Below are 1,153,433 nucleotides of genomic sequence, written 5' to 3'. Positions count from 1 at the left end.
TGCATGTGGAGGAGCGGGGAAGCGAACCCAGTTCCCCAGATTACGAGTCTACCACTCTTAACCACTACACCACACTGACTCTATTAACTATAATTAACTATTGCAATTTTGTGTGTTCATTGCCATTTTTACATGGTGCAGTCCAGCTGCAGTGCTCCAAGCGACAATTGCTGAAGGCAGAAATTACAAATGTTAATTTAAATGCCTTTCTGCATGAATCCAGAGGTGTGAAGTCAGGAGTGGGCAGCTGTGTGTCCTCCCCATGCTGTTGGACTCCAATTCCCATCAGTCCCAGACAGCATGCTGGGAGTTGTAGGCAGATCTAGAGGACTGCACATTCCATGGCGGCTGTGTTAAATGTTGCAGTCCTTGAGGCAGCCAGTGCTTCATCAGATAGAAGCTTGAAGTCGAGAAACGGACAAGAGACTTGCTTCCAAGCAAACTTGGTACAACAATGTTTGGAAAAGATGCCTCTAAGATGCCTTGGAACGCTGAGGCATTCCACACACAGAATGCCAACGGTCCTTTCCATGCCCTCAGGACATCAGGGCATGAAAGTGTCCTCCTCAGTCCTGAGTTCCTGTTGGTAGTTTTCTGCATTCAGCCATTGGGGTTCTAATTTCTATTACAGCTTCAGCTCCTATGACATGCCCATCTAGCAAACATGCATTGCTGGTTTGACTGCATTGTAAATATCCCACAAGATTGAGATCGGCGGGGCAGTGCCCCCATTTGCCCCAATGGAGCGGCCTCCGCTGTGTGTAGCTCACTAATAGCGATTCAGGCATTACTTAAGAACACTGCAAAGCTACTTCCATGTTCTTTCCTGCTTGCAATCCAAACAGCATTCTAAATTTGTCTGATTTTGCTGCTGCTCTAATTAGCCGCATGCACCTCAGTTGCGGAGGAGGCATGCAAATAAACAAGCACGAGTTTTAGATGGTGAATTATTCATCCATTAAAAATTCGATTTCCTTGCGCTGCATATTCAAATCATTAAGAAGCCAGTTGCATGGTGGGGGGTGGCAGCTAGTGGGGTAGAAGGGACCTTGGCACAGAACAGAATTATGCAATGTCATGGGCACATTAACATTTGGATCAAAATTTTACATTGTGTCAACTCGGTAAACGGTATAAATGGTTCGGATTTGCAATAAATAATTGTCTATTAATACTCTGGCACGGTGTAGCAAATTAAAGTCTCACTCCAGTAAGCACAGTTGCAGGCTGGAGCCAGGGCTGAAGGAAGGCGACTGTCTCACAGTGTCACAGTAGAAAGGGAGTATCATGGAGAGGCTCCCTTGCAGTAAGGAAAAATGCAGGCAGCAAGTAGTTAGAAGCACCCAGTGTGCGTCGCTGTGCCCAAACTCTTGCTAATAAAAAAACAACAACAACAATGCACAGCTTGCGCAAAGTCAGGCTTGCCCCTTGACATCAAGCAGACCTACAGCCAGATCCTGAACCATGAAGTCGCATTGATTTCAATAGGATTTATTGCCAAGTAAATATGATTTGGACTGCACGTAAACACCCCTGTTTTCACCACCCACTGATGGTGTTTCAGTAAGAACAATGTGCATTAAAAACTCCAGAGGGCTTTCTCATTTGTGCATTGGGTCAGTGGAACAAGGGATGTAGGGACGGAAGAAAAATCCATTTCAAATTAATCTATATATGGAATCCAGTGGTTCCGAACCAACTGAGTTTTACTCACATCGGACTGCCCGCTTATAACTGAGCCACTTAATGAAAAGAAGAAGGAGCCTGACTAATTACATGCAAAGTTATATTTTCCATAAAACTATGTATATGTACAAAGTGTATAAAAGAGTCAGGCCTCATACTGTGTTTCTGTACTGTACTCATAACTGCACTGTGTTTCTGCAGTATCTTTTTATATTAAAACATACATTTCTTTTTATGTGCTGGTTACTTTAAGAAATCTGGAGAGCGTATGTGTATATTGTTATACATGTAACAATGCAAATAAGAATGCATATAATAGTCAAGAATTGTTCATAGTTTTAGCAGAACAAGAGCAGGGTAGAATTGCTTTTTATTGAGATTAAGGAGCAAGGTGGGAATTTTAAAGATCCAGGTGATTAAGATTGGCATCAAGATTTTCAAAAAGGTTACCCCTAACAGACCCTAACAGACCCTCCAAGTGTCCCTATTTTCCAGGGACGTCCCTGATTTAGAGAAGCCACCCTGGTTTCTGATTTGATCCTGGAATGTCCCACTTTTCCTTGTTGTTGTTGTTTAGTCGTTTAGTCGTGTCTGACTCTTCGTGACCCCATGGACCAGAGCACGCCAGGCACTCCTGTCTTCCACTGCCTCCCGCAGTTTGGTCAAACTCATGTTAGTAGCTTCGAGAACACTGTCCAATCATCTCGTCCTCTGTCGTCCCCTTCTCCTTGTGCCCTCCATCTTTCCCAACATCAGGGTCTTTTCCAAGGAGTCTTCTCTTCTCATGAGGTGGCCAAAGTATTGGAGCCTCAGCTTCAGGATGTCCTTCCAGTGAGCACTCAGGGCTGATTTCCTTAAGAATGGAGAGGTTTGATCTTCTTACAGTCCATGGGACTGTCAAGAGTCTCCTCCAGCACCATAATTCAAAAGCATCAATTCTTCGGCAATCAGCCTTCTTTATGGTCCAGCTCTCACTTCCATACATCACTACTGGGAAAACCGTAGCTTTAACTATACGGACCTTTGTTGGCAAGGTGATGTCTCTGCTTTTTAAGATGCTGTCTAGGTTTGTGGATTATTTTCATCGGAGAAATGTTGGAGGGGGTGGAGTTACCTATCTGACCCACGAGCAATCCTGTATAGGGAAGGGTTTTTTAAAAAATGTTTAATGTTTTATTATGTTTCTATATATGTTGAAAGCTGCCCAGGGTGGCTGGGGCAACCCAGTAAGTTGTGTGGGGTATAAATAGTGAAATTATCATTATGGAATGGGATGTCCCTATTTTCATGGGAGAAATGTTGGAGGGTGTGCCCCAATTGGAAGTAAAACCTAGAATTGAACAAAGCCTTAGCAGGATGCCGGCTACAAACCTCGTTTCACTGAACTATTCAGTTTCCTCAGAAGGAAATAGAGAAATCATAAACCTTAAATGACCAAATTCAAAGAAAGGGGGTAAATCTCCCAAAAATTCTGAAGTACTATAATCCTAGCTCCAAAGCAGATTTAGGGAGGACATGTTGAGAGAAAAGGGAGAGGAGGTTCTGCTGCGTGAATGGAAATCCTTGTGCTAACAGGAGTACATCGTTGGAAACCACCCAATGTTTGCACCCTCACTTTCTCTACCAGGACAATGCAGTTTGTCATATATCCTCATTTCTCCTTGTACTGTGGAATTTCAAGATCCAGCCTATAAGCTACACAGATTTAGGACCATTCTCCTCCCATCACAATATTGAAGCATGCATTTCAATTTTAAATTCTAATGCCTCTGTCACGTCTCCAAAATACACAGAACCTTGATGCTTAGAAATGCTTTGCCCCATTTTTCAATTTTCTCTTAGCATATTCCTTTGACAGGAGTTAATTGCAAAGTTGCTGTGCAATAATGCATGTTATTACATGGCTAGCTACACAGTAACTTCACTGGGAGCAATGATAATTACAGAGTAAATTGTGTTAATGCCCCTGTGTTATTATTTGGTAAGTGTGTAATTATGTTGAGTGACCTGTGCAAATCAGATTCACATTCTCATTTTCCTTTACCTCATCCACAGAATAATGGCACATATATGTGGATATGTGTAAAGCTCCTCAAGAATGTATATTTTTGGCAAGGACTTTGTGCCTTCCCAGTCTATCTCCACCTCAAGGTAGTAATTTCAGATTGGTTGCTATTGCCAATATGCACCAAATTGGGGAAATGCTGGTTGGGATCATTATTTTAAAAACCATTTACACCCTTATTAACCTGCCTGAGATTTAGTATTAGCCACACATAGACCCTGTGCAAAGATATGCCATCAAGGTCAATGATACTGGCAGGCAGAAGGGACAGGGCCTTTTCAGTAGGGGCCCCCTTTTTAATGGAACTTCCTCCTGAGGGAGGTGCACTTAGCTTCTTCTCTTTTGGCTTTTAAGCGGGCATTAAATACCCTTTCATTTCAGTCTGCTTTTGGTTAAAAATGATGAGCTGGGTTCCTAAGCTGTTTTTACTCTTTGTTTTGAATTGCAGTAGTGTTTTATTGATCTGCGTTGAAACTGTTTTCTTGTTTCTGCTTTTAGTTGTTTGTTTGTTTTTAAATATATAATTATTTGTAGGGAAGTCACTCCATTCCATTGATGGATATACCCTGAATTTAGCATTGATTATGAATTTGTGGACAGAATGTACGTTTCCATGCATTCAGTGAACATGGTTGAAGAATGAAGAAGAAGAAGAAGAAGAAGAAGAAGAAGAAGAAGAAGAGGAGGAGGAGGAGGAGTTTGGATTTGATATCCCGCCTTTCACTCCCCTTCAGGAGTCTCAAAGCGGCTAACATTCTCCTTTCCCTTCCTCCCCCACAACAAACACTCTGTGAGGTGAGTGGGGCTGAGAGGCTTCAAAGAAGTGTGACTGGCCAAGGTCACCCCGCAGCTGCATGTGGAGGAGCGGGGAAGCGAACCCGGTTCCCCAGATTACGAGTCCACCACTCTTAACCACTACACCACATTGGCTCTACATCACACTGAATGAGATGAGGGTTTATGCAATGAGACTGTGTGTAAACTTTAGCTCCAGTACTGTCAGGTCCCAAGACTCTCCTGAGCTGGTGTAGCTCATTTAAAATCCAGTTTTAGGGGCTTTTGTGCAGTTCTGTCTGTTCAAGACTTAGGCAAGGTACATTTATCCTCTGGATTCTATGCACTTGGACTTGGGAAGGACAGCATCATTTGATGTTCTGCCTCAGGCAGCAAAACATTTTGGTCCAGCAGGTAATGTCTGACTGTGCATTTTGGAAATTAAGTGATTTTGAGTTATCATCAGAGAGCATTTTTAAAACATCCTGACAATTATTTGGAACACCTTGTTGGGTCATTTGGTGGATTTTATTTAAAACCAGGGGTGTGTTTTTCAGCTGGAAATCAGTTCCGGCACCTCTCAGGTGGGCACCATTGCCATTATAAGAGAACAAGGGAGGCATTCAGGGTGAGTTCCGGCCCCTCTTTTTCTAGAAAAATGGCACTGTTTAAAACGATTGCCAAATTCTGTAATACCGGAACAACACAGGGTGAAACCAACTGAATGGACTCTTTGAAGTCCCTTTGGATTGATTGATCGATTAATTAATTAATTAATTAATGAGTCTCTGAAACGTGTTGTTAAGATGATGAGTCAAGTCAGAATGCTGGAGAGAAATTTAGAGTCATGCAAGCCAAAACGATATGAAATTAGGGGGAACCGCAAAGTTTGCAAAGTACCAAAACACACAAACAAACAAAACCCAAAACCTTGGGGGGGGGATCCCTAGCAACTAAAAAAAGTAGGCCCTCTCAGCAGCCGCAGAATACTAACTGACCATGGAAGGTGAGGAACAGAAAATTGGGGAGAAGGAATGCAATAGAGTATCTGGGTAAAGGGACCTGCTGGCTTCTTGGAATACCCTGAACAGGAGGATTCCAGGCTTGGCTTGTATCCTAAATTTCTAATAACAAGCTTACTAGTGTCAGAGACCCATCAAATTCACTGAGGGATGAACAGGAATCAAGCCAGGGCCAAACAAAATATTGCTAGCCAGCCAAAGGAGCAGTGGTATTTATTTATTTATTTTATATAAAAAAAGAAACATTCAAATGATGCAATGGAAGATCGTTTGCAGGGCCTGGCAGAGGAAACCGCGAGATTTCCCCCACAAGGCGACTGGAATGCAGGTGCCATCAGAATCGCAGGGGCTCATGCGAGCAGAACAGTATGCCCATTCATGCCTAGAGATTTTTAATGTCTGGGGGCACATGACTTCAGCGTCAAGCAGACAAGTTGATTCACGGCTGCAGAGCTGTGCAACCATGTCGTCAGTGAAGCTCTATATTTGTCACAACCCGTTTTATGCGTGTGCAGGTAGGAAAGCGACTCCTACCTTATGTCTCCTTTGGAGAAGAAGGCGCCACGATTCTCTCCCGGGGCAGCGCACAGAGAAGCAAGGTGGTTATAAATAGCAGTGAATGCAAAGGAAAAGGCAGCAACATGCCCAAATAACTTTGAAAAGCAATGCTTGTTAAACATGCAACATTGTTAGATAAACAACATGCAGAAGAACATAGTAAATTGCCTTACCCTGACCATTGGTTCATCTAGCTGGCAGCAGCTCCCGAGGCGTTTGGGTAGGGAACATTCCCAGTTCAACATGGAGATGCTAGAGATTATACCTGGAGATTTCTGCCTGCAGAGCAGATGATCTACCACTGAGCTACGGCCTTTGTGATTTCCTATCCTCCTTGCCGTTTCCTACCCTTCCACCACCAGATCCCAGAGTGAGTTGTGATAACTTAAAACCCAATAGGAAAAAAAATGAAAAAAATTGTAATCGCAGGAACAGGGGAGGTCCTGAAAAAGCCAAGTACTGTAGCATGCTGTTTCTGGCCTTAGGGTGTTGCAAGAGGCTATGGCCTCCCAATTCAGGAATAAACAACATGAGGTGGTGAACATCTAAGCCATATCAACAATACAGTGGAACCTCAGGTTACATACGCTTCAGGTTACAGACTCCGTTAACCCAGAAATAGTGCTTCAGGTTAAGAACTTTGATTCAGGATGAGAACAGAAATCGGGCTCCGGCGGCGCGACAGCAGCAGGAGGCCCCATTAGCTAAAGTGGTGCTTCAGGTTAAGAACAATTTCAGGTTAAGTACGGACCTCTGGAACGAATTAAGTACTTAACCTGAGGTACCACTGTACTTTGGCAAAACTTGTTTCAGTGTAGAGATCTGAAGGTCCAAAAGCCAAGGCCAAATCCAGCCTCTTCAGCTGCCTTTCCATTCCTGTCCAAGGTAATCCATAGTTAAGAGCAGGAGGTAATGGTGACAAGCAACAATGATGGCTGATAGCCCACTTGGGAAAATTGGAAGAAGCCAACTTATCATCCAACATCAGCTTCACTGGTGCTTCTCTGGAGGGGACTGGGACACGCTATCAGGAAGGTTGGGGCCATGGGAATACATTTGTGGGAGCACTGGATTGGTGGTGACCCTCCACATAGGTGCAACCTCACTACCACCACCCAAACCTATCTCAGCCACCGCAACCCCTTTCAGATAAGCAGTGATGCCAGTGCTGAGACAGTAGCTCCACTCTGCAACAATAACAACTGATTATCATTATCATTATTATCATGGGAGGGGGGGTCCTTTATTTTATTTTATTTTTCAATTTTTCAATTTAACAATAATAATCATCATCATCATCATCAAATACGATTACATACACAGTTGTTTAGACTTCCCTCCTCCTCTTTCCTTGGTTCCCTATACAGTGGTACCTCGGGTTACAGACGCCACTAACCCAGAAATAATACCTCGGGTTAAGAACTTTGCTTCAGGATGAGAACAGAAATCATGCAGCAGCGGCATGGCAGCAGCAGGAGGCCCCATTAGCTAAAGTGGTACCTCAGGTTAAGAACAGTTTCAGGTTAAGAAAGGACCTCCAGAACAAATTAAGTTCTTAACCCGAGGTACCACTGTACAAACATTTTCAAAATGGCACCTCTTTCACTCCTTTTGTTTATTACTCTCTGTATCATTATCGTTATGATCAGCAGTGTCATTTTTCTAGAAAAAGAGGTGCTGGAACTCACCATGAACACCTCCCTAGTTTTCTTATAATGGCAATGGTGCCTACCTGAGAGGGGCCAGAACTGAGTTCCAGCGAGTTCCGGCTGGGGGAAAAAAGCAAACCTGATTATAAGTTATTTAATTTGTTAGTCGCTTTATCTTGCCCAGGGCAACCCAAAGTGACTTACAATCAATTCTGCTGCTCCCTGCTTCACTAGCAGCTTCCGTCTCCTTTGTGGCTGAATGACACAAGTGACCTTATAACACAGTTCACACAAGCAAGCTTTACCTACGATCCCTTTTGGAGCTAGGCGGAGTCGGACCCATAGAAGCAGGGGAAATGCAAAATGACTTGGCAAATGGCAAAACGTTCAGTGATTCACAAGCCATCAGCCCGAGGCCTTTTGCTTGATCGCTGCAATATCACAGGAATGTCTCTGATCATAATCTGGCTCTTCTTATTTCTGCTGAGGTGCAAAACAGTGAAATAACCCCTGCTTACGACAATGAATAACAGAGAAAGTCCCTCCCCCTTTCCTTTTTCCTTTTCATTCAAGCATGTTTTATATCAAAGCAGACAGCTACATCCAGGTGCATTTAGCTGCATTTGTCATTGCCAGGGAAAGGAAAGCTTATGCAGAATTCACACAATGTAGGGGGGACCTCCCTCCCTTCTTCCTCTAAAGATTCATCAATTTTGAATTTATTCTGAATTTATTTACATGAAATATGGCATTCTCGACTGCAGCTGTGAAATGCCCTCTAGGTTGTGACTATTGCCAATCAAATGCTGCTATTATAGGGCCCTTTAAGAAGCAAGATTTTAAATAGAGAATGGAACAACGCGACTTGCTGTGCTCATTTGCTTGTGCTAACTGTCGAGAGGAGAGAATATTTCAAGCAGTTTTGACATCCAGGTTCCTCAGATCCAAGAGTGCCAAATGGCATAGGAGTAGGGACACTGCTACACACACACACACACACACACACACACACACACACACCCCTCTTCAGCAGCGCATCTGGGGTGGTTTACAAAAACATGATGAAAAACACAAATAAATTATAATAGGAAGGAAGGAAGGAGGGAAGGAGGGAAGGAAGGATCAACATATATTAAAGAGCCTGGGCAAAGAAGATTGTATTTGTCAAGCTCTGAAAAGGATAACAGTGTTGGCACTAAATGGGCCTTTCTGGCCAGTGAATTCCACAAACATGGTGCTGAGATCATAGAATCATAGAACTGTAGAATTGGAGGCAACCCCCAGGGTAATCTAGTCCCACTCCTTGCAATGCAGGAATGCCGCTCACAGCCATCCCTGGATGGGATCAAACCACCAACCTTCTGGTTAACAGCAAGGTTGCCAGGGCTGTCTCAAGCATATGCGGTGCCGGAGTGCAAAGATGGCCCACTCCCAAGAGGGCTGAGCCGACTTACCGGCTGCCTTAGCGTCACCCCCAAACTCGCGGCACAGAGCCACCCACAGCAGAAGAGACCCTTCGCAGCGCTCCGACCGACGGGCGGGCTCTTCCCCGGACTCAACTCTCGGGCCCCAAACTCTCGGCCTGGCGCCCCTGAGAGCCTGGCGCCCGGTTGCCCCGCACCCCTAGCTCCTATGGGTAAGATGGCCCTGCCCGTTGTGTCACTGGGGAGAAGTCTTTCTCTCTGGTCACCACCTACCTTATCCCAGATTTGGAGCAAGTGACTCAGTGGAGCAGAGTTGCATCGATAGGCTCCTGAGAGCAGTGTTGCTGCCATGTATCGGGAGGGCAGGGGAGATGGGATTTGCCTTTTTCACAGCTGCCACACACTGGGTCAGCATCTTCATTGAGCTGTACACTACAACCCCACAGTCTTGTTCATGGTCAGTCACTGCCAGTTTAGAGTCCATGTGTGTGTGTGAGAGAGAGAGAGAGAGAGAGAATACACATATACATATATATATATATATATATATATATATATATATATATATATACACGCACACAGTGGTACCTCTGGTTAAGAACTTAATTCGTTCCGGAGGTCCATTCTTAATCTGAAATTGTTCTTAACCTGAGGTACCACATTAACTAATAGGGCCTCCTGCTGCCGCCGCGCCACCACCGCACGATTTCTGTTCTCATCCTGAGATAAAGTTCTTAACACGAGGTACTATTTCCGGGTTAGTGGAGTCTGTAACCTGAAGCGTTCGTAACCCGAGGTACCACTGTATTGCCCCATTCTTTATCCTTGTTTACACTGAATTGCATTTTCCATTTTGCCACCCATTCCCTCAGTTTGGAGAGGTCATTTTTTTGGAGCTCTTCATAATCTCTTTTTGTTTTAATGACCCTGAACAATTTCGCATCATCAGCAAACTTGGTCACCTCACTGCTCACCTATAACTCTAGATCCGTGGTTCCCAGGGTGGGGCACATGTCCCACAGGTGGGCAATTTGATGGGGGGGGGGGTGATTCGAGAATGAATTATTAACAGTGAATGGCCTTTTAGGCTTCCTCCATGTGAATAGGAGTTCACCTTTTGAAAAGTAAGAATTATATGTCACGGGGGGCATCCGGATTTTAGAGATGCTTAGGTGAGGCATGGCCAAAAAAATGTTGGGAACCACTGCTCTAGATCATCTATGAACAAGTAAAATAAGCACAGGTCTCAATATCAAGCCTTGGGGGGGCGGGGTTCCACTTTCTACAGCTCTCCATTCAGAGAACTGTCTGTTTATTCCTCCCTTATCCAATTCCTGATGCACAAGAGGACCTCTACTTTTATTTCATGACTGCTAAGCTTCCTTAGGAGTCTTTGGTGAGAATTCCAATGTTAACAAGGAGGAGTTGTGAAGAATGGGACTCTTCATTCGTTTACAAAGAGAGAAGACCCACGCAGACAATGGAAGTATGCTCAGTGTTGCCTCCCTCACTGAAGTAAAAAGTGGAGTTTATGCATACATCAGAATGCCTTCCCTCTCTCTCTCTCTCTCTCTCTCTATCTCTCTCTCTCTCCCTTTGAATTCCTCTTTATTTCAGAGCTGAATAAATAGCAAGACAGAGAGAATGAACGAGCGCTATAGAACTCTTCACCACCATCCCAGTTTTGCAATGAAATAAGCTTAGCTCCAGCAGATGGTACCCTGTGCAGTGCCTGAAATAAAATGGAGAATTAGGGTGCCCTAAGGTGTGCACAGGGAAAGCAATTACATGAAATAAATGGGCCTCAGGCCTAGATGATGCTCAAGTATGCTACACAAGAGACAGATAGTACATCTGGTGAACAGATTTTATCACACACTGGAAAGCTATAAAGCACGCTGTTGCTTTTCAGTCCTTGGTTTCCGAAAGACATTTTACCTGTGTTGGTATTTGGTGCTGTTTATTTTTAAGGGTGACGTAATCTCAACGATGCGTTTTCTCAAAACTGTCTCTCCCTCCCCCCCTCCCCACATTGAGAAAACAATGTCTTCGGTTTCTTGGAAAGGTTGGTAGAACAAAATGTATTTTCGCGCACAGACAAAACACACACAAATACTCCTACTGCAGCATATCATGCTTTTATTTAATATATCATTCCACTGATGTGATTTTCGTAATGGGATTATACTTGTCAGAGCTCCCTGCTTTGAAGCAGCTAGAAGCTTTTCATTGTTAACTCTCACCTTGCCGCAACAATGAAAGGTTTCATGGTTTGTAACCCGAAACCCAGTCATGATTTATGTAGCTTTAATGAGGGTGGGGGGGACATTTATGGTTTAATTCCTACTGGATGCTTATCTAGGATTAAGCTCATTGAATACTCAAGGGCTTACTTCTGGTAAACAGACACAGAATTCCGTTGCATTATGAACACAGCGGGTGGGTGGGTGTGCGCACACACACACATCTGTGCATATACTGGTGTCTGCTTTATACTAAAAAAAACCACCCTGACCTGCTTTTCTAAATATTGTGCTTTCTATTAAAAACTTAACACCAATTTCAGCCTGGCAAATACCACAGAACCTCTCTGGGGGCACCAGTGAACACTGCCAGTGCTCGGTTTGCTGCTTTTACCAACGAATGAAATGAATTTGAGAGTAACCCCCTAGACAAGTGGTCTCAGTGTGATGTGTGGATTGAATGTCCCTGTCAACTTCCCCCCTACTGTACCCCAGCCCAAGATATTTGCACATGAGGTGGCCTGGGAAGTCCTGATTGCCCAGGTCTCCCAATTCCACATTCAGCTGGGCTCCCCTCTCCTCCGCCAGGCCTGAGAGAGGACAGACATTCACACTGGGAGCAGGACCAGAACAGTGCACATAAGCACTGGAGGGAGCTTCTGAAAATCAATCCAAATGGAGGTGTGGGATCCTCTGCCACAAGGTTTATCAATAATGGCCTCTAGCTAGGGGTGCGGGATAAATTTGATTCAGTTCACATTTAAAGGTAAACATGCCCAAGTCACATGCATGACGTTACATATGCTATCAAATGCTAACAGTGCCCTTCAGCTCTCTGTATTGGACAAACAGGACAAACCTTACGCCAAAGAATAAATGGACATAAATCTGACATCAGGAATAGGTAAAGGTAAAGGGACCCCTGACCATTAGGTCCAGTCGTGGCCGACTCTGGGATTGCGGCGCTCATCTCGCTTTATTGGCCAAGGGAGCCGGCGTACAGCTTCCGGGTCATGTGGCCAGCATGCCTAAGCCGCTTCTGGCAAACCAGAGCAGCGCACGGAAATGCCGCTTACCTTCCCGCTGGAGCGGTACCTGTTTATCTACTTGCACTTTGACGTGCTTTCGAACTGCTAGGTTGGCAGGAGCAAGCAACGGGAGCTCACCCGTTGCGGGGATTCGAACCGCCGATCTTCTGATCAGCAAGTCCTAGGCTCTGTCGTTTAACCCACAGCGCCACCCGCGTCCCAGACATCAGGAATAAGAGAAACCAATAGGAGAACACTTCAATCTCCCAGGACATTCTATACAAGATCTTAAAGTAGCTGTCCTATTGCAAAAGAATTTTAGAAATACACTTGAAAGAGAAGTTGCTGAATTACGACTCATTACCAAACTAAAAACCATGGAGACACCTGGTCTGAATAGAGATCTTGGATTCATGTCCCCGTTATACATGCTAAAGCTAATTTTGGTCATCTATCTCTTTAAAATTCCTTTGCCCTTCCCTGTGGAACCAACTGCCATCATTAACAGTCATCAACAGTTATAAGGTTGTAGCGACCTCTGCTACAGAGTATCTGAAGAAGTGTGTATACACACGAAAGCTCATACCTAGAAAGCTTACACTTAGTTGGTCTTTAAGGTGCTACTGCAACATCTTTCAATAATTTTTTTAATTATCTTTCATCATTGTTATTTATGCCCAAGTCACAGTTTCTGAAATGCTTTCCCTTCTGCAGTGACTAAAGGCAGATTCCCACAATCTGCCTGTTTGTGTCCCTGCAACCAAGAAGTACCAGATTCAATGGACCACATTCTCATAGACTGCCCTTTACATGGCAGACCTCACCAACGGATGCTGAGTAAAATGTTGGATCTCCAGTCCACAACTCCAAGAAGAAATCAGATGAGGTTTCTCCTGGCAGATTGGGACAAAGATACCACTGAACTGGTAGCTTCATTTTTAGCCACAATTTTACCTGAAAGGGTTCCCAATGAACCATCCCTTCGGGAAATAGACTGGGCGTAGCAGAATATCTAAGTGCACACGACCACAGTGTGACCCTATCACCCTTGACAGCTTCACCCTTGTCCTTTTAATTATTCCAGTGATTTGAAACGTCTTCTATTGTGATGCCAATAAAGGTATTTGATTTGATTTGAAACAATATGGTGACCTCAACTCCGCCATTTTTCAAAAATCCTCACTTCCGTAAATTTTGCAGTGTACTTCTCAAGTCAGCAATGTGTAGAAAAATGCACATACTGAGGGAAAGTGTGCAGGAAAACAGATATATAAGTGGAGATGACATAGGAAAATGCATTATTTTAGGGGAAATTGCTTTGCATGGATGTGTTTATGAGGAAAAAATACATACAAAAATGTGTATATTAGGATAAATATTCATAAGGAGTTTTATTTTTTTAAACAACAACCACAGACTGATGTGCAAATGTGGAGAACTGAATTCAATTTTGGGGGAAAATGAGAAAATGAAATTAACAGATTGGACCAACCTTAGCTCCAGTTTAGTTAGCTGTTTCAGGGCAATAGTTATATGCACCTAGGGTTGTGAGAAACCTAAAAGGTTGCTCAAGCATCCCTGGAGGAAGTGTGGGATATAAATGTAAGGAAGTAAAAGATATAAATAAATTCATGGACAGCACTTGTGAATACTCTGGGCTAATATGAATGTGGGAGGCATCAGAGCAGGTGTTAGAAATGCAATTTGTGGAAAATGTGTATAAAATAAAGGGAAATTAAAATTATCTCTAAGGGAGTGTTTGCAAGTTCAGGCAATTTTTTTTTTTTCAAAACATACAGACAAATGCTACTTCCCCCATAGGTTCATAATCTAATAAATTCTACCACGTGAAGTCAGTTCTCAGGCACTGTAAAGCAATGCTGCTTCCATAAAATCAGCAGAGCAGAGACATTTTACACCAATGGTTCTGATGAGAAAGAAGGCACACACATCCCAGAAACATGATTTGCTCAAGGTTGTCATGCAAATATTGTTTAAGGAAATTATTCCATAAAGGAAATTGCTGGTCCTACAAGCGACTACACTCCATTGAAAGGCGTTCTATTTAAAGACTATTTATGAACACAAAATACACAGATAATTCACATCTCCTCCCAGACTGCACTAATGAATGCTGAAAGCTTTGCAAAATCCCAGCCGAAATAAATTAGGAACAAGATCTTTTCGAAACATAAAGACCACCAAAAAAAACAACAACCCAGATTTCCTCTCATATGAAATTGTCTCAGATTTCTAAGCAGTGTGTCTGTCAACCAGTCATTTTCTGGAGGATCATAACAGCAGAAATGGACAACTTTGAAGAATCAGGCTAAAAGCTGGCTTTTTATTTATGTGCTTTTAGATAAAGAAACTTAATTTTATTTTTTTCTCAGGGGAGAGATTGGGCGTGGAAAGAGCTCAGAAGAATGATGATCATAAGATGCTGCTGCAATTTAAAATTATCCGACAAAACCAGCCCAAACAAACAACCTTTAATTTCTACCTACAGACTGTACAACCAACGAGAAATCTTTAAAAGATCATAATGCCATCCTAATCCTAAACACATTTGCTTAGAATCCCCATTGATTTCTATAGAGCAGTCTTCCAAAAAAATGAGTTTAGGATGGGCGTGTTTTGCACCGAATGTCCATTGTAGCTTTTCAAATGCCTTGACATTTACACAAATGACCAGAAGGCTTCCAAAGCTTTAAGACAATCAGATGGTTAAATGAATTGGGTTGTTGCAATGGCAGCTATCTACAGGATACCTGATAATGGTAGGCCAGGTTCTGACATACCTGTACTGTTGCAACTGCGCTGTTAATTTTCTGTGTTTGTCGCTAGCCTCTGCAACCAAACCTACAGCTACAGTTGTGTGTGTGTGTGTGTGTCTGTGTGTGTGCTAGTTATGTAGTCAGATCTACCAGTTATTCCATGGACATTCCACACTCTAGTTACAGCATGGAAATGATTCCACGCTATCATAGAATTGCACAACAATGTATGTGTTTGTTTCTATGTCCTGTACTTACATATTGTATAGCCCTATATTGTAGGCTCTGAGTGGCTCACATCTCTATCCGCAAACAGTCCCATGCAAAATGGAGCACTTCTAAATCCAATTGATTTCAATAGGAGACTTGAGCATGTGCTGAAGAAACCAACGGGACTGTAAAATATTTAAGGGAACAAATTAAAAAGAATTTTATTCCCGTTTATATTTCTCCTATTCTCCTTTGGTTGGTCCAACCCCCACTCCGAAACCCAGCTCCTTCACAATGTACACAATGAAAAGGCTGCAATTCCATTTTACCTCCTGGCTTCTCCTCTGCCTTCACCACAATCTCAGATCACACACAAGACAGATCTGAGAGGAACACAGAAATTGCCAGAATCCCTTCCCCTTCTGTTATGTACTGAAGTTCTCACCCTGGGCCAGCAGGGGGATACTGTAGATAGTTATGGAAATGAAGGAAAGAAAGTGACGTTCAGTGATTGGATAGTTTGTATGCAAATGAAGGATCGAAAGTGACGTTCAGTGATTGGATAGTTTTAGAAAGTTGCAACAGTTACATTGTTCTGGAGCTCTATATAAGCAGGCTGACTGAGCTATTCAGTTCAGTTCTGTTCTGGCCTCGGAATAAACAAGAGCTGTTTGAAGAATCGCTATGTCGTCTGATATGTTCGCCCACAACTTAACACCTTCCATATTCTTCTTGTGTGTGTGTGTGTGTTTTAAAGATATTCATGACTCTTAAACAGCTGCTAGGGTGGACCTTAACTGGTGTTTCATGTAAAACAGCAGCTGGGGAAGATGGCGGCCATGACAGTTTATTTGCTGCTTCTTTCCCTTCAAGGCAGAGATGTGGGGTGGGTGGCCCTACAGATCTTGTTGAACTCCCAGCTCCCATCAGCTGCAGCCAGCATGACCAGTGATTAGGGAAGTTGGGAACTGTAACCCAGCAATGTTTTGAGTTCCTGAGGTTTTCCATCCCTATTCAGCTGTTGGGCAGAGTAGCTTCTTGGGAGAGATTATGCTGCTCGGCTTCACAGAGGCTATATTTGACAGATCCATGATCTTTATTCTATAAAGATCTTATTCATAGTGTTTTTGGAAAATGCTAAGATCTTCAAGGGAGCGAATGTAGCCTTTTTTGTATTTTGTCACTGACAACTCCATAGTTAAGGATCATATTCTTTAATATTATATAATAAAAACAGATTAAGAGAGGGAGGGAAGGAGGAAGGGAGAGAGTGTGTAATTTCCATGTTGAATAGCCTACAAATACATTGGTGCCAAACAAGAAACTTTCTTGGTGCAATAAGACAAACAACAATAATACAGAGAGTGATGAAAAGCTAAAAAGAGTGAAAGCTTTCTCAATAACAGAACGGCTTTTTTACGCCTTCACGTTCACAGACAAATAAATGGACTTTTCATTCCCACTCTCCCTTTGGCAAAGCCAAATGAGAAAAAAAGCAAAACTGGTATGGTCATCAAACAGAAAGCAATAGCAAATATTGCAAAAGTGTCACTAATTGACAGCATTATAAAATTATTTTATCCACCCACAAAAAGCCTTTATAAGCTGAATATTTTTGGTATCATAAAAGTCAAGCCCAACCTATAATAAGAACTCTGTGATTTTCAAACATGATTAGTATTGCATGTACCACATGGGTAAATTGTGTTAGTCTGCTTGAAGACTTTTTTTTTACTGTTCAGAGGAGAGCTTTTAAAATAGCACAAAAGATTAATGGAGAAAATAATATTCCAAATGATATTAAGTTGAGCTCCTCACTTCCTTCTGCCCGATATCCTAGTTCAAGTCAGTAGGAATACTCAGAAAAAGTGGTTTACTCTCATCCTAAATCACATAGGATGCAGATAAAAATGTTTGTGTCGTAGTTGATATTATACTATTGAAATATGTGCAGTAAAAAAAAAGATCGCTGGAGACTGCTATGGTGACCTAAGGGATGGTAGGTCACAGGTTCCTCACTGCTGCCCTAGCATCACCATGCTAGAGCATCATAGTCAGAGAACTGACTTCAGGGGTGGGGAAGAGATGAACTCTGGGGTGAACATGGCCAGAATTTAGGATTGCCATATGTCCTCTTTTTCCAGGACACGTCCTCTTTTTCATGTCGTCATAGCGATCCATAGTTGAAAGTGGGATTCTGCAAACGTGACCTCTTTTTTGCTCTTCAGAATATGGCAACCCATATTACAAGAAGCTGGTGGGGTGAACCATTCTTTCTCCCCCAGTGTCAGGCTTCGGGGAATGGGCTTCCTCCCCTGTGGCCATGAATGATAAGATCAAATGAAAGGAACGTCTTACCAGTTATATTCTTTAATAATCACAGTGAGAGAGAAAAGAACACTTCTCCTATAAATGGCGGTGCTCCCTATTAAGGTTCACTCCCCCACCCTCCGCCCCTATTAATCTATGTCACGCCTACGTTTTGTAACGTGAGCTTGTACCCTCTGTGCTTTCTGTTCTAACGCTTTCTGAACTGTGTCTTTGGGGAAGGGGAGTGAATGCTGTTTGTTGTTGTTTAGTCGTTTAGTCGTGTCCGACTCTTCGTGACCCTATGGACCAGAGCACGCCAGGCACTTCTGTCTTCCACTGCCTCCTGCAGTTTGGTCAAACTCATGCTGGTAGCTTTGAGAACACTGTCCAACCATCTTGTCCTCTGACGTCCCCTTCTCCTTGTGCCCTCCATCTTTCCCAACATCAGGGTCTTTCCCAGGGAGTCTTCTCTTCTCATGTGGTGGCCAAAGTATTGGAGTCTCAGCTTCAGGATCTGTCCTTCCAGTGAGCACTCAGGGCTGATTTCCTTCAGAATGGATAGGTTTGATCTTCTTGCAGTCCATGGGACTCTCAAGAGTCTCCTCCAGCACCATAATTCAAAAGCATCAATTATTCGGCGATCAGCCTTCTTTATGGTCCAGCTCTCACTTCCATACATCACTACTGGGAAAACCATAGCTTTAACTATACGGACCTTTGTTGGTAAGGTGATGTCTCTGCTTTTTAAGATGCTGTCTAGGTTTGTCATTGCTTTTCTCCCTGATAACTCTTTCTCTTCTAGTGTTACTTCTGTTAGCTGTTCCCCATCCAGTATTTCCCAGCTTCTGCCTTCTGAACTGTGCCCCTCTGCAAACCACTGTTCCAAATCTATACTATCTTCCTGCTCCTGGGAAGATTCAGGTTCAGGATCAGGAGGAGGGAGTGGCTCCCACCATTCTTCCTCAGTGTAGCCCTCCTCAGCACGGTCCCTGACACCCAGGAGCATTAGGGGTGGTGGGATAGGTTAATGAAGAAGAGGAGGAGGAGGAGGAAGCAGGAGTGATGTGGAGTACGATGTGAGAGGAGAAGTGAAAGGAATGGGAGCAGGAGGATGGTGTGCCCAGGGAGAGGAAGAGGAAGGGGATAACAGAGGGAAGGCAATAGATGATTAAAAATCTTTTGGGAATGGGGGGAAAGGCCATAGCTCACAGGTAGAGCAACTACTTTGCATGCAGAAGAATCCACAGTGCCTCCAGGTAGGGCTGACAGAAACTTTCTGTCAGAAAACCAGAAGCATCCCTGCCAATCGGTGTTGCCAATACTAAGCTACATGGACCAATGGCCTGGTTCACAGTAAGGCAGATTCTAATGTTCCCCTTTTTAACGGCTTTTTTAAAAATAGATGTTTTGTGTATTCCACTCTGTCTCCTTCAACCCTGCTGCATGTTTAGTTTATAGTCTGTCATTTTCTAATTTTTCATGGTCTACAGAGATGTTTACATCCCCCAAGACAGGTTTTCCAGCAGTGCCATCATCTGTGTGTTATTAACTAACCACCAATTATCATTGTTACTTGGTGCTTCATTTTAGGCAAAGTTCATCAACAGTGTAGACTGTTTTCTGTCAATAACTCATAGACCAAAATTAAACAGAACATAATTATTGACCCAGCAACTTTGAATACTGAGTAGAATAACTTATTTTAAGAAGCCGCATGCTGTTTTGAAATCCTCAAACTAGGAGAGATGGAATATAATGCCAAAAGGTTACTTTAGCTTATAATATTCCATACATTTTAGTGTGTGGTAGCACAGGCCTTACTTCCAGGTAAGTGGGTAGGCTTGCAAAGCCACTCCCGAATTTAGGAGGGGGGGGTGTTGCGGGCTCATGACCCCGCCCACACGCACTCTCGCGGGGCTGGTGTCAGCCCCGCGGGAACCAGGGATTCCCTCTTATTATTCATCTCCTGCAGCCTCAGCCAATCGGCTGGCAGCAGGGGCGGGCCGACCTAGGGGCACTTAAGGTCGGGGCAGCCCTTGGCTCGCCCCTTTTCCTCCTTCGCAGCAGCTGTGTTTTCCCACCCACCCGCCCTTTAGGTTAGCATTCAGACTTTGCTATGGGCTTTGGCTGGTCGCCGCAAGGGGCCTGGTAGGAGTTTTTCCATTTGGCTAATTGGCTGGAATTTTGAAGCCACTTGGTTTTTTCGCCTACCTCGTAGCAAACGTCACAACTTCTTGGTCTTGGCGGTTAGGCATTGGCCGGGGTATTGTTATGCAAATGAGATCGGGGGGGAGGAACGCCATCACCTCCCCCACTTCTTGAAGGGTAGTTCGTTAAAGGACTCCGAGGGGCGTCGCCTCGTCCGAAACCTACGGAGGCTAGGGCCTAAAGCGCGCTCCCGAGCGGTAACCCCTCGGGGAGCGCCTAGGGATGTGCATCTCGGGGGCTCCCCCTGCTGGTGTTTAACCCTTCCTGGTTAGAACCGGATAGTCTGTTAGGGCCAATGCCTAAGCCAATACCGCTCTTTCCTGTAATCAATAAAGTTGTGGCCATTTTTCGCCCATTAACCTAAATTCTGGTGTCCTGTGTCTTTATTTACTCCATTTGTGGGAGGGGGAGGGAATAGCCACGCAACCGAAATTGTTTCCTGTGCTTTAATGAAGTAACCAGGTAGTGAGCAGAACCTGGAATTTGATTCACATTTTACCTGCCTCTTCCTTTATTGGATTTCACATGTTATTTGCTTTACATTTTCCAGGTTCAGCATTGCACTAAGGAAACAGTTCTGGTTTGCCAGACCAAACTATCCCTACTCTACTCCCCTGAAAGCTGTTCCAAGTGCTCTCCCAACCCCAACACCACCAAACTAATTTGGGGGGCATGGAGGGCACGTAAGGGGAAGATGGAGGAAAGCCCCATTGTGCAGCTAGATGTCCTTGCTCATGACTTGTTAGGCAATCCCACCATCCCATAGCATTTGGTTCATTTTTTAAAAAAATGCATCTAAGACCACATTTTGCACAGTCTATATTTATAGCCTACAACTAGAGGTGTCAAATAAGTTTGGTTCTGTTCACATTTAAATTTGTTTGCTTTATTAATTCCATTTATATTCCACTCTTCCGCTTGAAGGAACCCAGGGCAGCACACTTAAAGTGAAAGGCAATCTTACCTAATTTGCACTTTCAAAAACAATATGAGAACCAAAACACAGAAGTACTTTGAAATTCTCTGAATTTTGCAGTATAGTTCTCCAATCAAGTAATGTGTACAAAAATGCATCTATATTACTGTAAAATGTGCACATAAATGCATATATCAGTTAAAATGATATACAAAAGTAAAATATGCTATACTGGGGGAGCTGTGTATATATTAGGAAAAATCATGCTAAAATGCTGAGGGATTTCATAAGGACTTTTTTTGTGAAAATTGAAAACTGGTGTGGAAATGGGGAGAAGCAAGAAATAAAGAACTGAGAGAAACCAAAAACAAAACAGATTAGCTCAATCCTACCTACAACGTACTAGGAGCATTGGTTACACACTGCGAAGAAAGAGTAAATGTATCACCAAAAATGGTGATAAAAAGGGTGTACAGATTTGCATAAAATCTGCATGTGCTCAGTCATCTGTATAGATGCTAGTATAGAAATAATTGCTGTCATTTTTTAAAGACGTACAACAAATCTCACCATGGTGGGGAAGCAGGAATCAGGTGACTTGTGTGTCTGCTCAGTCTGCTGTCCAGTCGCTCACCGTTGATAGGAAACTTCAGAGGCTGCTGTTCTCCCTTCTTAGGATTTTTGGCTTTAAACCAGGCTTGAACCAGATAGCCACTCCAACAGAGGGCTCCAAAATAAAGATGTCTCTTCTGGCAGCCCTCCAAACAGAAGACCGTCCTCTGTAAAGTAGGAGACATGGCCCACCCTACAACTCACAACTAGATGACAAAGAATGGAACCTCTAATAACAGGATGAAATGACAAGCCTACGCCATAACACTAAATGAACTAGTTCAGTCCCGCGTCTAGAGCAGACTGTCTTACTTCAGATTATGTGGCTGAATTGCTCCTGTGTGAGGAGGGATGAATCCTTAGCATGCCAATTGAAACGCTAGGTTGGAAACCTAAATTGGAAGCAGTCAGTATTGGAAGCTGAGAAGGCCTGGTGGTCGTACACAGGCCCTGAAGCTTCCACTTAGAACAGGCACCCCCAAACTCGGCCCTCCAGCTGTTTTGGGACTACAACTCCCATCATCCCTAGCTAACAGGACCAGTGGTCAGGGATGATGGGAATTGCAGTCCCAAAACAGCTGGAGGGCCGCATTTGGGGATGCCTGGCTTAGAATTTGTACAAACATTTAAGATGGCACCAACCCAAAAAACAACAGAGTTTATGCAAGCACCATGTGGATGTGAAATCTGAACATGTCAGAGCACAAGAATGAATAGACCCAGTGCTATTTTTATAGAAAAAGAGGTGGTGGAACTCACCATGAATGCCTTCCTTGTTATAATAGCAATGGAGCCTACCTGAGAGGTGCTGGAACTGAGTTCCGGTGAGTTCCAGCTGGGAAATAAAGACCGTGTTTCCTCCCTCCATTTTTTTTAAAAAAAAACTTCTCCAAGGTTAATTATTTCAAATCATTTTGTTCTTGTGGTTTCTTTTAGCCAAAGTGAGAACAACAACTTGGCCGATTTGTGGTCCTCTCAAGGACCTCACCTAATGCATCCATACAGTCTCATTTCCTTGTTGTGTGAAAATACACTGAGGAAATATGCAAAATGCCGTGGGTTGTTCCCAGACTCCCTTTCCCCTCCTTCCTTTTGCCAAGCTAGTTCCTTCCCTTGGCACTGATCTCATTATGCATTTGTCAAAGATACGCTGTCACTTGAGCGCTTTTATTATGTGCAAGGCTTGGCAACACATCTCACCTTAGGGATTTGCTTATATCCTCTGTGTGTTATTGTACTGTTTTGGCATCCAGTAAATTCAGGACGCCCAACCTTTGATGTCCCTTCCAGCCCCTAAATGTGGAAACAATGACTGAAATTTTGGATCACAGCATCCCGTGGGCAGCAAGGCAGCATTGCTCTGTGATGCTCTACAGAAACCGAGGACGGATCCCCACAGCTAAAGCCCAGGCCAGAAACCGAGGACGGATCCCCACAGCTAAAGCCCAGGCCAAGAATCCTTCGTAAACAGGACTAGCATCTCCAAATTCATAACCATGCAGGGAAGTAAAACAAAAGGTCTGAGGACAAAGAAAAAGGAAGATAGCAGTTTCCAATGGTACAAAGGGCGGGGGGGTGTCCAACGCTTTCTAAATATAGAGAAGAGCAAACCACTCTCTTGCTATTTTAAAACCATTTCTGGGCAGCCGTTCTTCGCTCTTTTCCTCCCTTTATTTAAAGATGCATAAAAAGAACTGGGAATGAATTCAATCACATGAATGGAAGCAATAGGCTGGACCATTGTTCTCTTGCTACACGGGGAAAATTCTAAAATAATTTCAATTTGCGTGGTATTTCTGTGCAGCTAATTATATGGTAGGTTGCACAGAAAGGAAATTGCTCCTGTCATTTAAACTGCAAAGCCAATAGAGTCCTGGAAGAACCCGTTTCTCAAGCAATTAGTAGCTTTGTGTAGATCTCGGTATCCTAATTAGTGAAATCCACTGGATTTCCACACACAAAAAGTCCTGAAGATTTAGGTCGCGATCAAAATGAGGCGGACATCTCTCCTAATATGCAACACTCTATTGGTCAGGGGACACTCCTGTATTTGAAGGTGTCCTCTGTTTGAAGAATTCCTGCTCCACACCTGGTTGAAAGATAAAGAACTATAAGAACATTCACAGTGAAAACCAGGACCGCAGGCCTAGCATGTGGGTCACCTGCAGGTCACCTGGTCACATCTTCCCCACCATGGCTTTGAATACGCATCCATTTCAATGCATTGATTTAAATTACAGCGATTCTTTCCCAGACAACAGGGGTATCTTGTCTGCCTCCGACTTGTTGAGATTTCTTTTGGAAATTAGACATCTATTGGATTACACTGTGAATTATTCCACTACATGTGAGTAGTTGAATGAGAGTTTCCAATGCACATGCTCCAATTGAATGTGCAGCAAAATGTACAGCATTAAATCCTGTTGCAGGAATTTTGTCAGATCTTAGGAGCCAAATATTGGCAAATTTGCTTTGCATTGCCATTCCCAAAATGGTCCTCTTGAAGGTGTTTGGGGCTATCATATGAATGCAACAGTGCCACCCGGTGGCTCTCTAGACAGCCAGTCTTCGAAATATTACCCAGGACTGGAACGGGGGGGGGGGGCACTCTTGCAGAATAAATTAACACTTAGAGACTGCGGTCCTAGGCACACATATTTGGGGGCTAAGCCCTGACTGGAAACAATTAGACTTCCTTCTGAGGACATTGGATTGTGATGTCAATAAAATTTGACGTGGCTACTTATTTCATTGCAAGACGGTTGCTGGCACCCTTTATCCATTGTGCTTGACTTGCCCCGAGAACAATGTTTGAATTGCCTTGTTAAGGCTCACATTATTTTCCCATCCCCAAGAGCCCAAGGATTGCTGCTGGGGACACGGCAACACTAGGCTCAGAACCCAGGTGGCGCAGACCGTAGGTGTGCTATGTATTTGTTTCAGGACCAATGCAAAATGAAACAGGCCAGGGCATATTCAGGTCAATTGTAACACAATCTGAAATGAATCTAAAAGGGAGGAATGGGAGTCCCCATCCACTCCTCATTCTTACCATTCGGGAAGGGGGAGAGTCCCAATTTCCAGTGGCAGCAAGTAGGACTGGCTTCCCTGGCAGCTGCAAGTTTTGCTTCTCCCCATGGAACTCCCAAGGGAGGACAAAATGGCAGCCACCAGGAATGGCTGTCAAGGTCCTCTGTAACAGGCACCACAAACCACAAAACCATAAGAAGGGTGAGGAGATGTGTCACTTTGTCATCCCTTCCTCTGTGATTAGAAGTTAGGCCTGTCAGTCACAAAGGAGCTCTCCCACCCACCCACCCCAGCCCGCCTTCTCTCCACCGTGGCATTTTCATAATACGGCAAGCTTGCAGAAGAAAGGTTTCCATTTTTTGCAGGCACAGTTTGTGGCATTTTTAACAAACATCTGAATCTCTGAAGCATCCTAAAGCACTTTGGACTCAGAGGTCCCCTGTTCTGTTTTGAGGCACTCCCGTTTTGCCTCATGTAAAGGTAAAGGGACCCCTGACTGTTAGGTCCAGTTGTGACCGACTCTGGGGTTGCAGCGCTCATCTCGCTTTATTGGCCGAGGGAGCCGGCGTACAGCTTCCGGGTCATGTCGCCAGCATGACTAAGCCGCTTCTGGCGAACCAGAGCAGCGCACGGAAACGCCGTTTACCTTCCCACCAGAGCGGTACCTATTTATCTACTTGCACTTTGACGTGCTTTCGAACTGCTAGGTTGGCAGGAGCAGGGACCGAGCAACAGGAGCTCACCCCGTCGTGGGGATTCGAACTGCCGACCTTCTGATCGGCAAGTCCTAGGCTCTGTGATTTAACCCACAGCGCCACCCGCGTCCCTCAGATTTGCCTCAGACAATCCACAAATCTCTCTGAAACAGCCCCTTTTTGATTCTTGATTTGGGAGCCCTCCAAATCTTTTGCACACCCCTGGGAGGAACCAGAGGGAACACACCGGGGGGCAACAAATGGATGACGACATTATGAAGATGCCTCATAAAAAGGGATGGTGCCAAGTGTGGGGATTCTGCAGTGAAAGGCTGGTTTGGGGGGGGGAGACCCCTCTTCAGCTACAAAGTAACTGTGCAGGCAATTCTCCCTAGCAAGGAACAGAAGCGGGCGGGGGGAGGTTGTCACGCAACCTGCAGCATAACTCCGAGTCAATTATTTTGTAAAGTCAGATATTGTAGGGGAAGAGGGGAGGCGAAAAATCTGGCTGCTGCTTTTGTCAACAGCTCTTTCCTTTAATATCTGCTTCGAATCTTGCGGACTAAACAAAAGCTTTGGAACAAGACCCGCAGAGAGGTGACTGTGTGAGGCAATCTAAAAGCGGAGAGCACCCTCAGGTTGAGCATTTGAAAAGGAGTATTATAAACTGCATTTCATTACAGCCATTATTTTGTTCATTTATATTTTGTTCATTATTTCAGCAGCATTCAGCTCTTCCACCAGCATTAAGTAGGAATTCTACATTCGACTGATGGATCCTAAGGGGTGGTGCAGACAGATTTCATTTTAAAGGGCTGTATATGACTTCTACTGCTCATTGGCTCACAAAAATGGTCTCTCAAGCCAAGCATCCTGCTAGTTCCAGCTGTTGCACAGATACGTGAAAGAATTTCTTTGGAAATGCTTATTTGCCCGCCTGCCAGAATGTAATGTTAACTTTGTCACTCTGCAGAAGCTGGCAAGCTCTGGACAATCTATTCCCCTTAAAAGTTGTTTCGAGGTTATTTCCGATGTGCAAATGATTAGAAATTGTGGTGATATTATGTTTGCTGACGGTGGTATTACAAGACCGCAATGCGTCACATTGGTTGAGATTTCATTATTGTTGATTTGATGGGTTTAAGATTGCTTTGAAGATAAGGATCCACCCTAGGTTAAATATTGAGAAAACTAATCCTGTTCCAGCATGTTTTAGCATATTTTTTAAAGGGAATCCTATGAAAGGACTGATGGTGGGACCTATGAGCTCCATCGTGCTTTAATTCCAGTCCTCCTCAGAATAAATCTGAATCTATATAGATACTATGAAGTAATATAACAAATGTGAAATTTGCAAACAGCAGGAGTAATTGCACATACTCTTAATTTACAGCCCATTTTCTCGGAAGCAGTGATGGCTTTGGGTCTTGTTGGGTAGAAGGCAGGAAGACCAGCAGTAGGTGGAGACAGAGCCAATGATTAATTCTAGTTTTGTCCCATCCTCCTGCCTGTTGAATTCTACTAGGGCAACGCTGAGGCTGTGTACACACAATACATTTTAAAGCACATTCGAAGCACATTTCTCCCTCAAAGAATTCTGGGCACTGTAGTTTGCTCAGGGTGGTTGGGAATTGTAACTCTGTGAGGGGTAAGATACAATGCCCAGTATTCTTTGAGGGGAAGAATGTGTTCTGAATGTGCTTTAAAGGTATAGTTGGGTACACAACCTGAGACCAAGGACACAGAATCTGATAGGCAGTGCTAACCCCTGGAATGGTTGCAAGTAAGCAGGTAGGCAGGTGGGGGCTGGCTGAGGGCAGATAGAAGCTAGTGGAACAATCACCCTAATGGACGCGGGTGGCGCTGTGGTATAAACCACTGAGCCTCTTGGGTTTGCCGATCAGAAGGTCAGCGGTTCAAATCCCCACGACGGGATGAGCTCCTGTTGCTCTGTCCCAGGTACTGCCAACCTAGCAGTTCGAAAGCACACCAGTGGAAGTAGATAAATAGGTGCCACAGCGGTGGGAAGGTAAACGGCATTTCCATGCACTCTAGTTTCCGTCACGGTGTTCTAGTGTGCCAGAAGCAGTTTAGTCCTGCTGGCCACATGACCTGGAAAGCTGTCTGTGGACAAACACCAGCTCCCTCAGCCTGAAAGCGAGATGAGCATCGCAACCCCATAGTCGCTTTTGATTGGACTTAACCATCCAGGGGTCCTTTACCTTTACCTTTTAACCTAATGGACCAGCCTCCACTACTTAGGTGTAAGGTGCAAGTTAACCTATGCAGCATATCAACGCATTCCAGGCTCCACAACTGTCATGTGTACATTAGAATAGCTTCTGTGTTACAGCCATTGAAAGAAGCCAGTCTTCAACTGTATTCCTTTATATGCATGGATCAGGCCCTTCACTGAATTAAATGTGCACTAAAGTAATTGTATCTGCAACTTTCTGGATCAGTGTGATAGCATTTTCGGTTGTAGTCCAGTCCCACTGAAGCCATCAAGCACTGTGAGAACAGCATGCTAAATTAGATGGGGGTATCAGCCTGATCTTATGTAGGTGTTGGGAAGAAAGGAGAGCCAATGCCCCAAACAGCAGAAGCAATGCAGTATAAGGCAACTTCTGGGGTTCATTCTCTCCCTCTCCACATGCCAAGCCGTGGCCCTGATGTTACAGAACAGCCCTGATGCTGCCACAACGATGCTCAGGACCACTAGCCTTAAGACACCCGATCTTACTTTGTATTCCTCACAAACGAAAACGACAACTCGGGGATAGATATGTATTTCTGTCACGGAGTGGGGAAAGTATTTCAGTTCATGTCAACATGTCCAAGTGCAACAGATAGCTGTAGATCAGAGCCTGACATTTTCTTTCCTTCTGAGGAATAATTGGTTTTCTTCCATGAAATACAAGCACAAACTAAGCAAGCAGGCCCCTAGTGCTGACACCTTTTTAGTACAGTACAGCCTGATATACAGTGTTTTCTAAGAAAAAGGTCCACCATGTATCTGCTTACTTTTCATTCAGATACCAATTTATCTGAAATGGTCGGCCATGTCTTCACAGGTTGTAACGTGCTAAACCAAATGCAGCCTGCCAACCATGTGGCAATCTGCTGGAGGCGGTAGTTTTGCAGTTCTAGGCAGGTGGCAGAAACACTTGCGCTTCTATGGAGTCCCTGGTAGTGAGTCACCATATATGGAGAGTGGACTGTGTTTCAGCATGGGGTGTCACTTGCTGCTCAAGCCAATGGTGGTAAGGCCAAGCCAAACGTTCTTGAGAGAACATAGATTCACCATGATGTAAACCATAGGAGCATTCCATTGGCCCATCTAGCTCAGCACTGTCTCTGATGATTGCCAGTGGCTGTCCAGGATTTCAGACAGAAGTCTCTCCCAAACCTACCTGGAGATGTTCTACCTGGGGCCATCTTCACTGGTTCTTCCAACCTCTGCTGGGCCTGGGGGTAACCCGAGAACCACGGTCCAGGTCCAGTCCAGAATCCGTAGGTTCCACAAGGAGTCAGTCCAACAGGGTCAAGGCAGGACACGAGGCAGGAAACCAGGCAAGGACAGCTACAGGATCTCAGGCAGGGTCTGGCATACAGCAATGTTGCTCCCACAACCTGGGGCAGGGTCCGAAAGCCTTTTATCTTTGTCGGGGTAACGGTCCTGATCCCCTGGCGACTCACCTGCCTGTTTCGCCCAAAGGCGAGCACTCCTCCTGTGAGTACTCAGGTCTCTCCTTCTCTCAGACCTTAGTCTCTACAGCTCGAGAGACGTCGGTGGGTTACTAGACCCAGGGGCCGCCTCAGCCTCCCCTGACCAAACCGGTAGTGGAGCAGCTGCAAGTGATGGCCCAGCTGGTGTTTGTTGCAGGGGAACCTGTGCAGACTGGGACTCTTCAGGATCAGGCCCCAGTCTTGGTTTAGATGATGCCTGAGGCAAAGGATCCGGTGCAGACTGAGACTCCTCTGGTTCCAAGTCTGAGTCTGAGTCCCAGGCCATCACACCACCAGAGTGAGAGCGATGTTTCCAGCTCTTACTCTGGCAATTTGTTGTTGGGAAATGATGGCTGCTTCTTGCTGAGATGCTGAGGAGTGCCATTGTTGCAGCTGTTGGATCAATCCATCAACCTCTCGTGGATTATTTAGAAGGATTAGGTCCGGTATCACTTTTGCTCCGTGTGTGTGCCAGTATTCATACTCAGCAGAATTACTGGGTTGAAGGTACACACAGTAGGCAATAAACACTCATGGACACCATAAAGATTCGGTCTAGTGTAGAGGTTTACTTGATAGCCTTAAAAGCATATTGGTAGCAAAGATATACAGACATTCACTACTGCCTTGGTTAAGGCATGCTTAGAGTCCAACAAGAGTCCAAGACTCTCTCTCTCTGCTTCTCTCACTGCAAGGTGCAAGCAAGAGACTCACAACAAGTTACAAGTTACAAGTTACACATAACCTTTGTTATCAGTACTTCCTGTCACACTGCGCATGTCCAAAGAACAGTTCCCACAGAAAATGTCCTTGCATAGACAAAACAATCTCAGCCTTCTGCTGCTTCTTGAAACGTCTTCTCTGTTCTCTCACATGTAGAGAGAATATCCATCAGCAGCACCATCTTTACTCCATTTCACACATGCACACATTGCCCCTGCCCAGGTTTGCCAGAATGGCGCCCTCCAGCTACACAGCATGCAAAGAGAGTGGTGCAGTTGTGTGTGTGAGAGAAAGGCATTTTGGCTCAGTCCAGATAGGAAGGCCATCACAATTTTCAAGATGGGTGCCTTGTGATTTGCCTTTGAAAAGTGTGTCACCCATATTTATTCAGAGGTGCCCTTTAAAGCTGAAATTCTGCCTATACTTACTCATGAGGAAAGCCCGCTTAAATTTTGTGTAAACATTTTAAAGATGGGGCTCCTTGCTTTTATAACTGTGGCTTCACTGAGAGTGAGGCATTGCAGGTAAGTTTTGATTCCTTCCTTTCCAGTTTTCTGCAATGGAGGCCTTTGACTTTCTATCAGAATTTTGATTTTGCCCTATTTTTTGTCTTCCATTCCACTTTTTTTAACATGGTTGAATATCCTCTGGGCCATATTTATATCCTTGATTCATCTGATTGACAGATGACTATTATTCATACACACCCTTGCTTCTTCTTCTAATCCTCTCCTGCTGTCCTGGGAGACTTACTGTCAACAGGCCAGCTTTTTTCCCATCCTAACAAGCTCAAGAAGACAGGAGCATTCAGGAATCAATACTCATATTTTCTTCTTCAGACATCATATGACTGTTCATGTGACTTATGACAATTTATTCAGTAAGACAACTAAGAATCCCATAGCAGTTTGTTTACAAGGGGTTGTGTGTGTGTATCTCCTCTATAGAACCATGTATCTTTATTATATTGTCCAATCAAATAATCCATTAAAGTTATAGGGATATTTTATGCTTACAGGCAAGGTTTGGATGGGATCATGCACAATAAACCTGCCTGGCCAAATTCAGACTTTAGAAGAATTACTTTTACAAGCTGTCTTTTTCCCTTTTTTTAATATGGCCAATTGCTTCATTTTCCGTGTCTCTCGGCACATATGAAGAACAGGCGCACACATGCAGGGTATCTGAGTTTCTGATTTACTGACCACTGATGGTCTCAGTTTTCACAAAAATATTTAGCTACAGGATAGTGTATTAGGGACATTCTTAAATAACGGCAACCGATAAAAGCTGAGCCTATAAAGGGTTCCATCTCCTCGTAGTTTTCTATTCTGAGAATTACTACCAGCATAATCATGGCTCCCTGCACACTAATATTTCCTCTGATACAGTATGATCAATGTTGTGGAAAAATATTTATTATATTTCTTCTAGCTACTTAAAGGCATTACTGAATTATGGGCATCGCAAAACGAATCCACTCTGCATTTTTTCTTTATGTGACATTTTTACAGTCTTCATTTTCTGCTTTGCAGCTGCTGAGCTGCAGTGATCACTGGAGGTCCCCTCTTGTGATTGCCACCAGGGTTAGGAACTCCTTTTACTGCATCCAAAATGCACTTCCCAGGAAAACACTCATGGTTTGGAGGTTTGTTTGGTTTTTTTATTCTGCATTTTAAAGAAATTAAAGTCACACTTATTCCCTGGCTTAACTAACATACTTGATACTTCGGACAAAGAGCATCACACCTGTTGAGGAACAAAGACAAGAAACTATTAACACATCGAGCTATTCTTACGAGATTCACAGAAATGCAATTTTGATAATCATTTTGACATTTTGGAAGGCTTTCCCCTTTATAGAGTGAACCATCACCGCAATGAATTTTCACGTGAATAAAAACAAACACACCCAAGAACAGCTCCAAACTACCTGTTTCTCAGAAGTACGTGATCAGAGCTTTACATCTCCTGCATTGCAGGGAGATGTGTCAGTGTTTGCAAAAAGAAAAGAAAAGGGTTCTGACCTCCCTTTGTCTCCTCAGCCTGGTCCTCAGGCCCTTGTTGGCATAAAAGAGCCCACGAGAAAAGTATCCTTCCAGAGTACTTTCTGCTTTTATTCTTAAAAGTCTTTCTGCAAAAGCAACTGACCAACTATACACATCAACACTACCAGCTTTCACCAACCAACCACAAATTAACATTTCTCACTCTATAAATAACAACCCGGTGCAGGCCGCTCACTCATGCTGACCCAGCTTTTTTAAGCATTAAAGAAACAGCGGCGATTTTAGCCTTGACAAGATGAACTAAATGAGACCTTTGGGGTCCCTTCAAACTCTACAATTCTGTGATCAATGATGACAACCTGTGGCCCTTTGTGGACTACAGTAACGTTGGTGTCATGTGGACAATGGGTTTAATTACATAGTGCTCATCCTGTCTTGAAGAACACATCCTCTGCATCTGGATGTTCTGAGATAAAGGTGCCAGGTGCACTATAGGTTGCCATAGCAACATTAGCGAGGTTGAATGACTTGCTAAGCCATTCACCCTCCAATTGGTTCTGGAAATAAACCTATGTGTCGTCTCTAGGGCATTGTTTTCATTATGTCCTGATGTCCTGCTTTTCTGTCCTGATGCTGTCCTGTTTGCTGTCAGGGTCTGACTCTGAATCTGTGAGGCCACAGGTTCCCCATATGCATTCATTTGTCATCTGAGAACCTTCTCTGTGTCCCCATCCCAGAAATGTTTGGTGGGTGGTAACAAGAGAACGGGCCTTTTCTGTGGTGGCTCCCCAGCTGTGGAATGCTCTCCCCAGAGAGGCTCACCTGGCACGATCATTACACGTCTTTAGGTGCCATGCAAAAATATTCCTCTTTGCCCAGGCCTATGGCTACTAAATCATCTATGTGGGGGCAGTGGCGTAGCATGGGGGGTGCAGGGGGGGCCGGCCGCACCGGGCGCAACATCTGGGGGTTAGGGTTAGGGGGCGCAAATCCACGGGTTAGGGGGCGCAAATTACTTGCCTTGCCCCGGGTGCTGACAACCCACGCTACGCCACTGTGTGGGGGAGTGGACTATTATTATGATGAGAATTTTACTAATAGGCTGTCTGTCATTATGTTTTTTATTATGTTTCTATCACTGATGTTCTGTAATGTGCTTTTAATGTTGCACACCACCCTGGAATCTTCTGATAAAGAGCAGTATATAAATTGAAAGAAGAAGAAGAAGAAGAAGAAGAAGAAGAAGAAGAAGAAGAAGAAGAAGAAGAAGAAGTTGTTGAAGTTGTTGTTTAGGGAAGCTTTTAATCTTTAACAGACTATTGTATTTTAATATTTTGTTGGAAGTTGTCCAGAGTGGCTGGGGAAACCCAGTCAGATGGGCGGGGTATAAACAACAACAACAACAACAACAACAACAACAACAACAACAACAACATTATTGTTGTTGTTATTATTGTTATTGTTATTATTTCCAGTCCCTTTAAGATACAGTCATACCTCATGTTACGTCTGCTTCATGTTACATTCTTTCAGGTTACGTCCCGCGGCAACCCCGAAGTACCGGAAAGGGTTGCATCCGGGTTTCACCGCTCACGCATGCACAGACATGCAAAATGATGGCACGCGCATGTGCAGAAGCGGTGGATCGCAACCCGTGCGTGTGCAGACGCACTGCTGCAGATTGTGCTCTTTTCATGTTATGAACGGGCCTCCGGAATGGATCCTGTTCGCAACCAGAGGTACCACTGTACATGCAAAAGTAAGTAAAGAAGAAGAAAGCAGCTCCCATTACACATGCTAATAACTCATTTCTCTTGGAAAGGAAAACAAATTGATGCCATTAAGAAGAAAAAGTCTATTGCTTTCCCAAGAGCCATGAGAGACTATAGCAGGTCAATCCTATGAGCCACAACACAACAAACGTGTTTAGGATCAGACACAGCGACTGCTGTGTCAAAGCACTGACAAGGCCAATTGCCTCACTCACACTGCCCATAATGCAACGGAGCAAATTGCGCCAGTGATTTATTCTCCTCTCCCCTGGAATGCTCTCTCCTGGCTTTGAGCTTCTGTCCCTGAGGGTCAGAGCTGCTTCAGAGAGATCCTCTCCACTCCCTCATTCAACAGAAGAATTGTTTATAATTGCCATAGATCTATTGATTTAAGTTAGATGAGCAGCAAAGTTCTGCAGCCGGGCATTCAAACACTCCCTGGAGTATGATGCTAAGCACCTGCTACCTCGCAGCCTTCTGCAAACTCCGCTGCTTCAAATTAAGGGTTGTTTTGGACACTGCACACGGTTTGTCACCCAGCAGAAGACCCCCAACGGGCTCTCAGTTCTGTTGGTACCATCCACACGTTACATTGCTACGCTTTGCTGTATTTAAACGGCTTTTCCCACTGAATTGTACAGGAGCTTGGAGGAGAAGGAGAAGGTGGGGGTTCTTTCAAGCCATAATACTACTATTATGTCGCACCCGCTCTGTGGAACAACCCCCCCCCCCCGACAGATGTCAAGGAAATAAATATTTAACTTTTAGAAGGCATCTGAAGGCAGCCCTGTATAAAGGTAAAGGACCCCCGACAGTTAAGTCCAGTTGCAGACGACTCTGGGGTTGCGGAGCTCATCTTGCTTTACAGGCCGAGGGAGCCGGCGTTTGTCCGCAGACAGTTTTCCCGGGTCATGAGGCCAGCATGACTAAGCCGCTTCTGGCACAACTGAACACCGAAACCAGAGCAGCTCATGGAAATGCCGTTTACCTTCCCGCCGGAGGGGCACCTATTTATCTACTTGTACTTTTTGGTGTGCTTTCGAACTGCTAGGGGGGTTGGCAGAAGCTGGGACTGAGCAATGGGAGCTCACCCCGTCGCGGGAATTCGAACTGCCGACCTTCTGATCGGCAAGCCCAAGAGGCTCAGTGGTTTAGACCACAGCACCACCCGCTTCCTGTATAAAGAAGTTTTTAATGTTTGATGTTTGATGTTTTACTTAATGTTTTTAATTTGTTGGAAGCTGCCCAGGGTGGCTTGGGCAACCCAGTCAGATGGGCAGCATGTTGCTGTTGTTGTTTAGTCGTTTCGTCGTGTCCGACTCTTCATGACCCCATGGACCAGAGCACACCAGGCACTCCTGTCTTCCACTGCTTCCCGCAGTTTGGTCAAACTCATGCTGGTAGCTTTGAGAACACTGTCCAACCATCTCATCCTCTGTCGTCCCCTTCTCCTTGTGCCCTCAATCTTTCCCAACATCAGGGTCTTTTCCAGGGAGTCTTCTCTTCTCATGAGGTGGCCAAAGTACTGGAGCCTCAGCTTCAGAATCTGTCCTTCCAGTGAACACTCAATGGGCAGCATATAAATACATTATTATTATTATTATTATTATTATTATTATTATTATTATTTGATGTTACGAAAGGTTAAAACCCATTAAGGAGTTCAGAGTTCTTTATGGGGAAAAACACTAGCAAAAACCCATAGGATTGCTGGCAAGGCAGATATGATTTAAATAAATCACATTTTTTAAACAGCACAGCACAGTATATGTATTTCTGCCCCATTAAAAGAGAGAGAACTGGCTGTTAGCCAGATTTTTTAGGGCATAGATACGTTGTTATCTCATTTATGTGTAGACTTAGCAGGCAATAGTAATATATGTACACGAGACCACAAAGATTTGGGAATGACAAGATGGAGATTATTAATAGCTTAATTGACATTAATGCAGTTGCCCTTACCCTTATTACAGTTTGTAAAATTACCTGAAACTACCAGCTGAAGCCTTATTATCCCTAGAGCTACCCAAGGATATGAGGCTTTATTCCGGGCCAGACCTAGGCAATGACATTGCCATAGATACTTAGCCGTAGAATGATTCCAGTAAATCATTATAAATGCATTATAATAAAGATGTTATGAGCTATCACATATTAACCTCCAGCCCTGAAAGAAAGAGCAGGCGCTCGCCTGCTCTGTTTCCACCTTTCGCTTTGCAAGAAACAGGCTTTGGCTAATGAATTAACAAGTATTCCGCTGATGGCTGAGCATGCTGTGTTTACTAACTTAGTATCTCCTATGAGACTAGAAACCACTAAGCAAATACTTCCAAAGGCCCCCATAAGAGACATTTTAAGGCTTCCTCAATCTAACAGCTCCCCAGCCACCTAATCTCGTCTTTGAATGTTACGTTTAGTTTTGCTCACCTAGCCCCTTATTAAATGTGACGGATGTGCCTTATATGAAATGTTACATGCATCTGGAGCAACAATATGCGACATATTGTGACCCCTTAAATTGTGGGTAGTTTTTCTATGGCCACTTAAATACAGTGGTACCTCTGGTTGCGAACGGGATCCATTCCGGAGGCCTGTTCGCAACATGAAAAGCCCGCAACCTGAAGCATCGGATCTGCACAGGTGCGTGGCGCAATTTGGTGCTTGTGTGCATACGCAAAGCGTGATTTAGCGCTTCTGTACATGCGCTAGCGACGAAACCTGGAAGTAACCCTTTCTGGTACTTCTGGGTCACTGCTGGACGCAACCGGGAAAAACGTAACATGAAGCAAACGTAACATGAGGTATGACTGTATGACTGTAATGAAGACGGAGTCCAGAGAGAAATGAAACCGGGGGTACTTTACTGCAGAAACTGAACAAAAAACAGCATACCCTCTGAGTGTCCCGATTTCCCAGGGACAGTTCTGGAATTACAAAAGCCATCCTGGCTTCTGATTGGATCCCCCCCTCCGCCTTCATTTTGACAGCTGGGGGAGGCTTGGGAGTTGGGAGCAGGAGGCGTGCTGCAGGGCACGCACACCGCTCCGTGCACCCGAGTGGCTATCCCGCACCTGGGAGGGCCACCCTCTGCACTCTGCTCCCCTCAGGAGCGTGCCCGCTCCATCGCTGAAAATATCCTTATTTCCCCTACCAGTGCTGCCACTGCCGAGCTCAGGGAGAAGGATGAGCTTGTCCCAAGTGGCAGTGGTGGCAAGCGAGCATCCTGTTGCCTCTCCATGGCCTTGGGCAGCTCATAGCGGCTGCAGGAGAGCAGGCGAGGAAGAGGAGAGGCTGCCACTGCTGAGGCCCAGCCCCATATGGCGAGCTGGCTCTGAGGGCAAGACTGCCCCAGGCAGGAAGAAACGGGGAGCGAAGCAGAGCGCAAAGAGTCTTGATTTTTGAATCCCCGTCTAATCTTGCCCTTTTCTAAAATTTATTTATTGGTTTGTGTTTTTCATTTTTACGTAATCTGTTCCGGAAGACTGTTTGACTTCCGAAAATCGAGGCAAAAATGGCTGGCTGCAAGTTCAGTTGAGAAAATTTGAAAACACGCAGCGGAAGCTGTTCAAGTTCTAAAAGGGAAGCATTTATTTCGGCATTTGAAAACCGAAATGTTCGGCCTCCAAAAAGCTCGAAAACCGAAGTATCTGTGTGTGTGTGTGTGTGTGTGTGCGCGCGCGCGCGCGGTTTTAAGGGGATTAAAGGGTTTTCTCAGGATAGTGTGTGTCCTAGCTCTTCTTCTGATAGGAAATGCTCAGGGTGTGGTGACAAAATGGGGGGTTGAGCAGGGTCAGTTGGGAGCGGGAGGGAGAAATGTCCCTATTTTCATCTGAGGAATGTTGGAGGTGTTAAACAGCGCATAATATGAGGAGAAATAAACTTGGACAGCCTTTCCAACAGAAAAGTGTCCTCTGTCAACCCCTTCATAGAGAGAATTGTCCTCTGTAAAGCAGGGCAGATGATGGTCACCTTATGCTGCAGAGTCCTGCTTTGACATATCGCATGTAAGTTATGGTTATATGGTGGCTACCAAGTTGCCAAAAACACAAAAAATGTTTCTTGAGAAACACTTGGAAGTGAGAATGCTCTAGGCCTGTGTTCTTGGGCGTGGTTCCAAGATGGATGCCAGACCAAAAACTGTATTATCAGAAACCAAGAAAACCGGTTATTGTTCATCTTACTGGTGTAGCCTATTTACATTATAATACTTACTGACAAAGTAGCATCTAAAAATGTGCCGTTGCTCTTACATTCTTACATTAAGCATTCCTGCAAAATCTGACAAAAGAAAAAATGTAACTGCAACAGGCGCCCCCCCCCCGAATGCTAACAAAAGCAAAGCAAAGGAGAAGAATAAAGAGATCCACAGAAAGCATCATAATTCCCCAATATTATTATTTTTAAGCAAAACCTTTCTGCAACCAGGGAATCCCAGAAGCCTTGTCTGTGAGGAATAAAAGAGGCGATGGCGGGCAACATTTATAGATATAAAGCAGATGCATGAAACTTCAGAAATGTCTGGGTAAGGTTAAGCCTTGGCATTTGGGGGGGGGGGAAGAGTGGTGGAAAAGTGTAGAGACAAATTTGTCATTTTGTGCATTCTGGCCCAGAACTAGCCACTTTCTTTGGTCCACATCTGCAAGCAAAGGTCAGACACTGTCTGTCCAAACAAACTGATAAGAAGAAGTGGATTCATCACACTAGGCGGGTCAGGTTGGAATGCACTTTGGCAGGTATTAACACCCCTCTGCCTCTATTTGAACTTCGGCAACATCACAGAATTAGTGGTATTTATGGCCGAAAAGAATTTCCATCTGCCCGTCTAAGTCTCTTGTACAAATCAGTGGACAAAGTCATTTAGATACACTAAATCAGTTTTACAAGGCCAGGAGAAGGATTTATCGCTGTTATGGACAGGGGAAGGGGGCTGCAAGGATCCGCTCGCTTGGCTTTCGTATAGAATGAATCCCATGGCCCTGCCAACTTTTGCCTTGTTAAATCTTTTAAGCCCATCTTTTCTCGGGGAGATTTAAAATCCTAAAAGGAGATTCATATTTTAATCATGTGAATTCTCTATGTGAATGTCAGTAGATTAGCACCTGAATTCTCGGTGGACTGAAGGGTGGAAACTCAAGCCCCAGGCACAGCATGTGCTACAAGAGATTTCACTGTAACTTGCAATCATTGCCACCACTTTGAGGGCGCTGCTGTGCAACCCAGGCAAGGAAGCCATTGGCAGCAGGGCTTTGGCAGCATAATAGCAGCAGAGTGGCACCTTCCTGTTTCACCTCACATGAAGAAGAAGAAGAGGAGGAGGAGGAGGAGGAGTTTGGATTTGATATCCCGCTTTATCACTACCTGAAGGAGTCTCAAAGCAGCTAACATTCTCCTTTCCCTTCCTCTCTCACAACAAACACTCTGTGAGGTGAGTGAGGCTGAGAGACTTCAGAGAAGTGTGACTGGCCCAAGGTCACTCAGCAGCTGCATGTGGAGGAGCGGAGACGCGAACCCGGTTCCCCAGATTACGAGTCTACCACTCTTAACCACTACACCACATGGCAATATAGGACATGCCACCCCTTGGTAGAGCACATAGGAGTGGGTGAATCTGTCAACTTCCATTTCTCATTTTTCCAATCTTAAGTTTCGTTCTCCACATTTCCACCTCAGTTTGCGGGGAGTGGGAGGGAGAGTCCTCATGAAAATTCATCAGCATTTGGGTTTGACTTTCTCCCAGTATACAGATTTTTGTAAAGTAACACACACACACACACACACACACTGGTAGTGAAAAATGTTGTTTTTACTAATATGTGCATTCCATGCACACTTTACCCCCATAAAGTGTGTTGCACACGTTTCTTTCATCTAGAGAACCACATTGCAAAATCTGGAGAAGTGTGAATTTTGAAGTAGGGCTGTGTTTCAGCTCACGTGGGGTTTCAGAAAGTGCGAATCAGGGAGGTTCAACATTACATGGGAAATGAATCAAATTTCCATCCCGTTCGTAGGTGGGCCTGGGAAAGACTTCTGCTTGAAACCCTGGGGAGCAACGATACTGAGCTGAGTGGGCCGATGATCGGACTCAAAGGAAGGCAGGTTCCCGTGAGCTATCAAGGAAATTATTATTCAGAAAACTGACATTTCCACTTAATTTTGCACATGTAAGGATAAGAAAAGGAAATGGTGAGAGAAAAGGAAGGTGTTTAAAAGGAAGAAAAGGAAGGTGTTTAAAGAATACTTGCAAAACCATATTGAAAAATCAGAACTCCTATTAGAATAAACAAGTTCCGTTTTAAATACTGAAATACTAAATAAGATGGATAACAATGTGTAACAGAAAAAGAAGCATGAAATTAGGTTAAAGGTGTGCGAAAGAAAGTGATAGAAGAGGAAAGAAATTGCAATTGAGTAGATTGGAAGTCTAACACAAAGGTGGGGTGAGGGGTGGTGGATGGTGATGGGGAAAGGAATTATCTGTGGGATTGAGTGTAGGTATGTTTGAACATTGTTAAGGATTGTATGAAATGTATGTTTGTATGCTTGTATATTCGCAATATGTGTGTATTAATGCTGAATTATTTTAATAATAAAAACTTTTCAAAAAAGTAAAAAATAAAAGAGGACTAGACAGAGAGAAAAAAAGAAATGGTGAGAGAGAGATGCTAGCACATTCCAAACTTACCGTTAGTAACAAGTAACTTGCTAATGCTCACTTCAATTTATAGACATCTGTCTCACATCAGCTGAGCTGACACACCCCTCCAATTACCTCACCATATGATGGCACATTTATTTCATTTATATGCCGATGGCACAGGCTACTTTCTGTCTCTTTGTGCATCCACCTCTTGTTCTTTGTACATCTTCCCATTTTAAATAGCCCACAGGCATGGCACGTATTTGCATATTTCTGGGAACAGCAGGAACTGGGAGTGTTTTCCAATGTTTTCCAAGGAACTTCTTTCAGCTCTGTCAGAAATTTCTTTCCTCTCACTGCGACGGAACCGTGTGCATATTCCAGCATCTACAGGTTAAGTTAACGAGTACATTTTAAGCGGGAACAGGATTTCCCCCCAGTTATATGTGCAAAATTACAACCTTGGATTGCAAATCCCATTTTCATTGTCCACACACATTATTTATTATGGTCCAAAGACACACAACAACAGTTTCTAAACCAAAATACAGCAGGAATTCAGAGAAAACATTCCAAGGCAGTCACTATGTTTTATCCAGGGCATGTTGATTTCTAATTCTTATTACCACCAAGAGAAATCTTTGCCATGGCCAGGGTAATATAATTTGTCTTATCTTCGAGAAGATACTTGAGATAAAAGGTTTAAGAATTTCCAGGAAAAATTACCAATAAGGGTTTAATTAATTGATCCCTCACTTGTCAGCTCTCCTTAACCAATGTGGTTGACTTCTGAGTAGACACAGGTTGTTTGGTTCTTTGTGTTGCTGTACTTTTTTTAATGGTCTCGTGTTGAAAGGTCGGAGTCCGCAGACTCAGAAAGGACCCACAAAATGAGGCGCAGGGCTTTTTGCCACCACTCACAACATTTTGTTCCTCTTCTGTGGTGTTCATTTCTTCCTGCCATCAACCCTCTCAAAAACACTTTGCCTTCCTTTCATTCCATTTGCAAAATCACAAAATGTGTCCCACCCGAAAAATTAACGATTTGCTTCATTTATTCCACTTGCTGGCTGGGAGTTCAATCACATCTGGAGTTTGCCGGGTTGGAGAAGACTGAAGTACCGGTATGCATTACTTCAAACACAGCTCTGAAACTCAAACTTGAGGTTCCCAATGCCAATGACCGCTCCCCGCTTATAACGGGGGGCGCCCTTTGCGTGGACGCGTGCAGCCCCTAGATCTGGAGCGGCTCCAACAGCATAGGCTTGACTTTGCCTTCCCTCAGGTGGGATACCTGGAGGTCTCCGCCTACCTCAGTCAGTTGTCCAATCCCACCTGGGGGAAGCGTTGCCAAGGAGACCAGGCCAGGTAGGGGAGGGATTACCTGTCCACACAATAGAGGGAGGATCTTACCTGGGAATCCTCACTTGGCTCCAGAGCTTCTCCCACCCTACCCACCCTCAGTTAATGTCTTATTTTGCAGGTTAACTTTTCTTCACAGGTTTTGCAGGTTAACTTATCTTCACAGGTATGCGGGCGCTGCTACGTTAAGGTCACTGTTAAAGGGCCGGAAAGGAATTTCCCTGCATTGGCAGGTTTCGCCTTTCCCGTAGCAAAACGTCACAACTTTGGTGGCATCAGGCCTTGGGCGGAATCCTTTTGTCCATCTTCCTCTTTGCGGCGGCAATACCAGGGTTCCCCGTTAAAGGGGTTTTCTGAAGGGAGGCTTTGACCGTACGCTGAAAGGTCATCATTGCTCTCCCCTGCGGCGGCGTTACGGGGGGCGGCTATCTCTGCTTGAACATATGTTCTCCAGAGCCGGCCCATCCCCCCCACACACACACACTGGATAACCCTGAAGCTCCCTAGGTCCCCGGCTGGGGACTGGGGAGGGAGAACGCCCAATGCCTGAGCCAAGGTCTACCCACATTTGAAATTTAATAAAGTTGTGGCCAATTTAATCCCATAGCACGTTGTCTTGAGTCGTTATTCCACATGACGGGGGGACCGCGCGGGATCTGGGGACTCCGCCTGTCCACGCAATGTCTTCTCTCTCTCTTTTTGTAACCACCAAAAGCAGCTTCTGGGGGGCACCCCTTTTCAACCCCAGTGTCATTTCCCTTTGGAAATCCCCTTCTAAGCTGCTACTGTCTGCCTGCAAAGCTGCTAATAGCACGAAATAAATCATGTAACTTATCAAGAAAGACATTGAACTTCTCACATCGTTTGTGCAATAAATCTCAATGTGCAGAAAAACAGGAGAGAGAAAATGATTGCACAATCCTACGTCTGCTTACTGAGAAGTAAGCTTTGTTGCCTTCAGCAAGGGTTATGCGTGCATAGAATTACAGCCAACATAAATGTCCAGCAATGGTAGGTTTTACACTTGCATTGAAGGCTAATTGAAGTACAGCCTGATTTAAGCATCGCCTGTGAAAATGTTTGATCTGTTTACACAGAGTTTGGTGTTCATTGTGCAAAATGCTGAGGTCTAAGGCATTTCCTATCAGTAGCAATGCCACTGGGGGAAAAACAACAACAACATACTAGCCGCTGCCATAGTGCTGGTGGTACAATTTTGGAAGTTAGCTTCACACAGACCATGCTGTTCACTAGCCTTTAAGGATGCCAAGTGTAAGATTTAAATTAATGAGCTCTTCACTTACTGGAATGACTTCAGCACTTTGGCTACTTTCATAGATTTCTATTTACTTTCGCAATCTGAGACGTAAAGGAATATTTTATACGTGTGTGTGTGTGTGTGTGTGTGTTTATACACCCATACATATTTACTCGGCCAGCTAATCCCCTGCAACCATAGATGCACACAGAGATTTTTTTAAAAAATGATGCATTGTTTGGGTGTGGGTGTGTAGGAATTAACATAAATAGAAGAAATATATTGCGTACAAAGTGCTTGCTTTCAGATCCCATGTCCTAGACAGTGTAACCTCCAAGTTGTTTTCATCTCTGACTCACCATGTTATTGAGTAGCCAATAGTGCTTTAATACCATGGTAAATGTAATGTCAACTTTCTTAATAGAATCAATTTTGATTTGAATTAATTTATTCCTCATGCAGTGCATATACATGCATCAGCTAAAGTGCAGATAGTGCAATAACCCACCATCAAGGTGATGTAGGTTCAAGGGAAAGAAGGATAACTGCTGCGGGGGAAGGGGGGAAACCTTGGTTTCCTTGACTCTTCCATAGGCATTCATTGTATGTACCTTCTGCCTTTCACCTCCATTCTCTTCCCACAGAGCCAAAGATGTGGGCTCCCAAAACCCAAGTAACCAAGATGGGGCCAGCAATAAATATTTTCAATAAGGTGCAATATATCGTTTGGGTTTATGCATGCTTCCCCACAACTTTTTCCTTTCTTTCTTCGTTTATCTATGAGAACTTTATTGTGCAGCCAAATCTATTCCTGTTGGTGGGGAAGGATTTGGGAGGAGCAGCCTGGGGAGAAGGAGCTGCTGCTACCACTGCTTAAGGTGGATATTCACATTGCCTAATGGTAGGGCCAGCTCTGTCAACGACAGTGTTTGGACAGCAGGGGGAGACAGCTGTGTAGAACCAGAGTAGATGATGAGGAAACTACTATTCAATCTCCCCCTTCCTCCCTGCTCCAAAACGTTGAAGGAGCAAGTGGTTCATATTTGCACCACTGTACAAACACCGGATTAATTTAGGGCATTCACTGCCACAAGATGTAGCGGTGGGTGATACCTCAGATAGCTTTAAAAGGCGATTGCACAGATTCATGTCTGTCAATGGCAACTAGTGATCAGGGCTATTTTTCTACAAAAAGAGGGGCCATAACTCACATGAACGCCTCCCTTGTTCCCTTATAATGGCAATGGCACCCACCTGAGAGGGGCCAGAATTGAGTTCCAGTGAGTTGCGGCTGGGGGAAAAACGCCCTGCTAGTCATGATGACTATAAAGGTAAAGGACTCCTGGATGGTTAAGTCCAGTCAAGGGCAATTGTGGCGCTCATCTCGCTTTCTGGCCAAGGGAGCCGCCGTTTGTCCACAGATAGCTTTCTGGGTCATGTGGCCAGCAGGACAAAACCGCTTCTGGCCCAATGGAACACTGTCACGGAAGCCAGGGCACACGGAAACGCCATTTACCTTCCCGCCAGAGCGGTACCTATTTATGTACTTGCACTGGCATGCTTTCAAACTGCTAGGTTGGCAGGAGCTGGGACAGAGCAATGGGAGTTCACTCCGTCACAGCAATTTGAACCGCCAACCTCCTGATCAGCAAGTCTAAGAGACTCAGTGGTCTAGGCCACAGCGCCACCCGCGTCCCAGTCCTGATGGCGATATTACTATGTCCAAATCCAGAGGCAGCATGCCTTTCAACTTCCCAGTTCCAGGGGAAACAACAACAAGGCTCTGGTAGTGAACTGTTTTATGTTCAAGCACCTTAAGGTTACAACGCAGCATAACTCCTCCCTGCCTATTTTAAGCACAGGTTTAAGCATAATAGTTAGGAGAGCACTAAGGCAGATGGTATTAAAATACAGGCACTTTGCATTTTCTATCTTGCACCATCAAACTTAACAGCCCACAGATCACAGCACGCAAGGAGTTGATACGGCACAGAATTGAAGTTTAGAGTATAAGTTTTTGCCACAAAGATACTACTGCAGCAGTATTTGCCCAGTGTCCTATAGTAACAGATTAGGAACCACATACATTGATTGCCTGTCAGTGAGGAATTGTTTTGCCCCACACAATGTAGCCGCTTGAATATTTGCTGATGTTTCCCCAAAAGCACTGGGGGAATGAATCATTACTGAGGCAATTTACTTTCGGTTAGTGCATGAATGCCTTCCCGTGATGCCTTGATGCTTTGTTTGTCCTCTTATAAAAATTATTTATGGCCCGAGTGTGATCTTCTAAATCAGAATACTTATTCTGAAATCAAAGCCCCGGCATGCTAATGCAACTCAAACCCCTAACTAATTTTTCAAAGCCACGTTGAATATTCAAAAGCTGAAAATGAAGGAAAGGAGTTAACATTAATTAATATTTGAAGCAGTAAAATAAAAGCAACGGTGAAGCTAATTTTGCAGGACAATTAATCATGAGCTGTGCTAATTACACATGGGATTTTGCAAATGATTTTTTTCCCCGCAGGTAGCCGGGTAAAAATGATAATCCGTTACCCATCAAAATCATTGGCTTCTCACCAATGTCCTCAGCAAGAGCAATTAGTGGAAACAGCAGAGCTCCAGTAATTGCATGTCAAGAGAGGCGAATGTGAGGATTTTAATTGCTCCAAATAAAGTCCATTTACACCTGGTTGTCCAAAACAACGGCAACTCAGAGCAAGCATGTAACCACTTCCAGGTGCCCCCATAAATATAGCTGCATGGGAGCAGTGCTCTTGAAGCTACACATGCAATTTTGAGAAGCAAATGTCAATAGGCACTTTCGCATTGAACTGCAGTGTCATCACTTGAAGAAAAGAACCACAAAATATAGAACTATGCTTAGATAAATGTATTGCTCACTTGAGGAAAATGTGCATATTCTTTAGATTTGCCAGATATTTATTGCTGGCATCCCTCCCCCTTTGAAGAACTTTAACCATCTTTAAGGTGCCAGGGGCATCAAATTTACTGAATTTTAGGATCACCGATAAAATGTTTTTAACAAGACATCTTGAGAGAGTGTAAAATAAAAAAAATTACCATATTCATGACTAGAAGCTTATAAGTTTGCAATGCTATAAACTGGATGCCTGTAATTTGCTTGTGACTTTTGAGGGGGTGGGGGGAGAGAATTAAGTTATCCTAGTAATTAGAAACTCAAGTGCCATTTTGTATTCCATCTTCCACTCCTTTCATGCTACCGTTAGTTTTGGGTTTAATACAGGAACACATGGATGCACACAATTGCAAATGATCAATAATATTTAACTGTGTGTCTAAACTCTAAATGATGATGGATATATTTAAGTATTACTTTCAAGGAAATTGCTACTCAACTGATCACGTAGCACCTTAAACATTTATAACCATATATGTTCAAAAACTGCCACTGTTTACTCTTTCAAAACAAATTGCTAAGGCTGCAGTCCTAAATACCATTGTGGGGGGGTCAAGTCCCAATGAACACAGTGGACCTTACTTCTGAGTAAACACACATAGCATCGCCTTGTAAATTGCTTTCCAGGTCCCACTGGTTTCTATTGTCCTCTGTCCTTTCCTTCCATCTTTAACTGCACCATACTGAGGTGCTAAACAGTGTCCTTCCTGCTATTATCCTTTTTGTTGGGTCTAAGCTGACAGCCATCACGTTGACTTGCCCCTGTGTATTCTGTGCATGTTCAAAATCAGCGTGTTCACTCTTTATAACACTGCGGCAACTTAAAAGAAGAAGAGAAAGGCAGGGCTGGCTGAGAGCGGCTTCCGTTTCTGAATTACCCAGCAGATCACAGGTGTTTATCAGAATCCCGGAGGTGGTTCAGGTAATAAACACTAGGATGGCAGTTTAAGCTTTCTTCCATAGAACCAAATCCTTATAGCCCTATCATTTGCATATATTGCTCACAAATGGCAACTTATGGATGCGGTGTTTATAAGTGGTTGCTTATGGTTTGGATTTTTGTGTGTTCAGACCCAGAAACCTTCCCCCTAAATAAATTCACACTTGACACAAATTTTTGCTTTTGGTTTTTGGCAGAATTTAGGCCACAACTTTATTGATTACAGAAAGTGACTGGTTGCATAGGCTCTAGTTTGACTAGCTCCCTGCCATGCAGGTAGCACTGACCCAGGGCACCAGCATAGGTCAGCCAAGGGTGAACACCTGGATAAGCAGAAAGCCGAGAACAGGCTAGCTCCACCACCCAAATGTCCCCCTGGATTCAGGCACAGGCACAACCCCCTCTCAGGGGTTGACCAAACCATCGAGTCCCTGGATTCCTTTAATGGAATACCCTTCACATAGTGATGGCGAGAGTGTTCTCCCATCTCTATCACCTGAACCAGAGCCTACCCGCAACTTTACAAGTTGTGACGATTTGCTACGCGGCAGGCGAAATGGCAACAGCCAATCAGCCAAGTGGGGGAAATTCCTGCCGTACCCCTGTCCCAATGACAGATGACACACGACGGCATAGCAAGGTCAAGCGCAACAAGCCCTAGAAGTAGGGAGAGGTGGGTGGGTGTTCCGAATGCACGCACCAAAAGAGGAAGCTCTGAGTCACGTGCATGGGCATAAATAGGTCCCTTGAACTGTTTGAACTGCGTCCCATTGGCCAGATTGTACCCAGCTTCGAGGGACCTACCAATCGGGTGTTGTGGCTTACCAATTGTACCCACCCACAACACAGGGTGTTGGTTGTCCAGGTCTCACCTCTTTAAGGGAGGACCCGCTTTATTTTTATTTTTTGTCTCTCTCTTTCTCTTTGTTTTCTTCCCTAAGCTTTAAATGTATAGAGGACATGGGGCCTAGGACTCTAGGCAACTACACAAGCTGCACACTGATGATGGTAACTGATCTTAGCATGTGCCTTTCCTAAATATTTTCCACAGCATCACATGCTGGCTTTGATTTCTTTAAGAAGCCCAGCCTAGCACTCCAAGCAAGCAACATTGGCAGTTGGATCTAACTGCCATTTTTATTTCCCACCCTGACGCCAATGTCGGGTCAGTTTTGCCAGCCCTCTGAACTTTCCCTATTTTGGTCAGAGTCACTGGCACCAACTCCAGAGGGCCATGGTTGCCCAGGCACCCACAAAATTTTTGTTGTGGGCGCTCAGCACCCACTCCAAGGGGCCTTGAACGTGACTTCCAGGTCCCGTCCAAGGCCTTGGAGGGCCTTGAAAGCAGTATCCTATGCCTTGCTGGGTCTCCGACTCCACTTCTGGTTCCTCGCGAACTCCCAGAAATCCTATCCGAGGCCTCACAGGGCTTTGGAGATAGCATCTGAGGCCCTGTGGGGCCTAGGATGTGGCATCCAGTGCCTCGGGGGGCCTTTGAAGTGGTGTCCTAGGCCTCAAAGGCCTCTGATGCTTCTTCCAGGGGCGACGAAACGTGACGTCATGGCGCACGCGATGCCATGAAGTCATGTTATGTCGGTGCTACTGGGCACCCATCATCTGGGGCCCAAGTAGGTGCCCCTGGTCAGAACTGAGTGAGGAGTAGACTTCCCTGCTGGCAAGCTCAGCTTCCACAGGGCAGAGACAATATTGAAGGTGATGGAAGTTGTGATCCAGCGAAACCTCAAAAGTCCTCTCATCGCAGTTGCGCAAAACTCTGAAATCCTGAGCTAGTTCTTTGTCTTGGGACAAAGAACAAGTTGCCCTTCCATTCCATGTACAAATGCTAACTGAGCTAATCTTCCTTCCTTCTTAATATTCCCGAAGCATCTTTATAGAATAGAAAGCTTGTCTATTTTCAACAGCAGCAGGTAATGTCCGACTAGTTGCTTTTGCTTTTTGCCAAGTCTAAACCCAGTACAGGTGGGCAGGAAAAGTATTATTTAATGCTGCCTGTTATGTTATGTGATGGCCAGGTAAACTTTATTAAAACTACTTCTTGCATTCCAGAAAGGATGCTGCTACATTCCGGGGCTGCGTTATTGCTCAGCCTGCTATACCTCCGGTTGCCATGGCAACATCCTCCTAAGTATTTGTAAGGTCACCAAAAGAAGAGCTAACCCTCTTACTCCTGGAATAACTAATGCAGCTCTGTTGCTGGCTTGATGTAAATAGTCTCAGGTGACAGCCAACTGTACGTATAGTCAATTACAACTGCTCAAAGGAAATGATTTGTTGTAACAGCCACTGTTCAACCTCTGTGACATCAATGTTTCTATGGAAACAGTTGCCTATTGCGCGGCATAGAATTGAGTATTGATCAAACCAGGGCCGACACTATTTCAAGAGCCTCACTACTTTTCGGTGTGGCAATTTACGATAGGAACTCATAACATCACTGTATATTTCAAGCCCCAAGGAACCAATTTAGCAGACACTTACAGTAGAATATTAGCAGGGGTCAATAATGAAAGTCTGATTATGGACCTAGGACAATTATTCAGTGCTTTTGTTGTCTGCCCTTTCAACACTCCAGCAGCTATTAATATTTCCAAATAATAATAATATTCAGGTCCGAAGAAGGTGCCGTATTCATCTTCCATTTCAAACTTTATTTTTCATTGTTATGGGATCTATCAATAAAATTATTCAGCTATATTAGCCAAGCTCTGACCTCTCAGAAGTAAATAACTATTGATCAAGAAGCGAATCTGTTGTGCCAGAGTTTCCATTACCCGTCTCATTGGCCCAGCAGATAAGGTGATTGTTACACAACAGTGGGAAGGCGATTTCTTACACCAAACAGGCAAGTACAGTATTGTTAGCTGCATAAGGACTCCTCCCTTTTCTCAAACAGGGATGAGGAGGAAAAGCTGCTAAGCATATTAATTCCACCATAGGAAAAACATACTGAAGTCGCCATCAGGAGACCATTAGCTTGGATTCCTGTCTCAAAGTCCTGCAGGGGTGGGAGTTGCTGATGGGCTTGCAACCTGACGGAAACTGCATGAAGACCCCCCCAGCCCCAGCCCAGTCACATAAATGTGGTAGATCATTTATAACTGGCACCTTTACACATGTTTGCAAGCCTACCGGTAGCCCTGCATTGATTGTTTATGAACTTGGGTGATGTTTTGCTCAGGAACCGCTGAAATCAGTTGTTGTCCCAGGACTGATGGTTTGAAGGTATATGATGCAGCAACCTTGCTGAAACTAAGGCCCTGTGTGGCCTAGACATTTTAAGCAGAATCATACCACAGTCATGTCTTCCCTAAAAGAATTGTGGGAATTCTGGTTTCTTAAGGGTGGTGAGACACGTTAGAACACTCCCATCCCCTCACAGAACTACAATTCTCAGAGGTGCTTGGAAGAGGATATGGCTGCCAACCACTCTCTTGAGGTGAATGGGGTCTCTTAATGAATCTGAGCATCCTTTTAGCTTAACTGTTGATTTTAATTATATTTTGAATTTTTCAAAATACCTGTCGACAATTTTAATGTTTGTTTTATTTTTTGTAAACCTGGTGAGGGCTGATTCACAATCCAGCAGTAAGTGAATTTTGTTAAATGAATAGATACATGGAAAAGTAAAATTTAACTATTCTTCATACAGACGTCTTGTGAATTGCTGTGATGTGGAGAGCAGATTGAACACCATCCTAAGGTTGTCTTTGAGTGGGGGGAAATAGTAATTATCTAATCTAAAAATCTAATTACCTAAAAATCTAATTATCTAAATAATAATAATCTAATAATACTCCGTAGAACATCATAGGAAGATAAGCTGCTTTCCATTTGTAGATTTGGACTAGGGGAAGTATAGGGGAAGTGGCTGAAGTGGAGCCAATACTGAATTAAAAATGAAATTCAAAATTGTACTGAAAGGACATAGTTCAGCAAGAGTATACAATGGTAGCAGAACTACAAGCTTATTGAACAGGCTCTCCCTCCCTCCCTTTCTCTCCTTCCACATTTAGCTCAGCTCCTCCATCCACAGCAAAGCTTTCCTTCCAAGGCACAGCAGACAAGACAGTGCAGTGTTGCTAGATCCTAGAAATCTGCTCTTCCTTCTGTTCCCTGACTACAGCAGTAGCTGCTTTTGCCTTGTTATTCCCGGGGCTCAGCCATCCCTGGCCAATCCCTTAGCCATCCCTCTGCTCCTCTGCCGGCATCCTTGCTTATGGAATCAGAAAAGCAGAAAGCGCAGCCTGAAAGTTAATGTAGTTTCTCTGTTACTACAGCTCTCTTAAGTAGTAAGCTCACACAGGAGCTGGTGCATGAGGCTTTACGGCGCAAAAAGCTTCCAGGTGACTGTAGCAGCTGGCAGTTCCTACCAGAGACATAAGAAAAGAATGTAAGAAAAGCGTGCCAGTGCCAATGTCACAGTTAGCTCTGACTCAGTCTGGACCCTGGCAGAATTACCCCTTTCCATGGGTATCAGAGAACCATTTGTGTTTCCTTCTTTTCTGAATGTTGTAAAAACAATGACAGTCGCCAACTTGTGGTGCTCCCCCATAGTTGTTTATTGTGGATTTATTACTGCTGCTCATGCACGATTTCAGCAGCAGTTGCCTGATAATAATAATAATAATAATAATAATAATAATAATAATAATAATAATTTATTTTGTACCCTGTCCATCTGCTTGGGTTTCCCCAGCCACTCTGGACGGCTCCCAAAAGAATATTAAAATACATCAAACATTAAAAACTTCCCTAAACAAGGCTGCCTTCAGATGTCTTCTAAAAGTCAGATAATTGTTTATTTCCTTGACATCTGATGGCAGGGAATTCCACAGGGCGGGCACCACTACTGAGAAGGCGCTCTGCCTGGTTCCCTGTAACCTCACTTCTCGCAGGGAGGGAACCGCCAGAAGGCCCTCAGAGCTGGACCTCAGAGTCCAGGCTGAACGATGGAGGTGGAGATGCTCCTTCAGGTATACTGGGCCGAGGCTGTTTAGGGCTTTAAAGGTCAGCACCAACACTCTGAATTCTGCTTGGAAATGTACTGGAAGCCAATGTTGGTCTTTCAGGACCGGTGTTACATGATGTCTTTGGCAAAATACCTCCCCACCTTTCCCCCATTTAATCCAGGCTTACAGTTTCCACAAGGTTTGTTTTCTTGAGTTTCCCCCAGAGACATTAAATGGAAAAAATAATATTAGAGGTCATTTTGATGTAGATGATGTTGAGTGCAGGGCTGTCTTGAGCATATGTGACGCCAGGGTGCAAAGATCCGCCCGGTGCCCCCCCCCAGGTTACCCAGTCCCAGGTGCGCAGGAGGGCGGAGCCGCCCGCTCGCCTCAGCATCTTGCTGGCTCGGTTGCCCCCAAACTCGCAGTGCAGAGCCGCCCACAGCAGGAGAGCCCATCATGGCACTCCAACCGACAGGTGGGCTCTTCCCCGGACTAAACTCTCAGGCCTGGTGCCCCTGAGAGCCCGTGCCCAGGTGCCCCACACCCCTAGCGCCTATGGGTAAGTGTGGATGTTGCACAAAACTTTCCTACATGCCCTGTGGAAGCACCCATTCCCAGCATATTTGCACTCCTGTCTAAGTGACGTCTATTCTGGCTTGTTCATGTCCATAGCATGGAAGATGGCAGGATCCCCAAGGATGTGCTTCCCAAGGGGAACTGGCTTCAGGCACCAGGCCTGTTGGCAGACCAACTCTGCATTACAATGGCATCTGCAAATATGACATGAAGGCTGGCAACATTAACCCCACTGTGTGGGAATCCCTTGCAGATGACCACAGTGCCCGGAGACAGACAGTCAGGTTGTGCATCCACAGCAATGACCAGAGGAGAAATGACAACTGGGAGAAGAAACACCATGTTGCATCTTTAACAGCAAAACTTGATGCCTTCCTGTGCTTTAGCTGCACCAAAACATGTCTCCCCTATATTGGTCTCTACAGCCACAGCAGGCACAGTTACTCTCCAATGGTTTGATTTCACCCCCGAAGGCACACTCCTCCATTGTCTCCCACGACTAGACGGATACCAGCATATGGGAAGAGCCTACAAATGCCACTGTTTTTAAAACATAGCATTGAGGTGGCCATTGTACAGTGGTACCTCAGGTAACAAACACCTCGGGTTACAAACACTTCGGGTTATGGACTCCACTAACCCGGAAGTAGTAGCTCGGGTTGAGAACTTTACCTCAGGATGAGAACAGAAATCGTGCGGTGGCAGCGGGAGGCCCTATTAGCTAAAGTGGTGCTTCAGGTTAAGAACGGTTTCAGGTTAAGAACGGACCTCCGGAACGAATTAAGTTCGTAACCAGAGGTACCACTGTAGCTGCTTACCAAGGTGGTGGTGAAGGGAGGTGGCTTCATGATTCTTGAACTCTTTAGATGAGTACCTGCTTCTTTCATCTCCAGTGTCTTTTTGATTTACTGAGCCTGCCAGTAACCTGTGCCATGCAGGCAATACGTTATTGCACTGGGATATGGGCGAAACATGGAAGGTGAAGGCTCCGGCAGCCATCTCTCTTCAGGACATGACACTGCCAAGGAAATCTGACAGCTTTTCATTCCTTTTATCCTGGCGCATTTCCTCCTAATCCAAGAGCAAAGTTCTAATTACTCGTATTGTCAAAATGCGCTTCGCCCAAATGGGAGGTGGGGAATGATATAAAGCAGTAAGTCTTTTCTCCCTTCACCTTCTACGGTAATATAATTCAAGCCAGGCATGGCCTTTCTCCCAGTCAGTCACGGCAGTCAGAAAGATCAGGCTCCTAAGTGGGCTTCTCCTGTAAGAATGTGCTTTAGCATTTCATCTCCAACTTGGCATTGCACACCACTCATCACTATCAGTGTCAAATGCTACAGTATATCAGCCTCTGCAGCAGTTCCTGGCTAAATAGAATACCCTACGTGTCCATCATTTGACATGCCCAGCACTCAGGCTTGCCCATCAGTTGGTAACAAGTGGTTGTATACTCTGCAAATTAATTCTGAATGCATGTTAGAAAAAAGCCAACTTCTACAGCTGACAGTAGTTGGCGTCAAGGCAGGACATGCTTTACACTTGGGTAACCACGCAAGGAGGACTTCTATCGTCTTAGAGTTCTATCATTGTTATAGACTTCTTCTGCAGTTCAGAACAGCAGAGCTGTAGAGGAGCGTGCAAAATGTAAGACTATCAGTTGCTCTTTTCTCCCCGCTGTTGAATTACAGCTTAGCCTGAAGGCAGACAATACTTTTTAAGAGGGCTCTGAAGTAATAAAGCCAACCGCATTAATACACTGTAAAAGAGGGAAGAGAGAGAGAATGGAAACTGCTTTGATAGAAGGAGTGTGGTGGGTACACTCTGTGTACACATCACGAATGTACCCTCAGTATATTTTAGTCCCTGTGAATTTTGCAGATTTTTGAAATGCTACAAAAACTAGCAAAACATGCTTCCTAGAGGTGACAGTACAGCATATATTATTCTTTATTTAGCATTTTTATTTAGCCTTGGAGGGGACAATACTACAAGAAGAAGAACAAGAGGAAGAGGAAGAGGAAGAGGAAGAAGAAGAAGAAGAAGAAGAAGAAGAAGAAGAAGAAGAAGAAGCAGCAGCAATAATCACATAGATCTGTAACAGGTGATGCCGCTCTGAGGAGTTATTTTTTAATTCATAAAAGCCTGTGTGATGTGCACCACCAAAATGGAAGGGAAATGGCAGGGAAGCCATGGAATTGACAAGGCTTCTCTGCCATCTTATTGGTTTTATCAGAGAGCAGAAAATGGGAAAAGTCAATGGTATTGATGGTGGAGCAGGTGGAGAGGTGACACAAACTCACTTTGCCAGCTCATACCTGAAAGGCTTGTGCTGCACTTACAATGGGAGCTCCAAAAATCACATTTAAAAACACGCGCAGCAGCAATGCAACACTGGAAAATAACATGGAAAATGCAGGAGGAGGACTGCTGTTTGGAGTATAGGAATAAATGAGTGAGCAAATTGTGTAAATGCAGGAAAGAAAGGGCGGTGTAGAAATACCAGTACTGTTAAGCTTCAATCATATTTTTTAAATAAAAAAAATTAATAATTTGTTTTGGAATTCTTTCTGTTTCTTAACATGTGTCATCCACAGTCCATCCAGTGGACTCATAGGAAGTATGCCATGGGAAGCAAGTCTGTATATGGAATAAGTTGCAATATATCTCAACGTGTGACTGATTTAAACCCACAGGCAATGTCTTGACTTGTGGAGTGGACGGTATTTATGGATCTAATGCATTATATTAAGCAAATAGAAACTCCATAATAAATGAGTAGTCATATTGATAAGTTAAAACATTCCCCTAAATAATAATGGATACAAACCAAATATATTTATAACTTCCTTAAATTTTATTTTGAAAACTTTGGGTTACTTACAACAACCTGGACGTTCAAATAATTTTTTTGACAGAAAGGTTCGGGGGTTGGGGGAAGTGGGGAAGTAAATCACCTTCTTTTTGTAGCATGTATTAGAAAATGACCTGGCAAGCCAATTCTGGCTCTCTTAAGTAATTTATTTATTTGCAAATATAGACATTCTATCCTCACCTTTATTACTGAATGAGGATGTTTTTATTTGCCTAATGCATTAGACACATAAATTTCTCCCACTCAGCAAATCAAGTTATTGCTTACCTACAAGATACATTAGGAATGGGTTTAAATCACTCATTTTTTTCCCAAGATATACAACAAGCTGGTTCCTATCCAGCTTTGTAATATATTCACAGTTGAAAACAGCAAGCAGATGTTCTTCAAAGCTCATTGTTTCTTGAAGCTATGCCCAATGCATTGTTTGTTTGTAGGACCATTTGTCTTTTCTCTGCCAACAATGTTCTCACATCAAGAGTACATGTTCTAATATGTATTGTCCACAATTACTATCATTGAAATGAATGGCTGCCAAGTCATTCCAGCGCCCTGGGAACATAGATTCTGCTGAAACTCATTAGTTCGCCACTTGGTTTAAAGCAGAGATGTGTAGTGCAGCAATGGGGAAGGGAGCCTTCAAAAATTTAAGGTATATTCCCCCTCCCCTCTCTCTCTAAGCTACTGGGCCATGGCATAATGGGCTGTTTCTGCAGCAGTATTGTCTTTTTGGTATTTGCTACTTCTCTTTTCCCAGTAGTGATGTATGGAAGTGAGAGCTGGACCGTAAAGAAGGCTGATCGCCGAAGAATTGATGCTTTTGAATTATGGTGCTGGAGGAGACTCTTGAGAGTCCCATGGACTGCAAGAAGATCAAATGCATCCATTCTGAAGGAAATCAGCCCTGAGTGCTCACTGGAAGGACAGATCGTGAAGCTGAGGTTCCAATACTTTGGCCACCTCATGAGAAGAGAGACTCCCTGGAGAAGACACTGATGCTGGGAAAGATGGAGGGCACAAGGAGAAGGGGGCGACAGAGGACGAGATGGTTGGATAGTGTTTTCGAGGTTACCAGCATGAGTTTGACCAAACTGCGGGAGGTAGTGGAGGACAGAGGTGCCTGGCGTGCTCTGGTCCATGGGGTCACGAAGAGTCGGACACGACTAAACGACTAAACAAAACTTCTCTCTCTTCCTATCTCTGGCAATTGGAAGGCCATTTGGAAGATGTTAAGAGGGAGGAGCATTTAGCCCATAATACATAACGCTTCCCCCACCCCCAAGAAAAACCTCCAGTAAAAATACAAATGCATCCTAATTTCAGGAAACGGGAGGTGCATGCAAGGGAAGTGATCTGATTCATCACTAGTGAGTTTACTATACCCTGTCTAAACTGGCTTAAAGCAGCTGTCTAACAGACAGGAAATCCTGGCTTTTATTTCTGTGGTGCTTTGAGAGCTAGCCTTCTGATTACATAGCTCAGTGGCAGAGACCACATATTTTGTATGCAGGATCATAGAATTATAGATGCAATGCAGGAGTCTTTTGTCCAACATGGGGCTCAAGCCCACAACCCAGAGATAAAGAGTCTCAAATCATGTCAAAAAACTTGGGTTGTGCTATACACGGATAGTGGGGGGGGGGGAGAGATGTGTGCCGCCAGCCAGCTGGTTGGTGGTCCACTCTCTAGGGAGCTTTCTGCCCGCAGTGCTGTGGGGGAAGCAACTGCCCGCTTTGCCAGCCCCCAGCAACGGCCCTGCTGGGGAGATGGCACGAGTGCAATTCCCCCTGAAAAAAACTTCTGGGCCATCTCTCCCCTCATTTTCTTTAAATTTAGTCCCCAAAAATAGGGGTCGTCTTATACATGGGGGTGTCTTATACAGTGGTACCTCAGGTTAAGAACTTAATTCATTCTGGAGGTCCGTTCCTAACCTGAAACTGTTCTTAACCTGAGGTACCACTTTAGCTAATGGGGCCTCCCACTGTCACTGTGCCGCCGCCGTGCAATTTCTGTTCTCATCCTGAAGCAAAGTTCTTAACCCGAGGTACTATTTCTGGGTCAGCAGAGTCTGTAACCTGAAGCGTCTGTAACCTGAAGCGTCTGTAACCCGAGGTACACGGAAAAATACAGTTCATTTTATATCTCAAAGTTCCCCCCAAAGGAGCCCACGTAGCACAGTTGGACACCAGCCTGAATCCTTAGACACCTGCTGCTACTCAGAGCAGTCAGTACCGAATTAGGTAGATCCATTGCTCAAGTATTCTTTCCTGGGATCCAGTGCAAACTTGTAATGAAGACTTTCTTTCCCACCTCTTTCCATCCCTAAGCTCCTAACTGGTTTGAAAAACTGGAATCTTGATGAGCCACATAGGAAGTTGCCTCGAGGAAGCTCAGCTTTGTCTAACTGGCTGTGACTCTCCAGGTGCAGCGGTTCTCAACCTGTGGGTCCCCAGACGTTGTTGGACTACAACTCCCATCATCCCTGAGCTCTGGCCTTGCTAGCTAGGGGTGAGGGGAGCTGTAGTTCAACAACATCGGGGGACCCACAGGTTGAGAAAGGCTGCCAGGGTTTCAATCAGGAGGGTTTCCTAACCATATCTGGTGATGCTGAGGCTCGAACCTGGAATCTTCTGCATGCTCTCTGGCACTAAGAGGTGACCCTTCTTTAGCACCTTTTGCTTACGCCCTTTATTATTATTATTATTATTAATTAAATAAATTTATATACCACGGTTCACAACACAAAATCATAATATAAAAAGAATACATAATAGAGAAAAACAAACAAAGACAACCCCTGTCTGCCTGATTTATAGTCATGGATAGATGTGTACAGGGCCCAATTTAGGTTTGATGAGGCCCTAAGCTACTGAAGGTAATGGGGCCCTTTATATGTCCAGCTTTCCTTTGTCAACAACAAATTGTTGCTGTTTTTCGTGTTGAATATATGCTATATGGTAATTTTTGGACCTATTAGGTATCTAAAGCCATTTGCCAGTGTTGCTGTATGCAGGTTTTATTTTATTTTTTTTTATCTTATATTTTGGAAATGTACATCCAGGTTTGGTTTTTTTTCTTTAAATTTTTTGGGGGCCCCCAAGAGAATGGGCCCCTAAGCTATAGCTTGTTTAGCTTACACGTAAATCTGGCACTGGATGTGTATTCTATCAAGTTTTTTTCTTTAAAAAACACCTCAGAGTAAAACTGGGGGGGAGGAAGATTTTTTAAAAACATGCTCAAAATTTGAAGCAAATGGACAGGTGAGAGAGTGATCAGACAGGTGTTGGTGAGAGAATCAGTGAACATCTATCTATGTGTCTTTTCTGCCATCTTGCTTTTCCAGTCACTTCGTTCCATATCCGCTCATGCCCAGTTGTTGTGGTTTTTCCTCACAACAGGCATGCCAGCATTCCATGGCCACTGGGCATGCTCAGTCCACATTGGGACGCTTGTGGAAGGTTACCCTGTCCTCTGTCCCCCCCACCCACCCCCCGCGAAAAGTTTTTTGAACTTTTGCAAACCTCAGTCTGGTGATACTGTGTGTGGCTGTTGCTATTTTGTCTACACAGGCAATGGCACCCCAAGAATTGAATCAGAACTAAAATACTATAGGGATTTTATTTTATTTTATTGCTTCTCTGACATTTAAGAAATCTGACATTTAGTAGCTATACATGATTGGGGATTTGTTTTCCTAGCTTATTTGGAAGACAGTTAAACTTTCCTCTTTTTTCACTCAAGTTGCTTTCATTAACATTAAGCAATGGTTTAGGCGGAACTAAACCACAGAGCCTTTTTACTTTGCAATTTTCTAATATTTTCAAATGCTGTCTAATATCTGTAATGAATCAGATCAGTTCTGAAGCATCCTGTCAAAAAATATAGCTCTCCTTGAATGGTTTTATTAAATATTAGCCCTTATCATTCGCTGCCTACTGTACACCAAAGCTTTCGCGCTGATGAAATTTCTGGGGGATTATCTATAAAAGCACCAGCTTCAGGAATGTGATCTGAATTTTAATGATGGTGCAGATCTAAATGTTACTTGGGCTGCTGTGTGCAGAGAAAAAGAAAGGCATTGTCAAGTGATGCAGTCTGTGGAGACTGTTGCAGTCCCCAAATTGCCTCCATCCTCAGTCTGTAAGCATCAATAGCCAACGGATATGCATTCGTTTTTCTATTCACCTTGCAGAGGAAAGCCCAGAGGTTCCATTGCCTCCTCCATTTGGATCAACAAATGCTCTTAATGTGCCGCAATCCCACATCACCTGAAACTGTCGGAAATGTACTTTGCTTTCCCGGCAGGCTAATTGCTTTCCATACATATGTGGCACACAATCAGAGTTTTACCATAAGTGCTTAACAGTGTGATCTCAGGCACGCTTCTTCTGAAGTAAGCCCCGAAGATTTCAATGAAACTTACTCCCAGGTAAAAGAACAAGTATGCAGCCCACACAAAGCCACTTTTAATTTGCTAAGAGGTTTCACTAGCAGGCTTATAATTCCCAGAAACCCCGTTGTATCCCTTTGTAGAACTGGTGTTGCACTGGCTTGTTAGTTTTTAGGTATGGAAGCTGGTCTTAGGGACAAGTTTTTATTATCTAGAACTTCGTCTCTAAACCACACTATTTGCCTCAGTTCCTCAGGCTCCCCTTCTGCAAAATTCAGGCATGGGGATCGGCCCTATATTTTCCCCTGTGAAGACAGATGCAAATAATTCAGCATCTTTACAATCTCCTTATTCTCGTTTAGTAAACCTTTGACTTCCTTGTCATCCAGGGGTCCAACCACCGCCCTAGGTTTACTGCTACTAACATATTTAAATAACATTTTGTTGGCGATCTTAACGTTTTTAGCGATGTTCTCTTCAAATTGTTTTATTTAGCTTCGATTATTGTCTACCTGCACTTCCTTTGTCAAAGTTTGTGTTCCTTTTTGTTCTCATCATTTGAAGGAAGCCTTCTTGCCTCTAATAGCTTCTTTAGCAACCTCTTAGCTCGGGTGGTACCCAGTGCTGGATTTACGTATAAGCCAAGCAAGCTATAGCTTAGGAGTGGGCCCCCCCCAAAAAAGGGAGAAAAACTGGGTATACATTTCCAAAATATAAGATAAAAAACAAATAAAATAAAACCTACATACAGCAGCAGTGTTTGTGGTGTGTAGGTTCCTATGATACCTATTAGGTATCATAATAGATAATAGATACCTATTAGGTCCATAAATTACCATACAGTGGTACCTCAGGTTAAGTACTTAATTCGTTCCGGAGGTCCGTACTTAACCTGAAACTGTTCTTAACCTGAAGCACCACTTTAGCTAATGGGGCCTCCTGCTGCTGCCGCGCCGCCGGAGCACGATTTCTGTTCTCATCCTGAAGCAAAGTTCTTAACCTGAAGCACTATTTCTGGGTTAGCAGAGTCTGTAACCTGAAGCGTATGTAACCCGAGGTACCACTGGATAGCATATATTCAACATAAAAAACAGTGACAATTTGTTGTTGACAAAGGACAGCTGGGTTATAAAGGGCCCCATTACCTTCAGGAGCTTAGGGCCTCATCAAACCTAAATCCAACCCTGGTGGTACCTTTTCTGCTTTGAGGTCTACACTTTAGATTAGTCACTTTTTGGAAAAACACACAAAACAACAACTCCCAAGCATTTTGGAGTAGTTTGGCCCTCTTGACTTTGCCTTTCAACTTCCTTTTCAATTTTCTGTTCTTAACTATATTACCATTGTGACATTTTCCAAGAAAGCTAACAACTGCATCCTTTGACTCTGCCGGTCATCCACTAGTAGGGCTTCTTGCCCTAGAGATTTCTCACGCTTGACACAGAGATTTAGCAACCCATTCTAAAACAAATTCCTAGAATCACTGAAGCTCTACTGAGCAATCCCTGGTGGCCCTGGTTGGAAATTGGAAGCTTTAAGTGCTTGCAAGCTCTTGGGCATTTGTATATTTAGATCTGTCGCCAAGTCCATCTCGTTGCTCTTTTAGTATGGAGTGACCTCTAGTGAGTTAATAGAGCTTCATCAGGCATAACTAGAAACGGGGGGGGGGGGGGGGATGCGATGGTTTGCATTACCAGTACTTAATTGAAGGTACACAGCCTCAGCTAATGAACAGAGAGTCTAGTCTACACCTTGACTGTTCTAAATATCGGATGCAAAATGTTGTTCCATCTGGGCCTGAAGTTAAGACTTCTCATCTGGACCAACTGATTAACTCATCTTGGTTTTGGTTAGAAACAGCATTCTGGCAAATTTCAGGTTAATGTTCAAATTCATGTAAGTCCTGTTTTTGAAAAAGAAAAGGCAAGTTGTTTGTGAGGTTACGTGACTACAAGAGTGGATTGCTAATTAAGGGGTGGACAGCATCCATTTTTTTAGGGCTACAATAATCTACCAGGGGCTGCATGCTGGTGGCAGGCTGAGGCAAAGCAGATGATGGATGGGGTCAGAGAAAGAAATGTTCTGAATTAACTAATCTGGAATAATCTCTCCCCCCCCCCCAACTCACTTTTCTGCCTTAACTATTCTTCATGGGCGTAGCCAGAATTTATGATGGGAGGGGTAGAACTGAGCTACCTGTGAAGTAATTGGTCAGTTCGCCTATCGTTCAGTTGGCTTGCCAGTTGCATCACTAAAATGCGCCACAACATCATCCAAGCAACCTCAGCCAGTGTGGTGTAGTGGTTAAGAGTAGTAGACTTGTAATCTGGTGAACCGGGTTCACGTCCCCACTCCTCCACATGCAGCTGCTGGGTGACCTTGGGCTAGGCACACTTCTTTGAAGTCTCTCAGCCCCACTCACCTCACAGAGTGTTTGTTGTGGGAGAGGAAGGGAAAGGAGAATGTAAGCCGCTTTGAGACTCCTTCGGGTAGTGAAAAAGTGGGATATCAATTCCAAACTCTTCTTCTCAGTGAGCATTTGAATTTCAAATATTCTGATTATTTCTACTTTTAGTTAAGTATTTTTACTTATTTGCTTGATGGGGGGGGGAGCTGCCCCCCTGGCTACACCTATAGTATTCTTTCACACCAAGACTCACAATTCTCCACAAAGGTTGTCTTCATTGTATCATAATATTTGAAAAGCTGCTTTTGCATAGGGCAAGCTCCATTGATGCTTAACACCAAGCTACAGAAAAGCAGGTATTCTGCCTACAGTTCATGACAGAGAAGCATGCCAAGGTGGAAATGTAATCGGTTTTAAGCTTTCAAGTCTGAAGTCCATTCCACTGTGAATAACATACCTATAGAGAGCTCTCTTTTGCATTCATTGCAGACCCAATGTTTTCCAGCAATGGTATCTTGGAATAAACTTACTGAAATAGCTTCCCTCCTAGTGGCAGACATATGCAGAAACAGGAAGGAGCGCAATTTCAGAAACTATGAGATGCTTGGCAGCATCCCTTGTTCAAGTACACCTCCGAGTGTTCAAGTGAGCCTTTAAAAATCCAGCTTGGACACAAAATTAAAAACAGCTCTCTGAGTAATACTCAAAGCAAATCTATGAATGAAGATTTTGTAAGTGGTTTGAACATTTGCAAAAACAACTATGTATTCTATTGTTGTTGTATAACTAGGAATTATAAGACATATTCTGCAAGCACAGCTAGAGCTTAGAACAGATTTATATGAGATTACACACTGTGTTTGTACTAAAATGCTGTAAAGCTGCACAAGAGCATTTAGCTGTTATTGCCCATTTCATTGGCTACCAGGTTATATATTTAATTTTGGCACCATTTGTTTGTTTTTAATTATCGCATATAAATGTGAAAGAAATATACTACGTTCATCTAAACCTTGACTTCATCTGACCATTTCTAATGTCTGTTGGTCTTCACACCCTCAACAAATGGTACAGCAGGCTCCTAGCATTAGAAGCACAAAAAATGAAATTGTGTTTTAAAGAACAAAGAAGAAAAGGAGAAACCAGTGTGATAATCAGAATGCTTGGCACACTTTGCTGAGAAAAGCCCCAGGAACACTGTAATCCAAGCATGGCAAAGACCAGCATTATCAGTCAACTTCTGATGATAGATAGATGATAGATAGATAGATGATAGATAGATAGATAGATAGATAGATAGATAGATAGATAGATAGATAGATGATAGATAGATGTTAGATAGATTGCAATATGCATCAATCAGCCCTGCGCTTCATTTCATTTGTAAAGGAAAACAGAAACATTCAAATTGCTTTCCTTCAAAACCATTGGGGGAGGGGAACAATCTTCTTCTTAAAGTTTGATGGGAGCATAACAGTTTCTGATTTTGCGTTCACTCCTTTCAGTAGAACTTAGGCAGGAAAATGTCCCGTGAATTATGCCCATTGCATCTGTAGATGAATGTAACATCTCTGAATTGACCCATCCAGGTGTTATTACTGGCTTACAAAGTAAAGTCTTGAACAAAGACTACACACAAAACTGAAAAGTGCCCTAGGCAGGCCTTAATATTTCATAAATCAAGACATAGCACAGCAATACAAGACTCCTGATTGGCTAATATGTGGAATCTGGAGAGTGACTAATACAACATCACTCACTTGTCAGAATTTATGGGACTCATCATCACTTAATTAACAATATAAATATTTTTTAAAAACATTTTCAAATAAAACTTTACAATTGTAATAAGACCCTGCGCTCTGCTAAATGAGTTATGGGACATTAATTTACATCCAGTTGTGTTGAACTGAAGTGTGAATGAGCGTGCCATAATTCACACTTGTCATGTCTTATTGCTTTTTTTAAATAAAAAAAATCCAACAAATTATCAAAATTTAAGCGGGGGGAGGGGAGTCATCTTTGTTAGAAAACAGCACCGAAACAGATTACAGATAGAATTCTCGTGCCTTGTTGCTGCTTTTGTTTGTGCTTCTTAAATATTTTGAAAGCTCCGATTTCTCTAAACTTTGCTTTTATGGATCATCACTGTCAAATCACACAAAAATCTGGCATAAGATGGTTGTAGAAGGAGTTTGTCCAGAGTGGCCTTGATCTGTGGTGAGAAAACCATGTTATCATTCACAGGATTCAACCTTCAGTGGGTGAGTGGTGCTGTCACCATTTTGTTTTGTTTTTTGGCTACACCAGCTTCAGGCTGGCATAATTGAAGAGACCAAGAATTTGGCCTTTGGGGGTACAACAGGACTTTGGACTGAGTGGATTCAAAGCCACGAACACCATGCCCCAATCCCTGAAGCACTCCAATGCTGCTGCCACTGGGAACTGGGGTCTCCATTATGGTGGAGCCCCCTGCCACACGTTGTGCTCTTCTCTGCTGACAGAAGCCAGCAGAGTATAGCTCTTCCCTTGTGACATTCCCCCTTCCCCCAGAATGCACTGGGCCAAGCATCATTTTAGGACACTCTGGAGAAAATGCCTTGGCAGTCGCTTTTTTGCAGCAGCAGCAGCAGAAGATGCTCTTTCCCCCAGAATGTTTTGGCACTTGGTTGTAGATGAGGTATTTGCATGTTGAGGTGTGATGACGTGCCAGCTGCATGGAGCTCTGTGGCGAAGGAGGAACCAGCAAAAAGCACCTCTCTCCCAACAGGAGGAGCATCACATGAGTAGAGTGCTGGTCACAGGATCTCAGGATACAAGCCGTTGTGTTTGAGGTCTGCTCAAATCCAACCGCAACATGTGGCTAATAATGTATTATCAATAGTTAGGTCATCATACAAAATATACAAAGCATAAACATCCAGATATAATGTGTGTATAGTTATGCAAAAGTCCATAAACAAGAAATAGTAAGCGTAATAAATTGCTGCCAGGGGACACCGCGACGAAGGCAGGATGCCTTTCAATAGTCAATATCCAGTAATATTGCAGTGGTAGGTGCTTCAACGTGTAGAATGCAGCAATGAACTGCAAACAAAACAGGAACAGAACAGAACAGTGTTTCTGGGATAAGAATTTATCTGCTGATGAAGAATCAGCCTTGAAACAGTTGACTTATCCCAGAAACACTGTTCTGTTCTCTTTAATTTATCATGCTTACTATTTCTTGTTTATGGACTTTTGCATAACTATACATACGTTGTATGTGGATGTTTATGATTTGTAAATTTTGTATTATGACCTAACTACAGTGGACACTCGGGTTGCGAATGTGATCCGTGTGGGATGCACGTTCGCAACCCGCAGCAGCGCATCTGTGCACGTGCAGGTTGCGATTTGGCGCTTCTGTGCATGCACAAAGCACGATTTAGCGCTTCTGCAAATGCACAACTGCCGAAACCCAGAAGTAACCTGTTCCGGTACTTCTGGGTTTCGGCGGTCCATAACCCAAAAAAACGCAACCTGAAGCGTCTGTAACCCGAGGTATGACTGTATTGATAATACATTGTTAGCCACGTGTTGTGGTTCAATTTGAGCAGATTTTTCTGTATTGCAACACAGGGGTTTTGTCTCTGTTACGCATTGTGTTTGAGGTGACAGGGAAGCCTCCTCTGTGGAGCAATCCATTGTCATCAAGGGAATCACATACATGTGCAAACCAGTACAAGACATAACAGCCTGTGTTCCCAGAATGTCTCATCCAGACTTAACGGGACAGTCTGTTCTGGAATGTTTTGTATTTTCGCTCTTCTGTAAAAAGGTCTGTCTAGCTTCCATTGCCAACCTTCTTTACTCCATTAAAAACCATACAGGCTTGGATCAGTCCCCGGTCTTTGTGGGTTCTGGGCATGCTTTGCTTTCCAGCACATTGCAGCCCAAATGATAAAAAATGTAATGACCCTGCCAGACTCTTAAGCATGAAGAATGGGAAGCGAGGCTTTTCATCGCTAGCTTTAACGTGTGTGTGTGCGCGTGCGTGCGTGCGTGCGTGTGCCTACCAGGCTACTGCGGCCTTGGCTAATCTTTCGTCTGTAGTCATTTAATTACCCTGCCTTTTGTTTCCATTCACTTTTCTCTTTGGCTGATTTCCAGAAGCTCTGCGTTTCGGGGTTCCTGTTTTTCTAAATTTCATTATCAAAACTGTTACAGCAGATTCCATGACCCACAAACATGGAAGCTCTTGGAGAAGTTAATAATTCTTGTGGAAGGAATAATTCAGAAGGAAGGAGAAAGGATGCAGAGAGGGTGGGGACTACACATGCCCTCTGTGTAGTTAAACATCTCTTGTAATAATAACAAACTGTATTTATCTCTAGGGAGAAGGTGCCCAGGAGCAAGACAGCGCATTATCCATCAGTTTCAATGTACAGGGTGCTTTGTAAGCTGCGTCTCACACAGCATCCTGGGTATCTCCAAGCACAGCCAACATGTTTTGATGTTAGAGGTCCACTTCATGTACTACAAGAAGTGGAGCTTCACATACGTTCACTGCACATTCCAGTGGGGAACCCTGTTCACATTTAAAGCAGGGAGCAGCCCTCCAGAAGCTGCTAGACTCTAGCTCCCATCATCACTGCATATTGGCCATATTAGTGTTAGGATATAGTTTCGTTCCACCTTAAAAGGGAACAGGCATGACTGTTGTGTGTCTCATGGTTCAGGCCGGTCAGAACCGGTTTAGACCGGTTGGAACTGGTTCAGACTGGTTGGAACTGGTTCAGGCCAGTTGGAACCGATTTAGACTGGTTGGAGCCAGTTCATACAGGCTGGAACTGGTCCGAGCAGGTTGGAACTGGTTCAGACCAGTTGGAACTGGTTCAAGCCGGTTGGAACCGGTTCAGACCGGTTGGAGTTGGTCCGAGCCAGTTGGAACCAGTTCAGACCGGTTGGAACTGGTTCAAGCCAGCTGGAACCAGTTTAAACCGGTTGGAGCCGGTTCAGACCAGTTGGAACTGGGCCGAGCCGGTTGGAACTGGTTCAGACCTGTTGACATGTCCGAGCCGGTTGGAACCGGTTCAGACTGGTTGGAACTGGTTCAGGCCGGTTGGAACTGGTTTAGATTGGTTGGAACCGGTTCAGCCTGGTCGAACTGGTTCAGGCCGGTTGGAACCGGTTTAGACTGGTTGGAGCCAGTTCATACTGGCTGGAACTGGTCTGAGCAGGTTGGAACCGGTTCAGACCAGTTGGAACTGGTTCAGGCCGGTTGGAACCAGTTCAGACTGGTTGGAACTGGTCCGAGCCAGTTGGAACCAGTTCAGACCGGTTGGAACTGGATCAAGCCAGTTGGAACCGGTTCAGACCAGTTGGAATCGGCCCAAGCTGGTTGGAACCTGTTTAGACCGGTTGGAACCTTTTCAGACCGGTTGGAGAACCGGTCCAAGCGGGTTGGAACCAGTTTAAACCAGTAGGAGCCGGTTCAGACTGTCTGGAACTGGTCCGAGCCTGTTGGAACCGGTTCAGACCAGTTGGATCTGGTTCAGGCCGGTTGGAACCGGTTCAGACCAGTTGGAACCGGTCCCAGCCGGTTGGGACCGGGTTAGACTGGTTGAAACCGGTTAAGACTTGTTGGTTGAAACCGGTTAAGACTTGAAACCGGTTTAGACTTGTTGGAGCCGTTTCAGACTGGCTGGAACTGGTCCGAGCCGGTTGGAACCGGTTCAGACCGGTTGGATCTGGTTCAGGCCGGTTGGAGCCGGTTCAGACCAGTTGGAACTGGTCCAAGCTGGTTGGAGCCGGTTCAGGCCACCGGTTGGAGCTGGTTCAGGCCGGTTGTTACCGGTTTAGACCGGTTGGAGCCGGTCTTAACAAATGTTAGCTGGAACATTTTCTTCATTTCATTGTACATCATTTCCCAAAACTTTTTAATTTCATTACACTCCCACCACATATGGTAAAATGTCCCCTCCTTTTCCTTACACTTCCAACACATATTTGAGCTGGTTTTATACATTTTCCCTAACTGCACTGGTGTCATATACCATCTATACATCATTTTCATACAATTTTCTTTCAACAAAGAACAATCTGTAAATTTTAAATCAATTTTCCATAACCTTTCCCAATGAGTGGAAAAATTAACCAGTGTGGCTGCCAGAAGCAAAACGAAAAATTGAAAGGGAAAAAATCATGCTCACATCCTGGCTTTGGAACCTAAATTCATTTCTTTCTGAGCTTGTAACTTCTTCTTGTTTTTTCATATTCTTAAGTCCTCCGTGTTTCTTTCTGATGCAACAGTCACCTCTAAAGCATCTCTCTTTATATGATGCTATAATATTCATACACCCTTTAAGCAGCAATTTGCTTTCTCATTCCTTCTTCTTCAGGCACATCACCAGAAGTGTGAAGTGGACACTCTCCAAGGTAGTCTATACTCTCTAGGGATAGGGGAGAAAATCAATTCAGTTTGCATTTTAAGCTGAACCTACCAGATTTTCACTTTCAGGCACAATTCATGAACCAAAACACACCCATCCCTCAATATTTGCACTTATTTGAATTTTGCAATGCAGTTATCCAGCCAAGTAATTTGTATAAAATATGTATATATTGGAGTAAAGCAGGCTTCCTCAACCTCAGCCCTCCAGATGTTTTTTGCCTACAACTCCCATGATCCCTAACTGGCAGGACCAGTGGTCAAGGATGATGGGAATTGTAGTCTCAAAACATCTGGAGGGCCGAGGATGAGGAAGCCTGGAGTAAAGTGTCCATAAAAAAAACAATGTATTAGTGAACATAACATACAATACAAAAACACATTATTTTAGGGGAAATTGCTTTGCAAAAATGTGTTTATTGGGATAAATTTGCACTAAAATGCTGGTGGATTTTCTTTGAGACCATTTTTCTTTTAAAAAATAACAATAACAATAATAAGTCCAACTGAACTTTGTTTACCTTTGTTTACCCACAGAGGACTGCACTATTAATCTCTGGTTCTCCCCAACACAAGAATAAGAAAATATGAGATGCCTTTAAAATCTTTGCATCTTCTTTTGGTTAAAGTGTCTTTGGCTTTCTGCAAAAACATTTAAAATAAAAATAAAACCAAACATTAAATAAGTTTTTCAGGTTTAAAAGTAAGGTTGTTTGGAATGATGTGCTGTGATGTCATATTTTAAACAAGCCTGCTACAACAAATGCCCTTACTAAGGAGGGGTATTACACCATCAGTGGGTGGCAAAAGAGGCAGCCATTTAAAAAAGAAGTTGGCAGCCATTTTGAATTTCTCAAAATAAAGAAGTAATAAAAACAACCAGAACAACAAAATGGCAGCCAATTCTCCTCAAACAGAATTTTGTCCACCCATGAGATATAACTTAAACAAAATAGCTGATTTTGAGGCAGATGAAATGACTGAGAAATGCTTTTTCTCAATTTCGTAAGGTACAGCATGTCCTTCTAAGCTGGTTTCTAGCGCCCATTTAGCTCTGTCCTATTGGTGCTTCTCTTATTTTTTATTATTAATTTCTTCTTCTTTTCACATTCACACCATACATTTAACATACTCTTATACCACTTCCCTCATAGTTTGATAAATGTGGTGTGAGTTGTTCAGAGATGCCTCATAGGGCTACAGTTCCAAGGACCAGGACTGTAGTATTGTCACCAATATTTTTGCTGCTCATGGCAGCCATTTTGTGTTGGCACCCATGGCATATATTTTTTTTCAAAATATGAGTACCAGCACCTCGTTCCCCCTTCCCCCAAAAATCACTTTGAGGGGGGGTGAAATCCGCAGAAAGGATGTTACTTTTTTTCTGTATACCACAACAGCTGCGAGAATATTGTTAGCGAAGAATTGGAAGAAACAAGATTTACCAACTATTGAAGAATGGCAGATGAAGATGATGGACTATATGGAACTTGCCGAACTGACCAGGAGACTCCGTGACCAGAGAGAAGAGATGGTGGAAGAAGACTGGAAGAAGTTTAAGGAATACTTGAAAAAATATGTTAATATTTAAACCTTAGAATAGCTTTGGAAGTGGATATAGGCTGTAGGGTTAGAAGCAGAAGATAGGGTATTTTAAAATAGTATTATTTGTAAGTGATAAAATGTGAAGTTATTTTAAGTGTGATTTTAAAAAAAAGATGGTTAGAAATTATGATATATGTAAACTGCTAAAGATGAAGTAAAATGAAAATCAGATAGGTGGGACTTGGGGAAGCCCACTTAACAATGTTTAGAAAAATAAGGATATGACAAGTATTGTTTGTCTTTTCTGTTTGTGTTTTTTTATTTGTGTTATAAAATGAATAAAAAATGGGGGGGGGGACACACACAAAATCACTTTGAGGGAATCTGTGACTGCTAAGGTCATATGAGAGTGATGCTCTTGTGACCTATATTTACTTTTCAAAAGAAGAGTGTAACCCTTAATCTTAGTAACGCCAGCACTTCTTTGAACAATGTTCTTTTCTGTTCACAGGATAGAAATACAAATAGCTCTCCGAAGGGTTGCGCCATTGTGTGGTGTATAAACAAATAACAACCCGGTAACGGTAATGTGGCATTGGTGTATGTTTTACCTCAGATGAAAAAACTGGGCCCAAATAATTTGTAAGGAGATACGTCCATGGAAAAAGTGAGGTCTGCAACGGAAATATTGAGACCATGCCCAGGTCTGTGTGCTTGATTTATTGCACTGCCGCTCCTATAGTAAATCTGCAACTCTTCCCATGAAACTTCATCCCTCCAGACTGTAACCTTCAAGCCCAGGTGAGCATCTAATAATCCAACATTCTCCCCCTTTTCCCCTTCTTTAAAACGAATTAAAACTTATCATTAAGCAATAGAGCGTGTGTGAGAGGAGAAGAAATCTAGATTTGAGCAAGGTTCAATTACGAATCAAATGAACTCCTCGGAATTGGCAGACGAGCCAATAGCTTTCTTCCCACCCAATTTATGACTCTCTAAATCCTTTGTTGTTGTTGCTATTTTTAACATTGCAATCTGCAGACAACGCGGTGGAAACTATGGGGCTACCAAGTCCAGGGAGGACAAATGGCTTGACGGTCGTAAGCTTGATATGTCTGAAAAGAGACAGCTTAGGCTTCCATGGTGAAGAGAAAGGCATTGAGGGATGCACTCATTTCTAATGTTTATAAATAGGTATTGAGCCACTAATGCACAGTAAATACCTACATTCATTTTTTAAAGTTTCCTCAAGAACAGTAAGTAGATCAATTAGAGAGGACTACAAGTTCAGCATCTTTCCATGTACCATTAGTTGTTTAGTTAAGCAGCAGACAGTCCCTACACTATCTTTAATCTCTCTCTGGTGCGTCCCCCCCTTCCGCTTCCCCCTTTTCTTTTTCTCCTCTCTTCCCAATCCAGGAACTCCTCTCATTAAAACTAACTCTTCTGAAATATGCAACACTGGCTAGCTAGCCTCACTTACTAATGGCCTCAAATTGATTCTTAATTACTTGCGATTTTGGATGGCATCCAATTAAAATAGCTGAAGTTTCCGGTCTAATGTGTATTGCTATGCCCTCTCGTAAGCAATGGCTGCTATGCAAAAACCCTTCAGAATTAAAATCATACCTCGTCGTTGGGGCTTTTTTTTTTTTTTGTAGGGGAAAAAACCTTCCTGTGACAATTTATCATCAGGCTATAAAGGAAGGCAGCCCAACACTGCGAGGAGGGGGTGGGCGAATTACATTTGTGCAGTGGCTCTGCTTAAGAAAAAGAAGGAACAGATGATACTAATTCAGAAGACGAGCAGGAAATCCTTTCAATAATTCACTGCATCTTTCCCATAGAACCGTGCGTGCTATATATTTTCTAGGCTTCTGCTTGGGCTCTAGGGTGCTAAAGATTTCGTTTTCATGTTGGGTTTTCTCCCATATACACACAGAGAGATAAATGAGGAGCTGCAACGAGAGACATTATCTTTCTGATTATAAGAGAAATCAGAATAGAGGTGCTGGTTTGTGTGTTGAGTTTAATAATAAAAAGGCAGGGTGTCAGAACATGAAGATCGTGCAGGGGACTGTTAGGTGATAGCGGTGTGGGTCACATGACTAGCTTTTGTATTCAGCATCAATAATTCACTGCCTGCATGTGGGAATTGATCCCAGCCAGGATATCCCCAGAGGAGCTTACACACTGAAGCTGAAGTCACACTCTTTCCCTTTCTTTTTTTATCTGCAGATTAACATAGCTGGATCAAAAGCCTTTGTCTCTTGCAAACATCTTTTGCCCCAACATTTGCACCCAGGAAAAAAAGAAAGAAAGAAAGGCTCAGTGTTTATTTGGGTAATGAATTGCAGTAATTAATGCACACATTGATCCTGATCCCAACTTTCCCCCTTAAAGGTCATTTCCATATTTAATTTATAGAAAGCGCATACAATTCCTTTTCAACAGAGCACAGCCCAGAATTCAAGAAAAAAATATCCGGTGCCTGCTCTGTGGAAAGATGAGCGAGCGATGAGGGCAAGGGGTGAATTTCATATCATATTAAAAAGTGGCTGAACTGCAATGATTAGAAAAAATCATATTTCCTGTTTAGAGGGAGGAGCTAACAATGGAGGCTGTAACTCAATCTGCTAAAGAAAATAATCTCACTAACTTTATGAAGATATATTAGATTTTTACAAGTGCTGGGATTGGTTCCTGATATCAGAACCCCATTTAGGGAATTTTAGTATGAATCTTGTGGTAATTTTAAACTTTTTGTGTGTGTTATCAAAACAATAGCAAGCATATTACGTCCCACTGATTTCAGGTGGAGCATTAAATGCATGCTTAATACTGATACAAGTTTACCTGGGTGTAAGCTTCATTTAATGTACTGAGACTTACTTTTGAGTAAGAATACATAGACTTGTGATGTATATCTCTTCCCCTGAAATTAATGTGACTAAGACTACAAACCTATGCACAAATAGCATAATGTACTTTGAACAGGATAGGACTTACCTCTGAGTATATATGCCTAGGCTGCTGCTGTTACAGTGCTTAAATTTGTCTGGATTGTGCCATGCATGTTTTGACTATGGGGCAATCCATATTAAAACACACATAAACATCCTATATATTCCTTTTCTCTAAGAAGCATCATTGTTCTAGGAGTTCCACAAGGCATGTAAACATGTCACATATTGCTTACAACTAAAAAATATCTTTCCGTTGTAAAAAATATAGGCCCCTCACTTTACAATAAACTATCCAGTTATGACTCATTAGGGAAACGAAGAGGCAAAATTGAAATGAAATGAAAAAAAGATTTCTGACCAGAAAAGAGGCATTTCTGAGATGCAAGACGCTTAAGATTCTATTTGTGGGCAGCTAAAGATGTGATTTAAAACACACAGTGAGAAGCTCTGAAATATCCTCCCTTGTATTACCCCATAAGTAAAATTTCAATGTGTTTTTTTTTCCTTAAGGAAAGGAAATTGTATGGACCAGAGATGCATCTGAGGAATGCAGTCAGATGTTTAACTGAAATGCACAGGTGCTGTTAATGCGAAAATTAAATCTGTTCCCCACACCCTCCACCCCGGCAGAGACACACTCATACAAGGACACAAAAAGGAAGAATTATTTGGAAGCACACGCCAGCTAAAGGAATACCTGATTAACCTTTCACTGACTCCTGGGATCACGTGATACAAAGCTTGCCTTCCTCCTAGAGTGATGGCTTTAGAAGAAGATGTTAAATTTAACCTCTGGTGCAATGATAAATTGACAATAAAAAATTCAATGGCTTGGTAATTACCAATCACTTTGGACATCGGCAACATTTTTCAGTTCTGTCAGCACTTATTGGCACAGAAGCTTCGGCTGAAATTCTCCCAGTCTCCCTTCTTTTTCAACTTTGTTTTGCACGATGCAGATTAAATCTGCCACCCTATTACGGATTCATTTTCCTAATTTTTCATGTCTGCACCATGCCCCAGCTGCACAAGGCTGATAATTGTGGAGTCCAGCCCTGATGATTAACATCAGAAGAATTAATTATGCCTGCCATTAAAATTCCAGGTTGCACGTGGTGATCAAGAAAAATTAAGCTTCTCCCGGCCTCTAAATCATCTCACCTTTCACGGGAGTGATAGTGCCTCGACAGCTAAACTGCTGTCTGTGTTTGACTAGAGGTCTAAACTATACACTCATTGCAAAACAGGCTAGATGTCCTGCTGGTAATTTCTGACATTCAGCTTGACTTGCTTAAACAACAACAACAACAGAGGGCATAGCATAACCCTGTAAACGAAGCCCCCACCATCATGGATGCATGTTGGGGAATTAAAAAGTATATGGTGGAAGAAGCAGGAGCCTCACATGCCTAATGTCAGCAGCCAGAGTGCCACCATTTTCCAACACTTGCTAAAGTCAACCCACTACTCTTTAGCATAATCCTTTAAATGAAGCCCCCCCCCCAGCAGACAAAATTGTAGGAATAGTGTATGGTCATATTCACGCCATATATTTAAAGCACTATGATACCACTTTAAACAGTCATGGCTTACACCAAAGAATTCTGGGAGCTGTAGTTTGTTAAGGGTGTTTAAAGATTTGGAACAGTGGCTTGCAGAGGGCCTTAGTTCAGAAGGCAGAAGCTAGGAAATATTGGATGGGGAACAGCTAGGAGAAGAAACACTGGAAGAGAGAGGGTTTACAGGTTCACTGTCTCTGGACAGCATTCACCCCCACCTTCCCCACCAAGAGCTCAGTGAGTGTTAGAACAGAAAGCGCAGACGGTACAAGCTCAGATTACAAGACGTAGGAGTGATGTAGATTAATAGGGACAGAAGGGCAGAGTGAGCCTTAATTTGGAGCACCGCCGTTCTAGGGAGACGTGTTCTTTTGTCTCTCACTGTGATTATTAAAGAACCTAACTGGTAAGACATTCCTTTTGCTGGATTTTCTTATTTACCGCCACGGGGGAAGAAGCTGATTCCCCAAAGCCTGACACACTGGGCCTACACCATGCACCACATGCTGTGCACATGACATCACATGCATATAGGGCCACTTGAAGATTGAGGAGGCCCAGCTCCCTTAAAACAAATATCTAGTTGGTGCGCCTGACTCTCTTTTTTTTAAGAATATTTTTTATTAACTGACCAATCACATCAAATCAAACCAAATTAGATAAATTCCAAATTACACAGCCGGATTTTAAATTTTTGTTGGGGGTACCCATATTTCAAGTTCTGAAGGGGATCCAATCAACTTCTTGCTTCTTACTTCTGTTTAATGTCCACAAATCTAACCTTATGATGTTATCAGTACTATCCAGTCCTTTCTTCTTGTTTTTCCACATCTCTTGTTATTTTCATATATTTTTCCTTTCTCTTTGTGACCTCTGATAGTCTCCGCAAGCTGGTTAGACAGTTTGTAATCCTGCGTGGATATTATTATTTTTTATCCAGTAGCCATATCCAGACGTTTTCCATGTAACATCACTTCTATACATCAAAACAGTCTTAGCGTCATTAATCTTCACCAATCTGCCTCCTTTCTCAAAACCTCTGAGGAGATTCACCAGGAATGCAGTCTGAAAACAAGTCCGTTCCTCCTCCCTTTGGCAAGATGGAGACTCCAAATTAATTGCTGCGCCATTCCAAAAGCTCTTATTGCTTCTCGATCTCCATAAAGCATACTTTTGGTTAAAGTTTATCTCCACACAGACCTTAATCATCCTGCTTGGGTCAGTTCAACCGACGATTCTAATGAGGAGGGGTTCTTGTAAATCACATAGAAGGAAAGTAAAAAAGGTTCCCCCCCATTCAGTCCCGTTGTCAACATACCCAGCCTTTGGTGTATCTTCATCGTAAAATATTCCTGTTTCTCCAACCCGTCGTCTTCTTTCGCAGAGGTCACTTAAATTAGCAGACTTCACTCCCCTTCTTCACTTGAAATATGTGCATTTGCTTCTTTTGTAATTAATTATTCCAAATTGCTGCAGCTAGTGCACGATCAGAGACAGCGTCCAGGAGAGCCGAGGTCCACATGGGGGCATTCTGCCTATGGCCCTCACCCCCTTCTTTCGAATTAGGGGGTGATTTATGGGCACAGCAGGCAAGGGCAGTGTTCCCCATTTCCTTGGGGCAACAAGGGAGGCTGCCTACTCCCATAACAGCCTCTTAATTACCCTGTGTGGGTCGGAGAGATGGTATTGTCGGCCATCTTCCAATGCGCCCCCTAGTGCCCCCCCCCCGGTGTGCCTGACTCTCTGAGTGGTTTAGCAATCAATCCCTCGTCAAAGGGAATTATGGGAATTATACGTGCAGGGTCAGAGCTCTGGTTGGCAACACTTGCTGGTGGAGAATGGCTGGAAGACAAGCCTGCAGCCAGACAGGCCAAGCCATTCCTCCTCTCTCCAGCGAGGCCTGACAACAAGACAGATTAAAACAACAACAACAGGAAGGACCCAACTGTTGTTGGTAGGACTTCCGAATTCCTTACAACTGAGGAGGAAGAGAAGGGGTGGTGGAGAGACGGCCTGACTGGAGTTCTCGCAGGAGGGAGAAGTTCCTGGAAAGAAACTCAAGAGGCCACAGGGTGATGCCTCAAACTATATCCAACAGGTGCCCCAAGAAGGAACTGCTGGAGTGTTGTCAACTGTGGGGGGAAAGCATGTGATGTAACACCCTGTCCCTAATAAACAACAAGAAACTATCCAGCTGGAAGTGGCTAACCATGTGCAGGAGGGGGGGAACAAGGGGACATAGACACTGGGCCTTTTGGCATACTCCTGTACATGGAAACCCAACAGAGCTACATCATAGACTCCTCTCTCATCAGTCAAGGCTTCTGATATTGGCCTGAGATAAATGACTAACTCACCAAAGCCCTATTCTTCCTCCCATGTTTCCCAGCAGGTTTCTTTGTATGAAAAGTGCAACCATTTTTCTGATATAACCTTTGTGTGGTATATGTGCATAAGATTCCACATTTCCTGGGGGAAAACAGGGGACATCACCGCTGCATACCAGAATGGGGAGGGGTGAGGTGTCATCATGGTGCAAACATACCAGCAGGAACACTGGATTGGCTCCGCTGCTTCGTTTGCATCCCACCAACCTTGCTGCCAACCTTAATCCTCTCCCTTTCCTTCCTGGAGTGCTGCAACCCAGCAACCGGAGATCAGCTGAGCACTCCCACACCACACTATCATCTGCTGCAGACCCTACACAATGGATGTTCTGTGGTTGCAAGAAAGTATTTGTGTGTGCAGCTATATGTGTAAAGGTCCCATCACTACAGACAGCTGAGCAATTCACACAAAGACTAGAGAGGAGTGCTACTTAGAACACCCTCATTCCTTACTCCTGTACAGTGGTACCTCGAGTTACAAATGTCTCAGGTTACAAACGCTTCAGGTTACAAACTCCGCCGACCTGGAAGAGTTACCTCGAGTTGAGAACTTTGCCCCAGGATGAGAATGGAAATTGTGTGCTGGTGGCGCAACGGCAGCAAGAGGCTGCATTAGCGAAAGCATGCCTCTAGTTAAGAACAGTTTCAGGTTAAGAACGGACCTCCAGAACAAATTAAGTTCATAACTAGAGGTACCACTGTAATGTACTCCCCTCGGCTATACTTGAGAGTCGATTCCAACAGATTCCATAAGAAAAACGCTTATGTCCCTGCAGAGATGGCAGCACTGAATCAGTGGCACATGCCCTCCTCGCGTGCACTCTTTAAAAGACCTGTGGAACGAGATTATCACCCCTCTTTTATTGTCCATTCCAGGTCACCCAACCACCGCCACAGTGTCTTTTCTCCTGGCAGATCAAGAGGAGCAGATGACTGCAAAGGTTGCAAGGTTTCTAGCTGTTCAACCCAGCTGTTCTAGCTGGGCAATCAGAATATGGTCCACTATTTGACTGCTGATTCAGGACTCTAAACTGTGTTTTATATAATCGACTTTTATTTTGTTCTGTCTATATCGCAATGTTCTTTTGTTGCTATGGCTGATGGCTGATGCAAATAAAGTTTTATTCATTCATTCTTACTCCTGTGTCAACAAACAAGAGAACAAGAATACCTGCAGAGGACTCAAATGGTCCACCATGGTTTCTTCTTAATCATCTGTATTAATTAAACTGTGGCGTGTGTTTTCTGTTACACATTCTAATATATAATAAAGATGGCAGAGATGTTTCCACATATACCACTTTGTGACTGCTCTTCTTTATTAATGATCCTGGGGTGACATTGAGTGTAGAAGACACACACACACACACACACACACACACCTTCCAGCTATAAGCCTCAAAACCAGAATTGTCTTTTAAGTGACAGTTTGTCTTCCCTTCTTTTTCTCCAAGGTTCTCAGATCTTAATATTTAATATTTCTATTCCAAGACCTGTTTACTTGAAAATGCTAAAGGAGCGGGGGATGGTGCATATAAACTCCAAAAATATACTACACTGACAAGCTGATATACAGTGTGTACAATGTTCTCGCAGAACTGTTTACAAATACAAGCCATTTTCAGGCAATCTTTATTTCCCCCCTACAATCTATTTGCTGGACAGTGTAGAATGTAGTCTTCCGTAATGCCCAGGGAGACTGAATATAACTGTCTTTAGGGTAGTAATATAAAATAATCTAATAGCTGAAGAATCTATCCACAATCGTGTAAAACTGAAGTGCTGTGATCCATCTGAACCAATCTGATGTCATGGACTTTGATGGGATTAAATCATTCTAAATCCAAATTCTTCAGATGAATTCACAGTTGTATATCAACAGTGTTGGGGGGATTTAACCCCTTCTTTTCTAACATTCGCCTACTGCTGAGAGAAAATTGCTTTTTTATTTTTTTTATTAGCCAAGCATCTTGGAGAAATTGAAATAGTTAGCCACAAAAGTAGATGTCTTTGGCATTAGAGGGAAATCTTTTACTTTTGCAACTGTTATAAACAGGAAATAATGGTTTCAGTGCTAGGTAAAGGCAACAATACTACTTGGAAATAAACTGATAAAGGAATAAAAACAGATTTCTAAGATTTTTAGGCAAAGGAGTAATGAGTAAGGAAAAGCCTGTTGATTGACTCATTTCAAAAATGATTGCTGCATGAGCAACTCAAAGTGAATTTGATCTAGCCTAGGGTGTGAAATTTACTAGAGCCATAAAAACTAAGATGATATGCATTTATCATGCACTTTTTTCCACTCTATGTTTCGTTTCCAAATTACCATAATTGTGTATATAGCAGAGAGAGCTTGTGAGAACTTGCAACAGGGAGACAGTTTGATGAACAGGTGTAAATATCATGCACCAAATGGTGACTGTCACTCACAACTATACAAAGTGCATGCATAAGCAATGCCTTCTGTGGAACCATAAAGTAATAGTTCTGCTGGGGATATCCATATTAGCTGATAATAAGAAGCAGATTTTGAATATATACTTTGCAGAATTAAAGCAAACAGTGGCATAGAATCAATTACCTTCACCTATAAATATGTTACACAACTGGAAGGCCCAGAACGTTCAGAGATTGATTAACTTCTACTGGAAATCAGGTGCCAAATGAAATACGAACAGCTCCTTTCAGACGTTTTAACTTTAAATCCTAAAGTAAATCCTAACTTGAAACATACCTCACAGTTATAGCAACGGATATTGTATTCTATATAAAATAGGCCATTTAGTACTTGTGATCATTTTATTGCACTGTCTCACAAATGACAACTAGTAGAGTGTTCAAGATTAAAAGAGCATTTATTGTATTTGTAACAGTATTCCAGGAATGCCATAAAAATGAAGGGTGAAGTCATACATTAAAACATTTTAACAACACGGCTTAATTGAAATAGTTGGAAGTGTTCCGTTTTCGAGGGCTGGGATCCAAACTGCTTCTCAGTCCCAAGGCTTGGGCACACCTACGGAGTTTTCCTCTTTTTTTCCCTTCGAGGGAAAGAAAAGGCCACACCAGTTTCAAAAGCAGTTTGCCATGCAGATTTGCGTGGATGGGTAGGATGGGGGGTTACTTTTCAAGAGACACAAGTCTAAAGCCCTTTTGGGGTCATGGAAAAAACAGAGCTGTAGCGAGGTGATCTTGCGCCCCTGGCAGAACCATCCAGATTGCGCCCCCTAGCCACGGACAATAGCTCTTCTTTCCGCCTCTCCTCTAACCCCCACCCCTTCCACCCGTTCAATTCACCCTCTATTAAAAACCATTTCTTATGCACGTTTCCGAGCACAATTTAAAGTGTTGGTGCTGACCTTTAAAGCCCTAAACGGCCTCGGCCCAGTATACCTGAAGGAGCCTCTCCACCCCCATCGTTCTGCCCAGACTTTGAGGTCTAGATCCAAGGGCCTTCTGGCGGTTTCCTCTCTGCAAGAAGTGAGGTTACAGGGAACCAGGCAGAGGGCCTTCTCGGTAGTGGCACCTGCCCTGTGGAACACCCTCCCATCAGATGTCAAGGAAATAAACAACTACCTGACTTTTAGAAGATATCTGAAGGCAGCCCTGTTTAGGGAAGTTTTAAATGACTGGTGTTTTATTGTATTTTTAATCTTTTGTTGGAAGCCGCCTAGAGTGGCTGGGGAAACCTGGCCAGATGGGTGGGGTAGAAATAAATTATTATTATTATACAATAATCTATATTTATGGACATACTTTAGCCAATTTTGCGCGTGCCCCATTGCCTGCGCTCCTGGCAGGGCCCCACCTTACCACCCCCTAGCTATGGCCCTGGGAACAAGCCAAGAGATTCTTTGGATCCTGCTGAAGAAGTCCATGCTAATTCAGTTTGGCCAGATTTTGAGTGTATCCCTACTAATCCATCAGTAACAGCTTGAATGTGCAGATAGGCTAACCCGCACCTACTTTGGTTTCCTCAGGACTTGTTGAGGTCCTGGCGAGTTCTGGGTGAAAAAAGCCCTAGTTTTCCTGCAATGCGCCCTGAAAATGTATGGTCGCCTGGGAAGAGGCCTAGATGTGTGGAACTGCATGTTTGAAGGTCCTAGTTATATCTTCAAAATGTCTTGTGCCTAGAGCAGGCACTTCTTCCCCAACATCTTAAAGCCTACATATGCAGGTTACATATGCACTATTTACACTGGAAGTGCACCCTCAAATATGTGCAACAACTCACTCCCTGTGGGTTTTTCCAGACAAACTGTTTATTGAGCATTTGTCCAGATTTGCTTGCACAAACGCAGAGATTAGATTATGTGTGACAATAATAATAATAATAATAATAATAATAATAATAATAATAATAATTTATTTCTACCCTGCCCATCTGGCTGAGTTTCCCCAGCCACTCTGGGCAGCTTCCAATCAAGTGTTAAAAACAATACAGCATTAAATATTAAAAACTTCCCTAAACAGGGCTGCTTTCAGATGTCTTTTAAAGATAAGATAGCTGCTTATTTCCTTCACATCTGTTTCATTCATCCTACACTTTTTAATGTGTTCCCATGTCACTTTTCTACCAAAAGCCTTCAGGGGTTTTTTTGGGGGGTGGTTAAACGGGTTTATTGCAGCAGGGCAACAAGGTGCTTTAATCCGCTTTAATGGTGCAAACCTAAATTTATAGTATGTGCTTAAAACCCTCCCACAAAATACTAACACTCTGGAGGCAGTATGATCACCAACTTCCAGCAGTCAATTACTCCTGGGGTTATAAAGTTTAAAGCTTGCATGAAGCAACAGGCTGGGTAGTAGACAGGATGTGCAGAAATGCATTGACAAATCCCATGTGCAACTCATTTTTCTGCTTACCATGTTGCACAAGTTAACTTCTTGGAAACATGCATGGCAAATACATGTGCAAAGGGCCTCGCCACTTTTTCTTAAAAGCATTTGCAAGATTTACTTGATTGATTGATTGATTTACTTCTTATATTTATAAGAAGAGTTTGGATCTGATATCCCGCTTTATCACTACCCGAAGGAGTCTCAAAGTGGCTAACATTCTCCTTTCCCTTCCTCCCACATAACAAACACTCTGTGAGGTGAGGTGATAGCTGCATCTGGAGGAGCGGAGACGCGAACCCGGTTCACCAGATTACGAGTCTACTGCTCTTAACCACTACACCACACTGGCTTCCATCATGGACCCCAACACATGCAGTTCCTGAGAGGTCTCTCATCTCAACACTGACCACACCCAGACCAGCTTAGCTTCTGGAAGCCTCCTGTGTCTTCAGACCATACCCTGAACCTCAGTTCAGACATTCAGAGGAACACTCGGAAGGTTGCAGTCCCCAGCCCACTTTTTTCATGTCTGGAGCTGGCCTGTCATAGGTGGAATCTACACACATATAAAAACTGTATTGAAATGTTTGGTTTTTTTAAGCATTTTCAAAATTACATTGAATTTTCCATAAGGCACACTATCACCATCTAGTTTCACATTGTATATTGCACTTAAAACATTTTATTTGCAGCTGTATAGTTGAGTCTCTAGTCATATATTTTTCAGTGACACAGCATTTTGGAATAACTTTCTGGTTCATAGCCAGTTTTCAAAATCCTAAACACGTTGCCAAAGTTAATGGAATTTGCATCCAAGAAGTATGTTTAGCAGCACGGTGTTAAAGAGAATTTATTTTAAGGCCTTTCAGTTCCAGTAACCTTCTGCTGAAGCCAGTGGGACTATACCATTGTAGACAATATAATGCCTCCATTCCTTTAATAGGTACCCCACTAAATTTGTCACTTGAAAGAGAAGCAGTAGCTATATATCTCTGTGTATCTACTGTATGTTTACAGTAACAATATTCAGTAAAGGACTTCTTATTAACAATATTGCTTAGCCAAATAAAGAATAAAAATCAAAATACACATGGGAAGTAGTGATTAATAACACTCTACTTTGTTAGACTCTGTGTTGATGAGGACTTGCTCGTTGGGTCAATAGTTCATCCCTGGGGATTTCTTTTCTTTTCTTTCTTCTTCTTCTTCTTTACACGCTGCTAATCCATGCTCCTAGTCTGGCAAACAGGCCACAGAGTTTCTCTCACTCCCTCAGTTTTACAGCATCAGCCACACTTCCCCTTAAAAATATCTTAATTCTGGAACAATAATACTATCCTCCGTGGGCTATAAAAATAATGAAACTGAGCAGATTGCTGGTAATGTAATATATGCTGCTTTAAATCAATAATGTAAAAGGGAAAGGGAAATCCAGCCAACCATATGAGTGTGAAAGAACTGTTTAAAAAAAAGAAGCCCACCATGCTAAGGAACTATGCAATGGATCTCCTCATCTAACCTTCCAAGGAGATTTCTGTAGCTTTTCATTAATGCCCGTTTTGAAATACATTTTGTTGCTGTCCTATTACAGTCAGTGCTGGAAGCCCTTTCCAAGAAGGATAGCAAATCCTCACATAGACCTTCTGTAAACAGCAGGGCTCTCTCTAGCGCAGAGCTGAGCAAGGAAGGAGAACCATCCGTGTGAGAGGAGTTTCCCTTCACTCGTTACAAGATAACCAGTGGGCTAGCAAAGGTCACAGTACAAATGAGAGACAATTATCTGAGGGAGGCCTTGCCAGAGACAAAGATAAATTAATATGGATCTGGGGAAGCTGGGCCGAAGAGAGGATTAAAAAGATGTCCCCTTCGCCTGACAGCGGTGTGACAGAGGACATGCGGTGGCATGCCCTACCTTAAGATGCCAGGTCTTATTTACACACGTTAATTGGAAATGTCAGGAAAATAGAGTGTCGTCATACCTCTTCTTGAATCGGAGGGCCAAATCCTACGGCTGGTCACTTGTGGGTGGAGAGGCCAGAGCTAGAAAGGAAGAGCAGAGAGGTTGAAGAAGAGTAGCTCCATTGGATGGGTGGGTACTCAGCTAGGTTTTACTCAGAGTAGAACCACTGAAATTAATGGACCTAACCTAGTCACGGTCATTCATTTCAATGGGTTGACCCCGCCTGATATTTTTGTGTATGTTCCCTTCTCGGCTGTGCTATTGGACCGGAAAACTCACAACAGCTGTATTTCCTAAGCACCTCATGGTCCAGCCTAATTTCTTTTTTAAGAAGAGGGCAGGACTAGGATGAGGGTGAAGCAGGGGTGCCAACTTGAATAAAATTTTGGAGGGGGCCCAGGTAAGCCCCACCCTGCATAATCAATTACAAGATGCAGCGCAAACCCACCCACCCCCATTTAAATGGCAATGCCCAATGATTTTTGGGGGGTGGCCCACTCAAATATTTTATTAGTGGACCTGAAGGGACCTTGGCCACTAGGAGTTGGCTTCTGTGGGGTGAAGTGTGTGGTGGGTGCAATAATTTGGGCTGGGGACATAGGTGAGGGCAATATTCAGATGTGGACTTCAAATTGTGTTCTGTGAAGGTCAAACCATAAAACATGGTGGCCCTTGATTCTACCTGGCAGACTTTCCATAGATACAAACTGGTGAGAAGGCATTGACCACTTCCACACTCTGCCTGAAAAGTCAACGAACCGCCTTCTAGAGTAAAGGGAATTGGCAGGAGCCTGCTTAGAAATCAGACATCTCCCCCAAAATCATGCTACCACAGAGGAGTTTGAGTCTTTCTCTTCTTTTCTATGCTACCAATCATGTTCTTCTGAGGCTGTTCAGCTCTTTGATATACACCAGAGCAGAGTGGAATGAATCAGAAAGGAAGGTGGCTTGAACGGAAGCAATGGAAACCATGCAGGAAGCCCAACAAAACACAAGTAATAGCTCAGCATCAAGCCCACTTGATGGCTGTGACAGGGACAAAGATGCAATTTCTCCATAACTTTTGTGTCTTCTCAACAATGTCCAGCTGAGTATTTGGGGGTAGTGCACGTCCTTGTTAAATCTAGCACAGAACCTTCCATGTCATGCTGTGGGGTGTTTGCAAGGCATTTGAGGATAAAGTTGCTCGCGTCCGTCTTGTCTCACATGCTACAATTGTGGTGGATCAGTCAGTGGAGATCTCCAGTGCACTAACTGGGCCTATTATTGTGGATTACCTTCACTTGGTGGGGCCTGGTGATGTGCACAATGTGCCTTGCACATCTTTATGATCAATCCATGCCCCTCTGGATATTAGAAGTTATTAAAATGTAACAAGCTCAGAAACTTCATTCTCTTTTTCTTTTTTCCACAATTTAATCTTCAGCAGATCCAAAAGAAGGCCTTTGAATTTTGCAGTGAATTTTGCTCACCATGCACACACGACGGCTTTTGTGAGTAAAAAACCTTTGTTGTTGTTGTTGTTGTTACTCACCCTCCACTCCCATTTGAAATTGAAATAGCCCCTTGGACAACATATAATTCCATGTAGGATTGGAGACTCCAAGTGTCCCTATTTTCCAGGGACAGTCCCAGATTTAAAGAAGCCATCATGGTTTCTGATTTGATCCCAGAACGTCCCACTTTTCCTTAGGATGTCCCTTTTTTCATTGGAGAGATGCTGGAGGGTATGGAGTTATGCGACCCCCGAGTCAAGGAGATAACTAACTATTTAGTTATATATATATAGTTAACTATATAGTTATATAGTTCCCTGTATAGGGAAGTTTTTTAATGTTTAATGTTCTATTATGTTTTAATATACTTTGGAAGCTGCCCAGAGTGGTTGGAGCAACCCAGTCAGGTGGGCGGAGTATAAATAATAAAATTATTATCATCATCATCATCATCATCATCATCAATGAATAGGCCATCCCTACTTTCATCAGAGAAATGTTGGAGGCTATAGGTATGTCAGGTGATGTTTGTGCACCAGAAAAAAGACAGATTAAAACTAAATTGAGAGCTCAACGCTTCCCCCCATGGTCTTTTTCATAGGAAATCCTGCCTCAGTGCCTTGGCATGAAAACCACTGTTTCAGAGGAATGCTATTTTAGAGCACCTTTAGTGTGGAACTGTTTGATGGATGATACAGAACATAATTTCACCAGCTGTTTATATGTATTCGGAGAGAGCAGGGTGCAATATACCTTCTGGGAAGAAGTCAATGTCTTTTCTTTTCATCTAGGCCAATGTTTAATAATTAATACTTATTTATTTGCATAACTTTGCATGGTACCTATAAATCTGAGAGGGCTTTATCTCACATGTGGTGCAACAGTAAATAAAAGTGAAAGGAAGTAGCTAACAGAGGGTAAACGAACACACCAAGGTTACAGGCAGATACAGAAGCTTACATTTCACAGTCCGGCTTTCTTTCAATATGGAAGTCCCTTCAGCATAGGGGAATAGCCAGGGCCACAGAAGTATTTCATAGTCCTTCAACATTTCTCTGATGAAAAAAGGGGCATCCTATTCCATAATATTATTATAATAATGCTATTATTTATACCTTACCCATCTGACAGGGTTGTCCCAGCCACTCTGGGTGGCTTCCAACATATATAAAAACATAATAAAACATTAAACTTTTTTTAAAAAAAAAACCAACTTCCTTATACAGGGCTGCCTTCAGATGTCTTCTAAATTACTTATCTCGTTGGCTCAGGGGTTGCATAAATCCATACCCTCCAACATTTCTCCCATGAAAATAGAGACATCCTAAGGAAAAGCACAACATTCCAGGATCAAATCAAAAACTGAAACGGCTTCTTTAAATACGGGACTGTCCCTGGAAAATAGGGACACTTGGAAGGTCTAATTTCGGAGCTTGGTTGTGAGGGAAAGCCGTATTGGGCCTCTTCTATAAATCCACTTCAGTGACATGCTTTATCACTCAGGAGATATTGGGTGACAGCTATTTACTTAATTGCTTGGAAAAACCCAGCCAAACAGGGGTGTCTCGAGTTTGCCATCTTGTTCATTTCCTGCCTCTAGATTTACAGTTTAGCAACATTTGAACTTTCCGGGTTTTAAGTGTCCGAAGAATAAGGGACGCATTTCAACCACATGAAGTGCAACAGCTGGGGCCATCTCCTCCCTACATCCAATCTCCTTCCCCTCACTTCTCCCTTCACATAAGGCCGACAACAGAGGCTGTATATTTGAACTCCACGGTGTGCGGTCTCTCAAGCCTGGTCATTGACATGTAGCAAACTATCCTAGTAAAAGCTCTCGATCAAATTCAGAGACCTCCCCCCCCTCTCCTCACTTTCCTCCTTTTCCTGCCAAATTTCTTTAGATGGACAGGAATTCTATATGATAGAAACACAACTCTTTTAACGGAAAATGTCATCACTTAGGTATACGAGAGAGTGCCTGAGATGTGTCTGTAAACCCGAGGCTGCTGTCTGTTCCAGATTGTGGCAACTTTTAAATCTGTCAGCACAACATGAATTTCATATTAAGCTGCTTCCCGGTGCTTTAGCCAGGAAGTAAAGAGGGGCGCATACTGTAACATTTATGGGCGGACTGGTGCTAGGTCAACCATGACATCATTCTCCACTCTGCTGAGCCTGTAATGAGGTGAAAAGGCAGCTTTGAAACAACATAGCACTTTATTTATTAGGATATTTTAAGTGTGCTTGTATTTCAATTTATGATAACCCCACCACTTCCCACCGTCAAACAAATACTGTGGATTATAGCTCTCCTGCAGAGCAAAGCAAAAAAGAGTAGAGGGCTAAGGCCTCTTTTGGCTGGTGAAAGATTTAATAGGCGGGCCCTGGTGGGAGATTTCTCCTGCCGAGAGGAAAACCCTGTCGTGGCAGCCCAGCCGGTTAGGAAAAAGTCGTGCAAACGTTTGTTGTGTTGCGGGTAAACTTAAAAATGCAAGCTTAAACATGGAAGGCGTAATGCTGGTGGTCAACAAAAGAGGTTTAAAGACTCTCTCAAGGCAAATCTTTAAAAATGTAGTATAAACACCAACAACTGGGAAACACAGGCCTGCGAGCGCTCCAGTTTTAGAATAGCCTTTACCAAAGGTGTCATGGACTTTGAAGACGCTCGAACTCAGGACGAAAGGGAGAAATGTGCTAAGAGGAAGGCATGTTTGGCAAACCCTCACCGTGATCAACTACCACCCGGAAATTTATGTCCCCACTGTGGAAGGATGTGTGGATCTAGAATTGGTCTCCAGAGTCACTTATGGACTCACTGTTAAAACTGTGTTTATGGAAGACAATCTTACTTGGCTACAAGTGATCGCCTAAGAAGAAGAATCTATAAATCATAGACGCTAATTCGACAATTTTTATTGTATTTATTTATTTGAACTTTTGTTATTGTTTCTCCCAGTCATGGGAACGGGCAGAAAATTACTTGGAGGCTGAAATGAAATGGACAAGGGCCAGCAGACTTGAAGTGGGTAGAAATTATATTCTGCCTAAGCACTGACCTAATTTCTGCTACCACGGCAGAATGTCAAATAAGAAGTTGTAAGCAAACTCCAACTTTGCCTCAGTGAATTAAAGGTCACCCACAATAGCACGGCCCTGTGGGTGGGTGTATTTAAGTAAGCCCCATCAAGTTTAGTGGGGCTCACTCCCAAGTAACTGCATGAGTTTGCAGGCTGAATGTGGCTTTTTAAAAACAGCAAGCAAATGGCATTTCAGCAGAGATGAACCCTGTCTTTTTACATAAATTAAAAGCTTCTGACTGAAGGTTGCCATCATCCAGCAAGCACATATGACTTTGAACAAAGCATGACACTTTCCCCCAAGACTCATTTGGGAATTCATGTTAATTAGCAATGAAGGTTAGATATAACAACAATGGAGAGAGAGAGATGGAAAAGCAAGAGATGGCGCCATTCTTCCTATCAGGGTTTGTCAACCATGGATTACAAATGAGTAGGCCATATATAACCACTAGATAACCATCAGCTGAAAGGAAGGAAGCGTTTAGAGATACAGCATTCCTCTTACTGGGTGGGTCTTCTTTAAACCTTGCACCCTGTATTTTAATTTTACATTCTTTTAAAATCACAGTTTGACAAGAAACTCAAAGACAGGGTAGAAGATGTTGATACTTACACTTCTAAGTTCACAGTTGTTGAAATCTCCCCTGATAAAGATCAGACAGGCAGAAAGGCTGGCCTAAATGCTGAGTGGCTGTGATGAAATAGAATACATATTTAAAATACACTGTGAAACGGAAATAACTACTGTGGAAAACAGCATACACATTTTGATTTTCAGAGCTACAGAGAGAGAGAGAGAGAGAGAGAGAGAGAGAGAGAGAGAGAGAGCTTTTCTTTTATGTGAGTGCAGAAATCCTTGATCACATATACCAAGGTTTCTTTAGATCTCATTCTGGTTACCCTGACTCTAATGCAGTGTACTTCAACCTTGGCTCCCCAAATATTGTTGGACTACAACTTCAGAAGTGCCTGGCGTGCTGTGGTCCATGGGGTCACGAAGAGTCGGACACGACTAAACGACTAAACAACAACAACTTCCATTATCCCCATGGTCAGGAATGATAGGAGTTGTAGCCTAACAACACCTAGAAACCTGAGGTTGAAGAGCACTAGTAATACATCAGCATTATTTTACATTACACATTATGTTTTGAATCAGCAATTAATTGACCTTTTTTAAAAAAAATAAACTACTTCTCTAATCTAAAGGGTGATTAATTCATGAGGGGCACATATCCCTTTTATAAAGTATTCACCCAACTCAGTGCTGCTATGAAAGAAAGAAAAATTAAAAGAGAAAAAAACTTTCACAATTTTGGTTCAGAATGAATCCTGGAAATGAATAAAGCAGGAATGAATCTGGGTCTGAAATTCATAATCAAGATCCTGGAGACTATATTGGTCTCAACCACTGATGGGAGTTGGAGTCTTAGAACACCCAAAGAGCCAAAAGTTATGCATTCCTGTTTTAAATCAGCCCATTTGGAGAACTGACTTCACAAGGCAAGCAGTAAGGCATACTTTATCTAATCTACAGGCACCCTTCAAAATTCGCACATTTCCAGATTTTGCTATCCAGCCAAGTAATGTGTACAAAAAATGCATATACTTAAAGTAAAAATTGAAGTATTAGTGAAAATAACATACAAAAAGTATTTATTTGGGATAAATGGCTTTGCAAAAATGTACGTAATGGGCAGGTCTGCATACAAGCGTGTCTATATTAAGAGAAACATGCACTGCAATGCTACTGAATTTTCATGAAGACTTTTAACAACGCATGACTGGAGAAGTGAAAAATGGAGAGAAACTGAAAGAAACTGGGATTCACAGAGTCAACCTTCCTCAGCTAGCTCCCGGAGAAATCAACGCATCTGTACATTTCACTGCCTAAGTGAGGTATGAGCCTGGAGTAAGGCAATTGTTTACAAATGTTCATTTCTGCACACTGCCCTGTGCCATATGGTGTTCTGAAAGGCAAGAGGAAGGATTATTCTTCTGAATCTCGCTCAACCCTTGAAACTAAGCAACTCCCGTAAATGCCCGTTGTCACATTTCCCGTCGTTTAGAAATCTCAGGATTCTCTTTTCCTTTTTATACTCTTGTTACTTTGGTTCACCCTTTCTTATCGTCCCTGAGCAGGGGAGCCAAAACGAGAAAGGGGACGCAGACAATGGAAAGCAATGCGGAAGCAGCCAATGAGTCAGAAAACCTCCCACCTTTATCCACTCCCAATCAGTACCAGCTGTAGCCCAATTAAACTTAATCTAGTCACATGCTCATGTGTTCCTCAGAAATTAGAGGAAATCAATTCAAATGCTAATGAGAAAACCCATAATTTATTATCTGCTGAGGAATGCATGTTACATTAATTTTAACTGTAAACAATTATTTTATTGCAAGATTAATTGCCCCCATTTTGCACAACTTCCTCTTTTCATATATTTTTTTAAGGAATTGGTTTTCTGCGGCTCTTTTTGTTGATCTGTCACAGAACTTTAAGACTTTCTAAAAAAGGATAATCAATTTAGGGGTAAACTACAATTGCTGTTTTCTGTTCTTCTGTCAAAGGGAAATGTGATAAATGCCTGGGGCAAAGCATGGCAAGATCCAGTTAAGGGCTCTGGATAGAAAGAAAGAAAGAGGCAATAAAGCATCACATGAAAATAAGGAGCTGCATAAGCCGAAGGTTCTAAAATTTCAGTCTAGCCACTTTTACGATGTTTTGATGTATCTTCCATGCACTTGGAGCAGCCCGTTTGCTGCCTGTCATGCAAGAAACAACTTCTCCTCTCAATAACCACCTCATAGCCTATCTAGACAAGCTTAGGAGTTCAAGGAAACATGCACCAGTCTTGTTCACCACCTGGAGGAACATCAGTTCCCAGGCAGTATTCCAGACATTGTTGATAAAGATAAAAAATGGAGGAAAAATTGCTGAAAAAAATTGTCAGGCAACCCAAATCATTATCTTCCAGTCCGGAATGTTAGGGTGCGTGACCTGCTCAATTTCAGTTCTCTCGGTTTCTCATTTTCCCAGTCTAAAGTCCACTTCTCCTTTCCAGAGCAATTTGCAACTTTTTGGGAAAGTCCCCGTGAAAATTCATCAACGTTTTACCTCACATTTCTGTGCATTGCTGTATGCAGTTCTGCCCAAGCCCTAATATAATGCATTGTTGCATGTCAATTTTCTGAATGTAGAGATTTTTACACATATTTTGCTTTGGTATATGCATTTCTGTACCTGTTACTTGCTTAGAGGAATGCATTGCAAAATTCAGAGGAGTGCAATTTTTTTAAGGATGGCTTTGTGACGGTTCTCACATTGTTTCGTAAAGTGTTGATTACCTAGATTCATCTTCAAATGTGAACTGAATCAGAATTCTCCTCCATCCCTTTATGAACATTTTTACAGCACACATAGCCATACTACAAATTACATTGTGATGAATGTGTGTTTGTTGATGTATGTATGCTTCACTCACACACACTTATGAGAGTTTTTTTTAATTAAAAAACCCCCCACAATTTTCTCACTAGTCGCCTGAGCTCTATCAGGAAATTCTGGGCCTCAGTTTTGACTATGTTTTGACATTCCAGAAATATATACTATTTTGATTTATAATGAATAAATAAGTAGATAAAGTTTATGTTCACTTCAAAATCATGAGTAAAAGAGGGCAGAACTTTTACTTCCCTCCCTTGCAGTGTTCCAGAGTCTGCTGAAGATGCCCTCTTGTTGTTCCAGCATGTCTTGACCAAGCAGGAATTCAAAGCAGGGCATTCTTGGTGGTGGCCCGCACAATTACGGAATTCCCTTCCAAATGGCATTTGCTTGTCCCCACATTGATCTCATTTAGGTGCAAGGGAAAACTTCGGTTTCCAATAATTAATAAATCAATCCCATTAGTAATTGAATTGCCTCAAATTGTTGCTCTTACTTACAACCATTACTAACCAAATCATTTAGCTTTTTAGTTTGCGGGGTAGGGGCAGATTTGATAAAAATCTCCAAGACAGCATCTTCCCCAGGGCCGGCCCACCCATGAAGCAAGGCGAGGCAACTACCTCAGGTAATAGGATCCAGGGGCAGCAGATATGGTCTCCAAGGAATGAATCATCCACTCCTGCTGCTGTTGTCACAATGACAGCAATAGCTGTGGTGCATTGTTTGGAGGCCAGATCTGCTGCCACCTCAGTAGACCCCACCATCTCTGAATATTTTTTGTGAATAATAATAATAATAATAATTTTTTATTATTTATACCCTGCCCATATGGCTGGGTTTCCCCAGCCACTCTGGGCGGCTCACAACAGAATATTAAAAATACGACAAAACATCAAACATTAAAAACTTCCCTAAACAGCGCTGCCTTCAGATGTCTTCTAAAAGGCAGGTAGTTGTTTATTTCCTTGACATCTGATGGGAGGGTGTTCCACAGGGCGGGCGCCACCACCAAGAAGGCCCTATGTCTGGTTCCCTGTAACCTCACTTCTCGCAATGAGGGAACCACCAGAAGGTCCTCAGTGCTGGATCTCAGTGTCCGGGCTGAACGATGGGGGTGGAGACGCTCCTTCAGGTATACAGGACCGAGGCCATTTAGGGCTTTAAAGGTCAGCACCAACACTTTGAATTGTGCTCGGAAACGTACTGGGAGCCAATGCAGATCTCTCAGGACTGGTGTTATGTGGTCCCGGTGGCCACTCCCAGTCACCAGTCTAGCTGCTGCATTCTGGATTAATTGCAGTTTCCGGGTCACCTTCAAAGGTAGCCCCACGTAGAGCGCATTGCCGTAATCCAAATGAGAGATAACTAGGACTTCCGGAGGCGGCGCAAAACCGTGATGGCGGACCTCTTCGAGCTCTGAAGAGGGGCACCGCAGAAAAGGGTTGCTCGCGACGGCGCAGCGGCAACCCATCAAGATAAACCACGGGCAGAGTGAGTCCGTGGCCGTGGGACCCGGCGGGCACCTGGAGCGACCCCGAAATCACAAAAGGAACCCCGTAAGGGGCTCCGGAGTGAAGGAGGGGGAGCGGTGCTGTGGGTTCATCGCTCTTTCTGCGGAGGCGAAGCCGCGCGGCTGTCACGGATGAGCGCTGACCTTTCTTCCAAGAAACATCGGGCTGAAACATCAAACCCGTGAGTAAGGACCTAAGATTCTACAAATCAAATCGGAAAATTTGGCTAAAAACGGGAGACGAGAAAGAGGAAGTCCGTCTTCCGACACTGCTTTCAAGATCAAAGCAGACGGTCTAAAGAGCGGAAAGCGCTGTGAACAGGGAAGCTTTGAAGCTTTAAATCGGGACTTTCGTGCACATTTGAATTTTACTTTTAAAGAATAAATACAGCATAAAATTGACCTGGAGCGGACACCCCAAGGGCAAGGGAAGACTCTAACCCCAAATTCCCGGGTGGCCGGGTAAAGTTGTTTAAACTGCGGAACTGTTGCAAGCTTCCAGATACTTTTGTAACTGGATAGTGTAATTTTGAGCTCACCTAGCTGAAGTGGATACAATTGCAGGCACCTTGCTGGAACTTTGTTATATGTTTAAAAGGGCTCTGCAGGACCTTTCTTTTAGCGTGCTGGAACTAATTTGCTTTTAAAATTGTTTTTAAAGTTGGAACAAAGAGACTTTAATTGCGGAAAGTTACCTTCTTCTTACTAAAACTTTGGTGGCACTCCCCCTAGAGGACATTGGGAATATAGAGGCCTGGGAAAGTTTCTCTGTTTACCTTCTCTCAATAGACTGTTTTTAATTCTGGACTTGCCTTTCCCATGGGATTACAACACTTGACCTTGAACGTTGACTGATGAGTGGCACAGGAAAGACAAGAGCAGCCAAAGCTAAGGAAGCTAAGGAGAAAGAGAAAGCAAAAAAGCAAGCACAGCTTTTGCAAACAACTTTAACTCAGGGACGTAGATTATCAGTTCCAGCTGTGCTTGCGACACAAAAAGTAGAAACCGAAAAGCCTGAAAAATCTGAAGAGGAAGATATGGCAGCAGGAGGAGCTGAGGCAGTACTGAAACAAGTTTTGGAACAATTGTCAGCAATAAATCAAAAAATTGATAACCAATCAACAAAAATTGACCAAGCAACATCCTCGATCCAGAAATTGACAGATCAGGTTTCCCAACATACCCAAGCAATTGAAAAATTGCAAGGAGCAACAGAAGAGAATCGTAAACTGGCAGGGGAAGCCGTTCAAATTGCAACATCAGCTAAAAAAGAAGTCGAGGAAGTTAAAGCGGAAGTCAAGCCTCTTCATAAACAGATAGGGGACCAACAAACCTATCTCTCGTTGGTGGAATTGAAAAATCGCGAGACCAACCTCAGACTAAGGGCAGTCCCAGAAATTGAACAAGAAGATTTGAAAGGACTTTTGACAACAGAGTTTACAAAGTTCTGGGACTTAAAAGAAGAAATTGATTTCAAAATTGTATCGGCTTTTCGGTTGGGAAGATTAGTAAGAAAAGATAGATCCAGAGACTGCTTAATAGCTTTGAGATCAAGGGAGGAGAGAGACAAAATACTAGGCCTACACTTCAAAAACTCAATTGTGATACAAGAGAAAAGGGTGGAAATTTACCGAGATATTCCTAAACAGTTATTGGACTTGAGAGCCACCTACTCAGATTTGGCTAAGTTGCTGAGACTCAACACAATTCCTTACAGGTGGGAGTTCCCACAAGGGCTATCATTCACTTACAAACAGAAGAAGGTTAAAATAAGATCACCAGAGGACTTACAAAAGTTCCAGCACGATCACGGAGAAGACCTCCAAAAAGAAGCAGCAGCTAATTGGCCTATACCCAACCCAGGTGGAGCAATACCTGCACCTTCGGAACCAGAGGAGAAAGAAGATACACCGCTCTAGGTGTAGCAGAATAGTTCAGGATGTCTCTGCGGCTACTCAGTTGGAATATAAATGGCGGAAATTCCCCGGAGAAAAGAAGGAGGTTATTTCACATATTGAAGAAAGAACAATTGGACATTATTTGCCTACAAGAAACCCATGTGACCAGGCTCCACAGGAAGGTTTTGGTAAATAAAAGATTAGGCCAAGAATTTATTTCGTCTGACAAAGTAAAGAAAAGAGGAGTGGTGATCTACGCTAAGGAGAGCCTGATACCCAAATTTCTATTTAAGGATGAACAAGGAAGAATTTTGGCAATTGAAATTCAAACCCAAGGAGAAAAAATATTGATATTAGGAATTTATGCCCCAAATGACGGGAAATCAGAATTTTTCAAGAAGCTGCATGAGACGTTGCTGGACTATCTGGATTATGCTAACATCATAATGATGGGAGATATGAATGGAGTGGTGTCTACACATATGGATAAGTCTTACAACCAAAACTTAACATCAGACGGCAGACTGCCCAAAACTTTTTTCGAACTGACTGACAATCTGGATTTGATCGACATATGGAGGACAAAGAACCCCCTAGGTAAAGAAGGAACTTTTTTCTCTGAGGCCCACCTGTCTTGGTCAAGGATCGACCAAATCTGGACCTCCAGGGGGCTGGCACCCAAGACTAAAAAGGTGGAAATCTGCCCAAAAACATGCTCCGACCACAACGCCTTGAAAATAGAACTTAGATTAACTCAACCCGGTTCCTTCAGATGGAGAATGAATGACACACTACTAAGAGATCAAGAGATTGTGAAAAAGGCCCAAAAAACATTAAAGGACTATTTTGAGATAAATCTGAATACTACAGTTGAAAAAAGAACGATCTGGGACGCAAGCAAAGCTCTTATGAGAGGGTTTCTGATACAACAGAATTCAATCAAGAAAAAACTCTGGAACGGAAAGAAGGACAAAATATTGGAGAAAATACACCAAGGAGAAAAAAAACTGAGAACCAAACCAAAGTCCAAGGAGGTGCTGAGAGAAATTAAATTCCACCAAGCAGAATACTCAAAATTGATTAATCAGGAGATTGAATGGAAAATAAAACAGATGAAGCAAAGATCTTTTGAATCAGCAAATAAATGTGGAAAGCTGCTAGCTTGGCAGCTGAAAAAAAGACAAAAGCTAAACACGATAACAAATCTAGAGATTGATGGAAGGATCGTACAGAAACCAGAAGAAATTAGGAGGTGCTTCCACAGATACTTCAAAGAACTGTATGCACAGGGGCCCCAGAAAGAATCAGAGATAGATCAATTTTTAAAGATAAATGGACTATCAAAAATAACTCAAGATAAAAGATCAATCTTGAACTCTACAATAACCTCACAGGAAATTGAAGGTGCCATTCAGAATATGCAACTAGGCAAATCTCCAGGCCCGGATGGACTTACCTCCAAATATTACAAGGTTCTGAAGGACTATTTGATACAACCTTTGTTGGAGGTATGTAACCAGATTATGGATGGGAAGAGGGCACCAGAAACGTGGAAAGAAGCCTTCATCACATTGATACCTAAGTCAGAATCTGAAAAGACTCAGCTTAAAAACTACCGTCCCATCTCACTCCTAAATGTGGATTACAAAATATTTGCAGACATTTTGGCAAATAGACTTAAAAAAGTCTTAAATGAAGTAATTCATAAAGACCAAGCTGGCTTTCTCCCTGGTAGACATTTATATGAGAACACTAGAAACATCATTGACATTTTAGAACTTTTGCAGACTAACAGGAACACAAGGGCGGTGTTAATCTTTATTGATGCGGAGAAAGCATTTGACAACATATCTTGGATGTTTATGAAGAAGAACTTGGAAGGGATGGGAGTGGGACGGGGGTTTGAGAATGGATTACATGCAATCTATTCAGAACAAAAAGCTAAATTAATAGTGAACAATGTGGTGACGGAGGAATTTAAAATTGAAAAAGGGACACGACAAGGGTGCCCTCTATCCCCTCTGTTATTTATTTCAGTCCTGGAGGTGCTATTGAATATGATCAGAGAGGACCGGTTGGTACAAGGGATAGAGGTCGGAGTGAAACAATATAAACTGAAAGCTTTTGCAGATGACCTAGTTTTGACACTGCAGGAGCCAGAATCCAGTACAAAAAGAGTTCTCGAACTTATATCTGAATTTGGTCGGGTGGCGGGATTTAGGTTGAATAAACAAAAAACTAAGGTTCTGACCAAAAATTTAACAATTACAGAAACAGAGGGGTTTCAGAGAGAAACAGAACTGAATGTGGTTAAAAAAGTGAAATACCTTGGGATCTATTTGTCCTCCAAGAATTTGAATTTATTTAAGGATAATTATGAGAAATGTTGGTTGGAAGTTAAAAAGGATTTAGAAATTTGGTCAAGATTGAAACTTTCCTTGTTGGGAAGAATTGCAGCTATAAAAATGAATGTGTTGCCGAAAATGTTATTTTTGTTTCAAACCTTACAGATCGTGGACAGAGTGGATTGCTTTGGAAAATGGCAGAAGGATATATCTAGATTTATCTGGCAGGGCAAAAAGCCCCGAATAAAGTTTAAAATATTAACAGATTCGAAAGAAAGAGGGGGGTTTGCCCTGCCGGACTTGAGGTTGTATTATGAAGCTGCAGCCTTCTGCTGGCTGAAAGATTGGTTTTTGTTGGAAAACACCGATGTCCTAGATCTGGAAGGTTTTAATAATGCTTTTGGATGGCACGCATACCTATGGTACGACAAGGTTAAAGCACATAAATTGTTTAAAAGCCACATTGTCAGAAAAGCAATTTTTGCAGTCTGGATGAAATATAAAGACTTACTAGAGAGTAAAACTCCGAGGTGGCTATCACCAGTGGAGGCCAAGGCCCGAAAAAGACCCAATATGGAGGCCTATTGGCCGAAATATTGGGAATTGACTGAAAAAATTGGAGACAATTGGAAGTTGCAGAGCCAGGACAAACTAAAAAATAAGGTGCGAGATTGGCTACATTATGCTCAAATTCAAGAGGTTTTCAAAATGGACAAAAAAGTTGGTTTCCAGGTGGAAAAGTCGAAACTAGAGACAGAATTGTTAGAACCAAAGACAAAGCTGTTATCTAGAATGTATAACTTGCTGCTTATGTGGAATTTACAGGATGAGACAGTTAAATCTGCTATGATTAAATGGGCACAGGATGTTGGACACAACATTATGTTTGAAGACTGGGAAAGGTTATGGAACACCGGAATGAAATTCACGGCCAGTACGGCCTTGAAGGAAAACATTATGAAAATGATATACCGGTGGTACATGACCCCAGTCAAGTTAGCTAAGATACATCACCTGTCTGACAATAAATGTTGGAAGTGTAAGGAAGCAGAGGGGACTTTCTTTCACCTCTGGTGGACATGCCCAAAGGTTAAGGCTTTCTGGGAAATGATTTACAATGAGTTGAAAAAGGTATTTAGGTATACCTTTCCCAAGAAACCAGAGGCCTTCCTGTTGGGCATGGTAGACCAGAAAGTGTTAAAGAAGGACAGAACTTTGTTTATGTATGCTAGTACAGCAGCAAGAATACTCATCGCAAAGAACTGGAAGACACAAGATTTACCCACGCTGGAGGAATGGCAGATGCAGTTGATGGACTACATGGAGATAGCTGAACTGACCGGCAGAATCCGAGATTTGGATGTAGAAACAATTGAGGTGGACTGGAAAAAGTTTAAAGACTACTTGCAAAAGTATTACAAACTGTATGAATCTTAAGACGGTGCATGATTTGGAGATGATACGCTTTAGCAATTATGATTAAGTAAATAGTAAACTAAGTGATAAAAGAGAAAAGGAGATAATATGAAATTGAACATGTTACGTTTATTTTAAAGGTATAAAAATTGTGACATAATACATTGAATATAGATACATAACATGTAAAAGTTACAATAAGGTATGACATAAGGTAACAAATTGCTGACATTGTTAATATAAAGAACGCAGAATCGGAAGGGGTGGGGAAGTCCAAGTTGGGATTTTTGTTAAAAAAAAAAAAAATGGTTTCTTGTAAACTCCTTATTTGTTTGTAATGTATAAAATTTGGAAAGAAACGTAATAAAAAATATTATAAAAAAAAAAAAGAGAGAGATAACTAGAGCATGCACCACTCTGGTGAGACAGTCCGCAAATAGGAGGTGCTGCTGGTCTCCTCCCACCCCTAGGGAGAAAATGATGGGGGCTGCCCTCTGGGGTCTCCTGGTCTCCACACCCACCTAGTTTGATTCAGAACAGAGAGCCCACTCCCTGCTTTGATTCCCATTTCACCTGTCAGGAAAGGTGGATTTGATTTGCCCCCTTGTTCCCGATGGAAATCTTCACCTGCCATCTTGTTCCTGGATGTAGATCTTCACTCACTCCTTCTTCCCTGGTGGGTGATATTTTGTGGTTCATTTCAGGTGCCAATTTGTCTTTGGTTGGCCCTGTTCCGCCCATACAGCAAACTCATTCCATTTTGTGAATTATTGGCGATGGGAGCTCAGTTCACTTGAAGAGCTAAGCAGCATTGGATAATTTTCTGCTAGTCGCAGCTCTAAGGTCTCATCCACCATCAAGGGAAAAGGGTTGGCAAGCCTAAGTAGCATTAAGTAAAAAAAGAGAAAGAAAGAAAATGCTTATCCTTTTCCAATACGTTGATAAAAATGCACTGGCGTTAACCTCATGGTTTGGGTTACTGCAGTCAGCTACTGCTAATTAGCCGCCTCCTAGATTACTCTAATGTTGAGGGGAACTGTTTAAAGTTTTGTGTGCCATACTAAAAAGGGCTGTGGTATTTAAAAAATGAGTCTGTAAAAAGACTATTAGATCTTTAATGGTTTCATTAGGGTCCTAGTACTTCATTATTTTCACCTTAAGCTATTTTCATCACATAATCGAACCCAAGTGTGAAACTTGCACAGCCAAATATGTATTAAAGGCTTTACTAAGTGTTTTTAGAGATTGCTTTTTTCCTGTTTTCCCCCCCCCTCCGCCTCCCCCACCCGCCCCGTGCAAAAATATGGCATCAAGACACCTTTTAGCTCATAATTATTTGTTTTAAATAAATAAAATGACATTTTAATGACACTAATTTCAGCGCCTGACATATTGGGTGAAGGGCCTGTAAAAGGTTGTGACACAATATATTTATTAGTATTTGGGGTACCACTAGAATCTTTGTTGTTTTTACAACCTAGGAAGGTTTTTTTTAAAAAAAGTATTGTCTTTTTTGGGTCCAATAATGCAACAGCGTTACTGCTTGGTTCTTTTGATGTTAAATCTGCTTGTATAACTGTGCAAAAGCATTTTAAATAATTAAACCTTAGCATATGCTGTCTTTTAGTATAGATCATGGTGGCAAGGTTTTGAAAATTCTAGAATCTAGGAGTTCATTTCCTTCCCCTACTCCCCCCCCCCCCCGGGGCTCTATTCCTTCCTAGTTGTTCTGTTGTTGGCTGTTTCAATACTAAGCAGGCATCCATTGACTAAACGGCTCTGAGTACATTCAGGAACACAACCTGGCTTAAAGCTGCTTATCTTAATCCCCAGGTACAATAAATCCTACTGTACTTTCTCATTAATATTCCTGCCAGCAGTCCTGGAAATAAAAATAAAATGAGAACCAATACCTTTCTCCAGCCCTCCACTGCACTGATTGTTCAGCTTTGTGAAAAGACTTACATCAGGATCCGTACCCTGTGTACCATAAGGATTTAATTAAAATTGGGAAGTCACTAATTGATTAGCATTAATCTCTCCCCCCCCCAAGTACCAGTATGCAGAAGAATTCAGGAACTGAGGGATTGGTGCCAAGTTTACACTTTTAAAATATGGTATACAAACAACTACATTATCTTGAATCATAGAATCACCGTTGGAAGGGACCCTGAAGGTCATCTGGCTCAACCCCCTGCAATGCAGGAATATGCAGCTGTCCCTTATGAGGACCGAACCTGCAACCCTGGCATTATCAGCACCACCAACTGAGCTATTCAGCTGATGCCACAAGAATGGGGAACCTGTGGCTCTCCAGATACTATTGGACTCCAGCTGTTATCCTGCTTAGAGAGGTCAAAGGATTACGGGAGCTAGAATCCAAGATCATCAACAGTTCAATGCAATCAGGAGGGCTACAGACTCCCCATTTTGTGCAGACAGAGATAGAGACTGTTCATAAGGTAAAAGGGTAAAGGTAAAGGACCCCTGGATAGTTAAGTCCAGTCAAAGGCGACTATGGGGTTGTGGCGCTCATTTCGCTTTCAGGCCGAGGGAGCCGGCGTTTGTCTACAGACAGCTTTCTGGGTCATGTGTCCAGCATGACTAAACCACTGCTGGTGCAACAGAACACGGTGACGGAAACCAGAGCACATGGAAACACCATTTACCTTCCCGCCACAGCAGTACCTATTTATCTACTTGCACTGGTGTGCTTTCAAACTGCTAGGTTGGCAGGAGCTGGGACAGAGCAATGGGAGCTCACTCCATCACTGGGATTTAAACCGCCAGCCTTCTGATTGGCAGGCCTAAGAGGTTCAGTGGTTTAGATCACAGCACCACCCATTCATAGTGTTGGCCCCACAGAAAGATTAGGAGCATAGAAGCATTATTATGCAATGTTAGGCTATTATACTATCTAGCATCATATTTGGTCTGGAAACAGCTGTTCAGGGTTCCCGGCAGAGATCTTTCCTATCACCTGCTTCCTGGTTTATTTTGTGTGTGCACGCATGTGCTTTTAATCTGGAGATGTTAGTAGCGATGGTGGAGACCTTCGTAGTAAGTAGAACTTCAGTGTGAGCTCTGGAGGTTGCCCAGAAAGAAATATGGCATTCAAGATGGAAAAGGATTCCCCCCCACTCCAGAATAAAGGGTGCCAATAGACAATGTGGCTCTAACTCTTGTGTTTATTCAGAAGTAATTCCCGCTGTGAGTCTTGCTCCCACTGTGGTAGGTAAGCATATGACTACAGTCTGAGGATACAGCACGGCACGCGCCATACATTTAAAGCACACGACTTTCCACAAAGATCCCAGAAAACTGTACTTCTCACAGAGCTACAGTTCCCAACACACTTAATCTACAGTTCCCAAGATTCTTTGTGGTGGTGTGGGGAGAGATATGTGCTCTACATGTTCTTTTGATGTATGGCGTGTATTCAGCCATAGAATAGAAAAATAAAAATAAGGGAATACATAGTCGATGCAAAGATTTGATGATGGCTCACCTTATTTTTCCCTAAATTCTGTAACTTTTCCAGCCCGGTTCCCAAGCAGCTCTTTGGTTCTTTGCTTTACTTCAGTGTCTCTTCTCCCCTTGATTATGGCGTGTGCATTTCTGCAACTTCCTCGAGGCTTTTAAGACGTGTATTTTTAAGCCACAGACCTGTTCTTCAAGATGGAAATGCTGCCCTCAAGCTGCCATTGCAACCTGAAATAAGGATGCTTTGCTGCCTCAGGAGGGGAAAAGAAGACTCCAGGGAACATCTATTCATACATGTATTTATCATCTACAGCACCATGAAGAAAAGCATGGTATCCCCAACGTTTAATGTTTATAGCGAAATAGAATTTTCCCAGTATTGAGATTAAACCAGAAGGAAGGGGAAATGATTCCCTCACAACTAGTTCCAAAACTAGACTTAGCGTCTTCTTTTTTAAAAAAAAGAACCTTTCCTGTTCTTTCCAGTATGTTCAATTTGTCACACACCCTCAGGGCTTCCCTGCATACTCAGCCCATCACCTGTGGTTCTTCAAGCCTTGCCCATGACCCTCAGAAGACGAAGAAGAAAGCTCTCAGTACTCTATTCAGGGCATCCGCCTTTTTAATAGCAATGTTAATTATTTGAGGTGAGTAAATCACAGTCAAGATAATGGCTGCAAAAAAATTAATAGACATGGTTTTTATGCTATAATATACTAGTGTACTAATCATCAGAACAGTTAATTGAAAAGCACTAAATGTTTTATTATCCATTCAGAGCTCTTTCTGCTTTTGCCACACAATTCTTTCTTTTTATTTTTCTTCCCATCCCAAGTTTCCAGAGGGGCAGTGTGTGAAAGAAATATCGGTGGGTGGGTGGGTGGGTGGGTGGGTGGACAGCTCCAAAGTAAATTTTTATAAGGTGAAACTTGAAGAGACACATAAGCGACAAGCAAGCTGAAATAACTGAATCTTAGTTGGAATCCTACATTTGGGACTGCAAAGAGGCTCTGTGTGCACCAATTGTGACTTATTAAGATTGTTGGGGTGTGTGGTCTCCTCTTCCACCACCACAACCACACTGAATAACCACTTCTCTGTCAGGTTTCAGCACTGGAGTTCTGACAGACAGTCACAAATCTCTGTTGTAGATCTCTGTTGCTCTCTGTTGTACCACCTTGGTCAGAGAATGGAAGGCACAAGAATAAACCCCAAGCCAGGAATCTCCAAGCCATGAAATCAGGTGGCCAGGGGAAACCAATCACCTCCCTTTTCCTCCCATAAAACATCTAGGACCTGCTGACATTTTTGCGTGCAAGTAGATTGCAATGTATATTTAGGTAGAGAAAAATGCACATCTGTTCCCTTGGAAATGTTTTTCCTGCAACCAACCATGTTATAACATTGTAGGTGCCTCAAGGTGGGGTCAGCCAATGTCTCTGGTGCTGTGGGTGAGGCCACTCCCCATATTACTCCCACGATTCCCCCTTTACATGAGTAGCACATGAAAGGGGCTAGTGAATAGGTAGCATTCCACAGGCTCCGTTTGGCCTTGGAGCAGAGGAAATCAAAGAGAGTTAACAAACTTTTAAAAATTCTTCCTCATTCTGCCCTTGTTTTTTGAGCTTTTGAGCCTTTATCTCCTGTTAAGGGACTCAAACACCTGCTTGTCTGTGATGAGTTGGCTTGTTTGTTTACTACTTTTTCCTGTTGTCAGCTGAAAAGCCCCTTCTCTAGCTAGATGCTTTATTTAGCAGCATGCTCTTTCTGTCTTCTCTATTTTCCTATATCTTATTCTGTAGCTTGACTCTCTCATCACATCTCCAGACATCTCAGACCTCACAAACAGACCTGACATGGTGAGGCGAGTGCTGGGGCTCACAGGACCCAGAGGATGCCATTGGCATTTTATTTTATTTTTATTTTTTATTTGTTTTATTATATCTGTATACCGCTTTTCATTCAGATGAATCCCAAAGCGGCTTACAAGCAACAAATAACAATAACACGATAGAACATACTAGAACATCACAAACACAGCATAATTCCTATGGAATAATTCGCAAATCATCGGTGAAACAATTGCAATCTATAAAGCACCATTAACAAAGCAACAGCTGAAAAACATGCTAAATGTCACAATTAAAGCAAAGGTCATATTGTATGATGACCAAATCAATACAGCATTTATAATCTATAAAACAACGTTAAGAACATTAACAAAAATAGCAACTGAAAGATAAACGAAGCACTGTTAAGTTCATACATGCACTCTCTGCCTTTACGCCATGTTATGTTTGCCCCCAAAGGAACCACTCCAAATATGCCAAAAGCCAAATGTTCAACAATCATAAACAGATATATATATATATATCTCACAAACACACACACACACCTGCATGTGATGTGGTGTGTACCAGGGGTTCATTCCTATCCGCTGAGTGCCAGATACCTGCCGTGGTTTCCTAGCTTACTCTAATAGCTATGAATATGCAAGCAGAAGGTCATTTTGAGCAATAAAGTATGTAGAGATGCACATTGGGAATGAGGGAATTAAATGATGGATTGAAAAATAAGCTGGTCAGTACAAGGTAGCATACACGGGCTCTGTACTCTTCGGGCTAACAGATTTTTTTCCAAAATGGAAAAATGGAGAGGAAGGAGAATGAAATGTCATTGGAATTAGTGAGTCAGCAGTTTGTAGGTGTCCCATGTTATTTCTGTAGCCGAAGGCCATGTGAAACTCCCACATCTGTCAAGGAGAGCTGTCCCCTCCCTCCCTATACCTCGGGTCTTTTCTGCCTTCATTATCCTTCACCCTGAATGTTGAAGACCCACACTGAGTATGTGGAGTTGTTGTTGTTGTTGTTGTTGTTGTTGTTGTTGTTGTTGTTGTTGTTGTATTTCTTACCCACCCTTCACCCTAAGATCCCAGGGCAGGTTGCAACAATGATAACACAATGTTAAAAACTCGTTTACAACAACTTAGAATCACAAGCATTGTGCAAAATACACATTGTTTGAAATAGCTCATGTTGCTTTATACCTATGTCCCACTTCTCCTGCAACCACAACTACCATGAAAGAAGCAGAACATTATATTCACGTTATTAAAAACAGCATATATGTATTCCTGAAACAAGAAAATGTCAAACAAGCTGTGTGGAAGGCAGAAACGGTGTTTGTGTCCTCTCTCTTCTCTTCTCCTCCACACACACCTACCCTTTCTCTCTGCACTTTGATTACTGGCAATGCCAGTTGAAAACGTTAGCTGGTCAGATTTATTGATGCATTTAACAAATTTATAGACCACTCTATTTATAGACTATAAGGCCATTGAAGCAGTGTATGCCTGAGATACCTAGATTTGACCTCGCCACAGGTTAGCCATAGGAATGGAGGCAGCAGCACCACCTGCTGGATCCTGGACCCCTCATTCAGTGAATGCTGAATTCTCTGCAGCAATAAATCCAGCAGGTGAAGCTCTCGTGACCAGGACACATTTAGTGGAGAAGTTTGAGAGGGAACCCAGAGTGCTGTCTCACAGTGTATGTAGGACCAAGAGACACAGATGGTGAGGGAGCTGCAAATCTGTGCCATGTTTGTCTTCCTGACGGAGAACGTGCAAAACTACACCTTCAGGAACTTGAGGCCCACCAATCCACATTTCATGCTAGCAGACAAGATGAGAAAGCTTTCACTAGACAAGAGTGCACTGTCCTGGAATAAAGATGTAGGCGGGGTGCCCCTAGGGGTGAGGAAGATCACCCAGTGCAGGAGACGAACTCCTGGGGGAACGTGACACAAAAAAGCAGGACTGTCAGGAATCATGCTGTGCCTCTGGAGCTGCAAAATTGATTCCATGCCGTCATCTTGGACACCAATTCTTGGACAGAGGCAAGAACAGCAGTTGCAGAACTCAGAAGACATCAAGGTGGAAGTGCAGGTACAGTGCACAGAACAATTCCTGCTGCTCCTCAGAGAAGGAAGAGACATGTGGTGGTGCAGGTAACTCCCTTTGGAGGGGGGAAGAGGCTGCATTGTGCCGAGAAATGACTCACAGTTTCAGTTGTCTCTACACTAATGCACAGGGTATGAGAAACAAGCAAAGAGATCTTGAGCTCTTAATACAGGATGGCAAATATGACCTAATAGGCATTACTGAAGTCTGGTGGGATGAGACTCATGAATGGAATGTAGAAAATGAGGGGTCCAGCCTGCTCAAATGGAATATTCCCCCTGCCTTGATCCCGATGTAGATCTTCACTCATCCCTTCTTCCCTCGCAGAGTGTGCATGCCATTTTGTGGTTCGCTTCAGGTGCCAAAATGTCTTGGGCTGGGCATTAGGGACTGGCCCCAACTCTTTCCTAATGAAATGCAGCTGTGGAAGGACAGGCCCACACGGCAAGGTTAAACTTTTTATTAAGAAAGAGACACAAGCTGCTGTAAGGATCCTATAAAAATGCTATTAACATAATGCTTAATTTGGTCCTAAGGCTGCAAGCCTATGCAAACGTATATGGGGGTGAGCCCTGTTGAAGAGAGTGGGGCTTACTTCTGAGTAAAGGTGCATAGGTTTGCACTGTAAGCCTGTATCCCCATGTGACACAGTTCCAATCCTGTCCACCAGCCTGATTTGGAACTTTTGTATTACCAGGCAAAGTCTGACACAAATCCCTTGTGTTAGATCAGGCTTCCTTCAGAAGTCAACAGAAACTATTTGTCAATTAGAATTGCGCAAAGGCTGGTTTTATTATACTTTTACAGTATTTACCATGTGCAAATGTTATGAGCATAATAAAACACTTTGTTATCACTTGCTCGTAAATCATTTATTGCCCAGGAGTTCCCTTAAGAGTCACTTTGACAGCATCAGCATAAAAGGAAAAAAGGAGAGATGTTTTTAAAATCAGGTAGCTGAATGTGATTCCTAATAGATCTTTCTCCTAAATTGCATCTTATTCCCTCAAGGGGTCTTAACTACACCTCCAAAATGTTTTAACCTGGTTTTTGTTCCTCGATAGATCTCTAAAATAAATGCCATATAAATAGAAACTATTAATAAAAATTCAATTGGGAGTGAGAAAAGGGAGGGAGGGGACCTTTGAGTTCTCTTTCTGCCACACACAGGCTGCATGACAAAATCATTCTATTAGCAGCCTAAAGCACATGTTTCCAATCGCAAGCTGTTTATATTGTCAGACTTTTTCATTTATTCTGTTTGGATAAAATGTATTCATGGTAACAAGAACCAGTGCTTTTTTCAGGGGGTACTCAAGGGTACACAGTACCAGCACCTCTCTTATTTGGGGGTAAAAATTGTGACACTTACTGTAACAACTTCATGGTCAGTACCAGTACCTGCTTAACTGGGGCGGCCGAGCATTGACAAGAACAACCATGGCATCACCAAAGTGCTTGGATGGAACGCAGCGTATCACACTATTTTATGCATTTCATAGAATCATAGAATTGTAGAGTTGGAAGGGACCATGGGGGGGGGTCATCTCGTCCAACCCCCTGCAATGCCGGAATCTTGTTGCCCAATATGGAGCTCCAGCCCACAACTCTGACATTAAGAGTCTCGTATATTATTATCGTTTTGAGTGACCAGGATTTTGCAGAATCGTGGAATCAAAAGTATATCCCATAATTGCCTCTCTCTCTCTTTTTGCTCTCTGTGTTTGCACAGGTCCTGACGTGGTTCTGAGATGGATCCAGAACATAAATCAGGAATAACTATATGCAAATATATTGTTGGCACTTGCATACCTATTGTTTACCTCCGAGGAATTTTCATGGATAATAAATAGCTTGTGATGATTTACAATATATTAGGGTTGCCATATGTCTGGAATTTCCTGGACATAGCTGAGATTCAGCCATCTGTAACAGTGCCTGGGCAGAAATCGCTTAAGTGTCCAGGAGAATCTGGACCTATGACAACCCTTGTCAGAAGTTTATATTTGGCAGATTTCCTTTAAAAAGCTGCACAACTTGTGTCCAGGTTTTCACTTTTTGAAATAGGTGTCCATTGCTTGAAGAAATTCAATCTCCAGCTTTTTTTAGTTTAAGCTAGGAAGTGTTTGTGTTGGACTCTGAAGATCTGCTGTCAGTGCATAAGGTGTGGAGAACCTTTGACCTTCCAGTTGTTGCTGAACTTAAACTTGCATCTTCCCGGGTTGTTGGCTATTGACTGATGGGAGTTGCAGTTCAGCAACCAAAGGTTCCCCACACCGGGTGTAAACAATACTGTGCTAGATGGACCAGTGATTTGACTTCTCATAAGGCAGCTTCTTATATTCAGTTATCTGACCATGCACCTTGCACGGTCCTTGAATAACGAGACTTTGAGCTTCTGCACTCCATGCGCCCAGTTTGAGGGCCTCTGTAACACAGTTTGCTTGCTATGTGAATTACCACTTTCTCTTTTATATGTATATAATTTTTATTTAATTTTCTGTTTTACAATTTAGAATACTCATTTAAACATCCTTAAAATACCAATGACTTCTCTTCTTCTCTTTCCATGGTTCATTTTGCATATCATAAATCCCTGCATATTTTACATAAACTAAACCATTCAGTATTCCATTATTACACCCATCAAACTTACTTACAGTGTTGAATTTATCTTAATGCTGCCACCGTTTTCAAGTGTATGCAATTTCCCCCCATATATTCAATAAACAATTTCCAGTCTTCTCTAAATGTAAGTTCTTCTTGCTCTCTTATTCTATATGTTAGGTCCGCAAGCTGTGCATATTCCATCAGCTTCAGTTGCCATTCTTCTTTAGTTGGGACCTTGCTTGTTTTCCATTTTGGGGCGAACAAAGCATGTGCTGCAGTAGTGGCATACATAGATAATTTTTTTGAAACCTGGGAATTTCCGTCTGAATTACTTTTAAACATTTTTTTCAATTCATTATGAATTATTTCCCAATACAGTGGTACCTCAGGTTACAAACACTTCGGGTTACAGACTCCACTAACCCGAAAGTAGTACCTCGGATTACGAACTTTACCTCAGGATGAGAACAGAAATCGTGCACTGGCGGCAGCAGGAGGCCCCACTAGCTAAAATGGTACCTCAGGTTAAGATTGGTTTCAGGTTGAGAACGGACCTCCGGAACAAATTAAGTTCATAACCAGAGGTACCACTGTACTTTTTTACCCTTTTACAGGTCTACCACATATGAAAGAGCGTTCCCTCAACCTCATTGTATCTCCAGCACTTATCTGATTCAGTCTTATACATCTTTGTTTGCTAAGTGAATTGCCACTTTCTCATGAAGTTCCTCTATGTCCCCACCAACGGCTGCCACAAATGCCCAGTAGGAAATGTGCAGGCAATGGGCTGTGATTCACATAGCAAGCTGCTCTACGCATTGCAGCCATAGCCTGTTCCACTCATCTTTTGAGTCATCCCAGTAGGATGACCAGCTTGCAACCTGGAGAACATGCTTTTAAATTCTCCAGTTCACCATCCTGTTCCTTCCTCAGCCTTGCCACATGTCCTCTTCCCCATCTGCACAAGCAAAAAAGCAATCCAGGTGTGTCACACATTGGAGGGGTGTGTGTGTGAAATAACAGAACTGAGAAAGAAACAGATGGGAGAAGCTACAGCTGCCTCCGCTTCCAATGCATCAGGGTATATAGTGGCATAAACACATTCTCTAGTTTGCAGCCTGGCAATCCTATCCCCGGTGCAGTGCAGATACTGAGGCTGCGGAATGGAGGCTTGTGAAAAGGCAACCCTGCAAAAACAGCAGCAGGGTGTTGAAAAACCATCCAGTAGCATTTTGGAAAATGCTCATTGCTCCATTTAATTTGTTTCCGGGAGTGGAGGTAGCAAGCCTTGCGACGTGGTGCGCACACAATGCGCGCACACAAAAAACGCCCCGTAGCCTATAAACTGTGAATGCTATTCTATATTTACGACAGCCATTCAATTATCAAAAGGAAAAATGCCGTAGAAGGGAGGGAGGGTCTCTGAGGTTTTCTTGACTTGAAGTATCCCTCCCTAACATCCATCCCACTTATTTTACTTTACATTGTATTCATCTGGTGGACAATAAAAGGTAAAGGAGGACTTTTTCTTTGCCTGTCAGCAAATGATGAATACATGTGGTAGAGATTATTTAATACCACCAGACCACCAGGGAAGAAGATTTAGGTGAGCAGCAGCAGAGCTGTGCCATTTATTTTTATTACCATGCATTTAAAATTACGTTTACAGATAATTGTTTTTTCTCTCTCCAATAAACTAAGGTAAGGGGGGGCGGAGGCGGGGAACCAAAAAACAAAGGAGGAATTTAATAATATTAGACCACCAGGGAGGAATTCAAAAAGTTGACTCCCCCCCCCCCTCTCTCTTTCTTTTTTGGTAGTATTAATGAAGTGGATTTTCTTTCAAAATCTCCCATTATTTTTAACTGCAATTTCTGGAGAGATAATTTTAAGCTAGAATGACATGATGAGGTTTCATCCGAGGGAGTTTTCGCGCAGATTCAGTTGCTCCTTTACAAGGGTAATTAGCTAATCAAATCGTCCCTCAACACCAGCAGTTTTATAACACCTGTGTAGCTGCCCACATGCTCATAATGTTTTTCAGCTGTAGGTCCCTATAGACTCAGCCCTCCTGTTTTCCATCATTTTTGGCTAGGACATAAGTCTGCTCCCACAGAAATCAAATTAGGCTTTTAATGGGAGCTGGATCGAGACTTCCTTTTGTTTTGTATTACCGAGTCTTCCATATTACATTTGGGCAGTGAGTAACTCTATGGTTGGGTTTCTTTGATTTCATGCACGCCATATTTCAATTGGAAGAGAACTCCCCTGCCCCAGTCCCTTTGAATTACTGCAAATGGAAGACAAATTCTCCACAACGGAAAATTCAGCAGGACTCTAAACACAGACGCCTCAAAGCAAGCAGCAGCAGCAACAAGAGGCACCAGCTTCTGAACAAGAACGGGTGGTGTGCAGCACATGGTGCTGCACATTACATCAGGATGTCGGAGGAGCCAGGGGCGGAGCTGAACATGGCAACAGCATGATGGCAGCACAGCTTCAATAACTGTGGCTCCTCCTCTTCCTCTTCCTGCCATTGCCACTGGGCTGGGTCTGCTTCTTGCCTCCTTTCCCTTCACTGCAGGAGAAGGAGGAGGAGAAGAAGAGTTTAGATTTGATATCCCTCTTTATCACTACCCGAAGGAGTCTCAAAGCGGCTAACATTCTTCTTTCCCTTCCTCCCCCACAACAAACACTCTGTGAGGTGAGTGGGGCTGAGAGACTTCAGAGAAGTGTGACTAGCTCAAAGTCACCCAGCAGCTGCATGTGGAGGAGCAGGGAAGCGAACCCGGTTCCCCAGATTACGAGTCCACCGCTCTTAGCCACTACACCACACTGGAGTAGGAGGAGGAGCAGGAGCCAGCCTGGGGCCACACTCAGCTCCACTCTTGGCCTCCTCCTCCACTTCTGGACATTGTGGGGGCCACAAGGGCTCAGCCCTAGGAGATGGCACCTCTGGGAGCAACAAGGTACATTCAAGTGAGTAAAAATATCTTCTGCTCATGCAAAGCTTTGCATGCACTGTTAGAGTTGTTCAGTAGAATCCCAGGTCTTGACCTTATGTATAAATGAATTCTTTCCACCACAATAATGAGTTTGATGCTTTACTGCAGAGCATCTCCAACAAAACACACGCTGACTTCTCATGCTTCAGCTTCCTGCTGTGAGAGCTCTGTAGCTTGTGGTTCCTCACAGTGAGTCTTCGGGTAGCTTGTCTCGCTGAAATGGAAAAATACCAGCCTTCTCTGATGCTTTCTTGTGTAGGGTAAATTTCAGTCCCAAACGATTCCAACAAAAGTTATGTATGGGTAACTGGGAGGAGGGGTTGGAAGTGAAGCAGGTAAGCAGTTTTCAGTAAACTGAGATCTGTTTATGAGCTGCCAAGCTTTCCTATATGAAGTATTAAGAAAACAACGTTGAAATGGTTTAGCGCAATGGTTTAGAGCTGGTTGGGGAAGGAAGCAGTAAAGCCTTCTGTGAAAAGCAGGTGCTCCTTATTACAAGGTTTCCCATTCTTTCTCTTTCTGATACACACACACACATCTGCTCACTAGACCTCTGAGTTAGTACACGGGCTCCCCAAATTCAAATCTTCATTCATCCACACAACATACTGGAGTCACTAGACTGCATCCAACATTAAACCCCATTGAAGTTCATGACCAACTTAGGCCCACTTATTTCAATGTGTCTGCTCCAGTTAGAAGTTCACATTTCCTGAACCATTACATGAAGCAAAATGCAGCTACCTGTTGAAATTCATGCTTCTCCAAATGTTGTGTACAGTGGACGCTCAGGTTGCGAATGTGATCCATGCGGGATGCACGTTCGCACCCCGCAGTGTTTCCAACCCACGTCTGTGCACGTGCAGGTTGTGATTTGGTGCTTCTGCGCATGCGCAAAGCACGATTTAGTGCTTCTGCTCATGCGCGACCCCCAAAACCCGGAAGTAACCCATTCCGGTACTTCTGGGTTCCAGTGGTCCGTAACCCAAAAAAACGCAACCTGAAGCGGCTGTAACCCAAGGTATGATTGTAATGCAGTTCTCCAACCAACAACTGTGTATAGATATGCGTGTATTATACGAAAGTGTGCCTTAAAAATGCATACGTTTGTAAAAATGCTCCATGTGAGGGGAAATGGCTTGCAAAACTGTGTTAATTTGGAGAAATGTATACTAAATGTCATTTTCAATGAAGATTTTTTTTTTAATGCGGAATTGTGAACTGAACTGAGAGAAAATAAAATCGAAAAGATTCAACCATCCTTACTAATGTAACCTAGCATGTTGGAGCACCCTGCAGGGAAAGTGAGATTCAAATGTGACAGATAAATCAGCCAACTTTTTATTATGAAATGCTCTTGAACCACAACTAGCTCATACAGCATTTTATTAGGATCTCAGTCCTGCATGTACGCCTGCCAAAATGTCAAGATGGCTGATGCTACAGGGGTTCATCTGAATGCAGATGTGAGGTGTTTCTGGCATTGCACCAGCCTGCCCCGTCCTAATGATGATGCCCACCATCCCCTCATGTGTTATATGTTTGGTGACCATGTGAAGCGGCCCTATGCAGGTAGGGATGAGCCTACATATATCTCTCCATGTGAGGACAATTCTCATTGGCTTGAAATTCCCCGCTATGGAGAGAAGACCTGAGCACATATATTGTCTCTGACCACCATAACCAGAAATACACTCCTAGTCCTCAATCCAGCAATCGGAAGCTCAGGCATAGCTCCAGAAGCCATGTGTTTGTGTGGCAGTTCTCAATCCATCACAAATCCTGTATGTACAGGAAAGCGTTCCCCAACCCACCACAAGCATCCATTCTGGAGAATTGTCAGGAGGTGACTGAAGGCTGGATCATGCATACAGCATACATTCACACTACTGGCTTTCCCTAGCAGTTCTTAGCCAAGTTCCAGATTGTCACGGGAACACTCTCTTTAAAAGGATCATTTCACAAAGCCACACTGACAGTCGCAGGAACCGAGAGCTGGTGCAACAAAATGAAATGAACACATTCGTACCACAGAAGCCAGAAGAAACCAACCAACCAATGCCTAAAATGTGTGGTGGTGGTTGGCCAACTTGTATGTGGAGAATCAATAAAATGTAGGAAAACCTCTCTAGTGTTGTGGGGCAGGCTCGTGTTACTTTGAGTTTAAAGCCAATGATTCTGCCATCTAAATTTGTTGGTAACCCCAACCCTCCAGAGAAGTTTTGGGAGCACAGAGGGGAGGAGAGAGAAGAAAGTCCCATTGGGCAAAGGGAAGTTGTTCTGCCCCTGCAGTTATTTGGTTGGATACTAGCCCAAGACAGTGAGAGTAGAACACACCTAACTATGCTTAGGCATATATTGCATACCTTGTATGAATGCATCTGTTCCCACATTCCCAAGCAAAATCCCACCCTGTGAGGCTCTGAGGCCTCATAGCTATTCAGTGGGAAATGTTATGTACTGAAGTTCTCACCCTGGGCCAGCAGGGGGATACTGTAGATAGTTATGCAAATAAGGGATTGAAAGTGACGTTCAGTGATTGGATAGTTTTAGAAAATTGTTACAGTTACATTGTACTGGAGCTCTATATAAGCAGGCTGGCTGAACCCTTCAGTTCAGTTGTGTCCTGGCCTGTGAATAAACAAGAGCTGTTTGAAGAATCGCTGTGTCGTCTGATATGTTCACCCACAACTTAACAGGAAATTTTTGCATGAGATTGTGTGCAAGGAGGGAAAGCAGACCCTCCAATTTTCCAGGAACAGTCCCAGATTTACAGAAGCTGTCCCAGTTTCTGATTTGATCACAAAATGTCCCGCTTTTCTTTAGGATGTCCCTATTTTCATTAGAGATATGTTGGAGGGTATAGAGTTATGTGGACCCCTGAGCCAAGGAGATCAGTAACTACACAACCTTTAAAAGACATCTGAAGGCAGTCCTGTATAGGGAAGGTTTTTTTAACGTTTAATGTTTTGTTACGTTTTTATATATATATGTTGGAAGGTACCCAGAGTGGCTGGGGCAACGCAGTCAGATGGATGGGGTATAAATAATGAAAGTATTACTTTTATTTTTATTATGGCATAGGATGTCCCTATTTTCATGGAAGAGATGTCGGAGGGTATGGCATAGCCACTCTTCCCTGGATGCTGCAGCCCCCCAGATAATAGTCACTACTCCCCCAGAGAGGGAAAGAAAGACAAAACACAGATGTAGCTGTTTGCTATGCAATTAAAGTTTGGCCCTTACATTGTCAGAAAAGGTATTACAGTAACATATGAAGTGCAAAGTGCTCTCTCTCTGCCCACCCGCCTTGAATGCATGATGAGCAATTATGCAGTGCAAAAGTCTGTGGGGATTTTTGTGCCAAGGCAAATAAAATTTGGCAAAGTGACCACTGGGCAAAACCAGTTCCCCTAGAACTGTATTTAGCGCCTAGAAAAATGAAGGGTTTTTTGTTTTTTTTCCTTAATGGCAATTATAGAATTAAACCAGACAAGTCGCATTAATTTAAAATGCAAATTTCAAACCACCAAGAGTACCCCGATGAAATCCACAGAACTGGTCTGCCAATACGTAGCGTCCAGATTAATCCTTTCAGCATGTTCCCTCTGCCTAGTTGTACAACAGAAGCCTGGCAAGAAAAGCGAAATCCTCTGCCAAACCTTCCAGTTCTGCAAAACAACCACAAATGCATCTGTTAAAAGGTTTCTGTGGCTTTGCAGAATTTGGTTTGCCAGCTCTTTAAAGTAAAACAAATGTATATTTTTGTGGGGTTTCTACCGTTTGCATGGCTAGGATCACCAAGCAGTTGAGAATGGCGATAAATCACAACAACAACAACAACAACAACAACAACAACAACAACAACAACAACCCCCGTTCATCTTGCTTTATTTATCTGGGTGGCTTGCCTGTAGGCCTCTAGTTGTCGCTGGACTACAACTCCCATCAGTGTGGTGTAGTGGTTAGGAGCAGTAGACTCGTAATCTGGGGGACCGGGTTCGCGTCTCTGCTCCTCCACATGCAGCTGCTTGGTGACCTTGGGCTAGTCACACTTCTCTGGAGTCTCTCAGCCCCATTCACCTCACAGAGTGTTTGCTGTGGAGGAGGAAGGGAAAGGAGAACGTTAGCCGCTTTGAGACTCCTTCGGGTAGTGATAAAGCAAGATATCAAATCCAAACTCCTACTCCTCCTCCTCCTCCTCCTCCTCCTCCTCCTCCTCTTCTTCTTCTTCTTCTTCTTCTTCTTCTTCTTCTTCTTCATGCCTGACAACTGGGCAGGCTGTTTAGGGCTGGTGGGAGCTGCAGTCTAACAACATTTTAGGGAAGCAAAAGATGGGATCCATCCGAGACAGACCCCATGCAAGAAGAAGGAACTGGAGCCAAAGCTAAAATTGACAAGAAACTAAGAATCCTCATCTTCACTGAAGGGCAGCAGATGCAGAGCTGTAACTTGCCCTAATGCCACAGGGATTCAATTCACCTTTTAAAATCTACTTCACTGAATCCATCATGGCAGATTTGGAGGTAAACTCAGGAAGGAAAGTCCCATCACTGCATGAGCAGAAGTCATCCTACTTGTAAAATGACTTTGTCGAATTCGCCCCACGATGTGCACATGTTGTGTTGACATCTGAAAAGGGGACACCTACATAAGCTTCAAAACCATCTCAAGCCCTGTGTGATCCATGTGAACATAGCGCATGAAGTCCGCAAAAGGCAACAGGGTAGAGAATGTGTTTTGAAATGGCAAGGAACATGCCAACCGCCCTCAGCTACAATGTGTTGCTAATGAAGGCAGCATTGAGAACATCCAAATAACAAACTAAATCTCCATTCCCATGCTAAATTCTGGTCTGCTAAATAAATTACTAAGGCCATCCATATTATCATTCCATTTAGCTTCTGCAACAGATGTACGGTCCCTGCAGTTCTTCCTTGGTTTCTCAACCTTCGCTAAACTGGTCCATGATGCAATTATCACGCTCTGGCACAAGGGTCGACAGCTGGTAAGCAATAGGCAAAGGAATTGTGAAATTTGATAGGTAAGGCGTGTGGATTGATTTACCTTTTGAAACAAACCTGCATTTGAATTTGAGCATTTGAACAAAAGCTAAGGCTTTGATCCTTAGCACATTTTGTATTTGGTTCCTTGTAAGGAGGTCAGGGGAAACTGAGGAGGTTGTTCCCTAAGGAGGTTGTTTTCTTATTTTCGTAACTCATAAGAGTTTTTGACTCCTCTTTCTTCACTCTGTTGTATCCCCTTTCTCCCTGCTGCTTTCTAGAAGGCTTCCAAGTGGCAAAAGTGAAGAGCCTCCTCTAGGTGCCCATGCTGTCTGAGGCAAGGCAGGTGGAGACCAGAGAAAGACTATCTTGGGGGAACACTCTCTCCAGGGATATTCACCCAGGACCAACCTAAGAACATCAAAAGAGCCTGCTGGATGATCTAGTCTAACATCTAGTCTAACAATTTTGCGTAATGTACACATGTTTGCACAGCAGTTTGTCCTAATACAATGCATTTTTGCATGCCATTTTCACAGACACTTGCATTTCAGTGCATACTATAGCCTAGTGTATGCATTTCTTGATTGGAAAATGACACAGCAAAATTTCTAAGGACGGAGGTGTTCTGATTCATGAATTGCTTTGGAAAATGGGAATTGAGTAAGGTTCGCCTCTAAATTTGGAATGAATCAGATTTCTCCCCCACCCCTAATTCTGACCACCTCCCTGGCAGTGCAAATACAACAATCAATTAAATGAGTAACAATTATCTGCCTTTTGTGGCACCGAAAATCAGCTTCCTGAGTTGGCCATCACATTCCACATAACGGCAGGATCACAGGCCTTCTAAGAAAGCTAAACAATTGGCTTCCAAAGAAGATGATTAAACTATTTATGTATGTGACAACAGCAGTTGGAATATTATATGGGCAGAAATGGAAAGAAGAGACAGAGGAGAAGCTTTTTAAAATAATGGACTATTGCAAGACTTAGCATAGCTGCATGCATTTATTACATTGACTTCCTGCCTTTCCATATGAGAAGTTAGCACATATGCGAGGTTAGCACACATGTGAGGTAGGCTTTGCAGAGAGAAGATAACTCGCCCAAGTATGTCCAGTGAGCTTCAGGCCTCCGTGGCGATTTGAAGCCCGGTCTCCTGTGTCCTAGTCCAGCACCCTAACTGCTATACCGCACAGCTTCTTTTGTGATTCTTCCAATGCTATGTGCACAAAAGGCTTTGACTGGTGTGTGGTGTGTGTAGAATTCAAACCGTCCCACCAGCACACAAAATGAACCATATTTGGTCAGTTCGGATTCTGTTTCCTTGTTCCCTCTGCCCCTAACTTCTGAAGCCTAATTACTGTCGAGAGCAGCTGTGTACGCTGCCAGTTGCCTTCCCTACAATGAACAAGTTTTCAATAGACAAAACATCTATTCTGCTTCTAAATTTGTTTTTAATTTAGAAGCAGAATAGATGGGGGGAGAGGATAGAGAGGGAGCCCCAGCTGTTAACACCCCTGGCTTGGTTCAGCCAAAAGCAGACATTGAACAGACATTAGGAAACACTTTTTTAAAAAAAAGCCTTGTAGTTTGTAATGATTTAATAGCAGACATTTCTGGCTTTGAGTGAACTCTGAAATATCCCTGTACAACAGGACAAATGATAGACTACTGCTATTAATTTTACCTCATAATGCCTGAAATGCTGCTTAAGAAATACATGCAGTATTTTTACTCGATTTTGTCAGGTAAATACTAAATTCTTTTGTCATAATAACTTTACAACACTGTGTTTCACCTTGTCTTGCCTTGACTGCCAAAGGTAATAGGGGTTGTTTTATTATGCCCATAAATTGGCTCAACTGACTTACCCTTATATCCTGTTTCCTGAACTTAACGAGAGATTCTGCGCTATTAGGGAAAACACATCATCCTACAGCAGGATCAAAACCAAAGGAAGCCCCGATGGTAAATCATGTTAATTTCTGGGAATCTTCACCAGCCAAACCTTTAACATTCCAGTAGAGCTTAAAACAAATTCAATATGTTCTTCGACGATCATTTTTGCTGGCTGCTGTGCAATTATATTTAATGCACTCTCTAAGATTCCTTGCACCAAAAACTTTGTGTTTCTTGGAATGGGACACATAAGTCAAGCTACGTCTGCCAAAAATTCAGAACCACAAATATTTACAAGAAAGAATCAAGTACGTGGGGTTCCAAACCAATTTTATAAAAAGTGTTGGGATGTTGCTTTCAACAACATTTCTGTTTTCATTGAAAGAAAGGGAGTTTTTATTGGTTTTTATATAGCAACCCAAAAGTAAGTTACAACAAACACTTTATCATTATATGTCCTTTTCCACCACAAAAATCCAGTCCTAATTAAGCTTAAAGAGCAAACAGCTGGAAGTTTCCTATATCAAAGCATGTTGTGACCCCAGGGGATGCCTCAGGAGCCATTATGCAACCTCTCCTTTATGATGCAGTTTGGCAAAAGTTTCCACTGAATCCAGTCAAGACTCCTCCAGATAAGTTTCAGCCATAATTTGGAGGTTGAGGAGCTCTAAACATGATAGTGTCTGTGCAAAGAACCTGGATCAAGAGCACTGCATGAGCACACCTTTTTACAACCACACCATGAGTCCACAGCGGAAGGTATTCTGGAACTTTAAAAAGGTAAAGGTAAAGGTACCCCTGCCCATACGGGCCAGTCATGTCCGACTCTAGGGTTGTGCGCCCATCTCACTTAAGAGGCCGCGGGCCAGAGCTGTCCGGAGACACTTCCGGGTCACGTGGCCAGCGTGACGAAGCTGCTCTGGCGAGCCGGCACCAGCGCAGCACACGGAAACGCCGTTTACCTTCCCACTATAAAGCGGTACCTATTTATCTACTTGCACTTAGGGGTGCTTTCGAACTGCTAGGTGGGCAGGAGCTGGGACCGAACGACGGGAGCTCACCCCGCTGCGGGGATTCGAACCGCCGACCATGCGATTGGCAAGTCCTAGGCACTGAGGTTTTACCCACAGCGCCACCCGCGTCCCTTATTCTGGAACTTTATTCTACGTTTAATATTATCTCCTAAAAGCAATATGGTGGCATCATCATCATCATCATCTCAGCTATGCACACAACCTCCAGATTACGGATGAAACTAGCTTGCTTGAATCTTTAGAAAATAAATAAATAAATAAATAAATAAATAAATAAATAATAATAATAATAATAATTTATTTGTACCCCGCCCATCTGGCTGGATTTCCCCAGCCACTCCGGGCAGCTCCCAGCAGAATATTGAAAATGCGATAAAACATCAAAATAAAAAAAAACTTCCCTAAACAGTGCTGCCTTCTAAAAGTCAGTGCCGTCTTCTAAAAGTCAGGTAGTTGCTGTCTTCTAAAAGTCAGGTAGTTGTTTATTTCCTTGACATCTGATGGGAGGGCATTCCACAAGGCGGGCACCACTACCGAGAAAGCCATCTGCCTGGTTCCCTGTAACCTCACTTCTCACAGTGAGGGAACCGCCAGAAGGCCCTCAGAGCTGGACTTCCTGTCTGGGCTGAATGATGGGGTTGGAGACACTCCTTCAGGTATACTGGGCCGAGGCCGTTTAGGGCTTTAAAGGTCAGCACCAACACTTTGAAGTAATAATAATAATAATAATAATAATAATAATAATAATAATAATAAAAAATTTTATTTATATCCCGCCCTCCCCAGCCGAAGCCGGGCTCAGGGCGGCTAACAACAATCAAATAATCAAACAATCAAATAAACCAACATTCTAAAAATATTTCATTATAAAAATTAATTAAAATCAAGTTAATGGCAACCATTAAGCAAAACTCTGTGCAGGTTGCCAGAGGAGGGAGTCAGGCTGCAAGAATTGTGCTCGGAAAAGTCCTGGGAGCCAATGTAGGTCTTTCAGGACCGGTGTTATATGGTCTCGGTGGCCACTCCCAGTCACCAGACTAGCAGCCGCATTCTGGATTAGTTGTAGTTTCCGGGTCACCTTCAAAGGTAGCCCCACGTAGAGCGCATTGCAGTAGTCCAAGCGGTAGTCCAAGCATGCACCACTCTGATGAGACAGTCTGCGGGCAGATAGGGTCTCAGCCTGCGTTCCAGATGGAGCTGGTAGACAGCTGCCCTAGACACAGAAAAGAGTGGTTTTGACAGATTATCATAGAATTGTAGAATCGTAGAGTTGGAAGGGATGACCAAAGGTAATCTAATCCAATGCCCTGCAATGCAGGAATCTCAGCTAAAGCATCCATGACAGGTGGCCATCCAACCTATGCTGTAAAAAGCTCCAAGGAAGAAGAGTCCACAACCTACCGAGTGGGACCATTCCACTGTCAAAAAAAGCTCTTGCTGTCAGAAAGTTCTTCCTGGTGTTTAGTCGAAATCTCCTTTCTTGTAACTTGAAGCCATTGGTTCAACTCCTGCCCTCCAGAGCAGGAGAAAACAAGCTTGCTCCCTCTTCCATGTGACAGCCCTTGAGATATTTGATGGTGACTATTGTATCTCCTCTCAGTCTCTTCTTTTACAGGCTAAACATACCCAGCTCCTTCAACTGTTCCTCATAAGACTTGGATTTCATGCCCCAAGTTGTGAACAAGTCCAAAATAGACAGAGGAAATAGAGGCAGGGGAAGATGAGGAAGAATATGGGTGATAGCCAATGTTTCTCGGGCTCAGAGTAGGTCCATTGGTCTCAGTGGATCTATTCCAAGGGTGACTTTCGCTGGAGATCACCTACAGTTGATTTTCCTCAACTGTCATTCCCATAGTCCCTAAGGCAGCGGTTCTCAACCTGTGGGTCCCCAGATGTTGTTGGACTACAACTCCCATCATCCCTGAGCTCTGGCGTTGCTAGCTAGGGGTGATGGGAGTTCAACAACATCTGGGGACCCAACCCACAGATTGAGAAAGGCTGCCCTAAGGGAAAGGTGGGTTTTGAGGAGGTGTTTAAAGGAAATAAGTGGCTTCAGAGAGATATGTTGGCAGGAGTTCCAGGCATAAGGGACTGCAAGGGAGAAAGAGTGAAATTGTTTTAGGGAACAGGAGGCCTTCAGGCAGTTGAAGTTGATGGAGCTGGACATGTACAGTAGGTTGCCATGCGCTTAATGACAGACACAGGGAAAGAGCTATTAGTCAGGGATGAAATACATGAATTATAGACAGAAGTCCACAGGTTCAAACCCTGGCATCTTCAGGTAAAGCAAGACATGACTCCTGTCTGCAGAGACAAGAGTGACCTAGATGGACCCAATCAGAGGCAGATATGGGGGGCACAACCTGTTCAGTCACACTGGGCACAGAACCTCAGCGGCGCCACAGGGGATGTCACAACTATGATGCAGAATGGTAAGTGAGAGGCGGAGGAGCACCCAATTTTGGTGTCGTACGGGGCACTGCTGAAATTTGAGACTCCAAGTTCCACCACTGTCCCAATAGGTCTGATTTGGTATAAGGCAGCTTCCTATTTTATATCTTTATTAATTTAAAATAAATACATTTACGAAAAACAGACGTACATACAAGTAAACAAACATACAATCAAACAAACAAATAACAGAAAAATTAAACCACACTATAAGATATAAGAAGATTAATATAATTACCATCATATATACTCCTGGTATTGAACACAATTATAAAATTTATAGAAAAGAAATTTAAAACTGACTTCCAATTAATCTCACTGCACTTTGTCTATCCATTACTTTATACCTCACAGTTACATATTTCTTAGATAATTTCTTTTTACCTCCCTACAAACTTATATTTATACAATACAGGGATCAGTCTAATTCTGCCAAGATGTTTCCTTTTATTCCATAGCTTTCTAAAGATTCTATAAAGATTCTCCAATCCTTGTAGACTTTTTGTTTTGGTTGGCCTCTTACTCTTCCTGTCGCTTTCGCTAGCTGCAGATATTCTACCATTAAGATTTAAGGCAGCTTCCTATGTCCATCTGAAACATGTTCACTTTTCAGTTGTCTTAGCAGGGTGTTGCAGAGATCCCATTCTCCGGACTACCACCCAGAGCTACCCCAGAGTATGTGGTGCCTCTCAGGGGAATAAAAGTGAGGGGAAGCCTTGTTACCCTAGTCTGACTCTTTGTGCTTGCTCCCACTAGCGTAACTATTCAGTTGTACCCAGCCCCATCCATTTAAAGCACATCTCCTACCCTCCCACCCACCCACAAAGAATCCTGGGAACTGGAGTTTGTTAAAAGTTCTGGGAATTCTAGCTCTGGGGGAGTTGAACCCTGTGCTTTAAATGTGCCTTAAATGTACAGTTTATGTGCAGCCAGAATCTGCTAGCTGGGAACCCTTTGTTTTTCTTAGGAGGCACGAGGAGGCCACATGGACAAGGAAAGGGCTGGTGGAGGGGGGAGTGGAGTTCATGAATTACTAAACCTTGCATCAGCCATGTACCAAACATACATAAATCAGGCCTTCCTTTTTCCAAAAGGCCAAGCTTACTTTATTACCTTTCCATTGGTCTGTTTTTCGTGGAAGCCCTCTAAGAATGCTTAGAGGGAGGGGAGGGAGGAGGAGGAAGAAACACTTCTGCATTTGTGGCAGCAGTTAAAAATGTTTAACACTGGCAAGCTTCCAATATATACAATTAAAATTACTGTAACCCTCCACAGCAGGGTGGGAATTCTAGTTATCCACCAAGTTAGCACCATCCACGTAGTATTTAATAGGTGTATTTTGAAAGAGAACTGTATCATTAATTTCTCTTCACACACACACACACACACACACCTTTCCTATATGCATTCATTTTATTTTTATTTATAAAAATATTTCTGGACCGTCCCCGCATAGAAGATATCAAGGCAGCGTGTAATGAGATACGATAGTATAATAAAATGTAAAATACCATAAAAACAATAAAATAATGTATTTTTTCCAGATGGGAGTTGATTCTGGAATTGGTGTCAATTATTGTCAAGTTTTTTTTGTTTTGTTTTTTGCATCCCGCATTTTCATCCTCAAAATACCATCCCATTCTTTTTAGTTTTTAAAATATTTGATCCAGCTTTTTCCTGACTCTGGAAAATCTGATCATAAATAGCATCTTTTTGTGGGAGAGACGAGTACAAATTTCAGTGGGTGGTCTCAATTGCTGCAGCCCTGCTTCTGTTTACTCCCCACCAGAGCAGAACCTAGCTATTTTGTTTCCAGTGGAAAGGAAAGAAACTTATGATGATCATGATCATATGATAATATTGCTACATGCCCACTTCAGAGGAAATAGTCATTCAAGACCTTCACATGATAAACGTGTGGAGACTCGCCACAACGCACATATTAGGCTTTTTAAATAATGATAACAATACAAGATGCAAAAACCCAAAAGGAAATAGATATTGCCCTCCTGGAGGCCACATTCCAGGTGTAGTGGGTGGAGACTGGAAGTAACAGTGGGCAGGAAAAATGAATATAACTCTTACCTTTGTACAATAGGCTACAAGCCCATCATGCAAAACTCTACACACAGAGATATTTCTCCCACCAGGCCAGGAAGAGTTCAAGGACACATTCTAGATAGGCAAAAACATTTGAGGAGGTCATGGAGCATGGCTGGTGAGGGGTCTGGGGAGAGAGAATGGACTTGGGATAGTTATGAGGACCAGATAGGCCTGGAGGTCTGCATTCACCCCAGGCCTAAGGTTTCCCACACTTGCCTTAAAATACTGCTTGATGGCGATTTGCCTGGGTTCCCCTTCATTGGAAGGCACTGCTCTGTGGTTTCCAAATTGAAAAGTTTATACTCAAAAAGTGGGTTGTGGTTGAGGAGACCTTATTGATGGGTTGCCAGCATCAAAGAAGGTGTGAACCCCACCTCTAGTTTAGTGACTTGAGCTACCTGATGTTTTCTACCAGAGAGAAACCATTGCTTTTCTGGCCAATATTCCCTGCTAAAAGGTCTTAACAAGATAGGATCATAGAATTGTGGAGTTGGAAGGGACCCTACAGGCCACCTAGTCCAACCCCCTGCGATGCAAGAATATCAACTAAAGCATCCATGACAGATGGCCATCCAGCCTCTGCTTAAAAACCTCCAAGGAAGGAGAGTCCACCACTTCTCTTGGGGGTCTTTTCCACTGTTGAACTGCTTTCACTGTCCAAAAGTTCTTCTTGAAGTTTAGTCAGAATTTCCTTATAACCTGAAGTCATTGTTTTAAGTCCTACCCTTCCATAGGACCCAACTCCTGGAGGCCGAGGTCCCTATGCCTCCCCAATGAAATATCTGAAGGGGTCATGGCCCCCCAAAGTTGACAGGCAATGCCATTTGAATGGTGTGCATGTGCTGCATCTTGTGATCGATTATGCAGGGTGGGGCTTACCTGGAACCCCCCCCAACATTTTATTCAAGATGGCACCCTATACCCTCTGGAGAAGGAGAAAACAGGTTTGTGCCATCCTCCATGTGACAGCCGTTTAGATATTCCAAGATGGCAGGCTATCGTATCTCCTCTCCGTCTCCTCTTTCCCAGGCTGAACATACCCAGCTCCCTCAAACATTCCTCACAAGGCTTGGTTTCCACATCTTGTAAGTAGGCTTTGGCCTCGTGCGACTTAGCTCTGTTTGGATATAAAATATTCAAAACATTCCTGCGGTGCCAGCCTATTCATTTCGACGGGGGCAGGCTGTCCATCAGGGGCGTATTTAAAAGCCTCCACAATGTGACCTTGGCAGTCTATCTCCTGTTGAATTAATAATCATCGCCTATATTACAGATGGCAGCCAAAATGACACACATAAAGCAAGCGTTTGATTTACTGCACTTTTATTTCAAAAACTCATCTGATATAGAGCGGTGCAACTCCCAGCTCTCCCCACCCCACACGCCACCCTGCACCAGCCCTGTTCATTTCATCACAGTAAAGTATCCCCGGTCACATTTCATACTGGCCATTTATCTTGTGAAGCTATTGATAACCGGACCAGCGTTGATGGGAGACAGGCGGAAGAAGCCAAAGCTCGGGTCCTGAGCCAAGGATCTGCCCGAATGACCTTTCTGTCACATTAGCACATATGCACCTACCCAAAAAATTGGTGGTGGGTTGCAATGATCTGGTCATTGCATGTCAAGACCCCATAACCACCCCCTCATTGAAATGAAACACACAGGACACCAATATTAGGTTAATGTTATTGGGCAAATTTTGGCCACAACTTTATTAATTACAGAATGTGAGCGGTATTGGCTTAGGCATTGAATGGACCCAACTATATCTGACTCCTGCCCGTTGCACAGGGAGTCTGGTAAGGGTAAACCACCAGAAGGGGGAGCCCCGTCGATGCTGACCAACTCAAGTTCCCCAGGTGTTCCCAATGGGGTCATGTCATGGCCCTAGCCCCACCCCGGGCTTCGGACAAGATCCACACCCCTGGATTCCTTTAACGGAATACCTTTAAGCTTGGAGGGGCAGGTGATGGCCACACCTCCCCTCCCCCATCAAAAGATCAAACAATGCCTAACCACAAAACCTTACAAAGTTGTGGCGATTGCTACAAGGTAGGTGAAAACCAAATGGCCCCAAGCCAATTTTGCCAAGTGGAAGAATTCCTACCAGGCCCCTTAACGGCGACTAACCACGGTCCATAGCCAGGCCAAGAAGAAAAACCTGCAAAAGAGGGAGGGAGGGAGGTCAAAGAGGCGAGCCAAGAGGAAGCCTTCCAGCTCCCGCCTTGGCTTAAATGGTCCCAGCCACACCCCCACCAGCCAGCGGACTGGCTGGCTGGTCGCTGACGTGGCCGGGATCCCCTGGGCAACGCGGGACTTCATCCCCGCCCCCCGGAGAGAGTGGGTGGCCATGCGGTCCACCGCAACTTCTTCCCACGGTGAGGTGGAGCGGATTTGCAATACACCCGCACCGTGGTTTTCCTGCAGGTAAATGAAGCAGAAGAGGAAGTGGTGGCAAGAAGCGTTGTAGGACCATCCATTTCAAGCCTCAAAATGTAGCCCCCGCATAAATGGGAAATTCCTTGTGCAGTTAATAAAATTAATTATTTTCTAAATTCTTTGATGCTGGCCTTTTCATTTTGCTTTTCAACCTACATAGCTGAGGTATATGTGTGAATGCTGTGAACATTTGGGTTGGACATATATAGGTCTTCCCCATGTGATTGTTGCCGTGCGTTCCAAATGGATGGCAAACACAGACTTCACGTTTAAAGCTTTGCTGCTGCTGCTTTTGGCATTACACTCTAGATTTTAGTTTATTTGTAGCAGCATTTTAATATGTTTTAAACTTTTGGATACGGCGTTTTTTGTTTTTATAACTCTCCTGTTGTGAAGCCATCCTATAAATAGAACAGTGAGGCACAAAGAATAATAAATTGCTCGATTACTAATGTATAAAATTGGCATCACATTTTTTCTCACCCCAAAGGTTTTTTTTAAGTTACTTTTGCTTTTGTCCACTCATCGATCAGCAATAATACTCTTCTGACATTACTGATTTAGATGTGGTATGGTCCAAGATTTGATGAATGCCTGACAGCTGGCTATTTTGGCTGGCTTCATCGTTTGGCAGGCTTTGCAGAGTCTGAGCATGTAGCTCACTTAGGTTGAATTCACATGAGAAAATACAATACAAATTAGGTACATTCTGCAAGAATTATTTGGGAGTATATGGCTTCCTTAATTTAGGACACAATCCTACAAGGATTTACTCACAAGCAAACCCCAATGAGTTCTCTGGCAGTTCACAACATGTCCCCCCCTTTTTTTAATGCCCCTCTCTTAACAAATACAGTGGTACCTCGGGTTAAGAACTTAATTTGTTCTGGAGATCCATTCTTAACCTGAAACTGTTCTTAACCTGAGGTACCACTTTAGCTAATGGGGCCTCCCGCTGCTGCTGCACGATTTCTGTCCTCATCCTGAGGTAAAGTTCTCAACCCGAGGTACTACTTTCAGGTTAGCGGAGTCTGTAACCTGAAGTGTCTGTAACCTGAAGCATCTGTAACCCGAGGTACCACTGTATTAAAATGAAATTAAATATAGGCAAATCTGAATAAGGCTATGTAAAACCTAATCATGGAATAAAAGCATAAAAGAAACATAACATTCTAAAACTTCCTGAAAAGACACAGAGACAGCATTTCTCTCCCAGCAGAGGTCATCCATTGGGGTGAGCAATGGCAGACTTTCAAATTTCAGTGGTGTCTTGTGCAATGCCAAAATTAGGCACAAGCCCCCTCTCACCTTTTGTTCTACATAATTGTTGTGGCAGTCTGTGCGGTGCCCTCTTGGCTCAGCACCCAGTGTGGGTAAATTGGTCACCCTCTCCTCTGGAGTGAGCACAGACAAATAAGTCGCGAATTTAGTCCTGAAGGCAGATTGCTATGGTATGGCTTCAGATTATCACTTTCCATCAACGGTGTCAAACCCCCCCCCCATTACTTTCCTGGAAAGGGGTTACAGTGGTACCTTGGTTCTCAAACATCTTGGTACTCAAATGCCTTGGTACTCAAATGCCTTGGTTCCCAAACGCTGAAAACCTGGAAGTAAGTGTTCCAGTTTTCAAACGTTTTTTCGAAGCCAAGCGTCCGGTCGGCTATTGTTTCCAGGTCACCTGCAGCAATCAGAAGCTGCACCTTGGTTTTCGAACATTTCAGAAGTCAAACGGACTTCCAGAAGGGATTAAGTTTGGTGCTTTCGTTTTTGCTATTTATTTTGCATTTTTGTTTTTCAGGCTTTTTTGGCTAATTTGTTTCTGTGACTGTGTGGAACCCAGTTCAGCTACTGGTTGGTTGGTTGGTTGCTTGGTTGGTTGGTTGGTTGGTTGAGGAAATAGATAAAAGCCCCCCATCCAAATAATTTCTTACCTGCAAACAGTGCAGATAAGGAAAAAAAATAGTGTTGATTTTTGTCATCTACAATACTGTCTTATTTATTTTATAGTACAGTACATTGATTACTGCTTTCATTTTATGGATCAATGGTCTCGTTAGACAGTAAAATTCATGTTAAATTGCTGTTTTAGGGGTTGTTTTCAAAAGTCTGGAACAAATTAATACGTTTTCCATTACTTTCTATGGGAAAGCGCACCTTGGTTTTGGAACGCTTTGGTTTTGAAAAGGGGTTCCGGAACGGATTAAGTTTGAGAACCAAGGTACCACTGTATTTGCAACCAGGCAGTATTCTCATGAACCTCTGGGTCCAAGGCTTTTTCAAGAGCAGCCGTGCCATTGCCCATACCCCACAAGTGTCCCAGTAAAACTGGAACATTCCTTTTTTGTGAGAGAGTATGGCAACCATTTTAGATGCTGTGATTTTGCCCCGAAAAACCCTTTTTGGGGGGCCGCAACCTCACACAGTGCCCCAAAAACACTTTTTGCTCTCATACTAGAGCACGCCCCCCCAAAAAAATGTATTTTTGTGAGCTCACGTGGGTCATGTGACTCATGAGGGATCATGGCCAATTAGACCCGCATCCTAGTTTTGGGACTCAATATATTGGCGGCTATGTGTTGCCTCTTTCAACATGGCAGGCATTGTTGCTCTATGCAGGGGGGCATTCGCCACACTGCAGATCCAGTTGGGGAGAAATTCAATTCAGTTAGCATTTAAAGGCAAACCTACCTGATTTGCACTTCCTTCTTTTCTTGAATAGATTTTTATTGGGTTTTAGACACAGTAGTACAGGAACAGTTCTCACTTCTGAACATACAACTTAGAAGAACATATATTTAATAACAAAGAGAGAAGAGAAGAAAAGCATGAAGGAATATAACCAAAAAGGGTATCTTAAAGTAACATACCATTAAAATAATAAAATATCGGACTGGTGTAATAAAACGGGAAGGTTGAGTATGGTTGCAAGCATGAAATAAAATCGTACCCATTATTGTCATGGACGGGTTGAATATTGGAGGGGAAATAATATAATAACATCACAGATTACTGATTTGCACTTCCTGAAAAAATACATGAGACCAAACAAAGCAATTTTTTGAAATGTGCACTTCTCTAAATTTTACAGTACAGTTCGCCAGCAAAGGAATGTGTACACACAAAAAATACATAAACATGCATCCATTGGTGAAAATGGCATTCAAGGATGCATTATTTTTAGTATAAATTGCGCACAAAAATATCTATATCAGGAGGCATTCACACACAAATGCTGATGAATTTTCAGGAGGACATTTTAAAGAAAAGAAAATCTCAAACTGATGTGGAAATGTAGAGAAGTGAATTTAAGATTGGACAAATGAGAAAGTGAAATTAATAGAGTCACCCATCCCTAAGGCTCATGATTTTCTGGCCAAAATAATTTCAGTGGTACAATAGAGGAAGCAGACTTCTAAAAACAACCAGCAAAAACCCTAATTCGTGTGTGTGTACAGCGTCATTACAAGCGGTTGTATTTATTCTAATTGTTGCTGACTTTACAAGTGCCTCATATGAAGATAGTGAACGAAAAGTCAGTCAGCTTTATTTGCTAAAAAGAAACCTCACTGATAATTGCAACAACTACAGCCAAGATACTATTTCTAAAATGGAGGATATTTTAAAATATGGCAATTTGAAGTGCTAAGGGAAGGCCAATTCAAATTTTAAAAATGGTGACATGGAAAGCCTGCCACGAATGGCCCACCCTTCAACATCTTCATAATTGCTAAATAAATAAACAATTGGGGACTGAAGTCCCAACATGTTCATGGTACTTCCTCTACCTGCCATATATGTCTCGAGCCAAGTTGGTTTTCCAGCTCATCAGTTTCATTTCAGCTGTGCGTCCCGCAAGGGCTACCTCAAATTCTTATCCCTGCCCCTGCCTCCATATCCAGTGTCTTGCAGGCTTCAGCCAAAACTTCCAAGCTTCTCTCCTCATCAACCGCTGCAGCTTGAATTCCCTCCAATTTTGACTAAGCATCTGTCTGGCTCATATTTGTGGTGTTCAACCAAGCAGGGTAGAAAATGGAGACAGATGGCAATGGATTAACTCTAACATTTCCTTACTACACGGCAACCGTTATAGATTTCTCCATTATATTTGCACAGCGTATTTCTATTGACAGTTCCATTACGCAGATTGTGATAAAAGAACTGCTTCTTAACATTTATGAATGCCTTAATAAGGATTTGTTCATGCTGAGCTTGTTCCCCGGCCATGCTTGGCAAGTTCACCCACACAGTTGAACGTCTAAGGATCCTGCCTCCTGCCAATGGCACTGCAGAAGGCCGACTGCTTTTGTTGTTGCTGCTGCAGCGGCATTTTATATACCACTTGGAGATTTCTAAACAATGCCATTTTTTCTAGAAAACCATAAACACCTCCCTTGTTCTCTTATATAATGGCAATGGAGGCCACTTGAGAGGTTCCAGAGAGTTCCAGCTGGAAAAAAAGGTCCTGCTTCTAAATACTAAGTAGTCGAGAAATGTTCTTAAATAAATAAATAAAATAATGGAAGTGCCACATACCTGTAAGCTCCTAGAGGGGAGGACTTGGGACCAGCCCTCCACCAGATGGGCAGCTAGCAAGTTTGCCATCATCTTGAAATGGTTTGCACAATTAACTGTGGTTTCTCCTTTAGACTGTTGTCTTTCCTCTCTTTATCCCTTCTAAAATATGGATATGGGGATTTCGCCATACAGTGGTACCTCGGGTTACGTACTTAATTTGTTCCAGAGGTCCGTTCTTAACCTGAAACTGTTCTTAACCTGAAGCACCACTTTAGCTAATGGGGCCTCCTGCTGCCGCCCTGCCGCCACCTCACGATTTCTGTTCTCATCCTGAAGCAAAGTTCTTAACCCGAGGTATTATTTCTGGGTTAGTGGAGTCTGTAACCTGAAGCGTATGTAACCCGAGGTACCACTGTACTCTGTTATTTCTGCCCATTGTCCAAAGACTGGAATGAAAACTGGGAAGGTTCAACTGGGAGAAAACAACCTGACTATCTCCAATGCCTGGCTATTTCTTAGATTTTGTTTTGTTTCATTCAACACTTTCTGAGACCAATACCTCATCAGTTCCATAGGAGAAGCTACTTAGGAGACACCCCTCTCCCAGAATTTATTTATTTTTTAATTACAATAGACTTGCAAGTTTTATGAGCATAACTTATGCACATGCAGCTTTCTGCACTTGGCAAAAAATAAAAAATAGAAAGCAGGAAATGAATAAAAGAACTACTATTATGCAGAGAGGAAGAAAACTGCTGCTTACTGGGAGAGAGAAGGCAAAGAGCGAGGCAGTGGGGAGGTCAGCACCTCCTGGTCCAATCCGGCACTCCTGCTGGTTTGCTTGCACCATGCTGATCTCTCTGCCACCTTGCCCCTCTCACCCCCAGCAAGCAATCCCAACTCAGCCGTCAGGAGTCAGGTAAGTACTGCTTCCCCAACACTGAATCCAAACAAAACTGTGTGGCAGGTCCCAGTTTCTGAAGGAATAAAGTAGTGTTGTCAATGAATGGGGACAGAAGCAATAAAAAAAGAAAACCACGGACACCTTCTGGCTTACATCTGCGCATTATCGTCCAACGAAACATTTTTTTCTGGCTTTTCAGTAAGCTGGTGGACCTTGAGTTCATGAATGTCCAAAGCAGAAGATGCCCATTTATGGTCTGTTTCAGTCATTCATAAAACTGGACATTATTTTTTTTCATATTCTCTTTGTTGTACACAATTCCTTTGAGTAGTCATTGTTTGGGATACAAAATCCTTCAGTCACCTCCCCGGTAACCTATTTCATTTAGAACATAATAGATGTAAGTTATAATTATCACTGGGTACGCGTTGGTTGTAAATTTGTAATGATTCCAAACTTTGGGAGGCTAACGCTTCATCATTCTCTGCAAAGCGTTTTTCTCTTTTGCAGAGCTGGGGTTCTGCCAGGAAGTCTCTCTCCCCTCTCCCAGCATCTGGTCCCCAGGTTCCCTAAACCAAAAAGCAGACAGGCAAAATTGAGACAAGGAGCCTGCAATATTTATGAAGTTCTTTGTGTGAAAGCATAACTTCCTCTGTCCGCCGGCCGCAATCTTCAGAAGTATCTGGTTGTCGGTTTATCAAAAACCGTGAAAGGAAATCAAACAGAGCACAAGAATGTTGTGCGTGCCTACTTAGATCAGTATATCCCCCTGAATGGATCAGAGACTCAGCTGCTCCCATTGAGTAATTTAAACAGAGTCCCTGCTTTACATCCACAATATAATTTCAAGTGCTAATTTATGGGAATTTGTTTAATCCTTTGGGATTAAACAAACAGTGGCATTTCAGATCTGGAATATGGGAAGCTGCTATATACTGGGCAGAAACTTGGACCATCTATTTTTATCTATTTATTTATAAATTTCTATCCCACCCCTCAAATAAAATTTTCCAGCATTGATGGAATGTGGCTACAGCTTGGCTTCGTCTCATAGACAGGGTTCAATATTGCCTTATTTGACTGAGAGTGGCCCTCCAAGGTTTCAGGTCTTGCCCTCATTTGCCACCTGACCGTCAGGGACTGAACTTTCGGCATGCCCCGCCAAAAGAGGTCACCCTCTTCTACTATATATTTTGAGGGGGGGGATTGTCCAGTTGTTTGCTCTCTATGCATTTGGATGCCTCTTGAGATATCATTGCCTAACTCAACTCCAGAGTTCCTGATGTGGGGGCAGTTGTTTTCATTGATGTTGGGCCACCAACTGCCATTTTGAATCAGGATGGTGGACCAAAATATCACTTTGGTGTGACTTGCCAGGTTTTGACCAGAAGCTCTGCTGCCTCTCAAGATATTGTCACCAAACTCAGCATTTTGGGATGAGGGTGGCAGTCCAGTTATATAATTATTATTATAATCACCATTATCATTTGTACAGTGGTACCTCAGGTTACATACACTTCAGGTTACAGACTCCGCTAACCCAGAAATATTACCTCAGGTTAAGAACTTTGCTTCAGGATGAGAACAGAAATTGTGCAGCGGTGGCGCAGCGGCAGCAGGAGGCCCCATTAGCTAAAGTGGTGCTTCAGGTTAAGAACAGTTTCAGGTTAAGAACAGACCTCCAGAACAAATTTAGTTCTTAACCCAAGGTACCACTGTATACCACACTCCATCTGATGCTCACAGGGCAGTTTGCAACATAAAAATACAAAAGGAGAACACAAAATACATAACAAGCAAAAAACAATAACCTTTAAAAGGCCTGATTATATATAAACATTTTCACCTCCCTGGGAAGTCACTGCAGAAAGGTCCATTCTCATGTTGTCCCTGTTATGCACTGAAGTTCTCACCCTGGGCCAGCAGGGGGATACTGTAGATAGTTATGCAAATGAAGGATCAAAAGTGACATTCAGTGATTAGATAGTTTTAGAAAGTTGTTACAGTAACGTGGTACTGGAGCTCTAGATAAGCAGGCTGACTGAACCCTTCAGTTCAGTTCTGTTCTGGCCTCTGAATAAACAAGAGCTGTTTGAAGAATCGCTGTGTCGTCTGATATGTTCACCCACAACTTAACAGTCCCCCTCTAGACCCATTGTGGAGAGGGAATGTGAAAAAGGGCCTCAGATGATGATCACAGGTTTGGGTTGGTTCATATGGGGAGAGGCAGTCCCTGAGGTATTGTGGTTCTGACCGATCTAAGCATTCTAGAGCAAAATATACAATACAGTTGGTCACAATACACTTTGTCACTTGTAATTTCTCCTCACTCTAAATGTAAATAAATAAGCAGGAATAATTAGCCATGGTGTCATAAAGTCCCCCCTTCTGCCAAAACATGTTCTGTATACCCAAAAGCTGGTTCGTCATCTGTGTTCTTGAGCATTCCCAACTTTTCTGAAGAAAGTTACCTCTGATTTGAAAATGTTCCTGTTTGTTCTCTGTCCAGCAAGACAGAGGCATCTGGGTCCTTCCTTTACATCACCACTCGCACCGATAAGCTTAACTTGTCTTCCGAACCAATGATTTATAGTCTTGTTTCATCACATTGCAGCTCCCCAACTCTTATCTCACTTTCAACAAACAGACCACGGAAGGCTGGCCATGAGGCTTCTATCCCAAAAAAACGCAAGCCCAGCAAACCTCTACAACGTAAGTAATTTGTTTCCTTTTTTCTTTTTAGCAGACAGGCCAACAAACATATCATCAAAAACAAATTTGACCAGGGATGCGGGAGCAAAGAAGGCTCTCGATTCAGTCTCATATTATGGTGCACGTTTGTCAGCTGAAACTACACTAGTGACTAATTGCCTGCCATTCTCAGAGTGACTGACCTTCTCACCTTCAAGGGAATACAGCCACTTTGGAGTATCCATACTTCCGAATGTTTCCTAGCAAGAAGGAAACATCAGGCCAGGGCCCCATTCTAGTCAGTATAGGCTCATCTCTTTGGGTGAAAGGGGCACCTCAGTCTGCCCTCAGCCAACCCTGCCTGCCTGCTTCCTTACCTTCAACCAGTCTAGGGGGTAGCCCTGGCTGCCAGCTCCCTCTGGCTTAGTTGCCTTTGTAGAACTCTGAAGGGAGGAAGATGGCTTCCTTTGAAAATATATACATATATATATTTATTTGGTTCTTCATGTTAAAATTTTACAATCACATATACAACATAAAAACAAGACTCCAAAGAATCTCCTGGACTTCCCTCCTACCCTTTGTGGGTCCTATTATTAGTCATTTCCTCCTGCGTCTTTTATAAGAATCCAAATCTTTGACATTTCCATTATATCCAAAATTCACCATTAAACTACAAGTGTTATTCCAATCCTACTAACAATTTTACAACGATTTTTTACTAACAATTTTTCACAACGGTTTTATAAATTTCCCCCATTCCTTATTAAAATTTTGGTCTTCCTGATTTCTGATTCTTCCGGTCATTTTTGCCATTTCAGCATAATCCATCAACTTAATCTGCCATTCTTCTCGGGTCAGAACTTTGTCTTTTTTCTGGGCCAATAACATCTGCGCAGCCGCAGTCGCATATTGCTGTTGTTGTTAATATTCTGTTGGGAGCCGCCCAGAGTGGCTGGGGAAACCCAGCCAGATGGGCAGGGTAGAAATGGTTGTTGTTGCTTCTGCTGTTGTTGTTGCTGCTGTTGTTATATACTATAACAGGGATGGGGAATCTGGTCTCCTCCCATTGTAGCTGGACTCCTGCTCTATTCGTGGCCCATGACCCAAGCTGGCGGGGCTGGTGGGAATCCAACAACATCTCTTTTTTTTAATAGATTTTTTTATTAAATTTTTCCATAATATCTCCAATCATACAATTTTCCAAATCACATATTTTGACTTATTGAACCTCCCTCAACTCCTCTGACAATCATCCGTAGTTAAATTTCTATCTTCACATTACTTAATTATAATATCGCCTTTAAGTAAAATTTTTCTGTCCTCATTTACATTCTTGCAATATTCCTTATTTTTTTCACAAAGCTTCTTTAAAACACACTAGCGTTGTTTGTTCCTCACATACAGTCTTCAAATATTCTCTGAATTTTCCCCAGTCCTCTAGGAACTTATGGTCTCTTTGAAGTCTAATTTTTCCAGTTAATTTGTCCAGTTCTGCATAGTCTGCTAGTTTTGTTCTCCATTCTTCCAAAGTCGGTAGTTCTTCTTGTTTCCATTTTTGGGCCATCAATATTCTCGCTGCTGTTATTGCGTACTGAAAGAGTTTACAGTCCCTCTTATTTATTTCATTTTTAGTTATTCCCAGTAAGAAGGTTTCTGGTTTCTTTACAAAGCTATATTTCAGCATTTTCTTTAACTCATTATATATCATTTCCCAGAACCCCTTCACCTTCTTACACTCCCACCACATATGAATAACTGTACCCTCTTTCTCTTTACATTTCCAACATTTGTTACAGGTTTTGTACATTTTTGCCAATTTAACTGGTGTCATATACCATCTGTATACCATTTTCATAACATTTTCTTTTAACGTAGTACATGCTGTAAACTTCAGATTTTCATTCCATATTTTTTGCCAATCTTCCATATCTATACTATACCCTAAATCTCTGGCCCAGTGGGGGAATCCAACAACATCTCAAGGAAGTGGGAACAGTGGTTGGGCCCCAGCACAACTACAAAGTGGGCCAAAAGAAAAGCGATCAAAGGGTGATAAAATTATGCGATGCACTGCTCTGGGTATTTTTAGAAGAGTGGAAAAACAGTAGCAATATAATAGTAGTAGTAGTAGTAGTAGTAAGAAGAAGAAGAATAATTTCTCTTTTATTAAATGTATAACAAACAAGGCTGGGGCTCTTCCACCAGCCCTGTGCCTAGAATGCATGGATCTGCACAGTTTTGTCTTTGGCATACCGCTTTCCCCCAGAAAACTCTCTTTTTAGCACTAAATCAGAGCAAATGCCAATCTCCGGAAAACTCGACTGACACTTGCTCAGGTTTTCCCAGGGGGAAGTGGAAGTAAGCCTTAGCAAAGTATTCCAACAGTTCAAATTTTAAAAAGAAAACAAGAATAGTAAATTTTATTTGTGCAAGAGAAATTAGCCTCCTTAAAAATACCGTTTGTGGCTCTTACATAGCTTAAAATCAGATGCAAAATCTATCCTAATGTGGTTATGTCTGAAGATGGAGGGAGGCTAATAAATTAGAACGCACTATCCATCAGCATTGGCCATTTCTAAAACTCAGTCTTAATTCTTGCTGCTGCAGCTGTTTTGAATCTTAAAGAACAGAGCCGCCCTGATCTCTCGTGCATTTCAAAACCTTTAAACCCCATTGGAAAAACGGTGATTAGGTGGTGCATGGGTGCCTTTAAGTGTGATCTGGATTTAGCGACTTTAACCAGGCACTCGACTCCGTGAGCTATCCATTACCAGTCAGCTTTATGTACTAACAATGTGGACCTTCAAATAGGCTGCAAATACATCACAGCAATAGTTAAATGTTTCCCAGACTGAGTCAACTTTTTTGTTTCTTTTGGTGAACCTATACACCATGGTGGTGAGGAACAAATCTCTCTTTACACAGATGGAAATGCCAAGGACATGTTGTGGGGAAAATATACTAATGAGGTGCGCCAACCAAAACTCATGTAAAAATGGGGACTTGCAACTGGAGTCCTCAGGGCCAAATCTGACCACTTGAGAGAGGTCAACTGGTGGTGTCTGAGAGGCAGGCCACATTACTAAGAGTTAAGGTACTTGCCTACCAACCCTCACATGGCTTGTCAAGGTGGCTGCTTAAGAGCCCTACATGCTAACTAGTCCTTCAGACTAGGATTGTAACCCATGTGCAGGTAAGGCCAGTTAGAGACCTGCCCCAAAGGAAGCATTGATTTTCTCCCACTTAGGTTTTAGGGATGAAACTGGCTTTTTTCATTTGGGACATAATAGCCTCCATTTAATTATTATGATTGTTATTGTTATTATTTTATTATCTATACCTAGCCACTCTGGGTGGCTTACAACATATCTAAAAACATAATAAAAATATCAGTCCTTAAAGACTTCCCTAAACAGGGCTGCCTTCAGATGTCTTCTAAAAGTCATATAGTTGTTTTATTCCTTGACATCTGAAGCGAGGGTGTTCCACAGGGAGGGCGCCACTACCGAGAAGGCCCTTTAAAACAAGGCTTTACTTTAGAGATGTGCACACACACTATATGTTTTTAAGCACACACACACAATCATAGAGCTACAATTCCGATTAGGTAAAGGTAAAGGGATCCCTGAGCGTTAGGTCCAGTCGTGGACGACTCTGGGGTTGCGGCGCTCATCTCGCTTTATTGGCCAAGGGAGCCGGCATACAGCTTCCGGGTCATGTGGCCAGCATGACTAAGCCGCTTCTGGCGAACCAGAGCAGCACACAGAAATGCCGTTTACCTTCCCGCCGGAGCAGTCCCTATTTATCTACTTGCACTTTGACATGCTTTCGAACTGCTAGGTTGGCAGGAGCAGGGACCGAGCAACGGGAGCTCACCCCATCCATCGCGGGGATTCAAACCGCCGACCTTCTGATCTGCAAGCTCTAGGCTCTGTGGTTTAGACCACAGCACCACCCGCATCCCACAATTCCAATTACCCATAACCAACTACATTTCCCAGGATTCCTTGGGAGAGGTTCTTTACTGCAAAGTGTGCATGCAGCCTAAAAGCAGGAACCATTCTGTTAAGTAAGTAGATAACTAATATGGCAACTGATTCCCAAATTCCACCCACCTGACATACCCAGGCGGGCTGTATAGACAGATGATAGACAAATACAGCAGTGGTGGCAGCTCCTATTTCTTCTTTCCAGGGCTGGAAAATGGTACTGCTCCCTTTCCACCTGCTTGCCTAAGGAAAAGAGTGGAGGTAATAGAAACCCTGTTTTATAAAATGCCAATGGGTAATGAGGGTGATTTCAAGCTGCTCACAGGAAGACGTTCAGCCCCAGTAAAACTCAGGGACTTGTGCAGGTTGGAAAAAACAAATATTCATAAAGCCAGCATCCTGGCCTCTACAGTGATAAAGGTTTGTGCTCCACACAGGTGCCAACAGAACAGAGAGAAAAACTAAGCAATTTGGTGGTGGCTAATCCAGAAAATGATGATAACAGAATTTACTGTGGTCCAAATTTGGTGACCACTTTCTGCACTCCAAAAATCTGCCATTTCCCTTTCCCTCATAGTGTGGCTCCTCTATAGAAGAAGAGGGAATTTAATCCATTTTTGGCTTACTCCTGATGCAACGCATGTGGGGAGAAGAGACATGACCTTTCAGCAGTCCTAGAATATCTAAGTGGTTCCTGTCTCCTGTTGAACGAGCCCCTTGCGCTTTTCATAGAACAATGATCTAATGCAGGGGTGGGGAACCTGGATTCCAGTTCCCGTCAGTCCCAGCCAGCTTGGCCATTGATCAGAGATGAGTCCAGTAACATCTGGGGGGCCATTGGTTCCCTAGTCCTGATCTAGCTCAGTGCCTCCACTGAATGGACTGGAGAAATTGAGAATTGTCATCCATAAAACAATGCAGATTTCAAGCCCCATCTCTTCGAAAGACGTTCCTATAACCCACAAATTTGTGGCGCAGATGGTCCATGCTATATAGGAGGTCACAGAACATAACTATTGGGGTCCTTTCTGTCTTAAAAATCTATGAGCCCTTTTTTCTAGCCATTACAAACTTGGAAAGTTTAACTATTATAGCCTAACGATGTTGTAGGGAGAAAAACAATGTGCGAATTTTATTTCTGTTTCTTTTAAAACTGTAATAGTTATAAAGGACTGAAATGAAGACCAATTCAGACTAATAGGGAGTTAAATTATATGGGGGATCATCAAATGTTAGATTCCTTATCTGGTTTCGAAAGTGCTTCATGCTCCCATCTTTATTACACAGCAAATTGGCACTCTTAAATTATATTTGCATCCCCCCCCCCCGCCTTGTTACAGGTTTTAACTTCACTCTGCTGCTAGGGTCATTTTTCTGAAGTGGAAAAGAACAGGGTTCAATTAGTGACTCCTGTGCCATAACTGAAAATTAATATTAGCGCTCTTCTTGTAAATAACATTTGGATCATTTCCACAGATCACAGAGCCGGCCCTTAATAGTTCCATTGTGAGATTCTCTAGGGTCAATACTGTAAAATCATCACCATCATCATCACAATCTACTGTAAAATGTAAAATACGAAATCATGAGCACTGTGACCAAAAAATGAGCCGAAAGATGAAATCCTTTAGATACAAAAGTAGCAGTGTGCAAATAGAGTATATTCTCACCTGCATCAGAGCACCCACAGAGCTTTCTATCAGGGTGCATTCTGTAATCTCATGAGTTCTATAACTGAGCTTGTGTCACAATCCATAAAACTAAAGTGTAAAATATCAGAAATAAGCACAGGAGTCCACTTAGTTATGGTCTGGTTGCATATTTATTGCTTTTATAAGCATTGCCGAATCCTACAAAATTACTATTTTGGAACAAAACAAAACTATGTCCTCTCTTTTTTCTTGACTTGGTTTCTTGTCCTCCTGCCATAGAAAATAACAACAATTTCAACTTTCAAATTTATATTTTAAAAAGCTTATTGGGTTTGCAGTTGTAGAGACAGAGACTGACATTATGCATTCTTAACATGTGAAGCGCAACAAAGAAAGTTCAGCGGGCTTCAAAGCCCACCAAAATCAATGGGAATTGTGAATTTAATTTTGCATTATTTTTCCCAAAGGGATGCAAGTGAATTTAAATCTATCTGAACTGAATCGAGTATGTGCAAAAACCAAACAAAAACACTGAAGCGCATGGTGAATTCTAGATTGCTTGTGCTTGTTTTTTATGCTCAGTTTTGAGTGCCGCTCTTCTGAGGATAAGTTGACAGGTGTAAGTAACAATAATAATATACAGCCATGTCAGTTAGATATGAACCTGATAAAAGCCCCTTCCACTGAAGTGAATGAGCACATCTAACTCAGCTTTTGTTCTGTTCACTCATTTGCAAGAATGGGTTTGTGCTTTTCCTCGTTATTTTTTACAGCTAAAAGACAGGTCTGTTAAGCAGCACATTTTTCATCCAGTTGTCCAGTGTACTTGTCACGTGGGGGCACCACAAAAATGGCTAGCATAAAACTGAAACCAAAGTCCCAAACTATACATTATACAATGGTACCTCGGATTACAAACACCTCGGGTTACAAACACTTCGGGTTACAGACCCCGCTAACCCGGAATTAGTACCTTAGGTTGAGAACTTTACCTCAGGATGAGAACAGAAATCGTGTGGTGGCGGCAGCGGGAGGCCCCATTAGCTAAAGTGGTACCTCAGGTTAAGAACAGTTTCAGGTTAAGAACGGACCTCCGGAACAAATTAAGTTTGTAACCAGAGGTACCACTGTACTGGATGCATTATTGGATATAGTATAATTTGGGGGAGGGGGTGTTAGAAGTGGGAGACCCAAATATCAGATGCTGTGGAAGCTCAGACATGGTGGGTAAAGGAGTTTGACCGTTCCGCCTGCTGTGATCCTGGCAAAAATATACGTCCATGCAGACAGAAACCTCCCATCAGTGCCAATGGGTATGAGTAACACTTTTGAGATTGGCATGCCGTTGGGACCAATAATCCCAATAATTCAGTGAAAAGAGCATTGGCCTTTTGCTGCCTGCAGTTCGTCAGGAGCGACTTGTCGTGTGAGATTATAGAGCCATCAATGGACAATCCAACATAAACCATGCCATTTAATTGTCTACGTGCTGAGACAAATAGCGAGCTTGCCTTAAGAGGAAGCCTGCATTTCTATGTTCATCTTTCTTTCCATATACTACTTCAGTGAGTTAATGGTGATTCAATCTATTCGGAGCTGGAAGCTACTTCTCTAAGCTGGAGCATTTGAATGAAAAATGGGCAACCCACCCAGCCAAATCTCCCTTGGCCAAATGATCCCATTTAATCAGTGTTATTGTTTATATCTAGACAGGGGCTTTTAATCTGAGTATCTATCTACTAATTCTAACTAAAGGAAAGGAAATGGCGGGCAGGGAGGAGGGAGACAGAGTGTAAGTATCATTGCTGAGTCAGTTTTTCCTTTATCTATCTATCATGACAAACACGGCAGCAGGCAGGTGCAGCCCTGACTCCAGAGGAGTCTCGCTTTCCCCCAGAGGATTCTCGTGCTGGGTCAAGGAAACATCTGCTTCACAATCCTGAAAAGGATTCTCTCCCCCTCCCCGCCCGACTCTTCTTCTGTCTGTGTGTGTTCTCTTTTTTGCCACTTTTTCTTTGGTGTGTTCATAATGTCTGGCAGCCTAATCAAGCATGCATGGTAAATTCTGTACCTAACACTATCTACTCCTGGTGTCCTTTAGATCAGGAATAGCCAGTGAGGTGCCTTCTAGATATCTGTTGGACTACAACTCCCCATCAGCATCAGCCAGCATAGACAATGGTCAGGAACAACGGGAACCCCTGGTCCAACAGTATCCTGCCTGTTGTCTGATACTTGAGATGGATCTACACGCATGGTTTTTAACATTAAGGAAGGGTTAATGGATGGTTTTGATAACACAGACGGACACATGATGTCCTGCTTTTTACGTTCCTAATGCGCTATTACCTTGTCTTTTTTATCGCTTCATTTTTAATTGTTTTATGAGACTATATCAGTGAAGCACTGCTCGTATATCCCTATGTAGTGTTTTACCTTTTTTTACTGCTTTCAAACTGCAACCCCACTCCTCAAATGGTATCCAAAGGACGTTGTTCAGGGAGGAAGAATTAAAATGTTACACCAGAGGGCAGGGCAGAGCAACCAGCGACTAGTAGCAGAAAAGAAAGAGCGTTTTGGAAAATGGCGTGGCCGGGTATTACTGTACTTACAAATGACGAAAAAAGCCAAGGTAAAAAAATGTTTTCATTAACAAATATGCCCTGTGACATTTTAGAACGACATATCTAATATCATTCTAATAGGAGGAAATAACGTTAAACAGGTCAGTATAGATCCAGCCTTGGAAAACTTTCCAAGGCCGCAGTCACATGGCAATTTATTTCATTTCATGTCATTTCCCTAACTGTTAATTTCTGCATTATAGTTGAGCTTTCACGGGAAGTAAAAGCAATTTCTGCAACTATAGTGGAAGTATAATGGATTAGAGCACAGCTTTGGCACACATTTCCATTATTATTTGCTAGCGAGTTTTTTCTGGAAGCAAATAACACGGAAATGAGCACTAAACTTGCACTAAACGATCATCACAATTGGGGGAAAACCTTGCAGCTATAGGTATACGGAGAAGAAACGCACACTAAAATCCTGACAAGCTTTCACAAGGACCTTTTTAAATATGAAAACTGCTGCAGAAAAGTAGAGAGCTGAACTTAAGGATGAGAAAAAGATGAGAAACCAACATTTGACAGATTGGTCCATCCCTAGGTGTAAACAGGAATGAGCTGCTTACTACTGAGTCCTTGGTTTTCTAGAACTGTCTTCTGTGTTATTGAGTTGAGTGCGTTGTCTTCTACTCCCCAGTCAGTGAAGGGGTAGAATTCGTTGTCATTCAGAGTCATTTTTCTTAAGAGGACCAAGCTCCTGAGGACTTAGGCTGCTATTTGTATTGTAATAATGGGGCCTCCATGCAGCCTACTGAGTGGAGCAGGCATCCCCAACCTGCGGCCCTCCAGATGTATTGGCCTACAACTCCCATGGCTCCTAGCTAACAGGACCAGTGGTCAGGGACGATGGGAATTGTAGTCCAAAACAGCTGGAGGGCCGAAGGTTGGGGATGCCTGGACTAGCGCATACCCTCCAATATTCATCAGGTGAAAATAGGGACTTTTCTCATTCTCCCGCAACTGACCCTCCCATTTTTGGTCCCCCTTCCTCTACTGTCACAGAGCATTTCCACTACCACTACACCAATGGGACACAGCACATACACCCTCCACTGTCCTGAGAAAACCCCTTAATCCCAGTTTTATTTTATTCTTTGGTAGATTCACAAAAAGAGAAACACACACCAATAAATAAAGTTGAGAAAGGGGCAAGATTAGACACGGATGCACAAAACATTTCAAAAAAATTAACAGATAAATCAAGACTCCTTGCGCTCTGCTCTGCTTCTCCTTTCTTCCTGCCCAGGGCAGCCCTGTCCTCTCCCTGCACCTCAGAGCCGGTGTGTCATGTGAGACTGGACCTTAGCAGTGGCTGCCAGTGTGGTGTAGTGGTTAAGAGCGGTAGACTCGTAATCTGGTGAACTGGGTTCGCTTCCCCGCTCCTCCACATGCAACTGCTGGGTGACCTTGGGCTAGTCACACTTCTCTGAAGTCTCTCAGCCTCACTCACCTCACAGAGTGTTTGTTGTGGGGGAGGAAGGGAAAAGGAGATTGTTAGCTGCTTTGAGACTCCTTAGGGTAGTAATTGTTATGTACTGAAGTTCTCACCCTGGGCCAGCAGGGGGGTACTGTAGATACTTCAGGTCCACATATGCAAATAAGGGATCAAAAGTGACGTTCAGTGATTGGATAGTTACAGAAAGTTGTTACAGTTACGTTGTACTGGAGCTCTATATAAGCAGGCTGGATGAACCCTTCAGTTCTGGCCTGTGAATAAACAAGAGCTGTTTGAAGAATCGCTGTGTCGTCTGATATGTTCACCCACAACTTAACAGTAATAAAGTGGGATATCAAATCCAAACTCTTCTTCTTCTTCTTCCTCCTCCTCCTCCTCCTCTTCCTCCTTGCCCACTCTCCAGAAGCCACTATGAGCTGCGCAAGGGAGGAGGCTGGCAGCAGCGGCCATGGAGAGGCAACGGGATGCTCCCTCACAGCTGCCACTGCCGCTGCCTGCTCATCCTCCTCCCTAAACTTGGCAGCAGTGGTGCTGGAGGCAGGGGCAGAGCAAGGTGGATGCAGTGGGGGCGGTCCACCCTGGGTGTCATCACTCGGGGGGGTGACGTTCGGCGTGCCATCCACCCACGACTCCTGCCTACCCCAAGCCGTCGGGGGAATAGGGCGAGTTGCGCTGCTTTGCCAGTGGCCTTCCCCCCTTCCTCCTTTGCTTTGACAGTCCCACGCTCCTGGGCTGCTGTAGGAGGCAGGCAGGCGACAGGAAGGAGGCTGGTGAACCAACAAACGTAGGGTGGAGGGAAGGAGAGAAGCAGAAGCTCCCTCAAGTCAGGACCCAAACCCTGTAACCCCCCAAAGCTCAAAAACTTTGGTGAACCCTCCCCTGAAAAAAGCTCAACGACTTTGGTCAATATCCTTCCCTGAAAAAATGCTTAACAGCTCCTGGCAAGGACAATGGGTAGATCATAGCCAGTATTTATATACTGTGAGTAGATCGCAGTCTCTTGGGAGTCCAACTAGATTTCAATGTAGGGGATGACAAGAAAGTTTCTGCGCCGGGTACCACCTGACCTTGCTATGCCACTGGCTGGAGGAGGAAATAGGGACATTCAGGGATCAAATCAGAAGCCAGGATGGATTTTGTGATTCTGGGACTGTCCCTGGAAAAAAGGGACACTTAGATTTAGGGCAAGGAGTAAGATAGAGATGTAAGATGTCATTAATATTAGCGTATGGTGAAGTTCATCAGACATCAAAAACAGCTTTTAGTTCAAAGCAGTGATGGGAGAGTACAACATCATTCCTGATCCTGTTAATAATGCTGCACGTGTAGAAATCTGTCCTACGGATGCTTTGTAGGTCTTTGGGACATTCGCTCCCACCTCTGTTTTTAAAAAGAGTTCCATGGACCAGAAAAGCGAATGCAAATTTTGCTGAGAAATTCTTCTGCTAAACGTTCAGCTTCTGGTTGCTGTGCTTAATGCTGCTACCTACCGTCAGCTTTTGTTCTCGTTGCTGCATTTTAAAATATTTATCGTTTAAGACCTGCTGCTTTTATTGGTATTATAGCCATGGTGTGCTGCCATGGGGGCTCGTATTCATAGGCAGAAAGGCAAGAGAGAACTGTAAGGAATAAGTAAAATAAATAAATGCAGACGGAGAAAACAAAGGGAGAAACCAAGAAAGCACTTCTGTTAAAAAGTCTGTATTTAAAGCTAATGAGTGCATCCCCCTAAATATATGGTACCGGTTTATCTTCCCCGAAATAAGACGGCAACCTAGTGATTTTTTAATTTCTACTTTTTTTACTATTTTGTTAATCTAATCACAAACTTCTGTGCTAGCATGTATCATCAAATATAATCAGGCATGCCCCCTCCCTCAAAAAGAAAAAGGATCTATTAGCACCAAAATTTGGCATTTTCTTCCTCTCTTTGCTTCTTGGAGGAGTGAGCATGTGAAGCACTGCCTGTGTGGATCACCCAAGTCAGGTCATTCATGATACAAAAGAGCTTTTGGAATCCATTAATAATAGCAAAGACAACTGGAAAAAGCTCAGGTAAATATGAACTCTGCCACTGGATGATGTCAGTTGTCCAATAATTATATGCTTAATCACTTTGTCTTGCTTTAGTGTCTTCGGAATCAGTTCCTGAGGTCAAAGGGGAAGAAATTAGCATCTTAACAGATAAGGGTACAATGCTAGGACAGCAGAGAGCTCTGAGGTCATATCGGATTTGAGCAAGAGTTGTTTTGCAGTGAAAGTGTGGTGATCTCTAGAGACCAGCCTTCAGCTGAAAATGATTTCCCTGTTTATAAATATGCATTGCCTGACTTTTCTCTCCCCAACCCCCAAGTTATTATGTTTTGACAACAGCCTCAGCTCCCAGGAGTCAATGGAGTTATTTAAAACGACAGGTCTCCTCTTGAAATTGTCTGCATTCGTGTGGCTTTCCCCCCTTTTCGTACCATCTACAATTAAAAATTAAAAGATAGACATTTCATCGGGATAATTTAGAGATTTAATCCTTGGCTATCAAGGCTCTAAATTACTATCAAAAAATCTTATTGCTGGATAATTGAGCGTTAATTGCAAGGAAACAGCCAATTTTCTTCTCAACTGTTGATGGTTTGCATTTTCAAAATAAAGCAACGAAAGCAAAACTGATCCTGATGTTCTTCTGTAGCTTTCCGTTAGCAATCATTAGAAGTAAAGATTCAACAATTTCATTGATCAGAGTCAGCTTGCAGATATTCTGAGACGCAACATGAAAACAAAAACAGATTTGCCAGATGTCTCCCTGTGGAGGTTCTGGCACACATGGGGCTGTGCATAGGAAAATGTTGCTAGCTTGTCCCAGCTGACTGGGTCTTTCATCATCTTTCGTGCCACAAAGTCCCTGCCATTCCTCTAACTTCCTCAAACTCTCCATGACTATATGTGCATTAAGACTCATTTTGGTCTAGGCCCTCCAAGATGCAAGGATCACCTCCTAACTACCAAGCCTTTCAAGCTTGGGAGTACCTGGTCTGTATTTTACATTTTCCATCTCTAACACTAAATCAATGCATAGCTAAACTCATATGACATTGAATTCAGGTAGGTAGCCATGTTGGTCTGACGCAGTCGAAATAAATTAAAAAATAGTCCAGTAGCACCTTAGAGACCAACTAAATTTGTTCTAGGTATAAGCTTTCATGTGCATCTGAAGAAGTGTGCATGCACATGAAAGCTTATACCCAGAACAAACTTAGTTGATCTCTAAGGTGCTACTGGACAATTCTTTCATTTTTTTCATATGACTTTGGTTTGCCTATCATCTTCTCTATGCCTGAACTTATTTTCTGTTTCGTGCTCGCTTCGGCAGCACATATACTAAAATTGGAACAATACAGAGAAGATTAGCATGGCCCCTGCGCAAGGATGACACGCAAATTTGTGAAGCGTTCCATTAAAAAAACAACTTATTTTCTGTTTCCTTTTCAAAAATATTTCAAAATTTTGCTTTGGTTATTGAGAAGTTCTGGTCCAATCCCATAGACACACCCATATACTTGACCTCATGTTACTGCTGAGATAGATGATAGATAGATATAGACAGAGATAGATAGATGATAGATAGATAGATAGATAGATAGATAGATAGATAGATAGATGATAGATAGATGATAGATAGATAGATAGATAGATAGATAGATAGACAGACAGATAGATAGATAGATAGATGATAGATAGATAGATAGAGATGAGAGCACATGCTCTGGAAACAGAAGATCCCAGGTTTGATCCCTAGTTGGACTTGGAAATACTTTGGACTGAAACTCTGGCAAGCCAATGCCAGTCAAAATAGGGCAGGAAAAGTGGGGGACCACTTTGATATGGTAGGCTGGATCCCAAAGTAGCCACCCTTCCATAGGTCCCTTTTGACAGATGGGCAGGACTGCCTACCTGCCCATCACCTGACATCATGTTCCATGCCTGCTGGAAAGCTTGCGTCCTGTTCTCGGTTTAAATGCAGCACCAAATGCAAGCCCACTACCAAACAGAGCAGGTTCTAGTGTGGCTTTCCTTCTTGCGGAGAAAAGAAGTCTGATCTTTTGAGGAAGTGGTATTCTTACACAAGAGCTCTCACTCAACTATAATTTCACAATCTGAGCTTGCTGGTATGTGATTGAATTTCCCCACCCACCCCGGAAAATAGTGACAGTCTGGAAACACCTTTTGGGTATGGTCATTGGCGCCAGAATCATTAAAAAACAATAATTTATATTTTATCAAGGTGACTTCAGTTAAAAAAAATAAAATGATACAGGGGGAAAAGAAGGAAAAGTGAGAGGGAGAAAAACAACAACAGAGATACATATAAAAGCAAAAATATAACCCCCAAAAAGGAATATATGATATTCCCATACATTCTTGTATCAATTGGTATAGTATTATCGTCCTAGAGCTTTTGTAAATGTTAATAAAGGTAAAGGTACCCCTGCCCATACGGGCCAGTCTTGACAGACTCTGGGGTTGTGCACCCATCTCACTCAAGAGGCCAGGGGCCAGTGCTGTCCGGAGACACTTCCGGGTCACGTGGCCAGCGTGACAAAGCTGCATCTGGCGAGCCAGCGCAGCACACGGAAACGCCGTTTACCTTCCCGCCAGTAAGCGGTCCCTATTTATCTACTTGCACCCGGGGGTGCTTTCGAACTGCTAGGTTGGCAGGCGCTGGGACCGAGCAGCGGGAGCGCACCCCGCCACGGGGATTCGAACCGCCGACCTTTCAATCGGCAAGCCCTAGGCGCTGAGGCTTTTACCCACAGCGCCACCCGCGTCCCCTGTAAATGTTAATAGCTTACTACATTTTGTATAAACACATGCCAAATATTATCGTATTTATCCATACAGAGCCTGCGTCTGTAAGCAGTCTGTTCATAAATTGCCAGTGATATCATATCATCAGTCCATTTACTGAAGGGTATCATTCTGACCCTGGCGCCAGACTCATATGACCATGAATGTTGCTGTGTTGTTGACTTGCACTTTGCAGACATAGCCTTTGCTCTACAACACTCTGTGTGTGTGTTTTATATGGCGAGAAAACGGTCTTTGAAGCTTGTGAGATATAAATAATATTTACTTTATTGCAGTGACTCTGCTGATCTGACCACCAGTGATGGGGCAAGGGTGGATAGGAGTATGGAGTTGAATTCCCTAAGCTCTTTTCCTGAAAAACAAAGTTGATTCCCTGCCCCCAAATACTAAAATTGGCCAGATGAACATTTGAAGCCTCCACCATGCTAAACCTTAATGCAATGACCTAAGAAGACACTTGCTTTGCCCCACCTACCCACAAGCCATCCGTACATTCTGCCAAGAGCCGAGGAGGATGGAGCCAATAGCTCCCCACCTCCACAATGGGCAGTAAAGAGACACACCCCAATATGTGTGTGTGCATGTACACACACACAGCCTGCTTGCCCAGAAAAACAGCAGCCTAGCTACGACCATCCAAGCAAGGGGCTAGGAAGGAAATGCACCCATTTAATTTACTGGCTCCGTGCCAATTAAGAGGATTGTTGATTTGCCTCTCTGTGCAAAAATCTGTTCTTTGCCCTGGTGCTCTTGCCCATCCTTCATTTTCCCAATGTATTTATTGAACATTTCATTGTTCTCATCACTGAATATTTTGTTTTTGTCAGCGAATTTTGACTGTTCTGACAAATCCCATTCATCAACTGATACTGAAACCAACTGAGGCTTAAAACTGTTTCCCAGTATTGTATCAGGCTTTCTGTTGGGGGAAAAGGAGTGGGGGGTGTCTTTAAACAAAAACAAAATAAAATAATAATCCAAAACAGAAAATTCAAGCTAAATGAATACAGCCTAACAGTGCCTTTTTCCAATGAGTAAAAAAAAAATTCTAAAAAGTGTGCCCTTGAAATATGGATGTGCAACAAGCTCACGACAAGTATATAGGATTCATTTTCTCTAGATAATAATGTATATTTAAGAGAGCCACTAAGAGATGTCAATGCTAATTTAGTACATCTATTCCATTACATGCTGTTAACTTTTGCTTCTTTGACAACCTCGTCCATTACGTTTGCTGCTTTGGTTCAAAATCTGATTTGTGAAAATACCCTAACTCCAATTTAATATAATATTATAAATCCAACTGCATCTAAGTGAATGCCTTATTATTTACTTTAGGCACATATCCTCCTTTTATAAATATAATCTTTAGAGTTCAATAACAAATACGTGACCCTTTTTCAAAAAAGGCTCAGAGAGTTGTAGGGTTTGCCCTGTAAAGGAACAAGGGATACTTACTGCAAGACGAGAATTGCTCTGCGCAAGCCAAGAGTGAGACAAACTAAACCGTCTTGAAAGCCTTATCCTCCTGGAATTGATCTAATCCTTTTTTAAAGGCATCCATGTTGGTGGCACTCATTACATCTTGTGGGAATGAGTTCCATAGTTTAACTTTGTGCAGTGTGAAGAAGTACTTTCTTTTGTCTGCCCTAAATCTCCCAACATCCAGCTCCATAGGATAGCTCTAGTTCTGGTATTATGGGCAGAAGGCTTCTCCCTCTTCGCTTTTTCTACATGGTATCAACAAGGTCATGACCAACAGATTGGGATGTTGGAAAATCAAAGGCTTTAGGTTCTAAAGAGGCCCTATGAAGGGACATGTCCCAGATTGTGCTTTGTGACTTCACAATGCTGGCTGTGAGGCTCTCCTGTAGATTCGCTATCCTCAACAGACAGGTGTCCACCATCAGGAAACTCAAAGGCCAGAAGGAGGCAGTCAATGATATCCTCTCCAAATATCATTGAACTCCACTGGTCCCAGCCAGAATGGACAATGATCAGGGATGGTGGTAGCTGTTATAGTCCCAACAAAATCTGGACGGCACCACATTGGCTACCCACATATTCAACAATGTGGGGGGGGGGAGGAAAGGAAAACTCAAGGGTGCACCCTGGAAAACACAGTGGTGTGCTCTTTAAGTGACTGTGAAGTAGAGATATATTTTAAAGACTGTGGGCCAACGGCGTTATTTTTGTGCACCCTTGAGATTTTATTTCCCTCCTTTTTCTTTCCCCCTTGGTGCCTTCCTTCCTCTAATTCCATGGTTTCCAGAAATGGCTACACTTCAGTGTCCACAAAACCTTCCCAGAATGAGGCCTCTTTGGGAAGGAGGAAGGCAAAGCCTATTTTGGGAAGGGGAGAAACAAAACTTCTCAGTGCATTGAGCAAGCCTCTCCAGATATTCTCCTTTTTTGTCAGACCAGCTCTTTTTCTTCTCTCTGGCAATAGATCTGTCTTTTTCGCACTGGAGAGGTTTCTACTGTAAGTCAGGGCCAAACCACATGTGAGGCAGGAGATTGATGATCAGATCGCCTAACCAGTTTCTTTCTTAACTGTAAAGCAGCTGTATGGGCTCTGGTTTTGATTGCACCAGTGGTGCTGGGGGAGGTGTATTTATTGAATCCCTCGCTACCGCCATGCCATTTCATTAATCTAAACCATCCCTTCTTTGCTTCTATTACTCATGCTGGGGTGGGGAAATACTGTATGTATATCATGCTGTATTTTTCCCCCATATCACAGGGTTAATAAAAAGCTTTGTGATGGTGATGATTAAGGCTGTAATAAGGCATTGTTTTTTATATTACCATTCACTGTATGCAGCATCAGTTCCATTCTGCTACAGTTCATTTTCTTTCCTAGTACTGAGAAAGAGCCAGTGTGGTGTAGTGGTTAAGAGCGGTGGACTCGTAATCTGGCGAACCGGGTTCGCTTCCCTGCTCCTCCACATGCAGCTGCTGGGTGACCTTGGGCTAGTCACACTTCTCTGAAGTTTCTCAGCCTCACTCACCTCACAGAGTGTTTGTTGTGGGGGAGGAAGGGAAAGGAGATTGTAAGCCGCTTTGAGACTCCTTCAGGTAGTGATAAAGCGGGATATCAAATCCAAACTCTTCTTCTTCTTCCCAAAATGACGTCAAAAGTAAAGGTAAAAGGTAAAGGCCCCTGAATTCAACTATGGGGTGTGGCACTCATCTCTGCTTTCAGGCCAAGGGAGCTGGCATTTGTCTGCAGACAACTTGTCAGTTCATGTAGCCAGCATGACTAAACCGCTTCTGGCGCAACGGGACACCGTGGTGAGTGCCAGAGTGCATGGAAACACCATTTAGCTTCCTGCCGCAGTGGTATCTATTTAACTACTCGTGCTGGTATGCTTTAAAACTGCTAGATTGGCAGGGGCTAGGACAAAGCGACAGAAGCTCACCCCGTCACATGGACTCGAACTGCTGACCTCACGATTGGCAAGCCCAAGTGGCTCGGTGGTTTAGACCACAGCGCCACCCACGTCCCTCCAAAATGATGTTATTCATCACTGATCTCCTAATTATGGGTCGGTAATGTAAGAAAGGAAGTTGCTCTGTGCCAGAGGGCAAAGGGGTGGGGTGGGGTGGGGTGGGGTGGGACGGGACCCCTCCCTCATCTGACTAGTACTGAGAAACACAATAGCCAGGGTGGTGTGAGGGACCTCTTGTGGTGTTAATGCTGCCAGCCCCTCCATCGTAGGATCCAGTTGTATATATGTGACTCCGCTGTTCCTCATTCCACGAAAACCAGATCCTAGGTAAGAGCCTGGAACCCCTGGAATTTTGTACCACTCAGAGACTAGGGCGGCGTTCAATAATATATATATATATATATATATATATATATATATATATATATATGAGAATGTGTGTCCTCTTTCCTCTCCACCACTGATCTCATACCACATATGGGCACATATTATCTTGTCTGCAAGTGCAAAAGCAGGCTGTACAAACCAACTTTGAGGTAGCCACCAACATATAGAGAGCCAATTACGAAGCCTTTTCCATTTTAGTTGTTCCACAGCAGCAACACGTTTTGGTTGACTCTAGCGTCCCAATTCCACCGTCATATTTACCAGGGGTGTCCTCTAGGGGACAGTTGAGGAAACAGATGGTAGGACTCTCTGTACCCCTTTTGGTTCCTGAGAGAGGGGCTTGTGAGTCATTCCCTGTGCCCAGACTCTGCTTTGTAGTTGACACATGCAGAGAAGGGTTGAATGAGGCTAATATTACTTTTGAATTCCACCATCTCCTTGCCAATTTCCTCAGACTTTCCACTGACGTCTTTTACTGCCTCACCAGCTTCATCCGAAGGGAATTTTTGTTGCAGGCTTCTCCTTCCAGAAGCTGCAGTGCACATTCTCAAGCAAGGCAAAGTTAAATTTCTTGTTCCTTGAAATAATTTATTTCACTGCAATTTCCCCAATGCAAGCCAGATTAAAGAAAAAAAGTGGGGGAAATCTGGGACTAAGTTAAAGCACATTTGTACCAGATGTCTCATTTGTGAGGAGAGGAATTCACCTCTGATCAGAAGAGAATGTATGTGTAGCAGGTAGAATGGGGGCTATAGGAGTTTGAGATAAGAGGCATGTTGGATTCATAGTTTCATCCCATAAAAGGACAATACAGACTCCACTGCTTTTTATATTGCTTTTTATATTAGATGTTCAGATGTTTTTTAAAGGCAATCAAGTTGAAGCCCTAGGATTCAACCACCCTCGTGAAAAGACTGGCTGTTGTCACACATGAGACTTAAATTAGCTTTTGTTTCAAATTGTTTTCATCTAATATGAATGGAAGCCTGGGTTGTATGTGCATACAATTTTCTGCTGAAATCTCTCCTATATTAACAGCATCCATCATACCACAAGTGCCCCTATGCATGTTTACTCACACATAGTTCTGTGGGACTTACTCTCAGGTAAGTGTACACAGGATCGAAGCCTTATAGCACAATTGTAGGCATATTTACTTGGAAGTAAGCCCTGCCCTGTCTAATGGGGCTTAGGCTAGAATCCTATGCATAATAACTTGGTAGTAGACAATTCAGCTCAGTGGAACTTCCTTCCAAATACACATGTATAAGATTGCACTGCGAGTGTCCTATAGAAAAACACCTCTGTAGTTTAATCCTCTACATACGTACTTGGAAAAAAGTCCTACTGAGATCAGTGGGACTTCCAGCACAGTCTTCTAAAGTCTAATCAGAATTAAATTCCACTTATTTCAATGGGGCTTACGCCCAAGTAATTGGATATAGGATTGCAGTCTTACTCCCATTTTAGAGTGCTTAGAACTGCAGCCTCAGTAAAGGGTTTTGAGTATATCTGGGGATTAACATATAAGGTTACCAATAAAAATAAGTAGTGCTATAATTGTTCCTCTGAAAGAAAGAGTTATCAGAATAAGTGATGAGAAAAACACACTCAAGCCAATCAATTTTTCTCAGGATATTAGCTGTTGCACAGCAGCCGAAGAAGGAAGATATCAGTCAATAGATGCTTGGATTAACTACTTTATGAGCAATAAGGCAAATCAAGATTGGCATTTTAACATTGCTTAAATCAACTGTGTTATGAGAATCAATGGAAGGATCGACTCAATAGGTGCCCGCGTTAATTCGCAGGTGGATATGACTTACATCTTTCAATTTTGAGCCACAACAGAGACAAAAATACTTTTGGCCACGATCCCACACAGAGCAAAGAATATTTGAAACTATTGAAATCAACAGGGTTAAGGATGCTTGACTATATGACCTTTGTCCATTAAAGGGCAGATGAGAATCTTCTTCCATTTGCCAGTTCATTATGTAATAGATTAGCTCTAGATCAAAGTCCATCATATTTCACACGGACATACTGCAAAAATTGTGTGTGTTGGAATCTTCAACCCAAACTAAACTTCCAGATGGTCAATGAGCAAGAGACAGTAAAACAGTGGCACCCAGAGGTGAATTTTTAATCACAGTTGAAATCAACAGCATTAATGATTGTGTCACATTCTCTCTCCTGTGCTGCCCCCATAATAAACACAAATAGTAGAGACAACAGGGTTCAGAGCGGCCCTCCTAATCCCTGTTGAAGGACTTGTTTATTATTATTTTGTCAGGCATTTTAAGTTGGCTATTCTGATTCTATGGTTAATTTTGACTGAGGAGACAGCCGCAGGTTTAAAGCAATCATTTCATTTTAACAGCCTTGGCTTCCCTCCAAGGAATCCTGGGCAGTGCAGTTTGTTAAGGGTGCTGACCTCTCACACAGCTACAATTCCCAGCACCCATAACAAACTATGGGGCAGATTCAACTGATGGGTCCCTCTATACACAAGAACTCTCGCCAGAGCAATGGGGCTTTCCTCCATCTCCTCCCAGCCCCCATGAGCTCCATGAGCCCCCCAGATTGGTTCACAAGAGTCAGGAAAACACCCATAACAGGGGGGGCAGAAGACACGAGAGTGTTCCAACATGCAAGCAGTGGAGAGGAAGGGGTGGGGGGTGCGGGCCACCCCGGGTGTCATCGGTGAGGGGGGGTGACAAAAAGACAAAAATACGAGTTTTTAAAAATCATTTTAAAAATTGGGCTCATGAAACTTTTTAGTTCAGTCAACAAATGTAACGAAACGTGGCTGGCACTGGGCACCACACCACGGGGGCCGGCACTTACCACACGGCCTGCAGCATGCCCAAGCCACGCGTCTCTCCTGGGAGTGACATGGTGGCTTGGGCGCCTGAAATGGCAGCGCGGGACTTGCATCTGCCCACTGCCTCTCCCTCAGCCACCCTACAGCTGAGGGGGAGGCAGCAGAGAGGCTTTGCGCAGTGTGCCCTGCCACCATGGGCGACTTGCCCCACCTCCAGCTGCAGGACGCATGCGCCACACTGCGCACCCGAGCGGCTAGCTACATTGTTGCCTCCAAGCAGAAACGCACTCACAGAGCAATCTCCTTAGCGCTCCATTGAATTTCTCCATATAGTTCCCAGGTTTCTCCATGACTGTTAAAGTGGTAAGAGTATTTGAAACACATGGGCTGGTTTTATCCCTATTGTAACCTCCTTTAAAAAGGGGGGCCATTTTTTACAACAAAAATCAAATATAATTTTATAATAATGGTTTTGATTTTATAACAAAACCAAATACATATCCATCTAGAGAGATTTCTCCGAATCTCGAGATTTCCCCTTATGCCCTCCATGGGCCTATTGTCAACATTTTCAACTGCATATTATTTCATAGTCTATATTTTATATCTGTCCATACTGTCCATAATATTTCTTACATTACAAGTGAGATTAAAATCCTGCTAATGTTTTCATCTGCTTACAATGGTCTCCTAAGTAAATTATAAATTTCCCCCATTCTTTCTTGAAGTTTTTATCTGCTTGGTTCCTGAGCTTTCCAGTCAGTTTTGCCATTTCCTATTGTAATCTCCTTGTACACTACACAGAAACTATGGTGTTAAGCTGTAAATCAAGAAATATTGCCCAGTGAATAAGTGTGCTTGAACTGGAAGGTTTTTTTTATACAGAAAGAACAGCTTAGGGACCCGCCTGGAAATGCTGTCTGGGATACCCAAATAGTGGCTATGGATGGAAGCACATTTGACCAGCTCTGATTGACATACCAACGACACCCTTTCCTTGAAAGATCTAACCCAGTCAGGGTGACAAATACTTCAACCACCTTTGAGTTGGAGTCTTATAGCACACGCTACACAGGAGTGCCTGTTGATGTTTCCAGAAATTTCCACCAGTTCAGAATGAGGCATTTAGGATGCTAGTGGGGTGTTCATTTGCGGGAGCATATTACACCCATTGTTCAACAGCCGGTTCCCGTTTCTGAGCGTGCAATTCAAGGTACTGGTGATTGCTTTGAAAGCTGCAAGTGACTTGAGTTTGCAGCACCTGATATTAACAACCTGATCCGATACCAACGTGCCTGTTCCCTAAGATCTGAAGGGGCAACTCTTCTCTGTGTTCTGATTATGGCCAAGGCAAAAGACTAGCTGAGACATGTGTTTGTGGGAATGTTCAGGGTGGCAGGAGAGTATATATTGTTTATTAATATCCTTCCTAACTTGCGCCAGCAAGTTCCTTTACTTAGCAGAGTGTACATTCCCCTTTTATATGCATAGCAGATAGCTGGTTGCAGGCTTGTGTAAGCCTCTGACTATTATACATTTCAATCTGTCTTCAGATTGAATTGTACGTTCCTGGTAAATTCCCTTGATTCCCTCTTAAAAAAATAAAGACCCGACAATCTCATTCAAAGTCAATACAAGAAGTTTACTTACATCAATTCTAGATTCCTGAAGGCAGACTTAGTTACAAATATGTACATGTGGATCTACCCCATATGGGGGAATAATCCCAGTGTTTCTGCTAGCTGAGAGCTAGCAGAGCTGTCCTAGCTAGAAGCTGGTCAAACGAAGAAGGAAGTCAAAAAGAGGGAGGTCTGCTGTGTGACTCGTCCTTTTGTTACCTGGGCAGGTTAGGTCACGCCCACCTTCTATCACATGCAAAAGGAAGGATGCTCCGGCCAGAAGGAACAGGAAGTTTTGACTGGCTGGACCAAACATTCCCTCGCATGTCTTCTCTAGCATTACAAGGAATGCTGTACTTGTCTGCCTCTCATGGATCACATCCCACATAAAGATCCTTTTTATAGTTTCCCCTGGATTATGAAACTCTCTTCCTCTGGACATAGCTGTCAACGTTTCCCCTTTTTTAAGGGAAATTCCCTTATTCCGAATAGGATTCCTCACAAAAAAAGGGAAAAGTTGACAGCTATGCGTCTGGAAGTGTGTTTGGTTTCTTCCTCCCTCCCTGTCTTCCACTGCCTAGTGAAGACTTAAAAAAAAATTAACCTGCCTGGTTATGAAAGCGTTAACCACTGGTCCTATTATTTTATGGATTGATAGCCTCCAACGTTCCTCAGATAAAAATAGGGGGCTTTTCATAAATAAATTTAAGACAGGAGCAAGAATAGAAGCAGATGCACAAAGCATTTTCTTTTTAAATCCAGACTCTTTGTGCTCTGCTCCTCCTTTTCTCCCGGCCGTGGGGGCCCTGCCCTCTGCCTGCACCTCAGAGCTAGGCCTTTCCGGTGGCAACCTCTCCTCCTCGCCTGCTCTCCAGCAGCCGCCACGAGCTGCCCAAGGGAGGCAGCTGGCACCAGCAGCCATGGAGAGGGAAATAGGGACATTCCAGGATCAAATCAGAAGCCAGGGTGGCTTTCGTAGTTCCGGGACTGTCCCTGGAAATAGGGGTGCTTGGGGGATATGTGATTGCGCCTCTCTTTTACTGTTATTGAAGCTGTTGTGACAGTGTGTTACATTTGTTTTCAGTGATATAAATCTCCCTGGGTGCTGTTTTTGTTTTGTTTTGTTTTGTTTTTACAATGTAACGATGTGATATAAATGGTATAATCCAAAGCAATACAGGTCATTTGACGTGTTGTGGTTTATTGATCTTAAGGAAGGCTACTTTGGCTGATCAGCTTGCATTTCTCACTCTTGGTTTTTTTGCGGGGGGGGTTAATAATTTTTATTAACTTTTAATTTTACATTTCCAAATAAACATTTTACAAACTTTAAAATACCCAGTGACTTCCCTTCTTCTCCTTCCATGGTTCATTATACATATCATACATCCCTTCATATTTTACTATAACCATTCAAATCACCTTTCTACTTTTACAGCCATCAAAAATTATTTACTCTGTTGATTTTATCTTAGTGCTGCCAGTGTTTTCAGCTGTATACAGTTATTTGCCATATATTCAATAAATGTTTTCCACTCTTTAAATGTATGTTCTTCTTGCTCTCTTATTCTATGTGTTAAATCTGCAAGTTCTGCATATTCTGTCGACTTAAGTTGCCAATCCTCTTTAGTTGGGACATCGCTCACTTTCCATTTTTGGACTAACAAAACATGGGCTTCAGTTGTTGCATACATAAATAGGTAATGTAAAAGTAAAGGACCCCTGGACAGTTAAGTCCAGTCAAAGGCAACCATGGGGCGCAGCACTCATCTCGCTTCTCAGGCCGAGGGGGCTGGTGCTTGTCCACAGACAGCTTTCCGGGTCATGTGGCCAGCATGACTAAACCACTTCTGGCAGAACGAGACACCGTGACGGAAGCCAGAGCACACGGAAACACTGTTTACCTTCCCGTCGCAGGTTGGCATACATAAATAACGTTTTTGGACATGTAGGAGTTTCTGTCTGGTTTATTCCCAACAAAAAGGTTGTTGTTGTTGTTGTTTTGGAAAGTAGTTTTAAACATTTTTTTCAATTCATTATAAATCATTTCCCAATATACTTTTACCTTTTTACATGTCCACCACATGTGAAAAAGGTTCCTTCCATTTCTTTACACTTCCAACACGTATCTGAGTCTGTTTTTAAATCTTAGCCAACCTACTTGGAGTTAAATACCATCTATGAGCACTTCTCGCTTTTGGCCAGTAGTGGTTCAACAGCTAAATCCTTGCCTGAGATCTCTCAGCAGTCACCACTTCAAGATATACCCTGGGGCTGAGCCCTGCTGAGAAGGAGAGGAGCTCTGTTACTATGTCATGTTGCTCACTACTGAGCACTGAAAACTGAGACCAGATAAAGCAGAGGCAGTCTCCTGCAGGCTGTTTCCACGTGCGTGGCGGATGCCGCAGTGTGTGCTGCCATTTCCTCCCAAACCATCATGTTAAAAGGGCAGGATAATTAGAACAACCCTGATGATCCCATCCTGGATACATTTTTGTGGCTTTAAGAGGAAGCTGGAAAGGAAATGAGCAGAATTGTGATGACCGCAAATTGCCCAAAGACTGCAGAGGCTTCCTTGTAAGACAGCCCGGGATTTGCTCATCATCCCACTATTTTTTCTGACCAGAAAGAAAGAAAGAAAGAAAGAAAGAAAGAAAGAAGAGAAAGAGCTGCAACAACGAGGTGATATAAGCGCCAGTTATTTATCTCACCAAAAACTTTAATTAAATCCAAAGAAAGTGTGTGGCTCTCCTGCATCAATCTCGGAAAGGCACAATAAAATCAGGCTCATTGATTTTTAATTAAAAGGCTATACCTTTGCAATTAGCAAGGCGCGTGCCTGCACTGCAATCAAAGTAGGGCTTCGTGGCTGCGCTGAACTGCAGAAAATGGCCGGGGCAGCAGTGTGCAGGCCTCCAGGAGACCCAGACGATGGCCGGATCCATGGTGAGGTTCCGCTTTAAAGCACTGCGGAAGCCTTAAATGGAGTTCCAGGCAGGAACAAGACTGTAGGGTAAGGAACTGGTTTGGTCAGTTTCCCTGGCAGACTGTTCCACAGTTGTATTCCTTTGGATCTTTATCCTCTCCTTCCCCCTAGCTGCTCGGAGTAGCCAGTATGCATGGTTGCCCTGCTTAATCATCACAACGACCCTGTGAAGTAGTAGGTTAGGCTGAGAGAGAATGACAGGCCCAAGGGCAGAGCAGGGATCTGAACTCAGATCTCCCTGGTCACCACATCACTTCTTTCTCAGCCTCAGTGTTAGGATAGCTGAAAGATCATCTTGCCTGCTTAGATTCCTGCATTGCAGGGTTTGCCTTGTTTTGCTTTGTTTACTGTTTGTGCGTTTTAAACAGAAAATCAACGAAAACAGAAAGGATTGGAATCTTGCCAGAGCGTCACAATTTGAATACGAGACTGAACCTGAGTTCATTGTCCTGGTCAACAGCACCAAGACTTGTTCTCTGGAATTACTCTCACCCAAGAAACAAAAAAGAACAGAAAGAATGCCAGCGTGGCTGCAGGATCAGGCCAAAGGCCCATCTGGGCCAGCATTCTGCTCTCACAGTGGCCAACCAGACCCTCCCCACCAGCAACCAGCATTTAGAGGCATATTTCCTCAAACAGTGGAGGCAGAAGATCAGACCCTCCAAGTGTCCCTGTTTTCTAGGGACAGTCCCAGATTCACAGAAGTCGCCCCAGTTTCTGATTTGACCCTGGACTGTCCCGCTTTCCCTTAGGATATTCATTCCTATTTTCATCAGAGAATTGTTGGAGGGTATGGAGTTATGCAACCTCCGAACCAAGGAGGTAACTATACAACCTTTAGAAGACATCTGAAGGCAGCCCTGTAGAGGGATTTGTTTTATGTTTTATGTTTTATGATGTTTTTATATATGTTGGAAGCTGCCCAGAGTGGCTGGGGCAACCCAGTCAGATGGGCAGGGTATGGTTGTTGTTGTTGAATAGGGTGTCCCTAGTTTCTTCGGACAAATGTTGGAGGATATTATTATTATTATTATTATTATTATTATTATTATTATTATTCGAAGTGTTGGTGCTGACCTTTAAAGCCCTAAACGGCCTCGGCCCTCCATACCTGAAGGAGCGTCTCCACCCCCTGTTCAGCCTGGACACTGAGGTCCAGCTCCGAGGGCCTTCTGACAGTTCCCTCGCTGCGAGAAGTGAAGCTACAGGGAACCAGGCAGAGGGCCTTCTCGGTGGTGGCACCTGCCCTGTGGAATGCCCTCCCATCAGATGTCAAGGAAATAGACAACTATCTGACACCTAGATGACATCTGAAGGCAGCCCTGTTTAGGGAAGTTTTTAATGTTTGATATTTTATTGCTTTTCTATTCGGTTGGGAGCCGCCCAGAGTGGCTGGGGAAGCCCAGCAAGATGGGTGGGGTATAAATATTAAATTATTATTATTATTATTATTATTATTATTATTATTATTATTTAGACATTATGTCTAGTAGCCATATTGATCTGTGCTCAAGTGGAAGGCAAACCTTTCCCATCAGCTCCAGACAACCAGGCAGAAAAACTATAGTAGCAGAAGTTCCACTGTCTCTGCCCCTTGGATATCGCTTTCTCCGGTTCCTGGTGTTCCCCCCACCCCACCCCACCCTAAGATCTGGCATAAAGCAGGCTAAAAACAAGCCAATAAAGGCACTGGGATTCTATGCAAGAGATCAGGATGTGCCTGGCTTCCCCCGCCCCTTCCCTACCCAATGATGGGGGTATTCAAAGCTCCACTGCAGCAATGCGCAAAGCCAGCAAATAAACGGCCAGCCTCATTACCAGCCCTGCACCGAAAGGCAGGGAGATCAGCTATGGCTGCAATATTGCTCTAATGATCTTCCTTTCCCTGCAATTGTATTGCTTATGAATAGGGTATCAGGCAACACCGAATTTATTGCAGGTTTTTAACAGGTCTTAAGGGCGAATATTACCCATCAGCAGCATTGATCTATTGAGCTGTTTCCGCAGCTTCCGAGGGGGGAGAGTCTTCTCCGTTGTCCACTTTTTCACAGGCGAGAGGAGGAGAAAGGTCAATACGGCAACCTGCAGCAAACAGCTAATGGTGCCACCCTGTGGCTAGAAAACGCACACGGCCTCACCGGCTGGCCAATTGTTCTCTGCCTCGTGTCGTTATTGCACTGTAAACTGCAGAGCGCGTAAACCGAAAAATAAAATATCTAATCATACTCAGAGGTATAAGCCCCAAAATCAGCAGAAATCAGAGGACGGAAGCTATTAGGCTTCCACGTGGCTCATAAATTAATTGGCGCGGCAGAACGTCTTTTGCTGGGCCCAGCAAAGGAAGCCGCATAAAGGATGGAGACATGGAAATAATATCAGCAGAGCATCCCTGGTTATGAACCATGAAGCCTCTTAAACAGTTTTCAATCTCTCTTTTTAATGTTATCACATCCATAAAATATTGTATTTTATTATTGCAACTGATGAATGTGTATGGCTGTTTATTGCTGGGCAAAGGGCTTAAGTTGTTGCAAGGCAAGTTGTCTGTGTGTTTTTAACAGTGGGAGTGGCGGAGAGGGGGGAGGCTTTGGTTCCCAGAAAATGTCATCGCTCCAGTGATCTACTCCTCTGGAAAGGAAAAGTTCCTCAGGTGCACAGTGGGAGGAGAGAACAGAGTTTGTGACCTGATTCCAAGAACTGCTGCATCAACCGGTGAGGTTGCGCTAGGCAGATCTGTGCAAAGCTGCCGTCACGAAACCTAACGAGAGGCCAGCTTACTCTGGGACAAGGACAAGGCTCTGTGTGAACGTTGAGATGAACTGTGGAATGATTATCCATTTAAGTGAGATAATATTCATATGCATTAGATCCAGGAGAGGAAACCAGCCGTCTTTAAAGATGTTGTTGGGATTTTTTGTTGTTGTTGTTGTTTAGTCATTTAGTCGTGTCCGACTCTTCGTGACCCCATGGACCAGAGCACGCCAGGCACTCCTGTCTTCCACTGCCTCCCACAGTTTGGTCAAACTCATGCTGGTAGCTTCGCGAATACTGTCCAACCATCTCGTCCTCTGTTGTCCCCTTCTCCTTGTGCCCTCAATCTTTCCCAACATCAGGGGCTTTTCCAGAGAGTCTTCTCTTCTCATGAGGTGGCCAAAGTATTGGAGCCTCAGCTTCACAATCTGTCCTTCCAGTGAGCACTCAGGGCTGATTTCCTTAAGAATGGAGATGTTTGATCTTCTTGCAGTCCATGGGACTCTCAAGAGTCTCCTCCAGCACCATAATTCAAAAGCATCAATTCTTCAGCGATCAGCCTTCTTTATGGTTCAGTTCTCACTTCCATACATCACTACTGGGAAAACCATAGCTTTAACTGTACGGACCTTTGTGGGCAAGGTGATGTCTCTGCTTTTTAAGATGCAGTCTAGGTTTGTCATTGCATTTCTCCCAAGAAGCAGGCGTCTTTTAATTTTGTGGCTGCTGTCACCATCTGCAGTGATCATGGAGCCCAAGAAAGTAAAATCTCTCACTGCCTCCATTTCTTCCCCTTCTATTTGCCAGGAGGTGATGGGCCCAGTGGCCATGATCTTTGTTTTTTTGATGTTGAGCTTCAGACCATATTTTGCACTCTCCTCTTTCACCCTCAATAAAAGGTTATTTAATTCCTCTTCACTTTCTGCCATCAAGGTTGTGTCATCTGCATATCTGAGGTTGTTGATATTTCTTCCAGCAATCTTAATTCCGGCTAGGGATTCATCCAGCCCAGCCTTTCACATGATGAATTCTGCATATAAGTTAAATAACCAGGGAGACAATATACAGCCTTGTCGTACTCCTTTCCCAATTTTGAACCAATCAGTTGTTCCATATCCAGTTCTAACTGTAGCTTCTTGTCCCACATAGAGATTTGTTGGGATACAGCTCCTCTTATTTCCCAGCAGCCCATTGGCCACACTAGCAGCGGCTGATGCTGGTTCAAGTTCAACAACCTCTGGGAGACCTTGGGCTGTAAGAAGGCATCAATTTCCATTCTGACCTATGGTCACTGCATGCAGCAGTGTTTCCATTCCACTGCGGTTCAGCTTGCAACAGAACTGCACTCTAGATCGCGCTGTTGGCTGTGGATGAGTTTTACATAATTATATAATTGCATAGTTAATTATTCCACACCCTTCATCACAATGCAAAGGAAGCACAATGCAAATGGGGAGGACTCATCATTTGTGTATCATGTGCAGAATGAACAACAATAACAACAACAACAAATCATATTTGTTGGATTGATTTCTGTTCTGGACATGGGACCAACAAGTGAACAAAGGCAATTTCTGCTCAGAACTAGGTTTTAATGTGTGGAGGGATGGTAAATATTCATTCCTTCTTTCATCCAAGGAAATAAAGTTCATCTATGGGCGTGGGAGGGAGAGATATGACTTAGGACAGTGCCAGATTTAGGGTGGTGTGGGCTGTTCCCCTGCAAAGGGCGCAGAGCTGAGATAGCACAAAATTGAGAAGATCAATAATTTAAAAGATCCATTTTGGGGTGCCAAATTTTGGCCTCACACGGGACGCCATATTGCAAAAGAATACCAAAGTCCACCCCTGCTTAGGGACAGTGCTGTAGGTCAGTGGCAGAGCATCCCCAAATCCCAGATTGAATCCCTGATATGTATCCTGCCCCTCATTTGAAGACTTCCAGCAGTATGGATGAGAATCATCCCATTTTATCCTCGTCACAATCCTTTGAGGTGGGAGGGAGTGACAAGGCCACCAGGCACTTAACGGGTATCATAACTAATCAGAGATTCGAACCCAGATATTCCAAGGGCAGCTCTAACATACAGAATAACCCCCATAATCTATAGCAGGGATGGGCGGAAGCTGTGGCCCTCTGGTTGACTGGCCATACATGGTGACCCAGCAGGGGATCAGTAAACATGCTTCTTTTGCTTGCTTGGGACTGCAAAACCAAGGGGTTGCCAAGCCACAGTGCATCTCTGGAAGTCAACAGTCACTTCCTGGAGGTCAAAACAAAAAAAAAAAATTCCTTCCAGTAGCACCTTAAAGACCAACTAAGTTAGTTCTTGGTATGAGCTTTCGTGTGCATGCACACTTCTTCAGATACACTGAAACAGAAGTTGCCAGATCCTTCTATATAGTGAGAAGGTGGGGAGGGGTATTACTCAGAAGGGTGGTGGGAATGGGTGATTGGCAGATAGCTGTGATGAGCCTGTTGACGACTCTTAACGACTGCAATAGGTCTTACAGGAAAAAGCAAGGGGTGAGAAGGTGAAAAATGGCTTTGTCATGTATAATGAGATAAGAATCCAATGTCTTTGTTCAGACCAGGTCTCTCCATGGTTTTAAGTTTGGTAATGAGTTGCAATTCAGCAGCTTCTCTTTCCAGTCTATTTCTGAAATTCCTTTGTAGTAAAACAGCTACTTTGAGATCTTGTATAGAATGTTCTTGTATAGAATGTTCCTGGAGGTCAGCGTTTCGTGGGAGAGATTCAAGCAAAAACCAGAAATTAAGGAAATTAATGTGGGTTAAAGTGCTCTGTGAACCAACAGAACTAATCCACTGAGGTAGGTTTGCCTTTAAATGCAAAGTACCCCCCCACACACACACACAATCCTTTGACGGCAATGCTGGTGACTTCTTTTATAATAAAAACTTCTACGTTGGTACAAGTCTATGTAAGAGCCCAGTTACATATTACTTCCCCTCTGGCAAAAAAAATGAATGGCATTGACAGCTAATTCAGCCATTACATTTTAATGATTTAATTTTTATAATCACTCCCATAATACAACACCTTAGTCACAAACCCGTAAAAGGGAAATTAAAATGGAAATGCCCTGCGTTGTAACATTCACCCCCTTTTTGCAGCCCACAGGATATTGCTGGATTCCAGTTTTCCCATCCACCCCAACCAACATGGCCACTCGTCAAGTGTGGTGGGATCTGAAGACCCACAACTTCTAGAAGGCCATAAGTTTCCCACCTATGAACTGTTGTATAGTCTTCTAACAAAGAGGCTGACTTATTTCTGACCTTCACACTCAAAGCAATATAAAGGCTGCAAAGCGCCACATGTTGAATTTCAAGGTGCCCCATCTGTACTGGCCTTCCATCAACTTTTGAAAATGCACCCGTTTGCACAGGGGGTGGCGCTGTTGGCTAAACCACTGAGCCTCTTGGGCTTGCCAATCGGAAGGTCGGCAGTTCGAATCCCCGCAATGGAATGAGCTCCCATTACTCTGTCCCAGCTTCTGCCAACCTAGCAGTTCAAAAGCATGCCAGTGCAAGTAGATAAATAGGTACTGCTGCGGTGGGAAGGTAAACAGCGTTTCTGTGCACTCTGGTTTCCATCACAGTGTCCTGTTGTGCCAGAAGCGGTTTAGTCATGCTAGCCACATGACCCAGAAAGCTGTCTGTGGACAAACGCTGGCTCCCTCAGCCTGAAGCGAGATGAGCGCCACAACCCCATAGTCGCCTTTGACTGGACTTAATTGTCAAGGGGTGCTTTACCTTTTTACCTGCTCTCTTTTTTAAAAAATAATTTTTTTATTAAGGATTTTCTTGAATTACAAAAGTACATACAGCGTCTCAGTTTTCTGTCCATAGAATCTTTTCTATTTGGTGTGGGACACTGACGTTATAGCCCAACAGGATAACAACAAGGACCCTCCATCAGCATACGAATCAATATGGCTATCTTGACCTAACGAGCCCCTCCCTGCTCTCACACATGCTTACAAAATTCACTGCAGCCAAAGGAAATCAACCAACCAATTAACTTGGACTCGCCAACCTCTCTCACCACCAATGAAAACGTATAAACGAATAGAAAGAGAACTTACCCACGTGATGCTGACACAGAAACCTTGCACACACACTGTGTAAAAAATGAAAGGATACTACCCCAACCTTCTCTCTCACAGACACACTTTTGAACTCTCAACCTAAGTTCCCAGTTTTAATTGCTGTGATATTTTATTGTGTATTTTCATTACAGATGTTCATATCTTAATGTCTGTCTAATCATTTGTAAACCACTTAGAAATCTCTTTTAGCATTTAGCAGTTTAGAAATTAAGAAATAGTAGTAGTAATCATTTAAGAAATTAAGAAATAGTAGTAGTAATCATACAAGGGACGCGGGTGGCGCTGTGGGTAAAACCACAGTGCCTAGGACTTGCCGATCGCATGGTCGGCGGTTCGAATCCCCGCGGCGGGGTGAGCTCCCGTCCTTCGGTCCCAGCTCCTGCCCACCTAGCAGTTTGAAAGCACCCCTAAGTGCAAGTAGATAAATAGGTACCGCTTTATAGCGGGAAGGTAATCGGCGTTCCGTGTGCTGCTCTGGTGCAGGCTCGCCAGAGCAGCGATGTCACACTGGCCATGTGACCCGGAAGTGTCTGCGGACAGTGCCGGCTCCCGGCCTCTAGAGTGAGATGAGCGCACAACCCTAGAGTCTGTCAAGACTGGCCCGTACGGGCAGAGGTACCTTTACCTTTACCTTTTAGTAGTAATCATAGTAATAGTAATTATTATTATTATTATTATTATTATTATTATTATTATTATTCCCAAATTCCTAGTCACTTGCATCGGAGGGCATGTTTGTTATCGGAAATCCAGCATGTCCAGTAGATTAAGAGCTGCCTTTTAAATGTGTGTTCATGTCATGTGCTGATATCCTGCAATATATAAATTCTCCCACGCAGCCATTATAGGATGCTATGTTCAGCATGGTGCAAATGCACCAATGGGAGCGCCAGGTTGGCTCTGCTGTCACATTTGCACCATGCCAACCTTTGTTGCCACCTGTCAGGGACTGGCTGGATGATGAGGAGTGGTGGGAGGTTCCAGCTGGAGAACCCCCTAGGGAAACTTCAGAAGAGGAAGGCTCAGGGCCAGGGGAGTGGTGGTGGGACACAGAAGACACGTCAGAGGATGAAGAGGGTGGGCAGACTGGTTGGATGCTGAACAAGCAACAGGCTTGAGTGAAAGAGAGGAATAAGAGGCAGAAAGCAGTGCAGATGCAGGACAGGCCGTTGAAAAGGAGGTGGGGGCTGAGGCTGCGACAGGTTCATAGGAGCCAGCTGGTCCTACTGTATTCAGCTGCCCTCCTCTCTTGTCTTCAAGGGCACAGAGCAAAGAGTATGTAGCAGAGCAAAGAGTACAGAGAGCCCCTCCCGGATGGAGTTTAAGACTGCTGGGAAAACAGCAGGCCGGGGAGGCCCAGATCATCAGTTCTGGCCACTACTTCACCAGGGCCAGTCTTGCCCATAGGTTTCTCTGTTTGTATTCTGTTTCCTTGAATAAAAAAATCAAGTTTACTGCTCCTCTCTGAGTCTCCATCCTGAGCTGCAGGTGAACCAGCCCTGACACCACCTCATTTCTACCTCCCGGCATGCAGCGGCAGTGACTTGACTGATGGGAGGTCAGAGGAATGCAACCCCCACACCATCCACTGTTGGTTAAGTCACATGTCATAGCTAACTTGTTGGAGTGGAAAACAAAATAAAGCTCCCCTTCTCTTATTTTCAGACATGGTCTATAGCAGGGGTCGGCAAGGTTTACTTCTCCTGGGCCAGTTCACTCCAGTGGAGATTCCTCCGTGGGCCAGATCACATGCGCACTCACAATTTCCGGCATCTGCATCTGGGCAGATCTGATTTCTGGCATCTGCGCAGGCGCAGGCACAATTTCTGGCGCCACAGAAGTGAGTCCCTGTGCCATGCTGTGCCGGTTTAGCACAGCACGCAGGGACTCCCTGAGCGGGCAGCTCAGTTCTGGGGTGGTTCATGGGCCGGTTAAACGACCCTCGTGGGCCGCTTGTGGCCCATGGGCCTTAGGTTGCCGACCCCTGCTCTATAGCTTCCTATATGCAGCCACCTTTCAGTAATGCAAACACTGGTTCCGATCACTCCAGAAATTAGAAACCAAAAGGCAAAGGGAAATATTCCCGAACCCTACCAAAGCTGGGAAAGCTTTTGAACCCCAGTCTCCTCAAGTGACATTCCCATGCAAATGCCATTTGTTCTCCCTGAGAGAACTCAGGATATACAAAATGGAAATATTTTTGTTTCCGCTTGTTGCAAGCTGGAAATAAATAGTGCAGCGGGTCAGCCAACCCACTAAAGCAGAATAATAGCTGATTGAGCTCTATTAAAGTCAATGAGACTAAGACTGGTTTAAACCCAAGTACTTCAGCTTAATTGAGTTGCGAACTGGACTGATAGTTGTTTGGCATGCATGTTCCTAGTGATGTGATATCATCACCGGCCTGTGAAATGTCGAAAAAGCGGCTGCTTCTGGGTTTGGACCCCTGTCTTGTGGCCTGAAAGCAGGATATGGCGAAAATAGGGCAGGTGGGTACCAGAATGGGTCACAGAGAAATGATGCAGGATAGATTTCCCAGTCATTCAAGCCAGCACCACCACATGCTCAAAGCTGAATTTAAGTCAAGAAGCACTTTTGCTCACATAAGGAATTAAAAGCAGGGTTTTTAAGGAATAGCTGCCTATTTCCCCCTCAACACTTTTCTTTTGATGGCTGTTAGAGGAAGGGTTGTCACATTAAAAACGCATTAACTAAACCAGCTAAAACCATAAGGCTTTGTATTTGATGGGACTCCATAAGAATACACACACACACACACACACATACAATGAAAACTTATTAGGCATCAGAAGAAATCTGTCAAGCCTTCCCCTCCTCCTGCACGGGGCCATGTACATCAGTTATATGGCACACGTAAATTAATTCTAGTTCTATTACAGCTTTCGAAGAGGAAGGAAGACTCCATTCTCCCTTCTTTGCTTTCTAGCTCTACATAACATTTCTTGCTACTTAATGCAGGTTTTGCTGAAAAATACTGTGCCATCTTTACAGAGAACAGGTGCTTTTTCAAATCCTATTTAACGTAACATTCAGTGCTCTTTTTCAGCTCAACAAGGTGGCAGAGAGGAGGAAACACTATTGTCCAAGAAATTTGGGATTTCCTTAAAAAAAAAAAATGTACCAGGGCAGTGTGGAATTCTGGGAGGGAACATGTGGCGTTCTCTCAGTTGAGACTTTGTTACCAATTTGGAAGCATCCATTGTATTACTACAGCCGTGTTATTGAGCTAGTTTTATTAAGGCAAATTTATAGCAATGTTAGAAATTAATACCACTCTTATTTCCACCACAGCCTGGCTTTATTGAATGCCATGGGGCATATTAATCAGTAAAGCCAAGCAGTGCATGAAATAAAAGTATAAATTAACCTGTAACATGAATGTAAAAATGGGGTTTAATAAAAGAGAAATAAATAACACTTTAATGATAATCAAGCAGCCTGGCCTAACCAAGCGTAGAGTGTAATAATGCTGAAAACAACCCACTGATACACATTTAAAATGAAGTTTAAAGCCATGACACAAACAAAAAAATGAAATCCAAAGTTCAGAAAAAGGTTTGAATCATTTCACATTCAACCACTGAGGCATATAAAAGAAAATATGCCCTCTGTGTTCAGGAGCAACATGTATGATAGTACTTCATATTGCAGTATTCCTTCTATGACTACCGGTCAATAACAGAATTGACCGGTAGTATTCTGAGCTATTCCCACAAATAAAAGAACAATCATGGAATATTTCCTCATGGCTTTCTTAAGGCACCTCTATCCCGCTTTTCATCTGCAGCTCACAAAATACGTTTTTTAAAGCATCATCCTATATAAACCTGCCTCGGATGGTGCCTTATAGATCTTTTTCAAAGGCCCTTTTACGTATTCTTCCACCTTTGGAAGTAAAACAAGACCAGGTGAGAGATTAGGGAAATACCTTTCCCTGTAGCGGCATCTTAGCTATGGAACACCATCCTCAGGAATGTTTACCTGGCACCAGGTTTGCGCACTCAGTGGAAGCACTTCTTTCCCCAGTTTTAGTGCTCCTGCTGCTTTTATGGAATTTTATTAATCTGCAGAGGTTTGTTTGTTTATTTATTTATTCATTTATTTAGAACTTTTATAATCCACCCTTCATCTCCCAGGGCGGAGAATACATACACATTAAAACTAATTAATACACTGAAAAGGATATTTCAACAGCAGTATAACCAGTGCTATTTTTCTAGGAAACGAGGTGCCAGAACTCACCATGACTGCCCTCCCTTGTTCTCTTAGAATGTCAAAGGTGCCCACCTGAAAGGTGCTGGAACCGAATTCCGGTGAGTTCCGTCTAAAAAAAAAAAGCCCATCATAAAAATCACAAAATATATTGTAAATATTTACTTGGATTTGGTTTTAGAGTGCCTTAACTGTTTTCCAGATGGGTAGCCACCTTAGTCTGTTCTAGGAAAAACAAAAAGTATTGTGGTACCTTAACTACTAAGAAATGCACTATGCTCTCCAGATGTTTTTGGCCTACAACTCCCATGATCCCTAGCTAGCAGGAATCAGTGGTCAGGGATGATGGGAATTGTAGTCTCAAAATATCTGGAGGGCCGAGGTTGAGGAAGCCTGTCTGTGATCCACAAACTATTATGCCATAGTTAATTTGGGCACTTCCAGAGATTGGGACTTAATATTTCAAACAGGATGTTCTAGATAGTGCAAGCAAGTTGTTGGCAACAGTTTGCCTGGGCGTGAGATATGAACCATGAAAAGGGAAGTAAAAATCCAGACACCCCCAATTTTGGGGAAAGCCCAAAATTCTATGGACATATGACGTATATTGGTTTCTTCAGTGTTTTCACAATATGCACACAGTCAGAATATTCTGGACAATTTTAAAATAAGTTGCGATGGCCTGGGGGCTGCTGAGTGACTGTCCATGTGTGTGCAAATTGGGGTGGAGTGGGGTTCCTTTATACCCTGCAGAGATCTCTCCAACTGTCATATGGTGCTTATGAAGAGAAGAATCACGCTCTACATTTTTAATGGCTTCAATCTGTTTCTTAAATTTATCAGGTGCAAAAACATGTATGCCAAGCACACAGAATATAAAGGGATGTGTGTGTGTGTGTAGCAATAACTATGATCTCTTCAAAGCCATTTGTACCTATAATTGAGATACCATTTTTTAAAGCACATTTTGTTTGTTTGGATCAGCTCTTTTAGATAAATGCCTATTTATTTCTATGGCCCCGTTGAAACTAATTAAAGTATCACCTTCGTAATTCCTAATAAGGCAATCAGGGCCTAAATTTCAAGGCTTGCCTTTAGGTACGGGTTGTAAAGTTGCTGCTGACAGGTATCTTAAGGCTTGTTTTTAAAATGCAGCCGTCATATATTCCAAGTCTGAACGCAAACAAAAGCCCAGTGCATGAACATTTGACCCAAACCTTCCGCTATAAAACAACATGTGAGCTCCCTCTTCTGGACTCCCAGGAGAAGTTGAGTGACAAAAATCCCAACAAAACAATTTTCACTTGCCTGCTCATTGCAAACAAAAAGTGTAGTGTAAAGATGATGAGCAACCAGTACCTGCTGAATTCTGGCTGTATTAAAAAGCTTGAAGTCTTCCTCTAAAAAAAGAAGCTAAAATGCTACTCCGAAACAACCATACAATTATTAATGGCACTTGTGAGGGGGAAAGTATATACGCTTTTAAAAAGGGAATTAAAAGATAGTGCGGCAAGTTGTATTTCGGGCTTTTATAAAGGTAACATACTCGTGCTGTTTAAGTTCGCCATGTCTGCTACTTTTGATGGAGCAGTGTTACCTCATGACTGCCTTTTCAAAGTATGTCTTGGGTTCCGTAGAAGCCGTTCAGGATCTGACTCCAGAGAAAATGTAATGATACTAAACAGGAGGCAGCCTTCACATTTAGTCAAGTGAGGTCCCAGTACTCTTTGATGCTGTTCACTGGGAGTTCTGTCAGCTAATGAGTCAAGCCATCTGCAGCTATTTCCTGACAGATGTGGCAAACCATACTGAGTTGCATCTCTTAATGGGGAACACCGCAAAAAACCTCCAGCTCTTCCCTCCAGATTATAGGGCAGGCTATTTAACCATCAGATGAAGCAGTTTTCCCTAGTGCACAGTTTATTAGGCTTTTTGTGTGTGTCACAAAGTCTTCCCCACTCAGAATTCCTGGTACCATCACTGTGAGTGCCATCCACCGAGTGGTGGAAGGATCGAAGGATCAGAATGTGTGTTTTACCTGTGTGTGGCACCAAACCTACTATCCACCAACAACAGACAACAAACTGGTCTAGGAAGCTGAAATATACGAAGAGTCGAGTAGTAATCCCATGTTCTTTATTTCAGCTCATAGGAACAGTGATTACATTTCCCCCGAACCTCAGGCTTTATATACATTATTTACACAATGAGTACCATCTGATTGGTTGATTATGTTTCCCTCCTGGAGCCTGATTGGGCTACCAGTTGTTGAATCCTAATAGGCTGATTAACTTCCTCCTGGGGTCTGATGGGGCTGCTCCTGCAGGCCAATCAGGTTGTTGCATTCTAGGATCCTCCCTGCCTATTGTTCTAGGATCCAAGCTTAGTACATAACAGAAGTCCTCCTCAGCTGGGATCTGGATGAGCAAGCTGCTACCTGCCATCCGCAGTCTGTGAAATGGGAATAATGCAGGCTAACACAGGTTTTGTTGTTGTTTACGAAAATAAAAGCAACACTTTCTGAAAAGCACTTAAGCTGCTGTTCACATCTTCATGGAAGCCAGTGTACAAATGCTGATTTTCATGGCTGCAAAATGAGTGCTTTGCACACCCAAGGAGTTGGGTCTATCGTGAATGATAACCAGCATCAGTCATTCTCATAGCAGACCCACTGAAATCAATGGTCACACTATAATTATAGTAGGTGATGCTCTCTGGAACGTTGCTTAGGCAGTGTTCATGTGACCATTGTTTGAATACATGGCATGAGCTACAATCCATATTTATCCTGTAGTTTCTTGAGAGACACCGCTATTCACTGTTCACTGTTTCTCCAACCAGCTTCCATCCGTTTGAGAAACATCAGATGCATTCACTTTGCTGTTAAACTGAGGAGTGTGCTTTTGAGGCAGCCATTGCGCATGCGTGGATGACAGCACATGTGCGGATGCTGGTTTTTTGAATAGGAGTTGAGAGGGCTGCAGATGCAGGGAAACCAAACAGGCAAGGTGCATTAGGTGAAGACATCCACACCCCTTCTCCGGTGTGTACAATATGAGTTGAAACACAGTGGGGGGAATGATACTGCTTCATTTTAAGTCATGTGCCTCCTCCATGTGCGGTCCGGAGGGTGGCAACACAAGGGCTTTCTCTGTAGTGGCTGCCTGTTTGTGGAATGAAGAAGAAGAAGAAGAAGAAGAAGAGGAGGAGGAGGAGGAGGAGGAGGAGGAGGAGTTTGGATTTGATATCCCGCTTTATCGCTACCCGAAGGAGTCTCAAAGCGGCTAACAGTCTCTTTTCCCTTCCTCCCCCACAACATACACTCTGTGAGGTGAGTGGGCCTGAGAGACTTCAGAGAAGTGTGACTGGCCCAAGGTCACCCAGCAGCTGCATGTGGAGGAGCGGAGACGCGAACCCGGTTCCCCAGATTACAAATCTACCGCTCTTAACCACTACACCACACTGATTCTCCCCAGGAAGTTTCGGCCTGCTGCCTTCACTCTTTGTTTTTAGGCGCCAGGCAAAAAAGTTCCCCTTCAACCAGGCTTTGGGCTGATTAATATTTTACAGCCTTTTAAATGTGTCTGTGGGAAGGGGGAGGGGGTAGTGCTTTCCTGTTTTGTTTTACTTATTAACTTGCTTTTTTCCTGTATTTTATTCAGTGAACCGCCCTGAGATCTTATGAGGAAGGGCAGCAGGGCAGTATATAAAACCAACCAAGAAACAAATAGATTGTACATCGTCTTATCTTGCTTTACCAACCATAGCAAGATGTTTAAAACATTTAAAAACATTGTGTGAAAACTCCAAACAATGCGATGTGCAGTGTAAACGACCGGACTTCCTTCAGCGCAAAGAATTTTATCCCTTACAAATATCCATCTCCTGGTATCTGAAATCTCATCAAGGGCTCTAGGGGTTCCAAGCTTTGCTCCTCATCTACCCCACCAAAGGGGGAAAAAACCCTCAACAGCAACCATTGTTTTATTCTTTTCTTTTTTTAATACCCCGGAATAATGCTACGCATCCTCGTGTGTTTTCTCTTCGTCTCATTGAACCATCGAAAGGACTGCGCCAGCTCTGCTTGCTGCTGGTAGCTGTCACTAACACTCAATCTGTCTTCACAAAATGTTATTGCAAGTGCGTTCATCTGGGGTGTCCTTATTCGCGACAGCTGACCTTCATAGGTACATGTGACATTTAAAGAAAAGTTCTGCTTTACAGCCTTCCCTGTGCTTTTGGTTATAAATTATTTGTAGAGTATCAGTAATAATAATTGATTCCAGCCAGTAAGTAATAGAGTTATAAACAGCTCCCACTATTTAACGAAAGTAATGCCTCAGTCCCTGGCCTTATTTATTAGTATTCGAGAGCTCACCACAGCTCCTCTAAAATCAGTTATTGCTTAATTAAACTAGAAAAGATGACCTGCCGATGACTCTTTGTTCTTTCCGCAAAATACCAGCAGTGTAATTTCAGTTTTTCCTGCATGTTTATTTTTCAAGCACGACCCAAATACAGTACTGAAGTGTAAACAAACGTCAGGTAGATGAGAAAAGCGCGTATTTTCCCCCTTTGAAGCATTAGATCTTTATTTCCACTCAATGTACTATCTGTTTAAAAAAAAAAATAGCCACTGCAGACATTTCCATTTTATTAGCTACTTTATAGCTCTCCTTATGTTCACAAGTGAATCAGTTCGAGAGATGGGATAGATACACTCTCAAAGAGGAAATATTCTCAATGACTTTTTAAAAAGCACCATGTTAAAACTTACTGCATTTCACCGGAAATGCAATATATCTCGTGAAGTGCTACAGTAGTTACATGTTTGGAATATACAGCAAGCAATGTCCACAGACATAAAACCAGAAATGAAAAGACCTCACCAGTAAATGCTCTGATGTATGAGGCAATCTCTCCATCAAATAACGGCATGAAGATTTCAAATAAATAATCCCCAATTAAATCCTATCACAAGAGAAAAAGAAAAAGGATGGCAGGCACCAGATTTCACTCCACTCTTCCCCCCCCCACCCTCTGGTACAATGTAGTGATAACTGACAAATAAAACTTAATGCCACATTATCAAGATGCAAATAAAAACGTACTGTATTCTTATATAAATGTCAAGGTTGTGATTGTAGCTCTGTATATCATTTCTCCGCCACTAGCTGGCACCCTCGCTTTAAAAATGCCATACACTTCCTTAAATCCGCTTTTGGATTTTACTAATTAGGAAGCAAGAGACAGTGTTTTGTGGAGGCAACAGACAGTCAAGAAAACATCTGGGGTGAAACAAGCTGAAAGTTTATATTTGTGGGGTTGACTGCTAAGCAAAGGGGCCTAGTGTCTAATGGGCCGTGTTCATTAATCAGAATCCAAATCCAAGTGTTCTGGAAAATATTAGGACTTAATCCTTGGTGGATCAGGAAGTCGTGCATATAGCAACCAGGGAACGTATACAATGCTGATATGGAATCAAATTATTACTATCACAAATTATACACAGTGAATGTTTTATATTTACTGAAAGTGGGGGGGCGGGAATGCTCCAGTGTGCCAGGTGATTTAACAAACATTGTGTGTGTGTGTGTGTGTGTGTGTGTGTGTGAGAGAGAGAGAGAGAGAGAGAGAGAGAGAGAGAGAGAGAGAGAGAGAGAGAGATTGATTTTACTCTACTAATTGCTACCTGGCTACCTTTGTTCCCTGGAGCCCAGGTGACAGCTGCCCCAAGAGGCTATTCTGTTGCTCTTCTTTTCCCCAGGCTATATTTTGTTGCCATCAACTGGCTCTGGTAGGATCGCACAGCTGTGCTTTCCAATGCCTGTTCCAGAACCTTCTCTAAAGCACAAGCCATGTAGGGTTCAGAGAAATCAGCCAGAGCGAGGACATCATTCAGCCATTCCCTTAAAAGAGTCGTCGACAAAATAGATCCAAATCGTGACAAATTGCACGTTGATCATGTTGGGACAATGAAAGCACAAGAAATGACACCGACTGGCCCGAAATTCCACTGAAACGAAATTGTCGTGCATTTAAGGGCAAAATCACTCCGTCCTGTGTGGCAACGTCAAGATTTCTGCATTGTGTTGTAAGGACAGCAATACACCTTGAGATGCTCTTTTGATACCTAGGAGTTATTTATTAATCTAAAACTTTTTGTAGAATGTTCCAAAGCAGAATTTAAAACTTATTTTGATCATCATGCAATATAAACAACATACATTTAAATAACACTTGCTTTTTCTCATATTGCCTATGTCTACAGCCACTAATTAGTGCATAAAGATATTGAGTTGGATCCAGACCTCCTCTCAAATTTGGAAAAAGCTGCTTTCTTTCTTCTTTTTCAAGTTAGCTTTCTTCACAGTTTGGCTTTGACCTGTCAGCTGCATAGAGAACTGCTGGCCCTAAAAAGGTTGCTTGAGATACAAGTGTGGGGCTCTCTGTTTTTCCTTTGCTTCAGTTCAGATTCCAGGCGCTGTACCCATTTTGTTTCCAATACAAACTGCCCATTTAATTGCACTGTGAGTTTTACGATATGTGCCCCAGGCAGCATTCTTTATAGGAAGTGCCTCCGTGTTTATATAGACATGCAGGGTGTACTCACACAAAGCAAAGCCAGAAAAATCTTCCTTGAAGAGCGATGTTATGTACTGAGTTGAATAGGATCCAAACTGCAGCAGTCTGATTGGTCCTAGAACAATAGGATCCAAAAGGCAGCAGTCTGATTGGTCCTAGAACAATAGGATTCAGAATGCAGCAGTCTGATTGGTCCTAGAACAATGCAGCAGTATGATTGGTTGGCAGGAACCACCCAATCATGCTCCAGATAGAAGTGAATCCACAACCTGATTGGCTTACAGTAGAATTCCGGAATTAGCCAATCATGTGCAGCCCATTGTGTAAATAATGTATATAAAGCAGATACCTTGAGGGGACTTTCTTTCATTCCTCCTCACCACTATGAGCTGAATAAAGAGCATGAAATCACTTTGCAACTCTGAGTATATTTCAAGCGATAAGTTTTTTCACAGCTATATCATATCAGAAATGCTGATAGGGCAGAGGGGCAGAGGTGTTGTCGTGTTTTTGTTTCAAAGGTACCTCAGGTTAAGAACTGGATTCGTTCCAGAGGTCCGTTTTTAACCTGAAACTGTTCTTAACCTGAGGTACCACTTTAGAGAATGGGGCCTCCCGCTGCCGCCAGCGCACAATTTCTGTTCTCATCCTGAGGTAAAGTTCTTAACCCGAGGTACTACTTCTGGGTTAGTGGAGTCTGTAACCTGAAGTGTTTGTAACCTGAAGCATCTGTAACCCGAGGTACCATTGTAGCTCAGTTGGTTAGAGCGTGGCGCTGATAAGGCCAAGGTTGAAGGTTTGATCCCCGTATGGGACAACGGCATATTCCTGCATTGCAGAGGGTTGGACTAGATGATCCTCAGGGTCCCTTCCAACTCGACAATCCTACACAAGGTTTTTCCCCCTTTAGGCTCCTTGAGTTCCCCTTCCCTCCTTTCGTACTACAAATGTGTACACAGTGCCAACTTAAAAGGCTGGTGGGTCGTTCTTCTACTCAATTTGGATTGAAGCTGGGGAGGGTGGGGTGGGACGTGCATTGAAACACACTATTTCCTAATAAAGAATGGGGGAAATCTATAAGTTACCTTGGAGACCACTTAGCAGGATTTAAATAACACTTGTAATGTAACAAGAACTAGGAGTAAATGGGATATTTTAAAAAAATTGTTGTTGTTTAGTCGTTTAGTCGTGTCCGACTCTTCGTGACCCCATGGACCAGAACACGCCAGGCACTCCTGTCTTCCACTGCCTCCTGCAGTTTGGTCAAACTCATGCTGGTAGCTTCAAGAACTCTGTCCAACCATCTCGTCCTCTATCGTCCCCTTCTCCTTGTGCCCTCAATCTTTCCCAACATCAGGGACTTTTCCAGGGAGATTTCTCTTCTCATGGGGTGGCCAAAGTATTGGAGCCTCAGCTTCAGGATCTGTCCTTCCAGGGCTGAAAGTAAAATCTCTCACTGCCTCCATTTCTTCCCCTTCTATTTGCCAGGAGGTGATGGGACCAGTGGCCCTGATTGGAGTGACTTAAAATATGCAGCAGAAAAGGATTAGTGACGGAACCCGTGGAGGGGTGGGGCGAAGTCCAGAGATTTGGTTGATTCTTTGCTTGTTTATATTTTTATTATTGATGATTTTGAATGCAAATTTTAATTTGTAAAACTAAATAAAAATTATTTTTAAAAAAACACCTCTGGAGAACTGCCACTAGTCGTTATCAACAGGACTGGACTAAATTAGGGTTGCCATATTTCAAAAAGTGAAAATCTGGCCACAAAAATTGTTGAGCTTCTCGGGGTGGGGGGTTGTTGAGCTTTTTCATTTTACAATTTGCCAGAAAAATCTACACTTCTGACATGGGTTGCCATACACCCGGGTTTTCCCGGACATTTTTGCTAATTTCCGGAAATTCCGCCTGGATTCTATTTCCGGCGGACGAATCCCAGCTATGTCCAGGGAATTCCAGATGCATGCCAGCCCTAGTTAAATGAACCGCCATGGCTCTGACTCCATTTAAAGCAGCTGCCTGTGTTCTTAGGAGGCTTTGAGTAGATTCAATATCAGGAAATACTGGTGGTGCTAGAGGTCTCCCTAATCTGAATTAAAGGACTGAGGGAGATCCCAGGTAGGAGGAGCGTGTTCCAACTGGATTTCATTCAGTGCTAAAGTTCCAGTGATGCTGATAAACCACAACAAAGAGGGGAGAAGACAGGAGACTCCTGAGCACACAGGAGAGGATGGTAACGAGTTCTGGTTTGATGCCACATCTCACAGCAGCATCACAAATAGCTCCAAGGGAGCATCTGATTGGCCACTGTGTGAGAACAGGATGCTGGACTAGCTGGGCCACTGGAGAGATCCAGTGTGGTGTAGTGGTTAAGAGCAGGGTACTCATAATCTGGTGAACCGGGTTCGCTTCCCTGCTCCTCCACATGCAGCTGCTGGGTGACCTTGGGCTAGTCACACTTCTCTGAAGTCTCTCAGCCCCACTCACCTCACAGAGTGTTTGTTGTGGGGGAGGACGGGAAAGGAGAATGTTAGCCGCTTTGAGACTCCTTCGGGTAGTGATAAAGCAGGATATCAAATCCAAACTACTCTTCTTCTTCTTCTCCTCCTCCTCCTGTTCTGGCGTTCTTAGCTTGCTCCAAACAAAGGTTGTGCAAGGCTGCGCATGGAACAGTTGTGGGTTGTTTCTTCTGCCAAGGAACCTGGGCTGAACTTTTCAGGGCAACAGATAAGAACTCATTCATTCATTAACTAGCTACTTGTTTGATCCTGCCTTTCTTCATCGAGTAGCCTTTACATGTCAGGTAAAAGGTAAAGGACGCCTGGGCGGTTAAGTCCTGTGAAAGGCAACTGTGGGGTTGTGGCGCTCATCTTGCTTTCAGGCCGAGGGAGCCAGCGTTTGTCCACATACAGCATTCCGGGTCATGTGGCCAGCAGGACTAAACTGCTTCTGGCGTGACGGAAACCAGAGCGCACGGAAATGCTGTTTACCTTCCCACCACTGCAGTGCCTATTTATCTACTTGCATGGTGTGCTTTCAAACTGCTAGGTTGGTAAAAGCTGGGACAGTGCAACGGTTGCTCACCCCTCGCGTGCGCATATTCAAACCGCCAACCTTTGGATCGGCAAGCCCAAGAGGCTCAGTGGTTTAGACCACAGTGTCATCCGCGTCAATGTCGCCTCTTAAGCAATAAGGTTCACGCAATATTCAGAGTTAAAACCACGGTGTATCAATTGCATTAACCTTGCAGTTCAGCTCTCCTACAGAAAGGCAAATTAAAATGAACTTCCCAAAATGGAAAACAATTTTTAAAATGGGGAAAAAACACCTTTGTTTTGCTTCCTGCTTTGTGGCTCCCGTTGGCAGTGTCGGACTTTGGGCTTTAAAATTTCAGTGGCGCCCTGTGTGACACCCAAACTCAGACCCCCACCCAGCCTCTCACCTTCATTGTTACAGCACCCTCTGCAGCACCCTCTTGGCTTGACGCCTAGTGCAGGCAAACCAATCACCCTCCCCTAAATCCACCTCTGTTGTTGATGGAGCAATGCCAGCAGTCAGAGTTCAACTTTATTCACTGGTGCAATTGGCAAACACAGTTGAGGATCAATTGGTTGAACTCATTGATAATGAAGGGTTACAGCTCTATTTGCTTCTAAAACAAGCAAGGCTGATGCTCATTGGAACTGATAGGGTGGGAGGCAGGGAGCCCAACAGTAGGTGGCGCCAGAGCCAATGATAGGCAGCGCCAGCTAACTCTAGCTTTGTCTCCAACCTACTCCCAACAGCGTGACAACACTGAGACTAAGGAGGAGGAAGCTGACAGGCTGTGCTGTCCCATGAACTGTTTGTACGAAATGGAGCAGGCAGGTGGTGTGGGGCTGAGAGAGGGCAGACTGGGGTTGGGGGGCAGTGCCCGATTTGTCCCAATGCACCAGGCCCCTTTTACTCCAACTGACGTAGCTGGAGAAAGACGATACTTTTAAAGAGAGCTGGAGGAAGTATGAGAGGGACTTCATATTGCATGGGGAGCCCACAGGTTTCTTTTGCCCCACTGTTACTTCTAGCCTTTTCCTGAAATACCAAGAAAAACATCCAAGAAATTTTAGCAGAAGGGAACGTAGGGTGAATGTACACACTGCGCATGACATTCCAGTGTGGTGTAGTGGTTAAGAGCGGTAGACTCGTAATCTGGGGAACCGGGTTCACTTCCCCGCTCCTCCACATGCAGCTGCTGGGTGACCTTGAACTAGTCACACTTCTCTGAAGTCTCTCAGCCTCACTCACCTCACAGAGTGTTTGTTGTGGGGGAGGAAGGGAAAGGAGAGTGTTGGCCACTTTGAGACTCCTTAAAGGGAGTGAAAGGCGGGATATCAAATCCAAACTCTTCTTCTTCTTCATTCAAACCACTTTCAAGACACAGGGCGAGGGGGAAATGGGTTGGATCCACAGGTGGAAGTGGTTTTTATTCAGCAGAAGTACCTATGAAGGTGAGAAAGGAGGAGAGACCATGGGGTTGCGGCACTCATCTCACTTTCAGGCCGAGGGTGCAGGCGTTTGTCCACAGACAGCTTTCCGGGTCATGTGGCCAGCATGACTAAACTGATTCTGTCGCAACAGGACGCCGTGATGGAAACCAGAGCGCATGTGGACAGGCTGCTTGGACAAGTGAAACCGACCACCTGTCTCCTTGATCCTTGCCCATCCTGGCTGATAAAAGCAAGCCGGGAAGGGCTGGGCGATGGGCTCTGCGGGGTGGTGAATGCTTCCCTCTGTGAGGGAGCCTTCCCAGACCCGTTGAAAGAGGCGGTCATTAAACCGCTTCTTAAAAAAACATCTTTAGACCCGGCCAATTTGGCCAACTATCGCTCAGTCTCAAATCTGCCATTCTTGGGCAAGGTGATTGAGCGGGTGGTTGCTGAACAACTCCAAGCACGCCTGGAGGAAACGGACCATTTGGATCCCTTCCAATCGGGATTCAGGCCTCACCATGGGACTGAAACTGCCTTGGTCGCGCTGGTTGATGATCTCCGGCGGGCTAGGGGCAAAGGTGAGAGCTGTTTCCTAGTTCTGCTGGATCTCTCAGCGGCCTTTGACACCATCGACCATAACATCCTTCTGGACCGTCTAGAGGGGCTGGGAGCTGGGGGCACTGTCATACAGTGGTTCCGCTCCTTCCTCCTGGGCCGTGTCCAGAAAGTGGTGGTGGGGGATGAGTGTTCAGACCCCTGGGCTCTCACTTGTGGGGTGCCTCAGGGTTCTGTCCTCTCCCCCATGCTTTTTAATATCTATATGAAGCCGCTGGGAGAGATCATCAGGGGGTTTGGACTGGGTGTTCATCAGTATGCAGATGACACCCAGCTCTACCTCTCCTTTAAATCAGAACCAGTGAAGGCGGTGAAGGTCCTGTGTGAGTGCCTGGAGGCGGTTGGAGGATGGATGGCGGCTAACAGATTGAGGTTGAATCCTGACAAGACAGAAGTATTGTTTTTGGGGGACAGGGAGCGGGTTGGTGTGGGGGATTCCCTGGTCTTGAATGGGGTAACTGTGCCCCTGAAGGACCAGGTGCGCAGCCTGGGAGTCATTTTGGACTCACAGCTGTCCATGGAGGCGCAGGTTAACTCTGTGTCCAGGGCAGCTGTCTACCAGCTCCACCTGGTACGCAGGCTAAGACCCTACCTGCCCGCGAACTGTCTCGCCAGAGTGGTGCATGCTCTAGTTATCTCACGCTTGGACTACTGCAACGCGCTCTACGTGGGGCTACCTTTGAAGGTGACCCGGAAACTGCAATTAATCCAGAATGCGGCAGCTAGACTGGTGACTGGGAGTGGCCACCGAGACCACATAACACCGGTTCTGAGAGATCTGCATTGGCTCCCAGTACGTTTCCGAGCACGATTCAAAGTGTTGGTGCTGACCTTTAAAGCCCTAAACGGCCTCGGTCCTGTATACCTGAAGGAGCGTCTCCACCCCCATCGTTCAGCCCGGACACTGAGATCCAGCGCCGAGGGCCTTCTGGCGGTTCCCTCATTGCGAGAAGTGAGGCTACAGGGAACCAGACAGAGGGCCTTCTCGGTAGTGGCGCCCGCCCTGTGGAACGCCCTCCCATCAGATGTCAAAGAGATAAATAATTACCTGTCATTCAGAAGACATCTTAAGGCAGCCCTGTTCAGGGAAGTTTTTAATATGTAACGCTGTACTGTTTTTAACACTGATTGGGAGCCGCCCAGAGTGGCTGGGGAAACTCAGCCAGATGGGCGGGGTATAAATAATAAATTATTGTTGTTATTATTAATTATTATTATTATTATTATGGAAACGCCATTTACCTTCCCACTGCAGCGATACCTATTTATCTACTTGCACTGGTGTGCTTTCGAACTGCTAAGAGCTGAGACAGAATGACGGAAGCTCACCACCATCGAGCAGATTCAAACTCCTGACCTTCTGATCAGCAAGCCCAAGAGACTCAGTGGTTTAGACCACAGTGCCACCCACGTCCCCATGTATACCTAAGTGGACTTTTTGCTGGTATGCTTCAGCCCCTGGCTGACCACCAAAGTGACTCTCGGACCCCCAAAGGCTAGCCTTCAACAAAGGATTAACTTTCATTACAGATCTGTAGTTTGAATCAAGCAAAGCTTACCTTGAACCTGAACTTTTCAGGGGTATTTTCACTTTCTCCAAGATCCCTTCCAACTCAAACACTATGTGATTGCAATAGAACTCTTTATCCTGGGTTTCCCCATGTTCGGCAGACACTTTTGAGAGGTTTCATTTGGTATGGGACCACTATGTTTGACAGCACTTCAACAAGGATTGTCATGCCAGTCAAAGGACACAATTCAGCCATGGTTTCAGTTCCATCTAAAACAGCCAATGCTTTTAGTCCCATTAATTTCAGTGGGAGAGTCCAAGGTTGGCTGGGTCATCATGACCCATATTGAAATACATATTTGATATTCAGTGTGTTTTCTACACTTAAAAACTCTAATCACTGCATGGCACCTGAATTACAAGCGTATTTTGATTGTTTTGCTTAACTTCATATGTTTAAGAACATGTAGAAAACTATTCCACAGCTTCAGTTGCTCAACCTTTTCCTTCCCAAACAAAAGAATCTGTTTTATCTATTTCTTCTAGCTAAAGTTGATCTGCACTTGTTTACCACGAAAGGTGAATGTTACCTCTATAAGGCAGCACCAATCTGAAGGCTATTTCGGCTCCATGAAAGCACATCTCAAAATTAATCATTCAGGTATTATTCCATTTTGTGTGTTATACAGTTGACCTTAACTTAGATGTTTGTTTGTGTAAACTGCTTATATTACTATCCTCCTTATTAGTGTAAGAATATGATTAATCATACGGTCTATGAAAGCAGGAGAACTCAAATCATGTGTGTCCTGAAGGCAGGAAATGTCATCAGGTTATATATTGCCATAAATATTTGTAGTACTCAGCAGTTTCCAACTGTGCCTGTTGCAATGTGACCTACGATATTAAGCACTTGGGTGTGCGTTACTGAGCAGAAACATGAATGTATCAATGACACACCAGTGAATATCCCTTTTAACATGCACATCACTGATCAGACTACCATCAGTGTCTGTATTTAATGAATTCAGCTCTTGACAGAAGTGCTTCTCATTTACTCCTACAATGGTATTATGTTTTATGCTTAAATTCTCACTTCTCATTTGACACAATCTCAAGTAGAGCTCAACTGTGTGGGGCATGTCACACGTTAGTGGCAAATGGGCCATTAATTTGAGTATTATATTTGTACCCCTGGAGGATTACTGAGGCCTTTTTTTAAGTATTTATAATTTTGTTCCATCGCGCCTCATTTTACCTGATTTAATATTTGATTATTTGATTTGTGTTGGCCATCCCTTAGAGGACTAGGTTAACAGGAAACTAATCCATGTAAATAATAATCACAGTGCTTTCGGTTAAACAGTGGTGAGAACAAATCGTTTGTCAGCACAGCGGTAAGTCCTCTTAATTCTCTTCCAGCCCCACCAGCAGCAAGCAGTGATTGTTGAGACCCTATGGCAGCATGGGGTGGTGGTTAGAACAGTCTTCTCCAGCTTAGTCCCCGCCAGATATTTAAGACTACATCTTCCATCTGCCCCACCAGCATGGTCAATAGTCAAGGATGATAGTTCAGTCCAAAACACCTGAAGGTCACCAGACAAAGGAAGGCTAGATCTGAGTGTTGGACAGAAGAGACCTGGGTTCAAATCCCCACTGAGTCATGAAGTCCACTGGGTGTCCATAAACCAGTCACCATCTATCTCAGCCTAGCTAACTTCATAGGTTGCTGTGAGGATGGGAGAGAGAATCACTGATATCACCTGAAGTTCTTTGGAGGAATGGCTGTGTGTGTGTGTGTGTGTGTGTGTGTGTGTGTGATCATGGAGGAAGATATGGTGCATGAAATATATCTGAACATGACTTTTCAGTTATGCTCCCTACATCTAACAGGCCTACTGACTCTCTTGTTTGATTTAGAACTGTATATCTATCATCCAAGTTATGCTGGACACAGTGGCGTAGCGTGGGTTGTCAGCACCCGGGGCAAGGCAAGTAATTTGCGCCCCCTAACCCGTGGATTTTAGCACTCGAGTGCGAGCACGCCCCCCCCCAGATGTTGCGGCCGGCCCCCCTGCACCCCCCACGCTACGCCACTGGGGCTGGGGGCGAGCGAAGGAGCCAAGGACCCCCCCAAAGGCTCAGCAGGAATTTATTAAATTTATTATTTGCGGAGCCCCCGCAGGCCGAGGCAGCCGAAGCCCCCTCCCCTTGGGCGCCTCCCCGCCCCCTCCTCTCCTTGGGCGCGCTCCGAGGCGCTCCAGATCCGGGCTTGGCGAGCGCCTCTCCTCCTCCCGGCCGGGTCCGGGGGCTTCCAGCCGCGCTCCGTCCTCGCCCCCCCCCCGTGGCTGAGACTTGCACTGAGAGCTGGAGCCAGTGGCGCCCCCTTCCGCCGGGAGACCCTCGCCCGCCCGCCGGCTTCGTCTCGGAGGGTTTTGGGGAGGGCAGGGCGCATCGAGGCCCCTCAGAGCTCTCCTCCCTTCCAGTCGGCAGAAGCAGCCACCGCCTGTGGCTGGGCCGAGGGAATGGCGTCGGCGTCGGGGTGCGGAGGCTGCCCGTGCCCGGCCAGGCGTCGGTGGCGGCGCCGGCGCTGCTGCAGCGGCTGCTCCTCCTGCGAGCAGTGAGTGGAGCGCAGCCGCAGCAGCGGCGGGGGGGGGGGCGCGCGCTAGGGCACAAGGCTGGCGGTGGCGGCGGGGAGCCCGGCGGAGGAAGGAACTTGTCCCTTCCCTCTGGACTCGCGCCCCCCCCAGATGTTGCGCCCGGTGCGGCCGGCACCCCTGGCACCCCCCACGCTACGCCACTGGCTGGACATAGATATGAACAGGTTTCACCCAACATCTAGGTGTATAATATATTGACCAGGTACTGGATAATGTAGTTCTATATTTTCAGTTTGCTTTTCCAGCAGGGCAGGCTGAATATCTCTTCTTCCAATCTTTTTCTGCAAGTATATTTTTGAAGTGGTTGCAATGAGTCTCGTTGTGTCCTCAAAAAATAGGTGGGTTAATTGGGCTACTTTTTGAACTGAATATGCACAACTTTGTCTTGAATACCAGTTTGTGTTCAAGGGAGACATAGCGTGCTAAACATAATCCCATTCTGTGGGCGATGAAGAGTTTGTGTCACCAGCACTCAGAATGGTAGGGCAAATACCTTGGAAGCATCAATCAAAGTTGATGCCAGGACTGCAGTGTTCTAATTTTAAGGGTCCGTGTTTTTAAGGGCCAGCACTGCAACTACCATTGCCTCCTCTGAAATGCCTTGCTAGATCAGGGAGCGGTGCTGGCTTGGTTATGGTAGCTGAGCTACCTTTTATTCCCCCCAAAAAAAAAGGGTGCAGAGCTGAGACACACACACACACCCCCAAGCTAGGAGGCTATAGGACACATTTCCTCTGCTGCCAGCCACCCCATCACAGAGCAAGCTCATGGATGTGGGGAGCTGCCTATGAGAAGGCTACTGTGTTGGAGAGAGCAGCTTGCCTGAGACTCCCTCAAACCTGCCCTGTAGGGATTATCATCACTGTAGTCATGGACCAAAATTTCTGAAGGCTCTCACAGTGCTCTCGCTGCTTGCACACTTCAGCAGCTTAAATAGTGCAGGGAGCTGTAATGTCAGTATCTGGTAGGATGTGCAGTGGGCTGATGTGATGTGATGTTTTCTTGTCCCTATGTGCAGATTAACTCAATCTATACATTGTTAACATGGGCAAGCATCGTCTTTTCAGTGATTTGTGTGTGCCGATGGTATTGCCATGGATACTCAGGAAGCAGCTGTTAGGGCTGCTACGCTCTCTTGTTTTGTGTTTCTGTCATTTTCTTCTCCTCCGCTTTCCTGCTCAGTGAAAGCCAGCCATCACCATGGCAGAACTCGAAAGCTGCCTGTCTAGTCCTACTGGACTGGCATAAATCATAGTACTCTGGTTTAAAGGGGCTATATAGCTTGCAATTGTATAATTTGACCAAAGAATTAGCAGTGTTTACAAGTAATCATTGCTGGTTGTTCGATGAATGCCTGCCAGTGTGCTTAAGAAATTGCTGGGGCTAATAGAAAAAGTGATATTTGTTCTGTTTAGAAGCCAGAAAATGGCAACTCAGACCAACAACATATATTTAAATTCAGCCTGTGAGAGTTGGCTGTTATTGGCTGAACACAGACCCCATGGTGTTTGCTAGCAACCACTCCCACAATCAGATCTGCATTGCAGTCATGGAAGGAAAACGATCTATTTTTTTTCTACCTTGCTCATCAGGGGTTCTAAGAAGCAAGCCAGAAAGGACACATTCACATCTCTCTAGTTTTGATCTTCAGAGCAAATAATTTAAAAATTAAATATGCATCAAATAATGCAGCTATGTCTCATTAAAATTCTCAAATTAATAATCACAGGAAACCTTACATTCACATTGCAGATTTATTCATCAAACAAAGGGACTTCAAAGGGAAAGGGTGACTGTAGAATTAGAAGTCATTATCACAAAGAGCAACAAACTGAATTAGTTATCCTTAAATAAAATATGGAAACATCTCAACTCCTTCCATTCTCTGCTTCCTCTGGCCAAACAGAGATGGATATTTTATGGTCCTAAAATTTCTTCCGTCTGTAACTGAGTGCACAGGATGGGTTGAACCAAATCACAACAGCAAAACAAACAAAACAGAAAACAAAATAAACACACCATCCTGCATACTGATGTTGTGGTTATGTTTTGACAGCTCAAATATTTGGAATTTAATGTCTTGTCTCCTTGCCTTCACTTACATATATCTGAAAATTAAAACACAGTTATGAGAAAAGAGAAGCAATCTCATTTATATTTGCTAATCTTGCATATTATTGAAGAATTAAAGCAACCACATCAGGTTTTTTGCAGGCACACATGTCATGTGTGAAATTACTGCAGTGCAATTACTGCACATGCAACCATCATTTATTAGTTTCCTTTTTAAGATATTTACATACTGCCCTTCAGTATATTTACAAACAAGAAAAAAACAACTACATAATAAACAAAAGCATTAACATCATTCTCACAAGTTACATAACTTAAAGCATAACTTAAAAACACCGTTAAAATGGCTTAACCTATTAGCCACTAAAAGCCTGGTGGAAAAGGTGGGATTTCAACAGGCATATGAAAGAACAGAGTTGTGGGAAGGTAATTCCAAAGATGTGAAACCAGCACTGAAAAAGACCTTCCACAGGTCGCTGCACTCGACAGGTCCTTTAATACAAGAATCACTAGGAAAGTCTCTTCCACTGATTTTAGTATGTGGGCAGGTGGATATAGGAGAAAGTGTTTTCTCAGATATTTGGGATCCAGCCCATTCAGGGCTTTAGATATCAACTTAAGTCCTTCAGTTAGACCCAGAAGATAGCTGGCAACCAGTTGCTTCTGTCTGAGAATGGGTGTTCTATACACAACAACCCCGCTACTCGTATCAATATTCTTGCCACCGCATTCTGCATTAGTTGCAAATTCTGGAGAGCCTTCAAGCATTGGAAGATCCATAGAAAGTGTATTATAAAAGTCCATTCTGGAGGTTATCAGGGTGTGGATAACTGTAGTCAGACTACTCCTGCCCAGAGAAAGCTGTAGCTGATGGACCAACCTAAGCAGCTGCTGAGGTCGCCTTAGCTTCAAGTGACAATGATCGCTCTAGATTGAACTCCCAGTTCACATCCTTGCTCTTCAGTAAGTGCAATACCATCCAGAACATGTTGTCTGACCAAATCCCAGACATGGTAACCCCCGAAGCACAGAGCTTTACAAAGAAGGAAGTTCCACCCAAATCATTTTTTAAAATTAATTATCATATTTGCATACTGTCCTTTATCTGAAGATCACAGGGTGATTCACCACATAAAAATACGTTGAATTGGGCTAGATGAAACACATTTGAGCCCTTTCTTTTGCTTTTGCCATTTTTGCCACATCAGTACAGATGAGAATTCAAATGGAATTGTTACTGTGCATGAAAGCCAATGCAGATTTAGATGGAGGTTCCACTCACAAGGTGTCACCAGGGCCGTCTTACCCATAGGCAGTAGGGGTGCGGGGCACCCGGGCGCCGGGCTCTCAGGGGCGCCAGGCCCAGAGTCCGGAGCCCGAGAGTAGAGTCTGGGGAAGAGCCCACCTGTCAGTTGGGCTCTCCTGCTGCTGGTGGCTCTGTGCCACGAGTTCGGGGGCGACCAAGCCAGTGAAATGCTGAGGCGGCCGGCCAGCTCACCCTCCTGCATGCCTGGGACTGGGCAACCAGGATGGGGGCGCACCAGGTGGATCTTTGCACCCCGGCACTGCATATGCTTAAGACAGCCCTGGGTGTCACAAGACCTTTGGGACAACCATGCTTATTTAGCTATGGGATTTGAAGTGTTTGTGTTCCTACCTCTCCACTCTAACAACCCTTAGGAGAATTAGATCAAAGCTACAAAGTATTAAGCATGGAGATTGGGGGAAAATTATCTATTTTGAGAGAATATGAATTGGATGATACATTTTAACACCATGTAATTTTGTACATGGGCATAGCCAGGATTTTTATTTGTGGGGAGCAGGCTATTGTTAAGGGGAGACAGAACCTCATTTGTATTAATTTAGGGGAGGCAGCTGCACACCCACAGCTACGCCCCTTGATTTTGTACACCTCGAAATTGTGGGGGGGTTTTTTGGTATGAAGTTTACAGGTTTCTAGTCCAGACAGCATTGCAGAGGAACTCAGGGACTCAGGAGGGCCCCCGGCCAGCTGAAGCACCCCAAGGAGATGGTAGCATCTCTTGGATGGTGGGAGACCCTCCTGCGCGCTGCAACCGCCTGCCTTCTCCTCAAGACAACTCCGGGGCAAAAGCGGCGCAACAAAGCAGCTGCTGCTGCTCGCGTGCCCACGAAAGCAGGCAAATTAGCGGCTGCAAAACACTTGCAAGTAAACAGCTGCCGCTGCTTCGAATTGGTACTCTGGGAGGCGCCATGGCTGGGTCTCCAACGCAGCGCAGAGCAGCGCGGGGGGAAATGGAAGCAGCGGCGGCGGCCTCTTGCTAAGCTGCGCTTATTATGTTATGATAGTGTTCTCGAAGCTACCAGCAATAGTTTGACCAAACTACGGGAGGCAGCGGAAGACAGGAGTGCCTGGCGTGCTTTGGCGCATGGGATCACGACGAGTCGGACACGACTAAACAACTACAACCATTATATTATGATGTTATTTGTGGGGAGCCATCGGGGACGCACGAAGCGGCAGCTCCGACTCGGTTGAGCAACCTTCCTTCTCTCTTTAAATTGTATTAATGAAGGTGTGTGGGTTTTTTGTGTGTTACAAAAGCGCATGCATCGTCTGTATTTTCAGACCTTTCTACAGATCAATTATATATTCGAAGTGGGTGGCATTAATACAGCGTCCCCGTCCCCGCTTCAGACGTTGTTGAACTACAGCTCCCATCGTCCCTGGCCGTTGGGCCAAATCTGGCGGGAATGGGCGAGTTCAACAACAACTGGCGCCCCCACCGCGAGGCTCCTGCGTCCCTGAGGTAAAGAGGCAAGAGAGGCTATGCGGGTGCGCGCGCGCACCCCGGCCCGCCTACGCGCGCTTTCCCTCGCAGCCACGTCAGCTGTCACTTCCCCCCCCCCACCCGCCAAACACGTCAGCCCTCGCTTTCCCACTCGCCGCCGTCGCCGCGCGCGCGATCCCGTCCCGCGTGCCAGCGCGCTCTTTGTCTTGGCCGCGGCGGCGCTGTTGGGGAGGACTGGGCTGAGGCAAAGGGAAGGTGGGTGGTGGTGGTGAGGGACCTTCCCTCTCACCCACAACCCGGAATCAGCCCTCACTCGTGGTCAGGCACGAGCACGAAACACGGCTTTCCCCCTCCCCCACCCCGCGTCTCGAGCGCCCTCATTAAACGCTCCGCGCTCGTGCACGCGCGCCCGCCTCCCCTCCCGCTAAACGCCCGTTTATTTGCTGTTCTCCCTCCCGCCCCCGCGAGCCCGCCTTCCTCTCACGTGCCCCGCTTTTCCTCTGACCCGCCCCGCCCACCCTCTTCCTCTCGGCTCCATATTGAGGCTGAAGGAGGCTAAATCCAGTCACAAAATGGAGGTAACGTTTGTCGGCGCCGCCGCCGCGCGGGAAGGCAGGCAGGCAGGGAGAGGGTCCTGCAACGGCGGTTGCGGAGCGGGCGTGAGAGTGGGTGGGTGGGGGTTGCAGAGGGAGCGGGCGCGTGGCGCGGCGCATGAGGGGCTCGCGGGAGGGAGAGTGATTGGCTGGCTCGGCTCCTGGCCTTCTCCCCATCCACCCCCCCACCAACCACCTCGGTTCTTGCTTTATCCAGCTGCAAACAGCTAATTATCCGAAATGGCGCGAGAGGGCGGCGGCGGCGGCAGTTGGGCGGGAGAGGCTTCTGTTGGGCGCCATTGTAACTCTGTGGAGAAAGAGGTTCGAGTTTGAGCGAGAGCAGCCGCAGGAGGCCCTTTCCTAAGTTGAACCCAAACCAAAATCCATCCCTCAACTCTGTATTAGGCTTGAATATATATATATATTTATATATATTCAAATTACAACCCATGACTTGATCCAAGTGCCTATCACTCGATGGTCTCGCCGGTTCTCATTCGACTTCCCGAGCCACTTGTGCAGCTTTCGCCTTTTTAAAGTTTAAAAGCAGTATAACCTTTCGAGTAAAATCCCACTGACGATCGCGACGACGAAACACATCCTGAGAACCTGGCTGAGGACAACCCCCCCAAAAAAAGTATTAGAATTTGCTATATCTTTTAGCTGCATAACCTGTGTGGGTTTTTTTTAAATGAAAATAAAATAGTTAACAAATAAAAGCACCCAGTTCCTCCTACACAGCAGCAGAACAACTAAGACTAACTGCCTCCCATAAATCAATTCTTCGGGTGCTTTCAGTTCTAATAATGTTATGGGATATCTTGCACTTGTCCACGTGGCCCAATGGTGCTTGAGATGAAAACACGTTCTCTCCCCCACCCCCCAATAGTTCTGAATAACTAGTGGTTTGACGTTTTATTTTGAATTGTAGCTGTTCCTAATTCTGTCTGTCTTGCTGGGTTTTTTGGTGGCTGTCACTAAAGCCAGTGACTGGAGTTTTCTGGTTCATGCAAACAACCAGGCCTTTGAATGCCTCTTTAATAACATTATCTAGCTAATTATCTTTCTCTGGCAGTATGATCAAAAGCCTGGCAGCTGAATTCTGAACGAAAGTAATGGATTCAACGCCCCATTGAGTGATTACAGTTTTGTAGAGGAGTCCCCCCCCCCTTTATAAATTCATTCTATCCTATGCTTTTTGATAGAATTACTTGCAAGAAAGCTCCATAAGGTTCCAATTTAATTTTTATTATATCCATTCTGTAACCAAAAAATCAACATAAGGATGTGAATAAAATATCTTTTTAAGATTGGATGTGAGAAGACTTTCCAGACCTTGAAATCTTAAATTAGATTTAATTAAAACTGAACCTGATTGTGTTGCTTCAATGAAAGTCCTCCTCAAACCAATGCTGAACTAAAGTATAACAAGCATTTTTGTATGATGACATGCCAAATAATATTTTGCAAGTCTGGAGACAACTATCCATGATTAAAACCTGTGCACGTGTAGACTTGAAATGTCAAACACATGTTGCTTCAAAAAAACTATAACAATGTTGTGCTCTACATTGCATTCTGGTTTTTGTTTTTTAAAATTTCTAGCTGACATACAGATTTTATCTGTTATCCTATTAAGGTTCAGAAACACTTGATCAGGCACCCCCAACCTTCGGCCCTCCAGATGTTTTGGACTACAGTTCCCATCATCCCTGACCACTGGTCCTGTTAGATAGGGATCATGGGAGTTGTAGGCCAAAATATCTGGAGGGCCGCAGGTTGGGGATGCCTGCACTTGAAGGTATAACGCTTGCTGTTTTGTACATGAAAATTAGAAATAACCTTCTGAAACATCTAAGTATTGTTTATGTGACTTAGCAGTCTTGCCTAATCCTGTTTACCTGTAGCAGGAAAAGGGCGTTGTATTGTACCTGTAACAAGAACTATATGCTGTTCATAATACTAATGTTCTCCTTGGCCTTCTTGCTGAAACCAGCTATGCAGGGTGTATTGGGGCTTGCTTTTTTGCACTGTTTCAGGGTTTGCATTCTCTCTATAGCTTTGCTTATCTAATCTGAGTGTTAGGGACCTGGGTCATAGAATTGTAGAGTTAGAAGGGACCCCAGGTGTGAGGTGTTGAACCCCTTCAGTAGAAGCTACTATCTGTCTTGAGTTAAAAAAGGATTCAGAGAAGGCCTCTTGAATTTCTTGCTTTAATTGGCCATTTCTTTCTTCCATTATTTTAATGTAACTCTGGTTTGGCAACAGCTGTCCCCTACAAAAAAGCAAAATTTTGAAGGTTAAATGTCCCTGCTCAGCATAACAGGTGGCGGCTGATATTTTTGACCAAAACTACACCCCTTCTGCATACAAATAAATGGAGTAAGAATCTTCAGGACATAATTGCTAGATTTGACCTAATAACACAGCCCTACAACTTGCAATAGTAACATAATTGCAATGAACTACATTGCAGGGTTGTTGTAAGCCACTTCTTCTGTCCAACCTGGGCTGTATGCACCACCCTTACCCACCCTGTTTTGCAACACCACCAGACCACGCTGCAGGGTTGCTGAAAACTATGCAGCCTGCAATTATGAGGAGTGAAACACTGGAGGGTTGTCCTAAATCACTCTCCCAGCCAGCCCCTCTCCAACCTGAATTATGGGGAGAATTGCATTGGCAGGGCTATTTATTTAAATGTAGTGTTTCACAGGAAATAGGACATGAGGCTAGAAATACAAGCAGTGCCTCTGTTTGATGGCACTTTGTAAGGCAATGCACATGCTAGTGCCCAAAACTGGGGGCTTCTCTGCTGAGTTGTTATGGGCACCTTTATCCTGCTGAGGGATTTTTTAATTATTGCTTCTCCGTGGGAAGCAGGAAATGGCGCATCTAGGCAACGACATGGCCATCGCTGTGAGATAGATATCTGAATCTGTATCGAGGATCAGAACTGCTGGTTCAGTGATACCCCAGCTGTAAGCAGGGAAACAAGGACGTCAGTCTCTCCCACCTCTTTCTTTAAGCCGCTGGCCTAGTAAGAAAGGCCGCCTCAAGGACCCGGATGTCTCGCAGGAACGAGAGGCGCCAGATTTGAAGGCAGAGTAGCTGTGACGTAAGCCTTGCATGGAGAGGCAGGTTTGGTGGACTTGAACAACACATTGAGGGGGAGAGGTGGAAGAGCGGAGTCGCTGGCATAGGGGTGAGAGAAAGGGCGCTGGCTGGCTGTTAAAGGGAGACTGGGCTCTTGATTCCTTCCCACTCCTCCACCAGGCCTTCCTTCAGTCAGTGGACTATAGGGGTTGAAGCACAGAGACCTGCCTTTAAACTAATCTCGGGTCCTCTAAAGCATGTTTACACACATCTGAACAGTGTCTGATTGGCTTGCTATTGAATTGGCTTCCACAATAAATAAAGATACTGTCACATTTTAAAATAGTAATATATTTCCAGTGATACTGTCAGGTTATATGCCTGGCTGACCTATTCAGGCATTTGTTCCCCTTTTTTGCTAGCTACTGCTTTGCAATTCAGGGTGCAAACAGATGAGTTCCATATTTCAGGATAAATGGCTTGAGATTAAAGACATTGTTTCATTCTCTCATACAGTACCATCCCTTTAAAGTGGCTCCCATATGCTTGCTTCACTAAAATAAGCCATTTATTTGTATGAGAGTAAGAAAGTAAAAACGTTTAGGAACGGGTAAATTACTCGTGCTACTTGTTATCTAGGTTAAAAGGAGCAACTGAGTCAGAACGCTCTCCAAAAATGGCGTGTAAAGATGAGAGAGAGGCTGAAGATTACAAGAGGAGGGGAAGAAGATCTTCACAGGTGGAATACTTTATTTTTTCCTAGTTCTGTTACATGGGTAAACAGAATTCTTGCTTTCTGCTGCTTTGGTAACACTGTGTTTGCTCAGATGCTACATTGCATTCTTCTCTTCTGCTTGGCTCTTACGCATGTATTATGCTTTTCATTCACCACACTAGTTGGTGATTTCTATAATAGCTTCTAACTTAATACTTATGCATATTGAGAGTATTACTATGAAGTCTTGAACTGGAAAACCAGCAGTGCTGTGTCTGTAATGGTATAAAAGTGATCAAATTCTATGAACAGGCATTTTACTAAGCTTTTAATGGTTCTCCAGAAATAAAATATACAGAAATGAGCAAGGACTGAATATTGCCTGTTGATTAGGATCTAGAAATTTCGGACTGCATCCATTGTTGGATACGTCTTCATAAAAAGATACTCAGTATAGAAAACTAGTGTGTTGGGGGTAGTCTTCAAAGCAGAGGAGCATTACGTCATAGAAGGTCATGTCTGCAATCTTAAGGTGTGTCAGACCTAACAGAGGTTTACTGTATGACTGATAACAAGGCCGGATGCTGCCAGGAGTGGGGATGATCAATTTCTGAACCAGTTGTAGTGAGCAATATTTTAGAGCTCTTTAGCAATAAAGCTGTTTTTGAGAATCCATATATTTCCCTGTTCCAATGCCCCCCATGACTTCTTACAAACTCTGAATGGTGGCTTGTAATGGGTTATGGTTTTAGTTTTGTGTTGTATAATTGTAGAGTTCCAAAAAACCACAAGATCTTACTGTGAGGCAGCACCATCCACCAACTGCCCACAGATGAATGGAATGCATAAGATCTAAAGACATCCTGTTTGTGGAAGGCAGGAGGAACAAGGGAGGGCTAGCTGCCATTTTGCAATGAGTCCATCATGACAAAGGTCCTGCTTTATGGGAACTTACCAGAAGTTTAGGGTTTTTTTAGGTGCCCTCACCTTTTGGCAAGGGAGATGTGGAGCCCGTTCCTTGCTCTCTAGCTTGGATCTGGGCTGGGTATCATCCCCATAAGAGTTCTGAACATAAGAAGAAGGAAGATCCCAACGTTGCTCTCCCAACTCCAAGCATGAATGTTTGGCTGTGGGTGACTTAGATGTAAGGAACACCTTGGATGCTTGCTGTCAAAGCAGCTCTGAAGAGAAATGTTGGGATGGGACACTTCAGTAGTAGAAATCAAGAGCTGCAAAGAGCCTCAAGACCCCACCCAAATAAGGAGGTTGAGGGTGGCCATTTTGTCAAATCTTGCATCTGGAGGTCCAGCAGGAGATCAGAGACAAAGGCTGTAGTCCTGCACAATTTAAGCCCCACTAAAAACATTGGGACTTGCTTCCTGGTAAACATGCATGTTTCATGGGAAAGGAGAGACTGGATGACCACAAAGCTTCAGCTTGGCCACCAAAGACAACCAAAATTTGTGACCTTCTGTCTTCCGGTTTGGACCAATTTATACCATGCCCATTTGGCAACTAGCTTCCATAATTCAGGTTTTACCTAGAAGCCCCCTAGTATTCCAGAATAGTTGCCATTAAAAACCATGATGGGAAAGATTAAAGTCTTGTAGAATTGGCGATGTGAGCTATGCTTTTCTGCTCAACTCTGTTAGCTAGGCATACATTTCTCCACTAATAATAAGGAATGCTGTGGGCGTCTGTTAAGAAGGCTGTTGCAGAACATTGTATTTGTTTCTCTGAAAACATGTGGCTGTTAAGCCTCTTGTGTAGGGACAAAATAAAATATAATTTAGGGAAATCTGTTACTTGGTTTGGAGTCTCCCCAGAAGAATCAGTAGCTTAATTCAGAGAAATGTACTACTTTCAAGGAGCAATGGTTAAAAATACAATGGTTGATATTGGGGAGTTCCTGCAGCATCTAACCTGCTTCTGAGGGAGAAAGTAAACACATTGTGAAGTGAGAGTGTAGCATATAAAAAAGAAAAGGAAACATTTATATTTTTCTGTTCCTTGGAATTATAGCTCCTCCGTTTGAAGACTTTAACATTAGGCTTTCATTTAGTCTCTCATATACATCACCTGTAATAAAACATGTAATTTCTACCTGCAAACTAAGGCACCTGAGGTTGCAGCTTAAAAGAGGAACCATAGGCAAATGAACCACCATTACCAGTGCCCTGCTGGAATTGTATGAGCAGGGGAGACGTGAGGGCAGAGCAGCATTCTTGTGCTTCTTCATCCTTCCCTGAGGTTTTATTTTCATGCCCCATAAAATTCATTACACCAGTTCCAGAGCTGTCAGTCACCTCCCTGGTTTGGGTGTGTGTGTAGTGGAACTGGGAAGGGTATGGAACTGTTGGATCTATAGCCTTCCCCCAGCAGGGACATAATTTTATAAATAATAGCTCTCAACACATTATTTATGCAACCTTAATGCGAAGTTCCTTGGGTGCTCGTCACGAAACGGTTCCATGGGGGCGCGACATAGCAAAACTGATACAATGGAGTTTGCAGCATAACACAAAATGGTTGCCACATCTGAAAGAGCAGGAAAAAGATGACCACAGAATGGGGCAGGCATGCCCCTCATCAGTCTCTGCTGTGCTCAGTCACGGAGAGAAACTCTTGTTTGAAAGGGAGGGGAGGGGTGAGTGTCCAGCCTTGGCATCTAATGAAATGTGTGATGGCAGTGGGGGGGGGAGTTCAATGTAGGAGAGACTGAGCCAGTGTAAAGAGGAACTGAGCAGAAAGAACAAAGAGTCTCTCGGGCATTGTGGATTTTTTAGAGGATGTTTCTTGAGACCTCTTGCGGGTGCCGTTGGAAATACTGGAAGGCACCCTAGGCTCCATGAGTACCACATTGGTGGTCCCTGCCTTGGTACATGAAGTGTAAACGAGAAAGTGATATCATAAAATGGGTAAGAACATCTTGTTCCTTATGTTTCTTAAAATTGAAATACTTCATCTACTCTTTGGAATGATGGGTATTCCATTAGGATTCATCTATATGGGGACAAATCCTGTGTCTCCTGAAACTTTTTCAGTTATGCCATGCACAGAGGACACCTTTGTTTTGTAGTGCAATGGTGTGTTTCTGAGCCATAAGCAACGCAGTTGGCTATTTAAAAAATGCAGCAACATTCTTAATCCGTTGTGTGCAGATTATTCTGAACTTTACAAAGTTAAGTAGGACTGGATGCTGCTCTCTCGTGTTGTGTAGCCTAAAGTTTAGTTCTTCCTGCAAAAAACAAATAAATCTGGGGGTTGAGATGTTAGGCTTGGTAAGTAGAAAATTATAAGTACCATTAGTTGATGTGTTTAGTGATTAGCCAACTTTTGCTAGAGTTGTCTCTCCTCTGAAGTTCACGACATGGCATTAAAGGTTTTTTGTTTGTTACTGCTTTTAACTTAACTTGAAATAGTCAACATTTCTTTATATGCACAGACCAAAGACATCAGTTGATGAAAGTGTTAGATTCTTAGTTGAAGTTTATGTCCTTATCCTAGCTGCCTCTAGCACACTAACAGCACAGACCTTTGCATGCCTGCTCCAAAATCCCATTGAATCTAGTGGGACTTAATTTCATGTAAATGTGTAGAGGGTTGTACTTAAGATAGACTTGAGAGTAAGCGCTGTTGAACATAATGGGATTCCTTTTCCATAAACTTGCCTAGGACGCATTGGATGGCTACTTTACTGAGTAAACATGCACTGAATGAGGCTGTAAGAACTGTTTATACACTATGTAACAAAATCCTGGATTTGCACCCTTTAAACTTGTTTATGTAGAAGTAAGTGTACCGAGAGAGGAACCATGAGCCAATTGAGTTTATTATTTATTTAAATATTTACAGACCTCACTTTTCATTAAAAAATACAGCAAAGCAGTATAATAGTACCTAATTGTAGTGAAGTGTGATAAAGACAGTAAGTTACTGTGAATTGTGTGGGTGGACTTCGCTGCAATAACACAAATCTCGTACAGCATATTGAAACTTATCTTCTTTCAGGGCTACGATCCTAAAGAACCCGAACAGTTGAGAAAACTGTTTATTGGTGGCCTGAGCTTTGAAACTACAGATGATAGTTTAAGAGAACATTTTGAAAAATGGGGCACACTTACAGATTGTGTGGTAAGTGATCATAACAATCAGTTAACTGTTAACAATGTTATGTGTGCTTACTTGGAAGAAAGTCTCACTGTTTCCAGTGGGGCTTACTCCTCGGTAAGTATGCACAGGTTTGCAGCATTCACAAAAGTCAGTGCCTAAATTATTGTTATATGCTTTAACTTTCTTGAAGGTGATGAGAGACCCACAGACGAAACGTTCCCGAGGCTTTGGCTTTGTGACCTATTCTTGTGTGGAAGAAGTAGATGCTGCTATGGCAGCCCGACCACATAAGGTTGATGGGCGTGTGGTGGAACCAAAGAGAGCCGTTTCTAGAGAAGTAAGTGAATATTTAAGTATATATACTGAATTTGTCACACCTTAATTGTAGGAACTTTTAATCATTTGCAAATCTTTTTGTAAGACAATTGTAAATATTTAGGCATGGCACCATCTTGGAAGGTTGAGATACTAAATGTAACTTGTTACTTTGTAGGATTCTGTGAAACCTGGTGCTCATTTAACAGTGAAAAAAATATTTGTGGGAGGAATTAAAGAAGACACAGAAGACTATAATTTAAGAGATTACTTTGAAAAATACGGCAAAATTGAAACCATAGAAGTAATGGAAGACAGACAAAGTGGAAAGAAAAGAGGGTTTGCCTTTGTAACGTTTGATGATCACGATACAGTCGACAAAATTGTTGGTATGTAATGCTTTCCTTTTGTGCAGCCTTTTTATATTTCTTTCAAGCTACTGATGCATGGAACTTTCTCCTAGTGAACAAAAAATTTACTGTAAGAACTAGACTTCCTATTTGCTTTCTTACTAAATTGAATATATTTTAAAAGATTACCCTTTAAAAGTTCCATATAGTGCTGGGGGGGGGCGGATGCTTTTCTCTCCTGAACTTTTTTGTGTGGTGGCTTTCCTACAATTTTAGACCATGAGGAGCATGATTTGCCCCCAATCTCTCTTCAATCCCCCTCCCCTGCCTGAATCTTTCTAACATGTCTTTGTAGTTACGTGCCTAGCTGAGAAAGACAGTCCAGTTTCCAGCTTGTACTGTTTGTTGTTGTTTTACTCAATCCAGTTCCCTTGCTGGGACCCTTGTAAGGATCTAGCTGGCTGTCTACCTGTCCCTATTCCTCCCCCCTCCCACTTGGTTTGGTCACATGCTCTCTCTCCTGCAAGTAAGAATTTCATGCTACACCCCCAGGTTTCAAACATCCTTCACACTAATTGAGTATACTTAAGAGCCAGGTACAACAGACTTGCTAACCGCTTTAAAATATAGCCTGGACAATGCTAGGATCCTAAAGAACCTTGGGTCCAAAGCAATCACATTCTTGGAAATCCAGCAGGAAAATGAGCGCACCTGGGTTGAGTGGGAAGAGTCCAACGCAAATGACCATCAGGTACCGCACAATGGAGGTCTATGGAGGACATGATCGGCTAAAATTGGAAAGGGGAAGCTTTTTTATTTCATTATGGTCTTTCCTACTGTTTCCCTATCATTCAAGCACTGCTTGGATTCCATGAGTCATTTCTTCTCTGAGGAGCTCTTTTCCCCTTGAATTTTTCCTTCTCCCACTCCCCCCAAATAATTTCTAGGCTCCAGAGATGTTCCTTCCTTATGAGGAGGTGAGATGAGAGGGATGCTGAGCATCCATTTTATGATATAGCTGTCTTTTGTTTTATGGTATTTTTAGAGTTTCCTCTCCTGATTATAAGGAGGAAATAAAACTAAATAATACTGCTGCTCCTGTGAAAATATCTTCTCAATAATATGGCATAAGTGCTTATTCAATTGTGTGCATTTTTATAATAAGGATCATTTCAAAACTTCTTTTAGTTCAGAAATACCACACTATAAATGGACATAACTGTGAAGTGAAGAAAGCTCTCTCCAAGCAAGAAATGCAGACGGCAACTGCACAGAGAAGTGAGTTTGTTACATAATAGCACAGCCTGTGGCGATAATTGCCTACAAGCATTTTAATAATTCACTCTCTTTATTCTTTAGGTCGTGGAAGCAGTTCAGGCAACTTCATGGGCCGTGGGAACTTTGGAGGCAGTGGTGGCAGTTATGGCAGAGGAGGAAGTTTTGGTGGCAGAGGTAAACATCTGTTCTTGCTTCTCCAACCCCTTCCAAAAATACTACCCTGAATTACAGTGCATCACTGTATCTTACACATTTTGTTCTGATTTTAGGTGGTTACGGTGGCGGAAGTGGTGGTGGTGGTGGCAGCAGAGGAAGTTACGGGAGTGGTGATGGATACAATGGCTTTGGTGATGGTAAGAATAACATTGCTAATACCAGTTCAATTATACTTGTGAGGGAGGGGTGTCAGTCGCTTAGATCTGCCTGATGTATCTTAATGTGAGAAATGTGAAAGGGAAGCTGACAACTTGTGTCCAATCTAGGTATTACAAGAAATTGGGTTCTCTTAAGTCATGATTAACGTATCCCATGGGACTAAAAAAAACACCCTTATATCAGACTGGGTGATCACCAAACTTCTCCAGGGCAGCTGATGGCAGGCTGTCCATCATTTAGATTCAGGTAGGTAGCCATGTTGGTCTGACACAGTCCAGTAGAACCTTAGAGACCAACTAAGTTTGTTCTGAGTATAAGCTTTCATGTGCATGCACACTTCTTCAGATACATCATTTAATTAGCCAGTGGTAGGTCTTGGAATGCGGCATTCCAATAAAGGCAATAGGACTGAGACAAGCCAGGATCCACTGATCCCAAACTGGTCTCACTGCTGTCATGTGAGGCTGTCAGGCCCAATTGCCTTTCCAGCCTGGAATGTCTCCCCTCCCCACCTTCCACTTTGGCCACAAAGAGTGTCAGGGCTGCAGATGCATTTTCCCTGTCATTCCACAAAGCCCTGCCATCTGGAAGGACAGTTGATTGTGCCCCAGTCTGGATCTAATCCAGTGTCATGAATCCTATGTTCCTGTGAACAAAATTCTGCTCATGGGAGTGCCTCCACCCCTGGGGGCAGGGAAGGAAGTCCCCTAAAAAAGTGCTCCAGGTAGTTGGGGAATCTCCAATAAAAGTTGCATAGGGGTGGCACAGAGGGCTACTGGTGAAATTGGCAAACACTTCCCCCTTCCGCTCGCTCTTTCTATTAGTAAGAGCTTCCACTGGATCAGATTCTCTTCTGTAAATGGACAGACAGCTCAGGATCTAAACATTATTTTTAGATTTGTGAAATGTATGTAACCTATTAAGAGACTTTGGAATTGCATTATTGACTGCAGCCAAAATATAGTTGAGTATGCACAAAGCCTTTTCAGAGCAGGATAAATAACCAAAATATGGGTGATCCTCAAGCTGCTTGAATGACCCATGACAGATAGAGCCTCTGGTCCTCGCACGTGGAATACTTGGCAGTTTCCAGTAATCAAATGATGAATCATGCTTAGTGGCAACCAGTCTTCATCTATGGACATGAAATGGTTTCCATTGATTGTAATTAGCAAATTGTGACTACAAATCCTTAGACAGTCGTGGCTAGGTCATTGATTTTATTTGGACTTCTACATTGGGTTGACTTGATTGGTAGTTATTACCAAGTCGTAATACGCCTTTCGTAATAGTTGGTCTCCATGCAGTATTGGTGATTTTTTGGATACTGCTTTACAGTTCCCAGTTACTTTTGTGTTTAGATCATGTCGTTTCATAACAAAACATTCACATTCCTGTCCCTTTTATTGATCTTTCTCAAGGTGGGAACTATGGAGGTAGTCCTGGGTACGGCGGCAGAGGAGGTTATGGTGGCAGCCCAACCTATGGAACCCCAGGTGGTGGATATGGCGGAGGAGGTGGAGGCTATGATGGTTACAATGAAGGGGGGAGCTTCGGTGGTAAGACTCCTGAAGTACATTGTGTTGATCCATCTGTTCTGCTCATGTTTGATAACAAGCTTGAGGCCTTTAGCTTGTCACTGTTTTTAAAATGTTGTGCAGTGTAAACTTCAGCCGAAAATGAAAACTACTTCCAAGTTCTAAACCCTTGAAATCACAGTGGTATGAAAGATATATGGGAAAGCTTCATGGTTCCCCGCCCCCCAGGCCAGGTTTATAGGATGTCTTCTTTAAACTATAGAGTTGCACTGGTAACAAGACTCCAGAGCAGGGGATCTATAGAAAGAGGGCTTGCTTTCCCACCTGAGCAACCTTCCAGTGGCTACATGTCAGTGGTGGACAGAGCCCAAGGCAAAAGTGTGCAAAGGAAAGTACCCCTGTAGTTTTCTGCACATGCCCTTCTCTATCCCCCAGCCAGGGGCAAAGAGCTCATTGACACATTCCTGCCAGGCAGAACCCTCAAGAAAGGTAGAAAGGAGGGCTAGTGAGCAGTGTGACCTGGGCTGAGTCCCAAGGGCTGGATAGAGAGGCCTGAAGGACTGTATTTTGTGCCCAGGTATGAGGTTCCCCACCATTGCTTCATACAAACATTCATTAAGCCTTAAACCTAATAAGGGAACAACTTCAACTTTCTAGCCAGCTAGTTCCATTGCCCAGAATTTATTTAAGAATCTTTATGTTAATGTATTCTACAAACTTTCCCTCTGTTACCTGAAACTCATTGTGAATCATTTACTGTTGTTGTTTTCTTTCTGCCTCTGCATTTTGTGCTGGCATTGGAGTGTAGAGGAAAGAGTCCAATCCATCTGTTCAGTGCTCGGATCTGGGGAACTTTGGATCTGTGCTAGTGAATGCCTTTCAGTGTGGATTGGAATACTAGTCTCATTTTCTGGGACTGGACTACTGTCCGATAATCATTTTTTGAAAAAGAATAATAATCTTATTCATACTTCTCTCAAGAAACTTTGAACTTGGTTAAGTTAACACAGGAGAATTTTAAGTATCTAAAGTTATTAATGCGGTTAATTAAAAGAACAGGAACCCTTAATGATTTAGCAAAGGAGTGAGCATTTTTTATTTCTCTAATATAACAAAGGTTGGCAAGAACTGAACAGGAAATAAATTTTTGCATGTGTATTTTGAATGTTCTTGGGAACAATTGCAGTTACTCAGCTTAGCCATGATTATGTCCAGTTAGCTGAAATCCCATTATGTGCATACAGTAAATCTGGAGTTCTTAAACACGTGTTGTATACTAAAGTGTATTTTGTACTGGGTAGGTGAGTTAATGTGAATGAATTGTAGTGCACTTGAAATGTACTTCTCAAATAATTCTTGATCTGATAAACACAAACCTTACATTTTATTATTCTCAGGTAACTACGGTGGAAGTGGAAACTATAATGACTTTGGCAATTATAGTGGACAACAGGCCTCAAGCTATGGACCCATGAAAGGAGGTAGCAGTTTCAGTGGCAGAAGCTCAGGCAGTCCCTATGGTGGTAAGTACAACATACTAAAGTACATATGTGTCTGTTACGCTCCTAAAGAATATTTATTTCAACAGTCCGTGTTCCCATTTTTAGGTGGCTATGGATCAGGAGGAGGAGGTGGTGGTGGCTATGGTGGAAGAAGATTCTAAAAATTGTAGCAGAATAATGGTAGGTATGCTACAAATACTTGTTGTATATGAAGACTATACAACGTTTCACTGAGAGTAATCCTTTTCTTATCCTGTATTCAACAGGCTACACAGTTCTTAGGAGAGAGCGAGGAGTTGTCAGGAAAGCTGCAGGTTACTTTGAGACAGTCGTCCCAAATGCATTAGAGGAACTGTAAAATCTGCCACAGAAGGAGCGATGAACCATAGTCAGAAAAAGTTACTGCAGCTTAAACAGGAAACCCTTCTTAAGGACTGTCATAGCCACAGTTTGCAAAGAGTGCAGCTATTGATTTAATGCAATGTAGTGTTTAGATGTACATTCCTGACTTTTTTTTTAATTTGTTGTTTGTAGCTTTGTCTTTTCTTCATAAATCAGGTATATTGCCCTGTAAATTTGTGGTAGTGGTGGTAGTGGTACCAGGAATTAAAAATAATTAAGGAACTTTTAATTTTTTCCAATATTTGTGTAGTTCAGTTTTTTCTTACTGAAACTTCTTTAAATAAAGAAATGTAGTTTTAGGGTATATTCTTGCTAGGAAAAGAATCAGTGCATTATAATCTGTATTAATTTAAACTATAGAAATGCTGAATCGTTTAAGAACCTTAGTTTCTGCATATGTAACCGAACGAAATGAGTTGCACATGCAAAGGGAGAGAAGAGATGTTTGCATTAAAGCTTGTTTAGCTGTATAACTAGGAGTGAGTCATTTAAACTAGTGCTTGTGAATGATAAAAAGCTTTACTTTCAAATGAAAATTCCAGATACTTCTGGCTTGTGCATATCTTAATTTGTAGCCTTTGTTTCTTAGCCTAAGACTTATAAGTAAATAAGCATTGAAAGAGATATTTTAAAGCTTTATTCAGTTTGCCTCCCATTTCATTGGTATATACAGGAACTACATTAAGCATTGGCAGAACAGGTTTATTACTGTTGAGGCTTAACACCCCACCCCCAACCTCAAACAGATTTAAGTGTGTGTGCGCACACTCTTTTGAATTAAAACTTTGAAACCAATGACCTGGGTCTGTTACTTAGCTTAATTGTATAACTTCATTTGTATATATTTCTTCCCTCAAAACATGGATTCTTTTGTAATGGTCAATACTTCCTTCTTTGTGTATTTCTGCATGCTCTCTTACCTGAAACAAACTTACAGCACAGGCACAATCCCTTCAAGTTCCTTGCAATTGGGTATAAATATTCTGACCTATGAACAAACCCAACACATTTCACACACTTTCTAATGCCTTGATTGTAGGCCTTGAAGGTGGTGTGAAAACCAAATGGTTCACAATCTAGCAGCAGGAAATATCTGGGCTGAACATGATACATATTTGTCACTAACAGGAGTATTGTGGGCTATAAATCCATACTTTTATGCATCAGAATCGTGTGGTCAAAACTTGATAAAATTCATAAGCAGGGGTGTGTGGTCTACTCCTTCACTTATCCAAATTTGTGTACAGCCATGTTCCCAGGCTATCCTTCTCAACCTCATCAGACTTCTCTTTTAACTATTGCCAGAGCAGTGCTTTCTGTCAGTACACATCCAGAAGAGTAGGGCACAGTGAGTAGAAGAAACTCAGACACTTGCCAGTATGATGCTGGATATTTTCTTCTGTTACTACTTCTCTAGGCCAATGAACAGTATCAGGTAAACAATTCCAGTATAGGAATGGATATCAGACACTATAAAATTTTGCTCTAAAATTGTTGTAGGTTCAACCAAATGTGTATGTTGGGTTTGTACAAGGCATACAGTGGTGGTGGTGGTGGTTGTATAGAATTCTATGGTTTAATCTCAAAAAGTACAAGTGTGCTTAAACAAGGGTCAAGCACTGATACAGCCCCGAAGTGCTATACAGTGGTACCTCGAGTTACAAGCACTTCAGGTTACAAACTCTGCTAACCTGGAAGAGTTACCTCGAGTCGAGAACTTTGCCCCAGGATGAGAACGGAAATCATGTGCCGGCGGCGCAGTGGCAGCAAGAGGCCCCATTAGCGAAAGCACGCCTCTAGTTAAGAACACTTTAAGGTTAAGAATGGACCTCGGAACGAATTAAGTTTGTAACTAGAGGTACCACTGTAATATCATAATAGCATATATTAAGGTGGGAGTTGGGTAGTTGGCCAACAGGAAACAAGTGTTCTATAATCCAATAGGCAAAACGTGTAGAAGGGCATCATGTTGGTATTGTGAAATGGAATCCTCCCATTACTAAGCTGCATATGCAGATTTCATCTTAGAAGAGTAGAGTAGATGTAAACCACCCCTTTCAGGCCTACTGTTGATTGTAGGGGCAGAACCTAGAGGATGAGTTTTTCTGTTCTTGTGGGAGAGGGTGGGACCTTGATGGCACACAGTGGGGGGAGGGGGAACCAATTTTATAGTGTGTTAATCTGTTCTGCTATTCTTAATCATGCAATCTGTAAGTTGCCAGTTGTTGGTGCCAGTGACTTAGACCTAGTTCTCTGATGTGGAGAAGTGTAAGCAGAGGACAGCAATTAACCAGCTCTAAAGACTTTAGGATGTACCTCTTAGCCAAAGTGTGGATCAAAGGAGACTCAGACAGGACTTCCAGCAGCCTATTGTGTATGTGGACCAGTCAGCATATTTAAAGAATGACAAGGCAGCGACAGCACCAGCTTCAACTTCCAGAAAAGTGAAAGCATAAAATACTATGCTGATAGTGAGCAGCTTTCCAAAAGCTAGTTAAAACTGCCTATCACTGCTGAAATATCGAAGAAAGTCTAGCAAGAGTTCTTCACCAGTTGGAACCTCCTTGAGTCATAGCTACTTGAGTTCACCCAGTCATAGGTCTAGCATTTAGACCTGAAAGGAAGGGGAATGAGAATAGGTAAGGTTTGTCTCTAACACTTTTAACGAATTAAAAGAGCTCCTCTTTCCTGAACAAGGTAAGAAAAATCTCTTTGACTTGCAGATTGAAGAAACTTCTGCTTGACCAGATGTGGATTTCTTGCCTGCTAGAAAACCTGTGACTTGGTAAGACTCTAGTACAATATAAAGCATTGATGTGCCCATGACTGTATTCTTGGCTTTGAAAATCCAGCTTCTGTGATAAGAAGGAATTATGCAAAAACAAGGTGAGTGCCAGTACTTAATCATTGTATTTCCATACTATGAAATGTGAGCAGTGCAGCATTAAAATTTAAATTCTCATCTGACTGATGTATAGGGAAGCTATAACTGGTGACTTTTAGCACAGATACAGCTTTAGAAAATGTTTCATGTTATTTTAGTAACACAAGAATCCTAAAAGGTAGGTCAGTGTTATCCAGATTGCTTAAAGGTGGCTGAAGTATAGTAGCTTGTCTGATGAACTGCTTGCTGAAGCAAGATTTTATCCGGGATTTAGCCTTGCACATAGTGAAATGGTTTCTACTAGATTACATCTTTTGGTAATAATTTCCCACAACTTAAATGATAAGTAGATTTTTAAAATAAAAACTGTATTTTACGTTCATTAGTACACAGGTAACTCCCCATTTCTGCAGGGGTTGCGTTCTGGGTCAAAGCACACGTTGGTGGAGTGTGTATAAGCCTGCCCCCAGCCCTCCTTTTTCCAGGTCCAAAAAGATTTGTGCATCAGTTGGATGTGCCTAAAATGACCACTGCCTATAATGGGATTTGGGGAAATCCAATGCATAAAGTCAACCTGAATTCTGTCCACCTTTGCACACCTGTTGGAACTGCAGATTTTCTGTTGGTAATATTATTAATTACTGAATTTCAGACAAGAAAATAATTTCCTCTGGAAGTTGAGTACCTGATATCCCTACCAAATAATTGGTTTTCAGGTAACCTAAATCTTTAAGAATGGCTTCTTAGTACTGTATCTTGGTTGGGTTTTTCCTGCATAATGTCCCATTAGTCTTGAATTTGACATATCTCGATAAATACATAGAATTCTGTCCTGCCTTATTCTCCGTCTGTGCTAGGTCTGCATGCTAATGAATGTTTGATCATGGTTCCATATCTTCTTGCCCTGTTGGGCACCCAGGCTTTTGTCAGCATCACATTCTCACTCCTATTCAACCATGAACTTTGGCAGGGAACATTTATAATTGTTGACTTCTCCCGTCTTCAGACACACGTGTCAAATGTAGTGCAAATGTTTAATGGGAGAGCACACAGTACTACAAGGCCACGTCTCTTAATTTGCCTCTCCTGCTGCACTAGGCATTGCAGTTTGCTGCTGCCGTTGCCCAGCACCGGAGTGGCAAACAGCAGCTCTGCTCATTTTCTCTTTTCTAAAATGGGGACTCAGCCAAGCTGCTTGTGTGCTCATTTTGCACCTTTCCACCCAACACACAACAGAACGTAGATTTGGGGTGAGTGTATGTGCTTCTGTTTTCTTCCTCTAGTAGGAGGGTGCCAGCTCTGTACATAGGAAAGGAAGTCCTGAATCACAGGTGAACTTGCTTACGTACAGTCCCAAAGCAGTCTCGGCTGCATATTTGGTGAAGTGTTTAGAAGATTTGGGGAAAGAGGAAGTGCTAGCAGAGCAGTGTTCTTCAATAACTAGTTGGTGAAGCTGGCATACTCCTTAGCCTTAATATTCTTAATGTGCTAAACTTGCATTTTCTCTTCTACTCTGCAGGGTAGAAGAAAGACAACCATCTCCACAAGTTGAAAGATGATGTGAAATACGCCGATAGCCTATGATAGGTGAAAGTGATTGAAGTGTGTCATCTCCCACTCACCTTGTTCAAACACTTACATTAAAGTGTCATAAATTATGAGAGTTGGCCAATCTTTCCAATTGTATGTGGCTATTAGGCCTTCATTTCTACATCACTGCCCGTCCATTTACTAAAGATTTCCTTCCAGCTTCCACAACGTTAAAATCGAAGAGTTTTGAATTACTCAAGTGAATATTGGTAACCTTCCTTTAGTTGTATGGACTTCACATCCCTGGATAAGTTACAGCAGATTTGGCTCGCCTGATTTAACTCTAAATAAATCTCAGCCTTTGAAAGAGAAGAGGAGGAAAAAATCCATGACAAAATTTTATGAAATCTTTTTTCACATAATAAAAAGGTAATTCAGGGCTCAGCAAGGCAGTGTCCTGATGGTGGTTGCTGTAGGCAGATCTACATGTATTATCCTGTGTAGTTGGAAATGTTCTGGAATACAATATTGCATCTTTATAATACAGTGGTGCCTCGCAAGACGAAATTAATTCGTTCCGCGAGTTTTTTCTTCTTGCGAGTTTTTTGTCTTGCGAAGCACGGTTTCCCATAGGAATGCATTGAAAATCAATTAATGCGTTCCTATGGAGACCGCTTGCCAGGCTGGCGGTGCGGAGAAGGGCTTTTCTCCCCACCGCAAGCCTTCAGGACAGGTACGGGAACAGAGGGGAAGGCGCGCAGCAGCTTCTCCTCTGTTCCTGGGGCTTGCGGTGGGAGGAGGGTTTTTCCTCCCCACCGCCAACATTCAGAACAGCATTCTGAATGTTGGCGGTGGGAAGGAAAACCCTCCTCCCACCGCAAGTCTTCAGGACAGCCATCCGAAGGCTGGCGCGGGGAGAAGGTCTCTCTGCCCCACCGCCAGCCTTCGGAGCAGCCTTCCGAAGGCTGGCGGCGGGAGGAGGTCTCTCCGCTCCACCGCCAGCCTTCGGAGCAGCCATTCGAAGGCTGGCGGCAGGAGGAGGTCTCTCCGCCCCACCGCCAGCCTTCGGAGGAGGTCCGAGGACAGTGGGGAAGACGCGCTGCGCTTCCCCGCTGTCCCGGAGATTTCCCTATGGGCTTTCGTCTTGCGAAGGAAGCCCATAGGGAAATTCATTTTGTGAAGCGCCTCCAAAACGGAAAACCCTTTCGTCTAGCGGGTTTTCCGTCTTGCGAGGCGCTCGTCTTGCGGGGCACCACTGTACGAATGACATGCATTTGTGTCACTCATGCTTTCCCCTGCAAAAATGTGTGTAGCAACTGGGAAAGACTTTGTGTAGGGTGAGTAGGCAATACAATGAACAGCCATCATAACTAATTAGTAACAGGTTCCTGAATACAAAATGGCCCTAAAGCTAAAGAAATTTCAGCACTACTTTTAAAGGTTTAAAAGGGTGCTTGAAATCCATGAAACCGAAATACACCATTGCCTTGTATTTGAATAATAATAATCATGAGTAGCTATAGCTGTAATTTGAAGTTTGAATGCTTATAAAGTCATCCTATGTGTACTTTGGCTTCTTCAAAACTACTTTGGTCTTCAGTTAGTGTTTTTTATTCTAACACAGTATCAAACCAGAGGTAATAGCTGGATATTAGGTAAGGAATGTTATTTCCGGTGAGATTAACTAACTTCTGTCATTTCCAATGATAGTTTGAGCTGCTGCACTGTTTGTTCTTCTTAATAAAATCTGTGTCCTGTACTCCATTTCATAATGGGTGACCAACTTTCAGTGTAGGGATATTGCCCAACATGGCCAAACCCATGACTTTTGAGATTTAAGAGTCTTGTGCCATACCAACAAAACTGTTTGACATTTTCTTCTTACCACTTAGACTCATTGTAGCAGTGGTCTCTTCCAACTCTATGATTGCGTAAGTAGGCTTCCCTTTCCTAAAAACTGCTCCAAAGGGTTGACAGACCCTGTGGAACAGATTTTGGGGGCATGCAATAGTCAAGAAGGGCAAGAAGGAAAAAGTAAAAAGTTGTTGCGCGGTGAGACATGTTGGATGTCTTGCCCATTAGATTTACAGCAGGGATGTCCAACAGGTCGATCACGATCTACTGGTATGAGGTTTTGGTAGATCTCCCTAAAAAAAGCTCAACAACTGAACCCCCCCCACCCAGTCCAGGGGGTAGATCATTGCCAGATTTTAATTCTGAAAGTAGATTGTAGTCTCTCGGGAGTTGGCCACCCCTGCTCTACAGGTATATTAGCCCAAGTGGAAACCCTTGTGGTAAGGCCACATTCTAATGAAACAATCTAGGCCAAGAGTATATGCCGTTTATTTTTTAATGTACAAAATCTAAAAATTAGCATTACTTGGAGCATACATTTGTATGCAAAGCAAAATTTCAGCTTTAAGGACACAATCCAGCCCCAAATTAAGCATATTGATACTCCATTCCTTTCAATGAAAGAACAGTTTTAATTCTTGTAATGCGTGTTCAGTTATTTTGGCTGGGCTGAGCCCTAACAATACTCGTTTAATATGTGTGTTTACTAACACTACATTCAATCTCATATTAAAGCAAAGCAAGTAAAAATTTTCAAGGAACTGCAAACATTTCATTCATATTTTATCAAACAATGTTCATGAAAACAAGATTGGTCTTGTAAGTAATTAGGATTAAAAGTCTTAAATCACCCTTGATATACAGTTAGGTAAAACAAATTATAGGAACAGTATATAAATAAGAAATTTTGAAATATTTACACTAGAACAGGAACTAGTCGAGTTGCTACTATATAAAAAAAGGAACTAGTGTCTTATAAAAGTACTACCCATTGTGCATACATTTGCCTTACACCGATTTTAAGTGTATTCATATAGTTTACTCTAAAGAGACATTTGTGTAAAGTCACTTGGGGAGGAAGGGAAATATTTTGCATCCTAGGAAGTCCTAGGAGTAGAAAATACAAATTGAAAAAATAGTTGTTGAGAGAACATTAGCCTCCCTGATCTTCATATTTTAGTCTCTGGCTTCTTGCTCTTAGGAATAAGAAAGATGGTGCCATCTCTTGTTTGCTGCAGTGAGTAATCATTAAGTGAATAAGGCTTGCCATCTTCATCCCGAAGCATGCGGAAGACCTCGACGTACAGGGTGCTCAGCTGCTTTTTCAGCAGTTGCAAGCTCTTGTCGTTTTCTGCTTTCTCTTTGAGGAGCTTCTCTTTCTCATCCTTGAGATAACCTAAGTCATGCTCCAGCTCGGTTATGTTTTCCAGTTTCCTTTTGCGGCAGTTCTGAGCAGCCACTTTGTTCTTGCCTCGCCTTCGTATGTCACGAATCAGAGTCAGCTGTGCCTCATTGAACTGCTCCTTGGACATCATTTCGTTGAAGTCATCCACAGGGAGATTGATTATTTTTTCAACGGGGAAAGGGATACACAGAGCCTTTGCCCTAAGCTCATCTCTGCTGAAATGAGCATCAAGTTGGCTGGAGGACTTGTCCTTCACAAACGGAGCTTCAGCATGACCAGGGTTTTCAGGCAATTCTTTTTTGGGTACGCTTGTGAGCTGCAATTCAGGATTTGAGACGCTCTGTCCTGGGGATGGAGACAGCGGAGCATAGAACTGAAATGAATGCATTTTAGCATTACTCTGTGGCACGCTTCCAGGAGCACTATCCATCTCTTCCATTTCAGAATCACTGTATCCAAATCCTGTATCTCTAGAGATGGAAGATGACCCAACAGAATGAGTGGGAGATGTTGTGCTGGGACTCGCATTCAGCGAAACGCCAGAATCGGAATCGTTGCATTCTGGGGCATTTCCTGAAAGGTCACGGTTAAAAGCTTTGCACTGAGCAAACTCTGAAAGATCGATAGGTTCGTTTAAAAAGCCAGCAATTGCCTGGTCCACAAAATTTGGCGGTGGGGGAGACGTGTTCATATTCACACCGACAAAGGAAGAGTAGAAATCCTCAGAAAAATCAGTGCTTGTGCATGATGTGTTGTTTTGGCTAAGATCTTCTGGCAGTAGCATGCTGGAAAAGGAAGCTTCCAGAGGGCTCAGGTACTCTGGACTGCAGTTAGCAACTTCTTTCTCCATAGCAGGTAATGAATCATAAAAGCTAAAGTTCATATCGGCCTCTGCTGATGCGTTTTCCAAGCATGCGTTTGGGGTTACTTCAACCAGGTTATCATTCTGAATGTTAAGGCACTATAAGGAAATAGGAGAGGGAAGTTCAGCAATGATATATAGACATGATGAAGTTTTACCGTGTGACAGTTTACATTGTGCACCTAGCAAACTGGTCAGTCGCTGCATTTCTTGTGCTTTGGAGGTGACGCATTTGGCTGTCGTCCCTTTTTTCTATTGCTTCTGTATACCCGACAGGGCCAGAAGAGCTGGCCATACAAAGCAGGAATTAGGACAGAAATGCAGGCAACTGCAAACACTCCCTTTTAGCCTGTGTAAACTTCTACGATGTGAATAATTGGGATAAGGGGAAAGGGAGGGGCATCTGAGACGTCGGAAACTATAGCTTGCAGCATTTTGCTTTTTCAGTCACCTGTTACCTTTCACTATACAGAAGTAGCGTTCTACAAAGATGCCTGCTATATATTTAAAAGGGGGAGAGTGTGCCTAGTCCCTTGGCTGGTTTGGATGCATTTATATCTGATGAGTATGACAAATTAATTGTTGCAGGCAATCTTCCCTCAAGTAAACACTTCTGTATTAGGAATTTGCATCTTCCTGGCATTCACACTTAAGTTTTTTGCCTTTTGTAAAATGCTGCAATTCCCCCCCCCCCAGCTACCGTGCATAGGATACCTATGAAATATAACTGTTCATGTGTCTTGGACAGTTAAAAGACCCAGCCTCTGTGCCATTTACATTCCTGCCCCCACCTTTAAAAAAGTTCTTTAATTTCCTTGGTAGTTGTGGAAGTCACTTCGGAGTACTCAATCGACACAATGTTTTTTAAAGGTTGCATGCTTTCTCTTCCATGTCTACTGTCTTAACATTCCATGGGCTGGATAAAGCTGAGAAAGGGCTTCAGAGAAGTCTTCAGCTGTTTATCCAAAGAGGTACATGGAAACAGAAGCATAACTATACCTTGGGAGAAATGCTAATCACTCCATTCATTGTGCAAATTGCATGTTTCGTAGAGAAAAGTGCTACATATTGAACTGGGGTTTCTGTTCAGCTTCTTGGAAGTGAAAAACAAATGCTATTCCCCTCCTTGCTGTACAGACCCTAGGAAAACCAGTAAAGCAAGCCTTACTAGGGGAGAGTAAGCCCCAAGCTCGGTGGAGCTAAATTTACATGAACTCACTAGGCCCGGAACCTCCAGTCAACAACACAGCTGTCAACTTTTCCCTTTTCTTGCGAGGAATCCTATTCAGAATAAGGGAATTTCCCTTTTAAAAAGGGAAACATTGACAGCTATCTTAAGTCAGGTGCTTTGAAGACCCAGCCATGCCACTATTCACCGTTCTCCCTGCCAGGCTCCCACATGCTTTTCAGCAATGGGCAGCAGTGCTGCTTTTAATCAGTCACCAGTTTTCCATCAGGCAGCGGCTGCCCACCATCTTGGTTACACAATATGTAAGACCCCAGCCTACTGAGCTATAAAATTTAGATCTATTGGCCAGGGCATTGCATTTTGGGTTACACAAAATGGTGGCCTGCTAGAATGGATCAGTCAAGCCTAGGCACAATTCAAAAAAAGTAGCACAGCCCCACGGAAGCATGTTTCGGAGGCCTGCCAGAAGTACTACTTGGTCCTGGTTAGTTGGGTTGGGGGCATCAGCATAACAAGAAAAGACCCCACCCCAAGTCTGGTGCCAGCCCTGAGACTCAAGATTAGATTTGTATTGTGAGGCTAGAAACTCAACAGAAACGTCTTGAGCAGAGCAGGCGTTGCTTTTGAATAAAAAGCATGCAAAGGTTTGGACTGAAAGGGAAACTGCCAACACAGGCAAACATTTTGCTTTTCATGTTCTAAAAAATACTGATTGATGAGTAAACGTAACTGAACCTTTCAAGCCGCTACCTTCAACCTCATAAACACAAAATTTTGTAAATATACAGTAGTTGCAAGACGACAGGAGGACCCGCTGTCCAAGGGCAAAAATGTCAAAAGTGTGGCCTTTTTTAGTATACAGTGGTACCTCGGGTTACATACGCTTCAGGTTACATACGCTTCAGGTTACAGACTCCGCTAACCCAGAAATAGTGCTTCAGGTTAAGAACTTTGCTTCAGGATGAGAACAGAAATTGTGCTTCAGCGGCGCGGCGGCAGCAGGAGGCCCCATTAGCTAAAGTGGTGCTTCAGGTTAAGAATGGACCACCGGAACAAATTAAGTACTTAACCCGAGGTACCACTGTAAATATTTTCCCCCAGTATCTGGCTACTTATTGAAGTGTTATTTAATAGTAGTAATAAATTTGATTATTTAGTATTTCGTTCAAGCGCTGACTGCTGCTGTTACCTGCAGCTCTGGAATAGACAGCAGTTCTTCCCAAACTTGTTCTATATCTTGTGTGGTCTCAGCATCTACCGCTGTCGACTCTGGAATGGTAGACTGAAGGAGAGCCGGGTCAAGTGGGATCATCCGATCAGATTCAACAAAGACCTGGTTGCTGTCCATCTCAGAAGGTGCCGCTGGCAGAAATTCAGCAGAGGGAACCTGGAATACCAGGCAACAGATTTATTTATTTTTTTGGTCCGTTATGCTTGAAACTCGCTGGTTCTTAGGTTGGCTGTTGGCAATGAAAGAGGTATTTCGTAGTAGGGACATAAAAGGTAAAGGGACCCCTGACCATTAGGTCCAGTCGTGACCGACTCTGGGGTTGCGGCGCTCATCTCGCTTTATTGGCAGAGGGAGCCAGCGTACAGCTTCCGGATCATGTGGCCAGCATGACTAAGCCGCTTCTGGCGAACCGGAGCAGCGCACAGAAACGCTGTTTACCTTCCCATTGGAGCGATACCTATTTATCTACTTGCACTTTGACGTGCTTTCAAACTGCTAGGTTGGCAGGAGCAGGGACCGAGCAACAGGAGCTCACCCCGTCGTGGGGATTCGAACCGCCGACCTTCTGATCAGCAAGTCCTAGGCTCTGTGGTTTAACCCACAGCGCCACCCGCGTCCCTTAGTAGGGACATAGGCAGCTGCTTTATAGCAAGTCCTGTCCTTGTCCATCTAGCACAGTATTGTATACACTGGCTTGCAGCAGCTTTCCAGGGTTTCAGACCACAATTTGCCTAGGCCAACCTGGATGTGCCATGGATGGAACTAGAGACCCACCTGCAAAGCAGTATGTTGGTATGACAATCTACATTCAAATGTGTTTGTTGCATAATGCATGCCATTAATCAGGACACTGCAATCACAGAATTGTAGAGGTGGAAGCTCCCTCAAGGATATCTAGTCCCAAATCCCCTGCAATGCAGGAACCTTTTCCCCCAGGGTGGGAGCTGAAGCCACAACCCTGAGATTAAGAGTCTCGTGCTCCACCATCTGAGCTATCCCAGCACCCGATAAAGAGACAGAAAAGGGATTTTAATTGTTGTAAAGGAGAGGCCAGATTAAAAACATCAGACTTGGGAGATTTACCTGGTCATCGGCAAACAAGAAAGTTTCTGCCAAAAGCTGCATGCAGTCATCAAAGAACAGGTCATCTGCATCTTGTTTGGAGATGTGAACGCTCTGTAGATTGAAGATAAAGAATAGCAAATATGTAATACTTCTACTAAGTTCAGACAACCTGTTTCTTTATAGATTTAAAGAGAGAGAGATCTCTATAGAATTTTATTTTGAAATAAAAAAGGCACAAAAAAGCACACCACAATGCAACAAGATCATTAAAGAAACAAACTCTCTGGTTGCAATCATTAAGATCTCCTGGGTGTGCTTGCGGGAGGATTAGAATAAAGGACAATGTAATCTAAGAAGACTCTCATTAAGTATTGAAAGACTGGCTATACAAGTTCTATGCTGGACAGATAGTAATCAGAAAATCTATAGGCATCTGTACTTTCTGGAATTTCATCAGAAGTTTCAAGAGAACCCATGGAGCAATAAATGGAAACCGTAGCACTATGATAAAAACAAAATGGGATTCCTCACTTCCTGAATAAGTTTGTATATAACCATAGTCTCACAAATTGTATCAATCCCCTGCTGTTCAGATAGTTTGCTCTGGAGACTTGCAATAACATTCTTTAGGAAAGTGGGGGGGACCCAAAATGTAGATCACATGACAAAAAGTCAGGGAGGTTTTTTTTACCTGTGAATAATTATTGGATGTGATGGTATTTCCTGATTCAATGGCTTGAGCAGGCTGAATAGGAACAAATTCTCCTGTTTCCTCATCCAGCTGCAGCTGGTCTAGGAAGGCTTTTTCTTGCTCTTTCTGAAGCTGCTCTTGTCTCTCCCTCTCAAGCTTCTTCTGTTTTTCATACTCGTATTCCTTCCGTCTTTGGCTAAAATCAAAAACTTCACGCCTTGCTCCAAGATCTATATCTTGCCTCCAGAGAATGTCGATCAGGTTCATATCCTGCGTGTGTAAAAAAAGAACCAAACAGTATAGATAATAATATTGGATCTTCAAACTTTTTTTTTTTTACACAGTTTTCAAAACAGGTGCCGTCTCATTTAAGTTGATTTAAATCAGGGTTTTCCAATCTTGGGTCTCCAGCTGTTTTTGGAGTACAAATCCCATCATCCCTAGCTAGCAGGACCAGTGGTCAGGGATGGTAGGAACTGTAGTCCAAAAACAGCTGGAGAAACCCAAATTTGGGAAACTCTGCTTTAAATGGAATCAAAGGACTGTAAACTGGTGGTCTGAGACCTCCAACTGCACTCTGGATATTCTCCATTGCATGCTGATACAAAATTCGTGATATATTTTTACTTCCTCCCCACCCCCACCCCCCCAAAAAGGTTAAGATGTGACTTAGTGGCATCATAATAGAGTTTCAGTCCTGAGCACTAGCTTCAGATTAATGTGGCAGTCCCCACACTGGTAGGATTTATTTGTGTGTAAACACGCACAGTAGCAACTTCTTGGCTGTAAGCACTAGCGATTGTCCCATTAAACCTAATGGGACTTCCTTGTAAGTGAAACCCAGGTTGCCTGCGTTGTAAATATGCATTACAAATTCGAAGTAATGGACCAGGGACATGCATTAATTAGCACTGACATACAGTTTCCAAAACGCAATTACAGGATTCCGTTACAGACGAAGAATATTACAGAATGCTTTAAATAAAACGTAAACCTCTTAATGTGTCACGTTTCTCCTCCCCCTCCCCCCCGAAAAAAACTCATTCTTTTAGAGGTGCTGTTCATACACAATTGCAATGGGAAAGCTGTCTTTGAAACCTGATATTTTTTGAGCGCTTCCATTTATTGAGCTTTTATCAGGGGATTTGTTTGCAGGGGGTTAGACAAACATCTCAAAGCTACCACCATGAGTTTGACCAAACTGCGGGAGGCAGTGGAAGACAGGAGTGCCTGGCGTGCTCTGGTCCATGGGGTCACGAAGAGTCGGACACGACTAAACAACTAAACAACAACAAGAGACAACATCGGCTATTTAAATGAGCATTCATCCTTATTTGTTGGGAACCTAGTCCTAGATGGTAAAGGTAAAAAGGTAAAGGACCCCTGGACGGTTAAGTCCAGTCAAAGGTTGCAGTGCTCATCTCCTTGCATCAAAGCACATTCCAGTGCGCGGTCCTGCAAAAGTCTGGTCTTTGGGGAACACACGTTCATTGCACAAGACCTCTTAATCAACTATAGTGGCACAAGCTGAATTGGTCAGTAAGCGACTGAAACCCACCCAGAAATAGCAACAATCTGGAAACACCCTGGGCCTTAACAGGTTTTTTAAAAAGCAGGAAAACAGGAAGATCCTTTATATCATACCATTTGGTCCATCTAGCTCAGTATTGGCCATGCTGACGGGCAAGTGGTTCTCTAGAGCAGGGGTCAGCAAACTTTTTCAGCAGGGGGCCGGTCCACTGTCCTTCAGACCTTGTGGGAGCCCGGACTATATTGGGGAAATTCCTATGCCCCTCAACCCAGAGATGCATTTTAAATAAAAGGACACATTCGACTCATGTAAAAACATGCTGATTCCCGGAACGTCTGTGGGCTGGATTTAGAAGGCTATTGGGCCGGATCCAGCCCCCGGGCCTTAGGTTGCCTACCCCTGCCCTAGAGTTTCACTGACAAGTCATTATCCCCATACTGGAAGTTGCAAGGGGTTATGGCTGGGAAGCAGTAGTCTTGCAGTTTTCATACTGCAGATCAGGTTCTGAGTAGGATACAACAACTCTGCAATGTTGTCTGGGTGAATTAGACCCCCTGTTGCAGGTTGAAAGCTGGGCTGAAGTTGAGATTAACTAACAACAAAACTGCATTGTTATTCACTGCTTTTACCTCCGTACTGCATGGTGGGCAAAGACAGTAGTGCACGACAGCCCTGCAGTGTTCTACTCTTATTGCTTAATCCCCAGTCCAGTGAAGCTTGCTCCCTATTCTGTAACACTGGTTGACCCTAACAAAAGTCTTTATTAAACTGTGAATTTTCCCCGATTTGTGAATGGTCCGACACAACTTAATTTTCTTGTATGACTTGAAGAACATTTAAACAGGGTGTAAGGGTGAGCTTAGGGCAAATTACCTGGTCATAAAAGTAAGCCATAAAATGCTCTTAACGTGCATAAGACCAGCAGGATCAAAGCAGCAACTGCAGCAATATATTGCTCCCCGTACTAGCAGTTAAAGCTTCAAACACAAAGTCCATGTTGTAGGCACAAGGCAACAATGGAGTGGGGGGGAGAGATAAGCAGTTTTAACTTATTCCTTCTGCAGATTGCTGTGCACCCCCTGCCTAAAAAAAACAGCTGTTCCAGAAAGTCAGGGGACCCTCTTACTGAACACAGGAGGTAGCACTGGCGGCTGCAGGGGGAATTGGCAAAAATCACCTCTACTGCATCTTGGTCCATTTCACAAACAAAAACCTTTCCATTTGCAGAAGGGCAAGTCTGGACCTGACCCACTGAATCTAAGTTTTCAGATAATGTATTCGCCAAATAACATCTGGACTGGGATTCACATGAAGAAGAAATTGGGTGGAGAAAAGTTTCTCACGAGTAAGAATAGAGTTCAGGGTTGCCCAAGGTAAAGCGGGAGCCCCAAGAGGTTCGAGACACAAAAGGAAAGACTTGTGGACAACACAGAACGAACTTCTGCAATTCACCATTACACAATATGGCAATGAATGCTGGCTTACGATGGCTACAGCCACAATAGCTAGATGGGACGTTCCCATTCAGAGGCAGCATTCCTTTGGATACCTGGCGCTGGGGACAAACAGGGAAGGGTTATTGCTTTCCTGTCCTGCATTTGGACGGACACTACAGGAAACAGAATTCTGGACCAGATGGGCCATTGATCTGCTCCAACAAAGTGATTGTAATGTTCCTGCATGCCCATGGCTATATTCACCAAATTCCAGGCTTTCCCTCTAACGTCTATCTTTCTAATTAAAGTATATTTTAAACCTCTTCCACGGAGATGCCAAATTTCACTAGGAAAGGGGTAAAAACAAAGAGAAGCGGAAAGAGTTATTACGGTTGTCCACAGTAAGGGTTTGGTCCCTCCAGACTGCCATGGTAGAACGAACTAATTAAGTCTGGCAATAATGGAGGATGCTGCAATATGGCAGGGCTTCATTAAAGGCCAGTAGTTTACCAGCTGCTCACCCTCTTCTCTCATGGCAGATTTGAAAACGGCTCCTTCATCTCTGAGCATTTGCAATATGTTCTGGATAAAAACGGCAGGATCTGGATTTTAGATTCCGTTTCTAAGTTGCTCGTCGTTTTCAGAGTGCCATTGTCTGGGCTGCTGCCTCTGCCAAAGCGAGATGCGCGGTTCAAGTGCCTATCCGCGGTCCTCAGCATGTCAGATTAACTACATGTCTTTCCCAAGTTTGCTTTGAGCTGCGACCAGAGCCGTCTTTCCCATAGGGCTTAGTGGTGCGTCGCGCCAGGGCGCCGGCCTCTCAGGGGCGTCCCAGCGAGTGGGGGAGCTGCGCGGCTTTGCCGGTGGCATAGGGGAGAGTTGCGCTCCCCCTCAGATGGCTGGCAGTGTGCAGCTACGGCCACCCAAACACTATCCATGGTAATTTGGGGGCGCTGGGTGGATCTTTGCACCCCAGCGCCACATCTGCTAAAGACAGCCCTGACTGCGACAGTAGAAATGAATAGAAAACAATCATACTGAAAACAGCATTCACAAAGCAGCGTGGCTTTAAAGCCGTAGCCACGACGACAGCTGCTTTTGAAATAGAGGGGACTTGTTGGCATGAAAGTTATTGCACAGCCTGTTTAGAGTAGTTGGGAGGGCGGGGAATAAGCCAAATCTATGCAAAATGAGATGAGAGCAACTCCCTTTTAAATGCTTTATATCTTACATTACATGGCAGGGAGTTGGACTAGGTGACTCTCGGGGTCCCTTCCAACTGGACGATTCTACGATTCTGGTTTTACGATGCAATGACTTTTTCATTAACTGGAATATGCTTAATATGATAATTTGCAGGCGCTCTGTTTCATTAATTTTAAATAAAGCTTCCACACACACGCCATCAAAAAAGTATTTAAGGCTACGTTCCAATTAGATTGATTTCTACAAATTTATGTTCATAAATATTTCTTAGGGTTCCTGTAAATGCTTGCATCGACTGCCAAGTTCAGATGAATGTCAAAATGTGGCTGAATGTGTTGATAATTCTACACAAGATTAATAAATGGTACATAACACATAACACATGTCTCGCTAACCACATCCTTCAGAAAAATTTACTGCTGATAAAAAACAACGCAATGGTCTATCATGTGACTTGCTCCATAAGAAGACTTTTGTTCTCTTTTTTCGTTGTGCAAGTTCCCACATTATGTCAGAGGAAATAGCTGTTTGGGCAGATCCAAGAAAGGGGAATGCCCAAGGAAAAGGACTAGGCTTTCAACACCTGTGAAAGCAAGTGTTTAGGAGGGTTTTCAGCTAAAACCTGCTTTTCCCCCTGTAACTCAGGAACACCCCTTATGCAAGACATTCACTACTGTCCAACCAACACTGGTAATCAAAATGTACGTTTTTTTTTTAATCATGATGGGAACCAACTAACACTTGCAGTGAACAATAATTTGGTTATTAAGTAGTTTAACGATAGTCTCAGCGGGGCTTGATTAATAAGTATTACTATTTTACATTTTTATCCTGCCCTTGTTCCAAGGAGCTCAGGGTGGTGACCGTAGGTGGTATTCACCTAAACAATGGTGCAAGCAAAACAATTTCTGCTTGCACAATGAGTCTTTCCTCCCATCCTACTCTGCCACCCCAAATCTGGACCAAAAGCTTAGGGGAAGCACAACTATTTGACGTTTAGAAGACATCTGAAGGCAGCCCTGTTTAGGGAAGTTTTTAATGACTGATGTTTAAATGTATTTTTAATCTTTTGTTGGAAGCCGCCCAGGGTGGCTGGTGAGCCCCAGTCGGATGGGTGGGGTATAAAATTATTATTATTATTATTATTATTATTATTATTAGGATTAGGATTAGGATTATTATTAGGAAGGGGGGAGTCCCCTTGTGCATGCAGAAATCAGTTTGCTAACTCAGTTATTCAGTTGGTCGGGGATGATGGGAACTGTAGTCCAAAAAACAACTGGAGACCAAAGTCTGGGAAACGTTGGTCTAACTCAGGCATCCCCAAACTCGGTCCTCCAGATGTTTTGGAACTACAACTCCCACCATCCCTAGCTAGCAGGACCAGTGGTCAGGGTTGATGGGAATTGTAGTCCCAAAACATCTGGAGGGCCGAGTTTGGAGATGCCTGGTCTAACTATTATACCACCCCGAGTCTCCATAATGGCCTGTGCAGGACTGGGAAATGGTGGGCTCAGGTGTTTATTTCTCAGAGCACAGATATTAATGTGCTTAAAACAACTACAGTGGAACCTCAGTTCTCGAACGTAATCCCTTCCAGAAGACCATTCGAGTTCTGAAACGTTCGAGAACCGAAAACTCAATTTGGAAGCCTCAATTCAATTGAGAACATTGAAAAACACGCAGCAGAAACTGCTCGACTTCTGAGGCACGTTCAAAAACAGAAGCATTCACTTCCGGGTTTTCGGCGTTCGGCTTCCGAGATGCTTGAAAACCGAGGTACCACTGTATAAGGTCCGTTCAAGTACAGGTAGGAAACGCAGGCATTTATGCTAGTATCAGGGGTTAGTTTGTCTGAGCGCTCAGGCTTGGAAGCTGTCCTCGGCACCAGCCTGAGCCCAGGAATCTTTGAAACAGCAAGAAATAAACTTGCCCCATGGCACGCACAGAGTGCCTTTGCCTCACCACTGAGTAATCGCTACCTCTCCCCCCACACTCACGCTTACAAGACCACAGCTACCTAGGCAAATGATATGGCTTCCCAGCAGGCTTAGGAATGAAACCCTCTCTTTTTCGAAATCAAATGCTGACTGGCATTTGGTGTTTTTACTCATTTACTGATACGCTTTTCCAGAGCCTGTTCCGAGCCACATTGCTAAGCCTAGTCTGGACTTATAAAAGGCAGTTTTAATAAGATAAACATAAATGTTAAACAATTCACATTAAGCAGCCATCTGGACCCCAACGGAAAATTTCATGTTTTAGGTTTACATATCAGCATTTGCCATCTGGGTAGTCAGTTATAGATTTTATGTGAAACTCTCCGTGTGCGTTGTAAAGTTTGGCTGTTAACTCTTACTGCGCTTTAGCAAACATATTTGCATCAGGATAAACAAAAGGACCAAAGCAAGGGCCCCATATTTAGAATTTTATATTAGGTGTATATAACAAAAGCGTTCTGTGGTCCAAATATGTTTTAAATCCCTGCCAGGAGGCCTTAAAAATAAATTAATTATAAAAGATCTTTACAGGAAAGCTTGCAATGAAATTGGGGGGGGGAGGAAAACAGGGTTTTTCAAACTGTGCCACCAACTCTCTAGCTCGAACGAGTTTATCTTAATAATAGTGATGATGATGATGTTGATGATACACGTTCTAGTGCATTGTGACCCTAATGAAACCCAGCTGACCAAAGTGGGGGAGAAGCAGCTCCTTCCAATTTAAAACAAAAATGAAGTAAGCATATATATTTATCTCATGCCTATGAAGGAAGGCAGGTGAGTGGAAGAATCCCTCAGAATCATATGTCTTAAAACAGCCTCAAAAGCCGCCCACACCGTTTACCTCAGAAAGAAGGTAACTGAGCCAAGTCAGAAGGGTTCCTCACTTTTTAAAAAAATAAACAGGTCTTGTTTTAGTGGCACCGGATGAGCTGTATGGTTCTGGCAATAAGTGTTGCTGTCATTACCCATGATTTGGACTGTCATTATGCCTCAGTTTTATTTAAGAGTAAAGCCAATAGCTTCTTTCCCCCTTGTTCTCTTTCTAATTCTTTCCCACTTTGCTAGCCAGAACCCAGAGGCATCTGCCCATGCAGCCATTTCGAAACCATCCAAACAAAAGGCTTCAGGGAAAAGGGGTAACTGAAGAATATATGCTTTTATACCATCGTGGGATGAAGTTTGCTTTTCACCAGACTGAATACCACCCCCTCCCCTGAATATTTTAAATTCCACGTGACCTACTTTCCTTATAATAAACAAATTTTTGAAAAACTGCCTACGGTTTTCATTCTGCCGCACTTGAACACTATTTTGCTACATCTGCTAGCAAATGGCATATTTTTGGATGCAAACCGACGCCCTCGAGCTTAAAATCAGCGAGTCCGTGCATATCTAACATTCTGTTTATATGCAAAAATGGAAATGAAGTATCCCAGCATTCACATCTAAACATTGTGGGAGTCAGAAGCGTACATGCATGCAAGGAACCTATAAACACAAGTATTCCGGTTTACCTTACATAGTACACGGTCCTTGCCTCTCTCTAAGCGCACCCTACAATTAAAGAGGCTGATCTGCAAACCTTCCCACCCAATCTTGCATCAGTTGTGAGTAAAAGCTCAAAACTACAAGGATGAGGAAGGGGCAGCTTTGCTCCTCGATAAAAGTCATTTTGATCGTGTTATTTTATTCATCAAAACAAGTTTACATGGCTGGCTTGGCCCTCGCTATCATATTCCTTGAGTGGTTTTTAGCCCATAATGCTCAATAGGCCTCATTACAAATTATATATGCAATGTTCTCAATTGGAAGTTATGCATCACGACCAGCTCTGGATTACACAACAATTTTGAGCACTTCAATTTTTTTTAAAAAGGGGGGGGGAGCATAAGACACATGCTCCAATGGTTTTAACTCAAGTATTTTCTGAGAATTCAAGAGGCACATAACAAAATTATAACTAGGTGGCTAAGATAATTTTCATCTGGTGGGAATGCTTCCATAAAACATTCATGAAAGAGCCTTTCTCACTGAAACCGCCAGCTTTTTTGAAATGCCAGTTTTTAACTGTACCTGGTGTAAGTGTTCCATTAAAAAGCTATCACTCAATTCAGAACGGGAAGCTTGAAAACCTAAACATTTTATCGGAAGAGAATCGATTTAATACCCAACTACTGGCATTTTTCCAAGTTGCTGTGTGTTTTATAAAAGCAGAGTTTTTGAAGCACCCTTATTTTCTCCATCATCACTGCTGCTGCTGAAGACGACTATCAGCTGTAGCAGGAAAGCCAAAACTTGCTCCTAAATTTTCCATCACTGTTGGTCTTTCCCTGAAAGACCTTTAACTTACAGGAGCAAAAGGGAGAGGTTAAATCTCTCAAGCTGCAATGAAGAATTGTTTTGTACGGCAATTCTTCTATTTGTACTAAACTGTCGTAACGGTCTGACACAACGATAACTTCTTTAAACACTTGAGCATGCCAATGGAAAGGTGGTACAATTCAACAAATGTCTACATGCGTAGACCAGTGATACATACATTTTGGGTTACAGTAGCATCACCAGGATGTGGAAAAATATTTAGAAATATTTATTTATGGTGATACAGTTTACCTTTCTAAAAGTAGCATATGATATGTGTGATATTTAGACGGACTGTACTTGGGTGCAATGCTAAACTGTGACAAGTTTGTGATCACATCTGGGTATCACTACACTGTAGTTTAGCGTGACATGAATGAGACCAAGGCAAAGCTTGGGCACACTTGGATGATGGGAGTTGTAGTCCATCAGAGGGACCCAAGCTTGCCGAACATTGGTACCGAGGACTGCAAAAGTTTGGGGACTTGGTGAAAGTTGGGTGCTCCACCATACGCAAATGCAAGGCCCCCACTGGATACAACCCCATGTTCTTTCTCATTTCAGATGTTTGCAATGTCTGTCCTTGGCACAGACTACCCCAGTATTTGCTGTTCAGCCACGGTCTTCCACACGCCCTTATATATGACCCATTTCCTTCCTGCACGCCTTAAAATGAGCTTCTGAAACCTGCAGAGCTAGCCTGGCCAGAGGCAATAAGTGAAAGGAAGTGCTTTCTTCACAGGCAATAAGGGGTCTATCATCTCACCTTTAACTGTATTTAAAACCGCCTTTACTGACTGGGTCCAGACAGCAGCTTCCCATATACCAGAGCATTCCAAACTTTTCATGTCCATGATACATTTTTTAGACATGCATCGTTTCACGACACAGTAATTCAGTTTTACTAGCAAACCAGAAGTTACACTAACCCCTTTCCAGCCCCAGGAGGAACACACCTACACACTGCAGCACAACACACTAACATGTCATGACTCACTGTTTGGAAAGCTCTGCCATATACCAGTTTACTGCGAGAAGTGTTAGTAAGGAAGCAGTATCGAGCTGCACAAGGTTCTTCCACAACAGCCACATTTAGGGACAGCGATCCGGCAAGACCCCAAGTTCATTTGGACCAGCAGCAAATACCTATTATTCTGCCCAGGCGCTGAGGTCCAGCGCCGAGGGCCTTCTGGCGGTTCCCTCATTGCGAGAAGCAAAGCTACAGGGAACCAGGCAGAGGGCCTTCTCGGTGGCACCCATCCTGTGGAACGCCCTCCCATCAGATGTCAAAGAGATAAACAACTACCTAACATTTAGAAGACATCTGAAGGCAGCGCTGTTCAGGGAAGTTCTTAATGTGTGACATTTTAATGTATTTTTGGTCTTTGTGGAAGGCGCCCAGAGTTGTTATTATTATTATTAATTATTATTATTTGCGCACACACACCCCATGTAGCTTGTCAATGTCAAGCATACAGAACAAGCCTGTTCAACACTGAGAAACCCTGGTTTCAGTCAACAAAGCAGATCTGGAGAAACAAAGGAAAGTGTGTTTGAATTAGCTGTCTGTGTTTAAACTAAACAGAGACCCATATCAGAGGTGACTGCGATATGATAGTCCAAATGTGGTGATTTGCGTCAGGTGTTACCTGAGCATCCTTTGGGTTTCCGGCTTGATTTTTAGCACGTTTTCAAACTTTCTTCCATTTTAGAAAACTGAGATGCTGTAATCAGGCTCTATATGCTCCAGGATCGAAATCAGGGCCGTCTTAAGCATATCCGACGCCGTGGTGCAAATATCCCTCCCGCCCGCCCCACCCCGTTTCCCAGAGTTGTTGACCTTTTCCCAAGCCTCTGCGGCGATCGCTCTCCTCCTGTGAAGGTTTGGGAAGGAAGCTGCATGCCCGCCAGCCATATAGTTGACGGAGCACAGCTGGTAGGCGTGCAGGGAAAGGGTAGGCCGCCGGCAAAGCCGCGCAGCTCCCCCACTCGCTGGGGCACCCCTGAGAGGCCAGCGCCCTGGCGTGACGTGCCAGTAAGCCCAATAGTAAAGACGGCTCTGATCAAAGTACACTACAATTGCCTTAAAACTATGAACTGTGTCGGAATGAAATTTCATAACATTATGGATTTTTCTCTATTCTTATACTACACAAGGTTCTATTTTCTTTCTTGTAAGCCAATTCAATTGCTTATCTTATTAAAACAATCATGTAATAAAACTATTAAGCTGTGCAGTTCTGTTTTCTCGGCTATCTGGACTCCAAAGTCTGGCTTTCTAGGTCCTGTTAGCAATTTTTTTCTACGTGCAGGCAACGCTTGCCTGATTATTCTCTGCTATAAAACCGGTCAGTTGCATAAACAGTGCAGAAAATGTTTCCAAGAGACTGTTAATCTTGCTGCACTTTTAGTGCTCCTAACTACAATTCAAACATTTCAGTATACGTTCTCGTGCAAAAATGAAAAATTATTATGCAGTCATTCCAAGTTTTCAAAGGGCCTTCTAAACTCAAGAAATAGGCTGCTTTGGGATGGAATGCGATAACTGGGGCCAAAACAAAGTTTAACTAGGCTGTTAATCTGTGGTCTACTTTTTCATTTTGGCTGAAGTGCAAAACACGCCTACAGAAGATTAATGTCTAATCAGTGCCAACAGACTGTTGGTCAGGCCTGCATATCACGAAGGTCCTGCATGGCCATTTTCTTTATGGCAAAGTAGTATGGAGAGGAAGAGAAGCAGCAATGGTTTCTTTAACCTTTATCTCTCCCCTGCTTCTCCTGCAGGACTACAAACATTGCAAACCCATGTCTGGAACCCAGGGGATAAGAGGGGCAATTGAGAACGGAGGGGAAAGGGGCTGAAAAACAGGTAATCTCTATCCCAAATCATTCTCTGCCCCGTATTGCTTTGGGGAAGTTCATATTGTCTGCTACAGTACTTCAAACTTTGTTCTGAAGGCTATAATCATATATATATATATATATATATATATATATATAATTTTTTTTATTTATTAAATTTGAAAACCACCCCTCATCCAAAGATCTCAAAGCAGTTCACAGCATAAAAACACAAAGCTGTAACAGAAAATAACCCTCGTACTATTCTTCCTGGTAACTGAGGTGCCCCATTGAAATCCTTATGCTATATAAAAAAGCAAAAAGAGTTTCCCCACAAGGTCAATATGGGAAATATCCAAAATAGGAAATGCCTAACGAGTGAACAGCAATACTTTATGTTATCATTTTAAAATATGTTGTTGTTGTTTTTAAGAAAAGGAAAAGAAATTAGTTTATTTCCTCATTGCACAAGCTGCTGAAAGAGCTGTATATTTCTGTGTCTTGGGGGAGAAACTTCCTGCAAGGAGAATTGCTGGCAATATTTACAGTTACACTGTTAGGAGAGGCAAAAATTAACAGCAAAATCAATTTTTTGAAATAGGTCCATTTTAAACAGTTACACCCCTCAGTCCCTTTACCCTTGGTACCCAGTGGATCCTGACTTCAAGAAAAGTCTCATTCCAAAACCAAAGCAGCTGCCTTGAGGGGAAATAAATGATTGCACAACTCCCAACTTCTTTCTGGCTTTCAGAGCACTGAAGTTTGCACGCTATAAAGAACAGAAAGGGCCCTTTTAGGGAAACTATGACAGGCAACTGCCACCTTTCATTAAGTCCAAAAGGAGAATGCAGACAGTATCCTTCAAAGATAAGTAGTTCCATGTTACAGACACTCAACAAATTACTCACATTTGCAATTTGATCAGGTGTTGTCAAAACCGTAATGAATACGAACACAATTTTTCTAAATCTATTCAAGTATTTCATTTCCTCGGTCAAGATCTCCAAAGCTGCAGTAGGCATGCCATTTCTACATGTGCCTTAGAAACGGGGGGAAATAATATACTCTCTTTTTTCCCCACAGAGCACCAAATTAAATCTAATGTGTTACACCTCCTCCATATACCACCTTAAACTATTACAAACAAAAGGTTTGAGCTTTCAATCATACACCGCAACGTCTCTTATTTCCTACACCCCATATTTTACTAGCCTGATTAAGAGCTTTGCTGAAAGAATGCTCATTTCTTTCAGCATTTTTTAGATCAAAAATAGTAATGGTATGATGCCACAGTTGCTTTTGGATTCTGTCTCTCCCCCCCCCCCCAAAAAAAAAATGGAATAAGTTTCTAGGCCAACACTGATACCTGCACTTCTGCTTAGGGATAAAAATTAAGACTGGTTTTGAAATTAGACATGCCTTACCAAGTTTGCTTTTGGCATTATATCAGATTGCCTTATGAGTGTTGGGGACGGGAAACGAAGGGGTAAGATAAAGTAAATGTGACCTGTTCCTCAGGATGAAATCATTTTCCTTATTGTGCCAACAAAACAGGGTTGCAACATTAACACAGCCATCCTATGTTTCTACTCAGGAGGAGCCACAGTGAGTTCAATGGGACTTACTCCCAGGTAAATAGGTATACGATTGCTCCCTTAATCAGTGAATTGGTTAATTTCAGAACTTTTACTCAAATACAGAGACGCCTCAAATAATATATATTTTTTAATATAAACTTTTACAAAATCTCAAGATGGCTGCTTCCCATCTGCAAAGAGCCATTCTCCCTGCTCTCATCCTGGAAATGCTTCCCTGCTACATTGAGCGAGTGCATTACCAAAAAAATACAGAAAATATACTTCATGCATTAACCACCCACTGATTAAGAGAGGAAAAACCAGGAGGATTAATCAATTAAATCGACTTTAATCAGGTTGCAGCTCTCATCACTGACTTACAACAACATTTCAGATTTGAGTGCTGAGCCAAGGTACTAACTTTCCCAACATCACCCTGCGATATTAAGGCTTAAAGCTGAATCTCAGAGATAGTGCTGCTGCTACTACTGAACGGTCTTGTCTTTTTCTCTCCTCCACAGCAGTTGGCATGCATTCATGCTTCCCAAACCTCTGTTATGTATCTCCCTTTGAAACCACTTCTAACAGCACTGTGCCCCCAGCAGCCCAATACCAGATTTTGCGAGGTTAAACTAGTGTGGCAGTAGTTATCCGAAGCTTACAGAGGTTGTGTTGGCGATGATGATGATGTAGCAAACACGCCGTAAAAATAAACATAAAACACACACACCAAAAACAGATTTCACTTAATTTTGATAAAGCTAGAACGACCAGAAGCAAAGGAGAACAGGACTCCTGAACCTTCATCAATATTTTTGTTGCAGTGGCATGCAAAATTACAAAGGGGGAGGGGAGCCTTCAAAGCAAAGTAGCCTGACAAATTGTCTGCTTGGTGCAGCCACTGCCGAAACACCTTTTCCGAAGTGGCCCCCTTCAGCAGGGAATCATGTACACTGGCCCTTAATCTTTTTTTTTTTTTTTGCAAGAGGCACTTGAGAGCAAGTACAGTACAGTACTGACATTTAAGTTTGAACTTAATGGAGATTAAAGGCTGGAGGTGCCCACAGAAAGCCTCACACACCTTTGCCAGAGACCCCCTTTTGAAGCCTTCCAAAACCTCAAAAGGACACTTGTTTTCTTGTAGTTGTGATATCTGCATGCCAGATCCTCCATTCTGCCTAGAGCACTGACTTCCAAAATGCCTTAAAAATACTTAGATGGCGATATAGAGCCGTTTGTGCCTGTACAGTGCCCCAAAGCCACAGAACCCTACACAAGCGTTGCAACCTTTGCACTTGTAGATATGCAGATAATTAACAGTCCTGTAAAATGTAAGGCCGAGCCCTGACAGACCAGAAGAAGGTGGGGGAAGAGGGCGATTATGAAAGAGATGTCGAGAGATGCCAAGGGAATTTTTTTTATTTTTATGCTCTCGTCTTTCGCCCTCTCCTGCTTGCGGTGCCAATCGAAGGTACATCACCCAGAGCCACGAATATACCATGCCCTGAGCTTCAGGAGTCCACACACAGCAAAACACTTTCATACCACAGCACCATTTTTTTCCACCCTGCGGAAACAACAGTTGCTTCTTTGCTGCTCCCGTTTTTAAAAAGCAAACACAGAAGAGGTGCTACCCAAACGTCAGGTGTTAGTCTGAAGTTGTCTGCTCCTGGAAACAGTTAAGTTGCATCAGTAACCATACATTTCAAGCTTTCTTGCACCGCTCCACACAGTCCTGGAGAATGCTGGAACTGTATTTTGTGGAAGGTGATGGGAATTGTAACCCTTGACGGTTCCCAGGATTCTTTGGGCCGAATCCATAACTGTTAAAAAGTGGTGCAAGAGTGCTTTTTAATGTACGGTGTGCATGTGGCCTTAGAAAAAAACAAACACAGTGCAAACCTATACATATCTACTCAGAAACCAGTCCTACGGAGTTCAATGAGGCTTATTCCCAAGGCCTAGTGATATTATACAAGTCCAAACCTGCTACAACTTTCACTCCATGAATGAAGAATTATGTAACATCATGCATTGTGTGTATGGAAACCAGGGAGAGGTATGCGTGCACTTTTCCTTTTGTTACTGTCAACAGGAGAGTCTCGAAAATAGAAATAAATTTCCAAGACTCGGGACAGCTTTGAACGTGTGTAAAAAAAAACACCAGAAACAACTATTTTGGGTGTGGTGCAGTGCTTGGCAAAACTGCAAGTTTTGTTGCATACGCACCATTACACTTAAAAGTATGTTGCTTCCCCCCAACGATTCTCGGGAACGGTAGTTTCTTGGGGGCTCTGCGGATTGTGGTTCTGTAAACTACAGTTCCCGTGATGATTGGAGTGGGGGTGCTTTGAATTTGTGGTGTATATGCAGCCAGTTTGAGGTCTCATCCAGGAATCTATTATCAGCAGAAGTGAAATGGTGGGTTTTAACTAGGGAGAGGAGCTTTTCAGAGATGGTACTTGTGCACCCCAGAGGAAAGAGTCACCAACACTTTCCTCATTTTGATGGCAGATTAAGACATTTTCATTTCCCAAGGCTTTATGCCATTAGACTGTATTGCTGTTTGCATGGAACTCTGCTGTTTAAATATTTCTTCTACATAAGGTGGTTGGGTTTTTTTTGAAAAATGTTTCTAGCTGACCCTCGTGGTCCCTTCCAACTTTACAATTCCAAATTTAACTTGATTTTTGTGTGCACGTGCAAAATTGTTTGTTTTATTTGTTGCAAGTGGATTTTGGTATTTTAACAATTAAGTAGCACTGAAGTACGTTAAATAAATGCCCAAAGCATTTGCTAACGGTTATTTTGAGTACTAGCACTGGTAGCTCTGGTATGGGCTACAATCCCGTAACCAGTGTGCAAGTCCCATGGAACACAGTGAGGCTTACTTTTGAGTAAACAACCATAGGATTGTGCTGCTAAGTTAATTCGCCACTGAAAAGCAGCTTACAGCTTCCTTTTTTCGTGGCATGATGTTAAGTCTAAACATGTTCCTAGAAACTACCAAAAACGCACACATACACTATGGCCAAACACCACACAAAGAACCAGATCCCAAGATGGGAAGCCATGTTTTAATAGAAAACATCTGAAAACACCACAGCACACGCCTCCTTTCAGACCCATGTCACCACAGCAAAATAAACAAGTGACTTGTATTCATAGGTGACAATTTACACATTCCCCTTCCACATTGAAAAAATCCTTATAATTAGTTATACCATCAGCAACAGTCCACTTTTAAATGGCTCAGGACTGCAGTATCTCAAGGACCCCCTCCCCGCATACGAATCAACCCGAACCCTGTGATCAGCATCTGAGGCCCTTCTTCATGTGCCCCCGCCATGAGAGATCAAAAAGGCAGCAACACAAGAAGGGGCCTTTTCTGCATTGGCTCCCCGCTTGTGGAATGCTCGCCCCTGGGAAACCCGCCTGGGTCCTTCATTATATATCTTTAGGTGCCAGGCAAAAACATTCCTCTTCTCACAGGCCTTTGCCTCATTAAATAACCTGTGGTGCTTTAAATTGGAGGGGGGGCAGTAACTTTTTTACTATGGTATATATTTTGGAGGGTTTTATACTGTAAGAAATATTGTAAAATTAATGAATGTTGAATGATGTCGGATAGAAATTAAGGGGTTTTTTAGCTGTAATGCTTTGAGATAAGGATTTGCTGAATAAATAATTTGAATTGGACTACAAGAAGGGGAGGTATGAGGAGGTCAGGGAAATATGTCATTGAAAACTAAGTATTGTGAACTATATGTGTTTTTAAATTTTTTTGCTTTTTGTTTGTATAAAAATTGGAAATTTTAATAAATATCTTTAAAAAGAAACAAAAACAAAAGTGTTCTTGTTTTCAAGATTTCAAGACTCAAGCCGTTTCAGAACCCATCATAGCTGTCAACTTTTCCCTTTTCTTATGAGGAATCCTATTCGGAATAAGGGAATTTCTCTTAAAAAACGAGAAACCTTGACAGCTATGGAACCCATCGGGGTGCGCTATCTCCTAATCCCAAATTCGCAGGGCCCGTGGTGCGCGCACACGCACACACACACACATCGCCGACGAGAGCAGCACTCTGCACATGCCCAGAAGCACTCCTTTCTTTTTACAAATTTGCACTCTGCCCCAGGTGGTGGTCCAGGTTTCGTTTTTGATTTTTGGACGGGTCCCAGGCTCAGGGGGAGAAGAAACCAAGCCCCCGGGTGAGTCCTGTGGGTCTTTCCAACTTAAAGCACCTGTCTGCCCGCCAGCAGCTGCCCCGGCCTCGCCGTCGAGGCTGGCTGCGCCCGCCGGTGAGTCAGCGCGCTCGTGTGCGCTGCGTCACGGAGGACGGGGCGGGCCGGCGCCGAAGCGAAGCCGGCAGCTGACAGCCGCCCTCGCAAGCGGGGAAGTGGGTGGCGCCGGCTGCCTTCGCCCCGCCCCAAGCCGACGGGAGGAGAAGGCGCAACGAGGCCTGGCTCGCCCCTCCCACGCCCCTTCGGGACCTGCGGTGGGGAAGGGGCTGCCCCTTAGGGACCCTCTCCTTGCTCAGCCCGGTGCCGTCGCAAGGAAGGCGCGCGCGGGGAGGGGGGGCGTTGCGGGTCTCACCTGCGGCGCCTCCACCTCCATAGTGCCGAGAAGGAGGTTGGCGCAGCGGGCCAGGCTCCCCGGGCGGCTGGGTTGGGCAGCGCTCGGCTTCTTCCCCGACGGACGGGCGCGCTGGGAAGCTTCTGCTGGCTCGGCCGTCCGCTCCGTCGCGCTTCCCCGCTGTCCCCTTCTCTGCCCGCCCCGCGCTGCCGGGAAAGTCTCCGCCGCCTGTCCTGCTCCGCCCCGCCTTCTCCCGAGCCACTCACGGGCCCCGGGAGGAGCAGGAGGAAGGAGGGCGGAGAGGACGGCCCCTTCTGCTCCGTGGAGCGCAGCCAGGCTTGGGGGAAGGCAGGCAGGCGCGCCGGTGGCGAGATAAGCTCAGCAGGCGCGGCGGGAGGAAAACAAACCCCAGTGCGGCCGGTTTCAAGGAGAGGAAAGGTCCTTCCTTGCTCTCCAGTGCCGGATTGATGTATAAGCTAAACATGCTGTAGCTTAGGGCCTCACTCTCTTGGGGGCCCCCAAAAAAATTAAAGGAAGAAAAAAAATGGATGTAATTTCCTATATATATATATAGGGGCCCATGACTTACATCATAGGAGCCTACACAACACAAAACACTGTTGCTGTATGTAGGTGTGTGTGTATATATATATTCATGGGCCCCGCGTGCTAGCCTGCTCCCTAAAATATCACTGGTTTGCTCATTTCTATATATAGGGTGCCTACATTCTGCATGTGCAAATGGCTTTAGATACCTATTAGTTCCATATATTACCATATAGCATATATTCAACACAAAAAACACCTACTATTTGTTGTTGACAAAGGACAGCTGGACATAGAAAGGACCCCATTACCTTCAGTAGCTTAGGGCCTCGTCAAACCTAAATCTGGCTGTGTCCATAACGGCTGGGCTGCTGCCCGGTCCCTCCCTGCTTTTGCGTCCTTCGGAGTCGTGGAGGGGGATGTTCTTGCCTTGGCAAGTTCTGGGGTGGGCAGGAAACGCTACCAATTAGATGGATAAATAATGGTGAATTGGTATATTGGTGGAATGCCAAACCAGAGGATGACATGCGCAAAATATCTAGGATGCCTTTTTATTTCATCATGGCACAAATAGCGTTCTTGACGTGAATCCAATTATTTTGGCACTTTACAAATTTACTGCTTTCACATCCCACTAAGACTTGCGAGACCAGGGTTCAAAGCCTGTCATGAAGTTCACCGGGAAACATTGGGCCAGTCTCTGCCTCTCAGCCTAACCCAACTTCACAGGTTGTTGTGAGGATTAAATTGGGGGGGGGGGTGCATGCCATCTTGGGCTTCTTGCAAAAAAAAGGGGGGGATACAAATCCAGTAACTTATATTGGCGTCTGCAACCCCTGCTTGCCAGCCCCACCTTTCCCCTTGTCGCCACCCCTCCATATCCCCATAGATCCTCTTTGTGTGTCTATCCCTGCTTTATTCAAACTTCTACTGTTGTTTAAAAAAACATTTTAAAACCTGTCTTCAGCAGTATAAAGCCTTTAACTTATTTGGAACTAGTTTACTTGGAGAATTGGATTACCCAATACAGTGGTACCTCTGGTTAAGAACTTAATTCGTTCTGGAGGTCCGTTCTTAACCTGAAACTGTTCTTAACCTGAGGTACCACTGTAGCTAATGGGGCCTCCCGCTGCTGCCGCACCACCGCCCGATTTCTGTTCTCATCCTGAAGCAAAGTTCTTAACCTGAGGTACTACTTCTGGATTAGTGGAGTAACCTGAAGCGTCTGTAACCCGAGGTACCACTGTATAGTATGTGCCTATTCAACTGCTTTGATTTGTTGAACTGGCCCTGTTACAAGCACAGTACTCGTTCTGCAATTGTAAGAAATCAAGCTTTTAGTGTGGCAGCACCCCACTTTGGAACTCACTGCCTATTGATATGAGCCTTTGCTGTGCTTTTTTCAGCACCGGCTGCAAACATTTTTCTTCTGCCGTGCCTATTCAGAAATGTAGGCATCGACATAAGTTTTTAGTTTGACTGTTGGTATATATATAGAGAGAGAGAGCTTTGTTTTTGTGAACTGCTTATAGAGCATAGCTGTCAACTTACAGATTTGAAAATAAGGGACCAGCAGCCTCGAAAATAAGGGATCAGCAGCCAAAATAAGGGATTTTCAGAGCACAGGTATGTTCAGCTTCTGAGCCAAAGGCAGAAAGCCCAGCCAGCAGCCAAACAAAGCCTCAAGCAGTGCTTCCCACAGCGCAGCAACCCGGCAAAGGGGATGCAGCAAGGAAAACCACTGTCACCTCTCCGCTGGAGTTCCCAGGCAATGCGGCCAATTTGATTGGCACAAGGCATGCAAGCTCCACCCCCCAGTCATTCTCTCCTTATTGGGTGAGCAATGCAGTCAAGCAACACAGTTGGAGCTTCCCTCCTCCCTGACCGGGAGGGAGGGAGGGAGAGGAGCTGCTTCCTTTGAAACCCGGGAAATTTAAGGGACATCATCAGTAAGGGACAGCAGTGGGACACAGCACTGGGATAGGGGACTTTCCCGCCAAATAAGGGACGGTTGACAGCTATGTTATAGAGCCTGTTTTCAATCATAAGGTATATCCATTTCCTTAAATATGAGTAGCTACTCCTTGCAGGACAGCTGGAGAGGTGGCAAGAAGCAACTGGCCCTGCCTCTGCAAGCTTGTTCTCTCTCACTTGCCAGTGTGGGGCTTGTTGGGACTGAGCCTGCTGCGCTTCCCAAGCGGAAACAAGTGAGTTGGGGCAGTGGCTGTGACTAGCCACTTCCCTCAATACACCACCTTCCAAGCCACACCCCTTTCCCCAGGCCCCACCCTTAAGCAGCCCTGTCCCTCCCCACCCCCTTGAGTAACTTTGCTCAGCTGGAATGTGCCCTTGTACTCTTGATAATGCCAGTTGGTTGCCAGGATAGAAGATAGAGAGGGGTGTGCAGGAAACCAGCCTACCCAAAGAAGGTAACATTTACGTTCATTGTTCTGTCCACTTTGGCCCTGCACACCTCTGGCATTTGCCCCCCAATCCCACCCAATATTCCCCAGATAGAAATTCAGTCCTCGGTCTGGATAAAGGCTCTCCACCCAGTTTACGAGGGAGTTCTCACCATTGTAAACTTATCTGTAGACTGCTGAGCAACCCTCGTTCTGCTTGACCCATTAACCCAGAAGAACTGGATTTGCAGTTTAAAAGTCAATGTGAAGAGCACTTTCTATATCTCTGTGAAGGGCAAAGTCTCTTAATTTCGGTATTTAGTAACACAATTTGCACACCACTTAATATATGAAATATTTCTATGGCAGCTAGCATAGTTTTGGTATAACTCATGATCATAGGAATTGTAGACTAGAAGTCCAACCCCCTGCAATGCAGGAAAATATAGCTGTCCCATATGAGGATCGAACCTGCAACCTAGTGCCACCTCAACTACAACACAAACTTAGGAAACAACCATATGTGATGTGTGCTGGACGATTGGGGAAAGGGCTTGTTTAAAAACACCACCACCACCACCACCAATTTGATTATTGACATCTATGACTGGTTGGTTAAAAGGAGTTAATCTTTGGTTAATGTGAGTTACCGTATTTTTCGCTCCATAGGACGCACCTGACCATAGGGCGCACCTAGTTTTTAGAGGAGGAAAATACGGAAAAAAATATTCTGAATCAAATGTTGCACTAAACTATTTAAAGCAGCAAAGCGGGTGGCTCCTGTCCGCTTTGCTGCTTTAAATCGAGCCTCAGAGGAGGGTAGGAAGGGGAACCATGGCTTATCTAAGTCCAGTTAATAATGCTGAGCCTGACTTATGGCCATCGAGATTAGCCTGGCCGTCTCAGTGGAAATCTGGGGAGGCTGAGGTGGACTTTCCAGTGGTCAAAGTGTGGTTGTGTCTTCCTGCCCGGCATCTATTTCCTGCCGTCTTTACCCCCTGCACCCCCGCACCCTGCTTCGAGGGAAGGAAGCGGAGCCATGGATCCTCTCCTCGCAACTGCAGTGGATTCCCTCCACTTTGAAGCAGGAAAGTGGGAGAGGAGCTGCTTACACGAGTGTAAGCTGCTCCTCTCCCACTTTGCTGCTTCAAAGGGAGCCCAGGAGGAGGGAATCCGCTGCAGCCGCAAGCAGTGGAGGATCCATGGTCCCTTTCCTTCCCTCCTCCATAGTTACTTTGAAGCAGGAAAGTGGGAGAGGAGCTGCTTACACGAGTGTAAGCTGCTCCCCTCCCACATTGCCGCTTCAAAGGGAGCCCGGGAGGAGGGAATCTGCTGCAGCTTCCCCCACCTCCCGCAGAAGCCGTGCACTCTTTAAAGGGGCTGCGCGGCTTCTCCTGGCTTTTCTGGGAGGGGGGGGATTCCCCCACCTCGTAGAAAAGCCCGCAGGAGCTGCTCAGCCTTTAAAAAGCGTGCCGCTGTTAGGGGCTTTTCCCCGAGGAGGGAGAAGGGACTATGCGGCCAGTCAGTCCCTTCTCCCTCCTGGGAAAAAGCCCGCAAGAGCGCACGAAGCTTGTGTGCGGCTCTTGGGGGCTTTTCCCGCCTGCCTCCCCCCTGCATTCGCTCCATAGGACGCACACACATTTCCCCTTGCTTTTTAGGAGGGAAAAAGTGCGTCCTATGGTGCGAAAAATACGGTACTTCTGGGAGGCTTACAAGGTCCCTGAAATTACTCTTAGTATGAATTAGTACTCTTTCAGCCAGCCTGTTTTATCCTCTGGATGCACACCTGGGATTTTAATTTGCCATTAAATGCATGAACCAATGTGCTCTTTTTATATACATGGTGGTGTAAAACACAGGCTTATAGCACTATTATATCGCTTTTAACACCTTCAGTTCCTGGTCTCATCCTGCCCGGAACATCCTCAGTGAGGCATGCCACCAGACTCGATGCAAGTAAAGCATATCCCACAGAGCGTTTAAACTGGGTAATTGTTCTTTGATATTGCCGCATGTCGTCACTTGACCAGCATGGACATCTGTATGGCGTGGTCCTACTACGATGCTGGCAAGCACTTAGCCCCCTATCACACATGCCAATATGACAGAGTTGCTTCTCCCCTAATGCTATTTGCCACAGAGGGGATTTTCATTGGGATCACAGCTAAGGAGCCCAGCGTTAAACCTGTGTGCTGTGATCCTGATAAGACATGGAAGAACCCTACTGAGTGTGCATTATACAAAACAAAAACAGGCATGGTTGCTAATCATGCAGTAAAAATAGCTCCTGACTTAATTCCCTAACTTATCAGTAGCTTACGCATAATTGGAATAGTGGGTTGCTTCTCTCAGCACCATGTATTAATAAACAAGCTGAGTCTCTTTACTCCCACAAAGTTGCATAAGAATAAACCTCATTTAGGGAACCAGACAGGGAACCAGACAGAGGGCCTTTTCGGTAGTGGCGCCCACCCTGTGGAACACCCTCCCTTCAGATGTGAAGGAAATAAGCAGCTATCCTATCTTCAAAAGACATCTGAAGGCAGCCCTGTTCAGGGAAGTTTTTAATATTTAATGCTGTCTTGTTTTTAACATTTGATTGGGAGCTGCCCAGAGTGGCTGGAGAAACTCAGCCAGATGGGCGGGTATAAATAATAAATTATTATTATTATATTATTATTATAAAGTGGTGGGACTTGCTTCCGAGAAAAGGTACAAGTTTGAGCTGTAAAAGCAGCTGTGGTTGCCTTCCTCTCTTTTGACCCCAGTCTTGCCCTAGCTTCACCTCTCAGTACAGGTTGCCTGGATTTTCTGGTTCTTCAGAACCTCAGGCTGGGCAAGAGAGAGAGAAAAGGTTTATTGCCCAGCCAGAGGTAGAGAGACTTTGGTAAGTGCCTGTGAGTTCCCGCTCTCCTTTGCAGATATCTTGCAGTTTTTCAGAGATGCTGAAATGATATGGGTGGCGAGGCAAGGCAGTTCACAGGATCCCAGAGGGCTAGAGCAGTTGGATATGTTGCAACAGATAATGGCACTTCCTGTTTTCTGGGAAATCTCCTTTCCAGGTCTGTTGCCCATTTGTTTAAGCAAAATTGCACTAATTATTTAACTAAAAAAAAAAACACCTCAGGAAGTGCCCCTGCTCTAATTCCCTGTAAAAGGAGGTTTAAGCCTATGTTGCAGTGCATAAGGAAAACAGCACTCTCTCTGGTTGTGTAAAATCATTTCAATGCCACTTCACATAGCTGTCAACCGTCCCTTATTTGGCGGGAAAGTCCCTTATCCCAGCGCCATGTCCCGCTGCTGTCCCTTATTGATGATGTTCCTAAAATTTCCCGGGTTTCAAAGTAAGCAGCTCCTCTCCCTCCCTCTCTGCCAGCCAGTGAGGAGGGAGGCTCCAACTGTGTTGCTTGGCTGCGTTGCTCACCCAATAAGGAGTCTAAGAACGACTGGGGGGTGGCGCTTGCATGCCTTGTGCCGATAAAATTGGCCACGTTGCCTGGGGACTCGCCTTTGCTCAGCGCTTCCCAGCGGAGAGATGACGGTGGTTTTCCTTGCTGCATCCCCTTTGCTGGGTTGCTGCACTGTGGGAACCACCGCTTGAGGCTTCGTTTGGCTGCTGGCTGGGCTTTCTGCCTGTGATGGCCTGGGAATACGATTCAGAGGCTGAACCGGAGGAATCCCAGCCTGCACAGGAGTCCCCGCCTCCAGGGCCGGCTGAACTGGGGCAGGGCCTTGATTCTGAAGCCCCTGCACCTGTGCCGGATCCTCAGGAGCAGGCACCAGGTGAATCCACTCTGGCTCCAGAGGTGGTTGAGGACTCAGTGCCTACAGGTGAGTCTCCCCCTGGGCCCAGTAACCCTTCAGCCTCTCCTGAACTGCAGAGGCTCAGGGCAGAGAGGCGAAGGGAACTGGTTTCTCCCAGGAGGAGTGCTCACCTTAAGGCCAGGAGAGGCGGGTCTCCTGGGGGCCGGGACCACCCCTGGCCTCAGAGAAGATAAAGGCCAGTCAGCCCGGTCCCAGGTTGCGGGAGCAACGTCGTTGATGAGCTGTTTCGGCCAGCATCCAGTCCTGTTTCCCCCAGAGTTCCTGTCCTTGCCCGGCTTCCCACTGTGGACCCCGCTTCACCCGAGGAGGACTGTCTGCCGACCCTCAACTCAGGTCCTGGACCTCGCCCCACGGTAACCTTCCCCCTGGACCAGCACACTGCCTTTGGCTCAGAGGGGCTCAGAAATTGAACATAGCTTTGCTGGGAAGATCCCTTATTTTGGCTGCTGGTCCCTTATTTTCAAACCTGTAAGTTGACAGCTATGCACTTCATTTTTGCAGTATTAAAAGGCTCAAGTGTCATGTGGATGCCCCCTAAGAAGCAAGTGAATACATTATATAGCTTTTCTGGAGTAAATGCCTTGTCTGGACACATCCAGGAGTCATTCTGTTTCCAGAAGTAGCCAGCCAGGGTGCTTCCAAGAAGCCTACATGCAGGGCTTGAAGATAATGCCACTCCTCTGTTTCTACTCCCCCCCCCAACTGCTATTACAGGACATAACTCATCTGAAAATGAAGGTACCACATAGCTATTGCGACTAATAGCCACCGATACACCTGTCTTCCATAAACCTGCCTAAAATTGAGACGCTTTATTTGTCTATGGACTTTTTGCATGGACTGCAAAAAGATCAAACCGATCCATCCTGAAGGAAATCAGCCCTGAGTGCTCACTGGAAGGACAGATCCTGAAGTTGAGGCTCCAATACCTTGGCCACCTCATGAGAAGAGAAGACTCCCTGGAAAAGACCCTGATGCTGTGAAAGATTGAGGGCACAAGGAGAAGGGGACGACAGAGGACGAGATGGTTGGACAGTGTTCTCGAAGCTACCAGCATGAGTTTGACCAAACTGCAGGAGGCAGTGGAAGACAGGAGTGCCTGGCGTGCTCTGGTCCATGGGGTCACGAAGAGTCGGACACGACTAAATGACTAAACAACAACAACAACAAGTTCAGAATTCTCTTTTGCTAATGAAATATACTCAGAGTCGCAAAGTGATTTCATGCTCTTTATTCAGCTCATAGTGGTGAGGAGGAATGAATGGAAGTCCCCTCAAAGTATCTGCTTTATATACATTATTTACACAATGGGCTGCACATGATTGGCTAATTCCAGAATTCTACTGTAAGCCAATCAGGTTGTGGAGTCACTTCTATCTGGAGCATGATTGGGTGGTTCCTGCCAACCAATCATACTGCTGCATTGTTCTAGGACCAATCAGACTGCTGCATTCTGAATCCTATTGTTCTAGGACCAATCAGACTGCTGCAGTTTGGATCCTATTCCTAATACCAGCACTTTTGTAGGTAACAAATTGATTGCTAACGTTAGAGGGAAATGGAGTGGGTGGGATCTGTGCAGTTCTTTTATTATAGTTTCAAGCAGTTCCGCTGCAACCCCCAGGCTGCCTGCTTAACAACAGCATACAAACATCTGCCTAAAAATGATTTTTCATGTGCTTACGTGACGCAGCTGTGCAGTTTATAGAACACTGAAATCAGCTGAATTGGTTGTACGCTAAGATAGGCAACATAGCTCCCTTTATTTGTTTGTAGTTACATATACAGTGCAAAATTAATTAGAGCAATAAGCAAATCATGGGATGAAACGCTATTTTAACAACATTCCCATTGCCTTCAGGAGGGCCTGTGGTTTTTAATCCGAAATTTGAAAATCCTGAGTTTGGCCCTGACAGGCTTAAGATTTTGCTTACATGTGAACAAACAGACCCCATTGATCCCAAATCAGAACATATCACTGCAAGACAGTCTTTGGCCTCTTACTTTGATAAGCAGTAATATAAGTGGTGCATCGTTTGATTTCTTTAAATTTTTTAGTAAGAGCTTGGAATACCAGAGCAATTAAATCTGTCAGGAAGTATTTCATTTTGGGCACTGCATGTTATCAGCAAAGAAATAGCTCCCACTCGGCGGGTAAAGGAATAAAAAACGGCAGGTTGGTCTATAGAAAAATATCCCCTACATTAGGTGCACAGTGGAACGAAATTGGTTCCCTGGTGCTCTGTTCCTTGATATTTTAGTCCCCTTTATGATGAAAGAAGCCTCAAAATGTTTTTCCATATCCATACCTCTAGCTATACCAAAGCCATTTTATTTTCTGTAATCCTAAACTCTGTCAACCCCCACATCTTGTGTTGCCTGAAGAGAAAAGATGTGGCTGGGATGAAAAAAGGATAGATTAAAATTGTGTGTGTGTGTGTGTGTGTGTGTGTCTGTCTGTCTGTCTGTCTGTCTGTCTCCCATACTCAACACGAAGCCACATGAAACTGCTTTTCAATATTAAAAGAAAGGCATGGGTAAAATAACGACAGATCTTAAAATAATTACAGAACTACCCAGAATGTGTTGTTTGTTCTGCCCAAACAGAGTTCAATTGAGTACAATAAACTCAGGTACAATGTAAGCAAACAACCTAGCCTAGGTTATTTCACAGAAAAAGAAGATGAAGTATTGAGGCCATAAAGCATGTTTGCATTGATTTTGAGGTGTGTTTTAAAAGGAGTCAAAGATTTATTTAAAACGGAGGTGGTATTGTGTAAGGAAGAGAGAATGTGTGAGGGGGCACTGCATGATGGGGAATAAGTTTCAGAACAATTTAGCATCGGATGAAAATACTTTATCGTTACGTTCATCCGATATGAAAAGAAATACAGAGAAACTAGTTGGCAAAAACAAACGCCAAGGCATTAGGTTAAGAAAACGTTAAGCATGGAAACCAAGGGACTTCTATAAAGGAAGTTCAGGCTCTTGCAAAACTGAGAGGAAGTGTGAAAGCTTGTGAAATAGGGAAGCCTGAAAATGAGGAAGGCTGAGGTAAACTCCACCCAAGTAGTGTTTTTAGTTGAACACAGAAACTACCACCGCTAATTACGTAAATAATACTGTACTTTTGTGCACTTTGTTTTCCCCTGACCTGACCTGACTGTTTATACCCTCCCACTGTATGTTTGCATACCTGAAAACTGAGGATCACTCCATGCAGCTGAAAAGAGCAGCTCCAGACTGCAAGGGTTTTGCAGGAGTTAGGTACTAGTTTGAGCATTTAAAGTGGATCAAAGCACTTGTGTCGCCCTGGTGCAACAATTCTAGTCTTAAAATACCAAAGGGGTATAGGGTGTGCTTTGGAAAATAATGGGAAAATGCATTAAAAAGTATTGTGTGAACGAATAACGGAAAGATATGTAAACAGCAAGCAAACTGTATTGAATGCAGAATGAATGCCCATTATATAATCACAATAAATTAGAACAAGTGCTTATTAAACACTAGATATAATCTAACCTCAGAGTAAGCTTTGTGCAAACAAATCAGGGTAGGTCTTCAATCAATTGGTGAACTGGAGGTCACCAAACTGAAGCAGACTGTACTCCAGGAAAGTTATGTCACAATAAATTTATGTATGCACACAACCTATTTAAAGCACATTTCCCCCACCCCAAAGAATCATGGGAATTGTAGTTTACTCCTCCCAGAACTACATTTACCAGCACTCATAACAAACTACGGTTCCTACTATACTTGGTGTTTGTGTGCTTTAAATGTATGGCATGTATGCAGCCACTATCTGTAAGGTGTCACAAGGCCCTTTTGCATTACAGTGGTACCTTGGGTTACATACGCTTCAGGTTACACACCCTTATGGTTACAGACTCCGCTAACCCAAAAATAGTGCCTCAGGTTAAGAACTTTGCTTCAGGATGAGAACAGAAATTGCGTGGCAGCACAGCAGCGGGAAGCCCCATTAGCTAAAGTGGTGCTTCAGGTTAAGAACAGTTTCAGGTTAAGAACGGACCTCCGGAACGAATTAAGTACTTAACCCGAGGTACCACTGTAAATCAAGTTTGTTTTCAGTGCATTGCCCTTCTAATACATGCTTCATGTATCTTGCTGTAAAGGCTTCCTTGTGCTGCCAAGCAGACTTAAGTATGATTGCCATATTTCAAACAGTAAAAAAGTTGTTGAGATTTGTTTTGTTTTTTCTAAGGGACGTTTTTTAAGGGAAATCATTGGTTGCCAGATTTCCCGAATATCTAGACGGTTTCCACCCACACACTGCTTCCGACTGCTGTATTCTGCATATGTCCGGGAAATTCCAGATGTATGGCAAACGTAATTCGAGACTGCTGTTGTGTAATCATACAAGACAGGACAGTTTTGCTTTTCCAGAGCCCCACCATTGGATTTCTGATGGATATTGCCACCTCGTGGTAAACAAAGAGCATGACCCTTATCATCCACAGCTTTGTTGTTGGCATCCGTCTGTCTCTAGAGACAATGGAGTGTGCTTCTAGGGGTCAAACCGCTGCACCAAAGTGACCTCCTCGGGGTGGTAGAACACACACTTTGAGAACACACACTTTCCTGGCGCTTTCATTATACAGTGGTACCTCGGGTTAAGAACTTAATTCGTTCCAGAGATCTGTTCTGTTCGTAACCTGAGGTACCACTTTAACTAATGGGGCCTCCCGTGGCCACCGCACGATTTCTGTTCTCATCCTGAAGCAAAGCTCTTAACCTGGGGTACTATTTCTGGGTTAGCGGACTCTGTAACCTGAAGCGTCTGTAACCCGAGGTACCACTGTAGAGGCGTGCTTTCGCTAATGGGGCCTCTTGCTGCCACTGTGCCACCAGCACACAATTTTGGTTCTCATCCTGGGGCAAAATTCTCAACTCGAGGTAACTCCTCCAGGTTAGCGGAGTTTGTAACCTGAAGCGTTTGTAACTCGAGGTACCACTGTACACCTTTAGGCGCTAGGCAAAAATGTTCCTTTTTAGCCAGGCCTTTGGTTGACCTGACAGACACCCTATACCCTTTTAAAATGCGGCTCTTTTGGGGGGGGGTGTTATTGGGTTATTGTTTTTATTTTGATTTTATATATTGTGATCTTTTCTGTGAACTGCCCTGAGACCTCCAGGTATAGGGCGGTATATAAATGCAATAAGTACCGGTAAATAAAAATAAATAGAAGGTGTCAGGTTCAACTCCCGGCACGTCTCCTCTTTCCCCCCTTCAAAAACTGGTAAGGTAACAGGTGATGTGCAATAAGGCTCACAGGATAGAGCACAGTTGTACCTTGGTTCTCGAACGGAACCCATTCCGGAAGTCCGCTCAACTTCCGAAAATGTTCAAAAACCAAGGCGCAGCTTCCGATTGGCTGCAGGAGCTTTCCTGTACTCAATCGGAAGCCGTGTCGGACGTTCGGCTTCCAAAAAGCATTCGCAAACTGGAACACTTCTGGGTTTGCGGTGTTCAGGAGCTAAAAAGTACGCATACCAAGGCATTCGAGAACCAAGGTACAACTGTAGTTCAAAGGAAAGCAGAGCAATACATTTGGCACCAGCATGGCTGTAGGAGTTGCTGGAAAGATGTGTAAAAGACACCACCCAGCCACCTTAGGGACTCCACTCTGGATTTGTGTAGGGTTTACCCCTCAGCCATTTCTTCTCCCAGAGATATCAGAACAAGAGGGTGGGTGGCTTTGTGAAATCTCGTCACTGCATCAAGAAAACGGATCATTTCAGAGGCGTCTTAGATGGCTGAATATGAATCAAGGTGAGGGTTATTGTGAGCAGGGAAAGGGTTAAAGCAGGTTTTTTATTCTTGTTGTTGTTGTTGTTGTTGTTAAGGATTCCTGGAATCTTGAGGTTTCATGAGCATCACTGCCTGGTCTCAAGCAGCTGATTCCTTATACATTAACAGTATTTCTAATCTCTTCACCCAAAGGCCCCAGGGCAAAAATATGCACAATCTAAATAAAAATTAAACAGGGAAATCAAAACACCAGTAAACAAATTACAGACTTCAGCTACAAATATAACCAGTAGTAGTGACAGGAATTCAAATTGTGGAAAAAGCCTGCCCAAAGGCTTCCACTTCAGAAACCTCATTATTATTATATAATACATTGCTACTCTGTTGTATTTTTCTTGCTGGGATGTGGGGAGATGCACTTGTGTGATTTAGTGCCTAAGGTGCCAAAATGACCGGCATGGGGTATGTTAAGTTGTGGATGAACATATCAGACGACACAGCGATTCTTCAAACAGCTCTTGTTTATTCACAGGCCAGAACAGAACTAAACTGAAGGGTTCAGCCAGCCTGCTTATATAGAGCTCCACTAGAATGCAACAGTAACCATTTTCTGTAACTATCCAATCACTGAACGTCACTTTCAATCCCTTATTTGCGTATGTGGACCTGAGTGAAAACTATCTACAGTATCCCCCTGCTGGCCCAGGGTGAGAACTTCAGTACATAACAGGGTACTACTATACCATCTGACTGGGAATGAATTCGGATGTTGTGTGAAATTTTCTCAAGTTCCTCAGATTTATTTTATTTTATCCTTTTATTTTGGGGCTTATGGTTGTTTATCAGACGATCTCTGAATGGTGGAACTTCAATGTTCTCTGTATCAGATGCTGTGTATGCCTGCATATTCACAATTGTTCACAAAAATAAGAGACACGCAAGCGCCCACTCTCTCCTTCTCCTCCTACTTCATCAACACCCAGCCTTAACCAGATGTGCTGATTTCAGGACAGGTGTTGGAAGGAAGCTACAAAGGCTTCCTTACAGTGACAACGATTAAAAGATCAAGCCCTGCTATCTAGAGTTCATTTTCAAATTATATTCTGAGCTTTTCCATTTACGTACTGATCAGGCCCACCCCAGGGCATTTTTTTTCAGCCAGAACTTGCCAGAGCTCAGTTCCAGCACCTCTCAGGTGGGCTCCATTACCACTATAAGAGAACCTGGGAGGCGTTCGTGGTGAGTGTTATGTACTAAAGTTCTCACCCTGGGCCAGCAGGGGGATACTGTAGATAGTTCAGGTCCACATATGCAAATAAGGGATCGAAAGTGACGTTCAGTGATTGGATTGTTACAGAAAGTTGTTACAGTTACGTTGTACTGGAGCTCTATATAAGCAGGCTGGCTGAACTCTTCAGTTCAGTTCTGTTCTGACCTGTGAATAAACAAGAGCTTTTTGGAGAATCGCTGTGTCGTCTGATATGTTCACCCACAACTTAACACTGGTTCTGGCACCTCTTTTTCTGGAAAAATATCACTGTCCACACCCAGCATCTTTTCAGCAATCATACAGCCTGTTTCCAGACCACTCACTGGGTCCTTTTAAGGAAGCTAAACGCTGGTCATGGTTATTCCATCTTTGCTGTGTATATGGGGGCTTTAGTTCATGCATTATTATTATTTTCTCCCATATGACTTCCAGTTATGCGGTATGCACTGCAAAAATGTGTTCTTTCCATATCTGCTCGGAATAAGGCTGCAGTTCACCAACTGTACAAGCTGTGTACTTAGCAATGCCAAGGGATGAGTATAAATAAGTGGTTTGTGAACTGTGGCCCAGAAAATTAGCAGGATTTCAGCCAGTCCCCTTGCCGATTTGAAAGGGCTTCATGTATTCCTTTGTTAAACCATACACATGCAAATCAGAATCAACTAGGGAATGAATAGCCCATCTGGCAGTACAATGTACAAACGGAATAGCGCAATAAAGATGAAATTTTTAAAATTAATATTCAAATCATACAGTCATCCTTGATTTAACTTTCAATTATACAGAGGTAATTGTATTAAGGAATTACTTCATTTCACTGGTTGGTGAGGAAAAAAATAGCTTGAGTGTTTTAATATCCTAGTGTCTGTAGGTAATATATGACCTGGTCTGCAGTCCTGAGCTGACTAGAATCCTAATTCTTGTTGCGCTGAGCATATACGAGTGTGTGACTATAGCTAGCCTCTGAGCAAAACCCTCTGGACCTACATTCCACAGTCTATAGAATTTGCCGGAATATCTTTAACAGATTTCTCTGTACAAATGGTACTCCTTGCTAGAATGGAGCTCCATGTCTGGAAGGAAATACACAGCAGATTTAACAGCTAAGGGCTGAGTACAGGCTATTGTATAAAATATGGTAATGGAATTGTATGAAGGCTGTGTTCCTATGATCAAGTCACTTCCATAGATCTTTTAGAATTCGGAACAGCTCAGGACTCTGTCAGATCCACTTTACATTCTTTTCTTTTCAAATGCAACCAGCTTAAGCCACATTTAGTGATGAGCATTCACTGGCAACCCGATTCTTTACTCTCCCCCGTCTCTTTAGTAAAGAAAACCAGGTTTGTTCTGAAAATCTGCTTACAGGAATGTTGTTTGCATTTCTTGGGAACATTTTAACTCTAAATTGTGCCAAGTTCAAGTAAGTTTATGATGTAAGGGGAGTGCGGAGAGAGGAAAAGAAGAAAAAGTAAACTGAACTTAAGTTCGCTCTGATTAAAAGGGGTCAGGAATGCTGCAGTAAGGAAAGCAAAGGCATACAGAAACTGGAACAGCGCCCTGAATTACCGCATTTTTCGCTCTATAGGACGCACTTTTTCCCCTCCAAAAATGAAGGGGAAATGTGTGTGCGTCCTATGGAGCAAATGCAGGCTCCTTGGCTTCAGCGATAGCAACGCGAAGCCTCCAAAGCGCAGAGAGAGCGCTCCCTCTGCGCTCCGGAGGCTTCGCGTTGCTTTCGCTGAAGCCTGAAGACGGAGAGGGGTCAGTGCGCACCAACCCCTCTCACTCTCCTGGCTTCAGGGATAGCCGCCTGAAGCCTTTGGATCGCAGCGGGAACTCGCGCTGCGCTCCGAAGGCTTCGGGTTCCTTTTGCTGAAGCTGGGAGAGCAAGACTCTCCTGGCTTCAGCAGAGAGGGAGAGTTGCGCAGCGCTCCTTCAGCGAAACGGGAGGAGGAATGGAAGGGGCTCCGTTTCTCCTGCTGCTTCGCTGAAGGGGCGCTGAGCAGAGAAGGGGAGGTTTTTTTTTCCTTGTTCTCCCCCTCTAAAACAAGGTGCGTCCTATGGTCGGGTTCGTCCTATAGAGTGAAAAATACGGTAAATGAAACTGCACTAGCAGCCCTGTGACCCAACGTAAGTGTCAAACATATGCTATGGAGAAAGTAAAATAATAATAATAATAGCAATGAAAATATTTAAGAAAAACGCCTCAGTACTTTGATGGGAATGTTCTTCTTCTTTACCATTAATGATCAGCCACTGGTTTGCATCATGAGAGTTCACATCTGTCCTGAATTTATGGAGTCCCATAATCGTAGGTGCACTTATTATCCATACATTTCTCAGCCCAGCAAACTACGTATTGGCCTCACCAAGGATGATCCCTGGGTCATTCTCCCATATATTACATATAATATATTGTGTCTGTGAGGGTGAGTGATAATTTTGAATGACCTTTCACATTTACAAAGGGAGGGAGGAAACTCTGCATGTAATTCACCAGGGAGCAAGATTTAACTCAACCCTTAACACATCTTATGCAGAATGGCTTTTATATGGTGGTGCATTAATACATATACATACTGCACTTGCATGCTGCAGTTTTGAAGTGGCTTAGTCTACAATTCTACCACCTTGTGCTTCTGTTGGAAGTGTCAAGGTGTGACTCAGCTGATGTATCTGCATGAGAAAGGGTAGATAGTGAGAGGAACCTCCAAGCTTCCTAGACTGTCCTCCTTGCGTTGATCTGTGTTGAACTTCTTTCAGCCATGCTCTTAGGCAGTGCTGGATTACCCAATAGGCAGACTAGGCATATGCTTAGGGCACTAGCAAAATAGGAGTACAAAAAATTGAGAATACTTTTTTTGAAAGGAATTGACTTTTGACTTTTTTTTAAAGCATTGAATAAGTCAACATGGGGAAAAATAAAACCATCTTAGACTTACTTGCCTTCCACAACACACTCTTGCCCCTTTCTGTTCTGTTCTCTTTTTGTTATTTATTTTGAATTTCATTGGAAGGGTACCATAATCTTTCCAGTGCTCAGGGCCTCTAAAGCAACCTTTTTCAACCTGTGGGTCCCCAGATGTTGTTGGACTACAACTCCCATCACCCCTAGCTAGCAAGGCCACTTCTTCAGTGGCAGGGTGGGGTGGGGTTTTCCTCAGAAACCCATTTCTCTGATGGGTGATCTCCTACCCTTCTGAGAAAAACCCCACCCCACCCTGCCAATATATATAAGGGCCTGGTAACTTCTGTTTCAGTGTATCTGAAGAAGTGCATACAAAAGCTTATATCCAGAAAAAACTTAGTTGGTCTCTAAGGTGCTACTGGACAATTTTTTTATTTTTTTATTTCGACTGCATCAGACCAACACGGCTACCTACCGGTACCTGAATTTTGGATTATTATTTGTTGATGTTTAGTTTTGCTGTTGAGTATTGGATCCTAATGGATTGTTGAGTATTGCTTTGTTTGATGTAGGTTGTTTATGTTAGAATTATTGTGACTTTTTATATAGGATCTGATTGCTACTATCAATGTTTGAAGTTTTATTACTATTCTAATGTGTGTTGGAAGCCACCCAGAGTGGTTGGGGCAACCCAGCCAGATGGGTGGGATATAAATATAAATTATTATTATTTGATTTCCCCACCCTTGTTCCTGATGTAGATCTTCACTCACCCCAAGTTCTTGATGAAGATCTTTATTCCCTCCTTGTTCCTGATGTAGATCTTCACTCACCCCAAGTTCTTGATGAAGATCTTTATTCCCTCCTTGTTCCTGATGTAGATCTTCACTGAATCCTCCTTCTCTGGCTGGGGAAGTGCCATTGTGTGCTACAAAAAATGTCTTGGGCTAGCCCGGCACAAACCTCAGCCATTACTCAAAATCACAATTTTCCTCTCAGTTCCCTCCATCCCTGATTTACTTAAACTTCTGTTACCATTTTAAACCATTACTTTCCCCCTTTCCGTGTCCTTCCCTTCTTGCTCCCATGTCATGGCCACTGCTGTTGTGCAACTGGCCTTCCCTTTTGCTCCCCTAACCTAATCTTTACTTCATGCAAAATCCTCCTATGGGGCTTTGCAATGACATTCATATAGCTCTTTCTCTCTGTGTGTCTCTCTCTGTGTGTTAGGCTACATAATTGTACAGGGCAAGAGTCCCTGATCTAAAAACTTACTAAAAGTTTATTTTATATTTTATAATTTAAGTGTGGAGAACCAGAGGGAGACTGGGCTACAACCAAAGCACATTTCACTACAACCACAGTCTGCAATGCATTGTATCTAAACGAGCCCTCTCTTTTAGGAAAACAAGAATGAAATTTCCCCTGGGGAGGGGGAAGTACCGAAGAAATTAGTTTTTAAAATTCAAATTAGTGCTGTTTTGTAAACAAAGCTGTCTTTCCTATTAGTATTCCCATCTGTGGGGCTATAAACTGTTAGCAAGCAAGCTTCTGCTTATATTTTATTGTCTTGTTATCAGAATTAATTTGGCCTTCTGAATACATTTTAAAATAATGAAAAAATGAAAGCACTGTGATTGTTTTCCCCCTCCCTTGGAAAACTATTGGATGAGAAATGCTAATTACTGTTCTTAACAAGCTGAAATATCTACAAAACTTTTTGGTCCACATTTGATTTTCAGCAACCTTCCAGGGGCCACATAAAAAGGTGGGCGGGTGAGGACAGAGACTAAAGTGGGCAGAGCAATTCTCCCACACAGTGGCGTAGTGTTGGGGGGGGGAGCAAAGTGGCGCTTGCCCCGGATGCAAAATTGTTAGGGGGCACAAAATGTCAACCCCCGGTGCTGCCTTGATACAGCTGCCTGCTTCTGTCACTGGGCTACATTGAAAGCAGCTTCTCCATGCGAACCAGGAAATGACGTCTCCAGACAATGGAATGACTCATATAATAACAATGTTATTATTTACACTTCGCCCATCTGGCTTGGTTGCCCCAGCCACTCATGTTTTCTTATCTCTGCAGCTGTGATCTTCTGGGTGACATGGACGCCATTAGGCAGTTGAATGTGCATGCACATTCCCCCCTCCTCTGTGCGGCCACGGGGCACTGGCAACCTACGCCGCAGCTCCCACAGCGCAGGAAGCACTTGCCTAAATTAATGGGCAGCTTCATTTCTTGTTGCTTGAAATCTGGGCGTGATGATATCTTTGCAACATTAAAGCATATAATCTTTCAGCATATGCAGAAGTGTTAACTTCATTTCAGACTTGGAAGACTATACTTTTCAAAGCCACTAACAGTTGAGAAAGAAGTTTAAGAGTCAATATCTAAAATTGAAGTAGGGTACTTTGCTGTACTACCTACTAGTACTGTTGCAAGCCGCCCTAATCTCCACTGAGCAGTGCACAAGATTCCAGGGGTCTTGGCCTTCAACCAGGGTCTATGTCTCTTTGGGGAGAAATAAGGTGTGGCAGAATCTGCAGCATCTTTGAAATACGATTTATTAGCATAAATGTGCAATCTGGGTGTAGATGAAGGGAGTGCACAGTTTGCAGCTTTCTTATCGCAGGAGCATCTTCTCCTCCGCAAACCAGCATTGCGCTCTGAGACATCCTACATACCATGTATTTGTTCTTCCTTTTTGCCTCCACAGCAGCCCATGGAATACTGCCCCACTCCTTCCCAGCAAACATTTAAGGTTTCAAAAAAGACAAATTTTCCCATGACGTTATGTCTCCATCATCTTGGCAACTTGCCAATTCTCCTGTCCCTGCCAACTCCTGCGGGGACAGTTGTTTTGCATTGCCAATAGCCCATAATGGCTCAGTATTTGGTTCCCCATCCACTGTAGACAATGCCCTGATGGATCGAATCTGTCTGCAACGGCGTCTCCTTGCCAAGCCAGACCTCACGCTGCAGAAAGCCATTGAGGAGGCCGTGGCCTCAGAAGCTGCTGAACTCTCTGCCCAGGAAATCCGCACGGCCAGTCTTGCTAGGGAAGCATTCCTGTGCCAAGTGTCGGTTCAGAGACGCCATCTGTCGGCGATGTTCCAGGAGGTGCCACATCGCTAAGGTCTGTCGATCGGCTCCGTCCAACACCCCCCCTCGCTATATCGCAAGTCCAAGTCTTTCCCCGGTCCGCCAAGGGAAGCTGCTTCGCCCTCACCAACTGCCACTGCCCGTCCGGAACCATGATTGGCCAAACTGACTCGCCTACGCATCACAAGCTACATGTCACCGTGCTCATCGAAGGAGCTCCGTGTGACATGGAGATTGACACTGGGTCTGCCTTGTCCGCACCGGCATCCACTGCATCTCTGACGCAGAGGGTGATGGCCTAATCAAAGACTTTGCTGTATGTAATGGAACCACTATGATTGTAACTAATGCCTTATCTCAGTGGGGAGGGGTGTTATGTATTGAAGTTCTCACCCTGGCCACTAGGAGTATCATGTATATCGTTTTCACTCAGGTCCACGTCAGTTACTTTAGGCGGGAAACCCTGGGTTGTTGTTGACAGCCGGCTGCCTATAAAAGCAGGCCGGCTGACCTGTTTGCTGTTCAGTTCTGTTCTGGCCTGTGAATAAACAAGAACTGTTTGAAGAATCACTGTGTCGTCTGATATGTTCACCCACAACTTAACAGTTTGTTTGTCTTACCTTGTGTGCCTTTACCGTATGTGATGTCACAAAACACTCTTGTCTGTCATAATGCTAATTTCTCATTGTGATGAAGCAGATCTTTTCCCCCATTCAGAGCCCCTCCAAACTGATGTTTTTTTTTTATGTTTCAGGATTTCAGCAGGAAGCAACAGGACATGCTGTAATGGGAAATGAAGCACGATGTCCACCCCAAAACCTTTGTGGATGGAAACAGTAGGTAGAGTATGAGACTCTTCATCTCAGGGTCGTGGGTTTGAGCCTCACACTGGGCAAAGAGGAGGCTGGACTAGATTAGCCCCTGTGATTCTATATATTGAACTGTCTGGCTGGACTGAGAACTGGGGATGAAGCATAAGGTTGGGTCTTGCCAGTGTGGTGTAGTGGTTAAGAGCGGTAGACTCGTAATCTGGTGAACCAGGTTCGTGTCCCCGCTCCTCCACATGCAGCTGCTGGGTGACCTTGGGCCAGTCACACTTCTCTGAAGTCTCTCAGCCCCACTCTCCTCACAGAGTGTTTGTTGTGGGGGAGGAAGGGAAAGGAGAATGTTAGCCGCTTTGAGACTCCTTCGGGTAGTGATAAAGCGGGATATCAAATCCAAACTCCTCCTCCTCTACAATTCTGTGACTCTATTAGAAAAAGAAAACATCATGAACACAAATCATAATGAATGCACAATAAAAATGATGTCTGGAAGTGCCCTCAGGTGGTTTTTGTATATTGCAGAATTCCCCCAACCCCTACACACACACACACACACACACACAACTCTTCTATATTGGAATTAACATGCATAAATCACAGCAAGGATATATCTGCACCAGGAAGTCACTTCCAGTTTTCATTATGTGGAAAACAGCCTTTAGGTTGGAAACATTATGATGCAGTTAATGGACAATGGCCTTGCAAACCTTTTGAATGTTCCTTTTTCAGAGCTGTAATGGCTTTTCCCCAGTAGCGTCTGAAGCCTGGTACAGCCTTCCTCTATCTATTCATTTATTTTCAAGTGTTCTGCCTGTGTTTCTGATACTGCAGTGGCCAGCAGACAAAAGGAGCTGTCTTTTCCTTTTCTCTGCAGCCCGCAAAAGCAATAGTACTGCTGTCCAATGTCAGGGCTTCTGTTTTAACCCTTCCCTCTATCAACACACAAGGGAGCCATAACGCTACATAACAAGGCACTATAAATTAGCTTGCAAGTTAAATGATGGGATTGTCAGAGATGATGACCCACATTTTGATGAGCTATGCAGTTTGCCCATTTGTGATCTGCATCCACCGTGCCTTTTATTCTGCAGTCCTGCGTACATTTTAAGTAAGTCCAACGAAAGCAGTGAGTGTTATTTCTGAATAAACAGGCAGAGGAGTGTGCTAGAAGGCATTGGCCATCCCTTTTTAGGGCGCCTGGGGTGTGGAACCTGTTGCATCTCCTGATCTTGGTTACAACTCCCATCTTCGTTGATCGCTGTCCATGGTGGTAGAGCTATTGGGAGTTAAGAGTCCAACAACATCTGCAGGATGAAAGTTTATCCACCCCTGGACCAGGGCTACCATAAATCTTGTTGCATTTGTCAGAAAGGAGCTACCGTTGTCTAAGAAGTGGGATTGGTTCATGCAAAATGTGATCCCAATAAGGAGAATGAGAAACTTTCTTCTTGGAATAATAGGTTTGGAATTGCCCCCAAAAGATGTTAGATTGTTTTTGTATGCCACAACTGCTGCTAGAACTTTGCTGGCCAAAAATTGGAAATCACAAGAAGTACCAACAGTGGAGGAATGGCAGATGGTGGATTTTTCGGAGCTAGCCGACCTGACCGGAAGAGTCCGTGACCAGAAGGAGGAGGAGTACCAGGAGGATTGGAAGAAATTTAAAGACTATTTAACTAAATATGCTAAGATAATTAAAATAGAAATACTTGCAAGTACCAGATTGGCCTAGGATTTAAATAAGTGATGTTACAGAATGGTATGTTTAAAGTAAAAATGAAAAGAAAGAAAGATGTTAATTGATTAAGTAAATTACATGTGAAAACAGTTTTGGAAAACTGTTACAATGATACACATTGAAATTCAGCCAAGGGGAGTCAAGGAAATCACACAACAATGTAAAGAAAAATGGAATTATTATACTTAAGATTTATGTTTGTTTATACATACATACATATATATATATATGGAAAATCAATTAAAAAATTTGGAGAGAGAAAAGGAGAATGAGAAACTTGCTCTGCTCTTCAGCTTTTAGTATCATCCTCCACAGTCACTCAAAATACACTCAAAGCCCTTGTTAGATCATAGAATTGTAGAGTTGGAAGGGACCACAAGGGTCATCTAGTCCAACCCCCCTGCAATGCAGAAATCTTTTTGCCCAATGTGGGGCTCAAACCTGTGACCCTGAAATTAATAGCCTCATGCTCTACCAACCGAGCTATCCTACAGATGTTGCGTTACATTGCACAGTGGCACGCCTAAGTTACAGTGATCTGCTTGCACATAATAGTCGTGTCACGGGTAGATCATCTTTCTATGGGGATTTCAAAACGATTTGCTCCTAAGCACAAAGAATTGTTTTTAAAAACAAGTTCTGAAAATTAAGTCAGAACAATTTTACACACACACACACACACACACACACACAAGGGCACTGGCATGCAGGTGATGGCTGGGCTGCTCAGCTCATCATTCATGACGTCTCTGACATTTGCACAAACCCATTGCTTGTGACAACTGCAAAAGCAATGAAAACAGTATCTGGGGGAAAACAATGAATTGTTACAGAAAATAACCTGGGTGCAAACTTGTGTGAACTTAATGAATCTGAGAAAGTGGGACTTAAGTGTTATCTTTAGATATATATTTTGATGCAGTGCCAGATTCAATAAGGAGTGTGCACAAGGGTTTCCTCTAGCGCAAATGTGAGAGCAAGGTCGATGGTTCTATCTGGAAAGCTTAAATGCTTGTGTTGACAAAATGGTAGCAAAATCTACTATATATTTTGAAAAGTGGTTTGTCCAGCCATCTATCCACCTGTTCTCTATAGGTTGAGACACCTCTTGAGACATCATTGCCAAACCTGGCCCTAGGGTTCAGAAGATGGGGGTGGCAATTTTCTGCAATGTTGGGGATTATTCTCATCCATAAATATATGTAAAAGGGCAGAGTGGGCAGATCCAAACCCAACACGCTAAAAAATATGGTCAGAAAAAGAGGCCCCAAACACACCTAATAAACCTGGCAAAATAAGGGCCAAAAGAATGGGTAGATTAAAATGGTTTTGGCCAGCATTTAGAAACAGACAGGGGTGGTGACAGCTGTGTCTCCCTGGTCAGAGCGTTCCACAAACAGGGAGCCTCCACCGAGAAGGCCCATTCTTGTGTCACCAGCTGCAGCACCTCCCTCAGAGGGGGCATACCAAGAAGGGCCTCAGATGACAAATGCAAGGTCTGAGTTGGTTCATGTGGGGATAGGTGGTCTTTGAGGTAATCCGGTTCTGAGCTGCATAAGGCTTTATAGATCTTAAAGACTTTTTTCGAAGGTAGGGGCTATGACTCAGTGGTAGACCACACACTTTGCCTGTAGGATGTGTCAGGTTCAACTCCTGGCATCTCCTCTCCCCCCCCCCCCCCCCGTTCAAAAACTGGTAAGATAACAGGTGATGTGCAATATGGCTGTTGCTACCAATCAGAGGACACAGTACTGAAATACAGTGGTACCTCGGGTTAAGTACTTAATTCGTTCCGGAGGTCCGTTCTTAACCTGAAACTGTTCTTAACCTGAAGCACCACTTTAGCTAATGGGGCCTCCTGCTGCCACCGCTCTGCCAGAGCATGATTTCTGTTCTCATCCTGAAGCAAAGTTCTTAACCCAAGGTACTATTTCTGGGTTAGAGGAGTCTGTAACCTGAAGCGTATGTAACCCGAGGTACCACTGTATATGGACAAATGTTTTGACTTGGTATAAGATGACATCACTGGATAGTGTAATTATCGTCTTCTACCAATAGGTGACACTCAGTTATTAGTTTTGTAAGCCAAATAGACTATGTGGTTGGTGTACACCGGGGTCCTCAAACTTTTAAAACAGGGCCAGTTCACAGGGCCTCAGACACTGTTGGGGGCTGGCGCAGCACGGTGGCTTCGTGGTGAGGTTCTGCAATGGCCGGGCGGGCTGGATTTAGGACCCTGACAAGCCGTAGTTTGAGGACCCCTGCTGTACTGCCACAGCACTGTGAGGTGCCATACCCTCCGAGAATCACTGATCCAAGCCATGATACACAGTTGTCACTAAGTGACAGCAGAAGGAGAGCCAAAGATCTCCGAAAACCAGTTGAAGGAGAGCCAAAGACAAGGGAGCCGGTGAAAAAGCCTTGCTTGCTTCTCTCCTTTGCTGCCTTCCATCTGTTTCTGACTTAATCCAGCCACCCCACTGCGCTCTGCCTACTGCAGCAGTCCCTGTCGCCATCACTGCATGCTGAAGGCGGCCTAGCATCGCACAGACCCCAAGCGCAGCCTCCGGACAATTTTGAATGTGTCTTTCTGAGAATCACAATCCTGTAGTTTGGCCAATTCCATTTGGTGAATCGAATCAGCGATTTCTCCCTCGGTCTCCTTTCTCCCTGCCCCGATGTGTCCTGGCCTTGGGCCTCCACCTCCCCCAGGCTCCGTGGTAAACAAGAGCCCCCTTGTTTCCCCACCCCAGGTTTCCTGACCCCTTCACTTCTCTGGGGGGGCCTTTCTCTCCATGGCACCGCGGGACAGTTTCTTCTCCAGTGAGGATGCCGCCATCTTCCCCTCCTCCCCCAGAGCCACTGGAGCTGTCGCCACCATGCAGCCAGAATACACAAACACCGCAGTGTGCACGCACCGAAAGCACCAACCAGGCCACCATATTCTCCTCCTCTTCCCACCGCAAAGGCTCAGCTCCAATTTTGCCCGCTGTGCCTGTTTTGCCTCACGGCTTTTCCTCGCTTTATGCATGCGCAAGGGCACTAAAGTGCTGCCCGAGCTCAGTAACAACACGGCCGCGCCATCAGTAATATTTTGGACGTTCTCCTTGCCAGTACTTGTGCATTTCGGGTGGGCCGCATTTAGAAGGCTGGCGGGCCGGATCCAGCCCATAGTTTGAGGACCCCTGGTGTACACTGTACAAATATCTCAGCCCCCCATGCCAAACCAAACCCTTTCATTTTGAAATAATCACCCTTATGTTTAAAATGAGATTGAAAACCAAAAATGGACTGGAGTTTTTCAAAGTGTACCCAAGAACAAATGAAATCCTAATAATAATGTATAGGGTCATTACTAGATAGGCATATGAATATTTAAATAGCGATGTAGAGGAGAGGAAGGAGTGTTTGATAAATATTTCCGTTCTCATTTGGAAAGAGGGAGAGTAATGCATTCATAATGCCATATAATGATGATTAACTACTTTGTGATCCAGGCGTAATTAGGGAGGGTACTTATTGGCGCCCGCTAAGAAACATTTTCAGTCGGTATATCTCGCACTGAAGAGTTCTCAAAAGAACTTCCCTAGGAAGGATCTGGTCTGCTGACATTAATCATGCAGTATGGAAGAAATTAGCTAGCAGGATGGACCCAAGTAATTATGCTCCAATTAGCACTGTATTGATCCAAGGGCAATTAGTTGAATGACTCAGGCTGCAATCCTAAACACTCTTACAAGGGAGTAAACTTGTCCTCCTACAGGAGAAAAAAGTCAAAATTACAGATATACAACTAAAATGCAGTGGATGGACTGGGAAGCTGGGTTCATTCTATCAGTTCCACTGAAAGGCTAGTTCCATCCAGCCTCCTCGATGGGATAACTCTGTTGGTAGAGCATGAGACTCTTGATCTCAGGCTTGTGGGTCTGAGCCCCACACTGGGAGAGGATTAATTGTCATCTGGTAGCTACAATTCAGGCTGCCTCCTGGGACGGAGTCATTATAACAACACCAGCTCCATCAGGCACCTTCTCCTTCAGCTGATTTCATTTGAGATGGTCACTGTAAGAACTGTTCTTTCAGAAGAACAGAAGCATAACCATCTGAACCCACCCCACTTACCATTCCCCTCTCCCCCTCTTTCCCTCTTTTCTTCCTAACAAAAAATAAATAAAAATAAATGCTTGATGAATTAAAAAAACCCTCTGTTCTATCCTGCTCCCCCTTTGTTTAAACCAATTCATGAACCAAGAACTTATACACTGACCACTAATAATAAACCATATGTTGTAGATATTACTCCACATTTATTATGCTATTTTTGTGATATACAAATGACATGAGAAAACCTGGTATACTTATTTGTATAACATTATTCTTGTGTATAAAACCCAATAAAAAGTATTTTTTTTAAAAAAAACTGTTCTTTAAGGATTGACACCTTAGTTTGCTTATCCCCCCCTTCCCTCCCCTCCCACCGCTTTTGTGCCTTTTTTTTTTTTTTTAGTTTGTAAAAGACATCTAATTGTTTGTATGTAAGCTGCTCTTTGAGACTTTGGGCTGAAGAGCGAGGTAGAAATGCTTTTAAAAAATATTTGATTGAGTTGAACTACACGTACCTCTCTGTGTGCGTGTGGCAGTGAGGTAATGGACAATCAAAGACCCAGACCTATTTTTGCAGTGGTTCTATTTCATACCCAATCAGCATGTGAAAGGGGGGCTTTTTAAGCCACTGCATTCTCCAAAGCTAGACTTTTAGGAACTCTGAAAACGCAAGGTGCTTCAATAGAGGAGTGTGCAAGTTGTCGCGTACCGTGGAACTTTGTGGAAAACACAGCGCAAGTCACTCGGAATGGAAACAATGGAGCGCTCCAAATCATTGGCCCATGGATGCACACGGAAAATACGGTAACAGATCTAGCTGAAAGGCAACGTGCGGAGATTTGCAGTGATTGCTGCAATGGATCCCTAATTAGAAGTATTGTGCAATTGTAAGACAGTTGTATAATCTAAGGTTGTATAATTATATGTTTGCGGCATAATCTAAATTGTGTAATCTAAGAAGGGGCATGGCTGAGAGGGATATGGTCATGACTTTCATGAAAGGGCCCCTCACTTCTGAACTTGCCACTACACTAATGATGTGTGGGTGTGTTAAGGTAGATGGCCACATAAGGGAGGGTATACACAAACCTATTGCGGGAGGCCCAGATTTAAGAAAAGATTACAGTCTGGCACACTCCATGCGTAGGATGGGCCTTAATTTCCTTGTGAAAGCAACTTCATACATTATAGCACCTGAAGGGACCAATTGCTGAAGGGACTTTTGTTGAGGTGAACAAGTGTAATAACTTACCTGAACCAGCTTGGGGCAACAGACAGAAAGGCAAGCTATTCTTCCCTTACTGATTCCTTATTAGCTGCCTGTAGATTGTCCTCTCTCAGGCTTCCTTCCTTCTTCTTCTCCAAGGCCCCCTCCAGACAGCACTTTTTCTTGTGAGTGCATATAATAACAAAGAGCTTGACTTCAATGTTCATTTCTAATGGCTTCGTTCTGGACCATCTGTTCCTCTTCCTCCTTGCAAGTGATATAAAAAATTGGGGTTTGGCTTTTGCTGCCCAACTCCCCATGGGACTCTGAGTCCCCTAAGTCCACGATCAGCCAGAGATGAATGGATGGAGGCAGGATGCAGTGGGAAGCAAGGCAGATATTTATTTTTGCTGTTGCAGCAGAGTCCCCTCCCCTCCTTCCAAGGAGAGAGAGACCCTGAACAAAAGTGTGCAGGAACCTTTTAAAGACTTTTGACATTGCTCAACCCCCTTAGCCAAAGACCACCTCAAATTCATCATACGTACATCATAGGAGGCAGTCTACAGCAGAAATTGTGCCTGCCAGGATACCTGATAATGGTTGCCGATTGCATTACCTGGGCAGTCTGGCCATTCTTTCGTGATGGTTAATACTTTAGTTCCTGAATCCAGATCACAGGCTCACCCTAAAGGTAAAGGGACCCCTGACCATTAGGTCCAGTCGTGACCGACTCTGGGGTTGCGGCGCTCATCTCGCTTTATTGGCCGAGGGAGCTGGCGTACAGCTTCCGGGTCATGTGGCCAGCATGACTAAGCTGCTTCTGGCGAACCAGAGCATGGCACGGAAATGCCGTTTACCTTCCCGCCGGAGTGGTACCTATTTATCTACTTGCACTTTGATGTGCTTTTGAACTGCTAGGTTGGCAGGAGCAGGAGCCGAGCAACGGGAGCTCACTCCGTCATGGGGATTCAAACCTTCTGATTGGCAAGTCCTAGGCTCTATGGTTTAACCCACAGCACCCTACTAATACACAAATAAGCCATTAAGACAGGATTTGTAGGCGAAAAGATAATGGGAAGGTTTTCCCCATTTGCCTTCCTTACCGCAGAGGAATATTTGAAGTCATTAGGAGAGTCAAAATGGCTTAAGGATTGCTCTCCTGTACTAATTTCAGACACATGGTTTACAGTATATTTAGATATGTCAGCATTAATTAATATTTATTCTATATTTGAGACCTTAGAATTCTTAAAACACAAGATGTTCTTCTATTCTCCAGCATTATTGTCTGCACTCCTGGCATTCCATTGTTTCCGTCACTGCTGACTGCCTTCACTGTTTTGTTTTTAAAAAAGAAGCAGAAGTTTGTTGCATTGGGATTCCATGGGAGCCTACGCTCCCTATACAATTCTGCTTCAGTGTAAATGGGTTGTCTTTTTGAGGAAGGAAAAACAGACACAAATAAACCAAGTGGAGGTTCCAGAGGCACCCTGGCTTTTAGAGATGGACAGAAAGAGAGAGAGAGATTGTGTGAGAGGGCAAGGGTTGCAGTCAGGATTGGGGCCACCGACTCTCCTCTTAACTGCTGCTGCCTTCTTTCTTTTATGACCAAAACAGTTTGAGGAAGACTCTGCTGTGTTTTCCTGAGCAGCAACAGCCAGGCTAGAAACCTGAGAAGGAGCTTATCTCAGAAAGACTGAGGATGGATGACCAAAGGAGAACAAACTAACGCTATATTGTGATGTATGGCAACAGTATTTCTCACATGGCCTTTGAAGGCCAAAGGCAGCCCCTTTGAATTGTATATGAGGAGTGACTGTCTTGAAGTCATTAAAAGTAATACTGGGAACTGTTATTGGAAACATCTAATGGTACAATGGCTTGATATAATCTTTTTTTGTGATGAAATTAGGTGTTCCTTCAGGTTGCTGTAGATTGGAATCAATGCTCCAGTTTCATTAATACCAGTGAAACTAGGTTGGTTACCCAGAGCTATTTGCTTGAGACATGATTCTTCAGCACACCTGCTCTCTTCTTGAATTAGATGTGACTTGAGTGACTAGGTCAGCTTGTGGCTTATGACAGGTGGGTGGAAGATCCTGTTTTTGAACCAGGATTTGATGCTTTTGGTTCCTCCCTACACATTGCGTCTCACTCGCTGGATCATCACCTTGTCGTGGTGAGTGGGCTTGCACGTTCCTGTGACCCTTGTGAGCAAAGCCATCAGGAATCTCGTGCTCCCAGCAGGGTCACCCAAGGCAATAAGGTCAAAGGGAAGGAGCTAGACAAAGAATGATCCAAGAAGTCCTCAGCGGCAGAACAGGCAGATGATAACAAGCGGTATGTTACAATGGCTGTGAAGGCAGTTGAAGGCTGCAACAGATAAGAATCTACCGGTCGTCGTGACTTCTCATGCCATCGGACCATAGCCCTACTGCTAAGAATCTGTGTTGGTCAGCGTGCACTGATCTACACACATAAAACAAATTCACACACAGGCATCTTCCAAAAACCCATCCCAAACCCAAACCCCAAAAGTCCCATGGCGATCAAGAAATGACAATGGGGGCAGGATCGTGAAATCTGGAAGCCCCTAGTCATGGGCAGCTGATACAGATTCAGTCATTCTGACTCAAGGAACGAGGCAGTTGAGCAGCTTGGCAGCTGTATCCATGACTGAGCAGCCCTTTTTAGGATCCACTCTGTTCACTCTTAAAAGGGGAGGGGCTAGAAAAGGTGCCCTAAACATAGTCTGCCTCCCTTTTTCCCTGAATGGATTACCGCGCCCAGTGGGGTCACCACCCAGTGGCCGTAAAAGACAACTGAACTTGTGGAACATGGAATATACGGACTTTGTCAGATAACGAGTGTCCTGAATGCAGAATTCCCATCATTGCAAGAGAGCAAGACGTTTTAACATCGATATTGCTGCGCTTCAAGAGACTCAAAGAGCAGGCGAGGGACAACGGAAGGAAGAAAAAGGAGGCTACACATTCTTCTGGAAAGGTCAAAACACACCCGTGCAAGTAGATAAATAGGTACTGCCGTGGCAGGAAGGTAAACGACATTTCCGTACACTCTGGTTTACGCCACAGTGTTCCGTTGCACCAGAAGTGGCTTAGTCATGCTGGCCACATGACCTGAAAAGCTGTCTGTGGACAAATGCCAGCTCCCTTGGCCTGAAAGCAAGATGAGCACCACAACCCCATAGTCGCCTTTGACTGGACTTAACTGTCCAGGTATCCTTTTCCTTTTGCCTTTTCTACCTTTTACATTGTGTTCCAGTGAAAGCATGTCGTTGGTGATTCAGATTGTTAATCTCTGTTCCTCTCAAAATATTACTGTGTAGCCTTCTCCAAATCAGAAGTGTGAGAGAACAGCTTTTATAGAAATATCGGGTGGAGACCTATTCCACAGAATCCAAAGACCTATTCCACAGAATCCAGAATGGTAAAATATTCCAAAGCAGTAGCATCCACCCCCAAAATTCAGGTTCTATGTATCAAAAATATGTCTAGATTTTTCTCTTTACATGCATGGGAACACAATCCAATACGTAGAGAAAGCATCAAAGCCCAGATTGCTTGCATCACAGCATTTCCGGCCTCTTCACACCTCACAACCCCTAGCAAAGTTTGACTTACCACTTTTCAGCCTCCGGAAAGGAAAAACCATACATAAACTTGCACAGGCATACACAAAGGTATAATTTTTGCTGTGTAGTCACTAATATATTTTCCTGGCTTAACTTGGAACTGTTATCTTCAAGGTTGGAACAAACCGCTTAAAGCTTCTTTATTACACTAACAGCGTAGATTTTTAAAATAAAACCTTTCAAAATGGAAGGACAGAACATGGTAAGGGAAAAATACAGTGATGCATAGCTCACTTGATAGAGCATAAAACTCTTAATTTCAGGGTTGTGGGTTTGAGCCCCATGCTGGGCAAAAGATTCCTGCATTGCAAGGGGTTGGACTAGATGGTCCTTGTGGTCCTTTCCAATTCTATGATTCTTTAAAATCATTATACATAATAAGGAACAAATAAGTGTAAATGTCACAAACAAGCATTGACTTACTAGGTTGTGAAATACAGAAGTTTGTCTTTCATGCTTTTGCTTTATTAGGGTTGTCTACTTATATTGTCTCCCTGCTTATTTAACTTATATGCAGAATTCAGCATGCGAAAGGCTGGGCTGGATGAATCCCAAGCCGGAATTAAGATTGCTGGAAGAAATATCAACAACCTCAGATATGCAGATGACACAACCTTGATGGCAGAAAGTGAGGAGGAATTAAAGAACCTTTTAATGAGGGTGAAAGAGGAGAGCGCAAAATATGGTCTGAAGCTCAACATCAAAAAGACGAAGATCATGGCCACTGAGCCCATCACCTCCTGGCAAATAGAAGGGGAAGTGTTATGTACTGAGTTGAATAGGCTCCAAACTGCAGCAGTCTGATTGGTCCTAGAACAATAGGATCCAAAAGGCAGCAGTCTGATTAGTCCTAGAACAATAGGATTCAGAATGCAGCAGTCTGATTGGTCCTAGAACAATGCAGCAGTATGATTGGTTGGAAGGAACCACCCAATCATGCTCCAGATTGAAGTGAATCCACAAGCTGATTGGCTTACAGTAGAATTCCGGAATTAGCCAATCATGTGCAGCCCATTGTGTAAATAATGTATATAAAGCAGATACTTTGAGGGGACATTCATTCATTCCTCCTCACCACTATGAGCTGAATAAAGAGCATGAAATCACTTTGCGACTCTGAGTATATTTCACTGGCGACGAAGGTGGGATCCCGCTGAGCTGACTGCCACACACAGCACCGCAGCACCGCCACCTGCCGCACCGCTGCCTCGCACCGTGTATCCAGGCTTCAGCTCCGGGACACAAGGAACTCAGAATGGCAACCGACAACAGCTTCTCGCCGTTCAACCCAGCATCGGGAGACTGGGAAGCGTACGCCTCCCGTTTCACCTTCCTCCTAGAAGCCAAAGGGGTCACCGACGAAGAAGACGCCAAGAAGAGGGCGATATTCTTCAGCGTCTGCGGAGAGGAGACGTTTGAAATCGCCCGGGCCCTCCTTGCGCCTGAAGACGTCGCTACTGTTCCATACAAAACAATAATGGAACAGCTGAAGGGGCACTTTTCGCCACAGCCCTCAGTGGTGGCTCGTCGAAATGCCTTCTACGCAAAGCGGCAAGCCCCTGGGGAAACCATAACTGGGTTTGTGACCTCTCTCCGCCAAGCCGCCCGGTTCTGCAACTTCTCAGAGCTGGAGAACATGCTTCGTGACCGCCTCGTCGGTGGCCTGAAGGATGAGAAGCTGCAACGACGCCTCTACGCTAAGAAGGACCTAACGTTCCAGGTCGCTCTGGAGGAGGCCCTGGCAACGGAAGCTGCCGAGAGGTCGACGCAAGAGGCACGGCCGAGCCAGCTGTCCCAACCGAGGGTCCACCACGAAGACCTCACCGACGACTCAGGATCCGACAGGGAGGAGGTGCACCGAGTACAGCAGCGCACTCAAGCAGCCCACATACCACAGCTGCCTCGACGAGAAGGAGGGAGCTGCGCAAGCTGTGGAGAAAGTCACGAGAGGAGGACCTGCCGTTTCCGCAACGCAGAGTGCAGGCAGTGCAGAAAATTGGGACACATCGCCCGGGTGTGTCGGGCTCGGCCCACCCGACGCCAGGCATCAGATGACCAATCCAAGAGCCCCAGGTCCCGGGGCCCAACGCACCAAGGCAACTCGACAGAGCTCACGGACTTCCAGGTATACCAGTTGCCCCACCCCAACGTAGAGAAAATTTATGTTGACGTACAGATAGAGGGGGCCCCATGCCGCATGGAGCTTGACACGGGTTCAACTCTATCCATAATCTCGGCAAGGACCTTAAGGAAACTGTGTCCTACTGGGGGTCCCAAACTCAGGCCGGCCCCATTCACCCTCCGGGACTTCCAAAAACGTAAGGTCCCCACAATGGGGGTGGGGACCTTCAGGGTGCAATACCGAGGGCGGACGCGGCAACTGGACTTGCTTGTGGTCAAGGGCCCCTACATTAGCTTACTGGGATTGGCATGGTTTGGACCACTGGGGCTAGCCGTCACCGGGGTGAACCACACTAGCTTACAAGTGGACGTGGACGCCATATGCAAGGAATTTCCGGGGGTTTTCGATGGGAAATTGGGACAGTATACGGGCCCCCCCATTGCTCTACAGCTTGACCCCGCAGTACGACCGGTCAGGCTCAAGGCCCGCCGGGTCCCGTTCGCCCTGAAACCCCGTATAGACGAGGAATTGGACCGGCTCGTGGAGCAAGGAGTGCTGGAGCCGGTGCCTAATGCCCCCTGGGAAACCCCAATCGTCACGCCCGTCAAGCCTAATGGTTCAGTCCGCATCTGCGCAGACTACAAATGTACCATAAACAAGGCCCTCACGGCCCATGCATACCCAGTGCCAGTGGTCAGCCATGTTCTTGCCACCCTGGCTGGGTCGAAAATTTTTGGCAAGCTGGACTTGGCCCAAGCATATCAACAGCTGCCAGTAGATGAGGCCACAGCAGAGGCACAGACGATTGTGACGCACAGAGGAGCATTCAGGGTAAAGCGGCTGCAATTCGGTGTCAGCGTGGCACCAGGCATATTCCAGAATCTAATGGACTCTCTACTTAAAGGGATTCCTGGCGTCACCCCCTTCTTCGATGATGTGTTGATTGCCGGGCCCACACCAGAGGAGTTTGAGGACCGCCTCCGCACCGTTCTGCACCGTTTCCAGACGGCGGGTCTCAAGGTGAAGCGGGAAAAATGTCTACTAGGAGTGCCTCAGGTGGACTTTCTGGGATTTATGGTGGACGCAGAAGGGGTCCACCCGACTGGGGACAAGGTACGGGCCATTTGTGATGCCCCAGCGCCCAAGAACAAGACTGAACTTCAGGCCTTCTTGGGACTATTGAACTTTTACCATTCCTTCCTTCCCCACAAGGCGGCGGTAGCAGAGCCCCTACACAGACTCCTGGACAAGCGGGCCCCTTGGGTGTGGGGCCAGCGCCAGGAGGCCGCATTCCAGGCAGTCAAGGACTTGCTTGTCTCAAACTCGGTCTTGGCACACTTCGACGAGAGGCTGCCGGTGGTGCTAGCATGCGATGCCTCGCCCTATGGAATTGGCGCTGTCCTGGGACACCAACTCCCGGATGGCAGAGAGGTACCGGTGGCATACTTTTCCCAGACACTCAACGCAACCGAGCGGAACTACTCGCAAATCGACAAGGAGGGTCTGGCAATCGTGAAGGGAGTAAAAAAATTCCATGATTTCTTGTACGGGCGGCCCTTCACCGTGGTGACTGACCACAAGCCGTTGCTTGGCTTATTTGCCCCTGAAAAGCAGACCCCCCAAGTGCTGTCTCCTCGCGTCCTCAGGTGGTCAATTTTCCTTGCCAGCTACCAGTATGCACTGATTCACCGTCCAGGGAAGGCGATGGGTCATGCGGATGCCCTCAGCAGGCTACCACTACCGGAAACAGGCCCCGACCCAGCACCTGCACAAGAGGTTATGAGCCTGGAGCTGCTTCCCGACCGCCCCATTCAGGCACAAGAAGTTGCACACCATTCCAAGAAAGATAGGGTCATCTCCCGGGTCCTGGACTGGGTGTGGAGGGGATGGCCCAGCAGCAGCCCCGGGCCAGAATTCGCCGGCTACACAACCCGCAAACATGAACTGTCGGCCCACAAGGGGTGCCTGTTATGGGGAAGCAGGGTCGTTGTTCCCCAGCCCCTCCGCAAAAGGGTCCTCACAGCCCTACACGAGACACACCCAGGGGTAGTAAGAATGAAGGCCCTTGCCAGGAGTTATGTGTGGTGGCCGGGGATCGACGGAGAGATAGAGGCCTGGGTCAAACACTGCCAGGCCTGCCAAGAATCCCGCCCAGATCCCCCAAGGGCCCCAGTCCAGTCCTGGGAGTCCGCCCGAGCACCATGGTCACGCCTGCATGTGGACTTCGCTGGCCCCTTTCAGGGGAAAACATTCTTCATAGTGGTGGACTCCTACACCAAATGGCTGGAAGTCGCACTGGTACCGTCCACTTCTACGTCCGCAGCCATCCGGGTACTACGCAGGCTGTTTGCAACCCACGGGCTCCCTGACACTCTCGTCTCAGACAACGGGACTGCATTTACGTCAGGAGAATTCCAAACCTTCACAGCGCAAAACGCCATCCGCCACATCTGTTCGGCGCCATTCCATCCTGCCACCAATGGCCAAGCAGAACGCATGGTGCGGACCACCAAGGACACCCTTCGCCGCATGACGCAAGGGGATTGGGAGTACCGCCTTGCCACATTCCTTCTAGCACAGCACAGCACCCCCAGCTCAACAACTGGCCGGAGCCCCGCTGAACTACTAATGGGTCGGCGCCTTGCAATCAGATTGGACCGCCTTCACCCCGATAGAGCTCAGGATGAGGTAGTGGTGGGGGAAGGCAGGAACCCCCGGACCTTCGAGGCCCAGGACCCAGTGTACGCAAAGAATTTTGGGGCAGGCCCAGCATGGGTACCCGCCACAGTCACCAGGGTCACTGGCCCCGTGTCGTACGAGGTGCTAACAGATGGGGGGCAATGCTGGCGCCGCCACTGCGACCAGATACGGCGACGATTCCCGGGAGAAAACCAGGAGGAGGAAAGGTCAGAGGAGTCCCAAGGGAACAGAGGGGCAGTGAGGCCCATAGAGCACGAGGGGCCAGCAGGAGAGGCAGAATCAGTAAATACAGAGAGGACCTGCGAGGCCGAAAGGACACCGGAACCAGAACCACGACTGAGCGAGCCGGTTGCGCCAGACCAGACAGCCCCATCACAGCCAGCATCCTTGGAACACGAGCCAGAACCTGAACCCCGGACCAGGGAACACCCCAGGCCGCAACGCACACGTAGGCCGCCAGCGTACCTCGAGGACTATGAATGCGACCTCCCGGGCAGGACGGGAACTTAGAGGGGAGGGGTGTTATGTACTGAGTTGAATAGGCTCCAAACTGCAGCAGTCTGATTGGTCCTAGAACAATAGGATCCAAAAGGCAGCAGTCTGATTAGTCCTAGAACAATAGGATTCAGAATGCAGCAGTCTGATTGGTCCTAGAACAATGCAGCAGTATGATTGGTTGGAAGGAACCACCCAATCATGCTCCAGATTGAAGTGAATCCACAAGCTGATTGGCTTACAGTAGAATTCCGGAATTAGCCAATCATGTGCAGCCCATTGTGTAAATAATGTATATAAAGCAGATACTTTGAGGGGACATTCATTCATTCCTCCTCACCACTATGAGCTGAATAAAGAGCATGAAATCACTTTGCGACTCTGAGTATATTTCAGGAAGAAATGGAGGCAGTGAGAGATTTTACTTTCTTGGGCTCCATGATCACTGCAGATGGTGACAGCAGTCACGAAATTAAAAGACGCCTGCTCCTTGGGAGAAAGGCGATGGCAAACCTAGACAGCATCTTAAAAAGCAGAGACATCACCTTGCCAACAAAGGTCCGTATAGTTAAAGCCATGGTTTTCCCGGTAGTGATGTATGGAAGTGAGAGCTGGACCATAAAGAAGGCTGATCGCTGAAGAATTGATGCTTTTGAATTATGGTGCTGGAGGAGACTCTTGAGAGTCCCATGGACTGCAAGAAGATCAAGCCTCTCCATTCTTAAGGAAATCAGCCCTGAGTGCTCACTGGAAGGACAGATTGTGAAGCTGAGGCTCCAATACTTTGGCCACCTCATGAGAAGAGAAGACTCCCTGGAAAAGACCCTGATGTTGGGAAAGATGGAGGGCACAAGGAGAAGGGGACAACAGAGGACGAGATGGTTGGACAGTGTTCTCGAAGCTACAAACATGAGTCTGACCAAACTGCGGGAGGCAGTGGAAGACAGGAGTGCCTGGCGTGCTCTGGTCCATGGGGTCACGAAGAGTCGGACACGACTAAACGACTAAACAACAACACCACTTACTAGAACCATTTTTAGATAATACTGTTTCATCGTGACCCCACCCTTGAGCCAAGATTTTATGGCCTTTGCGTCCTCACTACATCCAGTGAAAACAAATGTTCTTGGTGATCCAGATTGCTGATTTCTGTTCTTCTCAAAATGTCCCCCAAGGCAAACGGTGAAGTTGGTAAACAAACTTAGATTATAATTTATTCGAATTCAGGATGGATTCCTGGTAGCATTCTGAACTCTTATTTGCAACATCATATTTCAAAAAGGACACTTCTGCTTTGAAACTCTGATAAACTTTTTTTAAAAAAAAAAACAAGAGACTTCTAATAGCTTTGTGAGAAGTTTATATTTTGAGGAAATCTGCAGAAGACCAATGAATTCAAGACAACAAAAGAAAATCCCCAAGTAAATAAATAAGTGAAAGGTTTGAGAGAATGGATAGCCCTTGAGTCCTTTTTAGAAAAAGTTAAGAAACTAACAGTGGAATCCAACTACACGTACTCAGAAATATATCCTACTGGTAAATACTGATGAGTGTAGGATTGCAGCCTAACTAACCAGCCAACCATTATGAGACCAAGTAGTTATTCAAGGTAGTATGTGCCCATCTGGATGAAAATACAAGCTTTATCTTCATCCCAAGGTGTTGGCTGTACAATTTCTTATAATCCTCATTAAAATGAACTCTCCGCCTAATTTCACCATAAGGATTATATTTACATCAAGTCATTGCATCACTATGTAAATACAGTTTGTGGGTATTGTTTATTGTACTTTCATGTCCATTCTGACAATCCTTCTGTGGGTTTAAGAATGTTTTCATTCAGGGAGAGGGCAATGGTTTTAATTAAGGATTACTACATGGAAATTTCATAACACTTTGTTTAGCAAGGTAGTTAGAAGTAGAAATGAAATCTTTTAATAATAATTCTGTGTGCGTGCGTGCGTGCATGCTTTAATTTCTCAAGAGAGCTAGGCACACAGGTCTAACCAGGGCAAACAACGAGTGTGATACAGGCCCAGCAATCCAAACTAAATGGATCCAGTATGCTTAGTGGCTGCCAACAATACGCTGGTGCAAAAAACTGCTGCATCCAAACCCAGCTCAGTGTTGACTGATAGGGACAACAGCCAGCAGAAAGTGCCTGAGCTCAGCGGAAGACAAAATATTTGCAGCATCTCCAATGCCACCGGACACATTGCCCACCAACTGCTTCACCCCAACCCCCACATCTCACGAGTTGTGCCAACAGCAACAATTGGTCTAGTCTTGCTGCCAACACTACTGCTACTCGAGGGGGGGCACTCTCAGCATCAGATGGTGGTCTGCCGCCCTCCACCAAGGGTACCACCTTCTCCACTCTCTCTAAATAAATAAATAAATAAATAAATACATCCCAAATTGAGAACAAATCCAATCCAATCCAATCACAATACAAACAGATAAGACCAAATTACATTCCAAATTAAAGAACATTTCAGAGGGGCTTCCCACGTTCTGGATGTCTGGAGAAATTGTCTCACACACACACACACACACACACACACCCGCTTTCTTCGCTGTTGTTATGCCCGTTTCCAAATTCCGATCTTAACCTCTCAAAATATCTTCAGTCGCCGGTGCATATCACCTCTCGCATTAAAGAAATCCATATGTCCATTCGCCTGCCAGAACACAGTTTAAGTCATGTTGTTGTCCATCAATAAGAATTCTCAGCGCTGCCTCCCTCCCAAATCTGGGCTGTTGTACAAGTCTGCTTCATTTACAGGTTAATGACGCCGTAAGCTCTCAAGTTGTTTAACAAGCTGTTATTCCAACGTTTTTTGTAGCCCATTTCCTGGGCTCACCTTGTGGATGGGGTCCACACCAGTTTTACCCGTGAGAATGTTTGGGGCTATTCTTTATAGTCATGCAGTCTGCTGCTGGGTTCCTGTTTGGGAGTGGAACCTAAGGAAACAGTATTAGTGGGAGCATCACTTCCTCACTGGTACGACAGCTGTTCCCCATAGTGCCCTACTTTGGAGGGCATAACCTGATTTGGATGCACAGCTCAAAAGAGTTTGAAGAAACAAGTGCAAATACATCCCCATCTTCTTAAAAAAAGCAGTGGTTTTAAAGCACTGTACTGTCTTCACTTGTCAGTACAGAGCGGAGCATCACAGTTAGCAATGCAGACATTAATGGAGATGCAATAGTTTATCTTGAATTTACTGCTGGAATAAATGATCGCTGCTTGAAAGTGAGCCGACACTGCAGTTATCCAGAGGTTATGTTCTTTAATCTAAAGATACTGCAATTGCAACACAGAATGCTGGCAGCCAGATGCTTTTGGAAGTCAAGTATAATTACTATATTACATCCATATTGTTCCAGTTGCATAGGCAACTACCTATTACTTTCCCAACTCAATTTAAAGTGTTGCTTTTGTTTTATTGAAAATGATTTATTATTTATTATTTATTTTGTTTTATTGAAAATGATGTTTGAGAGGAAATAAAATTAATTTGAGAGGAAATGTGAACCCCACTGCAAAAGCATTTTAAAAATACAAATAAAAATTCCCCAAACCATAAAGGTAAAGGTACCCCTGGACGACTCTGGGGTTGCGGCACTCATCTTGCTTTACTGACCAAGGGAGCTGGCGTACAGCTTCCGGGTCATGTGGCCAGCATGACTAAACCACTTCTGACGAACCAGAGCAGTGCACGGAAATGCCATTTACCTTCCCGCCGGAGCGGTACTGATCGGCAAGCCCTGGGCTCTGTGGTTTAACCCACAGTGCCACCATAGAGAGCACCTGACAAACTAAGACCCATGTCCACCAAAAACCAACGTCTTACTTAACAGGGTTGGCCCAGATATTTTGGTGCCTGAGGCAAACTACAAAATTGCAGCCTCCGCCCACCCTCCTTGCCAGTGAAGAAGGGCTGGGTGAAACAGGATCAAAGGGGGAATAATATCTGGCTGGTCTGCCTAAAATCATTTTGTGATAAATTTAGCTATTTCTTCTCTGGTTTTGCGTTTCAAACAAACAGACGTAATCTGAGATTTGGGGCTATAAAGAATATGAATCTTTTTTAATTTAAATTGACATAGTGTTTATTGTTATAAGGAAGGGGTTGGATAGTTTATACAGCAGAGTTTATTCTAAAAACATTTTTGTGTGCAGCAACTGTTCACTGCAAACGGCTGTGTCCCTGAGGGGCAGCCTCTGGCTGTGGAAACAAAAGACAGTTAAATCAAGAGAAGTTGCTTCACAAATCGTTTTTGTTGATTGTCGACTGCAGCAATAAAACTGCTATCACAACTTGCCAAAGCTCAGCAGCTGTGGTTTCAAACTGGATGTCGAGATTCCTGTGGGGTTGGACTAGATGACTCTGGGGTCCCCTAACTCTACAACTCTATGATTCTATGTGATATACATTGGGATCTGCGGCGCCCCATGGATCCTGCCGCCTGAGGTGGCCAACTCACTTTGCCTCATGGCCCTGCGCCTTAATAAATTGTGCCAGCCCTAAACATTCCTGGATAGCTCTTTGGTTAGATTTAACACCAAGGTGGCAGGTTCAATCCCTATGTGTGCCAGCTGCATATTCCTGCATTGCAGGGGGTTGGACTAGATGACCCACAGGATCCCTTCCAACTTGACAGTTCTACAATTCCACCAAGGCTGCCCAATCAGGGCGACACCTCTCGCACAGGTAAAGTTTTGCAGGACGGTTTGACCTGCCTGTGTCGCTGATGGGCCAGGCCCAGGGCCAAGATTCCAACGTTAAGCAGGGGGAGGAGCCAGAATGGGAGGTGGGCGGAGCCACCGCTCGCTGGTTCCTCTCGTATTGCCCGCTCTCCCAAACAGACTCAGCGGATAATACAGTGGATAATTTAGGCGGGAGGGGGGGGCGGGGCCGCGCACGCGCGCCGCGCGCCGGGACAGCCTATAACTGCCGCGGGCCGACGCGTCCGACCTTTCACCCTGACGCTGACGGCTCAACGCGGAAGCGCGATGGCGGCGGCAGAAGGGCCGGCAGGCGGCAAGAGCGGCGCTTCCCCGTCGGCTGCGCACCGGAGGCTGCGGATCCTCTCGGGCCACCTGAGGAGCGGGCCGCCGGAGGCGCACCTGTCCGCTGCCCAGTGCCGAGGGCGGGCGGCGCCGGCGCCGGCTCGCCCTCAGCCGAGCACCTTCCCCAAGAGGCGGTAAGCGGGTGTGGCGGCGGGGGAAGCCTGGGCGAGGGCGGTTCCTCCCCGGTGGGACGCCAGCTGGACGGGGGCTTCCCGAGACAGGGGGCAAGGCCTCGCCCCGCCGCCCCTCGCGGAAAGGCCCGAAGCTGGTGCTTTCCTTGCAAGAAGAAGGGGACGGAGAGGCAGGAAAAAGCCGTTGCCGCTTTCCGCTATTCCACCCTTTGGCCTCATTTAATTCAAAAAGAGAGTTTGGGGGCACACCCGAGTCTCATTTCTCCATAACATCTGAATTAGGAGATCGTATGTAGGCCCCCTGGGCCAGTGCCTGGGTTATTAAATCTAGCCGACAGGGTCTGATTGGTTGGGTCCAGAGCATGGTTAATGCTTCATTACTTGTGGGGGGAATGGTCTCTGATGTCTTGAAAAAGGTAGGTGTGTGGCTTCTCCTAAAGAAACCGACTTTGAACACCTTAGACTGGAACAACTGTTGACCAGTAACAAATGCACCCTTTTGGAGGATGATGGGGCAGCTGCAAGCATGTTTTGATAGCGGATTATTTAGATCTGTTCTAATCTGGGTTCAGGTCTGGCCATGGGACTGAGTTGCCCTTGCTCTTCCTAATGGATGATATTTGCAGTGGGTGGGAGAGGGTGTGTGTGAGCTTGATCCTGCTTCTTGATCTCTGGCTTTTGACACCATCGACCATGGTATCTTCCCTGACTGGCTCTAGAATGGGAATTTGAAGCACTGTGTTACAATGATTTTGGTTCTACTTCTGGGACTAAGGAGAGTGGGACTGGGAAAGTACTTTTCAGGCTTCTGTAGGTTACTTTATGAGGTGCTGCAAGGCACTATCTTAACTCCATTGTTGTTCAACACCTATATGAAGCTCCCAGGTATAATCATTAGGAGTTTGGCAACAAGGTACCAGCAGCATGCTGATGACAGACAGTTCTATTTCTCCATAACATATGACTTGGGAGAGAGCATTGGAATCTGCATGAAAGCAGTGGCGAGATGGATAAGGAAATATAAGCTGCATTTGAATCCGGGCAGGATAGAGGCACTGTGGGCGAGTGGTTCCTGTGCCTCAGAAGTTGCTATGAGCTTCAGGTGCCATGTCCAAATAAAGAACTTGTACATCTGTCCCCACTAAGGTATGAGCTCTATACAGTAGTACCTCGGGTTAAGAACTTAATTCGTTCTGGAGGTCCGTTCTTAACCTGAAACTGTTCGTAACCTGAGGTACCACTTTAGCTAATGGGGCCTCCCGCTGCTACCGCCGCACAATTTCTGTTCTCATCCTGAAGCAAAATTCTTAACCTGAGGTACTATTTATGGGTTAGCGGAGTCTGTAACTTGAAGCGTCTGTAACCTGAGGTACCACTGTATAAGGATACAGCTTGTGCATTATACTGCAGGGAAGATACACCCACCCACCTTCCTGTGTTGGACAAGAAACACAAAAGTTGAGAGCGCAAGTCAGTTGATGGTAATGTCCAAAGTAGCTCAGATTCAGTTTCCCCCATTTCTGTTACATGAAAGTCTTGAAGACCAAGTTAGTTAAATAGGAGTTATGGGGGGTGCGGTGGGGTAGGGTGTTTGCAGTTTATATATCTATGAACCTGTAGAGAATAAACCTATTTATGATAGCATTTATTTAACTTAACAGTGCATTTGGTATTTCATATTTCCATTATTGAAGATTATACTAATATGCCACTACAGTAGTGACATCTTGATTAGTAGCTGCTGCTTGGTTAGACCCTGAGTTCCTTGTTTGAATGTTTGAAATTTAGTACAGTGGTACCTCGGGATGCAAACGGGATCCATTCCGGAGCCCCGTTCAAATCCCGAACGGAACACAAGACGCGACAGTGCGTCTGAGCGTGCTCATGCCGCGTTTCGCCGCTTCCGCGCATGTGCGTGACGTCATTTTGAGTGTCTGCGCATGTGCGAGCGGCGAAACCTGGAAGTAACGCGCTCCATTACTTCCAGGTTGCCGCAGAGCGCAACTCGAACGCGCTCAACCCGAAGCGCATTCAACTTGAGGTATGACTGTATTCCTAATTAATACTTGACAGACCACCATAGAACATGAACAGGATGGGGTAGAACAGCCAGGTAGTCAAATCTCCTGTCTGTTTAAAATTTGGTGAACAAGCAGGGCAATGTGACTGAAACACTTACCAGGTTGGGTGGTAACTCTTTCTCCTGCACAATTTTCTTAATCTCACAGTATGCATAAGTATGCTTAATCTCACAGTATGCTTAATCTCACAGTATGCATAAGATTTCCCCGCAAGGAAATAGTGCGTTTTTGTGGAGAGTTCATTGGGAAACCGTTGCAAGGAGAGCGGTTTAACCTCCTTCCCACAGTGCCATGGCCCAGATCTGGATTGGATTCTCCTTCAGCTGCTATTTGCTGAAATTCTAAGCAGTGGAACGTCCACTTATGAATCTCAAGCATCTTGTCTTGTTTGGCTTTAAGAAACTTGTTGACTTTATCTAGATTTACTCTCAGTGCATAGTGCCAACAGCTCCCTCTCCCCCGATACCTTTTCTTAAGAAATCAACCTTTTATTTAGGTAAGGATATTCAGACTGTGAATATCATGAATCTGAGTAAGTTGGATGTGGTCAAAAATGAGATGGCAAGAATAAATATTGACATTAAAAATTTTTTTCCTTCCAGTAGCACCTTAAAGACCAACTAAGTTAGTTCTTGGTATGAGCTTTCGTGTGCATGCACACCCAGTGTATCTGAAGAAGTGTGCATGCACACGAAAGCTCATACCAAGAACTAACTTAGTTGGTCTTTAAGGTGCTACTGGAAGGAAAAAAAATTTTTGTATTGACATCCTGGGCATCAGTGAACTAAAATGGATGGGAATGGGCGAATTCAGTTCGGATGACCATCATATCTACTACTGTGGGCCAGAAACCCGCAAAAGAAATGGAGTGGCCCTCATAGTCAACAAAAGAGTGGCGAAATCAGTACTGGGATGCAATCTCAAAAATGATAGAATGATCTCGATACGAATCCAAGGCAGACCTTTTAACATAACAGTAATCCAAGTTTATGCACCAACTACTGGTGCTGAAGAAACTGAAATTGACCAATTCTATGAGGACTTACAACACCTTATAGAAGTGACACCAAAGAAGGATGTTCTTCTCATTATAGGGGATTGGAATGCTAAAGTAGGGAATCAAGAGATAAAAGGAACAACTGGCAAGTTTGGCCTTGGAGAGCAAAATGAAGCAGGGCAAAGGCTAATAGAGTTCTGTCAAGAGAACAAGCTGGTCATCACAAACACGCTTTTCCAACAACACAAGAGACGACTCTACACGTGGACATCACCAGATGGGCCGCATCGAAATCAGATTGATTATATTCTCTGCAGCCAAAGATGGAGAAGCTCAATACAGTCAGCAAAAACAAGACCTGGAGCTGACTGTGGCTGAGATCATCAGCTTCTTATAGCAAAATTCAAGCTTAAACTGAAGAAAGTAGGAAAACTGGGCCGGTAAGGTACAATCTAAATCAAATCCCTTATGAATACACAGTGGAAGTGAGGAACAGGTTTAAGGATTTAGATTTGCTAGACAGAGTGCCTGAAGAACTATGGATGGAGGCTCGCAACATTATACAGGAGGCAGCAACGAAAACCATCCCAATGAAAAGGAAATGCAAGAAAGCAAAGTGGCTGTCCAATGAGGCCTTACAAATAGTGGGGGAGAGAAGGCAAGCAAAATGCGAGGGAGATAGAGAAAGATACAGGAAATTGAATGCAGATTTCCAAAAAATAGCAAGGAGAGACAAGAAGGCTACTTAAACGAGCAATGCAAAGAAATAGAGCAAAACAACAGAATGGGAAGAACCAGAGATCTGTTCAAGAAAATTGGAGATATGAAAGGAACATTTCGTTCAAAGATTGCCATAATAAAGGACAAAAGTGGTAAGGGCCTAACAGAAGCAGAAGACATCAAGAAGAGGTGGCAAGAATACACAGAGGAATTATACCAGAAAGATACGGATGTATCGTACACCCCAGGTAGTGGGGTTGCTGAGCTTGAGCCAGACATCCTGAAGAGTGAAGTCAAATGGGCCTTAGAAAGCACTGCAAATAACAAGGCCAGTGGAAGTGATGGTATTCCAGCTGAACTATTTAAAATTTTAAAAGATGATGCTGTTAAGATGCTACACTCAATATGCCAGCAAGTTTGGAAAACTCAGCAGTGGCCAGAGGATTGGAGAAGATCAGTCTACATCCCAATCCCAAAGAAGGGCAGTGCTAAAGAATGCTCCAACTACCACACAATTGCACTCATTTCATACGCTAGCAAGGTTATGCTTAAAATTCTACAAGGAAGGCTCAAGCAGTATGTGGACCGAGAACTCCCAGAAGTGCAAGCTGGATTTAGAAGAGGCAGAGGAACCAGAGACCAAATTGCAAACATGCGCTGGATTATGGAGAAAGCTAGAGAGTTCCAGAAAGACATCTACTTCTGCTTCATTGACTATGCAAAAGCCTTTGACTGTGTCGACCACAGCAAACTATGGCAAGTTCTTAAAGAAATGGGAGTGCCTGATCACCTCATCTGTCTCCTGAGAAATCTCTATGTGGGACAAGAAGCTACAGTGAGAACTGGATATGGAACAACTGATTGGTTCAAAATTGGGAAAGGAGTACGACAAGGCTGTATATTGTCTCCCTGGTTATTTAACATATGCAGAATTCATCATGCGAAAGGCTGGGCTGGATGAATCCCAAGCCGGAATTAAGATTGCTGGAAGAAATATCAACAACCTCAGATATGCAGATGACACAACCTTGATGGCAGAAAGTGAGGAGGAATTAAATAACCTTTTATTGAGGGTGAAAGAGGAGAGCGCAAAATATGGTCTGAAGCTCAACATAAAAAAACCGAAGATCATGGCCACTGGTCCCATCACCTCCTGGCAAATAGAAGGGGAAGAAATGGAGGCAGTGAGAGATTTTACTTTCTTGGGCTCCATGATCACTGCAGATGGTGACAGCAGCCACGAAATTAAGAGACGCCTGCTTCTTGGGAGGAAAGCAATGACCAACCTAGACCTAGACAGCATCTTAAAAAGTAGAGACATCACCTTGCCAACAAAGGTCCGTATAGTTAAAGCTATGGTTTTCCCAGTAGTGATGTATGGAAGTGAGAGCTGGACCATAAAGAAGGCTGATCGCCGAAGAATTGATGCTTTTGAATTCTGGTGCTGGAGGAGACTCTTGAGAGTCCCATGGACTGCAAGAAGATCAAACCTCTCCATTCTGAAGTAAATCAGCCCTGAGTGCTCACTGGAAGGACAGATTGTGAAGCTGAGGCTCCAATACTTTGGCCACCTCATGAGAAGAGAAGACTCCCTGGAAAAGACCCTGATGTTGGGAAAGATGGAGGGCACAAGGAGAAGGGGACGACAGAGGACGAGATGGTTGGATAGTGTCTTCGAAGCTACAAACATGAGTCTGAACAAACTGCGGGAGGCAGTGGAAGACAGGAGTGCCTGGCGTGCTCTGGTCCATGGGGTCACGAAGAGTCGGACACGACTAAACGACTAAACAACAACAAAATTCAGACTGTGAGGCAAATGGTTACAAAACAAAATGTGAATTACTTTGCTTGTTAAGGGAGTTTCCTGGTGGGCAGTAGGAGTTCATGGAATGTGTCAAGAGAAGAGTAGGATCGGTGCATTGTGAAAGGACTGGGATTAAGTGAACAGAAAAATCATACCTTAAATGACAGCAAAGCCCTGTATACAATGATGTGCATTATCATTAAGTATTATGTGTCCTGCTAAGATATTATCACATGATCTCTTTAACCCCCGCTCCCTGGCAGGAGCAGACTTGCTATCTAAAGTCCTACTGACTGTATCTTCAGTCATGAGAAGCCAGTTGCCCAAGAGAGATCAGCCCATAGGCAAGGAGGTCATTAGCAGTTTTTGACTCCTACTTGTTCCTATGATTAAGTAAGCTTTTGCGTGACAGCATTGATGGGCTCAGGTTGTTCCCGAGGCCGCAGGTAGTGCAGAATGTGGTGGCCCTATGCAGCTCAAGCCCAGTATACTTGCCCTGTCTTACCCTTTATATACCCAGTAGGTTACTGCATCTTGCAGGAGCGTTTCTCCTTCAAGTTCTGAAGATCTCAAAAGCTTGCTCTACAGTAACAGAGAGCTATGCCTCTTCTGTGGAGTGGCACTCCAGTTGAAATGTGACATGTACCTTCCTCATGCACTTTTTTTGGAAACAAAGACACTCTTGTTCCGATAAGTAATTCCAGCTAGATGAATAGGTTTCTGCGTAGGTGTCCATTCTGTATTTCTTGTAAATTCATCTTTCGTTAGTTTTGTGCTGTTCTGTTACTGTTTTTAATGTATTTGGGACATCACCTTGGGCATATGTGAAAGTGAGAAATAAGAACAACAACGTTCTTAAACACACACACTTCTCTTTTTTCTGCAGCTGGAGGTTGCCTGGTGGAGAAGGAGAAACCATTGGCATTCCAAAGGGGTGGAGGGAAATTCTCAGCTGATGGATCAGTTCCAGAACCAAGCCAACCTCTGTGGGCCATTAGACTATACATACACTGTTGACAAGCCTATACTGCTTCCTTTTACCATCCAAAGAGGAAGCAGAGGCATATCTCTTAGTGCTGTGGTTCATAGCACTAAGATCAGTATGTCTGTTCTTAGTTCAGGAAAACCACATCTCCATGCCTTGTCTTCTGATGCCAGGCGACAGGTGTGTGTGATTTGCTTTTCTTCTGCTTACTTCCAACAGGGACATAAAGCAGGAAATTTCAGCAGCACCAGGCATGGCATGCAAGAGGACTGGTGTCTTCTATTATTGTGTTTCTACATTCAAATGCCTCTGTCAGGGGTCCTGCTTGCTGTAACTACTGAGGCCAAGAAAGTACCCCAGTCTCTCACTGAGACTCCATAGCTGCTGACAAGAAATGTATTGTTTTTTTGGTCCCCCATTACACGTTAGGCAAATGAGTTGTCATGCTAAGTCATACTCAAACCCATTGGAAGAAATGGTCCTAAGATAGTCATGACAGTTTTAAGTCCACTGATTTCATTGCATCTACTCAGATTATCACATGCTTGGCAAGATCCATTCATTGACTCCCTTAATTTATACTACAAGTGAAACTTCAGACTGAGTGTTTGGTATTTTTGAAAGTCCCTTACTTTCAAAGTCTCCCTTAAAGACTTTTTTAAAAAATGGCTGTAGATTCTGTTGCAGATCTTTAAAAAAGAAAAATGTTCTGCTGCATATATTTTGTTTGGGTGATATTAGAGGTCCACTAAGTTTGGATGGGCTTGGTACTCGGTTATTGTTTCTAGTAGCCAAATTTTTGATGCTGTATGGAAGCAAAGTACATATTGTCTTAGCCATGCAGTTTCACATTTCAAGCAACACATTCATCAGAGGATTAAAAATAGAAAACAATAAGATGAATTTTTTTCAGAGTTGGAGAATCTCTTAGCTGTTTGAAAAATTTTCTTCAGTATGTATCAAGAGCACATTTCTTACTTCAATCATTATCAGCTACTTAATGGCATCTCCTCTTAAGCCAACTGTCAGATCATATTTCAAATGAACATTTTAACCAACAAGAGAAAGTCTCAGTAGTGATTTATAGGAGTTTCAAAAATAATTGAAGAAAGGAGGACTTGCTGGTCTTTGCCCTAGGGACTGAACTCCAGGGTTATTGTGGGGTTTGGGCAAGGTTATGTTTTTTCCATTCCCCCGTCACTCATCCACATTCCTCAAAGATTTCTTGGGCGCACGGCAGGGAGTAATCCTTCCAGAACATTTGGAAGTTAATTCCTGTTATCTTTGTCCCTCGGATATAATAAGATACAGTAGCCATCACTAATCACCACTTAATTAACTCTGCCAAGGGTCTTGACAGAGATGACTAACCAGCCATGAGGTCTCCCCGGTAGTCCTGAAACCCACTAGATTTTTGTGGTTGCAAGTTGTTTACAGTTTAAGTTTTTGATCCTCTCTTAATTGTTGTAACCTGCCCTGGGACATTGGGGAAAAGTGTGAGATGGCGGCAAAATTATTATTATTATTATAAGCTGCAACCCAAGATAAAAGGGCACACCTAGCTACTTTAAAAGAATTGAGATTCACGGATGCTGTGATTACTAAGAACCAGCATGGTTTCTCAAAAACAAGTCATGCAAGACGAATCTCTTTCCTTCTCTCTCTGGATAAAGCTACAAGCCTGGTGGATCATGGGAATTCTATGGATGTTGTGCACCTTGCTTTCAGTAAGGCTTTTGACAAAGTTCCCCATCATATTCTTGTAGAGAAGCTGGTAAAATGTGGGTTGGATGAGGTAACTCTTAGGTGGATTTATAGCTGGTTGACTGACCAATCCCAAAGAGTGCTCAATAACTGTTCCTTATCCTGGAAAAAAGTGACAAGCGGAGTGTCCTGGGCCTGTTGTTGTTCAGCATCTTTATAAAGAACTTGGACAAAGGAATTGAGGGGATGCTCATCACATTTGTAGATGACACCAAACTGGAGCTGCAGACAGAATCGGGATTCAATATGACCATAACAGATTGGAGAACTGGGCCCAAATTAACAGAATGAAATTCAATAGGGCCAAATGTAAGGCTCTTCACTTAGACAGGAAGAACCAGCTGCACAAATATAAGATGGGGGACACCTGGCTTACTAGTAGTACATGTGAAAAGGATCTAGGGGTCTTAGTAGACACAAGCTTAACGTGAGTCAAAAGTTTGATGCAGCAGCAAAACAAACAAAAAAAGCTAATGCTAAGCTGCATCAGCAGAAGTCTAATGTTCAGATCAAGGGAAGTAATAATAACACTCTATTCTGCCTGGCGGGCTCTGGTCCATGGGGTCACAATGAGTCAGACACAACTAAACAACAACAAATTCTGCCTTGGTCAGACCACACCTGGAGTACTGTGTCTAGTTCTGAACACCACAATTTAAGGACATTGACAGGCTGGAATGTGTGCAGAGGAGAGTGACGAAGATGATCAACACTCTGCAACCAAGATGTATGAACAGTATAAACTCTGATATATCAGTTAGGTGGCAAATGGCTCCTTAAACCATTTGGAAGTCGCCAAAACGGAATGTCTAGTTGCCATTTTGGGGCCAGGAGGCTTGAAAGTTGTATTTTTCAACACGACATCTTGATTCTTGAAATTTGCTCTGTGCAGATAAAATATCACAAATAGAATACTACAGGATGTGTTGTTAGCATGTGAAAACAGGCAAGTTCCAAGGATACCCAGGCATGCACCTCCACATGGTGGAGGCACCAGGTGCCATTCTGGCACCCGGGCATCTTCACTTGGTCGCAAGTGGCTGATAGCCAGGTGCAACATGCCTCTGGCGAATTTCAAATGCTGCTTATGAGGAATGGTTGAGGGAATTGGGGATGTTTAGCCTGGAAGAGAGGAAATTAAACAGCCATCTTCAAGTATCTAAAGGGCTGTCACATGGAAGATGGAGCAAGATTGTTTTCTCCTGCTCCAGAGGGTAGGACCTGAACCAATGGCTGCAAGTTGTAAGGGAGGAGCTTCCAACTAAACATCAGGAATCACTTTCTGATAGTAAGGGCTGTTGAACAGTGGAATGGACTCCCTTGGGAGGTTGTGAATCCCCTTCCTTGGAGGTTTTTAAGCAGAGGTTGGATGGCCATCTGTCATGGTTGCTTTAGTTCAGATTCCTGCATTGCAGGGCTTGGCCTAGATGACTCTTGAGGACCCTTGCAGCTCTGCAACTCTGATTCTTCTTCTACTACTACTACTAATTATATTTCAGCCTTTGGCCTGAGCCTCCAGCACTGTTTTTTGCTAAAACTTTGAGAGATAGTGCCTTTTGCATACGTATCTTAAGTACTCCGTGAGAGGTGTGAGCTTTCTTTTTCCAGGTAATCTCTGTTATATTAGGTCTAATTTGAGACGAATGAACTGTCATCTCCTTATCAACACGATGAAGCCTTTCTGTGGTGCAGTGGTTAAGAGCGGTAGACTCGTAATCTGGTGAACCGGGTTCGCTTCCCCGCTCCTCCACATGCAGCTGCTGGGTGACCTTGGGCTAGTCACACTTCTCTGAAATCTGTCAGCCCCACTCACCTCACAGAGTGTTTGTTGTGGGGGAGGAAGGGAAAGGAGACTGTTAGCTGCTTTGAGACTCCTTCGGGTAGTGATAAAGCGGGATATCAAATCCAAACTCCTCTTATTTCTCTTTTCTGATCTTCCATATTTGTTAGAGTTGTAAATGTTTGTTCACGGCCATATATCATGGAGAGTTATAGAAGAATAGCCAATGCTCTTCAAGAGAGTTGTGGATATTGTTTCTGGTTGTATATCCAAAAAGAGTTCAGGGACATCTTTCTGTGTTTCATTTTCAAATTGTGATCGCTCAAAATGTAGGCCATTTCCTCCTCCTCATTTAGTGTCAGTCCTGTATAGCTGCAATTCACAAAAGTGCCTCAATATTTGTTGACATTAACTATTCTTCCGTTAATTTTATCACCAGACAAAGGAATTTCCATAACTTGTTATTCAGCATGCTTATCAAACAAATTTTTCACAATCAAGCAACAGACAGGCTTAATCAGTTTTTCAGCTGCTGTATGTGCTTTGTCTGTTGAGCAATCAATTCAGCCAGTTGGTAATATATAATTTGCATCTTACCTGAGACTTTACTCATTTTTTGAAATATGATCGTTGGCATTTACACTGTTCCAACTGCCTTTCAAAATACTGAAACATTGCATTTTCGCACGTTTGGAGGCCATATTGGAATTGGAAAGCTTCTCACCACAGATTAGACACATAGATTGAGGGACATTTTCATCTTCAGTCCATGTGAATCTGAGACTTGGATAGCTATCCACATATTGTTGACTAACTTTCTTTTTTGGAGGTCTGCTTAGACCTGCTACTGGCATTGAATTAAACTAGTCTTCTCCAGTACTCTGTTTGAATGGTGATTCTGGATCACAACTAGGATTGCTTTCAGTATCACTTGATGCTCATGCTCTCATTTCAAAAAGATATCTATCCATATTCTGCAATTAAAAAAAGTGATTTTGATACTATACAGTACACTGGTGTGTTCAAATGTTTTTTTTTTATTATTCTTTAATCTTCCTCCTGCACATGCCATCCTCTCCTGCTACTCCAGTGGGGCTCACCACACCTTTTGAGAATCACTGTGTTAAGTTGTCTGTTAAGCTATGGTGTAACATCTGTATTTATGATAGTTATCAGATTCAAGTAATTAATGATGTGGGTGGTAGACACACCATGAAATTGTGTGTCTTTTAAAATAAAGGTGGCATCAAATTAGGAATTGTTTTTATAGGTAGATGTGCTTAGATATTTTGATTGTGTGTTAATTTATCAGTGACATGTTTCCCAACCTGGGCTCATTTGGAAGGATGAAGGGATATAAATACGATAAATAAATAAGATAGTTATGAAAATGACTTGGATTAGCAAGGAGGAAGGAAGTTCATTCAGTCTGCTGGTGTGGGTGTTTGGAATGGATGTCATTTAAATTAATTTGTTTTTATGTGCTTTTAAATGTGTTTTTGAGAATTGAGGTGTTAATTATTTTAAGCTACCACCATTGTGGTGTATGCATTGCATGGGCAGATTAGAAATTCTCAGATCACCATATTTTTCGCACCGTAGGACGCACTTTTTCCCTCCTAAAAAGCAAGGGAAAATGTGTGTGCGTCCTATGGAGCGAATGCAGGCTTTCGCTGAAGCCTGGAGAGCGAGAGGGGTTGGTGCGCACCAACCCCTCTCGCTCTCCAGGCTTCAGGAAGCTATCCGCTAGCCGTGGGAGACCCAGCTCTCCCACGGCTAGCAGAGCGCTGCGCTAATCCCGAAGCTTGGGGCGTGCGGAGCTCAGTGCGCCCCAAGCTTCGGGATTAGCGCAGCGCTCCGCTAGCCGCGTCTAGGCTGCGGATAGTAGCCAGCCGCCGGGCGCAAGGGGCGCCCTGAAGCAGAGTGCCCCTCGCGCCAGGCAGACATCCGCAGCATGCTCCCCACGCTGCGGATAGCAGCCTGCCGCCCGGCGGGCGGGGCACCCTGAATCAGAGCGCCCCTCGTGCCGGGCAGACATCTGCAGCGTGGGGAGCCCTGCAGGAGTTCCCCGCAGGGCTCCCCACGCTGCCGATAGCAGCCTGCTGCCTGGCGGGTGGGGCCCGCTGAAGCAGAGCGCCCCGCACGCCAGGCAGACATCAGCCAGCCCCACAAGCTCGGGGGACAGCAGGGAGGCGCAGCGCCACCATCCCGCTGTTCCTCGACCTGGCTCGGTTTCCCTGACCTGCTTTTGGGGGGGAAATAAAGGGAAATTTTTTTCCTTTATTTCCCCCCAAAAAACTAGGTGCGTCCTATGGGACGGAGCGTCCTATGGTGCAAAAAATACGGTAATTAATGGGAGTCAGTATTTCTCTGTCCAGAAGGCAATCCGTGATTGTTTTCGATTTCGCTGGAACTATACTGCACATACTCTATTTGAGGGGTGGAAACTTCTAAAAGCTCTCCTTATTTTATTCTTGTATTTATATATTAAGCTCAAACAATTCCATAGTATACACATCTGTCTGCCAGCGGGATGCACTTTGCTTGAACAATGGGACTTCCCCTTCATCTCCTTCCCCTTGCAGTTCCCTTGTGTGCCTGCCCAGTCAGCTGCAGAGAGTAGAGGGAAGTTCTACATGAAACTCGATTTTACCTATGATTTAGATTTTAAAGATATGAAGGTACTGAAAACTATTAACCTGCTCAAATAATTATCTAAAAATATATGTATCTAAAATTACAGTTGTGGTAGTTAACTAGTATTGTTCTTGAAACATGAGTTTGACCAAACTGCGGGAGGCAGTGGAGGACAGGAGTGCCTGGCGTGCTCTGGTCCACGGGGTCACAAAGAGTCGGACACGACTAAACGACTAGACAACAATCTGTTCCAATTTCCATATTTGTTTTGTATTATTTCCATTGGCTAGATTACTAATTCAACCATGCATATTTTTTTCCCAAACAGACAGCTTCCCACTAACATCACCAGAGTTGAAATCAATTGTCAATGTGTACCTTAAACCTTAGGGGACGCCGGTCACATATTTTAATTTAGGAATGTGAGCTTCAATGGCACGATTAATAGAGTCGGGAAATCTCTGAAAAGGATATGGTAAGAAGATGTCTTTAGATAGGATGGCTTCTTGAAGCAGTATTCATTCATTCAATTATTTTCTTTTAGTATTCCTTTCAGTATTACCTGACATTTCCACTATCTGGGGATCAGTGGATCTGGACTGTTTTCATACACACCAATACCCCATCCTGTAGAATTCTATCAGTTATATTTTATCTGCGCAATCAGAATGAATTTCTGGAATCAAATTGCTTTTTCTGTTTAGCCTCAGCAGAAGTCATCATTAAGGAAAAAAGGTCTGAATACGCCAATATATACATGGACTGTCCCTGAATCAAGTGACTTCTCTAAGTTCTCAAAGCTCTTAACGTAGCTCACAGTTGTCATCTGAACTAGCTAGATTTTTAACTGAGAATCAATCCCAGTCAGTCCATCATTTGAAAAATTAGATTTTAAAGCCGTTGTGCCCAAAAATGGCAACTAGAAATTCTGTTTTGGCGATTGCAACTTTGGTTTAAGGAGCCATTTGGCACCTAGTTTATATATGAGTTTCTAACACTACTCCCTGACTTAATCTGTATGAAGTGGTAGGGTCCAGAAATGAAATCCACATGACAATTGGCATGTAAGAAACACACATTTAATGTGGCTGAAAGACACTTTCTAACCTTTTGCGGATGAATGAAGTTGAACACTAGTTACATGGCTTTTTTGTAATATCTGCTTGCTTTGATATGAAGATCTTACAAAAGGATTGCCTGTCTCATTCAAATAAATGGAAATACTGCCACCTTGTGGGTGGTGCTTTGTGTGCCATAGCTCCCTCTTTATAACATTTCCTGATAACATCTGTTGTTGGATTGTGAACAAATAATCTTCCCAGACCCTTTGATCATTCTTCCCTGAATGTCTCCTCTCTCAAATGGGGGGGGGGGGAATGCATATGTTGTAAGTTTTGTTGCTTTGTAAAGAAATATGAGTAGTGCTCTTTTAAAATTGGCAGCGTAAATCGTAAAGCTGTATGTTTTGGATGGAGGAGTGTTTTAGAATTACTTAACATCCTGTTTTAACATGCTGTTCTCACAGCTTGAATTTTTCTAAGCATGGTTCTGTGGAAACATTTTGGGGGTGATTTTCTTAACACTGTAGAGGAATACATCGAAGCAGCAAGCTGTCACTGTCACACCAGATGTGTAGCGCACTTGAGTTTTTGTTTTATTCTTATCAAAGTTAAACCGCCAGACACAGTTGCAATTCTAGTTTATTTTAGCTAGGTTAGGATTGCCTTTATTGAACATTTGCTCTAGCAAATTCTCACAACGCGTCTTTCTGCACACCTAAAGGGTGGGAAACTCCGGCTCTGGGGGCAAATGGGGCCCCCGGGGCCTTTGTCTGGCCCTTGAGACTTTTCTAGCCATATTTTTCATCAGCCTTGCTTCACACTCTCCTAGAGTGATTTTCCCCTGGCTGGAATGAGTCTGTGCACTTCGATAATGCATCTTGGTTTCCTGGATGGCGGGTGAGAGGGTTGTGTGAATTTGTGCAGAAGCTAGTCTACTGTACATAGGTAAAGTTTATATTTATTGCTCCACCCACGTGTGCCTGCGGTTTTGCCTGCCCAGAAGGATATGTAGTCTTCAAACTGAAAGGTTTCTTATCCCTGGCAAATACCCAGCACTCTGTTACATAGTTAGCCTCGCTTCAGGATGCAGATGTTGCATCTACAAATTTCATTCTAGCTTCACCTGTCCCCTTCTTAAGACTCTTCTAAATTGTGGGAGCAAGTTGCTGACAAACAAAAATCTTCCCTTCATTTACAACAATAGCATGTGGTGCTTCACAGTTTCAGGTGTCACTTGTCAACATACCTACACACCTATGTCGTAACTCTGGGTATTTCGTTAAGTAAAACAGGTTCTGGATAATGTCCTTCTTCAGAATGTCATTAACATAAGAACATAAAGAACATAAAGAACATTAATTAATTCTCAAGAGTGGCATGCAGACCTGTGGGAAACCTTCAAGCGCAAGAGCGCTATCTCTCCCCGTCAGCTTCCAGCAACTGGTGTTCAGAAGCATTGCTGTCAGAAGCATTAATGTAACAAAAATGAGTGTTTATAAGCAGCTAAGGGGCTACGTACAGCTTTGTACATCAGTTATATAATAATGCAGTCAAATTTGCAGATGACACCAAACTGGGAGGGGTGGCTAACACCCCAGAGGACAGGATCACACTTCAAAACGACCTTGACAGATTAGAGAACTGGGCCAAAACAAACAAGATGAATTTTAACAGGGAGAAATGTAAAGTATTGCACTTGGGCAAAAAAAATGAGAGGCACAAATACAAGATGGGTGACACCTGGCTTGAGAGCACTACATGTGAAAAGGATCTAGGAGTCTTGGTTGACCACAAACTTGACATGAGCCAACAGTGTGACGCGGCAGCTAAAAAAGCCAATGCAATTCTGGGCTGCATCAATAGGAGTATAGCATCTAGATCAAGGGAAGTAATAGTGCCACTGTATTCTGCTCTGGTCAGACCTCACCTGGAGTACTGTGTCCAGTTCTGGGCACCACAGTTCAAGAAGGACATTGACAAACTGGAGCGTGTCCAGAGGAGGGCAACCAAAATGGTCAAAGGCCTGGAAACGATGCCTTATGAGGAACGGCTAAGGGAGCTGGGCATGTTTAGCCTGGAGAAGAGGAGGTTAAGGGGTGATATGATAGCCATGTTCAAATATATAAAAGGATGTCACATAGAGGAGGGAGAAAGGTTGTTTTCTGCTGCTCCAGAGAAGCGGACACGGAGCAATGGATCCAAACTACAAGAAAGAAGATTCCACCTAAACATTAGGAAGAACTTCCTGACAGTAAGAGCTGTTCGACAGTGGAATTTGCTGCCAAGGAGTGTGGTGGAGTCTCCTTCTTTGGAGGTCTTTAAGCAGAGGCTTGACAACCATATGTCAGGAGTGCTCTGATGGTGTTTCCTGCTTGGCAGGGGGTTGGACTCGATGGCCCTTGTGGTCTCTTCCAACTCTATGATTCTGTTCTGTTCTGTTCTGTTCTGTTCTGCAAGCTGATGTAATATTTCGTCAGAATGGACAGTATCTTAGAATTATAACGTTGACAAAAATGAGCAAACAACATAGTGAACTAACAAGTCATATTCTTTTTATCCTCCTTTCCCTTTTAGGCAAGAAGTTTTTAAGTGGAACGGATGGGGTTACAATGACTCAAAATTCATCATCAATAAGAAGGGACAAGCAGAATTCACAGGGAAAAGGTAACATCCTTGTAGATACATAATATTTCTAAGGGATGGGGGGCAGGAGGGATTTAAAAGCACGAAATGGATATTAAATACTAGGTGAAGTAATATCATTGGCTTTTGGGTGGGTTGCCCCTGTCAGGTATGTGGTCTGTTGGTTACCTTTATGTGAATAGTTCATCAGTGGCAGACTAAAGCCAAAGCTGTTACCCTGATTGTTGCGTGGATTTGTAGAAAAGGGAGGGGTGATTGGAGTGTCTGGCCACTTCTACTAGTCTATAGTTTTTTGAGGCTTGGCTTTGTCACCCAGACTCAGATACTCGGGACGTTGTCTGACCCCCGACCCAGCATAACTCCAATCCCATAGGTGATCCATTCCCTTATGCACATCTGTTGCTTCATCCTACATGAGCCAAGATGCAAGTTGCTGCTGGACTTCCAGCTCCCATCAACCCCGGCCACCATGGCCAAAAGTCATGGATGATGAGAGCTGTGCTTCAGTCATGTCTGTAGAGCCACAGGTTAATTAACTACAAGTACCAGAGGATTAGTCGGAATCCTACCCTTATGTATACAGATGAGTTAATTATTCTTTGTGAACATTAGAGGGACCCTACTGAATCAAACCAAGAGCTCATCTCATCCAACATCCCATTTCCTATAACAGCTGTATAGATGCTTCCAAAAACCCTGTAAGAAAGGCAAGAAGGCAATAACTTTGCCATCCTGGTTTCCCTACTTGGCAAGGATGATCACTGAACGTGGAGATGCTTTTTTGGCATCAGTTCTCATACCTTTTTTATGAGAGGAGACTTCTCCATGAATTTGTCTAATCATCCTCTATAAAACTACTTAAGCCACTGGCTGTTGCCACATCGTAGGATGGTGACGTTCATCAGCTATTTATGTTGTGTAAAGGTGTGCTTCGTTTTGCTAATCCTGAATTCATTTGTCTAATACTTAAACCATTTAAGCCACTGGCTGTTGCCAGATCATGCGATGGTGACTTTCATGAGCATGTGAAAGGTGTACTGCACATTTTGTGAATCTTGAGGCTGTTGCCCAATTAATTTCATTGGGTAAACCAAAGGTCTAGTATTAGAGACGGCCAAACTTATTTCTATTCACTTGCTTCACAGTTTGCATAACTTTTATCTTTAAAAACTACATCCATGTCTTTTTTTCTGAACTAAAAAGCCACAAATGCTGCAGCTCTTCCATATAGGAAAGATGCTCTAACCCTTCTTCGTCTTGGCTTCTCTTCCCCAGCTGTAGTCTCCTAGTCATCTTTTCTTCAAAAGAACCTCATGCCGTATTCAAAATTTAGCCACACCACTTTTCTTAAAGTACTGCAGCGCTTGGATTCTTCTTTTCTGGAAATACAGTATTTGTAATTCCTCCTGTAGTAAACTTGATGTCAGTTAATATGATGACTTCTAGTTTTTGAAGGAATAAATTCTCTTCAGCTACTGTTTAATTTTTCAATCTAATTGAGGTGTCTTTCCCTGCAGATTAATCCCTGAAAACTTGAAGGAAATAGGCTTCAACTTCTGATCCTTGTATTTGTCCGGTATTTGTCAGCTCTGCACTAATTCTCTTCAGATGCTGTCTTTGGGGCATCCTGAACTGTACACAATATTCTAAAAGTGAGCATGCCATGAATGAATGCAATTGTGGCTTTTTATTTCAGTCCCATTCAGCCATTTTGTTGTTTATTTACCCAGACCAGAGAAATATGTGAGAACTCCTTAATATGCTTCAGACTTTGCACTGTTAACTACCTTCTCAGGCAACAAGTAGTTTATGTCGCAAATCACCAGATAATTTATGAATAAGTTAAATAGCACTGTTCCTAATACCAAACTTTCTGTTACTACCAAAAACAGCAACCCTACTCTCTGCTCAAGATTTTAATTAACTGCTATCTGTAATAGGGTTCTTGTCACCTACTACTATGTTTTCTTCATCTTTGATGGGCTTTCAGAAAGCATTTGGACAATTCAGAAGTATATAACTGTACAAAATTGGGTGTTTATTTGACTCGGGATTATGAAAGGTTGTTGAGCGATACTTTCCTTTGCAGAAGCTGTTCTGGCACTTCACCCACAAGACTGATTCTTCTTTCTGCTTAAGAATGGCTCATATTAAAACTCTTTGCAACTTAGCTGGATAGGTGAGACTGACACATCTATAATTTCCTGGATCCTCAGTCCCATCCTTCCAGAAATTACATACTCTTTGTGTATATTTGAACAAATAAAATACTAGATTTGTACTAGCTTCAGGCTAGAAAGAACTGACTAAAATACTTTCGAATTCAGGTATCGGCTAGGTGGTACGGTGTTGCCTTTTTTAGTAGACTGGATGGAGAAATATATGAGCGGAAGTCTGGAGCATAAAAGTACTTCTAGAGTAAGTATATAAATGAACATCTAATTTGGTGTAACTCAGTGCGACTTCTAAGATTCCTTTGCATGCAGTTGGAATAAGGTTTAACCTCTGATCCATCGCCATTGTCCTTTTTGTACTATCTGATATCCGAGAACTTGGGCAGAGGCCTTTCCCAAGCTTGCTACCAGTGTCCTGTGGTTCCTTACTATATGGTTCAGTGTGAATCTGTGTCTAAAAATGAAGTACCTTATTTAATCTGATTTGATTAGGTTTCTTTCCTCTGTAACCTTTCTTAGTAACATTACATTGCTTCCTTTTTGACACAGGTTGAAAATCCTTTTCTTTCAACAGACTTTTAGTGTTTTGCGTCTGTATTTTATATTTTTATTTTTTAAATCTATTTTTTATAATGTTACGATTTACTAGTTCTCAGTTGCTCTGTGGATAAAAAAGCTGGGATAAATATCGAATAGCTAACATACTATGTTTCTGCAAGGTTTCTTGGTCACTAATTGTTTAGACATTTGATCAGTACCTTTACACCTGCCCTCCAGATACTTGGCCAATTAAGTGATCAAATATAGATGGGCAGGTACACTTTTAAGTTAATAAAATTCCAGCACAGGTACCTGCTAATTCCAGATGCCCTAGTTAGCTGTGAAGCATTGAAATTGTTCCCTGTACCACTGGTCTCCATCGTTTTTAGCAAGTGTGCCACAAGTCAAGTCCAAAATGAATGTGCCAAGGTCCTTTTACTTTGGGACAGTTTGACTCAGCTAGCATGGGGGGAGGCAGAGAAGTCCCCTCCATGCCATAGCTGGGATATAAGCACCACCTACTCTTGTCCACAAGTGCCGCAAACCCCGCATGCAACAGGTTAGCAATTTGATTACCAAAGCTGAGGACGTATTTATTTTTAGCTAGTAACATTGGCACAAATTTAAATGTATATTAAATCTCCTACAAGAGATTGGATTGTAAAGCATGCTTTTAAATCCAGGGGAAAGTGTGTCCTGGTTGTCAGCTGGAAGTTTGGGAAGCAAGCTGGCATGATACAACTTGGTTGCTGTTGAGGTATAATCCTGCCCCACTGCTTTGCCTGCATTCTTACGCTAAACTGCATTTCCAAGTATTTCAGTAGAACTTGTCTAGAACAATTGCTTTGCAGTGCAATTGTTAAAGCGTTTGGGGCAGACCTTAATGGAGAAGTAGATGTCTTTTCCAAGAAAGATAATGTTATGAAGTATAGCCTGAGCTCAGGATCTCCTAAAAATGACTTGCATTTCTACTAGAGTGAAATGGAAGTGGGTTGGATAAATACAATTAAAACTTTCAGTTCTTAGAGCCTTTACCTTCCATTCATTAAGTGTAATCCACTTCAGACCAATATTTTAGGTCAGTGATACTTGATGGCTAGAGTAGAAGCACCATGCAGTAGAATATCCCTTTTTCAGTAGAAATCTGTCTGATGCTTGTGCCTCTCAGCTGGCTGTAGCTCAGGCAGGCAGAAATGAAGCAGGGAGAAAGAAAGTGAGAGAGACATGGTACCCTCCTTTTCCTTTAACACCATTGATTCGTGCAACCCAGATGTTGACACAGGTAGCAGAAAATAAAAGTCCTTTGAAATATAACAGTGATGTTGAATGAGCTGAGCATTGACCACAAGAAAGGTAAAGGGTTTTACCCAATTTCAACACCAGTAAATGGGTTTGAGTCATACTTTACCTTTGGCTTCTGGGAAGAACTGTCAATGGTTTTGTCCTTCCTGCACCTTCCCTAGGACTATTTAAAACCTTTGTGACCCGAGGAAAGGCTGAAACAAGGAAGGCCAGGCCAGGAAGCTATTGCCATCAGTTTCCAGTCAGCTTAAGAAGACTGCATTCTCTAGCACTTTTTGGTGTTAGTATTTCAAAATTGTGTATCGCCCTGGCTGCCTTGTTAGAAAGGTGCTATATATTTGCAATAATACAGAGAAATAAATAGTTTGAAAGGGGACAACAAAAAAATGAATTGGTTTCCCAAGAGCTTGGCATTTCTCTTCTTGTAGAAGTACCTTGCCTCTCTGCGGGAGTTTCTTCTTCTGAATAGGTGCACTGAGCATAGCTGTGTTTTTCTTTTACATTGAAGGCATCCTTGAATCTTAGTGATGTGCCTCCTTCTATTGCAAATGAAGAATTTATCAAAGACCTCCAAGCTGCTAAAATATCATATACCCAAGAAGCAGAAGCTAGGATATTCAGAGCTCATGGTAAGAACACACACACACACACACACACACACACACACACACACACACTGCATTTTAACTGTATGTTTATTTTTTAACTTGACATCTTTGTAAACATCGCCCCCCCCTTTTGTACTTTAGGTCATTGCTTACATGAACTATATAAGCTCAGGGAAGGAATGTTTCAACGAGTTCCTGATGTAGTTGTATGGCCAGGTAAGCTCTTTAGAATGTTTTTCTCATTCTTCAAAGGCTTCCCCCCCCCCTGAAGTCCAATATAGCAAAATACAAATTTGGGGGCGGGGGATGAACTTGATATTGGAAAGCACTTGCAGATGTTGGCAGAGCACAGAATCTCATCCAGTACTTGGTCCAGGAATGTTGTTTGGAAGTCTGCCAAGAATGCTGCTTATGCAGCCTGGTGAAAAAGCCTTTGCAAAACACAGGCTCTGCTTTACTTGTTTGGTCACTTTCCTCCAAAGTGAAAGAAAACAGTGTCAAAATTTGAAAGGTAGATGCAACATGGGCACAGGATCAAAACATACAAACACATGAAAGACTTGGAAGCTTTTTTCAGTGTGTGCAAACCTTTAATTTTCTGAAGATGAAATAAAGTTCTGATATGGTAAGCTTTCAACCAGATTTTCACGGGCAACGGATTCTTGCTAAAGAAAGAAACCTGAGCCATGCTAGCAATTTCAAGACCACGTAATTTGCTGTTCAGAATGCATTACATGGGTTCTTGTTTACAGTTTCTGTGATTTACTGGCCTTTACCCAGCTGGCTCCTTCCAGCTGTGCAACTTAGATGCTGGGAAAACTTGGCTCAGTATCCTTTATTTTTATTTCTAGTTGTTAATACCAGAACACTTGCTGGGGTGCTTTCTGAGCATTTTCCAGAGAAACCAAAGCTTCTTCATTTATGCTCCATTGAAACCAACATAGCAAGTTAGTCGAAACCAACTGGAGACTTTCATGACCCACTTTAGATGGATTCAGGCCGCTGCTCTAAATCAAGATATGGACACCTTTCCTATTGACTGTTCTTGCTAGTTCATTTTCAACTTTTTTCCAACTAGCAGAAATCTATAGGGAGGAATGTAGCGCTATGTAAGCTTTTCAGATTTCCAGGCAAAATAATCCCCTCTCTCCTTGCCCCCTCCTTCTGGGGGTTCTCATGACCTCTCCAGAGTCAGTGGAGTCCTTGTGCAAGCTTCTGTTCCTGGGATGAGTCATTGGTTGAATCTAGCCCATACTTTGTTGTCTGTAGGATATACAGTATTTTTCAGTGTATTGAATTTTTTGATTCAAAAATCACGTCAAAAAACTGGGGTCGTCCAATACACGGATAGTGACATGGCTGGGGGGGGGGGAGAAGCTGTGCGCCGCCAGCCAGCTTGTTAGCGGGAGCGCAACTTCCCCCAATGCTGCTGTGTGCAGGAAATGATCTAGGGAGTGTTTCCTGCCGGAAGCTGCGTGGGGGGAGAGGCTCAACAACTTTGAGCCATCTCCCCTCATTTTCCTAAAATTGAGTCCCCCAAAATGGGGGGGGTCTTATACATGGGGGCGTCATAGACGAAAAAGTACAGTACTTATTTGCACCTCCATCTCATAACACTTGGTGCATCCATAACTACTTCAAGCACTAGAGTTTTTACCAGCTGGTGCACCAACAATGTCCCTTCCTCCAGAAGCTGAATCTGGCCAGGGCTGCTTTTCAGTAACCTCCAGACCTACCTACTATAAAGCACTTAACACCAGGCTGGCCTTGAAAAGCTTTTGGAAGCTTCAGCTAGTGCAGACTCCTAGCTGATGGACTAACCAGATGGACTAACACCCACCAACAATCAGAGCGTATTACAGAGAGGGACCAGACCAGTTGCCTATTGATTTTTGGGCTTGAATGCTGGTTCTTGCTGCTTGAATGCCCTGTTTGGGACTGGAAAATCTTATAGAATGCCTTTCCTTTGTGCACTCTGTTCAGTGTCTAAGATCCTGCCTTGCAATCCCACACCAAAGTTCATTCAGTTTTTGCTAGAAGCAGGCGTTTTTCAGTTGTGGCATCAACCTTACAGAATGACCTTTCCAGAAGAACCCATTATGCACCATCATCTTGGACCTTCAGGTGCCAAGTTGAAGCCTGACTTTGTAGAAAGGCTTTTGGCTGGCTGTTGGTTTAACTTTCCTCCTGTGTTACTTCTATTTTCACGGCCTTGCTTTTTTGAGCATCTGCTAAATCTGTAATTTGCTATTACTTGAATTGTAATTTTGTTGTAAGGTTCTTTTTGATAATTTTAGCTTTTTGTGTTTTGTTTTGATTTTAAAAAAGGAAAAGTGTAAGGAACTTGGGTTCAATGTTTAAGAGGAACATGTGAAAAATTCAGAAACAAATAGATCTGGGCTCAATCCATTTTTGCCAGCCAGTATTGCATATAGTTCTTCCCTGAGCCCCAATATTGGTGGTGCAGAGACTCCTTTTCATCTCAAAGTGAAAGTGTCCAAAACATTGAGATTTCACTTCCTTAACTCCAGTATAGTTGTGGCCTCTGACATCAGTGTAACAGCAAGCCACTGTGAAATACTTTAATACATTTAAATTTTAACAGAAATCACTGTCTTACTATATGTTGTTAATTTTCTATTTATACTTCTGTTTATAGACTGCCATGATGATGTGGTTAAAATTGTGGAAATAGCCTGCAAGCATAACGCTTGTATTATACCGTATGGTGGTAAGTTATATAGCAATTTTATGCCTTAAGGAGAATAATTGTCTTGTTTTCAGTGGCCAGAATCCAAAGTGCTGCTTCAGACATAGCTAATGGCTTTTGTATGCCCAGTGGGATTTATTTTTATTTTTATTTTTATTTTGAAGAGCAGACTCCCTTGCTATGTTGCCTTTTGCTTGAGGAAGCCTCATCCCAAGTTCAAATGTAGCACTGTTTATTTCTTTAAAAATGATTTGAGCCCCATAGTTAAGTATCAGAGAACTAACACGAAGGCACGTGAACGAAAAATAACGGAAATGCGTTTCTTGTATCTGCAGGAGGAACAAATGTTTCTAATGCTCTTCAGTGTCCTGCTGAGGAGAAAAGAACGATTGTTTCATTGGACACCTCACAAATGGTATGTGGAAAAAGCATTTTCAGGCAAAACTGTGTAGAATGTCAGATTGTAAAAAGTATTTCAAATACCAAAAACATAACTTAAGCTGACTTCCCTTACATGGTAACAAAGACTGTGGGGAAGGTGGCAATGGACATCTTTATAAGGCCTTGACTATTTTTGGTTCCTATCCAAAAAATTAAGTATTTTGTAGGCTCAGCATGTTTGGTAGCAGAGTGAAGATTTTGAGCCTGGCTTTCTCAAGTCCCAAGCCCAGCACTCTTAACCATTATGTTACATTGGCTGTCTGTTGGGAGCATAAAGACTGCCACTGGGTTAGATAGCTAATTGATTTCATAAAGCATGAACTAGGGCTTTCAGCTTTCGAATAACTTAACAGGTAAGTTTGGAGGGGATGGGAAGAAACACTGTGGTCCTTCTGTATACAATGCAAGGTCAATCTTTATTTCAGTGAATATGTGCAGCATAAAGATGTCATTACTGAACATCAGTTTGTCCAGAATCCTTTGTCTTAAAAGTTCTGTATAAAATCCCCTTCTGGTTTGCGCATAGGGTGGGGCACTGCATGGCATGGTGTTTGCCATACTTGCCCAGTCCCAGTTCATAGTGCAACACTCAAGTAACTAGGGCAAGGTGCCCCAGGAGAAAACAGGATAAAGTTCAGCCATTAATATCCGAAGTAGGCACAAGCACATCTTGTTCCTTTTTAAAAAATCTAGCCTCTAGCAGGATTGAGTAAGAAAAAAAAATCACCTGTTAATCTTTTTTTATCCTTTACTACTCTGAGTACTTCATCTGCAAAAAATTTGCTAAGACCGTATTGATTGCATTGGTAAATTGATGCATAGTTCTTATATGAATCTATGGGCCTCAGTTCCCTGCGGATATTTTTGCTTTAGGCTATTGGGCCTACATCATTACAATTTTAGTTCCTGTGTGAAACAGTAATAGTTCAGACAGGCAAAAAATATGTATGTTTACACCTTCCCATTTCCAGCCGCTGAAGGCACAATCCTATACATGTCTGCTTGGAAGTAAGCCCTATTGTGTTTAATGGGGCTTACTTTCAGGTAAGTGTGTGGAATTGGCTAAACGCTGTTGATTTTGTCAACTATCAAATCATTTCACAAGTCTTACTTTGGTTTCTTTGTAATAGAACAGGATTCACTGGATAGATGAGAAAAATTTAACCGCTCATGTTGAAGCTGGCATTGTTGGACAAGACTTGGAAAGACAGGTATCTTACTCCTTTGAGAATTACTTTCGGTTTTTACATTTGCCAAATGTACTTTGTATATTTTCCAAGTTATTGAGTCAGCTCTGTCTTAATCATTATACGAGTTCGTGTCCTGCGGACATGACTGCGCCAGGGTAGATGTTGCTGAGATAGTAGTGTGAACATGCTGGGAAAATGAGCTTGGGAGAGCACGTCTTTGTTTGAGACTTGGTCCTGCCGCGTGATGCCTCAAATCTTCTTGATGTGGCGCATGTGGAAGGCATTGAGGCATCGCTCCTGACAGGTGTAAGTTTCCCTTGGCTCACTGCCAGAAAGCAGCATGCCCAACACACAAGCCTGGTGGGACTTCATCTTGGGATTGGTTGTTAGCAACACATTCTCCCAGATGCTTTTGGAGAGGCGAGCCACTGCTGTAGCTGCCTTGCCAGTACACCTATCCAGCTTGGTGTTGATGGAGAAGTTGCTGGTTATGGGGGAGCCCAGGTAAACAAAACTGCCTACTACCTCAAGCATGTGGTCACCAATGGAGGGCAGGCAACATCCTGACCCAGGATGTTGGCCGTCAGGGTGGTGTTAAGGTTGAACTCCATGCAGGCTGGGACAAAATGGTTGGTGAGACTCCGTAGAGTTTCCTGAGAGTGTGTTGTCAATGCTGTTACAAAAAAAACCTCATAGATAAGGACCCGCCACACTTTCGTTTTGGTGTGGAGGCATGCCAGGTTGAATAGACCCCTGTCGCTCCATGAATGGATCTACATACTGTCTTCAGTTGAGCTGAAGGCATATGAGAGCTATGGGGAGAAGAACACGTCAAAGAGAGTTGGGGCAAGAATGCAGCCCTGTTTCACATCACTCTTAAAGGGAAGGTGTCAAAGGATTGCTGTAGATCAGGGTTTCCCAAACTTGGTTCTCCAGCGGTTTTTGGACTACAACTCCCATCATCCCCAGCTAGCAGGACCAGTGGTCAGGGATGATGAGAATTGTAGTCCAAAAACACATTTGGGGAGCACTGCTGTGGAACTTGTCTAAAAGCATTCTCCAGTCCTACATACTTTAAAATATGTTTGAATCGTTAACTACTTGCAATACTTAGTAATAGACTTTCTGTAGACGAGTGGTCCTCCTTTAAAAGGGTTCTGTAGCTTTTTCCAAAGAAATGATTTTTGTTGCAAACTACAAACACAGCACTTTCTGATGAGATGGCCTTTCATACTTTTTATTTTTATATCCTCTTACTGTTTGATGTAGTATTTTAACCTTTCCAGAGCTATAGCTTTTTTAAAAAAAGGTTAGAATTAAAATGCACGGAGCATATTCTCTTAATTTAAATGACATTTTTCCAGGCTAGTAACTTCGGATGTTTCACTGACTGTTCCATTCTTGAAATGCCACAGACTCTTGTCCCACTAGAATAAGGCATAATAGCTTCTTTTGCTGCAGCAGCTTCTTTAAAACCAAAGCAATTCCTGCCATTTCTCTTGGGGGGGGGGGCTTCTTCTGGATCACAAAGATTGTTATTCAGTGTATATTTTTATATAATCAGAACATATTCACAGCACTTTGGTCAACATATGAAGCATGTTCAAGAGTATATACTCAAGTATTGTGAGTGGGTCATGTGGTCCTGTAGGTGTTCCTCTGCAGAAATATGTGATCTTGTTCAAAAGAATTTGCATAGCAAGGGAATTTGAAATTTGACGGTGTTAGTCCACAGAAGCTCCGGCAGTGCCTATGCTTGCAATCTGTCCAGAGGATGCTAGGGGTTTGGAGTGGTTTTTATTTTATTTTTTAAAGCTTACGTTTCATATTTCTAATAATAAATTCATATACCCTGCTAGTGATTTAAACATAACCCTCATATAATGTGGCTGTTTGGGGGGGATCCTTCTTTCTTGGTGTTTTATAAGAGGGTAGTATATAGTATACATTTATAAGTAAAACCGTCTTTTTGCTAGCACACAGTCTTGTGACTTACATTTTAAGAGCTCAAGACTTGCTGTATTATCAGATCTTTAAGATAGGGAATGCCAATCCCTGCATCATTGAAATGTCATGGTGACCATACTGTAGCATGTAATAAAGCAGAAGAAACTGGCAGATATATATATTGCGTTTAAGCAATTCCAGACGCAGAGCAGCAACACTGCATGTGTGGACTTGCCCTTCCTCTCCTCACTCCTGCACCCTGAAAATCTGCTCCATACTGTCCCCACAATACTCCAAAGCACATTTTGGGGGTACAGTGTATTTAATTTAATTTAACCAATGGTGTGTTCTTGTGGATGGACACAGTTGAGTTTTACCCTTATTATTATATTACCAAGAGAAGTTGTACCAGAAAACACTTGGGAGCTATTCCATCCCATAGGGCATTCTTGAATAATCCATCTCTCACATGTTTTCAGCACATAATGTGGTTTCAAATGCAAGCCCATGTGACCAGTTCCTGTGCCAGTTGACATAAAAGACTGCTCTGCTGAGCAGTTTCATTGGGAGAGCTTTGGTGGGGTCAATGTATAAAGGCGTTTCATTCCATTTTTGAGGCAGTGCAGATGGCAAAGCCCAACTAATAAAGAAAAATGAAACCAGTGACAAATGTGTAGAAATTCCTCATCTGCATAGCAAATATACTGTAGTATTGCACATAGAAATCCCAGCCAGATGGTTGTATATTAAGTTGCCTCTTCTTGAACGGATGGAATATAATTGGTTGCTCAGGATTTCTACAGACCCAGCTGCATATTACCAGAACCATAACTAAGTGCTTGCTGTATTGTCTTTTAAGTGAAATCTTTTGAGCTGTAGTCTTCAAGCTAAAATTGTGTCATGTCGAATGTTCTTAATAAGGGATCAGATTTAGGTTTTTTGAACTGTGGGGATAAATAAGGCAAGCTAACAGCTACGTTTAATACATGCTACTGAGACCTGGGTCCAGTTAATACAATAATCTTTGGCTATTTTTCACCCTCTTCTGATTGTGTATTCATGGGCACAGTACAACATCAGCTTGAGGTATGTGGCTTTGCAACTGTTTTTGCAATAAGGGTGGTGTGAAAAGTACTGCCATGATAAAATCGTAGAGTTGGAAGGGACTTGGAACAGTAATCTAGTCCAGCCTCCCCCCACCCCCCGCAAACGATGCAGCAATCACAACTAATGCTAACGAATTGTCTCATGGGTGAATTGTCTGTGTACTTCTGCGTGATTGTATACCAGAGGGTGATTATGTGGATAAAACTTGGTAGCAAAAAGTACAATTCTGTTTGGAGTAACCATGTTAATGAAAGCAGATTTTATTTTATTGGTGCAAGACAGCGGGCTTTCCTGCCCGTCTCTGGAAAGACACGCATCTACAAAACCAAATTCTGGAGTTGAAGTTTCATTTCCTTAGAAAGCTGTCCGTTACACGAATGCTGTCTTCTTTTCATGTGTTTAGCTGGGTGAAAGCGGTTACTGTATGGGCCACGAACCAGATTCAATGGAATTCAGTACACTTGGAGGCTGGGTGGCAACGCGAGCATCAGGCATGAAGAAAAACATTTACGGAAACATTGAAGACCTGGTAATAATTACCCCCCCCCCAAGCAAATGATCTCATTACTGTTTATCGGTGTTTGATACTTGTTCTAATCTTTTTGTCAGTTAGTGGAAACTTAGGTTGTTCTGAAATTCCAAAGATAGTTGTTGTTTTTTTTAAAAAAACCCAGTCTAGTCTTAGAGAGGCAAAGTTGAATATTAAATATTTTGATCGATAGTGGTATATTTTGGTTTAGGCTAATGATAGTTTTGAGGCTTTGGTATGCTCACATGCTTTTGTATGTTTCAATTTGTATGTAATTTTTAGGCGAATATCTTTTATTATACAGGTGGTTCATATAAAAATGGTAACCCCAAGAGGTGTGATACAGAAAAGCTGTCAAGGACCGCGTATGTCAACAGGACCTGACATCCATCATTTCATTTTAGGATCTGAAGGTATGCATCAAAATAGAATTGCAGGTTTTGTGTGCAGTTGTTTTGAGCCACAACTCCTCTCATCCCTGACCATTGGCCATGCAGGCTGCAGCTAATGGAAGGAGTCCAAAACAACTGGAAGACATTGGATTTGAAAGGGCTTATTCCTTTTGCCATAAAGAATAAGATTTCCACAGTTGATGCCGTTAGATACAGTGCAATTTTAACACAGTATATATAGCTGTAGACCTATTTTGGTATGATGTACTAATTTGTACTGCTAAGGAAGAGGCTGTTGCCTTTTCTTGGAGCAGTGCCAGATTAGTAATGCCTCCTGCTTAACGCTAACTCTCCTGCATCTTAGACTGCATTTCTAAACATACTATTGAGTAAGCCCCACTAAGCACAGTGGAACTTTGAGTAAGCATATCTAGGGTGCTTTTTGCTTTAGCCACTCCACTTAAAAGTAATTATAGCTTGGATTTTCTGATCATAGAAACTCTGTGTTCTATGTAAGGTGAAAAAACTAAAACAAATGGACCATCACGACATTTTGTAACAAGGTAGCCCTGTGTATGCAATAGGTAAAAGGTGAAACACCCCTGGATGGTTAATTCCAGTCAAATTCGACCGTGGTGTCCGGCGGTCATCTCTGCTTTCAGGCCAATGGAGCTGGCATTTGCCCACAGACAACTTTTCTGGGTCATGTGGCCAGCAGGACTCCACCGCTTCTGGCACAACAGGACTCCGTGACTAAAGCCAGAGCGCATGGAAACACCATTTACCTTCCCGCCACATTGGTACCTATTTATCTCTTTGTGCTAGTTTGCTTTTGAACTGCTAGGTTGGCAGGAGCTGGGACAGAGCAACGGGGGCTCATCCCATCGCAGGGATTCGAACTGCCAACCTTCCGATCAGCAAACCCAAGAGGCACAGTGGCTTAGACCACAGCGCCATCACGTCCCTGTTATTCAATAGGGCATTACAGTACAGAGTACCTAGTTTCCTAGAGGTGCTTCATTTGCAGTGGACATCCAGCTAAATGCTGGATTACAAGAGTACAGAGATGAAAATTCTCTGTCGGGATTAAGTAGGGACAGTATAACTCTGGTGCGCTGTGTTTGCTGAAGCGTTAAACTAATTTATTAAAACCGTTTTAGAGTTCTCATTTGGAATAAGGGAAAAGTGATGGACACGTGACAGATAATGTGAAATTGCCCTTTTTTTAGTCTACATTGTCATTTTACAAAATCTGTGCAAGCCTATCCCGTCTGTGCAAGCGTATCAGCTTGCTGGACAGAACAATTCCCTCTCCCCCCCCCCCTTCATGCTGGGTGCTCCTGACCTCCCCGGAAGCCACTGCCCTGGGCTTCAATTGATGCTGACACACAATGATGCGCAATACATTTCTATGAAGAAATTCTGAGGCACTCTGTGTTGTAGTTCATTGACCCATTTTATTTACTACATGCAGTAGCTCGGGCATTGTGCCAAACCATGGATTGAGTTAGTTATAGACTAGAACCCAGACTATTTTGACTACCAAACATACAAGGCAGCCATAGTTATAGAGCTGCTGGTTTGCTAGCAGTTTCTTTCTGTTCAGCACACTTCCACTGGTTGGCTGGGCACACACTTCCTTGTTTCCCAGTACTTTTTTTCTGTTCTGTTTAAATGATTGGCAAGTGCTGTCAAAATATGAGAAAGCCTCTTTTGATGTTCTTCTTGATACTAAACAGTGCAAAACAATTTCTTTCTATATTGGTCTTTTTGGAAGAAAAGCACCTAGCACACTAGTTATAACTTGCCCCTGGTGCTTATATCCAGTGCTTTTTTTTCTTCTAAAAAAATGTTTAGGGGTACTCTCATTTTCCTACTCATATTGAAATACTGCCCCTCAATGAGGCCAAACATATTCACAAAATGTTTAGGGGTATGCGTCCCCCCAGAAAAAAGCACTGCTTATATCATAGTTTTAACTACACTACGTTGAAAGAGCAAAGCTTTCTTCACATTATGATGGAACTTTAAAATTACATCAATATTTAATCTTACGAATTGCAATATTTCTACAATTAGAAACCTAATCCTCACAATTTGATAAATACTGCATTAACGAACATTACTGCGCTAACTGAACACTGCCATTTGGAGGTTCTGGAATAGGAAATGTTTGTGAAAGAATTGGGCATGGTTTTCAAAATAAACAAAGATGGGATTCTTAATTTTGCCTACTAAATCACAAAATGATTTTTGTAAATCTTTCAACAACAATAGCAAAATGATCATTTCCCTCTTTTTATAAAGGAACCCTTGGAGTGGTAACAGAAGTTACAATAAAAATTCGACCAATCCCTGAATACCAAAAGTATGGGTCTATAGTATTTCCAAACTTTGAGAAAGGGGTGGCCTGTTTAAGAGAAGTAGCAAAGCAGGTAAAGTAACCTTATCTTCAAGTTGTGTTTTATTGCACTTTTTATTTATTTATATAAAAAAGAGTAGTATCAAAATGCTTTCACTAGATGGCATGCTAATGCTCTGCTCTGCTATCTTTTTCTTGAGGCTGGGCAATATGCTTAAAGGGGAAATCTCCCACTAAGCTTCTGGGAGATTGCTAAATCAAATGTTAAGATTTTATATTTCTCTTGTTTGCTTTCCTGGGTTTAGTATCCCCCCCCCCCCCGCGCGCTGTAATTAGGCAGCAGCTATTGCTTCAAACTTGAAAACGTTTACAAATTAGCATAAAAGGGCTTGGGAAACTGTATTGCTAGCATACTGAGTTCAGGGTGAGATCTGGGCCAGTTAAAGTATTCAGTGTCCTTATTTAACAAATGACTCATTGTAAAAATGTTGCCCTTTACATCCTTCTCCCTCTTCTTTATTATATTCCCCAGTCAGTCCAATAAATAATTCCCTTATTCTGTACCTTTTCCTTAGGTCAGTCTTTGTTTGTTTCCCCCCACCCCCTTTGTTAGAATACCTAGTTTCTTGGGTATACACAAAATGTGTGTGCATCTGTCTGCACACAATGATCTTTTGCACTGCATATAAGTTCTGTTCCGTCTTTCTCAGTTAATGGTTGTATCCAGCTAAGTTCTACTCAGAGTGTAGTCGTTTCCATTAATTTCAGTGGGTATCCTCTTAGTATGACTAACATTGTCAACAACCCAACATATATATATATAAAACCATTTGTTTACCATTTCTTCTATTTTATTATTGACATGGGGAACACACTCTTTTTAACAATGACAGGGCATTATTAGTAGGTCCTAGAAGGTGCGCCAACTCTCCCCCCACTAAACTTGAATATTTCCCCCATTGTTCCAAGTAGTTTCTAAAACCTTACATAGCATTGATCCATAGAGAGCTGGTTCTATATCTTAAATGTATGTCTTTGAGGCTGGACAGACTACAAACAGGGGTATGCTATCAAAGGCCAGATGTTGACCTAATGTAATACAATGCAAATTTTGCAAACCACATTAATCTTAATCAGTCTGGGCCTCTGTGTTAAGATTACTGAATGTGTTTTTTTACAGCATGATGTAACTCCTTTATAGAGGTTCAGTGTTTGACTATATTTCATCCCATGCCAGATTTTTCTAAAAAAAAATTACACAATTGCTTTACTTTCTATCGGTGTTCTTTATTCACATGCAACTTGTCTCTTTATAGCGATGTGCTCCTGCATCCATTCGCCTTATGGACAATAATCAATTTCAGTTTGGTAAGTTTTTACTAATTTTGCTCATGATTTGCTTTTGTAAACTTGCGCCGAACCTTGTGGTCTGATAGCGGGTATTCTGTGACCTTGGCGATAGGGGATTGAAAATTAAAAATGTGCCCCCTCTTTCCCATACTCCCTTGTCATTCTCCAATTTTTGCCTCTTTGGTGCCAGTAACCATGGTTCATTGTAGTGACCAATATCTAGAGAACTGCTCAGCTAGTTCTGCGTGGCTAAGGCAGTTTTGGACTTGTGGTTCTTGAGCATCCCCTGCTGCCTAGCAAACAGCTTTTGCAAATAAGTTGGTTTGTCAGCTGTCAAGGAAAAAAGTCAAAGAGCTTGACCTCTTTGAATCTAGACTTGGTTAATTCTAATCCAACATTTGAAATCAGAATTTAAAGGGACGAGGGCACAATCTGCAGTTGGTTACTAATTCCGATGTTTTCAGTTCATTCCTTTGTGCCATTCATCACTGACGTCAGATGGAGTTGATTATGCAGTATGGATACTTTGATTATTTTCTACCTTTCTGCTGACTGCACTGGGCTCTCAGTGACTCACATAAAATCCAAATGCAGTCAAAACCATTCTTCAAAATTAAGATTGTAGTGTCTTAATTTATTGATCCCCCCCCTTTAATTAAAAACCTCTTGATCAACTGATCAGGGGCACCTTAATTAGACAACACATTTTTAAGTGATTTAAAACATACATAGTCTCATTTATCTTAGAGGCATTCCTACCTTCTCTCGCACAAGAAGAAATGTTTCTCCACACATGCATCATCTGAAAACAGAGCATACTTAGTTTTTCCATTCTGTTTATTAGTATGCATACTTTCGTAGGTTTAATCAATTAAAACTCACATTATTTTTCAGTTTCTTTGATTGGATGGTGTCCCTAAAGAGAGAAAGCTTAAAAGCAAGACAAAAAATAGACCCCCATAAAGTGCAGCAGCAGTCATTGTACTAGCAGTCTCTCCCTAAAGCTTGTTGAAATAATAAAAAGAACTGTCTTGTGATTCTTACATCTCTTTCCTTCTACCACTACTTTGTTGGTTTATTCTCTTTAAGAAAATTAGAACATTTTTGGGCAGACAGAGCTTGACTGAGGAAGTTGACTTAGTGCTGCAGTTAATGAAGAAGAGCATTTGATTGTTCTAGAGTTGTGGGAGCAGCCTTAGTGAACAAGGTTTCTTTGTTGCATTGGGGGTGTGAAATACCATCTCCCACCCCATTCTGACTTGTCAGCAAAAGCTAGATAATGTAGGCGAAAATAATCTGAGACTAGGTAAACATCTCCTAGCACTTCTACTATAGATAGCATTGAGTCAAAGTGTAAGATTGTTACAGAAGTAGTTGTGAAAAATCCACTCTCCTTCTCTTACGTGAATGTCTCCACTAGATGAAAAGCTGATCCACAAACAGAACTTCAGAGCTAGGTTTCTCCCATCGGTGTGTGTGTGTTTGTAATCTGTAAAATCTGTAAAAACAGCCAAATTAACTTTTGAATGCATGAAAATACAAGTGGCTTCTAAACAAACAAAAATAGGGAATCTACCTGACTTTATGGACGGAACTGTGGAATAGCAAATACGTCTGTTCTCTGTAGTGCAGAGGTAGTCATTCTGTAGGAAAGAGAATCACAAACTCCTATTTTGATGTACTTTTGTAAGCAGGCAAAGAATTAGACTTGACAGATTTCACCAAGTGTTCAGATTTCTTGCATTTATGCCTAAACGTGCAGGGTTCCCATGTCCCTTGCAACAGTGTTAGTGGTAAGTTTATTTTGCTAAGAAATGGAGCACTTACTAATAAAAAAACTAAGCTCCAGCTTTTCAGTCACATTTCCAAATAAAATTCTGAACTCCATTAATATAGTTGTCTTACATTTTTTTTCCTTTTTCCTAACTCTTGCCAAGGACATGCTCTTAAACCACAGGTTTCTTCAATTTTTACATCGCTTCTGGATGGGTTGAAAAAATTCTACATCACAAAGGTATTTAATTTTTATCCTCTGCCTCTAATTAATTCAGATTCTAAAAGATTTGGACACACGTGCCTGCAAAAGCACACTGTATAAAATTGCATGTTAGGTCTTCTCTTCTTCCCCCACACCAAATCTTAACCTGGATTTTTTTTTTAAAAAAAAATGTGCTTAATGTCTACACTAGTCCAGAGTCTAAGGGTGCAAATGGCAGAACAGCATCTGCCAGCTGTTTTAGTTGAGAGTAGTAGCACAACAGGACACGGGTGGCACTGTGGGTTAAACCACAGAGCCTAGGACTTGCCGATCAGAATGTCGGCAGTTCAAATCCCCGTGACGGGGTGAGCTCCCGTTGCTTGGTCCCTGCTCCTGCCCACCTAGCAGTTCGAAAGCACGTCAAAGTGCAAGTAGATAAATAGGTACCGCTCCGGCAGGAAGGTAAACAGTGTTTCCGTGCGCTGCTCTGGTTCGCCAGAAGCGGCTTAGTCATGCTGGCCACATGACCCGGAAGCTGTACGCTGGCTCCCTCGGCCAATAAAGCGAGATGAATGCTGCAACCCCAGAGTCAGCCATGACTGGACCTAATGGTCAGGGGTCCCTTTACCTTTACCTAGTAGCACAACACAGGTGGGGAAGAGAGGTGGGAACTTCTGGTGTCAGAGTTCCTGCATTTATCTGAATGAGAAGTATTTTTGCGTGTGCAAGATATCTCTTCATTGACTTGTTGGCCTCTACCATTAGGGTTGGGGGAGGAAAAAAGCGAAACCACACACGCCAATAGGCTGTTCCTGCTAATCTTGATGCCAACATATTAATTCTGTATCCTCCATTATTTTAGCAGCAGAAGTTTGTTGAACTTGGAAAGTTTCAAAATGAAATTTCATGTTCAGAGAATGAAGATTCACTTATTATCAGAAACATCCACATGGCAATAGTTGTAAATGGTTACAGAATAGAAAATAATGGATGCTTTACAACACTTCAGTTGCTCTTTTCCCCCCTGCTTGCGTTCGTAAAAGTGAATTTTCAGATTGGTTCTCTTGACGACATCCTCTTGAGCGTTTCTCTTAAGTATCACACTTTCAAATATGTGCCATGTTACCTTGAAATATGCCTCTTGTTTATGCTAAAATGCTTGTGAATCAGCTTTAGAAGAGTTGTATTGTGTTCAAAATAAGTTTGGAACATGAATATATTGTAAATGACTTAAAATGGTCGATCAACATGAATAATGGTATCTTGCTGTACTACCTTCATATAATGGAGATGCTTGTCTTTCCACAGTTCAAAGGATTTGATCCCAATGTGCTATGTGTCACTACCTTGCTTTTTGAGGGAGACAGAGAAAAGGTTCTTCAGCATGAAAAGCAAGTTTACGATATTGCTGCAAAATTTGGGTATGAAACCTTCATATCTTAATAGTTAAGCAATGTGTTGAAAAGTCCAAAATCTTTGTAGAGCTGAAAACCAGAGGCCTTTTATGAAAATTTCTGGAAATCATGAGGTATCATGAATTTTTTCAATAATACAAAACCATTTTGGAAAGTGAGAATGAAATTGTAGACATTAACTAAGAGGTTAGTGCATAAAAATGTACCTGAAAACACAAGAGAGTCATTTGAATTTGCTTGAGCACAAATGTTTATAGGGACTTAACTGTGATACAAAATTGAATACATTTTGCCATAGTCCAGTTGAGGTCAGGGCTATTTCCTTTTCTCTGTAGCACACGAAAGGGACTTTTGTGACACTAAACAAACAAATCTTAACGCACTGAAGGAGAGCATTGTTTTGACCATTATACCTTAATACTGTGCATTATTGACTAAAGCTGTGACTCAGGCCAGCCTGTTTTAAAAAGGAAATTGTATTTAATCAACAGAACTTGATTAATTATATGTATTCCACCTCCTGTCACTGATTGCTCTGTGCTGTTACAAAGGAACAGAAAACATTTCACTTTAATAACAAGCTGAGTAATGATAGGGTGGTTTGTGTCCATCTGGTTTGATTGATTACAGGACTAATCAATGAAACCACGGTGAAGATATTTGTCTGGGCCACAACTTTATTTCCCATTTAAGCAAATTATTACTTAGATCACTGTGTTTAATGGGGAAAAACAGACACTTTGCAAATGTTCTGCGTTACAGGTTCACTAACCTAATATCTGAATGACATGTTACAACGCTCAACCTCCCATTCTCACCAAAATGTCCTTTCAAGAAGCAGTGGATTGAGATTTAAGGGGCAGGCTGATAAGGGGACAGAAGTAAAACACCTTCTGAAATATAGATACTTTGTGAACATTAAGCAATTACAGGATAGCCTGGCAGCTTAAAAAGTAGGAGCTGTCCTGCATTCTTGGTCAAACATCTCTGCCCCATCATTCTTTTCTTCTGTTTGCTAGCCTTGAAGCTAGAAGACGAGGAAAACTGGAACAGACGGCCACTGTTAGCTGTTTTGGCTACTAACCCCAGAACTCAGCTTGTTCCACCTAGAGGGTGTTTTCCTTGTACTTGCTACCTCTTTGCTCTTCTGCCAGAAGAACAAGGGGATAAAGTGTCGCCAGCTTATCCAAGAATACCCCACCATGTTGCCCCAGCTGTCAGCTGTTGCCCATGGCTAGCTAGAACACTGCCGGGCTGCACATGCCTGGTTGGGTTTCAGAGTTTTCTCTGCCTCAAATGTGCTAGTGAAACTGAAAGCCCAAAAGTCAGCTTACAGGTGAAGTGCCTATATAGCCAGCAGCACAGCCAGGCTAAGCTGCCATTTCAGTTTTCACTGGGGGGCCCCTCACTTGAGGGAAACAGGCATGTATCAAACACCATGCTTACATGCTGTTTGCATAGAAGTGTTCTCCTTGGCCCCAGAGGTCTCTGAGTTGAAGCTGCATGCTGTTTTTCATTCATTACCATTTGGTATTTGAGAAAAGCTCTTAAATAAAAGGAAATGCTGCTGAAAATAGCGGACATTTCTCTCACAATTTCTATCACACGCTGCTATATCTGAGCAGGCTGAAAGCAAAGAGTAAGGTTACCGTAACTTCCGTCATAGAGCTTCAGTATGCTGTTGACAACGTAGTGTTCGCACGCTCAGAGGATGACCTCCAAACCATCCTAAATATCTTTGCAGAAGCTTACGAAAATCTTGGCCTATCACTCAGCATCCAAAAAAACCAAAGTGCTGCACCAACAAGTACAAAATAACCCCTCTGCAGCGCCACAAATCCAACTCAGTGGTGTAACGTTGGAAAATGTCGATCACTTCTCCTACCTGGGCAGTTATCTTTCCACAAGGGCCAACATTGATGCTGAAATCCAGCATCGCCTGAGCTCTGCGAGTGCGGCTTTCTCCCGAGTGCAGAGTGTTTGAGGACCGGGACATTTGCAGGGAAACCAAAACATTTGTTTACAAAGCTATTGTACTACCAACCTTACTGTATGCTTGTGAAACATGGACCACTTATAAACGCCATCTCCAACTCCTCAAAAGATTCCATCAATGGTGTCTCCGAAAATTTGTACACATCACTTGGGAAGACAGGCGAACTAATACCAGTGTACTGGAAGAAGCAAAGATCACCAGTGTTGAAGCAATGATTCTTCAACATCAACTTCATTGGACTGGTCATGTTGTGCGGATGCCTGATGATTGTTTTCAGTATAAACACTGACAACTGGGAATCACTGGCCTGCGAGCGCTTCAGTTGGAGAACAGCCTTTACCAAAGGTGTCATGGGCTTTGAAGACGCTTGAACTCAGGACGCAAGGGAGAAATGTGTTAGGATGAAGGCACGCTTGGCAAATCCACACCACAATCAACTTCCGCCTGGAAACCAATGTCCCCACTGTGGAAGGACGTGTGGATCCAGAATTGGCCTCCACAGTCACTTACGGACTCATTGTTAAAACCGTGTGTATGGAAAGACAATCTTACTCGGCTATGAGTGATCGCCAAAGAAAGAAGAAGTTAGGTAGTCTTATTTCAAACTGCCAGGTAGCAAAAATCTCTCCCTCTTGTCTCTTTCGGATCTCCAGGAGGCCTCAGCTCTATTTTTAAAACTAAATGAGGATTATGAAGGGAAGCTGGACAAAATCTAAATTAGATGTGCCTGTTCTTTAAACCTAGCAAACTACCAAGAATCAGAAGGGTAGAGGTGACTGTTGCTACTTGAATTTTAAAATAATAAAAGTAAATGAGATATGACTGCCTGTCACTTTGATATTTTGTTCCTACAAGCCTTGCATTTTATTTTTTCTTCAGAGAAAATGAGTTTAGGCTGTCCTGCCACTCTGTTATTTTTTTGGGTCAGCTTCTCAAATACACACACATTTAAACTTAATATGTATTTATTTAGAGCATTTGTACCCCAGTCTTCAGCCAAAATGGCTCCCAGAGCAGCTTCCATAAAAATCAATTAAAATGGGGCATTTTAAATGGAACTTAATTTACCTGCCTAAATTCTTGATTGGAAACAACCTTGCTGTAAACCATTTCATGCCATAGGAATAACTGATGTATTATGATATTTTACTGTCCTTAAATTATAGTGGTCTGGCAGCTGGAGAAGACAATGGACAGAGAGGATACATGCTAACGTTTGTCATTGCTTACCTTCGGGTAGGTCTCTTATTTTATTTATTTTTTAAAAAAACTCAGTTTCCCATTATGTATTGTGCTGTTGTGTATATGAGACAAGGAAGGGGGGGAGCTGTTGCATATTTTAATGGTTCAGAGTTTTTTCATATACAAAAGAACAACATGCATATTGGGCTACTCCGCTTTCTTGTTACACTTCCTAAAAATTAGTGCAGTTGCAGAGTTTTGCCTACAGGATGCTTTCGACCCCATGACAAATGAATCGGTCAGCTTTAGTAGTTTGGGAAGGATTAGATGGGGAGGAAGTTTGAATCCAGGTCTATCCACATTCTCTCCCCCCACCCCACCCCAAAGCAGCTTGAACAAAGATCTCTCAGCTACCTAGCCCTGAGCATCTCATTAGGTAGATATATGAAGGTCAGTAGGCACTGTTCAGGAACAGGCCAGCAATGAGGTGAGGTGAGGCCATTTGCTTCCGGCAGCAAATCTGACCCCACCATTGCGCTGTTATCGAGGAGAGGGGAAGACAGGGTCCTAGAGTTGTCCCTCCTCCTTCCCAAGGCCCAGTTAGTGCTTTTCCAGTTTGGGGAAGGAGGTAGGAGGGCTCTAGGACCCTGGCAGAGCCTTACGCCTCCTTCTCAAAACCCAGTGCATCACTTAGTCTGCTTTGGGAACTCAGTGGCGAATCTCTTCCTGATTAAAAAAAAACACTTGACCTGATAACATGTCAGCTGTGTTCCTGATGTCTAAAGGCTGAAAAGACTAGCAATTTGAAGTAGTTGGTAGAATAAACAAATTTACGCAGTAGGTCCTGGGAGTATGCTAGGTCTCTTTGACAAATTAATATTCTCAGAATATTAATACACTTGAATGTTTTGGGTTCTGTAATTATACAAAATAGCAGGTTCGAGGCCTATAGATACATAACTTTAGGAGTTCTAATCTGCAAATGATCTCCTCTATAGGACTTGGGCATGGATCATTATATAATAGGAGAATCGTTTGAAACGTCTGTTCCCTGGGACAGGTAAAATCAGTGCATTTTCTGTTTTTGCATTGTCTGAAGTTGTAAAAGCTGTGCACCATATGAAAAGGGTCACTAAGGTTTTCCAAAATTAGTAAGGTGAGATTATACATTTTTCAGGCCATGTGTGACCTACTTTAGCAGTAGAATTTCTAATGAGGGTTCTTGTTGAATTAAACAAGCCACTGATTTTTATCCAAGAATATATTGAGAAAACAGCTGATTTCTCTCAGCTGATAAACAAGTGAATAGCTTCCTGTATACATAACTGTTTTCCGAAGACCATCCAAATCTAGTCCTATTGTTCTACAATTCTAGGAGGCCGTTGGGCTTAGATAGTATCTAGAGCTTCATCATGTTCCACATGCATAATTGTTCTTAACTGTTATCAATTTCCAAATACAATTTTCATGTCCTACAACATGCATAAACACAATTTTCTGGATTAGGCTTTCCATTTGTGAGAAGTTCTCTGTATCTATACCATACATTACGTAACTTTGACTTCCTTCAGGATCATGGCAGTTTTGAAACAACAAATGTTCCAGATTTAGTTCACTGGAAATACTTGCATCCCATGCAAACAGTTTGCAAGCCATGCCCATCGACATCTTATATAGGAGCATTTACAAAGTAAGTGTGGGCCATGTTATCTGTTGCAGGATTAACGTTAGGAGCTTGGCAGAAATATACAGTATCTGCTTTGTCAGATTATGCAGTAGATACACCTAACTAGAAGAGGATTCCTAAGTGGTGAGCTGTTGGGCAAAATATTGCAATAGATGCCACAGCTGTAGCAAAGAAAGAAATGTTTTTGAGAAACAAGGAAATACAGCGCGCGCGCGCGCGCGCGCACACACACACACCAGCGCTGTGTTCAAAGCTCTTCCTCCATTAGTCCTGGAGAGCTATGTGACTTTTTACATTTCTTTTCCTCTGTAAACGCGGCCATTTTCTTTTTGCATTGCAAACGTTAGTATGTCTAAACATTGCATTTAGAATCCTACTAAACTTTATTCTTTTCTGGCAACGTGTGTTTTAAAGCAAACAAGCTGAATTTAACCTTGGCTCCCTAACACTTATAAACTTACAGTGCTGACAGATAAAATTGCACAACAGACTTAAACTTAGAATCATTTCTTTTAACGAAACAAAATGTGCTTCAATTTAACATAAATTGTTTTTAAAAAACCCCTACTGAAATGCAATAAAAATCTCACATAAATCTCTAATAAATATGTACACAAAATAAGTGGACATTTCTTTCGACTTCTCTGCTATATTTTGTTTCAGGGTTCTAGACCTTTGCCGAAATGTGAAGGAAAGAATAGTAAGAGAATGCAAAGAAAGAGGCGTTCAGTTCCCACCTTTCGTTTCCTGTCGGTAAGACACATTAAATTTCAGCTGCCTATGAAATTGAATGAAATCAGTCTAAATTAAGGGCAATAGCAGTCTTGATATTCTTTTGATTTGAGGTGGTTGGGGGGAAAGGGCCAGATCTTGGTTTTGGGACACCACGACCATACTGTCTGATAGATCCACCCTCTCCCACTACCCAATGCATGGATTGGTGGCTTATCATTTTTTTCCTGTACATATGCAAATACCAAAGTGTAACAGCGTGTACATTATGGCATTGGTGAAGCAGAAGTGTACGTAGGTAAAAAATATATATCAGAATTGTATTTCTCATTGCATTGCTATTTTCCCCCTTTTAGCCCTATTAGTGAGTGCTGATAGCCATTTTTACCTAGTAAAACTATCTCATATTCCCATTGTCCATAGCATAGCTGTCAACGTTTCCCTTTTTTAAAGGGAAATTCCCTTATTCCGAATAGGATTCCTCGCAAGAAAAGGGAAACGTTGACAGCTATGGTCCATGGTGGTCTTCGTCAGGAGTGTACAATTAAACTTCAAGCATAGTCCTTCCCCTTCTTGCACCTTGAGTATTTTAATGTGTTGAAACGAAATTGTGGGTTCTGTTTTTTAAGAGGCAGCTTTTGTGCCTTTCTGGTCATTGCACCTCAAAAAGTATATTGTAGAGTTGAAAAAAGTTCAGACAAGGGCAAAACGGTCCTGGGGATTGGAGTTCATAACATGATACGTGGCACAGAGAAAGCAGATCTAGAAAGGTTTTTCTCCCTCATTACACTAGAACTCTTGGGCATGTGGTGAAGCTGAATGTTGGAAGATAAAAGCAAGTGCATAGTTAAATCATGGAGCTTGCGCCTACCGGTGATGGGCACCCAATTAGATATCTTGGAAAGAGCATTCAGCAAAGGTTATCAGCAACTACTAGCCACAAGGGCTATGTTGTGCTTCCATAGTAGGAGGTGATGGGCCTCTGAATACCAGTTGCTGGGAATCGCAGATGGACGGGTGGCCTTGTGCTGATGTTCACCTTGCAGGCTACCCCCCCCCCGGCCATCTTGTAAACTACGGTGAGAACAGGATGCTGAACTCAATGGGCCTAATCCAGCAGGGTCGGCTTATGTTATTATGTATAGAACAGTGTAGTACTTGATCTAACAAATACCATTTTTATATATTAAAAAACCAACTCACAGGGTGACGCAGACCTACGATGCTGGCGCCTGTGTCTATTTCTATTTGGGCTTTAACTACAGAGGCTTAAGCGACCCTGTTCATGTTTTTGAAGAAATAGAGGTAATTGTAACTCTTTGTCGCTTTCATGTTATGTAATACTTGGCTGTAGTAACTCATTCACCATAACAAGTAAAACTGCAAGTTAGAGGCAGACACCTTGTGGTCAGAGGTTCCACTCATGAGATCCTCCCACCAGGAAAAAGTGGGGAACAGTTTCTGCCGATTGCTCCCACCCCCCCAACCCCAAGAAGCTGCTCCAGAGGGCTGGGGAAACCTACAGAACAAGGTCAGCAAGGAGAAGTGTGTGGAATTGTTGTCCCCCACCCCACCCCTTTCCTCAATTCCACGAACAGAAGGAGCCCTTTTTGTAGATGGCTCCAACCCTGTATATGTCAACATTCCAAGCTGAGATGCTTCCTTATCTTTGCCAGCCTTTGAGAGGAGTTGTACCTCCTTCATTTATGTAGACTTCCAGTAACGTGCAGTGGAAACCTCTCCCCCAATAGGAGGGTGGGATACAACTATTTTGCAATATACGCAAGCCGATTCTAAACTTGGCAGAATGCGTAAATAATCTCGATTGCATTGTGTTGTTTGTTTGCTAGTATTTAAAACGAATGAAAGGTGTGTAATTGTCCAGATTGCTACATCAACTTTGAGCTTAGTGACTAATTAAGTTATTTGCATTCTTTAGATGTCAGCTAGAGATGAAATCCTTGCCAATGGAGGAAGCCTGTCACATCATCATGGAGGTAATGCTTCCAGTTGCTTACATAAGCAGTGTTTGATACCTGTTTCTGTTAAACCTAGCATTGCGGTGCTACTCGTGTTATGCAGGAGAGCTTTGGGAGACTTATTATGAACACGACTTTCAAGGTTTTGACGTGGTTAACTTCTGCGATGATCCTGAGTTTGGTTCAGTCTGTGTTTTAAAGCGAACTGATCTGATTTGCATTTCATGCCCTAATACCCAGAGCCATAACACATAGCTATCCTTCAGATTGCACACTTCTCCAAATGTTGCGACACAGTTAAGTAGTAGAAAACGGGATGGAGCAGACATATGACTGAACTAATCTGTGAAACTAAGTGGTTAGAAATAGACCGATACTTCCAGCTCTAGGTAACGCCTATTTTAAGTGGTTGTCAGAAGAAATATTCTCCTGCCGCCAGCCAAGGGGCTGCCGATGAAAACCTTTTTGCATCAGGAAGGTGGCTCAGGAGCACATTAAGCCAGTGCTTCTGGATCTGCATGGACTCCCTAATGGTTTCTGAGCACAAGTTGATATGGTAGCATCGGTAGCTAGTTGGCACTAGTCTCCCTCCTTTCCTATATGCCATCATTATAACTGCAATTTGCTAAAACCAGTGGTCTGACAGTTCTTTATCAACCCTGTGCTGTCCGTATGACTGGCGAGGGTGTAGTGGGAAGGAAGTGTCTTGGAAGGAAGGTAGTAGTATACCCTGAGCTGCCTAAGCCGTCACTGACTGTTCCAAGGCTGCAGTATTCGGTTTGGGGTTAGGCTATGTGGGTGTCTTGCCCCTGCTGTCTCATTGGTTCCTCTGGCCCTTCAAGGGTACAGCCTGACACTGCAGCAGAGAGCACCACACAGCAGAAACATGATGAGACCCAACGGGCTGAGCCTAGAGAATTTCTGTACATGTGTTTGAGAACAGTATAGCTCAGTCGGTAGAGCGTGAGACTCTTAATCTCAGGGTCATGGGTTCAAGCCCCATGTTGGGTGAAAGATTCCTGCATTGCAGGGGGCTGGACTAGATGATCCATGTGATCCCTTCCAACTCTACAATCCTATGATTCTATGCATCAGGATAAATATATAAGTATATTCAAAATGTCTTACGGTTGCCTGTCCTGATCCCAGAGATAGAAATATGGCATGCAATACTGTTGCAAAAACTGAGCGTGGGAGAACTTGCTAGAATGGTGTATAGTGGTACCTCGGTTTTCGGACATCTCTGTTGCTGAACGTTTTGGTTTTCGAACGCCGAAAACCAGGAAGTAAATGCTTCCACTTCGTATCTGTTGTTTTTCACATCTTTCTCTGTGAAACTCCCATTTCCCCGCTATGCCAATGGCGTTTCTGTGGTGATCTGATCTAATATTGTGTGTTAAATTCCTCCTGTGTATCTTAATGTTCCTGGAGTTTACTGTTCAGGATTAAACTGGTTGTATCCTTTTTTAAAAATTATTATTATTTACTGACCTTCAGGCCTTCCCATGACATTCCCAGCATTGCTTTTTAGTTCCTCTGTGAGGAAGAATATTGATGCAATTCCTCTTCAGTGTTTGCCCTATAATTGTGATTAATAACAGTTGCTTTCACTATCTGGAAACAGACAGCCTGGTTAGTCTGCCTACAATCATGTTGTGATAAATGGAGCTATTTTAACTCTGGTTTTGTGTATCAAACAAAACAGATGTAGTCTGAGACTTGGGGCTACAAGGAATATAAAGCCTGTTTAATTCAATCTTCATGGTGTTTGTTGTTTTAAGGAAGGGACCGAATAGTTTATACAGCAGAGTTTATTCTAGAAACTTAAATAGTTACCATTTCCACATGCAGCAACTGTTCACTCTAAGGGACACGTTCCTGAGGAGCAGCCACCTGCTGTGGAAACAAAACTTGAGACACTTAAGAGAAGTCGCTTCAAAAAAAACCTTCACAAATAAACCAATGAAGTACAATAAAAAGGTTAAGTATATAGGTAGCTCGTTTAACCTAAAACTCATTGAATGCCAACCTTCAACAAGAGCTAATGATAGAGAGAACATGGCATAATGGATATGCAGTTTCAACTAAGGGCTTGAAGCAAAATGTTCAGCGAAATTCTCCTTACCTTTTTCCATCCAATGGTCCAGGCGCTGATATGTTCTCCTCTCCATCCAGTGGGAGAATATTTTCATCGATTGGGGCAACTAGGGTGTACTTTCCACCCTCCCATGTAGAGCCAGTCTGGACTTTTTCTTCTTCCCTTCCATGCCCTCATCACTATTCTCCAAAATGCCAGAAAAATAGGGGAATGTGGATTGTGGACCTTTCCATGTCTAAGACTTGCATTAGCAAGTCTTATTTCTAGCCACAGGCTGCTCAGTGTTGCCAGTTGCTGGTACCAGTCTACAGATATGTGCTGGGGATTCACCTAAGCAGTCCCATCAGTGGAAGCCCTGAGCAAGGACTTCTCCTTCTGCAATAGTCCTCTCCTCCCTGCCCCTTCCCAAAATTGACCTGGGGAAGGGATTGGGACAATGCCTAGAACAGTGTGTGTGCGTTGTAACATCTGGCAAGCTGCAGTGCTTGCACAGACTGGAAGAGTTTGAGGTTGAATTGCACCCCTCAGATTATGCTAAGCATAGCAGAATGTTATAACACATTTTCATTGATGCTGGAGTAGTACAAGTATAAGTGCCCAGAAGGAAAACACCATGTGTGGTGAAAAGGCTCTCAAAAATCTACCAAAAGTTCTAGGTTCTTAAATACTGTTAGTGATTAACAGTGGTGTCCAAATTTGATGAAGTGAAAGGCCATGAGGGCCGGCCAAAGTTGTTGACCTTTTTTTTTTTTTTTTAGGATTAAGTTGTTGAGGGTTTCTTTAGGATTTTACCCCAGGAAATAAACTGCCACAGGGGCCATATTAAACAGACTGGCAGGCCAGGACTAGGCCCCCAAAGAGGATTTTGGACATGCCTAGATTAAAATGTCTTAGGCTTCATCATTTTGTGCCTGTTTCCATTGAACATATTGCTAAGCTGATTTGAGCACACAAGGTTGTGGTTAAAAGCCATTACCCCCATTTAGGTGATATTTATGGGTTAATTGAACAAATGGTGGTTGTGCATTTTCAACCCGCAATTGTAGTTTAGAGTCTCAAGTCACCTAACTATGACATCAGAGCAGACCAGCTAATGATATTAAGAGGCAGGGAAGGCAGGTGAAAGCAAGTATTGCAATGGATAACTGGTCAGGACTGCAAATAAGCCTAAATGCAGCCTGTCAGTCATGATAGGCTCTGCACTAATTATTGCAAAAAATACTCAATTACTATGCTACAGGTTGACTTGCAGGCAAAAAGCCTACAAGACAGAAGCAGATCTAGATTAAAGGCACACAGCATGAATCCTTCATGCTGGTTGACACTTAGAATCATAGAATCATATGCCAATCACCCAGTGTATGCTGCATGAACAGATACTTTGGATCTGTGAAATAGCCATCACATATCAGCTATCCCAGAATGGTCCAAGGGAGTTCGCTAGTAGAAAGTACTCACTGAGAAGTCATGGATTTATGCAGCCAGGTGGACAGGAAGTTTGTACATCTCTAGCTCAGTGGTAGAGCACTTCCTGTGTATGCAAGAATCCTTGGCATGTTCAGGGAGGAATGAGAAAGTCTCCCTGCAGGCCGGAAACACCGGCGAGCCATCTGATTCAAATATTCTTTCTTTGTTCCTCAAGGAAGACAAAATGCTGTTGCTCTTTTTTTAAACGAAACCTTGGTTAGCCCACATAGTTGTGGTTAAGCACTAAGGACATGCAGCTTGTAACTTTATGGAACAAAGGGGTTAATTTTTTTATCATCAAATGCATTCATAAAGGACCACCAGTGTCCGCTGTACGGCTTCTCCCCCCCCCCCCCTTGGCTTTCCGGTTCGCTAATCAAATGTATGTTAGATTTATTATTGCAAAAGTATAAAGCATAGAAAATGTGACAAGATAGATGTGTAAATTATCACTCTGACAGAACTAATGATGCACTCCGAGCACCTTCTGTTTTCAAGCACTTGGTGAGCGACTTCATTAAATATGCAATGGCTGTTTGGTGCAGCGGCTGAGAGATCAGTTCAGTCCCTCGTGGAATTGCATTATTACTGGAGGTGGGGGAAAGACAGGCATGCGAGCTGTCGGACATCCTGCTGTGGCTTTAATGTGCTCCATCTTGTTGGACCAGTTGTTTTCGGTCTTCTTGAGACAATTACATCCATAACCACAGGATACGTTCGCCGAAACAATATTACGGATAATAGCGGATAATAGCATAGACTATTCATTGTCTCTTTAGCTCTAACTGGAATGTGGGTGGCTGGACTTGAGAGATCTCTGCCGTCCTTGGAATGTCAGCCTTGCCAAATGGAGAATAGGAATATGGTCACAGGAAAATGCCCGTATTTTTCTAACGAAATGTGCATTTTCCATACTCTCTCCAAACCACACTGCTTATACGTTTGAGGTTGCCATATGAATTTGATGCCAGTAATTGGCTTGTGCTTTTGCCAAGCACTTAGAAAACAGATCAGGCTTTTTTTTCTCCTAGCCTCCGCTGTTCAGTCAGCTCTGCAACACGGTTTGTATTCCTCAGAGAGAAGAAACAAAAATACTCTCCTCTCCTTTGGTAATCCCCATCATTAATTATTTGAACGACACTTTAGGTAGAATGGGCCATGCAAGATGAGTTGAATTTAGTTGCAAATACATGGAGGAGGCAGGGGCTGTGGCATATTGCCTTATACAAATGGATCGTGCCCTTGTTTGTTACATTTATATCGCGGACTTCCTCCCAACGGAGCCCTGGTTGAAGCTAGCAAATACAAATGGGTGTCTGCCTTGACTTATTCAGTCAATAGCTAAAATACCTAAGTAATTAACAGCCATTAAAAGATGGTTAATAATAAAAAAAATCTGTACTTTTATGTTCGAATGTTGTAGATCCACAACTGTATTTGAATTGATTTTATTGTTTCATCACTTGCTATTGGTCGCCCTTGGCGGAGAAAGGGTGGGGTATAATTTTAATTAATAAAATAGATTATCATTGAAGTCAGAAAACTGAATTATGATATCCTAGGCAGTATGAGTACTAAGTTGCACAAAAGTCCTGGAAACTGTCATGGCGATCTTCCTTGTACACATAGTTAACAGCACAATCGTATATATGTTTACTCAGGTGTAGGTTTCATTGAGCTCAGTGGGGACATCCTTCCAGGCTATAGGATTGCAGCCTTAAGTTCAACCACCCACTTTTGTGAGAAATGTGCTTCCTGGCTTGTTAGCCAAATTTTTTTGATTATTTTTTTTTTAGTAACTTCCTGCAGCTGCATCCACTTTGTGCATGTTTAAGTGCTCAACATTTAAAAAGCCTCTTTGTATGAAAGCCTACATATTTTTGTATATATAAAAAAGAGTAAGCCTTAGGATTGGTGTTTCCTTTGCCGTATCTCAATATATCCTGCTCACAGCGTTCAAAATATATGCAGCTTTAATTTAATTTTTAATGTGACGCACCATCTTGGCCTAAACTTTATCTAAATTTCATACTTTGTAAAGAGAGTAGGCAGTGTGGAACACAGGCTTCCTCTGGGAGTACATCAAGCTTAATGAGCTTGATAGTCTGGTGGGCTCAATAAATCAAATAAAGCAAAACATTTCTCATTTTTGAATAAAAGCATTTATCACCCAGTGTTTGTTCATTCATGGTCACAAGATTGATTGGCTCCTGCTATTATGGTGAATATTAAAGACTTTTTTTCCCCCTTCCCTTTTTCTTTCCAGTGGGCAAGTTACGGAAGCAGTGGATGAAAGAGAGCATCTCAGATGTTGGCTATGGGATGCTGAAATCTGTCAAACAATTTGTGGACCCCAATAACATCTTTGGAAACAGGAACCTTTTATAAGCCTGGTTACTATCCAAAGTGAAATTACACACAAAAAAGTGATCGTTTATGAGTCTCATGGCTATCCCAGTATCCAGATATAGCGTGGACCCAATTTGAAAGCTGTTTACTCCTTACATCTTTAATTTTCTTCAGTTAAATGTGATCATACAATTTACTCATAGCACACTTCCCACAGAGTACTCCAAAACGTTTCTCACACACAACCAGCCCAAAGTATACTGATGTCAATCTAACTGATAACCTGTTTGGATGGCTTCCCCTGCTATAGTGCAAGAATAGCTAAGGCGGATACTAAATGTTTCTGTCATAGGAAACGTTCTTGACAAAGCAGCACTCCTGAGAAGCAGATGAAAAATGGGTTTATATTTCTATAAAACAGCTTTTCTATTGAAATTTTTAAACAAACAGGCGATGAAATTTATGCCATGCTGCAATTTTTTTTAAAAACAAAACCCAAAAATAATTTTGGATTACTAGTTCCCCCTATCTGGTATTACTGAAAGCATTAGTTCACAAAGTGTAGTCTCAATAGCATTTGTAACTTTATGTTCTGAACAATACTTACTGACTCCAAAAAGCAAACATTTATTTTTAAATACAGAAAAACACACTATCTTTTTTAAACAAAGTGTAGTGCTTTTATAATTTTGCCCTGCTGATTCTTTTACAGGGCAAAATTTCCCAAGTAGACAAATGGTCCTGTTAATTCTGAAGTGTAATTTGGAGTTTCGGCCATTTCCATTCTGAAACAGTCTATTTTAAATTTTGACTCCTAGCTATGAGTGTAATCCACAAAAATAAAATGTCATGCTTTTCTAAACAGTATCAGAAAGCATTAGAATGGAACCTACCTTAGAATTGTTAAAATAATTTAATTCTGCCTATAAATACCTACATTTTTAGCCACCAGTTCTTATTTGTTTAAAGTTTTTTCAGATATATATATAGAATATCTGAAATTGTGACACTCACCCCCCCCCCAAAATAACGTTTATGTTAATGTCTGCTAGCAATTGGTAATAAATGTGAAGTTTAAATACATCTGTTAAACATCCTGTTCTAATCTCCACTAAATTTTTGCTATTTAATCTTAACCCAGCATGTCAACTCAAAGCAGTGTATGGTCAAATCATAGCTACTGCATTCATGCCCTAAAACACCTTCAAAACAGACCCAATGCATAATATCTCATCATGACGATTGTCAGTTTGCTATCGGTCTTACCAGAACTCATGAAAGCAATCCAGATAGTCCTTTTAAAAATTTAATCCACAAGAGTTTTTTTTTTAAAAAATTGCAGCGTGATAGGCCTGAACAATTACTCTCTACTAAAGTCTGTACCTATAGTAAACATTAAGACTGAGCACAACATTAAGATTTTTGTTTCTTAACCGTGTACAAGGTATCCTCATTGGCAACAATCTGGTTACACCAGGGTACTCAGTTTTGTTTTTGATAGGAAAAAGAGTGTTTTCATGTGCCTAATGAGCACCATATCTAGGATCAGATGTTTGTTTCAGGGAATAAAATTGCCTTTTTGATAGCAAAAGTTTAATTTCCTGATTATTTTTGCTTGCTCTGACCAAGTTTATTCTATTTCCAAATGTGTAGTTTCACTTATGGTGCTTAATTGATTTACTTAATTATTATAGGTTTCCTAACCCTTTGTTACTGAAAATTGCACAGGGAAATGCCCTATGGGGATATTTTTCATAAGTTTATAGATAAATAGATGACAAGGAGTGTTCAAATCATGAAGTATAAACTTGTGTCTTGTTCACACTGTCCTATCTAATGAAGTAACTGGGGGGAGCTGCAAGAAGTGGATAGGTTTTGGGGGGAAAGATACATTGCAGATTACTGTGAACATATTGTAAATTGCTTTACTTACGTCTATTTTGCTAGACCTTATTTCGTTTTCTTCCTTGTTGAAATGGTTAAATTGTTTGGAGCGTTAGCAAGAGCACCTGTAAAACATATGCAAGTGTGTGAGTGCTAATTCAAAAGACTGAGATGCTCATTAAAAAGTGAAAATTTTCAAATGGAAAGCTATTTACAGTGTATTCATGACACACCAACAGGGCCAAAAGTATTGGTGAAGGATACGCAAGAACATCCATTTAGCTTTCTCTAATGGTGATTTGCAACATCCTACCATCTTTTCACTGAAGTTGTAAGACTTGAATCACTCACTCTTGACTAGGCTTCCAAAGGACCATATATGTGCAACCATACACAACGCCACCATTCTTCTGGCCTTCAGGAGTGGCATCTGGGAAGAGATGGCAGAGAACCCTCCAGATCAGTATCCAGTGTGGTGCTAAAGGTTGACCAAAAATGGAGGCAGGTATAGAGCTATTTTAGAGGCACACACTTGGTTTTGGGACACCTGGCCATAATCTGAACCCTCCTGACCATTCATTTTGCTGAAGGTTCAAGATGTCTGCAGTATTGCATTGCTTCATGGTAGGGAGGAGCTGGCATTCAAAATGCAGTACTGCTTTCCATGCCCCCTTTCCATCTGACCAGAAGCAAACGAGAGGGGTGACCTAGAGATTCTGTGTTCTTGCTAAAACCATTGGAACCTCTCATTGAATGCTAAGCTGGTGAAGCAGAGCCTTTCTTGGTTGCTTTAAGTAGGGAATGTGTAAAAACAACACACCACTGCATGCTGATTGGCCAATCTGAATTCCCAGTGCAATGCTGTGAGTGTTTTCAAATAAGGGGCGACGCAAATCCCACAGGACGTAATTCCTAGGATTTTTTAATTTTCTGTTTAAAATTTGAGCGTTGTAGCTGAACCGTCAGTGTGATACCTGGGCAGAGCATAATTCCGTTTGAAATATGGCATAGTTGGCCATATTTTCATTTACTGTTTTACTCCAATGCCACAGTAATGGGCAGGATCCAAAGAACCAGGAAACTTATTCCACACACCTGAGGCCTTGAGTGGTGTTTGCATGCATGGAGAATTGCAATCTGTTTAAATCTGTTAGGAGTTTCAGTAGCAGTTTGTGGTGTTGTGAAGGGGAAGAGAATCTAGAATCCCACGGGTGATATGTGAGCTGTGTTGTGTGCTTTAAAAAAAGCTCTTTAGGTCCTGGCTAAAACCCATTTTCTATTTTGGCAGAGTTCAAGCCTGTAAAACATGTTACTGACTGTTACATCTCTTTGCAATGGGGTTAGAAGGTTAGATGCAAAGTTCTTGCCAGTCCATAGGTTTTTTGGTTCAGAAATCTGTGGGAAAGTTGAGTTTCCTTCTTAGGAATTGTTTTACACTGAGCGTGCCTCTTATTCTAAGGACCAAACCAGGTTACGTTAAGTGTGTCTATGCACTAGAATCATAGTGGTGGTTTTTAATGGCAGTGAAGTGGGCACACGCGAAGACCTATGTAACATAACAACTTTGGGGCCCTAGATGAAATTCACCAGTCTTGTCCACTAGAATACTAACCAACTAAAAAAATACAATTGAGCTTTTGGCTCATAGCGGGAAACCATGTTTATCATATACTGAACAGGTAATTGTACAACCACAGTTATAATGTTGAGATTATAAAAGCTTATTAATCAAACAAAATGTTCCTGAAATTTCTCCTTAAGCCGATTAAATTAATACTTTTTCAAATGGCTGGTTGTTTTTTATTCATTGCCAAGTAACCAGAGAGGCTACAGCAGCACCTGAAGCTTTGGGCATCTTATGGAAATAAAAAAGCTTAAAGATGTGGTTCTGTAACATTAACTGGGTGGATATAAGCTCAGCTTTGGGGGAGGAAAGGAGGTTAGACCAGGCGTAACCATGGAAGATGACAGCTGTTTTCAGGTTTTAAGAGTGACCAGCAACTGGTGGTCACTTAATATCTTGGTTGATGAGGCAGCCTCAGAGTGGTTGGATTTCTCAGATTTTCTTTTTTGCCTACCCTATAGCAGCCCCAGGGATATATATTAGCCTGGTACGTTTTGGTGCAACAATGGAATACATCCTATGAACTATGCTGTTTTTGGCATTAAACTTGATTTTTGTGTGTGAGGTGAATGGGCACATATGATCTGGGGTGGTTTGGCTTAGCAGTGTAGGCTCGCCAAGCAAACCTGCAGTTGTTTGGGGTGGACACAAAAAGGGGAATAGTGTGTGACCTGCGCAGTCAAACCTCGGTTGTCGAACTTAATCCATTCCAGAAGCCCGTTTGGCTTCTTGAAATGTTTGACAACCGAGGCATGGCTTCCGATTGGCTGCAGGAACTTCCTGCACTCAAGTGGAAGCCACGTTGGACATTTGGCTTCTGAAAAACATTCAAAAACTGGAATACTTCTGGATTTTCGGTGTGTGGGAGCCAAAACGTATGGTAACGGAGGCATTCAGGAGGCAAGGTTTGACTGTATCAGCCTCTCTAATATCTTCTCCTAGTTGAGGCAGGCCAGCACTTACATGCAGCCTGTGTGATTATTATGCCCCTGCACTTTTTTTATCTTTGCTGCTCAGTAGCAGAACAGGCAATGGAGGTTGTTGTGTAGTGGACAAGGGCCTCAAAACCAGCAGAAGGTCCATCCTACTAACATTCCCATTTCACACAGAATATCCTAGAGCAGTGTTCCCCAACCTTGGGCCTCCAGCTGTTTTTGGACTACAGTTCCCATCATCCTTGACCACTGGTCTTGCTAGCGAGGGATGATGGGAGTTGTAGTCCAAAAACAGCTGGAGGCCCAAGCGTGGGGAACACTGTCCTAGAGGATTAGATGCAGCCTAAGAATATACATGGCCTACCTCTTCCTGATTTTTTATTAATTTTTTTTGATGGTGTGTATGGCAAGATCCTGAAGGCAACACTGCTCAGTACTATACAGTGGTACCTCAGGTTACATACGCTTCAGGTTACATATGCTTCAGGTTACAGACTCCGCTAACCCAGAAATAGTGCTTCAGGTTAAGAACTTTGCTTCAGGGTGAGAACAGAAATCGTGCTCCGGTGGCATGGCAGCAGCAGGAGGCCCCATTAGCTAAAGTGGTGCTTCAGGTTAAGAACAGTTTCAGGTTAAGTATGGACCTCTGGAACGAATTAAGTACTTAACCCGAGGTACCACTGTATTACTGAAGCTGCTAAGTTATTCAGGATCAATCCATCCCAATAAGTATGGGTACTGTCTCGCTCCAGTTGTACCTATTAGCTTATAGAATATAAACTCCTGAATATATCAGTTTAAACTTCAAACCTCACCAAATAACTACATTGGGAAATGACTGGCGAGATCCAGAACAGACAGTTGGATAATTGTAATGTGTTTGTCTGGAAGGAGCAACACAGGAATGGGTGAAGGAAAACAGACACTTGATGTTGACACGGAACACGATGCGAGTGCAATTCATCAATCCTGAACAGATGGAGCCCTAGGGAGCCAGAGGCAACAACCTGGGCCAAATACAGCAATTGACCTTTATCCCAAAGGCAAGAATGACGAGGGTTTCATGTCGCAAACTTCATTAGGACAGAGAGATCCAGGGAACCCCGACTCCCCCAGCAACAATAGCTTTCAAAATGTGATTAGTACATTTCCCCCCTCTTAATTGTTTTTTATTGAGTTTTGATACAGAAAACACCCAAATAGCACACAATAAGCATGGCAACCTTTCAATTACATCACTTGCAAATGTAAAAAGTCCATAAACCGTGTCTCTCTGATCAGGCCATTTGTCTTCTGCTATCTTCCGACAACAGTGCCGCTGGTATAACTGATGCATGTTTATGAGAGACTGAAAGGAGGGGGTGCCTACACAAACGAGGGGAAAGGAGAACCAAAAAGAGCAGGAGAGGGAACTCTAGTGACTAAGTAGGTCAGGGATAGGGGACCTATATGTTGGAATGGTGCATCCAAAATACTATGCAAAGGGTTAGTGCTGTAGTATAGAATTTTGTGATGACACACAGGCATTTTTTTCAGTTCAGTTATCAACTGTGTGAGTTTTAACTCTGAGAGCAGCAAGTTGTGTTGTGCTATGCTGCTGCCTGCCTCAGAGCCAATCTGTAAATATCAGTCCGTCCCAGATACAAATTCTTGTAAATATGTTTCAGTAAGGTAAGTATCACCTGCCTCTCTTCTACATTCAACCTGACGAGAGCAAGTACAGCAAGCAAAAGTCATATGTTCCTTTTAAACTTTGAAAGCAAGTATTGAATGGTTGTTTTTTTCTGGGAGAAAAGACAACTATAACTATTAAAAAGAGTCAAATGACATGGGGCAGCTTCCACACAACTCTGTAAAATATAATTACAACATAATAATAATAATAAATAATAATAATAATAGTTTATTATTTATACCCTGCCCATCTGGCTGGGTTTCCCCAGCCACTCTGGGCGGCTTCCAACAAAACACTAAAATACAATAAGGTTACCAGATGTCCCCATTTCCTGGGGACAGTCCCTGGATTTACAAATCAGTCCCCTGACAAAATCCATTTATGTAATAGGAAGTTGAAAAGTGTCCCTAGATTCATTGAAACAAAATCTGGTAACCTTACTTTATGGGGAATTTGGTGGGATCGGGGAGTTGGCACCTATGGCTGGGTGGGTCAGAGGGAAAAATGGGCAGAGGAATGAATCTATTTTGTATTGTTGTTATTATGTAAATTTTCACACGGCCCTTCGTCCGAGGATCACGGGGCAGTTTACAATATAAAACCAGAAAAATGCACCCAACTTTTATGCTAAGCTAGTTTCTACATGCACTCCCACACTTACATATCTGTCCTCCATTAGGACCAGCAAGAGGCATTGCCAGGGTCCAAGGACAGATTCCAGCCAGGCAAAAACAAGGGTGCAAAGCAGAGCTAGTGAGGGGTGTGGCCTGGGGAAATGGGTGTGGCTGTGGAGGGGGTGTGGCCTAAGGGCCAAGTAGGGAGGCTTGGAGGGCTGCATTTAACCCTGGGCCTGAGGCTACCCAATCCTGCAGTATGCCATAGTTTGGCTTATTTTGATGTGCAATCCAAAGAACCCCCTGAAAAGAGAGTAGCAAGGGCTTTGAAGTTGCCCATCAACAGCTGACTCACAGGTCACCTGGTTGCAGTTTTCTATTTAAATTATAGTAGCTATTTCCAAAACATGTAGCTTATGCACATATTTATTTATTTTTTTGAAAATCCATTTTGTTTTGATAATACGTTTGCTCTTTTTTTGGTGAGGCATAAGAAATTGAAATAAAAGAACAAAAGTTGCTACTGATATATAGTGGAAACACTGGGCCTTCTCGTGTGCTTTTCAAGTCTTTAAAATTTGACTAGCACTAAATTACTGATTGAGCACCATCATTGTATATGTGGAATCCTTGGTTGAAGGCCCTGTCAGCAAAAGAACTGCAAGCCTGCAGTTTTATAAGTTTTAGGTAGTGGTGTCTGAAAGCTTTGGAAATCTCAATTTTTGAAAATAGCTGCTGGTTTTCCAAAACCCTTGCACTTATGCTGTTTTTTCCATTTATTTCATTCTCTGCACTTCAATAGTTTTTCTCCATTCATGCTGACTCTTTAACAGCTGTGGACTTCACATCCCAAGTGTGGGGGCCTGCTTAGCCTGGTCTATATTTTACCTTCACCTACTTTTCTGGAAGCAGTAATTCTTTTTTGTTTTTCTTCTCTTTTTCTATGTTTCCTGAAAACGGACATTAGAATTTAATTTATTTTCAGACCACTGTATCACATCAGTCTGAGCATGAACTGGCAGTAAACATTTCCAGCTGTAACAGGGGACTCATCCCCTTCCTTTGTTCCTCCTTTGCTTCCACTTTAGGAAGGCAGGCAAGCTGGCTGACTATAGAATAAATTAAGAGGAACAGCATACTAAAAGATTTATTAATAAAAGTGATTTGGGACCCAGTGTGTGGTGGCTTGGCTTTCTCTAGTAGGCCAATTGCAGAAAATAAACGTATGTGTTTTTAAAACTGTATGCTTCACTTTTTATTAAATTTGTTATACAAATGTGTGTGCCTGTGTTCTTTTGACGGTGCCAGCAATGAGGACTATTTTTTAAAAGGCCAGTAGGAGACGTATCAGCTTTAGGTGAGGGGTAATGGTTTTCTGGGCATAAGTGCCCATCTGTGTCAGGGGTGGTAATCTTTCGTGATACAGCACCAGGCCAAAATTTGGCACCACCAAATGGATCTTCTCAATTATGGATCTTCTCAGTCTTGCTTCCCCATGGCGTGGTGCCTTGTGTAGGGAAACCCCCCCAGAGCGCCCTAAATTCAGCGTTAGCTTCGTACGGTAAACTGGAAAGGGTCTAAACTGTTACATACCCTTCAATATGCTTACCTTAAGATCTGGGACATGGCCCCTCTCCCATGTCATATCATGGAGCCTCAAAACATCTGTTTTGGGGCTCCGTCATATCACACAAGGTCATGATCCCACATGTTTTGGGGTTCTGTGATTGTGTGTTTTGGGGCTCCATGCTGAGAGCATGCTGCCCGAAACTGGGGTGCCCCACTTTTATTGGAGCAGTTGACAGGTATGCTATCACAACCGATGGCGGTCATTTTAAATTCTTTGTCATATGCCCCTACAACTGCTTTACAGTAGAGATTCCATGCCTTAATTACCATATTTTTTGCTCTATAAGACGCACCAGACCACAAGACTCACCTATTTTTTGGAGGAGGAAAAGAAGAAAAAAATATATTCTGAATCTCAGAAGCTAGAACAGCAAGAGGGATCACTACGCAGTGAAAGCAGCAATCCCTCTTGCTGTTCTGGCTTCTGGGATAGCTGCGCAGCCTGCATTCACTCCATAAGACGCACACACATTTCCCCTTACTTTTTAGGAGGGAAAAAGTGAGTCTTATAGAGCAAAAAATACGGTATTTCAATAAGAGTGACAAAGACTAGTCCTTTAAAAAAAAGTGTGCTTTTTATGAAGTTGTGTGTTCATGCAGATCTGCCTTTTTGTCTACAATATGTAGAATGGCTTTTCATATTAAGCAACAATGACAATAGGAGTTTGATGGTTGGGCCTTTTGGTATGAAGACATTAGAGACATACTTTTTTCCTAGTACTGTACTTAGTCGCGTGAACTGTTAAGCCTGGGTTGTTGTTTTTTAGATAAAGGCTTTTCACATTTTCCCCTAGTGGGGTAGTGGCGCTTGCAGGCCTGCCTTAAAAAAAAAGCGAGTGTTTCTTAAAGCATTGGTTTTGCAGCTAGAGTATGTGTTTTCTCATATTTTGCTTAAATGTGATTTTTCGAGCCATTTTGATGCATGTGTTTTCTAGAAGGAGTGCAATGTGCATGTACGTAGTTTGGGTTTGGAGGTGTTGGGGCAGGAAATCATTTGGGAGTGTGGAATGTTAAAAGCAAGCGGAAAATGAGGACTGCAAGGAATGAAAGCTGGACGGGTTGGCTGATGGTTCACAGTTGGGAGGTGGTAGAGCGTGCTTTTGAATTATGGTGCTGGAGGAGACTCTTGAGAGTCCCATGGACTGCAAGAAGATCAAACCTATCCATTCATAAGGAAATCAGCCCTGAGTGCTCACTGGAAGGACAGATCCTGAAGCTGAGACTCCAATACTTGGGCCACCTCATGAGAACAGAAGACTCCCTGGAAAAGACCCTGATGTTGGGAAAGATTGAGGGCACAAGGAGAAGGGGACGACAGAGGACGAGATGGTTGGACAGTGTTCTCGAAGCTACCAACATGAGTTTGACCAAACTGCAGGAGGCAGTGGAAGACAGGAGTGCCTGGCGTGCTCTTGTCCATGGGGCACAAAGAGTTGGACACGACTAAACAACATCAACAAAGAGCGTGGAAAGGGATTAGCTGTCTGGGAGTGGTTTTTGGAGTCGACTAATTCTAAGTGCTTTGATCCTTCAGCTTACTTCAAATTAGTTTTCGCATGCCTCAGATACCTCCAGTTAACCACGAAGAGTCTGTCGGCAAAATTCTCACAGTGCTTGAAGCTGCACTAACTACAACAACATCTTCACCCAGAGTCTTATTAAACGCTCAGGAAGGCTACGTGGTTGGGGCTGTGGGTTAAACCACAGAGCCTAGAGAAGGCCGATCGGAAGGTCGGCAGTTCGAATCCCCGCGATGGGGTGAGCTCCCGTTGCTTGGTCCCTGCTCCTGCCAACCTAGCACTTCGAAAGGACATCAAAATGCAAGTAGATAAATAGGTACCGCTCCGGTGGGAAGGAAAGCGGTGTTTCCGTGTGCTGCTCTGGTCCATCAGAAGCGGCTTAGTCATGCTGGCCACAGGACCTGGAAGCTGTACGCCGGCTCCCTCGGCCAGTAAAGAAAGATGAGCGTCGCAACCCCAGAGTCGTCCGTGACTGGACCTAATGGTTAGGGTTTCCTTTACCTTTAAGGCTACATACACATGACCAGCTTCAAAGGCTGCTAGGCCAATCTTTTTCTCGATTTGGATCAAAGCTGGTATTGGGGGGCATCTGAAATGCAGTGGTATTTCCTTTTTAAAAAATGGCAGGATAGATCCAGGATAAATATGGATTGTGGCTAACACTGTGTGAGTGTGTGTGTGTGTGTGTGTGTGTGTGTGTGTGTGTGTGTGTGTGTGTATACACAACTTCCCAAACCAGCAATGGGAGCACCCTAGATGCAGAGCAAATGGGAGATTAAGATTGTGACTGGGGCTGGACAGTACTTACAGGAGGCCTTTGTTTTCACTCCATTTTTTCATTTATTCCACTTTTAGAAAGCAGCTTTCTCGCAGCTTTGCTCCCAAAGCAGACTGCCAGCACTGGTGTCGTTTGAACTGCTTACAGGGATGAAAACTTAACAGGGCTGTTGAAACACTTTAGGGAGGAGCACGCGCATTACATAGTCCATAATACACTACACCGAGCCTTGTGAAATTTGAAGAGGAATGTTGAAAGATGGAATATGTCACAACCTGAGATAAGTTTTTTAACTCTGCAACAAACACCTTTTCCGCACCTTCATTTTTAGAGTTAGAGCAAGTTGAAAGGGAGTTGGCAGCTGCTTTTCATTCAGATATGGAGAGAAGAATTACCGTATTTTTTGCACCATAACACTCACTTTTTTCCTCCTAAAAAGTAAGGGGAAATGTTTGTCGTGTTATAGAGGGAATGCCTACGGGTGGCATGCCTACGGATTTTCCTCCTCTAAAAACTACGTGCGTGTTATGGTCGGGTGCGTGTTATAGAGCGAAAAATACGGTACACAAATTGCCTCAATGGCGACGAATGGCTTACAAATCAGGATTTTATTCTAACACTGTCCACTGTCTCCTCACCAAACCCTGCCTCTCTGTGTCTTGTCGTTTTAGTATGTAAGTCTGAGGACAGGGCCTTTCTTTTCTTTTTTTAATTGATGTGAGCAGCTTTTAAAAGACAACATTTGTCTGGATAGCAAGATAAAGGTTTAATCAAATAGTCCTGTCGCAGTCTCTATGGTGGCCGCTCATGGGCAGCCCTTTTAAATGTACTCTCTGCGCATAGACCACTGATAAACAGATCCACTAGTGCAGGCATGCAAATGGCTCTCATGGCTATTTTGCCAACGATATAGGTCTCTGAAAGAGGCAAACAAAAGGTCACAATTATCACAGTATTGGCAATTGTGATTTTGTGGTTGCACTGCTCAAGGTTGTGAGCGTGCCCCCCCCCCACTTCACTCCCTACCCAAGTAGTTTTGGAAATTCATCACTTACCCAACAGGCATTTAGGTCATAGGAAAATACAGCAGGGCATGCTGCCAGGCTGCTCAGGAAGCAGTTTGCATGCTAAATTAAGGATTATTATTGGCTTGAGGGGTAGTGTTTGATCTCACTTGTCAAATACAGGTGATGTGAAAGTCAATGTATTGCTTCACACCTCACCACACCTCACCTCACAACACACACACACTTTCACTTATATGTATTATGCAGCTATGCAATGCATTCTCTCTCCTGTCCGTCTTCATGCGTAAGTCTGCTTGAAGCAAGGAGAAGCACTCCTGAGACAATCAGTTTCAGGAAAGGAACACTATGTACATGACTCAAATAACCACTTATCTGAATGGGCATGTCTGTGATTTTGCAGCCTTGATTAAGGTGCAAAAAACAGTCCTGATTTTAAGTGAAGAAGAACTTAGGGTGTATCCACACTGAACTTTCCTCCGTGCTTTCCAAGCATAGTCTAAAAGCTCTGTGTCCAAACACTTTCCTTTTCCTTTTCCTTTTCACCTCCAGAGCTTTCCCCACAAAAACAGTTCAGCTCTTTAAAGCTGAATTGGAGCAAACAGCAACCCTGTGGAAAACTCAAATTTCCGTTTGTTGTGCTTCAGCTCAAAAGAGCAGGTTTTTGCGAGGAAAGCTCTGGAGTCCCCCACCCCCACCCCACCCCAAAGAGTGCTCGGAAACAGAGCTTTAAAGAGTGGGTCAAAAAAAGTTAGGCATGCAAGTATTCCAGACAGCTGGGTATCTCATTTTAAAGTTGGGCTCTCAGCCACTATACATAAAATGTTAGCACACTGGAGTGGTGTCCACTACAGATCTCTGAAGTACTAAAGCTGCACCTGCAGGCAAGGAGAGAGCAAGATATTGGATCTGCAAAAGACCGTCACTGGCTTTATGTTATAATTATCATAGTCAACAACTTTGCTGCTATGGAGCTATGCAATATAGGAGTTGTGTTAACAGAATGTGGATACATACACGAAAAACAGCAGTGAGTCAAAGAATGACTAGGAAACAATGGGACTGGATTGGGGACAATTTCTCAACCTACACAATTTCAGCAGATTTAAATGAGAATTACTTTAGGAACTTTGGCCAATGGTATTGACAACTCGTAAATTTAACGTCATATATGGACTGGGGTCAGGCAAATGTTGGAGATAGGATTAAGTAAAGCAGACTATATACATGTATTCTGGAACTGCCTTCAAATACAAACATTTTGGAACTTGGTATAGACCAACATCTCAGATAGGTTAGGATACCCCATACATCCCCTACTCAGTTCTAACCGCGGTTATTTGCCGAATGTGATCTCAGAAAGCGATCAAGAAATACTAGTCAACCTTTTAACAGCAGCAAAGCTTATGGCAGTTAAAAATCTAAATAAAGAATATACCACATGATTGGAGGGTAGAAACCTGGTTCACATGGTGTAGTTTGGCATAGGCAATACCACCCCTTGAGCAACATGCTGCCAAGTTTGGTCTAGTCTAGTGCAAACCCCTGGGCTAGGGTCAGTGAAAAGGTGATGCACAGAATCTCATGGCCTGTTTGTGGTAGAGATTCTGACGAAACATTGAGGGAAAACCCTCTGGTGGCAAGAGCTGTCTGGCAGTGGAACAAACAACCTCAGAAGGTGGTTGACTGTCCCTCACTGGACGTCCCCAGGCAGTAGTTAGATGGCCATCTGCCAGGGACTTCCCAGCTGCAACTTCCACACTGCGTAAGCTTGCATTTCTGTCCCTAAGGTCCCCCACTGTAATGTGGGGGAACAGCTCTTGAAAGTGCATCAACAATGAGCAAAATGTTTCCTGTTGTCTACTTCGCCTCCAAATGCTACTTCTGCCATTTGAGCATTGTTTGTTGCTTCTGTAAAGCACTGTCATTCAAAGGATTGCAGAATAAAGCTATGAGAGGCTCAGGATCTGTTTCCACAGGCACTGTTTGTCCATAAATACATTGAGTAAATCTTTCACAAGAAAATAATATAGCAATTAGCTCTTTCTCAATCTGTGCATATCTAGATTCAGCATCAGTGAGCAGCTTTGATGCATGTGCCGCTGGTACCCAGTCATCTATATTTTTGAAAGAGCACGGCACCCAAACCAGACTATAAAGCACCTGCTGAAATCCTGACACATCTAGTTGGGTAATAGAACTTTAACACTGACTGACTTACAAGGTGCTGCTTCAAGGCATCCTGGGAAACAACCTGTTTCCGATTCCTGTACCATTCATTTTTCTGTTCCAGAAGCTGCCAAAGACAAATTGCTGCTGTGGACAAATTAGGGATAAATTTTCCAAGATAATTCACCCCCCCCAAAAAAATATATCCAAACACCCTTCTTTGACTGTGGACGTGGCATCATGTTTGCAGACATTTTTTTCCTGTTCTGTCTGGTTTTACACATTTAGCAGAAAGAATGTCTCCTATAAATGTCAATTCTGTAACACCCAAAATTCCTTTTCAGCACTTTCAATGTGGCCTTTTATGCTAAACCTCCTTGGCTGACATCAGTCTGCTAAATTCCCCTGAGAAACAACGGATGGGTGAAACAGCGTTTCATCTGGAATAGCAGTCCACAAGCTTCCTGCAGTTCAGGGAACAGGCCCGTCGGTGTTCGCCAGAAAGTTGTATTTTATGGGAGATTTATCACATTTGTTCTGCTAGGACATTTGCTTCATTTTTATTCCAGCCGCAATTTCTGCAGCGAGGCTGGTTGCTGAGGTAAACTCATACTCAATTCATTATGAGAGAGTTTGGTGTCTCTTTAGTGAGTCTGTGGCAGCCATTTTTAAGATGCCACATGCACTGGCGGAGGAAGAGGAGTGTGAGGGGAGCGCACTGCCCCCGGCAGCACGATCCTGGCAGGGTGCCATTGCGGCTGCCACCCTGCCCCACAGGGCGCGCGCCAGCCCTGCCCCCACCTGCTCTCCGCCCCCCAGTGCTGGAACATGAAGCTCCGCCACTGGCCACATGACTCCTTGGTTGCTCTTTGTAAGCCTAGTCATCCTGAACTGAAACTAGACAACGTCTCCGCTAGTGTTTATTATTCTTTGTGGGGAGGCTTAGCTGTGGGATTTCTGCAGCCACTCCATACACTGTAAGGAGAGATGCTGCGCTTGCTGAAGTTCTGTAGCTGTTAAAGTCACAGGAACCTTCTTTGGGTTCATTAATGAATCCAATGGTGTCTGCAATGTCTCACTTATATATATATATTAAAAAAACCTGGCTCCATGTCTAACCAGCTCCACTCCCATGGCCAGAAGAGGGCGGGCTGGGGCTTCCTTCCTCTGGAAGCAGCCCCCACCTCCTCACCAGGAGCAATGTCTGCAAAGCGTGATAAAGCAAAGTGCAATAAAATGAGGCATGCCTGCATTCCCTGCAGAATTCCTCACGTTTCAGCGTACGGCAGCACTTCCCTTATCACATGGCAGGGGAAATATTTGTAGCCTGCACATAAGGTAAAAAAAAGGGGAAGTAAAGGATCCCTGGAAGGTTAAGTCCAGTCAAAGGCGAATATGGTCGCTCATATTGCTTTCAGACCGAGGAAGGCGGCGTTTGTCCACAGACAGCTTTCCAGGTCATGTGGCCAGCATGACTAAACCACTTCTGGCGCAACGGAACACCATGACGGAAACCAGAGCGCACGGAAACGGCGTTTAGCTTCCCGCTACAGCGGTACCTATTTATCTTCTTGCACTCCTGTGCTTTTGAATTGCTAAGTGGGCAGGAGCTGGGATTTGAAACGGCAACCTTCCAATTGGCAAGCAGCAGCAGTAGCAGATGTTAGAACTGTAGTGAGCAGGAGCAAAGCTAAAGCCATGTTGTCAGGGACTGGCCTGATGGTCAGAAGGACTGGTAGAGACCTCCATCTCAAGAGGCTTCTGGGCAGGTGGAAGATGACGATATTATGGTGGTGGTGATGAAGAGGACACTCCTCGGAAGAAGAAGAAGCAAAGAGTTCGGAACAGGAGCAAGCTAACAAAGGCTCTGGTCCTGAACAGAGACAGGACTCTGAAGTGGGAGAAACAGTACAGCAGACAGTGGACACTACGTCACTTGAAAGCCTGATGGAACCTCCTTTCTCTGAGGACCAGGCAATTCCTTCCTATCTTAGAGCAGAGAGCCAAACAGAAACAGAAAGATTCCATTGCCGGCCACCATAGGTAGTAAGAAGGGGATGGGAAGCTAGGACATAACGCAAGCAGGGAGCCTGGAGCAGGCACTCTGAGCAGTGTCTTGAAATTGAGAGAGCATAATTCTCTCTGTTTGTATTCTGTTGATTTAAATAAAAGAACTGGAAGAAGCTCTTTGCATCTCTGATTTCACTAGGCAGCTAGCCTGTTGGTCATGGCACTTGTGCTTGGTTGCTTCGGCATAATGGAGGTGTGGGTTGTTGTTGTTGTTGCACATCACATACTTGTGTTGGTGCCAGAAAGCCACACAGAGCTTTTTGTTGCCATCCGTAAGTACTTGTTGTTCAGTTATCAAGCAAATATCCGCCCACACCAGGTAAGCAGGGCACAGTTGGGAGGCAGCAACAACCACTATCCCATTATACTGTGCAAGGAGAAACTATTTACCCAAATAGAAACCCCCTAGGGCAAAACTAGGTGATAGGGATGAGAAGAAAGTAGGTGCAGGCTCAAGTTGTTTCTCTTTTAACCATTTCTACCTGTCCTTGAGACATTGGGAAACATATTGCCTTGGAAGGTAAGTTACTCGTCCTCCCTCCTTTTCATAAACAAGACTATTCCAAAGGGTCCCTCAACCCCAGGAGCAGAAAGGGGACACAAGTGGTTGTAGAGGGAAGGGAGAAATGGAAGAGTCTTCCATTTCCATGGAAGAAATTCTGTCGAGTTGTTGAAAGGAATGTTAGGAGCCAAGTGAATCTCTTCCTGCCTGCGCAGAGGAGTTGCTTGAGATGAAAAAAAACTAAGTAAAATAAAATAAGCAGCAGAGAGATAGAGCTTGTTATTCTAAGCCAGGCCTGTCTTCTCTCACCTGTTTTCTCCCATTGTTTTTGCCTGTCCCTGAGGCGTTCAGCTGAGTTAACATAGCCTCATGCAGGCATCCAATGAATGATTTCTAACTAAAGTAGAAGGGTTGGGTGCCGCCTTCTCTGCATTGCACCTTTCTGACCTTTTAGAGCCTGAAAACCTTCTTTTCTGTGAATTTCACACGCGGGTCGGTGGTTTGTGGTTTTCAGCTCCTTCATAAAGGGGTTTTGCTTTCCTTTAAAAAAAATTGCATGTGTGTGTGCACGCACAAACACTGGTTCACAAAGTTAGTGTTACGCCTTACCAAAAGAGAAAAGAAACAGACATGCCACCTGTGAAGTTGGTAAGACAGTGCTTAAGACAAGACAGGCCTGTTTCACTAATCTCACCCCTTAAATTTTTCTCTTGTCAGCGTCACTGGGGAATTGGTGGCAGGGGTGATGATATGAGCAGAAAGGTGTGCAGTGTTAAAGACGACACTAAAGTCACCAACCACTCCGTCACACCAAGCAAGGCAATAGTTCCACGGCTATTTCACAGGAAATTATGCAGCCCTTGTGCTGCTGAAAGCTTCTTTTTCCTCAAAAAGCAGTAGCAGTGAGAAAGCACAAGAACGCAACAATTTGAGATAAAGTCGTATGGATTCTCAAGAATTAAAAGAGGGCAGTATTTTGTCAATACTAGATGAATAAAGGTTTGGTGGATGCACTTTGTGCCTCTTCTATGAGGTTCTGTGGGGCATTTCACATTCCTTTGTTTTGTCATGCCCAGATTTACTACCACAAATACACTTGACAAGGAACAACCACAGGCAATCTCTGTTGCTCATACCATATTATGAGTTTGTCATAGTCATGCCTTGTCTTTCTGTGCATGCTTAAAACAGCTTCTGAGAAACCCAGGTGCAGGTAGAGGAGAGAATGAGGTACTCGGATGAGAAAGAATATTCCGAATACCATTTGCCATCAACACCCAAAGCACTGTGATGAAGTATCTATTGGTGCCAGAGGGTGTTGCTTGTTCTACCTGGCTGCCAGAGCTGTAGTTGGAACACTCTAAAAAATGAGACCAAAAAAAAATCTGTGCCAAACACGGTTCATACAAATTCTTAAAGAGGCAGGAAGAGAAGAAGGAAGAAGAAAATAGAAAATAATAGTGGTCTTGAGTGCGTCAATATTTTTGATAACTCCCCAGAGCTAGTGTAAGCCTTTCCTGACCCCAACTCCTCCGAGCCCACTCTGAGCCTCCTGTGGCTGCTTTTCATTTAAAAGGAAGTGTTATAAGAAAAACTGCTCCCTTTCCCTTATGGGGTATGGAGCCCCTATAGAGTCCTTAAGTGGTTTCCCTATTGGTAGTAGAAAACAGAGGCCAATCAGAGTATATTGAGAAGCAAAGCGGCTAGTAAGCCTGACCTTTATTCAAGGAACTGTTGCAACAGGGTCCCCACTCACCACACGCAGGAGGGAGGAGAGCCCTGAACAATGGTGCGCAAACCCTAATATAGAGACTTTTGAAATTGCCCACCCTGTAGCCCAAGACCCCCCCAAAAAAACACCCACCATACATACATCACAGAAGGAGGTGGTCTACAGCAGAAATCCTGTTTGCCAGGATACCTGTTAATGGTCACTGATTGCATTACCTGGGCAGTGTGGCCATTCTTTTGTGATGGTTAATACTTTAGTTCCTGAATCCAGGTCACAGGCTCACCCTACTAATACACATACGCCCTTAAGACAGGATTTGTAAGCGAAAAGACAATGGGAAGGTCTTCCCCATTTGCCTTCCCTTACTGCAGAGGAGTATCTGAGGTCATTGGGAAAGTCAAAATGGTTTAAGGATTGCTCTCCCATACTATTTCAGACGCGTGGTTCATATATTTAGATATGTGTGCATTTATGAATATTTATTCTATATTTGAGACTTTAAAATTCTTATAACAGAAGAGAGGAATAAGAGGATGCAACTGCATGTAACATCTAGTTTGGTCCTAAAGTTGCTTTTTTGGATCCCAGCTCACAGTGATAACTTTTTATCCCATGTTCCATTGAGGCCATATCTGTGATATATATTTTACACACACACACACACACACACACACACACACACACACACACACTGGAACCACCCTTGTTGAATTAATTCAAATCACAATTAGGGTATTTCGTCTCTGGGGTGGCAGTGCAAAAGCTTCCTGACAAATAAGCCTGCAACTTCTTTAAAAGGTTGCCTATGCAATGTTGTGACATAGTTAAGGTATCTTAACTTTTAATTGATGTATAGTTCTTCTTTTAATTGATGTATATGCAGATGAAATTATTTCCCAGCATGGTTAAGCTTTGACAAACAAACAGGTTGCTTAACCCAAGCCTCTAAGCTAGGTTATATAGAATCATAGAATCATAGAGTTGGAAGAGACCACAAGGGCCATCGAGTCCAACCCCCTGCCAAGCAGGAAACACCATCAGACCATCAGAGCATTCCTGACATATGGTTGTCAAGCCTCTGCTTAAAGACCTCCAAAGAAGGAGACTCCACCACACTCCTTGGCAGCAAATTCCACTGTCGAACAGCTCTTACTGTCAGGAAGTTCTTCCTAATGTTTAGGTGGAATCTTCTTTCAAAATGGTAATAAGATGGCATGCTCCATCAAAGCCCGGGATGTCCCAAACAGCTTCACTGAAAAATGCAGGTGGTGTGCCCCAAAATACCTTGAAAAGTTGCCTATGACACTGTAATGCAACTCTCAAATTGTGCTGAAGTGGCAAATGACTCAACCATCACACTTGTTCTGCCCCATTTGCAGCAGTTCCCCAGGAGGCAAGAGAGCGTGTTGAACTTTTCAGCTTTCAAATTCCCCAAATGAGGGTTGTTAAAAAGTTGGAATATGACATTTTGATAAACTAATATAATTAGCTTTTGCTTGGTAAGTAACGACATTAAAAATATTGACTTGTTTACACCTTTGTGGAATTTCCAATAATTTTAAACTTGTCTTATTATTATGTTTTTGTGAATGTTTTGTGAATGTTTTGTGGATATTTGTAAAGTTGCATAAAAATCATGAAAAATGATTGCCGTGTATATGCAGTACATTAATATTATTTATATATATAATCTTATATATATATATATATATATATATATATATATATATATATATATATATAAATTTTATTTATAAAATATATTAATTATATATATTAAAATAATTAATATATTATATTATAATATATTAATATAATTATATATATATATATATTTATATTAATTATATAAATTATATATTAATATATATAATTTTATTTATATATTATACATATTTCATATTAAATTGTATATTGCAATTACGCACACACTCACAGAGTTCACTAAGGTTGTGCTGCAGCTGCATTTGCTTCTTTCACAGGTTGAAGAATCTTCATCCGTGTGTTAAAAATTACTACTGCTACTACCACCCTGACCAGTGGGAATTCACTTACAGTGGCTTCTAAACAGACGACAAGACTGGAGACATTCACACATATGAGCAACCTAACTGGAACTGGCAGAGAGTTGTTGCCTTCTGAATTCCCGGCTTTGTGAGACATTATGAGGTGTGGGCTATTGCTAAGAGAACAAAGTGGTAAGGATGTCAGAAACCACCCAGCAGTCAGTCTTGCAAAGGACATTTACCCCAAAGTGCTTGAAGAGTGGGAACGAACCCAGAGTCATCTTTCCCATTCGTCTTACTGGTTCATTGTGCCAGGGTGCCGCCTCTCAGGGACGCCCCAGCAAGTGGGGGAGCTGCGTAGCTTTGCCTCCCCTTTCCCTGCACACCCGCCAGCTGCACCCCACAAACTATATGGCTGGTGGGCGTGCAGCTTTTTCCCCAAACCTCCGCAGGAGGAGAGCGATCCCTGCAGAGGCTTAGGATGGAAGCGGGCACCCTGATGCCGGAAAGCATGTCTGCCAGCACGTTTTCCTGCTTGATCACTGCCGCTGCCATGCCACGGATCAGGGCGGTAGGGGAGGCAGAGGGCATTTTCCACCGCCCCCTCCCTTGTTTTGGAGTTGGGTGGTGTGGGTTTGCGGGTTCCCCCCTTTCCTCTCTTTCTCTCCCCCCCACTCTGAGTGCACATACACATACACAAACACACACACCTGGCTCCTGCTCCTGCTCCTCCTTGGACCGCCACCCGGTTCAAGGTGTTACTATTAGTATATAAAGCTCTTAAAAACTTGGGGCCGGTTTACCCGTGAGATAACAATCCTGTCGTTTAATTCGGCTGTGACACAGGATGCGGGACACCTGCTGGGACATGGGTGGCACTGTGGTCTAAACCAATGAGCCTCTTGGGCTTGCCGATTGGAAGGTCAGCGGTTCAAATCCCCATGACAGGGTGAGCTCCCTAACCCTGTCAGTAGATTTTCCCCCCATCAGACGCAAGGATTTCACATTTTGAGGAAAGTGAGGAGAAGGAACAGGGAGAATGCAGGAGAAGCAGCACACGAGGCTGCAATCTTACACCTGCTTACTTGGGAGTAAGTCCAGTGGTTCCACCCCTAAAAAAAGGTCGACAACCCTGGGAAACGGGGGGCGGCGGAGGGATCTTTGCACCATGGCGCAGGATATGTTTAAGACGGCCCTGAACGAACCAACTGTTCTTTCGTTGCCTCCATTGTAAATTCACGAGTCACATTTTTAAAGAAGATCCCAGAGAGCTGCGAACAAGCTGAAAACATATCTCCAGGTAGAGGAAAGCTAGATGTCAAAGAAGTTTTCAACTCAAAACTGGACAGGCTTTTTCCGCTAACCCAGAAATAGTACCCCAGGTTAAGAACTTTGCTTCAGGAGGAGAACAGAAATCGCGCGGAGGCAGCGGGAGGCCCCATTAGCTAAAGTGGTAACGTAAAGGTAAAGGTACCCCTGCCCATACGGGCCAGTCTTGCCAGACTCTAGGGTTGTGCGCTCATCTCACTCTATAGGCCAGGAGCCAGCGCTGTCCGCAGACACTTCCGGGTCACGTGGCCAGCGTGACAAGCTGCATCTGGCAAGCCAGCGCAGCACATGGAACGCCGTTTACCTTCCCGCTGGTAAGCGGTCCCTATTTATCTACTTGCACCCGGGGGTGCTTTCGAACTGCTAGGTTGGCAGGCGCTGGGACCAAATGACGGGAGCGCACCCCGCTGCGGGGATTCGAACCGCTGACCATGCGATCGGCAAGTCCTAGGCGCTGAGGCTTTTACCCACAGCGCCACCCGCGTCCCATTAGCTAAAGTGGTACCTCAGGTTAAAAACAGTTTCAGGTTAAGAACGGACCTCCGGAACGAATTAAGTTCTTAACCCGAGGTACCACTGTATTATACAGGTATTATACACATACAAACATACACATCACAAGTGAGGGTTCTTAGATGTTAATATTTCTGCAATAATTTTAAGAGGTTTATACAGCTAGATACACGGAGATTTCTCTAAGCATTACATGCACTTTGAAGGGGAAGTACATGTGTGAGTGTGGGGAAGAGATTGCTTTCATATGTATTTTTTATTTATTTTTTGTGGGAAGTGGGGGTCAATCTCATATTTACTGATCCCAGGGGGGAATCTCTGCACATGCCTGCCGACTCGTTGCTTATATTTTATGGAGCATGCAGCAATGACAGCATTTACAGGGTGGCAAAACTGAATTTAAAAACAAATTGAATCACACCTTCTGGCCACCACAGCACTTTCTGAATAGGGCAATGAGGACGAAGCACGCAAGATGCAGAAACGCTTATTGGCTCTGAATACACAGGCCAAATGTTCTCTGTCTGCTTCACCTCCCCTCCCATTCTCCATCACTCATTTCATTTCATAAATGTTTTAAACTAGTGTGGCAGCAGATGTAAGGCATGCCTGACCTCATGTGCCTGGTAATATTTAGTTCATCTATGAATCCATATTGCTTTTTTAATATAGTTGATAACAGATAGCTTTATTTCTGGGCTGTTTCAAGGAAACAAGAGGCACGTTAAGACTTAGACAATGCCATCAACTCCATTTGGTGTCCAGGCAAGAGACATGCATGTACATTTGTATAGAAAACTCAATGCTGCCAGATTTCTGCAAGCAGCTAAATGAAAATGCTGGGTTGAGTCAACTGGAAAACGGCCTTGTCCTCCTCTTTGCATTGGTACTGGGAAGATGGAGGTACTGTGAATTGGTGGTTCCCACATCCAGAAAATAGGAAGGTGGGCTGTTCTAGACAGGGGCTGCCCTTCCTCTGAAAGAGCGGGTGCACAGTCTAAGGTTTCTTCTAGATTTCAGTAGTATTAGTGACATGGAGTGCCTTTTTCCAGTTCTTGCTGTTTTGGCACTGATGGCCATCCCCAAACACCTGGACACTGCACTACAGTTACTCACTATGAGGGGCTGCCCAATAGCAAGTCAACACAATGCAAGTTTTCCGGCCTTGGACCAACCAATCAGCGAAGGTGGAATTCCTGGATTTGAAGGGGGGCGGAACACAGAAACCACTGGGTTAAAGCTGACCGAAAGTCCAGAGGTAGCATTATTATTAATTTACGATGGGGTGGAAGGTTTGTGGGCTATGAAGGACTTGCTCACAAATTGATTGACAGCTGCATGAATTATAATAGCTAGGAAGTGGAAGGAGCAAGCAGAATATAAAATGGAAGAATGGTATAAAGAGGTGTGGGATATAACTATTAATTATAAATTAACATGTGCCATTAAGGTAAGACATGGAATACGCAGGAAAAATTATTTTGAGTAGATATGGAAGGTGTTTGTAGAATTTGTACTGTTAAAATGGAAAGGGGTCAAACCATCGCAAGAGGTGTTGAAATTTTGGGAGGTTGGGTAGTTACAAGCGAATGGTCTCTGTGGTGGGGTGCACATTTTTATTCTTATTTATTTATGATTATTGCTTTGTCAAAATAAATAAAAATAGGGGGTGGGAATGAAGTGGGGGGACAGCTAATTTGTGGCTCATGAGATGGTGTTTTCCAGAACTCCAATTTTGTCACCCACAATGAATGTTATGTTCTAAACATGGAAATACAATAGGTTTGTGTATTTTGTTGTTGTTGTTTAGTTGTTTAGTCGTGTCCGACTCTTCGTGACCCCATGGACCAGAGCACGCCAGGCACTTCTGTCTTCCACTGCCTCCCGCAGTTTGGTCAGACTCATGTTTGTAGCTTTGAGAACACTGTCCAACCATCTCGTCCTCTGTCGTCCCCTTCTCCTTGTGCCCTCAATCTTTCCCAACATCAGGGGCTTTTCCAGGGAGTCTTCTCTTCTCATGAGGTGGCCAAAGTATTGGAGCCTCAGCTTCACGATCTGTCCTTCCAGTGAGCACTCAGGGCTGATTTCCTTAAGAATGGATGTGTTTGATCTTCTTGCAGTCCATGGGACTCTCAAGAGTCTCCTCCAGCACCATAATTCAAAAGCATCAATTCTTCGGCGATCCACCTTCTTTATGGTCCGGCTCTCACTTCCATACATCACTACTGGGAAAACCATGGCTTTAACTATACGGACCTTTGTTGGCAAGGTGATGTCTCTGCTTTTTAAGATGCCGTCAAGGTTTGCCATCGCCTTTCTCCCAAGGAGCAGGCGTCTTTTAATTTCGTGACTGCTGTCACCATCTGCAGTGATCATGGAGCCCAAGAAAGTAAAATCTCTCACTGCCTTCATTTCTTCCCCTTCTATTTGCCAGGAGGTGATGGGCCCAGTGGCCATGATCTTCATTTTTTTGATGTTGAGCTTCAGACCATATTTTGCACTCTCCTCTTTCACCTTCATTAAAAGGTTCTTTAATTCCTCCTCACTTTCTGCCATCAAGGTTGTGTCATCTGCATATCTGAGGTTGTTGATATTTCTTCCGGCGATCTTAATTCCGGCTTGGGATTCATCCAGCCCAGCCTTTCACATGATGAATTCTGCATATAAGTTAAATAAGCAGGGAGACAATATACAGCCTTACCGTACTCCTTTCCCAATTTTGAACCAATCAGTTGTTCCATATCCTGTTCTAACTGTAGCTTCTTGTCCCACATAGAGATTTCTCAGGAGACAGATGAGGTGATCAGGCACTCCCATTTCTTTAAGAACTTGCCATAGTTTGCTGTGGTCAACACAGTCAAAGGCTTTTGCATAGTCAATGAAGCAGAAGTAGATGTCTTTCTGGAACTCTCTAGCTTTCTCCATAATCCAGCGCATGTTTGCAACTTGGTCTCTGGTTCCTCTGCCTCTTCTAAATCCAGCTTGCACTTCTGGGAGTTCTCAGTCAACATACTGCTTGAGCCTTCCTTGTAGAATTTTAAGCATAACCTTGCTAGCGTGTGAAATGAGTGCAATTGTGCGGTAGTTGGAGCATTCTTTGGCACTGCCCTTCTTTGGGATTGGGATGTAGACTGATCTTCTCCAATCCTCTGGCCATTGCTGAGTTTTCCAAATTTGCTGGCATATTGAGTGTAGCACCTTAACAGCATCATCTTTTAAAATTTTAAATAAGTCCACTATGACCTGTCCATCTTGGGTGGCCCTGCACGGCATAGCTCATAGCTTCTCTGAGTTATTCAAGCCCCTTCGCCACAGCAAGGCAGTGATCCATGAAGGGGGTTTGTGTATTTATGAAGCTGCAAAGACAGGGAGGAGTCTGAATTTGAATGTATGTCAACTTTTGTAATAGAAGAGTGATGGTCGGACACATTACTTGCTTCCCTGTGTTACTGAGGCATCGCTCAGTTACATCTAAGCAGCCAGTTTAAGGCTGATGTACCCCCTAAGTCTACATTGGTGCTTTAAGGTTGCAAATCTATACACACTTGCCTCAGAGCACTTCTGACCATTGAACTTCTGAGCGGACATGTGTCGGAGCCAATTCGAGCGCAGCTGGGTGTTAAAAAGCATACAGACCCACCCAACGTAGGAACCAAGTTACCCCAGTTCCAGCTATTTTATCCCCATTGCTTTCAATACCTTTGGTCCCAGTTCAAGAGAAACTTGAAACATGGTTGAATTCGTGTGACGCTGAACAGACCAGGAACTTTACCCCCGCACTTTCACAGCTTAACAGTATAGAGTGGGTCAGGTTGTCAGAGGGCCATGTTTCTTATTACTTCCATTCTCAAAAATGTGCTTTGCAGGGAAACCCAGCGCAATAAGCAAATAAATAAACGTGTTATTTAAGCGAATACTTTAAATACTCTTATCCCTTTCCATTCTGCCCATGCCTTTTAAAGAGGTATGTGTGGGTTTAAATTGGACTGGAAAGTAATTTATGTGTAAATGCTGTAAATGTCTCCGTCTTTTAGTCGCTGGGCAGAGTACGAAAGCCCCAGAGCCTTTTAAAAGGCATATGAGTTTAGTATACTGTAGCAGCCCCCCTCCCTGGCAGCTTGCACGATAAGGCTTGTATGCTTTTCTTCACCAACACTGCTCTTTCTCTCCCCCACCCTCTTTCTTATGCATTGTAGAAACAGAAGAGCTCTTTCCTTCTTGTTGCTAATATATTTCCACCCCTGTCCATTCATCCAGATGGGCCTGATGTTGTGATGTGAATCAAGGGAACACACGCGCCAAAATTACATCGTGACATTGACAGCAGCGGTGAGGCACTGTGTGCATTATGTATGCCTGCATTTATGAAAAAAGTTACTGGCTTGCCTGATTGAAATATTCATATATATGGATAGCACATGGATAGCATTAACTGTTACTTTAGATTTCAGCTGAGGCAGACTGCAATGGTTAAACACCTGAATTCTCAACAGGCACAGTGGGCTGTAAAATTTTACAACCATGAAGTGAGGGGATTGCAACATGTAGATTCCATTAAGAAAAAAGGGGCGGGGGGAATCTGAAAGTATGCTGCATTGCATATTTCAGTGATGCTGTCACTGAGTTGATTGGTCTGACTTTAGTTATTAGCTGTTACTAGAAGCTTTCCACTGAGAAATGGAATTAGAATTGATAACGTTTCACTTGTTGCTTTATTATTATTCACAATCCTGCTGAAGCTAAACTGTTATGAAATGCACTTTTTTGTATGTGTGTAATGTTAAAGCTTTTTTCGTTAAGAAAAATGAGCCTGAGATGAGGCACAATAGTGTTTTGGAAAGGGAAGAGGGCAGCCTATGTTACTAATACTTGTGTCTGTATCTTTGAATTCCACAAGCCCACCATTGTTGTTTACCAGAGCATTTTCCACACAAAGACTGGTTTGATGATCTTGGCAGCATGCTTAACATAATGGTTAATTCAGTTAGTAGCCACTACTCCACATTTCCATAGAGATTATCCTGAGATATACCTGAGCCATTTTGTACCCTGAAGATAACCATATTCCTGCATTGCAGGGGGTTGGACTAGATGATCCTCAGGGTCCCTTCCAACGCTGCAATTCTATGATTCTAGGTTGTGTATATGAAATATACAAGTCAAGAGTGGATTCCATGCTCTTTATTCAGCTCATAGTGGTGAGGAGGAATGGAAGTTCCCCCAGAATGTCTGCCTTATATACATTATTTACACAATGGGCCCCACGTGATTGGCTAATTCCGGGATTCTCCTGTAGGCCAATCAGGTTGCGGATTCCCTTCCACCTGGAGCTGGATTGGGTGGCTCCTGTGGACCAATCAGACTGCTCCATTCTGGATCCTATTGTTCTAGGACTAGACTGCTGCCTTTTGGATTCTATTCAACTCAGTACATAACAGTATATATGCTATGTATATATCAATATTTGAGTCTTTGGGGAGTCTCATAGATTTCACTAATGTTTTGCTAGGCTTGCCATACGTTAGGAAAATTCCTGACATGTCCTGGTTGTTTTCGGGTGTAAAAATGGTGTCAGGGGGGGATTTTGCCATATCGGCAAAATGTCAGGGAAAACCCAGATGTATGCTCAACAATTTTGGTGGTTTCCTTAAAAAACACACTCAACAACTTTGGGGGGTGTTAGTTTTACTTTTTGAAAAATGGCAACTCTGTGGAAAGGGGCTGGCTTCCCCCATAGCTTTTTTTTAAAAAAGTAATCCACCCAGAAACTTTGATCAACTTCATGCTGCAATCACTATAAACCTTTTCACCGTGATCTATATTATCTGACTGCTCATAATGGCAGTTCGACAGATTTGAAGTGTGTCCATTTTGTGTGTTGCCCTTTAATAAAACGTAGATGTGTGTTGCCCTTTGGGAAACCACAATGACTCCAGTGGAACTAATGGATATATCAGGGAGCAGAAGCCTGAAGTGCCTTTTTTCCCAGTCTTCATTCAGTAAATCAAACTGTACGATGCTGCCTGCCTGATGCTTGAAGGGTCAGGGAGACTCTAAGCATAGCACTTCCTTCAATGCCTTCCAATAAAAGCAGACACTGCAGTCAGCAAATAACCAGAACAGTTAGCCTCTGAGTATACTCAGAGTGCCTTGCCAAAAGAAAAGATATACATGGTCAAGAAGGAAGCCTTTGGACCCACACAGAGGGTTTTATCCAAGGTTAGTCATACCCAGTGTAGAACCATTGAAGTGAATGGCTAAACCAGGACCATTAATTTCACACGGTCTTCTCAGTGTTGGCTGGATACAACTCAGAGTACCTGACCTCCCCACTCCAAAAGCAAGTAGAAATGTAATCATGGAGTTCCCTGCATGGTGCAAGTCTCACTAGTCTCAGGTTCAGCATCAGTCCAGTTCCTCAGCTGTACACAGTCAGTACATCCACTTCTGATTTGAGGTTTAATAACACCTGTACAGTGGTACCTCGGGTTACAGACGCTTCAGGTTACAGACGCTTCAGGCTGCAGACTCCGCTAACCCAGAAATAGTACCTCGGGTTAAGAACTTTGCTTCAGGATGAGAACAGAAATCGTGCTCCGGCGGCATGGCAGCAGCAGGAGGCCCCATTAGCTAAAGTGGTGCTTCAGGTTAAGAACAGTTCCAGGTTAAGAACGGACCTCCGGAATGAATTAAGTACTTAACCCGAGGTACCACTGTAATAATACTTTAAAAAATGAAATGTGAATAAAAATGGCCTCACAAGAAGGAGCACACTCTCTACAGCACGTCTATAGTGTTTACTGTGTTATACTGTAGGGTGGTGTCTATGTACCCCCTTTTCCAAGCAGCTAGAATTTCAGGGTGCTTTTTCCAATTTCCTGTGAATGAGGCTTATGTCATCAGTACAGGGTAGCTGGCTACCTCTAGAGCCGACAGTGTCTCTTGACTGAGGCTTCCTTTCTGTAGGTTGCAGCTACTGCGCTGCTCCCCGTGTCGGGGCACCTTTAAATTCCCCCCTGCTTGCAATATGGTAGTTTCTTCTCCTATTGTATGAAAAACGAGCGGTATGTCTTTTCAAACGAGAAATAGGACGGTAGCATATATCGCCTTTAATAGAGAGTGACGCGGACACTAAGCCGGCGTATAATTATGATCTGTAACTCACAATCTTAATTACAAGGAGAGAGAGAGGGGAGAAAAATTGAATTAGTTCATTAAGGCGGTGGAAAGAAAATGTGACCCACCTGCCAAGTGGCAAGGTGGAAATAATTAATCTGGTCAAGTTGCAAAGGAAAAGGTGCATTAAAATGCAAAAGCTTCTGGCGGGATGCTTTTAAATTAGGCGATTCTGATTTACAAGTGGCGCATTATATCGTCAGACCTGGCTTACATGTTTATAGTACAATCCCATACACAACCACTGAACTATGGACCTGCCTTATACAGTGGTACCTCAGGTTACATACACTTCAGGTTACATGCTTCAGGTTAAAGACTGCGCTAACCCAGAAATAGTGCTTCAGGTTAAGAACTTTGCTTCAGGATGAGAACAGAAATTGGGCTCCGGCGGCGCGGCAGCAGCAGGAGGCCCCATTAGCTAAAGTGGTGCTTCAGGTTAAGAACAGTTTCAGGTTAAGTACGGACCTCTGGAATGAATTAAGTACTTAACCTGAGGTACCACTGTACTAAGTCAGACTATTTGTCCTGTAACCCAGCATTGCCTGCTCTGACTGGCAGCGATTATCCGCAGTCCTGGACAAGGAACTTTCCCATCAATGCTGCCTGATCCTTTTTAACTGGATGGGGACATGGTTCGTTCTACACACAAAGCACAGGAGCTTAAACAAGTTTATGGCTACAAGTCATGAAGGCTCTCCTGTAGTATCAGACGTAGTATGCTTCTGAATACCAGTTGTCTGACAAGGTCCTTATATCCTGCTTATGGTCTTTCCAGAGGCATTTGATCGTCCACTATGAGAACAAAATGCAGGGCTAGGATAGACCTCTGGTCTGATCCAGCAGCCATGGACGTCCCTATTTTCATCAGAGAAATGTTGGAGGGTGCGGTGCTCTACAACTGGGCTATAAAGTTCCTCCGTGTACAGTCAAGTGGCTGTATCATCCTTAAACTGAGGCAAGCAAAATTGTGAGATGATGCAAAGAAAGTCAGTATTCCACACTCCCTTCCCCAATTAGGCGGCTGCTTTTTACACATGCGCATTGATTAACCAATGGCTTGCGAGCATACATGAGCTAGCAGAGGTGAAACATCACAGATGACATTACAGTTCAGTGGGTTTAAGTGTCCTTAAGTTAACTTGGACTGTGGCCAATGCTTTTAAATAGAGTCAGTTCATATGTTTGCTTGTGAGTCACCTATGTTGAGTGACAACGTGATGAAAAACTAAATAATGAACAGGCATGTAGGAACAAGCCTAAAGTCTCCAGATAATCAGGGAATAAAGGGAAAGAAGAACTTTTGATCCATTATGTGACGATGATCAACTGAACTAGGCTATCTACTTGTGCATTGCCATAAAAGAGGATGCAGACTGTCATAAAATTAGCATATATGAATTTATAATGCAAATTTAGAAATAATTACTGTCCAGATGCTACCTGTTAGTGGAGAACTTGAAGGTCCCTGATTTTCTTTATAACTGGACTTGGTTCTGAGGCAAGGGACACTTTGGGTGGTAGTCAACTAAGTTTTACTCATAATACACATATTGACTAATGGACAAGGACTGTACCTGACCACTTAAAAGAGCATTAACTTAAAAGAGCAACATTATAGAATTTCTTGTGGTTTGAAAATAGGAAAAGCTTGAAAATAAGAGAGCTGGCTCTGCCTATGGTTTAGAGACTAGCGATGGCCTGAAAGCAAGGCTTTGAGGCTGAAATCTCAGTTTGCGGCCTTCTTCCCAACCCACCCCCTGCCCCCATTCTTCATAAAGCCATTTACCCTTTTTCCACTCCTGAGACACTGACATCTCTGAAAGGACAAGACATCTCAGTCTATTTATGGCCTCAGATACCTCAAACTCAGTAGAATAAGCTGAACTCTGAGGTACACAGTGCATATGCTCTGTGGAATTGGAGACAGTAAAACAGTTACTTTTCTATAAATACCAGTAACTTCTCTTGACATTTACAAGCGTGTGAGATTCTTTTACACAGTCGATGATCGCTGGAGTGTTTAGCAGATCAGTGAACTGTGTGTCTGCAGTGAAGGGGCTCAATGCAGGTAAATATATTTTACACTCTCGCACAAGCCCTTGCAAAAGTTTAGGATATTTACATTAGTGCCAGTAGATTGCCAAAGCATAAACTGAAAAAAGAAATATGAGTCAATGACTGAATGGGAGCCTAGAGCCTGAGTGCAGTGGCTTGAAGGAATATACGGATGTTATTGTTTTCTTTTATCTACGGTATATATCAAGTCAAGACACCATTTCCTAGTTTGGAGAACAGTTTTGTCCAAAACATACTTTCGGCACCTCCAGTTGCTAAGAAAAGTAATTCAGTAAAAGGAGGAGAGTTCAGTGGAAGATATATTTATTTGCTAAATGTGAGAGTTGGCAGGCTTGCGGGAAGAAAATATGTAAAACTTAGCAAGACGAACGAGGAATTTCTGTGATGTGATTAAAATAAGCAGCATGTTTTATATAACCTCTGCAGGAGCCTGGGGGAAGAGATGGAGGAAACAGCTGGAGCAAAAAATCAAAATTCCTGTCAATAAGGCAAGCTCACCTTGGTCTGCTATGAAAACCACAGCTTCTTTTCCTATATACCCAGGCAGATTCCTTGCAAAATCCCGAAAGATCACATTCAAGGGATTTGAATGTAAGTTCTTTTATACATCTCCGGCAAATTTTGTTTGCCCTGTTCTTAGGCCAAAAAAGTAGGCAAAAACCATGAGCCCTAGTCTGTACCAAATGCTACTATCATTCATCAGGTGAAAGCTCGTCTCCGCTGTTAGAAGTAGTACGTAGTGTGCCCATTATGCCTGTTTATCATGATTTCACAACTAGGTGGAGAAAATGTGAAAGTCCAAGGTACAACACATTCAGCACCTCTGGAGAACACAAGAAGATTTACCTGCTTTTCCAACTCTGTGACTGATTGGCCACATACCACGCCAACAAAATCACGTATCCTCCATTGTATGGTCCAACATACATACCAAGGGCTGCATGCAGCCCTCAAGGCCTTTTTTGGTGGCCCTTGACAACATTTGACACCCCTCCACACGGGCAGCCCTCACACTGCCTTCCCAAAGCTGGGTAAGGAGACTCCGAGGCTTTGGAAAGGAAGCATGAGGCCTCTGACAGGGTCTTAGTCATCCTGGTTCCTTCCCAAAGCCTAGTTAGAACTTTTCCAGCTGTGGGAAGGAGGTGGGAGAACTCTAGGACCCTTCCCAATGCCTGGCACCTCAGTCAGCTTTGGTAAGGCAGCACGAGGGCTGAGGTGTGTGTCAAATTTTAGCCTCCCCACCACCAACAAGGCAGTGTGTGGCTTGCGGGTTCCATGCCAAAGTATACTTAGTATGAAAAGTTGGACCGCCTTGACTTCAGGTGTAAGGCCACTTCCTGCCCTCTGATCTTGGAAGCTTCCCTGAATAAAACAGACCTGGGGAATTGAATGCAAACAAGTTATGCTGATGGCGTCCAAGGCAAGGGTCTTCAAAGGGGTCAAGGTTGCATGCAGTACTGGATTAAACCATGTGGAGGCCTCTAGGCAGTCGAAATCTCCCCTTGCATTGAACTAAGAAAGTTTCTTTGTAATTTTCTTTCAAGGTCAAATCAATATTATTTTGATCCGCTGGAGTGGGGCCTATAGGCCAGTGCCTACTCTGCCTATTTGGGAATCCGGCACTGGCTGCATGTGTCTATGTCTAGTAATACATTAATGTATAGAAATGGCACATTTACAACAGGGATACAGCGGGTTGGGATTCAGTTACTTTACATCCTGTTTAGGTTTTGCCCTGCATGGCTTGTACCGCCTTATAAGCAGAATCTAAGCATCTCCCTCCCAATGCAGTATTCCCCATGGTGGGCAAAATGGCATTTTCTCAGCTTCTTGCTGGCAACATGAAGTAGTAGTTCTCCTTCTTCTTCTTCTTCTTCTTCTTCTTCTTCTTCTTCTTCTTCTTCTTCTTCTTCTTCTTCTTCTTCTTCTTCTTCTTCTCCTCCTCCCCCCCCACTAGGAATTTCTATTGCTCTCGACATTGCCAGGCACAGTATTGATGTAGCAGATGAGCGCCACAGATATAAATTTGCTCATTTCCACGGCAAATACACCTCTACCCCACAACGTACTGGGGCCTTTCGGGAAAATTTTAGAAGGCAATTAAAAAATATGTATTGTTGAATGCCGCTGCAATCTCTGAGTGGGGGGAGGTTCCAGGAGCTTGCCCGGAGTTCAGTTTCCTCATACTATATTTACTCATATATTAAACCCGAGCCTACGATGGAAGGGCTCACAGCATTAACACCCCAAGAAGTTCTTGCTTCTCCCATAGTCACAGCCTTGGTCCCAGTAGAAATCAGGCATGGTTCTATCTCACAGTTGCCCAGCCAGCTGAAGGAGAAGAGCCCACCCATTTGTCCTCCGGCACAGAACCACTTCCTTTGTTCCCTTGGGGACCCGTACTTAGGCGATTACCTCATCAGGAAGTTGGCTTGGCTATTCTACCAACTGAATCCTTGTTGGATTCTGGGCTTAGAAGGGATGCAGGCATACAACTAAACACCACCACCCCAACTTGCAACACTGTTTTCATTATGTCCCCCACTATTTTAGAGACTAAATTCTCTGTAGTTTTGTTATCTAGCAGGAATTAATGATTATATTGTCATATGTATTATTTTTTTTAAATCCCTAGTGAACAACAAATCGGGCATTCACACGATAGCTCCGATTTCCATTTCGTGAGATTAAAAAGGGGGGAAATAATAGCAGTGTAACAATCCTGCAGATGGATAGTTAAGAGTCCCATCTGATTTACTCCCAGGTAAGTGTGGCCAGGTATGTGTGCATAGCATGGGTGACTAACTTGTAGCCTGGGGGGGTGGTTGAACCCCTCTGACAACCAATTTTTCTGTTGGTTCAAGACCTCACTGATTTTGGTAGCCCTGGCAAACAGAAAAAAATAAATGGAGACAGTGTTCTAGTGTGTGCATTTGTGTGGCATGTGGTTCTCCAGAGGGTTGACCAGTGTGGATGAAGGACTCGGGCCAGGAAAGGCTAGGCATGCTGGTATGTATAGGATTGCTCATGATTTCTGTTTGTTTATTTTAGGCTAACCCTTTCCATCCAAGGACGCCAGAGAGGGCTAACCTTATACTGTATATACTCGAGCATAAGCTGACTTTTTCAGCACATTTTTAATGCTGAAAAAGCCCCCCTCGGCTTATACTCGAGTGAGGCAGGTGGCGATGGAGGGACGTGCTTGTTCTTCCTCCGCCACTGACGCCACCACCAGGTTTGTGGTGTGGTGAACCGGCTTATACTCGAGTCAATAAGTTTTCCCAGTTTTTTTGTGCTAAAATTAAGTGCCTCGGCTTATATTCGGGTCGGCTTATACTCGAGTATATACGGTAAAATGTTAAAACAATGCTCTAGCCTCTGTGTTTTTAGGCAATGCACTTCTATTTTGCAGTCCCTGCCCCCGCCCGCCCCCAACCACTTTACAGTGCAAGTCCACTGAGGGAAAAAAAGTCCAGTTCAGTTGAACTTGTATCCAGGAAAGTGTATATATTGCAGTCTTAAAGAACTAATGAAAAACATTGCCCCAGAGCAAGACGATTCCTCTTTCAATAAAACTGAGCTCCCATCCATTCCACGAAGGACAAACATCAGGCTCTTATCCCAGACTGGTGGCCAGTGCCACTGTCCCATTAACTTTAGTGCTAGTAGATAACTCTTTGAGGCTATTAAAATGTGTTTGGAGCCATTGGTCATCTTGGAAGGAAGGGGATTTGCAATCTGAAAGGCAGTTTTCTTTTGATAATTACATAGAATGAAAGCCTACTGTCTTTCAGATGTTAAGAGCATTTCCCTTTTTAATATAAGAATGCTAACTGCGATCTTAAACACATTCGCTAGGCCTTAAGTCACATAAAACTCTGTTGACTTTTCTCTTGGTACACCAAGTACGCTGAGAAAACTGCTCAATTGCCTGCATTTCCCCAAAGGAGCAGGCATTCAATCTGAAGATGTTTCTGGATCCAACTTTGTCAACAGAGGCCAAGTAGCCTCAAATGGCTAAAAGCATCTTCTACCAGCTGCACTTGATACAACAGCTTTGACCATTCTTGGACCAGAGAACCACAGTAGTTGAGGCATTGGTGACATCAAGACAGGATTACTGCAAGACAGGATTACTGTGTGGGGCTCCCCTCCCCTGCGTAGGCTTGCAGTCCACAGTACAGTCGTACCTTGGAAGTCGAATGGTATCCGTTCTGGAAGTCCGTTCGACTTCCAAAGTGCGGCTTCTGATTGGCTGCAGGAAGCTCCTACAGCCAATCGGAAGCCACAGAAGCTCCGTCGGATGTTCAGCTTCCAAAAATAGTTCGTAAACCGGAACACTCACTTTCGGGTTTGCTGCATTCGGGAGCCAAAACGTTCGAGAACTAAGCTGTTCAAACACCAAGGTACGACTGTATACACAACCAGAGCTACTAATGCATTCGGCGCATAAGATTGGGGCTGCTGTTTCTTCTTCTTTACTATAAAAGCCGCCAAGAGGTTACAAACAGCTTTTAAGCAGCCCGCAAAGCCATGCTCTCTAGTGCACTGAACTCTACGTTTCAGCAAGGCAATAATTTTAATTCCCAGGAATACCTTCTAGAGGCCTAGAATTAGGAATTACCAACTGGTGCCAACCGGTGACCTCCGTGAGCCTTCAGCTGTCTCTGTCTATAAGGAGGAAGCCACACTGAGCTCAGACAAGGAAGTTAGGCCTTGAATGTAAAATCATGGCTGAAGTAGACTGGTGCTTCTAAGTCAGAAGGCTTTTCTGCTCCTAGTCACACATGATGCAGTTTCTGTGCCTTCTGTGTGAATGAGTACTGTACACTGCCTTTGTTTCATTCACTCTGCCTTCCCTCTTTTACGCAGGGAGAGTTCAGCAGGCTGTGGTATTCAGCTTTAATGTAATGAGAATGCTGACCTCCTGTGGGAGAACAAGGCTCATGATTCTGCAAGCCAATGTGCAGCTCACTAGCATCCTCTAGAGCAACACAGGAGAATGGTAGGCAACCAAACAGCCTGCCTGCGTACAGACTGGGTATTCTAAACACACACAAGGCTTAACACATGGGTAGGCAAACTAAGGCCCGGGGGCCAGATCCGGCCCAATCGCCTTCTAAATCTGGCCCACGGACGGTTCGGGAATCAGCATGTTTTTACATGAGTAGAATGTGTCCTTTTATTTAAAATGCATCTTTGTTTTATTTGTGGGGCATAGGAATTTGTTCACCCCCCCCCCAAAAAAAAAAATAGTCCGGCACTCCACAAGGTCTAAGGGATGACCTTTTTCAGCCCCCTGCTGAAAAAGTTTGCTGACCCCTGGCTTAACACAAGGCTTAAACAAACACAAGGGGTGTGTGTGGGGTGGGTGGGTGGGTGGGTGGGTGGGTGTTATTGGATTGTTGTTTTTATTTTAATTATATATATTGTAGTTTTTATGTTGATCTTTTCTGTGAACCGACCTGAGACCTCTGGGTATAGGGCAGTATATAAATTCAATAAATCATCATCATCATCCACACTGCCTCTTGTCCCATGGCAAACTGCTCTTTCACACTTAATTGGAGAAACCAGCAATTTGAGTTTTCTCTGGATTATTAAACTGTTGGACTAATGGCAAAACTGACCAGAAAGCTCAGGAACCAAGAAGACCAACACTTTAACCAAGAATGGGAAAAAATTATAATTTATCTTGGAGAGCACTGTAAGCAGATGGAAACATTAGTGGGATTGCATAACACTTGTAATGTAGCTAGTATTGTGGAGACAATGGAGTTATATAAAATATAGATCATTGGAGAAGATGCAGTAGAAAAAGTTTTAAAATAGGACCCATGGAGGGGAATTGGGAAGTCCAGAGATTCGGAGGAATCTGTAAATATGGATGTGTATGGTTGTACTGTTATAATTTTATACTTGCAAAACAAAATAAAAACTACCGTATTTTTTGTGTATAACATGCCCCCTTGTATAAGACGCCCCCTATTTTGGGGGAATCAAATTTAAGAAAATGGGGGGAGATGGCCCAGAGTTGTTGAGCTTTTTTGGGGGGGATTACAAAGATTTGTTGAGTTTTTTGGGGTGGAGGAGTGCAAAATATCAATAACCCGAATGGAAAACGCTCACATTCACTCACGTTGCAGAACACACGAAGCATCTATCCACTCGCCAACAGCAGTTAAATATCGAACGCCAGTTGCCACAGCAACAGCCAATCCATGCCAGCACTTGTCACACTAACAAATCAGGAGCAGCCAATCCAAAGCAGCCCTTGCTGCAGCCAACACACACCAAATCGCCAATGACAACATGCTTTCTAGGCACAGGACAAGTGGGAGTGTGGACAAGCCCACAACAGTGTAACGCTTCCTAGAAGATATACTTGCGAGTCTTTTGTGATTAGCTGTGAATTCCCCTACACTGGGCAGTTGCAGAACAATCTTATGCATGTTCATTTGAGTTCAATAGAACTTCCTCCCAAGTTAAGTCAGAGGCACTGTGAGCGAGTGGTTCCTGGGTTTGATCAATGGATCAGTTGCTTACCCTGGTTGGGGTTGGCCTCCCCGTGATGGAGCAGGTTTGCCGTTTGGGTTGCTTCTGAATCCATCTTTGTCACCGGAGGTGCAGGTAGCCTCAGGGGGTAGAAACGCTTTTCACCAGCTGCGCCTGGTATAACAGTTTTGGCCATTCCTGCAATGGGAGAACTCGGATCAACCACAGCTCAGGCACTGGTGACAGCAACACACTCCATGTGGGGATTTCGCTTGACCCAGAGACTGCAGCTAGTGCAGAATACTGCAGCATGGTTGCTGACAGGAGTGAGGCCCTGGCAGCATGTAAGATCTCTCCTCAAACATTTGCACTGGTTGCCAGTTTGTTACCAGACCTACGACTCGGCTACATTAGTAAAAAAAACCAGTGTTTTGAATGTGTTATAAACATGCAACACAAGATGGCGCTGGAGAGTAAAAAAAATTCTATGCAGTTTTCCATAGTGTTTGTTTTGTGTGTGTGATAACGATTTAATTTCTGACTTATTCATAGCGGGGGTTTTCTACCCCTAGTTCTAGCAGAGGCAAATTTTGACCTTTCAAATTTCTGTAGTACCCTATGTGAGGCCAAAATTCAGCGGCTTGCCACCTCTCGCCTGCTCAATTCACTATGTCATAGTTGTAACGCCCAGCAGTGCCCCCTAGGCTTGGTGCCCAGTGTGGCGGAACCAGTTGTGCTGTCCTAAATCTGCATCTGGTTCGAAGAGTTACTATTGGTATATAAAGCCCTTAATGACTTGGGACCAGTTTTCTCGTTGGGCCACTGTCTCCCGTATGTGCCCACTCAACTGCTTTGATCTGTGGGACTGACTGTCAGGAAGTGGCAGGAATATGGAAAGGAGGAAGAGGATCCCGGTGAGGGGTGTAGCCAGGACTGGGACACACTGGGGCAAGCTGGGGATGGGGAAGAAGAGGTTGGTGTAGGAAGTACTCACAGGGTGATGGAGGATGACGAGGGGATGGAAGTCAGTGCACAGGAACCAGAGCAGCAGGGGTCCCTGTCTCCACGAATATGGTGGGCTCTGAGGCGTAAGGAGAAGCAGGCAGGGTGCTCCAGGAGGCTGAGGCAGACAAAGGCCCACAGCCCAGCTCCCTAGCTGGCCAGGTGGGGCTCGCTAGCTCTGGGAGGAGGGGTGTGTTTCCTCCCTTGGAGCAGGTGAGGGTCATCTGCCTCATCAGGCCCAGGTGCTGCAATCAGCCTGCAAAGTCCAACAGGGAAGCAGAGCTGAGATGCTCTTATCTGCTCAACTCCCCATGTTGATTGATCTCAGCTTGGATGCTCCAAGATCTCTGTCTTGCCGCCAGGTAGGCCATGGATTTCTGGACATTGACATTCTTGCAGGTGCCATATAATACCCTTTCTGCACTTGTAAGAAATTGACTGCTCAGTGCGGTGGCACTTGTCTGTTGGCGGGCTGCGCTCTTTTTAACATTTGCTTAAAATGTTTCTGTTTAGGCAAGCCTGTTCCAGACACATAGATGTTGAAGTGTTTTAATTTCTATTGCTATTAATTTCAGTTAGCTTTAAATGTTTTAAATTGTTTTCAACCATGTTTAGGGATGGTTTTAATATTTCTCGGGAGCTGCTTAGAAGTTTTACTGCCATCAAGTGATATATTCATATCGTTATATAATGCATAAATAAATGGCAGGGGAGGTGGCCGAAATAAAGGGAAGGGCAGGGAGACATATCCACCATCGGTCTATGGCCTCTGGCAGATTACACCCAAAGTAATCCTACCTCTGGTTTATTCCTTATTATCTTCTGTCTGTTTTGCAATGACTGTAATAAGGTTTCCATTGCTGATACTTGAAATTGAACAGCTGAGCAGCCGTCTCTGAAAAAGCCTTCCATTAATGGAATGCTTTGCTAGAAAATCAGCTGCTAGGAGCTACAGGACTATGTACTAGTTGTGCCATCCATACTCTAATGTCTGCGTTTTCACATGGCCAAGGTCTGCTTAAAAGTGGAGAACTCGGGGTTCCCTGAGAACATGTCCTTCCACTCTATTTCTTACAGGTAGCTGTATTTATTGGAATAACATTATGTGCTTGCCACTCTCTGAGTGGAGAGACATGCCATGAAAGAGATTGATACAGCAGCAGGTTAGTCAGGCTTCCCTAGGATGGGCATGACATGAGCAGAGCACATGGAGAGAAAGCATGGGAGGACGGGGTCCTGACTGACTCCAGCTTCAAAAGCTGGAGTTGCTGAGGAGGCCGGAGACCATATTGGCTGTCTCTGAGTCTGAGCTTTTACGGCTACTGTCTGCCATGAACCACCATTGGCAGGACTGGCAGCAACAGCAGCAGATATGGTCTATGCTCCTGATTGTTATGTACTGAAGTTCTCACCCTGGACCAGCAGGGGGATACTGTAGATAGTTTTCACTCAGGTCCACATATGCAAATAAGGAATTGAAAGTGACGTTCAGTGATTGGATAGGTACAGAAAGTTGTTACTGTTGCATTGTAGTTGAGCTCTATATAAGCAGGCTGGCTGAACCCTTCAGCTCAGTTCTGTTCTGGCCTGGCCTGTGAATAAACAAGAGCTGTCTGAAGAATTGCTGTGTCATCTGATATGTTCACCTACAACTTAACACTGATAATAGCTCATTCTCTCATTAATTGTGCTGTTTTAAATAATCATTTTATATTTGACTTTCTTGAGTAACGTTTTCTTTTGAAATGTTTAAGGTAATCTCCTGGCTGCATTAAATGTGCACTCTGTAGCTGACCTCTATTGTAATGTTTTGTTTTGAAATCTTTAAGGCGACGTTTTAGTTTCCTGTTAATTATGTTGCTTGGAATGTGTACCATTTTTGTAGAAAAAGAGGTGCCAGAACTTGCAATGAGCACCTCCCTCATTCTCTTAGGATGGCAATGGTGCCCACCTGAGAGGTGCCAGGACTGAGTTCCGGCTGAAGAAAAGCCCTGTGTATATTTTATATTTTACTTTCTCCAGTAATGTTTTGTTCTGGACTGTTTTATTTGATGCTTTAAAATCTGCTTTGAGATTTTTTGCTTAAAACACAAAGCGGTATAGAAACGAAATTATTGTTATTATTAAGGAGGCCGCTATCTGCTGTGATGGGGAAATAGGAAGAGGGGGAAAATGTGTTGTTTTGTGTATCCTTTCGTAAACTGGGGACGAAACCATGCTTCATATATATGTTGCTACTCTAAAGACTTTTAAGTGTAAAGATTTCACAGGAGGGAAGTTGTTACTTTGGCCAGAGCCATTCCTTGTTTTTGATACATTCAACCCTGTAGGGCTGACCCTCCCTCACATGTATATAACCAATATATCTTCCAGCTCCAAGGTTTTCAAAGGCAGCTGAGAAAGGAGACATTGCGCCATCAGAAAACTTGTCCACATCTGATCTCGGCAGTAACTCCTCCTGCCTGCTGTCACTTCTTCAGCTGGGTGGGGAAGGATTGTAAATGACCGAAGAGAGAAAAGATAACAAAGGAAGCGAAAGAGGAGGAGGAGGAGGGAGAAGACAGATCTTTGATGTCTTCTTTTCCTGTGCACACTGTGACATTGCAAAAAAAAACACATCTGCCACAACAGGGTCAGACCACTTCTGTTCATAGGCCCGATTCCTGATCAGAAGGGCAGCTTGAAGTCTGGCATAATTGTCACTGGTTTCCCGTGTCAGAAGAGGCTACCTAGTGATTAGTTATTTATATGTAATCCACTTCCACTTGAAAAGATACATTATACCCTCCTCTGTTTTTTTTAAGGAGCCAGCCCATCTATAAAAAGAGATATTATAGTTACTCACAGCTTCTTATCCAATGAACGCTGGCTGCATTCACGCTGCAGTTTATTCTGTTTTCTGGATGTTTCCCCAACTGTTGTTTTGACACATAATATTTGTGAGCTGTCACACGATGTAAAAAGCCTCTTCTGGGAAACTAATGCAATACAGTGCAGGCTTAGTGCTCATTTCTGTGTTATTTTATCCCCCTCCACCTAGAGAATTGCGGGACTTTTGCATGGCAATTTTCCCGCCTTTTTCGCAGGTTCATGCCACAGCTGTGAGGAGGCATATCGCTGCCTATTTCAAGGCTTGGGCCTCTTTCTTTCTTTCTTTCTTTTGCCTGACGAGAAAGCATGTTGGTATTCCACACAGAAAGTCATGCCCAAAAGGTAAAGCATAGAAGAAATGTGGAATGTAGAGGGAGAGGAACGGCATGTGTGACTGACAGGTACCCACAACATGGCGGCGTAGTGGTCAAGATGCAACGGAACAGGCTTGTAAAGTATGAGAGGAATGTTAGGAAATGGGACAGACGCACCAGCCTTACAATCACTTGAACTAATGCAGGAAACCCTACGTGTCAATACCAGCTTTAGTGCACCAAACCTGACATACTGAAGAAGGGCAAAAAAAAAAAATTAACTAAGAGGCATGCATGAAACTGCGATGGTTTTTAAGGTTCACTTCCTGCCTGCCCCAAAAGAGAAGCATTATGTCGTCGTCTTCTTTCGCGACCACTCGTAGCTGAGTAAGATTGTCTTCCATAAACATGGTTTTAAAAATGAGTCCATAAGTGACAGTGGAGGCCAATTCTGGATCCATATATCCTTCCACAGTGGGGATATAGGTTTCTGGGAGGGAGTTGATAATGGTGAGGGTTTGCCAAGTGTGCCTTCCTCTTAGCGTATTTCTCCCTTTCGTCCCAAGTTTGAGCGTCTTCAAATGGCCCATGACATCTTTGGTAAAGGCTGTTCTCCGATTGGAGTGCTCACAGGCCAGTGTTTCCCAGTTGTCAGTGTTTAGTCTATATTTATTGAGATTTGCCTTGAGAGTCTTTGAACCTCTTTTGCTGACCACCAGCATTATGCTTACCATTTTAAAGTTTGGAATAGAGTAGTTACTTTGGAAGACGATAATTGGGCATCCGCACAACATGACCAGTCCAACGAAGTTGATGTTGAAGAATCATTGCTTTGACACTGGTGATCTTTGCTTCTTCCAGTACACTGGCATTAGTTCGCCTGTGCATATATGTATATGTGTATTGTCTATATGTGTGCTTGTGGTGCTGCAACAGAGACAGGTATAGAAGGGCATGAGGCGCATGGTTGGGGGGGCAGAAATTGGGAGGGAAATTGATTTTGGAAGCAGGAAATTATTAAAAATGGAACAGTGTAAACCTGCCCCCCCCGGCCCAACTCTGTCTTGTATTCAGTCTGTGGCCTTGAGCAAGTAACTTGTCTCTATCTAGTATGGTATGCTATTCTACGGAATAGGTAAAGGTACCCCTGACCATTAGGTCCAGTCGCGGACAACTCTGGGGTTGCAGTGCTCATCTCGCTTTACTGGCCAAGGGAGCCGGCGTTTGTCTGCAGACAGCTTCCGGGTCATGTGGCCAGCATGACTAAGCCGCTTCTGGCGAACCATAGCAGCGCACGGAAACGCCGTTTACCTTCCCACCGGAGCAGTACCTATTTATCTTCTTGCACTTTGACGTGCTTTCGAACTGCTAGGTAGGCAGGAGCTGGGACCAAACAACAGGAGCTCACCCCATTGCGGGGATTCAAACCACTGACCTTCTGATCAACAAGCCCTAGGCTCTGTGGTTTAGACCACAGCGCCACCTGTGTCCCTCATTCTAAGGAATACATGGGGTCAAAGGTGTCCTTCTGGTCTTATTCTGATGTCCACCATACCTCTGACCTCCCTGACCAGAGTGGGTGACACAGCTAGGGCTGGGCGATATCTGGTTTTCAACATCACAATATATCACCAGCTAAGCATTGTGATATAGTGATATATTGTGATGTCCAAAATAAGGATGGAGCTATGTAGAAGCATTGGCTGGCTTCATGGTTTCCCCCAGGGTGATTTTTTGCATCGCAACCACCCCACCCCACCCATTTTATTTTATTTTAATTTCATGATTTGCGATATATGTATTGCCAGGTCAGAAATTATGAAACCGGTATCACGATATGAACTTCAAACCGATTTTTGGCTGTATGTTGCCCAGCCCTACTCACAGCTCACACTCAAAAATCCAGGTTGGTAACCCCGGGTCCAACAGTATCTAGTCAGATACCTTTGTTTGTCTCTCCCTTCTGGGATTCAGAGGCAAAATACCTCTGGTCCTTAAACTATTGTGGCTAATCTCTATTGATAGAACATCTGCCATAAATCTGCCTAATCCATTTATAAAGCAATCTAAGCTACTGCTTCTTGTGCCAGCAAATTCCATAGTTTAAGTACTTTCCCTTGTTTGTCCTTAACACACGATCAGCCAAATTCATTGAATGATTCAAGCCACATTCACCAAGTTTCAATTGGTGGGGATGGGGGAAATTCAGCTATCCACTCTTTTTAATATACAATAGAGTTCAGAGGGCACAATGGAGGCACGATGTGAAAATGCATATCCTACAGATGGCTGTTCACCTTCATAGCTTACAATAATATTTGTGGCTTTGTTGATCCTTATGTTAAAGTAACGGACAGGAGCTTGACATTCCAAGAGGTGATGCTGGCCGTGGAATTGTAAAGGCCAATTCTGAAGGTGAAAATGGGCAGAGCACATAAACACTGCCACGTAGTCAGCCATGAATAAAATCATAAAGAACTCTTCATTCTCCTTTGCATTGCTTAGAGGGCACTCAACATTTGAACTCGCGCAAATATGCATGGGGATCTGGTTTTAAATGTCCACTGACTTTTACAGAAAATGCATGGTGAATATTAAACAAAGCCCTGCTATTGTTGCCCACAGCCTTTACTCCGTTCTCTATAATGTGGGGTGACTTTTAAAAACTTTTTGTAAAGGTCACACTGTTTATACCGAACAATATATAGTACAATTCTCCCTGTAAATTAGAAACATGCTCTACTGCTTGCTGCTCTGCTCCATGAAGGTGAACGAGGTTTGAAATCGTAGACCCTTCCTGATGTGCAAGCAATTGTGGGAAGCAATTTAATATAGGGTGGCAGTAACCAGTACCGCATGTTGGTTCTAATCACGTGAATCACCACCAGTCTTGCTAGGCTGCCATCATGTGATGAGCCCAGAATTAGCACACTTCCCAAGCAGTTGTAGCTGATAATGCTCCATGCCACCATATGACTGACATCTACAAAGGGCTGACTCTCTCTGCATGATTATGGAGTCATCATGGGGGATGTTTTCCAGTGTGACAATGGGGTCAGTGGTTTTCACCCATATAGATAGAGCTCAGCGGCTGTTGCTCCTAAGTCATCTTGGAATGAGCTACAGAAGGCCATTCCATACTTTACTAGCAGCAAAATGGAAGCTTCATCATCATGCCATCACTCCCAATAACTCCCAATAACGTTTGAGGGAAAGTGATCCCTTGGGTGTGATTGACAGTGCAGTTACTTCACATCCCTGCTTTGCTGGCCCCGCCCATACATCAGCTTCTGTTCAAAGTTGCAGGGAGCAATGTGGGGGATGGCATGCTATATCTGCTTCCATGCCTCTGCTGGTACAGTACCAGAATCGAGAGAGGTTTTGCTTCAAATATTTTATGATTTCAAACCTCTGTATTATTAGATTTCGAAAATGTGCCCCAAGTGCATGTGCATTAAAAAAACCTCCAATCACAGTAAATTTAAAGCAGGTCTTCTACATTGACACACACTCTCTGTGTGTTTTTATATGTATTTTTTCTACCTGCATATACCGTATTTTTTCGCTCTATAACACGCACCAGACCATAACACGCACGTAGTTTTTAGAGGAGGAAAACAAGAAAAAAAATATTCTAAACAGAATAGTGGATATATGATTTTTGTGGTTCATGCTGTGGCCACAGACATGTGATCTGACAGTGAGTTTGGAGTAGCCCAATGCAAAAATCCTGAGGATCCATGTGGATCCATGCTTTGTAACCACGGAGGAGGGAAGGAAGGGGAACCATGGATCCTCTGCTCATGACTGCAGCAGATTCCCCCCCCCCCGGCCACCCGCAGGCATTCGCTCCATAACACGCACAGACATTTCCCCTTACTTTCTAGGAGGAAAAAAGTGAGTGTTGTGGTGCAAAAAATACGGTAAATTTTAACAGACAGGCAGTGTTACTTTACTCTTTTGACTTCTGAAAGGTGGTATACATTGTATCCTATCATTGGACACCAGTGAAATTCACTACAGAACAATAATTGTATGGTTTTGCTATTTGTTGTTTGCTGCCACGGGCTCCTTTAGGAACAAGGGTGAGATAGATATTAATTAAATAAACTAACAAATAATAAACAGTTTAATGCTCATGGAAGGAGAGTCTGAAGGTTGTAGCCAACTAAATTCAACTCAGAATAGGCCCATTTAAATTCATGGGCCAGTTAGTCATGTCCATTAATTTCAGAGTCTACTCTGAGTATGACAAACATTGGATACAACTCTTAATATGATGAATCTGGGTTCCATGCAAATCTCCAGGGATCCAATACTCAAATTTACTTGCTAGTTTGGTTTCTTTTTTAAAGACATATTTTCCATCTGCACTACTCTGGTTATATAGCAAATAACTCTTCACTGAAATGTATTTTTAATACACCATTGTGTCTTTCTAGTATACTATAGGGATTTGCCACACTTAAATATCCACATGTTCACTTCTCTGCCAGAACCTGCCATTGTTCAGTGGCGCATCACATTTATGAATTTGAGGCCTTTTCTTGTATTAACTGGGGGCCAGTGCCAAAATGGCATGGTGAGGAAAAAGGATATCCTCTGCTGCATACCTGAGGCCTCTCACAAATGCACAAGCATGCAATTTATCCACTTCAAAACTGGGGATCACAATAGGAGTTTCCATGCAACTACACTGCTCCCACACCATGCCATTTCAATATCCCAACAGCCTGCCAATGACCGTGGCCTAAATTATATACAGACCCTGAGACAAAAACATAGCTAAGGCTTTAAACTCACATGTGGGGAATATTTGGTCATTCTATGCTTTGGTTCTACAGATGTTGCTGAACTTACAACTCCCATCATCCCTGGCCATAGTTACTGGGGTTGATGCAACATCTGGAAGGCCAAAGGTCTTCCACACCTGCTTCCCTGTCTGAAAAAGGGTGGTCAGCAGTAGTGATGTTGTACCACTAGGTGGCTGTTTCTAAGAGGCAAGTGAGGAAGCTAAGGCACTGGACAACACACACTGCACTGCAGAAGCCATCAATAACAAGTAGCACCATCAGGTCAGCCTGGGTAGAGAGACAACTGCACAGGCAAGGCATCAGCAACTAGGGCCCAGCCTGCAGAGGCCAGAACAGTTTCCCAGCACAGCAAACTATAGCATGAAACCCCCAGGTTCCATCTTCTCCACCACATATCCAGTTACCTACGGCCCCTTCCACACAGACTGCTTGTTCCAAGAATTGGTCCCCCTTGTAAAGTTTCTAGATAATGGAGGATCTTGTGTTGCTGCATTCTAGCTTCCTGTACTGGGATTCATAAGGTCTAATGACAACAAATGGTGAGGAAGAAACATAATATGTATACTAAATCTTTACCTTTGCCATTTATTTCCCTGAAGAAAACTGGCCGCCAAACTATTTGGTCTGTTGGATAAAATATGCGAACATAGGTCCTACCAACTCATCCCTTGTTCATTCCAAAGTAATAAGACAATATTTGGATAGCACAACTTTCTACTTTATTTTGCAAACCTCATTCTATTTACTTTTGTTACATTCTTAAAATATATATCTGTAATACAACAGCTTAAAAGGAAAAATAGTAATTAAAAAATGAACAAGTGGAGCCCAATATTTCAGGGTTCTTTAAGACTCTAGTTCAAACTAGTGTCAAGCTAGTTCAATATTTCCTGCCGAGTTTGATAGGTATAAATATGCTCCAATATTGAACAAACAGCCTCTGAGGGTCTTACCAGTTTTGTATTAATTTGATATAAAAAGCCCATTTCAATTTCAAACACTACAACAGACTAAATCGTAAAAACAAGAAAATGAAATATATGTATGTAGTATTTTGAATGGCCCCAGCACCTCATTGATTTTCTGCTCCCTGGCCATTTTGTATAGGAATGTCAGAGCAGTTACTTATTCCACCCGGTAACTTCATACATCAGTGCCCTCAGCTGCCTAGCTTCATAGGTAACAGTGTTCTTCCCTGTGTGCATTTTCTCTTCCTCAAGAGGTTGTTCAATAACAGCTGGGATATTTCGGCCATACACTTCGCAGTGCTCGAGGAATTGGACACATTCTTGAATGACGCTGTCACGTACCATGATCACATGCTTGCACATATTTTCCAACAATGACAGGAAACACCTTTTGGCATAATACCAAGTGTCTGTACCCAGCTTTTTATTGTAAGGCTCCAAACTCTTAATTACCCTTGAGATGCCAAAGTCAAAATTCCCTTTGGCACAGTAAAGTGTCCCAATGACTAGGTTGACAATGCAGAGGTGATAGATCTTTTTATCGGGCTCATGGTAAGAGAGTTGCTCTTCTTCCTTTTCAATCTTCCTCATCAGCTCCTCTGCCTCTTCATTTTGACTAGTCATGATGTAGGAAACACACAGGTTAGCCAGCACAATGGCACTGACCTGAAGAATGTTATCATAGTGCTTCTTTACAATAGGCTCATAGAAACCAATGGCCTCTTTGTATTTGTTTTCTTGCATGAACAATACATGAGCCACATTAAGTTTCCACACTTCATGATCTTTGCAGAAGTCCACTGACTTGTGGAACATCTTCTCCAGCATGGGATAGTTCTCCATGTCCCAATAAATCTTGGCTTGAGCCATAAAGACAGGGACATATCTCTCCAGTGTCTCGTCATATTCATTAACTGCCTTCCTTAGAGCTTCGTCATCACGATTTTTCCTCGATTCCTGCACCTCCTTGGTCAGCTTTCTCAGCTGCTCGGTCAGAGCCCCTGCCAACTCATCAAGCTTATGGAACGCCTCCTCAGGGGCAGTTTGGCAGGTGATCATAGCATCCAAGAAGTTGTACAGATAGGGTGTGAGAAGCTTATAGGTCAGGTGAGCGTTCTCAGCCAGCACATCCGCAGCCAGGTCATAGTACTGATACTTGCAGTAGAGAAGGAGCAGGTTCCCAAAAGTCTCCGGCGGGCAGGGGTTCTGCTGCAGAAGGAACTGCAGCTTCTCGAAGCCTTCAGTGGGCCGCCGGTCCATGTTCATCAGGGCTTGGTTGTGCAAGGTGACCGGGTCCAGCTCCTCCTCAGCCCGGGGCGGCATGTCCGTGAGCGCCTCTTGCGCCGCCTGCAGGTTGCACAGTTGGTACTCGATGGCTGCCTTGAGGTTGAAGGCCTCAACCAGGGCTGTGCGGTGCAGGAGCAGCGTGTTGCCCACGCTGCGGACATCCAGGCCCTCGGTGTTGGTCCCCACGCTCAGCTCCGGGTGCTGCTGCATGCCGCGCTCGATGATATCTGCAATGTGCTTCAGGGCTGGGGCGTACTGCTTGGCGGCGTAGCAGCACAGCGCCATGTTGTAGGAGAGCTCGGGGCAGTAGCCCAGCACCTGCATGGCGGAGGCAAACTTGCTGCAAGCCTCCTCGTGCTGCCCTTCCCGGTACAGCAGGCAGCCCATGTTCACCTCGGCGTCGGGCAGCTCCGAGGGGTCTTCGGCGGCCGCCGGGCTGCCTTCCGTGGCGGCTGCCAGCTGCAGCTCCACCAGGGCCTTGGCGCTGGACAGGTCGCCCTGGGCATAGTGCGTGGCGGCCTGGAGGCGCAAGGCCCGGCTCTGGAAGGCCGGCACGTCGAGCAGAGGGAGAGTGGCGCGCAGGGACTCGGCGTAGAGGCCGGCCTTGTAGAGCGCCTGCGCGTGGTACAGCCGGTACTCGTGCAGCTCCGGGTGCAGCGCCCCCAGCTGCTCGTAGCACTCGGCCGCCGCCGCGAAGTCCTGCAGCTGGTAGTAGCAGTAGCCCAGCAGGGAAAGCCCTGCCCGGGAGCGGCAGCTCCTCTGAAGCTCGCTGCTGAGGATCCCCACCGCCTCCGAGAAGCGCCCGGCCCGGATCAGGCCGTAAATCGCCGCCGTGAACTCCCCGTCTGCTATGGGAGCCACCACCGAGGCCATCCCTCTCGAACAGGCCGCACGCAGGGAAGCGTTACCTAGGCAACGCGCCGCTGCCGGAAGCGGAAGCGCGTCGGCCAACGGGAGTCAGTTTCTGTGGCAACGGCTCTCGAGGAGTCAGGACCGCCAGGAAGAAGCGACCTTCCCTTGCGCCCTCGCGTATTCACATTTTTGTTCTCAATTGTTCTTAATTTCCCGCCTCAGCGACGTGAGGCGATATGTTTTGAAACACACAAACAAAATTTGCTAAAAAGGGGGGAGGGCGTGACGTAAATTGCGAGCAGCGTGGACTTCATCTCCCAGAATCGTAAGTGACGAGCATTCTGGGATATGTAGTTCCTTTCCGGAGAGGCGTTGGGAAAGAGGGGGCGGGGCGCTTTTCTGGGTCACGTGACGTTGGAATAGCGGGACTCGCCTGCCCGCCCTGCTGTTTTGCATGTTGGCTCTCTGGCGGGCGGGATTGAGCATTGCGGCTGTGGGGCTTTTTGAGTTTGATGCAAAGGAGGACAGGGCTCGGTGGGAAGGCTTAGCTTGAAGGGTCGGACAGTTCCTTCGTTTGCCTGTTGGATTGCCTGCGTGCTTGTACAGTAGTTATTTACGCAATGACTGCCCGTCCTAAAGGGGCAGCTGGAAATAAAACTGGCGTATAATTGGGTGGGTCGGCTGAGAGACTGTGGCTTATGAGAAACCTCTAATGGAAGCTGCTCTTAATATCCCGCAGAATGGCTGGGCGGGAATGCTGGGGTTCCGTGAGAGGCTTACAAGCACCCTGCAGTGTAAAGGTAAAGGGACCCCTGACCATTAGGTCCAGTCGTGACGGACCCTGCAGTGTAGTCCAGTGTTAATTGCCATCCATATTGCATGTTGAGATGGGTGTCACAACCACCCCCCTATGTTAAAGGTAAAGGGACCCCTGATCATTAGGTCCAGTCGTGGCCGACTGGGGTTGCGGCACTCATCTCACTTTATTGGCCGAGGGAGCCGCCGTACAGCTTCCGGGTCATGTGGCCAGCATGACTAAGCTGCTTCTGGTGAACCAGAGCAGCGCACGGAAACGCCGTTTACCTTCCCGTTGTAGCGGTACCTATTTATCTACTTGCACTTTGACGTGCTTTCGAACTGCTAGGTTGGCAGGAGCTGGGACCGAACAATGGGAGCTCACCCCGTCACGGGGATTTGAACCGCAGACCTTCTGATCAGCAAGTCCTAGGCCCTGTGGTTTAACCCACAGCGCCACCCATGTCCTTTACCCCCCAATGTTAGCAACGCCCCATTTCAGATGGGGACCAGAGCTGGCAGATAGATGCTCATTAACAGCTCTCCCGTGAAGCTTTAAGAAATGGTCACCTACTTTATTTTCGCTGGTGAAATGAGCTTCATCCATCCTTTTATATTACAAAACAATGTTCTGCTGTTTTAAACTACTAATTTGCTCGCAAGACACCCATTGCCTGCACACCTGGTCACTTTTTGCTGGCTTCTAGCAAAAGATACCCCATACCTCCAGATGACAGAGAGAAATCTCATCAAATTACCACCATTTATTTCATTCCCCAACTATTAAGCTGAATCCAGGTGTCTTGTGTTCCCTTCCTTCTGTGCAAATGCATCCTGCTTTTTACTACCTTTAGAGATATTGATGGAGATCTGAAATCAATGTATAAACCAGTGTGTGTGTGTTACTTACTGTAGTTCTACAGTTCTATATGAGTGACAGAACTTGTGCCTACTCACATCCCCTCTAACACAACAGCTAAAAAGTACAGGGGCTTGTTCTTCCTTTGTATTTGATCACCCACTGAGATAGTAGTGTGAGGTAAAAGGAGCAGGGAGAGGAGAGATCAGGAGGGAGCTAAAGCATGAGTAGAATAATAAATTGTAGAGTTGGAAGGGACCTCGAGGGTCATCTAGTCCAACACCCTGCAATGCAGGAATGTAAAATTTTGAAAGAAAAGGGCTGATAAGCAAAGGATCTTCCCTTAGAGTCCACTAATCTACCTTTTCAAAATGTTTATCCAAACAAGTTTTACAATATGGTTATAGTACCAATATGCCACTACTCTGTTTAGCAATAATATGCTCCTTATCCATTGGAGGACTACCATGGCTTAATTTCTTACTCTTTAGAGGCACACACAGTTATAACACAAGAAGTCCATGCAACAATAAACAGCCTTTTTGGGAACCTAATACTTCTATATCATTCTTGTTTTGCTTCATGGAACATTATGCTTCTCAGCCTAATAGCTGGTCACTAAAATATTAATACGTGTTCCTTGAGCAGCACATTTACTACACTGTTCATATCTGATATGCTGTCTGGATATAGTTTTACACTTCAGATTTGAATCTCAAGCTCCTTTCAAACCTTTGCTTTCAAACCTTTATTACTATTTCTTTTTTTTTAAGCCACTCTTTAGGTGTTTTTAAGGTTAAATGTTTGGAAATCGACACCATGCAATTAAGCATTATTTTTGGTACAAAGCACACATAAAGAGGTGCATTCATGTGTGCACTTAGGTAGGTATGTGACTTTTACATAAATATGTAGAGGACTGCACAGTAAGGCACCTTATCCCATGAGGAAAACCACATAGCTGTGATCACAAATGGCAACACTTGCTTTTGTTTTAACATTTAAGACATTAGAGTCAGCATTGCGAGTTGTTTCCATGCAGTACTCTTCCTGATCTGCAGGCTGAAGAAAGCATTCCGCATAGACAGATGGTCATTTTCAAATGAAATGAAAACACAAATCACAAACTAGAGTTGGCATGGCCATTTCCTCTAATTTTCACTGTCCAACTTCATTCACTTTTGATAGGCCCTTAGGGAATAGAAGCTGGTAGGCAGCACTTTTAGTAGGGTCTTTTAATTAATGCTGTAATTTGGTTAAGCAATAAACGTAATGCAGTGTTATAAAAAGCCACAGATTTAACCCTTCATGGGATTTTACTCAAGTTGCTCAAGAGCGTTTGTGAACAGCCTAGGAAAAAATGTAAGGCTAACGGAAATCAATCCTGATAAAAATTTAGGCTTCTGGCTTCTAAAGGTGGTGGGAAAAAATGCACATCTTGTAAAATCTGTAATTTGTGCAGTTCCCTATCATTTTTGTACTCAAGAATTCATTAAAAAAAATGCCCTTCTCTACAGTAATGTGGTGGAGGGGCACAACTTGTAGCGAAAAAGTGTGTACTTTTAATTCCCTGTGCTTGTTGATTTTCAGGGGTAAGTGGTGGGTGGGAGAAGGATGAGCCATCTCCTGTCTGATGCTTCTCTTTTGGTAGATCAGTTGGAAAAGCAAATATAAACTCACAGGTGTGGTGCCTAAAATACATTAGTTTCCCTTCAAAGGAAAGTTCAAATTGACCCCATTCTGCCACACATCATCCCAAGGAAAAGAAGCCAAGAAGCATGCAAGTTGCATGAGTGAGATTTTTCTACATGCCCGGAATCTTGCAACTATTGGAAGCAGATGCAGTCTGAGCATGCACTTACCTGGCAGAAAGATCATTTGAAGATAGTGGGACATCCACAGGGTTATTCATCTGTAGAATAGAGGCCACAAGAACCATGGCACAGATCTGATACCATTCATGCACCCATGAAAATTTTGTATTTTTTAAAAATGGAAATATGAACACTAAAGCTGTCTTCTCTTTTTATGTCACTGAATAACCACTAAAAGTAAGCTGTGAACCCTAACTAAAAAAAAATGTGAGGCATCCATTTAGTGATTTATTCTTTTATTTAGTGAGATAAAACAAACTGAGTTACCCATTTCAAAAACATGCTGTTATAAAAGTTGAATTGGAGTTGGATGAGCTAAGGCAAACCAATGGAGTGAGCTGTATTAAAGAGGCAGAAATAAATAGACATATATAATCATACAAACGCAAATTCCACAGAATATGCATGTTTATGGTACACATGATCCATTTGTGTGGTTTTTTTAATCCTTAATTAAAATATGCTCTCATATAATGTGACAGACATATTGACAGGCAGTCTGTAACAGTATGTCTCACACCACTGACTGGTGAAACTCTTAACATGCCCATAACCTCAAACATCAAAATTAGAAAATGTTTAAAAAATCATTCTTTAAAAAATGATCAACATGAGATATTCACACACAAAAGCAAGACATTTCTAGTACATAATAAACAATCCCATAGTAACTCCCAAGCCCCTCTTTATTATATTTAGTTTGTATTGGGGTGGTAAACCTGTGATCCTCCGTATGTTGTGACTACAACTCCTGTCATAAGAACATTAGAAGAGCTTGCTGCATCAAGCCAATGACCAAACTAGTTGAGCATCTTCTCACAGCCACCTGGATACCTGGGGGAAACCCACAAGCAGGATTTGAGCACAAGAGCACACTCTCTCCTGTGGTTTCCAGCAACTGGTAATTCAGAAGCATTACTGCCTCCAGGGCATTGGCCATGCATGGTGGCTGGGGCTCATGAGAACTGTGGTCCACCCACATCGGGAGGACCATTGGTTCTCCATCCCTGAATTTTATATTCTTTTGGTTTGAATCCTTTTCACCTTACACAAACATGCCAATTAATTTTTCAGGTTGAAACTGAGGCAGGGATAGAATGGGAAGAGGACCAGCTCTTCTTCCTTGATTGCATTCTCATACTCTGGCAGTCCCTCTCTTTCTCTTTCTTGTTCATGTATGAGCTGGTATGGCATAGTTGAAGGCATGCAGGACTGCAGAGCTTTGGGCTCAAATTTGGACTCAGCTAATGTAAGCTCTCTTACTAACTTAGGACCAGTAACAGTCTCCTACCCTAACTTGCCTAATAGTGTTCTGAAGGATACCATTTTTTAAAAAAATAACTCCATGTATTGTGCCTTGATGTTCTTGGGTGGGCAGGAATTGCTACAAATGTGATGGATAAATAATGCTGAATTGGTATATTGGTCAAATTCCAAATAAACAATTACATGCACACAACATATACGATGTGTTTTGTTTTATCATGGCACAGATAGCATTATTAATATGTACTGTATCTGGTTTGAATAAACTACTGATTTTGACATCCTGTAAGTTTATTTTCACATCAGATACTATTGGCTTCAGTTCTTTTTAAATGTAAATAGTAGAGTTGGAAGGGACCCCAAGGGCCATCTAGCACAACCTCCTGCAGTGCAGGAATCTCAACTAAAGCATCCATGACAGATGGTAATCCAACCTCTGCTTAAAAAGTGAAAGTCTTCTGAAAGTCTGTTCCACAGTTGAACATCTCTTACCATCAAAAAGTTCCACCTGGTCTCCTTTCTTGTAAATCGAAGCATAATGTATGGTAATATTTTAATGGGAAAATATTCTGCTAATTATGGAAGTGGATAAATTGATTACTATCTGTGTTCAGTGCGCAAGCTAGGTAGTGGGATAGTATTCCTTTCCTTTTTCCAACAATGACAATTTCCTTCTGTTCATATGGACAATCTCACATTTTATTTTTCATGGCTTTTCTAACTGTGACATGAACAGTGTCAGAATTAATATTTACAAGCAGCAGCAACTAAAACATGCTTCATGAGTGACATTCCCTCTCTCTGCGCTCGTTTAGAGGGTGGGGAGGACCTACACTTTTGTGAAAACTGTTGTTTTCTATTTTTCCACAATTACATGTATTTGGAAGCTATTGTACACTCTTGTAATCAGAAAATACAACTGTTAGATCAATGCTATTGTACGTTTTATCTAATACACTTACTACGCAGGTTTGTCTATTTACTTCTTGGTGTCTAGAATTATAGAATAATACAAGATGGGAATCTGATTGCTAGATCTAAATTTAAAAACTGGGGCTCACTACTTAATATGTTTTGACTGTCTGGCAAGCACTAAGCAAGTACAACCACTTCCAAATCCAACAAGTAACTCAGGTACTCAAAATATTACAATATAGAATTGTAATGATTTCCAGCTTCCAAGAAGTTGCTTCAGTATGTAGGAATGGCCTAGTTCACACCTAACACTAAATCATAGTTGTTTAGCTGGAATATAGTTTGTTTGAATGTGTGAACCCAGCCCAGCAAACTAAACTAGGAAAGCCATTGTTTCTTGTCTGCTTGTGAGCTACTGTTTAACTATGGTTTGCCATAATCTCTGAACCTAGCAGCTTTGCTTAAGCATGTTTTGTTGGGCCATCCTACCAGCGATACTTGTTAAGCAACAAAAGCACAGGGCAAGAGCAGCTGGAAAATAAACCAAGCTTTGGAAAATAAACCCTTGGCCTATTTGCTTGTCTGTGAGATGATTCATGGTTTGTTGAACCATTGGTTAAACCATTGTTTAGCATCATGTATGAATGCAGCCAACGCCAAATTAGTCAGGCGAGGGGAAGGGAGTTGAGGGGAAGGGGTGAATCAGAACCACAGCATTAGTCAGCAGATTCTGAATTTTGATCCACAATAGAAAAGATACCAAAAGACATTGGAAATAGATGGAGGCAATTACAAATAGCTGTGTGATGGATGGTTGACATTGTTAGGGCTTCGAATGTATGTCAGCTTGCAGTGGTTTTGCATTCCTGTCCCGGCCTTTGCTGTTGCCATGGGCAACAATGTGCTGAAGCCAATAAAAAGGAGAGGAAATGAGGGAACACTCAACCTTGGAAGAAGCTGTAGGTTATGTGCTATAAATTATGTCACACTTAGCAATATGCTGTATCAAAATTCAGGAAAGCTTTATGCAGCTGCCAGCAGGGCCAAGTCAATCACAGTGTCTGTTTTTGCCATAAAGCACATATTATATAAATAAGCCTTATGTGGTTTAAAGCATGCCGTCCCAGTTCTTTATTTATTATTGGGGAAGAAAAGGGGAGGGGAGGTAGTGGAGAGGTAACAAAAACAAGTTCAAACAGTGCAAGTATTCATCTCTGTAGCAAGTAACATGGATTTCCCCATTCCTTGTCTGCTCTTTGGCAAAAGAATTTAGCTGTTTTGCATTTTTGTTAAAATAACATTGTTCATTTCGTTCTTCAAACATTACTACAAACAGAAAATAATATTAAGGTTTGAAGATCATCTGGTAATATAAACAGATTTTCAAAAAATATTTTGTGAACTTTGTGCTATACAGGAGGTGGCAAATCTCTGCTCCTCCCTCCAGTCTTAAATCTGTGTCCGCAACATCGTAATTCAGGATTCATTCCCACTGATGTTTCTGCAATGCAATTCGTCTACAATGTTTGCGGGCCCTTCAAAAGTGGATGAACATAGCACCTTGTTTTCTTAAGTCAGGCGGTTTTAAGATTCTGAAATCCTAATATAAGAAGTATGTTAAATACAGATTTGCATGCATTCAGAAGACACTGACAGAGAACAAGCAGTACGTTTCATATTGCAGCATTCAGATTGCTAAGATTTCTAGACAGAAACTACGTTTCATTGAGTAAAGGCTACAGCACCTCTATTCAACTGAGAAACCAGACATGTCTGCATTTGATGCTTACTGTAGTTAGCAACAATTTGAAACCAACATATCTATCTAATACAGCCAACAAGCTCTATCTGCATACAAACAAAACCCTCTGCAGCTGTACAATACAGCCGTGAATGTTTCTGCTGTATTCTGCATTAGAAGAGGGTGAACACTCTTCCTTTCACCCAGGACACCACTGTAAAAAACCCCCTCCAAGAAGTGCTTATATGCAACTACTGTGACATCAGGGAAACTGCCTTTGTACATTTCCCTTTGATTTGCTTGGACTTACATATAACTATTCCCCCCCTAAATTATTATTATTTCTATGATGCCCAAATTTAAACCCCAGCTTCAAGGATGAACGGAATGTGGAGGTGTCAGAGAGAAGGGAAAGGGGCGGGTGAAAGAATACTGTGTAACATGACTAAACCATTGAAGGTTTATACATTAGTAAATATCCTAGAAAGATGGGGGGGGGGGACTTAAGAGTTGGGCAGTTGCATGTCATGAGGATACCTGAGCCCTGTAGTAATATAGGCCATACTGTTTTCTCCATCTGATCCAGCAGCTGTTCCAAGTTATTAGAGGTCCTTCACATAAGTAGCCCTTTCCTTTCTCCCATATAACTGAATGGGCGGTATTCATTCCTATGGATAAGTAGAATGCTGCAGCTGGGGACACTTGCAGTTAGGGCAACTCCTCCTCCCTTTTCTACAGTGGCTGGGCTGGCCCTCAATGAGAGCAAGTGCAGTGCGTCTTAGCGCAGAGAACACACAAAGATGCACAGCCCCCTGCCATGTAGGGAGAGTTCAAGCTGAGTAGGGCTGCGGGTGTTTCAAGGCTGGGTGGGGGGGAGCTTTCCCCTCTTGTGCTGTATAGCTCTAGAGAGGGCTGACAGCCTCCAAACCTGAGCATTTACTATATTATGCATGGGCACAGGAAAAAGGATCCTCATTCCTTTGCTCTTCTGAAACATAGTGGGTGGATGTTTAACTTCGTGGTCCCCCCCCCAATCTCTTCCTCCAGGATGCTTACCGTTAAGAAGATTGAAAAGGGGAAATGGGGAGCAGAAAGAGAGGTTATTTCTTTCTCGTCTGCCGATTCCTGTTCCTTTTTTTGTTTTGTGTTCAGCTGGCACTTGTGATGGCCAAAGACTTAATTAACAGTCTGACAGCCTACCTGTGCATTTTCGTTTCTGCTTCCCCCACTCTCCTCTCCATAGGTACAACGGCCATCCCCCATTCCAGAAATCCTGGAAACAGGTTCTTGTCAAGTGGTTTGGTTCCTTCCAACCCCCCTCCCCCTTTTACAAAAATCTATACTTCTGAGTACTTAAAAGACAGTGCCATGTGTACTACCACCCTGGGAGGGTGATAACATCAGAAAGTACAGGCAGTCACCATTCTGTACGAAAATCCCAGGTAGCCATCAGTAATCCTGTCAATTCAGATGTCCAAGGTGGCATGCTAAGAGTGTGAGTTTTGTGGCTTTGTATGCAGTGTGGAAGATGCAGAGGTAAAGCTCACATAATTAAGAGTTGGGGTCTGGTCGTTTGGTGAAGCAATCGCATGACACATTCTCCATGTGGTGAGCGTTGCTTGCTGGTACATCCATTCTCAACACGTGCAACAGGTTGTATGAAATGAACCTGAACAGACCATGTAATTCAAATGCTAACTAGGGAAGAGGATGTGATTCAGGAGCAGCAATGCCATTCCAGCAGTACTGAAATTTTGCTAAATATGATGTGCTTAAATAAAAGAGCATTCATTTCCAGTGCAGGCAACTCCACTGATATATTTCGGTATTAAACATGATTCACACTGATTTCACACAATATGCAAAACGTTCACTGTATCCTCAGTACATGCAATTTTTGACTTGATTTCCGTTGGCTGCAATAATGGATTAGGCCAACATGTTATTGTTAAAAAAACTAAAAACGAAAACCAACCTGGACAGAAAAAAGCAGAGGTAGTCATTGCTCCATTTGTGACATACTCCATTGTCATACCAATCTTTAACAGTAATAGTCAAAGTTAATGTGATTCAGAAAATATACCAGAAAGCCATGTTCATACCCTATAGTGCAAATTCTCTACCAGAAGGCAACAGATTTCATTTTTATTATGCAATTTTCATGAAATACCATTGGTTTTTTCCTTAGGGCGCAAAGCAGCTTTAAAAATGTTTAAAACAAAATTCTAAAGGAACCCAAATTACCATGCAGAATTTTTACCTTTATAGAAGCTTCTGCCTGCAGAACAATTCAAATTGCATTGCTAGTACGAAATTCTTAAGGAAGCCAGAACAGGTTGGTGTTTTTGAATGTAATGAAGTTCATATCTCCTCTTCGATAGAGCAAAGACAGGCAGTTCTAAAAACCCTGATCAATCATTTGAAGCTTTGTTGTAAAAAAAGCACACACAACCAAAAACCCCTTCTGTAGAATAAATACAATGCAGGCTTCTCTGAACATTCAAGCACAATAAAAAGGATAACTATAAGAAGTGCAGGTAATAACTGGTTCATATCAGTAAATGCTGAATTAGTGCAAACCCAAGTTATTATTACAAACTATTCTCTCCCGCCCCCCCCCCGAGCCCCTTGCAGATGCCTCAGTCATTTTTACAAAATTCCAGCCATGCTCTCTTAATTAAACTAAGCTGTAAGTTTCATTTACGCCAGTCCTTAATGACCATGTTTGCCATCTTTCAAAACAGCAGATTGAAATAAGCTGACCGAATACAGGCTGCACCAAGCTGCTCATGTCGCTGCAGATACCAACAGAATTGCAGATCCTCCCTTCAGACCAAGTGAAATTCCAGGAGAAAAAAAGGCCTAAGCCAGCCGGGTTGTCTTCATTGGAATTAAGCATGTTCGTGACAAAGCATTTGTTTTGTTTGTTTTAAAATGACGCAACTAAGCTTTAAACAAGCCTTTCAGACACTTCCTATCCTAGCAGCAGAAAATCATGTGCAGACTTAATTTATGACCCCCCGAGACATGGCAAAGGTGGAAGAAGAGGACGACGAGGATGTGGTGGTGGTGCTGGTTGCCTGGGAATGCAGTCTTTTTTGGTGCAGCTCCTCCCACCTATTTCTATTGGCCACCACCGAATCCATCATAGGCTTCAGTTTCCCGTTCACTTTCACCAAAGCCTGGGAGAAAGCAGAAGAACAGGAGTCACAAATCACTGGGTTAATAGATGCTCATTTCAGTCCACTGAAAATATAGAATCTTTGCTCAGTTGAGTATTCACTGGAGCTCTGTGAGATAGGTTCGCTTCTGGAACATTTTATGAGACATGGCGTCCTTTTGCTGATATGTACTATTCTAGAATAGGGACGCGGGTGGCGCTGTGGGTTAAACCACAGAGCCTAGGACTTGCCGATCAGAAGGTCGGCGGTTCGAATCCCCGCGACAGGGTGAGCTCCCGTTGTTTGGTCCCTGCTCCTGCCAACCTAGCAGTTCTAAAGCACATCAAAGTGCAAGTAGATAAATAGGTACCACTCCGGCGGGAAGGTAAACAGCGTTTCCATGTGCTGCTCTGGTCCACCAGAAGCGGCTTAGTCATGCTGGCCACATGACCCGGAAGCTATACGCCGGCTCCCTCGGCCAATAAAGCGAGATGAGCGCCGCAACCCCAGAGTCGGTCATGACTGGACCTAATGGTCAGAGGTCCCTTTACCTTTACTATTCTAGAATACAACTTTTAATGCAGCAGCAGGGAATCTCTGGCCCTACAAATGTTGTTCGACTCCCAATTCCCATTCCCTTTAGTCACATCGTCAAAGGCCAAGGGTGATGGGATTTGGACTCCAGCACCATAAGGAGGACTACAAATTCCTCACTTCTGGTTTAGCAAGCCTGTGTCCACAAAGTAAAATGCAATCACACACACATCCCTTCATCCAGACAAGCAACAGACATTATCTCAGTTCAAGCCCTAGAGGTGGGTGAAGATGTGGCCTGAGGAGGGTCCCAAGGGTTGTAAAGAGTAGCCTGGCTGCATTCTTCTGCTGGCCCTGAGGTTCTCCACTCCTACTCTATGGGATCCTTGGAAGAAAAGGGGACTGCTAATGTGCTCTTCTGGAAAGCAAGTTAAAATCATGCAAGTAAAGTAAACCACCTTGAGCACAAATGTATCTGTGGAAAAAGCATACATACATTCATAAACTGATTATGACTATCATTCATACATATAGTACATTTTTATGTATATTATAAGAGCCTAGCAACTCAGGTGTGTTCAGATTAGCTAACAAGGATGAGGACACTTGCCAGCCTCAAATGCTCTTCCTTATTGCCTTAGGGTTATTAAAATTGAGTAAAATAAATTGAAGGGGATATTTCCATGGTCTTTGATTTTTCAGTCATAAGTAAAGTATAGGCAATTAATTCTATAGAATAGTGATAAAATATATAGTGTAATTAAAAAATACCATCATTTGTTATGCACATTAATCAGGTGACATTTGGACTAGAAAAACTCTGAAGGCTAGATTTTATGTATAGGGTATAAAATGCCTTTCTTCAGAGGCTGCTTTGATATTTAAGCCCTATTTGTACATTTTAATACACTTTGGCTTTGGGACACAGATTCACTCTTTTAATTAAACAGACTACTATAATTCCTATGGAAATTAGCCTTTTAAAAATAATTCAGCCACCAAAGCATTACTCTCAGACTTTCTGGTTACAAAGTACACTATTTGGATTTTATATCTGCCTGAGATGTAATTAAAAACTCATTTGATTACTATATATTTTGGCTCTCTTTTACTTATTAAATCCTTGTAATCAATTTTCTTTTATGAAGCTTCTGGGAAATTATCTCAAAAGCAACACATTTCTCTTCCCTCCCTACAGATTCCTTGAACATTTACTAAATAACTTTCTTAGCACCTGTCCGTATCTGAATCAATCCGCCAATTTATTCCTGAGCTGCTCAGATCTTTTGGCTTCAGTACAACTGAGACTCTGTACCTTCAGCTCTTTGTTCTATGCATCGTGTGCCATTTTGTTGAATGCCAGTTGCTTAGTGCTGGCTTTGGGCAGACTGTTTCTCTCTTAATTCGTTCCCTTAAGGATTCTGATAGTTCAAAGTTGTTACCCAACTCCTACTCTAACAAAAATGTGACAAGTTTGAGTTTGGCTTGGTCTCCAAAATCTAACCGTTGCTGGATGATACTGGAGAAGTAAAGTCATACTGAGGATCTTTTACGCAGACAGTGAACAACTACCACTGGAAAATAAATATTTTTCCTGACTGCAGCCGGTAATCAACACATGTAAATATCAGGGCAAGTCATTACAGGTAATGCAATTTTTGTACAAAAGCGTGTATGGAAGAGAAAACTGGGGAATTTCATTGTAATATTCATACTTTATATTTGGTTGGTAGTTCATTAAAAAAATTCACAGGTGAAACTTCCTTTGATATTATGAATGGTTATAGCTCTTCAATAAAATGGAACCATTGTGGGCTGAATGCATTTAAAAGCCGTCTGGATGTCTATTGGGTATGGACTCGTGGACAAATGTGAAGCATGAACTGGGGACATGATACAGTCATGCAATCTTTAGGGTCATGAATCAGAAATGTATTTGGGAAGCTACTTTTGGAAGGAGGATCCTGAGGAAGCTAATACAGCCCAAGGTTCATGAGAACCTCATTCCTGGGCCATCTCAGGAAGCATAAGGCGACAAAAATGGTATGGTGAATCAGGCCAAAGCTGCACCTGGTCCACCATTCTGATCCTAAGGTATATGCTTCTGGAGAGCCCACAAGCAGGGCAAGGAGTCAACAGTGCTCCCAGGAACCTGTATTATACTGAATCAGCTCACAGGTTCATCTAGCTTAGTACTGTCTTCATACAGTGACAGGGAGTGGCTTACCAGAGTTTCAGACAGCAGCTTTCCCAGCCCTACCTGTAGAATCCGGGGATTTAAATGGGAACCTTTTACATACAAATCATGTGCTCTACCACTGAGCTATTAAGTACTCCCTCATTGTTGTTCCCTGGCAACAGGGATTCAGAAGCAGAACTATCTTGGCTGCTGATAGACATATCCTTCATGCATTTGTCTAATTCCCTTTTAATGCCATCCCATTGGTGGCCATTACTACACATTGTCAAGCCAATTCCACAAATCAGGCGCATAAAGTAGTACTTTATTTTGATTGGAGCCTACTGCCAGTCAATTTCTGCCTTATGTATAAATTCATACCTCTGGTTCTCAAAACCATACACGTTCTTATATTTGCAGTGTTCATTTGCAAAGTATTTTACAAAGCTCCGTGCTTGCCCTTGCAATTCTGTGAAGTGGGTCACAATAAAATAAAATAAAATAAAAAAATAAAATATATTCCAGGGCAGTATTACTTCTAATACGCAGATGGGGGCTGTGACTGAGAGACAGTGATTTTCTCTAGGTTGTCATCCCTGACAAAGATGGGACTTGAACATAATTCTCGTGGGTCCAAGCTGTTAACTTGGTCGGGGAATTATTTGGGCTTTCACATTTCTCCTGCCCTGAGGGGAGGCAGTGGCCACTGGGAGATCTGTCATTTGTATCAAAAGCAACATTTAGAATCATAGGTCAAATACACACCATGGATGGAATTCAGCATTGCGCTAGTACAAACATTGTGTCTGTGTAAGCATTGCAGCTTGCCAGATAGAACAATTCCCCTTTCCTCTCTCACCCGTGTGCTGTTCTGGGGGGTTCTTCTTTAAAGCCATTTACTTGCACTCCTGCCAACCTAGCAGTTCGAAAGCACTTCAAAGTGCAAGTAGATAAATAGGTATCGCTCCGGCGGGAAGGTAAACGGCGTTTCCGTGCGCTGCTCTGGTTCGCCAGAAGCGGCTTAGTCATGCTGGCCACAGGACCCGGAAGCTGTACACCAGCTCCCTCAGCCAATAAAGCGAGATGAGCGCTGCAACCCCAGAGTCGGTCACGACTGGACCTAATGGTCAGGGGTCCCTTTACCTTTACTTGTACTCCCTGCCCACTTCAGAAAACTCAGAGCTAGAGCATCCCTAATAGATGTCTGACCAGCCTCTGCTTGAAAATGTCCAATGAGAGACAGGCCAATACCACCTAAACAACTGGTTCCATTTCTGAACTGCTCTTACTGTGAAACAGTTTTTCCTGGTGCTCAACCAAAATATTCCCTCCTGCAACTTAAGCCCATCTAGTCCTACCTTCTTCTGAGGCAGCAGAGGGGAAATCTGTGTGCATTGTACTTTTAAAGCACAGCACATGACTCCCCCTCAAATAATCCTGGGAATTGTAGCTTACACCTCACAAGAGTTCCTATTCCCAACATCTTTTAACAAAATAGAACCCTTAAGATTCTTTGAGGGGAAATCATATGCTGTAAATGAGCTTGTTTCCCCCCGTTCTAAGTAGCAAGCCCTTCAGATATTTGAATGTTATCACGTTCCTTCTCAGTCTTCTCTAGGATAAGTACACCCTTCAATCTGTCATCATAGAACTTGTTTACAAAACTTCTGACCATCTTCATTGGCCTCCTCTAGATCCCATTCCAATTTGTCTGTATAAATGTATAGCACTCAGAACTGGACACAGTATTCCAGATGAGATCTTACTAATGCAGAATGAAGTATTACACCCTGCAATTTAAGAGCTATTTTACCCAACAACGTTAGACACCTGTAACTTAAGAGCTTTATAAATCAAGCATCTCTCCTTGCCCCCTAAAACCAGTTCCAAACTGGTTCAGAGAACAGTGTGTCACCCAGTGAATTACAAGCAGAACTTTCTGCTGCAATGTAGATTTTTCTTCAGGGCTCCCATCCAAATATTGACCAGTTCTGACTCGCCTGTTTAATTCATGAGCTTTGACAAGATAACAGCACACAGTCGTCTTTCTGCAGATCTAACACTTGTAAAGTGTGTATGTGCAATAAGAACATATAAATTCTCTTTTATTACTGAGCAGAATATCAGAAAGCTACAAGCCACCACAGTCACACTGCTCAGTAACCCACTGGGTTCTAATTAATCATTTTTACTGAGGCAATTGAAAGAGATCCTGGTGACTAGAGGAACTCAAAGGGGACAAAAGGTGTGAGCGTGTGAAACTCCTGCAGAGGTTAATAGAGTCAAAACTGGACTGCAGCATGTGTTTTGCTGACTAGGTTATTCTACAGAATATATGGGGAATCATTTCACCTCCTAAGGACCCTGTTCTCAGTTCAGATAAATTATGACCTTTTTTTAAGGGCCACTATAAGGATGGACGCGGGTGGCGCTGTGGGTAAAACCTCAGGACTTGCCGATCGCATGGTCAGTGGTTCGAATCCCCGTGGCGGGGTGCGCTCCCATCGTTCGGTCCCAGCGCCTGCCAACCTAGCAGTTCGAAAGCACCCCCGGGTGCAAGTAGATAAATAGGGACCGCTTACCAGCGGGAAGGTAAACGGCATTTCCGTGTGCTGCGCTCGCTCACCAGATGCAGCTTGTCACACTGGCCACGTGACCCGGAAGTGTCTTCGGACGGCGCTGGCTCCCGGCCTCTAGAGTGAGATGAGCGCACAACCCTAGAGTCTGTCAAGACTGGCCCGTACGGGCAGGGGTACCTTTACCTTTACTAAGGATGGAAGTAAGTTACAAGAAACCTGGGGCTGCCACCCAAAAACGTAAGTTCTGTGTAGGGTTATCCCCTCTTGCTCTGTAGCTCTCTCTCTCTCTCTCTCTCTCTGTATGTAGTACAAAAGAAGGTTGGAGACTCCTCAAAACCAAAAATGAGCAAGTGCTCCTATATCACTATGAAAAAGAGAAAAAAGCAACCTGGTTACCTATAATGGTTATGGGAATGAGATCCAAAAATGTGCCAGAATTAAAGCAAGCAAATTTCCTCTTGCTAAAAGTTAAATCACTGAGCAGCACAGAGATGGGAGCCAGTGTGGTGTAGTGGTTAAGAGCGGTAGTCACGTAATCTGGGGAACCGGGTTCGCGTCTCCGCTCCTCCACATGCAGCTGCTGGGTGACCTTGGGCCAGTCACACTTCTTTGAAGTCTCTCAGCCCCACTCACCCCACAGAGTGTTTGTTGTGGAGGAGGAAGGGAAAGGAGATTGTTAGCCGCTTTGAGACTCCTGAAGGGGAGTGAAAGGCGGGATATCAAATCCAAACTCTTCTTCTTCTACTGAAATATGTACCCAGGTCATGAGGTGCCATGTTTGTGAGTCAAATATTTTGTTGCTCCATAATAACTTCACTAAAATTGAGAACCTGGTGTATAATCTCTTCTGCAAAGAGTGGCTGCTTCAGATTAATGAATAGGCAGCAATCCTTAAGCCATTCTTACGGAAGTAGCCCTAGCAAAGATAGCCTGAGAATTGTAACCATAGGCTTCCGTTTGCTCCGGCAATTTGCCATATCCAAACAGAGTTGGGCAAAACACGAGATGACTAACCATTTACTTTTGGCATTTCTTCCACACAGCAATCAATACTTGCCGCCTTGCTGTTAAACAGATTTTGAAAATCTCTTCAGTCCCTATCAGTCTCTTTTCCTTAGTTAGTTCTTTAGATTTACCCTCAGCTGGGAATTTGCCAGCCAGATGTAAGCTGTGATTCCGGTTTGTTCAACACTTACTGCAAGCATTCAATCCATCATCATTTCTAGCCCTTTTCTGAGGCAATAGAGTTTGCTCTTTGTCTTTCTTGAAAACTGAGTGGCTGTTAAATTATCCATTAATCTTCTTTCAGATTTGCTGCAAGTTTTGTTTTGTTTTAAAACGGAGGGTTTACTTCATTGGCCATCTTTTCAAACACATTTTCCAGCTGCTCAGTCTGCCTCCTCAGGTTCTAAATAGGCACCTTTCCCTCTCAGTTCATTTCTACATATCGCTCAGCTAATTGTCACCTCTTACTCCCCTTTTCACTAAATGAAAACATCCCAATTGCTACTCCCTTTTGTCAACCTATTATTCCAACCTATACAGTCGTACCTTGGATCTCAAACGCCTTGGCTCCCGAACAAATTGGCTCCCGAACCATCAAAACCCGGAAGTGAGTGTTCCAGTTTGCGAACATTCTTTGGAACCCGAACGTCCAACATGGGCTTCTGTGGCTTCCAATTGGCTGCAGGACCTTCCTGCAGCCAATCAGAAGCCACACTTTGGTTTCTGAACGTTTTGGAAGTTGAACGGACTTCCGGAACGGATTCTGTTCGACTTCCAAGGTACGACTGTATTATGCTTTAGAGCTGAAGTCATTATCCAGCAGTTCCGTCCTGTGCCCCATACCTGCCATGCAATATTTCCACTCTGCTGAAAGAGAAGAGAACATCAAACTTAATGAAACAAAACAAATCCATCATGGGGGTGGGGTGGGAAACTTATAGTCTCAGCAACTATCAGGCTCACCAGATTCAAAACCAACTTTCAAATCCACTGTTCAATTACATGCATCACTGACAACCAGAGAAACATAACAAACTTTCTCTTATAACCCTGTAACCCTCTCGGGAGGGTTTGCTTTGATTGGTATTAAAGAAATCTCGAAGTAATCAAGGTTGCCCCAGATCTGGTCAGGCATGGTTGCCTCCTTTTGAAGTTCCACCCCCTATTTCGGTTGGCATCACTTCCAGGAGATAGAGAAATCTTGATTCCACTGTTCACACGTAGTTCCTGGAGGTGCATGCATTTTCCAGGCCAGTGGGAACTGCTTATGAAGGTATGTGAAAAGTGGATTATCAAGAGTTCCATTTGTAAGGCTTAAGCTTTGTATCTTGTGGCAATGGCCTCTTTCACATCCTGTTTGCTAGGGAATGCTGCTCCTCCAGCTTCTTCAGATACTGAACACCTGGCACAAGTGATTGTGGAGGGCACAGAAGTGCCATCAGCATCCAAAGCAAAATGTATTCACTGCACTACGTTGCCTACTGCCCGTTTGGTTCACAGCAGTACATTTACCACCCCAAGCATTTTGCTTTTCATTGAGCATATTGTGAATAAATTAAAGGACTTGTTACAACTGCAGCGTTTCGTTGGCATCACCCAACAGAGTCATTTAATTACAGGGTCACACATAATCTATTGCTTAATGATGACAAGCTAGAGAGGACATCAAAACGTTTTTGCTAGCAGCTGAGGCCATTATGCATGCCCTTTTGTTTGTGTTCCAAGTGTATCGTATTTGATAAAGAATGTTTCCGAGGACTTTCATTTTCCTTCTGTGTTATGATGTACGAAGCACTGAGAAGACATATAGTGACAAATGCAACCTGACCCTGGAGGGTTGAGATGAAGCAATGTCAATTCCTTTACCCTTTGTACTGCATTCACAGGGATTTAAGAAGGCTCTTTCAAATCCTTGAAAGGAGCATCCCATCTGGAATTCCAAAAAGAGAACAGAGCACTTACAGAAGCAAAGATGCTCTGGATGTCTCCCACAAAAACACATCCTGCTCGCATTCTTACTCAGACAGGGGCAGAGTGCTTGGCCTCTGACCTCTGTATCCTTCCATCTCATGGGGTTGCCGTCTCTGCTTAACAACGCAGAATGGTAATAGGTTGGGATTCTTTTTGGCCTCTTTTGTTATCTTCTATTTCTAATAAGAAGACTCCTGTCCCTTGTGTGTGAAGCACTTCGTTATAACTGAATTTTAGAGAAAATCAAAACAGCTATAAAGATGCCCCTTTGACTATGTGCAAACAAACAGACTGCTTTGATTTGTGTCGTTTGGGGCCAAACAAGTGCAGTGATGGGGCGACACACTTGATTTGCTGCAGAGAAGCAGAGGGTTTGGACAAGATGCTTAAATCCTCCTCTTTCTGCTTGCTCCTTTCCCCCTGCAAACCTACCACCACCACTGCAATTCTTGCCACATTTTGGGTTCAACGTAAGCTTACCTCATCACAGGGACAACTGACTGGGCACAAAGTTGTAGAGGAAAGAAACAGAGAGGAAGGAAGGTTAAGCTAAGCACCTCTTCCACCCACTTGGCCTCTGCATGCTGTGGCCTTCCCTGTCGCTTTGCAGCTGTTTGGCAATAACCCAGGTTCTCAGACTTGGATTGAGTGACTGATTTGGCCCTTTCCTTACTGCACTGATCTGGCATCGTCTATCTTCTATCTAGCCAACTTTATGTTCAAGGCAGATCATAAAGACACACAAATATCCACATTTTAGACACTCATCGCTCTAAGCATAAAAACAATGCACACATTTCCTCCAAAGTCTTACAAAGCAGGAGCTGATCCTATACAACAGAAAAAAGCAAAGATTTTTTAGCAAATGAAGGTAACGGCAAGAAAAAACAAGCTGAGAATAAACTAGTTAAGTATAGGGACTATAGTTCCCACGTATATTCCATGTGTGACATTTTGAACTGTAACATAGTGGAGCACATTGAAATTAATGCTTCTCTTCCAGTTGCATGCATTTTCCAGTTCTGTAAGAAAATCCTTGTTACCAAATGATGAATTTGAAACCATATTTGTTTGGTAAGTGACGTGCACAAATAGAAGGACTGCTAACTGATGTTATTTCACAAACTGCGAAGAGTTTTGTGGTACCTTAAAGACTTAACACATTTATTATGGCATAACATTTTATGGACTTGAGTTCAATTCATCAGATGCAAGTAGTGTTATTCTGAGATGGCAGGTATATATCTACATAGGCAGAGGGGAAAAATGAAAGCAGTGCAAAGGGAAAATAAAATGCAAAAAACCCGAGTGACAACATATGTAAAATAATTACTGCAACAAACTAGCATAGCTAACCCTTCAAGAAATTATTTCAGTTTTAGCTGTCTTAGTTTTGTGTAACACAATCTTAAGCAGGGGTCAGCAGACTTTTTTTGGAGGGGGCTGGTTCACCCCCCCCCAGACCTAGTGGTGGGCCAGACTGCACATGCGGCAGAGGGGGCTTCTCTCTTTCCCCCAGCCCCTCCCTTCCCCCTGCTTACCTCCCTCCACCGCTCTGCCTGTGGTTGGGAGCCGGTGGTTGTACCTCTTCTTTTTGGGCCAGTTTCCCCGGGTGGGAGGCGCAGGGCCAGCAGCTGTGCCAAGCTCCAGCTCACAGCGCGGCCATGAGAAGAGGCCGGTGAGGATTCCTATCAAAGCCCAATCCCCTTCCTCCGCAGAGCAGGGAGAAGCCAGGAAGAGGGAGGGAGGAGGAAAAAATCACAAAAAATGGCACCCGAAAAGAAATTGAAAAAAAATGGTGATCGCACTGATTGCAGAACCGTTTACGGGCCGGATCCAGAGGGCAATTGGGCCTGATCTGGCCTGCAGGCCTTAGTTTGCCGACCCCTGATCTTAAGCATAGTTACTAGTCAGAAGTAAGTTCAACTTAATTCAGTGGATTTGTTTCCGAGCAAGTGTGCCTACATCTACTGCTTTGTCCTAGTCATTTGTTTTTAAAGGACAACACATTCTGAAAGCAGTATGTAGCAGAAATATACCCCAGATTTGTATTTCCGCAAGAAAAAGGGTACGAGAAAAGAGAGGCTGGCCATGAACAATGCAGGATTAGGAACAACAACTAATCAAGTAATGTATAAAATAATAAAGTAATGTGTGTAGGTGATCAACTACTTTTTAAAAAGAACCATACATCCCTATACCATTGTGCTACTTTACAACACGTAGCTGGAATCATCACATTGTGCATCATCAGTCAAGCAAAATATGCAGGGATGACAGGATTTGAGGTAAGTTTTACAACGGATTACAGAGAGGGAGAACACAACATACAGCTGTTCTCTTAATGGGATGTGCAGACAAACAGACTGGGATGATTTTGGGGGAGTACAGTGGGGGAAGCCCTGTACTACTAGCAGCAGCCTTCGCACTGGCTCCCACTTGTGGAACTCCTTAGTTGCATGTGGCTCATTGTACTTTGAATGCATGTTTGCTTGTTTTTAATAGTGACTGTGAGCAAGCTTGAGCAGCACTGGGACTGCAGGGGGGGCATGGTTTAACCTGGCCTTCCCCTATCTTGGGTCCCCATATGTTGTTGAACTACAACTCCCATCATCCCTGCCCATGCATGAGCAGGAATGATGGGAGCTGTAGTCCAACCCCAACCCTTCCCTTGCTATGGTCCTGATGTAAATCTCCCCTCAAGCTGCTACTTTGAACTAATGGCAGCACCAATGGGAGCTTCCTTTCTGATGCAAATAGAAGCTAGAGAAGTTGTTCACCAGGACCATGGCAGCAGGAAAATAATTAAACTCTCCCGGTCTACCTTCTGTAGTCCCTATGGTGCTCAGGTTTCCCCACAGCTGCTAGTAACATTTTTAAACACACACACACACACACACACACACACACACACAAAATCTATCATAATATTTTGTGTGTGGCCTTACTACATTTGTTGTAATATGTGGTGCCACTAATAGTGTCAAAGATGAGGCATAATAGATAATAAGCACTCTAGAAAATGAGGAAGGAATGGCGCCAGAAAACAGAACAGCAGAGAAAGCTGTTCTCTGACAGTAAATGCCTTTATACTGTCAGCAGGCACGTACGTATCCAAGCATTTAGCTGCAAATGGCAGAGAGGGAGGAAAAGAAAGAAGGAGCCCAGATTTTGCACAAGCACAACATGCTATGCTACCGTATCTATTACATTCTGTGTTTAGACAAGTTATTACCATTAAAAGAAGGATTTGTGTGGAGGAGGGAAGAATCCCAGAACTGGAGATGTCTAGATCATGATGTCCTAACTTAGGCTTCTTAACCATGCATAAATGGGATTTACAGTGCCTCTATGCATCATTGATGCAATGGCTGCCCTGGAAATTAAGACTCAGCTTTATATTCCAGGGAGCATCTCACTCAGTGTGAGACTGACATCTAGTTCTCTGTTTACCCCTAAGGCTGGTATGGCATTAACTTCAAGTTCTGACAATGGAAAGAAAGAAAGAGGAGAGAGAGAGAGAGAGAGAGAGAGAGAGAGAGAGAGAGAGAGAGAGAAGGAAGAGAGAGAGAGAAGGAAGAGAGAGAGAGAAGGGAGAGAGAAGGCAGGAAGGCAGGAAGAGAAAGAAAGAAAGAAAGAAAGAAAGAAAGAAAGAAAGAAAGAAAGAAAGAAAGAGAAAAGCTGAGCAACAGCTTAATAGTTGTGCAGCAATAATCAAAGGCCGTGGGGGAAGAGAGTTAGGAATTCAGTTGTGCCTCTGTTGCCCAGATAAGTCCTGCAAGTTTGGAGCTAAGTGATGCTCTTAGTGTTCCTATTCAGCCCTCTCACACAACCCTCCTGAGATGCTTTTCTTGCCGTCCTGCTTACAAATTCTGGCTCTTCAGTTCTTCTGGTTTAATAGACAATGGTTTTCTTAAATGACCAGTTCCTAAATTCCCCCCCTCCTAACTTCTTCCTGAATTTATCTAAAATGTGACATCCATTTTAAACAATATGTTTATTAACTTCATTCAGTGCCTAATTGTATTTTGATCTGAAGCTACCAACTATAACTGTATTAAACTTATAAGGATGAGCCATACGTTATAAAGCCAAGTCAGCTGAACATCAAGTCAAGAGGGTGCAGTGAGGGTCTGCATGGGGAACGTCTCAATAGTGAAGGACTTCCATAGGAACCACTGAAAAATCTCTCTCTCTCTCTCTCTCTCTCTCTCTCTCTGTGTGTGTGTGTGTGTGTGTGTGTGTGTGCCATCCACACCAAACATGTCCGAGAGTCACATTATGCATATAAATGGGTGCCTGCAGTGGGGGCTTTGTGTTTCCTGCTTTAAACAGCAGCTCTTCTGTGATGCATTTGAGAACCAGGGCCTTCTTAAGCATATCCGGCACCATGGTGCAAAGCTCCCTCCGGCGCCCCCCCCCGGTTTCCCAGAGTTTTTTTAGGGAGGACGGCGCTGCCGGCGGGTCTGGAGGAAGCAGACAGCAGCTGGAGGACAGCTCCTCCGGCGGGGAAGAGGCGGAGGCTGGATGTGGTGCCTCCCGGCTCAGCTGGCCACTTCATGCCACGGTGGCCACGGCAGACGGAGGCTCCGGGTGCGGTGCTGCTTCGGTGCGGCATGGCAGCAAGCTGATGCCAGGAGGCGCCGCGTCCAGCCTCCGCCTCTTCTCTGGCGCCCTCCAGAACTTGGCGCCCTGGTGCCTTGTGCCACTAGCCTCTATGGGTAAGACGCCCCTGTTGAGAACTGTCTGAGATAGTCACCAAGTTTCAGCAGCAACTCTCTAATTCTGAACAAACGAAGTACCCAAACCCTGAAACCTTTGGACTAGAGCTAAAACAAAAGGTCTTTAAAGCATTGAATGTGCAGATGAGGGAGACTGGGGTGGGTTACTTGGCGTGAGCGTAGCTGGGGTGTGTGCAGGTGTGGGCAGCTGCCTCCCCTAAATCAAGTAAATAAATAAAAATACTTAACTAATTGACCAATTGCCTCACAGATAACTTAGTTCTGCCCAACCCAACATAATGCTGCCCCCCCACAATAAATCCTGGCTACACCCATGTTACTTGGCTATTTTATTTCTCTTCCTTATTGACAGAGGATAGAGATTTGGGCCTCATAGGCACACATTTATTTTACTACATTAGAAATGCTTCGGCTTCTTTTCCTGCCCTGTGGAATGAGCGAGCCCAGGACAGACCTCATGAAGATCGAAAGATTGAAACCTCCTGCAAAGCTGTTACATAACATCTCCCTTCTCCCTTCTGCAGACAGGCAGGGCCAGCCAGCCTCCCACTTCTGCAGCAGCGGTATGTAAAATTACCTGATAGAGAGGCGTGCAGATGCTATCAATCCACTCCAGCTGCAATCGAGGCAGTTCATCTTTCCTGTTCCGATCAAAAATAGCCTGAATTGAAAGAGCGGGAGGGAATGAGAGGTTGAAAGTGGAGGGATATGTCATGCTTTATTACTCTGCAGTATTTTACAGATGTTGCTTCATATCCCAACGCTTTGGATCCAGGATCAAATTGGTACAAACTGAATGCTTTTGAAAACCATAATCAATCTTTATGCACACTTTCCTATCTTTTGTCTACGATGGAAAGCAAACCATTTATTCTCCGGCCCTGTTTACAGCATATGTAAGTTTAATTTATTTGACTGTTATACCATGTAATTCCTTAACATCAAACAAATCTACCGTATTGTTGGCAGCATTCATGTTGCAGGTGGAAGAGAGGAGGAGGAGGAGGAGGGCAATGATAAAGACATGCAACGGCCCCTGACTTCTCTTCATTTTCTTGGGAGGAAGATGTGCCGTGCAAGTCTATACATGTCACTGAATTCAAGGGGCCTTGCTTCCAGTTAGAGACGGGGGAGAAATTCTGTTTGGTTCACTACCTAATTCACACTTTCTGGAATACTACACAGCTATCCTTTGCAATCCACACTCCTCCAAATTTTGCAGTGCACTTTTCCAGGCAAAAAGAGCATTTATTATGGCAAATGGTGCGTTAAAATGCACGTAAATAGCGAAAAGAACATGAAAATATCCATCTTATTATGGGAAATGGCATGCAAAAATCTATATATTAGGAAAAAATGCTGATGAATTTTCATTAGGACTTAAAAAAAAAAAGGCAAAGGAGATCTAAACTTAAAGATTGGAAAATTGAGAAACCGAGAGAAACTGAAATTGAGAGAGAGGTCCATCAGTACTCCCAGGTAAGTGAGTTTAGGACGGAAGCTTCAGTGAATGATCAGCATGGGCTTCAATTCTTAGAAAATGTGTTGTTATGGAACAGAGAATCTATTTAGAAAACAAACTATTTCCTCTTTCTTTGTTTTGTTCATTGGGAATGTTTCTTCTGGGCCCAGGCCTTCTGGGTGAATGTAGAAAAATCAGCAGCAAAGGCAAAATTGGAAATAATGAGCAGGAGGGCTACAGCTTATTTAGTGTTCTTTGTTTTTCATTCCTAATAATGTAGTTTTATATGTAATTTGTCCTGCACTTAGCCACAACTGAGAGATGCATCATACTTACAAATGTTCTCTTCCTGTCATTGTTACCACTATCAGTAATATTCATTATTTATGAACTACTTCAAAGTTTTAGGCACTATAAAAAAACAACAACTAAGACATGTCCTGTTTGCAGGCTTATAGACTAATGAGAAAAACACCCAGTCAACCCCTGGAAAAAAATAACTTGAAATGGGCTGATAATTTTTTGTGAGGGACCCCATTTATTATGCAGCTCAACTCGGCTTTCTCTCAAGACCCAAGCAAATTATTAATTAATCAATGACTCAAATTATAATATCCCCTAGGAGCCCAGGGTGGCCAAAACAAAGCAAAGGGCTCCCTGTCCTGTGAGGATAGCAAGTGATTCCTCCCCCTAGTGTGCACATCAACTCTTCAGTTCCATTTGCTTTTGTCTTGATTTGCACATGGGAATCACCAGTTCAGGTGCAGTACAGAAGACCTTGGATGTGGCTTCTGTTACCGTTCATCCTACTGGAAGCGACACTGCCTTATGTCTTGGCACCAGTGTAAACAATCTACAGAACTCAGTGGCAGAACACATTCTGGCGGGGGGGGGGGCACATCCTGTCTTGCCACTTGAGGCAAAACAGGAAGTGCTGCCTGGCCCTTCAGCTTGCCTGCATTGCCCAGCCTGTTGCCCCCGCTGCCCATTTCAGGAGAGATTTCGGATGAGATCTTGGCCAAAATTGCCAAGATCTCAGTTGAAATTGGCACCAATGCTGGCAGGGCACCACAGGGTGACATCTCGGGGGTTTCTGCTGCCTGAGGCAGTTGCCTCACCCTGTCTAATAGCTGTGCCGGCCCTGCTTCCTGGACTGGACCTACTCCAGATGGCAAGTGGGGCTGCATCTGTCAATGTTTTTTCACTGGAAACTCCTCCCTGTTATAGTATATGTCAAAGAGAAGAGTGAATCAGGTGTGAATCAGTGGGCTAATAATGTTGGTCATTTTAGTCAATGATCAGTTCAAAATAGGCTACTTGTGGGGAAAACAAGAGTTGCTGGCCAACACTCTATTATCATACCTTTGCATGCTCAAGAAGTGTTCATTTCAGGAAAGATGCACCACATAAAAACAGACAGAAAAAACATCAAGCCAACCTTGAAATTGTGCTTGCTCATAGAAATATCTCTGGTTATTTCTGGTTCAACTTCTGTGCCTTAGGAAGTTGGACTCATTGATGTCAAATGAATTCACAAGATAAAACTGAGGACTAAATAAATTTATATTGCCTGGAAACATAGTCTAATCTGTTCTTATCTTTTTCAGTTATCCATTTGTATTTTTATGGAAACCAGGTAGGTACTACTTGACAAAATAACTATTTTCTTTCTTCTTTTTAAAAACAACTAGTGTTTTGTTATTCAGGAATACAGTAAGCACAATCAGGGTCCCTATTTTTGTTTTTCTTTTAAAGAGTTTAGTTCCTTTTTGGACTTTTTTTTTTACACTTTGTGGTTTTAATTGTTATATACCGTATATACTCGAGTATAAGCTGACTTTTTCAGCACATTTTTATGATGAAAAAGCCCCCCATAGCTTATACCCGAGTGAGGCGGGTGGCGGCAGGACGAGCGGCCCAAAAGGAGCCCTTTCTCGCCACTGGTCCCGCCACTGCCCGCCTGGGCAGGCACAGGAGTCGCAGTTGGGAGAGGAGCTGCACTATGCTGTGCCTCTCCCAATTGCTGCTCCTATGCCTGCTCTTGCGAGCTGCAGAGGCGGCGGCGGAGAGACAAGCAACTCCTTTCTCCACCACCACCTTTGCCGCTGGTGGCAGTGGCGGAGGAGGAACGAGCAGCCCGAAAGCAGCCCTTTTGGGCTGCCTGTTCTTCCTCTGCCGCCACCACCAGGTTTGTGATGTGGTGAACGGGCTTATATTTGAGTCAACAAGTTTTCCTAGTTTTTTGTGCTAAAATTAGGTGCCTCGGCTTATACTCAAGTATACATGGTACTTGTGTGTCTTTTCACATTTGTATTTTAACATCTACATTTTTTAAAAAAACAACAGCAACACAGCAACAAAAACAAATTTCTTACAGTATGTTCTCATTTTTACAATGAACTCTAAAATGAGTGGTGAACTTACAGAAGGAGTGAGTTTGAGCTCAGATCTCTCTCTGTCTCCTTGTTCAAAGAACTCGCTTGTTACCAGTTCGGCAACCTAAAACAAATAGCAAATAATCAGTTAGGATTCATATTATTTGTTAACAAATTTCCTGACTGGAACCCTGATTAACGAGCAGAAGAACACGCCCAATTTTAAATATATGGTCGCCTGCAGTCTTTGCTGACTCAGAGCTGAAGTATTTGAATACAGTGGTACTTTGGTTGACGAACAAATTGGCTCCCAGATGCAACTGTTTCGGTTTGCGAACATTTTTTGGAAGCCGAACATCCGACACGGCTTCCGCTTGAGTGCAGGAAGCTCCTGCAGCCAATTAGAAGCTGTGCCTTGCTTTTCGAATAGTTTCAGGCATTGAATGGACTTCCAAAACAGATAAAGTTTGAGAATCAAGGTACCGCTGTAGTCTAAAAGCTACTCATCACTAACCAGTAAGTACGAACAGAATAGGCACCTAAATAAGTTTAAGGTTGTTGGGGTTATATACAAGGTACAGAAGTTTTGGTTGGAACTGGCATACCCATGTACCAGGGAAATCTGGCTGTTAACTCTGGCTTCTCTGCTTGTTGCTTCAACAACCTTTCTGATCCATTTAATTTCTGAAATACAGGTGTCACTTCTGTCTTCTGCCCTGAACCACTTAACACTACAATTTGCATGGACTTAATGGATTGGAGCTAGTCTTCTTTAACTTCATTTGGAGAATGAGAATTTAAATGGGAATGCAAAAGTTGGCACTACTTACAGGTGCCACACAATACCTGTTCTGCATTTGTAAGAACCTGACTGTGTGGCAGCACCTGAACCTGCCCATTGAGATCAAGCAGGCCCTTTCACTGAACTCTTTTTGCTGCCTGCTAAAAACGTTACGACAAACCTACCCAGGTGCTTAGAAAGATGAGGCAATTTCAATCTGTTTTAGTATTTGAACTTTTGTAGGTTTTAAAGAATGGTTGTGGATTTCTTGATTTTATTTTATCATTTTGTAAACCGCTTTGAGGTTTGTTTGTCTGTTTACAATCAAGCCGTGTATAAATTTTATGGAATAAAATAAATAAATGGCACCAAGCTCAAACTGGACAAATAAATGTCGTTTTGAAAACATGTGTTGATAACCTGGCAGCGGCGGAATATAAGCTTAGCCACTGAACTCAAAACTAAGTGTTTCCTTTTTATACCACTGCCATGTGATGTGTGCATGGAGTCACGTCAAAGATAAGCCCCTTGTGAAACTTTTTTTTCCGGGGGGGGGGGCAGATGTTTTGGGGGAATCATAGCTCAGTGGGAAAGCATGTTCTTTCCATGCAAAAGTTCCCAGATTCAACCCCCAGCCTCTTCAGGCAGAACTAGTTAAAACTGCTCTCTGAAATCCCGGAAAGCTGTTGCCAGTCAGAGCAGGCAATACTGAGGGTTGGTCCAGAGGTATAAGGCAGCTTCCAAAGTTTCCATGCTGCCGCCAGACAGCTGCTTTGGAAGGATACTGAGACAAACCATAACACCGGTCTTGAAAGACCTACATTGGCTCCCAGTATGTTTCCAAGCACAATTCAAAGTGCTGGTGTTGACCTGTAAAGCCCTAAACGGCCTTGGTCCAGTATATCTGAAGGAGCATCTCCACCCCCATCGTTCTGCCCGGACGCTGAGGTCCAGCGCCGAGGGCCTTCTGGCAGTTCCCTCACTGCGAGAAGCCAAGTTACAGGGAACCAGGCAGAGGGCCTTCTCAGTAGTGGCGCCTGCCCTGTGGAACGCCCTCCCATCAGATGTCAAAGAGATAAGATGTCTTCTGAATGTCAGATAATTGTTTAAGGCAGCCCTGTCCAGGGAAGTTTTTAATGTGTGACATCTTAGTGTATTTTTGGTCTTTGTGGAAGCTGACCAGAATGGCTGGGGAAACCCAGCCAGATGGGCAAGGTACAAATAATAAATTATTATTTTTACTATTATTAGTGGAAGGTCTGGCTCACATGGAGACCTCGTGGCCCACAACAAGGTGTCATTGTTCAAGGGAAGCACCATGCAGTGGTACTTGTAGATTTAAGCTCCTTTTGCATGGCAGCCACATTGTGAGAAGTAACCTGTAAAACAGCTTCGTTTAAATAAAATAAATGTAGCCAGTATTTATTTATATATATATATCCTGCTTCAGAGTCAGCTACATATATCTTGGTTGTACATGAACATCTAATTATAAGAAGAGATTAAGAATGTTTCGACACTTTTGTAATGTTTTATCTACTTCATTGATTTAATTTGCCTTCAGAAAGGGTTAGGTTATAAATCTAACTGAAATAAAGCTAAGGATACATATGAGTAACTTCTGGAAATACGCAGTGTTCTTCTGCAAAGTTAATCCTAATTGGATTTTCAGGTTGTGTTTCTACAACAATATGCTTTTAAAGAAACAAAAAACAAAACCCGAATGTAGTATCATTTTACAAAAAAATAATAATGTAGGGATGCAGACAGCAAGGGACGCTGGTATAAACAGGCCCCTTGGCTATTGATGTTCTCTCTGTTGCTAATGTGTGACTACACAACTGCACACTATGTGTTGAAAATTGTACTGGAGATCATATACTATCTGAAATGACAAATAGCATAATTTAATGGTTTTCTAGCTTATACAATCAGTACTATCCGAAGCCATAATCCTAGGGAGAACACATTGCCTAATGGTCAGCATTCAGGTTCTTCCCCCTTGCCAGGTGTCCCCCCCCCTTTTTCCAACATGTGGGCTGAATACATACACCATACATTTAAATCACATTTCTGGAAACTGTAGTTTATCCCTTAGGTAAAAGTAAAGGGACCCCTGATCGTTAGGGTCCAGTTGCGAACGACTCTGGGGTTGCGGCGCTCAACTTGCTTTATTGGCCGAGGGAGCTGGCGTACAGCTTCCAGGTCATGTGGCCAGCATGACTAAGCTGCTTCTGGTGAACCAGAGCAGTGCACAGAAACGCCGTTTACCTTCCCGCTGGAGTGGTACCTATTTATCTACTTGCACTTTGATGTGCTTTTGAACTGCTAGGTGGGCAGGAGCAGGGACTGAACAACGGGAGCTCACCCTGTCGTGGGGATTCGAACCGCCGACCTTCTGATCGGCAAGCCCTAGGCTCAGTGGTTTAGACCACAGCGCCACCCACGTCCCTCTAGTTTATCCCTTACAGAGCTACAATTCCCAGCACAAAGTACAGTTCTCAGGATTCTCATGGTGCTTTGAATGTATAACATGTATGGAGTTAAAAGAATGCCAATGTTAATCAGAAAGGAAATACAGTAAATACAATCCTGGAAAATGGGTATTTAAAAATGGGTTCTTTTTCAAAGACATTGGGTATTATTCAATTAAGTTTTACTAATAATCAGCACACTGAAATTAATGCACATGACTACAGTAAGTTAGGTCAATTAATTGCAATGGCTGTACTCTGAGTTAAATGTCACTCAGTGCTATATTCTGGAGAGAGAGAACACGACACTCCTGGGCAGGCAGTAGGTATTTCTCCACTGTGATATCAACCATTTGACATTATTATCAATTAGCTATATATCAATGAGGATTTTAGATGGCATGGATTAAATTACAAGTCTCTTTTAGAGTTGGAAGCTAATCAAATTATAAAGAGGAGTGAGGGGATGCCCTGCAAATGAATACATGGAACCTTTTACAAACGTTTGCTCAGGCCCAAATGTTCGTTTTAAATCTTTTTTTATATTTAAAAATATAAAAAATATTGCCAACTGTGTGTAAAGCTTTCTAGGTATCTATTCCCCCAAACAGTCCACACTTTTGAAGCTCTCCTCCAATGATCCATACTTAGCATTTTGCCTTCAACATTTTGTGGTAAGAAGGTGGTTCAGGATCTGTTGAACAAAATAGGAAGACGTTCCCTCTTACATTCCTGTGATTTTATATGCTGTGGAAGAGTTAATCTTGTGGCTCTGATGATGGAATCAGAGGTGTTCTTCAGACACCTTAGAAAGACTCAGTGCTATCAAATAAACATGAACAACGAAAGCATTGGGCAACAGAACCATGCCCAACAGAAAATCTGTGTTATTTTAAAACACAGCAACACTGCTGCAAATTGATTGCATATTTGGCCCCTTCTATGTCAGGTTCCTGGGAAAACAGTTGCATCAGTACCTCCTCTTCCTTGCCCTGCTATTAATCATGACTTGCCTGTCTTGAAATCTCCCACGGTTTGGTCGCAGCTCCAAGGTCACAGGCTGTCATTAGCATTGATCTGAAAAACAGAAATGAACAATACAAGCTGAACAAACCTTTTGTTGCTTTCCTAAACAAATGCGCCTCGGCTACATAACTTGTTTTAAACAGTCAGAATTAGCAACTTCTTCCCTTAGAGAAGGGACGGCACAGCTCTGAATCTCAACAGTCAGCGCCGTTTTTAATGCCATTAGATATAGCAGAGCTAATGCATTATAGATCATCAGATAATGAATTTTCAATGCTATCCATTGAGTGCTACAAAAGAAACATGTATCACCATGGACTAACTACTAATTTTGCTGCACTTTGACTAATAAAGTAATATTTATAATATACAGGGCAGCTGGGGTTCTGCCATGATGTAAGAAAAGGAGTTATTACACAATAAATACAGATTGGGCTAATCTATTTGCCTACTTATAAGTGACTACTGTGGTAAGAGAAAAGCTATAACCATGAGAGGCATTCCAGACACTGTTTAAGCAGTTTCTACGGTTCATCTGCAATAAAAACCCCAAGATTTACAGTAAGGACTACACTGTTTCACTGTAGTTTAATACCTGGCTACAATTATGTTTTATAAGTGTTGGGAGAAAGAAACTATTCAGCTGGAGAAAGCATTTATGTACAGTACATGATGCAGATAAAACTATGAGGAAGCTCAGATGAAGAACAAGGACAGTGGAAATAAAAGAAGTGGCATATATACTGCCCCGGCTCTAAAATTGGGAATGAGTGAAATGATATGGAAAAACAGGAAATGACCCATGCCTCCGCTAAAACACAAGGATCATTCCCATCACATGAATAGCTCCATTCATAAACGGCATGTGTGCATACAGGAGAAAGCTCACGGGATGTTTCTTTGCTCTTTCACAAAAGTTTCTTGGTGGATGTAGAGGTTGTGGTGAACTGTGCAAGGACGCCCTTGGGAGTGGTGGGTCTGATGGGGCGGATGTAGGGAGCAGAGATGTGTGCATGGTGGGGGGGCATGTGTGTGCACCAGGCATTGTGGGTAGCACAAGACCTGCCTGACACAACAGCTACATAACGCCATTGGAGAACATCAGGGCTGTCTTTTCAGCTATACAGTGGTACTTCTGGTTGCGGATGGGATCCGTTCCAGAGCTAGGGTCGGATCCCGAGGTTTCTGCAACTGGAGGGACCGCTTCTGCACATGCACACGTGGCGGTGGAGCGCTTCTGCGCATGTGGCAAAACCCAGAAAAATACTTTTGCCGCATACGTATCCTGAAGGATACATAACTGGAGGTAAACGTTAAGTTGAGGTACCACTGTACAAAGGACTTGAGACACACACACACACACACACAGAGAGAGAGAGAGAGAGAGAGAGAGAGAGAGAGAGAGAGAGAGAGAGAGAGAGATGAAAGAGAAAATGGGTGGCCCACTCGCTGATGCCCCTGGCAGTGCTCATTTCTGGCTTCATCCCTTCCCGGTACCCCGGAGCGAATGGAATCCTCTACTAAAAAAACCCAGGTTGCCCACCTGCAGCTTAGCTAAATGTTAATTGCTAATACCTGTAACAAAAGAGCTGCTTTGAATGGCAGCAATTTTAGGCAACAACTAGATGGGCACGGAGGGACGCGGGGTTAAACCACAGAGCCTAGGACTTGCCGATCAGAAGGTCGGCGGTTCGAATCCTTGCAACGGGGTGAGCTCCCGTTGCTCGGTCCCTGCTCCTGCCAACCTAGCAGTTCGAAAGTGCGCCAAAGTGCAAGTAGATAAATAGGTACCGCTCCGGCGGGAAGGTAAATGGCGTTTCTGTGCGCTGCTCTGGCTCGCCAGAAGCAGCTTAGTCATGCTGGCCACATGACCCGGAAGCTGAACGCCGGCTCCCTTGGCCAATAAAGCGAGATGAGTGCCGCAACCCCAGAGTCGGTCACGACTGGACCTAATGGTCAGGGGTCCCTTTACCTTTAGATGGGCACGGAAGGAATGCTTAACTCATCTGCCTCCCACCCCCCTTTTTACTGCAGCTCCCCACCTATGCCACTGCCCCCCCCATGGAGTGCAGCTTTGTGAAGGTAAAGAATGTGTCTAGCTAGAATGCTATGGGGGTGGAATGAGAGGGAACCACAGCAGAAAAACAAGGGGTGGGAAAAGATTAAAGTGCCCACTCTACTCTGCTGCTGGAAAGGGGCAAATTGGCAGATCCTGGTTTCTCTCAGTTTCTCATTTTTCCAATCTTCATTTTAACACCATTTTGATATTTTTTTTTAAGTCTTCATGACTTTACCAGCATTTTAGTGAGAATTTATCTTAATATAACATTTTAATGTAACTTTCCCTAATATAATGCAGTTTTGCAATGCCATTTTCCCCTAACACAACACATTTTAATGTATTATTTTCACCAATATATGCATTTATGGACACTTAGCATATGAATTTTAGCACCCATTACTTGGGCTGCAGAACTGTGTTGCAAAATTCACCGAAGTGCGAATTTTCAAGGATAGCTGTGATTCGGTTTGCATATTGCTTCAAGACGTACACATTTCTGTAAATGTCTCTTTAAAGGTGAAATGAAATGAATTTCTCCTGCTGCTACTCAACTTAAAAAGCTGTCACCCTGAAGCAGCTTTTCTGCAACAAAAATGGCCATGCAACAACATCTTGGTCAGACCCTAGTATGATTTCCAAGAGCTTGTTAATGTTATGCTGCTATATGGTATATATATTCATAATGTTCTGGTTGCTCGTCCCAGGGTAAGTCTGTCGTGTGACATAGTCATTCTATGGGCTGAGGAATGCATCATGTTTACCAGGGAGAATCATTCTGCAACAGACAGTAAATAGCTGGATTTTCCTTGACTTTTGAATGGGAGAAACCAAACAGCATGCAAGGTAAGTGGCAGACCTCCCCTGCTCCAGCTAAGGATCTTATAAACGTGAGAGCGGTGTGTGAGAGGGAACAATAGAAGTAGGTTTTGCTACAGTGAGACAGATAAATTGCAGCCTGAGAAAGATGGAGAGTAGGTATGCTTCAAGCTAAAAAGAAGAAACTGTGGTTGTTGGTTTCCTTACTGGGCATCTGACACAAGGCAGTAGATTTGCTGCTTTTAGAGTTGCTATGCTTTCTGCCACTACCTATATCCGATTTGTATATTCGTAAATAAACCCAAATATTACAAAAACGTCACAAGCCTGCTGTCATCTCTCCTTCCAAAGGAAACCAAAGCTGGGTAGGCACAGTCCCCAGAAAATCTAATCACTCAGAGGAGGAAAGCATAACAGTACTTGTACAAAAATTGTGTACCACAGTAATCATGGAAATCATATTAAGAGTCTCCACACTCTTGCCCAGGGCCGCTAGGGACATCTGGCAGAGGTTAAAGACTCAGTGTGATGACAGCAATCTCCATGGTGATTTAAGCATTACATCCAGACGAGGGATCGCTAGTCTTGGAGAGACCCTTTTGGCCAATAGCTGTGCAGATCCCAAGCCAGGAAGCCGTGTTGATGGCCACTCTAAACAGCGTCGCTGGCTAGCTCTGAACTTCCAGATGCCTGCAAAGAATATGGTCCTCGGTTGCTGCGGATAGTCTAGTTTCCCACAACAATCTTGTTAAACAAATGTGCTGCATACCCAACCCAGAGGCCTCACTTACCGAAATATCTCCCGCTGGCTCTTAACATTCCAGTTGTAGTCACCTTTGTTGACAAGTTCAAAAAACTCAGTCCTCCTCCTACAACAAAATGTATCAGTGGAAGGAAACAAGAACATTTATAAGACGTTGTTGTAATGAATTCAATGGAATTTTGTGTGAGAACACAGTGCTTCCCGAACCAGTAAGGTTCTTCAGAAACCACTGAATTGGCCCTCTCCTTTTACTCCCCATCAGTGCAGGTAGCAAAAGACCTGGGGAAAAGCTTTCTTCTGCTCCAGCATAGTAAAAAATTTGTAGTCATACAGCTTAGTTCTCAAACGTTTTGGCTCCCAAATGCCGCAAACCTGGAAGTGACTGTTCCGGTTTGCGAACTATTTTTGGAATCCGATCGTCCTATGGGGCTTCCGATTGGCTGCAGAAGCTTCTTGCAGCAAATCGTAAGCTGCGCTTTGGTTTCCAAACGTTTTGGAAGTCAAACTGACTTCTGGAACGGATTCCGTTCGACTTCCAAGGTACAACTGTAGTTGCAGGATGAGTTCTTACAGCAGTTCATCAATTTCATAGTCTCCTGATTGTACACTAGCAACAAGGATATAATTATGGAACATTATTACTCTGAAGAATTAAGTATATTTAATAAATGTTCATGTTTTAGAAATATATGAAGTTGCCCAACTTGCCAAAGTATGTAATCTTCCCTGGCCCTTAGTCAAGTGCTATACAATCACAGACAATCAGAGCCCTGCCCAGCTATAAATCTCACTGAATGGTGTTGGGCCAGTCATTATCTCTCAACCTAACCTCCCCACAGGGCTGATGAGGATAAAACAGCATAGCCCTATGTGTCTCTCGCTGAGCTTCTTGGATAGAGGGTGGGATACAAAAGAAATGATAAATAAGTATATAATTATGAAATTTCTTGGCATGTGACTTTCTTTTTCACACCAAAGTGCCTTAAAACATTCAGTGGCAGGTTTTGTAACTGTTTTTATAATTTGTGGCTAGGAAAACCAATCTCTAATGCAGAGATTTTATATTTCCATGAAGAAACACAAACTTTGAGTGAATATATTTTTTTTATACAAACAATGCCTATAGAAACCAAAATGCAGGTACTTTCCCATGAAATGCAATGAGAATATCATATTGATGAAAATAAAGTCAGTTCAGAATAAAGCTATATAACCAAAAGCAGCCAAGAGGGTATTAAAAGTAATTTAAACTTTGGAAGAAGATATGTAGCTTGCAATGTAAATCCTCTACATTATTTGATGCGAACTCTGCAGCTTGCATTGAGACTCACCACACAATACAGAGGATTTGCATGGTAAATATTACATGTTGCAGCCGTTACTTGTATTCTTGGAAGCCTTGACATTGGGGCAGTATTGTATAAACCAGCTCTCAGGCTTCCTCAGCTAAAGGCAGATGACCTGAGAAGCACAAGGAAAGTTTGCTTATTTAGTTTCTTGCATTTTTATATCTCACCTTTGTTCCATCATGGAACCCAAGGCAGACACCCATTCAAGGGTTAATCCAAACCTGCTTAGCTTTGGGGTAGCCTCATGTACCTTCCGACCATACCCTGGGACCAGTTCTATCATAGTGACTGGCATCAACGGAATGGCTTTGGGACATCACAATCGGTTAAGCCATGTAACTTACTGAAAGACAGTATCACAGACAGGATCTGAAATTTTGATATTCCAGTAACTGTGTTTGACATAGGGTCTTTTCATGTTTGGAATAGTTTGGCTGCCACTATCCCATGCTGCTCACAATTATGACTACAATTTCCACCCTTAAGTCTATAATGGTGGTTATATATACCAAAATGGGGTTGGTGCCACCAGTATGGTCCATTACAAAAGGCAAATGACCTTCTAAGGTCAATCATTAAAAGGAGACAAAAGAACAATCTGTGTTTTTTAAAAAAATGATCGAACTTTCTGTTTATTTAATATAGTCTGCTAATGAAGACTCAAGTAATATTTTTTCCCCCTTGCACGTTTTGCTTTGTACATCCTATCAAAAGTTCATCCTGTTCATTTCTCTCATGCAGATTCATGGCATGATGGTCTAACAGCACCTCTGGGAAAGAGTACTGCAGTGATGACAATTTTAACAGCCCAGACTAGCTGGGCACATAGGCTTTAAATCAATCTTATCCATAGCTGTTCCCATGCAACGCCGCATTGCGTCAGCGCTGCACAAGGTGTTTTTGAGAGTGGCTCCTTGTTTTATTTAACTAAGAAGAAGGCTGCAACTTAAAACACATTTTTCTCCTTCCTGAGAAAACAAGTAACACATTTGAAAATCCAATTTCCCTCATTGTTCAGAATCCCTTGAGCAATGTGTAACAAATTAAAAGAGTAAATAAGATCTTCAGCTGCGATCAAAACATGACCTTCCTGCACCCATCTTAAACAACTCGTTTTTTAACATCATAAAGGTAAGACAGGTTTCACAAGCTTTAGCTTTAGCTAGGAGTGTGGCAGAACACTTGATGCCTTTGTAGCACCTTTCTTGCGCCCGAATGTCAAAGAAACGAATGAAGAAAACCATCAAAGGGGGATTTTAGTATTGCGGCAGCTGGGCTCCTGAATTAGATGCACCACTCACCGCTGGCCACATCCAGATTTATTCATTTCAACCATTTATATACTGCTCGACACCTTAGTCTCCAAGCAGTGCACAGTAAGGTTAAAAAGATAACACTAAAGTTAAAATGAAACTTACTTGAAAATGCCTGCTGAAATAAATAAATTAATAATAATAATAATAATAATAATAATAATAATAATAATAATAGCTCTTCACTAGGTGCCAGAAGTTCAACAGATCATCCTGCTTCCCACAGAGTGACCACCAAGCAGATGCCTCCAGAAAGCCCACAAACAGGGTTTGTAGGGAAATTACCCTTTGCCACTGTCGGCTCTCTAGGAGCTGAGAATCAGTACCACGGCATCTGTGAATCAGTGTTAGAAACTCAGATCTATTAAGCTCGGCACCAAACGGCTCCTTGAACCAGGGTTACAGTCACCAAAACGGAATGCCTAGCTGCCATTTTTGGGCCAGGTAGCTCAAAAGTCGCATTTTTCAATACCACTTTTTGGTTCCTGAAATTCATTCCAATTGTGCAGATAAAATATATAATGGATAGAATTCTACAGGATGTGTTGCTAGTGTGTGAAAACAGTCAAGATCCAAGGATGCCCAAGGCACGCACCTCCAGATGGTGGAGAAGTCAGGTGCCATCCTGGCACCTGGGCACCTTCATTTGGTCGCACCTGGCAAATTGTCGAATGCTGCTCTGAATATGGGGGAATCGTTTAGCTGACGTGCCTAATAGCTTACCGATAGACCTGCCCTTGAATTTGTCTAATACCCCCTTTTTAAAGTCATCTAAGCTTGTGGCCATCACTAAGCCTGATTTACACCACATGAACATCACCTTGCAGCCCCCAGCTACAGCTGCTAGTTCTGTTTCTTTTCCTGTGTCTTTTAACAACATGCACAGCAGGCCAAAGTTCAGCAGCTGAACGTTTTCTCAGCAAGGAGATATTGTACTGGGAAAAGCTTCACCCAGGTCCAGTATCAGTATGTAACATCCTTGAACAGCTGCTGGGACTGTGGTACTCCACTGCTAACATCTGCCCTGTGACTTCCCTTACATTTTTCTGCTGGCAGGCAGGTCTGCAATCGGTGCCAGATACCACCATTTGCATTCCCCACAATGCCCCTCACATCAGCATTGAGCTGATTTAGCATCTGCCATTTTCCCTGCTACCAACGCCCTCAGAAACTACCAAATATAAATATACAAGAGCACCACCATTTCCCCCCCAAAACAAACAAACAAAAAAAAGTCATCAAGCCTGCTAGCAAATGAATCTGTTAACTGTTATCTGTTGAAAAAGTAGGTGTCAGGAGATATACAAGTTCTGTAGTATTTGATCTGTGGTGGCAGTTTCACCCATACATTGCATGAGGGGCATGTAGGTCTTGTCCCCAAAGCAACATTCCTACTAAGGGTACTTTGTTGTCTACCTACAGGAGCGTAAGATTAAATCCATTTATTCCAATGAGTTTACTCCAAGTATGACTAATGTTGGGTATCACTCAATTTTATGTTTGAACAAAATCACATCCAGTGAGACCACGCATTCTTCTGATCCAGGGATGTGACTTTGTTCAAACACATTGGCCGATATCCAACCTGAGTCACACCTGCAGTGCAACCAAGTAACTTATACCCATTCATTTTAGTGGATCTACTCTGCCTATGACTTAGCTGGATATGACCCACTGATGCCAATCTACAAATTCAGATTTTAAAAATCCTGTGGGATTGGTTCCATTCTTAGAGTAGACCCACTGAAATCAATGGGACTTAACTTGAGTAATGGTTAATTTGGGTCCCATTTATTTCAGTGGGTACACTCTAAACATGCATTACGGCTTTTATGGAGCTGTGCAACTTCATTACAGAGATGGGAAGTTACAAGCTTAGAAGATCCCCAATTAAAAGAGCAAAAAAACAAACCCACGTGGAAAAGAGAAAGGAGAAAACCTAGCTCCCACCAATGCAATTCTTCCATAAACAATGAAGTGGTTTTGTTTTAACTTTATAAATTAAGTATATTGTACATTTAAACAACAGAAAACAGTTGCACATAACATACTGAAAACTTTCAGAAGACTAAAATGCACAAGCGCTAGAGTAAATACCTCAAATGATAATTAAATAGTAACTGCTGGTAATATGTGCCACATGCCCTCACTGGTATTTAAAAGGTCGTTAGGGACTGTAGCTCTTTTGGATTTCCATTTGTCAAATTCAGAAAATGCCAATACCTACTCAAAATAGAGAGTGAGGTCTGTTGCCAATATTGACTTCTTCAGAAGCTGCATAAGGTCACTGTAATCCTTGGAGGACAAGTTAGCAAAGATGTTGTGACCCTATAATGAAAGAGATAGCAAAGCTAAATAGCTTAGAATCAATAGACTGTTTTTGAAAGGTTTTCCAATAGCTCTGCAATGTGTGTCATTATTACAGCAAATCTCTCTTTTTATTATGCATACTGAAATCATGACAAAAATATTTTCATCGGCCACTTCAATTAAGATGTTTTCCCAGATTTTTCTGCTAGACTGAAATTATGGGCAATTAAAAAAAAGGATTATGCACGTAAATGTAATATATGTAACTGATGAATGACATACCTCCTTTCCCCCTTTTTCTTTTTGCAAATGCCTTTGAGACTATACTTTAGAGAGGTCTACAGGCGACAACAGGTTGCTGTTAGGCTGTTGGCCCAATGCTAAAGATGTTACATGGACATAATTTCCAGTGGTTTCAGTGGATTTTAGTTTTCCCTCTTAAGTATGCTAGGAATTACACTGCACATCTATTTCTAGGTTATTCTTCCCCTTTCTGAGGTATATGCGTGTACTTCTCTTTGCAGGCTTGCAGCTTATGTGTGAAAAGAACAGCCCAGAAATAAACTTCTGGCTGTCTGCCTTAGATTACCTATAAAAAGAAACTACTTGTGAATAAGAGCCCTAGCTTGCCAATTCAGGGAACATTGTGGGAAAGTTAGCACTACTTCAATGGGCTACCAAGTATATGGAGAAACCGGGGCTCTCAAAACCAAAGGCAATGTCATCCCCCCCCCCCCGAAAGGTGACACCGAGCACAAGGAAACCTGAAATCAAGGCACACATTGGTTTCCCACCCAGTTCTTTCTGCAAAACAAATGTAAATACACATGGAGAGTATTACTGTTTATTTTTTAAAATCTTTTTAGGATGGACCTGCTTGCTACTGCCAGCATGTCCTGTGATTTATCAGTAAACGCAGAATGGTCAAACACTGGCCCAGTTCACACATATTTCTAAGTCACAGTTAATGTTAACCATAGCTAGTAAACCACAGTAAATGCTGGCACATATGACAGATGATCACTTAAATATTGGTTCATTCCATCCCTCCAGTAGAGGAAGCACAACCCAGAAGAACCATTCTCCATTTGTGGATTTTGGGCAATGATGGTGGCTACTTAACCAATGTCAAGGAGGAGATCAGGGTTCGGACATGTGCAATCTATTGTGTGGCAACTCAGGACAGGGCCTTCTCTGTGGTGGCATCCCAGTTGTACAATTCCCTTCCTCAGAGGTATAACAGGAACTATCGGGTCACATCCACCATACATTTAAAGCACCAAGTTCTGGGAATTGTGGTTTACCCATTACAGAGCTACAATTCTCAGCACACTTAACGAACTACAGTTTCCAAGAGTCTTTGGAGGAAATCAACGTGTCTTAAATTTAAGTATGTATGTGAGATTTATTTGCTCTTTGTACTGGTTGAGGGAGGTTGATCTGTTAAGGCCAGCTGTAATGGATGGGATGCTTGTTGTCTTTATAATATAGTTTGATTTCAACTTGGTTTTAAATTGTTATATTGCATTTTCTAGCTTTAATGTACAGGTGTTTATGTTTGTAAGCCACCCAGGGACAATATTTCATGAACGGTGATTAAAAAAGAATAAATAAATGTATTATTTATGCAAAGTGCATTAAGCACCTGAACAGATCAATCCTGGGCATGTTTACTCAGAATTAGGTCCCACTGTGCTTAATGGATCTTGATCCAAGGTAAGCATGTATATAGGATTATAGCCTTAGTAATTGTGAGTTAGAGAAAGACAATATGCTTTTTTAGTTTGCATATGTTTACTATTATCAAGATCAGGTTTTCAACATATTTGGGTTTGGCAAGAAGCAGTGTTAACTGAAGCAAACAGAAAAAGCAAGAGAACGTATGAGCTGGGACCCAGAATAAAATTAAGAATTTGGCACATGTGAAGGCATTTACAAACGTACCATGCTTCTCACCCTCACCAGACTCAACAGGGAGACCTCATACTGTGTCAGAAAATGTTTCTAAGCCCCCAAATCTCAAGAGTGGTTCAGTGGCCAATGCAGAAGGGCAGGCTCTCGACAGAAAGAAGGAACTTGGAAGTCCCAATATATTTATAGAACATTTGGGGCATGACTCTTTGGATCAAGACCAAGGGTATATAAAGATTGGAACCAGCTCAAAAGTTATGGCCATCATAAACAGCTGCTAAGTGAAAGCATTATTTATTTCACACTTGGGTGTGTGTGTGGGGGGAAGCTTATGAAGAGAAACCACATCATTACCAACCTTTCTTTATATAAAGCCAATTGATAGTTTAATCTGTAAAACCAACCTGTAAAATGTACATGAGACTGCATCATCCTTGGTATTTCTTTGCTGGTCTTAGCAGAAAAACCATTCACACAGAATTTTATTTTATTTTTACAGTGTCATCTTTAAAAGCCTGCATAGTGCTGATGAAGGAGGATGTTAGAGAGGAAAAACCTATCAATAGTTTACCACACACACACCAATAGTTTTGTGTTTTCTGACTTGACTGGCTTATTTACTATGAACACCAAGAAGGCTGTAGAAAGATTGTATCATAGACTTACTGCATTAATCAAGACAGAGGCAATGTTAGTCTATATTCTGGGGGAAAATGTATTTATGATGCAGAACATTTACTAGACTACTGTGGTTCTGATGGTGTAAACAACAAAAGTCAGAAACTTTTCAATCACATTCCAGGCTGTTTGGATTTGTTTAACTTTTTTGACACAGGGAGCCAATGTTATATATTTAATAGTTTTATAGCCCACTTTTCAGGCAACAAAGCAGCTTACAAACTATGCATAAACACAAATACAATATAATTTCAAATTACACATGCCTTCTCACAAAACCCAATGACACATGTATCAAAGGAATCTGGAGTGGAACTCAGGATCCCTTTTCTACCAGTTTGCAAAGAAAGGGACAAGTAATAGATGCATTGAACTGATAAAAGAAAAGCAGGTTTATTTTAGATACTTATATTTACATAAGGAGAAGAGGTTGGGCATTCTGCTGGCTTTGTACCTCACTCTGAAGAATCATGACAGCGTGGTTAAAATGATGGTGCTCCAGAGTAGCAGAAGTCCCGTAGAGCTGAGCCAAGGCAGATCCAATCCTGGGGGGGAAATGCAACACACACAAAGGAGCCACACTGATTCTTTCCACATATCATCTCGTCCAAACCCTGGCTCAGTGCAGGATCTGCAACTACAGCATCACTGCTGGCTGATGGTTACTGACCTTCTGCCAAAATACCTCCAGCAAAGGAGAGAAACGCTACTCTGTTTTACCACTCGTGAGTTCCTCTTTCCAAAACCCCCAGCCATGCTACAGTGAACGGTGAGAGAAGAGGGCACCCCGGCTGTGCCATGGTTTAAATTTCCCGCAGCCACACCCCCTACCGGCGCTGATTGGACAGCGGGGCCACCCCTGGGCGTGCCCCTGGCCAGCGCCAGCAAGAGGGGAGCGTCAATCTCCGCCCCCCGCCGGATCTCCGCAGGGTCCCTGGATGCCTGGCCGCAACGCCACCCACCAGAAAAGGTGACCAGACTTCAAAACAGGTTGTGTTTTGCTACAGGGGCAGTCAGCTAGACACTATGTCCATTTTAAGCCACTGTGCTGATCACCACCATCTTACCCAAAGTTAGCAGACAACAGCAAGGCCTGTTAGCCCAATCTAGGATCATGTACTGAAAATGTTGGAATATAGGCTACAATTCTGATCTTTTGGTGAATGTTCCTCAGACCAGTGGTTTCATGTACTGAAAATGTTGGAATATAGGCTACAATTCTGATCTTTTGGTGAATGTTCCTCAGACCAGTGGTTTTAAGGAGGAGCATATACCCAGAGTCGTACACTTTGAAGGGGTGGGGCAAAACCTTATAGAAAATCCTGCTTGCCTCCTCTCCTGCAGTCAGCCTGCCTTGTCTTTAACTCAGCAGCATTGCAAGTCCCTCCCTACAAGAAACACAAACTTTTCCCCACTTAAGCCAGACCCATCTGTATCAGCAGTACACCAGAACTGCCAAGCCATTTTTATACACTTGGTCAGTTCACTTAGGACATGAGGAGGAGTCAGTCGCCATTTTGTTTCAGTAAGAGAGGAAAGGAAAAGACCATCACAACTTCACAGGTATTGTCTCACAGTGAAATCTCTGCAAAGTGGAAAAATATTGTTCTTCAGTCTTTTTTGCTGGCTCTGATGAGAAGATGATGGAGGTGGCACCAGAAAATAACTCGGCTGTTTAACAGAATATCTGCTTAAGACATGGAAAAGGTTGAAGCTCTTCCCCCCTGCCTCCTCAAATGCAAACTTCCTTGCCCAAAGAAAACTGCAGGCCACAATCCTATACACACTTGTCTGAGAATCTTCCTTCATATAGTAGGACCTTTGAAAAAACATGCATGGGATTACACAATTTCCCCCCTCTCTTCTGATCAGTGGGTTTTATGAAAGAATTTCTCTCCTGTGTTGGCTACTGACTGTTGTTGTAAGCACAACAGTAAACACAGCAGCAAAAAACGGATTTGGTTCACATCAACCCCCTTCTTTTTTCTTTAGCCAATCAAGATAGCACCACATCAATAGCATTCAGGATCAACAAAGAGAAAAGCTAAGGCAGTAATAGAATCAGAGACAGGCAAGCAATGAAGGGTTTTAGAGAAATACACTGTTGTTGCACAAAAGAAATGGGGGGGGGCAGAACCAGTCCCTGATTCACAAGAACAATATGCAGACACTGGGCTGCCTCACACTGTGTCACAAGTGTCACCCCAGTTTGTGTAGTATTAGCATTATTCTCACTGTACCTGTTGCATCTAGTGATAGGCCATTTTAAAAGTTGAAATTGATTTTTAAAAATACATCTGCGCTCTTCTGTGTTCCAAAAACATCTAGTAGGGTTAGCTTTGGTTTCAGCTGAACGTAAGATTGGAAAAGACTTGGATTACTATTACAGTGATTTGATTGAGGGCCCTGCTCCCAGGAAGCCTCAAAAGAGTTCATTTCATTAAAAAGGGTAGTAGACAGTTGACTATTAAATGATTAATCACTATACTCTTATTTATCAGTGAACTGGCTATCACCAATTCACCATATGTGCCTCCTACCATATTGTCTTACAATTTTCTTTTGTGAGACAGGGGGTTGCATTTGTTTACATAAGAGTATCACATATGGAGCTAATGGCTTGCTTCTTTTTTATTTATGATTTATAGTCATGTTCTTACAGTGCTGTGTTGATGTACTGCATGAAGTAATATTCTCCACTCCTGTTACAATAAAAATTGACCGCAATAAATGCATTATGAGACATTTATCCATACTTTCATTGCAGTTTCTTGTATAGAATTAAGTGACGTGTTATTGTGCCTGACTTGCTTACAATCCTTTAAGGGGCCTCAAATGACTCTCTTGCCCACCACCCCCAAAACCCTAGGGTCACCTCGGAATGACTTTCCTAAAGTAGCTCCTGTTTGATATACAATAGAAATGCTCTCTTGGACCACAGGTGCTTTATATACTCTTATTATAATAAATGAAGTTTTCTACATAAAGGAGAGTTGTATACATGTAGGGCACATACATTAAAAGATGCACAAAATATACAGTCATAAATCATATATATCTACACACACTTTTAGGGTGGATGCAGCAATTACCTTTGTTATGTGTAAAGATACTATTAATACTATGTAAGCAAAATTTGCAAAGGGGAAGCGAGACATACAAAAAGTCTAGTGCCAATTACAACTTCATTCTTAATGTAAGCAGCAGCATATAGTAATAAACATGCTACAGTGAACAAGAAAATAGAATGGCATGAAAATGTAGCACCATCAGCACCATGTGTATCTACTCAAAAGTAACTCACACTGAATTCAATGGGGCTTACTCCCAGGTAAGCATGTACAGGACTGCAGCCTAACAGTGCAATCGCACGCATGTTTACTTTGAAGTAGAGATGGGGGAATATTTGGTTTGTTCGCATTTTAATGCAAACCTATTTAATTCACACTTCCTGAAGCAACGCACTGAAACACAGCTGTCTCTTGAAATTCACATGTCTACAAATTTTGCAGTGCTGTTCTCCAACCCAGAAATACGGGCAAACGTGTGTAAATTAGGGGACAGTGTGCATAAAAATGCACATTAGTGAAAACATTAAATGAAAGTGCATCATATTAAGGAAAATTGCTTGCAAAATGTGTTTATTAGTGAAAATTGTATAGAAATGTGTTTATTAGGAGAAATGGTGACGTATTTTCATTAGGACTTTTTAAAAGATTCACAAACGGATGTTAAAATACGTCGAACTGAACCTAACACTGGAAAAAGGAAAAACAGAGTAACTGAAATTTGCAGATGCAGCCATTGCTACTTTGACTTAAGCCCAACTATATTCATGGAGCTTACTCCCTAGTAAGCATGTTTAGGATTGCCTTCTAAAGTATGGGTACTGCGATATTTGTGTGTGTGTGTGTGTGTGTGTGTGTGTGTGTATATATATATATATATATATATATATATATATATATATATATAGTGTAAGTGTGTGTGTGTTGCACATCATTTAAAATGCTAAGTTCAACCATTAAAGGGAAACTATGAAAAGTAATTAAAAAAGTGAGAATTGTTCGAAGGTGAAAAGCAATGGAATTGGTCTGTCACAATAGATTAATGTACGCCAGCATTTCACTTCTGGGATGAAGCCTTAAGTGAAAAGATGGGGTTTGTCGTGGTAGTGGTGGTTGGTTTTTTTTTAAGAAATGAGAATAACAGATTATGCTAGGAAGGAATGGGGGTGGGTGGGTAAGGAGTCTCCTAGGAGCTTATACTACAAAGCTGCCCCATACTGATATTTAATCACCATGGGGCAGCTGTATTGGGGTGGGGTGGGGTGGGGTAGAATGACTGGGAATCCTAATCCCCCAGAGAAAACCATGCTGCGATGTATTAACAGAGCAATTTCGGGGAGCTGTGATGCTGTTTTCAATCACATGCCTCTTTATCTTTCATCACACTCAACCCTGGCACTTAAAAATAATGTTAGACTTGATTTTAGGAATGAGCGTATGACAATAAATTGTGGAAGTTACAAGTCCTACAGCTGAAGCACTTGATGTGCTATGTCATGATGTGCCTTTTGTTTAAACTCTGCAGCGATTTCCACAGTATTATAGGAAGACTGTAAGCTCTCTAGACAAGCACAAGGGACAGCAAACAACAAACGATAGCCTTTGATTGATGGGTTGGTTTCCTCTTTAAGATACCTTCCTTCTTTTCTTTTGAAAAGGCAAATTGTGCATCATCCCCACAGAAAAAAACGGGACAGGCTAAACAGGGTTTTGTTTTGCTTTTTAAAGTCAAGTTGTCTGAGCAATGATTTATTAATCTATAATCGACCAGGGAATCTTGACAATTCAAAGGCCAGTTCACATGCAACTTTCTCCTTCACGTAGAAACACAAGCATGTACATCTTCACATATTTATTCTAGGCTCCAGCCACTTATGAAAAGGCTCTTAAGCCTGGCCGTAGGCTTGCCATATTTAGAAGAGCAAAAAAGAGGACACATTTGCCTACTTCTTCTTTTAACTATGGATCACTATCATGACTCTACCCATTAAAAAAAAGGATGTGTCCTGGAAAAAGAAGACATATGGCAACCCTAACTGGTTGCATTTAAGCTAGCATTTCACTGTCGAGTAACAGGACTGGGGCAAGACTTTTGCTGCCTGAGAAAGAGAATCAAATGGTGCCTCCCAAATCAATGCACACAGTCCCCAAGGTCATCCCACAAGCACCTCTTCCTCTCCCTGGCAGTAAAAGCACAATAATAGTATTGTTATAGATTTATAGGTGCTAGAAAGTAATTAAGGTTTGTAGTGTCAAAGCTAATTTCATTGGAGGCAATAGCCAGTGTATTTAAGAGGCCTGTTTGCTGCTGTTAATCCCCTGGAACTAGCATATGCAAAGGGTTAATTAACTTAGGCAAACTTCCTGACTTGTGTATCAGCCACTACCTTTAATTCTAGGCCATCAACATGTGTAAAAGCTAATTTCCTTTGGGGTAATGTCCCATTAGCAGGTCAAAATCCAGTCATAGTCGCAAGCACCACAGAAAATGAGGAGGGGGGAAAATAAAATACTATTATCTATTTCTGGTTCCTCCTACAGCAACCGTTTGGGTGGAGGGTCATTTTAAAAACGCAGCACCTTTCCGGTTGCCTTACTATTTCCCATGGTTTAATAGAGCAGAACGTAAGCATGAGTTGGTTTGGCGGATTTACTTAAATTGTATCTCACCTTTCAATCCAGTAGTAACCTTGGCTTATATAAAATACTGTGTCTAAGGTAGGGTAGGATCAAGCTACAACAACAGGGTAGTGAAAGGGCAGATACTGTATATGCAAGCCCTCACACTTACCCAGGCAATTGATAGGTAATACAGTGGTACCTCGGGTTAAGAACTTAATACGTTCCGGAGGTCCATTCTTAACCTGAAACTGTTCTTTACCTGAGGTAGCACTTTAGCTAATGGGGCCTCCCGCTGCTGCTGTACCACCGTTGCGCAATTTCTGCTCTCATCCTGAAGCAAAGTTCTTAACCTGAGGTATTATTTCTGGGTTAGCGGAGTCTGTAACCTGAAGCGTCTGTAACCCGAGGTACCACTGTACCAGCCACCCTTTCTCAACATGTTGTGCCCTTTGCATGTTGGCAAACTATAGTGGTACCCGGGTTACAAACACCTCGGGTTATAAACACTTCGGGTTACAGACTCCGCTAACCCAGAAATAATACCTCAGAAAGGTATTATGAGAAAGGAAATCGTGTGGCAGCAGCAGCGGGAGGCCCCATTAGTGAAAGCGCGCCTCAGGTTAAGAACGGTTTCAGGTTAAGAACGGACCTCTGGAACAAATTAAGTTTGTAACCAGAGGTACCACTGTACAACTTTTGTCTTGCTGGAGTTAAGTGCCTGGCCTGCTGTTGAGCTGGGCTGTGGGCAGCTGATTCAGCTCCAAGCGATCCACTTCTTTTGTGGGTTGTCAGCTCACTGTCCTGCGAAATGGACCGTGGAGGACATAGCAAAAAACCTTCTGACCCATAAACTGGAGTAAGAGCTACAGGGATATTACAAATAAGAGGCATCTCCCCCCCGTGTTTTGTAGTAATATGTTCGTATTAGCCCAGAAGGACCCCGTTTCTGAAAGCACCTGTTTCTGTTTTGAATGCAATCAGTTATGTTTCTTTTAATATTGCCTGAAAATCTGCATAGCTGCAAAACAGAACCAAGAAAGACAGATGGGGAATTTTCTAACGCTCTCCATTTTGGCATACGCAGGTATGTAAATGAATGTGGTATTCCAAGAGTAGAACAACCAGATTCTGTGACATGGTTTTATACAAGGCAGAAATTTACATGGAGCAAGCCAAATCAACAGCATGATGCCAAAGTGATTTAAAGTTGTTGGGGTTTTTTTGTGGGGGGGGGGGGAAGGAAGAATAGGAAATTATTTGGGTGAATAGTCTCTCTTAAAGGCAAGCATAAAAATACTTTGCTGTGCAAGGCAACTTAAAATCAATGCTTTCTTCTGCATTCTTCTTCTAATACATGTAAGGAAAACAAAGAATTAAGAAAGAAGTAACATACTTTGCTTGAAAGGCATTGTTTGTTCCTCTGTGGTCAAGGTCATGGCACAAACATCCCACAATCAACGCTAAAATTTCAATTTCTGTCAGAATCTCCTGAAATCCTGCTGTCTGAAAACAGGGAAAACAAATATTGATGATGTCAGTAACTTCAGTCACCCATGATGCCACTAAAAATTAAAACTGGTACGTAATAGGAAAACGTACAGAGATTGACTTCTTTATTTCTTAGACTATTTTAGGCCCCCTTTCAGAGTTAAAACCTTTACAACGTAATTAAAATAAAATACATAAAATATGAAACAATTCATAAAAAATAAAAAGAATAAAACTAAACAAGCATTCAGACAAATATTCAAAGTTTGGCCCTCCCACATGGAGCTGATCCTTGGAAGACTCTCAGTGAAAGGATAATTTGATTGAATCTGGGAACAGGCTTAGGAAGCAGGGCATAACTTCCCCACTTCAAAACTATTTAGCTACCCTTCTTGGCGTATGTAAACAAAACTAGTCAGCTAAAACAACATTCATTTTCCCATTTTAAACTTTGGAGGGGCTTAATACAGGGAAAGAGCTAAAAGCACTTCTGAACTTTCATTTTAGAAAACAAGTAAGCACGCTGATGAACGTGAATTGCAACAATTTCTTTTTCTTGGACGAACAAGTTTGTTTTGATTCATTCATTTATTTGCTTATTTATTTAAATTTTATCCGACGATCACAGGGCCATTCGCAACATAAATATTGTAGTCTATATACTTTTGTGCAGTTGTTCTGTTCTGGAAAAAGTAATCTAAATGTAAGATTTAACATAATTTCCATAAGAAAAAGAAAGCTAGAATAAGTAGGGTTTTAAAACCCATTTTTAAAAAACTGTATCAATATATATATTGATAGACAAAGAGTGCCACAGAAGTGGAACCACCACTGAGAAGGCCCTTTCTCTCTCTCGAATGCTTCCCTGTTACACCCAATTTACTGTTCTGAGCTTTGGAAGCCATGAATGTGGATTCACAGTGCAAATAAAGCACTAGCCTTGTCTTTGCCAGTAATATACTTGCTCATACATCACAATATTGCCAAAGTGCAATTTAAAAAATAATAAATGCCTCAATTTCATCAGACACTGTGCTTTTCTGATGACATTGTAACCAGGAAGCCAGTTGGCCAAATTTAGCAACTGGTCTCGCATCAGTAACTGGGCCATGGAGCAGGAAGCTTTCCATCTGGTGTGGTCATGTATTTCACAGCTATCATGTTAAGAATGCCATAAGGGAAACAGAAGGAAGGGAAGCAGAATTAGCCATCTTCAATGCAGTATTTTGTTACTGCAATCTCCTTGCTGATCCTGTAAAAGTATTTTATTTTCATTTTCTAATTTATACCACCCCCATCTGGCTGGTTCTCCCCAACCACTCTTGTACAAAGCTTCACTATGCAGAGATAGCTGGGCATGCGATCAAGAAGGAACCTTCTTCACCGGTGCTGATGCAAGCCTCTCCCTCACCCTGGGTTTATAATAATAATAATAATTTATTATTTATACCCCGCCCATCTGGCTGGGCCTCCCCAGCCACTCTGGGCGGCTTCCATAGAAACCAAAAATACAGTAAAATATCACACGTTAAAAACTTCCCTTAACAGGGCTGCCTTCAGATGTCTTCTGAATGTCAGGTAGTTGTTTATCGCTTTGACATCTGCTGGAAGAGCGTTCCACAGGGCGGGCGCCACTACCGAGAAGGCCCTCTGCCTGGTTCCCTGTAGCTTTGCTTCTCGCAATGAGGGAACCGCCAGAAGGCCCTTGGTGCTGGACCTCAGCGTCCGGGCAGAACGATGGGGGTGGAGACGCTCCTTCAGGTATACTGGACCGAGGCCGTTTAGGGCTTTAAAGGTCAGCACCAACACTTTGAATTGTGCTCGGAAACGTACTGGGAGCCAATGTAGGTCTTTCAAGACCGGTGTTATATGGTCTCGGCGGCCGCCCCCAGTCACCAGTCTAGCTGCCGCATTCTGGATTAGTTGTAGTTTCCGAGTCACCTTCAAAGGTAGCCCCACGTAGAGTGCATTGCAGTAGTCCAAGCGGGAGATAACCAGAGCATGCACCACTCTGGCGAGACAGTCCGCAGGCAGATAGGGTCTCAGCCTACGTACCAGGTGGAGCTGGTAAACAGCTGCCCAGCTATGCTTTAAGACTGCAGGTTGTCCTTGCCTTTGGGTACCGGGAAGGCAGCAATGGTTGGTGCTGTTGTCCTGGAGAACAGCCTCTTGGTGGTGCAGGTGGTGTATAAAGAGGACACCAAGCCCCCAAGAACTTTTCAAGCTTGCATCCCAGCCAGGGATGCAGTAACAAGCTTTCCTTTATTTTCGCTTCCCTCCCCACCCCTACCCTCAATGGTAACTGGGGCAGATGTGAACCATGATCCAAAATATCATGGTCAGCAGGTTGGGGAAGACTGATTTAGAGGCTTTTGTTGTCCTCAGTAGTGTAGCATGGGCTGCCGGTGCCCAGGGCAAGTGTTGTGCCGCCCTAGTGGACCGGGCAGCTGGGGTGAGGGTGCATGCAGAGGGTGAACTGAGCCCGCCTCCACCCACCTGCCCACTAGACCAAACCGCCTGTCGCAGTGCCTCACCTGCCAGGTCTCCATGCCTGTCGTGGGGGCACCTGATTGCGCCCCCTCAAAAATGTGTGCCCAGGGTCACAGCCCCCCTGGTTCCCCCTCTGGTTGTCCTCAGTGCCCCATTCTATCCAACACACGGAACAGCATGTTTCTTCTCTACAGCTCTGGATAATGGGACTATGCCGCATCTTTCGGTGCTAGTTTCCCCCAGTTAAACTATGTTTAGCTATGTACATTATCCTGAGCTCCTTGGACAAAGGGTACTTTAAAAACATAGTAACGAATAAGTAGTGCTGACCTACTTTGCTAAGTTGGTGGAACATAACAGGTACACTTGCAGCGCCAGCATAACGCAGAAAGCCATTGCAATATAATTTGATCCTTTTTTCTCTTTTTTTAAATCACCCTAATCCTTACTATCTGAAGCTCTATGTGCCACTAAATCAGCTCATAGGATCAGGCTATAATTTATTAATTTTTGCTTTCAGTACAGATTTTATTTGTAAAATACATAAAATTGTGTGCAAACTGGACGTTTCGTGTCATAATTAAAGAAGGACATTGGCTAAAAGCAGACACAACTGTTAAAGAATAAATTCAGCTGTAGTTGACCAAAAAACAAATCTTGTAATAAAGTAGGTAAAAATTATTACAAAAGCATCGTTTTCAGTGTATGCTGTGGGGGCAGGAAAATTATCTGCTTAGTAAGGAACCAGACAAGTGATTATGTTTCCCTTTGCTTTAAAAACTGAAACATGTAAAGGAAAATGCACAGTACAGGATGATAGGAGAGCAAAATTTATTTTCGCCAAAAAATAAATGACCTTAACTCACAAGTGCCAGAGTCTAAAGTGAGTTATGGAGGTCATTTTTTCATGTGAGGAAATTAATTGCATCGTACCTGGTCTGCTTTTATGTGCTTTGTTGTTAGCACACTGCATTTATGTATAATTATTTGCTATATTTATGAGTTGTGGAAAGAAAAATAAAATGTTGAAGAGTATCTGAAGAAATATGACTGTAAAACAAAAACACACACAAAAAATTGGGCTGATCTTGAGGTTGATCCTACAGTCAAAATTCCTTACTCAAACGAGTAGTCTCATTACAATCAATGAAAGCAGTCATGGGAGTTAAAATGATGGATGCGTAGGTTGCAGCACCAGGTCTGCAGCTCTCAAAGGCCAAGCCATACAGGGGTAACAGTATAAATCACGGAACGTATAAAAGGACTGCAGAGCTGTGAAGTTATTTTAAAACTTTAATGCTGCATTGCATAGCAGGACTCCCTGATGGAATGAAAACACTCACAGCCATACACAGCTTAGGTTGAAACTGTGTTTTTGAAAACTGTGCGTTCCTCTTCACTCTTTGTAAAAGAATTTAGTGGTTCCCCCACTTTGGGTGCTAGGAAAGTATGAATAGTTCTGTTGATGCCATGTAACAGACTGGACAAAACAAGTCCATGTGGTAGAAATTGCCACAAATTTAGCTTTAATAGCAGCAAACCATTGTGAACATTAAGGGTAACGTGCATGGGGAATTGAACCTCTTTCTCCCAATCAACGTGGCTTGGTAATCCAAATCTAGGCAGCCCAGCACCATAAACCTAAACGAATTGCCAGTGTTTGAAGGAAGCAACCATTCTACGTGGTAGTGGGATCAGAGCCTCACAGCGAGGAGGAAGTTAAGCCAGGGATGAGAAACCTGTATCCTTCTAGACGTCCCAACAGCCTCAGACTCCATTTTCTGCCAACCTAGTAGTTTGAAACCACACCAGTGCAAGTAGATAAATAGGTACCGCTGCAGCGGGAAGGTAAACAGCGTTTCCGTATACTCTGGCTTCCGTCATGGTCCTCCATGCACCAATAGCGGTTTAGTCATGCTGGCCACATGACCTGGAAAGCTGTCTGTGGTTAAACACCGGCCCCCTCGGCCTGAAAAGCGAGATGAGTGCCGCACCCTAGTCACCTTTGACTGGACTTAACCGGATGGAGGTCATTTACCTTCTACCTTTACTTCAAAACACGGACATGCAGAATGCACTAATTAAAATTTTTAAAGCAACAAGAAATTATTAAAACCCTATAGTTTATTTTTGGCTTTGGCCATGAGAAATAAGTTCTCATGATGGTACTCTGATTTTCCTTTCTTCAATTTAGTAACCTCCAATATAACCTGGAATTCCAGGTTCAGTGATGTCTCTACAAGCGTCTTTGGAGTACAAACTTAAGTGATTCCATAGCAGTCCTACCAGAGCAGAAATTTAGTATATACATCATATAGATAAATACAAATTCAGTAGTGATGGCTTTACATTTATCCCTTGATCACAAGGTCTGCTTATCATTACTTCCATTTAATCTTTGATTTACATACTGAATATATGTTCAGTTTCCAAAAATTGGAAGCAATATTGGAATCAATTGTAACTTTGCATAGTATTGGGCTATAAAACAGTACAGAGTTAGACTAGATGACCCTCCTGGTCTTTCCAAGCAACATAATCTTTTATTTCTATAATATATCTTACTGAGATCAGTTTTCTATAAATGCTAAGACTTGGGGGTGCATTCAGACTTGGGGATTTTTTTTGTTAGTTTTCCTGGTTATAATGCTAGTGCTTCTGTCCTGGTTTCTAAATGTTCTTTTTATACTGCATTACCTGCTGTGTTACGGAACTGTGGCTTTGAGATCAAAGTATCTCCAAGTCACACAAAATTTCATTTACACCAGTGGGCATGGTGTGACACAACAGCAGACCTCACTGGACATGGCATCACCTTTTGTGTGTAGGCGTGCTTCTGTTTCCCCTTGATTCCCCCATGAAACAGTATGCCAGAATACCACCCCAAATTACATCATGTGAGTGCGGGCGACATGATCCATGAAAACTGTGGGGAAATTACGCTGCAAAACTCCCACAATTTTCCAGGTTAACAGGGTTGCAAACATTTATTTTCTGGAAGCAATTAACCTGGAAATGAGTGCAAAAGTTCAGTTAGAGTCCACTAGATTTGCAGGAGGGGCATTTATGTTGTGTGAAAGATCACATCAAAAAAACACAAAAATTATCAGGGAAGGAAACTTGTGAGGAAACTGAATAAAGTGCTGTCTGAGTGGAGCCTAGGTTAGGTGCCCAGTATCATGTAACGTACGGGATGCGGGTGGCGCTGTGGGTAAAACCTCAGCACCTAGGACTTGCCGATCGTAAGGTCGGCAGTTCGAATCCCCGCGGCGGGGTGCGCTCTCGTCGTTCGGTCCCAGCGCCTGCCAACCTAGCAGTTCGAAAGCACCTCCGGGTGCAAGTAGATAAATAGGGACTGCTTACCAGCGGGAAGGTAAACGGCGTTCCGTGTGCTGCGCTGGCTCGCCAGATGCAGCTTGTCACGCTGGCCACGTGACCCGGAAGTGTCTGCGGACAGCGCTGGCTCCCGGCCTATAGAGTGAGATGAGCGCACAACCCTAGAGTCTGTCAAGACTGGCCCAAACGGGCAGGGGTACCTTTACCTTTACCTTTATCATGTAACGTACTTAGTAGGAAGTAGGAAGAAATATTAGTAGAAGTATTAGTAGGAGGAAGTATTAATTCATTAAAAAGAAACACACATGCTTTTCTCCCTTGCTATCTATTATTCATTACCCTTCTGTCTCTCTGAACTTGACCACACTGACATCCCGAACATCATTTTTAAACATGTAAGATCCACGTTTAAAGATATATAAATAAATAAAAACCAAATAACGTGTCAGTGTGTTTACTGTAATAGCCAGTAATAAAAGTGCTGAACTGCAGCTCTTCAGCATAACCTCATTGATGACAGTATTACTATAAAATCTAAGATAATAATATGCGTGTCCCCCCCACACATTACCAGTAAGTTGTATAAGATTATTACATTCCATAAGGAGCTGTGTAATGCTCAGGAAGAAAAATGAGCAGAATGGCAAAATATGTGCTTATATTTCAAGGTGTCTTTACTTAAAGTGTCTATTGTTCTGGAGTTTACTTACATCATTACCACATGTAGGAACAATGCTAATGGAATGGCCATTTATGAGTACAAACTGCAAAGGGAAAAGTGATTCTTCTAGAAAAACATTACACGATGTGCTTATCAGTCACATATAAATTTATCCTTCGGCCTTTTACGTTTGGTCTTGTACTTTTAAACTCAATGGTACTGTCAGAAATCTGATGCATACTCTGTATACTTTATGCGTAATTAAACATTCTGTTCAATTTAGGTTATTTTAACCGCAAACAACTAAATTGCTAGTCTTTATTCAGGCTTTCAAAAGACTGATAATAGTTGCATGTAGTGGAATGTGGCAGGACCTGTTCCTCCCCTATGCACATTCATTAGAACATCAATAGAGGTTCTCCATGTATGGCTGTACATGGGGTGGGCAGGGTTGAAGGGCTTTACAGATATTTCAATAAACATACATAGGTTGGGGGGGGTGGATCCTTCCATTGAATTTTGGTCCCACCAGCAGCTAAGGTCATTATCCCATTCTGAACACTTTTAAAAGCTTAGGTAGCATTAGAATGAATAATTCCGAACCCTTCTGGACAACATGATATTAGTCTCAATTTCACTTTTTAACTTATCTTCAACTCTAAATGCTGACTAGCCAGAAGCGCAACTGTGCTAAGTCTGTTGAGAGAAAACATCAGGCCCATGCAGAGCTTTGTCTGAGGCCCAGGGTGGGAGTCTTTTTAGAATAAAGTTATAAACTAAAAGACAAAAAGAGAAGACGTTGCCAGTCCCTGGTGGGCCCCCGTTTGGCTTAGCCCTCTGAAGCTCTGGGCAAGTGTACCCAGCTTCCCCGCCCCCTCCAGCTGTTGCACGGGCCTGGAAAACACCAGAGAATCCTTAAAATCAATACACTTATCATTGTATGAGCATTTTGTAGGCAGAACCTACTTCATCAAATGCATAAATGTGGACTGTTATGTACTGAAGTTCTCACCCTGGGCCAGCAGGGGGATACTGTAGATAGTTCAGGTCCACATATGCAAATAAGGGGTCGAAAGTGATGTTCAGTGATTGGATAGTTACAGAAAATGGTTACTGTTGCGTTCTAGTGGAGCTCTATATAAGCAGGCTGGCTGAACCCTTCAGCTCAGTTCTGTTCTGGCCTGTGAATAAACAAGAGCTGTTTGAAGAATCACTGTGTCGTCTGATATGTTCACCCACATCTTAACACGGACAGTAGAAGAGGTGTGTCAACTATGAGATTAAAAGATAAAAGGAGCAGATCCAGTCACTTGAAGTGAAAGAATCCCACAGATGTAGAACGGCGCAGGAACGTGCACCCTTGGTGTGCCAGATAGAACTGCACAACGCTGCGCGCCACACAATGCTGTCGCTGTGACAGGCATAATACTTATGATTGGACTTGTCCGACGTTGTGTCATTGTATTTTAAAAGCAGCCACAAGAGGGCTCCCATTTTGATCAGAGTAGCAACATTGGTGGAGAGCCCTTCCCCTGAACAACATTCCCTTTGAAACCCCCCCCCCCCTTCTATTAACCCTGGAAGGTGAAACGCAAGTGCCTATAATGTGTCCATCTTTCTTCTGAAAGGGAGCTACCAGCAGCCGGGCTGGTGAAGATTCAGAACAGTGAAGCGGCACAGAAGTACCGCTAGTACCACAGCTCCAATCCAATTCCCACCAGCAACCTGCTCCTTCTGAGTTAACATTAAAATGGTGGGAGATCTTACCACATCTGTTTGGGACCTTAAACATTTCCAGACTTTGTTGAAACCAAGGAGAACAGCACCAGTCTGTCAATGAACCTAATTTTCTATTTTCTACTACATTTTTATTTATTTTTTATTGTAATGAGCTTAAGGTCAGGAATCTCTCAAATGAAATGTTCAACCCTTGGTTTCTTTGTTTGCTGTGCTTAACATTCAAGTAGTGTCAACCCTTCTCTTTTAGACTAGTCAGTCTGTGTAGATCTCTATAATACATTTTTTGGCATGTATCATGTTGGCGGATGTGGAAGAGAATCGACTCAAAGGAGTATGAGAGCAGATACAGAAGGGAACAGAATTTGTTCTCTGTTCATGGCGAGTAGCCTGTGATCTGTATACCAATCGAGGCCTTTCCTAAGATTGCTTCCGGGGCAAACTTTATCTGCTATTGCTGTCCTCTAGTAGACCTAACACATCACATTATTCGCACTTCAAAAAGTATGCAGTTTTATTTTGAAAGAAACGCAGCTGTGCAAGACCCTGATCCACTAAACTGTGGTTTATTATACACATTCCACCAAAACTTGTGGCCAGTGAAGTCAGGATAAAAGTTTAAATAGAAGCAGACTTTCAATTCCATCATGTACATGTTTAATGAGATAAAAGTGTCACTGTGTTCACTGCAGTTGACTCCCAGGTAAGTGTGCACAAGATTTCAAATGTGCCTAAAACTGAACGCTCAGTATTATTGCAGCACTAGGTGTTTCTTTTCCATCAAGATGGAGCACTACAAGTCATTCCAGTAACTAAAAGTATCTTAGTTGAATACGTAAATACACACGTATTCTAGAGTTGCTTCTGGAGTCTCACATCTGACTAAGAACTACAGTGGGACCTTGGTTTACAAACTTAATCCATTCCCTAAGTCCGTTCTTAAACCAAAACCGTTCTTAAACCGAGGCGCGCTTTCCCTAATGAGGCCTCCCGCTGCCGGTGCCCTTCCACCATTCGGCTTCTATTCTTAGACCGAGGTAAAGTTCGCAAACCGGGAAACTACTTCCGGTTTTGCGGAGTCGTAAACTGAATAGTTTGTACACAGGGCTGTTCTTAAACCGAGGTACCACTGTAGTGACATTCCAACAAAATCATTTTAAGGCCTAATTCATACAACCACTTGCAACTGCACAGGGACTTCTAGTGAACTTCAGGCAACCATTTCATGACAGGGATGTGTGCGTAATCCATTTTTATGAATGGGGTCATCATGCAACCTACAAAGGTGGGAGAAGGGTTGTTGCATAGCAAGCCATTCACAATGACAGATTCCCCATGGCTCTCTGCCAATGGGGGGTAGTGCCTTGTTGTAGAGAAGAAAAGGTCATGTGAATTTGCTCTAAGAGTTGACACATAAGTAGTGCAGGCTGAGAAGTGGGAAACAGTTGTGTGGGAAATAGCTCGCATTTGGCAGTGTTTTGACAATTAGCTGTGCAGATATTCACAGATCCACAGCCAACAGATAGACGTTTTAACCCTATCAAAGCAAAACAACAACAACAACAAAGACCCGACCCTTTCCAAACAATTGCAATTCCATATGATCCTGCTGTTTGGTAGTTACTCAATCCAGATGAAAAGAAGCTGTTTCATCAAACGATAAAACATGCTGTCATACCTCACCAGCTCTAGAAAGAAACCTAAAACAATTCTGGCCTTTGAGCTCCACCTAGCGGAAGTCTTGCATTAAGGTCTGTATTGTTATGAGCAAAAGCGGCAGCACAAATGTGAAAGCATTCATCAGAACAGTTATCAAGCAGGTTTTGATTTTTATGTAGCAACTTTAGCAACGAAATACAAAAATGAAAACCTTCAAATAATTTATCTAGGTTGTCAAACATGATGATGGATCAGCTTAAAGTGCACAGATGAGCAGGCTGGGGGCACAATGCCATGATTTAAGTGAAGATGTATATGTGTGTGTTTTATTAAATGTGGAAGTCTAAGGGGAAGTGGGGAATCGACAGCTGGGAAGGCCCATCAACTCCAAACTTATTCAGTGAGTGAGGCCTCATATTGTCAAGGTGTCCCTGCTGGCAATTTGTCTACATTAAAAGAAAAAAGAAAAAAACTGAAGGTATGCGATCAGCACCTTGCATAAATGTGATGTGGAAGTAATAATTCTCGGTGTCTTGGTTAAATTTTCTTATGCCTTCCCCAAAGCCAAAGGAAATTGTTCGCCTGTCTTCATGAAGCTGGTTGTAAACACCTGGCACCGCTAAGAAATTTTGGCACCCTAGAATAAAATGTTAAAATAGCATACACCCTTGTCCTCCCATGACATCCTTGAACCCCTGAACCTAGCAGCTCTTCTTAACCAGTTCAACCCAGGTTTCCCTCCTTCGTCACCTCTTTCCTTCACCTGAAATGTCCAGTTTACCTGTATCCTTTAACTGTTTCCCAATCACCATAATATAAAGGCTCCTGTTAGCAGCTGCAGCTTACCAGTTAAAGATTCCAGTTTCGGATAAACTGGAATGCTCACTTTACTATTCCCACTGAAGTTTCTTTGCCAGCTGTCTGGTCCTTCCTTACAATCTCTCACCATGTACTTGATTAGCAGCTCAATGCTCTTTGGGGGGTTAAAGTGCGCAAATCTTCAGTCCCATTTAAATTCATGCATTTTAAATTCTATGGTTACATGTCCAAGTCCTACTTTCCTCAATGGGAGCAACACGCTGAACTTTCTCTGGATTACAGGCACATTGGCAGAGTGGGGATTTTATGAAGCAATGACTTCTAGGCACGCGCGCTCTCTCTCTCTCTCTCTCTCTCTCTCTCTCTCTCTCTATATATATATACCGTATTTTTTGCTCTATAAGACTCACTTTTTCCCTCCTAAAAAGTAAGGGGAAATGTGTGTGCGTCTTATGGAGTGAATGCAGGCTGTGCAGCTATCACAGAAGCCAGAACAGCAAGAGGGATTGCTGCTTTCGCTGCGCAGTGATCCCTCTTGCTGTTCTGGCTTCTGGGATTCAGAATATTTTTTTTCTTGTTTTCCTCCTCCAAAAACTAGGGGCGTCTTGTGGTCTGGTGCATCTTATAGAGCGAAAAATATGGTGTATATATATGTGTGTGTGTATAAACATGAGCTGGCACACATTGAAAGCGTGCCTCCAGTTGTGGTACAGGACCATTCGGTAATTTTTCCTCACTGTCAAAAGCCACCTACACAACATATATATACATATGTGTGTGTGTGTGTGTGTGTGTGTGTGTGTGTGTGTGTAAAACCCATTCTTTTAAGATTAGGTTCTATAACAACAAAGTCAGTATCATACAACTGCCATCTGTGGTTCCATTCCTTCACCGTGCTCAAACCCTGTCAAATGTTGCCAAATAAGCGCTGCCAAATTAGGTATCAAATTAGGACCCTTTATTCTCTTGGGCGCTTACATCTCAATATATTTTTTTTAATGCCATATTAGCAAGGGGAAGAGGAAACAAATGTTCGGACAACAACGTGGATAGTATCATAAGATGCCTGCCACTCAAGATACTCACAGTTAACATGGCAAACATGAGCTGGCACACATTGAAAGCGTGCCTCCAGTTGTGGTACAGGACCATTCGGTAATTTTTCCTCACTGTCAAAAGCCACCTACACAACGTCTGAAATGGAAAAGTACAAATCGCATCAGGGACACTTAACACGGACAAATGGGCACAACCACCGCCAAAACCAAAGCAGCGCCGATTATCTTCGCACAACAGATGGTTACCTCATAGTCAATTTTAAATTTCTGCACCATTCCAAGCTCCATGAACATCCGGAGGGCTGCAGTTATCATGGCGTCCGTGTCGAGGGAGAAGTCGTCAAAATGGATGTTGTCTATGCCAAGCTCTGACACAAGTGGAATGTTTGCTGCCTGGAATTACCCAAAGACAATGAGAAAATTTCTCACGCACAGCTCAGGCTCTTTCTAGCCGCACTTACTTAGAACAAATGTTTCCCAAATCCATTTAGACAACCTAGAAATGGCAATTGCAAAATGTATGGTGGAAATCTAGGAAGGGAGAGAAAACTACAAACTGGAAGTGCAATCCCTCTAGTATCAAAACTGCAACAGGATCCATTCTGTTAAATCTGGGGTGGGAAACCTATGGTCCTCCAGATGTTGTTGCATTCCATCTTGCAGCATGGCCAATGCTGAGGGATGGCAGGTGTTTTAGTCTAAGAACCCCTGGAGGGCCACAGGTTCTCCATGACTTAAACGGAGACTGCCTAGAAACTTCACTGAAATAGCATTTGGACAAATGGCTGTGTATGTATATGACCTACATATGCCCAGCAGAATAAATATGTCCTGCTTCACAGGTTATGTTTTATGAATGCTGCTCCACCCCCTACAAAAGGAATGTGTAAAGTAGTCCTGAGCTAGCATTGCAAGAGCTGTCAGCTCTACAGCAGCTGCAATGGATTTGCATTACAAGACAAACGTGAAAAAACACGTAAATGTAATAGGTTGTATAACAACAATGGTGAAGTTATTTACTAGAAACTACTTCTCAAAATAAGGGACACGGGTGGCGCTGTGGGTTAAGCCACAGAGCCTAGGACTTGCCGATTGGAAGATCGGCGGTTCGAATCCCTGCGAAGGGGTAAGCTCCCGTTGCTCGGTCCCTGCTCCTGCCAACCTAGCAGTCTGAAAGCACGTCAAAGTACAAGTAGATAAATAGGTACCGCTGCGGCAGGAAGGTAAACGGCGTTTCCGTGCACTGCTCTGGTTCTCCAGAAGCAGCTTTGTTATGCTGGCCACATGACCTGGAAGCTGTACGCCGGCTCCCTCGGCCAATATAGCGAGATGAGCGCCGCAACCCCAGAGTCGGTCACGACTGGACCTAATGGACAGAGGTCCCTTTACCTTTACTTCTCAAAATTAGATACAGCTTCTCATAATGTCAAAATCAGCATCGTGACATAACATATTAAAATGCAGCTTATTCAGTTGACCACCAAGTCCAGTATCTACAAAATGCGATTCCTTTCTAATTTCTTCATCTTCTCTTGTATTTTTCTATCTGATGTATTCCTTAGAAGAATACCATGAAACAGTCTTGTGTCTAATGAAAATGATAAGGTTGGTAGACATAAGAAACTGGCACAGGTAGATGCTGGCACAGGTAGACAGGACAAGGATTCCTGGATATTCCCCTGTTTCGCCCCAAGGGGCTTCATCAGCTGTTCGTAGTTTGGTACTGTATATAACAGATACATGGATCCTATTTGTGATAGATTCTTCGTCAAATAAGGTCTACCAATCTTATCATCTTCAGTAGACACTTACAAGACTATTTCATCTTACTCTTCTAAGGAATACATCAGATAGAAAAATACAAGAGAAAATGAAGAAATTAGAAATGAATGTACTATGGGACTGACAAAAAAGAATCACATTTTGTAGATACTGGACTTGGTGGTCAACTGAATAAGCTGCATTTTAATATGTTATGTCACGATGTTGATTTTGACATTATGAGAAGCTGTATCTAATTTTGAGAAGTCGTTTCCAGTAAATAACTTTACAATTATTATTATACAGACTATTATGTTTACGGGTTTTTTCAAGTGGATTTGTGTAATATAGGCATTCTAGTGGTTTTGATTACGAGACAAAGTGGCAGTTCTAAACCTTGGGAGTTAAGTGGTGAAGGGGAATTTCAGAGTCTTTAAAATGCTCGTCTGTCCAAAGTTGCATCAAACACACCCTTGGCAAATCTGCACATGAAGATATTTGGGTATTGCACTGGCATGGATTGTATGAAACTCCATGTGATTGCAGTGCAGTTTTGAAAGTTACATACCAGGGCTGGCAACAGATTCAAAAGTTAAAAACCAGCACGTGCCATCGCTTTCACAGCTGGCTGGAAGTGCTTGCTTGTCATATGTGCGAGGGCAACCACCCAGGAAGGTTGAATAATCTGTAGATGGGAATGTGGTCTGTGCAACTTTCCTGGACAAGTGCTGGCAACTGACTTCCAAGCATACAGAGCAGGTAACTGGCAGTGATTGTACTGTCCAGAGCTACTCTGAGGTAACGAGTGTGGTAAAAAAAAAAAAAAGGGTAATAAAATGATCATATCGGAAGTATGAATTTTCTTGGTGCTGTAGCTTGAATAAACTATCAGGATTTTTCAGGTGGATAAATAACAATATATAACCATTTGATCATAAATTGATGAACAAAAGAAGTCAAAGCCTTTTTTTTTCATGACAAGCTTTCTATTTATGAGGTTTTACCACCCTATGTTTAAAAAGAAGTGCCATGGTCCAAAATAATCACTGAATTAATAGCCAAGAGGTAACATTTGTATAAAATAACCATTTGCTTTACAGCAGCAGTAAAAGGAATGGCAGAATTATGTACGAAGGTTAGAAAGTAATTTGAATAATGCAGAAAAGGAGAAATATTATATGCGTACAACATCTATTGTCATTCTACATTTGAGGTGAAGCACTGCAAGTTTATAAAAAAGAAAATCATAGAAATTACAGCACGTGGGGTGGGGTGGGGAAAGTAACTTAATATATGTTATTTAAAAATGCATACTTAAAGTCCCAGCTACTCAAAAACGCTTTTAGCTCTCAGATCTTGCATACTAACAAAACAATTGTCATTGTGACAGGTAGGAGGAATGGAGAGAGGATCCATATTTTGAAGGACCCCTGGGAAGGGTTGCAATACATCTCTGTGTGCTCTGTGCGCAGACACACATTGGACACAATCCAGTAATGGTTAATCACAGTCAAATGCCACAGAAAGCAAAGGAAACAGACTTGGGGCTGAATGAAACATGATGCAGGGGGCAGATTCCTGGATTTTATACATATGCATAAATCTTTGTGCGTGTGTGTACGCTGCCTTCTCTTGCAAGAACCTCACCACTTGCTAATACAGTGGTACCTTGGTTTAAGTACAGCTCAGTTTATGAACAACTTGGATTAAGCCCGGAAGTAGGTGTTTTGGTTTGTGAACTTTGCCTTGGAAGCAGAACATGTTCCACTTCCTGTTGAGTGTAAATTGAGTCCCCCGCTGCTATGGGAAAGCACGCCTTGGTTTAAGGACACTTTGGTTTAAGAATGGACTTCCGGAACAGATTAAGTTCGTAAACCAAGGTACCACTGTATATTATTTGGAAGCCCTCCTCTGGGTGTTCCCTTCATCTGACGTTTGACAGTACTGGAGAAACAGAAGAGAGAAAGCAGAGATGGTACCCTATGGTCCTCTAGAGATTGTTGGATTCTGACTTCCCCTTAGCGCCAGCAGCACCACTATGGCTAATAGTCAGGGATCATGCAAATTCTAGTGCAGCAACATATGGAGGTCCACAGGCTCCAGCATCCCTGGAATAGAGAGCCCTAACCAGCCCAGTGCTTACTACCCCTCAATACTCCATCTCCCATGTAATGTTGTGGCCATTTCCCCAGGCAGAGAAAGGGGCAGCAGCTGCTTTTTCTCCACAAAATCAAAACACAGCCTTTTAGGCCTGAAGTGTTGGCTATTTGCAGTATGGTAGCGCAGCAGAGAGCTTGCTGGGGAGACCATGCACTAAAAAAGGACTCAAAAATAACTTAAACAAGGTTTTAATAAGAAAAACAAAAACTCCTTTTAACCTAAACACATTAACAACCAAACCAGACCCAACCACCAACCCATCCCCCAGGGTAATGGGAGAGCTAGGTGCTGCTCCTTATATACTACACCCAATTGCTGACACACCTTAATCAACACAACTCAGCAGCACCTGCTATGTTTCACAGCTGTAAAGCTGGGTCTCGTTATCTTGCTCTGGCCCTTGCTCTGGCCCCTTAAAGACATACACATCGGGTGGAACAATGATGAACCTTTACATTTAAAGAAACCAAATAAGTAAGATATAAGTTGCTTTGTAAGTTGCTTTGAGTTGCCTGTGGCAAAAAAGTGGCTAATAAATAATAACAATAACACTCTCTGCTTCAAACTCAGAAGCTGTATTTGAGAAGGAAGGAAGGAAGGAAGGAAGGAAGGAAGGAAGGAAGGAAGGATAGCAAGCACTTAGTGCAATATCTATGAATGAAGTAAAACTTCATTCTAAGAATGAAGCAAAACTAAAAATGAATGCAAGCAAGGTGAAAATTACTGTCTTACTAATATGTAAGTGAACAACTTCTCTGATGTTCCTGATATCTTCATCACTATCTTTAAAATGCCGAAAATGAGTGACTTAAGTTTGCCCAGGAAACCTGTGGCAGAGCTGAAGGCTCAGTCTACATCCAGTGCAAAGCTCACTTAGGAGCCCACTGAAGCAGAAGCAAGAACACTGCACAGATGCCACTGGTTGAATACAGTGAAGAAGGCAAGGAAAACTGAGCTGAGAAGGTATGACACAGATCTTTCAACAGCAGATGCCCCAAGGTACTAACATTCTGAGGGAGAAAAACTTTATCTGCTCCGCACACAATTTTATACACCGGCAGCACAATATCCTTTTCGTAGGGGCGAAACTAGGCTTTATTTCACCCAGATCAAAGACCCAGTTTGACACCACTCACACGCATTTGTGTACGCACCCATAGGGCAAGGAGCCTCAATGGCGTCCCTCTGGAGGTTTCACCTGGGACAAAAACAACAACCTTGGCTAGCTTCCCCCATAGCTACGACACTGCTTTTTTAGCTGAGGTGACTGGAACTGTACACAGTATTCCAAGTGTGGTCACACAACAGATTTGTATTTTCAGTCCCTTTCCTCATACAGTCGTACCTTGGAAGTCGAACAGAATCTGTTCCAAAAGTCCGTTCAACTTCCAGAACGTTCGGAAACCAAAGCGCGGCTTCTGATTCGGTGCAGGAAGCTCCTGCAGCCAATCAGAAGCCCCGTCAGATGTTTGACTTCCAAAAATAGTTCGCAAACTGGAACAGTCACTTCCAGGTTTGTGGCGTTCAGGAGCCAAAATGTCTGAGTACCAAGGCGTTCAGGATCCAAGGTACAACTGTAATCCATAACACAGAATTCTCCTTTTTCTAACAACCGCCGCATACTGGGAAGGCACCTTTATCAAACGACACACTATGACCCCAAGGTCTTGTTCAGCGCGTCAGTCACTGCTTGTTCACAGCCACACTGTCAGTCTTGGACATTGCCTAGCTACCACATTGTAGCATCATGATGTAGCATCATGTGAGCTGGGCCTCCGGTGTCCATTGCACTCCACTAATGATGACAGCATCGACTTTGTTTACAGAAAACAGGTCCACAAATCTGTAGTGGATCTGTTGGGTAGATAGATCTTCCCCTGGGTCATCTTCCTACTGAACTCCCCCCAAAAGAAAAACACCTTTGATTTGTCCAGCTTTGGTTTTATATAGTCATACCTCGGGCTGAAGTAGCTTCGGGATGAATATTTTTGGGTTGCGTTCTGCGGTGACCCGGAAGTAATGGAGCGTGTTACTTCCGGGTTTCACCGCTCGCGCAGACGCTCAAAATGACGTCATGCGCATGCACAGAAGTGGCGAAACGCAACCCGCGCAGACACGTCTTACGTTTACCTCAGGATGCGAACGGGGCTCCGGAACAGATCCTGTTCGTATCCAGAGGTACCACTGCATTGGGATAAACAAGGGCATGAGTGTGTCTGATTGTTTTCCAACAGAAAAATAACACAGGATTCAGCCCACATCCAAGAATGTTGTAGTCGCAATCCAATTCACAGCTGCTTTTAGTAAGAGGCATGGCTAGTCACAACACACACAATCTAAACACATTATTGTTTTTGCTTGTTTGTTGTGAAATATTGCAATTAGGAGTCAAACGCTTCTTGTTTCCATCTCATGCTTGATGTACTAGATTCGATTTAAATGGCACGCATGTTTATCTCTCTCTCTCTCTCTCTCTCTCTCTCTCTCTCTCTGAAGGGAATCTGTATCTAATTGTTTCAGCCAAGGGATACCTTAACACCCAGAGCAAACTTAGTTTTAAAGGCCTCCATCTGTTACTGTGTCCTGCTGACTGATGGCATCTCTCTGCCCTTCACAATGCTGAATCAGCAACTCCTCGTGATAGATCTGCCATGGCAGAAGTAGGACGTTAGTCTCTAAAGGAAACTTCCTAAGACAAGCTGAAGTAAAATGAGCAGATGAGGAACGGAATAAATGGGAGATCATACCTAGCTTCTAATCTGCTTCAGTACAGAACTCGTGTTTGTTTTCTTGTACCTTCTGTAAGCATTTATCTTTTCATTCATCACAAAGATCAGCACGCTGCTGGTTTTGTCAAATCCAGGTTTCTGAATTTGTGAGCACCTTGTAATACTACTAACTACTAATAATTTATTATTTACATGCCGCCCATCTAACTGGGTTGCCCCAGTCATTCTGGGCAGCTTCAAACAAATTAAACACATAAAGCACAGTAAAACATTGAACATTAAAAACTTCCCACTACAGGGCTGCCTTCAGATGTCTTCCAAAAGTCAAAAAGTTGTTTATTTCCTTGACATCTGATGGGAGGGCATTCCATGGGGCGGGTGCTACTACCGAGAAGGCCCTACAATGTCGTCCAATGAATGTAGTCCATTGTGTAAAATAAGAATGCTTTTTTTCAACTGAACATTTATTGCTTTAGATAAATTAAGGGGCAGGAAACATATAGTGATTTGGAGTAAAAGGGAATAGAGTAAGGCAGGGTTAGGCATATTTTAAGCTTGCAGGATCTGCTTTGGTTTGTTACAAGAATCCCAAAGTCCATCAACCAGAACCAGGTTCACACTTACTTATTATTATACTAACATAGTTGCTGGGTTGGGTTGGGGTTTGGGGGGGCATGTTTCCACATGACGTCTTCATTATTCAGCTGCTATTCCAGAATAACACTCAAAAACTAGCTTTTTATTCTCCCATAAAAATCCCACCCTTTTTTAAAAAAAAAATAATCCAGAATGAATCATCAATATTTTCATTTGTGTGAAATAGTGAGCACCACCTTATTTTCTGTGTAGAGGAAGTGGGAGTTGGTGGGCATAATTTGGGGGAACATCTGTTTTGCACCACTTCGCTCTGACCTGTGCAAGCTGTCAGTCTGTCTGTCCCAGGTCTAGGCGAAGAGCCTATTCCTCTTCTTCAGTAACATAATGGCTTTCTTGCTAAGGGTACATGTTCATACCAGCATTCATCTCTGCTTTACTCTTTTTTCTTTTTTGGATTTATTCCTCATTGTCCTCTGGTGTTCCAAACCACTATTCACCTATTTCCTTGTCCAAATCTGTATTTCCTTCTCATGACTATGATTAATATTAAGCAATAACCCTTGAATTTCACTCTCTTCTTCCACGCACCACTGACTATGCTAGAATTCAAGCTTGGGCTGTGTTTATGTTGTTTTCACCATCTCATTGCTCTTTCTTTCTTTCTTTCTTTCTTTCTTTCTTTCTTTCTTTCTTTCTTCCTTTCTTTCTGTGTGCATTTCACAACTCTTTCCCCCCTAGCTGCTCTCATCAGCATGGCTTCATTATTGTCAGATTCATTTCTATTTGTGTGCTCATGGAGGGGGGGGGAGCGTTTATGCAATGGGAGGGATGTTTTTACCCTATGAAAACGTGTTCTCACCCTGGCTAAAGAAAAAATTAGGAACGGCTTAAGGACTCTAACTGGTTTGAAGCTTCTTTGAGAAACAACATATCAAACAGTAGTATCTTATAATGAAGTACAGGATAGATATGCATCATGGGAACATGGATTCAAAACCCAGCACTGGAAGGAACACAGTGAGCGCACCTCAAACAGGAGTGTGAACACAGTTTTGGAGTAAGAGAAGAGAAAAAGCTGCACTTCTATGGGATTTGTATGCAGCCAAAGAAGTGCAATATCTGGTTTTCGGGTGGTGAAAGAGTGTGTGTATTGATACAGCCAGCTGAATAACAAAGTGCAAATTCAGTGCTTTTTTAAAAAAAAAAATCTCCAATAGCATGGAGGAGAGATATTATATGAAGTAAGGTACACTATGTAAAGGTTAATACCTATTTAATAAGGTTACTTTCATATTATTATTATTATTATTTATTATTATTATTATTGAATAATGAAGCACAAAGCAAGTTAAAGAGAGGGTTGAGGTATATAGATTGCACAAGCCATGCAAGTACAAATCATTAAGAAGAAATGTTTCGACTAAAAAGAATTATATTCCATATTGCAGTTTGTGTTTATTATAATGGAGGATTATCTGTTGAGGCCAACAGCATCCATGAAAGAAGGGAAATTTGGTACATCCATGTTTTAGATACCACATAAAACTTCAAAGGGAAAGAGAAATCGTCCTTCAAACAGCCTTTTCCGGAAAGAAGGGAAGACAGGAATGTAAACGTCTCCCGACGCCGCACAGGTTCATCACCCATTATTTTCCCCACATTATTTGGAAGTCTGTCTTTATTTGGAAGTGAACAACAAACAGCTTTCTCAGCTGAACAGTAATCTTGGTTTCAGCTCTGCTCAACCTGTGCAACAAACGGCTACAGCTCTGGAAACAAAGGAGGGCAGAGAAGCTTCAGAGGCAGTGCGCTCTCTGCTTGTCCTCTGCAGACAAGAATACTTTTAGTAATGGAATTGTATCTTCTCTACACACACACCACCCCTGCTCAGCCCTTCCCCTGCTGTGCAGCTCTGGCTTTAAAAGCCACCTCAGCGTCCAAACAGGCACTATGGTATCAGGAACAACTGAGCCAGAAAAAGCAAATTACATGTATTCAGAGCACATCAATTAACATTGCCCTCATGCAGCTTCAAATGTGCCACAAGCACTTACAGCAGGAGGCATTGCGACCTTGGCTGCTCCTGCAAGTATTTTTTTTTTATTTGCATGAATTAAATGTTACAGAGCATCTGAACCAGAATCTCTCTCTCTCTCTCTCTCTCTCACACACACACACACACACACAAATCCAAGTTTACCAGACATGCATATAGACCTTTTAATATTTTACCAGCAACATCTGCTGCAATTCAAACAGAAATGTCAGGTTTTTCTCACTGCGATGTATAAGCAATAGCTTATACAGTGGTACCTCAGGTTAAGAACTTAATTCGTTCCGGAGGTCCGTTCTTAACCTGAAACTGTTCTAAACCTGAGGTAACACTTTAGCTAATGGGGCCCCCTGCTGCCACTGCGCCGCCGCTGCACGTTTTCTGTTCTCATCCTGAAGCAAAGTTCTTAACCCGAGGTAATATTTCTGGGTTAGCGGAGTCTGTAACCTGAAGCGTATGTAACCTGAAGCGTATGTAACCTGAGGTACCACTGTATTTGGAAAGATAGGAGGAGAGACAATAGGAACAAACACTCGTTGCTTGAAGTAAAAGCCACGTTTGTGCCAGTAACATGGAAGAAAACCAGCACACCCCAGGCCCCATCTGCACTACAAATTTATACTGGTTAATCCTAGCTTCAGCTACTATTTGTATAGGTTGCAATGTAAAGAGACCCTTTAGGCAAGCCTAACAGCTTATACACCTGCAGCAGTGCTTTTAAGCTACACCCTAGAAACACCACTAAAATTCAAAAGGTGTGTTTGGATGGTGTGTGTGTGTGTGTGTTAGTTAAAGGATCAGTCGTAGAATGCAAGTTATCAAGTTACAATGAAAAGTTTCTTTTGTCCATGCATGCATACAAAGCAGTTCAGCAGATGGGAGTCATATGCAGCTATTGCTCTGGCAACACCTATTGCCATATGCCTGCTCTTTGCCAGCGTCACACTGCAGTCTGGATCGAATGGGCTCATCTGCGAGGGTGGCAGGTGTGTGGGTGGTCCTGCTGAATGGGCAGTGGTTTGGACTGGATGACTGTTTCCATCATCCCTTCTCTTTCCCTCATGGTGATGTATTTACCCCCTTGCGTGAAAAGACCACCAAGACATATTTTTCAGCATGAGAACTGTTAACATTTTACGCATCCCCTATGGGGCTGGCTGTTTGCTCCTCTGAGCTGAAGGCAACATGCTCTGCAGAATGCACTGCATCACACGACTAGCCGAACAGACTTTGGTTCCAGGAGGAAAATAGGGAAATGGGCTCTTGCTGTAACACACTTGAGATATTATGCATATTTACTGGGAAGTAAGTTGCACTGCTTACTTGCTAGGACTGGGTTGTCATCTGTGCTAGGGGAGAGCTAGAAGCTTGGTTGGTAGAGCATGAGACTCTTAATTTCAGGACTGTGGGTTAGAGCCCCATGTTGGGTGAAAGATTCCTGTATTGCAGGGGGTTGGAATAGATAATACGTTTGGACTGGCCCAAGATCAGTGAGCTCTGTGGCTAAATGGAAATCTAGACAGGTCGCATCCAGTATTCTAACCTAGGAGTGGGGGACTTCTGGCCTGTCGCAGGTCCCAGTTTGGCCCACAAGGCAGTTTCCCCCAAGCCGCAGCCACTTGCCCCCACACCTCCTTGATCAGCACTATCTGCTAGACCCACGGTCAGTAGGCAGGTGCTATCTGAATCCAAACCATGCCAGCAGACGATACTTCAAAAGCGGTTTGCTCTAACCACCAAGGATCCATTTATAAAAGGCCTCAGTGCAAAAAGATGACAAGTCAAATCAGCAGAATTAAAACCAGCGACGGAGGGGCAGAGGATAGCTAAGAGCAGCATCCAATACCAAACAACTGCTTGAAATAAAAATGTGATTAAAACCATAGGCAATCCCATGTACTTTACTCCACTGTCTGCTCTTTGGAGGAAATAAAGGATGCATATAGGATATACATGGTCACCTGAAGAAGTAGGAATACAGTTAAAACAAAGAACAGTCAAGAAGAAAAAAAGTGGATTCTAAAACAGTATACCTACTTTTGGGCCATGCTGTGTGTACACACGCACGCACGCACGCACGCACACATTTATGAAAAAATATATATCACTGCTGTTTACTGGAGGGTTCTCCCGTCCCCCGATAAGAAAATAGGCTTAGGATGTAGAATGGCCAGGTGAAAAGGGGAAGAGAACTCTGGCACCATTAAATACCTGCAAAGGGGAATGTCATGCTTAAATTTCCTCCTCCTACACAGCTATTAAAGTTGCCAAGGCCTTGCCCTCTTCTTCACCTGCCTGCCCTAAACTGAATTGCTTGCACACCCCTTTCTGTAGTAACAAGATAATGACTTGGACCAGGGATTTTGCTCCTACAAGAAAACCCATGATGAAGTGCAAATTTCCCTTTGCCCCCGTAGCCATCATCAAAAAAGAGAAAAGGGAAATGGACCGTAAAAGACATTACATTTTATCTCTCTGATTCTGTATCAACAGCTACAAGGCTCCTTCTAAGTACTGCCTGGAGGCAATGTGCGCTTCAAGCCAGCAAGATAATTGCAAGCGACCCAGGGACCAAGCCTAGGGAGCAAGAAACGTGCACTTTTGGGCAGGGGTGCGGTGAGATGAGGGGGTGTTGCTGGCTCAGGCTACAACCCTATTACAACGAGTGAGAAAATGAAGCCAAATTTGAGATCAAAGCAAACAAAATAACATTTATTTTACATTCTATTAAGTTCCAAAATACGTGACACAAGTGCCTGAGGAAATGGAAGAGGCTTCTAAATGGCTGCTTCACACATCCCACAGATCTTTGAGATTTTTCCTCCTGAAATGTTGCGTTGTGGGGGGGGGGGGAAACCTTTCGAAAAGAGTATGATGGAATTATTGTTTTGTTTGTCATTATGTATTTTTGTATTTTTATATTGTAAACCACACTGTGATCCTCTGATGATGGGGCAGTATATAAATGTAATAAAACAAACAAACAAAATCCCTGTCTACCAAATTCAGTAAGATTTACCAAAGAAACAAAACTAGAAAAAAACCTACACAAATGTGATTTTCATCAAATTTAGCATGACCCTACGCATTTTTTTACAGACCCCAAGAAGTTTCAGGAAGTGTTCAGTTTTGGACCAAGAACTGTTAACCTATCTCAGTCAACCACACGCCACTGGAATAAAAAGGGTTAACTACTTCTGAATAAAACCTGTTCACACCCTGGGTTAGGTGATTCAAAATTGAAAGGTGTAGTATTATAAATTGGCATTGTTATAATGAGGCTATTATCAGACTGTAATTGAAAACTAATTAAAATTTACTATTAAAAAAAACTAAATCGGAATGTGTGCATCGGTCCAACTTGAAACAGGAATTAAAACATATTGAAGGGAGAAACCTGAAGGTTAGTATAGAGAGAGAGAGCAAAGTTTGAGGGCAAAAACAAGTGATTTTACCCACGTTAGTGGTTAGAATGCTGGACTAAAACCTGAGAGACCAAAGTTCTAACAGTCACTCAAGTCATGAAGCTCACCAGTTGTTATGAGAATAAAAACTTGAGGTCCTTAGAAGAAAGTTTGGCTAAGCTAAGCCACAAGCTCAGATTTAGGCAATGTGCTAAAACGAACCTCAGTTTAGCTCAGCACAGCATCAAAATGACTGGGGAGAAGCAAAGTGGTTGCGATCTTCACTATGGGAGCCCACACACATTTTGCTCATTCGTGCAAAGTTGTAGTTTGGTTCAGCATTGCCTGAGACTGAGGGCACTGGATTTGCAAACTGCTGAAAGGACATCTGGTCCAAAGCGGATCAGAAACATTAACTGTTTATTCTTGTTTCCGTGGTGTCCTACAGTTTCTACACTTCTGCTACCTAACAAAGAGATATTCCTCATTGCTGGAAAGGTGCGTAGGGATTAAGTGGGAGGATTTCCACTGCAGCTTTATTACTGTAAAAAAGAAAAAGTTATTGTGTCAGGCCAGGCTAGCAGATGACAGGAAGAGTTTATGCAAATGAATGATGGGAGTAGGTTCCCCCCACCCAAAAGAAGGGGGGGTCCTATTTCCAGAACTTGATTGACAACTGTGGCTGAAACCTCTTTGACTGAATATAAATCAAATTAAGAGCATCTTGGAACACTGAACATGCATTTGCATGCAAGCACTAGTAAAACAAGGAAGGCTCTCCTACAAAATATGCTTTATCTAACTCTTATTCTTCTCAGCCTCCATCAAATTCTAGTGAGGTGTATTTTGTTTTTAAGCATACCCTGTGGGCTTGAGCAGTAAACTGCATTGTTAAATCACATCTTCAGCAGAGTGATAGTGAACTTAATTTTCCCCTAATGTCATCTACTTTCAGAAAAAAAGAAAAAAACAAAAGCACACATGGCTCACCTGATTTGAATGTAAAGAAGCAGAAAGAATGTAGTTGGTCAAGGGAACTGTGGACTCAAAAATGTTGAAAACCTCTGTTGTAACCCATTTGTATCATACATGAGCCCCGCTGAGCACCATACTCACTGCATGCTTCAACACTGGGGATCTTTGCTTCTTCCAGTACACTGGTATTAGCTTTGAAGACACTCAAACTCAGGACACAAGGGAGAAACATGCTAAAAGGAAGGTACGCTTGGCAAATCCACACCGTGATCAACTCCCGCCCAGAAACCAATGTCCCCACTGTGGAAGGATGTGTGGATCCAGAATTGGCCTCCACAGTCACCTACGGACTCATTGTTAAAACTGTTTTTATGGATGACAATCTTACTCAGCTACGAGTGATCGCCAAAGAAGAAGAAAAAGACTCACTGCATGAGAGCTGGGAATAACATTTAAATGACCCAGTCATGGTGTGGGGGGATCTTGCCCACAGAATGAGCACACACACGATTCCTGGCAAGACGCTTATTCCATGGCCAGGATCCACACAATCAGCACTCACCTACATGGTTGAGTCATTCAAGTATTATTCCAGCTGCAGGAAAAGCAGCATGTGGCTAGTACAGAAAACTGAAAGGATTTAAATATATTTACACTACAATTTAAACAAAACTCGCTCAGTCAAGCCTCACTCACATGCCCATGTCTTTACAACCTAATGCTTCAAACCCTCCAACATTTCTCTGATGAAAACAAGGACTTCCTAAGGAAAAGCAGGACATTCTGGGACCAAATCAGAAACTGGGATGGCTTCTGTAAATCCGGGACTGTCCCTGGAAAATAAGGACACTTGGAGGGTCTGATGCTTTGAACAGCTGCACCTGAAAGCTATCTCGTTATTTCTGTGGTGTTTAATTGTTCTGAATTAAAGGTATTACGATATTTCCCCCTCCAATGGCAAAGCAACTCTTTGGATAAGACGTAAACAGTCTCTTTCTGTGTCCATGGACACCATCTTCAGAACTGTCATCCCACCTATTGATATATTTCTGTTACTAAGATAAAAGTACATGCTGTCCTTTAAGAAATGTCCCCTGATAATCTGTTCAAATCCTGCTGCTTTTGAAGCTACAGGGACAAGATAGCCTTGTTGACAAGCTGGCCTCCCTAACTGCTGTTGAAGATGCACGAGTAGGCCAAGGTGGTGTTTTTATGTTCTGCTGTCAAAAGAAGAAGGAAGTGTTACATACAGCAACTGCTTACAACAGGCACCACATTTGCAAATGTTAAAAGGGCACTGCTGCTAGCCTTAACTTGTATAAGAGAATATGCCCATGATCAGCATCCCTGATTATTATTGGAGGAATCCCAAGGACAAAAGTTTTGCCAATCTGTCAAGCTAACTTCTCTAGGGTTTTGTGTGTGTGTGTGTGTGTGTGTGTGTGTGTGTGTGTTTATGTATGACAAATGACAAATGAAAAAGAAAAAGAAAAACCACTTCTACTAGCCAGGGGTGGGACATTAAATCTATCTGTTCCAGACTTGTAAAATCGGTGTGTTCCAGACACATTCTGTGCAATCCCCTGGCACTACAAAATGTACCGAGTATGATTAATCATATGACCAGGTTTTTATTCAAAAGAATTAGGATAAAGAAAGCATTTCCTTTAGAATAAATTCTGGGTTTTTTAAAAACTCTGTTTTCCCCAAAATGCTGCTAACCTGACGTGCCTACTTTCTGAATCAAAATCTCTCTTACACCTGAAAAGGTTTGCTTCTGGACTGTGTAAGAGAAAGGCACTACCTGTTCTCTGAAGAGATGGCCTACTGTGTCCTAAGTGAGTGACTATGTCCCCGTCTGTGAGCAGATAGTTCTGTGACATCTATGCACTGAAATGCATTGGAAAGGCAGAAGGAAGGGAGAGTGAAAAATCTTGCAGAAAGGAAGTTGTCCTATTTTCTGCTATAGGCATTTTTGGGCTTTTGGGAAAAACCTGATTTTTTAATTAAGTTTACTTCTTGTGAAGCACTAGCAGTTCCATCATGGGACACTGGTGTGCCCTGGCATATACTTTTGGAAGAAGTGGTTGAGGTGTTTTTCATCCACTGGTGAAAAACAATAATAAAAGGTCAGGAGTAGAGAATGAAGGACCTCGTTTCTAAAGAGTCTGCCTAGAAGAGTGCATTTTTCGCCCTGGAAGGCCTCCCCGTTTCCAACTGTGAATGGGTATAAGCTAGTTGCGGTTACTTACTGGCCAGGCAAGATACTTTTGTGCATGCTCAAAAAACTTCCTTCTTCATTATTATTTCATGAGTTCCAGATCTGAGCTGAACTGGGGTGGGCGTGGGGAATAATTCTGGGGCTAAACCTTTCTAACAGTGCCTAACAATGACACTGCCTGTGCCTTGCACTGACAGGGATCCAGGTACAGTCCCTGGCTACAGCCAAGAATGAGATTGCTGCAAATATGCTATATAGCAGGGTCACTCATAATCATTGCCATGTTCCCCATGCATAAGAGTACTATGATGACTCACGGAGGAAGCATCCTTGAGATGAGTAGCATGATGATATTAACAACTGAACCGGGGGGGATATTTCCTTTTACGTTGTCGCATTTGCAAGTATGCTTGGAGCGGTGGAAGGGTGGGGAGGGGAGACTGCCGATGCTGCCACCAGATTCCAGCACCTGCCCATGTGCAAACCTTATTACGGTCCCAATTTACGTCAGCACTGCATTGCTTGGAATGTTATGCATGTCTACAGCAACTCTGCGGCTACTGTGAGACTTAACGTGGAGCAAGGATGGCACCCAGTGGCCAAACAGCTTCATCTCAGCTCTTCTGATTCTTGAAAACATTCCAGATTCCTATTTCTCTGAAGCTGCATAGCCAGAGATTCTAGTTGAAAAAGCAATGCATTTGCTTTGACCATATATCTAGAAACCATTTAAGAATTCCTTACGTATCTTACTCGAAATTACATTTTATTTAAAATACAAAACGTAGTAAATGTTAAATGTTCACGCTCTTTCCCCACCCCACCCCAACAACTCCAGTACAATTAAAAAGAACTGAGCCAGAATATTATGCTGGGACAAGGGAAGCCATAACATCCATTGAAGGGTAAAAAAGAGGCATTTAATAACAATAATAATAATAATAAATTTTATTTATATCCCGCCCTCCCCAGCCGAAGCCGGGCTCAGGGCGGCTAACAACAATCAAATAATCAAACAATCAAATAATCAAACATTCTAAAAATATTTCATTATAAAAATTAATTAAAATCAAGTTGATGGCAACCATCAAGCAAAATTCTGTGCAGGTTGCCAGAGGAGGGAGTCAGGCTGCGCCCTGACCAAAGGCCTGGTGGAACAACTCTGTCTTGCAGGCCCTGCGGAAAGATGTCAGGTTCCGCAGGGCCCTAGTCCCTTGTGACAGAGCGTTCCACCAGATTGGAGCCGCAGCCGAGAAGGCCCTGGCTCTAGTTGAGGCCAGCCTAACCTCTCTGAGGCCTGGGACCTTCAGGATGTTTTTATTTGCAGACCGTAGGTTTCTCTGTGGGGCATACCAGGAGAGGCGGTCCCGTAGGTACGAGGGTCCTAGGCCGTATTTCTATCAATATTTCTATCAATATTTTGCTAGGTGACCTATTATGATCTATTAAAAGGTATTTTATGAATGCTATTTTTAAGTAAAGGCTGATCTTTTCAACCTGATGTAGACAGGGTATAAATAAACACTGTGTGGAAGCAAGTTTGCATGTGTCTGTATATAATAATGGGTCATTTGTCGGGATTTGTGACTCTTCTTAGAGGCTTGGCTATGAACTCTACTTGAGGGTATGGTTGTGACAGCTGTCGTGATGCTCCTATACTTGAACATTCACCCCAAGCTCACTAAAGTGGCTGCGATTGTCCTTGTTTGCTCAGGTAGAAGTTATTTCACAGATTGTGATGGGGGCGGGGGTGGGTATTCAGGATTACCAAGGCCTACTTCCTGTAAATGGTCCTCCTGAGCCAAAGCATTAACAGTTCTCTTTTTTCCAATTTGAAATTGGACAGAACCAGGCTGCAGTGTCACCTCTCAGCAACTAGCCTGGGCACAAACAGCTGGGCTATGTTGGAAAACAGCACACAGATGTGAGCTTTCAAGCTGCATCAACAGGAAGAAAGAATGTGGGTCAGGCTGGCTTACACCTTTTCCTCTCAACAACAGAGAATGGCCTGAAGGTTGAGTGAAGACCCAAAACTCTTCATTCCTTTTAGCCAGACCTAACTCCTGCATCACAAGGGACGCAGGTGGCACTGTGGGTTAAACCACAGAGCCTAGGGCTTGCCGATCAGAAGGTCGGCGGTTCGAATCCCCGCGATGGGGTGAGCTCCCATTGCTCCGTCCCTGCTCCTGCCAACCTAGCAGTTCGAAAGTATGTCAAAGTGCAAGTATATAAATAGGTACCACTCCGGTGGGAAGGTAAACGGCGTTTCCATGCGCTGCTCTGGTTCCTGTACGCCGGCTCCCTCGGCCAGTAAAGCGAGATGAGTGCCGCAACCCCAGTCAGCCACGACTGGACCTAACGGTCAGGGGTCCCTTTACCTTTAAACTCCTGCATTAGTTGGGAATACCTTATCAGGATCACAGTAATAATTGTAGGAACCATATGAAAAAATGTGTAGAACTGGAACACATCTAGTGGGACCATGTGTATGTGCTCGTATATGTGTGAATTAGGGAAATGTGTAATGTGGGGGGGGGGGGAGAATATGTATGCTCCATGTGTACCCTTCTTGGGACTGGACAGCTGAAGCTTGTCCCTTGCGTACATGTGTGAACACTGAACTGCAGTGTGTTGGCTTCATTGGTGGAGGGTTTAAAATATATGTACCGTATATACTCGAGTATAAGCCAACCTGAATATAAGCCAAGGCACCTACTTTTAGCACAAAAAACTGGGAAAACTTATTGACTCGAGTATAAGCCGGTACACCACACCACAAACCTGGTGGTGGAAGCAACGGCAGAGGAAGAACAAGCAGCCCGAAAGGGCTGCTTTTGAGCTGCTCATTCCTCCGCCGCTGCCAGTGGCAAAGGCGGAGGAGGAAGGAGCAGCCCGAAAGGGCTCCCATTTGGGCAACTCGTCCCTCCGCCGCCTTCTCTGCCACTTGCAAGAGCAGGCATAGGAGCCACGGTTGGGAGAGGCACAGCACAGAACCTCTCACAACTGTGGCTCCTGTGCCTGCCCTTGCAAGAGGCAGGCGGCGGCGGCAGGACCAGCAGCGAGAAAGGGCTCCTTTTGGGCTGCTCGTCTCTCCACCGCTGCCGCCCACCTCACTCGAGTATAAACCGAGGGGGGCTTTTTCAGCATAAAAAAATGTGCTGGAAAAGTTAGCTTATACTCGAGTATATACGGTATATCTATTTATGCACAAATACATGCATCTTTCTAGACTGCCTTTCTATTTATTACATGCCCAAGACTGGCATAAAGCAGACTACATTTGTTCCTACAAACCCTTAAGATGTTATTCTGCACAATATCTTCTCTCTGACCAAATAATAAAAATAATTCCTCTGTGACACAAAAATACAGAATCTCTTCCTTCATTCTTATCTTTTCATTGTGTCTTTTCCTAACACAAGCTGCAACACACATTTTACTGGCTTCCCATAGTTCATCATTTGATGAAGTGGAGATTTCTTTATTATCTATCAGGAAGCAAAGCTACCTCACACTCATGACCTGAGAAAAATAGCCTTGCACATGCCATCCCCGAGATTGACTGAGTATGGTAGTTTGAAACAGCATTTGTATCCCTCTCAGTTTCCCATCAGATATTAAAGGTAGAACTAGGTGTTACACAAGAGACATGGAGCTGCCTCCATATTTCTTCCTCCTCTCTTCTTAGCAACATCTACTATAAACACGTGTGATGTGATGAGATCATGCTGAATGCCCCCACACTGGCCACAGCCAATGACGAGAGGCAGGAGCAGGGAAAACAATCATTGATCTGGGTGTGAGTCAGATATGGGTGTTATAAATGAGATGCTGCCAGGAAGGCGAGGGAGGGGCGGGAAGAGTGAGAGAAGTGATTGCTCCAGACCAGTGTTTCCCAAACTTGGGTCTCCAGCTGTTTTTGGACTACAATTCCCATCATCCATCACCACTGGACCTGCTAGCTAGGGATGATGGGAGTTGTAGTCCAAAAACAGCTGGAGACCTACATTTGGGAAATCCTGCTCCAGACTCTTGTCATGCTGAATATTACTAATACTTATGCTATTTATAGGCTATTAATTTTGCATTTAATTTCTTTGGATGAATTAATGATTAGAAATTTCTACATGGCTGAATAGTTTGAAGGCAAGAGTTGAACAGAAGCATGAAATTTTTTACCTCCTTCTATAAATAATGCAACATTCCCTAACATAGGAGATTTCCAGTTTTCCTGGGTTTTTCTATAAGCATCATTTAATGATTAGACAACAGCCGTTTAGGCTCCGCAGCGGATGTAATGGTAAAGAAGAAATAAAAAGCAGCTGCATAATGTACTTGTAAGCCAAACTGCAACATCCCTTTCAGTATGGGAGTCTTATGCGTCAATATCATTGACTTTTCCCCTCAAAGCATTAATTCTTTTAAGCCTTAACTTGCCAACATATTGACTAATAAAAACAGAAATTGCTAATACTAGAAAGGGGAAATTGACAGTGACACGCCTTTGTTTGTTTTGTTTCTTTGCACTCTTATATTTAGCATACTAATACTAGGAATAAAACAATGCTGGCATTTGGGGGGGGGGTGAAAAATGATTTTCAGCTATTTTCAAAGCATGCTGGAGATTCAAAGAAATTGTGTTGCACTCTACACTCCTGAGTCACAGAATCCTGACTTTACTCACTGTGCAAGCTTTAGAGTCACACCAGATTTCCCCTTTTGCAGTGAAAATTGACATTCCAGTGGAATGAAGTTTTTCAGGGAAAGCGCAGCACTCTCCAGGCAGCAGGGAGGTGGTGGGTTGGGTTGTCTCTGAAATTGTGATCCTTTCACTTTGCATGGCAAAGGACTTCCCAACAACTGCACTGTGGAAGGGTCTCTTTTACAAGAGAGTTACCCAACACACAAAAAGTTTCCTTCCTTGAAAGGGCAACTGAAACTGCAAAGGCATGAATCCACAGTGATATTTACAACAATCCTTTTGCTTAAGGGGAGGGGTCTGTGCCTCAGCGGCAGAGCATCTCAAGCCTCAGGTTCAATCCCCAGCATCTCCTATTTGAAACGCTGGGCAGCAGCTGCCAGTCAGTGTAAACAATAATGGGTTAGTTAGATGGACCAATGGTTTCACTCAGTATAAGGCCGTTTCCTATGTTGCTTGCCAGATGAGTTGGGAAAGGCCACTGCAGACACCTTTTAAAGTTTTTGCTGTTGCTTTAAAGGAAGTGAACATTTTTGCTCCAATTGTTTGCCTCCCCAATGATAATCAAAACAGGCAATCACACCAGGCAAAAGGGACCTCGCACTTCAACAGGCTCTTGCGTATTGTTATGAGTTTGTGGGTGCTGGGCACCCTAAATTCCTAGGTCCGGTAGGTGTTGGAATTTAATTAAGGCTTTGTGTGTTAAAACTGGGAAATAGTCAAACGTGTGTCTATTAAGGCATGTGTAATTAGGCTGTGTGTTAAAAGCTAATTAAGTCAGGCCAGCCTCTGTGTGAGGCGTCAGCCTGAGTTAATGCGCCATTAGGACAACAGAGGATCAAAGGAATTCTGTGTGAGACGGCAAAGGGGGGGGGGCTCATTTCACTTTACACAGATAAAGCCAAAGTTTAGAGAAGTACAGGAAGGAAGCAATGTGAGCCAGAAGCTTAAAGAAAGGAGTGGTGTGATAGGAAGAAGCAAAGCAGCAGACAGAGCACCATGTTCGATCTCTGCTTGAATCCTAGGCTGCGCTTATGACCCTATTGGAGTGTTAATGTGTTGGGATACTGCCAGGGAGACAGAGTCCATCTGAGCCCCCAAGCCGGCTGCCGGACGATCCATCGATCTCCCGTAGACACGCAGTATCAGCAATTAGCAACACGAAGCCTCAGAAATAGATTGCCACATTCTTAGGCTGGTGCACACTCTATCAGCAGAATTCACACAGCAAAAGATGCACAGCAGGAGAGCATATTTACAGTTTATTTAGCGTTGGTCAGAACAAAGAAAAACATGAACGCCTGCTCCGGTCTGCTCAGGCAACAAGGAAGAAACGAAAGCAACTGAAAACATAAACATCCTGTGAACAGGAAATACGCAGACTCTGTGACTCACAAAGCCTGCTCCCTTTTAAGGTGGAACGGAAATATCCTAACATAATGCTCCACTGTAGGCTCAGGTTGTATATATATGTCTCCACTGCGTCTCATTTTCCAAAAGGAAACACGGACCCTGGGCAAACCACCTGGAACTCCTGGAATCTTGAGCCACTGTGGATGGCGTGCAACAGTATTTTAGATTTTAATCTGCAATAGATTTAGGCTATTGTGCCTCACAATATATATGGTCCCACCCTAGTAATATTTAACCTTAAATATAATGGGTTAGCTCCTGAGGCCTTCTTCTGCATGGAGGAGGCTTTTTATCTGAATTAGTGCAATATCCTTGCAGGGGGGAAAGTTCTGAAATCTGGAGGTGTGCTTTTTGTCCATGCAAAGTGCTGAACAACTTGCGCAACTCTCAAGGTGCCTACTAGCAAACTGTTTTCCAAAATCACTTGCACAGTGTTCCATATGGCCTTCTGCTAGCACTTGACAACAGTTCAAGAATACCACCACCAACAGAATTTCATCAAGTGCACATCTCTGGATCCAACCCAAAGTCTATGTGTCAAATTGAAGAACTATGCATACAGACACAGTGAAGCAGTACTGAAGTCTTTCTACATATCCACAGTTTGGTGTCACTTCCTATAAATAAAACTTATTTTTTTTAAAGTGATTTAAATAGATATCCTATTGGAGATATCTCCATTTACGGTTATTGTTTAAGCAAAGGTCAGCCAAAGTACCAAAGCAGAACTGCTATTAATATTGCAGTCTGAATCAAAGATTTCATAAAACAAGTGATTCGTTATTTTCTGCTATAGGGTTCTCCTGAGTGCTGTTTGCCTACAAAAAGGAGTATCTTACAAAGCTATCAATAATGTAATACAGCTATTAAATATTGATCTCTTGCACAGCATTCCCAGCTGCACAATCAGTTTAGGGTTTTTTTAAAAAACACACTGTAAATTGCACATCAATAGAGAACAGTTTACATATTATCTTTGGAAAGGAGTTCAGATGCATTTCTTTTCCTCCCTGAAAAGTTTTTGAACACTTGTCCTAAAAGAACTTTATGTGCTTCCTGCAAGCTTCCTTTTCTAGGGAGCTATGTGGCGACTTTTGTTGTGTGGGCTCTCCTTCCATCCTTTCTGTTATGCTCATAAAAGAGTGCTTGTAAGGAACGTTAAGGGGTTTTGAACATCTGCCTGGAGAAATGCCTGCAGCCTGGCTATACAGAGATTAATGCCAGCTGTGCGACTGTAGCTGATGGATTAGGGGCGCTGTGGCATCATTTTGTGTGTGTGTGTTACGATAGAGGATGTGTGCATTGAGGAGTCTAGTGCCCATCATCCCTGGCCCCCAACATATGTGGGTGTCATCACCGACTGTCCCTGGTTGGTGGGCAATGGAGCGTTTCAAAGGCACTTTACACTGTTTTTTTGAATTTTCTGGTTGTGTGTTTTCCCTGTCACCTCCTGAGCTGAGGACACAAGAGATACAGCAGCTGTTCCACCAGCAGAGCAACAACATATCTCCTTCTCCCTCCACATAATTGGAGTATAGGATTTCTCTGTAAAATTAATAAATAATGAAACAATCCACAATGAGAAACCTCCTGTGGGCAGCCTTTTAGGCTTTATTAGCTACAATGATATAAACATTTCTAGTGAAACCCATGGATTCAATCTTCCACTGACTGCCTGCTCAAACTTCCCATTATTTGGTATACAGACGTGCAAATGAATATATGTTTACATTCATTTATTCGGCTTCCTCTTTGTCTCACTTTAGGAAATTGTTAAAAGCTCATCTTCCTCTCTTGTATTTCTTTCTTCATATAAGTTAGTAATGATATTCTTTGACTCATTTTCCTCCCCTTACTTTCTCTCAACTAAGCGCCCTTTCTCCCCCAGATCCACGATACTTTTTCCTAGTGTCTTCCGAGACTATGATGCTGAAAGCAGTGATTTGTTCTTTTTAAAATGTTGTACTACTACTAATAATAATTTATTATTTATACCCCGCCCATCTGGATGAGTTTCCTCAGCCACTCTGAGTGGCTCCCAATCGAGTGTTAAAAACAATACAGCATGAAATATTAAAAACTTCTCTAAACACTTAGGAAACTTTTATTAACAGTACATCATGATGTTGAATAGTCACTAAGGGAGAAATATGGGACAACAGGGAGATGGAGTTAGAAGGGAAGGGGAGATAACAATTCAGAGTCCTAAATGAAAAGAACAGAGAATAATCCTGACATGAGTTTTCATGTGATCACAAAAATGGCAGAGGGAGACAATTACAAGAATTTTATTATAAGCTACAAGTTACCACAGAGAAGATCAGAAATTAGTACTGAAACAAATTTACAGTGCCACAAGAAATTAAATCTTTCCCCACAGTTCTGCTTATTTTTGTTGGCTATTTTATTCTTTAAAACCTCTATACAGCCCCTTTCCAGGAAGTAAAATGTTGATAGGTTACCTTAAATTTGTCCACTTCTGCCTTTGAACATGTCGCATGGTAAGACAGCACCTGACCCAGAACAAATTAGGAGAGGAAGGGGAGAAATTTCACAAGTGAGAAGCTCAAATGAAATAGGAGCTTTAAGCAATCTCTGAAATGACTATTAATATTATTTATTAATATTTATGCATCACCATACATTATATGTGAGGTATTACATCACAGGTCATCAATTCTACCTGCAGCATTTACCTCCTAGATTATTTCTTAGGAAATGGTATTTCAGAAATACTGTAATGCCGCAGACAATGTTATTGTTCTGACGTGAAGAAAAATAATCCAAAGGAAAATAATTATGGGCTGAACCCAAGTGTGCACAGGAAGAAGGGAGCACTGGTGGAAATCGACCCCCCCATGTGTACCACTGATTCCACCCTTGTGTTGTTGTTTTTTAAAACCAAATTGTGATGGTTTTTCATCATTGCCTTCATCAATATTCAGATAAGAGTGTGATCAATCTTAATCTTCTAATAGAGCAGTATCTTAACAATTGATCAATTACATTTTTATGCTGAAATGATTTTTCAGTTACAGAGCCTTTATTTTGTACATGGATGAGCCTTAAACACACTTTTGACTGTGATTATATACACAGCCATGGCGTGGATATTTGCATGCAGCTGCAATAGTTTTCAAATGTTTATTACAACTCATCCCCTGGCTGAGCTTTTCCAAGTCAGTGGAAAAGCAGCACGCCCATTCTTATCAACAACTTTCAAGCTACTATAGATGTCTGATTCTCCATTGCTTGTGCCACAGCTATCTAGAATTTTAAGCTTTCTTATCGTGTACATTGGAATACGACGAAATCACAGATCTGGACATAGAGTCCTGCTGGATCAGGAAATGGCCCATTTAGTGCAGCATCCTGTTCTCACAGTGGCCAGCTAGATGCCCATGGGTACTTTTCAGTCGTGATAAGATAGCCTAGATCTGAACTGACCAAGTTCAATGGAAGCATTCAGGTCCTTGGAAAACACATCAGCAAGATTGGATAGGAAACAGAACAAAACTAACTTTCTCTCTCTTACATTGAGGAGCACTGGGAGCTAGGCAATAAATTAAAGTAGAAATGCATGGATCTTATTTCTATGGCAGGGAAGATTAAAAAACAAATAATAAATATATCGATTCTTCCCCCTAGTAAATGTTAAGTTGGTTTACAGTAATACTCACATCAAGAGCCACAGATTGTTTTGCCCAGGATTTATTCACTTGGTCATACATTATTGTATTGTTGATGCCCAAGCCGCAAAATATGACAAAAGCCTAGGAAAATAAATAAAATAAATAAAAAGATCAGAGATCAACATTAGTTTACTAAGAAGTTCTTTAAACACACAATTATCTGGGAACCTGAGCCAGTTTGTTAAACATAGGGCAAAATAGCCATGACACCAACACAATGGTATTGTTAGCACATTATGTTAAGCTACAGCTTATTTCTGTTGTCTGAACAACACCTAAATCCAGCCCAGGATCAGATGAACCACAGACGAATAGCAATGTGGAACCATATTTTTTTGCTGGCTTGCAAAATGGTGGTTACTTTTAACTATGGTTTGCCATTATGTTCAAACTGAACCATCTAATTTAACAATGGGTTCCCCTCCGCCCCACTTCAACCCAGACACTTGTCAAGCTATAGAGGCAAATGGCAAAGGATGGAAGAAACTTTGCCTCTACAAGGAAACAGTTTTAAGAACCTGTAAGTCTAGATAGGACTCTGGGTGGTTTATTACATTGTGCATGCAATTGTTATATTTTCCTGATAAGGGAGATTGTGAGAAATTGTAGCCAAATATAACTAGCAAGCTTAGGGCTAGTTAACGCATGAAGGGGTTAAGAACTGTATTCTCAGACTCAACTAAGTCATGTCCTCACCTGAGAGGAAGGTAAGTTTCCTTGTTTGTTCATTCTCCTTTCACCCTGTGAACTCAGTGAAATAGGATGTGCCTGAGCTTGCTCACTACAAGCTCAGAATACATACTTATTTATAGTTATTACACTATATTTTGTATGCCAAGATTTCTGCTTGTGTTTACTGTATGGAATAATGAATGAATCTGACCTCTGGAGTTTGTAAGTAAAGCATGTAAACTTACTAAGCATTTAAACTTACTTGTTCATTGCAAGAGGGACAGAGAAGGAAAGCACTGTAAGCAGCTAGAATTTAAAAGGTCTAACATTCCCACTGCGCTGCATGATTCTGTGTTTTAAGACTCTGCTGATGGGTCTCTCTCTCTCTCTCTTACATGAGTTTACTTGTCCTGCGATTCTGGATGTAGGCATTCAGCACATTCTTTTATCAATCACCCCAACACAGGTGATCTATATGTCCCCCCTCCCCCAGGAGAATGGGTTAGTGTTATGTATAAATTCACTTATAGCCTGTTAGTGTTATGTATAACACTATGGGTTAGTGTTATGTATAAATTCACTTATAGCCTGTGGAATTCTGTCAGTATTATGTGAGATAGTTGAGAAGTACCCATTAGCCTAAAAGGCTGATGCACTACTGCAAAAAATACGTATTATCAGTTGAAGCAGTGCGGCTAAAAGGTAAAGGTAAAGGTACCCCTGCCCGTATGGGCAAGTCGTGTCCGACTCTAGGGTTGCGTGCTCATCTCGCTCTAGAGGCCGTGAGCCGTCGCCGTCCGAAGACACTTCCGGGTCACGTGGCCAGCGTGACGAAACTGCAGCTGGCGAGCCAGCACCAGCGCAGCACACGGAAATGCCGTTTACCTTCCCGCTAGTAAGCGGTCCCTATTTATCTACTTGCACTTAAGAGTGCTTTCGAACTGCTAGGTGGGCAGGAGCTGGGACCGAAGGATGGGAGCTCACCCCGCCGCGGGGATTCAAACTGCCGACCATACGATCGGCAAGTCCTAGGCACTGAGGTTTTACCCACAGCGCCACCCGCGTCCCCTGTTAGGATATTTCCGTTCCACCTTAAAAGGGAGCAGGATGTTTGTATAACAGCCTGCGTAAGTTCCTGTCTCACAGGATGTTTATGTTGTAAGTTCCTTTCGTTTTTGGCTGTCTCGCCTGAGCAGTCGGAGCAGACGGTCATGCCTTCTTTGTTCTGACCAACGCTGAATAAAACTGTAAATATGCATGTCCTGCTCTCATGCTTGTGCAACTTTTTGCTGTGTGAATTCTGCTGTTATAGTGTGCACTAAGCCTGAGGCTTAGTGTCGCTGAATTGCTGATATTGCCTGACTACGGGAGGTTGATGGATCGTCCGGCACCGAGCTTGGGGGCTCAGATGGACTTTATCTCCCTGGCAATATCCCAACATCCCCAGCAGTGCGGCTAGCAGCAGCCAAAACTAGTATGCAGCACAAGACAATGGTCAATTCATATACAGAGCATCTCTATTACCACAAAGCTATGGCTCTGGAGATCTACTGCAAAGCACTATGGATAATAACAAGAGAGATGGACCAACGATCCCGATTCAGCATGAGGCAACTTTCTATGTTCCTATATATACAAGTTTTTAGGTCCAGAGTAGTTTGAAATTAACCAATTCTATCTGATTAGTTATTCTCAAATTACAACTATTTTTGGAGGTAATTCTCCATCCTGGATTCAGAACTATCAACTGAAACATTTTCTAGCCTACAATTTTAGAACTGGGATGATGGAAGCAAAAACATCTCTGTCTGAATTACTACTATTTGAGGTGAAGAAACTGTAGAGGAAGAAATGGAAAGGGTTCTTGTTTTAGATCTATCATGCTCTTATAAGCTACAGAGTGGGAATTGAAAGCAGTAATTTTCAAACTAAATGGAATAATACTTTGGGAATTGATATTTCAGATTCTGTTTGGCACTTCATTTTTACAAAAGGCCCTGCAGCCTCTCCATGTAGAAAACTGAAGGAAAGCCATTACAAAGGTCCTTTAAAGCTCCATCTCATCTGGCGAAAATATATAATAGTTACTGTGAGAAATGCTGGAAATGTTAGAAACCTAATGCTGATAGTTTCCATACTTGGTGGAGTTGCAATAAGACTGAGAAAGTCTGGAAGTTGTTAGTAGGATCTTTATCAGGATTAATAATTCTCAGAATGCAGCCTAGCCACCCTTACAAGAAAATCCATTCTAGTACTTTCACTGGTATTCATTTAGGAGTATATGTAAAATAAGATCAGAACAGACATGCCTTTTTGCGTACAACACAAGTGTAAAGGAGACTCCGCTTGTAGAAATACATAGGCTGTATTCCAGCCCAAGTTTAGCAAATCCCGTTGTTATGAACAGGAGAACTGCAATCCAAACCTATATAAATTTGTTGAGAAGCAACTCCCAGAGTGTTCAGTGGAGTGCAATCTCAAGTAAATGTGCAGGGGCTGAAGCCTTAAAGCAAGCAATTACTTCAGCCCTGCTGAAACAAATAAACATCAGTGTCAAAGCTGGATTGTGTCCATTACCTGTACCGCTCAAGTAGAAGTCCCTGCTGCAAACTTAACATTTCTCACCTCAAAGAGTCGCTGGTCGGCATCATCGAACGGTTTCCCATCAAGCCTATTCAGCACTTGAGCTACTCCTGCGGAAAGTTAGCAAACATAGTTCATTTTATACATTAATTCATAGCTCCTTGTATTGTAGTACTTACTGGCTTATTTATCAAAACTGTATGTGTCAGCTAAACCAAATGGGGGAAACTCTCTCCTATGCCTGGTCACATTGGCTTAATTAATTAGGCTGTTAGCTGGGCTGTCTTAAATCCTGTATCCTACGAATCTGAAGGTCAACACATTATATAGTGAGCATATCTCAGTATTTTACAGCTAAACTAGAAACAGCTAAAAATATAGAGGGAAGGGAAGCAATAAAAAACAAACAATCAAACAAACAAACATTATAGCTATTAAAACATGCAGATCGTTACAATAAAAATATCAAAGCACCAGCTCGTTCCTTAAAAACAGTCAGTTATCAAAAGCCTGTTGGAACAAAAAGTCTACAACTGAGGGCTGAAAGCCAACAAGTAAGAAGCCAGCCAATGTAGCTTCTCTAAGGAGGGAGTTCTGAAGTTTAACAGCACAACCACATTAGTCATTATTGAGTGATACCTTACCAATTATTTGGTGACTGCTATTCCATATAGGGACACAGAGAACAGATCTTATATGAAAGCCAGAAATCTGGTCAGCCTAGGACATGAAAACAATAGAATTAGTGACTAGCATGGTATACGACTTAGCATTTGTCCAACACGTCTAGCAAGTGATATGCTCAAAAGGTTGCATTACTACAAACCAAATGAAATTCAAATACAGTACATGTATACAGACTGTACTATTTCCAAGCTCAAAGTGAGCAGGATTTCAACCCTTGACCCTTACATTAGTCTATATGGGAAATTGTCCAAATATATAGAAGGATCCAGATCTGGGTGAGATTGCAGGCACATAACGATGCATGACTGCTAGTTAGTGCATGAAGGGGTTAAAGATCACAGAGCTGTACTGCTGGATAGGCTGAGCCAGATCTGGAGAGGGAGAAAGTTCACCCTTTTTACTTAAGAATATGGCAGGTCTTCCTTCTGCATATGTTTTGACATTAACTGTATTTCTGAAAAGCTGAATAAATTAAAACCCACTATTTCCACTGTAAATTAGTCCCGGGAGTTTATCTGAAATATATCGGTTTTTTAAAACATGACTGTGATGACCTAGAAGGCATTTCTTGACAGGTTTCCTATGAACTGAAAACTCTGTAAAATACAACTTCAGTTGGAATAGCACCGTGTACACTGTTCTGAGCTTTGTGGAGGATGAATAATATACAAAAATATTACCTACAGTGGCTCTAGGGCACTATGATGTCTCCATCTAATTCCCTGCACTATTTTAAAATTTGACTTTCCCCTCAGATTTTATGCCTTTCAGTATAAATCATCGCAAGCGTACATCTCAGAATATTCTTTCTGAAGTATGCTACAAAACCTATTTATCTAAAAACTATCATTTGAAGCAGAACATATCTTTTGTTAACATACATTTTATTAGATTTTGAATACTTTACATGGTTCTCCAAAATCTAAAGATCAAGTCTAAAGAGGAAGAATAAATTTGTAAGTTAATAAATGTGGAAAGAGTTTTCAATAACAGCCAAGCAGTCTTGTTGTTGTTGTTTTGTAAAGCACACTTCTGGATGCTGACTGCATAGTCACATGTTGACTCTAACAATACTGGGGCTGCTCTGAGTATGCCCTGTGTTTTATTTTATTTACCTAATTCTCCCCTTCCAGCAATCTCGATTGCACTGCAGTTGTGATAGTTAAGCCTCTGACAAGTGCAACTGCTTAGGAAATTTAGTTATTCTCAGATTGGGGTTACCAACATGGTGCCCACAGGCAATCAGATCCCCTCCCCCATGTCAATGTTTACATTTTTAGAATTGAGTTCTTTGGTGGAGGCTACTTTTTGACATTTGGCATGTCTGTTTTTTGGTGGATAGTGTCTGATTTTTATTGTCTGTGGGGGGGTTGGGGGGGAGTTGTAGGTCTTTTCTGCCTTCTTTGGGGGGAAGCCGGGGTATCAGCAAATTTTTATTCTGTGAAATGAGAATCTTGTGGTGTGGACAACAAATGTGTCCCCATGCCCCAAAAGGTTGCATACTCCTGCTCTAGGAACTGAAGTAGTTTGCAGTCCACCTTCTATGAGGCAAGGGGAAGTTGTTAAGTTTGTATGGTATTAAAACTTCACACAAGTGCAGTCTGGGAGCTGGAAAAAAAATCCTTAAAGCAGAGAAAGCAATAGGCAGGGAGTCCAGAGGCAAGCATGTTAAAGGAAGAGTGCAGGTAGTCCAACAGAGTTAAGAAAAGGGAGACTCAATGAAGGAATGGAAAATGAGGATTGGGGGAAAGGGTACAGGAAAAGTGGAACTGGGAGAGCAGGAATGGATCAGAATGGGAAAGCTCTGAATAAACTTCACAGAACTGAAGATTCTGAAAAGCTCTATAGTGGAGGAGAGGGTGGAAGGAGTATTAGGAAGGCTGCTCAAGACAGGGTGGCTGAAGGATTGGTAAAAAGTAAATTGTGGCCTCAAAAGCAGTAGTCTGAAGAAAAGGTGGCTGGTAGACACATGGAGTTGATGAAATGCAGAGGCATGGTAAAAGGACTAACGTAAGATTGCTCGCCCGAAACTGTTTGACCCCTTCCAGTCTCCTATTCAAATACTCAAAGGGGGCCTGATTCCCACTGCCCAACATGGGGGTGTGGGGAGAACACCCACTCTGAGGGCCAGGCTGGGCTAAGAGATAGTGGAAATGGCTCCCACATGGGAGAGGCCTGCTGTGCATTTTCTCCTCCTTCCAGTTGTTTCAAAAGTGAAGATACTGCCAGCATACACACTGCAGCATCTTCACGTCTGAAACTATCAGGGGAAGGAGGAGAGACCTGGTGGGCCTCTCCCATCTCCCTTAAGGGGTGAGTGCCCCTTAAGGGACAGGGGCAGAGTAGTGAATGGAGGAGGGGCGGGGTTTAAACCAACAGAATCAAGGAAGGCACCTGTGGGGCTGTGCCAACCCTGATTTTTGCTCTTTTCAACCTTAGCCTGGACACTCACATTTGCTGTGACTCGGCCCACCCCATCTCTAGATAGCAGGACTGGGAGAAAGCTAGGGACCTAAGAGAGGAGGGGCTGTATGCTATTATTGGTAGGAAGGAAGTGGGAAGACAGGCTGGTTTGGTGGGCTGGGAACTATGGGCTAAAGGCGTGTAGGATGTCGCAACTGATGAGAATGTGGGGAGCCCCAGTTTCTATTTTCATTGCTGGTTCTGACCTTACTAATCCTAAGGAGACAAGGAGGGCTGAAAAGAAGCGAGGGTGGGAGAAGATTTTGCAGAAAGATTGGATTAACTATCCAACGATCTGGTTGCCAGTTTGCAGCTATTACCACATAAATGACTAAACCTAATGGAATAAAGTTAATACAGAAGAGGGAGAGTAGTTGTGTCCTGCATATGGTTATGCCAGCATCTGATCTGTTGATAAAATGAACACTGAGCCAGCAGAGCAATTTATAAACATGATTCAAATCACAACGGAAGGCATCAGATATAATGGAAGTAGCTAAGATTTTGTGATTTAAGAGAATACAGAGGTGTGTAATTATGTAGGTAGAGGGTGCCTTACTTCTGCATCAAAGCGAGGATCTTGATATGCATCGCTGATGTTCACTGGGAGGCCCGTAGAAGCTACGAGTTCAGCAATACTATTATTTACTAGCCAGTCTGAATAAGATGAAGACGGTTTCTCCAAACTGTCTTTGAAGCTATCATAAAGGCAGAGCAGAGGAAGAAAAGGGTATAGTCACTGTTGCTTGAAAGCCCATCTTCATAAGTCTGGAAAGCATAGCCTTATATCAGGATTACCTATAAAAATTCAGAGCAGCTCAATGGCATTAGGTACAGAATAATACATCCGTTTTATTTATATGCTTATTTCCAGTATTTATTTATTTTTTAGAGAAATGAAGGATGTGATCAAAGCGGCTAAACAAGGAAATTTCAATAAATATGCAAAAAGGTAACAGTAAAATAGGACACTGTGGTTATGTAAAAAAGCAGACAGAACTCAATTAACAGCAACGGACAGATCCTGAAAGATGAATCCCGGGAAATGTTTGCTGAAATAAACCTGGGTCGGTTTGGATGATATATTTGGAGTGGTGCAGCCAAGCACTGGTCCGTTCATCTTCCTCGCAGCATATATGAAGGTGGCCCAAGGTGGCCGGCCTAAAATATTCTGCTCTCTGGAGTGAAGGGCAAGAAGGCACCTTTCCATTCCACATACACAAGCTGACGAGGTTGGCAGCTGAATCTTGAAGGACAGCATCTTCCATTGAACTTGGGGGCATCATGCTAGATAAGAAGGCATGAGGCAGATTGCATTGTACACCAAGCTCTGTCCTCCAACACCTTACACCTGCTCTGTGCCCCCAACTCTATGTCCCCTACTTATGCAGCTGACCCCCTCGAAAAAAAGGTCCTGACACGCTGTCCCCCATGTGAACATGCAATGTGAGGGTGGAGACTGCTACACCAGGAAGGGCAGTGTGCTCTCGCTCTTCTCCATGAGACAGGCCAAAATATATAATCCAAACTGACTGCAAAGGGGCCAGGTAAATTTCTCACGGGAGACTGTTCAAAATGACAGATTCCATTGCTGAAAACATCTAATTGCAGGGGAACTCAAAGAAGCAGAGAGTTTCTTCTCATGGTTATTTAGAACTTTGAAAGGTCTTATATATAAACGCTTAGTATTGAGTCTCGAGATTGAGAATTGTAAACCAACGTAGACTGTAGAGCAGGGGTTGCCAGACTTTTTGGACTAGTAAGAACATTTTAAGAGTGCTGGGGGCACCAATCACAATGGCTGCCATGGAGGCGGCATGCAATAACATAAAACTGGAGTGAACCCCCAGTGTTTTAAATAATGCTTCACTGCCGAGGTTGCGTAAAAATAAAGCGCAACCTCAACATTTATAGAGTGAAGTAATATTTAAAGAATCCAGATGGATGAACACTGCAGACTCTAGCATGCTACCAGGGTAGTGCTGACATTTATATCATAGAGGTTGCATCCTTAGAGGACACTTTCTCCATCTTCCTTATAACTGAAGGTGATGATGAGGATTGGAACACACAGGTTCTGCATCCCTATTTTAAGTCAATGCAGAATGCTTAGAATTCTAATTGGAGTGTACAGTGGAACCTTGGTTGTCAAACATAATCCGTTCCAGAAGACCATTCGACTTCCAAAACGTTTGACAACCGAGGCGCAATGGGTGATCGTCAAAATTTCAGTGGAGAAAATTGAGAAATGCGCCTCGGAAGCCGTTCTACTTCTGAGATGCGTTCGAAAACAGAAGCAATTACTTCCATGTTTTCAGCATTCGAAAACCAAAACGTTCAGCTTCCGAGACACTCGAAAATTGAGGTTCCACTGTAGTACTATGGTACAGAATAACTCAACTCTTCCATTAATTTAATGCCATTTCAAAATCACATTCAAGGCTGTTACATAAATTTTTTAGCAACGTAACACAAGCAGCTCAATTCACAACCAAATTAAGGTGAAGTGTCTGGATCTAACTCAATTTGCATCAACTCTTCAATGGAACAAATCAGAACTCATTCCAAGTAATGGGAGGCTTCATGACGACATCCTCAAAGAAATCTCTGTTTACAGTCAAAACTTCAGCAAAAGTCTAAGATATGAGCCATCATATGAACAGGGGGATGAATAAGCAACATCATAGTCAGCTAATTTTGTAAGTTAAAAGTAAAAATAAAATTAAAAAAAACTGAAGGAAAGCAACATAAATTTTCTAACTGTTTTGAATAAAATACCATGACTATCAGTCTCAGAGCAGAGCATACTGAGACAAAAGAGAAATGGATCAGCAACAAAGCAGCTGGATCTATCAGCCACAGAAAAGGGAATAATTTTTAGCTAGCTGCATAATTCTCCATAGACTGGTGTTCTCTGTTTAAAAGGAAAAAGTTTTATAAATAAAACTTAGTTAAAAAGAAAACAGGACAGCAAGTCTTAGAAAAATCTCACTCACATGGTTTTCAGTTCAAATAATAAAGTTATACAATACATGCTTTGATAGCAGTATAACATCTAAATGTGTAAAGGTGCAGAAATGAAGCATCTTGTTAAATGTTTTCAGTTTATTTCAGCAGCTTCAGGAACACCGAGGGGAAAAGAGCCTTTGAGGGCAAGGTTCCAATTACCAAAGCATAGAGCTCATAATTGTGTATCTTGCAAAATCCATCAATGAAGCGGGCAGAGATTTAAAGCGCACAGCATCAATTAATATTTTGACATTATTATATGACAGGGCGATGAAATCAGTACTAGATTATGTGTGACAGGTTTTAGGAGCAGCAGAATGCATCCAAGTTAACAAAACAAGAAATAATTCAAGTGGGGGTTCAAACAGTAGGCTGCCTAAACCTCAAGCAAATTTGTGCTTATTACTACATGCTTACTGCTGCAACTGATTCCATCCAGATGCTGTGGATTACAGATCATATCACCCCTGACCATGCTGATAGGAGCTGGAACTCAAAACTTCTGGAAGGCACCATGTTGGCTACTCTTGCTCTAGAGATATTCTATCAAATGAGAGTTTCTTTTAGATTCGGGTTTCCAAAACTTGGGTCTCCAGCTGTTGCTGTACTACAACTCCCACTATCCATAGTTAACAGGACCTATGGTCAGGGATGATGGGAATTGTAGTCCCAAAACAGCTGGAGACCCAAGTTTGGAAACCCTGTTTTTAGAAGGTGGTTCATCTGAATTTGGAGAGAGTCAATCTATGCTGAACATACTTAGCAATCAGGTTTGTACTTTCGGTGTACTGTAAGCTCCTTACTTTGAGTAGACACATAGTGTTGGTGGCACAAAGTGTTTTCCATCAACTTAGGTTGCTGCATTAGTAGCAACTCTTCTTGAGAGAGATAACCTGATCACAATAATCCATTGTCTCGCATCACCAGGTCTACTGGTTACCATAACTTCTTGTAGTTTATGCAGGCACTAAACCTATACCTGGACCATCTGAGAAAAGTATTATTTTATCTGGTACAGCATATTGTAAAATGCAGTTACTTAAAAGAAACAGCACAAGATGGAGGAAGGGAAGTCCTGCTAATTTTGTGCAACGTGTAAGAAATTGTGAAATAATCTAATTGAATTGAAAAGATATTAAATTCAGGCATTTGTGGGGGGGGATCACTTTTATAAAACAGCTATTCATAGACAGTCCAACAATCAATGATTATTCATTAAAACATAATCGATTGCAATATAAAACATGAGATCTAACCTATTCTCTGCATCTGCACTGCATTTTGGCGACATCAACTCGAAGGATTTGGTGAATTTCACTACCTGTCATGGTAAAACAAATACATATGAGTCTCTGATACCCGCCCCCAGACTTTTTAAAAACACAACAGTGAAAAAACACATGTTCAAGTGATAAAACAGTAGCCACAAAGCAACTCTCTATGCTCACTGCATAGAGCCCACTTTCCCCAATTAAATAATGCTGAGTAAATGCAAAACTCGTTGACTGCAAAATGATTGCTCATATAGATTAGAGTCACAACTCCAGATCACAATGTTTACCTCCATAGCATTCTTTTTCACTTTAATGGCTCTCATGGTGAAGCATGTTGAATATTTTCCTTGTTTTTCCCCAACCATGTTTTTGTAAGTAATTCTTATTTTGTTCATCCCTAGCTAGCAGATGATGGGAGAACCAAGTTTGGGAAACCCTGGTCCAGAATTAGGTTTGGCAGCAAGCCCCTGCCTTGGAAACTCACTGTTAGTTAAGAGACCCATTAGCGGCCTGCAACCTGACCTAAGTTCTCATCAGAAGCACTTCTACCATACAAAACTAGGGTATAAAAATGAAGAAGTGTATACTTATTAGGGTTTTTCTGGTGGTATTAAATTATGAAATACCAATAAATAATTAAAATTAAGGTGTACCCTAAGTCTGGAAAGTTTTAAGATTATTGGAGTAGACCAGGGATGGCGAACCTGTGGCCTTCCCAGTGTTGTGGGACTCCAGTTCCCATCAGTCCCAGCCAGCAAGGCCAATGGTCATGTGGATGAGGGAAATTTCACTTGAGGATTATGCAAATTGCCTAGATGGGCCAAAGGTTCAGCTCAGTGTAAGGCTCCATCATGCATTAACATTAGAGTCAAATTTATCCACACTGTCACATAAACGTGTTCCTTGCCTTCACGTAAAAAAGAGATATGGGGTGACTTTTAAAGAATCAGATCTTTAGGATTTCGCCAGTTCTAACACTGAAGAAGCCTACTGCAGGTGCAAACTTAAAAGTGTTTGAAGTAAATAAATAAAAACTCTGGTGAGAAAATTCAGATTATAAACTTTCACAGTGCCAGCTTACTCTTCAACATCAGGAAGATAATAATCATTACACTAGTAGAGGAATATTCCCTGCCATGCAATCGTTTTATGGCATCATTCAAAATAGCAGACAAGAAGCCTATATTCTTATATAATAAGAGCGACAAGAGTTCAACTGAAACCAGTAGCTGCAAACTATAATGAAACCACCTCAGGCAACAGGGATCTGAACACCGACCAGTTGCTTAGCTGTAACTTCCATGCCTAAAAGACATTGTCAGGTGGTCTCCTCAGTACTGTCTGTTTCTTGAAGAACAGCAATACATTTACAAAGCAGTACACACAACATTCACCTTGCTTCTTACACATCTCACAATTCCAGCACTTGTCAATACAAAGTGAAGCTTGCTGCCTAGTTTGTCTCGGTGGTAATACCCCATCCATCTTCTGAAAGCCACCTCCAGCAATCCTTCGGTTGCTTCCACATACTTGTGTTTTAACCAAATGTCACAGCACTAGTGGGTAAGTGACTGACATGCTGATTCAGAGCACCCATCAATCATAAATCACACTTTCAGGCAGAGAAAGCAAGGCAGTTCCTGTAGCAATCGTCACTGGGTGAGGGGTGGGGGCGGGGAGTTTGTTGCAGTCACTGTTATAAACAGTGATGATAGCTCAAAACACCATAAGGAGGAGTGAGAAAAAGCACTCTCTGTCTTGGGTGCTGTTATTTCTGTTACCATTGCTCCTAGCAGCAATGAAGGGGGGGGGAGAGCATTTAGGGACTTGGTAACAGAGGAAAGGTTGCATGCCATTTCTCTGTGCCACCCACCGAACCTACTAGTGAGATTTAACAGTCAAACCAAAGTCTCCAATCAGAGCACAGGGACAAGCCATTTTGGTGAACCAGAGTAAATCTCACGGGAATGTCTGGAGAATGCTCTGAGTGTTATCTTGGCGTCTGGTGTGAGAAGCAAACAACTCAGCTTGGCCTGGTTGCCTGGCTTGAGCTCCTGACTAAGTTAGTGACCTGGTATCCCCAAGGTCTTCGTGGAGACTGGGTGAGAGCAAGAGCAGAAGAATTTGGGAACACAAAACTGGAGAAAGAAGCAGACAGACATGTGTGTCAGTCTCTGAAGATCTGCCTGCTTTAAGATTAAGATGCTGGGACTTAACTGAGAATGATTTATGAAATATATTTTATTATATGCACATTTAGACTTAACGTGCCCAACATGTTAAGAGAGAATGACAGCAGTCTGAATGTGCACTTAAAATACCACAAAGTCAGCTTCTCACCACGTGTGCAAAGGCACAACATGAACACGTACTTGCAATCGTGAATGTAAGCAAGCCCCTGCACCTTTCCCTTTCATGAAGTCTTGTTCCTACTTGCCCAAGCATGACTATATCATTAGGAGAATGTGTTTCTGCCTTATTTACTGGCTACAGGGAGCTATCTATGGGTATAAGCTCTCCAAGTTAGGACGACTACTGCTATTTATACACTGGTGTTTATGTCACCTAAGGGTCTCCCTAGAGTATTCAGAATCTTGTTAAGAGCGGCAATAAGCATATGAGACCAGACAGAAGCACAGGCCAATAGAATAAGCCAGCGTAGGCCAACCATTTTGATCAGCAATGAGTCATATCCTATCAAATAAAGTATACCAAGGGGATTTTTTGTTTGTTTGTTTTAGAGGCAGGTGATTTTCCACCCTTGTCAAATTTTCAAGTGAGGGATTAGTAAACTGCACTGTACAAAATTCAAGGTTACGAAACGGTCACTCTGGGCATATCTGTACTACAAACGTATACTGGTCTTATGGCAGTTCCACTGTCATGGCTTCCTTAAAGACTCTGGAAACTGAAATTTGGTAAGGGTGCTGAAAATTCTTAGCCAGATGCCCTCCTAGTCCATTACTGTTGCCAGGATTCTCTGGGAAGAGGGAGCCACTCTTAAACAACTATTTGTCAGTGGTGTAGTTATACTCATCCTGATATAATTCAAATGTTCAGATGAAGATATAATAATGAAAATACTCCTTTTAAAAATAGAAAATGTGATCAAAAGAGATGCACTGTGTTACATAAGGAACCAAAGGGGGGTGTGGCGAGGAAGGGGGGGGAATTATCACTCATCTTCAAGATGTGACGGAGACACATTTTCACTCTAAAACACAGAGAAGATAAAAAAAGAACTCCAGGTGTCACGGGAGGACTCAAATCCCTAATAGGTGACTTTTGCATCCACAGTAGGAGCCGATTTCGCCAACCCCTAGGTATGACTCTACAGCTGGGAGAAAAGTTGCAGGTTGTTTGGCAGCTATGTGATGAAGCAGTTTCAAATTGCCAACTGGTGGCTTTTTCTGTTTGGAGCAGGAAAGACCAGTGGCAGGGGAAACACTAACTGCTACTGCTCAAAAATACCCTATCCATCTCCACACACACATCCCAAATGAGGGAAGCATTGACTGCTGCTTCCTGCAGGTGCAGGGAACACCACAGGACAGCAACACACATCAGTTTCATATTCCTTCCTGAAGTTTCTCTCAATAAATCATGAACAGAGGGAAGCATTGGGCACCACTGGCCAAACTCGCTCCATTCATCTTCAGGCAGCAACGCCCAATAAAACACTCATCCCCCAACTACCAGCCTTCATGGAGGAGCATAGGAGCCAACTCCTAGGGGTCGTGGGGTCTTCAGCCTCCCCAAATAAAATATTTGAGCCCCCCCCCTAAGTTGATGGGCATTGCCATTCAAATGGTGTGTGTGCACCACGTCATGCAATCGATTATGTGGAGCAGGGCTTCCCCCGCCCCCATTTTTTTGTTCAAGTTGGCATCCCTGTGGGGGGGAAAGTAGCAGAACTAGCAACTAAATTCTTTGGCAAGGGCAGCCAAAAGTGTGTGACCCCTGTACAAAGGTAAGCATTTTACTTTGTCGTTATATCTTGCAAGAGAATTTACCGAGTAGTAACCTGAAATCTACTTACGGGAGACTCAATGTCTTCGAGCAGCAATACCGAGCAGCGGTCACACTTTAGTAGAGTTTGGGCTCGGTGCATAATCTTCTTCACAATTTTCTCTAGGTCTGTCTGTTCTTCAAATAGATCATTAACCACCTCCAGCAAGGCCTACATACATGGGAGGGACAGCTATTACAATTCGAATAAATTATTGGACAATTCCCCCCCAAACAAGACTTCTAAAAGTACCAGTTACTGTATAAAACTTACTGACTTTGTAATATGGGCTTACTCCTTCTAAATTAAATTTAGGTGCCCAAAACAGCAATGGGCAAATGTCCCTGTAAAAGATCACGGAAATCAGTGTTTTTGTTTGCTCATTTTCTCAATGGGGCCAGGATAAAAGGCTACTTCAGTGTTTCATGTATGCCTTAAGCTATACCAATTAATGGAATTGATTGCATTAGGACTCTGTTTGAAGCGTCCTTCCTCCCAGACTTTCCTCAGACACACAGGTTCTTTTTGCCAAGATCTATCCCTAGCCTTATATGCCAAACTACTTGATGTGTAAAGTTGCAATAAAGTTGTGTCCTGTTGCTCTCCTGAATATGTGCCAGATCCCTAACTCCTGGCCTCCCGATTTCCTCACAAATGTCACTGACATGATCGGGGGGGGGGGGGATCAAAGACTCCCACTGAAATGTCAAAAATAATGACTCATTTTTTTTCTACAGTAGTCAAGTCGTACAGAACACAAGAAAGCTCTTTGCAATGCTTGTGCATTGTGCTCTCATGAGTTGCACACTATAACATCCTGGTAAAGCTTTTAGTGGTCACCATTTAGCTCAAAAAAATGTTGGCATCATAATGTCAGTGGAAAGGAATTACTTTAGAATTACTACTGGTAGATAAAAAATTCAGGTAAAAACATCCGTAGCTGCAAGATACCCTTTGAATATGAAGCTAAAACTATGAAGAACAGGAAGACAGGAAATATATTTATGTACACTGCAATTCTAAGCATGTTTACTCACAGAAGTTTCACTGTGTTTATTCCTATGAAAGAGCACGTAAGATTGTAGCTTTACTCATACAATATATTCTTCGCTCTTGAGCAGCAGAACAAAATAATGCAACCAATGGCAAAATACATGCACTGATTAACAAAGTGATGTGTATTAAATGTATGTGTATTTTCAACCAAGTGTCAATGCTTTCTTTAGAAATAATAGTGATTTATCTTCAGTCACCTGACCTTTTATCATGTGATCATGCAGAGATAGCATATGAAGTAAAAGTTAGTAGCAGTGGCCCAAATTGCAATTTTTCACTTACTCTGCTTCTATCATACTCCTTCCTGGAAGCAGCAAACAGCTGAGCGTTAGATATGGCAATCCCACAAAATGGAAGATACATCTCCATTACCTGGAGCAAAAATGAATTATCAGCTATTAGAAGTTGTTATTGTAATTAGAAGTGCACCTTCAATCTAGTTCTCAAAGAGGTTGGTATGCCTGTCCACTTCACACTGTAGGACTTATATGGTGAAAAACACTCCCTTTTCTCTCCACACACATAATTGGGTCTTGGGGATAAGAACAGTCCAGAAACAAAATGGCTGCCTCAAACTTGTCACTGTGCGGTTGAGAGTTGGGTGGGCTTGTTTTAGAGCTGCACTTCAGGCAACAAATATGGCCACCAAAATGATTTGATCCTGCCTTATTTCTAAAGTTTAGGAGCTGGCCGCTTTTGAGGAACAACAATAAGAGCAGAGTTCTGGATGTTGCCACCATTCTTAAGTGTGCCCCATATAAGGAAACATACACGGCTCAGTGGGGGAGCCTATGATTTGCATGCAGGTGGTCCCTGGCACCTCCAATAAAAGATTCCCTGCATGAAAACTTGGAGAGCTGCTGTCATTCACTACAGAATACATTGGGCTAAATGGACAATTGGTCTGATTCAGCATAAGGCAGCTTCCTATGCTCTTATTCCCAGAGGTACTCTGGGACAGTGTTTCCCAACCTTTGGTCTCCAGCTGTTTTTGGACTACAATTCCCATCATCCCTGACCACTGGTCTTGCTAGCTAGGGATGATGGGAGTTGTAGTCCAAAAACAGCTGGAGACCAAAGGTTGGGAAACACTGCTCTGGGAAACAATACCCTCATGTCCTGATTGTGGGCTTCCCAGAGGCATTTGACTGGCTTCTGTGGTAACAGGATTTTGGACTAGATAGGCCTTTAGGGGGGAGGTCCTCTAATATTATTGTGCTACATTTTTAGGTTCCCAATACGGCCCCATTTCAAAATTTCCCAACATATGGATACCGGCATGTCATGGAGAAATGTTCTAGCCTTGTCTTCTACATGATGAGCTATTCTGTGTGCGTGTGAAGACATAATATGGGAGGGACCATCCAAATAGCATTGTTTTTAACAAAGGTTTTCTGAGATGAAGAGCTGCCATGGCCTATGGCTAGGCTTGTATATGTATAATTTACCTTGTCACCAAAAAACATGCAACTTTAAAGCCATTTCATACATTTCGCATACCTTACATTATTGTCCCCCTGCCCCTCCAAAAACAACCATCTGCAATAAAATGATTGGCTTTCCAAATGGGGGTACTTTCGATGAAGAACACACACGCTTGTGATACATTTCAGACGTACTGTATCACTCTGCAGAAAATGGTGGATTCAATTTTTAGTGGTGAGTTGAACAAGACTGGTGATTTATAAAGAACCTTGGGGATTAGATTTCAGCCAGTGCCCACGTTTTAACCTTTGCTCCTCCAATGGCCAAAGGGTGGTTCAAAATAAAATGTCATTCAACAAATAAATTCTTATCTTGCAATTCTGCCATAACACATAATACTAGCAATACTAGATTACAGGTTCTTCAATATTTTATCAGGAGAAAGAACTTCAGCTAAAGAATAAAAACTGTTCAACACTGTCCAGTACTTGATCCTTTTCACCTCAAAATATTCCTCTTCTTCTGCATGATTCTTTTTTATTCTAACCTCATTAAAATAAATGAATAGGTTGAGACTGGACTATTAAATCTAAATCCATATCCTTATATTTTAGCTAATATGAAACACTCTTCACAAAAGGAAAATACTACAATTCTACAATTCTATTCTTTCTTTTGCAGGAAGATTTGTTTTTACTTCCTTTGAAAGCTATTTCAACAGAGATCTCATGCATTCAAACATCTTTCTTTTAAATTGGCCACCTCCTTTTATTTATGGAAGAAATGTGCTCCTTAGTATTAACAAACATAATAAATACAAAGTCATTTATTTTTTCTACTTTATGAAATACAGATAAATTCAAATACTTCAACTAAGAGATTAAGATGTTTTGTAGGTCACGTAGAGTTCTTGGTTAGTGATGATGCAGTAATAACTTTAATGCTAATGATTATTATAATAGTAATAATTTTAAACAGCAAGCATTCAAGCACAAAACATTATATATGGCATCTATTACATCAGCATAAGTGTACAAAAGGCAAATGAGAAAACTTGAACTCTTTTAAAAAGCTAGAAAATCCCCAATTGCCATAAGTTCCACCTTTGCAAGTTGTACAGATAGATCATTTGAAGACCATGTTTTGAAATAGTTAGCACCAGTGACTGTTATTAAATAATAATTATAACTAAAAACTCTAAAAGCAAAAAATAATACTACAAAAATACAATTAATATTTTCTAAAAAGAAATCATTTGTAAATTTAATTCATTCTGGGTTTTAAACTGTCCAAACATGCATGTGCCCACATTCATATAAACAGTGCAGAATGCTTTACTGAGCACATGAATCCACAGGCTAAGAATCAATCGCAATATGGTTAGGTGTGAACACTCAACCAAATCACATTATGCTTTGGGCATCTGTGCACGGTGTGTCTGGCAACCCTTACAATCAAGGCCTCTGATCAAATAAGAGCATGACAGAAGTTTGTCCTTCGCAAACATATTTCTCAGGGGAGACCCCTATTTTTATTCAAAAAATAATCCACTGCTGGTTGTTAAAGCTGTATCCTGTGAGCCCTAAATCAGGCTTTACTGGTTTCATATCAAGAGCAACATATGGCTGCATTTTTTATGTATTCTGTTTTCATAAGGTTTCCCAATTCATTGTCTCTTACCTACTATAATATACTATTCCATGTCCCTCATTCAAATCTCAGACACCAATTTACTGGATGCCCTTTGGCAAGCCACATAGGGAAGATGATGCTGTCCTAACATACAGATTGTCTTTAGGATGCTCAGATTATCCCCGCCCCCGCCCACCCCACCATATAAGGCTGAATCACTGAAGGGTCACATTGCAGATATATTAGTCTTGATTCAATGCGCAGAAGGAGCACTTAGTACTTCTTTGGTACTCACACAAGTACTCTGCAACATCTGTTAGCACTTGAGCTAGCAACAAAATATCCTGTGGCACCAGTGGGGATGGGATGCCATTTATGGGAAAAGTACTTTTGATGGGTATCCTGAATCACAGCATCACAGAACTGCAGAGTTGGAAGGGGTCCCAAGGGTCATCTAGCCCAAGCCCCTGCAATGCAGAAATCTCAGCTAAAGACTCCCTGACAGATGGCCATCCAACCTCTGCTTAAAAACACCTAATGAAGGAGAGCCCACCACCTTCTGAGGGAGTCCGTTCCGCTGTCGAACAGCTTTTACTGCCAGAAAGTTCTTCCTGATTTTTAGTCAGAATTTCCTTTCTTGTCACTCGAAGCCATTGGTTCAGGTCCTACCCCCTGGAGCAAGAGAAAACAAGCTTGTTTCATCTTCCATGGGACCACTCTTTAGATATCTGAAGACTGCAGGCCATCAAATCGCATCTCAGTCTCCTCTTTCCTAGGCTCCTCGCCTCCAGTCCGCAGTGACCTCACCTGTTCTTCACGAATTCTCAAAGATTATAGACAGAGGCTCTGAGATTACATCCGCAAGCTCCTTTAGTACCCTTGGGTGCAGCTCATCAGACCCTGGAGATAAAGTAGCTAGGTGTTCCCTTACCACCTCTTCTATCTTGGACTGCAGTTCCCTCCCTGCAGGTTGGGCACTGCTTTACTTTTGGGTGAAGACAGAGGCAAAGTAGGTGTTGAGGAGTTCCACCTCCCCTCTGTCACCAAGTAGCATTTCTCCATCTTCCATTTCCCATACAGGCCCTTCTCAAATCTCAAATGATCTGTAAGCTCCTTATGCAGCCACACCGGTTTCTTTAGATGCCTCCCGCTTGTTTTTCTTGCCTGCATTTGCGCCTTCAATATTTCACCTTTAAGAAACTCCCATCCATCTTGTACTCCCTTCACTTTTCAGTATTTCTGACCATAGGATCTCATGCAGTAGTTCCTTAAGCTTTTTTTTTTTATAAAAAAAATCAGCCTTCTCAAAATCCAGAGTGCATGTCTGACTAAACTCAGCTTTCCCTTGCCTCTGTATCATGAAACCCAAAAGGACATCATCACTTCCTCCCAACTTCCTAGTACTTCCACTTCATTGATGTGTTGCTAGTAACATCCTGTTTTGTCCTAATGCAAAGCTCTCAGATGAAGTTAGCCTGAATTTAGGGGCTGTGAAACATTAGGGCTATTGGCAATGCTTCGCTCCTTCCTGAACAACTGGGCAGGAAGTGTATTTACAACAGCTTCAAATGACTTTATTTGTCTTCCTTCCCTTTCTTCGGGGTGATTTGGCGAAACGTTCGGAGAAAAACAACAACACAGAACAAATGGCTCAGTGAACATTCTGTGAGAACAACATTATGAGCAATGTTACCAGCTTACATCCTGCAAAATGTAGAAACAGCGCTCCGCTTAGCAGGGTGCCAGTACTGAAGCTACCAAATGAACTGCTTGATAACGTGCAAATTAACAATGAGCATCATTTCCCACCTCACATGAATGCACACGACATATATGCAAACCACGTGAAATGTATGTCCTGGTCATATTTCAAAAGCTCTGCTCTACATAGCTGTACACTGGAATTGTTCAGACATTGCTACAGTTAAGTCATTTTAGATTTTAGACTTAATACTCTTGCAGGAGTATTGCCACCTTCTGTCCCCCACTTTTGATGGTAGTGCATATTACTTGCATTGATAGGGGCTTGGAATAGTTTACCTTTGAGGTCCCATCCAACTCTATAGAATTATATGTTTCTACTTCTAAATGTGCTTTGCCACACCTACTACAGTTGCAGGACCTCTTCCCCATTCTTCTGAGCGACACCCTGGAAGTCTGGCCTCAAAGCCCTCCCCGGAAGGCACCATGGTACTTGTGCATGTTTTGACTCAGACAACAAATGTAGCTTTTTGGTGCAGTATTACTACCGCAAGTGTCCAGTGCCTGCAAATGCAAACAAAACATCTGCCAAAGAAAGGGGAAACCAATCTATTTCTATGTCCATATTCTTGAAGAACTGCAACCTGCTTTTCACATATGTCTGCTATTGCACACCAAAATAATAACAGGCTGACTTCTACACAATCTGGATAAATCGCAGGTTCTTTATAAGGTCTGGAAAGAGTCTTCAGAATGCAGCTGTACATAACATGGGATTATACAAGCGGGAGCCTTGAAAAACAGCTCCGTCACAAAAAGCATGTGTTTGTCCAGACCTTATTACAAGCTGGTTACTTATGGGATTCCACTTCTGTGCCACCCACACATTCAAAGAATGTTGAAAAAATGCTGGAAGGAAAAGAGCATGAATACAGATATGCAAAACTAACACACTAGAGTGTTTGGTATACAAAATGCTCAGGGCCGTCTTAACCGTTGGTGCTAGGGTAGCATGGCACCCAGGTGCTGGGCTCTCAGGGGTCCCAGGCTGAGAGTCTGGGGCTGAGCGCTGGAGTCTGGGGAAGAGCCGCCAACAGCCAAGCGGAGCAGAGCCTGTCGGAACGCTGCGGGCTCTTCCCCAGACTCCAACGCTCGCCCCTGAACTCGCAGCAAGCTGCCCACAGAACAGTCCGCGGGGCTCAGACGGGCTCTGCTCCACTCGGCTGTCAGCTTTTGCCGCAGCTGCATGGCAGCTGTTTTGGCACCACGCCCGGAGCGCTGTGTAACGTTGTGGGCGCTGCACGACGCATCCTGTTGCATGCACCGAGCTACGGGTTCCTTTGCTGGCTTTTCCGCTGTTGGCGCACTCTCCCAGTGCATTCACCCAGAACATTTTGAGAGTAAACAAAATTTGGGGTGGTATACCTGCATTGATTTCTTTCCTGCCATTTTCATGGGTTCATCAGGGGAAGCAGAAACATGCAGGTGTGGAAAGTGTGAGGAAGCAGCCATGTTGCCTGTGTGAAAGAAATCACTGGTGTGAAAGAAATTCAGTGCAACATGCCAGTAAAAGCCACTGGTCCATAATACAACAGGTACGCGGGTGGCGCTGTGGGTTAAACCACAGAGCCTAGGACTTGCTGATCAGAAGGTTGCGGTTCGAATCCCCGCAACGGGGTGAACTCCCGTTGCTCGGTCCCTGCTCCTGCCCACCTAGCAGTTCGAAAGCACGTCAAAGTGCAAGTAGATAAATAGGTACCGCTCTGGCGGGAAGGTAAACGGCGTTTCCATGCGCTGCTCTGGTTCGCCAGAAGTGGCTTAGTCATGCTGGCCACGTGACCTGGAAGCTGTAAGCCGGCTCCCTCGGCCAATAAAGCTAGATGAGCGCCGCAACCCCAGAGTCAGTCATGACTGGACCTAATGGTCAGGGGTCCCTTTACCTTTACCTTACTGCGGTGTGAAAGGAACATTAGAAAACGGGACAGAAGAATCATCATTGTAACCAGGAAATCCCCATGTCCCACAGTATTCCCCATGTCTGAATGCACTCTAAAGGAAGTTTGTATTTTGAAGGGCATTCAACTATTCATTTACTAGAAAATAAGGTCCCACAACTTTCAAATTTCCTTATTTTGTACTGTCTCTACGTTCTGGACAAACTCATTAGCTATAGCAATCAGGAGCCAAACCAAAGCAGCGTCAGGAGCAAAAAGTTATTTCTGCAACCAAGAAGAAAACAACTGTGTACCAAAATGGTTTATCCTATCAAGCCACAGATTTGAGTTTCCCAAATAAAATTAGTTTCATTAAGCCTAGCGCCTCCAGCTTATTTTGCCATGACCTAAAAGTTATATAAAAGGAAGCAAAAGAAAAACAGCTCATATCTAACTTGAGCAAATACACTTTATTAAATTTAACATGTTAAGGTCACTCGGGCGACAAATTCATGTATTATCACAAGCAGCAAGGGCAGCTTTACGGTTTTATTATAAAGTCCTTCTAGACGTCCATAGAATTTGTAGCCCGAAGAAAGTAAATAATGACTTCAGTGTCTTCTACTAACTGAAGGGTCAGAAAATGATTCTCTCCCTAGAGCAGGATTGGCAAATCTTTTTCAGGTCAAGAACCACATTTGCTCATGGACAACCTTCCATACCAGTGGCGGGCTGAGTTAAAGGGAGAAAAGTAGACAAAGCAACAGAGGTAATCCATAACTTTGTAAAGTAGGCTGCATTCAAATAGAGGAAGCGTGTGGCTGTAGAGTCCAATATGGGAGAAACGTGTTTTATTTCAGGTTTTGCAGATTATGGTGTCTGGTTTTGCTGTTACAGGTACACCATGGCGTTTCTTCTCTCTGCGTTCCTCCCAGCGGTCATTCTTTCTCTGGTCACTGCTGTGGATGCACAACCTGACTGTCTACCTCCAAGCATTTGCGATCATCTGCAAGGGATTCCCATATGGCTAGGTTAATGATAATAATTCAGGTCACGTTTGACAGATGGATATTTTACAGGATGGATAATTCTCCATATTTGGGCTGATGCACAATGCCTTCAGCTTCATCGTTGTTGCCCAGTGAACAACCCAAGCAAACTGAAGCACTTCAGTATGATTAAATGAGTTTCAGTTATAGATACGGGGTTATTGAATGGAATAATATCCTCAGTGGTACAATGGGAACAGTTCACTAGAGTTCACTGGAGATACTGTTAAATGAAATCAGTTGGCCTTTCAGGTTAATGTATGTAGGGCCAGATACTAGACTATAACTTGTATTTTCTGCTATGGTCTATGGAGTAATGCAACAAACACCGTTCTGTTCTATTCCATAACTTGTTATTGGGATAGGGGATAATCAGTTGAAGTGAGAACAAGTGGAATTCTGCAGCCGTGAAGTATCAAGTATAAAAAATGCTGATGCTATAATGACTGACATCCACTTGATGGCACTATAGACATACGATTTCTGTTTATAAAGGGTGGATGACTCTTCCACAAGGTAGCAAGATTTGCAGTTAGAACTGTTGGGGAGCAAAACATTTCAAAAACTGTGTCAAAACTGACTCAATGTCTGGGTCAATAGAAAGATTTCACTACTTGTGAGAAAGCTTTACAGAATTCAGTGTCTTCTGAGAAAGTTGCAGAACAGAAATCATTGGCCCCCCCCCAAAAAAACAATAAAAACGAGAGTTTAATCAATCAAAACATGAAACTTTTGCAGTCATGAAGTAATAGGTGCTTATTACTCTTATTTTATTATTCATTTGTTTGACATTTATATTTCTCCCCCCTTCCTCCACGGAGCTTAGAATTGCATGGGGATCGCTTAGGGAATATTTTCACAGTAATCCTGTGAAGTAGGTAGCTCTGAGGAGTAGGAATTTGTGCAAACACACCTGGATTTTGCACACCCACACCAAGCCACTCTGGTCTAGTCACTATAAGACACTGGTCCCAATTACTAACTTTATAGAAGGAAAATAAACTGATTCACCAAATGCTAATTCACATGGGAGCCCCTAATATATGAACAAATAGTCCTGCATGCATTTAAACAGAGGCAGCTTATCCCCAAGTACATTCCTCCGAGCGGATTTTTTAAAAAATTCCATTTATTCCAATGGGCCTATTCTGAGCACGACTAACAGCGGATATTCAGCCATTATGTGGATGTGCTTTTTCCCTCTCAAAGAATGCCAAGAAAAACAGAAAATAATTCAACACAAAATATCAGATAAAGCAATCTAACAAAATATAGCATAAAACGAAATATAAAACATCATCCATGGAGTGGTCTCTAGTCCACAAAAGCTTATGGCACACTGAAACTTGCTAGTCTTCAAGGCATGGGAGAGCTAACCTTTTTGGGCACAAGGACGTGTTTGAAAATCGAAGAAAAGTCATGGGCAGCTCTGAACATCATTTGTGATTCTTATTTTTATCTGTAGCTACCTTGATTCCCACCAGGGGGGAAAAAGCAGGGAATAATAATAATAATAATAATAATAATAATAATAATAATAATAATAAAGTGGTGGTCAGAACCTCTCTCAAAACAGGCAAAAATCCTGTCCCCAAACAAATAACACAAAAGAAAACAAAAGTGGGCACTACCCTCAGAAAATGAGAACAGAAAACAGACAGCTCTCCCAAATCAACAAAATTGCCAAAAAACTGCTTCAAAATTAAAATTGGAAGGAGCACAAGCCCCGTGGCACCATAACTGGGGATCCCAGCTTAAAGGTACCACAAGCCTTCCTGTTTTTGCATCAAGAAACATGTCTATACATCTGGAAATTAATAAATGAGTGTTATAATTATTGTCCCATAAATGTCAGGTGACTATTCCTCTCCTCCCTCTCATCAACCTCAGGATAACCTCCCTATTTGGGTTCCTGCTATTTCCAATGTGGCGTGTGTGCATTTCATTTGGTCTAGCTTTAGCAGAGACTGATGCTGGCGGCAATCCGCCTGCAAGCTTGTAGAATTAATTATATTAATGGGGAAACAGCCTCTCTCTTCTCTGACCCCCACCCCCAAGCAAAACATCCCAAAAGCTCAATGAGCGGTTAATGCAGCTCCATGCCTCCTGCAATGCAGACATGAGCCTGGAAGGTGCAACTGAGCTTTTTAAGATCCTTTCAGCTTTTGCCGTAGGAAAAAAAAAAAAAGAAACCAGGGACGGGAGGAATCCGCATAGAAAAGTGGTTCCTCTGGGTTCACTTACTTAGTTTTACAATTCATGCTGCTCTGCAGTGACAGTAACTGGAAGCAAAAATGATCAGGTACCACCAGCATTATGTGCTGATTAAATCAGCGGTGAGGATGGACAGAGCCCTCTCCTCTAGCTATAATGTTAACTCGCTTGCTGAAGCTCCAGCAAAGCAGAGATGTGCTGAGCTACAGAGTGTGTAATCTGATTGTTCCAGCCAACTAGGCACGGCAGCTGATATTCACTAACTTTCATTATCAGCAGAAACAGACAACAATAAAAACTCAATAGAGCACAAATTTCCGTTGTCTATATAAACTAGGAAACATAAGGGAAATACCAGAAGCGAACGTTAAAATATCTGCTTGTACAACTAAGACCCAAAATCCTGCAATCCTCCTATTGCTTAATAGCATTTTAATTGGTCCAAAAGGACGTGTACTGCTATATGCAGTAATTAGAATACCGTTTCTAACATTTACTGAGCTTCCAGTTTTTCATGGTTTTAATATCCAGTAAACTCCTCTTGAGTATTTTATGGAAAACCACCCCATAACGTTTAAGGCACATCAGAATTAAAGAAATGCAAACATTCCAGAGGACTGAATATGCATTAAGGTACACTAATGGAGATCTAGGAACATTGACATGGTTCTTGTAGACAGGCAAAAGACAGCAAAAAAACACACAATAAAATTCGTATTTGAGGCGTTCACACCAACAACAGATTAAGAGTGAATTAAAATGCCAACCTACAAAGTAAAATCAGGAAAAATGTTACACTGAAGGTGCATATAGCATGCTCCGCATGGGGAAGAATGAAAATGAATGTTCATAGAGAAAGAAGCAATTGAAGGCTTAATTTCATTTCTAGGTGAATTTTATAGCTGAACAGCCTTCAAAATTGTGAGAATAGCGTCACTGTTTCCAATTCTTGGATGCCAGGAATGAACACTCATCCTTCCATCCATAATGAAAAGAGGAAAGCTTCTCTCTGTGAGAAAGTGTAATGGTTTCTGATGTAAATGAAACTACCCCCACCCACCCACCCATTGACAGGGTTTGATGGAAGGGGGGCACAATCCTGTATATATTTGTGGCCCTGTCTATTTTTCTGTTTTTTTTTTCAAATGTGGCTATTTTGGATTGTGCAGACATTCAAGGCAGACATTCTATGACTGGCACCCACACGCCTTTCTAAAAATTCCAGATGTTCTCACTGGTCCAAAAAGGTTGCTGAGCCCAAAGAATATAATAATGCCATCATGCTGAGCAAATTACATGAGACAGTGTGAAATTTATGGAAGTATCACTTATAATTTGAATTCCCAAACCGTATTTTTGTGAAATTTCCAGTGATAGGCTGGGTTCACAGATAAATGGAGCAGCTTCTCTGAACCCTTCACAAGAACATCATAGGTCCCTGTTGCTGCTTATAAGAAAAGATTAATCTAAAATTTGACAGATTTAGGCAAGTATGCATCAATAATGTGCTTTTCATTATTATACACCAAGGCAATTTATTTACATTACAGTGCATAACAAGCACAAGCACTTGACTTAATCTATGCAAACACAATTTAGAAATCCACTCTTATTCAATTGTAAAATGAAAATCCTTTTAACTTGTTGCTTAAGAGATTCCACTGTGATGATCGTTACCCTGTTGTCCTTGTTTATCATGTCCTCTAAGTAGATGCAGCTGTTAAGCGTTCAGGACAAAATTACTGTGATGAACTATCATGGAGGTGCACATCTGACCAGACATTTTGATACTCTGTGTGATGTCTGCTTTTAAAAACCAACTCTACTTGAAAATATCCAACAGTATTTATTGTTCAAGGGTAATTTATCCACTGCTCTCCAGTGTCACCTCTATGGACATATTTATATAATAAGCTATACTAATCCTTGTGTGATGAATTATGTGTTTTCTTGATTACAGCCTTCACAGCTACAAGTTTTTCTAGAACGAGGATGTCTCAAATACAAACCAATTTCCTCTCTGTACTTATAATACCCGAGATGGTGATATATTGAGAAAATATATGTGTCTTGCCGCAAGGAATTCCTCAGAATGCTGTCAGCATAATAAATACCCCATAAGTGTATTATTGTGACAGTGGGTCATAATTCTCCATATAGTGGCAGATTCTGGAGCAGGAATATGTGCCATTGCTAATATGTCCCCATGAACCACTTCCATCTTAACTCTACACTAGTAAAACTGAGCACTAAAATGTTTGTTTCTGTCGTTACATAGCAGTCATGTCCCACAACAGCCCCAGGCGCCAGCTCTGTCCTTTCATCTTCTGTGAGGAAGCACTTCCTTCCTCACATTTATTTGAGAAATCGGGACAAAAACCTCATGCCAGTCCCATCATCTATCAAACTGGTGCCCACTGGTGGTGGCCCCAAAGTCTGGAATGGTTATCAAGTTCAATGTAACAGATCCAGAATACAGGCCATTTAAAATAAGCTGTCAATATTTTTCTCTTCTAAGTACCGGTAGTTTACGACATGGAATTATTATATATCAGCTCCCATGAAAAGTGTGGGAGTGGCAGAATTTCTGCAGCATGTGACAAGCCAGTCCATGATGCCAATCTCCCAGGTGGTGAACCTGCAGGTAAGTGTGTATAGGAATGCAACTATACAGTACTAGCTCACTGTTTTAATCTGTCCCTGTTATCCTTTACTTGTTATTGCTGGTTACAGATAGGTAGCCGTGTTGGTCTGCCATAGTCAAAACAAAAAAATTTTTTCCTTCCAGTAGCACCTTAAAGACCAACTAAGTTAGTTCTTGGTATGAGCTTTAGTGTGCATGCACACTTCTTCAGATTTTCTTCAGATACTTGTGTATCTGAAGAAGTGTGCATGCACACGAAAGCTCATACCAAGAACTAACTTAGTTGGTCTTTAAGGTGCTACTGGAAGGAAAAAAATTTTTTGTTTTGTTATTGCTGTGATTGTACTGGTAATTCATTTTTCTTTTAACTAGCTTTCTCTGATATTTCCTCTTTTTTTAAAGTAGGCTATAAATGTTTCAAATAAATAAGTAAAACATTACGGATCCTACCACTCTCAGCCATACCTATGAAGAGTTTGTTCGCAAGCACTTTCTCTATATCATACGTATCATCACCTATCAACATTCCCTTTCTGTTGATAGGACAAACACTATGTAAGAGAATGAACGGACAAACAAATCTATCATTTAAGAAACAGGAACATGCAGAAACTACTGAGGCCCATGTTGGTCTGTGACACCCAATCGTTCTTTTAAAAATGGCAAATAGTAGGAAACCTGGATCAGATGGATTTCCAGTAGAGTAGTATAAAACATTCATAGATCTCTTGGTGCCAAAACTTCACCAATTGTACGACAGGATATTTGATAAGGGAAATTTATGAGACACATTTAACCAAGCTTGCATTGCTGTTATACCAAAAACAGGTAAAGATCATACTCAGTGTCCTAATTATCATCCAATTTCACTGATTAATGTTGATACTCTATCGTCTCTGTGCATGTTCACATGGCTCTATACCAGTCAACCTCCCAATGCCTTACCTCTTGTGCCACCAGGATTCTGGCTCCTAAATAAACAAAGTAGATGAGGCGCCACAGGGTTTTTAAGTTTCAGAATCAGCCTAAATACTGTCAGCAGACTAAAGGCCAATCCAAACAAATCAGGTTGTATACAGCCCTGATAACGAAGTAACACCCTTGATCTGAGTAACTCGTTGCCTTGCTCTCCTTTTTGCCCGCATGGTTTGGAACCTGAATATTAGCCCATTAAATGGCATCATCCAGTTCTGGCACTTTAGATCCTGGCATGCATGGACTAGAACCAGACCCTCAGCTGACCCCGGACTCCACGGCCTACCAATGAACTTGGCTGAGGTCTGATGAAACTTCCCTCAACCTTTGACATCTGACCTTAAGCTTGCTGTATACTTAAAACAAACAAAAAAGGAGTCAAATGGAACAAGAAGCTACAGAAACTAGAATTCGTAAATAACAAGTCAGCATGATGTCCTAGGGTTTAAATGTGGATTATGGAGGGATCCTTACAGAAAACAGCACTGTCTTCCAGTTGGCAAACTATGTATTGTTTCCATGTGTGATGTTTAAGGTTGGAGTATTAGTTCAGTATTTGCTGAACATAAAATGAAGCTAGAATGAGCATAGCAACCTTATTTTCTGCTTTGATGCAACTGCTCTACTTAAATTAGAGTTGTTTTTTTAAACCAGCAACACAATGTCACTATAAATGGTTTTCAAAGTAGCTAGTGACCTCAATTAAAGAAAAATCCTATGTCACTTCCTCCCACATGCAGCCTTAATAATAATATAGATTAATTAATTGGGGCGCAGGTGAGAAAGGGCTCAGAATTCAGTAACTTCTATTGAATAGAATGTACAATTCATTTCCATTAATAATTTCATATGCAATTCAAATTTTACAACTCTCGTTTTCTGATTGTATATTGTTGGAGTCGGTGGGAACTTTCTGAATGGAAGGCAAGGATGCTCCATAGCTTCCTGCTGAAATTCTGTTACTTCTGATACTACAAATGTTCCAGGGTATTTGGGGTTTTACTTTGTCTCACTTTTGATGTGCTACAGTACAAGTGTAAGAAAAAGGAAAAGGACCTTTCCAGGTTATGTGGCCAGCATGACTAAACCACTTCTGACGCAACGGGACACTGTGATGAGGGTCAGAATGCATGGAAATGCTGTTTACTTTCCTGCCACAGTGGTACCCATTTATCTACTCATTCTGGTATGCTTTTGAACTGCTAGATTGGCAGGAGTTGGGACAGAGCAACAGGCGCTCATCCCGTTGCCCGGACTCGAACTGCTGACCTTCTGCAAGCTCAAGAAGCTCAGTGGTTTAGACCACAGCGCCACCCGCTCCCTGTAATACAAGTGTACCCCTCCAGACTGGAATAATGTGGTAACAATGAGGAAGCATTACAGAAAAATGAATAAAGTGGAGTAATGTATGGATCGTCCTGTATAAATCCACCATTAATGGACTATTTCTGGACCAATTATATATTAAACACACACACACCACATAAAAAAAACTCAGTCTGGAGGGGACCTATCTGTTATTAGAGTAAGCAGCTAGGAATGCTTTTTTTAAAAAAAATCTTAAAATGTGTAGTGCAATAGGCCATTTTAAAATTGCTTTTAGTCTTTGATAGTTACTGATGTAAATATCTTTGCTTGGATAATGAAAGTATGGGGAATACAATTTTCAGAACTGTAAGGTATGATACAGAATCTTATAATGTACTAAGACAGCTCTCTGAAAAGATGGCCTGGCTTCCAGTTCTACTTAGTGGAGCTTCTAGATATTTTAATAAGCTCTGCAGAAGCTGTCTTTCCACAGAACATAAATTAGCTCGCCTTCCCATTTGCGAACCCTACAATATTATTGCTAAAACCTTTGGTTAGCATATGTGGTCATAAACAGTGAGACACACCATCTCCCACAATCCCAGTAATGTTAAAAACTGCTAAGTGTAACGATACGTTTTGTTTTTATTTCAACTGGGTAAGTGGCTGCATAAAAAGAACGAATCACACAGAACTTAATTGGCTGTCATTTGCAAGGCAGCAATTGGCGAAATAACAGGACAATGTTATTTTATTCCGGCTGAAAAAAAAGTCATTGCAAAGCTGACATGCTGCATCTTTTCTTTCCTGTTTATTCATTAGCTACATGACACTCTGCCACAGCTGCAAGCAATTAGAGAGTTTTGAAATGTTCTATAAGGTCAGTGATAGAAATTTGCTAAAATTAAAAAATCAGCAAAACAGGACAATTATGTTAATTCATCAACAAAGCAGAGGTCTTGGCTGTACACCACCAATGTAGTTGTGTCCAAATATTAGTGGGGAAATGCAGTCTAAACACTTGCCCGCCTGCAATACATTGTTAAAGTTCAACATTTTAGCATGTTGCCCGATCTCCACCCACCCCCCTTTTAATTACAGTCATATCTTGGAAGTCGAACAGAAGTCCATTCAACTTCCAAAACGTTTGGAAACCAAAGGGCAGCTTCTGATTGGCTGCAGGAAGCTCCTGCAGCCAATCAGAAGCCACAGAAGCCCCTTCAGGTTAGACGCTGAGGTTCCAAAGAATATTGGCAAACCAGAACACTCACTTCTGGGTTTGCGGCGTTCAGGAGCCAAAACGTCCAAGTACCAAGGTGGGATCCAAGTTTGGGATCCAAGTTACAACTGTACTTATTTTCTTTATTTTATATTTAAAGCATTTTCACCACACTCTTTAGCCAAAATAATCTTCCACATCGTCTTCCATACCAATTAAACAACACTTGAAAGGGCAGTCTGCGTTCTCAGGCTTACAACCTAAAAACTATGTCACAAAAGAAAAAGGGAGGAGGAAGGAGGAGGGGAAGGAAAGAAATTTCATATACAAGTTCTTAAAGTTATAGTTCTTACAATGACCAGATGGGATGGAAATAACTCAGGTAGCCATTGCAGAGTTGCTATTACACTTCCAGTTTAAAGCAAAACAGCAATGATTGGATGCTGCTAAATGGTCCAAGTCTGGAAGAAACCAGGATGAAGCTTATTCTTCCAAAGGTCTGAATTCCCTGATTAAACTTGCTTCAGGGCAGATGGTCAACCATCAACCATCCCATAAAGTATGCCTCTACCAGCCACATCCTCTGAACTTTTTAAAAACAGAGGCATTGAACAAGCCGAGGCACTCAATTTATTGGAGCACTTAGATGGTCTGCTTCCAAAATGCTGTGCAGACACATCAGCTAATCTTTAAACTGCTCCTCGGAGGAAGACAGTGGTATTCATTTCAGAGAAGAGGAAGACATCTAGACCCGTTTTTCCCCCTTTCCTGGAACATATTCATTAAACGTAACAACATCTCACAGGTAAAAAGTGGTTGTGACTCATGCATTCAAAATTAAAGAGCAAGTCACTGGCTATTAAAGTTTCTTCTGGACCATGATACTAGCTCCCATAAAAGCTGTTCAAAATACTTTATATCACCAGCATAAATAATACTGGGAGGAAAGCAGAGAGAAGAAATGTCATGGAGCTCCGGTAGCAGCCAAACCAAACATCTACATCTACAAATCAAACACCCACCTGAAATAAAACATGTCTCTCCCCTATCGGTCTCTACTGCCACAACAGGCGCTGTAAATCTCCAACACTTTGACTTTACCTCTGAAGGCGCACTCTTCCATTGTCTCCCGAGACAGCCGGATGCCAACAATAATTTAACACTAGTAATATCCAAGAGTGAGATTTATTATGTCTGTTTGTATATGCGGGGAACACAAAAAGAAGAAAATGTAAAATGACTTGTTCACTTCACAGCAATGTCTCATCCAACACCCGACTCCTGGTCTTCAGTACTATTTTGGATAACCTTTATCCTACAAATATTCCTACTATAATTTTTTCTAGCACTTCTTTTACTGAACAATGTGCTTTACAATACATATCTCATTATACCAACTGATTTATAGCAGAACCAAGCTGCAAAATACAATGTTCTTACCATTTAGAGCCAGATGTATTAGATCTAAGTCTCTAGAACACTGTTTCCCAAACTTGGGTCTCCAGCTGTTTTAGGACTACAATTCCCATCATCCCTGACCACTGGTCTTGCTAGCTAGGGATGATGGGAATTGTAGTCCCAAAACAGATGGAGACCCAAGTTTGGGTCTCTAGAAGAAGGCATCAAGTGGTTTAGGGTTTAGGAATACAATCACTGGGAGAAACTGGGCCACTCATCTAGTTTAACTGCAAGCAGCAAAAGTATTACATAGCCCTGATATGCAATTCCACAACTATTCTCTCCTGAAACAAAATCCTATTTAGAAGCAATCTCACACTGCACCCTAGACTCTACTGGTATCCAGCCTATGACAGTATAGAAACATTATAAACAACTTGTTACTCATTAAAGAACAGTTAATGAATTTGTGGAGTTGTTTTGGAATGCATCTGTAGTGCTGAATATTTTTTTGGTGGTGGACAGTTCCACAGATGAACTGTGTTATGTTAAAAAACAACAACAAACATGTTTTAAATCTGGTGCAGATAAATCCTCTCTTGCTTCAATACTGTATAAATTTAACAATATTGTTTAACAATAGTAACCTATTGTTCCTTTTTTTTCTTCCCACACCATTCATGATTTCATGGACTTCACTTCTTACTAGACATTGTGTATGAGTCTGAAAACTCTTGGAACCCACTGTGTAATGTGCCGATTCAACTAAATACCAACCAATTAAATTATGCCCATACTTCTGCGGTAATCCTTTCTGCAAACAAAACAGTACAACCATCGAAGAGAAATCTAGCATGATTTCCATTGCTTGGTAGTGCTTCGAAAATAATTAGATAACAAAAATAACCAGATTCTTGTTGTTCCAACGTTGTTAGTAAATGCAGCTGATGATCTGATGAGACTATTTGAACGGAATGATTTCCTGTAGGTTTCATCTATTATGTCAGTGAAAACTAGGGCAAATATTTGAGAAGAAGCTAACAAACTGAGGTTTCTTGATTGCAATGCTGTGGAGGCAAGACTATTTACTGTCTTGTTGAGGAAGTTGTAAGAACGGTTGTAAATGCATTACAAATTACTTTGGTATGCTGAAAATGGGAAATCAATATCCGCCTCCCCTTTTCAGAGGGCTAGTTCAGAACTTAATAGTATTAAGTAATTACTTTTACTAGTTCTCTTGGGAACTCTAGGAGAGAAGCAACTCCACTTCCTTGCTTATTGCTTACCAATACAGTATTGTTCACTTTAATCAATTTAGTAGTTCAACTATGATTGCTTTTACCATTGTCTTTGGTTAAGTAAAGTTCCATAAGGGGCCGTTTGAATTGATGTTTGACGTGCAATTACTAGTCACTGCCTCATCCCCTCTTAATCTAAAGTCCTCCTTACATTTGGGTATGCAGAACCCAACGTGCATTTCAGTGGGAACAAAGATGCCGTACACTAACTTTTGGTGATGGCAAGACAGAATGTTTATGCCCCAAAATAAAGATTTTATCTGTCAGAAGCAGAAAGGCATAAAGAGATAGGCTCAGAGACAAAAAAATAAATCTTTAACATCTCCAGCTTAGTACACAACCTATGATTACACTAGGGAAGGATATATTCAAGCCTGATCAATTCAATGGAGAATTTGTTGGCTTTCCATGAATGGTCCTATTATAAAGGTGCTGGCTAGCTAACTTGGTAGGTGGTAAGGAACTTACATGAAAATAATTAATTGGTCTGTAACCTGCAATCTACCATTTGGGAGTGGGTGGCATGGTGGTCTAAACCACTGAACCTCTTGGGCTTGCTGATTGGAAGGTCGGCAGTTCGAATCAACACAATGGGGTGAGCTCCCGTTGCTCTGTCCCAGCTTCTGCCAACCTAGCAGTTTGAAAGCATACCAGTGTAATAGGTACCACTGCAGCAGGAAGGTAAACGGCGTTTCCGTGCGCTCTGGATTTCATCATGGTGTTCTGTTGCACCAGAAGCGGTTTAGTCATTCTGGCCACACAACCTGGAAAGCTGCCTGCAGACAAACATGGGCTCCCTCAGCCTGAAGCGAGATGAGTGCTGCACCTCATAGTCGCCTTTAACTGGACTTAACCGTCCAGGGGTCCTTTACCTTTATCTTTTTTACCATTTGGAATGCAATAACAGAGCTTAGAATGAACAGAGTCAGCTAAAAGGAGTTTTGCGGTTTGAATTTGTTGGGCAGAACAGAGTTCTAATGGGCTGAAAGGTAGAGCCTTGACAGTGCGGTTGGAACCCGGTGGCAGATTAACAATTGTGTTTGCGCCATACATATGAAGCTGTTTGCTCCAAAACTGCTCTACTTAAAAGTGAACAGCAGACATTACAATGGCACGGTAAGTCTCCATATGGTACAAGCTTTTGTCTGGAGAAAAACAAAAAAGTAAAAAAAACCTGAAGGTTAAAAAGACATCACAGATCACAGGCTATTGTATTGACAACATTACCTGCTGGTGTTATTATCCATAACTCATAATGTCAGAAAACACCTGTCAGGACTCCACATTAGGAATAAAGCTCTCTGTTAAATTAACAGACAGGGATAACCGCAAGCTCATACAATATGCAAGTAAATAAACAGTACTCGTATACTGAATTGGCCCACGATTCTATACGTAGTTGATAAGTTGTGCTAAACACTTTAAAGAAAGGACAGCAATGGAATTCTCCTGCCCACCCAGCCCCACTGAAAGAGTTCCATTGGCGTGACCATTTTCTGGTAGTTTTTAAGGGATGTGTAAACAGATGTTAACACTTGTCTGGTCACAGTGGGGTGCACAGCAAGCAAACAAAAACAGTGATGGGAAACTAAGTAATAATGATAGGGTGGGAAATTGAATTTCAAATGTTGTTGTTTTTTTACTGCTATTTCAAAAACAATGCAAAGTAACACCCACATTTCCAACAATAACACACATACAATATATTGAAATTATCATGTATAGCTTAATTTGACAAATCATTTACTCAGTGTACGTGATGCGGTTACTCTTCTCCAGTGCTGCATGCTTAGCCCAGGGTAAAAGACGCACATTACTTAAGAGACTAGAAAGTAAGGGTAGGATACAGAATTAAACTCACCCCAACCACCCAGCCTCTTCTTCCTTTTCAAGTCTTCTTGGAGGCTTTAAGCTTACATATATTTCACTCACACAAGTGAAAGGATAGAGGCAACAGGACTTTGCCAGCTGTAGACAAACTGTTTTGTTCCAAACACCAACAAAGGACATGGGTTATGTCCTAGACACTATCTTAATCACCGACGCTAGTTGAGGAAAGAGATTGAGCTATTGAGTTGTTTAGTTTTAGTTCAGCTTAATTGAGCTGAAGTTCGGTTTAGTGAAAAGGCAAGTAAAAGGCAAAAAAACAGGTGGTCCTAGGTGGGGCGGGGCGGGGCTTGCTTATCACTCCCAGGCCTGTGGCAAGTGTATGCTCTGCATGCACCTTCTCACTGGCATCTGCTGAACTCAACTCTATAATTTCTGTGCTGTATTAATCTCCTTGGACTGCATCCCCCAAGCCAAACTCTCTGGGATAAAAAAAAAAGTAAAATAAATTAGCCACACACTGGAAAACCATTCACTATGTGTGACTTTTGCAATCATAATTAATGCTATAATTTAGCATGGTTGTCATGCAATCAAATCCTCTACATATTAATCTGAGTTCACTGGGACTTGCGTACATAGCATTGAAGCCCTAGATTACACAAAAAATGGAGACACAGAAAACCTGGACCTGTGAAACACATGCAGTTTGCCAGTTTATAAGCACCACTAACTAATGTGATTATATGCATGGACTTGAACAACGGCACGCTGCTAAATATTTTATTTGTTATTAAGGCATTTCTTTTAAGACCTAAGTACATACACATTGCCACTGTGTACTTCTAATTAAAAACAATAATTTAATTTGCAGATAAATCAATAGGCTAGCCCCCTCGCCTTATTTAATCATGCTATTTAGCTCTCTCTTCATTGCTCTGACTAAAGCAATGCACAAAGTTAAAAGTATATGTCTGTTGTTTGCTGCGTTTTTAGTTTATATGCTTTTATTCCAAAGGTGCAAGGAACCCTCTACTGTCAGGAAACTGAACAATAATATCTGGAAACTTGTTCAATCTCCATGAGCATGAGTTTATATTCTGCAAACTCTGCATCTGGGAAAGGCTTACTAATTAATGCATTCATGAAGGAAAAATATACCCACCCAGCAACAATACTACAGTGTTAAACTACTTGAAGTGCCTCTAGGATTGCATTTTTAAGTCATTTGCTCTTTTTTGGAAGCTTGCAACTAGCTGCCTGCTGGCTGCCTGAACTTTTGCTCACTCACCTGATCATGTGATAATCGGTGTAAGAATTTCAATGGGGGAATGGGCTTCTACTCCTTAACAGATACCAACGAGGGCAGCATTTAGCACTTCCCTCAACACTACAAACTTTGTCAGCAGAGAAGTTACATCTTGGGAAAGCTCACCTGGGAGAACACAGCTGCACCTACAGTGTGTTTCAATTTCTTTCACATGCTCGGCACATGTATAAAGCTACGTTTCTCTGTAACATTGTTTCCTTTCATAAATTCCTTCAGAAATGCTAACAATGTTTGATTTCCCTTTTATGTGTGTTGTTGTTGTTGTTGTTGTTGTTGTTGTTGTTGTTGTTATTATTATTATTATTATTATTATTATTATTATTATTATTATTATTTAAGGCTTTCCTCTCATGGGCAGCAATATTTTCCTATGGCTCACCTTATTTCTCCCGTTCTCCCTCTCCTTTTTCTTCTCCTGGTTTTAGTAGAAGCACATACTTTCTTGTGCACGTTGTTTCAACATTATTATTCCTCCCCCTTCCTTTTTCTTTCTTTAAATTGAATCCTATTTGTCTTTTTATCCCCTTCAGCATCTTGCACTTATGTACTGTCCTCTCTTTTGTCTCATTACAGACTCCCGACTCCCGATTATTCTTCCGTTCTTCTCCTTTACCTACCACCCTTTTCCTGTGGGGCTTCCATTTCCACCTTGATTCTTTCTCTGAATTTTCCATCCATCACTTTTATTCTCTCCTCTTTATAATCTCATTCTCTAGATATTAGCTTCCCACCACCTTTCTTGCACACCCCGCACTGTTGACACAAGAATGAAAGCTGATTTCTTCCCCCTTACACCCACACACTACAAGCAAAGGGAGTCTGCTAGGAGACTGCTTTAGTCATAAATACCAACTGCAGAGATTTTTCTTATGTGCGATTACAGATTGCTGTGTATAGCTATTAATAGGCAAGTAGAGATAGCTAATTTAATGAGCAGGCAGTGTGTTAACTGACGTTTATTAACTAATTCAAGTATACATATCACCACACAAAATTAGATGCATTCTGGCTCTGCTGGAAGAAATGGAAATATACTGAGAATATAGAAAATAGATTTTGCCAGTTAAAAGTGTAAATGGACTAGAAGAAACAAGTTGTACTTGACCATAAATCAACAACAAACCGTTAAACTTCATTTCCCCCTGTAATTGTACTTACCTTTTGAAATTTAAAGATTATAGCAATGGCCAAAATATAAGATAACTTTACACACAGTTGAAATTGAAGCCAAACATCTGGTGCCTGAGCCCTTGTACCAGACGATATTACATTTCAAAGCAGGATTTTAAAAATCCAGACTGGTGTTGAGCCTACTGCTGCCTCTGTTTTGGATGCAGTCAAGTGTAATGGGTAGGGAATATTTAACCAAAAGAGTAGTGAAAAAAGACATGCATGTTGTTAATGATTTCAATTAATTCAGTCTGATCACTTCAGTAGCATAACTGAAGCTGAATACAAATGACCACTTATCAAAGTAGGCATACTTAGCATCCATCAACATGGCAAGAATTTTACCAACACCCATAGGGACAAACATAAATCCAGCGCCTTTCCAGAAAATGTGAAATTCTCCTTTGCGTTTAGGCAGATGTCGCCTATATGGTTATGCACTCACCACACTAAGTTGCTTGGGAAATGAGCATCTCTAGTTACCGTGTGTTCTGTGTTGCATACAGATTGGTGAGAAAATACTCTGCCTGCAGATGAAAATGGGGAAAATGGCACCTCCCTGTAGGAAATGAGCCAGCCATTCAATACATTGACATTTGTGACTCACCTTCGGCAGTGATGAGGCTTAAGTTGTCCCTGAAGAGAAAAAGGTCATCATAAGGCAGGTATCTTTTAAAAACAAAAACTGGGCAGCCTGGAAGTCTTGCAAAATGATAGCCACCAATCGAGAGCTTTCCAGTGATGGCAATATGGCAAATTCAACAAATAAATGGTTGAATATATTGTCTCATATAAGAAGTCACTGTGGTTTTAGTGAAAACAAATTTTTTTTTTCCTTCCAGTAGCACCTTAAAGACCAACTAAGTTAGTTCTTGGTATGAGCTTTCGTGTGCATGCACACTTCTTCAGATACACTTAGTGGTTTTAGTGATAATTGTATTGTGAGCTTTATCTCAAAATATGGAATAACAACTTCACCAGGAGTTTTACATAATACAGAGCAGAGGGAGACAGATTACTTAATAAATGTACTGATTCTTAAAGATATGTGGAATAAAGGCATGTCACCTGAACAATACAAAAAAATAATACTTGATTACAAATAGAACGATGCATTTGCTTTATGGGAATCAAGATGCAAACCTTAATACACATCTGAGAAAACAGCTATGTAAGATGTTATCCATACTGCCAAGCAAAAAGGAAAAAATAACTTACTTTTTCATCATCATCGGTGAAAGGAGCACCTCCAGGTGTTTTATTTATCGCTTGGGCAACGCCAAGGATTTCACCCTCACTGTTTCTTATGGGCATGCAAAGCAATGACTTGGTCTTGTATCCAGTTAGTTTGTCAATCTCGTCATTAAAGCGGCGATCCTACCCAAACAGAAAGAAAAGGTTATAATTGGGACTTAAAACAGAATGCTTTTCTGCATTCAATCTACTGCAATGCTGGTCATCAGACATTTCCCAGATTGAACTCACCAAACTTGATAGTGATTGCTTCCATCTATCTGGCCTTCGCTAAACCTTAACTTTGAGCATGCTTTTGTAGTGCATGAGGTAACAATCATAAACATAGTCACGTATTGCATTTCTGTATATTGTACTTATACAAATGTTATTTCCCTCCCCCCACGTGTTCCTGGTTTTTTCTTTGCTTCTTAGGGTTAAGTATATTTCCCGCCAGTTCGGATTATTCAGACAGAATGCCTATAAATCCACTAGGAGACTTGAAATAGCACTTTTTAAAATATTCACATTAGTTGCAACTGATCAAAAAATCCACCTGTTCAATTTTACTTGAATCTTGCATTGCCTAAGAAGTGAGTCAAAGGTCACGTCAGTTAATTCTTAGGATCTAAGTGTTTCAGAAGTGCCTCCTCTGCACTTTGAGCCCATAAGCTAACTGCCCGTCTCAACCTCACAACAGCTGGAAGTGGCAGCGCACATCTCTGCTCTGTGAAGCATTTATCAGCACTGGTGCCATCATTAATGTCAAACCACTCCTACATCATATGTGCACCCTGGGTGCTAGCTCTGGGTTTTGCTAGATGTGAGTTCAAACAATTTTTTTCAAATACACAGTAGAGAGCAATAATTTAACTATTATTACACAACTATCCCAGCCTATTATCTCTCACCCCGACCTAGCCACTGTATCCACGCAATGGTCCAGGCTTGATTATTGTAACTCTCTCTACACGGGGCTGCCCTTGAAACTGACCCAGAAACTCCAGTGGGTGCTGAATGCCGCAGCGAGACTCCTTACAGGGTCTTTGCCACAGGATCACATTCATCCAGTGCTATACCAGCTACACTGGCTCCCGGTGGAGTACAGGATCAGGTTTAAGGTGCTGGTTTTAACCTTTAAAGCCCTATACGGCCTAGGACCCTTGTACCTACGGGACCGCCTCTCCTGGTACGCCCCACAAAGGACCTTACACTCTGCAAATAATAACACCTTGGTGATCCCGGGCCTCAGAGAGATTAGGCTGGCTTTGACCAGGGCCAGGGCCTTTTCAGCCTTGGCCCCTTGGCCTGGTGGAACGCTCTGTCACAAGAGACTAGGGGCCTGCGGGATTTGACATGTTTCTGCAGGGCTTGCAAGACAGAGTTGCTCCGCCAGGCCTTTGGTCGGGGTTCAGTCTGACTCCCCTTTCCTTTTTGTATAAGAATATGAAAGAGGCCTCCCAGCATTCTCACAGGCCCATATAAGATCAACGTAAACAGTTGGGCTGATGAACACTTACTGTTCCCAACACTTACCCTGCGGAAAGCCATCTAATTAGACTTTAATTTGATTTTGACATGTTTTTAGGAGGTAATTTAATTATTGTTTGATTTTATACCAATGTTATGTATCTGATGTTACCTGCCCTGAGCATGACTTCGGCTGGGGAGGGTGGGATATAAATAAAAGTTTATTATTATTATTATTATTATTATTATTATTATTATTATTATTATCATCATCATCATTATTATTATTATTATTATTACAACAAGATGGGAGCTTAAGCCCCTGAAAGATCCACACATGTATGCTAGAATTTTATCATGGATATCTTGTGTTGATTATAAATTGTGCAACAACACAAGCATTATATCTAAACAATACCACACAGCATCACCTAAATCAAAGGTTTAAGGGTCTCAAGAAAATGTAAATCCCAGAAATCCAATTTGTTGTATGGTTATTGTCAAAACAGATATGGATTTTTTAATAACAACAACAAAAAGCACAGCAGAGTATTGAAATATTTTCTTACGCCGGTCCCTTGGTATTTTGCTCACTTCATCTAAATCTAGAACATTCCTACATCCTTGACGATTTGCCTCCAGTCCATTTCATACTTCAAAAAATTTAAGGCATTCGATATTTCTCTCTTGACTGGATCAATTTATGTCTCTACAGTAGTCTCTAATTGGATTCCTCACACTGGTAGAGGTTTACTTATGGAAGATAAAAGAACTATGTTACCTAATCAAAACTTCTTTTCTTTACAGGAGATATAAAAAAGGTCCCAAAGGACCTTGGCTTCACTTCTGCCACCTAAACGAAGAGAATAAATGCATACTTTCCCCCAGAACCTTTTCTCTTTGTGTATTCCTGTTATATCACTTTTGCCAAGGCTGTCTTGTATCTGGTTGTCTTGTTTTATAAACTACAATTTTTTTTAAAGCAAACATTTTCCCTTTGAAATTAACTTTTAAATGTACTTCGAACAGTCCTTATAATAAAAAAGAGGAACCCTTAAAGAAATATTTCTAAGTCTCAGCATATATACATCCTTTTATATATATAAATTGTAAAACACATACAGCTTCTTCATATATTACATAATTTCTCTCTCACGATATTATTTTTTTTCTTTCTTTCAAGAAGAATACATCTACCAATAGTGTAATTACATAGCTATGCCAGTTGTCTTTCCTCCCTTCTTATAGTAAAAAAAAGTCTTTTTAAGGGAATGGGAAATGCAACACAATATTGTAGAATATTAATAGTAAAAAATTAAGCAAAGCAGTGTCACGGCAATATCCTGGAAACATACCTGCCAACATAATGCTGGATGGATAATGTGCACTTCTGTTTTCCATGGAAGATAACGTGTGAAAATACAATGAACTACACCAGGTAGTACACATTCAAATAAGTTTAGCCTGGATAAGAGGAGACTGAGAGGAGATCTATCTAAAGGGGTGTCACTGTTAGAATTCCTACTCCATGACTGCAGTCATGGGATTGTTGTCTTTCACATGACGGTATATGTTTTGACTCCACAGAGTGGGAAGTGATGAAGACAGGATGTTTGTGTTACTGTGTTCCGTGAAGTGGGACTATTGTCCTTTGTACTTTTTCTCTTTGCTGTCTGATGCTAGAGAGAGAGGGAGCCATGATGCATGCTCCGTGTGTGTTTATATGTAAATAAAGTAGATTAGCCAAAATGCTGAGCTGCTGAGGTCTGTCACGCGAACTGCGCAGACTCTGCGGATCCCTAAGTGTGCCGATGTCTGTTGGCATTGGTTGCTGTGATGTTCAGGCTGAAGAAAGCTTTTGAAGCTCCTGAACGATCGACCAGGAGGGAGAGAACATGCCAGTTGGGCATGTGTCTCTACCAGGGTCCTACTCGAGTGTAGGCTGAGCTCCTGACAGTCACATGGAAGATGGAGCAAGCTTGTTTTCTCCTTCTCCAGAGGGTAGAACTCAAACCAATGGATTCAAGCTACAAGAAAGGAGATTCCAACTAAACGTCAGGAAGAACTTTCAGATGGTAAGCTGTTTGACAGTAGAGCGGTCTCCCTCAGAAGGTGGTGGACTCTCCTTCATGGGATGTTTTTAAGCAGAGATTGGATGGTCATCTGTCAGGGATGCTTTAGTTGAAAGTCCAGCACTGCAGAGGATTGGACTAGGTGGCCCTCAGGTACCCTTCCAAACAGAATTATTTGATTCTCGGTTACTTGTTCTTTCAGTATCCCACAGGCACACATCTCAAATTACTGGTATACATAACCGTGTCTTTTAAAAAAAACGTTCATCTACCAGTCCACACAGAAATATATTTTATTAAGGAAAGTGTGCATATAAAGTAGAAGTGGGAAAGTATAAATATTCCCTTCCAACTCTACAATTCAAACTATTCTGCCACTTTTTTTGAAAAGAGATCCAGTGAAACCAGCCATCAGTATCAAGGATCTTGATTCAAGATAATAATGTAATTTGGACTTCCACTTGTCTACTGATCCCTATAATTTCTCCTGGCTAGCAGATGTTCCTCACTATTCTGTTCACTCCGGTACATCCAGAAAGATTTAGGAGCCTGCCTCCAAATCAAACAAATGGTACGAATGAGTATTTCTAATATAGCTATCAAACATGCATTTTAAAATATTTCAAAGAATCAGAATCACAGAGTTGGAAAGGACCCCAAGTTATATGACAATAAGTATTCATCCTGATTTGCTTGCATGGTGTTTACACATCATTCCATTAGTCATATCTTCATCCCAGACTTATTAATGTGCTCCCCCATCTTAAACAGCAAGAAGTTCAGTTTTATTTTGTTTTTTTAATGGAGTTATTTTACTAGGGTGACAAAGAACTTTAATTCACTTTCAATGTGGAAACCGAAAGTTCTGACAGGCGATTGAATCACTCTCGTAAAATTCTTACGGTTGGAGGCACCCATAATGCACAAGTTAACTTTTTGGGTATTTATGCAGCAAAGCGATGTTCGACTGTAACTCTATACATTTTTACCTGGGTGTAAGTCCCAATGAACTCAGTATGAAGTACCGTATTTTTCGCCCCATAGGACGCACCGCCCTATAGGACGCATCTAGGTTTTTTGGGGGGGGGGGGGAAATAAAGAAAAAAAATTATTTCCCCCCCCCCCCGGCACAGGGCTGGCGCGGGGGAAGCCCGAGCTTCCCCCGACCCCAGCCCCCAGAACAGCCTGCTATCCACAAGCGCCGGTCTCCCCAAGCTTGCGGACAGCTGTGCGAAGCCCGAGGCTTCGAAATGCAGGCAGCTCTGCGCAACCCTCCGGAGCCCGGTGCAGCTTGGCGCCGGGCTCCGGAGGGTCACGCAGAGCTGCGCGGACCCCGGGAGGGCAGGCAGCTCTGCGCGACCTTCCGGAGGCCGGCGCGGCTTGGTACCTCTGGAGGGTTGCGCAGAGCTTCCTGAAGCCTGGAGAGCGAGAGCCTCTCGCTCTCCAGGCTTCAGCGAAAGCCTGTATTCGCCCCATAGGACGCACCCACATTTCCCCTTCATTTTTGGACAGGAAAAAGTGCGTCCTATAGGGCGAAAAATACGGTACTTCTGAGTAGACATGTATAGGATTACACTGCTATGCTTCTAGTCAATAAAGGGCGCCATTCATATATGTATACTGGGTCAAATCTCAACGTCACATATTTTATTGTTTCTCTTAAAGGCAACACCTTTAATACAAGTTTGGATTAACATTTCCAGATTGTGATTCTCAGTTTGAGGTGATTTGGTGTGGTTCCTCCCTCCTTCTCCCTTTCACACACACACACTTATAATTATATTAGAAGTTCTTATATATTAGGTCTTATTTGTGCCTCAGGAGGATACTTAATGTTAGTTGTTTCTACAAAGAACGCTATATTGTGTTCACAGACAAGTTCTCCCTTAAGTTACTTATGCTTGATCTTAAAAAAACAAACAAACCAAAAGCCTAAGATAAATGGTTTTTAATAATGCTACTCAGGATGGTGCTGAAAACTTCCTCCAATATACGCAGTACTCTCAAACAAATCTCTGCTGGTACAAATGATCCCAACACATAAGAGTGTTCAGTACTAGGTAAAATAATGCTTACAAAATAGCTCATCTTCTGCCTTCATAACCCAGGTAATGAAGTGGATTACAATGCAATTAGCCCAGAGTAGGTGTCATATGGTTGTGCGAAAAGAAATATCCTAAATATAAAGCAGAAGAGCATTTTATCAAGCCATTACATTCACAGCTGTTCCTTTATTGCATTTGAATTACTGACTGGAAGTCAATTTCAGCAGTGGTACTAAAAAGTTGATTATGTCATGCTCTTTGTTACAGAAGAACCAAAATGCACGCAGCAGCTAATTGCAAAAAGGAAAGACGTGCTACGATTATTAGGGCTTTCTAAATTATTGATCCATGTCTACAAGCAATCATAAAAGCTGTGAGTCCGCAGGGAGGAGGAGAAACCAAAGAATTTACTGTATTTGGTAGATGATGAGAGAAAGCATTGTATATCCAGAAGTAGAGAGTGCTATCACTTACAAAACTCCAAACTCTCCGTCTCTAGGGGAAGCATGGGCAACGTGGGCATGTGGGGTGTACTTTGTTTTTAACTAGAACCCCAAGGTCCACCAGCACAAAACGGGAGCAAGAGCCGAATGCACACTGAAGTGCTGGCTCTAGAAGCGGAGCCAGTTCCTCCCATGAACCATCCTCTGGAATGATCCGCATAAAAGGTAAAGGTAAAGGTACCCCTGCCCGTACGGGCCAGTCTTGCCAGACTCTAGGGTTGAACGCTCATCTCACTCTATAGCCAGCGCTGTCTGGAGACACTTCCGGGTCACGTGGCCAGGGTGACAAGCTGCATCTGGCAAGCCAGCGCAGCACACGGAACGCCGTTTACCTTCCCGCTGGTAAGTGGTCCCTATTTATCTACTTGCACCCGGAGGTGCTTTCGAACTGCTAGGTTGGCAGGCGCTGGGACCGAACGACGGGAGCGCACCCCGCTGCGGGGATTCGAACCGCCGACCATGCGATCGGCAAGTCCTAGGCGCTGAGGTTTTACCCACAGCGCCACCCGCGTCCCTAATGATCCGCATATAAACTTTCAAATTTATATCCAAATTACTGTACACATTAAGGAATATAGCCGTCTACTATCTTGCGTGTGAAGACCCCCAAGACCTCCCAAAGAAAGACACAGTTGACACCAACTATTATTGGCATAATGTTGGCCACAACTTTATTGATTACAGAATGTGAGTGGTTTGCTTAGGCACTGGTTCGACTAGCTGCACCTACACCTCCAGCAGAGCAGCACTGACAACTGGACACTGGCAGAAGTCAGTAAGGGTAAACATACTGGGGGAACATTGGTCCTACCACAGACGTACCCTCACCCCAAAATGCTCCCAGGTGCTCTGGTGTGGCCCTAGCCCAGGGGAAGGCAACCTAAGGCCCGTGGGCTGGGTGCGGTCCAATCGCCAGCTGAATCTGGCCCGCGGGCGGTCTGGGAATCAGCGTATTTTTACATGAGTAGAATGTGTCCTTTATTTAAAATGCATCTCTGGGTTATTTGTGGAGCACAGGAATTCGTTCATTTTTTCTCTCTCCAAAATATAGTTCAGCCCACCACACGGTCTGAGGGACGGTGGACCGGCCCACGGCTGAAAAAGTTTGCTGACCCCTTCCCTAACCCCTGGAAGGGGATCGGACAAAAGCATGGCGAGCACCTGGATTCCTTTAATGGAATACCCTATCGCACATTGGGAGGGGCAGGTGTGGCCTCCCCTCCACCACACCTCGAACCAACGCCTAACCGCCAAACCTTACAAAGTTATGATGATTTGCTACGCGGCAAGTGAAACCCAAGTGGCATCAGCCAAACGGGAAAATTCCTACCGGGCCCCTGCCCCAAAAACAGATGACCCACGACGGCAAAGCAGGGTCACAGCAATACATATATGCATTACAGTATTTTAATATTTTTTTGGAAGCCGCCCCGAGTGGCTGGGGAAGCCCAGCCAGATGGGCGGCGTATAAATAATAAATAATTAATTATTATTATTATTATTAGACCCTAAATATAGGTAGGGTAGGCGGGTGATCCAATGCACGAGGCGCTAAGAGGAAGCTCGACGCAACGTGCAGCGGTATAAATAGGTCCCCAGGCTGCAAATTCTCCCAACCCCATTGGCCAGAATTGCCCCAGCAACTGAGGGACCCAATCGGGTTGTTGTGGCTATCCAAATGATCCCACCCACACAAACGGTGAGGTCAATCTTGATTATTTCACCACAACACATACCCTCCGTGATGAGGACACGATTTCTGTAAACCTCTACTCTAAGGTACCTCTTTTGAATGATCCAACAGCAAGTTGTGAAGAAAGAGCAATATCAGCTCCTTAATTTGGGGGGGGGGGGGTGTTGATAAGAAAAGGCACTCTCAGAGGGCTCATTGGATTGCATCAAGTACTGCACAAGTGGAAGGCAACTCATGCAACTAACCTTTCCTTCCTTTTATCTATCTTTGGTGGTTCTGTCCTTAATCATGTATTCCAACTGTTTCTCCAGTTAAGCTAACTGGCCTGTAATTTCTTGGACCCTCTCGGGATCCATTTTTAATATGTTAAGAGTTTTGATTTAGGTAGGGAAATGCCTACTGGGTCAACTTTTCTTGATGAAAACGTATGCAAGATTTAAACTTCAGTTACGGCACAATTATATAACGTCAGTGTTTTATGGAAAATATGCCTAGTAATATCACAACTGTAAAGAAGAAAAGAGAAGTGTCCATTTGTCACAGGATATAAAAACTAAGCAACATTTAAAATTATGGCAAAATCATTCTAAGAGCAACTTTGCAGCCTTTATTCATTTCCCATGTTTGTAATGAGATTGCTACTTAAGACCTGTAACATTTTTGGCCTTTAATTCCCCGAATTATTGCTGCACTTAAGCTAATTTATCTAGACTGTACTAAGTACTTCCAACTGATGTGAAAGACAGGCATTCTAATTTGTGTTCCTATTTGAATGAAAAATGCAGCCAATCAAACCAGCACTGCCTTCATGTATGGAAAGCAAGACACACAAAAATAATAATGTATGGTAAGACAATGTAAAATGATTAAATGTGAAATTAATTTATTGAAATAAGACAAAAAGGGGAAATTTCCATATCAAGTGGTGCTTGTGAAAGATTTAAGCTGAGACCAGGTCACCTATTGGGGTGTGGAAGTCAGAGAAAACTCATTAAAATATTTTTTGTTATTTAACTTTTATCCTACTCTTTCTCTAAAGCAGGCATGGCCAAACTTGGCCCTCCAGATGTTTTTGGCCTACAACTCCCATCATCCCTAGCTAACAGGACCAGTGGTCAGGGATGATGGGAATTGTAGCCCCAAAACATCTGGAGGGCCAAGTTTGGCCATGCCTGCAAAGAGTTCGGGGTGGTGTGCATGCCCTCCCTTTTTATTCTCTCAAAAACCCTGTGAAGTAGGTTAGACTAAGGAATGGTGAGAATTTTTGAAATGTTGCACAGCCAACATATACTGACTTAGCTCTGAGACTAGGAATGTGCCACGGGTTTGTTTTTCACTCCTTCGCTTACCTGTGCAGATTACATTTTTCTCTTTCTTTGGTTTATTGTGACATCTGAATCAGGGTACTAACCAAGATATATTTGTTTATTCATTTAGTTTTGCATTTACATCCCACCTTTTCTCCAAGGAGCTCCATTTCCTATCACACTCACAAGAATCCTGGGTAGCTAGGTTAAGCTGAGAGATGGTGACTAGCTAAAGGTCACCCAGTGAGCTTCATGGCCAAGTGAAGATTTGAATCCTGGTCTCCCAGGTCCTAGTCCGATCTTCTAACCATTACATCACACCAGAATCCTTGTTGTTGTTGTTTAGTCGTTTAGTCATGTCTGACTCTTCGTGACCCCATGGACCAGAGCACGCCAGGCACTCCTGTCTTCCACTGCCTCCCGCAGTTTGGTCAAACTCATGCTGGTAGCTTCAAGAACACTGTCCAACCATCTCGTCCTCTGTCGTCCCCTTCTCCTTGTGCCCTCCATCTTTCCCACCATCAGGGTCTTTTCCAGGGAGTCTTCTCTTCTCATGAGGTGGCCAAAGTTTTCCTTAAGAATGGATAGGTTTGATCTTCTTGCAGTCCATGGGACTCTCAAGAGTCTCCTCCAGCACCATAATTCAAAAGCATCAATTCTTTGGCGATCAGCCTTCTTTATGGTCCAGCTCTCACTTCCATACATCACTAACCAGACTCCTATATATACTGTATAGTACATTTACGTATATACCACCTGAAAGTGGTTTAAACTACAAAACCTACAAAAGAAGGGTTGCAAAGGGCAAAACAACAAAGCAACAAATTTCTCTTAGACCTCTGGGGGTCTCTTCAAGAGCTGCTAACCTGAGCACCACAGCCTGGCTACTCTTCTGCCTTCCTTTCAAAGTACATAGCTCTTAAGTTCACCCTTGGATGATGTAGGAGCCGTTGACCCACATGAACTTCTACAGAAAACTTTGGTGTTTCTTCAGGAACTAACAACGTGAGCTCTCTAATCTGTGCTTTTCTCCTAACTTGCTCTGAATTGCCTCCAGGTTATAATTTGAAACCAGTATGGGGTTTTGTAATAACTGAAACAAGCATGGTTTGGGGCAATGATGGTTAGAGCTACCCATCAACCAATTTGGGCATCCCAGAAAACTTTGATTACAGCAAGCAACAGAAGTGCTTGGGGGGAATATGTGAGAGCTGGGAGGTTAAGGAATTGGAGGAGATTACCCCTGAGGCTTGCACCTTATCTCTGAACCACTATCATCTGAAGAAACATGATTTCTGTGTGGAATGCTGTGCACTTTATCTGAATCATTGTGTTTACATTCTATGTCTTTCAGCATAAAGCACAAAACTATAGTCAGTTTCAATGATGGAACAGCTTTTCACTCATATAGCTTTGAGAGTGTCAATTACAGATTCAGTTCAAAGCACTTTTTGGCTTGTATAACTTCAGAGATCTTTATTATCAGAGGGTATGGGGAATAGCTCTAGCTGAGAAGCTCACAGGTTCAGTTAAAGCAAGTACAGTCAAACCTCGGTTGTCAAACTTAATCCGTTCCGGAAGCCTGTTTGGCTTCCAAAATGTTCGACAACCGAGGCATGGCTTCCGGTTGGCTGCAGGAGCTTCCTGCACTCAAGCAGAAGCCACGTCAGACATTCAGCTTCCAAAAAACGTTTGAAAACCAGAACACACACTTCTGGGTTTTTGGCGTTCGGGAGCCGAAATGTATGGTAACGGAGGCGTTCGGGACCCGGGTTTGACTGTAGAAATAATACTGCCTCTGGAACAACTGCAGGTGATTCTGGTTAACTTCCTCATCAATCATGTGGGCATATATAGTGTGATATATTTCAACAATAAGCAATAGCCAAACATCTCCTATTTGGCTTCTGGGTATTGGACTCAAAATGTGGTTTTCCAGGGATACACATATTAATATGCTTTATATGTGATGCTGTTTTTTTATGTTTTAAGTATAAGACAATCCTCTGGTTTTTTGTATGGTTATGTTTCACTGTTCGTATTTCTTTTCGTGCTATTGCTATAAAGAAAAGAAAATGTAACAAAAATGTATTTATTTGGGGGGGGGTTGTTGTTGTTATATTTATATACTCAGAGTTACTTACACAATATTTTCATCCAAACCATATCTTGGCATATAACACACAGAAATGCTTCCCTACATTATTTCTCCTCTCAACTCAATCCTTTGCTGAATCCACTGTATTTACCACCGTTTACTATTTTCTATCTATCTCCGTATGGAAACCAGTGACACATGCTGGGAAACAACCCAAGGCATCCATTAAGGAAATGTGAAAATTTTGGCGTTCCGGAGTGAGAGACTGCAGCACCGACACTAGATACAAAAATGGACTCCTCATCCAATATTAAACAATGGGAATGGGGAGTTGGTCTAGTCAAGTTTCCAGAAAAAGGGACCCAGGGCCGGCCCAAAACTTTTTGGCACCTGAGGTGAACCATAAAATGGCATCCGTCCAGGGAAGAGGAGGGGAGTAAAGATCTATATCGGGAACAAGAGTGGAAGGAGACCAGGAGTCCTTGTTATGTGACGAAAGGCCATTGCAGAGGTGGCATTAGGAGAGGGCTGTTGAGGAGGCCACAGCAGGTGATGCAGTCATTGGAGGCCACATCTGCTGTCCCTATGGATCCTGCCGTCTGAGGCACTCACCTCACCTTGCCTCATGGGTGGGCAGGCCCTGCAGAGACCCTTACCCCTAGCTCCCATCTTCAGAACCTTCTGGGTCCAGTGATGGAGATGAGAAGTTAAACTAGCAGTGTATAAAGCTAACTCCACAAACACAGATAAGTGAGATCCTGCTGCTGCTTAATATTGTACCACTGAAGGAAGAAATAGGAACCTAAGCAGTCTACATCAAAGCAAAGACCTTAATAAAGACAGGCAACAAGAAAGGGGGTAGTGCACAGTCAGCCTGTGCCATGTGAATGGAAGAATACTTCCAGACTGCAGAGCTGGGTGTCTATATAGATTTTTAAATTATTGAGGGTGGAGTGGAAACAAAGTCTGCAAAATGAGAAAAATGCATTAATCAATATAAAGGTGCATATACCAATATACATTACTGCAACATAAATTGTTGTTTTCTTTCCCTAGAATTGCAGTTTAACATGTGCAGTGAGATACTAGCAGGTAAAACTATCCCCACTCTTTCGCTATTATTTTTTCTGTGGACACAATTGCGTTTTTTAACATTGTGGATTTCTTAAAAAAATAAAAACAGTCACTGAAATCCTTTTTTTTTTTTTGCTACTGTTTAAATTAAAATAAAGTGAAAGAGTGCTATAGCACTATTTCCCTACTGTCCTTCCAATTGCTATTTTAGCTTCTTCCAATTTGCTCTAATACATTTTTAACTTTTAAAAACACCTTTATAAATATTGAAATCAATTTGGAAATAGTGCTTAAATAAAGACTTTAGAAAAACTTAAATAACTGATCTTTTTTTATAAATGGTCCAGGTTTCTTAATACAGTGGTACCTCGGGTTAAGTACTTAATTCGTTCTGGAGGTTCGTTCTTAACCTGAAACTGTTCTTAACCTGAAGCACCACTTTAGCTAATGGGGCCTCCTGCTGCCGCCGCACCGCAGGAGCACGATTTCTGTTCTCATCCTGAAGCAAAGTTCTTAACCTGAAGCACTATTTCTGGGTTAGCGGAGTGTGTAACCTGAAGCGTATGTAACCTGAGGTACCACTGTATAATAAAAAAAAGCTAGTCAGGCAAATTGTCCTTTCCCTAATCACATGGCTAAGTCACACCCAGTAGTGTGGAAAAACATAGGCACAGAACAAACATTAGCAGCTTAAAGCATAGCAAGATCGCTTCTCTCCACTATGTTTCAACTCACATTTGCACGTTGCTGTACACACCAGGGAAGGGACAGGGATGTTTTGGCCCAGTGTACATTATCTGTTTGGTTTCGCCACACCTGCAACCCCACCAACACATGTTCATGAAGTTATCCGGGCATGTGCAACAGCTATCTCATATGTACACCTCTCAGCTCAACTATAGGTGAATGTGCCTTACACTTTCAAACCAGATGCAAGCTGGTTTGGGCGGAACAGACAGCAGCATTTCTTGGGGAACTACAGGATAGATATAGGTTGTGGCTAATGCCATGGGTAGATGGTTTCAAACACCAGTAATGGAAGTGTACTGGAGCCAGAGAAAATAGTAACCTGTACACAGCCATACAAAAAGCGCAAGACCCCTGGTAGTGTAGAAAGCCAATTTGCAATTCCACTCGCAGCCTAAAGTAGAAGGGTAATAATTTGGGTTGGTTGCAGGAGCTGCCTATTGGAAAGCACCCTAAGATGGCGGAGGAACAGAAGTTATAATGCCACAGAGGCTGACAACATGCTCTCGGGCTCTCTGTTGAAGGGTACTGATTTCATACACACCCATATTTTACAGACGGAAGTAGGGACAGGCCACTGACCACTCACCTTTCAACAACAACTCCTCCCCACACACATTGCAGCATATATAGTGGAAGGCTCTACAGTACTTCGCTTGTTGTGTTTGCTTGCTTTGCAATTTGTTTTAAAAAGCCACAGGAGTGCTTGTTCTTTTGACTAACGACTTGACTGACCTAGAATATATTACCAGCAGTTCAAAATGAGTCTTGCCAGCGTATGAAATGCCAGTCTGTGAACTGAATGGGCTTTAGGGTTCACACACAAGCATTTAAATGCATCCTCTACTTGGGAGATGTAACATTCTTGATGCCATGGTTAGAAAACAAAATCTTGAAGAATAACAGTGAATCTAGAAACTCACACTATCATCTTCCATTTTCAGATATGCTATGTATTTTTAGCAATGGTGTGACCAGGCGATAAGGCAGTAGCTCATACCTTCAATTCAAAAGGTATTGGGTTCAATCCACAGCATCTCTAGGTATGGGTTAAAGAGACTCCTGGTTGACAACATGCAAAGGCAGTGCTTTCCTCCAGAATTTCAGATTGTATTGGTAAACTGGGATAGCTGAAGCATATGAAATTTATTTCATATTTAATGAAAACTTGCATTTTAAATATTCTGACTGCAGAGCTAAGTCCCACTTACTTAAAAGGGATTTACTCCCTAGTAAGTGTGCATAGAACTAGACATTGATTTCCCAATACATGAAGTTCAGGTGCCAAATGCTAACATCTGCCAATTTAAAACCTGGCTACAAGCTGCTGTTCCCTCCCTCCTTCTAGTTAAGGTGCATTCTAGCTAAGAGTGTAACAAAAGAGAAAAGGCTGAAATTCAGTGGCAAAGCATCTGTTTTGCATGCAGAATGTCTTATGTTCTACATTCAGCATCCCCAACACAGGGCTGGGAGAGACTCTGATCTGAAATCTTGGAGAACCACTGCCAGTCTGGGCAGACAGTACCTAGTTCAGTCTGACTCTGTATTAAGCATCTTCTTATATACATTTAGGTTCTGGAGGAAATTGTAGTAGAGTACCTTCTAAATATAGGGCGGGATGCGGGTGGCGCTGTGGGTTAAACCACTGTGCCACTTGGGCTTGCCAATCGAAAGGTTGTCAGTTTGAATCCCCGTGACGGGGTGAGCTCCCGTTGTTTGGTCCCAGCTCCTGCCAACCTAGCAGTTAGAAAGCACCCCAAAAGTGCAAGTATATTAATAGGTATCACTCCGGCGGGAAGGTAAACAGCGTTTCCATGCGCTGCTCTGGTTTTGCCAGAAGCGGATTACTCATGCTGGCCACATGACCCGGAAAAACTGTCTGCAGAAGCGGACAAATGCCGGCTCCCTTGGCCTGTAAAACGAGATGAGCACCGCAAGCCCAGAGTCGTTCGCGACTGAACTTAATTGTCAGGGGTCCCTTTACCTTTACCTTCTAAATATAGGAGGCAAGGCGCTAGAGACATTATGGCTTCCACCGTGTGTTTGTATTCTTTCCCTTTAAGGTGAGCATCAATTACTCTAATACTTGTATGGCACTCCTGGAATTGTATATATGAGGGCAAGGGCCAGTGGCTACAATGGGAGGGAGGGAATGAGCCATTAATTTCGGGTTGGTTGGTTTTTAAAGGGCCAGGAGCAAGTCAGCAATTAACACACATGGTGTCAGTGAAGTTAACGCTTTATTCAAAGAAAAAGACAGCTTAAGAGGCCAGGCCAAGAGAGCACAGCAACTCTTCCCAGTAGATCTTGCCCCTATGAGGCAGTTGGGAGGGGCTGAAGGTCCCTGCCTTCCCACAGCTACCTAAGTCTCCTCCTCCCCCAGGTCCTTTCCAAGCAATCTGAGGCTCCGTTGTCTTGCCTGTCTTTGCTCCTCCCTCTTCATACCTCTTTGGGTTCTGGGAGTCTAGTGGTGAGGGGAGCTGGTCACAGCAGGAGAGGAAGACAGCCTGGCTTCTTCTCCAGCTTGATTCATCTCTGCCTCTTGGTCTCCCTCCTCTCCAGCCTCCTCTTATGCCCCTGGTTCCAGACTGCTCTCTGCCACATAAACTCCGTACCAATCTCAACTGTTAAATTAAGTCATGAGATGGGGTAGGCATATTTGTTTAGGGCAGTAAATTAGAAGTCATATGACCTGAAAGAGAAATAAATGGACCCCTGTTTACTTATACAGTGGTACCTCGGGTTACAAACTTAATTCCTTCCAGAGGTCCGTTCTTAACCTCATACCATTCTTAACCTGAGGTACCACTTTAGCTAATGGGGCCTCCTGCTGCGCGTGATTTCTGTTATTATCCTGGGTCAAAGTTCTTAACCTGAGGTACTACTTCCGGGTTAGCGGAGTTTGTAACCCAAAGTGTTTGTAACCCTAAGTGTTTGTAACCCGACCGTACCACTGTAATGAGGGGGGGAAACAGAAAAGAAACCATCAGCTTTGAAGGCATGCGTACCTGGAGAATTCACACAAGAATATATAAATTACACAAAATAATAATGCAATTTGTATTGAGGAATGAAAATTTGTATTACAGGCACCCCCCCCCCCCGTTTACCTTCTGAGGTACCAAGCGCATCGGTGAAATTGCGTATAATTGAAACCCACTGAAAAAGCCTGCAAGACATTATGACCTTTCTGGGTCACTTCCAGATTGGTGCAATGCACATAGCCACAGTCGTGCACATATCGAACAAGCATAAACGGGGGGTTGCCTATATATGATTAAATTTGCAATCCAATATACACTTACATGGGAGTTACACCATGAGACATACTTCTGAGCTGACATATATCACCACCACCACATTTCTTTCTCTATAAATATATCTACTGCAATGAACCCTGTGTTTAAATAGTTTTTAAATCAATACCGCTCGTTTGTTTTTCACATTCGCCAATGTGTCTGTGATGTCTGGTCTCCAAAATACCTGCCACTCTGTGCTTGGAGAGCAACTGGACAGTGCTGGAATTGATCCAGCGCTGTCAGCTGTTATCTGCTTATTAAGAGCTGCTGGATAAAACACATCTTCACATCTTTCTCGTACGCTGCCCTTGCCTCCCAGGACCTGCTTTTAACAGCTCTTTCATACTGGAAGAAGCCCAGTACTTAGCCTGCTAATAACGAATCATTACCCTGTACAATAAAATACATTTCCCGTCTGTCCATGACTTCCTTTAATGCTGTTGGTCTCATAATCAAGGAGCACCCAATTAAAAGGGAAATTTGGAGCGGGAATTTGACAGCACACTGTCAACTTCACTCCAGCCCTAGGCAAAAACTTTGCCCTGGTTCACATGCATCAGAATGAGACAGTAGACTCCCAAAACAATTAAGTAACCTGCACCACTATGGGCTGGAGGTGGAGGGCTGCCATTTTAACATTACCCCCACTTATTTTAAAAAAAAATCCATACAAGTAAAAAATGAGCTATGACTGGGTTTGTTTAGCCTAGTTTGGGGTTTATTCCCAAGCAGAGTGCAGTTTCAAAGGCCCCAGAACAGTTGCACCATTTTGGTTGGAGTGTGGGAAGAACTGGTTCATCAAGTGTGGGTGGGAGGCACATGTCAGAGCAGCAGCATTAAATAAATAAATAAATAAATAATTTTAAGCCACTACCTGTGTGAGCGGCAATGATGGCGGGCTCTTCCTTTCCTCTCCCCACCCTCACACTTTCCTGCGTTTAAAATTAAAGGTCATAGTTGTATGAACTCCAAAACACCCCTGATTTAGCTTTAAAGGTAGAAAGGGGTGAGGGAAAAGAAACAGAAGCTCCCAGAAACCACTCAACTCACAGGCAACATCTTTTTAAAAGTTTAATCCACTGTGGATTGAAACACCCATTGACTTCACCCTTTGTCAAGATCCCATTCCAGATTGAGACAACTGTGAATCGGGCAGGTCACTTTGAAATGTAATTAAATGTCCAAGATAAAAAACAACAGCAGCAGCCCACCAAAGTTTACAAATTAAGAGTGGGTAAAAGCCGCCGGTGTCGCTCTGATAAGCGACACCCAATGGACAAAGCACCAAGACCCCCAACATCCTTCCAGAAATAACACAAAACTGAAGGCTAATTTGTCACCTTTAGGCAGCAGTGGCAAACTGGGGCAGCCATTTTGGTTCAGGTCCAAAACGAGACCATTATTAAAGGTCGCTTGGCTCTCTGATATGCTAGTTTTCTGCTTGCAGAGGGATTGTTATGTGAGGAATGGGATCTTGCACCTGTAGCTTGTTGACACCATCTTGGACTGCCACTATACTGAGCTAACATTGTCACTTAAGGCCCAGGTGGCCTTGGTGGCAAGGAGTGCCTATTACAAGTTCTGCCTGGTTCACTCATTGCGGCCACTTTGAGACAAGGACAACTTGGCCCTGGTACTCCATGCTCTAGTAACTTCCAGATTTGCTCTTTGCAATGTACTCTTATGCGGGGCTGTCCTTGAGAAGACAACACAGAAGCAAAATGCAGAAGCCAGATTACAGGCTGGGGTTTGCTTATAAAACCTTGCTTTGCCAAGGTATTCTAAACTCTTGTTCAAAAACAGCTACGCTGGCTGCCAGTTTGTTTCCAGGTCCAATTCAAGGTGCTCACAATACCATTTAAATGACCTAGGTCCCAAATATCTGAAAGACTGCCTCCTTCTCTATAGACTCCCTCAGGTATTAAGATCGGGAGAGGGGGGCTCTTGGTAGTTCTGCCACCCTCTGAAGTTCGGAGAGGGCATTCTTTCCCACAGATATGCGTCTTGCACTTTGCTATTATGCTGAACACTCATCTCTGTGTGTTTCGGGATTCACCACACTCCTGTGACTGTAAATGGTTTCAATTGTTCTTAATTTACGAATTTGAAATTGCTATAACCCGTCCTGGAACCTACTAGTGAAAGACAGGTTATAAATTTAATAAAATAACAAAATTATAACAGCAGCAGCAGCAAATTAAAGGCAGCGATCAGGTCCAACCGTGTGTGCCTTTCACCTGGCTTTAAAAGAGATGTTTATTCAAGTGACTGATGTTTAATGGCCAGTCTTATTACAGAGCACAGCTGCCAGAATGGTGATAAAAAGCAGCAGAGCCGTATCCATTGCCTGGGCTATGTGCAGCCAAACTAATTATATATAATACAGTTTCACTCTGAAACTAGATAAATTGCTGTCGCTTTTAGTAAGCATCAGCAACTAGCAGACCTCAGGGCCAAATCTAACCCAGTTGAAGCTAGACTACCGTTAGCCAGCCCTGGGAAGGAGGGGGGGGTTGGGTACAGAATGCTGGGAGCTGTTGAAATAGGACTTCATGCCAGACACGTTCAAAGGCAAATGTTGCAAGGTCCCATTAGCGGAAAATCAATTAAGTGGGTGTAATTTAGTTAATGGGTATTATATCCCAATATACTTTTGTATGGTATTGTTAACCACATAGCCATGATAGACATTGTGTGTGTGTGTGTTTGTGTGTGTTTTAATACTTTAATGAAAATAAATACAGTGGTAACTCGGGTTACAGACGCTTCAGGTTACAGACTCTGCTAACCTAGAAATAGTACCTTGGGTTAAGAACTTTGCTTCAGGATGAGAACAGAAATCATGCAGCAACGGCGCGGTGGCAGTGGGAGGCCCCATTAGCTAAAGTGGTACCTCAGGTTAAGAATAGTTTCAGGTTAAGAACGGACCTCCAGAAAGAATTAAGTTCTTAACCTGAGGTACCACTGGAAATATTTTTTTAAAAAATAAATAAATAAGGGCAATGCAATCTGGAAAGAAAAGGTAGGTGCACAAACACACACACACAAATAAGCACTTCTTCCCTCTTTGCTTTTCCACTAGCAATTACACCCCACTAAAGGAACTTTGATCAGAAGGTTGGCGGTTCGAATCCCTGTGACGGAGTGAGCTCCCATTGCTCGGGCCCTGCTCCTGCCCACCTAGCAGTTCAAAAGCACATCAAAGTGCAAGTAGATAAATAGGTACCGCTCCAGCTGGAAGGTAAACGGCGTTTCTGTGCGCTGCTCTGGTTCGCCAGAAGCGGCTTAGTCATGCTGGCCACATGACCCGGAAGCTGTACGCCGGCTCCCTCGGCCAATAAAGCAAGATGAGCGTCGCAACCCCAGAGTTGGTCACAACTGGACCTAATGGTCAGGGGTTTACTTAAGGAACTTCTCCAGGAAGAAAAACTATGTGAGGATGGAGTTTTGCTGCACATTTTGATGCTAAATGTGTAGTTTGGCCCTTAGTAACGACCAATATGCACCAAATGCCTGGAAATAGTGGGCGACTATTCTAAGACATGTGCCCAAGTTCAGCTAGTGGCGCTAGTCTAGGCACAGACATGTCCAAATTGGTATAGGCAAAATGTGCTGTAAGTGTCGTCTTCCAGTCTGATCCAGCAGCTCAGACTGTGTGTCTGAAGCTCTGTAAAATAAAATGCAGTAATGTCATCAACTATCTGGGAGCTGGATTTCCCCTCTCTGCCAAATTATTGGTAGGTAGGGTTCTAACTTATTTTACAGGGCTATGTATGCCTACGGTTAGTTCTGAGCCAAAATATGTTGCTTCCAGGAAGTTCTGAGCTCTGCTGTCTTTTTATAAATTAACACTTTGGTGATCTAGAATCAAGTGTTCTCTATAGCAGCACAAAATAATTGATTTTCTGCAGTTATAGGCACAGTTCAGGACCTTGCTTTGACTAAGCACTGAGTGTTTTCTACACGCCTTTACATCAGTGGAATTTCAAGTCACTCATATGTCACCAGGGACACAATCCAATTCAAAGTGAATCAATAGTAAAGCCTTTCATTGATTTCAATGAGTCCAGGTTCCAAGGAAAGAAAGCAGATGGCTGCCAGGGGTGGGAGGGCGAACAGCGACAAATACACCCAATATTCTGTGAAAAATTGAATCTTAAATACGAATACTTTGCCTTATTATGTCTCTGTTCCAAGACATTTTTTTTTTAAAGTAAATGACTAGTATTTACTTATTTAAAGCAATGTCTTTACAAAAGAAGCACCTTCCTTCTTGAGAATCTGCATTTCCAGTTTCAATGTGACTATTCTCTCCTGCAATGTAAGTAGGCTCAAATATCCCTTTCTCTCCCATTTGTTGTTCTAAAGGAACACTCACAACACATTTTCACTTCAAGGCTGATCAGTCACCTACGTTCACCATTAAAAACACTGTAAAAAAATCCCCACAACTGCTATTAATTTTTAAGTAGCATATTGTGAACATTAACCATTATCTGATAGGGAACATCTGTTGCTCACTTATATTTGCTCAGTATCACACAGCCCTTTTATCCTTTACACACAATTAATATAAGCAATAGTTTCTCTTGTTTAAATAATATGAAATTGTCACACATCTGCTAGAGACAATAATATAATTGGAGGTTGACTGAAAACCTGCTTTTTAACTAATAGAAAGCCAACCTTTAATTATCACCTTTAAAATTTTTTTATTTTTTTATTTTACTTTACACATGGAGTGAAGTAGAATTCAAGACCTTGCCAACAACAAAAAACAAATTAACAATTTTGAGGCACAAATGAAGTTATTATTGATTTGTCTGAATCACGCCATTTCTGCTCCAGAAAACAAAAAAAACTGGTGTTGAAGATGGTTTGGAAACTTCAGCTGCTGCAGAATTCAGCTGTCAGGTTGCTCACCAGGGCAAGACGGTTTGAACACCGATCCTGGCCCCAAAGCACTGGCTGCCAATTAGTTCCTGGGCCCAGTTCAAAGTGCTGTTTTTGACTTATGAAGCCTTAAAAGGCTCAGGAACACAATACCTCAAGGAGCGCCTCTCTTCGGATGGACTTAACCCGGACCATGAGATCATCATCTGAGACCCTTCTATTGTGTGCCTCCTCCACAAGAGGCCTGGAAGGTGGAAACACAGAAACAGGCCTTTTCTGCAGTGGCTCCCTATTTGTGGAATGCTCTCCCTGGGGAGGTTCGGCCGACACCTTCATTATACATCTTTCAAATCAATTGGGGCTTCTAAAAAAGGAGCCAAAATATTGTTGCTAGTTGGGTAAGCAAAGTATGGGTTTTGCATCAACTCCTCTTCCCTCCCCAGAAAACCAGGCAGGGGTTTAATCTCTTTTGCCAGTTTCGTGTATCAGTGTTTCCCCTCCACCCCCAAATGAGCTATTGGGGAGGTTCCCAGCCTTACTTCTTAATATAAATGGTAGCATTTGCGGCTTCTATTTCAACTTCTCCTTGGCAAAACCTCATACCTCTCACAAAGGCATTATTCTCCTACCAGGAAGTAAAGCTTTCCTCCAGGAATTCTTTCTTCACGTCTGCCTAGCTAAGCTGCAAAACTGGCTAGGTGCTTTGCCAGACTTTTACATTTGTCAACAATGTTTTCTATTGTATTTTAAACAGCGACCGTATACAAAAAATAACAAGAACACAGCAAGAGGGAAGAGCAAACCCCCTTTGTATCCTGCTTGTTTGCTTTTTGCAGGCTGTGTATTTGTGATAAAAAGGAGATTTGTGATACATGCCAGTGAAGGGAGCATTTGCTGGGTTCACAAAGCCAAGAGTATTGCAGTATTCTTGTGACTGGTAGGTTGCTGTTGGCAGGTTTCGTTGTGTGTGTCACGAGTGGGGGTTGTATCCAACTAGGTTCTACTCAAGAGAAGTTCCACTGAATTAAATGTCCCTGAGTCATGCTCCTGCCCACCTAGCACGTCAAGTGCAAGTAGATAAATAGGTACCGCACTGTCGGGAAGGTAAACAGCGTTTCTTGGCACTGCTCTGGTTCGCCAGAAGCGGATTAGTCATGCTGGTCACATGACCCGAAAGCTGTGAACAAACGCTGGCTCCCTCAGCCTATAGAGCGAGATAAGTGCGCAACCCCAGAGTCATCTGCAACTGGACCTAACGGTCAGGGGTAACTTTACCTTTAAGTAAGTCATGCCTAACAGTTTCAATGGGTCTACTTTCAATAGGCCTAGCACTGGCTATAGTCCATTAAAATTAGCATAATAAATAATAAATGGAAATAAAAGGAATAAAATTTATAGACGCAATTTCACCAAAATGAAGAGAAATTCAGACCCAGGCAGAGTTAGAAACTCAGATATATAAGCTAGGCGCCAAATGGCTCCTTAAACAGGGTTACAGTCACCAAAACAAAATGCCTAGCTGCCATTTTTGGGGCCAGATGCTTCAAGTCATGTTTTTCAATACCACTTTTTGGTTCCTTGAAATTCATTCTGATTGTGCAGATAAAAGGTAACTGGTAGAATTCTATGGGATGTGTGCGAAAACGGTCAAGAGCCAAGGATCCCCAGGCACGCACCTCCAGATGGTAGAGACGTCAGCTGCTATCATGGCACCTCAGCATCTTCACTTGGTTGCACATGACCGATAGCCAGGTACAAAATGTGCCTGGCAAATTGGACCCAGGATCTTGCTAAACTGAGTAAGTATTCAGAGTTATGCCATCAAAAACAAACACCTTGTTTGTTCGCCACTCTTCATTCACCTTGTGCTTCTTTAAAGAAGTTGTAAATGATAATTGAGAGGAGAAACAACGTAATTTATACAATTAATAAAGTTTGCTCTGCTGTGGCAGCTTCTGTTCTTCACTGGATCTTCACATGCTTTTTCTTGCCACTCAAGAGAAACCAGCTGGAGGAAGAGGAAAGGACAGAGGGTAGAGAGCTGAAGGCCCTTTCCCCATCCTTTGGACCCCGTGGGAAACTCAACAAACCTGTTGTACCTGGAACTAGGTGTGGAGAGTGCGGCTGAATGGGACACAGCTGTGGGCAGCCTGGGGAAGTACCATCCACCTTGGGCCTGCCATAAAAAAACAAGTCTAGAGTGAGAAACTAGGGTGACTTCTGCTCTTTCCAGGAAGTCTTCTTGTTGTGAGAATTTTGCGGGTGAGCACAGAGTTTGTGGGATCCTAGGTGGAAAAACTAAGACTGATGGTGTTTGTTAGAAGGAAAATGAATTGGTATTGAGATAGATAGATGATAGATAGATAGAACTTTGTATTAATGTAACTTATTAATATGTAACCGCATGTTTGTAATATTTTTATTTAAGTTGTCTGTTGTTGCTTCAGTTTTCTGTGCAACATTTAGAGATTTTTTAAAATATATTAAGCGGTATAGAAATCAAATAATCAATCATCCTTCTCCTTATTTATTATGCCTCGTGCGGCATTATGCTGGTGCACCATGCGCTTCACAGAGCCTTGAGCTTAATGTTATCCATCAATGTGGCAGGCAGATGCCGTCAAGGATGTATGAAGAATGGAGAAAGGGAAATTGTAATGCTGGGCTGAAAATCAATAACTGGCCCTCAAGTGAAGTAGCATGTGCAACACTGTTTGAAGCGTGTGTTTACCTCACGGGGGGTATTACTGTGTGTTCAAGACTAACTGCTTTTTTTTTACAAGGATTTCAGAGAAAAACAATGAAGAACAGGACTGGAAGAACTGGAATAGCTTGCCTAGGAAATGGATTTATCTGAAATAACAGGATACAAAGATATTTGAAAGAGCGTTCAGGTTGTCAAAGCAAAGGCCTCTGATCCCCTGCATTCTGTGGGATTCACTACACCTGTGCCATCAAAAGAGCACGTCTCAAAAAGAGAAACATCTAATTTCATGGGTAGGCAAACTAAGGCTCAGGGGCCAGATCTGGCCCAATCGCCTTCCAAATCTGGCCCGCAGACGGTTCGGGAATCAGCGTGTTTTCACATGAGTTGAATGTGTCCTTTTATTTAAAATGCATCTCTGGGTTATTTGTGGGGCCTGCCTGGTGTTTTTACATGAGCAGAATGTGTGCTTTTATTTAAAATGCATCTCTGTTTTATTTGCGGGGCATAGGAATTTGTTCATTTTTTCCCCAAAAAATATAGTCCAGCCCCCCACAAGGTCTAAGGGACAGTGGACCGCCCCCTGCTGAAAAAGTTTGCTGACCCCTGATAAATCTACAAAGTGGTACCTCGGGTTACAGACGCTTCGGGTTACAGACGCTTCGGGTTACAAACACTGCTAACCAGAAAGTGGTTGCTCCAGGTTAAGAACTTTGCCCCAGGATAAGAACGGAAATCGCGTGCCAGCGGCGCAGGAGGCCCCATTAGCGAAAGCATGCTTCAGGTTAAGAACAGACCTCTGGAACGAATTAAGTTCTTAACCCGAGGTACCACTGTATTGTGCTCGTCCCTGCATAAAAGGGCAGTGGGTGCGGTAAAGAGAGTTAAAGCAGCCCGCAGGGCAAGAGGGGATATGATGCTATAGAAACAAAGGAATGGCTGCTACTGCCAGGAACCTGGTTGTTTCCACAAGTGGCAGGATTCAGCCCTGAACAACAAGAAGTTACCATTACAAAGAAGGCAACTTGAGACTGGGCTAACTTGGAAGTTTGGGGCCTCAAGCTTGTTTGACTTTAGAAATTAAGCATTACTGTTTTTACGACTTGTCCAAGACTCCTCTTTGTATCCCAGGACTGGGGCTCACAAATGGGCACTCAAGAGGGCTGGAACTGTGAAGTTTATGCAAACTTCATCCCTGTGCTTTTGAGAGACATGGGCAGTGTAGGTGCCAAGTCAGCAGCCAATTTACTATTGGTCACTTTGGGGGTGGGGACTCGTCACTGATAGGAGATGGCGGCACTGGAGGCAAATCAACAACATCTGGGGACTCAAGGTTGAGAAAGGCTGGTCTAGTGAGTGGAGAGCTGGATGGAGGGAAAGGATGCAGACACTCCTAGCCAGATACCTCCTGTTGTGGATTTGCCTCCAGTGCCTCCTCCTATCAGTGAGCAGATGGGACTACAACTCCCATCATTTGTAGCCATCATGGCCAGCACGGATCATGGGAGTCGTAGTTCAGGAACATCTGAGGACCCAAGGTTAGAAAAGGCTGCTCTAGACTGTTGGCCCCCTCCTTGGGCTTAGATACTTTTTAGGGGTCCCAATTTCACCTTCCCCCATCCCACTAGGAGCCTCCCCAGGGATGTGCAGCTCCAACTGCCCAGCCACCTCCCATTTCTCCACTGGATCAGACCATCGCCTTCGGGACATCTCCACGGGACTCATGACAACAGTAAGGAGAGCTATGGGAAGCCAACAACCCAGAAAAATGTCAACAGAAATCTGATGCACTTTGTATGCAGGAGAGTGAAGAAAACAAAACTTCAGAACGTTGGCTGGATGGAATTGGTGGCTGTTGAGAAAGCAAGAGAAGTGGGCATTGTGTCAAGGGTCTCTGTGATTGTGTATGTCTGGCCCCTTCCCCTATTGGGATATTAACCCCCCCCCAGCTTTTCAATACACCTGAACCCTCAGTCTGAAAATGTTTCTTCACCCCTGCCTTTAAGTCTGATGAATCCTTTGTGAGAGATGAGTCTTGCTTTAGTTCTGGAAATAGAGGGAAATCTTCTTCAATCGTCTGGCCCAGACTCCGTACCAGTGACCCAGCTACACTAGAAGATGCGCCAATACCTAAGGGCTGTACTTGCAAAGAATGAATACGATACTGAACAGATTTAATGAATATTGCATCTCGTCCCAGTTCTTAGTCCTGAGTATTTCACAGGCCATCTGTTCTCTCTGTGTCCAAATAAAATGTCTTGCAGGGGAGGGTGTCCCCCCCCCAGATTTTTTACAATGAACATGTCTAAAACTCAATAAACAAAAGAGTTTACTTTTATATCACTTCCCCCAAATCAATTCATTTTATCTAGCAGTGATAACTTACACCATATCAGTGATTTCACAGGGTAACAAGGCACCAAATAAATTGCAACTATCCTGTGCTTTTTTTGGGTTAAAAAAAAAGAGGTGCAGGGACATGGATGCCAACACAAAATAGCTGCCATGGGCAGAAAAAAAAGGCGACAATACTCCATGACCTTCATTAAAAAAAGCACCTCTGCAACTATCCTTATAGATTTGTATCTAAAATAAGCACATTGTATGAGGATTGAAGATTTTACCTTATGATTCACTTAAACTATTTGCTAGAGAAAGTTAAAGAATTGCTTACAAGAAGTAAGCAAACTTAGAATTCATGCCTTCCAAGAACAGGTCATTTTATGGATTAGTAACTTCTAAACAGCAAGCAGCAGAGCACAGGACTAAACGGAAAGCTCTCAAATTGCAGTGGGGAAAGTATAGAATTCCCAAAGGATCTCTACTGAGACTCGGTTTTTTATTTATCAATGATCTGGAGGCAGAGAGGACATAAAATTTCTGGGTCAAGTTGTTCAGAATGGTGGTGGGAGCTCAAGTAGACTGTGGAGAGCTTAAAAGGATCTGTAAATAGTGGGTGAAGGGGGAGATTGGAAATACGCAATTGTGCAAAAAATATATGCTAAAGGTTCCGAACTTAAGGAGGCTAACGAAAATCTATACTTTGGGGTAAGTCATGGTGCGAAGATAGCTGAGTGAAAACAAACTCAGAGAAAAAGGAAAATTCCACGCTGGGAATTATTAGGCAAGCTGTTGAGAATGAAACAGCTAGTGCTTGTTACACCTTTATAAATCTATGATGGAAGATAATACAAACCTCTGGTTGCCTCCATCTCAAGATAGGATAGAAAAGGCCGTCAAAATTATTGAGGGGTGGGAGCTATTTCCTATGAGGAAAAGACAAAGCAAGCAGAGGTTTTTTTTTTGTTTGTTTAGGCACAGAGAAAGACGACAAAAGGGGAATATGGCTGATGTATAAAATCCTTTGCACAACATATAATTCATTTATGGATCTCACTACCACAAAAACATGGCAATGGCTACTGGCCTAGGGGTTATTTATTGAACTGTTGTGAGATTTGTCCATTTTACCTAAGATATGTGCAGAGCACACTACAAACTGCAACTCAAGTCCCAGTATGTTGAATGAGCCATTCTAAACAGTAACCACTTTATATCACACTCTTAAAGTGTGTTTAAAATAAAGAATTATGGCAACACCAATTATGGCCACATACACAAGATCACACTTTTACTCCAATTAATTAATCTGAAATAACTACTATCACCAGGCTCCCAAGTGTCAATCACTAAAGAACTACTTTTTTATGTTCCATACACAGTATTAAGACTACCAAGTGCAAAATATATACATACTGTGTGAGTTGCACATGTATATTTTGAAGGGACATGTATAAGTTTTAATTGACATGCTCCCATGTATACACCCTGTATACTTTCAGGTAGGAGCTTAAGTATAAAACTTAAGAAATGACCCTAACATGGATCAAAAGTCCAATAAGAGAAGAGTCATAGAATACATGTAGCCGAGCGCTTTTTTTCAGCCTGGGTGAATTCATGCTAACCTGAATTATTTATAACAAAGCCAAACTATGGCTTGATCTACACCACTACAAAGTCGATTTGTGTGAAAGAATCACGGCATACAAAATTGTGACCTAGACAAAGTAGAGGACAAATCTCAGGTACTCATCCATCTAAGAACCTGATGGTGCTTCCTAAGAATTTGATGAGGGGCACACTAAGAATTTGGTTCAAATAAGATTCTGGAATTAAAAAGTATTTTGCCAGCTCAGGCAACGAATGGTGTGTTTACCTGCTACAACTGTGTCCTGTCCTTCCTCTGAGATCATCAGAGACGTATTTTAGGATGCAACCTATAACCACCACTTCTTTGGAAGTAAACCTCATGGAACTCAGTGAGACTTACTTCTGAGCAGGCATGTCTAGGATTGAACTCTCAAGTCTCCCAACAACTCTGCCAAATTAAGCAAGGCAAGTGAGGACAAGGGACTTTCTCAAGGCCACCCAGTGACCTTTGCTTTTACAGATAACTGTACTACACAGAGAGAATATTTAATACTGAAGCACAAGAAACAGTTAATGAGTGGAGAAGGAACAATGTGCCATCCATGGCATTGACGGCCATGCTAACTACTAAAAACCTTACAATTCACCCTATCCGACCCCTTGCCACCTAATAAATGTGTGGAGAGAAGCCAAGCCCACACTTGCTTGAAGTCCATTCCAGAGACCACTCAGTACACCAACAGTGAGCTTAAACAAGTACAGTAACTGCAATGCACAGCTGAATACTTGTGTGGTATTTTTAAAAGGAACTTACACATGACCCCCCCACATGAATCCTCTAAGCCAGAGGTGAGGAACCCCTACCTGCCCCCCCATGATGCTGGGCTCCTCCTACCCCAACAGACCACCATCACAGATGATTATCGATGCTCCCCAACAATATTTGGGTTCCCCACCTCTGGCTTTGGAGAGCACGCAAAGGTCTTGAATGGTCCTCTTCCCATGCTGCATTTATTAAGTTGGTTCCGCGCATGTGTGTGCACAATATACCTGAGTGTTTCCCCAATCAGCTTTAGAGCTTGATGCTGTGCACAAGTGAACTTGTTCCCATTTCACTACTACGACAGCGAGAGCTCGCCTTTGCACGGCTGCTGTAGCATAAGCCGCCTCGGGTGCAGAAAGGCGAGCAGCAGAACCAGGAGGCCCCCCGAAGCGCGCGCCCCGAGCCCCTTCCCTACCTGGTAGGCGTCGGGGATGTTGACGGTCTCTCCGTGCTCGGCCACATAGCCGATGATCCCTTTGCCCCAGGGCACCTGCACCTCGTTGGAGTTCTCGGTGCTGTAGCAAGGCAGCAGCGGGGTGCCGGCGTGCACGTCGAAGACCTTGGAGACCAGGCTCTTCTTGCCGGCGGCGGCGCCGCCTTCTACCAGGAAGAGGGAGCCCCGGTCGGCGTCCACCATGAGGCACACGAAGATGAGGATCTTGTAGCTGAGGGCGCCCAGGTCCAGGTCGTTGGAGATGTCCTTGACCAGCTCCAGGAAGAACTGCCGCTCGTTGTGCTCCTTGAGGTGGCGCTTGTAGTCCAGGGCGGTGGGCGGGTATTGCGGGAGGTTCACCCGGGACTCCAGCAGCGCGCTCAGGATGTGCGCCGTCGTGGGCGGTAGAGAGCTGGCTTTCCTCAGCAGGGCCCTTCTCCGCGCGCTGCTCAGCGGCTCCTGCGCCCGCGCGTGGACGTGCTCGTCGTAAGTCAGATTCACGTGGATGGCCTTGGAGCGCGCGAAACTGCGCCGGAGCTCCTTCTGCGACGCTCGGCGCTGCAGGCCACCGGCCGCCGTCTCCGGAGGGGCCACGGGGCCGCCGCCGCCCTTCGCCACAGAGGAGCCGGGGCCGCCCAGCGCCGTCGGGGTGCCGTTGCTGCTGTGGCCCGGCCGCTCCTCCGCCTCGGGAGCCGCTTGGGCGAGGAGGGAGCTCCTCCTCTTCAGCCACTTCTCCACCAGCTCCGGGTGCCTGTCCAGGAAACTTTCCACCGCCGCGAAGTCCAAGCCGGCGGGGGCCGACATGGCGGCCTCGTCACCTCGAAGGCGCACCGCCGCCACTGCGCGCCAAACTTTGCCGTCCTCGTTACTTCATGCTGAAGCGCGGAAGAAAAGCGGCAGCGAGCCGCCGCACTTGCTGCTTGCTAGCGACTGGCGCGCCCGGAAAAGAAACCCAAGGCGGGTTACAAGCCGTTCGGCACGTGGGGGAGCAGGAGCTGCCTCGGCTTTCCCGCCCTCTCTTGCAGCGAGCGAGCAAACGGATCCATCCGCTTCCGAGCCCGGGCCAAGTCCCGGCTTTCTGTGCCCTTCCTTCCCCCCGGCTCCTCGCCTTTTCCCTTCACCCCCTCCGTCGTTCCCCGGCGCCCCGTCGTCGTCCTTGCCCTCTTCTCCCGTCCAGGTAGCTTCCGCGTCCTTTCGCTCCCGGTTACTTGCAACGGGCTGCTGCTGCTTCTCTGGAGATGCGCGTCAAAGCTCTCTGCTAACTGCTGCTCCTGCTGGCGGCGGCTCCTGCGTAACCCAGCCGGCCGACCACTAAGAAGGCGGGGCGGGGAGGGAGGACGCGTGAGCGGAGGAGGAGGAGGAGGCGGCGGCCGGGAGAGGCAGCCCGTAACCGGAGCATCTTCTCTTTCCAGAGGTGATCACGTCGACGCTCGAGCTTCTTCGGAGCGGGAGCAGCGGATGAAGGGGTTTATTGGAGGGGGGGTGCAGTGGCCGAAGCAAGCAGATGATGCCCGAAGCTGCGAGGTGCAAATCCCCCCCCCAACGCATGAGCATCAATAGCGCGAGGGATAGTTGCGCCACGGTGTTATTGGGTTAATGGCTCCAGAAAGGAAAACTCAACGCATTCGAGGTCTGCCATTAAGAAATGCAAACTTTGGGAGAGGTGCCGCCGGTCAGCTATCGATTGTCATGGGACTATGCGGGAGATTGGAGGGAGACGTTTCTCGCGTGCGCTTGTGTATTAGCGACCACGTGTCCTATTGTTCGAGAATGTGACTTTCGTGCATATGTTCCTCATAAAAAAATAATAAAAACAAAATACGGCTCCTTTTCCTTAAAATATTTATTTGGAGTAAAGCGTCGATACAGATTTTTAAAGAGCATGCTTCGGTTTCTGAAACATAACAGTCTTGAGCGTACACTCATCTTCTAAAGACTGGAGAAGTGGAGCCTGCTTATTTTTAATAGCAATGCCCTTCTAAGTAAGGCAGTAATTCTAACCATAATTTCAAGTATACATATGTAAAAGCCGATGAAACAGCGGGCGTGGAGGTGGGGTCTATAAGATTCGCGGCTTGGGATTGGCAGGAGGTGTTTTTATCTTGCAATAGTACTGTACTGCCGTGTTCCCTTGCAACCCGCACATACGTCATTATGGGAATCGCTAACGAAGGATACAGCGTTCCATAAGGAGGGAATCCCCTCGCGCCGCCCGATCCTGTGTCCTCGGAAGGAAGTCCCAGTGAGTTCAATGGCCTTTACTTCCAAGTAAATGAACGTGGGCTTGCAGCCTTGATTTGCAACTGCGGCCATTGTCCTTTTAACTCATTAAAATCAATCTGTCACGCTAGCTTTAATGGACTTGCTGGAGCTCAGGAATGCAATCGCATCCTTTCCTCTTGCAGGAGGGGATTTGAATCGCAAGATGGGGAGCCGGAGGCTTGCAACCACAAATACGCGGGGATTATAATACAGAGAGACGAGAAGGTGCGCTTGTGCGCCAGCTGGTTTTTTTGTTTTTTATTTATTTATTTACGCTGGGAGCCTCCCCCTGAAGCGGTTGCGCGCACGTGGTCACCTTTCCACAGCAATGTGCAGGTCTCAAAGTCCGATTAAGATGAAGGAACCGCGAGCACACATGCGGCTTCCGCGCCTCCGCCTCCTCCCCCTCCCGCGGCGAGACGAAACCCCGACCGCCTCTCCGCTGAGACAGACTGACGTGGAGCTATTTTTACGCGCACGTGGAGCAGCGCATTCAATGCCGAACCTATGCCTACGCAAAAATGCTGGGGAACCTCAAGTCATGGATCCCAGCACGTGAAAAACGTACGCTATGCAGGGACCTGAATGAAAGCGATGTCAGTGGGGTGGTGGTGGGGAAATATGAATGAGATGCCAAACCTTCTCAATGGAAGCTAGCACACACACCGCCATCCTATAGCACCTGAGAGGCACCCTGGATTTTAGGAAACCTGAGAGGCACCCTAAATTTTAGGGTCCTGTTATGGTTCGTTTATAGGAACCCTGAGAGGCACCCTAGATTTTAGGGTGGTGTTGAGGCTCGTATAAATGCCAGAATCTGCTTTCAGTGCCAGGGCCAAGTACGGGTGTTCGTGCTTAGAATGTGCAGCGCCTTCAAGCATGTGCAAAGTTCTTTTCTTTGAAATCAAACATGTTAGCACTGAATGTTAATTTCAACGATAGTGTTGAATGTTAAGTGCAATGTTAGCACTGAAATTAATGGACGGCCCATAAACTTCAGTGGGTCTACTCTGAGTAATGCTTAGCAGTGGTATTCAGCTGAGGGCAACCAGGTCAGAATAAATAATATCGCGACAGGTAGAGCCTCGATAGCCCCTTGCCAGCTTTCATAAATGAAGCAAAGGTGGGGAGCCCAAGACGTCCGCGAGAGAGACGGGGCGATCGAAGACAGACACGTGGAATTTGATTACGTGGGAGGTGGTTGAAACCTCCAGCTCTCCAGCCTTCGCTGATACATAAATTGATTTGCTCTCCTTGCTGCAGTCGTTTGAGATTGTAGGTAGGAGGAGCCACTTGGCGTCTGACGATCAGATAGGACAAACTTTCGACAGAAACTGTAATTGAAACAGACGGCGGAACGGGCTCTTCAAAGGCTCTGACCTAAATATCCGTCCTAGATTATAACGTCGTTGAATTTAAGGTGGGGGGGGTGTTTTAAAAGCAAAAGCCAGCTTCTCAGCACTGCTGTGTTTGCTGGTTGGCTGCAGATCTAGCTTTGATTTGCTAAAAATAACCTATCTCTCGGTGCAAGGTGATGGGCTTTACTATACGGACGTAATACACCAACCGATGGCTTCTCATTGAGAAACAGCGCATCGCGAAGACCAGAGAAACTTGTCAATTGTGATCGCGGGAGGGCGGCGGGCGGAGAAGCCCTTTCCGAGCATGCGCAGAGGCGAGAGGAAGGGATTTTTTTTTTTGCATGCACGATTTCCCAATTTCTTGCTCCGGAGTGTAACGCTGAGCTCTTGCTTTGGGGGGGGGGCGACGTTCCCTCCACCATCAATGGCATGGGCGTAGCTGATCCCGCCCCCCCCCCGCCCCAGATCAAGTAAAACAAAATAAATAAATAATTGACCAATCACGTCGGTTCTGCGCCACCACCCCCCCCAAAGTCCTGCCCACCCTAACAAAAAATCCTGGCTACGCCCATGCTCGACGGGCTCACGAACACGCTCCACGACAGCACCCGCTTTTGCTACCGCGTAGCCGGGAGAGGGAAGAGCGCTCAACCGAGAAGATGCTTGTCTAGTAACGGGTGGGGAGGGCAGGTTTGCAAACGCAGCTCCCGCTGCAGGAAGCGGAGGCAACGATCTTGCCCTCCTCCGGTGAAGCAAGAACCTCGCATGCAGACACACACTGCAGGACTTGGGAACTCTCCTTAAAAGAGGTTTTTTTACCTGTGTTTTTTTTTTTTTTAAAGTTCAAACTCTGGCATTAATGGTCAGACACCTCCCACCACACACCCCAAGATATATAAAAAGGTAAAGGGGCCCCTGACCATTATGTCCAGTCATGGCCAACTCTGGGGTTGTGGGGCTCATCTCACAGTATTGGCTGAGGGAGCCGGCGTACAGCTTCCGGGTCATGTGGCCAGCATGACGAAGCCACTTCTGCCGAACCAGAGCAGCGCACAGAAACGCCGTTTACCTTCCCGCCGGAGCGGTACTTATTTATCTACTTGCACTTTAATGTGCTTTCGAACTGCTAGGTTGGCAGGAGCAGGGACCGAGCAATGGGAGCTCACCCCGTCACGGGGATTCGAACTGCTGACCTTCTGATTAGTAAGTCCTAGGCTCAGTGATTTAGACCACAGCGCCACCCGCGTCCCTCCAAGATATATATATAGTTGTAAAATATGGTGATGTCTATGCACGGCCTTGCAGAGCCAGGCAGAGGCCCGGGCCAGGTAGATAATGTGCCCCTCCCTTTTTTACCCTGGGGATAACTGAAGTCTTATAAATAGGTAAGTATATAAATAATTTTGTGAATATGCTGACCGAGGCCCCCTTTGAAATCGGAGGCCCTGGCCAAGTGGCCCATATGGGGGCCCCTCTGTTTGGGCCTGTGTCTATGACTTCACCCGCTTCCAAAAGTGGCAAGTCCTGCGTTTTGGAGAACTGGACCCCTGCCTGTAAAAGCCTTGTTGTTGTTTAGTCGTTTAGTCATGTCCGACTCTTCGTGACTCCATGGACCAGAGCACGCCAGACACTCCTGTCTTCCACTGCCTCCCGCAATTTGGTCAAACTCATGCTGGTAGCTTCGAGAACACTGTCCAACCATCTCATCCTCTGTCGTCCCCTTCTCCTTGTGCCCTCAATCTTTCCCAACATCAGGGTCTTTTCCAGGAAGTCTTCTCTTCTCATGAGGTGGCCAAAGTATTGGAACCTCAGCTTCAGGATCTGTCCTTCCAGTGAGCACTCAGGGCTGATTTCCTTCAGAATGGATAGGTTTGGTCTTCTTGCAGTCCATGGGACTCTCAAGAGTCTCCTCCAGCACCATGTAGAAGCCTAAGGTATTCATTATGAGACTACTTCTACTAGTGGCCACCAGGGGTCGCCGCTGCTAGACAAAGTAGAGGCGGCGGGGGGCGTGAATTGGTTTGACTCCGCATCAGCTTCAAAGCAGACCCTCGCGGAGGATGCTCTCTAGACGGGGCGGCAGCCAGAGAAAACTCACGGGATAAGAAGGGGACCCCCCCTTGCTTATTCCACGTCTGTGATCGCGAGCTAAGTGGAGTAGTTACCTCTCCCCACCCCAAATTCGAAATCGTTACAACGCTTGTTTGTTAATATTTAAGCGGATTTCTACATAGCCACACTTCGCTTCCTGCCCCCCCCCCACGTTCATAGACTTGCGTCATTGCCATGCAGGCCATCAAAGCAAATGAGCAGAGCTGTCAAGCAAGGAGACAGCGCGGTGCCTCGCGGTTCCGAGGCTTCAAGCTTTCTGGAAGATCCTCGCCCTGAAGCTTAGAAATGTGGGAGAAGCTTGCCAGTCAGGCAGGAGGAAATACACGCGAGCTCAGAGGCCCCCCTTGGCCTCTCCGTCCCTGAGCGATGCCATGGGAAAATTCAACTTTCCAGGGCTTCCCCCTCTCCACCATCTGTCTCTGGTGGTTGCCGTGGAAGAACTGCTCCCTTTTAACAAAACCACACAATTCAATTAGATCTGGTGCCTTTTTTTTTTTTACTCGGAGCAAACCCCGCTGAATTCATAAATCTATAAGCAGTACCTTAAATCTTTATTAAGAAAACTGACAAATATATCCATTAATATATTTATTTCTTACTCTTGTTTCAAGAACTATAAAGTACAGTGGTACCTCGGGTTACATACGCTTCAGGTTACAGACGCTTCAGGTTACACACTCCGCTAACCCAGAAATAGTGCTTCAGGGTAAGAACTTTGCTTCAGGATAAGAACAGAAATCGTGCTCTGGCGGCGCAGCAGCAGCGGGAGGCCCCATTAGCTAAAGTGGTACCTCAGGTTAAGAACAGCTTCAGGTTAAGAACGGACCTCCGGAACGAATTAAATAATTAACCTGAGGTACCACTGTATTAGTGTAGGGTTTCTGACGCTTGCTTTCTGTTAGCCTCTTTAACAGAGCCTCTGTCCGAATAATTTTTACAGCTGCCCAAGTTTTGTGTTAAGTTTTGAATTGTAAACCCCACGTTTTGTGCCACCCTCCAAACTGAGTAATTGGGGGCCATAAGGACACCCCCCCAAACCCAACCTCGTCCAATTGACTCCAAACCAACCTATATCCATATATGAGCATGGGGGACACTCCACTTTGGCACTGGTTTGGAGTCAATTGGATGAGGTTGGGTTTGGGGATGTCCCTATGGCCCCTGGTTTTAGTGTCAACTACTCAGTTGGGGGCAGACGACAGGGAAAGTGGGGTTTGCGACACAAAACTACCACAAAACTTTGGCACTGGTTTGTAGTCAGTCAAAGTTGGATTTGGGGCATTAACCTGTGACCCCGATTTGTTCCGTCAATTACAGTCGTACCTTGGAAATTGAACGGAATCTGTTCCGGAAGTCCATATGACTTCCAAAACGTTCAGAAACCAAAGCGCGGCTTCCGATTGGCTGCAGGAAGCTCCTGCAGCCAAGTGGAAGCCCAGTTAGCCCCGTTGGACATTCAGGTTCCAAAGAACGTTTGCAAACCAGAACACTCACTTCCAGGTTTGTGGCGTTCAGGAGCCAAAACATCCGAGTACCAAGGCGTTTGGGGTCCTAGTATGATTGTACTCGGTTTTGGGGGGGTGGCACAAAACGCAGCACAAAACTAGCACAAAGCTTTGGCATCGGTTTGGGGTGATCCTGAATTTTGGGGTCACTGATTAATGAAGCCGTTAAGAGTGACAGCTGAACAAATTATTTGGACAGAGGCTCTGTTAGAGAAGCTAAGAGAAAACAAGGTTCAGATACCCTATCTAATACTTTATATTTGTCAGTTTTCTTAATAATACAGATTTATATTATTACTTTCTGCCGAAGCATTTTTCTCTCATTGAATTTTTTTTTAATGAGTCCAGGATTACCAGAAAACATAGTGAACAAGGAAACATCAAACAGTACAACCCTATGCAATATACACGTTTTCTGAGAAGTCCCGCAATGTTCACCTATTCGGCTTGTATCCAGATAATTGCAGGTAGGGTTGCAGTCTTACAAGATTCCACAAAACCTAGGTACTGGACTGCCAAGGCCTCTTCTGTTCCTCCTAATTTTATATTTTAGAAAATGAGGGTAGCTTTTTTGTGTCTTTTGCTGTGGAGAGGGTTATCTGCATTTAGTCTGCATCTTGCTTGGGAGATTGGGTGGGGGGTGTCTTATGCAGTTTGGTGGGGTTCAGCATCATCGGTTTTTCCCCTGTGAACAATATGGCCCAAGTATTGTATGTAAGAGTGAAGCTCATTTTTAAAATGAAATACAAATTGATTAGAATCTAGCCCCCCCTCCAATAACCTCCCAAGCACTACAGCCGTGTGATCCAATGGTGAGCAGAATCTATACATATCTAATGGTCCTTGCCCTTGAGTTCATTCGCATCAATTGCATTGGCCAGCTCTTTTTCTTTTACTCTAGCAGAATTCTGCAGAGTGCTGAGCAGGTCCCTCGTCCATTGATTTCACTGAAAAGTTGGCCTGAATAAAACATCGCTACTGAAGTGTGTAGGTTCACTTTCCTCAAGGGCAACAGCTCTCTGATGGGAGTCTATAGCGTGACTTGCCGTGTTCTTGACATCTTCTGCTTTTTGCTATTCCTGGCAGACAGGGAAGGTAGGTTTATTGAGCTCATAGTGATAGGAGCTCTGCTAGGCTGTGTTTGGTTTGGTGGGTCATGAGTTGTATATACCTCCATAGGCAGAAGATTGAACCAAATCCACATTTTGCTTTGTTCTGTGGTCTATTATTGAATTTATTTATTCATTCATTTACTTATTCATTCATTCATTCATTCCTGTGAACCAACCCTGAGAACTTTGTTTTAAACAAAATAAAGTATATTGAAATGTCTGTACAGGGAAACAAAAGACAATTAACACTTGTTTTCTTAGGAGACTGAGCACCTGAAAATACCAACTTTTATTTGCCCTTTTGAAGGTAATGTCTTAAAGAGCAAATGCTAGGACAATAAACATCAGATGTAACACAAGAGTGGTGCCAACTGGGAATTATCTGGACATCACAGAGGCTGCAATGTTTCATGAAGAGGTTGCTTTTTTCAAGTATGCAATGAGATCTGCCCTTTCATTACTCTTTTTAATGCCAGCAAAAATCATTTTCGTCCCAGGAATGTATTTCTTAGGATCCTCCAAATATTCCATCAGTGTTTTTTCACTCCAGACAATACCTGGAAAATTTAGAAAGTGTTGAAATACCAATTTCTAATCCCATGACTGTTTCACCAATTGGTGTCACCTTTACTTTGAGAGATTTCAAAATTTATTGGAACATATATAAAGGAAAATATTCTTGAACAGCTTATGTTCTTAATTCCAAAGGTTAAAAAAAGGATTAGAAAGAATGTCAAACAAAAGCCAGTTTTCATTACTGTTTGCACACATTTAATACTTAGCATGCATCTGGCATTCTATTTACTTTTGACTCGCTTTTTAATAACCAAACTTGGATTCATGAAGTAGAGGATCTCTAGATGTCCTAGAGACAAGTTGTGTCACTTTGAACAAGGTAGCTTCTTCTAACATAATCACATTTAAAAGCCAAAATAAAAACCTTCCAATCATTATCTTCTTGATATTAAAAATTATTTTCTGAAACTAGATGGAAGTTAAACAACCAAGGTTGAAAACCAACAGGTTGTTGAAATTCCACATACTTCGGCAAGTCTTTCAGTTGATTTTTCCTGAAAATTTGTGTCATCTCAATCTTTTAAATACAGAAAAATGTAATGAAAGCTGGGATTGCACATTGTCCAATGAGATGCTGAAGTGCCCTTATCAAAAGTCCAATGGTCTGTTATTGTTTTTCTATAGTCAGAGCCGATTACTGGTTGCAACACTGGGGCTACCCTATTCTTATTCTAATGCCCCCTCTATTCTTTTGCTTGTGCCACCTTGCCATGGGTAAGTTGCACTGCAGCCTTCTACAGCGGTCCACCTGTTCAGTGGAAATAGTCACCTGAGGCTCTCCTCTGTGTGCCCCTACCTTCTGTAGTTTGGTGGAAGGTTAACTGGGAAGAAATCCTTTTAACTGGTGACTCACCTTTGAAATGCGCTCCTGTGGTGCCTACACTGCTGCCAGTTAGGCATCAGGTGAAAAGCATTCTTATTTTCCAGGCTTTTCAATTACCCTTTTAATTTATTTGAAAACTAATTTGTTGCCCTTCCAGTATAATCCTACTGCTCAGGGTGACTTAACACAATCAAGAACAACACCACCACCTCATATAAGTAAAATAAGCATGTTAAAAATGGGAAAAGGCTTGATAGAAAAAAATGTTATAAATGAAGATCCACCACATAAAAATAATCCAGTAAGAAAAAAAGGGGGGAGGGGGAGAACAGTAAGAGAGAAGGCCAAATGGATCTCACAAGGTCATAAATTTTACAATCTGGGAATAGCCACTAAGAAGTCAGTATCTCTCATTGTCTTGTTTCAAACCATCATGCCTCAGTAATGGATAAGACAAAGAGGTCTCTAACATATATCAGTAGAGAGATTCACTTAGATATGCCTTTGATAACTTCAGGTTTTCTCACATTTGATCAACAGGTTAAGCTGCTGTTCTGAAGGTTTTAAAAAAAATCTATTTTAGTTGGTGCCTTGAGACCTATCACAGTTAAAGGTGCATGATACACATTTAGTAATTAATTTCAAATAAACATAAACTATATAATTGCATACCCTCTGAGCCACACTTAGCTGATTTCCTTGGAACATTCTTCCAAGTAAGTATGCTTAGAACAGAAGCTCAAGCGTATCTGTAAAACACAGGCCCTCCATTCCTCTCCCCAAAATGTGGAAATATGCAAGCGCACTTGCAGTGAATTATCAGAGGCAAGCCAGTCCTAAAGGCATGCTAGAAAATAAGCTGGGGTGTCTAAATAAAAGCCATGTCCAAGCAGCTGGCAGTAAGCATGTGCATCCTAGCCTCTGACTGCCAGAACAAAACCTGGTGTCTATAGCTATTAGCATACAAAATCTGATGGCTGTTAGAAGAAATTCAAGAGGAGATGGGCAAGTCAGGCAGTTTCAGAAGGTACATGGCCAGCCTGCAGTTGGCCTTATCAAAATAATAAAATTAATTGAAAATCCAAGGATACTAGCAGTCTAATGCATTTGCTTTAAGCTGTCACAGAGAGAGTGATGTAGGGGTTAGTGTTAGACTAGAAATTGGTAGACCACGGCTCAGCCATGAAATTCACTGGGCCAGTTATCCTATCTCACCCATACCAGGGAAGTTCAGTGGATAAATAGGGGCGTGAACCATGCACACCAGCATGAACTGCTTGGAGGAAAGGGAGCATATAAATGTAATAAATAACAATATAGATTGTATGCAGCTAAGTTATTCCCAGAGCTGACCCACTGAAAACAATGGGCCTATTCTGGAGTCTATCATTAACACAGCAAATAGCATTTGCCACCAGGAAGTCTCTGCAAACCTATTAAAAACAAAGAAACGCCTGCAGTGCCAATCTGGCTCCTGGCCATCTCAAATCAGCCTTAGGATGCTGCATAGAGCCAGGGCCATCATTAGTCCTGCCTCCATCCCCACTGGTACCAAACAAGGGACAGTAATGCAGCTCATGCTCTGGTGCAGTGGTTCTGGCGCATTAGGGGCTCTGTGAGATTGATCCCATGCAAATCCATGCAATGACTGGACCATAAAACTTGCAATGCACAAGTTGTTAAATCCAAACCAGAGGTTCAAATTTATATTCTTTATATAAAATCAGAAGAATATTTTCAGAATGTATTTCCAAGAGTTGCAAAATAATCTCCCAGTGAAGTTTTTCCCTTCTCTAAATTTGGATCGTGTTTATTCAGCAATACTGTCTTGAACCAACTGATTATCTGACACCCCCCCTTTTTTTACCTTTATTCTTGTTTGCGTCTGAATAAGAAAATCCTGCAGCTTGTCCTGTTTTTCGGCCAAAGAGACCCCAAAGATTTGGGCCGGTCTTATGCTTTCCACCTTTTTCAGCTGTATGACACTGAGAACATTTTTGAACAAAGATCTTTTTACCCTTTTCAAAATCACCCATGGCAATCTATGAAAAAGAAATGCGGAAAAATAAAACTACGATGTGTTTGAAATGATTCCCTCTTTTTTAACACACTTGTTTCCTTTATATTTGAAAGGAAGAAAGCAAAGGAAAACATATTATTTTGTGGTGATGGTAGTGTAATGGAACACTGGAAGTACTATTGTTTAATAGAAAGCTAACAATTTGATCCTACACGTATTAACTCATAAGGAAATCCTACAGATCTCTGTGAGATATACTTCCAAGTACCGGTAAGTGTGTACACAAAATTGTGCCCACAGGCTAGTCTTGAGATCACTTACCTAAACATATAGAGTGGGGAGGGATTTACCTCTTAATAAATATGGACAGCATAGATTGCTCTCCTGGTTTTCAGACAGAAGTCATTTGACAATGTTCTTTTCTCTGCTTATGGCATGCTTACAATGGACATCTGCTTAGTGTGAATTTTAAAAGCTGTACATCACTGGTTTATATGCAGTCACTCGTTTATATGCTGGTTTATATGATAGCTGAGGTTTGATGGAAGGGGGCAAGACAAAAAAGGACCCAGCAGTCGACTAATCTGCTTCAAACCTATTATTTCTGCACACGGACCATTGAACCATCGCCCATGCCGTGAGTGCACCATAAAAATAACAGGTGATTTGGAAAATGATGCTGGCTTTGGGAAGCCCTACTGAGAAATCATGAGGATCCATGAAGATCTGACATGTTTCTCCATGGAAGCAATGCTCAGAGGGTTGCCTATGAAAGATTGCTAGTTCTAGCACATGGCCCATATACAGGGAATTATAGAAGTAGGTGCTCTGTACCTATGCCTCAAGTGGGACAGAAGGATTAAGCTTTTAAACAAGAGGGTGAAACGTTTCTGGCCACCCAGCCTAATATTTATTGGAAAAGAAATGAATGTGTGTGCGTGTGTACAGTAAATAAATGCGCTCTCTCTCATGTGGAATAAGCATAATATACATACCGTAGCTGCTCAAAGCTGACTGAATGGGTGCGATATAAACTGGATAACAACATATTATGGAGGATTAGGTGCTTTACAATAAGAATAAAATAAAAGTAGGGGAGCAGGGTCTCTCCCCTGAGATTCCTGCCAAGGTAGCAAGTTTCTGTGTGGCAAAAAAACTATGAACACTTTATGGTGGGGTTTTTTGTTTTTTAAAAACCCATTCTAATACAATGATTTTATATTTCCCACTGTTTCTGTATTTGACATTGTTTTTAAATACAATATATTTAATGCTGCACTTAATGTAATATACTGTGTTTTATGTGTTCAGTTTTCTTCCTCCCTTCTCTACCAGTTATTAATATATACCTTTCTATCTATATCTAGGTATCTATCTATATCTAGAGATCTATATCTAGATATAGATATCTATACCTATTTATATCTAGATATAGATACTGTATCTATACCTATTTATATCTAGATATAGATATCTATATCTATCTAGATCTATCTAGATATCACACACACGTGTGGAATAAGCATGATATAAATATCTGCTCAAAGCGGACTGCTGGACGGAATGGGCGCGATATAAACCGAATAACGAAACGTTCTTGAGGACTAGGCACTTTACAACAAGAATAAAATGAAAGAAGGGGAGCGGGGTTTCTCTCCGTTCCCTGTATTTCTTTCTACCACTGCCTACCTTCAGTCCAGACTACGACAGGGCCCAGCCCCTCCCCCTCCCCGCTAACAAGCCAGTTTTCACCGCGTCGCGCGACTGTCACAACTCGATCGCGCATCTGGCGACAGACGCCGCCAAGGCGGATAAAGGTTTTTAACGTGTCACAATAAAGCCGACCAATCACAAGCCACTGTCGGCGGACGTTCTGGGCAGCGATTGGTGCCTTCTGTCGGGGGCGGGGCCGTTCTGCTTCGGCCAAGACTGTGGGAGAAAAAATGAGCCGGCGCGCGTTCAACAGTCGGCGGCGGGAGACGGAGCCCAGTTATTGGCTCTTGCCGTAGCCAATAGCGGCTCCTTTCTCTGCTGTCCTCCCCGCCCCTTGGTGTTACGGTTAAAATGAGCGGAGACCGTTTCTGATTGTTTGACACTCGCGAGAATAGGGGCTTTTATCGCCTCCTCATCGCGAGGGGGCGCTGTGGTGCGTTCGATTTCCCTGCGCCCAGAGCGGCACCACCGAGATGCGGATGTTGAAGGAGAGCAGACGTGACAGCTCGAGGCCGAGCTTCCGGTTTCCGTCCAAGATGGCGGCAGCGATGTCTGGTCGCCTCCGATATTGGAAGCGACGGCAGCCGTTTGTCCCTGGCGTGAAATAAACGCGAATTCCCACCCTCAGGCGACAGTCGCTTGCTTGTGGGGACGGGCAGAGATGTGTCTGTCGGAAGATAGCTCTTTGAGAGCCAGATTATCTCGCTGGACTAGCACAGCAAGACGACTTTCCTCAAGGCTGCCCTCAGCTCGCAGGCTTGTCTGGCCATGGAAGCGAGGAAAGGTCTACACTTGTTGCCGACCTCTTAAGCCCCTGAAGCAATACCTCCGTCGTTAACTTTCCTGCCCCTTGTCAAATAACGGAACTTGCTGTAGTACTCCCAAGACAAAAACACGATTCAATGTGAAATATACTCGGAGTCGGGAGTGGATTTAATGCACTTTATTCAGCTCACAGTGGTGAGAAGGAATGGAAGTTACCCCAGAATGTCTGCTTTATGTACATTACTTACACAATGATTACTTACACGTGATTGGCTAAGTCCGGGATTCTCCTGTAGGCCAATCAGGTTGCTGATTCACTTCCACCTGGAGCTGGATTGGGTGGCTGCTGCATTCTGGATCCTATTGTTATAGGACCAATCAGACTGCTGCATTCTGAATCCTATTGTTCTAGGACCAATCAGACTGTTGCATTTTGGATCCTATTCAACTCAGTACGTAACAAATGTGTAGTTAGACAAGAGGAAATGTTCTACAAGGCAGCAAGTGTGAAATTGGATCAGGCTTGCTTTTCTCTACATAGCTGCTGAGTCCCCTGCTCTCCTACACAGACAAGCCTCAAAGGTCTATGTCTTGGAAACTGGATTCAATCATTTCATCAGGTGTTTCTGAAAACTTAAGGTTGAGATCTAGACCTTTATTTCTGTATTTTTTGGGGGGGGGAAAGGGCTTCTTTAAAAGGCAAAGTTTTTAATCTGCAAACCCTGCTTAGAACAAGTTGCTGGCATCTCCTTAAGTCTTGCTACCTACACAACATCAGTGAGTGTCACTTACACAAAATAATATAAAAGTCTTGTGAAAATGGGAAGTTTCCGCATTTTGCATCTATTTAGGACCATATGTAAATGAAAATTTAGCTCCACGCTGTTACATTATCCATGAAATAAAAGCACTTAAGCTTTATTCTTCTGTACTTAAGGTCTCATGCTATCTTTACTCCAGCATGGTAGCTGCCCTTTCTCCTTAACCTTTCAATTCAAGCCACAATTAATCAAAAAAGAGACTAATTTTAATTAAACCTGGCTTCTCTAATACATAAGGCAGGGGTGGCTAACCTGTGGCCCTCCAGATGTTTCTGAACTACAATGTCCATCAGCCAATGGCCAGTGATAAACTTCACAACTACCCTTGGTAATGGGAACCTTGGACAAGTCACTTAGCTGACACTACCACAGATTGTGAGGGTAATGGCGGGACCCCTGTGGTCTTGAGTTCTTTGAAAGAATGTGAGTATTAAAATGTGAGAACTATCCAGTGATGTAATGCCTCCACTTCTTAATTCTCTAGGAAGGATAAAAAATGAGTGGGAAATGAAATGAAAAGGGACACAGAAGTAAACTCAGAATGCAGGGAGCTATGTGATTTAGGCCAAATTAGCTATCACCCATAGTTTCATTCGAACATTAGTCATGTGCAAATCAGACCACCTTAGGCCCAAGTGCCAAATGTGGCCCTCCAGGCCCCTCAGAACTTTCCCCAGGCCCCACTCCTTACTGTCCAAGTTTGTAGTCTCCTTGTGTGTGTTTGTGACTAGAATGTGTCCTTGAACTCTGATAATGCCTCTTCATTGCTTAGATGGAGGATGGAAAGGGGCGTGTGAATCTATAGAAACTATCCTGCTGTCAGGCTGCAGAGGATCCAACCCCCAAGACAGGTTGCCAGGAACAGATAAGACAAGGAAAAGTCCTTACCAACCGTTTTTCATTCAATATTCACAGAGAGAGGCTTAGAAATGTAGCCTCTTGGAATAATGGTGTTGCCCTGAGTGAGTCCCCACCCCCTCCCTCTCATGTGTCATTACTATAGGTGCCGAAAAGTGCCCTCTGCCTTTGAGCTCTTTCCTCTCCTACCTTCAATGCTCGTCGAGTTCTGGGTGCTGGGGGGCTGGAATGCTTTCTAAAGACACTGTGTCCATCAGCTGTCGCCCCTCTGGCGCTGCTTCTTCTTCCTCCTCTCCCATTATTTCCCAGCTTTCCCCCTCATCTGCCTCTGAGATGTGATCTCCCTCAAACGCCTGTTGTAATTCTGAATTGTCTTCTTCTCTGGAAGGGTCAGGCTGGGGAGGCAGTCTCCACCATTCTTCCTCTGCCCAGTCCCTGACACCTGCTGTACAAAGACAGATCCTGCAAGTGTCCCTATTTTCCAGGGACAGTCCCGGATTTACAGAAGGTTTCTGATTTGATCCTGGAATGTCTAGCTTTTCCTTAGGATGTCCCTATTTTCATCAGATAAATGTCGGAGGGTATGGAGTTATATGACCCCCAAACTAAGGCGATAAGTAACTATATAACCTTTAGAAAACATCTGAAGGCAGCCCTGTATAGGGAAGTTTTTCTTAATGTGTAATGTCCCTATTTTCATTGGAGAAATGTTAGAGGGTATGCAAAGATAAAGTTTACATTTGATGCTCTGCCCACTTTTGCCTCTTGCCCCACCTACCACTGACCTATGGCCCTCAGAAGGTTGCCCAGAAAGGAATGCAGCCCTCAATCTGAAAAGGGTTTCTTACTCTTAGAAGACTCATCAATGGGCTAAAGTCATATAAGTTATATTAGTTTCAGTGGGTCTGCTCTGAGTATGACTTAGTTGTGTACCACCCAATGATTCTAAAGTAAAATCTCTTCAGATTATATGCAAGCTGAGTTCTGTGTTGTTAACTTGCTAGTTTCCAAGAAAGTGTGTATGGAAGTTATTGACACGTGTCACCACCTAATAATAATAATAATAATAATAATAATAATAATAATAATAATTTTATTATTTGTGTTGCACCCATTTGACTGGGTTGCCCCAGCCATTCTGGGCAGCTCCCAAACGAATATTAAAAACACGATAAGACATCAAACTTTAAAAACTTCCCTAAACAAGGTTGCCTTCAGATGTCTTCTAAAAGTCAAATACAGTAGTTATTTATTTCCTTGACATCTGATGGGAAGGCTGGTTCAACTACCGAGAAGGCCCTCTGCAGGATGGTGGCAACGTGTATTTGGAATGAAAAAAAATAGTATATTATCTTGTAAATTGTCTTGGCTTGTTTTACACAGGCCAGTGATGTTAGCGTTGTAGCATCCAATAATCATGGTTCTTCTGCACTGGACAAAGGCTTTTCTGTTCTCCCAGGCCTTATAACATATTTTAATGCTGGGTGGTCGGGTTTTAGCCCTTCTCAGCTCTTTTATTAGTAGGTTGTTTCACACAGCTTGTTCTGCTCTTACTGTTTTCTGTGGGATTTTAAAAATATTGTATTTGTTTCATATTGCCCTCCATATATTTTATATATACATATACATACAATCACCCACCCACACCCTGTTTGTTATATGTCACTAGAGAACACGTATTACAAGGCGATGGAAAAATACAAATAATATTTTGAAAGAGAGCAGAACAATTTCACCCCTTACTATGCAAAGCTCTGTTACAATCCAGCAGAGGTCACTGGTGTCCAGGATCTTAATATATAATATGTACTTCAACAGGGCAAATTAACAATTGTATTTTGGAAAATCCAACATTTTTTGCAGGTCGTTAATGCAATATTTTGCCACACACGTACGTGTAGATATACTGATATGAACTTTGAGTTTCTTTTGTGGCAGAAGTCTTAGGTGAAATCTACTTCTGGACAAATAGGTTTACTTCTGGGCAGACTACAAATTTACGTGCTGGTTATCACAGGCTGATGCTCTTCTTCCTCTGTTTTCCACATTTTATTCAGAATTGGGTTACTCAAACTGTTCCCAAATAGAACAATTCTAATTTTAAACTGCAATGTGGGTTTTAAGCCTTTAATAACTTTCCCTCAGAACCTTTTTCAGTTCCTGTTTTAGGAGGTGTTAAGCTAATTATGATTATGCAATTTCTTGACTAAATAGGATAAGGCGGCAGTGATGAGCAACAAAATGTGCAAGAGATGAAGGGATGCCATCCAAGTACCATCCAAGTAAATAAAAGAAAGGGAAAAGGTGGACAGTCAAAGGGAAAATAGAGCATATAAGTATCTTAGAACCCATCTTGGTAAGTAAGTAGTACATACATTAAGAAGATTAAGGACTCAAAATAGGTCAAGGGGGCTGTTTTTTAATGACAAAACTACAGTGTGTCATGAATTATCCAAGCTCACAAAGTGACTCTACTGCACACACAAACCCTCAGAATTACCTTCAGTGACCAGAGTGCTTTATGAGCACAAGACACAAGGTCAACCTATGGTGGCAATGGGTGGGAGGAGGGAACATGTATGTAGATGCGGGTAAACTGGGTGCGGCCGAAATGTAAAAGGGGACTTGGTGAGAGCAGAGGATTCTCAGTAATCACAGCAGTCTATCCTCTGGCAGAATTGAGCCATGAGCCAGGATCACTGTGTTTCCCCTAGCGCAGTGGAACAAACAAAATATCTCCTATGGTCAGATATTTTTCTTCCAGGACTTATTTCCTGGACACAAAGAGCATTTGACAGACATGTTTAGAGATTCCGGGCCAGAACAAACGTAGTAACGTAAGGGAGCACTGTAAGAACAGGCATGCCAAAGCACACAATGGGTGACATCTGTTATCGCAGCTGTTTCCTTCTGTGTCAATTGCTGCAGCAGCAGCCTTGCTCTTTCCTCCTGTCCACAGCCTCTCGGAGAACACTGCTGGGAAGCCGTCACATTTCAGCCTCCATGAGAGTCGGCCTTTGCACGTTATAATAATACTCCTTTTTCTGGACAGAAAGATTAACATTTAATTGTACATGCAAGCGTAAGAGTAGCCATCTGGATTAGGTCAAGGCCCATCTAGTCCAACAGTCTGTTGTCACAGTTGCTAACCACATGCCCATGGAGAAGCCCACAAGCAGGACATGAGGAAAACAGCCCTCTCCTGACTTGCTGTTCTGGTATTTAGAGGCATATTGCCTCCAGCAGTGGAGGTTAGAACAAAGCCACTGATGACCCTTTACGTCTTGGATTTGTTTATCTTTCTTTTAAAGGCATCCATCACTACCTCTGACGGAAGTGAATTCTATAGTATACTATGCAATCTTTTGTCTTGAACCTTTCAACATTCAGCTTCTTTGGATGGCTGTTCTCTAGCCACTTTCTCCATACTTATATACTCTGTATCCTCCAACCTTTTCTCTAAACTAAAAAGTTCCCCAACTTTTCTTCATAGGGGAGATTGCCCCAACCCCTTGCTGAGTGATCAGAACTTACTCAGCGAGACAGAGAGGAAAATGCAGTCTGCACTTGCCTCATAGGGGAGCTGTTCCACCCCCTTGAACATTTTTGTTGCCCTTCAGTGAACCTTTTCCACCTCTACAGTATCCTTTTGTAGTTGAGGCAACCACAATCATACACAGTATTCCGATTACCGTATTTTTCGCTCTATAAGATGTACCTGACAATAAGACGCACCTAGCTTTTAGAGGAGGAAAGGGGGAAAGCCCTGTTTTTTGGGGGGAATCAGCCCACAGTTTTGCAGCTTCTTTTGCAAAGGGGAAAAGCCCCATTTTTTTTTTTTTTGAGGATCAGCTCAAAGTTGTGCGGCTTCTTTTGCAAAGGCAAAAAGCCGCGTTTTTGAGGATCACCTCACAGTTGTACAGCTTCTTTTGCAAAAGGAAAAAGTCCCTTCTTTTGAGGATCAGCTCAAAGTTGTTGAGCTTACTTTGCAAAAGGAAAATATTCTGTTTTTATAGGGTTCACCTCACAGTTCTGCAGCTTCTTTAGGAAAGGAAAGGGAGCCATTTCTACAGTGTCCAGAAAGATAATCTAATCAGCCAGTCACATGTCGCTGGGGAAAAAACAGCCTCCATCTGCAGAACATTCAACAATGGAGGCCTGGGCAATGGGCCGGGGCCGGAAAGGGATCCAGCGATTGACCACACATTTGCTCCATAAGACGCACAGACATTTCCCCTTACTTATTAGGAGAGGAAAAGTGTGTCTTATGGAGCGAAAAATATGGTACGTGAAACCTCAGATTCGTATAATGCCATTATGACATTAGCAGTTTTATTTTCAATTCCTTTCCTAACTATTTGTAGCATGGAAATCACCTTTTCCACAGCTGCTGCATGTTGGGGTGACATTACCATTGAGCTACCCATGATGACCCCCAAGGTCTCATTCCTGGTCGGTCACTTTCAGTTCAGACCCCATGATTTGTCTAGGTGAAATTAAGATTACTGGCCCCGGTGTGCATCATTTTACACGTTAAATACATTGCAATTTGCCATTTTACTGCCCATCCACCCGGTTGGAAGAGAGCCTTTTGAAACTCATCGCAATCCCTTGTTTTAACAAACCTGACTGGTGTGGTATCATTGCCAAACTTGGCTTCCTGACTGTCAAATCATTTGTAAACAAGTTAAAAAGCGAAGGCCCCTATACTGATTCTTGGATGCAGAGATGGTTGTAGGGTACCCTGACTGGTGCAGCCATACTATGTGCAGCACTGCTGGGGGTGCTGCAGCAATGCTGTAGAATAGAGCATGTGTGGTGGAGGGGGGGTTAGTTGCAAATTTTAGCATCACACAGGGTGCCACTAAAATCTGAGAGCCCAAAGTCTGCCACAGTTGGGAAGTTCTACGTTCCTCCATTGGGAGAAGTATCCATTTATTCCTGTTCTCCGTTTCCTGTTTCTCAACCAATTACTGATCTATAAGAGGGCATCACTTCGTTGTCCATTATTACTCAACTTAGACTTTGGTGAGGTAGCAAGGAACTACAGTCATACCTTGGTTCTGGAACGCCTTGCGAGTTGAATGTTTTGGCTCCTGAACGCCACAAATCCGGAAGTGAGTGTTCCGGTTTGCAAATGTTCTTTGGAACCCGAATGTCCAACGCAGCTTACGCAGCTTCCGATTGGCTGCAGGAGCTTCCTGCAGCCAATCGGAAGCTGCGCCTTGGTTTCTGAACGTTTTGGAACTTCCAGAACTGATTCCGTTTGACTTCCAAGGTACAACTGTAGCTCCAAATGAACATGGATATAATCCCTGAGGGGAGAAGCTTAGCTGTTTAGCTGCACCGTTTGTCAGTCATCAGAGACAGTTCCGCTGTCCTATTAAAAAAACAAACTTTTGTCTCTTTTGCTGGAATAAAAGAAATAACATACAAGGTGTTCCCCTAACCATGTGATGCAATGTGTGAGGACCCAACTAAGATCACATGCACCCCATACATTTAAAGCACATTACGTCCCCCAAGGAATCCTGGGAGTTGTAGTTTGTTAAGGCTGTTGGGAATTGTAGCTCTGTAAGGGTAAATGGCAGTTTCCGGGATTCTTTGGGGGAAATCATGTGCTTCAAATGTATGGCGCGTACGTAGCCTTACTCATACTTGGAGCAGATCCACCGAAATCAGTGGGCTTAATTGAGCCATGCTATTAATTTCATAGGTCTACTCTGAAGTATGGCTTTGTTGGATACAGCACATCACATCTGAAATTCCTCGCAGGAGGTTATTCCCAGCATTTTCCAGAAATCTACATAAAAACACCATTGTTAAAAAACAGAAACCTGAAAGCTGTACCCCATTCCAAGAGTTAATAACTGCAGCTGAGTGTGGCGCTTAAAAGAAATCTGTTTTCAGGGACAGTGATTCTTTCTTGTCAGATGCTGAAGTTAAAGAAGATTGATAATGCCTTACGCAAGCAATTTACAGCATCCTCCAAGGGCTTCAAAGTATAATCCATTGTATTTTAGCTGTAATTTCACATTCAAAGAAGCTGAAAGTAGTTTTCAAAATGTGTATTGGGGGGGGGGGAGGACCTTCCATTTTACAGTGTCCACTGGCATCCTGTGCATTAAATATACATAGTATTTATCTTGTGATAATCACTGGCCTAAAAGCTGGATTACAGTGTTTATTCTTTGTTGCAATGTGTCTTTTTCTTCTTAGAGGCTCTTGAAGCGTCTGCGTAAAGCTAATTGTTCAATGATTATCATGATGAGCAGACACTTTCTACCAGATATAATATTTTTATGCTTTACTATGTTTTTATGGTCACACAATATCATTTTCTCATCTGTAATAGGACCCCAGGTGCTGCCTAGATGTTAAGAGGAACGCTGCATGTTTCATCACTGGCTCTTAAAGAACAGCATTGAGGTCCAAAATGTATGTCCTTAAGGAGATCTTCTAGCAATTAATCCTCTTTCCTCTGACAAGTGTTTATGTGAGATTGCTCTGTTTCCTTTTATATTTTATCTATCTATCATTTATCTATCTATCTATCTGTCTGTCTGTCTGTCTGTCTGTCTGTCTGTCTATCTATCTATCTATCTATCTATCTATCTATCTATCTATCTGTCTGTCTATCATCTATCTATCATTTATCTATCTATTATTATTACTGGTGTACCAAGTGGTGTGGTTCTTTTTCTGCAGGAAGAAGAATGGAGTATTTTTTTTGGGGGGGGGAATTAGTAATGCAAGTCCTTTGCAGTATGTATTTGCTTAGACAATACAATTGTGGAGTAATAACAGTTCCTGAATTCATTCCATTCTCTGATTAATCCACAACACTACGGATGAACAAATCTGTCAATTCCGGTTTCTCTCAGTTCCTTGTCATTGCAACCTTAATTTCAGTTCTCCACATTCTGGTGGCAATTTGCATTTTTGAAAATAATCCTCATGAAAATTCATTAGCATTTTTGGGTGAATTTCTCCAAATGCACACATTTCTGTGTGCCATTTCGAAAAACATACTGCATTTTTGTACGTTCTTTTCATCAATTTATGCATTTTATGACTTCAATATAAGTATTTTTGTGCACATCATTTGGTTGGATAACTGCACCCCAGAATCAGACAACTGTACATTTCACATTCTAATTGTGTTTTGGTTAGCATATTTATTCAAAAAGTACAAATCAGGTAGTTTCTCATCGAAATGCAAACAAAATATAATTTCTCTCTCAAACCTAGACTGCATAAATATTCCAATCAAAGTTGATATTAACAAATCCACACCACCTAGCAAGATCAGGGAGTCTTAGCTAGGGATGCTTTAAACTATGCCAGGATTATCGTAAGAGAATGGCATGCACTGTTCCATTGAACAATCACCCTAGGGTGTCAGCAAATGGATATAACTGTAACTATCTGGCATGTCTTGTTCTGAAGACAGGAAGTCATAATCTCAGGAGAACATCTGTTGGCTAAGAATCTCTTAATCTTTATTTCAGTGCATCTGTTTACATTTTCTGTAGCTTATATTACACAAGAGACCAAGGTGGAAAGTTTTCACTACTAAGTCTGCAACGTTGTGCCCACTGAAAACCTGGAGCACCAAAATTAACTATTTATTCCAAATCAATATATGATTTTCAGGCCTTGTGGTTCTGCAACTCCCCCTTTTTCTGCCTATGCTCTTTCCCAGTTTCCCTTTCCCTCTGACTCTTCAGTCTGGTTTCCTCATTCATCGGGACTTATCCTTCCTGACCTAGGTTCCATTAGTGTGCTAACCTCCTCCTCTCTTAGGGCCTTTGTGATTCTTTGATGTGGGTCTTTACTGCCCTGTTCTGCTTTGGGATCTCCGAAGTAATTCAACTAACAGTAATTAGAGACCTTACAGCAGGTGTGAGGAACATTCAGTCCCCAGATGTTGCTGAACTACAACTCCCATCACCTTGGCCGTTGGCCATGTTTGCTGGGGCTCATGGGAGTTGTAGTTTAGTGACAACTGAATAGCAACACTTCCCCACCCCTGCCTTGCAGCCTGCCCCAGTCTCCTTTGCGTTTTAGAGTATGGTTACCAGACGTCCCCGTTTCCCGGGGACAGTCCCTGGATTCACAAATCTGTCCCTGGACATAATCCGTCCCCAGATTTCATTGAATGTCCCCGGATTTATATTTTAAGTGTTGTAGATTTATTAGTAGGGAATGAATGTTGCGTGATGGGTTCAATGGCACAAGACACATCATATGGAGACTTCTGGTGAGGCAAAATGGTGGATGCCATGGCAGCGAGCAGCTCCAGAAGCTAGCCAGAGCCAACTGCACTACCAGGCTGGCTCCAGGCTGCTGAGACTGCCACTGCCCCCAAGGGGGAACCGGGGATGCCTGGCGCTTCAACTGGGGGAACCACTCTCACACACACACACACCCCACGACCCAAATCGAGCCAGGCGCAATAGCGCCTGGCCAACTGCCCAGCATAGCTCCGGAGCCAGGAAAACCCCTGGAGCCGACGCAGGGAGAAGGAGGAGAGGAGAAGTGAAGTTATGGGGAACCAGCCAGAAGGCCTTCTCGGCAGTCACACCCGCCCTCTGGAATGCCCTCCCTGCAGATGTCAAGGAGATAAACAATTACACAACCTTTCAAAGACATCTGAAGGCAGCCCTGTATCAGGAAGTTTTTAATGTCTGATGTTATATTATGTTTTTATATTATGTTGGAAGCCACCCAGAGTGGCTGGGACAACCCAGCCAGATGGGTGGGGTATTAACAACAACAACCTGTTGTATTTGTCGTTCTCAACCCTTCAAACCTCCCCCTCCCCCCCACAACTGTTTTATCTGCCCAATGAAAATCTCCTTACATATTGTTGGTGGTAAATTTATATTGGAAACATAGGAAGCTGCCTTTTACTGAGTTACACCTCTGGTTCATCTAGCTAAATATTGTCTACACTGACTGGCAGTTGTTCTCCAGGGTTTTTGACAGAGGTATTTTCCAGCATTATCTGGAGATCCCAGGCCATTGAAATGGGGACCTATTTCATGCAAAATATCTTCTCTGCTTCTAAGGTGGTAGTAGTACTGATACAGTAACTGTGTATATGAACAGAAGGTTCATTTTAATGTACCTCAGAAGTCAAACGGAATCTGTTCCGGAAGTGTGTTCGACTTCCAAAGCACGGCTTCTGATTGGCTGCAGGAAGCGCCTGCAGCCAATTGGAAGCCGTCGAAGCCCCATCGGATGTTCGGCTTCCAAAAGGATGTTCAAAAACCAGAACACCCACTTCCGGTTTTCGATTGTTTGGGAGCTGAGACGTTCAATTCCCAAGGCATTTGGGATCCAAGGTACGACTGTATTTTGAATGAGACCGTGATCTTACACTTGCACCAAATAGTGAAAAAGCAGCTGGTTTTCACTGCAAAACTTTCATTTTTTTAAGATTAAAAAGTCACTATTTGCAGCTGCACTAACCTTTGTCACGCTTGCATTTTAAAACTGGGTTACTAAGCATTTCCCCCTTCTTGTGTGTTGCTTGTACTTGTCATTCTCTGCCGCATTAATGACAGCTGCACAAGCTGTTGTTAGGGTTCGCTTGTCTTGTTCTCCTAACCCTGCGAAATGTAATTGCTTTTGATTGGCTTGTCAGGTCGGTGGCATGCAAGTCATATAGCATAAGATTTTTTTTAGTTTGCCACTAAATAGCCTGTGCTTTCAGGGGTAGCTTACAGGGCTAAGGCATCGTGTAATCACTGCTTTCTAAAATTAGGCAAATAATAAATAATATGAAATTTAACTTGCAAATGACATTCAGGGATATGTCAATTGCTGAAGTCTAAATACTATGGCTGACATAACTACAATATATGTGGACCAACGGAATAATAAAATGGGAGTGAGAGTCAAAAAATTAGTTGCATCAGTGTGCAGTAACTTTCAGTTGTCCAATGGGGCCTCCTGCCCACCCCTCTCCTGCACATCCCCCTGCCCCACTTGGCTCTGAGTGGGGCTGGGCGAATCCCCAGAATTGCGCACAGGTGAAGGAGGTGAAGGAGAGCGGAGACTGTCCTGCCTGGCAAGCCAAAATTCGAAATGATGTCAAATTCTTCCCTGGGAGTTTGCAAGACACGGAAGGGGAAACAGACAAAAGGTTGGGTATGGAGCAACAAGATTTGCTTCTACATCCACTGCAGATGTCTTTTTCATTGCACATTCATCATGATTTGTGCTCATGATGCTATCAGGATAGCCATATGTGATCCTGCTTTCCAAACTATTTGTACTGGCAAAATAGTTTTGGGGTGACCATATTGCTTCATTCCCAGTTGGTTGCATATCTCATAACTACCTGTGACATTTCATACCACAAAGGTTCTGGGTTGTTGTTTTTTGTCCCACTTTGATTGCCCTGTAGCTCCTCTGATCAGCAATAATGTGGTAGCATAGGGGAAGCATTGTGGAGTAACTGATAAAGCGGAATAAATTAACCACAAATGCACTGCTATTGTGTCAATTCACCTGCACTAAAACATCAGTCAGCTGGTTCCTTGCCATTCCTTTCCATCTCCATCACAAACTATATAGCCAGAACATGTCAACCAGTTTGCATAGAACATGTATTGTGTCAAGAACATGTTGCAATTCACCTGCACTAAAACATCAGTCAGCTGGTTCCTTGCCATTCCTTCCCATCTCCATCACAAACTATATAGCCAGAACATGTCAATCAGTTTGCATAGAACACATATTACTTAATGAATGGTATGCATTAATTCTAAGAAAGCCACATTTCCCACAGTCCTTGGTTTCTGCACTTCCAGTTTTGCGTGACTACCCTAAATCAATAGTGCAGGAAGCAGAGAAGCCCTAAGGGCATGACAGCACCAGCCGTTTCCCCTGGGCTATGTCCCAGAACATGCCAGGAGCCATTGGCAACATCCTGCATTCTCAAATGCTGGAATTTCCAAAGCCAGCATTTTGTGCATGCTAGTTCTGATGTAAGACCGGTACGGTGAAGGTGAATGTTGTGGACTCTGATAAGTGAAATTGGAGAAGAACCTTCAGTATTCAAGTACCTTGGAAATTGAACAAAATCTCTTCCAGAAGTCTGTTCAACTTCCAAAACGTTCGACTTCCAAAGCGCGTCTTCTGATTGGCTGCAGGAAGCTATTGCAGCCAATTGGAAGCCGCGGAAGCCCCATCGGATGTTCAGCTTCCGAAACAACTTATGGTTTTCGATCGTTCGGGAGCTAAAACGTTCGACTCCCAAGGCGTTTGGGAGCCGAGGTACGACTGTATATGTTTGATATACTAGGCAAACCACCTTGAACGCATAATGAGAAAATTATTTCAGATGCAGATGGCAGATATAATGGTTGGCCAGCTCTGATTTACCGTCCCTCTAGAATGTGTGACGCAATTGCCTTGCCAGTGTCATCTGACAATCTTCTGCCAAGAGTGTCCTACAGTCTTCTGCATGATGCACACTTTTTGATTATTACTGCTCTCTAATTGTGTTATCCTCTAGATCTGTATAGTCTTATTAACTGCATATGCAAGATGCTGTTGCAATGCAGGTCATTTGGAAGTGTTTGCTTTGTCAAAATGCCTCCCACCAGAGCTGTTTAACCAAGTACAAAGGAGCATAGGATGAGCATCAGGTTATCAGTATTAAGCTTCCAGTTATTCTGCATTGATTCCCTTCTCGCCCCACCCCCCTTTTCTGGTGTACTGTTCAATCCTCTTCACAATTTCCCTGGCTATGGAACTAGTACCACCTGAGGTCTGATCCTGATATGGCATTTCTTCGTCCATGTATCTGTAGTCTGGTGGGCATCCCCCAGTACTGAAGTGCCAAATTACAGCACAGGAAATTCACAGCATCTTAAACCCCAGCCTGTTGCTCTTCTCAAGGTTGGTAGGTCAAGGCTTTCCAATATGGTTGCTTTTATGGAGATTGCTTATATTCACTTCATGTTTGCGGAGAGCAAAAATACAAGCATGCCTTTGTATTGCTTTCACCATGGTTGGTTCAGCTCTGGAAGCCATGCCTCCAGAAGTCAGATTAGTGGCTAACCTTCTAGCTTGTGGTATCCTGACTTTGGAATGTTCCTCTGCCATACTCTTCCAGTGCCACGTCTTGGGTGGCAGGTGAAAACATTTTAATTATTTTGACTCCTAGTTCACCATGATGCTGACGCTTTACTTTTTAATGGGCTTTTGTTGTTGTTTTCATTTACCTTCTTTTTCATAAGCCCTCTCGGGGCCTTTTTCCCCAGCCGGAATTCACTGGAACTGAGTTCCAGCATCTCTCAGGTGGGCGCCTTTGCCATCAAAAGAGAACAAGGGAGGCGTTCACGATGTGTTCCGGCACATCTTTTTCTAGAAAAATAGCATTGACCAACTACATTTTGTGGGGCTCAGGAGTTGTATTTTGTTGCACAGCACTCCAATCTCCGAAGTGATGCGAGATTCCAGCGAAATAAAATGCTTACCCAGCAAGGGTATAGCCAGGATTTTTGATGGGGGGGGGGGGACACAAAGTTGTTGAGATTTTTTTTGGCTGACGTCCTTTAAAAATGCACATTTCCTTTAAAATGTAAAGGCTTTTGTTGGGGGGGCAGGCTATTGTTGGGGGGGCAGAACCTCAGTTTGTTAAATGTTTGTATTGCTTTTTGAGGATTTTGGGGGGCAGCTGCCCCTCCCTTGGCTACGCCTATGTCACCCAGGGTTTGTATTTCCCTTTGGGAATGAGGCACAACACAACACAGATTGTGGTGTCTTTAGGATATATGGTTTATTTACATATATATACGACCTGAGCCTGCGACAGAGGGGTTGGAATCCGAACAGACATCGGCCAGGGTTACGTGTCCCTCCCTCCAGCTCTCTGCCTTTAGCAGCCTGCAACCTTTCCCCCTCTAGGTCACAAAACCTAAAACTCTGCCAACCCTTAAGCTCAATTTGAAACTCTGCCTTAGTGCCTTTGTCTTCTGAGTTGAAGGAGGGGCCCTCCCATTTTGCAGTCTGGCACAAAGCCGCCCCCCCCCTTTCCTAATGACTCATCACCTTCCTTTTGTTCCCCTACTGGCCCATCAGGAAACCAGCCTGGCTTATATTTTAACATTTGCTGAATCCAGGGGTCCAGTGTCCGGCCTCCAGAAACTCCTAACACAAGGGAGTCTGAAACTCCTAACACGGGGGGGGGGGGTTGTCTGACACCCACAAACTCCTAACGTTATTTGGTTGCATCTCAAAATCTGAAGGGAGAGTGTTGTTTTGGTGATTTTGCATGGGTTGGAGAAATGGGAAGTAGGCAGCTTCTCACTGGAACGCAGGCCGAATCGAATTTCTCCTCCACTCTCCCCCCCCCCCCCCGCTGCCACCTGCTTCCGCTGGCAAATATAAACATGCCCCTATGCTTGCATGTAGGTGTGCATGCAGATTTCACATTCATACGTGCGTCACGCAGTCTTCCGAAAAGGGTTCCCTCGACCGCTTCCCTTCCGAAGACTTGAGCTGATTCGCGGAGGGGGGCGGAGAGAGAAGAGGCAGCCCCCTCTCCAAGCGAGCAGCGGGCGCCGCGGGGTCTTCGGCTGGCATTTCTCGGCGGCGCGTGCCGGGTCTCCAGCCTGAATCCAGCTGGACGGAGCAGGGCGGGCGGGCGCCTGGATGGGTGGGTTGCCCGCGCCGCCGCCGCCCTTCTGCTCTCCAGTCCGCGCTGCTGCCTCTTCCAAGCTGGGCGGGAGGATGACTTGGCACTGACTCCCGCTCCGGCTGGCTCCACGCGTCCGGGTCTTGGCACAGGCCAGCCTGCTCCGTGCGGAGAGGGGCGGGAGTCGTCGAGGCTGAGGGCGGGCGGGCGAGCGAGCGAGGCTGCACGGAGGAGGAGGAGGGGGACCCCCTCCAGCCGCCCGCAGCAGGAGCAGCTCCTTCTCCAGCGAGGAGGAAGAGCCGACGACGCCACACGCGTTCCCTTGGCAGGAGGAGCGCGCCGCTCTCCATGCGCCCTCATCCATCTCCAAGCGCCCGCATCCTCCTGCTGCAGCGGCCCGAACGCGCGCCTTTTGCGCCCAGCCCAGGTAAGGTGCTGCTCCCTTCCTCTCCTTCTCGCCCGGGCTGGCAGCGGCGGAGCGCCGGGGGTTGCCTTTGTGCCCTGCTCCCTCCGCGTCTGAGGGGATTTCGCAGGCCGGGAGCGGCGGTGGGTCGGCGGAGGAGGATGGAGCCTCCCCGCTCTTCCCCCCACACGCCCCGCTGCCAGCCTCTTGGATAGACCCGGAGGGCCCCTAACGGACGCGTGCCACGCAGGAGCGGCACGTCGCCGCCGCCGCAGAGCCGGCGAGGAGCCCGCCAAGTTGCCCGTGTCAGCTTCGCGCCGCATCACATGCTGCGAGCGATGCGTTGGCGCGGGGGGACAATGGCTGCGTGCGCCGGGACGAAACTGCGCGCAGGGCCGGAGAACCGGTCTCTGTCTGGCCGGCTCTCCGGGTGGGATAGATAAAGCAGAGAGCTAGGCATGCAGGCACGCGCAGGCCTCTCTCTCTCTCTCTGCCTGCACCCACCCACCAACTCGGATTCGGCCAGACAGGCATAGGAAGAGGAGCAGGTCTGTATTCGTGGGCACACTCTCCAATGACTTGGATTGTGCAGGTGCGCGCACACGGGAAGATGCACATGCTTGCGTCCCCGCCCCCCCCCCCGCTCTCGACCTTAAATGCCCATTGGGGCAAGTCTGCCTTTTCAAACTAGAGTGGTAAAAGGCACTCTGGAAAAGATGCTGCGTTGTTTTATTTTAGAGGGGAGTTGTTGCCTTAACAGGGTTGTTATCCCTGCATTTCTTCGCTGGCATACGAATGGATGATAATACTAATACAGAAGGGATTTCTCTGCCCCCCCCATCCCTTTCCTTTCCTTTGCAGTCAAGATGTGTGTTTCCTGCATAGCGGGAGCATTTTCTCTGCATTAACGATGTCATCAGAAAAGCTGGGCCTGGGATGCGATACCTTCCTCGCATCATGATAAAAGAAGCTGCGTGTGCATGCTTAAAAAGTTGTAATCCGATGCTGATACTGTGCTGTAATAAACCTCCAGATGAAGCTTAAACACCCAGAACTGGCGTGGGGGCATGATGTTATATAACATAATTCGGTAGCAATGAAGTAAAACCGTTTTGAAAGCTCAGTTTGCTTATTTTCATCTTGTAAGTGAAATTGGGACATTCTCCTCATTGCAAAAGTACAATTTCACATCTGTGCTTAATTAATTGCTCCTGCATGTTGGAGAAGGCGAGCTTTAAAATTTTGATGGAAAAGTTGGCACACTAAACCATCACCTTTCTTTTTTCTCAGCTAGATTTCTTAAATGAATTGTGTTTTAATTTTAGTTTGCTCAAGATGCTGTGAAACATTTGTTTATCCTTGCTGTTATTTAAGGCTCTTTGGGAAAGACTGCTTTGACAGGCTCACCCTTTCTAATGCGCAATGTGGTAATCTTTAAGGCTTCCCATCTCTTTAATTTCATTTGACAATCAAATTGTTGTGAGGCTGCCTAACACTGTGGGTGTTCTTGTTGACTAATAAAAAGCCTTTCACCATCAGGAAATAAAGCCAGAATACCTCATTTGTATTTCTTGTAGTGAAACACATTTCCAAGGTCGAACACTAACCTGCAGTGTAACTTGAATTTAACAATCTGTCATCTGTCAGGAAATGTGCCTGAGACTCTTTAGAAGGTTGTGCACTCATTCCTGCTTGGAAATAATTAAATAAATAGCTTCTCTTTCACATTATAATTTCTAATGTACTAACAATGAGTCACAAGTGCAAGAAACCAGTTAATGTGTCCACCAATAAAATTGTCAGTAGCTGTTTGAGCCCTGGTGGCACTAGCTTCTCATTATATGATTGATAGTTAGTTCATAATCTTGGGAACACCTAAATCTTAACTGGATGTCACTGGATCAGAGATTTGAGCAGGGTCCCCCCCCCCACTTCCATGGCATAATCTCTTGGGACTGGATATCATTCTCTTATGTAACAACCATCCTTCACTTGTATATCCATGCCTACCTTAATTTGATTGTAGTTTGTCCACATGATATGACCTTGTCTTTTAGAGGCTGCTGAAGAACTGCAAAGAAACAGGATAGGATAAAATGATGTAGCCTGAAGTTTGTTGTATTCAGCTATAGAAATTAGCCAGGTGCCAGGTGCATTTTGCACCTAGCCATTGGCCACATGCAACCAACTGAAGATGCCTGGGCACCAGGATGGCGCCTGACATCTCTACCATCTGGAGGTGCATGTCTGCGGATCATTGGATCTTGTCTGTTTTCACACACCAACAACACATCCTGTATAATTCTATCCATTATATTTTATCTGCACCATCGGAATGAATTTCAGGAACCAAAATGCTTTTTCTGTGCAGCCTGAGCAGGAGCGGTGAACAACGTTATAGTTTTAATTGTTGTAGCTAGTTTTCACTTAACTCCACCCCACTGCCCTGTTCACAGTTGCGAAGAATATTATTATGTTATGAATGGTCTGTGTCCACATTAAGGGGAAAAGAAAGTAGGAATAGGCCAATATATATGTAGACTGTCCCTGGATCAAGTGACTTTTCTTCTTTTAAGTTCTCAGAATTCTTAACCTAGCTCAAGGTTGTCATCAGAACTAGCCAGATGTTTAACTGATAATCTGTGAAAGTCAGTCCATCGTTTGAAGAAGAAGAAGAAAAAGACTTGTTAGAGCTGTCTTGCCCCAAAATGGCAGCAAGACATTCCATTTTGGCAACTGTCACCTTGGTTTAAGGAGCTGTTTGGCACCTCTTTTATGTATCTGAATTTCTAACGCGGGTTGTATTTCAGGATAAATTGATGTGCTTTCATTGTCATGTTGCATTGCCTAGTTGCCTGGATGTATAGCTCATTAATTCAATGTAAGTTAGAGCAAATATTTATGTTTCCAATGCAGTTCCTTTTCAATACACACACACACACACACAGTATGAGTTGCCCACTTAAGTCACTCATTTGCCTCAGTTCTATTTGAAGTTGGCTTCAGTTTGCAGTTTCCTGAGGTCTTACTCAAAGAAAGCTTTTCTTTTTTACCATGTTTTTTCCCCAACGGTGAAAAGTTTTGTTATGCCAAATGCTATCCTCTAAACAAGTAGCAACCTTGACAAAAAAGTATTGAATGACAGACGAACTGAAACGTAGCCCTGTGTAGAATTCAGTCGGGCAATCTAATATGAAGGACAACATTTATTAAGCTGAATTAACTGCCGGAGTGATCTTGAGGTGGAATGAAACTAAATACAAATTAAAAATAAAATCCTTTCACTTTATTGGATGAATGACTGTCAGTTCAGAGTTATGTACGGGCAATGTCCAACCCATGTGGAATAACTTATGAATTGTGTATATCCTTCTTTTTTGCAGGAGGGCTAATGTGATGGCTTGGAAGCCGAGTTGAACTCAGAGAATGTGGCTTTCCTCTTTTCTGCTGCAGCCTCTTGTATGTACCCCAGAACTGCTTCTCCAGCAGGGGGGACCATCAAGGCTTGCAGCAGAAAGGAAAGATCAGTGATTTTTTATTTTTTATTATTTTAACCTGGTGATAGTGCCTCCTACTTGCACAATGATGCCTTTGGATTCCAGCTGTTGCGATTCAGACTTACTGTTGTAAGATAGAAAGAATTATTTGCTAATGCACAATATTTTGGGGTGTATTCTATGATGCACTCTCAGGTGCTGGTGACCTCTGTCGGGCTTGTTTATTCATTTGTTTCATTGTATTTCTATCCCACCTTTTCCTCCATGGAGATTAAGGAGGCGTACATACATGGTTCCTCCCCCTCAGTTAACCCTCACAACAACCCTGTGAGGTAGGTTAGGCTGAGAGGCAGTGACTGGCTGGAGGTCACCCAGGGAACTTAATGACCAAATGCGGCGTTGAACCCTTGTCTCCCAGGTGTTAGTCCAGCGCTTGAACCACTATGTGAACTAAGAATATAATGGCCTCCTCCATAGTGTTATGGATTGTAAGCTTTCTGCGCAGAAGAAAAAAAATGGTAGCAGTGATCAGCTTTGTTTCTTACTCTACCCGTCCCTTTCTACCTTATTCTGAAAAGGCCCACAAACCCTGCCTCTCCTTTGTGCAGTGTTCCTGTGAACGAGTGCTCAGGCTTACTCTTTTGCCACTAGGGATATCTGTGGGAGAAGGAGGCCAAAATATAAATGCCTACCTTTTGGTGAGTAAGGACAGTATTAACTCTGGCTTGGCTTTCCCTTGGAACATGGAAGACAGAGCTTGTTACACAAGTGGATAGCTCAGTTGGTTAGAGCGTGGTGCTGATAATGCCAAGGTTGCAGGTTCGATCCCCGTATGGGACAACTGCATTTTCCTGCATTGCAAGGGGTTGGACTAGAGGTGATCCTCAGTTGGAACAAGAATGCATTCAGTTGAAGGGAATAAGCAGGAAAAAAGTAAGATATTTGGAGAGAAGCAGAAGTACAGTACAACCCTAAAGAGCAGGAAATAGTGAATTATTTTATGGATGCGACCATAACATTATGGCAATTGGATCAGTATTTTGAAGGCTTTCCTGTGTAAACAGTAGCAAGCTCTTGTCTGAGCAATTTAGTTGACCTGATTCACATATAAGATTAAGCCAAACCATAGCTTATTGTGAACAAGCAAACATGTGGATTCCCAGAGAAGAGATGGTGGCTGCTTCATTTCTCCCTGGCTGCTTTGCTGCTGTGATGCACTGAACTAAGTCATGGGGTGACTTAGCTTGTTGTCTGGAACTGGGCATGTGGCGTAGTTCTCTTCAGACAAATCACAAGCTGTAAATCATAGGGCAACAGTTCCTGGTGATTCTGGAGAGAGATAAATCACAAGCCTGGATTCGGATGACATTCTAAGCCAAGTCATTACTTGGCTCAGCGTAGGGCAGTGGCAAAATGACTGGGGAGGAGGTAAATGGCCACAATCCGTTACATGTGAACAAGAGGATTATGTGTGCCAGCTGTTCAAAGCGCTTAGGGCCTGATTCTGAAACTTGAAAACAGACTTCTTATTCAGTCACCAAAACTGTCAGTGCAACCCAATGCACATCTACTACAAAATAAGACCAAATGAATTTAACAAGTCTTCTTTCCGGATGAGTGTTTAGGATTTCAGTCTTTGTGAACAGATTGTACAGGTCTTCCGCTGACAGGGTTCTCGAGGTGAATCCCACCCAAAGTGATTTATAGGACCACAGTTGTCTTATCTTATGGGTGATCCTGAAGGTGAGCCAGCAGAACCCAGCATAATTTAAAAATCAGGCAATAGTATTGCTAGAAAATGGTTCTGCCGACTGTCTTGAAACTTGGCAGTGTAGAAGAGACAGTTCTGAGGACGGTCCATGCCAATTTTATGTCAGAAAGGATAAGAAGTAGCTTATTTTGAATGAGATGCCTGTTTGAGTAGAAGCTTCACCAAGCTGACAAGCACTGTGCTGTTTTCCTTCCATAGACTTTGCTGGGCTGGCTTTGGACTTGAGCCCTGCAGAAGTACACTTAACAAGGAAGCTTGCATGAAAGTCCTTACCATGTTAAATCGAAAGCGTTTTTTGTTAAATGAATGTTAAATTGTGTACTTCCCAGCCCATACTCCTAGGCCAGGGGTGCCCAAACTTTTTTCAAAGAGGGCCAGATTTGATGAAGTAAACGTGCATGAGGGCCGACCAGAGTTGTTGAGCTTTTTTTAGGATTGAAGTTGTTGATCTTTTTTTAAGGATTTGACACCAATAAATAAACTGCCACAGGACTTTGGACATGCCTTTCCTAGGCTTTACATTGTACTGTATCTCTGTTGTCAAGATTGTTCAGTTTTCTTACAAGTTGTTCTTATGCCATAACTAGAGACTTATTTGTTTGCAACTTCACAAACCATAGTTTTCTGAATGAAGAGCGCTTTTGTAACTACTGAAGCCCTGCCCTGTGCATGACCAGCAGCACAAATGGAAGGTACTTTTACATCATACATAGGGTGAGATTTGAGAAGTGAGGATGGTGGTCGGCTTCTGACTGCTGCTACTATTGATAAATAGGTACTGCTCTGGTGGGAAGGTAAACAGTGTTTTCGTGTGCTCTAGCACTTATCATGGTGCCCCATGCGTCAGAAGTGGTTTAGTCCTGCTGGCCACATGACCTGGAAAAGCTGTCTGCAGATAAACACCGGCTCCCTTGGCCTGAAAGCAGAGATGAGCGCAGCATCCCATGGTTGAATTCCTCTGGACTTAACTGTCCAGGGGTCCTTTACCTTTACCTTACTATTGCAAGCAATATATCATAGCAATACTTGGTTTATAGCGCATCGTGTTTACATCACGTTGCTTGTGGCATTGATTCATTGCAGCAGTAATAATGCAAGTTCCATTAGTTAAAAGTTAGCTACTTTGAGTGCAGGATGATTTCCAGTGACATTTCACTACACTTCAGTGGTGGCATCCAGAAAGATGAATGAACCTGAGACGGGCTAATCTAAATATATATGTATGTATAAACTTTGTTAAATTTTGACTGTGGGAGACCTATTCTGTTACTCAATGAAGCATTTAACTTCAGCTATTTGTGGGGGTTTTTACCATCTTTGTTACCTAAAAATAAAAATTATCCATATTTGTTAGCATGTAAATCATATTTTTGAGAAGTAACCTTGATTAATACAATCAACAGCTTTATTACCTTTAAACTAGTGTATTCAGATAATCTGATTGTTAACTGAACGCTACACTTGAGCCTATCCTGGTGCGGTACATTTAATCTTTTGTCTGCAAAGACAAAAAGTGTCGTCCTGCTGAGAAATAAACGTAATTGAATAATAATTGAAATGTGTACAGTTAACAGCTCTTCTGTAAGGACAGAACATCTATTGTTGAGGGCAACATTCCATCAATGTGAGATGAAAGAATGAGTTTAGTGGAGAACCACCGCCCCCCCCCCCCGCCCACCTTGCTTACAGTGGAGTTTTGTCTCTTTCACAGTCTCTTTGTTGGAGCACTCCTTATCTGTTCACTACCAATATTGTGAGGGCAATTAAACAATTTCAGTGCTATTCAGAATAGCACTGAACCCAAGCAAGGTGGATGGTAACTGGCAACTAATATTACAGTGACTGAAATGACAGTATTTACTTGTGCTTTGGCCTGAGTTTCATTAGTTTATGAATCCCTGGTCTTTTGTATTTGCACCAGCATGTGGCACTGAAAGTATCCTATGCTTGTAGAACCAATTTCCTTCCATTTCACAACAACTTCTTCCTCCTCCTCCTCCTCTTCTTCTTCTTCTTCAAAAAACAAAAACAAAAAAACCCCTTTCTTCAATATTAAGTAATTATTACTTAATAGAACACTCCCAGCAATTAAGTTCGGCTGAGCATTGCCATCTCTCAAGCTGGACAATAACTTTATTAGAGCCAACCACAAATGCCATAAAATAGTGGCCAAACTTTTGAGCGTTCTCATCAGGTTGGATGTTAAGAGGGGGCTGGTGAGAGTAAAAATTGGGTTGCTGTTGAAGACAAAAAACCCTGCATTTATTAATAGTTTTAATGTAGACTGTACACAATTTTATTAGGCTTTACTAGGAGCAACCAAACTGGTGACCAACCAACTAGGTGACCAAACTGCGGGCAGCGGTGGAAGAGAGGAATGCCTGGCATGCTCTGGTCCATGGGGTCACGAAGAGTAGGACATGACTAAATGACTAAACAACAACAGGTTCAACACAGGTTTGAGGCTGGGTCTAGGATTTCCCAGGACACAGAATCAAGAAATGACTGATTTCCTAGTCACCTGGATCTGCCTCCAGTTGTAAGCAAAGGGAAAATGTTCCTTGCAAGATAGAGGGTGAAGTAAATAATTGTGGCAAATTGTCTCCCCTCACTCCAACTTTGCTGAACATCCATTCCACTGAAGAGTTATGGAGAACTCGAAAGCTTTCTTACTCCGGCGACATTTTGTTTAGATCTAATAAAGGCATTAACTGACTCTGGAATTTGGAATTTTTCTAACGGACCGATACAGCGTCCTCTCCTTTTTGTGCGTACTTTTAAGTATATTAATTTGGTGGTAAGCAGGAGTTTGGACACTCCCCTTACAATTGTAGAATCCGCTCCACAAAGACACTTGCAAGACCTTGTGTTTGAGTTTCAGAATGCTAGTAAAAAGATATGTTTAGTGTTGGCTAGTGATGCTGTTCCACATTTTGTCCCGTTTCATTGTTTCAGATTGGTTCTTCATTATATTGCTTTGCAGTGCTTTGGGTACCTTTTGGCAGGAAAGGAGCTTATAAATAGTTAAAGGTAAAGGACCCCTGACAGTTAAGTCCAGTCGCAGATGACTCTGGGGTTGCGGCGCTCATCTCGCTTTACAGGCCGAGGGAGTCGGCGTTTGTCTGCAGACAGTTTTTCCGGGTCATGTGGCCAGCATGGCACAACGGAACACCGAAACCAGAGCAGCGCACGGAAACACAGTTTACCTTCCTGCCAGAGCGGTACATATTTATCTACTTGCATTTTTTGGCGTGCTTTCAAACTGCTAGGTTGGCAGAAGCTGGGACCGAGCAACGGGAGCTCACCCTATCTCGGGGATTCAAACCGCCGACCTTCTGATCGGCAAGCCCAAGAGGCTCAGTGGTTTAGACCACAGTGCCACCTAGACTGGTTAGGCATACCACAGATCTTCAGTCTGCTCATGCCCTGAGTTTCATTTTCAGATAAGTAGCAGATACTGAAGGGTGTTGTCCACTTCTATAAATTGTTTTCAAAATGGCCATTGGAACATATATTAGGCTTGTCCATTTTCTGTGCCAAAATCTTGACTTTTATGTCCGAATTCGTCATTAATTTTCTTTCCCCCATGTTGCTTTGTAGAAGTAGGAGTTTGGTCTAATTAGAAGGACCACCCTTCACAGACTACGTCATTGTAAAACACAACAGTGTAAACAAACTGAGAAAACAGAACACATCTTGTTATTGGGCGCCATAATAGGTGGAGTGTTTTACAACAGAGCCAGTATTTTCCAAGTAGTTATTTTAAGGTGGGAATTGTGGTGATGGTATGTGTGTGGCCTCAGCTGGGAGTTGAATTGGAGCATATACCTGCATCCTTCCTTATTCCTACTGTTTTTTGGGTCCAGGCAGAGCCTTCACCCCATGCAGGACTGCATCTTCCTTGATGTCTCCCCCCCCCCCAAGTGGTAGCGCAATATATTGAGCAGAGTCTTGGTTCATGTTACTGCTAACACTAGTTTATTACACAGATCCAGATTTACAGAAGCCGTCCTGGTTTCTGTTTGATCCCGGAATATTCCACTTTTCCTCAGGACGTTCCTATTTTCATCAAAGAAATGTTGGAGAGTATGGAATTATGCAACCCCTGAGCCAAGGAGATAAGTAACTCTACAACCTTTAGAAGACATCTGAAGGCAGCCCTGTATAGGGAGGGTTTTTAATGTTTAATGTTTTATTGTGTTTTTATATATGTTGGAAGCAGCCCAGAGTGGCTGGAGCAACCCCGTCAGGTGGGTAGGGTAGAAGAAGAAGAAGAAGAAGAATGCCCCAGTTTTCATTGGAGACATTTTAGAGGGTATTCCCCTTTGGCAGGCAGGAGTGGCTAACCCATGGGCTGTGTCTGCACTCCCAGAATGCCTCCCACAGACTCTCTAAATTTTGGCAGCTGTGGCAGAAGCTTTGCCGTTCCTTGCTTGAGCCTTTGCGTTTTGTGGGTGTGCTTGTCTCCCTTAAGTGTCACTGAAAGCAGCAGCTCTTGCTTCTTTATTGAAAGCTGATGGCAGCTTCCTTGTTAAGAGCACTTCTGCAATGCCCCATGTGACACTTCCAGCCAGCAAGATATAACATCTCACTATTGTTCTCCAGAGCAGTTGATCAGAAGAGATCATATCCCTTCGTTAGCTGAAGAGAGGTTGTGAGTGGCAATAAGAAAGGAAAGGAAATTTGTGCACCTTGGGCATAAATTTATGGATGGTCTGGCTGGGGCCAGACCAAAATATCCAGAGGGCATCAGGTTGAAGAAGGCTCTCATAGAGACAGGGCCAACACTCTAGGTGCTGCATGGGTATGGGAGTTTAAGCAATTTCTGGATAAAGTAGGTTCTTAGATGGGATTCCAAACAGTAGCAGTATTTACCTGACTCCCCAACAGTTGAGTTACTCATGCTAAGGGGAGGCAGTGGTGTGGTTAGCACAGTGCCTATTCACCAGTAGAGCCAATCGGGCACTCCTGCCAATGCATTCCCCATCCCGCTTTCCTTTAATAAAATAGTGGCTAAATACAATCGTTTAAATTTCAGTGAAAAGGAAATATATGATTCATTTTGAAATACTAGCTAGAAAAGTTATGGTTTTACCCATTCTTTTTTTTTTTTACAATGGAATTCAGAAATAATTTTCCTCCAAGGCCTCCTATTTTTTCAGTATTACGTTTTTATCTAACAGGTGACTGCTATTCAAGTGAAACGGTTATAAATGGCTTCATAATATGGTGCTTTTCTTTTTTCACCCATGCCTAAAGCAGATACTGGTGTTTGATTACTGACTCTGTCACACTCTCCCAGCTACAGATTAGGTAACAGATGGCTCAAAGTGAAGCCGTCATGTAGTTTCTCTCTAAAGATTTTGCTTGTCTAAAGTGGCATGTTTGTAAGTTAGATCTGTAGCAGAAAGTGAAGTGAATTACAACCGTCCTTCCAATTTTTGTCCTATCGGTCGCTACTGGTAATGAACTAACATTTTATCATGAATATTTTTAGTTCTTTCTCGCATGCAATAAATTCCTGACAGGCGCTTGCTATGCAGATAATGCTGTCAGATAATGCCAGGAAATCCCCCAGGAACCATTGTAACTTCAAATTAAATTGCAGAATAGTAGAAGGACTTGATAGCTTCAAAAGACAGATGACTTCTACCTCTGGGTAGATACAGTTATATAGTGACTGTCAGTTGCTCATTCCTGTTTGTGAGGCTAGTTCTGCTGTATTCTGTTTCCTAGTTGACAGTTTTGCGAATTTCAGCGGTAGGCTTCGTAATTGATGCATGCACAAATTTGCAACGTGTAACGCTGGCTTTTTCCAATTAATCAGAGCAGTCAGAAAACGAGACCCCCGTTTCCCCTCCTGCATTCTGTTTTCTTTGCCCTATGATTGTGGCTCCCAGTGTTCCAAGTCCCATTTCTCATTTCCTACGACAATAAAGTGAAAACAATAATTCTCACTCTTATTTAGAAAAAAAAAGTCAAACCAATTTTGCAGCCGAAATAATGTGAATTAAGGTATACAAAATGGTCTTAATGCACATCAATATTTTACCATAAAAGAACTGGGCTGAGTGTGGAATGAAACATTGGATAACTTTTTTTTTTGGTGTACCAGAGGAAGCTTTCACAGCAGGAGGAGTTGGCCAGGGAAGCCCCCTCTGCCCCCTGATTGTTTGGAAGAGTGGAGGCACCCCCCATTTTTTGGAGAGGGAGAATGGTGCCTACGAGAGGGTGCCCCTAACTCTGTAGCATATGTTCCTGAAACAATTCTTGTTCTTTGGCACATATTGACTCAAGTGTGGGATCTATACAATCTTAAGTTTGTTGTACATTTTGAATGGGACGCGGGTGGTGCTGTGGGTTAAACCACAGAGCCTAGGGCTTGCCGATCAGAAGGTCGGCGGTTCAAATCCCCATAATGGGCTGAGCTCCTGTTGCTCGGTCCCTGCTCCTGCCAACGTAGCAGTTTGAAAGCACATCAAAGTGCAAGTAGATAAATAGGTACCACTCCGGCGGGAAGGTAAACGGCGTTTCCGTGCGCTGCTCTGGTTCGCCAGAAGTGGCTTAGTCATGCTGGCCACATGACCCGGAAGCTGCACACCGGCTCCCTCGGCCAATAAAGCAAGATGAACGTCGCAACCCCAAAGTCGGCTACGACTGGACCTAATGGTCAGGGGTCCCTTTACCTTACATGCAGCTGCTGGGTGACCTTGGGCCAGTCACACTTCTTTGAAGTCTCTCAGCCCCACTCACCTCACAGAGTGTTTGTTGTGGGGGAGGAAGGGAAAGGAGAATGTTAGCTGCTTTGAGACTCCTTAAAGGGAGTGAAAGGCGGGATATCAAATCCAAACTCCTCTTCTTCTTCTTCTTACTTTTTGAATGAAGAAGCCTTGAAGATAAGAAATTCCCAGAAGTAAAAACGTGAGTTATTTTTTTAAGTTGAAAATGAATAGAAAAGAGCTCACTCTATATGCTAGCTAGAACAACAAATCTACTTGAGAATAATATTTATAAAACTTAATTTTGTTAGTTAAAAAAACACACACAACAATATCTGGCAGACCAAAATTATAGCCCTTTCTGAGAAAGGAAAGAACAGTGACCTGCAGTCATGAAAACTTTATTTCTTCTGCCATAAAGAGTAATATTGTTGTTGTTGTTGTTTAGTCGTTTAGTCGTGTCCGACTCTTCGTGACCCCATGGACCAGAGCACGCCAGGCACTTCTGTCCTCCACTGCCTCCCGCAGTTTGGTCAGACTCATGTTTGTGGCTTCGAGAACACTATCCAACCATCTCATCCTCTGTCGCCCCCTTCTCCTTGTGCCCTCCATCTTTCCCAGCATCAGTGTCTTCTCCAGGGAGTCTTCTCTTCTCATGAGGTGGCCAAAGTACTGGAGCCTCAGCTTCACGATCTGTCCTTCCAGTGAGCACTCAGGGCTGATTTCATTAAGAATGGATGCGTTTGATCTTCTTGCAGTCCATGGGACTCTCAAGAGTCTTCTCCAGCACCATAATTCAAAAGCATCAATTCTTCGGCGATCAGCCTTCTTTATGGTCCAGCTCTCACTTCCATACATCACTACTGGGAAAACCATGGCTTTAACTATACGGACCTTTGTTGGCAAGGTGATGTCTCTACTTCTCAAGATGCTGTCTAGGCCTGTCATTGCCCTTCTCCCAAGAAGCAGGCGTCTTTTAATTTCGTGGCTGCTGTCACCATCTGCAGTGATCATGGAGCCCAAGAAAGTAAAATCTCTCACTGCCTCCATTTCTTCCCCTTCTATTTGCCAGGAGGTGATGGGACCAGTGGCCATGATCTTCGTTTTTTTGATGTTGAGCCTCAGACCATATTTTGCGCTCTCCTCTTTCACCCTCATTAAAAGGTTCTTTAATTCCTCCTCACTTTCTGCCATCAAGGTTGTGTCATCTGCATATCTGAGGTTGTTGATATTTCTTCCAGCAATCTTAATTCCAGCTTGGGATTCATCCAGCCCAGCCTTTCGCATGATGTATTCTGCGTATAAATTAAATAAGCAGGGAGACAAAATACAGCCTTGTCGTACGCCTTTCCCACTTTTGAACCAATCAGTTGTTCCATATCCAGTTCTAACTGTAGCTTCTTGTCCCACATAGAGATTTCTCAGGAGACAGATGAGGTGATCAGGCACTCCCATTTCTTTAAGAACTTGCCATAGTTTGCTGTGGTCGACACAGTCAAAGGCTTTTGCATAGTCAATGAAGCAGAAGTAGATGTCTTTCTGGAACTCTCTAGCTTTCTCCATAATCCAGCGCATGTTTGCAATTTGGTCTCTGGTTCCTCTGCCTCTTCTAAATCCAGCTTGCACTTCTGGGAGTTCTCGGTCCACATACTGCTTGAGCCTTCCATGTAGAATTTTAAGCATAACCTTGCTAGCGTGTGAAATGAGTGCAATTGTGCGGTAGTTGGAGCATTCTTTGGCACTGCCCTTCTTTGGGATTGGGATGTAGACTGATCTTCTCCAATCTTCTGGCCACTGCTGAGTTTTCCAAATTTGCTGGCATATTGAGTGTAGCACCTTAACAGCATCATCTTTTAAAATTTTAAATAGTTCAGCTGGAATACCATCACTTCCACTGGCCTTGTTATTTGCAGTGCTTTCTAAGGCCCATTTGACTTCACTTTCCAGGATGTCTGGCTCAAGGTCAGCAACCACACTACCTGGGGTGTACGAGACATCCATATCTTTCTGGTATAATTCCTCTGTGTATTCTTGCCACCTCTTCTTGATGTCTTCTGCTTCTGTTAGGTCCTTACCACTTTTGTCCTTTATTATGGTAATCTTTGTACGAAATGTTCCTTTCATATCTCCAATTTTCTTGAACAGATCTCTGGTTCTTCCTATTCTGTTGTTTTCCTCTATTTGTTTGCATTGCTCGTTTAAGAAGGCCTTCTTGTCTCTCCTTGCTATTCTTTGGAAATCTGCATTCAATTTCCTGTATCTTTCACTATCTCCCTCGCATTTTGCTTGCCTTCTCTCCTCCGCTATTTGTAAGGCCTCGTTGGACAGCCACTTTGCTTTCTTGCATTTCCTTTTCCTTGGGATGGTTTTCGTTGCTGCCTCCTGTACAATGTTACGAGCCTCCATCCATAGTTCTTCAGGCACTCTGTCCACCAAATCTAAATCCTTAAACCTGTTCGTCACTTCCACTGTGTACTCATAAGGGATTTGACTTAGATTGTATCTTACCGGCCCAGTGGTTTTTCCTACTTTCTTCAGTTTAAGCTTGAATTTTGCTATAAGAAGCTGATGATCTGAGCCACAGTCAGCTCCAGGTCTTGTTTTTGCTGACTGTATAGAGCTTCTCCATCTTTGGCTGCAGAGAATATAATCAATCTGATTTCGATACTGCCCATCTGGTGATGTCCATGTGTAGAGTCGTCTCTTGTGTTGTTGGAAAAGCGTGTTTGTGATGACCAGCTTGTTCTCTTGACAGAACTCTATTAGCCTTTGCCCTGCTTCGTTTTGATCTCCAAGGCCAAACTTGCCAGTTGTTCCTTTTATCTCTTGATTCCCTACTTTAGCATTCCAATCCCCTATAATGAGAAGAACATCCTTCTTTGGTGTCACTTCTATAAGGTCTTGTAAGTCTTCATAGAACTGGTCTATTTCAGTTTCTTCAGCACCAGTGGTTGGTGCATAAACTTGGATTACTGTGATGTTAAAAGGTCTGCCTTGGATTCGTATCGAGATCATTCTATCATTTTTGAGATTGCATCCCAGTACAGCTTTCGCCACTCTTTTGTTGACTATGAGGGCCACTCCATTTCTTTTACGGGTTTCTTGCCCACAGTAGTAGATGTGATGGTCATCCGAACTGAATTCGCCCATTCCCGTCCATTTTAGTTCACTGATGCCCAGGATGTCAATATTTATTCTTGCCATCTCATTTTTGACCACCTCCAACTTACCCAGGTTCATGGTTCTTACATTCCAGGTTCCTATGCAATATTTTTCTTTACAGCATTGGACTTTCCTTTCGCTTCCAGGCATATCTGCAACTGAGCGTCCTTTCGGCTTTGGCCCAGCCGCTTCATCAGCTCTGGATCTACTTGTACTTGCCCTCCGCTCTTCCCCAGTAGCATGTTGGACGCCTTCCGACCTGAGGGGCTCATCTTCCAGCGTCATAACTTTTATATGCCTGTTGTCTTTGTCCATGGAGTTTTCTTGGCAAGGATACTGGAGTGGCTTGCCGGTTCCTCCTCCAGGTGGATCACGTTTGGTCAAAACTCTCCACTATGACCTGTTCATCTTGTGTGCCCTGCTCGGCGTAGTTCATAGCTTCTCTGAGTTCTTCAAGCCCCTTCGCCACGGCAAGGCAGTGATCCATGAAGGGGAAAGAGTAATATAGCACAGTACTATACAGTGTCTACTCTTGAGTAAGTCTAATTGTGCTAATAGGCCTTAGTCCCAGGGAAGTGGGTATAGGATTGCAGGCACAATCTAAATTACTTCTATCAAGATATCAGTTTCCTCAGTAATTGGTAGATTTCTGTAACCAGTGGTCCCTTATAAGCACATCTCATAAATAGGGACTAAATTCTGTGATAATTCGAGGAAGTGTGTGAAAAAAACGATGTTGCCATTGTAGCCATAGAGTATATTCAGGGGGGGAAACAGATTATTTTCCAGGTTAGTAACTCATTTGTAAGATACGATGAAATGTTCTCTCTTTATTGCACCCTTACAAAATGGGCTTTATTATTTCAGACCATTATGCCTGTGTTGTGAGAATTGGGATGTTCATTGCACTGTGAAATGGAAGAATATGACTGATCTTTCTCAATGCATAAAGGTTGAAGGACAAAAGCATTTTCTTGAAATCCAACTATTTTTGAAAGCATCCTTCTGACCCTGAAAATAGAACAGTAGAATGATTGAATGCATCCTGAATTGAGCAGAGAATGATGTGCGGTAGTCATTACTAGGGTAGAACTGTCTTGCCAATACTGGCATATCAGGTGGTTGCTAACATTCCTCTTACTTGAGAACAAGCCTTATATTGACCTCAGTGTCACTTGCTTCTGAGTAAACCTGTGTAGGATTGCATTGTCAGGAAAGGGTTGGGACTGAATCTCTTGAAACCTTCTGCAAGCTAGCTGCAACTTCAAATGCCAAAAAATAATTGCTTGCTCAGGACTTGCACACATCAGTCCCATATTTTGGAGATGTGGCCTTTTTGTATGTTTTCGTGGTGTTTTTTTGCTTTGCTGTGTTATTATGAATTCGTTACTGTCCTAGTGTTTTGCTGTGTTATGAAATGGTTTTTGTAGCGTTTGTTTCAAATGCACCCTGCTACTTTGCTGTAAGCTGCTTTGAGCATGATTTTGCACGTGGAAAAGAGGCATACAAATAAAAATGAATGTATGGGGGGGGGCGGAAATGTATAATAGTAACATGTTAGGTAAAGGTAAAGGGACCCCTAACCATTAGGTCCAGTCGTGACTGACTCTGGGGTTGCGGCGCTCATCTCGCTTTATTGGCCGAGGGAGCTGGCGTACAGCTTCCGGGTCATGTGGCCAGCATGACTAAACCGCTTCTGGCGAACCAGAGCAGCGCACGGAAACGCCGTTTACCTTCCCGCTGGAGCGGTACCTATTTATCTACTTGCACTTTGATGTGCTTTCGAACTGCTAGGTTGGCAGGAGCAGGGACCGAGCAACGGGAGCTCACCCCGCTGTGGGGATTCAAACCACCGACCTTCTGATCGGCAAGTCCTAGGCTCTGTGGTTTAGACCACAGCGCCACCCATGTCCAGTAACATGTTATAACAGTTAATAATCAGATAAACTTAAGGGAGGATTTCTGTGTCATTCTCGTCTCGTCGTTCCGTCCACTGACTTGCCAGACGAAATGTTCCCCTGCTGCGTAAGCAAAAGTCCTTGCGCGGGACTTTCACTAATGGGACTCCTTGTTTTCTTCTTGCTGTTCCCAAGATGCGAGGCATTGAAATTAAGTAAGATTTAGTAAGAACAGAGGAGGAATTCATGTTCCCTAAGGTTAGGTCTACCATCCTTTGCAAAATATGAATAGCAGTTCTCTTGCTTCTTCTGCAAGTGGTTGTACACACTCTTGCTCAACACATAGATTTTGTACCTTTCCTCTCCTGCAGTAGTCTAGCTTGAGGTACAAAAAAAGCATTTCCTGTGAGCGGAATATACTTTCCATGTGCTGAATGTTGCCTTCTGCCTTCAGCATAGGATGCTTGAGACTTCGCACTGGAAATGAGCAGAACCATACTGTGCCTCGTAGCCTACCTGTGCTCTGGTAGCTGAGGTGCATTCCCAGCTATAGGTCTTGCTGGAGTTCCTTTCAAGGTTGACGACAAATTTATTACCTAGCTTGGCATTGCCTTGTAAAATGCACCATTTCTCCAGCCGCACTATGGATGCAACTGCCACCACAGAGGGGTCTGGAGGGAGGTGGAGAAAAGGATTGTGACCATCCAGTTCCCGCAATGGCTCCTTCCTCCACCAGATGTTGCCCCGTGGGCTTGTGCAGAACCATCTTGCCCTGAGCAATGGGGAGAAGAAGCAGTAGCAGATTTTATACAAACAAGTTGCCTTGTTGTAATAATCCCATGTACCGTATTTTTCCGTGTATAAGACCATATTTCCCCTCTATTTTTTCAAGTTTAAAATTGGGGGTCGTCTTATACATGGATAGTGCATATGGGGGATTTCTTTATTTGGAGTCCCCAAAAATTGGGTGCGTGTTATACACGGGGGGGTGTTATACATGGGAAAATACGGTAAAACACTTTTTGAAGATCACCTGTAAAGCAGTGTATAAATTACACTTAAGCAAGCAAGCAAAATGCAACTCTTTGCCACTGCATCATATTCATGGCATATGATCGCCTCCTGTTCAATCAATAGCCTAGGTTTCCCTTCCTTTATTTCCTCTAGCTGTTGATTACTCAGCTTATATTAAAAATATTTTCTCATTCTCCAACCAAGCACGATTTGTGAAATCCTCTTTACTGCAGACTGAAGCAAAACAACCTCTTCGTACGTGTGCATTAAAAATACTTGACGTTTCCCCAGTGTTGTTAGGCAATTCAGTGTCCAATTGGCATGTATGCTGAACCGATGGTGCCTGATAAATATGATCATGAGCATACATTCCATGTCCTTTGTATTCTCTTTTCCTTTACTTGTTTGAAAATCATCACAGGAGCTCAGCTGGTAGAGCATGAGACTATTAATCACAGCGTTCATAGTTCGAGATGATTGCATTTCACAGGGGGCTGGACTACTACATGACCCTTGTGGTCCTTCCCAATGCTACAATTCTATGACTCTAGGAGTACAACATGTGAAAAGCCTTTCTTCTTCCTTCATGGCTCATTCTAAGAGTTCCTAAAGTAGGAGGCCAAATTCTTGTTGTCTGTGTGTAACAGAACAATGGTAATATCTCCAACCACTGTAAATCCTCTGGAGGTAAATTTACCAACTGAACCTGTTAGGAGTGCAGCATTTCAGAGTGTTTAGTACAAAAGCCGCTTGTATCAATGTGGGTTAGAATAGTCGCTTCCTCTTTGGCTGTGTCACAGCTGTTAGTGGTGAGGCTGAATGGAGAAAACCCCTTATCCAGTATCCTAAGAGCAATGCCAGAGCCTGTGTAGTCTCGCTCTACTGCACTTCGATATCCTCTGAGGGGAATTTAAAAGTTGCCAGTAGTAAGTGGATCAGAGCTGAAGGGCTCTGTCTCATTTGCCAAGTGTAGCAACACCATGCTCTTGTTTGCTAAATCTAGATGTTCCCCATTGTAAATCAGCCCTGTTTTGTATCACTGCAGCAAAGATGCGTTGTTGAGATCAGCGTGCATCTGTACGTTACTTTGGGGCTCTATTTCAAATGATAAAATCAGCTGCAAGAAAATCCGCGCACTGCTTATTTGAAGATTTTGTCCAGCTCAAAAGCCTAATAAAGTCTCTTACTAATTAAAACAAAAACCACAACCGCAGCAGAAAGATTGTAGAACCGATTGTAGGAACAGAATTATGCTGGACCATCACAGTTTTAGAAAATCTTACTAGACTTTTTTGGCTACAAAATTCTTCTTTCTGCTTATTGTTGGCCTCATCGGTTTTTGAAGTCTCATCTGTCTCTTCAGATAGTTAATTGTACTTGCCAGAAAACTAGCATTGCCAGTGAGTGACTGAGAATAGATTGTTAATGGAGATATCCGTCTGCACTCTACCTAAAAGATGAGGGATTTGGCAAGATCTGAAACTGCAGTTTCAGTGATCAGCTTAGGCAGTAACAACTGCATTGTAAGCAGTTTTCCCAATATTGTCCTAATTGTAGCGCATAAGGATTTCTGGACAATGAGAGACATGTTAGCGGAACTCTGTGCTCTTGATCACTTGGCTTGCTGCAGCGATAACCTGTGCTCAAGCGTCACAATTCAAGGGTGACCTTCACAGAGCCTGGGAAGGAAATCTTGTTTGCCCAGTGTCCCAGGATAATTAGGAATGGTTGCTGGAGCAACATAGCATCCTCAGAAAATACCAAAGGGGCAACCAAGATGCCAGTTGGAGGATTGCAGCTAAATTGGCAAACAGCTTCAGGAATCAAATACTTTTTACCAGTTACAGTCACTTCCTCCTTCCCCCTGGCTGCTGAATTAAGAAATAGAAACAGCAAACAAAGGGGAGGAGGAAGTACAAGTCTACTTGCAAGTAAATCTTAATAATTTCACCATAGCGTAAGTGTGCATAGGGGTTCCAACTAAAAACCCGAAGCATGTTTAATAACAAATCACGTGGGAGAGACGCAGGCTTGGAAGTAGTTTGCAACTCTGATAGTTGCTTCAGACAGCTATCAAATATAATTTGATATATTTTTGGGCTTGGATCCAAAATGGGGCTTGCTGATCCAGTTATCAGCAGCTGATTTTGGTTGCTTGATGACTGTGGTGTGCAGAACAAGGTCCATGCCTTATTACAAACACAAATCATAATCATAATTATTATTAAGACAAATTCAGTTGTACTCGGTTGTTGATAAATTTATGAAGTTTGGTGCGGGAAGAAGACGAAGAAGAGGAGTTTGGATTTGATATCCCGCTTTATCACTACCCTAAGGAATCTCAAAGCGGCTAACAATCTCCTTTTCCCTTCCTCCCCCACAACAAACACTCTGTGAGGTGAGTGGGGCTGAGAGAGTTCAGAGAAGTGTGACTGGCCCAAGGTCACCCAGCAGCTGCATATGGAGGAGCGGGAATGCGAACCCGGTTCACCAGATTACGAGTCTACCGCTCTTAACCACTACACCACACTGGCTCTCTCCAGAAAATGGTGTGAGGATTTGTAATGTCTTTCTTTTTGCAATACATGTGAGTCCCAGGAGAATATTGCTTCCCATGATACAATCCAGCCATCAGCACTTACTCTTCTTCTTCACTTCTTCAGGTGTGACTGCAGTCAAAGGAGATAAGAGAAGAGCCACTGTAGTGTTGCAAGGGTGATTTATGATGAATCAGTTGATGAGATGGTTCTTACCTCCCAGTGTATATAAAAGCAAGCTCCTGTTTTAGGACTTCTCCACACTGGAGAGATTACAGTGTGTTTGCAGCTGTTTGCATTCCCATTTCATTTGTATCATCCACATGACGTTACCCTCAAACAAGGCCAGTTTTAATGCTCTCGTCCTGTACATTCAGATATGGAGATAATCCAAACTGCTCCACTTAGCATCACAGATAATTTATTTCAGTGTTTTTGGGTGGGTGGATCAATTGTCACTTTTTTGCTACTCCCCTTTCCATGTCCACTACTTCCTCAATGCTTTCCTTTATTTCCTTTATCTAGCTGCTGTGCTTGCAACCATTTTTTGGTATGCTCCTGAGCAGAAGAGAGAGAGAATTGTTTCCATCCCTCATATTTATACAAAAACCAAAAAAATGGCAAAAGCGTGTGCTGAGAATTTACAGTGGCCTGATGGTGTGCTTTTGTGTACTCCCTGGGGGGGGGATTTAAACAAAAAAACAAAGTGTCCATGTTGCTTAATTGGCAAAATCAAATCAACACATTAGAAGGCGAAGAGGGGGAAAAAGGGAACATTTACTAGTATGAATAGGGACATGGGTGGCACTGTGGTCTAAAGCACTGAGCCTCTTGGGCTTGCCGATCGGAAGGTTGGCAGTTTGAATCTGCGCGACGGGGTGAGCTCCCATTGCTTTGTCCCAGCTTCTGCAAACCTTGCAGTTCGAAAAGCATACTAGCGCAAGTGGAGAAATAGGTACCGCTGCGGTGGGAAGGTAAATGGCATTTCCGTGTGCTCTGGGACCCGTCACGGTGTCTTGTTGTGTCAGAAGCAGTTTAGTCATGACCCAGAAAGCTGTCTGTGGACAAATGGCGGCTCCCTCAGTCTGAAAAGCGAGATGAGCACTGCATAGTTGAATTCAGCTGGACTTAACCGTCCAGGGGTCCTTCACCTTTTTACCTTACTAGTATTAATGGAAAAGACTGAAGTCACTTCTTATGTACAAATTCAAATACATGCAAGTGTAGACTAATCTGGTCTAATTCAAAAGGGGGGAAACTGGATTAACAACTAAATAATGCTCGGATTTGAACAAATCCTTCCAATTTCCCTCCCTCGCTGCCTTTATTTGAGTCAGGACTTGGCTCTGTAATTTATAGTGTCTATTAGACTGACAGGAGTCTTTCCTGGTAATCTTTAATGACAAGTTCGCAGACACTATGGTTAAATTATACAGTACACATGTGTACTGTAAATAACAACTGCTTCTCATTCATTCTGTCAAGGCAACAAATGATGGCATCTCTAAAACCTTAAGCATCTTTGCATTTAGTATATTTAGGAATGTTGTATGGTAAATAGAGAACAAATACTCTTTTTCATAGGCTTATAATAATTATATTTCCTCATGCTGTTGTCCTTTTACTGTGGTGCCAGTCACGTTGCCAGATGATTTCCCAAGATAAGTCGTTGATTCTGTATGATCTATAAAACTGCACTCATCTTTTTTTATACGCAGCACCAATTCTCACTGGGTTAAGAAGATCAGCCCTCCCTGAAGCTATTTTTCCTGAGGTAAAAAGTTTTCTGTTTGCCTTGAATGCTGAGCAGATGCTGCTGCAGGCTTTTGAAAAACATGAGTTCTTACTTTATATTCATTTTTCCTTACAAGATCCAGTGGCAAAAAAAATAAATAAAAATATTTGTGCATATAATATAGCAAATCAGCATGGTGAACAATGATCTGTATAGCCAGAAAGTCTGAAATAGGGCTGTGCTTTTGTAAACAAAGAGGTTGAAATTCTGTGCACATTTAATTGTGGGGCTTATGACTAAAGCTCATACCCAGTCAATAAGCTTCTTCAGTCCCTGTTAATTTGTGTTCAGCCTTTACCAATTATTTTGGAAATTAATGGAGGATCCTATAGAGATCTCTAAAGTTGACTTATTAAACATAATTGTCTAGCAGTTTGTAGGGATCTTTTGGGCTTGAACCCCTGAGATTAAGAGTCTCATGCTCTGCCACCAGGTTTTTAAAAAATAAACAAATAAATAAATAATAATAAATAGAAATCATGAGGAGAAGATAGGAAGAAGTCCTCTTTAATTTTGCAAAAGGTGCAACTTTTGCCTAGAACTTGCACATGCTCAACCCAGCATGGTGAGGTTGAGGCAGTTATTGCCCATGGTGGAGAATTTTTTGTCCCTATGTGAGGCAGAGTCATAGCCCCATGGTAGAGCACACACCTTGTAAGCAGAAGATGAGATGAGAAAGATGAGAAGATGAGAAAGTGTTCTCTGGCAGAGAGCCTGGTTGGAAAGCCAGTCAGAGCTGATAATAAGAGGCTAGATGGATCTGACTTGGTTTAAGACATTTTCCTGCGGTTTGTTCTAGCGCCTTACCTAGCTGTATTTGCAGAGTGCGCGGTTTGTTCGAGCTCCGAACAAAGCATGCAAAACTCCTGGTAAGTGTGTTTACCATTGCATCCCTATGGGGGACCTGGATGTTTCGTATTGGTATATTACAAACTAAAATGTAAAACAGTGCTCGCATTTCAAGAGCTATTCCTTTTGCCTGTCTTTGTTTCCTTTGGATCTCATTCATGAAACTTTTAAAGTCTACAGGGACTCCTGAGATTGTAAATAGCAGTGAAGGTAGCAACAACACAGAGTTAGTGTCTACTTGTAATGATTTTTGGCGCGTCATATTTTCTGTCCACTTTTTGAGTTAAGTGTTAAAACATCCAGGGTTGACTTATTTTCATATCATTACTTGATGGCTGCTTGACATTTATTCTGTTGTGCTCACCCTTAATGTGACTTAGTGAATTCTACCTCTTTTACATTTGATGTAGATAACACATTTTAGAATAGTACTAGAAGGAGGTACAAATAATTATAATCCTCTTTTGAAATGGAGAAAATGACCATTTTAGAGATTATTATTTTTTCTTCTCTACTTAGTTGCGACTCATCCAGTCCAGCTACTACTACCTACTTAATTGTCTTTTGATTTTGGTGATCCGTGTTCAGATCTATTTTCTAAGAGTTTGTTAGAAAATCACGACATTATTTTTGGTATTGTATGATGGCCGTTATTATTAGACTGCAAAAAAAAATTTCTGCAGAGCACTTTACTTGCCTTTTCCTATTACTGTAATGGAAAACGGGCTCCGTGAGCCAGGATTCTGACCATGTTTTTTAGGCACTTAGTCATCATTCTGTATGCAAAGCAAGTGCATTGGTGAGTCACTGTCTTCCTGAGGTATAGTAAAAAAAGAAAGAAAGAAAGAAAGAAAGAAAGAAAGAAAGAAAGAAACAACAGCAGAGAAGTGATCCAGCATCTTACACAAATACTGTCTTGTTCTGAGTCACTTCTGCTTACATCATTGACAAAAATAACTTTGTGCAGCTCTAAAATCTTATTAGCTCTCTCACAAAATGCTCCATTAATAAATTCCACTTCCAGTGTTTCGTTACTGGTAATGATTCAGGATGCAGCCTTACCCATCATTTAATGGCTTGTTAGTATTAAAAATTGTGCCTTGGCACCTACTGGATTCTGCTGTACTTGTGGTACAGCATAATAGCAGTGCGCTACAAGTCATTGTTCAGCATGCGAAATGGGCGCACACTGATGCTGTAGTTGTGCAAAAAGTGACAGCTAAATTTGCACCCTGTCATAAAGGTTGTGCCAGTTTGCGTAGCTGTCAAGCCTGATCTGTTCTCTGAGACAGACCACGGCCAGGGATTAAGTTCTGGACCAGAAAGGCAGAAATCCAAAGAGCCAAAAGCAAGACAAGGTCAAAAGTAGGTAGGTAGGAACATTTTCCCAGGGCATTATTCGGCCACCTGCCCTGCTAAGTTCATTGGTAACAATGAACCGATGCAAATTGCAAATGCAATATTAGGCAAACTTGGCAGTTCCAAGGTTTTTAGCTTGGTTTACTAAAATACAAGTAAAGTGAATATGCTAAATTAGTTAATTCTGTGGTGCCACCAGAAAATCTTTTGATGCAAAGATAAATATTTCCTGTGCAAATCGCCTTCTTCCAGATCAAGGGAGTCTGTGCCTGCTTGGTGAGTTGGGCAGACTGGGGAATTGACTTGGATGTAAGACCTTTATGGTAATGACTTTTATGAAGCCTGGTGTGTTCTAGATGTTGTGTAAGAGGCAAATGGTGGGAGACTAGTTGCTATATGCTCTAGTTGAAAACCCTTCCTCCCATGCCTTACACCAGCTTGCCTTCCAGTTGCCTTTTGTCCTGTAAAGAATTATCCTCCAAACAAAAACAACTCAAATGAAATGTTTATTAAACACTAAATTCAAACTAATACAGTTTTAAAATGGCTAATATTTCATTTCTTGCTTCTTCTTCTTTTTTGCTTTAGGTCTGAATGATTCTTCAGGAAACCTGAAGTAAACCATGACAGGTAGAACAAACTTGTTATGAATATCACATTTTCGCTGCTAGGATATCAAACGTTATATGGCATTAAGAAATCTTCAGCAGAGGAGTGTGGTTCTGGTCATGGCATAAGTGTGCACGGTAATGTGTGCAAGCCAAGGCTATGGTTGGGTTGTGACACAGAGAGAAATGCCCGATTCTCCCCATAATGTGTAAAGACCCGGTGGCTAATTTTGACCTCCAGATGTTTGTCTGCAGCTTCCATCAGCCCCAGTCAGCATGGTCTTTGTTCAGGCTTACTGGCAGCTGGAGTCAAGCAACATCTGGAGGGCCACAGATTAGCCACCCTTGGTTTCAAGCAGGGTTTCCCAAACTTGGGTCTCCAGCTGTTTTTGGACTACAGTACCCATCATCCCTGACCACTGGTCCTGCTAGCTAGGGATGATGGGAGTTGTAGTCCAAAAAACAACAACTGGAGACCCAAGTTTGGAAAACCTTGGTTTAGAGCAAGCGGCAAATGCATCAGATAGCTCATGTCCAAATGTGCAAAAGGTAGAGGCAAATCTTCTTTGTGCGTGGGTGTGCATTGTTGACAATCCAGCAAGGGAATCCACATGCATAAGCAGGTTTTGCACACACACCTATGCTAGATGCAGGCATGTCTCTATAGCACTTGTAGCTGATACTTTAGTGAAAGCATACCTATATTTTACCAGTACAGTTGTACCTTGGTTTAAGAACAGCTTAGTTTATGAACAACTTGGATTAAGAACGTTGCAAACCCAGAAGTAGGTGTTTTGGTTTGTGAACTTTGCCTTGGAATAAGAACATGTTCCGCTTCCTGTTGAGTGTGTTCCATTTGTAAATTGAGTCTCCCTGCTGCTATGGGAAAGCACACCTTGGTTTAAGAACACTTTGGTTTAAGAACGGACTTCTGGAACGGATTAGGTTCGTAAACCAAGGTACCACTGTAATATGGTACATGAAAATATTTTGTTAATTTCATCATGCAGTTAGCCCGAACTAATGCAAAGCAGCACATTCTATCAGCCCAGCTATGTAAGGCAAAGTAATATTATTGATTTGGTGAGATTTAAGCGGATGGAAGACACAAACTCAGAGACATTTGTATGTTTGCAGTGCTTATATTGATCTTATCATTTAGCTGCCACAAGAGTAAAGGAAACAAAGACCCTTATTGCTTTTTCTCTGCTTATGCAATGTGTGCATGCATTTTTTATTTTAGAAAGGTCTGCTTAGTCTATATGTATTTTCACAGAGTACATGATATCACTAAATTCAAAACCCTCTAATCTCAGCCTATCTGACTTGTAGTAATTTTGTCACAATGTCTCTTATCATTATCTTCAAGGGCAATTCCAATTAATTAAGGGTGGAACAGTAGCCTGGGTCCTTTAAAAAGAACAAAAGCAAGGCCAGAGTGTGCATCAATTTGCATTCGTGAATAAGTCAATTTAATTAGGATTGCTACCGCCTTCTCTGAATTTTATAGTAATGGAAACTGCTGCATGCATACTGCTTAGGCGCCAACATTTCCTTGATGCTCAGTATGGTATTTTCTTAACACCTCCAGATAGTGTTAAAGCACTGTGAATACTTGTGTGTATATCCAATAGGGTTTCTTTGGTTGAGGTTTGGGAGAGAGTGGGAAACAGTTGACATGCCGTTAAAGAGCTTACATTAGCAAAGGGAAGTTGGAGAAGTGTGTCTTGAAGATGAAATGGAATGCAGTCTGTGATCAAAGCCCCAATCTTTGTTTTGAAAGCTAAATGATGATGGGTGCTTTCCACTTTTATCAATGGACCACTTCTGTAGTTGTTGTTGTTTCGTCGTTTAGTCGTGTCCGACTCTTCGTGACCCCATGGACCCGTATTTTCATGTTCTTGTCGTGGTTTCATTATCTCTTCTAGAAAATGCAAAATGTTTTCCTAGCACTGTGCATTTCTAGCTTGTCTCTAGCATGTGCATTTAATTCTGTGGGAGTCTCTCTCTCTCTCTCTCTCTGTGTGTGTTCACTTCCCAATAACTGACTAGTTACATCAAGACAGGGAACTTCCTATACTCAAATTAAAATGCAGACGTGGGTCTCTCAGTGGGGTGGGGCCACTGTTCTAGTTTCCTGGAAGCAGCCTTGCTGAGGCTTTACTGAGAGAGAAAGAGGGAGAACCAGGTGGAGGTGAGATTACGGCTGATGCAAGCACACTGGGGGAGTCAATCCATTGCTCCATCACTTCATCTCCACAGCCCTGACCTTTCTGCCACCACATCCCTTCCCCTTCTCCTCCCGGTAATCAGTAGCAATGCTGATGCTGGGAAGCTATCATTGCAGTTCAGCCCACAGCCCGAGCTCCTTCAGGTTCAGTTTATGTAGATTAGTCCTATCGCACAATGCGCTTTACATAACTTCTAACAGCAGCACAGAAGAGATTCCTTTCCCAATATCCTTTCAAAGCATGATACCCATGCTGATTCTAATTCATGTTAATGCTTGTGAGCAGAGAACCAATGGAAGGTTAGATACTAGAGATTAATAAATCCAGTATTGAAATAAGATTTTATATATAACCCCCTTCATCTCCTTTTTTTTTTTGTCCAGAACATTTCAAGTATCTCCCCTGATATTCATTTCTTTTATTCCTGACTTACAGTTGCCAACTCATCCTTGTGTGCCTGTTTTAGGATGCTCCAGGTACTGGGAATAGCAATGAATATCAAAATTGGCCATATAACTCTTTTGCTCATTATTTAACAGTTTTATAATCACATTTTAAGAGACAAATCTTGACAAAGCAGATTACAAGATGCACAACAAAACATAACAAATGAAGCATAATTTAAAAACAACTTAAGCCAGTATAAAGTAGGCTTGCATGACCTAACCGTAGAAAGAGAGATGACACCATTTCCGCAGCTCAGTTTAGAATTAGTCACTGAAGGTCATGGCAAAAAGATGGGCCTTTAAAAATATTGAGGGGTGAGACTTGCCTAATCTTAATGAGGCTAACCCCTGCAGTCAGTTTGCAGGCTACATCTGCTTCTCATTGCATTTATTGATCAGTAACACTTGCATGAGTATAAGGGCTTGCCACACTTTGGATTGTCCCATGCTCTCCAAGCATGAGTCTGAGCAGTTTTGGCTTTGCGCCACTGCTTTCCCCTGAAAAACCTGCCATTAAAACCAGAACAAATGGCAATCCTTGGATACCTGATTGCCATTTCTTCTGATTCAATGGTAAACCGCAGGTTTTCTTGTGGGGGGCGGAGCGGCGGAGCAAACAGAAGTGTGAAAGAGCCCTAAGTTGACCTAACTTTCCGAGTCGGTTTTGCAGTTGACTCCATTACAGTTCATGTAAACCTCCTTGAATAATGTTATACGTCTACAGGTTTGCTTTAAAAAGGGTTAGGACTTTTCTGTTGGGAGGGGTTAATTATGATGAACTTTTGATATCAGTTAATTTACATAGAATTGCCACCTTTACGTACTTGAGGACTTGTCAACATAGTGATGAGATAAGCGCTGTGTATTTCCTGAGATGGGCCTTGACATTTTGCATGCCGCAGCATTCACTTGATTGAAGAGCACTGGAAGATAGTGCTTCATTTTCTTCAGTGTGTATATATTCACGTGTGTGTTTGGGTGTAAATCTCCCCTTCTCTCTCTTGAAAAAGTCAGTAAGTTTAAACCAGGTTATTGACCTATATAGCCTGTAAAAGTGCTTCAGCCTTGTCTTTATTAAATATTTTGAGACTTCAGGCGTTTAGGCCTAGCGTCATATTTTTCGCTCTATAGGATGCACCCGACCATAGGACGCACCTTGTTTTAGAGGGGGAGAACAAGAAAAAAAATTCTCCCCCTTTCTGCTCAGCACCCCTTCAGCGAAGCGGCAGGAGAAACGGAGCCCCTTCCATTTCTCCTCCCGCTTCGCTGAAGGGGCGCTGTGCAGCTCTCCCTCTCTGCTGAAGCCAGGAAAGTCTTGCTCTCCCGGCTTCAGCAAAAGGAACACAAAGCCTTCGGAGCGCGGAGGGAGCGCTCCCTCTGCGTTTTGGAGGCTCCGCGTTGCTATCACTGAAGCCAAGGAGCCTGCATTCGCTCCATAGGACGCACACACATTTCCCCTTAATTTTTGGAGGGGAAAAAGTGCGTCCTATAGAGCGAAAAATACGGTAATTTGTACAACGATATGGCATGGTCCAGTTAAAGTCAAGCACCTTAATTTCAGTAGCAGAGGATTAACATGCTTATTTTTTTTTCTATTGAAACCAGTGGAACCTAAAAGTGCTTAAATTTGGTTGGATCATGTATTTTGTTCCGTAATATTGATGGTGTAAGAGATAGGGCTTAGAATGCAACAACTAACATTATGCATCATATTGCAAGCAACCAACGTGAGTAGAAATCTATTTGGAACTTCGCAGGAATGAAAGTGCCCTTGAGTTTTTTCTGAATTTCGTACGCATCAGGTACCAGTGTAATAGGTGGGCCGGTGGGGTTCTGCTGGTGTGAATTTCACTAGGATTGTGAAACTGGAATCTTGTGAGAATATTTGACAGCCATGTTGTTTTCAGCAGCACTGCTGTACTATGTCACCGAACGATAACTTTGTCCTAACCTTGAGGGAGAAATTCATGTCTTTCTCCTTATCCTTGACCTTTCCCGAGACTTCCCTACAGCCTTTTAATTATTAATAATAGTCAGATTACTTTTTATGATTTAATAGTCCATTCTAGTAGGGGCCAAACATCAGCATAAGTTTGCATGTTAAGCCTGCAGACATATATCAACACACATTATCAGGCTTGCTGTGTGGTTTTATTTTTAAAACAGTTGGTAGAGCATGAGTCTCTTAATTTCAGGGACTCGTACCCCATATTGGGCAAAGATACATGCATTGCAAAGGGTTGGACTGTATCACCCCCATGGTCCCCCCTTCCAACGCTTACAATTAAACGATTCTATGATATTACTCTGATAAATTTGGTTATAGTATTTGTTTGTTTCCTCCTAAGGGAGGAAGCATGGGGTAATGTCAAATGTTTAAGAAAGATGTGTCAAGTGGATTATAGAAAAGTTGTGAAATAGTAAAATAGCACTCAGTCCTGCAAGAATTGTAACGTAACGGGCAGAAGATGTTGACACATAGAGCCCTTGATTATTTGTGGGACAAGGATCTCACAACTCTCAAGGAGCCACAGAATATCCACGCTGGATTGGTTGTACTAACACATAATTGGTACAGCCAAGGTACACTGTAAGACTGCATCCTGGTCACCGCTTCTCTTCAAACACTTGACTGTTAATCCATTTGTGTGTGTCTCGTCAGGGAAATGTGGGCCAATGCTCATGTACAGCAGTTCAAACACAGGCAGCCCACTGCTGTTAGAACAGGGGTCGGCAAAGTTTTTGTGGCTTGGGCCAGTTCACGGTCCCGCAGACACCGTGGGGAACTGGAGTGTGTGCACACGCGCAAACGCTATTTCCAGCGCTCCTTCCGGCCCAGAGGAGGCGTGTGCAGCTTCCCATTGGCTGCACGAGCTTCCTGCAGCCAATGGGAAGCCATCCAGCATTGCGAAAGGCGGTCCCCGCTCTGCTCTGCGCCGGTTTAGCGCGGCGCACGGGAGCCAACTGAGCGGGCGTTGGGGATTTCATGGGCCGATTAAACGACCCTAGGCCTTAGGTTGCCGACCCCTGTGTTAGACGCACCCAGTTAGGACTCTTGATGGTTTATGCTTGCAGGTACCCCACAGGCATCTGGTTGGCCACTGTGAGAACAGGATGCTGGACTAGATGGGCAGCAGGATCTTCTTAACATTCTTAAAAATATAGCCAGACTTTATTTTGTGGGAGACAAGGGATTAAATTTCATGCAATAGGATGGATGCAAGGCTTTGGAACAAACAAGCAGGGCAAACAGCTGATGGGAGTTCCTGATCCTTTTCTACAGCTGCAGTGTGTTCATTCCAGCAATTCCCTTTTTGTTTAAACACTTCATTACTAGGCTGCACTGCCGAAAGGCCAGTGCTGTCTGGGAAAGCCACTTACTTTTTTGTTCAGTTAGTTATTTCTTCTCCATAACTATGTGCTTAAAAGATCCTATCAGCTCTTCACTCACTGCTATACTTAGCAATGCATTTGCAAAATGGTTATTTTACTCCCCCTTATGAAGCCAAAATAACGCAATGACTCAATTCTGTCCTGAATCAGTGTCTCTCCGTCCTGATAATCCTATATTTGTATTGGGTTTTGTAACAGCTGAGCTACTACTACAACAGCAGCAGCAGCAGCAGTCTTTAACTCTTTGCGCTGCTTGCTATAAGGGCAGCATATACAGTGGTACCTCAGGTTAAGTACTTAATTCGTTCTGGAGGTCCGTACTTAACCTGAAACTGTTCTTAACCTGAAGCACCACTTTAGCTAGTGGGGCCTCCCACTGCCGCCGCGCCGCCGGAGCACGATTTCCGTTCTCATCCTAAAGCAAAGTTCTTAACCTGAAGCGCTATTTCTGGGTTAGCGGAGTCTGTAACCTGAAGCGTATGTAACCCGAGGTACCACTGTAAATGTCAGGAAGAACATTAGCACTTCCTGTCAGACATTATTGTGCACACTTGCTTCCCTACCTGGAAAAAGTTTGTACCAAGGAAAAATGTAATTAATGTATAGAATGGCCCTAGGAATTGATGAAATAATGCATGTTGAATCCACAGCTTTTAACAGTTGGTTGTTAAAAAATGAATTCACGAGATACTGGAGTTAGCTGGAGGGTAGAGGGGTCTTGTGCTTGGGTCCTTCTTCTGGGCTTCCCAAGAACATCTCTTTGGCCACTGTGAGAACAGGATGCTGGACTAGATGAGCCATGGGCCTGATCCAGCAGCGCTCTTCTTATGCTGTATATTTCAAAGTTTTATTCAAACGCTTGTACTCAACTTCTGTGGCTTTTAGGGCTGGGTGATATATCGATACAGCGTCCAAAAGCAGTTTGAAATCCGTATTTTGATATCAGTTTCATGGCAATATATCACGAATCATGATGTGCGTTAGGGCTGAGCGATATATATATAATCCAAAACCGGTTTCAAGTCCCCATCATGATATTGGTTTCATAATTTTTGACCTGGCAATATATTGTGAATCATGATGTTTGTTTGTGTCTGCTATGCAAAAATCACAACATGGGGAAAACCGTGAAGCCAACCAATGCCTTTACGTAGCTCCATCCTTATTTGAGACATTGTGAAATATCAGTATATTGCAGTGTTCAGCTGGTGATGTATCTGGTTGAGAAACAGATATTGCCCAGCCCTGCTGTTTGCTTCTACATAGTTCCACCCTTGTTTCAAACATTGTGATGTATTGGTATATCACGATGTTTAGCTGGTGATATATCATGATGTTGGAAGACCATATATGACCCAGCAGTTTTAAAGTTGGATTGTACTTATGGTAGGATTATATCAGACTTTTCTGCACAGGCCATCTCTCGTCTTACAGCTATGTATAGACATGTAGATAATAATGGAGCTGTGTGTTAATGGGTTTTGAACCAATGTTCATATGGCAGGAAACGGTTAACAAGGTAAAGACAGAGCTGAAAATGGCATTGAGAAGCCCAGTGCAAAGTTGTTTCTGAAACCCTTTTGAGTAGTTCATGCGATTTTTATTGACAGTTGAAGCCATAATCTCTGATGACTAATTTCTGACTCAGCCGTAGATTTATAAAAATAAAGTCCAAGGAGAGACACTTGTCTTGAGGGAATTACATAAATTTATAGGCTGATGCTATGGGCCTCTTTTATCTGCAGGAGCAGATGTTCATGAGAAATTTCGGTGTTCATTTGGCCTTGTCCATAATAATTTAGAGGAAAGCAGCTACTGGTAATTGGAATGGAATCCATGTCCTATTGAAGTCAGTGTCAGAGCTCCCACTGATTGGAATGGTCTTGGATTGCTCTCATTGGGGCTTTTCAGATGTAATGCTAAGCAGTGGCTTAATTCTGAAACAATTAGTAAAGGTAAAGGGACCCCTGACCATTAGGTCCAGTCGTGGCCGACTCTGGGGTTGCAGCGCTCATCTCGCTTTATTGGCCGAGGGAGCCGGTGTACAGCTTCCGGGTCATGTGGCCAGCATGACTAAGCCACTTCTGGCGAACCATTCTGGCGAACACCGTTTACCTTCCCGCCGGAGCGGTACCTATTGATCTACTTGCACTTTGACGTGCTTTCAAACAGCTAGGTTGACAGGAGCAGGGACCGAACAACGGGATCTCACCCAGTTGCGGGGATTCGAACCGCCAACCTTCTGATCGGCAAGTCCTAGGCTCTGTGGTTTAACCCACAGCACCACCTGCGTCCCTTTTTGCAAGAATTAGTAGGTCTGCCCATTTCCTCCTCCTCTCTCATAGCACTGCACCAGTAATGATGAACCTGTGACCTTCCAAATATAGTCAGACTACAGCGCTCATAATCTCCTACCACTAACTGATAGGATCTGGGAGTCCCAACAACATCTGGAGGGCTACAGGTTCCCCATTCATATACAGTGGTACATTGGTACTCGAACAGCTTGGCTCCTGAACAAATCGGTTCCTGAATGCCGCAAACCCAGAAGTAAGTGTTCCAGTTTGTGAATGTTTTTTGGAAGCCGAACGGACTCCCGGAACAGATTAAGTTCGAGAACCAAGGTACCACTACTACCACATGGTTTAGCATGCTTATGCCCAGCGTTATTTTCCAGCCGGAACTTGCTGGAACTCAGTTCTGGCACCTCCCAGGTGGGCGCCATTGCCATTATAAGAGAACAAGGTGAGTTCATGGTGAGTTCCAGGACCTCTTTTTCTAGAAAAACAGAGCACTGCTTATGCCTGTTTGTTTTCTAAAACTAAGCCAAGATTTGACACTACATCTGCAAGGCCCCATTGTGTTTGGCTGGAATTTGATAAAGAAAACCATGATTTCCAATATATTTAGTATTATAAACATCTCTTCAAAGGAAACAAAATTGCTCAATACACCGAGAACCTGTTAATTTTGAAGCTAGCCAAGTTTTTCCAGCTTTGCAGTTCAGAATGCCTTGGGAATGTTATGCCTAATAAATTTGGTTACGCACACAGTGATACATAAATAAACTGGCTGTTGCTGTCTTGCTGCTATAAAAGAGAACCACATTAGTTTTTCTTACATTTGCTTTTTCTGGTTAGCTTTCTTCGAATGACGAGCGCTAAAGTCTTTGTCTTGCATAATGACTCTGTTGCCCCTTTTTCCTGACCTCTTACAATTGGAACCATTATTACCTGCTGCTAACTACTGCTGTTGTTTTCTCTTATTGATTCTTTTTAAACATGTGTGCCTTTCTATGCTGCTACTGGAAATGGAATCAGCTGTTTTAGTAATGGTATCTCAGTAGCTATAATCTGTCATATAGACAGACTAATCCATTTTCTGCGGCAACAGTGTCATTGTTTAGAATGCTGGGAGCAAATTTTGGGTTCCAAATGCAACTGCCAGTTTCTGATCCCAGGCTGTTCTGATCAATGCAGTTTAAGTTTAGGGCAGTGCGTTGCTTGCCAGCTAACATCCACAGAATTCTTTACTCCTACTGCCTGAAGTATGTCAGCGAGCACAATCAGGAGACTTCTTCATGGTTGCACTGTTACGGGATTCCTTCATTTATTTTATTCCACATTTCAGAAAGAATAAAGACGAAAACCTATCTTCCTCCTCCTGCACCCTCTCTAAAGAAACAAAGCTAGTCATTATTGACTACATCTTCAGGTTGTAGTCACAACACAGGTTGTATGTTGTAGCATAGGGTCCTGCGGACTGGAGGCATATTTGGAAATCGAAGAAACTGTTGTGGGCACTACAAAACATCCAGATGCTCAGCTACACACACACCCCACACACAAATTGGACAAAACAAGTACACACACCCTCACAATGACAAACAAGAAGTAGGCAACATCACCAAAATCAGACACCCTTCCTAACCAAAAAGAATTTTTAAAAAGCCCTACTCCAAAAAGTGGAAGGGGTGCCAAGGCCAGTGTCTGAAGGCACCCTGGTGCCCATGAGCACCACATTGGGGACCTCAGTTGTAGCATGTATTCTATACATATGGTCCACTTACACACATAGCTGGTGACAATTACAGTCTTGTGGCCTCCTAAAAACTAAGAGATGTACTGTAGCAAAAATTAACACGAACTGAAGTTTGTCTTGTCTATTTCATAAAATGCTGAGCTCCATTTCCAATGTCAGATTCGTGGCCATTCATTATTTTGCATACTTATTTTGCATAAGCTGACCTGTTTTCCTTGTGCAAAAAGATGAAGAGCATTGCTGGCTTGTCCTAGGCTGTATGATGTTGAGAAACAAGCATGTGAACAAGCGCCCCAAGTCAGGGCTGATGTTGCTATGTCCTGTCATGGTGTGTCCTCGGTGAATACAGAGGCGGAGTTGGCATCAGGGGATTTCTGCTGCATCCAGCCCTTCCATTTGCCTCTCTCTTCTATTCTCTGTTTGTTGTTTGTGAGTTTGTGAGCTTTAGTTTAGAGGACTGTCTGCATGCAAGCACAGGTCTACACCCCAAGGCCTGTGTGAGCGGATTATCTTCATGCAAGATGGGATGTAAATAATAATACAGTGGAATAGTTTGGGTAGTAGCCAAGTACAGCTATCTTTGGTTGAATCATAGGACTTTGCTATAGGCATTGGAACTCATGGTGTATTGCAGGTGTCAGCTAGAAGCATACATATTTATAGTGTTCTGCAGGCTTCCAGTATAAAGAGGTGTTTATACAGTGGTACCTCGGGTTACATACGCTTCAGGTTACATACGCTTCAGGTTACAGACTCCGCTAACCCAGAAATAGTACCTTGGGTTAAGAGCTTTGCTTCAGGATGAGAACAGAAATTGTGCTCTGGCGGTGCGGCAGCAGCGGGAGGCTCCATTAGCTAAAGTGGTGCTTCAGGTTAAGAACAGTTTCAGGTTAAGAACAGACCTCCGGAACGAATTAAGTACTTAACCCGAGGTACCACTGTATGCCCATTGCATAGTCAGAAAGTTAACCTGCTGCATAGACAGGTTGAGGCTCAGGTTGATGGCAGAGTGGAATTTCTCTAGGGTCTCTTACCTCTGGAGTCTCACCCAGCAGGAAGAATAAGGTATAGCCAGGGCAGGTGAATGGTTGCAGAATGGGGCTGTGGAACAGAAGGGAGAAGCTGGGGTGGTTGCTTGCAGACAACTAAGGAAAGTGTCTTGTGGAGGGGTTCTTTGGGGGCTGGCCAGTGGAGTGAGCAGGAGGGCAGTTATCCATATATGCCTTTTGGGATTTAAGGTGGCTTAAAACGGTGGATTTGAAAAATGTCTCAGTTCGTTTGTTTTCATTCCAATTTGCAAAAACAAATGTAAAGCCTTTCCCTCTCTGGTGTATTGCCCTAAATCCATGGAATTAGAGAGAAGAGGTTCAAATAAAGCAAAGTCATTGCTAGCTCAGTTGTATGTTGCAGCCGATAACTTTGCACTTCCTTCCTAAACTAATGCCCAAGCCATGTTGCTGCTTGGAAATATGGATGGAGGGCGTTTGCACTTGAACGTGCTTCCTTTTGAAACCAATAAATTAATGCAAGAAGACAGACAGCGCACGACCAGTTCATTGCGTAAGAGTTGCTGAGCTGTGGATGCGATAGCCGTCCAAGGTGTACGTTTTTAGGCATACGTCTTGGAGATTATAACAGTTCGTCCGAAGACTGGAGCAGTGAAAGCAAGACTGGAAGAGGAATAGGTCACAGGCGGTGCATTACGAAAAGCATTGTCGATGCTTAAAGCGAGTGATGAGATTGTCTGACCCCAACCTGCTATTTATATTCAGGACATTCTATTGGGGGAGGGTTACAATGTCTGGCCACATGGTACCCCCCACCCGCAACCAGGTCATGGCCCCTTGCAGTATGTTCAGCTGTGTACCTTGCTATCTGTGGCTTTGGCAGTGTTTCCTAACCAGAGGCTCTATGACAAAATGTTTCTTTATGCTTTCCTAGGGCATAACCTGTTTTGTCTCAGTGTAGCACACGGAAAAGAAGCTCTGAGCAGGGGAAACAAAATGCAGCTTGCTGTTTTTACTTCTGTCTCTATTCATCCGGATGAAAAGACATTCAGAGGAATATATCCCCCCCCTTTTTTACTAACGTTTAAGAAAAGATATGTTAGCAACAATATTTCTTTCAGTTGCAATAAAATATACGTGCTCAACATTGTTGAAAACTCAAGTTATGTAGCGACCAGCAGTCAGTTTTATAGAGCTTTGCATTATATAGCAAAGCGATTTGTAGGAGTATTTATTGCAGAAACAAAAGTTTCTTGTAAAAGCTGCCTTAACCTCAGAAGCCTTGTATTTGCTAGTTTACAATATTGTGATCCAGAACATTAGAGAGAGGATGGCAAAAGAACCCTGTTCAATTTTACAGACCCTTTACCAGTCTATAATTGTTTTGTGATGTGAACAATAGCAGCAGAGAAAACTCAAAAGTGATTGAGAAACAGACTAGCTTCCCAGTAGCTTTCCTCTAGAAATGATATAGTTGGAACACAGGCTGTTCACTATCTTTATCCTCTAAAAATACCTTTAGCATCTTCCTCTTCTCTGTCTTTGCCCAGTGCAAACAATTGGCCACTTAATTTCTGAACCCCTTTCCTCCCCAAAGGTTCCATGCATTGCAAAAGCATTTCATTATTTCCCATGCAGTCTGTATATACTTTTTCCTTGGGGGGGGGCACCTTTAACAATATGGGTCTTTTCTCTGCACATTCTACTTTTCTAAAGCTTATAGATTCTGCAATGCTGGGAGCAGTTCTTTCCTATCCTTCCCCCTCCCCAAGAATCATGATTTTGTTAGCATAGTCCAAAAAATATGTCACCCTGGTGCCAGAAAAGTCAACTTCTGATGGGTTTCAACACATCACCAACTGTGGCAGTTGCATCTGAGCAACAAGACATTATATTTACTAGTCCTCTGTTATCATTGGACTGCATTTCACAGGCATCATGGCCAAATGGATTTGGCAGCTTGCCAATCCATGGGAGCTCTTGTTGGTGCAAACCAGTCTATATGCACCTCAATTGCTGCAAAATGTCTAGTTTACAGGGTGCATGCTAAATTTAGGGAGCTATCGGTGAAATGAAACGAATGTACGATTTTGAACAGTTGAATATTGCTGTGCCCATCAGACTATGGGTTTTGAGAATACTATCCTTCTTTTCTAGCTATTAAACAGGTTTTAAATAACAGGATAATTTATTAACGACAAATCCCTCCTGGCTCCATGGAACATTACACCATTCATCTATGAATGTGAATCAGATCTAATAACAGAATCTTTCATCTTTGGTTTCATCTGACCTAGGCCTTGCATGTGCCTGATTCTCCTCTACCAATAGTTCAGGTATTGGATTCCTCTCTGGAAACAGAGGCTCTTTTATATTGTAGTTTCTATGTTTTAAAGATGGGCTTACCCAAAAAGTTTGTGTTAAAACATCTGAAGTTAGGGATAGGGTGCTTATCTGTTTTACATTGGGGCAAGCATTGTCCTCCAGTACAAAGATTGCCCTTTCCCTGGTTTTTACATTGAGGTAAATGCAGCCTATGAGAGTCCTTTTCTAAGGTAAGTCAAGAGTTTTTTCCTCTGTGTCCTGAGTAGGGCACATATCCATATTAGCAAATTGGTAACCCACTTCTTTTCTATTCTGTTAAAGGGAACGTTTTATGTTTACACTAATACAAGATATCAGCTGCCCTGAACTCTTCATCCATCTACTTCCAATACTGTGGGCAAAATAATGGCATTGTCTGAAACTGATTTGAATATAACTAAAGCTTTGAGTTGTCACTTTGAAAGAAAAAGGGGAAAAGATTGTGTTGTGGTTCCAAAATCCACATCTGGGTTAAATAGAAAAAGGAAATTCATTCTTTCAGTTTAAGGTTTTCTGAAGTTTACATTTGATAGTCCTTACGTGATAACTTTTAAGAGGAATAATCAGAGCCAAATTGGGCTTGCCGATTGGAACGTCGGTGGTTTGAATCTGCGTGGCGGTGGTGAGCTCCCGTTGCTCTGTCCCAGCTTCTGCCAACCTTGCAGTTCAAAAGCATATCAGTGCAAATAGATAAACAGATACCACTGCGACGGGAAGGTAAATGGCATTTCTGTGCACTCTGTCACCAGTCACGGTGTTCCGTTGTGCCAGAAGCGGTTTAGTCATGCTGGTCACATGACCCAGAAAGCTGTCTGTGGACAAAGGGCGGCTCCCTCAGCCTGAAAAGTGAGATGAACGCCACACCCCATAGTCGCCTTTGCCTGGACTTAACTGTTCAAGGCTCCTTTACCTTTACCTTTTCCAAATGTATATTTTTTGATATACGAGCCCTGGTGGCTGCTTACCTGTGTCTTGTGAGCGGCAGGGGCTGGTGGCGGTGGTGGGACGATGAGTGGCACGCAAAAGGGCTCCGGAAAGGGGCTGCTTAAAATGGCGGTCACTCAAGCGCTGCTGCTGCTGGCACCAACAAAGCCCAGCCCCCTTCCTCCTCTAGGCAGGGCGGGGAGAAGCCAAGAGGAGGGAGGAGGCGCCGCTGCCCATGTGAGGGAGAGGAAGAGAGAGGGAAAGAACACGTGTGCTGGCGATCCACATAGCAATTCCCGGACCCTCCGCGGGCTGGATCCAGAAGGCAATTGGGCCTGATCCAGCCCCCAGGCCTTAGTTTTCCTACCCATGCTCTTAAGAATATTAGGGAGCTGGCAGGTGAAGAAACATGGCTTTGTTTTTTGAAGTCTTCAGATGAGGACTAGACCATGTGAAAAATGAACATAAGATTTTAGCTGCAGTTCATTCATTTTCAGCTATCATTCTTGTTTTTTAAAAAGTGCACCTAATCATTCTGTTGTTGCACCCATTACCTAGGTTTAAAGTGCCATTTAGCTCCTAGCTTTCATATCTCAGTTTCTAGCACTGGGTAAATAGCAAATCAAATAACATGTTATCTACAGAGAAAGCTCTAAATCTTGTATTACCATAATGGTTGTAAAGGGGCGCTAGAAGGCTTTATTGTATCTATGCTTGTAAACTGAAAGTGGGCGCTGCAAATTTTGTTCAGGGCCGGAGTTTGCAAGTCCTGACTACACTCTGTTTTTAAAATTAGTTGTTTTTTTGAGACCTGTAGGGAAAGGCTCTCTGTTAATCTAAGGTGACAATACCAACATTTTAAAAACAATAGAGAGCAAACCTTTCTGGAAATGTCCTGCTGCACATGCACCTTTGAAAATACTGGCTCTGAGCAAGATATATGTCATTCAGTAGAGCGGCTACTGTATATACTGTACATTTGTCCACTATGTCAGTAAAGCAAGTTAAGCTGCATGAAGGCTAGTTATTATATAAGGTTTTGCACAGCAGAATCTGTTTTGCACAGGTCACAGCTGAAGAACACCAGTATAAGCTATTCAGCAGGAAACCTAGCCAAAGTACAAAAACATTTCTAGATGAGATTAGTGACTGCTTGTTCCGATTGCGGTGGAAATAACTTGAACAGGCCTCTCAAATTTTGGCAGGCTTATATGTATAATACTCTCTCTCTCTCTCTCTCTCTCTCTCTCTCTCTCTCTCTGTGTGTGTGTGTGTGTGTGTGTGAAAGATTGCTCCAAAAATTAAGGATTTTGCAACTTCTGTCCGTTTCTGAACATTTGATTTTGTTTTACATGAAAGACGTCAAAGTGATCCTCCGGGTCCCTTCCAACTCTACAATTCTATGATTCTATGAAAGATGATGTAAATTAAATCCCTCTCTGCTTACGTACTATTGTACAGCTAGGTTATGTTTCGGGAGAACACTTAGTTTGCACCAGCATGTAACATTCATTTGGGGGTATTTATACCCCTAATGAACTTTGCTTTAAGCCAGGGTCTCGTAAAAGTTTGTGATTTTGAGAAGGCGGGAGGTGGTTTCTGAACCGCTAAATGTGATGAATCTGCACAGAAGCAAAATACAGTGTTCGTGAGGATGAAAAAAAGAAGGCAACAGAGAGAAAATGTGGGAGAGGAGGAGGCGGTGGCGGCGGCGCTGCCTCTGTATGGAATACAGATTGACGTAATTGAGAATGCTCTGCACTGTTCTGAAATTTAAAGCTGGCACAAGTGCAAGGAGACACTTTGCAGGGACATTTCTGCTAGGCTAAACAGAACACTGAGAGGAGTCATAATGTATTTGGACTGCAAGGCTATTATTGGGGTAAACCTGAAAAAGAAGAAAGCGTAATAGTGCGGGCAGGGATATGTGACCATTGCCGTTCTAAGCTAGAAATTAGAAATGTACAACCATCAGGGAAATGAAGGTTTTAGAGTGATTCCCACCCACCACCCATCAATATGACAGCCATAGGAGGAATTGCGGCTTATGAGTAATACTGTATGAGAAAAGCCGTAAAGCAAATTATGATTTAGCTCATCCAAGGCATACGTTCCTGGTTGATTAGGATTCTTCATTATTGTAAAGGTGATGATGTCGTCACTGATTGCGGTTATTTTGTTGAATCAGAATGATTTGCTATATAACGCTACTCTGGCTTCTCAGCTTCAGCAGACGTGAAGCATCAAGATGCACTTCAGAAGAGTTTGCAGTGTGGGGTTTCCTTTTGTATTTCAGTAGAAAATGCTTTGGGGCATGGGGAATACTAGTGTGTGCATGCCTTTTCCATGCACAGCTGCCCTAGCCTGACATTGCAAATGTATTTATTGTTTGCACGGCTGTGATGCTGTTCCTTTGAATGACAATGCTCAGGCAATTGCAGGAAAAAAACAAAAGCAGGACAAAAAAAAGTAGCTGAAACAATATTGAGTCAAGATTCATAACAAAGAATATTAAAAGCCCCTTCAGTTACTTGAGTTGGTCCTGATGCAGAACTGGAACAGAAATGCAGACTCCTTTCAAAATGATCATCTAAGTCGGCAATTTAAATGCACTGGAACGCTCCTAATTACCATAAATGCATCAGAGCTTCTAAAGGGGTAGAAAAGTGTGCTCAATCATGTAGGCAAACGACAAATAGGGAAGGCAGATGTCATGTTGACCTCCTGTCACCAGAATATGATTATCTGTTGTTTGACCTCCACCATCTATTTGAGGTTATCATTGATGAAATCAGTCTTAAGCTTTAGAAATTTGAAGCTAGCAGGATTCTACAAAATAAAAATAAAAATACTATGCCTATATTTTGAAACAGGCGTAAGAAAAATCATTCTTACAGAATATATGGGGAATGGATAGTTGGGGAAAGCGAACACAAAGTGGACTCAATACAATACATTTTACTACTATAGCAAAATAATAATAAAAAAAACCACTAATTCTCGTCAGGGACTATATGATCTGTCCCACAGTGCAATATTTTATGAAGTAGGGAATGTGCAGACAGGCAGCCTCAAGTATGAGATAGGAGCATTTGACCCATTTATGTGCGAAGATAAACTCTTGATGCCACCTGGAAAAGTACATTAAATTGCAAGAAAAATAGGTATTTTACACTACTTCCATGGTGATATTTGTAACTTTGCATAGCTTCCCTTTCCCAGTAGAATTTGATAGGCTGCTGGAATTTCACACTGTGCTTGACTTTTATAAGCCATTTTTTTTTTTGCCAGGCTGGCCTAATTAAATCTAAATATTAGCAGAGATATTTTATTTCTGTTCTTTACTAATATACTCCATGGTTAACTAGGTGACTATGACATCTCTTGACTGCGGCATAGAAATAGCTTATGTGAGCAGTTATACAGAAAATAGCACTGTGACATCAAAATCTTGAATGTTCTGCACGCTATGCCTCCTTCACTTCTGTAAGTAGCACAAAGCCTCTCCTATCTACGTGCCCCCTAAATTATTTTTGAACAGCGCCCCCTCTTGCTCATTGCCCCCTTCTTTCAATCACCTACTTCCTTTGCCCACTTCTGAAGGCCTCTGTCATTTCCTTATTATTATTTGCCATTTTAAATCTATTTTACAATAATAAGAACACATGATGCGCCCTGCTGGATCAGACAAAATTCCCAACTAGTCCAGCATCTGGTTCTCAGAGTGGCCAACCAGATACCTATGGGAAGACCATATATTATACTAACTGTTGTTATTACTGTAATGGAAAATGTGTGTTGATTTTAGCTAAAATAGACTGGATGGAGTACTAGTTGTTAAATTTAACAAGATGCTAAATTAAATCTAACAACATCTGGAGGACACCCTCTTGGCTACCCCTGCTTTAGGTGCTGCAGTCTTTAGTTTTCTCATGTTGTGTTGGAAAATGGAGTGTAATCCAGAAATTGTCCCCTAGAGCTAGTTTCACATGCTGAGGCGGTTGATCTTTTATTAGGGGTTGTTTTGCAAATAGAAATTGCTTGTTTCCCATATGCATGTTATTAAATATCATGTGTTTTGCTGCATTTTTGAGCTGCATTGTTTTTAAGCACACTTTTGAATTTGTAGAACTTATAACCTAATTGCTTCTGACCGTGACAAAAACAAAATTGATATTTTACTGCTTGAGAAAAGGTCAGCAAACACATTACTGAGTTTTGCATTATACTGTAGAAACGGTGGTTGGTTGATTGATTGTATGTGTTGGCCTGCAGCAAAGAAAATAGTGCGTTTTCAAGATTAGTACAATTTAACAATTTAATAAATTATGCCCCTTTCCTAGGCTTTAAATCATATCCCCAAAGTTCATACAATTCATGAGCACACATATTTCTTTCCTGAGCCAGTGTTAGCTGTTGGTTAGCGTTGGGTTTGGGTGTGGAAGGCCCAATTCGCATCCATGTCAAGAAATATAAGAACTTTATAAAATGGAAGATAGAACAAGCTGTCGATACTGTGTTAGAGCCAGACATAGTTGTGCTTAAAGTAGACCCATTGAAACCAATGCTTAACTAGTCATGGCTAGCTTACTTCTCATTGGTTTCATTGGTTCTATGCTAAGCATGACTAAGTGTGGATCAGGACTATTGATTCTATTACCAGTGTTTCCTTATACCAGGGATGAGCAACCTGTGGCCTTCAATGGTGCTAAACTAAAACACCCATCACCTCTTGCTGTTAACCATGCCCCCTTGGGTTGATGGGTTCTGGAGTCCAAACATGTACGGAGGACCACAGGTTCCCCATCCCTATCTTATACGCTTACTTTGGACAGCTGCTTACTGTCAAAGGAAGCATATGACCATAGATAAGGGTCATTGCTATCCTGCATCCTAAATGCATGTATATTGAGTAATTTGGGTGCCGGGGTACTGCTAACAATACATTACCATTTAATCTGCTCATAATGATTTTGTACCTGTGAAACTAGTGGATGTCTTAAATAATACAGAATTTGTTCTGGTTCAGCCTTTGCTAGTCTGGTGCCCTCATGAAGTTAGGGCAGATGGGAATTGTAGTCCAAACATCTGCCTTCTTGAATAATATACTTTCTCTTTTGAATAGGTGATGGATATTTTCCAATAAATCGTAGAAAACTCACTTGCTTTCATGCCTTATATGGAGTGAAGCCATCCATAGAGCTCAATAATGTCTACTCTGATGCGAGGGTTTCAGATGGGAGACTTCTCCATCTCTACCTGAAATGCCAGGGATTAAAACTGGGACATTATGAATGCTACGTATTGCCTTTCCCATATTGATGCTAATGCTGTCAATGCTAAGGAGAGGTTCTATTCTCCAGTGATAATGTTCCCCTGAAAGGTCTTGCTTGACATCAACGTTGCTGTCCTTTAGGCATCAGGAAGAACCTTTCTTTTTGCCCAAGCTTTTGAAAAGTCTCTTATAGTGATGTGCCTTAGTAATGTTTTAGTTATTTTTGCTGCAACCAAGGTATTCGGTTTGCTGTGTTTGCTATGCCATTGGGAATCACACTGGGATGCAGATAATGAAGGGTAGTATCAAAAGTTTGAGTAACTACATGACGCTTCTGGCATCTTGTAATTTTGCAAAATGAGGCAAAAATTGGGGCACTGTGTGTGTGTGTGTGTGTGTGTGTGTGTGTACAATTATGCCTCAGTATAGCAGGCTGACTGGACTACGTTACTTTCATGTGCCTTGTGGCCAAACCATTCTTTGAGTCTGTTAAATGTACCTTGACATCACAATCTGCCACACTCTTTAGTCCAAATGTCAGCTTTATTCCTCTCATCTTCCCCACTACTCTTACTATCTGAGACGGTACCTTGAGACACATTGCCATAGGTATGTCTGAGGGAGTAATCATAACCCTTACCCTATCATTCTCTGCTCTACCTAGCAAACTTGCATTTATAGTATGCTTTTTATTATTACATTTACATCCAGGATTTCCTCCCAAGGAGCTCAAGGCAGCATATATGGTTCCTCCCATATTTTATCCCTGGAACAACCCTCTGAGGTAGATTAGGCTTAGAGAACCTGACTGGCCCAAGATTACACATTGAACTTCATGGCTGAATGGGAATACGAAGTTGGGTCTGCTAGACCCAGGCCACATTCACACCATGCATTTGAAGTGCTCTGATACCATTTTAAGCAGTCATGGCTTACCCCCCCCCCCAAAGAATTCTGGGAACTGTAGTTTGTTAAGGGTACTGAGAATTGTTAGGAGACTTCTATTCCCCTCACAGAACTGCAGAGCGGTTTAACAATTAATAATTTTTTCACAGGGAACTCTGGAGGTTGTAACTTTGGGAGGAGAATAGAGGTGCCCTAAAACCTGTCAGAACCCTTAACTAACTACAGGTTTCAGAATTATCTTAGTGCTTTTAATTTATGATGTGAATGTGGCCCTATCCACCACACTGCACGGGCTGCCTTGTTTTAGTTATTTCCACACACGGTGTTGTTCACCAGTCAAACCTAGCAACCTATTTCTCTTGCTTTTCTGTGAAACAATTGGTTATTACCTTGCCTGGATCTAGCAATGACACACTTTATAAAAAGTGCAGGGCACAGACCCAAGAGTCAGATCTCTTTCTCTCTCTCTATATATATCTTACACACACATCCACATGACCAGTGCTAAATATAAATATAAAATTTTCCACATGAATCAACTGAAGGGAGCTCAGATGTTTCAAAAACCCATTAGATTTCCATTTACCCAAGGTCTAGTTGGCAAGTTTTTTTAAATGTCCTCTGTTCGTCATAAATACCTGAAAGCCTTTCCTTTCTATCTCTTGAATAAGCTCTTGAGTGCAGCTCAGTGAACTACCGTAAATTTATTATTTCACTCTTTCGTTGTGATATGCCAAACCTTTAAAGGTGCAGCTATTTTGAATATTGTAATTGATTTTTAAATTTGTGTTAAAACAAGAGGGTGTGTGCATCTTGAAATAACAAGTTTTATTTTAGAGCAGGGTTTCCCAAACTTGGGTCTCCAGCTGTTGTTGACTACAACTCCCATCATCCCTAGCTAGCAGGACCAGTGGCCAGGGATGATGGGAATTGTATTCCAAAAACAGCTGGAGAAACCCAGTTTAGGACCTTTGTGGCAGGTTTCTTAGGTGGTATAGTTATACATTATGAATACAATCCCACACATTTTTATGGACTTATGTAAACACAATGCAGCATTTTCCTATGTACTTGCAGGGCATTGCAACCACAGTAAAGCTGGCAGTCAATAGGGTGTTTGCTTGGATCATGGAAAACAACACTCTGTTTCATGGAATCCTAGAATTGTAGACTTGGAAGGGACCACAAGGGTCATCTAGTCCAACCCCCTGCAATGCAGGTATTTTCTGCCCAATGTGGCGTTTGAACCCACAACCCTGGGATTAAGAGCCTCATCTCATGATGTACCATAATTTCTTTGGAACATTCTGCACCAAATTAAAAGGAAATGTCTTTTAAGCTGAGGAGGGCAGCCTAGCTGCCACTTGAAGAAGTGGCGAAACTTTCTTTTATTTTTAAGAGAGAGGAAAGGAGAGGGTCTCAGCCATCTTGTCATTAATGGCTTGCTACCCCAACACCCAGGAGTTCTGAGAATTTGCCCTCCTTTGGGAGTTGTTTTTGGACATACACCCGCCCCTGAAAAACAACAACACAACCCACTACTTTTGGAGCTGAGGAACAAAGTTGCTGGTTTTGAGGGATCTGGAGAGATTTATTTTTCAGCCAACTCTGATTGTCTGTTGGGCTATCAATGCTAGTTTCCCTAAGCATCTCATTGTTGTTGTTTAGTCGTGTCCGACTGCCACTACAGTGGTACCTCTGGTTACGAATGCTTCTGGTTACAAATGCTTTGGGTTATGAACTCTACTAACTGCTCCTGGAAGTAGCTGCTCCTGGTTGCGAACTTTGCCCCAGGATGTGAACGGAAATTGTGCGCCAAAGGCACACGCGCAGCAGGAGGCCCCATTAGTGAAAGCGCGCCTCAGGATAAGAACGGTTTCAGCTTAAGAACGGACCTCCGGAACTAATTAATTTCATAACCAGAGGTACCACTGTAGTTCTTAGCAGATTCATGTATACCGTATTCCTTCAATAAAGAAATGAACTGTTTGATTCCACATGCTAGTATCTTCTTCTCCCCCCCCCCCCACTCTTCAGCAAATTATGGGCTTTTTCCTCTTAAGTGTTAATTTGTACTACAATGCCGATTTGATTAAAATCCATAAGATTTCTTTGATAGTGTGACAGCTCCAGTGTTGGGGGAATGTGGGTTGAGAATGATTCTCAGTACTTCTTTCCTTTCCTTTTTCTTCTGGTGTTTGGCACACCAGTGGCTGCTACTTAAAGAGTTGAGTCAGGTAGAAAAAGTGGCTTACCTACCTTTTCAATAGTGAGGAAGAAGAAGTAGAAGTAAAAATAGAAGAATTTATTACTTATACCCCACCCCAGCCACTCTAGGCAGCTTCCAACCGGATATTAAAAACACAATAAAAGATCAAACATGAAAAACTTCCCTAAACAGGGCTGCCTTCAGATGTCTTCTAAAAGTCATTTAGTTGTTTATTTCCTTAACATCTGAAGGGAGGGTGTTCCACAGGGTGGGCGCCACCACCGAGAAGGCCCTCTGCCTCGTTCTCTTCGTGTCATCTTGGGATCAAAGCCAGAGTGTTTAGGACTAACCTTCTTTTGTAAATTGCCACAGAAATGACCATACTTTCTTATTCCAGGATGAAACACAGTTGCGTTGCTCAATGTAAGTTCCAAAGTGCGTTATGAATGTAAGGCAGATGGCCACATTGGATGGTAACAACCACATCCGTGGCATTTGTATGTGGAAAAGATGAAGAAGCTATGGCCACTATACATGCTGGGCTTCCTACATGTTATTTAAATGATGTTTGCTATATGTCTGCATATAGTTCTAAACAAAGCTGTGGCGGTGTGCGTAATGGGTAGGGAAAGCTGATTGTGAACCATTTCTGCTGCACAGTATATTTGCACTTGAGAAACCAGGCAAGAGAGAACTGATACCGTGTAATGAGGAATTGTGTTCTGCCACTCGTGAAAGTACTAGCTGGAAATCTTGCAGAGCAGAACGGAAACTGCCTCTGCCATAGAATTGCATTTGCTTTCACCAAAACTTCTCCTTTAGAAAATATTTTATTGGCACCTCGTGGAAAAAAACAATCCAGCAAGCTTCTGATATTTCTCAGTGGATTTGCATATTTATTTTTCATATAAAACATTTGCTTCACGTTTTACTGGGTTTTAGTGTTTTTTAGTAGTTTGGTAGATATGGCCTAAGAGATTCCTAGGTAAATTCAAATATAACATAAAGTGGGCAGTATTTTGTTGTTGTTTTCATTTGCTGAGATGTGTGTGTGTGTGTGTGTGTGTGTGTGTGTGTGTGTATCGCTCAATAAATGAAAACAAAACAAAATCCTGCTGGGGGGGATTCTGCCCACTTTATGTTATATTTGAATTTAGCTGGGAATCCTAGTATATCTTGGGCTTGCCAATTGGAAGGTTGGCGGTTCGAATCCCCGCAACAGGGTGAGCTCTGCTGCTCTGTCTCAGTTCCTGCCAACCTAGCAGTTCGAAAGCACAGCAGTTCAATTAGATAAATAGCTACCACTGCAGTGGGAAGGTAAACGGCGTTTCCGTGAGCTCTGGTTTACGTCATGGTGTTCCGTTGCGCCAGAAGCAGTTTAGTCATGCTGGCCACATGACCTGGAAAGCTGTCTGTGGACAAACCCCTGGCTCCCTCTTGCTTGGCAGGGGGTTGGACTCGATGGCCCTTGTGGTCTGTTCCAACTCTATGATTCTATGATTCTATGAAAGTGAGATGAGTGCCGCACCCAATTGTGGCCTTGACTGGACTTAACCGTCCAGGGGTCCTTTACCTCTCTATATATGATAAATAAATAAATATTTAATTGTAAGCATATACAATCTCTTCATCTTCTTTTCCTTCTTGATAAAAGGTCTGGCTTGGATGCCTTTTGAATTCCTCTTACCCTTGTGTGTAATGGACACTCTGTGAAATAGAAAAAAATGCTGAAAATATTTTGGCTCCCTCCCTGTATGGAAGACTGAACGGAGATTGATGTGGTCTTAATTGTCAAAGGAGATCACCAGAATCTAGCTGCAGCAATGAGTTCAGAGGAGAAAGGTATATCTCCTGCTCACAAAACCTCTACACCATCTCATAAAAGTGCCTCTTCTTCTTCATCCTCCCAGCGGGACAGCAGGCAGGTAAGTGAAAAAATGCTAAATTATTTGCATTTAAGATGCCATCTCACTACAATTTCTTCATCGCGACAGCAACGCTTGGAGGTCAATGTACAAAAGCTTTCTATGTAACATCAATAAAAATCCCCTGCGGACCCTGTAATCTTCTGCTTTCTGCTGCTGCTTAAGAAAAGGGAAATATGCCAGGGATTTGGTGAATGCCAGGTGTACATAGGAAAGTCTGTTTACACCTACTATTAGAGCAGAACTAGATGTAATGGCAGGGGCTCAACTAATGAGTCCTGGCAGTGGAAGCTCCTGTGCACCCCTTGTGCCCCCAAAATCGGCTCTGAGAGGGGTTGGGAGAATTGCACGCTGGTTGGGGGGCAGGGAAGGGGATGGTGAAATAATTCTTGCACTGATGGAATGATCAGAAGACTGCCGCATGGAATTCCTCCCTATGTTGGCAACACATGACCACATCCACGTGTTTGCCAACAAATGGGGGATGAGGAGACTCTTCGGAGAGCTGCAGAAAGAAAGAGCAGCGCTTGACTTGTCTACTGATTTCCCCTTGCAAATTCACTTTGCCCATGACTTCCCCCACCAGCTACATTCATCTGGGGGTTTATCTCTTTAACGAGGGTGGAATTCGCAGCCCCAGTGGGGAACAGGGATAAATAAATCATTGGGAGGGCAGAAGGCCTGGGCAGATGTGCCTTAATGCCAACGGGTGACTTGCTAATGATCCCAGAGTTAACTTTATTGTAGGACCGAACTACTGAGTGTGTGCATGTGTGTGCATAAGTCTGCTCCAAGACAATAAATGCAAAATATATTTTCCACGGTAAGGAACCTTGCAAGATGCAGCTTTTCCATTAATTTAACCGTTGGCTTTGTGATGTACTTTCCCCTCCTATATTTCCTCTTCTGTTTGCAAATTACAAGGAAGGAAATTCTCCTTTCTTGTAATTTTAAGTCTCATATTATTTGCTGAACGTAATTTCCTCTTACAGAAACGGGGGTGGGGGGTGGGTGGTAGGGAGATTAGTGACAGAATACATGCCTTTTCGTTGCGGCTGTTTCAACCGTAGTTGCTTGACTAGCCGCAAGACAGTTGCGGATTGGGCAATCACAATGAAACAGGAAGCTGAGTGGGAGCAAAGGACGCTTCGCTCCCATCTCCTTGGTCAGAAGGAGGATGAGAGATGTCTGCTTATTAACCCTGCTTCCCCAAATGAGGAAGAGTGGCTTATCTCCAGCCTTGTGTTGTCTCATGCAGGATGGGAGATAAGCTCCCAATTCTTCCCTAGAAGAAAGGGCAGCGGAATGTAAAGGCAGTAGATGAAACAGTGCAGCTAAACTCAACTCTCTATGACATTTCTGGGTTTTTTAAATTTGTTTGAGCGAATTCCTACCTCACCCTCCTATCCAAAGATAGATAAAAATTGCTAATCTTAGAGCAAGACACATGTGGTACTGCTGACATTCATTTGCACGTAAGGTGGTATTAAAGTGCAACATACAGAAGGGTAGAAATTTCTGAATTATAAGGGTCAGTGGAAGAAAATTTGGTAAGTTGTTTCAAGGAATGGGGTGTTCTTCTATAAACTATGCCAACCTTTGGTCTCTGGTTTGTATGCAGAAAATATACCTTCTGTGGCTTAGAATTGACTCCTCTTCTTTTTGCTTTAGAGTGGCCATGTATTAGAGCGGAATTTTTCTTCTGGAAGCACAGATCCGGTACTTGGCAAACAGTTGCTAGAAAATGAACCAGTAGCTGTATCTAAAGTAAGTTAAGTTCACGGTGTCTGCACTAGAATTTGGTGTGCAAAACTTTTTCAGTACGTTGGCTTGGTTCAGTTTAGTTTGTTTATATAACTAATCATTGTAATTTTGTAAATACTGATCACATATACGGATGGAAGATCGTTAGCTTTTAATCAATTCTTGATTGCTTCATCGATCACTTTCAATTTTTTAATCCTTGATTTTATTTTGAAGTATGTAACAATAAAAGGTTTGTCATATGTAACAATTAAAAGAATGAAGGATAGTTTAGGAACAGTACCTATGTTATGATATGGCTTTCGCCAAAACTCCAAACAACACTATTCCCATGGACTGGCTCTCTGGTCTTCAGAACTCATGGTTTGCATCCCACTAGTGGGTTGGAACCTGATTCAAGGTGGGTCGCAACAGGAGCACTACCGCCTTGCAAATATGTGGTAAACGATTAAGAAATGGTTCCCCAAATGCATGTTTGGGTTAAAAGTGGGTCCTGCATCTGAGAAGGTTGAGGATACCTCCACAATGAGTTTATATTCATTTATGAAATTTGTATATCACCCTTCATGAGAGCCAGTGTGGTGTAGTGCTTAAGAGCGGTGGACTCGTAATCTGGTGAACCAGGTTCGATTCCCCGCTCCTCCACATGCAGCTACTGGGTGACCTTGGGCTAGTCATACTTCTCTGAAGTCTCTCAGCCCCACTCACCTCACAGAGTGTTTGTTGTGGGGGAGGAAGGGAAAGGAGAATGTTAGCCGCTTTGAGACTCCTTCGGGTAGTGATAAAGCGGGATATCAAATCCAAACTCCTCCTCTTCTTCATCTGAAGACCACAAGACAATTCCAGTGCTTGCAGTAATACCCTGTGTAACTGCTGCTCAGCCACAAACGTGTGGCAGCAGCTTCTGTGTGCTTCCCTACCATACATTTAAAGCACATAGCCTCCTTCACAGAATCCTGGGAACTGTAGTTTGTTAAGGGGAATTATAGCACTCTTTCTCTGTGTGGGGTAAGCTGCAGCTTCCAGGGTTGGGGGGGGGGGAGCAATGACTGTTAAAGTGCTATAAATGTGCTTTAAATGAATGGTGTGAATGTGACCAACAAACCTCATGAATGAACTGCTTTTTAGCAGATTAGATTATGATGTTCTTTTTGAAGAAGAAAACCAAGCTTTTACCCTTTGGTTCTCGTGAGAAAAGAGTGCATCTTGGGGCTAATTTTGTCAGTGAAGCCTTTTGAGAACAGCCTAGTGACTTTACAGGCACATTCAGAGAAGTTCTTTCAACACTAACCCCTTGTTCTCCCTTCTTGTGAGCTTCTAGAAAGGGCATGTAATTTATAAAACAGCATGACACCAGAACAGTTTATGAAACGACACCAAAGTTGAGTCATCCAGTCTGCTCTGTCTCCATCTGATCCATGCACTCTTATTTGAAAGAGTTCCCTTTGCAGAGTTGGAGAGAATAATATCGCTGATGGGTCTTGACTCAGTGCTGGGTATCTGGCCTCAGAAGTCAAGTCTCACTGAGTTCAGTGGGACTTATTCTTATAGAAATGAACATTGGCTTGCAGCCTTAATGGTTTGAAGCTATGGCTCGTACCAGAGGTGGATTTAGGAGAATGTGACCGATATGGTCACACTTGGCTCATAGCCTTGGGGGTGCTGCAACTATGATTTAGAATGGAGTGGGGGGCATGTTAGTGCGTGAGCGCCAACTCTTGGGGTCTCAGCAGATTTACTCAGAAAGTCTTTCTGCGTCTTCACAGCAGCAGCAGTCCAGCCCTCTCTTGGTGAATTCCTGTGACAGGAATAAACTCCTCACCCATGCAGATCTTCTCTAAAGTCTTTATTATCTGCATTAGAAGTTGCACAACGCTACTGGTCTACATATAAAATAAGAAACAGAACTATATACAGATCTCTGCTCCCTTCAGCTATCGGGCCAGAGAGACAGGTTCACAGACTTTCATATATTCTGGCAGCCTCAATGACCAACCCTTGACTGCCTCACACTCAACTGCATCTCTCCAGACATCTGTTGCTGGGGAGAATTCTTGTTGCTAAGTTGATGTTTTAGGTGTGCCTCAAGGTTGTGCTTCTAGGCCCTGTTTAAAGACTCGTTTGAAGTTTGTTTTGGCAATATACCGACAGGGCACTGGATTTTGGCATCACACAGGGCACTAGTGAAATTTGAGACCCCAAGATCTGCCGCTGCTCATCCAGCACAATGCAAGTGTTTCATATAATATTGAACTCAACTCACAGAATTTGTTGGTGTTTTCTCCCCACTCTTCTTCCTTCAGGAGCCAGACAGCTGGGAAATTATAGAAGGCCTCAAAATTGGGCAGACCAATGTCCAGAAGCCAGACAAACATGAAGGGTTCATGCTGAAGAAGAGGAAATGGCCTTTGAAAGGTTGGCACAAGGTAAGGCATCCATAATCATCTTAGATGACCATTACTATAGATTAAAAAGCAAAGGGTCATTATCATATGTGGCAAATTGATATGCTCCAGAATCAGCCAATCCCTGTTTTCACACTAAAGGATGGTATTTGCATATTTATCTTATTAACTACATTGGCTTTAGTGTTGTTGTTGTTACGCAGTTGCAGTTCTCGTAGCTGAGACACCTGCTGGTATTGCTAGGAAGCTATTAAGAGTTTACCTGCCTTTTCTCATATGTGCATTGTTTAGCCAGGATACTTAACTCCAGAAAACTGGGAAATGGTAATCCTTTGATGAATTCAATGGATGGCCTAAGGACCAAACTAGGCATTCAATGCGACATTCTTCCAACACTGTTTTTTACAGCCTCAGGAGTCTGTGGTGAGAAACAATGAGAGGATATGCTTGACCCTTTCCACTCTCGCTATTGTTTCATTCAAATCGTGCCCCACTGTTTTATGCGGGGGGAAATCAACTGGGTAAGGGGAAATTTTGAGGAGAACAATCAGAGAGCACAAGGTTAAGCATACACAAACTCTCTCTTGTTTGAGTCCACTGCTCCTAATTACAATCTCTCATAGTGGCTTTAAAGAGAGAGAGAGAGAGAGAGAGAGAGAGAGGAGGGAAGGTAACAGTGGATGCTGTATGCAGGTCTTTTGCTTGCCATTAGGTCATCTCCATTATAGTTTGGACTTCAAGGCCAGTGTTCTAGATGGGGCATGGCAGTTGGCGGTGGGTTGCCTGCTCTCCATGCTTGTGAGACATGGGTGGTCTGCCTTCTTCAGCCCAAGAGCTGCATTTCTTCATGAGCAACTTCACAGGGCAACTTGCCAGTGGTGGATGGAGTCAGAGGTGTGGGTAGAGCATATTTCAAGGACACATTCCAGCAAGACAGAAACACTTGAGTTGAGAGTAGAGCAGGGCTGTGGAGGAGATGACATGTAGGCTGGGAACAGTCCTGAGAGCCAGATAAAAAGGCACAGAGTCCTGTGTTCAACTCCTGGGCCCCAGGTTCCTCAACCCTGCTGTAAGGCATACAAAGTTTAGTGGCTAAGAGGATCCTCATATCCAGGCTACGGAATGGAAGCAAGATGTCTTGTCAGCATGGTTTCTGCTGTGTGCTCGTTATTTGGTAACCACAAGGAACAGACATTTGTCTTCATTAGATATATTATTTTACATATGCCAGATTTTATTTGAACTCTTACAAATTGTTTTGTTTTTTTCTGTAGCGCTTTTTTGTCCTGGATAACGGAATGTTGAAATATTCAAAGTCGCCAATTGATGTAAGTAAGACTAGAGCATTTTTTTTTTAAAGTAACATTATAAAAATCCAATATTATAATTAATATTTCCTTTGATGATGATGTAGAAAGAAAGGAGAAAAGAATAATGTTTTGTTTGGTGAAGGACTATTTAGTTATATATTTTAATTTTCTTTTATTTTCTGCAGCTTTTAGTGTGTAGTCTATAGCAAGCAGGGATTCTAATATATGTTAATGTAGCATATGAAATGCAGCCTTTTTTAGAATTAGTCATGGAGAAAGTGTTTATTAGGAAATCAAAGGGCAATGCATTCCTATCTTCATGATTCCCTTTCCAGAAAAATTATGCTTTCGTTTTCTCCCCATCTAATAATATTTTCTGATGTTTCTGACCAAGTAAACAACATATTTCAATTGGGCACCATAAATTTTATTGTTTGGTTTTTATCTTTTTTAACGTTGTAAGCCACTTTGATATATATATGTTATGATTTAGTGGTATATAAATACTTAAATAAAGAAATGACCTTATTTTTCCCAGCTCATTGGCAATGTTTTCTCTTCATTTTTATTTTTCAGACTCAGAAAGGAAAGGTTCACGGAAGCATAGATGTTGGCTTATCAGTTATGTCGATTAAAAAGAAAGCTCGGAGGATAGACCTTGACACTGAAGAGCATATTTACCATTTGAAAGTAAGGAATGTTTCCCATTAGTTTTCTTTCCAATTTGAAACAGTCAGATACTATTGCTGAGCTCCCCATTCTCACTAGGTAAAATCCCAGGACTCGTTTGATGCTTGGGTATCGAGGCTGCGCCACCACAGGTTATACCGTCAGAACGAGATTGTACGATCACCACGAGATGCCGGATTCCACATATTCCCTTCAGCGTCAACTGCTGAATCTTCACCAGCTGCTAACGTTGCTGCCCTGGAGGCCAAGGTATAACATGTCCCTGATCTGAAGATATCCGTCTTGATGTTCATATTACTTGTTTAATAATCCACCACATTTTCTAACCATTGTCCTCCGTTAGGAATGTGTGCCATTATTGATAGCACTAGTGAAGTGAAGAGAAGAGGAAGCTGAATAACCAAATACTCTCTGCTTTTACCACTTCTGCAGAACTGCTTGTTATTGATGTTTTATTTGGGCTAGAGAAGGGGCTCCCAAACTGTGGTCCGCCAGTGGACCACAAGCTTGGGTCAGGTGGTTTGTGGCATGTCCACATTTGATATACACCATCATTTTTAATTGTATTTTCATTGCTTATTTCGTTCTGTTCATTGTATTTTATTGTATCGCAGTTTTAATTCTATGGGATGCAAATTGTATTACAATGAAATACATTATAAGAAATAAAGGACACAATAAAAATACATTTAAAAACAATGTAGCATCCAGCACAGTGCATTACAATTGTTACAACAGGCAGAAAAACCAAGACCACCATCAATTTTCAAGTTGCTGAATTCATACTTGCCTCCTTTCAAACAGGATATCATTTGTTTCTTGTCTGATGGTTTGATTTTAGCACAGGCCATTTTTCTCCCAGTATTCACTAATAAAATTTTCAAATCTTTGGGGTGTTTTTTTTAGGTCGCACAGAATAATTTCCCATGGCAGCCATCCATTACCTGCAGCAACAGCCTCCCCGCAACATGCACCACTGGCCAAAGTAAAGTAGTTGCTTGGTTGCAAGACTCCGAGGAGATGGACAGGTGTGCGGAAGGTCAGTCTCTGGTCAAGCTTCTTTCCTTCCATTTATAGGTACTCGGCTTCTGGCTAATAGATAGTTCCCATGTATAATAATAAGAATAATAACAATAATAACAACAACAATAATAATAACAACGATTATTATTATTATTATTATTATTATTTATAATTTATACCCCGCCCATCTGGCTGGGTTTCCCCAGCCACTCTGGGTGGCTTCCACTGGATATTAAAAACAATACAGCATCAGACATTAAAAACTTCCCTTTTAGGGCCGCCTTCAGTTGTCTTTTAAAAGTAAAATAGTTGTTTATTGCCTTGACATCTGCTGGGAGGGCGTTCCACAGGGCAGGCGCCACTACCGAGAAGGCCCTCTGCCTGGTTCCCTGTAACCTCACTTCTCATAGTGAGGGGTGGAAATGCTCCTTTAGGTATATAGGACTGAGGCCATTTAGGGCTTTAAATATGTAGTATTCATGTAGTATTCATATTTCCCTATATGCAATCATTGGGTGGATTTACTGTTTTTTGCTAATACGTATTTTGTGTTTTTATGTTGTAAACCACTCTGTGCTTTTCGGATGAAAGGCAGCATATGAATTTAATAACCAATACAATAAAAAATAATAATAAGGGGTACTATCTCAGGGCAATCTGTTGATAGTTCTGGTCACAATGAATCCTGCCTATGGTGGCTTTCAGGTTAAAAATGGAGGTTAATGTTGTTTGGCATTAGCCTTTTTTTAAACCTGTCTAGTTTGTGTCAACGTATCTGGGAGCTATTTTTAAAAAAAAACAAATGAGGGTTCCTGATTAGTTTTTAATGTTATATCTGTAGTTTGTATGGCATGCTGTGAATGGTCTAGCCCAGGGACCCCCAAACTTGGCCCTCCATCTGTTTTGGGACTACAGCTCCCATCATCCCCAGCTAACAGGACCAGTGGTCAGGGATGATGGGTGTGATGGACTGGGAATCCGATTCAGAGGCTGAACCGGAGGAACCCCAGCCTGCACAGGAGTCCCCGCCTTCAGGGCCGGCTGAGCTGGGGCAGGGCCTTGGATCTGAAGCGCCTGCACCTGTGCCGGATCCTCAGGAGCAGGCACCAGGTGAATCCACTCTGGCTCTGGAGGTGATTGAGGACACAGTGCCTACAGGTGCGCCTCTCCCAGCCCTGTCAGGGGAAGGTGAGTCTCCCCCTGGGTCCAGTAACCCTCCAGCCTCTCCTGAGCTGCAGAGGCTCAGGGTAGAGAGGCGGAGGGAACTGGTTTCTCCCAGGAGGATTGCTCGCCTTAAGGCCAGGAGAGGCGGGTCTCCTGGGGGCCGGGACCGCCCCTGGCCTCAGAGAAGATAAAGGCCAGTCAGCCCGGTCCCAGGTTGCGGGAGCAACGTCGTTGAATACCTGCTTCTGCCCGGACCCAGACCTGTCCTTCCAGACTCGTGACCCAGGACCGGACTTTGACCATCCCAACGGTAACCTTCCCCCCAGGACCAACACAATGGGAATTGTCGTCCCAAAACAGCTGGAGGGCCAAGTTTGGGGATGCTTGGTCTAGCCAGTGTTTCTCAAACTTGGGTTCCCAGCTGTTGTTGGACTACAGCTGCCATCATTCCTAGGTAACAAGACCTGGGCTTGGGGCTGATGGGAGTTGTAGTCCAACAACAGCTGGGGACCCAAAGTTTGGTCTAGAATAGATAATGGACAGCCAACTTCTTGAGCCCATTTCGCAGGACATGTTCCCTTGGCTAAGCTGATCTGAGACTGGATTCCACCAACCAAGATGTCACAGCATCTTCAGGGATGATAACACATATTCCCATCCTCCTTACAATACTCAATAAGTTGACAGTTAACAGAAAATGGTGATTTAGCCAACCAATATTCTGAGTGCTTTTTATCTGATGAAGATGAGTCATGGCAGAGGTATGGCTACTTGCTGGCCATTACGGCAGTGTATTGAACTGCTGATCTTTATAAAACAACTAATCAAGATGGGGGGGGGGAATTGCCTAGCCTAATGAAAATCCAGCGCAAGAATTAAAAGGAATTGGCGAGGAATGTGCTTTTAGCTTTCTTTTGCCTAATTATTTACAACCAGCATGTTGGGTTGTATTCAAGTAACTTTTATTCAGAGTATACCCTATGAAATTAAGGGTCGCTCAGATGGGATTTATAGTTCATTATCTGGAGAGCACCGTGTTGGCTGTTCCTGGATTAAGAAGATTAAAAGAGTACAGGAATTGTATGTTGGAGTCCCTCATTTAGGGCATAACTTTTTATGCCTATAGAAAGCGTAGCATGCATATGTGTGTGTGTGTGTGTGTGTGTGTGTGTGTGTTTAGTCGTTTAGTCGTGTCCGACTCTTCGTGACCCCATGGACCAGAGCACGCCAGGCACTCCTGTCTTCATATATATATATATATATATATATATATATATATATTCATATATATTCACACACATATGCATATGCATATATATACACACACACACAACAATCTCTGTGTTTGTGCTACTATACTGATAATCTTATCCTATTTAAGTTATGAGATACCATAGAAAAAATAAAATCTTGACCAAGGTAACTAACGTACTTTTTTTGAATATAATTTGTGTCAGACCTTACGCACTGCCAGTCAAACCTTGTGGAACTCAGTAAAATTCTTCAAAACTTAGAAATACTTCAGAGGACTCAGTCAGCTCCAAATTTCACGGATATGCAGGTAAGCAAGTTTTGAATTCCAAATTTTAAAAAAATGATGATGTGTTTTGTTATAGAAAACCTGGTTCCTAGAGGAAACCAATTGTCAGCCTGCAAAATTTAGAAACTCTCTAGTCAATTATGAAATATCCAAGCATGGGCAGAAAAAATTGTTGCTATAATCCAGTTCTGTGAGGATTGTAAATACAGCAACCAATACAATTTTTCATAACCTTTGTTCCAGTAATTTAATATTCAGTTTGTTTTTGTTTCGTATAACTGAGTGTCATATGGAAGCAAGGATACTTTCACTGAATTTAGGCAGAAAAGTCTAAAGTAAATGACTTTAGAATTGTATTCCAAAGTTAGTTTGTTTTTAAATTTGTTTTAAAATAACACATTGTTTGCTTTTTATGGAGAGCCTGGGTTAGCATTCTTACCATAATTTTATCTGCTGAAAACTAACACCAAGATTCTTGTTACTAACTTTTCCAGTATTGTCTCTGTCGGTTGTTTATATGTGCTTTTAACACAATGATTTGTTGCTTTTAACTATTTCATGACGTAGGCCAATTGTGTAGATAAGAAGGACAAGCGTGTCACAAGAAGATGGAGAACAAAAAGCGTCAGCAAAGATGCTAAAATACAGCTCCAGGTACTGCGTTCATGTTTTCAATTTTCACCAGAGTTTTAGATAAAAGACGCCTCTGAATTGTTGAAGCACTGGCCTTTTCATTTTTGAAAGTTTTTCTTGAAATATTTTCTGGAAGGAGAAACCAGTGATTTAACAAAAGGGTACACTTGACAAATCAAGCTTTTTGTAGGTAATGTAGCACCCTCAAACAATTTGTGCTTGTTTCTGTGCTGTGCTTTACATTTTTTGTGTCACTGGTAGTAACGTCTGTTGTCTGAAGTGCTAACTAGATGCAGAGTGTTTTGTGCAACAAACTTTTGGGTTTTTTTCCATTTTTGCAGTGGAGGGTCCATGTTTGCTGAATTAAGGGTTCAGTTTTAGCAGACTTTATTCTTTTAAAAGTCAGCCAGTCTCTCTCTCTCTCTCTCTCTCTCTCTCTCTTTCTCTCTTTCTCTCTTTCTCTCTTTCTCTCTCTCTCTTAAAGAAGGAACACTGATAATTTGAAGGAAGTGCAGATTGGTCAGAAAAGCTTGCAGTCAAATTTAAATTTCCTTATCTCTGCTCCAAGTCCTATGTTAATAGCTTCACGGGACCATTCTGACGTGCTAATGCTTGTTTTCATGTTGAATGAAATTATTTTAAAGGCCTGTTTAGCCTTAAAGAGAGGGAGGGCAGCAAAGGCCTTGGAAAGCCATGTGAAAACAAAATCATATTGGTATATTCAGCCTGTGAACATATTGCTCTCTGTTACATGTGGTGTTCTGTTTCCCATGTATGGCTCACAAGAATCGAAAGTGAAGCTCCTGGTTATAATTGAGAGCCTAGTTAAACTGAACTTCTGAACCCAGGAGAGAGTGAATGAGTCTGTGGCTCTTGCATGCTCTTACCTCTTCTTCCTGCCCTGTTCTTGGATAAAAAGGACTACCTGATCCTGTACATTATCAGCTTTACCTGTACCTAGGATATCCCAGAACTCCTATCTGTTCACTTCTTTTAATTGAGGGACAACTTGACAAAGTAAAGCTAGGAGGATCAGGAGGTTTTTGCATGCCTAAGATTTGCTCCCTCCTCCAGGACTGAGAAAAGAATATCTCATACAAAGCCCTGAGCAAGCCTGAAAAAGAGAAGGTTTTCAGAGCTTGCCAGCAGAGGTGGGAGTTGTGGTACATACTTTGTCCCCCATCTTCAGTTGCCCGTGGATATATATAGTTGTGTAGTTGCCTTCAAGAAAACCACTCAAAATGTTGTTGTTTTTTAAAAAAAGTTGGTTGTACCGTTGCGAAACTGCTTACTCTAGTGCCACTTGGATTTTTTAATGGCATGTTGAAGGACTGTTATAAATCACTTACTTCTTTTGGAAGCTACATCCTGCAGACAGTGATTTAAATAAGTGCTTGTCTGCCATCCTTGACATTGTTTTAGGAATAATGCAGAATATGTTGGAATGAATGAATAGGTTGATCATTCAAAAAACAAAAAACAGCAACGCAGAAGTAAAAGAATGTTGAATAGCTGGTCTGGCTAAAACTTGTAACATGAAATCCAGAACAGATTGCAGTCTCAGGTGGCATAAAGTTTTATGCAGAGAAATACTTAGTTGCCAAACACCTTTAGTTAGCTTACAACGTCTAGTAGACCTGCATTCTGAGAGAACAGCATTCTGGGTGATTTCCGCTACATTGTGTAGTGTAATTGAACCGTATCCAAATTTTGGATTTTTGTCGTCTTTTCATCCCATAGCCTCCTGGTTTGTTTTTCTGTTTACATGCCAAATAACATGCATACATTATGGACATGCAGTTGTAGTTCACAACTATCAAATGCTACCAGGAACTTTTTAATAGCCAATTATTCTTAATGTATCTTGCACGTGTGTGAATAAGAAAAGCATAGGCCCTAAATTCAACACAAAGTGATTGCAATGGCCTCAAGCGAGCATCGCTTTTGTGCTGGATTTAGACCACACTATTTGATGCCAAAAGGTTTTCTGCTTCTTACTATTAGGACCAATTACTTTCCACCTGTTTGCAAAAGAAGAATTGTCACATTATAGCAGCTGGGTAAGTGGTGCTGCAACGGTTTGTTCAGTGGCTTCACCGTGTCCTCTAATTGTCAGTCAGTCTGTGATGAACTGAGTTAGAAACCTAATCTGTGCAGCTTATAATGGGGCTAACTGGGGATGAGGTACACATAGCGGAACAACTTGGTGACTCCCTTTTCCTCAGTTGCACTGCAGATTGGCCCTTTGTAGAAGTAAAACAGTTAGAAGAACGTCCTCCTCTTTTTCTCTGACTGTCTTTCCTGAGTTCCCATCATCCTTTTCCCCTTCTTTCTGCTTCCCTGTTCTTTTCCCGTTCACTGTCAGGAAGGGACAGCACTGAAAAGCCAGTTCAGTACCGCACGGCGTCGCCAGAGACTAGCAGATGCAGTGGCTACAACAGTGAGTGGATTTAACAGTCAAGGCGCATAGAAGCTTTAAAGATGGGAAGCTGCAGACATTGATGTAGATGTGCTGGTGGCGCTCATGACACTCCGGGGAGCATGGGAAGGGTGAGGTTGGAAGGCTAAGCTGCGTCACTACTTCTTTAAGTGTTTGTGGGCTCACAAACCGTCTAACTTGTGCATGTTTACAGTGCAACCAAGTAAAAAGGGGAAAAAAAACATTGTATAAAATCTAGCCAAACTTAAGCTCTTTCAGGTCTAAATGATTCCAGCTTAAAATGTGTATGTTTAGCTGTATGTTTGGTGTGTAACCATTTTGGACAGTGCTCCCTTAGCCAAAGTCTGGTTTTTGGTTGTTTTGTTTTTGTATGCATGGTGCACTTTGCTATGAGCAAAACAGTGAAAAGGAGTTCTCTTTGGTAGCATGTCTTCACTGTTGATTAAAAGCAGTCTTGCTGCTGCTTTTTCATGGTGTGATTATTTTTGGATCCTTTACTCAGAGAACTCTGAAAAAACAATAGCATACCAATAACTCTGTTTAACCTGTTTGCACATGCTTATCTCTATATGCTGAGATTAATGACCATCCAACCACTGTCCTTTAGCATCTAGGTGTGGAGAAAGAGCGAGAAATACCCAACAATTGGCCTCCCCATTTCTTGTCCTTAGCAGAGTGGAAGAGGGAGGATAGGAGCAGCCAATGAGAATTTGGGGTTTGAGGGAAATGGCTGCCCCATATCAATGCAGTGTGCAAGAGGAAATGAGAGCTTTAATTAAATTATATTTAATTACTTTACTTAAGCTATTTTGGGGAACACTTCTGGATCAAAAGGTGGGGTAGAAATAATCAAACAAATAAAATATGCATAACAGGAGGCACCGTGTATATAAAAAAGGATGGACTTTGGCAGAGAAATGATACACGAGAAGGCCATGCTAAGTGATGTCAGAGCCTAACTTTATCCTGTTAGTATACTTGTTCATTCATTTTTGAAAATTCATGTACATTAGCTGGAGGCTAAGGTGCCTCTTAGATTTGTGTACGCGCTTTGTTGACAAACGAGAACTTTCCTGGTTTTTCATCCTACCCACACATCCTTGAGTAACATAGAATGCCACTTTCAACGTTTCTTTCAGCATGGGGAGCAAATGGCTGACTAGCAGCAAGTGCTTCCTTTACAGAAGGACCTGCAACAGCTCCTCCTACCACCCCTTTGCATCCTGGGTATTGGCAGCCAGTGTACACTAAATTAGAATCTTGCATTTGGAGCAGAAATATTTCTGTTTGCCCTTCTTTTTATAGAACCCCCCCAGGGATCAAATGCATGAGCTTCCTTAGTCTTTGCCTCCTCCTGCACCACTCTCAGCAGAGTTATTCATGCAATGATGGCAGCTGCTTCCTCAGATTCCACTTCCACCTTGAGAGAACAGCATACCTTCTGTGACCTTAGCTTTCCATCTTATGAGTGCCTTCCCTTGCACACTGGCTTATAGAGTTGGTCTTTCAGAAACAGCCACTTTAAAAGACTGAAAGTAGATTAATATTTCCCTTCCTAGTTTATCTCTAGGTTCTCCCTTGAGCTTTTTTTCTCACAGTTTATAGCTCGATCAGCTCCTAGGTTGCTGCTGTTTGGTTTCAGCCATAATAATCCTAATGAATGGTGCTATCCAATTGTGTTCTCCTGCCTGTGCAACAGACTTCTGTTTGTGCGAGCAAGACTTCCTCTTCCTTTTCTGCACACCCTCAAAATGTGTTCTAGAGGGTTGGGGACCCTCTGGAGCAGATTTGGGCTGCAGTATAGAGGATATGATGGGGGATATCCCATCCTTTGGCATGACGTTGGATCTCATCTGAAAAGGGCAAAGTTACAAACTTGAAGGAAGTGATCAATAATTGAGATCAAAGCTTGTTTGCCAAAAGAAGGCTATTCTAAGGAATTGTTAAAGACAGAATTTTAGTTTAGTATGACATCTAATTGTAATACAAGGATACTGTGTTCCTGTGGTAATACTGTAAGTTCCCCTGGGAAAGGAAAACACTCCTTTTGATTCTTGTTTAAACAACCAACAAACAAAAAAAAGGGGGGGAGGAGGCATTCCATTTTTTCCAATCTAAATTTAACTCAGGTTCAAAGTTAGTGTTTTTCATATAGCTGAATGGAAGAAATGTATCAACATACAGTAAAGTTCCAATGTTAAGAGACTGGGTAGCAGAAGAGCAGCTGCAATAAATATGTGGGCAGAATAGGATGTCTAATCTCTCAAAAATACATTTCAACTGATGAATTAAAACTTTACATTATATACTGTGCAAGTCCAGGTTCCTGAAAGAACTGGAGAAAATTGTATTCCAGGAAGTTCCTACTGGTTAGGGCCAATGAATCCATTGTCTGTTGAAATGTAAAGTAATATGACTTTTTATGCTGGTCCTGTTGAGGATATTTCAAAAGCATGTGATATATTTTGTAACACCCCCCCCCAAAGAAATTGACATTTAAATTACATGAACTATTTGGACAACAATGTAATTTAACATTTGACTTTATATTCAAGTGCCGAATTGGGTTGCAAGTTCGTTCACAAAAATGCTTGAACATTGGGCCGCGGAATGCACCTAAGGCTGAATGCATTTTGTCTTGCATGTCATGACTGAATAGTTTATATATTATTTTTAAAAAGCACTGCAGATGTGTGCATGGTGCTTATATGTTTGTGTGTATTCTGTGTAATAAAAAAAAGCAATGTGAGAAAGCACACACATATATACACAAACATATTTCTTAGAAGGGAATGAAAAGTGGAGGTGGTATAATAAATTGTGTCTTAAAGACATGATTCAAGATTGTCTCTCTGTGCGTTGTATATACACAATGTGTAGATAAATACAACAAATTAAATTGACATTCTACATTAAAAGACAGGCACTCAATGCATCCAGGTTCACATTTTGTGATTTGTAGATGTACTAATGCCGTATATTATATATCCATTTCCCCATTTACCAACACTTTCATAAATCTGTTCATAATTCTTCTTTGGCGATGTTTAGCCATGTTTTTAGTTTGCTGGAGAAAATAGTACTGTTCAAATCTTCTTTTTTTCACAGTAGCTGCTAATACATTATTCATACATGTTTGGAAGGCCAGACTACAAATTTAGTAAAGTTTTCTCTCCTAAAATGCCTCCCTTCACTTTTCTGATTTCCAGTGAATCAGAAGACACTTGAAGCTCTATTATTTAATGTCCCACACTGAATATTTGGTTGGTTGTGTTTGGCTTTACTTAGAAAGCACTGTTCCTTTTTTATGTTACAAGCTGTAACTGCAAGTTTGAACTGAAATCCTATTCCTCATAAATTATCGCTTATAACACATCAACATTGATTTCAGGGAAGGAGCAGAACTCCTGCTTTGAGGGAGATTAAAAAGATACCTCTTGGCAGCAGTGCCATGACTCATAAATATTAAGCGCTATGGTAAAGTGAGAAAAGTCTTACTGTGCTGTGCCAGATGTTCTGTGGAAGAAAGATACAGTCCCTTGTATCTGTTGCTTTCCAATTTAGGTTCCTTTCAGCGCTACAATGTCTCCTGTTCGCCTGCATTCATCCAATCCTAATCTTTGTGCAGACATCGAATTTCAGTCTCCTCCAAGCCATGCATCTGACCCCCTGGAAAGCTCCACGGACTACCTGAAACTCCAAGAAGAGTTTTGCCTCATGGCACAGAAAGGTAATTGTATGCGTAACAGCAGCATCTCAGTGGAAATAACCTTTGATACAGAGTAGGCTAGCTTTGGGCCAAGGCATTGTGTGTGTTGATTATTTCATTTGGGAGAAACTGAAGCTAGCATGTTGAATGTGCAGCTGCCAAAGGTTTCTCTCTTATCCTGTTAAGTTTCGGAAGACCCCTTGTGTTTTACTTTTCAACTATTTCAGCTGTGCTTCTCAGACATCCTTTGCACACAGATGCAGTTGCAAGGAAGCGATTTATTGCAGTACGGGTATGAATATTGCAAGCTTGCAAGGTGATGGCTTGCAATTTTTTTCCACCTGATCAGCACCCACTTGCTATGCCATGTTTTAAAATTCTAGCCAAAGATGTACAAGTTGTTAGCTCTTACAGTCTGAGTCTAAAAATTAAGACACCCCAAAAAATTTTTTTTGCACTGAACCCTTTGAATTTTCACAGTGATAAATAACAGGAAAAATGGCGTGCCCTTCAGAAGTTTGGGGAATCATGTAGCATGGAGATGTGCTTTAAAGAACAGTGGCCTGAGTGGCTCACCCCCCTTCCCCCTATTTTGCAAGGTGTGTGAAAAGATCCTGAATATTTGAGAAGTAGCCGTAGTTGATGAGAGGAAAATAGACTAAACTGATTTTGCACTCTGTGAGGAATAATGGCACTGTAGGCTCCACTGTGTACATGAGGACAAAACTCCAGCCATGGCTAATGGCTGTTTTTCATATGTGGTTATCCAAAGTAGGGCATATGGAAGTTCGGAAGTGATAGGCTCGGCCCTGCAAAATCTGCATCTTGTTTCTGTAGCATTGGGAATTGCACTGTGCAAAATGTTCACTGATACATATTTTTTATAAGTTGCATGCAGAGGCCTGTGGTGTATACCAGAGACGTTTCTGTTTTCTCCCCAGTACATTCTCTTCTGAAGTCTGCCTTCAACAGCATAGCGATAGAGAAGGAGAAGCTTAAGCAGATGGTTTCAGAACATGATTTCGCTGGACACAATACACAGATAACGTGTCTCAGGCAATCCCTCTCGCAGGTATGATCTTACATGGCTATTTGCTACGTTTTCAGATGGTTGGTTTTGGAAATACCGTGATTTGTAACTGTTGTTTGCCACAGGTGGTAAATGCCATTTGTGGCATTGCTTTCCATAAATGCCAGATAACTCTCTAAAAACAAATGACAAAATCAAATGTTACGATACTGATGAATTCCTGTCCTGATCTACCCTATACTTTCAGACGTAATGGGGTTAGGGATTATGAAGAAGAAGAAAAATACAGATAAAGGAAACTTCTTGTCCAGATACTAGGGTGGTTTTTTATTCATTTATATTTTTAAAATACAAAAAAACAAAACAAAACATCACAACCCAGATAAATATAGAAATAAAGCATGGGATGGTATGCAAAATTGTACACTATTAATATCACATTACATTTTGAATTATTTTGTTCAATACAGGGTATAATATAGGTTGAGGAGTCCAGTGTTGCATAATCACGAAGAAGCTAGTCTGTGGATGCTGGTTCTGTTAGGAAAACTTTAATCAAATAGAAGATAACTTGTTTTCCCCACTTCAGGTTCAGTTCAGCTTCAAGTATTTGTATGTTCCTTCTATTGCATCACTTGCATGTCTATAGCTGTAAAATTGAGCCTGCAGCGGGGCTAACTTTATGGCCTTGGGACCCCAAGTAGTATTCTAATTCTCATTTCATCAAAACTGGATACATTAATGTTGGAGCAGCAGTATCCTGCGTGCTTGCCATCTTTGAGCTTGCCTCATCTTACAATAAAATCGACACCCACCCACCCCAGTTATGCAGGAAAGCCAGGCCAATCTCACTGACCCACCCTGGTAGCTTTATCCAGTTTTGTCCATATGTATGTACACAAACACACAAGATAATGTCACAATTTTCAGATCAGCTAACCAGACAGAACTCAGTTCAGTCTTTGAAGAACTGCGCTTCTACCCAGTTTGCTTTCACTATAAAGCTTCGGTGAGCTAAGGATTTATGCACTAGAGTATAACTAAGAACTGCAGCATCAGTTGAACTGCTTCACTTAACCAGGATAATGGTATTCTGTTGTTTAACCTCTGTTCTGTCATCTTGCTCTCAGCAGTGTTCTGCTTCATACAATGTCGCCACCTTTTCTTGTTATGTCACCTGATACCACACTTAGTCTATGGTCTCCTTCAGTTGTCCTCTTTTTCTATAGTCTCCTTCGGTATCCAGAATAGATATTTTTCTCTATGTTGGGAAAAGATAGGCAGAGAACAAGTGGGGGAAGACAGCAGCTCATCGTATGCGTCATATGCTAATTCTTGAGTCCAGTTGGATTCTATTCTCTTGTCTTCTGTCTCTGTTTTATCTGCACAAGTGGCACTTTCTTTGGAGAGGACAGCTGCCAATATACTCGTTTCTAAAGAACCAGGAACATTGTCCTGTGCAAATTAATAGTAGTAGTGCCGTGTGTTTGCAAGGTTTTCGTCATGAGAATTGAATTAAAATCTTGAAATGGCCAAAAACCCCCCCCTTTTATTGTGCTTTAGCCAAGAACTTACTGTGCAAAGCATGCATTTTTGTTTCCAGTGTAGAATCCACTGGATTCCCAAGAATTCTAGCCTTCTCTTCATATGAGGAGCTTATTTTCTGTAGAAGAACTTAAAATCTCTGAGATTAGAAAAAGAAGCTTCCAGTTAGCACATCAAATGTTCATTCCTTACAAGTCTCTCTCTCTCTCTCTCTCTCTCTCTGTGTGTGTGTGTGTGTGTGCGTGTCTTTCGCAGTCTCAGCTTCTTTGCACCTCCAGTACTGCTTTCCAAAATCTCATCAGTCCTTTTCCTGCTTTCTCACTGCTGTTGCTCCACATTTTGCTGTTGCAGTACTTAAATTAGTACAGGTAGTGCTGTCTAAATTAAAGAGGTACGAAATTCATATCTAATGAATTAAACTTGACTGGCTTTTTAAAATAATCAAATTAAATATTAAATAATATGGACATTTTGCTTGCTTTACCTCATTTGCCGCAAACCTGCAGAGCTTTGACTTTCCGTGTTGCAGTACTTTCTTTTTGACTCGTGGCAAACAAATGCAGTTTAGTTGATTAATTACTATGTTTGCTTCTTCCTGTCTGTTTGCATAAGGGTTGGTGACTATTTGCCTAGTTTCATTAGACTGCAGGGGATGCAGGCAGTGGCCAGTCAAAGCAGATAGAAACAGGACCTTGGACAGTTCCTAGGGGTGCTGCTAAGACAGCTACAGACATAAAGCTGTTACCCATTCAAGGAACTAGTGCCAGCTGATCAGATCTAGTGTCCTAGCTTCCACCTTCCTGGAGAATCTGGCCGAATAAGGCTCTTGCCTTATTTTGCAGAATTTGACTTCTGCATGACTGGAGGAAAAAACATGGTATGCAGAGGAGTCATCCTCTGATTAAGACCATGGTAGAGAACTCTGTTTTATTGCTAGGTTCTATAGAGCAGGCATTTTCAATCTTTTCTGACCCAGGGTCCACTTTTAATCCAAACATGCAAGTGGGGACCCATTTCTTAACCTTTTAGTGTGCATTTGTGTGCTGGTAGCGCTCTTGTGGCAAACCACCAGTTGAAGACCAACGCTCCAGAGGTTCTCTTTCTGATGAAATAACCTGAACCTCATATCCATCTGAGTCCTCCATTGCCTGCTGTAGGTTATGACATGTTGGGAAGTGTAAACTATTTCTGCTCCTCCATATGTCAGTAATATGGGATGATATACTATGGACAATATCAGTGGTCTAATGTTGAGATGCTAAAGGATTATAAGCATGATCCATTAATTCATCAGTATTGTTTATGCTGTGCGAGCTGCACAGAGCATTCAAGAGGATAGACTGGTCTTGTTGGGTGACCTTAAATAAATGTAAAGGCTGAATCATGCTTATTGAATTCAGAAGCAAATACAACAGCTTCAATGGCAAAACATACAACCATCTGCTGTGAATGGTGCTTGTCTTCCAAATAATCAGGTTCCCCTGAAGCAAACACAACTAGGGTTTCTTCTTTCATTGTCTTATAGAATCTAAGAAAGCAAGGAAAGGCTAAAGGTGTGTCTACTTTTCTGGCAGGCCAGTCCCATGCATATTTAGACAATGTCCCACCAAGTAGCTTACTCCAGAGCAAAGGTGTGCGGGATTGTAATCCTGGGGCCAAACTCAAGGAGCAGTTCCCACTTAAAAAACAGCAACACTGAAGTGTCACTATGGATGTGCTGTACATTTGATTGGAAGAGAAAAGAGGGGTTTATAATCCTTTCTCCCATGTTCCTTTCTCACCAGGTAAAATGATGTAGGAACCTAATAGCTTTTCCTTCACCGGTGGATAAGAGGCTGGGCGTTGGGTGGGAATTTTGACTAGAAAAATGTCTCAGAAGGAAAGGGCTAACCAACCCCTCTTTTCCACTACTATTTGTATCTTATTCATAGCTCCTCATATGTATAAATTTAATTGATCACATTTATTCCACCTCTTGCCTTTGGCCATAAACTTATTTAAAGTGAGGAGGGATGCAGACCTCTATCAAGGAATCCTTAGTGTACACACCAAATTAGCAGCCTTTTTTCTATGGAAGAAAGCCAGAATAGTTAAATGAGTTTAATTTGACTTAAGATACCTAACCAGAACTGCTGGACATAATACTAATGGTTGGAGGAAAAAAGTTAGTTGCTTAGAAGTACCACCCATATAATATAACACTTTGGTTCTGGCCCGAATATAGGGTACAGCAGTGGTTTGACTCTGCTTTGTGCTGTCTTGTACATTTGAAATTAAATATTTAATTTTTGTTATTTTAAGGCTATCAACCAGAATGCTGAACTAAGGAGTCGCTTGAACAGAATACATTCAGAGTCTGTTATTTGTGATCAGGTTGTCAGTGTAAATATTATCCCTAGTCCTGATGAGGTAAGACTTTGTCATTGCTCTAATGGACTTACAGTAGTCAAATCCCGCTAATTATCACTAATGACTAAATCATTCTCTTTGGCAAAGCTGGCAAGCAGTGGGTCAGGCTCTATTCAGGAAATTTTCCAGTAGCATTCATGAAAGTAATGAGCTGTAGTAGTTCATGTGAGATTCCTTTTGGAAATCTGAGAAGTGGAAGGTTTGTTGTTAGCATTCAAAGAATACGAATTAGCCCTGTTTCTGGTGCATTTGTATTTAAGTAAGCAAGCAACCAAGAATCCATAAGAGCCTAGCTGGACCAGACTAGTTTAGTCAAATGGCCTTTTTCCCATAGTGCACCACTATTTCCTGGACTTGAGGGCAATAAACCTCACCCACAGCCCAGCAACAGGTATTTAGAGGCAGATTGCATCTGATCCTAGGGTTGGCCTATAGCCTTCCCGACTGGTAGCCTTCTCCTCTATGACTTTTCTTCACCCCCTTGTAATGCTGTCTGGCCTAGTGGCAATCACCACAAATCTTGAAGCAGCCAATTTCATAAGCTAACTATGTGTGATATGAAGAAGGACTTCCTTTTGTTGCTTGGGAAAGTCTCACCAGTCAGATTCATTTAATAACCTTGGGTTCTAGGGTTATGAGAGAGGAAGAAAGTCTTCTGACTATCCACCTTCTCCATATTGTGTATATTTTTTAAATAAACTTTTCACTCAGCTTCCCCCCCCAAAAAAAAACTATAGAAAACCTAAAAAAAATTGTAAGCTTTCCTCACAGGGGAGCTGCTCCAGCTCTTATCATTTGGGTTGGCCTTTACCAGTTCTACAGAAAAATAATAGATTTTGTTTGAGGTGTCACAGCCAGAATTGTACTCAGTATTTCAAGTATCACCATGACAAAGATTTGTACAAAGGCATTATAGTATTCACATTTTTTTTAATTTTCAGACACTTTCTTAATGATCTCTTGCATGAATTTTTAGCTTTTTCATAGCTGCTGCACACTGGGTCAGCATTTTCATGGCGCAATCTGCTTCCACCCCAAGATCCCTTTCCCAGCCAGTCACATTCAGCTCAGACACCATCACTATATGTAGGAACTTCAGATTTTTTTGCCACAATAATAATAATAATAATAATAATTTATTATTTGTACCCCGCCCATCTGGCTGGGTTTCCCCAGCCACTCTGGGCGGCTTCCAAAGAAACCAAAAATACACTAAAATATCACAGATTAAAAACTTCCCTGAACAGGGCTGCCTTAAGATGCCTTCTGAATGTCAGGTAGTTATTTATCGCTTTGACATCTGATGGGAGGGCGTTCCACAGGGCAGGCGCCACTACCGAGAAGGCCCTCTGCCTGGTTCCCTGTAGCTTTGCTTCTCGCAATGAGGGAACCGCCAGAAGGCCCTCGGCGCTGGACCTCAGCATCCGGGCAGAACGATGGGGGTGGAGACGCTCCTTCAGGTATACTGGGCCGAGGCCGTTTAGGGCTTTAAAGGTCAACACCAGCACTTTGAATTGTGCTCGGAAACGTACTGGGAGCCAATGTAGGTCTTTCAAGACCGGTGTTATATGGTCTCGGCGGCCGCCCCCAGTCACCAGTCTAGCTGCCGCATTCTGGATTAGTTGTAGTTTCCGAGTCACCTTCAAAGGTAGCCCCACGTAGAGCGCATTGCAGTAGTCCAAGCGGGAGATAACCAGAGCATGCACCACTCTGGCGAGACAGTCCGCGGGCAGGTAGGGTCTCAGCCTGCGTACCAGGTGGAGTTGGTAGACAGCTGCCCTGGACACAGAATTGACCTGCGCCTCCATGGACAGCTGTGAGTCCAAAATGACTCCCAGGCTGCGCACCTGGTCCTTCAGGGGCACAGTTACCCCATTCAGGACCAGGGAGTCCTCCACACCAGCCCGCCCCCTGTCCCCCAAAAACAGTACTTCTGTCTTGTCAGGATTCAACCTCAATCCATTAGCCGCCATCCATCCTCCAACTGCCTCCAGGCACTCACACAGGACCTTCACCGCCTTCACTGGTTCTGATTTGAAAGAGAGGTAGAGCTGGGTATCATCTGCATATTGATGGACACCCAGTCCAAACCCCCTGATGATCTCTCCCAGTGGCTTCATATAGATGTTAAAAAGCATGGGGGAGAGGACGGAACCCTGAGGCACCCCGCAAGTGAGGGCCCAGGGGTCTGAACACTCATCCCCCACCACCACTTTCTGAACACGGCCCAGGAGGAAGGAGCGAAACCACTGCATAACAGTGCCCCCAGCTCCCAGCCCCTCTAGACGGTCCAGAAGGATGTTATGGTCGATTGTATCAAAGGCCGCTGAGAGATCCAGCAGAACCAGGAAACAACTCTCACCTTTGTCCCTAGCTCGCCGGAGATCATCAACCAGCAACAATGTTCATCTCTTTGCATTTATTGACATTGAACCACATTTGCCATTATGTTACTCATTCAACATCTTGTAGACATCCTTTTTGGAGTTCTTTTGCAATCTATTTTTCTTTTAATCATCTTCAATAATTTGGGATAATTGCAAACTTGGAAAGCTCATTGCTCACTCCTAACTCAGGATCATTGATGGGCAAGTTGAAAAACACCAGCTCCAATTTGGGTGGCATTCCACTTCTTGCATCCCTCCATTGTGAGAATTACTCATTTATTCCTAATCTCCATCCCTGTTCTTCAATAAGTTACCAATCCTCACACTTCAAATATGGAAAGGTGGAAGGGAAATACATTAGTCCACGTGTACTGCCATTGCTAAGAACACCAGTTATTCTTAATACTGCCTTGCTGAAATAGATTAACTGAAGTTATAATGATTGCCCAGAATTACAAGCCCTATAACCAGTAGGAAAGCTTGTGTAGGGTCTGGTCTCCCTCTTTCCAATCCTCCCTTAGCCACTACTGAGCTCCAAAATGCTGGAGAGTTCAGTTTTCAAGTGAGACAAAGCAGATGTCATTTAAACATATGAGGCACACCATAAGATAATTCTTTCTGGTCTCACTGAACGCTCTGTATTTGGTGATATTAAAGTTGCAGTGTCTCCTCACACACCCACACCCTTTTCCTTTATTTTTCACCATTTACCATGTGCTTTTCTGATGAATCCCTTCTGCTTGGACAAAAATGGAAATTCCTTTCGGAGCCTCCTTCATTTGAAGTCAGCTTTATAGAATAGAAAACTGGGTGAAGAATCTTCAAAGTGTATTTATATAGTCAGATATAAGTGTGTGAGGCTACTGTATAAAAGTTGCTGAGTGCTACAAAGGCAGAGTGCCCTGAACCATTCTTGGAGTTCCAGGGCTTCTATAGCCACTGTCTTGTCTCTGTGTTAGTTGGAGTGACGATCCCCATGGTGTGATGTTCTTCCTTGTCCCAGTCTTGTAGTCGTAGCTTATTAACTGTGCGTAATGCGAAAGGATGAGCTTTGCTACAGGAGGGGGCTAAGGGAGACGTGAGCTCCAGACCTGAACTAAGGAAAACATTTACATATTTGAAATTTGAAATAGAATTGTAGAGTTGGAAGGGTCTGCAAGGATCATCTAGCCTGCAATGCAAGAATCTTTCACCCAATGTGGGGCTTGAACTCACAACCCTGAGATTAAGAGCCCTCATGCTCTACCAACTGAGCTATCCCTCAGATAGTTAATGGGTCATTCCTTCTGAGGAAATGGCACTGCACTGGATTGGTATTCATTTGGGGTACAGTAGAAAAGTGTGGGTAAGGGAACCTGTTTGACTGAAGGGTAAAGTAAAGAACGCTTCAGATAAATAGATAAGCTCCCTCCTAATGACAAAGACATGGGACGCGGGTGGCGCTGTGGTCTAAACCACTGAGCCTTGGGCCTGCCAATCAAAAGGTCGGCGGTTCGAATCCCACGACGGGGTGAGCTCCCGTTGCTCGGTCCCAGCTCCTGCCACCCTAGCAGTTTGAAAGCACCCCAAAAAGTGCAAGTAGATTAATAGGTACCGCTCCGGCAGGAAGGTAAATGGCATTTCCATGCGCTGCTCTGGTGTTGGTGTTCCGTTGCGCCAGAAGCGGCTTAGTCATGCTGGCCACATGACCCAGAAAAACAAGAAGAACATATCAGCAGGCTTATTTGCAGAAGCACAAAAAACCCACTCTTTTAAAAACCCTCTAAGACAAAACAAAACCCCTGCAAGCAAACATAAAACAGCCTGGCAAACAGTATCCACAAAAGGTAGAGACAGTTGCAAAAAACCAAAACAAAAAACTAGGACGCAGTAGAATGCTAGGTTGGGAAGGAAGGAATGGTTCGAAACAGGAACAAGAACATTCCTTTTAATAGGGGATGATGAGCTGCAACATTTTGCTGCAGGCCACCCTGTGTGTGCGCATACATGCAAACAAACAAGATCAGGCTTCAGGACATGAGAGCATTGTGCTAAAGCAGTCATACAACATGCCTGAAGCTGAAGTGTGTCAGGTGAGGGTTGGGCCTCCCTTCCCCATCAAACACAAGGTATCATTTCAGTGCTGGAAGATGCTGGGTTTTCCTGTAGCAGAGGAACAATCTTGAGAGAAGGCATTTCTCTCTGTCCCCTGCCACACAAAAAAAGAGTTATGAGAGTGCTAGCTGGAAAAGAAGTTGTTTGCGCTCCCCTTGCAAAATGGCTTCTTTTCAACCTGAGCTCTCCGTTTGCTAGAGCTTATTTTCCAAAACGGGAGGAAGGAGAGGCCATGCAGGGAAGAAGCAGGGCATCTGTCCAATAAAATATATTGATTAGGCATGCTCTTGCTTTTTCTCTGTCATGTGTGGGCGTCTGGAGTTCATATGTGTGTGTTTTTCCCTTTTTGCAGGCAGGTGAACAGATCCATGTCAGTCTCCCACTCTCCCAGCAAGTTTCTAATGAAAGCAGGCTCTCCATGTCGGAATCTGTCTCTGAGTTCTTCGATGCGCAGGAGGTGCTTCTGTCTGCAAGCTCATCAGAAAACGAGGTTAGGCAGTGAAAGCCTGATTATTTCTTCTGCTGTGCTCTATATAATTATAATGCATTTGGGATCAAGTACCGAACTTTTGGGGACGCAGGTGGCACTGTGGGTTAAACCACAGAGCCTAGGACTTGCCGATCAGAAGGTCAGCAGTTTGAATCCCCGTAACGGGGTGAGCTCCTGTTGCTCGGTCCCTGCTCCTGCCAACCTAGCAGTTCGAAAGCACCTCAAAGTGCAAGTAGATAAATAGGTACCACTCCGGCAGGAAGGTAAACGGTATTTCCGTGCGCTGCTCTGGTTTGCCAGAAGCGGCTTAGTCATGCTGGCCAGATGATCCAGAAGCTGTACGCCGGCTCCCTCGGTCAATAAAGCAAGATGAGTGCCGCAACTCCAGAGTCAGCCACAACTGGACCTAAAGGTCAGGGATCCCTTTACCTTTACCTTTACCTTTACTGAACTTTTGATCCTAATTCGGAAGGCTTGGACATGGACACAGCAGTCTCCTGGTTCAAATCACATCTCCACTATGAGGTTAAGTTGTTGACCATAGGCAAGACACTATCTCAAAATGAAATATGACGATAAAAATCCTAACCTATCACACAAAGTCCTAAGAATTAGGTGAAGCTCTTAGAACAATCTGACAGGTCCAAGAGTAGTCCCACTGATTTTTGTCGGGTTAATCTGAAGTAAAGGAGCTGCTTGCCACTTAATTGCCTTGAGATCATGGCCAGAGGCAGCAATTCGTGACCCATTTGCTCCGCCTTCCTCCTGTTAAAAGCAGGCAGCAGTGTTGTGAAATGAGTGACACGTAAATTGCTACCATTTTATTTCCCCCATATTCTCTTCTTTGGACGGAAGTAAATTAGTAGCTCAGTTTTGACGCCCCCACCCTGTTCCTTCGCTTACTGGTTTTTCATTTGCCCTGGCAAGAAAATTTGTTTTTCTTTCCTTAAAACAGGGGTGGGCCACATAGGGCCCTCAACTACTCTCTCTGCAACCCACCAAGCTGTGGGGAAAACTTGCCCACTCTTCCCACTGCCCAGGTAATCCGCCATCAGCAGGACAGCAGGGAAGAGAACTGTTTCCTCCTCTTCAAAAGGGGTTATACTGTATCCTGAAGCATCTGACTTCCCATGAATGATTGAGTGTGTGCTTCCCTGTGCATACAGCTCTTTGGGAGGCCGGTTGGAGGTAATTTAAATGGAGAAATAAGACATACATGTGCGACCCATGTATCGTATTTTTCGCTCTATAGGACGCACTCGACCCGTAAGACGCACCTAGTTTTTAGAGGAAGAAAACAAGGGAAAAAATATTCCTGCACAGCCTGCATTCGCTCCATAAGACGCACACACATTTCCCCTTACTTTTTAGGAGGGAAAGGTGCGTCTTATAGAGCGAAAAATACGGTACCTGTCTTTCCAAGACTGTCTGTGAGCATGAGTTGGTTTACGGTGTGGCAGTGTGACTGGCTCCGGTCATGCTTTCTGGGATGCAGCCCCCAACCATCTACCCACCTGTGATTGTGGTGCCAGAAAAAGTTACCCATCCCTTCTCTAAAACCATGGTTTGAAGTGTGTTTGCAGAGAATGATTTAGAGGTGTTCCCCCTATATATCATATTGACAGTGATAGGCTTACATGAGTCATCTGTATTCAATAGAACAGACACTCTTTGACCTACAGTCACTTCCAGTACAGCTTGTTCTTCAGAGAGGAAGATGGAGAGCTTACATATTTAGGCACGAGCTAAAAATGGGATAATATTGGCCAAACCAGGGTTTCACAAAACGGGCACTCTTCAGCCTGATAACAACTCTAGGATACATGCGTCACTGGGACTTGAATTTATGAAAACATTTCTATTCAGTGTTCCACTTTTTGTCTTCTTCCTCCTCCTCCTCTTCTGCTTCCATTTACTTTTCATTTAAATCTCTTTGTTTTCTTCTCTAGGCTTCTGATGATGAGTCGTACATCAGTGACGTGAGTGACAACATATCAGAAGACAACACCAGCGTTGCAGACAACGTTTCAAGGCAATGTATGCAGGGTTTTATTTTTTTTAAGTTTTAGAAAATAAGTGTTCTTTTTAGGTGTGGTGCACATATAAATCGGAACACTCTCTGGATGCAACTCAAGTCAGCGAGGGCCACTTTTACATTTTTATCCCTGTTAACTGTAGAATAGAACTCTTCTTTCTGTTTTTTACTCTAATTATTTGTATGGTTTTAGTAGATTTCATTATATGTATATAGTTTTAATTCTTTCAGTGTTTATAATTGTTTTCTTACAATGTTTTTTTCTATGTTTTTAGCGGTCCTTCTTTTTATCTGTAAGCCCCCTTGAGTCCTGTCGGGGGGAAACGTGGGGTATAAATAAATCTGTAACAACAGACCCTTTGAAATGAATGGGCCTAAGTTAGTCATGCCTATGAAATTCAGTGGGTTTACTCTGAGTACAGCTAGCATTGGATACAAACCATTTTATTTTTCATTTTTAAGTCAATGAAAGGATTTCACATCCCTGCTGTTCTGCTGTTTCCCTTCCAGTACTTAATGATGAGCTGACCGGTGGTGCTTTCAGAAATGGACGAAGGACATGCCTACCGACCCCCTGCCCTGATACTAGTAATATCAACCTGTGGAACATTTTGAGGAACAATATCGGGAAGGATCTCTCGAAAGTATCCATGCCGGTAGAGCTAAACGAGCCTCTGAATACATTGCAACACCTTTGTGAGGAACTGGAATACAGTGAACTCTTGGACAAGGCTGCTGAATCTGATGACCCCTACGAACGAATGGTAGTAAACCAGACGGAGCACACCATTCCATGTCCCTTGATGTGTTTATCCCTCTCCTAGAGCTCTAATATTGAATACAGTGGACCCTCCGGATATGAATTAAATTCGTTCCGGGGGTCTGTCCGCAACCCAAAAAGTCTGTAGGCAGAGGCGCCTCTTCTGCGCATGCGCACGGTGTGCAGAGAGCTTCTGCGCATGCGCGCACGATGAAACCCGGAAGTATACACTTCTGGGTTTGCTGTGTTCGTAACCCGAAAATTATGTATCCAGAGCGGTACATAACTAGAGGGTCCACTGTACATTTGTGCATTTTCCATTATTGAACCTCACCTCTAACGTGAAAGCAGCTAGATTCTGACATAGAGGATTTTTTTACTTTTTATCCAGCCTGTTCCTTTCGTTCGTGTACTTTCTTACAACCAGTTCAGATGGTCCTTGGCTGGCTATATCTCTGCAGATAAATGCTCACATAATTCAGATGAATGGACTTGCATACGTGTTGTAGTGAGTCTTAGGGTCCAGTCTCACATTACCTTTGCGGTATGGAAGCTGCTCACAGACATCCTTTTGCCAGAAGAGCCCATATTGTGTTTCCTCCCCCCTCCCCCCCATTGCCTTGCTTTCCAAATGGGGCAATACTAGTATGATGAAATAATCTAAGGATGCTACAGTATGGGCTCCTCCCACATAGAATCTATCTGGTCCAACCCCCTGCAGTGCAGGAATCCACATTTTGCCCAGTGTGTGGTTTGAACCCGCAACCCTGAGATTAAGAGTCTCAGGCGCTACATGGTTTGAAACTTTTGATGTTACCTTCGTAGTGTGGAAAGGAGTGATGCTACCGTAGCGGCCACACTGCTAAGGTAATGCAAGAGAAGGCACTTGGTATAAGCTTCTTGAGCGATTCTAAAGGGAAATAAGTAGTTTAAAAAACAAAAAAACCACTAGAGCCTCTGTTGCAGAGAGTGATCACTCACTTGTCTGTGTATCTATTTTGTCAGACCTGTGAATTCCAAAGGTGTAGCCACATCCCTATATTACCCTTTTCTGTGCAAGGCAGATAATGCCCTATATTCTGGCAATGAGCAAATCGCTGGGGAATTCCACTCTGCAAGCCCCGCTAGGAATTCTTTTGTTCAAGACAACTTTCAAGATGGCATGAATGGGGGGGGGGTGTGGATTCTGGGCGGACTGCTTCCATTATATTCCTATACACAGGAGTGGTGCTCCACTTTCCGGGTCTGCGAAACAGACCAAATTGTAATATGAGATGATTCTCAATAGGCTTGTAGAGATGACAATTCTCCAGAGATCTGAAAGTACTCTTTGCTTTCTCTAATTGCATAAGACACATCCATTTCTGCCCTCTTCTATCACCGACTAACTGGTGTTATTCTTTTTGTCAGCACCTGAGGATGGTGCCTAATAAAACCCAAATAAAAATCCTCAGGATGTCAATCTAGAGTAAAATTGCTTATATGGAAAAGGTGGGAGGATGCAAACTGGAAATGCAAAAAGGGGAGTGCTAGCCCCCCCGGTAGATCCTTGTGTCACAAAAAAACCCCATGTTTTCCCATTAAGGGCTTTCTAGATTGCACATCCTTTCTTTCCCCACACAATTGTCTCTGATCCCAAGACAAAAATAGCAAATATATTCTTCATCTTTAAGCCTGCTTCGGATACTGTTTGCCTTGGGAACAGATTCCAATGGATATTATTGGTGTTCCTACCTTCCCACCTCTTGGAGCGTGACTTTCCCTGTCCTTTGTTATGTTGGGACAGTGGCTATACTGCTATTGCAAGAACAGAGTTGCTGTCTGCAATTGTAGCACTAAGTTGCCAAATTGTAGCACTAACGCCAAAGGTGCTGCCATCACCCAGAAAAGGAAACACCCGTTTGCTTGCATAGTCTCTCCAGTACTGTTTGGATATTGTTTCTCAAGTTTTTTCCTTTGTTTTAACTAGGTCCTTATTGCTGCCTTTGCAACTTCAGGATATGCCTCCACTTACTACAGAGCTGGAAGCAAGCCTTTTAACCCTGTGCTTGGTGAAACTTACGAATCAATTAGGGAAGACAAAGGATTTCGTTTTTTCTCGGAGCAGGTAAAATCTGTTCCAAAAGAGACCCTCAAATAGCACCGTAACTTTAATTTGTGATTTATTTGTTTATTTTGGTTGATGCATTTCATCTTATTTTCAGAATGTTGGCTGATATGAATATGAACCTTTTAAAATGGATCTGAAAATATATATTTGTTTTTCAAGTATTAGGTGCAATTCAGCATTGTAAAGCTGAATCCAGTTTTGCAGAAATCATAGAATCCTAGAACTGTGGAGCTGGAAGGGACCCTGATGGCCCAGCCCCCTGCAATGGTCCAAGTTTCTGGATAGCTCAGTTGGTTAGAGCGTGGTGCTAATAACGCCAAGGCCGCAGGTTCAATCCCCATATGGGACAGCTGCATATCCCTGCATTGCAGGGGGTTGAGCTAGATCAGGCACCCTCAAACACAGCCCTCCAGATGTTTTGGGACTACAGTTCCCATCATCCCTGACCACTGGTCCTGTTAGCTAGGGCTGATGGGAGTTGTGGTTCCAAAACATCTGGAGGGCCGAGTTTGGGGATGCCTGAACTAGATGATCCTTAGGGTCCCTTCCAGTTCTACATTTCTCTGATTCTATGCAGGAATCTCAACAAGATCCTACATGACACATCACCATCCAATCTCTGCTTAAAAACTTCCAAGGAAGGAGAGTCCACCATCTCTTGTGGGATCTGTTTCTATTGAACAACTCTTCCTGTCAGAAAGTTCTTCCTGATGTTTCGCTGGAGTCTCCTTTTTTGTAACTTGAATCTGTTGTTTCGGACACTAGCCTTCGGAGCAGAAGAACACAGGCTTGCTCCATCTTCCCTGTGACAGATAATTGAAGATGGCTACCATATCTCCTCTCAGTCTCCTCTTTTCCAGAGTAAACATATGCAACTCTATCAACTGTTCCTCATAAGGGTAGGTTTCCAGAGTCTTGATCATCATGGACACTCACCTCTGCACAAGTTCCAGCTTGTCAATATCCTTCTTAAATTGTGGTGCCCAGAAATGCACACAATATTACTGGTGGGGTCTGATCAAGGCAAAATAGAGCGGTACTATGACTTCCCTTGATCGGGACACTATACTTCTGTTGATGCAGCCTAGAATAGCAGTAGCTTTTTCTGCTGCTCCATCATCTCTCTTTTATGTAAGGTGTCTGTTACAGTGATGATAAAAATGAAAGTCTTTTGCACAATTCCTCACCACCGTAATTTTTTATTTCAGGTTAGCCACCACCCACCCATTTCTGCCTGTCACTGTGAATCAAAGAATTTTGTGTTTTGGCAAGGTATACATTTTAATTCACAAGCCTAAAGACCAAATTTAGTTCTGTTTTTGTTTTTTTTAAAAAAGCGAAAACTTACAATTACATGCATAGTTTCATTTTTGTGGAATTTAATGAAAAGGTTAATATAATTGTGAAGCCTGCTGTTTTAGGTCTTTCACTTTCGTATTAGACAAAGACAAATAATGGTTTGTTGCATTTGTAGAACTTCTGTAATTTGCAGCTTTCTGAATCTTTGCTATGTTATTCAGATATCAGGTGGAAAAACAAATTCTGGGGCAAGTCAATGGAAATACTGCCAATCGGAACATTGAATGTCACGCTTCCAAAGTAAGCAGCTTCTTCATTCTTTTCCTGTTTGTTTGTTTGTTTCTTCTTCATTCTGGAAAAGCAGTTCCATGAGACTAATTTAGGCACTTCAAGTCCCAGATGCACACTGATGAATAATGTAGCAAAACTGAAGCCAGACAAGGCAGGGAGCACATAGCAGCAGCTTGCATGTAGTGATAAGGCAACTGGGATCTCTGAATAATTACTTGCTCTACCTCCTATTATTAGATGCTGCAACTATGTTTGATCAAACAGTTGTGAACATTAGGCTAGTTAATTCACAGCAGCTTCCTGAGTGGGAGACGTTTTAGTACTGTGTTTGCTTTGCACAGTAAAAGGAAGCATATTCCTTTTTTTTTTTTGGTAAAAATTGTTCAGATTTCCCCTAGGAGGAAAAAGGTGAGAGGCATCATGGTAACTCAAAATGAGGTGTGTTCTTGTAAAACATGAGGTTTCACAATGACATGAACTCTTACCTATAGAGTGTGGCAGATAAGGGTGAGTCCTGTTTCAGTGCAAGGAAGCTTGGGAAAGTATTACTGTCCTGCAATGTGTACCTCCTGCAGTTTCTTTGCAGTTGGTCAGCTAATCCTGCAGTTACTCTGCTCATCTCATCTTGTTTCATTCAGAACCAGTCCGGTGGAATAAACAGCGTAATGTGCTTAAAAGTTGGGGAGAACTGGGTTCAAAACTCTAATGAACCATGAAGCTCAATGTGGGGCTTTGGGCAACTCGCAATTTCTCGGCCTAATCTACTTAATAGAGTTTTTTGAGGACAAAACAGGTTTTTTTATATAATACTGTGCGGAACCAATGTAACCGTAGTAGGAGAACACATACTATGATGTCTGGCAGAAGGATTAATAATAATAATAATAATAATAATTAATAATAATAATGAAATTTATATACTGCCCTTCATCCAGAGATCACAGCTTACAACATAAAAAGATTGTTTTAGAATAATATTATCCAAAATGTATCTTCATTATAGAGGGCTGTAATGTTTCACAGAGCATTAAGTGTCTGTAGTGGGACAGAGTTGACTGACTATCTGTGAGAATAACCAATAACCAATGGTTAAGCACCGGGGGGGGGGGGACGGGACTGCCAGTTCTCTGTGGACACCCTATTCCTTTCGCCTCCACCTTCAAAAGTGCAATGGCTATATGGCTACTAGAAGCAAAGCCTTCTTAGTATTGGCACCCTGGCTGTGGAAGGCCCTTACCTCTGGCACATTTGTCAGGCACTCACACTTCCTTATGTTTTAGAAATAAGTTTTAAATATCTTTATTTACCCAGGCCTTTGGTGGCTTTGGAAATCAGCGGGGGTAGTGTTTATGATTGCTGTCCGTTCTGTACTGCTGTTCTGTTCTTATTTTATTGTTGTGCTTTTGCTTTATTACCTTCTTTTTTTTAACTGGTTTTAAATTATTTATTGTTCTAACTGATTTGCAATTCAACCCCTAGCCATAGCTGTCAACTTTTCCCTTTTCTTGCAAGGAATCCTATTCGGAATAAGGGAATTTCCTTTAAAAAAAGGGAACCGTTGACAGCTATGCCCCTAGCAGGATACAAATACATGTAAAAAGTGTGGGTATTTTCATATTTGAGTTCTATTGGTGGTCCATTGGCTTTCGATATTGGAAGGGGGAGTACTGTTTCATTTGTGAGTAGGCAGTGGTTTGGAAAGGGCATTTTTGGAGCACAGTTTCCACAGCTAACTCTCTTTGCAGGTACGGTGATTCCTACGTATGGAACAAAGTCACTACTTGCATACACAACATCCTCAGTGGAAGGAGATGGATAGAACATTATGGAGAAATAACCATCAGAAACACAAAAAGCAGCGTTTGTATTTGTAAACTCACATTCATCAAGGTAACGTTTCTTTGATACTCATTATGGCCCATTGCACAGCAGCCTCTGGGAGCACACAGGGCAGGTTCACTAGCTGGAGGTACCAGTTGTATGAATTGTATGAATCTGTGCACCAAGTGTGGGCGATAAATATAAGACCCTTTCACTTGTTGCCAGCGGTCATGCTAATTGCATTGGCAAGGTCTTTATCCTCTGTACCTCTTTGGGACTGCATTTGAAGATATTTGGCACAATACGATAAGGGGTGGAGGTGGTGGTGTCTGAATCATCCCCATTCCCCACCCGCTTCTGGCAGCTCATTGGCACTGCCTAGCTGTTGGATGGGTGTGATACAGATCTGCCTGTCAGAAGGTCTGGTCTTGTTGAAAGTTGATACCTAGTTGTAGCCCTGACACCTGAAACTGGGGTGATTTACCTTAACAGTTAAGAAAAAGGCTACAGATCTTTTGTTTCCTTGCATTTTTTTTTTTTAGGTGAATTACTGGAATTCGAACGTGAATGAAGTCCAAGGCGTTGTCATGGACCAAGAAGGAAAGGTGGTCCATCGCCTCTTTGGGAAGTGGCATGAAGGGTTGTACTGTGGAGTTGGGCCTTCGGCAAAATGTATATGGAGACCAGGTATGAACCTATCAGAGGAACAGCTCTTTTAGGTAAAGAGGTGGGGTGGATTCAATGCTTGTACTATGGGTGAAGGAGCTTCATCATCGTATCAAGTATGGCAGACTGGAATGACTCTAGCTCAGGCTTCCTCAAACTCGGCCCTCCAGATGTTTTTTGGCCTACAACTCCCATGATCCCTAGCTAGCAGGACCAGTGGTCAGGGATGATGGGAATTGTAGTCTCAAAACATCTGGAGGGCTGAGTTTGAGGAAGCCTGCTTGAGATAGACCAAAGGGGCCAAGCTGCAGGCTATGCTTCATGCGCTACATCTCTTGTTTTCATTTAATTACAAGTGCGGGGAGCCGGTGTCACTGGGATTGCAGGATGTATGAGGGCGAGATTTATCCCTTTCTTCTTCCAGTCACAGAGTCTCCTGAAAATCTCCTCCTAGCAGCTGCAAGGCTTAAAGACTCTCACTGGCACCAATAGAAACTGTTTTCTATGCACAGTAACCGTGCTGGTGGCTTGGCAGAGGCAGGGAGAGAAATCTCTTGGTGTGCTGCAAACCCAATCATAAAAGTTGACACAGCAAGACTGGAAGCATTCGCACTACAAAATACTGCATACTTCCTCTTTGAAAGATAATCAATTGGGGATTTCTAATTACAGTGGTACCTCGGGTTACATATGCTTCGGGTTACAAACACTTCAGGTTACAAACTCCACTAGCCCGGAAGTAGTATCTCAGGTGGTGAACTATGCCCCAGGATGAGAACAGAAAACACGTGGCGGCAGCAGGAGGCCCCATTAGCAAAAGCGCGCCTCAGGTTAAGAACGGTTTCAGGTTAAGAACGGACCTCTGGAACGAATTAAGTTTGTAACCCAAGGTACCACTGTACTTGTTAACTGGTCTCCAATAAGCATTCTTTGTCACAGCAATAATAGGACCACCTGATTTGAAAATGGAAGCTCTGGTGTATTGGTTGTTCCTAATTTACAAAGAATACCAGTTGCCTTTTCCGAACTGTTACTTGGAGAAATAAACCCAGCTCTGGTTTACAGACTGTCTCACCACAGCGGCAGGTGCAGGGAAGAGCCATTGCTCCGTGCTAGGCCACATAAAATAATAGAATTGTAAAGTTGGAAGGGGACCCTGAAGATCCTCTAGTCCAACCTCCTGCAATGCAGGAATATGCAGCTGTCCCACAAAGGGATTGAACCTGCAACCTGGGGTTATCAGCACCAACTGAGCTATCACATCAGGCCTGAGGTTCAGACCCCAGCAATGAGACCTCTAAAAATCTCTGGTAAGAGGGGTATGAAAGGTCAGAGAACCTTTGCCAGAGTACACAACACTGGACCAGTGGCCAAGGGCATCTTCATATGCAGCTCATAGGTATTCTCCTCTCCCTAATAGATGCTTCAGTACTCTCCGTTTAAATAGCTGGGCCATCGATTGGCCTGGGTCAAACTTTTCCAGGTGGAGGCTACTTGAAGCAGGACCCACATAGTGCCCTATCATGCTCACGGTGTAAAAGTGTTTGTTCCATGAATTTTCTCCCAGCAGGCCGAGTTTTCAGACCGGCACGACTCTCCTCCGGGAGTGAGGGGATGCTGGTGTTGAAAGGCTCTGAATGAGGCAGAGGAACCCTGGGATGCCCAGGCACTGTGTATAATGGCAGCAAGATATGTAGAAGGCACCACCTCAGGTGGCAGCTCAGTGGCACGTAGAGCAAGCCTTAGTCCACCCCACAGACAGTGGTTAGAACTGAGAGTGGTGCTGACTGTCTTTTGGCAGTGCTTGCATGACGTTTGACCAGTGTCAGTTTATCACCAGTAGTTAGAGCCAACTTCAGGAGCTGCAGGCAGGGATTTTGACCTTCTGTATTCCGAGGACCATGTCTTCTTTGTTCACAAAGCTACTCACTTTGTCTTATCTGTTAATGCAGGCTCCATGCCCACCAACTACGAGCATTATTATGGCTTCACAAGGTTTGCCATTGAGCTGAATGAGTTAGATCCTGCACTGAAAGATCTTCTTCCAAGAACAGATGCCCGATTCAGGCCAGACCAAAGGCAAGAATCACTTGGTTGTTGTTGTTTAATGCTCAGCGGCTGCTTTCAAACATAGATTTGATTTTAGGACCCCAATGTTTAGTCCAGGGGTGGGGAAGCTTCGTTAGCATGAGGGCCAGATTCCCTCGTGGGTCATTTTCCAGGGACTCAGTGGTGGGTGAGTTTATCCAGGCACAAAAGGTGCAGCTTTTAAATTTGTACTGTAGGCTACTTTCCAGCCAAGCAAAAAATAAGAGGTTGCCGTGAGACTGACTGGATGCAAAGGAGTGGTGGGAGCCACAATCTCTGGAACCCCCAAAGGGAAGAAGGCTCAGAGCCAGGGGACTGGTGATGGGGCGTTGATGAGTGGTCAGAGGGAGAAGATTGGAATGAGGAGGTGTTGTAAGCTGAAGGTAACAGGGTTTAGTGAGCAGGAAGATGCTGTGGCAGAGAGCAGTTCAGAATCAGAGGCAGGAGAGGAGGCTGGAGAGTAGGGGAGGAGGCAGAAATGAATCAGGCTGTTGAAGAAGCCAGGGGGTCTCCCTCTCCTGCTGTGACCAGCTCCCCTCCCTCCTGGTCTCCCAGAACCAGAAGAAGTATGAAGAGAGTGGAGCAAAAACAGACAAGGTGTCGGAGTCTCAGATTGCTAGGGAAGGACCCAAGGGAGGAAGAGTCTTGGGGAGCACTGGGAAGGCGTGGCCCTTCAGTCCTCGCAACTGCCTCATTGGGGCAAGATCTGCTGGGAAGAGTTGCTGTGCTCACTAGGCCTGAGCTGTTGTTTATTTGAACAAAGAGTTAACTCCACTGACGCCTTGCGAGTTATTGCTGGCCTGCTCCCAACACCGGCCCTGATAGAGGTTTACACACAAGTAAACCTGGTAAGTAAGAGGCACTATTGCAGTACAAGGACACGTTCCAGCCAGGCAAAAACACCCAGGGAGGCTGCAGAGCAGGGCCAGTGAAAGGGTCTCACCTGTGCAGAGTCCCAAAGGCTGGACAGAGAGAGACATGGTGGCCATTGTGGCCCTTGGACCTGAAGTTCCCCACTCCTAGTTTAGTCCATCACTTTGTAACATGACTTGCTTTAAAAACCTTTGATCAACTAAGGGTCTGCCCCACACTAATCAGGAAGGTTGGTTTGTTTATGATTCAGGTAGCTATAAAAGTTACATTGGGCAGCTGCTGTCTTAGCAGAGGCATTGCTCTTCACTCCCAAGAGGAACTGACTCTTTTAAGATTGGCATGGGGTTTGCATAGAACAAAATAAGCATGCTGCTTGTTCAAAACAATTGTGTGCTTTTAAAAAAACCATTATTAATTTATTCTGGTTTAATCAGCAAGTCAGTATAACAATCATCTAAAACTCACATGCTTAATAATTAAAGATTTCTTTAATTAATTGGATCTCATCCCTGCTAATTTTATTTGAACTGCAGTGTCTGGATGGTACGGATCCAGCAACTCTTGATGGGTGTAGGTTTGTCATCTCCGGGGTTTTGTTGATTCGTTCCAGTGCTTGAATGTTGGTATACTGTATATTCGAAGTTCCACTTGCTTTATTTCAGGCTTTTGGAAGACGGGGATTTAGAAGCAGCAGCCTCAGAAAAACTAAGAATAGAAGAACTCCAGAGAAGTCGAAGACGCTACTTAGAAGAAAATAATATGGAACATGTACCAAAATTTTTTAAGTATGTAAACTCAGGAATGTGGTTTGTTCCCCCCCCCTTGCTAACAGATACACCACCAGCCTGGTAACAGAGTGGGAAAATTTAAATAGTTGAAACTGGGTTGAGGAGTTGGCAGCTTATAAAGGTTATGAGTAAACTAAGGTTTACTCAAAGTAGACCCATTGAAATTAATGGGCATTTAACTTCATAATGGTCATTAACTTCAGTGGGTTTACTCCGAGCAAAGCTTAGTGGAATACCACCCATTGTTATCACAATTAACTTTTTACAGAAATATTTCCATGAGTTGTTGAGACAGTTTCATTTTCAGGCTTGGAAAAATGCATTTATGTGGAAAATGTCTGTTTCTTCTCATTGCGCAGGCTGAGAGATAAAAAACAAAACACACCCAAGAAACAAAAACAAAATTTGATTATAAGCCCTGTTTGGCTGGGACTTCTGGTGTGAGGTAATGTTCAGGTTGACATCACCTGACTAGCACTCATAGAGACTGCCACTTATAAAGGTACAATCGGGAGCTTGTGTTATGGTTCCACTTCATTCATGGCTCCAGCCTTACCTGCCCCACACCTGATGTCCTATAGGAACTTTTTTAAAAGCTGAAATACTGCCTGTTTGTCATTTTGTGGGCTGAATTCAACCCCTCTGTTCCCTCTTCCTTACCAAATAACTGGTTGATGGGATTTTTGCTTCTTATAAAGGACTCTGCAGGTGCCGTGTCACAAGGGAGTATAATTTGGTTCTTGTTAAAGGCACTCCTGAATTTATTTTGTCTAACAGGTGTGTATTTTTCTTTTGATTTTGCAGAAAAGTTATCGATGCCAATCAAAGAGAAGCTTGGGTTTCTAACGACACGTATTGGGAACTCCGAAAGGATCCTGGCTTTAGTAAAGTAGAAACCCTCAAACTCTGGTAAACTGAGAATGTAGATCTAGTAACATATCACTCCTTAAAAAAAAAAAGAAAAACCTTAAAAAAAACCTATGCACAACATGTTTCTTATAGCTGAGGTTGGTTTGTGGGCCTGCAAGAAACCTTTCATTTGCTTTTATATTCATCTTTATAAATGGACTTCCAAAAGTGCATTAGCCCAGACCCCGGACATTTCTGCAGCTGGCATTAAATTAAAGGGAGGGGGAACCAACACACCCTTTAAATATTGAGATAAGGGAAATGCAGCGCAAGAGAAGCATGCACTGAGTTAGCCAAAGATGCTTTCGAAGAGTATCTGGTGCTTAAAATAGACAACAGAAAAGATACAAAAACAAAACAAGATTTGTTTTAATGGAACATGTCTAGAATGTCCACCCATGCTATTATTAAACCTTGAGTCGCAATACTTGTTCATGTCTAGCTTCGGGTTAGTTTCTTGATGTGTGATGTGCTTGGACTGGCCACGTCGAAAAAAGGCATAATGCTTTTCTGGAAGCTCTCCTCATTCATTCGCCATTGTTCATGCCTTAAAAAAAACACACCAATGTGAAGTTGTACATTTAAGTCATTTTAAAATATGTATTCTTAGACGTTTGTCAGGGGCAGATTTTTAAAGCGCTAGGATTTTGTTCATATTATAAATAACGAAGAAAGTGTATTATTATTATTATTTAAGAGAAAAGAGAGAAACCCTAAATGGATTGTAAAGGAAAGTGATCAACTAGTACATGTTTTAACTTTGGGGATGGGGTGGGGACTATTGTGTGGTCAAGTTGAAAGGAGACTGGCTGGTTTTGTAACAACCTTGGCAAATGAAGCCGAGGTCGTATTCTCAATGCCTAATGCTGTGATAAATATACCATCTCTTCCCATGGCTTCACACTTTTGTCTCATTTTCTCATAAGTCTTTATACAATTGGAATTCCCTGAAGCTTCGCATGAGTGTTAAGCACAAAAAATGATAAGTGTCTTGTCTCCTTTCCCAGAGGTGGATTATCCTGGTAACATACATGGTCATGTTCTCTTTTGTACACAAGATGCTTTGGTTGCACATCTGTTTTATGGGGAAAGCAACATAGCATATGCAGCTAAGTTCTCGGTAGCATCTTGCCACTGCTAATACTGCTTTTGTGCATAATTCTATTTTGCCATTTTACAAAAAGGCAATTATATTTTTCGATGAAGAAGCAAGACCTTAAATGGTTGCTGTGCAGCACATTTCAATGATGTATATGGAAGGAGGCTGCATGACCTCTGTCTCAAAGTAAAGTGAAGTTGGCATGCTTTGCTGTAGCCAGTATGAATAGATAAAAATCCTATTTTTTTAAATGTCATCTTGTCTTTCATTCATGCCCAGTTTGCTAACAGACTCCCTACTTGCATTTCATAGGCATCAATGACAGAAAAGATCTCCTTGTATTAGATTTCAAAAAAATATTTCTACGTATACAGTACATAGCACATAATTCTAAATATGCTTAATTTTCCTTTGCATGGTGCTTCTTAAGAACGACTTCTTGGTGGGGTTCCATAGAGATACAGAGGTGTCTCTTACCATTATTTCCCAAAAGCAAATTGACTCTTCATTTAACTGTGCTACAAATTACATATATATATATATATATATATATATATATATATATATATATAGCCCACAATTCCTTCTTTACAAGCACATCTGCCAAAGAAGCAAAGAGTTATAAATAGGATTTCTCCCAAACAGTGTGACTTCCTCTTGGCATGCACAATATTGATGGATATTTAAATATTTGACCACAACTTCTTTCTGAGCTGCACTTGTAGCTCAGGGTCTCTTTCGTTTGACTGAGGCTTAGAATAAATTCCAGACGATTCAATGGTAATGATCACATCATGACCTTTTAAGTCTGTTCTTGCAAAAGTTCTGTTTGACATTTCAAAATATCAGTTTTCATTTTCTAAGCAGATCAAGTTTGGTAGCCTGCAGCTTCTGGTTTTTGGGATTACCGTATTTTTCACTCCATAGGACGCAGCTGACCATAAGACGCACCTTGTTTTAGAGGGGGAGAACAAGAAAAATAAATTCTCCCCCTCTCTGCACAACTCCCCTTCAGCGAAGCAGCAGGAGGCGCTGCGCAGAGAGGGGGAGATTTTTTTTTTTCTTGTTCTCCCCCTCTAAAACAAGGTGCATTCAGTGCATTCAAGGAGCGTTCAGTCGCCTTCAGTGAAGGCAACCTGAAGCCTCCAGAGCGCAGCGGGAGTTCTGCTTTCCCCCACCGCCAGCCTCAAAGAGCACTGCTTTCCCCCACCGCCAGCCTCAAAGAGCAGGTCAGGGAGCAGCCGAAAGGCGTGCAGCCTTCCCGCTGCTCCACGAGCTTGTGGGCTGGCAGTGGGGGAAGTGCTGCTTTCCCCCACGGCCAGCCTCAAAGAGCAGGTCGGGGCTGGCAGGGGAAGCCCGGGTTCCCCCCCCCTCCAGCCCCATGGACCACACATTCGCTCCATAAGACGCACAGACATTTCCCCTTAGATTTTAAGAGGAAAAAAGTGTGTCTTATGGAGCGAAAAATACGGTATCATATGAAGACTGGAAAGAGTGTTGGTAAAATATTTCAGGGGCGCAGCGTGGGACCATTGGAACTACTAATCATAGCTCCCAGTCTTCATGAGAATATTTGCTGAACTCACTTCTCCCCTTCTGTCATTCAAATCTAATCAAACTCTTTCAACAAAACATCTAATATATTACCCGTATGAAAGTTAACTGAAGCAAGGGGGTAGAGACAGATGTAACATTTTTAGAGTAGTGCGGTCGTTTTGTCCAAATGTACCTTTAATTTCTAGGGGCTGATCTCTGAAGTGGCCAAACAGCTCTCTATGTTTGTGACAAAAATAAGTTATGGACAGTTTGATTGGCTGAATCCCATGATGTCACAAGGAGACATCAATCCCTTTCCCTTTTCCCTGGAGCAATTTTGTTGTTTTTTCACTTTGGGAAACATATTTCCTTAAATAGAAAGAAAGAATAATGTCCATTACGTGATTTTGTTTTTTATTTATAAAGAAAGCAGACCGTCCTCCAGGATCAAAGGGGCTTGGGTAAGCAAAATTGATGGTTGGACCAACTTTGCTGCGATGTCCAGCTATCATTCAAGGGTGAAAGAATATTGGATATGATCCACAACCGAGGAATTAACTGACTCCCTTGTCTCCTGTGTCAACACAGATTCTCCCCTCCCCTTCAAGTCATTTCCTTCCTTAGAGATTCCATTTCAGTCAAATTTGAATTTTTAAAACGGTAATACAAAAGCCATTTCCCTGTGTGGGCTGATGCAACAGACTTGAGCTGGCCCAGTAAACATTTTTAGAAACCGCCCCTGCCCCGCCACACTTCCCTCCTGCCACATCACCGATTGCTTCTACAATTCCCCTAGGTTTTAAAGGTATGTTTGTTACGTGGAACAAAGAAGCTGCTCTTCCAAAACCTACAGACAACCTAATCTAACTACCTTGGGTTCCCCGAGTTAGTTTCTTCTTCACAGTGCATCACTCGCCTTGAGTTTCTTATCTTTTTATGCACTTTTATGCACTATAATATTTATGCAAGGCTAGCCCTGCTAGAAATTCATGGATTCCAATCGTGCAAAGCAGTCACACATCACTTGCTGCAGAATTTATCTGAATCATTTTACACAGGGTCTCTGTGGTGTGGCTGCTGCAGCAAAAAAAAAACAAAAAAAAACGCTTTCTCCTTCTACATTACATTAGTTACGTACTGAAGAGTTTGGTCATATCGTTTACCTAGAACACTTGGGTAATGCTTGCAGCAGTGGCCTGTCCGTGGTGGACAGATAGATGCTGGTATGGAAATGCCCATGTGATCTAGGCAATATATGGAATTGTGTGCTTTTATATATTACCATGACAACATGGTAGCCACTTGTGGAACCATGGTTCTGTAGCATCCATACTGCAGAGATAACATGCAGATTCAGCCTCAGAGTCATGAATATCATGCATTTCTTTTCTTTTTCGAAACATGAATTTTACACTGAGTTGCTTTTTCAAAAATACTATACAAAAACAATTTTTAAATATATATATATAGCGAGAGAGATGCAGAATATATACATTAGTAGCAAATATGCAAAACAAACCAATTAAAACACAATCATGGAACTCACTTAAGAAGGGATATTCACCCTATCCAGCAGAAATGCAAATTATCGTGTATTTCTGCAAGTGACAGAACTCATATGATGTAGACTTTTCTTTATTAAATTTTCCAGATTTGAAAATTGAGGTCTTCTGTACTCTGAGCCTCTTCCCACTCCTGCAAGCTTCAGGAAAATCTCAAGAAGACATTGTATGATTTGCTTCCTTGTTAAACTGGAAGGCGCTGCACCAAACTATACCACAGTCATGTTCCCTGCCTGAGCTCTGTATATGCTCTTGTTTTCAAGTAGACCGCCCCTTCCTCTCTTCTATTAGTGATGGATATAATCACATTTCAGTAGTAGAGGTTTTCAGCACACCTGCAAATTTGGGGAAAGTAGAGGAGGCTTTCTAGATTCTTGAAAGGCCTCCCAAGGGGGCTTGCTAAACCCAGGCCTTGCACCATGCAAGGGTTCAGAAACTGCCCCCTAACCCAAATGCTTGGCATGCCATCGCTACTATTGCTGGATGAAGTCCTGGTGCACTGATGCACATTGAGGCAAAAGCTACTCCTGTAGTAGTTATCTGTAAGTGTTCTTCGATGGGGGGGGGGAACACCTCAAGATGGAGGAGCTCTTAGGTTTAGGTTTATTAAATTTATATATCGCTTCCCACTACAAAGCCTTGAAGCAGCGGCGAAGCCCTACAGCTGAGACGGAGGAGGCAGGTGGATGCCAGCCCCACGCTGCCATTTCGGGCAGCACGGAGCCTGCAGCCCTCTGAGCCACTGTGTCACTCCCAGGAGAGACGCATGGCTTGGGCCAGGCCCCATGCTAAGAGCCACCCTCCGGGTGTGGGGCCCAGTGCGTCCTGCCCCCCATCTGCCCTAGCTACTCCTCTGCCGTGAAGCAATTTGTAACCAGAGCAAAAGTGATAAAAAATATAAGTAGTAAATAAACATTTGGTGGGTTTTCCCCAAGTCCAGGGCTCAGAAATAGTGGTTGTGGACATGGGAAGGTACCTTTGGATTATGTTCCATGCTGCATAGGTAAATGAACAAAGACCGCACTCAAGAGTACTAATCCATAGTTTTGTGATTTGATAGATTTTCTCTCAGCCATCATTGTGGTTAGGAAAATGGTGCCAAATCTGAGACTGGGAAAATTCATTTACCTCTGTGGTTTTTGAGAATTTGAGTGCAATCAGTAACTATTAAAACAGGTATTTCCTCATTTACTTTGGTGGGTGCAGAACTGTAATGCTGATCTGCATATCTTGTTCTCCAGCTAACTTGCCACTGAATTACTTCCCTGTAAAATAACTTTCATTGTCAAGTTCTTTCGTTTCGCTTAGCCTACCCACCAGGAAATGATTGTGCGGAAAGGTATAAGTAACATATCTTAAGGACAATAGTTGAGTTGGGTTTCATTTTGAATTCATGCTTATTCTGAGAGGGGAGAAAATCAATGTTACCAAACTACGTGCTACATTTTGTGCAGTGTTTTGTTTTAATTCTAACAGAAAATGTGTAGCAAAAGAACCATAATGAAAGTTGAATTGTCTTTTAAAGAAAATCACGAGCACAATCCAGTAAATATTCATTTGAAAGTTTGACTAACAGTGGCCTGATTTGCACATCACTTAAAACCATAGTTTTAAATAAGCTATGGTTTAAGATGACCGCATCTCTGCTTCAGTCATCACCCCACTTTTTCCTTCAGCACACCGGAGAGGACATTGTATTGTGTGAGCCCAGTGCTCCTGGTTGGTTTCCCCCAACAAACCAGAAGTAAGTCAAGAGCAAACTTTGGCTTACCACTCGCTGATTGTTTGGGGGAATCAAGCCACAAGAGCTGGTGTCTACTTGTTTCCTGTCCACAGTGCTGAAAGAAAGAACTAAGCACGCACTCGTTTTAAACCATCCTTATTTGAAACTGTGGTCCAGGCTATTGAAAGCTGTGAAATAAGACAAGAGTCATGCCTAGCTGAACAGGGAAGAATATAGGCAGCTGACTTGTAAGGAGTCAGACCATTGGTCCATCTGACTTATCATCTACTCTGATTGGCAGAAGTTCAGTGGCAGACCTTGGGGTCTCAAATTTCAGCAGCGCCCCGTGTGACACCGAAATTCGGCGCCAGCCCCGCCTCTCGCACTCCCTTCTAAATAATAGTCGTGGTGCCCCCGAGGCTCTGCATTGTGACCGAATTGGTTGCACTCCCCTAAATCTACCTCCAAGAAGCTCTCCATGGCTCAAGAGAAGGGTTCTTTCCAGCCTTAACCTGGAGACGATGGGGATTGACCCATAGCGTCTTCTGCATGCAGTTAATGTGCTGTGCTGTTGAGCTATGGTTCTTCCCCCCCCCCCCCAACACTACGGAAGTGTTAAGCTCCACAAAGTTAGTTATGATTTACTAGATTGTGTTCTATGGCTGTAATGGAAAGGAGTGGTATTCTTGGTAGGAGAGAATGCATGTGAACCTGAACCGTCACTTACTTCTGCTTTGTTTCCACTATCCAAGAAACAAGCCACTGTTCCATTTCTAAAGATGTCCTCTTCTCTCTCTCCCCGTCCCTCTCTGCCAGTGGGAACTGTCGTGGCAGCAAACCAAATGTGTTGCTCCAGCTACACATCGTTCTTTCCTACCTGTCTATCACATATTTAAGATCATGTGTATGTTGTGCTACCGAAAAAGCACGAGAACTGTGCCTCTTCAAATGAATGTTGTACAGAGGAATGTTCCATTTGTAAGAAAACAGGCCTCAATAAATTCACAGCAATTACCTTTTAAAGTCACTTTGATTTCTTTTTCAGTTTTCCAATTCACTTTATTGCAGTTTTATTGCATTTGTCTTCCCGCCTTTCTCCAAGGCGCTTGGGGTCACCTAGGTAGTTTTACCACCACCCCATTTTCTCCTCACAACCACCCACCCTGTAGGTTAGGAAGCGAGACAGTGATTGGCAGAGTGAGCCAGTGAACTTTCCATAGATGTCTGGTTGGCTGCTGTGAGAACAGGATGGTGGCTGATCCAGTAGGCTCTTGTTGTTATGAGCATTGTGGCTGAATGTGGATTTGAACTCCAGTCTCCCCAGTCTGAGCCCAATGTTACCACCCAAGCTCTCTACAGGATCAGATGGAATTTGACCTGAGAACCTTCTAGTCTGAATTCAGATGGTATCACTATTGGTGAGGTACTGAATACACAAGTAAGAATAACGCTGCAATACAGTACGGAGCTTATTTAATAGGAAGTAAGCCCCATCAAACACAGCTGCATTTATGCATAAGCAACTGTAGGATCGCTCTGCAAAAGTCTGCATGGTCCTCGTATTTTGTCTTATAGATATGAAAATCCATGCAGAATTAAAGAGTTATGGTTCTTGGGAAAGCCAAATTGTGTAGGCATATGGAATATTTGTCAAATATTCATACAGAATATCCGACTAGGTTCATACAGAAATCCGACTATTAATACGGGTTTCAACAGAGATAATGGTTTATTTGCCGATTCTGTATATTTTGCACGTCTGCCATCTCTTTAAGAACCTAAGAATGGTACCTCTTTATCAGCTTTTAACTGATTTCCCCCAAGTTCCAACTGAGCATTTCAAGTAGGCTGTCACCGATGAAAGATCACGCCATTTTGTAATACCAAACTTAGTCTCATAGTGCCATCAAATCCATTTTGAACAAAAGGAGATACCATTGCTTCTTCATTGGCCTATGAAATGCAACTATACATGATAGGTAAAGAACATTTTCTATGGCTTCGTACACTAGTGAAGAATTGTGCTTTCTTGGAACCAAATTAAAAGGTGTATCAGAGTGGAAGTCAAGAGAAGAGCATTTTGTGTTTTGTCGTTACTCAAACATCGCAGATAGCAAATGTCAAAAGCTGCCGTCTTGGTTCTTACTGCTGTGGCCAGCAGTCAGCATTATACTCCAGTACAGAAAATGATGGGTACAACAGGTGTCTATATGCAAGGTGATGGTGCTCATGTCAACAGTCAGTGCCTTGTAAGCTGGAGGAAAGTTTTCAAATGGAAATAAATATGCGGTCCTTTATGTGGTGCCAAGTTGCTTAGTACTGATATGCAGTCTGTCATATATAGATAGATGATAGATATAGTTACACACACACACACACTGCTGCTGCTGTGTTTGGTGCATCTGGTATAGCGAACATATCCAGAAAAAAAACCAACCTTTCAAACATACCACATAGTGGGCAATATGACACAACTTCAGGGTTGGCTTCACAGGGGTGTATAGTTCTCACAGCTTTAGCTACGTAGAAGTCCCAGTCGTGATGTCCTCTGTCACGGTTGGAGGAATTAACAGTCCCTTGGTTCTTATGTGAGAAAAGAAGAAAAAAAATCTACAACTTCCTCAAGTGGTGCCCATACTGAATTGTGTGGGAGAAGATTGCTAGCTGGCCATGAGTATTGCATTCATGAGATTATCAACACGCTGCCGAGAATGCAACGGTATGGCTTAGTAACTACCACTTAAAAGAGGGAAATTTTGTGTGCCACTCACTGGAGCTGGGCTTTTGATGTGGGGGGTGGGGAGGGGCACACACCTACTTTTGCTTTTGGTTTTTCCACAGAAAGCTCAATTTCACTACAAACTAATAAAACGTAATTGTTTAATAATTGGGCTATGAATACTGAAAAGCTTAAGTTAAATCACACATTTTTATTCACACTCACCATTTTGTGTACAAACAGCAGGGAGCACGGCAGGTCATGCTTCCCTGGTACATTTACCCATGTTACATACAAGCAGTGGAAAAACAAATGTATATGCTGTGTATGTGACAATTTTTGATACCAATACCTTAAAAACATGAGGTAAAAGTGGTTGTCAGGTCCTTGGATGTGAAGAGAACTGCCTGCATATTTAATGTTGCTACAGTCATTATATATAATAAGCATTAGAGTATAACTAGCCGCTTTGTATCCGGTATTGCTCAGGATTTCTAAGAAGAAAACCAAAAAACCCCAATGGTTAAAATCCACAGTTTTGAAAGGTTCTGTACGTTATCTTGATTCCAAACGGCATCCGGTTGTATCGAGATGAAAACCTGCTCCTTGATCTCAGGAACCATCGTGCAAAATTTGGTTACAATGGTAAGAGGTGTCCAAATGCATAACAAACAACTTTCCAAACTGAATAGCAGAGGTTAGCAGAATCACATGATAGGCTTCAATTTTTACCACAACTTTTGATAGGACAGTTTAAATTGCAGTTCTATACACTCTTCCCCTGCAAGGCCTATTCATAGCTGTTGAGACTTGTGTCCGATTTGCACATACATAGGGTTGTTGTTCTTAATATATATATGAGTATGATTTTGTAACTTTCAGCACATTTTTGTTTACTGTTTATACAGCAGGTACCTAAATACTCTTGGCAGAAATTAGCTGTTTGCAACTCAACAAAGCTTTTGAACTGCAGTTTATGAAATCAATAGGATTTCTTTGGGATGTGATATATCTGACTTGTACTTTTTTAATTTGAGGGGGGGAAAATATTTTCAAAAGCAGATGGAACTGATCTTGGCAAAAATTGTGATGGCATTTTCTCTCATGGACCTCCCCCACCCCCCCCCGATGATCTGTGATCTGTAATCCCTCTTTCACCCCTAGGCCTAGAGGTGAAAATTTATCATTTTATAGAGCTACTATCACAGATTTCAATTTAGGCATTATCTTAGTTGTCTCTGCAAGACTGAAGAATGGCAAGAAACTTTGAATGAGTGTTTCTTGTCTCAAACTAAGGCCAAATATCCAATTTACCAGTATACATGTATGGGTAAGTATTAAAATGCATATATATGACTGAAGGTCAAGTTTTATCTTGTTGATTTCCACCAGCTAAATGATGCCAGGAAAAGTCCCCAGGAGCATGAAAGTGAACTACAGTGGTACCTCAAGTTACAAACGCCTCAGGTTACAAAAGCTTCAGGTTACAAACTCCACTAACCTGGAAGAGTTACCTTGAGTTGAGAACTTTGCCCCAGGATGAGGACGGAAATCGTGTGCCAGCAGTGCAGCGGCAGCAAGAGGCCCCATTAGTGAAAGCACGCCTCTAGTTAAGAACAGTTTCAGGTTAAGAACAGACCTCGGAATGAATTAAGTTCGTAACTGGAGGTACCACTGTACTATGCGCTTAATACTTTGAGGCAATATTTGAGCAGAAATAGCCAAAAATGAGATCTTCAAATAAGAGTATGTTGTCTGTCAGAAAGGTATGTGTGCTATTCCTTACAAAGAAGTACCGTATTTTTCTGTGTATAAGACTAGTTTTTTAAACCAAAAAATCAGGTCTAAAATTGGGACTCGTCTTATACATGGGTAGTTCTGAGGGGTGTTTTCTTAATTTGGAGTCCCCAAAATTAGGGGGCGTCTTATACATGTGGGCATCTTATACACAGAAAAATACGGTAATTCTGTAAGTATAGGAAATTTATCATTATGGCAGCCCTAGTAACTGAGCCACCGCTGGCTACTGTCTAGTAGAGCAGTGCGGGCTCTAACACAAATTATGATGTGCTGAATACAGATTATGTCACATCAGAGCTGGGCACTCTGTGCTAATATCCAATAATGCAATTCTTCCCTCTCAAAAAGAGCTGGTGCAGGCATGTGGCAGCTAGCGTTATCGACATGTAACTGCACCCACAATGATCAACATGAATAGCCAGTGTAATGTGGGACACAGGAACTCTTGGAAGACAATAGTGACTGCTTGCATGAGCAGAACTCATTTTCTGTTTATAATAATAGTCAATGCAATCTTTCAATTGCCATGTCTTGGGCAACAGCTGTACCAGCTCTTCCTTTTGAGAGCAAAGATCTCATGTGCTGGACCTGGCTTAGAGGCCTTGGGTGTTCCTGCACATGCATTCGCATCACCATGGGAACTATTCTTAGCAGGAAGATTCAGAGACTGCACAGCTGCTACAGTCCCTATAAAACACCCAGGGCCTCCTTTTCTCCAGTTGTTTCAATGAGATCTGAAGGCCACTTGGGAGGCGCAATCAGCCTGCAGAGGGAAGGAACTGTTCCACTTGAATCAAGCAGGTCACCTTGAATTCAATAGCAGCTTCAGCTCAGTGAGACACCTGCACTCCAGAACCAACCTGAGGAAAATTGCAAACTGTCTAGTAGAGCAGGCTGAACGTGACCATCACAATTACACTGTCTTTCCCACGAGAACAATGTGCATATAGGCTTTTGTATTCAAATCCACTAGTGCATGTGCAAAATGTGTATTAACTGCTAGCAGGCCACTGTGATCACCTCTAGAAAAGATGCTCTGTATTAATTTGCTATAACCAATTTACATAGTGAGCCTTTGCCTCTGCCTTTCCTCTAAATATACAGAATACATGCCTTAAGATTAACATAAAAACTTATTACTTGAATTACTCTTTAAAAGAATTTATTAAAGAATGACCGATTCTTATAGTTACCTTACGAAAAAGGGCAGTGATGTTAATAGAGTCATTATTTCTGTAAAAATTCAATCTTCAAACCATAGGTTTAAAAAGGCCACAGTTCACACAATGAGAGAAAAATCCACACACAGGAAAATGGATAATATCCCATGGCCATAACATAAAGCTTTTCAAAGCACTGGAACATTTCAGATACTTTGGTTTTAAGATCCCATATACACAGGTATTCACAAAGGAGCCTGTAAGCTTCAGTATATATGTAGTGCAGGCTCAAAGCTACTTTGTGATACTAAAACTTGATACAGTAAAGACAACAGTTCTACAATTCTGTGCCAAACTCCACCCCTAATTCGACAACCAGGAAAAAAAATGGAAGTTATTGTATTCAGAACAAATCGTGAAGTATTTCTGTCACAAATACTTCATTGTTGTTGTTAGTTGTGTCCAACTCTTTGTGACCCCATGGACCACAGCACACCTGGCATTCTAACACTTTCTCTCCCCCCCCCCCCCCGGGTTGGATATTGTGTCATGAAATGAAGTATAAATGAGTCATGCAGTGTTAAACAAAAATCAACATATAGGTTTGGAGGGAAAGGAGCATGTTGAGATTGCAAGCCCTGTTCCTGACCACAGAAAGCCATTTTCCAACAATCAAGGTAGACCTCATTCTAAACATGATTGCCAACAAAAAATGGTAGCCACGCCTCTAGTTCCTCCCCCCTCCCCGTTACACCCACTAGAACTTACCTCATGTCATGACATCAGAGATTCCTCTTTTCTCACTGCAATGTCATGTCAAAAGTTTTTCTGAACTAGAATATGGAGCAAATGGGAGGAATTGGACATGTGGCTGCAATTTGAGGGGCAGCTGCTCATTTAGAGCAACGTTTGCTTTGGGCTTTGGCTCCAAGGATTCTCATTCATCAGATTCTGGAAAGGTGAATTCTGTATCTCATTCCACGCCTGCGGCTGTGGTGGTATCTGGACTTCCAGATAAATAACATACTTGCGGTGATTATTTCATTATAATGCATAATTGTATACACGTGTGTGGGTTTTGTGATGTGACTTTTAAAAAAACACAGCTCCAATGATCTGGAAACTGTTCGGCTTGGATGGATACGTCCTTAAATATTTCCCTTTTACCTGAATCTTATTTCTGTCCAGCCATGATCTTTAAATATTGTAGTGCATTGTGAGCGGCATCATTGTGGGCATTGCCCCAGGAGATTCCAGTCCCGTGACAAACTGTGATTGGATTAGTTGAAAGTTCTGCAAGACACTGGTATTGTCCATTCACACTCAGCTCCTCTGAAAGTACAAACACAGGTGCTGGTTAGTGGAATATCACGCCACTAATTTTTGAAAACACCAACTACACTAATTCTCTTTCCCCGACATTGTGAATGAAAGTACCGTACTTTTCCGTGTATAACACGCCCCCTATTTGGGGGGACTCCAATTTCAGAAAATGGCCCGAAGTTGTTGAGCTTTTTGGGGGGAGGACTGGAGTTGTTGAGCGTTTTTTCAGGGGGAATGCAGTAAATCACTAACCCGCCGGTTGCAATCGCTCACACCGCTCGCCAGCAATTGCTTACGTCTGCTACAAACCTGACCAATCACCAACAGCAAAAGTAAATAGCAATAACAATTGCCACAGTGGCAGCCAATCCTCCGCAGCCCTAGACGCAGCAACCAATCAAACTCCTATTTCCAATAGCCAATACAAAAAAACCCCTTGCCACAGCCACCAATCACACTACAAATCGCCAATGACAATCTGCAGCTCGCGGCTGCAACCAATCATCTGTCACACATACCCACTACCTGTGTATAAGATGCCCCCACTTTTTAAACCTAATTTTTGAGTAAACAAACCTAGTCTTATACACGGAAAAGTACGGTAATCAGGATGGTGTCACATAAAAGGATATATGACTGGAATATGTAGGAAACCATCTCTCCCAACCTGCTCTGGCACAACACAAATACTCTATTACCTATACAGTCATACCTTGGAAGTCGAACGGAATTTGTTCCGGAAGTTCATTCGACTTCCAAAACATTCAGAAACAAAAGCACGGCTGGATTTATGAACTACACTTTCATGCAGAATTTATTTCCAAAAACAGTTCCATCACTTGACAGCCCTAAATTCTTGTTCAGGTTCTTCGATTGTGACCCGTGCGAATTATTTTGTCAAAGCACTAACAATAAACAGCAAGTTTAGCACACAGATCCCTGAAAACAGCACCGCCATTTACATACTGCACCCTTTTAGCAAATTTAATGTTCCAAATGTTAGTGGTAAGACTGTGTGCATCTTTTAATTATTAGACAAAATGTGATGAAAGTGTGTTCTCTGGCTGCTGTTAGTACTAATGTTCTGCAGATAATTGTGTTCATGTTAATGCTGGAAGAAAATGGACATTTCATAATCCCGCCCCTTTTTGGTGCATACTCATTGGAAACTTGGTTCTGCCTGGCCTGTGTTGGGAAAAAAGATACTAAGAAAAGAGGATGCATCTCGCCCATAGTCACCCACATGGTTCTTACCTATATTCAAGTATTTTGTATTAAAACCTTGCTCTTCTGCAAGTTCTCCAAGAAGATGAACATAATCTGTATTAGGAATACTGAGCGGACTTATTTTCAGCAAAGTAATTTTTTCTCCAGAAGAGTTCCTTAAGGTGCTCCATGTACATCCCAAATTAACACTTTGTTCTTTTCCCTGGAACAAATTAAGGCCATTTAGACTTTGCTCTGTTTTAAAACCACCATCCAACACCTTTAAATGCGGTCATTCCACTCCCCTCGTATATGTATTAAACAAATACCAAGCTCTCATATCACACTATGTTCTACCCAAGTATTTCTTCCACACTTGTTAAAAACTTGGCTTTTAATATGGCTTCTCCAAGATTCTCTTGGTCTGTACTACAGGGGCCTATGTTTTCCATAAGCATTCTTACTTTTAACACAACTCTGAACTGTAAATGTCAACAATTTCACCTACAGGGGCTACATTTTACTGCTTGTTCTACTGCGGCATTAACAAAAGCCTAAAGAGCAGAAATGAAGCAGGTGAGGCTGTTTCCATTACTGTATAAACTCCCTGTTAAATACAAGCTGCCTGAAGGAAGGCACAACCATCACTGTGAAGCAGATTGCTGCATCTGATAGTGAGCTGATAGCTGGGGATTTATTAGAAGACTTATATATAAGCTTAACTCCCGAGAGTTAAATGATATAGAAATTGGTATTCTTCCAGCTTCTGGAGGAGAGAGAGGCAATGGAAGATGTACATTGTTTGTGCATTTGAAAATATATTAGATTTTAGAAGCAGCTGTGTAGCTCAATGAACGCCTGTTTGCTCTGAACAAGGTTCCATGCAGTTCAACTGAACTCACTTCCTAAGCTGCATCCTTAGGCTATTAAGACAAACAAGATAGACAGACAGAAAGACAGTGGGGGAGAGGACCGAGATCTTGTAGCCTAGATGAAGAACATGGAAGATAACAGGTGAACCATCAGGGCGGGGGGGGGGGGGGAGGAGTCTAGCTTGCCTGTGTATATTTACTATAGCGCCTTAGTATGAGCTGGACAATTAATGAAAACGAATGATTGCATTGTTAGGTTTGAATAGCTAAGCAGTTGCTATAAACGTAAATGAATTACTTACTAAAGAAATAGTGATATTGTCTCCAGAAAAATTACGGAATTTATCGAGTAGTTTCTCGGCGGCGTTTCGCTTTGCTAATTTTTTAGAAGTCCCAATCCCTTTGTAAGAAAACAAAAGCAAGAAGGATTAAAATAAGCAGAGAAACCCAGATTAAGAGACATTCATGGTAGAAAACCAAAACTAGACTGCGAGTCACAGACTACACACCCATCAACTCAGCCATGCTTTTGAAACTCCCCTGTATGTTTTGTTCTGATAGTTCCACCTGTTAAGTTTACATCTGTTAATTATTAACTTGGGATCTCCCCTCCAGCCATGGCCAGGTGTGAGTTTCTGCATCACAACAGAAGAACTGTTATGTACTGAGTTGAATAGGATCCAAAATGCAGCAGTCTGATTGGTCCTAGAACAATAGGATTCAGAATGCAGCAGTCTGATTGGTCCACAGGACCCACCCAATCCAGTTCTAGGTGGAAGTGAATCCGCAACCTGATTGGCCTACAGGAGAATCCCAGAATTAGCCAATCACGTTGGGCCCATTGTGCAAATAATGTATTATAAAGCAGACATTCTAGGGGAACTTCCATTCCTCCTCACCAACTATGAGCTGAATAAAGGGCATAAAATCCACTCTTGACTCCGAGTATATTTCAAGAACCCTGAGAGGGCACAGAGATGAGAGGGTAGAAAGAGAAGGGGATACTGAAAGCGGACCTGACTGCAGGGCCAAATTTGAGCCAGGCTTACTAGCGCTCAAGTTTGTCCACAAAATGTTTTGATGGAGGAGGGACAGAAAGAGGATTTTTTTTGCCCCAAGCGGCTTCTATTAATTAAAAATCTTCCCCAAATGGGTGCAGTGCCTACCTGCATACAGATGCCCGCAGGCGGTTCCTTCCCCCTTCCAGACCTCGTTTAGCCTGACTAACAGAGGGCAGAATGGAGAATACAGAAGGCATGCAGAGTCTTCTGCTACCTGTGCTATTACAGGTACATGTATTGGGGTAGGTGAGAAACAATAACTTGTTTAGCCCTATGGGGATTTCTATCATTAGGCTGTTGGTGCTCCAGTAGGAATCCAAAAACAGGGCACATTGGGAGCAGGTGCACTGATGTTTATTTGGGGGGGGGGCAGAGTGGCAGAAAGAAAAAAAGCACCCCCTCCATCCACCCTGCCAGCACACTTTGGATTTGGTGGCCCCGCCACCTTAGGCACCCCCACAAGTAGGAATGCTCTGCTAAGGCACTTATTTTGACTTTCAAGTTATAAAATCCTCAAGGCAGCTTGCAAGAGAGAATTATATAAGATACAATTGTTTAAAATGATCAAAAATGGAAACATTAGTGGGATTTCTTTGGATAATGAATCCTGTGCTTAAATTCAGGTTTTGCTACATTTTGTGCCGAGGAGAAAAAAATAAGCACGTACCTGTTTCTACAAATGTTTCTATTCTGCAAGTCATTGTAAACTCTCTCTTATGGAGTGGCCCTGTCTCCTGTGCCAGTGAGTACTCAGGAAGTCTCCAACCCTTCTGAATAGCTAGCTCCTAGAGAAGAAGGGAAACAACAGGTAACAAGACAATATTTTTTTTAATCTAGCCTTAAAACAGCCACGTGTCTATTTAGAACAGGTTTATTTATCATGATTACTTCAGTATTAACTTGGAAAGCAAAATTCTGATGTATTTTGCTTTATACTGCATGTATCCTTCTACATCTCAATCCAGGACAGAGCTGAGAGGACTTCCAAGATCAGCCAGAGTAGCAGCCCAATGAAAGCATTTTATTTCAGTGATGTGAGAGTAAGTCTTGCTTTCACTAGTCACTACTCTGCCCAAAGAAAATCTTTACATCTTATATATATCATCACAGTGATGAGCTGTGAGCTTTGCACACAGTGTGTATGAGAAAACTTGACAAACCAGCCAATCCTTTCTTTTCTCTTCACCACCCATTCTGTAATCACTATGCTTTGCTTTTTGTTGCTTACTCTACATTCTTTCCTGAGGGTATAGGAACTGTCTTCTCCTTCCTCGGTTCAGCTACCTGCTCCTGACTGCCTGTGTTGCTTTCTGTCATCAGAAAATATGGAAACAAAGATGATGTTACATACATAAGGATCTAAATATAATTTGTAACTTAGTGTAGAACGACTTTGACCTCTAAAAAACCAAAAGGTATATAAAGGACTGCCTCTTTCCATACGAGCCTACGCGGACCCCAAGATCATCTTCTGAGGCCCTTATTCGTGTGCTTCCTCCATGAGGGGTGTGGAGGATGGCAACATGAGAACGGGGCCTTTTCTGCAGTGGCTCCCCATCTGTGGAATGCTTTCTCCAGGGATGTTCACCTGGTGCCTTCATTATACATCTTTAGGCGCCAGGCAAAAACTTTCCTTTTTAACCAGGCCTTTGGTTGATCTTATGGACACCCAAATGTTGAATGGTTTCTTTAAATGTAAAGGTTCATCATTGTTCCACCCGATGTGTATGTCTTTAAGGGGCCAGAGCAAGGGCCAGAGTAAGATAACGAGACCTGGCTTTACAGCTGTGAAACACAGCAGGTGCTGCTGAGTTGTATTTGATTAAGGTGTGTCAGCATTTGGGTGTAGTATATAAGGAGCAGCACCTAGCTCTCCCATTACCCTGGGGGATGGGTTGGTGGTTGGGTCTGGTTTGGTTGTTAATGTACTTAGTGTAAAAGGAGTTTTTGTTATTCTTATTAAAACCTAGTTTAAGTTATTTTTGAGTCCTTTATTTTTTAATGCATGGTCTCCCCAGCAAGCTCTCTGCAGCGTTACCATACTGTAAACAGCCAACACCAACACCCTTTAGAATGTGGCTTTTGGGGGGGGGGTTATTGGGTTATGCTTTTGGTTTGATTTTATATATTGTGGTCTTGTTGTGAACTGCCGAGACCTCCGGGTATAGGGTGGCATTTAAGTTGAATTAATAATAATAGTAATATTAATAATAGTAATAATAATAATAATAATAATAATAATAATAATAATGTAATTTTAAAAAATAAAGACAAAGAACTTCTGAATATGGTACATTTTAAATGTCATTGCAACTCACCTGCAATGATCCAATAGGATTGGACTGATTTGGTGCTTGATCGAGACATTCAGGGATTAAGTGGTCTGGCACAGAAATGCTAAAAGAAACATAGTTAACTTGAAAACTGGCAGTTTCAGGCATCATTTCGCTAACAAATCAGGAATCAGTCCTAAGCACATTCTACATTTTAATATGAGACTGCCTCATTAAGACTACCTCTACAAGATGTTTAAAGTAAAGAAAGCTGACATGCTTTTCTATGTTGAGTTGTGTCTATGTTTGCACATGTGGAAGGTTTTGTTCCCCGCAGGTAGTTTCTTGTGCTTCCTCCCAGGCTACTTTTTAAGTTCAAGGGTCTGGATCCAGGAAAAAGCAGGCAGAATTCCACTGGCAAGAAGGAGATTTTCATGGCTCCTCCCCAGACATATGTCTCATGTACTCTCAAAAATTGCCCTTGAGGGATGAGAGACCCTCCTTTGTTAAAGATTTAACGGTATTGTTGATACTGCTCTAACCTGAATGTGGCTTTGACTTTGTAGTTGTTTAGTCGCTTAGTCGAACCAGAGCACACCAGGCTTTGACTTATCTTTATATTAATAATTACAGTGGACCTCTAGTTATGTACCGCTCTGGATACGTAACTTTCGGGTTATGAACGCGGCAATCCTGGAAGCGTATACTTCCGGGTCTTGCCGCGCGTGCATGCACACAAGTGCTCTGTGCATGTGCGCGAAAACGCTCAATCGCGCCACGCTTGTGCGCAGAATTGGCATCTCTGCCTACGGACTTTTTGGGTTGCGGACGGACTCCCAGAACAAGTTTAATTCGTATCCGGAGGGTCCACTGTACTGATCCGTTTTATTAAAATATTCATAGATTGTCTTTTGGCGATAAGGCTGTTCTACGTTTTGTTCTATTTTCCCATAGCTTATGTTAACTGAATTTTGAAGCTGTTAGCAGGTTGGTGCTTCCCTAGGGAAGGAAAAGCATGATACATGCTATAAATTAAACGAAAATTAAAAAAGTAAGATTGAAAGGTCAAATGAAAAAGTAGCAAAAAAATTATTCTATTTGTTTATTAACTTCTTCTCCCACCTTTCTTTTCAAAGGAGCTCAGGACTATTGACTATCTTTTTGTACTGATAACATTTACAAGTTTGTACACATGAGACTAACAAAGATTGAAAACGGGTCTGAGTTATGAAACCACAACCTGTTAAATAAAGAAAGAGAGAAACCTTTCATACTCTTACAGAGTCATAACTAAGTTACATGAAAGGTGACAGAAATTGTGACATGATATGCGAAAAACTGCTATTTTATCACTTCCACAAAAATACAAGAAAAGAGGTTTTCAAGAAATGAGCAACAATGTAATAGCATTGTTAAAAAACTACTTTACCATGTGGATATTAAGCAGTGAAGTAACCATCCATCTTAGATGCGGTCACATAATTTGGCCCCATTTCCCACAGCTTTTTTATAAACCTATCTCCAGTATGTTAAGCATTTTAGCCTTAATTTTTAAAATATTTGTAAAGCTTTCTTCCAAAATTTTCCAGCAGGTCCCATTCGGCAATAATATTATGTCACAATGATCAAAACCAACTCACCAAATATTTGAATTGCCTTTCAAAATGTTCAGGGCAGCTTCTGCAGCTTTGTGTTTTGCAATTTTCTTGCTCGGACCCTCTCCTGAATTAATAAAGACAAAAATATGTGAGTGTTCTGAACAGTAAGCTATGAAAATCTAGCAGTCTGAATGTTTCATTCTGAAATATCCATTTTCTGTTTCATGATAACACGAAGAGTGTATAGACCTGTTTGGACACTTTTTCCACAAAGGCAAGATGGCCTGTTTTACTGTATCCTGCCAGTGCAAGCAAGCACAATGGGGGGGGGGGAACGTGGCTCGTTTCTAAATGATGATGATGATGATAATTTATTATTTATACCCCACCCATCTGGATGGGTTTCCCCAGCCGCTCTGGGCAGCTCGCAAGAGAATATTAAAAACATGATAAAAGATCAAACATTAAAAACTTCCTTAAACTGGGCTGCTTTCAGATGTCTTCTAAGTCAGATAGTTGTTTATTTCCTTGACATCTGATGGGAGGGCGTTCCACAAGGTGGGCGCCACTACCGAGAAGGCCCTATACAACATTTTTCCACTCCCATTCTAAAGACATCACTAACATCAGAAGTAGCGCTGAATATTTTTTGAAAAACTGCATCTTTAAGATAGTGGTTGGGCAGCTGATTCCTATTCATCTGCTTATGCTGGTAAGTTCTCAAAATGCAAGGGTATATATAAAAAACACATCTGAAGGGGAGATGCAGAGTTTTAAGAAGGAAGAGGGCCTGCAGCAGGCAGTTTCCTCCCAGCAGCAGAGACTTATCATTGCTACCGTCAGAACTGCTGTACTAACTATGGAAGCTGCGCAGAGGCAGAGAAAATATGGTATGTTTGGCTTGGAGAAAAGATGATTAAGAGGCGATACAATAGCTATATTCAAATATCCCAAAGGACTGTCACAAAAATGATGGGCCAAATTTATATCCTGATGCTCCAGTGGCCAGGATCTCAATTATTGTGTTCAAATGACTAGAAAAGGTATTTAGACCAGTGGTTCCCAAACACGCTTGCTAGAGTGAGGTGGGACACTCATTAAGTGAGCTTGTGGGGCCTAATCCAAACACTATCCTCATTCTACTGGCCACAATAAATGCAAACTTCCTTGTGTGGCACAAGATCAGTTTGCATGTCATGCATAACCCCTCAGTGCTAGGAACAGTGCCAAAGATCAGAGAAATTACATCAAATTAGTTACTCTTTAAAAAAGGCCGCAACCGTTTTGCTCAGGGGTTCAATTCCTGGCCCCCACATGCGTCAGCGGCGCTTGCATAAGCCCACCCTGGCCCTGTTCTATGCTCTTGGTGGTCGCACGTCAATTGGATTTGCGCAAAATGGTTACTGCCTGTATGGTGTCTGTGTTTGGGTGGACATGATGGGGGTCGAAGAATACGATCAAGGAATAATATACTGTGCAATTAGATGCAGGGGAAGGAAGAGGGAGTTCTAGGGTTAGAAATGAGGGGAAATTAATTGGGGAAATTTTAAGGTTAAGGAGGAGACACAAGAGTCGGTAGCAGTTAGGATGAAGGTAGGAAAGATGGGTTCTAGGGCTAGGTTGGAGGAGAACAAAAGGATGAAGGAAAAGACATTTGGGCTCTCCCTTTACCCATACTGGTACCCAACACACTAGCTTAGAAACAGAGCGAGTATAAAACTAAATAGAAGAGGCATTTATTTTAAACATTACACACACATTGCATGCAATTAAGAACTCAGACATGAATCCAGAGCTGGCCCAAGACTTTTTGGCTACCCCCAACCTGCCAGGGAAGAAGGGGTGAGTGAAGATCTACATCAGGAACAAAGTGGGGAATAAAGATCTACATCAGGATCTGCTTCCCCTGCTGCGTGAGGCCTCATGGATGGCCGGGCCCTGCATGAATCCTATCAAAATGTACAAACCTGTTGCAGTTATGTCGCCCATAGTGACTTTGTAGGTGAAGACTGGCATATGCACTTGCCCCTCAGCTTTTTCAAAGTCATATACAGGATTGAGATTAGCCTTTGTGCCATATTCATGTAACATCTGAATTGGTGTTTTCCCCGGTTTGGATGTAATGATTTCCTCCAAGCTGTTTACAAAGTAGAATAAAAATTTTATGAATATTTGAGAAGGAAGGAAATTACATGCAGTGTGTTAAAATATTGCTTTTGAAAATATGCTGTATCTTTCATCTATGAAACTCAGAGGTACAAGCTGGAGAGAATGAAGCCTGCTTCTGTGTTGTATTCATGATAATGAGTAACCTGTGGACAGTTATAAGGAAATGTTACCAGACATGTGATACTCCATGCTTTGGATATTGCACTAGAGCGGGGAGAAGAGGAAGTGTAAGTGACTAGCGCTTCTTCCACGGTGCTTTTTCCACAAAACAGGCTATGTGCAGAACCAGTTGTCAGATTATATTATTGGTCTCTCCACATGCCTTGGAGAATGCTATTTTCTTAATTTCAGTTTCTTTTCCTATAGCAGATCTAAAGAAACATAAAACTTACACTTTCATTTTCCTCACTCTCAAATTTGGTGTGCTGAAATGTTGAAGATTTGTGAGAGAAGATCACCCATCTCTATGCAATCATTTTGTATAAAATGCAGGTTAGCCCCCCCCCAACAACAACATGGCCCCAATCTAAATGCCACTCCCCACTCTCCTGTTTTAGCTTTCCACATAAAAATAAAGAAATGGGAGATCTGATCCAAGACCAGTGATGCCTTATCTACTCCAGCTCCGAGCTACTCCTTCTCTCTCCACTGTGCGCTGTGTCACCTATAAATATTGCAGGGCTGTGTAGCCTACATGCAAAAGCTAATTTAAAAATGTGTACAAATTCAACAGATGACGGGCAGATTCTGCTCTAGGATTGAGGAGTGGTTGTTTTTTTTTAAGATAATATTTTATTTGGGGGAGGACAAGGAAAAAACAAGAGAAAGGAATCAGGGACAGAAAACCAGTAGCATTCAAAAAGCACAACATGTAATAAAGACATATACATGCATTCCCTCATTCTAACCTGGAAAATCATCCTAAGTGTCACTGCACATTGGGTTTACTTCCAGGTAACTTGAGTGTAGCATCTGCTCCTCTCTTTCTTACACACACACACACACACACACGAGTTTACTTCCAGGTAACTGAGGGTAGCATCTGCTTTTCTCTTTCTTACACACACACACACAAGTTTACTTCCAGGTAACTGAGGGTAGCATCTGCTTTTCTCTTTCTTACACACACACACACAAACAAACAAACACACACACGGGTTTACTTCCAGGTAACTGAGGGTAGCATCTGCTTTTCTCTTTCTTACACACACACACACGGGTTTACTTCCAGGTAACTGAGGGTAGCATCTGCTTTTCTCTTTCACACACACACACACACACACACACACACACACACACACGGGTTTACTTCCAGGTAACTGGGTGCAGCCTCACACACACTCGCGCCATTCACACTGCCTGCTACGGTGCGCGCGCGCGTGCTTCTGACCCCTCCCCCCCCCCCACGTTCCAACCCGAATCCACGCGCACGCGGGCGCCGCTTCCCGCCGGCGACGGTTGCTCCCGCGCGCCTCCTTATAGAGCGCCGCGCGCGCGGGCGGCGGTAACCCGGAATGCTCCACGCCCGCCCCACCCGCCATATAGAAAGCCCCTTACCCACCCCACCCCTCGCGCGTCACCTGACGGTTTTCAGTTTCTCCACCACCACCGGGGAGTTCCGCTGCTCCGTGCCCGCCAGCCCCCCTTCTTGGCTTAGGATAGCCGGGCAAGGGGCAGGCTGAGGCAGAGCTATGCTGTTCGCCGCCGCCGCCTCCATCTCTTCCTGGCCGGGAAGCATCCCTTTAGCACGGCCCCTTCTCGCGTGTCACGTGTGGTTCCGGGGGCCAGTTGGAGGGGAGGAGCCGCCCGGGAGGCTGCAAGCGGCGCAGAGGGGCGAGAGAGCGGCTCGTCTCAGTGGGTCTCTGTGAGGGAGAAAGAGGGGCGCTGAGGGGGTGGACAGTACCCCCAAGGAAGCCTGGAAATGGCCCCGCCGGTGTGCGGGCGCTTCACTTTTCACAATGAACATGTTCTAGCTCAGGGGGTCCGTGGAAAAAAACCAACCCTTTGCTTCCTGTTAACATACCCTCCAACATTTCTCCTATGGAAATAGGGACGTCCTGTTGTTATGGGGGGGGGCTGTTCCCTTTTCCCTTATGGGGTATCCAAGAGCCCGTATAGAGTCCTTAAGTGGGTCCCCTGTCGGCAGGAGAAAATAACACAGGCCAACCAGAGTATATTGAGCAGCAATACAGAGGTACCTCGGGTTACATACGCTTCAGGTTACATACGCTTCAGGTTACATACGCTTCAGGTTAAAGACTCCGCTAACCCAGAAATAGTACCTCGGGTTAAGAACTTTGCTTCAGGATGAGAACAGAAATCGCGTGGCGGTGGCATGGCAGCAGGAGGAGGCCCCATTAGCTAAAGTGGTGCTTCAGGTTAAGACCAGTTTCAGGTTAAGAATGGACCTCCGGAACGAATTAAGTACGTAACCAGCGGTACCACTGTATATTGAGAAGCAGTATGATTCTTCAACATCAACTTCGTTGGACTGGTCATGTTGTGTGGCTGCCTGATTATTGTCTTCCAAAGCAATTACTCTATTCCGGACTTAAAAATGGAAAGCTGGTCAACAAAAACGGTTTAAAGACTGTCTCAAGGCAATTCTAAAACAATGTAGTATAAACACCAACAATTGGGAAACGCCTGTGAACGCTTGAATTGGATAACAGCCTTTACCAAAGGTGTCATGGGCTTCGAAGATACTCGAACTCGGGATGCAAGGGAGAGTTCTGTCTTCAGGAAGAGAGCAAGCTGTTTACTTTTTTTTTACATTTTAAAGTTTTTGTGTTTGTAAAATTGGGTGAGTTAACTGAATAAAGCATAAAAGACCAAATTAATAACCAGATGTGGCGATATGGCATGCATGCATTTTGTCAGTGACAATACCCTTGGAGGTTGTTCCTGTATCACTTCTATGTACTTTTTGCTTATCACTTCACAGGTATCACTTCTATGTACTTTTTGCTTATGTCGTTGTGTATGGAGGTGGGGGTCAATGGTGAGATGGACACCTGCTGCCCAATCACAGCAATGGTAAACCTCATATTTCGCCAATATTTTCTATGGACAGTTCTCACTTCTGCCCCAGGGAAAAGGCAGGATATACATGGAATGAATGAATAAATAAATAAGAACATAACAACAATTAATGAGATTAAATTCAAGTTATCACCTTAATTCATCCAAATAAATGGTTTTCATGATCTCCTAGACATAGAGTTAAAATGTAATGCTACAAAGATTCAAAATCATGCCAATTAACTAACTGGTGGAGAGCTTCAGAGGTCAATTTGGACTGAATAACCTTTAGCAGAAAAAGCACTCTGGGGTAATAGACACAGGGCTGTCTTACCCATAGGCGGTAGGGGTGCGGGGCGCCGGGCTCTCGGGTGCCAGGCCAAGAGTCCGGGGCCCAAGAGTTGAGTCCGGGGAAGAGCCCGTCCATTGGTCGGTTTGCCACGGTGGGCTCTTCTGCTGTGGGTGGCTCTGCGCTGCGAGTTTGGGGGCGACCGAGCCATCGAGATGCTGAGGTGACCAGCCAGCTCCGCACTCCTGTGCGCCTGGGACTGGGCAACCGGGGGGGGGGCGTCGCTGGGCGGATCTTTGCACCCCAGCACCGCATATGCTTAAGACAGTCCTGAGTAGACACATTTATTCAATCAGATCTCAGCTGTATGTTGTAAGATTGGGGGGGGGCAATTCTGATTTAAGACAGGAGTCTTTCTAAGTTATGTGAAAGCTAATTTGGTACTACAGAAAAGTATTGCCCTAATACAGCTGAATGTTGCTGTATCAGTTTACTTTGTTAATGTATTATTCATTGTTTTGAACATGGCAGGACAATGAAAGAGAATTCTTGAATAATACCCTGGAGAAGCTGGATGGTTAAAACAATGCTAGTGCTTCCCTTCCTGTTAAATATAATAGCAAAGGAAGCTGTTTGTCCTGTATTACTTAATATAGAAATGCTAAAAGGTTTTTAATATGGCTGTATGGTTTGACAACTGCAATTGATAAGAGTTCTCTTTTTTTACTGCGTCTGCGTAATATGTTTGCTGCTGCTACCAAAAGTTTTGTTAAGCAGGTTGGCGATGGAGGTCGACTAGTACCTGTTCGTAGCCTCAGTGAAGCTGATAAATATCAACCCCTCAGTCTTGTTATTAAGAAGAAAAGTTGTCTTATTTCAAGAAGATCCAAATTTGTTTCAACGCCATTCAGCCTAAAAGACATTCTTCAAGGAGAGAAAGAAATTTCAGCTGGTAAGTTTGTTTTTTAAACTTCTCGAAAGCTTATAAAAATATGATCTGCTGATTTTCAGAGACATAACTGAACAGGGGAAATGCAAAACAATATGGAATTTGCTGCTTAAGCTGTTTTAGAGGAATCAAACAGTATGTCTACAATATAAACAAGCATTTTGTGAAAAAGCATTTAATGTTTGCATTTAGTAAAAGACTGAAGAAGACATTTTAGGAGGTTTCACTGATAGTGTATTGAGTACTTTTCAGCATTCAGTACAAATTTGCTTTATATTTTTGGTGTAATCGTTCTGTGTTATATAACACCTGTCACTTACATGCAGTGTGATTCTAAAGTTGTTTATTTACCAATCACATTGAGTTCAGTAGGACTTCTTAGTAAGCGTGCTTAGAATTGCAGCATTAATGTCCCAATACTGTATAGCATGCAATATCAGCTATCCACTGTTACAGAGGAGTGAGATCACTGCATGACAATACCATTTCCACATCTGTTCACAACTTTTTTGTACACGTGATATGTAGCTCCCTAGAGCTGTTATTTAATTTGAAGTAATATGGCAGTGCAGTGGGATGCCTGAGGTTCTCTAAAATCTATTCTCTAGGTCCTTGTAGGCACAGGGAACATCTTGAGTATAATGCTGCTCACAGTCTTTTAGAAGAGCATCCTGCAGGTTATATGCCATTCTACATAACAGACAAGAAACTAAGGGAGACATTGCCCTTTAACAAAAACAAATAGCAAAAGCCATTTCTGACAGTGAAAGATAGACAATTTACAGTGTAATCCTATACATTTCTACCCAGAAGCTAACCCCATTGATGTGGGATGTGTATGTAAGTGTGTAAAAGATTGCAACTGATTTCAATAGAACCTAAATGTCACTGATTTAAACAGGATCCAGTCCAAATTATTTTAGCTCTAAATGTCAGTGGTATTCTGAGATTATACACAATTTAAGTTATTACATAATTAATGAAGTGATGCTATTTTAGGGTAATTGTTCTACGGAAGGCAGCTCAGTTGCTTTCCATGTCTGTTGTCAACAGCTCAAAGCTCTTGAAAGTAAAATAAGTAGCAATTAATATTTTCTACCACTGCAGATTACATGTTTTGAATATGAACATAATAGTAATGGGATGGACATCACAAATGCAACCCTTCACCTATATTTTAAATGACAGATTCGCTTTCTTTCTGTATTCCAGGAAAAGAGAGGTAATAGCAGAAAACAGTACCCTTTGTAGGATATTTGAATAGTAATATTTTATGCCTACCAGAGGAGTCAGACATTGTTTTGGGTTGGTCACTTGGTCTGCATTCAAGTAATTTAAAAATGTTATCCGTTGTTTCCATGTTTGTTCTGGAAAGCCTCTCTTCTTCCCAGAGGGGAGGGGTTGTGAGCAGGAATCACTTCCCGCGCTCGCACGGGGGCATGACCAAGCCCCCCTGCATCACTGATTCCTGGGCCCGCGTCATGTCCCCCAGTCAGCCAGCCAACCCGTCTGGCGGGGGGAGTGGTTTAGACACATTTAAAAACGGCCGCAGGCACACAGACTCTTCCTTTGCTGTTCCAGGCCTCCTCGGATCACCTGCCCACCCTCCCTCTAGGTTTTGCTCAGCTCCTGACCTTGCTATGGACTTCGCCTTGGTTGTCCAAGGGGCCTGGTAGGAATTTTTCCCACTTGGCAGATTGACACCAGCCACTTGTTTTTTTGCCTACCTCGTAGCAAATAGTCACAACTTTGTAAGGTTTGGTGGTTAGGCATTGGAAAATGTGTTGTGTGTTGGAGGGGAGGTTGTGGCCATCACCTGCCCCTCCCCTTGAAGGGTATTCCATTAAAGGAATCCGGTGGTTGTGGTTCCTTTCCGATACCCAGGTGGTGGCTAGGGCCATGGCACGACCCCCAGTGACTCTAGGGGAAAGCTTCTAGTTGATCCGCATCAACAAGCTCCCCCTACAGGTTGTTAACCCTTGTGTGACTCCTTGCAGAGTGGGCAGGAGTCAAGTATAGTTTCGATCCAGTGCCTAAGCCAATACCACTCACATTCTGTAACCAATAAAGTTGTGGCATTTTTTAGCCCATTAACCTAAAATACTTGTGTCCATGTGTCTTATTTTATCACGAAGCGGGGGTGGGGCCTAGACTCACAAACTTTATCTAAGTTTTGTCAAAATGTTTATATCTCAACTGAGAATTCTAAATAATAATATTTGCCAATGAATACAAGTGGGATAAACTTTGCAAGAGATATACTAAGATAGCTGGCTCCCAACTATGGAACTCCTTCCTTGAAATTTGCTGGTGTCCATGCATGATAATCAGAACATCTCTTGAAGTGTTTTCAGATGGCTTTTAAGTGGAAAAGAGATGAGGATTTAAAAAATCCTTTAATCTGAGACAATTTTATTGTGAGTAATTCATTGTTAATATTTTTAACAGATGCTTGTCCTGAACCGTTGGCAGCTTGATCATGTTTGCATACCTACTTATTTCTTATTCTTGTTAAGTACAGCAAGCAAAGTAGTTTTACAAGAGGTAATCCACAAAGTAATTAAGGCTGCAATCCTATGCACACATATCTGGGAATAGTTCTCTCTTCACTGAACACTTACTGGTTGAGTACATGTGGGTAGGCTCAGGCTGTAAGAGATGAGAATCTGAACACATTATAATGTTTTAGTATCTGATGGGTGTGCAGTTTTTATAAACCATGTTTCAGATTAATATTATATAGGAACTTAATTCCAGACTTCAATAAGCTGCCTATTTCCCTTAGGTATTTCATCCTACCAGTTACTGAATTATGAAGATAAATCAGATGTAGCGCTCAACGGTAGACGAGGAAATCCTATTATGAACTCCGCTGGGGTCAATATCACTGGATCAGATTCTCTTGCAGTGAAGGCTTCCTTTGGAATTGTAACTAAACATGAGGTTGAGGTACCAACATTACTCAGAGAACTTACCAGTAGGTTGGTATAATAGTTTCCATTGTTTGACTATTTAAGCTGCACTTGACAAATGAGCACTAAAATGTGGGTGCAATATGGGTTACAGGTTTTAGGTGCCATAAATAGGAGAAATATGAAACTATGTGGATTATCTCTCCCTTTATTGCAGAAAAATGAATTTTGAGCACTGCCTTGTTCGTCAGTCACGAGAAAGTAAGAGGACAGTTCTTTGTGTGGTCATGGAGAGCATTCGAACGACACGGCAATGTTCACTGTCCGTGCATGCTGGCATGAGAGGTGACACAATGAGGGTAAGTGAGCATGTTTAACCATGTTAAACATGCTTTTAAAGCATGTTTTTAACTTTAAAGATAGATAGATAGATAGATGATAGATAGATAGATAGATAGATAGATTAACTTTTTAAATGGTAATTTACCTTGGGGGTCCTTTTGGGGCCAAAAGACAGCTCATAAATAATTTTATAACTAACTAACTAACTAATTATGAATAGTGAAATCTTTATCAGCCGGTTTGAGAACACCTAACTCTATACAGGTTTGTTGCCTAAGTGTAGAAATCATATTATCACCAAGAGTTGAGGATCTTTAAAGAGGAAGAGATTTAAACATCAAAAAAAGCAAAGGCCCAAATAAAATAATTCTAATTTGACTAATACAAAACCAAAAAATAAGTTATGCAGAATCTGTCTTGGTGGTCGCATGATTTGTTTGTAGCATAGATAGATCATTCTCTTCTGGCTGAAAAAGTTATCTTTAACCCAAAGATTAAATAGAAGCTTGTCCAATTAAAGATATACACCCCAATCTGGGTGAGGCGGTTCTGATGCACACATAGACTGACCCCACCGCCACCTTTTTGGGCTGTCCTGCTTACATCAGTGGTGGACAGGGCAGTTCTATGTGTGTACATTTTGTGCCCCCATGAACCTGCCTGTTCCATAGGGTGGCCATGTGTCCTTCCTACTTTACAGTCCTCTATTTGAAGGGTTGTCTGGTCCAAGTCCAGTTTGAAGATAAACAACTTAAAGAAGAGAGAACAGGGGAAGTTAGCTTCTGGACACCAGGCTGAGCAGGCACACAAGTTACCTGGTCACAGTCTTCCCCACTTATGGTGAGATGCATTGTATTTCTATTTAAGTTATAGAAATTATTTCCAAATTTGCATTTTACATATAAATTAGCATATGCAAACCTGTGCCCTCTTTTTATCGGTGCACAAGTGGCCACCCTACTCATCCACTGAGATAATGTGGGAGTTTTGTAAGCACTAGAATTCATTTTGTGCACAGACTTGTGGATCCTCTTTTCCTGATTTGCTTCTCAGTTTTGAAGGGCATCTTTTGCAACTGAGAAAATTGTTCTAATTTCATTAGAACATCATCATCATCATCTCTACCATAGTGAAGTACTAGCCTTCCACTGGCTGGCTTTGACATTAAAGAGTCATATTATGCGTTATATTTCCAATACTTATTTAGCTTAATCTGCATTTTTATTCAAAATGTTTTCAAAACAGATGTTAACACTGTATCTTTCTTTTTAAAAATAGTTTCATATTATTGATGACTATAATTACAAAGGACGTGACAAAGCTATTGTCTTTCCTGCTCATACAACTATTGCATTTAGTGTGTTTGAGCTTTATATTCACTTGGATGGTAATTTTGGTAAGTAGTCTGTTTTTCTATTGTGAGTGCAATTACTATTGTACATTCTTCTTGTTCTGAGATTGGGAATGTTTAGTCTGGAATGCTATAAACATTATATTCTTGCTTTATTGTGTGCTTGTGGTTAGCAATCTCATTCACCTCAGGGCTTGCATCCATACCCTCCAGGTATACACATCTGCAAGGGCACACACAGTAACATCTACCAGTAGATTCAAATCCAGGGACAGTAGTGGGACAGACATTCACATGTGCATTGCAAGACAGATGGAAATCAGAGCCTCATCCGTACCATGCAGGGTGATGGATATTGTATTAGATTTGCATCTGAATTTGGATGATAATGGATGCAAATGATTCTGTACCTGGAAGTTTGCTTCCACCTAAAAAAAAATCACCCTTGCTGAATCAGCTGGTTTGTGTTCAGTTTTGTGTTGTGGTTTTGCCTTATTTAATATAACTTTTCTATAAAATTAAAAAACTAATTTTCATTAATAATAATAAACTGTATTATGAAATTGTGCTTTTCTGAATAATTAAAATATATGTAATTTTTTTCCCCAGAGCTCTGTGTCACTCCAGAATCAAAAGGAGGATTTGAAAGAGAGCCATCAAGAACATTTTCACTAATTAAATTAAGGAATCTGTTTTATCGAAGTATGAGGTTTGATATTTATGTGCATTACACTAATTAATTTGATTGGTAATGTATTTAATAGTATTTCATATTATGGTTGGTGCTGAAGTTCATGCTTATAGCTGCACTGAGAAGTATTTTACACACACACACACACACACACACACACACTTAAAATAATTGCAGAGATTTCAAAATATGCAGAGTGCATCAATTTTTAATTATAATTACCATAATAATGAATTTGCTTAATTTAAAAAGTAAATTTTTAATTGTTTCAGTTGTACAGTAAGATTATACTTATTACTCTTTAAAGACCTTTCATGATGTACAGCAATAATATGACACACACAAAAGTGAAGGTAGCCACATTGGGGCATAGTTAAAATATTTCCAGAGTCCATTATTAAGCAAATACTTTTAGCAGAGCAGAAAAATATCGCAAAATAGTGTTAAGTGCTCCAGAATTCTTAATCAGGCTAGTTAGTAAATAAAGAAAAAAGAAGGAAAATGAGGGGGTATATAACCATCTCTGCACCTACACCACCTATTTTTTGTGGTCCCAGAATCAGCCCTTGATTTGGAGAATCAGCCCTTGTTTTGCCCACCCTCCTTACAGGCCTTAGTGTAGCCTGATACCTACATGACACCAAAGGGGCCTCATTTGAATGTATGTTATCTCCTAACCTTACCATACATTTGAAGCATATCCAATGCACATTTAAAGCATTTGACGTTCCCCAAGGAATCCTGGGAACTGTTGTTTCCCATTGCCAAGCTACAGATTCCAGCAGCCTTGATCAACTAAAAAGGTAAAGGACCCCTGACAGTTAAGTCCTGTCAAACGCCGTTTACCTTCCCGCCAGAGCGGTACCTATTTATCTACAGTGGTGCCTCGCAAGACGAAATTAATTCGTTCTGCGAGTTTTTTCGTCTTGCGAAGCACGGAACTGCACCTCTTCAAGCAATGCACCCTGGGTATTAACGGTTTTAAGAAAAAGGAAACAAACTTGCAAGACGTTTTCATCTTGCGAAGCAAGCCCATAGGGAAATTCGTCTTGCGAAGCAACTCAAAAAACAAAAAACTCCTTCATCTTGCGAGTTTTTCGTCTTACGAGGCATTCGTCTTGCGAGGTACCACTGTACTTGCACTTTGTCACTCCATCGCAGGGATTTGAACCGCTGACCTTCCAGTCAGCAAGCCCTAGGCTTAGTGGTTTAGACCAAAGCACCACCCGTGTCCCCCAACTACAGTGCTTTAAATGTATTGTGTGAATCTGCCCACTCTGTGATCAAGATGCAGAGATGGCTCTACCACCAAATATTTTTCTCCCCACTGTTTTTAGCTTTGCTTGCAGTGTAGCTTAATGAAGAGTCCTAAATATTTTTGCTGGCCTAATAAAGATATAATAAGAGTTGGAAATCAACAATATTGTGCTATGCTTGTCATACGGTTAAGCTACTGAACAGTTGATTCACACAATTGATTCCTTTTCATTTGGAGCTTTGGATGTATTTGGATGGACAGGTAGGGCTTAGTGCACAGCAGTTGAGTCAGGGCCTGTCCGACATTAGTCATATTATACATGTCCTGTGCCTGAGAAATTGGTCAGTTTCATGTCTTGAATGGGGCTGCACTCTCCTTGAAAGAGCAGGTATGCAGGCTGGGAGTGTTTCTGTGTCCAACTTTGTTATTGGAGGCCCAGGAAGTCTGACTAGTAAAGGTAAAGGGACCCCTGACCATTAGGTCCAGTCGTGGCCGACTCTGGGGTTGCAGCGCTCATCTTGCTTTATTAGCCAAGGGAGCTGGCGTACAACTTCCGGGTCATGTGGCCAGCATGACTAAGCTGCTTCTGGTGAACCAGAGCAACACATGGAAATGCTGTTTACCTTCCCGCCGGAACGGTACCTATTTATCTACTTGCACTTTGACGTGCTTTCGAACTGCTAGGTTGGCAGAAGCAGGGACCAAGCAATGGGAGCTTACCCCGTCGTGGGGATTCGAACCGCCGACCTTCTGATCGGCAAGTCCTAGACTCTGTGGTTTAACTCACAGCGCCACCCGCGTCCCCCAGGTAGTCTGACTAGAAGTACCTTTAACCAGCTGCAGTTGCGGCCATTTGTGAACCCAGAGAACTTGACCACAATACTGTAGTCAAACAGGCATATAGAGGGTAAAGTTATCCCACAAATAAACTGGTTCAAAGCTGCTCCACGTTTTTTATATACAGTGGTACCTCGGTTTACGAACTTAATCCATTCCAGAATTCCGTTCTTAAACCAAAACCGTTCTTAAACCAAGGCATGCTTTCCCTAATTAGGCCTCCCGCCACCGGTGCCCTTCCACCGTTCAGATTCTGTTCTTAGACCGAGGTAAAGTTCTCAAACCAAGACACTATTTCTGGTTTTGCGAAGTTTGTAAACCAAATCGTTCTTAAAGCGGACTGTTCTTAAACCGAGGTACCACCGTATTTCATTTTTTAAAACAAGCTTTCAAATTATTATAGAACCACAAAGACAACTAAACCGTAACAAAAATTCAATAATATATCCAACTAGAGGCAGGACATATGAAACCTAAACATTTTAACTTGACTGCTTCAATTTTGGGAACTGACACTATTGCAGGTGACATACTTGTTCTGCATTTGTAAGTAATAAAGCAAGGGACGTGTCAATCAACCCATTGTGCAAAAAGATGGATACTTTCTATAGGTAAAATTATGCTATTATATTTATGAACTTGTTAGGATTTAACAATGACTGTGTAGATTATGGGAGGAATTCAAGGTTGTGCTAAGGCAATAAATCCATCAGGACATTTCAGCTTGCCAGCTGGAACGCACACATCACTGTTCCGGGGGGTTCTTCCCTTCCACATCAGAGCCAATTTGGGGGGAATGGGGGGGAGGGAGGGAAAGCCCCCTTATGCAAGTGAAACTCCTTGTTTCTGCTTACAGGACTCAGTTGTGGAATCCCACACTCTGGGCTGAATGAAGAGTTTGTATTTTTGTCGGTGGTCGACTAGATAATGTGCTATTGGATTTAGCAATCTTTCTTCTTTGTGTCTGTGTTATTTTTCCCCCTTCAGACAAAAGGGTAATGGATATCATTGCTCACTCAGACAATTACTTAGATGACCTTTTCACAGACTACTATGAAAAAGCTGCAAGCATGACGGATGTCTCCACGAACTATTTCCGAGAAGGGGCCCATATACGAGTGAATTTGCTTAACAATCACATCCCCAAAGGTCCTTGTTCGTTGTGTGGAATGGGAAGCTCCAGAAGAGAAACTGTCTATGGTTGTCTTGAGTGTTCTTTTAATGGACAAAAGTTTGTACGACTACATGCTGTGCCTTGTTTTGACCTCTGGCACAAGAGAGTGAAATGAAAATTTTTGGAAATGCATGTTGGTTGGATCCAGATTGTTGCTTGCACTTAGTATCCACTGAAATTAAGTCACACCTGACTTTTCCACTTTGAGGTCAAGAAGATCTAAGTACAACCGACTTGGCCTGGATTAAACCCATGCATATATTTAGGTGTGATTGTGCCATGGAATTTCTCGTGCATTTTGATTGCAAAATATGGAGCCACAAATGCTTTTTTCTCCTTCCGTGTTTTTAAAGGAATGCAAAATAGAACTTGATATAATGGCTTCCCACATATGCTCTGTTATTGGTTAGTTCTTTCTAACTGCATAGTGTAACATAGCTAAGAGATACACATCCGAGTTAAAAAATTCACAATAGCATTTTGTGATAAATCTAAAAAATGTGTAAATTATGTTTAGAAGTCATTATTTGTAGGAGTAATTTGGAAACATTGGCTTTTGTCTAAAGGCAAGAATGTGTTTCACCTTAACTACACCACAGTAAGACAGTAATGAAAAGATATGAATTATTTATTAATGGCATAAATATTTAATTGAAATATCAGATTACGAAAATGTTTGTCTTTGCTCTGGTTAAACAGAGAAATAAAAATTGAATTGAATCTTAGTATGACATAAATGTTTCCATTAAAATTTGCCAATGTCACCCCCAATTACATCTGTCTCCTATTTAGTCCATATTTATCATTAATATAGAGCAAGTTCAGTATTTTTTAAATGTTAGACTTGCTGTTATTTGGTGCCTTTTGATGTATTTGACAATATTTTTTGTAAGAAAGCTATATAATTTTGGAATAAACGAGTCAATTACATATCTGATGTATGTATGCAATACTATTATCATTGAGATCTAGCCATTAGGTGGCAGTATCTGCCACTGTGTTTAAAACCGCATGTTAAAATTGGCACTGCTGGGGTTGTCTAGAATTTCTGCTACATATTTATCTACCAATGCATTTGTAAAAATAGAAGGGACTAAACACCTGATTCTCTTTAGATCTGAATATAGCACACCCACTGAGCCCTGGATTCTTTCTTGACTCTAGTGCTGTTTGGTTTTTGATATAAACACCGTGGGGGAGACCTAACTGGCATTTAAGTTGTCCAAGAATTGTGCATTTAATCAGTAATACAGTACCTGTCTTGTACATAGCTGTTTCCACACAGATGACACACTTTACTTTCTCCATATGCTGGAGAACATGGCAGTGGTGGCAGCGGATAATTTGTCAACCTCTTTTAAAGCCATCCAGGTTGGCACTCTCACTGCCTCATGAGTGAACAAATTTTATACATCTCTTACTATCTTCTCTTATGCGCCTTTTTCTCCAAACTAAGAGCGCCAAATGTTGTAGTATCTGGGTGGGGTGGCTAAAAAAAGAGATGGTTCAGACAGAATACTAAACCACAGATAAAACAAGCCACAGTTCATAAGCCAAAACTATGGTTTCATGCTGGTTTGTTGCCAAAAAAGCAGACAAAAAAACCCACATGCTTAGTCTACTTGGCTAATTTTTGGACACTGCAATAAGCCATACTTTGGCTAAACAAACCATGGGTTAGCATTATGTGTGAATCAGGCCATTAAGTGAAAATGTGCAACTGAGCTTCAGTGCCATTAATGCAACTCTGGATCTGCTCCAAAAATGACTCCCACAAATTTTCAAAATGAATGTTAACCATGAGGGGAGTAAAGATGCCACAGGGGTGGGGGACAATTTGGAGCAAACAAAACAAAAAAGGGAAATTACTTCACCAGCAACAACACTATATTTGGCATAGCTGTAAATTCCCCGTTAACTCTTACAACTTTAATTCAGATTATTTCATAAGAATTACAAAGTATGTGGAGCCACCCCTATCATTTCAGTAACATTTTTAATTATGATAAAAAGGTATAAAAATTTCCCACAACCAACATACATGAAATATTATGTGACAAAGAAATTCCATTTTGGTTAAAGCCATTAATCTAATGGACAAATCCCAGGGAAATCAAACAGGGCTGAAGAGTGTAATCACAAAAAGCTGTGTACTTGGTTACAAATGTAGTGACAGCTCCACAGGTACATCTTCACTTCAATGTGTATTTGGGGCTCCACTAGCAGAATTTCCTACTACCTTCAATGCAGTGGGTAACACTGTGAACAAAGCCGTGTCCCCTCCACTGAAGGGCATGGGGAAGTCCTTGTGAAAGCTCCATGTGCGCATGGGAGGAACTGCTGAACTGGGATCCAAATGTCCATAAAACAGGGATGGGGAACCTGTGGCCTTCTAGCTGCTGTTGGACTGCATCCCCTATCATCCCTGATCATTGGCCAAGCTGATTTGGGCTGATGGGAGCAGAAGTCCAACAACATTGGCAGGGCTGCAGATTCCCCATTCCTGCCACAGACTTTTAAGCAATGATCTGTTATAGTTCATCGTGTTGGTAGACGTTATATTCCTTGGCAGATATGAAGCCGTCTCCGTCATGGTCATTCTTTTTAAATATATCAAGCAAGACATCTTGATGAACGGAAGGGTCGCGTTTCTTGCCATCTCTTTCAAATTCCTTCTTCAGGTAATGGTCTATCTAAAGGAACAACAATCGACAGATTTTTTATCTCAAACTTTGTTACGTATTGAAAATGGTGTTAATTTAGGTTTAGATGCTATAACAGGGAACATCAGAATATGACCCGTGTTACCTCATGTTTTGAGAGTTTTTTGTCACTATCCAGGTCCATTTGAGAAAATGCTTCAACACTGCGGGGTCCTTGCGTTACTGCATACAGTTCAATCTCAAAGATCAGGGTTGCGTTAGGTGGAATCTTTGCAGGTTCTAAAAATGGAACAAGACCATTTTGGGAACTGTGTACACACATCTGACAGATAATCTTAACCACAAACTGGAGTATTTTTTATGGTTATTTGGAAATGTGTAAATTATGGACTCTGGTATAAATATTTGTTTTTTAAATACTTTGCTTTGTTGAACTACTTTGAATTTGAGGCAGCCATCCTGATTATTAGGTGCAAAATACAACTGGATTTCCCCCTATACACACTCCTTTTTGGGGAGTATTTCCACGTGGACTGTGCCCTAAGTATATTGTCAAGCCATTCTAAACTAGTAAACTGCCTACTCACAAAAAACAACAACAGTTCCACCAGATTTGTTTTGTCATTTTCAGAAAGCTTCTTGAAAAATGTCGTCTGTGCTTCAGCCATCAGTAATGGCTGGGGTGGGGGATGGCAAGCCAATGGCCTAGGGCAAGGGTCCACAACCTTTTTCAGCTGTCCACTGTCCCTCAGACCATGTGGTGGGCCAGACTACATTTTGGGGAGAAAATGAATGAATTCCTATGCCCCACAAATAACCCAGAGATGCATTTTAAATAAAAGGACACATTCTACTCATGTAAAAAGACACTGATTCCCGGACCGTCCGTGGACAGGATTGAGAAAGTGATTGGGCTGCATCTGGCCCCCTGGCCTTAGGTTGCCTAGCCCTGGCCTAGGCCCTGCCTTTGTCCATCGGCATTGCCAATTGGCCTTTGGTGGGCAAGGCTTCAGGGAAGACCACAGGGAGAACTTCATCCCTCTTGTTCACTCAGGGGCCCCCACATTGGACTAACGCCAACACTTTTCTCATGAATGTCAGAAAGCTACTTGATAAATATGAAATGGCTATCTAGTCAATCAAGCATGAACAGCCATTCCACTAAAAACAAAACAAAACTTGAAATACGATTTTTGGAGTAGGCAAGGTTAAGATTTCAGGGATAAAAGTTTCTCCACCTCAAGGAGGAAAATGGGCTTCAAAGGAAATCCATGTTTATCTCCTGGTTTGATACAATATCCTCCTGTATCAAAAGGGATACGGTGGTGCCTCGGTTTAAGAACAGCCCTGTTTACGAACTGTTCGGTATATGAACTCCACAAAACCAGAAGTAGTGTTGCGGTTAGCGAACTTTACCTCGGTCTACGAATGGAAGCTGAAAGGTAGAAGGGCACCGGCTGCAGGAGGCCTCATTAGGGAAAGCGTGCCTCAGTTTAAGAATGGCTTTGGTTTAAGAACAGACTTCTGGAATGGATGAAGTTCGTAAACCAAGGTACCACTGTACCAAAGTTTAGCAGCTTTTGAGAAAGAAAGCATACTGATAATGGCGGACAGGTAGCAGTAATGAAGGAGAAAGCTTCCAAAGTCAGTCCGAAACAAGTATTTTGCAAGGCATGCACCTGCAGCTGCCAAATACAGAATTTGGGAACTCATCTAAAATGATGAAGACTAAAAGTATGGCAGTTCAGACAGAAGATTAGTGCTAGAGTGACATGCTTTTCATGCAGGCCATAGGTTCAATCCCTGGCATGTACAGGTAGGGCTGGGAAGGTATCCTACTTGAAACCCTTCAAAGCTGCTGTCAGTCAATGAAAACAATACTGAGTTAGATGGGACATTGATCTGCCTCAGTGTATAAGGCAGCTGCCGATGGTCCTATAATGTATTTTTGAGTTTCCACATACTGCACTGAAAGCTAAATGTTGCAACAGATATCCTCTCCGAGAACTAAGGGAGATCAAACGTCATATACAGAACTCACAATAAATAAAAATGAAATTATAGACTTTAATGTAGAGGCTAAGACAGTGTGATCCCCTACACTGAATAGAGCTCACCAGCCTGTCAGGTTGATAAGACACGTTCCTTGTGTAAATGTCTCAGGAAGCAACAATAGGAGACTTAACTGAATCTCTGTGTATGGGTGATCATTATATGTATCTGGCCTGGTGTGTCCAATAGGTCACAAGTTGCCCTGTGCTGGGCCCAGAGACCTTTCCCCCCTTAAAATTGTTTAGTAGAAATCCTCACACATGCTTCAGCAACACAACTGCTCGGTTTCTAGAATTAGTAGCTAAACTAAAAAAAGGAAAAAGATTTAAGCGCAAGCAGTTTTGAGCGTAATACATACCACAGGAAAACCCGTGAAAAGTTCTAGAAAGCCACATGCATTCTTGACATTCAAAACTAGTGCCATCTTGCTCAGCATGCACAAACAATGCTCTGAAAGAATATAAGAGGGTTGTACGTGGGAAGAAAGGCCTCCTTCAAAAGTTCAGCCTAAAAAAGATAGTCACAGTTAGTATTCAGCAAACAAGCAATGCATATTTGCACGTTGAGAATACCTATTGAGAAATCAAGGTATGTTAAATCTGGTTGAGGTATGATGGCCAAATCTACCGTATTTTTCGCCCTATAGGACGCACTTTTCCCCCTCCAAAAATGAAGGGGAAATCTGTGTGCGTCCTGTGGGGCGAATGCAGGCTTTCGCTGAAGCTTGGAGAGCTTCAGGAAGCTATCAGCAAGCCTGGGGAGCCCGCGGGAGTTCCCGCAGGGCTCCCTAGGCTGCGGATAGCAGCCTGCTGCACGGAGCGCAGGGCGCGCTGAAGCAGAGCACCCCGCGCTTCGGGCAGACATCGGGCAGCCCCACAAGCTCGGGGGACAGCGGGGAGGCGCAGCGCCGCCATCCCACTGTTCCTCGACCTGGTTTGGAGGCTGGCGCTGGGGAGAAGCGCGCTTCTCCCCAGCGCCAGCCCCACAAGCTCGGGGGACAGCGGGGAGGCGGAGCGCCGCCATCCTGCTGTTCCCCAACCTGGTTTGGATTCCCTGACCTGGTTTTGTGCATCCTATAGGCCGGTGCGTCCTATGCGACGAAAAATACGGTATTTTTCACTTCAGCACACTTTGAATCACAAGTTGTCCTACAGAGACGTTGTGCATGTCAGATGTCAAATCACAATGAGGTCAAAGCTGGGCACCTGGATACTTAAAGATTCACCAGTTCCAGCTAAGATTCAAAAGGCAAAGGTTTCAGCCCAATAACGTTAGATGGGATTAAGTCCCACTGGACAAGTCAGTCACAATTATCTCAAGGCACAATTATCTCAAGTTCCAACTAAGTTTAGCTGGACTGGAGTCATGGTGAAGGCTTACTCAACATCACTCTGACTGGGAGATAAGTGATCAACATCACTCTGGTATGGGCCTAAAATTAAGATCAGTTCAGACATAAAGCCAAACCACTGCAGGGACTGGGAGAGCCCCTGCAGGCTTTTATGTTCCCTCCTTGCACATGGGGTTCCCTTCCTCAGTTCCTGGATTTTGCTAATTCACTATGATGTTCAAACTGACAAACTATGGATAGTGCTAACCAGGATTTAGAAACTCAATCCAAGCAGTGGTTTCATGAAGGCAAGGTACTAATGAAAGGTTACCGATTTCAACATCAGGACAAACTAGGGTCAGGAAAATGCTGAAAGCGAAGGAAGAAACCTGCAGGTAAGAGGAGAGGAAAAGGAGGCTATAAACAAACCTGTGGGGCTACTTCTGGTCATCACACAAACAATGGTTTGGCAACATGCTTGAACTGAACCATAAAGCTAGGTACAAAAGCAACAAAACTGAATTGAATTGAATGGTTACAGCCATTACAAAATGCCAGTGAATAAGTAACATGTAGGGAAGAGGCTGGAAATGTGATAGATAGATATAGATAGATAGATCCCAGTTCCTTCTCTATAGGCTAAAGCAATACAGCTAAAGTAGAGAGAATGGCTATTCGCCTTAACATGCAGCCTTGCTTTACCATATCCTTGCTTCCCATAAGCAAGTGATGGAGGTATGATCACTTTCCGTTTCTCTCCAGGACACATATTCAGCATTGCAATATCTAAACCTTTAATTACTTGTCCGACACCAAGGACAAACCATTTTGGGTGGCCATTGTTTTGTGTTCGACTACAAAGAAATATTAAAAAGAGAGAGAGAGAGAGATTTAATATTTACAGGTTTAAGAAACAAGTTCAGTATACAAGCACATCATTTTTGGTCAACATTTATTGGTACTTAAATGCCTGGGGATGCTTGGATCTGGACTGTTTTCACACACTAATACCACATCCTGTAGAATTATATCTGTTATATTTTATTTACACAATCAGAATGAATTTCAGGAACAAAAATGCTTTTTCTGTACAGCCTGAGCAGGAGCGGTGAACAATGTTATAGCTAACTGTTGTAGCTTGTCTTCAAAGCCACCCCACTGCCGTGCTCACAGTTGTGAAGGATATTCTTATGTTATGAATGGCCCGTGTCACCATTAAGAAAACGAGGTCGGAATAGGCCAATTTATCTGGGCTGTCCCTGGATAAAGTGATTTTCTTCATTAAGTTCTCAAAGTTTTTAACCCAGCTCAAGGTTGTCATCTGAACTAGCCAGAAGTTTAACTGATAATCAATCAGTCAGTCCATCATTTGAAAAATAAGACTTTAGGTAAAAAGGTAAAGGTAAACGACCCCTGGGCAGTTATGTCCAGTCAAAGGCGACTATGGGGTTGCAGCACTCATCTGGCTTTTCAGGCCGAGGGAACCAGTGTTTGTCCACAGACAGCTTTCCGGGTCATGGGGCCAGCGTGACTAAACCACTACTGGCGCAAAGGGACTCTGTGATGGAAACCAGAGTGCACAGAAACGCCGTTTACCTTCCTGCCGTGGTGGTACCTATTTGCACTGGCATGCTTTCGAACTCCTAGATTGGGGCAGGAGCTGGGGCAGAGAGACAGGAGCTCAGTCCGTCAAGCAGATTCAAACCACCAACCTTAAATCAGCAAGCCCAAGAGGCTCAGTCGTTTAGACCACAGCGCCACCCACATCCCAAGAAATGGCATTTTGGCGACTGTAACCTTGGTTTAAGGAGGCATTTGGCACCTAGCTTATACACGGCGAGTCTTTTAAAAGAGGGCCCGTGGAATATGTGTACTCTGTATCCACAGAGCCTCTTTTAAAGGACTTACCCTGTATATCTGAGTTTCTAACACTGCACACACATATAAGCTAGGATCCAAATTCCTTCTTAAACCAAAGTTACAGTTTTATTTTTCAAATGATGGGTTATAAACCGTAGTGCGTGCATGCCTAGATAGCATATATCTAGGGGCCTTTGACGCACTAGGGCCTATGACCCACTCTCCACATGCCTTAAGAAAATAATGGGGGTGGCCCTCTGACCCATACAATACTGCCCATGTAAAACATATGCATACATGTTATCAAGCGATTCTGAAAGCATCTGTGATTTTCGGATGATCAAGGAAGGATATTGTACAAGGCTGGAATAACACCCCCCTCCCTTAAAGACATTAAGTTTTCATTCCTAAATTGCATGGCACAACTCACATTGACTTTGGAACCCAACATTCAGGTTGCCAAACCTTTATTTTTGCGTTCAAAGTACCGCTTCCTTGGGTTTTATATATCCGGCGGCGTGGGCCGAGTCCCAAAGCAAGCTTTGGATTGCCTTACCTGCAATAGAACTTGGACTTCTCCCCGGCCAGGTACCCGTCGTAATGGGCATTCAGCAGGTCCCCCTTCTTGCTCTTCGGATGGCAGTTTTCGGGGACGTGCACGACTTCCATTTGAACTTCGTCGGAGGAGGCGCCCTCCTCCTTCTTCTGCCCGTCCGCCCGGAGGGTTACGAGGGCGAAAGCCTGGAGGAAGAAACAGATCCCCGCGGCGAAGTGCATAGCTGCTGGAGCACGAGATCGCAGCTGCGGGATCTGCCTCGCTGCTCGCCGGGGCTGCGTGGCACTGGCATTGTTCGACGTCACGGGAGCCGGGAGGGGCGCGGCCCGGGGCTGCTCCAGCCTCTGTCTCGCCTCGCCTCCTTCCGGCGGACGCGCGGGCGGCGCGGGATGTGCCCCGCTTGCGCTGCTGGCCCGCTCTGCCTCCTCCGCCTTCCCCATGTAGGTCTTTCGGGAGGTGGCACGACGGCGCGGAGCCGCTTTAATCCCCGGAGCTGAAGGTCTCCTCCCGCATCCCCATCTAGGCAGAGCGATGGTAGCTATTCGTTTGGGGAAGGATGGCCCAAGTGGCCTAGATTGCAGGTGGATGCAGAGATTGCAGATTTGTAATCGGGAAGGGGAGTTCCTCCTGGTTTGCAAATCGGCGTCGCTTCAGCGTTTTTTCTCTGCGCGATAGGGTCATTTTGCGCCCGAGGTGGGGGAGGCCGAAGGAGACTCTCTTTTAAAATTAAAAAAAACAAAAGCCGGAGCCCGATCTTGTGCGTGCCTGTTCGGAAGTCAGTCCCGCCAAGTTCATTGGAGAGCTGCTTCCGAGCAGATGAGAGCATAAGGGTTGCAACCTCGAGCGGGATGCCCAGCGAGCGGGCCAGGCAGAATAGAAAGGCGAGCGGTGTATTTAAACGTGGAAAGCCGCCGTGCTCAATTCGCAGAGCGAGCGATCGCATATATGCAGGGTAGATCTATATAATAGATATTAATTACGCCCTGCGAAGGCTGCAGTGCAGACGTGGCGCTCGAGTTTTCGGACCGGCGGTGGAGGCAAGCAGCCCAAATGCGTGTGCGCGTAGCTTGCTTTTTTTGTTTTTGTTTCATCCACCAGCCCCTTTCATCCAGGAAGTAAATGAGACGGCGGGGTCAATGGCACCAAGCGCAAAGGCCCGAGAAAGGTGGGGGGAGGGGAAAAAGGGGAAGGAGAAAAAGAAAGAAAGAGGCCGGCGAGGAGAAGAGGGAGGCAGCCGCAGCCTGTGCGAGAGGGTTTGGTAACCGCTTTGTTTCCCCAGTGGCTGCGATGTGCATAGGCAATGCATGACTCCGCCGCTCCTCTTCCTGCCGCACGCGCCCGTACAACCCAGTCCGCGCAGCACCTCCAAAGCCAGCCGGACCCGAAGGCGGCTGCCGCTGCTTCCCCGCTAAGCTAAACCACCCAGCCGTCCATGTACATAGCGGGGCCGGTTGCCGCCGCCGCCGCCGTGTCTGCTCGAGAGCGCCGAAGGGGAGAGAGGGCCCGCGCCGTTCCTGCTGCCTTTTCTCCGGAGGAGGGCGAGCAGGATGCTGCGCGAAGCGCGCCGCTGAACTATGGAAGGAGTTCTGTACAAGTGGACCAATTACATCACAGGTGAGGGGCGCCCTGGGCACCTGGGCGAGGGCCGCCCGCCCGTTGTTGTTCCGTCGTCGTCCCTGGCGACGCTGCTGGAGCCCGGGCGCCGGCTTCCGGGTTGGGGGTGGCTGCCTGGCGGCTTGGACCGGGTTTCTGCCTGGCAGAATGGAAGGCGCACTTGGCTAGGGCTGGGGAAGCAAGAGGCCGCCGCTTCAAAGCGTGAGCTCCTGCGTTTGGCCTAGTGCTGCCAGCCCCCTAATCTGAGAGCCCCTTCCCACACATGCTAGTCTATGGGCATTTAATGTGGGGTGGGAAACAATCCTTGCTGCCTGCCAAAAGTGCTCCAGGACAGGGGCTTGTGTGTGCATCAATTCCCCCCCCCCCCAAGTTTACCTCATCTTTCCTTATTGTCTTCCAATGGATTATGGGATATTGCTTCATTTGATAAAAGTCGTTTGTTTTTAAGTCATCATGAGTTTCTCTTCATACCGGGTTGTTATTAGGTGTGCGATCTTTGCTGTTTATTTTGTTGTTTCTTCAGCTTGTAAGCTGCCATGTGTGTAATATAGAAAGGCGGTATGCAAATTAAAAGTAAAATGAAATCTTAGAGCTGGACTGGATAAAATAGATGGCAGCCCCGCAGGGCAGAGAGGAGAGGCAATTGTGTATGGAAACGGCGGGGGCTCCCCCATATTATGCCCATTTTGGAGTGTTAGAAACTCAGATATATAAGCTTGGCACCAAATGGCTCCTTAAATCAGGGCTACAGTTGCCAAAGCAGAATGCCTTGTTGCCGTGTTTCTGCCAGACGGCTCGAAAGTCGTATTTCTCAGTATGACTTTTGGGTTCCTGAAATCCATTCTGATGGTGCAGATAAAATATAACTGGCCAAATTCAGCGGGATGTGTTGCTAGTGTGTGAAAATAGTCAAGATCCAAGGATCCCCAGGCATGCACGTCCAGATGGCAGAGACATCAGGTAGCTTCACTTGGTCACAAGTGGCCGATGGTCAGGTGCAAAATGTGTCTGGCGAATTTCAAAGGCTTCCCTTTTGCTCCATGACTTGGGTGGGGGAACTAAGGTCCTGAGAGCTGGGTGCGGACCTCCAAGCTGCTCTGTCTGGACCCTGAGACTTTCCTGGCCAATCCATTCCCTCCCAGATGCACCCCTTTCTGGTCCTGGGTCACACCCTCTTTGAGTGCTCTTGCCTGGCTGAAATGTGTTCCTGAACTCTGACAATGCCTCTTGCTTCCTGGGATGGAGGGTAGCTGAGGGTGCATGAGTGAGCTCATCTACTGTACAGAGGTGATGTTTGCGTTCTTTGCTTCCTCCACTTTTTGCTATGGCTATGCCCTGGGGCTTGTGTCTCCTGAGTGGAATGTGGCTTTCGTGCTGAAACAGGTTCCCTGCCTTGGTTCTACCAAGTTTCACCTGCCAATTTTAAAAGCAAACATAGCAGACAATTAAAGGGCAAATTGGCTGCCTTCATCACATCTAGGTTCTCACCAGAGCTTCCCTCTTTTATTATCTATCATCCTATCTCAAGAGCTCTTACCCAAAATATATATGGTGACTGCAGGTGTAATTAAAGTTGCACTCTGTTTGCCTGTGCTTTTAACAGTGGCTTCCCTGCTTTAAATTTAGCAACTTGGCTGAGTAAATAAGGCTGCACGCAGAGATAATGGCAGATATGGCCGCTGACAGATAAAAGAGGTCTTGGAGTTGCATTGCATGGCTGGGGGTGGGGGAAGTAACAGAAGGAAACGTTTGAAAAATAATTACAGTAAAAGGTACAGTAGGGTTCGGAAGCATTTTGTAGGGTTGCCCCAGCCATAATTCCTAACGTGACACTATTTGATCTCTAGCATGATATGACATTTAATTATACCCAGGCCCCTTCGGCAAATTTAGAGACTTCACATGACCACAGCAAACTCTGTTGAATGTAGACAGAGAGGGTATCTTGTCTGAAAGGACAGACAACATTTCATATACTTGTTCTATGGCGCTATCAGAACAACCCCATAGAGCCAATACCCTGCAGTAACTAAGCCTAACAGAAATAATCTCATGTTTTCCCTCACTTCACTCCACTTCCATTGATTGTAAGCCCTCTGGAGTAGATTTGTCTTCTCCTTCTTTGTAAGCAGCCCCAGCACACATACGGTGCTATTTGAACAAATAAGACCCTGGTGATGAACCTTGACATTCAAAGATAGCTTTGGGGCAGTTCAAGGAAGCAAGTAGATGTGAATGAAAAAGAACCCCTGCTGTGCAGGTATGTTGAGAATACAATAGATATTTGGCCCTCCTTGTCACAATATGCTAGTAAGATGTGGGAGCCATCACTTGGCAGAAATGCAGGGGAAGAAAGTAGCACAAGTTGTTATTTGTTCGTTTTATATCTTTCTCTTCCGTGAAATTCTCAGGGTAGCTTTCAAAAATGGATATTTTTTTTTAAAAAATGCAACTTAAAAATGTATACAAAAATATAATGAAACAGGCAAGCTCCAAGGCAACAAGGATTGCTTGGGTTGATTTGGCCGGTGGAATGTTGAGGAGGAAGTAGCTAGTTGGGGGAGATTGGTTAGGAAGGAATGGCTTGTGACTGCCTGCCTGCCTGCCAGCCATATAGATGTTTGTGTATGTATACAGTCATGCTCGATAACTATGGCTGCAGCTGGTGTGTCATATCAATACATGACTGAAAACCTAGACGAATGATTGATTCTGCTGATAATGATGGCTGGTGGTCGGGTCTTGCAGTTTTGATTTGTGGGAGGCAAGACCATTCGCATTGCAGCCTCCACGCCCCTACCCACCCACCCACTAAACTATCCCCGCTGGCAAGACAACCATGCAAGGCATGCTGATTATTCACAATAGTTGGTCTGATTTTTTTTAAGCAGACTGACCTAATTTGGAATCCCTAGGCTAATACACGGATCACACCATAAATTATCCTTGGGATTTTGTACATTTCCAAATTTTGCAATATACTTTCCCACCCGGAAAACGTATCAAAATGCATACTTTAGGACAGAATACATTTAGAAATGTAACACTGAAATTAAAATAGGTATTTAAATATGCATATTGTGATAAGGTACATACTTAAGTGCACATTTAAATATTAATTTCTGAATGGAAAAAAGTTGCAGATTAATATAGAAATGGACAGAGCCAGACTATGGAAAAAACACATGCAAAATTGACCAAGGCAGAAAATAGATCTGTTCATCCCAAACTGGTAGATACTGAGGTTTTTGTTTTTTAAAAATAAATCATACTGGAGAAATTTTATATTCTACTAGCACTGTTTCAGCTTGTCATTTTTTTACTTTAATAATTTTTGGGCCTTTCCGAAGAAGCTGTGTCTGTAACCAACTTTCGCTAGATAAGGACTGGGTGTACAAACGTTGTGCAATGAGATAAGAGAGAACACTCTACAAAAATTTTCTTGAGTAGGTTATTAATTTAAAGGAGTATACAAGTGAAATACTTGCTGAAAATACATTTGCACTTTAAAGCATAAAGAGATAATAGAGGGCAAGTAGAATGAATCATTGAATAAATTCCACCAACTCATGAGGATGTTATTTGATTTATTCATTCGTCCCAGTTTGTTCTCTCATTTTACAGGGCTGGCCACTGGGACAGCAAAGGATGCTGTTTCCTTTTATTCTGTTGAAAAGGCTTTCTTACTTGCCAGAAAAACAGGGCTGTTTTGTTCCATTGCAGCAGATCCCGTATGAGTTCCATAAGCTTCTTCATCAGGTCTTTACCTTAACTGCAGCACCACTGACTTTGTTTAATTCTGCAGTTCCTTTCTCATTCTTCTCAACTTGAATCAAGTTCAAATTCCTGCAATATGCTTAGATAGCAAGGTCTGTCTTTTTGAACTTGCGAATTGATTTGTCTTGGATCATTAACCCATACATTCTTTATCATATTTCCTCATACTGTTTTGACCAAAGCACATTTGCAGGTGGCAAAAAACACTCCACTGGGAAGTAGCGTCTGTTGCGCTGTGGCATGCACCAGATTTAGGGGTTTTTTATGATCTGTAGTGATACTCACCTATGTGCTTTCCTTCAGGAATGTCATTGTTTCCATGAATAGATCTTGACTGGTTGGAACACATGGCGGACAAAACACTCGGCTGTAATGCGGACAGTTCTTGCTTATAAGATTGGGTTTCCTTGTAGTAACTGTGCATTTTCTCCTCCAGTGCCAAATGTACACTTGTACCATTGTATTGTTCAGACAGGCTGTCATACCAGATTCATAGAGCCTTCCTTTAGGTGGAGATATCAGTGACTTGCGAGACAGATGTGTCGGCTTAGTGCTTTAAATGCACTTACAGATTTAATCTCATATGCTCCTAAAAGCAGCTGGTAAATGTGAGCTATCCTTTTTCCTTATCAGCTTTGTTGTGCATGAATTAACAGGCACAGAGCTGTGAAATCTACATCCTTTACATCTCCCTCTTGATCTTTTCGTTGTTTAAAGCACTACAGTACTCAACTACCTGCCCCTTGCCAGTGGGGAAAAAGGACACACTCAGATTCTGTCCCTCCACTCTCTGCATTTGTGATCAGGGACTTCAGCATATTGCTAGGGTTGTCTACTAGTTACAGATCTATGTCTCATGATAAATCACTTTAAAAAAAATACAGTACACATTAAATATTGTATTTTCAACACAGGGTGGTATTTTTGCATGTGGGAATAAAAAGAGACACCCCCTCCCAAAGTGTGCCCTGAATTCTGTCTTATCAATTAAAATTTTTCCTCCCATTGATTAACGGACACATTAATTAGTCTGCTGATTAAACTGGTTCAGTTTCCATCCGAACAAGGCATCCTGCTTGTGTACAGTCAAACCTTGGTTCCCAAATGGCTTAGTTACCGAGCAAATCGGCCCCCGAACGCTGCAAACCCGGAAGTAAGTGTTCCAGTTTGCGAACGTTTTTGGGAAGCTAGACACCCAATGCGGCTTCCGCTTGAATGCAGGAAGCTCCTGCAGCCAATCGGAAGCTGCTCCTTGGTTTGCGAACGGATTCGGGAGTCGAACGGATTCCCGGATCGGATTAAGTTCCACTGTATATGCCAATTCCACTCCCCACCCCAAATGCAGATCTAAACAGATTCCACAGCTTTGTTCATTAGAGCTACATTGGGGGACCATTGCCCATCTTCATCCCTTGACTGCCTTTACCAGTGCCATGCTAGTAACTTCGTGCATGTTGGAGACAGGAGCAGTCACAAGCCCAGGACACAGAATAATAATAATAACAATAACAACAATTATATTTATACCCTGCCCATTTGGTTGGGTTGCCTTAGCCACTCTGGGGTGCTTCCAGCAAATATATAAACATAATAAAACACCAAACATTTTAAAAATTCCCACTTGTACTGGTGTTTGGTGCCTTCATCCTGATTTGTGCTGCTGTGCCAGCACAGTGGCCCACAGAATAGTGACTAAACTGAATTTTATCATTATGTTCTTACATCTTACTGATAGTATCTGAACAACCAAAAGTGCTAGTTGGTACCCAATATATCCCCACCCCCGGTATTGCTTAACATCAACTCCCAGCATCCCTGGCCATGCTTTCTGTAGATGATGGGAGTTTAGTTCAGTGACATTTGGAGGGCAAAGGGTTCCCCACTACCTTAACTAACTAAGTCATTTTCAGGGTAGACTCAAATAAATAAGTGGATTTAAGTTGGTCAGTATGTGACTTGTCCACTGATTTCAGTGGATTTTCTCTTACTATAACTTAGTCAAATAGCATCAATTATTTCTTGAGTTTTTAAAAATAGTACGGGACTTTGACAGAGCTGGCAAAGATACAGTCGTCTGGGAAATGTGGATTCATATTTGTATGTTATTAATGTGTGTGTTTTGATTTTGAAGATTACATAAACAGACTTAAATCTTGCTTACAACTAAGGGGTCTAAACTGAGGAACGGTGCTGTTGCTTGTGTGTGATAATTGCATTTTGAAACAAAGCAGATTAATGTTGTTGTTTTTCTGTTTGCACTGTTTCCCTAGGCTGGCAGCCTCGCTGGTTTGTTCTTGATAACGGGATATTGTCTTACTACGATTCGCAGGATGATGTTTGCAAAGGCAGCAAAGGCAGCATAAAGATGGCAGTGTGTGAAATCAAAGGTAGGCTCTCTCAATAAGAAAACTCTCCTTACCTTCTAGGCTGAGGTATCTAACATGAGCAGTAGGGCTGGGCGATATCTGGTTTTCAATATTGCAATATATCACCAGCTAAACATCATGATATACCGATATATCACAATTTCTGAAATAAGGATGGAGCTATGGAGCCAGCGTTGGCTGGCTTCACAGTTTTTACCACATTGTGATTTTTGCGCGCACGCACACACATAATGATTCGCGATATATTGCTGGGACAAAAACTATGAAACCGGTATCACAATATGGACTTCAAAACGGTTTGGAGGATATATCGCCCAGTCCTGCTAGGCAGACTTTGCAAAATAAGCCGATTATTTCAAGCATCAGCTTGACGCCTAGTACAAGTACAAATGTCATTACTGTATATAGTCACAGGTCCAGTAATTGAGGGTCTTCTTCTCCCTTTGCTACTTCATTTTTTTGGGTTTTCCTCCCGCCTCTTTCTTGCCCAATGTCACCCCGCTGTTCTCCAGAATCACCCAGAGAGGCTCTGCTGCCTTTGTCTTCCTTCATCAGGTGAAAAACTGTGGGTTATATCTGGTGGTTGTGCCACTCAGAGTAGACCATTGGAATTCATGAACCTAGATTAGTCAGGTCCCTTAATTTCAATGGGTCTATGCTGAGTATGACTAACAGTGGATATGCAATGGGCAGGATTCACCTAACCACCCTGGACTTCTGCTTTTTCAGTGGGGCTTTCCTCCTCTTTGCCCCCCACGCCCCCTGAAATAGGCTTCTGGGGTGGGCGGGGTGTGTGAGAACCCCCCAGAATAGTGCAGGGGAGAGGGTATTGTTCCATCTGGCAGGCTGGAATGCTTGTGCTGCTGGAAAGATTAGGATATAGAATCCTAGAACTGTAGAGTTGAAAGGGACCCAGGGGATCGAACCTGCAACCTTGGTGTTACCAGCACCATGCTGTAACCAACTGAGCTATCCACATGGGATTGGAAGAGTGCAACGTTGAATTCCACCCAATGGCTATATTCTACCTCCACTGTCAGAGGCAGCATTGCCTCTGAATACCAATTGCTTGGAATTGCCCATGGGGAGAGCCCTGTTGTGCTCAGGTTTTGCTTGCAGATTTCCTCAAAGGCATCTGCTTGGCGGCAGTGAGAACAATACAGTGGTACCTCGGGTTACATACGCTTCAGGTTACAGACTCCGCTAACCCAGAAATAGTGCTTCAGGTTAAGAACTTTGCTTCAGGATGAGAACAGAAATCGGGCTCCTGCGGCGCAGCAGCAGCAGGAGGCCCCATTAGCTAAAGTGGTGCTTCAGGTTAAGAACAGTTTCAGGTTAAGTACGGACCTCCAGAACGAATTAAGTACTTAACCCGAGGTACCACTGTATGCTGGACTGATATACTAGATGATGATAATAATAATAATGATGATGATGATGATTACCCTTCCCTTCCCAGCCAAAACCGGACTCAGAGCGGCTAACATCAAATGTATAACACGTTAACATAAAATCAGGCAATCAATTAAAATACGTCCTAAAATCAGATCAGGATCAGAATAAAATCCAATCAGATGGCAACCCGCAGATTAGGGTTGGGGACCTTAAATGCTTACCAGGCCCAACTGTTTGTGCTGAACTTATATGAGCCTGTGAGAAAAATTGGGAGGCCACTTTCATGCAGGTTCTTATGAAAGGGGAGAGGGAGTCAGACTGAACCCTTACCAAAGGCCTGGCGGAACAGCTCCGTCTTGCAGGCCCTGCGGAAAGATGTCAAATCCCGCAGGGCCCTGGTCTCTTGTGACAGAGTGTTCCACCAGGCTGGGTCTAATCTCCCTGAGGCTCTGGACCTCCAAAACGTTATTATTTGCTGACTGTAAGGTCCTCTGTGGGGCATACCAGGAGAGGCGGTCCCATAGCTTACAAGGATCCTAGGCTGTATAGGACTTTAAAGGTTAAAACCAGCACCTTAAACCTCATCCTGTACTCCACCGGGAGCCAGTACAGCTGGTATAGCACTGGGTGAATGTGATCCTGCGGCGAGGACCCCGTAAGGAGCCTCACCACGGCATTCTGCACCCGCTGGAGTTTCTGGGTCAGCTTCAAGGGCAGCCCTGTGTAGAGTGAGTTACTATAATCAAGCCTGGAGGTGACCAGGTGGATCACAGTGGCAAGATATTGGAAGTAGGACAGTCGTAACTGGGAAGTCCCAACTCTGTAATTCCAGGCAATCTTTGAAAAATCTGTGCTTCTAATTTATCTCGCCCCTGTCGCAAGTTCATCCGACCGACAGCACCAGGATAGAGTTAATCATCCCAGGGGAACAGCATTTCTACATGAAAGCCGTTAATGCAGCTGAACGACAGCGGTGGCTGGTAGCCCTGGGGAGCTCAAAAGCCTGTTTGGCAGACACCAGAACAAAAAAAGAAAAAGGTACTCATATTTCTTTTTTACAAAAAGCAAAAGCAAAAACAACCTATTAAAAACACCTGGTTTTTAACTACTGTAGTTATCGGTCAAATGCCCATCAAATGTAAAGTAATTATTTATGGCAGTAGGTGGCACACTTTCGAGGGGTTTTGAGGTTTACAGCTCCTTACATTATTATTTCTTAACACTAGCAAAGCCCATAGTATTTTCTAAGCACCCTAGAGATATTAAAAGACAAGATGGGCCCTGCACACGGTGAGTGGAGGCTGGTCAGTTAGGGTGGATAGGGCCCTGCCCCAGCTACCTCAGTCTGCCCTTAGCCAACCATCACCTGCCTATCTTCTTATTTACATCCAGTCTAGACAGTGGTCCTGGTGACCAGATTCCTCCTCCTTAGTCTCAGTGTTGCCATCATAGGAGGAGGATGGGGACAGAGCAAAAATTAGTTGGCTCATTGGCCCTGGCTCCTGTTTGGATTTTATCTTAAGTCAAGTCAGTTGGAGACATTTGTTGTTGTTGTATAAAGCGACTTACAAATGTAAATAATAATAATAATAATAATAATAATAATAATAATAATAATAAAAAAAGTCAGACATTCCTTTTGTTTAAAGGAATATACAGTGGTACTTTGGTTCTCAAAATCCATTCCGGAAGTCCGTTCCAAAACCAAAGTGTTCCAAAACCAAGGTGCGCTTTCCCATAGAAAGTAATGCAAAACGGATTAATCTGTTCCAGACTTTAAAAATGCAAACCCTAAAACAGCAATTTAACATGAATCTTACTATTTAATGAGACCTTTGAGCCATAAAATGAAAGCAATAATCACTGTAAAGGTAAAGGACCCCTGACAGTTAAGTCCAGATCCAAACAACTCTGGGATTGTGGCGCTCATCTCGCTTTACTGGCCAAGGGAGCCAGTGTTTGTCCGCAGATGGTTTTTCTGGGTCATGTGGCCAGCATAACTAAGCTGCTTCTGGCGAAACCAGAGCAGCGCATGGAAACGCTGTTTACCTTCCCGCTGGAGCAGTACCTATTTATCTACTTGCACTTGACGTGCTTTTGAACTGCTAGGTGGACAGGAATTGGGACAGAGCAACAGGAGCTCACCCCATCGCATGGATTCGAACCTCCGATCTTCTGATAGGCAAGCCCTAGGCTCTGTGGTTTAGACCACAGCGGCACCCGCGTCCCCAATAATCAATGTACTATACTATAAAATAAACAAGACAGTATTGTAGATGATAAAAATTAAAAGTATTATTTTTTCTTACTGCACTGATGATAGTCATTGTTTGGATGGGGGGCTTTTGTCCATTTCCACAGTGACACAATCAATCAATCAGTAGCTGTACTGGGTTCCACACAGTCACAAAAACAAATGAACTGAAAAAGCCTCAAAAACAAAAATGCAAAATAAGCAGCAAAAACAAAAGCGCCAAACTTAATCCGTTACCGAAGTCCGTTTGACTTCCGAAATGTTCAAAAACGAAGGTGCAGCTTCTGATCGGTGCAGGTGCGCTGGAAACAATAGTCGACAGCTGCATCGGACGTTCGGCTTCCGAAAAACGTTCGAAAACCGGAACACTTACTTCCAGGTTTTTGGCGTTTGGGAACCAAAGCGTTTTGAGAACCAAGGTACCACTGTAAATGCCTACATCTTAAAACTTGTCACGGGAACTCACGTACCTGACCAGTGAAGTTTCTGCTTCCCAATGTCCTTGCAGAAGTTAATGAAACCAATGAATCTCTGAAAACCAAAATGTCTGAGCTTCGTCTCTACTGTGACCTTCTAATGCAGCAGGTCCATACAATCCAAGAATACGTTCACCATGATGAAAATCACTTGTCACCCAGCATTGAGGTATCGGATCATTTTTTTAATCAATATTATTCATTTTGGATTGGGAGGAGAAGCCTCAACATTAAGTTGGACCCACCACTTTGTCCAGTAGGGCCCAAATACAACTCTTTAGTTTCAATAATTACTTTTGGTTTATGTATATATTAAATGGCCTATTTAGTCTGGTCTTCTCAAGTTTTTAAATCTGTGTTTTTAACTTTGGAGTTGTTGGTGTGTTTTTATCTTCCTGTTGTATTTAGGTTGCTTTTGATTTCACGACTTCCTATTTAGATTGTTTTCTGACTTACTTATTGTGAGTCACCCACAGAACTTTGTTATGGGGCAGCATGTAAATGCTTAGATAAATATTAAAAACACATCACTCTTTCATCTCCAGGTCTACTGAAAGGGGCCCGCACAAATAAAATTACCTACAGAGATCAATATGAAACAGCAAAATAAATAGTAGAAAACTTAATTGCAAAAGGCAGGCAAAAAACAAGCAGAAAGAGCAGCAACAATTGGTAAAATGGCATTAGGTGAAAATAGCGAAACAGCACCGGATTGTTGAAACAGTGGGTGTGAAACAGAGGCTGTAGTCCTGTACGCATTTGCCTGGGAGCAAGTCCCACTGAACTCAAGAGAGATTGCTTCTGAGTAGACTCGCATAGGACTGCACAGTTAGCAGCAGGTTGGATTTGATTTAAATCACTAGTCAGTAAGACTTGATTTAATTTTTATTTTTTTTTACAGAAAGACTTATTCTTGCTGGTATAATCTTAATATTTACAACCAGATGAAGGCTTCATTTTTGGAACAATAAATTTTCAGAGTAGTTTTTATAGTTATATAAAAAATTTCTGATTTGGTTATACTGTTTGAAATACATACAGCGTTAATTATGAAATTATTGTGAGGTTTAATAAGTTAACTTTATATTTGGACAACTTTTCTGCTGTACTTTATTGGAAGGAGAAAAATAACCATTCCCTTAATAACAATTTAAACAATTTATTTAACTAAAACAATAACATTATAGCATATGTATCCATGTTTGTTAACTGATGTGGTTAAACATCTTTTTTTTTAAAAAAAAACCTTAGACTGAATTTTAGCACACATGAAAAACTTAAACAGATCCTTATTTCCTGATTAATAGTCTTTTGACTTTAATGTAAATTAAATAGAAAACTAGAAAATTTTTTCCTCCAAAAGCATTTTATTTTAAAAATCTGATTTTAATTTAAAAAATCCAATTTTTTATTTTTTATTATCCACCCTGGTTAGCAGGAATTTCAGGCCCTTGGCATTCGCAAATGAAAATGCTCATCCTTCCGTTGCACCAGAGAAAATTGTTACACCACAACAGAAACACCAGCGGAGTTTTGGCCTACTTTTATGTCTCTGTCTGCCTTTACAGCAGGGATATGAAATCTGTGGCCCCTTCAGAGGCTGTTGGGACACCATCAGCCCCAGGCAGTGTTGCCAGTAGTCAAGGATAATGCTTTACCCAAATGCTGAATGTTCCTCAGAGTTAGTCTAAAATACGAGCCAAGAAGAATGCTACACAAGCTTGCAGTTCATTAAAGAGTTGACGTGTTGCCCAGCCAGCGTCTCTTGTTTCACCAAAAAGCTTTTACCGGGCAACAAATGTTAAGTGAATTCACCTTTCTCAATTGCTTCCCGTGTTTCCAGAATATGAACGAAGCGTCCTCCTTGCTCAGCGCTACCTGTGACACGTTCATCACGACCCTCGAAGAATGTGTGAAAATAGCAAATGCCAAGTTCAAGCCAGAGATGTTTCAGTTGCCTCATCCGGATCCTTTAGTTTCTCCTGTGTCGCCTTCACCTGTGCAAATGGTTGGACATTTTTAAATATCTCTCCCCCCCCCCCCCGCAGGCTGGAGAGAATTTGAGAGAGTATGGTGGTGGGATGGTTTTCAGAAGGAGAGGTTCCCCTAAACTGCCATAGTCAGCTTTTCCCAAGTCATTGAGTTGATCCTCTCTCAAGAGTAATTAAGGCTGCAAGAGTAATTAAGGCTGTGATCCAGGAAATAAGTGTTTACATTTTGAAGTGTCTGCAAGTGCCTGGCTGCATGTGTGTATGGAAGCAAACTTGGATATGTTTTGGGGTAGTCAGTGAGGCCTTTCAGGGCCCAATAATGTCAGTGGGATTTATTTGTGAGCAAAAATACGTTTGTCATTTTTCTCCAGCCTTCCCTCCTAGAAGCTCTGGGGCGGCCTACATGGCTCCTCCCTGTTTTATCCTCACAGCTACTCTGTGAGGTAGGCCAAGAGCCCAAAATTACCCATGGAGCTTTGTGGATGAATGGGGATTCGAACTCTGGCCACCCCCCAGCCTTAGTTAGCACTCTCTAACCACCTGGCCACACTGGATCTATGTTTATTGTTTTATTTTATGTATTTCTGTTTTTAACCTGGCCCTTCCTCCAAAAGGGAGGCCAGGATAGAACATCTGCTTTGTTGTACACAGGAGGTTGCACCCTGGTCCAGTCCTCAACATATTCACTGCTTTGAGGGTTTGGGGGGTTTATTTTTTTTAATTTTTTTGCAATCAAGAGGTTTATAAATTTTATGAAATAAATAAGTAGGGCTGGGCAATTTCCTGTTTGAATTCCAGGAAAGCTGCTGCTAATTCATTGTAGTAATATCCAAGGAAACACTCTGCAAAATCAAATGTACAGTTATGTTTATTTGGTTCTATGTTTTCAAGAAAATCCATCAAGAGTGCATAATTTGTGACTTTCAGAGATTTATAAGATTTCTGTACATTTGGTACTGTTCAATGTTGTGTATAGATTATATTGTTTATATTGACATCACATTGTTGTACTCGGTCAACTTGCCTTGGATATTACTGATAATTGTTTGCTACACCGTGATTTAATTGTTTGGCCAGTTCAGTGTAGGCAATACTAAGCTAGATGACCAGTGGTCTGACTCTATGCGAGACAGCATCCTATGTTTAAAATTACCCGCTTCAATATAAAACAAACACCCACCCAATCCCTCCCTTATTTTTTTCCTTTATTAAAGAAAGCATCGTCCTTAAGATACAGATAACCAACAAAAAATTAGGAAGCATGTAATAACCTGTTTTGTTTTAAAATTACTTTCTAGATGAAACGTTCTGTTAGCCACCCAGGTACTTGTAATCCAGAGAGGTAAGTACAAAATGGCGAACGTATTACTTTTTAAAGTCTGGAAACCAACCAGCCAACCAATAAATAGAAAGGTTCTTCATTATTATTATTATTATTATATGAAGCCCCATATCGTCTCAAATAAAAAAGCAGTTATCTGTTTCCTGGTTAATCTAAACTCGCAGGATGGTATTCAGCCAAGTTTCACTCAGAGCCAGACCCATTGAAATGAATGAGCATGGTAAAGTCAGGTCCATTCACTTCAATGGATCTACTATGAGTAAAATTTAGTTGTTGAATACCACCCACAGAAAGCTGAATTTTGCACAAAAATTCAGGTTCCTGGAGCTGACAGATAGCATGCTTCTCTCTGGTACTTTTTATTTATTGCTTTGTCACACTAAACCAAGGTTTGGCATAGCATGTCATCTGAACCAGGACTTAAACTTGTGTTTAAGTTCTGTTCTCACTAACCACCAGTTGTAGCCAAGAACCAGCCTTGGTTACAGCTCTTGTTTATCTATATATTTACGTTTCTTTTAGATAACGCCTTTTTCCTCCAAGAAGCCAAAGGTGGCATACATGGTCCTCTCCATCCCAGTTTTATCATCGCACCTATCCTCTGTAGAGGTGTTTTTCTGAGCCTGGGCCTTCAACTCTTGGTCACCAACTAACTAGGCACATTGCAACAGTGCTGCGCTCTATGAAAGAAAGGGAAGGACAGGAGAAGGGATTTTTTGTTCATTTGTTTTTCCCTATGCCCCCCCCCTAAAAAAAGCATGTTTCAGAGGGTTATGGACCCTGCAGAAAAAACGGGAGAGGTGGCACTGTGGGGATTTCAGAGGGAAGGGAGAAATGGCCTTCTGCTGGATCTTCCAGTGAGAGCCTCTGCTGGATCTCACTCGCTTACACTAACGGAAAGAGCTCTTTATTTCTCCAAAGGGCAAATCCGGATCCAACCCCACGACTATTACTTAGTTGATTCTGGGGGTTGATTTTGGATTGTTTGCCTGCCTATTCAAGAAATTGTTTTGCATTGTTTTAACTTCATTGGGTTGCTTTCTGTTTAATTTTCTTTGAATCACCTTGGGTACTGAATCTGGGGCATACGTTTTCTTTTAAAATCAAATGCTTCAGCACCACCAGCCATTCCCGATTTAACACAAAGCCCTGCCCATGCCTCTTATACATCTATCCTTACCAATGCCCTATCATGCAGGAGATTCTCAGAAAGAGCACAAGTACATGACACAAGATGGTCTCCTCTTGTGAGTAGATGCTCATGGAGATCCCTTCCATGTACAGAACTCCTGTCTCTCTTTAATCTTTTTCGGTACCTTATTTCAGGAAAGTGTACCAAACAAAGACCATTTTAAAAATTAGGTAAGATGAGCTGGAGAGAACTTTGGGTGTTAAGGACACGTAATGAAATGTGCAATGCTGTTTCATTTGCAGGAGCAGTCACTCTGTAAAAGAACCAAATTCATCCTCTCACCGGTTATCCCAAAGGTGGAGAAGGACAGTCTTAGATCCAGAACCTTCTGTAGATGTTCCCCCTGACGATATAGACAGTAAGTTCTGCTGTATCCATGTGCATTCTACTATCTTTGTGCTTCAGTTGGATTCTTGTTCTACTTTGAGATAGAAGACTCCGCGGCCATTATCTATCCTATAACAAATCAGCTACAGAAACGAGCAACGTAGTCTCCTGCATTGCCCTAGCCAAGCTGGGTGCTCAAGGAATTTGCATCCTGCCTTTTGGCACATTCAAGAGCCTCCACGTGGACTCCATCTATACTTTTTGAACGTAGGTGTCAAGAAGTAGGAGCACAGGCATGCTGCTGCCCATTGTGAAGTGCATGTTAGTTTATAGGAGTGAGTTTCTTCACAGTAAATACAGGAATGATGATCACACCTGTTTTTCTCATAGGGAAATGTGGCCATTTAAACATACATGTGCTGCCTACAAGTGATTGCTCTGCGCACACATACCACAAATTAAATTCAGAGATTTGGGTTATCTAAATATCAGTATTCATCATTTGGTGCTTGATGGAAATAGGTTTGGGAGACTTGCTCTAGACTTTTTAATATTAGTAATAATAATAATAAAATTATTATTTGTACTCTTACCATCTGACTAGGTTTTCCCCAGACACTCTGGGCAGTTTTCAGCAGATAGAAGAACACAATAAGACATTGAGCTTTAAAAACTTCCTTATACAGAGCTGCCTTCAGATGTCTTCTAAAAGTTGTATAGTTATTAATCTCCTTGACATCTGATGGGAGGGCACCACTACCGAGAAGCCTGGTTCCCTGTCATGTCACATCTCACAACGAGGGAACTACCAGAAGGCCCTTAGAGCTCGATCTCAGTGTCTGGGCTAGACAGTGGGGGTGGAGATGTTCCTTCAATTATACAGGGACAAGGCTTTTAAAGGTCAGCACCAACACCATGAATTGTGCTTGGAAACATACTGGGAACCAATGTGGATCGTTTAGGACCGGTGTTATGTGGTCCTGGTGCCTGCTCTCAGTCACCAGTCTAGCGGCCACGTTCTGGATTAGTTGTAGTTTCCAAGTCACTTTCAAAGTAGCCCCACTTAATAACTTTTAAGAAATCATGCCTGTATATTTTTACTGGGCCGAACTTAGATCCTTTCTCTTTATGCCCTGCCCCATTTGGAGGTTGGAAAAGGACCTCTGAAGAGTCAATCAGGGTCGACAAGACTGGGCTGGATGGTCAAATAGTCTGACTTTATATAAGGCACCCAGCTTGTCAAAGTCTAGCAGGGAAAGATGAAGGGGGGTTAAGAAGCTTCTTTCAGCCATATGTTGATCTCTTCCAACCCTAGAGTTCTGTGCTGAGCACATTGGATAGGATGGAGCACAACATTTGTGTGCAACATGTGCCATCAAGCCAAAATGACTAAATGCAACATTTTCAAAGGCACAGTTGAAAACAAACCCCGATCTGTCTCTTTGTAGGACCAGCATACTGTTCCAGGCATACTCTCAATGGAGACTTGGCGCCTTCAACCATTTCCGACACAGCCCTGTTGGTGTCAAAGAAACAATCAGAACGAGAAGAGACTCTACCGCCTACATCCTGAAGAATTGAAGGGAAACACCTTTCTCTTAAGTAATGCTATGCAAAAGCTGCTGTACTTCTCCTGTTGTCGTAGGGGGTAGTTTGTTCCCTGTGTGAAGGATTTCTCTGCACTTTATAGAATAATGTAAAAACTAACTTCAAAGCGTATTTTATCTTTATATAGTTTATTTGCAAGAATATTTTCCTACAACCTTCAGTTTGTGCATTTTTGAAACAAATTATGGTTCGACGGATAGGTAATGTACCTTTGCAAATGTAGCCCTCCTTTTTACAAAGTGTGATGGTCGTTTAGAGCCTTGACAAAAAAAAAAAAAGTTTTACATTTGGGATAGGGAAAACTTGTGCCATAGACCGGACTGCTCACTTGAACACATTGTTGCTTTGCTGGTACAGTATCCTATTCTTGCACACAGTTCACTTCCTATTGAATTGAGTGGCAGTGCTACCGTAATATTATTATTATTATTATTATTATTATTATTATTATTATGGCTCGTGGTTGCACCTTTCCTGCCAGGGGATGCTTTTTCTCACATTTAGACTGAGATGGTATTCCTTAAACATGGTTTATTGGTAATTTAATATTTCCCCTTCTTAAAAACCGTGGTGTACATAAGGGCATAATCTCTGCAACTTGGATCTCTTCCGTCTGGTTGGAATTGGTGACACTTGAGTATAGTCTCAGGGCATGTTCCAGCCAAAATTAAGCCCTCTGAAGCCCTCTTGGTTTTAAAGAGAATGAAACCAATGAGATTTTAGCATGCTTAGGTTTGGCAGAATCTTGCTCTAAATTCTTAAATTCCATCCTTTTCTCTTTCCTTTCCTGTGCCTTTTCTTTTCTTGGACTCAGAACACCTGCATTTCTCTGGCTTGCGCCCAAAGTCTAGCCAATTAAAAAAAGTGTTAGATGTGAAGTATTTTTCTAAATAGTCATATAAGTTATCTGATTTCCGAGGCATTATACATGGGGTAAAGGTATTTTAACGTTTTGATGTATTTATTCCTTTTTGCACCACAAAATGCCTCCTTGTCAATACTGGGGTGGGGTGGGGGGGTGAGATGTGCTTAATCGTTGCTGAGGTGTGTTCCATTACTAAATAGCATTGTTTTTTTAAAAATTGTGGGACATGATCCAACCCAAAGTGTGCACTTGATTTCAGTTGAAGAGTATGTAAAGCACATGGGACTAAGAAATACTTGACTTTGGCTGGATTCTGCCCCTCCTTTTCGCTAAACAGCAAGATATCCTTGATGTGTCTTTTTACCAAAGTGTTATTTTAGCGCCAGTTTCTAAAATATGCTCTTGAGATGCTGTTGTAACGTATTCATAGCTGCAGCTGTACATTTATTTATGATCTATTTATACCAAAGGGGGAGGGTGGCTTTTATCATTGTGAGCCCAATAACTTCAGAAGAGCATACTTGTACAGCAATATTCTCCTCTCAGTTAACTTGAATGACAAATACGAATTCATTTCTAATTGAGCCGAGAAACACACTCTGAACCTGTGAATGAACCATGTAACTTAGCCACCACCTACCATACATTTTGGGCCCAGTTTGTCAGAAACCTTTCTTGCACAGGCTGTCCTTGCAAAAAGCGAAGGTGGAAAATGCAGCTTAAATTTCAGCGAGGTTTGCACAGAAATTTCTGACAAATTGAGCCCAAAGTTGTTAGTGTTTTGAAATGTAAATTCTTTGTTTTTGTATTCACTTTGGGATAAACTTGGTATATTATGTCTTGGCCATGGAGCACTTTTTTAAAAATGTTAAAAAAAGAAGAAGCTTTCTTTTAAAATGTAAGTGTTCAATAAATACAGTTTTTACACGCAGGCATGCACAACTTTGTTTTCTGGTCAAATCTTTTCGGCTATATTTGATTCCTGTTAGGATGTTTTCATTTGGTAGTCACAGGGCTTGCTTGGAGGGGTTTCATTGTGTGTAAAGGTAATGCACAGCAAGGTGAGAGAAATCACACTCTTCTGTCCCTCCCAACCACAGAAGTAAAATAACACACATTTTTGAAAATTAACGAAGCAAGTAGCAACAAAAAAGTCCCAATGAAGATTGAGCGTGCGCAATTGACTGCCAGTTTGGAAGAAAGAACAGAAGAAAACAGGGGAGAAGGTAGAATGGAGTATCCCACAGGAAGACATGGCTGGCTGGAACCAACAGGAACATACCCTTAAGGTGAGGATATGCAGCAAGAACTTCGCTGCAAGTCCAACTTGCATATAGCTATTTCACAGCTTGACTACTGCCAGAAACCTTGCTTATTATTGTCTGGATAGGCTTCCCACCATCATTATATAGCAGCTAAAATTCAGAGTGTTTCATTTCCTCCATTTTCTTCTCCAAATTCAATTATATTCTCTGCTCCATTCAGGGATCTCTCTCACGTGTCTCTTTCTGTCTGTCTTATCTGTCTGACTGACTGCCTTTCTGCATGCTTATAATAAATTGTTGGTGCTGTGATTAATATAAAGTACTGAGATCCACTGATACACTACATTATTGGCCTCTTCACTCCAGTATGAACCTGTGTGTGTTTCAGGCCTTCTGTTGTCTTTTCTTCACAGTCCGTACACAAGTTTCTAACATTCTTTTTTGTTTTTTTTTCCTGCACTATTTTTCCACTGATGTACACATAAGATAAAGTTTGTTGGAGTTTACTATTTTCAGACTCCTAAAAGGGATGGTGTCTTTGGCCTTTTTAAAAAAAATTAGTCCAGCCTCTTGTACCAAATAAATAAATTAAAAAATCACTAGCTTCTGGCTGATGGTTTGCAGGGCATGACATGGCAGCTCTGGTTCACCAGGTCTTGCTACTACTACTTGAGCCGCAGTGATCATCATGGACTTGTCAATTTTGTACAGATTCCGGATTGCATTTTGTGGAGCTATGAAAAAGCAGCAGAGACCTGATTATAAATATGGGCCTACCCGGACCCTGATATCTTTTGAGGCCCTCCTTCATGTGCCTCCTCCTCAAGAGGAACGGAGGGTGGCAACACGAGAACAGGGCCTTCTCTGCAGTGGCTCCCCATCTGTGGAATGCTCTCCCCAGGGAAGTTCGCCTGGCGCCTTCATTATACACCTTTTGATGCTATGCAAAAACATTTTTAACCAGGCCTTGAATTGATTTGATTTGACATCCTATGCCCTTTTAAAATGTGGGGGTTTTTCTTGGGGTGTGTGTTATTGGGTGGTTGTTTTTATTTTGATTATATATTTTGTGGTTTTATATTTCGATTTTGTTCTGCGAACCACCCTGAGACCTCCGGATATGTATAATGGTGTATAAATGGTGTATAAATTCAATAAACAGAATAAAATAGCCATAATCTGAAAGTCACAGGCCAGCTCCTATTACATGACATGGCATTTTGGAACAAGGCATGAGTAGGAAAGGAAAGATACCAAGATAAACTAGCATTTTTGGGGGGAGGTGGGGAATTAGAGGGCCTCAGCTTCACCCGGCTAATGCCTGTGCTAATAATGACACCATATTCAAATTTGGAATCAGGACAATTTTGCAGCTGAATCAAAATATGAAATGGTGCCCTATCCCTCTCATATTGCCCATAGACTCTGACTCATGGGGAAGGAGTCTTGGACCTATTGGACACATTACCTCTGCACCAGTGAGTTATTAAATCCTAGTGGCACACCACCCACTTATTCCACATCCATCTCAAAACCCCAATAGACAGTCAACACCAGCTGAGATCCAAAGTACCGTATTTCCAAAGTTCAAGTAGCTGAAAGAGTAAAGGTAAAGGGACCTCCGACCATTAACTCCAGTCGCGGATGACTCTGGGGTTGCGGTGCTCATCTCGCTTTATTGGCCGAGGGAGCCGGCGTACAGCTTCCGGGTCATGTGGCCAGCATGACTAAGCCGCTTCTGACGAACCAGAGCAGCGCACGGAAACGCCGTTTACCTTCCCGCCGGAGGGGTACCTATTTATCTACTTGCACTTTGAGGTGCTTTCGAACTGCTAGGCTGGCAGGAGCAGGGACCGAACAACAGGAGCTCACCCCGTCGCGGGGATTCAAACTGCCAACCTTCCGATCGGCAAGCCCTAGGCTCTGTGGTTTAGACCACAGTGCCACCCGCGTCCCTAGCTGAAAGGGTATGGCAGGCTAAAAGGAATGGGGAAATGGGTTAGGGTTAGGGTTAGAGTTGCTGCCAGTTGGTGCTACTAGGCCACATGGACAAATATTCTGCTCTGCTATAAGACAGCTTCCTGTGTTCCTAAGTTTTCAAATTTGCTGGGGCACCTGAAAGCCAAATGGACACCCAAATCTCTGGCTTCTGGTGGCCCTCCCTGCCAAGGACCCTTTGAAAGCATCGCCCATCCATCTTTATGTAGGTGGCAGATTTATGGATCAGTAGTACTTGGAAATGTAGTAAAAAAGTAGACTGGAAGATAAAGGATGAGACTTGGTACGGGGGACTTCTTTGTAGATAATCTGGTAATTCAAGTGAGTAAAAATAGCCGTTCTCTTCCTAGGAAAGGTCCAAGTGGGAGTGGGAGTGGTTTGTTCATTTGCGTTCCTGCATTTTGCTGTTGTGGATCTTTTTCTTTTGCATAGCTTTAAGTGGTGGCATCATTGCATAACGACTCACAGTTATTGCCAGGGGAGTTTAAGCAGCTGAGCCATCAGCTGAGGGGTGAATTTGAGGAAAATAGAAGCCTGAAGCTTGTGGGTAGAAGCTGACAAAAGGGGACCCCACTCTCTTGCTACCTCTCCCTTCCCAGCCCTGCCATTTCATTGTACTTCAGGAATTAACACTACAATACAACTGAACATCCACACCTGTGAGGATTATTATCTATACTTCACATAGCATTTATACACTACTGCATTTAATTCTCTCTTCAGTACACCATAACACCTCCATTGGTGCATGGCTGGGACTGAAGAAGGCAAGAAGTGCTGACAGGCCTAGGCGTTTGGTTTCTGGGCCTCCTAATGAGTTGTTTTTTTAAAGGTACAAATTAATGAAGTCATTTTAGGTTATAATATTTCGCTTGTAAACCACACTTCCCCCCCTGGGCAATGCCTTCCACTTTTATGACCATTTTTACCTCAGCCTATTGACTTTGAGGCCTTATCCCTCTAGTGAAGCCGAGCCCTTTCTTTTTCTTCTTTTATTGCTAATGTGCTACCTATGTGACCTGTTCTCTTGTCATTATAAATTAGGAATTGTCCCAAATGTATTCCAATAATGGATACTGCGCATCTCAGGAGATGTAGTTTTCGCTGGATGTAGCGAAGAGTGAATATAAGCAGGGAGAAATCTGCCTTAAGATGGACAGCGGCTGAATGTGGTAAATGCAGACATCCAAAAATAAAGAAAGCGCATACAAGGACCAGAAACATACTCTTGATGAGGTGCAGGTAGCATGCTTTATTTCAAATGAACAATACTATCTCGAGGAGGTTCAACAAAACAGCTAACCGAACAACTTACTACTACATAAAATAAAACTAATTCATTTTTTTTCTAAGTTCAGGGCAAGATGTGATGTTATAACAACAGTTTTAGCTTTTCTTAAACTGTGGTTCAAGTCTTAGTTGCCTGCAGTTGACAGTATCTAGCCAAAATCCTAATTGCTACCACACAATCACTGCATCCTAGGAACCTCCAAGAGTTGGTACTGTTTCTGCACTCGAGTACCCAAATGGCTTTTTTTTTAACGGGATGGCCAGGTGATGTTACTTTACTGGAAAGCTATTTGGGTAGTCGGCGTGTCAGAAACAATACGATAGGTGCTGAACAAAATGCTGGCCGCTTGCACTTTGTTCAAGGTATTGCGAGTCAGTCATGAACAAAATATAGTTTTGACGTTGATCAGATGTAACATAAGATATTAAAGTGTGGCTTACAGGAGGGTATTTGCAAACCTCACCAATGCCTTATGTCTCTGATTCAAAATAAATTCGTGCACGTATAATGAAACCGTGCACAGCATCATCTCTTAGGTGTCGGTAAAATAAGTCATCAACAGGGAGCCTCTCGACCTGTTGAGGCATTCTTAGACATCAACATTTTGTTGAGGCACAAAAATTAGTTAAATGTTGAGCAGGGTATTCGTTCCCTAAGAAACTTTCTCCTACCAACGGTTTGTTCCAAAAAGTTACATTTTAAAATGTCATAAAATAAATGGTACAAAGCTCCATAACCGTTATCTGCGGCTATATACAGTATGTACATGTCAAATGAAAAATTGTTTTAAAGTCAAATAATAATGACTATAAGTCATAGTGTCTATCCTTGGACTTTGTCTGGTTCAGGTAGGTACAAAAATATTTTTTTTATATATATTTACAGATCAATTATTTCAGTCCATATGAATCACTTGCCAAAAGTCAAGTGCCAAAAAATAAAAAAAGATCAAGCTTTTAAATTGATCGAATGTTAATATTCACAGTGGCAGAGTCAGTGCCAAAATCATTTCCTAAATTCAGTGTATAAAGTCCCCCGTCGTCCTTTTGAACATCCATGATGATAAGAGTGGTTAAGTCTTCACTGGTTTCAACGTGGAATCTACCACCTTGACTAGAAATGCTTTTCCCTTTGCAGGACCATGTTATGTCAGGAGTAGGTTCACCAGTGAAGGCACAGGATATGGTGAGAACCTTTCCTTCCTCAATGGAGATATCGTTTGGAAGAGCTTCAATTTTGGGTGGTATTCCTTTGCAAAATGGGAGGGGGGGAAATCAAGTTAGTTCTTAGCGGAAACTGAAGTTCTACTATAATGACTAATTCTACATATCTAGGATATTGTGGTGTTTTTCTAACGCTACGTATAATAGTATTGCTCACCTCTCATACCAGATTTAATCATTCTACTAGAAGAACTCTCCAGTTGGGTCAGACTAGATTTCCCCATTATACTGCTGGAACTCATCTCTACAAAGGATTCTTGCATGGAGGACATGCTTTTGGCAGACATGCTTGCAAATTTCATCTCACTCATGCTGCTACTGCTGCTACTGCTGAACGAAGCTTCTTGTTTAGAAGCGGACATTTGAAATGACTGCGAAGAGAAACTTTCCTGCATGCTTGCATCACCACTTGTTCTCAACACTACCTCTTTTGGAGGTTCTTCAATTAGAGCTGTGGACAATAGCAAACATAGAACGGAAAAACCAATGACATCACGTTGACTGGTAAGCCATGTGACTTAAATATATATACTTTATGGATGGAGAAAGAGACTGGCTTGCTGTTTAAGGAAAACAGAATTTCATTGTAATAATGTTCCTAATCATGGAGTAATAATAATAATAATAATAATAATAATAATAATAATAATTTCAAATTAATATGCATGCTGTTGAGAAGCAACATGTAATCCTGTTGAAACTACTACTACTACTTCTTTTTTTTAAAAAAAAGATACAGCCCCTTTGGATGGTGCTTTGTTTCCCCTTCTTATTTTACTCGGCAGGTATTCTGCCATTAAAACTACTACACCACCATAAAAAAAAACACTGCCGTTTTCCTTAAACACAAGCACATACATACATCAACAGCAAAACATAGAGAAACCCGTTGGCTCCTGGTATCCAGATGATTTTAAAATGCAGCAAGTTTGTATCTGAGAAGTTTAATGAAACGTAAGAAAAAAATTCAGAGAACTAACCCTTTGGGCATTAATTATTCTGATAGCTTATTAAACAGTGATCACTAGAACCAACGGGTTAATAGCAAGATGTTCAAAGCCTTCTGGTAACACTGAGCGGGTGAGAAACATATAAGTACATATATTTTAAATTCAGTATTTTGTAATTATAATGTATATTGTATATTTTAGGTTCAGTAATGAAACTAACAGCTCGTTAAAGAATCAAAACAATCAACTGCTTTTGCCATATCATAGAAGCCCTACTCATATTAAGACAAGACTTTAAAAAACTTACGAAGGACGGTCAGAGATGCTGTTGCAGAACACTGCCCATGGAAGTTTTTCGCTTTGACTGTGTATTTTCCACTATCACTCACTAAAGCATTTTGGATTGCAAGAGAATAAACATTCTTGGAGCGATTTACTCGGATGTTGGATGAGAGAGCAATCTGATGATGAAAGAGATACTTTGTTAAGATCAAATTATACTCAGGGTTGAGAATGGATCATTTAATTTCAAGGCTGACATAAGTAATTACTTACTGGCTGGTTATCTTTAAACCAGTGGATTTCAGGGGAAGGATCTCCAGAAACTTCACAGGTAAGCAACACATCTTGTCCTTCGTTGATGTTTTGAGATTTCGGTTGTATGATAAAGGCTGGGGCATTTGATTGATCTTTTGAAAGACTCATTTCAAAGTGACATTTGATGATACCCTGTTCAGTCTTTCCTTCACAGGTAAGTATTCCTTCATCTTTCTGGGTCACTTTTTGGATAGTTAGAGTATGATCACTTCCTGATACACCATATCTATAATCTTCAGAGTTAGTTAGCTCTATTCCATTCAGTAACCATTTTACATTAGAAGCACCAGCAATACTGGCTTTAAGGGTAGATTTTTGACCTTCAGACACAGTCATTTTAGTGGTAGTAGATTTAACTTCTGTGTAAGATGTTTTAGCTTCATCAGACACAAGAGACTTTTTAACATATTCTTCTTCAACCACTGTCTTTTCTTGAGAAGTCATTGCAGATTTTTTCTGGGCAGATACTTCATGTATTTCAGACTCTTTCTGAACTGATTTTTGAGTTTTGCTTAAGCTTGACACCTGAGAATGAATACTTTTAAAAGCTTGGCCAACAAACTGAAAGTTGGTTTTGGAGGCGCCACCTTCCCCAACAATCTCACATGTATATTCACCTTGATCAGATTCCTTGAGGTTATGGATTTTAAGTTCATATGTTCCATCAGCTGCATAATGAAATTTGAAATGATCGTCCTCTTTTAGTTTCTTGCCATCTTTGTACCAGGCTACTTCTCGGACACTCAAAACACTGCTTTCAACTGAACAGAAGAATTTTGCTTTGTCCCCAGAAGCTTCCACTTTCAGCTGTTGTTTTATTTTAGGGGGAACAGCAACAGGCAAGTCTGCTTTCTCTGATGGCGTTGTTTTACCTGCAGGTGTTGACTTGGCTTTAGAGTGTGCAGGAGATGGTTCAGGGGATTTTACTCGCTTGGGAGATTTTACTCTGTCTGGGGACTTCACATGAGGCTCAGGAGATTTGACCCTTGGAGGTGATGTAATTGCTTTTTCTGGGACCCTTTTCCTTTGTACAGTCAAACTAAAGTGGGCTTCCTGTCTTCCTTCAGAATTTTCTACCACAACAGTGTAACTTCCTTCATCTGAGGTCTGGACAGATGAAATTTCAAAGGTAGATTTATACTGCGTACGTGTTACTTGGAAGCGTCCAGAAGAAACAATAGCTTGACTTGCACGGATCCATGTTACAGTTGGTGTTGGTTCACCATCAATGTCACAAGAAAATCTTGCAGTCTCCCCTTCAGAGACAGTGATTGACCGTGGCTTTGTTAATATTGTTGCAGGCAGAGTGGTTTTAAACTTCCGATGAACAGCTCTTTCTTCCAATGATTTTTCCTCTGAAGCACTGACTCTCATTTCAGCAGAAGCATGGTGCTCGTACGATGATAGCGATTCTCTGGTTTCTGTCAGTTCTGATTTGCTTGCTCTTATTGAAGAACTTGCTTCTGTTTCAGAGACTTTCTTAAATGAGGAGATTGCATATGCTGCAGTCCTTGTCAAGTCTGGTACAATAGATCTTGGTACTTCCTCATCTCTTCGCTGGGAGGTATATGTAGTGTAGTCTCCTCCTGTAACATCTAATGTTGCATAGTCAGAACATTCTCCTTTATAATTTGTGCACACAGCACGGTATGTACCACTATCATCAATATGGCAATCAAGAATCTCCAAGGTTAATACGCCACTAGTATTAGTGAAATGAATCTTATGGCTTTCCTGAATTTCAACACCATTGTGATACCATTTCACTTCAGCAGTTGGTTTGGACTGGACATTCAAAATGAATCTGGTGTTGGTGTTACACGGTACACGATGTGAGCGCATTCTCAGAGTTATGCGTGGGGCATGATCCAGAGTGAAAGGTTCTTGAGTCAGAACTTCATATTTCCGTTCCATTGTTTTTTGGGTTTTCAAAGCAGCTTTCATGGATTCATACCTGGAAAATATATCAAATCTTGCTGTCCTTTCAAATCGTGAGAGAGATCTCTCGCTAGACACTGGGCTTGGTGAGCGTGGCCGTGTTCTCTCTGGTGTGGGAGATCTTCTCTCTGTTTCTTCCACAGGGTGTGATCGGGGTCGAATTAATTCAGACACAGGACGCATTAATTCAATGTAAGTTGGAGAAAGAGAGCGCCTTCTTCCTAGTAATCTTGAGGGAGGAGAAAATTCCCGGTGAACGTGCCTCACCATTTCTATTTCTTCCTCTTCCTCTTCTGATCTGACCTCAGTTATTTCTCTCTCTCTCCTTCTTCTCAGTCGGCTCTTTTCTTCTTGTGACATATACTCAAGCTCACTCTTGTATTCAGCAAGCCGGCGGGTTGTTTTTACTGGTCGCAGCAGCTCTTCATCCTCTTTCTCGGACATTATTCTCTGTTTTTGTTTTGGTGGTCTATAAATTGCTCTGTCATGGCGTTGCCGGAGCTGTGCATAAGATGCCGCGGTATCCTCTTTAGAGGGTATGTGATAAGTGCCATACCTCAGCTCTCTTTGCCTAGATTCCTCTGTGGCAATATGAGCATCTGCTGCCGTGTAATGGAGAGAAGACAGTTCAAAGCGTGGAGGGCTTCTGCTTGGAGGTGATGCAGAAAAGCCCAGCTCCAGTTCTTCTTCAAGTCGCAGTCTTTCTTCTTCAGTTCTCTTCATGGCTAAATAATCATCAACTGGTAGCAGCAGTTCTTCATCTGACAGGTCACTAAGTGAGCGTCTTCTTGGTCGGTAATAAAATTCATAATCAGGAGATGGTGTACGCCGGCGTGCTGGCCTGACGGTCTCGAGATCATCTTGTGACAATTTGGGTATGCGCCACTTAGGTTTATACTGATCAGTAATGCGTGGCAGTGGCATCACATAGAACTGTTCCCATCTGGAAAGGCGAATGCGCTTTGGTCGCTTCTGAACAATTCTATCAAGTTTCCCTGGCATTTCATATTGGTCTCTCAGCTTCTTGTACCACTTCATGTCTGACATAGGCACAAACAGTTTGATGTTCTGATCTTCTTCCAGAGTAGCGGCTGCATGTCTGCGAGGCTCTGGGATCTCATAAGGCATCCGAAGTCTCTTTTCTTCTTTAATTTCTTCCTTTTTAAGTTCAAATTCACCTTTGACAGTCTTGGTGCTTACAGCTGGTTTATACAGGATAGCAGCTTGTCTGAGAGCTTCCTGTGCTACATCTGTCAGTGGGACAGATTCTGTTCTAGAAAGGATTTCTGCCATTCTCACTGTCTTGTCAATGCTCTTCTGTACATGCTTTTGCCGCTCTTCTTCACTCTTGTATTGACGCTTGATATATTTTGAGCGCTCTACCTTCAAGTAAGCCTGGCAACTTGTTGATCCAGCACTGTTTGTCGCAGTAACTCTGTAATAACCACTGTCTTCTGGTAAAGTATCCCTGATATGCAAAGCATAGTAATCCAACCCTTCATGTACAATTTCAATATTTGGACTAGCTGATAAGGGCTGTCCATCCTTTTCCCATTTTAGTGCTGGTTTTGGTAATCCAGATACTCTTATCTCAAAGCAGATACTCTGGCCTTCTTGGCATTCTGCATTTGCCAGTAGTCTTTTGAACATGGGTCTCATCGTGGTAGCCTCTGGAGGAGCATGCTGAACAACGGTTAACTTAGCTTTGCAGCTGTCCTCGCCGTATTTGTTGCGAGCCAGCACAGTATATTCAGCATCATCATCTTCATTGACATTATGGATGAGAAGCTGATAAAGACCCTTATCAGTTTCAAAGGTATACTTCCTGTCATCATCTCCTGGCTTGATCTTCTGGCCTGATCTGAACCACGTTACACGAGGTTCCGGGTGAACTGTTATTGTTACTCCAAACCTGACATTTTCACCAACGTAGGCAGTACGGTTGTATAAAGGCAGCGTAAATTCTGGTGGCTTCTCCAAAAGTCTCAAGGTATCTACTCGGCGCTTCACTCTCCTGACAGTTCTGCGTCTGTAAAAGTCAGAAACTTCTCTCACACCTTTAACAAATAGTTCTGCGTAGGAACTGTCTTCACCATAGTCATTTGTAACTTTGCACCTGTAGGTACCGTCATCTGATTTAGCAATGTCTTTGACATACATTGTGGCCACTCCTTCATGGTAGCTGATCTCATGTTTTTCACTGTTCTCCAATTGTCTGACTCCAAAGTACCAGGTTACTTCTGTGGATGAATCATAGTTTTCAATCTTGCAGACATACTTGGCATGCCCACCTTCTTCTCCAACAGCATGCATTATCTGCCCAGTAATGGGTCCAATGTCAATTGATGCCACTTTAACTTTAGCAACTGTAACGGCCTTCTGAGATCTGACTGCACCACCCCATGCAACACGGGCCGCTGACACAACTGTGTTCCATTCCTTCTTCACCAGTGTTTGATAATAACGTCTGTGTCTCAGTGTTTTGATAACTTTGGTGCTTGTTTTCTCTGTCCTTTGCTTCAGCCAAGCATGTTCAAGGGCTTCAGTAGCAGTCATGCGAGCTCTCCTTTCTTTTACTAGCAGGCGGTCAACAAAGTCCAAGGCCTCAATACTGATATCTTTGAAGGCTTCTTCATCAAAATTGTATTCAGCACTTATGATGTTTTCAATTGTTTGTTGGTTTGTTTCAGCAATGAAAGGATTCAGGCCGCTTAGAAGTACATACACTAGGGTTCCAAGTGACCACATATCCGTGGCTGTGTTGACCATATCATGCTGATGGACTTCAGGCGCATAATATTCAGGGGAAGTAAACTGGAGTCTGAAATTATCACCAGGTTTCAGCTGCCTTGCCTGACCAAATTCAATGATTTTAACTATAGAGCTTCTTCTTGTGAAATAGATGATGTTCTCTGGCCTGATATCAAAGTGCCCAATGCTATGACTGTGCAGGAATTCAAGTGCTTCACATACTTGACGTACATAGCTTATAATTTCTCTTTCGTTAAGTTCAAATGCAGGAGTATTAAGTCTTTCAAAGATGTCAACTCCAGATATGAACTCAGAGATCATGATAAGTTCTTCTAGGCTTTCAAATGATTCATGAAGCTGTAGGATATTTCTATGCCTAGCAATGTTGAGGATGGAAATTTCTTTCTTTACGAGCACTTGATCAGCACCTTTTACTTTGACAAACTTGGCCAGGTAAGTCTTCTTTGAAACTATCTCAACACACCTGTGGGCAATTCCAAATTGTCCCCGCCCAAGTTCTTCAGCAATCATATATCTGTCATAGAGTTCTTTTGTATTAGAGTGAGCTGCTTTTGCTGTAGTGACTTCTCTGGCCTCATCAACTTCTTCATCATAATTGACTGTTCTGGTCTTATCTTCCTTTGTTATTACAGAATCTGTAGGTTCAGAAGGCTGGCTTTGTCCAAATTTATTCTCTGCTATAACGCGGAATACATAGCTTGTCTTGCCAAATAGGTTTATCACAGTGTATCGAGTGTCACGAGCCTGGCCAACACGAATCCATCTCTCAGCTGTGGTAGCGCGTTTCTCAACAGTATAGTGTGTGACTCGGCTTCCGCCATCATTTGCTGGAGCATTCCATGTCAGGTTGACCGAGTCCCTTGAAATCTCGCTTGCTTTCAGTCCTCTTGGGGGATCAGGAACATCAGCGACATCTAATTCAACTGTTTTCTGATCAATGCCAAATCTGTTTTTAGCACAGACAATGTAGAAGCCTGCATCTTTCCTGTCCACACCGTTAGGGAAAACAAGAGATGTGAATGACCGTGTCACGATAACTTGGTAGTGTCCATTGGTATCGATAAGATCTTGCCCTTTCTGCCATGTGATCACTGGATCAGGCTTGCCACTGAATGGGATTTTGATGCTGATGACTTCACCACGGAGAGCGTGAACGGCTCCCATGCCTTCAAGATTTTTAGGCAAGTGGATCTTAGCAGGAACTGCAGCAAAAAACACAGAGGGAAGGGAAGAAACAAAATGAGTGTAAACTATTGCTTCAAAATAAACCGAAACACTGCTTTAAACAGAGACTGATTCAGAAGGTCTCAGGCATAGTGGCTAATATTTGCAACAAACCCTTTGTCATAAACTGAGACAGAGGGATGCAGGCAAAGGAAACCTGGACCCTACTCCAGCTGGACCCTCCACAGTTCCGTCTACCATCAACTCTGCCTTTGGAAAGGATTTCAAGAATGAGGGGTGCAGGCAAAGTCCTTCATAGAGCCTGCTCCAGCTGAACTTTCTACCCTCACTGGTCTATCTACCTTAAATGGTTAAATAGGAAGGATTCCAGGAGAGAGGGGAGCAGGTGAAGACTACAGGGCCTTTCTCACAGGGCCTTTATACCAGAAACTATACTATGGGAAGGATGCTGATGACTTTTTAATATGCTAATATTGTTTATTGTGGAAGGATTTGTATCCTGAAAGGTGGAATGTAAATAATAGAAACAAACAAGACAGACAGACACTTCTCTTAGCTATACTCAGCCAGCTGAGCAACAACAGCTGTTCAGATTACAACATCAGGGGAACGTTAATCTAGCTCCTTCCCAATAATGTTAGAAGCTCTTTACCAGACAAGTGCGTGCAAGAGCCTTTTATCATTTTATAGTCTGATAACATCTTCAACAAAATTGATCACCAGACCAATGCTACTAGAGCACAGACATGGGTATAAATGTGAATGTTTTGTATTTAATGTTTTTTTCATATACTGTTTATCCATATGTATCCTATTATACTTTCATTGTTCAAATGAAAATTCTGTCCATTATGATTAACAGAACAATCCTGACCCCCAAATCCACTGGCTGGACAGGGCTAAGTTTGGGTGGTCCTTCTTCTCCATCAGTAGGGGGACATGCCCAACATGGAGGCCCTTCTGATGCCCACAGAAAACTCTGTTGGTTTAGACTTGGCTGGTGGTGTTTTCACCAGCAGTAGCCAGGCTAAGCACTAAGAGAGGGCATTTTGAGGGCAAATCAGAAACCGCATTGGGTCTGCTGGGGTACAAGCCCTTCATTCTTTTTGGAGGACCCTGGATCAGGCTCATCAACTATGCCAGTTTGGAGCTGGTGTAGTTATTTCCTCCCATTACCTTCAGGGGGGGGGGATGTTCCAAAAGGGAACATGAGAACAAAAAAGGAGAAAAACATCTCTTCTTCTTTCCCTAGTCAGAGTGAGCCAGTAGAACATCTTGCACCTCTCCCACTTCACCTAGGACTATACCATAAATATCTAGATGACCATGCCACAATCTGACTTACTTTAAGGCTATTAAGAAAATACTATTCCAAACTCAGAGTTTCCACCCCCTCCCTGTAGCCCATAAGCTTACTCTGTATGAAAAATTAAATACAAACTAAATTTAAGAGCGAAGCACATTACTTACCTTCAACATCCAAGGAAGCAGTTCCAGAAACAGATCCTCCCTGGTTGGTTGCCCTCACTTGATATACAGTGGCATCATCATCTGTTACATTTGTAATTACCAGTTGGTAATAGCCGCCCTTAAATTCTTGTATCTTCACCTTTTCACCATCTGGCAAAATCTCTTTGCCCTGCCTGAACCATTTTACAACAGGCTTGGGATGACCAGTGACTTTGCAAACAAATGTGGCATGACCTCTGAATTTCACATTTAGGTTTCTGATTTCTTCCTTGAAATGCGGTGCCTGAATTGCTACATCAGATTTGGGAGTGATTGGTTGTGAAATTTCACTCCATTCGCTTTCACCGCCAAGGTTTTCACATTTTACACGGAATTCATACTCCAGGCCTTCAATAAGACCTGTGACAGAATAGACGGTTTCGCGGATTTCTTCTGTGGTTACAGAAATCCATTTGTTTTGTTTCTTTTCACGTTTCTCCAGGAAGTAATTTCTGATCTTTGAGCCTCCATCGCTAGCAGGTGGCCTCCAAGAAACAACACAGGATTCACTTGTCACAGCAGATACAACTGGCTGACTTGGTTGGCCTGGCTTTTCTGTAAAGAAGAAATAATCATTTTCAGGACATGAAGTCAGTTTGCTCTGTTGAACTGCAGGTAAACAGAAACGTGGCTTACGGAACACACTTACCAAATGGAGTCTTGATAATAACAACAGATGAAACTTCTAATGCTTCGCTGATGCCGAATGCATTCTGAGCAAAGACACGGAAATAATAGCCTGCGTTTTCAGTTAGGTTAACAATTCTGCAGGTTGTGCCAGAAATGCTAGAAGAAACCAGCTGCCACTCTGTGCCTTCTTTTGCTTCTCTTTTCTCTACAACATAATTTGTTACTAGAGCACCTCCATCATCTTCAGGTGGCTTCCAGCTGATGACTGCAGAGTTCTTCAGCAAAGCTTCTATAACAATTGGCCCCGCTGGTACATCTGGTTTATCTACAAAAAGAAAAGGCAGTGTTTAAAGTTAAATAGAAGAAGTATTTCCCATGATTTCAAGAAAATTTAATGCTAAGACATACCTTGTATTTCCACGTTTAGTACAGTATCAACAGTTCCAAATGTGTTACTGAGCTGTACTTTGTAGTGTCCTGCGTGGGCTTTATGCTGTACGTTTTTAATGGAAAGGTGAGTATAATGCTCTGTGTTCTCAATAGTAATGTTTTCTGAGCTCTTCAATAGTTTCTTGCCATGGAACCAAGTGATAGCAGGCACTGGACGACCAATGTATACAATATGGAGGCGAAGTGTGGATCCTACACCTGCACAATATTTCTCTTTCAATGGAAAGCCTGGGTGGAATTGTGGAGGAGCTTGTAAGAGTAGCTTGCCACTACTTTCAACCTCTCCAACTTCATTGATAGCCTTGCAAGTATAAACTCCTTCGTCTTCCTGCTCTTCTGTGAGCACCGTCAGTGTGTGAGTGCGCCCATCTGATGACATCTTGTATTTTCTGCTCTGTACCAATTCTTTGCCGAAACGATACCATTTAATATCAGGGAGAGGTCTCCCAAGGATCTGGCATGATAACTGAGCTGATTCACCCAGATTAGTAGTAACATCCTTCATTTCTTGTCTTACTCCTGGTGCTTCTCCAGCTATATTTATAAAGGGAGAAAAAAATGTATTGAAAGCTTTTCCCATTGTCTTTTATTCCACATTCCCTCCCAAACCATAATGCTATGGTACCAAGCATAATGTTTATGCTGCCTATTTAATGAATCATTAATTTTATTAGCCCTGGAGGAGGAAATAGCTTATTTCCTTCCTCGAGGTCCATTCAGAAAAGTAAATACATGAAAGCAGAGTGTCCTGGTTACATAATGGAATTGCCAAATTACTTCAAAACCACTTTATACCACAACACAGTTTACTGTGACATGTCATATCTTTTCAACAGCTACATAAAGCATAGAGAATATAATGGAATAGTTAAACGTACATGTCAGTTTTGTCTTTACTGCCATAGCTGTTCTACGAGGTCTGCTGAGTCCAGTCTCATTTTCTGCAAAAACTCTGAATTCATATTCTGTAGCTTCCAGTAAGCCTCCCATTATAAACTGCCTGTCTTTGTTACGTTCTTTATTGCACTTTTTCCAGGTAGACTCTCCAGACTGGCGATATTCAATCCAGTATCCGATGATTTCTTTACCACCATCGCATTCAGGGCGCTCCCATTCTAAAGTAATGCTATCCTTAGATATGGATGTAATCTCAATTTCTCCAGGCTGGCTTGGTTTGTCTGTAAAATTTCAAAGTATTTTCATTAAAAAAAGTGTATTTTCAAAAAAAAAACCACACCCCGCCATACTGATACCCTCTAACACAGAAGTTACATTTACGTACCAAATGGATCCTTGCACACAACTGGTTCAGAAGCAGGGCTGGGTTCACCCTCACCGATGTCATTTTGGGCTACAATACGGAACTGATATTCAGCATCTGGAACCAGCCCTGTGACTGTATACATTGTAGTTGTGATGTGAGTCTTGTTGTGCCTGACCCATTTCTCAGTAGTTGTCTCTTTACGTTCAATATAGTAGCCAGTGACACGAGAGCCACCGTCATCTCTAGGTCTGGACCAAGATAAGCTAATGGAACTCTTTGTGACATCAAGGATTTCTGGTGGATAACTTGGAGGCTCCGGAGGATCTGTTGAAAAGAATGTAACAATAACCATTGGTCCTTCTGGCATAGGAGTTAAGAGTATTGGACCACAACCATGGAAAGCTGGGGTCCCATGTCCGTTCAGTCATGAACTCACTAAACAGTGCTGTACATGTCAACTCAGAACTAAGTGATCCTAACTTTAATTGGACTTACTCCCAGATAAGCCTGTATAGGACTGCAACCTCAGTTACTTTTGGGCAGTCATTCTCTCTCAACCTAACCTACCTCACAGGTTTATTATCAGGATAAAAAGGGGGCAGACAATGTCCACTCCCCCAAGCACCTTGGAAAATAAAATAAAGTATGTGAGAGATGCACACACATACATGCATTTTCTGAACCCGTATACTTACTCAAAGGTGTCTTTGGCACAACTGGCTCTTCAGATTTCAGGGACCTGCTTACACCAAACTGGTTTTCAGCATAAACACGGAAGTGGTATTCCACATTTTCTTTGAGTCCTTTCACTACCAGTGATGTACCCCTTACTCTGGAGCCAACGGTGTACCAGGCAGTCTTTGGTACTTCACGTCTCTCAATATTGTATCCTATTATATCTGCACCACCATCGTCACTTGGAGGCTTCCAGCTGACTCTAACGGAGCGTGCTTGTATGTCATCATATTCAAGTGGCCCTTCTGGTGGATTTGGAATACCAATCACTCTGACCTTGATGTAGACAACCTTCTTGCCACATTTGTTTTCAAGCGTCAAATCATAGGTACCAGAATCTTCTCGTTCTGCATCTTTTATCACAAGTTCAGTATCTGATTCAGAAGTCGCAATCATGGCTCTCTTGGTGACATCATGTCCCTCTTTAGTCCATTTGCATATTGGAATGGGTTTACCTTTAATTGGCACTGTAAGCTTAACTACTCCACCTTGCCTTACAAATACACCTTCCAGGTATTTTTCATCAAGTTCATAATCAGGGAATTCTGGGAGGAGGAAAAAGAGATCATGTTATGTATGCAGAAAGCTAAATAGCGCTATGTTCTTTAAAATTTGTATTTCATTACAGCATCTTACCAAGCATTTCAGTCACTTTGGCTGTTCCGGGCACATCAGCAGGTTCACCGGGGCCACCGAGATTGCATGCTATAACACGGAATCTATACTCTGCACCTTGTGGAAGATGTGTTAGAGTGTATTCACGGATCTTGGTGGGGGTGGTATTGCATTTGGTCCATTCAAACTGATCAACCTTTTGCATTTCAATCAAGTAGCCAGTGACTTTAGACCCGCCTTCATCTTCTGGTGGACTCCAAGCCAAGGAAATAGATGTTCTTGTAGTATCTGTCACTCTTGGATTCTGAGGTTTACCCGGAGGAGCTGAAATATATTATTAGAGCACGTTAGATATATTAAAGGTATAGTTTTGATGTTTAAAAGGCAGTCCAAAATATTAGTATCAACTATTTTGCAAATAAATGACTGAACAGAAGTCACTAGTATATGTTATGAATTTTGCAAATTATTTACCAATTGGATCTCTAGCAACTGCAGGCTTGGAAATTCGGCTTGGTTTGCCAGCACCCCTAGCATTGATAGCTGTGACACGATGTTCATACTCCAGTCCTTCAATCAACCCAGTGGAACGATAGCGTGTCATAGTGACTGCAACTTTGTTTACACGGACCCATCTCTCTGATTTAACTTCTTTGCGTTCCACAATATAGCCAGTGATCTGTGAACCACCATCTTCTTCTGGTGGATACCAAGTAAGTGTCATTCCATCACGGGAGATATCAAACACTTCTGGGGTACCAGGAAGACCAGGAACACCTACAATAAATAGATTTTTAAAATGAGATGAAAATTCCATTTACAATCATATTTTGGTCTGAATAAGCAGGGTATTGTAGACTAGTTCTTTCATTCTTATTTCAGGAAAATGAAAATAGAATGTACATAGTATCAAGACTTGTTTCTTCTATATGTGTCCATGGAAACTGATCTGGATTTTTTAAATGCAGAGGACTAGAAAAAAGAATATTCACTTACTAATTCTGCTCTTGCATTCTACAATTTCAGACTGCAAGTATGATCCAATTCCAAAGCGGTTTGTGGCAGCCACACGGAACACATATTCAGCACCCTCAGTAAGTTTAGAAAACTTATATGTTGTCCGGGTTACAGATTCAGACACTGGTAACCATCCTGGACGATGTGCATCTCGTTGCTCCACCACATATCCACTTAGTGCTGCACCCCCATCCATCTCAGGTGGTTCCCATGAAATGGTTACAAAAGTTGAATCAATATCAACAATTTTAATAGGTCCAGTAGGTGGTCCAGGTTTGTCTGTGAAAATGAAATAAATGAGATATAATCAAAGAAATAGTTAAACAAGGAAATGCTTGAATTTGGGGAAATTAGGCAAGAAAAAATTATGGACAATTATATTTTCAAAGCAAATTCTTACCCAGAATAATAACTTTTATTCTTTCCATAGCTGTTCCAGTTGTGTTCTTCAGTTCAAGTGTGTATTCTCCAGTGTCATGTATTGTGGTTTCACGTATGGTTAATTTAGCTACCTTAGCAACTGTTTCAACTTTGACCCGGTCTGATTCTCGTAGTTTAGAGCCAGCAAAGAACCAAGAAACAGCTGGAGGTGGTCGTCCAGAAATTGGGATAGCTAGCTCTATAGGTCTGCCAGCTGGTACATGAATGGTCTTTTGAGGTATTCCAGTAAGGTCAATTGCAGGTAGAACTAAAATAATAATAATAAACCCAACATTATTAATATTTGTTAAACCATGTCTCAGCACTTTGAATAATGTTCCATTGTTTCCATTGTAATTATGACTCTTACCTTTTTGTTCTTGTACTGTCACTGCTGTGACTATCTCTCTTGGTTCAGACACACCCTTTTGATTTTGCGCTCTTACTCTAAACAGGTACTGTTCACCTTCATTTAATGAAATTATTGTGTGCTCAAGGACCGTAGGTTTCAGTGTTACAACTTTCATCCACCTTTCTGTTCCAGCTTTACTGGCCTCAATTACATAGCCAGTTAATCTGCTGCCACCATCATGCTGTGGTTTTTCCCATGCAAGCGATACAGTAGATTTAGTTATATCAACCACTTCCAGTTTCTGAGGTGCACCAGGAACTTCTGACACCAGCACTGCATCTGCTGTCTCACAGGGTTCACCAATGCCGTAGATATTTTCTGGCAGTACTCGGAAGTAGTATAGTGCTCCTTCAATGAGCCCAGAAATTCTGTAAAAGGTTTTGTTGCATTTAGTAGTTACTGTCTTGAATGCTCGCATGGCAGCCTCCCGTTTCTCTATTATATAGTTGTTGACTGGAGCTCCTCCATCAATAGTTGGAATATCCCAAGTAATTGTCACAGACTCTTTTGTAACCTCTTTAACTTTCACTGCTCCTGGTGGTCCAGGGGTATCTGTGGAACAAATGGCAAAATAGACCTTTGTCATATTTGATCTGCATTACACTTTGTATAGTATTTTGTCTGCATAAGCAAATTAAAGTTGGAGACTACCATTACTCTGCAAACTAAATCCCCCTTTTTTAAAAAAAAAGCAAATATCTTTGAATTTGTGATGGAATGGGCAAAGGTCTTGCTGTAACAATAAACAACAGTATTTGCACTTACCATAGACTTTAACCATAATTGTGGCAGATTTCTTTCCTGATTGATTTTCAGCCTCAAGGACGTATTTTCCAGCATCGTACCGGTTCACTTTATCCACAACCAACAGTGTGTAGCTGTCTGTGGTGTCAATAATACCTCGACTTGCTAGGTCAACGCCCTTCTTGCTCCATGTAACCATTGGTGTTGGTCTGCCAGATACTGACACCATTAGACGTAAAGAGCCACCTGCTCTAACTGTAATAGTCTTCTTGAGGTCTTCAGCAAGCTCAAGTTCTGGTATTTCTATAGGTGGGGATGGAAATAAAAGATTAGGTTGCATTTGAATGTTTCTGAACAAATTTGCAATTTGTAAGTTAGCAAATATTTTATGAAGGCTCGATCTTGACATTACCTAGCCTTTCCACAGGTTCTATTTCAGCAGGGGTCTCACTGTATTCACTCATACCATTTACATTTGTGGCAGCCACTCTAAAGCGGTACTTCTGGCTTATTTTCAGACCAGTCACAGTGAATTCGGTGTTTCTTATGGTGGCAGTGCTATGTGCCCGATACCATTGTTCAGTTCCTTCTTCTTTCATTTCAAGGACATAGCCTAATAAATCAACGCCACCGTCATACATGGGCTTTGTCCAAGCCAAGCTTATGCTAGTTCTAGTAGTATCCACAACTCTTGGCGGTGAAGGTGGAGCAGGAGTATCTTTGGAAAAGAAAAATACATACTTCATGTTACTACAGTGGATCCTTAAAACCTGAATGAATAATCATTTAAACACTTCTGTAGTAGCTATGATTATATATTTTGAACTGCTCCTGTACTTGGATCGGGATATAATTTTAACACTGGCTATCTGTTTCAGTACAGCCACTCCCAAGGAGCAGATGCGTTTAAGGTGCTGCTGTTTCTTTAGCTTGAGCTATGCAAGAAAGTGATACAATAGAATTATAGGGCTTAGAAGGTTCAGGTACATGAAACACTTTGGAGTGGAATGCCCTCCCATCAGATGTCAAATAAATAAACAACTATAAGACATCTGAAGGCAGTCCTGTTTAGGGAAGTTCTTAATGATTGATGTTTTAATGTATTTTTAACCTTCTGTTGGAAGCCGCCCAGAGTGTCTGGGGAAACCCAGCCAGATGGGCAGGGTAGAAATAATAAATAATAATAATAATAATAATAATAATAATAATAATAATAATTATTATTATTATTATTATTATTATTATTATTATTTGAAGGAACTTTCACATGTTATCTCCTTTTTCTCCCTCTTGTAGCTTGTTCCTTAAAATTCAGCCCTCGCCTTCCTTGCTGCAGACAAAGTTGCATATGTTTAGGCTGTTAAAGGGGAGGTTGACAGGAGATATGATAGCCATTTTCAAATATCTAAAGGAATGTCACTGGGAAGATGGAGCAAGCTCATTTTCTCCTACTCTGGAGGCTAGGAACCAAACCAATTGGAATAATTTGTCCTGACTAAACATCAGCAAGAACTTTCTGATGGTAAGAGCTGTTCAATAGTGGAACAGACTCCCTTTTAAGGTGGAACGGAAATATCCTAACAGGGAGGTGGTGGACTCTCTTTCACTGGAGGTTTTTAGGCAGAGGTTGGATGGCCAACGTTCATGTATGCTTTAGTTGAGATTCCTGCATTGCAGGTTGATGGACTAGATGACCCTTGGGGTCACTTCCAACTATACAGTTCTATGATTCTATCATTCAAAGGCATCCATCCTGGCAGCATAAAAATTGCTTAAAAATAAATAAGTATATCCTCTTTGGAGCTGTGGTGAATGGTCCAAACAGCACCACTGGACCTTCTAGATTCAAGGCCTATGCAGTCATCATATTGTTGAATCTACAATATTAATGGATATAAATGAATGAACTTACATGATGGGTCTTTGCACAAAACGTACTGCGAAGCATCACTAGGCTCGCTGTTGCCAGCAGCATTTACCGCAGTGACACGGAACTGATATTCGCTGCCTTCCATTAGACCAGTAATTTTCAGTCTTGTGTCATAAATGATGTAGTCTTTGTTAACGCGGGTCCAGCGTAGACTTTTCTTTTCTCGTTTGTCTACAAGATAGGTGCTGATCTCGTTACCCCCATCCGACTCTGGCTTCAGCCACTGAATAATGACATGCTCTTTGCCAGCACCCACTGATTCAGGAACGCCAGGTGGTGATGGGATAGCTGTAAATATTTATTAAAGGCAGGAAAAAAATTAGGTATTTCACATTTATTGTGTGTAACACAACTTACTTTGTGCCTCCCCCCAAAGGGGGAAGACTTCACAAGGCTAGAGAAGTACTTACTGAATGAATTTCTAGCAATAATGGGTTCTGTTTCAAGTGGAACACCTGGTCCATATTTGTTGACAGCTCTTACACGGAAGATATATTCATTATTCTTTATAAGTCTGGTTACTACACATGACAGTGTTGGACATTCGGGTTCAACAATAACCCAGTTCAGTCTGCTTGTCTCGCGTCTCTCTACAATGTAATGAGTAATTTCTGCCCCTCCATCTTCTTGAGGCATCCGCCATGCCAAGGTACACTTCTCTTCTGTAACTCTGCTTATGGTGATTTTGCCAGCGCATGGACCAGGCGAATCTATTGACAAAGAGTAAAAGGATAATTACTGCAATGAAAGAAATTCTTTAATCTCAAAATAAAACTTGAAAGGAAAGAAGTTAAATAGCCACAGAAAACGAGCAGTTATGAAATACTCACCAAGCACTTTGACAAGGACAGCAACTTGCTTTGTCCCACTGGCATTTTTAACAGTTAACGTGTATTTTCCAGTATCACTTCGGTCACAGAACTTGATGATTGCAACAGCATGCTTGCTTGTGTATTGCAAAGCGACCTTTTCGCTTGGGTCCAGTTCTCTGTCACCTTTAGACCAAAATACTTTGGGTTCTGGTTTTCCTCCAATCGATGCCTCAAGAACCAGGTCAGATCCAGCCCTAACTGTTACAACATCTCCTTGCAATTTGGCATCCAGTTCAGCTTTAGGTGGTGCTATGAAAAAAAAAGCAAAAGAAATAAATGTGTATTTTGATCTCTTAAAATACGGACAATTCATGACCTAATTTTAAAACCCATGTGAACATCTCTTACAGTATTCATCTTTACAGGCAACAGGGCCAGTAGATTCAGAACCCTTGCTAATTACACCAGCAGCATTCTTTGCCAAAACACGGAATTCGTATTCCTCTCCTTCACTAAGAGCTGTCACGGTAAAGGAGTTTTCAGAGACAATGGTATAGTTGCATTTCAGCCAGCGTCCATCTCCAGCTTCATTGTATGGTTTGCGTTCTACAATATAGCCAACAATTTTGCTTCCACCATCATAAAGTGGGGGAGACCAGGTTAATGACACTGAAGACCTTGTTACATCTGTGACTTCTGGCCTGCCTGGTGGATCTGTAAGAGAACATAATGCAAAAATATCACTCCATTGTGCCTTTAAATAGTCATAGGACACACACTTTCTCTCTACCAGTTATACTTACCAACAGGATTTTGGGCCAAGACAGACCTTGAAGCTTCGCTGGCTTTGCTCAGCCCAGCAGCGTTTAATGCATATATTCTGAATTGATACTCCAGACCTTCCACAAGCCCTGTAACTTTGTAGTTACATTCAATACATGGAGATTTGTTTTCCTTCACCCAGAGGATTGTGTTGCGTTCTTTCTTTTCAATCCAGTATCCAACAACTTTGCTGCCGCCATCGTGATACGGTTCTTCCCACCGAATGGACATGGCATTGGCAGAAACAAAATAGACTTCGGGTCTAGTGGGTGGGCTTGGTGGGACTGATGAAAGAAAATAGAGGGAAATACTGTTAAATACTGCTGTGTTTGTTTGGGTTTTTTTTTAAAAAAGGAATTCATTTATGCACATCTGTTAAAACAATTATTACTTACCAAATGGATGCTCAGCCACTATCGGTACTGATTCTACTGGCTTGCTGACACCAAATCTGTTTTCTGAGCTTACACGGAAAGTGTATTCCATATATTTAGTGAGGTGAGTTACTTTGATCTGTGTACGTTTGACGCTGGAATTTACCAGTTGCCATGCTGTTGTACCAGATTCACGTTTTTCAACAATATAGTTTGTAATACCAGTGCCACCATCATCTTCAGGCTCCTTCCATGACAACACACAGGATTCGGCTGTCACAGATGATACTTCTATGGGGCGTGTAACTGGACCAGGTCTTCCAATAACAACGACTGTGACAGTGAAAGTTTTCACGCCTGCTGTGTTCTCAAGTGTCAAATAATATTTACCAGAGTCACCTCTCATGCTCTCCTTAACAGTCAGTGTGGTTCTTTCCTTTGTTGTCTTTATAGTCACTCTGTCTGTTTCCTTGAGTCTCATTTCTTCAAGTTTCCATGTTACCTTTGGAACAGGACGTCCACTAATTGGTATGTCAATAGTGAAAGAGCTACCAGCTTTGCAAGTTATAAGTTGTTTAGTTATTCCACTGAGATCTGCAGTTGGCTCAATCTGTGGCTCTTTAATAATAACAGAAGAAAAGGCTTCTCTTGGTTGACTGTAGCCAGCATTATTCCTTGCTTTGACACGGAACTCATATTCATTGTTCTCTATAAGACCTTCAACTGTAAAAGTCAGCTGTTTAGTTTGACCAGCTTCAAGCCAATAGTCAGATCCCTTTTGTTTCATCTCTAGGAGGTATCCAGTGATGCGACTACCACCATCATGATCAGGTTTCAGCCAAGCTAGTATTGCAGATGACTTGGTAGTATCAACAATATCTAATCTCTTAGGTGGAGCAGGCTCTTCTGTGGCTACAACTGGCTCTGTTAATTCACAAGGTTCACCTATTCCATATTCATTTTCTGCTGAAACACGGTAAAAATAGGGCACACCTTCTGCAAGATCTGTGACCTTAGCAATTTGCCGAGTACATTTTTCATTGACAACCTGCCAGCTGCGACGGCTTGCTTCTCGCTTCTCCACGACATAATGATGGATGCGAGCGCCTCCATCCAAAATAGGAGCATCCCACATTAAAGTGATAGAGCCTCTGGTCACATCCTTAAATGTAATGGGGCCTGGTGGCCCTGGAGTGTCTAGTACTTTAACAGTGAAAGCAACAGATTTCTTACCACTGTTGTTTTCTACAGTCAATATGTATTTGCCAGCATCTGTTCTGTTGCAGTTCTCCACAGTTAATGTACTGAATGAGTCTGTTGTATGTATGTCAGCACGCAGGCTAAGAGACGAATCTGCTTTGGACCATACAGCAGTAGGAACAGGTCTGCCCTTGAAGGCAATAAACAGACGGATAGTTGCACCTGCTCTGACAATATGTGTCTGCTTGAAGCTAGCATCAATATCAAGTTCTGGTGAAGAGAGTCTATCTATTGTTTGCACCGAAGCAGAAACTTCACAGCTTTCTCCTTTGCCTGCACCATTTACAGCACTGACTCGGAATTTGTAGTTTTCGTTTGGTTCTAGATCAACCACAGTGTACTTGGTAGCAATGCAAGTCTCAGCATTGACTTTATGCCATTCTCCTAAATCTGCTTTGCACATTTCGATGATGTAGCCAATTATTTCCAGGCCTCCATCGAAAACAGGCCTGGTCCATTCCAAGCTGACACTTGTCTTTGATGTGTCGGTCACTTTGACAACAGTAGGAGCACTTGGTGGATGAACTGCCTCCCTGCATTTAATCAGCCTTGAGACACCACTCGGCGGCCCAACTCCTGCATTATTTTCTGCCATGACATGGAACTCATATTCATTGCCTTCGGTTAGGCCTGTGACTCTGAACCGTGTCTCAGAAATGGGCCTCTTGCTGGACACTTTAACCCAGAGAATACTTTTCTTTTCTCTCCTCTCCAAGATATATTGGTTAATGTCACTTCCACCATCTGATGCTGGCCTTGTCCATGTAAGTGTAATGCTGTTTCCTGTTACGTTGCTTGGTTCTGGAGTGCCAGGAGCCTCGGGGACAGCTGTAAAATAAAAGAAGCCCGTCAGATAACATCCTCAACAAGGTTGCCAACACTGTAATTTAAGATTTCTCAATTTAATGTAAACTTACTATAATGTGCCTGTGCTACGATTGGATCAGATTCCAGTGGCCTGCCGACACCAAACTTGTTGGCTGCTGAGATACGGAACTGGTATTCATTGCCCTTTATTAATTTGTGTGCTGTGTAGCTGCATGTTTCACAGTGGTCTTCAATCAATGCCCAGGATACTCGGCTGGTCTCACGCTTTTCAATCACGTAATGAGTAATGGCTGCACAGCCATCATTAGCGGGAGCCTCCCACCATAATGACGCCTTCTCTTCAGTAACATTGGTGAATCGTATCGGCCCACCGACTTTTCCTGGGGTATCTGTAACAGTCAATTATCAGTTATTTTTATCTGTTCTTATTTTAATATAGAATGAACAGAATGCTAAATAAAAGTTGCTCAATTTCATATAAGGAAAGTTACCGTGTACTCTTATGGTTATGTCTGCCTGTCTGGTGCCTGATGCATTCTTGGCTTCTATTCTGTATACTCCACGATGTTCCCGGGAAGCATCTCTAACAAACAAGGTGCTATAGCCAATTGCATTGTTTATTTCCATATTCAGCCTCTTGTCAATCTCTTGTCCATCTTTATACCACATCACCTGAGGAACTGGCCGGCCTGTGATGAAAACTTTAAACCTTATGCTTTCCCCAGCTTTCACTGTAAGACCTTCGAAATGTTCGGCACCGAACTCAATATTTGGCGCAACTAAAGAATAAAAAGAAGTAAAATAACGTTCACTTAATGGTCAGCAATGTATTTTCTTACAAAACAATATAAAGAGCTATACTAGTTATTTTATGTCAGAGTGTCACTTAATATTAAATACAAAACTATCAGTATTTATAAGCCAGTCTTCCGCATAATATCAGTTTGTGGGTTTTTTTTTAAATTGAGTCACTCAGTTCATGTTTATGATCTTTTGTAGCAGGGATAAGGAAGCCCAAGCATTCCAGTTAGCCCTCAGGATTCTCCCTAGTCAGTCATCCCCACTCTCCTCAAGTCATAACCCTCTCTGAGGCAGCTTCACACATTCCTCAAGTGCAGGCTTCCTCAACCTCGGCCCTCCAGATATTTTTGGCCTACAACTCCCATGATCCCTAGCTAGCAGGATCAGTGATCAGGGATGATGGGAATTGTAGTCTCAAAACATCTGGAGGGCTGAGGATGAGGAAGTCTGCTCAAGTGCTTTTGCATGACTGGAATGTGTCTCTGAAGAGTGATAATACCCCTTGCTTGGCTACATCGAGGATTGATTGATTGATTAACTAATTTGTACATCACTTACTATATTAAAAATAGCTCAAAATGCTGTACAGAAAACTGAAGCAAAAACAGACAACTTAAACAATTACAAAAATACACAGCTGTATATGAAAATGTTACATTAATACAAAGATACACACACAGTCATTTTCCTTCTGAGAGACATAATAGAGGGAGAGAGAGAAAAGTAGAAGCCTCTTATTTTTGCATGTCTGGAATGTAGCCTACTGAACAAAAGTAAGAGCCACATCCACTGCTCTGTTCATTTTTGCCTCTGCCCTCCACACCAAGCATGTGTCCCCATGAAGATTATCCATGAGGGACTGTGTGCTTTGGATGGAAAAGGTTGCCTACTCCTGATTTACAGTGTTAGTAGCAATGGACAGTGTTAATCAGTTGCTTAGCAGATAGTGAAATAGTCACCAGAATTCAAAGTCATTCAGTAATACAGCCATTGGCTGTAAATAAAGTGCTGTGGCCCATAAACTTTAGGAGAGCTTACACGTAACATGCTTATAAATAAGGCTTACCGGCTTCATCTCTGGTCATGATATAGCCAGAAGACTGAGAAGGAGGGCTGATAGTTCCAACAGCATTTCTTGCAAGTATTCTGAATTCATACCGATCGCCAGGGCTAAGTCCTGTAGCTGTATACTGGCATTCACTGACATCAATAAAATTGCATCTGACCCAGCGATCACCACTTCCTTGACGTTTCTCAATACTGTAGCCCACAATCTTGCTGCCTCCATCACGCAGAGGTGCTGTCCATTTCAGAGTAATAGTCTCCCTAGTCACATCAATGTAATCAGGAGTGCCAGGTGGATCTGAAAGAAACACAGGTGCATTAATAGTAATATAAACCAGCATAAATTCCAACAGTGTGTTGAGACAGGTGCCTTGCATTCAGTGATCAGTCACTTACCTACTGGCGAAACGGCCAAGGCAAATTTGCTTGGGTCACTAGCAGAGCTTAATCCAGCAGAGTTTTCTGCATAAACACGGAACTGGTAGTCCAAACCATCCATTAATCCAGTAATTCTGTATTCTCTATTAGATATTGGTGACAAATTGACTTTCTGCCACAATATGCTATTTCGTTCTTTCTTTTCAACATGGTATCCAGTAATTTCTGCTCCTCCGTCATAGACTGGAGCATCCCAAGATATGGTCATTCCATCAGCTGTCACATTGTAAACAACAGGCTTCCCTGGTGAACCTGGTGGTTTGAACTGGTGTTTTGCTATGACCTCAATGGAGTTTAGTGGTGGGCTCACTCCGTATCTGTTTTCTGCGCGGACTCTGAACTGATACTCTGCATCTTTAACAAGGTTGGAAACTTTGAAGGTTGTCCTTGACACACTAGAACAGATCATTTTCCAGTTGGTCTGTGAGGTTTCACGCTTCTCAACGCTGTAGCCAGTGATTTCTCCTCCACCATCATCTTCAGGAACACCCCATGAAAGAACCATACTATCTGCTCTGATTTCATCTAGTTTAATGGGTCCCTTGGGCTTAGATGGTGGGCCAAGTGTTATAACTGTGATTGGGAATGACTTCCTGTGAACACCATTATCAAGAATTAAGGTATATTTGCCACCATTTTCTTTTTTCACATTCTTAACGCTTAAAGTTATTTTGTTTTCAGTTTTCTTGAAGCGAACCTGTTCACTTTCTTTAAGAGGAATGTTGTCTTTCAGCCAGCTCATAGTTGGCTTTGGCTTTCCCTTATATGGTATTTCAACATGTACATTATAACCTATTCTCACTGTTACTTGTCCTCCAGGTATATCAGAAAGGTCTGCTTCAGGTGTTATTACATAGTCTTTCACTGTAATGGGTCCAATTACAGAAAAATCACTTCTTCCTTTTTCATTCTTTGCAGAAACTCTGAACTCCATAACAGAAAGCTCCTTAAGTTTTTCAACTTCAAATTCACATGCTTTACTTGCCCCTGCATATGACCATTCATGTTCATCCTTCAGTTTCTTCTCAATAACGTAATCAGTTATGATACTACCACCATCAAATTCAGGTTTACTCCACTGTAAAGTGACAGATGTCTTTGTTGAATCTTTCATGGCCAGATCTCGTACAGGTCCAGGGACTTCTGCTGCTTTCACTGGTTCTGAAGTTTCGCATGGTTCACCCAATCCATTTTCATTTTCTGCAAGAACACGGAAGAAGTATGGGATCTTCTCTGACAAGTCAGTTATCTTAAATGATGTATTAGAGCACTTGGTTGTAACAGAGGACCATGCTCTCTTGGTGGCATCTCTTTTGTCAATGACATAATTTGTTACTTCAGAACCACCATTGATGAGTGGTGGGTCCCATACCAATGTCACAGTTCCACGAGAAACATGTTTAAGATGCAGTCTCTGGCATGCAGATGGAGTGTCAAGGACTTTAACGTTCACAAATGAAGTTTTGGGTTTTCCAACTCCATTCTCAATTGTGAGGACATATTTTCCTGTGTCATTGCGAGTGACTTGAGGAATACTAAGGAGTGTGGATGATTCTGTGTTCTGAATGCTGTATCTTTCATCAACACCTAGATTTTTGTCACCCTTTCTCCATGTGACAGTTGGAGGTGGTCTTCCTTTGAATGGAATCATTATCTGTACATCTTCACCTGCTTTAGCCACAATGGAGGTTCTGAGAGCAACATCTAGATCAATCTGTGCCTCCTCTGCAAAGAATAAAATAATAATAAAATTAAGTTAAAAGAAAAATAATTCGTATTTGGGGAAAAGATGAAAATACTGAATATTAAATATAATAATATAATTTACATACCAAGTATGTCTTTAGCTTGTACAGCTTCTGTCATTTCAATGGGTTCACCTTGTCCAGCATAATTTATAGCAGCTACACGGAAGTAGTAATTGATTCCTGGCTGAAGGTGAGAAACAACATACTCTGTGGTTCGCACTTCTCCTCTTGCACTGACCAGAGTCCATTCTTCTTCTTCCCCTTCTCTCTTTTCAATAGCATAGCTGGTAATTGCACTTCCTCCATCATAGGCTGGTTTAGTCCAGCTAAGTGTGACAGATGTCTTTGTAGTATCCACAACTTTTAGCTTAAGAGGTGGCCCAGGTTTTTCTGCAAAATGCAAGTAACAAAAATGAGACTTGACAACCCTGACAACTAATAGCAATAACTTAGAGCAATATATGCCCTTACACAGTTTCAAGAATGTGTATAATTTGACCTTTGCATTTTTGCACAATCAAATGAAAGGTTTCTTACCTATAGGATCTTCAGCTTTGTAGAAGTCTGATGCATCAGAGAAGGGACCTTGCCCAGCTGCATTCACAGCAGAAACTCTGAACTGATATTCACTGTTTTCTGTTAGTCCCGTCACTTTCTGCCTGGTGTCACGAATGGTTTCTTTAGACACCTTGAACCAGCTTAGACTCTTCTTATCGCGTTTCTCAAGGTAATATCCATTTATCTCGCTACCACCATCTACAGTTGGCCTGCTCCAGACTATGGTCATAGACTGTTTAGTTATCATGGAGGCCTCTGGTATACCAGGTTGTCCAGGTGTAACTGCATTTTTATTGAAACAAAAATAACATTAGGTCAATATAAACTAATAGGTAATCACCTAGAGATAATAAAAAAGGTATTTATGGCCATCTGCTTTAACTTACCAAATGCATTTTTAGCTATGACAGTGTCAGATTCCAGTGGTTCACCAACACCAAATTTGTTTACACCTCGTACACGGAATATATATTCATTTCCTTTTATGACTTTTGTGGTAGTGACAATGCACTCTTCAAGTTTTTCTGAAACCACAGACCATACCACACGGCTTGTCTCACGTTTCTCAACAATGTAATGTGTTACAGCAGCACCTCCATCATCTGCTGGCGGTTGCCACATAAGGGTAATCTTTTCTGCGGTGACAGTTTTGAAATGTATAGGTCCACCTGGTGGTCCTGGTTTATCTGTTTAATATGCAAGAAAATTATATATTTTAAATAGGCAATAATGGATACAGCTAGTTGAATTGACAGAAGAAAACAATATGAAAATGCTCCAAACATACCAAGTATCTGTACCCTAATGGTGGCAGATGCAGAACCCATGGCATTCTTTAATTTCAGTTCGTAACTTCCACTGTTAATACGAGTTGCTTCTTTGATCAGTATAGCTGAAAATTCTGTGGTGTTTTCAATAGATACCTGGGCACTGGTATGTATTTCTTTACCATTGTGGAACCACTCAATTGTAGGCACAGGCTTTCCTGAGATGCCAAGTTTCAGTTTAATTGCCGTGTCTGCTTTGTATTTGACTACTTCTGTATATTCTGGGGGTACATCAATTTCAGGTGCACCTTAATGAAAAAGAAGTGGAATAGAAAATAGATTAACATTTTTGAAATTCTCAGAAAGATTGATAACAAAGCAGCATTCAGTGCCAAATAATAATTTCCTAGTATCCTCTGATAGTGAAAGGCAAGCTTGAAACTGTACTGTGCTGCCCAGCTAAGGCCCCTGAATTCAAATTAGAATTTCTGTTAACAGTATTTACTTTAAACTCAAACATATAACTGGATATCAGTGTTTATGCATTATTAATTTCTTACCATATGTATCCACGCATGTTATAGGGCCTAAAACATCAGATGGATTGCTAATTGAACCAGCAGCATTCTTAGCAAAAACACGGAATTCATATTGGGAGTTTTGAGTCAATCCCGATACAGTGAAATTAGTCTCAATGACATTGGTGAAGCTTGCTTTTGTCCATCTTCCATTTGGAAGATCACGTTTCTCAACAATATATCCAGTAATTTTGCTGCCACCATCAAAAGCTGGCTGTGTCCAAGAAAGATTGACAAATGTTTTGGAAATATCTTTGACACGAAGGGTTCTTGGCGGCTCTGCAGTATGAAACAGCAACAACATTTGGAATTAATGTGTTCATTCAACAATGACTCACCAAATAAATATTTTCTACTAAATTCATTATTTGAAATATGATTCTTATCCTTTACTACAGACTACATACCACAGGCATCTATAGCAAGAACTGCATCAGATGGATGGCTTGCTTTTCCAATACCAGCTGCATTTTCTGCATACACTCTGAACTCATAAATGAGACCGGCGGTGATATTGGAGGCCTTGAAGTGAGTTGTGCGTATAATCATTTTGTTAGCTTTCTTCCATAAAATACTGTTCCTGTCCTTCATTTCCAAATGGTAGCCAATGACTGCACTGCCACCATTGGAAACAGGTTCATGCCATCCAACAACGATGCTTTCTCGAGTCACGTTGGTGATCCATGGTGTGGAAGGTGGTCCAGGGGGTGCTAAATGAATATAAAGTACAGGTTAATAAATCATAAATACATGCCTGAAAAACTCAGAAAACGAGCAAACAAAAAGTCACTTACTGTAAGGAAGCTTAACAGTTGTACATGCTGAGTCAATATGGTCACTTATGCCAAAGCGATTTTCTGCTTTAATACGGAATTGATATTCTTCTCCTGTTGTTAGTTTCGTGATCTTAATCATGTTTCTAGCAACAGTTGCAGACACTTCAGACCACACAGCAGTGCTTGTTTCTCTTTTCAGTACGATGTAGTTGGTAACTTGACTTCCGCCATCATAACGAGGTGGCTCCCACTTAAGGGTAAGACCTTGTTCAGTGATATCACTTACAACAACAGGACCAACTGGAGGGCCTGGTCTGTCTAGGACAACAATCTTAAGGAAAGATTTAGTAGTTCCACTGGAGTTGGAAGCTGTGATGTCATATCTACCAGAATCAGTAGCCACACTTTCTTTGAGATTAACGATGACACTTTCAGCTGTGGTTTCAGTGTTAAACCTCATCGTTGGTTTGAGAGGAATGCCGTCCCTGGATAAAGTCACCTTTGGCAATGGTCTTCCAGAAATTGGAATCTCTACCTTTAGGTTTGAACCTGCTCTTACATAAACGGTGTGGTTCGGGAAACCTTTCATGTCCACTTCAGGAGATTCTGAAAAAATACATTTGCAAAATGTTAAAAACAATAGTTTTCAAGTGCATTTTCATATGAATTTGTATGAGCTCTATGCTAACTATTCGTTATTTATTAATTAAAACTATTTCTATACCACCTTTCATGTAAACATCACAAGGCAGTATACACACACACATTAAAATTACATCAAAACTTAAAGAATAAGTAAAATACCAGTCAACTTTAGATCAAAACAGACATGTTATTATGATTCAACTGGTATCAACATGCAGCAAAGGACTGGGAGAATAAAGTTTTTAGCAGATGCCAAATTGCCATCAGTGTCACCGAGGTGATTCCAAGGAGAATGCACCATTTCCACATACCTAGTTGTTCTTTAACTGTAACGGCATGAAGAAGCTCTTTGGGGTCACTTAGACCAGCTTGGTTTTCAGCAAATACTCTAAAGAAGTACTCCGCATTCTCCTTGAGACCCTGGACAATATGATGAGTTGTCTTGACTACAGCACATCTGACCCATTTCTGCTGCCCTTTCTCTAGGGCTTCAACAAGATAGCCGACAACTCTGCTTCCTCCATCATGTTCTGGCTTTAGCCACACAAGAGATACACTATCTTTAGTAACGTTTGATACTCCCAGTTTTTCGGGTGGACTTGGTTTTTCTGAAAAATAAAGAGAAGATGATCAATAAATGAATAAATAGAAGATGAATCGAGAGCAAATGTGTCATATGCATTCCACTTAATTTTAATGTATTCAGCAAGCACGTTTTTTCCACAGGAAAGCAGTACATTTTAATAATACTAATACTAATACTAATTTATTAGCAGCCACTCTGTGCGGCTCCCAATCGGATATTAAAAACACAACACAGCACAGCATTAAACATTAAAAACTTCTCTAAAACTTCCCTAAATAGGGAAGTTTTATCTTGCATGCCTATATTAAAATATTATTAGAGTTATTAGGTGTTTTCAAGACACCTAAAAATTTGATTACTGCCTTACAATAAATTAATAACAGTAATATAAGCATTACACATTAAGACTAAAGTCCTGTGAACAATTAGTGTGCATGTGTATGCATGGGTAGATAGTCATGCGCTCACATGCATATATAATGAACATATTTTAAAGAACAAACCTGTTATTTTCACTCCATCCTTTGTTTCAGTTGGGACTCCAACACCAAACTCATTTTCTCCAGAGACTCTGAAGTAATAAATTCCACCTTCTTGCAGATTGGTAACTTTGTAGGAAAGACGATGGCAATTGTTGGTTACAGTGACCCAAGCTTTCTTGCTTGCTTCTCGTTTTTCAATATAATAGTTCTTCACAGGAGCACCTCCATCGTTCTCAGGAGCTTCCCAAGATAACACGGCTGATTCTTTTGTGACATCTTTTACAACGATATTAGATGGAGGTCCCGGTGAGTCAAGCACTTTGACAACTAATGTCAAAGTAGCTGTGCTTACAATATTTTGCAATGTTAGTGTATACTTTCCAGAGTCATTCCTTGTTGCTTTTTCAACAGTAATTGAGGTGCGGTTATCTGAAGTATCAATGCTTGCTCGAGTACGAAGGTCAGTATCTGGCTTGCTCCACATTACATTAGGGATAGGCTTTCCTCTGAAAGGTACAGTCATTGTAAATGAGCCACCAGCTTTCACGACTAAAGTCTTTCTCATTTCATTGTCAATATCAAATGCAGGCTCTTCTTCCCTTTCTTTTGCCACCTGAGGTTCTGAAACATCACTTGGATCACTAGTGCCAACCTTGTTGATAGACCTTACTCTGAAAACATATTCAGCTCCTGATGTAAGACCTATTACAGTGTATTCTGTACCTCTTAAGCTTTGAATAGCAGTTGACCAATCAGTTTCACTGGTTAGCTTGTATTCAACTGTGTATCCAGTAACAGGAGCACCACCATCAAATAATGGCTTTGTCCATCCAATTGTTATATGTGACCTTGTAGAGTCCACAATCTTAGGCCTAGATGGAGGTGATGGAAGGAAAACAGGATCTTCTGCTTTAATAAGTGGTGAAGTATCACTAGGAAGACTAAGACCTGCAGCGTTTTCTGCAAATACCCGATATTCATATTCACATCCTTGCCGAAGGCCTGAAGATTTTACCCTTAGATCAAAAACTGGCTTTTTGTTCACACGTATCCACCTCAGGCTGTTTTTCTCACGCCTTTCAATCACATATCCAGAAATTTCATTACCTCCATCACTGTCAGGTCTTGCCCAGCAAATAGTCATGGACTCCTTTGTCACACTAGTAATCTCTAAAGATGTAGGTGGGCTTGGAACAGTAAATGGATCAAGGGCCTTGACAGCTTCACTTTCCAAAGGTTCGCCAACACCATACTTGTTAACCCCCATCACTCTGAAGATGTATTCATTTCCTCTAAGTAGTTTTGTCACTTTGCAGGATGTTGTTGGATGCTCTGCTTCACAAAGAGTCCATGCAATTCTACTGGTCTCACGCTTTTCCACAATATAATAGTCAATCTCTGCACCTCCATTTTCTTGAGGCGGTCCCCATGACAGATGACATTTTTCAGCAGTAAGTCCTTTGATTTCTAGTGGGGCTGCTGGTGGACCAGGTCTATCAAGTACTTTGCAATTGACAGCCAATGATCTAACTCCAGCAACATTTTGTAATGTTAGCACATATTGCCCTGAATCACGTCGAATGCAGTCTTTGACAGTTATTGCAGTAGTGCTATCAGTTGAAACAATTTCAACTCTTGCTTTCTCTTCAATGTCTTTGCCATCCTTTGTCCATGAAACTACTGGTAAGGGTCGCCCTGCAATATCGGCATTGATTTTCAAGATCTCTCCAGCTTTAACAACAACAACATCCCTGAATTTGACATCCATCATAATTCTTGGAGCCTCAACATCATCCTTTACAGTCACTGGCCCAGTTGATTCAGATGGTTCACTAAATAGTCCAGCAGCATTCCTTGCAATTACATGGAATTCGTATCGCTGGTCTTCAGTAAGTCCTGTTACATCAAAGAAAGTTTCTTGCACATTGGTGAAGTTGCACTTCAGCCAACGACCATCTGGTAACTCTTTCCGCTCTATAATATAGCCTGTGATCTTAGCACCACCATCATATTCTGGTTTGGTCCATTTGAGTGAGACACATGTTCTTGTAATGTTAGTCACTTCTGGTTGGCCAGGAGGATCACATGGGTCCCTTGCAGCAACAGGCTCACATGATTTGCTACATTTACCTATTCCTACAATGTTTTCTGCATACACACGATATTCATACATTAGTCCTTCATCAAGGCCTGTGACCTTCATCTGTGTGTCACTTATAAGGGTTTTATTTACTTTAGTCCAAAGGATGCTGCTTCTTTCTTTACGCTCAAGGTGATAACCAAGTACTCTGCTACCTCCGTCATTAACTGGCTCTTGCCAGGTTACAACCATGAAGGCTTTAGTTGCGTGTGTTACTCGGGGAGTACCAGGTGGTCCAGGAAGACTAAATGGATACTCTGCAACAACAGGTGCAGTTTCAACGAAAGTGCTCCTGCCATAGCGATTTTCTGCAGAAACACGGAATTGATATTCTGATCCTGTGGTTAAGCGAATTATTTTTATTGAAGTTCGTGCAACTGCCGCAGACACTATACTCCATGTTGTAGTAGTTGTTTCTCTCTTCTCCACAATATAATTATTAATTTGACACCCACCATCATACTCTGGGGGTTTCCAAGATATGGTTACATTATCATTGCTGACATTGTCAATATGCAATGCTGTTGGAGGTCCTGGCTTGTCCAGTACAATTACAGTAATGGAAGCTGTTGTAGAGCCAGCACTGTTTGAAACATTTAATTCATAACTCCCTACATCTTCTTTCAATGCTTCCTTGATTGTTAGTGAGGTTGATGTCTTTGATGTGTGGACATTTACCCTTGTTGTCTCTCTTAAAGGCAGTCCATCTTTCTTCCAGCTAACTGATGGAACTGGCCTTCCTCTGATGGGCACATCAATCTTAAGATCTTCACCAGCTTTAACACTGAAAGTATTGAAAAGGAGCTCAACTGAAGGCTGGATTTCAATATCCTTCGCAACTACTGGAACCCCAAGCTGTCTTGGATCACTCTTCCCTTTTTCGTTGACAGCACATACTCGGAAAGTGTATTCTTCTCCCATACTTAATCCTGATACTGTTGCTTCTAATGTTTTAACTTGTGTGCAGGTGCTCCATTTTTCACTTCCTTTAGTTTGCATTTCTACTACATAGCCAGTTATTTTACTGCCACCATCACTCTCAGGTTTCTCCCATTTAATAGTAGCAGTGTGGCGTGTAACATCAACAAGGGTAACTTTTCCAGGTGGATAGGGTGGTTCAGAAGCCTTAACTGGTTCAGTTGTTTCTGCTGGCAAACCAACTCCATATTCATTTGCCGCCAAGACACGGAAGTAGTAACTACATCCTTCCTGTAGCTGATCAATTCTGAAGACATTCTTGGCACAGTTATTTGTAATAGTGGCATATGCCTTTCTTGTGGTTTCTCGTTTTTCAATGATGTAATTTGTAATTTTAGCACCACCATCAATAAGTGGGGGCTCCCAAGCTAATGTCACTGAATCTTTCTTCACTTCTCTGATGTTCAAGTTCACAGGTGCACTTGGTGTATCAAGCACTCTCACGTTAACAAAAGCAGATTTTTTACCACTATTGTTTTCTAAGGTCAGGTTATATCTACCACTGTCAAATCTGTTTACATTATCAATGACCAACATTGTATATGAACTGGTAGCCTCAATCTGGGCTCTGTCGCTCAGAGTGCCTTCTGCTTTCTCCCACTTTACTTCTGGCTCTGGCCTCCCTTTGATAGTGACAAACAATCGCAATGTGCCACTAGCACGTACGGTGACAACTTTTCTGAGATCTGCATCAAGTTCAATTTCAGGAGGTTCAATTTTTTCAGCAGCAACAACACTACCAGGTATAGTTGCTGGTTCTCCAACTCCTTCAGAGTTCATAGCACAGATGCGGAAATTATACTCACTATTCTCTTTAAGTTTTTCTACTGTGAATTGCTTTCCTTGTAAACCTGATGGAGGTGTGCAAGTTGTCCATTCATCAGCAGTAGCTTCTTTAAATTCCACAATGTATCCTTTAACAGGTGCACCACCATCGTAAATGGGCTTGTTCCATGCAAGGGACACAGATGATCTGGAGGTATCTGTCACCTTTGGATTGCTTGGAGGGCCTGGTGGATACACTGCATCACAGGCTCGATAGAAAACTGATGGTTCACTAGGTTCACCAACACCAGCAGCATTTTCAGCAGAAACCCTAAATTCATAGAAATGGCCATCTGTAAGTCCAGTTACTCTGAGTCTTAAGTCTGTTAGTCTCTTCTTATTGCACTTGGTCCACCGAATACCATCTTTGTCTCGCTTTTCTAGGATGTACCCTTCAATTTCAGCACCACCATTATCCTCTGGACGACCCCAGGTTACAATCATAGAATCTTTTGTGATTGCAGAAACTTCAGGTATTGAAGGAGGGCCTGGAGGTTTGTATGGATTACATGCCAACACAGGCTCGGATTCCAGTGGTTCACCAATTCCATATTTGTTGACAGCCATTACACGGAAAATGTACTCATTGTTTGGAAGAAGCCTGGTTACTTTGTGGTTCAGAGCTTGCACATCAGATGCCACTTGTGTCCATGAAAGTCGACTTGTCTCTCTCTTTTCTATAATATAATGTGAAATGTTAGAGCCACCATCGTGTAAAGGTGGTCCCCATGCCAGATAACACTTTTCTGCAGTCACACCTGTAACTTTCAAAGGACCTTCTGGAGGTCCAGGTCTGTCAAGTACTTTTACAGTGATTGGTATAGACTTTGTGCCACCAACATTGCTCAGTTTAAGTGTATAAATGCCTCCATCCACTCTGATGCAATCTTTGACTGTGAGGGTTGTTCTCTCAATGGTAGACTTAATTTCCATTCTTGCAGTTGCTCCTTCAAATTCTTTTCCATCTTTCGACCATATAATATCAGGAATGGGTTTGCCATGGATGTCAGCCTCAAGAGCAAATGTTTCTCCAGCATGAACAACAATGACATCTTTGTATTTTGGATCCAGTGAAGCTCTTGGAGCTTCAATTTCATCTCTGGCAATAATTGGTCCTGTGCTTTCAGATGGTTCACTTATGCTACCAGCTGCATTTCTTGCAATTACTCTGAATTCATATCGTTGGTCTTCCACAAGACCAGTTACTGTGAACTCTGTTTCTGTTACATTTGTAAAACTGGCTTTCATCCAACGACCTTCAGGAAGTTCTCTCTTTTCCACAACATATCCAGTTATTCTGCTGCCACCATCATATTCAGGTTTTTTCCATTTTAGTGTTATATAATTTCTTGTAATAACAATGGCATCTGGACGGCCAGGTGGATCACAAGCATCTCGAGCAACATACAGTTCAGATGATTTGCTAACCTTACCTATGCCAACAATATTTTCAGCGGCAACTCTGAACTCATATTCAAGACCTTCCTCAAGGCCATCTGATTTAAATTTTGTGTCCTGAATGAGGGCCTTATTCAATTTTGTCCAAAGAATGCTGTTTTTATCTTTACGTTCTAGATGATAACCAAGAACTTTGCTTCCTCCATCATTAACTGGTTCATTCCATTGTACTATCATATGATCTTTGGTAGCGATGCTGACAAATGGTGTTCCTGGTGGACCTGGTTCTTTGTAGGGATATTGAACAAGAACCGGCTTAGAATCCAGTGCGGTGCTCTTTCCGTATCGGTTTTCAGCACTAATTCTAAACTGGTATTCACTACCCGTTTTAAGGTTTGTTACTTTAATAGTTGTTCTTGCAACAGTCGCTGAGACCATCTGCCAGGTAGTGGTAGTAGTGTCACGCTTCTCTACAATGTAATTGGATATTTGACAGCCACCTGTGTATGCTGGTGGTTCCCATGACAGAACAACAAAATTCGAGCTAACTTCATCAAAGCGGACAGGTCCTTGTGGTGGGCCAGGCTTCTCTAGCACAATGATATTAAGATGTTCTGCTGCTGTGCCTGCAGTGTTGGTTACTGTCACAGTATATTTACCGAAATCATCCTTGCTGCTTTCTTTAATATACAAAGTAGTTGATGTAGGTGTATCTTCAACATGTAACCTGGTTGTCTGTCTTAGAGGCTGACCATCTTTTTCCCAAGTGATAGTAGGCTTTGGTCGAGCTATAAAGGGTATTTCTACTTTAAGGTCTTCTCCAGCTTGGACAGTGTATGTATTGAACATTAGTTTGATATTTGGCTGAATGGTCAGATCTTTGGCAATCACAGGAACTGCCAGTGGTCTAGGGTCACTCTTGCCTTTTTCATTGTATGCCATGACACGGAATTGATATTCATGTCCAGAACTCAAACCAGACACAACTGCATTACAGACTTTGGTTTCAGTAACAACACTCCATTTATCAGTTCCTTTTGGCTGCATTTCAACAACGTACCCCACAATTCTGCTACCTCCATCATGTTCAGGCTTTTCCCACATAAATGATGCACTTCTCTGAGTCACATCAGTGAGAGTCACTTTTCCAGGAGGCAAAGGTGGTTCTGAAGCTTTTGAGGCATCTGCAGTTTCAACTGGAACACCAATTCCATATTCATTTTCAGCCATTACTCTGAAATAATAAATTGCCCCTTCAATAAGGTTATCAACTCTAAAACTTGTTTTGCTGCACTTTGCGCTGACATTTGCATATGCTTTTCTGGTTGATTCGCGTTTATCAATTACATAGTTCTTTATCTTTGCCCCACCATCATTAGCTGGAGGCTCCCATGTTAGTACAGCATAATTTTTCCTTATTTCTTTGACTACTAAATTTTGCGGTGGTCCCGGTGTGTCAAGTACTTTAACTGTGACAAATGCAGACTTAGAGCCACTGCTGTTCTCCAGTTTAAGGATATATTTTCCAGCATCATTTCTATCACAGTAATCAATGGATAACTGTGTGTAATTCAGGCCCTTTTCAATTTGAACCTTATCTGTAAATTCTCCTTCTTCTCGAGACCACATGATTTCAGGAGTTGGGCGTCCTTTGAAAGGTATGTTTATCCTGACAGATCCACCAGCTCTAACCACAATTCCCTTCCTTAATTCTGAGTCAATGTCAAGTTCAGGTGGCTCAAGTTTATCTTCTGGTTTAACTGTGCCAGGAACTGCTGCAGCTTCACCTACTCCAATTTTGTTAAGAGCACAAACTCTAAGTTTGTATTCTTGATGTTCAATGAGTTTCTTGATCTCAAAGCGATTGACTCTCAGACCAGTCTGTGGGGTAACTATTGTCCATTCTTCTTCATCCGCTTTGCAGATTTCTACAATATATCCCAGGATTTCACTGCCGCCATCATAAATAGGCTTACCCCATGCTACTGTAATTGAATTCTTGGTAGTATCCACAGCATGGGCATTAGTGGGTGGGCCAGGTTTGAACATAGGGTCACATGCTTTCCAAAAGGGAGTGATTTGGCTTGGCTCACCAACTCCAGCAGCATTTTCAGCGGATACTCTAAATTCATACTCATGATCTTCTGCTAATCCTGTGACTCTTAATCGCAGGTCTGTAATTCGGCGTTTGTTACATTTCACCCATCTGATACCAGCTCTGTCCCTTTTTTCGACAATGTAGTTAACTATCTCACTGCCACCATCACTATCTGGACGATGCCAGCAGACGGTCATGGAATCCTTTGTAACGTTGGTTACTTCAATGGATTTTGGTGGACCAGGAACAACAAATGGATTTTTCATTAATACTGGTGCAGACTCCAGAGGCTCCCCAACTCCATATTTATTAACTGCCATTATGCGGAAGATATACTCATTTCCTTCCAGAAGTTTTGTTACTTTCAGCATTGTGGCTACAGCATCTGAAGCAACAACTGTCCATGCAAGGCGACTTGTTTCTCTCTTCTCAATTATGTAGTGAGAAATGTCACTGCCACCATCATGGATCGGTTGCGCCCATGTTAAGGAACACTTGTCAGCAGTAACTCCAGAAACTTGAATACTCTCTGGAGGTCCTGGTCTGTCCAGTACTTTTACTGTTATTGGTACTGATTTTGTTCCTGCAACATTAGAGGCCTGCAAAATATATTGCCCGCCATCAACACGTATGGCATCTTTAACAGTAATCAAGGCCTTAAAGTCTGTATTCCTTACTTCACATCGGGCAGTATCTTCAAGTACTTTATCTCCTTTCAGCCACAGAATAGTGGGAATTGGCTTCCCATGGACATCAGCCTCAAGTCTGAATGTTTCTCCAGCGTTTACAACAATTGCATCTTTGTATTTGGGATCCATAGATATTCTTGGAAGCTCAACTTCATCTTTTGCTGTTATCGGTCCTGTACTATCAGATGGCTTGCTTACTGCTCCAGCGGCGTTCCTTGCAATGACTCTAAATTCATATCGTTGGTCTTCAGTAAGGCCTGTTACGGTAAACTGAGTTTCAGTTATATTGGTGAAGCTTGCTTTCATCCAACGACCTTCAGGCAAATCACGTTTCTCTACTACGTAGCCTGTAATTTTGCTGCCACCATCATATTCTGGCTTTGTCCATTGCAGAGTAATTGAACTTCTTTTAACAATAATAGCTTCAGGGCATCCTGGAGGATCACAAGGGTCACGCGCTACGTAACACTCAGAAGCTTTGCTTGCTTTGCCAACACCAACAATATTTTCTGCAGCCACTCTAAATTCATACTCAATGCCTTCTTCAAGGTTAGATGTTTTGTAATGTGTGTCTTGAATAACTGTCTTGTTTACCTTTGTCCACAAAATGCTGTTTCTTTCTTTTCTTTCAAGATGATAACCTAAAATTTTACTTCCACCATCATTTACTGGTTCATGCCATTGCACAACCATAGAGTCCTTTGTAACTGTTGTCACAAAAGGTGTGCCAGGAGGACCTGGTTCTTTATAGGGATACTGAGCAACAACCGTGTCAGACTCCAGGGCAAAGCTCTGCCCGTATCTATTTTCAGCAAATATTCTAAACTGATATTCTGATCCAGTTTTGAGCTTCATCACCTTGAGAGTGGTTCTTGCAACGGTAGCTGAAACTGTTTCCCATACGGTGGTGGTTGTATCTCTCTTATGAACAATGTAGTTAGTGATTTGGCAGCCACCTGTGTATAGTGGAGGGTTCCATGACAATGTAATACTTTCAGCACTAATTTCATCAAATTTAACAGGGCCTTTTGGAGGATCAGGCTTGTCTAGTGTTATAATTTCAACAGCTGCAGATTTCTGTCCAACAACATTAGCAACTGCAATTTCATACGCCCCACTGTCTTCTTTAGTGACCTCTTTAATACTCAGCACAGTAAGTTTAGGTGAATCGATGACATTAACTCTAGTTGTCTGTTTTAATGGCATGCCATCTTTGGTCCAAGTAATAGTAGGTGTAGGTCGACCAGATATTGGTATTTCCACCTTTAGGTCTTGTCCCACTTGTATACTGTAACTGTGGAATGCTGGTCGTACATCTGGTTCAATAACTAAATCTTTGGCTGTTATTGGAACAGCAAGGGACCGTGGATCACTCCTACCCTTTTCATTTACAGCCATTACCCTGAAGAGATAATCTTGTCCTTGAGATAAGTTAGTAACAAGTGCTTCAAGAACTTTCACACGCGTACATTCTGACCATTTTTCACTGCCCTTAACTTGCATTTCCACTATGTATTGCAAAATTTTGCTTCCACCATCATGTTCAGGCTTAGCCCAGCTTAATGAAACGCTGTTTCTTGTCACATCGTCCACTGTTATCTTTCCTGGAGGTTGAGGAACTTCAGCAACTTTAACTGGGTCACTTGTTTCTGCAGGCAGGCCAATTCCAAATTCATTCTCTGCGCAAACTCTGAAGTAATAATAGCAGCCCTCCTGAAGTTGAGCCACTTTCCACGATGTCTTGTGGCAGTTTGTTACAACAGCAGCATAGGCTTTCCTTGTGGCTTCACGTTTTTCTATTATATAATTTTTAATTTTAGCTCCACCGTCTATCGAAGGAGGTTCCCAGGCAAGTGACACTGAGTCTTTGGTGATTTCCTTAATTTTCAGGTTCACTGGGGGGCCTGGGGTATCTAGGACTCTTACACTGACGAAGGCAGACTTAGTTCCACCACTGTTTTCTAAAGTAAGAGTGTATTTTCCAGAATCAAATCTGTTAACGTTGTCGAGAACCAGCGAGGTGAAGCTGCTAGTGCTGTCAATAACAGCTGCCTCTCTGATGTCACCATCCACCTTGCTCCATTTTACTTCGGGTGTTGGGCGTCCTCTGATTGGAACAAATAATCTTAAGGAGCCACCAGCTCTTACATTGATAACCTTCCTCAGTTCCAAGTCAAGATCAAGGTCTGGAGCTTCCAGCTTTTCTTCGACCACAATAGTTCCAGGAACATCGGCATGCTCTCCTACTCCTGCTTTGTTAACAGCACAAATGCGGAATTTATATTCATGCTTCTCCTGCAATTTTTCTACTTCCATATTTGTTTTCTTAATTCCAGTTGGTGGTGTACAAATTGCCCAGTCCCCAACACTCACATCACATTTTTCAACAATGTATCCTTGGATTTCTGAGCCACCATCATAGATTGGCTTACTCCAGGAGAGGAAAACCGAAGATCTTGTAACATCTATTGCTTTAGGATTGTTGGGAGGACCTGGTTTGTATATAGGGTCACAAGCCTTATGATAAACAGAAGGTAGGCTTGGCTCACTGAGGCCAGCTGCATTTTCAGCCGAGACTCTGTATTCATAATTATGATTTTCTATAAGTCCAGTAACTCTGTATCGAAGTTCACTTATCAAACGCTTGTTACATCTTGTCCACCGAATGCCTTCTTTATCACGTTTTTCTAGTACATAACCCAAAATTTCACTGCCGCCATCAGAGGGTGGTCTTTCCCATACGACAATCATAGAATCCTTGGTAACAGCCGAGACCTCTGGGGCTTTTGGTGGAAGTGGCACTACAAATGGATTTTTAGCCATTACAGGCTCAGATTCAAGAGGCTCCCCAACCCCATATTTGTTTACAGCCATGATGCGGAAGATATATTCGTTGCCTTCCAAAAGTTTAGTAACTTTGTAACTAAGGGTTTGTACATTGCCATCAACTAAAGTCCAGACTAAGCGGCTTGTTTCTCTTCTTTCAATTACATAATGTGAAATGTCACTACCACCATCTTGCAATGGGGGTTTCCATGCCAGGTAACACTTTTCAGCAGTAACACCTGTTACAACAACCGGACCTTCAGGTGGGCCAGGTTTGTCCAGAACCTTAACATGAACGGAAGCTGTCTTTTCACCTGCAGCATTCTTGGCCAGCAATACATAATGCCCACTGTCAACGCGAATGGCTTCTTTGACGCTTAGGCTTGTGGCAAAGTCTGTGGTTTTTATATCCAAGCGTGCAGTATTCACTAGTTCCTTGTCGCCTTTTAGCCACTGAATAGAAGGCAGCGGCTTACCGTGAACGTCTGCGTCAATCTTGAACGATTCGCCAGCATGCAGTACAAGGGTTTCTTTAAATTTGGGGTCCATACTTATGCGAGGTGGCTCTACTTCATCTCTTGCTGTGACTGCCCCCGAGCTTTCAGATGGCTCACTGAAAACGCCTGCAGCGTTGCGCGCAATGACACGGAACTCATACCTTTGGTCTTCAACTAGGCCAGTTACTGCAAACTGGGTCTCAATAACATTCGTAAAGCTTGCTTTCATCCAGCGGCCTTCAGGTAGCTCCTTCTTCTCAACTATGTAGCCGGTGATCTTGCTTCCGCCATCATATGCTGGTTTCTTCCACTGAAGAGTAACAGAGTTCCTTGTGACAATGATAGGCTCTGGACGACCAGGAGGATCACAAGGATCATAAGCTTTGTAGCATTCTGAACCTTTACTTGCTTTTCCGATACCAACTATATTTTCTGCATAAACTCTGAATTCATATTCAAGGCCTTCCTCGAGTCCAGTTGTTTTAAAGTTAGTGTCAGGAATTGCCGCTTTGTTCAATTTAACCCAGAGTATGCTGTTTCTTTCCTTGCGCTCCAAATGATAACCAATAATCTTGCTGCCACCATCATTGACTGGTTCATTCCAGTGTACAACCATACTATCCCTGGAGACTTTTGGTACAAAAGGAGTTCCAGGAGGCCCAGGTAGTTTGTATGGATACTGGGCTACCACAGACTCTGATGTGAGATATGTACTCTTTCCATATCTGTTTTCAGCAGCAATTCTGAATTGATATTCACTTCCAGTTTTTAATCTAGCTGCTTTTAGAGTTGTTCGGGCAACGGTAGCTGAAACAATCTGCCAAGCAGTAGTGGAGGTGTCTCGTTTTTCCACAATATAATTGTTGATAGAACTGCCACCATCATATTTGGGTGGTCCCCAGGAAATGGTAATATTGTCTGCAGTTACGTCTTCAATCTTCACTGGTCCAGTTGGAGGTCCTGGCTTGTCAAGGACAACAATGTTAAGAATTTCAGTAGCTTCCCCAGCAGAGTTAGAAAGTTTTACTAAATATTGTCCAACATCTTCTCTACATGCTTCTTTTATTGTTAGCAAAGTGTTGTTGTCTGTATTTTCTTCGTTTACTCTAGTAGTTTGTCTCAGTGGCACATCATCTTTGAGCCATGTTACAGACGGCTTGGGTCGACCAACAAATGGAACATCAACCTTTAAGTCTTCACCTGCTAGTACACTGAAGGTAGTGAATAACAGTTTGAAGGCTGGTGGTATCACAAGATCTTTCGCAATAACTGGTACACTCAATTGTCGAGGATCACTGATTCCTTTTTCATTCTGAGCTGAAACACGGAAAGAATATTCTTCACCCTGGATCAGTCCAGTTATAACTGCTTCAGTAACTTTTACAGTAGTGCATGTGGCCCATTTCTCACTGCCTTTGCTTTGCATTTCTACAATGTAGCCCAAAATTCTGCTTCCTCCATCATGTTCAGGTTTTTCCCAAGACAAAGATACACTCTTTCGTGTCACATCTAATATAGTTATTTTTCCTGGAGGAAGAGGCCTTTCAGATGCCTTAATAGAGTCTGATGTTTCAACAGGAAGCCCTATTCCATATTCATTTTCAGCTAGAACTCTGAAATAATAGTTGCAACCTTCCTGTAGATTGTCCACTTTCCAGCTGGTCTTATGGCAATTGGCCATAACTGTTGAATATGCTTTTCTTGTTGCCTCACGTTTTTCAATAATATAATTTTTAATTTTAGAGCCACCATCTATGAGGGGAGGGTCCCACGTGAGAGTCACAGATGACTTTGTAACCTCTTTTATCTTCAGATTCTGTGGGGCGCCAGGTGTATCAAGAACCCTTACAATTACAAATGCTGATTTACTGCCTGAGCTGTTTTCTACAGTCAGTATATATTTGCCACTGTCAAATCTATTCACATTTCCAACTGTAAGTAGTGTATAAGAGCTTGTGGATTCAATAGCGGCTTTGTCTAAAGACTCTCCATGTTCTCTTGACCATTTCACTTCAGGCGCTGGTCTTCCTTTAATTGGGACGAAGAGTCTTAAAGTACAGCAAGCTCTGAGAGTCACAACTTTACGTAGGTCTGCATCAAGTTCAATCTCAGGAGGCAGTACCCTTTCTTCAGCTTTTGGTGTCCCAGGAACAAGAGCAGGCTCTCCAATGCCTTCAGAGTTCATAGCATATATTCTGATTTTATATTCCTGGTTTTCTTTTAGATTAGTGATGGTAAAGGAAGTTGCCTTCAGCCCTGCTGGTGGAGTTACAATTTTCCACTCATCTTCGTCAGGTAATGCTGTTTCAACCATGTAGCCTGTGATTTCTGAGCCACCATCATATATTGGCTTATTCCAAGCAATTGTAATTGAGGACTTGCTTGTGTCTAATACACGAGGATTACCTGGTGGACCTGGCTTAAATACAGTATCAGCAGCTTTGTAGAATGGACTGCTTAGACTTGGTTCACTTACACCAGCAGCATTTTCAGCTTTCACTCGGTATTCATATTCATGACCTTCTGTGAGTCCAGATACTTTATAGCGCAAATCTGTGACAACCCGCTTGTTACATTTCACCCAGCGTAATCCAGCCCTGTCACGACGTTCTACAATATAATTGATTATAGGACTTCCACCATCAGAATCAGGGTGTCCCCAGCACACAATCATAGAATCTTTGGTTGCAGCTGTAACTTCAGGTGTCTTCGGTGGATCAGGTACTACATAAGGATTTACTGCAAGAACAGGCTCTGATTCCAGGGCTTCGCCAAGGCCATATTTGTTAACAGCCATAACACGGAAGATATATTCATTGCCTTTCAATAGCTTTGTGACCTTTAATTTTGTTACTGGAACTTCTGTGGCTACAGTTGTCCATGCCAATCTGCTAGTCTCACGTTTCTCAACAACATAATGGTCAATACTTGCGCCTCCATCATCCAAAGGTGGTAACCATGACAGGACACATTTTTCTATGGTAACATCAGACACAGCCAAAGGCCCTTCTGGAGGACCAGGTCTGTCTAGTACTTTGACATTGAAAATATGTTTTGCAAAGCCACCTGGATTGGAGGCTGTAAGTGTGTAGGCACCTCCATCTCTTCTTATAGAGTCCTTATTATGAAGAACAGTTGAGAAATCAGCTATTTTAATTTCTAATTTTGCTGTGTCTTCAAGCTCCTTTCCTTCTTTCGTCCATGTCAGAGTTGGTGGAGGGCGACCTGAAACGTCAGCTTCAAGTTTGAAAATTTCACCTGCTTTTAATATCAAAGTGTCTTTGTATTTAGCATCAACCATTATCCTTGGTGCTTCAATCTCATCTCTGCACGTTATTGCATCTGATGGTTCGGATGGGTGGCTAACAGCACCAGCCGCGTTTCTAGCAATCACACGGAATTCATAAGCAGCATCTTCTGTGAGACCACTAACAGTGAACTCAGTTTCTAGTATATTGCCGAAGTTAGCCTTTAGCCATCGGCCATTAGGAAGATCTCTTTTTTCAACAGTATAGCCAGTTATCTTAAAACCTCCATTATATTCAGGTTTTTTCCACTTAAGTGCTACTGCATGTCTTGTAATATTGAGAGGAACTGGCTTCCCAGGAGGATCAATAGGGTCCAGGGCCAATGCTGGCTCAGATGGCTTGCTTGGTTTACTCTTGCCTGCCATATTTTCTGCTATGACTCGGAATTCATAGGCAAGGCCAGATGTAAGACCACTTGATTTGAAGGTATTTACTGATATCAAAGCTTTACTTACGGTCTGCCAAAGAATGCTATTTCGTTCTTTTTGCTCAACGTGATATCCCAAAATGGGGCTTCCTCCATCTGTCAAAGGCTCATGCCAGCTAATGCTAATTGCATCTTTTGTGACTGCAATCACTTGAGGAGTGCCTGGAGGACCAGGAACTTTAAAAGGATAGTTAGCAATTACATTCTCTGAACTGATAGATGGTCCTGAACCATATCTGTTCTGAGCTTTAACACGGAATTGGTACTCTGTCCCAGTAGTGAGGCGAGCAGCTTTAAAAGTAGTACGTATAACAGTAGTTGCTAACTCAGCCCATGCAGTACTGTCGGTTTTACGCATTTCTACAACATAGTTACTTATTGGTACCCCTCCATCATTCAGTGGAGGTTCCCATGAGAAGGTGACATAGTCGGATGAAACTTCTTCAAATTTGATTGGCCCTGTGGGAGGTCCAGGAACATCATGCACCTGTATAGTTATAACATCGCTAACTTCACCAACAATATTTTTAGCTGAGATTGGGTATCTGCCGCTATCGTTTCTAGTGCATTCATTAATGGTCAAGATGGCTGCAGAAGCAGTATGTTCAAAGTTTACTCTTTGAGTTTGTTTAATTAACTGGTCTTCTTTTTTCCAAGTAATAGTTGGCCTTGGGCGACCAAGCACAGGTATTTCAACTTTGATATTGTCACCAGCTCTGGCAATTACTGTTTTCTGGTAAATGCCACGCAAATCAAATTCTGGAAGCATCATTTGCTCTTTAACGACAACTGGTCTGCTTTCTCTTGGATCACTTCTTCCAGCACTATTAACTGCCATAACCTGGAAAGTATATTCTTCATTTTCAGTCAGATTCTTTACCACACATTCTAATGTTTTCACAGTTGTGATATGTGTCCACTGAGTTGAACCTTTTTTCTGGGCTTCAATAACATAGCCAGTAATCTTGCTACCACCATCATGTTCGGGCTTTGGCCAAGCAAGGCTGACTGTCTTCCTTGTGATATCCATGATATTAAGGCTCTCTGGTGGTGATGGTGCCTCTGACGCTCTTACAGGTTCAGCAGTTTCGGCAGGTTCACCAATTCCAAATTCGTTTTCAGCAAATACTCTGAAGTAATATTCACACCCTTCAGCCAAATTAGGAATCCTAAGTGAACATTTTGGGCACTTTGTTGTGATGGTTGAATATGCCTTTCGTGTTGACTCACGTTTTTCAACTATATAATTTGTTATGCGTGAACCACCATCAATTAGAGGCATATCCCATTGTAGGGTGATGGTATCTTTAGATATGTCTCTGGGCTTGAGATTTATTGGTGGCCCTGGTGTATCCAAGACTTTTACATTTACAAAACCAGTCTTCTTGCCAGCAGCATTTTCAAGGGTCATGACATACTTTCCTGCATCATATCTATTGCATTCTGTGACAATGAGAAGTGTGAAAGAGTCTGTATTTTCAATACTGGCACGTCCTTTAAGTGAAATATCATCCTTGGTCCATGTGATTTCAGGAACTGGGCGCCCTTTAATTGGAACAAATACCCGAATGGTCAGTCCAGCTCTAACAACAAGAGTTTTCCTCAGCTCGGCGTCTAATTCAAAATCAGGAGCTACTTCACGTTCCCTGATTTCAACATCTTTTATCGTTGCTGGTTCACCAGCGCCAGCAGCATTGAGGGCAATAATTCTAAAATTGTATTTGGCTCCTGGCTGGAGATTAGCAACCACAAATTCTGTGATTCTTAGAGCAGTCCCCGTGGTATCTTTCACCCATGTGTCTTCTCCTTCTTTTTGGTGCTCCACAATATAGCCGATTATATCAAGTCCGCCATCATAGTGAGGTTTACCCCATGCTAGGCTAGCAGTTGTCTTTGTTGTATCAGTTACTCGTGGGTTGGAAGGAGGTCCCGGTGGATCTATAAATAATGAAAAAAGGCAACACATTTTATTTGATTGGAATCCTTATAGATAATCATGCTATAAAGGGATTCCCCCCCCCAAAGTATAGAAATCATACTAACATGCAGCATCCTTGGTTAATACTGGTTGAGAAATATCACTTGGTGGCCCAATTCCTGCCCTGTTTTCTGCACTGACACGGAATTCATATTCATTTCCTTCTAGGAGTCCAGTCACTTTGCATCGAAGGTCTGATACTGGTTTCTTTGTAACTCTGACCCATCTCACGCCTTTTCTTTCTCTTCTTTCCACATGGTAGCCTGTGATTTCGCTGCCACCGTCATCAGTTGGCCTTTTCCAGGTTACAGTAACAGTGTTTTTCGTAATATTTGATACTTCTGGTTTACCAGGTGGACCAGGAGGCCCTAAAAGGAGGAAAACAGATTTTGATAAACACATAAATGTTTTTCTATTTTTACAGCAGTAAATTCATATACCTTTTGACTAGTTTTGCTTACCAAATCTATCCACCATTTTAACTGGCTCTGATTGAGATGGTTCTCCTTTGCCATACTGATTCACAGCAGAAACACGGAAAAGGTACTCATTTCCTTGAATAAGCTTAGTCACAACATGCCTACAAGACTGAATGTCTTCAGCAACTTGAGTCCATAGAAGGCGGCTAGTTTCTCTCTTTTCAAGTACATAAGACTTGATTGGTGACCCGCCATCTTCTGTTGGGGGTGTCCATGTGAGAGTAGCCTTTTCAGCTGAAACATTGCTCACTTCAACTGGTCCAGGTGGGCCTGGTACATCTAAAACTTTTACATGTACGTGTTCTTCTTTAGTACCAAAAGGATTGGTTGCAGTGATCGTATATTCACCAGAATCTTTTCTAGCGGCATACTTGACAGAAAGCGTGGAAGAAGTTGGAGTTGATTCAATATGAACGGTCTCTGAAAGCTTGAAATCTTTGCCTCCTTTAGACCACACTGAAGTTGGAAGTGGCTTGCCACGGATGCTAATAGCAGACATTGAGATGGTGTCTCCTGCCTTAACAGTCAGGCCTTCTTTGATAGTAGGATCAATAACAATAGTTGGTGCCTCTGTAAAAGAGAATTAATATGTTAGGAAAGAAGATAAAGGTAAAGGGACCCCTGACCATTAGGTCCAGTTGTGACCGACTCTGGGGTTACGGCGCTCATCTCACTTTATTGGCCGAGGGAGCCGGTGTACAGCTTCCGGGTCATGTGGCCAGCGTGACTAAGCTGCTTCTGGAGAACCAGAGCAGCGCACGGAAACGCTGTTTACTTTCCCGCAGGAGTGGTACCTATTTATCTACTTGCACTTTGATGTGCTTTCGAACTGCTAGGTTGGCAGGAGCTGGGACTGAGTAACGGGAGCTCACCTCGTCGCAGGGATTCGAACCGCTGACCTTCTGATCAGCAAGTCCTAGGCTCTGTGGTTTAACCCACAGTGCCACCTGCATCCCTTTTAGGAAAGAAGATACTTAAAACATTAAAAACTGGTGTGTGCCTTTACAGGGAATACGTACCATACTCATCCTTGCATATAATGGCTCCAGTAGATTCTGATGGAGGACTAATAGCACCAGCGGTATTCTTAGCTCTAATTCTGAATTCATATTTAGATCCTTCAAACAGGTCAGTTACTGTATATGCACATTCCTGAACATTCACATGGTTTGCCTTCATCCAAGTCTTTGAAGGTAGATCACGTTTCTCCACTATGTAGCCAATTAATTTATGTCCGCCATCATATTTTGGTTCTGTCCAGATCAGAGTCACTGAGTTTCTAGTCACACTGATAACTTCAGGCTTCCCAGGAGGATCTGAAAACAACAGAATACAGAAGTAGTAAAAGTGTATATCACAGTTTTCTAACACATGAAGACATATCTCTTTACTTTGGGAAGCTTACCAATTGGATCAAGGGCTACAATTGGCTCAGAAGGCAGACTTGGTTTACCAACTCCAGCAAGATTAATTGCCATCACTCTGAATTCATATTCCAAACCTTCCGTTAACCCTGTCACTCTGAAGTCTCTCATCTTTAGTGGGGTCTTGTTTGCTCGCTTCCACAAAATACTATTTCTTTCTTTATATTCAAGGTGGTAACCTACAGAAGCATACAAACACAGGAAACACATGCTTAGTATTTCAAAAGGTAAACAAAAATGGGGGTGGATAGGAACCAACTTTTTTATTTTGCAAAAGCATCCTTGTCTGATATCTCTGAGCAGTTTCTGTCACCATCGCAGGACATCAGGCAACTGGCTACTTAACAAGCTTTGCAATACAATCCTGAGGTGGTGGCAGTGAAATATGAAGACAGTTCCACTGCCTTATCCATTGCCATGCCAGGCTTAAGCCAGCAGGGCAGGGGAACACTCTACACTCTTTTGTCACTTGTATTTCCCCCTCCCGTTGGAAATGTGGCTCAATATCACCCTGATTTGTGGCACTGGAAGGCTTTGAATCTAAGCTGCTTCTCAACATGCCCCCCTCGGGCCTTACAGACACCAGAGCCTTGACGTTAGTTGGGTCTGGACATTGCAAAAGCTGGTGGAGGGCAGGCACATTTGTTACATCATGACTGGCATTTGTGATCCTAGGATTTAACACCCTGGGGAATCTTATGCAAAATTAAATGTCAAAAGAAATACCTGTGATAGGTGAGCCACCTGTCTTTTTGGGGTCTGTCCATGTTAAATAGGCAGAATCACGCCTAATCTCAACAATTTTGGGTGGTGGTGGAGCATCAGGAACATCTAGAAATATAATAAATATAAGAGAGAATTAGACTGAACCTTAAATGACAGAATGCTTCACAACAAACATATTTTTTTTGTGCTTACCAAATGGATGCCTTGCGATTATTGGGTCAGATTTAAGACCTTCGCCGACTCCATATTTATTTTCAGCACTGATTCTGAAAGTATATTCACTGCCTTCATGAAGTCTTGTGACTCTGAAGGTAGTTTTCTGCACAGCAGACACACATGTGACCCATTTATTATTCACATTGTCTCTCTTCTCAATAATGTAGTTAGTGATTTCTGAACCACCATCATCTTTGGGAGGAGCCCATTTTAATGTCATGGCATCAGCTGTGACTTCATCAAATTTCACAGGTCCTGTTGGGATTCCAGGTTTGCCAACAACCTTCACAGAAATAGTCGCTTCTTTACTGCCAGCAATGTTCTTCAGTTTGATTGTATATTTCCCAGCATCATCTTTATGACAATCACGTACAAGAAGTGAGGTGTTAACTGCTGTAGCTTCAAATGCAACTCTTCCTGACTCAGTAAGAGCCAGGTCTTCCCCTTTTTTCCATGTCACCGTTGGTGCTGGTTTGCCTTTAATAGGGATTTTCAGGCGGAAACTGCTTCCTTCTCTAGCTAAATAGCACAAGCCTGGCAGGTCTTTTAAATCAAGATCAGGTGCCACTGGAAGACAAAAAGGTATTGAATGATTGTATGTACATTTCCGAGCACAATTCAAAGTGTTGGTGCTGACCTTTAAAGCCCTAAACGGCCTCGGTCCAGTATACCTGAAGGAGTGTCTCCACCTCCATCGTTCAGCCCGGACACTGAGGTCCAGCGCCGAGGGCCTTCTCAGTAGTGGTGCCTGCCCTGTGGATCGCCCTCCCACCAGATGTCAAAGAGAAAAATAACTACCAAACTTTTAGAAGACATCTAAAGGCAGCCCTGTTTAGGGAAGCTTTTAATGTTTAATAGGTTATTGTATTTTAGTGTTTTGTTGGAAGCCGCCCAGAGTGGCTGGGGGGACCCAGCCAGATGGGCAGGGTATAAATAATAAATTATTATAATATTATTATTATTATTGTATGTTCAGTGCAGTGAATACAGTTGCTTCATTTCAGTAACTTCTGTTCTGTAAAAGAACGAAAGGTTTTGTGACACCTCTGCTATTTTTGCTTTATTAGACTGGCATGGCTATCTCATGGGGTAGTTCTATCGTTCACTATACTGACATATGCAGTGTGCTCTGTGAACGAGAAAATGTATGAATCTACTCACCTATATCGTCCCTTGCCAGCACTGTAATTTCATTAGGTGTTCCATACCCAGCTTCATTTTGTGCTCTCACTCTGAAGGTATATTCTTTGCCTTCTGTTAAGTCTCTTGTTGAATACTGGAGGTTCTTTGACCTCATAACTTCCTGCCACTGATTTTCACCAGTCATAAGTTCAACGATATATGCATTAATGCGGCTTCCACCATCGCTAATGGGCTTTTTCCACGATACATTGCAGGATGACTTTGTCACAGCCAAAGCCTTTAAGTCCACAACAGGTCCAGGTGTTTCTAGCAGGGAGAAAAGAATATAATGATGAACAAATCGCTAATATAAAGTTAGATGCACAAGAGCCATTTAACAATAGCCTGATAGGGTAATCATGTGAATATCCTCACCGGAAGCCTTAACCGCATCCCGAGTTTCACAGGGGTCACCAATGCCATATTCATTTTCAGCAAAAACCCTGAAGAAGTAAGATTTGCCTTCCTCCAAGTTAGAGATCCTGAAGCTTGTTTTCGGACACTCTGTGGCTACTGTAGACCACGACTTTCTCTCTGCATCACGTTTTTCAACCACATAGTTCTTCACTGGACTCCCGCCATCAATTATAGGAGGTTCCCATGAAATAAAGGCAGAATCTTTAGATGCTTCTTTTACAATCAGATTAATAGGTGGCCCAGGAGTATCTGTACAGATGCAAATAAACCATTTCAGTTAATGAGTAAAATATATAAAATAAAACATGTATGGATAGTTAAGACAATAATAGGCAATCACATAGCACTTACCAAGTACTTTTACAACCATTGTGTATGCTTTTTTGCCACAGACGTTCTCCAGACTCAGGACATATTTTCCAGAATCATATTTGTTTACATTTTCACAGCGCAGGAAAGTGTCAAAGTCAGTTGATTTGATATCTAGTCCTTGCCTGTCTCTTATGTTGGCATCCACTTTAGACCAAGAAATCTTGGGAGGTGGACGGCCTCTCACTGGCACATAAATCCTCATTGTGACTCCAGCACGTAATACCAGAACTTTCCTCAATTCAGCATCAAGCTCTCCCTCAGGTGGAACTGCATTGTAAATAAAAGTAGATGTCAAATAAATTGCTGATGATAACAATTTAAAATATAATTTAAAAAATCAGTGTCAGTGGCTGAGGCAGGATGGGAATGGAAAGGAAAGAGAAAAAATACAAAAATACAATGTTAGGGGGAATAAAGCTCAGGCTTTCTTTTTTCTTTTTTAGAAAAAGCAAGCGGATGAGTAAAAGAGAGGAAATCTCTCTAAATGTTACTCTAGCCTTCCTTCCCTAATTGCCAGTTTTCATGCCACCCAGCCAGACACCAGTGGTTTCTCATATTCTTCTCTCCCTTTGTTTTGAGAAGAATCCACTCTACACTTTCAGTCAAGTTGCGGTCCCTACTTTTCTACAACTATCTAGGAGCTTCCTATTGGGAAAGTGTGCTTGCCTTGCACTCAAAACATGATACCATTGCATTATTATTCAGAAGGAGGACACTGTGTTCTTTCACACAAGACAGAGAAGGAGCAAATGTGTTTCTAGGTAGAGGAAAATGTACAACAATGATAGTGCAGCTGGAAAGAAAAGCTGAGGATTCCATTCTCAAGAAAATTTTAGAAACAAGAGCAGAATGAGGAGCATGTGGCTAGATTGTGTGGTTTTTAACAACTGAGGGAATAGTGGTTTAAAGACTAGACATATGTGAGTTCATGAAACAGTTCAGCACAGAGCCCCTAGTTTCTCATAGGCCCTCCACTAAACCTTCTATACCGATACCCACAATAAGCACGAAAGTCAACAAGTCAGTTTCTTTCCAGGACAACTTACTTAAAATGTCCTTGGCAAGGTGCTTGTCTGGCACATCGCTTGGGTCACTATATCCAATCTTATTGACAGCATAAATACGGAACTGGTATTCTGTGTTCTCCGTGAGTCCAGTCACAACGTAACGGGTATCTGGCAAATTCCTTGGCAAATTGCACCGGACCCAGTTATCTGTATCTGCTCGTTTTACTTCAACAAGGTAGCCAATAATGGGGCTTCCACCATCATATGCTGGCTTGGTCCAAGACAGGGTTATAGAGCTACGGGTGGTGTCAATCACTTTTGGGAACGCTGGTGGGCCAGGAGGATCTGAGAATGAAAGCACCAAGAAATTACAGAATTATGATCTGGCAAACCCATTTGCACACACTCACAAAGTCACAGAAGACCGAAAAATGTGCTTGTGTTCAACTTACACTGAGGATCACGTGCATATACTGCTTTAGATACTCCACTAGGTTTGCCGGGTCCAGCTTTATTCAGTGCAGTTACCCTATACTCATATTCTGTTCCTTCCTGGAGTCCAGTGGCCTTTATGGTTCTTTCAATGACGGGCTTTCTATTCACTTTTGTCCAGTTAACTGCCCTCGTTTCACGTTTTTCAACAATATATCCAGTTACAGGGGAGCCGCCATCATCAGCAGGTGCTTTCCAGCTTACCGACATGAAATCTTTTGTTATGTTACTAATTATAGGTGGTTCACATGGTCCAGGCACATCTATAAATAATAATTTGAAATGTTCTTAAGCAAATGTTAAAACATAGATTGACACTAAATAGATAGAAAAATCCAGTGAGAGAAGCTTACCATATGGATTCTTAGCCACTGCTGAGTCAGTCAAAATTGGGTCACCTACTCCATATTTGTTTTCAGCGCAAATACGGAATTGGTACTCATGTCCTTCAATTAGTTTCTCAACGCTGCAGCTAGTGATGGGGACATTGGCGGTGACTTGAGCCCAGTTGGGTCTGCTTGTTTCCCGTTTGTCGACAATGTAATTAGTAATGTCTGAGCCCCCATCTTCAAGAGGAGGTTCCCAAGAAAGCATTGCTCGGTCTGTGTACATGTTTACAATCTTAACTGAAGCTGGAGGACCAGGCTTGTCTGGGAAAGAAAAATTAGGCAGTGAGTGAAGTCTTACAACTGCTACATTTCCTGAAGTTTGAATACATTGATTCAAATGAACTTTTAGCCTACCTAGTACTTTAAGTTTAATAGTTGCTGATTTGGAACCACTTGCATTTTCAGCTGTGATAGTATAATCTCCTGTTTGCTTTCTATTTACGCTGAAGAGGTCTACAGTAGATAAATTTCTCTTGGTGGTTATCTTGACTCCTTCAACTGGTTTCAGGATCTCCCCTTCTTTCTTCCAACTAATAGTTGGCATAGGCTTGCCGAACACATTAGCCTCAAGACAAACATTGGTTCCAGCTTTTACTACAAGCAAGGATTTCATAGCTACACCGAGTTCTATTTTTGGTGGTACTGCAGTGTAAAAAAAAAATGTAGAAGGGGAGGGGGGGAAATACATTCCAATGAGTACACAACAATGAGAAGGATAAAAGTATGGCTCAACTCTAATGGTACTCAAATGCATTCCTTACCATTTTCTGACTGAACGGTTATTGGATCAGAAGGTTCAGAAGGCCAGCTAATGTTCACTGCTGTTTTTGCTATGGCTCTAAATTGATACTGTGCACCTTCTTCCAAGCCAGTTGCAGTGTACTCTTCCAGGGGTATTTGATGGGGAGTGGTATTGCATCGTACCCATCTTTCTCCAGGCAGTTTACAGGATTCAACAAAGTAGCCAAGTATCTTGCTACCACCATCATGTTTTGGTCTTGCCCAGACAAGAGACACAGTACTCTTAGTGACATCAATAACCTCGGGTTTGCCAGGGGGATCTAAAAACAAATGAGGTCAGGTTTATTCTACGACATTTGATAGAAAATGTCACAACACAAAGGATGCATATCACTGAACAAACATGGAATATTTCTTTCTTTCTTTTTAAATCCAGAGAAATTAAACTTTGGGCACAATCTAGCCAAAAGCAAGGCTTTTCATTGGAATTCAATAAGCAAATGCTTACCTTACTTGTTGAAACCAGTGCAGTTTAAGAAAGTTTAGCTTTGGCCGTATTCTCCTAATGTTACGGTACTTAAGTCGGCTCAGTATTAACAATAATAGTTATACATAATGCAATGTATGCAAATGTTTTGCTTACCAACTGGTGTTCTTGCTGTAATAAAATCTGTCGGTTTGCTAGGCTTGCTTGCACCAGCTTTATTCAGAGCATAGATTCTAAATGTGTACTCAAGGCCTTCAATTAAATTTGCACATGGGTATTCTGTGGATCGCACAAGTGTATCATTGGCCTTCACCCAAAGCAAACTGTTCCTTTCTTTACGTTCAATGAGATAACCAGTTATTGGGCTGCCTCCATCGCTGTCTGGCCTGTCCCATGCCACAAAAACGCAGTCCTTGTTCACTTTGGTAACACGTGCGTTCTTTGGTTCACTAGGAACATCTGTAGAGAAAGAGAAGAGAATGTTTTTTTAAAAAAATCATTTCACCCTTAGAAGTATTCTAATAAAGACTGCACCATTGTCTGAGGTGGACATACCAAATGGAAACCTTGCAATCATCTTATCGGACGGAAGCGGTTCAGAAATTCCAAATCGGTTTTCAGCACGAACACGGAACATGTATTCTTCTCCAGGGGTGAGTTTTCCAACTCTGCAATTTGTCTTTGTAACAGAAGCTACCACTGTTATCCAGTCTCCTCGACTGGTATCACACTTCTCAACCACGTAGTTGGTGATGTTGCTACCACCATCTTCAAGAGGAGTATGCCATGACAAAGAGCAAGCATCAGCATCTATGTCAGAAATTTCGAATGGTGGCTGTGGGGGACCAGGGATATCTACAGAAAGAGATAAACATACAGGTATAAATAAATAAGGTCATGCTCACTGACGAATCATGTTAAGAATGTTGAGAAGTAAGCATGGAAAAGAAGATTCGATGTACCCATGACGACCACTTTGATTTTCTGAGTAGCTACTCCCGAGCTGTTTTCAGCTGTTAGACTGTAATAATCACTGTCTTTCCTAATAACATCTTTAATGATGAGAACTGAAGTGCTGTCTGCTTTATGCACAGCCAGGCGGCTGGATATTGCCACATCTTTGTCTCCTTTCATCCATTTACAAGTCGGGTGGGGTTTCCCATAAACATGTGCTTCAATCCTGAGTTTCTGCCCAGCCTTTATATTGACATGATCTGGCATCAGAATCTTAGGCGGCACTGGAATTAAAAATCAAACGATAGGAAACAGACACGTAGGTCACACACAAAAATTAATAACTTATGTATATGTATTTTGAATTAGTTCTCACAATCTTAAGCTGATATCATTCTTACTTGAAACAACCATGCATTTCCCCCCTGAAAACAAATGTCAGTCTCCTAACAGCTTTCATGCTCTTGACTGGGGGTAGCCTGCAACTCTCTAAATGTTGTTGGACCACAACTTCCAACACCCATAGCCACTGGCCTTGCTGGCTGCAGCAAATGAGAGTTGCAGTCCAACAGTGTCTGGAGGTGTGGCTAGGCCACAGACTAGCCACTTCTGATCTATATTCTGCAGGAGTAAGGCAAAAGGTCTGATATTACCTCCCCAAACCAACCCAAAACTGTTTGTTTTCAAATAGTCACCAAGGAACTAGCCCCGATAACTTGTATTCCCCCTAATATCCTTGAAATATAATATCCCTGATTCATTTCCTACTAGCTTCTTTTGTAGGTTTATTCTAAGGTCTGAGCACTGTGCTATTTTATTTAATTAACTATATAGCTGTCCTATTCTTCAGATGCAGAAAGCTTCACAACATCTTATAATGGGGAGATGCACAAATTTTAAAGGTAAACTTCTGCATAAATGAAGCGAACTATTCAGAAACTGCCTGCTGGGCCTGGGACCCACATTCAGTACTCTTCAGGCCAGAATTAACACCTAATACTTTGCTCTAGAAGGTCGCAGAGCCAATGAGCCTATTTGTGAAGCTTTTTTGTAGACCCTTTTGGATGTCTTGTTTGTATGTTGCTGTTTTGGAAAAAAAACAATAAACCCATTAAAAAAGGAATGTCACTAAAGACATCAGATTACGTGACAGGACCTAATTTTAAATATCTTTAAGAGGTGTCATCCAAATTTAGATATAAAATCAAAATAATTGAATTATATTTCAGTTGTACAAGTGGTCATAGTTAGCTACTTACTCAGTTGCTCTTTAACTTCATAGATGCCTTCGGTTTGTTTTGGCTGGCTTACTCCTACAGCATTTCTTGCAGCCACTCTAAATTTGTATTTCTTTCCTTCCTTTAGGCCAGCAACAACAATATGAAGATCTTTGACAACGGAGTACTGTGTCCAGTGATCCTCAGCGTGACCCTCTTCTTGATATGCAATGATGTAGCCATCAATTTTGGAACCACCGTCACGCAACGGAGGCAGCCACCCTAAAGTAGCACTGTTCTTTGTGATTTCAGTCACTTCAAGTTTCCGTGGAGGATCAGGTTCACCTTAAAAATATAACAGGCAGGCAAATGCTTAGTTTACATAATTTCTAAGATCATTACATCTTCTCATGATTTATTAGTGGGGGGGATGACACAGAATATATTGTACTATTTTATTTTTTCATTTGAATACATAAGTCATGAGACCAGTGGTTTCTTTGAACTTTGTAGTACCGTATTGGCCCGAATATAAGCCGCACCCAACTATAAGCTGCACCTTTAAAATTCAAGGGGGAAAGAGAAAAAGAATACCTGAATATAAGCTGCTCCCTTAAAATTCCACAGGCACTCACACCCGTTCATTTTTACCGTATATCTGTTTTAGCAGCAATATCGTATAAGCCAATATTTGTAAGGTCGCGAATTTAAGCTGCACTTTAACTTTTCAAAGTCAGAATTTGGGAGAAAAGGTGAGGCTTATATTCAGGCCAATACGGTACTTCTATTCTGGTTTGATTGTTTTTTGTGATCCACACATTGCCTCCACACCCTGGAAGAAGACCCAGCTGGCAATGTATTTGTGGACAGGTTATATTCTTTGAAATATAGCAAATAGAAGATCTGCCAAACAACAAGTCAATTAAATAAGTGCAGGGAGGTGAAGTTATCTCATAAATATGAGGGAAACATTCCTCGTGTTCCTTGGGCATGTGTCTGTCTACATTCTGTTGCTCCCCAGTCAAGGATTGGGATAAATTTCCTTCCTTGTCAGGTGAGCCCTGGGTTTGTGAGTCGAATATGTACCTCAAGACACATTGTCAAAGCACTCACCCCAAAATACCCCCAAGCCACAGGGATATTTCTGAGTGTTAATGCCTGAGTTCTCCCAACCTGAAATTAAAGGCATCTGAAGGCAGTGTTGTATCAGGATTTTTTTAGTGTTTGATGTTTTATTGTGTTTTTCTATGTGTTGGAAGCTGCCCAGAGTGGGCAGGACAACCCAGCCAGATGGGCAGGGTATAAATAATGAAATTATTTATTTATTATTAGTATTATTTGTTATTATGCGCAGTGACAACTGATTTTGACTATCTGAACCATCATATAAATTCTGAATCTCCTGAATGAAATTATACAGAAGCTACGTCAATAAATACTTACTTAGCGGATCTGATGCCAAGATTGGTTTGGGCGTGTCCCTTGGAACACCAGGGCCATATTCATTGACAGCAATGACTCTGAAGAAATACTCAGTTCCTGGCATAAGATTAGAAACCTTGAAACTAGTCTTCTTTACATCATCGGTAAGTTTTGCCCAGGTCTTTCTCTCAGCCTCACGTTTTTCCACGATGTAATGTGTGACAGGACTACCACCGTCATTTTCAGGTGGAGTCCATGAAACCTGACAGGATGTTTTTGTGACATCCTTGACACTAAGCTCCGCTACAGGTCCAGGAGTATCTATTGGAGGAAAGGAAACAATAAACAACCAATATTAGGCCGCAATTATTCAAAGTAAGTGGGCAGAGTCCCATGGAAAAGAAACTGCAATGAATAATACATTCATAAATCACAGAACAAAAATTAATAGATGTTAAAATTATTGACATTACTCACCAAGGACGCGGACATTCACAAAGACTGCCTTTTCTCCAGCAGGGTTAACAACTGTCAAGGTGTATTTGCCTGAATCATCCCGTGTAGAATCAGGGATGACGCAGAAGGCCATTGTGTCAACCAGGTCAACCTGGCCCCTTCTGATCACATTGTCAATTCCCACCTTCCTCCAGGTAACTTTAGGTGCTGGTCGCCCTCGAATAATGGCAAAAAGTCTTATGGGGCATCCTGCTCTGACTATGACTAACTTTCTCAGGCTTGCATCCAAATCAATTTCAGGAGGTTCTGAAAAGGAACATTCAAAGTTTAGATTTTGAAAGCAATTTTTAAGATAGCAAATAATTTAATGGCCTGTTGGCAAAATTACCAAGAATTTCTTTGGGAGAAACAGCTTCTTTCAAATCAGCTGGCCGGCCAATGCCTACTTGATTTTGGGCAGAAACCCGGAACTCATATAGTTCTTTCTCCTCCAAGCTTGTCACTGTAAATTCTGTATGAATAACTTGTGTAGCAACATTGCATCTTTTCCATCCTTCATCAGGACCTGCTTTTTCAGTTTTGGGTCTCATTTCTACCACATAGCCAATAATAGGAGCACCGCCATCATAGACTGGCTTTCCCCATCCAAGAGTAATAGAGGTCTTCGTGCTATCAACAACCTTAAGATTAATGGGAGGACCAGGTGGTTCTGTAAGATGACAGAAAAGTACAGAAGTAAGCATATCAGTGAATCAGAAAAAGATAATTTAAATTGAAGTATTACTAACAAAAAAATATTGGAAAGATCAGTACCTATTGGATCCTTCGCTATTGTTGGTTTTGATGGGTAGCTTGGTTCACCAATTCCAATTTCATTTTCTGCCCTGACACGGAACTGATATTCATATCCTGGAATGAGATTTGTAACTTTCTTGCGTCTCTCTGGAATTGCACTTTTGGTAACAGGAACCCACCTTAATGACCTTTTCTCTTTCTTCTCTAATATATATCCTGTGATTGATTTACCACCATCATATTCTGGTGGATTCCAAACCACGGTCATCTCTTCTTTGCTGACCTTTGTGACTTCTGGAGGATCTGGACGACCAGGTCTATTATACTTAGTTTTTGCTATAATTGGCTTAGTCTCTGTTGGGGGACCAGTGCCCATTTTATTCTCTGCACGGACCCTGAATATATATTCATTGCCTTCAATGAGATGTGTTACATGTATATGGGTCATTAGCACAGAGGAGGAATACGTAGTCCAAACCATTCGTCTGCTTTCACATTTCTCTACAATGTAGTTCTGTATTTCACAACCACCATCATCTTCAGGTACATCCCAGCTGACTGTGCATCGGTCAGTTGAAACATCAGCCACCTTCAAATTTCTGACAGGTCCTGGTTTGTCCAAAACATTTACAGTAGCATATGCTACAAAGCTACCAGCTGGATTAGTGGCAGTAATAACGTATTTACCGCCATCTGTGCGCCTTGCTTTGGAGAGAAGGAACTTAGATGAGTCTGAAGTTGTTTCAATTTTGGCCCTTGGAGATTGGGCTAGATCGGCAGAATCCTTTGCCCAAGATACTTCTGGTTGGGGCTTGCCTCTTAGTCCTGCTACAATTTTTATTGGTTCACCAGCTTTCACAGTCAGTACTCCAGACAGCTTCAGATCAAGTACAGGTTTCTGAATTTCTTCTTTAACAACAACTTCACTTGTCTTCACCCAGTCACTTTCACCACCTTCATTCTTTGTCTGAACTCTGAACTGATAAATTTTATTTTCAACGCATTTGTCAACCATATAGTGTGTTTCCTTAATGCTACCTTTGTGCACTCTTTCCCACTCATCAGAATCCTTCAGTTTTCTTTCAACATGGTATGTTAAGTTGGGGCTGCCACCATCGTAGTCTGGTCTCCTCCATTTCAGATATACAAATGTCTTTCCTGTTTCTGCAATGTGAAGGTTTTCAGGCTCACCTGGCCTGTCAATAGGGTTAATAGCAAGAATTGGAGTTTTGGTCTCGACAACTGGACCTGGACCTACTTTGTTTTCTGCACAAACACGGAAGAAGTATTCGTGATTTTCAACGAGATGTGCTTTCACTATCCTCTTAGTAAGATCAGAAGAAACTATTGACCAGCCTCTCTGGTTTGGTTGACGATACTCTACTATATAGTTTGTAATTTCTGAGCCACCGTTATCTTCAGGATTCTCCCAAGAGACCATGCAAGAATCTTTGGTGACATAGGTTACTTTCAGGTTCTGGCAAGGTCCTGGCCTATCAAGCACATTAACAATAGCTGATGCTTGGGCATGTCCGCTGCTGTTCTTAGCTGTAATTAGGTATTTTCCATGGTCTGCTCTTACAGCAGGTTTCATTTGCAGCTCTATATGAGGGAATTCATGAATTATGTCAGTACGCTTATCTTTCGTTATATTTTTGCCATCTCTAGACCATGTTATGTCAGGATCTGGCCTGCCCCTCACTTTGCCTATAATCCTTATTGTTTGGCCTACTCTGACAGTAATTACATCTCGGCAGGTCACATCCAGTTCTACCTCTGGAGGCATGAGAATGTCTTTGGCAAGAACTGTTTCTGGCAATTCTCTGGGTTCTCCCTCTCCTACAATATTAGCAGCTTTAATGCGGAATCTATATTCATTTCCTTCAATTAACCCAGGTACTGTAAAGGCACATTGTCTGATGAGTTCATCTTTGTTAATTCTATTCCACTGAGTAGTTCCGCTTTTCTGGCATTCCACAACATATCCCAGGATGGGGCTACCACCATCTTTGAGTGGCTTAGTCCATACTAGCTCAGCTGTTTCCCTGGTCTTATCCTTGAGTTTTGGATTAATGGGAGGTCCAGGAGGTGTCATAGGACGTGATGCTTTGATTGGATCAGAAGGTGGAGATGGCTTGCTTATGCCAGCACTGTTTTCTGCAAAAACACGGAATTCATATGTGCTGCCCTCAAAGAGGCCTGTAGCTCTAAATTTCAGATCAAGCACTGGAGATTTGTTGACACGTATCCATTTCCCTGAGATTTCACGGCGTTCAAGTATGTATCCAGTTATTGGACTTCCACCATCAGATTTTGGCACAGTCCAACATACAGTTGCACCATTTTCTGTAATATCATTAACTACTGGTTTGCCAGGTGGAGATGGTGGATCATGCAGAGCCTTGGCAACTGCTGGTTTTGAATCAAGAGGTGGACCAACACCTATCTTATTCTCTGCACAAACTCGGAAAATATATTCACAGCCCTTTTGTAGACGTGGAATTTTAATTCTAGTTTGATTAGTCCCTGAAGAGACCACTCCCCAGGTTTCTTTCCTTGTCTCTCGCTTCTCAACAATGTAATTAATTACCGCACTTCCACCATCATCTTTAGGAGGTCGCCAAGCAATAACCATATGATCGGGAGTGACTTCCAGAATATCAATTGGGCCAGTTGGAGGACCAGGAACATCCAAAACTGTTAGATGAACAGGAACAGTTCTGCTTCCAGCTATATTGGATACTGTGAGCAGATATTCTCCAGTGTCTTTTCTTGTGCAGCTTTGAATAGTGAGAACTGTAGAGTAATTATCAGTATCAATCTTGTAATTGCCTTCTGATTTGATTTCAACATTATCAGTGACCCATTTTGCAGTGGGAACAGGTACGCCTCTCATGATTGCAGGGAACCGCACTGTGCTGCCAGCTTTAACAACAAGGCCTTCTATTAATTTCACATCTAGATCAACTGATGGTGGCACTGAAATAAAAAAACAACAACACGCAGATTATATTATAGGTATTTCCCCATTACAAGAGTTACATTTCAGCAGTGAATATGAAATCTGTGAACAGTCATACAAATTCAGTGGTTACCTATTTTTTCTTGGCACTCTATTGGTATGGTTGTATCTGGAAGACTAAGACCCACAATATTTTGGGCTTTTACGCGGAATTTGTAAATCTTCCCTTGTTGTAGACCAGTAACAACACATTCTGGCACAGGGACTGTTTTGAATTTTGTCCAGTCTTCTTTCCCTTCTTCTTGGTACTCCACCAAAAATCCAGTTATTTCAGCACCACCATCCCGATCAGGCCAGTTCCAGACAAGGGACACTTGTGTCCTGTCAACATCTACATGATGCAAGTTCTTTGGTGGGCCAGGAGGATCTTTTAAAATGAGATGAAAACAGGATTAGCATTTCTATTTTTATACACAAGCATTTCCAAATGCTGATACACATTGTATAGATCAACACAGTTGACAAAGGTTGTTTTTTTTTAAAAAAAGAACACAAAATAGTAAGTGAACTGTGCTTACGAAGTGGATCTATAGCCTTAATCGGCTTGTGGGTTTCAACGTAAGGACCTCTTCCATACTGGTTCTCAGCAGCAACACGGAAGAGATACTGAGTGCCTTCCATGAGGTATTTAGCCAGCAGACTGTGTTTCTTAGAAGATGATGATATTGGTAGCCACTGAGCAGCAGCAACATCTTTCCTTTCCACAACGTAATTCGTAATGACAGAGCCACCATTGTCCTCAGGTTCCTTCCAAGTCAGATAGCAAGAATCTCTTCTCACTTCACTGACCTGTAGATTCCTGGGAGGCCCAGGCTTATCTGAAAAAACAAAACAAAATAAGAATAATCAAAAAATGAAAAAAATGTTCGATGTAGTCTATGCATAAAAATATTGTGTTAAATACAGTGGTACCTCGGTTTAAGAACAGTCCTGTTTACGAACGATTCGGTTTAAGAACTCCGCAAGACCGGAAGTAGTGTCCCAGTTTGCAAACTTTACCTTGGTCTACGAATGGAAGCCAAACGGTGGAAGGGCACCGGCGGCAGGAGGACTCATTAGGGAAAGCGTGCCTCGGTTTAAGAACGCTTTTGGTTTAAGCACGGACTTCCGGAACGGATTAAGTTCGTAAACCGAGGTACCACTTTATATTATTTGCAAGAAAGTGTCTTTTCCTTATGATTGTATACTTCTTATTTGTAGAAAATGAGGATGGACAGCCTCTAACCATTTTTAATTTCTAAACATTTTTCATCTGCACCTGGATAATTAAACCTGACACAAAGTACAGGGTGTAAAATCAAACTAGTTTGTGTACAACGCCCCTCACCCCGATTTCTTCAACAAATTTACAGTAGCTTCGCTGTATGTATGTTTGTGTTGTGGCTGGGGCAACCCAGTCAGATGGGCAGGGTACAAATAATAAAATTATTAGTATTATTAATTTCAGTGACTATGAACCTCAGAGAGCAATTAATATTTTCCAAAGACTATGGCTGCACCCACCCATATTTGGTGTGTGTATTTTAACACCACAAGGATTCTGATAAGGCTTCATAACATTTAGAAAATTCCCTCCAAAGTTGGGGAACAAGGTTGCTAACAGATGATGAAAAACATAATTTTTCATTCCTGCTTTTCTGTTGTACATAGGTATGTTCCTATCATTCACATCTGTCATGTTTTATCTCCCAGTAGAAATGTTAACATCATTTCATTCATTACCTAGAACAATAACTTTTACTGAAACAGTCTTTGATCCAACCGGATTCTCCACGGTCAGGGAATAATTCCCTCCGTCTTCATGGACTGCGTGTCGAATTTCAAGCTTACTGCCAACTCCTGTAACCTCAATATCTGCCTTTGTAGGAACTTCCTTATCTTCTTTCTTCCAAGTCACTTTTGGGAATGGAATTCCTTTAATTACAGCACTTAGCCTCAATGTATCTCCAACTTTTACATGTTGTTCTCGTGTCATATTAGCATCCAGGATTAAATCAGGAGCCTCTGTAAAAAAAGGGACTTCGTGTTCAGAAAATATATCCACTTTGGCCCTTTAAAACAATTTAAAACATCATGTTCTGCTTACCAAGTCTGTCCTTGACTTCAACTGGATCACGAACATTAGCTGGCTCGGATTCTCCTGCCCCATTGACTGCAAAGACTCTGAATCTATATTTGGTACCCTCAGTGAGGCCGGTGACATTGTATTTTGTCTCAGGGCAAGAATCGGCTGTATGGTTGGCTTTTTTCCACTCCTCATCTCCATCCTTTTGGTACTCAATGAGATAGCCTATGATCTTGCCTCCTCCATCATGACGTGGTGGTTGCCAGGACAATTGCACTGAACTTTTAGTTTTATCCACTGCTTCAGGATTAATTGGTGGACTTGGTTTTACTGTAAAAACGAAAAACAACAACACCCCATTACACTGGAATAATGAATCTGAAAAAGAGATTAATTGGTACCAAGTAATATCACAAATATAATACATGAGAAAATGTTTTATAATATACCGATTGGATCCTTAGCAAAGAATGGTTTTGAGGGTGGGCTAGGATCACCAACGCCAATTTCATTTTCTGCTGAAACTCGGAATTCATATTCACAGCCTTCAAGAAGATCTGTTACCCTGAACTGAGTATCTGGGTAAATATGATCTTTGGTGGCTCTTCCCCATCGAGTAGACATAGTTTCTTTCTTTTCAAGTATGTAATTGGTTATTGGTTTTCCTCCATCATATGGCTTCTTCCAGGTAACTAAGGCAGAATTTTTGGTGACGCCTTTAATGATAGGTTGCTCTGGTGCAGCAGGAACACCTGAAGAAATAACGTTTTCAAGTTTTAAATCCATTTCATACAAAAATATAATATGAAAATACAAGTGAAGTAGAAATATGGCGGAGACTTAAGTAAAATGAATTAGCAAATAAACTACATACTGAAACGATCCTTGGCCTTCATTTCATCAGATATTAAAGGATCACTCATGCCATACAAGTTCTCAGCATAGATTCGGACAACATAATCTCTTCCCTCAAGTAATTTAGGGACTTTGCACGTTGTCTTGACATTGGCTGACGTGACTGGCATCCAGAGGTCTCTGTTTGCATCTCTCTTCTCAATAATGTAATTTGTAATTGGACTTCCACCATCATCCAAGGGAGGTTTCCAGGAGATAACAAAATGATCTTTAGTAACTTCATCAAAAATAACTGGGCCCACTGGTGGTTGAGGACGATCTGTTTAAAAGTAAAAGAAATATATTTATCAGAAAAGTTCTTCACAATGTGCATTAGGTTAAATGTTATCATGTGATATGCCATCCCACCCTCATTTGATCAGCTCTAATTCATACCACATGTGGAAATAACTTATTTTAGCACTATAGCAATACTTACCAACTACAGTAACTTGACAGAAACCTTTTCTTGTTCCCGAACTGTTTTCTACAATGACACAATATTTGCCTGAATCTTCACGGACAGATTTCAATATCCCCAAACAAAGAGTAGCTGGTGTAGTCTGGATCTTTGTCCGTTTGTCTTCTTTCACAGAAATATCATCTTTGAGCCAGGTAATCTTTGGTGCTGGTTTGCCTGAGTAACGGCCGGTCAGACTGAAAGCTTCTCCTACACGGACAGTGAGCTTCTCTCGGATATCCAGTTCAAGTTGTGGAGGAGCTAGATGTATTGTTAAAGAAAAGAAGAATCAGTGATATCTATAAAAACTCACAGATCACCCAATGCACATTTGGTTGGTTGGTTTGCTCCAGAATGGAAACTTACCAATTTCATCTTTGCATGTGATGGGTTTCGTAACAAATGATGGTTTGCCTTGTCCCACAATATTGCAAGCGCTCACACGATACTCATAAGTGTCACCTTCTTTCAAATCTTCAACGGTGTATTTTCTGTCAAGCATTTTCTCTTTTGTAACTCTGGTAAATTTCTCTTTCCCAATAAGGCGGCTTTCCAAAACATACATGGTTATATCAGAGCCACCGTTGTACTTAGGTGGGTTCCAGGTCAGTGTAACAGAATCCTTCGTTACTGCTTTGACTTCCAGATCCTCAGGTCTTTCTGGCACAGCTAGAAATAAACGCATGCAACATGTTAGGTACTTTTTCCAAGGCAAATTCTCCTCACCAGTACTGAAAAAAAATAGACAATAAAGTCTTACTTATTGGGTCTCTGATTAAAATCTCTTTTGTTGTCTCCACAAATGGGCCCATGCCAATAATATTCTCAGGTGCAATTCGGAAGAAGTATGCTTTGCCCTCAATCAGCCCCTGAACTGTTGCATTCTGCCTGGTGACCGTATATGTCACTGGGGTCCAAGCCCTGTGATCTGCTTCACGTTTTTCAATTACGTAGTTGGTGATAGCTGAGCCACCATCATCTTCAGGAGAAAACCACGTAAGTTTGCATGAGTCGTTGGTTAGGTTCTCAGTAAGGAATGGAATTCCAACTGGACCTGGAACATCTGTGAAGGAAAGAAATACAGTAGAATGTTTTTAAGACGAACATTTAACATTTCTGTAATTGGAACCCAAATAATAACATAGATGCAATAACATATTTATAAAAACATATTTATATATTTCTATAACCCCACCCACTCATATAATATACCAAGGCAGTGCACAAAAGAAAATACTATAAAACAATACAAAGTAATCACAAGAATGACTGGCTCGTCTAAATAAAGGAAATTAAACAAATGAATAGGCCTGTCTGCATAAGAACATCTTCCAAGAGACGTCTGAAGGTTAACGGGGAGGATGTCCACTGATTCTCTGTTGGAAGAGTTTTCTGCAGTATGGGACTGATGACACACTAAGGGTTCTGAGACATTGGGAACAACTAACAGCCCTCCTTCAGATGATCTAAGTCATCAAAATGGGACAGAAGGGAGCAGACACTTCTTGTGGTATCTTGGACTCAAGTTGTTCAGGGCTTTGTACATGAACTTTCATCCTGATCCAGTAACATATGGGTAGCCAGTGCAAATGCATCAACAAAAGTGTGACTTTCTGCCATTCATCCATCAGCCATCTGCCCTCATCAGCAGTCTAGCCATCAGCAAGTCAGCTTTCAGTGCTTACCTAGCACATCAACAATAATAGTCTTCTTTCTTTCTCCACCAGCATTTTTAGCAAGAAGAGTGTATAAGCCCTGATGGCTTCTCTTGCAGTTCTTTATGACCATAGAAGAACTAATTGCAGTTTCCTCGATTTTAGCCTCCTCTGGGAGAGCTCTCTCATCCATCTTCCAGGTAATTGTTGGAGGTGGCTTTCCTGAGACATAAGCTATAATGCGGATCACTCCACCAGCATGGACAACGATTCTGTCTTTCACATGAGCATCAAGCATGAGATCAGGAGCAACTGTAGAAACAAACAATATATTTTATATTTAGTTTCTATTCTTTTACCCACACAAGAACAAAGAGAGGCTGTTTTTATCCTAAGACATACCTATTCTGTCCTTTATTTCAATGACTTCAGTGACATCTCCAGGCTCTCCAATACCAGCAGCATTTATTGCTCTGACTCTAAATCTGTAGAAACCTCCTTCTTTCAATCCGGCCAAAACAAACTTGGTCCCTCTTATTTCTTTATCTTTTGCCTGAAAACAAAAAGAAATTTTGTGTCTTTGGTGGAATCTACACACATGTTAAAGACGCTGTGAAAATGCTTTTCTAAAAAACGTTTTGAAAAATACATTGGATTTTGAATAGCTCACTGGCACCATCTAGTGTCACACTTGTATATTGCACATTACAACACAAAACGTTTTATTTACAGCTGTGTACCTGAGTCCTTTCATTCCTTCCTCCTGAACCTCCTTACTTCATGCCTCTCCCCACACCACATCACTTACCTCCCTCCCTTATCTTTCACTCATGGTACCATTAAAAGCCACCTACGAGGAAGGGGAACAATGGGTTTTTGCTGCTTCTAGGGCACACAGATGAGTTGGCAGCCCTTTCAATGAGTCAGTATGTTCCTCAGTATGTTCAGTTATGGAATCGACATAATGTTTCAAATAAATTTTCAAAGGCAGCATTTCACCTACCTTTTCCCATTCTTCTTTCCCTTCCTCTTTAAATTCAACAAGGTAACCAGTGACTTTAGAACCACCATCTTTTAATGGAGGAGTCCATTCAAGGTCAACGGAAGATTTTGTCCAATCAGTAACTTTTGGAAATGGAGGACCAGGTGGAGCTGGGGGGAAAAAAATTATTGCACCATTCTGTCACAAGACTGTGTATTTATTATTTCTCAAACATATACCATCTATACCATCTTTTATTATATTTCCCCCTTTCACACCAAACAAACAAACAAACAAACAAACAAATAAATAAATAAATAAATAAATAAATAAATAAATCTTAATTACTTACAGATTGGGTCTCTTGCAGTTATTGGATCAGACGGCATGCTTGGCGGTCCAACACCGGCGGCATTAATAGCATAGACACGGAACTGGTAATCTGAACCTTCAATAAGGCCAGGTACTTTGTAAGAAACTCCCAATGTCATAGGTTTAATAGGATCACGGTTAACCCGTGTCCATCTCTTTCCAGTGGTCTCTTTACGCTCCAACCAATAACCCGTCACAGGGGAGCCTCCATCATATTCTGGCTCCTCCCAGTTGACGGTCATTGAGTCATGTGTGACACTGCTGACTGTTGGTTTGTCACAAATTCCAGGAACAGCTAGGGAATAAAGTAAAGAATAGAGTAAAGCAAAGCGCTGGGGACCACATAGACCACTTATATATGGTATTTATGCTATAGCCTTCATTTGAAGTTTCCTCTCCCAGTCTTTCATTAGCCCCTATAGAGACAACCTTTGTGAAGTAAGTAGGGCAGGGCTATACAAAGTCCTCCTTTTTCTTTGTTATACGTAACTGTCAAGTCCTAGAATCCTGTGCTAGAGCCATGGCTGAGCATCTTCAACCTGAAAAGCCCTTTTTACAGTAGCTCTGCACCAAATGCCAGCATTTTGTATTTCTTGGAATAGCGGAGCTCATGAAGGGTTCCTTTGCCACAGCACAGTGCTTCATTGTGTCCAGCAGAGCACAAGATAGCACTGATAATTGAACGTTTTATTATTTTATGGTGAAGAAAGGCAAAGATACGGTCTATACTGTGCTAAATACAATCTAAAATGATATAAGTACAGATTCAATATTTAACATTTAAAACAGGTATGGTTTTAAGATGAAACAGAAATAATAGCCATAAAAGATCTATTTCTGAAAAGCCTTTAAAACTATTATAGACATTTTAGCCATACAGAAGATTAAAAAAATAACAATTTTAACTTGGGGCTCTCATACTATCTAAATCAGATTACTTATGTTCTGCTTTGCCAATAAATATAAGCGCAGGTGATATTTTAGATAACTGTATGCTTACTGAATAGATTTCTGGCAGTTTCAGGTTCACTATCAAGAGGTTCCCCAACGCCATATTTATTCTGTGCCATGATGCGGAAGATGTATTCATGCCCTTCTAGTAGTTTGGGTACTGTGAAGATGCATTCTTTAGGTTCATTGGTAACATGGACCCAGGTCCTTCTGTTTGCTTCCCTTTTTTCAATAACATAGTTAGTTATCTTAGATCCACCATCATCTTTAGGAGGAAGCCAAGAAATTGTCATCTGATCGGCAGAAATAGATTCAAATTTAATGGGTCCTTCTGGTGGTCCAGGGCGACCTGAAAAATACGTTTTATAAAGCATTAATTGTTGTCAAAGTTGAGTGTTATATTGTTGTGGTTGGCATCCAGCTATCTCGGGAGGAAATGAAAGAGTTTGCCTTCAGGGACGAAGCCAAACTATTGGAGAGTTACGGCGCCTGCTGTGGCTGCAGAGACTGGTAACAGGAGAGACATGTTTTGAACATTATATAACAAACAGTAAATTAGGTTGCCAATGCCAAAATACATTGATATTTACCTAGCACATTCAGCCTCATCTCCTTTGAATCTGTTCCAAAGTTATTGACAGCAGTTATAGTGTACAAGCCTGTGTCTTTTCTGCGAGATTGCTGTATCAGCAAAGTACAGGAATTTTCATCCACAATCTTGTTGACATGTTGGTCATATAGCACTGGCAATTTGTCATCAGGTTTCTTAGGATGAGCTTTGACCCAAGTCAATGTCGGGAAGGGGACGCCCTTTATTTTGGCTACAATCTTGATATCTGTCCCTTCTTCTGCCTCCATAAATTCTTTGAGTTCAATAGACGGAGGGCCTACAAACAAAAGGAAGCAAAAATTATTGAGCCACTATGAATACAGAAGTCTAAATGCTTCGCATTGCAGGCACATGATGTCTGCAGCCCTGTGTGGGGTAGACCGTGGAAATGAACACAAGAGATTGATATTGGGTTGAATTAGGCAACCTTCCTTCAATACAGATACGAGTAGGTTTGGCTAAGGCAATGGGCATGTATCCATCATCAGTCAACCCACGTGCTGGCTGATAAGAGAGCCAATAGGGGATGATCCTGTGCTGGGGAGTTGCCCCCAACATGGACCAGGTGCCACGACAGGGCATCATTGCAAGAGGCATATTGGCCTATCATGTGGGCTCTCAGACAGAGTCACCCCTCCTGGACCCCTTTAGCGGGGTACCTGTTCAATGTAGGATTCAGCCCAATGTGAGGAGGGCACTGCCATGTGACCATCCCTTTGCCTGGCTGTGTGGGAAGATAGCAGATCTCCTGGGACTGGCCCACGGCCGCGCTGTGTAACAAAAACACTGCTCCCCCAGAGCCCCAGGTCAGCGGATATTTGAAGTGCAATAACTACTAATGCTTTGCAGCACTTACATGTCTGATCTTTGACGACAACTGGCCCAACAGTAGGTGACGGTCTGCTTGGACCTGCTTCATTCACTGCTTTCACTCTGAATTCATATTCGTCGCCTTCTTTAAGGTCTTCAACAGTAAACTTTGTTTCTTCCACATCCCGTCTATTGCACTGTCGCCAGGCTTCCTTCCCTTCACCAGTACGGTCCCAGCGAAGGCACTCCACATTATAATGTGTTACGGGAGCACCGCCGTCATTCTTTGGAGGTTTCCATGTCAAGCTTACCGTGTTCTTTGTTATAAGACCAATCTTGAGTTTGATAGGTGGGTCAGGAGGATCTGTGTGTTGTTGTTTTTTTAAAAAGGAGCAAAGTAAAATGTAAGTACTGCCCTACAATAAAGTATCATTAGTAAAAACAAATGTCCCACTTCGCCACACCCTTAAAGTATTTACATATTTATTTTCAAAGAACCTGCAATCCAATATCTGCTGAGGGATGATACTCCCCAAACTACTGAGATTGTTTCAGGATATTTAGCTGAGATTTTAAAAGTCAAATTTAAAACTATTTAATTTTCTTAACGGTGGCTACTGAGTCTTTCATATGTTTTATGTGTTTAATATGTCCGGATTGCCAATGTTTTATGGAAGGTTTTCTTACTCTTTTATGATTTTCTTGTCTAAATTTTGCCAATAAAGGCTGAATGAATGCATGAATTAATGTCCCATTTTGATTTAACTTACGGATTGGATCCCTCGCTGTGGTCCTTTGAATTGTATCTGCTGGGGGTCCAACACCAAAGCGGTTTTCTGCACGTACTCTGAAGAAGTATTGTTGCCCAGCTATGAGATCAGGAATAACCAATGATGTGCCAGCACAGTTGGGATTAACTTTTGTCCAGGCTTTCCCTTCAACAGTTCTTTTCTCAATAATATAGTTTCTGATTCTGTCTCCACCATCATTGTCCGGCATTTTCCATGAAAGTTTACAGCTGCATCTTGTTATGTCACTTACTTTCAGGTCTTTTGGTGGCCCTGGAACATCTATTTCATCATGGAAACAGATTGGAAAAAATCATTATATGGGGTTTTACAGTATATGAACTTTTGTATCACAAAATTAGTGAAATGGTGCAATATTAAGATTGATTAGTCTTACCTAGGACATTCACCCTGACATTTACAGTTTTCTGTCCTGCTTTATTCTTTGCTGTAATACTGTATTTTCCAGAATGACCTCTGTTACATGTAGGGATAGTAATCACTGATGTGGTATCAGTTGATTCCACCTGCACAAACCAAACCAAACTTACTTAGCAATAATAATTAAAAAAGGACTTGAAAAATGCAAATATTAGAAGCAAAATAAGTGAATTCAAATATAAGCTATTTTTTACCGTAGCATCTTCAGGTATGTTATGTCCATCCTTTAAATAAAGAAGAAATAGTAAATACACACATACAATACTTTAGCATGAAGTTTTTAACAGTTTACTTTGTTTTGTCACTGACCTTTACAGCTTTCTTTGCATCTCCTTCAAATTCCCAAGTTACTTTGGGAACAGGACGTCCCTTAATAACTGCTGGAATTCTGATTGTTGTACCAGTACGGCAAGAGAGTAAGTCTTGTGCTCCAACATCAATAAATATTTCTGGCTCCTCTGCAAAATACAAATAATATATCATATAAATAATATAGTCAGAATTCATCTACCTGTCACATAAGTTCTCTAATAGAGTAAACTTATGCATGTACAGTATACTCAGTAGTAAGTCCTTCTGACATTGATGGGTCTTTCTTTCGGATAAATGGGTAGGCTTGCAGCCTCAGTTGTATATTATTCTCTTGATGATAAACAAAGATATCAAGATATATACTTATTTGAAATATATACTGCCATTTAGCAAAGCTTTAGAAAAACATGATAACATATAACACCAAAATATAATAAATTAGAACAATGCATGAAACAGCCTAGTAAAAAAACAAAAACAAAACCTTTGCTGGCCCTAAATCCATAACAATGTTGGTGTCAGGTGGGCTTCCCGAGGACAGAATTCTATGAACTGGTGCCACCATTGAGAAGGATCTCTCTTTGATCATTATCTGCCTTAACTCATATGGCAGGGACACTCTGAGAAGAGTTCCTTCTCAAATGTATGCAGAATAATCTAGCTCCAGCTTCTATTGCTATCAGATTGATGTTGGGTAAGTTTGCTTTACTCTTGAAAACTCTAATGTGCTGGACAGCCATTCCTGCATTTCACTTTTCAAATCTTTTGATTTTTCTATGTCTACACGTTCGAGTGGAAAGAATTATTTCCAACAATCCTTACCTTGAACTTCCTTGCATGGTATTTCTGCAGTGCAAAGACTTGGCTCAGATTCCCCTGCAGCATTTACAGCCTTTACTCTGAATCTGTACTTTCTGAGCTCTTTCAGATTGGGTACAACACAATCGCAGGTAGGGAACAGCTTGTCCGGTTCGTTCACACTCTTCCAATCTAAACTACCTTCTTCTTGCATTTCGACAATATATCCTTTAATAGGACTGCCACCATCTTTTTGTGGAGGTTTCCATGCAAGAGATATAGTTGAGTTGGTTCTGTCTTTGACATCTGGGCAGGATGGTGCTCCAGGAGGATCTATTGAGCAAATGCAAAATGTACTGCCATGAGGACTATGCCTCCCTTGTTCCATTGCACAACACTCCTTCAATGAAGTGAATGGAAATTCTATCAACTATACAGTATTTCATTGCACAAAATTAGAAACATTTGCTATTTATCATGATAATATGCACTTATAAAATGAAGCCTAACTCATTAAATATTTGACTTCAAACGCAGAGCTCATGCACTGAAATCACAGAACCTCTATCAAATCAGGTTCAGGACAAATTGAACAAAAAATACAAAGTTGGCATTTTGTGTTACTTATTGCTTCCTTGTCTTTATACTTACAGATTGGATCTGCAGCTTCATAAAGATCTGATGGCTCACTGGGAGGGCCAATTCCAGCAATATTCACAGCCATAGCTCGGAACTGGTATTTTACACCTTCAATCAAACGCAGTACATTGTATTCCAGTCCTTTCACTGCTGGTTTTGTCACTGGAGCTCTGTTGACACGAGACCAGTAGACACCTCCTTCTTCTTTCTTTTCCAGCCAATAGCCAGTAATTGGAGCTCCACCATTGTCTAGTGGAGGTGTCCATGTTACCAGCATTGATGACCTGGTGCGTTCTGTAACCTTTGGTTTTCCAGGGGGTCCAGGAAGACCATAAGGATCCTTGATAACTACCTTTTCGGAAAGGCATTCGTCACTTGTCCCAAACCTGTTAACGGCCCTCACTCTAAATTGATATTGTCCATTTGTTGCCAGTTTATAGACCTGAAAAGTAAAAGAAACATGATACATTATTATTTTTTAAAATCAGTTTCATATCAATTCCCTGTGTTGTTTCCAGGACTTTAAACAAAGAATAGCCAAAGGTCACCTCACAAAGGAGGGCAACAAAGGTAGTCAGTGGTATGGAAAACAAGACTTAAAAAGAAAGGATGAAGTAATTGGGTTTGTTTAGCTTGGTGGGGAGATGTCTGAAGGGGGGCATGTCAACATATTACAAATACCTGAGGAGATGTCATACAGAGGGCATAAACATCTACATCTCATAAGCTAAAGGAGGGCACGTTTCAGTTGAACATTAGGAGAAACCTCTTAAAAGTTTGACAATGGAGTCAATGAACATTGGGTTCTTCTTCACTGGAGGTCTTGAGCAGAATCTAAACAGCCATCTTTTGGGAGTGCCCAGGTTCTCATTTTCCTGCCCTGAGCAAGGGATTTGACTAGGCAGACCCCTCAAACTCAAAAAGGACCCATCCAACTGTTTGATCCTATGATATGTGTAAAACCAATTCTCAGAACTGGTTTTAGTGTATTTTGGATGTTTTCCATGCAGTTAGATGCCATCATATGGATATCTTAAAACAGTTCTTGAAAAAACCACCTGCTTGTTGCTCTGATGCTTAACAACTCTATACATCATTGGCATATCTGCACCAACTGCTACTAACCCGACTCTGAAGGGAGCGAAGTACCATTCAATACAGAGTATAGAAATACCTATTTTGGCATTAAATGGAAGGCAGACGTAAAAATAGGAAATCTGGAAGATGAACAGTGTTAACATTCAGCTCAACAATTTTATAAATGGTCATTTTTCATTTAAAGACTATTCCTTTCGCCTATGAAATCAAGATTGAAGCATTACCCCAAATCGTCTATCCACAACAGTGCTGGATACTTCCTCCCAGTCAGACTTCTTTTTGCTCGCATCACGCTTCTCAAGAATGTAGTGTGTAATCTCACTGCCACCATTATCGAGTGGGGCATCCCAAGTCAACAAGCAAGATTCAGCTTTAATATCCGATACGGTGAGATTTCTCGGTGGAGAAGGACGATCTAAATAAAACCAATTTAGTATTGTGTTATGGTAGAAATAAAGTAAGAAAACTTTGGCCGTTTAAGCAAGAAGCTAGATACATACCAAATACTTCAACGTGAACATTGCGGTATGCGGTGCCAAGACGATTAGAAGCTGAAACTGTGTAAGTGCCTTTATCATTCCTAACTGCTGCAGGCATGCTGAGTTCAGTTTTCGCCTCTGTTCTACTTGTTTCCTTTTTGGTGATCTTAAGGGCATCTGATGTTTTATCAATAACAACGTCATCTTTAGACCATTCAATCTTTGGCATTGGAAGACCTGTCACGTCTGCTGGAATGTTGACTGGTTGCCCTGCCATAACTTTGATAGTATCTCCTCTAACAGATAGACGCAATGTCACTGTGGGAGGTTCTGAAAAAAGAAAATGAATGCAAAAGTGATTAACCATGTAATTCTCAAAAATATAGTGAGGCATCTAGCAGACACCAAATATTCACATCTATAGGTAAAGTGTACACATTTATATTAAAGAGCCTCACCTTCATCATCCTGTACGACTACATTAAGGGGCAGTGATGGTTCACTTTCTCCAATCTCGTTGACAGCCTTGACTCGGAACTCATACATATGCAGCTCAGCAAGATTGTCCACAAGAAGGGATGTAGTTGGACAGAGTCTCTTATTGACTCTTTCGAATTCATTTGAGTCATGTCTTCTTTTGTCAACAATGTAGCCGATGATGGGGCTTCCACCATCATTACGGGGAGGCTTCCAGTCAAGTGTAACAGAGTTTTTTGTTCTCTCTGTGTACATGAACCTCTCAGGAGCAGTTGGAGGACCTGTTGTGGCAAGAATGAAAAATGATAAGTTAAATTTGAAAAATAAACCCTTGTTTTTTCACGTCATGTTTACTGTGCAGCATTTTCACCAGCAAACAAGGCAAAAATACATCGTTTTATTTATTTCGGTTTATATTCCCCTGCCTCCAAGGCTAGGGACATGCAACATGCTATTTAGCTCTGCAGATGTATACTGAAACCCACCTCTCCATCCTCAGTTTAAAACTGTCATTAAATACTAAATTAAATGGGACAATGCTATACTAACTCCAAAATGCATTGGTGCGACTCCAGTGAATTGCTGGATGTGGGAAAGAGGTCTGTGGAGAAATTGGATTTTGTAACTCTAGAGCAGCTACAGAAAAGTTTTACAGCAGAGCATCTTCGCATGCAACATTTTGCCCTTGTAGGATTATTTTCTTTTTTTTTTTAATAAAGTATTTCCACACAGAAATGAACATGGGAAGCACTAGGTTTTCAGTTATCCCGACTCTAGAAAAGTTCTCTTTCAAGAAACTGACATGTTTTGGGTTCAACTGCAAGAATGCGCGCACGCGCGCGCGCACACACACACACGGAGTGTTGTGATGATAAAGGATATAAATATATATTTTGAATGGTGTTAAAAGTTGAAATTACGGGAGGGGGATGCTCTGTTCCAAAGTGTTCTGATGGTTGTTATCAATACAAGAAGTTTTACCTTTGGGGTCAACAGCAAGGAGAGGTCCCAGTTCAACAGGTGGACCACAGCCAAACTTGTTCTTGGCGAATACACGGAACTTATATTCTTGTCCTTCAACAAGACCTGTTATATCACACTTAGATCTGTCTGTATCTACGGCTAGTCTCCATGTATGCATTTTGGCATCTTTCCTCTCTACAAGGAAACCTATGATCTCACTTCCTCCGTCATCTTTGGGATCATCCCAGTTAAGTAGACACATCTTTCTATTTACCACCACAGGATGCAAGTCAGTAACCGGTCCAGGAACATCTGGAAAAGAAGACATGAGATGTAATTAAGGAAGGCCAAATACTTAATATATTCATCGTTTCACTCCATGTAGCATTTCTTACCAAATATTTCTGCTCTGGTTGCAGCAAATTTAGAACCACTTTCGTTGGTGGCAGTAATCACGTATCTTCCATGGTCTTTTCTGAGTGCATTTTTGATAAACAGCTCAGATGAAGTGCCAACATTTTCAATCACAACTCGCTCTTTGTCAACATCTGCATCCTCTAAAGTCCACACAATTGTAGGGGTAGGTCGTCCAGTAACAATAGCAGGGAGCTTAAGAGCTTGACCTGCCAATATCTGAACTCCTGCCCTGACAGAAATATCAAATTCAACAGTGGGAGGCTCTGTATAAGGAGAGAGAGAGAGAGAATTAATTAATTTGCAATCCTACAAACTATTTCACATTAGATTTCATTTTAAATTACATAATCACAGTACCTTGAGGCTCTGCAACTGTTACAGGCTCTGTTTCTCCAGGAGGTCCTTCCCCAGCAACATTAAGGGCGGTAATACGAAGTTTGTAATCTGCACCTTCTCTAATTCCTTTAACTATATAGCTCCGAACCTTAATAGGTCTTTCTGTGCAGCGAGACCATTCATTTGAGCCGACAAAATTCTTGTAAACATGGTAGCCAGTGATTTCACTGCCCCCATTGTATAGCGGAGCGTCCCATTCAACGTCAATAGATGTTGAGCTTGTATCAACAATTCTTGGAACAGGTGGGCCAGGAGGCACTAAAAGAAAAAAATACGTATAAAGAGAGATTAATAGACTGAAAACTTCCCTTTTCAAACTAAGGGGTAATATTATCTATCTAACAACTTACATATTGGGTCTTGTGCAGTTTTAGGATCTGAAGGGGGACTGAATTTCCCAAGGCCAGCTGCATTTTCAGCACAAACTCTAAAAACGTAAGTTAGACCTTCTAAAAGTCCTTCAACTCTAGTTTCCAGGGCATTCACACGCTCTTTGTTCACACGGGCCCAGTGGGTTCCATTGATTTCACGCTTTTCAATCCAGTATCCCAAAATGGGGCTACCATTGTCTTTAGGCTCATTCCACTTAACCAACAGACTACTGCTAGTTGGATCCTCTACTAGAGGTTTATCAGGTGCATCAGGAGGACCTATAAAAAGAGGATATGCAAATGTTAGTGGAGCTTACCAAATCATACAGAAATTTAATTTGTTTAATGCCTCTAATTTTCTCCTCCACCATATCTTTACTTGGAGGCTTCAGTTGCAATATGCAGCCTGATCTTATTCACAGTTACTTGAAATGAAGTCCCGTGATTTCAGCTGTACTTACTCCCAGGTAAATGTGTCTAGGATTGCAGCCTGAGAGCTACTAAATTAGCTGTTACATGTATTTTTCTTTACTACACAAAGGGGGCAAACTGGGATGAAAAATGGGGGCAGGGGCAGTTAGTTTGGTTCTCCCAGCATGCCTTTAAGTGAATTCAGAACCCCTTGTGAGTAGTAAAGTTTAGCTTGGTCCCTGGAAAGCCACATCCCAATAAAACGAAACTGCCTTCATGATATGTAAATATTATCTCTGTGTTATACCCTAAATGTGTAGATGCGCATGCTTGAAACTTGTAGAGAGTGAGGGTGGGTTTTGTGTATATGGAAAGACTTAAAGAAAATGTGTGTTTTTCACAGTTCTTCTTTTTCCGCTTTTTATGTATGAATTCATCTGCAATTTATTTTACTGGTGGATTATTTAAGCATTTGCTTTTGTCAATGATGATCTTACCAGCTCTGTGTACCCATATATCTCAAGGATTTATTATTTGTAATTACCACCCACTTCACACACTTTAAGACACAAGGAGAGAACAGAATAGAAAAGTCTGATATGGCAAGTTTTACAGTCAACTAGCATGGATTGTCTTAGCTTTTTCTTTTTCTTTTTAGGATGTTGCACTCAGATGCAACAATCAGCAAATGTAATTTAGCCATTGCCTTCTGCAAGGTTTTTCTGCTGGGTTATTATAGAATTAAAGTTTTAATGTTAAAGTACAATATGAGTGTAAGGTAATAATGATGATGATGGATGGCAGTGCCTTTTGGGAAAAATGAATGAAGCACATATTTAGATAGAGTACAAGACTTACTGAATGGATCTTGAGCTACAACAGGTTTTGAAAGACATGGAGGTCCAGCTCCTACTCTGTTCTCAGCTTTCACACGGAATATGTATTCCTTTCCTTCAATAAGTTTAGGCACATTATATTTGCAATGCCTAAGCGTTGAAGTAACGGTAACCCAGCCAATGTCGGATTTTGTGTTGTCTTTCTTTTCAAGAACGTAGTTCAATATTTCACTTCCGCCATCATCAAGAGGAGGCTCCCACTTGCAAGTGATGCTATTTTTACGAACCTCCTCAAAAACAAAGTTGACCGGTGGTCCAGGTGTATCTGTTTTGAAAACAAAAATAATGAACACGACTTTGCACATATCACTTCAAACATTTTGAAGAAAATGTATCACACACCATTATGTATAAGGGCATACCTAACACATTGACTTCACACGAAGCTTTTGCAACCCCGTGATCGTTTTCAACTCGAATAGTATATGTGCCATGGTCTGGTCTGATTGAATCCCGAACGACCAGTACAGAATCTCCTTGTCTGTGGTTGTCAATGCTTAAACGCTCGGGCAGGGACAAGTGGAAAGGCTCATCTTCTTCAACTTCACCTTTCTTCTTCCTAGTAACCTTGGTAACTCTCTTCTTAATTTCTGTTGGCTTAACAACTTCATCATTCCATAACCAATCAATAGTTGGGTAAGGTGACCCTGAAATGTGTGCTTCAAGTGCAATCTCAGAACCTTGCTTCACCTCCAGGCCAGCCTGCAGATTAGCACCGAGGAAAACTTTTGGAGCCTCTGTAACCATAAAAATATTGTTTTAGTTTATATTTGATACTGTAGCATACAGCAGAATTTGAATACTTGCTAAAAATGAATAGGTAGTTTGCAAAACATACCAACGGGATCCACTGCTTTCACCAGAGGAGTGACATTAGAAGGTCCGCTGACACCGGCAGCATTCTCTGCACGGACACGGAACTGATATTCTTTGCCTTCCTCAAGACCTTTCACAGGAGAAGTCAAAAGAGGAACCAAAAAGTCATTGCATCTTTCCCACTTCTCTCCTCCTTTAACTAACTTTTCCAAAATGTAGCCCATAATCTTGGTTCCTCCATCATACAATGGTGGTTTCCATGTGAGTGTTACTGACTTCGATGTTGGATTGTGAACCTCAAGGTCAATAGGTGGATCTGGACGCTCTGCATATTGAAAATTTAAAAGAAAATGGATAAATAGAAGGCACGGAGAAACCATTTGCCTTTTTCAGTCTTGATGATCATAAAAAAAAACTTACGCTTTGGATCTTCTGCAATCACTGGATTTCTCAGTTCAATGTATTCACCTCCTCCGATTTTATTAACAGCTTTAACGCGGAAGTAGTATTCACCATTTTGTATGAGATCCTTTACATTCCATGCCAATTTGTTCTCACCAGACATCACTGGTATGTATGTTCTCCTACCAGCTTCTCTTCGCTCCAGCACATAATGTAAAATTGGGGTGTTGCCATCAAATTCTGGAGGTTCCCAGGTCACTTTACATGAATTTTTGGTTACTTCACTTGCCTTGATACTATTGCATGGTCCAGGCACACCTAATTGAAGAACAATAGGTACACATGTAGCATTTAATAAAGTAAATTGGTTTGAAAACTGTATTAAAAGAATATATATACTCGTGCGCACTAATCATATGGATGATAAACATTTATATATATAATTTACAATTCCTCAGGTTGACCTATCTCCCTATTTAGACACATGGAGATATCAGCGTTGGCTCGCGTTACATGTATCAATTAAGCAGCTACGTGTCAGGCTTCAGGGAATCAGCTTCTTCCCCCGTGGCAGTAGATAAGCAAAACAAAAGAAAAGGAGTTGTCTTACCAGTTAGAAACTAATAATCACAGAGAGAGAACAAAGAACCCATCTCCTAGGAATGGTGGTGCTCCCAATTAAGGATTCCACCCCCTTATGTCCCTATTAATCTACATCATTACTACGTCTTGTAATCTGAGTTTGTACTCTCTGTGCTTTGTGTGCTTTCTGTTCTGCCGCTTTCTGAACTCTTCTCGACCTTGGGAAGGGCAGTGGGGGAATGCTGTCCAACGACTGTGAATCTGTTAACTCTCTCTCTTCCAGTGTTACTTCTCCTAGCTGTTCCCCACCCAGTATTTCCCAGCTTCTGCCTTCTGAACTGTGCCCCTCTGCAAACCACTGCTCCAAATCTATACTTTCCTCCTGCTCCTGGGAAGATTCAGGATCCGGATGCAGAGGAGGGGGATGGGGAGGCAGAGGGGGAAGCTCCCAACCTTGCTCCTCAGTGCAGCCCTCCTCAGCACAGTCCCTGACACTAAGAGCTGAGCATCTTGTCACCCATTCACTATTATGAGTCTAATTCACATAATTGCCGGTATAAGAAAAATAAATTACCTATTACTTTGACATTGATTGTACCGGTTGTTGAACCCAATTTATTCTCCAAGGTAATAGTGTAAACGCCAGCATCAGCATGGACTGCATTTGTTACTTCCAGCAAGGCAGAGATGTGGTCGCTCTTCATTGTTGTTCGGTCACCGGCTTTCAACTCCTTCCCACTCTTATGCCAAGCAATAGTTGGAGTTGGAACAGCTCTGAAGGGCACAGGGATACTTAACTTTTCACCTTCAACCACAACGAGGTCTGTAGTCTTTATATCAACAGTTGGATTACCTGTTGTGTTGTTTTTTTTAAAAAAACAAACAGAAAAATAATTTCAATTAGTGCGCCAAAGCAATTTCACAATTTAGAATTTATTTCATGACTGTTTCGAAAACAACTATACTTACAATCTGGATCTTTGGCGACAACGTTTTCTGATATGTCTGATGGCTCACTAGCCCCTATAGCATTGACAGCTCTGACCCTGAGAATATATTCCTTGTCAGGGACAACGCCTTCTTCTGCTTTGTATTTCAAATCTTTGACTGGTCGAGAATTTATTCTCATCCATTTTTCAGTTCCTGCTTCACAGAGTTCTATATTGTATCCAATTATAGGACTGCCGCCATTTTTCTCTGGGGGTTTCCATGCAATTGAAATGTGTTTTCTTCCTGCGTCTGTCACGTGTAAGTCCAGAGGAGGTGAAGGAGGGCCTGCAGGAATACATAAGTAATGTTATTTTCTGCCGTTCTATTTGGCACAACACATATTTCACTGATTATAATTTCCAATCTTCGTAACTCACTTGTTGGATCTTCAATTGCCAGGATGTCAGTCGGTTCGCTAGGGTGACCACAGCCGGCTTCATTTTCAGCACGGACCTGGAACTGCACCTCTGTACCTTCTATGACATCCGTTACTCTGAAATTGCAGTCAGGGCCTGATGTTCTGCCAGCTTTCACCCAGCGCGTGCCAAGCTTCTCTTTCTTTTCAATAACGTATCTGTGTGAAGAACAGATGTTTATAAGGTGCATGAATCCATACAATTCAAACAACAACAACAACAATATTTTTTTATTTATACCCCGCCCTTCCCAGTGCAGAAAACCGGGCTCAGGGTGGCTAACAACAAATTTAAAACACTTCATTGATGCAACAAAAAACAGCATAAAATACAGTATAAAACGTGAATAACAATAAATTCAGAATTCAAAAATCAATTTAGGGGGGAAATCCATCCAATAAACATTAGATGATCACCAGGGCTAGCTGGCTAAATTAGTCCTATTTGGGCCAGTGAGGAGACCAGGGGAGAATTAGCTGTGGGATCCAGAGCGGGTAATCTTCATAAAAAGGGGAGGGGGAGGGAAGGAAGGGGAATAAAAGATCAGACCAAGTAGAAAGATTTAATCAAGAACGAATCGTTCATTTAGATTTGAAACATTGCTCATCTAATAGATGTGTATAATGAACACAATAAACTTTGGAACCTTTAAAAATAAATTTTCTCTATTAATCATCTCTCCCTGCCCCAGATTTTATACTCTTTCCCAATATATTCTGTCTGTCTGTATCTATCTTTCTATCTTTTTTTCTATCTATCTAAAAATGTATATGCTGCTTGATTGTAAACTGAACCTCTAAGTGGTTTACAAAAAATAAATATAAAAACAATTCTCTTTTACCGTAGAATTGGTCTGCCACCATCATTCTTAGGGGGTTCCCATTTTAGGTCGACATGTCTCTTTGTCACTTCGACTGGTGTAAGTGCATATGGTGCTCCAGGGGTAGCTAAATTAAATAATATTGATAGTTAGGAAAACAGAAATTTAAAAACGATGACATAGTTTGTTGAAGCTGAATTCTGAGTGTGTGCACTTGAAAACTTACTGAAGGTGTCTTTTGCAAGAACAGAGTCCTCAATTTCACAGTAGTCACTCTGCCCCACTGCATTTTCTGCAGCCACACGGAATACATACAGAGAGCCTTCTGTTAGTGGTGTCACTGTATATTTGGTGTCCTTAACCGTAGTATCAACCGTCTGCCAGCCTTTCCGTCGTACGTCTCTCTTTTCAACGATGTAATTTGTAATAGGAGAACCTCCGTCGCGTTCTGGTACTGTCCATTTAAGGTCTGCAGTGTTTTTAGTGATATTAATGACCTCAAGCCATCGAGGTGGTGAAGGAGGATCTGTAACAAGATTAAAGCAAAATATTATTAATTTGAATATGTTTTAATGTTTCCATTGCACCCTTAACACAAACCATAGTTCTAATGAATTAGTGATGATGTATTAATTGATGTATCATCTTTTACATGTGTAACATATCAATTTACAATCACATCACAAAAGCAGCTAAAAACAGTATACCTGAAGGAGCATCTCCACCCCCATCATTCAGCCTGGACACTGAGGTTCAGTGCCGAGGGCCTTCTGGCGGTTCCCTCACTGCAAGAAGTGAGGTTACAGGGAACCAGGCAGAGGGCCTTCTTGGTAGCAGCGCCTGCCCTGTGGAACGCCCTCCCTTCAGATGTCAAGGAAATAAACAACTATCTGACTTTTAGAAGACATCTGAAGGCAGCCCTTTTAGGGAGGTTTTTTTAATATTTGATGTTTTATCATGTTTTTAATATTCTGTTGGGAGCCACCCAGAGCGGCTGGGGAGGTCCAGCCAGATGGGCGGGGTATAATACATTATTATTTATTATTTATTATTTATATTATTATTATTATTATTATTATTATTATTATTATTATTATTACTATTATTATTATTATTATTATTATTATAAAACAATACAAATAATAACTGAGGATGAAACGGAAATATATTCAATTGTCTTTTGCAAGTACAGACAGTGGCAGCCCCGCTGAAAGCCCCACTCCAAGTTACTGTGGAGCAGGCTTCTGATACTTTTGGGACTTGAAGAAGAAGAAGTGTTTGGATTTGATATCCCGCTTTATCACTACCCGAAGGAGTCTCAAAGCGGCCACAATCTCCTTTCCCTTCCTCCCCCACAACAAACACTCTGTGAGGTGAGTGGGGCTGAGAAACTTCAGAGAAGTGTGACTAGCCCAAGGTCACCCAGCAGCTGCATGTGGAGGAGCGGAGACGCGAACCCAGTTCACCAGATTACGAGTCTACCGCTCTTAACCACTATACCACACTGGCTCTCAGGAGAAGCTCTCCTGCAGAATGCAATGGCCAACTTACTCAGTCTCTCCTTGCATAGCACGGGATCGCTGGGCTCGCTAGGCTCACTCTCTCCAGCTTTGTTCACAGCTCTGACTCGGAAGGAATATTCTTGTTTCTCCATAAGCCCTTTGAGGAAGTGTTCTGGTGTGGGGATGCCTTCAGCCACTCTCACCCACTCGTCTGTGCCAGTCTTTAACAATTCAATGACATACGATTCAATCTTGGCACCGCCGTCGTGTTCTGGCTTCGTCCAGTTCAAGAAACACGAGGTCTTGGCAACGTCTTTGACAATTGGCTTGCCGGGTGGCCATGGGGGATCTAGACATGAATTGATAACTTGGTTTAGAAAACCCAGCATTATGACTTGGAGTAAGTTATAAAATTCATCTAAGAAAAATGCTTTCATACCAATAGGATCCTTCACTAAGACTGGCTCTGTTGCTCTGCTTGGCTTTCCTGGCCCAGCAAGATTCTCTGCCACGACACGGAACTTGTACTTCTTATGGAACGTGAGACCTTTAACCCTAATAGTAATGATGATAATGCTCCAAATGTAAAATTTGTAATACTTATTACTAGTTAACACTATAATTAAATACTCTGCATCATCACAAGTGTACCTCGTGCATTAAAAAAAACAAAAACCTTTGAACTGTTCAGAGCAATTATATACTATCACCCCAAACCAGAGACTCCCTGTGTACATGGAGGAAGGACCTTCCTATTACTGTATCACTGTAAAGTCTCAGACACTGGTCAGATGTAATATAATCTGCATTTCTGTACTATTCATTAGTAGATGATATATATTGGTACTACTTAAAACTCTAAGGATGAATAATGCTTGGGTGTAATAAATATCCCTAGCTTGTATTAGAAATTCATATTACAGTTGTACCTTGGATCTTGAATGCCTTGGTACTCGGATGTTTTGGGTCCCAAACGCCGCAAACCTGGAAGTGAGTGTTCCGGTTTGCGGACATTTTTTGGAACCCGAACGTCTGACAGGGCTTCCGTGGCTTCCAATTGGCTGCAGGAGCTTCCTGAAGCCAATCAGAAGCTGCACATTGGTTTCTGAAAGTTTTGGAAGTTGAACAGACTTCCGGAATGGATTCCGTTTGACTTCCAAGTTACGACTGTACTGGGAGTTCAAAAAGCGGAAAACTATATTCATTTCTAAGAAGTTCTGATATCAGCACTAATCTTATGAGCAGCTGCAGTGATGTAGAATCACATCAGAAGTCACTATCCCACTACTGTTTCCATAGCAGAAATTGGTGCTACTGATAACACCCATAGTACAGTTGTCCTATTCAGTGGCACTGGTGGATGGTTATGAACATGATTTAGGTAAGGATATTTTCAATGGTTATTGTAGACCCAAAGTATAGACAGCAATACAATTATTCGATGCTATTACAGAGCACCAGTTAATATTTTATTCTAATGCATGACAAGGAGTCAAATTCAAGAGTATATAAAAGTCAGCTGTTTACCTAAAAACAAATAGCAATCTTCTCAGTTACCTAGCTATATATTTTTTAAAACGAAACATATAATGATCTTACTTGAATGTCGTATCTTTAACTGGGATTTTATTGCAACGGACCCATTTATCTTGATCAGGGTCCAACCGTTCAACCCAATAACCAGTGATAGGGCTGCCACCATCTTCATCTGGTTCTACCCAAGTCAAGGTTACAGAATCTTTAGTGATCTCAACAGGCTGAACTCGTGTCGGAGGACCTGGAGGATCTGTACAAAGAAGTAGAAAGGGGAACATTGACATACTTGCAATTCCTTGTGTGCAAATGTAATAGGAAGCACCTGTAGCAATAAATGCCATTTCATCAAATTAATAATAATAATTTATTATTTATACCCCGCCCATCTGGCTGGGCTTCCCTAGCCACTCTGGGCGGCTTCCAAAAAAATATTAAAATACTGCAATACATCAAACACTAAAAGCTTCCCTAAACAGGGCTGCCTTCAGATGTCTTCTAAAAGTCTGGTAGTTGTTGTTCTCTTTGACATCTGGTGGGAGGGCGTTCCACAGGGTGGGCGCCACTACCGAGAAGGCCCTCTGCCTGGTTCCCTGTAACTTGGCTTCTTGCAGTGAGGGAACCGCCAGAAGGCCCTTGGTGCTGGACCTCAGTGTCCAGGTAGAATGATGGGGGTGGAGATGCTCCTTCAGATATACTGGACCGAGGCCGTTTAGGGCTTTAAAGGTCAGCACCAACACTTTGAATTGTGCTCGGAAATGTACAGTTGCCATGTAGAGGCTGCTTGAAACTGTCTCTTTGTGGCTGCTGCCGGTTCCACATGACAAGCAGTTTATGTGTACCAGCTTGCCATAAATACTGACCCTTACCCACAGGCCTATCTCCATGTCACCAATGATAGTGTGGAGACAAACATTATGGTGGGGACTGACCCACATGGAGAAGTGGTACCTATCAATGCCATGCCATGTGGAGTGGCTACCACATTATAGTTTCTAGCAGGCTCCCTTGGCAGCCATCTTGTGACAAGCAGCCCTTTCTGTCAAGCGAATAGACTTACCAAATGGATATTTAGCAACGATAGGAACGGACTGAGCTGGTTCTCCAACTCCGTACATGTTTTCTGCGCTGACTCTGAAGATGTACTCCTTAAGTGGTGTTAGGTTTGTTACTTTGAATTTTGTTTCTTTGATAGTGGATGATAGTTTGTGCCACACTTCACTGTCTGCAGCTCTTTGTTCCAGAACGTAGTTCGTGATTCTGGAGCCGCCATCGTCTCTAGGAGGATTCCAAGTCAAAGCACAAGATACGTTTGTAATGTCAGAGATATCAAATGCAGCTGGTGGGCCAGGCTTATCTGTGGAAGAATAACAGTAGTTTGAACCTCTTCTATTCAAATATTTTGTTAGGAAAACATTGAAAGTTATTTCTATGGAAACAAAACATACCTAAGACATTAACTTCAACTGTAGCTGTTGCCCGACCGCTGGCATTTACGGCTTCAATAATATAGGTGCCGCTATCACTTCTCTTGCTCTCTGTTATTATGACTGTGGACTGGTTAGGTTTGGATTCAATGGTTATTCTTTTATCGGGTCTCAGGGTCTGTTCAGCTTTTGTCCAGCTAATCCGTGGCTCGGGCTTTCCATTTATCCTTGCCGGCAGCTCTATCTTAGTTCCAGCTTTGACAGTGATTCCAGCAAGCAGTTTCACATCTAGGAAAATCTCAGGGGCCTCTGATTTGAGAGAAGAATTGACATATTGTTAAAAAAGAACAGCAACCGCGCACAGAAGCGTCAACAGCAGAAACACATTCACCAGTGTTTTCAAGAGTATAGATTAAGTATGAGTGGGAAATCAAAAATTACCCATTGCATCCACAGCCTGGATTTCATCCGTTGGCTTGCTTGGTTTACTTGCCCCTTGCCTGTTCAGAGCCTTCACGCGATAAGCATACCATTCTCCTTCCTTAAGTTTTGTCACTTCCATTCTGTTAATCAGAAAACAAGTTCAGCGTACTGCGTGTTTAAATGTAACCATCCAATTTTGTGAAACATTTTTCTTCATACTGCAAGCTCTTACTTTGTCTCAATGACTGGCTCGCCACAGGGCTCCCATTTGTCAGTGCCACGCTGGCATTTTTCAACCAGGTAGCCTTTGATACGAGAACCGCCATCATACTTAGGTGGATCCCATGTGAGGAAAATGGACTTAGATGTTGGATCCCTCCATTTCACATTCTCTGGTGGATCAGGCACCGCTGCAAGGAGTGGGGAGGAAAAAACATGTATAATTGTCTTGCATATAGTGTGTGCCTTATAGTGTGTCTTAGCTTTTTTAATTCTTTACTGTCTCTGGGGTGCTCTTCTCACATTGGCTGGTATCCAACAAGTACCCTGCACAACAGGAAAGACCCATTTGTGCAAGGTAGCTCCCTGCTTTCTGTCAATTGAGGGTCCACTAATACTAAGCAAGGGACGTGGGTGGCGCTGTGGGTTAAACCACAGAGCCTAGGACTTGCCGATCAGAAGGTCGGCGGTTCGAATCCCCGCGACGGGGTGAGCTCCCGTTGCTCAGTCCCTGCTCCTGCCAACCTAGCAGTTCGAAAGCATGTCAAAGTGCAAGTAGATAAATAGGTACCACTCTGGCGGGAAGGTAAACGGCGTTTCCGTGTGCTTCTCTGGTTCGCCAGAAGCGGCTTAGTCATGCTGGCCACATGACCTGGAAGCTGTACGCCAGCTCCCTCGGCCAATAAAGCGAGATGAGCGCTGCAACCCCAGAGTCGGTCACGACTGGACCTAATGGTCAGGGGTCCCTTTACTTTTTATTTTAATACTAAGTAGCAGCTCTTCAGTGGGTACAGAGGGCTGCAGTGCAGAAGAGGGTGTGTGTGGATTTTTTTTGCACATAGTTCCAGTTATGCATCTTTGGATCCAAGCCTCAGTTTTTCTAATACAACAGGTAAGTCATACCAAACCCTTATTGATTCAAACTCTGCTCCTTGCTTTCTTTCAATACTTATGCCGCTTAGCACAAGTTACTATGTAAAATGCAGACATACAAAATCAATAGGAATAGTTAATTAAGAAAACTCACTAGCAGGTGCTGACATGTTAACAGGCTCATCAATGTAAGCAGGCTCTCCTGGTCCACATTTGTTACATGCTGAGACCCTGAACAAATATTCTTTTCCTTGAACCAGATCTGGTACAGTGAACTCTTGGTCAAGGACATTGTCGATCACCTAAAAACAAGAGAGGTTCCAAGTAATTACAGAACTCTTTTTCCCATAGCAAGCACCAGAATATTTCAAACCATCTTCAGCAATACATATTAGAAATATAGGTGTTTCGGTTTTTTTAAGAAACTGCGTACCTTGACCCATGTTTTGCGGCTCACTTCACGCTTTTCAATAAGATACCCAGTCAATGGGCTTCCTCCATCATCTTCAGGAGCTTCCCAATTTAATTGGACTGAGTTCCTAGTTATCTCTCCAATTTGTAGTTCTCTTGGTGCGCTTGGGCGAGCTAAAAATAAATATCCATCATATTATAAACCAATTATATATATATATATATTACTTATTCTTTCTTTGATGGAAAACTTTGGCTATTTGGTTACACCTACTAGTTTTTAATTCATGTTTCTATTTTTTTAAAAAAAGAAAGAAAGAGGATTCTTACTTCTGAGTAAGCATTCTTAGGACAGACTGTTAACTGTTAATAGCTAAGTTTATGATCTCCGTTGTATTATAGGATTTCATAACAAAATGGTACAATGGGAGTTGCCAACCTAGGCTCTCTTGGGAGGAAAGGCAGCACATAAATTTAATAAATAAACATGCTGCTGTTGTTTAGTACTATTCAGGGGTGCCAACTGGAATAAAATATTGGGGAGGCCCAGATAAGCCCTGCCCCACACAATCGAACACACGTCCATCAACTTTGGGAAGGACCATCCCCCTCAGATATTTTTTTTGGGGGGGTGAAGAGACCTTGGGCCCTAGGAGTTGGCTCCTATGGTGCTATTAATAACAAATTTGGCTTGTTGAAACTTTTGGATTTTACACACATGGTTATTTACAAAACAGGTTATATACAATTCTTCAGAATATATACTGGATTGCTCACCAATGACATTAACATTGATTTCTCCTGATACAGAGGACACAGGGTTTTCTAATTTCAAGGTATAGATGCCTTTGTCTGGCCGTTCACTTGGGGTAATAACAAGCTCTGCAAAGGCTGCAGACGTGTCAATTTTCACCCGGTCACCCTGTTCTAAAACTTTGTCGCCGACAGACCATGTGGCAGTTGGGACTGGATAGCCAGTAATAGGAACACGTATTTTGACGGGATCTGGAACAATAACCTCCAGTCCATCTTTAAAACCACTTAAGTCCATTGTAGGTCCAGCTGAAATACAAACACAAATTATGCCGATTAAAGTTATAAACTTTCTTTTTTTCTCCACAACACCATTAAAGGGCAATTGCCTTTGGAATCTGTTCGCATAGAAAGCATTATTATAGATGCCTTCACATGGCGTTCTATCTGTTGAGAACACATCATAAAACTGTTTCATAATCTGATGAAATTAGCAATATAGAAAGGCGATATATAAGCTTGCTCCAATTTAAAGACACCTAAATGTTCAATTTAATACAATTTTTAAAAATTAAAAAATTCTGACTTGTTTAGCAATGCACCCTTAGAGGACAAATTGTAAATGTAAAACAGTGCTACCTAGTGAATGTTAAGGGTTTCCCTCCATTTTAGTATAGCTTAGATGAGGCCTAGAGACCCTGTGGCCCTCTAGAAGTTGTTTGACTTCAACGCTAATAATCCCTGGCCTTTGGCCATACTGGCTGGAACTGGGGTCCAACAACATCAAGAGGGCCACATGGTCACCCCATTCCTGTTTTAGACTTTTACTGCTGAGAGGGGGGCTGCTTTTGGTATCCAACGTATGAGAGCAATATTAAAGTATTGTTTTTATGAACAAGCATGAATAGTCTCAGATGAACCCAACCTTTCCTTTCAAGCTGTTGACTATGACAAGAAACTAGAATTCAACTTACTGTGAGGATCATCAGCAGTCAGTGGTCCAATAGCTTCAGCAGGATCTGACACACCAGCAGCATTTTCTGCAGATACTCTATAATAATACCTGGCTAGAGGTTTCAACCCAGTTACCTATGAAGACAGAGGAAAATGTCATAATTAATAATCACTATTTTTTATTTTTTTAAAAAAACCTTAATAGGCATTTTACTTCGTAAAAGAATATGCTACCTTATAATTAAGACTAGGCACAAGTTTTGCATTGCAACGGATCCAGTTGTCTGTGTCCTCTTCGCGCCTTTCAATAATGTAGCCCAGTACTGGGCTGCCTCCATCTTTCAAAGGAGGTTCCCATGTAAGTTTCACAGATGACATAGTTTGGTCAGAATGGTCGAGGTTAATGGGAGGACTTGGTTTTTCTGCAAAACACAATGATTTGCACAATATAACAGATGGCCAGAATCAGAAGAACTATGCAACTAGTCCCACAAGTCTAGAAGGGCTACTCTTGAGTTCCTCATACAACAGTATCCTAAGCCCATGCCAAACCGCTGTTTTGAAACTAGCAGGAATGTCCAAAGTACATGTGATGTGACATAGGGGCATGTTGTGTATAGAAACAATAGGCATTAGTGCAGGGGTCAGGAAACTTTTTCAGCAGGGGGCCGGTCCACTGTCCCTCAGACCTTGAGGGGGGATGGACTATAGTTTGAAAAAAATAATGAACGAATTCCTATGCCCTACAAATAACCCAGAGATGCATTTTAAATAAAAGGGCACATTCTACTCATGTAAAAACATGCTGATTCCCTGACCGTCCACAGGCCAGATTTAGAAGGCGATTGGGCCAGATCCGGCCCCTGGGCCTTAGTTTGCCTACCCATGCATTAGTGCATATGTGCAAGCCTTAGAGTATGCCAAAGGTAGCTTGCTAGATTCTTGTCATAGTCTTCTACTAAATAGATTACAGTATTATTACCATAGATCCTTCCTCACTGAACATCAACGGTGGTCCTTCTTTTAGAGCTTATGTGGAGCTTCTATTATTTTCATTTTCTGACACTGCTAATTTCCCAAAAAATATATATAATGGTTTCTATGAAACTGAATAATAAACACTGGACTTTTGTTTGAGATATATCAACTGATTCACCTCAAGTCTTTCCTGTTTTCCTGTTTTATAAGCAAATGATATTATAACTATCTAGAAATATTTTCTTATCGCCTGCATACTAACCAATTGGATCCATTATCTTCACCGCATGTGTAGAAGCACTAGGTTTGCCAATTCCAACCTGGTTTTGAGCTCTGACTCTGAAAAAGTATTCTTTGTTTTCCACCACATCAGTTAAGGTTCCAGCTAAGTCATGTGCTCCTGTGGTCATGGCTGGTTCCCACTTGATCGAAGCTCTGTCACGTAATTCAATGATATAGCCCGTAATCGGAGACCCTCCATCATAATCTGGGGGTTCCCAAGTAAGAGACGCACCAAATCTGTTCACATCAACAACTTGTACATTGAGAGGAGGTCCTGGGACATCTGCAAGGTCATAAGAGATTTTTTTTAAAAAACACGTTATTTTCCTATTCAACAGAACTTCAACAAATTCTAGTCTCCAAATAACAATTTTCTTACCAAATCTACTCTTGGCTTCCACAGGTTTGTCTGTTTCGACTGGCTCACCGGTGCCCACTCTGTTTTTCGCACTCACGCGGAAGAGATACTCCACGCCTCCCCTTTGAAGGCCAGTCACTGTGTATTCACAACTGTCAGCACGATCCGTTGCCAAAATCCAGGTCTTTCGTTTGACATCACGCCTTTCAACAACATACCCAGTGATTTTACTACCACCATCACTTTCTGGTTCCTCCCAGGCAAGGCTAACTTCACCATCAAATGTCTCAGTTACTTCCAGGTTTCTAACTGGGCCAGGGACATCTGGGAATAAAGCAAAAGTATGTTTACTTAAAAGAATTTGGGATTTGCTTTGGGTTTCATAAAACAATAACAACTTAGTGAGGTTCGTGGATGCAGTTTCTTATTTCTGTCATCATTATATACCAATGCTTTCATTTTCTACATCAGAAAGAACAAGAACCCTTGGCCATAGGAAATGATGAGCTTACCAATAACTTGAACATTGATGTGTGCTTCAGCTTGGCCATGCTTATTTTTAAGGATGATCTTGTAACTCCCTCTGTCAGTCGTCTTTGCTTCGTGAATTCTGAAGGAGGTACTCTCAGGTGTTGTATCAACAGTAAGAGTGGGCAAGGCTTCTTCTCCCTTCAGCCACTCAGCTTCTGCTCGTGGGTAGGCATCATATGGAACCACCATAGTCAATGGCTGCCCAACATCTACCACAAGGTTCTGATCAGCTATCTTTATTCTTGGAGCAGCTAGTAAAACAAACAAACAATGAAATACGTTACAGAAAATCTGAAACAGAAAACAACAGCGCAGTGAGCTGTTTTGTGATTTTTAAGCAACTTTGGTGCGAAGGGAGAACCAAAATCATAACCATTAGTAATGTTGTATAGACACCATCTTGTCCCATTCTGGTCAGTGGGGGCACTATTGTTGCCTCCAACATGCAAAGATAATTAATCTGTGCTGGGTCATTTTGACTTCTAAATGCACAGAAGCTACATTAGAAAGCTGTATAATAAAGGCTACAGAAACACGTGAGAATCATCCAACGTGATTGTAGGTTCTCAGTTACAGAGCTTTTTTATTACCACTAGTAGTGTGTTAATCACTGAAATTAACACCCAGAAAAAGTATTTAAAATGTTGCATTACTCATATAAATATTATTTTATTGTTAAAAAATTTCAGAGGCTTACCTGCCAGTTCTAGCTTAGCTCGAGCTTCTTTATCTTTGGCAATAAATCTATATTCTCCTTGATCGCGAGGCCTAATCTCACAGACTTGCAGCCTATGGACTTTTCCTTCACTCATCATTTGGTGTTTATCTCCCTGGACTATTATCATGTTATTTCTCAACCATTTGACTTCCACCTTATCTTTATTCAGTTCAGCAAAGAAAAGGACATCAGAGCCAGGGGCTTCGTAAATATCTTGCGGTGGTCGGATAATCTCCACAGGAATTTCTGGTCAAAATAAGAATAAAATTTAGATTGCGTTGACATACTTCTTTTTTTTTTTACAAAAAAAATATTGAAAGGTGAAAGATAAATAGAAATTGTAAACATACCCTCCACAAAAAGTCTTGCTCTGGATCTCCTGTCATCCACACCACAGGAATACTCGCATTCATCCTCTGGCCTGCAGTCTTTTATGATTAACCTGTGTAAATTTCCATCCTTTTCAAACTGATACCTTTATTGCAGACAGAAAAAAAAAGGATTATGTGTTAAATTCAGAGGCAAGAATCCAGACAGCAACCATAGTATACCACCAACCAGTTAAAAGCACCTGCACCTACTTTTTGCCCTCTTTAATTTCTCTTCCATTTCTGTACCACTTCACCATTGCTTTCTCTTTGGAAAGCTGGCAACTGAAGACTGCATCATCAAATTCAGTGACTGTCTGGTCCTGCAAGTGCTCAATGAAATCTGCAGGTGCCTCCGTGATAATAAGCTCTGCAGCCGACTTGTCTTGGCCAGCAGTAACAACGTACTCCCCTTCATCTATAAATCCACAGTTTTTAATGATAAGCGAATGCTTGTATTTATCCACTTTGTACAAAATGCGGCGGTCGAAGGTGACTTCTTCACCATTCTTTGTCCACTGGAGGGTTACGTTGAGGCGGTTAACCTTACACCAGAATGTGACAGACTTCTTCTCCATGGTTTCAACGTCTTGAAGAGGCTCAATAATTCTGAGGTCTTCCTCTGTTTAAGAGAGAAGTGGTTTGAAAAGTGTTGTTAATTTACATCCTCATCCAAACAGTAATTTGGCAAGAGTGAAAGCCTGTGCCACTTAGAATAAGAAAACACCAGGACTTTTTCCCCAGCCAGAAATCAGTTCCAGCACCTCTCTCTCCCTCTCCCACCATCCCTTCCATGGGTCCTATTGTTATCCTTTTCAACTGCATATTATCTCATAGTCCATATTTTATGTCTCTCCATTTTATCCATAATATTTGCTACCTTACAAGTGTTATTGCAGTCCTGCTAATGTTTTATTTGGGTCTCCCAAATAAATTATAAATTTCCCCCATTGTTTATTGAAATTTTTGGTCTTCTTGGTTCCTGAGCTTTCCGGTCAGTTTTGCCATTTCGGCATTGCCCAACATCTTAGTCTGCCATTCCTCTCTGGAATGGCACACCTCTCAAGTGGGCACCATTGCCATTATAAGAGAACAAGGGAGGCATTCATGGAAACTCTTTTTCTAGAATAATAGCCCTGGGAAAACACTTACCAAGCACAGTCAAAGTAGCAGAGCTCTTTACTTGTTCTCCTCTCTTGTTTGCCAGGACTATGTTGTAGGTTGCTTGGTCATTCAAATGGGCGTCTCTAATTCTTAGAGTGTAAACTAAATCCTTATGGACCATGATGTATTTTGCGCTGTCGAATATTGCTTCTTCATCTTTGTACCACTTCGCCTTGGCACCTTCTGTATTAACCTCACAGTTAAATACAAGTTCTTCTCCCTCTCTTACTTGTTGGTCCTTCAGTGGGATGACAATCCTGAGTTTTTCTGCAATTTGAATTTGCATATTATTATTATGATGCGAATTACATCCTCACAAAGGAAATAAAAGCATGCACACATATGTATGAGAAAGCCCCATAAAGCTTACCAATCACTGTCAAGCGGGCTGTTGCTTTGGCTGCACCGACCATGACAGAATAAGTTCCATCGTCATCCAGAACAGACTCTTTAATGACCAGGACTCTCTTTTTGCCGTCAGAAATTATGTCATACTTATCATTGGCTTCAAGAACAGTATCATCCCTTATCCACTGTACGTCAAAGGCTTCTTTGGATACTGAGCAGACAAATTCTGCTTTTTCTCCTTCAATTACTTCAATGTTCTGTGGCCTGGTTATAAATTCTGCTGCAAGTTCTGAAAAAGACGTTGGGCATATTGTTTTTTAGTTTTTGATATGGGGATAAGTAGATCGTCCCCCCATCTAATTGATAACCAAAAATATTTTCAGTCAGCAAAAGACGTCTCAGACTGACTTGACATGGCCGTGTCCTAGCATAGAGGTGCTGGAGGTGTGGATGTGGGGTGAGCTTCCTTAAACTGCTCAGCTGAGGCGCACATGCACACACAAACACACAGAAGGAAGGAAGGAAGGAAGGAAGGAAGGAAGGAAGGAAGGAAAGAGCACCTGTTCATTCACCTCAAGGAGACACAGAAGCACCGGCTGACTTTCTGGTTTTTCAAATACAGTCGTACCTTGGTTTCCGAACAGCTTATTCTAAAACGATTTGGCTTCCGAATGCTGCAAACCTGGAAGTGAGTGTTCCGGTTTGCAAACTATTTTTGGAAGTTGAATGTCCACCGGGGCTTCCGCGGCCAATCAGAAGCCACACTTTGGTTTCCAAACGTTTTGGAAGTCGAACGGACTTCCAGAACGGATTCCGTTTGACTTCCAAGGTACGACTGTATTGTGAATTTTTGCATAGCACACACACACACAAGTTGTGATATATTGCTGGGTCATTTATTTTGAAATGGTTACCACGATGTGGTCTAGAAACCGGTTTGGGGCGATATATCAATATAGTGCCCAGCCCTACATGTCACCTGGCAACACCTGTGAAAAATTCCAAAGTAGTTTTCTTACCATGAACTTTCAGCTTGCCAGTTGTCTGACTGCTAGGAAGTTTGCAGGTGTATGCTGCTGCATCGTCAAGACTAGCATTGTGGATGACCAAAATTCTCTTCCGGCCATCAGCAATCTGTTCATATCTACCGCCTTCAGGCAACTCCTCATCGCCTTTGAACCAAGTTACTTCTGCATCAGGCTTGGAAACTTCACAAATCAATTTGACAGTGTCTGTTTCACTTGCTTCCACATTGGGAAGTTTTTTGGTAAAGACAGCTTCCTCTTCTGTAAAAAGAAAAAAGAAGAAAATAGTTGTATTTGATCACAACAGTGACCAAGCCATTGCTCTTTCATGTAAATGCAACAAACTTGATTTTAGCTTTACCTATCACTGTCAGCATGCCAGAGGTTCTGGCTCCTTTTGCTTCACATGCGTATTCTGCCTCATCATCAAGCAGACATTTGTTGATAACAAGTATTCTCTGGGCACCTTTAGCAATGATGTCAAACTTCTTGCCTTTTCTGATTTCAACACCATCCCTAAACCACCGTGCCTATATTTAAAATAGTGATAAAAATCAAGTTGAACAGAATGCAAAGAAGAGATACTGCAATATCAACTGAAGCAGTAACTGAGAAATTGAAATATATAATTACTGACTGTATTAGATTAAAGCATGCCTGGATGATATTTTAAGCTAAACCATAAAGCAATATTCCACAGTGAATATAGATGCATTCCCTAGGAACATGTCAAATGGTGCACATTTTATTGGAATTATTTTTCATCTAAACCCAGAAATCAGCTGTAAGCATGAGAGTATTGGGTCCATTGTTCGTTCCAATTCGGCTGTTTGGAAGCTGCACATGAGGAGATGAATTAGAAAATTGACAATGGTGCCAATCACCTATTGGAAAGGGCATATCATTTGGCTCTATGACCAAAGTAAAATATGTAGACAGAATGTACATTCAGATAGGTGTATTTTATTTTCATTGGCAGTACTGGTTTTTGTTATTAAGGTTCTGGAAGTCTGCTTACCCCCTTTTAGGAGGGAAGCAGCTTTGTGGGACGACCAGCACCCCCCCCTCACCTGCCAACGATGCAGGACTGGGTGTGGTGGGTTGATCCCAGCTGGAGCGAGAGCTTCAGCTCACACTCACAACTTGAAATCCTGTTCCGCGTCAGCCTGCTGAATTGGCCAATAGCAGGCTGGTATGGAGGGTAGGGACACAGGTGGTGCTGTGGGTTAAACCACAGAGCCTAGGACTTGCTGATCAGAAGGTCGCGGTTTGAATCCCTGTGACGGGGTGAGCTCCCATTGCTCGGTCCCTGCTCCTGCCAACCTAGCAGTTCAAAAGCACGTCCAAGTGCAAGTAGATAAATAGGTACCGCTCCAGCGGGAAGGTAAACGGCGTTTCCGTGCACTGCTCTGGTTCGCCAGAAGCGGCTTAGTCATGCTGGCCACATGACCCGGAAGCTGTATGCCGGCTCCCTCGGCCAATAAAGCGAGATGAGCGCCGCAACCCCAGAGTTGGCCACGACTGGACCTAATGGTCAGGGGTCCCTTTACCTTTACCTTATGGAGGGTTGGGCTCCCTGGGGGTGGGCATGAGGGAACAATCAGGCTATGAGAATCCTTAAGGACCCATGCCTCAGATCCATATTTCCACATCGTGGCAGCCCTAAGAAAGCTGCTCAGGTGCCAATCTGATCCTTGAAAAGCAAATGGGTGGGAAGGGTGCTCAGAGGCTTTGAGGGCACCTAAGGAAATCTTATGGGGTGAAAAAGATGAAGCTGCTCAGGCACCACGCTGGCAACTGAAGATCTATAGTAAGGAGCTTGTGAAGGTGGGACTGAATGATGCAGACAACCTAGATCATCTTTTGGTTTGAGCTATGAGTAGGCACAATTTCCACCTTCTAAATGCTTGGCGCTGCCCTAGTGACTAGAAAAATAGAAAATGTTTCCTGGTGGCTGCAATAAATGCTGTGAGATTCTGTGCAAAAGCTATTGACAAGGGCAAATATGAAGAGACACAAACATTACAGACCTGAACATTTGGTCGGGAAATTTCACATTCAAACCGAGCAACTTCTTTTTCTTTAACTTCAATATCCGTAAGGGGCTTTGTGAACTCAACATGAGGTGCTATAAGGAAGAAAAAATTTCCAGTTTGAAAACGTTCTCTTTTTTTCTTATCCGTGAATCTCAATTCGTAGCAATGGCCTTAGTTAGAATAATTTATTCTAATAGAGTTATGATAAAGTAAAGGTTCCCACTTTTGTGGATGAAAGAAAAAGCCCAACCCACTTAAGTCAAAGGTCTGCTTGTTTTACAGCACCATCAGTTTGACCCACCCATATATCTGCAACATGCCTACCTTTGGAATCATGCAAACAAGTATCTATGTCTTTATAAGGAAATTATGAGAAAAACTTACGTTCAACGTTCAAGAAACAAGATGTCTTGAAATCTTTAGAATCACATGTGTACGTTTTAGCATCGTCCAGTGTGCAGCCGTGAATGATAAGTTTTCTGACTCTGCCATCAGCAATTATATCATATTTCTTTGTCTTGTGGATTTCTTGGCCATTCTTGAACCATTTCACTGGTGCGTTTTCTCTGGATACTTCACACTCCAGAACTGCAGTAGCTTCCTCCTCTACAGTCTGGTCCTCAAGAGGCTTAGTAAACTCAACAGGTGGTTCTGAGGACAGGGAGGGAAAAAACCCCACAAATCATGTTGGTGCTACATGCATCATTTTTTCCTCCCAAGAGATTTAAAAGCTAGCTATCATTCTGATCTTTTTAAAAGACTGAGTTATGCCCAGAAATCTTTTCAGCATTTTATGTGTAAAAAGTACTGCAGAAAAGGATCGGCCCAATCATGCACTTTGCCTAACACAGATCAGTAGTCTCTAGCATACCGCTAATGGAATAAATTGTTACTTTTGGAAGCCTACCTTTTACAAAAAGATTTGCTTGAGTTCTGAAATCCTTTGCAGTCAGTTTGACTTCTCCAGCATCTGTTAGTTTCACATCTCTTAGAACAAGGGTGTGAACTCTGCCTTCAGCACGGGGCACGATCTTAAAAAAAGAAGAAGCAATGTTCAGGAGAATAGATTTGGTAAGAAAACATGTTGCGACCTTATATCAAACATTTGTGTTAGCACATGTCTGTCTAAATGGGCTGGTAAACAAAGACTCCCGGTTATACACCCATGTACTTCTGGGCATGCATTGGGGCCTCTCTGATTTCTTGTTGCAATTTCAGCTCTTTGTACTGCATCACCCGCCAAGCCCCAAAGGCCTCTAGAGTTTTGTGGGAGTCGGCAGACTGAATCCACCAGCTGATTGCTGGAACTGTAAACTTCTTCAAAGGGTTGATATAATCCAAATCAATCAAAACGGGGAACTACAGTACTTGTATAAGAAGCTTTTCATCATAGCTTCCCTGTCCAGCTGGGAAGAAGTCAGGAGAGACTTGGTTCTGCATGGATTATCATCCCTTACTGAACTGGGGTAGGAGTGCCCTAAACACCATTGTTTGTGTCATCATAGGTCCATTTAAACTGATGTAAATGGGTTAATCAGAAGCAAAACATAAAATCTTGCTAACTATTAATATGAAAGTTGAAATAAAAGTTGAAATATTTATGATGCATCTAATAATGTTTCACCATTAAAATACTTTTCATGGGAACAGTAAGTATTAATCTATTCATTTAGTTAAATCTCGCTATGCTAGTTTAAATTTAATGTTTTGATTAGGCTGAATTGGCTATGGTAATTTCAAACTTGCACTAACTATGCCTTATTTTAGCAGGTATATTTCTGTTTTCCTTTGCAAATATTCTCTGCGTAAGCCTATCATTAACAGACACTCTAACGACTTAAACAGAGGATCTAAAAAAGCATGCACCAAATAATATTTCACTGAATGCAACTTCTGCATGTGATTACTTATACTACTATATGGCTTGCTGCTAAACATTTTAAATATTGAATGAACTGCATTCCAGGCTGTTCACATCTTAGCGCTAACAGCACACTTGACGAAGGGTTAAAAATAGCTGGTGAGAAATGCTCTGCTAGCAGAGCTACTGAGAAAGTTATCTGGAAGCCTGCTCAAATGCCTGAAATGGAATTTCAATCTCCTTAATCCCCTTATATGCAGAACTGGATGCCAGCTCTACATTCAGAGAAGGGAAAGAATCAGGAGATGCAAACATTCATAAACTTCCCCACTAATATCAAAATATTACATATCCCTTTATGTTAGCACTGATACAAAACCTCCCCAACCCCTTTCACCTCTCACTTGGAAACTTTTATCTTCCACCATGTGGAAGGAACTGATTTTTCTGAATGACATTTTAGAATAGCGCCTTACAGTGCAATCCTATGGATCTCTACTCGGAAGCAAGCCCCATTGAGCTCAGTGGGGCTTACTTCCAGATAAGTATGTATAGGATTGCACTGTCAGTCTCACAAAAGGGAGGGGTAGGAGAGAAAGAGGGAAAGAAATAGGCTTTGACACGGAAAAAGGGGAGAAGAGAAAGAATGTTTTCTATACCTTGTCACTGGGCTCCAATTTCTGTCCTTTCAAGAACCAGTCCACTACAATTCCCTCATAGGAGAGTTCACATTCAAAGTTTGCCGTTTCACCAGCTGTTACAGTTACATCCTTCAGAGGCCTCAGCAGGCCAATTACACGTGCTTGACGGAACGAAGAAAACATCTTCAGATTAGCCACCTGCACCTTTTACTAACGGCCATAGTGCCTTTCCCCAAGAGAGAGGGAGTATGATGTACAGAGGCTATTTAAATTCCCTGGCTAGATCTGGGCCCTTGGGGTTTTCAGGGGGAGGGCTGGTCACTGGAGATTCCCTATTTGCGGAGCCTGTTCCTTTTAAATGAAAAGATCAGCAAGAAAGCTACGTTGCATCTGTCTCCTTTGCCAAGCCCTGCATGCCTCTTGCTAGATAAGGCATGCGCCTTCCAAAATAGCAAGGTCTACAATTGGATAGAGAGACAAGTGGTCACCAACTGTGTAGGGTGTTCCTGTCCATCAAGCTACTGGCACTTTCCACAAATGTCAGCATGGTGTTATCTCTCAGATCTTATACCCCAAATGCCAAGCACAGCAGAGAGTCTGTTTGTAATATTTTAGATTTCGTAACAACTCATTATGCTACCTTGCCAATCATCCTGGAATAAGGAGGGGCGATTCCAGTGGTCTAACAACCTGTTCTTATTAACTAATTGAAAATCTTTATATAATACCTATCCCACGATCTAAAAACAAACAAACTAAATAACTAAATTAAAAGTATCAGCATTAACTTATAAAAAGTTTTTATAATGAAATAATAAGAGACACAACTATATCAAATAACTACTCCTCAACTTAAGCTCACCCGACTGTCTCTCCTTCTCATTTACTGTTCCATTAACAACAGATCACATGCCCCATTCTGACTCCCAACTTGTTTGAGTTTAGCTCAGTTACTGATGTAAAAGACAAGTGATCTTACAGATACACTTGCAAGACACTTACGTTTTACTCGAAGATTGGCAGATGATTTGGCATTGGCTGCTTGGAAGTCTACGCTACCGGCTTGGTCCAAGCGCACGTTGTAGAGTGTAAGACAGTGCCTTTTGCCTTCCTCCTTAATTTCACAGTCCTTCCAAGAGCAAACAAATGCAAAGGTTTGTACAATAGCTTTCACTTCCTTTTATCAGGTCCATATTTCTGGTATTTGGATATTCAAAATGGTAGCAACCTTTTATTCCCCTTTGGGGACAAAACATTGTACTGGCTGCAGCTGTTTTGCAACCATGATTCTCAACATCCTGTCTCGGAGTACAAATACCAGAACAACACATTCTCTGGCATGTACATTGACAATACAGTGGTACCTCGGGTTAAGAACTTAATTTGTTCTGGAGGTCTGTTCTTAACCTGAAACTGTTCTTAACCTGAAGCACCGCTTTAGCTAATGGGGCCTCTCGTTGCCACTGCGCCACCGCTGCATGATTTCTGTTCTCATCCTGAAGCAAAGTTCTTAACCCGAGGTAATATTTCTGGGTTAGCAGAGTCTGTAACCTGAAGCGTATGTAACCCGAGGTACCATTGTACTTGGACCCCATTGTTCTGTATCTAATGACTGTGTGAGCGGAAGGGAGCTTGTGCAATCAATCTTTCCCCTCCCCACTGCAGCCCACTGACCCTCATGAAAAGCCTCTTCGGAGGGTCAGAGGCCCTCCTGAACAGCGTTGGGTGTGTTGCAGCCAGCTGTTAAAGAGTTAAAGTTGGTCAGGGCACTGTGTGCAAGCCTTCCATCTGCTCACACAACCAATGACTAAACTTTTACCTCAGGCCTTGAACCACACATTGTCCAGATCAATGAGATGTTAATGTGCTAAACATGCACATTGATTTTCTGAATTGTTTACATGGGAACATTAACACCCCCCCCCACATATGGCTACAACGAACCAACTGATTGCAGTTATTAACTTCCAGAGGCACCTGGTACATTGCTTTAACAATTGTAACCAACATATTTTTATCAAATATTATTTACATATTACTTACAATTGCTTTTCATTACAAAAGCAATATTCAGATTTCTAATGTTAAAACTGCTCTCCGTGAATTATATATTTTCTGTTGTGTAAATACGACACATGGATGACTACATTCTATATATTTTGCTTAACTGCACAATGTACGATTCCAGCCATTTAAATTGTGTTGATATAGAAATTATTTTCTCAGCACCCCTACAGTACTTTCTCAGATTTTCCAAAGATTTTCCAAAAGTTTATGTTCTCCCATCTGCATATTTTAAGCAATATAAGTCTCATTTAGAAGTGGGGAAATATTTAAAAGCATTGCTTACAGGCGTCTGTGTCAAGGGCTCCCCTTTCAGTTTCCAGTTAGCATGAATATCTTCCTCAGAGATTTCTGTATCAAAACGTGCAGTCTCTGTTTCAAATATTTCCACGCTATATAAGGGACGTACAATCTTAATATCACGATCTGTGAAGGGGGAAAAACCACACCAATATTATTAGCTTTCATGACAATGTTGATGAGCAGGGTTCTACGGCAGAAGGATCAGGAAGATTTTATTTATGTGTTTATTAAGAAGATTTATATCTTGTCTTTCGAATGAATGATCCTCAGGGCGGTTTAAAATAGAATATAATAATACACCAGTAAGGGTGAACTTGCCTTCAATGTTCAGCTTAGCAGAAGTCTGATCAGTGCCGCAATCACAGGTATATTGACCAATGTCTTTCTTCAAGGCCTTCTTGAGGATGAGTATTCTCTTTTTGCCATCGGCCTTGATAATAACATTCTTAGACGGAGTTAGTTCTTGTCCGTCTTTAAACCATTTTACGGGAGCATTTGCTTTGCTAATTTCACATTGCAAAATCACTTCATCTTTCTCCACAGCCGTGTAATCTTGAAGCTTCCCAGTAAAATAAGGATCCCCCTCTGCAAGTCAAGGTGAATATGTGACATTCTAAGATTATTCATACACTCAAAATTGTACCAACTTATGCAAGACAGTTCTCCTTTCAGGTAAGAGTGCTTTTTTAAGATTTTCTATGTGGGATAAAGTTTTCTAAAAGCAAGTTTTTAAGAAACTTTAATAGAGCAAATTATTGTTATTAGGTAAAAGTAGCTGATTCTGCTTTTCATTTCCCCCCCATTTACACGGACCCGAAAGAAACGTGTTTCTGTGGTACACCACAAAGTGGTTTCTTATTTCTTCATTATTTTGATTATTTAAAAGAGATTTATACCCCGCCTTCCAGAGATCTGGATCCACAAGGCGGCTAACAACAAATTCAAAACAAACTTAGACAATACGACATCCAAAAATTTGTAGGAGGGATGACGTTTCCCAAAAAACAAGACTAAAACAAAAATAAAATGGCAGCACAAAAACTTACAGCAGAGCCATATAAAGACACTGAAAGCTATTACTGATAATTAAAAAAACAGGAAAATAGGACCATTTCAAAGTAAAGCCTGAACGACAATAACAAGCATGGGAGTTTGGAAAAAGGTCCCAACAGAAAAACAACAACATAGGAAACTGCCTTTCACCCAGTCAAACCATAGGCTCCATCTAACTTAGTAGTACTGTCTACAATGGTTGGTTGTAGCTATGCAGGGTTTCAGACAGGAGTCTTTTCCAATACTACCTGGAGAAGCAAGGGATTTAACCTGGGAGTTTTTGTGTGCAAGGCATGTGCTTTGCCACCGAAATATTCTTAACTGATGCTTAGACTTGTATGTGAAAAGGATGTTCTTTTAGATATGCTGGTCCCAGACCACTTAGGCCTTTATAGGTCAGGACTAGTACTTTGTATTGTGCTACCGGAAAGAAACAGGCAGCCAATGGATGCAATGTTTTAGAAAAGGATGCAAATTCAAAGCAACAACTACAATGAAACAATGAACCAAAGGACAAATAAATAACAAAAGGATTGCTAATAGGGTAGCATGGCAGTATAACAGAACACATCAACTAGCGGCAGTCAATTGTCAGAAGCTTTCTGAAAGAGGACAGATGGCCCCCAAAAGAGGAGCTCATATGAACCTCTTCTTGAAAGCATGTTCAAAAGTATGAGGTCTGCTGCCAAGAAAGCCCTAATATGGAGGGAAATCTAGCTGTACCATAAGAATCTGGAATGGGATCTCCCCATAAGATTTAAAGAACTGCTCTGAGGAAGGGGAAGCCCATGTGAATAAAGCTTCTAAGCACATGGTTGTGCTTCTAGTTGATGTTCTATCAATGAAGAGCCATAATATAAATCAAACTCAGACCACACATACCAAGGACAGTAAGTTTAGCTTCACATGATTTGCCCATAGCTTCCACTTTTATCTGAGAGGTGTCATCAATATTGAGATCTTTGAATGTGAGCGTATGGAATTTGCCATCGTCCTTCATTGAAACAACCTTGGTGGTATGGAGCCGTTGGTCATTCTTATACCAGATAACAGGGATATTGTCATGGGAAAGCTCAACAGTAAATTCTGCAGTCTCACGCTCCTTTGCAGTTACATCCTTGAGAGGGGTAATGAATTGAAGGCGAATGCCTAAACCACAAAAGCATCTCGTTAAAGTTAAACTGTGATGAATCAAATGACATAAATATGAAAGCCAAACACACCGTCAGGAGAACCAGAGCTACAAACAAACCTTCAATGATCAGCTTTGCACTTGTCCGTTTGTCTTCGGCCTCAAACATATATTTAGCCTCATCCTCAAAAGCCACACTCTTAATGGCAAGTGCGTGCTTTGTGCCTTCTGTTATAATTTCAAATTTCTCATCCCCTTCAAGCTCTTGGGTTCCTTTCAACCAACGGAAAGTCTTTGGTTCCCTTGATACCTCACATTCAAACTTCGCAGGATCCTTCTCAAAGACTTTAATGTCACTGAGAGGAGTTATGAAGATGAGAGGCAGCTCTGAAATCAAACCGGGTTATTAAGAGTGTTAGACACGTGTTTGTTTGTTTTTTTATAAACTGCTCCAGCAATGGATTTTATTGATGTTGCTGGGCATTAAGAAAACCCTGCAAGATGGGTTGGGAGTTGATGCCTTCTGAAGCCTACCTTTCACTTTCAGATTTGCAGCGCTTTTCGCATTTGCAGCTTGGAAGGACACTTCTCCTGTCATATCCAGTTTGCAGTTGTAAAGAATCAAGACATGTTTCTTGCCATCTTCAATCATTTCACAATCCTGATTTTTTTTTTTTATGAGGGTGGGAAAAAAAATAACAGATTTGTCCTAATCACTCATGTGTTCTCTAAAACTTTCTAAGAATTGTTTTTGTGTGTGTCTCTTAAAAAAACAACACTTGTGCTGTGGTTTGCTTGGTTTTTTTTGAAACAGACTTACAGGTGAAGCTGTTAAAGTTTCTCCCTTTAACTTCCAAATGGCATGAACATCAGGCTCAGAGATTTCGACCTCAAATCGTGCTGTTTCACCAACAAATACTTCCACTCCATAAAGAGGACGCTCTATTTTTATCATACGAGCTGAAAGCAAATATGTATATATCTCAGATTTCCTGCCTTGACCAGTAAGGTGTACAATGTTTTGAAGAGTTTCTACTGAAGGAGGACAATCACTTACCCTCAATCTTAACTTCAGAATTTGTCTTGTCAGTTCCACAGTTACATTCATAATTTCCCTTATCAGCATCGGTTGCTTTTTTAATTTTTAATATGCGGCGCTTGCCATCAGTCTTGATGGAGATTCTCTTGGAAGCTACAAGTTCCTCACCATCTTTAAACCATTTCACTGGCACATCTTTGCTAAGTTCACACTCCAGAATGATATCATCTTTCTCAACAGCAGTATAATCTTGCAATTTCACAACGAAATATGGGTCGGCCTCTACAAGATATGGGTCAGGTATGAAGTGTTGTTGTATTTTTTTGAAGAGGTTAGTAATCAGAGTGAATTAGTACATGAAAAACATAAATACTAAAATACATAAAGATATGTATTTTATACATACATATAATAGATACAGATCCAACCAGTAACAAAATGTGACAACATAAATTACCTAAAACCTTCAGGTTTGCCTTAGTGTGCAATGCCTTCACTTCAGCCTTGATCTCGGAGATGTCATCAAGTGTCACTTCTCTAATTTCTAATTTGTGTTTCTTCCCTTCTACAGAAATGAGAACTGTTCTGCTATTGTGGATTTTCTTATCATTTTTGTACCAGGTTACTGGCATATCTTCATGAGAAAGTTCAAAATCAAAGTGGGCTGTTTCTCCTTCCTTCACTGTCTGATCTTTGAGTGGGGAGATAAATTTCAGCCGGACACCTGAAACAGAGGGAAAGACAATCAATGCCATCCTGTCATAACCAGTGACTGATTCTTGTTGTGACTTTTACAGTGTAATTCTTGACAGTAATGAACTTGCCTTCCACAAACAATTTTGCAGTGCTTTCCTTCCCTTCGACTACAGCAGTGTATTCTCCTTCATCATCAAACTGAGAATCATTGATGACCAGAATGTGTTTTGTTCCATCTGCAATTATGTCAAATTTATCTCCAACTTTGATTATATCAGTGCCTTTAGTCCATATCACATTGGCTTCCCTGGTGAGCACACATTCAAACCTCGCCTGCCGTTTCTCTGGTACAGTCACATCTTTCAAAGGCACAGCAAAGTCCAGCTCGATTTCTGCAAATAAAGAGAATATTGAATATTTCCCCCCACATACTACAATGGCAGAAACGACAGGCTAATTGGAGACACATTTTTAGTGAAACACTTTACCTTTCACTGTCAAAATAGCTGAAGTCACTGCATTCAATGCCTGGTAGAGAACCTCTCCAGCCTGGTCTATTTTGACTTTGTGTAAGGTTAAGAAGCGTTTTCCTCCTTCGGCTCTGATCTCACAAGTCTGGAGGGAAAAGATGAAAAAGTTCACGGTAACAAAAGAAAATTCTAATCAAAGCATGTTTTGTTGATTTTAAAGTCCTCAAAATGTGATGGCGAAGTCCTCTATGTAATTGAAGTGATCCAGGGCCAAGATATTTCCATGGTCTTCCATCCTCCTCTGAGCAGTGGCGGAGCTTCATGCTCCGGCACTGGGTGGGGGGCGGAGAGCAGGCGGGCGCAGGGCTGGCACGCATCCTGGGGGCGGGGCACACATCCTGGGGGCGGGGCACGCTGCCTGCAGCGGTCTGGCGCGTGTCCTGGGGGTGTGGCACCCAGCACGGGCGGGGGGGCAGCCCCAATGGCACCCCAACAGGATCGTGCTGCCGGGGGCAGTGCCCTCCCCCCCCACTCCTCTTCCTCCACAAGTGCCTCTGAGCTAAACAAAACTTGGGGTACTCAATAATAATTGCCCTAAAATTCCTTGCATATGTGACAACAAAAGTCTCCTTAGGGTCGCAAGTAAAATTCTGACAGTGAGCTATACAGTGAGCTAGGATCAGTTGTTTATGTTGCATGGAGATACCCTGCTCTTGAGATTTTAAGCTTCATAATTAAAATGTGCCTCTTTGAAAACCACACCAACATTAACTATAAGCCCAAATGGTTCTAAATCCTTCTTTAAGGTATTCTGCAGGGCCACAATTGACCAACATAATTATACTATATTCAAATTCACGAGGTCTTAAATACAGATTCTTACAGGTGAGGGTCTGAGTGTTTCTCCTTTCAGTTTCCATTCACCGGGGACATCGTCTTCAGAAATCTCACAATCAAAGTTGGCTGTTTCTTTTTCATAAATAGTAACATCTTCAATGGGCTTGAGCAGATCAACTTCACGTTCTGGCATTTAGAAATTAACAAATTAATAACATATATGCAATCAATGAAGTACTTCAACAGTCTTGCGGGCTTTCATCTTGTGGGCTTCCATCCCATCTTTAGTCTTACTGTATCAAGTAACCCCCCTGGCAAATGTATTGCATCAAACTCAAAAGATACTTACCACCCAGGGTCAGTTTAGCTGGGTATCTCTTCCCTTCAACTTCCACGGCATATTCTCCAAGATCTTCTGGCATGCAGTTCTTAATTTTGAGGAAGAGATGAGGTCCATCTTTTATAATTTCTGTTTTGTCATTGGGTTCAAGAGGAATCTCCTCGTCACCTTTGTACCATTTAATATTTGGTGTATCCTTCACGACATCACAAGCAAAGGTAGCAGTACCCTTTGGTTTCACATGCTGGTCTCTGATAGGCTTCACTAGCCAGTCTTTTATCACTTCTGTATAACAAATGACAAAAAATAATAACCATTAGAATTAGCATAATACGTGTAGAGATGAATGACAAGGGTCCTTTGTGCTATGAGAGAGAGAAAGGTTGCCCATCTCTTTTTTCTAATTGTATTAAAGGGCTACCACATAGCCAAAGTGCCATGAAAACCTGGATAACACAGAATAAAATGCCTGGGCATTGCCACATATGTTATTATTAAAAATATATAACAAAAGTGTTGAAGTGTATCTGCTTTGAATATATTTTTAAAATTAAAAAGTAGAATTTATTTTTATTTTAATTATTATTTTGCTTACTTGGAAACGCCTATATATATATATATATATATGCAGAAACCCAAACATATTTTTGATGGCCTCATTTTACTTCCTTCTTTTTTTTTTTTTTGATGGCCTCATTTTGCTCAGAACTGCTGGAATTTGATATTATTGCTAAATATTCCTCCCCCCCGCCCTCAAATAAGATTACCCACAGTGAGTCATGGATAACCACAGATCTTCAGTCTTGTGAACTGAATTGGTATAGTTGTTAGCACTTCTACAGAGGCAATTTTATAAACTTTGCACAGATTGATATATTTCTGCCTGAAGCTGTTGGGAGTACAGCAATATGTGATATTGTGACTGAATCATTTTCTAACTGGCAATTAAATGATGAGTTCCAGTTCTAGTCAAACCAGCTCTTCACTAAAGACCTTCAGGTGATTTCAGTAGTAATTACACAATCAACTTAAGTGAAAACCAATCTTCTTAAACAGATCAGTGAAGATAGAGTAAGCATATAAGAGCAAAAATAATGCACCAGGCTTAATATTACTCAATAGAATTCCTTCATATCCTGATTTTATCCCAAGCACACACTACACAGTTTTGAAATTTAACTTACCAACCACTTTCACAGTTGACTGACAGATGAGGTCAGTATTATCCACAGTCACAGTGTATACACCTCCATCAGTGTCATCGGCATCCATGATTGTAATGGCGCGCTGCAAACCAATAATACCCAGAGCAAATTTTCCAGATTTGTCTTTGATGATTTTCCCATCTTTTCTCCAGACCACATCTCTCTCTTTGTTCAGCTCACAACTTAGATAAAAGGGTTGCCCTTTGATGACAGTAAGCTCCTCCTCCAGAGTCTTCACGAAGCGCACTGGTAATTCTAGGGAACAGGAGAAATATTATTTGCATCTTTTCCCTGCTCCCACAAGGCAGTGGTTCCCAATTGGGGGGTCACAGAATCATAGAATTAGAGCATTGGAAGGGACCACAAAGGTCTTCTAATCCAACTCCGTGCTATGCAAGGACTCAAACCCACAACCCTGAAATTAAGAGTCTCATGCTCTCATGCTCTGAGCAATCTACACTTGGCGTAACCCGCACAGGGGGTCCATGGCACCATTCACGTAACAAAAACTTACATAGATTCCCTCCCCCCAAAAAAGCAGGGGGTTTGTGGCTTGGTTTTTGAAGTACAGGAAGTCCACAGGACTTAGCTAAATGGGAACCATTGCCATAAACTACAGTATAGAAATTTAAGCAGTCACGTTAGAATGATGACTCTAACTTCAGAGATCCACATGTGCTCATATAGACATGCTCGTCTCTTGGATCTGAGGTGGATCCTATTCATTATAGTGGTGTGACATGCATACAGAAAGCAATATTCTTCTCGGCCAGGAAATTCTGTGCACGCATCACAGTACCTATGCCCAGAATAAATTGTCAAATTAGGGGCATGTATGTATAATTTAATTTATGAAGGAAGACCCCATGCCCTGCTATCACTAAAACTAAGGTTGTGTAATGAAGTGAACACACACTCCTTAGCTACTTCTGTTGTCTCCCCTGTGTTAAAATATTGATTGTAACACACTTGGGACCAGGGACCTGTTCCATTGTGTTTTGCAAAATATTGTGCTATGGATGGCATTAATTACATCTAATTACATCTAATGCAAATAAACTGTAACTTTGGGGCATAAATAACATGTACATAAGCAACTCAAGCCCAATTGGAGATGCCATAAAATACCTTCAACAATAAGTTTTGCTGTAGAGGTCTTTTCTTTATTTCCCAGTTTCAGTACACAAGTGTATTCCCCAGCATCTGAAAGCTGGACATCAATAATGTGGAGCTTTCTGTCTTTCCCATCAGAGAGGAACCTGTGCTTAGGACTCTCGCGGATGTTGCTGCCATCTTTCATCCAAGAGGTAATGGCAGTGGAGGGAGAGATGAGGCACTCAAAGATGGCGGAAGAGCCTACCGACTCTGCTTCTGTCAGCACTATGTCTTTAATTTCTGTAACAAACTTGAGGGGCACAGCTTTCAGCTGGTATGTGAAAGGAGGCTCATCTGGAGGTTTCTCGCCACCACTTCCTGGTCTTAATTTCCTCCTCTCAGCATCTGCTGGCGAAGGTGTCTTTTTGGCTACAAGTAATGTATTTAAAAGGGATATTTGTATAAATCTCACAGTTCAAGTCAGAAGAGGTGTGATGAAAGATGACAAGCCTTAGTCACAGCAGGAAAAGCATGCAGTTCTTTCTGTCCAAGTGGCAATTTGTTTATCCCTAGAAAATTTAAATCTATTCTATATACAAGCCAGTCAGTTCTGTTCTATAATAATAATAATAATAATAATAATAATAATAATAATAATAATAATAATAATTATTATTTATACCCCACCCATCTGGCTGGGCTTCCCTGGGCTTTTGACATTCCAATCCCATTCTAGCATGACCAAGACACAAAAAGCAAGGCATGGCTGTGGCATGTAGAAGCCTATCTTGGTCCTTTGTGGTTCCTACAGACAAAGTATTGTTCTGTCCAAAGAGCAAAACACTTCATACTTCCTTTCTTTAATTTGATTGCAATATTCATCCACCCCCACCCCCACTCTTATTGTCTACTTATTGAAGTCCAGGAATATTACATAAAAAACAGAAACAATTATTCTAGATTTTTATGTGATCCTGTTAATTTAGGCATGCTAAAGCCAATCTCTTGTTTTAAGTACCATTTGCACTTTGGGAAAATGGTTACATGAAAACACGGGGTGGCGTTCAGCTACCTTTTTCTCTGCATAGACCCAGTAAAATTAATGCACATGACTAAGTTAGGTCTACAGTCAAACCTCGGTTCCCGAACGCCTCCGTTTTGGAATGTTTCCGCTCCTGAACACCGAAAACCTGGAAGTAACTGTTCTGGTTTTTGAATGATTTTCGGAATCCGAACATGGTATGCAGCTTCCGTTCTGAGTTTCCTTATTGTATTTAGGCTTCCGCTTTCAGTTTTCAGTTGCCGAACGTTGAATGGTCTTCTGGATTACGTTCGACAACTGAGGTTTGACTGTATTAATTTCAATAGGTCTCTACTTTGAGTAAAATTTAGCTTACTACCACCTAGGTTCTCTGAAAGAAGAGACACTACTCATTGTACAAATGTTGACTACAAAGGGTGTGTGAGTGTCTTTGCCATTCATTTATCAAATGACTCACAGGTTTATTCTAGATAGTTAGTTATTTGGTAGTTCATAGCATAAATACTGGGACTGTTGATCACAGTTACTATATATTTAAAGAGGCTGGAGGGGCAGCTTTCCATTTTTTAATCTCTCTTACCTTTAATAGGAAGTTTAGCTTTGCCAGCTTCCTCCTTTGGTGTAGTTTTAGGCTCTGACATAAAACAGCAACAGCAGTATTAGATAATGAAGACCAGTTTAAACTATTATCTGTCTGTCTGTCTGTCTATCTATCTATCTATCTATCTATCTGTCTGTCTGTCTGTCTGCTATTATTTCCTCAAAGTGTTGCTTCTTCTTGCATTCATATTACTTCTGAGAAGTTGTGCATATTCAAATGAATGAATGAATGGTTTAATCCAGCCTCATTTTCCTCCCTCGTGGTAATGGTCGTTTCATCCTCTTCGACCCTCAAGCCCTCCCGCCAAGTGTACCCATTTCCCCATCTGCTATCACTGAGTCCTGGTAAAAGGTGTGTGGCAGAGACTATATTGGGGTTATACATGTGCATGTTATTTAGGACAGTGCCCATTCAAGGTTTGGGCCCAAAATGTTGTTGCACTACAACTCCCTTCACCATTGATTAAGGAGGCTGGGAGTTGTAGTCCAACCACATCTGAAGACTCGACGTTGAAGAACACTGATAGCACAACAAGATGTGATCCCTAAAGGTTCTTTAGTGAGTTGTGTATTGTAAATATATTTGTTAGTAAGAACATTTAAACTCTCTCGTGATTGTTGTGCTCATGATTACTCATACAAAAGTTAATAGAATTGTGATACAACCCTGCTCTTGAATATATTACAGAATAATAATACAGTCCCGCCCTTGAATATATTACTGAAGTAATAGTCATACCTGCTTTCTTTCCAACCACTGGTGTTGTTAAAGGAGCTGCTTCAGGTTTGGGTTCTGCGGGAGGCTTAGGAGATTTTAGGGCTGTAGAAAAAGATATATATATATATTTACTGAGGTTGCAATCCTCAACACACATACTAGGAAAGCCACACTGAGTTAAGTGGACCTCCTTCTGCACAACAATGATTAATATTAGACAATACACATTTTTTAAAATCCTTTTAGTCTGCAATCCTCCACATATTTACCTGGGAGTAAGTCCCATTGAAGGCAATGGGGCTTACTTCTGAATAGACTTGCACTGCTAGTACTTCTCAGAATAATGAAATAGATTTTCACTGGCCTTAGTTTGTCACAGAAACAGACAGTGGTATTAGCTGGGATGAATCTTTAACAAGCAAACTTGTTGGAATGAATCTTTAACAAGCAAAACACAAGCAGAACACTACAGAATTCTCAAATGTGATTGCATAATTTACAAATGCTAAAATGTAAGCGCACAGTCTGATAAAACAAGGAGTTGCACCAGCACATAAGGGCGTAGGGTGGGATTCAAAAAAGCTCAAATTATATTGGTGCTCCATTGATTTTATGCTAACACCAGAGTTAACTAGATTGGAGGAAAATGGTCTATAATCAGTGGTTTCAAAATGTCCTACCTGTAGCAGGCTTTGGTTCAGGAATTGTGGCTGGTTTAGGCTCTGGAACTTTGAACAAAAAAAATAACAAGTAGTTCAATCAATTATTTTTTTTAACAGAACATTGCAAAACCAACAAAATGCATAAAAATAGTTGGAGAGACAAACTGCACAGTTAACAGAAGCCTTAAAGACATTCATATACTACTTCAGGGGAACAGAACTGGCTTGAACCATATAAAGACAAGTAAGACGACATTTAATGAAGAAGAAGAAGAAATGACGAGGTACTGCATGAAGAATTAGGGAGCAGCTGGAAGAGCACGAAGATGGGAACCTTTATAGCTGGCTTGTTTTAAAGATTAGTGCAGCTCACAGACCAATATTCAAGATCAAAAGCGGTTTTAGTTGTATAAGCAATTATAAGACCACTGCATGTTTGTACCTTTTGCTGGTTCAGGCACAGGTTTTTCTTTTTCTTCCCTTTTCTTGAAAGCTGGGATCTCAGTTTTCTTCTTTTCAACCTCCGGCACTTTAAAAAAATATTTGTTTTATGCGGAAGCTGAATTCATATATTTTGACTTCCCTGATGCATTAATCGAGTTTATCCTGAGCCATGTAGCTGGTGTGATTTATTTAAAACAAATAAGAAATAAGTTCAAAGCCTGTCAAAACACTGTATGTGGTGAAGATGAACAGCTGGGACACAATAGTGATAATGAGGAAGACAGATCAAAACAATCAATTATAGAATATGTCAGATGTAGCTTTCTACAAGAGTTGTCACAAAGTAAAGACTGAAAAGACAGAGTGTGTCAAGGGGATGGGAGAGGGAAAGTTCTTACATTACAGATTGTGTCCCCAAATTTCTGAATATTCCAAATGGTTGGGATTTTTCTTTCCATGCTGAGGAACTATTCAAAATTCAGATGGTTTACTGTTCCAGATTCAGAAAGTATTTGTGATTATGGGGATCTAAGAAGGGTCTCCTACTGCTTAACCTTATGGCAATCTGATTTTCATTGTACCTTCAGGCTTCTTAATCTTCTCAAGAGGCTTGGGTGGAGCTTTTGGTTCCTTCTCTGGCTTAGGTTCTTCCTCTGGTTTCTTAACTGCTCTTGTGACTTTAAAAGAAAAACAATTTTCTTTCAAGAACAGTGTGATAAAGTGATGAGGAACTTTATTAATAAATGACATAGGCTAACAAATAGGCTTGGTTTTACATCTGGAGAATAGTGACCTCTTATTTTTCAAGGCTGATAAACTGATCACCACTTAAAATCTGCATGGTGTGATAATCTACAATCAAGTCTCCCTTAAGAAGTCCTTTTTACAATTGCAGGTGAAATCAAAGCACTAATTACTGTATATTCAAAAGCAAAAGCAACAACAGCTTTCTTTATGTTGCAAATAAAGTAGACACCTTTGAAATTCCAACTGTCTGGGAGCTTCATGGTTCCTAGTAGAGCTTTCTGCCCAGAATTGGCATGTCTAGAACTAGCATTTTCTTTGAACAAGCAAAGGAGTTAACCTGCTTGAGGAAATTGTTTATGGGCTTCTTGAGATCCTATAGTTGGATGCAGGAAGAAGCTGAAGTGTCTTAGCTATTGCAGTCAGACCTCACAATGTGGCGTTAGGACTGGAATATCACAGCAGTGGGGTCCTCCGGTTTTTGAAAAAAGCAACAAGGCTAAATTACCTTTTTTCAAAACAACTTCTTCTTTAGGTGGTGGAGCGGGAGGCTCAGGTGTGGGTCTCCGTGGCTTCAGTCCAGGTGCTTAAAATGATATTAATTTCAGAATAAGCGCACATGTAATCATCGCCATTGGGTGCTTGATGTACAATAAGCATTTAGAACTGAAAAACCTATTATAAGAGAGCTATGCCTTTCAGTTCCATTTGAATGATCACAAAACATGGAGAAATTCACTACTTTACTTTACTTTTCTCTTTGTTAAGTTTGGTCCTCTCTTCCAAAGATACTTTATTTCAGAAGGAATTCTTTAAAAAACTAAAACAACTACCACCACGATTTTTGTTGCTAAACTTTAATTTTTGACTTTAACTTTAGTATATACAGTGGTACCTTAGTTTTCAATCATAATCCGTTCCAGAAGACTGTTCGACTTCTGAAACATTTGGAAACTGAGGCGCAAGGGGCAGCCTGAAAAATCAATGTAGAAACTTGGGGGGGGGGAGCTCAGTGGAATCCATTTGACTTCTGAGGCGCATTTAAAAACGGAAGGGTTTTCGGCGGTTGAAAACTGAAACATTTGGCTTCTGAGAAGATCAAAAACTGAGGTGCCACTGTATAATATTGTTAGTCATGATAGTAAGGCCATGATGAAGAAGCCACAGAATACTCCATCCGAAATGAAAGTATGCTTCAGTAAAAAGAAAATAGATAAAAAAGTGAATCGAGTTGAACACAAAACAACCACAGGAAGTCACACATGGAAACGGAATGAAAAATATACTACTTCGTGAAATATACTAAAAACTACAATCTAGTGCTCTTTAAGACGAGAACAAGGCCCAAGGGTCTGTGGGCAACTTACAACATAGTGGCTGCTTGGGCTGGGGAAGGGCCTTCTTAGGATACATGCAGCCTGAAGACTTTACATTTCTTACTTTGGTTCTAGCATATCTGACCATACAGTAATTTGATTTCACTGGATCTATATATACTTAGCAGAGAGGACATCCACTTCTGTTGAAACTTTAATAGATTGTGTAGCCGCAATGTTCCTTCTTGACTTATTATAAAGACCCTATAATCAAGTTTTTCCCTGTGAATTTTGTGTGAAACTATTATTATAAAAGTGTGTGTGGTGGTGAGGTGGAATCTTGTTTTGGGAAGAGGATCTATTTCCCTCTGTCTTGAGATGGTGGGAAAAGAACAGATTTTTCAAAAGTAAATGCAATTCTTGTAGGACCAAATATTACTTAGGTGATACACTTTGAAATATTGAACTACGTTTGATCTTTTCATGATGCTGTATAAGATCAGAATATTGCAAAATGTGAGATGTGGAGTAATATTTTTTATGGAACCTTAAAAAAAGCTACATATAGTTGTTTATTTTGATAATCCACTACTGATTTTCGTTAGGAAATAATAAATCTTCCTCCCTGTCTATAATGCTTTGAGTTCCATTTTCTCTATCCTTAATTCTGAATGCTAGCTATATTACATCCATGCTTGACACATGCACTTTCAAATAACTAAATACAATCCAAAGAAGTATAAAACAAGTTTCACACACTCAGTGGGACTCTGGACTTGTGAATCTCAGACAGCAAACAAACATGCCACACGTTGACTGGTGTTTGAAACCCAGGAGAGTTTCAAAAGCAGTTTGTGAGGTGACATCGTCGTCATCATTTGTTAAATTTATAACCTTTCCTTCCTCCTGAAGGAGTCCAGGGCAGCAAACACACAAAAGACAAAACAATTAATTCATCTAAAAACACCCAATACAATTCCAATACAGATGCAGACTGGGAAAGATCTCTATTTAAAAGGCTTGTTGAAAGAGGAAGATCGTCAGTAGGCACCAAAAAGACAACAAAGACATCTCTTGTCTAATGTTTAATAGGACAGAATTCCAATGGGTAGGTGCCAAGACACTTAAGGCCTGATTCCTACATTATGTGGAACAAAGCTCTTGGTAAGATGGTATCTGAAGGAAGCTCTCTATCTGCAAAGCACAGTGACTGACTGAATGTAAAGGGAGGTTTTCTACACCATGCATAAGGCCTTAAGAGCACAGGTAAAATTAACTGTCTGGATTGCAAACCCTAATTACAAATTTAGAAACGATATAAAAATGAAAACCATCAGTGAGTTGGGACATTAGACCGAAAACCATTCAGACAACATTCAGTTAGACTTACATTAATATATTAACAGCGCAATCCTATACACACCTACTCAGAAGTAAGATTAATCAGGCTCACTCCCAGGTAAGTGGGAATAGGATGGCAGCCTAAAGACCACACTTTCAAAGAACATTATTATGTGTCAATAGGCATTAGTTATAAAACGGGGGCTTAGTAAAAGTTGTTAAATACTGTTGGGGTCGCTGCTGATACCTTTAAGCTGAACCTTTTCCTCCTTAACCTCCTCTTTTGGTGGGAAAGGTACACGGGGTTTGGGTTTTTCAGGTATCTTCTTCTCCGGTTCTGGTTCTTTAAATGATATTGCGGTAGATTCAGTGCAAATGTAATTATACTATATAAACCTCAGATGAAAACCATCTAATGTATCAAAGGAAATAAACTGCTTTTATAGACTCCATTCGTAAAACTCCCAGTAACGCAAGTGCAAAAATAAACAACTCAGCTGAAAATATCTGATGGCCCATGGGTTCAAGAAAGTTTTTGAAAAAGTCATTAGTAAACTTCCAAGTCAATTAAGAGGGAAAGGTGTTTACATGGTCAAAGATAATGGGAATCACCAACACAGTTACAGAAAGCAATACAACGTAGGAAATACACGCATACAAACACACACACAAAAATAACAAAACAAAACATACTGGAGTGTACACATCACGGAACAAACACACCTAATTCTTACTCAGCCAGATGGAGATGGTACAAAAGAAAGTGGTATATTTCATTCACACTTTAGTATATACCTTCATCTGTAATTATCTCCTCTGTTTCTGGAATAGGAACAGGTACTGGTTCTTCCGGTTCAATTTCCTCTGTAACTTCTGGCTCTTTAAAGAATATCGACAACGAAGATAAGATTGCCATTTAAAAGATCAAATGGCAAGAAGAATTGGAGACATGTTGCACAAAATAGCGGGGACATTATTACAACATACACATTCACAGACAAACACACCAGTGTCACAGTGTATTTTTTTACATAAATAGATGGAAGGCCCTTAAATGGATGCTTTTGTAAACAGAAATTTCATCAGGCCTCTAGGAACCCTCTGCAGCCCTTGGTAGGAATTTTTCCATTTGGCATTAGGCTTTTTGGTTTTTTCGCCTACCTCGTAGCAATCGTCACAACTTTTGTGGTATTGGTGGGTAGGTTAGGCATTGGATTCATGTGTGTCAAGGGCTAGGTGTGGCCATCGCCTATGCTATCTACCGTGGGTTATTCCGTTAAAGGAATCTGGCGGTCGTGTATTCCGTCCGATGCCTGCTTGGCGGGAGGCCATGGCACGACCCTCGGTGACATCAGGGGTGAGCCTATAGTTGGATTAGCATCAACAGGCTCCACCTACTGTTGAATAAACCCACCTCCTATAGTCATCCAATGCCTAAGCCAATACCTTTTCACTGCTGTAATCAATAAAGTTGTGGCCTTTTCTTGCCCATCAACCTTATATCACGTGTCCTTGTGTGTTTATTTCACATAGCGGGGGTCGGGCCCTCGATCCACAAGGTCCAATTTTGTACGAAGCAACTATTTGATGCAGCTGCGTTTCATTCAAATGTTCACAATTCAGATCCTTCAACATAAAGACTACAGCTACAGTTCTGGTGTGAAATCTAAGAATCCCCTGCCAACTCTTGAGGGCTCGATCCAGAATGTTGAATTGAAGTACTGCAGCACATCATTGGTCAAATGTGCCTCTGGGACCATGGGATCAATAAAAATTTGTGCCAAAGCCCCAGGTAGACTTGCTGCTGCTGGACAAAAAAGGAAAGAAAAAGTCCTGCTTCTGATTTCTCCCTAAGGCCCCTATAAATGAGGCCAGTACTATAATTGCAATTTGTGCAAAATGAGATAATAGAAGTATTAGCTTCAGTCTTTTATAGCAAATCAAGATTCTAAGCATGGGTTTTCCACGGTTAGAATTGCTTGCAGCCATTAAAGGCTGTGGCTTTAAATCCATAATAAGGTAGAAAGGCAGACTGTTAACTTTCAACAGATGGACATCATAAAGAACAGACAGAATCCTCTACCACCACCACCCCGCCTTACATATACATACAGGACCACATAAAACGTAAGACCAAACAAAGCGGATATAGCAGTCTGGATAAGAATGACGTCATGATTAATAGGGAGAGCTACCTTCTGCAGGCAGAGGTTCCGGCTTTTTGGGAACAGCAAGAGGGGCCTCTTCTTCTGGCACAGTTTTCTTAGCGACTTCAGGGACTTCAAGAAATTTTAATTAGTTTTACTTTCATGTAGGTAAAACAAACAAGGCATTAAAAGCAATAGCAGAGCTGCTGAAGGTATTGAAGTTACCTATTGTGTTTGGACACAAACACTCCCTCACCCCATCCCCTCCCAAGTTAGGCTCAGCCTGTCATTTATAGACATTAGTATGATTTACAAATCCAACAGCTGAACCAAACGAAGCAAGTAAGATAATGATTTTCTCTGTGAATAGTAAAAGTACCTTTTGCGGGAGGAGCTTCTGGTTTTTTAAGTGCAGCAGCTGGTTTTTTCTTTTCGGGAACAACTTTCTTGGGCTCTTCAGGCACTTTAAAGATAATATTTCTATTTTTACTTTGAGAATTATTGAAGTAAGAGGTACCAAGATGTTAAGAAGAGGAACGAAGAATTAAGGACGTATCAAAAGCAAGATTAATGCTACAGACAGATACATAGACGTACATCGTATCTAGAGACATACAGACTTTGTATTATACATACAGAGTTCGTATTATAAAATGAACACTAGGTTATTTCAGTCAAGCAAAAACTATAGGACAGACAGTACAGAAGAAGAGAGTATTTTAAGAAGAACAAAGAAATTTTCTTCTTTAGGTGTGGACATATACCTTTAGCTGGTGGCGGTTTGACTTTTTTAGCCACAGGAACTGGTACTTTCTTTTCTGGGACAGCTTTCTTGGGTACCTCAGTCACTTTAAAGATATTAGTTGGTTTGTTAAAAGACAGGGAAAAAATATATATCCATCAACCCACAGGCACATCAGACATCACCTTCATTCAGCTTCAAACGAATAATTCTTCCTGAATCTGTTTCCATTCATACATTTAAGTTGTTGTTGTTTTTTATTTACTTTCACGTCAATTAATAATGGAAATTTCAAATTCTTGCAGGCCTAAGCAAATTTACTTTGCAGAATCAGAAAGAACCTTTCTCTCTTTCACACACCCACACACCAATGTACAGACACAACAATTTTGTTTACAAGAGCAGTTTTTCGAATTGCTCAGCAGAAAGTTGGCAAAGCAACGCTTGTCAACATTCTGCTTTAAGGAAGACATACTCTTTGTACTGGAAAAGATTATGCCATATACCTTTTGCTGGTTTCTTAGGTACTTCTGTAGGCTCTCCAGGAGCAGCAGTGACTTCTGGTTCCTCAGGAGCAGCTCTAGGTGCTTCAAGTGCAAGAATGTCCTCAGACCCCTCAATGACGTATTGTTCTGCCTCTTCCAACTCATAAGCTGCAGCGCTCTCAGGTTCCCCAAAAGCAGTTATGGCCTCTATGTCTTGGTGGACGGAAACATGTTGCCGCTCTCTCTTTCCGATAAAAGTCTGCACCTCTCGTTCCTCTTCGTGCTCTTCGATCTCTTTAGCTGGTGGGCGTTCTGGTTTTTTGAACAAGGGTTCGGGCTTCTTGGGCGGTGCCGCAAGCTCTGGTTTTTTAGGCACAGCGGCAGGTTTCGGCTTTTTCGTCACCACGACGTGTTCTAGTTTCTTGGGAGCAGCCTCGGGTTCAGGTTTCTTAGGCACAGCAACAGGCTTGGGTTTCTTGGGCACAAGAGCAGGCTTAGGTTCCTCAGGAGCAGCAACGACTTGGGGTTCCTCAGGGACAGCAACAGGCTCAGGTCCTGTAAGGGAAACGATGTCCTCGGACCCCTCAATGACATATTGTTCTTCTTCTTCCATCTCATAAGCTGCAGTGCTCTCAGGTTCCTCAAAAGGAGTTATGGCCTCTATGTCTAGGTGGACGGAAACATGTTGTCGCTCTCTCTTTCCAATAAAAGTCTGCACCTCTCGTTCCTCTTCGTGCTCTTCGATCTCTTTAGCTGGTGGGCGTTCTGGTTTTTTGAACAAGGGTTCTGGCTTCTGAGGCTCTGGTTTTTTAGGTACAGGAGCAAGTTTCGGCTTTTTAGGCACTGCAATAGGTTCTGGTTTCTTGGGTGCAGCTGCAGGTTCTGGCTTTTTAGCTACAGCAGTAGGCTTCGGCTTTTTTGGCACAATAGCAGGTTTTGTTTCTTCCGGAGCAGCAATGGCTTCTGGTTCTTCAGGGACAGCTTCAGGTCCTTCAAGTGAAACAATCTCCTCTGATTCCTCAATAAAGTATTGCTCAGGCTCTGTGATCTCAAAAGCTGAAGCACTCTCGGGTTCTTCAAGCACAAGTATAGCCTCTATGTCCTGGTGGACAGAAACATGTGTTCGCTCTCTGTACCCAACAATCGTTTGCACCTCTCGTTCTTCTTCATATTCCAAGGTCTGTTTAGCAGGTGGGCGTTCTGGTTTCTTAAGTACAGCCTTTGGTGGTTTCGGCACGGCTGCAGCTTCTGGTTTCTTAGGGACAATGGTAGGCTTGGGTTTCTTAGGCACAATAGCAGGTTCACGTTCTTCGGCCACAACAGTGACGACTTCTTCTTCATACTCAACAGTGACTTTTTCTTCTTCATAAACACTAATGGTCTCTGGTTCTTCAGACACAGCAAAGCGTTCTGGTTCTTTAGGTAAAACAAGAGTTACTTTTTAAACTGGCACAGTTTTCCGAAGTACTTTGGGTGCTTAAAAGAGATTAGTTTTACTTTTAAGAAGGGGCAAAAGATATGTAGCTAATATGACGAAGAAGATTGAAACATAATGCACAATTATAACAAAATCAGCAATTGTGTGTTTGCATACTAGGACACAGAGAAAGCAGTCGTGATGAAGTTCAGCACAGCTAAGCACTTTTTCTCTCACAGACTGGACTGAACCAACAGTATTGTTTACAAAAGAAATTTTAAGCAACGGAGCACAGACAGAACAAGAATCTCCCAGACATCTGCTTTAAACACCTGTATCAAAACCACATTATTTATAACTGCATTAATGCTGAAATGTACCTTTAACAGGAGGAGGTTCTGGTTCCTTAAGTACAGGCTTTTTAAGCACGGGAGTTGGTTCTTTCTCTTCGACGACAGCCTTCTTGGGCTCTTCTGGCACTTTAAAGATATTAGTTAATGCTTACTATTGAATTTTGAAAGCACAATGAAATGTAAAAGATGGGAAAATGTCAAAGCTTGAGATGTAAGGTGAGGGGGCATGCATGCTTTTGTGCCCAGAATCTTGTAACAACAAACTACCATGAAGTACAATCCACTTGTACCACCAGTAGAACTATGAGGATGGAGATGCTAAGCACAGAAAGCTACTCAAAAGGATGCATGACATAGACTCATAAGGATATCCAAAAGATGATCAATGATCAAGAGAATAAGAAAAGGATGTTTTTCGCTTCAGATATAACATATACCTTTAGGTGTTGGTGGTTCTTTCTTTTTGAGCGTAGGGACCTTCTCTTCAGGCACAGGTTTCTTGGGCACCTCTGGCACTTTAAAGATATTTGATTGTTTTACTATTATTAATTCTAAATGCAACGTGCAAGATTATGAGATCAAGAAACCGTGAGACACAAAACATGACGATATACAACATTATCTACTACATAACACTGAATATCTATCTCAGCCTCTCGCTTTTCTCTTTCATTAAAACAATCACTAATTCAGACAATGCAGATAGAAAACAAGGGTATCAAATACAAACAAAGAAAATGCATTTACAATCCCACTGTGACAAGATAGTATTACACCCCCACTCGTCATAAACAGTAAATCTGTAAAAAGATTGGAGTGGTTTTAGTCTTGTTTATATTTACTCTATTACTGATGACTATATATGAACTGATAAATATTTGATAAATATTTTCTTCTGGGCCATCATATATTCCTAAAGTGTTCTCCTTAATTCTCAGAACCCAATGATATACTCAAACTGATGGTAAAATCCAAGTACATATTAATAGGATGTTCACATTAACATCCAATGACTTTAATGGATAATGAATAAGTTTATGCCTTTGACAAGAATTTTGCCACCTTATTGGAAGATGACACAACACAACTGGAAGTTTACATGTCTTCTTTGGCCTGTTGATATTTTGTATTTTGATTTATTATCGACATGCATTGCCTAGGCATACCACCAACTTCTTTGCGACCCACCAAGCTCAATGCAACCTAAATGTCACTGGCAGCTCATAAACCTCTGGCTTTTCTTGCTCAATGTGATCAAAAAGACTATAAAAATGTATCTGTTTGATACGCATTTGGATTACATGTTACTTTGGGCATAATCCAGTTAAAGTTAAGCACTTTGTGCTTAATCCTTCCATTGAAATTAATGGGACATGCTTAAACTTCCTGCTAATGTTTAGTCAGAAGGAAGTCCCATGGTGTACAATGAACTTTTCTCTCAGGTGTGTGCATAGGACTGTAGCCTTAAAAGTGCTTAGCTTCACCCAGACTGTGTCTAATAAATGCCACATTTCAATGGGAAGTAATAAATGAAGGAATTGAAGGCATGGGAGCAAGGCAAAAGCTGGAATCCTGCTCCATTTAAAACCCATGGGAGTTTTACCACTGATTCTATATAAGCAGCATTGTACCCAAATATTTTCACTATGATTATTTCAGAATTGACAAATACCTTTAGCAGGGGGAGGTTCTGGTTTCTTTGGTACTTTTTCTTCTGGGACAATTTTCTTGGGCACTTCAGGCACTTAAAAGATATTTGTTTTGAATGTGTGATTGTCAAAGATATAAAAGAGTTGAAAACAATAAACACAAAACTTGAAAACAGTGACAAAAACAATATTCAAATACAATTTTCTCCACCTCTCCACAAATGAAGACAGTATATTTTCTTTATTTCATGCTATATCCCTAGTTTGTTTTTGTTTTGTTAAATGAGTCCTCCTTCCCTTTCCTGAGAAGTTATGCAGATCTCTATAACGTGTGGCAGTTTAATTGCCATCCTATTTCTTTGTCCTTCTGTTAAATTATCACAACCAATGGAAAATGAGCATAGCATTAGTAAGGGATGGAGATACTTCCTGGTACATTCTCATTTGAATTTTCCTTAAGTATATGAACTACACAGTTTATTTTTCAGTAAATTTCTGCTGCCAGGGTTGCTGAAAATAAATAGGTCAACAGCCTGGATGGCAGATCACTCACCAAGAGCTAAGAGTAAGCTAATAAAGAAATTATTTTATAAAATAGGCTGAAAGCCTTCTGGATATCTCACATGAAGAAGACATGTTGTACATCATAAGACAAAACAAGGAACACAAAGTACAACAAATACATCAGAATAAGAAGATGCTTCCATGTGACCACAATAATGTTGACATGTACCTTTAGCTGGTGGAGCTTCTGGTTCAGGCGGTTTCTTTTCTGGAACGACTTTCTTGGGAACTTCTGGCACTTTAAAAGACATTGGTCAGTTTTAATTTTATTTACTTTCACGAGAAATTTTATACACTGCTTGATTGTAAAAATAAAGTAAAATAAAAAACAAATCCTCAAAGGGGTTTACAAAAAAAGATAATACAATTATCGATAAGACAAATTAACAACAGTAATTTAAGACTTTTTGAAAAGGCTAAAATAACAACAAACAGATTAAAGCATGCACCAGCTTTCTAAATGTAGAAGAGATGAGCAAAACTCAAGGGAAAAACAGATTATACAAGAAACTCAAGCAGCACTCCTTAGATCTGTTCACAGAATCGAGTGAACAGGTTTGAGTTTGCCACCAAAACAGTAGAAGGAAATCCGAGGAGGTGGCGAATTTGAAAGAACTAAACATGCAAAACAATAAGAATATAAATATTCCCAAGATGCTAAGATATACCTTTGGGTGCTGGAGGTTCAGGCTTTTTCACGGGTACTTTTTCTTCTGGGATTTTCTTTGGCACCTCAGGAACTTCAAAGATAGTAAATTGTTTTAAGTCTTGGGCTTCAGTGATGTATGCCAGTAATTAACAAGAGCAAACAAGGGGAAGGGAAACCAACATAAAGGGCTATCTTTTTTCTAAAATACATGTGGGACACATATTACATATGACTACATTATGAGAAGTCATCTCAGAGGGAAAATAAGACTATTAAACATACTTCCACAAATATTCAGTTATGTCAGGAGTGCTCTGATGGTGTTTCCTGCTTGGCAGGGGGTTGGACTCGATGGCCCTTGTGGTCTCTTCCAACTCTATGATTCTATGATTCTATGTGAAAATAATGTTACATCTATAAAGCAAATCTGAAGTTCTTTGTGGCATTTCTGGTTATGGCATGTACCTTTAACAGCAGGAGGCTCTGGTTTTTTAGGCTCAGGAACCTTTGCTTTTTCCTCAGGGACCACTTTCTTGGGTACTTCCGGAACTTGAAGGGAAAAGAATTTCATTTAAGAATGCGAATATCAAAGAATGTGCAGAAGATACTAAGGACACATGAAAGTCGTAAAACACAGAACTTCAAAAATAAGGACAAAACTGGAGAGAACTGGTATGACACAATTAAGCTGTACAGAAGTAAGCCTCCTGTCTTTCTTTACAGATCATATAGTAGAAACACACAGACGGAAATCAATATTTTCCTGTCTCTCCCCTTGATAAAGGTTAAATATTCCTTCCAAGAGCAAACAAAGCTGTTTCATGCGTTACAAGCAATACAAACCTTTAGCAGGTGGAGCTTCCGGTTTCTTAGGCACTTCAGCTGGTACTTTCTTTTCTGGAACAACTTTCTTTGGCACCTCAGGCACTTGAAAACATTAATATTATTTTTTTTTACAACAAGTCATTTAAGAAACATACACAGTTGCAGACACACACACAACCCCAACATGAAATAGCAGCACAGATCCATCATTTGACTTCATGATTCCCACATCTTGTTCTTAATGTAGTGATGACCGCCAAATTGGTTGGCCTTCAAAGGGGTTCATGGGGGAATAAGGCTACCAGTGGCTACTAGTAATTATGGTTGTGTATTACTTCTGGAGTAGGGGCAGTATGCTCCTCAAAACCAGTTTTTGGGAAATCGCAAGTGAGGGGAGTGCTGTAGTGCCCATGTTCTGCTTGTGGACTTCCCATTAGCATCTATTTAGTCGGGCACTGTGACAGCCATGTGCTAGATTAGATGAGTTTTTGGTCTCTTCTTATGCTCACCCAAACACATTTAGGTATTGCAGATATACAGTATACTAACACCAACAGACTTCAGTTTGAAAAATGTGTACTACTCAGTGCTATTTTTCTAGAAAAAGAGGTGCCGGACTTTGTTCCCTTAGAATGGCAATGGTGCCAGAGCTGAGTTCCGCCGAGTTCCGGCTGAAAAAAAGCGCTGGTAGTACTAACTTGTCATTCTTTCTTTAAAAATGAGGCCTACCTTTGGCAGGTGGAGGTTCTGGCTTCTTCGGCACAGCCACTGGAGCTTTTTCTTCTGGGACAGGTTTCTTTGGTACCTCAGGTACTGAATAAGATTAGCTTATGTTAATGCCATGTATTCCAAAGGTAGCATATGTTAATCCTGTCACAGAATGGTAGCAGGTGGACACAACCTGGTATCGATTATGTCTAGCTTCAGTAATGTGAACTTAAACATGTGCAGTGGTATCTTGGTTCTCAAATAGCTTAGTTGTCAAACAAATCAGCTCCTGAACACCGCAAACGTCTGACGCGGCTTCTGCTTGCATGCAGGAAGCTCCTGCAGCCAATTGGAAGCTGTGTCTTGGTTTTCGAATGGTTTTGGGAGTCAAATGGACTCCTGGAACGGATTAAGTTTGAGAACCAAGGTACTACTGAATACCATATATACAATATGACTAATAAGTGCTATCGTTGCTGCCATGTATTCTATGTGAAGAATAATGACAAGGAAGTATGAAAGAAATGAAGTGTAGACACTAAAGAAACAGTAAGGAACTGACGGGATGGGAGCATCTTATTTGTTGAATACATGAAATGCACACACCTTTAGCTGCTGACACCTCTGGCTTTTTAGGCACAACTTTCTCTTCTGGAACAGGTTTCTTTGGTACTTCAGGCACTGTTAAAGGAAGGGTATGGATTTTGCTTATTCTTTGGTGCAGGACGATACACATAACTTCTAAGACACAAATGCAAACTGAGGCTGCAGTCTAAACTCAATGCACACTAGGAAGTAAGTCCCACTGAATATTAACAAGTGACAACATTGCTCAGCTTAAGGCTGTAATCCTAGGTCCAGTTACGTTCGAATCCCATCAAATGCAGCAGCAGCCGCTTCTGAGATTTGACTGCACTGGCCATCATCTAACACACAAGGCTTTGTCTTTGAAGGCTCTCATCTGAAATGTGCCATCTCTCTGAGACAAGGTGGGCAGTGACTGGGGTAGTAGCCTTCTTGTGGAACTATTTTCCAAGGGAGGCTCACTAGCATGCAGTCTTTTTTGCCACCATTGTTATTAACACCATCATTAACATTTTATTTAAAAAAATATTTTTATACATAATTTAAATAGAAAGTAATAATAAGGAAGAAAGCACAGCATTGACAAACCAGTAACAGAACAGTAAATAATTAAGCAGTTAACAATTTAACAACCAACACTACAATAAATTAATTTCAATAATAATTTAAAAAGGAAATATAATAATTTGAAATAAAGTTATAGTAAATGGGGATGGGGATATTTAAATAACAATATTCAATTTATATCCTTTATCTTTAATGTATAATTTATAATTTGAAATTTGACGGAAACCATAATTATATATTCTCATAAGATCTTTTTATGTCACCCTGTGTATTTCACCTGCCTGTTCATTGCTGAGGAGACTGTTTTAGTGATGCTAGTCTTATCTGCTGTTTGATCTTTTAAAATTGTTTTCTTATTTTTATGGTGACCTGCTCTAGAAATATTGATATTAAAGGCTGACTGTGAATCTACAAACAAGCAAACAAATAGTATTAGCTTAAAGTAGAACATTTCTGCCACCTTTGGTATCCAAATACCACACTTGATATAGTCTACTAAAGTGAAGAACACATGGCATTTAGAGATGATAATGTGTAGTTTAAAAAAGTAATATGAATTTAAAATAATAAGATATACACTGGCCTGGTTCATGTGACACAGTAAGCTATGCTATGGCTTACCAGAATTGTGCAAAAGTGCAGGCTTTCAATCACCAGCTTGTAATCACTTTGGTCCTCCATAGTCTCTTTTAGTATTACACTGTGCTGAGCTCAATCAAAGTTTAGTTTAGTGCAGGCTTCCTCAACCTCAGCCCTCCAGATGTTTTTGGCCTACAACTCCCATGATCCCTAGCTAGCAGGACCAGTGGTCAGGGATGCTGGGAATTGTAGTCTCAAAACATCTGGAGGGCTGAGGTTGAGGAGGCCTGGTTTAGTGCATTACCAGAGCCCAGACTCACTGTTAAGTGGTCTACTCACTAACCATGAGCTGCAGCTGAGGTTTCTTCTTACCATGTCATGCAAACCAGGCCAATGCCTATCCTCCTGGACCAGCCCTAACCCACTGCTGCTTTCTGTCAAAGGGGATGTTACCTTTAGCTGGAGGTGCTTCTGGAACAGCAGCTGGCACCTTCTTTTCCGGGACAACTTTTGTGGGTACCTCAGGCACTTGAAAAGAAATAGCATCATTTTCTGTTATGTTTCAGTTTGTTAAAATGCAGGCAAAAGTGTCAGGAATAAAGAGGTGCCTTTAGAGGAATATCAGGAAGGTTAGTGGTCAATATTAAGCAGTCACAGTTCAGGGGGCAAGCAAGTTCCATTGAAATTGATGGGGTTTTGTATCCATAACTCTCTGAATTGTAACCAAAACCTATTTGAACATGTCCAATTAAGAAATGAAGTCGGTTTTTAGAAGACGAGGAAGAAGAAAAGAATGCAGAATTATAAATGGGGGTGGGGGGAAGTGAACCCATAACCCATTTCTTTTTCTTTTGGTGAGAATGAATGTCACCAAGACTGAGGTATATACCTTTAGCAGGTGGAGGAGCTGGTTTTTTAGGCACTGCAACAGGTATTTTCTCTTCTGGCACAGCCTTCTTGGGCATCTCGGGAACTTTAAAGATATTAGTACATTTTACTTTGAAGAACTGAAAATGGATTATAACACGGCATGAAGAAGTGAAACAGATTTATTCCCAACAGACAGAACATGACACACAGACATGGAACGACATGGACAATATTGACATTAAAATCACACGGGTGGGTATTCAATTGAAAGCAGGAGGCTGCCCTTTACATTGTATAGACATAGACCTTTTCTCAAAACAGCTATAGTTGGCGTATGAACAAGCACCACAACATCAATTGTTGCTGAATATTAGCTGTCCAGGTGGCAAATCTGAACAAATCATTCAAGTGACTGAAGAGAAGGCACTGGGATAAAAATCCCCCTCTATACAGGTCCTTCATTCATATATATAAGTAGTTATCTTTTATGGGCTGATGGAAATGGTTGAACTCAACTGAACATTTGAAATATTTCAAAACACCTGCTGATATATCTGTTTTGTAAGATTACTTCCACTGCTGTTACCTTCCTGACAGTGATTTGGGTATGTTTATTATTATTAATTATTATCATAATTAGCATTTCCCCTTTCATCCTGGCATCTGACCTCATGTTTTATGATGTATTGCGTCGTATTTGTTTATAAAGGGAAGGATGCCTATGCATCAAGCTGCAAATGGAACTTTTTAGGACACAAGATTATCAGGAAACAAGAAGAGATAAGTTCTTTTTTTACTTTCTTTCTTACCGAGCAGAGCTTCTGTTTTTTTGCTTTTTGTCAGCACTTGTCTAGAACAGGTTTCTTGGATAAACCAGATACTTCAATAAAGATATTAGACTGTGTTAATTGTACGAACTGAAGAAGCCACAATAAAGATAAATAACAGCAAGACCATAAAGACTTGACACCAAACATTGACATTAATTTGGCACGTTCACATTTACGTATGACGAGAAAAGTTGCCTGTACAAAATTTATAAACTAACATGAAACAAAGAAGATTTTCCCCCCACAAACAAGACAAACATTTCTTAAGCCAAGAGTGTCTTTTCCCTTTGGGAATGACGTCTACCTTTTAATGGTGGAGGCTCTGTTGCAGGCACAGCATAAGGGTCTTGTTTTTTAGGCTTAGCAACCATCACAGTCTCTTCTGGTATTTGAGTCTCTGCTGCTTCAAGCACAACAGCAGGCTCTGGTTTTCTGGGTTTGGAAACAGCTGCCTTTTCCTCTGGCTCTTGCCACCAAACTGTTTCAGGCACCACTGTAGGTTCTGGCTGCCCGGATTTTGCTCTCTTTTCTTCTTCCACTTCAGGCTTTGCTGTTTCAAGCACCATGGCAACTTCCAGTTCTCTGGGTTTGGTGACAGCCATCTTCTGTTTTGCCACTGGAAGCTTTACTGTTTTAGGCACTGCAATAAGTTCTGGTTTTTTAGGTTTAGCAGTGGCTACCTCCTTTTCTGGCCCACGAGGTTCTGCAGGCTCAAGAACAGCAATAGGTTTCGGTTTCTCAGGTTCCACAATATCTATCTCTTCTTCCAGCTCAGGCTCTGCCATCTGAGGCATGACAATGAATTCCTGTTTTCTGGGTTTGGCAACAGCCATCTTGTCTTCTGGCATGTAAGGCTCTGCTGCTTTAGGAGCCACACCAAGCTCTGTTTTTTTAGGTTTAGCAATAGTTGCCTTCTTTTCTTCCTCTTCAGGCCCTTCTATGTCAGGCACCAAAGCAGGTTGTGGTTTTCTGGGTTTGGTGACAGCTATCTTCTGTTTTGGTGCAGGAGGCTCAGGCACCAGAGGCTCTGTTTTTTTAGGTTTAGCAACAGATGCTTTCTTTTCTGGCACATGAAGTTCAACTGCCTCAAGAACTGAAGTGGGTTTTGGTTTCTTGAGTTCAGCAATATCTACCTCCTCTTCTTCCACTTCAGGCTGTACCATCTGAGCCATGACAATGGATTCTGGTTTTCTGGGTTTGGAGACAACTATCTGCTCCTCTAGCAATTCAGGCTCTGCTGTTTCAGGCTCCACAACAGGTCCTGGTTTTCTGGGTTCGGTGACAGCTATCTTCTGTTTTGGCACTGGAGGCTCCACTATTTTAGACACCATAATAGGTTCTGGTTTTTTAGGTTTAGCAACAGCCTTCTTTTTGGGTACATGAGGTTCTACCGTCTCAAGAACTACAACAGGTTTTGGTTCCTCAGGTTCAGCAATATCTATCTCCTCTTCTTCCATTTCAGGCTCTACTGTTTGAGGAAACCCAACAGGTTGTGGTTTTCTACATTTGGAGACAGCCATCTGCTCTTCTCGCACTGGAGGCTCTGTTGTTTTAGGAACCACACCAGGTTTTGTTTTTTTAGGTTTAGCAATGATTAGCTTCTTTTCTGGCACCTCAGACTCTTCTGCTTCAAGCTCCACAAGAGGTTCTGGTTTTCTGGGTTTGGCAACAGCTATCTCCTGCTTTGACTCTACTGTTTTAAGCATCACAACAGGCTCTGGTGTTTTAGGTTTCGCAACGACTTTCTTCTTTTCTGGCACATGAGGTTCGACTGCCTCATAAACTGCAACAGGTATGGGTTCCTCAGGTTCAGCAATATCTATCTCCTCTTCTTGAACTTCAGGCTCCACAACGGGTTGTGGTTTTCTGGGTTTGGCAACAAGTAGCTTCTGTTTTGGCACCTCAGGCTCTGCTGGCTTTGATACAGCAATAGATTCTGGTTTTGTGGGTTTACGAGCAGCTGTCTTCCTTTCTGGTGCTTGAGGCTGTGTTATTTGAGATACTTCAGTAAGTTCTGCTTTTTTATGTACAGAAACTAATTCTGTTTTTTCATGCTTTGCAATGGATATCTTCTCTTCTGCCACTCCTTTTCTGGGCACCTCAGACACTTTAAATAAAATCAATTCCCTTGTAAGAATTTTTAAACCACAAAATGCAAATAGTAGCATCAAACTGAACAAGAGTGAAATAATGAAAATATGTCACTTTTGTGACTTTGGTAGCTTTATGTTTTCCTCGAAGAAAGAATATACCTTTGGGAGGTGCAACCTCACGTTTCCTAGGAATGGCAGCAGGATACCGTTCTTCCATTTCTTCTAGAAGCATTTCCTCATATGTTTCTGTATCTTAAAGATATTAGTTTTCTTTGAGACATGCAAAATCATACTTGTAAAAAGCATAGGACAAAAAAGACATAACCAAAGACAATGACCAACAAACAGAGAGCCCAGCCGTATTTATTGTGGAATAAACTTATACTTTCCATTTAGTCACAGAAGCAGGCCTTCTTCAAGGTTAACTAATTTGAACCTTTTGCTCTGCTAATTAGAGATGCTCAGGCTGAAAACAGATAGGAGTGCAGCAGAATTATTTGCTTAAATCTAGGTTTGCTACAATCACATATAAAGTAGGGTGCCTGTTGTTAAGAGCAAAGGGGGTGGAGGAGTGAAAGGTTCTGAAATATGCCCCTTCTGCACTCCATAAGTCGCTAAACATTTTTTGCTGGAACTCCTTTTTACCCCGCCTGGGCTCTGATTATTTTTCTGCTCTCATGGGTCATGTCTAGCAGGGCAAGTTAAGGCTCACCCCTCAACTGAGCACTAGTCATGCTTTTATGGTTAGCCTCGCTAGTTAGAAAGTTTGGTCCCACTGAAACCAGTTCGTCTAATCTAATTAAAAGTTAAGTGTTCCACCTTTCTGGTTTCTAGTTATTCCAATCTTCAGTTAAGTTCTGAAAAAAGTTTTTCATTGCTACTGAACTATCATTAACTGGATCTTATGCTATTTTCTTTTTCACCCAAGTTTTCATTTTTCTCCCTTAATGCTTTATGAGAATGGTTTTTATTGGGCTACATCTGAGACACATGAAAGGCAGCCTAAATAATATCTAAACCTTGAAACAATCCCCCATGTGTGTTTATTGCTGCATTTGAAAATGAATCTACTTAAAGTCTATACAATCATTAATGTGAATGGAGTGTGAATGGAGTGTGAATGGCCGATCAAATGGCCATAAACACCTTTAGTATACATGGCAACCTGGGCTTGGGCTCTGTAACATAAAGCATTGACAAGTTAGAAGACTTAATTAAAGGATTATGTACCTTCATAGTGCGTAGCTTCTTTCCTAGATACTTGAAATGTTACTTGTTCCTCCGAAATGGCTTTCTTTCGTATCACAGGCACTTTAAAGATATTAGTTTGTGGCAGGAAATTAAAAAAATTGTGAAACACATAGAAACAGACAAACTAAATAAACAGTTATTGACGTTGGCACACAACACCCCGAAATTTATGACAATGAGCTATTGTGGCACATTTAAATGCCTTGAAATTTGCTAATTCATTATCACTTTCACTGAATTGCTGTTGTACCTTTAGCTGCCGGAGGTTCCAATTCTTTTGAGACCGATGGAGTAGGAATTATTTCTTGTGAAACAGCCTTTTCTCGAATCTCAGGTGCTTTAAAGATATTAGTCTTTTTTTAGAAACGTGGGCATTTTAAAATAAGAGGTTATTGCAGACCACAGACAAAACAACAGGACACACACATACATATTTCAAAGATCTTGGAAGAAATTTGACACGTATCTTCCATGATAGAATTACAGCGACGAAACATTGCCTTATGACCAATTGAGCCTTCTGCATTCGTCTCTGCTTTGCAAGAGCGGCGATTCTAGATGAAAAGCAATATTCCTATTCCTATTCAGATTTCTAGTACAGGTGATCTGAATTTTATCCCATTTAATTATTCCCCCTAAAATTGCATGGGATAATTTGTCATTAATTTGTCAAGAAATTCTCCTACATTGCACAAAACACTGAATTATATAAGAGAATAGCAGGTGGGGAAATAAAATGGCGAAATGTCTCATTTCACTGCAGTTGTAGCTAAAGGTGTGTTACCTTTGATAGGCGTTGCTTCTTCTTTAGGTACAGGTGTAGGTTTCTTCTTCTCTGGCACAGCTTTCTTTGCCGCCGGAGGCACTTTAAAGATATTAGTTTATTTTTGAGTATGTATACAATTATGTCACACATAAGACAAAAAGGAACAGACCAACAAAGGGCCTGGATAATACAATGGTAGCTGCTTGCTTTGGGAAATTAGCGGAAGAGGTGGTGTATGTACCTTTAATGGGCGGAGCTTTCTGTTTTATAGGAACACCAATGGGAGCCGTTTCTTCTGGGACAGCTTCCTCTTCCAGTTCAAGCACTTTAAAGATATTAGTATATTTGAGACGTTTCAAAAGGACACACAAAGGACAGGTTGGGGGGGGGGAAATAAACAGCACACAGTGAAGACCAGCAGATCAAGAAAACAAACAAAGTTAAAAAAAAGAATAATCCTAGAACTAAAGAAGCACAACTCATTTACGATTTGCTCTCTGACATCTATGCTGTTTCCTTTGGCTTTTAAAAGTGAAATGGCTAACAGCAGAACAGTGATTTTTGCCACAGCAGCTGAATTACTATGCTCTTCTTGACACAGTGACAACAGGCTCTGCTCCACATACTAAAAACTCAGATTCCTTCCCTTATGTCTATGTTTGGCCAAGTGCATTTGCTTCAGACTGTGGAGGTCAAATGATTGATAGGAAGCTTCGCAAAGGAGCTTCACCACTGGAGCCAGAATCCCACCATTGGACCATAAGACCTGCTACTTCACTGCAATATGTCCTCACGCCAAAACATGTGGACAATAATATTTTAAATCATGACATTTTGATCAAGCAAAACACAGCAAGATAAGGTGTTTGATATTATAAAGCCTACAAAATCAGACACCTCTTACTATTCTCAGTGCCAATTAAATTGTTAAACTGACTGACCGGCTTTTCAAGCTTAGTTATTTTGCAAATTGAATAAAACTCTGATGTACCTTCAACTGTAGCACCTTCCTTTTCTCTGGAGATAATATAAGTAACTTTTTCTTCCCGTAATGTTTTCTCATGAACTGTGGGAGCTTTAAAGATATTAGTTTTCTCTTAGTTGGGTTTTTTTAAAAAAAATAGTTATAACATCTTTAAACGCAAGACAACCATAACACAGAGAAAAGAATAACTAAACAAATTCTTTTTCCATTTTAAATACTTCAGGGGCAGAATATCATTTTAATGGTTTCATACGCAGGAAGAAGGGGATAATGAGCAATTTAAATTTAATAAAGTGGCTTGACCGATAAAATACATTTTCTAATGTCAGCTATACCTCTTTTCCTTTATACAATAAATGCCATCACTTTATTTAGGACATCTTCCAATCACAGCTGTTGTCAACATAGTCAACAGATTTTTGTAAGCCAAATGAAAATGTTTTCTTCAGATTTCATAGGATTTATGATACACTTGTGCCAGGAACATCTAAGTAAACATTGATGATGCAACTACACTGATGGAGATACACTTTTTTTTGTTCTTGCCTATTCAAAATTTCATCTACCTTTTACTGTGGGAGGTTCTTCTGCTTCATAGGTAGTGATGGATACTTTTTCTTCAGGGACGGCTCTCTTGGGAATGTCAGGCACTTTAAAGATAGAGCATGTACTCAAGCTTATTTGGAGAAATACACACTTCTAAAATAATGTGCACATTGCTGAAAGTTCTCTTCTGAGGCGTTAGTGATAACACCATAGACGAGAACACAGGAATGTCAACATTCTTTCTGTCTTACTACTGAATCTACCTTTAGCTGGTGAAGGCTCTTTCCTTTTGGGAACAGTCTTAGGCACTTTTTCTTCAGGAACAGCTTTCTTAGGTATCTCAGGCACTTTAAAGATACAATACTTTTGTTTAGTTATTTATGAATCTTACATGAATGCTATATACATAATTACAAAAGAAGGGAACACAAAACACAAGGACACACCATGAATACATACACATACAGAACAAACACAACATACCATTGAAGGTGTACAACACATTTATACAAAATACACAGAGAGAAGATGAAAGATACACAAGATAGTGAAGAGTGAATGTACCTTTAGGTGGCGGAGTTACTTCTTTCTTAGGAACAGCAAGAGGTACTTTTTCTTCTGGTTTCTTTTTTGCTGCGGGCACTTTAAAAACATGTATTTCTTTTAAGAGTTTGCCATTCTTTGAATTACGAATCAAGTGCAAGAATAAACAAAAGAGACTAAAATGCCACACAAAATGACAGAAAGGGGTTTAAAAAACGACACAGACGCATAGGGGCAATAGTGATTAAATGTCAAGTTCGACAGAGAAGGGAAAAAATTATCTATCCCAGTTTGTTAGCTATACTGATCTGCCTTCTCTTATCTAGTTGCTTACATATATGGGAAACTGTTCCACTAAATGTAATGAAACTTAGGTGGTTTGGAACCACAATCCAACTATACCCTCTCTCAAGTCCCATTCTTCCTCTGAAAATCCACTCTGGAAGGTCTCCTCCCCTGGCAGCTGAACACACATGGTTGCCGGCTGATGGGGAATTCCCCCCAGTTGTCATGGCCATGGGTACAACTTTCTGCCCAGCGAAGCCAGGTTCACATTGACCAATCAGAGGCCCAAGCTGGGGGAGTTCCTCGCTAGCTGGCCAGCACTGGCTTAACAGAACTGAGGAAAAGCTATCAGATGTATACATAGCTCATGCCCTTAGACAGTTCAACTAACAGGTTTGTATCCAACTCAGAACAGACACAGTGAAATTAATGGGCCTATGTTAGTCATGACCTTTAATTTCATTGGGTCTGTTATGACTATGGCTAACAATGGATACAACCCATAGTGACATATTAAAATTAATGTCCCATCTGCTAGTGAAAACTGAAATGTAAGGACAACGATCACCCATAAGGGGACCTGATTTTTCAGGGTACACAAAGGAACAGATTCATCAGCTTTATGTACCTTTAGCTGGTGGAGCTTCCTCTTTTTTAGGTACAGCAACTTTTACTTTTTCTTCAGCAATGGCTCTTTTAGGCACCTCAGGCACTTGAAAAACATTTTACGAAGGAGCTTTTAGTTATTTACAAAGATACCAAATTGCTAAATTCAGAAGACTGTAATCACAATTACAGAAGAAGTCTCTAATCATTAAAGGAGGATACACCCATCATTAGCTTTTTGAACTCTTCGGTAACAGCAGCATAGTTGGTTTGACCCACTCTGGGAAACCTGTCCCTCAAATGGAGTCTTGTAAGCACAAAAGCAGGGAATACTGGGGTGGATTTTTGGGGGGAGGGGAAATTTGGGCATTCAAAAGAAGGTTCAATCTCAGGGCAGCAACAAACAACAGGTAAATGATTAATATACCTATTGCTGGTGGAACCTCATACACTTCCTCATATTCTTCAATCTCCTTGGTCTCCCGAACCTCTTCATAGTACTCAAGTTCCTCCGGTTCTGGAGCTTCTTCATACTGTTCAAATTCTTCTGGAGCTTCCTCGTATTGCTCAACTTCAGGTTCTTCTGGAGCTTCTTCATATCTTTCAGGTTCTGGGGCTTCCTCATATTCTTCAGGTTCTTCACCCTCTTCTACCTGAAGAAACTCCTCAGTCTTCTCATAGGTCTCATATTTCTCATATTCTTCATAGAAGTATTTTTCGACAGTGACCTGTTCTTCAGGGATGGGTTTCTTACGTACCACAGGCACTTTAAAGATAGCATTAATTTTTCATTATTTTAAAGACTTGCTGGTGCATAAGCATACAAAGCAAACATAGAAAGAAAACCACCCAAAGTTATCATTATAATTACAAGAAGGGTTTTTAAAAATAAAAAAGGGATACCTGTAGTGCTAGTGGCCTATAGTAATAGACTAGAAGATGTTAGAAAAGATCAGTAATAAATTCTCCTTATAAGATATTTAGAGATGCACAAAAACAAACTTAGGTGGAAGAATTTTCTATGATTTAACAGCAGATATTTTTTCCTCAGAGATGTTAAAAAATACAGTGCTGTTTCAGGTAGGCATTTTAAAATTTACCAAGTATAAGAAAACCACACAATTCATAAAGCATGAATAAAAACGAATGCAAGAAGTTACTAACGTATATTTGACTGTGATAAAACACACATATAATTAGTAATATGAAAGAAGAACGTTATAACACAGATAAGAAGAGTTGTACCTTTGGCAGATGGAGCCTCTACTTTTTTAGGAGGAGCAGTTGCTACCTTCTTTTCAGGGACAACTTTCTTGGGTACCTCAGGCACTTTAAAGACATGACACCGCTACTTTAGCTTTTTTATATATATTGCACAATGTCAGTCAAACTACAAGATCACAAGCAACACAGAGACATACAAGATGACACAAATCACTATGCTGATTTAGGATGCAATCCTATACCCATCATTTTCCTGCGTGTAAGTCCTATTGATCCCAATGGGACTTACTTCTGAGTCGAAGTGTATAGGATGGCATTGTTTAGTTGGTTCAAGTTCAAACGTAATGGGACAGCAACAACAAAAATGACTGGTTAATGCCATGATAAATGTTATCATCTTATGTATCTATAGGTATAGATTTATGGATATACCTTTCTCTGGAGGAGCTGCCACCTTTCTAGGAACAGGGACTTTCTCTTCTGGGACAGGTTTGGGAACTTCAGGCACTTTAAAGAATATTGAGTTATTTTAAGAATTTGGTCTCGAGCCAGCGTGGACAAACACATATGACATTGCAATGTTTAAGAGCTATCTATTCAGACAACTTTGCCGTATTCCCAAAAGTGAACATCAGGTATGACGTACGGCAAGCCTACTTTAATAGCTAATTAATTAATACAAATGGTTATCAATGTATGGACAAAAATAAAAATAAAAATTGCACACTGTTTTAAAGATTGGATATACCTTTTTTTGGAGGAGCTGGGACCTTTTTGGCAACAGGAACTTTCTCCTCCGGAACAGGCTTAGGAACCTCAGGCACTTTAAAGACAGCATAGACTTAATTTAAAGCCACCGCACACACAAACATGTAAGACTTCACAGCATTGTTAGCTATGTGTTTCAATGCTCCGAGACATAATGATAATTTCTAGACTTAAAGTAAGGGTCAAAAGCGTTCTGGTTTTGATATATGGCTATACCTTTTGCTGGAGGAGACGGCACCTTTTTGGGAACGGGCACTTTCTCTTCAGGGACGGGTTTAGGAACCTCAGCCACTTAAAAAAAAAATGATAGTGTTTTGAGAATATGTTTTGTTTTTTTAAAAAATCCTCAGTTCTACCACAATACCAAGAAGCACCAAGAACAGGAAGATGTGTACAAAAAGCAAGAAATTCGCAGAACAAGAACTTCAGCAATTCAGACAATATTCTGCCGGGAAGCAGTTTTCCATACATTGCAAACAGACAAAAGTGACACAGGACAAACATGTTGTGCTATACACATTTTGAAATATTTCCTGCACACAGTTTAAATCCCCCTGAATTCACTGGCAAACAAGAAGTTTCTTTTCTCTTCTGGAAGGTCAGGTTGTTAGTACAACTGAAGAAAACATACACTAATTCCTTGTTACTCAATGTACCTTTTGCTGGAGGAGGCTCCACTTTTTGGGGAACAGCTGCAGGGACTTTCTTTTCTGGGACGACTTTCTTTGGCACTTCTGGGACTTTAAACACATATTTTCGGATTAAGAATTTTGTTTTTAACTTCGGAAAGAGAAACATAGCTCACGTTGGGGTTGGGGCAGGGCGGGGAGCACAAACACAGGTCACAGCATAGACCACAATTCATGAATCTGCTTTAGGTAACAGAATTTGTGACTATTCCTCTCGGAACAGCAGCCAGGCCATATCACACACTACATTTGAAATTTCGCGGAGTTTCAAAAACAATTTGCGAAACAGTATGTTGGCCTTTGCTCGTGACAACTAAACAATGCACATCAATCCTATTCATGTTTACTTAGGAGTAAATCCCACAGTGTTCAAAGAAGTGTCGTTATACCAAATCAGATAATGAGTTAAGGTTAAGGTTAAGGAATCGGGTCTGGAGCTTTTTACAACTGGGTACCCTGTTAAAATGAGACACGGGTGGCACTGTGGGTTAAACCACAGAGCCTAGGACTTGCCGATCAGAAGGTCGGCGGTTTGAATCCCCATGATGGGGTGAGCTCCTGTTGTTCGGTCTCTGCTCCTGCCAACCTAGCAGTTCGAAAGCACATCAAAGTGCAAGTAGATAAATAGGTACCACTCTGGTGGGAAGATAAACAGCGTTTCTGTGTGCTGCTCTGGTTCACCAGAAGTGGCTTAGTCATGCTGGCCACATGACCTGGAAGCTGTATGCCGGCTCCCTCGGCCAGTAAAGCGAGATGAGTGCCGCAACCCCAGAGTCGGTCACGACTGGACCTAATGGTCAGGGGTCCCTTTACCTTTACCTTACCCTGTTAAAGGGGTTTGGGAAGGGATATTGCTGTCCAGAGGTCACATGGAGGCCAATGGGCCATAGCACCCTACTGAGAGGCAGTCCGGCGGGGAGCATCATACTTGATGCTTGTCAGGGAGTGACCTCTTGACCCAACTATCAACAACCAGCAGGCAGGCTGGTTGATCTCAGATACCTACCCAATGTCTTCTCCAAAACCAGTTCACATGGTTTGCCTCCAACACTGGATGGCGCACCTCTTGAGTATGGCTATGCAAATATCTTTACTTAGAAACAGTTATCTTTAAATACTTAAGTGCCATTATTTATGTCTTTAGAAATAGGTTTGTAAAATTATTTTCAGAGGCTTTATAAAGAAAATTGCAGCATGAAACAAGATCAAGAAAGAGAAGTATTTAGGCTGCAATTAAAAGTATGTCTGCGGTCCTATGCCCATTCACTTGGGAATAATCGTTCATTGTCTCCAATGCTGTTTTACTGATTACCCAATGGAACTTTCCTGTTGTTTCCTCCTGCCTGCAGTGCCCCTCTGTGCACCCTCAAAATTCACATATGGAAGTCAGGGGACTATTTGAGGAGATTTTGAGGGGTGCATGGGGAAAAGGGGGGGAAAGGGAAGTCCCACTGAATGAGCAAAACTCTGCTTGCCCAGAATTTGGTAAGCCTAGCAGAATTTATTCCTGGGTAAACATGCATAAGATCAGATTGCATGGCTTTTAGAGAACATAAAGCAAACGACACAGATCATATTATTGTTCTTATTTTTAAAAGAGGTCTTTGATAAGGATAATGATGAGCTGAATGTACCTTTTTCAGGTATAGCTTCCTCTTCTTCAGGTATATAAACAGGTGCTTCTTCTGGGACAGGCTCCTTTGGTATGTGAGGCACTTCAAGGATTTAATTTGAAGAATGTGATTTATGGGTTTGTTGTGACCAAGAAAGAGACAGAAACAGAAAGAGCTGACAGGGAAGGGACAACATCTATATTTGACATACACAAGCATCACATCTAAGATTAAAGAAACACATGAGATCAAGAAGACTGATTTTGACTGGGTTGATATACCTTTAGCTGGTGGAGGTTCTGGTTTTTTGGGCACAGTGAGAGGCACCTTTGCTTCAGACACAGCTTTCTTGGGTATCTCAGGCACTTTAAAGACACCAAGAAACAGACTTTGTATGCACATTGTATCACAAAAAAGAAAGAACAGATGTAGCAGAAGACAAAATACAAAAACCATTCATATCTCGGGTGGGTGTGTCTGTGGTTGCAAATCTACACATCCTTGTTGATTTTGCATGGTTAATATTGCTTGTTGAAATACTCTGCACATATCTCTGTGTTAAACCATGGGTAAAGCACTTACACATGTATGTATAATTTATATCTTTCAAATATTATTTCAGATACCTTTAGGTGGAGCGGGCTCTGGTTTTTTGGGGACCGCAACAGGCACTTTCTCTTCTGGCACAGCTTTTTTCGGCACGGCTGGCACTTTAAAAAGATTAATTTGCAGATTGATTTGACTCCTTCTAGTATTGAGACACCACAAAGCAAAAGAACTAAAAGAAGAATGTGCTGCATCTGAACCACAAGGGCAAGGGGATTTGCAGATCTGCTCTTAATGAAACCGCCAGGTTTTTCTCACTGATATAATGTTTCTTTAATATTTCTATTTACAGGCCCACCCTTCATGGTATTGACCACCCAGGGAGAGGTACAACAAACTGCAGCCCTGCTATGTAACGTAGCAGGTCAATTGCTTACAACAAGGCTCTCCAAACTTGAGTCACCAGCTGTTTTTGGATTACAATGCCCATCATCCCTAGCTAGCAGAACCAGTGGCCAGGGATGATGGGTATTGTAGTCCCAAAAAACCCCACCTGGAAACCCAAGTTTGGGGAAACCCTGGTTTAAAAGGATGACCAGGTGAACAAGGAGATGATACCTTTAGCAGGAGGAGCTTCCACCTTTTTAGGAGCAGGTACTTTCTCTTCAGGGACCACTTTCTTGGGTACTTCAGGCACTTCAATTGAAAGAGACAGTACTTTGAGCATAGAATTTGGTTTCCAAATGAAGATGGAGAACAGTGACACAAAGCACAAGAAGATTTTTTGTTGTTGAAGAAAATAAACAAGAAGTTACATTTAACAGGATTAAAGGACTATTAACACAGTTATTGTTTTCAGTTTGCACGGCAATTTTTACCACATAAACGTGCCCAGAGTGGGTCGTGACACAACATCAACACAACAGGAAAATCTAAGTACATCATTGCAATCAACAGCCTAGTTGTAGCCTATTAGGTAAGTTTATTTGCACAGGGCAAGCCTCACACTGATTTACCTTTAGCTGGTGGGGCTTCTTTTCGTTTAGGAACCGGAACCTTTTCTTCCGGGACGGGTTTCTTTGGCACCTCAGGCACTTTAAAGATAGGGCAAGAGATTGTTGAGGACACCACACCATTCACACAGCACATTAGAACAGAGAGTCAACAAAGGGCATGTCTACAGTTGATCCCCAGCCTACTAACGCCACTGAGCCAACAAACTTAATGAACTGAAAGTAAGAGTTTGAGGACACCGAATGAAGAGATGATGTACCTTTTGCTGGAGGAGCTTCCTTCTTCTTGGGGACAGGCGCAGGAGGAGCCTTTTTCTCAGGGACGGGCTTCTTTGGTACCTCAGGCACTTGAAGAATAGGATTGTATTTAAAAGAATGGACGCACCAAGACGCACCATAAGAACACAGCTGTATTGCAACGCTCTGACATGACCCCCGCAAGCTAAGTTAACTTAAGGAAAGTTGCTTGCTCCCTCTTCCCCCTTGCAGCCACTTGCATCCCCTGAAAGTCCTCTCTAGAGTGTTGGGGCTCCTTCCTGAATACAGTGAAATGGGGCATACATAGCTGTTTTTTTATAATCAAGCCAGACCATTGGTCCATCTAGCTCCTCACTGTCAATTACAGTCGTACCTTGGATCCCGAATGCCATGGTACTCGGACATTTTGGCTCCCAAACACCGCAAACCCGGAAGTGACTGTTCCGGTTTGTGAACTATTTTTGGAACCCAAACATCTGGTGGGGCTTCTGCAGCTTCTGATTGGCTGCAGAAACTTCCTGCAGCCAATCAGAAGCCGCGCTTCGGTTTCCAAACGTTTCCAGAACGAATTCCATTCGACTTCCAAGGTATGACTGTATAATGCCAAACAGGGGGCATTCTTAGTCCTACCTGGGAAAGCGTATTCTCCTTCTCGGAGAGCACGTGTTGCGGTGGGGGCCGCCAGGACACTCCAAAGTTGGGGCGGGCTAATTGACCGTTGGCCACTGATGCGATTGGGGCTTCCCTTGTTGTTGGGAAGAAGTTAATGTTGCCATTTGTTGATTGACAGCTAGAAATGCTAAAACTTCTTGCACGAGGCTAGGGCTTCCTCTTTTCGCCCGTGCATTGGATTGCCTGTCCCTCCCTCCCTAGAATAGGGTTGTTTGCTTTGACCTTGCTATGCCTGTCAGGGGGTCGTCTGCTTTGGAGCAGGGGTCTGGTAGGAATTTTGTCCATCTGGCTGATTGGCTGGGGCCATTTGGCTTTTGCCTACTGCGTAGCAAATTGTCACAACTTGTAAGGTTCGTGGTTAGGCATTGGTTTATGGTTTGGTTGGTTGAGGGGCATGGATTGGCTGTGCCTGCCCCTCTAATGCTGCTGCTGCAAGGGATTCTGTTAAAGGAATTGGGGGCTAACTGTTGCTTGTCCACTCTGTTAAGGGGGCTCGGGCCATAGCAATGAGCTCCTGGTTGCATTTGGGGAGGGCTGAGGGCAGGTTCCCTGCTCCGACACTACCCCCAAGTGTATTCCCCTATTCTGACTTTCGCATCGTGCGGAATGTCAGTCTGTCCCCCATGATGGGGGCAGATAGTCGCAACCAATGCCTAAGCAACCACTCACAAATTTGTATTTTAATGAAGTTGTGGCCAAAATTATGCCAAAAATCTTAAACAAAAATTCTGTGTGATGTGTGAGTTATTGGGGTGGCCCTGGGGACCTCGACACGCAATGCCAGGGATTAAAACTGGAACCTTCTACATTCAAAGCAGATGTTTTACCACAAAGCCATAGTCCTTCCTCAGATGGGGTCACTGGTGCTGGGAGCGGAGAGTAATTCAAAAGCAAAGATTCAAAGATAAGTTATTTAAGGGAAGGTCATGGAGGAGAAATTTCCCATCTCCTCTATGGTTAAGATATATTGCTCGGCACATGGAGAGGGGTGGTTGGCAATGGAAGAACATGGGGACACTATCGGATGCTAGACATTTTCTTCCTGATCTCACTATTCAGTAGAGCATAGGTCAATGCTATCAGATGTTCTGTATGTATTTTTGTAATCTATTTTACCCCCAAACTATATGCTGTTGTATTCTCTGGTTATTTACTCCCTGGGAACTGTGGTGTCACAGGGTTTTGGCACACAACTAGCTTGCTGAATTGACATTTTTTTCAGCTTGGAGAAGCCTGGGTGGAAATGAAATATATTCCTGAGAGTTTTGCTAGGACTAAAGACACTGCCTAGCGTGGACAAGCTCAGTGTTTCTGGGATATTCTCTAATTCAGCTACAGCTATTTCTACTTGCAACATGAGCTGCACCACGCACATCTCACAACAAAGGAGAGCAAAATGAACTGAAAGCGAAAACCAAATAAATAACCAAGCAAACAAAAGCCAAGGCCAAACCAAGAGCATTAAAAAATAATAATAATCCTTTCTTTGTAATGCGCTTGTAAACTGGGATGTTACCTTTAGCTGGAGGAGGCGGAGAAGGTACTTCTTCCTCTTCCTCATACTCAGGAACTTCTTCATAATGAGGAACTTCCTCCTCTTCATATTGAGGTACTTCCTCCTCATATTGTGTGACTTCTTCCTCATATCGGGTTACTTCCTCCTCATAATGAGAGACTTCTTTCTCATATTGTGTGACTTCCTCCTCATATTGTGTGACTTCCTCTTCATATTGTGTGACTTCTTCCTCTTCATATTGGGGAGCCTCTTCCTCCTCTTCATATTGGGGAACTTCCACATGAACCACTTCCTTTCGAGTAACGGTCTTACGGACTTCAGGCACTTAAAAAATACGAATTTTCAAGAGTCTTAGCTAACATATAATTAACGCATACTAAGAACCAAATTTCACTGCAATGAAAGAATCAAGCTAGGACAAGAACACTCAGATATACAGCAGCAGACAGTATACACTTATGGCACACAAAGAGCACACATTGGCACAATATTAAATGTACCTTTAGCTGGAGGTTTCTTCACTTTAGCGGCAATTGATATGGGCATTTTCTGTTTTGTGGGAATTCTCTCAGGTTCTTCGGGAACTTTAAAGACACAGTATATTTATGTTTCAGAGCTTTGATGGTAAAGTTACAGAAGGCCATAAAGAGCAGTAGGAAATTTGACAGAAACAAACATTTATGTTGCCAGACAAATGAACAAACATTTGGACAAGATGTGGCTAACGCATAGTTGCAGGTATAGTCTTTATACATCCGTCTTCTTACTGGTGTAGTGCATATACACCATTTTGTTGTTAGGATCAGTGGAGTCTATATGTCTATCATATTGGAAAGCTGCCCATTTCTTCAGGTGCTATTACTTAGAAATACTCTAGACAGTAATCTACAGTAATTTTTCAAGATAATACATAGGGACTTTCATTGCAAGCTGCTATGTCTGGTAAATCAAAGGGATGGAAGTCATTGAAAGTCTGGTTACATTAAGTGGGTATTATGCCAAGTCTCTGTTTAGGTTACTGACATTTTGAAGAAATTTCTACATTCTATAAGAGATTATGTGGGAAGATTTAAGCCTTCAGCTTTATGGGATGGGACAACTGTAGCAGTCATCCAAGCCAAAAATGAACAAACAAACCAATAATTTATGCAAGCTGTGAAATTTACTCTGTTGGAGGGTGTGGGGAGCCAAACAACCAAGTGTTATCTGTGGTTTAGGCCAACAAACTGCTTCTTTTTTGCCTCACCATGAATGAAATTGAACACCCTCAGCAATTCTTACACGAATACTATCCTGCACCACTGCTTTATATTAGTGAACTTCTTTAGTGAATTAGCATTCACACTGGTTTAGTTCTAGAACTAATAATTCTGCTAATGTAAGAAAAAGACAGATTGGGTTGTTTCCAAAGATGCACCTCCACCAACGGGAGGTGGGTTTTTTTTTGGAGAAAGTGGAGGCTTCTGTCATCAGAACAGGGAAGGAAACATCAGTTTACACCAAATTGCCATCCCCTCTGCATCTTCCATGCCACCTCCCGCAGAGCACATTTGTGGCGCAGAGGCATGGGAGCTGCAAGAACAAGAGGGATTTGGCAAAAATCACTTTCCTCACCGTTTGGCTGATGGAAGCCTCTAATGGATCAGTAGAACACCTTTGGATACACCTCATTTTAATATAAAAGTGAAAACTGAGGTGATACCCACATGCCATAGCTGTCAACGTTTCCCTTTTTTAAAGGGGAATTCCCTTATTCCGAATAGGATTCCTCACAAGAATAGGGAAAAGTTGACAACTATGCCGCATGCTTCCCAAAGGCATCTCATGAAACACTGTGAAAACAGGATGTTGGACTAGAGGGGTCATTGGCCTGATCTAGTAGGTTCATTTTACGTTCTCACCCTGCCCATTAATCTATACGGTGAATTGGTTAGGATTCCTGTTCCCCTACCCTGGTTGAGTTCATACCTGTATATGAAACTTCCTCCTCTGTGTGAAGAGAAACAGACATTTCTTCCGAATACCCCCAGTGCTCTTCCACAACTATTATTAAAGACAGAGTATTGAACTTTAGCATTTCTTATGGGAAACACTATTTGGGTCAGACAATGGGAATTTCGATAAGATTGATTAAGCAGTTACAAAACAAATGTAACTTTTATGGCAAGCCTTCTAGGTTTAAATAAAATAAAGTAAATAAATTGGGGGAGGGGAGTGCCCAAAGCAATATCCTCTCAAATGTATTTGGGGCAGAAAAAAGTATTTCCTTAATAACTTAGGGTTGGATATGGGAATTAATAGGCAGGTTGTTAGCACATTAACTACTTGTACTTTGATTTAGTTTACTTCAAAGCTTGTATACCTTTTTCTGGAGGGGCTGCTTTCCTTTTGGGGACAGCAATAGATATTTTTTCTTCTGAGACAACTGTCTTTGGAACTTCTGGCACTTGAAAGATAGGAAATGTAAGAAAACCACGTTGTGAATTTAAAACCCTCTCTCTGAATTGTTGCTGTTGGTGGTCTTGTAAGAGGATTACAGACAAAGAAAACTTCATAGACATTTGATATCTCAAGATTTTCTAATACAGGAGACCAACATGACAACATAATATTAAGCAGACATACATTTAGCAAAAACTTGACTATACACTTAGATAATTAACCGGCCTGCTTTTGGTTTATGGAATTTGCTCTTTTTCAAGAACAGAAATAGTTATTTCTTATCCAAAGGCATCATAATGTAAAATATTCACTGCAGATTTTTAAACAGAAATAATATTTATGAAATCATTTATTTTCTTTTTTAAAAAAAATAAAGGTCCGAAAGAGTGTACACTGCAGAAAACTTTCAAGAAGGATATTAAGATTCAGGACAGCTTTTAACAGTGACAGAGAAATGTCTCACAAAACAAGAATGCCATAAGAGGTCTAAAGCACATGGCAGTTTTGCCCACATAAAAATAATATTGCAAAAGACCTTACAAACTACACAGTCAACACAATGAAGTGCTGCAGATCAGCAAAGGCCAGCTGCTCGAAGTTGTGCAGGCAAAGTGCCTACAGGAATTCATTAACACCAGCGTTTCAAGCGTCCCAGTTTAACCATAATATTCTGCATTTGTTTTGACACAGAGCAGAACATTTCTGTGAAATTTAGCCAAGTTTATTTTTTCCTTATCAGAAGCAGCTGGTTCACAACTCCAGCGGGTGCCTGTTTCTGACCTATTCAAAAGCCCTCTTGCAGAGTCAGAGAAAGCAGGTGTACCTTTAGCTGGTGGAGCCACTGCTTTCTTGGGAACTGGAACAGGGACTTTCTCCTCCGGCACAGCTTTCTTTGGCACAGCTGGCACTTGAAAGATATTATTAATTTTCAGGTGACTTAAATCACGTACATGTGACACATATAAACCAGGTAACAAAACAATTCAAAGTACCGAGATCTTGACATTGTACATAAAACAAGAAAAGGAAACGCAGACTATTTAACATAATTCGATCACCAGGGCAAAATAAGGGATGCAAAGAGTTACCTTTGGCATGCCTAAAGAAACAGGCATGCTAAAAACATTTTTTTTTTTGAACAATAAATTCTTTCTCCCCCTGCTATATTCCTCTCCTATGCTATATCACAACTAGCCTTTGAAAGCTCCTTCGGTTTCAAAAGTGGTTTGTTCTGCATCATGGAGGAAGATATTTGATGACTGAGTCCCCTGGGTTTCTCGCATTTGCTGTGCAGTTCTTTAGTTCCCAAGAAATCTTAAGATACATATATATAAATTCCACAGAATTTAAAACTTTATATACCTCTTTTTGGTGGAGCCTCCTCCTTCTTAGTGACTGTTACTTTTTCTTCAGTGACAACCTTTTTCTTGTGTACTTCAGTCACTTAAAGACAACAAACAAAGGTAGGAATATTGCATGTGGTTCCATCTCAGAATGACAGGAATATATTTTGAATATAATTCAGTTCCGTTTAAAAATACTGATTTATTATTTACCATATATAAAACATGAATGAGACAGTAAAAGAGACCGAGGAACTGACAACATTACTGGCAGAAGATTGAAAGAGGGGCCAATACGTGGGGACAGTCCCTCAAGATATTAATGTGCACGAAACCCATATAATTCTTATGTGAAATGGACCAACAAAATATATACATGACGCTGTCTAGACAAAACACATTACTGACATGATTTTGTGTGTGTGTTACCTTTGGGTGCTGGAGGTTCTTTTGCTTTAGGTGGTGCCCGTTCCTCAGGAAGCGCTTTCTTGGCCACTTAAAAATATTACAAAATTTTATAACGTTGGAGTGATTTTAACATCAATAGGAAAACACATTAAGAACTTACAACACATACATTTCACTGAGTAAATCCACAGCCAGATTGCTTAGAGACAAGCAATTGCTCACACTTAATGCAAAAGAGATTAACATCAACTCAAATAGTTTAGATGACAGACGACCAAAAAAACAAAAACAAAAAAGAGCATTTTGCCTAGGGTTGCCATATTTCAAAAAGTCAAAACCAGGGCACCCCGAAAGTTGTTGAGCTTTTTTAGACAAACCCCAAATTTGTTGAGCCTTTGAAATCCCAGTAATGTCCGAGACGTATGGCAACCCTAATTTTGCCTAAGTGAAAAAAGCAGTCTATATATATACCTCTAGCTGGGGGAGCTTCCACTTTCTTGGGAACAGCAACTGGTACTTTCTTTTCTGGTTCAGGTTTCTTCCGAACCTCAGGCACTTCAGGAAGAATATTTAAGTATCAGTTATGTTCGCTGTGCATGTTATTCAAACAGTATAGAAAAATAAGGAGATGAATCCATATTTCAATGCAAAATTCAGTCGAAATGTTCAGAGGCTAATTCTGTTTTATATACATACAGAAACACACACTAAGACATACTCATCTCTGCACAGCAGAATCAAAAGATACACAAGGTGTTATATGAAAGCAAAATGGGCCATTGCTGGCAATTAGGGTTTTTAAAATTGAGAAAGGCACAGGAATTTGCAAACAGGTCCTTGCCAGTCAAAAAAGATAGTTCGTAATACTTTGAGCACTGCAACAACAACAAAACAAGCACAAATACAATAGTAACAAGCATGGGACAGACAGCTGTCAAACATCTATATTGAAGAGTTGATACTTTAATACCAAAGAGTTGCTGGTATACCTTTAACTGGTGGGACTTCTTCATGCACTGTCTCCTCAGCGTAGTAGGCCTCTTCTGTTAATGTAAAGATATTAAGAAGGTATAGTTGAATAGTTGACATGCACATGTTGATACAATTAACAAAACAAGAAAGTGACAGCTCTTACAAACACACATATATTTACTTTCATCTCATGTTACTCCTAGTACATGTGCAGGTAGGTTTACTCCAGGGACAGAACTCCTGATATTGCTGGACTACAACTCCCATAATTCCTGACCATTGGCCATGCTAGCTGGGGTCGTTGGGAGTCCAGCAAGCTCTGGAGGGCCACAGGTTCTCCATCCCTGCTTTCCTCTCAACAGAAGCCATACTCTCTCTTCTGATTATTTCATGGGAAAAAGTGAGTAGATTACTTCCCAGTTCCCATTGAAGTCAATGTAAACATCCACAGTGACTTCAGCGAGAGATGACATATCTCAACTTCCTTGAAAAGGTCACATCCATGAAAGGGCCTATCTCAATGGTTCTTGTAATAAATAGGGGGAGCCTTATGAAATGGGGTATTAGATCACATCCTTTAATTCCATAGCTCTTGGAGCAATGGCTTTAGGTAAGTTAGATTTCATGTACTTTTGTTTTGTTTAGCTCTACGTGGCTGATATGAAGGTGACTAATATTTGGAATTATTTTATAATGATAAGCAAGTAGTAGATCATATGTATGTATGAATGAATGAATAAATAATATTATCTCTTTCAAATATGTAGCTCTTTTTCTGTCTGTTTCTGGTGGTTCCAGCTTTCTTGGGAGAGTAATGAGGCTCTGAAAGTTGATCCACCCTAAATAATATGTGTTATCTGTGTAGGAATGTAGGAATCTTTTATTCTTATACTAATTGGCTTGCAGTGCTCTGCCTATATTTGTAAATTTGAGAAAAGAACACTTGGGTCCGTTTCTGTATTTTCATGTGAAAATAAGAATGATGGAGGGAAATAAGAAAAGAAAAAGTGTATGCACTCTTAAATTTACTCTTTTAAACCTTTGTTTGGGTTCCGAACAAAGTAAATCATATCATAAGCAGCAAATGACTGGCATAATTTTAAAAGGTCATTAAATAATTACATTCAATTCAGCCCAAAGGATATAATGGCAGATATTATATTATACCAACATTTGCTGCTGGCTGTTGAATTGAGGCATACCTGTTACTTCAGAAATCTCTTCCTCTCTCTCATAAGAGATCTCCTCTCTCTCATAAGAAATTTCCTCCTCCCTTTCATAAGAAATCTCCTCCTCTCTTTCATAAATTTCTTCTTCTTCCACTTCTTCCTCCTCCACCTCTTCAGGCCATTCTTCCACTGTTAATATTTTAAAGATGGGTTATTTTTAATTTTGCTGTGGGGTTAGATGTCCTATAACCACCCTTGCCAGGTCAGTGTAATTACTACAAACAGGCATATACAAAGGACATGAACTGATTTGCATACACAGAAACACACATTCATATCAACTGCAATTCTAGGGATCTCAGATCTTTTCCCATTACAACAGGTACATAAGAGAATTAATAGCAAAGTATCTACATCAAAGTTAGCTACTGCAAGGGTCTAGATGACTTGCCAAGGTCTCTTGATCTATGGAATCCTGCACTGTGGTATGTGATGACTCCATCAGGGGACAGATTCTTACAAGAAAAATCAGGTGGAGTTTTATGTAGGAAAACCCATGTCGCACTACAGGTGTCCTATGTATACACTGTCCCTAAATCATGACTTCTTTCCACAGAGTATGGAAAGTTGAAAGGATAATGGGTTAGATCCAAAGGTGATCTTCATTTAGAAGAAAATCTTTTCCAAGCATAGTTGGACTGCTTCTGACTTAATGGAAGAACGTTGAATGACAAAATATACCCCAGATCCATAGGAGCTCCTCCACTTGCACAAGGGCTTCTGTAAGACTTTGTGCAACATTTACTTCTGCCACCAAGATATAGGTGTGTCTGACTAGAATGGAGCTATCTCTCAGCTTAACTCATCTCACTAGGTTGTTGCAAAAGCAAAATGAAAGGAGGGACCTTGTATATCACCCTGAGATTCTTGGAAGTAGGGTGGGATAAAATGTAATGGATAAATAATAAATGCTATTGACATTCTGGGTAACCAAGGAATTGGATCTGAGAAAAGACATTTCATCTGAGGAGCTTGCCTGGGTGTCAGATGTTATACAAATGTCCAGAGACACACAAACACAAAACTGTAATGGCAGGTGTTAACAGGGAAGACCAGTGAAGAGCAGCGACAACAAAAAGCGCTTAAAAACAGTTAAATTCCTCACAGTTCTAATTATTTGCAAATATACCTTCAGGTGGTGGAGCTTCCACTCTTTTAGAAATGGCAACAGATACTTTTTCTTCTGAAACAAATCTTTTCTCTTCTAGAACAGCTCTCTTAGACACCTCAGGCACTTTAAAAGACATTAAACGCGTTGAGTTTTAATGGGGATATACAGATTCCTGACTGATATCTGAGGAGGTTTGTCTGAACACTTGTGCAACTAACAACCGCAAAATGGACAAGTGAACTACATACTGTTCTTTACTAGGCAACATACGAAGTAAAGCTAATACAGAACTGCAAAACAAACATAAGCAAATCGTCCCCTCTTGACAGGGATGGGGAAGCTTTCTCAGCCTGAGGGCTGCCTTCTCTTTGGGGCAAGCTTCCGGGGGACACATATCAGTGGTGCACAGGGCCAGAGGCAAATGTGCAGAGAGGAACTAATGTGAATTTGACAGTAGGTCAGTTTGTACACACACTCACCAACCCCACTTTATTATCCATCCATCTAAGCATCCATCCCAGCCAGGCAAAAATACCTCATGTGGCATGACTAAACCACTTCTAGCACAACGGAACACTGTAACAGAAATCAGAGTGCATGGAAACGCCATTTACCTTCCTGCTGCAGAGGTACCTATTTATCTACTTGCACTGGTGTGATTTAAAACTGGAAGGTTGGCAGGAGCTGGGACAGAGCAACGGGAGCTCACCCCATCGTGCGTGGGGATTTGAACTGCCAACCTTCTGACTGGCAAGCCCAAGAGGCTCAGTGGCTTAGACCACAGCACCACCCGCGTCCTTTTACTCAGGGAGGATACAAAGCATGGCCAATGAGGTATGTGACCTTGGGAAGGTATGTGGCTTGAGGAGCATTTTGAAGACCAGATAGAGCAGCCCACAGGGCTGTATCTGGCCCCCAGATCTAAGGTTCCCCATTCCTGCCCTATGAAAATATGAACAGTTGCAAGCAATGTGACATGGTACAAAACATAAAATGATGGTCAGCATACGAAAGAAAGGTAAAAGCTCTTTTAGATAATAAGACCATTGACCACTTAAATGCATACCTCTGGCTGGGGGAGCTTCCACCTTTTTGGGAACAGCAACAGGTAATTTTTCTTCAGGGACGACTTTCTTAGGTACCTCAGGCACTTTAAAGAGACCATTTAGTTTTAGAATTTTTTTGAAGTGGCAAGAATGATGTTAAAAGTACAGATTTCGGCTACAAAGAAGAGGCAGCAACTAAAAAGATATAGAGGACATTTAAATAATGGTGCCGATGTAAAAGACCAATGGTCTTTTGTTTTTTTTAATTAAATTTTAATTTTATTTAACATAACTGTTACAAAATATAAGCAAAACACTGCAAATACATACACACATATACACTTCAAATAAGCATATATACATGAAAAAAGGAACAAAAGAGAAAAAAGAAGAAAAGAAAAAAGAAGAAAAAATAAAGACAAAAGAAGAAGAAAAGTTGGAAGAATTTGTTCCAATTTTCTTCTACAAATATCTCAATATGAAAATAATAATAAAATTTCATTGATTGACTTCCATCGCTTACACTGCACTTCATACAAGCATTTTAAGCAAGATTGTATCTGTTATTCCGTATTTTTCCCATACAATCTCACACAAATATTCTAATTAATAAGTTTTCTAAAGCTTTCATAAATCTATTCTAAACACAACCAATACCTTAGATTTAATCCTTGTTTACATTTGACTGCAATGGTCTTTTTGTTATGTTCTGTTTTGTTTGTTTGTTTTGAAGGATAGCATACCTTTAGCTGGAGGAGCTTCTTCCCTTTTGCGTAGCCGCGGCACTTTTTCTTCAGGGACCGCTTTCTCAGGTACTTTTAATAATGTTAAAATGAGAATATATAAGAATATGTAGAGACTAAGAGATCATGACGGCTATTATCAACAACTATACACAAACATATGCTGCATAGGACTCAAATATGAAATGAACATACATATGAGGACGATACAAAGAGAGAAACAAAAGAGTCTTAAGATTTAGTTTTATATATTTTTCAAATATATAAGATTTGAGTCTTGTACCTTTGGGTGGCGGAGGCACTTTCTTTTTTGGAACAGGAACCTTTTCTTCTACTTTCTTAGGTACCTCTGGCACTTTGAAAAAAAATCAGATTTATGAATATTGGGATCGAATATTGTTAACTATTATAAAGTGAGGAGCAGGGTCCTATATTAAGTTGTGAGATCACTTACAATTGAACTGGGCACTTTACTGAATATAGATGTGTTACAATAACATTGCACACTGTCTGTTTAGCGTTCTGGTGTTTAACTGAAGAACATTTGTTAATGAAGATGCTGTTGAGCAACGAACAAATATAGGAAGACGACGATTACGACACGAAAACAATCACTGCTGAGGGACCTCAGATCTTTTCACGACACGCCATTTGAAGCAACAAATGAAAAGAGCTGCTTATGAGCGGTGGTCTCATACCTTTAGCAGGTGGCTCCACTTTTTTAGGAACGGGAACAGGTGCTTTTTCTTCTGGGACTGGCTTTTTAGGTACTTCGGGCACTTTAAAGATATCAAAAGCAGATTCTGAGAATCACCCGGACACATAACAACTGATCAATGACATCTCACACTTTGTGATTACATTTCACAACAAGGAAGAGATGGTATTTTGGAAAGGAATGCTCTAACCCAGAAGAACCTCCATTTAAGATTCCCTGTGGGCAGCAGCCCAAACACCTACATATTCAACACATTAGCTTTGGTAACCAAACACAGAAAGACGCTGGATTTGTAAAACTCATTCCGAACGGTGGTTGCATATGGGGGACAAAGCACAGGGGACAAAGGTTCTTTGGGTGGCTTTCGTTTCAAGAAAAGTACCTTTAGCTGGGGGTGCCGGTTCTTTCTTGGGAACAGCAGCAGGCTTTCTTTCTTCTGGCGTAGGTTTCTTAGGCACCTCTGGCACTTGATCATTAAAAAAAGAGAGGTTTTAGAACTTGGAACTCCTGTTTGAGGCCCAACATCCAAGATTGCACAGAAATATATGGAGAGAAGCAGAAGCGAGATAAATGGCATATCAAGGCATCAAGCAAAAGCTGTTAATAAAGAGGTAAATGTACCCCTGACCGTTAGGTTCAGTCATGGACGACTCTGGGGTTGTGCGCTCAACTCGCTCTGTAGGCCGAGGGAGCTGGCGTTTGTCCGCAGACAGCTTCCGGGTCATGTGGCCAGCATGACTAAGCGCTTCTGGCGAACCAAAGCAGCACACGGAAATGCCGTTTACCTTCCCGCCGGAGTGGTACCTATTTATCTACTTGCACTTTGACGTGCTTTTGAACTGCTAGGTGGGCAGGAGCAGGGACCGAGCAACGGGAGCTCACCCCGTCGCGGGGATTCAAACTGCCGACCTTCTGATTAGCAAGCCCTAGTCTCAGTGGTTTAGACCACAGTGCCACCCACGTCCCAAATCTGTTAACAGGTAATGGTAATCTGTCATGAAAAAAGCCACACTAGGCATACATCCCATTTTGATCCACAAAATTGTGTGTCTGTATGAGTGCCTTCTGTACGCGGCATGCTAATCTAACAGTTATCATACCATGCAGAAGATATTATGCTAACAAAGCAAAATTTGGCAAATGCGCTGGGGCTGGAAAACACTGCCGGCTTTTATACCTCGCCGGTTGCAAGGGCATGTGTGCAGCCAATGCCCTCTCAGCCAGGAGAAGCCACTGATTGGCCAATTTGAGATGCAGCAGTCGGCGGGAACACAAGCCAGATGCCCAGACAGGGAGGGGGGATTCCCCCAATGGCTGCCTGGCCATGTGCACTCTGTTCTCACTGCCCAGGGATGGCATGAGGGACCACAACATGCACCCTCTCAGGAAGGCGTAAGCGTCCATTACATTACAAAGCGAAATTTAGCAAATGAATATTGGCCATCACTAAAGTACATGTATATTATATACACTTTGCTTGCAGAAAAAGACCACAAAGCCACCTATGTAACACATGGACACATTTTAGAGCATGGAGAAGAGTTCAGATAAGCAAGATGGCGGGATCAGCTCTGACAATGGATGTACCTTTAGCTGGCGGAGCCTCTACTTTTGGAGGAGGAGCAGGTTTTTTCTTTTCTGGGACTGGTTTCTTTGGCACCTCGGGCACTTTAAAGACACACAGGTATAAAAGTTTTAGAGAAGTGCTACAGGCCTACAGTTGTTCATAGCCCTGAAGAAAATGTTTGAAATGCCAGCGTGGATTTAAAACCATGTATCTATTTAATAAAGACAGTTATGGCTATTGAAGATTAAACCCGCTGTCAGAGGCTCAGGAGCAGAAGAGCAGGGGAGAGAGCAGATAGAGAGCGGAGGAGAGGAATCAGAGGGGAGCGTAGGGGAATATGACAGTGGACCGAGAGATTCCATGAGCTTCTCCAGCGAATCAGAAGATTCCCAGGAGAGGGCGCCTATGGTAAGGGCGAGGCGAATCCCAGAGGGGACGATCCATAAACAAGGAACCAGAGGGGAGTCCCAAAGGAGTAGCGGAGGAGTAGGGCCAGTTTCCCCACCAGAGCACAGTGGGGGGGAAGAGTCACGTGAGTCAGGACCATCTTCTCCTCCATCGGGGAGTGGGGAGAAGGAGGGAAGGCCAGGTCCAGCTAGCCTCCCCGAAAGGGGGAGCAGTGACACAAGTGTAACGGTCAGAAGGAAAGTGGGAGGCTGCGCGCGCGCGCCAAGTTCAAATGTGGAGGAGCGCGGGACATCAGAAAACCCGGATTGGGAGCCAGGTCCTAAAGCCCGAAAGAGGGGGGGGGAGGAGTCGGGAGAATCAGCGTCAGAAGAATCTCGGAGGGCAGAGACTCCGACTAGCAGAAGGACCCAGAGAAAGAAGGAACAGAGGAAAAGGTGGAGTAAAGCTAGAATCTTAAGCTGGTGTCAGGGGGGCGGAGATTCAGATGGGACTTCTGCGGTCTGACGGATAGATGTAGCGTTGCGCGCTGCACGTCTGGAAATGAGACTGAACTTCAATAAAGACTTTTAAACTTGAGCAAGAAGCAGCGTTGGTCTTGTGTGAGCTGGGACCTTGGGCAGCGCTGACAGTAAGTCCCATCTCGTAAAAACTCTGCAAGCTCACGAAGATAGGCAAAGATGACTACAGAGGAAAAAATCAAGCAATTGCAGGAAGCGGTGTCAACGCTCTACGCAGAATTGGCTGCGTCTAAGAAAAAAGAAGGAGAAACAGCTGCGCTCTGCCAGGATCTGCAAGCCAGGTGGGACAAATGGGGAAAGGAGGGGCAGCTGGGAGCCAAGCCGGAGGGAGTTGCCCTCGGGAAAAGGGGGGCAAGCCTGGTGACCCATTTTGACGGGAACCTGCAGCAGTACCCTAACTTCAGAGCAGAAGTAGTTTTCGCGCTCAATTTGCTTCGGAAAGATTTTAGAGATGAGGAGGAGAAAGTGGGTTTCATAATCACTCATCTGCATGGGGAAGCTAAGTCGTGGCTGCGAACCTTGTTACGCGAAAATGACCCCGCCCTCAAAGATTCAAGCGCCTTTATTGGAGCCATGGACGCTTGCTTTAAATCAATGGTGGATGTGGATGTCGCTAGAAGGGAAATGCATGGATTGCGGCAAGGAAAAGCGACAGTGCGCCAGTATCATTCCCGCTTTTTTGGGTTAGTAAATGTGCTGGGCTGGCAGAAGGACTCAGCTGCCGTCAGGGATCTGTTCTGGGAGGGGCTGAATGGAGCCGTGAAAGATGAGCTGGCGAGGGGAGAGAGACCCCAAAATACAACAGAAGTTGTCCAAAGGGCGCTCGCAATTGGGGTGCACCTGGAAGAACGCCCGTGGAGCAGGGAGCAGGGGGGAAGAGCAAACACGTCAGTTAGAACGACTCCCTTCCTACCCAGAGAGACAGAGCGCGCTCAGTCCACGCCTGCTCTGATGAGGGGGGAGGAGCCAATGGAAATCGGAGGTGCAAGGGCTCAGACAGCAAGCAGAGCCCAAACACCAGGAGCAGTCAAGGCGAAGGCTCCTAGAGGGAGCAGGAAGTGTTACATCTGCGACAGTGCACTGCACATGGCCAAAGAGTGTCCCCAGAGGCTCCAGAAGCACACTGCAGCCTCAGCAACTGTTAAAGGAGCAATTCAGCAGGAGGAGCAGCCCCAGGGAAACGGAGGAGCCTGGTTGGAGACAGAGGCACTGGGGCTCAACCAGGCGAGTCAGTGAAGCAGTCCCCAGAGATTTTGCAGCCCACGGACCCCCTCCCACCCAAACCAGTGGTGCAACTCACTGCATCGCTCCAGCTGCCCGATGGGCTCACCCTGGAGGTCCCTATTACCATTGACTCTGGTAGCAACGCAGACTTTGTAGGGTTGGACTTCGTCAAGCAGCATCGCATAGCACTCCTGCCAGCCACGACGCCCCTAAATGTTGTCACAGTAGATGGCAGGAAGATACTGGGAGGAGAGGTGGTACAGCAGACACCGCCTCTGGTGATGCAAATTGGGAACCACCGTGAAGTCATCAGTTTCAACGTCACTCACCTGTCGGACACGCCCATAGTGTTGGGCATGAGTTGGCTGGATAGGCACAGCCCGGCATTAGCGTGGTACCAGCGGCAATTGACCTTCTGCTCTTCCTACTGCGCAGCGCATTGCATCCAGACCTGCCAGGAAGAGGAGGGGCAAGAGGATGCACCGCAGCTACACCTAGGCATGGTGCAAGCGGTGCCCAACAAGTACAAGGCCTTTTTGGAAGTCTTCTGCGAGAAGGAAGCAGACAAGCTGCCTCCCCACAGACCCTACGACTGCAAGATTGACCTCCTGCCAGGGGCGACGCTGCCGACTGGGAAACTGTACTCCATGTCTGAAGACGAAATGCAAGAACTCAGGGAGTTCATAGATCGCAATTTGAAGCGGGGATTCATCCGGGAATCCAAAGCAGTGGGGGGCAGTCCCGTGTTTTTCGTGAAGAAGAGAGACACGCCCGAACGGAGGCTCATAGTGGATTATAGAATCATCAATTCCAGGACAAAGCCCACAGCATTCCCCATGCCCAAAATTGACGACCTGCTCGCGACGGTGAGGAAGGGGCGGATCTTCACCAAGTTGGATCTACGAGGGGCCTACAACCTTATACGCATGCGGGACGGCGACGAGTGGAAGACAGCCATGTTTACGCCTTTAGGAACCTATGAATACAGAGTCATGCCGTTTGGTCTCCAAAATGGCTCCCATTGTTTCCAAGCTTTCATGCACCACGTGCTAGCGGGACTCCTCTACAAGAAGTGCGTCTGCTTCTTAGATGATATCCTGATCTTTTCGGACTCGCAGGAGGCGCACGAGGAGGACGTCAAGGAGGTCCTGCAAAGACTACGGGAGCACAGACTTTACGCCAAACTGGAGAAGTGCCAGTTCGACACGACAGAGGTGGATTTCCTGGGCTACAAGCTGTCCGACAAGGGACTTGCCATGGACGGCGCCAAGGTCCGCTCAGTGTTGGACTGGAAGAGCCCGCGCAACCGGAAGGAGGTCCAGAAGTTCGTCGGTTTCGCCAACTTTTATCGCAAGTTCATCAAGGGGTTCGCGAAGGAGACAGCAGCCATCACGGACACCCTCAGCTCCAAGAAGAAGAAGTTCACCTGGACGGACCAGGCGGAGCAGTCCTTTCGGAGGCTCAAGCGTCTCTTCGCGTCCGAAGAACAGCTGCTACACGTAAACCCCAGCAAACCGATGAGGGTTGAAACGGACGCCTCGGACAGAGCGGTGGGGGCGGTCCTGTTGCAGCAAGATCCGCAAGGGGACTGGAGACCGTGCGCATTCTACTCCAGGAAGCTCAGCACGTCGGAGCAGAACTACACCATCTGGGACAGGGAGTTGCTGGCCATTCATGCTGCTTTCAAGGCGTGGCGGCACTTCCTCGTCGGAGCCAGACACACAGTGCAGGTTCGCACGGACCACAAGAACCTGGAGTACTGGCGCACGGCGAAGTTCCTGAACCAGAGACACATCCGCTGGGCGGAGTTCTTTGCAGATTTCGATTTCCGGATAGAATACATCCCGGGAGACAACAACGTCATGGCGGATGCGCTATCCAGGAAGCCGCAGTATCTCGAGGAAGCGGCACCGGCAGCGGCCAAACACATTTTCGCACCAGAGGTGTGGGCGTGCGCTTCAGCCGCAGTGGACCTGGACGCAGTCCGTCGTGCACTACAGGCGGATTCGTTTGCGCAATCCAAGATGGAGGAGGTGCGAAACGGCACAGCGAGGGACGACGAGTTCCAGATACGCGACGGACTACTCCTCCGCAAAGGGGCTCTCTACGTACCGGGAGATGACCTTCGCGCGAGAGTCTTGCAGCAGCTGCACGACGCGCCCAGCGCTGGGCACTTCGGCAAGGACAAGACGGCGGAATTAGTCACCAGGGACTTTTGGTGGCCCAAGGTGCGGGGAGAAGTTGCGGATTACGTTTCCAGGTGTGACACCTGCCAAAGGGCCAAGCCAGTACACAGGAAGCCGGCGGGTCTGCTGGAACCGCTGCAGACGCCGCTCGAACCATGGGAGAAAGTGGCCCTGGACTTTGTTACAGATCTGCCCAGTTCGCGCGGCAAAACAGCGGTACTCGTGGTCGTAGACCTCTTCACCAAGATGGCGCATTTCATTCCGTGCGCGAAGGTGGCCACAGCGGAACAGACCGCCAAGCTGTTCATAGACCACGTTTTCAAAGCTCACGGCCTGCCGCGGTCCATCCTGTCCGACCGGGGTCGCCAATTCATCTCGAACTTTTGGCAGAAGCTGCTGGGCATCCTGAACGTCAAGATCAACTTAGCGTCGGCACGACACCCGCAGACCAACGGACAAGCGGAGAGGGTCAACGCCATCATGCAGCAGTACCTGCGATGCTACGCCAATCAACAGCCCTCGACCTGGGTGGACTACCTACCGCTAGCCGAGTTTGCCTACAACAACACGAAGCACGGGTCTACAGGGGTGACACCGTTCTTCGCCAACAATGGGCGCCACCCCAGAACCTTCCCGGGGTTGGAGACCGAGGCAGAGGGGGAGCCACGGGGGGCAGAGCACTTAGCCGCAGAGTTACAGGAGGTCCATGAGCAACTCCGAAGGCACTTGGAACTCGCGAAACATGCCTACAAGATGCAGGCAGACAGGCACAGGAGGGTTGGGGAAGACATACAGGTAGGGGACTGGGTCTGGTTAGCAGCTCAGGCAGTGCCGGCCAGAACGCTAGCTAAGAAGAAGCTCGGGCACAAGCAGCTGGGACCTTACCAGGTCGCGGCACAAATCAATCCAGTGGCCTACCGGTTGACACTCCCGGAGGGCTCCAGAATGCACCCAGTCTTTCACAGGTCAGTGCTCACGCCTTACAAGGCGCCCCACAGGTTTCAGGCGCCAGGGAACGCACCAGCTCCACGTAGCCCATCGCCAACAGGGGAGGGACCACAGAGGGCGACGCCACTCAACGAGGTCACAGAGATTTTGGACTCCAGATGGGGGGAAGAGGGAGTTGAATATCTCCTCGCCAGGGAGGGTACTCCGGCCAGCGCCAACGAGTGGGTGCCTTGCCACGCCGTGGAGGAGCACTATCTCAAAGACGAGTTCCATTCGATCTTCCCACACAGACCCATGCCGGCGGAGTATTTCGACGACTGGCTTTTCACACCCACACTGTCAGCCAGCACGTTCCAAGGTTTCTCCTCAGATGAGGAGCCGACGCCGGGGATGAGCTCCCCGGAGGGGTCGCTCTCGGGGTTTGCCACGGACCGCTCCTATTGGTGGGACACTCAACCAGAAGTGGGGTGGAGCAGGGAACTGCTGAGGGGGCCCTTGCACACAGCCTCACCCGAGGGACCGGGTGGAGAGGAGGACATGGACGTGTGGGGGGAGGATCTTGGTTTTGAGCACGACAGCAGAGAAATGGAAGCAGGGGAAGTCGACGTCGACGAACCCATCGTGGGGGGGCCTGATCCCGCGGGCCGGTTGCACACCAGGGGGAGAGAACAGAAGCCAGCACTCACACCCCCAGCGCTGGAGCACCTGGAACCCACACCCGAAGAGGGGGAGGGGGGAAGGGGGGGCTTCGAGGGGGGGATGGATGTCAGAGGCTCAGGAGCAGAAGAGCAGGGGAGAGAGCAGATAGAGAGCGGAGGAGAGGAATCAGAGGGGAGCGTAGGGGAATATGACAGTGGACCGAGAGATTCCATGAGCTTCTCCAGCGAATCAGAAGATTCCCAGGAGAGGGCGCCTATGGTAAGGGCGAGGCGAATCCCAGAGGGGACGATCCATAAACAAGGAACCAGAGGGGAGTCCCAAAGGAGTAGCGGAGGAGTAGGGCCAGTTTCCCCACCAGAGCACAGTGGGGGGGAAGAGTCACGTGAGTCAGGACCATCTTCTCCTCCATCGGGGAGTGGGGAGAAGGAGGGAAGGCCAGGTCCAGCTAGCCTCCCCGAAAGGGGGAGCAGTGACACAAGTGTAACGGTCAGAAGGAAAGTGGGAGGCTGCGCGCGCGCGCCAAGTTCAAATGTGGAGGAGCGCGGGACATCAGAAAACCCGGATTGGGAGCCAGGTCCTAAAGCCCGAAAGAGGGGGGGGGAGGAGTCGGGAGAATCAGCGTCAGAAGAATCTCGGAGGGCAGAGACTCCGACTAGCAGAAGGACCCAGAGAAAGAAGGAACAGAGGAAAAGGTGGAGTAAAGCTAGAATCTTAAGCTGGTGTCAGGGGGGCGGAGATTCAGATGGGACTTCTGCGGTCTGACGGATAGATGTAGCGTTGCGCGCTGCACGTCTGGAAATGAGACTGAACTTCAATAAAGACTTTTAAACTTGAGCAAGAAGCAGCGTTGGTCTTGTGTGAGCTGGGACCTTGGGCAGCGCTGACACCCGCGTATAACGTTTAATATGTAGGATCTTAGTTGTAAAGGTGTCTTTCTGATGCAGTGGCACAGCCACATTTTTGGCTGTGTGTTTATCAATCATCTAGAAGATACACTGGCAAGAGAACTGTCTGAGATATTGTTATTATTGCACATATATTATTCACCTTTAGCCGGTGGGGCCTCCACTTCCTTGGGAACTTTTTCTTCTGCTCTCTTCCTCACCTCAGGAACTTTAAAGATATTAATTTTGGGTTAATCAGATGATAGTGGTCATCAGAGCCACCCTCACATTGTATTTTAAAAAACTTACAGGCTTTTGTGACACATGTAAACATACATAAGCACCCAAATCTGATCAACAAGGATATAAAATAACTGCAGATATCAAGTTCTTAATGGATAAGAGTTTAAACCAGGGTTTCCCAAAACTTCAGTCTCCAGCTGTTTTTGGACTACAACTCCCATAATCCCTAGCTAGCAGGACCAGTGGTCATGGTTGATGGGAATTGTAGTCCAAAAACAGCTGGGGACCTAAGTTTGGGAAACCCTGGTTTAAATAAACTCACATACTAAAATTGTAGTAGTAGTAATAATAATAATATTAATAATAATATAATCTACCTTTGGGAGGTGGAACTTCAGGTGCTTCCACATAGAACCTTTCCTCATCGTACTCATCTGGTTCTTTAAAGAGAATTATGAGATTAAAAAGTTACATTTACCCTCCATTTTAGATAATACTGAAATGCTACATGTAGACCTATTAAGATGATGGATGAATTTGTGGAAGAAAAAATTGCTCCTGCTATCCACACCTCTAAGCATCCATCTGATCTTTTGTATGGAGTCTAGGTGTGTACAAATTGCATGTGCTTAGGCTCTTTCCACACAGTGCTTGCAAATCTGGGAGCAACAATTCCTGGCATGATCTTAAGTCCCACCACCCAACATATCGGTCATCTGAATAGTGATAAAGACATGCCCAAACCCAAGGAAGTATCAACGACGGTGTACAATGACAGCTACACATTTCAACAGTTAACAGTTTAGATGAACTTGCATGGTACAAAATAAGATGGAACTGATTTGGAAAAAGAGCGAATCTACCTTCAGTTGGATATTCCACATAGAAGCTGTCCTCTTCATACTCTTCTGGTTCTTTAAAGAGAATTGTAAGATGTAAAAACTGTACTTTCACTCTGTTTTAGATAATACTGGATTGGTACACAAAATGACAACTAAGAAATGCAACAGCAAACAGACTTTTTTGGTGTCTATTCCACCAATCCTAAGCAATCTCTGCACTCCCATGTGCTCACAAAACTCTTGTGCATGAGTATTGCCCCATGCAGTTCAGTATAGGGAGCAGATCCTCACTTGTTATTCCATCATCAAGTAAAGAATGTAAGAACTCTGAGTAGGAGAATTCCATAAATGCAGAGAGGTCCCACATCCATAAGATACCATTGTATCGGGACAAATTTAAAAGGTGCCATTTTCACACGAGACAAGACAGCAAGGATAAAAAAGAAGTGAGGAAAGATATTTATAGTTACCTGAACCGTATGTATATTCTTCTCTGTGATACGAAACGGACACCTTTTCTTCTGAAATGGTCCATTGTTGTTCTGTTGGTACTTTAAAAAGCAAGAATTCACTTTAGTGTTTTTTAAATTAAAGATTTGGTAGACAATGAATCTATCCTTATGGAAGTCGCATAACACCACATACTACATTTAGTGAACTCAGCACCACAGCTCAAAATTACACCATTAGGGTGGATGTGCCACAGCAATAAAGAGAAACAAAAATCATAAACAGGTAACAACTGAGACCATAAAGCATAAATAGCATTTTCAAGCCGTCCAAACTATTTTTGTGTGCAAAGAGAATGTACAAAAGCCCTGTTTCCAAAGAAAAGCAGACATAAGAAGAACAAGAGAGTGGACACATACTATTGTGAGTATACAGGAGAAGTTGTATTAAATGGTAACATATAGTGTAAATTAGATTAACATAGAAGATATTAAAGAAAGAAACCAAAAAGCAAGAATTCTGCACCAATATAGACTTGGTGCCTAGGTGTTGTGGAAACCCCACAGGACTTAAGAGAACCCTGTTCCCCCACATTCATTTAAAGCACACACACCCTATAGTGATGCGAACTACCATTTCTTCCTCTAATGGCAAACTCAGATCAAGAACAACAACAGGACTGGAGTCAAAACAGATGGCTTTAAGGAGCCTTAAGGAGAAACAAAAGAGGCACTAGCATGCTTTGGGAGTTGGTGTGTTTTGGAGTGTCGTGATATGGGAAGTAGAAAAACAGAATTGTGGTAAGTGTATGGGGATCTGGGGATTTCTCAAGGCATGGTCACCATTCCTGCATAGAGAAAGAGAATGCCATGTGTGACTGTGAAGTGGGAACAACACAATGGGTTAATAAAAACCAGCAATCACTGCAGGTCAGCACAGAGTGAACATGTGGGCATGCATGCATACATTATGGAAATATTCAGATCAGGGATTACATATAAATGCTGAAAAAATAAAAATGTGTTTTGTACCTTTTCTCTCTACCACTTCTTCATGGACCACCTTTCGTGCAGGTTTTGGTGGTGGAGCTTCTGGAGCTTAAAGGATATAAATAGTTAGTCCCAAGCCTTTTCGGTCATCATCTAGGCTAAGATTGCATGCAGAAAATGTAACATCACACTGCATATGCGCTTGCATTTTTGCGCCACTCGTGGGATACAATTTACAAAAGACCAAATTAATACATAGCAAAGGGTTGTATCCAAATAAGTCATTCTGTTTGTGCAAGGACTGCAATATGCATAGCAGAAGTCCCCTTGTCTCCTCATGCTTTCTCATGTTCCTCCCCCAAATCTGCTCCAGGGGGTTGGGGAAAACCCCAGAACTCTTAACTATAACGTCTTGCTTTTAATGGGCACCTCATCTCCATTTGCTTCCCCATCACTACTTCCTTCCCTCTGCTAGTAGCTGGGCACCTAGTTTGCAAGAAGGAGGTCCAAGGTGAAGTCCCTGGTATCTCCATTTAAAAGGATAGGGTGCAGATAACACGAAAGACATCTGCCATGGAGACCAGTGCCAGTCAGAGGAAACAGTACACTGGATCAGATGAACAAAACAGGCTGACCTGTTAAGGCAGTTTCATGTATTTCATGGATATGAAATTGATGCAAATGTATTAATAGCACAAGCAATTTATATCATCTTCAGTAATACCTCTGGCCCGTTTGAGATGTTCTTCCTCCATCACTTTAGCCTTTCTTTCCACCTCTTCAGTTACAGGTTTCCGTGTAACTACAGGGAATTTAAATAATTTCACATTAGCTGGAAATTGGTTCATTTTACACAGAAGTTATCTTAAGAATATAATGGGAATATGCACTTTTTAAATAGGAAAGGAAAGGAAAGAAAATAGGACTGTGAGAATCTGAATAGGACTTGCTGCAGTGGGAAATGTTTTGATACTAAAATTCTAAAGGCCATACCTTTTTCTACCACAACTTTCTTCTCTACTTTCTTGGCTGAAATCTCTGGTGGTTTCCGCGTAGGTGGTTCTGGCTTTCCTGGAACCTGGACAACTGTAACATACATTACATTTATATTAGAGAACATTACCTTACACCTGCTTCATAAACATCAAGGATTGTATAATTGAGAAAGAAAAAGAGTGCAGGGAATGTTAACAGTTGTGTATTCTTGGCCCAAATGGAAATCAACACTGGCCACCATTTGCTTAAGCAGTGCAGCATTGTTCCATATGCAAAACAATATGCTTATTTTTTTTAATATGATCTGTAAGGCAAGATATAGGCAGATTTAGATTGGATGAACATCCATTTGAAATATTTTCTGCTGTTGGATTATGCCAAAATGGCAAAACTGACCAGAAAGCTCAGGAACCAAGAGGACCAAAACTTTAATAAAGAATGAGGGGAAAAAATGTAATTTACTTGAGAAACCACTGTAAGCAGATGAAAACTTTAGCAGGACTGCAACAACACTTGTAATGTTGAAAATATTATGGACAAAATGGAGAGACATAAAATTTGGACGATGAAATAATATGCAGTTGAAAAGGCTGATAATAGTACCCATGGAGGGGAAGGTGGGAAGATTCAGAAAAATCTCTAAATATGGATATGTATTTTGTATTGTTACAATTCTACACTTGTAAAATCAAATAATTTTTTTTTAAAAAAAATAAAATATTTTCTGCTAGTATATTGCTGCAAAAAAGCAAAATTTGATAGAAAAAAAGGAACAGCAGCTTTTCCAACCACATTTGAGCTCTCTTCCCCCTCCAAAGAACAGTGAAATGAGAGGTATTGGAAAATAATCATATAGTGCAGTGGTGGGGAAGCTGTGACCCTCCAGATATCAACCTTGCCAAATGGGTATGCTGACTGGGGCTGATAGGATATGGAACACATCAACATCTCTAGATCCACAAATTCCTCAACTGTGATATAGGCAGAAAGGCAGCAAACAAACAAAAACACAGAGAAAACAGAAAGGAGAAAGTTTAAAAAAATGAAACATACCTTCTTTGCGAATTTGCTTTTCCTCATAAGTTACTTGTCTTTCTCCGTATGCCCATTCCTCTTCTCCTTCATCGTATCCTTCTTCTCGTTCATAATATTCATGCTGCTCTCCATAATCCTCTTCCCATTCTTCATATTCTTCTTTGTGAACCTCATATACTTCTTCCTTCTTCTCATAAACTGCTTCTTTCTTCTTAGCTACAGTGGTTACTTTGACTTCCTGAGGTTTCTTTGCAGGAGCTAATAAATAATAATAATAAAATAATCATAATAATAATAATACAAAGCCCAATAAGGTTGATATGGGTATTTGCAGTTTTCAGAATAATCATTCCATACATGCATTATTGTGCTTTGAAATTGTACAAATGAAGTTTCTTGTCGTGTAGTTTCAATGCCATGTCATTCTCAAAGCAACAGCAGCAGGTTGTCCTAAGGCAGATGGATTTATTAGAGCTTACGAATGGATAGATGAATTAAATGAAAGCTTTCTGCTCAGTGGAAAATTTGAAATTCCTGGGTGAAATCTAGGGATAGATGAATCTGTCAATGACTGTTTCTCTCAGCTTCTTGTTTTTCCCAGTCTTAAATTCAGTTCTCTTTATGCAACATTTATTTATTTTTTAAATTCCTCATGAAAATCCACCAACATTTTTCCATGCAGTTTTGACTAATGTGCATATTTTTGCAAGTATTTCCCCCTAATATAATGAAATGTTTTGATGATTTGATGCATTTTTATGTGCACTTGCCCCTAGTATACAATTTTTTTGTTGGAGAACTACATCACAAAATTTGAAGGAGTGTGAATTTCAAAGGAGAGCTGCATTTCAGTTTGGCTATTGGATCAAAAAGTGTGAACTAGTTAGTTTGTCATTAAAATGGAAACAAAATTGAATGTCTCCTCCATCCCTATGAAATACAATTCTGCATGGAAGTTTCCACTGAAATAAGAAAAGGAGAGATTTTTTTTTTTTTGCTGAACCCTCTCCTCCATTTTCTGCTGCAGCCCCTTGTGTCCCTAGAAAACCAGTTCAAGAGGTTTCACTCTGGAACAGTGTGGAAGGTGGCAAATGGGGCTGCAAGGAGAAAAAAACTAATGAAAAAACTGCCTCCTAATCTCTTGTGCTAGCACACACCTCCACTAGATCAAAAGCTATTCTGCTTTAATTCTACCTACTGTCTTTTCAAAGTCCTTTTAATAAACTATCAGTATTTCAGTGGGTATTCTAGTCAACTGATAGTTAAATCCCCTGGCTTATCTGTAGCAAGCTCCTGAAGTAAACGTTGAAGAAAGAGTTCAAATTAGTATTATCTGTAAAATCCTGTAAAGGGATTCATAGGATGACCTTTGCATGAATAATGATGTTAGGATGACTGAAGGGAAAATGAAGAATGACAGCGCCACATTTTAAATGGCCAAAGCAATAAAAGAGGGAGAGTGGATGCCATTCTCCCCATAAAAGATTATTTTCTTAGTATGTGCATTTCAGTATTTGATTCTTTACCTTCTGTTGGAATAATTTCCTGCACTTTAGGAACTGGGACTAGGGCCGAAGATGGGGGTTCTGGTTCCTTTACCACTTCTGAAACATTTACAGATATGTGTGATAAGCGGCTTGATTGAGCATCATGAGCTAGCCTTTGGATTTAATTTCACCTGGTCTCGTTAACATCAGTTAGCTGAAACTGGACTGAGATCTTCGCTTTGTATTGTTAAGATGCATGGCATTCTCATTAACATTTAAAGACAAATGGGAGAGAAACAAATCTCGGGAACAAATATTGCTAATTAAGTCTTCTGTCAAATTCAGCAGCGACAAACTGAGGCTGCAATCACACACACACAAGACCTAATAATAGCCTCCTGAATCAGGCTAATGGCCCATCTAATCCAAAATCCTGTTCTCACAGTGGCCAGCCAGATGCCTGAGGGAGACCAGGGAGCAGAACATTAGCACAATAGCAATTCTCCTCTCCTGTGGCTCCCAGCAACGAGTTTTCGGAAGCATTGCTTTCTCCAACTGTGGTAGAAGTGGAGTAGAGAAATCATGGCTAGTAGCCACTGGCAGTCTTCCCCTCCATTAATTTGCCTAATACTCTTTTAAAGCCATCCACAGCTAGGGAGGAATTCAATGTCATGCGAGGACAACTGTTCCACCAGGGGAAACATTTTGACTTGCCAGACAGAATGACCCCCCTCTCTTCCCACTGTTCTGAGGATTGTCTTGATTCCCCCCTCCCCCCGAACCAGTTTCATGGGGAAGGGGGGGCACAGGGAGAGGGGAAGCCCCATTGTGCAAGTGGAAGTCCCTGTGCAGGTCTTCCACTGACAGGACTCATGAGTGGAATCCTGCCCTCCCAACGCAGTCCTAACCAGGTCCACTCCAGTGTAAGCCCTATTGAATTCTTACTCCCAGATAAGTGAGGACAGATTGTAGACTGTAAGTCCCATTGGCTGAATAGACATCTGAGTAGACATGCATATGGCTGCTCTGTGACATAAGCTGGAGCTGTGTCTTAATAACCAAATAGTACTGGACCCTATTGCATGAAGAGAGCCTACACATGTTTGCAGATATAGAAGATGTTCCTGAACTTATGCATTTGTAGTAACGTGCGAAAACTCCTAAAGTTTTTAGAAGGAGAGGAACATGGTCCCTCTCCCTTTCCTTTGCTGTGATTATGCCTTAATCTACTCTGGTTAACATATGTTCCTTATAAATCAATTTTATAGTATTTGAATCAACACTTCTAGTATGATAGTACCTTTAGGAGGGGCAACCTCTTCTGGAGCTTTTGGAACCACCTTTTTGGTGACTTTCTGCACGGTTGTCTTTTTAACGACTAAAACAAGTACAAAATAAATAAAGCCATTAGCCACCCAAAATGAACCCAGCAGCAAGTGAAAGTGCATGTGAAGATCTGCATTTCTGAGCATGTATGCAACAGAATTGTAATACCTTTTTCCTTTTTCTTCTCTTCTGGCATAAGGAGGAAGAGAGGAAGAGCAGGAGTTTCTGATAAACGCAAGGGAAAATTCAATCAATGAACATTCATATGGCACACAAGTTCTAAACCACCTGCTCTCCCACCCTTAACCGCGGAATCTTTTGTATATAAGGTTTACCTTCAGCTGGAACTTCAACAGGAACTGCAACTCTAGCATCTGGGATATCTGGAGAACCAAATGTGCAGGGAAAGGGACCATCAGATTAATCTGGTTGCATCCCATATACGAATAAGAAACTCATTCTAGGAGTGTGGATCCTTACACAGCTTAAGTGACACCACACACACACACACACACACACACACGGGAGGTACCGAAAGCTTTGGAAATCTCTTAAGGCAGGTATGGGGAAACTTTGGCCCTCCTGATGTTGCTGAACAACAGCTCCCACTGGCCATGCTTGTTGAGCAACTTCTGGAGGGCCAAAGGTTCCCATCTGTCATGAAGTTTGCAGAAGTGCAAAAACTTATTTCCAAAGCAGGGGAACCAAGCACAGCACAATAAGGAATGAAAAGGGGCCACAGCATGCTAGCTGACTTTTCTGGGGGAGGGGGGAGAGAAATTAAAAACCAGGAGGAAAAGAATAGTGTGTCCTGGAATGGAATGGACTGTCCTGGTTCAGTTAGAAGATGACTCTTAAGTCATTTGCCCTTATGAAAAAGCCATTCTAAATATTCCATTTGGCTTAGATCCAGATGTTTCACCCACTGACAGGAGCATCCTGCTAGTGGGAGCAGAACTCCGGCGGAAGGAAAGGAGATGCCTTTTGCCAATTCCGCCTTCCCTCTGCAGTCCCTTGCACCCTCTGAAAATCTGTTCCAGGGGGTTAGGAGGCCTTCAAAAATGGCAGAAAGGATGAGGTATTTTCAGGATAGAAGGGTGGCTTTCATTTGCAAGCAACTAAGTTTGGCTCCAACCCTTTAATTGTCCTACTTGGAACACACAAGAACAAATAGCCTATGCTCACTGAAACTAACTTTAATATGAAGGCTGCAGGCTTATGTGCATGTACCAGGGGATTTTCAGCCCCCCCCCCATCTAGAAACATCCAGAGGCCATCGCTGAAAATCTGGGGAGGCTCCACAGTAGCATCCAACCCAGAGGGGTAGGGGCCTCTGGTGGAAGGGGAAATGTACAGGCAGAGAACCTCATCATGTGTGGGCACTCTGGTGTTTCAAATACAAAAATAAAACTTGAGACAAATGCATCCAAGCTTTTTTTCTTTACCTGGGGGCTTCACTTCCAGTTTAATTTCTGCAAGAGAAGAAAGTAGATTTGCATTTGAAATTATTTCCACTTCGCGGACATCATTTCCACCCTTCCATCTTATGTCCTGTGTTGGGTTTTTTTAAGATGAAGAAAGCATTTACTAACCTTTAGTAGTCAGATAAAGTTCAGCAGTGCTTCTTGCTTCACCTCTTGGCTCAAGACGAGCAATGACAGAATACACCCCTGAAATCACAAGGGCAATTTGTTATGTGACATCATTTTTGTCAGCAACGGGGGGGGGGGAGGGGGACGGAGGACAACAGCAAGGGAAGGAAGCAAATAGTGTAACATTACCTTCATCATCTGCAGTAACGTTGTGGATAGTCATATAATGGCAACGGCCTTCACTTCTGAAACTGTACTTTTGACTCTCCCTGAGTTCAACTTTGCCTTTATACCATGTGACGACTGCATCATCAAAGGATACCTCGCACTCAAAGGTTGCAGATTGGTATTCGCTCACCACTATGTTCTGAATGGTCTTTGTAAACTGGATGGGTTCAGCTGTTTTTGGAAACAATTTTTTAAAAATGTAACCATTATTCCTTTGCACAATTAATTTTTTTTCATCCTTACATGAAGCTTTGCATACATACATGGCTCCACCCAAAAACAAAGAAAGTTATACAAAGAACTGAGCATTCGGCATTCCATGACAGCGAGTTCGTATACTGGAAGTAGACCCGAAACTTAAGATAGTTGGCACAGCGCTGTGCCAGAAGCAAGAGAAGCCAGGTAACAATGGAAAGGGCTGCGATCATCGTAAAAACCACAGCATAAAAGTGCCAAATGGTGAAATGGGGTGGAAAAATCCCTCCCATTGTAAAGTCAAGCTACAAGAATGTTCAAAGAGAAATAAGCTGAGATAAGAATGAGTACAATGACAGCATGACTGATATCTTGGGCGATGGGGGAAGAAGTATAGCAGAATTTTCTTCAAACAGAGGATTTCCCAGCATTGTCTTTTCTGTCTTATTTGTCAAGATTACCCCCAAACTTGCTTATTCTTACATAAAGATATATACAAACCTTCAATGGTTAGGTCAGCAGTTGTTTCTAGATGGTCAAACCTGCAGGTATAGCGCCCCTGGTCTTCTGTTCGCACATCCTTAATAATGAGCCTGTGCATCTTCTCTGAGACTTCAGCTGAATATCTACCTCCTATTTTAAGAGCCTTTCCATTTCTGAACCACTGGGATTTTGCATTTGGAACAGAAAACTGGCAGACGAAAGAGCATGTAAAGCCTTCCTTGAGTGAAGTGTCGCGCAGATGCCGTTCAATTGCTGGTTCTGTTAGCAAGTTCAAGTACATATTTTAGAAAATGCCAAGCAAAACCAAAGCTTAAGTTTGTGTTAAACGGGAAATTTTGCACTTACCAATCACAGTAAGCTTAGCGCTGGCAATATGTGGCCCACAGACCACTCTGTAATTTCCTTGATCTCCAAGTTGACAATTCCTGATTTTAAGTATGTGTCGGTCACCTTCAATTCTTATTTCATACTTGTTGTTGGAGTCCAGTTTTTCCGTGCCTTTGTACCAGGAAAGTTTGATTTCTGGATAGTTAATTTTAATCTCACACTCAAACACGGCATCTTCATCTGTTACTACAGTCAGATCTTCAATATCTCTGATCAGAGTGACGGGCTGAAAAACATTTTTTCATATGTTTGACTGTTTCAGAGCACAGCCTATGCTATGTATTAGCTACAGTTGTCAGCACACATAATTAAATTTTGTAATATATGGCAATAACTACCTCTGTCTGTGTAAGTCTTTGCTGAATAAATGATACCAGTTCATCAAACTCTTGTTCTTCCCTTCTGGATCTCTGTGTTACTTCAATCTCCTGTTGGAACAAAAACCATGGTTTAAAATGGTAGAAAACCTTCATGCTTTTAGCTGTTCCCCTTTGCCAAAACTTTATGAAAATGAAGCAGTTCTGTATATTCAATGCAGATCTAACTTCCTTTACATGCAGGACAGCTCAACTCCAATCCTTCCAAAATGCTTAAGGTTACCCAAAGAGAACCCAGTAAAAACTATCAGAAGCACATCTTTTCTTCTCTGCTGTCCCTAAACAATGCCTCTTAGTCTATACACCTCATGTGATGAGGTATGATTGACATCTTTTGGAGAACAACACTGAGTAGGGTTTGCTGTGAAGATGCCATGAATAAACTACCCCCAAATGTGAACCTTCATGACATCAGAAGCAACAGTTAAGTTCCAAAATAGAATATAAATCTCTGTAATTGGTTAACTGCATAGCTGGAATATTGAACACACTTATTTAAGCAATAATAGCACAACACATTTCAAAAAATTACTCTGAAGCAAATGTATATGCTGGTATTTACCAGTCTATGAGTTTCTTCTTCCTGGCTTTGTTTCAGCAGCTCAAAGGCTTGGAGGAGACCTCGGAAATCGGTAATTCCATACATACGTGCATATTTTTCATATTCTTTAGGATCTACATTTTTCAGAAGTTCCATTATATCAATGGCCTTTTCTTCCTCATCTTCCTTCCTTTTAGTTGGGGTCCTACAGAAATGGCAGAATTTTGGTGTTGTTCATAAAATATGCTCTCTGTGTTGAATGGTTCAATGTTCTGAATTGCTAAATTGCTAAAGCTATTTTTGGTCATCTGCATACTATCCCTTGCTTTTTCCTGTAAGACTAGTTGCAGTCGTTAACAGTCGTCAACAGGTTTACCATACCCATTGAGTCAATCACCCATCTCCTACTACCCTTCTGAGAAAATCCCCACCTCACCCTCCCACTATATATTATGGTCTGGTGACTTCTGTTTCAGTGTATCTGAAGACATGTGCATGCACAAGAAAGCTTGTACCCAGAACAAACTTAGTTGGTCTCTAAGGTGCTACTGGACAATGTTTTAATTTTTTTATTTATTTTGACTGCGTCAGACCATCACGGCAACCTACCTGAATCTAGAATCCTTTTTCAACTCAGCCAAGCTTATCTCTGTATGCACAATGCATAGGTTTGCACTTAGTTAACTTTTCAGATAATTTACATTCCTTTATGTAACATGCCATGGAGAATCATAAATTACTTCTTGACAAGTTTCTCTTAATGATTTTTCTGACCAGGAAAAAGAACTTTTCATTCATGCCCTTAAAACGGCATGTCTGATATATCCCCATAGGTCTGTTGTCATGTTGTGGGGTATCTCATTCATATACAACTGGATATGGATTAAATCATACTCTCTGAAATCAGTGGGACTTGTTAGTCATGATTAAGCACAACCTAAACCATAATGTTTGATTTTCCAAAACTGATGGCTGTTGTCCTCAGCATTAGAGAGTGGATCAAATTGTGGTTTCAGACTTTAATTAATACAACATTCTGTTAGTCCCTAGTGCTGAGAAGGCTGCAAAAGGCTACATAACATCTACTACATGTTTACCACACTGAAGTTTGAGTGTCATGATCAGGAATAGACCGATAGACTTCAAGAAGCATGTTTAGTTAGAAATAAGTCCTGCTGAGTTTAGTGGAACACGGCTGCTATTAAGAGTGTTTAGGGTTGCAGCCTGAGTTATATTTGTGGTTCAGATGCTGCCTCACCTTCAGATTAAAACTTAGAGCAATTCTGGTACTTACTTCTTTAGTTTTGCTCTAAGATCACCTTCTATCACTTCTTGTTTCTTCTCCTCAACCTGTAGGTTGACGTTGCTGTCAATTTCACCGTGTTGATTGAAAGCCACACATCTGTAATGGCCAGAATCAGTTTTTGTTGTATCCTTTATTTCCAGCTTGGCTTCATCTCCTCTTTGCTGGATGCTAATGCGACCTCCTTGGTTGAGTTGCCTCCATTTTCCCTTCATCCATTTAACATTGGGGATGGGATCGCCACCTACTTTGGCAATAAATGTTGCAACGCTCTCTGATGAAGAAGAAAAGAAATGAAATGTGGTAAAGAAAAGATCTGTCCCTGGCCAGGGGGAAACAGCAGTCAACATATGCCAAATTCAAGTATTATGAAAGATGGCTATTTTTTTTAAAGCTTGGCTTACTTTCGATGACAGTGATGCTTTGAGGCTCCGAGACGAAGTAAAGCTTGCCATCAGTTGGTGCTTTCTTAGCTGCTGCTGGTGCAGCTGCTGCTTTTTCTGCAAAAGCACATTGAGGGAATTAAGTGGTGGAGCAGAAAGGGACTACACTAAAACCAAACAACAACAACAACTCATGCCATAGATGAGACCATTGACTAAATGCACAAAATACTACCCAGCTTATGTATTGGGGTCCTTTTGTTTGATTTAATTTTATACCCCCGCACAAGTCATGTATAAAATACAGGATACCAAGGAACAACTAGCTCAGGGTATTGAAGCAAATGCATTTTGGGTGGCAATACTATGAAATAATGCATGTGAATATGCAAGTCGTAGTGTGATATGCAGTCATGTGCCCAGGAAAAATAAGCAGTTTTGACCTGCTAATTTATAGGTGAAGCTGCTCCTATCTACTGTAACAGGGAGATACAGTGGTACCTCGAGTTACATACGCTTCAGGTTACATACGCTTCAGGTTACAGACTCCGCTAACCCAGAAATAGTACCTCAGGTTAAGAACTTTGCTTCAGGATGAGGACAGAAATCGTGCTCCGGCTGTGCAGCGGCAGCAGGAGGCCCCATTAGCTAAAGTGGTGCTTCAGGTTAAGAACAGTTTCAGGTTAAGAACGGACCTCCGGAACGAATTAAGTACTTAACCTGAGGTATCACTGTACTGAATAGACTGGTACCGTAATTTTGAGTTACTGTTTCATCACCTAAGCATTCAGTTTCACTGTACCTTTAATTGTCACTTTTGACTTGCAAGAGTCAGTTCCAGCTGCATTTGAAGCTTTGCATATATACTCGCCAGAATCAGTCTTAGTAACTGCCTGGACTTCCAAAACAGCGGATCCATTAGCAAAGCTCAAGCTGCATTTATCAGATGATCTTAGCTCTTTCCCAGCTTTTAGCCACTGGATTCTGATGGGCTGCGATCCCTTGACATGGCAACTGAGCTGCAAGATTTTACCTTCTTCTATTGTTGCCGGTTTAAGAGGTTGATCAAATACTGGTGGTTTTTTGGGCTCTGTAATGCCATTCGAAGGGACAAAATAATGAAGCAAGAGAAGAAAAGATGTTAAGTAATAATTTCTCTTCCATAACAAGATACAGATCTGGGTTTGAATAAGATTATGCAGCGGATGCTGATGAATCCATTCCATTTTCCCAGTACAGTATTTATATGGTAGAAGTAGTACAAAAAGAATGGAGGTGTGAAGTATGCATACGTTAAGGTAGCACATAAAGCTGTTATTTTGCAAAAAGAAAGGAATATGAAAGCATTGAATTAGCTGCAAAATATGCATTATCGCCTTTTATGTTAACAGCCCAAAATTTGATGATTTCACACCAATCTACCAAAGATGTACAAGCCAGAAAGGTTGGAACAATATATTACACAATTAGTTGCAATCCTTCACCTTTGATACCTTTAATGTGATATTGTTAAGGGGAAAAAACATTTCAAAGAGTCCTTACATGGATAGCAGTTCCATGTAAGAAAAAGCAGGCACTCAATATATTGCTTATCTGATCAGACTCTCACAAATGCAGCTATATCTTCAAGTGTTGGGAAGCATTAAACACTTTCTAACTTTTGAAGAAGCAGTCCTTAATGGATTTATTTGAAAAACATTTTTTTAATGGATGAAATTTTTATGCACTGTTAACAGTAAGTATGAGCACTAATTATTTATATTAAAAAGTGATGAAAAGATAAGATAATTTTTTCAGAAGGCTTAGCATTTACAGAAAAACATCTGGAAGATGTCTTTTTCAAACTATTTTTGCCTCTTCAAGCATGCATAAAGCGGCATTATTAAAGAGTTTAGTAAACAGCAGAACATTTTTAATAAGAGAAATGTCAAGTAATGAACAGCTTCAGAAGAATTGCCTACTATTTTCCTAATCTTACAGTTTAACTCCTGCAAGTCCTATGAATAAATAAGGTGGGACTGGATTTTATCACCCAATGTAGAAAAGTAATTGCAATTAATGAGTATTCTAGCGCAATTAGACAATCAGAAAACACCAAAAGCTTATGAGCTTAAGAAGAAAAATAAATACCATAGAGGCTTTCAACTGACCTTTAATAACCACAGAAGAAGTACAGAGTGCACTCCCAGCCTCATTGGACACTTTGCAGGTATATAAACCTGCATCAGCTTGTCCTGAATTCTTAATTTCAAGGAGAAGAGTGTTGTTCTTGAATGATATTTCGCAATTAGGGCTTTCATAAATCTCCTGGTTATTCTTGTACCAGGCAACAGTCAAAGGCTGGGAGCCAGAAACACGGCCCTCAAGTTTAAATGTGTTCCCTTCTGTCTCTTCTACTGTTTCTGACAGCTTTTTGGTGAAGGAAGGTGGAGTCTGTCGTTCTGTCAGAAAGGAAGAAAAATCTTTGTCACCCTCCGAACAACTGTCTTCTATTCTCCTGGATTTCCCCGTTTACTGTCAGTGGCTCACATCCAGCAGAACAAACTTGCACTTGCATGATGAGACTTCCCATTCTTCTCGGTTTCCCCCGAAGACCAAGTGCTCCCACAAATCTGCTCCAGAGGATTGAGTGCCCCCCAAGTACATATTTGTGGGAGTTCATGGGACTGCATGGGGAAGGAGAGGAAGGGGAAGTCCCAATGGACAAATGGAAATCCGCTCACATGCCACGGACTACCACCCAAACACTCTTCAATGCGTATTTTCAGTTTCCTCCAGTATGTCTTGTCAAAATACAGATGTTGTGATGTTTTCCAAAGCATCACTTTGTCATTGTAGCTTGAACTCTGAGACCTCCTAGGCGAGTGGAAGGCACTCATACGAGGGGTCTCCAGAGTTTGTTGATTCCAGTGCCAGGTACAGCCACCTCCTGCACTGCATAACACACTATTACAGGTCATCCTCTGAAATTCAAATGTGACTTTTTGGAAGATGCAGGGAGAAGTAAACAAAAACAAAACCCTTCCCACATGTGAAAATCTGCTCACTGTTCTTTAGAGAGAAGCCAATATGATATAATGGAAGCTGGTACAGATTAAGCACCCAGTACCTTTAATATTAAGTTGAGCTGTGCAAGAGTCCTTTCCAACTTCGTTGCTAGCATGACATGTATATTTTCCAGAATCCCCTTTGCCAACTTTCAGAATTGTCAAATGGGCTATATTTTCCACATAGCTGATCTGGTAGTTCCCTCCAGTTCGCAGTTCTCGGTTATCCTTTGACCAAGTAACCTTTATTGGGCGTGTTCCAGAAATGTGGCATTCAAAGTCAGCACCATCACCAGCAACGGCGTCAACAGGTGCAATTGGGATGTCAAAGAACGGAGGAGTCTTCCCTTCTAAAGATTGGAAGAAGTAAAAATAAGGTGTAACTTTGCACATGTTAATCCAGATGAGTTACGTTGTTAAGAAAGAAACACATGGTAATTGCAGGAAGAGGCCCAAGTCACAGCATATTCATCATTTAGGATAGGCACGTAAGTGGGGAAACATCCCATTGATGACATCAAAGAAAAGTACATTTGACACTTGACAAACCTGTAAGGATGAGTTTGGCACTAGAAGAAGCAGTTCCAATAGCATTGGAAGCTGTGCAAGTATATTGTCCGGCAAGACTCATGTCAGTTTGTGAGATCTGCAGAGTTGCAACGTTGTTTAAGTATGACGTTTGCACATTATAGCCATCTCTTATTTGTGCACCATCTTTATACCAGGTTACTTCAATGGGTTCGGAACCAGTAATGCCACAATCAAATGTAATTGGTAATCCAACAGTTTCGTGAATATCTCTTAATTTCCGGGAAAATGAAGGAGGAAGTTTAAGCTCTGCAAGGGAACAAATATTGTACATTGGAGTGTTGTTGAGTGAATGTTTCAGTTGTTGTACTATATTTCCACTGCTTAAGATTTTTTCATAGAGATAAATAGTATGCACATTTGTAGCAACATATGTCCCCAATCTAGCTAAAGGCAGTGATGACTAAATCCCATTGAAATAAGTGAGAATTAGCTTAATTGGCTGCTAAAGTTGAATGGGAGTCATTGTCTTTTTTTCAAACATTACTGATAAATAGTGAATGGCATAGAAGATGGAATTCATTTTTAAAGATTAGCCGATGTTTGATTATTCACTATTAGCAAGAACAGAAAGATTGAATCCTGTGGGCAGGAATGAAGTTACGGCATAGAGAAGTTCTAGTCAGGTCCATGACACAGATGGTTCTATAGTGAAGCATCATAACTTGTTTATATTAAATCTATGGAAACTTGCTGTTGAGGAATAAAGAACAGGTAGAAACATGGGGATCTTGGGCAGATATATTCTGCACCATGCCATTGATGCACTAATAGTGCAATAGTGATGGATTTAAACTGTCCACACATTATTCCATATTATTACCTGCCATGCCATGCTTCTCCAGTGTGTTACCCCCTCACTGATAACCTGGAGAGACACTCTTGCACCACAGCACTGCAAAAGTGGGACAAAACCCCTACGCTACATGAAACGTGTGGCATGAAAAGTTACAGGATTTTAGCAGGACCCATGGGATGTGCATGGATTGGAAAGAAGCAGCATGTCCACTGTCAAAACTTTATAGGCACAAGCAGTTTTGAAAGCCAGATCACTGCTGCAACACCATCATGAGCACACACCACCATGAAGGCACAAGAATAAGGAAGTCCGGGGTCACGGCATAGAATACATTTCCTGTTCTGACGCACGGGCACATTTTAAAAGAGCAATAAATCATTGTCTCTGGGGCTTTCAAAAGCATATTGCCATATTCACCTTGAACAGTCAGTAGTGCTGAACAGGAAGCTTCTCCAATACTATTTTCTGCTTTGCAAATATACTCTCCACCATCATTGCTACCCAGCTGAGTGAACACTAGCGTGGCAACTTGGTTTTTAAAGTGCATTTTAGAGGTAGCAGTTGCTCTCAGTTTGGTGTCTCCTTTGTACCACGACACAGTGATTTCTGGTGTGCCCGCAATTTGGCACTGCAGTGATGCAGAATCCCCTACTGTCACCTGAGTAGGTTCCAGGCTTCTGACAAAATAAGGTGGTTCTAGAGAAGAAGCACACAGACTCAGTTACAAAACCAGCCAGACCCTTCCACATGTCACAACAACCATAAAGTTAATGAAAAAGGGCGGTCACTTTTAAAACAATCTACAAACCTAGTATTGAGACTGTAGACTGTGAATTATCTTGTCCCGAGTCATTTTCTATATGGCAAGAATACAGCCCAGCATCGTCCAGTTTGCTACTAGAGATCTCAAGTATGGCAGATGTTTCAGTAGTGGTGATACTGTATTTTTCTGACTGTGCTATATTTATAGCATTTTTCCTCCAGGACACTGCAATAGGAGGTGTCCCAGTGTATGTACATTCCAGGATTAATTGCTTTCCTTTCTCAACATTGAAGTCATTCAGTTTCTTCACAAATTTCGCTGGTTCTATCAGAAATAACATGAGAGCAAAAGTTTAAGATAATTGCCTGAGATTTGGGATTTTGTTCCAGTGTAAACAAAGGAAGCCGAAACAAAGAACAAACCTTTTACAAAGAGTTGGGTTGTGCAAGAGATTTTGCCAGCTTCGTTACTAACAATGCAAGTATAGTCTCCACTTTGGGCTGGGAGTACATCAAACAGCTCCAGTTCAGCCACTGATTCTTCCAGAGAGATGTTACATCTATGTCCTGGGGATAGTTCAACGCTACCCCTAAACCATTTCACATCAAGGGGAAGGCTTCCTTTAATGATACTTGTGAAAGTTATATTTGCCCCAGATAAAACTTGCAGAGGTTCTGGTTTCTTCACAAAAGATGGCGGTTCTAGACATACATAACAAGAGGTTAATGAAACATAGTTATGGTTGAAAGGCAAGCAGCTGCATTTACAAAAGATATAAAGAATATAAGGAACATGGTTTTTTTTTAAAAAAAAAACCAACCCCTGATATCCTGTTCTTATTATCAACCTAAGTTTCAGTATTTACCTCTGACAATGAAATATGCATCACATTCATCAGATCCAGCTACATTAGTTGCCGTGCAAATGTAATTTCCAGCATCTGACTCTTGAACAGCATTCACTCTTAAAGAGCAAGTGTTATCTGTAAGAGTTGCTTGATACTTTTCTCCACTAGTGATCTCTTCTCCATCATGGAACCAAAAAACAGAAATGGGAGGTGACCCAATTACTTTGCACTCAAGTACAGCAGATGAACCCAAGAGCCCATGTGTTTCCTTCAGCTTCTTTGTGAATGAAGGTGGTATAATGCGATCTGTGGAGCACAAAGCAAAGATAGAAACATTATGGCATGTTAAGTTTAGTTTAAAAAAGTAATAGATTCCCAAGGGCTTAACAATAATTAAACTATTTATTGGCATAAGAAGTTTGAGATGGATCTTGAAAGCAGGCATATGCACTCTCTTCATTTTAGAGGCATGTCCATGGCTTCTCCTTGTCTCCACATCCCGTATTGTGGGTCCAATTATGTGGAACTCTCTCCTAGCCAACATTAGAGCAGCCCACTCTCTGTTCAACATCAGGTGCTTTTTGAAGACCTTCTTATTTCAGTAGGCATTTTAAGGAAGCTTTCCATCTTTAATCATTCACTTAAATTTATTTTATCCGCTGTCTGGTTTGATCGTACAGCACTTGGAAATTTCAGTGGTTAAGCAGTATAGGAAATCACTGAATTAGATAAGTCCATATATCAAGATGCAGATGGGATATTCTCAAGTCATTCAACTAACCTGAAACTTGGACTGATGCTTTGCAACTGCTTTGGCCTACATTGTTTTTCACCTCAAATGTATATTCTCCACTGTCCTCTACTCCTGTATTCAGAATCTTAAGCCCAGCTACTTTGTTGAAGAAAGTGAATTTGTATTTGTGGTCAGAAGAGAGCTCGTGTCCGTTCTTGAACCACCGAGCAGTCAGCTCTGGTGTCCCAGCTACTGTACACTCCAAAGTACAAGAATCTCCAGTTGTGACTTTCATTGGTCCTGGTTTCTCCACTATAGATGCTGGCTCTGGAATAAGAAGCAAAACGAGTCACATTTGTAAATAAGATGTTAATATGTTAAAATATTTATTCTTCCGTATGCTTTTGTGTTGTTGTTGTTTTTACTCTATACCAACCTAGAACTGATAAAGTAGCAAAACACTCCTGACTTCCGGCATCGTTTTTAATCTGGCAGGTATATTTCCCAGTGTTGCTTGGCTCTGCATTTACAACCTGAAGGATGGCAACTTTATCGGAATATGACATCCAGACATTTTCACTTTCTCTGATGATTTCACCTTTGTCTTTCATCCAAACAACAGAAATTGGCTCAGAACCTTCTACCGTAGCTTGCAGTTCTGCTGGATCCCCAACAACGGCAGTGGTATCATTAAGTTTCTTCACAAACCTTGGGGGTCCTGATCAAGAGGTGGAAAATATGTAAGTGATGGAAAAGAGAGTAAGATTTTAAAAACCTGGAGTGGCCGGGGAAAACATGGCAATGGAAAGTCTTTAACCAACCTTTCAGCATCACAGAGCAGATGCAAGTGTCACTTCCCACATCATTGACAGCTTTACAGTGATATTCCCCAATGTCTGCCGCGTCAACGTTGAGAATGTGAATGCTAGCAAGGTAATTCTCAGACAAAATCTTGTACTTTTTGCTGCTTCTTATTTCTCTTTTATCTTTGTACCATGAAACATGGAAGGGAGGAGTGCCTTGAAGCTCACATTCAAGGTGAACATCGAAACCTTTCAGAGTCTCTACTGGCCGTGGTTTCTTGCGGAAAACAGGAGGAGCTACAAAAGAGGAGGTTTGGATTTCTGTTAAATGCAAAGGAGCAACGTTTGAAAGAACAGAGAGCACACCATTAAGAATGAAGGATTGCAAGGAAATGGGAGAGAAGAGACATGCAAAGGAAATTTCCCATTCCAAATAAAGGAGTCTACTAGTGGCCTTTAATGGAAACTGATATCGGCTTGCTTAGTAGGAGACGGCAAGCCCTTGCAACCTTCTACAACAGGAAGAGTAGAGAAAGCAAAGGAAGAGCAAGTTCTGACCTTTCACTTTCAGTGAAGTACTGCTGTTCGCACTACCCGCTGCATTTTGGGCTTCACAAGTGTAGTCTCCACTGTCGTCAACACTCAGACTGTGCATTTCAATGACTGCCACAGAATCGATGAATGACATGCTGAATTTGTCACTGGGATGGATTTGAGTTTCACCCTTGTACCACACAATGTTAATTTCTGGAGAGCCACCTATTCTGCATTCAAATCTAGTCGAATCGTGCTCTTTCACAACCCTGGAGGAGTCTAACTTCTTAATAAACCTCGGTGGCTCTATTAAAAAACAACAACAAGGAAAGGAAATGAATACATAAAATTGCTTGTGTTAATTTTGCAAGATCTCAGGAATGTGTGTCATCTATATTAGCTATCAAAGTGTACTGGCAAAGAGTTTACGGTCAATCTATGGAGGCAAACTGATCCCTTACAAGTCAAGCCATAGAGCACTCAAGAACAGTTCAATACCCACTCAGATTCCTTCTAAACGTACAATATCTGAAGGCTGATTTCTCTACGTAATATGATTTCAGCTCCAGCCTGAAGTTTTCCCTTAGGCTTGTCTATGTCCAGTTAAAGTTATGGAAGTTCATAACCCTCTTGCCCATTTAAATAACGGCTGCATGGGTTGCAATCCAGTGGTGTCCCTCCGCTGGACTTATTGAGTGAAAGATTCCATTGGAAGAATGAGAAGGAAATGTTTGCAATTTCCCCTCCCAGCAGCAGCCCCAGGCACCCATCAAAAGTGTTCCAGAGGGTTGGGGGATCCTTTCAAACATTGTGGAAGGTGGTATGAGAGGTTGTGGACTGCGGGGAGGGAGAATTGCTTGACGTCACCTCCCTCCCTGTTCCACTGATGGAAGCCTCCAGTGGATCCAAGAGCCTTCTATCAATGGAGAGAGAAGACTGGATACAACACTGTATTTTCTTATCGCACGAATAAACCCCAAGTTTTTTTTCTTATTCTGGACCACAGATTTCCCAGCTTAATCGCACTTCAGTGGGAAACATGATACCACAACTCAAGTGTCACATATTAAAAGGAGAGTCTATGTTCAGCCTGTTTACGGCCTAATAAATTTCCACAGGCTGCTAATTTTAAACAGGCTTGTAAGCAATAAACGAAAACCCCGGTGTGGTATTAAGAAAATAACTTCAAGAAGATTTTTATCAGCTGCTACTCTAGATACAGAATGCCACCCACTTGTGCCCATTTTAGCTGGAAGATTCAAACGTGTCTTTATTTTTACAAAATGGGGGGGGGGAGGAGGAGGAGGAGGAGGAGGAGGAAGAAGAAGAAGAAGAAGAAATCAAATTCCATCAAATTACCTTTGAAACTCAGCTGAGCACCACAAGAATCCTTCCCAGCACTGTTGCTTGCATAACAAGTATACAGCCCACCATCACCTTTGCCTACTTTAAGAATGGTCAGTGTGGCAGTGTTTTCTACCAGTGTAATTTTGTAATTGCCACCAGGGCGGATCTCACGGTTATCTTTTGCCCAGCTGACTTTCATTGGCACTGAACCTGTGACATGACACTTGAAAGAACCACTTTCCCCAAGAGCAACGTCAAGGGGCAAAGGCTTCACATCAAAGAATGGTGGTTTCAGGTGTTCTAAGGAAAAGAAAGAAAATCAAAAAGTGAAAAGGCATGGCAGGACGTATTGCCTTCCCTTCAAACAGCAAACTCTTAGCCTGTTGTTACAGCCCTGTGACTTGTTCACGTTCTTTAAAACTGAACCAGCATGCAACAACTTCGGACTTAGTTGTTTACAAACCTGTGAGTAGGAGCTTGGCACTGGAAGAAGCAGTCCCAAGAGCATTGTGAGCTGTGCAAGTGTACTGGCCAGCGTGAGCCATGGAGGTTTGCAAGATCTGAAGCGTGGCTATATTGCTTAAGAAGGTGGTTTGAATGTTGTCGTCATCTCTCAGCTGCACCCCATCCTTCGACCAAGACACTTCAAGTGGCTCAGAGCCAACAATGCGGCAGTCAAAGGCTATAGGAGAACCAAGAGTCTCCTGCACGTCTTTCAGTTTTCTCGTGAATGAAGGAGGAAGTTTAACATCTGCAAAAAAATAAATTGCAGGGTATGATAACTGGCCATGCAAGAAGACTAAAAAGAATACCTGGGCCAGTATGCTCTGCACATGTGGAGAATTCCAATAAAAAGAAACAGAGCCATGTTCTCTGTTCCTAAGCCCTCATGCCCCCCACCCATATGGGCACACACAGGGAATAGGAGGTCTGTGTGTGCCTCCCATACCCTCATCCAGTCATCCCTTTCGAACTCATGCAAGTTCAGTAATTTGCAGGGTTTGGAGAAAGGAAGGAAGGCTGCACAGAGACACAGGAAGAACTCAGTGATATCTCAGTCTCCTTACAGCTCAGCAAAGCAGCTTGTGGACATGCTGAGAGCCCCGTCACCATGCCTGTGATTCAAGTGGGTCACACACTTCAGCATATTACACTCAAATGTTGTGTGTAATATGACAAGGGTCAATTATTTTAAAAAGAGCCATCACCTTTGATGGTGATTGTTGTCATTGAAGTAGCAAACCCAACGCTGTTTTCTGCTTTGCAGGTGTATTCGCCAATGTCAGTGTTCTCTACCCGGCTGAAAGCAAGTGAAGCCACATTGTTCTTGAAGTGCATTTTATAAGCCTGTGTAGATCTTAGTTTGGTATCGCCTTTGTACCATGACACTTTAATTTCCGGTGTTCCAGCCACTTGGCACTGTAAAGTTGCAGGCTCTCCGATGGTCACCTCCAAGTGATCCAAGTGCTTAACAAAATGAGGTGGTTCTGCAGCAGAAATAATTATAGTCAATACCCACAGTCAATCTAAGCACATCAGAAGATGGCAATTAGTACAAGAATAGTTAACCAACTATTAAGACAGCAACACACCTATGATTGATACCAGGGCATGACATACATCCTCCCCAGCATCATTTGCAACTTCACAGATATATTCTCCTTCATCTTCTGTAGAACTATTAAGAATTTCCAGAATGCCTGATTTTTCTGTGGTGGTTATATTGCATTTTGGAGACTGTGTGATGTTTAAGCCGTTCTTCTTCCACGTTACTGCGAGTGGAGGAGTTCCGCTGAATGTGCTTTCTAGAATTATGGATTTCCCATGTTCTACGCTGAAATCGCTCAGCTTCTTCACAAACACAGCAGGCTCTAAGGTAAAGTCATATGAAAGAAGTGGTTAAACCAAGAACTGCAATATGGGTGTCTCTCTATGTGTCTGTGTATATCACACGGACATGCACACACACTTAACATGTGTACATGCCATAATAATAGCATTTGGACAAACCTTTTACAAAAAGATGTGTGGTGCAAGAAGCACTGCCAGCATCGTTCGTGGCAAGGCAGGTGTAATCTCCAGTCTGGAGTGGCCCCACTTCGAACAATTCCAGTTCCGCAGATGAATCTGCCAAGGTGATGTTGCACGTTTTCCCTGGCACCAGTTCTCTACTCCCCTTAAACCAGTTCACTTTGAACGGAGGAGTTCCCCTAATCAGACTCCTGAACGTTACACTCATTCCAGGTAAAACCTCCAGCGGGTCTGGCGTCTTTGCAAAAGAGGGTGGTTCTAGAATTACACACAACATTTAAAAAGTTAACGCAAATGTGCCAGGTAGCTAACATCTGTATAAAACAGGTTGTCAAGAAAGCAAGATAAACACGCACGGGAAAGATTTGCAACGGATGCCTTGTCTATCCTTTACTGACCTTGCACTGTCAAAAAGGCACTGCATTCGTCAGAACCGGCTACATTCTGGGCAGCACAGGTGTAGGGACCTGTATCAGACGAGTCCAGAGCATTCACCTTCAAAGCACAGACATTATCTGAAAAGCCGGTTTCGTATTTGTCCCCTGGGAAAATTTCATTTCCTCCATAAAACCAAGTGACTGAAATAGGAAGGGAGCCGGCAACTTTACACTCCAAAACAACCGAGGAGCCCTGCACGCCAAAGGTTTCTTTCAATCTTCTTATAAAAGAAGGAGGGACGACGTGGTCTGGGTAGGAAAAGGCAACAAAGAGCCAACTTTTAAGAGGAGAAACGACAGAAGAGAAGGGCAAATGAGAAACAAAAAAGATCCCAAGCTAACCTGAAATGTCGACGGAGGAAGTGCAGCTGCTTTTTCCCACTTCGTTGTGCACTTCAAAAGTGTACAATCCCCTGTCATTCATGTCTGCAGAGAGAACCTTAAGTGTCGCCACCTTGTTGGAAAAGCTGATTTGGTGCTTGCGGCTGTTGGTGAGTTCTCTTCCGTCCTTAAACCACTTGGTAATTAGTTCTGGAGTGCCACCCACCGTGCACTCCAGAGTAAAAGCATTGCCAGAGGTCACCGTCATGGGCTCGGGCTTCTCTAAAATCACAGCCGGCTCTGGAATGAGGGAGACAATCCAGAAAACTTGAGTTTTGAGAAAACCAAGACTTATGAAGCAAATTAGCTGCAATGGCAAAGGCAGCCAAGATTCAATTCTTTAGAAGGGGATGGGTGCCTGTACCAACCTAGGACTTGTAAATGCCCTGCGCATTCTCTCATTCCAGCATCATTTTTAATCTGGCAGATGTACTTCCCGCTGTTGGTGGCTTCGGCACTTGCAATCTGAAGAGTTGCGATGTTATCCGAAAAGGAAATCTTGAGGTTTTCGCTTTCCCGTATTATTTCGCCTTTGTCCTTAAGCCAAATGACGGAAATGGGTTGGGAGCCTTCTACTACAGCCCGCAGTGCTGTGGGTTCCCCGGCATAGGTGGAGGTTTCGCTCAGCTTCTTAACAAACCGAGGAGGTTCTGGCAGGGAAGAGAATTCCTTACGGTAAGAGGAAGGTGGCAAGGAAGCCGCAAAAGATAGGCAAAGGAAAGCGTGCCCGCAGACTTTGCACCACAGTCGCACTCATTACTAACCTTTGAACTTCACAGCACAAGAGCAAGTGTCGCTTCCGACCTCATTTGTGGCTTTGCACTGATATTCCCCAAGGTCTGCCGCTTCGAGGTTGAGAATGTGGACGCTGGCACTGAAGTTCTTGGTTGTCACTTTGAACTTCTTGCTGCTCCTGACTTGCTTTCTGTCCTTGAACCAGACGACTTCGAATGGCGGTGTGCCTGCTATTTCACACTGAAGGGTGACATCGGAGCCCTTGAGTGTGTCTATGGGGCTGGGTTTCTTGCTAAAAACGGGAGGTTCTATAAAAGAAAGGAGACGAGGACATGTAACGGGACTCCTGGGAGGGGTTTCTTGCTAACAGGGGAAAGACATCCAGAAACAGAAGGCAGGAGGTATGCTTGTAAATCCCCATTTAGGTGCCTAAGAAGATTCTTTCTCTAGTTCTCCCAAGTGCATAGCAGGTCAATTTTAGGTCATTTCTATTTCTAAAGCTGCAAAGTCTTCCTTGGAAACTTTGTCATCCCCCCCACAAATTCCTGTTGCATGTGGCACTGAGTTTTCCAAATAAATGCAGTTAATAAGCATGGGTGTGTACCTCCGCATAACGTTTTCCACTCCCACATCTGCTATTCTCAAACTGACACCCTCAAACACATGCTCTAAACCTTCCATGGCCAAAGGTTTATTTTCTTACGGTCCTCCTCCTTATCACTATAAGTACTGTATTTTATTTTATTTTTAAATAGAAGAAATCCTGTAACTCTTTCCCCACTGTCCCCTGTAACTGCAATTCACATCTTATGTCTTATCTAACTATAGAGTGTTGCTAGGAAGTAACAGACAATCACCTGGCAGATTGTGTAGCTGGCACACACAAGAGAAAACTGGTTCTCCTACTCCTGTAACCTCATATCTTGCATTATCACCCACTTCTTTGATCCGTTCACCTGTTGCCTCTTCTTGTCAACTTCCTAGCTATTAATCAGATGTTCAAGGAGTATATCCTAACTGAGGCATAGGTTATCTTTAAACCCTTCACTGCCTGTAAACTGAATTTTCAGGGACTAGAGGGCCTTCTCGGTGGCTGCTCCCAGACTTTTTTTGGAACTCCCTACCTAGAGAAGCTAGGCTGGCTTCCTGCTTCTTGTCTTTCAGCCAGCAGGTGAAGACTTTCTTGTTCCAACAGGATTTTGGGAACTGACTGCTTTTAGTGAAAGGGCTGGTGCTCTGTTGTTTTTATGGTAATTATTGGCATGGGTTTAACAGATGTTTAGATATGTATATAGCTTTAATTCTGTCAATGTTTGATTGTTTTTTAATGATTGTTTTTCTGTGTTGGTAGTGGTTCTTATTTTTATCTGTAAGCCACCTTAAGTCCAGTCAAGGAAACAGGCAGGGAATATTAATAATAACAGGTGCCTTTTTTCCTAAAAAAAAATGCTTAGGGGTACTCTCATTTTCCTACTCATATTGAAATACTGCCCCTCAATGAGGCCAAACTTAGATTTACAAAATGTTTAGGGGTATGCGTACCCCTGCATCCCCCCAGAAAAAAGCACTGATGATGATGATAATAATAATAATAATAATAATAATAATAATAATAATAATAATAATAATAGATTTTACTCTTTTCTGTCCTGTGCTACTTCACAGTTCTGTAATTTCTGACACAGGCCAGTGATAGGTAAAGGCTGGAGGGGCCACTGATCCTCTAAGACTGCTTTTCCCGCTCTTAAAATTTCCAAGATTGCTTTACTATATCTATTTGCATAGTGTGCCTGACCTCCTCATCAGCACTGCCACCATTTTCACTACAGTCGAGGAGTCTTTGGATTTCAAACATCTCAGTCCTTTGTCAGTACTTTTGACTATGCGTCCCCAGCATTATAGCATTATCATCCAACCCTTTAAGGGTAAAGTAGGGGAATGCCTGCAGCTCACTGGTAGAGCATCTGCTCTGAATGAAGAGGACCTCAGGTTCAACTCCCCAGCATCTGCAGGTAGGGCTGGGAGAGAGTCCTGACTGAAATCCTGGAGAGCCACTGTCAGTCAGTGAAGATAACACTGAGGTAGATGGACCAATGGTCTGACTCCGTATGGGAAAAAACAAAACACCTTCCAGTGCTCCTAAGGGTTGGGTAGAGTGGAGGAAGTCAGAGTAGACATTGGCTTCTAACCTTTCACTGTGACTGTTGTACTGCAGCTTGCGGTGCCAGCAGAATTAAGAGCTTCACAAATGTAATCTCCACTGTCTTCATGGGTAGCATCAACAATGATCAGCACTGCTGTGCCGTCACTGAATGCCATACGGTGCTTGTCGCTAGCATGGATTTCGTGGTCATTCTTGTACCACACAACTCTGATTTCTGGGGAACCACTGATCTTGCATTCAAGTTGACATGAATCGCCCTGTTTCAGCATTCTTGATGGTTCCAGTTTCTTCACAAATTTAGGAGGTTCTGAGAAGCCGGAAGGAAAGTAGCATTCAATATGGAGAGGAATAAGAACAATTAAGAACATGCAAAAAAAAAAAATTGCAGTGGAAATCATAATATGGTATTATCAAGAAGGATAACAACAAAAATTAGTAAGTGTATGAGAAACCTCCATAAAAAAAAACAACTGCAAAAATTCTGACATTTCTGCTGAAATAAGCCATGGCACTGATTCACTGAACAGCAAACACAGCAAAATACAGCCTTTGTTTCCTCATGCCTCCCTTAACGTCAGTCCACTGCAAAGAAGGGAGATTGGCGGGAAATTAGCACCCAGACTCAACATAGGAGAACTCTTCTCCTGCACCTGTGCTCCCCAAAACAGATGGATATTTTGAGAAGCAATACTTATGAGATAAGCCTCTCCCAGGTACAATAATCTGGAGGAGGGGAGGAAGGAGCCTATCTGTGCCCAGGCGTTCCATCTGCTTCCATCTCATCTGTTTGTTGACTGGCACTCAAAGCCCTCTCAAAATTTCAGACTGGGGGTGGGATGCTAAGATGACATCCCTGACAGGTGCACGAGGGCAGAGGCCAATTGCTATTTCCCCACTCCCCTTTCAACTTGTCGACATCTACTGGAGAGGTGTGCAAAACTCTTGGTAAATCCCTGCTAATGGATCAAGCTATCTATGTATATTTTCCCATGCAACTATTTTTTAGAATGTAAATTATACATAAACTGTAAATGAATCAAATCCGCCTCGACTTTTACAACGGCAAAAACCAAAGAATGCTATAAAAGCTACATTTAACGTGGGTATCTGTAAATCACAACCGGCGCGTGTAATTTGTCATAAGAATCCATCACATTTCTATGAGCGCAAACATTATTCTTTTGCTCTGCTGGGGTTTCAAGACACAGTAAGGAGAAGAAAATAGTTCGGAAGTTAAATACTTACAGATAGTTTCCTATGAATTTTTGTTAATTTGAAAGAGGTCTGTCTTTTTCTTTTTAGCTTCTAACAGTTAGAAACAAAGAATTCTGTGGAAAAGAAATCCCAAGAAAATCCCTTTTCTGCACAAAAGATCAGCCAACTTAAATTCAAATACCTTTCACATTAAGTTGAGCCGAGCAAAAGTCTTTCCCAACATCATTGCTAGCTTGGCAAGTATACTGTCCGCTGTCTCCTTTGCCTACTCTCAGAATTCTCAAATGGGCTGTATTTGCTACAAAGGTAATGGCATAGTTTCCTCCTGTACGGATCTCGCGGCCATCTTTAGCCCACGTTACATGTATAGGTTGGGCTCCAGTAACATGACACTCAAAGTCAGCACTTTCTCCAACAGGAAGATCTTTGGACTCGGGTGTGATATCAAAGGAGGGAGCTTGTTTGCGTTCTGGGGAATAAAATGAAGAGGAACGATTGGATTTCTTTCAGACGCGGTAAAGCTAAATACCGTAAAATCTTTTTAGAGGTTAGGAAGAGTGGTTGGATGTAACAGATGAAAACAAGAGAGTCGGTATGAAACTAACCTGAGACTGTGAGCCTAGCACTAGATGTAGCAGTTCCTACAGGATTGGTCGCTGTGCAAGAATATTGCCCAGTGTGACTCATCTCAGTTTGCAACAGCTGAAGAGTTGCCACGTTATCTATGTAAGAGGCCTGCACATTAAAGTCATCTCTTAAAGGCACACCGTCCTTATACCATGTAACACTAATAGGCTCTGACCCATTTAGACGGCAAACTAATTTGATTGGGAAGCCAACGGTTTGCTCTGTATCCTTTAATTTCCTTGCAAAAGAAGGTGGACGTTTTCGCTCTGCAAGAAAAGAAGCATGCAATAAACATACGGCTTATGCAGGCATCTGGACAGGTGAAAACATTTTTTAAAGAGTGAAAGATCTGTAAGTATGAGTTTTTAACCAATCCCAGATAAAATAATCACCTTGAACTGCTAAGACAGCCTTTGAAGAGGCCGTTCCGACACTGTTTTCTGCTTTGCAAATATATTCCCCACTGTCACTGGTATCCACTTTGTTAAAAATAAGTGTAGCAACATTATCTTTGAAGTACATCTTATACTCAGGAGTAGATCTTAATTTTGTATCTCCTTTGAACCAAGATATTGTAATTTCTGGGGTCCCAGTAACTTGGCATTGCAAAGTGGTATAGTCTCCAACTGACACCTCAAGAGGTCCCAAGTGAGTGACGAAAGAAGGAGGTTCTGGGGACACAAAGAGTCAGCATTAGGATAATGGCACCTGAACGCTACAATGAAGAAACAATGAGGTTTTTAAATAAAAAAATATTATTAAGAAGGCGCTAAAGACAGACCTAAAGTGGATACCAGTGCTTCACAGATATCTTCTCCAGCCTCATTCTCAACCATACATGTGTATTCTCCTTGATCATCCTTTGTACTGTTAAGAATTTCCAGAATGCATGACTTCTCTGTTGTGGTGATGCTGCACTTTTCAGACTGGCCTAAAGTTACGCCGTTCTTCTTCCATGTCACTGAAATTGGAAGGCTACCAGTGTACCTGCTCTCTAGAATTATGGATTTGCCTGGCTCCACACAATGGTCGCTGAGCTTCTTCACAAAAACGGCTGGTTCTGGTGAGCAATAAGAAGTCAAATATTGGCATCAACGCTGCACAAACACCTAAACAATCCATACCGAAAAAGTGCAACCTATACCAACCTTTTACAGAAAGATGTGCCGTACAAGACACTTTGCCAGCCTCATTAGTCACAACACAAGTATATTCTCCACTCTGTTGTGGCTCTACATCAAACAGCTCCAGGTCTGTGACCGAATCTTCCAAGTAGATGTTACATTTATCACTTGGTACGAGTTCATTGACGCCTCTAAACCACCTCACCTTAAATGGTGGTGTTCCTCTAATAACAGCAGAAAATGTAACACTTTTGCCTGGTAAAATATCCACAGATTCAGGTATCTTCTCAAAAGAGGGTGGTTCTAAAGAAGCATCGAAAGTAACAACAGATCAGTCGATAATGAAGGAATCATAAAGTGAAAATAAAAATTTCCTCAAATCACGGCACCAAGAGAATGCAATTTTGCAAGAATAAAGATTATGGAAGATTTCTGCAAAGTGTTAGCCACTTATTGAATACTGACCTTGTACAATCAAAGCAGCCTTGGTTTCATCAGAGCCTGCCACATTAGCAGCTTTACATGCATAAGTTCCTGTATCAGATGAGTTCAGTGAACCAATCTGCAAACTGCAAACATGGTCTGAAAATGAGATTTGATGTTTTTCCCCACTGGTGAGTTTATGTCCATTATGGAACCAAGCGACTGTAATGGGAAGGGATCCAGCCGCTTTGCACTCAAGAACCACTGAAGAAGCCAGTACACCATGAGTTTCTTTAAGTTTTCTTGTGAAAGAAGGTGGAATAATCCGATCTGTGTAAGAGGAGGTAAACAAAAGAAAATGAGGACCCCACAAAGGAGAACCATTTCCTGGTGGGAATACAATGAAGAGAAGCAACAGAACTGACCCAGAACATCAACGGAAGCCGTGCAGCTGCTTTTGCCAACATTGTTCTGCACCTCGAAAGTGTATAAGCCACTGTCTTCCATTTCTGAATCAATAATTTTAAGTGTGGACACTTTGTTGTAGAAGGTAATTTTGTATTTGTTGCTAGTTGTTAATTCTTTTCCATCCTTAAACCAGCCTATTGAAAGTTCTGGTGTTCCACCCACTTTGCACTCTAGGGTACAAATGTCTCCGACGGTGACTTTCATTGGTTCTGCCTTCTCAGTGATGACAGCTGGCTCTGGAACGAGATTCAAGCAGTATCTACCTGTGAATATCACTATCTCCTTAGCCACATGGCTTAATATTGCAATTACAGAAATCACTTCTCTAAAGCCACAGTTTTCTGCTTTGGAAAGGAGCCACTGCAAAGCTATTAATGGCTCTTCTTTTCTAGAATTGAGAAACACAGTAAACACCACCGTGCCACTTATTTGTCTTCCAGAGAAGAGGAGCTGACTGCCCAACCAATAGGAGCAGAGCAGTATGAAGCCCTCAATGGGTTTCCTGAACATTTTGCTTCAGAACCCGTTCTCCAATACTCTGTAATGCACCATGTACACTGACGGCATGCCCCTCCCTCTCTCATCCTCAAGGCTCTGAATGTTATTTAGCCTGCCCAACTTTTAAAAGTAACTCTCTCTTTTTTAAAGAAAATAAAAAGCCAAGTTTGTGTCATTACCAACCTAGAACGGTTAAAGTAGCTATGCACTCCCGGGTTCCAGCATCATTACTGATTTGACAGATATACTTCCCAGCGCTTGCTGGTTCTGCTTTGGCAAGCTGCAAAGTGGCAACATTTTCCACGTATGTTATTGTCCTGTTAGCACTTTCTCTGATGACCTCTTCTTTGTCCTTGAGCCATGTCACCGAAATCGGCTGAGAGCCTTCCAAGGTGGCCTGCAACTCTACTGGTTCACCCACCACAACGGTAAGGTTGTTAATTTTGGTCACGAATTTTGGTGGTTCTGAAGAGGAAAGAGCCAGTGGGCATCAAGAGTTCCAACAAGAATTGTGCATTTTTATAAAGACAACGATGATCGCACACCGTATTTCCTCAAATAATACCTACCTTTAAGTTTTACCATACAAACGCAAGTGTCGCTTCCGACATCGTTCTGAGCTTTGCACTGGTATTCACCAATGTCAGATACTTCAATATTCAGAATGTGAACACTTGCATGGTAGTTTTTGGATGCGACTTTGTACTTTTTACTGCTACGGATTTGCCTCTTATCCTTATACCACGTAATATCAAAAGGTGGTGTCCCAGAAATCTCACATTCAAGGCTAACCTCAGTACCCTTGAGTGTATCTACTGGAGACGGCTTCCTGCTAAAGATGGGCGGTTCTAGGATGAAAGAAAGAATCAGGCATCATTTAAAGAAAGTTACCTCAATATATATGTTGCTAGTTTAATATGAATATAACGTGAGAATTGCCATATATGTATCTGTTCCACTGCCAAGGCATGCATGCAGCTGAAGAAGCACCTTTTCTTTTCACGGCTGGTTTTTAAGGGTAGCCAACGGACTGGAATGGAAGCATGCATGTCCCAGTCTGCCAGCAAAGCTCCACCCACTAAGATGCCCATGATTGGGCAGTTTAGTGTATTTGGTGGGCAATCCCGCCCTGCAATGCGGCTGGCCAAATGATCTTCAGTGTGCACGCGAGTCCCAGCACTTGGGAATGGCTGGCAGCCAGCCCGCAAGAGGCTGCAACTGTTGCCCACACGGAATAGGGTAATTGGTCATTTCAGTAATAAAAGCAATGACCATCCTAGAATGCTGAGCCAAAAGGGTGAGTGCAGGAATGCATTTAACAACCCTTTTCTCCTCCTTTCACATGGAATGTAGTCCTACTGACTACTTATCCTTTCTGTAACAGGCAGAGAGCTGTGATGGTCACTGCCGCCTCTTGCAGATTCAGTGGGTGCCAACCCTGACATCTACTCAAGCATTTGATTAGTTGACTGGAGGAGATGTTTTGTCACCCTCTCAGTGTTGTGGTGCAAATTTGATTGACTGATGGTTGCAGCCTGGATTTAAGTACCCCACTCATTGACGTTAATGAAGAGTGGGTTATAATTGCCACCAAGCTTATGTAGATAATTAAGAAAACATCTTTCTGTAATAGCTAATTGATGATCTCTGGGTTGTTGTTTTTTTTTTTAATGTAGTTTTTACTATGCAGTTGTTGTAGACCACTTTGGTTTTTTGGTTTAATAGTGGCATACAAATATTGCAATAATAAAATAACCTAAATAAATAATAGTAAATGCACCACATCCCTTTGAACATTCTTGAGGGAAAGAGTGAAAGCCACAGGTTAGAGAATACTTGTTTAAAATGAACCTGGAGGCTAATTAGATGAGAAATAGGACCCTGTCCACAATGGGCAGTTATAGCAATCTAACAGTTAGCCATACAAGAATCAGAATGAGCTAATCTCAAACTTTTTAGAGACAGTTAGTCAAAGAGAAGGAAGTCCGCCAAGGCATGTTTGCTAACCTTTGACTAGGAGTTTAGTACTGCAGCTTGCCCTGCCAGCAGGGTTCTGTGCTTCACATATGTAATCTCCACTATCGTCTGCACCAAGATGCCTCATTTCAATGACTGCCACAGAATCTGTAAATGACATCTGGAATTTTTCGCTAGCATGGACTTCAGTGTCATTTCTGTACCATACCACTTTGATTTCCGGAGAGCCACTGATTTTACATTCAAGTCGTGTGGAGTCGCCCTGTTTAATCACTTTAGACGGGTCTAGCTTCTTAATGAACTTTGGAGGTTCTGGGAAACGGAAGAAAAATGAAAGCAAGGTAAATTGGAAGAAAAGAGGGATTGTGTTGAAAGGTATATAGAATAAGAGGGGAGAGAAATCTAAAAGGGCGCTTAACTTCTAGTTTTAGCAATGAAGGAAGAAAAGTAACTCAGAAACATTTACACAAAAGACTGCAGAAGACAATTAAGAAAAGAGCAACACAGAACACATTAGCACACCTGTTATGCTCAGTGTGGTTGTACAAGAATCGCTGCCAACATCGTTGGAAACTTGGCAAGTATAGTTTCCACTTTTTGATACATCCACAGAATAAAGATTTAAGAAACCAGTTGACCCTTCAATCCCAAATAAACAGTTAGGTCCAGACACAAGTTCTAAATCTTCTTTAAACCACTTTATTTTAAAAGGCGGTGTTCCCTTTAAAGATGCCTTAAATTCCACTGTTGAATCAGGTATAGCTGATTGACTTTCTGGTTTTACCAGGAAGCTTGGTGGCTCTAAAGGTTTTAAGAAACAAAAGAAAACTAATTAGGTTCCGGCGCAAGAAATATGGCCTGGCAAGCCACAGCAAACCAATAAAGAGAAATAAAACATGTGTCAAAGTTAATAAGAAAAGAAAGGTTCTATATAGATAACTTTAAATGGGATCTACATTCAAAGATATTAAGATAATGATGTGAAGTTGAAAAAGATTTATATTTTAATACAGTGTATAGAAAGAAGATAGAAATCCAAACCTTTCACAGTTAAGACGGCGCTACATGAGTCACTTCCTGCAACATTTGTTACGCTGCAAGTATAATTTCCAGAATCTGTCAACTCTAGGTAATTAACCTCGAGCGATACAGTGTTCTCATGGCACAGATGCCTGTATTTTGCACTCTCGGGTATCTCTTTTCCATCTTTAAACCATTTTGCAGTAATTGGGAGTGAGCCAGAGACTTTGCACTCCATATGAATAGATGATCCCAGAATTTTATCCATTTTTGGCAATTTTTTGGTAAACGAAGGAGGGATTGCTTGATCTGCCCAGAAGGGAGGGAAGAAGGCAAGTAGCATCAGATTCCTTGTTTTATTCTTTCTTCTTCATGAAAAATACACAGGCAATTAAAATGTTGATTGAAAAAGAACATGCTCCATTTTGACCAAACAAAATACAAACCTAGTACAGACAAAGTAGCCTCACAGGTGCTGCTTCCAAACTCATTTTCGACCTTAAACGTGTATGTGCCGCTGTCCTCCTTCATAATGGATTCAATCCTGAACCTAGCCACATTATTGTCAAAGCTCATGGTGTAATATCTACTGGGCATGAGTTGTTTGCCATCTTTAGACCATTTTACTTGAAGTTCTGGTGTTCCAGCCACAGTGCATTCTAGAGTGACTGGGTCTTTCTCCGTAACTTTAATTGATTTAGCTTTTTCTATGATCTGAGCAGGTTCTGGAGTAAGAATAAAAACACAAATATATTGAAGTCTTCCGATGAGTAACCGGCAGAAGACTGGTGCTTACTGAGGAATCAAAATAGGAATCAAAACTCACAAACCTTGCACTAAAAGTAAAGCAAAACACTTCTCAACTCCTGACTCATTCTTTGCCTGACAGGTGTATCTCCCACTGTGACCGAGGTCAACATGCCTGATCTTCAGTCTTGCCACATTGTTTTCAAATGTAATGTGGAAGCTGTCATCGTTTTCGATGATTCTTTCGTCTTTTATCCAAGACACTGTTAAAGGCTGAGAACCAGCCACAGTGCATTGAAATACAGCAGAGCTCTTCAAAACAGCATGGACGTTTTCTAACTTCTTGATGAAGGATGGGGGTTCTGTGTTTATTAAAAATATAAAAAAGCCGGAATGAAACCTGGGTAAGGTTTAAAATTTGCTAAAGGAGGTGAGAGAACAAACGGAATGTTTCTTAGGCTTTTTCCCTACTATGATTACTGAACTGACCTTTCAAACTGACTTTTGTGCTACAGGAACAGCTGCCCCCTTCATTTGAAATAATGCACTGATATTCGCCAGCATCCTGAACATCACAGTTCATGATATGAAGGGCAAAAACAGATTGCTGATCAGTCATGGTGTATTTCTTGCTACTTCGGATCTCGTTGTTGTTCTTCAGCCAGGTCACTTCAAACGGAGGAGTCCCTGTGACTTCACATTCTAACACAGCATCGTAGGTTCTTACTACTTCCACAGGTTTTAGCTCCCTCACAAATGTGGGAGGTTCTAAAGTAGTAGAAGAAAACAAAGCAACCTCAGAAATAAGGGGAGGAACCCAACTGCATGGCTGAAGGAACTGGAAAAGGAATTCTTAGCAACTAACCTTTCACTCTCAGTTCAATGCTGCAACTCTCACTACCTGCGTCATTGCGGGCCTCGCAGATGTAAGTCCCGCTATCCTCCACTTTAGCATTGGAAACTTTAAAAGTCGCCATGTTGTCTACAAACGAGACTCCATATTTAGCATGGTCCAGCACTTCGTTCCCATCAAGGTACCAAAGGACATGGATTTCCGGTGTACCCGCTACCTGGCATTCAAAAGTGGTAGACTGTCCTTTTCTCAAAGCTACTACAGGGCTAGGCTTCTGAAGAAACCTAGGGGGCTCTAAAATAAAATTAAAAATAATTATTTAGAAAATAGTAATTGGCTTTAAAAAACACAAACCAACCAAAAAAACTAAGGTAGATTACAATCCTATGCACATACTTACTGTAATCCCCATCTAACACAGTGGGACTTACACTGAAGTAGACATGCATAGGATTGAGCTGCGCAAATCACAGCTGATAACCCGAGATGTAAAAGTGCAGACCTTTCACAAAAAGAGTTGTTTTGCAGGTTGTTGTCCCGACGTCATTGCTTAATTGGCAGATATAGTTCCCTGAATCAGACGTCTTGGCCGAAAAGAGTTCCAGCACGCTTGAAGTGTCATCTTTGTAAACTGAGCGAGAAGCTCCCGAAAGGAGTTCTTTGCTATCTTTGAACCACTTTATTTGTATGGGAGGCGTGCCGCTCACGAGAGCTTTGAGTTGGACTCTGGCAGCTGGTACCACATCTTGTGACTGTGGCTTTTCAACAAAGCATGGGGGTTCTACAAAGAGTGGGAAGAAAAACCAGGAAAAGAGGGAGGTCATTCATTTTGAAATGATAAACAAAAACCAGAATCAAAGCGACGTGGCAAATAAGCCTGCCACCTAGGAGAAAAAGTACAAGATGTCCAAACCTTTGACGGTTAAATGGGCACTGCACTGGTTGCTTCCAGCTTTATTTGTTGCCTCGCAGGTATAAGATCCACTATCTGCACCTTCAAGCTGGTTGATCTCCAAGAATGCCATGTTATCATGGAAAGAATACTTGTGCTTTTCGCTAGCAGTTATCTCTTGGCCATCCTTGTACCACTGTATACTTATTGGGTGTGAACCAGACACTATACACTCAAGGTGAACAAAAGAGCCCTTAATGCTATCCATTTTCTTTAGCTTTTTGGTGAATTTAGGCGGTATGATCAGATCTACCCAAGACAAACCAAAAAGATATGTATTAGATTAGGTTGCCACTTTGCTTGTCTTTGGCATAAAAAGAAAATAAGAATTGCAGTTGCGGCCAGCACCCACCAACCGACCCACCCCCAGAGAAGAGGGATACACAATACGAACCTAAGACATTAATGCTAGCTTTACAGCTACTGCTTCCGACATCATTTGAAACCTCAAATGTGTATTCGCCGCTATCTTTCTTTTCTGTAGAAACAATCTTTAGCATAGAGACTGTATCGGTAACACTGATTTTATATTTGTGTCCCAATGTCAACTCCTTTCCATCTCTGAACCACTTGGCAGTGATATCTTTTGTTCCTGAAAATCTACACTGCAATGTGGCTGGGTCGCCTTCCGTGACATCAATTGAAACAGCTTTATCAGTGATGGTGGCTGCCTCTGTGATAAATACAGGAGCAAATATGAGTCTGGCTGACTTGAAGTGTAGATGATAGCAAAACACGATGCTATAAATTAAGGAGGTGGGAGTAAGCTCTACAAACCTTTTACTGTTAGTAAAGCAGAACATCTTTGGATTCCAGCATCATTTTTAGCCTGGCAAAAATATTTCCCATCGTGCTTCACTTCTATGGCCCTGATCATAAGAGTGGCCACATTGTTCACAAAGGTCATTTTGGTGTTATCGTCTTCAACAATGTCATCATTATCTTTCAGCCAAGAGACTGTTATAGGCATGGAACCTTTAATAGTTGCTTGAAACACTATTGTGCCTCCTCTAAGTGAGCTAATGTTCTCAATCCTCTTCACAAATTGTGGGGGTTCTATTGAAAGAATAGATGCCTTGGTGAGTATTAGCCTCAACTAAACATCACAATTAAATTATTATATTTTCCAGGCGGTACTGACCTTTCAGAGCCAACTCAGAGCTACAGACACAGCTTCCTACATCGTTTGTTACCCTGCACTGGTATTCTCCTGCATCTGAAGAGTCAAACTTGAAAACCTGGAGGCTAATCAAGGAATTCTCAATGCTTATTCTGTGCTTTCTACTGCTCCTCACAGGTTTGTTGTCCTTTAACCAATAGACCTCAAATGGAGGGGTACCTAAGACCTCACATTCCAGTATCACATCTGAGTCTTTTAACACTTCCCTTGGTTCAAATTCCTTGACAAAGTAAGGTGACTCTATAGCACAAGACAGAAAGAAAGAGTGGGGATTGTTAATTGGTTCTGGGACCTTTAAAAGGCTCGAAAGACTTGCTGAGAAAATTGAGTGGAGGGGTACTTTTGCACACACCTTTTACAACCACGACACTACTGCAGGTATCTTTCCCAGCATCATTTTTTGCCTCACATGTATATTCACCACAGTCTTCAAGAGTGACATCCAGGAGTCTGAGTACTGCTGTGGAGCCCACCAAAGTCATCTTGTGTTTGGCACTGTCTTTAATTTCCCTGTCATCCTTGAACCAAGAGATTTTAATTTCAGGCGTGCCTGTAACTTTACATTCTAATTGGGCGTATTCTCCTTTCTTAATCAACTGTGATGGCTCAAGTCTTTCCACGAAAGTAGCGGGTTCTGTGGAATTAAAGAATGTTATTAAGAAGAGTTGTAGAAAGAGGTTAAGGAAAAATAAGAGGCACTCAAATCGCCACCCAAGCATATCATCATAAGAGAAAGAGTTGTGCAAACCTTGGACAAACAAGTTTGCACTGCATGAGGCTGAACCAGCCGCGTTGCTGACTTTGCAAGAATAGGCGCCTGAATCAGCAGGTTTCACAGCGTAAAGCTCCAAGAAACTTGACAAAGCTTCCGTCATGATGTAACAAGCTCCACCGGTTGTTAGCTCAGCATCACCCTTAAACCATTGTACAGAGAGTGGCGTTGTTCCCTTAAACGTACTCTTCAAGCGCACTGTTGACCCGGGAGATATTTCTTGAGACTCTGGCTCTGTCACGAAGCTAGGTGGCTCTACACATTGTTTGAAAGAAAGAGTTGGAAAGAATCAGTAGTGCAACTTAATGTAGTGAGGAGTTTAAAAGGGGGTGGGGAAAGAACGGTTAAAAGAGATACTGAGAAGAGAATGCAAAAGAAGATGTCAAACCTTTTATCGTTAAAGTTCCATGGCTTTCCTTGCCCCCCGCAGAGTTAGTAGCTCTACAGGAATACACTCCTGCGTCATTGGTATCCAGGTGTTTGATGTCCAAAGACGCTGAACCTTCTTCGTAGCGTATTGCATACTTGGCGCTGGCAGTGATCTCTTTGTCATGCTTAAACCAAGACACTTTTATTGGAAGAGAACCTGATACTTTGCAGTCAAAGTGGCAGGAGCCACCAACCGCGCTATCGACGTTCCGCAGAGGTTTGGTAAAGAATGGAGGAAGGGTGCGATCTGTTCCAAGGCACAGCAAAGAAAAGAAAACCAATATATATCAAAAATAGTGTTTTAGGAGTGTCCCCTCCCACCTCCCACCTTCTAATTGTTCTACCATCTAAATCGCAGTAGCGTTGCTGGATTACCAACCTAACACAGTAAATGAGGTGGTGCACGAACTGCGTCCAACATCGTTTGAAACTTCAAAGGTGATTTCGCCAGTATCGTGCAATTCGGCGGTGTAGAATTTCAACTGAGCAACATTGTTCTTGAAACTGATTCTATACTTTTTGTTAGAAGCCAGAGGCTTTCCGTCTTTGAACCATTTCGTTTTTAGCTCTGGAGTGCCTGCAACAGTGTATTCCAGAGTTGCTGGGTCCCCTGCCGTCACCTGAATGAATTCAGCTCTCTCAACAATGGTAGCAGGCTCTATAACAGAATTAAACAGTGGTCATTATAGACCTAATGTGAACAATATGCCTGTGTATAAGAAGAATTGTGCGATCTTAAAGTGCTCCTACACTGACCTTTAACTGCTAATTCTCCAAAACATGTTTGGCTTCCTGCATCATTCTCAGCCAGACATGTATATTTACCACCAGAACTAATCTGGACATCTGTGATTTGCAAAGTTGCAATGCCATTTTCAAAGGTCACTTTGACTTTGTTATCTTCTTTAATAATATCTTTCCCCTTCATCCAAGTGACAGAAATAGGAGCTGAGCCTCTCACAGCTGCCTGTAAGAAAACTTCATCCCCAGCGAGAGCAGTAACATCTTCGATTTTCTTAATGAAAGAGGGAGGTTCTAATTTGAAAAAGAAAGGAAGGAAGAAAAACCCTTATCTATCATTGCATCATATGGTGCTTGGTGCTGCATTTAAGGCTTTTTAAAGAAAATAAATTGCCTTCTGGATACAATGGCAACGTCTTTTATGGATTTCTACCTCTGAATGTTAGGGGGAAATTTACCATTTCAATCTGGAGACAGAGGGACCATTATTTGTTGAGCAATAAGTAAATGTCTTACATTTGACAGCAGGCAAATTAATCCAGGTGAAGTAGAGGTGAGGAACCTGTGGCACTCTAGATATTGTACTCCAACTCCCACCCCATTAGCCAATGGTCAGGAATTATGGGGTCCAACAACATCTGGAGGGCTACAGGTTCCCCATCATTGATGTAAACCAGGAGTGGAGAACCTTTGGTCCTCCAGATGTTGATGAACTACAAATATATAAATATATAAAATATATAAAATATATATAAATATATATATAATATATAAAATATATAAAAGGATGTCACATAGAGGAGGGAGAAAGGTTGTTTTCTGCTGCTCCAGAGAAGCGGACACGGAGCAATGGATCCAAACTACAAGAAAGAAGATTCCACCTAAACATTAGGAAGAACTTCCTGACAGTAAGAGCTGTTCGACGGTGGAATTTGCTGCCAAGGAGTGTGGTGGAGTCTCCTTCTTTGGAGGTCTTTAAGCAGAGGCTTGACAACCATATGTCAGGAGTGCTCTGATGGTGTTTCCTGCTTGGCAGGGGGTTGGACTCGATGGCCCTTGTGGTCTCTTCCAACTCTATGATTCTATGATTCTATGATTCTATGATTCTACAAATTGGCCATGCTGGCTGGCGCTGATGGGAATTGTAGTTCAGCAACACTTCGAGGACCACAGGTTCCCCACTACTGGTGTAAATGAGGGGACTAGGAAGAGTAAAAGATGAATTCTTTTACTGGGCACCAAAGCTTGCTTCTCAGAAGGATGTCAGGAGTAGAGATTTTGCCTTTTGGCTATGCTTTATGTTGGAAACCCCTTAATTTCATGACACTATACTTATCAAAGGAAAGGCTAACAGACCAACCATAGGTGTGCCTACTCAGAGGTAAGTCCCATTGAGTTCAGTGAGGCTTACTCTTAAGTAAGTGTGTGGGAATGCTAAGAGCATTTTTTACATATGAATTGCCTTTGGGCTCCTCTTTCATTACTTGGTGGAACTTTGAGTACTGATAATGTTGGGGATGGGAGATGAAAAGATGCATTAGCATTGCAAATTAGAATGCTGACTTGGGTAGGTTTTACATTTGTATCACAAGCTGACAGAAGCAATAAACTCTTTACATATCATGTGTAGGGATGGGCAAACCTATCAGTTCCTCTTTTTAAAAAGTGTTAAATTGAGTCCTCACATTTCCACATCAGTTTGCAGTTTTTAAAAGAAGTTCTCGTGAAAATTTGTCAGCAGTTTAGTATGAATTTCTTCTACTACACACATTTTTAATGCTATTTTGCCCAATATTCACTATTTCCCAAAACTATTTTTCATTTTAGTGTTCATTTCCCAGTTGGAACACTGCATTGCAAAATTCAAAGAAGTGTGAATTTTAAAGGATGGCTGTGTTCTGGTCTGCATATTGTTTTGAAAGGCAAGGTCACTTTTAAAAGAGAACTGAATTGACTGTGTAAAACAGCCTCTTGCTTGGGAATTAATTTCAATGAAATCTGTTCTCTGCTTTTATTCCTGCATTCAAGAATATAAGAAAAGATTCCAAGATGTAACAAGACACAGAAAGAGAAGGAAAGGAAAGGAAAGGAGACAACTAAAAAAGAAAAATTGGTTTCCACAAAAGAGTTATTTTCTCCTTTTGCACTATGTTAAAAATAGGTTTTGTTTGTTCACTTGCTCACTAACCTTTAAGTATATATGTTGCACTGCAAACACATTTTCCAACTTCATTCGCTATGGAACATTCGTATTCACCAACATCTGCACTATTAAATGAAGAAATCTCCAGAGAGATAAGAGACTTTTGGGAAGTCAACCTGTATTTTTTACTACTGCGAATTTGTTTCCTGTCTTTAAACCAACTGATTTCAAATGGTCCAGTACCAGAAACCTCACAATGAAGAGTGGCATTCATTCCTCTCACTATGTCGCCCGGCTCAAGAGTTTTGATGAAAGTAGGAGGCTCTATAAAATCATCAAAGCATGAATAAAGAATTAGTGACCGATAGTACACTTGCAGCAGAACAGAGCACCTTGAAAAGAAAGCACCCCTGGGTTTAAGAACAAACCTTTGACAACAATCTCAGTACTACAGCTGTCACTGCCAGCATCATTAGCTGCTTCACACGAGTAACTTCCACTGTCATCAACTTTCACATTGGTAATATCTAGCACAGCCACGTTATTGGCAAAAGACATCCTCTGTGTGTCGCTCTCTCTAATTTCTTTGTTATTTTTGTACCATGTCACCTGGATCTCAGGAGACCCTTTGATTTTGCACTGAAGGTGTGCTGACTCTCCAGGAGTCAACAAGTAAGAGGGGTCCACTTTCTTCAGGAACGATGGTGGCTCTAGAAGAAAAGTTCAGAAAGAAAGAAGCCTGAAATATAACACCTTAAGAAGATCGATTTGATAGGACGATTACAAAGACAAGCTATTGAGAAGCATGCAGATATCTATCCAGGACAAAACTCCAATTCCTGCCATTGCTCTCAATTCTGCTTTTTATCATGGTAACCAGAACTTCTCTAAAGAATCACCTAGGATGGAAAAATAATGACAGTTTTAGTCAACACTGGAATAAAGTTTGCACATTTAAGGAAATCAGACAATAAAGACACAAAGACGAGTGAAAAAGATTGTAGCTTTTCTTTTTACAAAGGAACACCACACCACACTTGGAGAAATGTGCTATGATTAGCTTTTTCCTTCTCAATGTTACCTCTCACTTCTTCATTATTTGGAACTAACAAATCGGTTCCGTGTGGGACCGGGTTGCATTCAGGCCACCAGGCCCCAGCCCTGCCTCAGCATGGTGCAGGATAGTGTCCAGCGTCACATTGAGGGTGACCCGGCCACGCCATTTGCCAGGTGGCCAATCAGGGCACTGTGGGGGCATGGCCGGGGCCCACTTAAACCCATGGAGTGACTCTGGCAGCTCCTCTTTGAAGCGCAACTACTATAAATAAGAGGACATAAATGGCACCAAGTTTAGCAGGCCGACAATTTCCTTACCTCTGATTGTTACAGTGGCCGAAGAAGAGCTACTTCCAGCCTCATTTGCAGCAGTGCATGCATATGTTCCCGAATCTTTAAGTTTAGACAGAGGGATATCAAGTGATGCTATCTTGTCTTCAAAGCAAATCTTGTAATCTTTGCCTGGAGGTATTCGGGTTCCATCCTTGCTCCAGGATACTGTGACTTTCCTGTCTTCATCCACTTGGCATTCAAGATGTATCTTCTTATTGACTGCAGACTGAATAGACTGCAGTTCCTTGACAAATCGTGGTTTATCAATGACAGCTATTTCTGCCTGGCAGATGTCTGCTCCAAATTTGTTTGAGGCTTTGCAAGTATATACCCCCCTGTCATTTACTGTGAGGCGTGGAATCTCTAAACTGTGCTTATTCTCAGAAGCTGAAATCTTGCAATGTTCTGAGGAAGAAATGGCGGCACCATCCTTCTGCCACACTGTGTCGATTACGGGGGTGCCTGCCACTGTGCAGAGGAACCTGGCACTCTTACCCACAAAAGTAGTAATAGATTCGGGTCTGGTTAGAAAGGTTGGAGGAAACGCTTCTGCAAAAGAAAGGGGGGAAAGTTGACATGGATTTGGCCAATACAGCAACCTTTCCCCCACACCCCAGCACCAAAGAAAGGAGACAGAAACGCTGTTTCCATATACACACATTAAATTGCCTAGAAATAATGTGCAGTAAAGATTCCCAAGACTCAATACATCCAGTAAATCATTAGGATGATCTAGCAGTTCTAAAAACCATCTAGCAAGAGTTATTTGTTATCTAAAAGAGCAGTTTTAAAAGCCATCTAGCAAGAGTTATTTAGTCATGAAATTAGGTTTACATGTGAGGATTTGAAGTGCATGTCATGAATTAACCAGCAATACAGATTCCAGTAAGATGAAAGGTATAGGCAGTTATTATAGTAATAAAAAGGCCTAGGGAGATCTTTTTAAAAGAGCGATGTCATTATGTATCCTTTATTCATTTCAAGATGGCTCCCACTACCCACTACGCCTGTAAGCATGGATCTCAAAGAGTAAATAAAATCAACTGCATCCCAGCAAGATCATGATCAGACGACTCAGTTAATACTATAATCTTTTTGAGAAGCTTAAGACATTTAAGAGCGAATGTTTACAGGTGAATATGACGGAATCAAAAAACATTTCAAATGCCTCTGGGCACAATCCATGCCATTGCTGCATTCTTCTCTCCTCCCAACCCCAGTGTGAAATGCTTTAAGTGTGGAAGTTCTTCCTACAATCTCCTTCACCAACTGCAGTTCTTCCATCACTAGAGAGAGGTGCTTGTACCAAGTGGTGCACATCTGAAATGAACTAGAGTATTCCCTTTATTATTTGTAAGTTTTCCTCCACGCTTAAAAGAATTCGGAAATAATATACAATAATTACAAATCTGTTCTTTGACTCAGTTTCCGATGAAAATATATTTTTTGCTCCTGGATATGTACGTTGAACCTGGGGGCCAAATACCTGGTATTTTCTTCTATTTCTATATGCACAGAAATGGAAATCCTTAGTCTGTTATTGGCCCTAGATGCATTTTACCACATACTAATGGTGAACACATTCAGTTACCTAACAAGGAAGCAGCACAGGGTTCGTGTCTCGCACTTACCAGTTACCGTTAAGGTTGCTTTGCTGCTTACGCTGCCATACTTATTGGAAGCTTTGCAGCTGTATTCGCCACAGTCAACTACTTGCGGTCTCGGGATTTGAAGAGTGGATGTATAATTAGCGGTGTGTATGGTATACTTGTCGCCATCATAGATTTCCCGACCGGCTCTGTACCATTGAAACCGTACGTCTGGCGCCATCTCGATCTCGCAGGTGAACTTGGCAAGGTGGTTCACAGCGACTTCTTGGGATTCCAGCCTTCTCCTCAGTATGGGTCCAACTGAAGTTAAAAGTCAAAGAATAATGTGGTTACAACCATCCACGTTCATGTGGATATTGTAATACTAATAGCATGTATGGTGCTTATAAGTGTACATTCCAAAACACTGTTAATAAAGTGACCAACAGAAATGAGATGTGTGGTTTCATGAGCTATCCAAGGAAAGTGGCTGTAAAGAAAAATGGTTGTCAGAGGTGAAAGCAAACCGAAAGCAGTGCCCAGTCTACCAGAGGGCTACATACACTGCAGTGCATAATGGAACTCTGAAGATACTCTGATGTGCTACTTACTATTAAAGGCATGCAAACAACATGATATATGAAATTATACCAGGTTGTACCAGAACATTTTCAACATGAAATGTGTGACATTATGCTAGAATGGTGCAATGACTTCTACAACGTGCTGTGCAATCTCTTGGCACGTCTACTCAGAAGCAAGTCTCACTGTGCTCAGTGGGGCTTCCTCCCTAGTAAGCGTGTTCAGGATTGCATCTTTATTGTAGCAATGAAAAGGAAAAGTGAACCAAGTTGCTCTGTGGATATGGGGATGAAAGTGCTCCTAAGACATGCACTCTTTTAAAAAAACCTGAAATTACAAATAGTTTTATTTAACAACCATCATTCATGAAACAAAAGTTGATTTTGTTTCAGTACCAAAAAGTGCAAAATGCAAATAAAAGGTGTGAATAAGAAATATATTTAAAGAAATAAAAGTTCTAAAGAGGAGACAAAAAGTGGAGGATCTGTGATTAGTTTGGTGATGCACAGCTGAAGTTTATATACTTCTTATATCTGTATCCAAAATGCTACTAGAGATACAAATATGTATATGTGTGTTCTATTCAGTTAGCAAATGAGTGAAAATAGGAAAGCAATATTTTATCCCCATATTCCAACCTCTTTTTACAACTGTGAGTTTCGCTGTTGCTGTTGTTTTTCCACCTTCATTCAGAGCCTCACAGGTGTACTCTCCTTGATGCACTTCCTTGAATGCTTGGTTGATTACTAGTGTGTATGTGTCATGGTCTTGCAAGCACTTGAACTCATTTCCTGAAGATACCAGCTTATCCCCAAAATACCAATTCACCACTTTAACATTTTCTATAATGGAAGTAAGACTTACGCTGCCACCTTCTTCAACAACAGTGTCTATAAAACTTTGGCGCATGATGGGACAACCCCTGCTCACTAGACTGTCTTCTCGTTTGCTAGCCTTAACTACATGTGCCTCCTCTTCATTTTCCTCAAAAAGTTCTTCCTTTCTCTCTTTCACTTTTAGAGCATCTATTAACCTCTCAACTGGGGCTGCTGCTACTGGAATATCAAGGGTGAGTGTGGTTGTACCTACATCTTTAATGTGCTCACTTAGAGCAGTAGTTTGGACTTCTTGAATAGACACAAGTTGCTCCTCCTGTATTTCTGATTCAGTACTCAGGTAAGCATGTTGTAGCTCAGGTGAACCAATAATATTACTGACAGATTGTTGCTGAACAGGTGTCTCAGTTACAGTAGCAGACTGCATTAGTTTGGAAGGTGAACAAGAAGCAAGCAACTTGTCGTGTTTAGGTTCTGCTATGGCACTGGGTTCCTCTGCTGTCAGAACATGTTTCTCGTCATAAATAATGGAGTGAACAGCAGCTTGCAATTCGCTTTTGAAATCAGCTGTCTGAGAATATATTCCATCTAGAGAGAGAGTTATTTCTGCAGTATTGGAACTTTCCAAGATTATAAGGCAAGTGCATGTTGCATGTTGAGGTTCTTTGATCACTGTTACAGTCTTTAATTGAACGCTCTCAATATCATCGAAAGCATCCAATGGAAATAAGTGCTGTTCATTTGTCAGAGCTACTTTCAGGGCCCTTCTGATCTGAGCCTTCATATCTAAGCTACAACATACTGGAGTCTCAGCTGCAAGTTCTTCTTCTTTCCGAAGCACTTTGTTTTCCCATGTTTCAGGCACATCCATAAGAAGCCCCAGTTGCTTTTGGGCCTTTACGTTCTCAGCCTCTGGCCTTGCGATCTTGTCCAAGTGCTCTTCCTTTAATGGCTGTTTTTCCTCCAATAACAACGGGAGCCTGACTGACTGACCTTCTTGGATGCGGGCTGCAAATTCTTGCTCTGTGGCTTCCAAGAGATCGATGCTCTCTATCGGAACACCTTGCTCCTCAACACAGGTGGATTCTGAAGGCAACCTGGGCTCAGACACCACCTCACAACTCATGGCCTGAACAGCCTCAAATGGCTCAGCATGTCCAACATCCAAGACCCTCTCTTCAGTCACATCAGATACCTGCATCACTGTTTGAAAGTCTTCCTTCCTCAGGGTAGCTTTCTGCTCTTTTCCTATTTCAGGGAGGATTTCCTCTTTGGGCAGAAGCATCTCCTCAGCCACAGTGGTCAGACACTTACGAAGCTGAGGCTCTGCTAAAGCCACAGGGTATTCTCCGGCAATGCCACTCTGAAAGGCCTCTAAGGCCTCGGCAGCTATCTGGTTTTTTTCCTCAGACGCCACAGCACGTTTGAGCATTATTTCAGCTTTCTGCAAAGCATTTTGGGGTTCGGGTTCTTGTACAGCCAAGATGCCTTCCTTAGGCAACACTTGCTCAGTTTGGCTCGTTTGGAGATGCAACACAGAAATGGGCTCCTGGGTGACCTGAATGCTAACTGCCTCTGCCAGAGGAGGAAACTGCTTAGCATCTTCACAAGAGGTGGAGACTTGTTCTTCTGTTACTAAGCAGTGTAGCAAACATGGGCTTTTCCTAGACAGTGCCTCATCTTCCAGGGGCACCTCAGAACTAAAATGCTCTTCTCTAGGAAGCGAGTCTTGTCCATGTACAACAGGCAAATGCAGTGGCTTTTCACCCTCTCTTTGGATTTCTGCTACCACCGTGCAGTCTAACCTGGGAAGGTCCTCAGTGTGTTCATCAAAGAGCTGCTGCTTTTCTTCAGCAACCAGAGCTGTTTGGACAAGCCAGTCCTGTTCCAGAGAGCCCTTCTGCTGCTCTGCAATGGTTGCATCAAAGGCGGACTCTTTGGGGAACATCTGTTCAGAGGCAATCGTAGCCACATGTAATACATTGGATGATTCTTGGGTATGACTAACTTCTGCAGGTGAATCAGCATAATCGATTGCCTCAGCATGAGCTTCACTTATTTTGCATTGTTCTGCTGCTACAGCAGACTGAAAAAAGCTGCCTCGTTCTTTAGCTGGTGTGATATTCTCCCACTTGTGTGCGTGGTCTGCCAAAGAACTTTCCTTGGACAATTCTTGGATGCCCTCAATTGTAGGAACACATACTGCATGTTTAGGCTCACTGGTTTCAATAACTTCCTCAGCTCCTGGGACTGAGAATACAACAGACTCACCGGGGCTTACCACATATTTCTCCTCAGACAGAATGGAGGCAAACTGAGATGTTTGCTCTATAGCTGACGTTGGCCTGACCATTTCTGGAAGCTTGGTTTGCAGCCCCTTTTCTTTGTCTTCTTGGTTTATTTCCTCCACAACAGGTAAACAGAGGTCAGAAACTTGGTGGCACCAGGAACCCGGCAATTCGACTATTGGTGGGCTTTGAATTGGTTCAGAGTGTTGCTCTAGGAAACCGGGGTGCTCCTTCACCTCACCTGTGGTAAAAGCTGAAGAAGCCACCTTTTCATTGGCCTGAGATGATGGATCTGCAATTTCTCCAACTTTGTGAGACTCAAGCAACGCTACTTGCTGGGTCAGAAGGGCTTCCTGCTGTACAGTAGCTGTTGAGTAGGAAGCCACCTGCAAAACATCTACCTCTTCACTATGTAGTGAATGCCTATCTTCAGTTCCAATTGTATACATCACATGCTGCCCATCATGCCTATCATCACCAGGCAGTTTAACGGCATATATCCGTGAGACGGTAGCCTCATCACTTACAGTTTCTTTATATGACTTGGTGCGTGTTTTCTGTTTACTCTTCTGTTCCTTATATGGAGCCTCCCCAGGCACGTCTAAGAGAACAAGAAGTTCTGCACTGCTAGAGGCTTCACCTATGAGGTTGATTCCCTTACAGATGTATAAGCCACCATTGGCCCCCTGGCAGTTATTCACCATTAGTGACCCAGAACCATCTTGATTATGAATGATAGTGTATTGTGCACAGGAGAAAATCTGGTTGTTTCCCCTAAACCACTGAATCTCTGGAGGTGGGTACCCAGCCACTTTGTACTCAAACACAGCAGGAGCACCTTGTGCACACTGAACAGGGTCTAGCTTCCTAACAAAATATGGAGGTCGTGGACTTCCTGTCTTCTCTGCAGTGAATTCTGCCTCCAGTTCCCTTTCCTCTCCCTTAGGATTGACCTTCAGATAAGCAGAGCAGGCTGTCTCTCCATGGATATTACTAGCAATGCAAGTATATTCCCCTTCATGGTCAAATTTTGTGGAGAGAATAATGAGGCTATAGTTTTCATCATCAAACACAAACTTATAGTCTGCAGATGATGTCAGCTTAACACTATTGAAATACCATTGTATCTGTGGTTTTGGATCCCCAGTAACTACAACAGAAAGTCTAGCTAAATCTCCTAAACTTATTTCAACATTTGACACATGCTTGAGGAAGGTTGGGACATTGCTCTTCTCCCTTTTCACCTCTAAACTGCTAGAATAAACTGGATTTTCAGGCATGAGTTCAAGTGTTTTATCTCTATCAGATAATTGTAGGCCGCTGGTGTAACTCTCAGTTCTTTCTTCCTCAGAAGACACAATAATAGAGCTAGAAATCTCTGTATGGGAAAAAAATTATTTACATTTTACTAAAATGCTTTCTTGAAAAATTCATCTTGTATCTACCAGATACTATCAATCAATTATCATGTTAGGACAACACTTCGTAATGCTGCAAGATGATTAAAACATTCATATATTTTAAAATATACCTTGAATCAAAGGGTGGACATTATTTTAGGATTCAGTTTATACAGTGGTACCTCAGAAGTTGAACGTAATCCATTCCAGAAGGATATTCAACTTCCAAAACATTCAATTTCCAAGGCACGGTGTCTGATTGGCTCTTGCAATCAGAAGAGCCAATCGGAAGCCACTTGTCTGTCACATCGGACGTTAGGCTTCCAAAAAACATTCACAACCCAGAACACTTTTCTGGTTTGCGGATTTTGGGAGTCGATTTGTTTGGGAACCAAGCCATTCAAGTACCAAGGTACCACTGTACTGACAATTTCCCATTTAATCAGTGCATGAATATTGGGGAATATCTGCATATAAACTGAAGGCATAATAGAGCACAAATATTAGAGTTGGTGTTTAATATATATAGACAGACTCAGGTGTTCACTTTTCCATTAGTACTAGAAAAGCAAAATCACAGCTCCCATCATTCTAGAACATTAGCCATTGTGGTTGGGACTGATGGGAATTGAAATCTAGCAAAGTCTGGAGGGCCACAAGTTCCCCATCAAGGGCAGTCTTCCCTCTCCTGCTATTCTACAGATGTTTTGGACTACAATTTCCATCTACTCCAACCAGTATGGCTGTCGGTCAGGGATGATGGGAGCTGAAAGCCTCAGACATCTGGAGGATACCAGGCTGAGGAAAGTTGATCTAGGAGATACAAGAGTCTGCAATAAATGTTTGATGATTTAAATACTCCCTTAAAAAAAAAAAAGGGTACTGCAGATCCATGAGCTGAATGCTCATTATGGGGTGTTCCTGCTGACAGAAGGAAGAAAAGGAAAATTTTGCTGCTTCACCCTGCATCCCCCCTGAAAATTTGCTCTAGCAAATTTGGGGAACCCTCCTGTGGCATGAGAAGGCAAGGGGAAGGAGGAATCCACAAAAATTATCTCTCACATTTTCTGTCAGCGGGATCCTCTAATAGAACAAAGAAACTTCTGCAGAAGAAAGGAACCCTTCTATTAATGAAGAAAGGAAATCTCACTCCAAGTCATAAAGTCATAAAGAGAATATTAATTGGGATAGGAATTCAGTAACATATCACACTATAATAAATATTTAAACTTGTAATAATTTTTTACACTGGTATATAATCTTCTACGTATTTTTTGTGTGACTTAAAGTACACTTAACACCTGGAGGTAGATTCAGCAATTATTCTTATTGGATTTGCTTTATGGGGCTGTTTTATATCTGAAAAAGGAATGTGGTCTGAGGTGTAGGATGGTAAGTGAAATAAAAGGTATTCACTGAAATGGTGCTACTGATTATACAGCACCAATCCAGGGGGGGGGGAAGATGCTTAAGTCCCATTGAAATCAATGAACCATAAATCCCATTCATTTCAACTGAATTAAACAGTCAAGCACAACTAATGCACTCCACTTCATGCCATTCAGTAGAAACATAGAATTATGGTGTTGGAAATAATAATAATTTATTTATACCCCGCCCATCTGGCTGGGTTACCCCAGCCATTCTGGGCGGCTTCCAACAGAATATTAAAATACAATATTAGCCCTAAGGCAGGATGTTCTAGAGCTCAGCCAGCAAAAATTAGTTCCAAGTCAAAGACACAGACAACTATTTTATGCCATGTCGGACCATCAACCATATGGTTCAGTATTGATAGTGCCAGTGTTTCTTTCTCTACCCAGAGGTATTTGATCATATAAGGTATCCTAGGCAGTATAGCCTTCCTCTGGAAGGAAAACATTCATCTTCTTAATACTCAGAGGCCACGTGGTTCTCAGCTCTTGATCAGAAGACCTAAGGCTGCTCTGTGGTCCACAAATGGTCCACATACACTGTGCCAGGCAGACAAGCAGTCAGGAAACAATTTGGCTTTCCCCACCAATTGGTTGCCATCCTTTCTTATGTGCATAAGCTTCTGTAAGTCCTCCAATGGACGCATGGATCAGTTAGATATTGACTTCCTAATCCATGCCCTCACTTTTGCCACACTTAATACTACAAATTCTACAAAACTACAAAACAAAGCAGCTCAGTGTTTCGAAGCAAAGCTTTCGTCTTTGCCCTATGTAAGATTCTGCAATGATAACCACAGATAAAGTTGATGGTATGGAGGCGGACATGTTTTCGGGACTTTTACAAAACCACTCAGTTTTGCCGCACTAAATACTACAAATTCCTCCCTTTTTCTAAAATGGCAATTAAGATCCACAAATGGTTAAACTATGATATGAGGAGGACTATACAGCTAATACTTCCAGGTCAAGTGGTACAATAAAGATATTTTCTGTTTCTTTTTTTTATTATGTATTTTGTGTTTTTATATTATTGTGATATTATGTTGTAACTGCCCTGAGACCCGCAGGCATAGGGCGGTATACAAATTTAAATCAATCAATCAAACAAACAAACAAACAAATGATATAGCTCTACCTAAAAAGTATGGGGGGGAAGAATCCCTGGCGGCACAGAATTTTCTTTGTCTCTGTCACAGAGAACCATGGGAGTCTTGTGTACCTTCAAGGTTCTAGGGAGGCCTCTATACCTTTGGGGCTCTAAACTGCAGGTATGCAACATTACATTTCCCCTACAAACATTTAAAGTACTCTGTTAGAGCACTGCAGCTGTCTACTAATGATTAATTGAGCATGTGTGCAAATGACTGGTACATATTTTTAAATTTAAATGCCAGAGTAAGTTATCTGTTCTTTGTTTGACAGTTACAAAGAGAACTTTCCCAACATCCCACCCTCTGTTCAACTCTAGAAAAAATGATGTGTTTCTAGTTTCATATATCTAGAAGGATGGGCATAAAGGTTATGACCTTCACATACATACCACCATTGTTAAAAGGTCGATAATTAATTCATCAATGTATGCTCAATGAAGAATACAAAACCAAAGTCGAGTACTGTATTTTAAACTTTTATTAAAACAATATATACATTGACATTTAAAATGTAACATCAAATATGAACAAATAAAGCTCTTTCGTTCCTCTTTTTTTTTTAATACCCTGTCACTATGAAAAAAGACATCTGAGTAGACACTGGAAAAGTGTATAGCTTAAATGCTAGCTTTGGAAGATGGGAATTGTAGCCAACATTAGTCCTACTTAGAGCCAACTGAAATTAATGGGTATGACTAAATTACATCCATTAATTTAAATGGGTCAACTCTGAGTAGGGCTTAGTTGCATGCAGTGCTACAGGTGTAGCTGCCAGTCTTTGCTTTCATCACAACTACTTGGCCATGATTTTGACCGTAACCAATGGTTTGGATTTACAGGATCAGGCCGCAGATAAAGTGAATGCAAAGATACTACAAGCTGGAAGTGAGTGTGAGAGGTCAGATATGGTGGCTGAACTTCTTCAGAGTGAAACACCGTGGGCTTTCTGATAGCATCAGACCATATAATACATTCAATGCATATTCCCTAATATGCTGGGATAGCTGCACTTCATTTGCTCCAAAACTGCTAGTCAACTATATTGGGAATGACAATGGACACAATGCTATGAGCAATTTCTACCCAGCTCAATGTTGGATCAGAAATTTCATTTCTCTTATACTCTTACACTATTGAAACATTTTAACTGCCATGCAAATTATTTTAATGCCTACTGTCAGCACGTTGAGAGTGCTGAAATACCCTGTGATATCCACTGTGTCAGTTTGGTGTTTCCAAAAGGAAACACCCCCCTTTACTTCTTACCTTAAGTTTTACATATAAATGCCTAGTATGTTAACAGGTGTCTAAACACCTGTTTCTAGTCAACTGAGACTGAAAATGGCTTGGCTGGAAACAGAATCAAACTTGTAATTCTGAAATCAGTGGCGCCGAGATTTCCGTTCTGAGGATCCTGTGATAAAGGAGCCATACAGGCTGCTTTCCACAGATCACCCAAGCTATTTGACAAAACATCTTATGCATGTCTCGGGCAAGCAGCTCTGTGTTTCGAAGCAAAGCTTCTGTCTTTGCCCTACGTAAGATTCTGTGATGAGAACCGCAGATAAAAGTTGATGGTATGGGGGCAGGCATATTTACAGGGTGTGTTTTTTTTTTTACATGACCTGCTCTATATTTTGAAGAGTAATTCTAACATATTTGGGAACTTCAGCAATTCCTAGTAATATAGCATCAGCTTTGGGATTATGTGGTGCCTAAAGCCACAGATTTTTGATGAAAGACTGAGCACATAAATATAGAAATAAGAGCATGCATGTGCACAACTGAGTATATAAATGCACCAATTTATTTAAGTATAAATTATCATGCTTCTTTTAAATATCAGTGTTGAAAATAATATAAAGCAGGAACTCTCAAAAGTACAGTTTCATATTTAAAGGTAGCTGTCTCAGAGTCAAGTGGTGTATTCTTTTCTAGTGTTAAAAGGCTATTTTCGTTTATCAATATGTCTGAGTTAGAGAATGTGCTTTTGGTGCCAATCACAATAGTGACTAGATTACCTATGTATTTTCCTTTTCTTTTTCTCCTATACACAGAGAGTGAAGTCCTATACGGATCAGGGGTGCCATCTTGAATAAAATATTGAGGGGGATAGGTAAGCCTCACCCCACATAATTGATCACAAGACATGGCACACACACACACACCATTTGAATGGCAATGCCCATCAGCTTTGGAGAGCCACCAACCCCCTCAAATAACGTATGGGAGGGCGAAAGGTGCTCAGCCCCTAGGAGTTGGCTCCTGTGATACGGATCAACATGGAGGTAAGCCCCATTGCGTTGATTTAGGTTTACTCTCAGGCATATAGGGTCTGGAACTGCAGCCTTAGAGTCCCAAACCTAGGCATGTTTACTCAGGAGTAAAATCCCATTGTCTCCAATGGGATTTGGTCCCAGCTAAGCTTGCATGCAACCACAGCACAAAACATTTTACTGAATGAAATTTGTACAGTGGACAATGTTCATGTCTGTTCATATACTGAAAAACATGGTTTTAAATTCATACTTCTTCTAGTCTATGATGACAGAAGTTTAAAAATAGCAAAGAGTTTTATGATACTTGAAAGACTATCAAATTTATTATGGTATATTTTTTGTGTGAATGTGACATAATAAATTTGCTAGCCTTTGAAGGTTCTCAAGACTACTATTTTGCTGCAACAGAATAACATGAATGTCCCTTGATAAAGAATTGTATTTTAAAAAATAATGTTGGATATCAAGGCCTTGGTTTGAGATGGACAGGGTTCTGTTTCATTTCATCCATTGCCAGAGATTAATTGACCAACTAAAGTGTAACCATCTCTAAGAAGTTTAATTTCAATATATTTTATTTATGCTAAGTTCACATTAGCATATTTGCCTGTTTTGCATTGCTTTTTCTCTAGCTAACAGGTAGTTTTAACTTGGTAAAAGAAAAATAAATCTGAAAGTTTTTTCTGCAATCTCCACTATGACAGAAAACCCAAATGGGCCAATTTGGTCTCTGATTCTCTTTGAATCAGGGTATTTCAACTGGTGTCATGTTAATACTCTTCATTTGAATTGGAATGAGATCAACATAAGTCTCAGTTACTTCAGTGGGAGAGAAATAACATAAGATTTCAGGATGTGTTCAAGAGAGAATGTCATTTTCTGATACAACATTGCGAGAGGGAAATCCTCATTTTTTTTCTGGTACTGCGTTTAAAATTCAGTGTGCATATAAAGTACAATTCCAAAAAAGTCAGTTATAAGAAAAAAGGGGGTATCAAATATTTCAAGACCCTCTTAACAAAAATGTGAATGCACCTTTTAAATAAAACAATCATATTTACATGTATCAGACAAAGATGGTGTACACATGTGGGTGACAATTACAATGATATCATTACAAGGATGCGTACGGTGTTGGGATCAATGGAACTCGCTTTGAGTGAAGCTTAGCCTGTAATAAGAGCTAAGCATCACTTCATCTCCACAGTAGTTCCTGGTAGGGAGAGCCTTGGGGAGAGGCCAGTGAATCCCACTCATAAGGTTGCTTCAAATAACAAGAAGCATCAAAATTACTGCTACATAGTCTACCAGGATGGATCTCTAAATGTGGTGCAAATGTGCCGTCTCTTTAAGAATAAATACATTTTGAAAGCAGGACGTTCAGCAGATTGTTAACGAAGCACTGCTATAGGCAGTCCCTGCTTTGTTGTTTGCTACACACTTATACTCGCCTTCATCAGTTTGGACTAAGCTTCTTATAGTCAGACTGTGACAACCTTCCTGACTTTCCTCCACACAGTATCTCTCTTCATGAATCAATGCCCCATTTTTAAACCAGCTTATTGCTGGTTTTGGAGAACCAACTACTAAACACTGGAAACTTGCAGAGGTACCCTTGAAAGAAGCACAATCAGAAATATGTTTCATAAACTTTGGAGGCGCTTCTGTAACTTGAAATTCAAAGCTGCAGCTGTCTGTGCTCTCACCTTTAAATTCAATCTGCTCTTCTTTGGATGGTTCAGCAAATACATCAAAGTTAATATTTACACATGCTTCTCCTTCCTCTTCCTGCTCCTGTTCTGTAACAGCTACCAATTTAACAGCTTTCTGAGAATCATCAGTGTCACCTTCAAACTCAAACTCCAGCTCTATTTCCGTCTGGTTGCCATTTTGGATAGTATTATCAACAAGCAAATCAATCTTTTGAGGCCTACCACTAGTGCTATCCAAACTTAAATCTGCCTGACTTCCATCATTGGTCACTGCAAGAGCCCCTTGGCCCTCGGTTACAGCTAACAAGCACCTGCATATAGCTTCTCCAGCAGCATTAACAGCCTTACACAAATACATGCCACTATCAGAATGCTGTACATTCTGAATTTTAAGACTATGACTTCCATTCTCACTTCTAACAGTGTACTTCAAAGCGTCTGAAGAAATGCACTGATTTGCCCTAAACCACTGCACTACTGGGGTAGGACAGCCCGCGACTGTACAATGAAACAATGCCTCAGATTTTTCTGGAACCTCTATGTCAAAGACAGGGGTGGTAAAGCGTGGAGGCATCTCGGTGACTTCAAAGTCAATTGTAACATCTTTGTTCTCTTTCCCAAAAGAGGCCGTTGTGTGTTCCACCAGAGATAAAGGGAGAACATCAAGAGACACAATCATACTTTGATTATCAGAAGTGAGTTCAGGAATAGTGGCTATTTTCACTTGCTTCTCACATTCCTTAATCTCAGTTTCATCCAGCTCTACTTCCAGGAGAATTTCCTGAGGCGAAGGTGTTCGTGACGCTGACCCTTGTTCTATATCAAACTCTATAACATGTTGATGAGTCACTGGAGGAGGAAGAGCCAAAGCTCTTCCATCATGGGGTAACACTTGTACTTGTGCGATATTCTTGGATTCGCCTATGATATTTATTGCATGGCACATATATTCCCCTCCGTCTGTTTTTTGAATGTTGCGGATTTCTAAGATACAAACATCACCTTCTTTTTGTATTTTGACCCTTTCATCTTGCTCAAGCAATGACTTATTTCTATACCATTTCACATCAGGTATGGGAATCCCTGTGACCTCGGCAATAAAACGCAATGTGGTGTTCTCATAGATTTTTCTTTTAGTCAATGGCTTAATAAATGCAGGGGGAATTTCGTTTCCCTTTGGTTCCAATGCTTCACAAGGTGTACCGAACATTTCAGCACGTAGCTCTTCCAGAGAAGAGCTCCTGTGTTGCAAACGAGAGCCACGGGGTGTTTGGTAACGTTCTGGTGGGGTACTTCCCCTCACTAGATTTGCAGGAGACCTCACTGAAGCTCTGTTTGACTCTGCAGATGGTGTAGAATATCGCTCCTCTGATGGTGTAGAATATCGCTCCTCTGACGGTGTAGAATATCGCTCCTCTGATGGTGTAGAGTATCGTTCCTCTGAAGGCGTAGAATATCGTTCCGGGCTGCCAATTGGTGTGTGATAAGACTCAAAAGACATGGGAGATTCAAAATTATCCACTGACGACGGTGGTGTGTAGAATCCCTCAGCCTCTACCATTTCGTCTCCGCTCATGCTGTCAATATAAATAGACATTTCTGACTCGGGAGAAAAAGGGCGGGTCAGTTCTTGCTGTTGCTTGTAATAATCATAAACGGTGCTAAATGTAACATCTTCAACCTCCAAGGATGTGATAGATCCCTCCCTGGTCAGAGTCCTGGATGAGCTGTCTCTGACAACTGGGATCTCCTGTTCTTTGGCAGAAAGCAAATATTTTGTAAGAGAGAAATCTGCTCCTTCATGAGGAGGAGGAGGAAGTTCTTGAGCGTGAAGAGTACTTTCTTTGGTAGCCCCTTCAGTTAGATTTCCTAGAGGAGGATTCATGAATTCAGTAGTTTCACATTCTCCTGTCACACCTCCCTGGCTTATAAGTGATTCATCTTTTAAAGAAAGAAGGAACTGGGCCAACAAGGGTTCCTTGGCTGAGCTGTGTGATGATGGTTGTTTGTCAGGCATTATTTGGCTATCAAAAGGCTTCTCGATATCAGTAGCCCCCTCAGTGGAAGAGCTCCTCGCTTTGATAATGGTGTGCTCAGTAACACGTGCCTTTTCTCCCCCTGTTTCGTGAACGCTTTGAGGCTTCTTTCCATGTGCAGCTTTCTTCAAATCAGATATGAAACTATCCGCTTCGAGGACACCAGTTTCTTTCACTTGGTTTTGAAAATACTGACTGAGAGGGATGGGTTCTGGCGGCCCCCACAGAAAGGCTTCATCTGGCATCCTAAGCACTTCCTCCTCAGAAATTTCCCCCTCCTGATCGCAATGCCGTTTTGTAGCAGGCTCCTGTTCAGTAGAAAGGCTAATCGTTTCTAAGGCCTTCTTCAGTATTTGTGTCACTGTCAGCTCTGCTTCCGCTTGCAATTTTTGTTCTAGGGAATTCTCTCCCTCCAGCCGCACCTTATAGCTCTGACGAAGTTCCTCACTTAGAGAAACTCCTTCCTCTGGTACGCTTGCCTTCTGTAGCTGTTTTATGAAACTCTCTGTCTCTGTACCCACCATCTCAAAAGCCGACCTCAGATTAAAGGAACCCACTTCTTTCTCTGGTAATGTTTCAGCCTCCTTCAATGAAAAGCCTTGTGATAAAGATGCAGCATGTGCTTTCAGATCAAACATTTGCTCTTGTGTTTGTAGTTCTTTCCCTGGGGACAGGGTACATTCTTTGTGGTCGCTGCTCTTGTAGAGGACATTGCTTTCAGTGGATTTCAGCTGCTGCCCTTGAAAGGCTTCCATTTCCTCTGAAGCAGAATACAGGAATTTGAGAGGTATTTGCCCCTGTGGCAACTTCTCTTCTTGCTGTTGATCAACATTTTCTAGATTCAGAAAAGCTAATTTTAAATCAATGTCTTTGTTTTCTGGGGATGCACGTTCCTGAACATTTTCTTCTTCCATCATGGTTTTCAAAGAGAAGGAATCTTTTTGGCAGGAATGCATTATTTGACGTGCATTTTCCATGGTACTCTGTGTATCAGCCTGAACTCCTTCAGAAGTGGAATAGAGGTTTTTAAAGTATGTTTCTTCTGTCTCTGGTAGGTGGCTATTTTTTTCTATATCTGAGTAAGCTTGTTTTAAGTCAAAAATGCCATTTTTAGGGGGTAATGATTGTTGCAGTGCACCACTTTCTTCCTTTATAGTTTCATTTATTTTGGAAACCTCTAAATCCGATTTTTTGTGTGCATGTTCAGCCACGTCAGTTTCCAGGCTTTCAGCAACTGAATGTTCAGTTTTAACATATTTCCCCCCAGAAATTTCTATGTCTGGAACAGTAAAAACAGAATCTTGATCCTTTTCATGAGTCTGTTTTTCCTCAATGTGAACTTCCTTTTGAACAACAATTTCTATGTTATAATTAGATTGTTTGGAGGGAAATTCTTCTTCAAAGGATAAGATAGCTTCCTTGAAACTATATTCTGTCTTTACTGGTTCAGTATCTTGGGAAAGCTCTTGTTGAGAAGCTCTTTCTTGCTCTAGAAACAAAGTGGGAGATTGTACAATTTCTGAGGTTTTGTTGACATCTAGTTTCATTTCTTCAGAGCCGGAATGCAGAGCTTTCACAAGGACATCGTCCTGGTTTTGACTATCATTTTCTACATGCAGAGAAAGTTGTTTTAAATCAAATATTCCTTCTCCCAGTTCCTTCTCTTTGTTGATATCCTGGCTATAACTCTCAGCTGATGTGTCTACTTCTGCACTTTCTATTATCTTGCCTAGGTCTGTTCTTTCAAAATCTGAAAGTTCTTTGATAACGATTTCCTCTCGTTCCTCAACAACAGTTTCTGTGCCTAAGGAAGCTGGATGTAAACCAAATTCTTCCTTCTCTAGGCATAATACATCTTCTTGGGCATAATTTGCTTCCTTTACAAGTTCACCCTCTTTAGAAATACCTTGACTAGAATCCAATCTTTGTTCTAGAGCTGATATGCCGATTTGTGCTGATTCTGTGATTTTGTTTGTATTAGCTTGTATTATTTCAGAAACCAAACATTTTTCTTTGGCATACACTTCCTCTGACTTAAGTCTGTTTTGTTGTTCATCAGCAGTTTCTGTATCTGCATGAACCGGCATTCCATCAAGTGAGATATCAAGTTTGCCAGCAATTGAGCTTGGGCCTATGAGTTCCTGAGTTTCAGTTTGTTCTTGAGCATTCTTATCTACGTTGTCTTCAATAGTAAGCATTTGTTTTAAATCAAATACAAATTCAGGCACACTTACATCTGCTTTTCCTACCAATTCTTCACCACAATGGATTTCCTTCTCTTTCCCCTCACCAAAGCTAGTGAACTTTTCCTCATGGATCAAAGTGCCTTTCTCTTTGTCAGAGATAGAACTTCTGAATACTTGCTCTTTTTCTACTCTGAACAGTTCTTGGTGTTCATTGGCTACTGCCTCCTGCAGATTTTCTTTGTTTACAACCTCATCGTCAAGTTGTTCTTCCTTAGGTGCACTTTGGAGTTCATTGTTTATATTTTGCAGATGTAACATACTTCTCTCTTCTATGGCTGACTGCTCCTGAGAATTCTTGCTTAATATATCAGTAAAACATTGATCCTTCTCATGGATATCACTGTCTTCTTGCAGCAGTGTGGAAAACCTATGATCCATAGATTCTTTTGCATCTAACTCCTGCTCAAAAGTGCAGATTTGTTCTTTAACTTCCTTAAATGGTATGTCTGTGATTATCTCACTTGAAGGTATTTCCTCGTGTGATATACCTTGAGTTGGTCCATACTGAAGATTCTCTGATTCTGGTTCCAGATATGCTAGTGTGAATTCCTGATCTTTAGAAATCTTCTGCATCTTCTCAAATATGTCTCTTACAGTTTTCCCTTCATCTTTTACATCATGACTTACAGAAATGTCTTCTCCTGTAACTGACTTCTCTCTTTCCGTATGACTCTCTACAACCATTTCAAATTGACAGCTTGATGATATTTCCATAGCTGCGTGTTTATATGTGCTTTCTACTTTGGCTTGCTCAGCAGCTGTATCTCTAAATTCCTCAACAAGTGGAGTGTCTGCTAAAATTTCTGAAATACTGGCTACCTTTTGTTCTTCTTTTGCATTTGACTCCATCTCTTTATATACTTCTTTTTGCTCCCAGATCTGGAAATGTGGGTGTTCACTTTCATCAGCAAGTAGAGACTTCATTACATCATTTAGATAATTTGGCAGCTGGGATTCCATTTCCTGGGCTGGTCTACCTGTTTCTTCCCCTCCGAAATCCAGTTTACTAACACTGTGGAACTGCTGGCTTACAGAATATGCTTTATCGCTAAAACTACTTTCCGTAAGTCCTACTGAGGATTCAAAATAACTCCCCAAATGTTCTTTTGCAATCTGGTCCTGAGTTCCTCTGACTTGGCTTTGGACAGCTTTGAGCTCAGTTTCATCAGAAAATATTTCCACGGTGGGATCAACTGAAAGATAGCAAACAGTTTCGACTATGCCAGCTTTGTTTTCGGCAACACATTTGTACGTGCCAGCATCAGATATGGAAACCTTACAAATGTGCAATCTATAAACGCCATCTCCCTCCTCAAAGTAAAACTTTTCAGTGGGGATTAAAATCCCATCATTCTGCAGCCATGTTACAATTGCCAGCGGTTCTGCAGATATTAAGCATTCAAGTACCACCGAATCCCCTTCTCTACATCTAACGTGTTGTTGAATTTCTTTTAAGATTTTGGGGGGTTCATGAGCCACATCAAAGGAAAATTTAAACTTATGCTTTAGTCCCGCAGAAGTTTGTTCTTCAGGGGGTTCTTCAGGCACAAACTCAACAAACTGAGTTAATTCTTTAAATTCTTCATCTTGCTCTGGAGTTGGGGTTGGAGCGGTTATTTTTATTTCCACAGGAAGTGAAAGCAGATCTGGATCAGAAATGCAAGGTCTGGGCAGGTTAATCTGTGGAGGCAGAAGAGTGGCTCTGCCATCCATACTTAAATCAGGTTCATCTTTTTTTGAATACTCAAATGCCAAACTGAGTTCCTCTTCCTCTTCTGCATAGTCTGGTGAAAGCTCAACTTTACATATACTGAATGGTTTAAATTCAGGCTTTTCCTTTACTTTCACTTTTAGCGTCCCTGAAGTTGTAGCAGTCCCATGCTGGTTAAATATCACACAAGTAATGGAGCCTTCCTGATCACGGACAATGGTGGAGAATGTCACTGTAGAACTATTTTCTGTGGTTCTGATGTTACATTCTTGGTTACGTGACAGTGGCTTGTCATTGTTATACCAAGTGACTGTGACCTCTGGATGGCCTTGGAAATCACAATTAAAAATACAGCTCTCTCCTTCGCTTACCTCTTGTGATTCAATTTCATGAACAAAGAAAGGGGGGCATGGCTCCAGATATTTCGGAAGAGGCCTCACCAATTTGTCAGGTGGTTCTGTTATCTCCTTTTCTGTTTCAGTGACCTCAGCCAATGCAGACTCTTCAGTTTCAAGGGAGCATTTGTTTACTGACATTGCCATTTCTACAGTTTTGCTCATTTCCCTGATCTCAGAAACAGGCGCAGGTTCATTAATGTTCAATGTGATTGTATCAGACATCATCATATCAGGTTTCCCTCTCTCACTGACATCATCTTTCTCTCTCACACTGACATCATCTTTCTCTCTCTCACTGACATCATCAGTCAAAAGTACATATACCAGGGGAGAGGGGTTTTTCTTAATGGTTTTTGTCGCCTTGAAGTCTTGAGTATCCATTCTTGCTTCTTCTGATTTTCCATGGGTATAAGTATAGTTCATCCATCTTGTGTTCCCAATTGCCTTTGGATCTTTTTCTGGAACTTGTGGCTTCACGTTCCCTTTAGAGGCTACTACTTCCTGTCTCCGGAACATTCCTCCCCTATTGCTTTTATCAGGAAAATCCTGGAGAATCTGAGGAGGTCCAGGAAGGCCCAGGATCCGTTCCATTCTAACCTGAAATTTTTCTGATGTTTTCTCAAGCTCCCTGCTAGAACTTCCTACAGTAACTTCTTTAGTGCCTGACGCTGTCGGTAACATGGCCTTTTCATTAATCTGCTCTATAGTTTGGAAAGCAAGTCCCTTTGTCTCTACATGAGATGCTGCACAGATTGAACGAGTCGACGGGCCTCTTTTATTTCCAATTCCTACAATTTTCGCAGAGGGAAGGTGTTCCTCTGTCGATCCCTGTGATAGAAGCACCTTTTTCTTTTCCAGCATGGCTTTTTTTGCCTCGCGAAGTCGCTGCAACTTTACTTTTGTTTCCTCATCAAGCAAAGCCTCTCCCTCACTACACCCCCTACCTGCACGCCTGTTTCTTACCCAATCCTTATCGTATACAAATCCTTTTCTTAAGGACGAGAGGCTTTCAAAGCTTATGGTCCTCACCATCCCTTTGGTAGGAGAAAAAGCTCTCAGCGCTTTCTCGGTTTCCTGCTTCTTATCAAACGGAGAACCAATACACCGCAGATCAACTTTGAGCCTATCGCCTCTCCTTTTCTGCACCAGATGCTCTATACGTTCACAAGTACTCTCTGACTGTCTCAAAAACTCTAGGTATTTGGCATTTTGTTTGTCACCATGCGCTACCAACAATGAAGCAGTGGACTCAGCTGAACCCTCACTGTTAATAGCAAAAACCTTGTAACTCCCTGAGTCCCTTTCCTGAACTTCTTTTACCTCTAGACTGGAGCTGTGCATATCCATGCAGCTCTCACTCTTTATTCGCCTTCGCAGACTTTGGGGGATTTGCCTGTTGTTATGGTACCATGTTATTTGTGGCAAAGGAAGGGCACTCAATTTGCACTGGAAAACAACTGGCTCTCCAGCCACAACAGACCGATACTTTAACTTTTGTGTGAAAGAAGGTTTCTGTTTCTCAGGCCAGGAATGCATAAATGACATTCCACTTGTGCCCTTCAGATCCGGGAGAGATCCATGTTGCGGAAGATCTACGGAATCAGCAGAAGCAGCCTGTTTGCCAGCCGGGTTTTCTGCATATTCTGGCTCTTCACCGAAGAACAGTTCTGCAAAAGAATACCATTACATTACAGCGTACTCCGTCCTTTCCATCACACAGTTGGGAAAAAAATGAAAAGAAATGAAATAGCTATAAATGAAATTAAATAATGAGCATGCAACAGATTCATCACAAATCCATTAAAAAAAAATTCACTCACCATATTTGTTCGAATAAACGCAATGCCTTGCTCTGTTTTAAAGATTCTGACACGAAAATCGTTCGCTGTCGGTTCTTTCTTCCAACTGCGGAAATTTCTTCATCAACAAGCAAAATGAATCTCAAAATGACATGTTCCTGTGGGTGCATGTTTTACTGCCTGAAAAGCTTTTTATTTTTTTGTAATTTTTTTGCATTTCTTCTTTGCAAAGAAGGGGAGGGGAATCTTACCTGACTTGCAGACAGTAGAATAAACGCCCTTTCTGATCCCTTTGATTGTGGGTTAAAATGGTCAAACAATAGAAAAGATATTTTTCAAAGATATGAAAAAAAAAGTCAACTGTAAGTAATTTGCTAAAACAAAATGAGAAGGCGTTTATTCGAACTAATACAGCTGCTAACTTCACAATGTTATGCAAAAAAAGAAAAAAGGAAAGAAAGCAAGCAACATGGCCCAACTATGCTATCTGCAAGCCAGTGTAAGAACTTCCATAAAGGAGAATTAATATCATGTTCATGAAATGGGAGGGCAACAATGGAAACAGGCCCCTTTCCCATCTTGCAAAGTGTTGCATCTTAAACAGATGCCAGCTCATGGTTTTTGACCAACTCATTCATGTTAGAGGACTAATGTGTTCTGAAACCATCCGAAGCAATTCAGTCTAAAATTGTCCCATGCATTACAAGAAGGTATACGAAAGAAAAGCTTTTGCAACCAGCTGCATAGCACGACGTGAAAGTAAAGACGGGCAAATCTGTGAAAATGAAAAGTTTTAAATGGACTTTAAAACTTGTATCCTTTTTGTAATAATGCAGGTTATCCTGAGCATATTAAAACAAAACATGCGGCATATTCAGATATGCTTCAGAATATGTTTTGCTTTCTTGGTCATACGTATCAGCTTTTCAAAGGGGTTACTGGTTTTTTTTATGCTAAACCTTCCTTTCCATATAAACGTTTGTGTGCGACTGTACCTTTCACTTCCATTTCAATCTGTTGTTCTATCTTCTCCTGCAGAACTCTTTCCAGAGCTGTAATAAAAATAAAAGTGTGATTTAATGGAAAGCGAGTTGAATGTTGCAAGAGAAGAAAATAAAAATGATGCATTGATAGGGGGAGGAAAAAACCACGCAAACATACATACATACATACATACATACATACACATACATGCCAGGAAGTGCCTGATAAGTTGAAAACAAATAGTGGGAGGATGCTAAAGTATTGGGGATTTCCCCCCACAGTATTTTAAAGGAGCTTTTCCCTCTCCCCACCCTCTCCCTCTCTTTCTTTCTTTTTCTAATTCAACATGCCTTTAACATGCCTTTAACACCATGAGGAAAATATTCAACAATCCACAGCCGCTTCATTATATCACGACTGTGGATTGAACAGGTTTCAACGACGGTACGCAAGAGGAGTATATGGAAGGAACATGCAGTTGCCAACCTGTCACTCTCAGATGTGTGCTGCACTCGGCTTGTCCCGCAGAATTAACTATTCTGCACTTGTATATACCCCTCTGATTCTCCTTAACTTTCAGTAAGTTTAAACTGCACAGTGGGCCATCGTGCCTTAAAGAGCACAATGCGGAATCCTCAACTATTAGCTGGTTATACAGCCAGATGACACAAGGCGTAGGGAACCCCTTGATTACACAGAACAGCGAGACATTATCTCCTTCTTTGACAAAGCTTTCTGGGGGCAGAGTTTCAAGGAAGACTGGTACTGTGGCACCAGTTTCGGCGATGTCTTCGCACGGCACAACATCAGGGTAGTAGTCTCTGATCCTCAGTTTCTCAACTTCTTGTGCTTTTTGAGCTGTAGATATTGTCACGCTCGTCGTTTCCGTGGAAGACTCTTGTTTATATTCATAGGCTGTTTTAATCTGAGACTCTTTGCTTGTTTTAATGCTTTTAGTATCTGATTCAAGGGTAATTTTTGTTACTGTTCTGGCTTGTGCTTCTTTAGCTAGGCAAGAATAAAGTTAGGATAAGATTAGATGTTTTGCAGCAAAAAAAAAAAAATCTATACTCAGCAATATATATGTATATAAAAGCCATTAGTATGGTAAAAAGAATGTTCAGCGTGTTAGTGCAAAAAACAATTGAATTTTCAGTCTTTTATACTATCCTGTTCCACATTTAAGGGCTCTATTCATGCCAGGTTAAATAGAAGGTGCAATTAGATCCACAGGATTTACGTCACTGACATCAGAGGAAATTGGATTGGCCCACAGTAATTTTTACAAGTACATCTTCAGTTTTAGTCAAGGCTTCTTCTGCATAGCCTAGAAGGCAGCTGCAGCTGCAATGCTTTTCAATGATGTGTAGAAAAGTCAGGAAATCCACCAGTTTGTAAAAGCAGGATATTTGGCACTGTTTGGGGTTCAAGTTGTTGTTCCTACTCTTCTGTGTGCTAATCGTGCAGCTATTTCCATGCCATGAGAAGAAAACCAAAAGTCAATTCTTAGTCTTCATTGCTTAAACACAAGAGAGGTCTATAGGTAAAAACATTTGTGGCACCTTCATCATCTGGTGTTGGATAAGGAAAAGCAAGGCACATGACATGTGGAAGTTTCTTTGCCTTAACCATAACAAATTGTTGTGGTCAATAAAAGAATGAAAAAAAGATGCAAAATTCCAATTTTAAAAGAAAACTGGTATGGGTGGAAAAGGGCATTCAGAGAATGGTTCTGTTAATGGCAGTCAATATCTGCATAAAACCCTTTGTAAACTAGAATAGGCTAAATTAAAAGTTAGACTACATAGCTGTTGTTGTTTTTTAAAAAAAGCTTTCACAAAAATTAACAGCCAGTAAAGGAGAAATAATTGTAAACAACTTCTTGTACTTCTTTTTGATCCTATAGGAAACTTCCGAATTGCTTCAGTATTTCACTGCAAATTGACTAGTCCTTGCTTTTGGAGATGAACCCGATACCTCTGTAACTTGCCAGGGGAAGGTATGGTTCCTACTTTACTAGCAAATTACACAGAGTACCTGTGCATGTGGTTACTTTATGAATAGAGCCCGAAATGTAGAGGGTTGGGGAAAATGGAACTCAAAACTGTAATTCTAAATTAAATACTAGCACAGGAGCTATAGGCAGTGATGATGAGGATGAAATGAAGTAACATCACATAATGTTAAAAATCAGATAACCACCTTCTACGGTTAGTATAGCAGTTGTTGTTACTTCTCCATAGTCGTTACGAACAGTACAGCTGTACAATCCTTGATCTAAAAGTTGGACATTGCTTATAGTGAGGAAGAGAACGCTTCCATTTCGTGACAGCCTTATTCGTTCAGATTCCTGTAATGTTTCTCCCTCGTGGGACCACAAAACGTCCGAGAAGTTTTCGCTTTCCAAAGCGCACATAAACTGAGCGGTGTCACCGCATCTCACAGTGAGATCGTGAAGTTTCAGAAGAATCTTTGGGGGTCCCTCTCTCAGCACTTGAATGGAGGTTGCAGATACCGTGGTGCTTTCTGACTTCTGAGTAATGGCAGTGGCACTGAAGCTTTCTCCTTCCTTCCCAATCTCAGCTTTCACAGTAGAAGTTCCAGAAAGGTGTTCAAAGGCCTGCACAACCATTTCCCGTGATGCCTCCTGCTTGGACTTAATTTCTTTTAGATACACTTGAGTTTCCTTCTTTGCAAAGGGGGAAGCAATATGCACTTCTGATTTTGCCTGGATAGACTCTTTTACATCTTTCCCAGAACTTAGCCTATCTAAGGCTTGCACTGTGTAATCAAGTAACAAAACATATGATTAATATCTAATGCACTGCAGTGGGCCAGGTTAAAAGCAAAACGCTATGCCATAGATGATAAGAATGAAATGTCTTCGTTTGAAAGCCTTGCATGCCAGCTGCATTCATTAAAGGTGCCCTCAGGAGGCAGCAAATATTTTACAGAAAAGAACAGCCACAATGATGGATGGGGAAAAATGAAATATGCTCATGCTGGTAATATGTGGTAATTATTTGACTCTTCTTTCCACTGCAGTTGTCCATGGCAATTTGAAGGGGATTTTTTTGATACCCTGACAATATCCCTTCTTTCCCTTTTAAAACCGAGTAGAGCAAACGTCAGAGAATGCTACCAACTGCCAACAACTCACTGCCTTGAAGTGTGTGCGTGTGTTTAGTCTACCAAAAAACAGGTGTATTATCTGAGCAATAGACCAGGATGCAAGTTCTAAATGACACGACACTTTGAAAGTACAGGAAACGAGAGTAGTTTATTTGGTTACCACTAGGACTATTGACATTAGTGACGGCACTGCTAGTTCTAAAAACAAAATAAAAAAGTGTGAAATGAGGAAGAGAAGGTCATTAGTCACAGTGTAGAAAAGTGTGGTTTATGCAACAAACAGAATTCCCTAGGAACAAAAGCGGGGCTTTACCTTCAGCAGTCACTGTAAGTGTAGCCATGCAAGTTGCATCTCCAGCACTATTTCTTGCTTTGCAAGAGTACTGCCCGGCATTTTCTGAGAAAGCATCTACTATTATCAATGTGGCTGTGCCTGTCGACTCATCAAAATGGAAAACTACGCCTTTGGTTGGCAACATTAGCTGTTGATTATGAAACCAGAGGATTTCTGGTTTCGGCATGGCGGAAACCCTGGCTTGGAATCTGACTGTTTCCCCGCTGCATACGCTGCAGCTTGAGATGGGCTGGATAAAGTTGGGCCTTTGGGCAACGGGGTCCTTCTTAATGGAGAAAGATGAAGAAACATGCCTTTGGGAATGTGAGGTAACTTCTTCAACCTTAAAGCCTGAAAAGAAGCATGTCAACTTTTAATTTCTTACCCTGTACACCAGTCAATTTTCTCTAGCTGCCCTACATGCCCTTTCCCTTTATTTACAAACACATTCTTACAGAATGACATTCTTCCTTTCCCTAAGTGACAATGTTTAGGCTCTGGGCACAAGCAGAGTGGAAAGCAAAACATTTGAAAACCAATTGAGTTTAAATGTATAAATGTTCTTCGTGTCACATATCTGAATATTTGTTTCCTCTGACAAATATTCACCTTTGAATTGGCATGATGCAACTCAATTAAATCCCAATGATTTTAATGCCTGCTACAGGCATTTCAAATCATTCTAGATATATTACCCTGAAAAACAGCAACAAAATCAATATTGTATTGCAGGTTCTGGGCTTCCCCTTTGTGTTTCGGCAGGTATTGGAATGGTAAGGAGGTTAGACATTTCTTTTCAACGGGGCATTCATTTCTAATTTCAGTGTAAGGTGCTTTTCTTTTTTATACATAAATGCAATTTCGCCAGCATTAGCGATGCCTAATTATTTAATGCCATTTAATTAATGTGGAAATGGGACGGAGTCATGTGTGAAAGTGACACGGACAGAAAATAAACAGATTTGCTCATCATCCACATGCCATATCCCAATTTGCTTTTTAAGCACCCTCATGCCTCACAAAACTAGAACTAGATATTATGGCACATGTATGGTGGCTGCAGCCATCCTAGCTCTACATCTTCTCTTTGTTCCCTTTTTTCATGTATTAATGTAGAAACCATGTGCAGTGGCCTCATTTTGTGATGAACCTCCCACTTGTAAATGGGGGAAAATAATAATCAGCACATCACACATTTTTGTATTGCAAGATGCAAAGAAGGAAGAGGAAGAGACTCTGGGGCGCTGCTTTTTAGCATTGGCAGCCAATAGGCATCCTTCTGACCTCAGTCTCGGAATTGGTTTGCCACACAATATGGGACTGGGAGTGCTCCTGTTTGACAAACCTAAACCTAAACCCCCATTGAGTTATATTGCACAGTTCTTTAGATACATGCCTTCACTTCCTTTCAACAGAAATGTGATTTGGCATGACAAATAAATTCTGGGAATCTGTTTATGTCAGAGGGGGTTTATTTATTCGTTTATCTCTGGTGTGTGCTGGATACTCATTGGAAACAGAATGGAAAGATGAAAACTATGGAACACTGGAACAATGTGAAATGACATTCTGCAGAATTTATACTGCGGAGACCAGATGGGCGCTATCGACATCAGACAATGGGGTTGGTTATTTGAGTTATAAGACACTGACATGACAGACAATTACACGTAGTTTTAAAGATATATATAAATATATATGAATGTTAAAACACATGCAAATTTACACAGTGTCTATTTAGACAGTACACTGTACCTTCCAGCTTCAGTGCAGCCGTACTTGACACCTGGCCAACAGAATTGCCTGCGACAAAGGTGTAAATTCCTTCATCCTCTGGGTATGCTTCTGCAATCTCAAGCTGGAAAGTGTCTTCAAACTGAGTCATCCTAAAGAAGCGGGATGGCTTGATCTCTTTGTCTTTGCTATACCAAGCTACTTTGAGGTCTGCTCAAGTGAAAATAAACAAAATAAAAAAGAGAGAGATATACATGTAAGGTTTCTAGTTTCACTCTTGGGGAGCAAACTGGTGAACAAGTTGGGAGATCAGAACTAAAGAGATACTTGATATGGCAACACTGCACTGAGTTCTTCCCCCTCCACTGTAATGTTTAGGCTGCAATACACAGTTTTCTGGAAACAAGTCCTAGTGAATTCAACAGGACTGATTTCTGAAAAGTGAAGCCTAAGAATGCACTGTTAGACCAATCCATGTCGTTTCCCGCTGCCACCTGTGCCACCCACCCTGCCGCCTTCAACAGCTTGTGGAGAAGTGGTACCAGGATTGATGCCAATTTTGAGCAATATTCTCACTGATTTTGGGAAATCCACTTCTCCCCACCTGGTGTTCCCTTACCCCTGCAAGCAACAGCCAATGATGTGGAGCCAGGGAAATGGCATAGGAAGTCTGATTAAAGTATTTCAGGGGAAGGCAGGGGAAGACACAGGTCACTGTTGGTGGCATGTTGAGCATCACGTCTAGTTCTATCCTCCGTGTACACCTAGTGAACCTCAACATTTTCTTCTCCTTCCATTTCATCCAGAATTTCAGTGAGCGTGAAAAATGAACAATTCTATTCTGGAAACTGGCAGCTTTGGATATATGGGGGCAGTGGAGGAGCACATGAGCAGGTTTGATCTAGGCCATGACAAAGAATTATTCTAAGGATAATTTCATGCTGTACTGAGTCATATGCAGAAACATTCATGAACAATACAAAGAGAGCGGGCGTTCCCAAGAACAACTCCCCATGCTCTGATTCCACAAATATATACATATAGAAATGCTGTAGCTTTCAACATGCACATCAAAATGATATATATACCCATAGGAGCATATATATGTATATATACATAAATCATTCTGACATGCTTTTGCACAGCTCAAAATTTGCCAATATTTTCAGTGTAAACTCCTACATGCTTTTTATGATGACATGTTTTTAAAAGTCCTATCAGAATTTTCTTTTTGTAGTTAGGGACACGATCCATATGCACCATGAGTGTAGCGCCAACCAATGCCTGGAAGTTCCTCTCTTTACCTGTATATCCCACCTACATATCAACATGGGCACATGGAGAGGCGGCATAGTTGTTATGTCTGGGGGAAATGCGTGGTCTGTGAATGTCTTCTTCATCCCCAAACTGCCTTCCCTCTTTCTGCCCTCTGCACAGTGCAACTCGTTTCTGCTTGGTGTATGTGTAATTCTCAAAGCAAGAATGGGGGAAACGGTGACCCTCCAGATGTTGTTGGGTTCCATTTCTCATCATCCCTGACCACTGGCCATGTTGGCTGGGGCTGATGGGAGTTGGAGTCCAAAAGGCCATAGGTACCCCATCCCTGTCATTTTGTGCATGTGCAGGCTGGAGCAGGGCAGGTGGGGGAAGAGAACTTTTTGAGCCCTTTTTGGGATCCTCAGTTCATCACCGATACACCCATCGTGCAAATGGATCGTACGTTCACGAATTGTTTTCCTAGGGATAATATCTCATTTCGAGTACCTATCTGTATTTATCTAATTTAAAAGCGAATTGTCCATTTGGATTTTGTGCGTCTTATTAAAATCTATACTTATACTAAAAATAACTATCTAATCCAAATTTTAAAATATGCAAGAAGGAAGTATTGTGTGAGTTTTGGTAAATTCACTGGGGGAATTAAAAGAACTATAATGAGTGTTTTTATGTGCAAGTTGAACTATTGTGGCAATACTGATGGTTTTAAAATTATGACGTGGCACTTCATTCTTAGAATTATATAAAGCTCAGTGTTTTGGGGCGCAGGGGGCATTTACCCAGATATCTAGACTGCTCAAATTCTCTCTCTCTCTCTCTCTCTCTCTCTCCTTCTCCCTCCATATATCTGTAACCATAGGCAAACAGTCAAACTGATCAGAACTGCTGGTGACCCAGGACTGTGGATCAAGAGGTCTATGGACTCTCAGATGAACTGGCCCCTCCATTCATTTCAACAAAGAGTACATAGCTCTTTGTTCCTATAGAAGCTCTTTTAAAAGGAGCTCTGTGCACATATTAGGGATCTCACACCAGCAAGATATTGGAGCATATGTGATTTTAATTTGCCCAAGTCTTTTCCATATATGATGAGATCATTCTGAAATTAGATATCTGGTTTACTGGGGGTACTGGTTATAAATGGTTTGGTTTCAGAGGTGGTTTAGCTGATCCTTGGATTCTATGAAATATGGTGGACAGGGCAGGAGTAACATAAATACCTTTAGCCATAAAATGTCTGAAGCATGGGCTGATTCTCACTTTACTTTTGGTACTCAGGTATGTGTAACTAAGTGCAAAATTCACATCTGACACTGAAGTATTATGAAATTATTATGAAGTTATTATGAAGTATTATGAAGTTATTATGAAGTTATTATGAAGTTGAGAGGTCAGAATGGATTGCAAGTAATATTTTGGATAGGTTCTAATCTCTCTTCCACATTCCTTTTCAAGCAACTTTCCTAGTCATGTATCACCTTTCTCGTTACATATATATTCCTAGAAAAATAAGAAACATATGAAGTGTACGTCTCTCCTTTAAAAAAAAAATTGCATGTGTCTACTAGGAAAAGCACATGATCCTTTACTGATAATTCCTTTTGGGGGTTTTAAAAACAATTAAAGGACACAATCCTAATTATCTTCTTCCTAATTCAACCTACATACTTAAACACACATGAATTTCTACTCAAGTACATGTACCCAAGTGCAAAAAGTAAAGTGAGAATTGATGCTCAGTGAAGATCCATTCTTTCCACGGCAAAGTTGTGTCAGCAGCTGACATCCAAGGCTTTGTTCATTTTTCAGGCTCATTTGAAACCTAGGAGAGTGTGGCAAAATGCCGCTTTGAATTAAAAGTGGAAGGATGATTACAACTATGCCTACCTCTTTAATATTTAGCACTGCAAAATGGAGTCCCTGGTTATGGAACCTCTCGGTCAGTATAAGACAAGTTAGGTTATTGTATACACACAACTGAATCTACATGGCTATGGGGAAGCATGGCTTCAGTAACTGGTTTGTTTGCTTGTTGCTGTTTTTTTAACCTACTAAGTGCACCAGGTCGAACAAGGAGTACAAAAGTGTTTTATGACTTTGTTTAACTAACCTGTCCCTGTAACTCTGCACTGAAAGCAAGCAGACTGTCCCTCAGAAGTAATAGCATCGCGGAGTGGTGCGATAATAGTAGGTGGGTAAATTGGCACTTCTACATCAGGAGAAACAACTTCTGGGACTAAGGAAAAAGATCAAAGAGTGATTATTAGCCTCCATGGAAGAGCACACAGTGCAAAATATTGACAATGCCAGTTTCAAAAATGCTCAAGATTGCTGGGAGAGCTTGCCTTCCACGGAAAGGGATGCAGAAGAAGTGGCGACTCCATAGTCATTCTTCGCTTCAATCGTGTAGACGGCAGCATCTTCTGGGAAAGTCTCGATCAGCAACAGGGTGTATTCTTGGGCATCATGAAGAAATTTGACCTTAAAGCCTGAAGAAAGAGGCTGTTCATCTTTGTACCACGAGATCTTGGGCTGCGGCTTTCCTGACACAACAGCACAGAAGCGGGCTGGCTTTCCAGACTCCACGGTGGCTGGCTGAAGCTCCTTCTCAATCTGGGGTGGCTCTGGAGCTATAATTAAAATATATATATACATAATAATACAACTAATTTCTAGAAAGATAGATTCCATTCCTTCCTTCCTATGATTGCATGCAGGTTTTTCAGCATTTATGTGGCACGTAATGCAAGGTAACTAGATCTGGAGGAGAGAGGACCAGTTGCTAGCTGTAGCTCAACAAAGAGATGTTGGGCAACAGGCAAAGGGTTGATTTGCACATGAACAAATTAGCCACAGGTACTGTGATGGGAGATAGCATGTTTGAAACCTCTGTCATATTAAATCAACAACTTCTTGGCTGTAGGAAACTAGCACATCAGGACGATGACTAGGCTAGAAAGCTTTCCCTGACACAATGGTTTTCAGTGGTTGGAACATTCAAACCCATGATGTCCCACCACAACCATGAAATAATATGGTCCTTGAAAGACTTCATCACATTTTTCTCCCCTGAGTGTTGCTATTCAGGCCTAACTTGCAGTTTAGCCTTAATCATGGGGTTGTTCCAATGATAAATGGGGGGGAGGGTATAAAGTAATGGTGAATACTAGAAAATAATCATTTTTATATCTCAGATTAGGGCTGAAGTGTAGACACCTCTAAGAAAAATAAACTTGTCTGATCAAGATGACCAAGTACATGCAGAAGGATACAGCTTAACAAATAGCTAATCACAAGCAGTGCAAGCCTATGGATGTCTGCTCAGAGTCCAATTGGATTTACTGCCCTAAAATTGTGTATAGCAGGGGTGGGAAATCAGATGTGGCTAGACTCCAATGGCTATCATCCCTAATTGGCCGTGCTGGTTCGGCTGATGAGAGTCCAACAACATATGTAGGGCCAGAGGTTCCTTGCATTTGACAACACAGGATTGAACCTTAACTACTTGCGTACTGTTGCTGAAAAGTGCAGCTTGAAATAGTTCAAAAGAAAATAAGAAGTGCAAAAAAAGAGAAAGCGATATAATGCAGAACACAAATCTTGGCTGGCCTTGAAAGTCAGTCCATTTCTTTTGCTTGTCATTGACTGCAATGTCATGCTGAACTTCAGCATTGGCAAGTATGTTTGTGGAGACTGCTAATGTAGCTTCTTATATGAATTAGTATTCCAATAAAAGCAAGATAAATCTGTATACACACCGTTCACATGGAGAGTGATGGAACTCCTGTTTCTTCCAGCTAAGATGGTGTATTCTCCAGCATCTGTATATCTAGTTTCAGTGATTGTCATCCGATGGACTTTTCTTTCCACCACATAGTGATATCTCTCCTCAATGTGGAAGTTGATCTCAATTCCATCCTTATACCAGCGAGCGTCAACGTCATCTTCATTGACCTCAAACTCTACCACGGCTCGCTGTTTCTCAATGACCTGTCAATAAGCAGACACTAATTATTTCCCTCATTTCTGTTAGTCTATTCTATTCATCAAACAATACAAAATAAATCTGTCATGCAAACAAAACAAACACCAGTGGTTCTTTTTTTATAAAAAAGGTCTGTATAGATGTAGTTACATATTTCGCCTATCATTTCCCATTTGTATGTACAAAAATAAGGACCCACAACAATGGGTTGTGTTACACCCCCCAACCCTAATGAGTGTATCCTTGTTTAGGACTCTAGTAGCAGTCTTGCAGCCTTGTTCAGGGGGATTTTTTGACCTCGTGGGGTGCCACCCTGCCATGCTATTCCCAAGCCACTGCAAGTCCGTGGGAGCTCAAGTAGATCAATTCCACACACACCCCTTTTCATTTGTTCATTTGTTTGTTTGTTCCTTCCTTCCTTTTTTCCAATTTTTCAATTGGCACTCAACATTCCTCAGCCCCTTGAAATCACCAAGCAGAAGCCCTTGAACCTTAACAGACTATCTTTGCAGCTGATCTTTTTCTCATAGTTTACAAGATGAATAACTTTTCAAAATAAGTGGGGAAGCACATCATAATGTATAAGCAGCTCCAGATCTGGGTGAGATCTGCCAACAAAATGATCAGTTGTCCCTATACTACAGTCTTCACTTCTTTAGACACCAATGAATGAATAATATCAGATCAACGCAGTGTGCACTTGGGAAAATAAGAGGGTTCTCATAATTTTGCCGGGGGTTGAAGAATTCTTAAAGGGAACTATAAGGTTTTCTTGTATGCGTTGACATTAACTGATTTAAATTAAGCTTGGAGGGGAAATGTACCGTAGTTTTATATTTTGTATTTTGGGGTGTGTTAAAAAATATCTAAGGGGACATGAATATGTGTGAGAGGGCCCTGTGCACAGAGTTTGTTCCAACTGATGAAGAGAAAGATCATTGTTCAATTTAAGAAGCGCTCAGTCCATGAGAGCAATGCTCCTCCACATGGCTGTGTACCTTCTTTGGCATCTGATTTTGCTTACATTTTCACAATGGGGAATTCAGTATTTTTTCTAACTGAGATCTGGGAGGATCTTTGAGCAAAATGCTTCTACAAGTTAGTATGTTTGTTTCTTTTTATAATTAACACCTGAACATTATTGTTTGGTGGAACCGAAGTTTCTCCACAGATTTTTGGCACCGAGTTTGGAAAATCTATTTGAGAAACTGACGTTTCAGTGATCAGGGGCAGGTCGGCTGTATTGGTCATCAAAACAGTAGGAAGTACTATACCTGGACGGTTTTTTGAAGGCTCCTGATGCGAACATCACGCCCTTCCACTACCAAATTAGCGCTGGACATATTTCCTCCTGCCACTACCGTGTACTTTCCGGAATCAGACATCTTTGTGGTAGTAATCAGGAGGCGATGAACGAACCGTTCTCTCTGAACTTTCATTCTAAAAATAATGCAAGCAAATGAAACTTAGAAAGTGTGGTCTCTTAACATATCAATAACTATATGTATATGGTATCTTCTCTCAAAGCCTTCCCTCTAGCCCAATAAGTTCTGTTGTGTCTGAAAGTTGTCATATGGCAAGTTGATATGGCTAGTACAATGACTAGCCAATGTTGCTAAGTAACATTTGAATTCACCATCCATGTCCTGTATGCTTGTCACAAGCAGCAGCAGCTCTCAGGTCAAAACTTCAACTTTTCTTTATATTCATTTTTTAAAAACAACAACAACACAAATTACCTGTCTTCAAGCTGTAGCTCCTGTCCATCTTTCATCCACTGAACAGAAATGTCAGGTTCTGAGATCTCACATTCAAAAACAGCTTTTTTCTTCTCCACAACTTTTATGTCTTTGATGTGCTTTCTAAACTCAATGTGGCGAGCTAGAAAAAAACAAACCATGAGAGATATTGGCATTATGAGCCATTTTATAGTCCCAGACGATTAATAATTGCTTAATTTATACTCCTCCTTTCCACATCAGAGCGCAACAATAATTAGCTGACAACAATTCCCTGTTTGTTAATATGCACATTTACAAAGCACGGCAAAACATTTTGTATTGAAATTAAAATAGCAAGAAACAAAATAAGAAGCAGGTAGAGTAATTTCAACAAAAGAAAACAATTAAGGCATAGCAGTAAGATTAAAGAAAATGGGTTTCTTTAAGCATTTCTTAAGTCACTTAACCAGTTCAGGCTGTCGTATCTTTTGGCTGACATTAGCAATTTCAGCCACATTTGGACAGTCATAGCTTGGTGAGCATAGGCAAAAAGTTCATTTATTAATAAGCTGAGATATAAACGAGTCTTTAGCATGTGCATATAGCTCCTTCACTCCTCCTATTTCTGGTGCAAGAAAATAAGCCAGTAAGTCTTCAATTAACCACAGTTTTCTGGTTTGTCCAAACTGGGAAGCTATGACTACCACCTTTGGAACAAACCAGGGTATTAAACTATGGCGTGAAGTTTCTTTAATATCATTTCAAAAAAAGAAACTCTGCTTAATTAGAGGCTTCCTGGTATAACTGCAGCTCATGCAAAGGAAGGAGTGAAGGGGCTACATGCATTCCAAAAAGGCTAGGTCACATTTCGGTTCGGGATTATCCAAACCAGTTCAGTAGTGGATCTGTTACTGTAACGGCTCATCCACACTGCTCTGGATTGATGTTTGCTTCAATTTAGTGCTAAAGAGCTAAAACAGATGGAAGAAAACTTAATACCTTCCACATATAAAGTTGCAGATGAAGCAGCTTTCCCAGCAACAAAACTGTATTCCGCAGCATCTCCAAAATGCACATTTCTTATCGAAAGTGAATGTGTAAGTTTCTTAGTTCTAATCTGGCACCGGTCCGTTGATTTTATTTCCACGCCATTCTTCAACCATTTGTACGTAATGCCTTCATAATTAACAGTCACTTCAAAGGTTATTGTATCTTTCTCTTCTGCGTTGATGTCCTTCAGCATGGATGTTATCAAGATAGCTGGTTTTAAAGGAAAGAAAAGGGGAAATATTTCATCATCATCATCATCATTAAACTTATCAGCTGCTTTTCTTACAAAAAGTAAACTCAAAGTCACTTCCCACAACAAAAATAATAAATAAAATAATAAAACATATATATTAAAACTAGCAAAATCTAAAAAACCCAGCCTTGGTTTGATGTCATATGCATGTTTTTGAAACACAAATCAATGAACTTTTCAAAGAAGAGAAAACATATTACAATTTTCTAGAACAAAAAAGTTTGGAAATTGAGGGGCTAAGTCAGGGATTATGAACAGGATCCAGCTGGTGGTCCGGATTCTGAGGTCCCCCTCGCCGCCTCCTGTTGGCCACTTAGACTGTGGAAAGGGGCTTCCTGCCTGTCAATCATCTGACATCACCATGATGTAATTAAGTCAATGGATACATTGGCACCACAGAGATTCAGTGCCATATCCCAAGAAAGTAGGCCGGCTAAACTTTTAACCCCCTAAATTTACAAAGACTGAGAATAAGAGGCTGTGCAATGTTAACTATACTTCAGGCAAGCATTCTGTGCTCATGTCCATTTTAAACTTACGCTTCACTGTCAGGGTTGCGCTGACTTTGTCATTTCCGCAGACAAAGGTGTATTCGGCAGAATCCTCACTGCTGGTGTTCATGATGTTGAGCTGATGGAGCTTTCCCTGAACCACTATTTTAAACTTCTCGCTCATTTCAATTTCTACTCCATTTTTCAGCCACACAGCGGGCACATTGAAATGAGACACCTCGCACTCAAAAGAGGCAGTTTTGGTCTCGGCAACCTCAATATTTTTCATGGTCTTTGTTATGTGCACAGCTGTAGAAAATAATATTGATAAAACACACAATTAGATCGTCTTTTGTAACGTATCGCGAGGTACTTTCAGTCTGAGATTTGATAATGATTCTAATGATAGATTTGTTTTAACTTACTTTCTACAAAGAGTTTTGCTTTGCACTCAAGTTGTCCTACTACTGCTGTGTATTCTCCAGCATCAGCGGGCGATATATTTTGCAACGTCAGCTTGTGGACTTTTCTCTGGGAGCTCAGTCGGTATTTGTCGCTGGGCTTCAGCTCGATGTTCTTGTGGAACCATTTGACTGGGACGGTGTCATGGGACACACTCACTTCAAATGAAACAACGGCATTCTCCAGAGCAGTCACATCCTTGGGCTTCTTGATTATCTTGACAGCTTTAGGGAAGAAGTTACCAACAATTTAGTTGATTGGCTTCGGTTAAAACCACTGTAAGACAATTGGCTTCAGGACTGGAAACTGCCAGAAGTTTTTGTTTCCCCGAGTTGAATGTAGCATGGAATAAAAGAGGCAGCACTGCCCATAATGAAAGCCAGTGTGGTATAATAATTAAGAGGGTTGGATTAGGAACTGAGAGAGCAGGGTTTGAATCCTCACTCAGCCACGAAGCTCACTGGGTGACCTTGGGCCAGTCACCATCTCTTAGCCTAACCAATCCCACAGGGTTGTTGTGAGGCTGAAACGTGGAGGAGCAGAACCATGTACACCACACAGCTTGAGATCTTTGGAAGATAAAGGTGGTATACAATTGTAATAAATAAATGTTTTGGGCTCCCAGTATGTTTCCAAGCACAATTTAAAGTGTTGGTGCTGACCTTTAAAGCCCTAAACGGCCTCTCCCCCATGTTCAGCCCGGACACTGAGGTCCATCTCCAAGGGCCTTCTGGTGTCTCCCTCCCTGCGAGAAGTGAGGTTACAGGGAACCAGGCAGAGGGCCTTCTCGGTAGTGGCACCCACCCTGTGGAATGCCCTCCAGGGCTGTCTTACCCATAGGCACTAGGGGTGCGGTGCACCTGGGCAACGGAATCTCAGGGACGCCAGGCCGAGAGTCCAGGGCCTGAGAGTTGAGTCCAGGGAAGAGCTTGCCCATCGGTCGGAGCACTGTGGTGGGCTCTTGGGTGCTGCGAGCTTGGAGGTGACCAAGCCAGCAAGACGCTGAGGCTGCTGGCCAGCTCCACCTTCCTGCACACCTGGGACTGGGCAACCCAGGGTGGGCTGGTGGATCTTTGCACCCCAGTGTCACAAATGCTTAAAACAGCCCAGGTGCCCTCCCATCAGATGTCAAGGAAATAAACAACTACCTGACTTTTATAAAACATCTGAAGGCTGGGGAGGCTGGCCAGATGTGTGGGGTATAAGTAATACATCATCATCATCATCATCATCATCATCATCATTATTATTATTAAAAATGCATGCATCCTTCCTGCCATCATCTCTGTTCACAGCCCCCCTTTTTTAAAAAAAATATGTTTGTAGCGCTTAAAAATACATCCCAAAATCTTTTACTAGAAATGATAATAGGACAGAGCAAATGAGTGTTGACAGTGTGGGGAATGATGTGTCTTTATCATACCATCATTCAACTTGCTTTAATTCTTCCCAGCCTATTTATTGTGTAGAGGCTGACTTACTTTCAACATGGAGTCGTGCATTGGCTCCTATCCTTCCCAGTTTAAAGCTGTAGACGGACTCATCAGTTACAGCGCAGTTCTTGACTTTCAGTGTGTGGGTTGTCCCTTCCACCTTGATCTCATATTTGTCACCAGAATGCAGCTCAACGCCATTCTTGATCCACTGAGCTCCTTTCACATCAGGATGAGTAAGTTCCACTGAAAAAACTGCATCTTGTGTTTCTGTTACAGTCAGGTTCTTCAACGTCTTCTTGATTTTGACGGCTGTTTGAAAAGAGCAAATCAAATTGTTGACGTTATACAGGTAGATATTATTATTATGTATTAAATTTCTATACCACCGATCACAGGGGGGTTTACAATATATAAAAAACAAAAACACCATAGTAGCAAACCCCCAGTTTAAAAGGTCATAGATTGTTTAATTACCCATAGGCCTGGTAGAAGAGGAATGTTTTTGCCTGGTGCCTACAAATATGTAACAAAGGCACCAGGTGAGCCTCGCTGGGGAGAGCATTCCACAAGTGGGGAGCCACCCCCAAAAAGGCCTGTTCTTGTGTTGCCATCCTCTGGATCTATCACAGAGGAGGCACATGAAGAAGAGCCTCAGATGATGACCACAGGGTCTGGCTTGGTTCGTATGGAGAGAGGCAGTCTTTGAGGTATTGCAGTCCTGATCCATTTAAGGCTTTATAGATGAAAACCAGGACTTTAATTTGGGTCCAGAAACTAATTGGCAGCCAGTGCAGGCAGTTCAGGATCGGTGTAATATGCTCAAACCTGGCTGCTGAATTCTGCACCAGATGAAGTTTCTGAGGCAGCCCCACAAATAACACGTTGCAGTAATCTAACCTAGAGGTTACCAGAGCATAGACAGCACACGTTAGGCTATCCCTGTCCAGATAGGGGCACAGCTGGGCCACCAGCTGAAGCTGATGGAAGGCACTTTCCCCAGTCAAGATAGTCCTATCCTGAGAAACCCCTCTAAAAATGGTGTTAAGGTGGGTGCTGGTGAGAGGAAGGCCCTGCACCCCCTTTCTGCTGAACCTCTCAGGATTGAAGCTATATTGTGCTGTAGTGCTGGCTCATCTCATAAATGGAGTTCCCAGTTTACACAACTCTTAGGTATTTTGTAATAAAAATGTAAGAGTTTCCCCCCTAAATATATTTTACAAAATTATTAACCAGAATATCCATTTTAGGAGGATTTTTTCCCAATTGTCCAGTATGGAATGGAGACAAACTTTCCCCACTGATTACTCACTTTCAACTTTCAGCTTAGCGGATGTTTTTGAAGAGGCCACTTGATAGGTATATTCGCCAACATCATCTACTTTGCTGATTGGGATATTAAGTCTCCTCTTCAAACCATCGGATTCACTTTTGCAGCGGTCAGTCATTGAAAGTGGTTTCCCATCCTTCAGCCACTGGCCCTCAGAGTCTGGATTGGTTACTTCACATTCAAAAACAGCTTTCTGGGATTCGGCCACAGTTAGATCAGTGAGGGGCTTTGAAATGGCGCCACCTGTGGGGAAATAAAGGACAAGCTTGTATTTGTCGTCCCTCTGATTAGATGCCTACTGACTACACTAATAGTCTATGTTGATGGTGTTCCTGGTGCAGTAGCTGCTGCTATCTATGCAGACAGGCAACTGCTGCTACCATAACCAGGGTGAGGGTGACATAGATAACCTTGGGAGGGTGATGTGCTCCATAGCACTCTGAAGCACTGCACATTTATATGTTCCTGTGACATTCCTATAGGCCACATTAAGTGGTGGTCCCAGAGAAAAACTGAAAAAACTGAAAAACAGAGGACCTTCTCAGTAGTTGCACCCACCCTATAGAATGTCCACCCTTCAGATGTCAAAGAGTTAAAAAATTATATGAACTTTGGTAGACATCTGAAGGCAGCCCTGTTTCGGGAAGCTTTTAAGGCTGTGTGTTTTGTTTTATCCCTTTATATTTTGTTGAAAGCCCCCCCCCGAGTGACTGGGGCAACCCAGTCACATGGATGGAGGTATACTTAATTAATCAAACCATCATCATCACCATCATTGCTGTACTGATCTCTTGGATCCATAGACCATGTTGACCTGGATACTCTCCTCCCCCATGTTTCCATGGAGACAAAATGGATTATAATGCAACTACTCCCAGACTAGGAGTTGGAAAGGAATTCCTCTTCTTAGGAATGTCCACTTTCTTCCAACTATCATTCACCATGGTTTGTTTGTTTGGCAGGTCTCATGGACTTAAGTATGAACTGAACTAACAAATATAAACAGCAGGGCATTTGACCTTCAAGAAAAAGTCAAGTGCTTTATAAATAACTAACCTGCTACAACCAGTGTCCCGGATGTCTTCTTTTCTCCAGCATAAAATGTATACTCTCCTTCATCGTCTTTCATCATGTTTACTACTGTCAGTTTATAGATTGTGCCATGTGCCTCGATCTTATACTTGGGCCCAGCTTTGAGCTCTTGGTCCTTAAAATGCCACACAACATCAATCCCTGCGTGGGACAGCTCAACTTCAAAGGTTACATTCTGAGTTTCGGTGCAGGTGATATCATGAAGACCTTTAATAATCTGAATTTCTGTTGTTTAAAAAGAAAAGGTGACTTAGTAGAATCAAGTTGTTACTTGTTGCACGATCAGAAGATGTATTTTAATAAAGCCTGCCTATCTGGAGAATACTTACCTTCAATTGTGAGATTGCAGCTGGTTTCAACTTTGCCTACTGCCAGTTTACAGTGTCCTTCATCTGATGCATGTGTCCTGGTAAACACTAGCCTCTGCTTTGTGCCTTTGGAGACAGCTTGGACACGGTCATCAGGTTTTATTTGCTCATCGTTTAGGTACCACTTGGATGAAGACACGTCAGGGACTGAAATTTTGCTTTCAAGGATGGCTCTTGTACCCTCAATAGCATGGACATCTTTTAGTGGTATAATGATTTCCACACCTGCAAATTGCAGATAAGAGATTACATGGAAGATCAATACATGGATTCTGGTGCTTTTAGCTTAAGTATATAAGAATGTGAGAAATGTACAAAAATAGATGGAACCAAGATCCTCCCAGTGTAATTATCTGAAGCATCAGGTGTCCAAATGTCTCAGGAGGCTTTACAGATGGCATGCAGAAGATCCCAGATTCAATCACTAGCAATTCTTGGTAGTGCTGGGAGAGAACCCTCTCTAAAACCCTGGAGAGCCACTGCCAATCAGTGTAGACCAGAGTTTTCGAAAGCTGTTTTTGGATTACAAATCCCATCATCCCTAGCTAGCAGGACCAGTGGTCAGGGATGATGGGAACCGTAGTCCCAAAACAACTGGAGATCCAAGTTTGGGAAACCCTGGACTGAACTAGATGGACCATGGTCTGATTCAGTATAAGGCAGTGCCCTATGTTCCCATATAGCTATCCCCAGTTATTGTGGAGACGGCAGAGATATACAGCAGTATATCTATAGGTTCCTCTATACATATAGGTTCCATTCTGTACATGCAGCTTCCACATAGTTGTCATAACATGCAGTTCATTTGTCATCCTTTTTTTAAAGCTATGTAAGATGACTGCCCTCCCCACACTTAGCGCAGCAAATTTCGCAAGACAATTATGCCTTGCATTTTGTTATACGACTTCCGAAACACAGGCACTTACTATAGACTGTGACACGGCCAGTGGTTGAGAGGAGCAGGCTAGGGATGTTGAAGGAGTATGCTCCGCTGTCTTCCTTTGTGACATCTTCCACCAGCAACATATGTGACTGCTTATCTACTACAATGTGGACACGGTCGCTTGGTTGAATCTCGACACCATCCTTCATCCAGACACCTTCAACGTTTTCTTGGGAGAGTTTCACTTCAAGTTGCACAATGTCGCCCTCGCAGACTTTCTGGTCAGCAAGACCTTGAAGGACAGCGACAGGCCGTGCTGTATGGAATCCGAAAGAGAAGCAAGAAGTTATTAAACAATGATCAGGAGCTTCAATAAAATAGGGATGGGGAACCTTTCTCCCCTAGCCAGGCTGCACCTGTCAGTAGCGCTGCTCTGGGTGCTCCTCAGTTGCCTTTGACTGGCAGGAATGTGTCCTTGAACTCTGAAAATGTCTCTTGATTGCGTGGACAGAGAGCTGTGCAAGGATATCCTGGTTGCGAGTCCTGGGGGACCTGCTCCCTGCTTTACAGACTTTTCCCATGTGGCCAGGGTGGGCAGAGGCCGGACTGACTCCAGCTACAAAAGCTGAAGCTGCTGAAGATGCCAGAGACCATCTTGGTTGTCTTAGTGCAGACCCAGGTCACTAAGCCTGAACTTCCACAGACACTGCCTGCCATGAACCATCATTGACAGGACTGGCAGCAACAGCAGCAGTTCCATGGTTATGATAATGTTTTATTTTCTTGCTAATTGTGCTGTTTTAAATGTGCATTTTATATTTGACTTCCTTTAGTAATATTTTCTTTCAAAATGTTCTAAGATTTTTTTGTTAAATTTGCTGCGTTAAATATGCATTCTATAGTTGACCTTCTTTGTAATGTTTTATTTTGCAGTCTTCAAGATAATATTTTACTTTCCTGTTAAGTATGCTGCTTTGAATGTATACTTTATAGCTGACTTTCTTCTGTCATGTTTTGTTCTGGATTGATTTATTTGATGTTTTAATGTAGGATGCAAACCTCTTTGAGTTTTTCCCCTTAAAAATATAAAGTAGTATAGAAATGAAATAATAATAGTAATAGTAATAATAATGCGTGTCTGCACACACACACACACACACACACACACACACACACACCACACCACACCATTGGAATACTGCATTGTTGAATGGGAATGTTACCAACTACACAAAGACAAGAGCTAGACTTGTGGTTCCACCCATCTGCACTTCTGGCCTCTGCTTCCAGCTCCACCCACCACTAGCATGATTGAAGGCTACTCATGATAGGTGTAAAGGGAATTGGGGGTTGTTTGTGCGTAAAGGGTGCTGCAGCTCTAGGCAACGTTGCCTGGATAAACCTTTCCCTGGCTGGACAGCCCTTTCTCCATGGCTGTGTCAGTCACTGGCAGAATCCGTCAGTGGGCGTTTTCTGAACTTCTTCCAACATAAAAATTCCTTCACTCCAAGTCTCCGCCTAGCCTCTCTGCGCAGAAGTCTCCTGCGCAGAGTGGGCGTGCCCAACGGAGGTCCTGGGCTCTCCCTGCTGCTCTCTGTGGAAGAGTCTCGGAGCCCTCCCTCTGCAGTCTCCTCTTGCTTCCTGGTGTCCCTCCTATTTCCTTCCTCAAAGGAAGCTTGCTCTCTCTCCCTGCTGGTTCCTTCTCCTGCATCGTCAGGGAGCCTTACCTCCACCCTAGGCTCCGATGGCAGTTCCCTGACAATAGGATATGGTCATTTGGGCTGGGGGGCAGGGAAGGGGTTTCCCCACTTCTGCTCTCAAGTATTTAGAAGGCAGAACAACTTACGCTTCATCTTCAGTTTACAGGAGGTCTTTTTCCCATCTGCCACAAAGCTGTATTCTCCTTGATCTTCTTTAGCAACATCTTTAACTGTGAGGATTTGGCGACCTCGGCGTGAGGTTATCAGATACTTATTACTCGGTTTGAGCTCCACCTCATTATGATACCATTTTCCTTCGACATCTTCAGGCGAAAGCTCACATTCCAGTTCCCCTGAGAAGGTTTCTGGGACTTCAATGTCTTCCAGTTCTTTAATAAACTCAATAACAGCACCTGCATTCAGATGGAAACATCTCAGTTAGTGATTTTATTACTTACGAACGTTCCATAATGTTTCTTAGCAACTGCATTAAAAAGAATGCACAGTTCAAAATATTTCCATCTTTTCAACATGTGGACTGATCAAGCTAGCTCTTCTTATGTTTGTACATTCTATGTTAATCTAGGGCTATGCCCATGCACCAATGATTTAAATACAAAGATGGAAAATCTGCAGCCACTCCCCCAGATGATGCTGGACTTCAAACTCCCATCAGCCCCAGCTAGCCTGAAAACAGGGTTGTTTGTTTTTAACCATGGGCCAATTGAATAGTGCAAGGCTGGCTATTTTAAAAGTGACTAGGGTTGGGCATCAGAAGGGTTACATGATTGCCCAAGCACTCATTTTGATTTCGGTTCACTTTGTCGCTGCAAACCTTCCAAGACTTAAAGAATCAGGTACCTGGACTCAGTGCTCATTAGTTACGCAGAATGTGCAACTGATCAGACCAGTTGTTTGATCTGGCCACTGGGGAAATCTATGGTCTGAGAAGCCTGCACTAAGAGCCACTCATTACACAGCACCACCCATATTTCTGTAGTAATAAGGAGTGACTGAGATAGAAATTACGTTGTCCTAGAGTAACCTTTAGGGACGTGGCTGGCGCTGTGGGTTAAACCACAGAGCCTAGTGCTTGCCGATCAGAAGGTCAGCGGTTTGAATCCCCATGACAGGGTGAGCTCCTGTTGCTCGGTCCCTGCTCCTGCCAACCTAGCAGTTTGAAAGCGCGTCAAAGTGCAAGTAGATAAATAGGTACCGCTCCGGCGGAAAGGTAAACGGCATTTCCGTGCGCTGCTCTGGTCCACCAGAAGCAGCTTAGTCATGCTGGTCACATGACCCGGAAGCTGTACGCCGGCTCCCTTGGCCAATAAAGCGAGATGAGCGCCGCAACCCCAGAGTCGGTCACGACTGGACCTAATGGTCAGGGGTCCCTTTACCTTTAGAGTAACTTTTGCCCTCACCTTCAACAATTAGTTTGGCTGTTGTCTTTACAGACTCGTCTTCCACCAGGGCACAGCTGTAATCGTCTTCATCGGACTTATCAATCATTAGCACTGAAAGGAAGTGAGCCTTCCTGTCAGAGTGCGTTCTGTATTTGTCTCCATAAGAAATCTCCAGACCATTTTTGTACCACTGCACTTTAACGAAAGGCTCGGAGGTTTCACACTCAAAGGTCGCCATCGAATCTTTCTCCTTAGCAGTGACATCTTGTAAAGTCTGTGTGAATGTGATATGCTGCTTGGCTGCAAAGAAAATAAAAAGAGAAGCCAAAAGATGAGAATGAATATTATCTGATTTGAGCGTAAAAAGAAGACAACATTTTGGAAAGGGGGCAAGAGGCCCCCTTTTGAAAAGGGATATTACCTTGTACTAACAAGAAAGCATGACTTGAGGTTTCACCAGCTATGTTAATGGCTTTCACCATGATGCTGGCAGAGTCCTCTGCTGTTACATCTCGGATGACCAGCTCACAAACATTATCTTCCGGCCAGAACCAATAGATGCGATCTGACCTCTCAATCTGCACACCGTTTTTGAACCACTGGCACTCTGGGTCTGGTTTGCCTACCACACGGACGCGGAAATGAGCATCACTTCCTTGGCCAACTGTCTGGCTTTGGATGCGTTCAAATATTTTGGGAGCCTCCATGCTGGGACTGAGTTGAACCTTCTCTGGCTTGATGGTTGGAATAGTGACTTTGCCTTCTTCCAACAGGGCTTTCTTCTCTTCCTCAGTTAACTCTTTGGTCCAGTGAAGAAGTTCATCCTTTGTCTTTTTAAGCAGCTCTTCATAGGACTCGTCCTTCTTGCGAGATTTGAGCTCCACAGCGGTGATTGCTTCAAAATAGCCCTCCTCGGTTCTGCGCTTGAATTTACTGCGGAGTTCTTCAGATTCTTCAGACACTTTTTCGTGGCTCACTTTTTCGGCCTTCTTCAGCGTCACCACCTCCTTGGTAGTTTTCTCAACGGGCTTGTCAACCTTTTGAACTTCAAACAAAAGTTTGCCAGGCTCCGTTGCTGGAGCTTCATGCTTAGGTTCAGGTGCTCGGCGAAGCACGGATCTGAAATCTTCCCGCTGCTGAATCTCAAGTTTCACCTTGTGTTCTGTTGCACCTTCGGGGTTTTCAGCAGCTACTTTTACTTCACCTGTATCGTAGGATTTGCAGTCCACAATATCCAAGTAATAGATCCCATCGTAACGGAGTCTAAACCTCTTGCTTTTACGGATGAGTTGGCCATTGAGGTACCAGTTGACTTTGGGCTGCGGATAACCAGTCACCCGGCAGCGGAACCGTGCTATTTCACCCTCAAGAACTCTTGCTGGTTCAGGAAACAAGACTATTTCTGGCTTCTGTTTGACTTTCTGATCTTCTGTAACTCCATGAAGAGCGCCCTCATGGGCCATTCTCTCGAGTTCTTCAATGCGTTGCAGCCCCATCCTGCCTTCTGGCAGTTGGGATTCTTCAACAAGGCTCTTCTCGTCCTTAACAATGAGTGTCGCTGATGTGTGATCAGTGCCATATTTGTTTGTAGCTCTGCAGGTGATCACTCCACTGTCTCTGGGATAGGATACGTCATAGTCAAGGCTGCAATATCCAAATTCATTAATCATTCTAAGCCTGTTAGCTGCCTCCAAGGGCTTGCCGTCGTGCAGCCACTCCACCACCATGGTTGGGTCACCAATCGGCGTGAGTCTGCACTCAAAATGGGCTGGCCCAAAGCGCTTCAGCCTTAAGGAAGTGAGCTTCTTCTTGAAAAACGGCTTCTGTTGTTTTTCTTTGTCATAAAGGTCACCTTCCTCCCACTGCTCTTGACCATAACGCAAGTGGAGAGGTTCTAGTTCTGGTGCTGCAATCTCTTTTGCTTTGTAAGTCCCCTTGGGAATGATTAATCTCCTCTCTGGTTCGGGTTCGGTGAGCTCAACTTCAACATTCACTTTACACCGTGTAGTGTCACGTCCAGCTTTGTTGATGGCTGTCGCAGTATACCATGCAGCGTCATGTCTCACAGTGCGCTCGATTTTCAGGGCGGCTTCTCCTTTTGTTCCTTCAATCCTGAAACACAGAGTGTCCAAAGTAAACATTTGCTCTTCGTAGAGCTTTTCGGTCACTTCAATGCAATTGTTTTTTGTTTTAATGGTTAGCAAATTCACTGGCGCTGCTGGAGAATTTCACTGAAATCTACATAAAATCCAGCTCACCCACAATATCTTATTTAGTAGAAGAGAAGAAGAAGAAGAGTTTGGATTTGATATCCCGTTTTATCACTACCCGAAGGAGTCTCAAAGCAGCTAACAATCTCCTTTCCCTTCCTCCCCCACAACAAACACTCTGTGAGGTGAGTGGGGCTGAGAGACTTCAAAGAAGTGTGACTGGTCCAAGGTCACCCAGCAGCTGCATGTGGAGGAGCAAAGACGCAAACCCGGTTCACCAGATTACGAGTCCACTGCTCTTAACCAGTACACCACACTGGCTCTCAAGTAGTGCTATGGAAGTTCTTGAACTGGTGTATGAGCATTGGTTTGAAATGCCAAGAGCCCTGGGGAGCTTGTTTTATCTTACAAATAACTCTCCTTAATTTCCATACTCGTTTATTGAGCAGTGTATATTTCAATTGCAGTGTAGCCATTGCATACGGCATTGTTTGTACATGTGTGTGTATACAAATAAATGATTTATTTCACCCCATTACAGATGAAACAAACTAGTTATATATTTACTGAACAAAATCAATAAAGACTCACTTTATGTTTGGATATTTGTGGGGTACGATGATGTCACTGTTCTTCAGCCATACAATGTCAGGATTAGGGTTACCCCTGGCCCGCACATTCATTTCCAGTTTGTTTCCCTCCTTAACACTCATGTTCTTCAGCTTCTCTACAAACAGTGGTCTCACTAAGTGTTCCTTAGCTAAAAAAGAAGAAGACAGGTTATCAGATGAAGATACTGAAGAGGTAGACTACTGTAATCAAAGTCCCATGTCCAAAAGAGGTAGAGCAAATACCTTCCACTGTCAGGGTCATTGTGATGGATGTTTTGCCTGCTCTGTTTTGGGCAATTACAACCCATTCCCCGGAATCATCAGGTGTAGCTGGAATAATAATCAGCGACTGTGTGCCATCTTCCTTAATCACAATTTTATGTGTATAATCGTTAAGGACTTGTTGACCTATGGAAATAAATATACGTATTATTTTAGACCGGAGCGTTTTTTTCCTTCAATGTGAATCTTTGATTTTGCAAAGAGCTGCATGACGAGTGGTGAGTTTCATACCATTGTGGAACCAGTATGTTTCTGGCATAGGTCTGCCCACAACTTTGAGGTCAAATCTCGCCGTCTGCCCTTCTGCACATTTAAATGAGGTTGGCTTCAAGACGAACACTGGCTTGTACAACCTCTCCAGCTGTGCTTCGTCCGTCTCCTCCAGTCTCCGTGCAGGTGAGCGTGAAGGGGAACTGCGGGCAGGAGAGCGGCTTGGGGAGCGAGGAGAGAGAGACCTGCAAAGATAATAAACCATCCTATTAAACACATGCTACCAATGATATCTGAAATGTAGCAACCTACAGGGAACCTCCATTGAGTAATTCCATTACAGCCATACAGATGGCTTAAGGGGGGCTTATGTCAATTAATTAGAGAGTGCTGTGTTGTGGGACATACAAAATACTACTTCTATGTGGCCATAGTCATCCTAGGCCAGTGGTAGTGAACTTGTAGCGTTCCAGGTGTTACTGGACTCAATTTCCCATCAGCCCCAGCCAGCATGACCAATGGTGAGGGGAACTGTAGTCCAACAACATATGTAGGGTCACAGGGCCACCACCTGTGTTTTGGCTATAATATAATGGGCCACTCCTCTCCCCAGACTATCTTGGGGATGTGACTTATTCTGCAGTGGCTGCCAATTAGTTTCCAGGCCCAATTCAAACTGCTGGTTATGACCTATAAAGCCTTAAACAGCTCAGGCCTGCAATACCTCAAGGACCGTCCCTCCCCATATAAACTGTGCCATACTCTGCATTCATCATCTGAGTCCCTTTTTCATGTGCCTCTTCCACATGCGGTCCAGAGGATGGCCACACAAGAACAGACTTTCTCTGTAGTGGCTCATTGTTTGTGAAATGCTCATCCCAGGGAGGTTTGCCTGGCGCCTTCATTGTATATTTTTAGGCGCCAGGTGAAAACATTCCTCTTCAACCAGGCCTTTGGCTGATAAATATTCTACAACCTTTTAAATGTGTCTGTGGGAAGGAGGTGGTTATTGTTTTGCTGTTTCGTTCTAATAATTTACTTGTGTTTTTATCTTGTATTCTATTCTGCGAACCGCCCTGAGATCTTATGAGGAAGGGTGTACATAAATTTACTAAATAAATAAATAAAATAAAATAGATTCTTACCGATATCTTCTAATCATTTCAGGCGATGGGATATAACCTGGAGACCCACTTGGTCCAACAGGCTCAACGTATAATTTTGCAGAGCATATGGCATTTCCTTTTAAGTTACTGGCAAAGACAGTATAAATGCCTTCATCTTCCGGTAAGACAACAGGTAAACGCAGACTGGCTCTGCCATCTTGTAGAACCTCCATGTGGTAGTGGTCTCCATGCTTGATACGCTTGCCATCCTTGTACCATGCAATCTGCATTAAAAAAAAAAAATCAAACTTGCAAAACTATGTAGGTGGCAAGAATGAGGTTCCCTATAAATGTCCTAAAATTTCCCATGACATACTCAGTTGATTTTCACACTCTTATAGTTGGCTTGGTAACATGAAAATGTGTGGATATGTGTTCTCTCTTTCCTTTTCCTTTCTTTACAATACATGAAAAGGCACATCAAGCTTAAGGAACAAAAACACTAAAATAAAGCTTCCTCAGATTAGCTTCCTCTGTTTTCATCTAGGTGTGTGCAAAACTTCAGATGTGTTACTTTTGTAAACTATGAAAGGTGTTACTTTTACAAATTGGTTTTTCCTGTTGCAGTCAGATGAATGAAGAAATGTCCCCTATACAAACATGATTTAACTGGTGGTGGTGGGAGGCGTACAAATAGCACAGTTTGTTCTGTTGTAAAGTACACACACACGTCAGTTTGCATTTATTAGTGCAGAAAGTATTGATCTAATGTATAGAGATCTTTCCTATTCTGACTAATTCAAGAGGGTTTTGGAAGTTTCTGGAAGCTTTTCTGTGTGAAAGAAACCTCATGATTGTTTGGGTTATATCTTCAGAGAAGCCGAGTACAGCTAGCTTGAACTGGTTCTCTTACCTCTTCCAATTAAGGTCACGCTGACTATAAATATAGGCCAGAAGGAGGCTGGGTTTTACTTTGTCTTTTTATCTCTCTGGTGTGGTATTCTGAACATAGTATGCTCAGGGCAGTGGTGTCCAACCTTTTTTCAAAGAGGGCCAGATTTGATGAAGTGAAGGGCCGTGAGGGCTGACCAGAGAGCCAACCAAACTTGTTGACCTTTTTTTAGGATTTAATTTGTAGAGCTTTTTACCCCAAAGTTTTTGAGCTTTTGAAGGATCTACCCCAGGGAATAAACTGCCACAGGGGCCAGATTAAACCAGCCAGCGGGCTGAATTAGGCCCCCAAAATGGACTTTGGACATGCCAAAGATTAGTCTTGTTATAAGTTTATAAGCTTTGTAAGTGTTACAACTGGATTTTTATGGACTGTGCCAACCCTGAATGCACTGGATTTGTGACCATTATGCTTATTTGCCTTCAGTAGCAAGTAAAAGCTCTGGTGAATGAAGTACAATTGCCTCTGTTCTATTTTTGGGAACTCTGCTACGTGTTTAAGTTTTTCCTCCACACATACGGCAATACATACCTTGGGCAAAGGATATCCAGTCATCTTGCAATGGAAGGTCACACCACTTCCCTCAAGGATCCGGTAATTCTTCAGCCTCATTTCAAATTCTGCTTCCACTGTTTCGGATTCAGAAACATCAACCACCATTTCTTCTCCGTCTTCTTCAAGGAGTTCCTCCAAGGTGGTCTTAATAATTCTGTATTCAATTTCTTTGATAAGTCTTTCTTCAAAGGAGGAAATGTGAAATTCCTACAAAAACAACAAAAGAAGTGTTCAGTCTGTTTAATCAGGGCTTTATTCCAGTTCTTAGGACAACCACAAAGCAAAGAAAGAAGCAAAACAGAACTGAAACGCCTTGAAATTATAAACGACGACTTCAATAGACTTACCTGTTCTTCAGCAAAAGTTCTGACAAGCACAGTATCTTTTGCCATTTTCTTCATAATTAGAGCTTGTTCTTTTTCATATTCTTTTTCGTAGTCGGCATACAAAGTCGGTGGGGCTACCTCAGCCACTTTAGGCTCTTGTACATATGCAGTTACTTGGGTTTGATAGAGTGTTTCTTGAGATTTTAGGTAGACCTCGTAGTCAGCTAAAGGCAGAAATATACTCATTTTAGTAAATTGACATATGAGTACATATTGCCATCTGAGTGCTGGTTTGATGGGGAGAAAGGGTCCTAAAACAGAATATTTTTGTGCTGTGTTAAGGTTGCATTATAATTAGAATGCCTTTTTAAAAAATGAATGTTATAAACAGAGGCCCCTAAGTGATTTGCTGGGGCTCACGTGGGAATTGTTAGGTCTCGGTGATTGTGCCAAATATATGTTGGAAACAATATGGATCAGATGCAAGGGAACAAGCACAAATTACCAATGATGTGTTCTGATACTAAAAATGTTAACCAATCTCTGGTTAAGTCAACATCGAAGATTAGCCAACACCATCCTTCTTCCGTTATCTATGTTAACTCTCATTGCCATATTCAGCTATTACTTTATAAAATCCAGGGATCTTTGCTCTTGTGCAGTGTGTAAGAAACCCTAGTCACTTCTTGCCATGTTAATCTGGATAAGCTGGGCAATTGTGACAAGAATGAGACCTACATTTGGGGCCCCCCGAAGCTTGAACTGTCATGGGGTCCCCTTCACAATCAGCAATGGGGTCTGGGTAACTGTTGTCTTCTTCAATGGGGTTGTTCCATGACAGATCACCATACACTGACAACATCAGTGCTACAGTGGTGTGAGGTCAGTGGACTAGGGGGACAGGGCCTTCTCGGTAGTGGCGCCCTCCCTGTGGAACGCCCTCCCACCAGATCTCAAAGAGAACAACAACTACCAGACTTTTAGAAGACATCTGAAGGCAGCCCTGTTTAGGGAAGCTTTTAATGTTTGATGTATTACGGTATTTTAATATTTTGTTGGAAGCTGCCCAGAGTGGCTAGGGAAGCCCAGCCAGATGGGTGGGTATAAATAATAAATATTATTATTATTATTATTATTATTATTATTATTATTATTATTATAGTCCCCTAAATGTTCCCGGTAAATTAGAGTATTAAAGTATTAAAGCCTAGTGCCTCCTTTTCAAAGCCTGAGGAGCTTCTGCCTGGCTTAAGGAAGAAGGTGCGGTGCTCTCCAACAGGGAGAGAGGTATGATGCTCCCACACACATCCCCCCCAATTGCCCTGGCAACCTGGTGCCTCTGGCCCTAACGGTTCCCCTACGAAAATATTCACTGCACGCCAACGTGTGCTATGGACTCTCCAATCTTGCAATTGTTGAAATAGATACAACAACAAAAAATTAATCATTTTGTAGTTACGGTATTTATACTGGGTCTACTGGAACCCAACATTTTAAGCAATATAGACTAAAATAGCTTCTGGGGCCCCTCCAGGATTAGGGGCCCTGGAGCTTAAGCTACATTAGTTTCATAGTAGACCCACCCCTGTTGTGACTTTGTCAATTCTTAGACAACAGTGTCTCCTTGCCTGAAGTTTGCCAATGCAGTGCCTAATGCAGACACCCACAGAGGCCTTTCCTCATGCCCAGAGGGTGCCATACCCTCTCTGAAATTAGGAAGCATTCTATAGAACAAACTAGCAAATGCCACTTTGCAAATATGCCCATCTGCCCCAAAAGGTTGGCAACCCCTGATACTAGCCCTCCTCTTCTTGATTCCCCCCCCCCAAAGAAAAACATCACCAATTCCCTACTCACATACCTTCTTCCAGTAAGGAAGCTGATGCAGAAACTTCCCCGTGTTTGTTGCGAACAACAATAGTGTATTCTCCGGCATCATCGGCAAAAGTCATCGAAATTTCAAGTCTGCATTCCCCAGTCTCTTTTTTATGAAGCACTTTGTATCTTTGGGAACATAAGGAAAGAATAACCGTAAGAACAAACAATTCCAAAGGCATGATAGGCTATGGAAGTATAACATCTGTCATGGGGAGCTGCTGATTCAGCACTGCAAGAAAAATGTGCTGTCCAGTGCTCAGGGTTGGCCCAAGCATGCAGCAAGGTGTAGCTGAGAAATGTAGGGGGACAGAAGAAGGCAGAAACTAATGGTGCAGCAAGACTTATCCAAGTGCTGGCCCTAGTATGAGGATGGGGTGACATTTGGTGCTATGCTTCAGGCAGAAAGAATGTATTGGGCCAGCATTGATAATGCTCTCAAGACCCTTCCAGTGAAGATTAGGGTCCACATGGTCTCCCACATCAAAAGTTCTCTGGATGCAAAGAGCCACTATGTTAACAAGAAGATTCCATCCTAGCTTTTTGTCCAATCAGCTAACTATCCACATTCACCATGTTTCTGATGTGGAGGGGCTGGGCACCCCTATCTTGAAATGATACAGTCCATCTACCGTATTTGAACATTTGAGTCAGGTTTGAGATGCCAAGATCACACTACCATGCTAATTTTGACCTGGTTTCAGTAAGCAGGGGGTTGGCCAGGTTCTCACCCATCCAAGGGCACAGATCCAGGGGGTCACAAAAATCATGCCTCTCCACCCTGACTTAGAGTGGCTAGGAGCCCAACTGCCCATCTATTCATTCCCTGGGCTGCACCTCAGCCACTCTGGGTGGCCAACATCTCCTTGCCAAGAGCGCAAGGGATGCTTAGAGGATCTCCTGGTGGAGACTTGAAGCAAAACAACTCTTTCTGTTCATTGAAAGGAATCTATGTGTTGTACCTAACACTGATGAATGGAAATGAGCACGCAGAACACATATTTCTCTTCCCCTATCTCTCCAGGGTGTCTGAAGGGTCTATTGAGCAGTGTGGGTTGTGTTGCACAAAGCAAATCACCCAAAATTGGGTGGAAGAATCTTGTACAGTGGTACCTCAGGTTACATACGCTTCAGGTTACACACTCCGCTAACCCAGAAATAGTGCTTCAGGTAAAGAACTTTGCTTCAGGATAAGAACAGAAATCGGGCTCCCGCGGTGCAGCAGCAGCAGGAGGCCCCATTAGCTAAAGTGGTGCTTCAGGTTAAGAACAGTTTCACGTTAAGAACGGACCTCCAGAACGAATTAAGTACTTAACCCAAGGTACCACTGTACTCTCTTCCCTGATTTTGTAAAGATATCCCATTCCTGCTGCAGCTGCACCAGACACAGCTCTGGGGTGTTTCATAGCTCCTCCTGACAATGAGGAAGGGTTTGGAGATGGGGACATATAAGTGGCTGCAAAGAGGAGGAGGAGAAGGAAAAAATGCACTGAGCAAGCTGCCTCCTGTTCACCCGAGATTGGATGTAAGCAGTCTTGCAGCAGTTGAGCAGTACTGCAGAGCAAACAAATTATTTTGTGTCTATGTACCATATCATGTACCTGGGATGCAGGTGGCGCTGTGGTCTAAACCACAGAGCCTAGGGCTTGCTGATCAGAACATCAGCGGTTTGAATCCCCGCGACAGGATGAGCTCCCGCTGTTCTTTCCCTGCTCCTGCCAACCTAGCAGTTTGAAAGCACGTCAAAGTGCAAGTAGATAAGTAGGTACCGCTCCGGCGGAAAGGTAAACAACGTTTCCATACGCTGCTCTGGTTCACCAGAAGCAGCTTAGTCATGCTGGCCACATGATCTGGAAGCTGTTTGCGGACAAACGCCGGCTCCCTTGGCCAGTAAAGCGAGATAAGCACCGCAACCCCAGAGTCGTCCGCAACTGGACTTAATGGTCAGGGGTCCCTTTACCTTTACTGTTACCATATCATATAGACAGTGCATACAACTGTAAAATTCCTATTGTACCTGTAGCCTGTCGTAAGAGGAAGCCCAGCTTTCTTCCAGTAAACATGTGGCTTTGGGTTGCCCCCAACTTGGCACTCAAAAATGACACATCCACCTTCAATTAACTTCTGTACGATCGGTTTCCGTATGAAGAATGGAGCAGCAGCTTCTCCAGATACTTCTTCTGCAGCAGTGACCTCAGCCATCACTACATCTTTCGACTCCACGTAGCTAGAAGATCAATCACAGAAAAAAAGGTAAAATGCAAATATCACAATCAATCAGGAAGCATGAAAGGAGTCAGCACAATCCAAACACTTTTAAAAATCATTACCATTTTTCTTCTGTGATCACTTTCGCAGAAACAGCTTCCTTGCTCTCAAACTCTTCTGAGACTATTATAAAATAATAATAATACTGATGTCAGTATACTTTCCACGATGGGGAATTGGCACTTCTGAGGAGGTCAGATAATGAGGAACTTTGTGACCTAATTTAGATGAAATGCTAAACTATGGTTTAGCATTATGAAGCCAGGTAGGCATAAGCCTCAGGTTTATATCTTCCCCTTCTTCCAGTCATTGTTTCCCACAAACCATCATTTCCTGTTACATCTAAGTATAGGAAACTGTTGTTTTCCCTAAACCACAGTTAATTAAATCAAGCCAGGACAAAATCATGGTTTTAGACCCTTCTTTGTTAATTAACTGTGCTTAGAACCACACTGCATAGTTTACTCAGCCATCTACTTAAGAAACCCAGAAAACATTCTCATTAAGGGGGCAGTGCCCACCTGTCAGCTATTGTAAATAAAGCCTCCCCTCTGTTATTTTTCTGTACTTGCCTTGTACGGTCAGGTGGCATGAAGTGCTTACACTTCCTGCCTCATTGGTAGCAGTGCAAGTAAATCTTCCGCTGTCTTCTGCAAAAGCTTCTCGAATCACAAGGCGAGCGACTCCTGCCTCAAAGGTAATCTGAAAATCTATGGAACTCTCGATGCGATAGTCTTCTCTGTACCACGAAATGGTTGGTGCTGGATATGCAGAGATGCGACATTCCAGAGTGACAGACTCTCCCTCCATGACAGTCACATTTTTCAAGACCTAGATAACACAGACACACACACACCCAAATTCATATAATTTCCCTACTCACAATAAATGGTGTTTTTAAGAAGTGCCGGGAAATAGCCCTTTGCTTTAAAATGACTAAACTTGGATTTAAATTGATGCTCCCACTAAGATCACCGCATAGAAACTGAACAATCCATTTCAGCCAAGGGAACAAAGCCATATATGCACTCCTCTGTGCTTTGAGTCTGCTCCCTCCATTGAACTGAATGGGGGGAACCCCTTGCATACAAAAATTTCATATTTGATCCCGAAATGTCCTGCTTTTCCTTGGAACATCCCTAATTTCATTGGAGAAATGTTGGAAGGTATGGAGTTATGTGACCCCCAAGCCAAAGGGATAAGTAACTCTACAAACTTTAGAAGACATCTGAAGGCAGCCCTGTATAGGGAAGGTTTTTTAAAATGTTTAATTATGTTTTTCTATATCTTGGAAGCCACCCAACATATGACTGACATTTTATATGACTAGCTGCAAAACATCTACTGATTGATCTTGCTTTTCATCCAACTGACTACATACACTAGATGGCACCAGAGCTTCATCGTATTTTGAATGTGGGAGGGAAGGAAGGAAAATAGCAGAGCAGATTACAGTCGGAAAAGCGCTGAGCATCGATCACTTACTGTTACTATGGATGGAGGTGTGGCGGGAACTTCTACTGGTACCGCTGGAACTCTAGGAGCTTCAATCACCTAGGGATATATAAAGCCAAGTTAATAGAGGACACGCAAGGCTGAGGAAGTCAAGGGCATCATGCATGAGAGTGGAAGTAAGACAGTGGATCCTCGCCCGTCCTTCTCCGCTGCTTGCTGTGACAAAGTGATGTTAGGTTTCTTAGGGATGAATGGTGCAAGACAAAAAAGAAAACCACCAACACATGGTACACAAAGGTCAGTAGGGGAGAGATATTGTCAAGGGGGGTGGGGAAGAGGCTGGTAATGGAGGAGAGTTGTAAACACATCGGGTTACTCCGGATGCAAACCAAGATGGTTGGGGGTGACCTTAGTGACAAACCTCTGGTTCGCCTTCTTGCATTAATTCAACGCGTTCCCGTTGCATCAGGCCACCTGTCATGCTCACACCTATTTCTCTCTTCATTTCAGCACCATAGCGCTTCTGATAGGTGTCAGCTGTTTCTACAAAAGGAAACTGCGGGGAGGCTACTTTCTCCGGCAGCATTCTGGGTTCGGGTGACTTTGCAAGAGGAGGCCTCACAGGTTTGGTGATCTTTGGAACAGAAGTTGCTGACAACTCCTTTTGCAGAGTAGCTATAGCAGATCCTGCTATTGAAACCTAACCAACCCAAGAGAAAGAGAGTTACCACTTGGCTACTTTTCTGCAAAGGTGCACAATGAATTAGCCAAGCAAATACATGTAAAAAGAGAGAGAGAAGAAAGAAAAGCAACAGCACCTTTTCTTGTAATGGGCAGTTTTAGAAAGATAAGAAGTAATCAATTTTTTTGTCCACCAATAATTAGCTGTTATAATTTTTGAAATAATGAAAAATCGTGTTTTAATATTTTGGCATTATTCAAATTAAAATCATTCCAGATTTGCTATTAAGCAGCCAGAAGTCTCATAGAAGTCATGTGACTTCTAGGCTTGTTTGACAGAAATTCAAATGATATTGCCCATGATATCATGGTAAATTTTCAAACATACAAAGGAAGGCTGCTAATTCCCTTTCAGTTAAAATGCCCAGATTGTTACATTAGGTATCCAGTACCTATCTGTATTTTATTTGGAAACAACGTTACAGTAAATTCCAATCATTTTTGCCTTATTTACATGTACTTGAGGCTTTTTTTAAAAAGGGTGCATTTGTAATGTAAAGACGAAGAGATAACACAAATCTAAATTCTAAAAATGAATTAGCTGGGATCATTAGATGATGAGGCCTGTAAAGGAGACAACTAAAATGTCAACTAGAAGTGGAAAAAGAAGATTAAAGTACTGCAAAAGCATAAAGTATGATAAAGAATGGATTATGTAGGTGTAGCTCGTTAATTCCTAAACTGATTTAGTATGCAGCAGAACCATTGAGGAAGAAAGAATAAATGGTCTCATTTTAGGAATTATTCGATTAGTGCATGGGGCGAACATTTAGAGAGAATTCTCTACTCTTCTTGAGAAGAAAGGTGTATGCCAGGCACATAGCATTTTATTCAGGATTGATTTCCTTCTCCCACATTATTGTCCCTTTCTGGACAATAGCTAGTATGATTATGAAATAATAATTCAGAATATGGAGTTTCTCTGGTGATTTTACAGATTGCTTATGCAGATAGATCTGCAGTATTTTAAGAGACAACAGCCTAATAAAATATTAAAGAAAGACACATCTTTCCTAGAGGTGTTTTCCTATTAGATTGGGAGGAGACAAGGAATGATTTATGGGCAAGATCCACAAACAAACCTCCTCATTCCCCTTGCGTATCGGCCACTTTGAACTCGGACCTGCATACAGAAGCACACATAGTGCTTGTTTCAGGTGATATGGCTGGTTGCCTGGACACACCCTTACTCCTCCTCCTCCTCTTACCTCATAAGTGTGATCTGGTTTAGGAACAGAAATTTTTGAAACTGTAAAATGAGGGCTTGCTGTGCGGGGACGTGTGTGTTCCACATGGATTGATTTTTCGACAGACGTTTCTGCAGTCCTTTTAATCTACATTAACCGACAAAACGTTTTGTTGAGCATAGCATGGCGCATACCGAGCAGACGAAACAGAAACAAATATATTCCAGCAGCCATCGGAATGGCTGCGTGGTTATAAACGGGAGCCTAACCTGTGTTGAGACAGACATCCCCATTTTTTCAGCAGCTGTTATGTGCCTCTCAGGAGGAACATGAACCTCCTCGGTTTTCATTACTCTGGTGACCACATGATGTTCTGGAGGCAACTCAACAATGCGTCTTGCTAAAGTTTGTTCTTTGTATCCAAGTTCCAAAGCTGCCTGTTCAGAATAAGCTTCTTCTGCATAATCTGCCTCTCTTGGTTCTCTAGTGCGTGCTTGGTCAACTGCGTGAACAACTGTGGCTACAGCTTCAGCTCTTTTGCCAACACCAATCTAAAGGTAACATTTACAGAACACCGGCACATATCTAGGTTACTGACACAGAATGGCTAGCATAGAAGACATACATGCAAGCTTAACTGGCTATCCATAATCCAGGTGCTTCTGTATTCCATGTTTATGTTTTCACACATTCCCTGCTACTATCATATGTATACATTATGGCCCCCCATGTATTCTGGAGCTCCTTTTCCTCGAATACAAATTGAAAAGTCCATTTGAAATACATGTATCTGGATATGGAGGATAGAAGATTGCACTGTACACTATGCAGACAGATAAATGCACAAATACAGTATGTCTCACATGAAATGTTCAAATACTGTATTTGAAGACCAATGTGAGCATTTACCTCCTTCTGGAGGTCTGCTCTGATTGAATACTTGTGTATATGTACATATGCATACAGAAAGAATAGCATTTTCTGAAACCCATATGTATAAAGTTCAATGCAAATGAAGATTTACGGACAAAAACATGTATGTACAAACACACTAGCATTTCAGATAAGTTTGCAACACATATTTCAAAAAGATATTGGATGGTTACATGGGACCATTTTATTATACACCTGCTCCTCATGAATGGTAAAATTCTCCTACAGGTGAATTGGATCAGAGCTTTAGGTTCTGGGGTAGTTTGGTCTTTTGCATGGTCTCTTGGCTAAATTATTGTTTGCTTGCCTGAGCCTCTCCATACTTTAAAATAAAGTGCATCACAAATCCCACTTCATTAAACTGTTACTTATTTGTTTAAAAAAGCACTGTATTATTATCTTGTGGGTTGGTAGATCTAGATCATTCACTTAAGCAAGTTATTTTGGAACCTCAAACCTCAAATGACAAAAGGATTTGGAAAGTAAGTTGTGACTATTTTCTCAGCATTCTGTTTCATCTAGATATAAACGCAAGTAACAAAAAATATACATGTGAAATAACTGTACTTTGGAAAAGCTATCTGTTTCGGGGGGGGGCATATTTGCCATGCTCTGGAACAATGTCATAAGTGCAGATGTTGCAGAGTCTAAAAAGAACTTTGATTGGTGCGTTTCACATTTTTGAGAGCTTTATTCACCTGTTCATGAACTAGATGGATCTGTTCTCTTTTGACAGCAGCTTCTTCTCTAGCTCTCGATATTGTCTCTTGCTCCCTGCGTTTGTCAACAGCAATGATTTTCGGAGCTACGACAGTTTTTTCGGCTTCCTTTCTTATCTGATCGTTATATGGCAAGAAAAGAAGTTTAAGTCACGTTAACGCTTCAAAAATAAAAGGTGCCAGGATGAGAGATGACACTGGAATGCGCGGGCAGGGAAAGGTTAACAGGATTAAACGCTTCGTGCCTTGCAGAATGGCCAAGGTCCTGTGCTGAATAAATACCGGCGCTTGGTTATTTAACCGGATGGCTAGTTAAACATAAGAAAATTAAAGCACAATTTAGTATATGAATTTTTTAAAGCCTGAAATGTTATCACAGGGAAGCTGTGAAAATATTAGGGCATACTGTAATGAACAAAAAACAGCGCCCCACTTTCCATTTCTCTTAAGGGACCCAGCACCAGCAGGGTATTAAAAAAAGTTAGTACATTTATTGAAGGCATATGATAATGTCAATATGAGGATGGGATGTGAGAATGACATCACCCAGCAGGTCTATTCACCTTTTCTTGGATAAGGTGGACTTGTTCTTGTTTGGCAGCCATCCCCTCTGTGGTTTTAACTACTGTAGTGGGTTTATCAGTTGTAATTACAACCTTAGGTACAGAAGGTTTCACGGGCTTCACAACTTCTTTCCTCATCTAATTTTTTTTTCCGTAAAAAGAGAGGTGTGATTATATATGATATGGTGTTGCAAAAATATTAACTGGACATCAGGGGAAAGCAAGGCAAAGCATATGGAGCGAAAAGAAAAGAAAATAAAGAATTTCTATGCAGACCCTAGAATTAGTGCTATGTAAGGGCTGCACGCAGTCCCGTCTTAATCCTTTGTGAATCTATTGGATTCAGTAGAGTTCTGTCTAAATTGGGAAAGAGGCAACCAATGTATTATTTAAGTAACGAAACTCCTTTTGCTGGTTACTTAAAATGGCCTTTGCCCTGCCCCATTCCAGCAATCAGTGAGAGTATAAGGAGTTTGCTTTCAAAGATCCAAAAGGTACATTTATCAACACAAGCAGACTTTCTGTAACTGCATCATGCTTGATATCCATGTGGAACCATTTGTGTAAACAGTCTAATAGTTGTTGGACTTGCAAGCCGAACTAAGTTGCCAAATGTGATTTTTGAGATTTTCATAATTCATGGTTGGTTTGTTAGGCCGTTATTTTGAGACATTGACCTTCACATTAGCAAAATAAGGCCCAATTACAACATGGAAACCAATGAGATATTTTGACTGGGCATAATATTTCATGAGTTTCCCTTGGAAAACTGTGATTGCTGACAAATATTTGGGCTTGGGTTTTTTCCCCTGCTTGGTGTCTGCAACAAAAATCAACTTGCAAGTTGTCAATAATTATCTAGCAAAATTTATGTGCATCCTGGTAAGAAAAAAACAAACAGTTTATAATCTTACAACCTCTAAATATGCAGGATTCCTCTTGAAATCATCACAGCTTCTGTTGTTGCAACATAATACCACTCATAAAGAAAAGGAACTTAAAAGCAAGTGGCAAAGAATAAGGTTTGCAACCAAGAGGTAGATGGGTTAACGGCACATTTTAAAAAGCTGTATTCACCTTTTCATGATGAGTGATGTGAATTTGTTCTCTTGCGGTTGAAATTTCTTCTCTGGTTCGCGAAATCTGTTCTTGGGCCTTAACGGTATCGGCAGCAATTATTACCTTGGGCACAGGAACTTTCACTGGTTCCTTTTTTATCTGTTGTTTATGGAAAGAAAGAAAGAAAGAAAGAAAGAAAGAAAGAAAGAAAGAAAGAAAGAATTTAAGTTATACCAAATCTCAAAAATAAATCACACCACTTTATCCAGGAACAAGGAGATAAGCCCCAGTGGCCATAATCCTAGACAAAACTAAGTGCACTTAAGTTTATGGAAATCAGTATGCTTAACTCTATACTGCCTTGTGGCCAGCAAGCTAGAGCTGGAACAGCTACACATTCTATGCTTGAATAATTGTGGGAAGTATTAAATCCTATAGATGCCATCCTAAACACACTGCACACTGATATAATGATTCTCCATAGAATAATTTATTTGGGGGGAAACTCATGGTGTAAACTATTACCATGTGATAAAACTGAGGGGAAGTTAGCAAGATTAGGAGTATGAATAACAAAGAGACCATCTACAAACAGCTGCAGTGTATCCTCACATCCCAAAAAGAGTGTTCCTGTTGTGTGTCCCAGCAGCCAATTATGAGCTCTCCCAAAAAACCTCCATTCTATTTCTCTTCTCCTCAACTAGCATCCAACACCCCACAGATACTGAGTATACTAAATCCTCATTCAGGTGTTGCTGGTTTTTTTGGAGGGAGGGGGCCTGTTGCCCCTTAAAAAAAATGATTGAGGAAGGTGTTACTTCAGATTTCCCACTAAACATGCTGTATCTTCCCTCTTTGTTTCTCAGCAGTCCCCATTTGGGGTCCTGTGTTTGCTTTTCACTGGAGTGACACTACATCTTTACCTCTAGAGAAACAAGAGCATTTTAACATTTAGGCTGCATTCCCATAAACAAAGGGTTTTATGTGAAGAAAGGGAAACATCTATAGACATATTTTTTTCCTGAGGGCATGTATTACTGTTGTACTGATTGCATATTCTTTTATAATGGAACAATCCTCACAAGGAGAATTCTATTGTGTTCTGAAAAGCAACAAGAGCATCTTCTTCTCTGTTTCAATACAGGAAGTTGTATTGTGAACTGTGAACTGAGGCACGATGGAATTTGACAGAGTGCATAATATTCACATGAGCAAGAACTTCAGGAGGTACTCATCTTTCAAGAGGAGTCCACGCTCCTGTTTCCCTCCCACCTTAACCTCTCTCCATGGTCCTGATTGAAAGTACTGTAAGTAAATGTGAAATCCGGCATGAAATTATCAGACGCTCACATATAAATCATGTGACAGCAAGCTCTACGATGTTACAGAACACTTCACAATGAATGGAGGAATGGTGTAGCATCGTGAAACATGACTCACAGGATGGGGGGGAGTGGGCATCCCAGAACTATCTCTCAGAAAAGACAGCAGAGATACATATTTTTAAGCTTAAAACTTTCAGTCATATGATGAAGAATCAGGAAATATTGGCCTGCACAACAAGGACGGCTCAGGTGGGATCCAGTGTAGCATTAGTGCTTGAAGTTTGAGAGTTGATGTTGTTTTGTAAGTGGTTGTGCCAGAGGCAGTACACAATGGTTAACTGCCATGAAACAAAACAATAGCAGTTGTGCAACATCCTATGTAAGTGCAAGGCACCCACTGGATTTGGCTGTTGTGTGGTGCTAAAAACAAGGAGTTCACTAGTGGAATGGCTGTTGCATGCCACAACTGGATATCACTGCTTAGTTTCACGGTGAGGGGATTATGATAGCCCAGTGAAATTTCTGACATCTTTTTTTTTCTTTGAAAACTTCCCTTATTTTTAAAATCAGTTCCCCATGTGCAGCAAGGAGAGCAGTTACCGATCAAGAAAATAGCAGGGGGGAAATTACAGCTGTTCTGGGCTCACATAGCTAATGTCATGATTCTTTGAATTCTGCCCAACATCTTTAACATAAGACCAAGCTTTAGAGCATTTTCTGTGTTAGACGCTCGTTGTTGGTTTGCTCTCAAACCAATAAAGCTCCTGGGCACAACCAGCCCTCTCTAGTCTAGACACATACATATATATATATATATATAGATCAGCCACAACCAAGAACGACTTGTATGAATGTTAGCAGTGACAAATCAATGGATTAGGGCTTGGAAGAGTGATGTCACAATAAGCACACACATTCTATTATGAGCATAGCTGTCAAGGTTTCCCTTTTTTAAGGGAAATTCCCTTATTCCGAATAGGATTCCCCTTAAAAAAAGGGAAAAGTTGACAGCTATGATTATGAGGCTCTTCCAAATCCTAGCAAACAAGACAAAAGGAAAATGGATGCATAGCTTATCACTGATCACGAGGTATACAGCTTGCAAATGAAACAAAAGTGACAAGAAATGAGCTTCTCATGGGTAAAATAGGTACTATTCACCTTTTCATGAGTGATGTGTATTTGTTCTTGTTTAGTAGCAACTCCTTCTCTAGTTCTTGATATTACCTCTTGTTCTCTGGCTTTACCAGTAGTAACAACTATGGTAGCTTCCTTTTTAATCTGATCGTTGTGGTAGAAACAAAGAAAACCAAGCCTTAACATTTATTTTCAGCAAACAGACACTTTGAAAAATAAATAAATCACAAACAACATGACAACTGGAGGAGTATATGCTTGGGGAAAAGTTATTTCAAGCTCAGGCCAGGGGGCGGGAAGATAAGTTAAATATTAGGAACACCTTTGTCAGTATGATAAAAGTAATGTTAGATTAACCCAAACTGTCTCGTTGAATCATTGTTTACTGGGGTTATCAAAATCAGTCCTGGGACATTTGTACAGTATAAAAATGGTTTTAAAACTGTTAGCTGGTTCCTGCCATTAATATAAAATGGATTGGTGTATTTATATTAGTTGACCCCATTGGTTTATATTCAGATGTTTTTCTTCACCATTAATACATGCTTATCTGGAATGCTTGGTAGTATTTTGTTAATTGTTTGCTGATTCATGCGGTGGTTGTGTGAATGGCAAGGAGAGGATGTTATAGATACATATATATAGAGAGAGATTGCTGTTTTATTGTGCTTCTACCTGCTCCTGGACAGGTTGAATGTGTACTGCAGCCATTGCTGTCCTTTTAGCAGTCTGTTCTACAGCGCTTGGATGAGGTTCTCTCACTCTGGCCATGTCTACAGCAGCAACTACTGTAGCAACAGCTGCTGTTTTCTCAATGCCCTGTGGGACCCAAATGAGTCACATGAAAAGACATATCTTTCCCCCCATAGGCATAGAACAACAACAGCAACAACAACATAACAACATGGGTGCTGAGCACAAGGCAAGCAGATGGACTTACCACTCAGTCCAGGGATGGGAATCCTTGGTCCCTCCAGAAGATGTTGGACTCCAACTCTCACCATCCGCCATGTTGGCTGGGCCTTGTGGGAGTTGCGGGCCGAACAACATCGAGAGGGCCATAGGTAAGCCATCCCGGACTTAATTCTATTTAGACATTATGATTCCACTGCCTAAATAGCCATATAAGCAGGGACTGGTGCACAACTTTCTCGTAATTCTACGTGAACAGGCTAAAATCACTGTGAACACCTCACAAGACAGAGCCAATGAGCTGTGGTCTTTCAAAATGTTTCTGAAGAAAGGCCTTACCTCTGCTGCCGCTGCTGCAGCCGCAGCCGTACTGGCAGCAGCACCAACTCCGATAGCAGCCGCCGCTGCAGCTGTGCCACTGACAGTGATCTGTTCCTGGACACCGTATCTCCCCTCCCATCTCTCTTCAGTCTTCATCTGGGTCGTACTTGTCGTTATTCTGGTGTCTCTCATTCTCGTTTCAGACGTGGCCACGTAGCCTTCCTGCTTCCAAGGAGGAAGGACCTCAGAACCCTCCGCTGCCGCTGCCTGCGCTTTACGCACCAAGATTGGGGATTTCACAGGCCTGATGGGCGAGGTGGAGACTGAGAGCCTCCCAACCCCAGCAGGAGACACGGACCTGTGGGATAAACATAGCACATTGCTGATGCCACGGAAAACAAAAGCAGCAATAGGGCAGCCTAGTATTTTTAAGCACTTGCTTGGTGGTCGTGGGCGAGAAGGAACGGCATGCAAGGGAGTCAATAAACTGGAATTATTATTATTATTATTATTATTATTATTATTATTATTATTATTTAATTTACATGCTGCCCATCTGACTGGGTTGCCCAGCCGCTCTGTGTGGCTTCCAGTAAGATATTAAAATAGGTATGGATCACTGTGTCTTTCCTCAGTACCTAGTACAGAAGCCAAGGAGGCTGCCGAAGAAGGGAGGCATCATTCCCCTATACCAAACATAGAAATGCAGAAGGCTGCTGGAGGAAAGGAAGAGCTCTGCTAGCTTTGAGCAAGCTAGTAAGCACTTTTGCGGGATAGGAACATTTGTGGGCTTATTTGCAAAGTTGAGTTAAAACATCCTGACCTGACTGCACAGGTTTCCATACTCGCTGTGCTGTATATGAACTGATAGTGTTGAGTGCTAACAGAAATCAGCGGAATATGTTCAGTACTTGGAAACGTAAATTAAACAGGTGCCATGAAAATTCAGGGGGAAAGCATATTGATTATTTAGCACCAGCAAAAAAGAAAGTGGGGTAAGTAGACCGGAGTTGTGCAAGAATCAGAAATTAGTTCAGTTTAGATCTCTTAAGTGGTGTCCCGCTGAGGATTCAGCTACATTAATAAAACAAAAAAACAGTGTTTTGAATGCATTTTAAACATGCAACACCAAATCGTGATGTACAGCACAAAACTTTTCTATGCAATTTTACATGGCATTCCCCCCCCCCTTTTGTTACAACGATTTAATTTATGACTTGTTTATAGCGGGGGGTTTTCCTGTGTATAGATCCACCCTAAGTCAAACCTGAAGTAGACTAAATGAAATCAACGGATTTAATTTAGTAATTAAATCTAGAACTAGTATTCTATCTATCTACAGATTTTATTAACATCCGATTAGACTCTGAATAACAGCAGTGTGGGCTCAATACTTATTTGTAAAATCGACTTATTCAGAGGAAAATAAAAAGTAGAACTGTGTCCTGCAGGGGACACTGTTGCATCAATGTTGTATTTATATATTCTCGGAGGTAGGTTATCTATGAAGTAAGCAATTGTTTTCCCCCTCAAATCATTGCTATCACACAAGCACATAATATATTTATTTAACTTTTCTTTAACAAAATTTGCAGGCTGCTTGATTGTCTAAAAAATCTCCAAGCCCTTTACAAAGGCTATAGAACGTACATGAAAACTGCCAATAATACTAAAGTTTAAAACAAGGTTTTTGTTTGTTTTAAATCAAAATATGAATATAATTGCACCATAGACTAAAATTGCAGATTGAGATACATGTCAGTTTTATGTGTCTCGATAGGCTTGCCTAGAGAGAAACGTTTTAGAGGTGCTGGAAAGAATACAGTGAAGGTAATTGCCTAATGCCAGTGAGCAAGGGAGATACAGAGAGTAGGAGCTGCTACACTGAGAGATGAATTCTTGCAACTGTGGACTGACAATTATGTGGCATTTGCAAATAAATTATTGTTGTTGTTGTTGTTGTTGTTGTTGTTGTTATTATTATTATTATTATTATTATTATTATTATTATTATTAACACTATGGATGGCTCCCAACAGTATATAAAAAACACGACGAAACATCAAACATTAAAAACTTCCTCAACAGATATCTTCTAAAAGTCAGATAGTTGTTTATTTCCTTGACATCTAATGGGAGGGAGTTCCACAGGGTAGGCGCCACCACCGAGAAGGCCCTCTGCCGGTTCCCTGTAACCTCACATCTCACAGTGAAGGAACTGCCAGAAGGCCCTTGGAGCTGGACCTCAGAGTCCGGGCAGAACGATGCGGGTGGAGACTCTCCTTCAGGTATACTGGGCCGAGGCCGTTTAGGGCTTTAAAGGTCAGCACCAACACTTTGAATTGTGCTCGGAAACATACTGGGAGCCATTGTAGGTTTCAGTGTTGGAGATCGAAGTGGCTTAATGGGCATACTGAGGTGAAATCTTACCCATGTGCAAAGAAGAGACCCTAAGTCTGGTATATTTTATCCCTCTTGCTAAACCAGATGGACACTTTCTTCCTTTTAAAAGTGCAATGTAGTTACCACTTTCTTTTTAGGGCAGGGATAGGGATGGACGACAGAAATAGAAAGACATAAGTCGCGTGTGTGCCTTGCTAAGGATTCCCACCCAACCAAAAGGGCATGGAACCAAATGCACCCATCCAAACCATCGGCTTCCAGGCCATAGCATTTTCTGTGTATCTCATTCCAATTTGTATTAAAGTTGCCAGAGGGAGGTTGGGGAGAAAGAGAACTTTGCATAGGCGTTAGAGTGGTTTACCTGACTGGAGATGGTGTTGGAGCTCTGACATGTCTTACAGGAGATGGCGACTGTCTAACTGGAGATGGCGACTGCTGTCTTGCCATCTGTACTTTGGCAGCAATTATTGGCGGAGTCGGTGATTTAGAGGTAGGCCGCGGTGGCATCCGTGGAGGAGCCTTATGTGGCAGCTGTTGCCCAGTGGCACTCGCCTCTATAACCATCTCAGCAGTTGCAAGTGTTCTGGCGTCAAAGTGGGCTTCTATCTTCTGCAAATGCAAATAAACAGTCAGGAGAATCTGCAGCAATAAACACAGACATGCTGAAAACTTCCAGTAAACCTGCCTGCCAAAATACAAACCTTTTCAACTCTAGTTTGTCTTGTAGCTTGTGTAATCTGAGCAGTCGAAACAATTGTCTTTGTCTTTTTAGCGGGAACAGCCTCTTCCTCACCTAATAAGAAAGGGAAACCAGACTCTTAAATTGCAATATAAGCAATAATTGGTTTTGTGTGTGTGCGTGGGAGAATAAAATCTGTTGTTCCAATTTTTTATTTTCACATATAAACACCACCGGTAAAAAAAACAAACCAAAAATCCCCCAAAACCCTGCCATCTGTTTTTCTTGGGCATCTAGACAATTAATGGAGGAACTGTTGATATAAGATTAGTCTTTTTGTACAACTATGTAATTAGGCCAACTGCGTGATGCATAATAATGAAGACATTGATGTTTCAGAATCATGGCAGCATGTCATATAAAGCCTAGAAAAACAAAATGACTGAAACATAGAAATATGTTCTGTGTGAAAGTATTATTTGGTGGCTTCCAAATATTTGGATCACTTTCACCAAGTTTCATGTGCTTTCTTGAATCTAACCTGTATAACTAAGGATATACCTGAACCTAGAGGAAGTGTGTGTAGGGGGGGAGTCCTGTTGTACACGTATAAATCCTTTTGCTGATGGGATGCATTAGTTGGGTACTGTGCAGAGCTCCCCCAGTCCAGCTGGGACCCATGCACACATGGGAACAAGCTCCTACTCATGTATCCCTAGCCTGATGGGGAATCTCATGTGATATATGCATAATTCCACAACCTGATCCAACAGCAGTGATGAGTGCATATGCTACATACAACCTAGAGGAGGAGGAAGAGGAGGCAGAAGAGAAGAAACTGCCATAGACCTTCATTTACCCACTGGAGTGCCTGTAAGCATATTTCCAAGTGAGTCATTATGAAGCGACAATACACAACAGGACAAGCCCTGAAGATAAGAAATCAAACCATGCCTTGCTGGGTTTTTATAGCAAAACAACTTTCAAAAAATTATAAGATAAACATTTTGCCTCACACCTACATAAGCGACTCCTAATTATTATTTTTGTATACAAAAAGGGGAAGAAATGCAAACAGTTACCATATTTTTCGCTCCATAAGGCACACTTTTTCCCTCCTAAAAAGTAAGGGGAAATATGTGTGTGTCTTATGGAGCAAATGCAGGGGGGAGGCAGGCAAGAAAAGCGGGCTTTTCTCCAGGAGGGAGAAGGGACTGACGCGGCCAGTCAGTTCCTTCTCCCTCCTCGTAGAAAAGCCCGCAGGAGCCGCACGCTCCTTAAAGGGTGCGCGGCTCCTGTGCCCTTTTGTGGGAGGTGGGGGAATTGCCATAGCCACCCGCAGCCTCTCCCAGCTGTCCGCTGCTCTTTAGGGCTGGGGGGGAAAATAATTTTTTCCCCCTTTATTTCCCCCTCTAAAAACTAGGTGCGCCTTATGGTCCGGTGCGCCTTATGGAGCGAAAAATACAGTATGTTTATGTGATTGAGGGGTGGGAGGGTGAAGAAATACTTTCTCTCACGCTGAGTTATTTAGGATAAGTTTCAGTCTCGAGCGATTTTTTTTACAACCCAGTTACAAATGCTTGAGAGACACGATGTTGATGGATCTGTTGACGGAACAGTAATAGCCGTGTAGGCACTGCCATGATGATACAATAGGTATGTGGGTTTTGTGTGTGTGTGTGTGGCTGACACACTTCTGATCTATTATTACCTTGAACCAGAAGTTCGGCTGTTGAAGTTGCTCGTCCCACGCTATTTGTGGCATTTACTGAATAGGTGCCGGAGTCTTCGGGGTAAGCTTCTGCAATTATTAAACTGTAGAGGTCTCCTTCGTGTAAAATTTGGAAATCAGGGGAGCTTTGAATTTCTGCTCCATCCCGATAGAACTTCACCACAGGTGTAGGGATTCCAGTCACTCTCACGTCAAGTCGAACTTGACTTCCTTGTCTTGCTGTTGTGCTCTGTAGTCGTTGTGAAAAGTTGGGTGGCGCTGTTTCAGCTGTGGTTTAAAGAACAAGAAGAATGCTCAGATAAGAGGGGAACAAAAAAGACCAGTTCTTGGTCATTTTAATTGATTGTATTAAAATTATTACGTTAAAACAGGAGTGGCCAACCTGTGGTCTTTCAGACATTACCAGGCTACAAGTCCCATCATCCTTGACCATTGGCCACACTAGCTGTGACTGATGGGAGTTGGAAGTCCAATAGCATTTGGAGGGCCAGAGTTTACCCATCCATGTGTTAAAATATTAACTATGTATTAAATATTATCAATAATTGTTCCAGTAAAGGAATCCCAGATTTTATCTTTCATACACCTTTGCGGCATCAAAATTGACTAAATCAGAGGAAATTATTGTGTCAGTTTTGACTGAAGCATTTCAGTGGCAAACTCTTACAAGAAAAGCATCAGTTGAGATGATCAGAAAACAAAGGGATTTCTTTGTATCGGTTAAGTAGTTCCACTAAAATCAGTATAGCTTCTGGTATGTTAAATATTATTCACAAATTATGAGGCAGGATCAAAACATGCACCCAGACACTTTACATTCTCAGGCTGTAAGCATATTTGTCTCCTGAAACACCTGTACTTTGCCTTTTGGAAATTCTGTGTACATGTGCTGAACAACACACATAAATATACATAACGTAATACGTTATATGGGCACAAATGCTTGATTCTTTGGATAATTATATCCTTTTCAAGGGAAAAGGTTCATGGGGGTCCATTGAACACAAATCTGTTGCCTCGGCCCAGTATACCTCAAGGAGCGTCTCCACTCCCATTGTTCTGCCCGGACCCTGAGGTCCAGCTCCGAGGGCCTTCTGGTGGTTCCCTCACTGCAAGAAGCCAAGTTACAGGGAACCAGGCAGAGGGGCCTTCTCGGTAGTGGCGCCCACCCTGTGGAACGCCCTCCCATCAGATGTCAAAGAGATAAATAACTATCTGACGTTTAGAAGACATCTGAAGGCAGCCCTATTTAGGGAAGTTTTTAATGACTGATGCTTTAATGTATTTTTAACCTTTGTTGGAAGCCGCCCAAAGTGGCTGGGGGGACCCAGCCAGATGGGCGGGGGTATAAATAATAAATTATTATTATTATTATTATTATTATTACTACTACTACTACTACTATTACTACTACTGATTTACATGTGCATCTTGGGGACATCATGTGCAGGCCTCATGTATCCTATAGTTGACTGATCCTTACTTCCAAGCAAAAGTATTTAGGATTAAGGGGTAAACTAAATATGAATAATCTTATAATGATGTAGTCCTTGAATACAGAGTAGGATTTAGAAGTGGGGAAGGAGATGAAGCAGCTTGCTTAATGGTGTTGATCTCTTGCGCCTTTCTTAATTTCATGCTTCTAAAAAGTAGTATTTGTGGGTCATTTCACTGGGTTGGCAGGTGTCAGAAGGAAAGTGCCAACTGTTGATATTCCCCTAATTGCAACATACCTGTTACAAGTAGTTCAGCGGTGCTAGTTGCTTGTCCAGATCCATTGGTGGCTTGTAGGGTGTATCTTCCACTGTTAGCGGCTGTCACGGCGGAGATCACAAGTTTAGCGCGGCCATCGCTATATGAGATCTGCACACCGGGCAGAGTTGCAGCAGAAATAACCTGACCATCCCGATACCAGCTCACCTCAGGAACTGGGGAACCTTTAGCAGGAGAAAGACAGTTAAAGCGTTAGTGTTGTTAATAAGGTTGCCAAATATCACTGATTGTCACCCATGCAGTTTTCAAATGACATAGGGCCTCAGATCCTGATTAGGCAAGAAGAATGTGATTTGAAGGATATTGCATTTTGAGAAAACCAAGGCTGGCTGTGCCGTTGGTTGCCAGAACATGTCAATATTCATTTCTGCTGTCTATGCAGTTGGAGCCATCTGGCAATCTTCTTTTCCACCTTCTAATAATTAATAATAATAAACTCTCAATATTTCCATCTAAATTTTCAACGAAAGAACAGCTGAGATGCAGACAATGAGAAGGTAGCTTTCCTAGGTGACAAGTAGAATTTAACTTGTAATGCTTAATCTTTTTTTTAAAAAGGGATAGCTCAAGAAAACTGAAGGAGTTGAAATTATTTGCACATCTGCACTATACCCTATAAAGTGGTTGCATTATAAGGGAATTCCATATCCAGCAGCATAGGAGGTAAGATTAGAACACTTGAAGTCCCTGATTCAAGTCTCAGGCTCTCTGTGAACATACTAGGTAATCTTAAGGAAGCAACAGTCAACTTTAGCTTCCCACCTGGAATGAAGGGATACTTGTTCTGGCTAAAGCCAGCCCTATTGTTAGCCAGAGTAAGGAAACCTTCTGAGCACCATCAACCATTCTCCATTGTTGGAGGACATAAACTATACATGTACTATATGGCCTGTCCTGCTGTATAAGCTGCTGTCCTCGGGAGCAGCGGAGGGTTAGAGTCCCTATCCTGCTAACAGTACTGAAGTAAGATTCAACTGGCCAGCGCAATTGGCTTCTATATATGGAATGGTGCGGAGATGGAACACCATTTTGTCCTTTGCCTCAGGCGGTAAAATGTTTTGTGCTGGCCCTACATCACATAATTTTTGCAAGACTTACTGAGCGGATGCATGTAAAAGTGCTATGATCACTTAGAAATGTGATGTATAATATAAATAAAGTAACAGCTTTATGTTGTAGTCTGAAAGATAATATTTTGCGATAATTTGGGGGGAAAGCCCCGATTTGCTGACATTAATATACAGTTTACAACCTAACTTTAATATTTGACCTGTAAATATAGATATGTAGTCCGGTTTTGCATTATCATAGGTAGAGAAAGACTAAATTTTAAATGCCTGATTATAGAGAAGAGGGAAAGAATTGCAAGTGCGAAGTTATCCTTCTTTGGTGATTTAGGGGCTCAGATTTCAAGAGATAAAAATTGCTCACAGATTTTAGTGCATTAGAAACCCAAATCCTGAATCACTGTCAGCCCTGTCCAAACTGATGAGCGGCTTTGGGGAAGGAGGGATTTACAACACCTTGCAATGTGAGTTAGTGTTAACAATAAGATTACTTTGTGCAAAGGATTGGATTGGAGACACAAGCAGAAGAGAAACGGTTTCAGAAAACTAGCTGTCCCTGTGATACAGAGAGCCTAGGAAAATACACCCAGCCTGTGCTACCATGCTCTGGTCTCACTGATATACCAAGCAGTCCAGTGAATGTGGCAGATGGAATAAATTTGAGGGATAAAAGGAATCTTAACCCATAAGATGGGGAGTGGGGAACATTTTTCAGACCGAGAGTCACATTCTCTTACGTGCAACCTTCTGGGTGCCACATGCAAATAGTGGGCATGGCCAGAGGCAAAACTGGGGGACACAATGGGTTTGACTCTTAGGTACACATGATAGGCTACATTCTAGCCATGCAAACACCAGTAGCTTTCATACTCTCACCAATCCCACAGACCTCTCACAGGAATTATCACCCTTCAAGGTCTATTTTAGCCAGGCAAACCCTACTTTGACTCGGACAGCAAAATAGGAGCTCAGTTGAGAAGCCCTCCGCCCCCCGTTACGATATACCTCACTGCATCTAAGGCCAGATTAAGGCATGCTGAGGTCCTAAACTACTGTATGTCAGGTTTAAGAGGACCCAGACCGTCACACGCACACACAAAATGTATCATTCTAACAGAAAGGACAACAGAAATCATAAATATCTGTGCATGCATATACACTGGTGCATAAGCGAGAATGCAACTGAAAACTAACAATTTAACTAGAACGTATGGTATATCTTGCAATAGGCCTGTTTGTTGTATATGAAATGAATTTTACGTTTAATGAGCAGAACTGGTGGAATATGGTACTAAGTGGGCAATGTGCTAATTGAGGAACAAGATCCACTTGCACAATGGGACTTCCTCCAAACCTTTCATTTCTGATTTAGGGATTGCCGGGAAAGAATAGGGAACATGGTTCCATGCATGCAACAGTTTAGCTGAATCCCACCCATTTCTTTTTATATATAGAGGCCCCTTATAACCAGAGGCCATAAACTGCAGTTAAACTGAGTTTGTGTATAAATCTAGCACTGAGTGCAGCTTCTGTGACCAAGAGATCGCCACACCCACCATGGCTGAGTTCTGATACTAGAAGTCACCTCAGCAGAGAGAAAAGGTGTTTGGGCAGAGGGGCTGCAAAGAGGTAAGCATCCCTCTATGCCCCTTTTGTTTAAAATGCCTCTTTCCTTTTGTGTGTGAGAGATTTAAACAGTTCCATGTTTAAACTCATGAGACTGTCGCCACCAACACTTCAAGCTTAGCCTTTGGATATAAAGGCTATGGAATTTACTTTCAAGTAAGTGTTAGGCAATATAGATTCCCACAGGCAAATGCACAAATCAACGGTCCCAAGAAGGATTGCCTGCCTTGCCCTGGCTCACACTGCAAAATATATGGTTTCTAGCTCAGAAGAAGGAATTAGAGTAAGCAAGGATGGGGGCACAGGGGGAAATGAAGCCACACAGATAGGACTTTGCAGGAGGGGCTGTGGGGAAAAACTTCCAGCAGCGCATAACCGAGTCTTTGCAAGGCTGCTCATGTATCTTAGGCTGGTTCTGCTATTATACTGTGGCTCATGTATCTTGGCCATGCACGGGAATAAATATATATTATGTTGCCTATGCCCAATGTGTGGCCTATGATCTACCTAAGGTATGTATTCTGAGTCATGGGGTATTTCCACATCGTGTTCAGTTCCAGTAATATGGCCCTTAACTTTAAAACATGTGGGCTGCTATAAGCTGCACCATGATCTCATTTGGCCTGGCAATGCTTGCAGCACATCTAAAACAGGACCTGCCATCGTGAAATCTGGCTTTGTGGACAGAGACTTGGATGAATTTGGGCCACTTTGGAGCATGATTTCGTGGAAGCTTAAGATTTAAGGGATTCAGTCATGGAACTCCAGCCTTTGGTGTGATCCAGTGGGGCTCCCCTTCTACTTTCTAAAACCAGCTTACTGCCGATTCATCCCATCACCAGCTATTTCAGCCTGTGGCAGCTGCATCACCACCCACTCTAGTCAGCAAGTAGCTTTTCCTGGACAGCCACTCTGAGTAAAGATGCAGAGCATCAAAACCCCAATTATTTTCTCCTCCAGAATGACCTGCTGCCATCGCTTGTTATCCACAGATATTTATCATGATTGTGCCTTCCTCTTCATGCTTCATTCTCCCTCGCTACTGTGCAGAGGCAACAAACCATGGATCTTGGCTTACCATTACATCCAAACCAGAGATCATGGTTTGACTCCCTTTCACCTCTACTATTCTAAGTTTTCACTCTAGGAAACCATGATCTTTTGCCAAAATTTGCTTTTGGCTAACCAACTGCACTTTCTCAGAATGAGAAACAAACCACAAACACTGGCTTGGGTGTATCCATACATCCAAGGATCATGGTTTGTGTCTTCCCAGTGCAAGCAGGGAGGATTGAAAGAACCCTCTTTAGACTGGTTTGGGGTACATTATTTACTATGCAGTATCAGTTTACCATGATGTGAACTGGTTCTATATCTGCTAAACTGTAACTCACAGAGAAGGAAGGGACTTAATTAACTGAAGTATTCCACAGTTGTGCACCTTGACTGTATATAGTATATACTGTCGAATTAAACCCCCCACCCCAAAACCCCCCCACCTCTCAGCACCCCCTAACTGTTAAAGAGGTATAAGAGTCCTTTAAATGCATGGTGTGTGAGAAACCTTTACATGGTAAATAAATTATGCAAAGTAGTCCACACAGGAATGTGAATGGTCAGACTAAAGCCTTGCTGTACATTGACAACTATATTTCTCACTCTACCAACTGACAGGAAAAGTCTTCCCTGAAGCAGTCCATTTCCCCCATTTCAGCTTAGGGCTAAAGTTTTCCTCAGGATAGGAAAAAAAGGATACTCAAGGAGGACTGGTATCTGCCTCTATCGGTGAAGGCAGTAATGCTTCTGAACATCAGTTTCTGGAAGCTGCAGGAATCAGGTGTACTCTTGTGTTTGGGCCCTGTCTGAGGGTTTTTCCACAGGCATCTGGTTGGCCACTGTGAAAACAGGATACTGGACTAGATGGGCCTTTGGCCTGATACACCAGGCTCTCATGATGTTCTTGTAGAATCATGTGGTGTCAAACTGAGGCGTCAGTGGAGGAAGAACCAACGTTGCCTTTGACGTTTTATGCCTTTGCGCCATAGGGGGAGCTAAACCCCCATGAAGACACCTAATACCCTGATGTTGTTGATGATGATAATCCTAATAATCAAACCCTTCATCTGATCCTCCCTCAGTGGGCCACCACTAGTGCAGTCAGTCACTGCCATCACCCCGGTGCAAGCAGGCAGGGGACCAGTGTGGGATGGAAACAGAGGAGGTATAAGAAAGCCCACCCCCCACCTCAGATGATCTGATACATAGGAGAAACACTGTTCCCCTTGACCATGGTGTTTGGAGAAACCAGCAAAAGAAAAGGGAATCCACGATTGTGAGATAAAAGCCTTACCACTAATGTGAGCCTCAAAGGTTGCGGCACTACCCTCCAGTGCCACAACACTTTGTAACGGCTGCGTGAACGTCGGCGCTTTGGTTGACATCTTTAAAGGCACTCTGAAAAGAAAGACGGAAATAAAAAGTGTATGTGAGACGTCGATCCTTCTGAAGTCCTGAGCATAGAAAGCACAACCAGCTGACATGAAACTCTTTGCCCTACACTTCCCTATGGAGTGATTTCCGCTGATGACATTCTTGACTGAGTCGCACCCTAATAGCAGCATTTTATGGAGGTTGATGCATTGTAATTATCCCGACTATCTACAGCTCTGATTAGCACAGTCCCCATTTCAGCTTAGGGCTAAAGTTTTCCTCAGGATAGGAAAAAAAGGATACTCAAGGAGGACTGGTATCTGCCTCTATCGGTGAAGGCAGCTCCCTTGTTGCAAATGGCTTAAAGGGAGCTGCATATAGAATCATGGAGTTGCAAGGGACACTGGGGGGTCATCTAGTCCAACCCCCTACAATGCAGGAAACTCAGTTAAAGCATCCATGACAGACAGCCATCCAACCTCTGCTTAAAAACCTCCAAGGAAGGACAGTCCATATTGCCAAATGGAAATAAGCACGCTGCTTAAGAGCCTCCTATCTCATGCTGCTATTGCTTTATTATCTGACATTTGCTGCACTCCTTAAGCCAGAGCTTCCATAACTTTTCATGTCGGTGACCCCCTTTTCAGACACGCATCATTTTGCAACACAGTAATCCGGCTTTACTAGCAAACTGGAGGTTAAACTAAGCCCTTTCCAGCTCCGGAATGAGCTCAGGGAGCGTTCACGCGACACACCTACACACTGCAGCCGACACACAAACGTGTTGCGATTCACCATTTGGAAAGCTCTGCCTTAAGCCCTTCTCAAACCAGAAGTGAAAATGGAGGGGTGGAGGGTGGGAGGAAATGATTTTATTCAAAATCACAAAACTGCCCTAAAGTGCTAGTATCATTTCCCCACTCCACGTGCCTTTAAATGAGTGACCATTAAAGTATACTGGAAATCTTCAGTCTATGTGGAAATTTAGAAGTCTTTAAAAAGAACCTCCTTAGAATGCTTGATAGTTTCCTTTAATACAAAAGATGTACTCTGTGGGGAGAGGTTGGGGGAAGCAGAATAAAAATGTACTTGTAAAAACATACAAGCGGCACAGTTGAATCTAGGTTAGAGAGTGAGGAGCCCTGTGAAATGTGAGCTAGGCTATAAGATAACTGACACTGATGGTTTGAACAACTGCAGGAAGGTGCAAAATCTGACCCCACCCCACCCCTAAAACATTTGTTGGTAAAACACAATGTCCTCACTTTCTGGCAAACCACATAAAAAAAGCATATAGCCATGTAATAATTCAACTCAGTATGCAGGACCTATAATATCCCTCTGTATTTATTTGCCTGCTGGATTTGTCATAAAAGAGGCAGGATCAGTATTCTGATATCTTTAATGAATTCCCACAAAACTACAAACTGAGGTACCAGAGATTTTACTAGTGGCATATGGGAGGCCTATTTCTCTCAGTTATCTTAAAAACTCCTATGCCTGTAAGTTCAGGCAGCAGAATTCCATTGAGATAATAATAGAAAGCTTCATAATAGCAATATGAACATGCTGCCTTTTTGTGTATATGGCCCCCTTTCTTCTTAAATACCGTAGTTAAAACTTCCAGCTTTCTAACAAGTGAATTCCTTTACATGAATTCGTTGCAACGCTTAGTCTTAAATTGAGAATATTTAGATGACTTTACAACGTCATTTTCCAAGTTGGGTTCCTCACATTACTTGAAGCAGAAAGAACTGAGCTAAAAGGAAAGAAAGCAAAGGCTACTTAAGGCGACTTAATTCCATAGCATAGATGTTTCAGTCCCCAATTTGTTTTTTCCCTCTACCTTAATGTAGAGGGGGGGAAATTGCTGTTTATCCAAACGGTAATCTTATATGACTTTTGTATCATTAGTATTTCGAAAGTATGCCTGTGAAATGTCACATTCCAAAAATAACCACCCCCGGGTTTGACTGACAGCAGGCAAGTGGTCCAGATCTGCAGTGTAACGGATACCCCAGCAGCTGATTCCCTTAAAAAGTCATCAGCGACTAGCCGATGCCATGTGCATTTTATCAGAGCTATTCTGGGAGCATCTCCGTTTATCTGCAAGTAATATAACCTTGAGCACTCCCTGGAAGCATTAAAAGTTAACCAGACATTTTAATAGGCATATATATATATATATATATATATATATATATATATATATATATGAAATAGCTTTTCACACTCAAGCACATTTAAAGACATATTAGCCAACTATTACAAAGACCTAAAAATTCATTTGCCAAGATATCTATACTTCTGCATTCTCGTTTAAAAGAATCATGTAGGACTTCATGCTTTTTCTCCCAGCCCCCTTAAATCAAGCTACTAGACACTAGCTACTAGTACATGCATTTTGTACCAGGGCTTTCCTTGACATAGAAAACACAGCTCAGTCAACCCAGGCATGCCACTCACCTGATTGCACAAGAGTGCCTAAATTGGGTGGGCTACGCCCAAACGTAAGTTCCTTAAACGACGTCCTTATCCAGAGTATGATTTTAAACAATCCCAACATGAGAATGGTTGAGCCTCTAGCCGAAAAAAACAAAACTACACAGTTGAGACGGTGTAGTTTTGCTTTTCCCTGCAATCCCTACACCCGAGGCGAGGCTGGGAATGCACGACTGCTCAGAAGTGCTAACATGGTTGTTTAGCTTTTTATACCCCAGATCTGCTGACAAGTCTGCCTCTGTCACCTCGGCCCCACTTCTGATTGGCTTCCCCAGCAAAAAGGGCTGTATGTCCGCTTAGTGCAATGGGCCACCTGTTTGCCTGATTGACAATGCTAATTTTGGCACTAGAAAGAGAGGCCATGCTGAGGAACAAGCAACCAGGTTTTTTTCCAGAAAGTATAGTTGTGTGGGGGACTGGGATTGTATCTGATGCTACTAAGGAGTTCATGCCTTAGGTATCTTTTTTTTAAAAAAGTGGGAGAGTAAAGAAATGGGGTCATGTGGGTGGGTGTGTTAATAGAGATGTTATTAGCTAATTGTGATAAAGAGTCAACTAAGTAATGGGCTCTTCCAGTCACAGTCCAGCCAAACCATCCATTTGCCTCCTTGCGAACAAAAAAAGGGCAAATTCAACTGTCTATCTACAGGTCAAATAAGTAAGCTGGTTGCATACCAGGTGGACTTATTATACTGGAAGAATATATTATTTTGACTTAATAAAGCCTTTACATGTCAGAGTGATTAGCACTTCTGAAGAAAGTTCATAGAATCATATAATTGAAGAGTTGGAAGGGACCCCAAGGGTCATCCAGTCCAACCGCCTGCATTGCAGGAATCTCAGGAAGTTAAGGCATTGCTTCTAAAAAAAATAAAGGTAAAGGACCCCTGGACAGTTAAGTCTAGTCAAAGGCGACTATGGGGTGCGGCACTCATCTCGCTTTCACTCATCCCGAGGGAGCCAGCGTTTGTCCACAGACAGCTTTCTGGGTCATGTCACCAGCATGACTGAACAGCTTCTGGTGCAATGGAACACCGTGAGGGAAACCAGAGCGCATGGAACCACCACTTACCTTCCCGCTGGAGCGGTACCTATTTATCTACTTGCTCTGGTCTGCTTTTGAACTGCTAGGTTGGCAGGAGCTGGGACAGAGCAATGGGAGCTCACCCCGTCGTGGAGATTCGAACTGCCAACTTTTTGATCGGCAAGCCCAAGAGGCTCAGTGGTTTAGACCACAGCGCCACCTGCGTCCCACATTGCTTCTAGGATGACTTAAACGAAGCATGTTCCGATGCAAACGAAGTCATTTGTTTATTTCATATAAATTGGAGATAATCCTTGATCAGAGATCAGAGGTTGGACCTAGCAAAGAAGAATAAAAACTGTGCTGCAAACAGCAGAATGTTCAAGAGGGGTGGTGTTTTGCAGTCCACCTCCCCGCTTCTCAGAAAATGAAAGCAGAGATAAGACGTTGGCTGCAACCGTGGTGCCCTTCTGTTCATGGAAGGGCCTTGGACGCAGTAAGGCTTCCATGGGGGAAAGGAGGTGGGTTTTGGTACCAATCTTGCCTTCCCCATGGAACCTTCTGGATAAGGTCCAGCCCAAGACATTTTGGCACCTGAGGCGAACCCCAAAATGGTGTTCCGCTCCCTGCAAGGGAAGAAAAGACGAGTGAAGATCTACATCAGGAACTCTAGGGGAAGAAAGATTGGCATCGGGATCTGCTGCACCTGTGGATCTTGCCATCTGAGGCAGTCACCTCACTTGGCCTCATTGGTGGGCTGACCCTGCTTTGGCCCACCAAAATCTGCTCATTGGTGTTCATTAATTTCAATGGGTATACTCTGAGTAAAATTTAGTTGAATACCACTTAAGGGACGTTTTAATATGAAAAGTGGGGTTGTCTCCATCATGATTATGAGGGATAGGTAACCTTTACTCCCATTTGTTGGATGGGGAACTGAGGCTGAAAATAGTGGTTTACTCAAGGTTTCACGATGAACTGTGACAAAGGTTGGACACAGTCCAGCTCTCCAAGATGGATGGTGAACACAACTTGTCTAGGAAGTTTATGATGTCCTGGATGCAATGCTGGAAACTTAGCTTCATGATTAAAGTTTCATTATGAGGATAAAACACTAAATTACTGCTGAAGTGTTAATCCATATTACCAGGGGAAACAGCCATGTTATTAGGGTAGTAGTTAAAATCTGGAAAGTAACAATTTATAGCAAGCTCTCCCTTGAATGTCTTCTTAAAGACTGAACCATTTTTAGGGGAAATATTAATTCATTTATTTATGAAATGTATAGCCAGCTTTTCATCTAGGATTGGAAGAGAAATTCCACTCAGTTCACATTTAAAGGCACCCACTTTTTGGAACAATATATGAACCAGAACACAGATACCTTTTGAAATTTGCACTTTTCCAATTTTTGCGGTGCTGTTCTTTTGTAAAGTAAACAAAAATGCATATACTCAGCTAAAGTGTGCATAAAGTTACTTAGTGACCATAACATACAAAAAACTTAAGGAAAACTGCTTTACATTATATATATATATATATATATATATATATATATATATATATATATATATATGTTCTATTTATTAAATTTATATACTGCTCATCATGCAAGGGTCACAGTGTAGTTTGCAGTATAAATAGGTATCTTAGTAGAAATTCAGACGAAAATACCAATGATTTTTAAAAATACAAACTGATACGGAAATGTGGAAAACTGAACTTAAGACTGGGAAAACGAGAGAAGCGTTTTATTTTCGCCATGTGTCTCAAAATGGCTTCTCAAATATTTCCATGCCCGGTTGTCACTGGATCTAGCACTGGATCTGACTTCAATATCTGAAATAAGTACACCTCAGAGACTCTTCTGATTGGCTGGCTTCCCACTCCGGTGAGCTCAGCACGTTGTTGCTTAGCAACGAGACTGCAACAAAGCATTAGTGCAAGGATTTCTCCTTGCACAACTGAATCATCTCCCTTTCTTCTTACCCCACCCATGCCCCATAAATCTGTTCTCAGATTTCCACGCAAGCCTCTGTATCATATTGGGGGACAGTGTTCACTTGTGTGTTTCCCTTGTGGTGTTAGTCCTTACACTTTTGCAAAAATGTAGAATAGTGCCCTATATAGTTATATATTTAGGATTAAAATTACCTGTACTCTTGCCTTTTTTGACAACCAGGGCAGGTTTGATCTATGGCTATCACCTCAACTCAATGGTGTCTGTGTAGGATCTTACTTTTCCCCAAGGCAACAGTAGCATTGAAATAAGTAGCTCATGGCCTGAGGGTTCAGTTCAGGCCACAGGGGATTTTTTGTCTTGTTCCCAAATTCCCTAGACCCTAGTTATGTACAACGGCTATTCCCTCGGCTATTCAAGCCAAAAAAACAGAGCATCAAAACTGTGTCAGAACTTCTGTGGTTGTTTCTACTAAGGAGACGAAGGCTAAGCCTCCCGTGTGGTTGTGTGTCGGCTTGTGTCAGCCGTAGGCAGCTGAAGCCAATCTTGCTAGGCCTTCAGCCCAGGCCCAATTTAAAATATGGCAGCTACTAAAATTAGTCACTGACTAGAGCACTAGAGTATATGAAGTACTGATACCAACCACAATGACAAGGCACAAGTAATTCAAAAGCTCTTCTAAGGGTCAGGTTCACGCCCTATAACTATAGCCCTTTTCAGTCATTCTTCTCTACTTGGTTTTAAATCTCCACACGGAGGGAATAGCAGAATATATGTGTGTGAGAAAGATGAAATTTAAAAACCTGTAGTCTAGTAACCGGGTTGTTTTATTTTTTTTTTTTGCATTCCCAGTGATTTACAAATAAATTACTTTCATCTATAATGAACAGTCATCATTAACCACATGGTTTATTACAGAATGGCTACAGTGTAACATATGATTTATTGTCAAACCATGAATTGTGGGTGTTGTCTGAATGAATATGCATTACGTCTAGAAACTGAAGTTTCATTTTTGTTTGCTGCTTTTTCAACAAATCAATACTTCTGAAAGATAAGGAGAGGGATGTGTCTTCCCAAGTGTTGTTTATATGCACATAGTCACATTCTGATGTGTTCACAACATGTAAGAAGGGGAAAAATAAATGAACTTTACACTTACATTTTCAAGCAAAATATTTATTTCTTATGGACAAGTTACATTTGTTAAGTTTTAGTTCTTGCTATGCGGTTGGATATAATATAATCATAATGGGTTATGTAGACAGATTTCACTTCTGTGCTTTTGCTGTGAGGAGGAAATGTGTGATAAGCTAAAGGAAGCAAACAAGAACATAGTCCACAACTTTTGTGACAGATGAGCAAAACTCTTTACTCTGGGCTAAGACAGAAGAAGTCATAAACAAACCCAAAGGTGCAGGGCCTCTCCAATACATCCCATCTCACACCTAAAAATCAGAGAGCTCAGTTGATGTGCTCTTTTGAGTGGCAATTTCCAATATCTCTAACCTCCTTAAAACTGAAAACATGGGATCATATATTGTGGCACATTTTCTTATTGGAGAAACGCACACAAAACTGAAAATTGCCAGGGGGGAAAAGTATACAGAATAAGTTTGCAGCTTTTTGAGTTAATGGAAGTTAGTCAGCGTGGTCATCCCCTGCCTTCCCCATATTCTCATTTGTAGTTTCAGTAATAACTTTTAGGTAGGGAGGGAGCAACATGGCAGCCTGGAAGCTACATGGAAGATGCTAGAATATTGCCACCTGCCTGCTCGACTCCTTCAAACAGATTATGCAACAGTATACGATTTATTTGTAACCATCTTTGTCCTTGCTTTATATATTGTAGCTTGTTTCGTACTTGTTTACTTTTACACTGAATTATTTTCTTTAAAATCATCTCTCTCTATAATATATAACAAACATGGTCTTATCATCTATTACCATGTGATAAGGGTAAAGGTAAAGGTAAAGGTAAAGGGACCCCTGACCATTAGGTCCAGTCGTGACCGACTCTGGGGTTGCATACTCATCTCGCTCTATAGGCCGAGGGAGCCGGCGTTTGTCCGCAGACAGCTTCCGGGTCATGTGGCCAGCATGACTAAGCCGCTTCTGGCAAACCAGAGCAGCGCACGGAAATGCTGTTTACCTTCCCGTCGGAGCGGTCCCTATTTATCTACTTGCACTTTGACGTGCTTTTGAACTGCTAGGTTGGCAGGAGCAGGGACCGAGCAACGGGAGCTCACCCCGTCATGGGGATTTGAACTGCCGACCTTCTGATCGGCAAATCCTAGGCTCTGTGGTTTAACCCACAGCGCCACCCGCGCCCCTGTGATAAGGGTAACAGCCTTCAAATTGTGAAGCTTCAAATTACGTACACCCGCATTATGAAATCATCCCAGTCAAGCAAGGATCTGATACTATTGTGTTGTGAATTTCACCACCCTGGCAGCCAGTAACAAGGGTGAGGAAACTCCCAACATAATGATGAGTGCATTATAAAGTAAAGGGGGGAGAACTCATTATAGAGGTGCCATTTTGTGTGTGTGTGTCACTCATGTGTGTTTCATCCTGAGCATCATTGACATTTCTTTTAAAAAGCTCAATATAAAGAGCAAGATAGGGACTCCGTTGTCAGAGAGATGCTTTGAGTTAATTGCTCTGATGTGCCAGTGTGGCGTGTTTGGAATAATAGTGGGCAAGCCAGCTTTCATTTTGGTATAGCTTCCAAGTCTGGCCGCAATGCTAACTGTCCACTCAGAACAAAAGTAAAGCACTCCCCCCCCCATTTGACTTTTTCCTATGAAAATTGGATGGAGAAATAAAATTTATCTTTGTACACCAGACTAGTTTCTACACACCCTCACACATCCCTCTCTATCCTCCACCCAGGTAACTAAGAGGCAAGATCAGAGTTCAAGGACATATTCCAGCTAGGCAAAAACACTCGAGGAGGATGTGGAGCAAGACTGGGGAGGGGTGTTCCAAGGACCTGGAGGGACACATTTATCTTGTAATTTTATGCTGTGAACTGCTCTCAGATCTATGGATGAAGGGCGACATAGAAATTGAGTTAATAAAATAAACATTTGTCCCCAAGGCCTGAGGATCCCCACCCCTGTTGTAAGGGATACTGCTTGTGTACCTTTGGAGTGCAGACGGTTTCACTGGTGGTCTGAAAACACTGCTGTCCCAGGAAAACTACCTGGGTGGATGCAATTGGGCCAGCCCAATTTCCTCTCTGCTATGAAACTGTCTTTAAAGTTGATGGATGAACACAGTAAGCCTGCAGCTTTAAACACATTTAACTTGTGTGCATTCAGCTTTACGCATATGACAAAAATTTGAAAAGGGGAGCATGGTTCGGGGGCAGGGGGGGGATGACTTTGCCAATCCTGCCAGCCATTGAGCCAAATTGGTTTTGACCAAACACAATTTGGGCTTTGAGTTCGATCCCTGGAACTTAATCACTGCATAAGTTGTGGACTTACTGTAGACAATAATATGATCACGTAGTGCAACTCCAACCTGAACCTTTTGGAAAGAGAAAGTAATAAATTTAAAAACTTTGAATATGCCCTCACTGGGCCCAAAGAAAGGTTCACAGGAGTTGATGATGATCAAAAGTCTTTACGATCACGTAAAATAAAACTTCTGGGTATTCTGAACACAAGAGATAACCACGCAATCTGTGCCACCTGCTGTGTGATAATTCTAAAACCATTTTGGGAAACATTACGAAGAGCTTGCTGGGGAGGCCATTTCTGAATATCCTCGTGATTCTGAAACTAACATCTCGTACTGTATTTCTCCATTAATGTTTGTTGCTTGAATGACTCAGGCTACATCTTCCAACTCTTCTGCTTGCAGTCTTGATGGAACTTTGGGGTGGTGATTAAAGGACAGCTGTATGGTTTTTCTGTAGTCAAAAGAAGGAAGTCCAGTTTTCTAGTGCAACCAGGATAGCTGGAGATCACAACCAACCATTACCACCAGGGCTTAAGTTGTTTCCAGGCTCACTAGAGGTCAACCACTCTTTGAACAACAGGGCTGTGGTTCTGGAATGCATGAAGTCACATTTAAAAGTGCCACCACTGGGCAACTTCAGTCTGTCTACACATTCTTGGATTAAAGAGGAGGTTTTTCAGGACACATGGCATAGTTCGCAGGCAGGTTTAAGCCCCGACACCACTATTTTTAGACACTAAGTGCTGATTATCACTTCCTCTATGTGGGGCATTCCAGCCACGCTCCATACAAAGAAAAAACCACGCCAAACTTTATCAGCTAGTATTACTGGTGCTTCATGAATGTTAATAATCACCAAATAGCCACTTCCCCAAAGTGCTGTGAAAGTACGTGGTAAACCATTTCAAACTGCTGGTGGGAGAATCGCATGACTAGATTTTCACAAATGCTAAGTTAGCTGGCTGCCTTAGTGAAAAGTTTTGATTTTGTCAGAGGCAAAATCTGCAACAATGCTTGAAAATCCACACATTCTTATTGACCAGAAACCCGATTCATTAAATGACACCAACACAATTCTCAATATTTCTCCCTCCTGCCAGAGGGGATCAAAGGCTATATGTATCCCTGTTGCCCATCTTGATTTCTGAGATGACCTTAGCGCACACACACACATTCAAAAATTTTGTTAGGAAATAATTGGGATCTGAAGAGGGCTGAGGCACTTATGTGCAAGCCCATGAGGGAACAGCTGGTTTCCCTTTTCACCTACAGTCCTTTGCTCCAGTACATAAAAGGGACCCTCTGCCTTTAGATGTAGCTTTTCAAGGGGACGTGTTAGTGTGCGTGGAATAGTTTGGGACAACTGGGGTGCGCACAGCACGCAGGACACTGCACACACCCCTTTGGCTCCTTTTTGTGTGGCATTTCCTTTGATTGTTCAAAATGGCACAGTGCTAAAGGGAGAGCGCGGTATGAAATCTCTGTAAATGAAATGCTCAGATAGCTGCCGCAGGACTTTACAAGGTAAGAAAACATAAATTGAAGTTACCTCACGGAACAGTTTTTAGTTTGCCTTTGACCTCTCAAGCAACACGAATCCTGACCTTGTAATGCTTCAGGTGCATCAGCCTTCACTTTTCCTGATGAATAGCGGCTCTCCTGCTTTGATTTAGTCTCAGTTGCACTAGGAACATTTTTATTCTCCTCTGAAACAAAATGGGGATGTCAAGCCAGAGTTGGGAGCAAGGTCTTCATTTATTATACTAACGTGGCCCAATAATGTGTGCCAAGTTACCTATTACTCTTACGAAAGCTGAGCAAGAGGCCTCCCCGACTTCATTAGTGGCAATGCAGAGATATTTCCCGGAGTCAGCAAGGACCACGTTTCTTTTTAAAAGGTAATAGGTGTCCCCTAATTTCTCAATCTGCAAAACAATGAAGTACAGATAGAGGGAGATTAGCTGTGTGAAGCCAGACATGCGATGTTCTTCCCAAAGGAGCATTTACAAAACACTGTGACATACACTCGTTCCTCGGGCTGCCACCCTGATGCCATCTTTTGTCCAAATGACATTTGGCCTCGGTCTTCCAGATATTGTACAGTGCAGGTTTAAATCATCTCCTTCTTGAAGAGTAGCATGTCTAAATTTTTTAATGAAGCTTGGCTGCACTCCTTGTACTAGGAAAAGAAAAAAAGAGAAGGGGTATATTGCTTTTTTAAAAAAGGCAAAATGCTGCTGCTGAGATTGAAGTAAATGACTTCCCACAGCAAAGATTCCTTAATGGTTGAATTAGCTCCCTTTGTGTATCGCGATATACAGTAGTACCTCTGGTTGCGAACTTAATTCGTTCCGGAGGTCCGTTCTTAACCTGAGGTACCACTTTAGATAATGGGGCCTTTTGCTGCCACTACGCCACCGCAGCGCCATTTCTGTTCTCATCCTGAGGTAAAGTTCTTAACCTGAGGTACTACTTCCGGGTTAATGGAGTCTGTAACCCGAAGTGTTTGTAACCTGAGGTGTTTGTAACCCGAGGTACCACTGTAGTGAGCATGAGAGAAAGTTTTCATACTGTGTACAGGATGTAAATTGTTGGAGGTAAGTAAGCATATTTGTGTGGTGGGTAGGAGGGGTGTTAATAACCAGCAGCACACTTGGTATAGCAACTGTGATCTGCCATGTGTTTGGGGACATGCAAGAAAAATGAAAAATGAATGAAGTGGGGGCAGGCAGGGAGGAGAGAAATCCCTTCTGTGCTATTCCCCTGCTAACCAATTCCTGCATTTGATCTCTTAACATGTTTAGAAGACACACCAGGAAAATTCAGCCCCCTTTTTGCTGCCTTCCTGCAGTGCTGTGTCTACAGGCAGTGAGGCTATGGAGAAATAAAATGCCCTCTGCTTGATGATTTATGGCATGATAAAAAAAAAACTGTATCCTTTAGTTACCTAAGCTATGTATTCCTTCTGTATCATTTGGATCATTTGGGATGACAAACGGCCGAGTGCAAGGGGGCAGAGGCCTCAAAAGAGATCAGCGTCAAAGCTTTGCTAGTAGCTTGAAGCAGACTGGCAGAAACAGAATGTAGGGTTGAAAGAGGAAAGCTTCATGTGTTGCGCAACATAGAATGACGGCTGTCAATCATCCCTATGCAGGGGTGCCAACTTGAATAAAACATTGTGGGGGCCCAGGGAAGCCCCACATTGCATAATCGATCACATGACATGGTGCACACACACCATTTGAATGGCAATGCCCTTGACCTTTGTGGGGGCCCAGCCCCCTCAAAATATTTTATTGTGGGGGCTAATTGGGTCCTATGCCACTATGTTTGTAAGTGGCATGTAAAATTATTGTTTGAATGACATATTATTATTAGGCGGACATTATTAGGCAGAATATTTGCTGTATTGTTTTCAGTGTGCTGCTATAATAATAATAATAAATTATTTATTATTTATACCCCACCCATTTGGCGGGGTTGCCCGAGCCACTCTGGGCAGGTTCAAACACATATAAAAGCATGATATAACATCAAATATTTAAAAAATTTCCCGATACAGGGTTGCCTTCAGGTGTCTTCTAAAAGTTGTGTAGTTCTTTATCCCTTTGACACCTGATGGGAGAGCATTCCATAGGGCGGGCGCCACTGCTGAGAAGGCCCTCTGCCTGATTCCCTGTAACCTCACTTCTCGCAGTGAGGGAGACACCAGGAGGCCCTCGGAGCTGGACCTCAGTGTCCGGGCTGAATGATGGGGGTGAAGACGCTCCTTCAGGTCTACAGTTTAAGCAATCCTATCCGGACAAGCAATTTTACAATATGATGATATATATCCGGATATCACTTACATACTGACACATTCTTATGTCAATGTGTTTTTAAAGTTTTATTTTATTGGCATGTTTTACTGTACAGTTGAACCTCGGTTTTCAAACATAATACATTCCGGAAGACTGTTCGACTTCTGAGGCGCGTTCAAAAACAGAAGCATTTTCGGCATTCGGGTTCAGAAATGTTCATCAACGGAGACGTTCGAGAACCGAGGTTCCACTATATATGGTTTGATGTTCACCACTTTGAGGATTTTGTTGATTAAGAGGCTTATAAATAGTGTTTTAAAAATTATATTATGAGGACTCTGTACTTCCTAGTTGGGTGGGGGTACAGCTGGGAAATAGTTATCCGTTATTCGCTCATGCCACTTTAGCACGTATCTGGATTTCAAAGTTGTCCGAAGAAAGAGCAACTCTGACTTGTTGGCAGTAATCCAGTAAGACTGACTGCAAAACAGGTGGCTGCTCACTATGGGGTCTAGTATGCTGAAGTAGTTTCAAAGTGCACAAATCTGCCTAGTCGCACTTGTTGATAATACAAATTCAGGCAGTGGATAGGATCCAAAGAACCAGATTCCTAGTTCTGTCGCACTTGAGATTTTTCTGTCAGCCATGCTCTATACTACATGCCTAAGAGCTTTTAAAATGAAGAGAATTTCGAAAGTAGTTTGTGATATGCCACGATGATCAGCCGTTCAAAGTGGGAGGCTAAGTCACAAAATCCCATTGGCCACACACCAGTCCCCGGAAGCTTTTAAAGTAGCAGTTTGCCTTCCCCAAAATGTCTTTGCACTTGTTTACACACACGGACACTATACAGAGTAATCATCATGTGCCAGAAAGCATAATGTGATAAGCATTCCAGGGGGGCAAGGAAGAAAGGAGCCTGCTTTCATTTTTTTTAATTGAAATTGGCATAGCTTATTTAATTTATTAACTTGATTTGGTCTTTGAGGGACTCGCTGTTAGTGGTCCCCTGTGACTCAGACGCATGGCTTGTATGAACCAGGGACCACCCTAATGCTGCCAAAGCTATTTCACAAGAAGAAATCAGCATAGGGTTCAAAGGAGCCCCTTTGGCAGTGCTTAACATGGAAGATTACTTCCCATAAAGCTCTGCACCCACAAGTTCATAAAATCATAGAGATGTAGAGTTGGAAAGGGACCCTGAGGGTCATCATTCTAATCTAGCACCCTACAATGCAGGAATCTCAATCTCCACGGCAGATGGCCATTCAACCTTTACTTAGAAACCAAGAAAGGAGAGCCCACCACATTCCAAGGGAGTTGAACAGCTCTTACCTTCAGAAAGCTCTTCCTCATGTTAAGTTGGAATCTCGTTTATTGTAGCTTGAAGCCACTGGTTCGAGTCCTACCCTCCGGAGCAAGAGAAAACAAGCTTGCTCCATCCTCCATGTGACAGTTCTTTATATATTTGAAGATGTCTATAATATCTCCTCTCAGTCTCCTCTTTTCCAGGCTAAACACACCCAATTCCCTCAACTATTCCTCACATGTTTCCAGAGACTCAGCTACATTAGTAAAAAAAATAGTGTTTTGAATGTGTTATAAACATACAACACCGGATGGCGTTGGGGAGTATTAAAAAATGATATGTGATTTTCCATAGCGGTTTTGTTGTTGTTGTTATAACAATTTAATTTCTGACTTATTTATAGCATCCCCACCCCCGGTGTGTCAATCCACTCCGGTGTAGTCTGACCAAGGCAAAAAATAGTGGTACTGTGATTTCCCTTGATCAAGACACTATACTTCTGTTTATGCAGCCTAGAATAGCATCTGAATCTGGCTTCTCTAATACCACCTAACTTCAAGTTTCCAAAGATTTACTGGACAGTATTTTCATCTAGATAGCCTGTTTAAGGTGTAAAATTAAAAAATATCATTTACCCTGGACTAAGCAGTAGCACACAAAGGGTTCTCCTGGCTAAGAAACAGTGCAACATGCTTAGAGCCATGTTAGGAAGTCGAGACAGCTTCATAATTTTGAATATTATTTCAGAGAAACACGAAAGCTATGGTTTTTCTACTCCCCTCCCCAAAGCTTGGTAACACATCCATTTTAATAAAATAGATTTTGCTGGTTACAGAGGCTCGGCTGGGATATTATTTTTGCTTGGTAGTATGTAACTATGTAACTGAATAGCTATATAACTGCACACCCTGGTTGAGCAGGGAATTACAGAGACTTTTTTAAACTCACCAGCCTCATTGCCCTGAACCAAGCCTTATAATAGTATATTTCAAACATGTATTACAGTGACATCTCTGCCCAGGCTGCAAGAACACAGCTCTTGGCTTTCGTTTTAAAAATTGCTGGCCACTCGTATTCTGTTGCATAGTGTTTGTACATGGTTTTTGCGTCAGTGTCTCGTGGGTAGGCCCTATATTTATATAGTTATTTGTTTTTATTGGCATTGTGAGAGAGTGCAGAGTCCATAGCTTGGTTGGTTGCAGTATGGTTTGTTTGTTTGTTTGTTTGTTTGTTTGTTTGTTTGTTTGTATGTGTGCATGGGGTTGCGGTGTGTGTGTGTGTGTTGTGTCAGATTAGCCATATGCAGCACCAGATTTACGTATAAGCTAAACAAGCTATAGTTTAGGGCCCCACTGTCTTGGGCCCCCCCAAAAAAAATTAAAGGAAAAAAAATGGATGCACATTTCCAAAATATAAGATAAAAAACAAATAAAATAAAACCTACATGTAGCAACAGTGTTTTGTGTTGTGTAGACTCCTATTATGTAAGTAATGGGCCCCGCCTGCTAGCCTGCTCCCTAAAATATCACTGGTTTGCTCATTTCTATATTTAGGGTGCCTACATTCTGCATGGACTGGTTGCATGGCAACATGTGCAAATGACTTTAGATAACTATTAGGTCCATAAATTACGATATAGCATATATTCAACACACAAAAACTGCAACAATTTGTTGTTGACAAAGGACAGCTGGACATATAAAGGGCCCCATTACCTTCAGTAGCTTAGAGCCTCATTAAACCTAAATCTGGCCCTGGTCATATGAATTGAAAGTGGAGACGCTATAGGTATTGTTTTTGTTTCACAAAAAATAAAAACTTTTTTAAAATTGCTGGCTGCAGAGATGGAAATCAGGCAGGTGCAGCCTAGGCAGAACTGGGTGGATTGTAGGGCAAGGATGGTGAACCTGTGGCTATTGTCCAAATTTCACTGGACTACATTTCCCCTCATCCCCAACCATCCCCAACTAGAAGGGACTTATGGGAGTTGGAGTTCAGTAACGTTTGGAGGGCCACAGGTTCACCACACCTTCTGTAGAGATGTGACGGAAAGAGCCAAGGCAGATTATTATGTGCCGGGAGAGAACTCAAGCAAATTAGAGTTCATTGACTTTCTCAGCTTCCAATAAACCCCTTTCAGTTGTACAGAACTCTTTTTATGGAGCTCCTTCCCCAAAGAGGTTTGCCGGGCACCATCTTTGTTTGCTATTCCATGCCAGATGAAAATTCTATTCATCCAGGGCATCCAAACGCTATAGATATTTTATGACAGAAAACCTTGTGAAGGTTTTGTTTTTACTGCTATTAATTTTTGTGATTATTTGCTTGGCTTTATTGCTTTGTTGCTTGTTTTAGTTTTTATTGATTATAAGGGTTTTAATGTCGCCTGCTCTGGGATTCCTGCTGAGTGAGGTAAAAATATCTAAAAGAAATAAACAAGCCTGATAGAACACAGTTTTACCACATTTGATTGGCAAGCCTGTACTTGACTGTCATAGTCCATGGGTTCATTAGGAAGAGATACCCATGAGCATGAAAAAAAGAGAATATGTTGTATCCTGCTTGCTTATTAATTGCTTTTATTTTCTACCACAACTCCTTCCTCCTCAGAGTATCTGTTAGGCAGTGCCTCTACATCATCAAAATGGGCCCTTTATTTTATTGAATTGGAACATTTCCTGGGATACCAGGAAACATATACCAACTTGCCTTTGCACCTATCACAGCTCTGCTTCTTATACTCCTGGCCAGGTTCCTGGTTATTTATATTGCTTCATACCAGGAAATCCTGACGGCTAATTCTGTCCTGCAGGGAAGGAATAGGCACCATCTTTTTTCTGAGCTGAGGAGGGATTTTAAAGAAGCCCGGTAAAGTGAAGCATCCCTGGAGGATTTAATAGGAAAAACATAAGAATTTGTCTCATGCCAAACCACCAGGTCCATCTATCTCTCAGTACTGCATACCTTCTAACATTTATCTAATGAAAATTGGGACATCCTATTCCATACCTTCCAACATTTTTCTGATGAAAACAGGGACATCCTAAGGAAAAAATGGGACATTCTGGGATCAAATCAGAAACTGGAACGGCTTCTGTGAATCCAGGGCTGTCCCTGGAAAATAGGGACACTTGGAGGGTCTGGATTGTTTACTTTGACTAGCAATGGCTCTCCCAGAGTTTCAGGTGGGGGTCTTTCCCAGTCCAACCTGGAAATGCAAGGGATTAAGCTTGGGGGTCGTGTACCCTTCTACCCCACAAAATACCACAGTTCCCCAAAGCATTTTCCCACAGCAGAAAGAATGCACACCCACCATACCTCAGAAGCACATTCAAAGCATATTTCCCTCCCTCAAAGACTTCTGGGCCCTGCAGTTTCTTAAGGGTTGCTGGGAATTGTAATTTTGTGAGGAGTAAGCTACAGTGCCCAGAATTCTTTGAGGGAAAGTATGTGCTTTAAAGTATGTAGGCAGCCCCAGTTGGGTTAATGTCTTAGACCAAGAATAGGGGAACTTTTCAGCCTGAAGGGATAAGTCCTTGTCCCCACGAGTCCTGCAGGCCAAGCTTGACAGCTGAGTGCTGTCTTGTCTATGGCAGATCCATTCCTTGATCTAGACCAGGATTCCAGAATGTTCTGAGCTTAAGTAAGCATTGACTAGTCCACCTCAGGGCCTACAGAGTATTGTTATGAGTTTTTGGGTACCAGACTCCCCTAAATTCCTGGGTGCAGTAAGGGTTCGAATTTAATTAGGAGGACAAAATACAAGTGACGAGCCATTAGGACAGCCAAATAGAGGGGGCTTGGTGCCCGATGGCAAACAGGAGGGGTCTCCCTCAGCTCTTTACTTTAAACTCTCCTTTTAAGAATTGAATTTGCTGTGACATGATCTAAAGGAGAAAGGTGGCAGGCTGTTAAAGTCGCAAAGCTAGAGAGAGGGTCAGAGCAGAATATCTGGTGATTGTTTTGAATCCAAAGCTGTGACTATGGGAGTAGCAAGACCCTCTTGCTGTGTTAATCCTGTGAACCCCTCCACTGTAGTCTCGGGTTGCATATATGTGTAATTAAACCATTTATCCTAAAGACACCACAGTCTCTGCTGTGCCTCATTTCCAAAAGGAAGCACAGAGCCTGGAACCCCTGGAATCTCTCACCGCTTGGGGTGGCATGCAACAGTATCCTGGAAGGGAGAAAACCAGTCTGTAGTAACTGTGGGCACAAACAAGGACTCTAAAATTAACCTCTGTGTCTAACAAGCATAGCCTCAGTCCGGGTTCTTATTTCTAAGACTCCCAGGCCTCTTGAGCAAAACAGGTGCACTCACTCCTCAGTCACCAGGCCTCTGAAGCGTGCTTCTGAATGACTTCACTTGAAACCACTGGGAAACACACTTCAGAATAAAGGCCATGTCTTAGCCTACCTGTCATTATATTAGGGGTGGGTCAGGTGGGTGTGGTTTGGGGTTTCCAAATGGAATATTTTGCATTTTCAGTGCCGTGGGTATTTAAGTGTCATACTGTCAAAATTAACCTGCTCAGGTTAATAAGAGTCCTTTTTGTGCTGTTAGGGCCCGTTGTTTAGACGCTGTTGACTAGGCTTGAAGGGAGGTGGTGTCAGAGGTGCCAACGTGAATAAAATATGGGGGGGCAGGTGAACTCCACCATACATAATCGATCACATGACACGGTGCCTGCACACCATTTGAATGGCAATGCCCATCAACTTTGCCCCCACTGCCCCCCTTAAATATTTTATGGTTCGAAAGCACATCAAAGTGCAAGTAGATAAATAGGTACTGCTCCGGCGGGAAGGTAAATGGCGTTTCCATGCGCTGCTCTGGTTCGCCAGAAGCGGCTTAGTCATGCTGGCCACATGACCCGGAAGCTGTACGCCGGCTCCCTCGGCCAATAAAGCGAGATGAGCGCCGCAACCCCAGAGTCGGCCACGACTGGACCTAATGGTCAGGGGTCACTTTACCTTTACCTAGGACCCCTCGGCCTCTTGGAGTTGGCTCCTATGGTTGTGTGGTGTTGTCAGAATGTTGGGCTTGGATCTGAGAGACCAGGTTCAAATCCCTGCTTATAACTGAAGCTCACTGGATGACATTGGGCCAACCACAGTCTCTCAATCTAACCTACCTCACAGGATGTTGTGAGGATAAAACTGGGAGGGAGACAACCATGTTTGCCAGCTTGAGCTCCTTGGAGGAAAGATGAGATCTAAAGGGAATAGTACATATTTTATTTTACGTTTTATTTTACTGGAAGTTCCCTTGGGTCACCAATAATTTCAACCGGTAAAGCTTTTCCCAGCATAGAGATCCAATGTTATTGGTTTGGGGCTGGTTTCTTTCGCAATTTGTTTGTGGCCGTTTGTTCATGCATTTTAGAAAAAGGAAGAGCTTAAGTCACAATTAGGAATGAAAGCAGAGTTGAGTTGTCACACTACCCTTCCAGACAGCATTTAACTTTAAGACATTTTGTGCCATGTAACTGCTGTGCGACAGGCAAAAGTTAAACAGGTGTCGCTTTCCTAGCCAAGCCATGAACGTACAAGGCAAAAGCAGCACCTGTCTGGCAGCTGCGAAAGACCTCTGAACTCTTGCTGGTGGAAAGGAGAGAGAAACGGGTGGACTCAAACTCCAACACTCTGTTTATAAAAGCCTGAGTACAAATATTTACTCTTTAACTCCACAAACTTTCTCAAAATAATTTAGACACACTATGCAAATAGCCTTAAGGAAAAGGAGCTCCCCACAGAAGGATGTTCGTCCCCATTACTTTGTAGGGAAAAGAGTTTCTGTTATGTACCAGGAAAGGAGTCTCCAATCAGTGAAGCATCTAATAATAGATCTGCATAGCCATATGCAGGCCTGCAACAGCACTGGCAGAAAGATGGATGGAAGCACATTTTATGTAGGGGCAGATCTGACTGCTAGACAAAGGAAGGGAGAGTAACATTGACGCAAGTAAACTCCAATTCCGCTTCTATGGAAAACACCACCTCCTCTCTCTCTTCACATAGTGAGAACTTTTTGCTCTTTGCACTTAGAGCCAGTTCACATATGAGTGCACATCGCTTGCACCAGGTGTGTGAACTGACTCCACTGAAAAGGATTGCATTTCAGGAGAGGCATGATATGAAATACATGTGTTGTGTTAGAACTGTGATGGTTCACTCACATGCGCTTGTCTTCGACTGCTGATGCAGATATCGTCAATGCATGTGTGAAACAGCTGTGTTATCTGAGACAGCATGTGAAACTATTGCCAGCGATTTTTGGAACACAACTTTTCCCCTACTTTGTTACCACCCGTGCAGTATTCCGAAAGGAGCTACAAGGAGAATTTTGTTGCAGTGTGATTCATGTATAAGGGTGGATGTAAAGGAAGATCCATTGACCTTGAAATGTGAAGTGGCAGTTATGGCCTCCTCCTGGCCGTTGGAAATTTGAATTTCCCCACCCACCAATCAACCAATTGTGGGTGAGACAGAGCTTCAGGGGGCGGAACTGACTGGGACTCCATCAGGAGTCTTCAATCAGGTCCCTTCCCCTAAGATATATTCAGGTCCGCCTCCAAATTCTGTTGCCAGTCAAGAGTTTTATCTCCCACCCTTGTTAGCGTGGTTTGCTGTATGACGTTGCTACGGATGTTTCAACCGCTGAATTCAGGGCCAGGGAGGAATTTCTCCTCCAAACAGATTGGGCCTGCCTACCTCATAGCAATCATCACAACTTTTGTTGACTAAGGCATTGGATAGGATCCTGAGTCAACAGCGGAGGAGAGGGTTATAAAAGTCTCTGCCTTCCCTCTCCAAGGAAATAGGGTATCCCATTAAAGGAATCCTGGGGGAGGTGCTTCTGTTTGTAGACCCAGACAGGGGCTGAGGGCCACAACATTCAACAAATTGGTGGTCCTGAGGAGTTGCTTCTATTTGATGCATGCTTTAGGGCAACCTTATCTCAGGAACCGACCCCCAATCAGGAGACTGGATGATTCAGGATACCCAGGGCCTAAGCCAAAACCTACTTACATCTGTAATCAATAAAAGTTGTGGCGTGTTTTGATCCAAGAACGTTGTACTGTGGTAATTCTGCTTATGCATCCCCGCTGCCTTGGCTTCTTGGAGGCAGGCTTACTGCGCCTGTGCCCAGAAGTGTAGCACATCATCTGCCCAATATATTCTGTTCATAGAACGATGATAAGTTGTCGTCTTGGATCAACTGGCCTCCCTCCCCTGCTTTCTTTGCCTCAAGGACAGGGCTGCCTAGAAGACTGATCTCCTTTCAGTTTTACATGTCTCTAATAAATCTGCAGCCAGTTGGCTAAAACTCCTCTTCCCTCCATCTTCATACCCCCTCCCTCCCTGCCATTTGTAACAGATATTCTTTCCACAGCACACTGTGCACTTGAAGATTTATTTTCATATTGTAATTTTCTTTTAAGAGATTGGATTTCTTTTAAAAAAATTAATTTCCCTCAAAGCAGTCATTATAAGAAAGAAGAAAGTTATTCTCCAAGAAAAAAAGTTACACTAATATTTATCAACCATTTTTTAAACCACATAGATACCATATATGTATGTCTCCTCTTCCTAGGAAACGGAAGGAATTAACGATGATCAACTTGTCATTTGAATTTGGTGAAAATGTACAGGTGAGCCCTCCCTTTAAATAGCATCATTTTCCCCCTTACCTTTGTCAAAACTGGCAATATATTATTCTATGAATCAAAGATATTACATCCTTCAAGGCAAGAAATTCTAATAATACAATGTTGCTCTGGCTCCCACATTTAAAAATAAAAGAATTGCAATTCCCAAGCAAATTCCTGCTAAGACTCTTAACTTGCTTTAAAAAGTATTACTCCTTCCTTATTACTTTAGCAAGGGCGTACTCATTAACATTTTATTTGCTTTATATTTTATCATGTTTTAAACTATACCACATCACCCACAAACATTTTCCTTTTAAACATCATTCTGAATTTCTTGTTCTGTTTGAAAACATTGAAGAGTGAATTAAAATGATTAATGCATCAACTATTTTCATATCTTCTCGCTTTGATAAGTTGCCATACAATCTGAAATTGGCAAAACCTAGCATTGTGCATTGTCTTAAGTGTCTGAGCTGCAAGTCAGAAAACCCCCTTTTCAAAAGCTTCTACGTGGGCCTTAAGCAAACCACTATTCTTCCAGGCTTGCAACATGGGGATAACAATACAACAATACCATCCTACCTTACAGAGTTGTTGCACAGATTGAGGCAATGGGAGTAAAGCACTTTGAATTATGCTATAAATATTCTAAGTGTATGAAACCTTGGTGGATTTTCATTAAAGCATTCACAGTATGATTATTTTTTAAAAAAACAAAACAAAAACAGGAGATAAATTGAAGTGGATGCCTGCAATCCAATCGTAACCCATAAATAATACATTTCTTTTTTATTGCTTGTGTTTCGTTCTAAAGCACAAAAAAGCCTACTAGGTGTCTTTACAAATCTCTTCCCCCCCCACCCCCAAGTAACATTGATATAGTAATGAATGAATAACGACAACCAGTGTAGCTGTGATATTAATATCAGAAGCACTGTATTCAGAGTGACTCATAACCAAAGGGGGTGAAAGGGATGTGAGGTGCAGTGAAAGGCGGCCATTTGCTGTCTTCTCCAAGTGTGAAAGTTAAAGTCCCGTGATGCTGGTGTGCTGCTGTGCTAAGTGAACAGCCAGTACGCAAGTGAAACAACCAAGTAGAGGGCACAGATGATTATCCAGTCTATTCTTTTTATAGGTGGCTTGTTACCTTGCACATGGAGAATGGCACTTGAGGAGACCGTGCCACTAGAATTTTTAGCCCGGACCACATAGAGGCCAGCGTCTGTGTCACACACCTTCTCAATGAACAAAGCATAGTTTGTGTCCTTGTGTGAGATTTTTAAGTGCTCATCTCCAGTCACTTTCTGGCCCTTCTTGTACCTGAAGCAGAGAGTCAGTTTTCAAGTCAGGTTAACATGAATGTTTGTCGAAGCAAAACAATCTGTCATGTCAAACAAGCTCTTACAGACCTATGACAGGAAGTTGGAGGTAAGGGGCAAATCGCTAACATTAGTTCCCTGCCTCCTGGTGTCTTTTATTAAAAAGAAGGGATTGGGTTTGCAACTATTTAGGGCATGTTCTTGTGGTTAAAAGGGGGAGGGAGGGAGAAGGGAAAGATTTAATTAGCAGGAAAGATGTTAAATAAAGCCTGGGATCTTGAAGTATATGTTCTTAAAGGGGAGCTTTGTGACGTTTTGTTTGGCTCCATAAAGGCAAGGCAAGAGCCCCTCTTTCATTTATATTTGGGAGCATTTATTTGACCCAAAGGAAACTGTCCTGCTGAATTGACTGGGGTTATTCTGTAAGTGAGAGAAACATCAGAACAGGGGATTATTATTATTTTGTTTTGGTTTTCATTGGGGAACATGCCCCAAAATAAAGTTTGGCAATGTTCTGTGTCTATTTTGTGTTACTAGAAAACTGTTACTGTCCCCGTGTCATGGCTAGGTATGTGCCTCATTCCACGGCTAATACCATCCTGTGACTTTGAGTGGGGAAATAGGCTATGAGAGGGAGAACTGTCACTGCAAAAACACCCAAGAATGGGTGGACATTGATACGTTAAGAAGTAGCTATGCCAAGAATTGTAGGAGGCAATTTATGTAGTCCCAGCAAAATCTATAGCAGGCATAGGCAAACTCGGCCCTCCAGATGTTTTGGGACTACAACTCCCATCATCCCTAGCTAACAGGCCAGTGGTCAAGGATGATGGAAGGTGTAGTCCCAAAACATCTGGAGGGCCGAGTCTACCTATGCCTGATATATAGTACAGTGGTACCTCAGGTTAATAACTTAATTCGTTCTGGAGGTCCGTTCTTAACCTGAAACTGTTCTTAACCTGAGGTACCACTTTAGCTAATGGAGCCTCCCACTGCCGCCGTGTAATTTCTGTTCTCATCCTGAAGCAAAGTTCTTAACCCGAGGTACTATTTCTGGGTTAGTGGAGTCTGTAACCTGAAGCATCTGTAACCTGAGGTATCACTGTATTCCCTTCTTCTTTTTTGGCAAAAAGCATATTTTGTTGCCATCAATATTAGAGCATCATAACATCTGTGCTTAGTTCCTATTGTGAAAATTCCCTCCTGGACTTATTTTTAATCATCTTTCTGTTGTAAAAATTTATTTTGTTCAAAAGCTGAACAAGCTGCAGTAACATTTTTGTATTAAATAAAATGGTGTAAGTATTAAGGTCTGCTGAAAGCTGGCAGCAGATTTCCCAAAGGAAAGATTAGGGTATTTTAAAAGCAAAAATAATTTAAGAATTGGTTAGTGACAACACAGGGATAGGTTTTAGCTGTTCCATTTGCTTCTCAACTGCATTCTGATAATAATTCCGTTCAACATGGGTTAGTTTCTGGTTTCAAAGATGTTATATGCACACACATAAAAATGTTGCCTCTCTACAATTCTGCTTTCTTTCTATGTGGAGTGCAGGTAAACTAAAGTAGCTGCAAGAGCATACACTGCAGTAAAAGAGGCAAGGAATAAAGGATAGAGGAAAGGAAATAAGTGACAATGTGAGATGATCTTAGAATCAATCTACATTTTACTTAGCTAACTAAATGTGGATTTGCAGCAAAATATATGTGGGAAAATGTCTTACTAAGATTCAGCTTGTCCTGTCTTACTATGAACCCAAGAAGCTCCATTTAAAGATGAAAACAAGTAGAAATTCCTCTTCTGCACACTCTCTTCCCTCTCTGATTTCATTACCATGAGTCTTTTTTTACCTTTTATACTGGATTTGCCCCTAAAAAACTTGTCATCAGCTCTGTATCATTCCAGAGCAAGAATCAGCAAAATAAAAGCTGTTGGCCCATATCCAAGGCCCTTCTGCTGGAAATGCATTTTCTTTCTAAGTTGGCCTGTGGAAGAATTGCCATGGGTGGTCATGGGTTGTGATGTCTGGGACAAACGCGTTGTTGGCTGGATACAGCCGAAGGACCTTGGAGTTGCTTGACTCATAGCTTTGGCATGGCTGCATTGGAATATCTTGAGCAAGACAGTGGCCTCAATCCAGAAGATTGAGTGACCAACTCTGAACTTTCACTGGGCTTTGGGGCTGTCCCTCTTACTTTCTTTTAGGAATGTAGCAAGTTGAACTTGAAACTCAGGGTGTCTGGAGTACTTATTGTTGAAAACGGGAGAATTTTTTTAAAAAGCAAAAATCCTCAAGATCAATCACTGCATACTGTGTTGGGGTTCTTTGGCTGGGAGCCTATTAGCCCCAGTTTCTCATCTGGCAAAGTGGCAGTGCCCAGTGTTTCGTAGCAGGTTGTGGTGACAAAGTCTTCTTGGGCATGCATAAATAGTAATGTGGTGCAGCGAACCCAGGACAAGGTAAATAATACCCCCATTTTTCCTCTGCTTTCTGGGTAATATGGACATTGGTCTGTCAATGTAGAGCAATCCACTCATACTCATAAGCTCTTTGAAAAGGAATTTCAATGCACTTTTAGCAACTGGAATGTTTTGTTGGGAAATTGAGATGTTTATCATTTATCTTAAAAACTTTTTTTAATATTTCGGGTGGGGCATGCTTTAATCACTTTGACATTTGAGAGTTATGGTGGCATCAAGACCTAACATTGCATGCATATTATGACTTTTGAATTGGGCTTTGGCTGGAAATGGAATCATGTGGCGCGATCCAAACAAGTAGCTCTGGTTTTCTAATTGGCGCTCGGTTATATGTGACTCTGTGGGGATTTCTCTATTTAAATTTAGGTTTTCTCATTGTAAGCTACCCACCAGGTCAGTGTTGGCTCTGGGAATCCTGTTACTTCTACTTCCAAAGTCACCGGAGAACCTTCCATGACAGTTACATTAGACAGAAGCTTGGAGAAGTTAGGCGCCTGTCCACAAAGGCTGACCATGCTGTTCTTTTCAGATATACTTTTAATCTCTTCTCGGGTGACCATCTGCCTCTGGCAGCTTCTGGTGGTGTCTGATTGAAACAGGAGATCTGAGAATGCGTTGGGTGAAGCATGCAGCCTATCTTGGCTTTTAGTGAAGTTATTTCCGTCATGCAATTGTCCCTGTGCTTCTGTCATGCTTCTGTGGACCTCGTGGCGTTGCAAACGGGTCTCGCACACTTCACTCGTCATGCAATAGGCAGGCTCTGCCTTAAGCATGCATGTGAGGGGACTGGCCTCAGGCATTTCTGGCGGACTGTGAGCAAAAGGGGACTCTGCTTTGTGTTTTGAGTGGTAGCTTAGGGTAGAGGAAGAAAAACTCCCTGGCTGATCTGACATGTGTTCCTTTCTGTGACCAGGCGTGTCAGCGTAAGCGACGGAGGTTAAAGGATCACATTCATCCATCATTCTTTTGCCGCCAGCATTTATCTGCATTTGCACGCTATAGGAGCTGACATGCAGGCTACGTGAGCTACAGCAAGGTGGCTCTTCTAGCTCTGTTTCAGAATGCAGAAGGTTGGACTCTGGTGTCTCAGAAAGCGGTGGCAGAGAGATATCATCAGGAGATATACACTCATATTCATCTCCAGAGGGCACTTCTTCTGCCAGCAGCTCGGCCTGAAAGCTATCCTCTTTGGCAGAAGACAAGAGGAGATCTGTGTCTCGTGAAACAGAATCCTCACCAGCTGAGCAGACAACTGAAATATCAGCCAATATCATCTCTTCCTAAGAAAAGAGAGAGAGAAAAAAGGAGGGAGGGAGAAAGAGAGCGGCTGAACAAAGATAATTGAATTATTATTGTTTATTGTTTCCCTGTTATGTACTGAGTTGAATAGGATTTTCATTCCCCTCCAAATATTTCTACGACATGTTTTATTTTACAGGGGAATTTAATTTCTGAAAACACAATAAATGAGCTATGTGACTGGTAGAATGTAAAAAGTATTCGTTTACAATTTAGTTACAGTATGAAATCAAGCTTATTATCATGGGACTTTTCAGTTCTATCAACAATAATAAATCCTTATAGCAATTCTTTTTAAATAAAGCAGCGCGTCGTGTCCAAAGGGCTTGGGGTGGGTAACAATTACTGGTACCCCTCTCCTTCCCATTTCCACTTCTGTAGTTCTTTCCTAGGTGTGTTCCAGACTTCTGATATCAATCCCACTCCTTTAACTCTCTTACAAATTAGCCATTTCCCCCTTAGGCTCAATCAATGCTTTCCATTCTCAAAGGTAGTCAATCCCATATCTATGCTTTAGCCTCTTTCCTCCCCAATCATTTTGTGATTTATTAAAAACAGCTGCAGCTCAGAATTCTCTCCACTCCAAATGGAATCAAAGAATCTATACTGCTAATAGTCCTCAACTGGCCGGTGATCTAATGCAGAGGCTGCAAGTTTTCCAGCACAGAAGACGTGCTTTTTCCAGCACAGAAGATGCAGTTGTAACTCAGGCAAGCGTGCAAACTCTAGGTGGGTGGAGGTGCCATCAGCCCCCTCACTATTCCTTAGCAAGGGGGCTCAGCCCCCCTAATATTGAGGGGGAGGAGGATGCTGAGCCGCCAAGGTGAGTGCAGCACAGCATCAAAAGCATGTTCTTTCTGAGCATGAGAGAGGAGGAGCCTCAGCCATTAAAGCTGTGTGTGGCGCTGGGCAAGGCTTCCGTGAGCTGCGAGGCACCCCAATCTTCGCCCCAAGGTGCCACCTCTGACCTCAGCTTTATTCAGTGAGTGAATACTCGCAATTGAACCAAGAAAGAAGGGTGCTTGTCTGTAAGTCATGCTCCTGGTTCTTAATCATTATAATGACAGGGTTGCAAAGCACCTGTCAAAAACTTTTCTACTAATAATGGACTTGCGTACACACACAATTTCAGGCAAAATTTCAAATTCATTAGCTGGTATGACAAAAATATGTTACGAATCGGTGATCCGGAGTATAGTATGCTACCCTCATTAATAATAAATCATGCTGTGCTATGTAAAAGACTCTTGAAGAATAAATGCAGGTGGCTTAGATGAGACAATCGTATTTTTTCAACAGCGTGTAGGAAACTGAATTGAGAGTTTCATTGGGCTAGCACTAGGCACTTTTAGAGGACGTTTGTGCCAAGGAGCTAATTACCGGTATGTAAGCCTCAGACAAAAGATGAGTCCAGTCACTAAAGAAAAGGAACACAAGGAAACACTGCAACAAAAGTAATCTATATAGGTAGGTTGGGAAATTTTCTTATTTTTGTTTTCTGAATGCAAGTCATTTTGCTTTGAATAACCTTGGTTTACAAACATTTTAGAACAAAACCGATTACCTTTCTAGTGTTGGCAGAGGCAACGGTGTTCACAGTCTTAGTTGCAACTGGGCTTTCAGCTAATGTGCTCAACTCCATCTATAAGTAAGCCAGTAAGCAAATAAAATGAGTGCATTGAACATGGACACTAAGAAAGCTAAATGGCTCAATATGTAATCAATTGTTTCCCTAAAGATATATTTTCAAGATAAGGGATTATTTCTTCAGCCGAATCCCACAAGATTCTGGATGTGTGTTTGCGTGTCCCAGTTGCATTAGGCAGAGGTAAACCAGTTTGGCAAATGCACTGGCTAAGTATCCGCCTTAACCAGCCCACCTACTGGTTGAACTCACAATTGGGTCGGAAATGGATCAAGTGTGCCGTTCATGCGAACGTCGCATCATGGAAGGGGTGCTATGGTACTGTTCCTTCCCAGATCCTTTTAACAGGCTACCCTGATGTTAAAGGATGCCACTCAATGGCTTATCTACCAAAGTCATTACGTTTTGTTGTTGTTGTTTAGTCGTTTAGTCGTGTCCGACTCTTTGTGACTCCATGGACCAGAGCATGCCAGGCACTCCTGTCTTCCACTGCCTCCCGCAGTTTGGTCAAACTCATGCTGGTAGCTTCGACAACACCGTCCAACCATCTTGTCCTCTGTTGTCCCCTTCTCCTTCTGTCCTCCATCTTTCCCAACATCAGGGTATTTTCCAGGGAGTCTTCTCTTCTCATGAGGTGGCCAAAGTATTGGAGTCTCAGCTTCAGGATCTGTCCTTCCAGTGAGCACTCAGGGCTGATTTCCTTCAGAATGGATAGGCTTGATCTTCTTGCAGTCCATGGGATTCTCAAGAGTCTCCTCCAGCACCATAATTCAAAAGCATCAATTCTTCGGCAATCAGCCTTCTTTATGGTCCAGCTCTCACTTCCATACATCACTACTGGGAAAACCATAGCTTTAACCATACGGACCTTTCTCTCTGCTTTTTAAGATGCTGGACGTTTTGTTACCTGCCAACAATTCTATAACCATGTCCTCAAACTGTACAGCCTGGATGGTCTGAACTCTGTGTCAAGGAGCTCCATGTGGGCAAGAGGCCGTGCCTCACCCTCTTATGGGGGAAGGTGTTCCCAGTTGTCCCCAGGCCCCTAACCCCACAACACTTACCCAATTGGGCAGTTTAGCATGCCAGCTGGAAAGGGAGGTCTTGCATCCCCCCCCAGCTGTGTCAAGTGAACCCTCCAGCTCCCAGTTTACCCTGCTGGGCAGCAAATGGCAGCCCCTGCAAGATCACAGTAAGGCAATATTTTGTGCCTGTGTGAATTGCTCCCCTAAAACCAGTTTTCATTGACCTGAGATTAGATGGTTAAAAAGGTTTGCAAACCTGTTGTTTTAGTTCATCTGTCTTTTCTTTTAGATTTTCCTTGCTTGTCATCTGTTTCTGTTGTGCTTCTTGCTCATCCTCAAAATTACCAGAATTTTGTGCTTTCCCCTTTAGTGAGTCTTCCTGTCAAATGGAAAAAGGAGCTATGGTAGCTGAGCAAGGCAATAAAAATAGTGACTGACTTTGTCAAACATATCCTATATAGTTATTCTTTTTAGCTTTAATTATGCCAGTAGCTTTTAACACAATAAAATATAATACAATGAAAACCAAAACTACAAGTGAACGGACATAAATGAATAAAGACACAGCAGAATCTGAAACACAAAATTGAGATAAAAAATTAAAGTAGGTGTGGGGAACCTCCAACCCTCCAGATGTTTCTGAACTACAACTCCCATTATCCACTGGCTTGGGACTGGTGGAAGTGATCATCTAAAAATGGACTATTTTCACATGCTTTTTTAAAAGGATGATGATGATGATTTATTGAATTTATATACCGCTGTATACCTGGAGGTCTCAGGGCAGTTCACCGAACCAAATCAAAATATAAAGCCACAAAATATATTGTGGTTCAAGGACCCGAACCCCGCGCAGTGGAATGAAACACAAGGACACGTGATATAAGGTTAATGGGCAAGAAAAGGCCACAACTTTATTGATTACAGCAAGTGAAAAGGTATTGGCTTAGGCATTGGATTACGTCAGCTGACTCCACCCACTCGGAGAGGGGTGAGTCTAAAAAACAAAGGGGGTTTATTCACCAGTAGGTGGAGCCTGTTGATGCTAATCCAACTATAAGATCTCCCCTGATGTCACCGAGGGTCGTGCCATGGCCTCCCGCCAAGCAGGCATCGGACAGAATACACGACCGCCGGATTCCTTTAACGGAATACCCAAAAATTGAAGGCGCAGGCAATGGCCACACCTAGCCCTTCGACACCACAACACATTATTCCAATGCCTAACCTACCCACCAATACCACGAAAGTTGTGACGATTGCTACGAGGTAGGCGAAAAAACCAAAATGCCTAATGCCAAATGGAAAAATTCCTACCAGGCCCCCCGGACAACCAGGGTGACCAACCTAAGGTCCATAGCAAGGCCAAAAGAAAACTGGAAACCCTGCTCTAAGGGAGTGGAGGGTGGGTGACTTGCGACGGGACGACGAAAAGTGAGGGCTGGAGGCTGGCACCGCAGCAATTTAGGCTGCTGTACACGCCCCCTTGAAGGCACCTGGTTGGGTGCCTGGCCGAGGGCGTGGGCGCTAGCCAGGTGAGTGGGAGGCAGGGGGCAAATGCCCCCTGCTTGAGGCGGAGTCCGGCTCCCGGCCACAACCACTCCCCTCTCTTGCAGGGAGGAGAGTCTTAATCAAAATAAAAACAACAACCCAATAACCGCCCCCCTTTTCAAGGCTTAGAGGGAAAAGAGTTAAAAATGGGCCTCATAAATTTCATTTTTATTTTATTGACATTTATGAGGCTAAGTAAAGCAGGACTCTTCTGAGTAGATCAACTGTGTTGACCTTTGGAGGCATATTAATCTAATTTCTGCCATCGTAATAGGTTATGAGTCACATGGTAGCTACCCTAATGATCACAGTGTCGGATGGGACATACATATTGCAGGGACTCCTGTAAATAGACAAAATTCAGCTGTAGAGATCTTCTACTGTATTTGTGAATTATGATTACATAATTTGTTGTTTGAATTGCTCTTTTGGGGACGCCATTTTATTCTGTTCTGGTTGGTGTCTGGAACATTTTAATTTATGGGTGGTGCCTGGAACGATTTTATTTATTTAGAAAAGCAGCATATAAACACTTTAAAATAAAGAGCCCATTGAGTTTGCATGCCCAGGCTACTACAGTTAAAGAAAGGACTTGGACAAGCACCTTGGGTTCAAAGTAGGTCACAACTTTATGGGTTACAGATGTGAGTGAGCTGGGCATGGCACTGGACATCTCCTGTTTTATCCAGCCTGCCTGCTGGACAATTGGGGGGGGTCAAACCTGTTAAAGTATGACCTATAACATGCATCAGATACAATCTGACTAGTTTGCCATGCTGGGAAGTGCTTATGGCCCTCAGTCCCCACTTGGGTGTTTGGCCAGAATCACCTCCCCTGAGATATCCTGCTGCCATGGAGGTAGATGGAAGAGGCCTGAATCTTCACCTCCAACAAAGACTAAGGGTCATACCTGTAATGGCTTTAGGGGTTGCTTGTGCGTAAATAGCCGCCGCTCTGGGCTAGGTTGGCTGGTTAAACCATTTCTCGCTGGACAGCCATCCACTCCGTGGCTGTTCAGTCGCTGGCAGAATCTGTCAGTGGGCGTTTCTTAAACCTTTTCCAACATAAAAGTTGTTTGACGCCCAGTCTCCTCCTACTGTCCCTGCGTGGAAGTCTTCTGCGCAGGGAGGGCGTGGGTAGCGGAGGACCTGTGCTCTCCCCGCTGGTGTCCAGTGAAGAGTCCCGGAGCCTGCTCTCTGCTTCCCCCATTGGCCCCCCTCTATCACTGGTGTAGCGCTGATTTTCTTCCCCAATAGGAGACTTGCCTCTCTCCCTGCTTGTCCCCTCTCCAGCATCGTTGTGGGGCCTCGCCTCCTCTGCTAGTTCCAATGGCAGTTCCCTGACAATACCCAATGCCATAGCCATCAAAGCTGTGATGGTTGCTAGGAGGAAGGCAAGAAACCCCAGACAGACACAAATCAGCCTGAGGGCAAAATTCCCCTCCGACCCTGAATATGTCAACTGAAGCAATCCGTATTTGTTCTAAGCACAGGGGCATATAGAATTGGTGTGCAGTACACAAATCAAATATAGGTTCCAATATGGAAAACTAATTACCCCAAGCTTGTCTTCAAGTTCTGTTAAGGAGCTACACAGTTCACTGATAGAATCAAGAACTTCTTTGTGTTTCACTCCTATTTTCTCGATGTATTTCTTTCCATCTTCAATACCTGTAGTTTACAAAAAATTGAGCAGGAGCACAACATTTATATTAGCCCGATGTAGTAAAAATGTATCTAGCTTTAGGTTCAGATTTTTAATATATATATTTTTATACTATAGACCGACATCTCTATGTAACAAAGTACATAATTTCTTATCACGGGAGGAATTCAGCATCACATTCTTCTAATCATTCCTTCAGTGTGAGCATTTCTGTTTGCCAGACAGAAGAATCCCCCTCTCTCTCTTCCAGAGGATATTTGGGGGGAGTCGGGATAGTGAATGCAGAGGGGGACCTGCGATTGATGGCAGCAGCAAGCAGGAGATTGGCAGTGGTGATTGGGCAGGTGATTGGTGGCTGCGGCAAGGCCTGATGGCGATTGGCTGTGGCTGTGGCAATTGGGCAGGCGATTGGCAACTGCGGCAAGTGGGCGGGTGGGCTGTTGGTGATGGCGAGCGGGCAATTGGCTGTGGCGAGGTGTGCGATCGGCAGTGGCTGTGGCAAGTGATCGGCAGTGGTGGGCCGGCGGACTGAGCGATTGGCAGAAGTGACCTCCACCACTCCCCCCAAAAGCTAAACAACTTAATTTCGGGTTAAAAAAATAGGGGTCATCTTATACACGGAAAAATACGGTAAGCTCATCTTCCTTCTTCCCCCAAAATGTATATAGAAGTTTCAAAATAATAGGTTCTTACCATATAAGTCTTTAGCGAGGTTTGTAATCTGCTGAATTCTTTCCTCTTGCTGAGGGACTATCGGCTCAACAAACTTGTTGAATTGCTTGTAAAGTGTTTCTACTGCCTCCCTCGTCTTACACTCTGATGAGTATTTCTCAACTCTAACTACTGTAGCACTTGCTTCTTCACACCAAAATAGACACTATGAGAGAAATGAAACAGAAAATCCCAGTATATTAAAACATATTTTCCAGTTAAATCACTGATGGCTCAATCAACGATGTCAAACCATGTCTAATCCTTTCCATAATGCTAATTGCTGTGTTTTTGTTTTGGGGTTCGTGTGATCTTTACCGATATTCAAGAGTACATAGCAAAAAACTATCCCAAAACTAAACCCTGCTGCTTAATTTAGAAAAAGCCATTATATTATCGATAGCCTATAACTTTAAATAGGGTGTGTGTGTGGTTCACATATGCTAACAAAAAGAATCAATGTAAGAAATACAATGCAAATTCAACATTCAACACCAAAAGAATACTATGGTGACAACCTATTACTACTATTACCATTAATGATAAAAATTCTACCTTTTAAGTAACATAATTAAACAACAATAAATATAAGAATCACAAATCAAATCATATAGAAAACATCAATATGCATCAAGATGGAACATCAGAATGCAATATAATGCAGAAAGTCTCATAAGTAATCACAAAAACAGTCACAAAAATCATTTCCATACACATTCACTCTTCACTCTACACAATACTACACAACACAATCAAACACACAACCGCCATTTACATAATCACTCAACAATCACTCAATAAACAAGTCTTGAAGTCTGGGGTGTGAGCAGGCATTAGATGAATGAGAACTACTATAGTCATTTAACTCCAGGTTCTTTCCACAAAGTCTCTGGTCCATTTAAATAAAGTCTGAAATGATGGATGAGATGCACATAGGCAATGTACATTAGTCCCATACCTCGAACTGGCCCCTTAACACATCTGTAAAGTGCATTTGTGGTTTTTGTATACCTCTTCCATCATCTGCTGCAGATGCTCCATCAGATCCAAATTTTGTTTGTAATCCTCCATAATCTTGCCAAATTCACTCAGCTGTTTCTCTAATTCGTTGATTGAGCCAGAGAGTATCTCAGCTTTATCACTAGGCTGAGTTGCTAAGGAATCTAAGATTTTCTTCTTTAGATTATCGGTCTTCTTTCTCAGTACCTGTTCCAAGGAATACAGTAAGAATATTCAGAGAAATGTTCAATAGAGCAAAAACTTACTCAATCTGAAATCGCCACAGATAACTGAAAAGCACAGGAAACAAACACACATTTCTGCATTTAGTAGGTATTTACAACTTCCATGGAACTGAAAACTTTTCTGAAGGCACAGCTTGGCCATTACTGCTCTACATTGTCTGGTTAACTTGGTGGGGCTGATAGCTAGGTGGTAGATTTCTCCCTAGCATTTTAGGCCATACCTGCACAATATATTTAAAGATTTTTTGATACCACTTTAACAGCCATGGCTTCCTTTCACTATTGGTTTTGGCTTTTGTTGATTTAAAAGCATGTCTATGACCCTTTCAACAGGAATATCATATAATAATTGCATAATGCTTTGAAGACAGACGTGAAATGTTGAGTCAGTTTTGAACTTGAAACACACACACACACACACACACACACACACACAATACCCTAAGCCAATTGCTAAAAGAAAAAGGATGTGTGACCTTTGGTGTTCTGTTTCATCAGCTGTGGTATGAAAACTATCTGCTGAATGTTGTCAGTCATCATGATGCATCTTTGAGATACATATCATGCAGGCCTTGACTCAACAACTATAATTGTTACCTGCATTTTTTCAGAATACGCATCAACTTGCTGAATCTGAATTCTCAGAGTCTTCAGATTTCGCGCTTTTTCAGTTTTCTTGCTATAGTTGAATTTCATGTTATTGAATTTCTTTTTGAGGTCTTTAAATGATTCTCTGAGCTGGAAACAAACCATTATTTATAAGTGATTATTAACAGTGATATAAAACAAAGAACCCGTACAGAGTTAAATAAAAAAAGTTATTTATACTGCAGTCCTATCTACTCAAAAGTATGTCCCACTGAGTGCAATAGAACTTACTCTCGGGTAGAACCGCAATTACCCAGGACTCAGGAATAAAGCCCCAGTTGAATTCAAAAGTATGTACTTCGGAATATTTATGTGGTTAGGATTACACTCAATGTACATCCTGAAAACATGGGGTTCCCCCCCCAAAAAAGGGAGATAATCTCTCTCTGTGAAAGCATGTAAACCATAATTTAAACGCACTACAAGTTTTTATTATTCTGAGAACACAGTACTCTGAAAGGAAATAAGTTCCCAGGCCGAAATTTCTAAAAAACTACCATGTGGAAATAGCTGGTGTGCATCATCACTACTAAGACAAGTGTCAAAACTTGTAACTCCACAAAAATGCTATAATAGTACGAATGTGTACTATTTTCCGCTTGATGCAGACTAGTTTCAAGACTAGTCCTCCATTGCTATTTTCAAAGAGGGCAGGGAGTAGCCCCAAGCTGATGTTCCCCTGAAACTCTTCTGCTCGTTTCCAACAGGACTGCAGACTCTGCAACATCTGCAGTGTATATTTTCCACTGCATCCTCATTTCTTACTTGCTTGGAGGGCTTAAAATATATGTTTGTTTCATTTTGGCCTTGCCACGTGAGCTCTAGTTTCTGACCGTCAACACGATGGATGATGTCCGTCATCTAGCAACTAATGGGATGAAGCTCTAGGGCATAGAATCTGATACCTGCTTGAGCTTTCATAAAGGTGTCTTTGGAAAGGAATGAACAGCCTTTTGAATTTTTCTGGCAAATTAGCACTGTGCTGCAAAACTAAATGCCATGGGATGGAAGCAGATAAATCCATGCTTTTCCAGTATTTTCATGTGCTCCTTGCCAAAATAGGCAGCAGGTCACCTCGTGGAGAGTGCTCAATTGATCCCAAATAACCAAATATATTTTCATTTTTACTAGCTTGAGATCTTGGGGCTTCTTGATTATTTCTGAACCAAATTTGATGGGAAGGAGAAGGCCACGCCCTAGTGTAGGAGCTGGTAGAGGCCGCAAGCCGATAGGCCTCCAGGGAGGTGGGTGTGTATGTTGCTGGAATGCACAAAGAGAAGTGGAGAAAGATGGAAGCTTTCCTAAGAAGTTGCAGCTATCCATTATTTTTTTTTAAGGGGCAGACGGTGACTAATGCAAAGAATGGGAAAGAGGGAGAGGGCATGACTGGGGACCCATTAATTTAAGGCAAACTGGAAAGGAACGCACTGCAGCTCTGTCTTGAAATGAGGGTTGGGGAGGAACAAAGGGCTTTGCCAATCTGTTTCTCTCCACCTAAGTCTCCGTTCGCAGTCTACCTTCAAAGCACACTTCTCCCCTTGAAGAATTCTGCGCATTGTAGTTTGTTGAGGGTTGCTGGGAACTGTAACTCTGTGAATGGTAAACTAGGGTGCCTGGAATCCTTTGAAGGAAAAGATGTGCTTTTAATGTGCTTTAAAGCTATAGTACAATATCGTGCTTAGACCGCAGGGCATTGTGGGAAGTAGATGGGAAGACACAGCGTCCCATCCCAGTCCTCCACAACATTCCGTTGCTGTCAAAAATAATTCCAAAGTATTATTGTCCATTCTAAGCTGTGTTTGCCTCTGCATACTCTTAGTGAAAATGATCTCTTTGTGTATTCCCTGGGATATGGTGCTGGGCTTTGATGTGGGAGTCCAATGTTCAAATCCTGGCTTAGACTTGAAGCTTACTAGGCAAATAATGCCAAGTCCAAAATGCCAGGTGGAGCTTCAGCAATGTCTCTCTAAACAGGTTTCTCCCTGGACTTCAAGGAACTGGAGTGATTGTTTCTCATTGTGGCTTACCGCAGAGTTGTTGCAAAGATAAAGTTTATGTTAATATATGCCTAACCCTTATATAGGGCAGGAAAGAGAGCTAAATAAGTACCACATTCCTCCTCATGATCCACACTCACACCAGCCCAGAATAAATGCACTTTAAACTTGAGTGTATGTGCAAGACATCTTTGAGTGCTGTCTTTACTTCCAGTTATAAATAACGCCTCCTTTTCAATATTTCATTCTCAGTTGGAGGTCCTAATTATCAATATCAATTTATCACAAACTGAATCAGTCACAACTGTCGTGTTTGGGGCCTCAGCTTCACCAAAAAACTGATTTTCAGTTTGTCGAAGTTGTCTTTTCCCCAAAAAGTGAAATTTGTACAGTGTAGGCAATGAAAGGAATCCTTTGACTGAGACATATGTCAACAAGAGAATTCTCTTTAACAATACGTGTCAATTCACCAGCGTTCATTAATTAATTAATTAATCTCTCCCTCTCTCTTTTTGGCAAAGATGCATGAAATGAGATCTTGTTTCAGAAGAAACTGCTTGTATGCCAAAAGATCTGCAGCTGCTGCCACTTTTCTCTTTTAGACTTAATGGGAAAACTTAAAGCTCAGATTTAGACCCTTACATTGTCCTCTGTCATGTCTTCAGCTCCAACTCACCACATGTCCCAGTCAAAGGAATGAATAGTTCTGCTTCAAGAGTGGAATTCTTTTGTGGTAGGAGAGCAATACTGCTAAGTGCTGAATTGGTCAGCATGGTCTCCTCCTAACATACCCGTTTTGTTTCCGTTCTCTTCTCCAACGTACCTGCTATATTTTGGTTGCCTTTGACTGACCTGTGTAAACATCAAATAGCGGAACAAGTGCACTGGCAAGGTGGGGCAGGTGAAGCTGGTAGACTTGATGTGGCCCTACTTAAAAATAAGGCAAAAGAGAAACCTCTGCATGCATCTAACACTCCAGTACTTACCGTATTTTTTGCTCTATAAGACTCACTTTTTCCCTCCTAAAAAGTAAGGGGAAATGTGTGTGCGTCTTATGGAGCGAATGCAGGCTGCGCAGCTATCCCAGAAGCCAGAACAGCAAGAGGGATTGCTGCTTTCACTGCGCAGCGATCCCTCTTGCTGTTCTGGCTTCTGAGATTCAGAATATTTTTTTCCTTCCTTTCCTCCTCCAGAAACTAGGTGCGTCTTGTGGTCTGGTGCGTCTTATAGAGCGAAAAATACGGTAGTCACCTGAAAAAAGTAAACTCCCCTCTGATTCCAATAGTAAGCAAACTTTGGGTAGCCTTGTAAGCATTTAATGAGCAATATAATTACACCATTGTAGCTGCCATGCTTTCAGCAAATTGTAATAATAAAATTTGCTGAAACCACGACGGCAACAGAAATGTATATATGCACTTGATTGCTTGTAAGGACAGCCCTTGCCTGTCCAATAAATTTTAACATGATATGGGGGAAAGGGTCATTTGAGTTAGCCACTCGCTCTTCTAGTTATTGAAAAGTAGAATTGATTTTAATCAAGTTTGCCCTCTAAGAAGCTTTTCTAGTGCCTTATAGACAAAATTTGTGCAGCTGTCCTGAAATATAGCTGCTTTGTCTTAGGTAAGGAATGATGGAGGGGATATGTGATGACAACTGCTGTGATTTATCACACAAGAAGGAGAAAACAAATAATAGAGAACAGGACACTGTTTTAATGATCTGGTTGTCATGGTTCACAAACAAAACAGAGCAACTCACTTTTTGACCACTCGTCTAGGAAAAAGGCTTTCAGGGACCAACCATTTAATTTGGCGTTATCTCCCTAACTGATTAATGGGGGACGTTTATCTAAAACAAAGGCAATATGCAATTTAGAACAAGACTTCCACTATAGATGAAGAGAAAAGAAACAGTTTTCAACTTGTGGCAGGGTTCGGCTAAGTTGTTGTGTGGGTGGAACAAGGTCTGCTCATGCAATGGGATGTTCCTCGTCTCCCCTTGCCCGCACCAAATCTTCACTGGAAGGTTGGGGGGGGGGGTTCAGAAAAGGTTTAGCGAGCACACAGGGGAAAGAGAGAGGAGAAGTCCGGTTGCATATGCAGACTTTGTTCCCCATGTGCATCCCCACCACCACTTACATTGAATTCTACCCTCGGTTTTCACTGCAGGGTTGTTTGTCCCTGTGAAATAAGATGTTGCTGGTGGTAGAAGATTACCACTGTGGAACACATGGTTCTTTAAAGAGGAACGCTATAAGGACACCTCGCTCTAAACCAAGCTCCACCTTGGAACTAATGTGCACATCCAAAGGAACACAAATATTTTGAGCAATAAACATGAACGTATCTTGGGCAATAAAGCATTTATGAAATCTAGTGCAGTCAATTGGAGATGTACAAAGAATGGGCAATATCCAAGCCCAGCCTACCCTGCCATGCATGATCAGGAAGACTTTGTGCTCAAGGGAGGGACAGAATTGTGTGGATAGGCTGCTGCTGCTCCAGGAGGCCTCCTAACCTTTAGAAGGAGGACCTACAAGTCCCCATGAACAGGTATGTGCTTGTTAAGTATAACCAGCTTTCCCCCAGCTACCAGTAGTATAACATTTGTTTGCTTCTACCTGGTAGGCAATGTTCAATTTATTGCTTGATGCATGTTTTACTACTGGAGGCAAATAGAGATAAACTGCAACGGTGACAACTAATTTAATTATTCACTGAATTTGTAACTGTCGAAGGCATTCAAGCTGACTGAACAATAGCTACAATATGCTTCATAATAAACTCACTACTTTAATTATAAAATCCTGTTGGATTAGTGCTCCTAAAGCAATATAGACCAAAATAGTTACAGTGTAAAAAGGGCATCTTGCACTTTCCTGCTTTATTTTATACTTGAATTCCTGCAGGTTATAGCTAGCAAATGGCAAACCACCAACCACTTAGGGGACCCTCCTTAATGGTATTAAACTAGTTTAAGAACATGCCATATGACTTTTAAGTGATTTATGAAGAGCACAAGGGCACTTTTAAAGTTTGCACAAGAGTAGCATAAGCACTGGGGGAAGAAGAGGAGTGCAGGAGGAGTGCACCGCCCCTGGCAGCGCAATCCCGGTAGGGTGCCATCGCGGCTGCCCCCCGCCTGCGCTGGGTGCCACGCCCCTGCAGGTGGTGTACCCTGCCCCCAGGACGTGTGCCAGTCCCGCCCCCACCTGCTCTCCACCCCCCAGTGCCAGAGCATGAAGCTCCGACACTGAGCATAATATTCCTGTCCTGTGTGGCAGAATACTGCCATCATTTGTGATTGCTGGTTATGCATTAAGGAAAACACTACCCAAAGTCTCGGCCAGATGACAATTTCTTTTTAATTGCATAGTCCTCTGGATTTAAAACTGCAGTCCATAAATATGTTTCGCCCTGTACCAGTTTCACGACAGGTTTAGTGGCTTTTCCTCTTTGTCGCAGGACTAAACGATGAAAGGCAAAGATGGCTACGATAAGTACTTCTAGGCTGCTGTATACTGAGAGCAAAGTAAGGAAGGTGTTGCCTGGAGACTGTTTCTGCGCCTGGAGATACAGAAACTCCCTAACAGAAGAATGAAACCAAACCTTGGCACCACTGAGGTGAAATTCACAACTTCATACAATGGTCAGTTTTATGCTTCTGTTGAGCTCAACCAGCTGGCTCAGAGGAATCAGATTCATCAAGGGAGGTGGAATTAACAGGAAGGTGAAAGAGATGGTGAATTTGACTCTCCTGCTAAGGACTGGAAACTAGCCGAGTGCAGACAAGCTGATTGGGAAAAGTGAAATGTGATCACTAGATGTTTTATGCGGACAAGCTGAGAATAGTACCAGTTGAGGGGACAGGGGGTGGAGAGAATCGCACTTAGACCCAGACATATGCATATGTCCTCATAATTAGGGTATAAGATGTTCAACTTTCCACTGCATGACACAGAGAAGATGAAGCTTCTAATAATCTGAAAGCGTAAGAAAAATGATGGTACGGTATTGACATACTGACGCACCTAATAATGTTTAGAGAACTGCAGAGGTTTCTCATATCTAAAGGGACTTTCTGCTTGTTTTTCTTGAAAGCCCTCCGTTCTTTGTAGCAAACTGATTTTGAAATGAAGGAAACTTTGAAATGAGCAATCCATGATATGGCATTAGACAGGGGCGTCAACTGTTCCAAGAACAAAAGTCCTTCTGATGATGTTCAAGCCTCTGGACAAATAGCTATTTGGATGACAACAACTATTAATTTATCTACTATGTATCTATCTGCGGGAGTTGTTTGTTTGCATTTGGACACCTCTTAGGATATCATAATCAAATTTTGCACGATTGTCCCTGAGATCAAGGAGCTGATGTTCATCTGTATTATTTGGCTTCAACTGGATGCCATTTTGAATCAAGATGGTGGATTGAACATTTCAGTACTGCATTGATTTTAACCAGTGATTTCAAATTCTTTGGTTTCTTAGAATTCCTCAGCAATGCTGGATACTAGTGCATCATAATGTTTGGAAGAGCTAAAAGTCCATTTAACATGCATCACTTGGCATCTGTGCTTCAGACTGTGTACTAGAAGGCTACATTTCTGCTGTACCAAAATGCTGTTTGTGCTCGAAGTTCAGTTCAAATATCTCTGTAAGCCTATTCCACTTAACTAAACCACATAAAAGCCAAAGAACAAAACACATCTTTTCAGACTGTAGATGACACGCATGTATTTTTCTTTTCTTTTCACACGTAGAAACTAATCTCTGTATAGTAAATTAGCATATTAGAAAGGAAGTATCAGGCACGCTAAATTAGAAACATAACGACAGCTTCATTGACTACATGCAGATAACTTTTTACATGGGACAAGAGGCATTTTAAAAAAATGAACTCTGCCCTCACTATATATACCACAATAACGTGCAGTCTGGCTGTAAAACTGCAGAGAGCTGAGACCATTTCCAACCTATCTTCAAGAAAACAAGTGGCATCTCAAAAATGGGTTTGTGAATCACACACCCCCTCATAAACTTAACCAAATAAAGGTGAAAGGATAGCTCTACTGAAGACTACTAAACAGAAAGAAGTGAAAGGACACGACAGCTTTTGATCATTTAATATGCTTTTTTCACCAGACCTCACGTATCTCGTCTTTTGTGGTGCAGAAGTGGAGGATGTGCGACAAATCTTCCTCATACTTTTCAGCTTTGGAATCCCAGTTCACGCTGTCAGACTCAAGGGTGTTGAGCTGCTGCTGCAGGTTCTTGACAGAAACATTAAAGGAATTCTAGAATGAGATGCAGAAATCAGGCTGAAAAAGTTGGCATCAGGGGCTGCAAACTGACCTGCAGCACTATTTGTTACAACAACAAACAACAACAATTATTATTATTATTATTATTATTATTATTATTATTATTTATTATTATTATTTATACCCCGCCCATCTGGCTGGGCTTCCCCAGCCACAATGGGCAGCTTCCAAAAAAATATTAAAATATTAAAATACTGTAATACATCAAACATTAAAAGCTACATTACTTCAGTTTTGTTATTGTCTTTTATTTAAAAAAACCCTTCAATTTAAAATTAACCTATTTTACAGTAAGATTATGTTCTTCCAAGAGGTTGATGTGGTAACATTCTGGCAAGATTTGAAAATATGGGGTTCACTTCTGCATCTGCCTAAAAAAGGCGTGAAGCTTGACATTGGCATAAACTTGGGGAAATATATTCCCACCAGATTGTTCTAGTTAACTGTCTGATTTTTGTATTCTGAACCTGCTACAGTATCTTCTTTTTTTGTGTGGCACCGCTTTGAGGGATAGGAGTGAATCATGTGGCTATGTCATGGAAGATACAGACAGAGAATCCCTCTGGACAAAGAAAACATGCCTCGTTGCTAATACTGAATGCAGAGGAGCAACTGAGCACTGGGTCTTTGAAAGAAATTATAATCTATCATTTTGTTATTTTTATTGTGTTGTTACCATTGTGTACTCTTTATATTAGGCCCTCTATCAAACTGTACATTGAGGTACAATAGAAACATGCTTATTTGGTTTGAATGCCTGAGTCTAGTTCTGCATTAGCCCTTCTTGAATGCTGAGGAAGTAATAGAAGAATATACAATTATGTGATGCTTGCTGAGCGATCCTGGCATTTAATCTCTCAGCCTGAAGGGATTTGGATGTTGCCTTTGGGTTAACTTGTAAATAGCCTAGCTCAGTCATAGAAATTGTCATATTATACAGTGGGAAAATAGGCAATTGTCAGGTTCAATCTCTGGTATCCTTCTAAATCTGTTGTAAACAGCCCAACCCAGAAGTAATGGAGAAAAGGAAGCACCATGTCCCATTATTATCCCTGCTTTCTTCCACCACTAGGGCCATTCTGTTGACTTACAGGATGTTGCACTGCTGAAATTATATCCATTCCAAGAGTGAGCGCCAATTTGTACAGGTGCCTGATATGTGTGTGCTTCTCCTGAGCATTATTCAAGTGAATCTTAGCATGTGGAGTGTCGCTGGGCACATCTTTCGCTTCAGGGATCTTCAGTCCTCCTGATTTTATGAGGCCTTCAAGCTGAGGAGATTAACGTATTATGTTTCGTTAACAACCATTCTTCTGTCCCTCCACTTTACAATCACATGCCATTATGTCTAGGCTCAAGACACACACAAATTTGGATCTGAATCCAGAGTTAGGACCTGGTGTATGCTTTAGTATGGTTATTATATAGTCATAGGTGCTTTGTTTAATGTGTTCATTTATGGGACACAGAATACACATGCAAGAGAACTTCTGAGGTTAAATAAATTCTTGCCAGGTTAAAGGTGACTATACTCACTTCCTCTTTGACATGATGGAATTTGATAGTCTTGTTGAAAATGTCATCATATTCTGCCATCTTTTCCTTTATCTCCTTATGGAGATGAATAAGCTCACTTACTTTCTCAGATTTTTCCATGTCAGGCACGCCTTTCAAGCTCAGCTGCTCTGATAACTTTAATGTGTATTCCACCTCAGCATTGAGTTGCTAACAAATCAGATGCAAGAAGATTATTGAAACTTAAAAGGGAAACACACATATAATCCAAGCAAATCACTGTTGACTTCAAGCCATTTCTTCTTCTTCCTTTTCTGAAGGTGGAGTTCACACATAGCCTGTGAATCCCCCGCCCCCCTATTTCCAAAGCTAAGCCCTAACAGGCACAGATAGGCAAACCCGGCCCTCCAGATGTTTTGGGACTACAACTCCCATCATCCCTAGCCAACAGGACCAGTGGTCAGGGATGATGGGAACTGTAGTCCCAAAACATCTGGAGGGCCGAGTTTGCCTGTGCCTGGTTTAAGATCTGCCTAAATTCTGCCCCACCTTTTGCATTCATGTTAAACTGGGAGTTGTCCGCTTGCTTACTTGTTGTATCCCATTGGTCTGAAAGATGGGCACATTCAAAAGGAGGACTTTTAATTCAAAATTAAATTTGTCCTCTCAGTAGCAATGGACGAATCAGTCCATTTCTCCTCCAGGCCACTTTTGTATGTGCTCATTCATAAAACTGTCATGTCATGTGTCTGCATTAATCTCTGATTTAAAAAGCAAAACAAAACACCAATCTGCATGAAAATTTGCATCGACATCCAGATTTGAATATGTATTTTCTAAATGAATTTTCTCTCCATATACATGGTTTTGTTTTAGCTGAGATGTGAAATCCAAGTGGGCAACTAACTTCTGATCTGCACATTAGTCCAGAATGTGTGTAGCAAGACATTTCAGAACAGAATTCTCAGAAAAATATCTCAAGCATCCCTAACTTCTCATCTATTCTCTGTATAAAGCAGATTATGGCAGAATGAGGTGGATTGTCTGGCACCTGTCTCAGGGCTTAGGCAGAAAGGGAAAACCAGAAGCTGGAAGCTGCCTGCCCAGGTTTAAATCCCTCCTGGAAATTTAGTCTCAGACTTTTATTTCTGTTTGGTTTTTTTTTCCTTTGAAGCATGCAAAATATAACTGGGGCATGGTTTTGTAACATTTCTGCCACCCAAGCTAATTTCCCCCCACTTCCTTTCCACACAAAATGCTATGTTCAATACAAACTTTATAAACAGCTTCTAGATAACTATTTCAATAATAATAATAATAATAATAATAATAGTAATAAATAAAATAAACTGACACATTTTTCAACTTCGTGCAAAACAGTTTCATAAACTTATACATGTGCACCCATCCACAATAGCAAAAATGTGAAGTTCTCTCTGTCACAAAATTATTAAGCATAGCATTTCTGCTGAATTTAACATGGAGTGAAAAATTTGCTTTATGTACTTCTAGGAGCAAGTGCTTAGGAATGATTTGTTTCACATAGGGCGTGATGTGCTTAATTTCTCTTCTCACCTGAAACCGTGGCTTCATATGGTTAAATTTATTTTGCAGTTCTATAAGTACTGAGAGGTTACTCCCAAGATCAAGTGCTGTTGTAGACTTGAGTGCCTCTTGAAGAATGCTTAAGCTTTGGGTAGTCTACAATAAATAAATACAGATATGGTAATACATGCTGTTGAAGTAAGAAAAGGATCAGGTTGGTTTTGCAAAAATGCAAAATAAATCTCTATAGTATACAGTACTGGAGCAGTGAATGAAAACCTACACATCTTAAAAGAACACACTCATATAAATGCAATATGGTGTGCACAGCAAGTGCTTTACCACTGAGCTGTTTTTAAATAAAATTGTTCCATGTTTCGCTGCTCCTGCCCAACTGTTTTTCATATATATATGTTTGGAAACATATTACGTATTTTGTGTTTTATGTCTTATGCTGTAAACTGCCCTGTGGTCTCTTGATGAAGGGTGCCCATTCAACCACTTCTATCTGAGGAACCCAGACTTGCAAAGTGCCATAAAATGTTCAGTTGCATCCTGAGGCCCCCCTGAAAATAACTTCACACTGACACGTAATTTTAGTTTAAGTTATTGGGCAAAATTTAGGCCACAACTTTATTGATTGCAGCAAAGTGAGCAGTGTTGGCTTAGGCATTGGCAACAGACTATAACTGACTCCTCTCTCTGTCTGAAAGGGTAAACACCAAATGAGGGAGCAACATCGATGAAGACCAATGAAGCTCACCCTGGGGTTCCTATGGTCCTGGCATGGCCCTAGCCCCTCAAGGGGACTTCGGACGAGATCCAGGACCCCCAGATTCCTTTACCGGAATACCCTTATTCATGGAGAAGAAGAAGAAGAAGAAGATTTTGGATTTGATATCCCGCTTTATCACTACCCGAAGGAGTCTCAAAGCGGCTAACATTCTCCTTTCCCTTCCTCCCCCACAACAAACACTCTGTTGGATGAGTGGGGCTGAGAGACTTCAGAGAAGTGTGACTAGCCCAAGGTCACCTAGCAGCTGCATGTGGAGGAGCGGAGAAGTGAACCCGGTTCCCCAGATTACGAGTCTACAGCTCTCAACCACTACACCACACTGGCCGCACCTCCCCTCCCACACACTTCAATAAGCCAATACCAAACTGCCAAATCTTACAAAGTTGTGACGATTGCTAAGGGGGTAGGCGAAAACCAAGTGGCTACATCCAATCTGCCAAATGGAAAATTTCCTACCCAGCCCCTGCTCCAAAGCAGGCGACCCAATCCAAAGCAAGGCCAAATTAGCAGTACCTAAAATTAGGGAGGGAGGGCGGGTGTTCGGCAGCACGATGCAAGTTCCCCCAGTTACGCTGCGCTGCCACTTTTATAGGCCCCAGGAATCGCGGCAACTGCCCCGATTGGCCGAAACAGCCTGGCGGGATCCCGGGGCCCAACGGTTAAGGCTTGAGCCACGCCTGGCAACAATTCTCCCAGTGGAAGTGGCTTAGGAGCCCACGCACAACCAGGACCCTCATTAAGGAGGATCCCATTTCCAAATCTGTAAGAAGTCATTATTTTAGTGTGGCGGCACCTATGCTTTGGAACGCCTTGTCTATTTTATTTATTTGCTTTGGCAGGCAACCTTCATATTGTTCTAAACACATTTAGAAAACTTATTTATTTCAGCAATTCTAGACACATGTGCGCACATTTTTAAAACAAAGAATAAGATATGCTAATTTTATGTGGAGTTTATTGAAAATTATCTTGCTGTTTTTGTTATGAGCATCTCTTGGAGAGTTTTCTGATTAAGCAGCCTATACATTTTTAAATACCTAATACAATAAAAAATGTACTGCCATTAGGAATAAAGAGGGATTGTTTTAAAAGTTCAACTACTGTAGTTTATTATCCTCCTGAATATACTTTGCTCGTTCAGGATATTTCTTACTTGTGACAAGTATTGATTTTGATTTGGGGCCTGTTAAGCGTTTCTCTGATCAGCTTAGACAAAATCAAAATCACGGGTAGCCCATAAGACACCGTAAAAACTTCAAGCAGAAAGTCAGAAACAACCACATATTCTTCACTTACTGATTTAAATTGTTCATTAAATTTCCCACACTGCTGCTTGATGGATTTCACTTGATTCATATTAAGTTTCCACGTTGCCCACAGCTGTGTCAATTCTTCCTTCTCTTTGTTCAGAATATCAATAGTATGTTCAGTTACTTGCACAACACTTCCCACATTGAGTATTAGATTCTCGTTTATCTGTTGAATGAAGAATTAAGAAAAAAAAAATCAGAGGGGGGTGGAATCTAATTTTTGATACTTCCAAATCCTCATAATAGTAATAGCCAGGAAAAAGCCAAAATTTCCTTCAGCGTCCACTTTTAAGATACCAAGAACTCCCACTTTGTGGTATAGAAAAGGAAGAGAAAACTGAACCCTTTCTCTTCCATAATATTTTATTGCACATGGAAACAAAGCCCATGAAGTCTATGATGCCAGCCTTATCCCTAACCTAACTAGCTTATTTTTCCTTTTTGCCATTTCATCATACTTCTCTTCGATGTTGGATAAATAAGCAAACAATCTCTCTTCTAAGCTTCCCTTCCTTGAGTTCTTACTTGTGTATGTGATTTCTCAATTGTAAGGTTAGTTCACCGTACACTGATGCTGGCCCACATACTTGTGATACTCAGATGGCTTCCTTGTTTTTGTCTATTAGTCCATCTAGCCCAATATTGTCTACAGTGATTGCCAGTTGTATACAGAGATGCCTGCGATGTTTTATCCACAGCGCACATGTTCTACCACTGAGCTGTATTTTGAGAAATGGTTCCCTGTTTCCCTGATCCTTCCCAGATATTTTCAATATGTATATGTTTGGAAATATTTTGGGGGAAATGGCGCCAAGATTTTTAATGGCGGTCAGTGCTGGAGTCAGCGAATAAAGCATCGCTGAGAGACTCACCATGTTTACTAAATTTAGAAAGTCATGTCCCATGTCTTGAGTGGAAAGAATCTTATTTAAAACCATCTGCCACTGGTCGTCAGCTGACTGTAGCAAAGCCTCATTTTTAGCTTCACTATCTTCTTGCACCGTCTCTGTTATATAGAATTCCTTCAGCCTCTGAGCATCACCTCCAACCTAAAGGGGTAGAAATAAGTGAGTGTAGGTAACCTGTACATTTATGTTGGAGTTTCTCTGTGATTAACTCGGGCCTGTATAATCCTTGAACCCCCTCGCTGAAGTCAATGGAAAGTAATACAGTGGTACCTCCTGTTACATACGCTTCAGGTTACAGACGCTTCAGGTTACAGACTCTGCTAGCCCAGAAATAGTACCTTGGGTTAAGAACTTTGCTTCAGGATGAGAACAGAAATCGTGCTCTGGCGGCACAGTGGCAGGAGGAGGCCCCATTAGCTAAAGTGGTGCTTCAGGTTAAGAACAGTTTCAGGTTAAGAACAGACCTCCGGAACAAATTAAGTACTTAACCCGAGGTACCACTGCAAAGCAATTGTTCAAGAACTCACTATCTTATTTGTTGTTCGTTTTCAAATTAATTTCATCCTTAGTTAGTTAAAATAGAAAGGGATGCCATGCCAATTTTTCCCCAGTTTCACAACTCCAAACTTCAGAAAACTGGGAACAGGTGGGGATTTATCTTTGTAAAACTCTGGGCACTTCGTAGTCTCTTCTGAGATAATTTTATTCCATTTAAAGGGACTTTGCCCAAGTGCATCATGGGTAAATCCTTTTTAAACAGCCACTATATAATTATTTCCTGCGAGGGCTGATGATCCTTTAAATGAGCTTACTGTGTACTCTCAAATTCTCTGCGCCATCAGAAGTCTCAGGGGCAGCATTTACTAGGGTATGGCTCCCTTTGGTGGAGACCTCGTCACTAGCAATGCTGAGTGTTTTTGTAATACCTGATTTACTTACACACTAAGTGGGGCGTCATTGTCGGTGGAGGCTTTTACACTGCTAGTGGCCTAGTGAGGCAGCAGACCTAACTGCAATCAGATTTCTAGAGAGGTGTACCTGCCATGTCCCACCGTGCTTTCAGGGTTCAGCTCTCTGTCTCTGGGTGTTTCCACTTATTTATCATTCATCCTAATTATTATTATTTGCAGGGAGATTACAGGATGGCTTTCTCCAGTGTATTCCCCCATCACTCATCTTACTGCAAAAAGTTTGATCTTTTAAGAAAGTGGGCTTGTTGTCCAGGACCCGTCAAGGATTGTGAAACCTAAATTTGCCAGAATGCGATTGAATCCCATCTTGAAAACAGAGACTGTTTGAAAGTACCCTCTGTATCATTCTGTTTTCCTGTTTCTCTCATGCTCTCAAAGTGTAGTTTATTTTGGTAGTTTTCACACTCAGTTACATACACCCTCCTCTCAAATCAGGGAATCACCTTCTCATAGCTTTCACATTCAAATAGTTCCACAGATCTCTGAATCAAGAAACCATATTCTAAAAGCCAGTTCCTAGACAGAGGCATTCGCTGAGTACTAAAGTAACATCTGCCAGTCATTCTGGCCCTTCAAGAGACTTTTGTCAAATCTTAGACTCTGACCAAATATAGTCTTAGAACAAAACCACTGCAATAATTAATTCCCCCTACCAGGGATCCCAAGGCGCGGCTTCTGATTTGCTGCAGGAAGCTCCTGCAGCCAATCGGAAGCAACGGAACCCACACCAGACATTTGGGTTCCAAAGAACGTTCTCAAACTGTAACACTCACTTCCAGGTTTGTGGCATTCAGGAACCAAAACATTTGACAAGGCGTTCCGACTTCCGAGGTATGACTGTAAAATATTAGGGGGGGCAGCAAGCCCTGCACCGCATAACCAATCACATGACGTGGTGCACACACACCATTTGAATGGCAATGCCCATCAACTGGGGCATATTTTATTGGGGGTGCTAAAGACCCCTTGGCCCCTAGGAGTTGGTTACTATGCCCCCTACAATACTCAGATAACCATCTCATAGGTACTTGGGGAGCTCGTAGTTTATTGCATTACATTCTAAACAACATTGGTCCGTAGCACCTACACAAGTGTGAGCAACCTGTGTCCCTCTGTCTAATTTTATGTGGGTAACAAGGAGGGAGGGTAGAAGAAAGTGAGAATGAGAGAAAGAAAAGCATCTACTTTGGGCTGTGGCCCCAACCACCGCTGGCTTCCACTGACCCCAGCCCCCTTCACCAATGGCGTGCAGCCCCTGACAGATTACCCCGTGGGAATATGACTCTCGTGTGGAGGGGGAAAGTACCTCATCGGATGACTTCAAAAATTCTACATACGGCTTCAGGATTTCCAGTTTTGAGCTAATATTTCTGTTAAGTGTTGTCAGTTCTTCATTCAGGAGGTCAGTTTTGTTAGAGAAAACGGCCACTTCTGTGGTTTCCAGTTCTTCCATCTCTTTAAAAATTCTCACAGCTAATTCCAGTTCAGTTGCCATCTCCTACAGCAGCATAAACAGAGAAATATAACGTGTAATGTGCACATTCGAATTTGCCTACCTAAAACTGGGCAACTCCTTGAAGGTTTGCAACTCATCTATACCCCCCCCCCACCCTCAGGTCAAAAAAACCAAAACAACTCCCTCCGCACAAACGATTTTAGGATATTAGCGTTGGCGAAAAGTGTTTCCGCTTGTGCGGAGTGGGACAACCATTCCCCTCTCCCCGCCCAGATTTTCTATATCTACCACAGCACTTCCTGAGGGTTGGAGGACCCTAAGCATTATGGGATATGTCGCCAAGGTCTGTAGTAGCTTTGAGTGGGTGGGAATTGTGATGGCAGATTTAAATAAAAAGCAAGAATTAAAGTATAATATTACAATATTGAAAAATAATATGAAATGTGCTTAATATTAATTCTTCCAGCACCATGTCTCTAAAAGGTAAAGGGACCCCTGACCATTAGGTCCAGTCGTGACCGACTCTGGGGTTGCGGCGCTCATCTCGCTTTACTGGCCGAGGGAGCCGGCGTACAGCTTCCGGGTCATGTGGCCAGGATGACTAAGCCGCTTCTGGCGAACCAGAGCAGCGCATGGAAACGCCGTTTACCTTCCCGCCAGAGCAGTATCTATTTATCTACTTGCACTTTGACTTGCTTTCGAACTGCTAGGTTGGCAGGAGCAGGGACTGAGCAACGGGAGCTCACCCCATTGTGGGGATTCGAACCGCCGACCTTCTGATCGGCAAGTCCTAGGCTCTGTGGTTTAACCCACAGCGTCACCCGCGTCCCATGTCTCTAAGCAACCATAAAAAAAGCAATTTTAAAATCAGTCTTGCTAAAACATTTCTTGCATTGCAGGGGGTTGGGATAGATGACCCTTCCAACTCTATGATTACAGCTTTCATCCCAGCCAGCAGGGATAATGGGAGTTGTAATCAGGCAGCTTCTAGAGGACCACAAGTTCCTTATCCCTGGCGTAATGGGACTCTGTTCATTGCAAGATTCTTCACACGTGCAGGACTGGTGTAGAAAAGCAAGCCATTCCTGAAGTACCTGGGGAAATTTGCACAGTAATAACATATGGCTCGACACAGGGTTTAAAAAAAAATAAATACAGTGTACAAAAGTATTTTACCTTAGTTTGATTTGCCAGCTCTAAGTATTTGTTCAGGACTTTCTCTGATTCAGGGACAGATGATCCAGGATTTATTGCAGCTGAGACGATTGGACCAACGTTCTTAATCTTTGTAGAGGCCTTTGGTTTTGAATAAAAATAACTAGTTAAAAACATCGAACTACTAATTTGCATGCCACCAAGGCTTGTTTGGGACATAATGGCATAATTATGGGCTAGAGGTCTTCACTGTGATGTAGGTATAAGCATTCCACAGGTAGAGAAGTTTTGATAGGGGAGGGCTTTCATATAAGTGATTCTCCCACATGCATTGTAAAATGGCACGATTCTTTGAGAGAGTGTGCCATGTGTCATCACATATATTTGAGTTAGTAAAAACGACACCATATAGTTAAAAATGAAGGCATGTTCAACTGTTCCTTTTTGTGGGACAGAGATTTTGCATGTGCACGATTAAGACTACATAGACATATATACTGAAATGCCTAACCTCTAACTACATTTCCAGCATTACGATTCACACACATATTAGTTACTGTTTTATTAGCCAAGATGCAAAAAGTAGCCTGGATAACTAATTTCACAAACTCTCTTCTCTCCATAAGAACACGGTCTTCATTTTTAAACTGAGTACATTTTCGAGTCTTTGGCCTTATGGCTTGTGGACGTAATTGCGCATCATGCACATAAATTTACATTTGTGACAGCATGAATGGAAAAAAATAGCCATGATGGCTTAGCATATAGAATTATATTGTATATATAGCCATTATGAGGATTCATTCCTGTTGCACATTTTTAGAAGCATCTAAATTGGAATAAGCTGTGTCTACCAAATGCCAGGGTTGATTTTAGCATGCAGCAAATATTTCATAGTGTTCTATGTTAGTAGAGAACTGTACTAGGAAACACCTATTATGGTTATAAAGGGTAGTCACATTCCTCATAGAAGCAAGAAGCATTCATTATATCTCAAATTTCAGAAAGCATTCCCCAATTTTGTGAGTGTCTGTTTTTTTACAACAATGATCCAAGCAGACATACAACTTTCCAAAATATATAGTGGATCTCACCGAAAAATTGGACTTCAATTTCTATTTATCATTCAGTTATATTTATCAGAATGAGTTGCATGTTTTCATATACCTTTTTGAGATAATTGTCTAAGGAGGTGGTTAAGTGCTGTTTTTCTGAGGCAAGTTCCTTGTAAGCAGTACACTGTTTGATCAGCCCATCTACTCTTTTGTTAATGCAGTTTACCATTTCCTGAACACCAGTCATCCAAGAACTGAAGGCAGAAACAAAATGACAGTTAGCATTTTTGCTGGTAGGTAGGATTATAGGAGGCGGATGAAAACAATTCTGATCCTTTGCACAGCTAGCCTTTGGAAAACCAACAATAATGTTAATTTGCAGCAAAACAGAGAAACTAGGACATGTACATTTGTGGATTTTGTTCTAACACTTCCCCTTCCTCAAATGAGTTTCTCACCAGAACTTGTGAGGAAACAAATATGAACAAATTTACTTCAGATAAGTAAACCTATCAAAATGTGACCCTGAATAAAAAGACAGAATGCGGCAGCTAGACTGGTGACTGGGCGCAGCCGCCAAGACCACATAACACTGGTCTTGAAAGACCTACATTGGCTCCCAGTACGTTTTAAAGCACAATTCAAAGTGTTGGTGCTGACCTTTAAAGCCCTAAACAGCCTCAGCCCAGTATACCTGAAGGAGCGTCTCCACCCCCATCGTTCAGCCTGAACATTGAGGTCCAGCGCAGAGGGCCTTCTGGCAGTTCCCTCAATGCGAGAAGCCAAGTTACAGGGAACCAGGCAGAGGGCCTTCTCGGTGGTGGCACTTGCCCTGTGGAATGCCCTCCCACCAGATGTCAAAGAAAAACAACTACCAGACTTTTAAAAGACATCTGAAGGCAGCCCTGTTTAGGGAAGCTTTTAATGTTTGACGGACTATTGTATTTTAATATTTTCTTGGAAGCCGGCCAGAGTGGCTGAGGAAACCCAGCCAGAAGGGTGGGTATAAAATTATTATTATTATTATTATTATTATTATTATTATTATTATTATTACCATGGGGGGGAATTGCAGCATATGAAGCAACTTGTATTTCTTCCCCATCACTTCCCCTTGCCTCAGTGAATTTGGGGAAAAGGGGCTGTGAGGAATGCTTTCAAGAATGTGAGGAAGAGAATTCATCCACTGGGAATCACCCTGGATTCAATCCTAATGAACGGTCAAGCTCATAAAACCCTGAGTTGCATTTCCTCATTTTCAGGATTTGCCTTATTTCTGCCTAAAAACTCCCCACGTTCCCCTTGATCATTGCTCATGTGGAAAAAGAGTATTCCGACCTGCTTAGAACCATGTAACTTCCCAGCAATAATTGATACCTGTGAGGCAACTCCTAAATGTGTATGGGGTTCTTCACTTACCTGTGGGCATCTCCTTTGCTAAGCAAGGCTTGTCCCTTCTGCAAGGCGTCAGCTGATCCTTCTGTAATCTCTTTCTTCAGTTCCTCATGTTTTATTGCCAAGAGAGGCGAGCTTATTCCTTCAGAGTTAAGAAGCTTAAGGGAGGCCTCTACATTTCTAAGTACGTCACACGCCTATCAAAACAAATACAGTTTTTGAAAAGTAAAAGACGGGCCTTTTAAATAAAACATATTACAAAACAGTTTTTCTTCAACTCAGCATAGAAACCATTTTGTTTTAAGAATTTATACCCCGCTTTTTACCATCTGAATCCCAAGGTGGCTTACGAAACACATCCAAAATTTAAAACATAAATTAAACACCAGAGATTGAAACGTCAGAGCAGATTCATGATGCAAAGTCCTTCTGGAATACAATAGTTTTAACCAGGCTTCTGAAATTCAGCAGGGATGATTGAGGCTTGCTTGATTTCTACTGTGATTGAGTTCCATAGAGTTGGGCCCACTACCCTGAAGGCATGACACCATGTTGTTCCATAGTTTTGGAACAAGTGCCCATATGCTGGCTCCTACTGAATCTGCATGGACAAAGGAGGCTCTGCTTCTGATCAAGTCCTTCTATGAAGCACCTTCAGCTGTGTACACTGCTCTCCTTAGCAGACAGGGAACTGAAGGAGTCATAGGTCAGTGGCTGGGCACTTGCTTTATGTGCATAAAGTTCTAGGCTCAATTCCTGGTTTCCCATAAAAGAACCTCAGGTAGCAGGGCAGGGAAGGTCTCTCAAATGTGGTGGAGACCATTGGCAGTCTGAATATACTGAGCCAGATGGGCCAATGCACAGAGTCACTACTGAGCACATCCATATGTCCATAAAGCTACAGGGGCAGCACCAGACAAGATGGACAGCACTGTCAGTTCTTACAACGCCAACCATTTATTTATGAAAGGGAACATTGAATCCAGATTCTCTCCTCCCTGGTGAACTAGTGCTGCTAAAGCTGAGACCACACAGATCTTGTTACATGACGAGAGTTTCATGTACAGCAGCAACGTGTAAAGCAACTTCCTGGTTTCCCATAAAACAACCTCAGGTAGCAGGGCAGGGAAGGTCTCTCAAATGTGGTGGAGACCAGTAATGGCAACTGGACCGGGGCCTTCAGTTTAAAAATGCTCTTTAGTTAAATGTCAGAAACCAAATTATCGGCTTCTCGGCTTCCCGGTGCACATTTTTCTTTTTCTGAGTATCTCTGCCTTCAGTTATGAGGGAAATATATGAATTGCAGTATTACCAAAAAGATGATGATGAAGAAAGTGAGAATGTGGGGACAATATCTTCAGTCCTTTTTACAGCAAAAAAATAAATGAAAATGGATGCTTGTTTGACTTTCAAAAATGACCAGAAGAACAAAGTCTGTAAGGGTACGTGAAGAAGAAAAATGGATGGGGGGGTGTATAATGACAGCAGCAGTGGAGGGTGAGCCAGTTTATGTAATTTCCCTTCTCAAACCCTAGAATTGTAGGTGATGGTGAGTATTTATATTAGCCTTTTTTAAACAAAAGTGACTTCGAGCCACTCACAACAATAAAATTACCAGTCAGTTTTGAAAAACTCAGGAGCCTTTGGATCAGAACTGTAGGCGATACAACTATATAGGTCCCATAGTGCAGGCTGGACAATGAAACTTCCCCTCCCCCTCTGCACTCCCCCCCCCAAAAAAAAATCTGTTGTGGGTTTCTCCTCAAACTTCTGGAGCAGATTTAGGGGGCACATGACAAGAGGAGAGGGAGTGGAAATCCCACTGGTGGGATTATGTTGGGCTAGTAGAGCTGTTTACTTGGGTACCATTCTCTGCACTTCATGACATAAACCATACTAGTAATGAAGTTTGTTCTTCGAAAGGTACTGGATGCAGACAGGGAAAGATCTCTACCTGAAATGGCTTGCTGAAAGAGGAAGGTCTTCAGCAGAAAAGACAACATTGAACTCAGTAGAAATTACAGTGGTACCTCGGGTTAAGTACATAATTCGTTCCGGAGGTCCGTTCTTAACCTGAAACTGTTCTTAACCTGAAGCACCACTTTAGCTAATGGGGCCTCCTGCTGCTGCCGCGCCACTGCTGCATGATTTCTGTTCTCATCCTGAAGCAAAGTTCTTAACCCAAGGTATTATTTCTGGGTTAGCAGAGTCTGTAACCTGAAGCGTATGTAACCTGAAGCGTATGTAACCCGAGGTACCACTGTACTTCCTTGCAAAGACGGATAGGGTCAGGTTGCAAGAATGGTCGCAACCCTCAGATGACCTGCTCTAAAGCCACTACTCTTAACATTGTATAGAGTAGGAAGTTTGAAGACTGTAGCCTTCTGAAGTTGAGTTTTTCCATGACAGCTGTGATAACCACTCTGGCTGTCAGGATTGCCCCTTCCTATATTGCTACAGTTTCATAGATGGTGCCAACTCAGCATAATATGATACTCGGTAACATGGCCTTTTCAGCCTGCTGCAGTTGATTAATGTAGCCACGCACTAGGAAGCTTGCTTCAAAAAGGGGGGAGGCTCTGGCAAGTGCTGCTGGTTTTTTAAGGGGTTTTAAAGGGTTTCCAGAGGTTTAGATGTTGTTTACAGGCTATTTAGATGGTGTTGCCCACTGTACGTGATTTCGCATATACACGTGGTAACCAGGAACGTAACCCTCACATAGGCGGGGAGACGCCTGTACTGCTCTTCAACATAATAATGTCATAGCGCTCTCCTTTTAATGGGTGAGAAGTGACACAGCAGGTTGTTTAGTGTCCCACCAGGGCCATCTTAAGTATATCTGGCGCCGTGGTGCAAAGATCCCTCCAGAGCCCCCCCTTTCCCAGAATTGCCAACATTTTTACGGAGCTGGAGGAGGCGGGCAGCGGCTGGAGGGCGGCTCCTCCGGCGGGGAAGAGGCAGAGGCTCCAGGCACGACGCTGGTTCAGCGAGGCGGGCAAGGGCGCCAAGCCGATGCCGGGAGGTGCTGTGCCCAGCCTCAGCCTTATCCCTGGCGCCTGTACTGCAGTGGCCACGGCGCTGCTTCGGAGTGGCATGGCAGAGGCAGCCGAGGGCAGCGAGCTGATGCCAGGAGGTGCCACGCCCAGCCTCCGCCTCTTCCCTGGCAGCCTCCAGAACTTGGCACCCTGGCGCCCCGCACCACTTGTCTCTATGGGCAAGACGCCCCTGCGTCCCACCAAACAATTCAGCAGTGTTGTGAGATATCTCTCCTTTTGAGATGCGCTATTGGATTATTGACCTCAAAGGCAAGAGAGGGCTCCGGCACTGAATACAGACACTTGCTCCTACCACTCATTGGATTAGCAGGACCATTGAAAAAGCTGGCCATTGGACTGCTTCAATATAGCAGTGATCTTTTACAGTGGGGGGATGGAGCTCCACTGTACTGTTCCTCTACCTGGGAGATTATTACTGTATGAGATGAGAGCCATAAGTCAGTGATAGTGTCTATACTCTGCATGCAGAGGATGGGAAAGAGTCTTGCCTGAAACCCCACATGGGGTAGAAATGCCAAGCTCAGTGGTACACTGGCCTGACAAGACAGCTGCTTAGTTAACTCCCCCCCTTTTTTTTTTACTCCTCCGCAGCAATGCTGATAGAAATGTAAACTGAGAGTTTTCCCTTCATAAGCACTGCAAGAAGAAGAAGAAGAAGAAGAAGAAGAAGAAGAAGAAGAAGAAGAAGAAGAAGGGCGAGAATTGAAAAACATACAGAGAAACAGATCTGTTTCAGAGGGCATTGTTTTTAAAAGGAAAAAATGGCAGTCCTGTTGTTGATTAATTTTAACACATTGGTTCATAACATAAAATACGGCAAAAGAGCCAGAACTAATAGTTAAGCGCATTCACATTAGCATACAAACGTTTCTCCTTCTCTAGCAGGTAACATTACTAAATAAATACTTAGAGAGCAATCTGCACTAAACTGCCCAGTCACTCTTCTGACAGAAATCAGCTAGTCTTCTCATAAAGCCAGATTATCTAAATGAAATGATGAATGCTTCTCTCACCCTGGGTATTATTCACTCTTTGTTGCTGTCAATTGCTATTGTAAACAGAGTATGAAATCTTTTTTACAGTAAGGTTATTTGTGCACACACACACACACAATATGTGACATACAATAAAATATTATTTTTTTAGTTACTGTGTGTTTACAGAAAATAAACCTGCCAGTCAACATCACTGAGTCTTTTATAATCTCTGAATGCCTCCAAATCCATCCCCTTGTCTCATGCAACTTCTGTTATCTAGTTTTCTTCTATTCAAGTTAGAAAACAGTTGCTTGGTACAAGCCTCTTCAGGCATTAAGATATTCAGAAGGAATCCTATTCCAGGTGCCTTCTTTGCCTGGTAGTGAAGTTTGTATCCACCAAGACTATTTCCTCATCAGAGGAATACAATCCCCAAATTCCCTGATCGTTACAAATTGCAGGGAAAGAAGGAATGATCATGAGTTTTATTCCCTGGCATGGTAAAACCTATCCAAAATATGAAGATGGCTGGGTGTGGTGTCAAAATGTTTAGGATTAGTTGAAAGTGACACACACAACCCCAGATTGCCAATCGTTTGGCAGAAATGAAGGCAGTCAATAAAAAACAGCCCAGTGAAAACTGAGCATGCTCAGTGGCCATGGAATGCTGAATAGGGGAGGTGAGAAACAGAATCATGGAAAGGACCATGAGGGTCATCTAGTCCAATCCCTTGCAATGCGGGAATCTTTTCCCCAATGTGGTCCTCAAACCCACCACTCTGAGATTAAGAGCCTTATGCTTCACTAATTAAGCTATGGGATGCATCATTTTGGTGCAGGTCCCACTTTTACCTAATATACTCTCATTCTTATGTCGGATAAATTGTAAGCCTCATTAAGAGCCTACCATGGTTGAGAAGCAGGTCAAAAAGATATAACAAAAGCAAATAAATAAGCAAACAGGAACTCAGTACAGACTCCTAGACCACAAAGTTCAAGGAAAGGTCTAGTATTTCTGGAGGGGTTTTTTTGCAATTATATATATATATATTTTTAAAAAAGATATTTATTAAAGTTTTACAAAAACAAGAAAGTTACAGAATAAAAAAGAAAAAAAAGAAAAAATACAAAAAGTACAAAAATACATAGGAAAAAAAGATACAAAATACAGAAAAAATAAATAGAAAATAGTTAAAAACAAATCAATCTTTTCATATCTTAGATTTCGTTTACTTATTTCCCCGACCTCCTCACACCTCCCTTTTTTGTATTCCCGTTCACATGGTTAATTCAGCAAATCCTTACCCTCTTTCTTTTTATCTTAATTCTATATCTCAACATATTATAACTTTATATTTTCATCCGTTATCAATCCATTTTTACATATTCTTATTAACCTTGTTGCTAAGGCTGCTTGATTTCAATCCAACATCATTTTAACATTCATTAATTTTACAATGTTTCTGCAAATAGTCTTTGAATTTCTTCCAATCTTCTTCCACCGACTCTTCTCCCTGGTCTCGGATTCTGCCAGTCATTTCCGCCAGTTCCATATAGTCTATCACTTTCATCTGCCATTCTTCCAGGGTGGGTAACTCTTGTGTCTTCCAATACTTTGCGATGAGTATTCTTGCTGCTGTCGTAGCATACATAAAGAAAGTTCTATCCTTCTTTGGCACCAATTGGCCAACCATGCCCAGGAGAAAGGCCTCTGGTTTCTTCAAGAAGGTATATTTAAATACCTTTTTCATTTCATTATATATCATCTCCCAGAAAGCCTTAATCCTTGGGCACGTCCACCAAAGGTGAAAGAATGTACCTTCATTTTCTTTACATTTCCAACATTTAGCAATTATAATAGGACTCTCAAAACATTTTTAAAAAAGTTTTAAGAACAAGTATAGTGTATACTAAAGCCTCTCCTTTTCAGGGAGGGGAGGGGTTGCGCAGGGGCCTTGCGCTTCCCGCCCTTAGTGGGGGGCGTGTTTAGTCATCAGGGAGTCCCGGCGCGCGTCACAACCCAGCCAGCCAATCCGGCTGGCTGGGGTGTGTGGCTAAGCCGCATTTAGGCTGCCACGCAGCCGAGAGTAATTCCTTCTGCTCCCTGCTACTACGGATCTCCCGCCCTCCTGCCCTTTCTTCTAGCGTTAGTCACCTTGACCTTGCTATGGACTTCGGTTGGTCGGCTGTTGAAGGGGCCTGGTAGGAATTTTTCCACTTGGCAGATTGGCACCAGCCATTTGGTTTTTGCCTACCTCGTAGCAAATCATCACAACTTTGTAAGGTTTGGTGGTTAGGCATTGGAAAATGTGTTGTGTGTTGGAGGGGAGGTTGTGGCCATCACCTGCCCCTCCCCTTGAAGGGTATTCCGTTAAAGGAGTCCGGGGATCGTGGATCCTGTCCGAAGCCTGGGCGGTGGCTAGGGCCATGGCACGACCTTTCCGGTGACCCTGGGGGAGCTCTGAGTTGATGTACATAAACAGGGCTCCCCCTAAAGGTGGTTAACCCTTTTGAGACTTCCTGCATGGCGAGCGGGAGTCAGATATAGTCGGAATGGGTCCAATGCCAAAAGCCAATACCATTCACATTCTGTAACCAATAAAAGTTGTGACCTTTTTTCGCCCATTAACCTAAATACTGGTGTCCACGTGTTTTCATTCCTCAAGGGAGGGGGTGCAGGGCCTTGACGGACAACAGCCCCACCTGGTTCTTAAAATATAAACTGCTGGAGGCAAAATCCTTGGAGGGACTCCTCTGCCCCTCCCAGATTGTTCTGCACACAGAGAAATACATACCGTATTTTCGCCCTATAGGACGCACTTTTTCCCCTCCAAAAATGAAGGGGAAATGTGTGTGCGTCCTATGGGGCGAATGCAGGCTTTCGCTGAAGCCTGGAGAGCGAGACGGGTCGGTGCGCACCGACCCCTCTCGCTCTCCAGGCTTCGCGCAGCTTGCGGAGAGTTGCCTGCATGCTGAAGCCTGGGCGCGCTGAGCTCAGCGCGCCCAGACTTCGCGCAGCTCTCCGCAAGGCGCGGGAGCCCGGCGCCGGGCTCCCACAGCTTGCAGAGAGTTGCCTGTTCTGGGGGCTGGGGTCAGGGGAAGCTCGGGCTTCCTCCGCCCCAGCCCCGCGCCTGGGGGGGAAATAATTTCCCCCCCTTTATTTCCCCCCCAAAAAACTAGGTGCGCCTTATGGGACGGTGTGTCCTGTAGGGCGAAAAATACGGTACAAATAAATGCAATGTTTCTCTTTTTGAAACCAGAAACAGAACTGTGACAAACTGAAAACAAACGTGGTGCGATATGCATAGTGTGAGCAACTGGACCACATGTTGTGGGTTGGTTAATCCTTTGACTAACCTTCGCTGCTGCAGTGAAGAATTCATTGGCTTCTTGCAACAAGGTTTTCCGCTCCTCCATACAACGGTTCACTTCCTGTTGCAACAGGTTCATTTTCTGATTTGAAAGCTTCAGGTGCTCTTTTTCAGCATACTCTTCTGAAAACAGAATCTTGAGAGCCTCTGATTTCAAATCTTCCACACTGGAGCTCCATACCTAGAAAGAAAAGGTCCGCCTCAGTTAGCTATTAGTCTGCAGGATAGCCACCCCATGAAAAAGACAATGGCACAGATTTAAATAAAACTTGCACATTCTAATTTACATGCATAGATTCCATACCCTACAAGTGTCCTGGAAAAAAGAGAACATTGTTTTTTATTGCAAGAGAACAGTGGCCATGCTCTCGCTCGATTTTGCAATGCAATTTCCCTCCAAAAAGCGCTTTTTTTCAGGACCCTGTTTTTGGCTGCCATGCCTGCCCAAAATGTGTGTGGTTTTTTTGGGGGGGACAGGAAACTGCAGTGCGAAATTGCATGAGATTACAGCAACCCAAATGACTCCTATTCTCTCGTGATAAAACAAAACAAAACAGGAAGATGCCATCCTGGATTCTAGCTTCAAAGTGTTAGAAGGTAGGAGATGCAAATTCAGAAAATTAGTTTTTTAAAAATTACATTTCATCACGGTGAAGAAGATTGTGATCAGGTGACCTGTGTGCCTGCTCAGTGTGCTGTCCGGGTGATGGGCAACCTCAAGACCCCAGCATTTGCTAAGGAACCCCAGATAGGAGGGGGGAAAGAACATGGCAGAGAGAGGGAGCATCAATGGGTAGGTAGGCAGTTAAACTCGCCTGTTGTGCAGATGGTCCCAGTTGTCATACCCAAAAGTCCAGCAAGGACATTTGATTCACACAAACGTATTTGAGATTATTATTATTACTAGTCATTAAATTTGTATACCACCCTTCATCCAAAGATCACAGGGCAGGTCCACAAGATAAAAACCCAAAAATGAAAGCACAAAAATACCGAATAAACTAGTATACTTCTATTTCTTTTCCTGTGGATAGTTAGGCCTACATGGCAGCAGGTCCCCATGGCTGGACACCTCACAATTCCTTCAATGCAACTAGTTTTGTTGTTGTATTTAAGAAGAGTTTCCTCCACCCTTTTAAATGGTTTTATATTTTACTTTGTATTTCAACTCTCTTCCCCCCCCCCCCCCGATTTATTGTAAACCATCTACAGAGGTTTATGTAACAGGATGGAATACAAATGCCACAAATAAACAAACAAACAAAGCCGTATACCAAGGCAGCACTGGCTTACAGTGTAGAGATAGTGTAAAGAGTTACAGCAACTACTTCCCATGCATAGGTTATTATATGGCTAATAAATAGGAAAACCATTCTCCCGGGATGAATTGGAAACAGCAGCAAAGAAGTACAAGGCTTTTGTTCAATTACCTATCCTGCTGAGCTGCAAAATACCCATCCTACTAAATAAGGGTCAGCAACTACCATGTTCATAGTACAGTGGTACCTCAGGTTACATACGCTTCAGTTTACAGACTCCGCTAACCCAGAAATAGTACCTCGGGTTAAGAACTTTGCTTCAGGATGAGAACAGAAATCGTGCTCCGGCGGCGCGGCGGCAGTGGGAGCCCCCATTAGCTAAAGTGGTGCTTCAGGTTAAGACCAGTTTCAGGTTAAGAACGGACCTCCGGAACGAATTAAGTACGTAACCAGAGGTACCACTGTAGTGCTAATATGAATGGTTGACAGTACCCTCAAAATTCAATTACATTGCTTAGGAACGGACATATGGGCATCTTGCTATCATTTAAAATACAACCACATGCATTCAGTTATTTGATACAATGGAATTATCAACAATTTGCCAAGTTTCACTACTGGGCAATCCAGCGCAAGCTATGCATGCCAATGTATTCTTGAAATCAATGAGCCTAAGTGTTTTACTGTAATGCTTAAATCCCATTGATTCTAATAATGGTAATCCTATCTCCTTAAAAATGGACAGCGTCCAAAAGTCAGTCGGCGCAGTGACCCTCTGCCCTTTCCTATGAAGGGGAGTTATTTGTGTGCAAGCATTCCAAGATCGCCCACTGAATATGGAGACGCTCCCTGAACACAGAGGGCTTTGCAATCACATCAGATCTGCTGGATCAGAGCCACACATTGGTCAAAGATCACCAGGGCTCAGTTTCATTCCTATGTGACTTCATTGTGGGTCTTGCATGGCTTTAAAAAAAAAAATATGTTCAATAAAGAAGGAAATATTCCCCATTATATTCTCTTGCTGGTATGGGTTATGGTAAACTTGACGCACTTTGGTGTTTATTGGTGGTGTTAGAAGATTTCTAAATGGAAAGGTTGCCATCTCAGAGGTAAAAAGCACAGAGGATTCCTGTACTGCGGCAAGTCCCAGGTCCATTCTCTGGCAGATCTAGTTAAAAGGATCTCAGGTGTCAGGTTTGGGAAAGATTCTTGCCCAGGACCTTGGAGGGTCAGTACTGAGCTAGATGTGTGACTGGCCTAGTGTCACCCAGTGGACTTCATAGCTGAGTGTGGATTTGTACTTTGGTCTCCCCAGTCCCTGTCCAACATTCTACTCACTGTATCATGTTGGATCTCTGCACTCAAGAAAGAAGTTCTACAGGAAAGGTTACAATAATGACATTTTAAAAAACAACAACAACAACACACACACACACACACAGAGAGAGAGAGAGAGAGAGAGAGAGAGAGAGAGAGAGAGAGAGAGAGAGAGAGATACACACACATAATCTCTGCCCTGTTGAAGAAAAGTGGTTGCATCTGAATTAGCCATGTGTGGTGTGTCTTATCCCTCTGTGTCCTTTAATAGCCAATGAGTATGCTAAGCTGGCAAGGAGGAGGCTGCTAGATATCACAAGCGTAGTTTCCATCCCTATTCAGGAATTTGGTGCTATACATGTAAATGCGGGTGGGGGGTCCCCTCAACAGAGACAGGGACATGTGCATAAGGCCCTCTTTGGGTTGACACCAATCTTGCATAGGCCATGGGGCACAGCCAGCATGCGCATGGGTGTCTTAAGAGGCAGAACCAGGGTTAACGCAAGACATTTTGGCGCCTGAGGCAAACCACCAAATGGCATCCCCTCCCAGCCAGGGAAGAAGAGGTGAGTGAAGATCTACATCAGGGATGGGGTGGGTGGTATAAAGATCGACATCAGGATCTGCTGCCCCTGTCCCTTGAACGCCTCACTAAAGCTTATGTGATGGGGGTGGCGCTGTGGGTTAAACCACAGAGCCTAGGACTTGCCAATCAGAAGGTCGGCAGTTCAAATCCCCGCGGCGGGGTGAGCTCCCGTTGCTCGGTCCCTGCTCCTGCCAACCTAGCAGTTCAAAAGCACGTCAAAGTGCAAGTAGATAAATAGGTACTGCTCTGGCGGGAAGGTAAACAGCGTTTCCGTGCACTGCTCTGGTTCGCCAGAAGCGGCTTAGTCATGCTGGCCACATGACCTAGAAGCTATACGCCGGCTCCCTCAGCCAGTAAAGCGAGATGAGCGCTGCAACCCCAGAGTCGGTCACGACTGGACCTAATGGTCAGGGGTCCCTTTACCTTTTAAGCTTGGTGGGTATGGTTCATTGTGTAGACTGGGGGATTTTCTCTTCGAAGCCACAGGCACAAAGCCCTTTTCTTGCCTCTCTGCAGGACTGCTGAGATAATGATTTGATCTACAAGGATGAACTGCTACAAGTGAGCTGCTTAGCACAGAGGATCAGCTGTCATCTGCAGTGATCCACAGCAGCCAGAGACATTACTGTTTTAATACTGCGTGCTATTTGGTGGCATGACACTTCTTTCCAGCAAGAGCAGCAAAAAGCCTGATGTTGCCATGCCTCTGCAGATTCCCTGAGCTACCTAAGTACCTCTGAGGACACACAGCATTATACATAACCTGTGCTCAGTGTCTCTCCACAGACAGGTCATGCTATTTTACTTTTTTGCCTTCTCAGTAAATAACCCTTAAAATTGCAGTTCTCAATATTCCATTTGGCACAGAAATTGAGCCCCTTTGTAGATCTCTTGATTGATCTGGCACTTCTGAAAAGATTGGTGCAGACAGGGTGAAATTATACTTTGGTTTTTAAAAAAATAAATTTAAAAAATCTGGACCTTTTTGTTCAAAAGAGGCTGTGAGGCTTTCAAAAACATGAAGCAGCTGAGAAAAAAGAACCGCTCCTATGCACACTGAATTGCAGAAAAATACCGGGTGTGAACCAGCCAAAGTTAATGACTTTTAAGTCCCATTGTATCCAATTATAGTGATTAACTCTTTTCCACTGAAGTCAATGATACTTAAATTTGTTTAGCTTTCTGGACTGTATTCAGAATGTTTATTTTCTTAAAAAGCCATCATTGGGACAGACACTCTTAGAGTTGATTTCTTCTTCTTGAAATTTAAGGATACATAAATGGAAATGAAGCATGAGACTAAGATTTTGCTAAGGATGAAGAAAAAACTGGGGGTGGGTGGAATATGTAAAGCAACATGTAAAATGATTATTTAAAACAAAATAGCTGACTTTATCAACAGCCACCCCATATGTAATAGGTAAAGAAGCTGTAGTGTTCATTCTTCTTTTGCAATGGGGAAGCAGCCCCAAACCTCAGTGACACATTGAGTTTTTGCTTGCATTTCTTAACTAGTTTAGCTAACCGCCATTCATATATTTCCCCTTCTATTAATTTGTCTGGTTATGGAACCTTAGCACCATAGTTTTTAAGAGTGACCTGCCTTGAGAGGGGTTGCCACTTGTCAGAAACCTTGAGCAAATACATATTCTTCCCAAACTGGGCAAAAACATATAAACTAGGGCTGGATCTACACTGCTAAGAAAAATGGTATAAAAAACCCTGATATATATATATCTATACAGTGGTACCTCAGGTTAAGTACTTAATTCGTTCCGGAGGTCCGTACTTAAGCTGAAACTGTTCTTAAGCTGAAGCACCACTTTAGCTAATGGGGCCTCCTGCTGCTGCCGCGCCGCCGGAGCACAATTTCTGTTCTTATCGTGAAGCAAAGTTCTTAACCTGAAGCACTATTTCTGGGTTAGTGGAGTCTGTAACCTGAAGCGTATGTAACCTGAGGTACCACTGTATGTGTATATATATATATATATATATATATCCCATTGACAACGGATTGCTGCTCTGGTGTCACATTTTATAACGTATTTTTAACGTTATAACTCACCAGTATAGATTAGTCCAAGCAATGAAGAGCCCATGATTTAATGAGTGAAATGATAATCCTCAGGGAAAGGTGTTCCTATATCAATACAATAGTCCACTGTAAGAAATTGAAGGACTACAGTGAGCATGTTTTAGATAAGATGGTTCTTACTTTAACCTTATTTTCCATTTCCTTGTGCTCCTGGAGTAATTCTTCATTTTCTTTTAAAGATGACCCCAGCTTTTGCTTATGAAAATAATCCTTTATGTTCTTCTTGTACCAAGAGGTGATCTGAAAAAAGAAACAATATTTTGAAGGACTGGTATGTAACTACTGAAGTGAGATTAATCATAAGGATAGTTATATAACAACCCATAGTGTGTTGAACGAGATTAATCATAAGCAATAAACATAGATGATTAGGATCACATTCCCAATCACTGAATGGATCCAGCACAATGGTATGAACTCTTACATCCTGCTTACTGCTATTCAACCTATATCTTTTTAGAAATAACTCAGCCTTCTGTGAATTGGTTTTGGACTGTACTGCTACATTGCGAGTTATCTATTCATTTAAAAACGGCAACCCAGTTTAGCTCCATTTTTAATGAGAGTGTGTGAAAAATCTTGTCTTAGCCAAAAGAATAGGAAATTTGTAAATGATTCTAATAAAGGCTGGGTTTCCAAGCCCAGTTTTCTGTGCACTGAAGTTTTAAACAAATCCTGTTTACAATGAATGAGGACTTGTTTTCAGTCTTCACTTTGTTTTGTGATTTGGTGTTTTATTTGATAAAGAAAAGCATTGCCCTAGGAACTATAATTATTTCACATCCATGTCTACTCTATTTTAATCCTATAAAGCTGCAGGATGTTAAGACAGAACCTATCTTCTGAACTGTGTGCACAAAAAGAGGAAGGAAACCAGTGACCCCCCAAGCAGAATGAATATACTTTTAGCTCAAGGCCTGCATGTAACTATCCTATGACAATCCCTCACCCTGGAGAATGAGGAATAAATGACCAGGGACCTGGAATCCTTTGCTTATGCAGTTGTGTGCACAAAGGCTCTTTCGAGCATTAAAATGAACATGAGGAAGTCAAGCATGCAAGATCCTTCCCCCTATTCATATAATGCTAAACAGAGTAAGAGGTATGTGGAATTTGATATCACATGGGCTAAAATGCAGCTATTTTATTTACTGGTGTATTGGATCATTACCTACATATACACCACAATCCAGTATAGAGTTATGCTTAACCTCCTTTAATTTCAGTGGGGCTTAAGCATGGGTACAGAACTGTGTTAGACTGAGGCCCTAGTCTGCCCTTATATGTCACAATTGGAGCTATTAAGTATTCCTCTATGAATATTCTGAAAGTAAACAAAAATGCTTCCCACAAATCTACAACAACACACTCAGCGAATTACCTAAGGAGTTTGGTGTAGCAAGGGATATAAAGAGATAATTAATGTAATTAAAATTTAATTTGATGTCACACCACAAAGCTGCTTCCTAAGTGCTTCCAATTTATTCATTTTGATATGTTCCTCGTTCGAGGCCTGATTTCATTTTTAAATCACAGTACTGGAGAGGTGGGGAGAGATTATATATATAATATATATATAATGCTCAGTGTTTCTTAACAACTAAAGGCGATAAGTAATACTTAAAGTAAATTTATGGGTCTACTCTGAGACTGGCTATCACTATGATTTGAGTGGCTCAGTTCAGATGCAGCGGCACACTATGGCATGCCCTTCAAGTGTCCCAGTTTTTCACGGATGGTTCCAGAATTGCAGAAGCCATCCCAGCTTCTGATCTGATCCTGGAAGGGCAGCGCCACCACTGAGCTTGGGGAGGGAAATGGGACGAGGGAGCACATAAATCTGAGGTATGTCACTGTTTATTCCAGCAGGAAATATTGGGAGGAATACTGAATGTGTCCAATATATTTTTCTGTAGTCATCAGAACCCCTAAATGGAAGTGGATCTGCAGCCACCCACTACCTTCTATGACAAGATGTTACAAAACCTTGCTCCTAACACTGGGCTGCGGGTGGTGCTGTGGGTTAAACCACAGAGCCTAGGACTTGTCAATCATAAGGTCGGGGGTTCGAATCCCCGCTACGGGGTGAGCTCCCGTTGCTTGGTCCCTGCTCCTGCCAACCTAGCAGTTCAAAAGTACATCAAAGTGCAAGTAGATAAACAGGTACCGCTCCGGCGGGAAGGTAAACGGCGTTTCCGTGCGCTGCTCTGGTTTCGCCAGAAGCGGCTTAGTCATGCTGGCCACATGACCCAGAAGCTGTACGCCGGCTCCCTCGGCCAATAAAGTAAGATGAGCGCCGCAACCCCAGAGTCGGCCACGACTGGACCTAATGGTCAGGGGTCCCTTTACCTTTACCTTTAATACTGGGCTACTCTACTTGGAATCAGCAGGACAAGAAAGGCAGGTTACGTTCAGTGCCATGTGACTGGAAAGTAAGCTCATGCAACAAAACTTTACCTTTCCCCCCTCTTCTCCTGCCCCTCTCTCTTGTAGCTTCTTTGCAGGTTGTGGGGAGCTACCAGACACTGTGTGCTGTGTCTTAGGGGGCTGCAGTGGACAGAGGGAATGGCCTATAAGTGGGTGGAGGAAGCTGCATTTTGCTCACGTAACGTTGGATACAACTCTATATGGTTTTTAATTATATGGAAGCTGGTTAGAGAGATGACAGAATCTAGGGCCTGACAGGGAGGAAAGTGCAACATTCTCACTCTTGGGTGCTAAATGGAATACACTGACCTCTCAGTCCTGGACAATAATGAATAAGGCAATGTCAGGGATAAAACTCCACAGAAGGAAGGACATCAAACTCTCCATAAGAAGCAATACTTAACAAGGAGCTGTAGGGTTTTATGCACAGCTGGGAGGCGGGATTAGAATTAAAGTGTCTGTTCCAGGGAGCTAGGGAAACAGACCTAAAAACTTGATAGCACTAGTGTTGGGTATTCATTCAAGGTGCCTTCGATACAAATACACCTGAATATAGTGTGGTCTCCTGATATGTGATCCATGGCAGCCTCTCCCCGCTCTGCCCCCCCCCCCGATACAGGTAACATTTAGGCTTCTGCTTTTTTAAAAAGGCACTTTGAACATAGAGATTGGGAGCAGAGCCAGCTAGCACAACACCAAACTCCCCTTTCCATGTGTCCATTTTGGCATGTTTGCAGCAGAGACAAAAGGAAGACTTAAAAAGTTTGCCCCTTGTCAGGCAGCAGAGGAACCAACCCCCACGGCAGGTTGCCAGGAACGGACAAGACAAGGAAAAGCCCTTACCATCTTCTTTTATTCAATATTCACATAGAGAGGCTTGGGAATGCGGCCTCTTGGAATAATGGCGTTGCTCTGAGTGAATCTCCACCCCCCTCCATCTCTCCCACTTCCTCATGAGTCATCGCTAAGAGTGCTAGAAAGTGCCCTTGGCCTTTGAGCTCTTTGCTCTCCTACTTTCAAGGCCCGCTGTGTTCTGGGAGGGGGGGCTGGAATGCTTTTAAAGACACTGAGTCCGTGGTGCTTCCTCTTCTGCCTCCTCCTCTCCCAATATTTTCCAGCTTTTCACTTCATCTGCGTCTGAGCTGTGACCTCCCTCAACCCTCTGTTGTAATTCTGAACTGTCTCCTTCTTCTCTGGAAGGGTCAGGCTGGGGAGGCGGACTCCACCTTTCCTCCTCTGTCCAGTCCCTGACACCCCCTATTGAAATAACCTCTCACATCCCAGCTACTTGGCTATGTCTATCTTTCGAAGCTGGGCTTCCAGTGACTTAAGATGGGTGCATGAGTGCCCCCTGACTGTACACCTGCTCCTTTGAGAGGAGCGCAACTCCATGAACAGGCATATTACCCAATTAGGCAAGTATACGATTGCATGGTAAGATACACTTACGCTGTTATAAAAATGAAAAGCCACCCAGCAAAATTGAGTAAGCTGTGCTAATTGATAATTGTGCTCTCAATGTTAACACTCTGAAATGTGCTGAAATGCAGTAATATATTATCAGCTACTAGGCGGGTGCCTGCATCCTCACTGCCTGAGGTGTGTATTTGTTAAAGAAGATTTGAAAAGCAGAGCCACGGAAGCACTAACAGAGATAAGCATTCACTAAGCACTGTAGAAAGCTTACTCTCCCTTCACCCTGCTGTGGAGGGGATAGGGGATAGCAGATTTAACCAGTTTCTCAGGATTGTAAGAGGGACTCACAACAAAGTCCAACATGGATTTTGTAAAATAACTTGCTGAAACTGCACTGCTACCCGTGAGAATATGTGCTTTGGGTAAGTGGCGAATCTGACAAATGACTCATAAGAAATGACTCCTGGAAGACTAAGGTCCAGAAAGGGATTTGAGCACGTCAAAGGGCAAGCAGATAAATAGGTACCTTCCAGCAGGAAGGTAAATGGCATTTGTGTGCGCTGCTCTGGTTCGCCAGAAGCAGCTGAGTCATGCTGGCCACATGACCCGGAAGCTGTCCGCGGACAAACGCCGGCTCCCTCGGCCTATAGAGCGAGATGAGTGCGCAACCCCAGAGTCGTCCATGACTGGACGTACAGGTCAGGGGTACCTTTATCTTTACCATCAACGCACATCACTTTAAAGAGGAAACATTACAAAGAAATGATCTTGTGGATCATGCCAGTTCCGTTCAGCATGCCTGAACTATTCAGAAGATTCCCCTCCCTCCAGAACCAAACCTTCAATTTGTTTCTATGTATTGCTGTATCTGAAGCAAAGCAAGAAATGGCTGCACTGATTGCAACGTGACAATAGAGAATTTGGACAGTGCTTTGCAAATTACAATCTTGACAAAAGATTCTAGAGAAGGTGCCATGTGAGTATGCTTATAGCAAACACAAGAACGGTGGCAGAGGAAGCCTTGCTGCCAAGGAGTGCGCCAATATGCCTTCCCAAATAGTGGGAATGGGGGCACTGCCACCAGAGGTCTCTGGCAGAATCTTCTAAAATGGGCCATTTTGTGGGATAGGGACAACCTGTCCCTGCTACTGCCACATGCCAGCCCCAGGCCTGATCTAGGGACTCAGCTATACAGCTGCAGATAAAATGTTTTTAAGTGTGTTGTGAAGTGCATTATACAAATGTGACACTAGATGGCGATGCTGAACTATGGGAAGTTCAATATATTTTTCAAAACTTTTTAAATAGCATTTTCATAGCGTTTTTTTATATGTGTCTACATTCCACCTAGATGCTTCTGCTACACCAGTATTCCTGCTATCTGACCTAGGATCTTCTATCCTAGGTAACAAGTGGTGGGGCTGTGGATGCGGTGATTGTTGTTCCGCTCCTTTAAGCCTGCACCACTGCTGGCCATGGCGTTTGGATTGTGGACTTAATACATTTATTATGTCCATAGCTTTCACAGGCAAATGTCTACTTCATCAGGGGCATTTGAGGATCTGAGTTATTGTTTATAAAAGGTGTGCCAGCATTTTTACTTGTGGGAAATCATTTAACAAACCATAACCTCTGACCTTGCTGTCCACCTTGGAGCAGCAAGCTGTGAATCAATGAGCTCGGGAGCCTTGAATAACCGTGATTTAGTGGTTCTCCTCACAAAGACATAATTGGGAGCCATTGAGAAATGTATGAACACATATACATTAATAACGGATCTGCTTGCCAAACTAATTATGTACAAAACAGTCCTGCCCGCCTTTATTTTTCATTAATAAAAGGGATTTGCTGAAAATATTTGAGAAAGAATAGTTTGCAGCTGCCAGGGATTACGATGTTTTTCAGATGATTGCACTGCAGTTAGGGGAAATATGCCATTTTTAACGCATTATTACCTAAATGCCTGCTCCCAGCTGAGCTGTTTCTTGCTGTATTGAAGCAAACTGAGGTTGTTACTCTAGCTCCTAAAGTGAGATCCTGGGAAATGGAGCCGATAGCCAACTCTCTTCCACGTCCCATTTGTGATACCAAAGTTTACAAATTCTGGACACAGTATATAGCACCTGTGTGGGGAGGTGGGCTCCTCGCCTGCTCTGAAACCCTTTACAATCCTGTACAACCAGTCTTTCATTCCGTGCCCTCCTCCATGTTCCCGTCTGGCATGGCCATACTGTAGTGGACCAGTGTAAATTGTTGCGGACCCACTCACAGCGACCCCTCTCCAGAGAACAAGGCTTTTGTTCTCCTGTGAAGGTGAACAAAATGGACAGGACGGCATTCTGGAATTTAAAAATTGTCCACAACTTTTTTGATTCCAGGTGTAGTTTGGACTTGGCTTAGACATCAGGTGCATATCCCTTTCAGCCCCCCTGGTGAAGGGCTGACACATGACAGGGTCGAGCCTAGGATTAATGGGTCGTCTGCAAGATGCACGTCTACATGAATGGCTGTCACAAGCTGCTGAAGGAATGTCTATGGCCCATCTGCTGCACGCCTTGACTTTTGGACAGAGATCAACGAGACCCCTCTAATGGGGTACCCTGTTATTGCACAATCCTGAGGTGGGGGTGATACACCACTTCACCCCCTGAATGATGCTAGACTGAAAGGATTCCATTCAATGCCTTATCTGCCAAAGTTGTGACTATTGCTATGGGGAAGACAAAACCTGCAAACCTGTTTGCAGGCAAATTCCTTCTTGACTTGGAAGGGAAAGGTTAGCATACAAAACCCAAAGCATTACTGAATAGGGTGGGAAGGGAGAGATGTTCTTCAGCTGACTGCAGTCCCTGGGGTCAGGGGCAGCCAGCTTTTATAGGGCTGGGGTGGACCAGAGTGGAGCCTGCTCCACTTTGGTCCACTCCCAAGCCCCGACCACACAGCCTGGCCAGATTGGCCAGGATTCAAATGGACAGATGGCAGGAAAGCCCTATTATATTTTAAATGATGATGGTGATGGTGACACAAGTGAATTTTTCACACTGGAAACAAAATCCCCATTGCTGGCAAACTTGTACCAGATATTACCAAACAAAATGCACAGGATAAAGAATGAATACTTTTCAACAAGGTATTTTTCAAATTTATTTCATGAAATTTGTTTCGCAACATTGGTTTTAACCAGTGAGAATCTATCTCAGTAATGAAAATATTGTATTCCTAGGCAGATCCTCGGTTGAGCATTTCTCAGGAGACAGAGCAAAACAACAACCAACATGGCGTCACCCTGGGCCTTCTGAACTACAGCTTGTGGTATCCTCATGATTTGCATACCAATAGCTGTGTAGCTCACATTTTGTGATTTTCACACCAACCCTCTTTATATTATTTTAAAATGGGGATTTGTTCTCAGCTACCAGACTATAGCCAACGGCTGTGAAGTTGACACCTCTGAAGGAACACGGGATTTGTCATTCTGGGTACAGATCAATCTAGTCAAGAAACTGGTAAATCTAGTCTTCCCATGGGCAATTACAAGCATCTGATGGATGCTTCAGAGTTTCCTAGCAAGCCCAAGCAAATTCATAAGGCTTTACTTGGGGGAATGTTATATAAAAATGCAAAGAACAATTTGTGATTTATAATGTACCCATAGTGCATTACAAAACAGGTAATGTGATGCTCTCCAGGGGGCTATTTGAAGAGCTTTGAGAAAAACCCACGACAAAGTGACGCTGCTTCCATTTGCATATTTAATTTATATGCCCAGGATGCCAACTATGTCAAAGAACACAAGGCACTATTTCCTTACATATTTGTTAAGATTATCTCTGTATAATGCTATACGACTTTTCAGTTTTAAACTAAACTTCCTTACGACGTCATGGGAAGTTAATACTGATTGTCAATAAGGAAAAGGAGAGTTCATAGAACATATCTGACTGATACCATAAAAAGCATAATGCAGGTGTGAGGCCCTTCTTGCCATCAAGGGCCACATAACATTTGCAGTAATCTTTTCAGTACCAGGTAAGGACTTAACTTTCCCCACAGGCTTTTGATGGACTGAGATGATGTTGGGTTCTGTTATTAGGGTGCTGCCAAAGTTTTCCATAGCTGTAACAGAGGGTTTGTTTTGTATGCATGAATGGAAGGTGTTTGTAGGAATTCTTTTCATGGTATACAGTGGTACCTCGGGTTAAGTACTTAATTCGTTCCAGAGGTCCGTACTTAACCTGAAACTGTTCTTAACCTGAAGCACCACTTTAGCTAATGGGGCCTCCTGCTACTGTCACGCTGCCAGAGCACGATTTCTGTTCTCATCCTGAAGCAAAGTTCTTAACCCGAGGTACTATTTCTGGATTAGCGGAGTCTGTAACCTGAAGCATATGTAATCTGAAGCGTATGTAATCCGAGGTACCACTGTAATGTGATGTTTATGTTTTTGAATGTGCTGTAAGTAGGAAAGTCGGACAGAAAGTCCCAATAAGAAATGGAAACAGATGCAGAAATTCCGTTCATTGTCATGACCAGATTCATGCCATGTGAATGTAAGCAACATTTACAGTGGTACCTTGGGTTACATACGCTTCAGGTTACAGACTCCGCTAACCTAGAAATAGTACCTCGGGTTAAGAACTTTGCTTCAGGATGAGAACAGAAATCGTGCTCCGGCGGCACGGCAGCAGTGGGAGGCCCCATTAGCTAAAGTGGTGCTTCAGGTTAAGAACAGAGCTCCAGAACGAATTAAGTTCTTAACCCAAGGTACCACTGTATTTGTTAACACTGGGGTTCCTTCCCCCCGCTCTGCAAAAAATAATAATAATATGTAATTAATTACGTTGCTGAAACTTCATTACCTCCCTCTCCTGCTATGATGCTAGGCACATTTACTTCTGCGTAATCTCCAATGAACCCAGTGGAACGTACTTCTGAGTAAATATACACAGGATTACTTTGCAAATCTCATACATAAGGTTGAGATTTGACTCCAAACGCCATCTGAACACTAGCCTATGGTGCTGTTATCAGTATATTTACATTAAAAATTGAATGGAACGGGAAGTCTGAGGATGTGACGTGGCTTATGTAGCAGTCCCAGCTTTTCCCAGCTGGATTTTTGTGCCTTTAACAGCTGGATGGCATTGAATAGCACTGATAAGGAGGCCCCCAAATGCCAGGACTGTGTTAAAGTCCCATTAAACACAGTGTGACTTATTTCTGAATAAACGTGCAGAGGACTGTAGCTGCAATCCTAACCTCTTACCTAGAAGTAAGCCCCATTGAATTCAATAGCTCTTATTTCTGAATAGTCATTTATAGGGATGCACTGTGGCTGCTTACACTCCCTCTTCCACACAACAACTGAAGGAGCAGGAGCCTTGTCCTCTCTTGCATGTGGCTACCCAGCATCATTTCATCTTGTGGCAGAAACCTGTGCCGTGATTTCTTGGAACCTGGAGGTGCTTCGAGCTCTGCCTCCTGACGTTGCATCTCCTTCCCCAAACAACCATGTTGCCACAGTTGTCCGAAGGGAAACCCCAACACAGGAGTTTCTGCCCTTGCGTAGGGCTTTCATGTGCCTGGGACACCCAGGAGCTTGCATGCTGGGGGGTGGGGGTTCTTCAAAGAACCATGGGCAGTGTGTGGCTGTTTGAGGAAGATGATGCTACGTCAGGGTGGGGCTAAAAGCATGGCCCTGGTCAGTGGCGGAGGAAGCTGCTCAGGCGCCTGCGGTGGCCCAGGGACAGGGCGAGCCGCCCATAGGGGCGGGGCGCACCGTGGGGCCTCCAGAGTCTGCCTGCCTCCTCCCACTCAGCCGCCCTACAACTGGGGGGAGGCAGCGGGCAGACTGTTTGGGCAGCGAGGAGTCTGCGCATGCCCAAGAAGAAGAAGATGAAGAGTTTGGATTTGATATCCCGCTTTATCACAACCTGAAGGAGTCTCAAAGCGGCTAACATTCTCCTTTCCCTTCCTCCCCCACAACAAACACTCTGTGAGGTGAGTGGGGCTGAGAGACTTCAGAGAAGTGTGACTACCTCAAGGTCACCCAGCAGCTGCATGTGCAGGAGCGGGGAAGCGAACCCGGTTCCCCAGATTACGAGTCCACCGCTCTTAACCACTACACCACACTGGCTCTCTCCCAGGAGAGATGTGTGGCTCTTGCGCGCTGCAGGCCCCAGCATTTTGTCACCCCCCCCCCCAGTGGTGACACCCGGGGCGGACCACACCCCCTTCCTCTGCCCCTTCCCCCGCTCAAAGTAATCACGGTAAGGCCGTGCACATGAATAACACAATAAATAGGGCTACGGTTACTCAGATTTGAGTCCCACTGGGTGCAAGCCTAATGATCACACCAATATCGCATCCCATCCATGTGCTTTATCTGATCCAACACATTAAAGCCTCACTTCGCAGTCCTGTTTGCATGCATGCATTTATATATACAGCTATATATGTCTCTCTTTCCTACCTGGTTTTCCTGGTGATGCCACTGGCAGATTTGCAAGACCTGCTCCAGTCCTTGGCGCTGCAGCTTCAGGTATTTGTCCAGTTGCCTTCTCCTGTCCTGCAGGACTTCAAGGAGGCTGCCAATTTTCGTGCAGCTGCTGTGGGCTCCCTGAACGAATTCTGGGTTCACATTCGGCCCGTCAGATTTGAACTCCTCTATGAATTCGGTAAGGTCGTGGCTTTTGTTCAAGAGGACCAGAGACTTTTCTAAGAGCTCTGTGGCGGGGCAGGGGGAGGGGAATAGGCGGAGAGAAGAAAGGTGGTTAACTCCTCATATATGGTGTGATGTTCAGGGTGGACCACATGCAAAAGGATTATTGGCATATATACCTAAGATTCCCTGACATAAGTGGTACATTCAGTTTCCCTGGGCCTGTAGCTTCTATCCACATACTGCCTCAGGTTCTAAGCACTGTATGCCTCAAACACACTGCAGCTCTCGAACTCAGAGCTTTCCAAACTGTGTGTCGTGACACTTTAGCGTGTTGGCTGCAGTGTGTAGGTGTGTTGCGTGAACGCCCCCAGTGTTCCTCCTGGGGCTGGAAAGGGGTTAGTTTAACCTCCGGTTTGCTAGTAAAACTGAATTACGGTGTCACAAAATGATGCACATCTAAAAAGTGTGCCACCAACAAGAAAAGTCTGGAAAGTTCTGCCCTAACTGATCTCTAAATGTGTAACTTGTACAGTATTTTATTGTGCTGTATACAGTGCATAAACTACCCAAGACCAAGGCTACGTACCTCTTCTCTGGCTTTCAGTACAAAAGCTATTCAACTGTGAACTACACAATATTTGAAAAAAATGTGTAATCTGGCTTTCAGCTGGCAGGGGTATAAACCAAACCAAACCAAACCTGTACTGATAGGGATTCAAATACACATTAATGTTATATCCAGCAGAGGGCAGTGATGACATTCAGCAAACACAACATTTATTACCAGGTGACTTCCCACAGAAGCAATTCAGACATCTGCATATTATTGGGCAGGGCCGACAGCTTCTGAAGCCCAAAATATTGAGCATGTAATTTGCATATTATGCCAGTGGTATTTATATACATTTGCACATTTCCACTGCGATACTTGTTCAAAATGCCTTACATTTTGTGAGGGGGCGGGGGAAAGAAAACACTGCGCAGCAATGTGTAGCATCACAATATGATAATAGGCAGTCTGAGCACCACCACTAAAATTATTTTCTCTCAAAAACACAAAAGGGCAGAGTTCAGCATATAAGTGCCAACATTCTCTCTCTCTCTCTGGCAGAACAATTTGCTCAAGTACTTCACATGTTCATTTCCACACAGACGCTCTTACCAATTGACATTTCCCAGAGTCTTGACAAACGGTGATTATTGCAACTAATGAAAAAATCACAAAACAGCAGACATGGTGTAATTTACGGGGGATAAAACTTTTTCTTGATATAATGAGAAAAGCCTCAGAATGTGATTTGATTGGGAACGGGTGGGGAGGCAGAGACATCTTATTGCTCTGCTTTTGAAAGACATCTGTGCCTTCTCGGGAGAAATGCCCCTGAGATGCATGTTAATTTTATGTCAAAATGATAATACATAAATGCTTTGACAAAGGTGTTCCTCCTCAGAGAGAATCTGTCAAAAATCGAATGTGAAATGCAGCGCTGAATCACTTATACCTGGGGTAGCCAATGAGGTGCTCTCTAGATGTTTTGGGACTATACAGTGGTACCTCGGGTTAAGTACTTAATTCATTCCAGAGATCCGTTCTTAACCTGAAACTGTTCTTAACCCGAAGCACCACTTTAGCTAATGGGGCCTCCTGCTGCCGCTGCACCGCCGGAGCACGATTTCTGTTCTCATCCTGAAGCAAAGTTCTTAACCCGAGGTACTATTTCTGGGTTAGCGGAGTCTGTAACCTGAAGCGTATGTAACCTGAAGCCTATGTAACCTGAGGTACCACTGTAAATCCCATCATCCTTCGCCATCGACCATGTTGGCTGAAGCTGATAAGAGTTGGAGCCCAAACATCTGGAGCGTTCGCCACCTTGGCATCCCATGACTTATACCTTAAGCTGTGTCTCCAGAAGCAATTCAGCCAACATTTTGCAATAAAGTCAAGGCTAATGGGAGAATGGGCAGGGTTAGGTTAAAGGCAGGGGGAAAGCATGATCAGGGGTTAGAGCAGCCAAATTATACATGCCTCCTTTGTTTATCTAATTTCAGGCCAGCAGGACAGAGTCGAGAACTGAAAAATACCACCAGACATTTCAAGAAAGAAAATAGGGCCCCATTTAAAAGAAGCACCGTGCTACTTTAAACAGTGCTGGCTCCCCTCCCAAAGAATCCTGGGAATTGTAGTTTGCATGGTGCTGAAACATATTAGTAGACCCTTATTCACCTCACAGAGCTACATTTCCCAGAGTGCTCTGGGAATGGAGACCAATTGTTAAACCACTCTGAGAACTGTAGCTCTGTAAGGGGACTAGGGGGTCTCCTAACAACTCTCAGCACCAAGCAAACTACAGTTCCCATGATTCTTTGTGGCAGGCCATGGCTGTTTAATGATACAGTTTTAAAGGTTTAGTGCAGGTGGGTAGAAAGAAAGAAAGAAAGAAAGAAAGAAAGAAAGAAAGAGGAAGGAAGGAAGGAAGGAAGGAAGGAAGGAAGGAAGGAAGGAAGGAAGGAAGGTTGGTTGGTTTTGGCAAGACTGAGGTAATGGCTATACTTCATTAATGACTGGAGTATTTTCTCTTCATCTGCTTACCTGTTCGTGAAATCTGATTCAGCTGCCCACACCACAAAGTGAACAATACAGAAGACCATTTTAATTATATACATAACTACCCACTTCTGAATCCTTATCTTTCTGAAAAGACGTAAAAACAAAGAATAAATGGTATTGGATAGAAACTCTTGCCCCTTTGGGAGAAAGCCATATTTTTCAAGACCGTTTTCCTTGTGGCAAACAATTTCATTTGATTGTTTTCAGTGATGGACCTCTTTTTTTGCAATGGCAATCAATCACTATCAACTGTTCCAAGGCCAAATTGCTGTGTGATGATGAACGCTTCACACCAATGGAGATTGAATTGAGACCACCAAACTCATATTAAAGTGACCAGGCTTCAATTCACTATTCTGTCGTCTTGAACAGAATTACATACGATTCAAGCCACTAGCTTTTGAACCAGCTAGACTCAACCATGCAAAAGAGAGAGAGAGAAGAGATTTTAAAAATATGAAAGTAGTTACTGTTGCATCAAACAATCAACTGCAATTTAAATTTATTGTAAACATAACATTTGACTAAAACCACATGTCTAAATCACAGTGGGGAGCAATAAGCTCATGAAGGATTAGAAAGGCTTTTCAAATTCATTTCAATTGTCCTTAGTTTCCACAAGATGAGTAAGTGTCATATTTGTGATGTTTATATGGCAGGGATCACTGTATGGAAATACTGTTTTTATAGCAATTAAAATGTATCAGTTTATTCAGGCCTGGAAATATATCAGATGTCAAGGAAATAAACAGCTATCTGACTTTTCAAAGACATCTGAATGCAGCCCTGTATAGGGAGTTTTTTTTAATGTTTGAGGTTTTCTGTGTTTTAATACTTTGTTGGAAGCTGCCCAGGGTGGCTGGGGCAACCCAGTCAGATGGGTGACATATAAATAATAAAATTGTTGTTTTTATTTTACACCTCCACCGAAATCAAACTCAGTTTCTATGTTAAACTCATTTACAGAGAGAACCAGGTTCTGTATCCCAGCCTTCCTCAACCGAGGTAAAGGGACCCCTGACCGTTAGGTCCAGTCGCGGACGACTCTGGGGTTGCGGCGCTCATCTCGCTTTCAGGGAGCCAGCGTACAGCTTCCGGGTCATGTGGCCAGCATGACTAAGGCGCTTCTGGCAAAACCAGAGCAGCACACAGAAACGCCATTTACCTTCCCACCGGAGCAGTACCTATTTATCTACTTGCACTTCGTGCTTTCAAACTGCTAGGTTGGTAGGAGCAGGGACCGAGCAACGGGAGCTCACCCCGTAGCAGGGATTCAAACCACCAACTTTCTGATCGGCAAGCCCTAGGCTTTGTGGTTTAACCCACAGCGCCACCCGTGTTCCTCAACCTAGCACTCTCCAAATGTTTTAGGCTATAATCCCATCTGCCCCAGCCAGCAAAACCTCTTGAGGTCACCAGACTGGGGAAAACTGGTATGTATTCTAGATCACAATTAAGAGTAGCGACCAAATGTTTTTAAGTGGTAAAGCTGACTCCAGTTTTTAAGAACCTGTACAAATTGTTCCCTAGCTAGACTGTTTTGTACATTACCCTACAGAGGTACAGCTCTGAACAAGCTCTAACCGTTGGGGGACATACCGGTACTCTTGGTTCTATCTTGCTATATTTTTCTTTTCTTTTTAAGAATAGCCTTCCCTTTTATTCCTTCATTCAATCTTCTCATAGAAAGATAACTTCCTCCCTCAAAAGCAGAAAACCAACATCCATAGGAGTGATGTTTACAGTGAGGAAGGTAGCATGCCATCACATACTCATTTAAATAATACGAAAAGCATGCAAGGACTTTGTTGAACCAACATCCATATATTGGATAACAAACCTACTCGCTCATAAGGAAATGTGTGCCACATGCAAATCCTAGGTTACTTAAATATGTTGGGTGGCATCCAGCTAAATTAGTGCAATGAGTTTTAACCGCACAGTGAAAACTTCCCCTCCTTCTCCTCTCCCCCCAACTCTGCCCCACACCCCCTGTAAATCTGCTCTGGAAGGTTGAGGTAGCCTCTGGAACAAAAAATCTTTAGACTGCTAGGTATTTAGCAATAAGAGCTGGCCTGTGTATCCAAAAGGCTTTATATAAACAACATGTTCAGGTAAACCCTGAAGTTTGCACAAGAACAAATTTAATTTAAAAAAACCCCTAAGAGGTCATGTTCCCCCTCCCCAAAACAGCTGCCCAATAAGGATTCAGTATGTTCAGACACCATGGCATGTTGCACCTCAGGCAAAAAAGAAAAACAGAATCCAGGGGTGGGGGGAGAAAGTCCTCCTTGAGATCCCAATTTTATTAATATTTATCACAGGTGGGACCTCCAATAAACTGCTGCATTTATGCTAGAAGGTAAGAGTACATTGCAACATTTCGTTGGAGGTCCCACTTGTAATAAATAATAAGAATTGAGGGAGTGAAATACACAAGGAGCTGTTTTAGAAACCACACACCCTTTGGGTGTAAACTTCTTGGACGGTGTATGCTTTAACTGCATATTGCCACTGAAGGTGTCTTGTGAGCTTTCTTTCTACTGTACCCAATTGCCGTTTGCTGGCATCACTGTGCTAAAACTAGCATTGCTTTTTAAAAGCCCTTTAAATATCCCATCAGCTTCTCTGTGTAGTTTTTGGCAGCTAAGAGCCTTGGAGCTGTATTTTTGCAGCTTTTACAGAAACAGACACTTTCAGATGGTGTATCAAACAGTAGTTGCCTAGGGCGGAGTCATCCTAAATACCTAGATACAACATAAAATGGAAATGTGACTGCTGCACATTTCCTTTCCATGTTGCCGGATCATTGCCTGCGGCTTCCTTTTTATCCTGCTAATCCAGCCTCCCAGCAGTGATGGACAACAGCACTGAACCGGATACCTATACAGCACACAATTGCCCAGTGCCAGAAACTGATCGCGTTTTTCAGCATTACCTGGGTGAGGAGCAAAATGAAGGTATGCACCCATTAAAATAACGCTGTCGGGTTCTGGAATCAGAAACTGAGTTCTATAGTTCCATGCAGAGTGGCTTCTGCTAGAGCAGACAGGCCTGCAAAGGAGCACTGTTCAACCAGAGATTGTTCAAATCCGGACTGGCAAACACCCAAGCCATCTGATTTGACTGGTATATATATATAGGGTGTGTATAAGCATAATGGCTTGTGTAAGCCACAGTCCCTAGGAAACTGTGAGTTGCCTCTTGCCACCAATCAAGGATGGCTTCAGTTTTTCTGAAGACCATTGGGCAAGATACCATCCCTGGACTCTCTGTCCTCCCTCAGTGAGTCTGCCTCCTCACTGCAGGTGGCGTTTGGCAGCAGGTCCCCTGCCCAGACTGTGAGCCATTGGCATATATTCCACCATGCCAACCCTCAACACTGATCCAGCACCAAGGCTTGGTCATCCCTGACAGACCTTGCTTCCAATGTCTTTGGCTCCTATCCTTCCATGTTCCAATGGCGCATCTCTGCTTAAAACTACTTTGACAGATACCATTTTGAGTGCAGGTCTCCAAAGTCATGGTAATTGTCTTTCCCAGAGAAATGTATGCCAAGATGAGTCCCACTAAACTAGGCCCAGCTGCCAGGTGGCTCGGCTCGCGCCAATTGCAAGCTTCCAAGATTTGCTGCTGGGTGTTTTTAGTTTTGTTTTTAAATGTCCTTTCCCTGAAATGCAGCGTACACTGAAATTTGGAACATACTTGTTTTCCCATGCAAAACTTGTCATAAATATTTGGGCTGAACACCACGAAGCCACGCTTACTGCATTGTAAAAATCCATCATTCCATTTCCTCTGGAATATACCCAATTGCATATTTGCGGCAGGGAAAACTGTAAAACTCATCCAATGTCCACTCCCCCGGGACTATTCGTTTCGTTTCTGAATTGTGGCATATTTTTGGTTCCGGTTTCAGATTGCTTTCCAGCATCAGGGCTGGTAGTCTGGAAGTGAGGCTGGCTAGTAGTTGAGCTGAGAGCTGGCAGGCAGGGTGGCAAGCGAGAATTCCTAGCACCTTACTCCAAACAGGAGGCCAGCCTGACCCTGTCTTTTACAATTACTTAGAAGGAAGCCCCAAGCTTTTTAAGATATGTTTCTGGAGACGGATGCTATCCTGCTGCGCTATGCAATTGTAATTACCCATCTCCTTTGGGATTGCAGCCAACCTACTATAAGTACAAGGAGTACTGAAGCTGGGGAATTCTCAACCCTTTGCTCTCTGCTAAAGCTCATGAAAAGGAGGGTTGGGGAACCTCAGTAGTATGATGGAGCACATGGACTGCTGGAGGAGGGGGGGAATCAGGCTTACGTTGTCTTCAACAGGCTCCACTATGGCTGCAGAAAGTACCTTCCATTTGATTTGGGAGAACTATAGATTTGGGGGGGTACCCTCATCTATTGCCCCATATGTTCCACACTATTGCTGAGGACCCTTAAGCCTCAGAAGAAGCTTTTGGGGGGCTCACTCACACCTACTTCATCCTCACTCCCTTGGGAGGGGCACATCACTCTTGCCAGAGGCCTGAACTGATTCACTGAAGAGGGATTTTTGCCCAAACCTTCTGCTGCTCCACACATGAAGTCAGGCCGCACGTTCCCACCCGCTATGATACGATTATCTTTATTGTCATTGTCCCATACAGAACAACGAAATTAAAAATCTACATCATACATTCAAAAACCAACAAGCCTGCTATCCCAGCTATCCCAGCCTGCTTAGCCCCCCAAAAAGCTCTGATACCCCATAATTAAATACAATATACTCCCATAGAGACTACCTTACACTGCGTTTGAAACCAAAATCGCATTTGAATAGAAACTGTTTCTCAGGTGGCTAGTCCTAGTCTTTATAACCCTGTACCTTCTTCCAGAAGGCAAAAGCTGAAAGAGATAATTTTGTGGGGTGCGCACTATCCTGCACTATCTCTCCAGCTTTCTTATGGCACCTGGAAGCATAGATTTGATCCAAGGTAGGGAGAGTGCACCCAATTATTCTCTCCGCAGTCTTTACAACCCTGGACAACATTGTTTTTTCCCTGACCGTGCAGCTCCCAAACCACACACACAGACCATGAGTTAATACACTCTCAACAGTACAATGGTAAAATGCCATCAACAGGTCCTTTGAGAGATTATTTTTCCAGAGGATTCTCAGAAAATATAACCTCCGCTGTGCTCTCTTCATCAGGTCTTTGCTGTTTTCTCCCCAAGTTAGGTCATCTCTCAACTCCATTCCCAGAAATCGAAACACCAAGATCTGCTCCACACACTTCCCCTCAATAATAAGTGGCTGAATATTCAATTTACATTTCCTAAAGTCCACAATAATCTCTTTTGTTTTCTTTAGGTTAAGGAGTAAGTTGTTTTTCCTGCACTACTCCCCCAACTGCTCAACTTCCTTCCTATGATACACTGCACTGAAAATCAGGCAAGACTGGGCTCTAGGGAGAAATGGAACTGTTAAAAAAAAAGTTAGGAAAGGAGGAGGGAGGAAAGAAATGAAAATAGATAGAATAAGGAAAGGTAGGCAAACCTTTACATGTCTGTAATTTCAAATACTAGTAAAATTAGAACAGCAGTCCAGAAAAATTACTTTAGATTTTCACTTCCTTCAACAGAGGTTGTAAGCAGCATTTATCCACAACCCAATTCTAAATATGTAATAATTAGGAATCTTCTAAATTAAAGAAGAAGGGGGGGAATACCCATCTGTACCTCTTGTATGTTGTTCATGCTGATGCAGGATTGCTCTCAGAGATTCTGGATTCTCAAACTCTTGGGAATTCCGCAGGAAATCTTCAACTTGGTCAATTTTGATTGCAAACTGTTGAAAAGCCAAGAAGGATGACAGAAAACACAATTTAGTTACACGTGACAACATCCCAACTGAAAAGTCTCATCTCAGGTCTTAGCGTAAGCTCTCAGAAAGGTGGGAAGCATTTACAGTGATGGCCCAGCATATCCTTCATCCTGCAAATGTCTTTTTGAGAATTAGTAGACTTTATCTGTTTTCTAGCTCTAACAGTCATGGCAGCCATGCGCACCAATGCTGGGGTAGGGTTGGGTAGGGAAGGGAAGAAGACTTGTGGAAAAGCCTTGGGTTCTTTGGTGAAAACCACTGGAATGAACAGGGCTAGTGTCTACTGTTCTGGCCCAAGGAGTCTAACCTAATGCACAGCACTGGACTGGATGTGTGCTCCACTGCTGCCTATGAGAATCTCTTTGCAGAGCAAATGGCACTGATCACCCAATGGAAGGAAGGGAGGGAAGGGAAATGGGGTAACTAAAGGAAGAACCTGTAGGTCAGTTATTGCTAAAACACATACTTTGCTCACAGACAGTCCTGGCTTCAGTTTCTGGCATCTCCAGGGAGGGCTGGAAAAGACTTTTGCCTGAAACTCTAGAGAGCCACGGCTAGTACAGTGGTACCTCGGGTTAAGTACTTAATTCGTTCCAAAGGTCCGTTCTTAACCTGAAACTGTTCTTAACCTGAAGCACCACTTTAGCTAATGGGGCCTCCTGCTCCTGCCGCACTGTGGGAGCACGATTTCTGTTCTCATCCTGAAGCAAAGTTCTTAACCTGAAGCACTATTTCTGGGTTAGCGAAGTCTGTAACCTGAAGCGTATGTAACCTGAGGTATCACTGTACTGAGATAGATCTACCAATGGTCTGACCCTGTATAGGACAGCTTTGTCTGTTGATGTATTCAGTCCTGCCACCCTAAACAAATAATCAGATTTGTTGGATATGACAGAAATGAGCATGCTTGGCACCCCTTGATCACTAAGCTCTCAGCATTGCAAGTGCAAGGCCTTATCTAGAGGTCAATCAGCACCTGGATAGACAAGATTAGCCAGTAGCCATCAAATAAACCATGATCCCAAATGCAATCATCTTGGAAGAAAGTCCCTTTGATTCCAAATGAGTGTACTTTCAATTAAGTGAGGCCAAAGAGGAGAAAGGAAAAGATTTGCCAGTATTCGCCATGCAGAACACAATGGCTGCCACCTGTGTATCTCTGGATGAGTAGGGGCCAGCCAATGTTTAAGGAATAATTGTAGCCTGCTGCCCTATTCACCCATTAGCCATCCATGCGGAGGTCTAATGCATGGAGTGGAAGTGGGACTGTGCTTCCTTGCTGTGCTCTTGACAACAGCATGTCTGCAGCTTCTTCACCTGTCTGGCTTTGTTCCTTTGGTTTCCACATGTGTTTGGCAGAGGTAACAAGCCAGCTATACTCTCATAGGTTCCTTCACACAACTCAGAAGGGCGGAGCCAGCCAAGGATATGATGCTGCGACAGGACCAGAAGTTGTGGCCCCAAACCATTAGTCCTCAAGAATCAGAATACGACAAGAACCAGAGTGAACAGGACAACAATTAATATACCACTTAAAGCCAAACAGGCTTCTAAGCGGCTTACGAAGTACAAGCATTAACATTTAAACACCCATAATGAAAATTCAGAATGAATCCATCCCATTAGAATATAAAAAATATCAACATTTATAGCGAAAACATGCAACAAAACAATCTCTTTAAAATAACGCTTTGAAATTTTAAGATTAAAATAGGAAGCTCATCTTGAGGTATTTTTTGGACAAGCCCTAACTTTTCAATCTTCATTGTCACAATACTCCTTAGGGAAGGAGCAGCAGGAGAGTAATGTAAGCCTCACAGGCTGCATCTAGCCAGCAAAGGCTTACCACTCCTTGCATTGAACTTCTGCTGTTTAGTGTCCTTGCACCAATTAACGCATTAACGAGACGCCAAATGGCAGGGGCTGAAAAGAGCCCTGAATCCTGGGGCTGTAAAGTCTAGCAGCATATTCATTATGTGGTTTATAGCACCACATGCATGGAGGGCTTCCACCCCAGTGATGTACATTTGTGGTGATAGCTGCTGCTGGCATGGAAGATACACATTCATTTTAGACAAATCATCATGAATTAGGGTGATTTTGAAGGAACAGCCAGACAGAGGCAGCTACTGTGTAGTTTTAACAGCCAGGATTCGGCTAACCCAGAGCCCTAGTGGAACGAACCTTCTGCCAGTGTATGGAAACAATTGAATACAACCTATTGCTTGAAGCAAATTACATTAACTTCTAACTCAATAATAAGCACATCAATTTTCCAATTTACATTCAGGAGGCAGAGAATCATACAAGAAAGAACCCTGAAAAGCCATATACTCAAAGGCAGAAGGTAAAAACAACAACAACAAAACAACAACAACAACAACAACAACAACAACAACATGTTTATACCCTGTCTTCTGGCTCTACCTAAAACCAAGGAGGCTGACAACCCATACAATTACAAAAAAACAAACATATAAGCCACTCCATCAAATCCAACCGAGAACAATGCAAATCGTAACACCTAGCAGCAAGATAAACAAACAAACAAACAAAATAAATCACATCAGTATAAATACTCAAGCCACATCCAGCTCAAAATGCCACCGGAATAGGAATCTTTTAAGCTGTTTCCTGAAGGAGAGGTAGAAGAATAGCAGACAGAACTTCCTGAAGATGTAGTTCTATAACCAAAGGACCACCACGGAAAAGATCTCACACATTAGCAGCCATCATCCTATCCTCAGAAGGAGGAAGGACATACAGCAGGACATCAAACAATAACTTAAGCAAATGGGCAGGTTCTTATGGGAGCATGCTGTCCTTTAAGTACCCTGGGTCCAAACTTTTTAGGACTGTAAATATCAAAACAAATACTCAGAACTGCACCAATTGTTAACTAATTGTGAACCAATAAAGTGGCCTAAGGACATGTATTGCTCCAGGCAGTGAGTACTAGCCTATAACCTTGACGTTCTGGGTTAAAGGCTGTTTCCGAATGGCCTTCAAGGGTAGTCCCACATAGAATATGCATCTAAGATGGAAATTGGCAATGCATGCATGCCTCTGACCTAAAACATGACTGACAGGCACCTGACTAGATTTTCCTAGCCATTTTACTATAATAGCATTGCCTCCTATTGTTTGGGGGTGGGGCTGGGGGCTGGGGTACGCACGTTGTGTGTGTGTGTGTGTGTGTGCGTACGTGCACACACACACACACACACACACACACACACACACACACACAGTCCAGCCTGCCAAATATGGCAGGGGCAAAAGGAAACGGTTTTTGTTTTTTGTTTAGTGAACATTAGAAGTTTGTATTTAAGCAACACACAACCTTGGCATCATTTTTGCTCCTTTCTAAATCTCACGCTGCATTTTAAGTAGGGCAAATATCCTGTGGGCTGAAACTGTCGGAGCGAAATAAATAAATAATCAAGCAAATCTCAGAAGTTGGGGATGCAGAAACTTCAGACGAAATTAAGAAAGATGATGAGAAATAAGCCTTCTGCTCTGCCTGCTTTTCCTCACATGTTCCATCCTGGGGTTTTTTTAATGCTCTTTACGATATAAAACAAATCCATTATCCTTCAATGTTTGGGATTTGACTTCTGATTTTCATTAAAGAATATCCTAGAGATGAGGCTTGCACTTTATCATAATAAAACAAAGATTACACATAATCACATTCTGTCATTTAAAGCAAAACATTTCAGTGAGAATTTTCCAGTATTTCCATTTTAAGTCAATATGACATTTCCCATTCGCCCCTCTGCTTGGATGTTTCAGGACACGAGGCCTGATCCTTGGTCCCACTCCTGCTGCCTCACAGTACTCTGAGAGCAAAAAAACAATGTTCTAACAAACTGTCTGCTAGTCACTTTTTTGTGTTCTTCTTAGAGATATTTGCTTCAATCCAGAATTGCAATGGCGGGTGCCATAAATATCATCTGGGAATTTACATATTGCTGCTTTTCCTACACTGGGTCATGATTCAAAGCTGGGTCAACGACTAAAGTATAACAGAAAGGTGGAGATGAGAACTTGCTCTGCTCCCCAAGCTAGAGAAGAGGCAAATAATAATAATAATAATAATAATAATAATAATAATAATAATACCCCACCCATCTGACTGGGTTGCCCCAGCCACTCTGGGCAGCTTCCAACATATATAAAAACATAATAAAACATTAAACATTAAAAACTTCCCTATACACGACTGCCTTCAGAAAGTTGCTTATTTCCTTGACATCTGATGGGAGGGCGTTCCAAAGGGCGGGCCCCACTACCGAGAAGGCCCTCAGCCAGGCTCCTTGTAACCTCACTTCCCCGCAGTGAGGGAACCACCAGAAGGCTCTGGGAGCTAAATAATTTCTTTTGAAATGAACTTAATGGGCCATTGGGAAGGGAAGGGAAGGGCAGGGCTGGTGTGCATAACTAAGGGAGAGGGGGGAAATGATAGACCTGGCTAATGTACATTTTCAGCATCAAACAAGCCAGGATCTTTGCTGAAGCTTCTTCATGGAAAGGATGCAACTTGCAGCGGATAAGCAAAGCATGTTGTTGTTGTTTAGTTGTTTAGTCATGTCCGACTCTTCGTGTCCCATGGACCAGAGCACGCCAGGCACTCCTGTCTTCCACTGCCTCCCGCAGTCTGGTCAGACTCATGTTGGCAGCTTTGAGAACACTGTCCAACCATCTCGTCCTCTGTCGTCCCCTTCTTCTTGTGCCCTCCATCTTTCCCAACATCAGGGTCTTTTCCAGAGAGTCTTCTCATGAGGTGGCCAAAGTATTGGAGCCTCAGCTTCACGATCTGTCCTTCCAGTGAGCACTCAGGGCTGATTTCCTTCAGAATAGATAGGTTTGATCTTCTTGCAGTCCATGGGACTCTCAAGAGTCTCCTCCAGCACCATAATTCAAAAGCATCAATTCTTTGGCGATCAGCCTTCTTTATGGTCCAGCTCTCACTGCCATACATCACTACTGGGAAAACCAGCAAAGCATGAGGAATGCTTAATCATTCTTCTGCCCCATTTCCTTTCATGCAGTGTCCAACCTCCCCACAGCCTGGTTGCAGGGAAATAGCATAATGCTGGAGGGGATAAAAATGCTTTTCTTGTTCAGTTCAGATTGCTTTCTCCCTTCTTCTGTTACTTTGCCAGGACTGCTCCTCCCCCAGCACAAGCAGAAGCAGCAGACCACAATCCCTGGCTTAGCACGGTGTCCAAACTAGAGGCACTTCTCAGTAGACAGGGTCACTTTTGAACAGCTTAGCTCCCATCTGCAGTGGCCACCTGCCATTTTAAGTTACCCATAATGTAATGCCCTGGGCCACTGATCTATGAAATGTATTAATACGTCTGTAGTTTCAGTAGGACTATGGCTTGCATAGATCTATGGGTCAGGGCACTGGATTTTGGGTAACGTAAGGCGGCAGATGGCCACCATGGATGGGAGCCAAGTTTAGCTCCCTTTCAAAAGCACTGCCCCAAATCCATTACTGACGCATTATTAGAACCATGCCCAGGGGGCCTGAAGTCCGGTGCCAGTCCCAATACCAACTCTTACTTCTTCAAATCTGTTTTGTAGATCGTAAGCCCCTTACAATATTATTTGTAAAGAACCATACGCAGGGATGTCGCTATAAAAATAAATAAAACTAGTATTTAGCATTATCAAGGCAAATTTGAAGACTCCTAAACAGGTGAAACATATAAGGAATACAGAAGGGATCAGAAATGGCTCCTAAATAATACCCAGGAATCTAGGGTAATTTCAATAAGCGGAGTGAGTATTTTTAAAGAAAGGAACCACCCGTCCCTAAATTGTCACAGACTTTCAGAAGATGCAGCATCTCAAGCTGAATTTGGAGGCTCTGTCATTCCTCAAGGTGACCCCCAACACATCAATAACCTTTGCAGCCATCTATATGTTTAGATTATCCTTAGGTAAGATACCACAATACTGGAATACTTTCCCCAGATATTTTCACTCCAGATTTTGTCCTGATCGTTCCCTTTTCAGCTGAAGCGGAAGCACACCTGATTTTATCTTACATTTCTTTCTATTGTAATGGAATGTTGTAAACAAGGTATGACCTGTTTATTCAGCATTCATCCTGATTTGCTTCCACAAAGCTTATGGAGGAATTTGACTATGTCTGATCTTTGGCATTCGTTCTGATTTATTTGTTGGGCAAGTACACAACACTGAACATTCATTGTAACTTGCTTGTGGGGTGTCTTTCTGTCAATCATTCATCTATCCTACACTTCTCAATGAAGTTCCTCATCAATTTCTTAATGGCAAAAAGACTGTTTTCTAAAAAAGCAAACAAGTGAATTTATCTTGCCAGGGTGACAGGATGCAATTTAATCCACTTTAAGCGGTGTAAACCTAAATTATTGGCACATGCTTGAATTCTCCCCGCAAAAGATTTTTCTTTAGAGTTAAGTGTTACAGAGAATGACCCACTTTCAAGCTCACCATAATACAAACAAACCACTAAACAGTCATGGATTTCATCATGCTTCGGGATCTTATTTAAGTTCAAGCAGTGGTGATTCTCCCTCAGGGCAAGTAAGAAGAGCTCTGCTGAATCTGACCAAAGGGCTTCAAGGTCTAACATACCAGCCCAGTGTTTTGTGGGTTAGTTGGAATGGTGTTTCGTTGTTGTTTTCTTAACCAAACAAACTGAAATATATTGTTGTATATGTTACTTAAAAAATAATAATTTTACAATTATTTTTTTCTACATACGAACCTCCAGCGCATTTTCAAAAAAATCAGAAGTCAGCTCCAAAAGTGCCTTGCGCTTCTCCAGGACAATAACAAGAGAATCCCATGCATCTCCCATGGTTTCTGCCATAGCATCATACACCTGGCTTTTATCTTTGGCTTCAGCTGCAGTCTTGTCCGCTTCACGTAACAGGTCCCAGACTTGTTCTTCCAAAGGCTGAGAAGGGAAGGACAGAGAATATGAACCGATCAGAAATTAAATTCTTAAAACACCATGGACGGCACCCCGTTTCATTGTATGTGCAAGTCTTGTTGTCAACAGAGCTCAAAATTGCACCAGTAAATTTTATTTGTTGGTTTTTCCAAGAATGTAAACCTGCTTATACCTGGTGCTGAAAGCTCCTGGGAGGAAGGCTTAGGCACCCAGACCTGGGGTAGCAATAGGAGGCCTGATGTGCTCTTTCCACTCACCTAACCTCAGTAGGAAGGGCACTCACTGAGGAACAGGTGGCCCTTGATATACCCTCTAGATCAGGCTTCCTCAACCTTGGCCCTCCATATGTTTTTGGCCTACATCTCCCATGATCCCTAGCTAGCAGGACCAGTGGTCGGGGATGCTGGGAATTGTAGTCTCAAAACACCTGGAGGGCCGAGGTTGAGGAAGCCTGCTCTAGATCTCAATAGTTGTTTTCTTTACCTGGGAAACAATTCAATGAAACGTAATAGAGAGATTGGAGTCAATGGGACTTGTTAATCATGGACAAGTTTCATTTCAGTGCTTTCAATGGGACTTGGTTATAATTACATTTTGTAAGATTCTGGCGTGAGTGAACCAGAACACCACTATTATTATTATTTTTAAACGTGGCATGTCTCATTACCATATTTATAAGTTGCAGTATATTAGAAAACATGCACCTGATTTTTGTGGAAGGCTCCCGAGGTGGTGTAGCATGGGTTGCTAGTGTCCAGGGCAAGTAAAGTATTGCGCCCCCAAACTGGTGTCTCCATGTGACGCTGTGGAGCAGTGGCAGGACATGTGTGTGCATCTCCTCCGACTGGGGTGCCGCTGCCACCGCGAGTCTCGCTGTTTGCCAGCCTCCCCTCCCAGCGGGGGTCACCACACAGCCAAGGGATGACAGGGTCCGTCCTCTCCTGGCTACTGCTTGGCATGCTGCTCAGGTAAGGCAGGAAGGGAAGCACCTTCAATTGGATTGGCAGCTGCAGAGGTGAACTCCTAAAAAAATTGTGCCCAGGCCAATCACCCCGGTAACACCCCCCCATGCTAGGCCCCTGGACTGCCACAAGTAAGCAATTGCTTTGTCTGTTGCGGGAAGTGACTCAGAAATTCAATAAACTAAGCCGAACTAGACAGAGAAACCAGTAGGAGAACACTTCAATCTCCCAGGACATTCTATACAAGATCTCAAAGTAGCTGCCTTATTACAAAAGAATTTCAGAAATAGATTGGAAAGAGAAGTTACTGAATTGCAACTTATTACCAAACTTAAAACCATGCAGAGACCTGAATTAGACACATTGGATTCTTATCTCATTATACATGATAAAGCTATTTTTAGCCATCTCACCTCTTGCTTTTTCCTATAAGACCAATTGCAGTCGTTAACAGTTGACAACAAACAGTCTCTTGTCTTTGTCACAAGTAGGTCTCCAAGTGACTTACACTGCAGAACATCTACATCTAAAATCTGCATCATATGCTCAGAATGGTTAAAGATACAGAAGCTCTGTCCTCCTTTGCATTTGTTGTTGTTGTTGTTTAGTCATTTAGTCGTGTCCGACTCTTCGTGACCCCATGGACCAGAGCACGCCAGGCACTCCTGTCTTCCACTGCCTCCCTCAGTTTGGTCAAACTCATGCTGGTAGCTTCGAGAGCACTGTCCAACCATCTCATCCTCTGTCGTCCCCTTCTCCTTGTGCCCTCCATCTTTCCCAACATCAGGGTCTTTTCCATTTAGTTACAGTAATACCTGCAACAGTGAAAGGTGTTAGGGAACACCCTCTAATTTATTCATTGTTCAAATTGAAGTAGTCTGTAAGTTTGCTTCTGAACAAGTCCTTTCACTTTCTGTTCTCTTACTGTCTTTGCTATAAAGAGTAACAAATGCTGCATGTTCTTTTCATTTTAAAATCTTCAGAGTGTCTTCCAGAGACCTGATTTATGTTTGGCTATTTTCATCTGGAGTCTTTATCGTGACAATGGATGAATGGAGTGCCAATTTCTGCTGTTACATTTGGTGCTGCTATCAGTAAGAATGTATAATGAAATGAGGAACCTGTAATAGGCAAATTAAAGTCCAGGATAACTCATTCTCCTGATACAGACTGTAATCAGAACCGAAGATAGGAAAATCTGAAATTCTCCTGATAGAGGCTGAGCTGAGAATAGGAAATAATAGAACACTAATTCATCATTGCGCTAAACTCAGAATCATAATCTCCCGGTTTCTCCCAAGACACCACCCACCGTTATCCTCTGTGCCGGTGATGGGTTGCGTCTGAATAGGCTGTTAATCTGCCCTTCTTCAAAGAAAAGCTTTTGAGAAACACATTTCAGAAAATAATGGAACTATTATTCCTTAATTAAAAAGAGAGATTAATAGTTGTCAGGGGGGGAAATGAAGAAAGGGTCACTAATTAATAATTAGCATTTGAAATAGGAATCATGCGTAAACAAAAACAAGTAAATACAGAGTTCTGTGAAGCTGCTACAAAGATTTCCTCTGAATATTGTTATCTGTGGGGCATTAAAATGTACTGGAAACAAAACGCATGTTCTTAGCGTTAGTTTGACCAAACTGCAGGAGGCAGTGGACGACAGGAGTGCCTGGCGTGCTCTGGTCCATGGGGTCATGAAGAGTCGGACACAACTAAACAACAACAAACATTAGGGGTTTCTCTGGTAACTTTTTTGGATAATAGAAGCATTTGTTTCATGGGTGCTTCACTTGTCCTTTGGATCTCATGATGAGGACTAAGCCTTGCCTCCCCATCAGATCTTGGGGATGAGTAGGGTGGTAGGATGAAGATATTGAAGATTTACATGAGCACTGGTGACCACAATCCCCAGTGCTATTTTTCTAGAAAAAGAGGTGCCAAACTCGCCACGAATGCCTCCCTCGTTCTCTTATAATGGCAATGGCGCCCACCTGAGAGGTGCCAGAACTGAGTTCTTCAGCAATGTCTAGGCAACACAATGACCATGTACATAAGCAATAGACAATCTTTTATAGAATTCCTTCAAACCATAACAAGTCCAAAATGAAATCTTTAAAGTCTCTGAAAATCTTTAAATGAAGTGAGGTACCAGACTTTGAACAGTGAAAGACAAGCTGTGAAGCTTTGTGTATTCAGCAAATATAATGTCCAACACTAAACAGTGATTCTGGATATTGACTACTGTTTCATAGAATTCTTCGTCAGTGTGGTGGGAGGATATAAAATTGCTTCATAAACCCATCTTATTTCGAATGAATGTATGTAAATGAAAATATCAAATGCTGTGGAACAGTGCTCATGTAATAATGTAGTCACTGCTACTGAGTTCTGGCAAGTTCCGGCTGAAAAAAAGCCCTGACTATGCCGAAGACCACCAAGGGTTTAATAAAACTCCAACCCTGAGTTTGCTCCCTTGACTGCTGCTTCTCGTCACCATTTTCTTCCTCCTTGCCTTCAATTGCCCACATTGGCTGTGGCAACTCCCATGTTTCTGTCATTTACCGTATTTTTCGCCCCATAGGGCGCACTGCCCCATAGGGCGCACCTAGGTTTTTTTTGGGGGGGAATAATGAAAAAAATTATATTTCCCCCCCCCAGGCGTGGGGCTGGCGTGGGGGAAGCCCAAGCTTCCCCCGACCCCAGCCCCGAGAACAGCCTGCTATCCACAAGCCTAGGGAGCCCAGCGGGAAGTCGCGCCGGTATCCCCAGGCTTGCGGAGAGCTGCACGAAGCCCGGGCACGCTCTTCAGCGCACCCCAGGCTTCGGAATGCAGGCAGCTCTGCGCAATCCTCGGGAGACCGGCGCGAAGTCGCGCCGGTCTCCCGAGGGTTATGCAGAGCTTCCTGAAGCCTGGAGAGCAAGAGGGGTTGGTGCACACCGAACCCTCTCGCTCTCCAGGCTTCAGGGAAAGCCTGCATTCGCCCCATAGGACGCACACACATTTCCCCTTCATTTTTGGAGGGGAAAAAGTGCGTCCTATAGGGCGAAAAATACAGTACTTATTGCGGAAAAATAAGGGGAAACAAAAATATTCCACTAAGGACTGAGCATACGCATTGGCCATGGAATGGCGGCTGCCAAGAGGAACCAAAGAAAGTCAGGAGGAAGGGGGGGAAACAGTATTATGGGAGATACCATGGCTGGCTGCCATTGTAGCCTGAGCCCAGCTGATTCCAGTTTGCTGAAGGGATTTACCGATGGGTTCATGGACTTCCAGGCAGTGCCAACTTTTAGACTCATTCATAGAGTGAAGTCACTCTGGGAGAACTGGGTGTATCGTATTGCCTAACAGAATGAGCTGTGATCCAATCAAAGGCCTTTGGCAGGCCATTCTAACCCAGCCTCATGTCCAGCACCTTCTGGTTGTAATGCAGAAATAACAGCAGTGGCCAACCTTGCAGGGCTGCTTTGAGGATTACTGTGATAATGTAATCAAAGCACTTTGTACATGGGAAAGCGCTGCATAAATTACAGTGATGACTGTACTGATTATTGTTCTTTGGTGCATTCATGTAGTTAGTAAAGGTTAAGGGACCCCTGACCATTAGGTCTAGTCGTGGCCGACTCTGGGGTTGCGGCGCTCGTCTCACTTTATTGGCCAAGGGAGCCGGCGTACAGCTTCCGGGTCATGTGGCCAGCATGACTAAGCTGCTTCTGGCGAACCAGAGCAGCACACGGAAATGCTGTTTACCTTCCCACCGGAGCAGTTCCTTTGACATGCTTTCGAACTGCTAGGTTGGCAGGAGCAGGGACCGAGCAACGGGAGCTCACCCCGTCACAGGGATTTGAACCACCGACCTTCTGATCAGCAAGTCCTAGGCTCTGTGGTTTAATCCACAGTGCCACCCGCATCCCCTTTCATGTAGTTATTTTATTTAAAATTCAGGTGCTGCCAAGATTTTCTACGAACCAGATTAGGGGAGGGAGAGATGGGATCATGAACATGCTAGGGGGGGAAGGTCCTTCTATTTGACCTACAATAGCAGGCTGCTTTCTGTCTTGTTCAGCAACCCAGGACCAGAGACTCCTAAATGTTCTATATCAGTTGCTATATTTCTCCCCAGTGGGATATTTTTATTTCTTAATATTTATCTAATATCATTTTAAATTTTATTTAATTAATATTGTATATCTTAATATTTATTTCTATTATCCATAAAGAGAACTATCTTCTCACACTGCCAGAAGGACTGATGACTTTATTATCAGAGATATTTTAAAAGAGAGGGGAGATTCCATTGCAAGGGCCTTTGTATCTCTGTTATCATTTCCTAGCTGAGGAATTAGAAAAGAATGTACTTTATTATTACAGAACCTTCACAGGTAGCTCCAGTGAATGAATGAATGAATGAATGAATGAATGAATGAATGAATGAATTTGCTTGCTTGCGTCAAATAGAGAAGGGCCATAATGTGTGGTAGATAACACATTGGTTCGAAAATGTTTGTCCTCCAAAAAGTAAATTTCCATGGAATGAAAAGGCTGCTGAATGATACGGAATACCTAATCAAAAACCTGTGCATTCAGAAGTAAGTCCTGTGCATTCAGAAGTAAGCTCCAGCAAGTTCAAAGGAACTTACTCTCCCAGGTAAGTGGGACTGAAGGCTTAATATTTCTATTAAAAACACTGAACATTTGTACTCCAGTCCTTCTTGGTCTGGTCCTTACTGGAGCAGAACAAAGTCCATTTTGTTCAGCATTCTGTTTCTAACTTTGAAAAGCCAGAGACATAAGAATGCAAAATAAAAACACAAAATACATAATAAAGCAAATGAAAGTAAAACAAAACAATAAACTCCTTCCAGCAGATACATTTCAAAGGCCATAAAATGTTAATCAGCCCAACGCCTGGTTGAAGAGAAACGTTTTTGCCTGGCGCCTAAAAATATGTAATGAAGGTGCCCGGTGAGGCTCCTTGGGAAGAGCTTTCCACAGATGGGGAGCCACTGAAGAAAAGTCCCCGTTCTCATGTTGCCACCCTTCAGACCTCTCATGGGGGAGACCTTTGCAGGCCACAAAGGTGATGGCCTTTCCCTGTTGTTTGTCCCCAGTGCTTGATATTAAGAGATATACTGCTTCTGTAACTGTACCGTATATACTCAAGTATAAGCCGACCCGAATATAAGCTGAGGCACCTAATTTTAGCACAAAAAACTGGGAAAACTTATTGACTCAAGTATAAGCCGGTTCACCACACCACAAACCTGGTGATGGCGGCAGCGGCGGAGGAAGAACAAGCAGCCCAGAGGAGGAGGGAGGAGCAGCCTGAAAGGACCCTCACTCAAATATAAGCCAAGGGGGGCTTTTTCAGCATAAAAAATGTGCTGAAAAAGTCGGCTTATACTCGAGTATATATGGTAAGTTGCATTTAGCTATCATAGTTAGTAGGCATTGACAAACATAACTTCTATGATCTTGTGCAATTGTTGTTTATTTAAGACCATCCAAGCAACTGCCCATAAACTTTTTTGTAGCAGTGAATTTCACGTTTAATTGTGGCATCTGTTAAGGCAATTATTTATAAATACTTGGCCAGGTCTACCAGAGAGTCATAGAAAACTTGGTATAGATTGCCAGCAAAGGATGGCAGAAAAACAAAGACCGTGCATGGGTTACATATCCATCAATCACCAGATAGAGGGCCCCCTTTAAAAAGCACCCATGAAGCTTGGTCCTAAATGGAGCAATGAAGTCTTGTCTGACTACTGAGTATCATTAGACTCCAGCCACGTTATGAAAGTGGCCTGTGATTATTTCGGTTTTAGGCATTCCTCATCAAACAATAAAAAATACAGATTCACCATAATAAAAAGTAGTCTAGGCTATCCATTCCGCATTGACAATGGTTGTTATATTATGCTGGTAAAATCAGCGTTTAAGCTCCCAATGTGCTATTTCTTTCTGATGCTGCTAATTATGCTAATAAATTTGTTTCTAAGCTTCTGGCATGCTGAATCTCAATGAGCAATTTGTTTTTTAATTGGAAGCTATTTGCCAATAGGTAAATGGGCGCGCTTGGCCATTATGCTCTCCTCTTGTTGGGCAGAACAGCCTATGAATTCAATAAATATATTTCAAGTCAGCCAATTCGTTTCCAATGCCAGCTGTTCCTCTTACCATTCATTACGTTTCGCGCACAGAGCAAAGTCTATCGCTGACATTTATGTGGTTTTGAAACAGGACCTAGGTATTGATTCACCCAGAAAAAAAAGGATCTTGGAGCCATATCTAGCTTGTCCACAAGAGGATTTTAAAGGCCATTCTCTGTAAGAGATGGAAGCATTTGTTACCGTGTATATTCGCTCAAGGGCAGGCTCTAGACACATTTCAGACTAGTACAAATGGAAAGGGCGCTGTAAATACTTTTACAGGCTGTTGCTCGATATTCCATGTCTCCGCAATTTGCTCTCCAGTGCAACAAGCAGGTCTGTTAAGAGTGCCAGACAAGGGGGGGGGGGAGGAAAAACCAGTTGTGAGAAAGAGAGAGCAAGACGGAAGATTTTATTGAATCACTAAGTTCCCAAGATATTGCCCATGATCCTGTTGCTTCAATTCATACAAATACAGTGGTACCTCAGGTTACAGACGCTTCAGGTTACAGACTCCGCTAACCCAGAAATAGTACCTCGGGTTAAGAACCTTGCTTCAGGATGAGAACAGAAATTGTGCTCTGGCAGCACGGCAGAAGCAGGAGGCCCCATTAGCTAAAGTGGTGCTTCAGGTTAAGAACAGTTTCAGGTTAAGAATGGACCTCCAGAACAAGTTAAGTTCTTAACCCGAGGTACCACTGCAGTATATTTCATCCAGGGGCATGTCCTGTGCATCTTTTGGCAAATCCCTGTATATGTGTAGACCAGGAGTAGGCTACCTAAGGCCCGGGGGCCAGATCCGGCCCAATCGCCTTCTCAATCTGGCCCGCAGACGGTCCAGGAATCAGCATGTTTTTACATGAGTAGAATGTGTCCTCTTATTTAAAATGCATCTCTGGGTTATTTGTGGGGTGGGGCCCGCCTGGTGTTTTTACATGAGTAGAATGTGTGCTTTTATTTAAAATGCATCTCTGGGTTATTTGTGGGGCATAGGAATTCGTTCATTTCTTCCCTTCAAAATACAGTCTGGCCCCCCACATGGTCTGAGGGATGGTGAACCGGCCCACGGCTGAAAAAGGTTGCTGACCCCTGGTGTAGACCCTCCAAGTGTCCGTATTTTCCAGGTTTAGTCTTGGATTTACAGAAGCCGTCCTGGTTTCAGATTTGATCCCAGAAGGTCCCACTTTTCCTTAGGATGTCCCGATTTCCATCAGAAAAATGTTGGAGGGTATGGTAGGTCATCCCTATTTTCATCGGGAAAATGTTGGAGGGTTAATAGGGTTGCCATATTTTGAAGAGAGAAAAAATAGGACACATTTGCCAAGTGCTACTTTTAACTATAGATTGCTATGACAACTCTACCCATGAAAAAGAGGGCATTTCCTGGAAAAAGAGGACATATGGCAACTTTAGATGACATCTGAAGGCAGCCCTGTATAAGGAAGTTTTTAAAAAATGTTTAATGTTTCATTATGTTCTTATATATGTTGGAGGCTGCTCAGAGTGGCTGGGGCAACCCAGGCTGGATTCTAGACACATCAAAGGAGTGTTTCAGGCGCTGCAAACTTTGTGTGAGAAATCGGGTTAGCAAAAAACGTAACTCCACAGCACCATCTGGTGTCACAGTGTTAGAATGCATAAACAATGCATATAAAGTGTTTTGTCCTTTGCCAGTGTAGCTGAGTCCCCAGTCAGATGGGCGAGGTATAAATAATATAATTTTAATATTATGGAATAGGACGCCCCTGTTTTCATTGGAGAAATGTTGGAGGGTATGATATATGCGCAAAGTACAAAGTCTCTGGAAATCATGAGAATTCATGAAAGCTTTGAACAGTCAGTTATTTTTCACTGCATTGTGCTTATTATTCCTTAAAGGGGGTATGAGCAATTTGTTTTGAGAATGGAGGTATTATGCGATGTGTATATCACTCCCGAGAAAGACATCACAAAAATATATTGGCTGCTGTTTCTTTCTGGAAGACTGCGCAAAACTTTGTACATATGTCTGCTTGTGTTATTGTTTTAAAGGAAAATCTATCCTGTGATCTCTGTGACTGCCATGAGGCCTAATCTCTTTATATTATATTTTTGTAAGGAAAATTGTTATGAATGGCCCCTCAGTCCTACCTGTGAGAACAAAAACAACTCAAAAAGGACTGGGGGTGGACTGGCTTTCCAATCAAAATATTCTGTGGAGGGCCTCTGTACTGTCCCTGCTTTCTATCTCTTTCCTTCAGACTGTTCCTTCCCCATCACGACACCTCCTCCCCCATTAGGTTTTCCACACACTCAACCCTGGAAAACATTTCTCTAGCATACATGTGCCAGTGACCACTGATAGGGCCTGGACTGCAATTGCTTAAAATATCTTTACAGTACAGAAGGCCATCAGGGGTCACATTGCACAGCGATAACATAAGCTCCATCACAAGGTCACTTGGAAGTTATCCTAAGAGATCATTTTCCAGGTTCACTGTCTGATGCTGCAAGCCATTTTGTTATGGCTTGTACCACAAGAATTTAGTTTGCAAGCTGTGTGAAAACTCATTATCCTGGGCAAGCCAACTCGGTATGCAATATTGTAGTGTGAGCACAGTCCGGCACACAGTTACGATTCCTTAAGCCTATTTATTTCATTCGAGTCCAAATTTAGGCCAAAATTGCATATGACACAACACCAACCTCCTTGCTGCCTCTCCGTCTCCCTTTCCCTCCCAGAAAAAACCAGCGACCCACCTGGTGGGAAGTAAGCATAGCAGCTCCAGCCCATCTTGTAAGCCGCTTCTGCTAGAAATACATAACTCAAGAGCAAATATGTTCAGAATGCATATTTAAATACACATTCAGATCTGGAAATGTAGTGGAATGGCCCTGTGAGTGAACCAATGTGAAAGTGGCATGGATCTGAAATAGGCTGGTTTTGGTATCCTTACATTTGGCACACCTAAGCACAGTAAATAGTTGCACTGTCACAGAGAGTACATTTTATGTTATAACGGACAGCTATCTACTATGTTTGAGGGCTGCTGCACAGTAAGGTATATGCAGATTAAAAGTCTGCACTTTTCACCGTCCAGCATATTTGATGTTTTATCGTGTTTTTAATATTGGGAGCCACCCAGAGTGGCTGGGGAAACCCAGCCAGATGGGCAGGGTATAAATTATTATTGGATAGAGCAGTGCCTGTGACTGCCAGGGTGCCCACGAGTACAGTGGTGCCTCGCAAGATGAAATTAATTCGTTCAGCAAGTTTTTTCTTCTTGCGAGTTTTTCGTCTTGCGAAGCACCATTTCCCATAGGAATGCATTGAAAATCAATCAATGCGTTCCTATGGAAACCGCCTTCAGACCAGGTCCGGGGACAGTCTGTCCCCCGACCTCTTCTGAAGGCTGGGGGGGGGGACAAGGGCTTTTCTTCCCACCGCCAGCCTTCAGAAGGCTGTTCTGAAGGCTGGCGGTGGGAAGAAAAGCCCTTCTCCCCACCTCCCGCCCCGCAAGCTCCAGGGACAGGAGGGCTTTCCTCCCGACCCCCAGCATTTTAAAAGCCCCGGGACAGCGGAGAAGTCTCCGCTGTCCCGGGAAGGCAGGCGGGGGGAGCAAAGACTTTTGCCCCCCGCTGGCCTTCAGAAGAGGTCCAGGACCTCTTCTGAAGGCCGGCGGTGGGCGAAAGTCTTTGCTCCCGATGGCCAGCATTTTAAAAGCGGTCCGGGATAGCGGGAAAGCCCTGCTATCCCGGACCGCTTTTAAAATGCTGGCGGTGGGGAGCAAAGCCTTTCGGCCCCCGCCGGCCTTCCTGGACCTCTTCTGAAGGCCGGCGGGGGGCGAAAGGCTTTGCTCCCCACCGCCAGCATTTAAAAGAGGTCCCCGGAGATTTCCCTATGGGCTTTCTTCTTGCGAAGCAAGCCCATAGGGAAATTCGTCTTGTGGAACGACTCAAAAACGGAAAACTCTTTCGTCTTGCGAGTTTTTCGTTTTGCGAGGCGTTCGTCTTGCGAGGCACCACTGTACCTGTTATGGCACCTGTGAAATACCTCAGTAAATATCCCCTCAAAAATACACCGTTCACAAGAGACTGTTTGCTTCTCTTGCTTTGTTCTTGTTTACAATCGGCTCAGCCTCTTCAATATTGGACGTGCCCCCTTAAACGTGCCCACTGGGTGCCACAATTTGATGTCCGCTCTCTCTCTTGTCCTGAACGGAGGAGAGGTGCAAAGAGCAGGAGGGAAGAAGCATGCCTTCACCATTTTGTGGTCCTCTCTCTTTTTCCTGCTCTTTCAGATGCAGCAGACGCTTCGTGTTACGCCAGTGCCCGCGGCAGCCATTTTGTGGCATGTGCCCAAGAGCCCAAAACGTTTGGCAACCGCTGAGCTAGAGGTTTACAGCCAAACACCATCACTAAGTAAAAATTACTCAGACTCCCCGGAATATATTTGAGACCTATATGGACGTGAGGGAATAAAATAATGTTATCTTAACATAATGGATACTTTCACTTCTGTAATGGGGGTGGGGTGGGGAGACAGCGTTCTGTCAATTCTGTCACAACACAATGAATAAAGTGGATGATGAACACCCCCGCCTGGAAATGCTAGGGACTGTACCTTGATATAGAATCACAGAATTGTAGAACTGGAAGGGACCCTGAGGGTCATCTAGTCCAACCCCCTGCAATGCAGGGTATGTGTGAACTATGGCCCCTTCTCTGTTAAATGTGTATGTAATATATAGTCTCCGTGTTACATGCCTTTAGACCAGCAGAAACTTTTTTCCCCCAGTGACCACTCGAAAACTGTAAGTGGTCTTGCTGGACCACCTAATAATCTTCCCCCTCCTTTAATACTAACCTCATGGTCAAAATTTGTGCCGTATTATAAAAATCATGGGCCTTAAGCCTGGCTGCCAAGAAAGGCCACTGGTTAAAAAGGTGTGTGGGAGAAGGAAGAGAATGATTAAATGTATCAGCATTATATTATGAATATTATAGGCCCTAGGCCAGCGTTTTGCTAGGCTGGTCAAAATGGCTTAATCTTCCTTGTCAGGGGGGAAAAAATCAACTGTGGGGCCCAGTATAGATATTTTCAACTGTTCTTTCCACAGTCCACCTGAAAGGATTACCAGAGGTCCATAGACTTTGAGCTGAGAACCTCTGCTACAGACGGTTCTCTTTCCATGCAAAAAAACCCACAATAGTATATGCTACATTACAATATTGTCTGATATTGCTTCAAACCATATAATCATATAACCATATAATCATTTGCTTTTCTTGCATTTGCCAAGATTCTTTGAAACAACTGAACCTTAACTGCACTTAATTCTCCTTTCTGCTTTGGGCTGCTTTCCAGAAGAGTGGCATTATGTTGTTATTAACGTTTCCCGAACTGCTACTACAGCTACAGAGTACTAAAGATACTAAAACAAAACCCATTATTTTTATTTTATTGTGTAAATCCTCCCTAAAAAGGTTAGTAAAGGAAGTTTTATTGAGTTGCAAGCTGAACTCTGAGGAAAGCTTCCTTATGGCGATCACTGATTCTGCATACTGAAATAATATACTGAAATACAACTATATGAGAGACATAGGGAACAGATGCTGCGTAATTAACGTTTCTGTGCAGAAAGGGTGCTTGCAGCAGTGAAAATTAAGCATGTCTCTTGTTGCTTTCCCGAATCTAATTCGGAGTCCGTAGCTTCTCATGCTGATACATCTGTTTTAAATAAGGGATAAGATATCTAGTGGCTGAGATGTGGGGCCAATATCTGTATGCCACATCAAGCTTATTGCATCATTCACACTATCCATTTGCACACATGCTCGGCAGACTGCTCTCTCATGTCATCCCTCTGCTAAATTCCTCTCCTAACTGAGCCCAGAGCAGTTTAAGTCTACCTATCCACCCCCCACAGACTTTCCCTGGGAGTCAGTCCCCACTGGACTCAGCAGGACTTACTTCTGAGAAGACATGCAATACGGTTGAGCTGAAAGCATTGCATTTATTTTAATAGGAATCTGCTCCTGCCGCAGAAGTATATAATGCCCGCATTTCATTCTGGAAGCAGAAACAAGATGCACTTCCGCAAGTCTGGCTTGGGTAAGGTTGCCCTATTTCAAAGCTCGAAATTCCAGACACAAAACATTGTTGAGCCTGGACACTATTTCCAACAGACGAATCCCGGACATGTCCAGGAAATCCTGGATGTACGGCAGCCCTAGACTTTGGGGTGCATTGTGCATGAAACCCTGAAAAATTATTTTATTACAGTGGTACCTCGCAAGACGAATGCCTCGTAAGACGAAAAACTCGCAAGACGAATGAGTTTTTCGTTTTTTGAGTTGCTTCGCAAGACGAATTTCCCTATGGGCTTGCTTCGCAAGACGAAAACGTCTTGCAAGTTTGTTTCCTTTTTCTTAAAACCGTTAATACCCAGGGAATCCGTGCTTCGCAAGACGAAAAATTCGCAAGACGAAAAAACTCGCAGAACGAATTAATTTCGTCTTGCGAGGTACCACTGTATTATTTATTACATTTGTACAATGCACTTCAGCCACAGATCTCAGGGTGGCTCGTGACATAAAAGCGCAATATAAAAAACGCAAAATGCATAGTAAAAATAAGAACAACAGAAAAACCAATAATTCCCCACCACCACCATACACAGCACATTAAAAAGGGCCCAGATTGGGCCATTTCTGGATGCTGCCCATCTTAGGATCCAGTGGGATGGATGGATGACTGGCTCAGCTCTGGCCCTGTTCCACCCCACTGCGGAGTGTTACACTGACTACCATTGGTGGTCGCCTGGCAACAGCTAGGGTAGCAAAGCCCAGCACGGAAGGGTGGAAGGAAACCTCCACCACAGCCTAACCTGTTCTCCCCACTCCTCTGGCAGCATGGATTGAGGGACAAGATTGTTCTGCTTGTATTGGTCATTTCTGGATAAGAGAGGTGGTCCACTGTCTGTGGCATCAAGCCTCTGAGTACTAGTTGCCAGAAACTACAGGACGGTAGAATGATGTTGTTTGAAGGCATCCCACAGACATCTGCCCACCCATTGTGAGAACAGAATGGTGTACCAGATAGGACATTGGCCTGGTCCAGCAGGTTCAGCTTATGTTCTTACGAAGTTAACAACAGAAACAAAATCAGGAGCGAGGATTTCCTTTATAGCAATCTCTTTGTGAAATGAAACGTTCTTATATAACCTCACAATAAAAGGCATTCTTATAATTATAAGAGCCCTTCATCCTGCTGACGAAAACATCCCATAAGGGGGGGGGGGACCCAGACTTTCAGCTTTAGTGGCAATGTGAAGCACCTCTATAATTAATATATGGAAATAACCTTTAGCACCAAGATTAACAGATAATATACCAAGAGCCAAAAAGTTCATTTAAATGAAATAAAGGTGACAACTCAAAGGTTAGAGCTACTGAGAGGCCAAATATTCCTTTTTTCAAAAGGCAACAATTCAAAATTAAAAATGCCGAAGAGAAATATTTTCCTGTTTTGTTTCCCCCTTGAATATTTGCATATAAATTACCGTTTTGCAATTTTGTTTCAACAAATGGAGCAAATAAAGTAATTAAGAGCTATCAACATGCATCTCAAAGAATGAATACCAAATTTTATGTCTGTCTGTCTCTTTCTCTTTCTTTCTTTCTTTCTTTCTTTCTTTCTTTCTTTCTTTCTAGAAAAGTTAGCCCTGCATAGTTCCAGGTTCTCCAGTACATTTCACTGTGACCTTTATTATGACAAAGAACAGGACTTTGGCAAGCGATCAAGAATGTACGGTTGCGTCCACATGGATCTTCCAGAGCTTGGTCCAGATTAATCACAGAGCAGGAAGTACAACAAACAGCTTTCAAAGAACACCTCAGCAATGGCTGGCATGGTTCTAGTATTAAAGGTACATGTTTCGTATCAATGCACCTGTAAAGTATTCTCACAGGGGATAAGATCATCATAAGTTCTTATTTCTCAGAACTGCCTGTGTCTGTTATGACACAAAAGCATTGTGAAATTAAAGCGAAAACACAGAGAAAGTTACAGCATAATCCTATGCATGTCGGTTCAAAGAAGTAAGCCCCAACAAGTCCAATGGTAAGTGTCTATAACGTTGCAGCTTTACGTTATTCTTAAGTCTGATGGAGCTCATTGGGAGAAGATAGCAACCGCTAACTTAAAAGCGATCGATTTCAAAGGGACGAAAGCACAACTGTCTCTGGAGCCAAATGTCTTCCTCTCCCCTGCCACAGCCCAGTTCAAAAATATGAATCTAAGGTGGGCAAGTTACAAAGTAGGACTTTTTTGTATTAAATTCTTCTTACTTTATCTATAAGGGACACGGGTGGCGCTGTGAGTTAAACCACAGAGCCTAGGACTTGCCAATCAGAAAGTCGGCGGTTCGAATCCCTGCGACGGGGTGAGCTCCCGTTGCTCGGTCCCTGCTCCTGCCAACCTAGCAGTTCAAAAGCACGTCAAAGTGCAAGTAGATAAATAGGTACCGCTCCAGCGGAAAGGTAAACGGCGTTTCCGTGCGCTGCTCTGGTTCGCCAGCAGCGGCTTAGTCATGCTGGCCACATACCCTGTACGCTGGCTCCCTCAGCCAATAAAGTGAGATGAGCGCCGCAATTCCACAGTCGGTCACGACTGGACCTAATGGTCAGGGGTCCCTTTAACCTTACCTTATCTACAGAAAATGTGGTGTACTACCCAGACAAAATTAAGCACATTGTAACCCCTTACTTCATTCACTGAAATATGATAAATTCGATGAAATTCAGTTTTCAGTGCATCTGTGAAAATCATTCAATTAAGTGGCCCTGGCCTGCAAACCTAGGTGTAAGACTCATTAGCCACAGAGGGACTTACTTCTGGGTAAAGGTGCACAGGTTTGTTGTGCACAAGTGTTTCACTTTAGCTGGGCCGCTGTAGTGGTTATTACTGCAGCATCTGTGCTATGGCTACCACAGTATTTGTTTGTTTAACTATCTGTCCAGTGTGCCTTACTAAAGAAATATCTAAAAACACTAAAATGAATCAAACAAAAATAGGATAGCATGAAACGACTGAGCCTAAAACAAGCTAAGTGGCAGCCAATGAAGCAGTTTTAAAACATTTATCACAAGCTCCAGAAGGACTGCCCAAATAGAATTTTCTTTGTGATTCTCTCTCTCCAAAAGGCATAGAGTCAGCCATACAAATCCCATCAAGGAGTGGAACTCCTTAACATAGCCACATACCTTCTCACATGCTACAAAGGAAAATCAGGACATGGCTGTTTCGGTGCCAGGCTCGTATGTGAGCCAAGTGACTTGCACGATTGCATGGTCTTCAAAAATAGGGCACCTTTGGGGGCCATGTTCTCGTGGGAGCCGAAACAGGACATCCTGGGATCCAATCAGAAGCTGGAATGTCCCGCTTAAAGCAGGACAGTTGAGGAGTATGTAGGAGATCCTCCTATCTCTTCTAATCTAGTTATAGGGAAAGAAGGGATTTAGAGCTAGGTCTTCACGGAGGATCTCAGTGCTCCATGGAAGTTCATATAGGAGAAGCTTAGAGATGGGGGAAGAAATCAATGTGGTTCACATCTAAAGATGAATTTACCTAATTTGCACTTTGAAAAAGCAGTATGTGAATCAAAACACAGCTGTCCATTTGAAATCTTACACTTTGCCAAATTTTGCAATGCTACTTCTCCAGCAAAGCAATCTGTGAAAAAATGTATATACTGAAGTGTGCATATAAATCCACACAGAAGTGAAAAAAGTGCATTATACTACAGTGGTACCTCGATTTAAGAACAGTCCTGTTTAAAAACGATTCGGTTTACAAACACCGCAAAACCGGAAATAGTCCTGGTTTGCAAACTTTACCTTGGTCTAAGAACACAATCCGAACGGTGGAAGGGCACCGGCGGCGGGAGGCCACATTAAGGAAAGCGCACCTTGGTTTAAGAACGGTTTCAGTTTAAGAACAGACTTACGGAACGGATTAAGTTCGTAAACCGAGGTACCACTGTATAGTATTGTGTTGTTATATATTAAAACTCCTTGTTTTAAAAACTCCTAGGATGAAAGGTGGTATAGACATTTAATTAATTAATAATTATATATACATGAGGAAATTGCTTTGTAAAAATGTGTGTATTGGGGGCGGGGAATCTCATACAAAAAAAAATGTGTGTGTTTAGAGAAAGCTGCCCTAAAACGGTGACGAATTTTCACAAGGACTACAATCTGAAACTGATGTGGGAATGTGGAGATCTGACGCTAAGATTGGAAAAATGGGAAACTGAGAAAAACCAAAATTGGCAGATTTGCTTATCCCTAGAAAAGATGTTCCCCAAGGTAATCAGAACTCAAGGCATTTTTTAAAATATAACATTTTTTATGCTTTTATGCTTCTAGTGCTTTTATGCAGAGTACTTTTCTATGGTTAAAATCACACTGATATACAACTAGACTGCTCACACAAATACCACAAAGATAGGCACAGCAGACAAACCATAATCTTCAAAATCATTGTCTACTTGGCAATGCAAAAGCCTGTCCAACATAAAAAGACCTTCTTTAAACTGGTAGAAGACACCCAGAGAGTGGGCAAGCTTTTCCACAATATTGGTGCAGCCACTGAAAAGATCCTCTCTCCTATTACTACCAACCATGCCTCCACCCTAGCTTTGACACAGAAGATACTTTGGTTTTTCTTCAGATCTTCCCCTAGCCTTGACACAGAGGCAGGTCCCTCCTTCTGAATTTAGGCATGGGCAGATTTGTATGGGAGGAGGCGGCCCTTCAGACACCTAAAGCCCAAGCCATTTAGGGCTTAAAAATCATCAACACTTTGAATTGTGCCCAGAAACAAATTGGCAACCAGTGCAGGCTTGCAAGATAGGTCTGATATGGTCCTATGGGCATATACCCACTTGCTTCCATATTCTGGGCCAACTGCAGCTTCTGAAGATTACATGTAGAATTCATTGCAACCCAATTTCAGCGTAACTAAGGTATATGTTCCTCTGGTCATTTAGGGCATTAAATGTCACAAGCAGCACTTTGAATGGTGCCTTAGAAACAAACTTGGGAACAAAATTCTCTCAGAGCCAGTGTTCCATTGGTATTCTTCTAAAAGTGGGTTGCTGGGTTCTGAATGAATTGCAATTTTCAGGCAGGCTTCAAAAGCAGCTCAACATAGAACACATTACAGTAGTTCTTCCTGGGGGGACACCAAGGCCAAGTCACTCCTCAATAGAAGGACAGCAGCCTGGTACACCATCATAAGTTGGTGAAAAGTGCCCTGACCATGGTGCTACCTGGAATCCCAGCAGCAAGACTAAGTGCAAGAACATCTCCAAACCCTGAAGTACAACCCTACAGAGATATGGTGAACCACAAAACCCTAAATTAATCAGGCCACCCACCATTAACATCTTCATTTTTTCTGAGCTGAGCTTTAGTTTGTTCGTCCCCACCCAATCCATCACTGGATGCTTCCTGACTGCTTTTGGGCAGAATTCAGACCAGCAAATTCAGGTTGCACAATTCTCTTTGACTTGGAGGATTGTGCAACAAACCCACTTCTCCGAAAGATCAGATTTTCATTAAAGACTTTCATTGCCGGAAGGAAGGTGACAAGAAAATGTGCTGGAAAGTGTGGCATAACAATTGATTAACTCTATGTTGTATAACAGGGACGCGGGTGGTGCTGTGGGTTAAACCACAGAGCCTAGGACTTGCCGATCAGAAGGTCGGCGGTTCGAATCCCCGCGACGGGGTGAGCTCCCGTTGCTCGGTCCCTGCTCCTGCCAACCTAGCAGTTCGAAAGCACGTCAAAATGCAAGTAGATAAATAGGTACCGCTCCGGCGGGAAGGTAAACGGCGTTTCCGTGCGCTGCTCTGGTTTGCCAGAAGCGGCTTAGTCATGCTGGCCACATGACCGGGAAGCTGTACGCCGGCTCCCTCGGCCAATTAAGCAAGTTGAGCGCCGCAGCCCCAGAGTCGGCCACGACTGGACCTAATGGTCAGGGGTCCCTTTACCTTTACTTTTTTATGTTGTATAATCAAGGCTTTTTTTCCTTCCAGCCGGAGCTCACTGGAGCTCAGCACCAGCACCTCTCAGGTGGGCACCATTGTCACTCTAGGAGAACAAGGGAGAAATTCATGGTGAGCTCTGGCACCTCTTTTTCTAGAAAAATGGCACTGTGTATAACCTCTCCACAAACAAATCGGACCAAATACTTACTAAATAGCCAGTATTGCCTAATCTTCCTGCAAACAAATCAGAATGAATGCTCCATAAATAGGTTGGGTGGCATTCAGCTAAGTTTGACTCATAGTAGGCCCATTGAAAACAGTAATAATGTGCATCAATTGCAGTAGGTCCACTCTGAATAAAATCTAGTTGACTATCGCCTGTTCTCTGTTAAACCCATCTGTTAAAGGCCTTCACTTCACCTAGCTCTGTTGAAAAGGAGAAATAAAAACAACCATCCTCAGAATACTGACAGCACCTCAGATCTCCTGCTGTCAATAGATGTTAACTGTCATCAGGCTAATATTCATTCCACTATCTTCACTTACAATCATCAATGTTATCTTCAATTATAGTACAGTTGTACCTTGGATCCCGAATGCTTTGCGAGTCGAACGTTTTGGCTCCCAAACGCCGCAAACCTGGAATTGAGTGTTCCGGTTTGTGAACGTTCTTTGGAACCTGAACATCCGACACAACTTCTGCGGCTTCTGATTGGCTGCAGGAGCTTCCTGCAGCCAATCGGAAGCTGCCCCTTGGTTTCTGAATGTTCCGACTTCCGGAACAGATTCCATTCGACTTCCAAGGTACCACTGTACTGTTACCCATCATCAGTATTATTACCTACAATCGTTAATTGGTATTCAAGTAAAAAGGTTGTTGAAGCAAAGATGCCCAAGTGATTATAGAAAGACTGCATAATTGCAAAACAAAACCGTACTTTTAAGAAGGAAGCAGATGCCAGGTACTTGTGATATGAGGTCTGTGGGGCATGCAGACTAAAGCAAGAGGCCTTATCTTCGTTAGCCAGTCCTCACTCTTGAACCTGGAGGTCTGGCCACTTACTGTTTGAAACAGGTTAAAGCAGGGGTGGGCAGCTGGTGGCCCTTTAAGCTGTGCTTGGACTCTCAACTCCCATCAGCCCCAGCCAGCATAGGGTAATGGGAGTTGTAGTCTGGCACACCACACATTTCCTCATCCTTAGTCTCAAGTGTGCTTTAGTTGCCTAAATCCCTTTGGAACTGTTATTGGTGTGATTCATACCTATGTACTTTAGTGGACAAGCTGAATGATGTAATTGGTTTATGTATTCATTAATTGATTTGTGAGGCTGGGGGGGGCGGGAGAGAGTGGCTTTTAAGGCATAGCTCTCACAAAGCAGGTTACATAACTTTTACTTCCCACAAAAGCATTTGTTGCTAAGCTTCAACTTTTCAGCGGGCATATAGTTTTCAGTGTGCAGAATATATACAGTGGTGCCTCGCAAGACGAAATTAATTCGTTCCGCGAGTCTTTTTGTCTTGCGATGTTTTTCGTCTTGCGAAGCACAGTCCGTCACAACTGTGCCTCTTCAAGCGGCTTTAAGAAAAAAGCGAACTCACTCGCAAGACGTTTTCGTCTTGCGAAGCAAGCCCATAGGGAAAATCGTCTTGCGAAGCAACGCAAAAACCGAAAAACCCTTTCGTCTTGCGCGTTTTTCGTCTTGCGAGGCATTCATCTTGCGGGTCACCACTGTATTGTTATGAGTTTGAAAGGGATAGGCTGTATGCCTGAGACCCTTCTAATTCCTGGATCCAGAAAATCTAAGGAGGGATTCAAATTGTTGAAAGAGCCAAGCAAGTTTATTGGTAATGGCCCTCTAGGTTTGGGCTATTATGGGTAACAGAGGGTGTGGCTCTGTGCCAGATAGTAAACAGGTGGGCCCCGCTCCCTCGACTCACTGGTAGTTAGAAAGACAAAGGGCAGAGTGGAGAGTTGCATGCGTGAGCTAGAAACAAGAAGCCAGAACGCTGCAGGCTAGGCAGCTGGGAGACAGAACCATGCCTGATTTCTTTTGGAATCCAAGGATGTGGCTATGAGCGAAGCAAGACCCTCTTGGGGTATTAATGCTGTGAACCCTTCCAACATAGGTTCAGGTTGTATATATGTGTAAATAAACCATATAGCATTAAGATACCACAGTCCCCACTGTCCCTCACTCTGAAGAAGAGTTTGGATTTGATATCCCGCTTTATCACTACCCAAAGGAGTCTCAAAGCGGCTAACATTCTCCTTTCCCTTCCTCCCCCACAACAAACACTCTGTGAGGTGAGTGGGGCTGAGAGACTTCAAAGTGGGCCTTCTCAGTAGTGGCACCCGCCCTGTGGAACGCCCTCCCTTCAGATGTGAAGGAAATAAGCAGCTATCTTCTTTTTAAAAGACATCTGAAGGCAGCTCTGTTTAGGGAAGTTTTTAATATTTAATGCTGTATTGTTTTTAACACTTGATTGGAAGCCGCCCAGAGTGGCTGGGGAAACTCAGCCAGATGGGCGGGGTATAAACAAAAAATTATTATTATTAATTATTATTATTATTACTAGCCCAAGGTCACCCAGCAGCTGCAGGTGGAGGAGCGCGGACGCGAACCCAGTTCACCAGATCACGAGTCCATGATTCCCTCCTTGTAAACGCAGAGCCCAATTCTGATCTATTTCCCCATGCAAGTGTGTTTCAAGATTACTTCAAAACGTGGTTTCTCGTCATGAGTGGCACTGAAATCAGATTTCTCATATGCATTGCACTGAAATGAAAGCGTATGTCTCAGAGGGTATGCGTTTCTTGAGAATGTCCTTCAATAATATTCTGCCTCCAAGAATGTTCTTTATTCCTCCCTGGTACTTTCAGCTACACAACTTACAAATCTTTAACTGATCCTTATTTTAAAACCCTACTCACATCAGTTTATGACATTTAAGCACAACGAAATGATTCTTTTAAACTTTTTAGTACCTTCCCCCCCCAAAAAAGTGTTAAACATTTTTTCCACCAACACTATATGTAGGCTGTGGCGACCATTTATTTTATTTTAAATATCAGCACAGCTTAATACAGTATAAAAACAATAAATGGCCATGACTTGTATATGTACCAAAATTTAAAATATACTGTTTGAGCCTCTAGTGCATTAAAAAGTAATCTGCACGAAAAACAAATGTCTCTTCCCTCAGAATACCCATGCGGCTCTGTGACGGCTTATCTGATTAATGGTGCTGCCTAGAAAACAGGAGCTATATAAATGCCTTTGTTTACTGTAGAGCCATTAATGACTTATTTCCTTTCCTTTTCCACAAAGATGCTGGCAATTGTGGATAGACAGATAATGACCCACATTTGGGATTCAAAACACTCTTCCACCTACACACGCACCTTCCAGACACCCATGCAATAGAAGATAGACCTCCTTTCATCCTTTTCCTGTTTCCAGCAGTGGATCACTAGACTTATGTTACCTTCCTCACCTGCACTGATTGGTGGGGGTGGGGGTGGGCTCCTTACCATCAGGCCACTAGGGAACACTGCGACGTTGTGCTTAAGAGTAAGCTCTGGTTCATTCATAGTCATATTGTCTTACGGCAGCCATTACAGTTAGTAGCTACAAGGAATGCTCTTGACAATCCTGAGCTCATCAGCTCCATGCTTGCAGTCAATTCTATGCCTGGCGGTAGTAGCTGCCAGTTGCCAGATTAAGCTTTGGCATGCCACCACAAGAACAACTTTCATTAACATTTGCCATGACACACTGAAGGTTAAATCCTGCATGTGGTTAAATCCTGCATGTCGTAGCAAAGGCATGTGGGAAGCAAGCCATGGGCAAGCCAAGAGCAACTCATGGCTGTCATTATAACTGGGTGTCTTATTACACGCAACAAGGATGGAGTCACTTCTTGCTTGCTTTGTGAGGCCTCTTTTAGCAACCCTTAGGAACTCCCCCACATGGATTGTTTGTGATGAAACGTTCCTACAAAGCATCAAGCGGTCAGAGGACTGGTGCTCAACAGTCATTTACAACTTTCAGAACAAGGCTACAACGCGACCTGTAATAATTCAGAAAGTTCACGTCGCATGTCTTACCTTAAGCTTCGCCAGGAGAAGTTCATGATCTTGTAGTAATTTTTTGGTCTCTTCTTGATTGCTGCCGATTTCTAACAAATTTGGTACTGATTCAGCCAGCTGGAGCTGCACCCAATCCCCACACTAAAACACAAACAGAAACATTGTCCTAAGTACAATTTCTCCAGATATTTGTATGATGTGTGTGTGTGCGCATGATCCAACTCAAAAACTAACGGTCAAGCACTTAGTAAAGTCTAGTCTTTTGATTTAATCCATGCAATGGCTTGTGAGCTCTAATGAACAAAGTTTTAGGAAAGGAAGCATGCAACATCATCTCTGCCCCTCAGATATATAGGGCAAGGCCATAGCTCAGTGGTCCAGCATCAGCTGTGCATGCAGAAGGTTCACTCTCTGACATCTCTAGGTAGCACTGGGAATGTCCCCAGTCTGAAAACCTGGAGAGACTGTGCAGACCAGCCTTTCTCAATCTTTGGTCCCCAGATGTTGTTGGACTATAACTCCCATCATCCTTGAACACTGGTCCAGCTAGCTAGGAATGATGGGAGTTGTAGTCCAACAACATCGGGGGACCCAAGTTTGAGAAAGGCTGGTGTAGACAACACTGAACTAGATGGACCAATGGTCTGACTCAGTGTACAACTGCTTCCTGTATTCCTATATTGTTGTATTACTTGTGTTGAAAATGGTGCAGTGCTTCAGTGTGAAGCTAAATTGTTCAAGTAAAGATTTTCAATACGACTTTTCAATTTCTGAAGTGGAGATTGACATGTGCAACATAGGGGCATTAATTATTTGTCCATGCATGAACATCAGAACAATTCCTTCAAAGAATTCCCTCCGACTAAGTCAGATCAAATGCACTTTGTATATTCTGGATGCAATCTTTAAATAATACAAGAAAACAAAACCAAAGTCCCGTATTTCAAATCAATACAGTTACAAATCAATGACAATTGTCCTGGTTATGTTACCAGGCTGTTTGTTTAATTCATTTTAATTTAAAGTTCTGTTTTCTTCAAATGAAAAATATACACTTTCTTCAAGACTATTTCAGTGATGCTTACTTTATGCACAAAAAATTAGAAACCTCCCCTCTCCCAGCCTTTGTAATGAAAAATAATGCTTCTTGATTGGGATTGTGTGTGCAGCACACTCCCCTGTGTCAACCACTTTGTGCAGAAATCAAAGCTGAAATGATCAGACTCTGAACTAGTCAATGGTACTGAGCTATAAGCTCAAGTGTTTAGAGCCCTTAAGCTTACCTTCAATATAGCTATGATGATTTTGCAGTCTCCAGCCTGAACCAGAACCGAACTAACGGTTGTCGTGGAAGGCGGGCCGTCAGAACTGTCATTGCTTGACATGATGTTGTTGTAGTAGTAGTAGCAGAACCGGGCTTCATGCGAAAAGGTTCCGTCTCCGGAGCTGTCTGAATCGGCTGGTCATTCCGAAAGGCAACGAACAGGGGTACTTGGCTTCATTCCGCAAAAGAGCTCAGCTAACACCGATTGCTCTGCCAAAAGGAAAGAACACGAGGTTAAAAATAGACGCCCCCATTGAGTTTATCTTTCTTGAGAGAGGCTGGGGCGGGGGGGGGAGCAGAGGTGACACACCCCTAGTTTCGTTGCTTTAAACTGCTGTTGCTGTCTGGCCCCTATAAATATCAGTCTTATAAAATGCCTTGTAAGACTCTGACATCCTCTGTTTGCTAGTAATGAAGTGCTTACACACTCAATAAAAGAAAGAAAAAATAGCTTTCCCCAAGTATTTAATAACTACTGTGCCTCAGGCCTTATGCCTCAGACCAAACAATCATCCAAGTGTGATAAAATCTTCAAACAATGTCCATATATAAGCATAAATATATATCTATTAAGCATGTGTGTGTGTGTGTGCGCACGCGCGCTTAACTGCATGCTGTGCTGTGTTTTATTTATTTTCTTGCTTTGGAAAAAGCTTATCTGTTTTATTGTTCTGATATAAACTGCACTGGTATTACTCTTAGTAATGCAGAACAGGCAAGAATTAGATTAAATAACTACATAAATAATAAAACATCACCCTGTCCTGCAATAATAGCAATAATAATAATAATAAATAAATAAAATAAAAAAACCTGGGAGCAACATAGATGCCCTAAGGCAGATATACCTTTGGGTACTAAGAGTTTGGACCCAAAAGAGACGATTATTTATCAGCGTTACCTATATCTCTGTTTATTATGAGCATTACAAAAAAAAACACCCACAACAAATACTCTTAAAAGGCACTGCTTCTTTGTTCTTAAGAGTTTAATTCTGAATATATCCTCAGAAAGTTGCGGTGACTCTCCCCATGTGAGCAAACACAACCATCTCCCCACCCCACCCCCTGAAAATGGTGACCCTGAATTTTATTGTATAGGGTTTATAAACTGCCTCAAGATGCTTTCATACTAGGCTGAGTATGCACGTTTTAAATAAATAACCTCTTGTTGTCAATTGTTGACCCTCACTCAGCACTTCACTTCCTAGCAACTAACTCCTGTATTTCCTGAAATAATCATAAAATAGTAATTTATTATTTATACCCTGTCCATCTGGCTGGGTTTCCCCAGCCACTCTGGGCAGCTCCCAACAAAATAAATAATAATAGTAGTAATAATAATAATAATAATAATAATAATAATAATAATGTGAAAAAGCATCAAACATTTAAAACTTCCCTAAAGAGAGCTGCCTTCAGATGTCTTCTAAAAGTCAGATAGTAGTTTATTTCCTTGACATCTGATGGGAGGGTGTTCCACAGGGCAGGCGCCACTACCAAGAAGGCCCTCTGCCTGGTTCCCTGTAGCTTCACTTCCCACAGTGAGGGAACTCCCAGAAGGCCCTCAGAGCTGGACCTCAGTGTCTGGGCTAAATGATGGGGGTGGAGACACCGGGTGAAATACAACTAAGTCATGCTCATAGTAGACCCACTGAAATCAATGGGTCTTCTCTAAGTATTACTAGCCTTGGCAATCATTTCCTGAGTTACAAGGAACCAGGCAGAGGGCCTTCTCGGTAGTGGCACCCGCCCTGTGGAACGCCCTCCCACCAGATGTCAAAGAGAAAAATAACTACCAAACTTTTAGAAGACATCTGAAGGCAGCCCTGTTTAGGGAAGCTTTTACTGTTTAATCGGTTATTGCATTTTAGTGTTTTGTTGGAAGCCGCCCAGAGTGGCTGGGGAAACCCAGCCAGATGGGCGGGGTATAAATAATAAATTATTATTATTATTATTATGAGTTGTGTACCTGCTCAGGGCTGACCCTTCAATTTCGATGGGTCTTTTAGTCTTCATTTACTTTTTTTAAATTTGCAACTGCAGTGATTCAAATACATAACTTTTGAAAAAAATAAAATAATGAATGGTTAAAGCCTGTATTCAGAACACACGAATACTCCTGCATGTGACACAGTACAACTGAATTTATGAGATGTCTAATTTATCAAGGCGTTTCAAAGGGGCATGGTGCCCGGCTCATTGGAATGAAACACGGTGCAAGGAAGAACATTTATTCAGCGCAGGGGGAAATCACAGACAGTGTTTTAACCATGCCACGGGGTCAGTACATTAAATCTATTGCTAGAAACACAGAGCATGCCAGAAACAGCCTGCGGTATGAGGCAACAGCTGTCTTGATTCCCAGAGACAGGACAGCTGAGAAAGTGAGACTGGCGTTTAAGGCCGCAGGTCGCTTGTCAGATGACAGCGTGCGCATCAGAGAAGCCCCATGCCCCATCAGGGCCATGTATATGTACATAGATCAATCACGCATCTTGGTGACTTATAAGAAAACTTATGTTAGACATCCTGACCCTGCAGACACTGAATGGGATTGGAATCTGCAACTCATCTGCTAATACTTCTGTTTATTATTTAATAGTTATGTGTTGCCCTTCATACAAATATATTCCAGGGTTTTTTGAAACAACAACAACTAAATCACAAGAAAAAGAATCCCTCTGTATTTTGCAAAGCCAAAAATCGTAATAGTTCCCCTGCTCATGTTTACACATGCATGTCCATCACTTGATTTCTCTGCACGTGGCTGCTGTACACTTGGGACTAGTTCTGACATGCATGGTTATCGCTCAACGTCCACAACTTCAGTTCAACGTCAACCCAGATTTGGCATTTCAGTCAGGATTTGTCATAATCTCCTTAAATGCAAGGCTTTTCGATAGAGCGAGTCTGCATAGCCAGTTACCAGTTATCCAGGCCACAAGAATAAACTAAGTGCAGAGAAATCAAACAAGGGTACGAATTTGCTGCCGTGAAAAGAAATGTGTACGAGAAGACGAAAAGCAAAAATAAATTTCTGTCTATTTATCTGTGATCTGATGGTTTTGCAAGAGCAGGTTGTGCATGTGTGAGCCAGCCCTTCCTTTAAAGAAGGGATGAGGCATCTGTGGCCCTCTAGATGTTGCTGTGCTGTCATGCTTGACCATTGGCCACATTGGCTGGTGCTGATGAGAGTTGAAGTTAACATCATTTAGAGCGCCCCTGTTTTAAAGGCATTGTCATGTATAACGTCTAATTTATTGCAGGGAAAGGTGATGTTAGATACCACAATTGTTCTAGCTCTAGTACGTATTGAACTGGAAAAGAGCTGGCGCTGAGAAGTGCTTAAAAGCATGAAATCACCATTGGGGTGTTTCCAATGGCTGTGCTAATGGAAGGCGGTTTAAGCAACCGATTCTTCTTTTCCTATTCTGCTCTGCAGCTACTGAAAAGCCTCTGTGGACTGTAAGGGGGCTCAACCAGACTTGCCCTTGCCCCACCGCTTTCCCCTGGGGAAACCCAAACTTTACTACTGAATCAGAGCTAACAACTGTTGAGTTTTCTCTGGACTGGCATTTGCTCTGGTTTAATACTAAAGAGCGAGTTTTCCCACAGAATGGGGCAAGGCAAGGGCAAAAACACTTGGACCCATGCCTAGGAAGCACGGGAACAAGCCATGCATATTTCTAATGCAAATACGATGGCCTTGTATGTGCTTGTGTATGTGTAGGTATTTAGTCCACCACCCAGTCCAGGCATCTGTTCCAAAGCTTGTGCAGCCTCTCCTGATTTGACTGCTGCAGAAAAACAGAGCTGGGTATCATCGCCAGTGGCAGACCTACATTTGGGGGGCCCTGAAGCTTGGACTGTTGTGGGGTCCCTTCACAACCAGCAATTAGGTCTGTGTAACCACTGTTAACATCTTCAATGGGGTTGTTCCACAACAGATCACCACATTTAATAATAATCATAATCATAATAATGACTCGTACCTACGGGACTGCCTCTCCTGGTATGCCCCACGGAGGACCTTAAGGTCCATATATAACAACACCCTAGAGGTCCCGGGCCCTAAGGAAGTTAGATTCACCTCAACCAGAGCCAGGGCCTTCTCAACACTGGCTCCGGCCTGGTGGAACGCTCTGCCTCATGAGACCAGGGCCCTGCGGGATCTGATTTCTTTCCGCAGGGCCTGTAAGACAGAGTTGTTCCACCTGGCCTTTGGCTTAGAATCAGTTTGATTCCCTCCTCCTCTTTCTTTTTCCTTTCTCCTCCTGTGAAGAGGCTGCATCCTATTGTTTTAATGTTGTATTTTACTCTTTTTAAAATTGTATTTTAATCAACTTGTTGTTATTATTGGTTGTTAGCCGCCCGGTCTTGGTCGGGGAGGGCGGGGTATAAACAAAAATTTATTATTATTATTATTATTATTATTACATCTCAGATTTTGGTTAAAACTGCTGTACTGGATTATCTCACATGTCAAAGTCACTGGTGTGAATAAAAACGTCCCAGGCCTTATAGTTTTTGACTTGTGCATCTCAAATTGGGTTTACTGGACCCCAAATTTTTAAGCAATGTGGATTAAAGTCACTTCTGGGGCCCCTCCAAGATTAGGGTCCCTGAAGCTTAGGCTTCATTAGTTTCATACCACATCCACCCTGGGCCATGATCATTGCTTTAAATCTTCTAAAGACCACTGTTTATGACATAGGATTCCCTATAGTGCTTATGGAGAAGCAACAGAGGTTGCACAAGGTGGTCAATGCAAGTTTGTCTAATAAGTAGCGTACTCCCAAAAAATAACCCAGGCATGAAATTATGACCTAAAAACGGATGTGAAAGCAAAAAGAGAATCTGATCAGGTTCTATCCTGCAGGAACTCTGGACCAAACATTTCAGCCTCTCAGTAAATAACCATGAACCGGTCTTGGGGAAATGCAGTTAAAGAAATATGCAAGACTTAATCCAAATAAAAGGCAGCCTCTCTTGAACAGCATGACTCAGAGAACCAACAAGGAAGCCAAACATCTGACTGGCATCAAAGCCTCCCCTCAAGAAAGTTGTGTGCAGTAAGATAAACAATCCATAAAGGGACTCATGTAAAGGGGGAAATAATGGTTATAGCAAAAAAGTACAGTAATAAGGAAGCAATGGATAAGAGAGTAATAAAACTTCCACAGTGCAATCCATTTGGGAGCCTGTACTAACACCCTAGTATTGTACATCCAAAACACAGAGTTGATTCCCTCAGGACATTCTATATAACTATATAATGCTACAATTGGTATAACCCCTGCTTTCCATGCAGAATGTCCCCGGTTCAATCCCCAGCATCTCTGGACAATACTGAGCTAATGACCAATGACCTGGCTCAGTATAGGATAACTTCCTGCGTTCTGTGGACAATCTGACTAACATTTCTGCTGCTCTGCAGGTCACACTGTTACCCAGCCATCTCAAGTTCAGGAATGGAGCTAGTTCAAGTCACAGCGCTCTTACTCTTAAAATAATGCATTTTGAACTTCATTTTCATGATTGTATGCATTTTAATACATAGCTTTACCCTTGTGTATATGCATTTCGTAAACATTGCTCGGCTAGAGAAATGCACTGAAAATTCAGAGAAATGTGAATTCAAAGGATGGCTGTTTGTGTAATGTTTCAGAAAGTGGAAATAAGGTAGGCTCATTTTTACTGTGCACTGAATTTAATTTCAATGCTTAAATTTCAGTCGAATCCCTCATCTCTACATTCAAACCTCATCCAGCTTGTAATCTGTAAGCTTACATGCTATTAGAGGGAATAGAAAAATTGCAAAACGTTGGGAGGGGGTAATGTCAGCAAGAAGAACTGTAGAAACCCTGTTAATTGCCCATTTAGAGCACTAAAACAACATTGTTCCATTCTTTGAGCTAACCACAGTCCAAAATACAGGCAATTCTCAACCCACAATGGAGTTACGTTTCGGGGATAGTGCCTAAAGTCAAAATCGTGTATAGCCAAAACACATTGGGTTCGATGGTGGGAGGGATTGCCAAAGTCCTTTTTCCTGGACACCCAGCCCTTTCCTGCCCCTTTTATTATTAATTTTTATTTTTTGACAATCATGCAAAGCTGAAGTTACATGCAAGTTATATGAGTGTAAGTTGCAAGTTACCTGTAATTAAATATTACTGTATAATTGGCAATGTGATACTTATTCTGCCGAATCCTATGCACGTTGACCTAGGAGTAACTTCCACTGAACACAATAGAACTTACTGTCAGGAAGGTGTGCACAGGATTGCAGCCTTGGAGCTCTTTTCAAATCCAATCGAAAGTTTGTGGTGCCGAGTTTTCTTCTTCTCCTCCTCTTTTTTTGAGGTAAACATTCTCTTATAATTCTGTGAAGGGATTGTTTAAAATAGTTCCATCTATCACCATGGAGCTTGGTGAAATATTTTGAACCGAGATATAAAAGGAAACACAGAACACACAGAAGTGGTTTTTTTCCCCTTTTTCTTTTTTAAAGACAAACTTATCATAAATAGTATGTGGCCTAATGGATGATTGAATTGCTAAAATGTGGCAGAATCAAACACATCTGCTTTGAAGAAGGCAGGCGCTGTAGGAATTGCTCAGACTTCTGGAAAATGTGATAGCAAAATTACTGAAGGGAACATGAGACATTTGACAGCTATTTGGGCATTGAAGAAAAAAAAAGAGCGAAAGGGGATTTCGTAGCTGTGCCAATGTTGAGCCTCACTGTGGAGTTTATTGGTTTTAACAGTTGCATTTTCCAATTATTGATGTAGCGGCTGCCCCATGAAAAAGCCACAGAGACAACAAACGAGCTACTGCTGAATACAGCTATGCACAGAAGCAGTGCCAAAAAGCCAAAGTAGATCAAACTGGGAAGAGAATGCCAACACCTCACATTTAGGCCTCATCTGGACCATACATACATGCACTCTCCAACATTTCTCCAATGAAAATAGGGACATCCCATTCCATAATGATAATTTTACTGCCATATTTTTCTGTGTATAACATGCCCTTGTGTATGAGATGCCCCCTATTTTTGGGGACTCCAAATTAAGAAAATGGGGGGAGATTGCCCATAGTTGTTGAAATTGGGGGGGCAGAGTTGTTGTGCTTTTTTTAGGGGGGGTTTGCAGAAAATTGCTCACCTACTTGACCTATGATGCCACTCACATGCATCACAAAGGCCACCTATCGTCTGTCCCCTCGCTGGCAGAAGCCGCCAATCGCCTGCCCAATTGCCGCAGCAACAGTCAATCAGCACCAGCCCTTGCCGCGGCCACCAATAACACGCCAAATAGCCACTGACAATCTCCGGCTCGTTTTGTTTTTTTTTGGAACTATAAAAGCTGGTTTGTTTAAAAAGTCCTCTATTTTAGATTGTTTGGAAACCGGTGAGAGAGCTGCATCCTCTCGGTCCCTGTAGCGTTTACTAGCAGGCATAGTGTTGTGGTGGGGAGTAAACAAGGAGAGGTTTCCTTAACCGAAGAAGAGAGAGAAAATAGAAAGTGCATTCCACATGTGTGGGCCACCTAAGACCACACGGCCATTTTTCACTTGCAGCCTCTGCAAAGCAACAGCAGCAGCAGAGCTCATTGTGTCGGAAATCCAGCCACAACACTGCTTAAGACTGGAGAAGTAGTGTGGTGTTTTGCGCAATACCTGGGCTTGCTCCCTCCATGGGAAACTTGTTATGACGGGTCTGATGCTTAACACATGCTCACTCACACTCACACACACACACACACACACCCTTAACACACTGAGAAACTGCCCTCTCACATAAATCCAGATCTCCAGACATCTTTATATCAAAGATTGAGCATGCATGACACGGCAGACAAAACTTCACTTCTCCTTCAATCTCTTCAAGATTAAAGGTAAAGGTACCCCTGCCCGTACGGGCCAGTCTTGACAGACTCTAGGGTTGTGAGCCCATCTCACTCAAGAGGCCGGGGGCCAGTGCTGTCCAGAGACACTTCCGGGTCACGTGGCCAGCGTGACATCGCTGCTCTGGCGAGCCAGAGCCACACACGGAAACGCCGTTTACCTTCCCGCTAGTAAGTGGTCCCTATTTATCTACTTGCACCCGGGAGTGCTTTCGAACTGCTAGGTTGGCAGGCGCTGGGACCGAACAACGGGAGCGCACCCCGCCGCGGGGATTCGAACCGCCGACCTTTCAATCGGCAAGCCCTAGGCACTGAGGCTTTTACCCACAGCGCCACCCGCGTCTTCAAGATTAGGAGGGTCAGAAATGATAACCTGAACACCCAGATCTGAGAGGAGGCTGAGCTAGGTACGGAAGGTTACTTCCCATGACCTATTTGCAGCTATAGTGCTGTTCCTTTTAAGCCGGGTCCTTAGGACAGTGCTATAATTAAATATGATCTCTGTTTCACTTTGGGCAAAGCAGTAAGTCAGCAAAGGATGAAAGAAATAATACTGTATAATATCATTCCTTTAATTAAAAAGAAAAGCAATACAGCAAATCACATACCTCTTACATGGTGATTTTGCTTCATTAACTACGAAAGGGTCAAGGTATTTATACCTGGATAAATAATTCTGTAGGCAGAGTTGTTGTTTTTTTTTGCAGCAAAAAACGAGCTATTAAATAATCATTTAATGTGCAGACATATATGCCTTGCCAGCCAATGTGGATTGTGCACTTAAACACAAAAGCACACTAAGCAAAACAAGAAAGCCACATTCCTTAATGGATGGAAAGCTGTCTCTGTGGAATCAGATTTTAGAATCCTATTTTTTGGGGGGGGGGGGTGATGAGAGGAGACATATAGACTCCACTACAGCAATCTTTACAGGATGTTACTCTACAAACATTAATTTCACACATGAAATTAACTGCCAGAGTATGAGGAATGTTGAATACATTAAAAAAAACTTACATACCAGCAGGGTATTTTCTGGATTTATAATTAACTCTTACTTTACGGGGGGGGGGGAGAGATGATATATGGACAGAGTAAGATCATGTTTAAAGCAAAGTTAGCTCTGTGTTGCTCTGCACAGCTTATTCAAAGTTTGTGCCAGGGAGAAGGATTTCTGCTAATAGCGAGTGTGTAACATTTTGGGGAGTTTTTTTGGTTTGTCCATTTAGCGAGCTAGGATATACACGTGAGGCATTTGCCTAATCTCTTGCTGGAAGCATCTAGCAAGTGTGCCCCACCCACCCCCTCCCTCTCTCCACTCCAACTGTTAAATTGCCCAGCATAATTTAACGAGATTGAAATCCACATAACAATAGCAGCGTATTATTTTACTTATCAAAGTAATTCCTTCTCTGCTCTCAGAGTTACATACGCTTCAGGTTACAGACACCGCTAACCCAGAAATATTATCTCGGGTTAAGTACTTTGCTTCAGGATGAGAACAGAAATCGTGCTCCGGCGGCGTGGCAGCAGCAGGAGGCCCCATTAGCTAAAGTGGTGCTTCAGGTTAAGAACAGTTTCAGGTTAAGTACGGACCTCCTGAATTAATTAAGTACTTAACCTGAGGTACCAATGTACCCGGAGGTCTCAGGGCGGTTCAAGGAACAAAATCAAAGTAGAAAACAACAAAATATATAATCAAAATAAAAACAACAACCCAATAGCCACCTCCCAAAAAACCACATTTTTTTATATTATTATTATTATTAATAATACTTCTGTAAAAGGAAGAGAAGGGACACGGGTGGTGCTGTGGATTAAACCACAGAGCCTAGGACTTGCCAATCAGAAGGTGGCGCACTTCGAATCCCTGCAACGGGGTGAGCTCCCGTTGCTCGGTCCCTGCTCCTGCCAGCCTAGCAGTTCGAAAGCACGAAGTGCTAGTAGATAAATAGGTACCGCTCCAGCGGGAAATTAAACGGCGTTTCCGTGCGCTGCTCTTGTTCGCCAGAAGCAGCTTAGTCATGCTGGCCACATGACCCGGAAGCTGTATGCCGGCTCCCTCGGCCAATAAAGCGAGATGAGCGCTGCAACCCCAGAGTCGTCCGCGACTGGACCTAATGGTCAGGGGTCCCTTTACCTTTTAAAAGGAAGAGAAACTTTAAACCCAGCCAAACCAAGTCCTACCATTGGGCAAAGAGAGACAACTTCCTTAGGTGGCAGATGCTGGGGGATGGCAGCAGCAGCTGTCCATTCCCCTGAGTCCCCACTCCCAGTTGCCACATGTCCTGGGCTCCCTAATCTGACACGCTGCTTAATGTGTGATGAAGGAGGCTATCGCATCACCACTGACTACTATCCCAGACCCTCCAAGTGTTCCTGTTTTCCACGGACTGTCCTGGATTTACAGAAGCCATCCTGGTTTCTTTCTTTTTAAATCCAAAACCCTGATTTGATCCCAGAATGTCCTGCTTTTCCTTCGGACATCCCTATTTTCATCAGATAAGTGTTGGAGGGTATGGAGTTATGTGACACACAAACACCCAAGCCAAAGAGATAAGTAACTACGCAACCTTGAGGAGACATCTGAAGGCAGCCCTGTATAGGGAAGATTTTCCATGTTTAATGTCTTTTATATATGTTGCAAGCCACCCAGAGCGGCTGGAGCAACCACCAGTCAGATGGGTGGGGTATGAATAAAATAATAATATTAATCTAACCCCATTTACATCAGAGAAATGTTGGAGGGTGTGCTATCCAGTCCAGACAGCTTCTGTGAGTGTAATATGAATGGGGGGGGGGACTTCAGGCAACAAAATGCCTATGGTTGGCTTTTGAACAATTCCTGTCAATGTAACATTTACTGAAAAAACAAATGCAAGGCAGTGAATTCTTGGCAAAGGCTCGATGCCACATGTAGGCCAGTCGACTTTTCAAAGTTGGCTGCTTAGCTATCACCAAACAGCAGGCAGCTAAAAGGTTTTGAATTTACCTTACACAGAGCTAACCTCCACTCTCTCTCTCCAATGCCTCAGAAGCTGCATGCCAGGACTGAGCGCAGCCAGAGTCACCACACACAGCCTCTGGAGATGCCATGGAGGGCTTTGAAGATAAGGAATGGCCAAAATGTGGGTAGAAGCCACAATTATGTATGAACTAACCTGCCAACTATGTGCAGCTAAACCCTCTGGTCAACAGAATCAAAAGCCTCTTACCACACACTTGGTATCTTTGCATTTTCTGAGATTCTGGAAGTGAAAGAACATGCCCCTCCTCAATATAAATATGTTACTGGTGCTTCAAGCATATGTAATTCGCTTCACTCTCAGTTTCGATCCACTTCACTTCATGCATATATTAATCCAACCTTATCACCGATGCTTTTTTACATAGGAGCGGGCTACTCTTTAATTTTATTAATTTATGAGTCAGCTGCCAAATGAGCCTCGCTGCAATTTGCAAACATGCTGTAACAACAACTAAACATATTTTAAAATGGTGCAAAATAACTGAAGACAGGTTCAAAGAGAGCCCCAAATAATGTGTTACTGTCATGTTATTGCCCTTCTACAAGTTGGTTTGCTCTACTCTGGGGGGGGGGTTTGGGGGGGGTTATTCAGTGCAGTTTTCTCTTTGTTTATATGTCTTGAACCCCTGGCCTACCTGGCGGCAAGCCGGTATGTCAAGTCCCCAGTCCAGCGTCAATCCATGGGTCCAAAATCCATCATTAAAAGTCCAAACTGAACCACAGTCCCACAGAGATCCCAGAGCATCCAAGCTGAGGCCCATCAACATGGGCAGTTGAGGAGACAGAGCATCTCAGTCCTGCTTGCCTGTTGGAATTTGCAGGCTGATTGCAGCACCTGGGCCTGATGAGGCAGATGACCCTCACCTGCTCCAAGGGAGGAATCACACCCCTCCTCCCAGAGCTAACGAGCCCCACCTGGCCAGCTAGGGAGCTGGGCTGTGGGCCTTTGTCTGCCTCAGTCTCCTGGAGCACCCTGCCTGCTTCTCCTTACGCCTCAGAGCCCACCGTGTTCGTGGAGACAGGGGCCCCTCTGGCTCTGGTGATGGGTCCTGCTGCTCTGGTTCCTGTGCACTGACTTCCATCCCCTCATCATCCTTCATCATCTAGTGAGTACTTCCTACACCAGCCTCTCCTTCCTCATCTCCAGCTTGTCCCAGTTAGGCCTGCCATCTTTGTTCTAGCAAAATACAGGACAGGGTGGGATGGAGCAGTTGGGGGGGCATTTTTTCCCCATCTGGTGCTTAAGTGACTTCAAAACAATCATTCCAATCTATTGCATCCTAGAAGGGTGTCCCCCTCTGTAATTTGTCACAATTGCTCGTGCATGCACACATAAATGTGAATTTGTGAATTTGTCTGTGCTTGGCTACCCAGAGCTTAAATGCATGAACTTTCACATACCTTTTCAAACACATGCATTCAAAGAGGATCCCTAACTTAGCACGGGGGAGGGGGGACCTGCATTGCAGGGGTTGGACTAGATGACCCTCGGTGTCCTTTCCAACTCTACAATTATATGATTCTATGAAACCCAGGACAAAACTGTGTCAATACAGGACATGGCGTTTTGCATTGAAATACGGGACGCAATCCTGTATTATACAGGACAATTGGCAGCCCTAGCATCCCGGCTGCACCCCTCGCCAGGATCCTCTTCCTCCTCCCCGTAGTCCTACCAGTTCATGACATAATGTGTAATTTTTTTTTAAATCACAAAAGCTGAGATTCACACTGAAACTCTAGGCAGGCAGCGAGCACTGGCACAATTGCTTACCTGCTGAGTAAGGGGGGCCCATAGCTGAGAGACTGCTGGCTCTATTGCTCCTCCTGTTTCAGCCTCTTTACAGTGGTACCTTGGGTTAAGTACATAATTCGTTCCGGAGGTCCGTTCTTAACCTGAAACTGTTCTTAACCTGAAGCACCACTTTAACTAATGGGGCCTCCTGCTGCCGCCGCACCGCTGGAGCACGATTTCTGTTCTCATCCTGAAGCAAAGTTCTTAACCTGAAGCACTATTTCTGGGTTAGCGGAGTCTGTAACCTGAAACGTATGTAACCTGAAGCGTATGTAACCTGAGGTACCACTGTATTTCCCCAACCCTTTTTGGCCCTGAAAGGGTGAAACCATGAGCCACACAATCACAAGGATAATGGCAACAGCTGCTGTCCCTTGCTTCTTCACCAGCTCTCTCCCTAACAATGGCACCGGCAGCAAGGATGAAGGCCAGCCCACTGGAAGATGGGAGCCCACCATGAGCACAGCTTGTCCAAGCTGCCCCACTGAAATCCAAATTTTATACCGAAATTCGGGTTACAGTCAGTGCCACAACGGGCCGCAATTTTCCATGCGGGTTTTTTAATGCATAGCAATGTATTCAGTTCTAGACTGTGGCTCCCTGGCCCAGAAATCCTATGCCTGAGAAAAACATTTGTAATACTAATAGCCTACGTTAAAAGCCAGCACGATTGTGTATTTTTTGTAAATCTGCAGTTAGGTTTTGAAAACTCTCCCTAGACTATTCTGTTTTGATCAAGCTAACAAGGATCATTAAGCACACATTAAATCTTACCACTTTGTGCTTTTTCTTAACAATTTGCATCAATAGACAGTACAAATTCTCTTGAAGCCTACCGTGCTGTGATACTTTCATTATTCTGAACAGGCTAGTTATAATCATTCAGATTATTATTATTTTTAAAGGTGCACGAGTTGTTCAGCCAAGATTGTTATAGCTGTTGCAGGTTTTGACGCTTCTGCTCTTTGAACCAAATAAAATGCAGGGGGCTTAAGTATCATAGAATATGCTGGCGGCTGCTCATTAAAAAAAAATGCCATATCATTCGCAACCCAGGGACAAACGTGTCTAACAGCACAAGGCGAGCCCTGCTGGATCAAGCCAGGGCAGCATCTTGTTCTCACATTGACCAACCAGAGGTCTGTCAGAAGGCGACACGCAGGACATGCATGTGGCAGCATTCTGCACACTTGTAATTCACACATACACTTCCTCCAATGGTGAAGGCTGAACATAGCCGTTATGGCTAGTAGCACAGGTGCTGGCTCCAGGAGGCTGAGGCACTTTAGGGCCCCCACAATTTTTTTCTTTTCTGAGCCCCTGCCCTCCCATTGTTGAGGCCCAATGCGGAACTGGGCACAGAGTGACGTCAAAATATTGCATCGGGCCCCCTCAATGCTCTTTGGAAGAAGAAGGAGGAGGAGGAGGAGGAGTTTGGATTTGATATCCCACTTTATCACTACCCAAAGGAGTTTCAAAGCGGCTAACATCCTCCTTCCCTTCCTCCCCCACAACAAACACTCTGTGAGGTGAGAGGCTGAGAGACTTCAAAGAAGTGTGACTAGCCCAAGGTCACCCAGCAGCTGCATATGGAGGAGCGGGGATGCGAACCCGGTTCACCAGATTACGAGTCCACCGCTCTTAACCGCTACACCACACTGGCTCCTCAGGCTAGTAGCCGTTGATGCCGTCCATGAACTTGCCCCCTTTTAAAGACATCCAACTCAGTGGCCATCGCCACATTTTGTGGGAGCAAATTTCATAGTTTAGCTAAGTGCAATGCGAAAGAACTTTCTTTTGTCTGTCAAGAATCTTCTAAAGTTCAGCTTCATGAGATGCCACTGAGTTCTTGTAGTATGAGGTGGAAAGACTTCTCCCATCCACTCTCTTCACACCACAGATAATTTTATACATCTCTAGAATGTACAAAATAACTTGCCCTTCCTCCAAATGAAAAAATGTTGTCACCTTTCCTCACAGGGGAATTGTTCCAACCCTTTAATTGTTTGGGTTGCTAAAAGGTTGAATAACACCCTTCACTGGAGTACTGTATTTGATTTCAATCCAATTAATGCAAGTTATTTGACCCCAACTCCTTCTGTGCTATGAACCTTTGTCAAGTGTATGACTTTTGAAAATCTGAGTAGGGTTAATTCCCATTCCTCGCTGTTATTTTCCCAGTAAATAATTGATTCCTATGATATCTTTTCAGATTTGACACCTCTCCCCACACAAGTGGAATCGTATATTTTTCAAGCAAACAATTTGCATTCCTTTCCTTAGAAATGGACTCTACACATTTTTCAAAAACTTAGGATGCCGTATTGTACCATGTTGTACGGTTCCTCTCCATATTGAGTGTTTACACCCTTGAAATATTTGCTTCCTTATCTCTCCACTCCAGGCTATATATTAGCTTCTGAGTCAGACCAGAACTATTTTGTTTCCTTGCTCAAAATTCAAGCCACTCGAGCTTGCTAATTATTCCAGCTACTCTTATTTCGGATTCCATCCATTTTGGACTTTCTTTTGGGTGATCGCACGCCTAGAAGGCAAATAATAAAGTTAGCCAATGATACAGAATGGAGATTTGGTGGGTGAGGAACTATATCACATTATAATGCTTCAAGATGGAGGGTTTTTAAAGGATTGGGTAAACACATCCAAGCTTTCTGGCAGTGGCAAGCTTATATATTAAAAAAAGGTTCCGGCCCTCATGCTCATAGCATATTCCAAGTCAGAGACTCAAATGCTAACCCATATTTTTAGTTGGTACTTCTAGAGCAGAGGTAGAATCATAGAATTGTAGCGTTGGAAGGGACCACAAGGATCATCTAGTCCAACCCCCGCAATGCAGGAATCTTTCACCCAGGGTGGGGCTCGAACCCATGACCTTGAGATTAAGAGTCTCAGGCTCTTTTTCTGCCCTGTGGCCACATTCCCTCATTACAGTATATCCGGTGGTTGACAGGCCCAGAAGTAATTCTTACATTCGTATGTAAGCACTGGACAACAACAAATTTGTTGTCTGCGTTTTTTCAGTTGATTTAGGACGAATCTGATGCGCTGAATCCAAAAATCACATTGGTTTTGCTCAATCAGGTCAAGCTTTTGAGCTATGGCCACATGTCTTTTTTTACATTTTTGTTCACATGTACGCTTGTGTGGAGCATTTTAGAAGAAGTTGGTGGGGGTAAAATTGTTTTGATTGGAAATGATTATTTTAATGACAAGAAGTATTCAGGTCCGATAGTTCTGGGTGATTATGTCGAAAAGGGATCAGTTTGAAGTCATAAAACCTCGAAATCTTCCATAAATTGGTGCTGCTGGCATCAACAGAAAGAACCGAAGGAGATCAAGTATCCTGATCTTCAATCAGCACGTCATCCTGTAGCTCATTGTGATGAAATTCCAGTGCCTATCTTCGGAGAACTTCCTGACATTAGTGACGAAGATGCCTCCAGTGTTGAAGGACATGAAGAAGAAGAAGTGGTTCTTGAAGATGATGCTCCACATCCATTTTCCCAAAAGGAGTTGAATGATCTGGTTCGCGACCTCAGCTTGTCAAAGGACTCTGCCGAACTGTTGGCATCCAGATTGAACGAAAAAAACCTCCTCTCTGACAATGCTCGCATCAGCTTCTTCCGCAACAGGCATCAAGAGTACCTCTGTTTTTTCTTGGAAGAGAAGGACTTGGTGTACTGTACAGATATTGCACAGCTTCTGCTCAAGCTTGGAGTGCCACAGTACGAACCCAAAGATTGGAGACTGTTCATTGACAGCAGCAAGCGATCACTGAAATGTGTTCTGCTACACAACGGCAACCAGTTTGCCTCTATATCCCTGGCTCACTCGAGTACACTGAAGGAGAACTATGAAGCGGTGAAGTATGTGCTGGAGAAAATTGGTTATGATCAGCATAAGTGGTTTATTTGTGTTGACCTGAAGATGGTGAACTTTTTGTTGGGACAACAGTCTGGCTTCACCAAGTACCCATGTTTTCTGTGCATGTGGGATAGTAGGGACCGTGCTCAGCATTACACGAAGAAGGACTGGCCTGTGCAGGAGGAATTGGTGCCTTGCAGAAAAAGGAACGTCATCAACGACCCTCTGGTGGACAGAGACAGAATACTCTTTCCACCGCTGCACATCAAGCTCGGCTTAATCAAGCAGTTCACCAAGGCTCTGGACAAGGATGGTGACTGCTTCACTTACTTGTGCCAGGCTTTTCCAGGATTGACCATGGAGAAGTTGAAAGCTGGCATCTTTGACGGTCCTCAGATCCGTCAGCTCATCAGAGATCCAGAGTTCGGAAAGTCAATGAACGAAGTGGAACTGGAACCGTGGAAGGCATTTGTTCTGGTAGTGAAGAACTTTCTTGGCAACAATAAGGCCAGAAACTACGCAGAACTTGTCAACAACATGCTGACTGCCTTCAGAAACCTGGGCTGCAACATGAGCGTCAAGATGCACTACCTATTTTCACATATGGACCGGTTTCCTGAGAACCTGGGTTCAATGAGTGACGAGCAGGGGGAGATATTCCATCAGGACATGAAAGAGATGGAGACCAGGTATCAGGGTCGCTGGGACGCAGTCATGATGGCTGACTACTGTTGGACTCTGAAGAGAGACCTCCCTGCCGCTGAGCATTCCTGGAGTTCCAAGAAACGGAAGTTCAAGCCCTGAAGTTTGAAAAATGGTGAAGCAACATGCAATTTACGTGTACTTACCTTTATCAATGCCCACCATTCAGTTTACAGTAAACCTGACCTGATGGAGACAAACGGATGCCATTTCCTGATTCAGCAGTGCAAAAATACCCTAAAGCAGTTGTAGAAATCCAGACAACATTCAAAAAGTAAAAAATTGTTACCCAGTGTTATTAACTTTGTACATAGGCTATGCTATGCAAACGTCTGTGGTTTCAGCACACTCAGACCTCTCCATCCACATAAACAAGAGGCAGCATTGCAGTTCTAGAACACATGCAAGGCAGTCAGAAGCACAGTACAGGGACAGCCAGGGATGTGGCTAGGTGAGGAGCTGTGACCTAGGGCCAGATACAAAGAGTTGGAGGGCCACATATGCTTCCCCCCCATACCTGAGGTTCTCTACCCCTGGTGTAGGAATATCTCCTTGCTGCCCTGTAGAAATAAATGATGTTGCATAGTTGAGACTGCAGCGTCTTTAGGATATATGGTTTATTTACACATATATACACCTGAGACTATGACCGGGATATGTGTATGTGTGTGTGTGTGTGTGTGTGTGTGTGTGTGTGTGTCACAGCACTGACACCCCAAAAGGGTCTTGCTTCTACCATAGCTGCAGCCTTGGATTTAAGCAGAAACCAAGCATCATGCTTTGCTTCTCTGGCTTTCCATCCTGCAGCTCGTATTTCTCGGTCACATTACACTAAACTTTAAACTCTGGCTTCTGTCCCTCTCACTGTCTGTGAGTTGAGAGGGGATGCTGGTGGTTTTATCTCTGGACCAGATAGCCCTTCAAACAGAGGATGCTTTCAAAAGGGGAATGCCCACTGTAACATAGGATGCAGGACCACCCTATTCTGCATATGAAGAAAGTGCTGTACTTTCCAGTCAGAATTCTCAACAAGTGTTTTCCATAGTGTTTTCCCCTAACATAAACAATTTTGTTGAAACAAGCTTTGGGAAACTCAAACTTAATACATTACCTAGGTCATCTTAGTTTTATCTCCTGCTTTCTGCTTCTGAAGAACTCTCCACTGCAATCTTTCCCTTTAACTGCCTAAACTTTTGTTCTTTATTTATGACAGTGATTATTTGTTGCTGTGCACATGTATTGAACCTACAGCATGGATCTGTACTAAAAGCTGGTAGTCTTTAAATTAATAAAATTGTGCTCTAATGGATAAGAAAGAAAAAGAAAGAAAGAAAGAAAGAAAGAAAGAAAGAAAGAAAGAAAGAAAGAAAGTGCTGTACAAATCTCTCTCACTCTGCCCAGCTAAATACTTAAGTATTTATACTTATAGTATTATAAATACTTAAACAGATCCCAATATGATAAAGCAAACGAAAGGGGGAAAGAAAGAGGGAAAAATAAGAAGAATTCCATTCTATGTGATGTGTCTCCTGCAGCATTGGGGCTCATAAATTATTCTGCACACGGTTCCAGAAACCCATCCCAAAATCCTTGTGAAATTTCTCTTCCTTTTGCTGCCTTATTGTACTCTCTCTCTTTTTGGAGAGGCGTTTCCTCTTTTTCCTTTTGCTCTAATGCGGACGTGGCCCAGGTTCAGTCCCCAACATCTCCAGATATAAGATTAAGAAAAACCCCTGCCCCAAACTCTGGACAGCTGCTGCCACTAGTCCACGTAGCTTCTGCTGAGCTATATGGGCCAATGGTTTGATAAGGCAGCTTCCTATGGAGCAAAGGATAAAGGCAAATAGCGCACAGGGATTTGCTGCATGCCAAAAATGTGAAGACATCAAACAGAACTAAAAAACTTCAGTGTGTGAAGTTGACTAAAAGTATATGAGCAGGGGTTTTCCCCCTCTCTCCTTCCCTCCCTCCCTCCCTCTCGTAAACAAAAGATAAGCAATATTTTGCAAAGGATTTTTAGCAAACAATAAGAATGTGCACTTTCCCCCCCTAGCTTGGGGCCCTACTTAAATACGTGCAGCAGCTGTGAAAAAGGCGAATTCCATATTAAGCACCATTAGGAATTCAAAATAAAACTGCCAATATCGTTATACAAATCCGTGGTGCAACCGGGACTGCCATATTGTGTGCAGCGTTGGGTGCCTCACCTCAGAAAGGGGTATTTTAGAGCCGGAGAAGGTTCAGAAAAGAGCAACTGAAATGTTTGAGGGGCTGCAGCAACTACCCTGTGTGAGAAAGGGGGTGACATTTGCCTTCAACACCTGCTTGTTAGCTCCCTCCAGGCATCCGACTGGCTGCTGCAAGAGCAGGATGCAGGAGTAGACGGGCCTTTTCGCCTGATCCGGCAGGGATCCAGTAGGGCTGCAGCTCAGGGGTAGAACTTCTACTTAGTATGCAGAAACATCCCAGTTCAATCCCAGCAGCTCCAGCTAGGACTGGGAGAGACCTCTGGATACCTGTTGCTGGGAATCTCAGGTGGACAGAAAATGCTGCTCAAGTCTGCTTACCTTAAATCGTCAGGCAGCATTGCAGACTGGCCATGGGCCTGGCCAGCAATCCAGAAGGAGGCTGGTGAATACTGCAGGCCTGCCTGCCTGCAGATTGGCCTTTGGCAGACAGGCCTGGTTCCAGGGATGCCCCAAGGGCGTCCCCACCCCCCGTGAAGAATAAACTGAGGTGAGCCCAACGCTCCCCCTCAGTTTTTCCCTCTGTGCTGCTCAGATCCTGTGCTGCAGGCTTCCCATAGGCATCTAGTCGACCACTGCAAGAACAAGATGCTGGACTAAGATGGGCCTTTGGTCTGATCCAGCAGGCCCATTTTAGGTTATTATCCAGGAGATTTGCTGCTAAGTCAGTGTTGGCAGTATTGAGCCCAATAGACCAATGGTCTGACCAGTGCCGGATTTACGTATAAGCTTAGGGTCCCCCCAAAAAATTTAAAGGGGAAAAAATTGGATGTACATTTCCAAAATATAAGATAAAAAACAAATAAAATAAAACCTACATACAGCAACAGTGTTTTGTGTTGTATAGGCTCCTGTGATGTAAGTCATGGGCCCCGCCTGCTAGCCTGCTCCCTAAAATATCACTGGTTGCTCATTTCTATATAGGGTGCTTACATTCTGCAAGTGCAAATAGCTTTAGATACCTGTTAGCTCCATAAATTACCATATAGCATATATTCAACACAAAAAACAGCAACAATTTGTTGTTGACAAAGGACAGTTGGACATATAAAGGGCCCCATTACCTTCAGTAGCTTAGGGCCTCATCAAACCTGGGTCTGACTAAAAAAATATTTTTACATTTTTATGTATTTACATATTTATGTATGTTTTGCATTTTTATGACTATAGGTATTTTGGTGGGGAGGTTGCTTATGTTTTTTCTTCTTCTGGTCTATTTTTCTCTTTGCCCCTTTCAAAAGTTTCTCCCCTCCCCCGCCCCGCCCCCCCCCATAGTGGCTAACTTTTTTTGTGTCCAGCAGCTGTCATTTCCATTCAGGTGCCTGGACTTACTCTGTGGTTAAGCATTCTGAGGGAAACAAAACAAAAATGTCAGGAGCGGCTGCTTGTGTTGGCCACTGCTGCTGACTCAACCCGTCTCTGGAGGCAGCAGGATCCTGAGCCCACCCACCCACTCGTTACCCTTAATTGCCACAAATAGAATGAGTGGGCAGAAATGAAACTTGCATTCTGTGGATTAATTCCTCTCTGCATTTGTTATGAAACATGAATGACAAATGCAAGGATTTTCCATACTGCCCAGCTCTGTCCAGTTTGGAATGAGGATCAACTGCAATCCGTGCATGCTTGGAAAGTCAGCAGCGATACTCAGGATATGTTGTCACAGATCCAGTATTTATAACCCTTGCCAAGACAGAGAGAATGTGAAATCAACAAACTTAAGTGCCTAGGCTGCATACAGCAAGAAATTGGTGTTTTAAAAATCCCTGAATTTCACATCATACGTTTTTGTGGTTTTCCCCCCAAAGATATTTTTAGGACTGCTGTAGCAGAGGGAATATGAATAAAGGAAAGCATGGCATTAAAAGCACACAAATTCTGGTGATTTTTGCTTTCAGCACGCTGGAAGGGCTGCTTTTTTACTGCTTTCTTCTGACTTACACTGAAAATAACTCTCAATACCAAATTCTCCCCAGACTGCTAAGAAGTCACTCAGTAAAAGTTTATGGGGCATAACTTCCATTTGTAAAAGTCTGAATTTTACACTATGGTTAAATTGTTGTGGTTGCATTCTGGCAGTTTCCACAACTTTATCTCTTGGTAATGTAGAATATATATTTTGCACATAAACATGCTTGAATTGCACAAAAATAAATGCATTTTTCAGCCACATAAATTGGTTTAAGGTTGCAATGCTATAGCCACTTACCTGAGAGCAAGCCCAATTGCACTCCGAGACTTACTGCTGAGTGAACATACTGTGCTGCACATCTTGCAGTGTTCACGTTTTGGAATACATTAAATCGCTGGGACAGTGGGAGGTAGCACAAAACGAAAGGTTTCTTACCTGCAAACAATTGCGTCCAAGACAGAATGTCAAGTCGGCAACATAGAACCCAAACTCCCAGCAAGGCCAGAAATAGCGAAAGAAGGGATTAAGACCCCTTGCTTTTATTTTTGTACATTACTTATTTTTACACACATTTCTGGAGACTCTTAGTCTCCACTGCAAGACGCTAATCCCAACGAGCTCATGACATTTGCTATTTTCACCACCAGAGGACCCTGGAAAATAAATTCAGACCGACAAGTGTTGTCTATCTGTTGAGGGTCTATATATTTTCACTATGCACCTTGGGATCTAGAATGCTGTGCGTTCAACTGCTGAAGGATTCTTCACATATGTCTATATCTTTATATTTATATGTTTGCCTACAAAACTATACACAGGAACAGTAAACATTAAAAGATGGGTGTCCCTTGTGTTTATATACAGTCAATGACCATTTTGCACAGGGATTCCCTTCCCAACCCATGTGCATCGGTGGCGTGTGTACGAGCACCCCATTCTGCCCTACTCCTGTTCCACCATTTTTGTGACGCGTCTCATGACATTTCTTGGTCACTTCTGGGTTCGGGGCCATGTGCACGCACCACAATCACTTGTCATTTGGACATACGTTAACCGTAATTTGTTCTGGCTGGCAAAACCCGCAATTTATATACATAATCTCCATAAGTGAACTGCATTTGTGTGTTATCTCTTGTTCAGACATCCGTTCTTAGCTACAAAATTTTAATGCACGAAACTGCCTTTCTGAATGGTGAGGGGGACCCAGATGCTGTAGTTCTGGGTGGTAAGCTTAGAGGCTTAACAATCTTTTTTAGGACCCTCCAGGTGGGTGTACGTGGGCATGCTGCTGTAGAAGGTGGGACATGGAGAGTGCTGGTTGACTGCATCATAATCATGAAGAAAAAGACCAGCACATAGTAATGAGAGGATAATTTATCCGCTCATCATTTGCACAGCCTTCCATCCCTCCCTCCAAGGTGTTTTAAAGAAGCTTGAAACAGGAGGGTCAGTGGCGTGGGGACCAGATGGCCAAGTCATCATGTGGATAGCCAAGTAGCCAACCC

At 42.6% G+C, this 1,153,433-nt stretch overlaps 13 protein-coding genes, 4 long non-coding RNA genes and 1 other non-coding gene across 54 annotated transcripts; 9 read left to right on the top strand and 9 right to left on the bottom strand.

Moving 5' to 3' along the window:
* The first annotated feature begins 69,095 nt into the window (after positions 1–69,095).
* LOC128424276 (uncharacterized) lies at positions 69,096–73,767 on the top strand. The gene is made up of 3 exons (XR_008332976.1): positions 69,096–69,248; positions 70,295–70,584; positions 72,022–73,767. It is a non-coding gene; the product is annotated as an uncharacterized LOC128424276 (long non-coding RNA).
* Positions 73,768–147,878: 74,111 nt separating this feature from the next.
* Positions 147,879–147,985, top strand: LOC128403206 (U6 spliceosomal RNA). The gene has a single exon (XR_008327895.1). It is a non-coding gene; the product is annotated as a U6 spliceosomal RNA (small nuclear RNA).
* Positions 147,986–189,361: 41,376 nt separating this feature from the next.
* LOC128424264 (uncharacterized) lies at positions 189,362–192,573 on the bottom strand. Its single transcript, XR_008332969.1, has 2 exons — positions 192,308–192,573; positions 189,362–189,729 (listed from the first exon to the last, which is right to left on the bottom strand). It is a non-coding gene; the product is annotated as an uncharacterized LOC128424264 (long non-coding RNA).
* On the top strand, positions 192,416–207,540 carry HNRNPA3 (heterogeneous nuclear ribonucleoprotein A3). 5 transcript variants are annotated; one of them, XM_053410106.1, is made up of 12 exons: positions 192,416–192,486; positions 196,797–196,896; positions 200,884–201,006; positions 201,176–201,322; positions 201,479–201,689; positions 202,839–202,928; positions 203,010–203,102; positions 203,198–203,281; positions 204,725–204,862; positions 206,239–206,364; positions 206,449–206,523; positions 206,610–207,540. In XM_053410106.1, the coding sequence occupies exons 1-11, from the start codon at positions 192,431–192,433 to the stop codon at positions 206,502–206,504; spliced, it is 1,224 nt and encodes a 407-aa protein (XP_053266081.1). In that variant the 5' UTR covers positions 192,416–192,430; the 3' UTR covers positions 206,505–206,523; positions 206,610–207,540. The 5 variants fall into 5 exon arrangements, with proteins under 5 accessions (XP_053266081.1, XP_053266072.1, XP_053266100.1 ...); XM_053410097.1 differs by having other exon boundaries at positions 204,713–204,862; XM_053410125.1 differs by lacking the exon at positions 192,416–192,486 and adding an exon at positions 192,700–192,723 and having other exon boundaries at positions 204,713–204,862.
* Positions 207,541–213,484: 5,944 nt separating this feature from the next.
* Positions 213,485–237,303, bottom strand: NFE2L2 (NFE2 like bZIP transcription factor 2). Its single transcript, XM_053410086.1, has 5 exons — positions 237,009–237,303; positions 219,457–219,726; positions 218,784–218,876; positions 217,659–217,856; positions 213,485–215,379 (listed from the first exon to the last, which is right to left on the bottom strand). The coding sequence occupies exons 1-5, from the start codon at positions 237,027–237,029 to the stop codon at positions 214,183–214,185; spliced, it is 1,779 nt and encodes a 592-aa protein (XP_053266061.1). The 5' UTR covers positions 237,030–237,303; the 3' UTR covers positions 213,485–214,182.
* Positions 237,304–278,615: 41,312 nt separating this feature from the next.
* Positions 278,616–330,964, top strand: AGPS (alkylglycerone phosphate synthase). 5 transcript variants are annotated; one of them, XM_053410043.1, is made up of 20 exons: positions 278,622–278,870; positions 295,271–295,360; positions 297,667–297,757; positions 299,864–299,984; positions 300,105–300,179; positions 302,623–302,694; positions 303,009–303,088; positions 304,245–304,325; positions 307,762–307,887; positions 308,192–308,300; positions 310,587–310,714; positions 311,958–312,009; positions 313,929–314,005; positions 315,278–315,390; positions 318,547–318,616; positions 319,561–319,622; positions 320,913–321,002; positions 322,187–322,286; positions 322,921–322,978; positions 328,792–330,964. In XM_053410043.1, the coding sequence occupies exons 1-20, from the start codon at positions 278,680–278,682 to the stop codon at positions 328,911–328,913; spliced, it is 1,908 nt and encodes a 635-aa protein (XP_053266018.1). In that variant the 5' UTR covers positions 278,622–278,679; the 3' UTR covers positions 328,914–330,964. The 5 variants fall into 5 exon arrangements, with proteins under 5 accessions (XP_053266027.1, XP_053266032.1, XP_053266018.1 ...); XM_053410066.1 differs by lacking the exon at positions 278,622–278,870 and adding an exon at positions 279,259–279,283; XM_053410073.1 differs by lacking the exon at positions 278,622–278,870 and adding an exon at positions 295,656–295,866.
* Positions 330,965–376,332: 45,368 nt separating this feature from the next.
* IFT70B (intraflagellar transport 70B) lies at positions 376,333–378,825 on the bottom strand. Its single transcript, XM_053410032.1, has one exon. The coding sequence runs from the start codon at positions 378,756–378,758 to the stop codon at positions 376,752–376,754; it is 2,007 nt and encodes a 668-aa protein (XP_053266007.1). The 5' UTR covers positions 378,759–378,825; the 3' UTR covers positions 376,333–376,751.
* A 6,720-nt stretch (positions 378,826–385,545) lies between these two features.
* On the bottom strand, positions 385,546–536,940 carry PDE11A (phosphodiesterase 11A). Of its 8 annotated transcripts, none has more exons than XM_053409983.1 (20): positions 535,504–536,940; positions 506,416–506,574; positions 482,356–482,445; positions 481,048–481,188; positions 476,991–477,055; positions 473,285–473,423; positions 470,220–470,295; positions 469,618–469,685; positions 466,309–466,401; positions 465,091–465,141; positions 440,863–441,009; positions 440,645–440,752; positions 428,762–428,871; positions 422,133–422,223; positions 419,007–419,107; positions 414,146–414,223; positions 410,464–410,527; positions 406,245–406,319; positions 402,936–403,019; positions 385,546–386,046 (listed from the first exon to the last, which is right to left on the bottom strand). In XM_053409983.1, the coding sequence occupies exons 1-20, from the start codon at positions 536,323–536,325 to the stop codon at positions 385,984–385,986; spliced, it is 2,625 nt and encodes an 874-aa protein (XP_053265958.1). In that variant the 5' UTR covers positions 536,326–536,940; the 3' UTR covers positions 385,546–385,983. The 8 variants fall into 8 exon arrangements, with proteins under 8 accessions (XP_053265958.1, XP_053265941.1, XP_053265947.1 ...); XM_053409966.1 differs by lacking the exon at positions 385,546–386,046 and adding an exon at positions 387,734–389,369 and having other exon boundaries at positions 535,504–536,938; XM_053409972.1 differs by lacking the exons at positions 385,546–386,046; positions 482,356–482,445 and adding an exon at positions 387,734–389,369.
* LOC128424270 (uncharacterized) lies at positions 501,859–505,881 on the top strand. The gene is made up of 2 exons (XR_008332975.1): positions 501,859–501,986; positions 505,704–505,881. It is a non-coding gene; the product is annotated as an uncharacterized LOC128424270 (long non-coding RNA).
* Positions 536,941–544,122: 7,182 nt separating the features above from the next.
* On the bottom strand, positions 544,123–549,228 carry LOC128424254 (cytochrome c, testis-specific). Its single transcript, XM_053410228.1, has 3 exons — positions 548,982–549,228; positions 547,140–547,314; positions 544,123–544,430 (listed from the first exon to the last, which is right to left on the bottom strand). Exons 2-3 carry the CDS (start codon positions 547,306–547,308, stop codon positions 544,282–544,284), a joined length of 318 nt encoding a protein of 105 aa, XP_053266203.1. The 5' UTR covers positions 547,309–547,314; positions 548,982–549,228; the 3' UTR covers positions 544,123–544,281.
* Positions 549,229–549,459: 231 nt separating this feature from the next.
* Positions 549,460–557,980, top strand: LOC128424257 (uncharacterized). Of its 2 annotated transcripts, none has more exons than XR_008332968.1 (3): positions 549,460–550,409; positions 553,664–553,805; positions 557,805–557,980. It is a non-coding gene; the product is annotated as an uncharacterized LOC128424257 (long non-coding RNA). The 2 variants fall into 2 exon arrangements; XR_008332965.1 differs by having other exon boundaries at positions 554,943–557,980.
* A 7,134-nt stretch (positions 557,981–565,114) lies between these two features.
* On the top strand, positions 565,115–660,680 carry OSBPL6 (oxysterol binding protein like 6). Of its 14 annotated transcripts, none has more exons than XM_053409848.1 (28): positions 565,115–565,533; positions 587,826–587,881; positions 588,702–588,771; positions 590,699–590,740; positions 615,169–615,439; positions 617,111–617,206; positions 619,507–619,629; positions 620,883–620,936; positions 621,495–621,608; positions 621,687–621,857; positions 622,515–622,647; positions 625,253–625,356; positions 625,903–625,989; positions 628,334–628,408; positions 631,973–632,138; positions 633,059–633,189; positions 636,994–637,101; positions 641,935–642,072; positions 644,022–644,109; positions 644,618–644,871; positions 646,837–646,974; positions 648,186–648,249; positions 648,498–648,576; positions 650,313–650,457; positions 650,931–651,075; positions 653,007–653,133; positions 654,678–654,800; positions 655,608–656,613. In XM_053409848.1, the coding sequence occupies exons 5-28, from the start codon at positions 615,338–615,340 to the stop codon at positions 655,714–655,716; spliced, it is 2,874 nt and encodes a 957-aa protein (XP_053265823.1). In that variant the 5' UTR covers positions 565,115–565,533; positions 587,826–587,881; positions 588,702–588,771; positions 590,699–590,740; positions 615,169–615,337; the 3' UTR covers positions 655,717–656,613. The 14 variants fall into 14 exon arrangements, with proteins under 14 accessions (XP_053265823.1, XP_053265885.1, XP_053265877.1 ...); XM_053409867.1 differs by lacking the exon at positions 565,115–565,533 and adding an exon at positions 565,811–566,057; XM_053409910.1 differs by lacking the exons at positions 587,826–587,881; positions 588,702–588,771 and adding an exon at positions 659,999–660,680 and having other exon boundaries at positions 655,608–655,712.
* A 6,616-nt stretch (positions 660,681–667,296) lies between these two features.
* PRKRA (protein activator of interferon induced protein kinase EIF2AK2) lies at positions 667,297–679,841 on the bottom strand. 2 transcript variants are annotated; one of them, XM_053410178.1, is made up of 8 exons: positions 679,394–679,841; positions 677,612–677,781; positions 675,687–675,768; positions 674,092–674,170; positions 672,441–672,558; positions 671,015–671,112; positions 669,889–670,063; positions 667,297–668,643 (listed from the first exon to the last, which is right to left on the bottom strand). In XM_053410178.1, the coding sequence occupies exons 1-8, from the start codon at positions 679,549–679,551 to the stop codon at positions 668,486–668,488; spliced, it is 1,038 nt and encodes a 345-aa protein (XP_053266153.1). In that variant the 5' UTR covers positions 679,552–679,841; the 3' UTR covers positions 667,297–668,485. The 2 variants fall into 2 exon arrangements, with proteins under 2 accessions (XP_053266153.1, XP_053266159.1); XM_053410184.1 differs by lacking the exon at positions 679,394–679,841 and adding an exon at positions 678,722–678,784.
* Positions 679,842–680,777: 936 nt separating this feature from the next.
* On the top strand, positions 680,778–691,567 carry PJVK (pejvakin). 3 transcript variants are annotated; one of them, XM_053410156.1, is made up of 7 exons: positions 681,985–682,075; positions 683,180–683,294; positions 684,858–685,053; positions 685,202–685,343; positions 686,605–686,722; positions 687,287–687,379; positions 690,451–691,567. In XM_053410156.1, the coding sequence occupies exons 3-7, from the start codon at positions 684,935–684,937 to the stop codon at positions 690,750–690,752; spliced, it is 774 nt and encodes a 257-aa protein (XP_053266131.1). In that variant the 5' UTR covers positions 681,985–682,075; positions 683,180–683,294; positions 684,858–684,934; the 3' UTR covers positions 690,753–691,567. The 3 variants fall into 3 exon arrangements, with proteins under 3 accessions (XP_053266122.1, XP_053266131.1, XP_053266140.1); XM_053410147.1 differs by lacking the exon at positions 683,180–683,294 and having other exon boundaries at positions 680,778–682,075; XM_053410165.1 differs by lacking the exons at positions 681,985–682,075; positions 683,180–683,294 and having other exon boundaries at positions 684,951–685,049.
* Positions 691,568–692,540: 973 nt separating this feature from the next.
* On the bottom strand, positions 692,541–699,538 carry FKBP7 (FKBP prolyl isomerase 7). Of its 2 annotated transcripts, none has more exons than XM_053410207.1 (4): positions 699,099–699,538; positions 697,385–697,536; positions 693,446–693,579; positions 692,541–693,330 (listed from the first exon to the last, which is right to left on the bottom strand). In XM_053410207.1, exons 1-4 carry the CDS (start codon positions 699,536–699,538, stop codon positions 693,169–693,171), a joined length of 888 nt encoding a protein of 295 aa, XP_053266182.1. In that variant the 3' UTR covers positions 692,541–693,168. The 2 variants fall into 2 exon arrangements, with proteins under 2 accessions (XP_053266182.1, XP_053266187.1); XM_053410212.1 differs by lacking the exon at positions 692,541–693,330 and adding an exon at positions 695,711–695,802 and having other exon boundaries at positions 693,449–693,579.
* A 1,067-nt stretch (positions 699,539–700,605) lies between these two features.
* On the top strand, positions 700,606–719,268 carry PLEKHA3 (pleckstrin homology domain containing A3). Its single transcript, XM_053410195.1, has 8 exons — positions 700,606–700,712; positions 706,760–706,876; positions 709,154–709,309; positions 711,034–711,170; positions 712,845–713,009; positions 714,291–714,334; positions 715,769–715,884; positions 717,302–719,268. The coding sequence occupies exons 1-8, from the start codon at positions 700,673–700,675 to the stop codon at positions 717,424–717,426; spliced, it is 900 nt and encodes a 299-aa protein (XP_053266170.1). The 5' UTR covers positions 700,606–700,672; the 3' UTR covers positions 717,427–719,268.
* Positions 719,269–722,821: 3,553 nt separating this feature from the next.
* On the bottom strand, positions 722,822–1,015,206 carry TTN (titin). Its single transcript, XM_053410245.1, has 273 exons — positions 1,015,006–1,015,206; positions 1,012,460–1,012,563; positions 1,007,377–1,007,580; positions 1,005,623–1,005,910; positions 1,003,934–1,004,025; positions 1,003,594–1,003,841; positions 1,000,848–1,001,187; positions 1,000,272–1,000,415; positions 999,621–999,740; positions 997,153–997,293; positions 996,076–996,213; positions 995,492–995,629; positions 994,130–994,411; positions 993,882–994,007; positions 992,354–992,632; positions 991,963–992,031; positions 991,050–991,308; positions 990,540–990,600; positions 990,227–990,436; positions 988,196–988,338; positions 986,356–986,558; positions 985,985–986,215; positions 984,541–984,785; positions 983,417–983,640; positions 983,147–983,311; positions 982,884–983,052; positions 980,504–982,194; positions 980,101–980,382; positions 978,826–979,092; positions 977,023–977,295; positions 976,058–976,321; positions 975,693–975,953; positions 974,619–974,879; positions 973,355–973,618; positions 971,837–972,097; positions 971,460–971,720; positions 970,617–970,877; positions 969,636–969,777; positions 969,171–969,336; positions 967,670–967,901; positions 966,257–966,541; positions 966,022–966,147; positions 962,655–962,843; positions 957,445–957,501; positions 936,618–936,896; positions 934,972–935,535; positions 934,026–934,307; positions 933,643–933,921; positions 931,470–931,748; positions 931,093–931,371; positions 930,673–930,960; positions 930,261–930,539; positions 929,865–930,146; positions 929,474–929,752; positions 929,110–929,388; positions 928,727–929,005; positions 928,294–928,581; positions 927,883–928,161; positions 927,393–927,674; positions 927,017–927,295; positions 926,611–926,889; positions 926,227–926,505; positions 925,802–926,089; positions 925,283–925,561; positions 924,791–925,072; positions 923,353–923,631; positions 922,967–923,248; positions 922,243–922,521; positions 921,860–922,147; positions 921,419–921,697; positions 921,052–921,330; positions 920,663–920,941; positions 920,249–920,536; positions 919,825–920,112; positions 918,454–918,735; positions 916,294–916,572; positions 915,898–916,179; positions 915,491–915,769; positions 915,110–915,397; positions 914,691–914,969; positions 914,273–914,551; positions 913,889–914,167; positions 913,144–913,431; positions 912,693–912,980; positions 911,358–911,639; positions 910,818–911,096; positions 910,433–910,714; positions 910,045–910,323; positions 909,282–909,569; positions 908,839–909,117; positions 908,462–908,740; positions 908,071–908,349; positions 906,816–907,103; positions 906,329–906,616; positions 905,370–905,660; positions 904,022–904,309; positions 903,241–903,336; positions 902,828–903,110; positions 901,555–901,738; positions 900,954–901,043; positions 900,574–900,841; positions 900,226–900,486; positions 899,491–899,700; positions 899,302–899,379; positions 899,155–899,181; positions 898,045–898,092; positions 897,878–897,934; positions 897,684–897,761; positions 894,915–895,154; positions 893,859–893,951; positions 868,556–868,639; positions 868,211–868,294; positions 867,951–868,031; positions 866,284–866,367; positions 865,844–865,918; positions 865,608–865,682; positions 865,292–865,366; positions 864,881–864,964; positions 864,063–864,401; positions 863,658–863,741; positions 862,766–862,843; positions 862,465–862,548; positions 862,222–862,305; positions 861,662–861,745; positions 860,912–860,995; positions 860,689–860,769; positions 855,750–855,833; positions 855,314–855,388; positions 853,736–853,810; positions 853,151–853,234; positions 852,440–852,523; positions 840,771–840,866; positions 840,188–840,274; positions 839,764–839,811; positions 839,105–839,185; positions 838,346–838,399; positions 836,757–837,152; positions 835,608–835,883; positions 834,433–834,708; positions 834,130–834,269; positions 833,265–833,391; positions 832,905–833,168; positions 832,538–832,804; positions 832,099–832,362; positions 831,862–832,001; positions 831,576–831,702; positions 831,162–831,428; positions 830,792–831,058; positions 829,175–829,441; positions 828,840–828,979; positions 827,492–827,618; positions 826,508–826,650; positions 824,895–825,018; positions 824,372–824,638; positions 823,982–824,079; positions 822,313–822,481; positions 821,946–822,212; positions 820,949–821,215; positions 820,567–820,845; positions 819,628–820,036; positions 819,397–819,521; positions 819,026–819,292; positions 818,310–818,579; positions 817,819–818,121; positions 817,420–817,722; positions 816,414–816,601; positions 816,200–816,314; positions 815,250–815,534; positions 814,495–814,646; positions 814,216–814,363; positions 813,202–813,379; positions 812,988–813,109; positions 812,568–812,855; positions 812,180–812,476; positions 811,186–811,372; positions 810,026–810,141; positions 809,636–809,935; positions 808,311–808,610; positions 808,106–808,211; positions 807,226–807,422; positions 806,828–807,133; positions 806,433–806,711; positions 805,295–805,594; positions 804,897–805,199; positions 804,421–804,795; positions 804,021–804,323; positions 802,731–803,030; positions 802,342–802,638; positions 801,963–802,247; positions 801,586–801,879; positions 800,586–800,885; positions 800,149–800,457; positions 799,873–800,063; positions 798,563–798,992; positions 797,936–798,244; positions 797,111–797,259; positions 796,996–797,025; positions 796,758–796,887; positions 796,343–796,642; positions 795,619–795,936; positions 794,743–795,039; positions 794,202–794,501; positions 793,182–793,496; positions 792,851–792,999; positions 792,250–792,400; positions 791,878–792,159; positions 790,953–791,255; positions 790,559–790,861; positions 790,172–790,453; positions 789,713–790,012; positions 789,288–789,590; positions 788,860–789,168; positions 788,496–788,777; positions 787,292–787,591; positions 786,847–787,140; positions 783,770–786,730; positions 783,345–783,665; positions 782,978–783,262; positions 782,522–782,821; positions 781,121–781,423; positions 779,870–780,145; positions 779,463–779,762; positions 779,064–779,366; positions 778,441–778,740; positions 778,034–778,321; positions 777,644–777,940; positions 777,251–777,553; positions 776,838–777,143; positions 775,771–776,058; positions 775,378–775,668; positions 774,982–775,269; positions 773,797–774,387; positions 773,605–773,709; positions 772,860–773,057; positions 772,474–772,770; positions 771,437–772,024; positions 771,041–771,343; positions 753,833–770,935; positions 753,055–753,351; positions 752,117–752,704; positions 751,730–752,032; positions 751,305–751,601; positions 750,765–751,052; positions 750,364–750,663; positions 749,957–750,259; positions 749,504–749,809; positions 747,630–749,396; positions 747,235–747,531; positions 745,859–746,146; positions 745,457–745,756; positions 743,301–745,367; positions 742,887–743,189; positions 742,492–742,797; positions 742,102–742,392; positions 741,682–741,981; positions 741,254–741,559; positions 739,754–740,059; positions 739,363–739,644; positions 738,556–739,149; positions 738,166–738,453; positions 737,745–738,044; positions 737,223–737,525; positions 736,770–737,072; positions 736,094–736,678; positions 735,417–735,722; positions 735,013–735,312; positions 734,093–734,668; positions 733,704–734,009; positions 733,016–733,609; positions 725,609–731,562; positions 725,361–725,514; positions 724,261–724,554; positions 722,822–724,129 (listed from the first exon to the last, which is right to left on the bottom strand). The coding sequence occupies exons 2-273, from the start codon at positions 1,012,548–1,012,550 to the stop codon at positions 723,837–723,839; spliced, it is 95,976 nt and encodes a 31,991-aa protein (XP_053266220.1). The 5' UTR covers positions 1,012,551–1,012,563; positions 1,015,006–1,015,206; the 3' UTR covers positions 722,822–723,836.
* Positions 1,015,207–1,021,418: 6,212 nt separating this feature from the next.
* Positions 1,021,419–1,130,656, bottom strand: CCDC141 (coiled-coil domain containing 141). Of its 4 annotated transcripts, XM_053409829.1 has the most exons (30): positions 1,130,405–1,130,656; positions 1,129,140–1,129,262; positions 1,105,689–1,105,880; positions 1,098,775–1,098,883; positions 1,090,257–1,090,510; positions 1,080,062–1,080,181; positions 1,074,668–1,074,862; positions 1,067,302–1,067,474; positions 1,065,995–1,066,136; positions 1,064,849–1,064,968; positions 1,063,523–1,063,714; positions 1,061,210–1,061,386; positions 1,060,324–1,060,503; positions 1,058,262–1,058,387; positions 1,056,708–1,056,896; positions 1,056,263–1,056,442; positions 1,054,995–1,055,144; positions 1,047,799–1,047,939; positions 1,046,969–1,047,163; positions 1,045,940–1,046,123; positions 1,045,139–1,045,251; positions 1,042,287–1,042,409; positions 1,040,925–1,041,002; positions 1,039,299–1,039,341; positions 1,038,452–1,038,647; positions 1,035,408–1,035,580; positions 1,023,521–1,023,675; positions 1,023,292–1,023,421; positions 1,023,046–1,023,202; positions 1,021,420–1,021,947 (listed from the first exon to the last, which is right to left on the bottom strand). In XM_053409829.1, exons 1-30 carry the CDS (start codon positions 1,130,504–1,130,506, stop codon positions 1,021,866–1,021,868), a joined length of 4,494 nt encoding a protein of 1,497 aa, XP_053265804.1. In that variant the 5' UTR covers positions 1,130,507–1,130,656; the 3' UTR covers positions 1,021,420–1,021,865. The 4 variants fall into 4 exon arrangements, with proteins under 4 accessions (XP_053265782.1, XP_053265788.1, XP_053265794.1 ...); XM_053409807.1 differs by having other exon boundaries at positions 1,021,419–1,021,947; positions 1,038,452–1,039,341; XM_053409813.1 differs by having other exon boundaries at positions 1,021,419–1,021,947; positions 1,038,452–1,039,341; positions 1,054,995–1,055,120.
* Positions 1,130,657–1,153,433: the final 22,777 nt, after the last annotated feature.

The sequence above is a fragment of the Podarcis raffonei genome, chromosome 1, assembly GCF_027172205.1.
Source record: "Podarcis raffonei isolate rPodRaf1 chromosome 1, rPodRaf1.pri, whole genome shotgun sequence".
In the NCBI taxonomy this organism is placed as follows: domain Eukaryota; kingdom Metazoa; phylum Chordata; class Lepidosauria; order Squamata; family Lacertidae; genus Podarcis; species Podarcis raffonei.
Note: the sequence above shows the minus strand (reverse complement) of the source record. Positions and strands in the feature narration are given on the sequence as shown.

Excerpts from the sequence above, each read along its gene's own strand:
- HNRNPA3 (XM_053410097.1), top strand. The coding sequence starts at position 192,431 with ATGGGCGAGTTCAACAACAACTGGCGCCCCCACCGCGAGGCTCCTGCG. Across the intron at positions 201,690-202,838 it reads TACAGTCGACAAAATTGTTG|TTCAGAAATACCACACTATA; the intron begins GTATGTAATGCT and ends AACTTCTTTTAG. Across the intron at positions 206,365-206,448 it reads CTCAGGCAGTCCCTATGGTG|GTGGCTATGGATCAGGAGGA; the intron begins GTAAGTACAACA and ends TCCCATTTTTAG.
- NFE2L2 (XM_053410086.1), bottom strand. The coding sequence starts at position 237,029 with ATGGAGGTGGAGGCGCCGCAG. Across the intron at positions 219,727-237,008 it reads TGGAGGTGGAGGCGCCGCAG|GATATGAACCTGATCGACAT; the intron begins GTGAGACCCGCA and ends TTACACACGCAG. Across the intron at positions 215,380-217,658 it reads TGTCTATTCCAGAGCTGCAG|TGCCTTAACATTCAGAATGA; the intron begins GTAACAGCAGCA and ends ATTTCCTTATAG.
- AGPS (XM_053410043.1), top strand. The coding sequence starts at position 278,680 with ATGGCGGCGGCAGAAGGGCCGGCAGGCGGCAAGAGCGGCGCTTCCCCG. Across the intron at positions 302,695-303,008 it reads TTGTATTATACCGTATGGTG|GAGGAACAAATGTTTCTAAT; the intron begins GTAAGTTATATA and ends TTGTATCTGCAG. Across the intron at positions 310,715-311,957 it reads TAAGAGAAGTAGCAAAGCAG|CGATGTGCTCCTGCATCCAT; the intron begins GTAAAGTAACCT and ends GTCTCTTTATAG.
- IFT70B (XM_053410032.1), bottom strand. The coding sequence starts at position 378,758 with ATGGCCTCGGTGGTGGCTCCCATAGCAGACGGGGAGTTCACGGCGGCG.
- PDE11A (XM_053409966.1), bottom strand. The coding sequence starts at position 536,325 with ATGTCGGCCCCCGCCGGCTTGGACTTCGCGGCGGTGGAAAGTTTCCTG. Across the intron at positions 506,575-535,503 it reads ACATCCCCGACGCCTACCAG|GATCGCCGCTTTAATGACGA; the intron begins GTAGGGAAGGGG and ends CTGTTTGGGTAG. Across the intron at positions 466,402-469,617 it reads CCGACCAGCGACTCTTTGAG|GCTTTTGTCATATTTTGCGG; the intron begins GTGAGAAATGTT and ends TTATTTTCCTAG.
- LOC128424254 (XM_053410228.1), bottom strand. The coding sequence starts at position 547,308 with ATGGGTGATTTTGAAAAGGGTAAAAAGATCTTTGTTCAAAAATGTTCT. Across the intron at positions 544,431-547,139 it reads AGACGCAAACAAGAATAAAG|GTATTGTCTGGAGTGAAAAA; the intron begins GTAAAAAAAGGG and ends TAAATTTTCCAG.
- OSBPL6 (XM_053409893.1), top strand. The coding sequence starts at position 615,338 with ATGAGTTCAGAGGAGAAAGGTATATCTCCTGCTCACAAAACCTCTACA. Across the intron at positions 617,207-619,506 it reads AACCAGTAGCTGTATCTAAA|GAGCCAGACAGCTGGGAAAT; the intron begins GTAAGTTAAGTT and ends TTCTTCCTTCAG. Across the intron at positions 632,139-633,058 it reads TTGCCTCATGGCACAGAAAG|TACATTCTCTTCTGAAGTCT; the intron begins GTAATTGTATGC and ends TTTTCTCCCCAG.
- PRKRA (XM_053410178.1), bottom strand. The coding sequence starts at position 679,551 with ATGCTTCCCGGCCAGGAAGAGATGGAGGCGGCGGCGGCGAACAGCATA. Across the intron at positions 677,782-679,393 it reads GAGAAACTGAAAACCGTCAG|CTTGGAGGAAATCATTACAT; the intron begins GTGACGCGCGAG and ends CTTTGTAAACAG. Across the intron at positions 672,559-674,091 it reads ATCCTATTGGATCATTGCAG|GAGCTAGCTATTCAGAAGGG; the intron begins GTGAGTTGCAAT and ends CTTCTTCTCTAG.
- PJVK (XM_053410147.1), top strand. The coding sequence starts at position 681,865 with ATGTTTGCTGCTGCTACCAAAAGTTTTGTTAAGCAGGTTGGCGATGGA. Across the intron at positions 685,054-685,201 it reads CTCAGAGAACTTACCAGTAG|AAAAATGAATTTTGAGCACT; the intron begins GTTGGTATAATA and ends CCTTTATTGCAG. Across the intron at positions 686,723-687,286 it reads TCACTTGGATGGTAATTTTG|AGCTCTGTGTCACTCCAGAA; the intron begins GTAAGTAGTCTG and ends TTTTTTCCCCAG.
- FKBP7 (XM_053410207.1), bottom strand. The coding sequence starts at position 699,538 with ATGGGGAAGGCGGAGGAGGCAGAGCGGGCCAGCAGCGCAAGCGGGGCA. Across the intron at positions 697,537-699,098 it reads AAGTCCAAGTTCTATTGCAG|TCGAACACAAAACAATGGCC; the intron begins GTAAGGCAATCC and ends ATTTCTTTGTAG. Across the intron at positions 693,580-697,384 it reads TTATGGGAAGCAAGGATATG|AACCTGCAAAGATTCCACCT; the intron begins GTAAAGCAAGGC and ends TTCCATTTTTAG.
- PLEKHA3 (XM_053410195.1), top strand. The coding sequence starts at position 700,673 with ATGGAAGGAGTTCTGTACAAGTGGACCAATTACATCACAG. Across the intron at positions 709,310-711,033 it reads CAGAACAAAAAAAGAAAAAG|AAGTTAATGAAACCAATGAA; the intron begins GTACTCATATTT and ends ATGTCCTTGCAG. Across the intron at positions 713,010-714,290 it reads CGCCTTCACCTGTGCAAATG|ATGAAACGTTCTGTTAGCCA; the intron begins GTTGGACATTTT and ends ATTACTTTCTAG.
- TTN (XM_053410245.1), bottom strand. The coding sequence starts at position 1,012,550 with ATGTCAACCAAAGCGCCGACGTTCACGCAGCCGTTACAAAGTGTTGTG. Across the intron at positions 795,937-796,342 it reads CACAGCGAGGGATCCAATCC|ATCCTCCTGACCCACCTATC; the intron begins GTAAGTTAAATC and ends AACAACACACAG. Across the intron at positions 742,798-742,886 it reads CTTGGCCCAAAATCCTGTTG|ATCCACCAGGCAGGCCAGAA; the intron begins GTAAGTATAACT and ends GTTCTCTTACAG.
- CCDC141 (XM_053409807.1), bottom strand. The coding sequence starts at position 1,130,506 with ATGTCAAGCAATGACAGTTCTGACGGCCCGCCTTCCACGACAACCGTT. Across the intron at positions 1,098,884-1,105,688 it reads TTTTTGAAAATGCGCTGGAG|TTTGCAATCAAAATTGACCA; the intron begins GTTCGTATGTAG and ends GCTTTTCAACAG. Across the intron at positions 1,046,124-1,046,968 it reads TGCAGCAGATGATGGAAGAG|TGTCTATTTTGGTGTGAAGA; the intron begins GTATACAAAAAC and ends TTTCTCTCATAG.